Source organism: Carcharodon carcharias, chromosome 7 (assembly GCF_017639515.1).
Source record: "Carcharodon carcharias isolate sCarCar2 chromosome 7, sCarCar2.pri, whole genome shotgun sequence".
Lineage (NCBI taxonomy): Eukaryota > Metazoa > Chordata > Chondrichthyes > Lamniformes > Lamnidae > Carcharodon > Carcharodon carcharias.
This window is the reverse complement of record NC_054473.1, coordinates 149,790,405-150,943,837: the sequence shown is the minus strand read 5'-3', so window position 1 is coordinate 150,943,837 and position 1,153,433 is coordinate 149,790,405. Positions and strand designations below refer to the sequence as shown.

Genomic DNA, 1,153,433 nt, shown 5'->3' with positions numbered 1-1,153,433 from the left:
TCGTATCCTCTGCAAACTTTGAAATTGTCCCCTGCACACCAAAATCTAGATCACTAACATATATCAGGAAAGGCAAGGGCCCCAATACCGACCCCTGGGGAACTCCACTACAAACCTTCCTCCAGCCCAAAAAATGTCCATTGACCATTAATCTTGTTTCCTATCCCTCAGCCAATTTTGTATCCATATTGTTGCTGTCCCTTTTATCCCATGAGCAATAACTTTTCTCACAAGTCTGTTGTGTGGCACTGCATCAAATGCCTTTTAAAAGTCCATGTACACCACATCAACGACATTGACCTTTCCTCTGACCTCTTGAAAAAACTCCAGCAAGTTAGTTAAACACGATTTCCGCTTTAGAAATCTATGCTGGCTCTTCCTTATCAACTCATAGTTTTCCATGTGACGACTAATTTTATCCCGAATAATTGTTTCTAGAGTTTTGCTCAGCACTGGTGAAACTGACTGGTCTGTAATTGCTGGGCTTATCCTTGCAACCTCTTTTGCAGAAGGGCGTAATGTTTGCAATTCTCCATCCTCTGGCACCTCTCCTGAGTTTAGGGGAGACTGAAAAATTGTGGCCAGTGTCCCTGCAATTTCTACTTTCACTTCCTGACCCTGCAATTTCCAATCTCACTTCCCACACTTAATAAGTAAACCACAGCCAGCAACGGAGGGCAAAGAAGTATGTCTGATTTGTGGATACAAACAAGAGAAGTTTCTTCCACAACCTTGGCTTGCCTAAACATGATTGCTCCATTTTGCAGTAATCTTATCTTTCCCTCTGGAGCGCACAAAGGCAAATTCTTAGATCAAGGGCTTGATGATTTAGTATGGACTGGTAACATTTATTGAAATGCTACTAGAACTCAAAGTCCTGTATATTAATAGTCAATAACTTACACAATAGCATCTTCATGGTAGCTTCACTATGTATAGACTCACATTGAGCATAAGCAAATGGCCTGTTTCTGTGCTGTAAATTCTATATAATATATGCACAGTGGATTGGTTGAGAAGGCATCAGTGGTAGGTATCAATAGATGACACAACACTTTGATTAAAAAGAACTCTCAAGCTATGATCTTGAAGAAGGTAAAGCAGCAACTAGAGGTTCATATTTTTCAGTTCTCCACTTCCTTTTGACTTTTCTCAAGTTTGCTAGTTTCCTGTTCTCCCATCATCATTTTTTTCTATATGTCACATGCATCACATGATGTGATCAAGACTAAAAATTTAAGGCCGGTTTTTGGGAGCAGGGACCATGATTTGCAATCTACCTGTGTCAGATCCAGATCCTGCTGAGGCAGGCAGCATGTAAATTTGGTACTGCCCCCTAATTAAGATGATTGTAGCATTGGCCCGTGCAGATCTTGTGCTGCTGGCTGCCAAAGAGCACAACAGGGGCCAGAGCAAGGTGTGCTGGTATCACATGGTGCAGCTTACTTGCTCCTCTTAAAGGAACTCTACACCTCTTAAAGGAAGCTGTACTCAGTGGAAGGGAGCTGCTGCTGACTATCTCTACCAAAATTGACTGCAAGTAGGAGGTGCACCAGTGGAGAGACAGGGCTCCTAAATTTATAGATGCAGTGCTGGAGGTCTTGGTGGTGGAGGTTGACAGTAGGAGAGAGGTTATGGTGCTGCAGAGGCCAGAATGCCCTCCTGAAATACCCTCTGAGAGAAATGGGAGCATCTGGCCAGGGAGGTTAATGCCTGGAGTCTGGCCCCAAGGAACTGGCAACATTAGCACAGTTAAGCTCGATGCCCTCACGTAGGTGTCAAGGTCAGTGAAGGCATCTTCAGATCACATTTCTTACCCACCATGCAACCAATCTCCTATGCTGCTGAATGCACCACACTTCATCACTCAACAGTCAGCAATCACTAGCACTCATAACTCAGGTCTAATACTCCACCTCATCCTCACACACATTCCAATGATATCAGCCTTACACCCACCTCTTGCTGCTTCCACATTCCTCCAGCTCCTTAGCTCTGGCAGGCACCCAGACACAGTACAAAATAATCACTAACATTCTGCTCTCTCTCTTGCAGGACAAGGTGGCTCATAACTGTAGGGAGCAGAGCAAAACCAGTGGGGGACAAAGAAGCCTGCATTTCCTGCATTCTATGGAGGAGATGGTTCTCCTCATTATGGAGCTGGCTGTGACAGGACCAGTAGCATCTAGCATCATTGAGAACATTGAGGATGACAGTATGTGCCTGTCCTTTTAAACTTCCACCTTACCCTCAAGCTGCCACATGGCATGGTGAGTAAGCTGCTGTGGCATGACTATGCACCACTTACTTCCCACCCACTTCCGTTTCCTCACACCAACCTTCCCCAACTTTTTCCTGCTTTTTGACAACCAAGAACTGGTGCCTGCCCAGGCACAGCAGCCTCAGGAGGAGGATCAAGAGTAACACACACAACCATCGTGGTTGCAAAGCTCAGAGGTCAAAGACACTTGCAGGCACATCTAGCAGTCTGTCATCCAACAGATTACTAGGTTTGCTGGATGCTTCCTCTTGGGTTGGGGTGGGGGGTGGAGGGGTTGGTGGCAGTGGCTCCATGGAGCATAAATCTGCTGCCCTCTCCCAAGCTGGCTGCTGCTGCCTTGTCAAAGTGGACTCTCAAGGTGCAGAGCTGCTTGAGGCGATCTGCAGACTCCCCCAGTGAAAGTCAGTAGCCTTCCACCCTGTTGTAACCCTTATGTGGACAAGTCGTCAAATCCTCTGACCTCCATGTTAGGTGGGTGAGATGTGATGCAGCAATACTCCTGGCCAAATCTAACAACTCACCACAACTCCCAAGATACTCCATGGTACTTCCATAAACTTCCTAATAGCAGAAGTTATTCATGAGCACTTCACCTGAAGGTTGAATGACTGGCACTTTAAACAGCATCAGTGAAGCTTCACTCTGGCAGCTAAACACATGTTCAGCTCTGTGGTAATCTGAGATGTAATAAACCTTTAAGAAACTGTAAGCAGATTGACCATGTGACTGTAAGACCCAATAGCTGTGTAGCATGGGCTAAACATCAGTCTGGAGTAGGGTTTGGCTGGAGAAGCACACATCATGTTAATGCTCTGTTGTTTTATAAATAAATAGTATATGCTTCATTTCATACTGGTCTCTGCATCAGCGGTATATTGTAATCACTCGCCTGCTGACAGAAAAGCATGCAACCTGTTCGTGAGCAGAGCGACCCATAGTTGAAAGATAACAAGCTCAGAGTGGCAAGCAAATGTGTTCCAAATCTGGAATATGTATATCAGATCAGCTGGAACAGCTGGTTAGTATCGCAATTTGGCCAGTTGGGAAGCCTCCAGTGCACACATGGCATGCCCATGCCAGTGCCCTTCCTGTCAGGGAGTGCCACATGGGCTGTGGTAGAAGCAGCCAGAAGAACTGTATGCCCCACATGTGGGGCCTTTAGCTTCTGTAGTGCTGGCTCCAGTGGTGCTACAGAGCCAAACTTCTCAGCCTTAATCTTTTAAGTCTTTATTTCTGTGTCTAAAAACCATTGCATTGTTCTAGGTTGCTAGCCTGGCCAAAGCAATATAGAGGTATTGACCAGGATTTGTCACAACCAATTAAATAGACAGAATTACCTCACACTCACCACTGCCTTTGGCATTTAACCATGGCTGCTGGATTAAAAGAGCACACTCACTGCTGACACTCTTTTCACACATCTAACTGCAGTTTGAACCTCGGCAAAGCTAGGCTGAATCCAGCATAGGCATGATAGTAAAGCATGAAAAGGAACTACCAATTAAAGAAGAAACCAAACTGGATGGTTTCATTGCCAATATAACTAAATCTACATCACCCTGCCTGGATCCAGTCATTATAACTTTTATGTTTTAGGTTATCAGGTTCGCTCTGTCCAGCAAATACGAGCTGCGCCCTTGATATTAACACATTAGTTGGTGTTTGAAACAATGTAGGCAGAGAGACTGATTAACTGAACAAACACTGATGGTTTATTGGAACTAAGAACAGAGAACTAACACAATGTGTGCTTCTTCAATCACCTCCAGCTCCAGGCTTCCATCTACCCAAGTAGCTCCTGCTATATAGCAAGTGGTTGATACAGTCACATGGTCAGTTAACTATATTCTCTTAAAGGTACATAGCACTCCACTTTACTACAATAACATGATATGCCAAAGTACACTACAAAGTCTTTGCTTTTGAAATTGCATGGCCTTGTGATTGAAAGTGAGTTATCTTATAAAGTGGGCAGTCTCCAGAACTACTATTCTTTAGTTTCATTACATCTAATATCTCACAATGTACATTCGCCTTGCTGCTTCTTAATTATAGAAATTGAACAATTTCTTATTTAAAAGATGGTTCCATCTAAAACCTTCTCCGGCTTCTCTATTATAATACAATCCCAAAACAGAATATTGACTCCTACTAAGAGGAACTGTCAAAATTGGTTCACCTCTCTAACATAATCTGATAAGAACACATGTAATGGAACAATATTTCAACACATTTTTTTAAAAATTCATTTACAGGTTGCAGGCATCACTGGCTAGGTCAGCATTTATTGCCCATCCCTAATTTCCTTTAAGAAGGTGTTGGTGAGCTACCTTCTTAAACTGTTGCAATCCCTGTGGTGTAGGTTTGCCCACAATGCTGTTAGGGGTGGGGGGGGGGGGGGGGGGGGGGGGGGGGGGGCGGGGGGGGGGGTGGTGGTGGTGGTGGTGGTTGGTGGGGGGGGGCAGAGTCCCAGGATTTTGATCCAATGACGAGTTAAGGAATATTTCCAAGTCAGGATGGTGAGCAGCTTGGAGGGAAATTTCTAGGTGGTGGTGTCCCCATGTATCTGCTGCCTTTGTCCTTCTAGATGGTAGTGGTTGTGGATTTGGAAGGTGCTTTCTAAGGAGCCTTGGTGATTTCCTGCAGTGCATCATGTAGACGATACACGCTGCTGCTACTATGCATCGGTGGTGGAGGAAGTGAATGTTTGTGCAAGGGGTGCCAATCAATCAGTCTGCTTTGTCCTGAATGGTGTCAGTTTCTTGAGTGTTGTGGGAGCTGCACTCATCCAGGCAAGTGGGGAGTATTCCATCACACTTGTGCCTTGTCGGTGGTGGACAGGCTTTGGGAAGTCAGGAGGTGAGTTACTCACCACAGATTCCTAGCCTCTGACCTGTTCTTGTAGCCATAGTATTTATATGGCTAGTCCAGTTCAGTTTCTGGCCACTGGTAACCCCCTGGATGTTGATAGTGGGGGATTCAGCGATGGTAATGCCATTGAATGTCAAGGGGCGATGGTTAGGTTTGTTCTTGTTGGAGATGGTCATTGCCTGGCACTTGTGTGGTGTAAATGTTACTTGCCACTTGTCAGCCCAAAGCCTGGATATTATCCAGGTCTTGCTGCATTTGGATATGGATTGCTTCAGTATTTGAGGAGTTGTGAATGATGCTGAACACTGTACAATCATCAGCGAACATCCCCACTTCTGACCTTATGCTGGAAGGATGGTCATCGATGAAGCAGCTGAAGATGGTTGGGCCTAGGGCACTATCCTGAGGAAATCCTGAAGTGATGTCCTGGAGCTAAAATGATTGACCTCCAACAAACACAACCATCTTCCTTTGTACTAGGTATGACTCCAAGCAGTGGTGAGTTTTCCCCCTGATACGCTTTGATTCCAGTTTTGCTAGGGGTCTTTGATGCCACACCTGTTCAAATGCTGCCTTGATGTCATAGGCAGTCACTTTCACATCACCTCTGGAGTTCAGCTCTTTTGTCCATGTTTGAACCAAGACTGTAACATGGTCAGAAGCTGAATGGCCCTGGTGGAACCCAAACTGAGCATCAGTGAGCAGGTTATTGCTAAGCAAAAGCACTGTTAATGACCCCATCCATCACTTTACTGATGATCAAGAGTAGACTGGAGGGCGGTAATTGGCTGGGTTGGATGTGTCCTGCTTTTTGTGCACTGGACATACCTGGCCAACTTTTCATATTGCCAGGTAGGTGCCAGTGTTGTAGCTGCATTGGAACAACTTGGCTCGGGGCGCAGCAATTTCTGAAGCACAAGTCTTCAGTACCATTGCCAGGATATTGTCAGGGCCCATAGCCTTTGCAGTATCCAGTGCCTTCAGCCATTTCTTGATATCATGTGGAATGAATCGAATTGGCTAAAGACTGGCATCTGTGCTGTTGGAGACCTCAGGAGGAGGCCGAGATGGATCATCCACTCGACATTTCTGGCCGAAGATTGTTGCGAATGCTTCAGCCTTATCTTTTGCATTGATGTTGTGGACTCCTCCATCGAGGATGGGGATATTTCTGTAGCCTCCTCCTCCAGTGAATTGTTTAATTGTTCACCACCATTCACGACTGGATGAGGCAGGACTATAGAACTTAGATCTGATCCGTTGGTTGTGGGATCACTTAGCTGTGTCTATTACTTGCTGCTAATGCTGTTTGACATGCAGGTAGCCCTGAGTTGTACCTTCACCAGATTGACACCTTATTTTTATGTATGCCTGGTGCTACTCCTGGCATGCTCTCCTGCACTCTTCATTAAGCCAGTGTTGATCCCCTGGTAATGTGGTGTTGGTAAAGCGGGGGATATGCCAGCCCATGAAGTTACAGGTTGTAGTTAAGTACAATTCTGCTACTGCTGATGGCCCACAGAACCTCATGGATGCCTAGAATTGAGCTGATCAATTTGTTCAAAACCTATCCCATTTAGCATGGTGATACTGCTACACAACATGATGGGGGGTATCCTCAGTGTGAAGGCAGGACTTCATCTCCACAAGGACTGTGCGATGGTCACTCCTGCTGATGCTGTCATGGACAGATGCATCTGCAGCAGGCAGGATGGTGAGGATGAGGTTAAATATGTTTTTCCCTCTTATTGGTACCCTCACCATCTGCCGCAGACTTTGTCTGGCAACTATCTCCTTTGGGACTCGACCCACTCGGTCTGTGGTGGTGCTACCAGCCACTCTTGGTGGTGGATATTGAAGCCACCCACACCCCCCCCACCCCCGCCACACCCCGCCTCCCCCCCACCCCACCCAGACTACATTCTGCACCCATGCCGCCCTCCGTGCTGCCTCCATGTGGTGTTCAACATGGAGCAGCACTGATTCACCAGCTGAGTGGGATTGGGGGCTGGGGTGTGGTATGTGTAATCCAAGACAAAGCAGACAATTTAATTGGCACCCCTTCCACAAACATTCACTTCCTCCACCACAGACGAACAGTAGCAGCAGTGTGTACCATCTATGAGATGCACTGCAGAAACTCACCAAGGCTCCTTAGGCAGCACCTTCCAAACCCACGACCTCTATCATCTAGAAAGACAAGGGCAGCAGATACATGGGAACACCAGCACTCGGAAGTTTCTCTCCAAGCCACTGACCATCCTATATATAAGAAATATATCACAGTTTCTTTATTGTTGGTGGGTCAAGATCCTAGAATTCCCTCCCTAACAGCACTGTGGGTATACCTATACCACAGGGACTGCAGCGGTTCGAGAAGGCAGCTCATCACCACCTTCTCAAGGGATTGTAGGGATGTGCAATAAATATTGGCCTAGCCAGTGACGCTCAGTGAAATGAATTTAAAAAAAAACAGCAGGAAATTTCCTTGCCCAAGTTGAGACTTCATGGGGGCCAGAGTCAATGCCAGGGACTCCCAGCAGCTCCTTCCTGACTGTATATCAGTGTGCCGCCACCTCTGTTGGGTCTGTCTTGCCGGTGGGACAGGACATGCCCAGGGATGTTGATAGTGGCATTTGGGACATGATCTGTAAGTTATGATTCCTTGAGCATGGCTATGTCAGGCTGTTGCTTGCCTAGTCTGTGAGACAGCTCTCCCAATTTTGGCACTATCCCCCAGATGCTACTAAGGAGGACTTTGCCGGGTCGACAGGGCTGGGTTTGATGTTGTTGCTTCTAGTGCCTCGGTTGATGCCGGTTGGTCCATTCGGTTTCATCCCATCTGTCTGACTCTTGATACCAGAATGGACTTCTGCTCCTAAGTTGTTTGGCTGCACCATTAAGTTTCAAACATTAAAAAGCTTTCACACCCTTTGCATTACAGGATAGTATATTTGCTTTTTAGTCCTCATGGTAATGAAGATTTTCTTAACAGTTGTCCTAATAAAAATGATGCTTTGCAGATTCAACTTTTGGCACTTTAAGAGGCTGATGTGCTACTTTACTACTTAGTTTCCTTCTTGTTAAGAAGCGCTAAAGGGTAGCCTTTATTTACATGGTACATGTAGTTTGAAAGTAAAGGCACCAACAGCTTGGTGGATAGACTGACAGTGAAATTTATTTATGTAGGGATGATAAATTCAGGCCTAATAAGAGTTGATTGCTAGACTGTAACCAACTGAGTATTGGGTGAAGTCAGCTTCAGGCAAACTGCTGGTCAATAATCCTTTGTTCTTCAAGTGGCTGAATCATGCTGCTTTTAAGGGTTTTTTGCTTACATCAAAAATCCAAGATTTAGCAAAACAAAGAATGTGCATGAGTCCGAGTATCTGCAAAATGTTCCAATGGTGACTTTTAGTCCCCATTCGCTAATGATGGTTCACTAGAACATGGATCACACCAAAGGACATTTCCCTCTGAATAAAAATGAAATAAAGGAAGTGACCTTATTACAAAATTTCTCTCTCCTTCATTATTTATGATAGTACAAATAATGGTTCCATCTCCTATGATCATTTTAACTCTATAATTCCAAGGCCTGTACTATACCAATTTTCTGGAGGAACCTAAGTGTCCAACTGACATGGTTGAGCTTATGTCATTTTCTAAAACTATAATTTGCTGAAAACTTATTCTGTTCAACTCTCTCTTGAAAACTAAGTGCAGGACCTGATAATGTTCCTGCCCTACAAATATATCTAATGGTAATACCAGTAATGAGTTTGGAACTGTTGTATTATGGTGCTGTTTGCTGCCACCGCATATTGCATTATGGGTTCTTTAGATGTTTCAATGAGGAGTTCTTGAGACTTGCATGTTTAACGTGAACTGTTTATTGGTAGTATTTAACTATTCACAGATCCCAATTGACAGACATGGCTGGTGCTGCTCCATGCAGGCCAGCTGCTTACTTCCAACTGTTGTTTCTAGACTGCTCTCCCAGTCAATTACCATGTGACTCTATACATCATACCATGGGCAGTGCTATTCTCCAGTCTCCTGTTAACCTTTGCTCTGCTGAGCACTTTTACATTACACTGGCGGACAGGCACATACTACGACAGGGACCAAATCAAACAGCCAGTAGTCAATGTATACTTTACCCTTGAACCATTGTGATAAGTTGTCAAATCTTGGTACTCTTAGTGAGCTATATGTCATGCAGTAAATGTTAATAACTTAGAGAGGTTACTCATTTTCCCTCTTCTTTTCAATGATGGCAAACCTCTGGATCCTGCTTAATAATTAGCTTTCAGTGTTTTTAAGCCTATAGATGCCTTTACCAATTAGCACAGCCTTGTTCCTCCCACTTTTGCACCCTAATCATGTTTCTATCCTATCATTTGGAATGTTATAACAGAACAAATCAGATGGCTAGATATCCTTCCTTCTTTGCTTCCCTTCTCCAGGATGAGGAGTTACCAGTGAACTCAGGAGTCTGGCCTCGCAAGCATTTATGTTGGAAAGTTTATTTCTTTGTTGCACATTTTATAATCAACCATAAAATGCAATAATGATGCAGATTAGATCTTAAACTGCATGGATAATCTGGTTATTACATTACAATACACTGTTCCTTTGTTCAATTGCTGTATACCATTGTTGCTTGTTATATTTTCTTCCATATCTTAAAATAAATTTATGTAAAAAAATTGAAGGCAGATTATTATCAATATGCTGTTGATTGCAAAACGCAAAAAGTGCAGCTAATTCATTGTGGTGTACAGCAGACGTTTACAGTTGTTATTGCAATCACCTTGTAAGTTACTAAAAGAAAGAGTTACATGTGCTTTATATTACTGTAGCATGTGGATTTTTTTCAAAACATTGTTAACCCATTTATATATAGGCAGTTAGGGATTTGTCTCAGCTAAAACAACTATACCCCTCTTTGATATTGATTATGAAGTGAAACAGGGATATATGCTGGTGAATCTCAGCATGGGGGAATCATATTATAGACTATAACTTCAAACTGTAAGGAATAAAGCTCATTCTTAATGTATAAAATCCTTTCTAATAAATTAAAAATGTGATAGGTTTGCCTTTTTTTTTCCATTGCTCTGTTGCTAAGTTAGTTGTACATAACAGCATACTCCCAATTTGTCATGGCAAACCCAGTGTCAATGCTACATTTGGGCCTAAAGTACCATCGACATGAAAAGCAGATGGATGGTTATTGGTGTGTTAAGGAAAACATGTAGTACATACAGTTTCATTATTGTTTGGTGCAGCTCGGATCTTGTGATCAGCAATTCAGAGCACATGATTCATCAACAAGACATTTTTAACCATGCAAGAGGAATGCTGTCTGATCCTTCAATCTTACTGACAGGTCAAACATGCTGATTAATAGTTAATCTTTATGATATGACTTTTTAATTTATTTTTATCCTTTACACTGCCTGGGAGAGCCACAAACATAAAGACCATGAGCTGCATCCTGCATGCGGCACCAATATGAGGCTACCAGTTAATATTTTTTTTAAATCTTAAATCTTTACTGGAATGTAATTGAGCCTAATCCAATTGTGTAATACTTTTTGTTTTTAAAGCAAGACAATTGGCCCTATTGTGCTTCCTTTTAAGGCATACAGCAGTTCCAACTAATTTCTGTATGCTGAATATTTGGTTAATTGGTAAATACAACTGAGAAACTGAATCAGATCACTGAAATTGATTAAATTGCCCCAATGAGTAAAAGAAAATATTTTTATTGTAGATGCAGGAATGCTGTTAGTTGAAAACATATTTTTTATTACTAATTTTGTTAAGCTGAGTACAACAGTTTATATTTTCATTCATATGTCAGTGGAGCTGAGCTCTGCTGACAATAGAGATAAAAACAAAAAAGACTGCGGATGCTGGAAAGCCAAAACAAAAACAGAATTACCTGGAAAAACTCAGCAAGTCTGGCAGCATCGGCGGAGAAGAAAAGAGTTGATGTTTCGAGTCCTCATGACCCTTCAACCGAACTCAAATTCAGTTCGGTTGAAGGGTCATGAGGACTCGAAACGTCAACTCTTTTCTTCTCCGCCGATGCTGCCAGACTTGCTGAGTTTTTCCAGGTAATTCTGTTTCTGCTGACAATATCCTTGTCTCAGAGTTAGCAGGAAGTGATTTAAAGTTCCATTCTAGGATTTGAATACATGAGCCATGGTATCTTTGGATGATAATGTGAAATGGCTGGTATGGAATTGACAATACATTATACATCTCTCCTAATATTTGATTCCATTTGGAAATTGGATGGATGTATAATATTACCCAATTTACACTATCAGTCAAAGTCAAAATGATCCCCATAATATAAGCTGATTTCTTGGCGCAGTACTAAGCAAATGCTGCTTTGCCAGAGCTGCTATCCGTCCGATACTTATTCTTAGTGGACCAATGAGGGTAACGTTGGGTTGTCATGGTGTTACTAGCAGGAAAACAGCTTTACAAGTGCCCCCTCATCTGAGAAGGTACCATTAATATATCAATTTAAATATAAGGTGTAATTAAACTAAAATAAATTAATAATACTCAATCATGATATTACCCATACCAGTTAGGCAATCTATGCACTGCCACCAGTTGTGGAAGTTCTCCTGTTTCCAGCAGCATGATTGTTCCCTTTCCAGGGGCAACCCAGTAAAGACAGGACATTATGAAGAGAGGCTGCTAAACAGCCATGTAGTAAAATAAGGGCTATAGCCTCTCACACTCCATTTACACACAGAACACGGTTCCTTTACAAGTGGCTTGGTGTCTGCAAAGTAGTATAAAATCATAATTGATGCCACTGCTCTATGCAACACTTTGCACCTCAGATCCCCAATGGTTCAGGGGAGAACACCAGTATAAATGAGCCCTCACTGAGATCCCCAGCAAGGGGACAGCAAGATATAATGCCAGATCGAGGACATGGAGAGCATGTAGAAGCAGCCAGTATAGGAAAACCCTGTGCCCAGAATAGAATGACATGGAGGGAATTCACAAAAGACAGCTCAGATTGTGAGCTGGAAGTTTCTGAGTGAGGCTTCATGAGCCTGAGGCCAATGAGAAATTCTGCCCGATCAGGGGTGAGTTTGGGTGGGGTCGCTTCGTGCACTTGAGCATTATCTTTCAGATCAAGACTGCACCAAGGTCCCATCTCCAAATTTAGTTGTATGTTAAAGAACCTATAGCACTAGATCAGAAGAGCAGTGGTGCATTGTGACTGATATTTCTTTCTTTGTCAACATTACTTTTAATGGAATAGTAGGTCATTGCTTCTTCTGGGATATTACTGTGTATAACATTTACATACTAAACAACATTACCAGCAGACTGTAATCCATAACTGCAAGTTCTTTCAATTTTGTAAACATCTGTTACAAATTTACTAAATAACATGCTTAATCCAATGTTAGTCTATCAAACCCAGTAATAATATGAAAATGTTCTTTATGTATCAGTTTTACTATACTCTTAACTGAGGTACTAACATCTAACATAAAAGTACAATTAAAATATGCTGCTTTAATGTGGCAAGGTTTCAGTAATCAATTAGAAACTACCTGACGACCGAGTACAATGATTCTATCAGAATTCTACATAAAACATAATATAAACACAATGGAGCCTAAACTGCGGCTAAAATATATGTTTTCTACAAATAGTAGCTAAATTTATAGGGATTATTTCATCTTAGCAAAAAGACCACCCTGCAAAACATAAGGTGCTATTTGTAAAGTTAAATGAGTATATAGTTACAGCTTCCTTTTGTGATATTTGGGTAAATTCCACATATGAAAAAACAATGAGAAGTCCTGTGTTGTCAGCCGACAACCACACAATCAATTTTTTGCCTCCCCAATAATTTTCAGCTCTCAAACCCAATTTTTTAAAAGCGTCCTGGATGGATTAATGTCTTTATTGCCTGGGTGTTAACCACTGGCTGGATATAGTGCAGAAAGGAAATGCTGGTGTGGTAGAATGACATGGCCCTTACAAACCTTCCATTCATTTCAGTCAGGTTGGTTCTAGCGCTGCTGTGCAGATTTTCCTTACTGCTCTCCCGCCTGACCATATTTAATGTCTAGGTGTAGGTAAAGACAAAATTCTACCCCCTTGCCTTCTCTATATTCTCACAAAAATGTAGCATTCATGTGTCTGATGGATTATTTCTTGTTAGTCACACTACACATGGGATAAGACTAAGTATTGTTAGTCTGTTCATTGTAAGCAGGAAAAATCCATTAACAAAAGCATTTCGCCTCGGATTTTCCTCTTGCTTTGTGCCCAAGTATCCATTGAGCCCTGCTTCCGATAAGAGTCCCCAGCCACAAAACTGACCACACACCCAGCATCACAATGCAAGTTATGGAATTATAGAATGGTTGCAGCACAGTAGGAGGCCATTTGGCCTGTCATGTCTGTGCTGGCCCTCTGTAGGAGTGATTGTCCTAGTGCTACTTCCTTTTCCCCCGTAGCTCTGGAAATTTTGCCTTTTCAGAAATTGATCAAATTTCTTTCTGAAAACCTTAATTGAACCTGTCTCCACCACACTGTCAGGAAGTGTATTCCAGATTCAGACCATTCACTGTGTGGGACAGCTTTTTCTCCAATTCTGCTTGTTTGTGGGGGTTCAGTATATTTCAAAACCTAAAGGAGGGCCAATCTCTACCTGTGTCACTGTTATTTTTAATGCTGGATGAATAAGATGAAGGAGAGGTGAACAAACTCTGGAAACTCGAGGCCCGAAGAGTCAAGTGTCACAGGTAAAGACCGCACATCACTTGCAGGTACCCTGCCTACAGTGTGTGCAGGCCTTGAATGAGTTACGAGGAGATGCCTGATGAACTGCCTGTCTGAGGAGTCTACTATTCATTAAAGGTGCTATCCGCCAACTGTATGAATTCTACAAAAAAATCTTACGCCTTGATCCACAAGCTGCAGGGCCATTATAGTGGGGATGAAGGTCACCAAGGCCTTAGGACAAAAACTTCTACAGGTGTGGATCATTCAAGGTATCCACTCCAGACCTGTACTGGACCAGCCAATGGACAGTAAGGGACAGCATTCCACAGTGACTGATGCCCTGTTCTGTAAGGCTGGAAATGTCCCCGATGGAGTAAAAATGAAAGGCACTGACCTTCTATTGTGTAGCTGGCTCCTCCAAGGTGCTTACAGCAATTAACAGGAGGCATGCAAAACTGAAGGCACCTCTTGAAAGAGCTACATGAAGAGAAAGGGTTTCCACTCCCTCTGTGTGCAAATTGTACACAACGCCTTCTTCACATCCTGCACAATAATACACAACACGCGAGTATCTGTCATGCTCGAGCATAATGGGACCCAGTCAATGTATGATGGGATGAATGGTTGAAGCACTTTGGGACTTTTACTATGTTATGAATGCTATATAAACGCAAGTGGTTATTGCCAACAGATGACTTATTGGGCACAAGGCCTACCCTCCGGCTGCTGTAGTTTAAGGTACTGTTTCAGGTAACACAAATCAAGGACAAGCAGGAGAGGTACAATGAGGCACTTATGTTCATCAGGCAGGTTGATAAGAGAACATTTTAGCTCTGGATGGCTGATTCATGTGCCTGGAGACGTCTGAGGGTCCATTACAGTATTTCCCAGAGAGAGAGAGTGGTTAGTATTGTGGTGCATGCAGCTGGCACAAGTTCATGTATATTGGTAGAAGGTCAGGGCCTGTGGTAATCTGATGTGTAATATATCTTTAAGAAGAATGTTATAATGGAATATCACATGATCTTAGTAACCAATAGCAGAGTAGCGCGGGCTACCTCTGCAGTTAGTAGTCTGTAGTCAGTAGTTAGTAGCAGCAGTAGTATAGAGATAGAGTTTGAAGTGATAGTACATGTTTAGTTGCTGCTAAGTACCTTTGTAAATAAACACAGAGTTTCTATCTATGAAGTGTCTGCTACTCAACTCTATCATTAGTATCAAATCGGCCACCCCTTACAACAAGCTTGTGAACAGGATCCAACAAACTGGTGACTAGGATCCAACAAACTGGCGACAAGGATTCAACAGACCTTGACATTCCAGCAGAGGAGCCGATTCAGATGGAAGGCACAGCCCTGCAGGATATGGAGCAGAGAGACGTGCTGTTTGCTCAGGAAGCAAGCATTTGGCAGGGTTGTCAGAGCCTGACTTGTGGTACAAGTTATCACACAATGAGCCCCATTCCTTATTTAGCCCCTTGCCCCCAGGTGGTGAGCAGAAGAAAAGTCAAACACTGTTCCAACACTGTTCAAGTTCAAAGAGATTTATTAGAAGGTGTTTAAGTCTCCAAATTTCAGTGATAAGTGGAAAACATTAAAAAATGCAGGTCTTAAAATATAACCATGTACTAGTGCTAAACATTTAATTTATCAATTTGTAAGACTAAACAATGCAAACCTTTTAAAAGTTGTTCAAAAATTGTATTATATTTGAGCATTTCAAGATGAATAAGAGTAAGAAGGAGTAGTACTCGTGACTGGGCAGCAGCATGTTTTATAGGTAATAGATCATTTTTTTAAAAATAAAAAGCTCAAGCGATTATACATGGCCCGTACGGAGGCTGGGGAACAGGTCCAGCACATCTGTGTAATCTCTATGCTGTAAACGGAAGCAGGCCAACCAATTCCACTGAGAAAAGATATGCTTGATGAGTGTAGAACTTTGGATCAGTGCAATACTTATATTAAAAGATCGCTTTAAGTTTAAAATTGCCATCTTGTTAATATATTTATAGAATTGTTGGGAAAAATGGCTATGGCACTTCCACCATTCTTACTGTGGCATTTTCTAAATAAAAATATAAAGGAACTTACTGGCAATGAGATTGGCAAACGGAGGGCTATATTTACACTCTAAATTAGCAGCCTTGCCATTGCAGGAAAATCCATGCCACTGTCTATTTAGCCCAGAATCTCCTGCCCAAAATAATAGCTGTGATATCTCACTGGACAATTAGTAATTTCCTGCAATTGAAAGTTGATTGAAGGGTTTGGAACCAACCTATTGGTTAATCAATTTCAATCAACTCAGACTGGCTAAGTGATTGACATCTTACGGATCATGCTAGAGTAGTAGATTTGATTGACAGCTATATCTAAGGTGAAGATGTATGTCAGTGCCATCTGATTCTTTGTGGTCCCGCTGACAGACAGTCCTGGAATCAGAACCTCTGATTGTAGACTTATATGTCGCTGTCTGTGCTCCACTCACCAGTCAGCCTGATGTTATCAGGGGCACAAGTATGCCCAAAGGACTCTTTGGTAGTCAGCAGCTACACAAGGAGCATTTATCTGTGTGCAACAATATGTAATAGTTTAGCATTATACTGAACAGTCATACAGTAAGATTCATCTTTGTGGTATTTGACATTACAAGAGTAGTAACAGTAGTGCAAATATGCTCTTCATACCGACACTATTCCTTTCCCCAATTTTTGTTCAATAGATTTATCTAGTAGTTAATAAACTAAACCATAGTATGCTAACATGTTATTCTTATGCTTGTCAGCAAGATTACATGGTGACGCATGGGGCTGAATTTTACGCGCCTGACCCGATCGGGTGTGAAATCTCACGAGATGACATCGGGCGAGGGTTCCAACATCATACCATGCTTGCGCAATATTTTGGTCAGCGGGCACATGCAAAAGTCGGAAGCGTGCCCGCCGACAATTAAGAGGGCAATTAAGCCCATGATAACACAATTGTCTGTCATTTTACATAGCCCATCCAACCTTAAGTTGGCAGATGGATGAATTGGCCAGGCAGCCTTTGCATTTTTCAACAAACCTCATCCACGGGTGGGATTTCTGTGATGAAATAAAATATAAATAAATTTCTGTGGACAGCGTTTTCATAAACTAGTTTTCCAGGTGACTGAGTATGATGCATGGTCACTTTTTTCAGCTTTTGAAACCTTTATTTTTGCTGTTTCAGGTATTTAGCTCCCTGAGGCAGCTCTCTGCCTTCAGGAGCTTTCTGTCAGTGCTGGTCTGCGCCCGTGTTGACGTCATCGCCTGCCCTCTTCCCGTCCCCACCCTGGCAGCGCTGAGCTTTTCAGCGCATGTTTCACGCTGGCTAGTCATTAATTGGCCAGCCAGCACGAAATTGCGGTCAGGGGCTGATCGCAGTCCGTAGTGCATTTCCCAGCTGATCCCAGGCCCGCCGATCGCACCCGCCTGCCCAGCTGAAAATTCAGGTCATGATGTGCCCAATAAGCCAAATTATCATAATATGGCTTCTTGTTTGATCCCCAGGTCTCAAAATGGTTACTCTAGGTATGCTGGACAGGTAAAAGTCTAGCATCTAGGGATTTAAGGTATGCTTATGGCAGTCAGCAACACTAAATCGTAGGAAAATATCCTGCATAAATTCCTAAAGATATATATCCAGCATATTAAAAAAACTGTGTCTGTCAGTTGATTCCCTTACTTCTAGCATCCAGCTTGTCTCCATCAGTGCCCATTCCTTATTTCCTGTGTTATTGATACCACTATGGTCGGTTGTCTCCAAGCTCTCTACCATCTCCTCGTCTCTCTCCCTGACTTACACCCCCACTGTGTTGAAATCAAGAGGTATCCCATCTGGATTGCATTTCAACTTATTGCCTGAGTGAAAAACTCAAACTGCTGATTGGTTGCAGTTTAGAGAAACTGCCTGATTTTCATTTCACTGCTATATTATTGGAAGTTCTATCTTTCAGATGAGAAAGAGGCTCCTTCTGCCAATCCACATGGTTGTAAAAGATCCCAAGCACTACGAGAAGAAGAGCAGAGAGTTCTATTAGCAACCTGGCTAATATTTCTCTGCTGTACATCAGAATTTTTGACATAAGTTAAATTGAATTCACATAGAGTTAACATTGTTTCTAGTTAGACCGAGGGCTGATGAAGAAATGCTTGTCCTTCAATTCACCTTTGTCATTCCTACAATTTGAGTCATCTCCAAATTGAAGAACTGCTTACTGTGTCATGTTCAAAGTGACCACAAACCTTCACGTGCCAAAATTTTCAAAAGGTTTGGTTAGAAACTTTCAGATCTTTGAAGGCCATCATCCTGGCATTCTGCTATTTATTTCACATACTGGCAATTGTCCCATTATGATGTCAACTGCAATTCCTAAAAATTTTAAGATATTAGTAAAATCAGTTTGATAGGAGCATTACCCCATTTTATATACTTTTTTCTAACAATGAATAAGCTTATTTGAAACTTTTCAATGGTTACAGAATAGCTTATTTTAAAAAATCTGCACAAATAATACCTAACAGATCATAGATGACCCAGCTCCCAACTATTCATTTCTTCAAAAAGACTACCTGTTGTATGAAACCCAACATGCAGTGGGCCTATAGTGTAAAGCTACCTTGAACATAGTTCTGGAGCCATTGTTAAATCTACTATATTAAATCAACTTTTTGTAAGTTTACTATTTGGCTCTGACTCACTCTCATTATTATACTCTGCTCTATATGTGGTTTGTAAGCTACTGATTTATTTATATTGTTTGTTTATTTTAATCCAGAAGAAAATTTTATCATGTTAGATAAATTCTATTCCCTAAAGCCAACAACTGGGCTGAATGCAGATGCATTCTCCAAGAATGGTCAGTTTTATGAGGAAAAGCTGGACAGGCTTGTGTCCGTTGGAGTTTAGAAGACTAAGAGGCAACTTGATTGAAACATAAGATCTTGAGGGGACTGTACAGGGTGGAGGAGGAGAGGATGTTTCCTCGTGCAGGAGAATCTAGAACTCAGGGGTCACTGTTTCAAAATAAGGGGTTATCCATTTAGGACATGAAGATTTTTTTTTCTCTCAGAAGGTTATGAATCTTTAGAATTCTCTTCCTCAAAAGGTGGTTGAGGCAGGGTTCTTGAATATCTTTAAGGCAGAGGTAGATAGATTTTTGATAAGCAAGGGAATGAAAGGTTATCGGTGGGTAGGCAGGGATGTGAAGTTGAGGTTAAAATCAGATCAACCATGATCTTACTGAACAGCGGAGCAGACACAAGTGGCTAAGTGGCCTATTCCTGCTCCTAACGAGTATGTTTGTACATTTAGTCAAAGCTGGGCCAAAAATATGATATTCAGTCAAATGTAGATTTACCTTGGATCAATTTTATTCATCATGATCTATCTTTTGACAAACAGGTGCAAGTACAGATGCAGTAGGGCAATTTTATCCTACAGCGCAGCTTTTGAATGTTCTGCATTGTTGCGATGATATTTTCTTTGTATCATAAGGAATAGGCATTTCTAGCTGTCTCAAGCCTTCCAGTGGAAGCTTGAAAAGAGCCCTTTGAATGTCTAGCATTTTAATCTTTGACTACAAATCTATGATACTGATATTTGTTTCCATGGTGGGAAAAGATGCCCAGTCTCTGCTTCCGAGAGGGATTTGCATCCAACTTTTTCCTGTATTTTCTCTTTGCATTCATCTGCAGAATTGACAGAAAATATCCCTCTGAATACCTGCTGGTTGGTGGTTTTGGGCTTACAAAGCAGCTTATATTTTTGGTGAAGCTCAGATGAAATGAGGACCAGGATTTTCTGGATGGTAGGGTTGCCTACCCTGCCACCTAAGAAGTCAGTAGGGAACGTGTCCCTGTTTATACAGGATGCCCCTCAGCCAGTTAATGCTTTAAGGAGAGTTAATTGTCTGGAAGCAGGACTTGTGGTCCTTACTTGGGAGAAACTCCCACCCCAGATAATTGAAAAGTCTGCCATCACACATTGGACGTATGCTTTGTAGATGGTGGACAAGCTTTGGGGAGTCAGGAATTGAGTTACCCTCTGCAGTATCCCCAGCCTCTGACCAGCTCTTGTAGCCACATTATTTGTATGGCTAGTCCACTTCAGTTTCTGATCATTGGTAACCCCCAGATGTTGATAGCGGGGGATTCAACGATGTAATGCCATTGAATATCAAGAAGAGATGTTAAGTTCTCTCTTGTTGGAGATGTGCACTTGTGTGGCATGAACATTACTTCCACTTATCAGCCCAAGCCTGAATATTGTCCAGGTCTTGCTGCATATGGACACGGAGCACTCAGTATCTGTGGAGTCACAAATGTACTGGACATTGTGTAATCATCCACGAACATCTCCACTTCGGACCTTATGATGGAGGGAAGGTCAATGATGAAACAGCTGGAGGTGGTTGCCTAATACAGCTACCTCAAGGAACTCCTGCAGCAATGTCCTGGGACTGAGATGATTGATCTCCAACCACACCCATCTTTCTTTCTGCTAGGTAAGACTCCAACCAGTGGAGTGTTTTCCCCCTAATTCCCATTGACTCCAGCTTTGCTAAGGCTCCTTGATGCCGCACTCTACCAATTCCTTCTTTGATATCACAGGCAGTCACTCTCACCTCACCTCTGGAGTACAGCTCTTTTGTCCATGCTTGGACTAAGGCTGTAATGAGGTCAGGGGGCTGAGTGGTCCTGGTGGAACCCAACATGAGTGTCAGTGAGCAGGCTGTTTCTGAGTAAGTGTCACTTGATAGCACTGTTGATGACACTTTCCATCACATTGCTGATGATCGAGAGTAGACCAATGGACAGTAATTGGCCAGGTTGGATTTGTCCTGCTTTTTGTGTATAGGACATACATGGGCAATTTTCCAAATTTACGGGCAAGTGCCCGTGTTGTAGCTGTACTGGAACAGCTTGGCTAGGGGCATGGAAAGTTCTGGAGCACAAGCCTTTGGTACTATTGCTGGAATGTTGTCAATGCCCATAGCTTTTGCAGAATCCAGTGCCTTCAGCCATTGCTTGATATCACGTAGAGTGAATTGAATTGGCTGAAGGCTGGCATCTGTGATGCTGGGGACCTCAGGTGGAGGCTAAGATGGATCATCCACTCGGCTGTATGTGTAATGCATAAGTACAGGAACTTCACACTGATCAATGTAATTGAATGGGGAGCCATACACCAAGATGTCATTTTAGCAAAGCTAGTAGCAGAATGGTGTATCTTAGACTTTTCAATTTTCATGTTTAATCACAAATCTACTCTTGCCTGATGTTGCTGTGCTATTTGCACATAAATAACAGCAAGTGCTATTAGTCTCCCCATTTTTTGGCAGCAAATTTTGAGTCATTATGTATGAATGGTTCAATTGTCAGAGAAGCGGAAACAAGTATAAAACATTAGAGGATCATTAAAGCCAATATCAGGAATGCAAAAATGGAATTAGGAAAAATGGATAGGGGGATAATTGGAGGAGAAAAGGCTTTCTTCAGTTAGAATTCAAAACACAAATGAGTGCTGCCTAGATCCTTTAAAGAGTTTGCCAGGACAGGTTATGTAGATAAAAATACGGCTGCTGAGTTAACTAGATACTTTCAGCAGAATGGACACACTGAATCTATCAGTATTAAAGGGAACCTGACATGGGTTACAATGGTTCAACTGGACATGGATTTTTTAGGCTGCAACAACCACTGAATGGAGAAGAGACCAAGGAAAGCTGAACTCTGGGGTCTCTCACTCTTACCCAGAGATCTTCCAGTGGCATCTGAGAGACTGTAATGATGTGAGCTCTCAGGAGGATGGGAAGAAGAGGACAGTCTCTACAACCAAGCAGGCATGGATGGAAATTCCTGAGGATGCAAACAGGAGAAGTGTGGTCCCTCCTACCTGGAAAGAGTGCACCTAGAGGATACAGGACCTCAGGTGAGTGGCATAACACTTTAAAGTGGCAAGAACCACACTCTGGCATTCCCAGCATTTCTGCACAGCAAGCCTCAGGTCAACACATCTTGCAGCTCCACTCATCCCTCTCCCTGCAAGCACCTTATTTGAACATTTGAACAGCAACCACTCACATTTATCCTCTACCTATTGCCCTCTATAACCCTTACCTCAGAACCACCCTGCACACCTGCACAAGGGTTGTCCTTCCCTGCCATCCACAAAAGCCATTCCTAACACTCATGACTCTCTGTTCTCTCTCCTTGCAGAAGGACCTCAGATCATAGAATTATAGAACAGTTAAAAAAACACGCAACCTCAGGGACAGGTAAAGAGTGGGGTGGCCCTTTAGTGATAGGCACCTTTACAGCCATAGGGAACGTGTGCTGACCTGGCTTACAGGGAAGGAGGTCTTGTTCCAGGAGGTTGAAATGTCAGCAATGAACTATCATGAAAACGTGTGCCTCCTGATGTATTGGAGCTCACACATGACAAGAGAGCTGATACTCCATCTGTAGATAATTTGTTGGCGGCATTGCCTCCTTGAAGCTAGGTCTGTGTGCCCATCCCCTTTGGCCAAGTGGCTGCAAGGAAGGTGGGTGGTGTTGTTCCTCTTGCTTTTCATCAGAGGTAGAGCTGAATAAGATGAACCAAAGCCATGGTATAGACTGGCAGCAGAGAAGTGCAGTTGAAAGTCAGTGAAGTGATTTCCAAAAAGTTGGTAATCACCTGTCAAGCAGTGAAAGCATTCTCTGAGAAGGAGTGCTGTGGGCAGCAGCTTCTCACCTAACCCAGGCTACAGCTCTTCAGTTTCACTGATAAAAGGCTTTCCAGCCTGCCCTGTTTCACTGAAGAAGCTCCTTCCACTGTGCATTTGCTTTGGTGACCCAGGTGAGTTGCTGAAAGCTCAGAAATCTGGTCCAGTAGCTGTTAAAGGCAGAATCCTTGATTAAAACAGAACTTCATGACTTCTTTGAATATTTAAATTCTTTAACTGACAGCTGTTCATGGGTTCCCTGCTCACCTTCAAGCCGACCCAGGTGAAGCCTGGATGAGGGAAGGATGATGCCAGGATCCTGACCCAATGTCACTTTTAGTGAATTTATCTCCTTCACACACGCAAACCTGCCTCCCCTTTGCCTCAGTTTTCACTTCTGATGATGACACTATGTACCCTGTCTTACAGGATGGAGTTAGAGCTAAAATTAATTATCTAGAAGTTAACAGGTAAATTCTTCAGAAAATGTTAATGCACTTGCATAGTGCTGCAGACCTCAAAGCCATTTACACCAGAGTGTTCAGGGATATAGGGCAGTGTGGCATTATATGTGGACCACTGGTTCATAAATTCAATAGCTCATTGACATCCAGGTAAGAAATCAAACCCAACGTAGACCTGTGTGTTTAACTTCTCTAGTTGAAAGGTCATTAGAAAATATTGATCAGGATGTGATAGATGGTCACTAAGAGAGATTAGCAATAGTTATTGATATCAAGCATGGTTTTAGGAAATATAGCTTCTATCTCAGTAACCTGACTGAGTTCTTTGGGGTAGTAACTGGAATGGTGGAACAAGATATTCCAGCTGATACTCACTCGCTCACTTTTCCAGAGCCACTTCATCCAATTCAGGGTTGTAGGGAGTCAAAGCCTATCCTGACAGGCAATAGTGCACCCAGGATGGGACGCCAGTCCATCACAAGGCACACACTCACATGCACACACACGGACACGCACACTGTGGGACAATTCCAGTTGATACTGAACATCTCAACTTCCGAAAAACACTTAAAGATGTACCACATGAAACATAGGAATTGCTAGACAATCTATTTTGTCTTTTCTAGAAAATTTTGAAATTTATGATCCTTTAGCACTGACTCCTCAATCAAAGGAAGTAGCCTTTTCTTATTTACTCAATCTAAATCCTTCAGAATTTTTAAACCCTCTATGAAATCTCCACAGTTATCTTCTGTTTCAGCAGAAAATTCCGAGTATCTAAAGTTGCACCTCATAACCATAATCTCTCACCCTTTGTGAGTCTATGTTGAATGCTCTCGTGTGATTTAAATGTCCATTCCATAATGGGGTTCCCAAAACAGGACATAGTACTCCATCTATAGCTGAACCATTGCCTTATTCAGATGTATCATTACCTTATCATTTGTTCTTAAATTCTATGTCCTTATATGAAAACAAAACTGTGTTTGACCTTTCTTCTGGTTTAATCTACAGTCACAGAATCAGAATTAGAAAAAAAATGATACCAAGCCAAGGAAGGAACAATTAGGAGGGGGTGCTTAGAACTGTGGCCAAAGACATTGAGATGTCAAGGAGGGTCTTCAAGAAGGAGAAGAAGGTACAGAGACAAAAAGGTATAGGGAAACAATTCCAGAGCTTAGAGCCAAGAGGGATGATATAAAATCCGTTAGGCAGCCAGTTCGATGTTTAATTTTCACTCTAATTAAGATAATTCCAGAATTGTGCTTTAGTGGCATTTACCCCTCTAATGACAGAATATAATCACCATTGGCTATTAGAGAAATTCAACTCATTTGCTTTTTGTATTTCTGTTCCATGTATTAGAAAGAAGTTGTATAAATTGAATTAAATATGAATGTTGACTTAAAACACAATAAATCAATTCAGAAAGTAAACAACTGCCCTCTTGATATCTCTCCATAACTTATTTCATTGGAAGTTTTTATCTCTTTTTATTTATTGTCTATATGCAGCGAGGGTTAATTATTTTATGAGGCAAAAGGGATATAACAAGAATATATGACAAGCATCTGTTAGGTACCAGATGAATCCAACAGGCATATTTGACAGAATAAGGTCATTATGATGCATAAAGGCTGGAAAAATCTAGGTCATAAGTATACAACGAATGAAACCGAATTAGCAGAAGAGACCTGGGAATGATATTAAACATGTCACTTAACTTTCAGGGTGGAATTTTCCTCGCTGGTTGAGCCCAAAACTGGGGGTGGAGGGAGTGGGGAGGTAGTGGGAGAAAAATCTGGAAAAGTAAAGCAATGAGACCAATGCTTGCTTCACTGCTTGACTGGGATCTCCCTTCCCTCCTTACCAGGCTGCTGTGGCATAAATCTTCCTTGGCTGCCATATGTAAATGACAGCAGTGTCCTGGGATTCCTCAGGTATTGGCAGGCTGCCCTTTGACAGCAAGATTGCCATTGGAGGCCCACCATGCATTTCTAATGAGCCCCAACTAAGAAAATTGTGTTGGGGCTCACATAGACAAAGAGGAGCAAAGAGGTGCCCTGTTAAAACAATGCCCCTTAAAACGAGAATCCAGGCCAGAATATGTGGCAAAACAATTAAGAGGGCTATTAGAATGTTAGAATATCCAGCTGGAATAGTAGAGTTCAAGGCCACAGAAGTTATAACGGCGGAATTTTGCGGCAGTGGGATTTTTATGTTCCTGCTGATGTCAGTATGGCTCGTCGCATTTTATGGCCCCGCCCTTGCCACGACGGGAACCATAAAATTCCGGCCAATGTTTTACATGCAACCAAAGTAAACATAAAGTAGTCTGCTCATTTTTAATCACCATGCGACAATATAAATATATGCGCATTGGAGGCAGTACAGAGAATAAGGCTGATTACATGCAAGTCAGTGAATAAGGAAATATTAGATAAAGTTGATAAAAACAGAAAATGCTGGAAAAACTCAGCAGCAGGTCTGGCAGCATCTATGGGGAGAGAAACAGAGTTAATGTTTTGAGTCCGTATGGCTCTTCTTCAGAGCTAAAGCTGAAGAGTCACATGGACTCAAAACATTAACTCTATTTCTCTTCACAGATGATGCCAGACCTGCTGAGTTTTTTCAGTATTTTCTGTTTTAATTTAGATTTCCAGCTTCCGCAGTATTTTGTTTTTATATTAGATAAAGTTAATCTTTATGGTCTATATTAGTATATTACAGGTTAAAAGAAGACCCCATCAAAATGTATTAAATATTGTAGATAAACGTAAACTCAGATCATTGCTCAGGAAGTTAGAATCAATGGTAATTATTATAAATGATGCCCATGATTTAATTATTACACACACTCTGTGTCTACATTTTTTCTCATTAGATCTTAAATATAAAGTTAATATTTAAAATATGATAGAAAATTGAATAGTAAGAGTTAAGTTGATTCACATTGTGAATGACACCATGATGTCATTGAGTACTGTGAGGTTATAAATACAACATTACAGCTGAAGTCAGTATTTTGATCTTCTATCATACCTCTTGCCACATGAGGAGATGAACAATGCAATGGTATAAATCAAAGCACTGCATTTAGAAGAATGCCAAGCATCGATGTATAATCACTGACATAACGGTAGTTAATTTGATAACATATCACCACACTCAATAATATTTCATGAGTACCTTAATATATATTCCAACAAAAGGCAAATGTTGGTTGGGTGATCATGTGGTTTTCTAAAGAGGCACTGTCTTTATTTCATCAGTCAGCAGTTGGAGTGAGATCTGAACCAGACCTCGCTGAACTGCCTTGAATTGGGGTGCATTAGTCCCCATAAAGCTGAGCATCAATCTGAGGGGTTGACATGCGTCTAATTTATGTGCAGCCTGGTAATAGTCTGGCAGTGAATTATATCTGGTTTCCTGTGATGTGCTTGCAGAGTTTTACCTGTCTAAAATTGTAGCAGTCGGGTTGCGATCTTGAGGTGCAAGGAGGGGAGGGAATTGCATGTGCTTAAAATGTCTGGTGGCGTGGTACTTTTGGAGGGAAGGAAAATTATACCCATCTTATTCCCTGGTAATGCTGGTTGCAATATATGCCTTATTTCTTTTTGATTTGGGGTTTTCTAAATAGTCAAAAGATTTAGTGAACAAAAGTTATTCGTAAAATTGCTTTATTGAATTTTTGTACAGAATGTGAATGTTGCTGAAAAGATTGCTGAAGCATCTTGTCTTGTACTCATGAGGACAAAAGCAAGAATGCTAACTTTCAAACTATCACAAGAGTTTATACAACAGGAGAAAAGGGTACTGATTGCTTGGCAAGTCGACTGATTGGCTGGGGTGTTGTCATGGAGAAAGCAATAGGGAACTATAGGCTCCCCAAGCTCCCAGGTACTTCAAAAAAGGCACAAGGCTCAGGTATATTCCTTTTGTTTGCACAGAATGGGTCCCTGCATATATCATTTCCAGTCTGCATATGAATGTGTATCGCTTCCAGCAAGCATAAATAAGCCACATTATGAACTAGACTGATTACGTTAAATTGGTCAGATGTGATCTCATGATTGGGTAGCTCTTGCTAAACAATCCTGAGTGTGCTAATAGCTACACTAACAACCAAATTTAAAATAATCAGTTCAGCTCATCACATGACACATTTACGCTTGCTAGAAGTGACATACATTCATTCGTAGGGACACGTTCTCTGAAGACAAAAGGAACATGTTCAAGCCTTGCAACTTTTTTGAATTACCCAGGAGCTTAGGAAGCCTATAGTTCCTTGCTACTTTCTTCATGGCAATACGTCTGCCAATCAGAGTCAACTTGCCAACCAATCACCACCCCCTCTCCTGTAGTGTAAATTGTTGTGATCATTTGAAATTTGGCATTTTTGCATTTGGCCTGATGAATGCAAGATGGAAAACTATGACAATATGTTTCTCTTTGTGGTAATATTATTAAATTACTTACAACACTTCTTAATATGAGGATATTCTGGTGAATCTCTTAAGTTGTAAGAACTAAATTGATTATATTTGCACAAACATTTGAAAAACATCCCACAGTATGAATTTCTACATAACTATGTAGAAAAATGTAGTGCAAGGAGATCACTTTCAAAATATAAGTCCATGCACCTTTAACATAGTAAAATATCCAAGTTGCTTACATCTACTATCTGTATATGTATCATTGAAATGTATAATGAACACTTTGTGGCACATATGCATGTTATAAAATGAGATTTCATAAGATTTATAATTAATATAAGGTAACTGAATCACAATTTTCAATGATGTAAACTTTAAAGTGTCTACCTCTGTTCTATAATTTTTGCAAACCAATCTACCTATGACAAGAAATAGGACCAAGACTTTGTTATAAACCGGACATTGCCAATGTAAATTAGGTGTTAATTGTTGTTCTGAAGCAGGTTGTCACTGTGTTAACCTTAACCTGCTGTTGGGAGAACTGAAGACCTGAAGCTGCCTCATTTAAATATGCCAGATTGAGTATGCAGATTTCCCATTTAAAGATCCTTCAGACACACGCTTTAGGAACAAGTATGCAGTATGGCTCTTGTTCCACTCTGTTTATTCTTAGTAAGGCCCCAGGTACTGAAAATCCCATCAAGAAAGAATTTAGTAGATAAGACTAATAAGATAGTCATTCAAAACACCTGGATGTTGTGCAGATGGAGCAATTGCTATCTCCAGTATTACCAATTAAATCCCGCCCTTCCATATGGTCAGCTTCGATGGCCTTGATTTTGAGTCCCTGTCTGCTCTAAAAAAAAACAGTGCAAGTCAACATGTTGCATATGCAGTTTTACACTGAGTACTTTGTGTTTCTGCTTATCTGTCAGTTTGCTCTCATTTTTGGAGAACATATGGTCAACTGCGGTAGTTTAGAAAGTCTTATAATGATAATAGAACTTGCCAAAGCTGATGTGCCCCTTTCCATGGAAATTCTACATTATACCCAGTACAGCAGTTAGTAAAACAACATATTGTTGAGGTCATGATTCTTCCATCACATAGCTAGCAAGCCTTTGCTGGATATTGCCAATAAAATCAGAGGTAATTAAAATAATTTCCACAATAGGAATGCTTTATTAGACACTTAAGGTGCACAATAATAAAAAAAAGTCGGCGATGCTTTGTGTTTTTTAATTATAATGTGGGGAACCATTTCTTATGTCCCTAAATGTAAGCAATCTAAATCCTATAAGGCTCTGTGTATTTCTCTGTTGTCATCCTGTGCTCCCTAAAGTTTCAGCTTTTAAGCCACCACTAGCTGTAGTGCTGTGTACCTTCTTGTTTCTGCTCAGGCTAATCAGTTCATACTGAGTCAGTGCGTCTTCAAGTATCATGTGTGCTTGAGAAAATGTGCCATGTCACTTACATATTCTTCAGGTTTTATTCTTGGCAAAGTGCACAGTATAGAAACGCTGGTGCATTGCTTCTGTCTGTTCTCATTATTGGGTCTTTGTGTTTCTTTCTGCTTGTCCTTGTCTATTCCAACCATTCGATGAAACTATGCAGTACTGTCTTAAGACCTGCCCACCTGTCCTTTGTCTTCTGTATTAGGCAGAGCTAGTTAGTTGAAAGGAACTGAAAGCTAGTGGGTGTTGGATCTGCCTAGTGCAAGATATTCACCGCTAATTGCTAGTCCTAACAGGCACAATTAGCCACTACAAGCCCTCAGAGATGGCCCTGGGATTCTCTCAGGTAACAGCCGTCACTAGATAAAGGTTGAAATATGCTCCATTTATAGAGAGATTTGCAGACAAAGATATCACATCCTGCCAATTATACACTACTACAATACACAGCATAACTTCCAAGATAAAACAGTTTAGCAGAATATTTTCCCCTTTCGATTCTAACTTTATAAAATCTTTTAATTAATGTAAACCAGTGGACCTATCCTTATCATTTCCTCCCAGTTGAAATGAACATTCTGATAACAAAATATTTAGTAACTTGATAATAAATCATTTCATGATGTACAGATCACCAATATTTAATTCAGTTCTCATAAAAAGTGCATTCCCACATGAATCTCAAGTGAAGCTGCACAGTTTAAAAATATGTATTTAGTGATGTATCTATAGTAGAAAAGATTAATTATTGCCCACTATGAAAGATGTTGGGAAATTTGATTAAAAGGTATGACAGTAGATGAGCAAAGGTGAACACGTAAAGAAATATTTCATAATTCTTAATGAATTTACATTTAATTGAGAAATAAAAACTCCATGGGAAAAGAGATCCATCCATAGTTAACTAAAAAGATTAAGGATAGTATTAGATTAAAAGAAGAGGTTTATCATGTTTCCAGGAGTAGTATTACATCATAGGATAGGGAGAGTTTTAGATAACAGCAAAAGATGACCAAAAAATTTATAAGGGAGAGAGGGAGTATTAGAGTAAACTAGCCTTAAATATATAAAAAAACAGCTTATAAGAACTTCTATAAGTATATAAAAAAGGAGGAACATAGTGAAAGTAAACTTGAGTCCCTTAGAGGCTGAGCCAGAAGAAATTATAATGGTGAATAATGAAATGGCAAAGATGTTAAACAAATATTTAGCGTCTGTCTTCACAATAGAAGACACACAAATTCTAGAAATAGTGGGTAACCAAAGGCCTAATGAGAGTGAGGAACTTAAAGAAATTAATGTTTGTAAAGAAAAAGTACTGGAAAAATTTATGAGACTGAAAGCCACCAAATCCCCTGAAACTGATGATCTACATCTGAGGGTACTAAAGGAGGTGGCTGCAGAGATAACAGATGCACTGGTTGTGATCTTCCAAAATTGCCTGGATTATAAAATAGACTCTGTGAATTGGAAAGTAGCAAATGTACCACTGCTAATGAGAATGGAGGGAGAGAGAAATATAAGATTCTGAGGAGGCTTGACAGGTTGCATGTTGAGAGAATGTTTCCCTTCATGGGAGAATCTAGAATGAGGGTGCACAGTTTAAAATAAAGGGTCTCCTATTTAAGACTGAGATGAGAAGGAATTTCTTCTCTCTGAGGGTTATAGTCTTTAGAATCTTTTTCCACAGACATCAGTGGAGGCTGGGTCTTTGAATATATTCAAGGCTGAGTTAGACAAATTATTGATCAACAAGAGAGTCAAGGGTTATGGGGCACAGGCAGAAAAGAGGAGTTAAGGCCAAAGTCAGATCCACCATGACCTTATTGAATGGCAGAGAAGGCTCAAGGTGCCAAATGATTTACTCCTGCTTCTATTTCTTATGATCTTATAAAAATATGAAACTATAGGCCAGTTAGCTTGACATCGGTGGTGGGGAAATGTCAGAATCCATTACTTAGGAAATAATACCAGGACACTTAGAAAATCTTAATATGATTAAGCAGAGTCAAAATAATTTTGCAAACGGGAAATTGTGTTTGATAAACCTATTAGACTTTTTTGAGGACGTAACCAGCAGGAGAGATAAAGGGGAACTAGTGGATGTAATGTACTTGGATTTTCAGAAGGTCTTTGATAAGCTGCCACATGAAAGGTTATTGCACAAGATAAGGGCTCATGGGATTGGAGATAATATAGTAGTATGGATAGAGGATTGGTTAAAGCACAGAAAATAGGGAGTAGGAATAACATTTTCAGATTGGCAAACTGTATTTGGTGGGCCGCTGCAAAGACCAGAGCTTGGGTCTTTTTGATTTACAATTTATAATAATGATTTAAATAAAAGAACAAAATGTAATCTATCAAAGTTTGCTTATGACGCGAAGCTAGGTGGGAAAGTAAGGTGTGAGGAGGGATACAAAGAGCCTGCAAAGGTACATCAATAATAAGTGAGTTGACAAGAAAGTGGCAGATGGAATAGAATATGGGAAAATGTGAAGTTGTTCACTTTAACAGGAAGAATAGAAAAGCAGAATATTTTATAAATGATGTGAAACTATTAAATGCTGATGTTCATAGGGATTTGGTTGTCCTTGTACTTAAAACACAGAAAGTAAAGCAAACAATTAGGAAGGCACATGGTATGTTAACCTTTATTGCAAAGTGGGTTGGAATACAAGAATAAGGAAGTCTTGTTGCAACTGTACAGGGCTTGGATGAGACCATGCCTGTACCTTGTACAGTTTTGACCTCTGTACCTAAGGAACACCATACTTGCCTTGGAGGGGGTGGTGATGGGGGAGAGGGGCGGTTGGGGGGAAGATGCAAGGAAGGTTCTTAGATTGAATGCTGAGATGAGAGGGTTGTCTTATGAGGAGAGTTTGAGCACAATGGACTTATACTCTCTGGAATTTAGAAGAATGAAAGAAAATCTTATTGAATCATTTAAAAAGCTGAGAGGGCATGGCAGGGGAAAGCTGACAGGCTGTTTCCCTTGGATGGAGAGTCTAGAGCTGGGGGACACCTTCTCAGGATAAGGGGATGGTTATTTTGCACTAAGATGAAGAGAAATTTCTTCTGCCTGTTGTGAAGCTTTTGAGTTTACTAACCCAAAAGGTTATGGATGCTCAGCTGTTGAATATATTGAAGACTGAAGTCAATAGATTTTTGCACTCTAAGAGAATCAGAGGCAGGAAAGTGGAGTTGAAGTCAGGGATCAGCCATGATCTTACTGAATGACAGGGAAACTATCTTTTGATCCTATTTCTTAAGTTTCATATGAAAGATAAACACCCTGAGTTGATTGCTCATCAACATGAGTACAATTTTCATTATGAGGTCACATATTTGAACCTTACTTTTGTGCTGGATTACATTTTATTTTTCTTTTAGTTGCTAATCACAGAACAATTAAAATATAGAAAATGCTGGAAAAACTCAGCAGGCCTAGCAGCATCTGTGGAGAGAGAAACAGAATTAATGTGGATAGAAGGCCAACTAGGTGGGGACAAAGGAGAGACTGACAAAGATGTCATAAACTAAAGGACAACACTTTCATACCTTTGCCACTATCAGCACCTTTTTTGCCCTTACCATTACCATTAACACTCCGTTTGTCCTTTAGTTCACGACATCTTTGTCAATCTCTCCTTTGAGCTCACCTATCAATGGCCTTCTATCCAGCTTCACTTGCTCCACCCCCCTTAAGTAGTATAAATTTCATCACATTTCCACTTCTCTCCAGCTCTGAAGAAGAGTCAAACAGACTCGAAACATTAACTTTGTTTCTCTCTCCACAAGTGCTGCTAGGCCTGCTGAGTTTTTCCAGCATTTTCTGTTTTTGTTGCAGATTTCCAGCATCCACAGTACTTTGCTTTTAAATTACAATTAAAATATAGCGGGTGCCCTATTCATTCTCCATATTAAAGATACTAGGGCAAATAATGCAGTTTGTACCTGCAGACGACTTTGATCTCCATGTTCCAGATTGACAAAGAATGCTCCCTCTTTGCTTCTTCCACCCTATGCTGCTCCCCATGGAGATTCTCAAGGAATCGGTCACACTTTGCTTATGTGCAGGTCCTCAAGCTCCACACTGGAAATTTCCAAATGTAGGGAGATGTATATAATTGGGATAAAGACTTGGAGGAATATGTAGAGTAAAGGGTTAACATCAGGAACACCAGATACTGATGTAACTGCTGATGTAACTATGATTATCACATAATTAAGTAACTGAGATCTGGTGGGAAGCAGGAGTGCAATCTTATGTACAGTACTGAGATATACATAGATCTGTAAATAAACAAGAATGGTTTTCATGAATAACAGTCTACGGTAGCATTCTTAGGATAGCAGACCCTAAACACAAGATAAAATGCCAAGGAATGGCCTCTTGCCATGAAATATCTGGAAACCATAATTGCGTAAAAGTATGAGTACAGCATAGATAGTAAAGAATTTGGGTTATACAGATTTATTTACTTATTCAGAGGTAGATATTCCAAGTGTTGGGAATAAGGATACTCTAGATAGCTATGCAATGCACACATATTTTGCATAATTACCAAAGGTCCATGATATGAGGACATGTTCAACGATTCCAGCTTCTATTTGCAGCATAACGACATGATCCAGAAGTCAACAATTTGCTGAAATCACCCAATAATGCCAGCAGCCCCATTTCCTCCTTGTAGTGGGAAATCCTTTGATTGGCCCTTGAGCCTGTAGACATAAGATTACTCTTTGGGATGGCACTGGGAAGATTGGGATTGTTATAGCCTAATTTTTTGTAACTGGTCCTTAACCTCTGATGTCAGGTTCAGTTGATCACTTGCAGTTTCATATTTGAACCACTGAAGTGTCGATTTCCTGTTAAGCTCCAATTCCTTTGCTTACTTGCATCACTTACATAGGCAATGCTGTAAAGTGTGAAATATTTGAACATTCTTGCCTGTATTCACTTAATGTTGTAAGTTCAAACCTAGCTGTCAGCAACACTGCTTTGACCAAGGATTGTCCTATGTTCACATTTTTGAAAGCAAGGCAAATTATTTCTGTAAATGATTTTGGCTCGAAGGATTGATTGGTAAAAATTCATATGCAACCTGTGCACAGCTGGAATTGGGGGCAGGTTGAAATACCTACTTGCCCTTTGGTCCCAACAAGACTCTGCCCTAAATTTCTGTTTTGTATGATTATTAAAAGATAAAAGTGTAACATAATGCAATAGTCCAGCTAAATTACAATACACTTCAAAGAAAATCAAAAATCAAAATTCCTAGGAGGCTTGCTCCAGATTCATCATAGTAAATAGATATTTTAAACCATCAGAGTTCAATCCTCCCTTCCAAAATTTCTAAATCCACCTCAGCTAAAAATTGCAATTCTGTACATTTTAGTTCCCCCCGATAGAATATGAGTATTGCTGCAGTCTAAGTCATGCTGAGTTCATATCCTAGTGCACTGTGTACTGAATACACACATGTAAAGCAATTGGGTTTCAGTATTCACAGAAAAGAAAAGGAAAAACTGAAATGCATAATAATCACACAATGTTAATGAGCAGCCTGAAACCGAATGCAATAAGAAGGAATGTAATTTATTCAGTTGCCTTGGTATTAGGCCTTATTCACTGCTGCTTTTCAGTTGTACATTGGTTTTTAAGTTGTCAGCTTTTTTTTGAAGCTGTTCATCAGCTTTTCCGAATCTTGTAAGTTGGTATGCATGTTGCTGTCAATTCTACTCCCACGTGTAATTTACGATAGTTAATAGAAAGTAAGCTGAAGTTATTCAAAGACACCACTGTAAAAGTGGAAATGAGACAATTGAACTTTGGGAGTGAAGGTAACTCTGTTAGCAAGTAGCAAAAAATAGTGACTATATAGAATGCAAGGAGAACTCCCTGTTTTAATGAAACCAGAGGTTTCCTGTGGTTAAATAATGTGAAATATGAAAACCTTTTTCTGTAAGCAGTGCAATAGCACTGCCTACATTAGAGGGTCTTAGAATTGCTTGGTCAGTAAAGAATGCAATGCATGGTATCATAATCTTCACTGTTCTTCTGGAATCATATAACAAAGGAGGCCATTCAGCCCATCATGTCTGTACCAGGTCTTTCAAAAAGCTACTTAATTAGTCCCATATCCCTGCTTGATTCCTATAACACTCCAAATACTTTTCCTTTTAAGCATTTTTTCAAATCCCTTTTGAAATTTCCTATTGAATCTTCTTCCACTATCCTTTCAGGCAATACACCCCAAACCATAACAACTCACTATGTTTTTTTGTTTCTGGTTCCTTTACCAATCATCTTAAATCTCTGCCCTCTGGTTACCAACCCTACTGCCATTGGAAACAGATTTTCCTTATTTACTCTGTTAAAGCAATTCATGATTTGAACACCTCTATTAAATCTACTCTTTACCTTTTCTATTCTAAGGAGAACAACATAATTTTCTCTAATCCATCTGCATAATTGAATTCTCTCAGCCCTGGTACCATTCTAGTGAATCTCTTCTGCACCTTCTCCAAAACCTTGACATCCCTCCTAAGGTGGAATGCCCAAGATTGAACACAAAACTCCAGCTGAGGCCTAACCAGGAATTTATCAAGGTTTAGTGCAACTTCCTTGCCTTTCTACTCTATTCTTCTATTACTAAAGCCAAGGATCCAAATGCTTTTTAACAGCCTTCTCAACTTCTCTTGCCACCTTCAAAGATTTGTGTACAAACCCACTCTAACCTCTGTACTCCTGCAGCTGCTTTAAGATTGTATTACTTAGTTTATATCACCTCTCTTTATTCTTCCTACCAAAATGCATCACTTCACTGTCATCTGTCTGCCCTTTTCACCAGCCTGTCTATTTCCTCCTGAAGTGACTAGAGATTGGAGAAGTTGGACTGTTTTCCTTGGAGAAGAGAAGATTAAGAGGAGATTTGATAGAGATGTTCAAATTCATGATGGGTCTGGACGGAGTAGATAGATGGTTCCCATTGGCAGCAGGATTGAAAACCAGAGGACACTGATTTAAGGCAATTGGCAAAAGAAGCAACAGCAACTTGAGAAACAACTTTTTTTTGCAGCAAGTGGCTAGGATCTGTAATGCACTGCCTGAGAGAATGGTGGATGCAGATTCGATCAAGGCCTTTAAAAGAGAATTAGATAATTATCTGAACAGGAAAAAAAAATAAGGGCTATGGGGAAAGGTGGGGGAATGGGGCTAGGTGAGCTGCTCTTTCAGAGAGCCATAACAGGACACAACAGCACAATTGACATCTTCTATATTGTAACCATTCTATGATTTGACATTCCTTATTATTTATTACATTTGTGAGTTTTGTGTCATCTGCAAACTTGGAAGTTATGCCCTTTATACCCAGGTCTGGTTCATTAATATATATCAAAAAGAGCTAATACCAAACCCTGGGGAAAACCACAGTATATTTCCACCCAGTCTATTCACCATTGTTCTCTACTTTCTCTTCCTTAGCCTATTTTGTATTCACACTGCCACTATCCCTTTAATCACATTGACTTCAATTTTGCTAACAAGTCTGTTACAGGATACTTTGTCAAATGCCTTTTGCAAGTCCATACACATAACACCAGCCATACTAAAATGAAAATAAGATACTGTGGGTGCTGGAAATCTGAAACAAAAACAGAAAGTGCTGGAAATACTCATCAGGTTTGGCAGCATCAGTGGAGAGAGAAACAGTCAATGTTTTGAGTTGAATATGACTCTTCTACGGAACCCAACCACACCACCCTTATCAACTGTTTTTGTTATAGCTATAGTATCTATGATTCAATGAAGTTGAATGTTTTATATCTGTCAACTTGAAGCTGAGTTTGCAGACAAAAATATATCTTAAAGTTTAACAGGAGATTGTGTTTTATTGTTGGCTATAAGAATTTGTATTTGTGTATTGCAATATAAATAAGCTCAGACTCAGGAACTGTTACAGCACAGAAACAGGGCACTAAGCTCATAAAATCTATAGTGATATGTTTTCACTACATTAGTACCTTACTTAATCCTATTCTCATGCTCATTTCCCATAATCTTTAATGGTCCACTTTTTCAAGCAACTGTCTAATTCCCTTTTCAAACAACTTGTGGATTTTGCACCAACAATAGTTTCTAGCAGTGACCACACTTTATAAAATAATTGCTGGCTGCAAAGAGTAATATAAAGCATTATATATATACAGGCTCTTTCTTTCCTCTTGGTTGGCATGTTTTCAAGTGGAGGTAAGTACAGCACAAGGACTGTATTAGGAAATTATTTACCTGCTTATATATGATATTGGAAGGTGGTCTGGGTAGTATGGAGATATTCACTTGTATATTCCACATGAGCGAGGTCATGGAGTACCAATCAACCCACTGCAGTCAATTCTGAACAAATAACAATATTAGAGACATTCACGTCGGAGACCTGAATTGTGCATTAGGAGTATGTCTTGAAAATGCTTCCGTTTGAGTAGGGGTAACAAATAGCAAAGGTAAGAAGTCACTTCTGAGAGTAGTTTAAAGGTTCCCTAACAGTAGAGTAGCTACACTATAGGACGGGGTATACAGGGATAAATAATGGAGGCTTGTGAGAAAGTTACAGTGATAATCATGGGTGATTTTGATCGACATATAAATTGGATGAATCAGCTTGGTAAAGGTAGCCGGGAATATGATTTCATAGAGTGTTTTTGGGACCGTTTTTTTAGAGCAGCACATTCTAAAGCCAGCCAAAGAGCAGGCTGTCCTAGACTTGGGGCAGGACTTTCCCATTGTTGTCCGGGCGCGGTGGGTGGGCCTGGGAGCGGTTGTGAAATTGCCCACCGCCCATGATCAGGCCTCGACCGCGATTTCACGCTGGTGGGCCAATTAAGGCCTACCCAGCATGAAATGCTGCTCCACACTGGCTGGGAAGTGCTGAACGGGGGCAGGGGCCTGTCGGCTACCGGGTGCAATGTTGATCCGGCAGCTAGTTTAAAAGCAGCCCAAGCAGCCCCAGAAAGGCTGCCAGGGAAGGGCTTCTGTCTGCCGTTCTAACAATGGACAAGAGTGAAGCTCCAAATGCCAGGCAAGAGGGCAGGTCAGGTGGACACTCGGCCCCCCACCACCACCGCACCCCCCCCCCCCCCCCCCCCCCCCCCCCCCCCCCCCACCCACCCCCAAACTTTTCTGAAGAGTGCCTTGCTGTCCTCCTGGAGGAGGTAGCTGTCAGGAGGGACACGCCTGTCCTCAGGGATGGGAGAAGGAGGCCACCGCACCTCACCAAGAGGGCATGGGAGGAGGTGGCAACCCAGGTAAGCAGTCATGAGGCGGTGCGACGCACTTGGGTCCAGTGCTGGAAGCGCTTCAATGACCTGCTGTGCTCAGGAAGAGTGAGTACCATGTTGGCATGGGTCATTGTGCAGAAGTGTTAAGGTGTGGCCATTCCTCCCAGACCTCAGGGGTGCTAGAGTCTGAGCGCCAACTGTCAATCATGCTGGAGCTGGCCAAATGGGTGAACCCTGGCTGCTTGGACTGAGTGCTTTGCAGCTCGAGGGCCACGGCTCAGATGTGCCCTGCCAGGTGCTTCTCAGCTGGGGTTGTCCAGGCTGCAATGACGCTGCAGGTAGAGAGTGGACTAATCAATGCTCCTCTGTTCCTTCAGAAGAAAATGAGCCATAACCAATCAGAGAGGCCACGTACAGGCAGAGGCCCACCCAACCTCCTGCTGCTTAGGACGCCCTCAATCTCGAGAGCTGGCATGCTCCCCATGCTACCAGACATGGAGATGCAAGGCTGCCAGATGAAGGTAAGAGCGCAGAGCAAAGAGGTGAGAGTTTCAGATTGTGTAACCTTTCTAGTACAGTCTCTTCATCAATGTGAGCCTCGAACCTGGAGTCCCCATTGGTCATTGAAAGATGATGGCACCATGATGTAAATCTCCATTGTCTCACTAGGATGCTTGGCATGCACTGTCTGAGTGTGATGACTGTAACTAATGACATGTCCTTATTCTCCTTTTAGGTTCGCCAGCAGGCGTCCGACCTACAGACCCCGAAGGGCCATGCCTGACACTGGAGGACGCCCGGGCGTCACTTTCACCTTTGTCACACCAGCTCTATGAAGCAGGCACCAGTGCAGATACCAGCACTTCGGTCTGCATTAGAGTAGTGGCTTGTATCTCAGAGCACATTGGTGAGGGCACTTCACAGTCGCTTGAGGTGCAGGCGGAGGCAGAGTGTGCCCAGGACCCGGCAGTCGGAGGACTGCTCGGGACCAAGACGATGCTCAGTGGAAGGGTGAAAATTGGCTTCTGAAGTCGTCCGTTAGGCAGCAGCTGCTGAATGTCCAGTGAGATGTGCGGGGGGATCCGATGGAGATCCATGAGCGTAAGCGTGCCATGGTCTCCATGATGGAGGAGTCCATGTTGACCTTCATGGGCAAGTGAACTGCCTCCTCCATTGAGAGTGTGGTGACTCTCATTGAGAGGCAGCTCCAGGGACTGAATGAGGGGTTCCTGGGGTTGTGCCCGGACCTGCAAGCCCTCACACAGGCACTGACCTCAGGTGGTCAGTGTCAATGTGGGGGATGGATGAAGCATCCAGTATCCTTGCTAGGTGCCCGTTCATTACTGATGTGCAGGGACGTCCAGCGTGACCTTACGTTGGCACGTGAGCAGCCTGTTGTCTCTGAGGGCTCCTCTCAGGGTGCTCTGAATGACGGCAGCAGCTCCTCTGACCCTCCGCCTTTGACCTTGGCATCTGATGAGGCTGTGCTGACTGTGGGGAGATGCCAGCCTTGACACTGGCCGGTCTCTCCCAGGCAGGGCCAGCAGAAGCTCCACTGGCCAGAGGATGACATATTGAGGTCACAGTTTCCCTTGAGAGGCGGAGCCTCCTTCGGCATTGCACCTCAGACATATTGAGGTAGCTGCATCGCTGCCTGTATACCCTGGCAACAGGATAGTGGCGTCTTCTGTGGCCCCTTCTGCCTTGGACTTGCTGCTGGCCCTGCACCCCTTGTACCTGCGCCTCTCCTCCCACAGGTCCCTCCACTGGAAGCTGCATTGGGACACCTGATCTCCTTCCCCTTCTGCCCCTCTCCTCGTCAGAGGAGGAGGTGCCACCAGCAGAGACCACAATCCCCATTACCAAGGTAAGGGAAAGTTGTCTGATACCTGGGAGTGTTGACACAGTCTGAATCCTTCGAGGGCCTTGCAGGCAGCAATGAGTCCTGAAATAAAGCCTAGAAATGCAAAGAATGAAGCCCCGAACAGAGATAAAGCTGCAAAGTGCTAATAAGCAACCAGCTGCAAACTATCTTCAAAACTCCTCATTACTCACACGGACAATGTTGCTGACCCTTTTTATCCCGCTCTTGGATGAGGTTTATGAAAAAGTCGGCTGGCTGCATACCTGTTTTCCCCATGCAATGAGCTGGAAATTGCACAGGCAAGGAAAAATTTCATTCAATTGGACCCTTAAAGGCCTTAAGTGGCCACTTAATTAATGGCAGGCACCTTTCCGGCACCTGCGCATGCCAGCCGAGCAAAGTATCACACAAATGTGTGATGATGCCGGGATGCTTGCCCCATGTCTTCATGCACTATTTTAGGCCCAATTGGGTCAAGCATGTGCCCACCTGCCGGACATAAAATTCTGCCCCAGCTACTGTGGAATGAGATAGGATGAATTAATAACCTTATAGTAAAGGCGCCCCTATGTAGCAGTGATCATTACATGATTAAATTTTGCATCAGTTTGAGGGAGAGAAGAATAGGCCTAAGACTAGAGTTTTAAGCTTAAATAAAGGCCATTGTAAGAGTATGAAGACAGAGCAGGGAAATTACTTTAAAGGACAGTAGAGTGGAAATGCAGTGGCAGACATTTAAGGAGGTATTTCATAATACTCAGTAAAGATTAATTCCAGTCAGAAAGAAACACTCCAGGGGAAGGACACAAATTCCTTGGTGAGTTCTGTCAAATTGGCAGAAAAGGGTAAAATTCCATGAAGATTAGTGGCAGGTCAGAAGATTGGACAAAATGTAAAAAACAGCAAAGAATGACAAAAAATATATAAGGAAGGAGAAACTAGAGTATGATAGAAAGCTAGCTAGGTGGCAAGAGTTTCTACATGTATTTAAAAGGAAAAGAGTAACCAAAACAAGTGTTTGTCCTCTAGAGAGTGAGGCTGGGGATTTAATAATGGAAAATAAGGAAATGGCGGATGCATTGAACAGATATTTTTCATCTCTCTTCACTATGGAAGACACAAATAATATCCCAGAAATAATTGTAGATTAAGAAGTGAAAAGGAAGGAGAAACTTGAAACAGTTACTATCGCCAGGGAAAGAGTACTGAGAGAATTATTAGAGCTAAAGACTGACGAGTTTCCAGGTTCTGATGGATATCATCCTATGGTTTTAAAAGAAGTGGCTGCTGTGGTAGTATGTACATTGGTTTTAATCCCCGAAATTCCCTGGATTCTGGAAAGGACCCAACCGATTGGAAAATAGTGAATATATCTCTTCTAGTCATGAAAGGAGGGAGAAAAAAAGCAGGAAAATACAGTCAACTTACCCTAACATCTGTCATAGGGAAAATGCTGGAATCTATTATTCAGGAGTTTATAGCATGGCACTAGAATATCTTAATGCAATCAGCTGAGTCAACAAGGCTTTGTTAAAGTTAAATCACATTTAACTAATTTACTGGAGTTCTTTGAGGAAGTTACAAGCAACTTGGATAAAGGGAACATTTGGATGTGGTGTAGTTGGGTTTCAGAAGACTTTTGACATCAAAGGTTACTACACAAAATAAGAGCCCATGGTGTAGAGAGTAACATTTTATCATGGATAGAGAAATAGGCATAAATGGGTCATTTTTTGGTTGCCAAAATGTAACAAGTGGGGTGCCACAGGAATCAGTTCTTTTTTTATTCTTTCATAGCTTGTGGGAGTCACTGGCAAGGCCAGCATTTGTTGCCCATCCCTAATTGCCTTTGAACTGAGTGGCTTGCTAGGCCAATTCAGAGGGCAGTCAAGAGCCAATCACGTTACTATGGTCTGGATTCACATGTAGGCCAGACCAGGTAAGGACAGAAATTTTCTTCCCTAAAGGAAATTTGTGAACCAGATGGGTTTTTATAAGAATTGGTGATAGGTTCCATGGTCACCATTACTGAGACTAGCTGTATATTACAGATTTATTCAACTGAATTTAAATTCCACCAGCTGCTGTGGTGAGATTTGAACCCATGACACTTGAGCATAAACCTGGGCCTCTGGATTACTAGTCCAGTGATATTATTGCCACATCAACATCTTCCCATTAAAGGTAGCTAGATCCTATAGATTTCCAATCCATATCAATGACTTTCATGAATGTATGGTTGCTAAATTTGGTGATAATGAAAAGCTAGGTAGGAAATTAAGCCAGCAAAGAGATACAGATACGTTAAGTGAATGGGAAAAATTCTGACAGATGGAATCTAATGTGGGAAAATGTGAACTTGTCCACTTTGGCAGAAAGAATAAAAAAGCAGCATATTATTTAAATGGAGAAATCACATGAACATATGAATCAGGAGCAGGAGTTGGCCACTCAGCACCTCGAGCCTGCTGTACCATTCAATAAGATCATAGCTGATTTGATCGTAACCTCAACTCCACATTCCCACTAACCCCTGATAATCTTTCATGCTTTGCCTCTCAAGAATTTATCTACCTCTGCCTTAAAATATTCAAAGACTCTGCATCCCCCACCATTTCAGGAAGAGAGTTCCAAACCTCTGATAGGAAATAATTCTCCTCATCTCTGTCCTAAATGGGGGATCCCTTAGTTTTAAACAGTGGCCTGTAATTCTAGATTCTCCCACAACAGAAAACATCTTTTCCACATCCACCCTGTCAAGACCTCTCAAGATCCTATATGTTTCAATCAAGTCACCTCTTACTCTTCTAAACTCCAGCGGATACAAGCCTAGCCTGTCCAGCCTTTCTTCATAAGACAGCCCACCCATTTGTTTTATTATTCATTCACAGGACATAGGCTTCGCTGGCTGGGCCAGCATTTATTACCCATCCCTCATTGCCCTTGAGAAGGTGGTGGTGAACTGCCTTCTTGAACCGCTGCTGTCCATGTGGTGTAGGTACACACACAGTGCTGTTAGGAAGGGAGTTCCAGGATTTTGACCCAGTGACAATGAAGGAACGGCGATATATTTCCAAATCAGGTTGGTGAGTGACTTGGAGGGGAACTTCCAGGTTGTGGTGTTCCCATCTATCTGCTGCCCTTGTTCTTTTAAATGGTAGTGGTCATAGGTTTGGAAACTGCTGTCGAAGGAGCCTTGGTGAATTCCTGCAGTGCACCTTGTAGATGATACACACTGCTGCTAGTGTGAGATGAAGGTGGAGGGAGTGAACATTTGTGGATGTGGTGCCAATCAAGCTTTGTCCTGGACAGTGCCAAGCTTCTTGAGTGTTGTGGGAGCTGCACTCATCCAGGTAAGTGGGGAGTATTCCATCACACTCCTGACTTCTGCCTTGTAGATGGTGGACAGGCTTTAGGGAGTCAGGAGATGAATTACTTGTTGCAGGATTCCTCACCTCCGACCTGCTTTTATAGTCACAGTATTTATATGGCTAGCCCAGTTTAGCTTCTGGTCAATGGTTATCCCCAGGATATTGATAGTGGGGGATTCAGTGATGCTAATGCCATTGAATATCCAGGGGCGATGATTAGATTCTTTTTTGTTGGAGATGGTCATTGCCTGACACTTGTGTAGCATGAATGTTGCTTGCCATTTGTCAGCCCAAACCTGGATAACGTCCAGGTCTCGCTGCATTTGGACATGGACTGCTTCAGTATCTGAGGAGTTGTGAGTGATGCTGAACATTGTGTAATCATCAGTGAACATCCCCACTTCTGACCTTATGATGGAAGGAAGGTCATTGATGAAGCTGAAGATGGTTGGGCCAAGGACACGACCCTGGGGAACTCCTGCAGTGATGTCCTGGAGCTGAGATGATCAACCTCCCACAACCACAACCCTCTTCCTTTGTGCTCAAACCAATTCCAGGTACTAGTCCAGTAAACCTTCTTCAAACTGCTTCCAATGCATTTAATCCTCCCTCAAAAAAGGAGATCAACACTGTATTCAATACTTCAGGTGTGTCCTCACCAATGTCCTGTACAACTGAAGCATAATCTCCTTACTTTTCTATTCAATTCCCCTTGCAATAAACAATAACATTCTATTAGCTTTCCTAATTGCTTGCTGAGATTGCAGAACTCTGTGGTACAGAGGGACATGGGTGCCCTGGATCATGAATCACAAAAGGTTGGAATGTAGGAACAGCAAGTAATTAGGAAGGCAAATTGAATGTTATCGTTTATTGCAAGGGGAATGGAATATAAAAATAGGGAAGTTTTGCTAAAGCTTGCTGGGTACTGGTGATACCACATAGAGTACTGTGTACAGTTTTGGTCTCCTTGTTTAAGAAAGAACTTAATTGCATTACAAGCAGTGCAGAGAATGTTCACTCAGCTAATTCCTGAGATGAAGGGGTTGCTTTATGAGGAAAGCTTGGACAGGTCGGGCTTTTATCCATTGGAGTTTAGAAAAATGAGAGGTGATCTTATTGAAACATATAAGGTCCTGAGGAGGCTTGACAGGGTGGATTTTGAAAGGATGTTTCTCCTGATGGGAGAGACTAGAGCTAGGGGACACAATTTAAAAATGAGGTCTCCGATTTAGGACGGAGATGAATGAATTTTTTTCTCTTAGTGGATCGTTAGTCTGTGGAATCCCTTTCCCCAGAGAGCAGTGGAGGCTGGTTCATTGAATATTTATAAGGCTGAGTTAGATTGATTATTGACTGATAAGAGAGTCAAAGGGTAGGGTAGGACAGGAAACTAGAGGCCACAATCAGATCAGCCAAGATCTTATTAAATGGTAGAGCAAACTCGAGGGGCTGAATAGCCTATTCCTGCTCCTAATTCTTATGTTCATGTAGATAAAAGCAAAATACTGCAGATGCTGGAAATCTGAAATAAAAACAGAAAATGCTGGAAAAACTCAGCAGGTCTGGCAGCATCTTTGGAGAGGGGAACAGAGTTGACATTTTGAGTCAGTGTGACTCTTATTCAGAGCTGTGAAGAGAAGAGGAGATTTGATAGAGATGTTCAAAACCATAACGAATCTGGACAGAGTAGATAGCGAAAAACTGTTCCTGGGTCAAGAACCAGAGGAGACCAATTTAAGGAGATTGGCCAATGAAACAACAGCAACAGAAAAGCTTTTTTATACAGCGAGTGATTATGATCTCAAATGTGCTACCTGAGAATATGGTGGAGGCAGATTCAACCGTGGCTTTCAGAAGGGAATTGGATTAAGCACCCAAAGAGAAAAAAATATCCCAGGGTTACAGGGGAGGGCGGGGGATTGGAACTAGGTGAGCTGCTCTTGCAGAGTGTTGGTATGGGTGCAACGGACTGAATTGTCTCCTTCTGTGCTGTAACCATTCTGCAAATTTCCAAAGTAAGTCATATTTTGTTTGAAAGCAGATACAGGCAAACATGACACTGGAATCCAAAACCTCACAGATCAGTAGCCATCAGCAAGTGATGCATTCCTCTAGTGCCAAGAGTCAGCTCATGTTATAAGTTCTATTCCACCAGGCACATATGCTGCATGCCTCTGAACGCCCCTACAGAACCACAATCCTCTGACACTGATACATGTCCATCAGGGTTTGTTTTGGAAACAATTAACAAGGTACTGTGTTCCCTGTAGCTTCACAGTTGGTTAATGAGTCATTGCCATTCCTCCCTTTAGACATAACATTAGGCCAGCATACATGCCAACTGCAAGTGTTTCTCACTAAAAAGCAGCTTTTTGGGGTCCAGTCAGTCTGTATGTATTTACTGGCAAACTTAGTGCAGACTGGGCCTCTCTCTTATCAGTGTCTGGTTGCTATCACATTGGATCAAGTCCATTTCTCCTCTCAGCTCTCATTACTAATTAGAGGGATTGTAACATTTATGTACTGTAGGCAGGAACTATAGTAAGGACAGCAAAGAAGATAACTGTTTTGAAAATCTGCCACTTGTGCAATATTAACTGTCTCGCTCATCTCTTCTTTTACACTCTGTGGACATGGGTTGTTATGCTCCCAGCATCATTTCATGATTTGTATGGGTATTTGTGCTTTTTCTCACTCTGGTCAACCTTTTGAAGCCCATAGAATGTTTCTGGCACTATATTGCTATTCATGGGGTGGGTAAGGTGGGCATTGCCTGCTAGAGCTGCCTTTCTCCATACCCTTTTCTGTGATTTGCTGTTGTTTGGTGCTAAAATGCCAAGGTGCACATTTCTCCTTGCCCTTTCCCAGCCAACGTTATTGCTGCATAAGCTTCTGAGAATCTTGGGTCTTTGGTCATGGCAACAAAACTCAACCCCCAGCCCTGCCTCCATCCCCACCCTCCAGTGTCACTCATCCTGCTATTAATCCAATCCTCGTGCCTCACACCATCTGTTTTCTATGCTTCTGAACCTGTAAGCTGCAACTGCTTTTTAACTGCTGTAACTAAACCAGATTTTCTTCCCTTCCTCAAAGCTTTCAGCTAATTCAGAGAAGAATTTATGATTTAAACTCACTCTGTCTATTAAAGTAGCTCCACTCCCCACTCTTCCCACCCTCAGCCAAAGGAAAACGCCATCAGTTGCCATAAGCAAGGTCATGTGAATGTGTGAAAATTTAGCTCCACCATGTTTCTGATGAGCCCTGAACATTCTGATTGTTCAAGGTTAAAAACACCATGGCATAGTGCTGGTTTATCAAGCACAAAATAACTGCTAAGCATCCAATATGGCAGGCAGGGGTGTGTGCACTCATGAGACAAAGGAAAGGTATTACAAACCACTTTGAATCAGGCTTTTCTCTTGGCGTCCATGGCATTAGCCAGAAGCATTTAAAATAATAAATGAAATATTCAAACTAGGGCCCTATGCTTGTTATAGGGTCTTTTTCTGATATTTGACACCCCAGATATGGGCTTGCTGTGTTATGTGGGAATGGTTGTATATGTGGTTATGTTACTGGACGAGTAATGGGGCAATTTGGACTAATGATCTGGAGGCATGAGTTCAAATCCCAGTGGTTTGTGAATAGGATAAATAAAATTTCTTTGAAAAAAATTACATTTGAAATTGAATTTATTAAATAAATCTTGAATAAAAAGGTAGTACGAAGGTCTGAAGTTGTTGGAAAAACCCAATTTGTTCACGAATGTCCTGTAGGGAAGAAGATCTGCCAGTGTTAGCCAGTTTGGACTTTACGTGACTCCAGACCCACATCAATGTGGTTTACTCTTTACTGGCTCTAATATCACTCAGGCAAATCACCTCCAGCTTCTGAAGGGCAATTAGGGATAGGCAATAAATGCTGGCCTAGCCAGTTACTCCCACATCCTGTAACTCAAAGTAACTCTTTCTGCTAAATGGCAAGAAGAGTGTTTCAGTGACACTAATTAAAGGATTCATCCTCTACTTTCAGCTTAATTACTGATTTGTCATTGAAACTGCTAGTTAACATCTTTGTAGTTTTAGGCTTTCCCTCACTGCAAACTTAGATGGGATTCTGAGCCCCCACTGGGGCCAGGAACAGAGGTGGCCAGGGGTAAAATAGCTCTGACAGTTGGCAGAGGTGGGATGGGAGGGGGGGGTGACAGCACAGCTGCCCACCCACACACGGCTAATAGTTGACACTGCTCATTTAAGAGCCTTTTAAGGGCAATTAAACGGCTTTTCCAGTCGGCCTCCAGGTTCTCATAGGTGGCGGACCAGGTTAGATGGCCTTCTGGAGGAGATTGGGGCCAGCACTCCAGGCAGGTTTAGAGGCCCTCCATTTCTGCCTGGGTGCAGGAGGAGCCGCAGGCTGCCCTTTAGAGGGGTTCCCATTCCATATCAGTGATCTCCATTTCAAACTGCCCTCCCTCTTACTTACTTTCTGTTGCAGACTGCTACTTCTTTCAAGGTGAAGGCATCTGACTGACCCTCCACCCTTGAGGGCCTGTCTACCGTCCATAATTGGATAGCACCCCCCGCCCCCCCCCCCCCCCCCCCCCCCCCCCCCCCCCCCCCCCCCCCCCCCCCCCACCACCCCCCAGGGTGTGTTTGGAAATAGTCCCAACTCCTGTTTCCTAACCGCAGAGGGAAAATCCTATCCTTTGAATCTGACTCCTGGGGCTGAGCCTTTGGCTCGGTGAGCTGGGGCGGGGCCCACTCACCAAGGTGTAAAATGACGCGTGGTGACATCGGGCATGTGTCCTGACGTCATGGTGCGTCATTCAGACTTACAGTATGGCAGGCGCGCAGCCAACTCGGTTGCCTGCCCACTGAACTATCAAAGGCCTATTAAGGCCATTTAGCTCTCAATTAAAATAATTAACGGAGCTGCCCATCCAACCTTAAGGTTGCTGGGCAGGCAAAGAGCCCAGGCAGCCTTCACATTTTTCATGGAACCTCATCCATGGGCGGAATGAGCTTTTCATGAATGATTTTAAATTTTGACAAAAATTTTTATTGAAATTAATGACAATTTCACATGAGGGGACATGTCATAAATATTTTCTCATCACTGTGTTAAACTTTTTGGACTTAAAACTAATCTCCCTGGGGAGATTTCTGTGACGGACTTCTGACTCAGGCAACACCCACCCAGCCTGCAAAGGGAGCGCACAGCGCTTGCAGGTGTGCATCACGCTGGGCGGGCTTTAATTGGCCCGCCCACGTAAAATGGCGGTGTGGACCCGATCGGGGGGTGCGGATCAGGCTGCGCCCACCTGTGCCCATTCCCGCTCCACCCGCCCGACAGACAGAGATTTCTGCCCCCGAGAAAATGCGACTGCCTTCAAACAGTTGGGTCAGCAGTTTCCTCCCTATCTGCGCCCCGTGATAGTCTTGCAAAGTAAAATTTTAACTCAGGTTTCCACCCAAATTCATTAATATATCACCAAACCCGAATTCTGCTGTGAACCAGCACAATCAGGCATTTTTTTACATATCGCGTTAAAGAAAATTCCTTGATACTGTTAACAATGGTAACTAGGTACAGCTTTATCAATCCAACTGAAAATGGATTTGTCACAAAACATAAGGGCCTGGATTTTCACCAAGCCAGGGTGACTCGAGGGCACTTTGAAAATGGTGGTCTGGGATTCTGGGATTCCCAACTCTGTTCCCAAGATACCTAATTTTCACGAGTGCCTTTTAAGGGTTCAGGCTGGTTCAGATCACGTGCCCGCACCATGCACTCCCAGCCTGGTCTTATCCATTGCAGGAACAGGCATGTCCAACAGGCATGTCCTAGCCCTCTGCAATTTTCATGGAGTCGTGCCAGGTTTTCAATGAGTCGCATATCATTGCATCTCAGAGGTGTCGTGAACATAATTTGCATGAGGGGACCTTTTGAAAGGTAAGTACTAAAGGTCCTCTTCATGCCCCCATGCCAAGGTATGTTCCCCGCCCATCCCCTGTGGGCCTTCATGTCCTCAATGTCAAGGTATGCCCCCATCCACCCAATATTGCCCCTCATGCCCTCATGCCAAGCTGTGGCACTTCAATCTCCATTCACCCGCTAAACACGGAATAGAATATTTTCTCTGGTGCTCAGGTTTTTAGTACTCTAATGGATATCTAGGCTCTCAGCCAAGAATACATAGTGAGGCTTAACTGAGAGCCCAAAAATCCATTAGCCTGTTGAAACACCTGAGCCCCAGAGAAAACATTACTTGATTCACAGTTCTGGCTCTTTGACCTGTGCTGTCAATTTTACAATGCTTACTTAGACAACAAAAGAGACTTCAAGTGCTTGCAGTTCCAGCTATTGATACTTTAAAGGGTCTGGATGACTGACTAAGAAAGTGGGAATTATCAGTGGATGTTGCTTTTTTAAAGCTTTTTTTTACACATCCGACTATCACTATAGGGTTCATTGCTCCTATATAGTTTATAGTGGGTGAAAGGATATGCAAGTGCCATAGTTTGGCATGGAGGTCATGAGGGTCATAGGGGTTTTTGGGGGTGCACAGTTTGACATCAGGGGTAGGAGGGGCCATATGGCTATTTGAAGGACATGAGGTGGCATGGATGGGGCATGGGGAGCGTGTGAAGAGTGAGGGGGTCTGATAGGTGAGGGCTGAAGGGCCTTTGTATTTTTATTTTAACTGGAGTGAAGTCCCATAGCACCGAGGTGGGTATTTTAAACAGTCTGCCTCTGCATCCAGCAAAACCTGTGGCTGCCTCCGAGCTCTTCCCCACGTTGACTGGTCAGAGTCCAGACCGCACCTGCCTCCCCACAAAGAATATCCAGTCCTTGTGGACACTTTCTTCTGAGGTGGGCAGGCCAAGCCAGGAACTTTTTCAATTCCTGCTACTTGTCTTGAGTATTGCTGAAAGAAAGAGACATGTTTACGCTTTTCATCTTGCACTCATCAGGACACTCGCAAAAATACCAATATAAGGGGGAAAACAACAATTTAAATTGTACGTGAAGAGAGTGTTAATTAGTTGGCAGGTGGCATTGCCATGGAGAATGCACCAATAATGATGACTGACAGTTAATTGCCAAGCGTTGTTTGAAATTTAAGCCAGGTAGCTTGACCCTGATAGGTCAAGGCATTGCCCTGAGGAATGAGTCAGCGAACGGCTGTCACTTATTTTGTTTAGCAGAAACAGATGCAATGTATGTACTTGTTCTTTCTGTCTACAAAGAACAGGGTCCTGTATATTAATATATGTAGCCTCCAGTACATGCAAATGCACCACATTATGAGCCCGACTGACAATCTTAAATTGGTTGTCAGTGTAATTCTTAGCACATAGAGGATTATTTAGCAAATATCCAATCGCAGAATCACATCTAATATGTTTTGAGTTTTGCATCAAAGACAGCTAATCCATTAATAACTTCTTTGAGCTCTCAATCAAATTGTCAAACTTAGCATCCGCTACTGAGGTAATGTAGGTTATGAAAATCAACCAAGCATTAATAATGACATCAGGTTAGCCCTTGTGGTAATGTTAATAAACAGCTATTGCAACTGCAGAAACAGATTTTTCTTCAACTCTCACTGACACAAGCAGCCTTTAAAGGGCTGGGTGTTTGCATAACTTAAAGGCTTGAGTTTCCTTAGCTCTCGCTGACACAGGCTGTTTTCTTATTTTTTAAAGTACTGAGGTTTTAACTAATTTCACATCATGACAGTTCTACAAAACGTATTTGCCCTTCAAAAGCAATATGTTGAGGGTCCAACTAGGGAACAGGCTATTTTAGATCTAGTATTATGCAATGAGAAAGGACTAATTAATAAATAACCTTTAGCAGAGAGTGACCATAATATGTGAGAATTTTTCCATTAAGTTTGAAAATGATGTAGTTCAATCCAAAACTAGGGACTTAAATCTAAAGAAAGAAAACTATGAAGGTATGAGGGACAAATTGGCTTTGGTGGATTGGGAAAATACATTAAAAGTTAGACAGGAAGTGGCTAGCATTAAAGAATCAAAGTGTGCTTTACAACAAATACACATTCCTTTAAGACACAAAAACCCATTGAGTCAATAATGGCTAACAAAGGAAGTTAAAGATTGTTATAACACAATTAGTATTCAGTACATACATTTATTGTGAGCTGTACAGCCCGAGGGTACTATACCTTTCCCAGCCCCTCAGTGCATTATGGCAAAAAGGTCTTAGACAGCGACCTTTTCCCATTGTGCCTTTGCACTGGCTGCCCCAAGTTTTACTGCGTCTCTCAGCACGTAGTCCTGGACCTTGGAATGTGCCAGTCTGCAACAATCGGTCGGGGACAACTCTGCACTGGAAGACCAACAAGACCAATAATTTCTCTTTAGTTCTGATGAAGAGTCATACAGACTCGAAATGTTAACTCTGTCTTCCTCTTCACAGATGCTGTCAGATCTGCTGAGTTTTTCCAGCAATTTTTGTTTTTGTTTCAGATTTCCAGCATCCGCAGTATTTTGCTTTTACGTTAAACATTGTATTCAATCCAAGTAATAGGATTATAAAGCTGCCGAAAAAATGGTAATTCTGAGGATTGGGAGCATAATAGGATTCAGCAAAGGAGGACCAAGGAACTGATAAAGGAAGGGAGGATAGAATATGAATGTAAATTAGCAAGATACATAAAATTGGACTGTAAAACTTTCCATGGGAATGTCAAAAGGAAAAGATTGGTAAAGCCAAATGTGGGTCCATTACAGGCAGAGACAGGAGAATTTATGATGGGGAATAGGGAAGTAGCAGAGAAGCTAAATAATTACTTTGTTCATGGAGAAAGATACAAGAAATGTCCCAGAAATAATCGAGTTCCAAGGGACTAGTGAGAATGAGAAATTGGAAGAAATTGGTATTAGTAAAAAAGTACTATTGGTGAAATTAAGGGGAATCAAAGTTGATAAATTCCCTGGACCCAATGATCTACATCCCAGAGTGTTGAAAGAGGCGGGGCTTTAGTGATAATGAATGCATTGGTGGCCATCTTTCAAAATTCTATAGATTCTGGAATGGGTCTGCAGATTGGAAGGTTGCAAATGTGACCCCACTATTTAAAAATGAGGGAGAGAGAAAACAGTGAACAAAAGACCTCTGAACTTGACGTCAGCAGTAGGGAAATCTATTATAAAGAATGTGATAACTAGTCACTTCGAAAATATTGATCTGATTGGGTTGTGTCAACATGGATTTATGAAATGGAAATCATGCTTGACAAACTTGTTGGAGCTTTTTGAGGATGTTAATAGAAGAATAGGTAAGAGGTAAGCAGTGGATGTGTTGTATTTGGATTTTCAGAAGGCTCTCAATAAAGTCCCACACAGGAGGTTAGTAAATAAAATTAGAGCACATGGGAGAGGGGGTAATGTACTGACATGGACTGAGGATTAGTTAATGGACAGAAAATAGAGAATAGGAATAAACCAATCATTCTCAGGTTGGCAGGCGGTGACTACTACCACAGCGATCAGTGCTTGGGCCCCAGCCATTCACAATACATTTAAATGATTTGGATGAGGGAACCAAATGTAATGGCCCATAACTTCCGTGCTCCCCGGTGTCGGATTTGTGGGGTACCCCAAAGATGTGCTGGGGAATTCCTCTGGCAAGTTCCCAGGCATGGGTTTACACACTAATTGCCCAAAAGTGCTAACTTCCTCTGGAGAATTGCGCTGCACTGGGAAACATCTGAAAACGCAGTTTAAATCGTAAACTTCAGATAGTTCCATCGGGGTTATAACAATAGTTATTCAGAAAAGGTTAGAAGAATTAAAACCTCTTCTAAATGCTGGGTAACTATTGTAAAGACCCAGACTGACACCACGGGACTCCCCCATCACCCCCCGACCTCCAACAACCCTACCTCAGCCCCTCACCAACTTGCCCACTCCCCTCCCCCGACCACGGGCTCCCACCACCCTCTCTCTGGATCCCCCAGCCCCCAAACACCATCCCCCCCAAACTCCAGACAACCCCAATCCCCCCCCAGAGCTCCAGACACCCCCAACAATCCCTGATCCCCAAGCACCCCCAACCCCCTGACCTCCAGATACCCCAAACCCCCTGGCCTCCTGACACCACTACCCTCCATCCTCCAGACACTCCCAATCCCTCCCGACCTCTAGACACCTTCAACCCCCCCCCCCGTCCTCCAGACACTTCCAACCTGCTCGAACTTCAAACACTCCCAACACCCCCTCGACCTATGGACACTCCTGACATCCGGGCACTCCCAACCCCACCCCGCCAGCCTCCAGGCCCCCCCATCGACCTCCAGACACCACTCCTGAACATCCAGACACTCCCAACCCCACTTGAACACCCCCAACCCTCCCCGAGCACCCCCAAACCATCTCAAACGCACCCCATCCCCCCCCACCAAATCCTACCTACCTACCTTAGACACTTACCTTTTCCTGGCCTGCCAATTTCCCCAGCCCTTTAAACATCCCCACTTTATGGTAGCTAATGCTGTAAAGAAAGTGGGTGTGGCCTCCTTGAGTATGCTGGATCTAGACTTCGCTGGGGCCTGCGAGGAATCTTTTGATACGGACCCCGAGGAGCTTTGGTGAATGGAAATGGCAATGCAATTTCCAAGACCAGGTAAGGTGTGAATTTATTTCTCCTAATTTCTACAGGCCAGCACTTTCTGACGCTAGACTGAAGTTATGGCCCAATGTTTCCAAGTTTGCTGATGATGCAAAACTAGGTGGAAATGTGTCTTGTGAGGGTGATGCAAAGAGGCAGCAGTCATGATTTATTCATCATGCGCCAGTCCTCTGTGCTGCCTTTATTCCAACCATGCTATCAGGCCACAGACTTGCTACTGGGGGTCTGGATTTGTCATCATCTGCTGCATGCTATGTATCTTCATTATTTTGTGGGACCAACCTGGGCAGCAAAAAATACAACAGGAGGAAGAGCAAGGGGAGATGATTGAGGAGGAGAAGGAAGAGGAGGAGCACAGTTAGCCACTTTAAAGCTAACCAAGAATAGTTCACATGAACCATTTGTCCCATCCACAATACACTGACAGTTCTGTATTTCCTAATAAAAACATTCTTACCATCATCATCCCAATGCCTTCTTTCAGTCTAATCTTGTGGGTCTCACCATCATTTCACTACAAATAGGAGCATCAGCACCAAATTCATACTCGACAATAATTTACCTAACATTTCAATTCCATCTGTACCAAACATTCTACAGTAATAATTAAAAATCACTCTTGTGTCTGCTCTGTGCACTTGCCTACCTGTCCTGCTGCTCCTATGAGGTGTATCCACCATGGTTACCATTTGTGAAATAGAAGTCTGCTGAGCTTCCATTGAGGACTCACCAGATAGCTGTGGCGGGTGACCCTGAGCAAATCTGGGCCTCGAGTCCCTGAATGCAGATGGGAGCCGATCATTGTGCCAGTTGTTGAGGGGGATGAAGCCAATGCTGGTGCTTCTAGAGGAATATTACCCTCTAATGAATGATGTTCTACGGGCTCCAGGAGCATTCCGGTGTGAGCCTGAGCAATCCGGCCCTCGTGGCTATGTGGCACTTATAAGAGTCCTGGAAGATTGGGTGGCGAAGGAGCAGACATGCTGTCATCCTGAGGGGGGCAGCAGGTAAGAAGGGAAAAACAGTATAAACTGGGGAATAAGAACACTGGTCCGAACTGGTCTTGTATACCTTAAAATGGAACACCAGCAAAAACTGGGATATAAGACTACTGGTCTGAACTGCTTTTTTCCTTCCGGGTTACCTCTCCCATGGCGCCTCTGGGGACTGCGCCTCCTTACTTCGACAGTTCTTTGCAAAAACAGAATGTAGGAATGATGCAATGCTCTAAAGTATCAGGTCAGCGCTGTCCCCCAGAAGCCAAGAGAACTTTCAGGGGAGAATGGAAACTGGTATGGAGGCTATCAAAGCTCTCTGCAGAGGCTCTGTCATGGTGGACCTAGACAAAGAGGGAAGGCTAAAGGTCAGCAAGGCAGTGAGAGGCTTGCTAGCTAGTCAAATAATTGACAGCACTATGCAGCTCCAGGCTGCCCCATTGTCTGAACATCTGATTGCTTGAGAAAACAGACGAAGTAACAGGCAGACACCCTGCTGCTAGTACCCACCAGCCTCCCCACCACCAACACTCCTTTACGTTGCCTGTCCCTGAAGATGCCCCATGGTTTCCCTCTCCACCTCGGGAAGAGCCAGCATAGAACTCGTTTCTTGTCCTCTCACTGTTTTTATAAGCCAGCTCCTACACAAAGAGAAGAAATGAGCTGGCAAATGATTATATAAAGGGCTGTGCAGATGTGTGAGACGACAACAACTTACATTTATATAGCACCTTTAACATAGTAAAATGTCCCAAGACACTTTGCAAGAATATTAGCAAACAAAATTTGACACTGAACACATAAACAGATATCCTTCTGTAATGTACATTTTTCAATGTTACTATGACCAAAAACTATGCCTAAGAGGTGGGTTTTTTGGGTTTTCTTAAAAGAGAAAAGAGGTGTATTAATATTTAGGGAGGGAATTCTAAAACTTAGGCCCTCAAAAGTTGAAAGCACGACCAGAAATGGTGAAGATATTAAAACAAGGATGTGCAAGAGGCCAGACTTGAAGGTGAACAGGGGAGGTTTGTAGGTCTGGAGGAGGCTACAGATATCTTCATATAAGTACATATGCTAAGAGGGAGGATTGGCAAGTTGTGAGTGAGACAGGGAAGTCGGGATGTACAAGAAGGTTGTTCCAGTACAAAGTGTAAAAGCAATCAGCAGAGCAATAAAGCACTAGCAGTTGCTAGCAGGTAAATGGTAGACATAGTTCATGCCTGTGTAAAGGCAGCAGCAAGGATGAGTGTTTGGTTGGAATGGGGATGCGATATAATACAGAGTAATCTTGGGATAGGTGGAGAAGCACATGGTACAAAGGAGAGAAGCATTTGGAGTTCTGGGGGTGGGGGAGTGCTGGGCCCAAATGTAATGCTGAGCAATAGAGATAGAAGGACGCTTGCTAATTCATACTGTCTGGGTCAGGGCGATGAGGCCCTCCTGGTAATGAACCCACATACTGAAGGTAATGATGTGAGCATTGATATTGTCGGTCCAGGCCTGCTGCAGCTTTCTGCTATCTGAAGGGAATATCACCCATCACCTGTTCTACTTGCCCCTCTATTTCTGGATCCAAGAAGTGAGATGCTCTTGCCTGATGTGCAGAAACTGCCTGACGTAAATTTGAACTGAGTTTTATGACACTATACAAGAGATGCTTTAGCACTTTAAATGGCAGTGAACCCACCAGAAATCCCAGCGGGGCCCACCAGAAATCCCTACCTCCCTTCTGAAAATGAGAATTTATCCCAGTGGATGTGAACACAGGCAAAAATACTATGGACTGAAGGAGCACTCCTTCAAAAATGAAGGCATGATAATTATCTTAAAATCTTAATTACTTTGGTTAAATTGTGAATTATAAATTTAAAATCTGAAATAATAAGACAGCAGAGAGTAAGGTCTAAGCCTATTCATTTTATGCAATTGGTAACCAGTTCTTAAATGTTTTATCACATCAAAACATTTATACTGTTAAAACCATTTAAATGTCAAATATTCCATTTCCCAGGAAGTATAAGGTATAAAATTTTCAGTACGAGTACAAAAATATTTCAAGTTAAGCAGCCACTTGTGAACACCTGTCAAGCCGCAGTACTCTTATGTGTGTCCTTCATATCCTACAATGGTACTTACAGACAAAATGAATGTAGTAGATGTAGACAAAATGATGCTGTAACACACTTAAAGAAAGCTTTTATACCAGTGGCAATTCCCTCAGTATAACAGTAACACTGCAGGCATAAAATGAGTGAGTTGTAGTCTCCAACATTTCCAAACCTCGGGTAGTGACATTCAGAGTTGGGAGATAAAGACAGCTTGATCGCTTCAGAGAAATGCCTTATGATATGTGCTGATATAATTACTTTGTCTTTATTGGCAATTTACTTTCTGCTTTTAGGGACATTTTAGAGCAAATGTAGTTTTCTTCCTTCAAAGAAACGTAGTGGTATTTCTTTTTTCCCTTGGGTTAAGGCAAAAATTGAGTTGCAGGATCATTAGATATGTGACATTGTTATAATATGCCTTATGTCATTGAAAACTTAGCATACCTTACTACTAAATGGAGACAGTCTTTCTACTGATTTTAGTATTTAGAAATGCTCACATTAATAGATCATGTTTATTGGATATTCATTGTAATAGTGTTACAGGATGCATTTCTCATTTTGGTTAAAATCTTTTAAGTGCTATGGCAGAATTCTCAAGATGACTGGCTGTCTTTAGAACAGGAATCATCAGCAGATCTGGAAATATTTTCATTTCACTGCAGCTTGTGTACGTTTGAGGCTCTGCACCAGAACAAGTGCCTTTGTCCTACTGAGGCAAGCTCATCCACCAGATAGTCGTCAGTGGCACTGTTGCATCACTGAAAACTGCAAAGAGCTGATTTGACAGAGATTATGCATCACGTTAGAAACCAGGTTTAGTCAAGCCTGTTCCAAGGCAAATTATGGGTTTGACTAGGTCTTATTTCCATCAACTGATCACACTTTTACATTCTTTGATACTGAAATACTGTTTGAGAACTTATTTGTTTTAACAATTGTATGATCTTCAACAGTAGTGGCCTTTGACAAAAAAAATGCCTGCTGAAACTTTGTTAAATAAGCATTTGGATATGGTAGTACAATTCCTGTTGTCCCTCTTGAGTGTGTTGAGGGTGAGAATATGCCTATATTGGAACAGCATTGGGTAGACAAGTAGGGAAATGTAAGGGGTAACCATCCAAAAATATAATTTTGCTGAAAAGGGGGACATGTTGCCAGAGCTTTGCACCTTTCACACAAAGACAAGAATGCCAAGTCTCAAACAATCACAATAATTTATACTAAGGAGAAAAGGGTGCTGGTTGGTTTGCAAGTTGACACTAATTGGCTGAGGCATTTCTATGAAGAAAGCAATGAGAAACTATAGGTGCCCAAAGCTCCTGGGTATTTCAAAAAAGAGGCAAGGCTTGAAAATATTCCTTTTGTTTGCAGAGAACGGGTCCCTGCATATGAATGTATGTCTCTTCTAGCAAGCATAAATGAGCCATGTTATGGGCTCAATTGATTTTCTTCAACTGGTTGTTAGTGTAGCTATTAGCGCACTCAGGATTGTTCAGCAAGTGCTGCCGCATCATGGAATCACATCTAACAGTAGACGTTTTGTTCTGGGTTTTGCAAGCGCGGTCTGGTTGAGTATGGTCTGTACTTACGAACAACTGCAGAAATATGCTGCTTGATTCAATTAGTCAATCATTGGGAAGTATGGCCTATGCATCAGCACTGAAATTCATACACAACGTTGCTCAGTTGTGTGGTAGGCAGAATGTCTTTTTGGACTGAAGGCCACATTCTGTTAGTGGAAAATACCACTCGACATGCTATAAGATTAGCCTGATCAGCAATCTTAAAATAGGGTCCTAGCCATTTTCTCACCTTGCAAGCTTGACTCAAATATAGAGTTCATCAAGGGTATCCTGCATAACAATATAGCTATCCTGATTAGATCATTTTTCACTGTGTATTATGCAAACTCACAAATGGGCCAAGGCCATCACTTTCAGGCCTGAAAGGTTCCTGGTCTACCTCAAGTCACCCTGAAAAGCAAAGTATCTCAAAAATTTGAATAGCAGATGAAGGAAGCCACTTCATGCTGCTACTATGCATTGGTTGGGTCATTTCCCAATAACAGGGTGCTGCAGTCAATCCAAAAAGACGTTCTACCTACCACACAATTGAGCAATATTATGTATGAACTTCAGTGCTGGGTCAATGCCTGATATGTAAGCTGTACATCTCAGTGGTTGGCTGATCAGAATGTTCCTTCGGTTGTTCATAATAGGCAGAGTACAGACCATACTCAACCAGAACACGCTTGCAAAACCCAAAACAAAATGTCTGATGTTACATGTGATTCCGCAATTGGGCAGCACTTGCTGAACAATCCTGAGTGTGCTAATAGCTACATGAACAACCAATTTAAGATAATCAGTTGAACTTGTAACATGGCTCATTTCAGCTTGTTAGAAGTGACATATGTACATATGCAAGGACCTTTTCTCTGCAAACCAAGTTCAATTCTTACACCTTTTTGAATTACTTGGGAACTTGGGGAGCCTATAGTCCCCATTTCGTTCTCAATGGCAATGTCTCGGCCAATCAGAATCGACCTGCCAACCAACCAGTACCCTTTTGTCCTGTAGTAGAAAGTGTTGTGATCATTTGAAATTTGGCATTCTTTCATTTGTCCTGATGAGTGCAAGACCAAAAGCTTCAGCAACATGTTTCTCTTTTCAGCAATATTCAAGCTCTGTACTACCAAATAAAGAATTGAAAGAAAGGTTTAGAGATGAATGTTGAAATTCAGAGAGTGCAAGAGTGAGAGCAGAGAGTTAAATATGCCCATGATAGTCAGGAGCAGACATAAGCAGACAGTGCAGCTGTATGAAGTTATTGAAATCATTGTTGAGGCACTCAGGCGCATAACTATCTTAATCCTCTCACACTTAGGAATTTTCCGGTGTGACCTTCTTGGTTCCTAGGATTTAGAGTTAACTCAGTGAGCCCACATATCTCTGCCAAGATTAAGACAATAAAAATTTTGAGAGTCTCTAATTGTAACAATCAGTATGAAAGCTGTACTTACAGTGAAGAAAAATTAAAAGCACAGTAATTGATTCTAACATGTAGAGAAGGATGTGATCACACACAGATTTCTGTTGCTTCTTTGAGCATACATGCCAATCTTAAACTAGCAAAAGCTGAGCAACAGCTTCAAGCAACCAACAGAGCCCCCAACAATCTAGGATTGCCCTTGAAGATAGGTTTATAAACCTGAGTGGATAATTACATAAAATTTACAGCACAGAAACAGTTATGTTTATGCTCCACATGAGCATCCTCCCACTCTAGTTACGTCATCTCGTCCCCTATCAATATAAATTCCATTCCTTTCTCCCTCAAGTAATTATCTGTATTCCCCTTAAATGCAACTATGCTCTTTGCATCAACTACTCCATGTGATAGTGAGTTGCACCTTTTCACCACTCTGAGTAAAGAGATCATAAGCTTCTTGTAAATTAAGTTTCAAGTATTCACAACATTCATCACTTATGTTGAAGGCAAAAAGAACAATGAACACTTTGCAGCAGTGGCACTTCTGAAAGAGGTGTATAGATGCCAAGTGTTCACATTTTGTGTGGATGATCAGTATTGCACCCAGGTCCAGGGTATCTCAGTTCAGGCTTCAAAATCACTGCTGCTCCTCCACTGAACATTTGGTCACCCTCCTCCTCGTTTTTTGCCACTCCTGTCTGGGAATAGCAAAGTCAATTGTAATTTCAGCTTTGCAGTAAAGAAGAAGAAGGAACCAATGCATTAAGATTGAGCAGCTTGGAAGAGTAGGGAATCGTGCAATCATATCAGATGGAGGCTATTTGGCCCATTATGCCTGTGCTGGCTTTTTGAAAAGCAAACAATACTAAATTACTTTTATTGTGGGATGACTCATCACCAGCGCTTTGCAATCATCAGTATTTCTCCCATACGATATTGTTCGTAACTCATCTGGTATCTGGATGCTGGTTGTGATATTTAGCTGCTATCTTGGCTTGTTCTTTTAAGGCCACTGCACGTTAAAGGCAAATTCAGGTGATTCTTGATACTTATAAAGAACTGAGGTTAATCAGAGGGCATTGTGCCTGCTCACAAATTTCAGGCTTCAGGTCGATGACTGGCTGTTTTTCTAATTTCTAACGAAGCGTGGTGCTTTATTTTGTGATGTGCATTGTGTGATGAACATGCATTGCATAATGGTGGATGGGGGAATTTCTGGTGGGATCCCTGGAATTATACTGTAAACAAAATTATAGCAGATGAGCAAAAGAACCTCAGTGGAAATCCACTACAAGATATATATTAACATTGTTGGGAGGGAGTTGGTTGCAGAATAGCGTGTCTCAAAGAAGTCTCCATAGTCTTTTGTAGCTTAAAGTATATATTACCTACTAGAATTATTCACACATGTACTATTAAGGGTAAAAGCTATGAGCTGTCTCCGTGCTTGAGTCTTTACACATCTCTGCTGAACACCACACTGACCCTGGGTCTAGGTCCTGTGCCCTCTTACATCTTTGTGTGGACGGTAGCATACTCAGTCCCACATTAACCCTATATGTGCCAGACCCTCAGACTACAAACATCACATGCACTCAAGCAGCTATTTTCCACATTGTAGTTTTACAATTGGCTGAGTACTGCAAACACATCCTAGAATATTGGTTTAAAATCACAGCAGTGTTGCAATTACTGCTTAGAGTTTGACCTAAATTAAAGGCTGGAGTTATTCTGTACCAAAACAGGATCAGAATTCTGGAGCATAATTGTTGACACTGCACAGGTTGATACGAGATTCTGCTGTCACTGAACTGCTAGCAAACAGCTTGCTTTCCAGTGCATGATATGTTCCTGTTTATTCAAATTTAATTCAATTTGCAAATTTTGGGTTGTTATCTCAATGGCTGGATAATTTGTTAATTATTCAAAAAAAGTCCTGAAGCGGGAATGTTGTTGAGATTGAGCAACAACTGACCATAGAAATAATGACTGAAGATCTGAAGATAAGGTGACCACTTAGTTACCGGTTCAATTATTTACTTAAAATAGTTTGCCAAAATTTACCGATGCATCTACTTGTCTGATTCAAGATTGTTAAACTGCCTTAATTCAACAAGAAATGTCCTTTTTTGAATTCTGTGCTGTGATATATGTACATGTCAGTTTAAACCTAATAACGCAATAAAAGGATTCATTCCATATGGAAGGGCAGATCAGGCCATTTAGCATGTGAAAGAGTTAATTTGCAATACTTTAATTTTGAGTAATTGTTTTAGTGTTAAGGAAGCTTGCAATACCTCTGTTAATAGTATGAGAATAATTTGAATTATTTGTAATTTATAGAAACTGCGATAATTTAATCTGAATTCATTCAATGTGCTTAATCAGTCATGGTTGTTTAATATATTTCCTCAACCTCTCACTGAACAAGAAGCTGTGACTGAATATCTCGCTATTTTTCCTTTCCTTTTAAAACAAAAACCTGTTGTTGTGGCATGCAAGACATTACATTCCACGAATGCTGGGAACATGCAACACTAAACGATGTGTTTAGAATTGGTGAATGAGGTTACCGTGATCATCAAATTCAGATTTTAAAGATTTTTCTTCCATTCGGTGTTTGATGAGAACTGAGCTTCTGACAGGTGAAGCAGAAAGTCATTTTTCAACTGAAATGCCAAGTAGCTGTACATCATTTATATTCTGTCAAAAATTAACCAATAAGCATGTGAACAGTTCCTTGCAAAAGCACAGTATGTACTGTGCTGATTGCGCCTTTTTTGCGGAGGGCTGGGGTGGGGGTTGGGGAAGGGCTTATGCTTCTGTTTTGCAAAATGTAACTCATTAAGTTCTACATTTAGGTACCAACATTGCACCATGAAAAGAAGCATGGCCAGGCCTGTCATTTACCTTTATTGTAATGTTTCTAATAATGGGGAGGGGTAGCAAGGGGCTGTGCAGTTGGATTTGGAGATACTTTGGCAGTAGAGCCCCTCTATATCAAATGTACCAGGTTATACAAAAAAACTTAAAACCCAAACTCGATTTAGTAGGATTGAATGCAGCAGTACAATATCCACACTGAAACTTTGTCAAAATTGTCCAGGCTTTAAAATTGACATGTAAATGAGTTCTAACATGATCTTGTGTTGCGTATGCTATGAGTCAGAGTTAAAGCTGAGAAACCGGCACTAGCCCCACAATTCAGTCGCAACACCAATGTCAGAGTAACATTGCCTTGAGATTATTTCCATTTCTATCATTAACCCTTTCAATTATACCCCTCAGTTTGGATAGTTATGCATTATGGATTCATACTGCTGGCGCCTTTATGGCTTCAAGAAGAAATCTTCATATTTCTCTGGAATGTATTGCAACCCAGGGTTATTAAATCTAACCAAATTGAAATGCAGTGACTTTTGGGTATTAGGAATTCAGGTAGGTCTCCACTGGCGTCCTGATTGTGGTCTTTCTTTTGGAACCAGTTTGGTGACTTTCAAACAAACATTCATTGAAAAAACCCATGGATGCTGAAAATCTGGGGAAAGAAAATGTTCAGTTTACACAATGGGTTCGGAGAAACACATATCAGGTATAAACTTCAATGGAGTTCATTCATGGAGTGTATTCTGTTGAAGAACTATACCAATCACATTAAATGATCTTTCTCTTTCAACTGCTGATTAGTCTGCTGCATATTTCATATACTTTCTCCCTTTATTTCAAAGGCGTTCTGATTTGGATTTACTTATGTGGTGGACCAAGACCAAACTATCGCTGGAAAATGTACAATCGGGAAATTATGTCACAGCGTCCTGGCACGCTCATGTAAACGTACTGCTTCATTGAGTTCTGCAGTGCTGGCAATCACTGCCATGGTGCAAAGGTTTTGCTGCCCCCTCAGTCTGCCCCATCTGAGTGTAGTTTGGCATTTTCAAGCAAGTCTATTGCTTCGCAGATCAATTGAAACGTAGGCTGAAGACAGCATGTAAACCCACTGAATTTCATTTTCAAAGAAACAATTTTATATGCTGAACTCCCCTCATTCAGGCAAAAATACAAGATGTTATTAATGGAGACCATTAGTTTTTTTAATCACGTGCAGAGCCACAAATTTAGTTCCTCAAAATGTATTTGAATGAATTGGCATTTTGAATCCCTCCAGTTATTTAAAAATAAACAGAAAAATAACTTTTTAGAAAAGGGTACTTGTGTTGTTTGGTTGTAGAAAACACCATTTCCCTTGCCGCATATATTGGTAATTAGAGAGGAACGGCATTGGTATTCTTTGGGATGATTCTATCCGACAACTCTATTAATGGGGTCAAGTCTTGAAAATAATTCAAGACAGACCTTTACTGAAATGTATAGGCTAGCCCTAAGCCACACCTTTCAATCATATAATTCTCATTTCAGACCTTGACATCCTAGTTCATGTTTGAAAAAAGTCTAAGTTCCATGTCAGTGGCTGACTGTGCAGCTGAATATCCGTCCTGCTTAAATCTGCTGGCAAATAGCTGGAGGTGACATAACCTTTCATGTAATACTGCTGTGTACATATACAAATAATTGAGGCTCTTGACCCTGTCGACGTACATACAACTGTAAGTACAAACCTGACATTTTGATACTAAGCGTAGCCTTTTCACTTGTTATTTTCTGTTTCAATAAACTATTGTGGATTATAAAATGAAAGAAGGAAACATGACTGATAAATGCGGTCAAAGAAAGGTGGTTATGAGAAATCTAAGTTTTTTAGTGAATATTTTCAAAATGAAGTATACTTTGAACAACTTAACAGATAAATCAAAAAATACACCCCAAAGTTGTAAGGCATCCATTTAACCTTAAAAACAAAACAGTTTTCTGTCCATACTGTGCTTCTGGACTTAATATATATTTTTCAAATCATATTTTGCACAAAAGTAATGTAAAAAAAAGGGAACATGAACATTTATCAATGCTAGTGGCTCATATTGAATAAACCCAAAGTAAAAATCTAAAAGTGCTTTGAAAGCCCTCAAAAAGTTGCATTTAGAATAAACAAACAGCCTCTACTCACTCCATCTCCAACACAGCAAATTCATGGAAAATAATTGCAATGATTTTTATGCAACAAGGTCATTTTGATCAGTCATTGAACCAACTGCTGTGAGCGTTACAGTCTCCTGAGTGGTTTTATCCACTCATGAAAACTGGTAAAAATCTTAAGCACGATTCATGGAAAAGGGGGTGAGTGGCCTTGTACATGTGCAAAATTGCTGCTGAAGGTCAGGAGCACACAATGCCCAGGTAAAATTGCAGCTGATGTGTGACTGTACAGGTCCTGAGTGATTGCCATACTGGCAGCTGCTCTAAGTGTGCTCGTCACGCAGGAAACTACATGTTGAAGAGCATTAGGTATGGAAATGTTTCAAAATGTTCAGAAAAGGCTGACGCAAAGCAAGGTCCCGTGAGGTTACATTGAGATTGCCAGGCAGGGCACCAATATAGGAAAGAATAAGAATAACTATCACAGACCAGCATTCAGTTTTAGAGCTTCCTTGAATTTTTAAAGCTAGATGACCTGTATCCTTCTACAGAGACCAAAAACCAGACTATACATTTTGCACATTTCCATAAATGTATCAGCCTATATTCTGTGTTGCAGCATTTGGACACCTATGTTGATGCTGGTTTAATTCAATTTAGATTAGCTCTTATCAAATAATTTAAGCATTTAAAAATGAGATGCTTTTTACATTATTATTCACTCTAATCTGTTCACTTTTGGCTTTTCGACCATGAAATAATTTAACATTTGTCATTAAGTATAATGTAAGTAATAAGACCACCAAAGATTTTCTGGAATAATAACAATCACTCCTCTTCAAAAGTACCACATTGTGTGTTAAGATGCTGTAGTGCAATAAGATACTAAATAAAATAGGTATGATATTATAAGATTATTGCCCAGTGATGACTCAGGATTCTGATTACTCATGACAAATGCGGTTGGATTCACAAGACCTACGTACACAGAAAATGAGAAAATGTGGAAAATTCTGCTGAGCTATAGGGATCAATGTCAACAAATATTGGATTAACAAATCATCATTGACTTGGCATGAGTTGGTTTGATTTGGTCTGAAATGTCTTTGCTCTAATCATAAGTGTTTTTAAGTGAGATTCTTCAAAAGCTACTTCTAGCCACACTGCCAAAACAGCTATTTTTAAATTTTACACACATTTGCCTAATCAAACCTTCTTTACTTAAATTAGATTAATTTTTCCCCTGCCTTAGCTGCTCCATATAATCACTCATATCAATCACTGTAAAGGTAACTTAAGTAATGCATTCTCTTAATGGTTTATTAAACAAATTAAATAATATTTAATTATTTATTGAGAGCAAACAAGTACATTCAATTAATTGCTATTTAAGCTACCTTTAATTTTAATAATTTGGTACCTTGGCCCACCAGCAACTAAAAGAAAACTGAAGTATCTAAATGCTGGTCTTATTGAATGAAAGACTGCAAGCATAGCCCAATTACAAGACCCTGTATCGAGAGACAAAGTCCAGAAATCTTCCAATTACTGTTAACTGGTCAGAAATATGTCAAAAAACAAGTAATCTTCCTCTGCATAGCGTCTTGGTCCCCTTTTCAACCCAATATTGACAACTCACTTGTTTACAGTCAGCAGAAAACATTCCTAAAATTGTCCCAAATGTTTGTTAATTCAGGGGTTACCATTTCAGAAATACATCTTTTCTCCAAACCTGAAAAAATGTTGTTTCTATGTCAACTCTTCTGGAATTATGTTGAATTCAATGCCTACAAACCAAGATATAGGACCCCTTTCCTATTTCTACTTAGTTCTGTTGAAGGGTCATGAGGACTCGAAATATCAACTTTGTTCTTCTCCGCCGATGCTGCCAGACCTGCTGAGTTTTTCCAGGTATTTCTGTTTTTGTTTTGGATTTCCAGCATCCGCAGTTTTTTTGTTTTTATATATAGGAGAAAAGCTTTTGTTTGGTTCAATATCAGCCAATACACACCAAGCCAAGACAAGGTTGTTGACCAAAACAGCATGGGTTGATGTGTTGTTTGCGTAATTCAATGCCATTCTGGAAATAAGCTTGACACTTTCTTCCCCAGTACAAACATTGGCTCCCTTTTGTTTCATGACTTAATGGAGCTCTACTACTTCTACATAACAATCTTCTGAATCTGATTTATTCAGTTGTTACAAAGTAAAATTTCACTTGCATTCTTAATTCACAAACAGAAGGACAACAGCTCTGTTTCAATTCAAATTTCTTTCAAACCAAAAGAAAATACCTACACCATATTAACAATTGTGATCGATTCCCTGTTAGAAAACAATGGGCACTGCACAAAGAGTATAATTAGGGTTCTGTGAAACACAAATGAATATTTTATATGTATATTTCTGTCAAGTGAATTGAAAATAAAATACAATTTTCTTTTACTTATTTCCAATCGCATTTCTTCTTTTCATACACCAATGTTTAGCTGAAAATTGCTGCAATATCTTAAAATGTATTTTACTAGATTACAAATTTACTGCATCTATTGTGTATATAGTCATTCTTCCTCACAGCCTATAGGACAGGAATGAAAACGATTTTCAACATGCTACCAAAATAAAGCTTGTTAAAACTATGATAATAATATTACCTTATTATGTATGTCTTTTAATTGCATTGGGTTGAAAATCAGTAAGGCCACTGTGATTTCAATCTGAATTCTTCTTTGGTAAATAATTTCAGCCACATAACTTCTGTTTGTCCCATTTGGATGAGGCTGCAGGTTCTTTGAATACAATTCTTGATGCAGAAAATAAATCTGGGAAAGGATTTGTTAATTTTTAAAATCAGATTTCAAGTTTCAATGATGTAAATGTTGAGTATAGCTGAAAAAACAAACATGTTGTTGAAGCTTTTTGTCTTGCACATATCAGGAAAATAGCTCAGGAAGAATACCAGATTGGCAAGGGAACAACAATTTATACTTCACTGACATAGATTTAGTAAATTATTCCTTAGAACTGCTGCTAACAAATATTCATCCTTGCTTTACATCATTGCAATACACACCTTTGTTGCATATCAGATATCTGCAATGGATAAACATATATTTAATTTTGAATTTGGGAAGTTGAAGGATGTTTAAATTGGAGTAAAATTAATCCACAAGATTAAATTGTCTCTGTTAAAAAGGATAGGCTTTACAATACACACCCAAACCAATGTCAGACTGCCAGGAATCAATCTCAACATACCCCCTAATAACCAAATTTTCAGTGATCAGGCACATCAGGAAAACTTGTGGTTTGGCCTCCAAGGAGCATGACATCAACAACATGATCTTGGCGCTCCCCCAGTGGGCCAGACAGGAGACTTGAATCACTCAGTTTCAGGCCTCATTAACATTTTGTGGGTGAGCCACTGGCACCAAATGGATGATCCACTGTTGGTTTCTTGAACTGGAAAATAGGCAGATTATTCCACACTTCTGACCTGCAAGGTAAAGGCTGTTGGGAGTGGGGGAAAGTAGATGTTGGGTGGGGCAGGAAGAGGCTGGCAGTGGGCTGAAAGATTGTTGTGGGGCCCAGAGGAACATTTTTACTCCTGTTAGTCCCACGAAAGTCTTTAAAAAGGCCTAAAAGCTTGTCTTTTTGGAGAGGGCTTTAAAGGCTTGCTAGTTAGGCCTCTCGAAAGCTTGAAGAAAATGATGCTGGCATGCACCATGCAAAGTCTGTCCATTTTTTAGGATCCTCCAACATAGGTAGGACCCCAATTTATGAAACAAAACAGCATCATGCATATTTTAGATGGGAGAAATGGAGGCCCATTTAAAAGCCTGCCTGAAAGTTGATTCAGGTGGGAAAATTGATGCACAATGTCCCGACCAGACTGTCAACTGCCAGTTGCTTGTTTTCAGGTGAGAAATGAGATGCCAGCAATTTAAATTTTCTCCCATGTCACACATGCATATATACTAGAGTGAGTTGGTTGAAACCACTACGAAAATATAAATGCAAGGAATAACCTTTTACAGGAGCCACTCTTGGGGCAGACACCCGTCAGATTTAAACTTGCAGCTGTGACAGAAAATGACAATGCATGTAATCCAGGGGTATTTTGTCATTCTGCACATCGGCAGTACAATTGATGTTAAATAGACAAGCAAAATGCTCTTGAATATTCATTACATCAATTCAAAAATGTCTGAAGTGATATGCATTAGACCAGTTTAGATCAGTTCAAAATTAGCACTTGGAAATAGCTACTGATCCCTATTATTTATTTGTATTATGAATATTGGTTATATTAAATACTTTCTTACTTTGCTTCCCTCATTGGAAGATATATTTTAAAACAATAGTTTTTTAAAAACATTTTACTTTACATTTAAAATGTTAAGCATGAGACCTAAAATTTGAAATGTTCATTGTTTACAATGCCATAATTTCTTATTTTGTGTTAATAGTGCAGTATAGAATAACACAGCAACAACACTTAAATCTGGATTCTACCACTTTTAAAGATCTGTTGAAATCACTGACTTAGAAAAATCTTAAAGGGATGGAAGGTAAAAGGGGTGTTCGGAACCTTGTCTGCCCAGCAGAAACCAGAAACATGCAGATGAGACCCAGAAGTTAAGATTGCTCAAGCCTCATGTTGCCGAGGTCAAGAGGTTAAGGTCATGGTCCCCATCCACCCAATTCCCACTCTGAGTTAAAATCAGGCCTAGAGTGTTTAAGGTACACTATCACTATACATCTAAACATCCTTGAAATCGAATTGTTTTCAACAACTCAGACTTTAAATCACAAGACTACATGTGAAACATTTGTGAATGAGACCCAAATAGCTTGAGATAGTGTAAATATTTTAAATAATTGTTCCCCTAGTTTTTAACCACTCAGTTAATATTAGCAGTCCAAAACTAATTTTTGATTCATTCTTAGAAATTTAGAGGTTCTTAGGGTGGAATTTTATGGCCCTGTTGCAGCGGGGGTGGGGCCATAAAATGCAGCGACCCATTCAAAACTCCATTGACTTTGACGAGACCGTAAAATCCCATTGGTGTAAAATTCTGCCATTAGAGTTCTAAGAAAATTTATTTTAGTTCACAAATGACATTTAACCACTTTGGCTTTGGTCAAGTCCTGCTAGATTATTGCATTAGCATTGCACATTCCAACATATCACAGACTTTAAGAGCAGAGAACCAAGGGTAGGGAATTAGAAACAAAACTAGAAACAAAAACTAAAAAGAATATTTAGCCAGAGAAATCTCCTTTCTTTAGGGCATTTTTGTGGGAGTCCTTGATGATACTACAGAAATACAATAAATGCAGGCATATTACATGTTAGGTAACGTGAATATTTAAAAGTACAGGATAAAAATAAATATCCATTTAGCTATGGCTTTTTCATTGAGATAAACAATTTTTGTTTTATTTATTGGTATTAGTCACATTTCTTATACAAGACATTGACTCATTTTATTTCTGTTGTGCCTCCCGTGATTCCACTAACATTCCCTGAATGTGTCCAATGAATAAGCTGATGTTAAGCCCACTTGTAAGGCAAAGGCACTTCAGTAGTCTAGGAATGTTATAAAGATGCAAAGCTTCAGAATACAATGCCAAGCACTGAAAAGAGAAGGGTAAAAGCCCAAGAGCACCTCAGCAAAACACTACAGAGAACTGTGCAGCAAATAACGCGAATCAAGGTGCACTGGAAGAGATTAGTGCTGATGTGTGTCTCGGGCACTAGAGGACAAGCAGGACCACAGCCAAACAAATTAAAGTATAGGTGTACTGAGTCTCAATACAATATTTTGCATATAAAACTCTGGTGTGCATTTTGGTGAAAATGTTCAAGGCAATTTCTGCTTCCGACATAGTAATGCCTTAATCATACAATAATTTCCGATAAAAATTGGTTTGCAATATTTGTTCTTTCCCATTATAAAACATCTCCCAAACATCTGAAAAGTGTTATTTACTAATGAACTATTTACAGTGCCAAGTCTGAAGCTTTTTTTAATTAATAGCCCCTGATAATTAAACCCAAATACTTTTCAGATTTCATAAAGATATTTATTTACATAATGGAGGAACCATTGCATTCCAGTTCATCAACCTGTCCTCTTAACGAGAGGATAAGAAGAGTCTCTGAATAAGAGTCATACAGACCTGAAACGTTAATTCTTTCTTTTTCTCCATAGATGCTGTTAGACTTGCTGAGTTTTTCCAGCATTTTCTGTTCTTGTTTCAGATTTCCAGCATCCGCAGTATTTTGCTTTTATCCTCTTAGCTACTTTACCAAGTATATTCCCCATCTTTCATTAAGTTGAGACATACATTCCTTAACATTTTAGCAAGATCTATTTTTTTAACTGTTTTAATGTGGATATTTTAATTGTGCAAGTGGCAGTTGTTTGAAATATTTTCCATTCCTACAATACATGCATCTTTGGGTTATCAATGAGAATGTGGAAAGTGTGCACAGAGGCCACTGTATTTTCCTCCGCTTCAGGTATGTTGTACTGTAGCACAGCTGATGTAAAACATGAGAACAAAATGCAGCAAGGAAGGGATGGAGGAAGTAGGAAATGGGACATATAGCATTGGATTTTGGGGAGATGCCGTGGAGGGGTGTAAATGGTGGTTGGGACCCAATTCTGGGCTTCCGCATCCCATTCCTGGAATATCTGAATTTTAGGAGTGCCTATTGAGGGTGCAGGCTGGTTCAGGTTGTAAGCCCACACCCTGCATTCCTGACCTGGCTGACTCCATTATCTGCAACTTTCATGGAGTCAGGCCAATTTTCAAGGAGTCATGGCTTACGCCAGCTCAGAGGTATGTTCAAATGATCCTCCTCATCCTCCCATGATGAGGTATGCCCCCCACTCACTTCCTATGGCCCCTCTTGCCTCTGAATGCCAAGGTATGCACCCCAAACAACCGTCTTACTGGCCTGTAGTAGAAAGAAGCTTTTTTTAAGGAAATGGAAAGTTATGAATGAATGACTTTTTTAAAGCTTTTTTTTTACACACCCTTTTGTCACTATAGGGTTCATTGGTTTTGTACTTTGGTGAGTGGGTGAATGGGCATAGACGGGGCTTGGCAAGGGAGGCATGAGGAACTGTAGGGTGTGGGTGGCATACCTTGGTTTGGGAAGCATGAGGGCCCATAGGGGGTGGGTGGAGGGCATGAGGTGGCATGGATGGGGCATTGCAAGTGTGTGGGGGTGCAGGGGTGTGAGAGGTGAGGGCTAGAGGGCCTTATTCTTTCATTAATACAGGGACGCAATCCCACAGCACCATGGAATGCCTTTTAAACAGCCCAGCTCAGCATTTGGCAGCCCCTGTGGCTACCTCCAAATTATTTCCCGAGGTGCCTGGCCCAACTGCAGGTCACTGCCACTTCCCCCACCGTGCAACCACCACCCCCCCCACCACCCACCCCAACCAATTCAACTGCCCCCAGTGAAAATCCTATCTTTCCTGGAACTTTCTCCCAAGCCAGGTGGGCCGAGGCGGGAATTTTCCCAACTCCTGCTACTCTACTCGAAGATGAAAATTCAGCCCATAATGAGAGAAGATTGGAATAGTGAAAGGAAGGAATAATATTTTGGAACAGGAATTGGTGTAGACAGTGGGTTAGTTGACACAAGTGTTATTGCTTCAGCTATTGAGGGCAGTTTGATGAGACTTACAGCAAATGGCTTTTCTCTGTGGTAAGAAATTTTTATGATTATAGTGAAGTGTCTCAGGCTGAGTGTGTTTCAAGCCTCCACTCTTAATTAAAAGAGACCTGGACTGCATTTGTAGAACAGCTAGGTGGTCTTCAGCCACAAAGATATAGCAAAATAATTGATCTCTCTGAAGGTTAAGAAAGATATGGCCACTTCTTAAAATCCATATACTCTTAAGTATAGGTTAAAAAAGAAGCGAGCAGGACTAGGATTAACGTTGAGAGAGTTCACCAACATTTTCCAAAAGCCTTAACCTTGAGCTGTGATAGTGAAATTATTATACCTCAATCAATGCCTTCTGGCAACTGAAGGAGAAAAGCACATTAACATTAATAAAATCATACTGTATCTAGATTTATCTGATGTACTACAGAATAAGCAAAAGGAATATAATAATATTAAATGAGTACTACTTAACATACTGAAGCAGGCAAGGTTGTTGTGGCATTGAAGTAGAACAAAAATATAACATTTAATACATCAATGACATCCTTAACTTTTACTTCACATGAGTTCTCATGAATTGTCAATGCATTCAAGGCATTATTGAAAGAATAAGGAGTTAGTAATCTTTTTAATGTTCTTTTATCTTTAGATAAGATGACTCAAGCTTAAGAAATATACTGAAAATTGTCTGCTATTTCAACAATAGCATTAACTTAGTTAAACAGATTAATACAAAACAAAGACTCAAAGTAATTCCATAGGACCATATAAAGCATTTGTACATTAATATCCCACAGCATAAATTCTAGGTTTCTGTGGACAGAATTTTACATTCGGCATGCGGGGGCGGGCCCGACACGCAGGAACGTAAAATGATGTGCGATGATGTCAGGCCTGCATCCCTATGTCATCGTGCACCCTCGTGATATTTCGGTAGGCGCACCCACCATTAATTAACAGGCCAGTTCAAGGCATTGAGGCACCAATTGAAATCGAATTTGCGCAGCTCACGTGATTTTCAGGGTGTTGCTCGGGTGCAATGGGCAGGCAGATAGGCCACATTTCCAAAAACCTCATCCACAGGTAGGATAAGAGGGGTAAGTGAGCTCACTAATGCGAGTTGTTAGTACTTTAGATTATAACTTACTGCTACTTGCTTGTGTGAACACTACAATTTTATTTCGCTTCCGGGCTGCTTTGACAGAAATAACAGGTTTCAGTTCAGGACTCTGGAGGAGTCATAACACTTGGGACCTTCCAGGTATCAGACAGCCTTCCCTTACCCTGGGAATGGGGAGTGTGGTCTCCACTAGAGGCACCTCCTCTGAGGAGAAAGAGAGGGCCAGAAGGGGTAGGAGAACAGGAGTCCCTATTCACCCTCCAGGGGAGCAACCTGTGGGAGGACAGGCACAGGCACAGGCACAAGGGGCGCAGGGCCAACAGGAAGTCCAAGGTGGAAGGGACTGCAGAAGACACCACTATCCTGCTGCCAGGGTTTACAGGCGGTGATGCAGCTACCTCAATATGTCCAAGGCGCAATGCCGAAGGATGCTCCACCTCTCAAGGGAAACAGTGACCTCCATTTGACGGATGATTGGCCCTGAGATCAGCTCCAACTGTATTGGTGGACATCCCATGCCAGTGGCGCTGAAGGTCACAGTGTCCCTCAATTTCTATGCCCTGGCTCTTTCCACCGGTCGGTGGGTGATCTTTTGGAGTCTCCCAGTCAGCTGTTCACAGTTGTGTCAAGCTGGTGACAGATGCTCTGTTCAGGCTGCATTGATTTTCATAAACTATTGCATGGATGAGGTTAGCCAGGCAAAGTGAGCCAGAGGCCTTGCAGTGATTGCGGGGTTTCCCCGCATCCAGGGTGCAATAGACTACACACATGTGGCCATCAAGGCGCCAGTGGGTGAGCTGAGTACCTTTGTCAACAGGAAGGGCTTCCACTCCATGAACGGGCAGAAAGTGTGTGACCACAGGATGCAGATTCTACAAGTCAGTGCAAGGTACCCAGGCAGCTCCCATGATGCTTACATCCTCAGACACTCCCAGGTGCTGGGGCTCTTCAGTGCTCCAGCCCAGCTTGATGGATGGCTGCTGGGTGACAAGGGCTATCTCCTCAAAAGGTGGCTCATGACGCCTCTCTGCCATCCAAGAACAGAGACCAAGCAGCGGTATAACAGGAGCCACGCCTCCACAAGGGCGGTGGTAGAGAGGACCATCGGTCTTCTCAAGATGCGCTTCCGATGCCTGAACCGTTCAGGGGACGCACTGTAATGCCCCCTAGATCGAGTGTCACTGATAGTGGTCGCATGCTGTGCTCTCAACAATCTGGCACTAGAAAGGAGGGACACAGTGGAAGAAGATGATGTTGATGCAGCTGCTCTGGCAGCAGACGATGAGTCCAGTAGCGAGTCCGAGAACGAGCACTGTCAGGAGAACGCTGGGGGGATAGACGCAGACCCGGGCAACCTCCAGGGAGGCAGGGACACCCAGGAAGCTTTGGTCCAATGCTTCTTCAGCTAGCCTACCAAAAATGAACCACCACCATATGCCAGGGCTGCAAGCTCCATACTCGATATCTGACCGCAACATTTGCTTGGTGAACAACATGCACTATGTGCCATTTCATAAAGCTCAATGACAAACAACTCACTCATAACATCATGGGGAACCCTTCACCTGCAGAACTAATGAAGCACCCAGAGGCTTGTTGAAAACGAACACACTTACTGGTGTGGTGCCTGGCATACATAAATCAAATTAAACGTAAAGGTGTTCTCCGTCACAACAACTTATAAAGAACTTAAAAGTGAGGCTAAAAAATAACACCAGCGATAAGCCCATGTTGTGCCTAAGGTGATTAATGTTTCCGTTTACGGGTACTATGTCTAGGTGCTCCCCCCTCGCTGGTACCGGTATTGGAGACAGTCTGCTCACTCTGCTGTCCTGTTGGTCTTGATAACCTTGGCGGGAGTCCTCTGGCCTGTGGAGCCTGTGCTGGTCCCACCTGGGATGGAGTGGCCAGTGGCACGGCTGGCATCTCACCAGTCGCCACAACCTCATTGGGTGCCACAGTCACTGGCAGAGGGGTGGAGGAGCTGCTGCACTCATCTGGAACACCTTGAGAGGAGCCCGCAGAGACGAGAGATGACAAGAAGCTCATGCACCAATGTCAGGTTGCTTTGGACCTCCCTGCTCACCATTGTTGGACAGGAACCTAGCTGGGACATTGGGTCCCCAATTCATCTTCCACACTGAGAGTGACCACCTGAGGTCATTGCCGGTGTGTGGGCTTGCAGGTCCGAGCGCATCCCCAGGAAGCCCTGATTGATGTCCTGGAGGAGCCTCTCCATGAGAGTTGCCACTTTCTTCATGGGGGTCATTGCATTGCTTATGCTACTTTAGGACTCCTCCACAATAGAGACCATGGCAAGCATTCCCTCATGTATCTCTGCCAGATCCTCCCACACAACCTGCTGGACTTCCAGCATCTGCTGTCACAGGGATAACTCCAGAGGCACATCACCAGCCACCGACTAAGCATGTTCCTGGTTCCCAGCAGTCCTCCGAATGTCAGTGCCCTGGGCACTCTCTGCCTCCACCTGCACCTCAAGCAAGTGCCCTTGCCGCTGTGCACCGAGATACTAGCCAATGACCTAATTCCCACTGAGGTGCTGGTATCTGCACCGGTGCCTGTCTGCAGGGTCCTGACTTCGAGGGTCTTCTGGTAAGCCTGAAAGGAAGGACAAGAGTGTGTCATTAGTTGAAGTCATTACACTGTTACTGTGCATGCCTGGCACCCGGATTAGGGTGCCCTCGCCTTTCCGTTATCAATGGTGATTCTATGTTCGAGGTTCACATCAATATACAGACAACAGTGGAACTGTTGCTATGACAGACATTCTGACCTCAGTGCACAGCACTCTTACCTCCCTGTGGCACCCCAACCTCACCGCGGCCAGTTGATCAAGGTGCAAGGCACCTCTCCAGATCCAAAGCCTCCTGCTCGTGTCTGGTCAAGGTTAGAAGGTGGGCTGGTCCTCCGCCAGTCTGCTGCCTCTCAGTGTATTGTGGGCTGCCTTCTCCTGAAAGCAGAGAGGAGCATCGATTAGTCCACCCTGTACCTGCATTGCCATTGCAGCCTAGCCAACCCCACCTGAGGAAAACCTTGCAGGTCTCAGCCGATTCATGACAATGGAGCCTCAATACACTCAGTCCAAGCAGCCAGGGCTCATCCTCTTACCCAGATGCTGCCTCATTGACATTTGCCGCTCACACTGTAGGAACTCTGAGGTCCAGCCTGTGGGATGGGATGGGGAGGGAGTGGGTAGGGGTTGGGGGGGTAGGGGGGTGGGTGCGTGGTGACACTCCTAACTGCTTTGCTAAGTGACCCAAACCAATATGGTATTCGCCCTTCCCGATCACAGGGGGTCATTAAAGCACTTGCGGCACTGCACCCATGTGCGCCCCACCACATCATGGGAGCTGACCCGTGATGCCACCTCCTCCTAGGCATGTTTGGTTAGGTCAGGGGGGTGGGGGGAGCCTCCTCCTCCCGTCCCTTGGGACAAGGATATGCCGACGTGCTGCCACCTCCTCCAGGAAGGCAGTGAGATACTCGTCTGAAAACCCCGGGGCTGCCTGTCCTCCCACCTGCCCTGTTCTGCAACGAAGTTCTGCATCGCGACGGTACTACAAAGTCAATGGCAGCCTTCGCATGGCTGCCTGCGCCCTTTTTGAATAGGCGACTGGGTCGCCATTGGACCCGGCCAACATTGAGTTCCCGCCCCCACCCGCCCCTTCACGTTTATCCCAGAGACGAGTATTACGCTGGTCGGGCCATAATTAGCCCACCCCCGTAAAATGGCGGTGCACACCCGATTGCGGGCGTTCCTGGCTGCTCCCCCCGCCTGGTCCCGCCTGATGCGGGAAATATTCTGCCCTATATCTTTCAGTTTGGAGAAGCAGATTCAGTTCCCACTTTCATGCTCATCGCCAGGGAATGGTAACTACCTCATCGGGCAGAACTTTGCCCTTGGCGGGCGGGCTGGGTGGGGGTGGGGGGTGGTGGGGGGAGGGGGGATGGGGGGGAGTCGGGGGTGGGCGCGGTTGGGAAGCCACCCGCAATTTGGGCCGGACAACAATTTTGCAATTAAGACCCGCCCAGCATCAAACTTGAGTGGCAGCGCAGCCTGCGTGTGGGAGGAGAGGAGGGCGAGCAGGGTGAGTGCAAACTTCGCGCATGCGCGTGAGTGAATGCTTGAAAATCTTCCTGAGGCACAGAGCTGTCTCAGCGAGATGAAGCGTTTTTACAAAAAAAAATAAAGATTTGAAAAATGTATTAAAAATGTCCCCTCATGTGACTCTGTCGTTTGAGCAGGGACATGTTATTAATTAAGTTTTCCAAAAAAAGTTTTCCAAAAAAATGTAAAGGCCGCTTGGCCTTTTCCCCTGCCCACCAACCGTAAGGTTGGACGGGCAACAAAAAATTAAAGTTAATTAAATGGCCTTAACAGGCCTTTTGATTGTCAGCCGACAGAACTATCCCACGCCTGTGCGTTGACATCAGCATGCTCGGCCAACGTCAACGCACATCATTTCACGCTCGAGTGGGTTGGGCGCACGCCCACCTGCTGAGTTAAAAGTTTTGCCCATTGTGTTGCCTGAGTTATCTGTATTCCATATGTCACTGTGAGGAGATGAAGGGGAGAATTTTTCCTGCGGCGGGTGGGCTTGGCGGGAACGGGTGGGAGGTCCCGCCCAGCATAACACGCGGCCAGTAGCGCTCAGCACTCCCTGTGCGGGCGAGAGGGGGGAGAGGGGAGAGTCGGGGCGCGCAAAAGAGCACAGCAATTTCCTTGGGGCACGGAGCTACCTTAAGGAGATTGAATGGGTTACAAAACTTTTTAATGATTAAAGTAAAAACTTATTTAAACATGTCCCCTCATGTGACAGCATCACATGAGCTGGGACATGTTTGTGAAGTTAAAAACATTTATTTATTTATTTTATCAAAGCTTCAGGAAACCTCTTCCCGCCTGTGGATGAAGTTTCCTGGAAAATGCGAAGGCCGCTTGGGCTCTTCGCCTGCCCGCCAACCTTAAGGTTGGATGGGCAGCGTTGTTAACAAGCTTAATTACTTTTCTAATGGCCTTAATAGGCCGTTGACAGTTTGGCAGGCGCACCGAATGAAATATTGAAATGATGCGCCATGTCACTGGGACGCACACCCGATGTCATCGCGCGTCAATTTACTCGTCAGTGTGTCGGGCCCGCCCCAGCATGCCAATGGCAATATTCTGCCCTATGAAAAAGGAGAAAAAGAAACATAAGAAATAAGTATCTTAAATTAGAATGTATAATTAAAATAAAAGACAGAAATGATCGATACCAAAGATACACAATGAACGGGAGGACCCTAGGAAGTACAGAGGATCAGAGGGACCTTGATGTACATGTCCATAGATTCCTGAAGGCAGCAGCACAGGTAGTTAAGGTGGTCAAGATGGCATATGGGATACTTGCCTTTATTAGTCGAGGCATAGAATATAAGAGCAGGAAGGTTATGCTGGAACTGTATAAAATGCTAGGTAGGTCACAGCTGGAGTACTCTGTGCAGTTCTGGTCAGCACACTATAGGAGGGATATGATTGCATTGGAGAAGGTACAGAGGAGATTCACCAGGATATAACCTGAGCTGGAACATTTCAGCTATGAAGAGAGACTGGATAGGCTGGGGTTGTTTTCCTTAGAGCAGAGAAGGCTGAGGGGGGAACTGATAGAGGTATACAAAATTATGAGGGGCATAAATAGAGTAGATAGGAAGAAACTTTTCCCCTTAGTGGAGGTGTCAATAACCAGGGGGCATAGATTTAAGGTAAGGGACAGGAGATTTAGAGGGGATTTGAGGAAAACTTTTTTCACCCAGAGGGTGGTTGGAATCTGGAACATACTGCCTGAGGGGGTGGTAGAGGCAGGAACCCTCACAACATTTAATAAGTATTTAGATGAGCTCTTGAAATGCCATAGCATACAGGACTACAGGTCAAGTGCTGGAAAATTGGATTAGGATAGATAGGTGCTTGATGGCCGGCACGGACACAATGGGCCGAATGGCTATATAACTCTCTGACTCTATATGGACATGGTTTAAACAGAGTTTTGTGAATGAGGAAAATCAAAAGCGGATGAATGAATGGCAAAAAAAGCAAAATAACATCTAAAAGTATGAAAAGTAAGTGCTGACAAGCAGGAAAAGAAGAAGACTTGAAAATATGTGGGAAACTTAAGTGCTGAGGAAGGCTGAAGATTGATAGGATTAGACATGGTACAGAGTGGATTGGAAAAAAGAAGATAGACAGTTACACACTAGATTGGGTCTTTTAAATGACTGAAGTAGAAAATATCTTTGAATCTGTCCTTCTACAACTTAAGAAAGTGATAAATTATCTGCATGACTGAGTGGAACAGGTCAATGTAACATCATATCTAAAGTGAAGGCATAAAATTTCTAATGTATAAGAAAATCAGACTTTAATAGAACAATCACATTCTGCACTTGCGCTATTTTCTTCGCCCCACTCCTCTGTGATACCAGGTCCTTGAATTCCAGGTCCTAATCCCACATCTCAGCCTTGTCGCTCTTGTGACGCAATTTTTAAATGTTAAATGGGTGAAAAGGCAGAGATGATTTTGGTACAAAATTTGAGGTGCCGAGCGCTTCCAGAGGGTGAGATGTGCCTACCCGGTGCCAGTGGCAAAGGCGCACAGCAACCATGCTGGGGGCTCTCTCTACCTTGCCAGATAGAACAGGCAGTACCTGGCAAGGCCATGGAAGTGAAACAAAGCAGACATTGGCACTGCACAACAAGGTAAGGACCAATGATCATGCCAGCAATAGTTGACCTCACAGTTTTGTTTCCAAGACAACTGCAGCGAAATTGATTTGGGCCCCCCCGGCAAACCCATCAGGCAGCTGTGCATTTACGTGCACGAGACTCTTTAGGCTCACTGAAAAAAGAGATTTGAAATTGGCATTCAGAAACAGACAGGCCCCTCAACACGCCCCTTATGGAGCTTAAAGGGCCATTACTTGGCTGCGTGCACGTTCCCTGCTCCCTCTCCTTCACTGGCCCTTTCAAAATTCGAAACTGTACTGAAGGCATCAGGATCCCGAGACAACCTCCGGGACCATGCTTTTCAAAGCCCACCTGCACCGGATCTTGACCCTGCAACTCTTGGAAAATCCCAGCAATGTTGTCAGGAGCTGCAGTCAGCAGCGAAGTGTTCATGTTAGAAGTGTTTATCCAGAAGTGTATTTGTTCTGGTTAAAACAGACTGAGATGGTTAGAATCCTCTTATCCACAAAGGAAAAACACTTGACTATATTAGTAAGGAAATAATGTATCTAGAAAATAAGATGTGCCAAACTCCAAATTTTAATTGTATTACTCAATGAAGAGAAAGATTCCAGTTCACTGTCAGAACCATTTTATCCAATGAACAGTAAGCTACCAGTAACAATGAATTATAGTCAATTCAATCTTTTAGCTCCCAGTAGCACTTACAATACAGTAAACATACATATGGTATTGAATACTGTAGCATCAGTTGATGCTGGGCCATAAACCAGTCTCATAAATATATGTTCCAGTAGTACATTAGCATAGTGAGCTCATTTAAATTTTTAGTGCATTTTGATGAAATTACTGTATGCTACAACATAGTTTAAGTGTAGTTCAACATAGTTGTACAGATGATAAGGCAATTATAACACAGAAACTACCTACATTCTTAAAGTGCAGACACTACAGTGATATTGGCAATTGAAAATGAGAATTGTCTGCATGTTCCCATAGAACCTGGTTTCCAAATGTCAGGTGCTCTCAAGGTGCTCAGTAATGAATTTGTCTAGATTCTGGAAAACTTCACTTGATAAGTGGTCTTTTCCTGAATTCGAGAGGACTCAGTTTACAACCCAAACTGCAGGTCAGTTTCTCTGACCTGGTGAGCATATTGATTTTGGCCCTGATTTTGCTATGGCATTGACAGTGAAACCACCAGTGCTCACTATCATTGCACTACTGAAGCTCACAACAACTTCAGAAGTTCGAACATACACAGGATAATGTGGAAATCCAGAAGTTGCTGCCAGTGAGCCTGTGCTCCTCTGGAGGGTGGGCTGGCAGAGCCTCCAGAAAGTGTAATATCCCTTGCAACAATGATTTGGTACTCCCGCTCTTACCCTATTAGTCTCACTGTAAATCCCTTAAAAGTGTTACACCTTGTTAAATAAAGGCATAAATGGTTTTTTTAACAGTCTACTAACTTCATATTTACTGCTAAACACCCTCCCTGGCTATGAAAAGCTCGTTTTATATTTGTGGAATGTCAAATTTCTCCACAATCATAAATAATTCCATGGGGAGAATTTCCCCCCTCTCCTGTTTGGAGGGATTGTGCGGGGGTAGGAGGGGACATGCGCGGACTCGATTGGCATCCCCGATTGGGTCCACGCCGCCATTTTACGTGGCTGGGCCAATTAAGGTCCGCCCAGCGTGACGTGCGCTCGGAAGTGCTGAGCGCTCCCTGCGAGGGCAGGGTGGTGGTGGTGGTGGGGGGGGGTGGGGGGTGTGGCGGGGGGGGTTCCCTGAGTCGGGGCACAGAGGTGCCTCAGGGAGACTAGTTTAAGTTTTAAAAATCTAAACAAAGAAAAAGAAAAAAATTTAAGACATGTCCCCTCATGTGACAGTGTCACATGAGCTGGGACATGTCAATTAATTTTTATAAAAAATTTTATTCAATTTATGAACACTTCATGAAACCTCATCCCGCCCGTAGATGAGGTTCAATGAAAAATACGAAGGCCGCCTGGGCTCGTCGCCTGCCCACCAACCTTAAGGCTGGAAGGGCAGCTCAGCTTATTTGTTTTTAAATGGTTTTAATAGGCCTTTGACAGCTTGGTGGGCTCGCAGCTGAGTTGGCTGCGTGCCTGCCAAACTGAAAATCTAAATGACGTGCAGTGACGTTGGGAGACACACCCGACATCACCCCGCGTCATTTTACACCTTGGCGAGTGGAGGCAGGGCCAGAATTTCCGGTCCACGTCTTTAAAAATATTTTTTTGAATGTTTATCTTTATCCTATTTTCTATTTTAATACATTCATACATTTATTTCACTATCTGAGAATTTAAATTCAAAGGGAAGGCTTTTAAGCACTTATAACTTTCTGGTTTGATGTGTGTGAATACTTCAATTTGATTGGTTGTCTACCTGCTTACTAACATCGCTGATGCTGCATGCCAAAACATCCCCTTGACTTGGTGACAAATTTAGACTGTTTGGGAGAAAAGAGAAATTCCTGTCATAGATGTTCTGATATTGTTTTATGAGATAATGTGGCAATGAGCAAGTAGTCAAGAGGTAAACTGTAACCAGCAGACATTGTTCAGAGTGACTTTCAGTTTAGTTCACAGCACGTAATGTGAAGGAGAATTGAAGCTGTATTTTCCTGTTGACAATAGTTGTTGAATCTTTACGGTAAATCTGTCTGCTGAACAATCCTGTACTATATCCTCGAGTAAACCGAAATGATGTTTAGTTTGCCAATCCTGTGTGAGATTGGTAGCTTGTATTAAGCAAAAATAGAAATACAACAATACAGAGTGCTATATCTTTGTGGGTAGTTTTCTTCAAGGTCAGTTGTAAGTGCCCTTGCTTCACTGCTGACTGCAAAATCTAGGTCATTATTATACAAGTGACACTATGAGCAGGATTTTGCCCTTAGCGGGGGTGTTCAGCGGGGGCAGGCAGGAGCGGTCAGGAAGCTGACTGCTGCCTGTGACTGCCTCACTATGATTTCACGATGGAGAGCCACTTAAGACCCACACAGCATGGAACTTGAATGGCAGTGTTGAGCATTGCCTGTGTGGGCGGGGGGGAGGAGGGAGAGCAGGTCTAGCATGATCTTCTCACATGTGCGCGAAAGAGCGCTTCAATCTCCCTGAGGCATGGAGCTGCCTCAGGGAGATGATGCGCTGTTCAAAAAGAAAGAAAGAAAATAAAAATGTTAAAAAACATGTCCCCTCATGTGACTCTGTCACGTAAGCTAGGACATGTCTTTAATTCAAAAATAAAATTTTTATTTGATGTTTAGTTGCTCTAAGAAACCTCCTCCTGCCTGTAGATGAGGTTTCCTAAAAAGTGCAAAAGTCGCTTGGCCTTTTTGCCTGCCTGCCAACCATTAGGGGGGCAGCATAAATTTCACTTTAATTATTTTCTTAATGGACTTAATAGGCCTTTTAAATGTTGGTGGGTGCGCAGCCAACTCTGGCGCATGCCCATCGAGCAAAATATCATGAGACTGCACGCGCCCGCATGCCGAACATAATATTCTGCCCTATGTCACTTCTAAAGAACAAACTGAGCTTGCATTTGTCACCAATTAATTTACTAAATATGTTGATTGAACCCAATATAGGACAGAATCAAAAAGGTGCCTGATCCTCTGATTTCATTCCCAATATAATTAATATTAAGTACTAGTTTCACTACAGCAGACTTCCCTGAAACATATGATTTTAAAATGAGGTTCTTCCCCAAACATAATGCATCTCCAATCTGTCATCAGATACTTATATCTATTGACTTTGACTAACCCATTATTCTGCACCAGAAGCACCTGTGATTGGTCTAACATCCCTTTTTAAATATCAACTGAGGTTATTCTATTGTAGTCAGAGGAGGAGAATCAGTAGTCTGAACTTCTTTCGGTTTTAAAGAAACTGAACAACATTAAATCTAAATTCAACAAAGAAGTAGATACCTCGCCTCACATAGAATAACCTCAGTTGATATTAAAAAAGGGATGTTGGACCAATCACAGGTGCTTCTGGTGCAGAATAATGGGTTAGTCAAATTCAATAAATATAGGAACCTGATGACAGATTGACTGATATTTGATGCTCTCCCAAACCTTCTTGGAGATGCATTGTGTTTGGGGAAGAACCTCATGATCTGCTCCTATCCTAACACCCCACACCCCCCGTCTACTTCTCCTCCCACCCCCCCACCACCCCCCCCCCCCCCACCCCCCCCCCCCCCCCCACACCCCACACCTTAAATCAGCTTATACTTCCATCTCCTTGTAAAGAAAGATCAGCTCTGTTGAAGGGTCATGACGACTCGAAACGTCAACTCTTTTCTTCTCTGCCGATGCTGCCAGACCTGCTGGGTTTTTCCAGGTAATTCTGTTTTTGATTGTGATTTTATAGTTGGGTTTTGGTAGAGAGACAGCCAGAAACATCGCACTTGAACACATTGTTGAGAGGAGAATAAAAGCCATTGTATTTAAAGGTGATAGTGCAAGATATAATGCAAATTATTAGGCATCTGTATAATAATGTATGGCTCACTTGTGTGCTTTTTTGAAAGTTGTACAGCAAATCAAATATTGAAAACACAAGCACTTGGGATATATTTTTGTGCTAGAGTGGAGAGTTTAAGATCTGCACTGAGTTTAACCTGAGATTGGTTAACTCAACTTGTAATAGTAGTAGCAACATGCAAACTGTACTGCACTTCCGAAGATGGCTCTTCAAAAGCTTATTAACATGTTCACTGATCACATGTATCAACAGGCTGGATAATGTACCCTGGCTTCAGCAAATCCCAATCCCTCTGTCTGGTCCTCTTTAATACTCTTATTGCATGATCAATTTTCTTGTCCATTGGTTAGAACTCCATTGGCATTTTTTTTCGTTTGATGTCCAACACGTTCTTGTGGTGGTTTTTGTCGTCTGTCATGAATGCCACACTACAGTTTTTAAAAACCAGTCTCTGAACCTGTCTGCTTATATTGAATTTCCCATCCATTTTCAACAGGATTGCTGAGAGATGAGGATTCATCTAAATTTCCAATCTGTTCTACAATGACAATTTTTGCCAATCTTATTTTAACATTTTAGATTAGTTTAAGATATGTACAAAAAGTAAAAATGGGAATACAATGCCAGACTGAAATCAATAAAAGATTAGAGCTGCACACAGGAAATGCATAATTGTTAGCACAAAAGAAGAAGAAATGAACTCAGGGGTTTATTAACTAGATCATTCTATAATTGAACGAAACCAACCAGCTTTTAGTTGGAAAACCATAATTATTTACCATAGTAAATAATATAGCATGCCTCCTGCCATTATTGTAAACCTGTGAAGTTAGACAAACATCCTTTTATGTTCTTTAGGTAGGCACTGAGCAATGGTGGTTCTTTGAAGTGACAATTTACAAACTTTGTGGTGCATGCTGTGGACTACATAAAAACTGTAGCCTATAAATCTTTAATACCTTGCCTCCTGCATGCATGAACTCCTTTGAGCTCAGTTTAAACATTTTGTTTGTTACCCTGAATCCCTTTTGTCTGTACTCCTGTATCCATTCATAGTTTACATTCAAAGCCTAGGTACGGCAAGTTTATGTACATAATGCAGCAAAAGGATTTGTTGTGTTAAGTCCACCATTTTTCCAAACTTTCTATACTTCTGTTTTCATTTCTTACATAACATGCTTTTGCAAGTGTTAAGTAGGCTCTTGGCTGATTTAAAAAATATATATTTTTGCTTAATTTTCTCACTAATTTTCTTCTCAATAATGCTGATTTCTGGCTGGACAAAAAGCATCACAAAATTTAGGAAGTCTTTAACTATTTTTTAAATTGTTCTGTCTTGTATATGGAACAGATGTGACTGTCTAATGAGGGATCAGTTTGCACTGGCTATATAAGTAGCCAAATAGACATAATGACTGCATCCCTTCTTTAAAATTAAAGACAGATAATAAATCTGTAGGATACATTTTTTAAGGCTTAAGCTAGAAGAAAATTTTATTCTTAAATTAAAACTAAAACAATATATGTCTGTAGCAATTCAATAACACCATACCTCTACCAATAAGAAGAACAAGAATATTTCCATCCATTGTTTTATCTCTTGCTTTTAGCCTATTTTGATCCCTTCCTCCCACCCCACCCCCACTAGGGCTATCTGTACCTTGCTTGTCCTGCTTTCTACCCTTAAAATCGCCTATTATCACATTCCTTAGATAATATCACCACCTTCAACACTTCTTTGTCCTTTTGTCTATGACATCTTTTGGTTATCTCCACCAATCTCCATCACTGGCCCTCTATCCAGGTCGACCTGTCCCACCACCCCCACCCCCCCCTTAAACCAGCTTATATTTCACCTCTTTTCTATTTTTCTTTAGTTCTGTTGAAGAGTCATATGGACTCAAAACGTTAACAGTGTCCCTTCTCTGTCCAACCTGCTGAGTTTTTCCAGGTATTTTTGTTTTTGTTTTGGATTTCCAGCATCCGCAGTTTTTTGCTTTTATCTAAGAATATTACCACCTCTAAGTTACCCACCAAGTTGCAGGCCTGAATAGCACAAAAGGTTCCTGTCATTGCTACATAGCACGGGAAAAAGAAATAGTCAATTATGAATTGTTTCAAGGTTCTTGCAGCCTGTACGGACAGAAGCGAGCACTTACCTGGGTGCTCTAGAAGCAGTGGATCTGCATGGAAACAGCCCAGAGTAGGAGCATATAAATTGGGGCTGAGGCTCGAGGCCTACACTGATCTGGGAGTCAGAGATGCACACCTGTCAGCTACTTGGATTGGCACATGCTGAGTTTGAAGGAAGAATGACATCACAGCAAAGTTGTGGTTGATTGGCTGATGAGTACCTACTGTAAAGGTCTGTGTACAACTAGCTAGATTAATTCACTCCTTTTTGGAGAGGTGTGTAAATAACTGGATTATAGAAAATGTAAATGTTTTACCTGACCCTTAGGTACCTACCTTACAGGCACAGGAAAAGGAGCTAATTGGTGAGGAAGGAAAGCAGAATAATTCTACTTTCTAATCTCCAGTTTATAGTAAATAATACAAAATTAAGCTTAATGTATGGGAAGGCAGCTCAGCCATGTAGAATGTGCATCCTGTGGCATGTGGGGAGTTGTACTCACTTCAGGTAGCCTGGACGGACACGTGCAGGATGTGTCACCGGCTGCAGAAACTTGCGCTCCAGGTTTTGGAACTCAAGCAATGGCCAGAGTCACTATGGTGTATCAGTGAAGCTGAGAGCTATGTGGATAGTATGTTTAAGGAGGTGGTTACATTGCAGGCTAGGCGCATGCAGGCAGAGAGGGAATAAGTGACTGCCAGAGGGTCTAGGACTACCAGGTAGGTAAGGCAGGAGTCCCCTGAGTCCATCTCGCTTGCTAACCATTTCCATTTTGGATACTGCTGAGGGCAATGTTTTCTCAGAGGATTGTAGCAAGAGCTAAGTTTGTGGCACCCTGGGTGACTCAGCTGCACAGGTAGGGAGGAAGAACAGTAGAAGAGCAATAGTGGTAGGAGATTTAATAGTTAGGGGAACAGACAGGCATTTCTGCAGGTGTAGATATCACTCCAGGATGGTGTGTTGCCTCCCTGGTGCCAGTGTCAAGGATGTCACTGAGCAGCTGCAGGACATTCTTTTGGGGGAGGGTGAACAGCCAGAGGTTGTGGTCTAAAGTGGAACCAATGTCATAGGTAAAGAGAGGGATGAGGTCCTGAAAGCAAATTTTAGGGAGCTAGGAATAAGCTGAAAAGCAGGACCTCTAAGGATTACTCCCATTGCCACATGATAGTGAGTGTATAAATTGGAGTATTGAATGAATGAACACATGGCTGGAGACATGATGTAGGAGGGAAGGTTTTAGATTTCAGGGGCATTGTGACCGGTTCTGGGGCAGTTGGGACCTGTACAGCAAGATGGGTTATGCCTTAGCAAGACCAGGACTAATGTTGCTGTGGTGAGATTTGCTAGTGCTGTTGGTGAGAGTGTAAACTAGCTTGCCAGGGTGGGGTGGGATCCTGAGAAGGAATTCAGAGGAAAAGCAAAGCTGGTAATGGGAAGTAGCAATGCAGTAAATGAAAGTGAAAGGCAACGGAAACAAATGCCAGCATCTAATAGAGTCAAATATGGAATAATGCTAAAACAGCAAAATTAGACACTGTATCTGAATGCATGCAGCATTCACAACAAATTAGGTGAATGGATGGCACAAATAGAAGTAAACTGATATGATCTAATTGCCACTATGGAGACATGGTGCAGGGTGACCAAGGCTAGAAACTGAATATTCAAGGATATTCAACATTTAGGAAGGGCAGGCGAAAAGGAAAAGGAGATGGGTAGCACTGATAATAAGGGATGAGATCTGTACATTAGTGAGAGAGGATCTTAGATTGGAAGAACAAGATGGGGAATCTGTCTGGGTGGAGCTAATAAATAGCAAGGGGCAGCAAACATTGGTAGGAGTTGTTTATAGGCCACCAAATGGTAGTGGTAATGTAGGGCATGGTATAATTCAGCAAGTTAGAGGGGCATATAACAAGGTAATCATGGGTGACTTCAATCTACATTTAGACTGGGTAAATCCAATGAGTACAAATGCTCTGAAGGACAATTTCCTGGAATGTGTATGAGATGGTTTTCTAGAGCAGTATGTTGAGGAACCAACTAGAGAAGTAAAAGATTGGATTAGATCAAAGCACGAGGCTTATAAAGTTGCCAAAAAAACAGTAAGCCTGAGGATTGGGAGCATTTTAGAATTCAGCAAAGGAGGACCAAGAAACTGATAAGGAAGAGAGAATAAAATATGAATGTAATCTAGCAAGAAATGTAAAAATGGACTGTAAAAGCTTCTATAGGTATGCAAAAAGGAAAAGATTAGCAAAGACAAATGTGAGTCCATTACAGACAGAGACAGGAGAATTTATAATAGGGAATAGGGAAATGGCAGAGAAGCTAAATAATTACTTTGTGTCTGTCTTCATGGAGGAAGATACAAAAACTTCCCAGAAATAATAGAGAATCAAGGGATTAGCCAGAATGAGGAACAGAAGGAAATTAGTCTTCATGAAAAAGTAATACTGGAGAAGTTAATGAAACTTAAAGTTGATAAATCCCCAGGACCTGATGATCTACACCCCAGAGTGTTGAAAGAGGTGGCAATAGATATAATGAATACACTGGTGGTCATCTTTCAAAATTCTATAGATGCCGGAATGGGGCCTTAAGATTGGAAGTTAGCACATGTATCCCCACTATTTAAGAAAGGATGGAGAGAGAAAACAAGGAACTAAAGACATGTTAGCCTAACATCAGTAGTAGGAAAAATACTAGAATATTATAAAGGATGTGATAACTGGACACTTAGAAAATAATGATCTGATTGGGATTTATGAAAGGGAAATCATGTTTGATAAATCATTTGGAGTTTTTTGAGGATGTTACTAGCAGAATAATGGAGCCAGTGGATGAGTTGTATTTGGATTTTCAGAAGGCTTTCAATAAAATCCCATACAGGAGATTAATAAACAAAATTGGAGCACATGGGATAGGGGGTAATATGCTTGAATGGATTGAGGATTGGTTAACGAAAAGAAAACAGGGAGTAGGAATAAACAGATCATTCACAGGTTGGCAGGCTGTGATGAGTGGGTTACCACAAGGTTCTGCCAGGGCCACTCAGCTCCTGACCTCATTACAGCCTTGGTTCAAACATGGACAAAAAAGGTGACGTGAGAGTGACTACCCTCGACATCAAGGCCACATTTGACCAAGTGTGGCATAAAGGAGCCCGAACAAAACTGGAGTCAATGGGAATCAGAGAGAAAGCTCTCCACTGGAGTCATACCTAGCACAAAGGAAGATGGTTGTGGTTGTTGAAGGGCAGTCATCTCAGTTCCAGAACATCTCTGCAGGAGTTCCTCGGGGTAGTGTCCTTGGCCCAACCATCCTCAGCTGCTTCATCAATGACCTTTCTTCCATCAGAAGGTCAGAAATGGGGATATTCTTCGATGATTGCACAATGTTCATCACCATTTGCGACTCTTCAATACTGAAGCAGTCCATGTCCAAATGCAGCAAGACCTGGGCAATATCCAGGCTCGTGCTGACAAGTGGCAAGTAACATTCACGTCACACAACTGCCAGGCATTGACCATCTCCAACAGGAGAGAACCTAACCATCGCCCCTTGATGTTCAATGGCATTACCATCACTGAATCCCCCACTATCAACATCCTGGGATTTACCATTAACCAGAAACTGAACTGAACTAGCCATACAAATACTATTAGTACAAGAGCAGATCAGAAGCTAGGAATCCTGCAATGAGTAACTCATCTCCTGACCCCCCAAGCCTGTCCACCATCTACAAGGCACAAGTCAGGAGCATGATGGAATACTCTCCAGTTGCCTAGATGTGTGCAGCTTCCACAATGCACAAGAAGCTTGACATCATCCAGGACAAAGCAGTCCGCTTGATTGGCACCACATTCACAAACATTCACTCCCTCCACCACTGATGCACAGCAGCAGCAGTGTGTACCATCTTAAGAAGCACTGCAGGAACTCACCAAGGCTCCTTAGATAGCACCTTCCAAACCCATGACTGCTACCATCTAGAAGGACAAGGGCAGCAGATAGATGGGAACACCACTATCTGGAAGTTCCCCTCCAAGTCAGTCACCACCCTGACTTGGAAATATATCACCATTCCTTCACTGTCGCTGGGTCAAAATCCTGGAACTCCGTCCCTAATAGCACTGTGGGTGTACCTACATCACATGGACTGTAGCGGTTCAAGAAGGCAACTCACCAACATCTTCTCAAGGGCAATTATGGATGGTCAATAGATGCTGGCCCAGCCAATGAAGCCCACATCCTGTGAATGAATAAAAAGGAAAAAGGATCAGTATTTGGGCCCCAGCTGTTCACAATCTAAATCAATAATTTTGATGTGGGGACCAAATGTAATATTTCCAAATTTGCTAGTGACACAAAAATAAGTTGGAATGTGTGTTGTGAAGATGATACAAAGAGGCTTCTTGGGGATTTTAATAGATGTGGTGAGTGGGCAAGAACATGGCAGCAGGAATATAATGTGGATAAGTATGAGGTTATCCCCTTTGATAGGAAAAATGGAGGTGTGGAGTATTTCTTAAATTGTGAGAGGTTGGGAAATGTTGATGTCCAAAGGGACTTGGGTGTCTTTGTTCATAAGTCAGTGAAAGCTAACATGCAGGTGCAGCAAGCAATTAGGAAGGTAAAGGGCATGTTGGCAGTTATCACAAGAGAATTTGAGTACAGAAGTAAAGATGTCTTGCTTCAGTTGTATAGAACATTGGTTAGCCTGCTCTTGGAGCATTCCATACAGTTTTGGTTCCCTTACCTAAGGAAGCATATCCTTTCCATATAGGGAGTGCAGTGGAGGTTCACCAGACTAATTCCTGGGATTGTGGGACTGTACTATGAGGAGGGATTGAGGAGACTGCGCCTGTATTCTCTAGAGTTTAGAAGAATAAGAAGTGATCTCATTAAAACTTACAAATTCTTAAGGGACTAGGCAGGGTAGAGACAGAAAGGATGCTTCCCCTAGCTGGTCTGGTATTGTTGGGTTGTCTTGGCAAATGCTGGGTGTCTTACTCTAGTAAGAGATCATGGCTAGAGGCAAAGATCTTTCTTTAAAAATACTATTATTTACATAACTAACCATATAAAAGATTATAGAACTTCAGGATAGAGCTACAGCTCCACTCTTAGGTTCTCCTCACTCATCTCTCTCTGAGTGACATCATGATGATGTAGCTCCTTACGCACATGCTCAGCAGCCAATATTAGACTAGTGTTAGAGTTAACCCTTTACAATGGTGTAGACTGATAACTGAACAGAGCTATCTCAAAGTTCTCATTTTGTCTCGGTAAGCCTTTTATGGTATTTACCCCTTTTTCAGCCTTTCCTTTAGCCTGAGGGCGCTTCAGTGAACTTGTGACAAATCCATATGATGCTGCAAAGGATTGGAAACACTTCTTTGCAAATTGTGGCCCATTGTCAGAGACAACAATGTTTGGAATGCCGTGTATAGAAAACACCCTTTTCAGAGAGGTTATAACGGCTTCAATGGTAAGGCCATGTAGTTTCTGCACTTCACAATAGTGAACCACAATAATAACCCACAATAATAACCCTTTGGATTCAGTTGGTCCATTCCAGGGTGTTCCCATGGCCTGGTTGGGAAAGAGGAGGGCAGAAGTGGCTCTTTCTGCTCCTATATGTGATTGATGCTGATGATGCAGTTGGAGACCATGCCTTCGATAGATCATGAAATACCTCCATATGGACTGTTATGCTCTGGCCCAACACTTGGTAATACCAAGATGTACTTGGTGAACCTTCTGGGGAATTTCCAGGTGGAGAGCTTGTAGTATCACCTATTGCTCATTATAGACCAAGAGGTCATCTATGATGCTAATGTGGCAACATTATTCAAAGTACAGCCTCATTCAAACATTCATGCAAACATTCTGTCATCCTTGAGCTGCTCAAAATTCTTGCAACTTCTGCTCTGTTGCTGGCAAGTATTAAGTGCTTAAGGTTGTGAAGGCCTCGACTACCTCAATGAAAGTTTTATCTTCTTGTGCTTTGACTTCACCTATTTTTAGGATTATGTTCAGACCTGTGCAAGTTTTTTCTGCTCAACAAAGAGATCCTTGATTCTGAATGACATGTAGCGTCTCAGAGATTTTTCTTTCTTCGTATTTTAATGCTGCATCAAGCTGACCTTTGATATTTAGTTTGATTGCTCCTGGACCTTGGAGTTGGACTGATGAAGGATGCAGAGTAATTTTTTGCAGCCATTGAACTCTATCAGATAAAACTGAGACTCCAGCTTCTGTACCAATTTAAATTTTGTATGAAGCCCATTGACTTCAGTGTTAGTGGTTGGCTTTTATATTCTTGAATTTCCATCTAGAAAGATGATTTTCTCTTTGTGTGGTTCCTGGATTTCTTGTATAGAGCTTCTTTGAAAAGACTTTTCTTGCTGCTTTGCAAGCACAAGCATTCTTGAACAAAATAGGGCAGAATTTTTAGCTCAGCATGCAGGCGCATGCCCAACGTGCTCAAGTATAAAATAGCACGTGATGATATTGGGCAAGCCTCCCAACGTTATCCTGTGCTCAGGCGATATTTCAATCGACAGGCACACACAAAAGTCAGATGCACGTTTACCAACAATTAAGAGGGCAATTAAGCCCATTAAAGTTCCAATTGTCCCCAATTTTTCGTCGTTCGTCCAATCTTACGGTTGGTGGACGGGCAAATTTGCCAGGTGGACTTCGCATTTTTGATGAAACCTAATCCAAGGGTGTGATGAGGTTTCCATTATTAAATTAAAAAACTAAAAATGCATAGACAGAATTTTCATTGTGTATATATCCAGGTGACCGATTCTGATGCGTGGACATTTTTTCCCGGATTTTAAAATCTTCACTTATTGGTTTTAAATTCTTCAGCTCCCTGAGGCAGCTCTCTGCCTTCGGGGAGCTTTCATTCCACGCTCCGCCACGCCTGCGCTTATGTCAGAACCCGCCCTCCTTCCGCCCCCACCCCAGCAGTGCTGAGCATTTCAGCACGCATTGCAAGCTGGCTGGCCGTAAATTAACCAGCCAGCATGGAATCGCGGTCAGGGGCAGATCGGGTGTGGTGGACCATTCCCCGGCTGCTCCCACCGATCAAGCCCACACACTGACCTAAAAGTCCTGCCCATAGTATTTTGAAATGATCAAATTTGCCACAGCCATGGCACTGTGTAGTTCTTTGCCTGTGGACCTTCTTCCCACTACAGCGGCAATATTTAAAGAGGTTGTTGCCATTTCTTTGTGTTTCCCTGGTCGCTGCTGCAATATGCTTTCAGTTTTGTCCCCAATAAACTGAATGGCTTCATCGGGCTGTTCCTGCGGAATCCCTTTCTCGCCCCTTACAAAGACTTGGTTTTCCTTCATTCTTCGGCCTGCCTAGCCAGTTGTATAAATTTACTTACTGCCAAATCTCCCTGAGATTGTAGGAAGGCCGGCATGGTTTCCTCAAAAACACTGACCACTATTCTATCTCTTATCAAGTCATCTTTTAATGGCTCATACTGACAATTGTCAGCCAAATAGTAGAGATCATTTATGAATGAATCAATTCCTTCACCTGACCTTTGGCTTCATCGATTAAGTTTTGCCTTCTCTATTATGATGTTCCGATGGAGACTAAAGTAGGAGCCAAAGGCTCCAATGACACCCTCTTAGGAGGCTGTCTCCTCATTCACTTCCTGGCTGGCCAGCACATTGCCTGCGATATGACTGACAGCATAGAGCAGGGTGCTAACCTGGTCTTTGTTATTCTCGCTCACATGAGCCGACCCAAGTGAAGCACCTTCTCCAGTTTTGCCATAGCTCAGCTTATCTGGAGACCTCTACGTTCTGGAACAATTCTGCAAGAGGTAGGGTAGAAGTCGTTGCTCATCCTGGATCGAGTTTCATGTTTCCTGTGCTGCTTTCTGTGCTATTTGCAGGGCTGTCCTCATGGTTTCCCCCTTGGGTCTGCCACCAAGTTGACCTGGGTCAGTGATTCTAGTGGACCTCCTGCAGCCAGAGCCAGGGTAGAGGACATCACAGCGGCCTTTCATTGCACCCAGCAGGCACCCCAGAGAGGCATCATTAAATTTTGGGCCTGCCATCTTCTTTGCTTTTGGGGCACCTGTCACCTGGAGCAGTCCTAGTCTAGAGGCATCAAGTAGGCTGTGCTCTGGTGTGCTTTAAATATGGTGTCCGGCGCAAGTAAGTGCTGAGATCATGGTGTGGCAGGCAAATCCAAGCCCGCCCACCCGCCAGTGATCCAGAGTGATTCCCTTGAATACATTATTAATGAGGAGGGATGCACTGGTAATGGGACGATATGGCACGAAAACCCGCCATTGCGGCTGGCGAGTAAAACAACTTTTTGCACTGCACTTTGTGCAAATCTGGGACGAATCCCCCCATAATCTTTCTTTTAAGAAATAGTCTTATTTCCAAACTGAGAGACCTGCAAAGTTGAACTTGTTAATGATGAAACCAAATTGCACCTGAGGGAGCTAGAACTCATTGAACAGCAAGTCAGCAACTGCAAGCAATCACATCTGGTTGAGAACATGGAAAGTTCTGCTTGCACTTTCAAATCAGGAACAGAATTCTAAGAATTGGAGTTTTACAATTTGCTTCAGGTCATCGGATGGGAGAGCACTGAGAGAAAGCTCCCTGAAGGCAGAAAGCTGCCTCCGGGAGCTGCAGACCCGAAAACCATCAAATGAAGTTTCAAAAAACCAGAAAAAAATTTTCAAGCATCAGAATCAGGCACCTGAAAATATAGATGATTTAAATGCTGCCCATAGATTTTTATTTTTTTTTTATTTCCCTGGTGATTGTAATTCTTTTGAGTTCCTCCCTCCCTTCCATTTCCTGATTTACAGCTATTTCTGGGATGATACTTGTACCCTCTATAGTAAAGACCAATGCAAAATATCTGTTCAATTCACTTGCCATCTCCTTATTTTCCATTATCAATTCCCCAGATTCACTTTCTATAGAACTAACGTTCACTTTGTTAACTTTCTTTTTTAAATATCTGTGTATGTGTAAAAAAATTTTAAAAAATTCATTCATTGATAATTTTCCACCTTCTCAAAATAAACTCCTTTTTAATACAACCCAATAAATGTCAATTATCCAGCCCCTTTAAAATATCAATAGCAGAAACTACAAGTATTTGAAACCCTTTAAACTTGTGTAAATAAGCATTGTGAAATTGGCACCATAGACCAGGCCAAGCTGCCAAGCAAGCACTGTTTACCCTGGGGCTCAGGTGTTTCAACAGGTTAATATATTTCTGGGCTCTCGGCCAAGCATCATTATGTATTCTTGTTTGAGAGCCCAGGCATTCATTAGAATACTAATGATTAACAATTTTATTGGGCCGTAGTATAAATGAGTTTTTTTTATGAAAGTGAAAAATTATTAATAAATGGCTGTTATTTTAAAGCTTTCTTTTTACACATCCTACTGTCACCATAAGGTTCATCAGTTCTATGTAGTACATAGTAGGTGAATTGCCATGGAAGTGCCATAGCTTGGCATGGGGGGCATGAGAGGCCATTGGGGATGTTTGGAGCATACCTTGGCATGGGGTATGAGGAGGATCTCTTGAACTTACTTTTCAAAATGTTTCCTCATACATGATCATACTGAATAGAGGAGTAGGTGTGAGGTGCCGTAACGCCTACTCCTGCTCTTATTTCTTATGCTGTTAACCTTAAGTCATGCCGCTATGAACTTGGCTTCTTTCAGCAGGCGGCTGCCCAAGATGTACACCTTGTTCTGGAGGTTTTTAACTTTTGCAATGTTTCCCACACTCCATAAGGCTGTTGCAACCTCTGGTGAACTTTTGCTGGCAATTTTGCTACCCAAGCATTTTTTTTGCACCAGTATTTTTAACCAGTCGAAAATCCTTTAGCCATAAGAGCATAAAAAATAAGAGCAGGAGTAGGACATTTGGCCCCTCAAGCCCGCTTCACCATTCAATAAGGTCATGGCTAATCCAATCATGGCTTTAACTCCTCTTTCCTGCCTACCCCCATAACGCTTGACTCCCTTGTAAATCAAAAACTGCCTAACACAACTTTGAATATATTCAATGACACTGACTCCTCTGCTCTCAAGGATAGTGAATCCAAAGAGTAACAACCCTCTGAGACCAAAAGTTCCTCCTCATCACTGTCTTAAATGGGACACCCCTTATTTTGAAACTGTCTCTCTTAGTTCTAGATTCATCCACAAGAGGAAACATCGTCTTAGCATCAAACCTGCCAAGCTCCCTCAGAGCATGTTTCAATATGATCATCTCTCTTTCTCCTAAATTTCAATAAGCTTATGTCCAACCTGCTCAACCTTTCCTCATAAGGCAACTACTTCATCCCAGGAATCAACCTATTGAACCTTCCCTGAACTGCCTTCAATGCAGTACCCTCCTTAAATAAGGAGACCAAAACTGCATGCAGTCCTCTAGGTCTGGTCTCACCAGTGCCCTGTACAGATGTAGCAAGATTTCCCTACTTTTATACTCCATCTCCCAAGCAATAAAGGCCAACATTCCATTTGTCTTCCTCGTTATTTGCTGTACCTGCTTGCTAACTTTTCATGATATTGTGCAAGGATTTTCAGATCCTTCCATACTGCAGCATTTTGCAGCCTCTCTCCACTTAAATAATATTCTGCTTTTCTACTCTTCTCACCAAAGTGAACAACCTCATATTTTCCCACATTATACTGTTACAACCACATGAGCAGGGGTAAAATTTGACTCCCCTAATCTTCCACTCCAAATCTGTAACAGGGTTTTTGTGGTGAATTTAGAGAAGATGAAGGTATCACTCACCACCTGTGCTTAACCATTTATGTGCTGATTGTAAAGAAACTAGTCTGGCAGGCTTTTTTGAGTTTAAAACAAAAAAGAGTTAGTTTTCATTGAGTTAAAAATCCACCCAGATAAAGATATAAGAACATTTAAAAAGGTAAATCTGCATCCAACCTTCACAACACACACACCTACACACACATGCAGAATTGCAAGTTATGCAGTAGGTAGTTACTTTCTTAGCCAAACTAAGGTTCAATACTGAAAGGTAAAAAGGTTCACTGTTTATAAAACATTAGCTGTGGCAAATTTTCCTCCACAGTGGTCTTAAGATTTCAGCAGTTGAAATCCATGTAAAACTCTATTTACTGGAAACAATTTATCTTTAAAATGTTACCCATCTTTTCTAGAAGCCGATAATTCTTGCACCTGAGGTTCCTGTCAATGGAAATTCACTATCTCTGTGCTGGATGTTTAACTGCAATAGAGTTAGAGCCTTAACTTGAAGGAGAAGGAAAGGAAGAGAATATTACTGCTCCACTGGCAGGTTTTTCCAGATCACTGTTTTAGCAGCCTGCATGCTGTATTAAGAAGGGATTTCAAAAAAAGGTGACTCCAGTCACAAGACCTCTCACCCCAAAGGTTATTTGCTTAGCTAATATCTGAACCAATTGCGACTTTTGTTTCATGGCTGAGGTGATTAGATTCTGTAATGTCCCAGCCATTAACTCCTGACTATCCATTATCCATCTTGATGAGATAGGAAGAACAGCTTTCCCTGCATCTATTGCCCTAGTAGATTTTCAGTCTCCACTTGAGAAGTAGCCCTAAAGAAATGCAAATCTGAGGTCCAGTGCTGTTTCCAATGCTTCTTTTGAAGTAGTTCTTGACATCAGCCAGTGTGAAATTCCACAAGGGTGCCTGGGCATGTCTGAATTGTAATTCACATTGGAACTTCCAGAAATTGGTCAACTTGCAATACCAGAGGTCAGGTGGCTTGTGGCAGCCATTTTAAGCCAGTGGCCAGGATTTTCTGTGTCTGCCGGTGTCGGGCATGTTCAATGGCATGAGTGGACAATATGGCGCGATTGGTTTCACAACAGCATGAAACCAGTTTGCAATCGTCTGCTCAGCCCATAGATGGCAGGCTGTGTTCTCCACCATTGGAAGTCGGGAACCTTGTTGTAATACATCAGCATTTCATTATTAGGCCTTCCTGCCAGAATTGTTCCCCCCCCACCACCATTGGATTATCAGCCCACATTGGTGGGAAAACACGCCAGTGTAGAACATGTCTTGACAAGTATGATGTGCAGAAGTCAGGACTTACCTGCCAGGGTCTTGCTCACACCATGGACATCTGAGAAGCAGGAGATGTTGGAGCCGGGCACACTGAGGAACATTCATCGCATGCTGGTTGGATTCTCATGGGCGTGGCTTAGCTGCGAAGTAGCACACGGAAGTTGGAAAGTCACAACGGATAATAGTCGAGGGCATGGGAGAGGAAGGTCTAGGATTGACTGGGAGAGGAAGAGGTGTCGGGAGGGAGTGAGGTGGGGTTGGGAGGGGGGAACGAAGGTGTCGGGGGAGGGAAAATGCGGGAGTGGGGTAACAGAAGAGAAGATGGCAACTGGGGAGTTAGATGTAAGGTGGTGGAAGTTGTAAGGGAAGGAGTAGGGAGAGGGGAAGGAGTCCGGAGAATGAGGGTTGGGGGGGAGGAAAGGGTGTGGAGAGGGGAGGGTATCCAGGGGAAAGAAGGGGTGTGGAGATGGGAGGGTGTAAGCATAGTGGAAGAAGTAAGTGGAGGAAGGAGTAAGTAAGGGGTTAGGAGTAAGGTTGGAGGAAGAAGTGAGGATGGAGGAAGAAGTAAGGCTGGAGGAAGGAGTCAGGAGGGGGGAAGGACTAAGGCTAGTGTAAGAGGTAAGGGTGGTGGAACAGTTAAGAGTGGAGAAAAGAGTCAGGAACGGCGGAGGAACTAAGTTGAGAGGGATTGCTAGGGGAAGAGGTGGGAGGACTGGTGGTGGAAGAGGTTCCGGATGAGAAGGGGTTCTGGGAAGGAAGGGGTGCAAAGGGGCGAAGGTTGCGAGGATGGGAAGGGGTGCGGAGAGGTGGATGTGCAGTGAACGTGCACGGGAGGGTTTGGTTAGGCCCATGTCTGCCTCCTGGGGAGTGAATTGAGGGTGGACGTGGTATGGAGGAAGGATGAGAATGACTGAGGGCAGAGTGAGGCAGTATGTTGGGCGGGTGAGGGTTCAACAGTAGCAATAGAAGGGACGGCGAGGGCAGTTTGTGGGGACCCGGAGGCAGACGTGGACTCTGGGGGGTGGGAAGGAGGATGTCGGGGATGTGAATGTAAATGGGGGTGGGATTTTCAGGAAGGAAGAGAACGTGCTCATTCACCTGGGCATCCATGAAAGAAAAGGGTTGTGGCTAGTAGGTAACAAAAGGGATGTGGAAGTTGATGCCGGGGGTGTCAACTGAGATGGGGGAAAGGAAATGGGTAACGGGGGAGGGTAAAAGATGGGGGAGCTGATGATAAAGCAAATCCAGACCATGCTGTCCAAATCGAAAGTGAAACGACAGTCGTGGTGGGCAAGATCAGGTGCTGCATGGGAGTGGGATCACTGGGTGGGCAGAAATGCAGGTCGGCTCAGATAGACCACTGAAGGCAGCATTCAAAATCAGGACAAAGAGATGAGTGCGAAAGCTGAAGGATCTGCGTGCGTGTGAGAGTGCTTGCACGAGGCTCGGAAAGACCCTGCCACACACCTTTACCTCAAGAATCACTCGTGGGCTGGCTGCTCCCTCTGCGGTGAAGAGGATGAGGTTGAGGGGGTCACAGGCAAAGGGAACTTGGAGGGAGAGGACAACCTCTGAGATTCCTCAGTGGATGATAGCGGAAGGGACATCAGGGTGCCCCGTTCCCCTCTCGCATTGCCACTGCAGGAACTCACCCATGGCTACCAGGATGGAGTGCAGGTCCATGCGCTGGGCCAGGATCTCCATAGCATCTGTTATCCTCCCCATGGAAACCTCCATGCACGCACATGTGGGCACCACCTTATCAGAGAGCAGACAGACCCACTCCTCCGACTCACATGCCACTCTGTTGAGGGCTTTCAACTCTGATTATTGCCTTCTGCTGACTCTCCACAATTAGTTGGACCTCCCAGATACCTCCTTCCTAGCAGTCCTTTGAGTGCCAGGGAGCTTGGCTGAACCTGCCTCCTCCTGCTGCGGACATGTGTCTGTGCAGAGACCCTCAGATTGTGAACCTGAGCCTACTCTAGCTCTAGGTCCCATCAAGGCATGTGTCTCTGTGCTGGTGGATGGTGTGGGTAAGCGCTGTGACCAGTCTTCCTGGCTCATTATTTCCACCTCTTCATTGGAGGAGGCATCCTTTTGACTGCAGATGAGGACATGGATGAAGCTGAGAGACTGGCTGGCTGAAAGTGTCAGTCACTTGGCAGAGCTCCCTGTGAATCAAAGTAGAGATCATTAGTGCATGGCAGATGAGTCAAAAACAGGAGAGAGAGCACTCACAGTTGTGTTGAGGGAGGGGTGATGTGGCACAGGATCCTCAGGTGGCTGTTCACCGCCAACCTCAGTGTCTCCATAGGCAGAGTCCACATCTTCACCAGTCAGCATGATGGCACGACCCTCAAAGTGAGTGAGAGGCCTAATGTGCGCCACTCCACTCCAGGTCTGGGACATCTCCCTGCTGATATGAGTCAGCTTCTCCTGCATGGGAACAGATGGAGAGAGTGTGAGCAGAACACATGGCACTACGCAGATTATTTGTATGGTGAGCGGAGCCATGGATGGGAGTGAGGATGTGAGCCTGATGGAGATGTGAGGGTGGATGTGAGAGTTAGTTTGTTGTCTCTTGAGGTGTGAGACCCCTGTGGATGTGTGATGGGTTTGTGAATATGTGAGTTGAGAGTGATGAGAAGAATGACTTATCCTGGTGGAACGGATGAGATCATTCATCCTGTAGTGGCACTGGGTGGCTGGCCGCTTTTGCAAGGTATTGGCTCTGACCACTGCAGCCACCGCCTGCCATGCTGGATTGGTGATGCTGCTGCCCGTCCTGTGGGCAGGCTGGGGATAGAGGACAATGCAGCAGGCCTCCATGGTGTCCAAGTTGCATTCCAGTGACACGTCATTAAACCTGGGGGTTGCAGTCTTTTTGCCTTTTGTGGACATCTTCCCTGCAGTAGCCATGGGCTGGAAATACTGAGATGTGTGCGCACAGCTGGACCTTAAATATGGCACCCGGCGTGAAGAAGCGGCAAGGTGCTGGCGTGGCAAGCGAATGAGAGTCCGCCCAGCATGGAAACGGCGTGCTTCCCGGGAATGCATTAGTAATGCGGGTTTGGGATGATATGGCGTGAAAACCCACCATCACGGCCAGCAGGTAAACCACGGTTTTACACACCCACTACCGCACTTAGTGCAAATCTGGGATGATCCACCCTGTGTCTTTTCTTGCTTTTAAAAATTCCTTTCTGAGCAGTTCAATATATGTTTGATCAGCCAATTAAATTACAGATTGCTATCACTCAAGCAGAAGTCACATCATCATGAAAATACTCCATCTGCCAAATTAAGGGGAGATAGTGGTCTTGTGATAATGTCACTGGATGAGTAATCCAGAGGCCCAGGATAATGCTCTGGAGGCATGGGTTTGAATCCCACCACGGCAGCTGGTGGAATTTGAATTCAATTAATGAAATCTGGAATGTAAAACTAGTCTTAGTAATGGTGACCATGAAATGATTGGTATAAAAACCCATCTAGTTCATTAATGTCCTTTCCTGGTCTGGCCTACATGTGACTGCAGACCCACAATGCATGATTGACTCTGAACATTCCCCTGACATGATCAAGCAAGCAATTTAGTTCAAGGGAAATTAGGGATAGTCAAAAAATGCTGGCCTTTCCAGTGATGCCCACGCCCTGTAAAAGGAAAAAAGATCTTGCTCACTCATTAACCTATCTATATCTCTTTGGGGAGGGCATCCTCCTCACAACTTGCTTTCCTACCTATATTTCTATCATCAGCAAATTTGGCTATAATACAGTCAATCCCTTCATCCAAGTTAATGATATGAATTGTAAATAGTTGAGGCCCCAGCTCTGATCCCTGCGACACTCTATTAGTTACAGCTTGCCAGTCTGAAAATTACCCATTTATCCCAACTCTCTGTTTCCTGTTAGTTAGCCAATCCTCTCTATTATATATGCTCAACACCATGAGCTATTATCTTCTGTAGTAACCTTTTATGTGGTGTCTTATCAAATGCCTTTTGGAACTCCAAATACATGACATCTACTGGTTCCTCTGTATCCACCCTGCTTGTTACGTCCCCAAAAAGCTCTAATAAATTGGTCAAACATGATTTGCGTTTCAGTAAACCATGTTGACTCTGTCTGATTGTATTATGATTTTCTAAGTGGCCTGCTATTATTTTTTGAATAATAAATTCCAGCATTATCCCAATGACAGATGTTAGGCTAACTGACCTAATGTTTTCTCCTAGATCCTTTCTTGAATAGAGGTGTTACATTTGTGGTTTTCCAATCCACTGGGATCTTTCAGGAGGTAGGAAGTTTTGGAAGGTTACAGCCAATGCATCCACTATCTCTGCAGCCACTTCTTTTAAGGCTGTAGGATGTAGGCTTTCAGCTTTTAGTTCCATTAGTTTACCTAGTACTTTTTCTTTAGTAACAATGAATGTTTTAAGCTCCTTCCCCCATTTTTCCCTTTGAATTTCTACTATTCTTAGGATACTTTTTGTGTCTTCTGCTGATACAAAATATTGGTTCAAAGTCTCTGCCATTTCTTGTTTCCCATTGTTAATTCCCCAGTCTCATCCTCTATGCGGCCAATGTTTACTTTATCTACTCTCTTCCTATTTATATACTTGTAAATGTTCTTACTGTCTGTTTTTATATTTCTTGCTACCACAACAGCAAGGTTTCTGTAACACCTTAGATAAATGCTAACTGAAACCCAATGGTGTTGCTGATGGTGAGTCAAATTAATGATAAAAACAGAGGTATTATGTATCAGAGGCACTGATATACCAGCGTTGTGGTTGGCCACGGGATCCAGGAACATCATAAGAGGATGTGATGCCTAAAAGTGCTAAGATAGAGTCTTGAGATCCAGCAGTACTTTTGCACGAGTCCCAGGGTCCTGAAGTATTACAGAGAGAAGTTCTGGGATCATGTCCATTTGCTTACACATTTTGCTTGCCATTCTGGACCCAAGCACTTTACTTCTCTCTTCTTTTTATTTTCTCTTAACCACTCTCCTGTCACCCATTGCTTCCCCTTTACATTTCTCTCCTTTTGGACACATTGCCCCATGACCCCTACCCTAATCCAGCACTACTTCTCTGTCTTTCTATTCTCCTACCACTATTTCAGGCTTGAATAAGCTCATGATGATCCTCTGTAGCTCTCTTGGCGTTCACCAAAGGGTCCATTGAGGAACCCAATATTGCACCCTTACAACTGTCCTATCAACCTCTCTTGTTAACCTTGCAGCCCAGCTTACCTCGATAACCTCCTACCATCTCACTCATTCCACCTACCACTGCCGCCTTGGAATTTGCCAGCAGATCAATCATTGTCTCTCTCCAATTTACCTTTGTCATCAATGATCTTATTATAGATAATTGTATAGACATCCCAGCTTTGACTGAAGATTGGCCTATGGGAGGTGACAAATTTCCTCTTAACAAAGCCTTCCTGCCTGGTTACACTTTAACCACCTGCTGCATTCACACCAGTGGTCGTAATTGGGTCCTTATCGCCAAGTCCCACGTTGGTCTCTTCGTCTAGAAGTTTCCTTCTTCCTGTCTTCCACCTCCCTTTCCTGTCTCTTTCCTACCAATAAGCTTTGTTTTGTTGCAAAATTCAATGTATTAGGTGCAATTTTAATGAGGCAGCAAGCAGGAAGTGGCTGAGTAGAACATTCGCACAGCTGTGCTGTGAGACCTAACCATATTGGCATCCAGGATTCAGTTGCATGCTACCAGTGAGTTGCAGATGCCAAGTGACACCCCACTATTGCTTGAGGACTGTTGGAGACTCGTGCCAGCCAATAGTCGAAGCGTGGTGGGGATTGGTGGTGGGTGTGAGGTGATCTGGGAAAGGAAACTTTGATTGGGCTGGCAGCAAGCCAGAGTTCAATGTGGGCCACTGCTGCATCTCCTGGCGCAACTAAAAGAAAAAATCAGCATTTCCTTGACCATTTTGTCTCTAGCATTCTCTTTAAGGACCGCTTTAAAAACCACTCTTTGCCGAGTGCAAATGGGTGGAGTGTGCACAGTGTGCATTCCTTCCCAATTGTATCTCAAAATTGCAATTGCACATTGCAGGACTCCAATTAACATCTTGCAAGTGGTATCCAGTTGGAACAGGCAGTTGCTATTGTTGCCTATCTCAGGACCTTGCCCAAGGTGGGACAGCTAGCACTATTTCGAGGTGGTCATTAGACCATTTTTGAGCTGCTACTGTCCTGTTTACTCCAGGTGGAATGAGTTGAAAGTGCAATTTTTTTTTTAAAAAGGAAATCAAAGTTAAACAAGAAAATATATTATCTGTTTCCCCATCTCTCTCTTGGTGGCTCTCTTATCTTCCGTCTTGTTGGTGTTAGAAATTAGACTCTCTGCCTCACAGTTAATTACCATTCATCTCTTCTGTCAGCAAAACATAGGGAAAGATAATTATTTGTCTTCAAAATTCAACTGTTGATTTTCTGAAAATTGAAGTAACATTAAATGAATACTCTCCATTGCCTTTCCATTCTTTCTCTATAACCCCTCTTCTAGCTTATGCTTCTAACTGTTTCCCTGTTTCTAAATTGGTTTAATAGATATTTTAAAATTGGAAAACAAAATTAGTCGATCAGAACACCTATGTTTTTCTCTCCCTTTGTTTCTCTGCAACACATACATGCACACAGAAAGTGGACCTATTTGCACACAATTTTGCAGGCACAAAAGAGGTAAAATGAGGCATCATGTTGAGTGGATCCTACTTTACTCAAGGGATGCCTGAAAAATGTCCAATCTGAAATTAGACTGAGACATTTTCCAGAGGTTCTCAAGTCTACTTAGAATAACTATCAGGTCCCTGAGATAGGTAAAATGAGGGGTTATCACCTGTTTTTTTTTGGGCCCCTAAGAAAAATGCGGTTAAGATTGCAACAAGCTCTGGCCCACATGTTCCAATGACTTTCTGTCCAGGCAGTAAAATTCCCCCTTGCATTTGGTGTGAGAAGATGTCCTGAACAGATTATTATTCTGGTACCTAGGCTAATATAGACTTGTAGTTCAATATTATTAAAGATGCATTACATTTTATCCATTCTACTGGCATCTCCGCAGCATGCAGTGATTCTCTCACTATAGTTGTCAGTGCCCCAGAGTTTTCCTCCCTTGTCTTCTTCAGTGCTCTGAGATAAGTACAATCTATGCAATTTATCAGTTTAAGAACGTTTTAGCCTATTTAGGATTTCCATATTATTTACATTGAGGCCATTGGGCAGAATCGTCCCAGATTTGCGCTAAGTGCGCTAGCTGGTGGGTAAAATGGCGTTTTACCCGCCTGCAGCGATGGTGGGTTTTCACGCCACATCATCCCAAACCCACCACATTATTTATGCACTCCAGGGAAACACGCTACTTACATGGCGGGTGGGCTCTCATTCGCCCGCCTGCCATCATCCCGCCGCTGCATCACGCCGGATGCCATTTTAAAGCCCAGCCACAAGCACACATCTCAGTGCTTCCAACTCACCACTGATGCACAGAAGACATGGCCCTGAAACTGAAGAAGACTACTACCCCCAGGTTCAGCGACACTTCCCTCCAGCACCTTTTGGATGACGCGGAGGCCCAACGTGTTGTCCTCTACCCCCACTCTGGCTGCAGGATGGGCAACACTAGCACTAACCCAGCTTGGAAGGCAGTGGCAATGGTGGTCAGCACCGATACTCTTCAAAAGAGGACAACCACCCAGTGCCACAAAAGGATGAATGATCTCCTCCATTCTGCCAGGGTAAGTCACTCTTCTCATCACTCTCAACTCACACACTCACAAACCCACCACACATCCTCAGGGCCCTCACTCAATGCCGGTTCAAGGGACATTGCCATTTACTCTCTCACTTGTCATTGTCCTCATCCCATCAATGGGGCCACTTACCACCCACACAGGCCAGGAATACTTTTCATCTGGCCTGGAAGGTGTCCTGCTTACACTTTCTCCATCTCTAATCATGCAGGACAAGCTGGCACACAAGAGGGTGAGGTCACAGACCAGTGGCGGAATGCCCAGAACCAAGATCCTCATGGACTTTGAAAACAGAGCCATCTAGCTGGTCGGCCATGATCTGGACTGGTCCTGTGCTGATGGTGAGGCTGTACCATGTGAGGATCCAGCAGTGCAACATCCAACAGACAAACATTCTGTGAGTGATGTGTCCTGTTTCACAGGCCACTTCCATGCACTAATCATCTCTCCTTGCTTTCACAGGCACAGCTGCCAAGCAGCCGTCGGAGTCCATGACCCAGGGCCTCCAATCAAGCCCCAAAGAAACCTCTGAAGAAGAATCTGGAGGCACCCTCCCTGAAGTCCCGTCACAGCATTCACCCACACCCTCCACCAGCGCAGAGAAACACACCTCGGTGGAACCTAGCTTCAGAATAGCCCTAGGATCACAGTCTTGTGAGCACATTGCACCGTCTGACCCACAGCAGGTGGAGGCATGGACTTCCCAGGTTTCTAGCACTCGGAGGACTGCTGGAGGCCAAAATTCGCTAAGTCCAAGTCAGATCATGAGCCTCTGAACTCAGTCATGTTACAGTTACTGGAGCTACAAAGGCAAGCTCAGGAACATCAAGAAGGGATGTCCACTGCACTCCTCAGATTACAAGGCACGATGGAGGAGTCCGTCCACCTTCAGACTGAGGTGATAGTGCCGGCATTGCAACGTACCAAAGTTAATACTGATAGGATGGCGTCTGCCATGGAGGCCTTGGTCCAGGACTTCGCTCCTGCACTGCTGTGCGTTCTCAACTCCATCGCTGATGCCATTGTTGGCCTCCAACAGTGTGTATGTGAGAGGGGTTTTGGGTAGCTCACTCTCATTCTAGTTACCTCTGCTCCTCAAGGAGTCAGCCTGGGGTCCCTGGGGGGCACGATTCAGGCGGGCTGACCCGATAATGATATGCTGATGTATTACAATGGGTTCCTGACATCTGGGAAACGCAGCCTGCCATCGGTGGGCTGAGCAGATGATCACAAATTAGTCTCCCGCCGTTGTAAAACCAATCGCGCCATATTGTTCACTCTCGCCACCGATCAAACCTGACGCCAATGGGCACGGAAAACTCCCCCCATTGACTTGGTTAGCTCTGTTTGGTGAATGCATGTTATTCATGCCTCCCTGTGAGTACTTGGGGGAAATAAACATCATAATGCCAGTGAATCCTCAGTTGCATGCATCCTCAGATTTGATTATGCTTGCAAATTTCATGATTTCCATCTTTTCTGACTACCCTCTTACTGATATAGTATCAACCTAATGTTGTTAGTTGTATTTAGTCGCTGTTGCTATGTAGAACAGGATGCTGCTACTGTACCAAAGAGTGCAGAGGGATATAAGTGGAGGAGTTTTCAGGAATAAGGTGTGATTAGGCCATGGAGGGGCTTGAAGATGAGGACAAGGATTTTAAACATTTCGTACTGGCGCACAGGGAGTCAATGTGGGAATGGTGATAACAAAAGTGAAACCCAGCACAAAACTTGATAGAGACAGCTGAATTTTGAAAAAGTAGGTGTTTATAGGCAGTGGGAAATGGGAGGCTGGACATTAGAAAAATCAAGTATATGACAAGGGCATGGATAAGTTAATGATATTTCAGTGGCAATGGAAGTGAAGATAGGGGCAGAGGTAAATTATTCTGGTAAGGTGGAAATAAATAGTCTTGGGATTGCTTAAGATATAGGGTTTGAAACTCAGTTTTGGATGATATAGAGACATGGATTTGCATGACTTTGTTCAGCATGAGCCAATGGTCATGGAAAGAAATGGAGTCAAACGCAAGGGGTCAGAGTTTGGTGGGAGTTGAAAGGGTAGGGCAAGTGCCAGTTTGCTGTACAGTGTAATGTCACATGAGTTCTGCTGTGGAGGACTCAGATGAACATATTGATGAGGCAGTGTACAGGAGAATTTTGATAGACATACGCAATGAAATTCTTGGTGCATTGGCAGGCAGTGTAGAAATGGTAACCAACTCCAAGAGAACACTTGTGGACCCAACCTTGATGTACAGTCTGATGGCCGATGCCTCAGCTGTCATTGCAGCACAAGCTGATGCCATGCAACATCAAAGCGCTGTAGTGAAAGCTCAGACTGAAATCTTGCAAACTCAGCTTGTTGCTGTGTATGCTCAGACTGCTGCCATCATGGCTGTAGATATCAGTGTTCAAAGAGACTTGCAGGGATTTCACAGCAGTCCAGCAATCTATCCTCCAATAAATGTTTAGGGTCGCTGAGGCACCATTCTGGGGAATGGCAGCAGCCCCATTGTGAATGAACCTGTTGTCCACTTTCAGAATGACAGCATTTGTCCTCTCGCCACTGCCTCTCCACTAATATTGCTGCAGTTGCCTGTTAGCCGCCAGCCCAGACTGTTGCCATGATGGTGCAGCCCAAAGCCAGGCCTTCTAGTGCCAGAGCTTCTTGAGGTTGTCCTGCAAGGCTATTTGCAATCTCCCCCATCGAAAGTTGGCAGCCTTCCACCAGCTTGCTGCAGCCACTGTGGTAGCACTGAGTAGGGGCACTAGGTCAGGCAAAGGCACACGGAGACAGACACTAAAGGAATGCACAAGGATGATTAGATATATGAGTGATTGGATGGTTTATTTTTTAAAGTTGTTTTGGAATGTTTATTTTACGATAAATTTTATTCAGCATTGTGACCAAGAGCCAGTAGAGAAAGTAAGTTGTATGGCTGTTGTGAATGGCGACTTGCGGCTTTATTCACTGCTATCACAGACTGTTGAGTTGATCATGGACAGCCAGGCCAGAAAGCAGGTGTATTGGTCGCCTTCTAACTTCTTTCCCCTCTTCTTCCTCCTCAGTTGCTTGGCATATACCTGGTGGTAAGGACCAAGTCCTCGTGATGGTGAGACTGTGCAGGATGAAGTAGACCATGACAAATCATGACACATGCTCTGGTGAGTTTTACAGGACTCCTACAGAATGGTCCAAACAGCAGAAGTGTTTCTTAAGCACTCCAATGAACTTGTTGATGATATTTTGTGTGGCAGCACGATTCTCGTTGATATGCATGCAGCCCAGGTGTGTGGGATTTGTGCATCAAAATCATGAGCCAGCCAATCAGTGGCTTAGCCCTTATACAGTAGCCACCTTCTCATAATGACTCAGATACTGATGATACAGTGGACTAACCCACACTAGCTAGACATTGAGGAACAACCCTTTTGTGTACTGGCATAGCTCTGAATTTACATGAAGGATTTGCAGAGTTACTTGTGTGCAGTGAATGGTGCCCTGCATTATGAAGATGCCTGCTATCCCTGGAGAATTTTTGTGCAAACTTTGCCTGCTTCTCTTTGCAAAGAGAGAATGTAATATATTTCTTTGCAGTGGGAGCGTCAGCCACATCCTTTACACAACAGCGGATGATAAACTTGCCCTGCTCTGAGAATGCAGGTCTTCTGCAACCTGTAACAGATTTCAGTGAGCACCTCTTTAGTGACATGTTGCAAACACTGTTCCTCACTTAGGTAGGAGAATTGCTCCATAAAGACCCTGGATAGATATGACCTCCTGCTGGGAGCCTTTATCCCCATCCTTCTTCTTTTGAGCAGTTTGTCCTTTGCCCTGTTGTCTCTGTTCATTGACCTTGTCATTTTACAGACCAAGTGGGATAGAAACTGCAGCACCCATGACTGGGAGCATATGGTATAAGCAGAAGCCTTGAAATAAGAAATGATGCCTTCACCACACTACTCCCTATAGATTTCACTAACTTCAAGTAGCAACGCAAACCACCAAAACTTCTACTAACTCAGCAAAATCCAGTAGAAATCAATCAGGAACTAACCTGGAAGTAGTTGATGATCCCTTTAAATAATGCACATGTGGGCTCTTCATATTGCTAATGCATGTTCAGCTGTGCAAGGTTAAGAGAAGGAGCTTGCTGGACCATTGAGGTCAAAAGTGGCAGCACTGATATTATATCAGCATTATACACTGGCTGACATCACAATCTGCCTACTCTACAAACTTCCAGTGCATTTGCCCATGCTAACAACCTAACTAAAATGGCATGTGCTTCTTCCCCCACTAGAAGTGTACAAGCATGACACGGACATAATTTTAGATCTGTAATGGCACAGCCATTGGACACCATGGACACTACACATCCAAATTTGCAGTCTCATTTTCTATTCCCGGGGACCCACTAAAATGCTTTTTCTATCTGTAATAGGTCACCAAATGATTGTTTCATGGAGGACTGGGTCTTTTTCCAAATACATTTGTTCATGAGAATGGCCATCTTATTCCTAAGTGGTGTATCTTTAGTAGCTCTGGCAACTTCTAGGCTGATAGGTAATAGAGATCATTATAGCCTTTGCATATGACTTTGCATTGAGGAGTATGTTCACCCATGGAACATTCTCAGCCTTTAAAAATGTCCTTTCAATTAATAAAATATGAAGGGTTTAAAAGGAAATTTATTTTGGTAAAATTACCATATGATTGGTAACTGCTTTGTGACATGGCAGTTGTGCTAAAATATTAACCAAGAACCATTCAGGTTTCAAGTCTTCTTTCCCAATTTCATCTCCAACCCATAAATTTGAACACCGCAATCAACAGACATATTTTTCTGGCTAAAGCCTGTTGCTACAATCAATTCATCTAGCCATCTAGTGTCTCTTATGACAATAATCTTAATTGTTACCATCTAGGTTTAAAATATTAAGGCCCTGAGCTTGTGCTTTGGGTAGTAACATTCAAATGCCTGATGCATTAATCTAAACTTTCTCCCTGTGCTATTTTTGCAGAGGCGTTACCTATTTATTTTAAGCAGGTTAATGTAATTAACTTATGAGTTGTCATCTGTCAGAAAATAACTTTTGCTAGTTAGCCTCCAGAATCATTAATATTCAGTAAATGCTGTCTTGGCAGCAAGGCAATTGTCTTCTGATGTCAGACAGCACACAATGCAGCCTCCACTATCATGGACAAGCATTTTACCTTTTTTCAAGAATGTTAAATCCATGAGTATAATAAAATAAGTATTGATTTCAGTTCATGGGTCATAATACAAACTACTGCCCTTTGGGTCACACAAGTGACTTTCTCAGTTACATATGTAACCCTTGGGCCAGTGGTTTACTGTTATAGCCTTCAGCTGCAGTCAATATTTGACTATTGTGATATCAAAAATTAATGGTCACTCTTGTGACATCATTTCAAGAGCAATAGTTTATTCAACGAGGGGAAGGAGCCAGGAAGGACTCCAGGAAATAAAATAAAATGTGACAGACAGGAACGTCCATCTAACTATCCTTGCGCCAAATAAGAATTATTTATATCAGTTTGGGACAGAAAGAATCCATAGTTCAACACCACAACATGCATAAAAAAGTACATGTTCCGACAGCACTTGGACTCCCTGAGTGACCTGTAACACCGTACCACTATGGGGCACCTGCGGAATAGGCTGGGATAGATAAAAATCTGAACAACATGAAACTGCCTGAAAATTTATTTACATACTTCTGGAAATGACAGCATTCCATGGTACCTGCATACCATTACACTGTAAACAATCATTTGAGGAAATAAAGCTCACAACACAATGGGGGCAATTTTCAGTTTAGGTACAGGCATAAAACCAGTGATATTGACCCATTTAAGCATCTGCTGCTTACTTCATTAGAAAATAAAGCCAAGCAGGGCAGCCGATTTACAACCACCAGTTTTCAACCTATGTCCAACACCAAAATTACCCCCATACTTCAACTTACAATGACAGAGATAGAACTGTAAATTGTAAATTCTATCAGTAAAGACCATGGGGGCAGAATTTAGCTCTGTAGTGCCACTGCTGCTGGTGCTATGGAAACCCACAACATCAAAAATATTAGCTGGCCGGCATTTGGCCACTTTTGGCCCAGCCCACACAAGGCATCCCAATCATAAGGATGCTGGAATAGGCATGCCATGAGGGCACTGCAAGCATGCAATGGGTTGATAGTGATATCAAACAGTCTCCAAGGTGACTTGCCATATGAACTGCTATTTTGTACCTTGCAATTCCTATTAACACCCTCTCTTAATCAATCCCATCTCAACATGCATAGGGCTGCAGAGAGACCCTTCCCCACTCCTCCCCGCTGACTCTATTTCAAGGGATCACCATGGGGCTTCCAGGTGAGGCGCTTTTCACTTTCATCAGTTGCAGAGTGAGTTCATCTGCTGCAGTGTTCAGTATTATCGGAGGGGTTTGGAAATATTTTTGGATGTGCCACTGGGCTTTGACAAGGAAGTCAAAGCAACTGGAAGGCCCGTCAGCAGAAAGCCTGCTTTCAGCAACAGGGGCAATAATTATAGTTCCTCTTGGACTGCAGCATCATAGTGAGATGAAGTAGAGGCCGCAGAGAGGGGAAGCTATATGCAGAGGGAGGAGGAGAGCTCTCAATAGAAGAGGTCTACTGTTACTCTTGTCCTTCATGGTGAGGTTGCACTGACTGGCCAGGCATCAATTTTTGGGTATCTGAAGGGAAAAATGCAGAAGGGGAGGGTCATTGTCAGGGAAGGGGAAAGGGGCGACAAGCACATGATCCAGGTAACACCTTCTGCAGGTAGCGCTTCATGCCAGATAGTTTGATGAGATTAAATTGGGATTTGAGAAGATGGATAAGGCAGGAACAGAACATTGTCCTGAAAATTCTCTGTGATGCCAAATGCAATGGCCTCTGACTGCCAGTTGTATAATGAAGTGAGCTATCTCTTCGAAAGGGCTCAGAAGATGCAAGTATGCTGGATCCCAACCAGTTCTCTGCTGCTCCCTGTGGTTATGTATGACCTTGTCCTGCAAGAGAGAGGGAAGAATGTTAGTGAGTGTGTTGCAATCCATTTGGGTGATGTGCCTGCTATTGCTGAATAGCTGGAGGTATGTGGAAGCTGCTAGAGTTGGGTGTAAGGCTGACAGAATAGGTCGATGTGTGAGTGTGAGGTGAAGCATCTGAATGTTAGACCTGAGTCTTGATTGCTAAAGGTTGCTAATCTGGTGCATTGAACAGTGTGAGAGGTTGGCGGTGTGTTGAATAGGCATTCAGTGACCTTGGCCACACATGTGAAGTTGTTGAACTTTTGTGGCACTGCAACCAGATCCTCAGGTCCAGACTTCCCTGTGGCCACTACTCTCATTCCCTTCTGAGGGCATGTCTTCAAGGCCTCATAGCCCTTCTGCAAACATCACGTCTCTCCTTTTTTCCACGTCCATCACTAAGGCCTCCAGTGCCACATTCAAGCACTAGAGAGACTCTTTACCAGTCTTATTCATTCTCTAAAAGCTTTCCTGAGAGTGTTCCTTCAGCAGCTGCTGCCACCTGAGTGCACCCCTCTTTAAGAGAGGCAGGTTCCCTTTAAGGAGTGCAGGCTAGCTTTGGATGCTAGATAATTATATTCAAAATTACTCTACCTTCATTGAATACTGGAAGAATAGGGAGCCTATTTGATGGGTTGTATAGCATTTACTTAATGAGAGATCACTAGGAGCAGATGATGTCGTTTCATAAACTTCTTAAGTTCTTTGATGGCATTACAGAACAAATAGCTAATAGAATGCCCCATGATGAGGTGTAATTAGAATTTCAGAAAATTTTGGACAAAGTCCCATATGAAAAAGTTCTAAATAGACTAAAATCCTGTGTGGATTATGGAACAGTATAAGAAATTGGATAAATGAATTAGAAACAGAGTAAAAACAGGCTGGGTGTAGTGTTGAGTGGAGAAAGATTGGTGCTTGGACTCTCATTGTTTCCAATATAAATAAATGACCTGGAAGCTGAAATGATGGAAGTTTGTCAAATTTACTGCTCAGATTAAAGTAGAGAGAGCAATGGAGACAAATGATGCATTAACAGATTTGCAAGAGACTATAGATTAGTTTTATAACTGGTCCGACAATGGCAAATTAGAATTTAGTGCTGGTAAATGTAAATTAATACATGTTGGTCAAATATATAGTGAGTGAAAGTAATAGACTTTGCATTATTTCAATATCCAGGCTATATATGGCAAAGCAATTGAATACTGGGAGAAACACCAGAAAAGTTGACTACATTCTCCAAAAATTATGCTTGAGTTCTACAATACATTAATCAGGCCATTTAGAGTACTGTGGCCAATGCTGACCACACAACAAAAACATGCACATACATCAAAAGGGTTACAAAAAGGAGTAGCTAGACTAATCCTGTATGTAAAGTGATGAGTTATAATAAAATATTATAACTACAAAAGTCTACAGTGAAAGTGGTTAAGGAGGTACCTCATCAAAGCACATAAAAACATTAAATGGAAAGATAACTGAAAGTCAGAATATTAGTTCAAAGTTATCCAAGAAAACAGGACCAGAGCACATAAACTAAAATTAGTGAAAACTAAATTTGAACAGATATTAGGAAGAATTCCTTTAATTAAAAGTGCTATTTCTTCTGAGCACTATATTTAGTGAACCTGTTAATATGTTTGCATAAATTCCTGTCTATTTAAATGCAGCCATTACCCCGTTAAAGTAAATAGATTAACAACTATGTTAAATTTGCACAGACTGGGATTTACACAAATGCCTTAATGGGTGAGCCAAAAATAGCATATAGCAGAAAGTAAACCCAAAAGAGTCTAAAATATATGGTTCAAACTGCTGATCCAGACTCTGAGAAAACAGGCTGCTATAGTCAATGGCAGTTAATTATGCCTGAGCCTTTAGGAATGGATGAAACAAATTGTCAGTGAGAGGGATGGACTATTGACTGTGGATCTGCTTTATGTTGGGGGCGAGTGAAGCAAATTGGTGTGTCAGATGGCTGCACTGCCTGGTATCAGCTGAAGCATGTCTGAATCAGCTAATCCTAGATATCCCTGGATCCCAAGTGAGTGGCTACAGGTGCTCTCACTACATCAAGCTCTTCCTCTTCCTCCTGTTGCTCCTTCCTTTCTCCAAAGATGCAGAGCAGTAATCACCAATCCTTTTTGCTATGGAATGTTGTGAAAGGTATAGAGCACCATTATCATTCTGTGTACCCTGGCTGCTGCATATTGAAGGATGCCCACTGATCTGTCCAAGCACCTAAACTGCATCTTCAGCATCCCGATAAATTTCTCAGTGACACTTCTTGTGCTCAAATGCCTTCAGTTGTAATTTTTTGTAACTTTCCTGGGCTTCCTTGCCTCCAAGGAGCCATGCTGACTCTGCCTGGAGGTGACAATATCTGTGACAATATAAATAAAAAAAGAAGAGCCTGGAAGAACACAGCAGACCTGGCAGCATCTGTGAAGAGAGAAACAGAGTTAACGCTTTGAGTCCATATGAGCCACACAGGCTCAAAACGTTAACTCTGGTTCTCTCCATACATGCTCAGCTCTGAAGAAGAGTCACACAGACTCAAAACTATTTCTCTCTTCATGGATGCTGCCAGATCTGCTGAGTTTTTCCAGCATTTTCTTTTATATTTCAGATTTCCGGCATCTGCAGTATTTTGTTTTCATTTCTGTGGGAGACTTGACAGATGCAGAATGAAGGCATCATGGCAGCTTACTGGGTATCTAGCACAGACATGCATGATGAACTTTTGGTGGTGCAGACCAGTTGAACATTGATGGAGGGGAATCATTTTCTGTATCTAGGTGATCTTGATTGCCACATGTGTACAACCTATGACTCCCTGTGTCTGTGGGAATCCATCCAATGCAGAAAATCTGCATCCTGACCTCACTTACCAGTGGCAAAGTGGACTTAGCTGCCAACTCTTGGAAACATGACATTGGTCACCTGGGCGATACACCTGTGAATCCGCGCAGAAAGTAGCAGATTGTGCAATTCTACAAATGCCTCCAGCAAATCCTTGGGAGGAACCAACTGTGAAGACGTTCAGGGTGAAGGTGACCTTGACCACCACTCGTTATGTGTGCCACCTGGTCCACTTGGCGGAAGGTCTTCTTCCCAGAGACTGTGAACATCAGCAACACCTGATGGGAAAAATCTGAGCCACCTTAGGCATTGGTGCTCAGTCATATCAAGAAAGCTAATATCTACCATATAGCATGTGTTGGGGATATCACTGCCTGTGAATGGTGCTCTGTGATCATCACCTCTGTTCCGTGGAACAGCGGGGAGTGAAGGAGAAGGAGAACGATGTTGATCCTGCTGCTGCTGCTGTTGTTGGTGCTAATCCTCTTGTTCCTCATCAGAGGTTTAAGGTAAAACTGCCTAAGTGGATCCCAAGCTGCTGCATAGGCTGACAGTGGGGAAGTGTAGATCAAAGGCTAAAACTCCAAAATAGCAGAAATGACCTCATAATCATAGAATCACTTCCAATGCATTGGACTCACACTCTCAGTACAAGTCCTGTGAGCAAAAGCCTTTCACTTCAGCAAAGAAACAGCTGTCCTAATTGTTACGATCCCAGCTGCTGTTAATATTGGACAAGTCAGATCCCACAGTGAAATCTGACTTGATAGGTCGTCACCATTTTTTTTAGAAAACTTGGAGGAAAAACGTGGAGGAGAGCTACTGAAGAAATTCACGGGAGTTGGCTGATGGACTTTTAATACAAAGATTTTATGAAAACAAGAAAAGTGAACTATATTACACCAGACAAAAAGGTTGGAAAGATCTAAAACACAACACAAGAAGACAATTCAAATACCCACTACTCCTTTAACCCAGCATTATGTTTACAGACTCATAAACCAGTAAAGAGCCACCACTAGATTGACACAAAGGGTTCTTGCTTGGGTCTGGCACAGTTGCAAACAGTTTTCTTCTGGTGATATTCCTGAACATTCACTTGATGTCTCTCACCCAACTCGTATCTCTCCCCAAGGCATCCAAAAAACGCACTCTAAACTCACTGTTTCTCCAACTGCAGAGCATCTTGAAAAGATGAGTTTTCAAAACTCAGTTCTCCAGTAGCACCTCTGCTAAACTGATCACTTTACTGACTTATATAACTGATTTTTCAATTAACTACTGTCCTGCAAGCCTTATAGTTTTTCTTCTCAGAGAATTTAAAACTCCTTCTCTGCTCTCTCTGACACACACACTCTCTCCCTCTCAACTCCTGTCTTTCTTTGTGTCTGTGTCCCTGGGCCACTGTCGCTAGGCAACAGTAAAGTTTTTTCTACTTTGTGTTTTTCTCCCCACAATCACTAAACTTTTAATCCCTTTTAAACCATCGCTTTAACTTCAGGGGTTGTAAAACCTCATTAAAAATGTATACATACAAACAAACCCAAAAGACCTGACTTTCAGTCAGGATTCTGAAGTGCTATAACCTGCAAAGCTACGGACCTGGTTCTGGAAAGTGGGATTAAAATGAACAGCCAGTTTCTTTTTTCTCTTTTTGGCCAGTGCAGACACGATGAGCTGAATGGCCTCTTTCTGCATCATAACTTTTCTATGGTTCTATAATTCACTGCCTAAGTTGGTGGTTGAGGCTGAAATGATCATTTCATTTAAAAGGTACCTGGATCTACATCTACTTCTGAAGAGCCTATTCAGACTCCCAGACACCACGGGCAGAACTCCCCACCCCACCCAGTTGGGGGGGGTTAGTTTAGGAGCAGGCACATGGAGGCGCGCCTCCAATTGGTGCCCCCAATCAGGGGAGTGCCGCCATTTTACATGGGTGGGGCAATTAAGGCCCACCCAGCGTGACATCTGCAAGGAAGTGCTTTGCTGCACTCCTTGTGTGGACAGGGGGGGATCCTTAAACCGAGAGGGCGCTCTTTCACGCATGCACGTGAAAGAGCACACTCATTTCCTGAGGCTAGGTGCTGCCTCAGGGAGATTGGCACCAGATTTTAAAATGTTAACAATAGAAAAAAAAAATTCCCCTGACATGTCCCCTCATGTGACACTGTCACATGAGTTGGGACATGTCCATCACTTTCATTAACACTTTTATTAAAAATTTAAAAACCTACATGAAACTTCATCCCGCCCGTGGATGAGGTTTCATGTTTTTTCCAAAGCCCACCAGGGCTCCTGGTCTGCCCACCAACCTTAAGGTTGGACGGGCAGGTCCATTAATTACTTTAATTACTTTGTCAATGGCCTCAATTGGCCATTGACAGGTTGGCAGGCGCACAGCTGATTCTGCTGAGCCCCCGCCCACCTGAAAATTGAAATGAGGTGGAGTGACGTCGGGATTTCCACCCAATGTCATCCCGCATCATTTTACACATCAGCAGGCGGGCCCTGCCACCCCCCACCCCCAACTCGCCAACCAGGAAATCTTGGCCCATGGCTCACAAACAACCTAAAGAAACTGAAATCAATTTACCTTTCTTAACGCAAATATATATAACATATATGTGTGTGTATATATATATATATATATATATATTCAACTTAAAATTATACATTGCTCATAACATTTTTCAATATTACAACGTTTTCTTACCTATCAATTATTCAGTGAGTTTCAGGAATCCAAGGAAATCCATGCACTGAGATTTGAAGGCTGAATCCGAGACAATAATAGTTAAAACTTCACTCAATTGCTTTATAACATATTGAAATGTCAGACTTGCCTGTCGGACAGGGGGTCCCTGAACACTGACAAAGGCGTTCAAGTTACATGCAGAAATCAATAAGTTCCTGCCAGCTTCCCGATAGGCTGGCACGTTTTGTTCTTTTGCCACCCGTGCAGACTCCTGCCCACCTTATGAGGCTAAAATACCCCTTTAAGTTTCAGCTGGAAGGAAAAAAAAGCTCCTTCTGGAAATTGTCAACTCAATATTTATATGAGGAAAAAATGCTTGGAAAAATAACCAGTCTGGAATTCTGTCAACAACCCTCTGACCTTGAAAACAACGGCCCTGTTTCAATCTTTGAACATATGTTACCATCTCCCAAATCCATATCCATCTCTCCTGAAACTTCCTTCTTGAATCTGTCCGATCAGATTCCACTCTGCCATAAGAACAACACAGTCCTGCTTTCTGTTCACCCCATGACCACTGGCCTTTTCTCTGGAAGATGGAACCTTCTCTTTCTGCCTCCGTTATGACCTACCTCTTCGATAAAGGCTTTGGTCACTCTGGCTAATATTTCCTTCTTAAACAGAGTGCCCATTTCTTTGATTATGCTTCTGTGGGGCACCTTGAGACATTTTTTTATATTACAAATGATCAGCTTCATTCATGTCTGGGACATAATAGATCATATCCTCTAACTATCAGGCCACAAGCTAACTGCTTTTGTCAACAGGAAGATATTCCACTCCATCAATGTTCGCCTGAGGTGTGATCACCACAGAAGAATAGAGTAAGAGTGTGCCAGTTCCACTGGCAGCCACCACAACATCTTCATTCAGTGAAAGTCATGAATCCTTTTTTTGGCAGAACCATCAGAAAATGGCTGCCAGGTTACAAAGAATATCCCTGTCCACCTGGCTGATGACAATACTTCACAGTCCCGTCACACCTGAGCAACACAGATACAATAAGAACAATGAGACCACCATGAGGAAAACTTTCGAATCTTGTGTTGGCATTTTGAAGCAATTATTCAAATACTGTGGTCACTCTTGGAGTGGGGGTGGAGGGTCCCTGTAATATGATCCAAAAAAGATGCGATTCATTATTGTAATCTGTATAACCTGCACCCCTGTCTGCCACATGAGAGCTTTTTTGCCCTCCTGGTGAGCTGTCAGCCATGCTCGTTGCCACCAGTGTGTGCTGTTGGACGAGCACTGGGTATTTCATTATATGCACAGCCCTGTAACCCACTCTCTAACCTAACTGAGCTGCCCAGCTGCCAAGCTCTACGCTGGAGTTTGGAGCAGTGTGTATCAGTGCCACCCGAGAAGGATTCTCTACCTCTGAGCTACATTCTTTTGTGGGCTGCAGCTGCTGAGAAGAATCCTGAAAAAGAAAGGGGACAATAATAAACATAAGGCACTGAGAGGTTGCATGGTGGCAGACAACAGGACCACAATTAACTATGGGCTGATTTTATGGCTTCTCCCGCCGGCGGGATTTTACAGTCCTCCTGAAGTCAATGGGCTTTTGAGCAGCTTGCCGCATTTTACGCTGCAACAGGACCATAAAATTCTGCCCTATATGTTTTTCAGTGATTCATGAAGGGTGCAATAATAGTCAGAGACTCTTGTCACAGAAGCCTCAAGCCTCACAAACTGCTATCCTGACAGTTCTGGAGAGGTTACTGAATTCCAGTGCTTGTGGTTCCAGTTCAGAGACATTCATGATATTGTTTGATCCTTCTCTGGTCTTACTGTTCTCCCTTGTATTGTAAGCTGATTTGCCCTGCAGAGAGAGAGAGAGAGAGGATGAGTTAATGTTTAGCAAAGGACAGTTTAGAGGTTTGGGGCTTCTGCTTGTTGTGCACATGCTGAGGTCAAAAATAATCATATAAAGTCAGTATGCAGGTACAGCAAGTGATTAGGAAGGCAAATGGCATGTTGGCATTTATTGCAAGAGGAATGGAATATGAAGGTGGGGATGCTTTACTACAGCTATGCAGGGCCTTGGTAAGACTGCATCTGGAGTACTGCATATAGATTTGGTTTCTTATTTGAAAAAAAAAATAATTCCTTTCTAAGCAGTTCAGGGAACATTAACTCAAATCATTCTTGGGATGAAGGGCTTATCTTATGAAGAAAGGTTGAATAGGTTAGGTCTATACCCATTGGAGTTTAGAAGAATGAGAGATGATCTTATTGAAACATTTACAATCTTGAGGGGACTGGATAGGGTGGATACCAGGAGGATGTTTCTCTTGTGGTGGAAACTAGAATTTGGGAACATAGTTTAAGAATAAGAGGTCTTCTCTCTTTTAAGACATAGATGAGGAGAGTTTTTTTTTTTCAGAGGGTCATTAGAGTGCGGAATTCTTTTCCCAGAGGTATTTGCAGGCTGTGTTTTTTAATTTATTCAAAGCTGAGTTAGATAGATTTTTGTTAGACAAGAGAGTCAAGGATTATGGGGGGCAGACAGGAACGTGGAGCTGAGACCACAACCAGGTCAGTCATGATATTATTGAATGGTGGAGCAGGCTCAAAGGGCCTAATGGCCTAAGGACCAAAAGATGCAGAGACGTGGAATGGAAAGCAGGAAAGGAGTATGATGAGGAAGCAGTTTTGAGAAAAGTTGGTGATATGTAATATACCTTTAAGACAAGTATTGTAATGTAAGGTCACATGACCTTAATACCCAATAGCAGAGTAAGCGGGGCACCTCTATGTGAGAGAGTCTTGAGTTAGTCACTGATGAGTGAAGACAGAGTTTTATCTTATGAGCACAGAAGTGTAGCTGCTGAGTTTACTTTGTAAATAAACAGCATGTGTTTATTCTAAGAACGATCTCCTGATGTTCTCGGCCTTTGTACTGACTCGGTCACCCTGAAACAAGCGTGTAACCCATGGAAAAAAACAAAGTAAAAAGTGAGGAAAAATGAAGGCATTCGGAAGAACCGAAGTGGGCTGTACCTTGCACGGTAGTTGTAAGTAGAAGAAAATTTCTTTCAGAGCATCGAAGTAGTTCCCTTGGAGATGCCGCAATTTGGAAGACTGCAGCCTTTCAATCCAGCCTCAGACAACTAGTCTCACTACGTTGAACACCTCACGTTCTTCTTCCAGGCGAACGACATTGCTGGGGAGAAGAAGTGGTGCGTGATCCTTCTGTCCACGTGTGGGAGTGAGACATATGGAATTTGGAATCTGTTGACACCTAGTGCCCCAGACTCAAAAAGTTTTGATGATTTAGTGAACCTTGTAAACAATCATTACCAGCTCAAGTCATTGGTGACAATGCAATGGTAGAAATTTAACTGAAGGGTAGAATGTTCCCCCCATTGAGGGTGTTGTGCGGGGGGTGGACGCGGGCGGGCATGGACCCGATCGGTGCCCTCAATTGGGTCCGCACCGCCATTTTACATTGGCGGGCCAATTAAGGCCTGTCCAGCATGATGCACACCTGGAAGCGTTGTGCGCTCCCTGTGCAGGTGGGGATGTTCACTGAGTCAGGAATGAGCTCTTTCACGCATGCATGTGAAAGAGCGCAGAAATCTCCCTGAGGCACAGAGGTGCCTCAGGGAGATTAGTTTTAAGTTTTAACAGTTCAATAAAGTGTTGAAAAAATTTTTATGACATGTACCCTCATGTGAAACTGTCACATGAGCTAGGTAATGTGCATTAATTTCAATTAAAAATATTGAGAAAATTTAAAATTATTCATGAAACCTCATTCCACCTGTGGATGAGGTTCCATGAAAAATGTAAAGGTCGCCTGGGCTTTTTGCCTGCTCTCCAACCTTAAAGTTGAATGGGCAGCTCTATTAATTATTTTAATTGTTAGTTAAATGGCCTTAATGGGCCTTTGACAGTTTGGCGGGTGCGCAGACAAGTTGGCTGCGCGCTCGCCAAACTGAAAATCTAAATGATGCGAGGTGACGTTGGGACACACGCCCAACCTCACCCCGCATCATTTTACGCCTCGGTGAGCGGGCTTCACCCATGCTCACCAAGCTGAAGATTCAGCCCCAAGAGTTAGATCTGTGGGGGAGACAGTCGCTTGTTTTGTGGCAAGTCTGAAGCAACTAACTGAATATTGTGAGTTTAGTACATCTATCGATGATATGCTTAGAGATAACTTGGTGTGCAGTATAAACGAAAATGTGATTCAGAAGAGATTATTGGCTGAAATAAATCTAGATTTTCAAAAGGCATTGGAAATTGCTCTTGCAATGGAAGGTGCAGTGAGAGACTCAGAAGCCAGTCGAGGAGTGCAAAATGGTGCCGTCCTCCACGTTGGGCAGGGAGCCTCAACCAAAAGGAGTATGTAAGTGCAAAGCTTTGTTCAGAATTGGGAAGCAGCCACTGCTAGCAGACAAATTAAAAGGGATAAGTTAGCAGCAAAAACAGGGCACAATAGTAACGGAGGTGGAAACAGACAGCCCTGTAATGAAACACAATTTAAAAAGATCAAATGTTTTTTCTACTAACGAAATGGACACCTCATGAGACATTATAAAGATCGAATCAGGTAGACTTTCAGGCAAAAGCAAAACTCAATGAGATAAAGTGTAGAAAAGCCTGAAGTAATAGATGCCGATATCTATTCACTATATAATTTAAAGGTAAGAAGAACGCAACCTATCTATTTAACCATGAGAGTGAATAAGAAGCCTCTCTGAATGGAGGTGGATACTGGTGCAGCCGCTACGGTGATTGGTGAGCATACTTTTAAATACCTAAATCATGGAGGACCAAAGTTGAATTTCGAAGAAACTAATGAAAAATTAAAAACTTACACAGGAGAAGACATACAAGCCAAGGGCATATGTAAAGTCTCAGTACACTACGGAGGTCAAACAGTGAGATTATCCTTGATGGTAGTAGCAGGCGAGGGACCTAGTCTCCTTGGATGAAACGGGCTGAAAGAAATTAAATTGAAATGGACTGAAATCTTCCAACTGAGAACTAATGGGTTATCAGAGATACTACAAAAATATGCCTCAGTTTTCAAAAATTGAGATGTTGCAAGCAAAATATTCATGTAGATCCAGAGGCAACACCAAGATTCATGAAGGCAAGATCAATACCTTATGCATTGTGGGATAAGGGAGACACCAGACTGGACAGATTAGAAAAACTGGGAGTGATACAACCAGTTCAATTTTCAGAGTGGCAGCTCCAGTTGTACCTATTCTCAAACCTGACCCAAGTGTTTGAATATGTGGGGATTACAAACTAACAGTCAATAAAGTTACAAAATTGAATAGACACACCATACCTAAAAATGAAGATTTGTATGCCAAACTGGCAGGTCGAAAGGCCTACACAAAGTTAGACATGTGTCATGCCTACCAGTGATCAGAATTAGAGAAGGCATCTGGAAGTCATCATAAATACACACAAGAAATTGAACCAATACACCCATTTACCATTTGGTGTATCTTCTGCTTATGCCATGTTCCAAAGAACCATGAAAATTTTATTACAGGGATTGCCCCATGTTGTAGCTTATTTGGATGACATTCTAGTGACTGGGCTCATTGTAAAGGAACATTTGATGAACTTGGAAGAAGTTCTGAAACATTTTTCGCAGGTTGGAGTGAGGTTGAAAAAGGAAAAGTGCACATTCCAATCAAAAGAGGTAACTTACCTAAGGTCACAAGGTAGATTCCCAAGGCCTACATCCAGTTGATGAAATTGTGAAAGCCATTAAAGAAGCCCCAGCACCAAAGAATACATCCAAACTGAAATCATTCTTGAGGATGATCAGTTACTATGGACGTTTCTTGCCTAATTTGCTGATGGAATGACACCCCTGTATTACTTGTTCAAGGAAAACCCACAAGAAGAAAGTCCCACAAAAGTGAAACAGCTGCTACAGTCTTCTGCATGTCCTGTACATTTTGACCCAAAGAAAGACTTGACATTAATATGTGACATATCACCTTATGGAATGGAAGCAGTGCTTTCCGATTGAATGGATGATAGATCAGAACGACCTATAGGAATGTGTCGAGAATACTTAGTATTGCAGAGAAAAAGTACTCACAAATTGAAAAAGAAGGCCTGACAATCATTTTTGGTAATAAAATGTTTAATCAATAAGTACAGGGTCGTCATTTTACTATTATAACGGACCACAAGCCATTATTAGAACTTTTCTGTGAAAACAAGGCTATACTTCCTATAGCCTCAGCAAGAGTACAAAGATGGGCATTGATCTTGGCAGCGTATGAGCATACTTTTATTTATAGACCCGGAAGTCAAATTGCAAATGCTGATGCACTCAATCATTTACCCTTGCAGGTAAAAGATGAGGATGTTCCAATTCCTCGGGAATTCATTTTGTTGTTAAACTTCCTGGACTCATCGCCAATAAGTGCTGAACAAATTAAATATCGGACGAATCTAGACCCAGTCTTATCCAAAGTGAGGAATCAAGTTCTTTTTTGTTGGTCACAAACACAGGAGTCTGATGAAATGAAACAATATTTCCAGAGAAGATACAAGATAACCAGCCAAGAAGGTATATTATTGTGGGGAGCTCGAGTTATTGTTCCTCCAAAAGGACAAAGGCCATTGTTATCTGAACTTCACAGTGCACATCCCGGAATTTTCAAAATAAAGGCAATAGCACGTAACCATATGCAGAGGATGGGGATGGATGGAGAAATAGAAAACTTAGTGAGAAGTTGTATGCAGTGTCAACAAGTACAAAAATTACTTGCAACAGCTCCATTAGACCCAGGCAATGGCCAGGGAGGCCACGGGTACAAGTACACATCGACTATGCAGGACTTTTAATGGGAACAATGTTTCTCCTTATCATAGATGTTCATTCAAAATGGATGAATATATACGCAGTGAGGTCACGTGAATCTTCAGCGGCAATAGACAAACTACAACAAGCTTCGCTATAAATGGATTACCTGAAGTGCTAGAATCAGATAATGGGACAGTATTCACAAGTGCTGAATCTAACTGATTTACAAGCCTCAATAGTATTGTCCATGTGAAAAACATCTCCAAACCATCCTTCTTCAAATGGACTCGCAGAGAGTGCAGTTCAGACATTCAAATCTGGTGTGAAGAAATTATCTAGAGATTCAATAATGACTAAATTAGCACAATTTCTTTTCCATTATAGAACCACCTCTAATTCAACAACAGGTGTCACACCTGCAGAATTGTTGATGGAGTGTCGTCTCCAGTCAAGGCTGAGCCGAATCATGCCAAACTTGGAGGGGAAGGTAGAAAGAAGGCAGGAAAATCAGAAAATGGGGCATGATTGTCACAGTTGGGACAGAACACTTAATGTAGGACAGAAGGTTTTTGTGAAAGATTTTAGAGAAGGACCAGCATGATTGTTCGGTGAAATAAGTGCTGTAACTGGACTTTGTTCCCACCACTTGAAAGTCGGAGATCAAATAGTAAGGATACATGTAGATCACATACGAAATGGAGAAGCCATTTATCCAGAAGTGATTCCACCAGTACTCGAGACTCATTTCCTGTTGAAAAAACTCAGGCAAGTACAAGTGTATTTGAAGGGCCGACTGTACCTGAAAGAGTCGAAGAAACAAATTTACAGAAACTTGCTGTAGAACCAGATGCTCAGCCGATTACAGTAAGGGAGACTCCTAATTAAACTTCAGGAGCTGTAGAGCTGAGACATTCAACATGCATAAGGAAACCCACAGAGAGACTGACTTTGTAAATAATCAATCTGTGTAAATAGCTTGATATATTAAAAAGTTGTAAAATGATTTTTTTTCAGTAAAGGGGGAAGGATGTAGTAATCTGAGATGTAATATACCTTTAAGACAAGTATTGTAATGTAAGGTCACATGATATTACTACCCAATAGCAGAGTAGCATGAGCTACCTCTCTGCGAGAGAGCCTTGAATTAGTCACTGATGAGTGAAGACAGAGCTTTATGTTGTAAGCGCACAAGTCTAGTTGCAGAGTTTAGTTTGTAAATAAATAGCAGAGGGAGAATTTTCTCCCTGTAGGAGGAGTTGGGCAGGAGTGGGCATGGGCGGGCACACAGCCGATCACTGCCCGCGATTGGCTGAGCACTACCATTTTATGTGGGCAGGCCAATTAAGGCCCGCCCAGCATGACACGCACCTGGAAGTGCTGAGCGCTCCCTGTGCGGGCAGGGGGAGGAGGCTGAGTCGGGGCCTGCGGTCTATCATGCATGCACACGAAAGAACGCAGAAATCTCCCTGAGGCACAGAGCTGCCTCAGGGAGATTAGCTTGATTTTTAAAAACTTTAATAAAGAAACAAAAAATTAAAATATGTCCCCTCATGTGATAGTGTCACATGAGCTGGGACATGTCAATGAATTATATAAAAAAAATTTATTAAACTTCAAAAACCTTCATGAAACCTCATCCCGCCCATGGATGAGGTTTTATGATAAATGCGAAGGCCTCCTGGGCTCTTCAGCTCAGTTAATTATTTTAATTGATATTAAATGGCCTTAATCGACCTTTGACAGTTCGATGGGCTCGCAGCTGACTCTGGTGCAAGCCTGTCGAACTGAAGATCTGAATGACGCGCAATGGCGTCGGGATGCACGCCCAACATCACCGCGCGTTATTTTATGCATTGGCGAGTGGGGCCCACCCCCGCACACTGACCAGAAGATTCTGGCCCATGTGTTTATGCTAACCATAATCTCCTGATGTTCTCTGTACCAACTCGGTCACCCCAAAACAAGCATGCAACCCGAATCCTTTAGCCCCTACAAACCAAGAGCACTGGATCCAGCAATTGGTGATTTGGCAAAAGCTAACATGCTTGAAGAGAACGATACTAAAAGGGAGTAATGCGAACAAGAGGCAGTATCGTGTGCCCTTGTACTGAAGAATGAGGGAGGGAATTACTGAGAGTATGGGGGGAGGAGGGAAAGGACTTGGCCAAGTATTGTAGAGAGAGATGGAGAATTGAAGGGCTGTTCTCAGCCTTGTTACCCTTGAGAGTTCATTGAAGTGCTTTTTGTACTGCATCCAAATCCTGGCCTGATATTCCTGGCACTCATAACCTCAGCAATTTCTCTCCCTGTTTGATAAATTTGTTGTTTGGGGATCCTCCTTCCAGTGGAAAGAGAACTTCCTCCTCCTCCTCACCCTGACCTCTCCCAGCAATGGAGCTATCAGAGGACCAGGGGCTTGCCCACACATTATTTCTCACAATAAAATCTTCTATAAAGGAATCCATGCTTCCTTTAAGAGGCGTATTTCTGCTTTATTGACCTATTGGAAATTGTGCTCCAGAATTGGGCAGATACTCCAATCTTGTTTTCTGGGGAAGTGGATGAACTTTGAACTCACCTTGCTACACACCCACCCAAATGCCACACGGACTTAAAATTGGGGCCAGTATAACTGTGCACCTTTCTTAATAACCATCTTCCAAAATGACCTGTTCAAAGCTCGCATTGCATTTGTTTGTAGTGCAAGTGGGCCTTTCTTAGTCTCATTGAGTACTGTCAGACTTACATTGTTTTTTTTAACGTGTCACCTTCTTATTTTTTGTGACGTTCTGCCTATTTACATTCATCACTAATACTATTTAATATATATATTGTCGGATGGTTGGTCACTCAAGAAGGGGTATGTGCATATTTAACATGCTGGGGATACTTTCCAAATTTACACACTGTGGCCTGGGATGTGTTTTAAGTGAGTGTCAGAATAAATTGCTGTTAAAGCTTGCAGTTTCCAACAACCTACCTGTCAATTTCAGGTCAGTTTCATATATTCAGAATCATCCAAGCAGTGATCCCTGTGTACTCAGGCTGATTTAGAAGCTAGACTGTCACTAAATAGATTACTGCAATAAAATGTAAGTAACTTTTAACAGAACAATGATCAGGGTGAAATGAGTATAGAAATTTAACCAGGGGACAATGTGCTGTCATTTTGTTATACATTTCAATATCGGGCTATAAAAGGCACAGTGTTTGAGCACTGCAACCAGCTGTGATGTCTGGATGTAGCATTCTCATCCATTTAGATTTATTAAAGCATAGAAACCGATAGCTCCTGAAGAGGGTAAAAATTGCAAGAGACCACCTTCCCCTCGATGTGCAGAAATATTGTTGTTAGCAATTAAGATAAATGAATAAATAATTAAAGATACAAACATGTGAAGTGGTGCAGAACTAATCATTTAAACATGTTAACAGTTGTTAAATGCTAGAACTCTTGAATTATTAAAATCCTTTGTGCTTTTTTGAAAGGCTAGAATTACCCAAAATATGACATTGTGAAAAGCATTGCAGAACAACGCCACAAAGGTTTAAAAATACAACAAAATTATATCTCATTTCCATAAAGTAATCTGAAAGATTGGAGCCTAGTAATCGGTTTATGTGCATTTGAAAATTCAAGATATTTGCTCCTAATAACCCCCTAAGCAGTCACCCCCCCAATCCCCGCCCCTCCTCCCCACCCCCCGCTCCACCCCACCGCCCACCTCCCTGGATTCTGCTTGATCTATAGTGTGATCTGTCCCTGTTGGGAATTGACAGTCGCTTTCATTTTCTTATATATTTTTTCCCCTGCCAAGGTCACACTGGAGAGAGCCCTCGAAGTTCTCAGCATTCGTCCTCCTTCACCCTTCCACCGGCTCTTGGTCATGAATCATTCCGTCTTCAGATTGAACTCCTGATGCTTCGGTTCCAGAAAACAGCCCGACTTCCGCAATTTTTCTTCATTCTCACTAACAATTTGGTAATGAAATATTGATTTTTAGTTAGATTCAAATAGATGTTATTAAGTTTGCATTGATAAATCGTTCCTTTTTGCAGGCTGGAGGTACTTCAGTCAAATTCTAACTACGCATTCATACCTTGTGATGTATTAATTTGACATATTTGTCACACAGCTGCCCGAACAGAATGAGAGGAGGTTATGTGCTGTAAGTGTGGCTATTTCAGAAATGAGACATCATTTTAGGTGATTTATTTTTAAGAATTTTAAGTTTGAACATGTTCGTCTTCCTGAAACCTATTCGCTCCCCTGTCTCTCCCTCAGAAAGAAAATCTACATGACATTAGCTACAATGGCAATGTTACAGGCTTTAGCTAAATCTCTTTACATATTCTGATTTGGGAGAATTGACCGCTACAGCTGATAACACTCACAAACTTTATTGGAATCCAGGAGATTGTTAAATAAGTTGATGGCCAGCCTGCCTCCCTGGGACTCATCATGGCTTGAAGACTTTTAAAAGGAAAGAAGCGACACCTTTATGGTTCATCCAGAAATAATTTGCAAACAGAAACTAGACAGTGAGCTGTGTGTACTAATATTCGCTTCAAGGTCATATCAGCATCGAAGCCTGTCGGCCACAGATAAAACAGTCAACACTCCCCCTGCCCAGCTGCCGACTCCCTAGGCCCAAACATTTCAAACTAGAAATTGCAGGTGTTTGTTATTTTTGTTGCGTTTAGCTGAAAACTGCAGTGCTCTGAATAATTGTTTTCCTTCAACTTTCTAACACAGCTATAATTTCTCAGATATACCCATGCTTTTATTGCAACAGGTTAGATGACACTGATTGAGGTAGTGAAATGGGCAATAGTCTAAGAAACGACCCATTATTGAAATTTCTTATCCTGCTCTCTGAATTGGCCTCCTACTATTTTGATGACAAGTGCCTTTTTGGAGGGAGGGGACAAAATGCTTGTTCTTCTGTAAGCCCTCCTCCAGACTGATAGGCCCAGATTCCATAAAGCTGCCTGCTGTCTTGTGTTGTGAAAAGAATCAGCTCTTCCTGGGAACGCCATTACTGTGTAATGAGGCATGCAGCAAAATATACCTTCAGCAGCACTTGATGAAGGCTCGCTGACACACCAGACCAGACTGAAATGTTTTTGTGTGTTCTTCCTTATTTTGTCCATCAATCATGTCATTAGTCAAAGCAGACAGCCTTGTCAGCTGGGCACAGATGCAGACTGGCAGCAGATCAGTGGACAGGTGTTAGAGCTTTCCCAAAACAACCTCTTGTCAAGGCCTTATATAAAGGGCTTAGTGCCAGTTAGAGACAAAGGGAGGGAAAAGTTGAGGTCATGAATGTAAGGGAGTACTTAAATCATGACATTTTTAAGGTTGTTACAGCAATTTTACTTCAGTTGTTTTTAAAACCTGTTCACTCAAATCACTCAGCAGAATATGTTTCAATGGAAATGAAAAGAAAAACACTTAGCTGCATTTAAAGATCCAAATGCTTAATTGGAGTATACCAAACTACGTCAGTATGGAATAGTCACCCACTATAAAATGCCATGTTATGCAGTAACAACCTTACCTTGGACTACCAGAAACTATTGTTCATTTATAGGTTTTTCCAAGGAATTTTATTCTGCTTTTCTTAAATGTCTTTGGAGTAGATCGTGGGCCAGGTTTTTGTGCAGGGATGGGAAAACATGAGTCAGGCCTTTTTGTAACTTCCAAAATGTGAGCTCACCTCTGAACCCCCATTCCTGCCATATTTTTGTTTCTGAGAGATGTCCGGGGGGTCGGGGGGTCGGGGGGGTCGGGGGGTCGGGGGGGTGGGGGGGGTGGTGGTGGGGTTGTGAGGAGGGGTCGGTATTTGCAAGATGTGATGCAATGCTGGCCGGAGGAGTGTTGGAGTGGAGGCGGGCTGGCTAGAAAGCCTGCTTTGGTCCTCAGGTCCAAAGTCCATTTCCCAACATTATTCTTATGCCCCCTAAACATCCCCCCATGCTCCCTCCATGAACCCTCCATGCTCCATCATACCCTTCATGCCCCTTTATTCTCCATATGCCTGCTCATACTGCTCATGCACCCTCCATGCCCCCTCATACTGTCCATGCCTTCTTTCTGCCCCTCCATGTATCTCTCATAGCCACTCATCCAGTATCCATTATGGACAGACCTCAGGATGTCTTTGAAATGGACACAGGAATACCTCTAACAATCTAATAGAGATGTCATTCAAATGCACTTCAAAATGAAAAAAATTCTCATTCATAAAAGCCATTCAAAAAAAAATTAAATCCGCTCCAGTAGTCAATCTGTTGTATAAACACTTATTTACTTACCACATCAAAAACAATATTGTAATAACCTCTTAAAACTCTCAGTCAAAATGTGAATATAACCCCCTGCTGAGATAAGTAGGTTTTGAAAAGTAGCTTTTGAAATTCAGCCAAGCATTGAGATTACCCCAGCTACCCAAACAAGATAAATGGAAACAATGGAATCCATTGAAAGTGAAAACCAGATGGCCATTTTCTTCTAAGCTACACCACCTGTCAATTAAAGCAGGCCAGGAGCAATTAGCCATTTTTTTTTTCTCTCCAAGCAAAGGTTTCTTTTCAATCTAAATGGGCTCTGTGCATTTAAATTATTTCATGTGGCTACACTAGAGATCCCGTGCAGTGTTTTATTCATTTTTGAATGCATAACATAACTTTTCCAAATAGGAAAAGTACTCAAATCACTGTAGTTAGAATACATCTACATTACAATACAGCATCTAATAGTGCCATTTAAAATTGTCAAAACAATGAACACTTACCTGTCAGAATGTTCCAGATTTCTCAGCAGCCTTCCCTCAGTGGTCACAAGCTCTGCAATGAGGCATGTTTTTTTTAGGGCTTCCAAAACCCACACAAGCAAAAATCAATGGTTGGGGGGGGGCGGGGGGGCGGCGGAGGCTGGGTGGGTGGGGGTGGGGGGGGTGTTGAAATTCAAATGTCCTATAGGGCTCAAAAGAGTGACACCAAGTCGTGTGTGGGGTCACAGCCCAAGGTCTTTCTAACCCATGAAAAAGCCAAGGGTCAGGAAAAGAGAGGAAATTAATTTATGCAATGGAAAAACTTCAAGATTTCATATTTCTTGATTCCATTCCTGCCTCCATTGGGAGATGAAAATCTGACTCCTTGACTTTGCATGACAATGCAGAATAGGTGATACCAAACTGGCAGCCTGTTTTATATCTTTCTCGATGTGTGGCTACATTGAATTTCCATTCAACACATTCCAATTTAATTATATCTGTTTGTTTTTTCCTATTTTTACCTTTATGCAGCTCAATAAAATTCTGATGCCACAAGGCTCATTAATATTATAATTACATGTAAATAATGCAAATAGTTAATGAACATCTCTTTTGTATTAGTTTCACCCTTACTAAATGTAGTATTGTTCCCATGGCAGCCTCTCAACAAGGTGTTCTCTACTCCTCTACTGAGGGTACAAAGTTAAGGAACAAAATTCAGTTAAGTTTCATTACTGAGTTGCATCCTGACCCACAAGATTATCCAATGTTTACTACAACCAGATGCATGAGGTTACACAGGCAAGGCAAATTTTCTCGTTATATAAATGACTGATGATGCAATACAACATGGCCCAGCCTTTTTTACCCATCCTGCCCAACTATTACTGAAAAACTGGCTATTTTAAAGACAAAGATTGCACCTCAAGTCTTAATGCAGTATTTGATCATGGAAATGGGGCTATCACAACTGACCTGTACTCTTCACCATCCCCATATGTACTGTTTCCAGCTGGAGACTGGGCAATGATTATAGCTGTTATATCTTTGGATTGCAGTTGGTTGTACAATAATTAAATGGCAGGCGCCTGCAGTGCTGGCATGAGCATCACTGAGCATAAAAGCTCCATATGAATGGTAATCTGAATTGTTTATTTCCTGCTCCTGAGCCTGAGGCCTATTTTAATCCCGCCACTATTGTTGTTGTATGCACCCCTGAGGCCTCCCACCTTGTTATAGTGACCTGAAAATAGCACAGAAGAACTCACTATCCAACTTCTGCAATTACTGTAGCTTTCTCCATCCTGCTGAGATCCTCCGAATTGCTGGTATGGGCAGCTGCCTGAAAAGGGTTCACAGCAGATTTAAGTATTGAAATCAGGACACTGGTAATTTTGGAGGACTGCACTGGGCAGTCTATGAATGTCAGCTCCTAACAGTTCCAATGGCAATCGAACCAAAGAGGCCAGCCAAAGATGGGTGTTGAATTATTTGGCGCCCTCCAGGGCCAATATTCAAAATGTGAGCTGCTGCCACCAGGAACCCCATGCTCCACGATCCCACCCCTGCAGCTTACCCCTAGCAGCCATCCCAGCCTGATTTCAAGGCCTTAATTCGTGAACCACACATCTTGCCTGCCAAATTTAAATGAGCCTAAAGCTTCAAAATTATGGAGCTTTCTTCACCACCAGAATGCTTGGTAACTCAAAGGTCAAAATAGACTTCCTTGAGAGGATCCAGTTAGAGCCCTGTTTGTCCATCATGTTTGCCCTATGGGAATAAGTACCTTTTGTGAGGAATAGCTTCTTTTAAAGAAAAGAATTGTAAAGAGACTTGAATATCAGCAAAAACTGTCAAGATGTAGAGTGAATTCAGGGGTTTGATACTTAATTCGAAATACATATTTACAAAATTGGAAAACAAGTGTCCTAACCATTCTGTCATCAGGACATGAACAGTGTTAACCCTCAAGGGATCAAATGTGTTTTCAGTTTGCAACAGTTACTCTCAAAAGATACAAAAGCAAAATACTGCAGATGCTGGAAATGCGAACTAAAAACAAAAAAAAGCTGCTGGGAAAATAATCAGCAGGTCAGGCAGCATTTGTAGAGACAAACAGAGTTACATTTCAGGTTGAATGACCCTTCATCAGAACTGAAAATTCTCAAAATGTCACTGCTGATTCCAAAGCACCCTGCAGATGTGGGGGTTTGATGGATTCAAACATATAGAATATGCATTGGAATCAGTCAAATTCTCTAAAAGAAACAATTAGGATAGCTAATGAAGGCTTGTTTGAACTTCGGCTCAGCTCATATTTAACAGCAATTACCTTCATAGGTGATCAGAGAGACTCATAGATGAAGCTGAGAGCAATCGCAGATTTCATAGCCTCCGACCTCTTAAGTGGCTGGAGTTGGATTACAGACATCAATGTTGTCAATGTGACCATAGTTTAAAATGAACTAGACTAAGGCTGCACTCTGAAAAACTAAATTTGTATTTGGGGCAGAAATGGTGGTGCAGACCCTAATTATCAATATTCTAGCAAATTTGATGACATCAGTGTGCTGTGCTTTCAAAAGTGATTATGGAGATAAAGAACAGAAACCAAAAAAGGAAGGAAAGAGAGATGGTTACAGAAATGAGATTGCACAACAGGTTAAAAACAGTAGAATGGGAAAAGAACTGATTGACAGGGGAGACTGAAGTGTGAATGGTGCTCAGGTGTCCACAGGTCAGAGAATAGATTATAAATTAACTGTTGGCCAAGGCTCTCACAATTAAACGAGGTGTGAACAGTATTCAGATGAAACTTCAGCTGCTGTAACCTTGTAAAATTAAGATACAAAATAAACTTTCTCACAACATAAAATGTGAATATTTTAGAAATGAATAAGAATTCTATCATTTTGGTATTTTAATTGTATTAAAAAAATATTCATTACATATTGATCCACTACTTTAGACTACTCAATTTCTCACGTGCTTTGGTGGTACAAATTACTGTTATTTTTTTTCTGCTCGCTTTATCACAGCCTTGTCCTTGAGCAACAGTACTGGTTATATTTAAAGACTACTCTTTAATAGCAACGGGACGGCCTTTAAACACCCTACTTTGTAATCTTGCAGCCATTTTTCTGTACATAAACACTGTGCATTTAAAACTCTGCTGCCCATCTGTCTTCATTTGAAGACTGGGTTAAAAAATAAAACTAATGATTGCTATCAGAGAGAAGATGAGCAGCGTCACCAGTGAAAAGTTGCGCTGCCACATTTTGCCAAGGCTAACATTTTTCACTAGGTGGAAAAAGGCTGTATATACTTGTAAACATTATTAAAAATAATAACTTAATGTTTCCTCTGTTTGACTTGCTGGCATTAGCTAGGTATTTCCAATTAGTGTTTCTTGAAAGCTTTTGTGGAGCTTGCACTTCATTTTGTTTAAAAAAATCCCCTAATGCTTTCTGCTTCTGTCGTCACTAATAGAGTGGAATGCTTCTGCTCAGGCGGTGAGGTGATATTTAAATACAATGTTCAGAATGCAACGAGGCTTTTAAAGCTTTGTTTAGCTTTGATTTAGTGTCATATTTACTCTTTTTAATATGATAGTGCCCTGTATTTTGCAATATACATATTCTGCATTAGTCCACATTTTGAATAATAATTATCGCTAAAAAGGTGCCTCCAGGAATAAAGTGGTGCGCTGCTATTCTGAAGCTTTGTTTCCAATCCAATGGTTGTAAATATCTGTTGAATTCAATTCCTATTGATTGCAAGCTCTGTTACTGGGACCAGGTTACCAGATGAAACTTCCCGCAGGTGAAACATTCTAATTTGGGAGAGGAAAAGCCTTGAAAAGAATCCATCCCACTTGAAGTAAATGCCCCCAAAGCTAGTAAATTATGGAGCGTTTTCATGATAAACAGGCATACTAAGCATCCTCCATTTTACATGTGTGTCGTGCGCTTCATCAGAGGAAAGGAATCACATATGTGTAAGGAACAAACTGGAAAATCCTGACATTTCTCAAGCTTGTTGGGACACTTCAGATACATGGCTTGCACCCTAAGCATCTCACGTCTTTAAAATCCATCCTCCCTTTCTCATTGAAAGTAGCATGCTAGTTACTCAATTAAAGAACTGAATAATGCTAGGTCAATGGACTAAGAGGAGATTTGTTAGAGGTAGGGTTGCCAACTTTGATTAAATATATTCCTGGATGTTTCAACACATGACTTGCCTCCACACTTCAGCTATTAGTTGGCCAACTCATCCATCCTTGTGACACATCTGCCTCTCTACACCAATTGGAAGGCAAAAATACTATCACCCAATTGGATGATGATTGACTCTCAGCCAAACAGCCTTCTTTCCCACATTTTCAATATTTTTATATCTGGTAAAGAGAAATATTCAAAGAAAATGACATAAAAACAAACTTTTTTTAATGTCCTGATGATTTTTATCCAAAGTAGCACACAGCAGTGTCCTGGAGATTGATCTTCAATTCCTGGGGACTCCAGGCCAATCCTGAAGGGTTGACAACCCAGGAGATGTGTTCAAAATCAAGAAGAGTTTTGATAGAGTAAATGAAGAAATTGTTTCAGTGGTAGAAGAGTGGGTAACCAGAGAATACAGCTTAAAGGTGAGACAGATTTAACAACCAGAGGTGACATGAGGAAAAATGTTTTTATGCAGTGAATTATTATCTGGATTGCACTGGCTGAAGCAGAGTCAACAGTAGCTTTCAAAAACAAATTAGATAAATACTTGAAGGGAAAATATAAACAGACCTATGAGGACAGAGCAGAGAGTGGGCTTAAATGATAGATCTAATACAAAGCCACCACCGGCATGATGAGCTGAATGGCCTCATTATGTGCTGTATGTGAAATATGAAATAAACTATGGGCTGAATTTTCCCACCATCGGGAGGGGGTTGTGCAGGGGCAGGCGGAAGTGATGCGAACCCAATCGGCGCCTCCCCCCGATCAGGTCCGTGGCACTATTTTACATGGGCAGACCAATTAAGGCCCACCCAGCGTGATGCTTGCCCAGAAGCGCTGAGCATTCCCTGTGCGGGCGGGGGGGGGGGGCGGGGGTGCGGAGCGGTGGGGGGTGGTTTCCCTGAGTCTGTGCCTGCTGCCTTTCACACTCACGCATGCGAAGGATCGCAGAAATCTCCCTGAAGCATCTCTGTGCCTCAGGGAGATTTGCTTAAATTTTAAACATCTGAATAAAGTAATTTAAAACTTTTAAAGCATGTCCCCTCATGTAACAGTGTCACATGAGCTGGGACATGTCAATGAATCTTTAAAATATTTTTTATTGAATTTTTAAATACTTCGTGAAACCTCATCCCGCCCGTGGAGGAGGTTCCATGAAAAATGTGAAGGCTGCCTGGGCTCTAAGCCTGCCCACCAACCTTAAGGTTGGACGGGCTGCTCATTTAATTATATCAATTAGTTTTTAACAGACAATAATAGTCCTTTGACAGTTCGGCGGGCGTGCAGCTGACTCAGCTGGGTGCCCGCTGAACTGAAAACCTAAATGACATGCGGTGATGTCGGGACATCCGCCCAACATCACCGTATGTCACTTTACGCATCGGCGAGCAGGGGCGGGGCCTGCTCGCCGACAGGAAAATTCTCTCCTATGTTATAGCAGCAACATTTTGATACTGTCTTTCTATTTATAATGAGATGCTAACTATGTAGATTTTCAAATTCAGGAATGTGCTTGACTGGAGGTTGGGTAGTTCAAGGCAAATAAATACGTGCCCAAACTTTAGTACATTGACTCTGTGCACATTTCCAAAATCAACATAATCATCAGAATGTGGCAGAGCTCCCAATGTCTTTGGGAACTGACACTTTGCTGGACAGAAAATGACACAGAATTGAAGGAGTTGCAGCAATCTCACGGAGCAGATATTACAGTTTACTGGTTTGCAAGCTACCTAAACTTATCCACATGCAGTTTAGAAAACCAGAAAATTTATGGTTTTCCATGTAGAGCCATTGAGTTACTTCTGCATGAATTGAGGCACTAGAGAAGGTTCTTATTGAAACAGAATTGCAGCTTCATTTACATGCAACTGTATACTTTGAGTGTATTTAAGACCAAGATTGATAGGTTCTTGATTGGTAAGGGGATCAAAGGTTATGGGGAGAAGGCGGGAGAATGGGTTTGAGAGACTTATCAGCCATGATTGGTTGGTGGAGCAGATTCGATGGGCCGAATGGCCTAATTTCTGCTCCTATGTCTTATGATCTTATTGTCTAACGGCTGCCAAAAGGACAGGCATGTTCTGGAACACTGAAGTCACAGTGCAAGAGTCCCCACCCTTTTTTTATATTCACATTTTATGTTCATAAACTGGGAGCAACTAATTGAAAATCTATCCTGTTGTGCTTCCAATTCACATGGTTTCCTTTCCTTTTGGGTCTTGCACTCATTAAGCATCCCTCAAAACATTTAACATGCACAATTCAGGTACCTAATTCAAATGCACTGGTTTCTTCTGAGGCAGTCCTTCAGGATCAGGGATGACTTGCTTCAACTCTAATTTGATGGGTTCTGAGATGGCTGATAAATCCAGTGCATGATGAGGTGTTTGGAGATTTGTACACTGTCTGCAACACCTCAACTTCACCTCTGCATGCTCATACAAACATACGAACAACAAGCAGGAGTAGGCCATTCAGCCCCTCAAGCCTGCTCTGCCATTTAATAAGGTCGTGGCTGATCTGATAGTAACCTCAAATCTGCATCCCGCCTACCCCCGATAACTCATCACCCCCTTGCTTATCAAGAATCTATCCACCTCTGCTCCCGCGAAGTCTCTCAGATTGATCAGTACCTTCCCAAGTAAACCTTCTTCATTTTGATTGGTCACAATCCAGGGAATTCCACCAGCCGGTGGTGGTGTTTAATTTCTTCAGGGGTGCTTCAAATGCAATAGGTTGTTACATAGCAGTAGGGTAATCATTTGCACATAGAAAAGACTCAAATAATAATCAGTTGAAAATTTTTTCACTGGTTTAGTTTGAAAGATACATTTTGGGCAATGAAATCATCCACATCTACCTGCAACACAAGAATAGACCTTATTTTAATGTGCTCACCAAAGGACAGCACTACTAACAATGTAGCACTTCCCTTGTACTACACTAATCAGATTAGATTGTGTATTCAAGACCTGGACTGGGGTTTCAACCCACCATTGTTAAACTGTAAGGTGAAACATGCACTTTTTTCATATATTTATCCACTAAAGGAAGCTTTCCAACTTACGGCCAGAACTTGCTGTCAAAATAACAGCTAGACCAATTGAGATCTCTGTTATTTATGAATAAATTGTATAGCAACCTCAAGCGAGTAGCAGATAAGCAAATCTGAATTTCCTTAAGTTCCTGTCTGGGGTGCAATGCTGTTGGCTTCATAAAAACAGCATTTTGCTCTTGTGTTTTTAAGACTTGCTAATCACCTATCAAACTCACCACAAAAACTTAAGTCTTGTCATTACAACAAAGAGGTGGCTAATGAGGTAGTTGATGCACTGGTATTAATTTTCCAAAACTCGCTAGATTCTGGAAAGGTTCCATCAGATTGGAAAGTAGCAAATATAACCCCTCAATTCAAGAAGGGAGGGGAGCAGAAAACAGGAAACTATAGGCCAGTTATCTTGACATCTGCTGTGGGAAAGTTATTAGAATCTATCATTAAGGAGGCTATAACTGGGCACTTAGAAGGGCTCAAAGCAATAGGGAAGAGTCAGCATGGCTTTGTGAAAGGAAAATCATATTCAACCAATTTACTGGAGTTTTTTGAAGGAGTAATATGCAGAGTGGATAAAGGGGAGCTTGTAGACGTGCTGAACTTGGGTTTCTAGAAGGCATTTGATAAGATGCCACATCAAAGATTATCACGGAAAATAAAAGCGCATGGTGTAGTGGGTAACATATTAACATGGATAGAAGATTGGCTGGCTGACAGAAAGCAGAGAGTATGCATAAATGGGTCTTTTTCTGCTGGCAGGATGTGATGAGTGGAGTCCCACAGGGGTCTGTAATAAGGCCTCACGATTTATATCAATGACTTGGATGAGGGGAGTGAAGATATGGTAGCTAAATTTGCAGATGACACAAAGATAGGTAGGAAAGAATGTTGTGAAAAGGGCATGAGGAGGTTGCAGATGGATATAAATAAGTTGAGTGAGTGGGCAAAGATCTGGAAAATGGAGTTTAATGTGGGCAAGTGTGAAGTTGTTCAATCTGGCAGGAGGAACAAAAAAGCAGAGTATTACTTAAATGGAGAACGACTGCATAATTCTGAGGTGCAGAGGGACCTAGGTATTCTAGTACATGAGACACAAAAAGTTAGTATGCAGGTACAGCAAGTAATTAAGAAGGCTAATGGGATGCTATCCTTTATTATGAGAGGGATTGAACATAAAATTAAGGATGTTATGCTTCAGTTATACAGGGCAATGGTGAGACTGCACCTCAAATCCTATGTGCAGTTTTGGTCTCCTTATTTAAGGAGGGATGTATATGCATTGGAGGTGGTTCAAAGGAGGTTTATTAGACTGATAACTGGAATGAGTGGGTTGTCTTATGTGGAAAGGTTGGACAGACTGGGCTTATTTCCACTGGAGTTTAGAAGAGTGAGGGGTGATTTGATTGAAGTATACAAGATCCTGAATGGCCTTGACAAGGTGGATGCTGAAAGGATGTTTCCTCTTGTGGGTGAGTCCAGAACTAGGGGGCACTCTTTTAAAATTAGGGGTCACCCTTTTAGGACAGAGATCAAGAGAAAGTTTTTCTCTCAGAGGGTTGTGGAATTTGGAATTCTCTGTCTTAGAAGGTGGTGGAGGCGGGGTCATTGAATATTTTTAAGGCAGAGGTAGATAGATTCTTGTTAGGCAAGGAAATCAAGTGTTATCAGGTTAAATGGGAATGTGGAAGTCGAAACAGAAGAAGATCAGCCATGATCTTATTGAATGGTGAAGCAGGCTCGAGGGGCCTGTTCCTTTTCCTACTTCTTATGTTCTTATGTTCTCATAATAAAGGATAGCATCCCATTAGCCTTCTAGTTATGCTACTTTCCTTTTAACCATAAGGCCATAAGACATAGGAGCAGAAATTAGGCCATTCGGCCCATCGAGTCTGCTCCGCCATTCAATCATGGCTGATAGGTTTCTCAACCCCATTCTCCCGCCTTCTCCCAGTAACTTTGATCCCCTTACCCATCAAGAACCTATTTATCTTGGTCTTAAATACACTCAATGACCTGGCCTCCACAGCCTTCTGTGGCAATGAATTCCATGGATTCACCACTCTCTGGCTAAAGAAGTTTCTCCTCATCTCTGTTCTAAAAGGTCTTCCCTTTACTCTGAGGCTGTGCCTTCGGGTCCTAGTCTCTCCTACTAATGGAAACATCTTCCCCATGTCCACTCTATCCAGGCCTTTCAGTATTCTGTAAGTTTCAATCAGATCCCCCCTCATCCTTCTAAACTCCATCGAGTATAGACCCAGAGTCCTCAAACGTTCCTCATTTCATTCCTGGGATCGTTCTCGTGATAATTATTATTATTATAATTATCATTAACAACATGATAAGTGCTAATGACTGCCCATTAACCTCCATGGCCTAAAAGGTGAGCAGTTTTAAACAGTGGAGTTTCATTTCTTCAGGTAGAGGATTGTTGTTGGAGATTTTTTAAATTCCAAATTTTAAAATTTTACATTTTTTCTTACTTTTCCCTTCTGTCTCTTTTCTCGCTCTCTCTCTTATGCCAACCTTCCTTTCTCTCTCCGTTTTTCTTTCTGTACCTGATTACACATTGAATTCACTCACTTATATCATCCTCCTTCCTCTGTTTATCTGCGAACCTCCGAACATCATTTGTTAAGGAGATACACGAGGTGGAATTTAATGGCAGCTCCCCCCCCCCCCCCCCCCCCCCCCCCCCCCCCCCCCCCCCCCCCACCCCATCCCCGTGGGAAGTTTAGAGGCAGAGGGGTATTGAATCGGATGCAGAAAACTCAAAAGTCAAATTCAACAGTGGACTTCTGAGGGTAGATGGGGGGTGGGGCACAGGAGATTTTCTTGTTCAATGGCACTCAGTGCCTGATTGAGGGACCCACACTCTCCCACTCTTTCTTCCAGCCCCCTTCCCCCCAGCCAGTCACATCTTCACAGTGGCTCCCATCTGCCCTCACTGACACGTGGCCTGGGTCCCTCAGCAATTCTGGGCCTCTGATGGATGCATTACCAGTAGCAGCTACTATTCCCGGTGGCGCTGATTGGTAATGGAGAGCAGCCAGCCTCTGTTTTCAAAAATTCTGCCTCTTGGGTTCTAAGTCCTAGGGAAAGCCCGATGTTAGCCAGTTAAGTGCCTGATGGGTACTGGATTCTAGTGGGCCTTCCCCAATGGAGGTGAAGCGGGGCACCCATAGGTTCTCCAAAAGGCAGGCAAGATCCCTGCCACCAAAATTAAATTCCCCCCAGAGTTGCTTGCCCTGTTCACTCAGGACTGCTATCAGCTTGCATTTCCAGGAACTTTGTAGGCAAAAGTTTTTTGAGCTAACGGGCATAGGGGTAAATGTAACTAACAACAAACACCATTAGATGCCCTACTACAGCAAATTCTGTTCCAATGTATTTGTCATGTGGACTTTCAGACTACTCTATCACATTGTGATCGAAGCACTGATTCCCAAGTTCTGCACAACCAGGCAGAATGATTGCACTTACACTCCTTTTTTAAAAAAAATCAAATCTGTGCTTTACCTTCATCTTGCTAATCTGAAAATGTAAAATAAGAATCCAAAATGAATTCCTAAGCTTATTTGTTTTATACTGCTAAATAAGAAGATTACAAACAGCTCTGTGCTTCCAAGAGCATGAACATTCACCTAACATGCTCTCCACCTGCTTACGCACTGATATAGGCTGGATTCCCCTCTTTGGGGCATAGTGACAGCAGAACTCAGCTTCTGCCCAACTGAGTTTGTCTCAAATCCTTATCCTATTTTGGGTGGAATTGCAGAGTAATGTCCAGCCCATAATGCTGACCTATAATTACCAGAGAGTTACAAAAGTACCTCTATTCTGCTTAAAACATTGATGATAGAAAATCATATCAGTGAAGATGTGATGCATTTTGTGCCCCAGCGAAGCCTTTTCACCCCTTCTTTCAAATGGATTGATGAGATTCCCAATGCTGCTGAAGATCATTGAGCATCTGGCCAAAATCTCCCCAACCATGAAAATACAGGACTTCAGTACTAGTGAACATAACCTTACTCATTGTTTTTTCCAGATGTTACACTCAAGTTTCCAATCAGTGCATCTGAATTGCAGGGAACTTTGTAGTGCTCCCACACGTTTCTATGATGTCCCTCTTTTTTTCTCTTGCTCTAAATCTAATCTCTCCCTTCTTAATCTTCCTTCTCTTTATTTCTCTTTTTGCACCTGATTTGGCATTGAATTCACCCGCTCTAATTTCTACTTCCTTTTCAGTCCTTATGCTGTTAATTTCATCATCATTCAATTTGATTGACTAAGGAGTCACATTATTTTTCACCCTGTTTTCCTCACCATGAGGCTACCAACTCACATTTTCAGCAACTTGCCACGTTAAAAAAAAAAATTTAAAACATAAACTTGCAAGGGCAAATCTAACTAACAGCAGACGTGGTTAGACACTCTGCCACAGCAAATTATGGCCCACTATTTAACCAATACTGACAGGTTATTAACCAAGCAGAAAATAAATAGTTTTGTGCGAGCATCTCTTCCTAGAGCACATCTTTAATAGCCGCACTATGCAAAGTATTGGATTTGCTAGGAAACAAGATAGTCTTTCTTCATTGCTCTGGGGATGCAACTTATAGATATGGGACTTATACACATCTGGTATGGAAACTAGGAAACAGCTGTTCCAGAGATTTTGTCATCACCTCCATGGTGTTAATTGGCAGGCATTTGCCTAATTCTGCGATTCACAATGAAGGTCTACCTCTATTATTTGGAATAAAAGGAAGCATTGTTACCTTGCAAAATCTTTGTGGCTAAACCCCGACACAAAAGATAAGCTTCTGCTGCATACCTATTAATGGCATCTGAATGCAATGCAATGTAGCTAAATACATCAAGAAAAACAGCCACTATCCTCTTAGTGGCATTCGCCTGTAAGCAGTAAAGAGATGATTGCTGTTTTGTATCCCAGGAATGTGGCTACATCAATGCAATTCTTAACATTTACATGAGAGAAATTCAACCCATCTATATTTATGGATATTGATATCAAGTGATAATAGTTTTCCACAAAATAGAGTTTCCTATGACATTCCATGTGTCATGTCAATCAGAAAATGATAGCTAAATTTTGACACTTGCACAGTAATGTATTTTATGTTCTGCCTGGCTTATGTTATCAAGTACTGAAAATAACTTCAATTATACTACACTGAAATCCTGCACTGAAATCTACTCAGGAATAACAAAAAGTCTAAAAACAGCAAAATGTACTATTTTGTAAACACTAGCATCAAAGATCGAGAATTAAAGCTGAAGTGATGTGATTTACACTATCATTCATAAGCAGGCAAATGAAATCTCAGTGGCATCGGTCTATAAACTCAGCTGCTCAGTACCCATAAAACATAATTGGTCCATTAAGTCTCCAAATCGGCGGGCAGGACGTTTGCCATATTTCAGCCAGAAATGTACTGCCTGCCATATTGGTGAAGGGAAGTAAAAGGCATCCAAGGCCACACCCATGAAATACATGTTCGGCCACCTATCTGGAAATGCAGCAAATTGTCTAACACCTGTTTCAGGTTCTCACCACTAGGTTAGTTTGCCCAGAGCCAACAGTATTTACACTCAGCAAAATGATGCTTCGGGCAGGTTTTTCCAGTTGGCGAGCATGGACAGGGCCTGTTCACCAATGCGTAAAATGATGCGGGGATGCAATGGGCCTATTAAGGCCATTAAAAAACTAATTAACATGAATGAAGGACCAGCCCGTCCAACCTTATGGTTGGCGGGCAAGCCGGGAGTCCAGGCAGGCTTCAGAAAAAATATGAAACCTCATCCACTGGCGGGGTGAGGTTTCATGAAGGTAGTTAAATTTTTATTGAATGTTTAAATTAAAATTATGGACATGCCGCAACTCATGTGACAGTGTCACATGAGGGGACATGGCAGGGAAATTTTTTAATTACCTTCATTGAAAGTTTTAAATCGGAGCCAATCTCCCTGAGGCAGCACTTTGCCTCAGGGAGATCTGTGCGCTCTTTCGTGCGCATGCGTGAAAGAGCACACTCCCAGCTGAGGGAATCCCCCCCCCCACCCGCACAGGGAGCGCATAGTGTTTCCTGGTGGGCGTCATGCTGGGCGAGCCTTAATTGGCCTGCCCACGTAAAATGGCGGTGCGCCCCCAAGTGGGGGCGCCGATCAGAAGCCCGCCCACCCGTGCCCACACCCGTGCCTGCTCCTGTACTTCCCCCACAACGGGCGGAAACTGTTGCCCCTTGTGTTCGCCTACTATCTGAAAGGCAAGGTAAGATTTTGAAATGTACTTTTTAAAATTCTTTCACATGAGGTGGGTTTCCCTGGCTAGGCCATCATTTGTTGCCCATCCCTAATTGCCCTAAAGTGATGGTGAGCCGCCTTGTTGAACTGCTATGGTCCATGTAGTGTAGGTACACCCATAGTGCAGTTAGGAAGGGAGTTTCAGGATTTTGACCCATGAAGGTGAAGGAACATCGATATAGTTCCAAGTCAGGATGGTGAGTGGCTTGGAGGGGAACTTTCAGGTTGTGGTGTTCCCATCTATCTGCTGCCCTTGTCCTTCTAGGTGGTAGAGGTCATGGGTTTGGAAGGTTCTGTCGAAGGAACCTTAGTGAGCTGCTGCAGTGCATCCTGTAGATGGTACAAACTGCTGCCACAGTGCATCAGTGGTGGAGGGAGTGGATGTTTCAGTGGTAGATGGCACGTTGATCAAGTGGTCTGCATTGTCCTGGATGGTGTCAAGCTTCTTGAATTAACCTGAATTTGAACTTGGGGTGAGCCGTAGTGCTTCATCAGACCTCACATTAAAAAGACATGGGATGCTGCCGGCTACTACCATCCTCTACTCCCTGCAACCTGGCATCCCATCTCCCCCTTCCTAATCACCGCTGCTTCCCTAGCCTTCAGACTCTGATCACATTTAGACTCAAGTCTGACAAATTACATTGCCCAACTTGTGTATCTGTGATCTTTCGGAAAATGCGAATTAAAAACTGGGTCAAATCTGACCCATTTCATCAGCTCCAAGTCTTGGCTTTGGCTTGCTATAAAAGGAAGAGATAGGTTTAGGGTTGGCAGAAGATGACATTGTCATGCGAATAGAACATGTTTTTCTGCTCCTCACTGTGCACTAGTCCTTATTAGGTTTACTTTAGTGCTTCTATTGCCAAACAGAATTTCCTGGCCCAGATTTTCTGCCCTTCCTCCACTGTTTATCCAGTCTAGCTTCGGTGGGTGGAAAATGCAATGGAAATAATCTGTTCTGCAACCCTCCATATTTTTGTCCATGCAATTTTCCACCAGGAATTGCGGGGAGTTCCACTGCATTTATCCATCTAATACTTTCAATATGTGGTAAATCATACATAAGAATTGACAGGACAGTGCTGGCGACACAATGGTATCCATTCAAGAGGGAGTTGCTCCGCAAGTTCAAAACATTGACTCTGGACCCCATGAAGTCTCAGGGCATCGGGTCAAACATGGGCAAGGAAACCTCCTGCCAGCATTTTTATTGCCCATCCCTAATTGCCCTTGAGACGGTGGGGGTGATCTGCCTTCTTGAACCACTGCAGTCCATGTGGTGTAAGTGCACCCATAGTTCTGCCAGGAAGGGTGTTCCAGGATTTTGGCCCAGCGACACTGAAGGAATGGTGACATAGTTCCAAGTCAGGATGGTTTGTGGTTTGGAGGTTGCCCCCTCCCTCCCTCCTGCTCCTCCTCTTCTTCCTCCTCCTCCTCTTGTAGCTGCTCTCTATATACCTGGTGGTTAAGGCTATGCCCTCATAATAACAAAACTGACCACAAGGAAGTGTGACATGCTCTGGCAAGTACTGCACAGTTCCTACAGAGTGCTCCACGCATCTGCAACATTGCTTGAACATCCCAGTGGTCAGCTTGATGACTTTACATGTGGCAGCATGGCTCTTTTATATGCATGCTGCCCATGCGCATGTGAATTGTGTGCACCAGGTAATGAGCCAGCTGGTCAATAGATAGCTCTCATTATCCAATAGCCACCTTTTGGTTTCTTGTGGTGACTCAAATGTTGATAGTTGGTAGGACAAAGATGGAAAGGGGCTCACCTTTTTCTCCATCTCCTCCTTAGTGTATTTTTTCTGAAAAGTAGCCATTGCTTCATTTAAATATAATAATGTATTTAAATGAATTTTGGCACTGTTTTCATCTGTAAAGACTGAGAAATTACTTCTTCTATTTAGAATGGGTCTAAAAAAAAAGCTTCATGAGTAATTGTGCTTTGAAATGGTCCAAGTCTTTTTAGCCATTATTTTTTTTTTTGTTTTGCAGTACATTTTTAGTGCAGGCTGCTGTTATTAATCTTTGCATTGCTGAGGATGATGGTGCAAAGAATATAATTTCTTCTGTTCAAAGAAAAAGGGAGAAATGCTAAATATTTCATCAGAATTTATCACCCATAACAAAATTGCAGGAATGCATGGTTTTGGAACACATGATTCCTTAGAATGTTAGCTGTAATAAAAGAACTAGCAGTCATTCCAATGCAGCTGTAACAATGATCCTTTAATGCTTTTAAAGCTGCTATCCAACCACTTAAATAATATAAACGCCCCAACATTTATTAATTTAGCTGTGGTGTGCACAAGTTCTGATGTAAATGGCCCAATACAGATCAAAAAGATCCTACGTGCGCTGACTCCCGACCTGAATTTCTAATTTTCCTCATTAAAAATTGTTCAAAATAGAGTAATTTATTATTATTATCATATTATAGTGCTCGTGGGCTATGTAAGTCCTTGATATAACAAGGAGGAATATAGCTGAGATTTTCTACCAGTTTTTTTTGTCTAGATCTGACTGACCCAACCCCTAGTGTCCCATTTGTTCAGACATTAGTCTACTCATTTCTTGCTCTTAACACTAACATTCCTGCCTATCTTTACACTATCATTTAAGAGAACACTCTTTGAGGTTTATGTGATTGGACCCATCATCAGCTCCAACTGCTTCTTAGAGCAGAGCTTTAATTAATTTGAAATATGAGGACAGATCAGACAGTTCAACACAATGATAATAAAACAATGGTATGAATTTTTCATCTAGATAAAGACAAAATAAAATAAACCACCATCAGAGGTGAGAGATCTCTTCAAATATTTGAATTAAACTTTTTGACTATTTTGCAATAAAACAAACTAACACAGCACACTAGTAATAGCTTAAGAAGAATAGTCACAATATAATTCCGCTTGTGAACTAGTATACGGCATATAAAAATTCTTCCCTGCTCAGGCTACGGGCTAATATTGTAGTTAAACTGGGTGATTTAATTGAATACCAATTTGTACATTTAAAGAATAATCCATTGGTTTCAGTTAAGGATTCTTGTCACCTGTAATTTAAATTGCAGTTGGCCAGATCATAGTAGGAAGCCAGCGGGTAAAACTTGCATGCCCCTCATTCTATTTGCCTTGTTTCTGCTGGGGATGGTTAAATTCTCCCTTTAAGTTTATAAAACTGATAGAAAGGAAACAAATCAATCTATAATTCCAACCCTTCCTTTCTGCCCCATACACATAGACAAGCCTCTGGCCTGACATATCACACTGGAGTTGGAAGTACAGATTTATGCTTGTTAAAATATTCCATAAACACACGTTCAGTAATTTTTATTTTGGGAACTGGGAGAAAACTGATGGTTGCAGATCAGCCACCCATTATACACCCAAACTGAAGTTCAGTGGGAAGGATAATCAGTTGGGATGTATAAAGAATGGCTAATTCACAACCATCAGTTTTCTGCTCTATTTGACTGCTTGCAGGATAGGCTTAAAATACATTTTTCTTGCTTTTTTGGCTTTTCTTATCCCTCCCTGTAATGGAGATGACTCCAACCCAATATCCCACTCAAAACATCTCTTCCTGAGGCTGGTTCTGTTATTTCAGAAGATTTTACTTTATAATTGAATTTACAAATTGCTATTGCTTTTGAATGGTGGTAAGTATTCAGTCAGAAAGTTTCCATTGTGGGCAAATAATCTCTGAGCTAAATGATAGTTTGAAGCACTTCAATTGGTCCAGGGATATTCTGCAAGCAGTATCATCTTGAATATGATTGGCAACCATGCTGCTGGATTCTTATACATCCCCCCAATTGTTTTGACAGTATTTCCTTTATTATGTATGGGTCTATTCCTGATACTGTATTTTTCTCTGCTCACCACTGGGTATTGGAGTGGAGACACATTTATCTGCACTGTATGGGTGACTGGCTATGTCTCTATGATGCAGGCTTGTCTCTGTTATAGCTTCCTAAAAACTCAATAAAATGTTATTTACAATCACAAAAAAAAAGAAATTGAACCTTGTAATTGCAGTTTTCAGAGACATTAGATTTAGAATTTTTATTGCATCTATTTTCTCTTTCACACTTACCTTACCTACAGCTGAAGTGCATGACAGCAATTCCACTAACTACATCAGTTGGTCTAGGCTGCTAATTAAAGTGACTTTACACCATTTGACTACTATTGATTTGGACTAGTTCAAACGTTTGTAAAAGGTCTCACCATGAAAACATATGAACTACATACAAGTTTACATAAAAGGAAATCATTTATAATGCAGAGATATAAGTTCATATTGATTTTCCAGCACACCATCTGAGTAAGTTGTTTTTGTTATGTAAATATTATCACAGCTATAGGTCTTTATTCCATTCCTGCTAAAACACTCGTTATAAAATCAAATCCGTTATGAAGTGGACTTTTTATGTGTCAGATATGACAAAACCGGATATTAGACAAGGTCAACTCTTGAATCTTGATTATGCATTTTCAATCCCTCGAGCTACGAGAAATTGATTCAAACACCTTGTTTAACTTGTTTTCTTACCCATTTGTGACAAGTAACAACATCTCACATCGAAGAACATGTCATTTTAATAAATTGCCAGTTAGGAAGTAGAAATTAAATAATTTAATAAATGAACTTAAAAAATGAGGAGTAAATAATGCCACCAGTGGTTTCTGTGGTTCTACTGATTATTCTGTCACACAAAGTGTAGTAGATCCCCAAGTGTGTTGTCATTAATCAACAGAACCAATCGGCTAACTAATTTAGGCAATATTCTTTACCACAGGACATGAATGTCAACAGAGACACATTAAAATAGCGTTAGATCAATACCAGACATCAGGTATCTGCCGTCTTCCGTATTGTGGGGTCTACCATTAGTGCATTACATAGTCCTATAGGGTTAGTTAGCTTTTTACTGATTGGATCATATTATGTACCGTATAATGGTAGAATTTTTTTTCTAAGATCTATATTTGTGTTAAAGGGTTAGTACCAAAAATATTTTAAAGTGGGCCATTAGTGCTTGTTTCAAAATAATAACTTAACAAAATATTTTATTGAAGGTATCTGTCACAGTCAAACTAATGTATTCATGATTTCTGTGGAATCTTTATCAAATGTTTTGGCTCATTACAAACACTGCAATACAATTTATTAACTACATGTGAAGCTGTTGTACGTGTATGAGAAGAATGGTTTTCAAATACAGTATTTTAATTGTTTTTCTTTTCTACCCTGCTGAAAGAAATTCACTGACAAAACAAGATAAGCACAAGTGCTGTTCCCTCTGGAGCCTCTTGTGGTGTTTGGCACTGCGGAAGAAAAGTTAGTGCAGCTGCAAACAGACTGGGAATACTCTCTAAGGTCATACTAGCTATTGTTCTTACTAACTCACAAAGACTGGTAAAGTACTTCTTCTTAGAGATATGCCTCAGTGAATCCCTTAACTAATATAATGCAGCTTTCTCCATGACCAGGGGAAACATTTAATGGGAGATGATTGTAATAGCAGAATTTGTAATAACAAAGCTCAACTGTGGCACTAAATAGACTGCTGCCCTCGGTTTCAGCTATCAAAATGATGGACCTTTCTGAATACGTCACTCCTAAATTTCAGATTCAATTTAGTAGTTTTATATTGTCTATAATGTTAGCTTCAGAAATGTAGCTCATATGGATTAGAAACACCTAATAAATATATTTCATTTTAACTCTAAAGCTACTTTTTTTGATGAAAACACATGAACCGGATATAGTGAATGTAAAATAAATAGGATGGATGGCTCCAATGTAAGTGGGGGGTTTGGAAATGCTTAAATAGAAGTGTAGACTGGAAACATCTATAGCTGGATTGAGGTTTCGAGAATGAATTAGAAGTGGGTGCTAATGTGATTCAGACCTGGAATGTGAGAGTACCTCCATTAGGAAAATAACTTTTGTATCACAATCATTAAGATGTAAACTAAAAGTGCAATTTGTAGTTGGAGTTGGATTTGAAATAAGAGTAAACATACTTGGAATGTGTATAATGAATACCTGTAATGTGACTAGAAAAATTAAACTTGAACTGAATAGCTGAAGTGTGGCTGTTTTATGCCTCCTGTAATAAAATAATGTTGCAGAAAGAATGAGATTTGGAAAAAAAACCTGCTCTAATTGAACAATTTTATGCCAACTTATCATTGTTCATCTTTTGCACAGTTTGGGTAACTGCATTCGAATTGGTCAATTCCTTTAAAAATTCATACTGTTCATAAACACTGGCGTAAAGTGGCCTCTGCATACGTACAATACTCGACCTTGGTGAATGGCTATCAGCTTTTCATGGAACCACACTAACAATGCTTTTTGTTTGCTTTTATATTTATCTGTGGGGCATGCAGGCTTTAACAGTCTTCTGAAGGGACGTATATTAACTGATATATTGGTATGCATTAGCTTGACTTTAGTAGTAGTGTTAACAAGGAGATCCATTTAATGGTTGTAGGGGGAACTTCTCCACCAGATCCCCAGAAATATAAAATCTTCATGAGCTTATTTTGCCTAAACAGCAGTGATAACACTCCAAAATTAATTCATTGACTGTGAAAGCTTTGAGACATCCTCAAGACATGAAAGGTGCTTTATAAATACATTTTTTCTTCCTTTTTTACAGTACAGCAGGGAAATCATGCATATTGGGATCACATCATTAAATGTTTGGATATTTTAAACCAAATGGGAAGCTGAAGCATGAAGACAATCAGTTTCACTATTGTGCATCCTGTGAAACATGAATCATCTGATGCGAAACGCAAATTTAAACTGCCCAATCAAAGAGGAGCATAATTGCTACTGACAGGCTGGATATTTGAATCTGTTTGAGAAGTTCTCCCCTGCCACGTTAAACTTGCTGTAAGGTGCAGCTGCTAACTAGCTGTATCATCGCTCAACAACAAAACTAATAAACCAAGGAGATTGAAGGCAGAGCTGGACGAGTTGCAGAGTGGAAGCTTAAAAATTGGTGATAGTAAGAAGTTTGTGGAGAGGAGTCGGGGTGGGTGGGGTGGGGGAGGTACAGTTTCTCATGCCTGACTCAAAAGGAGTTCAGTCGCAGAACCGGAGGATACTAAAGTAGCTATCTATGTTAAATGCCTAAGTAACTTAGATTCTTTGTATTTGGTATCGCACTGATTCATGTTAATCTTGAGTAAATAATTTAACCTTTGGTTAACTTGCAAATAGAAAAATAGCAGCAAAGTTTAGACCTAGTTAATAGCAATTATATTAATAATCACCTTATTCTAAGTTTCTAATTATAATGGGAGTTAGCTGAGGCCTCTAATCTTTAATTCCCATGCCATGTGGAACTTCAGGAACATCAGCTTCCCTGACGCCCATTTTTACAGTAAGATCTTCGAGCTCCTTGAATTCACACCAAAGGTTTCTGATCTTGAGGGGCTGCATTTACTGCAGGGTATATGGATGCTGAATGCTTTCTGAATCACAGGTTGTAAGTGGTCATCCAAGAACAAGGTAGTTCAGATTAACATGTAAGTCACCGCTTGGAAGGGTCGGAGAGGCAGAAAAATCCTTCAGGAATGTGGCACTTTCAAACCAATATTCAGCATTGTATCTCAGAGAAAGTGACAATGCCTCAAAGGAGTGCGGTCCTGCACCTGGCACTGAGACAACTGATGGCATAGGGGTACAACAAAGTGTAGAAATGCAGCAGTAATTTAGAATTCAATAGCCAAGGGGACATACAGACAGACAATTCTGCTATTGCCGATGTGAGAACTATATGGCATGTTGCTTCTTTAGTCCCAGGGTAAGGGACATCACAGAGAGGGTGCAGAACCTTTCAGAAAGAGAACAGCCAGAAAATGTACTTCATGATTTAATTCAGAAAGCTCGATGGTGAATGATATAACTGGAGACTAGTCTTTATACAGGGTCAAGCTTTTATTTACGGAGACACATATTACATATTGAGCACCTTCAATCCCACAGCGACAGTTTCAGTCAGCTGCTGTATAAATAATGCCCAACATCTAAATACAATTAAATACCCAAATATTATACAATTAATAGACCATGTCAGAGCGCCTTACAAACAGTGGAAGAAAGTTGAGGTCCTGAATCAGAGTTTAAAGATCTAGGGAGGAAAAAAGCAGGACCTCATAAGTAGTAATCTCTGGTTTACTCTAAATGCCATGGGCTAGTGCTCGTAGAAAAAGAAGATAAGGCACATTAATGTACTTTTTAAAATTAATTCATGGGATGTGGGCTTCACTGGCCGGGCCAGCATTTATTGCCCATCCCTAGTTGCCCTTGAGAAAGTGGCAAGCTGAACTTCCTGAACGGCTACAGTCCATATGGTGTAGGTACACCCACAGTGCTGTTAGAAAGGGAGTACCAGGATTTTTACTCAGTGACAGTGAAGGAATGGCGATATATTTCCAAGTCAGGATCGTGTGTGGCTTGGAAGGGGACTTCCAGGTGGTGGTGTTCCCATCCATCTGCTGCCCTTGTCCTTCTAGATGGTAGTGGTCATGGGTTTGGAAGGTGATGTCTAAGGAGTCTTGGTGAATTCCTGCAATGCATCTTGTAGATGGTACACATTGCTGCTACTGTCCATCGGTGGTGGAGGGAGTGAATGTTTGCAGATGTGGTGCCAATCAAGCAGGCTGCCTTCTCCTGGATGATGTCAAGTTTCTTGAGTGTTGTGGGAGCTGCACTCATCCAGGAAAGTGGGGAGTATTCCATCACACTCCTGACCTGTGTCATGTAGATGTTGGACTTGCTTTGGGGAGTCAGGAGGTGAGTTACTTGTCTCTGGATTCCTAGCCTCTGACCTGGTCTTGTAGTCACAGTATTTATACAGTTAGTCCAGTTCAGTTTTTGGTCAATGGTAACCCTCAGAATGTTGATAGTGGGGGATTCAGTGATGGTAATGCCATTGAACATCAAGGGGCGATGGTTAGATGCTCTCTTGTTGGAAATGGTCATTGCTTGGCACTTTTGTGGCATGAATGTTACTTGTCACTTGTCAGCCCAAGTCTGGATATTGTCCAAGTCTTGTTGCATTTGGACATGGACTCCTTCAGTATCTGAGGAGTTGTGAATGGTGTTGAACAGTGTGCAATCATCAGCAAACATCGCCACACCTGACCTTATGATGGAAGGAAGGTCTTTGATGAAGCAGCTAAAGATGGTTAGGTATAGGACATTACCCTGAGGAACTCATGCAGTGATGTCCTGGAGCTGAGATGACTGATCTCTGACAACCACGACCATCTTCATTTGTGCTAGCTATGACTCTAACCAGTGCAGGGATTTCCCCCTGATTTCCATTGATTCTAGTTTTGCTAAGGCTCCTTGATGCCAAACTCGGTCGAATGTGGCCTTGATGTCAAGGGCAGTCACTCTCATCTCACCTCCGGAGTTCAGCTCTTTTGTCCATGCTTGAACCAAGGGTGTACAGAGGTCAGGAGCTGAGTGGCCCTGGCGGAACCCAAACTGAGTATCATTGAGCAGGTTGTCGCTAAGCAAGTGTTGCCTGATAGCACTGTTAATGACCCCTTCCATTACTTTAATGATGATCCAGACTAGACTTGATGGGGCGGTAATTGGCCGGGTTGGATTTGCCCTGCTTTACAGGATATACCTGGGCAATTTTCCACATAGCTGGGTAGATGCCAGTGTTGTAGCTGTACTGGACAGCTGGGCTAGGGGTGCAACACGTTCTGGAGCACAAGTCTTCAGTACTATTGCTGGAATATTGTCAGGGCTCATAGCCCTTGCACTATCCAGTACCTTCAGCCATTTCTTGATATCCAGTGGAGTGAATTGAATTGGCTGAAGACAGGCATCTGTGATGATGGGGACCAGTCAAGATGGATCACTTGGCACTTCTGGCTTATCTTTTGCACTGATGTGCTAGGTTCCCCCATCATTGAGGATGGGGATATTTGTGGAGCCTCCTCTTCCAGTGAGTAGTTTAATTGTCCACCACTATTCATGACTGAATGTGGCAGGACTGCAGAGCTTAGATCTGATCTGTTGGTTGTGGGATCGTTTACCTCTATCACTTGCTGCTTATGCTGTTTGGAGTCCTGTGTTGCAGCTTGACCAGGTTGACACCTCATTTTTAGGTATGCCTGGTGCTGTTTCTGTCATGCCCCCTTGCACTTTTCATTAAGCCAGGGTTGATCCCCTGGCTTGATGGCAATGATAGAGTGGGGTATATGCCAAGCCATGAGGTTACACATTGTGCTCGAGTACAATTCTGCTGCTGCTGATGGCCCACAGCGCCTCATGGATGCCCAGCCTTGAGTTGCTAGATTTGTTCAAAATCTATCAGCATGGTGGTGGTGCCAGACAACACGATGGAGGGTAACCTCAATGTGAAGGTGAGACTTGTCTCCACAATGATATCTACCGATCCTGTCATGGACAGATGCATCTACAGCAGGCAGGTTGGTGAGGATAAGGTCAAGTATGTTTTTCCCTCACTACCTGTTGCAGACCCAGTCTAGCAGTTATGTCCTTTAAAGCTTGGCCAGTAGTGATGCTACTGAGCCACTCTTGGTGATGGACATTGAAGTCCCCCACCCAGAGTACATTCTGTACCCTTGTTACCATCAGTGCTTCCTCCATGAGGAGGGGCGGTATGTAGTAATCAGCAGGAGGTTTCCTTGCCCATATTTGACCTGATACCATGAGACTTCATGGGGTCCAGAGTCGATGTTGAGGACTCCCAGGGCAACTCCCTCCTGACTATATACCACCATGCTGCCACCTCTGCTGGGTCTACCCTGCTGGTGATGGTGGCATCTGTAAGATATAATTCCGTGAGATGGTTCCGTGAGGATGGTCTGAGGCAGTTCTCCCAATTTTGACGCTAACCTCCAGATATTAGTAAGGAAGACTTTGCAGGGTCGACAGGGCTGAGTTTGCCATTGTCATTTCCAGTGCCTAAGTCAATGCTGGGTGGTCCGTCTGTTTTCGTTCCATTTTGAGGCTTTGTAGGCAATTAAAAGTCAATCAGATGGGTTTTTAACAACAATCAAAAGTGGTTTCATGGTCATCATTAGACTCTTAATTCCAGATTTTTATTGGATTCAAATTCCACCAGAGCATTACTCTGGTCTCTGGATCACTAGTCCAGTGACAATACCACTACACCATCACATCCCCCTCATGAAACATGAGCAGGCGGTAGAGCTTCTTCAGATTCTTGGGACATTGGGATCAGTCCTGTGATATGGGACCTTTTCAAGATAGACAGGTTGCACCTGAACAGAGCTGGGACCAATTATCCTTGCAGGCAGGTTGTGCTGTGGGGGAGGGTTAAAATTAGTTTGAAAGTGGGTTGGGCATCAAGATACAGTATTAAAAATTAGGAACCAAGTGCTCAGAGGACTGGGAGGGACTCAGTTAGAAGTAATACAAAATTAACTGGGCTCCTAGAAAATGCAAAGTGGTCTAAGGGCAGAATCGTCCCAGATTTAAACTAAGTGTGGTAACGGGCAGGAAAAAGAACATTTTACCCATTGGCCGCAATGGCAGCTTTTCACGTCGTATCATCCCAATCCCCCCTCATTAATCATGCATTCCTGGGAAACACACTGTTTCGATGGCGAGCAGGCTCTCATTTGCCTGCCACCCCGCCACATCCGGTGCCATATTTAAAGTGCAGCGGCGCACACACCTCTCAGCACTACCAGCCCAGTTCTGCAAAGAAGACATAGCCCCAAGAGGCAAGAAGACTGCAGCACCCCCCGTTTAGTGTCACATCCCACAAGCGTTTTTGTACAACATGGAGGCCCACGGTGATGTCGCCTACCCCCACTCTGGCCACAGGAATGGCAGCGACTTCACCAATCTGGTTTGGGGGGCAGTGGCTGCGGAGGTCAGCACCAATGCCCTGCTAAAGAGGACAGCCACCCAGTACCAAAAGAGGATGAATTGATCTCCTCCGTTCTGCCAGGGTAAGTCACTCTTCTCATCACTCTCACCTCACACACTCACAGACCCATCACATACCCACAGCTCACTGCTAGTTCAAGAGGCATCACCATTCACTCTCTCACACACACCTTAATTGTCCTCATCCAGTCCATGGGACCACTCAAGCCCACATATGCCAGGCATGCTTATCATCTGGCCTGGCAGGCATCCTGCTTAAACTCTTTCCATCTTTATTCATGCAGAACAAGCTGGCATCCAAAAAGAGGGAGAGGTCACAGATTGGTGGAGAAATGGTTGAAATCAAGGCCCTCATTGACTTTGAAAACAGAGCCATCCAGCTGGCCGGCAAGGACCTGGCCCGTTCCTGCCCTGCCGGTGAAGTCGGCAGTGCTCAACTGGGTGAGGGTCCAGCAGTGCAATATTCATCAGACAACCATGCTGTGAGTGATGTGCCCTGTTTCACAGGCCACTGCCGTACACTAACTATCTTTCCTTGCTTCCGCAGGCACATCTGGGAAACAGCCGAGGGAGTCCATGACCCAGGGCCTCCAATCAAGCCCCAAAGAACATCAGAAGAAGAATCTGATGACACCCCAATTGAAGACCTGTCACAGTGCTCACCCACACCCTCCTACTACTGCAGAGACACATACCTCGGTGGGACCTAGTTCTAGAGTGGCCTTGGGAATACAATGTGGTGAGCACACCGCACTGTCTGATCAACAACAGGTGACAGCAGGGACTTCCCAGGTTTACGGCACTCGGAAGAGGCCAGAAACCTATGAATCTGAGTCAGATGATAAGCCTCTGTACTCGGCCATACCTCAGTTGCTGGAGCTGCAAAGACAAACTCGGGAACATCAGGAAGGGATATCCGCTGTACTCCTCAGATTACAAAGCACAATGGAGGAGTCCATCCACCTTAAGTCCGAGATGATGGTGCCAGCATGCCAACACACCGAGGTCAGCACTGGTAGAATGGTGGCGGCCATGGATACCTTGGCCCAGGACATCGGTCCTACAATGCTAGTCTCTAGTTATACCATGCACATACTAGGCCTCCAAAAGTGTCAACATGAGAGGGATGTAGAGCAGCTCGATCTCACTCCAGCTTCCCTTTGTCCTCAAGGAGCCAGCCAGCGGCCCTCGGGCATCCATAGGGAGGAAGATCTGCAAGTGCACACTCTGGGGCCTTCCACCCAAGTGATTCCAGGAGTGTCTGGTCCATCCAAATCCCTTCTTCCCGTGACCCCAGCAGCGCCAGCTCGTCAGGCCGAGGAGGATGCCACTGCCACACAGCAGGACCCTGAAAGCAGGCCAGTCAGCAGGTCCTAGTGCTGAACCTGGGGGAACACCAATTTATATCCCCACCCAACCCATTCACCACGACTCTAGCCCTTAGTTGATTTTGTATCCATACTGTTCCTGCCCCTTTTATCCCATGGTCTTCAATTTTGCCTATGATGTGGTATTTTATAAGATTCCCTTTGAAAGTCTATATACACAACAAGACGTGCACTGTCCTGACCCTCCCTCCCTGTTACCTCATCAATTCAATCAAGTAGTCAAAACATCCTTCTTCCCTTAATCAACTGTAACTCAGAAAAAGCACAGTGAATGCATGGAGATTCCAGTTTAGTGGCTCTTTATTCCACTGGTACCAAACATATAAGTACACAAATGAAAAAGCTTATCTTAAAGAAACAAATTCCCTACAGTGGTCAACTATTGCTTGACTACTCCAAAAAACATCCAGAAATGTTGGGAACTCGACTCCTGAGCAAAAGGGGTGGAGAGTCCTGACGTACTGAACCAAAAGTAAGGAAACTTCCATCCTTAAACAGCCTTCTGTTGTCTCTTTTTTGCCAGTCAAGGATTTGTGAATGTGAGGAATGACACCTCTACCAGCAATGGCTGCTTTGATTAAGGAATCCAATTTTTCAAGTTGCAAGCACAAAGGGTTAATGCGCTTTACCTTCAAATCTTTGGATGCATTTCCCTCAAGTTCCAGTCCCTCACAATCAGTTCCTCAAAAATGGTTGTGCTGTAAAGCTGCCGCCGGTGTAAAACTGCAATCTTTGTGCCCACCTGCCCATGGCTGGCGGTCCTAGATTACACGTGTTGGTGGATCAGACTGACCGGGGACTGCGGCATGGCTCATTTTGAGCGGGGAGCCACTTTTCGTCTTTGCCTTGCCGGAATATTTCCTCATTTTACCACAAGCCTGTCAGGAACAACATCGCTTCATGTCTTTTCGGCCGCTCCCTGAGGCTCCTTCACCTCCAGCCCATGCTTCAGCCTGCACGCCTGCCACTCTAGCCTGCCTTTTTGAGCCCACCCTAACCCTAGCCCTCACCCCCAAAGGAACCCGAGGGAGCCCAGCACTCTCTGCTGCCACCTCAACTTATTGGCTGGGACCCAGCCATCAGCCGTCACAGCAACCATGGGGCCTGGCACGAGTTGGGGAGACAGCACAACCTCCCTGCTAAACAATGAAGGGAATATATTTTGAACCGTTCAATTTTCTAATTTCATTGACTTCTGCCGAAACTATGTGAAGTCCTTGTGATAAAATGGCTCAAAATTGAAAGCTTTTGAAAAATAATTTAGTCATAATGAAGTGAATATTTAAATATTAAACCAAGACTTATAATTATTAAGAAATATGATTTCTTGACTTTCAGCCGAACATTTAGAAAATTGCATTTGTATCGTTCTCTTTCCCACTCAGGGTTCACACAAGTTGGCATCTGTCCTGTGGCCTTTAAATAGTGAAAAAATAATAAATACTATCTTGTTTATTCAACATATATTTATGAAAATTGTAGCAATTTCCCTTTTGGCACTTTAAATTTTTCAACATGTAAGGTAAATAAGCAGTTTTAATGGTGCAAATTACATTGCTGTTGAGCAACTCACATATCAGACATCAGTTTCCAGAAATTAAGTTTAAAGTTCAGCAATTCAGCTCAGAATCACTTGATGTTTCTCACTGTTGCACGTTGACCCATAATTTGCTGTAGCAGGGCTTCTAATGACACCTACTGTTATTTGGACTTGCCCTTTCCCAATTCTGCTTTTTAAAGTGCGAGCTAATAACCTGAGCGAACAGAGCAAGCAACCAATCAGATTGAAGGATTGGGAAATGACCAGTGCAAGGTCTGAATGGGAAGTGTAATTTAGAATGGTAAATTCAATGTCAGCTCAGGAACAGAAAGAAAAATTAAAAGAATCCATAGAATCTCAGAACTGTTACGGTGCAGAAGAAGACCATTCAGCCCATCGTATCTGCACTGGTTCTCCAAATGAGCATTGTGACTTATTGCCATTCTTCTGCCTATTCCCTGTAACCCTGCACATTCTTTCTATTTAAATAATTATCTAATACCCCCTGGAATGCCTCGATTGAACCTGCCTCCACCACACTTGCAGGCAGTGCATTCCAGTCCCGAACCACTCGCTGTGTCAAAAAGTCTTATCTCACATCACATTTGTTCTTTTGCAAATCACTTTAAATCTATTCCCTCCAATTCTCGATCCTTTTACAAGTGGGAACAGTTTGTCCCTATCTATTCCGTCCAGCCCCCTCATGATTTTGAACACCTATATAAAATCTCCTTTTAGCCTTCACATCTCAAGGAGATCAGCCCCAACCTTTCCATTCTATCTTCATAACTGAAGTTTCTCATCCCTGGAACCATTCTCACAAACTTCTTCTGCACTCTCTCCAATACGTAATCATCCTTCCTAAAGTGTGGCACCCAGGACTGTACACAATACTCCAGCTGAGGTCTAACTAGTGTCCTATACAAGTTCAGCGTAACCTCCTTGCTCTTGTACTCTATGCCCCTATTAACAAAGCCTAGGATACTGTATGCTTTATTAACTACTCTAGCCACCTGTCCTGCTACCTTTCATGATCGATGCACGTATACACCCAAGTCCCTCTGTTCCTGCACACTCTTTAGAGTTGTACCCCTTTTACTATTGTCTCTCCATGTTCTTCCTACTAAAATGAATCACTCACACTTCTCTGCATTGAATTTCATCTGCCACCTATCTGCCCACACCACTAACCTGTCTATGTCCCTTTGAAGTTTTACACTGTCGTCCTCACAATTCACAATGCTTCCAAGTTTTGTATCAATTTACAATTTTTTAAATTGTTCCCACACCAAGATCTAGATCATTAATATATATCAGGAAAAGTAAGGCTCCCAATACCAACCCCTGGGGAACTCCTTTACAAAACTTCCTCCAGCCCGAAAAATATCCATTAAGCATTACTCACTGTTTCCTATTTCTCAGCCAATTTTGTATCCACGTTGCTACTGTCTCTTTTATTCCATGAACAATAACTTTTCTCCCAACTCTGTTGTGCGTCACTCTTTGAATGCCTTTTGGAAGTCCATGTACACCATATCAACAGCATTACCCTCATCAACCCTCTCTGTTACCTCTTCAAAAAACTCCAGCAAGTTAGTTAAGCATAATTTTCCCTTAAGAATCCATACTGCCTCTTCCCAGTCAACCCACATTTTTCCATGTGACTATTAAATCTATCCAGAATAATTGTTTCTAGACATTTCCCCACCACCAATGTTAAACTGACTGGTCTGTAATTGCTGGGCTTATCCTTATAACCTTTTTTGAACAGGCATGTAACGTTAGCATTTCTCCAGTCCTCTGGCACCTCCCCTGAGTCTAGGGAAGAATGAAAGATTATGGCCAGTGTCCTTGCAATTTCCATTTTCACTTTCTTCAATATCCTTGGATGCATCTCATCTGGTTCCAGTGCCTTATCAATTTTAAGTACCAGCAGTTTATCATTTTTGAACCCTTCTAGTGACAGAGTTTCCTCCTCTGTCACCATAGCCTGGGTAGCATCACTCTAAACTTAAACACGCAAGCCCATCACACATTCGCTGGCATCTCACTCAGTGCCAGCTTAAGGGACATCGCCACCCATTTTCACACACATATCCTCACATGTCCATCTGGCCTCTTCTCCTCTGGAGACTGCCTCCTCAGTCCTCACCATCTTGAGGCCACTTGCGCAGATCAACATGTGCCTCCACACACACCCTGGGATACCCTCCTTCCCCAGTAAAGTTCTTGCCCTGCAGCCTCTTCCCTTGCCTGAGGGCACTTCTCCCCCTTCCCTAAGCAAGACCTAGCCCTGCAGCAATTGAAAAGCCACCCACATATGGCTGATCTGGTAGGTGACCAGATGACCTGCCCATGAGCCCCTCCCGAAAAGTTATGTGATGCTGTCTGTGAAGCCTGGCACTGGTGACTGTGAGTGCTGACCGAAGCAAGGTAGGCAAACAAAGCTTGAAGTCCCAAGTGAAGTGCAACCCACCAGGTGTATGTCGCTTATGTAAAACATGTAGGCGTATTTTCCCTCCGAAGTGGGCATACGATCCAGTGGGGGTGGGGGTGGTCGGGAATAAGTCTGATGGACTAGTCTTATAATGATATGCTGACGTATTATGATGAGGTTACCAACATCTGATGGTGAGAAACACGGCTTGCCATTGCCGGACTAAGCAAATGACCGCAAACTGGTTCCACGCTGTCATGAAACCGACCACACCATATTTTCCACTCACACCACTGAATACGCTCGATGCCAGCGGGCACGGAAAATCCTGGCCCTTGTTTTCTTCATACTGGCCATGCACAGCTGGCATTTAAACTAGGGGCAGAATTTTCTGGATGATGGGGGGAACAGAAGCGGGTGCGGCAGCGATCGGGTCCGTGCTGCCATTTTACACGGGCGGGCTAATTAAGGCCCACCCAGCATACTTCACGACTCCCATGCGTAGCAGGAGTGGGTGGGCAGCAGCGGGCGCGCCCAGCCCACTGGATCCAATGGCAACCAGGCAGCCTGTATAAAGGAAGGCCTGGCAGCCTTGTAAAGGCTGCTCACAATGGCTGGGTGAAGGGCTCTGCAGAGGGGCAATGGAGTTGACTCAAGTCCGGAGGGTAGGCCGTCGGACCAGGCCAGGCCGAGGGTAGGCCGTCAGAGCAGGCCAAGACGGAGGGTAGAGTGGGGAGCCACTGTGCCCCTTGTTTTTCCGATGACTGCCTTGCTGCCCTCCTCAAGGAGGTGGCAGCACGGCGGGAGGTGCTGGTTCCCCAGGATGGGAGGAGGAGGCCCCCCCCACATGACGAAACGTGCCTGGGAGGAGGTGGCGGAGGTGGTGAGCTCCCGTGACGTGGTGCAGCACACCTGGATCCAGTGTCGCAAGCACTTCAACGACTTGTGCTCTGGAAGGGTAAGGACAATGTTGACATTGGTCACTTAACCCACAGGTCGGCTTTCCCCCCTGCTGCCCCCCCAGTGCCACCAAATCTGAGTGTAATGACTGCATTGAATGCAAAAGCAAATTGGATATTGTGAAGTCTGTATGGCCTTGCAGTGCCTGTGAGAAGAATTGACAAGAACTGAAACGTGTTTTGGGAAAGGGCTGTACCAGGCCTCAGAGGCTGGAATGGAGCCAGAAATTTCGTTTAAAGGGACATTGCTGCGCTCACTCGCTGCTGCAGCCATAGTGGAATAGTCACCATTGAAGACTGGAGGAAGGGCCAGGAATGGAGGGATTGACTGTAGCGCCTACCTGTGCATTACTCAGTGACTTGGTGATGTATGTATCGAGGAGATGGTAACATATGTACCAATTTAGGGAGCTGTCATGGAACAGACTAAGTTGGGGTTATTCTTTGTGCTTTAGAAAATTCTGTCTTCTTTTCATCTGATATATGTATATATAAAGTGCTTTCTCCTTTCAATAAAGTTATCTTTCTTTTTACTTATTTTTCTTTTTTATATATTAACATATTATCAATTTCAATAGTCATTATTATTATTAGTATTCAATTAAATTACTGTATTAACACATTACTTGTCAAAGTCACTCATTCCTGTTACGTCCTGAGTACAGCTCTGAACCAAAGTGAGACTCCTAAAGGGACTCTCAGTCCCATCCCTACACTGTCCATAATTTCCCTGTAGATTTGTTCCTCTATATCCTTCCCACTAGTTGCTAGAATATAGACTACACCGAGCAATATAATTGCACTCTTTTTGTTCCTTAGCTCTAGCCAAATTGACTCTGTCCTTGAACTCTCTGGGACATCCTCTTTCTCCAGCATTGCAATGCTCTCCTTAATCAATACTGCCACCCCACCTCCTTTCCTTCCTGCCCTATCTTTCCTGAACACCTTGTACCCAAAAATATTTAACACCAAGTTCTGCCCTTCCTTGGGTCAGGTCTCTGTTATGGTCACAACATCATAATTCCACATGGCAATCTGCACCTGTAACTCCCCAATCTTATTTACTGGACTCTGTGCATTCACATACATGCACAGTAACCCTGATTTAGATTTCATTACTTTCTTCCTTACTCCAACTCCACTAATTAAGTTACTATTCTCTATTCCAGTGCTATCTCACCCAGTATTTTATGCACCTTGGTGTTACTCTCTAGTATTCTCTCCTGGTTCCCACACCCCAAGTTAGTTTAAAGCTCTCCTCAACAGCACTAGCAAAATGTCCTACAAGGAATCCAGTCCCAGCTCTGTTCAGGTGCAACCCGTCCAGCATGTACAGGTGCCATCTCCCCCAGAGTCAGTCCCAGTGTCCCAGGAATCTAAAGCCCTTCTTCTTCCTGCACCATTTTTCCAGCCATGCATGCATCTGCCTTACCCTCCTATTTCTGTACTCACTGGCATGTGGCACTGGGAGTAACCTGGAGATGACTACTTTTGAGGTGTTGCTTATTAATGTTCTATCCAGCTCCCTAAATTCTGTCTGCAGGACCACATCCCCCTTCCTACCTCAGTCACTTGTACCAATGTGGACCACGACCTCTGGCTGTTCTGCCTCCCCCAGAATAGTGTCCTGCTGCCGCTTGGTGACATTCTTGACCCTGCCACCAGGGAGGCAACAAACCATTCTGGAGTCACACCTAAGGCCGCAGAAACACCTGTCTGTTCCCCTAATTAATGAATCCCCTATCACTATTGCTCTTCCTTTCTTCTTCCTCCCCTCCTGTACAGCTGAGCCGCTCGTGATGCCACAAACTTAGTTCTGACTGCACTTCTCTGAGCAACTAATGCCCATACCAGTATCCAAAATGGAAAACCAATTAGCAAATGGGACTCCAGTGGACTCCTGCACCACCTGCCTGCTTCTCTTGGGCTGCCTGGCAGTCACACATTTCCTTTCTGCCCTAACCTGTGGTGTGACCACATCCCTGAATGCACTACCCACATAGCTCTCAACCTCATGGATGTGACGCATTGATTCCAGCTGCTGCTTGAGCCCAGAAACCCTAGGTTCAAGTTACTGCAGCTGGCAGCACTTGCTGTTATTGTGGATGTCTAATTTGCCAGTGCTTTCCTTGACTTCCCACATATTACAAGGCATGCATGCCACACAACTGAGCTGCCATGTCATGTCTTAACTTTACTTCCCTCATGTTAGCTTTATTTTGCTTTGGTTTACATATATTACTTTATGTTACTGGCCCTGACTTCCCCTTATTCCTAGTGTTTCTTACTCAAATCCAAGTAGTTACTTCTTTAAAAATAACACGCTTTTCTAATTTACAGCAGATCTTTACCAACCAGTGAACTTACAGTTTCCCTGTGTTGTCACAGTTCGATTTTTTTTTCAAATTCAGCTCCAAGGTTGAGGTTTGCACCCAGGTCTGATTCTTCCCAGTTGCTCCTGTTCCTGACTTAGAATAATTGCTATGAATACCACACCTCTTTCCCCCGAACTCCCACGTGAGCCTAATTTGCTACTCACTTGATCCCCATCTCACTCTGGCAAAGTCGCCTGTCTCCTCGCACGCCCCGCACTGACCATGCAGTTTGAAAAGCCTTATGGACCCTCTGATGAGTCACCAGCTTGTTTATCTTCCTGCTACAGTAATTTACACCACTTGAAACAACTGCTTTCATGCGATTGACAGATAACTGCCACTCCAGGCAGTCCTCTATACCAGGCAGTTCTCTATTTAACAAGCTAGCCTAAGATTGGATTAACAGAGGGAGAGAAAAGACAAAAATAAAATAAATTTTAAATTATAAACTTTACATTTTTAAAATCTCCAATAACAATTAAAGCCTGAAGGAATGGGACTTCATACTTTTAATAGTTAATTTTCAATGTCAGAGTGGTTGATTGCCAGCAATTGGCACTTATCATATTGTTAAAAAGGTCATTAGACCTGAAAGGGAGCCTTAACTTTCTGTGGGAAGTTTAGTTCATGTCTTCTGCGCAAATACCGCAGCTTCATGGCACTCAAAGCATTACAACAATGGGGCAGGCAGCGAGATGCCACTTTCACAAAGATAAGCCTCTTGGACAGCAACTTTTTGATATCTGCATTTAACCAGAGGTCTGCCCTCACCTACAGTTGCTGCAGCAGTTGAGCATGAATAATGGAGAGCACCATTAGCCTCGCCGTTATTTTAACAGCAAATTGTGGGCCATTGATTTTTATTTCATTTTAAGTTACTATGAGCAGAATCATCCCAGAATTGCACCATGTGCGGTAATGGGCGTGAAAAACTATGTTTCACTCAAAGTTGCAATGGTGGGTTTTCGCACTGTATCAGCTGCTTCCCGCCTCATTAATTATGCAGCCACAGGAAACACTCCATCTGGCTGGCGGGCACCCTCTGAATCACCCGCCATGCCGTTATCTCACTGTTTCCTCACTCAGGGTGCCATATCTAAACTGCAGCCGCACACACAGTTCTCAATGCTTGCAGCCCAGAACTGCTCCCGTGAGGACATGGCCCTGAAAGCCAAGAAGTGTTCATTCACCCGTCACTGGAATGCCTTATGGAGGCCCACCATGATGTTCTCTACCCCCATTCTGGCTGCATGAGGTCCAGCAATCTTACCACTCTGGCTTGGGAGGCGGTGACAGTGGTGGTCAGTGGCAACATTGCACAGAAGAGTTTGCCATCCAGTGCAGAAAGAGGATGAATGATCTCATTCATGTTGCCAGGGTAAGCCAACCATCTCATCACTCTAAACTCACACACTCACAAGGCCATCACACATTCACTGGCATCTCACCCACAGCCAGCTCAACAGACATCACCACTCATTCTCTCATACACACCTTCACATCTACATCTGGACTCATCTCCTCTGGAGACTACTTCCTCAGTCCTCACTATCTTGAGGCTACTTGCACAGATCAACTTGTGCCCCCCTACACACCCTTGGATAGCCTCCTTCCCCAGTCCAGCCCTCACCCCACAGCCTTTTCCCTTGCCTAAAGCCACTTCTCCCCCTTCCCCAAGCAAGCCCTAGCCCTGCAGCCTTTGAAAAGCCACCCCCGGCTTATGGATAGTCCGGCAGATAAAGACCTGCCTGTGAACCCCCTTAAAAGTGATGTGGTGCTGCCTGCAAAGCCTGGCACTAATGCCTATGAGCGCTGTCTGAAGCAGGGTAAGTAAACAAACCTCAAAGTCCTGAATGAAGTGCAGCTCGTAAGGTGTACGTCACCATGTACAGTTGTGAAACTCGTCAGCATGACCCAATGATCCAGGGTAGAGGGATGATTCCAGCGAGCAGGGCTTATAATAAGATGCTAAAGTATTGAAATTAGGTTCCTGACATGCGGCGGTGGGAATCCGGCTCTCCTTTGACGAGTGGAAGGGACAGTCGCAAACTGGTTTTACGGCGGTGTAAAACCGGTTTTAGCGATCTTCCGATATTTTCTGCTCCCGCCTGCTATGATGCCCATCGCAAACCGGATTGGATGTTTCTGTCCTATGGGTTTGCTCTATATCACAAATAGCTTCTATTTTGACATTCAAACAGTTATACTGAAACATAAAGCTGTATTTTGACCATCTGTGAGATGTTTTCTATTTTCAGAAATCAGAATGATAATCCGTCTTCTTTTTACTTTAATAACAACAAGCAGAAGTGACAGTTACTTTGGTTTTCAGCTAAGGAAAGTGGATCAAACCACTTTTCCTAACATGCACTATCAATCTGTACCAAAATATCTTATACACTTGCAATTTCTAATAATTCAGCAATAAATCATGAAGTAACAATCTTTCAGGTGAGCAGATCTCTTAATAGTCCTTCCAAATGTGTCATAACTGCCCATGATCTTGATCCATGAGCAGCTCCGGGTGAGGTATCTGATACTTTTTTCCTGGTTTATCACTCTCATCCCACTGCTTCTGTCCCCTCAGTGATACCAGAGTAAAATTTAACTTCAGCAGGGGTGAAAGATGGTGGTGGGTGTTGATAATGTGGGCAGGGCATCAATCTCTTGTCATACACCTTGTCCGCTTCTGTTTTCTTTGAAGTCAATTGGGCAAATCATTACCGCCAGTTCTTATGTGCATGCCTGGTGCACTCTCTATTCAGTGATGTCCTAAAATGGCGGACAGTATCCGATGTCCATTAAAGGTTCCTACTGCCAAACTCAGGTAGGCACTCTGTCTAAAAGAAGTTCCCAGTGAAAAATTTGATGGCAATAGTGACAGTGGGAATGGGGGCATTACAGTCTCACTTCAGCAGGTGTGAGGCCTGAAAATCCTCCTCATCTGTGAAGTTAGTAAGTTTCTTCTACTTTCTTCAGGTATCAATGTGATAACTGTCTGCTCTCTCTAAGAACTTTAGAGGTAACTTTGCACCATGTTGCACCTATGTTTCTCAGTATAAATCTATGCAAGCACAATATTCATATTAATCAAGGGAACTCATGTGAGCTAGTTCTTTGCATGGAGCTATGCAAATGCCCAGCAGAAGGTTTCAGTAGTTCGCAGAAGTGACGCAAATGATCAAGGAAGTTTACGTATTGATTTACCGATTTACCAAGCCCCTTTCAGGCAGTTGGCACACACCAATTTCACCCCCAGAATTTTCTTGGAAAGTAAAGGCACACATTGTTCTTCTGCCTAAGTTACACCAAAATATTTCAGGAAATTCTCAGCTATAGAATCAGATGGAAAGGTACATAAATAAGCAGGCAGAACAATGGCAAAATAAAATTTAATGTGAATAAACATAAAGAGCCAAATTTAGAAACAGGGAATAAGAATGGGTAACACAAGCACTTTTCCACTTGTGTTGGAATAGCTATGAGGGGAGCTAAAAGAAAACCATGGCTACAAAATTTGACTCTGTAGTTTTGCCGCTACGGGAACTCAGATTTGAAAAATTAATGGCACAAGGTCTGCCCCTGTCAGCTTGCAGTGTGGCTCATGCCAATTGCCTACTTAGGAAGGGCAATAGGCCATACATCCCGTGTGTGCGCTGGAAGCATGCAGCATGGGTAGGTGGGGATATCAGTCAGCATCTAATTTCATTTGGTACCCAATCTGCCCTTTTGGACGTTATAGGTCCAGTTAACATGCATTCAGACTGCCCCCTTAGCTATATGTAAAAAAGTCTCCATGCAACTTTCATGTGAAGTGCTTTTGCCTTTACTTTGCTGCTGCTGAGCTAGTGGAAGTATTGTGTACTGTGTTGTTGGATTATTGGAGTCATGGGCTGAAGTGGACCTTTGAAAGGAGTTGAGTGGATTTTCAAGGCCTCTGAGCAGAAAATTTGCTCTAAGTCATGGTGGCTGTTCGTTGCTAACCCTCCTGGAGCATGACAGGCAAATGGAGCACAGGCAGCAGAGAAAAGGAGCTGCTTACTGAGGGAGGAGGAGGAATGCTTGGAATAGAAGTTCACACACATCTGCAGTCTTCAGCGAGCATTTCTTTATACCTCCACTTCAGCTAGGACCAGTGTTTATGATGGCCACGTTTCACCACGGAGGTGGCCAAACTTTCTCACCTCCTCCAACCAGACCCTTAGCCACAAAATAGGGTGAAGAAAGCACTGCCATTGGTCTTCCAGGTCACTGTGGCCCTCAATTTCTACACCTCAGGATTGTTCCATGGGCAAGTTTGTGACATTGTGAACATTTCTCAGTATTGCTGCATATGGGAGGTCATTGAGGCCCTGTACATGAAGAAAGGGGAATTCATATTCTTCTCTCTAAGCAGAGAGAAATAGGAAGAGAGGGCATGTGGCTTTGCCAGGAGAGCAGGATTCCCAATGCTGCAAGGAGCCATTGACTACACCCTCCTGGTCCTGTGGGTATCACATCTCACCGGCGAGAAGCATAGGAACCACAAAGGGTATCGCTCCTAAAATGTGCAGTTATGTGTGTGCATCATGTATCATGTTGGTGAAAGCCCACTACCCTGTCCGCGATCACAAAGCTTTTATACTGAGCCAGTCAACCATGCCCGCCGTCTTTCACCCACGACATTGAACCATTAGGTAGTTAGTTACTTGGCAACGAGGGCTATCCTTGTGATTACTCTCCTCTGCTACCTACCCACACACGGGCAGTGGTCTTACAGTGAGAGACAGGCTGCAACTAGGAACATCTTGCAGCTGACCATTGATGTCCTCAAACAATGGTCCCACCACCTTAACCACTTGGGGAAACCCCACAGTATTCACTAGGCTGTTCTTGTGATGTGTGGTGTCTGCTGCATTCTTGACAACCTGCCAACCAAGAGGGCACATCACTTTCCAGCAGGGCTTCGGTGACCATCTCAGGAAGAGAAAGAGGAGAAAGCATCCAAACATCATCGCTAGATGGGCTGCCCGTGAGTATCTCATCAAACTCCGGTTCTCATGTAAAAATCCCCAGATCACCATTGTTCCACACTTCCCCACATAACCATCCCTTTGATACAGACCACCAGTGTCCCCTTGGCCAAAATTCTGAATTAAAAGACACCATAAACCAACAACCTTATCCAACAATGCCTCCAATAATACATACAAAATGGAAACTATTCACCTAATTGCCTGACTTGTAGGTACCTTTGCCTGGCTTGTACTCCAGCAGCTGCAACATGGTTGGAGATGGACTGTTGCTGACTTTGGCTGGAGGAGACTGCAGATGGCCTTGCAGGCTGCCCTCAAGTAGCACTGGGCCTTGATTGCTTACCTTTGGACTGTGTCAACTCGACATGGACAGCAGCAGTCTGGGCTGACTGGCTGACAGGCAACAGCAAGGGCACTGGCAGAGTGGTGATGGCAGAAACACAAATACTGTTATCCTGAGAAGGGGGGCAGCAGGTTTGTGCCCCAAGGATCCACTGTCACTCTTCTTGGATGGTGCCTCAGTGATCTTAGTAATCTGCTAGATCACAGATTACTGGGCAGCAATGAGAACTGTATGCTCCTTTGTGCACTGCTAAGCACAGCCATGATGGCAAAAGTCTGAACCTCCATGACCCAGGTTGGGCCTGTATGGCAACATGCAGAGATCTGTGACCTCAGTCTGAGCTTCCATTGCAACACTCAGACATTAGGTGACTTCTGCTTGTGCCACAGTGGAAACTGAGACTCTCCATCGGACACTGGGTACTCAAGTGCTGTCATGGAGTTAGCCACCACCTTCATGCTGGAAAAGCTGGGCTCCAAGTTCTGCTAAATGCCCTGTTCCAAAGAACTGGACTCCTCACAGGTTCTGTGGTTCGCCTGTCAATGCAAAAAGCATCTCTGTGCATACCCATCAGCCTTTCCACATATGCCATCCATCAAAGTCTTTATGTGAGTCCTCTGTGGCCGAATTTGTCTGCAACCTTGTTCTCTGGAGAGCTGGCGCACGCACTATCCTTCCTCTTTGCTTTGCCACAGCCCACTCATGCCCAATAGCTCACCCTTTGCTGATCCCGCCTATATGATACCTTTTAAAGTACGCACTGTGCTAGATGGGGAGATGGTGGCATAGTGGTAATGTCACTGGACTAGTAATCCAGAGGCCCAGATTAGCGCTCCATGAGTTCAAATCCCACCATGGCAGCTGGCAGAATTTAAATTCAATTAATAAACCTGGAGTTGAAAGCCAGCCTCAGTAATGGTGACCATGAAACTATCACTGATTATTGCAATAACCCATATGATCCACTGATGCTCTTTAGGGAAGGAACTCTGCTATCCTTTCCTGGTCTGGCCTACATGTAACTGCAGACCACAGCAATATGGTTGACTCTTAATCGTCCTGTGAAATAATCAGCAAGCCACTCAGTTCAAGGGCAATTAGAGATGGGCAAAAAATGCTGGAGTGAGGAAAGTAGGATTAGGTGGAAAACAAGAGGTGCATGGTTATGTTATCTGCATCTTGTACTTCATATCAGACTGTGGGATGAGGGTGAAGTAGGATTTGAGAAGGAACATAACTGTCACCCTGACACTTTCTGCAATGGCTTCAGTGACTTCAATGCTAATAATTCACACTAATGTTTCCTCCAAGGGACTGAGGACATGCAACTCTGCCTGCTTCTTGCTGCTCCTTCCTGTTATGTGCCGCCTTCTCCTGCAAGAGAGGGTAAGTGAGGGTAGCTGGATGACGTGCCTGTCAGAGCTGAATAGCTGGAAGTGTCTGGAAGATGTGAGGCTCGAGCTGATAAGTGTGTGAAGGTGAGGTGAAGTGTATGAATGTTAATCACAAGCACTTAAGCTCAATCACAAGCTCAAGGTTGTTGATAGAGGTTTGGTACATTGAGCAGTGTGAGTTTGGTGGTGCAATGGATAGAAGTTGTCATTTGAAGATGCATACGCTGACCTCGACCACTCTTTGATGCCATTGAACTTTTTTTCTGGCACAGTAGCCAGGTTCTTCGGGTCAAATTCATTGCAGTGAGCTTCATGGCTACCTGCTCCCATTCCTATCAAATTGTATGTCTGGTCGGCCTCCTAGCCCCTGTGGATGGATAAGCTCTCTCCTCTTTTCCACCTCCATCTCTAAGACCTCCAGTACTGTATCAGACACTCTTTCTTGTTGCTCCATTTCAAACCTTTCTTCCTGCTCATAAAGTCACTTGCAACCCTTGCTGAAGCCAGAATGCACCCCCCCTTTAAGAGGTAGAGGCTGGCATTAATCTGTGCTGACCTTGCATGAACCCGGGTCCCCTGCTGAGTGTGCAGCCTGTCAGCAGCGGTTTAGCACCGGGTTGTGCACTCCAGCATGGAGGCAAGCAGGCAGCACGAAATTTGTGTGCTGCCTGCAACACCTCCAGTGGTTATGGGTAATTGTACAGCAAGATACCTGTGCCCTCAAAAAGACATTATCCAATTTTTACCCTCAGGATTCTTTGTAGACTTGATGTCAGACATATCCAACCAAGACAGAGCAGCAATCAGTAGCGACAATAGAATATTGAGTTACGTAGTCAAAACAATAGAAGATAAATCAGAGGGGGGAGTGATTCAACTTTATAACACTTATGTCAGATTGCACCATGAATGCTATCAGTTTTGAATGACAAGAAACAGGAGAGCTTTACAGACAAGATCCATGAGACTGATGCAACTTCAAGGGTCTGAGGCATTCATAAAGAATGGAGATATTTGAGTTTTTTAGACCTGAAAGGAGATGAGAAAGAAATTAAAGAGAGGGATGAACTCTCAGGGTGGCACCTTAAGGAGATGCTTGGTTTGGTTGGTGAGTTAGACAAGAAAAGGAGCAGAGACAGCTGAGCAGCAGGCCTTTGTCTTGGTGACAGAAATCAATGAGCTTCCTATGCGTGCTGATAGAGATGAGGGTATGGGAGAAGAGGGAAAGAGTCCAAGGAGATCATTGGTAGTAGAGAAAAGGTTGTATTTGTCCTCCAGTTTGATGCTTGAGTAGCAGGCAGATTTGGCAGTGGATAATGAAGCCTGGGTAGAGCTTAATGTGATTGAATCAAACCTGATGATGGTGTAAGCCAATTATGCACCAAATATCCTCATGTCTGTGCTTTTTGGACCTGATAGAGCAAAGGGGAGGCCATACCGGGGGAAATAACCAAGCTGGGAGATGATGAAGCATTAGCTGAAGAAAAGACCATGAAAATGATTAGATGAGCAAATAGACAACTGCAAACTAGCCAAATTCTAAACAGTTAGGAGTTTAGAAATTGGGATTAGAGGGTATTTTTAACCCACGGAGTTGAGAATATATGCAATGCATTGATTAAAGCAGCTAACACCATGTAATATTTTTGAAAGAACTGGGAAAATATCTGGTTGGGAACAAGACTGAGGACTGTAAGGAATAAGTACAGATAAGCAGATCGAATTCTGTGTGGAACATTATTGTTTCTGAACTACTGGGACCTTAGAAATGTTATGCCAAGGACGACAACTGGTCATGGATAAATAACGCAAGTTCAAATAGATATTCTGAAGCTTTTTTTTGATTTACTTTTGGGAGGACAGAGATAAACATTATAGAACCTTTCCTCAGGAGATGAAATAGCTTGGGGAGAGTCTATGACAGTTAATTGTTCAAAATGTCATTCTTTGAGTTTTAACACACAGAGATCCAATGTACCCATGTGAAATAAATGTTGAACACTTATTGTCTTCTACTGGACAAAAACAGAAATGCTTTCTATCTTAAAATCCAATTTGGTTGCTGCTACTGAATAACAATGCTTTTGTGGCCAGGATGGCATTACTGAAGCAAGAGTCACAACGCGTTAAAAGGAACTTAAACAGCATAATTAACTGAGAGATGGGGAGAAACTGTTAACTTGTGTCCTTATCATGGACTGGCTATACCATGAACTGGTGTTAGATTTTTGTAAGCATTTTCATTCATGGCTTCAGACAAACAGCAATCACCATGGCTTCAAGCAATGCTCCCTTTGTATAGAGATTTTTTTAATATATCTTTAATGCAAAATGAAGACACAGGTTGAGTCATAATGTTGTAAACCCATTATTGCTTAGGGAAATTCAATGTATGGAAGGAAATAGATACTAATTGATGTTCTAGACTAAACTGTTGAATTTAGACAGACAATCAGAATAGATTTTGGATTTTATTTGCTTTTGTTATAGATTGCTGAAGTGCATATAACATTTCAGGGCAATTAGTTTTTCTCTACTTTTTAAAAGAAATTGACAGCGCTTCAAAGTGCGATGAAGATCAGTTTTTAATAGATTACTTCATTGAACATTTCTACATGGCTTTTTAGGAAATACCTTCTGATCCCATTGTAATTAAAACATGAGTTTATTGAGGTAAGATATTATTCTGCCAGCAGCTTCATAAAACTGAAAAAAAATAAGCTTGGATAAATAGCCTTTGTTCTAGCTAAATAAAAGCTCCATTACACTTCAGGTACCTCTGGTGTACCTTGTACAAAGGTGGGGCATGTTAAACGGCTAATAGATTATGCCCTTACCCACTTTTCTTCTCCCTCAAACTTGTAGAAAAGTAGATTAATATGCTTTATATTCTGATATACACTAACTTTTACTTTAAAAAGATATGTTTCATCACATTGGAATCTCAGGGTCCAGTGCACAATTTCTCATGTTGCTCGTAATCAAACTGCAACCATTAGAATGGTTCCATTACCAGTCGGAAACAATGACAGGACTATTATTCAAACTTGCAGTAAACAAGGGGCAATCCATCTCAGCCTATGAGTGAATGTGTTTGGATGTTTATACAGCCAGGATTTGCATGCTGCACAAAGCAAGAATAAATGTGAGTGGCAGAGGTGCAAGGTTTTGGTCCACAACAAGTTCACACATACACAACAGGCAAATCTGTAGTGTTTACATGGTTGCAGGAACAGACAGAGAAACCTGAATCAAATCAAACTGCCTGTCAACAGGCATAGGTCATTCAGTCCTCAATACTGAAGGTTATTTGCAGCTTTTGAAACAATTCCAGCCTTTCTTCTTGGAGAATGTAAAGTGATTTGCCCAACATTTTTAACAGAGAATTTATGAAGAAGAACAGCTAGCAAGTATAAAATTGTGGAGTCTTGGGTGCTGGAGCAGGAGCAGAGGGTTTTAACTTGGAACAAAAACAAAAAATGCTGGGAAAACTCAGCCGGTCTGACCGCATCTGTGGAGAGAAAGACAGAGGCAGCGTTTTGAATCTGTATGACTCTTCTTTAGATATAAAGGGAGGTAGAGATGTGGTGAAATATATACTGATTAAGGGGGGTGGAACCAGTGAAGCTGGATAGAAGTCCAGCAATAGGTGGAGGCAAGGGAGAGATGGCAAAAGATGTCATAAACAAAAAGTCAAAGAGTTGTTAATGGTGGTTGTACTGGCTAAAGGAGGTGCTAATGGTAACATTAAGGAAGCAAAATATGATAATGGCTGGACCAAGGTAAGCACTCTGGAAAGTGACAGATGGCCCTAGTGGGGGTGGGGTAGGGGAAGAAAGATTGAAAATAAGCTAAAAGCTGGGGAGAAAACAATGAATGGAAATGGAAATAAATGTAAAAAATAATAATAATGAAAATAAGTGGGAAAAAATTAATGAAATTTGAAAAACAAAAAGATAAATAAAACAAAATAAAAATGAATATGGAAAAAGGGGGATGAAAAAGGGGGGTGGGGATGGAGGAGAGAGTTCATAGTCTGAAGTTGTTGAACTCAATGTTAAGTCTGGAAGGCTGTGGAGTGCCTAATCGGAAGATAAGGTGCTGTTCCTCCAGTTTGCGTTGAGCATTGCTAGAACAATACAACAGGCCAAGGGCGGACATGTGGGCATGAGAGCAGGGTGGAATGTTGAAATGGCAAGCCGCAGGGAGGTCTGGGTCATGCCTGTGGACAGACTGAAGGTGCTCCTCAAAGTGCTCACCCAGTCTGCGTTTGGTCTCTCCAATGTAGAGGAGACTGCATTGGGAGCAGCGAATGAGGGAAGTGCTAGTGAAACGCTGCTTCACTTGAAAGGAGTGCTTGGGCCCTTGGACGGTGAGGAGAGGGGAGATAAAGGGGCAGGTGTAGCACCTTCTGCGATTACAAAACAATTGCCTTATTATGTTCTATATCTAATTTCATTTAAGGCTTACTCAACAGCATTGGATATATATCAGAGCTGATAAAATGGTTTACCCTGGCTATTTTACATGGAATCACCACTCTACTGATTTTAATGCATTATCATCCCCGAACCTGAAGTAAGTAGAACATTCAACCTTACTTCAGTCTTTACTGTTTAGAGAACACAGGCAACACTTCAACCAATCCACTCCACGTACTGCAGATGTACACCCACTGTCTAACACAGAAAAACTGAATGAGTCCACAACTAGAACACCCATTACCAGACTAAAGTTTCTGGTGACCAGTACAATTCCTTCTGACTGATCAATATCATCACTTTCCCCTTCTGAATCTTCCTTGTCATATGTCATTTCAAAAACTCTGTTATCCCGTTTCAGACAATTCATCATAATGATATTTCGAGTCGTATCTGAAACACCTGCTGACCATCCCTCGTTTATTCCTGGGGTTCATTCTCCTGCCACTGTTACCCAATTCATGTCATCTGTTAGAGCTACTAAAAGGGTCTCTATCCTCATTTATTTTGCTCGTGTTTCTTCTTTCGTATTGATGCTTGCGCCCCATAACTAAAATGTCTCAAAATGCTGGCAGCATTGAATCCTCTATCTTTTGTGTTACCGCTGAATGTTCCATTGGTGCTGTGAAAGTGGCTGAATTTTTTTTAAAGCTTCAGGCATCTGTTCCAAAAGCATATCTCTTTCTGAGAATCTAACTCCAGTCAAGACCAGGAGACTCTGGCTCTGAAAATACTTCGCACCTGCTCCTGCTCCAGGTGGGAAGCATAAGTGCCAAGGCAATATCTTGCTTTTCCTTTGGTAAGGACATAACCTGTGTCCATATATCCATTTCATTCTTCCATTGGCCATAAGGTTCAGCTTCACAGAACAACGGTGGGAAATCATACCCTAATACTCTACACTTGGTTTCAGCCATTCTTCTCCAAAATAACTCCAATCACAATCTTTTGTCTGAAAATAAGTCTTTAGGCGGAATTTTCTGCTCCCGTTGTGGCGGTTGTGTTTGGTGGCATGAGCAGAAGATAATGTGAGATGGCCCTTGTCACATTTTCCGACAACGTAATTCTAAGGCACGATTGTCCCCTCCACCCATCAGTCGGCAAGCCGCATTTCCCACCTTGCAATGCTGGGAATTTAATTTTCATGCATTTCCATCTCCTTACTATGCCTGCATGCCAGAATCATCCTCTGACGTCAAATTTAATTCCCACGTCAGCGTGACTTCAGAAGGGTGTGATTTATGACTGCCTTTAAAAGGCGTGTACCTGGTAAGCTGAACTTCAAGGGGAGCTCGGTGGTGAGTGTGCACAACCTTGCACAGTGCTCGCGAGGATTGCCCATAGGACCTGAAGGAGGAGATGCCACGCATTTTGGGGGGGAGGTGGGTTGAGCACAGACAAGTCGCTTTTTCCCAGCTGGCTTTCAGTGCAAAGCCCAAGCAAGATCTCCAATGCGGGTGGGGCCAAGGGGTGCAGGGCAAGCACAGATTGATGGAAGTACACAAGCACATGCCGGGGTGGATTGGGGGGCGGGGTGGTGGTGATGGGGATGGGGTGGATGGGGGGTTGTAGGATGAGCAAAGCAACTGGCCACACGCTTGGAAAAACTTGTCAACAGTGAGCATTTTTCTGCAGCTGAGACTGTTCAGCAGCAGCTACTTTGACATGCTTGGAGTCAGGCCCCTGAAGCATTTCTGCCCACTCAAGCAATGCAAAAGCATGAAGGTGCCAGTAAATGTACCCATTGGGCACAGACTGCAAATTAATGTGAGTTTTAGGTGTCTGCAGAACAATTGGCTAGCTAGGCAAGTTGCAGAATCCCCTTGCGAAAGTTGGCCATGGAGCAATCACTGGAAGAGGTACTCAGATCCCCTTCCAATGTCTTTATTCAGTTTTGGACCAGTATCCCTCATGGTTCAAGCTAACAGCGCAGCCTTGCAGTGTGGGTTAGAATAATATCTGAGCTGAGAGCACAGCATGCAGTCAAGTGGCCGAAGCTGCCGCCAATTGGCCAAATGGAATGGGGCGGACATGGGTGGGGCTTTGGGCAGCCATGAAGTGCACTACTCACTGACCATCCAAGCGGTGGCCAGCACTCTCCAGCATGCGTGAAGGGGCCTTGAGACGCAGCCGGAGCCAGAGATTTAACCAAGAGAGGTCCTTAGGACACATATGCTAACCCTTGTGCCTCTTTCTTTGATACTGAAGGAGGAGAACATCAGGATCATGGAGCTTGGTGATCTAGCTATGTGCCTCATGGCTTACAGGGAGCAGGGAAGAAGGAGAAGATTGTGACAGAGGCACCTGGCTCGGCAAAGGGAAGAGCACCACCCTCAAGATGGAGGAGCAGCAGGACCTCCTCTGGATGCAGCTGAAGATCCACAGTGTGCCATCACTCATAGGCACCTCCCTAGACCCAGGCTCTGTAGACAGTGCTTGTCATTCTTGCAGATGAGTGAGAACCAGTGTGGCTGAAGACTTTGCTTGTCTAGAGAAATGGTCACTCACATATGCCATCTGCTGCAGGAATTGATGCCACAAGGACTTGGAAGCATCCACTGTCAGTGACAGTGAAAGTGACAACAGCACTCAATTTTTACACCAATGGCTCCTTTCAGGGATCCACAGGTGACCTATGCAGGATCTCACAAGCATGCACCCACAAGTGCAAGGAGGTCACGGACGCAATCTTTGCAAAGGCACAGAACTTTGTGCATTTTGACTGGGATTAGGCAAGCTAGGAAGCAAGAGCACTGGGATTTGCAGTGATCAGTAGGTTTCCACAGGTGCAGGGTGCCATTGACTGCACTCACTGTCACAGAGGGGAGACTTCAGCCTGAGTGACGCAGAGACCGAGTGAGTATATTTGGGAATTTGGTTCAAAGTGGGAATTCGGTGCACAGGAGAAAGAAATGCTTTAGGTAAGGTTTACTGCAAGAAGTAAAGTGTGCTGAGTGGGGAGTTCGGTGAAGGGTGGGGAGGAGGTGCTTTTCTTCTGCCTTTTATTAGCCTCCAGTATTTGATTTCCACTTTGGTGCAGCAGAAGGAGCAGGTAAACCAGTGACTGGTATTATTAATTTTATCAATATTATAGGAACTGTATTGTTTTATCAGTATTGTAAAGTTTACTGGCAGCGCCAAAACCTATTGAGAAGTATAAGCTTTATTAATTATAATTAATTAACACATATTGGAGATGGCAGGGCAGGTGATGTGCAGCAATTGCAGGATGTGGGAGCTTCTGGACACTGGTGTGATCCAGGGCAAACACATTTGCAGTAAGTGTTTGCGGCTGCAGGAACTTCAGCTCTGAGCTATTGAGTTGGCAGCCAAAGTGCAGACACTGCAGCTCATCAGGGAGGGGAAGAGTTACCTGGACACTTTATTCCAGGAGGTGGTCACACCCCTTAGGATAGAGTCTTCTGATTTGGTCAGTGGTCAGGGACAGGAGGATGTGATTGCAAGCGAGGCAGTTAAGGGGATGCAGAGGGCAGGAGTGCGGGAGCCTCGGCCCTCAACAGGTTTGAGGTTTCTTCAGCTTGTTTGGATAGGAGTGGGGGCTTTAGAGTGGATGAGCTAACTGGCCATGGCACCGTGGTACAGGAAGCCAATGAAGCGTGGGGAGTAACAAAGAATGTAGTGGTAGTATGGGACAGTATAATCAGAGGAGAAGCGGCAGCTGGAATGAGTTTAGATGTCCCGCCCCCTTCTCTTGTTGACACTGATGGGTGCCAGCACATGCCTCAGCGATGGAGTGCAACTCCTGCAGCCATGCAGGACCAATGACCTGGACCAGGGTCTCCATGGTGACCGCCATCCTACCAGCATTGACCCCAGTGCATTGCAATGCCAGTGCTATCACTGCAGACTGAAGGCAGATGGACTTCTCCATCGTACTTCGCAATTTGAGGAGTGAAGCAGGAAGCCGTTCCTGATGTTCCCGAGCTTGTCTTTGCAGCTCCAGAAACTGAGGTAGAATCGAGTCCAGAGGCTCGTCATCTGACTCAGACTCAGCAGATTTCTGGCCTCCAGCTGTCCTCTGAGCACTGGCACCCTTGGATTTCCCTGCCTCCGCCTGCTGTGGATCAGACTGTGCAGTGTGCACGCCAGATTGTGAACCTGAGGCTAATCTAGAATTAGGTCCCACCGATGTGTGTATCTCTGCGATGGCGGAGGGTGTGGGTGAGCACTGTGATGGGTCTTCAATATCGGTGTCTGCAGATTCTTATTCAAATCTGTCCTCAGGGCTGGAATCGATGACCTGGCTCATGGCCATTCTCAGGTGCTTTCTGGATGTGCCTGAGAGGGAAAAGAGAGATAAAAAGTGCATGGGCTGTGAAATAGCCTGTGAAACAGGAGACATCACTCACAGTATGGTTGTCTGATGGATGTTGCAGTGCAAGATCCTCACTTGGTTGATGTCACCAACCTCACTGCGCAGGAATGGTTTGTATCCTCGCCAGTCAGCTGGATGGCTCTATTTTCAAAGGCCCTGAAGGCCATGACATTGGGCATTCCTTCACCAATCTGGGATGTCTCCCTCTTGTGGGCTAGCTTATCCTGCATGGAGAGAGATGGAGAGAGTGTAAACAAGAGGCCTGCCAAGCCAGAAGAGAAGGATGCCTAGCATGTGTGGAGTCAGTGGTGCCATGGACTGCATGAGGACACAATGGGCCCAAGAGAGTTGGGCATTTGTGGGAGAATGAGTGGTGATGTGCCTTGAGCTGGCAGTGAGTGCAAACCCTGTGAATATGTGATGGGCTTGTGAGTGTGTGAGTTGAGAGTGATGAGAGTGACTTACCCTGGCAGAATGGAGGAGATTATTCATCCTCTTGCAGTACTCTGTGGCTGACCTCCTTTCGAGGGTGTTGGTGCTCACCACTGCTGTCACCAACTCCCATGCTGAATTGGTGAGCTTGGTGGCTGGTTTTTACCCAGAGCCAGAATAGAGGGGTTTGTGGCAGGCTTCTACTGTGTCCAGCAGCTACGCCAGTGACATTTGGGCCTGCTGTCTTCTTTGCTATCCATGCCATCTGTCACCCTGGAACAGTCCTGGTCTGCAGACATGAAGTAGGTTGTGTTCTGGTGCTCTTTAAATATGGTGACCAGAGCAAGGAAGTGCTGAGGTCATGGCGTGGTGGGCAAATCCGAGCCAGCACACCAGCAATCCGGAGTGTTTCTTGTGCATGCATTATTAATGATTAATATCAGGAAGCAGATGATATGGTGCAAAAGCCACCATTGCGGACAGCAGGAGAAATATCTTTTTTCACATCAGCCATTGCACTTAGAGCAATTCAGGGAAAATTCCAGTCTTAGTTTCCAATCTTCACCTTTAGGCCAACCATTCTCTGCTATCAATGTTAGCAAAATACAAGATGGTTGGTGAAGTAATAGAGCCATAGAGTCATAGAGGTCTACAGCACAGGAAAAGGCCCTTCAGCCCATCGAGTCTGTACCGGTGAAACAAGTAACTAACTATTCTAGTCCCATTTTCCAGCACTAGGCCCATAGCCTTGCATGCTATGGCATTGCAAATGCACATCCAAATACTTCTTAAAGGTTATGAAGTCAAAAACAAGTCATAGAAATTTTTGTCACCAAGAGAGTTTATTGACTTTGTTCAGTCTTCATACCTCTCCTCCAACCTCCAGTGTCCCAACTGTCCCCTGTTTATATATGATCAAAGCACTTAATTAAACAATGCCCTTCACCAGTGATTCCTAGCAATATAAAGAATATAATTAATATACTATGAATTTCACAAGCTGCAGATGGTGTAAACATACACTTCTTGCTTTTTTCCTCCTTACATCCCCCACCTCCACCTCACTAAAATCTTACCCTTGTGACTTTTTCCTTGCAGATACCAAAGAATTGCAACCTGACCAGGCAGTGATGCAAGAGCAAGATGTGGAAAAGGAAGAAGAAACTGATGATGAAGAAATGTCATAACTTTTTCTCACACTTGCAACCACCAGCTCAGATACTGAAACAGTGCATTCTTTAGAGGGCAGCTTAGGGGCGGGATCTGCATATGTTGGGTTATAGGGCATGAGTGACCTGCAACTAGGACAGGGAGAAGGGCCAATGCAAGCTCACTGAGGGCAAGTTTGCACACGGGTTCTGTTCCAGAAGACTCAGATGAGGACTTTGATGGTTTAATGTACAGGAAAAGGCTGATGGGCATGCACACAAAAATGCTTTGTATATTGGCAGGCCTGCGAGAGAGTCTGCAGTTACTGAAAAGGAACAAGGAGGAGCCTGGCATTAACCTTACACAAGGCTTTGCACAGAGCCTGCAGCCTACCCTTCCCAGTGAAGAACTGGTGAGCAACTCCACTCGCACTTCTGTGGAAACAGCCATAATGCAGCATTTGATGGCCAATATCTCAGTTTCCATTACAGCACAAGTAGAAACAAGCAGCATCTGAACACTGCAGCGGAAGCCCAGGCTGAGGTCATCCACACTTAGCTTGTTGTCATGAAAAGTGCAACTTGCTGCCACGCATGCTCAGAATGCTGCCATGGTATTCCCAGGGCCTCCCAGAGTCTCACAACAGCCCAGCTGTCCTCCAACAATTGCTAAGATGTCACTCTGGGTGAGTGACAATAGTTCTGTGCAGCATGAATCTGCTATCTTCTCTCGGGCTGAGAGCATTCCCCCTCTCCACCACCACCCCCGCCCCTCCCCCCCACCCCCCACCCCCTGTCCCCCCACTCCCACTCTTCTGGTGCCCTTGCTGTTGTCTGTCAGCTAGCGAGCACAGATTCACTGCTACCCATGCCAAGTTGGTGCAGCCTGAAGTCAAGCCTCCGAGGCCCAGAGCTGCCTGAGGTCATCCTGCAAGACAATCTGCAGTTTGCCCCTCCATATGAAGTTGGCAACCCTCCACCAGCCATGCTACAGCCCCTGGGGAAGCACTGCATAGCAGCACTAGGTCAACTAAGGCACATGGAGGGCATGAACAGAGTTGATTAGTTGATATTTGTAGGGAATATTGGATGGTTTGATTGATTAAATTAATTTAGAATATTTGTTTGGAGATATTTTTCATTCCAGCATTGTAGCCAAGGGGTTCTGTGATAGTCAGTATCAGAAGGAGGGTAAGGTGTGGGGCTGTTAGTGAATGGTGAACTGGGGCAGCATTCACCAGTGCTGCAGTTAAATGAGCTGAATATAGACAGCCCAGCCAAAAAGGGATGTGTTGGTCTTCCTCTCCCGCCTCCTCCTCAGCTGCACACTATATATCTGGCTGCATGGACTATGTCTTCAGGATGGTAGCTTTAGCAGGGCACAGCAGACTACAACAAATCGTTACACATTCTATTGAGAACTGCAGGGCTCCTCCAGAGCAGTCCAGGCAGTATAAGTGTTGCATAAACATGCTAATGGTCTGTTCAATGGCATTTCATGAGGCAGCCTGGCTCTCTTCCGCATTATATGCATGCTGCCCACATGTGGATGGGTTGCATACCAGAGCCATGAGCCAGGTGGTCACAGATACTCCTTGTCACCCAGTAGCTACCCTCCAGTTTCGTGTGATGGCTTAAATACTGATGGTACAGCAGACTGCTAGAGAATAAAGTCATCATGGCTGCTGCCAGGATACTGGGCAGTGACATACAGGATGTACTGAGTAAGGTTGCATGTCAGCTGGATATTGAGGGAAGGGAATCCTTTGTGGTTATGATACATTTTAGAAGTTCTATGAAGTGCCCACGAAGCAATCTGTGTGCAGTCAGTTGCACCCTGTGCCATGGGGAAGTCACATGCTTGTTCCACCTGCTTTTCCCTGGAAAGAGAGAATGTAATATATTCCCATCTCTTTGCATACAGAGCATCAGTCAGCTTCCTTATACAACAGTGGACAGTGTACTGCAAGATGTTGAAGATGTGCCCTGCTCATGCCTGATAAGAGATGAACATAAAGAAGTTCAAGGCCCCAGTCATCTTTACAGCCACTGGCAATGCCATCCTTGTCCTGCTTCAAGGCTGAAGACGTCCCTGCAATTTGTATCAAATTTCAATAAACTCTTCCTTAATAAATTAGGCACATTGTACACACCATTCCTCACTGAGGTTGGGATAGGGGAAAGGTGCCCTTAAAACCCTTGGTAGATATGGCCGCCTACTAAGAGTACATCTTCCCCTCCTCCTCCTCCCTCTTTGAGCAGCTTGTCCTCCTCTGTGTTGCTATGCTCAATCCCTTTGTCATGCTTGCTGCAGGTTAAGGGGGGTTGAAACTACAGCATGCATGACTGGGAACAAGTAGTCAGTAAAACCTCTGAAGTGAGAACCAAGATGTATACCATGTGCCATGCCACTCCCTATAGATTTCACCAACTTTGAACAGCAATAATAAACCTCCAATCACTTCTACAAACTCAGCAAACTCCAGTAGAAATCAATCAAGATAACCTGAAAGTGGCTGATGATTCCATTAAATAGCGCTGATGAAGGGTCATTCCTGTTGCTGAACACATGCTCATGTATATATATAAAAACAAAAAAACTGCGGATGCTGGAAATCCAAAACAAAAACAGAATTACCTGGAAAAACTCAGCAGGTCCGGCAGCATCTGCGGAGAAGAAAAGAGTTGACATTTCGAGTCCTCATGACCCTTCAACAGAACTTGAGTGAATCCAAGAAAGGGGTGAAATATAAGCTGGTTTAAGGTGTGTGGGGTTTGGGGGGGTGGTGGTGGGGGTTTGGGTGAAGGGAGAGAAATGGAGGGGGTTGGTGTGGTTGTAGGGACAAACAAGCAGTGATAGAAGCAGATCATCAAAAAATGTCACAGACAACAGAACAAAAGAACACATAGGTGTTAAAGGTGGTGATATTATCTAAACTAATGTGCTAATTAAGAATGGATGGTAGGGCACTCAAGGTACAGCTCTAGTGGGGATGGGGGAGCATAAAAGATTTAAAAATATTTAAAAATAATGGAAATAGGTGGGAAAAGAAAAATCCAAATAATTTATTGGAAAAAACAAAAGGAAGGGGGAAACAGAAAGGGGGTGGGGATGGAGGAGGGAGCTTAAGACCTAAAGTTGTTGAATTCAATATTCAGTCCGGAAGGCTGTAAAGTGCCTAGTCAGAAGATGAGGTGCTGTTCCTCCAGTTTGCGTTGGGCTTTACTGGAACAATGCAGCAAGCCAAGGACAGACATGTGGGCAAGAGAGCAGGGTGGAGTGTTAAAATGGCAAGCGACAGGGAGGTTTGGGTCATTCTTGCGGACAGACCGCAGGTGTTCTGCAAAGCGGTCGCCCAGTTTACGTTTGGTCTCTCCAATGTAGAGGAGACCACATTGGGATCAACGAATGCAGTAGACTAAGTTGGGGGAAATGCAAGCGAAATGCTGCTTCACTTGAAAGGAGTGTTTGGGCCCTTGGACGGTGAGGAGAGGGGAAGTGAAGGGGCAGGTGTTGCATCTTTTGCGTGGGCATGGGGTGGTGTCATAAGAGGGGGTTGAGGAGTAGAGGGTGATGGAGGAGTGGACCAGGGTGTCCCGCAGGGAACAATCCCTACGGAATGCTGATAGGGGGGTGAAGGGAAGATGTGTTTGGTGGTGGCATCATGCTGGAGTTGGCGGAAATGGCGGAGGATGATCCTTTGAATGCGGAGGCTGGTGGGGTGATAAGTGAGGACAAGGGGGACCCTATCATGTTTCTGGGAGGGAGGAGAAGGCATGAGGGTGGATGCGCGGGAGATGGGCCGGACACGGTTGAGGGCCCTGTCAACGACCGTGGGTGGAAAACTTCGGTTAAGGAAGAAGGAAGACATGTCAGAGGAACTGTTTTTGAAGGTAGCATCATCGGAACAGATGCGACGGAGGCGAAGGAACTAAGAGAATGGGATGGAGTCCTTATAGGAAGCGGGGTGTGAGGAGCTGTAGTCGAGGTAGCTGTGGGAGTTGGTAGGTTTGTAATGGATATTGGTGGACAGTCTATCACCAGAGATTGAGACAGAGAAGTCAAGGAAGGGAAGGGAAGTGTCAGAGATGGACCACGTGAAAATGATGGAGGGGTGGAGATTGGAAGCAAAATTAATAAATTTTTCCAAGTCCTGATGAGAGCATGAAGCAGCACCAAAGTAATCTTCGATGTACCGGAGAAAGAGTTGTGGAAGGGGGCCGGAGTAGGACTGGAACAAGGAATGTTCCACATACCCCATAAAGAGACAGGCATAGCTGGGGCCCATGCAGGTACCCATAGTCACACCTTTTATTTGGAGGAAGTGAGAGAAGTTGAAGGAGAAATTGTTCAGTGTGAGAACAAGTTCAGCCAGACGGAGGAGAGTAGTGGTGGATGGGGATTGTTCAGGCCTCTGTTCGAGGAAGAAGCTAAGGGCCCTCAGACCATCCTGGTGGGGGATGGAGGTGTAGAGGGATTGGACATCCATGGTGAAGAGGAAGCGGTTGGGACCAGGGAATTGGAAATTGTTGATGTGACGTAAGGTGTCAGAGGAATTACAGATGTAGGTGGGAAGGGACTGGACAAGGGGAGAGAGAAGGGAGTCAAGATAACGAGAAATGAGTTCTGTAGGGCAGGAGCAAGCTGAGATGATCGGTCTACCGGGACAGTTCTGTTTGTGGATTTTGGGTAGGAGGTAGAAGCGGGCCGTCCGAGGTTGGGCGACTATCAGGTTGGAAGCTGTGGGAGGAAGATCCCCAGAGGAGATGAGGTCAGTGATAGTCCTGGAAACAATGGCTTGATGTTCAGTGGTAGGGTCATGGTCCAGGGAGAGGTAGGAGGAAGTGTCTGCGAGTTGATGCTCAGCCTCCGCGAGGTAGAGGTCAGTGCGCCAGACAACATGCTCATGTATACAAGGTTAAGAGAGCCCAGAACAAAATGACCAGTAAAAACTGGGAAATAAGGACACTGATCCGAACTGGTCTTGTATACCTTAAAAATGGAACTGGCAAATAAAAGTAATGGTCCAAACTGTTTGTTTTGCCTTCTGAGGGGGGCCATTAACTGAAACATTGAGGTTGAAAATGGCACCACTAGAGTCCAAGCCGTGCTGCATGCTGACTGTCACCATGGCCTGCCAGACTGCATATTTTCAGTGCACACTCCCAGGACCTGGGGTAAGAATCTATCCAAAATGACATCTGGTGTGGCCCACATCAGAAGTGTGCACAGAGCATGGGCGACATTTTGGACCTGAAATGGCCACTGTAGGCTGAATATATGGGCGCTTCACAACCGAGTTTTGTGGCCAGTGAATTCATTCTCAAGTTTGGTTCCATTCACAAAGGTACAGCAATCAATTGGAGGTTAGAAAACTGTAATGTTTTCATTCTTAGTATTATGCACTGAAACAAAAAAAAGTGGTGACACAAAAGGAGACAAGGTTTATTTTATCATTTGCAGCCTTTATCTCCAGTTCTGGCAGCAGCACTTTAAAACGATCAATTGAAGAAGCGCAGTGACAGGTAGAAGTTCTGAAATCTCTGAACTGCTGTTGATCACTGTTTCGAAGCAATGTCACAGAACGTCGCACAGATACATTTTCTCTGGACCACAACATATCGACTAATTACAGTTGGTGACTGGATAGACACCTAGTTAAATTTATATTTTTCTTTATTGCTTAGTTAACCCTGAATAACTAGCAAACAATGAATTCTTCTGCAGATAACTCATGTTAAACACCATCTAAAGCAAGCAAAGCAACGTTTCTCGATGAGGTGATTAGAGATTTGATAAAAGGAATTATGCTGTCAAATTATAAATCAGAGAGCCTGATATTGAAAACGATTCAACATCACTTCCAGTTTTGGTCAACTCACTTTTCAATACGAGCTTCATTAGGCCTCTGTCCAAATGCTGAAGAGCTGCTGCCTGATTCAGATCACCAATTGGCAATTCACTCACTGCTATTGTAACCATAGAGAATAAGAATTAGAATGATTTGGTGAAAAACTTGAAATCTGTAAATTATAATTTTGTCTATACTCCTCAAATATGCTTCACTTTTGGTCCCAGTAAGATTTACACAAATCCAAAATGACAAAGTTCACTTAAAAGGCGATGTGAAGGACCCCAATCCCATGGTACCTTATTTTTAGCTGTCTATGCAATTGCTCCTTGCCCTCCAACCAACCCATTGGACATCAATCAAGTTATAAATTTAGCACGTGAGGGACTTTTGATTTGAATTATCTGAATTTTGATGGAAGATATTTCTGAATTAATCTAAAAATGTAACCTCACTAGTACATCCTCCTTCCTTGGGTGTGATGATATCATTCAGAAAGCTTCTACCACCCCACAGAAATCAAAATGGTACAGCTAATATATGAAGAACAATTCAATTTTGATTTCAACTGTGATCTGATTTAGAGACTGTCACATAATAGGAGGTTTCAGGCTTGTTCAGCCAGAAATGTCTTTTCTGAAAACTCAGTTCATTGCCAATATTGACCACTAGAGTGAGCTTATGTTGGAACGTGACCTTATGCAATGATTTTGTTGGCAAGATGATAGGAAGGAATGGCTTTTGTCGCTGTATGTAGTGAAATTGTAATTATGTTCTTATTGAATACATTTACAATGTTGCTGCATTCAGTAACCAGAGCAATTCTTCCTCCCACATCACAATTTAAAATTAGTTTAGAAATACAATGATACAGAAACTGGTAAAATGTATCCTGCAAGACACTTTAGTAAGACAAACTGCTTCTTCAAAAATGTCTGTAATATTTCAAAAGATTGTAAATGTTATGCTATAAAATGTTAAATTAACCCCATTTTGTGATGCATACATACCCATTACATTCAATATGGTAGCTTAGGTGTCCAAAATATTAGCCTGAAAAATATTTTCCTGTGTTTTTTATATGCCCCATATCGGTACATTGTTATTTTTATATGGTAGCAGCCTTCTTGATTAATTTCTACGGAAGCTTGTTCTGTTAATGATGCATTGAAGATCAGTATTTTGGTTTAAGTACACCAAACATAAAGGGACCCATTCTCATCCTTACCTTTACAGCTGCTGAGTTGTAAATTGTTCAAGTTAATAACTCTAAACAGATGCCTAAAACAAGGGAGGTGGTGGGCTAGGCGATTGACATTGTTCCTAAAAGCAATACTTGTAACAGAGTGAGATCTTTCCCTTAAAACACGTTGATATCCCAGGGTAACCATTCAAGTGCTGAGCCAGGGAAACAGACTGATCTCAAACCCAGTAATAGCAGAGCGAACTAGACTTCCACTTGTTATATTTTTTTGAAATTCCAAGAAGCTTTCTGTCTTTTGTCACAAGTTGGAACCTTTATTAGGTTGTCCACACTGGTCTAGAATAGGGGACTATTTCTACTTTATAAATGGTGAGAAAATAACAACACACAACAGCAACATTAAAAATGTTGCCATTCTGCTTTCATAGTGTCCTGTAAGCAAATCTGTACGGGGAAAGAAACCTGGATTTTCCTATTCAATATGCAGATATTAAAAAAATCCATCTTAAAGTTTCTATTTCTGAACAGGAGACAGTGATGACCTTTGACCATCTATTGGTCTCTGATCATTTCACCACACATTGCTTGCGTTTTCAGCATGCAATTATATTTTGACACTTTCAATTGTTTTGGAAAAATGCCAGCATGTTTCTGATCACTGTGTATAACAATGTGATAGGGCACTGTTCAGTGAATTCTAGTGAAATATTCAGCAAATTTGAATCATGGAATAAATAAGACGATGTAAAAAGAGAAACGCACCCACACTATAAAATTATATCAAAACCTTTCATATTTCCCAGAATTTGTTAGATTTTCTGTGATGGTAGATGGTTGGCAGCAGAGCAGGCTGCTGTAATTGAGCTAGGAGACAGCTGGGAAAGAGCATTGCAATAGGGGTGTGTTTTGCAATGCTAATGGCCTGGGATTTGTCTGCAACCATATAGTACAGAAATGCTTTTACAGGTTGTACTTTCTCCAAGCCAACTTTTACTTTCTTTACATTAGCAGCTGAAGTAACTCTGAATTAATGTGACTGAGGTGACAATGAGTGCAGGACATCTTTGACCACTGACAGGGGCATACATGGGCATGAATGTGACGTAACATGAGATGGAGCCATTCGAACCTTACATCTCCCCTTGATATCATTACTAATGGCAGAGAATCCTGAGAATACCTTTTAAATGCTTGCACTGACCACAGTCTGGTGTAAAGCCAGTTATGGAGACATGAATCCTAGTGGTGCATTTTTATATTGGTTTTATGTTACTTTGGCAAGAATGACACCAGATTGAACCCAGATTCAATTCTATAATATAAATAAGGTAGACTCAGGGCCTTCCTGCCATTTGCCCTGCAATCTGTGTAACCTCTATCTTTAACATTAATTGAACTCACATAGGTCTGAGAGTAACTCATTTGAGGTGTTTGTTGACACACCATCTGCAATAGTGAAATAAAATGTCAGAGATGTAGCATTAAACATTATGAATAAAGGATCTTAAGAGATTATTTGAATAAAAACAAGTCACAACTGCATCATCTTATACTCTGCAGTGGAAAGAGTTTAAAATGAGATGTTTTCAAATAATTCAGATCCATTTACCACTAATGGATTATAAGATTTATGCAGCAGGATTAAACCTATGGTATATTTTAGGAAAATAGTTGTGTATTTTTCTGGTTCTGATGTCAGAATGTGCACTAGAATAAACCTGTAATTTTTGTCTACTGATGTCATTCATCCATCTTTTTAATTATAAGTACTGTCATTGTCTGCTCACCTGTGTAGTCTGCTCAGCCTGTATATTCTGCTTATTATGACAAACTATTCATACACTGCATCTCAGTAAAACCATCACATTTCATCAAAATAAGCCAGCCAAAGGCTGCAAATGCACTGTGCTACACCCACAACCACCCAGGATTATTCAATATGTAATTATGTTCATGTCATTAATTGCTATTACCCTCACAGACCGAACAGTCTGTTTTTTTCCAAGGAATTTTTGTTTCATTTGTTAATTTTTCAGCAATATTGATGAATTTTTGGATTTTTCCAAAAATGAGCAATGACCTTTTGAACATACAGTAAAGATCATTTACATATGTAGTTTACAACACTTTAACACATCAGATGCTTGGGAATGTTGGCTGGTACGATAAAAGAACTGGAAATGTACCAGGCTACTCACATTTTAAATGATTAAAAACAAACACAACAATCCTTGAGGAGTAAACACAAGAAAAGATTTTGTTAGCTTTTCTTTCTACTAAATTTATTTTTAAATTTTTATCAAAAATCCTGGATGAAAAGATTGTTTAATGGGACTAGAAGTGACCCATGGAGTATTAAAGGTAAGGCTACATATAATCCAGGAAATCAAGGCTTATAAACTATATCAGGGTCATGATTTAGAAGTGGATAGATTCTTAACTAAGCAGAGAAGCCTGTGTGTTCTGGGTCCCAGTGGAGTACAATCGATTAATCCCTCCTTATGACAAACATTAAGTGCAGCCAGTTGCGTTTACTCATGTTTTTTGCATCGTATTTTTCCGTGGGAGCTGTGAAGAGTGTGGCTGCTTCAGATACTTCTCCCCACCATGTCCTATCCTATCTGCAGGATATTGACAGGTCTGACAAGGCTTTGATTATCCAGTCAGCAGGAGTCTGAGGCTTGTCACTTACCGGGTGTGAGAAACCGGCTTTTGGCTGATGAAACAATTGAAAGGAGATGGGGCTGAACATGGGGACTGGGGGGGTCATCAGGGACCTGACAATAAAGCATCTTCCCAAAGGACAGGCTGGGACACCACCAGTCTGGCCCAGTGTCCATTACCTACCTGATTAGAGACAGGCAGCAGGGAAATAGATTTGGCAGCGCAAAGCACAGACACTTACCTCAGTTTGATTGGTTAATGCAGTCTGAACATGTTTGTGCCATTTGTGATCTCTGGATCTGGGACGCTTACTACTCTTAATGAACATGCTTGTCAGGTAGGGTGAGGAGGAGCTTCTGTGGCGCTTGGGAAAGTACTGCTTGAAGATGAATGATTGGTTAAGCTGCATGTGCATGTTTTTCAAGAGAGTCTGGTGAGAAATGATGATAAAATTGATGTTAGCCCACAGAATAATGTTTTCCCAACCCCTCCCCAACCATATTTGTCCCTCCTTTACACATTTCTCCCTCTTCAGGGCCTCGAAGATAATGATGACATTGTGCAGAAAAATAGCTGCCTTCTCACATATTATCCATGACTTCCCACTGTTCCATCTGTCAGGCAACCACTCAAGTTAACAGCAGAATAAACACTTGGTTAAGTGTTAATCTAGTTCGCTTTAAAATTCTAAGATTATTTGAACTGATTTAACCCACATATAATAATTGAAAATATTTAGGTGAAGTCATTCAAAGACCAATTTTACATAAACATATCAGTAGAAATTAAAACCAAACAGGTTCATGAGATTGTTTTCAGTGTGATGCTGGAGTGAATACTGAAATTCCCGTTTGATCAAGGGAAATCAATATCAAACCGCAATTGGACAACAGTGTTGTAAAACCCCACGATATTCATCGAGAATGTCAAATTGGAACTTTCATTCTGTTTGAATTTTTCTAACAAAATCTAATTACAGAAATGAATTTTAAAGCATGTTTTTATTCAAGGTTTTTTAACACACTAGGGACTGCTTTACTATTAGTCTTTATATTGTGCTGAAACAACTATTGTCAAACTAGAGCTTCAATATATGTATGTCTTTCACATATAGTTGCTATGTTTTAAGCACCACAGCTTGGGAGCGCTTCGAAAACTGATTTTGTCCTAATTTAGAGGGAAGGGGAAAATTTCTTACATTTTTTGTGCTGATCAGCTGAGACCCTTATGAAAGAGGACATGCTAGAGGTGGTGGGAAGCTGTGCAATTCCTCTCCCCTCCCCTTTCCCTCAATAATGGATAGGTGCTGGGGTTGTGTCCACATGCAATAGGTGAGAACAAGGTTTGTCCCTAGTGATGCTTACCATTACTGCCCCAAGTTAATTAGGTATCTTCCCATTTGCCCCGCAAACCACTGTGGATCAGCATAACTGCTGGGATTGTGCCCCAAGGAACTTCAGGGATCTAGCAATAAAAATGTATATGTGGAAATCTTAATCATGAGCCATCAAAATTACTGGAAGACTTGACTCCTTTAGGTGAACATCAAGTGAATATGAAGTAACCAAGTTCTGGATTGAGATTAAGTTCAACACAAAAATGTAACTTGGCCTTGAGACTTCAGATCACAGCCAACAAAATGCACTGGAACAGATGTAAAACTAGAGGTACTTGTCCAATGTGACTTCATAGATTGTGTGACAGTTCCTCATGGATATACTGAATTGGCTTTATATCATTGTAGAAATGTAATGACGGATTGTTATCATGGTTCTGATTTGACAAATCACTTAGGAAAAATATCAATCTGTTTTTTGTTTATAGAACAACAGATAAGCAGACATGCACTATGGTTTTAGGGACCAAAGCCTGTATAACAAAAGGATCAGCTTATATACAAATACTTTTGGCCTTCTGACTTCTTTTTTCAAATTATCCTGTTGGTTTTCAAAAGATATAGTCGAGCAGCATCCTCAGACAGTGTCAGTGCACACTCGTACAGCTATTGAAAACCCTAGTGGAATAAGGTTAGACAATTATACACATGCTCGACATTTTGCACTTCAGGAAAGGGGCTGTCAGGGAAGGCCATGCAACATCCATGGAACTTCACCTTTGTTTGCAGTAGTTTCAGCAGAGAAAATAAAAAAAATCTCTAATTGACTGTTAATTAATTCCCTTGGTATTCATATCAGTGCATCTTGGCAACAGGTGTTCTATTTTGGAGTTTTGCATTATTTAAGAAGTGAAACAATGCCATAATGAATGCTTTATTTCACAATGTCATACCTATTAATAAAGATAGTTAAATATAAGGAGCAACTCCTTCACACCTGCCCTCAAAATACTCAGTGGATTTTCAACTGTTTCTGACCAGCTTTGTGTCATGGTGCTCCCGAGTGATTCCTTCAGACAGAAATCCCATAAATCACTGCATTCAAAAATACACAGCTCTTTCAGGACAAGGTCAGACAGAAGAGATATGTTCCAGTTTCAATGGAAAACAAAATTCAAGAACTTCCACCCAAGAAGGCTGCTTGACAAGTGCATTTCAAGCCGGCTTGAAGTCTTGTCAGTGACCTCAGGATTGTGCTCTGATTGACAGCTAGCAGGTGGCAGATGAATGAAGTTGTCACAATGGCTGCTGATCAGCTCCGAGTGCATGTACAACGGCAGAGACAGGGCAGCTGCCCAAGGTGATCTCTTGTTTTACAAGCAAAGCATTCAGGGCACCCACTGATACTTATGTAACTGGTTTATTAATGGAGTAACAGCTTTGTCAGATGTGTTTAGAATCCATTTCAAACAAAAACAGCATCATTCTTTTGCAGTAATTTGCTGCTAATTACAAGTAGACTGCAAAATGTAAAGTATTCCTCAACATCTTTTAGTTTCATCCCTCCTTCAACTACACTTTTTAGTTAAATTAGTAAATGCCCTAATTTTTCAGTGTACTGAAACATTCTGCTATCCAGAAAAATATAGCACACGTAAAAGTGTTTCAGTGATCACAACCAGCAGATTCTCACTTCAGTTGTAAATGACTAAAATAAAATAATTGATCATGAGAAATGGGTCTCTGAGTTTTTCCCTAAAGGGATGGAATGTAAAGAGTGAAGGAACTGTAAAGAATTATAGTACATTAACAGTCAAGTGTCCAGTAAATTATCAACAGCGCTTCATTTAAATAATTGTTTAACTGTCATTCTGAACAAAATAGCAAAATAATTTACAAGAAGTGATCAATAAGGTTATATCAGATAGTGTTCCTGAATTCAGCAATACAACATGCTGTACATTATAGTTAAGGAAATGCTATGTAAGAATAAGAGGCGATCCCTGATCATTTAATTTCCCAATAACTAAATATTGATCATATTCAATTATTTCATAAATCTAATTATTGTACTGGTCTTTCTTTGAATAGCTTTTTCGTTTAATAACAAACCATTTTTATTAGCTGTTTAAACCTGATGCAAAATGTATTATTTTTGTTGGTTTCTTTTTCATTGGCTAAAATGTTTATCTTTAATTATTGGCTCACCATTTAAATTTTAAGATGCATTTTTATTTTGGAGCAACAGAATCCTATTGCAGTCGCATAAGTTGCAAAATGTACAAAACATTTACATTGCTTTTCAGAAAAGAATGTCAAACACCACCCTAATACCAGTGATGAGATGCAAGCAGCACTAGCAGATGCTGTTCTAGTAATCGTAACATGTTGGTGTCATTGATTGTAGTTAATTTTTTGCAATGTAAGATTATTGGGCAATGCTGAGTGCACAGTGCCTGATTTTTTCTGCTTCCACAATGAAATTTATGGTGTTATTAAAATTAATAGGTAGGTGGAAGATAGAGCTATTAACACAAACTTGGAGTACAGATTTTTGTGCAGATAATGCTAATATCATCTGAACCTCTTGAGTGTCTCAGTTTTTTCTGACTACCCCTTAGTGAGCTCTGATTGTACGTGTAATGGAACCAGCTTCCGATTTCCTAATGCAATCAATGGAAGTGAAAGTTACCAATGAGAGATCACATGCCTGAACAAACGATGCAGTCTGTTGTGTCTTTCTATGAAATGCCCAAAAGGATATTATTTTTACGTTTATAATGGCATCACATCCAAAAAAGTGCACCTGGGTTAAGCAGTGCAACAAATAGATTTCTGTCTGAACTTAGTTATTCATACTTAAATGTTACTATTTGGATAACTCCTATTTTTTTTCCAAATGATTATCAAGATAATTGTACTCACAGAAGTCCAGAAAAACCTTGGGTAGAAGTTATTGGCCAGTGTGTATTGTTCAAGTCTCTGATACAGTAACTGTATCAAAGGGTGGTAAGTACAGTTAACGATATTACTGTACATTCAAAATGCTTCAAATTCCTCTTTGTCCTTTTTCAATTGCGCCATTAAACTGTTTGAAATAACCTTCTAATAAAATAACAAATGAACTTGATATTGTTTGTTAAATGTTCATATGGTAACATGAACAACAGTAACTTCCAGACTACAAAGATAAACGCTGCAAGGCCCAACACAATTGCCAGAACTTTGCATATGGCCAGCCCACATCAGAAATTGTAGATTTTCTGATATATGTTTATGGTATAAAAGGCCCAAGGCTTGGGAGAATTCACCCCATAATTTCAGTTACATTTCAGCACACTTTAAACAATAATTCTCACAATCCTCACGAACTGCTAGCATTGGGATCCAAGATTAACTAAGTGTAAAATAATAAGTATTTAGTTAGCAGTCAGTACTCAATATTTTTGCAGCCATATATATCATAGTAAATTTGCACAGATTTATTTTCTTCAGGTATATCTACCTTTTGGATTCATTTAAAAAAAATGCATTTATAATTCTTGTCTGTTTACCAGCCTCATTAGGAAGGAGATCTCGATTTTTTTGACTTTCCAAATGAATAGCCAGGTTCAAAGAGAGAAAGTGGAACATAAATTTCACACTAATGAAAACATCAATTAGAAGTGCAGTCCATCACTGTACAGCTGGGCTGGTCAAATCTGTTTTAATCCCCAGCACCTTTATCATGTTACCTAACCAGTAATATTTGGATGTTACCACTCAAACGTCAATGCTGTATTGACCCTGAGTGGTGTGATGTTGATTGACCCATTAGCTCCTCCACTCAGCTTGCTCTCCTATTGTAGACAAAACTTCCTTGTCTGTTTAAGATATTAGAGTATAATTGTGAGGATGGGACTATTAAAAGCACATATTAATTTGATAAATAGCATTGTAGAATGAAAACAGTGTAAGCCATATAGGAAATTCTCAGGGAAATATTAAGCATAGATATTCTGGCAAAGGAGATCAGTTTTCATCTAAAGTATGGGGAAAAGAGTATGTCTTTTGTGCCTAACATTGACTCTATAGCAGACATATTAAACTGCTAAAGATGGTGTGATATGTTGCCTTTCAATGTCTTACATATTATGAACAATGGCTAAAATGTGCTGGCTTTGTGTAAGGAACACAGAGTGTTATTGGTATTCACTTTGTGAAGGGCGCTTACTGTGATCTTCGGTCACAACATGATAAATATCAACCAATATATTGCTTTGTGGCTACCAGATGCTGGCTGCTATCTTGATGCTTTAAAATGCATTACAATGGGGAAAAGGTCACACTTTCTGGTGTCAGCTGTTCAAAGTATGTATACAAAATAATACAGGGACTGATTTTATATCATTCGCACTGGGACTAAACTACATTCTCAGACATACAGCAGTGCATTTTGCAGAAGAGCAAATATTTTTGCAGTGTTGCAAACATTTCTTGTAATGGTGGTAGAAAAAATATGCTTGGGCAATTTAAAGAGGTGACACACCAACAAAATCTGGGCATTTCGCCATAATCAGTGCGAACAGATACATTTTATGCATGTTGAGCTTACGTAGCTGTCAATAATTGTGCTAATCCCCCCACAAAGAAAAAGACAGAAACTTCTGCCTAAAAAGGAGCATGAGTCCTTGAAGGCACCCCCACACAAACTTTCTACTGAACCATTCATTATTTCAGAGTGATATAATGAGGTTGGGCCCTTAGATTAGCAATGCAGTAGGCAGCCTCTCCTCTCCATGGAAATGGAAACTTCCTGTTGCTATTTCATCTAAACATTCATAAGGACATAAGAACTTAAGAAATAGGAACAGGAGTCATTTGGACCCTCAAGCTTGTCCCACCATTCAATAAGATCATGGCTGATCTGACCCAGGCCTCAACTCCTTTTTCATGCCAGCTCCTCATAGCTATTTCAAAAATCTATCTACCTCCTCTTTAAATACTTCCAATGATCTAGCCTCCATGACTCTCTGAGGTAGAGAATTTCAGACGTTCACTGCCCTCTGAGAGAAGAAATTCCTTTGCATGTCAGTTTTAAATAAGTGTTCCCTTATTCTGTAACTATGTACCTTAGTTCGAGATTCCCCTACTAGTGGAAACATCTTCTCAACATCTACCCTGTCAAGCCCCCTCAGAATCTTGTATGTTTCAATAAGATCACCCCTCATTCTTCTAAACTCTATCCATTCTTGATAAGTCAACCCCTTCATCCCAGCATCAGCCTAGTGGGTCACTTTTGAATTGCCTCCAGTGCCAATACAAATTGGTACACAGTACTCCAGGTGCAGCCTCACCAACACCATGTACAGTTGTAACATGTCTTCCCTATTTTTAAGCTCCAACCCCCTAGTAATACAGGCCAAAATTCCATTTGTCTTCTTAATTACTTGCTGCACCTACATGCTAAATATTTGTGTTTCATGCACAAGAACACCCGGACCCCACTGTATTGCATTTTTTTGGAATCTCTCTCCATTTAAATAATGGTCTTCCTTTAGTTTCTTCCTACCAAAGTTCTTGACCTCACACTTTCCTATACTAAACTCCATCTGCCCAATTTTCGCCCACTCACTCAACCTATCTATATCTCTTTGCAGATTCCTTATGTTCTCATCACAACATGCCCTCCCACCTATTTTTGTATCATCAGCAGATTTGGATCCATTACACTCTGCCCCCTCCTCCAAGTCATTGATATTGATAGGAAAAAGTTGAGGCCCTAGGACTGATCCTTGTGGCACCCCACTAGTTATGTCTTTCCAATCTGAAAAAGACCCATTAATCCCGACTTTTTGCTTGGTTTGTTAACCAATCCTCAATCCATGCTAATACATTACTCTCAATACCGTGAGCTCCCATCTTGTGCAATAACCTTTTATGTGGCACCTTACCGAATGCCTTCTGGAAATCCAAATACACTACATCTACCAGTTCCCCTTTATCAACTCTGCTTGTTATGTACTCAAAGAAGTCTAACAAATTTGTCAAACATGATTTCCCTTTCACAAAACCAGGTTGACTCTGTTTGATTGCATTAAGCTTTTGCAAATGTCCTGCTATTTCTTCCTTAATAATGGACTCTAGCATTTTCCCAACGGCAGATGTTAGGCTAACTGGCCTATAGTTTGCTGCTTTTTGTCTCCCTCCCTCCTTGAACAGGGGCATCACATTAGTGGTTTTCCAATCTGCTAGAACCCTCCCAGAATCCTGTGAGTTCTGGGCTATTTCGATCAATGCCTTCATTATCTCTGCAGCCACTTCCTTGAATGAATTCATACAAAGTATGATGTTAAATTATATAAATATAACTAAAAAATGAAATTCAAACATGTCATTGCCAGAATCAGTCCCAAAACATGAAAACCTTGATTTTAGCACCTAACATTTTAAAACATATTGGAGCTCACTCAAATTAATCTCTGTAACTTGGCAACTGTGCACGTGAAGCTGCCTGTCTCGAGTGGCACCCATTACTCAGCCTCAGCCAGGCTGTCACATATGGAATCTTCTGATGGTTTGCTCTTAAAGATCCTGGATTTTGGAATCCTGTTCAAGGTCATTGCCAATCGGGTCATGTCTGCTCTGGAGTTGGTTATCCACCCTGATTAAGTGTGCGCTGTACCCAGCAGCAGGATCTTTGATAGCCTTGTGCTACTCAGGGAGATGATTGCCTATGTGCAGCTGGGCGTGGCGGTGGGTGTACCCCTGCCTCATCAGCTTGGACCAGGAGAAGGCATTTGACAGAATATCGCATACCTTCAGAATGGACGTGCACTCCAAAATGCGATTTAGTGAGGGATTCTGCAATTGGATCCAACTACAAAAACATCAGCAGTGCAGTTTCAATCGAAGAGTGAGAATTGGAAAGCTTTCGGATCAAATCTGGAATCAGGCAGGGTTGTCCCCTCACCCCCATCTTGGTCGTGTGTTGCATTGAACTTTCTGTCAAGTCTATTAGCAAGGATGCAGGCATAAGAATGGGTGATGATCACAGGCAGTAGAGGTACTCAGGCCAAAGCCTCACTGCACATGTACAATGTTCACCGTCTTGTGCTCAGATCCGCTGTCAGTGTGCAGATTGTTGAGCAACTGCAGCCAGTCTGAACTGGCCTAAGGAGCCAAAGTAAATTGCGGCAAGAGTGAGGTCATGGTCTTTGGGAATTGGGCCAACTGATCCTTTGTTTCCCTCACCGTCAGGTCTGACTACTTGAATGTGCTTGGGATATGGTTCAGAGCTGTCAAGGCATGCACCAAAAACTGGAAGGAGCATATAGCTATGATAAAACAAAAACATTGGGCATGTGGAGCGATGCTCCCCCACCATTGCGAGGTGTGAGGTGCTCTTGGTGTTGCTGTACGTGGTACAGGTCTGGACCATACCCCAACCTGCACCATGAAGATCATCTAAGCCAACTTCTGCTTTGCCTGAAGATTAAAAATGGACTGTGTCTGCAGGGGTATGATGTACAAATCTCTAGACAAAGTGGCAAAAAACATACCCACTGTCATCCAGATGCCCACATTTATATGTGGCTGGATCAAGCTGTGCATAAACCCTCAGCACACAAACACCAGGTGTCACTTCGTGCTGAGGTTCTACCTATCCACAGTGTTGTGAAGGATGGGTCTGGCCATGTTGCCATGGAACCCTCTATTCAGTTGGACCATGTTGTCCTTGAGGACCTGTGGAAAAGGAGTTGGGAATCCTGTCAGATGGTTCCCTGAACAGACTGTTGAAGTCATTTGGCGGAATGCCTCAATACCAGAATATTCAAACAAGCACCAAGACGTAGTTTGGTTGATGGTGAGAAGGGCCTTCCAGTCAGATCTTTCCTGCACATCCAGAATCTCACCCTCTCCATGTGTTACCCTTGAGGTGGCTGTGGTGGGGAAGAGACCATTGTCCACCTGCTTTTGGAATATGAACTAGCAAAGAAGTTCTGGAAAAACATGCAATGATTTCTGTCGAGGTTCATCCCACATAGTTCCATGACTCAGGATTCTGTGCTATATGGGCTGTTTCTAGAGATGTACGCCAAGGTAAACATCAATTTTGGCTGGAGAATCACCAACTCAGGGGAAGACTCTTTGGTCTGCCTGAAACTTGTTAGCCTTCCAGTGCAAAGAGTTGTCCAGTGCTGAGTGTTGCAGACTGGCACATTCCAATGTCCAGGACTACATGCTGAGGGATGCATGAAAGGTTGGGGCAGCTGCTGCAAAGTCACAATGGAGAAAGGTCCCCGTCAAACACTCTTCAACCATAGTACAGCGACGGGTTAGAAACTGTGAAAAACCCCTCAGGCTATATGTGTGACATGTGATGAACATTGTAAATATTGACTGTAATTGTAGTTGTGAGTAACATGCGGCATTCAAAGAAATTGATTTTTTTGCACTTTATGTAACATCAACTTTGAACAGTCATGTAATGTACTTTAATAAATCTTATAAATAAAGTATATGTTTGTGAGAAAAAATTCCAGGATATTGGACTTGTTACTGGTTCTTACATGATCATTGTCTGTTTTTAACAACACAGAATTCTCTGAATTGATCACTTTATCCTGGTTAAATTATGGGTCAAGTCTAGACTTCTTGCAATGATTTAGTGAAATCAGCTAATTTGGTTGTGGTTAGCTAAAGGTGAATCCTTGATCTTCGCCTGATTTACAGTTTTGGGTTTTCTATGTTGCTTTCTGTGTAATTCTACCATGGAATATTTTGAAAATAACTACTTGTGGTATACAATTCATGTCTTTGGTATTAGCTGTTTTGAACCAGAGCCAGCTATCATCAGCTCTTGCCTCTCAAGGGATTAGACCGAGTTGCCCTTTGGAGTTCAAGCAACTCATTGACTATCCTAACACAGCCTCAACTGGGTAAAGAATGTAATTTTCTGTAAATCTCTGCACTAATATTCTATAAATAAAACAACATATGGAATATATCTTAAAATATGACTAACTACTTGCTGATTTTTTTTTGCTCCCCTGGTCCACATGTAGTGGTGTGCATGTGTACTGGGACTTCAGTTGGTTAGTACATTCAGAAGATTATTGGGGTCAGTTAGCTCAGTTGATTAGAATGTGAAGCAGAAGAATGGAGACAGAGAGGGTTCAATTCCTTGTCCGGCTGTGGTGGTTGATGGAGGGCTGCCTCCTCACTTTGCACTGTGCTTGATGTGGAGTGGTGCCCACAAGTTATATAACCACTTGCCTTTCTCTAACAGACAGAATGCCCATGGTTCCTCATAGACTATGGCTAATTATCCTTTTTCAGAAGATCACAGACTGAGTGTAATTAAATAAGTTTTAGGGTGAAATGTGCAAAAAAACCATTTCACTTGCAATAAGCATTAAAGCTATTCCATTGAGGAAAACTATGAGTGGAACTAAAGCTAACAATGCATGAAGGGGTTATTAGGGCAGTTCTGTCAAGAGTATCAGCCCATAATGGCAATCAGCCAGATAAATTGATGGATAGCAATGAGGACTTAAAAAACTTGCTAATAATCAGCCATATAAATATTGAATTACTGCTAAATATTATGATTTCCTTTTTGAACACAATTGAACAGCAGATGCATCCCTATATTTCTGTGAATTTCAGATAGGTGAAGGTGTCTGCAGTGCTGTTACCTTCTTAATGAGAAGACAAGCAGAAAGATGAACATGATTTTACAGACATGGGCCCACAGGTGTGTATGAAACAAAGGGACAAAAAATTAAATTCCTTTTTCAAATAACACTGTCTATTGTTCTTGTGTGCATTTTTAAGAACTACTAGTACAGCATTTTGTGCTGAAGGTTTCAAGTGTCGACAAGCTACATGGCCCTACATTTTGTGTTCGTAGTATAAATAGGGCTGATATCCATAGAAATGGGGCACATTTCTTTAGACTTGCTTTTTGATGACAATATTAAAATCAGTTAAGGGGCACTGCGTAGGTCACCAGTCATTTTGGCATTGCACTAACATTGTAGCCATAACTTCGATCTTAGATAAAGCATCCATAGCTGCATTGAGCTACATTTCCTTTAAACACACATTCACCTTGAATTTCTCATTAGATCTGTGGTTGCTGCACTGAATAATTTTGTACCACTATCCTCCTTTTGTCTCTTAACTCATTCCTTCAGTGTAAAAAGAAACGCTGGCCATCTATTTATGACCTTGATTAAAATTCAAGTTTGAAAAGGTGTGGGTTTGCTGTATCATCTATATCTTTCCTAAATTGAAATTATGCTATAACGCAAATGCCCGTAATATAAAAACCACTTGAAAAACAATGGTAATCCATGCACAGTAATTAGACCTTATATGTAGAAGTATTGTACTGATGAGTCTAACAGTTAAGTAATTAATTGTTGAATTTGCTCCTAAAAGGACGCAAATGCAGCGCAAAGCCAGTTTTCAGCTCTCAGAGGATACAAATTGCTCCACAGTTAGGTTGTGCTGTCCAATTAGTGTCCTCATGTAAATTATAGATCTATACATACTAATTGGCTCTAAATCATGCACATTTTTATGCTACATAATTTCCTCTGTGAAAAGTGGTGAAAATAGTGGAGCCAGGAGAAACAATTGTGAGGTAATGCTTTTTGAGCCAAACATAGTCCTGATTTAGACAAGGCCCTCAAAAGCTTATTCTTAAAAATTGGTATCATCTGTTTCAGTTTTTCCAACTCCACAAATGTATCGGAACTTTGGAACAAGGCCGGGATTTTTTGGTCCCACCAGCGGCGGGCATTGTCACAGGACGGGAAAATTTGGAGAGTGGCCAAAAATCTTTGGCCGCTCTCCAAATTTTCCCGTCCCACCTGCAACAATGCCCACTGCTGGTGGGACTGTAAAAGCCGGCCCAAGTGTCTCAGGGAAATAATTCGACGGGGGGGATTTTCATGTGGCTGCTTCCATTAGGCAGATAAAAGTGGCCTAAGGCTCAACCAATTTTAATTTGAGCCTCATTGACATACCATTGGCAAAGATCGATACATTTGGAGTGGCTTGGCAATTGAAGAGGGCTAATAATATAGCATCTCTACCATACAGCCCAGCCAATTTAGGTAGATTGGGGTATGGAGGGGAATCTTCAGGTAGATGTTCAATGGACTATTCCAATGTTCTTCTAGCTGACCTCCATCTTCCATAAACCTTAGCTCATCCAAACCTCTGATGCCCATACCAAGACCTGCTCACTCATTATCCTTGCTGACCTTGCTATTCATTGGTCCCTAACTCCTTCAATTTAAAATCCTTATGCTTACATCCTTCCATGGCCTTGCCCTTCCTATCACTGTACATACAACCTTCAAAACTTCCCAAATGCTCCTCTGTTTGTCCAATTACAGCCGTCTGTGAATTCCCTCCATTTGACCAAACATTGGTGATTGAAATTTCTGCCCTAACCTCGTTGATTCCATTGCCCCCTCCACTTTCAAAACTCTGCTTCAAATCTATCTTTCTGATGAAGCATTTGGTCACTACTCCTAATATCTTCTTCTTTGGCTTGGTATCCATTTATTTCTGTTTACCACACATTACCTTGGGACATTTTTACACATTTAAGGCACTTTATAAATTCAAGTTATTGTTCTTTTGGTTGTCCAACCTGAGAATGTATCTGCAATCAGCACTTGTACCACATGCTAATCATTGCTTATAAAGTCAACCACCAATTCCAGCAATGGAGTCTTACAGTGCCATGCACAGGAATGAGGAAGTCATACAGTGATCATGCAGCACAAAATTTTGGAAAACTAATAAGCTAGAATGATAGCAAAGCAAACAAATATTATTTTTGCCTGGTGCCTGGGATGGATATTAGTTCGAGATGGGAAGGAAATGACAGGAGCAGGAGGATGATGGTCAGGAAACCTGGATTGGTAGGTAGGCTGCTTGCTGGGAGAGAAGGGCAGCAATGTAAGGCTGCAGTTAGGTGAGCTGGTCTGAGTGCAGGTAGGTCTAGTGGGGGTTGGGAGAGATTGTAGGGTCAGATGCTTTTTGGGGGGGTGGGGGTGCAGTTGGTGCTGGGGAAAGCAGATGGTTGTCAGGATGTTCTAATTGTGAGGTGAGGTGGACAGATTGTGGGGGAAATTTCTAGGTAGCTTATTGGGCCTGGAGAAAGCACTACCAGTCCTTCTGGATGAAATATTCTAAAAACATTTACCTTAGCAATTCAGATCTTCTCACTTCCTTTCACCTGTTGGTTTTCCTATGGCCATGGAAACTTGGCCAATGGGTTAAAAATAGAAATACTGTAAAAACAAATCCATATTAACACGTTTAAAATTTGAACCCACCTTTTGTGGGCAGATTGAACCTTTCCCCTTTAAACCAGAACTGGATGGTTCAAGGCTAGTTACATTTGTCTTTAAGTTTGTAGTTTTTTAATCTCCCACCCAAACCAAATCCATCCATTTCTGGGGTTAAAATTTCTTCCAATGACCTTCTTAGCATGAAGTTGGTAGAATGTAATTGGAAGGATACTCAATCCTTTTTTTCAGGATTTGATTTGGTTTAAAGGCAGATATGTCATTCTAGGCAAAATACTAGCAAAACTACATGGAGAAGTTATGTCACAGAAACAGCAAGTGCCGAGGGGGATGCCCCACATTTCAGTATTAGGATTTTTTATCTCAATGACAAAAATTCAGAACAAATCACTTATATTTATAGAATATACCAAATCAGAAAATTCACAGTGTGGAATCAGCCTAGATTTGCACTAAGTGCAGTAGAGGGCTGAAAAGAGAACATTTTTCCCACTGTATCGTCCCAATCCCACCTCATTAATCAGACATTCCTGGGATACACGCCATTTCACTGGCGGGCAGCCTCCAATTCGCCCACCACACTGTCACCTTGCCACTTCCCCACACTGGGCACCAGATTTAAACTGCAGTCAAGTGCACACCTCTCAGTGCTCCCAGCCTAGGACTGCTGCACAGAAGGGAAGGCCCCAAAAGGCAAGAAGACTGCAGCCCCCCAAATCAATGACACATCCTTGGGACAACTTCTGGACACTGTTGGAGCCCACTGCAATGTTCTCTGCCCCAGCTCTGGCCACAGGAGGCTCATCAGTGTCACCACTCTGGCTTGGGAGGCGATGGCAGAACTGGTCAGTGCCAACGCTGCACAGAAGAGGTTCTCCATCCAGTGCAGAAAGAGGATGAATGATCTTATCCATGCCACCAGGGTGAGGCAACCATCTCTTCACCCTAAACTCACACACACACAAGGCCAACACACATTAATTTCACTCACTGCCAACTCATGGGATATCACCACTCATTCTCTAACACACAACCTCACATCTCCATCTGGACTCACCTTCTCTGGAGACTGCCTCTTCAGCCCTTGGCATCTTGAGGCCACTTGCACAGATCAGCATGTGTCTCCACACACACCCTGGGCTGCCCCGACCCTTCTCCAGTACAGCCCATGCCTTGCCTGAGGCTACTTTTCCCCCTGCCCCAAGCAAGCCACAGGCCTGCAGCCATTTAAAGACACCCCCGCCTTATGGCTGGTCTGGTAGTTAAAGACCTGTCCATGAGCCCCCGTAAAAGTGATGTTGTGCTGCTGCTTCCGAAGCCTGGCGCTGATGACTGCGAGTGCTCCTCAAAGCAAGGTAGTCAAACAAACCTCAAAGCCCCGAGTGAAGTGCAGCTCACCAACTGCACGCTGCTTATGATCAGTTGTGAAACATGTCAGCGTGCAATCACGATGATGTGCTTGGATGATCCAGCATGGGGGGCTGATTCCAGTGAGTTGGGCTTATATTGATATGCAGATTTATTACAATGGAATTCCCGACGTGCAGCGGCAGAAAAGGTGGCCCTCCATTGATGGGCAGAACAGACAATTGCAAGCAGGTTTCACGATGCCTTGAAACTGATTTTTGGCTTCCCGCCATATTGTCTGCTTGTGTCCGCCATGATGCCCGACGGCAGCAGGTGCAGAAAATTCCACCCTTAGAATCACTACAGTTCAGGAGGAGATGCTTTGGTCCATCTTGTCTGTTCCAGCACTTTGTAAGAGCTAATCAGCTAGTCTGACTCCCCTGCTTTTTCTCCATAGCCCTGCAATTTTCTCCTCTGCTGATACTTATCCAATTCCTTTTTGAAAGCCATGATTGAACTTGCCTCTAGTACACTCTCAGGCAGTGCATTCCAGATCCTAACTATTCACTGCATTAAAAATTAGCTCTAAGGAAACAGCTCAAGAACACAATATGAGTATTGCTGAAAAAAGAGACATTCTGTCAAAGTGTTTCATCTTGCACTCATCAGAACAGATTCACAATAATACCAAATTCGAAGTGAACAAAAATTTATACTACATGAGAAAAGAGTGGTTGGCAAATGGGCTCTGATTGATCGAGGTGTTGCCATGGAGAATGCATCATGGAATAGTTAACAGCCAAGTTTTTGTTTAAATTCAAACCAGGCAATTAACTGTGTTTGGTCAAGGCATTGCCAAGGGGAATGAACCAGGGTATAGCTGCCCCCAAGCTTTTGTTAGTTGAAAAAGGTGCAACGCATGGATATGTTCTTTTTGCCTACAGAGAATAGAGCCGTGTGTGAATCAATGTACCTTTTATCATGCGTAAGTGAACCACACTGTGAGTCCCACTGATAATCTTAAATTGGTTGTCAGTGTAATTCTGAGCACAATTAGGATTGTTTAGCAAGTGTTTTCCAATCACAGAATCAATTTGATTTTGGACACTAAGTTCTGAATTTTGCAAGCAAGGTCTGATTGGGTACAGTCAGTTCTTTACCTGTTGCAAACAACTGAAGGGACATGCTGTTTGATACGATGCCCCAGTCATTGGGACGTATGGTCTATATGCCTGGCATCACACTGGCACTGAAATTCATGTACCACATTACTCATTTGTGTGATCGGCAGAATGTCTTTTGGCTTAGTTGGGCAATCAGTTGATGGGGGTCAGATGAAGTATATGAATGTGTATAAATCACTGCACATTGGAATGGGCAAGTAAGCTACTCCATGAATAGTACTGTATTAGCTAAGTATGGAGTTGAAAGACACCTAGGACCCATAACGGACTCAACAAATCCAACCAATACAGAGCAGCAATTAACAAACCTGATGACATATTTAACCACATAGCCAAATCAGTAGACTGCCAGGCAGAGTGTCGTGTCTGGTTCTGGTCAGCAAGACATAAGGAACACATTCAAACATTGGAGGCAATTCAGCAAAGAGCAATGAAGCTGATCCTTGGTGCCAGACTTATAAAAAGACTGGAAATAACTTAGGCTTTTCAGCATGGAAAGGCAGTCACTGTCACGATCTTACTGAGATATAAAAGAAAGTCAATGCAGGAAATTTCAAACTAAACTGTGAGATTAGAACAAGTGATACATGGGTTAAATTAGTAACAGGCAAATTTAGGAACTAGCTCTTCTTCACACATTGAGTAATCAATACCAATAGATTGAATTGACTTCTGAATACAGTAGTGAAAGGGGAAAATGTGGAAACATTTAAGAAATTATTGGATGCTGCATTGGGCGGAGGGAGGGGGCACTGTAGGACCTTTCTGGATTCATGAGCTAAGATATGCCGAATGATCTTCCTCATGCGTTATAACCTTGTTATAAAAGAATGTTCGGGGCAGCATAAACTCCAGCAAAAAGTCCATTTACTGTTTTACAGCAGTTCAAACTTTAATTGTGCAAAAGCAAACAGCTATCTCAATAGTTCTTCAACACTTATTAAAACATATTGAATAACATGACCAATGTAATAGTGAGGAAGTGAACTGAAGCTGTGGCCATTAATATATGGCGAAAACCTGCATTCTTAGAATAAGCTGAACTACTGCAACCCAATAGCTACATCAATATCGAGCTACTAACAGTCGTGCTAAATACACAAATATGTCATGCCTTAATCAGCTCACTGTACATTATTTCAGCATAAAGCATACTGAAGTATTCATTATGATCAGGACATCAGATCTTTCAGGTAGGAATATCAAGTATTCCAATAAATCACTAAAAGATAAAAAAGATGTGTCGGCCTTTTGTTATGTGCATAAAAAATCTTACATTCCCTTTCTTTCATTCTACGTAAATGACTACTAGCAAAAGTCATTTTTTGTTAAGTGTATAGGTTTATGGTCCACACTCACCCTTCATGTAAAAGCAACTTCTTTGTTAGAGTTTGGCCACTGGAAATGATTTGCTTTAAGCTCTTTAAGCAACACAAAACTGGCATATCACTAAAAATATAAAACAGCATGTTATCAAATTAATTATTTTTGTCCTACAGTGTTTTGTACCAGCTCTTATGTGAAAATTCCTGAAACATGTATAAAACTATTGTGGAGAATTATTTATACACTTAACAGGAGTGCACTACACCATGTAATTTTCAGACAACCTCCAGTAGAGATTGGTAATCACAACACTGCAAAATACTAAAGAGGGAAAATATAAGAAATTACTCGTAAAAATGTTGACAGTGATTTATTCCTGCAATTTAAAAAAATCTGGAAGTGAAAAAAAGTGAGATAAAACTTCTGCCAACAATAAAAAGATGCTATCTGGAATGCAGGAAACAACATGAATTGGGGTTTTGGTGTTGGAGATGTAGAATAGAGTTTACTGCCAGATTTCTGAGTAGTTCGTGTGCGATGGTACCAGCACCAACATGTTTCAATATTCTCCACTCCCATTGAACTGTTTGTGGGAGGCTAGCACAGAAGTGGACATGGTATATAATGGACAGTAGAGTAGCAAGATACATCTGAATTTTCCTTTTTAGAGCTGAAATCTCTCCTTATTTCTGCCTCATTTTATTAAAGCCCTTGCCATTAACAAATGTGATTAGATCACATTGTTGTTGAGATGATATAGTGTGTTGCCGTACCTCAATGTGAAAATTGCATTGTTAACCAAATGATCAAATGTGTCAAGTAGTTCAACAGCATATCTGATACTTTTTGATAGAAATAATGAATATATTTATATTCACTGCAATAATGACCTAAATATTATTTTGCTAGTGAAGCTAAGGTGGAGCTTGTAACCCACCTGGCCTAGTGGATGAAGGAGACCTTAAAATGGAGACTTCACCCTTACCACTCTGTTCCCACTGGAATCTAAATGGCCACTGTTATTACTGTTCACTGCAGCTAGGTGACTCAGGCCCTTGCTGGAATAAATGTATAAATGTCTGCAAATAAATCATGGGTTATTGCCTTTGGTCCCTAGCTCAAATTATGTTCCTTTGCCACTGGCTCCATCTCTCTTCCTGGTAACTCTCTGAGGCTGAACTAGACTGTTTGCAACCTCAGTACAATATTAGACTCTGACTAGAGCTTACAACCACATATCTACACCTTCACTAAGACCATCCATTTCCTCTGTAACATCACCTGACTTCGCCCCTGCCTCAGTTCAACTGTTATTGAACCCTCATCCATGTCTTGGTTATCTCCAGGCCTGACTATCCTAACACACTGCTGGCCAGCCTCCCACATCCTGTCCTCAGTAAAATTGAGGTCATCCAAAATTTTGCTGCCTTTTCTGAACTCACACCAAATGCTTGCTGATTTACATTGGCTCCTGATTAAATAACACATCGATTTTAAAATTCTCATCCTTATTGTCAAATTCCTCCATGGCCTCACCCCTCCCTATCTCTGTAATCTCTTCCATCTCCACAACCCTCCAACATATCTATGCTCCTTTAATTCTGGATTTTTAAGCAACCCCAATTTTAATCACTCCACAATGGGTGGCTGTGCCTTCAGTTGCTTGGACCCAAGGTTCTGGAATTCCCTCCATAAACATCTCTGCCTCTATACCTCGCTTTCCCCCTTTAAAGATATTCCTTAAAACCTGCTTCTTACCAAGCTTTTGTTCACCTGTCCTAATATCTCCTTATGTGACTCGGTGTCAAATTTTGTTTTAAAAAGGCTCTGTGAAGCACCTAGGATGTTTTGTTACATTAAGGGTGTTATATAAAAACTAATTGTTGCTGTTAAAATGACGATGGGTGGAATCAAAGTGGGGTAATGGGTGGGAAAAAGGACATTTTACTCGCCAGCCACAATGGTGGCTTTATTTCGTCCCATTCCCAGCAGGTCCCGCCTCATTAATAATGAATTCCCAGGAAACACGCCAGATCTCTGGCCTCTGATGTGCCCAGCCCACCATCACCTCAAGGCTTCAGTAATCTGGGCGCCACATTTAAAGGCTGCCCCTGCACAGAGCTAACTCTCTCTAGGGCATTGGGAACTGCTAGAAATTCACGGTTGCCAAAGGGATGAAACATGCTGCTCCCAAATTTAGTGACGCCTCCTTCAGGTGCCTACTGAATACTGTGGAGGCCAGCCGCAATATCCTCTACCCCCGTTCTGGGTGAAGATCAGCAAGCAAGATCGCCAATCCAGCATGGGAGAGGGTGGCAGCGGTGGTCAGTGCTAATGTTGAGCAAAAGAGGACAGCCACCCAGTGCCAAAAGAGGATGAAATATCTCCTCTGTTCCACCAAGGTATGTCACATTTCTCACCCCTGTCAACTCACAAGCCCATCCACAGGGATCTCACTCACTGCCAGTTCAAGGGACACCACCATTCACTCTCTCACACGCACATTCAGCTGCCCTATGGATTGTGTCCTCATCCTATCCATGGCACCGCTCACCACCCACACATGCCAGCCATGCTTATCACCTGGCCTGGCAGGCATCCTGCTTACACACTCTCCATCTGTATTCATACAGGACAAGGTGGCATACAACAAAAGGGAGAGGTCGCAGACTGGTGGAGGAATGTCTGATATCAAGGTCCTCACAGGCTTTGAAAATAGAGCCACCCAGCTGGCCAGCGACAACCTGGACTGTTCCTTTGCTGCTGGTAAGGCTGGTGCTGCTCTATCCAATGAGGATCTAGCAGTGCAACATCGATCAGGCAACCATGCTGTGAGTGAGTTTCCTGGTTCCGCAGTCTCCTGCCATGTACTAATTATCTCTCCTCGTTTTCACAGGCACATCTGGGAAGCAGCCGAGGGGCTCCACAAGTCAGTTCTTCAACTCAAGCCCCGAAGACACCTTGGGAGAAGAACCTGATGACACCCTAATTGAAGACCTATCACAGTGCTCACCCACACCCTCTACCAGTGCAGAGACTCAAACCTCAGTGAGACCTAGCTTTAGAGTAGCCTCGGAGTCACAGTCTGGTGAGCACATCGCACAGTGTGATCCATAGCAGGCGGCAGCAGGGACTTCCCAGGTTTCTGGCACTCGGAAGACTGCCAGAGATCAGAAATTTGCTGCATCAGAGTCAGATCAGGAGCCTCTGGACTCAGTCATACCTCAGTTGCTCGAGCTGCAAAGGCAAGCTTGGGGGCATCAGGAAGGTATGTCCGCTGCACTCCTCAGATTGAAAGACATGATGCAGGAGTCTGCCCACCTTCAGGCTGAGGTGATAACACTGGCATGCCAATGCACCGAGGTCAACACTGGTAGGAAGGCAGATGCCATGGAAGCCTTGGTCCAGGACAACAGTCTGACGCCATAGTTAGCCTCCAATAGTATCAACTTGTGAGGGGTATGGGACAGTTCAATCACACCCCAGCTTCCCCTTCTCCTCAAGGAGTCAGCCAGGGGCCCTTGGGCACCCATGGGGTGGAGTATCAGCAGATGCAGACCCTGGGACCATCCACCTAGGTGACTCTAGGAGTGTCTGGTCCTTCCAAATCCCCTCTTCCTGTGACCCCCGCAGCTCCAGCTCCACAGGAGGGTACCACTGTCACACAGCAGAACACCAAAAGAAGGCCAGGGCTCTCCAGGCTCGGCCCTCCAGAGGACGCCCGCCAAGGTCATCACAGACAGGGCGTAGCAGTCATCAGGTTGCCTCTACCTCCGCTATGGACATCGGGGGAGCACCAAAACATAGCGGCAGGGTTAGGAAGGTTGAGAAGTTGTAGCTGCACAGCCTAGGCATGGGTATTAATCACTTGTATATAATGTTCCCGATTATAAGTAAACTCCCAGGAATGTCTCCTTGCCTATGGTTCTTTGTTATGATGAGCAGTGTTTGTGTCATTCAGATGTGAAACCCTGATTCCAGCACAAGATAAAGGCAGGAGTCTCAGTCCAGGGCATCTTCCCTGTGTAATCTTCATACCAAAGTGGTTGTCCGGCCTCATACTCATTTGGATATTGCTGATGTATGCTCCTCAATGGTGCTTGTTATTGCTGCCAAAATGCCTTGGGCTGGCCTCACAGAACTCCATCATTCTCTCTGTAAGCTCTCAGCGCTTTTGAAGGGGGGCTGACAAAGGATCAGGTGCAGTGAAAGTTTACAGCTGCGTCTCCATGATATGACCCTGATCACAGAGCGCAAAAAGCTGCCTTCAGCCAGACAGGAGTCAGACAGTCACAGAGGCAATATGAAGATCAATGGAGTGTCCTCACTCCAAGTCGTCATCATCCCCCTGGAATCTAGTGACTATTAGGGCCTCCACTGTGTCTCCATGAAATGAGCCTGAGGACTGAGGGAATGTGTGCTGCCATCAGCCACAAAGGAGTCAAACACTCATTGATGCAAGGTGAGGATGTCAGGACTGTCCTTGCTGCATCTCATCATCATCCTCCATGAATCTTGTGGCTATGAGGGCTTCCCAAGTGCGCCTGCCAAATCTGGCCAGTGCGATGGCTTCATTGCTGGCATCCTTGCCTTTGAGGACCTCATCACCATCATCCTCTTCAACATCCTCCTCATCAGAGGAGACGTGCAGCTTCTCCATCTCTCCCTCAGCCAGGTCCTCCCCTTTTGCATTGCCAGGTTGTGAAGCATGCAGCAAGCAACAATGATGAGCAACATCCTCTGGAGACTGTATTGCAGAGCTCCATCAGACCTGTTTTCAAAATGTTCGCTGTGGATTTTCAGCTGCATGCGCAGCAGGCCCTGCCACCCTTTCATCTTGAGGGAGATATTCCTCTCTTTACTGAGCCAGGTGACTCTCCTGCTCTATTCTTCTTCTTCTCTGATCTCTGTAAGACATGGGCCATACAGCTAGGTCACCAGGCGCCATGATCCTGATGTCTCCTCCTGCATGATCAAAGAGAGAGAGACACGTGAATTAGCATATGTGTCCTAAGAACCTCTCTTGCCTTAAGTCTGAACGCTCCTTTACACATGCAGGAGAATGCTGACCACCACTTGGATGGCCAGTGTGAGGTGCGCTCATTGGCTGTCCAAAACCCCACCCACATCCATCCCACTCCAATTGACTGATTGGCGGCAGCTTTGGCCATTGGACTGCATGCTGTGCCCTCAGCTCAGGCGCAGGTATTCCCCAACCTGCACTGCAAGGCTGCGCTGTTAGCTTGAACCATGAGAGGTACTGGTCCAAACCTTAATAAAGACATTGCAAAGGGCTCTGAGCGCCTCCACCAGTAACTGCACCATGGCCACCTTTTGCAAGGGGATTCTACAACTTGCCCAGTTGGCCAATTGCTCTACAAATTAATGCAGATTAATTTGCAGTCTGCGCCCGAGGGGTGAAAAATTCTGGAGTATTTGGTGGCACTTTCTTGCTCTTGAGTTGCTTGAGTGGACAGAAAAGCTTTAGAGGCCCGACTCCAAGCATGTCAATGGAGCTGCTGCTGAACAGTCTGCTGCAGAAGAATGCTCACTTTTGACAAGCTTTTCCAAGCGCATGGCCACTTCTCTCACCACCCCCACCCCACCCCCACATGTGCTTGAGTCTTTCCTTCAGGTTCTCTGTTCTGCCTTGTTCATCACTGCCACCCACCCCTGTGTGACCTGCATTGGAGCCCTTGTCCCAGTGCCGCACTGAAAGCCAGCTGAGAAAATGTGACTTGCCTGTACCTCCACATACGCACAGCGCCTCATCCTTGATGCCCTACGGGCAATGCTCCTGAACAGTGTGCAAGGTTGTGTGCACTCACCTCCGAGTGCCTCTCGAAGTTCAGGTCTCCAGGTGCATGCCTTTTAAAAGTAGTTGTGAAGATCACCGTTCTGCAGTCACGCTGATGTGGGGCAATAATTTTGGTGAGCAGGGCTTAGAATTAGATGCAAATATATTAAAATGACATTCCTGACGTCCGGCAATGGGAAACGCGGCCCGCCATTAACGGGTGGGGTGAATGATCGCAAACTGGTTTCACGACGACGTAAAACCGATTTTTGGCCTTCTCACCATATTGTCCCGCCACTTCGCCCGCCATGAAGCTCAATGCCAACAGGGCTGGAAAATAATGGCCAATGTTTTAACCCATGCCTGAGAATGTAGGAGCTGGGTTGACACTATTTAAACTCATTGGGTGTGAACGTGGGTTCAATAGCACCTGTTGTTTGGCGCTGTTTGGAGGCAAATGGCATCTGATGCATGTGCATACTCTTCTGACATGAATCATTCCATTTGTCATATTGGTGAAGGCGTTAGTGCATGCAGCTGACATCTTCCAGAAGTATGCAGAGTTGGCAGATCATGACATCAAACATCATGTAATGTTGATTTGACACCAGCGCTGCCATTTTGGAGCTCAACACTTAAGATGACTTTCTCTTTTAATCTCGCTTGACTGAATATCTGTTCAGCGCAGCAGGAAGTGTAGTATAAAGGGTCCACAGATGGGATATGCTGATGTATAATGTAGATGCTGATGTACTGCTGACATAAGTTAGTCATGTGTTAGACTCAAGAGAGAGACAGAAAGATAGAGAGGTTAGAATCATGCCTAGATGCAATGTGCCTGCTCTGTAACCTGTTTAGATGTAGTACTAATAAGTATATGTTAAATAGATACCATAGTGTGCCTTCAGTCTGTCTAAGAAACAAGCCCATGCGCAACTCCAAAGTTCAGGGACCAACCTCAGAACATGGTGGCAGTGATGGATACATCAATGTAAGAAACATTTCGGTATTATTGAAGGAACCTCAGGGTGAAGTAACCTTTGAAAGCAGCTCATAAAAAGTCACCTGAAGAAGGAGGAACACTGGAGACAGTTGCATAGCCATGGATGCCTAGGATGAAATTCTCTCTGACTTTCTGCAGACCAAAGAGGGTCTTACTTGGGATCAAGAGGTCCTGTATGCGGGACAGGCCGAGCTTAGAGAATTTAGTCAGGCTATAATTCAGAGCGATCCAAGGTTTCACATGACTCTGTAGATGGGGTAGGCCCACAGACAGCCGCACACCCTTAAGAAAGCCTGCCTAACTAGGCAAAAGGGTGGAAAGCCCCACGCCAGCAGACATTCTGAGATGCTTGTGTTGTGGCACGAAAACCCAGTATAAACGCCAAGACTGCCCAACAAGGGCTGTGGAATATTACCCATGTGGCCAAACAGGGCATTTCAGGTGTTTCTGCAAATCCAGTAATTTTTATCAGTCGAAGACCAGAAAGTACTTCTGAAATACATTCCTTCCAAGAAATGGAAAGTCACGAGAAAGACAAAATCACAGAGTTCCTTGGCGGAGTAGATAGTCTTAATCTAGACTGCTGGTCAGTTACAGTCTGAGTTCAAGCCTTTGATGCTATTTTTTAAATTGATACTGGTGCTGCTGTCATCGTATTAGCAGATGACTTTGACTGGCTTCAGCCAATGAGGGAGCAACAAGTTCTTCAGAGTGACCTGAGTTCTTCTCTCCCAGTCCCTGAGGGTCCAAAGGTCAATTCTCTTCAGTCTTCTCTCTTGGATCAGTCATTCATTGAAAAGTCTTCATTGTCCTTGCATTTCAGTCATGCAGCAACCTACACTCTGCTTCCCAGCAATGCTGACAGCAATGATGCTAAATTGATATCTTATTCTGCAGATGATGATGTCTTACCAGATGCAGAAGAAATCCCTCATGTCTCCAAGATTTCTTCCCCAAGGGCCAAGAATACTGAGGGAGATTGAATCCCCCAGCAATGTGACTTGGGGAGGGGAAGAGTAGGAGTTGGGGTTGAGAAGAATCGGCAGTTGTAAAAATGGAATTACAATAATGCAATGTAAATAGTTAAAGACATAGTTTCATGTAGTTGATAAAAAGTAGGATAGTATACTTGGGGGAGCTCTGGTATAAAGGCTTAAAAGATGGGATATGTTACTAGATGATGATGTCACACTGACAAGTCAATCTTGTATTAGACTCTCTCTCTCTCTTTCTCTCTTGGCTAATAAACAAGTATTTAGCAGATACCAGAGTATGTCCACAATCTGTCTAAGAACCAAGCCCCACACCGAGAGTCCAAGGTAGAAGGAAGGGCCCATCGCAGTACAGGAAGCACTAGCACTTTTTAGTGGAATGACCAAGTATTTATGAGTCAGTTGCTGGTTAATTTCTTCTGGCTGTTGGTATGGTTCTATGTGTGTTTGGCACTTTCCATAGTTGTTTCAAGTTGCAAGGGTCTACAGGGTGTGGTGTGGCAACTGCAGAAGAACTTTTTCCTGCCTTCAAACCAGTTACTCCAAGACACGAACACACTGATAGTCTTTGCCTTGGAATAACGCGAAGTGGGAGAATGAGCAGAGGCCACACAGGTAGAGGGAAGGGCAGGAGAAGAAGGAGGAGTAAGAGAAAAAGGGGGAGGAAGAGAAGGAACAGGAAGGGAGGCAGCAATCTAGGCAACCCATTTGCCCAGGTTGTATGTGAAGAACTGCTTTGAGTGACACACAAGCAGCCAGAACACACAATTACCCATTCACCAACAGGCCCACACTCCCTACTTTCCCTCAGTCACTGGCCATCATATCATTGTCGGCAGAAAAATAAAAGCCACCTCAAATAAACATTTCAGGCCAATTTTATAAACAAGATCATGCCCTATTGAATTCAAACATACAGGCCTTTGTCTGTCTTAATGTTCCTGTGCCCTGGTCCACCAGTGGCTGCAGCATGCCTGATGGAAGGCTGCTGAATTCCAGTGGAAACTGCAGACTGCCTTAGAAATTACAACCTTGAGCAGCTCTGGGGCTAGAAGGCCCAGCTTTGAACAGCTCAGACTGAGTGATATCAGTCTGGGCTCACAGGCTCACAGACAACTTCAAGGACACGAGCAGAGTGGCAATGATGGGAGAACGAATGCAGTCATCTGAACATGGATAGCAAGTTCACAATCCATGAACCAATTGCCTCTCCCCTGAGGCAGATCCTCAGCAATCCTAGTAATGTGTTGAAGGCCAGTTTGCTACACTGCTGCGTCATCCTGTAAGCTTAGATGCACTGGTATTTGCAGTCACGATGGCAGCAGTCTGAGCTTGCATTGTGGTAAGCTGTCCCTGCATGACTTTCCTCTTAGCCCCTACTGCATTTCAGATTTCTGGAAGTTGCCTGTGTTGCAATGGAAGCTAAGACATTGGGTGAAATTTTCCGTGCCCTCTGGTGTTGGGCGTCATTGTGGGTGCGAGTGGGCAAATGGCAGGAAGGTCAAAAATCAATTTCACAATGTCGTGAAACCAGTTTTCAATCGCCTGCTCCACCCACCAATGGCAGCCTTGTTTCCTGCCACTGCACATCAAGATCTTCAGTGCAATACATCTGCATATCATTATAAGCCCTGAAGTCATCCCCCATGTTGGATTATCCGAGCACATCAGCGTGTTTGCAAGCTGACGTGTTTCACAACTGAACATACATGACGTGCACTTGGCAAGATGCACTTTGCTTAGGACTTTGTAATTTGTTTGCCTACCTTGCTTTGGGCAAAACTCACGGTCATCAGTGCCAGGCTTTGGAGGCAGCACCACATCACTTTTGGGGGGCCACGGGCAGGTCTCTACTTGCGAGACCAACCGGGGGTGGCTTTTTAATAGCTGCAGGGATCGGGCTTGCTTGGTGAAGGGGGAGAAGTGGCCTCAGGCAAGGGAAGAGGCTGCAGGATGAGGGCTGTACTGGAGAAGGCGGGTATCACAGAATGTGTGTGGGGACACATGTTGATCTGTGCAAGTTGCCTCAAGAAGGTGAGGGCTGAGGCAGTCTCCAGAGAAGATGAGTCCAGATGGTGATGTGAGCATGCAAATGAGAGAGTGAGTGGTGATGCCTTTTGAGCTGGCAGTGAGTGAGATGTCAGTGAATGTATGATGGCCTTGTGAGTGTGTGTTTAGAGTGATCAGATGGTTGCCTTACCCGATGGCAGCATGGATGAGACCATTTATCCTCTTTCTGCACTGGATGCGAGCCTCTTCTGTGCAGCGTTGGCACTGACCGCCTCTGCCACTGCCTCCCAAGCCAGAGAAGTGACACTGTTGGGCCTCCTGTGGCCAGAGTGGGGATAAAGGACATTGCAGCTGGCTCCAATGGTGTCCAGACAGCGTCCAAGGGATGCATCATTGAATCAGGGATCTTTAGTCTTCTTGTCTTTCAGGGCCATTTCTTCTGTGCAGCAGTCCTGGGCTGGAAGCACTGAGACATGTGCACACAGCTGCACTTTAAATATGGTGCCTGGTGTGAGGAAGTAGCGGGGTGACAGCATGACTAGTGAATTGGAGGCAAAACAGCATTTATCCCGGGAATGCATGATTAAGTGGCGGGATTGGGACGTATCACACAGTGCAAATCTGGGATGATTCCACCCATTGGCTATCGGGTGTTGCCTCATGGTCAGGTCCACAAATTTTCTCATGGAGTTGGCATCACTTCCATGCCAGAAAGGATGGGCTCCAAGCTCTGTGCAAAGCCCTGTGCCAAGTTCGTGCCAAACTCTTCCATGCTTCATGTCCCTTGCCAGTGACCACAGGCTTTCTGGCAGGCTTCCCAATGCCCCAAGTATTTAATTTGCATACCCATTAGCCAATCCCATCAAAGTCCTCATTTGAAGCCTCCATGTCAAAACCTGTATGCAATCTAGACCCCTGGTGAGCTGGCAAATATACTTTCTTTGCCCCCGCTCCCCCTACCCTGGCTACATGCCCGGTGTCCCTTCATGTGCAGATCCCGCCTCTATGATGTCCTCTAAATTATGTGCAGTGTCAGTATATGTTGGATCCTGGTCACCAGTTTGTTGGGGTTTATGGATCCGGGTTGCAAGCTTGTTTTGGGATGGCCGAGTTGGTACAATAGACAGAGTATGTCAGCAGACACTTCTTAGGTGAAACACATTCCGTTTATTTACAAAGGTATTCAGCAGTTACACTTGTGTGCTTTCAATTAAACCTTGTCTCCATGCTACAGACTCTAACTACTGAGGTAGCCCATGCTACTCCTCTATTCGATACTAAGATCATATGAACTTTCATTGTAACATTCTTGTTAAATTATATTACACATCAAATTACCACACCCCTCCCACTTTACTCAGAAATACATTTTACGGTTACAATTACAATTTTCTCAAAATATCAAATTATTTGCACAGCTAAGTAATTTACAAATTCAGTCTTTCCGGGGGGTTTCCTTGTGCATATAGAATGTCTCAGCTCTACAGCTTCAGATGCTTTGTCAGGAATTTGCTTTTCTGGTTCTTCCCTCAGGTTCTTCGGTGGGCACCTGCAAATCTGTTTCCTCAACTCTTGCAGGTACAGCCGATCCTTCAGACACACCTGTAATCATCTGAGTTCTCTCAACAGGAAACATTGACTCGGTCATGAACACTGTTGGAATCACTTTTTGGTGATTTTGTTTCTCTCCTCCTTATATGATCCACATGTCTCCGTATGACTCTGTCTTCCTTCTTCATGTGGTAAGAAAGAGGTCCAGTCACTGCACTTATTTCACCCGATAACCTTTTCCAAAATTCTTCACATAGACCGTCTCTCCTAAGGTAAACCTCTTGTTATGACTATGCCAGGTATTCTAGTTTTCTGGCTTCCCTGACTCCTTTCCACCTCCCCCCACCAAAAAAAATTTGACATTATTAAACTCAATTCTATCCCAAGACGACATTTCAATAATAATTCCGCAGGTGTGACACCTGTTGTTGTGTGAGGGGTGGTCCAATAATAGTAAAGAAAGCGTGCTAGCTTGGTCGCTATGGAATCTCCAGTTAATTTCGTCATGCCTGCCTTGAATGTTTGAACTGCCCTCTCAGCCAGCCCATTTGAGAAAGGCTGGTATGGTGAAGTTTTTACATGAGTGATACCATTGGGGCTGATAAACCGTTGAAACTCAGTACTCATAAATACCGTGCCGTTATCAGCTACGTCCGCTCCTGGTAGTCCATAAGGGGGAAAAGGAATCCAATGTTCCAATGAGGGGAGGGGAAGGAGTTCCAAGGGAGGAAGAAGTCTGGAGGGGGGAGAAAATTCAGGTGAACATGCCAGGGAGGGGTCTGTGGTGTTGATGACTGCCTCCCGGGGAGCAAACTGAGGGTGGGTGTGGTAGGACGGAATGGTGAGAATGACCGAGGGCAGAGTGAGGCAGTAGGGTGGGAGGGTGAGAATGTGACAGTATTGGTAGAAGGGACGGTGAGGTTGGTTGGTGGAGACTGGGAAGCAGACACAAAGTTTGGGGGTGCGAGGGAGGAGGTCGGGGAGTTTAATGTGTTGGGATTTTCAGGATGGTAGGGAACATGCATGTTCACCTGGACATTCCCAAAAGAAAAGGGTTTTGGTTGTGGGGGAAAGCTCTGCAGGGATGGGAGAGCACACACACACACAGAGACACAGACAAACAAACACACACAGAGACACACACACACACACACACACACACACACACAGACACAGACACACACATACAGACACACACACACACACACACACACACACACACTTCTCCCTCCAGGAACACTCATGGGCTGGCTACGTGCAGCTGAACGGCTGGCTGGCAGGTGGGGGGGTGCAGTGGGCTGATTCGTGAAGCCTGTAAATGAAGCAGAAACACACCATTACACATCATTCAGTGATGGTGAAAATATTTCCAAGTTGTGAAGTGACAAAATGTGTTCACTGTGCATCCAACTGTGATCAGAATTTTTTAACTTTTCTACACTTTAGGCTCCTAAGTGCTGCCCTGACATCCACAGCAGGAGCGGAGTCAGTTTAAGCAATGGTTGGCCCTTGTTGCTCTGATGACGTCATTGTGGGTCCTCTGGAAAGCCAAGGCCTTGAGGGCCCTGGCTTGCTTTGACAGTCCTCCTGTGGGCCAGCAGCTCTCTCTGCAGTGACAAAGAACAAAGAACAAAGAAAAGTACAGCACAGGAACAGGCCCTTTGGCCCTCCAAGCCTGTGCTGATCATATTGCCCATCAACTAAAACATTTTGCACTTCCGGGGTCCGTATCCCTCTATTCCCATCCTATTCATATATTGTCAAGCTGCCTCTTAAACACCACTATCGTACCTGGTTCCACCACCTCCTCTGGCAGCGAATTCCAGACGCTCACTACCCTCTGCATAAAAAACTTGCCCCGCACATCTCCTCTATAGTTTTCTCCTCTCACCTTAAATCTATGTCCCCTAGTAATTGACTCTTCCACCCTGGGAAAAAGCTTCTGACTATCTACTCTGTCCATGCCACTCATAATTTTGTAAACTTCTATCAAGTCGCCCCTCAATCTCTGCCGCTCTAGTGAGAACAATCCAAGTTTCTCCAACCTCTCCTCATAGCTAATAACCTCCAGACCAGGCAGCATCCTGGTAAACCTCCTCTGCACCCTCTCCAATGCCTCCATATCCTTCTGGTAATGTGGTGACCAGAATTGCACATAATATTCCAAGTGTGGCCTAACCAAGGTTCTATACAGATGCAGCATGATTTCCCAGCTTTTATAGTCAATACCCCTGCCAATGAAGGCAAGCATGCCATATGCCTTCCTGACTACCTTATCCACCTGTGTTGCCGCTTTCAGTGACCTGTGGACCTGTACACCCAGATCCCTCTGCCCCTCAATGCTCTTAAGGGTTCTGCCATTTACTGTATAATTCCTGCCTATATTAGACCTCCCAAAATACATTACCTCGCATTTGTCTGGATTAAACTCCATCTGCCATTTCTCCACCCAGGTCTCCAAATGATCTCTATCCCACTGTATCCTTTGACAATCCTCTTCACTATCTGCAACTCCTCCAACTTTAGTGTCATCTGCAAACTTACTAATTAGCTCAGTTACATTTTCCTCCAAATCATTTATGTATACTACAAACAGCAAAGGTCCCAGCACTGATCCCTGCGGAACACCACTAGTCACAGCTTTCCATTCAGAAAAGCACCCTTCCACTGCTACCCTCTGTCTTCTATGACCAAGCCAATTCTGTATCCATCTTGCCAGCTCACCTCTGATCCCGTGCGACTTTACCTTCTCTACCAGTCTGACATGAGGGATCTTGTCAAAGGCCTTACTGAAATCCATGTCGATAACACCCACTGCCCTTCTATCTCAATCATCTTTGTCACTTCCTCGAAAAACTCGATCAAGTTAGTGAGACATGACCTCCCCTTCATAAAACCATGCTGCCTCTCACTAATACGTCCATTTGCTTCCAAATGGTAATAAATTCTGTCACGAAGAATCTTCTCCAATAATTTCCCTACCACTGACGTAAGGCTCACCGGCCTGTAATTTCCTGGATTATCTCTGCTACCCTTCTTAAACAATGGAACAACATTGGCCATTCTCCAGTCCTCTGGGACCTCACCCGTGGCCAGTGAGGATACAAAGATTTCTGTCACAGCCCCAGCAATCTCCTCCCTTGCCTCCCTCAGTACTCTGGCATAGATCCCATCTGGCCCTGGGGACTTATCCACCTTAATATTCTTCAATAAGCCTAACACCTCTTTTTTGATCTCAACATGATCCAGGCTATCTACACACTCTTCCCCAGACAAATCAACCACTAAGTCCTTCTCTTTAGTGAATACTGATGAGAAGTATTCATTTAGTATCTCTCCCATTTCTTCTGGCTCCACACACAGGTTCCCACCTCTGTCCCTGAGTGGGCCTACCCTTTCCCTGGCTACCCTCTTACTTTTTACATATGTATAAAAGGGCGAGGTTGAGGGGGTAACAAGCTAAGGGGATTCGGAGAGAGAGGGCAGTCTGAGATTCCTGAGTGAAGAACCAGGGGTGTCCATCTGCCGCTCCTCCTCCCTTCAGGTGCCCAAGGACACCAGTCTGACTCCTTAAGGGGAAGGAGTACCTGGAGGAACATCGAGGTGCCCCGTTTCCCTAGCGCATTGCCACTGCAGGAACTCACCCATGGCTACCACGATGGAGTGCAGGTCTGCATGCATCTCCACGTTCTACTGGACCAGGGTCTCCATGGTGTCCACATTCCTTCCCATGCAGACCTTAATATGTGCACACGTGGGCACCACTTCATCAGAGAGCAGGCAGACTCACTTCTCTGACTTGCGTGCCACTCTGTTGAGGGCTTCCAACAGCTCTGCATGATGTTTCCCTGCCTTCAGCTGACTCTCCAGGATGAGCTGGAAGGTCAAATCCAGAGGCTCGTCACCTGACTCAGACCTCACAGATGCCTATTCCCCAGCAGTCCTCCGAGTGCCGGGGTGCTCAGTCTTTGCCCAGAGCAGGGTAGAGGACAATATGGCAGGCCTCCATGGCATCCAAAAGGCACTTGAGGGATGCAACACTAAACCATGGGAGCTGCAGTCTTCTTGCCTTTCGGGACCATGTCTTCTGTGCAGCAGCCCTGGTCTGGAAGCAGTTGTGTGCTCGGCTGAACTTTACATATGGCGCCCAGCTTGAAGAAGTGGCGAGGTGATGGTGTGGCGGGCTATCAAGAGCCCACCCACCATTGAAACAGCGTGTTTCCCAGGAATGCATGATTAATGAGGTGGAATTGGGATTATACAGAGTAGAAAGTCGCGGCCGGCAGGTAAAACACCCTTTTTCCCACCCACGACTACACTTAGCACAAATCTGGGATGATTCCGCCCAGTGAGGAGCAAAGATACATATCAAGGTAAACTTACAACAGTAGCAATGATAAAATAGATAGGAAACACTACAATGGAGAGAAAGAGATCAATCTCTCAACTACCAAACTTTTTACACAAATCCAAGCATGACCTAAATTTCCCAGCCACATTAAGATGATTTTTCACTCTTGGCTCAGTATTGTGGTCAGTTCCACCTCTATTTGGATTTAACTTTTCTTGTATTTTAACAGATTATGAGAGTCTTAAAATTATTGAAGGGAAAATAAATGCTTGGAGCTCACATTTAATGAAAGTTTTACTTCAACATCTTGTTATTCCTTAGGGTGATAACTTCTAACTAATTAATTATTGACTGTGGATAGGGCTGGTATCTAAACATTGCTGTCCCTCTTTGTTGCAGTCAGAACATGTGCCATTCACTTCCAATGCTCCTGTATTAGGTTTTTTTGAAAGGCATAGGCAACACCTGAATGTGGGCTGTTCTGCTGTTCTGTTAGCATCACAACAAAGACAGACTGTAAGCAGGGAACATCTGAAACAGATACATAAACATTGACATTCACGTGCAATTAGTGATTAGGTATTGTCGCCAGTGAATGCTTAGAAAGTCAACAAGACACTGCAAGGTCATGAATCCCCCAGTTATTCCTTTTAGTTGGTTGAGTCAGAAATTGTAGAATTCTCTAGTTAAATGTGATTTTATACAGGCTATTGGCCTGCAACCAGTAGTCTGTAGCCAGAGATAGTTAAAATCTCCCCATTAGAGAAGGCAATGGTGCAGGGAACATTTAAAATGGAAAAATTGTTCAATTTATGATTAATTTATTCGGATTTTTAATCAGCTTTTTGACTATAGAAAAAGAAAAACAGCTGTAGGGATGGACCTACTAAAATAAAAGTGTCTCTTTCTTGAGTTATAGAGTTGGTATTAAAATTTAAAAATAGAGTGACACAGTCTACAAAGTAAAATAAATAATTATAATGACAAAAAATATTCATTTCACTAAAAATTAAATCATAGGTTTTACTTCTGCTCGTTTTTATATTCTCCATGGTTGAAGTACATAAGGCATGCCAAACTGTGAAAATTTTTAACAAGTATAAGTGAAAAAGCCTGGGTTCAGAGTTGCAGTTCGCTTTGGCTTGACCCAAACTGCTCTTAGCCCGCTGAGCCTGAACTCAGATCCAAATTATTAAAATTGCTGTCAGAGTCAAGCATACAAGCAAATAGTGGCTGAATTCCAAGTTTTTTGTTACTTCTGATCTTGTTGAACTGTGAAAATTGGCACTTTATTTGAAATTCAAATCCAAGCATGGCCGAACTGAACCAGCCATGTTAAGATAATTTTTCACTCTTGGCTCAGCATTAAGATCAGTTTCACTTGTATTATGTTGGGGCTAACTGTTCCATAGGTGACTTCTAACATAGGAGAATTTGGATAAATGTAAAAACTACCAGAACAGCTATTTAATAAAATAATCCAGTAGTAAGGCATAGCCAATATATCCTACGTAAACTTCTAATCACATGGAACCATTAAGGTGTAGTTTTGTGGAATCGTGAAATGTGGTTTTACATAGATCTTAACAATTGTATAAGGGACATACCTTTTTATTTTTGTTGGACTGTTGAAAAGAACATATATTTTTATTTTCATATGGACTCAAAACGTTAACTTTGTTTTTGTCTCTCCCCAGATGCTGTCAGACCTGCTGAGTTTTTCCAGCATTTTCTGATTTTGTTTCATATTTCCAGCATCCACAGTGTTTTGCTTTTTTATCTTTTTATTTTCTGTTGGACTATGAATTAAAATTACAATGGCTGCAGTTTGAAAGACATGTCCACTGGAACAAGATGAGAGATATATACAATGTTGTAGTACTGGAACAGAGTGTATCATGAAAGGCAGGATGGTGCCAGAAAGGAGTCCTGGAGCAAGGGAGCTGCCTGACAACTGCATTTTAATTGGCTCCTGACCACATGACTAGGATTTTATATGAGAGCAATGCAGCTGAATAGCTCCTAGTCTGAAAGGAACAAGACCTAAAACCTCTTTCTCCTGTGTGTGGAAGATTCCAGTAATTCCACAATAAAAGCTAGCTGGCTTTTTTCATCCTCATATCTCTATATCCTGCTTTGTCCCTGAAAACCCCTGTCAAGAGGCAAAAGGGGAAAATCACTGTTAGAGACATTGAAAGGCAGGTGCTCAACCAGTGAGCTAAATACTGAAAGTGCTGAAAGACCAACTCATGTCATCAACAAGAACTGAAAGGAATTTGGAAGATATCGATCAAAATCAACCCATTAATTCCTGTACTCTGGAATTGGTGCTATTGAACTGTTATATCCCTGTTAAAATCAATGTTTGTTTGTGTCTTATGCGTCTTGTGGGCATGTGTATAAAGACTTAAGATGGGGTAGGGTTTAGGTTATGGAGTTAGAAATTAGCAGTTCATATTTATTTCTTTTGCCACTAGTTAACAAGAGTTTGTTCAATAAATAGTTATTTACTAATTAAGTTTACAAACCTGATGCTCACATTCTGCTAATGCAAATTAAACGGTTAAGTAGAATTAGGACAATCCAGTGGTTTGATCAATTTTTTTTCACATTTGTTGTGGCTCAGGAACAGTGTGGCTTGATATTACTATGCACTATCCCCAGTGAGCTGTGACAACTGTCATTCAAGGTATGCTTGCAAATATTGGATATTAACAAAATGTACAGTTATGGAAACAGTGGGTTGGGGAGTTTGCTGAAAAAAGGAGTATAAATGTTGCATGCCATTTAATGTGCAAATCAATCAGCATTTTCAGGTGCAGAAGAGATACATCACAAATTGTGAATCACCAAAAATTGCTGTCTAATATGCCAGCTCTCACATTAGCTCCCTTAAAATAGCATTTCATGCTCAATCTCCCAATTAGTTTCAAGAAGTTGCATATTAATTGTCCATTAAATTTGCCACATAAGTACTTGTTTAACAAAACAATAATTATCAATGACTTCCAATTAACCTCTTTAGCCCAGAAAGTGATGAAATACAAGTGTGGAGTCTCATTCCTTCAAGTAAAAAATAATTACTGGAGGTTTTTAAAATGTCAAATTTTAATTTTTCCTGTCTTGTTTTCTCTCTCCTAATGTAATCTTTTTTTTCTTTCCCTCTCTTTATTTCACATTCAATTTGAGATTGAATTAATTCATTCTAATTTATCCTCCTTCTCAGTTCTTCTATCGTTTAATTCTCAATCATTAAATTTAATTGGTTAAGGAGATACATTCCTGGTCCTGTTGTTTAGCAATGTTCCAGATGCCCTGTTTCTCTTGCTGTGCCACTATCAGTTCACACTTCCAGCAAATTACAGGGCAAAACATTTTTCAGTTGAAGATGCAGGAAAAAGTCTATCTAACTAAGTGCTCGGCTCCAACCAATTCCTGCCAATTATGTAGCTGTGATGAGGGGTTGCTGAAAACCAATACTGGAAGGTCAACTTCTTTACGTAAAAGTAATCTGTATTTTTAAAATGAATAAATATAACTCATGTTAAAATGTATCTGCATAACACTTGAAATGCAATGTCACCTTGCTGAATTTGGGTACATACCCTTAAATATTTTGACAATACGTTTTTTTAAAGTATTGAAATGAAGGGATGACCACAAAAGAATGAATTAATATTTGGTGTTATTTAAAAAAATTATGATTGGATAATTGTTGTTTTGAAGGGAATTGAATCGCAGAAGCTACGATCTTGCACTTTGATTTCATTTTTATTCTATCAATAAATATTGCACTGTGTTTTCATTCATTTCTTTTGTTGTCTGGTGACTCTATTATTTAATGCTCATATGACAATAAATGGAACAGACTGACAGCCCCTACTTCTTTCCTTTCCATCAGGGTGTCTTCTGATTGACAATAACTTTCAAAGAACAGATGGACATGAAGAAGTATAGCCTGAATAAATGCTGGAATGCTAACATGAACTGAAGGATACGTTAGCCTTGATTTTCTGCTCGGATGAAATCCAGTGTAGAAATATGGCAGGGTGCAATTCTACACACTTGACCAGAGGCAGGTTAACCCCACCACAGTTTCCAGAATCAGTCTGATTTAAATAATGATGCCAAGACCCCACATTTATGAATGTTAGTCATTGGATGTTTGTCTTTTGGGGACAGCTTTGAAGAACTGGCAACTTAAAGCTTAAAAAGGAAACAGAGAAAAAAATGTTTTTGGAATCAAAAGTGCCATTTATTTAGCCAAGGAGAATTGTGTCCAATTCTGAGCATCACGCTTTAGGAATGACTTGAAAACTTTGGAGTAAGTACAGAAGAGATTTATTAGAATAGTTTCAAGGATGAGAAATGACAGTTACGTCGAAAGCCTGGAGAAAGTGGGGTTATTCTCCATAGAGCAAAGAGGGTTAAGATGTGTTTAAAATCATGAAACATTTAGATATAGTAAGTAAAAAGAAATTGTTTTCAATGCTGATGGGTCAAAACCAGAGGGTGCAGATTTAGGATGATGGGAGAGGTGACATGTGGAAAAACATTTTTATGCATGGGGGGTTAGCATTTGGAATGGTGGTGGATACAGATTCAATAGTAGCCTTCAATTGGGAATTGTATATATACTCAAAAGAGAAAAAAGGATTTCAGGGATTTTGGGAAACAGCAGTGGAGTGGGATTAACTGGATTGCTCTACAAAAGAGCTGGCACAGAATACGTAGTCCACCTGGCCTCCTTTGGAAATGTACTATGATCCAATGAATGTCTTTTGCCGATTCAAGTTCATTGATGAACAACAACAGCAACAATTTGCATTTATAAAGCACATTGGATCTAGTAAAGCATCCCAAGTTGCTTGGAGTGTCTTAAAAGAGAAGAGAGATGTGAGAGCCAGAGTGTTTTAGGGACATAATTTCAGAGTCTAGGGCCTAGGTAGCTGAAAGCAAAGCTGCCGATGGTGGAGCAAATAGGAGGTACACAAAAGCCAGAACTGGAGCAAGTTGTAGAGCTGGAGGTAACAGGAATAGGAAGTGATGAGGCCATGGAGGAATTTGAAAACAAGGATCAGAATTTTAACATTGAAGTGTTGCTAAATCAGAAGTCAATGTATGTCAGCGAGCACAGAGCTGATAGGTGAACATGACATTGTGTGAGGTAGAATACAAACAGCAGAGTTTTGGATGAGCTCAAGTGTATGGGGGATAGAAAAGCTCATTCAGGAAAGCATTGGAATAGTCAAGGCTAAACATAACAAAAGCATCGACGAGGGTTTCAGTAGCAGATGAGCTGAGGCAGGGGTAGAGTTGGACAATGTTATGGAGATGAAATTAGAGGACCTTGGGGATTGCATGGATATGTGGCCAGAAGGTCACCTCTGAGTCAAATATAACATCAAGTTTGTCGATGGTCTGGTTCAGCCTCAGTTGTCAGGAAAAGATTGGAAATCAGTGGCCAGGGAAAAGAATTTGTTTTGGGGCCAGAGACAATGTCATGGTCTTTCCAATATTTAGTTGAAGAAAATTTCTGCTCTTCCAGTACTGAATCTCAGACAAGCACTCTGATAATTTAGCAAGAGTGGAAGATTTGAGCGAGGTGATGGTGAGGTAGACCTTGGTGTCACTAGTGTACATGTGGAGATTGTGTTTCTCAATGGTGATGCCAAGGGGCAGCACATAGGTGATAAATAGAAAAGGAACCACAGATAGATCCTTGGAGGACTTTAGAGGTAATGGCGAGGGACCGAGAAAAGAAGCCATTGTATGTGATTCTCTGGCTATGACTGGACAGGTAAGAATGGAAGGATGTGAGTGCAGTTCCACTAGATGACAGAGAGGCGCTGGAGGAGAATGATGTTGTCTACTGCATCAAAGGCTGCAGATGAGTCGAGAAGGATAAGGAGGGTTAGTTTACCATGGTCGCATACTCACATGAGATGTTCTTTATTCTTTCATGGGGTGTCGGCATCATTGGCAAAGTCAGCATTGGTTACACATCCTTAACTGTCCTTGAACTGAGTCACTAGCTAGGCCATTTCATTGGGCAGTTAAGAGTCAACATTGTTATGTGTCAGGAGACACATGTAGGCCAGACCAAGTAAGGATGGCAAATTTTCTTCAGTGAAGGGCATTAATGAACTAAATAGGTTTTCTAAACAACAAAAAAATATGATAGCTGTCATGGTCACCATACTGAAACTGGATTTATATTCCAGCAGCTGCCCTGGTGGGATTTGAGCCCATGCCCCCAGAGCCCATCACCCCTAATGACTTTTGTGCTTTTCATAAGGGTCGCTTCAATACAGTGAGGGACAAAACCTGTTGGAGCGATTCAAATATGGAGTTCTGGGAATGATGGGTACAGATTTGGGAGGTGACAACATGTTCAAGGCCTTTAGAGAGGAAAGGGAATTTGGAGATGGGACAGTTCAGAAAACAGGTGGGGAGGCATTGTTTGGCACAGAGTAATGTAAGTCTATAAGGAGAACTGCACAGTAACACTGGCAACGTTGACTAGAATATAGAGTGTAACCTTGATGGCCAAATATAAGGCAATTCAGTGACAAAATAGTTTAATGACCATATCAGGACAGTCAAAGTAAGAGATGCTGATCACACCTCTCAAAGATTCTAGGCAGACCCTTAGCATAACCTCTCCCTCACATTGCTTCAATTGTTTACCACCAATGCCCAGGAAGCAGTGTGCTGACCTTATAGCACATGACTTCACATGCAAGTGTTCTTTCATTCACAACCTTACCTATATTCACACAAATATGAAAACAGAAAATGCTGGAAATATTCAGCAGCCCTGGCAGCATCTGCGGAGAGAGAATCAGCATTAATATTTTAGGTCAATGACATTGCAACAGAAGTCAGCTGAAACATTAATTCTGTTTGTCTCTCTCCACAGATGCTACCTGTCCTGCTGAGCATTTCTAGTATCTTCTGTTTTTATTTCACATTTCCACACTATTTTGCATTTGTGATATTTTGAACCTAAATTGGTTGCTGCATCCACTGTTAACACCCCCAGTTATGGTCTTCCCAATGGAGAAAGATTTTACTGGAGTTCACTGCATGGCACCATTAGGTCTGGCTTCTGACAGATTAGGGGCCCTGTGGAGATAGTGCCCAGTACTAGTGTCATAGCAGCAATTGCTCACTACATGTAATATCATTCCCTCTCAGGATGGCACAACATGGGTCCAGCTGCTAGCCTCTTCCAGTGCCTGCATGTGCAGCCAAAAGCCCAGGACTGGCAACTCATGCCACTGTACAGAAGTTGCAGCCTGCAGTAGGCCCATCTTAGATTTAGGCGCCATGAAACAAGGGCCACCTTTGTTCTCAAATAACCCAGCTAGCATGAGTGTAACAGTCAGCTACCTGCTTCTGATACTTCTAGGTACTTATCTAGTACCTAGATAAACCACTAGAAATTTTGGATATTACACAATAATGCCAAGAGGAAGCACAGTGATAAGGAGTTTTTTCAATTCTTTGATGGGATATGGGCATCATTCACAAGGCCACCATTTGTTGCCCATCCCTAATTGCCCTTCGGAGCAGTTAAGAGTCAACCACATTGCTGTGGGCCTAGAGTCACATGTAGGCCAGATCAGATAAGGATGGCAGATTTCCTTCCCTAATGGACCTTCATGAGCCAGATGGGTTTTTAAAAACAATCAATGATAGTTGTCATGGTCTCCATTTGGTTTACATTCCAGATCTTATTAATTGAATTTCAATTTTACCAGCTGCTATGGTGGGATTTGAACCCACATTCCCACAGCATCAGCTTGGGTTTCCGGATTACTATTCAATGATGTTACCAGTACGTCACCCTCCACCTCTAAAGTACATATAAAGACATATGGCATGGCCTGTGAATTAAATTATGGTGACAGCAAAGCTTTTGGCTGTGAAAATGGGCTCGGACTGCACTGGTGCCATTGCTACTGAAGGCCTGAAGTGAGAAAATGGTGAGTGCATCACTTCTGGTGCAGCCCACATGGCACCTCTTGCTGCGAAGGGCACTGCACAGATGTGTCATGCCTGTGCCTGAAACTTACGCAGTGGACAGATTATAATGCCGTACAGCTGTTCCAGCTGATTTGATGCACATTCTGGAAACTTGGATCGAGCAGGTCCAGTGAACCACTGTGCTAATCACTCACAGCTGTGCAAGGGACCATTCCCCCCCAACCGCACCCCCCCCCCCCCCACCCCCTCACCACAATGAGCACTATTTAAAGGGCCAGCAGTCCAACTTGCTGCTGAGGTGCTTTAAGAAAAGCAGAGGAGGAGAAAGAGTAGGAGGAAACGGGCTCTCTAAAGAGGAGGTTTTCAGGGAAGACTTCTATCTCTACCTCGGCCAGGTGCAATGTCTGAGGCATCTGAGATTCACGAAGGAGGTGCTCATTGAACTATGTCACCTCCTTTTAACAGGAGCTGCAGCTGCAAAACAGCACAAGGAAAGCGCTGCCCGCGGCCACCAAGGTCATGGTTGCCCCATACATGCACGCAAACTGATCTTTCCAAATGAGAGCACGTGACATTGTGAAGATATCCACTTTGCCATCCATCACTGCATCCAAAAGGTGACAGAGGCTCTGCATGTGAGGAGATGCAAGTTCATTGTTGAAGTGCATTGGAATTATGACATTTCTTAAAAGAAAGGTATTTTGGCAGATACCAAGGAGTTAAGCAATTGCCTGCATGATTGTGTGCTGCTGGTCACATTGGCACCATAGATCATTTCCTATTAATATTCATCTGGGTACTTATGGGGAAAGCACAACAGACCACATGGGTGCCTTCAGTGACTTATTTTTCCTTCAGGAATCCTGCCATGATAAAATTGCAGTGCTTTGTCAGGTTGGTATCAATTGACCATGCAGAACCTGATGCAGCTACTAGCTGTAGAGGACAATGCATCCATGGTTTGCTTCACCTATCTGTAAACAACCATTTGGCTAATAGATTTCCCAGTACCCGCCTTGGAATATCCCCTTGCATGGAAGTTAAGGATGATGGTGATCTCCATACTATCATCATGGTGGATAGGGTGGAAGCGAGCTGCAGGTCTGCTGGAGTATATGTGTTAACATTGTAACAACTTGCTCTGCAAAACAAATGTCAGTAATAGTAAAATTCGTTCAGCATCTGTATCTAAATAAACTTATTCCTTTAAACTTGTAACTGCTTTCAAGATGCCTTGATCCCAGGTTTATACTGCATTGATTAATCTGCACTGTAAATAATGAGAAACCAGGTGCTATGATGTAATCACATCTTAACTGGCTTAATTACATACCTTCACCCATAACATGGCCAGTCTCACCACCATCCATGGAAGAAAATCAAATGGGTAAAACATGGGTAAGTCATGGATTTGATGTAACAGACCCCCACCCCATTTCCTTTTTGAAATATTATAAAGTGCTTTCTTCACTATAACTTCTAAAAGCCTGTAGTCTGTCTATGCAGCCCTTGGTCTTTTAGAAATATTTTAATGGAATCTCTCGTGTGCAAATAGTTCCTTTTCAATCTGTTCATGCTGAACCTCAGTATCTATAATTTCTCTGCTTGACTGTCCAATCTAATCCATGCAAGTGCTGTGCAAAGGCCTATTTCTGAAACATTTATTTGCATGATGAATTTTTCTTGCAATTGCAGTATTTCAGCATCAGGTGAGTTATAACTAGCTGTTTGACTTTGTCAAGGACTTGGTCATGAATATGCAAAATATACCATTCTGCATCCTTAAATGACAGTTTCCTCATTAGCTCAGATAGATCAACTTGCATGACACTCAATGGTTTTGGCCCCGCCTAAACTGCCCTGATCTATTTGGTTTTCAGACTATATAAACATGAGCTTAGAAGTTTAGTTTAGTTTTACTGAGATTTTAAGTTTCATCTTATGATCATAGCTCTGAACTTCCTCTAATGGTCAATAGTGGATTTGTCAATTGTGTCAATTTAACCAAGCACCAATATGTTATTGGAGATGATCTTTGCTCCTGGCAGTTGTTTCTCTATTTCTTGATGTTGGCTGTGCGATAATTTGTCTGTATGGGGTACATCGGAGCTCGCCCATAACCAGACTACTCTATCTGAAATGACCATAGATTCTGTGAGTTATTTTATATTTATATTATTTTATATCACCTTTGCAGCATTTTAGCTGATTCAAGGTTGTCTTATACATTGCTGAAATGTGATGCATTTCATCCATGGATACTTGTGCAGATCTTCTAAATAAGGTGATGTCATTATTTGAGTGTCAGTTGGTAGCACTCTTGAATCTGAGTTGCAAGGACCTATCCCATATCAGGACTTGAGCACAAAAATCAAGGCGACACCCCAGTGCAGCATTGAAGGAATGTGGTGCTGTCTTTCAGGTGAAATGTTAGCCTGATGCCCACCTGTCCTTTTGGATAGCTATAAAAGATCCCATGGTGCTATTTTGAAGAAGAGCAAGGGAGTTATCCCTGGTCGATATTTATCCCTCAATCAACATTACTCAAAAGAAAAGGTCATCTGGTCATTATCATATTGCTGTTAGTGGGAGTTTGCTGTGTGCAAATCAGCTGCTGCATTACAACACTTCAAAAGGACCTCATTGACTATAAAACACTTTAATTCATTTACAGGACGTGGGCATCACTGGCTAGGGCAGCATTTATTGCCCATCCCTAATTGTCCTTCAGAAGGTGGTGGTGTGCTGCTTTTTTGAACCGCTGCAGTCTACGTGGTGTAGGTACATTCACAGTGCTGTTAGGGAGGGAGTTCCAGGATTTTGACCCAACGACAGTGAAGGAACACTGATATATTTCCAAGTCAGGATGGTGAGTGGCTTGGAGGGGAACTTCCAGGTGGTGGTGTTCCCATGTGTCTGCTGCCCCTGTCCTTCTAGATGGGTTTGGAAGGTGCTGCTTAAGCAGTCTTGGTGAGTTTCTGCAGTGCATCTTATAGATGTTTTACACTGTTGCCATTGTGCGTCGGTGGTGGAAGGAGTGAATGTTTGCGGAAGGAGTGCCAAGCCAGCAAGCTGCTTTGTCCTGGGTGGTGTCAAGCTTCTTAAGTGTTGTTGGAGCTGCACTCATCCAGGCAAGCAGAGAGTATTCCATCAAATGGTGGACAGGCTTTGGAGAGTCAAGAGGTGAGTTACTTGCTGAGGATTTCTAGCCTCTGACCTGTTCTTGTAGCCACAGTCTTTATGTGGTTAGTCCAGTTCACTTTCTAGTCAATGGTAATCCCCATGATGTTCATAGTGGGGGACTCAGCAATGGTAATGCCATTGAAATTCAAGGGGTGATGGTTAGATTCTCTCTTGTTGGAGATGGTCTGTGTCTGGCACTTGTGTGGCGCGAATGTTACTTGCCACTTGACAGTCCAAGCCTGGATATTGTCCAGGTCATGCTGCATTTGGACATGGACTGCTTCAGTATCTGAGGGGTCACAAATGGTGCAATCATTTAACATTGTGCAATCATCAGCAAACATCCTCACTTCTGATCTTATGATGGAAGGAAGGTCACTGATGAAGCAGCTGAAGATGGTTGGGCCTAGAACATTACCCTGAGGAACTCCTGCAATGATGTCTTGGAACTGAGATGATTGACCTCCAGCAACCACAACCATCTTCCTTTGTGCTAGGTATGTGAATGCAAATTACTCTTTCTCTTTTTATATTAGAGGCTGCGCTGCAAACTAACATGAACTGGTCTGTTGTCGATGTCTTTAGTGGTATCAATCTGATTGAAGTAGTAGTTAACGTCAATAACATCCATCTGCTCCACTCTACAACAGAATTATTGGCTGAATAGTTACTAGTTCTTTCTCACTATTAATATTTGCTATGGCATGAACCTTGACCTTCCTATGTTGCTTGGCCAATTGTGTGAGGCAGAATGATTGCAGATGGGATGATTTTGCTGCTGCCAGACAGGTGGAGTTGGGGCAGGCAGTTAAAGTCATTGCAGAGTACCTAACTGCTCTGTTCCTGTTGCTTTCCCACCAGCCACCATTTTAAACACATGGTTTATTTAGTCAACTGTGCTGCCCGCCTGTGGCAAACAAAGGGCCTGTGAATTCATGCAAATTGAGATTATCCGGTGCAATTGGAACACCAATGTCATCGAGCTGTTTGAATTGCCTGGACAATTCCCAGCTTCTAGGCTGCTGCTATCTCAAGTTTTTTTGGTTTTACTTAACCTCAGTACATGCTATCTACTTATCATGGTTGTTGTTATTGACAGCTTCATTTGGATGAAAGAACAGTTGAAGGAAGAGGAACATCAGCCTTAGCAGCCAATACAAACAGTAACTTGGCCCATTAGAAAAGAGCACATGATGAAATTTTTGCTAGCAAACCTCTCCAACCTATTGCTACAGAACATGCTCCTCCTGACCTACAGGGAAACCTAGGGTAGAATTTTACCTATGGCAAGTTTGGTGGCAGGGAGAATTTAATTTGACAAGAGAGTGGTGGGTGGGGCCACCTTTCCACTTCAATCCTGATGAAGTGTGGGGCTGCTGGTACGAACCCAGTGGCAGGTGGGGGGTCGCCACACAGGGAGCACAACAACCAAACCCTGACGTGTTTGTGAGTTCCCAGGCAGATCCCTCATTCAAAGGCACTCACTAAAAGCCACCCTTCTGCCCTTGCTGTCAACAACATCCCCCATGACCCCACTCCATGACACCCCTCCCATATCACTCACCTGTGCTTGGGTGCCTCAATCTGAGGCCTCAGGTGTCTGTAGTACTGGCAGCAGCCACCGTCTACCCAGTTGCATTGTTAAGTACAGAAGGCCTCTGATTGGCCAACAGCTCTCAGCAGGCGAGACTTCTGTCTCCCCACAATCCCCAGGATCTATTTGGGTTTTGAAGTGCACTTACTGGCACATGTCCTACCTGGCTTGCCATAGTCATGAGACCTCTACCATGAGGGACTCCCTGCAGGCAGCCATAATGCATTTAGTTCAATAAAGACATTATATTACAAAATACAGTAGTCTTTGAGCTTGTAACATGGTGTCAGGAGTGGAGCTGAGATTGAGTTTTGAAAAGCTGGAAAAGCTGGAGATATGTCACAGCTAAAAAAACACACAAAGTTGTTCAAACCTGCAAAAATCTGCTGAAAAAAGCCACTGACAAGGAAAAGCAAACACAAACTGAAGGCTGCAAGTAAAACACTGAGTGAGTCAAAATGGCTGTATATTTTCCACTCCCAGCTCTTGTAGAAATAAAAGACAATATGTGGCAGAAATGGCAGTTTTTCCACTTGCAATGACAAAAGTATGAGATTGCATTAGATTTAATTAACAAGCTGGAGCCAATTCAAGTAGCAACACTTTTAACACTTTTGGGGAGAGGCTGCTATAAATTGAATTCCACCCTAAATTTATCTGATGAACAGGAAAAAAACAGACAACAGAGACTTTGAAAGCCTTGAAAGCACACTTTGAACCCCAAGTGAATATAATTTATGAACATTGATTACTATGTGACTGCAGTAACACAGCTCACAGAATCCTTTGAATCCGGGCAACTAAAAGATGATCTCATTAAAGTTAGAATTGTCTTAGGCATAAGAGACCCTGCAAGGAGAACAAGTCTATTGAGAGAGCAGGAACATACTCTCAAGAAAGCGATAGATCTGTACAGAAACACGGAGGTTATAAAATGTCAGCTAGAGCACATGTGTGGCAAAACAGAACTGGAGTTACATCATTCTAAGTAAATTCCAGGTTGAAAGAGAACGACAATCACAGATAAAAGGCAGAATGCAAATATAGCAGACAACATCACAAAAAGGAAAATAAAGATTGTCCAGCGTGGGAAAAGCAGTGTTTTAAATGCAAGGAGCTGAATCATTTTGCACGCTAGTGTGTGGCTAGAAAGAAGCAAAACAAGCCTGTACAGATGGCTACTATAGAGATATCAGCCAGAGATTCAGGTGAATCACTATATGTCATGCAACAGGTTGGTTAAATCAAGTCTACAGGTGATAAATGGTTTGTGACTATTAGAATGATGACTGCAAAAGGAGAGCACCAAGTAAACAAGAAGCATCAGATAGACACTGGTGCTTCATACAATATCATGCCCTTCACAGACTTGTGCGAAGTGGCTCAACATGGCAATCCAAAATGAAACCCTCAAAAGTAAGGCTGAGGCTATAAGATGACACGATACTCATACTGAGAGGACAAATTAGTCTGGTAGCCCAGTGCAATGACAAGAATGAAGATCTGAAGTTCCAAATCATAGATGGGAGCAACAGCCACTCATTTCAGCTGGACCAAGCCTAAAACTTGTATTGGTAACCCTAAATGTGCCAACAGAGATCTACAATGTGTTGCAGCATGCAACACCATTGACTGTCAAACAGATTCTAGAGGAGTACAAAGATATGTTTCTAGGGTTGGGATGTCTACCTGGAGAATATCATCTCAAAGTAGATGAGAGTATAAGACCAATTCAGCATCTGCCGAGAAGAGTTCCCAGTGCCCTCAAGCCTAAAAAACAAGATAGAGCTGGAAAAAAAGGGAGTAATCAAGAAAGTGACAACTCCTACAGACTGGATTAGCAGCATGACAGCAGTGAAACAACCTGAAAAGCTGAGAGTATGCTTAGACCCAACGGATCTAAATAAAGCACTGAAGAGACCTCACTGCCCCATGCTAACCTTCGAAGGAATTTTGCCACAACTGGCCAAAGCCAAACCCTAGATATGAAGGATGGAGGGGAGGTGGTGGCATAGTGGTATTGCCACTGTCACTGCCTAGTAATCCAGAGACCCAGGGTAATGATCTGGGGACCTGGGTTCAAATCCCAACATGGAAGATGGTGAAATGTGAATTAAATAAAAATCTGGAATTAAAAGTCTGATGATAACCATGAAACCATCACTGATTGTTGGAAAAACCCATCTGGTTCCCTAATACCCTTTAGTAGAAGGAAATCTACTGTCCTTACCTGGTCTGGCCTACATGTGACACCCCAGACCCATAGCAATGTGGTTCACATTTAAATGCCAGTGATGACCACATCCCATGAATGAATAAAAAGGATGGCTGAAAGCAGCAGCTTCCTAATTAAATTCTGGATGTCATTTGATTCTGGAGATACAGATGTCACTTGGCATTTCAGAGTGTCAACACAGAAAGCATGAGATAGTCAGTGATCTCCTCATAGTGGATGATCTACTAGTCTGTGGATGTGGAGATGCAATGGAAGAAGCCATAGTCGACCATGATCAGAATTTAATACAACTGCTAAAGAGAGCTCAATAGATGAACCTGAAACTGAACAAGAAAAAATTGCAACTGAAGATGCCTGAAGTCAAGTAGAAGTATTGACAGGAAAAATCTTCGCCCACATTCTGACAAGGTGAGAGCTGTAGCAGTGATGCAGTGACTATGAAAGCAGTGCAATGATTTGTGAACTATTTAGCAAAATTTTTGCCTAATTTGTCATTGGAGTGTGAATCATTATGCAAGCTCACTGCCAAGTGTGTACAGTGGTATTGAGGAACAGAATAATATGCAGTATTCACTAAAATTAAACAACTAGTGATGACAACACCAGTGCTGAAGTACTATGACATCAATGATAAAGTCACATTGCAGTGTGACGCCAGTGAGATAGGTCTTGGAGCAATCCCAATGCAGCAAGAACAACCAGTCGCATTTGTATCCGGGGTATTAATGCAAACTGAACAACCCTACACTCAGATCAAGAAAGAGTGCCTGGGTATTGTTTTTGCTTGTGAGCATTTTCATCAATACCTGCTTGGGAGAGACAAAGCAACAGTGGAGTCCAACCACAAGCCACATCAAAGCATTTTTCTCAAACTGCTACTATCTGCTCCAAAGTGTCTGCAAAGAATGTTACTTTGTTGACAAAGATATCATCTGGGCACAACATACAAGCAGGGGACACAGATGTACATTGCAGACATGCTGTCGAGAGCCGCACTCCCTATGAAGAAATTTGAAGATGCTACAACAGAATGTGAAATTTTCCAGATTCAACGTGAAGCAGCAGCTCAACATATTCTGGAAGTCATCAACCCAGCAGAAACATTAAATCTGACAGAAAAGCACCTTGTTCAAGTCAAGTCCAACAGAACTACCCAACAAGATGCAATGCTCCAAGTGCTGTAAGAAGCAGTGGTGAAAGGATGGCCTGAGAACATCAAGGACACACCTGTGATCACAAGAGCTTATTGGGCATACTGAGATGAATTGACAGCCCAAGATGGCATCTTGTACAAGGGAAATAGAGTCAACATCCCTAGGAGATGAGAGGAGAGATGCTGAAGCACATCCATGCAAGCCGTCAAAGAATTAAATCGAACCCGAGGAAGGCAAGAGAAGTTCTCCACTGGCCAAATATGAACAATGAAATTAAAGACCACATAGGCCAATGCAGTGCTTGTAATGAGTACCAAGCTAAACAAGCAAGAAAGCCGTTGATGACGCATAACATCCCAGACAGACCATGGATGAAGCTGGGAGTAGACCCTTTCACTATAGCAGGAACTGATTATCTTGTCACTGTAGACTGCTAGTCTGATAACTGGGATTTAAACCAAATGACTTCAACAATGACAGGAGAAATAGTAGAATGCCTGAAAGTATACTTCAGTGGGTATGACATTCCAGACATTGCGATGAGTGACAATGGCCCTCAGTTCATGAGTGAAAAACTCAGTCACTTCACAAAGGAGTGGGAAATTCAGCACTATATATCACCTCTGCCCTATCCCCAGTCGAATGGAAAGGCTGAGGCAGCAGTGAAAATTGCCAAAGGAATTATCAAAAAATCAAGCAAATCTGGCACAGATGTACACAAGGCGAACCCCAAGTGGAGAAACACACCGACTGAAGACATGGAAAGCAGTCCAGTCCAAAGACTGATGTCATGCCACACCCAAACTACTCTTCCAATAACAAAAAAGCAGCTGAACCCAGAAGTAGTAACATGAATGAGTAGAAAAAAAATCAAGGTAAAATAGCAGAAATCCAAATTTCATTTTGACAAGACTACCAAGCTATTGCCAGATTTGAGCATTGGACAGTCAGTCAGAGTACAAACCTTCAATGCTGTCCACAGGAGTCAGCCCAACTGGAAACTTGGGACATATGTAGAACAGTGTCACCTCGATCGTACACAGTGGGTGTGAATGACCAATAATAATAATAATAATAATAAATACCAGCTGAACTGCAGGCATATGCAAAGAAATAGAGAAGCTGGTCCTTCACTGCATTTGATCGATCAGGAAAATGCGATCTCACCAGCTGTACAGAGTACAGAACGACCATCGCTCCCAGAAGCCCACTAGTCCCCAACAACAGAAATGGAACAACAACAGTTACTATGGCAACACCAAGTGCCACGGGAACGACAATCTCTGGAGAAGAAACATTACTCAAACAGCCAATGACAATGCATACACATACCATGAAGAGACCTCCACAATTTAACAACTGTGTGCAATTCATGTGCAGCAACTGACTAGAATAACAAATGGTTTGTTCATGCATGAGAACAATGGGTAATGTTTTTTCATTCAAGGGATGTGGGCATCGCTGGCTAGGCCGGTATTTATTGCCCATCCCCAGTTGCCCCTGAGAAGGTGGTGGTGACTTCTTGAACTGCTGCAGTCCATGTGGTGTAGGTACACCCACAGTGCTATTAGGAAGAGAGTTTCAGGAATTTGACTCAGTGACAGTGAAGGAATGGTGATATATTTCCAAGTCAGGATGGTGAGCGACTTGGATGGGAACTTCCAGTTGGTGGTATTCCCATCTATCTGCTGCCCTTGTCCTTGTAGATGGTAGAATTCATGGGTTTGGAAGGCGCTGTCTTAGGAGGCTTGATGAATTCCTGCAGTGCAGATTGTAGATGGTACACACTGCTGCTACTATGCGTTGGTGGTGGAGGGAGTGAATGTTTGTGGATGTGGTATCAATCAAGCAATGTCAAGCTTCTTAAGTGTTGTGGGAGCTGCACTCATCCAGGCAAGTGGGGAGTATTCCATCACACTCCTGACTTGCACCTTGTAGATGGTGCACAAGCTTTGGGGAGTCAGGAAGTGAGTTACTTGTCGCAGGATTCCAAGTCTCTGGCCTGCTCTTGAAGCCATAGCATTTATATGGCTAGTCCAATTCAGTTTCTGCCGCCCTTGTCCTTCTAGATGACAGTGGTCATGGATTTTGAAAGTGCTGCCTAAGGAGGCTTGGCAAGTTCCTGAAGTGCATCTTATACATGGTACACACTGCTGCCACTCTGCGTCATTGGTGGGGGGAATGAATGTTTGTGAATGTGGTGCCAATCATTGATTGGCACTCCATTCACCATGATAAACATTCACTGTGGCTGCAGTGTGTGCCATCTGCAAGATGCACTGCAAGAAGTCAACTAGGCTCCTTCAACAATACCTTCCAAACTTGCAACCTGTCCTATTTAAAAGGCCAAAGGGAGCTGGCACATGGGAACACCACAGCCTACATGTACACAGCACCTCCAAGTCACACACAATCCTGACTTGGAAATATATCGCCATTCTTTCACGGTGGCACGGTCAAAATCCTAGAACTCCTTCCCTATCAGCACTGTGGGTGTACCTACACTAGATGATCTTCAAATAAGGAAGCGGCTCACTCAAGGGTGATTAGGGATTGGAAATAAATGCTGGCCTTGTCTGTAGTGTCCAAATCTTGAGGATAAATGAAGAAAGAAAATGTTAAAGGTTGGCATTAAAGAAAATTTAAAAGCTACATTTTCTAACAAGAACTTTTATTTACAACAGTCTTTGCTGACTCAAGGACCATACATACCTCTCATCACAAAAGTAGAAGTATTTTTTTGACCTATACACTAAATGATGCTGTTCTAGTAATTTATATTGAACCCAGTTGGTAGACACTTCAGTATACCAATTCACCTACAGTAGTCATCGTCTAGGCATATGTATCATATTGTATGGTTCAGATAACAGACATTCTTATGAGCAGATTCTAACATCTGTTTTTCTGGATCTGTGCAACTTTGACAGGTTAAGTATAGCTTCTATCATACAGTGAGCACTGCAAAGGATTTGGGTCCAATCAATTGTACTTGAGTTCAGACCAATGCTGCTTAATATCAATCTGTTAGGTACATAGGCCATGTCATTAATATATATATAGTTTCTATTGGGTTCCTACAACATGAAAACAAACCCATTACCATATGCTCAAAACATTATCCTTATTTGCTATTTTTTTGATCAACTTCTCTGTGGAATAAAGAAAAGGTAGCTGCTACAAGTCACCTGACCACAGGGCTGGCCCTTTAGTCTAGGAACTATCCCCAGGAGTTTCAAGAACAAAATAATTATTTTCTCAGCTTCAGGAATTTAACACTTAATTGTGCCAACCCCTTGTAATCAACAAAAGCAGAGGAAGTGCAGATGAACTGGCTCTCCCATCCTGAACAATCACAAAAGAAGGAGACCAAAAATTTTTATACTGGAAGAGATGCTAGCAACCACCTTGTCTCTCTCCTTAGGAGGAACAATGGAATTCTGGCCAGAAACACAGGAACTGATTGTTCAGCTGTAATTAATTCTTAATAGGCCATGTCACATGACCCAAGCCTCTGGCCTTTTGAACAGTTTTAACATTACATTTTGGGTTTTAAAGCCAGTCTGCTGTTTTGATATCCAACTGTCAACCACAAAGAAGCAGGATCCTCCAGACAGAACAACTTGTCCATCTAGTGTGACTCTGCTGGAAGATTTCGTAACACCACCTACAAAACCAACTCAGTCTCTGTGTACCTATTTCATCTTGTGGTATCTGCTCCAACTGAAAAAGCAAATCCTACAACTCCTTCAGCCAGCTGACCTTGGAAATGCCTACATGAAAGAATCCCTCATTGGACTCTGACTTTGAACTCTGGATCTCACGTGAACCAATATTCATTTTCTATGATCCTTGTACTGTAAAACTGCTTTTCTCTCACTCACCGCTCTTTACTGTGTGCGTGGGTGTGTGGGTGTGTGTGTGTGTGTGCGCACGCGGAGTGGGACATGGCAAACACTCCTTTTGTGAGTTTTGAATGTGGAAAAATAAACTAATTTTCTGAGCTAATCCTAATTTGAGTTTGCTGTGTTAGTAAAATTGGATCACAAAAACTGAGGGATTGGGAAAACATCCCTGCCGCCTGTTCTTTTAAAAGCTAATTCAACCTTCTGCTTACAGAGAGGGTGTAAGATGAAATCAGTGCAGTTTGATTGTCTCTCTCTCCTGTCTGTAACAGAAATTGGGAGCTCAGGTCCGGGAAACATGAAAACAAACCCATTACCATATGCTCAAAACATTATCCTTATTTGCTATTTTTTTGATCAACTTCTCTGTGGAATAAAGAAAAGGTAGCTGCTACAAGTCACCTGACCACAGGGCTGGCCCTTTAGTCTAGGAACTATCCCCAGGAGTTTCAAGAACAAAATAATTATTTTCTCAGCTTCAGGAATTTAACACTTAATTGTGCCAACCCCTTGTAATCAACAAAAGCAGAGGAAGTGCAGATGAACTGGCTCTCCCATCCTGAACAATCACAAAAGAAGGAGACCAAAATTTTTTATACTGGAAGAGATGCTAGCAACCACCTTGTCTCTCTCCTTAGGAGGAACATTTGAACCAAAAGTTGACCAAACAAGAGAATGTGACAAAAAATTGACCAGAGTCCAAATCATAAGACACGAGCCAAATCTAATATAAAAGAACCAATTGGAACCCAAGAGGGAAATTCAGTGGCTGGAATTTTTTTTAAAACACATGAAATTACCACAGCAAATTCCTTTCCCCTAATACTAAGAAAATGGTAATTTTCAATGCATAGATGTAGGTAAAACAAGGAGACATACACAATGAAACATTAGCATCCCTAAGCACAAAACAACTGAAAGCTGTAGCTAGGGAGGTACAGTTAAAACTACCCAGTCAGGTAAAAAGGAGTGAACTGATCCAATTGCTGGCCCAGTATTTAGAACATAAGAAATAGGAGCAGGAGAAGACCATTCGGCCCCTTGAGCCTGCTCCACCAATCAAGAAGATTATGGCTGATCTGTTTGTATTTCGAATGCCACATTCCCATCTACCCCTGATAACCTTTGATTCTTGCCTAACAAGAATCTATCTACCTCTGCCTTAAAAATATTCAATGCCCCCTCCTCCACCACCTTCTGAGGCAGAGAGTTCCAAAGTTGCATAACCCTCTCAGAGAAAAAAATTCTCCTCATCTCCGCCCTATAAGGGCAACCCCTAATTTTAAAACAGTGCCCCCTAGTTCTGGACTCATCCATAAGAAGGAACATCTTTTCGATGTCCACCTTGTCAAGGCCATTCAGGATCTTGGATTTCTATTTCTCTTTGCTCAATGCATTCCCAAATTTAAGGAGAATGATGTGGGATCCTTTTTCACCACTTTTGACAAAGTAGCAGGACAGCTAAAATGGCCATCAGATATCTGGACATTTTTAATTCAAGGGCAACTGTCAGGGAGATACCCAAAGGCCTACTCCATGCTGACTCCTGATGTGTCCACGAATTATGAACAAGGCTGCCAAACTCAGTGCCTATGGGTTAGCCCCGGAGACATATCGTCAGCAATTCCAGAATGCTCATAAGAAACCCACACAGACCTACATCGAGTTTAAATGACTGAAACAAATTGTGTTCGACCGGCAGGTCTATTCTTTAAAATAGCACATACAAGGGATTGCACAACTTGATGTTGTAGGACCAATTCAAAAGCTGCTTATCCTCCAACCTTTGGATGCACTTAGAGGAGCAGAGAATCCTCACAGCCAAGATGCAGCCATCACAGCAGACAGCTATGACTTCACCCTTAGGCTTGGAAACTCAGGCATACCCTTTTCAAAGCATCCCCGTAGCCATTGGAAAGATAAGCAGGGCAACATAGATGGGAAAGGCCCTCCACCCAGAAAGGAAAATACAAATCACTCAGTCCTTAAAGTTGAAGGGATACATAAGCCTAGTCCCCAAGTCCTCCCTGAAGTCTAAGGCACTGATCAGTGGAGTGGAGGAGGATCTATGTTTGCCCCCTTCCACAGGGTCCACCTACAGTGTGACCTAGTGTCAGACCCAGTAACGGTAAGAATCATCCCCAAATTACCAAACTCAGGAATCGATATCCTCCTCTGAAATGATTTGGCTGGCAGCAAAGTATTAGCTCACAAAAGAAAAGAGACCAACAACAACCAGCAGGAATCTGCAGGTGTCCAAGGAGCTGAAAATGTTCAGAGACCCTAAAGGGTAAAATGGAACCCATAACAATTGGAAGAGAGCTTGTTCAATTTAACAAGGCCAAAGTTAGGCCAGTAGATTTAATGGAGCTCCAGGAAGGAACAGTAGAATTTAAAACAGACCCAAAGAATATCCCAGAAATTGGGTTGGCAGATACATCCATCCCAGAATTTAACAGGGACCAGAGAAGACCCACAGCAGGAAAACAAATAGTGAGGGAGGTGCCCTACTTAGTTGAAGAACCTGAGGGAAGACAAATTATTAAAACAGGAAAGATAAAAGTAAAGAGTTGCCTGAAGTATGGCTGGTAGAAACCTTCTTTTCAGGTTTAGATAGGGACAAAGGGAGTTCCCAAATAGACAAGCAGATAGTGAGTGAGTACAGCAGGAGCTGAACGACTACTTGAGGGCAGAATTGTTCCAGGGAACATAGAACAAGTTAGGGGAGCACCCATTGCCAAGCCAAAGGAACAAGCTAATAAGCCAATGATTGGTTTAGCCGATAATTTTATGGCAAATTTAAATGGGGACCAGGGATTTTCCAAAATAGGTCCAGAAAGAGTGAGTGTGATGCCTCACTTAGATGAAAAGCAACAGGAAAAAGAAGAGAGGAACTGTAAAAGTGACTTTCAGGGAGACATAGGTGAAGCCCACATTGAAACCCCTACAATTCGACTGACCAACAGAGAAATCCCAATGAGATTGGACCCCAAATTCACTCATCTTAATGCAGAATCATAAGGCAGCCTGATAGGGCTGCCCACTGCATTTAAAACAACCCATAAAGACAAACCAGGCAACACCATTGTGGCTCTACCTGGTACAGAGGTAAGAGAGACCCCTTCCAATAGGCCACATCCCTTTCATCCGAGCCCAGAAAAGCAGGCCCAGGATCAGGCGAGGATTACCCACACGTCACAGTAGTGACCAACCAATAGCGCCTAGCAGCAGGAACTGGAGCACCCAAGTTGTGCTCACGCCCAAGCTGGGTGCTAAGCTGGAATCCCTGAAGGAGGATTTAAGGTGGAAAACATTAAAAACCCTCACTCTTCTGGCAGTCAGCTTGACAACAGTGCCTGGGTTTAACCAACTGAATTCACAAGGTACCAAGGTGGCAGGGAGGAGTTAAACTGGACAAGAGCAACTCAGCCCTACAATCAAAAGACTGATTGTTAAGCTGCAATTAACCATTAACGGGCTTTGCCACATGGCCTGAGCCTCTGGTCTTTTGGACAGTTTTAACATTACATCTTTGGGCCTCATATCCAGTCTGCTGTTTTGGCATCCAGCTGATGAACCCAAAGAAGCAGGTTCCTCCAGGCAGAACACCATGCCCGTCTATCCTGACTGCTGGAAGATTTCGTACCATCACCTACAGAACCGATTCAATCTCTGCGTACCTATTTCATCTTGCAGTATCAGCCCCAACTGAAAGGCCCGCCCAGCGTGACGTCCCCCCGGAAGCGCTTTGCGGGCAGGGGGTGATTTCCTGAGCCGGGAGTGCGTTCTGACGCACATGTGTGCGAAAGAACGCACAGATCTCCCTGAGGCAAAGTGCTGCCTCAGGGAGATCGGCTCAAGTTTGAAAACTTTATTAAAGGGAGAAAAAAATATTCCTGACATGTCCCCTCATGTGACACTGTCACATGAGCAGGGACATGTTAATTACTTTTATTTAAAAAATTTATACACATTTTAAATCCCTCATGAAGCCTTATGCCGCCCATGGATGAGGTTTCATGTTTTTTCTGAAGGCTGCCTGGGCTCTTCGCCTGCCTGCCAACCTTGGACGGGCAGGTCCGTTAATTGGGGTAATTACTTTTTTAAAGGCCTTAAGTGGCCATTGACAGTTCGGCGGGCCTGCAACCAAGTCGACTGTGAGCCCACCAAACTGAAAATCTAAATGACGCGTGGTGACTTCGGGGCACACACCCAACATCACTGCGCGTCATTTTACTCGTTGTCGAGTAGGCCTTGCCCCCTCACTCGCCTACAGGAAAATGCTGCCCCAGGCTTCTGCCAGCTGACCTCAAGCACCTACATCAAAGAATCCCTCAGTGGTCTCAGACTTGGACTCTGGAACTCACGTGAACTAAATTTCATTTTCTGTGATCCTTTTACTGTAAAGGTCCTCTTCTCTTGGCCCTCCCCCTCCCTCCCACATTATTTGGTGTCTGTGCAGAATGCGATGTGACAAACACTTCTTTCACAGGTTTTGAAAGTGGAAAAATGAACTAACCTGCTGAGTTAATCCTAATTTGAATTTGCTGTGGATTATTAGTAAAATTGGATCGCAAAAACTAAGTGATTGGGAAAACACATCACTGCCTATTCTTTTAAAAATGAATTCAAAGAACAAAGAACAAAGAAAAGTACAACACAGGAACAGGCCCTCCGGCCCTCCAAGCCTGCGCCGATCATATTGCCCATCAACTAAAACATTTTGCACTTCCGGGGTCCATATCCCTCTATTCCCATCCTATTCATGTATTTGTCAAGCTGCCTCTTAAATACCACTATCGTACCTGCTTCCACTACCTCCTCTGGCAGCGAATTCCAGACACTCACTACCGTCTGCGTAAAAAACTTGCCCCGCACATCTCCTCTATATTTTTCTCCTCCCACCTTAAATCTATGTCCCCTAGTAATTGACTCTTCCACCCTGGGAAAAAGCTTCTGACTATCTACTCTGTCCATGCCACTCATGATTTTGTAAACTTCTATCAAGTCATCCCTCAATCTCCGTCGCTCTAGTGAGAACAATTCGAGTTTTTCCAACCTCTCCTCTTGGCTAATAACCTCCAGACCAGGCAGCATCCTGGTAAACCACCTCTGCACCCTCTCCAACACCTCCATATCCTTCTGCTAATGTGGCGACCAGAATTGCACGCAATATTCCAAGTGTGGCCCAACCAATGTTCTATACAACTGCAGCATGACTACCCAGCTTTTATTCTCAATACCCCTGCCAATGAAGGCAAGCATGCAATATGCCTTCCTGACTACCTTATCCACCTGCGTTGCCGCTTTCAGTGACCTGTGGACCTGTACACCCAGATCCCTCTGCCTGTCGTTGCACTTAAGGGTTCTGCCATTTACTGTATAATTCCTGCCTGTATTAGACCTTCCAAAATGCATTACTTCGCATTTGTCCGGATTAAACTCTATCTGCCATTTCTCCACCCAAGTCTCCAACCAAGCTATATCCCGTTGTATCCTTTGACAATCCTCTTCACTATCTGCAACTCTTCCAACCTTAGTGTCGTCTGCAAACTTACTAATTAGCCCAGTTACATTTTCCTCCAAATCATTTACGTACATTACAAACAGCAAAGGTCCCAGCACTGATCCCTGTGGAACTCCACCAGTCACAGCTCTCCATTAAGAAAGCACCCTTCAAAACACCTTCCGCTTATGGACAGGTGGAAAGAGAAAATCAGAGTAGTTTGACCGTCTCTCTCCTGTCCATAACATTTCCAAAACCACATCTAAATGTCTTCTTCTAACTTGAGATGAGCATGCTTAAAGTATGAGTCGTATGGAGCAGAATTTTCCATGACCATTGGCAGTGGGTACAATTAGGGGTGTGAGCAGACAATATGGCGAGAAAGCCAAAATCAGTTTCATGACTTTGTGAAACCAGTTTGCAATCGTCCGCTCTGCCTGTCAATGACGAGCTACGTTTCCCACCATTGGATGTCGGGAACTTCATTGTATTACATCTGCGTATCATTATAAGTCCAGCTTGCCGGAATCACCACCCCCCACCCCCCCCACCCCCCCACTGGATCATCCGAGCTCATGCCAATGCGTTTCACAACAGCATATATAAGGCATGCACCTGGTGAGCTGCACTTTGACGGGAGCTCAGTGGTGAGTGCACAGTAACATTTCGCAGCGCTCACAAGGGTCACCTATTGGACTTCAATGTTGAGGCATCGTGCATTCAGGTGAGGGCACAGGCAAGTCACTTTTTCCCAGCTGGCTGATAGTGCAATGCCGGGTCAAGGGCTGCCCTGCAGTTGAGGCAAGTTGGTGGGGGAGGAAGTGAGTATTATGCACAAGTGATTAACACCCGTGCCCAGGCTGTGCATTTACACATTCTTAACCTTCCTAACATTGCCACAATGTCTTGGTACTCCACCAACATCCACAGCAGAGGTAGAGGAAGACTGCTCACTGCTATGCCCTAACTATGATGACCTTGGAGGGCATCCTCTGGAGGGGCGAGACCTAGTGGGCCCCGACCTGCTTTCAGGGTCCTGCTATGTGGCAGTGGCACCTTCCTCGGTCTGTGGAGCTGGAGCTGCTGGGGTTACAGGGAATGGGGATTTGAATGGGCCGGACACTCCCAGAGTTACCTGGATGGATGGCCCTTGGGTTGGGACACCTGCTGATCCTCTTCCCTATGGGTGCCTGAGGGCCTGACTCCTTGAGGAGAAGCAGTAGCTGGAATGAGATCGAGCTGTCCTGCACCCCTCTCACGTTGACCCTGCTGGAGGCTAACTATATAGTCAGTGATGGAGTTCAGCCCACACAGCAGTGCAGGACCAATGTCCATGGCAGGTGCTATCCTATCAGTGTTGACATCAGTGCGTTGGCATGCTGGCGCTATCACTTTATACTGAAGGCAGATGGACTCCTCCATCATGCTTTGCAATCTGGGACGTGCAGCAAAACATTCCTTCCAGATGTTCCCGAGCTTGCAGCTCCAGCAATTGTGACATGACCAGGTCCAGAGACTTGACACCTGACTTGGTCTCAGCAACGTTCTGGCCTCCAGCAGTCCTCTGTATGCCGGAAACCTGGGAAGCTGCCACCTGCTGTGGATCAGGCATTGCAATGTGCTCACGAGATTTTCACCCGAGTCTACTATAGACCCAGGTTCCGCCAACAGGTCTTCAATGTGACGGGTCTTCAATGAAGGTGCCTTCAGATTCTTCTTCCAACGTGTCTTTGGGGTTTGATTGGTGACCCTGGGTCATGGATTCCATTGGCTGTTTCCCAGATGTGCCTGCAACAGCAAAGAGAGATCATTAGTGCATGGCAGTGGCCTGTGAAACAGGACACATCACTCACAGCATGGTTGTCTGATGGATGTTGGAATTTTGAATGATATATTTATACATAAGTGATAGTTCTGTGAATATTTAAAGCAGTCTGGCACAATTTCTTTTCTGAAGTTCATAAGACTTTTTGTTATTATTGATGATTATAGAAAATGTAGGCCCAGATTTTGTGGGCAGTGATAAAGTGATGGTGCTTGCACTGATAGTGAAGAAAGCTGCAAACAAAGATCTAGCGAACACTGTGGCATGGGTTTCACCTTTCCCAATGTTAATTTTATTCCAGTCAACCACTGGGGATCTCTGGTATCCAGTAAGAGTGATATCATTACAAAGATTAAGCAGCCAATCACATTGAAGAATACTCACAGACAGCAAACTTGGCAATAAAAAGCACTGATTTTTCTTTGATTTTTAATCATTTCACAGACAGCAAAATAAAATTGGAACATACACATAGGATTGATGTAGAAACTGAAATATCTTAAACTTAAAAGAATTGAAAAATCAATGGAATATTTTACCAGAGTGGAGAAATTTTCTAATATACAAATATAACGTTATATGGATCCTCATTTGCTAGAGCAGTGCTGACTCACAGTCAGCACAGGACCGGTCCAGATCTTTGCCGGCCAGCTGGATGACTCTATTATAAAAGTCCATGTGGACCTTGATTTCAGGCATTCCTCCACCAGTCTGCGACCTCTCCCTCTTGCTGTGTGCCAGCTTGTCCTACATAAATACAGATGGAGAGAGTATAAACAGGATGTCTGCCAGGCCAGATGATAAGTATGCCTGGCATGTGTGGGTGGTGGGTGGTCCAATGGGTGAGATGAGGATAATGAAGGTTTGTATGAGAGAGTGAATGGTGATGTTCCTTGAACTGGCAGTGAGTGAGGGCCCTGTGGATGTGTGACGAGTTTGTGAGTGTGTGAGGTGAGAGTGATGAGGAGAGTGACTTACCCTGGCAGAACGGAGCAGATCATTCATCCTCTTTCGGCAGTGGGTGGCTGTCCTCTTTAGCAGGGCATTGGCACTAATGACTGCAGCCAATGCCTTCCCAGTTGGATTAGTGATGTTGCTGCTCATCCTGTGCCAGAGAGGGGTGGAGGACATCATCGTGAGCCTCCGCTGCGTCCAAAAGGCGCTCAAGGGACGTGACACTAAACCGGGGGGGCTGCAGTCTTCTTGCCTTTTGGGGCCATGTCTTTTTTACAGTAGTCCTGGGCTGGAAGCACTGAAAGGTGTGCACATAACTGCAATTTAAATATGGCGCCCAGCATGATGAAGTGGCAAGGTGACGTTGTGGCAGGTGAATCGGAGGCTGCCCACTATCGGAACGGTGTGTTTCCCAGGAATGTATTATTAATGAGGCGGGATAGGGATGTTACAGCGTGAAAATCCGCCATTGCAACGAATGGGTAAAACATTCTTTTTCCCACCCACTACCGCACCTACTGCAAATCTGGTCTCTAAAATATGAGGAAAAATACAATTAGCTCTGATAGGAAGATTTGAAATTTTGGCCTGGATTTTGTGGTTGTCATGATAACGAAACTGCCAGCGTTCGACCTCATTACTACATGAAACTGACAGCGATTTCTGGCGTCCATACATGTGCAATGAAATGGGAAATCCAGAAGTGATTCTCTGCTCCTCCATAGGGTGCACAGTTGAAATCATCACAGATGGAAATCTTCTCAATCACTTGCATGATTTGAACTTCCACTTTTATGCTGTTGGTCTTGCTATGAAAAGTCGTGAAAAAGTTGCAACTTGTTTCAGCAAGTATAACTGGGATTTTAACAGTGTATATAAGTCATAAGTACAACCTCGTTAGTCCTGAAAAACTAATGTTATATTTATAGAATATCAAATTTCTCCACTCTGATAAAATATTCCATTGATTTTTCAATTCTTTTTAAGTTTATGATATTTCAGTTTCTACATCAATCCTAACTGTATGTTCCAATTTTATTTTGCTGTCTGTGAAATGATTAAAATTCAAAGAAAACTTTTACTGCCATGTTTGCTGTCTGTGAGTATTCTTCAATGTGATTGGCTGCTTAGTCTTTCTAATGATATCACTCTTGCTGGATACCAGAGATCCCCAGTGGTTGACTCTGGAATAAAATAAACATTGGGAAAGGTGAAACCCATGCCGCAATGTTTGCTGGATCTTTGCAGCTTTCTTCGTTATCAGTGCAAGCACCATCACTTTATCACTGCCCACAAAGTCTGGGCCTACATTTTCTACAATCATCAAGTATAACAATAGTCCTATGGACTTCAGTAAAGAAATTGTGCCAGCCTGCTTTAAATATTCACAGAACTATCACTTATGTATAAATATATCATTCAAAATTCCATTTCAGCACGTTTATGGACCTACAGGTTTTTCAGGAAAAATTATGGTGATAATGAAGTTAATATTGTTTGGTAAAAATTCCATAGCGCAAAATGCTTTTGCAGGGTATATAACTACATTAAAACACTAGGTGATAGTAAATAAAATATTTTTTACTTGCCTGATAAAAGTTTATTTTCAGGAGTTCTCTTCCACAATCAGCAGGTGTTCTTTGTCACCCGGAGAATTGGACCATCAAGTTAAAGGCATAGAAGGCAGATTAGATCATCAAAATGAGAGTACCTCTTCAGGCATCATCTATAGTCAGTTAATGCTTTCACTTTCTGCTTTCCAACAGAGAAACTTCAAAAGTTAATGAAAAGGCCATATGTGATAACTGGAACTAAAAGAGAACTAGGGCAGGAACAAAGCATGAAGCAATAACCTAGAAAAATCTAAATATCTAATAAAGACAATATAGTCTCAAAATAACACCTCCTAAGATACAGATTTGGAGTGAGTAGCAGCTTCAAAGGAAAAGATGAAAGCTAAACCTGGGAATACCTCTAAACATTAAATGCAATACAATTGTGGGTCTAAAATAATACAACTCATTCCCCTCCAGACCCCATACAGCTGACCTGTTCCCAACTGGAGGTATGTCAAAATGGAGCTTAATGGATCAGAGGAATAAGCAATTCCTGTTATTTGTGAAGTCAAAATCAACTTTTTATTGGCCTATTTGTCCATCAGCTACTCTAATTTTAATTAGATCGTACAAAGCTGTATGCAGGACTGAAGCGACTGAAGTCAAAGTTTAAGACCTTAATAGTAATTTGGATAAGATGTATTGTAATGGCCAAATTAGATATAGAATTACATATGGATAACACCATGGAAATAGTGCATATGGCCTAACCAGTCTGATATTGGTGATTTTCCTTCAGATAAGAAACAGTCCTAAACTCAGGTGCTGCTTTATTCCCATATCCCATGGACCAAAGGCCAAGAAATTAAGTGGCTGAGCTGAATCAGGATGCCTTATTTTACATGTCTGTATCTAATGGATAGTGGGTTTTAACCCAGCAAGGGCCAGGACCATTTTAAGAACTAAAGGCTACTGCTATGCAGAAGAACAACTCATTCAAAGTCATTTCATTAAAACAACTATTTTCTTGTAAGAAAAGCAAATAATTATCTAGATGACCTGGAAATACTATCATATGAAGATATAATGAAAAAATTATGAGCAGGAATAGATCAGCTGGTCCATCAAGCCTGCCCCCACTCATGATGGCCAGAACGTCCTTACTAAGTAATACCTTCCTTCTCCATAACTGCTTCTCACCACTCAACCCTTCCGCAGCCATGTAGCCTTCTGCTAATATCAAGTTTATATGGTTTATTCTGCAGGCCCTGTGTTTGACTGGAACACAGAATCTACAACACCAGGGGTTCCCTGAAAATAACTCAAGAAGCAGTGATCATTCAGGCTGAAAGAAACTAGAAGCACCAAAGATACTGGAGATGTTTGTTGCTTTCCAAGACACCTAACTGACCTTGTAGCTAATTTGAAAGTCATCAGATGTAGAAAAATACAACCCAAGTACTCAGAAACAGGTTCCAGAACTGCAGATAGCAGGAAACCAAAGTTTCAGTTGCAGAACCAACTGCAGTTCAATGACCTGAGCAGAGGAGCGACCCACAAAATGTGCAGTATTGATATGCAACACCCACAAAGTATTTCAGAATATTCCCGATAGCAGCAAGGTCACTATTTTGAATACTTACAGACAATGCAAAGAAAACCCATGCATAAAAAATGAGAACTGACAGCAGCCAAAATGTAAGAATGCACTGAATAAGAAAAGAACCATCTCTTCTTCAACAGACAATGCTCAATTCACCCAATCATGCAACCTTAATTAATCTCCTGAGGATAAATGATATTTCATCTGTCCTCAATGACCGCTACAAAATAATTGAACACAATTCTATAAGGTGGAATTGTAGCCATGTACCTGAAGCTGGTGTTGTGGTACAAACTTTACTCCAGGCTGAGTTACACCTGGGCAGCCTACAAATCCTCCCAGATCCATCCTAATTAATTATTTAGTGAGAGCTCTCACTGTGGAATACACCTTCAATTGGGAACTCACACAGTAAGGAACAGAACATTCTTTGGTGCCACTGGGTCAGGGGTTCCCAAAATATGATACGTACATCACTTGGGCTACGCAAGACATTATAGTGGACCCTCCAGTGTGCCCCCACCACTCACACTCTTTCTCACACACTTCCTTGTTTATTTTCTCCCATTTCATTGCAACTTGCGGTAAATTGCATTAAATTAGGAGCTGCAGATTCCCAGTTACCCACAATAATGGCACTGTGGATAGTTAAATAGAAAGGTTTTCAGGGTTTGCTGGCAGCATGTGATCAGGTTTAAACTTTTTCCTAAGTTGGTCTGCCGCTTATTTTGTTAAGGTAGTTAAAATTAAAAGAAAGGATTGTAATTAAGAATGCCACCAAGGTCAATAGTGATCAAACATTACAGCTGGTGATGGAGGCAGGTTACAAACATACTAAACATGCTTGGGTTAATATGCTCAGCTTTTGCAACAAAACTTTTGCTTCTTGTTGTCCAAGATTTTTATTCATTTGTCGTGTCCTTCCCCCCATCTCTCAAGATGCTGTTTATGACTTTTACACTAACTTTTTTGGGGGGAGGAATTCAAATTATTTGAAAACAATCATTTACTTGAGAAAATCTTGATTTATTTTCACCAAATTTGCAGGCTGATTGATCCAGTGTTTTTGTAAAATTGTGATTTTTATTAAGTATGCAGTGATTCCAATTTAACTCTGAAACATGTAACTTGAATAAGAAACACAGCCTCAATTAAATGTGAAATATCTTAATTTAAAATGCTAATACTTAGAGAAAACAAAGTTTTCAAAGCAACTGTGTGAACAATACTACTTTTAGATGTGGTTGATGTTAAGTACAATAAATTGCATTAAAAATAATGCATCTGGAGGAAGAGTAAAGTTCATTTAAAAAGTGGATGTTTTGTAGCTTGTAGGAGTGACAAGACAAAATGACACCCAATGCTGAGTATTGTGTGTATTAAAATCAGTTGGCCTTTGGTTAAAATAAAATTCACATTCTTGTACTTTGCAGTATATAAAAATATTTCTTGGAAATGCCAAATAGGAACGAATGATCAAAAAAGAGTGGTGCCTTAATTAACATGGCTAGATTTAAATGAAACTAGCAGGAGAGGTCTGTTCTGTACTCAGTAAAATATAAACAGTTGGGTCTACTACTCCTCCATACATTTTTCTGCAGTATCCATGCCACAGACTTGTCCTGAACATCCCAACTGACAACAGACAACAGACCCAAGATTGCGTAACAACTAATGTTTTCTTTAAGTTTTGTGTATGTGGCCAGTTTTTCACTATGTGATCCCTTTAAACTTTTGCACCGTCACAAAGGTGCAGTGTTTACCTGGAAAAAGGCCTGCACGATACTTTCTAGGCTGCTTCACAGTTGCTCATACAGCTTAGCAGAAACATTGGCCAGAGTTTTCTAGCCTCTCACACTGCGGCAGGTCCGGCGAGTCATTGGGCAGAATTTCACCCATGTCAGGCGGGCTCTGCGGGGGCGGTCGGGAAGCTGGCCGTCACCCGTCATCGGCACTGGACCGTGATTTCACGTTGGTGGGCCAATTGAGGCCCACCCAGCATGAAACGCGAGCGGCAGCACCTAGCGCTGCCTGTGCAGGCTGTGGGGTATGGGGGAGGAGTGCGAGCCGGGTAAGAGCGACCTTCGAATGAATGCGAGTGCGTGCTTCATAATCTCCCTGAGGCACAGAGCTGCCTCGGGGAGATGAAGAAGTATGACAAAAATAATTAAAAAATAAAAATGTAATGAAACATGCACCCTGGTGTGACCCTGTCACATGAGCAGGGACATGTTTTTAAATCAATTTTAACACCTTTATTTTATCTTTATTTGCTTTTGGAAACCTCATCCCGCCAAGGCTTGAGCTCTGAACAGGGGTCATATAGACTCAAAACGTTAACTCTGTTTCTCTCTTCACAGATGCTGTTAGACCTGCTGAGAGTTTCCAGCATTTTCTGTTTTTGGTTCAGATTTCCAGCATCCGCAGTATTTTACTTTTATCTTAAGGTTTTGATACTATTTGCTACAATTTATCTGTGCGAAAGTAGAATTTTATCACACACTGGAATAAAATCAGTGTTTTTTTGCAGAAAACAACTTACGACTCAATCACCTATCATTCCAAGCAATATGTGCATATATTCGAACTAACTCACATTAATGGCGAATTGGACTATGGAGGCATTATTTAAGTTGTATCTGCGTACTATAATTTGCACATTTTGTACAAGGCTTGAGCATTAAACGAGTTAAATTATTAACTCTGTATGCTAGTGGCATATGTAAGCAGCTGGGAGTTCTGGAGGAGTGACACAATAAGTAAGGTTTGGGAACCTCTGCACTTGATAAAGGGCTACAGCTGCTGATTGAGTGGTTACAGCCAATTTAGTGTTTGATTTTGGAAACAGAACATTTGTACACTACCAAAAGTGTCTGGCATGGAAAAAGAATAATGTGCAAGATGTATGACGAGAGACAACAAAAACGTAGAGGCAAGAAATAAGGGAGTAGATTTGTCTTCTGCAATGCTTAGTAGTAATCTGAGAGAACAGGTCACCTGCTCATCTTCTAACTTCTCAATTTCATTCTGCTAAGGTCAACAGCATGAAAATCAGACAAGTTCTATAAAGGGTAGACGATCTGTTTCTCAAAGGCTCTGACTAAGTGATGAAGCATCAGATCTGACCCATTCCCTCTCTCGCACTCCCAATTCATGGATGGTGACGTGGATGTGCTTTTGCATAAGGCGGGTAATAATATGTTGCACTCTTTGTCACCCCATTCTCTGGACGTCCTCCCAGAGAAGAGTAGGACAACATGCCTGTGTAGAAGATGACACACAATAAGAAAACAGAAGATCTGTCTATTCAACAGTACTAAATACCAGACAAGCAACCAAGGTATACATGTCACAGAGTGGTTGTAAACCCGCTGTACATTTCCTGGTTCTTCACTTTCATACACACTAACATTTACATTGCCTTTTTTTCTTTATGGTTGCTAATAGACTTGCTGTGTGTGCCCAGCACTTTGTGTTTGATTTCAGATTTGCAGACATTTTTTTCTCTTTTTATCCTAACTCATTATTTGCCTCTCTCATTTTTGAAGGAATCAGTCAACATAGCATTAACTGCATTCCCTGGAAATCTTTTCCACGTATAGTGTGGAATGAAATCCTTCTAATCTCCAGTCTCACTTGAAGCTCATTAATTTCGGATTTATGTGTTTCGATCTTGGGCATAGGGGGCCATCAAAGGGAGTTATGATCATCTTGGAAAACCTGCAAACAAATTTAGTTATGAAGGGATAGCAAAGAGGGTTATGGCAGACTCTGTGATTAAAGATCAATAGTAGCTTAAGCCCATGCATATCATATACTTATGAAAATTTTGGGACCTTTGGGTTGCTTACTGAAATGAACCAAACCCACAACCAACTCATTATTGTTTGTCAGATCTCACTGATCACAAATTAGCTACCGTCTTTCCCTTCATTAGTACATTGAGTACACTTCAAAAGTATTTGTGAATTGTTTTGAGAATTTTGAAAGCTGTTCTAGCAAATGAACCATTGTTAGCACCTCCGGGCTTCAACGAAGCATTTAAAGTAGCCATTGATGCTTGTGACCTTGGGTTAAGATCCCACCACCCTAATCCAGGAGGATGAATCAGGCATAGAAAGACAGAAGGGTTCTTTCTGCAATAAAGTGAACAAACAGCGGAAATGCTATTCCACTGTGGGAGAAGAAGTCTTTGGATTATTATTAGCTCTCAAACACTTTGAAATGAATGCCCAAGTCCATACAGATCATAATCCATTGACCTTTGTGGAAAAATTCAAAACCAAAAATGTGAGACTATTTTGTTGGAGTTTGTTCCTCCAACCATATCACTTAAAAATTTGTGCATTTGAGGTTGTGAAAGATACCCTATAAATCTTTCTGTCAACCCAGAGGAACATCTGAACTGGAGCTCACATGAACTAAACCTTATTCAGAAATATTCTTAGGTTCCATTCCTACTTATTTGAACACAGCCAGTTTATCTCCAGCATTGATGTCTTTCTTTCCCAACATTGACACCTCCAAGTTTCCCCAAAGATCTATTAATGGAACCCTCCTCTTCCTGTCTGAAAGCTGCCCTTTGGTGACTACATTGAAACCACAGAGTCAGCTTTCAGACATATGCTGGTGACACCCAGTTCTAGCTCTCCACCATTCTTCTGAACTCAGCTGACTTTTCGCTTAATTTCAGACTACTTGTACAATAACCAGTCTAGGGTGAACCACAACTTCTTCCAGCTCATTTGATTGTACAAAAACAGCAAAAGTCATTGTGCTTCATTCGCATTGTGAACTTAATTTCCTGATCACTGACTCCACTTCCCTCCCCATCTGGTCTGTAAGGTTACCATGCATTAATTGCTGTTTTATTTCACCCTGAACTGACTCATAAATCTTTGCATCTATTCCATTACTAAAATCTCCAAGTCCAAAAAATTACTTTTTTCTGTTTCTACCTCTGTCCTGCCACCACCAATTGTACATGCCTTCATCACCTTCAGATGCAATTATTCCAATGCTCTCGTTTTTGGCTTACCATCTTCCACCTTCCATATACTTCAGCTTATCCAAAGCTGTGCCACTTGTATCATGTCCCATGCTCAGAATCACAGAATTGTTACAGTGCAGGAGGAGGCCATTTGGCCACTGTGTCTGCACCAGCTCTCTGAATGTGCAACTCACCTCGTGCCATTCCCCTGCCTTCTCTCCCTGCACATTCTTCCCTTTCAGATAACAGTCTAATTCCCTTTTCAATGCTTCAAGTGAACCTGCCTCCACTACACTCTGAGGAAGTGCATTTGAATTCCTAACCACTCACTGTTTAAAAAAGTTTCACCTCATGTAGGTTTTGTTTCTTTTACTAACTATTTTAAATCTGTGCCCTACAGATGTTAATTTCTGCTGGCTCATCAGTCTCATCCTCACTAACCTACAGAAGCTCCATCTCTCCCAGTCAATCATTTAAAACCCTTGTCCTTATCTATAAATTCCTTTTAACCTCGAGCCATCCAATTTCTGGATTCTTTGCCAGCTATGTATCCACTTCTGAATGCTCTAACCCTCTGATTCTGGTGTTCTGTGTAACACAATTTCCTTTAGCCTTACCTTTGGTGATAGAGTCCTCAGCTACCCTGATCTTAAAAACCAGATTCCCTAACTCTCTCTATCTTTAGAGGCCTTCTCAAAACCCACCTCTTAAAAGATTTTGACCAAGCTTCCTAATCTCATTTTTATCCATTTTTTATACTTATTTGTGAAACGCCTTGATATTACATTATGTCAAAGATGCTATATAAATGAAAGTTGTTGGTGTTGTTAGATGACAAGGGAGAATTGTTTTATTTGTTTATTATTTGTCTTTCATGTGAAGAGTTAAATCAAAGGCCTGTCAGCTTTCTCAGGCTGTCCACTATCTACAAGGGCACAAGTCGGGAGTGTGATGGGATACTCTTCACTTGCCTCTTTGAGTGCAGCTCCAACAACACTCAAGAGGCTTGACACCATCCAGGACAAAGCAGCCCACTTGAGTGGCACCCCATCCACAAACATTCACTCCCTCCACCACTGATGCACAATGGCAACAGTGTGCATCATCTACAAGATGCACTGCAGAAACTCACCAAGGCTCCTTAGGTAGCATCTTCCAAATCCACGACCGCTGCCATTTAGAAGGACAAGGGCAGCAGATAGATGGGAACACCACCAGCCTCAAGATCCCCTCCAAGCCACTCACCATCCTGACTTGGAAATATATCGCTGTTCCTTCACTGTCGCTGGGTCAAGATCCAGAACTCCCTCCCTAACAGCACTGTGAGTGTACCTACACTACATGGACTGCAGAAGTTCAAGAAAGCAGCTCACCAGCAACTTGTCAAGGGCAATCAGTGATGGGCAATAAATGGTAACCTAGCCAGCGAAGGTCACATACCCATAAATGAATTTTTAAAAATGATCCCGTGGCACTATTCAAAGAACAGCAGAAGAATTCTCTTCATGGCCTGGCCAATATTTATTCTGTAAACCAGGACCACTAAAATGGGTTAGAAGGTTATTTATCTCATTGCTGTTTGTGAGACCTATCCATGTGTAAATTGGCAGCCATGTTTCCTGACTTAACAACAGCGACTTTATTTGAAAAGGAGCTCATTGGGCTGAATTTGTATTGGGCTGAGGAAGCAGGAACAGAGGCAGGTGAAAGAGCAATTGTGCCCTACTAGCCACTTGCTGGTTTCTGCATCTGCTATGTTATATGGAAGCTTCTTTTTGAGGGAGTAGTGGCTACCTGTCTGCCAGAGGTGGATAGCCATTAGGCCAATTAAGGGCAATCTTCTCAAGCAGTCTGGAATTTATTTTGATGGCAGTTGTCAACCACCCCCCACTCCCCCCACCGCCCCCACCACCCACCCTGTTTGCTGAGGCCAAAGGCCAGCCAATGAATGGAGGTGGCCTCTGGTAGGATACCGAGGCGCTAGAGTTACTTCATTTAATTATTTAATTTCCCCACCACCATCACCCCCCTCCCCACAGCTGCAATTGCTGGCGTACCATAACTGAAGCATTAGGCCATCCTGAGAAGGGGCTCTCCCTCCACAATGCCAGACTGCCAGCTGTGGCCATGTTGCATTTTTAAACTTTCTAAAGTCTTCAAAGAGTGAGTCCATCTTGAAGTAACCTCTTGTTTGCCCATTAACATCAGCAGTGCCCACCTCTCCCAGTGGGGATGCTGACTGCACAAAGTTTCAGGCACTCTGATTGGCTGTCCAGGCTGTTAAACCTACTCGCTGGCCTTATTTAGAGTCTCACCACCTGCGTTTCTGGGCTCCTGACCCACATTTCATCTCGATGGGGGGTTCAGGACTTGGAAATCCAGCCCATTGTTTCTGACATGCTTCGGGATGTGCTCAGGTCATTAAAGGCATTTCATGAATGCAAGTTGTATTTATCTGTCCATACTAAGTGGCACAATAGTTGTAGAAAACTGTTACACAAGGTTGTCACACAGAACTAATTATGGCTGTTATTTAGTGTCTAACCATGCCTTAATGCAAGATTTAACACTCTCTCTCCAACATCTGCTAATTATTTCTAGAGTTTGACACAGTTACAATGTCTGAGAGGAAGAAGACCAGTATGGAAAATCTCATTGTTGGAATTATGCAGACACTTCTGGCGCAGGATGTGGGAGCATCGATGGCAGCACCCACCTTGTTGCTGCCACAGACATGGAGGCCCAAACAGCTAACACCTCTTGTGAGGCTGATCTTTTAGAAGACTAAGTTGAGAGAACTGCCTGCTTCATTCATAATTCCTGTACACCTTGCCTACATCCCTGTACCCCCCTTACACCCTGACCCCGAGACAACCTGCTGAATCTTCAAAAGCTTGAAAAGATCCTTTGAAAAGAAAAAGGGAGAAGATGAGACTTAGAACAGTAATCCTACTGTAAACTAATAGAGCTTTTCACACATGCACTGATGCCACAATACTTAACTCATTATCCAGAGATTATAAATGCCGCACAACTGAGGAAGAGCACTACAGAATGAGCTTCATGAGGATATTTCAAAGCTTCACAAGAACGAAATGTTTAGGACTTTAGATTCCTGAAACTAGGAGTTCATAAGTCCATTGCAATGCCAATATTGTAGTCATTCCGAGAAACATAAATGCAGCATCACAGACTATGTGTATGAAGCCTTTACCTTTCTATCATATTATGAGTATGTCAGGAGGGATTGTAACCTTGTGAGAAAGAATTGTGAAGGCTAGCTCTACCAATTTATTTATCATGCGACTCCTATGGGAGTTTATAAATCTTTGCAAAGCCTGAGGGACACCAGGCTTTTTTGTCCAGCTGCTCCCACCTTTGTTTGATAACATTAGGTATTTGATATATGTAGTAGGAAGGAAGACAACTTTGGTCTTTGATTTCCTAACTCGATATACGTCCCCTCTAGAACATCCCTTGGGTTTAGATAGCTGAATACACAATAGGTGCCCAACCTCACAATAACAGACTGAAATACTTAATTATTTACAAAAAATCCAAATACATTCTGGGAATCATTTTCATAAAAAATCCCTTCCCTGTCACAGTCATCAAAACTAGAGGCTGACACAATTAGTCTGTGCTTCTTGTGCTCACCAGTTTCCTGAGAATCAAACCTGTAGATACATGTAATGCTTTGAACCCTAAATGGTATTATGATCAAATCAAAACTCTTTGCTGCCACCACCTTGTTGTGAATGAAGAGGAGAATGAGAGATCTTACAGTCACAATGGCTGGGAATATCCATTATGGTTAAACTCTATTATAATTACTGTCCCTAAGACTAAAGCAAAAAGCAGCTTGAATCAGCACAAGCAAAAAGTAAGGAGACCTTAGACCACTAATAGGAATATCTCTAGCCCTCTGACCTGATAACTAACAGGTTTACAGAGTAAATCCTGACTCTCACTACCAAAGCTAACTGGTAATGAATCTGCATTGCCTATGTTAGCTTTGTTCCACCCTAGCAATATCACCAGAGTTTCCTGAATACTGTTGAGTTCCTAGCCTTATGATCACAGTGATATTGGGCTTTTGTGACTCGCTCATATTTTAAATCTATTTTCTGACTCTTCAGTAACTCTACAGTTCCTGAAGGATCAGTGGTCATCTCCACTTCTCTTTGGTGACCTCTTTGAGGTCGTGAGTTTTAAGGTGCATTCTCCTTGAGTGGTACAATGAGTGGTACAATGCTTATCCAGTGTTCAAATGCTTTATGTTACAGAACCTTAAGCTATTTCCTTTAGCAGTATTTTTGCTGTAATAGAGGGAGTACATGTTGAACTGAGAATATAAGTCACATGCACCAAGCATTAGCTAGGCTCATCCATCACCAAGAACAAATTGACTCTATGGCATACGTAAGGTTAGAATATTAAAAGAGCTGTTTCCAAATGTCCCTATGAATTCAAATGGCAAATTTCCTGGTCTATTTTACTAATGGGAACAACTAGTTTCCTGTCGAAAGTTTATGAATTCAAAACTTGTACAAATGTTCGATACATTTCCAGCTGATTTGTTAGAGAAACAAAAACACTGACAGCACAGAGCAACATCATTGACTGTAGCTGTTGTCTGAGGGGATCTTAATTTTTGATGATGCAATTTAGCAGTGATTTTGATGCGTTGGTCTGAATAGCCAAAAGTGATGGGCACCTGTGAACTGAGGAAAATAAACAATACCCGAATGTTAGATTCTGAATGTTCTGATTTGTTTGTTTTCCATGTTTTTTAAACATGGCCCTAATTATTTTTGCTGCAAGCAGTGTAGTGTTTAATTGTTCTGTGTTTGGTTATGTGAGTCTGGTGACTGTTCTATGGTCACTGTGCTTGATCGGTTAAGCCTGGCTGTGGACTCAGAGAAAAGTAAACAAACTATAGAAAGAGCTGGAAGCCTGAGGTGAAGTATGGAGTGGACATTTTAAAACATTGTATAAAACTCTTGTAAATAAAGTTCCTGCACACATTTAACTTGGCAACCTGGTGTGTGTCATCTCCTCTTAGATCTGAGATATAAAATATATAACAAGCAGTTTGCATTATTAATGTTGCCCTGTATTTTGCTTGAACAATTGAAACAGATATCCATTTCATAAAACAAGTGCTATTGATTAGAACGCTGAATTTCCATTAGCTTACTTTATTCACAATGCAAAATAATATTTATGTTTTATACTGTAAACAGATGTGTTGAGCACAATTCCCAATAAGGGAAAGATGTGATATCTGCTCAGATTTAATCAGCAAACACAAAATAAAATGAAGAAATTCCAAATAAACAACTGCAATGTTACTTCCAACATAAATGATGCAAGACTATAACAATATATAGGTAATACGGTCAAGAATAAGAGGCAAAGATTTGTGAATCTTTAGTTCTGTGGCATTTCTTCATCCTGAAGCATGCCATCCCTTTCTATTGCATTTCCTCTTTGGGTATAACACATTAACGCACAGTATTATATTCACACCATAGTGTACACAAGGTACAGTACACGTGGTACAATATGGTAATCAGTGAGCTTCACTTAATGTCTTCAACCAAGGCTGACTATTTTCAGTTAATGGTGGTGCCATGGTGCTTGTCCACCCTCCATAGTAGGTTTGGCAGCTAATCATTTGGACAGGATGTGGGAAACCTAACCATAGTATGGATGACTTGCATGGAGCTGGAATCATTCAGCTTTTCTTGAATGAACAGGATAGCATGCATTGAAAGAGGGCAATTCATGGTGGGAAATGCAAGGAAAAAGTTGTACATTTTCCCTCCCTCTTTTATGCTCCTTCTACAAAAGCCCTGATGGTATCCAGGAAGAAGGGAAGGAGACCTGCAACCTAGGCATTATCAGTGCTGGCTTAATGTCAGTTGCAGCCAAGAAAAATCCAGTCTCATCCTCTGACTTAATCTTTCCTTGCAGTGAAGAACCTCTCCATGTTGCCTTTCTTTGATCTCTGACTGAGTTTGGGAACTCTCAATATGAGGAATCTTGAAAGTGAAATTTTACATTAACCCACTACTGATTGTTAATTAATACCCTTACAGACTGAATTTCCTATTATTTACGTGAGCTTCCTGGATTTACACCCAAGACATTGGCACAGCACAGTCTGAAGTTGGCTGATATCAACAGAATTAAGATTTCTGGAGTTCGGTAATTCTCCTTATTGAAACCTTTACTTTATGGATCCAAAGTGCTGTCAGTCTTAGTGCAGACAAGATATTTTGGACTCTCATCCTGCTTGACCTGTTCAGAAGGACCAAGCAGCTTGAATGACCTTCCAAACGGCCATACCCCTTTTCTGCAGAATAACAGAAAAGGAAAGAGAGAGGAAAGAGTGAATGAGAGTGAGAAGCCATGAAGGTAGACAGCTGGACAACAATCCTTTTGCTGTTACCCCTATCAGTGGCACAACATTTGCACTTGTTTTCATGTTCCAGTGTAAGCAGATGAGGCTCCGCAGGCAATTTGGTCAAACTATTCCCATTGGCACAATTGTGGCAGAAACTGGCATAAATTTCAACACAATATTTGTGCAAATGCAAACCATGAAATTAGGAGCCATTGTTCAATGAGTGTCGAGAACTGGGAAACTTGCAGCAGAAATTGAAAAAAAATGTGTAGCTTGCAGAATTTTGACTGCTTCTGAATGGAAAAACATACAACTTTGGCTTTCAAAGATACAAGGCTTTAGATATTCTGTAAATGCTTCCTAAGTCAAGACCCTAAGCAGAGTGAATCCTGCAGAATTACTAAGGCAAGTATACAAGATGTGAAGTGTTTAGAAGCACCGTTATGAAATAAGAAGGCGAAATCTGCTCTTTCAGAGGTAGAGGTTTTATTGCGTAAAACACTGGATAAAACTGTACTGCTTCAAAGACATCTTGCTTCTAACAGCGGAAAGAAAACAGTCATCGCTGAAAAACAACTTTTATACTTCTATACCAGAATAAAGTTCTGTCAACTGATGTATAATAAATAATGACCAAGAATAAACTTTAAATACAAAGTCATCTACTTGTTACAAGCAAGGCAACAAAATCCTCTACTCTATTGATCTCAGATCTCCTCCAAGATAGGAACTCCTTCATTTAGGAATGTAGACAATATCATGACCAGTTTCACACACTACAGAAGTACAGAGAAATGTTGACATGTTTAGATTTGTGAAGCATGATGTTATTCAGAATCTGACAATGTATCACTGCTGCTGTCACTTATTTGTATTAGAAGTTACAAATGTTCTGGAAAGGTCTACGTCAGAGGGAAAAAAAAAGAGGGACAGTAGCACCTGACTAAATGGAATCAACGCACACGTCACAGAAAGGGAAATGTTTCCAGTGTCACAAACAGAATTATTGCCTGTCATCTGAAATGCTGAAAGACACAGAAGAATACTGAAAGATTTCAAAAGTGCAAGAATGGAATGTGTTTGCTAAGATACTGTAGGCGGCACACACTCACACATACACACGCACACGCACACACACGAAAGCAAGCGACTGACACAGTCACCAAACACAGTAGTGCAGTTAATATCCTAAAGCTTACTACAGTCGTTCAGAAATGTTTAATAACATCTCGATCCCTTACTGGGATCTTTAGAAACAGTTGCATTAAGTTTATCATCTGGGTTTAAGTAAGGCAGTGAGAACTATACTAGAAAACAATAAAACCAGCTTGCTATACGCCAGATAGGTCCAAGTTAGCGACCTCAATTAAACTGTGGCTTCAGTTGGTTGACTTCCTAGTAGCCAGCATATGCAAACCTTACTTCTCTCTTAGCCTGAGATTTTATCCTTATCTCAGGTTAGTACTAAGCTTTTTTTCTTATTTACACAAATCATAGATTGCAGTTTCTGATTACTGTAAACTGCTTTAGGCAGAACAGAAGCTTTAAGGCCCTAGGATTTACTTTCTGCTCCCAGCCTACATGGAAAGATAGTGACTTTTTAAGTCTGACTTTTGTTTCAGAAGACACTAATACTCATCTACCATTGGAAGAAGAAGCACCAGTTTTGCTTTTGATGAAGGAAGTAAGATTCCAAAGGCTATAAGCTTACTTGATTTTAATTTCGGGCTGATTTTGTGTTGCTAAAAACCTTCATATATCATCTTTCTAGAATGTTATAATCACGTCATTCATCACAAGCTTCTACTTCCTCAACGCTTCCTATATAATGATGAAATTAAACTCTGGAGATTCCGAATTGTACAAAAGCTAAAATTCATAAAAATACACCACAAGTTCCATTGTTTCTGTTTTACAAAAAAAAACAAAGGAAAAAGACTGAACATTTTAACAGTATTTTTTTTAATACATATGCAGGAAATTATGGATCATTGGGCTTCTTCATCATCTCTACTATTTAATAACGTTTCAGGAGAAACTCATGTTTTCTGTCCTTCACATTTACAAAAATTAGCAAATTGTTGCTCCTGGGGATTCTGTTCAAGTAAAAATCATGATGATCCTTTGCTACAAACATCCCACTTCCCACTAGTGCCCTCTACTGTCAGGCTTAACAGCTTTCAGTGCTCAGTAACACTCACCCCCACCCCTCGAAACCCCCCACTTGTCTATAATTTGATTATTGATAACCTACTTCTCCACAGAAGAAAACTCCTTTAAGTAAAGAAAAAAATGCTTTCTTCCCTCCACACTGCAAACTGATAACAAAAAAAGTAAATGGCTAACACATTTGCATTGTGTCTCATTCTCTTCCATTGATGCATTTGGCTATGATTTGAAAAAAATGTGAAAATGTTACATCACAACCCACTTTACTGTAGGTCACTACTGACCCTAGTTCGTGGGCCGTCTAAGATTTCTTCTATAGTGCAGTTGCGACACCGCTTGAATTGATTTTTTCTGCAATGACAGCTCCAGTCAGACTGGCACCATGGCAGTCTACCAACACATCTCATTACTATGCTAAGCGAATGACAGCAGCTGGTGTCATGTTATAAAGGTGTTTTCAACACTGAAAACACAGCCCCAGATCTTCAAGGCAATGCTAAATCATTCAGATGGTATCATTTTTCTGTTAAGAGCATTATTTTTGGACAAAGACCACTTTAAACTTTTAAATGTCCTGCTTTTAAGTAACTGATGACCTCCTCCCACCTTTTAGACCCACTTTATCCTCCCACCTGTGATGTTTTGAAGTACTTGTTGCTAGGTAACAGTTTGGCAGCCATTTGGGAGGACTGGAAACTCCTGTTTTTATGTTCTATACTGTTGATCACAATACTGGGATGTTATTTTTATATAGTCCATAAGTTCTTTCCCTGGAATGCCATAAACATTTGCTCATTCTGAATGCATATCAAAAAAGCTCTGTAAAAATGTATATTGCAAGTATTTATATTGTTCCACTGCGTTACTCTTGGTCCTGACTGGTTTCCACTGGCAGTTCACATGAGCTCCCAGGTTTCACAACACTTGCTTCCTCTGAAATCCCAGGAGCTTCCGTTTCAACTCGTGAGCGCTTGAACCTGCGATCTGGGTACTGGCTGTTGTCAAAAGGCATGCGATGCACGCACATAACATGAGTCTTCAGGTTCCCCTTCTGAGAGGCACTGTATGGGCAGTATCTGCACTGGAAAGGCCTGTGACCTGTAATGCAGGGAAAAACAAGAGTCTAGTTATAGTTCTGTATTCCTTCTTTGGAAAGAAACCTTTCAAGTACAGTATAGTGTGGGGAAGCATTCAAATCCTATGAAGGTTTATAATACAAATGTTTTCAAATAAAAGTGAGCATCTTTTAAACCAACCATTTTTAATTTTGCATCCAGAAGAAAATAAATATATGGGAGCAAACTGCATTGCTGCTAGGCTTAGGGGAAACTGAAAAAGGCCTTTCACTCCCACATAAAACTCTGGCAATGCACCTCTTTTTAATTTTTCTCATCCTGATATTTTAGTATACAAATTTAAGAATTGTGGTCATAAAAAGGACTATGTAATTGTGAGGTTGTACAGGGGAAGAAATAAAATGCTTTTACCTTTGTAAATAAACTCTGGCTTGATACAAGTGCAGTCTGTCTGCTTTCACATTTCTATACTACACTTGTAAATATTACACAAGTATTGCTTTTAACTAACATTTATCATTCAGCCTATTTCTCTAAGACTATAGTGCCAACAATTAGTCAGATCTGCGTTAATACCTGATAGGCTATCGAAATATATAGACGTCTTACATATATTGAGAACTAAACCGTTGTTCTGTAATATAACATTCAAAGTGAGAGTTATATGTGTTGGCAATATCCTATTTTTGTGGTCTGCACAGCCTGAATTTAACCTTTTGTCTTCTACATAAACAACATTCAGTAAAATCAATGGATTTGTAGTTAAAATGATGAACGTGAGGCCAAAGGGTGTGATGGCAACAAAGAGTTACATTTGCACAGCATTCATTTTTGATACTCTCTGATCACTGTCAAGTAAAGGATATTCTTTACAGCAATTCACACTTAGATGGAGGCATTGACAGTAGTACGGCCCCTTTCCTTTTTCCTTTCCTTTCCTTGCGAAAATATTGCACAGGTAATTTTGCATATATACTTCAAAGAAAACAGAATCATATTTATTGAACAATGCCCATATTAATAATATAAGATAGACTGCCCAATATTTGGAGAATGCTATATTTCTATCTGAACACTTCAGACTCGTGATGGGAACAAGCAACACCATTCCATCTATAGATTCATCATTGTTGGCAGTCTCAGTCTGCAGCCTATTTTATGTCGATCACACTTTTTAATTGCATAAAAATTCAAAAAACTCCTTTTTAACTAAATAAAGAAAAAAGAAATACAAGTTAGGATTTTGAAGATGCTTTCCTTTAAGTCACAGTGATGTAGATCTGAGTGAAAGGCCCACTTTGAAATACAAAGTTGTCTTTCCGTTGCATTATTCTATAAGAGGCTGCGCAAAATGAAAGGTGTCAGACTTTGCTGTTTTTTTTGTGGCCTGATACTGAAGCCGTGGCTGAGAAATGACAGATGTCTGCAACCAGCTGCAATGAAGCATGGTAAAGTTTCAGTCTAATCCACTTACTCCACTGCAGTCATGTGAACCAAAACAAATGGGCAGCTCCTAACATTATACAAAACACTGCAGTCTACTGATAGTCTCTAATGTAACGTAGCTGATTCTCCATCTTCTCAAAATTCACAAGAAAACATTTGGCAAATCTTTTTGACTTACAGGTCATGTACTGGCAAAACAGTTTTTCTCCCCCGCCTAATCTTTTGTGTATGATTCCAAGAAAAAAAATTCTCCTCACATCTATGTGGAAAACTGGAACAAAACAACAAAAGGAATGCTCGTGTCATCTCTATTTTATACTCTGCAGAATAGGATCCTCCGAGCTCAGGATTGCTTTGAAATTCTGCGATCTAAGGAAATTCTCAATCATAAATGTCATTGAGAACTGAGCGGCCTTTTGTAATATGACCCCATAAAGCAGCCATCACAGTGCTTTGTTTTTACAACGCCTTCATTTTTTTTTTGTCTGTGTGCGTGTGTCCTGCACAGTTTAAAAAATGGCAGTGGGTAAGTGAATTGTTTGGCTTATTTTTGAATGTGTTTGCTGTCCCTGCAGTACTCAAGTTTTTTTTTCAATGTGCCATGTTCTGCCAGAGTTCAAGTTTCCCTCTTTTTACCCAAAATGCACTAGGTGGAGACAAACAGAACAGTGAAAGTGAATGAGCAAAGTATCACTTCCTGAGCAGCAAGCCCCCTCCACCCTGCGGCGTGTAGAGCAACAACCTTTTGAACCTTCCCTCCTCCAATCCTTGTAAGGGAAGAGTGAGGACATGAAGTCATATGGTTCTTTGTGCCAAGAGTTCAAACAGCTGTGAAACAGTGTTTCGGTACACATTCACAAAAAAAACTACACAGTGGATTTGGCCTGTGGCACAACTGAGTAAGATTTTGTTCCTTCAGGCTAAAACAACAAGAGTAGACAGAAAGAAATCTTAAGCTTTTCCCTAAAACTTACCGCAACAACCTTTGTGAAACCACATGACTGCCCTCACACAATTTCCCCTGTGTCTCTCAGGCTACTTTTGGCAGGAAGTCAGAATTACTGTTATATAAATTCCATCTGATGCCAGCACTACCATCTGTGAGTAAAGACTGTTCTACCTATGGCGGGCTGCAAAGCCGCTCTCTCCCAGAGATGAGTAAAAAAAAAATTTGATTAATTTGCAGAATGCTTGTGATTTGCTCATATATTATTATAACTGCTCATCAGCACATGACAAATTCCCAGCACTCTGCAAAGGAACCCATTCAGCTTCAGCAGATTTTCACCAGCACCTGACAGACTGCAGACCCACTAATGACTTTCAGCTGCTTACAAACAGTAATTCTATCTTCAGGATACATGGAAAAAACTATCGAGCAAAAATAAAGCAGCAGGGTTTAGTCTATTTTATATACTCAGCTATACATCAAACTGATTTAACCAGTTAAGCACTGGGGCATTTGACACACCTACACAAACGTTTCTTCCTTCAAAACAATGGGGGGGGGGGTGGAATGAGGGCGGGGGGTGGGGAAGGAACAGAACTGGCAACCTTTCCTTGTTCCTCAGCCTTTGAAAGATATATTAACAATGCAGCTAATACTGTCAGCAGACATCTTGGTCAGTGAACAATGCATTTTTTTGCATGACATTTTCATAAAAAATTAATTTCAGGACACCACCCTCCTGTGTCGGAGGCACCTCTGAAGATGAAAGCGTTAACGTGTGATGCTTCGTTTCCTTAAAAGCAATGGCGTGTATTTAAAGGCACAACACAAGTCATTGTGTGAATTCTTGAAATTGAAATGAAAAATAATTCCTCTCCCTGAATATCAAACTGCCCTTTCAATAAAACAACAATGCTCAAAATGTGAAACTGCCTCGTTTGAGCCACACACAGCCTATTACCAATCTCCTTTAAAAAGTGTTATCGCGCAAATTAAACATTAAGTGGCAGATCTAATTTAAGCCTTTTCAAACTGATGAAAAGAATTTTTGCTTGATTGTTTGTAGCTGTTTAACTTTATCTTCTTCTGTGCAACATATAAACCTTGACACATGGCAGTGAATAGACCTTTTGTAATTGAACTGATTGATTGTGAGAACTTAGCACACTGTGTTTTCATTCAATATTATATGCCGTTCTGAAGAAGAAAAAACTGTAATCATTTTTTAAACTGGATCTTCATTATATTCCATATTTTATTTATACCTGCAACCACTAAATCATGCACGTCCATCCAGTCACTGAAGATTCTGCTATAAGAAATCAACAGCAGCCTTGTGGGCCCTGTGGATTCAATACATATAGCTTAGCTATCTCGAAGCTGAAGGGCTTATTTGTCTGCTTTAATTGAAATCACTCCATTCTCGAAAGTCAGTGGAGGACTTTGGGGGTGGGGGGGGGGGCGGGGAAGGCTGGGAGAGGCCACTCCAAATAAGTTCCATTAATCAAAAAGCAGAGTCTAATGTAACTAATATTTTACAATTAGAGAAGACAAGATGGAGCTAAAAGCCATCTATCTCTCTTACACCACATGATCATCGATTCATAATCAGAAGATTGAGAGTCACAAAAAGATGCATTTACAAAAGGGGGGCTGGTCTGTGCACAAGATAATGAACAGGATGAGAAACAGCGGCTCTGAAGGCTGAGTAAAGATGACACAGTGCTTCAATGGTGACAGATGACACGGAGATGAGTACTGATACCTGACAGACAGCGAGTGATGACTGCAGTCCTTTCCCACCATTATGATCCTCAATTATCTCAGTAGGGCAAAAAACAGAGGCTCAGCCGTCATCTCACTCACAGGCTGGAAGAATATGCAATTGTGCCAGGCTGCTTGTAAGGAACACTTTTTCACAATTTTATCAGAGCTATATTGGGTCTGTAGTTTTAATGTCAGTATTCATGATCGGTGTGAAGTAAAGTGGGTGCAGTGCTATGTATTCCTGCCCTAGCACACAGCTCGATTGCAGATGGGACTGTGTTTTTTTCTTACAGCACCATCTGCAGGTATAAAGGCTGCTATGCTCTGCTCCTTCAGATTACACTTGCCATTCAATATTGCACAGGAAACCATAGGCAGCCTCCTCTCACAGAATTTAATCTGCTGACTACATTTTAATGCAGAAAAGTAAAGAATCTGCTCAGCACTTTTAGCAGTGCATGAATAAAGCTGACTTTCTTGCTCATTCCTCTTTCTCACTTACTCCTCCCACCCACATGAAAGACCGTTTACTTGAAAATATGAGGTGACAGCACTTGACCTACCATCATTCCCCTTGAAGAGAGAATTGCGCTCTGAAGCTCTTGCCCCCAACAAGACACAAATGCTTGTGAAAATGTGAACAATTGTAAGCAGCAAAAATGGATCAATAACATTTTTTGGCATCTAAGAATGGAATTTCTGAGCTACTGCACATGGTAAATGAGTTAACAGGCTCCAGAATGGTGCATGGGAAGATTAAGTTTTGAACATTTTAGCTCCTGGCTGTAACTTGTCTTATTCCTGACTGTCATAATTTTTATGGCAGCAAATCACACTGTCAACAACAATAACTTGCATTTATATAGCACCTTCATAGTAAAATGTCCTAAGATGCTACAAGGGTGTCTTATCAAACAAAATCTGACATTGTGCCACATAAGAAGATGTTAGAACAGGCAACAAAAAGCTTGGTCAAGGGGTAGGTTCTTAAGGAGCATCTCAAAGGAGGAAAGCAAGGTAGAGAGGTGGAGAGGTTTATGGATGGAATTCAGAACTTAGGGCCTTGGCAGCTGAAGGCATGGCTGCCAATGGAGGAGCAACGAAAATCAGCATGCACAAAAGGCCAGGATTGGAATAGCACAGAGATCTCATAGAGTTGAAGTGCTGGAGGTTATAAAGATAGAGAGGGGCTAGGCCATGGAGGGATTTCTGAGCATTTTAAAATTGAGGCATTGCTGAACTGGAAATCAATGTGGATCAGCGGGCACAGGATGGGTAAATAGGATTCTGTGCCAGTTAAGAAAAGGGCAGCAGAGTTTCAAATGAGCTCAAGCTTATGTCAGGTGGAAAATGGGAGGCCAAACAGGAAAACATTTGAATAGTCAAGACTAGAGGTAGCAAAAGCATGGATGAGACTCCCACTAAAGCTAGGTGGGATTGTACTTAACATTCAGAGATCATGGCCTGATGATATCTTTGGCACTGTGATGAAATATTAACTTCATGTCAGTTGGATTCGTGTACTGTCTGCAGCCACAGAATGAGGGTCTGACTGGCTAATAAAGACCACTTTATGGTAACTTTTCAAAAAAAGTGCTTACTTTAGTACTGCTTGTGGGGCAGGAGCAGTCAGAGGGCTTCGCTCCAATACTTGCAAAGGATGATAATGCCTCCCTAGCCCCGACCTCCCACCAATCACACTGGAACCCTCCACGTGATCCCTGATCACCTTTGAAGCCTGCTGGCTGCTGGGTGTCGAATGAGACTCTGGGAACTTCTTTTTAATTGAGGCCCTGTTGTTAAAATTGGCAGGATATCCACGTACTCAATTGTCTGGATTTGCTGCTGCTACTGGACTCTTGCACCCTTACCGGACTCCCCACCCTCCCCCACTGTGAAATCCAAGGCCACTGCCATATAAGATCGGAAATGACATGCTCTGAAATGTACAATATATTCTACAGGCTAGATCAAACTCTGTGTCCCTTTAAGGCCACAATGTCATTCTCAAGTGAACAGAATCTCAGGTCATCCGGAGTTAATTGTTGTTTGTTCTGGGAATTTTGCAAATTGAAATGAGCTTGTCAGTTTTGGGCTCCAAATGAGAAACGTGCAGCATTTTCAGATAGTTTTTCATCTGCTACAAAGTGTGAGGTCTGGGTATGCAGACAACACTTTTTAATATATTGTGTGTGCTTGGTTTTTTTTTATTAAAGCATAATGCAAGTGCATTGTCTTCTAATTCATTTTGAGCATTTGTCATTAGATGCAAAGCAATATATAAAACCGCTAGGAATTCACCCACAATAGATCCTGTTACAATCTGCACAACATGAATCTGAAAGTAAAGCACAGGTCAATAATTTCTTAATACCAATGTCTTTCTCTAGATATTGAGATCCACATTTACCCATAATTTTGTAAGGGATTTTCTGTGAGTCTTTTTTTAACACTATTAGTATCAGGCACAATGCTTTCTGATAGGAGTTGACACTAATGGAGTTAAAAAGACATTATTTTATGTCAGGGTACAAATGTAATGCGATGGAGCATGCCCTCAGATTCATCCATGGATGTTGAATGCACTATACAGTGCACTAATATACAAAAATACATAATAAAACATTTGCAACACATTTGCAGATAATTTTTGCTCTGACTTAAGATCGCAGTCGTCGTGTTTCACTGTGTAAGAGCTGACTTCCTTTATAAATGGTCTATAGGGCCACCTTGTGGGAGTGAAAGAATACAGCGCTATGAAAACTACTGCTGAATAATTGAGTACAGAGACAAGTTCACACAGGGGTCACCATCTGTAGGGTTAATACTGTTTACACAGTTGGAATAAGGTTCATCACATGCCTGGTACCGAATGTATATAATTTTCAGCTTAAACATTTAAAGTTCGTCAAATATGCCCCATTCTGCAGCTTCATGACATATAAAGGACTCTGCAGTTTAGCGAGGTTTTTATTAATCTACTTAAAATGGTCTATCCAATTAATTAGGATTAAGGGGACAAAAAGCAAAGCAGGTGTTAAGACATGAAGGCTGTCAGTCCATAGCGAGGGAACAATACAAGTAACAGAAGACAAGGCTTGAACAAAGGGCACGCATAACAAAAAACACAGTAGAATCAAAGACGGCTTACAATCAGAAAAGAAGCACAAAGGTAAGTAAAGAAAGTTAAAATAAATCAAAGCAAAAATTCTCAGAACCAGACAGTGGGAAAATGCTTAAGAATGAAGAGTTATGTAAATAATAAGGTGAGTATCACTGGCTTTCAAATATCTGATTATATCTGATTATAAAGGACTCAAATTATTTTCCAACTTCTAATAATTCCACGATCAGAGCTTAATAGGATATCATCCACCTTGTTGCTCAATCTTTTGCATAGAAAAGATTTGCTATTGGGGTAATAGTAGTTGGGATAAGACAAGAAGATTCCTGCAAAAGTAACAAGTTTTACATCATTCTATCTGATTCTTCCTCAATGACCTCAGCACCTATATTGTCCTCTGTCATTCACTCCAGTTCACTGTTACTTAATTTAGTATCAAACTGGCAGTGCCCCACCCCAATCCACCTCCCCAGCAAACACTGGCTCAATAAGAACAAAAACAGAATTACCTGGAAAAACTCAGCAGGTCTGGCAGCATCGGCGGACAAGAAAAGAGTTGACGTTTCGAGTCCTCATGACCCTTCCACAGAACTGAGCGAATATTCTGTGAAAGGGTCATGAGGACTCGAAACGTCAACTCTTTTCTTCTCCGCCGATGCTGCCAGAACTGCTGAGTTTTTCCAGGTAATTCTGTTTTTGTTTTGGATTTCCAGCATCCGCAGTTTTTTGTTTTTATCACTGGCTCAGTAAGGTTTTTTCCAATGAGTTTCTGAGTCCTGTAGAACAGGATAGTCCCAGGATCCATCACTGTACTGTTATCTATCATAGAATAGAATCATAGATTGGTGACAGCTCAGCAAGAGGGCATTTGGCCCATTGAGCCCACGGTCAACTCTCTGCAAGACCCATTTAGTTAATGCCACTCTCTCACCCTTTCCTCATAACCCTACAATTTTCTTCCGTTCAGGCGCTTATCCAATTCCCTTTTGAAAGCCTTGATTGATCATAACCAGGGTACAATATTTGACACTAATTCAAAAGTAAAATACTGCGGATGCTGGAAGTCTGAAATAAAAACAGGATATGCTGGAAATACTCAACAGATCAGGCAGCATCTGTGGAGAGTGAAACCAAGTTCTCTCCACAGATGCTGCCCAACTAACTCAGTATTTCCAGTGTTTTCTGTTTTCACTTGAGGACAATATTTGGCTTTGATGCCACTGGGCTTATAGAACCATCCAGAGGTTCCAGTTTATGATTACAGCCCAGTGACTTCTGCTACAGCTGCAAATGACAAGACAGATGAGGGCAGGAAGTAACTTGTCTATAATACCACCTTCAAACCTCAAGGGTGAACAGGGGCCATTTAAACTGAGACTTGACAGGGCAACTTACAGCTATGGAACTATACCCCACAGAAGAGGAGAGGACAAAATTGCCAAGGAACAAAATGACACCTGGATGGGAGCCAATCACACATGCATCCAGAGAACAAGGGGCACAACCATTAAAATTTTATTGTTAAATTTACTCTTAACCTTATATTCAGTTTTTTGTGATGCATGTTTTACACCCACTTATACACCAAAAATTAATATTCTTTACTCCACAGATCAAAGTTTCTGTAAATCATTCACAGAATAACAGATTGCTGAAAGTGAGTTGCGATTAATAGATTTTATAAAGTGTGTATCCTTTGTTTCAGAGTTTCCTGGTCAGCAGTACTGCAGAAGGCAATGGCAAACCACTGCATGCTTTGCCAAGCATAATCATGGACCAATCCAAAGAAAGTCCATGGGCACCAATGCCCCTTTAGGGCATGGAACCTGAAGGAGGAAGAAGATCCTTTGCTTCAATATGTGTTGTTGCTGTTAAAAGGGAAGAACAGTTTAAAGGGAGTACTTTTTGTACAAAGTACTCTTCCTTTTTAAAGAGGAACATTGCAATGTTATGGTAAATTTCATCGAATTTTAGAAAAATGATCATTGCCATTGAGTAGAAGAGGCCCTCCCCACAAGGGTCTGTTCCATAACTGGTGGAGACATGCCTTCATACTATCCTAAAGTCACTTTGCACTTGCCCAATCCCAGGATACTATGGGCAGGATATTGAGGTCAGCGAGCAGGGATGGCGGGGCCCGTTTGCCGACGCATAAAATGATGCGGGATTACGTCAGGCGGAACTGCGTTATTTCAATTTTCAGGTCGGTGGGGGCTCAGCCGAATCAGCTGTGTGCCCACCGACCTGTCAATGGCCAATTGAGGCCATTTAAATAGAAATTAATGGACCTGCCCGTCCAACCTTAAGGTTGGTGGGCAGGCTGGGAGCCCTGGCGGGCTTCAGAAAAAGCATGAAACCTCACCCACGGGCAGGCTAAGGTTTCATGTAGGTTTTCAAAAATTTAATAAAAGTTTACTTAAAAGTGATGGATATGTCCCAACTCATGTGACAGTGTCCGCACAGGGAGCACATAGCGCTTCCTGGCGGACATCACGCTGGGCGGGCCAATTGGCCCACTCACATAAAATGGCAGTGCACCCCCAATTGGGGGCGCCGATCAGAGGTGCACCGGCACATGCCCACTCCTGAATGTTCCCCCCAATGGGGGGAAAATTTTTCCCTATATTGCAGGCTGGGGACGGAATTACAGCACCACAGAATGGTTACAGCACAGAAGGAAGCTGTTCCATCTGTTGTGTCTTTGCTGGCTCTCTGAAGGAGAAATTCACCTATTGCTGCTCCCCCACCTTCTCCTCGTAGCCCTACATATTCTTAATTTTCAGATAATGATCTAATTTCCTCTTGATTGTCTCAATTGAACTTGTCTCCACCACACTCTCAGGCAGAGCATTCCAGATCCTAAGCACTCGCTGCATGAAAAAGTATTTCCTCATATCTCCAATACTTCTTTTGCCAACCACCTTCAGCTGCTTCATCAATGACCTTCCTTCCATCATAACGTCAGAAGCAGAATGTTTGCTGACGATTGCACAATGTTCAGCACAATTCACGACTCCTGAGATTCTGAGGCAGTCTGTGTCCAAATGCAGCAAGAGCGGGACAATATCCAGGCTTGGGCTGACAAGTGGTAAGTAACATTCGCACCACACAAGTGCCAGGCAATAACCATCTCCAACAAGAGAGAATCCAGCCATTGCCATTACTGAATCCCACACTATCAACATCCTGGGGGTTACCATTGACCAGAAACTGAACTAGACTAGCCATATGAATACTATGGCTACAAGAGCAGGTCAAAGGCTAGAAATCCTGCGATGAATATCTCACCTCTTCACTCCCCAAGGCTGATCACCATCTACAAGGCACAAGTCAGGAGTGTGATGCAATACTCCCCACTTGCCTGGATGAGTGCAGTTCCCACAACACTCAAGAGACTTGACACCATCCAGGACAAGGCAGTCTGCTTGATTGGCACCACATCCACAAACATTCACTCCCTCCATCAACGACACACAGTGTGTCCCATCTACAAGACGCACTGCAGGAATTCACCGAGGCTCCTTAGTCAGCACCTTCCAAACCCACTACCACTACCATCTAGAAGGACAAGGGCAGCAGATAGATGGGAACACTACCACCTGGAAGTACCCCTCCAAGTCGCTCTCCATCCTGACTTGGAAATATATCACTGTTTCTTCACTGCCGCTGGGTCAAAATCTTGGAACTCCCTCCCGAACAGCACTGTGGATGTACCTACACCACATGGGCTGCAGCAGTTCAAGATGGTAGCTCACCACCACCTTCTCAAGGGCAACTAGGGATGGGCATTAAATGCTGGCCCAGCCAGTGACACCCACATCCCATGAATGATTTTAAAAATTACCTTAAATCTGTGCCCTCTTGATCCCAATCATTCCACCAATGGAAACAGTTCTTCCCTATCTACCCTGTCCAGGCTCCTCATAATTCCTCTGACAAATATCCTGTCAACCTACATAACTGAAGTTCCTCATTCCTGGAACCATTATTGTGAATCTTGTAGGGCAGATGGGGGTTTCAGCCACTGGCCTGAGAGCCCATGAGACCCCCACGTCACCTCTTTTTGAGAAGGCCGGCCCCATGTTGTGCCAATCAGGCAATTAACAGGCCAGCAGCAGGGCATCCCCGGGGTCAAGCAGAAGTCCCGCCTGCCAAGAGCTGTTGACCAATCAGAGGCCAGCAGCTCTTCTATACTCAGCTGTACCACCTAAGAGGCAGTGGCTGTTGCTAGTACTACACCACATGAGGCCGCGGATCGAGGATGGACCTGGCAGGAGGGTGGGGGTTGTAAGAAGGGGGGTGTGGGGGAGAGTGGGGAGGGGGTTTGGCAGCAAGGACAAGGAGGTGGCTTTCAGAGGGCCACCCATTCCCAATCCTGGGTCCCTTGATCAGGCTCCGAGTGTCTTTGAATGTGGGACCCCTCCTCTGGGATCCCGCAAGCAAACATGCCAAGGTTTGCTCGTCAGTCTTCCCGCATGGCGAGCTCTTTGCCCGCCATTGGGTTATTACTAATTACTTGCCCACTTAATGGCCTAAATTGGTGGAGGGGCATGTAAGCCGTCATGGGCCTTCCCACCATGGATTTAACCAGTGTGGAGGCGAGAAGGTGCTGGGGCCCCACCCTCCATCGTCCCCTCTGATTAAATGCCCTCCGCCAACAAACTCACCATGGGGGAGGGTACAATATTTCACCCTGGGAATGTGGAATTTCCAGCTTGTAGTTCATTTCATGCCAGGTGCTCCTGAGGCAGCCTTCATGCTCTCCGTAATTAATCCCACCAAGAAGGGGGAACTGGAATAGAATTCTACAGTCACAACAAAATTGACTTTTTAAATAAACAAAGGACCGAATTTTTAGCTCGGCGGCAGGAGCGATCGACAGGCCCGGGATTGGACGGGAAACAGACTGCTGACCACGATCGGCCCCAAGAGCAATTTCACGCTGGCTGGCCAATTAACAGCCACCAGCATGAACTGGGTGCTGAAAAGCTCAGCGCTACAGGAGTGGGGGTGAGAGGAGTGTGGGCGATTACATCAGCGCGAACATGGGCGAGTGCTGAAAGAAAGCTACCTGAAGGCAGAGAGCTGCTTCAGGGAGCTGTAGGACCGAAAATGTTCCAATAAAGTTTTAAACAGCAGAAAAAAATTGTCTGAACATCACAATCAGGCACCAGAAAATACAGATGATAAAAATGCTGCCCACAGATTTTTATTTTTATTTTTATTTTATTTCATTACGGAAACCTCATCCCGCCTTTCAATGAGGTTTCATGAGAAATGTAAAGGCCGCCTGGCCGATTCGCTCATCTGCCAACCATAAGGTTGGACGGGCGATGAAAAATAGCAGACAACTGTGCCATTAATGGGCTTAATTGCCCTCTTAACTGTTGCGAAATGTAATGCAAGTGCACAATAACATCGGGACGCTTGCCCAACGTCATCTCGAGTGATTTCACACCCAATCAGGTCGGGTGCGCGCCCACCTAATCAACGTAAAATTCAGGCCAAAATTCTCTCCTGTGTAAAGACGGAGCACTACCCCTTTAATTTCACTCCCCTTTGGTGCTTTCCTCCTTCAAGCTGTAAACTGGTGCTTAGCAATTGTTCAGATAACAGTGAGTCCATCAGTTTGATAATGGCGCCATGATATAAACAAGTGCAAAACAAAGAATCATGTGCCAGGTACCAGGGCATTACCACATTATGAAATGTAGGGCTAGGCGCCACTAAACAGTAACAATTTTAATGGCAATAGGAATATGTTTCTAACTGGTACACATGCAGACTATTTTATAGCTGGCTATTTTCTAACGATAATAGAACTGTGGGAATACATGATGCCAGTTCTATTTTATTTTACCATTTTTGTTGTTCTAGTTGTGAGTTTTTATTTCTGTTTTCGGGTTTATCTCTCAAATTTGATTCTTTCTTTGCAGCTTCAATATGGACCTGGTATTTTTCATCAGATCACAAATAGGAAAGGTTTTACAGGGAAAAAATAAGGGGGACCTAGGCAAATGCATGAAGAAAAAAATTTGCTCATTAGTTATCTGATATGTTATCTGTATATTTATTAGGTACTTTAAGCAGAACAGGTGTGGAGAATGGAGTATGTTATAGGGGAGCAACGTATTAAAGGAGTACCTTCACATTAAAACATCCCATTCACCGAGGAACTATTTGTAGATTTTGATTTATTTTGTTTATATCTCTTGTTAGGTGCTCATTTGGCTACCTGACGACTGAGTTGGATATAGAACCTGATTTTAGGCCACTGTTAAGCTGACAGGAAGAAAAGATGTGCTGGAACATTCAACTACTTTTTCTTTTATCCTCCATCTGAGGAGGTTCCTCTCAAAATTGACCTGTAGCTTGTGCCTAGAACCAGGGCTGTGTGTACCAAAAATTCTGGAGAAAACTCATGGAGTGCCATTACACAGGACACTGAAGTGCTGCATCAGTGCAGTCACATTTGACAGCTCAATCTTATTTTAAGAAATGTAACAGAGGCAAATGCGCAAACATGCAACCTTTATGGTCACAATAAATTGTAGGGATTAGGATACTCCATCAGATACCAGTATTCTTAAAGATAATTTATGATTTAATAATGTAAATTTCAGTCACAGCTGTCAGGGAACTGCTTTGGCAAATTAAGCCCATTTTATGTTTTTATTTTTTTAAAACTCACATACAGGTCAATGTAACCTACATCTTTGGCTTGCTAATAAAGGAAGAAAGAAGGGTGGAGTGTGAGGGGCAATCTAACTGCGCAAAACTCCAATAATGTTAAAATGATCACTGAAAGGCCTGAGTGGTAAAGTTTTATTAACAGGCAAATTTGATGGCGTGAGTTCAGACTGTGTACTCGCACCGACTGGAAGGAGAAAGGGTCTTCCTGCGAAGCAGTTACAAACATGTCCTTGCACTCAGATAAGAATTCAACCAAGGACTTTATACAGTAATACCTAGAGCTGACTGACCTAGTGGGTCCATAGGTTTATATGAATAATTAAAATTTGCTGCAGGGAATTATAGATTTTATGGTGAACTAATTACGAACAATAACCATTGGCTGTATTAATAGACTGTGATGTTCCATGTTTGTAATGCAAATTACATACTTTTTGTAATGCACATTATGTTTTAACTTTGCAGGGGATGAGTTCAGATAATTCAATCTCAGATGATTCTACCAAAAAGGTAGGATTTGTATTAGATTAAACAACACATTCCAACCACTGTCACCATGTGTCTTTGTATGCCATTTAAATAATTAAACAGGATTACATGCAAATAAAAAAGACTGAGAGTACACTGTTGTTACTAAATATTAAATCAAAATACAGCGAATGCTGGAAATCTGAAATTAAACGCAAAAAATAATGGAAATGCTCAGCAGGTCTGGCAGCATTTGGGGAGGGAGAAATAGCGATAACGTTTCAGATCGATGCCATTGAGCTTTGATGAAAAGTCACTGACCTGAAAAATTGGGCTGGATTTTACAGGGTGCTGACCCTGGCTAAAAAGTAGGGGGAGGCCTTCCCTTTGTCCTACAACATGCCAGGCTTCCTTCATGGTGTGGGCCTCCCCCTGGGCTGAGACCCTTAAATGACTATTAAGTGCCCATTTAAGGGCCTCAGTAGGCCAAAGGATGGCGGGCCACCTGACACCTCCTCACCCTCACCCCCATAAAATTTCAGACAGGTCAGGGGTGGTGGGGAGCATAAAATCCAGCTACTAACTTTGTTTCTCTTTCCACAGATGCAGCTTGACCTGTTGATTATTTCCAACGTTTTCAGTTTTCATTACGTCACACTAACTAATAAGGTATCCAGGTAAGCGACTTGAGATGCACACAATTTTTTAGTGTCAGAAGAAGTACCAACATACAATGTTATCGCATTAAAAGCTGAGTGTTAAACATATAGCAACAAATATAAAATTAGGGACAGTACTGTCTTCCAAATACCTCTGTTAGGTTTGTATACAATGAGCAATCAATATGGTATTTCCACCACGGTCTCCAAGTATAATCACAGGATATTTTGTTGCAAGAACTCACTGAATACCATGGCTGCATTTTAACGCAGCCATCTGTGAAATACTTGCCATCCCGTTCATTTACAACTTCTAGAGTTTAAATGGAATCCTTCTCAATTAGACATGGTTACTAGTCTTATGCCAGGGCCTCTTATTTTCACCAAGTGCTTCTTTTACATGCAGGAGCTTCTTATGTAATAAGAGCAAAGTAGAACTAAAATCTCATTATTAAAATGAGTAGATTCTCTGGTCCTTTTAATCAGCTCTGAAATCAACTTTTACTAGGTTCAATTGTCCTGAAAACACCATCAAAACTAACTGTGCAAATACAAGATTACTTAAATCTGAACATAACACTGCCAATAATCAACAGGAATGGTAAAACGCCTTCAGTGCCCCAGGCAACAGGCATCTGGATAAGTTTACCATTACAATTAATGATATCCTATTGCAAATGTTATATACAAAAATGACCTTACGTTGCATATTTTTAAAAATGGCATCAGTCAAGAAACCTTGTGCATTGATTCGTAGATGCCAATCAAAACATTTGTTCCAAGGAAAGCTCATTTTCATAGTAGCAATGATATAAGGGATAGAGTGGAGGTGAATGTCTTAGCAATAGTTTTAGATAAGCATAAATAGCACATCAATTTAGCAAACCTCTGAATAGTTCATCATGTTGTGACTATTCACCACAAAAACAGTGTTATTCTAAACACTGCAGTTGGAGGATCAGGGGAGTTGGCAACTAATTTTTTTAAAAAAAACATACTTATATATTTCCACCTCAGTAAATTTCTGCTTGCTGTCAACAGGCATTTGTAAAAGAAGACAGTGTAATAACACTGCTTCACCAGTGAATTGGACACTTTCCTGCAGAATTCATCATATGTAACTCACTTAGCTCACATTTCTAGTAAGGAACAAGCTGGTGCCATAAAAATTATGATAGCTACTAGCTACATCTAATTTCACCACTGTCACTGACTCAGTGCCCTTCATATGTAGCAAGAGAAAGGTGCCTTTTTATCTTATGACTGCCCTCTGGTCACTGAAGGATTTACCATCATTTTAACAGCTATGATCTGCTAGCTACTCCTTCTTACACCAATTTATATTGTAACACAATTCCACCATAAATTTAAGCGAGTTTCTTTTAACTCATTCCCTGTTGACCACTAGCCACGGTTTCTTCTTGAAAAGGTTCAGATTGTCATTGATATGATCCAGATATGAAAACAAGCTCAAAGTTGATGGCTTACAACACAGTCAGAGACAACTGGTGAAGACATTTTGAGTGCCCGATAGTAATTCCTTAAAACCTTGGGTACGTGTTAAAGTTGAATTTAAATGAGTCCAGTTGGTTTGCATTAACAGAACAGGAAAAAAATTCTCCTTTGCAATCGTACATTAAATTATCACAAATGATTTTTAATATAAACATCGTATGGAAAACAAGTGGATAGGTTTCTGGACTGAAATCTCTTGTTCAGCACCACAGTATCATACGTTGGGACAGACTGGACGTAAGAAATGGCCAAGGGTGAAGTTCGCAGTTGCTCTCTGATATCTTTATTTGGACTCCTGCCTTAAGCCCAACGCCCTGCACCTCACATAAAAATGAACTTATTCTGTAAATCAGCCACCATCAAAGTTGGTCGCTCAACCAGCGATTTCATTGTGAAAGTGTATTGCTCACTTCTCAGTCGGTTGTCAGGATTTGTTGGAACAGGGCTTCTCACGGCATGCCCCACAAGTTAGGTTCTTTCTGCATCTGTCAGGTTGAAGTTTCTTTGTGTTGTAAATTGCTGGAAATGCAAGGTCAACGGGGCATTGATGAATGATAGCGCAACAGTCTATCTCCTTAACCAACGAGATTTATGGAAAGAGAAAGAAACAGGAGTGACGAAAAAGGAAATAGGACAAATTAGAGTCAAACTAGGTACAGAAAGAGAAATAAAGAGAGGGAAAGAAAGGCTGGATTAAGAGTGAGAGAAAAAGAGGAAATGCAAGAAAAATATTTAAATGCTAAAGACCTTGAAGAACAATTTATTACCTGCAGGATTGAGACTTCACAGCTTCAATAGTTCTTTCTCCTAGGCTGGAAAATTTGAGTGGCATTGCACGAACATAAATATCATCACTGGAATGTTGCTATGTTATTGTTAACAAGCCCCTGTTTTTGCAAGGCTAGCGACAGAGCAGCGCAAATCGTTCAGCAATATGTGGCGATTCATCACAACTCAGGGTGTGAATCGTGCTTGCCATAAAGTGCTGGGTTATTTATACACTAATAACAATGAGTGCATTAAACTTGCTGATATTTTGCAAGCAAATTCTGGGCCAAAAATGCAACAATGAAGCAATTCCTATAACTGGAAACTATTTTGTAAATCATGTTAATTGTTATTTGTTTCCACTGGGCTATGCTCTTGAGACCTGTCAATCCGATTATTCGTGTGACCTCATCAGTATATTTTAGTGGTTTTAAGGTCTGAAAAATATGATAGGAAGAGACAGTATTTTTGTCTGTCTATCAACTGGCTGACTCAATATTGATCATCTTGTGAATCTTGATGGCTCTAGATCTAAATCACAAGTCCATTAAGTTACTAAGACATTCAATTATGATACCCAGGTCACATTCACATTAAAGTCAGCAACTAACTGATGTACATCTTCTGATAATGCATTTGATACTATAAAATTTACATTAAAGTTATTTTTGTAATGTATGTGGAGGTGTAGAATAAAATCCACAGAATATAGCTATTTATTTATATGCTATTAAGAGTAATTTGTTCAATGAATGGCCTGTGTGTATAAAATGCTTCTTATACACTGATTTGAACTGTCTCCAAAATTGGCTGAATTGTATTACTGGTAGACTACAACAACAACAACTTGCATCTATATACAACCTTTACTGTAGTAAAGCATCCCAAGGCACTTAATATGAGAATTATCAAACAAAGTTTGACACAAAGTCACATAGGAGAATCTTGGGGGCTGTTGACCAAGAGCTTTGCCAGAGGTAGTTTTAAGAAGTGACTTAAAGGAGGAAAGAGAGAAAGAGAGGGGGGGAGGTTTAGGGAGAGAATTCCACAGTTTAGGCCTCAACAGCCAACAGCACATCAGCCAATGGTGGTGCAATTAAAATGGGGATTGCTTAAGAGGCTAAAATTGGATGAGCACAGCTATCTCGGAAGCTTGTAAGGCTGGAGGAGATTACAGAGGTAGAGGGGGTCAAGGCCAAAGAGGGATTTGAAATGAATGATGAGACTTTTAAAATCTAGGTTTGCTAACCAGAAACCAATGTAGATCAGTGAGCACCTGGATGATGGGTGAATGAGACTTGGTGCAAGTGGACAGCAGAGTTTTCGATGACCAATGTTTACGGAAGGTAGAACATGGAAGGCTGGCCAGAGGGAGCCTTTGAGGAAGTTTAGCCTGGTGAGCTAGGGAAGACAGCAAAGTGGCAGAAGCAGCTGTTCAGAGGATCTCAATCTTAGTGACAAATGAGTTCATGAGCTCATCTCACTTATTGTTGAAAGTGAGGGTGGGGAGAGGGATTAAAGAAGATGGCGAGCACCAAAGAAAAGAAGACAGGGTTATTTTTACATTCCAGGAAAACTTTGGGACACAGCAGTTTCAGCAGATGAGAGCAGGACCCAATTGTGTTTTATATGGTCCAGTCAGATCTGGCAATGAATAGCTAAACTGGTTGTCCACTATTATCCATTGAAGTCTCCAACACTTGGACTTAAGAGATCAGAGCTGAGGACCAGAGTGACGGCCAGGATGAGAGAGTGTAATTATTTGAATGGAAACTAGGGCATCAAAGGTGGAGGGGAGGGTGTGATTGAGCAGATCAGCAGCTGCAGAAATATCGCAGTGCTGTAGGAAGTGAATTGGGGGAGAAATTTTCTACTGGTGGACACAGAAGCGTAGGGATGGGGTAGAGCAAAGTAGTTGGAGAGTGATACAAGAAAGAGATCAGAGAATGCTTTATTAGTGATCGACATGATGGGAGAAGGGAGATCACGTGAGATGGCAAGGTCAAGGAGATGGGCCTGAAAATGGGTTGTGGTTTTTATATGGAGAGAGAAATTAAGGGAGGTTAGGAGAGCAATGAACACAGAGCTTGATGAATTGACATGGAATCTGAGATCACCAAGGATGAGAAGTCACTCTGTGTAGTGGCTTCTGGAAGAAGCAGTGAAGGTATTTCAATGAGGAATTATTTATGGTGATTGGGTGAGCAATAGAGAAAGAGACTTTTATATGAGAAGTGAGGAGAGAAGAGCAAGATGAGATGCTCAAAGAAGGAGAAAGTGCCAGGAATTGGGGGCAGACAAAGGTGTGACCTGGTAGTAAAAGCACACTGCCACAGCAATGGTGTTGCTGAGGCAAGTGGTGGAAGGTATAATCAGGGAGGAGCGGAGGCTTCATCTATGGAGAAGGTGTCATCACCCTTCTGCCAGATTTCCATCAAGGGCGAGACATTGATGAAATCATCCAAAGTAAGCTTATGGACAACAAACATATTCACAAGGGAATGGATATTTTGGAGGGAGATGTAGGGGTAGTTGATTCTGCTGGCAAAGTTCACAGGATCAGTACTTGGATAGATGTTGGCCGGGAAAGAGATTGGTAAAATTAGCCCCAGCACGCACCCTGGACAGGAAGGTCAGCGACAGAGTAGGATCAGGCAGTTGAAGGTTGTCGCTCATGGGGAAACTGTGAGGAATGATTCGATGGGCCCTTCAGAGGATGGCAAGAGAGGCACAATTGAATGCTCTAGGCTTATCTATGGGGGTGCCAAGCCTGGGATGGCAGCAAGAGATTAGGAAAGTGAAGGAGTGCAGAAAGTTTGGGATAGAACTTTGGGAGGGCGGAGTGCCCAAGAGGGGAGAAATGAATGCGGGCATGAAAACAGGACAGGGAGGTTTATTTTATTGTGGTAGCATAAACAGAAATACTGTACTTTATGTTAATCTGGCATAGTAATATCTCAACAGAAATATCAATGCGGAGCAGCAAAGAAATCCATATGTTATAATTCCATTAGCCTACCTACAGCAGTGGTGAGCATTGCACACGCATCTTTGCATGCTTCCACAACAACTATCATTTCTAATCTGTTTCTCAAAAACAAATATTTGGACTTATATAGTGTCTTGGCAGATTGAAACATCACCAAGTGTTTCACAAGAACAACAACAACTTGTATTTATATAACATCTTTAAAATAACCCAAGACACTGCACAAAAGAATTTGACGCCAAGGAGAAATTAGGACAGATGTGGGCTTTAAGGAGGGTCCTAAAGGAGGAAAGCAAGATTGAGAGGTGGAGGGGTTTAGGGAGGCAATTCCAGAGCTTAGCACCAGGCAGTTGAAGGTCTGGCTGCCAGCAATTAAAATCAGAGATGCTCCAGAAGCCGGAGCTAGAGAGTGCATATGTCTTGGAGGGTTGTGTGGTTGGAGGAGATACAGAGATACAGAGGGGAGAGGCCATGGAGGAATTTGAAAACAAGGATGAGAATTTCAAAATTGAAATGTTGCTTAATCAGGAGCCAATGTAGGTCAGTAAGCATGGGTGTGACAAGTGAACAGGACCTTGTATAAGTTAGGGCACAGCAATAGAATATTGGATGACCTCATGTTTACAGAGGGTAAATGTTGAAGGTTGGTCAGGCATTGGAATAGTCAAGTCAAGTCAAGGGCATGGGTAAGGGTTTCGGCAGCAGATGAGCCATGGCAGGGGCAGAGGCAGGTGATGCTATACAGGTGGAAACTGTCAGTCTTAGTGATAGCGCAGATATATTGTGTGAAGCTCATCTCAGGGTCAAACATGAAATCAATGTTGTGCACAGTCTGATTCAGCCTGAGAAAGTTGGCAGGGAGAGGGATAGAATCAGTAGCTAGGGAATGGAGATTGTGGTGGGCTCCAATGGCAATGGATTCATTTTTCCCAATATTTAGTTCAAGGAAATTTCCACTCATCCAATAAAAGATGTCAGACAAGCAGATTTGGAAAGAGTGTAAGCTTTGAGAGAGGTGGTGGTGAAGTAGAGCTGGCTGTCACCTGTGTATATGTGGAATCTAACATTTATTTTTCAGGTGATGTCACTGAGGGGCAGCATGTAGATGAGAAATAGGAAGGAGCAACAATAGATCCTTGGGGGACACCAGAGGTAACGATGCGGGAGCAGAAAGAAAAAGCATTGCAGGTGATTCTCTGACTATGATTAGATAGATAGGAATGGAACTAGCTGAGTGCAGTCCCATCAGCTGAATGAGGGTGGAGAGGCATTGCAGTCAAGTTGAACAGGCCAAGAAGAGACAATATTGATTTGACACAGTCATATGGAATATAGCTTGTGACTTTGATGAGGGTAGTTTTGATGCTGTAGTGGGGTGGAAATCTGATTCGGGGATTCAAATGCGATGAATGATGTCATCGGACTCTGATCTGCATATTGCTAAAGGCTGGATGTCCTTGCTATCTGCAATTCCAAACCCCAGTTAGCCAGATCAAGGTGTGAAGGAGTAGGTAACTCCTGCCACAGTGCCTAATTTAGAGGGAGTTGGAATTGAGCCCTAAGTGTTAATAGGCTAATTCACCATAGAGGATTTCTTTCTAAATTCATTCTATCAAAGAATAGAGGACAAGTTCTTATTTTAATGTTAGAGGTTTAAGAGATAAAAGATAACATTTTAACACACAATTTTGGCCATCTGCACCAATGTGTTGATTGCTATGGGCAATTTAGAGCACCATGCTGTATGCTGGGACGTTGGCATATACTGGAATACAGCTCCCCAATCTCTGGCAGCATTCTTTTATCTTACTCCAACTGGCCATTCATTGCATGCGAGGCTAGCCAGTGAATCTTAACAGATTATTCAGCCAAGGGAACATCGTGGCCAAGTCTGAACTTATCCTCGCTTATCGTCCACATGCTCAGATTTCCAGACTCAACAATGATTTCAATAACTTCAGGTCATAACCACTAATCCCATTTTTTTTTTGGACAGCAAGTATTTTTAATGATTCTGTTGCTGCTACTTACACCTCCTCTAGACCCATCTTTTGTTTCTTTACATGTTCTAGTAAAATGCCCTTTTGTCTTGCACCAACATCCTTTTTGACGTTTAATGTCTCCTGCCTCCCACCCCCATCACAGACCTTTACTTTTGTTCCTTCCTCTCCCCCACCCTTTCCCTACCTTTCTTACAAGTTGTTTAATCTCTCATTTATCCCAGTTTTGCTTAAAGGTTACTCTCTCTCTCCGCAGTGGTGCTTGACCTGCTGAATATTTCCAGCATTTTCTCTTTTTATTCCAGTAGAGGTCACTGGTTACTGATCATCAGCAGAAGGTTTGCTGATTCGCCCCCCCGCCGTCTCAAATTCTAGCCCAGGGATGCTGAAGCCAATTGTCACTTTTGCTGCCAATATAAGACAGCTCAGACTTATTTTTAAGGACAAGTTTGGACCTTCACTGTCCTCACATGACACTTGGGTAAAACTTGGGCAAATTTGCAGTAATAGCCTATTGCCCATGTAGTGCCTATTCTTTGGGTTGCACATTTGCATATCATTGTCCTTGTGCTGTACAATGGTGACTCACCAGAATAAAATGCAATCCATGATGTTTTGTCGTCCAAATATCAGACCTCACAGGTGTTATAAATGGCTAGAATTTGGATGGAAACTGGAACTTTGTGCACTCTCCCACGAGAGACGTCCCTGAGAAATGTCATTAATCTTATCAGGATACAGCATTGAGAGATTTATTTTGCTTTAACTAACACAAATACTTTCCACTTACCATGCATTAACTGAAGTTTTCATACTTGCATTTGATTTGGGCAAAACTGTTTTTCAGAAAGTTTTGAAAACACAAATGTAGAGTTTATCCATTTCCCACATAGTTATTGTAGCTGACAGTTAAACAAATGTGCACTTGTGTTTTCACATATTGAGGACTAGATATCTCAATAAAATGGAGGATCATTTATCTCTGAGTACTCCATGTTCTTCTTGAAATATTCATAACATTGAACTATTTCAGGTAAGCTCTCTGTCAATTTTATGATGTATTACTATAAAAGACTGATGGACTAATCTCAAGTTTATTTGGTGACAGCCTGAAAATCGCTGTGAATGTTCCAATTGATAATTAAAAGTCCATCCTGGAGTATTTTCAGGAGTATAGGCTTGTTTACCTGATTGATATTCTAAATTTGATTGGCAGTGGGCTTGTGCTGACAAATTGGCAGAAAAGAGAGGTTTCTAGCCCCCACATATTCTGACTTGAGGTTGAAATGGTAACGTTGCAGATCCAGGAATTGTAGGAAGAAAGAGCAATTCACACGGGACATTGGAGCTTCCTCCTCTAAAATGACTGGGCTAATGAGACTGGCAGGAGGTCAAATATAGGATGAATCCTCTCTGCACCAACCATAGGACCTGGATCCAAAAGATGATGGCAGATCTAAAAAAAGGTGCTAAGATGAAGCTACAGAACCATTTTCTATGGCAAGTAGCTGCCTTAATTATATATATCACAACGCATTGCATGATAACCTATAATGTAGTTGCTGTTGCTGTAGTATAAGGGTCTGGCACATATAGGGTTAATGTGGGATAAGTAAAGTACCACCCACACAGTGATGTAAGAGAACACATGACCCAGACCTAGGGGTCAGTTTACTGTTGAACAGAGCCATGTGCACAAGCAAGCATGGAGACAACTCCTCGCTTGATCCCTTTACTGTATTTTTGTACATAGTTCTTGTAGTTCATAAATACATACAGTTAACCTACTTAAGACTATGAAGATTTCATTAAGACCTACTGAACAGTATCCAATGCTCTACAACAACTGCCAAATCCAAATAATTCAATATAACATTATCCTATGTAGTAATGGCAGGAGATAAACATCAATCCTTATTGAAGCATTACCATTCACAGTCATACTACAACATGGCAGAAATACAAGCTGCAAATTACAATTGAATCTGTTGTCACATGGAAAGTTTAAAGGGCTTTACACAGGAAATCCTCTGCCATATCTAGCACTATGATATATGTTCACTTACTGCCATGCAGGTTGAGCTGCAGCTTAAACATTTTTCTGTCATTGTATGTTCGCTACACTATATATGCTTCCAAAACTTTCTGTGTACAAGGCTACACCTCAACCTGCAGGACAAGAAGCACAGAATCAAAGCAAATGCGACTGAATTAGAGGTTGACCCAGAAACAACAAATTCTTGACTTCCATTAAAAGACTATCCTGGGCATAATTTGTCACAAGAGTGAAAGATGAAGAGAGGGCCTTCACCAACCTTAGTGTCAGTGCCGTCCTTATCTTATTAATCTTGTCCCCTTACACATTCACTGAACAACTTACTCACTAAAATAAGGCATATATTCAACCACAAAAACATCATACACAGTTATATCAAAGCTAAGGGCCATAAATAAGAAACTCAATGCCATAACTACAAGATAGTCACCAATAAATCCAGCAGAGAGTTCAGGAGAAACGTATTTACTCAGAGATTGTTAAGAATGTGGAGCTTGCCACCACAGCCAGGACTTCCAGGTTGGCGACGAGTAAAATGACCCGGGATGATGTCAACCGGATCTCCCGACGTCACCCTGCCTCATTTCAATTTTCAGGTCGGTGGGGGCTCAGCCAAATCAGCTTTGCATCTGTGACCGGTCAATGGCCAATTGAGGCCAGTGACAAAGTGATTAAATTAATTAATGGACCTGCCATTCCAACCTTAAAGTTGGCGAGCAGGCCAGGAGCCCTGGCGGGCTTAAGAAAAAGCATGAAACCTCATACACAGGCGGGATGAGGTTTCATGTAGGCTTTAACATTTTTAATAAAAGTGTAAATGAAAGTGATGGACATGTCCCAACTCATGTGACAGTGTCACATGAGGGGACATGTCAGGGAACTTTATCCCTTCTGTTCTTAAAATGTTTTTAGACAGGAGCCGATCTCCCTGAGGCGCATGCATGAAAGAGTGCACTCTCGGCTCAGGGAATTCCTCCCGCCACACAGGTGGTGCATAGTGCTTGTGGACGTCACGCTGGGCAGGCCTTAATTGGCCCGCCCACGTAAAATGGCGGCGTGTCCCTGATCGAGGGCGCTGATGGGAGGTGCGCCTCTGCGCGCCTGCTCCTAAACATACCCCCCAACCGGGGGAAAATTCTGCCCCACAAGTAGTTAAGGCAAATAGCAGAGATGCAGTTAAAGAGAAGCTAGATAAGTGCATGAAGGAGAATGGAATTGAAGGATATGTTGATAGAGTTAGATGAAGAGGGAAGGGAGGAGGTTTCTGTGGAATATTACCTCAGAACGGACTAGTTGGGTCAAATAGCCTGTTTCTGTGTTGTAAATTCTATGTAATTTATGTAATATGCGCAGTGCCTGAAGCCATTTTTTGATCCAGCTTCATGATATATGTTCCCTTTTCTTTTATTATATCATAGAAAAAAAAACTTGTCAGCACCACTGATGTTCCAAAGAAAGCCAGCTCCTTGCAGCACTATGTGTCATTCTCACCAACATTTGCAAGCATTAGCAGCACAGTTGTACATGCACTGGAGAATACGGATAATGAACTTTAGGAGGTAGCACCAAGTGAGACAAAATGTACTGGTGAGGAGGAGCAAGATGGAAAGAAGAAAAAAGTTAAACATGTTCTCACACAGTGGTTTCTAAGAACATGCAATAATTTACAAGTTGCTGGTCAGACACAGAAAAGTGAATCAGAAAAGTGTTTGAAAAGAAAAAGCAAAGAGGCAGAAAATGGGCCTAGAGCTTCCGTTGAAACAAAGTACAGATTTGAGTGGTTGATGATAATAGGTATGATTTTATGTTAAGTGGTGCCATTGGAAGATGAGCAGGAACCTGCTTCAGAGAACAACTCAGATACTTTCTCAGCCGCAGGATGTATAGGTTCAGAACTGGTTCTACAAAAGAAGATTGGCTGTCGAAGGAACTTGGTCTATAGTCTGAGTCTCTAAAATATCCTGCAAGGGTTTGGCCAAGGTTTTGAAGCAGTCCACATCTATCTAGTTATAGAGAAATAATTTTCTACACTGTAATTGCAGGAACATCTGCATTGAAGTCCTCAATGGCAAAGGTCTTGAGCTGAGCTGCATAGCTGCTATATAGTTCTTAATCTACAAAAATTCTCTTGTTTGACTACAATGTGCTGAGGCCTTCTAAGGAATAGCCTCAAAGCAAACCTTCAGAGACATTGTTGCTGCATGTTGATGCATTTAGAACAGTGAACATGCCGAAGAAAGTTTAGCAGTAACTGCAGCAGGCATAGACAATGCTACAATCTCTCAGGGCCATCCAACCGTGTAAGAAGTTTCGGGTTAGGGCTCAGACATTACACACAAGGCATCAGCACCAAAGGAAAACACTGCAGGAAAACACAGTAACATCAGTGGAACAAAACACAAAGTAGATTCATAAGTTGGGTGCCCTGAATTTGAACTTCATTCAATTTATTGCTGATTATGGAGAATATGCTAGGAGCATAACAAACAGCAGCTGTTGATAGTGTTGGATTCCATTTGGTGGGTTATAGGTGGATGGCAGGGTTCCTTAAAGAGATAACCCATGTATTTAGCTGAACTCCTGGATTAATATGTGGCACACAGAATTTGGTGCCTTTATGGACAGCAACTGGATCTTAATTGCAGTTGTCACTAGTGCTAACCTGAAGGAGCTAAAACTCTAAAAGTTTTAAGGCCGTGAAGACCCTTAACAGTCACTGCAAATACTGTTTCTATATTAAAAGTTTGGCTGTAGGTCTCCTTACATTGCCACCGAAACTGAGCTTTTGGAGGCAGCAAACCACATGGACCATGTGGACTGCAGTGGTTCAAGAAGGCAGCTCACGTCCACCTTCAACAGGGCAATGAGGATCGGCAATAAATGCTGGCCCAGCCAGTGATGCCCACACCCTGTGAAAGAATAAATACCAGGTAGCCTGTAGATATCTTGGGTTGCAGGTGCACCCAGTCAACCTCTTGCACACCCTGACATTACTAACCAGTTCATTAAAGCAAGTGACAGAAGAGAATAGAAAGCAATCTTCACAGCTATGAATCCCGAATTTGGCACTGTTATTGTTAGATTTCAAATGGGTATGATTAGTGTATTGCATGTAAGATTATTGAAGATTGAAATATTACTTTAGTGAGCAATAATGAGAAGATTTGAGTGGTCGATGTGCACAGATGTGAAACAGGTTGCTTGCTGAGAAACCCAGCAACAATTTTAAAGTTGGTGGGAAATGAAAGCATGCATTATCTTGCTAAGTTGTTCCTCCCAAGCATACAACTGCTTTTGGCATAAACCATTTCGGAATAGGCAATTTCCACTTATTGACTAAGTTACTCTTTGAATTTTTTATTCTGGGAAACTGACTCACTGATATGAATAACTATGTTTCAGATGCTCAAACAATACTCTCTTTACATTAAACATATCAATTAATTAAGAAAGGTTTTATGCTTTCAACAATCTTGGCCTGTGTGTAAAACAGATACCAGATCCCACTGCCGTTCACTCGTTCCTGCTCTGAATGATCAGATCCTCTGTGCAGTTTTACACATGGGACCTTACATTTTTCCAGTTCAGAACATTCTGCATTACTGATAGACAATTGCTGTTAGCAATAGGATTTTAATGCTCTGTAATAAAGCGCAGAGTCCTAAATACGTTCATTTGCTCGAGTTGGATTTATGTCGTTGGCTACAACTGTGGGATTGAAATCTGTGACATTGTGATAAGCTGTACATGGCCAAGTGCTGGACTAAAATCTGTGATGATACACTGCAAGAAGGAAAAAAACAGTAAAACTTGGAAATGACTGGTACGATTCTGAACTGATGTTGTAAACCTTAAAATGGAAATCCAGTTCAGACCAGTATCAGTCATTTCCAAGTTTTGTTGGTTTTTCCCTTCTGGGGAGGGAAAGAATTGTTCTGGTAACGACATTATAAACATGCTTTTTTTAAATGTATTTAAGATATTATACATAACGGTTAGTGAAATCTATGGCATCACTGCATATTTGTGAGTAATTACTGAGTGATTATTTTACAGAGGTTTATTGGACTAAAATTAATTCTGACCTACACAAGGTCCATTGCTTTCCACAGTAAAAATATTTGAATCAATTCAGAAGCATTTGGATATCCTGATGGGGAACCTCTAGGGTCCATCCAAATGGATGAGCTAGGAGGGTAAATCTCTCAACTGTATAAATTGTGTGTTCTTGTGAATTGCAAAATTTAGATAAAAATGTGCTGGCTGAACTATATACCTTTGTAATCACATAGATTCCATTTAATTTAGACACCAACATGGCAACAAACCAACTAAAACTTAACAACTTCACCGCCTCATTATCAATAACAGCTATTCAGCAGTCACACTTTCACTAAATGGGCAAAACATATTGCAGCCTAAATTTTAGGCCCAAGATTGTTTAACTCCCAGTCCGCAAGTCATGCTGCCTGGCAGCTGCCCAACCAATGTGGGTAAATTGTGAATGTTGCCTAGCGGCTGGAGTGGAAGTTCAGGCAACCAGAGATCACCAGCCAGTACTAACACGGTTCACTGGCAAACAGTAAACATGGGGCAGAGGCAATGGGAAAGTCTTTTGTGAGGGAATGTGTGGCAGGGGGAGCTGAAAGTCTGTCACTCCCAATTGAAAATGGGGCTGAATTTTCTCAGATGTTGAGAAGTCCTCTCATCAGGACTGAAAGCAAGAACCAACCCTGAGCTGGTGGATGGCGGGACCCAGAGGCTGCAGTTTACTGGTAGTAAGAGATCACTGCCAGGATCACTGTTCAATTGAGGATGGAAACCCACCTCCCAGATCTGCTGGTCAAATCAAAGGGACCAGCTGCTTAGCCTAGCAGTGTTGAGATTGCAATATGAAGAGGATGGTGTTTCAATAGTGCAGTACCCTTTAAGACAAGGTAAGATTTGTTGAGCATGACTTGGGGGTTGCGGGGGGGAAGGTGTGAGCTTTGCCTTAGCCATGGGGTAGCCATTGAAGGCTGGTGGGGGTGGGTGGAGCCCACCATGGGCCCTGGAGTAATCATAAAGGAGGGTTCATGGATGCATTTGTGATATCCTACAGTGGAGCCCTGAAAGGAGCCACTGGCATAGTAATTGAGAGCCGCAGTCACTTTCATTGCCAGTGGGAGTGGATGCCCTCCATGTCCCCTTGGTGCCAAATCCTGCAATAGCTGGCATATGTGACTGACCAATTCTCTAGACATTAACAGTCTTTGGCGATACTGGTTCTTGGTCATCTGGGACTGGTTAAGTCTCATGGTATTAGGTCAAACATGGGCAAGGAAACCTCCAGCTGATTACCACAACCAACAGATCAGATCTAAGCTCAGCAATCCTGCCACATCCAGTCAGGAATGGTGGTGGACAATTAAACAATTAACTTGAGAAGGAGGGTCCACAAATATCCTCATCCTCAATGATGGGGCAGCTCAGCACATCCGTGCAAAAAATAAGGCCGAAGCATTTGCAACAGTCTGCATCCAGAAGTGCCAAGTGGATGATCCAACGTGACCTCCTCCAGAGGTCCCCAGCATCACAGATGCCAGTCTTCAGCTAATTCGAAGGCACTGGATACTGCAAAGTCTATGGGCCCTGACAATATTCCATTAATAGTACGGAAGACTTGTGCTCCCGAACTTGCTGCACCCTGAGCCCAGCTGTTTTAGTACAGCTATAATGCTGGGATCTACCTGGCTATGTGGAAAATTGTCCAGTTATGTCCTGTAGCAGGACAAATCCAAGCTGGCCAATCATCAGAAGAGTAATGGAAGGGGCCATCAACAGTGCTATCAAGTGGCACTTGCTTAGCAATAACCTGCTCACTGATGCCCGGTTTGGGTTCCGCCAGGGTCACTCAGCTCCAGACCTCATTATAGCCGTGGAGGAATGTGATTTTCCCAGCACTGCCTGTCGAACGCACCATTAAAATTAGGTTTTTTACCCTTCCTAAGGGTTGCTCACCAGTTCCATAATCTTTGCTTGGTTCTCCAACTCGAAGCTTATGATCGCTAGAACGGAGTTTTCTTCACGGGCCATTATGTGCTGTGGTGCAGCCCTGAATGACTTGAACAGTTGCTTTCTGACTTTCTCTGCCTCCACTATGGAAAAACTTTGGAGTTCTTCAACTGTGCCTAAGCAAGTTCTGCTATTTTGTGCCACTTTTCCAAGTCAGACTTGCAATCTTCTTTAAAACTGACTTTTCAAGATTTTGGGATCCTTCACAACTGCCACCGTGTTATATGGTGGTTGGACTCACTGAAGAATGATTGCTGAGACCTTAGTATGTCTGAACGATAACTGGCTTATTAGATATAACTGAACTATATACAAATATACATGACTAGGTATTACCCTGCTGAAGCTAGGAACATTCTCCCTCACAACTCATGGTCTTCTGCCTCTTACATTATCATCATGGGAGGTGCTATTTACACAATCCGCCACATTGACCCTTACAACCCTAATACTACACTTCACACCTTCAATGTATTTTAGTGATGAGGCAGACAACGCAATGCTGTTTTTATGAAGCTAATGATGGAGTGCTGCAGTTAAGACAGCAACTTTTGGATTTCTGCATTTAACCACATATTTTCCCTTCACCTGAAGTTCTCATTTAGAATGATAGCAAAATCTGGCCTGTTGTGTTTAATGTGTAATAATTATGGTTTGATGGTTTCCAACTTTAATTTTCAGAACACCAATGAGATAAAGGACTTAAAGAAGGACAATAACATATGTTCCATGCTTCCCAGGCTCCAATTATTCATGCTGATTACCACTTGTTTACACTGGTTTTGTTGTTCTGGTGTACGTTAATAAGATTCTCGGGAGATTCCATTGTAAATTGCCGTTGACGTAGTCAGCATAAAAACCGGTGTTAATTTCAGAGTAATCCTGGAGTGAATTGGATTGAAGACATTACTGTTGAACTGATCAAAGACCAGTTGTAATGAAATGGCCTATGATTTGTAGTTGATTGACGTAGTTTGAGGGATGTTGATTCAGTTACCAAAACAACAATGAGCAGCTTGCCTTACAAAACTGCTATTACCCACTCCAAGAGACAGGTCAGACTGTGCTTTGTTATTACAACCTTTGTCCATAATGGATTCAAACCAATTAGTTTCATTTAGAAAATGCTTATTTTAAATTAGTCCAACAGACAGGATCAGAATGCAAGGGTCTCAATAATGCTTCATTGGGTCAACCATATTAATATTATTGAGTAACCAAGAAAATCACATAATTTCTACTGAAGGAAGGTAGTATGGCTGGATTCATAATACTTACAAAAATAAATGGATGTAAGCTCTACAGATGGAGAAATGTAACCTGGTAAATTAGTGTGACATTGAGCTGTGTTTCTCAGCTCCAAAAATCTCCATTTATTCCATATTTGTCAAAGTGAAGCGTCACTTGAAAAGTGTTTTCGTTAATATTAGAGGTTGATTAGGTCTTTTCATAATGAGGTATTTTTATTTTTCTGTAACAGCAATGTATTTTGCAACTGGCAATTAATCACACTTTTAAATGCAATTTATCATATGATAACTACGAAACATGTAAAGTGGTGATAAAATTTAACAGGAAATTGCAACTTGGTTGCTCTTTGATTGTTAATGCTTTTAATTACATTAACTGGACAAGTGATATAAATACCGTGGCTACAAAAGCAGGTCAGAGGCTGGGAATTTTGTGACAAGTAACTCACTTCCTGACTCCCCAATACCTGTCCACCATCTACAAGACATGAATCAGGAGTGTGATGGAACACTTTCTACTTGCCTGGATGAGTGTAGCTCCAACAATACTCAAGAAGCTCGACACCATCTAGGATAAAGCAGCCCGCTTGATTAACACCCCATCCAACACCTTCAGCATTCACTCCCTCCACCACCAACACAAAGTGGCATCAGTGTGTACCATCTACAAGAAGCACTGCACCAAGACTCCTTTGACAGCACTTTCCAAACTGGCAACTTCTACCACTAAGAAGAACAAGGATAGCAAATGCACGAAAACACCGCCAACTGCAAGTTCACATCGAAATCACTCACCATCCTGAGTTGGAATATATCTCCATTCCTTTACTGTTACTGGGTCAAAATCCTGGACACTCCTGCCTAACAGCACTGTGGGTGTACCGAAAGGAGAGGGACTGCAGTTCACCACCACCTTCTCAAGGGCAGTTAGGGATCAGCAATAAATGTTAGCTTTTTCAGTGATGCTCACACCCCAAGAACAAATAAAAGTTATTAATATTTTATGATCCATTCTGGTGAGAAATTGCATCATGCTGTTTTTATAGTATTTTTAAACTGTTAATGACTTGGAATATGCTTGGTTAAAAAAGCTGCTGATTTGTGTTTTTTTAGTTCAATCTGTACAAGTTTAAAGTATTAATTCTGAAATTTGTAAGTGTTATTAAATATATGCCCATTTTTTCAGTTACTAAATTGTGAACACGTTTTGTATAATGGTGTGGAATATTACTAACAGAAACAGAATATTCAGATTATTGCTTAGCGAATGAAACTTTGCAATATTCAATATTAAAATATAAGCCTTTCTCTGTCACTTGCCATTTCCTGAACAACTTTTTGGAATTGTACAACTCAATATTCAAATTATGCTGCACTATTTGACCACTAGGTGTCTTACTAATACATAGTGAATTTTTTTTCAAACAAATATGCTGCCAATAGAACATTTTTCCAGTGTCTTTTGTTTTAAAGTTTAACTAATATCCTTCCCCAACGCAAACCTAATGGAAATTATAGCCAATATTTATCACTATTAACATGAAAGATATATGGTGGTTTGTGCAATGTCTATTGTTTGTAGTCTGAATCCTGGCAGGCGATACTGCTCCCAAAACAGTTTCCCAGATAATGGGTTAAATTTTACTAGCTTAGTCTGAACATCATTAGAGGCAAACACTCTTTGAAAGTGCTCCACAATTGTGACACTACTTTGCTAATTCATCACTTGTTTGAATGGTTTAAGGATTATTTAAAAATTGTAAAATCCAAGTGGATAAAAATAACTGGATTATAGTCTAGTCATGAAGGCAAACATTAACATCAAACTGACTCATGTAGGTGAGGCAATGCCAGTGCTCAAGATAACCTTGTTATTTCAGGGACGTGTTCATGGCGGAATGGTGTCCTAAGCTTCCTAAAGCAGAGCCATTATTCGCTGTGAATATGAGAAACAAAAAATACACTCAAACTATTTTTGAGCATCCTGTGAAGAATTTGAAAAGCTGCTGCAGTTTAAAGGTGTTTGGGCAGACCAAGGGTTATTGTGGGACTGGAGAACAATACTACCCATGGTATGATGTAGAGAGTCAAATGATGGTAGAGTCTGGAACCAGCACCCTGTACCTTGGATATGTATATAGTTATGGGTTACCAATGAATGGTTTATGTTCAACCATACAAGCCTCTAGATCTCTTAGTGAGATACCAAACAACCTTAAAACATGGTGGCAGTCAAGAATGAATCCCAAAGTCCTGAGAGTGTGATAAACTAAAGACACTGAAGCCTGACCTGAGTGAAGTGCACTTAAATTGAAGACACAGTTGGAAATTGCCTAAAGAGAAGCTACATTGCAGAGATGGAGGGCATGTGGAAGTCCATTACCAGACCTGATTGAAGGCAGAGTCAGGAAGAACACAAAAGGCTGAGCAAAATTTTCAAAGGAAAAAAGGTCTGAAAGGCAGCAGAAGAAGCCACTGCGCAGATGAAAGGCCAGACCTGATCAGATGCAGAGGCTGAATCATAGAGCCTGGCCAGATCACAAAAGGCTGAGCAAAATTCAAAAGAGGGTAAAAGGCTGAATGGCTGCAGTGGAAAAGAAGAACCTGGGTAAATGCAGAGTCGAGACCTGGCCAAATCACAAGAAGGATGAGCAAAATGCAGTAAAACAGTTGAGGTTACCTTTTAAAAAGACAGCTATCCGGAGCAGCAGCAGTAGCATTCCAGAGTGCAGCTGCAATAAAGCTACATCGATGGGTCCACAGCCGGGTCCACAACATGTGGGGGCCGTGCTCGACTGAATGAGAAAAAAGGCTTAATATTGAAGGCAGAGCTCAAAAAAACACCTTTCAGTATATTTCCTTTGAGTTAAAAATCCACTAGATGTCCCAGGCATCTTGTTTTAAAGATTTCCTGAAGAGAGAATAAGTATAAAAAACCAGCCCTGTCAGCGTTGTCGGGAGCCTGCCGAAACCACAAGTGCAGGAAGAACAAAGAGAAAAAAAAACTTCAAGATGGCTCCACAGCTGCCGAATTAAAAAAAATAAAGAGGTGCTCACCTGCTATGAAAAATGGTCATGGATAGTAAATTAAAACTACCAGGCCAATTTAGGCTAAAGCAATGGCCAAATCAGACCTAAACTTCGACATCTTGGAGAGGAACATTTTTAGATAACAGGATCACATTAGGATTATGCAAGAAATCAGGAGAAGTACAAGTTCATATATTCTTATATTTGTTTGGTGTATTTGAGGATGAAGTAATCCAAAGACAAGGTATAGATGAATTCTCAAATCACTTTTGGTGAGATATTAAAAGCCTTTGGCAAATATTTTAAACTCCAAATTGTGGAGAGCTCAGACTTTAAAAAATGTCTAGGACACCCTCAAATGAAGCACCAAAGGGACAAGGAAACCCCAGGTTGAGGGAGACAGAAGATCCCAGAATGAGGGAGACAGGAGACCCCAGGCCAAGGAAGACAATATCTAAATAAACTACAAGATGGTTGCAGACCATCTCAGTGCAATGAGCTGCACGAGCCAAAGTGTTTAGTGCAGAAGAAAGAAGAGGCTGACAAGTAGCCGGAAGGCTTAAAAATAAGTTTTTGAACATGCTGACACGTTACCTAAACTGCAACAGCCAGTGGCAGTGTGAAGCAAGCAGATGGCTGTGAATGAAGGAAAGCTATCTGAGGTAACACAAAAGAAACAACACCTGCAAAAAGAAAATAAGGCTATTCCACTCGAAAATGTTCGTAGCAAAGCTGAGTTAGGATAACTCACCCAGAAGCACAGCTAGGCATAACAGTGGGCAGAAAAGGTGCTCAAAGAAGTCACTGCCCTGACCCTTTCAATAACTAACTTGTAGCCTGGAATAAATATGAGGAGTTAAAAGAATATTACTTCAGAAAAAACTGCATTGGAACTATCAATAGTGACAAAGCAATGCACTGAAGTGCAGCATGAGCTGGCAAGAGATCAACAAGAAAATAAACAGTTGAAAGAACAGCTGACTGTCCTTCCTGATCAAATGCAAATGGAGTACATTACCCTTCATCAGCATGAAGAAATGAAGACTGTCTTGAATAGCAGAATGGACAAACAGCAGAAGAAACTCAAGGAGACTCTGTTGAATCACAAGAAAATTCAAGATGAAGCAACTGAGCTTTGCAACAAAAAGGAAAGCCTGTTGAATAACCTTCACGCACTACAAGGATGCCTCAGGTCAAAGTTTGTTCCTCTGGAAACTACGAAGAGAAACAAAATGAATTTAACTTCACTGAACAAGCTGAAGAACTAGTTGAATCAGAAGACTCAGCAATGTTCAATATTCCAGGAGGAAGCCAAGAGGTACAAGAATGAGACTGAAGAGCTGAAGAACCAGCTGAATGGAAAACTGGAGGCATTGAAAGGAAAAACCATAGAACTTTCCAAGCTGCGAGCAGACGATGAAGTGATGGATAGCACGGTTACAGAACTGGAACAAGTTGAGACATGGCCGGAGGCAGATCTGGCCAACAGTGAAACCAAAATGAATGACAAGGACAAAGTTTTGTTACAGACAGAGAAAGAAAAAACAGAAATAAGACTGGAAAATAGAAATCCGATGCTAAAGCTCAGGGAACTAGAAGGAAAAGCACTGATGCCTCAAACTTACTGAGAACCATTGAGTTGTTGAAAAATGACATGGCTGAAACAAAAAGCAAGAGTCTAGCATGTCAAGAAGATGTTGAACAGTTGCAAGAAAAAGTAAAAGTTCTCACAAAGGAATGTGAGGTGTCTCAGTAACATCTAGCAGATGCAAATTTAAAAATGTGAGCTTGAAGGATAGCACACAGGAATTAGGCACTGCTAAAGAAAAACTGTTCAATGTAGAGACCCAACTTTCACTTATGAAAGATGAGTTTGCTAATGACAAATTAGAACTGGATGAACTTCAAGGACAGAATTTTTCAGTCAGTATGCGGGGGTGGGCCTGACACGCCAACACGTAAAGTAATGCATGAGGACGTTGGGCATGTGTCCTGACATCATTGCGTTGAGTTGCGATGTTTCGGTCGGCAGGCACATGCTGGAGTTGGCTGCATGCCCGTCGATATGTAAATGGCTTATTTAGGCCATTAAGGATTTAATTAAGGTTACTATAAACTCTGCCTATCCAACCTTAAAGTCGGCGGGCAGGCAAAAAGTCCAAGTGGCCTTCGCATTTTTTAGGAAACCTCATCCACGAGCGGGATGAGGCTTCCTAAAGCTTTTATTAAATAATTTTTTAAAATTTCATTAATATTAAAACTTGTCCCAACTCTTGTGACATGGTCAAATGGGGAAGAATTTTCCCCCCATTGGGGGGGGGGGGGGAACGTTCAGGAGTGGGCGCATGCGGACATGCCTCCGATCGGCGCCCCTGATTGGGGCCATGCTGCCATTTTACGTGGGTGGGCCAATTAAGGCCCACCCAGCGTGACGTCCACCAGGAAGTGCTATGCGCTCTCTATGCGGTTGGGGAGGAGTCCCTCAGCTGAGAGTGTGCTCTTTTGTGCTTGTGCGTGAAAGAGTGCACTCATCTCCCTGAGGCTAAGTGCTGTCTCAGGGAGATCGGCACCAAATTTAAAAATGTTGCAGGTGGAAAAATAAAATTTCCCTGACACGACCCCTCAAGTGACACTGTCACATACGTTGGGACATGTCCATCACTTTTAATCAAACCTTTATTAAATTTTTTAAATCCCTCATGAAACCTCATCCCGCCAATGGATGAGGTTTCATGCCTTTTCTGAAGCCCGCCAAGGCTCCCTTAAGATTGGAGGGGTAGGTCCATTAATTATTTCAATTAGTTTTTAAATGGCCTCAATTAGCTGTTGACAGGTCAGCAGGCACACAGCTGATTCAGCTGAGCCCCCGCTGACTTGAATATTGAAATGAGGCGGAGTGACGTCAGGAGTTCTGCCCTATGTCATCCCGCGTCATTTTACACGTCGGCGAGTGGGCCCCGCCATCCTGCTCGCCGACCTAAAGATCCTGGCCATGAGGGGACGTGTTTAAATCAATTTATAAACCTTTTATTTAATTTTTTGAACATCAATTCAATCTCCTAGAGGTAGCCCTGTGCCTCAGGGAGATTGAAGCGCTCTTTCACGCATGTGCGTGAAAGAGCACTGGCCCCTACTCTCCCTCCTCCCCCCACCCACACAGGTAGCGCTGAGCACTAACAGCTGTGTATTACGCTGGGCGGGCCTTAATTGGCCCACCTGCGTAAGATGGCGGCGCAGAGCCGATTGCAGGCGGCGATTGACTCCACACTGGCCCCTGCCCGCTCCCACCGAGCCCATCCACCATATGAAAAATCCTACCCCAAGTATCAGAGGTATCTATTAGGGATCATGAAAAATGCCTGTAACAGGAAAAGGAATTGATAATGAGCCAGAACAGTTAGTTGAATGCAGAATTAACAACCAAAACTGATGAAATTCTTGAACTCTGATCCAATCTGAAGAACATGTTCCATTTTTCAACCATCAATGTCCAGCAAGGTCATGGCAGACCCCACGGAGAAAGAAAATCCTAGTCCACTCAAGGGATGAACAGAGATGACATTCCCTTCGGAAAGAATGGAACAAATCCACGGTGTCCAAACAAAGCAGATGGGTTGTCGATAAAGAGAAACGTAACTCAAAGGAGTGCAAAAAGCGAATCAAATGGAGATAACCAAGTACCAGAAAAACAGAGTACTATAATTTCCACACCAAATCAACAAAGTCCACCCAAAGAAACAGACTACCATTCCTGCAAATGTGACAAGAATGAGATCTAGCAGAATTGTCAAGTCTCCTGACCGCCTGAATTTTTAAAGTCAGAGACATTTGCTGGGGGGCAAAGGTGGGGAAGGAGTAGCAAGTAACAATTGTATTGTAAATATATTTGGGTAAGGACTTGGGGGAGGTGTAGTATAAGCGTGTTTGAGTAGACTAAGGGTTAATATGAGATTGGAGAACAGTACTACCCAAGGTATGCTGCAGAAAGTCGCATGATGGTAGATTGTGTGCAGCTGAGTCTTGAAGGAGCCAGCATAGAGACAGCAACCATGCAGGGCTGTACCTTGGATATGTATATAGTTATGAGTTATCAATAAATGGTTTATGTTCAACCATGCAAACCTCTAGACCTCCAAGTGAGGCATCAAACAACTTTATAACAGCTGCCACTATGAAAAGAAAGTGACTTGCTTCAGTCTAATATTCTTGGCCTTTTACTTGTGTGATATTTACAGAATGGAATTTCAAGTATTTTTATTGAAAAAGATTTGAAATGCTAATTCATCTCTTATTTTGTCGAGAAAAACTGAAGGCTTTCAGAAAAGAAGCAACAACTTTGTAATATTTCGCTGTGGGAAGTAACTTTATGCCCTTAGCATGATATTTCTTCATTCTGGCTATCTGTGTAATTCCGAAGCTGAAATATGATAGTTTTTAAGAATATTTTTATAACAGCAACAGTAGAACAGCTAGTTATAAATATTTTAAGGGGAAATCCAATAATTAATGGCAATATAATTATTAGTGATTTTTATCATAGTTATAAATAGTTTCTTCCTTGTTAATCTAAAGAAGTATTCAGTATATTAGTATTCCTTAGCTTTCTTTTAAAACACACCAGATACTGCATAAATTCCCAAGGCTCCAAATAGATCGAAAAGAGACCTTGTTTGAAAATTGGTGGCATGAGTCTCAAAAGCCAGTGTGGATTCCTTTTACCTGTACACTCTAATAGATATCAAACTATTATGTAAGAATTATTCATTAAGATGATAGCAAAAGAGCAGAGAATCACCAAGCTTGATTAAACCAAAAGGAAACTTTCTAAAATGCAAAGTTTATTAAAGAAATTGGAATTTTGTAAATGAATTCAACCAAAGTTGGGTTTCTTATTCAATCTGTGTTCACCCAGAACAAACTCCAGTTTAAAGAAATCTCATTGAAGTGAACATACATTATTAAATCCTTGATTTATCCCATCACTGTGCAGTGCATACATACTTACAAGTGGTGTATCCATAATTTATGCTACATGCATGAATAGAACTGTTGAGATGTCTTAAACAATTTCTCACTTAGGTTTTAAATAGAATTTAAACAGGTTTACATATGGTTATGTATATTTACCCCCACTCTTTCCACTTCTGCCTCTCCCATCAGCACAGCCCAGAAGAGACAATGAACTGTAGACATCCCCATGTTTGCCTGACAGGAGCTACATTTCCCAAGAGAGGACACTGCATTGTTTGCTCCTCCATTCGAAGAGCTGGAAGGGACAATTTGAACTTAACCCATCGGGAAAAAGACATGATAGGATGAGTTGGTGGTTTTACACTGTGTCTACTGTTAATCCTCACTAAATACTGGACAAAGTGTAGAACCAATGTTCCACCTGATCCTCCAACTTAGATTAAAATTACTCCCAAAATTCTTTTCCCCTACACCATGTTCCATTGAGCTATCCAAGTCCCAGCAAGAGGGCACCCAGTAACAACTAACAGAACTGAACAAGGAGTGGAAGGATTTTTCCTCCGGGTACAGTAAACTGTGGTGAGGACTGTTTCCGGGTGTTGAACGCCTCTTTGGGGAAAAATAGTCACTCACTGTGATTTTCATGGGGGCGTCCACTTAATTGCCCTGGAGACAGGTTAGCGATTAAAGATAGTGGGCAGCACCTGAATTTGGAGGGCCAATCAGACACCTCCCAGCTTGAAAGGAGCAGCAGGTTGCGATGGAAGGTAACTAAGAGAGAGGGCGCTTCAAGATGGAGGAACCCTCTTTTCAAATTCTAAATTTTTAAAAATGGCCAAAACTGGGGGAGGACGGAGGAGAAACTTCCACAGGGTGGTCTGTGGCTCCTACTGCACCCAGGCAGGCAGGGAGGGGCACCAAGCCTGCTTGGAGTGCTGGGCTCCTGGTCTGCTACCGGGAGGCCGTCTCATTGCCCCCCATCTGGCCCCTGAGGCCTGTGGGAACCTGGAGTCCTGCTGGAAAATCCTAATCAGCCTCCTTTAATTGGTCATAAGTGGCTCTTAATGAGCCTGATCAGCCATCCTGTCTCCGCAAAAATGGCCTGGAGGCAGGATGGAGCTGGGGAACTGGGGCCAAAAATCCAGCCCTAGGTGTTAAACTTACAGTCCCATTCTGCTGCTGCTAAAACTGCTATTCTTTCCACTGTTTGAATGGCCAAGTTATCCAAGCTGTTCTTTTAGTTTATAATGAATAAATCCTATTCAATTTCTGTATCACACTTGAGATAATCACCTGGTCCTAGCCCTTTGTACTGAGGGGATTCTCCCATCATTCTTATTGGGTTGTTAATGAGTAGTAAACCTCTGCCAGACACTGTTCAATGTCTCCTTTAAAAGCCTTCACTCATTATTTTTCCAGTCCTTTCCCACAGCCTGTATACCCCTGTCATGACAGCTTAAATATAACACAGTATTAACATTAGGAAATGGCATTCGATTTCTATTTGATCTCATAATACGTGCTGCTGAAATGATAATTACTGCAAGCTGTAAAAAAAAACAAAAATACATTTCAATCACCATAAGGTATTATCTCAGCTGATGAATTCTGAACCAAAAGATACATTTAAAATAGCCCCATCTGCTCGCAACAACAGTTCGCAATTCTTTTCAGCTGACATAATCCAGATTGATTCGTTCAGCAGATAAAATTCAGGCCACTTCTGCCCTTTATAGAAGGAACATAATACCAGCCTTTATTCAGTAACAATGTAACATAATGGGATCGGAATGTGCAAAATGACTGGTTCTTAAATTACTGTGACACACAAGGGCCCAAGACAAGCTGTGGTTTAATGTAAAAAATCATTAGACATAAATTACTAAAGCGCTGTAGCATTAACAAGGTCAAGCCAAGGCTGTTTATGATGTTTTTCAGATGAAAACTATTTGCCCATATCTCCAGCTCTATGTTTTTTTTTTACAGAAAATGCAGAGCTTCAAATAACAAGATACTGTTACTCACAATGGCTGACATTATAGTATAAGCTCTGTCTAAGAGCTAAACGACTGGGTCATGTTATGTATGGAGATCAGTCAGCAGAACATGTTTTTTGGTAATGTTTTTATCTAGATGGAGTATCCTGATTTAATAGCCCCCTGATATAGGCTCTGACATGACATTTCACTTATAAGATGCTTTAGTGATGCACATTTCATGTTGGGCTTCACAGAAAAAATGACAACCACTGTTGTCCAGTGACAAAACCACATGACAGTAAAGTGTCACAGACAGGGAGTGCAGATGTATTATCGTTCTCCTATTTAGACAGAAATGACATCCTCCCATATCTCAAGGGACAGTGTCACATACTAGCTAACCTTATTGTGCCAGCTGTACAGTCAACAATATTGACATCATCAACCATTTTCTTGTAAATCTGTAGCCTACACATTTGAGTGTATAGAAATTCAATTCAAATGCCCCAAATTTGTTTAGAACACACATGACTTTTGAACATATCGGTGAAGGAAAAAAAATCAAAAACACATTTCTCAGCTTTCCGGAACAAAATATCATTATGATTTTTTTAAGCCATATAACTATTGAAAAGTGATCAATACTGATGAAAAGCACAAACCTTCAATTGTTTGATTCCTGCATTAACATACTTTTAAATGTGAAATCTACAATAACGATACAATATCCAAAAGGAGTTGTCCTATTTCACTTTATATTTTAAATACATTTAGATAAAACATGGAAGAAGCTTTTGTAGAAAACCATTAATTACTGGCAAAGTTACTGGCAAAAACCTTCTTGCAGGGCTTAAATTCAATTTTATGCAACTGTTTTAAAAATATAAATTTTTCAATGGCAATGTTGTGCAATTTTTTTCAACAGTAATGCTATTTGTCCCTCTGGAGTTTCCGTGCGATACTTTTACGTTAGTCATGATAAACATCCCCTAGCAATTAACAACCTTGAATTTAGTCATTGTTTGACACAGTTATTATTTCCCATTGAGGCAGATCTGGTTGGTCATCTTACTGCACCAATGTAACAGTCTTCATGGAAATGTCATGTTAGTTTTATCAGAGAACTCACATTTGTCAAGTCACAGCCTGTGTCTCTGTGAAATGGCAGCTTTCTTTCACTGGGCTTTTCTAGTCTCATGTATGATTTTGGTAAGATCAGTGTTTTGGGACATTAGGAACAGAAATCACCTCTTAATCACTGCTCTGCAACATCAAAATCTATTGATTTTCTTTGTGACTGAAGACTAATTACAATATCTTGCTGCAATTATATCAGAGATAAAGCAGCCCAGAATCCTCCTATTATCTGCATGCATGTACAATATAATAGCGATAAACTACATTTTTCAGCACTTAATTACTACTCTTCCTATTAGATACATTGTTGGTTCTCAGGGATCATTGCTTCCCATGCTCAGATAAAGTTATTGCTTATGAATTCCAATAGAGCAACTGTAAATTCATTCAGTTTCCAGGTTTGGCCTTGAAGGACATAATAAAAAAAAGCTTGTTAAATGGCTGAGAACTCTAAACACATTAATGGATGAAATGGCGCCTGCTCTGCAAAAACGAATTGAATAAAAAACATGTCATCTTGCCTTCTTAAGGGACGCTGAATAGAACCCTTGTATCTAATTACCCATACTGCTGTGTGTATCATTTCCAGAGTATGAAAAGGAATCATTTTGGGTGACACACACCGAATACCTTGACTTACATGAATACATTTTACTTTTGGATGATCAAGATTCTGCACCTTATTGGCTCCAGACCTCTCAAAGTTACTTTTATTTTGTCCTACTGGTAAACAGAATATCATACTCTTTTAGCATCTGTAAAGTGGGGACAATCCTATACATTTCTTTCATGTGCACAATTCTCATTTCCAACCAAAGCCATTTTAAAATGTGTATTCCTGTTTGCCTAACAAATATTAAATAATAACTAATAGTTTTTCTTTGTGAACAAAATCACATCAGCTCCAGTTTTAAATGTCATAAAACCTCACCCTCCAATGGGAAAAAAAAGCACCGGCTACTTGTATATCATGGAATGTGCTTATGATATTCCTGCACATAGTTACCCTATATGCTTTAATTGGCACATCACTTGGTATGACAGAGATGTTCCCATATAATGCAGAACTCAACTCACCATTAAAAACCCAAATAACTGAGGATGGTTTTTTCTAACAATTTCAAACATAGCACATTTCACTGGTTGAGTTGAAGTTGAGTTCCATAGCCTTGCACCACCAGTGGGACCTGACATGCAGTCCTGTAACATTTCTTTTTTTATTTACTCATTCATGGGATGCAAGTGCCAGTGGCAAAACCAACATTTATTGCCCCTGAAAAGGGGATGGTAGCCGCCTTCTTGAATTGCTGCAGTCCATGTGGTGTAGGTACACCCGCAGTGCTGTTAGGGAGGGAGTTCCAAGATTTTGACACAGTGACAGTGAAGGAACAGTGATATAGTTCCAAGTCAGGATGGTGTGAAAGATAGGAAACATAGGGCAAGGGGTGGATGGCTGTATTGGTTAAGAACATTGCAGTGCTGGAGAAAGAGGGTGTCCCAGAGGTTCAAGGATAGAATCAATTTGGCTGGAACTAAGGAACAAAACAGATGCAATTGCATTGCTCAATGTGGTCTATAGGCCTCCAGCTAGAGGGAAGGACGTAGAGGAACAAATCTGCAGGGAAATTACGGAGAGATGCAAACAGCTAGAATTCTTACCTTGGTGGGCGGGCGGGCCCCACCGGCTCAGCAGCGGGCAGGCAGCTGAACTCCGCCGCTGAAACGGGACCGGCCGCCATTTTGAATGGGCGGGCCAATTAAGGCCCACCCAGCGGCCTGCCCGACAGAAAGCGCTATGCGCTTCCTGTGCGGGGAGTGGAGAGATTCCCCATCTGTCAAAGTGTGCTCTTTCACGCATGCGTGTGAAAGAGTGCACTGCTCCCTGAGACAAAGTGCTGTCTCAGGGAGATTACTGAAAGTGCAAAAAACATTAAAAATAGAAAAATATAAAAATTATTAACACATCCCCCTCATGTGCCAATGTCACACGAGATGGGACATTTTAATAAAAAGGACATAACCTTTATTAAGCTTTTTAAAAACGGACATGAAACTGCATCCCGCCAGTGGATGAGGTTTCATGTATTATCAGTAGCCTGCTGGGGCTCCTGGCCTGCCCGCCAGCCTTAAGGTCGGATGGGCATGGTCTTTAATGATCTTAATTAGCTTGTCAATGGCCTCAATTGGCCATTGACAGGTCGGCAGGTGGACAGCTGCTTTCGCTGTCCGACCGCCTTCCTCAATATTTAAATGGACCGGGATGACGTCGGGGGTTCCTCCTGACGTCATCCCGTGTCATTTTCCTGTTGGCAAGCGGGCCCCGCCCCCAAATCGCTGACGGGAAAATTCTAGCCTATGGAGCAGTTATAATGGGGGACTTTAATTATCCAAAACAGACTAGGATAGTGATAGTGCAAAGGGCAGAGAGAGGAAAGAGTTCTTAGAGTATGCTCAGGAGAATATTCTACAGCCGTATATGTCATAACTTCCTACACCCCTTACTGAACTAGGGTTAATCCACTGGCTAGATGGTAATGGCAGAGTGAGGGATATGCCAGGCCATTAATTTACAGATTGTCATTGAATACAATTCTGCTGCTTTTGATGGCCCACAGCACCTTACTGATGCCCAGTTGATGTCCCTTGATTTTCCATCCATCAGTTATTCCTCATCTGAATTTACCATCATAACCATATATTCCCTTCTCCCTCAAATGCTTGTCTAGCTCCCCCTTAACGGCATCTAAACTATTCACTTCAATCACGCCCTGTGGAAGTGAATTCCACTCTGAGTAAAAAAGTTTCTTCTGAATTCCAATAGCAGACTGAATAGCCTGCTTCTGTCCTGTTTATCCAATCTACTCCTATGTCTATTAATGGGTGTAAAAATCACAGACCATAGAGTTATGAATTTCCATTAAACTGCCCACTGCTTATGAATCCTCCACTAGTGGTGGGAGGCCTCAGAAAATCTTACCCTCTGTCCTGACATAGAATAAGAAATATCACTAGTAACAACTGCAGGATTGTAATTTATTTTTCTGTTTTTATCTGCTGTTTGTGATTTACTTCATATTATGTTTCCACTGACAGCTACTTACAGTATTCTACTAGTAACTGCAGTTTAAATAGCTCGACATTATTTCAGCATAAATAGCAGAGCTCAGAGAGAAGGCAAACATATTTTTTTTAAAAATAGGAAGAAACCGCAGACACAAATAGAATCACACATCTTCCAGTGGACATTCCCACATCAAGTCATGGCCCCATGCTGCAGTTTATCTTCCCAGTGTTAGTACGGTGAAGAATGTGGTGCTGTTTACTTTTGAGATCATCACACATACAATAACTATGATTCACTGCATTATGCTGTTTCCGGCCAAACCTTTTTAACTTGAGAGTCCATTATGAAAAATTCATTTTGTACCTAATCTCTAACCTTCCTCACTTGCACATGCACCAGATGGTGTTGTGTTGCACTTTGGGAGGTAATAAATATAGAATAACACACTCAGAACAAATGATAACTGTGATCCTTTCAAGCATATGAAAGACCCATAATTCATGGACTTGCAAGGGCAAGCAAATTATGAAGATCCCTGACAATGTATGAAGGAACCTTTAAAGTTACCACACTTTCAGTCGGTTTCTGTTTAGAATACAAGTATTTTTATGGGATGAAATGACAACAGAAAGGGAAGTCTAAGTGGGTGTACAACAGAGAGTTGACCTGATCCTGCCAGTTTCCTGCCCAATGCTGAAGGCCAAAATCTACCCCAGGTCTCTAAGCATAACTGAAAGTAGGAGGTTTGGGCATGTTCTCCAGAGTTGATGCACCTGAGTTCTAACAACAAAATTCAAATAACAACCACACTTAAGGCAAAGCCATTTCACCAGAAAATACCCCATGGCCTATCAATCTTGCTCAGTCTAGTGAACAGATATAATAGGTAGCTTCCATCTTTTATTATCCATTGATTTACCCACAACCCTGGCCATCGTCATTTTGCCCAGATTTAAGTGTAAAATGTTCTATTCCTTTCTCGCAGAAAACATAGGAGTCAAATTTTTTTCAATGCTATAACAGTGGTGTGTTAGAGAAGAGGTGAAAATTATAACAGATGCTAACAGATTTGAAACCAATAATAAGCAAGGTAGTTCATATTTTGAATGATTATTTTTCCAAATATTCACAAGAGAAGACATGCCTTCCACAGACAGATCAACAAAATAACATCCATGACTTTGATATAACTGAGATGGAAGTCTGAGACAGGTTAAAATGAGCTTAAAGCAAATAGGTCCCTGGGGATAGATGGTATTTATCTTAAAGAGCTAAAAGAAACTAGGGAGAAGATTTATGAAGCAGTGACAGCCATCATTGACAGTTTCATTTGGAAAAAAAGGCCAATGTGGTGTCTGTGTTCAATAAGAGGATTTATCAGCCTTGGGCAACTGCAGGTCCACTGGTCTGACTTGCATTATAATAAGAAGTTTGATCATCAGGAATATCTGTATAATAATATCATGATAAACAGTAGCCAACATGGATTCAGAAAGGGAAGATCATGTTTGAGTAGCCTCCTTGACTACTTTGAGGGAATAATATGTTACAAATACAAATGTTATAAGATTGTTATGTTTTGAGATTGTCTCTTTAATTTAAAGTGAAATGGAGGATGAAAGGTGTCATGTGTCCTGATCTGAATTCTGCCTGACAATAAGGCCTGGTTGTTTGGCTTGTTGTTAAAGATTAAAATGGTGGTGGTGGTGGTGGTGGGGGTGGGGGGGAGGGGTGCGGTGGTGGTGTGGGCTGGAACCCCATATCATCTTGCTGAGAAGAAGGTGTCAGATATCCATTCACAGCTGCAGAAAGTGGCAAGAACATCTGTACTGACTGTGGGTAGACTGTTAGTCTTCCGGTCTTATAGGAGGGTGTTATGAATGTTAGGTCTTATAAATGGTTATACTTTAAACTGTCTATTTAATGCCAACCTAGAATGGAGCTGGGGGTCTAGAAGATAGCTAATCAGCACTTCTACCTGGATACAAGGCCCACGTGATTCACATTTTAATGGAGATAAGTTTTGGGAAGGGAAGAATCCATAGCAAGCCATTGTAGTATTGAATTACAGGGTTTCTTAAGATATTTCTGAAACTCACAGATACAGGTCAGTTTGCAAGATGCTGAGAGAGAGCAGGAAAATAGAGGCAGCCAGTCCTGCACCTGAAGCAGAGAAAATGCTCACTCTATTGTTCACCACACAGAATGGGGGTGGGAGCTAGCACTCACATCGAAAGGACCAAGTTTGTGAGAATTTAAATGAGGGTGCAAGATTCACCTAGGAATCTCCAGGGATCTCCAGGGAAAGTCAGTCCTGGGGTTAGAAGTTGCCCAGTTGGGAAAATAAAATGGAGGTAGGCCATGGGGAGAAAAGAGTAGCTTGGAATTGTTCAGGGAGAATAAGGGGTCCACTTAATGGACAGAGTGAAGTATAACTGTGACGTAGGGTTATTGGTTGTTTAAAAGTCACATGGGGATCTTTCTATAGTTCAAAGTATAAATTGCCTACAAAATAGTGTTTATTAATGTTGGTTTTAGTTTGTTTGTTCAGTAAAAGTCTTAAAACTTGGAATCTTGGTGCGCGATACAGTCAGTCACTGGAAATTGAAATATATATTTTTAAGTTATCGGTCTCCATGGGGATCATGACATGTGCTAAGTGGACTGTGAAATGCTCTCTGGCAGGGAGTACATAAAATTCCAAAAATCATTTGACAAAGTTCCACATGAAAGGCTCTTGTCAAGCACAAAATGAGAATTCATGATGAATTCTGGGAATGGATATGGAATTCTGTATGGATAGAAAATAATTTTGTGCTCATTAGATGACTTATGTTGGGGATAGTATTGAATTATGTGAACACTGGGTGTGGTGTTGGGAACAATTACAGTTTATAATTTAAACAAATGACTTAGGGTTGGATTTTCACTACCAAGGTGAGTAGCTCAAGTCAGGCAATTTCTGGACTTGACAGACCTGCCTTGGATTAAAGGGCCCCATTACTCTGGGGAGGTGGGGACAGGCTAGGGTCAGTCATGTTGATCCCAGTAGAAAATCCTGGGTAGCCATGAAGGATGGGTGAGTGCTTTGGAGGACTGGTTAGAAGGCCTGGTGAACAGTCATGTGGACTCGAAACATTAACGGTGTTCTTCTCCGCAGATGCTGTCAGACATGCTGAGTTTTTCCAGGTATTTTTGTTTTTGTTTTGGATTTCCAGCATCCACAGTTTTTTGCTTTTATTTTGGTTAGAAGGCCTGCCTCAGTTCTCTGAGACTTTGTTCTAGTTGTTTTGGAGGCTGTTAGGCCCTCTGGACATCAACACTTACATCCCCTCACACAGCTCACACACCCCCAAGCCACTTCCATGTCAACTCGTGCCCCTATGCACCTCCCATTCCTCCTCATACCACCCTATTGCACCTCATTAGCCACTCACCCAGTGTCCACCAAATAGGCAGACCTCAGGACCCATATGGAGATGAGAAAAAAAAACTTCTAACAATTGAATACAGTTCTCACACATGTACATTTCACGGTGAAAAAAATGCTCATTCATGAAACAAATTAAAAGCATTTAAATCTCCTCAAGTGGTTAATCTGTTAAAAAAATCTATTTGGACCCCACATCAAAGACAGCTAATCCTTTAATAGCATCTTTAAGCTGTCAATCAAACTGTGAACTCAGAACCAAATGCTGAGATAACTGTAGCTTTTGAAACTCAGCCAAGCATTCAAAGTGACATAATAATAATAGAACTTGGGGAATGTCAACAATGAAGTCCACAGAAACTGCATGAACTGATGGCAATGTTTTTGTCCAACCTACACCAGATGACCTGTCAATTAAAACAATCCAACAGAGGGGTGTTTTTTTGTGCTCACTGACAGCTTCAGACTGTTTTCTTCATATTTAAAGCACAAGAGATTTTAAAAAAAGCTTCAGATCATCACAGTTAAACAGGTCATATCCACCCTTCAAGAATGTTTATGTCTGCTCCATCAATTCATGACACCCACACTGAGGGTTAAGGCCCTCGGACCAGCCAAAATGGGATTGTTTGAACTCAGAACTAAGTCCAAATGGTCCTGCTGATTTGTGGTACCCTTCTGTGTGAAACATGCCCCACACCCTTTCCCATCAGCAAAAACTGGATCTGTTGGAAATGGGGGCACGAATTCCATACCTGGGTTCCGTCTGCAATTTTTAAAGGGCATGGAGTCATGCCAACTCTGCAAACATCTGGCCCTTAGAAACAAACTCAATGGTCAGATGGGCTAATAATACAAACCTGGGAGCTCAGTGGGATTGAAGGAAATAACTCAGAATTATGGATTAAAATGGACAAACTAAGATCAGCAGATCAATGGCCAATGAAATTTAATTCAGAAAATTGCAAAATACTGCATATAGGATAGATAAATAAGCAACATATTCAGATGTGACAAATAAACAGCGCAATTTTCTGTTGCCTTATGGTTGGCAGATGGGCGAATCTGCCTGGTGGCCTTTACATTTTTCGTGAAACCTCATCGAAGGGCAGGATGAGGTTTCCATAATGAAATAAAATAAAAATAAAAATCTGTGGGAAGAATTTTTATCATCTATATTTTCAGATGCCTGATTGTGATGCTCGGACTATTTCCCTTGGTTTTTAAAACTTTATCGGAAGAGTTTCGGGTCTGCAGCTCCCTGAGCAGCTTTCTGCCTTCAGGGAGATTTCTTTCCATCATGCCCGTGCTCAGGTTGGCATCATCGCCCACCCTCCTCCCACCCCTACACCAGCAGCACGGAGCTTTTCAGCATGTGCTTCATGCTGGCTGGCCGTTAATTGGCCAGCCAGCATGAAATCGCGGTTGGGGACCGATCGCAGTCAGCGGTCCATTTCCCGGCCAATCCCAGGCCTGCCGATTGTTCCCACTAGCAGAGCTAAAAATTCAGGCCATATATTTTGCGTATGATTTAGGGGAAATAGGTGCATGCAGAATTAAATGGGGCTGAAAGAGAGTAGGGAGGTGTAGATGGATTGGGACCATAAGAACAGAGAAGCCACTGTTGAAAGAATGTCTAATTTCATGATTCATGTTTTAGGAGTGTAACTTTTAACTTGGGGATTGAATTGCTAAACATAAGATGAATGAAAACCCCTGGTGAGAATCTGGTAAAAGACCTGACTAATTGCCATTCAAAGAGTGGTTTGCACTTATTTAAGAAGGTCTGAGTTGGAAATGGGAAAACATTAAATAATAGGTGGCTGCTTTCTGAGTCTTTTTGGACACGGGATGTATACAGTTATCATCAGGAGCTTAAATTATTCATATGGTTTCCCAGAACAAAGGGAAGATTTGGGGAATTGTAAATAACTAATTTGAATCTCTATCTGGGACATTTCAGGTGTGCTACCTTGGTGCCATGGGAATAGATTGCAGGGAGAAATATTTTTGTAGTTTTGTGTTTATCTGTGTGCTTTCTCACAGAAGTTGGAGTTGAAGCCTGGGAGCAACTTTGGGAAGCAGAGAAAGAAATCTTCCAGGAGAGAACGAGAAGCAAAGGGCTATCAAAAACCAAGGGTGTTTACTTATTTTGGAGTCACTGAGCAAGAAAGTAGTGAGAACCATACTTAGGCTAGGGTTTTCACAATTATAAGGTGCTCCAGGAGAGCTGGAGGGTTGCCTAGCTGGATGCTAATGGAAGGACCCAAGAAATCTCATACTTCAGAGAATAGCAGGAACACTGAGGAGAATCAAAGTGAATTCCTGAGAGCTTTGGCACACCTTAGTTTGGTCCCAGGAGAAGTAAAGGAACCCTCAAGATCCTGTAAAGTATAGGGGAACTTTTGTGTGAAAATAAAGTAGAATGGGGAGTGTCCCATTGAAATTTTAAAGCTTTTTAAAAACTATTCTACAATAAATCTTTTTGTTTAAAATGTGAAACCTTGTGGTGTAATTCTTTCAATTAGTAACTGGGAATTTGAATTTCTCTTTAAAATTTACTGGTCTCTCTTGAGATCATAACACCAAGGAAATGGTGAGGTTGATGGGATGGTCATGAATTTGGTTAGGAGAGTTTGTAGGAAGGGAGAGATTTAAATAGAAGGGTGACAAATTCAGACAAAATGACAAAGATAGCTAAGATGGAGTTTGAAATGACTGAAGATAATGTCAGTCAGCTGGTGCAGAAGATGAGGGACAAAAGGGCAGAGGTACTTTGAGAAGGATGAAAGCCTTATCGCCACATCATTGGGCAGTGCCAAGGAAGGACTATCTGAATAGACAGATTTTAATCCATGAAAAATATCATACTTGGCAAGTAGACACACCACTCAAGTGTCAGCATAGATTACATACTCACCTTCTGAAGTTTGAACTTTGAACACACAAATTCCTGTCCTGGGGCAAAATTAACACTAGCTGAGTCAAACTGATGCAGTATTAAAGTATCATATAAAAGTGCTTGATAAATTTCTACGATCAAATAGCATGACTATAAACCTTTATCTCCATGCCCTCTAAGGACTCATTTAGGGAAAATGTGTTGAACTTTTTTATAGTTAATGCGACCATTGACTGGCATTCAATGTGCACCTCCTATGAAAGTGCCCCAGTGGAAGACTATGGAGGGAAGCTTTACCAAATACCAAGTAAGTACCAAGTGTGAGTGGTAGATTTTCTGACAGTAGTCCAAAGTGAAGTACAGATTTTGAACCTTTTAAGCCCCAATTTTAACGTAACCTGGAGCGGATCAGGTTAGATGCCTATCTTACTCCTCCCCCATTCTTATAATCTATTGGTTGAGTTAAAATTGTAGTTTTAAAATATTAACTATATATAGTAGATTAAAGGCTTATATTTGCAGATATAGGCCAGAATTTTCCCGTCGGCGATTTGGGGGCGGGGCCTGCTCGCAGACGGTAAAATGACGTGGGATGACGTTGAGAGGATCCCCCGATGTCATTCCAGTCCATTTAAATATTGAGGAAGGCGGGCGGACAGCGAAATCAGCTGTCCGCACGCCAACCTGTCAATGGCCAACTAAGGCCATTGACAGGCTAATTAAGATAATTAAAGACCTGCCTGTCCAACCTTAAGGCTGGCGGGCAGGCCAGGAGCCTCAGTGGGATGAGGTTTCACGTCCGTTTTTAAAAAGTTTAATAAAGTTTATGTCCTTTTTATTAACATGTTCTATCTCGTGTGACATTATCACATGAGGGGGACATGTTAATAATTTTCATATTTTTCTATTTTTAATGTTTTTTACACTGTCAGTAATCTCCGAGACAGCACTTAGTCTCAGGGAGCAGTACGCTCTTCCGCCAAGCCAGTGGGGCCCACCCACCCATCAAGGATATATCACAAAGACCCAATTTAGGCCAGGGGTTCAATTATTCATGATTAATAAGTGATTTTTCCAAATCCTGTTTAAGGCTCTACCTCACAAGTGTATTAAATAAAGGACTTTTAGTTATATGCACTTTATTGCACCAGTGAAGAGAACCTAGCAATTAACAAATGATAAAATTCTTGTCATAGGACAAAAAAAAATCAATCAAACATTTTTAAAATCCTGGATATGATACCATTGGCAGGCAGTTGTCCATATTTCTGCACTGAAAATATTTTTTAAAATTCCCACACTTCCTTCAAAGATGGTTAAGCACTACTGTCAGCAAGGCATGATGCAGCCAAATCTGAAAATAATATTTAAAGATGTGGGGAAGGGGATGGAAATTTGAATTATTAAAACTTTCTCCTCTTCCTAACTCGTTGATAGGACATATAATCTCATTGTCAGGTTTGTTCGTGATTCTGGACAAAACAACTCCAGGCAGGCATTTAAATAATCTAATCTATCAGTTATAATCAAGGGAGGAAAATGGACCCAACGGCAGATAGATTGACTAAGCTGCTACTGCATGCTGATAAAAAGCCCAGACTAGAGCTGAGAGTATTATATTGGCCATCTTCACTGGTATAGTTAAAAAAAAAACCTCAAACTAAAATTTCATCAAGTTTGTTTGAATCATGTGGTGACTTTGGAATTTGGTGACTAACGTTTTTCCATGTGCATGTTGAGTAGAATCATTGGGTGAAGTTATTGCTTTTTTGGATGGCTGTGTTGGGCAGGAAGCCGTAGTTTAAGCTAATTGTGTAAGATGAAATAGAAATGCTGAGATTTAACTACCTCTATATTCCATTCACCTTTTTGAAACTTTGTCGTAATGTTTAGTAATTTGTGTACTTTCCACATATACTATAAAATGGAATGTTCATGTCAATTTTAAAATCTTCACTTTGGCGCAGGTAAAGCCTACAAAATAACTTTTAAGAAATATGGACACGCGCTGAATTCATGTAGGCGTTTCCCTGATGTAAGAACATATATGAAAGAACCATCATGTCCCTATCAGGATTGTTTAACTCTTGAAAGGCTAGGAACAGTTTGTCTTGTGTAAAGAGGTCTGGAACTAAAATATTGGCCAATCTGAAACCTTCTACTGTAGTAAATGTAGGTTGCAAATTCCATCTCTGTAGCACTGTGAAGAGACCTGGTGCTATTTTGCTGGGACACGCTGTGCCATCAGCTGCTTTTGGAATGGACCATATGGCACGCCCTTTTGAGAAGTGCCTGAGGTCTGTGAAGGAACATCATCCTGATGTCACACAGCTCAAGTGGTTAATGCGACGTCTGAATATCTAATTTGGATCGCACAGGACCAGGCCATAAATTTGTGTATCAGCTTGCAAATAACAGCTGCTAGGCTACAAAATGGGCCCTGCACCAGTGTTCCTTAAAGTGTCACGCATCCAAATTGCAGGTATGGTAACTTTTGAGAATTTTTACTATTCCAAAGCGCCAGAAAGTATTGTGAATTGTTTTGGTGGTGCTGTGGTGGGTTCCTTGTTTTGATGGAGAATGCTGCTGCATCCTCACTGAGAGAACAGAGGATTTGGTGCCCTGTCCACACAAAGGTTGCAATGCTTCTGGATTTGCAGCACAAGAAGGAGATAGTGCAGAGATTATGGAGAGGGCAAGTTCTTCACGATGCCCTCTGCCAACTTGGAGCCGGACTCCTCCATGTTCCTTGACAGTGACAGGAGGCTGTCTGGCAGGCCAGCCAATGCACCCGGTACCTCAGTTTGCATGCCCATTAGCACTCCCTTGTCAGCTGCTCCATCGAGGTCTTCATCTGAGGCTTCTGCTGCAGTAATCATCTGCACCCTCTCCCTCCGGTGAGTTGGCAAACAAACCATCCTCTCCGCCTAGCCTAGCTGCAGACCACTTGTGCCCTGGATGACTCACCATGTGCTGATTCCAACTCTATTCTTGCCTCCAAGGTAGTTGCAGTGCCAGCATGTGGCCTGTTGGCTGCAAATTTCAGATCGCATGACAGGGCTCCTCACTAGTGTTGTGCTGTTGCTCTCTCCCTGCTGTGGCTGAAAGCAGAAAATCAGAAAAGGGAAGGTTGGTGTGAGGGAAGGGGTGGGTGGGTAGGAAGCAAGAGGTCCATGGACAAACCATCAGCAGCTTGCTCACCATGTCATGTGAGGGTGAACTGGGAGTTGAGAAGGGACACAGGGTAAGAACATGCCATCATCCTCAAAATTCTCAGTGATGTCAGATGCCATTGGTTCTTTTGCAGCCAGCATCATGATGCTGAGTGCCATCTCCTCCATAGTGCTCAGGAGACACAGATATCCTTGATCCTGCCATCTATTGAGTAACACCTTGTCCTGCAAGAGAGGGAGAGCAAGCAGAATGTTAGTGATGGTGTAATAGTGCATTTAAGTGATGTGTCTACCATAACTGGAAGTATGTGGAGGCAATAACGTGAGGGTATGAGGCGGCCAGAATGCATGCTGTGCGAAGTTAAGTGGGGTATCTGGATGCCAAAGTACCAGGAACTGTTGCTGGGTGGGTGATGGTGCATTGAACAGTGTGAGAGGCTGGTGGTATGGTGGGTAGGAGATGTCACATGAAAATTAATTCACTGACCTTGGTCACTCGCTTGAGGTCATTAGACTGCTTGTGGACTGCTTAGACTGCTGCCAGATCCTTGGGCCCAGAATCCAGGAGTTGACTTCCTTGGGCATTTGCTCCCACTCCCTGCAAAGGATGGTCCTTGAAGGCCTTCTGCCCTCAAGCCTCATCCTGCCACAGAAATACAACATCTCTTCTTCTGCCCACCTCAACCACTATCACCTCCAGTGCCTCATCCATCATCCTGGAACCCTCTCTCTGCTTTGGTGTTCCATTTTCCATGTTTAAATTCCAGCAACATTATTCAGTGCAGATTCCCTTTAAAAGGGCCAGATGCCTTTAAGAACAGGCTGCTTGACTACACCATGTGTTCTCAGTTCAACTATGTTCGGCACCCTGCTGAGCACAAAGACAGCTAGCAACATAAAGAGAAGTAGTTAGCAGCAAGGAAGATGCTCGGTCTCACACTACAATCATGCTAATGAGGTGGTTGCACCAAATTTGAGTGCTGCCCACCTCCAACTGAGTGTGTGTGTGTGTGTGCGCGTGCGTGTGTGTACTGTTGTGTGATGGGAACACTTCCAGAATGGAGACAGTATTATGGTGACGTAGCTTGTGGCACTCAGCAAGTCAGTCTGAAGTATGAACGTTTAACATGTTGTGATCATCTTTTGCCATAGCTCAACAAGGTCTATTTTCCAAATGACATTTGGTCACAATGGAAAAATGGAGATTTTGATGGAATGGATGAAATTAAAGGCTTTTGAAGAACTCTTATTCAGCTTTATAGGAATTCTTTTAGTTTAATGTGTTTTCTTCTGGGCAGAATGGAAGTAAGATTAGTTTTATTGAGATATTCTGACTTTGTGGAAGGTATTGATTGCGCTATAACATTGATTACACTTTTGAAATATTTCACTGACTGTAAAACACTTTGGATTGTCCTGAGGTCATGAAAGGCACAATATAAATGCAAGTCTTTCTTTTATATAGATACATTTTTTTTCTTTTTTATGTATTGAAATTATGTGCAGTGCATCAAGGAAGATGTTAAGGACTCTTCAAGACTGTGGCAACCTGAATACAAAATTGGCTGAGTGACAGGAAACAGAGAGAGTTGTTTCTGGATGTTTTGCAGGTTGAAAGAAGGTGTGGGAAGGAGGTCCTCAGGGGTCAGTGTTGCAATCCTTGCTTTTCCCGATATATATTAATGACCTAGACCTTAGTTTACAGGGCACAATTTCAAAGTTTGCAGATGATATGAAACTTGGAAGTATTGTGAAATGTGACAATGATAGTGTAGGACTTCAAAAGGACATAGACAAGTTGGTGGAATGGGTGGACAGGTGACAGATGAAGTTTAATGTGGAGAAATGTGAAGTACATCATTTTGGTGGGAAGAACATGGAAAGACCATATAAATATATAAAACAATATAAAACAAAGGGTACAATTCTAAAGTGGGTGCAGGAGCAGAGGGAGCTGGGTGTGTATTTGCATAAGTCATTGAAGGTGGCAGAACAGGTTGAGAGCGCGATTAATAAAGCATACATTATCCTAGGCTTTATCAATAGAGGCATAGAGTATGAGAACAAGGAGGTTACGCTGAGCTTATATAAGATACTAGTTCAAGCTCAGCTGGAGTATTGTGTCCAGATCTGAGCACCACACTTTAGGAAGGATGAGCAGGCATTGGAGAGAGTGCTGGAAAGATTCGAGAGAATGGTCTCAGGCATGAGGAACCTCAGTTATGAAGATAGATTGGAGAAATTGGGACTGTTTTCCTTGGAGAAGAGAAGGCTGAAAGGAGATTTGTTAGAGGTATTCAAAATCTTGAGGGGTCTGGACAGAGTAGATAGGGAGAAACTGTGCCCACTTGTGAAAGGATCGAGAATGAGAGAGCACAGGTTTAAAATAATTGGCAAAAGTGATATGACAAAATACATCTTCATGCAGCAAGTGGTTAAGGCTATACACTGCCTGAGAGTCTGGTGGAGGCAGGTTCAAATGAAGCATTCAAAAGGGAATTAGACTGTTTCCTGAAAAGGAAGAATGTGCAGGATTACAGGGAAAAGGCAGGAGAATGGCACTAAGTGAATTGCCCATTCGGAGAGCTGGTGCAGACACAATGGGCTGAATGCCTTCTTTCTGCACTGTAACAATTCTGTGATTCTATAAGGAAAAAGACAACTGAACCATATATGGAACCCAGCCTATTTTTTTAAGGGAAAGTCTAAATTAACTTTTTAATCAAGTGCCATTTTTAGGATTTATTTAGTTATTAGCAGACCTGTTAAGTGGGAATCATTACTATAATGATTACCTTCTGACCTTTTAAGATTAATATGGTAGCTGAGGTAACAATGATTATTGGAGCTCAGAAGAACGAGATGAAAAATGGAATGAGACCATGGTCCATATAACTCTACCCCTCATCACATTTATTGAAAAACTGGTGTTCAGGTTGGTGATTGAACTGGGGACCTAATTTCCTGTCGAACCAGCAGATTAGCTGTTCTGTGGTTTGAGAGATTCTTGCAAAACATTGCTACAACACCACTGTTTAATGTTGAGTCAGGGCAGTTAAATCAGGACATTTGAGAAATAAAAACAGGCCATGATTGTAGTGGTAAAGATTGCAGGGAAGAATGTTACAGGAGGCAGTGTTCAGTGAGAGAATTAAGGGATACAGAGAAACATCCATCTTTTCTTTGCTGAACATGCATAACAAGGAAGATACAGATTTATTTGGCGTTCCTATGTTGACAGCAATTACTATTAATTTTTCAGGTTTTGCCTTTCTTTGCTCATGCATGAGTTACAAAGGGTGACTAATCCTTTGGCCTGGTATGGTCTCCTTCTGTAAAGATCAATGATTCGTTTCTTTCTCGTTAATTGTGATCAAAGCAGGAGTGCTTGAGCAAATTGTACATACAACAGGAGAATGGTCTGTGAAAGAAAGAAATGATAGAGAAAATAAATTGCATTTATCAAGATCTTAAGATGTCTCAAAGTGCTTCACATTCAATGAATTACTTTTTGAAGTGCACTCCAGTTGATGACAAATTTTAATTGGGGAGCTAAAACAGTTGATAGGATGTTGATTTGCATATTAAAGGCATATACTGCCTGGTTCAGGTAAGTACCCTGGACACTCAATAGACACCAACTTCCAACCTGGCAACTGAAGCACAGGGTAAATCGGGCTAGCGATATCATGGCCCCAAACCCATCTTTCTCAGTGATCATTGTTTGCTTCAAAAATCGATGTAACAAGGTCCAGTTTCTCCCTTCACATTCTGTGCATTGTTAAGGTTCTCAAATCATGTTTGTAACTTTTACCCCAAATCAAATATATTAGCCAAAATATTATTCAAAGTAGGCGTCTCTCTGGAGTAGAAACCAGGCCACACCATAAATCAGTGTCGAATGAAGCTAAGGCACGCTCTGATACCTTAATCTGATGAATTAATGAAGAACAAAGTTACCATCAATACATAAATATTAACATTCTCAGAGTGGTGGGAGCACCTTTGCAAATATCTACAGCAAGACACAGAGAATGTGTATTGCCTTCTTTAATATTCAACATCATAAATACATAATAACATTTACTATGATTTTAAGCAATAAAAAAGACATCTATTTTCTATTAATACCAAGAAATGCAGCAATTTAAGGATAAAGGTATTCCTGTTTATGGATTAAAGCTGCTGTGGTACTTCTTGAGATGATCAAGTACTCGATGGGGAATACATATTCGATAGTGCACAGACAGCAGCATCTTTAATCATCATCAAGCAAAAAAAAGTATGCAGGTAACAGTTTGTGACATGCTTTTGTGATTATTGTGTTACTCGCTCACATGCTTGAGGATATTCAGCTGCTAACCAACTGCATTGCAAAATGGCATATCTCTTTGTCCTTGTAACCAACTTAAAAAAAAACTGTAGTCATGGTCCAGCCCAAACCTGGTCACGCAGTCACAGCCCCTGTGATTATGATCATGAGTGTACCATTTAAGGTTATGGATCTATTCTGCTGCCTCAGTGGTGTTCCTTTGCACAATGCCACAATCGACAACAATATCACTCACTAATCTGGCAAAGTTAGATCTGCCAATTGATAATTTCACCTACACTGTTTATGACATATCATTGGCATCAAGTGACAGGACAGGATGGTTAATATATGGTGGGTTATAATCTAGTCCATTTTTTGGGGAGTCCCAGATCAGGCGTACATCGCAGATGATTCCTCTCAACTTTAGATTGAGAAAGAGAGATTCCAAAGATGCTAAATGAGTCTAAAAGATTGATAGATCTCTCCCCAAAGGAATGAAGCCTGCTGAGTGTATTATTGTCCTTCAGATACCCTCTTTAATAAGTTTCAGCCAAATTATAATATCCTAAGTATTATTAGGATCCAGGTATAACTTTGCAGTATTGTATCCCACCCCTGCCAACCCCCCAACCCCCAAACCCCACCAAATGGGGTATGGAGTCTGTTTCATGAGTTATTGATACAGAGGATTATGTGAGACAATATGATTTCTCAACTATATAGATGTTTATTAAAGAACCAAATTTGCAATTGGGGTGAAAATAGTCGATCAGAGCATTAATTAGGTTAGAGGAAAAAGGAGAAAATACAACTTTATTTCCAATGGAGAATCTAGTTTTTAAATTCAATTATTGTTACAGTAAAATATTTTTAAATGGGGTACCCATCAATTATTAAAGTCACATTTATCTTAACCCCTGAGTGAAGATTACAGTGTTAGCGAGATGATTCTGTCCCAGTGAAGGAGAGAATCATCATTGCCTTACCATAGTGGCCTTAATTTTACTTGGAGAAATGCTCAAACAAGTTAAGCAAATCTCAAAATCAGATGTATGTTCTCAATACTTATAGGGCAGAATTTTCTGCCTGTCCAGCGGGCAGGGAGCCGATTCCTGCCAGAGAAGTGGGCCCTGCCGCCATTTTACTTGGGTGGGCCAATTGAAGCCCACCCACCGTGACGTCCGGCTGGAAGCGCCATGCGCTTCCTATGCGGGTGGGGATTCCCCAAAAGCGAGAGTGCGCTCTTGTGCACATGTGGATGAAAGAGCACACATCTCCCTGAGGCAAAGTGCAGCCTTAGGGAGATCGCTTACACTTTTAAAAATATGAAAAATAGAAAAAAAGTCCATGAGATGGGACATGTTCATAATTTACATAATAAGTTTATTAAACTTTTTAAAACCCTATATGCAACCTCATCCTGCCAGTGGATGTTTTATCTATTTGCCACCGGGGCTCCTGGCCTGCTCACCAACCTTAAGGTTGGACAGGCAGGTCCTTTATTGTTTAAATGATCCTGTCAATGGCCTCAATTGGCTATTGACAGGTCGGCGGGCACACAGCTGATTTGGATGTGCTCCCGCCTTCCTGAAAATTTACATAGGGCGGGGTGAGGTCAGAGATCCCCCCCAATGTCATCCCATGTCATTTTCGCGTCGGTGAGTGGGCCCCGCCCCCTGCTCGCTGACAGAAAAATTCTGCCCATAGTGTCTTGTGCTGCATAACTAATTTCTTATGTATAGGGGTGGTATTTTGATAGTAATTAGGTTCAGACATTTTATGTTCCAAATATGGTTTTGGTCACTGTTAATTTCCAAGAAAAGATGTCCCTCAGTGATTCTAAGAAAGATTATATAACTCTTATTTTCCACAAAATGGTCTGGGCCTCAACAATTCTAGGAAAGCCAAGTTGTGAGGACTGTGGAACTCAATTTTTTCATTAGTCATGTGTCTGTGTATTAAGATTGTAATGCAGTTCAAGGATTTGGGAAGCTTGTAAAAATTCCAGTTGACTGTGGTCTAAGATTGTCCGTGTGAACTCATCAAATACTACCGTATGGTGCCCTTCCTGACAGGAAAAGCAAAATAAAAGTTACTCTGCAAATTTTCACTTTTTAAAAAAATGAACACATATCAATTTTTTAAGCTTTTAAACTCTTTTAACCTTATAACCCCTAATTATAGCTGAATGTCCTTACATGGATTCCTTCACAAATACCAACTTCCTTAAAGTGCTGCATTTTAACTAGAATCGAGGCTATGGTCAAGAAGAGCTGTTACTTTGGTCTGGATTTTACTGCAGGTTTTGGAACCCTAATGTTGGGGCGAAAAGTGGGTGCTGAGGCCAAACTTTTTGGGAGCAGGACTGGCTCAGACACAGGTTGCCCACAGGTCCACTGTCCTCTTAAGGTTAATAGGCAGTTCCTGATGCTGTTGGCCCAATCACAGAGCTAACAGCTCTGAAGCCTCAGAAATGCCACTGGGAGAGGTGGTCACTGCTGAAACAGGCAAGACATCTCAAGATAAAAACAAAATACTGCGGATGCTAGAAATATGAAACAAAAACAGAAAATGCTGGAAAAACTCAGCAGGTCTAACAGCATCTGTGGAGAGAAAGACAGAGTTAAAGTTTCGAGTCCGTGTGAATCTTCTTCAGAGCCCTCAGGAACTGGGCCAGGTAAGCTTAAAAAAAAAGGAAAAACTCAGGAGGCTGATGGTTGAAAGGGAGCCCCCACCGGAAAAATCATTAGAGGCCTGGAGGTGGTTTTCCCTGCCCGCAGCCCCCACTTTGGGCCATGGATCCTCCAGCTGCATTCACACCCTCTGGGTTGCCACAGGGAGCTTGATAGACCTCCCACACCCCCCACCAATGCAGCAGGGGGTCACCATGCCATTGGCAAAATACTAGTGGCATCATAAAATGGCCCTTAATTGGGCCTTTTATTATGCAAATCAGCTGCCCACTTCCTTGCTGTGGGCAGCCGTTCTGCATCCAGTCCTGACAACAGGACCGTGACAGGGAGCTGTCCCGAAGTGGCTGGCTGCAGTTTTACTGCTCCCACCACTTGCTTCCCAGTCCGCCACTAGCAAGCTAGTAAAATTCTGCCTGTAAATTTGGACATGTCCATCACAGGAATGATTCTAAAATTTCCAAAGCTGTCACCTGCAACAAGTTGTAGTCCAGACATCACAACAAGGGTGGACAGCTGAAACACTTTAATGACACACTGAAGACCATATTGAAACCTGCCAGTCTTAATGTCAATGCTTAGTAAGACATAGCCACCAACAGAGGATGGTGAAGACAGCACGTCTGCAAGGCCACTTCAAACTGAGGTTGTGCTTGCAACTCCAGGATCAAATTGACTCAGTGTCGGAGCGGACCAGAATCCACCAGGCTCTGACCACCTCAGGATACGTGATTGACAACCACAGCTCTCCTGTTGCATTGAAATGAGGCTCAATGTGGAATCTGGCTTGGGCCCTAGGCCGGCAGGAACCAACACATCATGCAATCCTTTTGCTTTCACGCTGTCCATTTTGGGTATAAGAGTAATTTCTACACTGATTCCTTCTCTGTTACAGACTCCCTCAGGCCTCAGCCATAGGCGGTATTGACTGTACCCAGGATGGATGTCCTAGGCCTTGCCACAAAAACCACTACAAAAAATATTTTGGATTGAATTTCAAATTTGGCACTACATTGGACTTGCTTATAATTACTCCCCTCACAGATTATTTAATTCTCTAATGGAATTGTTTGCAGCCAGAGCCAAATCAAAGTGTTTTGCTTTGTCCTTAAAACTCACTTTTATGGCTACCTAATTTGGTAATGGATTATGCCACAGGATAAGCTCATTGAGCAGTGCGTTGAAATATTTTTCTCAAGCTCAGTAAGGCCAGCTGTGATGGTACAGAGTTGAATTGTTATCCTATGAGGAAAAAGGAAGAACAATATCACCCCAGGTTGCAGCCATTCACAAAGCAGCGCTAGGAGATGCTTGAAAACAGGTCACTTCTTGATTTGGAAATATTTAGTGACACAGGAAGACCTCAAAAGTAGAAACAAAGTTATAGAAAATATATACCAACAATCATCTACTTCAGGAATGACAACAAATAAAGGCATCCAAAACTTAAAATCCTCCAAAAATTTGGCAAATGCCTTTCGATGACAATGTTCTTTGAAGTCCCTCCTGTCTCTCCTTCTCTCTATTTGTAAACACACGATTGGAAGGGGGAGATTTAATTTAAGGATCAAAAGAAATCGTTTAAGAAAAGGAGTGAATTTGTCCTTTTTTGGTGCAGCTCAGTACGATTGACTCAGAACTCTGGCTAACGACACCTAGGATTAGGATTTACTTCTATATCATTGTTTTTCTTTATAAAATACGTAAGTTATATTGTTTTGGGGGGTTGCAATTGCGAGAAACCCCCTTCCACAACCATAATGTCCTCTGGGCTACATTTTCAGCCATTATCCACCTCCTGGAGAAGTTGCCCCTCCAGGGTCAAGCCCACGCAGCTAGCAGCAATTTTAAAAATCATAAAAACTTACCTGGACTTCTCTCTCTCTCTCTCCACCTTCAGATTGGCAGCTCCCACCTCTGCTGGTGTGATCTGTGAATGTTGGAGGGCCTCACATTGGCCCCCCCGGCACATGAGCCTGCCTGCCATCCCTGACTGAATGGCAAGCCTGTTCCCTGGCCTTTAATTGGCTTCCCATTTCAAAATAGTGGTAGGTCCATCTATAACTAGCCAGAACTAGCCAGTTTTCCAACCCCTGGATAAAAATTCAGCTCAACATTTCAGATTGATAACCTTTCATCAGATTTATGTTGACTTGATCTGAAATTCCTTTCAATTCTAAAACATGGAACTGTTCGGTAAGGAAGTAGAAGTCTGCATACTTCTTTAAGTAGTGTCTTGGAGATTATGTTGAAATTACGGAAAATAAGGGCTCTTTATATGACTGGCAATCTGTAAATATTCAAGGTTGCACGGCAACCTTTTATCTGGTCATTGAATACTGCAGTTAACTCTTCAAAAATGTATTAATATTAATCATCACATTTAAATAAAAAAGGAACTCTTGCAAATTAGAATTTTTAAAACTATGAACGCAATTGAGTCCTTCTAGCAAGCATAAAATCCATCTCATCGAACCATTCAGATCACCATTTTTGTCAACAGTTGAAACAATTGAGAGAAATGCCAGGGCATGATAGAGGGGAGAAGCAGCTGAGACTGAACAGGGAAAATGTCAAGAGATGTCACAAAATCAGCGAGGAGAAAGTAGAGTGAAGCACATGGGACTGAGTGCAAAGAATGAGGAGAGGAAAGGTTGCGATACCTCATTAGCCCTGTACAGGTGTATGCACCGTGCTGCTTTTACTCTGACATCCCTTGCTGATCCCATCACAGTGCTATGTGTCAGATTCCAGACTCATCTCCTTTACAAAGTTATAGCAATGAAAGAACAACAAAATAACACAATTTAAGCTGCAGTATTTCCTTACCATGGCAATTATTTGAAACTATCACACAGCCAAACCAGGAAAAACTGAGAATGGAATCATATGGAACCTTAATTAAAATATAAACCTAGAACTTCCTGTCGCGATATCAGCAGACAAATGCTTAACATGAGATACCTCTGTTCACTTTGTTCACAAAAGCATTAACCCATAAATCAGTTAATGTCTGCAATAAAATATTGTACAAAGAAATACTATATGAATGCATTAAGCATCTCCAACAGTAATTCCAGATTACAGTGCTCTTTCACATTTCACTTGAGCAAGGAATTAAATATTTCAGGAGCAATTTGCTCAGCAGTCCATTAGGTGGTGCTGTTACTGTTTGGGACCAGTTCCACAGAACAATAAAAAAATCTTAATTTGCTGAAAGGTTATTGTGATATGTATGTAAAATGGTGCCTGTTCAGATTTGGTAATGAAGCAAGGTGCTTTTTTACATTTAAGTCATGCTTTTAAATGAATCCTATTTCAATTTAACAGCAAGATCTAAAAACAATTTCTGGTCAGTTCAAGATCTCTTGATTCAAAACATTTCACTGTTAAGAAAATTACCACATTTTTTTTTAAATCTGTGCTCTCAATATGGATTTCAGACCTAAGAGATAGGATCCATTTCCAGCATGTGATCCATTTCTTAGCTTGCTGTTTACGATGACTGTTCTTAAAGCATATCATTTTACATATTATACACAGCTAATTCTGTAAAAATATTACTGAGGCACAGCTGTTGGTATCCTGCTCTTAACAGCCATATGATTTAATTAGAGCATGGCATATCAGATGGTCTAAATGCTTTATGCATTAGACTAGTTTTACTAACCTGCATGGTTGTTCTGTTCTCTTGTATTAAAGCTTTGTGTTTGCAGCAAAACAAGTTCCAAAAAGTAACGCATCAAGGGGGAAAATAACTTGCATCTCAAACAAAAAAAAACAAACTGTAACTTCAGAAAGGTTCCAGGTTCCACACATGATCTTGTTTCTGAGTTCACTGATCTCAACTGCAACAGCAGAAAGGTTGTGACAATGGGCTTCAGCATCCCAGGGTGGGGTGATGATCATAGCAGTGAGGGGCTTCTGCTCTTGCCTGCTTTCCTATGACCTCTGCTGGCAAGTGATTGGGTAAGGACAGAGAGACTTGGCCATGCTAGGTCGTCTGGGTTAGAGCAGCTTGCTGACACTCTGTCTGGGCTCATATGTGAAGAATCGACAATTGCACAAGGTAGCTGATCTGCCTACCCTATCAAATATAAAGGTGTGTCATCACCTTCAGGAGAGCAGAGATAGAGGAAAAAAAATCATTGGGAAATTGGAACAGAGGGATGTTAAATAAACAATGCAGCCACATGGAGCTGGTGTTTTAACGTTATAAATATTTTGCCTTGTAATTAGTTTCATTTTTTAAAATTTCTCATACCAGTGGAGCAATAATATCTTAAAGGCCATGGGAAATTGTTTTAATAACACAATTTTCATTGTGATGCAGCAATGTGACAGCAGGAGCAAACAGTTCCAGTGCAAAGGTGGGGTACAGGCTCAATCCCCAGAACACCACATATTTAACATTTTCAATTGTGATGGTTCATGAAAACAATGAGCACCTGTGAGGTAGTTAAGCACATAGGGCGAGTCAACAGAGGTCTTCAACCCCACCCCTACCCTACCTCTCAACATTAACCCCCTAGCCTGTTCTCATACACACACAAACACACACCTCCTTGAGGTTGCCATGATCAGTGCTGGTGGGGCACTGGATGCAGATTGTCTACCTGTGCTTTGCTGTTGCTGGCCCAAAAAGACTTGGGCGAAGGCTCAGGGAGAAAAATAAAAGAGAATTTAACTTTAATAACAATAATCGTAAATGCTCACAGTTACCATGCAGTTTGCAAATTGTGGAAACTGTCACCACATGTCGGTTTGCTTTGATAATACTGCGAGGTGGCTGGGTCCCTTTGCTTTTTCAGTTAATAATTCAGGGCAATCACTAAAGTAGAAATCAATGACTGATTCTGCAACACAGTTCAATATTAATGCTAATTTGTGAATTTTTTAAAAATGGGAAAGAGATACACAATATATATTTATCAAGGGTACATTCTGTTGCCCTGGTTACACCCTTAAATAGTCACAAACAACACAGAGCAGCTGTTTCCAAATCTTATAATTAAACAAAAAGTTATAAGACAGAAATTCAGCTTTTTTTCGGTCACCAGTGATTTTCACTAACAAATTATTTCCATGTAGAAAATTTGTTGGTTTACTCTAACAAATGATTTCTGGTATGTTTCTTCTGATCACTATGTCACTGTGGCTATTTCGTCACTAGCTCTGGTGAAGTAAGGTACAATTTCCAGTATGACTGCCATTTACTCAGTTTCATTATCGTGTGCTCAGGAACTGACACTAAACACTCCAGCACTATGACAAAAGAACCAGATCTTGCTTTGAACTCGTGGCATCCCAGCATTTAAGCACAGAATCCTAATGCTCTTGCTATCACCTTGAGTGTTCAAAGCAGCATGCAATCTCAGAAAACTATTACCAAAGATTTAACTGCATTTTTGGACAAAAGCAAAATCAATTGTACACCTCAAACACTTAGAGGTATGGTGGCATAGTGATTATGCTTCCAGATTACTAATCCAGAGGCCTGGACTAATGATCCAGATACACAAATTCAAATCCCACCATGGCAGTTGGGGAATTTAAATTCAATTAATTAAATAAAATCTGGACTAAAAAGCTGTTATCAGTAGTGGTGACTATCAGACTACCAGATTGTTGTAAAAAAGCATCTTCACTAATGTCCTTCCTTTCCATTCTTTTAGCAAAGGAAATCTGCCATTCTTATTCAGTCTGGTCTATATGTGATTCCAGATCGACAGCAATGTGACTGTATTTGAGAATGTGGCTTGGCAATGCCTTCTCAAGGGCAATTAGAAATGAACAGTAAACGCTGGCCTTGCCAGTGACATCCACATGCTGTGAATTAAAAAAAGGCACAAATGCTGCCCTATATATCACAGAGCACACAATATCGAGTTATGATTAAAGCCCTCTGCTGAAAAATAAGATTTAACTCTCATACTGGACTCTTACTAGTTAGAAATGAAATGAGACACTGGAGTAATTGTGCTGGGTGCTGTTTTTTTCACTAAACATTTTTGTAATTCAAGTATGAAAACAAGTGAACTGGTAGGCTGCAAAGAGTGCAGATCACATATAGTCAAAGTTCAAGTAGGTACAGTGGGCTCCTGTGCCTAAAGCACTGATACAGCTCCTTCCATAGGCTCATTGTTAGCTTAAGCCCAATCTTGTATTACCTTAAATCCTATATAAATACTGCCATTATAATTTTAATCAACAGGATATTGCATGGTCAGGCTTTGCTGACAGGGTGTATTTGAGGTGACAACCTTTGGAAAATGATATTACATGTAGCAAGCATGTGTTTCTTTCATAATATGCTTTTGTTATTATTTTTAGAAATAAAATGGTTAACAAATTAATGTCAGGAAATAATGAGAAAGAAGGCGTCTGCAGTGTTTGAATTTTGTACAGCATGATTTGTTTTTCATGATACCACGCCTAGTGTGAAAGCAAATTCATCAATGCTAAAACTTCACTACACCTTTGGATCATTGTTATGATTCGATTACACTTACTTCGATATAATGATGGGATTTGCATGTGGCAAAATTCAGAAGAAGGTCTTCATATGCCAGAATTTACTGGTGACAAAAGAATAAGCACAAAATGCACAAAGTGCTGTGCTGTTATTGTAATTTTTAGCACGGCTGTCAACAAACACAATACGAAGCTTTGACAACGCGTTACCTAATTGTGATTTGTTTCAAGTAACGACAAACATCTTCTGAAAATCTGTCAAGTTTCAAAAAGTTGCTGACTTTTTTCATATTGAGTCTAATTAATATTAGCATAATAAAAATAATTGTGGTGAGAGTATTTGTCTTCAGTTTTGCTCAATATGTAAAGAAGATGCAAAAATAAAAATTGCAATGCATTGTATAAGATTTTCTTCTAAATGGAAGAGATAGGAATCAAGTTATCTTCTCAGCTGAAATGCTTACACTGGCAATGTCTCCTGTAGTTAAGATTCAGAATCAGACCCTAAGAAAGAGAAATCAATTGCCTGGTAACAACTGTGGTACCTATTTCCTTAGACCAAACTGATTTTTTGCACAAATATAATTTGCAAACAATCAAAAGTGGTCCAATCACATCCATTAATCCTGCACTGATCAATAACAATAATTGATATTTACATACGTTTACATTAAAGCAGTACAGCTAATTGTAAGATGTCTTTCAGCTGGACTCATAGCGCAAACAAATCCAGGTTCCAAGAAGCAATGACACGACAGGCCCATGACAATGTGGGTCTATGATCTGTTGTTAGGATAAGAAAGTGTGTATTAGTTATGTAAATGCAGGGAACCAGACCTGCATGTTTGCTCTCTGTGGGTCACTGTGTAAAAGCAGGTCTGAGCAAGTCTAAGACACCAGCTGTTCAGCTGAGTATAAAAGCAGAAGACAGGTACTTGGAGGTTGCTCTCCTAAAACAAAATATAAAGAATGTGCTTTAATGATATGATCTTCAGCACAGAAACCTGTTAATAAAACTTCTTGTCCTTTTAAATTAAGTAAAAGTTTACTTAGAGGCTGTGCTTGAAAGTTAAAGCCCAATACCAGGAATAGCATTAACGTGTGTGCTTTGGAAGAACAGTATTCTGATATTTTACGAGCAACCTATTAACAAATTTGGAATCTTCTGTAACATGACTGGGGCTAGTTAGTGGCTGATTAATAGAACAGACTACCAGACCAAAGGTTGGAAGTTCACTGGTGCACTGCACTTATACAATGCGGGATCATAAACATTGTTTTTGTACTGGAGAACTGTTTCCTGAAAATTGATCCTGCATTGATTCTTGGTTCTCTGATGCACAGCCCATCCTGTTTAAATTGCAGGACAGTTTCTACAACAGTTAGATCGGCTTTTGAATTATTTTGTCCGGGGCCAATGCTATCCCAATAATTCTTAAAATAAAGCATGCACGAAGAACCTGAAAAATCAAGGCCCCAATTTTAACATGACCTGCCTGGTGGAAACAGTGCGGGTAAATTGCTAAAATCAATATTTGCAGTTTTCCAAATCAAAGGCACAATTCCTCAATCAAGAGAGCTTTGGAAAATTATGACTAATGCATCTGCAATTAGCTCACCTATTTCTTTCATGTCCTGGGCTACCAGGTTATGGAGGTTTATCTATTTTAAATTTCATTATGTTCTCAATACCATATTTTAAACGCTTATATTAAATCAAAAAGGAATACCAAAGTGCATAGAATATTGGGAAAGATAAATAGCATCAGAGTAGGAAATAAAGTTATTAGGTGGGTGCATAGTACAGGACAAATTAATAAAGCCTAAATCAGGGTTACGGGGCATGTATATGAATGCATCATGCGTGGTCAATAAGATTTTTGAGTTACTGGTACAGATTGCCATGTGGAAATATGATGTTGTGGCTCAAAGAAGGGCAGGCTTGGGGATTAAATATTAACAGATACAAGGTGCACAGAATAAATAGGAAAGGAAGAAAATGGGGAGGGGCGGTGGTATTGATTAAGGAGAGCATTGCAGTGCTGGAAAGAGACAATGTCCTCGACGGGTCAAAGACAATCTATTTGGATAGAGCTAGGGAACAAAAAACCTGCAATTATATCGCTCAGCATAGCCAAGAGGCCACCAACTAGTAGGGAAGATATCGAAGAACAAGCTTGCAAGGAAATTGCAGAGAAATGCAAGAATTATAGAGTAGTTATAATGAAGACTTTAATTATCCAAATATGGACTGGGATAGTAGTGGTGTAAATGGCAGAAAGGGCAAAGAATTCCTAGCATGTTCAGGAAAATTTTCTACAGCAGTATGTTTCCAGTCCAACAAGAAAGGAAGCACTGCTAGACATTGTCCTTGGGATTAAAGTGAGCCAAGCGGATCAACTGTCAGTCGGAGAACATTCAGGGGACAGTGATCATTGTACCATAAGGTTTAGGTTGGCCATGGAAAAGGATAAAGAACAATCCAGAGTAAGAATAACTAGTTAGTGGAAAGCCAACTTCAGTGGGGTAAGAATGGGCCTGGGCCAGATAAATTGGAGTCAAATATTGGCAGAAAAAAATGGTAACTGAAGAAAGTGCTACCTTTAAATAAGAGATAGTTCGGGCACAATCAAGGTATATTCCCAAAAATGCAGAACTTCCTGGATGATGAGAGAGATAGAGATAAGGTAAAGAAGAAAAAGTGTGCTAATGACAGGTGTCAGGTGGATAATACAACTGACAACTAGGCTGAATATAGTAGGTTCAGAGATAAAGCAAAAAAAAAAATAAGCAAAGCAAAGAACGAGTATGAAAAGAGACTGGCAGCTAACATAAAAGGGAATCCCAAAGTCTTCTATAGCCACATAAATAGCAAAATGGTAGTACAAGGAGAAGTGGGACAGATTAGGGACCGAGAATAGAAATTGCAAAGGCACAGGCCACAATTTTCCAGTCTTTCTTAGATTCAGGGGCAGTGCCAGAATACTGGAGAATTGCAAATGTTAAACCCTTGTTCAATAAAGGATGTAAAGATAAGCCCAGCTACTACAGACTAGTCAGCTTAACTTTGGCGGTGGGGAAACAGGTCACCAAGCAGGTCATCTATGTCTTTCTTGCCAGCGCAAAACTTTGTGATGGTTGTCAACAGCCAGAATGAGAGAGCTGTGGATTTGAATCAGCCTTTGGGTTTCCTTGTGCCTTGGGCACAACAGACTGCACTCATATAACTGTCAGGATACCAGAGAACAAGCAAGCAGCACATCTGAACGGGAAGTCCACTCAATTAAAGTTTAACAGGTGCATGACCATAACTGAGCGTTAACACAAGTCTGCAATAGTTTTGCTGGGAACTGCCAAACTGCCTTAATTCTGCAACATTCACTTTTCCATCCATCCAGAAACATCAAAGAATGGCTGCTAGAGGACAAGGTTATTGTGACCCCCCTGCATCGCTATCACATTTTAACATCACCGGTATAAGAAGAACCAAGGGACTACCAGTAACATCATAAAGCCTACCATTGGCATTTTGAAGCAAACATCAGGCACCTTGAATGCTCCAAAGGATCCCCACAGTATGGACCATGCAAAGTGGGACACATTATTGAAGTTTTCTGCCTTCAATGCCTTCTGCATTGCAAACATTGGGAGCTTGTCAGAAATGTACAGCAATAATCATTGGGGATTTTAATCTACATACAGTCTGGAAAAAATCAGACGGACAAAGCTAGCGTAGATGAGAAATTCTTAGAATGTTTTTGGGATAGTTTTTTGGAACAGCACGTACTGGAGCCAACCAGAGAGCAGGTTATACTAGACCTGGTATTGAGCAACGAGGTAGGATTAATTGATAACCTTTTCGTGAAGGCACCCCTAGGTAGCAGCGATCATAACATGATTGAATTTTACATTCATTTTGAGGAAGAAGTGAGTGTGTCCAAGGCTAGTATTTTAAACCTAAATAAGGGCAATTATGAGGGCATGAAAGCAGAGCTAGCTAAAGTGAATGGCAAATGAGGTTGAAGGATAGGTTAATGGAGGTTCAGTGGCGGACATTTAAAGGGATATTTCAGATTACACAATATATATACATTCCAGTGAGAAAGAAAAATTCCAAGGTGAGGGCCCACCATCCGTGGTTAACTAAAAAAGTTAAAAACAGCATCAAACTTAAAGAAAAAGCATATAATCGTGCAAAGACTGTGGTAGGTCAGAAGACTGGAAAGAATATAAAAAACACGAAAGAATGGCAAAAAAATTAATAAGGAAGGAAAAATTAGAGTAAGAGAGAAAGCCAGCTAATAATATAAACATGGATAGTAAGAGTTTCTATTGCTATTTAAATAAGAAAAGAGTTAACAAAGTGAGCGTCGGTCCTGTAGAGAGCACGTCTGGGGAATAGATAATGGAAAGTAGAGAAACGGCAGATGAATTAAACAGGTATTTTGCTTCAGTCTTCACTATAGAGAACACAAGAAACATCCCAGAAAAAACTATAAATCAGGCAATGGAAGGGAGGGAGGAACTGGGGAAAATTACAATCACCAAGGAAGTGGTATTGAGCAAATTGTTTAGGCTGTGGACTGACAAATCCCCAGGTCTGGATGGATTTCACCCTAAGGTCTTCAAAGAAGTGACTAGTGAGATATTTGATGCACTGGTTTTAATTTTCCAAAATTCCCCAGATATGGGGAAGGTTCCATTAAATTGGAAAATAGCAAATGTAACTCCTTTATTCAAAAAGGGAGGGAGGCAGGAAGCAGGAAACTACAGGCCAATTAGCATAACATCTGTCATAGGGAAAATGTTAGAAGCTATTAGTAAAGATGTTACGGCAGAGCACTTAGAAAAATTCAAGACAATCAAGCAGAGTCAATATGGTTTTGTGAAAGGGAAATCATGGGCAGGATTTTACGCGTTGGCAAGTGGGGGCGGGGCCTGCTCACCGACACGTAAAATGACGTGCGATGACATCGGGGGATTTCCCAACATCACTGCACCACATTTAAGTTTTCAGGAAGGCGGGAATGTAGCGAAATCAGCTGCATGTCCACCGACCTATCAATGGCCAATTGAGACCATTGACAGAGGCAATTAAGTAATTAAAGGATGTGCCCGTCCAACCTTAAGGTTGGCGGGCAGGCCAGGAGTCCCGGTGCAAATTAGCAAAAGCATGAAACCTCATCTACGGGCGGGATGAGGTTTCATGTAGCTTTTAAAAAATTTTAATACAGTTTTTGTAAAAATTATGGACATGTCCCAACTCATATAACATTCTCACATGAGGGGACATGTTAGGGAAATTTTATTTTTCTATTTTTAGGTTTTTGACATTTACAGCTGATCTCCCTGAGGCTGCACTTAGCCTCAGGGAGATGAGTGTGCTCTTTCGTGCGCATGCGCGAAAGAGCGCAGTCTCGATTTTGGGATTCCCCCCTGTCCGCATAGGGAGCGCATAGCTGGGCAGGCCTTAATTGGCCTGCCCACATAAAATGGTGCCGCGCCCCCAAATGGGGGCGCCGATTGGAAACGTGCCTGTGTGTGCCTGCCATTCAACTTCCCCCTCAATGGGGGGAAAATACAGCCCCACGTTTAACGAATTTATTGGAGTTCTTTAAAGGAGTCACATGTGCTGCGGATAAAGGGGAACTGGTGGGTGTACTGTATTTAGATTTCCAGAAGGTATTTGATAAAGTAGCACATCAAAAGGGGTAACATACTGTCATGGATAGAAGATTGGCTAGCTGACAGGAAGCAGAGACTTGGCATAAATGGGTAATTATCTGGTTGTCAGGATGTGATGAGTGGTGTGCCACAGGGATCAGTGCTGGTGCCTCAACCTTTTACAAATGATATAAATGAGTTGGATGAAGGGAGCAAAGGGGTGGTTGCTAAATTTGCTGACGACACAATGATAGGTAAGAAAATAAATTGTGAAGAGGATGTAAGGAGGCTTCAAAGTGACATGGATAGTTTAAGTGAGTGGACAAAGATTTGGCAAATGGAGTATGATGTTGGAAAATATGAAATTTTTCATTTTGACGTGAAGAATAAAAAAGAAGCATTATCTAAGTGGTTAGAGATTGCAGAGCTCTGAGATTCAGAGGGATCTGGTTGTCCTAGTGCATGAATCACAAAAGGCTAGTATGCAGGTACAGCAGGTAATTAGGAAAGCTAATGGAATGTTATCATTTATTGCAAGGGGAATTGATTACAAAAGTAGGGAGCTTCTGTCATGCTTCTGTTGTGCAGAGCACTATTGACACCACATTTGGAGTATTGTGTACAGTAATGGTCTCCTTATTTAAGGAAAGATGTAAACGTGTTAGAATTTAGAAGAGTAAGAGGCGGCTTGATTGAAACTTTTAAGACCCTGAGGGGTCTTAACAGGGTGGATATTTCCTCTTGTGGGAGAATCTAGAACTAGGGGTCACTGTTTAAAAATAAGAGGACGCTTATTTAAGACAGATGAGGGTAATTTTTTTCTCTCAGAGGACAGAGTCTTTGAAACTCTCTTCCTCAAAAGGTGGTGGAAGCAGAGTCTGAATATTTTTAAGGCAGAGCTAGATAGATTCTTGATTAATAAGGAGGTGAAAGGTTATTGGATTAGGCAGGAATGTGGAGTTGAGGTTACAATCAGATCAGCCATGATCTTATTGAATAGCGGAGCAGGCTTGAGGGGCTGAGTGCCCTACTCCTGCTCCTAAAGAGGATCGGATTTGGAGGAGGCACAGAAATGTGAAGAATATCTTCAGAAGAGGAAGAATTGGATAAGGGCAACAGATAACCAAACAAAAAATTGGATGCACAGTTTATTGCAGTGAGAGAACCAACATTGCAGTGGATAGAACAACATTTTTAGTATCTTCCTTAATTTCCTTACCTAAAAGTCAGAAAAAGACCCTCAGCATGAACAGTCCTTGTTACTCTTTCACTGCTTGCTTGATACTGTATTAAAGAAGATTGAATCCATTCAGCTAACCTCCATATTAATGCTGTCCTGACAACACAGACTGAGAAGCTGTAATCTAAACTAACTATAGACCAAAGGTCTAAATATGATAAAGATGTTGATTTTAATTCCAAACACAACATTGCAGTGAATTAATCTGTCATCCAAATGATCAACCCATTGGGATTTTTAAAAAATGTTTACCAACTCTACTGCTCTTACTGGGATTTTCCCCTAATGGAAGGCCTGCTGCTACTCATGTACGGATCCCTGAGATGTTCATGGATCGATTTCCCCAACCCAGAAGGAACTCAGCTGCAGACCTCAGCACTTTAGCTGCTGCTGAGATGGTCAGGTCCAGTTGGCTCTGCAGTACTGATTGGTATCAGATGAGGGGATTCTGAAGGAGTAGGCATACTAATATCTTCAGAAAGAGCAACATGTGCTGCACCACTGACACTCTCGTGGGGTTCATTGCTTCCACGTATCTGTGGGAGATCAGATTGTAGAAGACAAGAGCTCTGCTGTTGTCCATTTTCTCCATCAATCTATCCAAATTGGATATTATTGTCAATCCAGGGTGGTTCACAAGTTTAAGCCCAGGGTCGACATGGCAGCCATTCACCCTACCAGCAAAGTTGCAAAGGCCACATTTTCTTAGGTTGATTGCAGAGTGCTGATATTGGGAAATTGCGCCACACAAGTGGAAAACTCCTTAGTAGGCCTTCCAATACCACATACTGATATTGTATGCAGCAAGCAGCTTTCTTCTTATTTTTGGGTCCCATTATGTGCATGTCCTTGGTCTTCTCAGCAGAGATGGAAGAGAGCTTTGCTGGTGATCTATTTCCTAGACTGTTCCTGCTGCTGTTCATGAGCGTTGGGTATTTAACAATGTGCAGAACCATTCTCCTCACTCTCTAATACAGTTGGGGCCTCAATCTCTGGGATTGCTTGGGATTGAAGGAGTATTTGACAGTGCCTCCTATGCTGAGGTGTCTTCTTCAGTGGGGTACTGGCTGTTCAAAAGGATCTGGTGGAAACAGAAATTGAATATGAGATAGGAAGTCACTGAGGTGCTTGATAGTAATAGACAACAGGCATCATAATGCAACTTGAAGCTGTGTGCTTGTGTGTTTCTTAGGGGTCACCATGGGTATGAATAATAGTCAGAGACCCTGATCACAGGAGCTCCCAACCTTGAAATATCCTATCCTATCAGCTTGTGCTAAACTATGGATCTCGAGCTCCTGCTGCTCCAGCTCCAACAGCATCGTGATGTTTGGTGTTCCTCCCCTGGTCTTACTCCTCTCCCTGTTGTTATGTGCTGCCTCATTCTATAGAGAGAGAACAGGATAGTGAGTGTTTCCTACAAAAAAAGAGTGCGGATGTCTGGCTTTCCGCTCAATGTACAGAAATTGAGGGTGTAAGGAAACAAAAGGCAATTAGGAAGAGGGGGTGTTGAATTGAAAGCAGGTGCATGGAGTGAGTAGTTTGGAAGGAACTGTAAGAGAAGTTGATGATTATTCAGTGGCTGGTGCCTTGAAGGTCTGGTGGAGCATTGCAATACACTCCCCACTGTTGCTTGCTGCCCACTACACAACCTGGCGCTGCACTGAGGGAGCACTTGGTTGAGGAAATGGAAGAGTTGCACGTCTCCTCCATTGAGGAGGATGTCCGAAGGGGATGATGGTGATGAGATCCTCGAAGGCAAGGATGTCGGTGATGAGGCCATCGCACTGGCCAGACGGGACAGACACGCTCAGGAGGCCCTGGTAGCCGCAAGATTCGTGGACGATGATGACAAAATGCAAGAGGACAGTCCTGACATCCTCACCTTGCATCAGTGAGCCTTTGACTCCTGTGTGGCTGAGGGCAGCGCACATACCCTTAGTGCTTAGGCTCATATCATGGACAAATAGCGGAGGCCCTAACAGTCGCTGGATTCCAGGAGGATGATGATGACATGCAGTGAGGACACTCCATAGATCTTCACATAGTCTCTGTGAATGTCTGACTCCTGTCTGACTGAGGGCAGCTTATTTGTGCTCTGTGATCAGGGTCATATCATGGAGAAGCAGCCGTGAAACTTTAAATGCATCTGATCCTTTGGCATTCTTGGGAGTTTATTCACAATAGTGAGCAATATGTACAAATGATTAACACCAATGCCCAGGCAGTGCAACTACATCTTCTTAACAGCTTGGCCTAAATAGCCAAGTGGTTATGGTACTGGGTTTGTAACCCCAAGATCAAGAGTTCAAATCTCACAATGGCAAACTATGAAACAATGTAACTTCATCTGCATAGGAATAGATGGAAACGGGTTTGTAAAGAAGCTTGGCCTAAATAGACAAGTGGTTATGGTACTGGGTTTGTAACCCCAAGATCAAGAATTCAAATCTCACAATGGCAAACTATGAAACAATGTAACTTCATTTGAATAGAAACAGGTTTGTACTCGAAAGAGTTACATCTTCTGGCGCATCTGTGAGTGTCCAGATCACAGCCAATGCCATCCAAGACCTGAGAATGGTCATGCTTGGACCCAATGTAATTTTAGGTCTTGAGGTGGCCCAGGTGCGCGGTGGTCTTCCGTCTGAGCGTTCCCCTGTTCGGACAGAATTCCACATTGGCCCCAAGCCCCGAACCCTCCCTCGGGTGCTGGTGCCCCGCAATATGAGCCGTCTCGGGGACATGCCCTCTGTGCCATTTGGCACGGCAAAGAGGTGCTTTTTGTACGGACTGCTGCTGCACACCTTCCATTTTCTCGCCCTTGTCCGCTGCCCGAACACGCCCTGGCGTGCCTTGTTGCCGTCTGGCGGCGGAGGCCCCCGATGGGAGGCCCTCTACGGCGGTATCCTCCCCCTTTCTTTCGGGGACCTGGGTTGGACGGTGTTGCATGCAGCAGTCTCCTATAATAGGAGAATGCATAGGTTCACGGACTCTCAGGACACATGCTCTTTTTGAGGTCTTGTGGAGTCTGTGGACCATGCATATATAGGGTGTGTAGGCTGCACTCCCTTTTTAGTTATTTGAAAAACCTTTTATTGATGTTTTGTTTGCACTTCAGCCCCACGCTCCTGATCTATGGGCACCCGGTGCGGAAGGGGGTCGGGAAGGAGGAGGACCTCCTCGTGAACCTGCTCCTGGGCCTGGCCAAGTTGGCCATTAACAGGTCCAGGCAGCGGGCGATCAACGGGGGAGTCCCGCCCGATTGTTTATCCCCCTTCCGCGGCTACGTTCACGGCCGGATGTCCCTGGAGAGGGAGCACGCAGTGTCTGCTGGCACTCTCGAGGCTTTCCGTGCCCGGTGGGCATCGCGGGGACTGAGATGTTTGTTGACCCCTTTAATCACATTTTGATTTAAAGTTTGTAAGGTTCCTTTAAACTTTGTTCTTGGTTTTACAGTTGACCTGAATTAGTGGCTGTGCCTGATTTATCCCAATTTTGTTAATTTGGTTTTATTGGTTTTAACTCAAAAGAGTTACATCTTTTTAACGGCTTGGCCTAAATAGCCAAGTGGTTATGGTACTGGGCTTGTAACCCCAAGATCAAGAATTCAAATCAAGAGTTCAAATCTCACAATGGCAAACTATGAAACAATGTAACTTCATCTGAAACAGATGGAAAAGTGTTTGTACTCGAAAGAGTTACATCTTCTTAACCGGGGTCGAGTTCTGGTCATAAACCAGCTGATCGCCGCCATGTTGTGGTATCGACTGATCACTTTGACCCCTCCCCTGGACTTTGTCACAAGAATCCAGAAATTGTTAGTTGACTTCTTCTGGGACAAAAGATTGCACTGGGTCGCTGCTGAAGTTCTGAGTCTCCCGCTTAGGGAGGGTGGTCAGGCACTAGTGTGCCTACGCACACAGGTGGCGACTTTCCGCCTTCAGACCCTGCAGTGATACCTCTACGTCGAGCCTCCTCCTAGATGGTGTGCCCTGATGACGTATTTCTTCCGTCAGGTGCACGGCCTGAATTATGACGTGCAGTTCCTGTTTATAGAACAGCTGGGCCTCGGTGGCTCCTTGCAGGCATTGCCCGTCTTTTACCAGGACCTGATCAAAGTCTGGAAAGTGGTCGCCTCGCGACGCAGCTCTCCCCTGTCAGGAGTAGCGGCTATCGTCAGAGAGCCGCTGCTCAGGAATCCGCCTCTCCGTCCTTTTCAGTGGTTGGCGGAGAGGAGGGCTGTGGCCGCAGGGGTGACCAGGATCGGGGACGTGCTGGGTGGCGGAGGACTGGGCTGGATGCTCCCGCAGGAGTTGGCGCGACGCGCGTCTGTGAGTGTCCAGGTCGCAGCCAATGCCATCCAAGACCTGAGAACGGCGTGCTCGGACCCGACGTTATTTTGGGTCTTGAGGTGGCCCAGGTGCGCGGTGGTCTTCCGTCTGAACGTTCCCCTGTTCGGACAGAATTCCACATTGGCCCCAAGCCCAGAACCCTCCCTCGGGTGCTGGTGCCCCGCAATATGAGCTGCCTCGGGGACATGCCCTCCGTGCCTTTTGGCACAGCAAAGAGGGGCTTTTTGTACGGACTGCTGCTACACACCTTCCATTTTCTTGCCCTTGTCCGTCGCCCGGACACGCCCTGGCGTGCCTTGTTGCCGTCCGGCAGCGGAGGCCCCCGATGGGAGGCCCTCTACGGAGGTGTCCTCCCCCTTTCTATCGGGGACCTGGGTTGGAGGGTGTTGCATGCAGCAGTCCCCTATAATAAGAGGATGCATAGGTTCACGGACTCTCAGGACACGTGCCCTTTTTGCGGTCTTGTGGAGTCCGTGGACCATGTATACATAGGGTGTTGTAGGCTGCACTCCCTTTTTAGTTATTTGAAAAACCTTTTATTGATGTTTTGTTTGCACTTCAGCCCCACGCTCCTGATCTATGGGCACCCGGTGCGGAAGGGGGTTGGGAAGGAGGAGGACCTCCTCGTGAACCTGCTCCTGGGCCTGGCCAAGTTGGCCATTAACAGGTCCAGGCAGCAGGTGATCGACGGGGGAGTCCCGCCCGATTGTTTGTCCCTCTTCCGCGGCTACATTCGCTGCCGGATGTCCCTGGAGAGGGAGCACGCGGTGTCTGCTGACACTCTCGAGGCCTTCCGTGCTCAGTGGGCACCGCGGGGACTGGAGTGTTTTGTTGACACCTTTAATCACATTTTGATTTAAAGTTTGTAAGGTTCCTTTAAACTTTGTTCTTGGTTTTACAGCTGACCTGAATTAGGGGCTGTGCCTGATTTATCCCAATTTTGTTGATTTGGTTTTCATTTAAAAGATTATCAAGAGTTCAAATCTCACAATGGCAAACTATGAAACAATGTAACTTCATCTGAATAGGAACAGATGGAAACGTGTTTGTGCTCGAAAGAATTACATCTTCTTAACCTCCTGAACCCTGCCACCACGTCTTGGTGCTCCCACAACATCCACAGTGGAGGTGGAGGCAGCCTGCTGACTGTGACACCCTGTCTGTGATGACTTTAGCGTGCATTCTCTGGAGGGCCAAGACCTAGAGGACTCGACCTATTTAGGGTACCCTGCTGTGGGCCGGCTGCCCCCTCCTAGGCCTGTGAAGCTGGAGCTGTGGGGGGTCACAGGAAAACGGGAGTTGGATCATCTGAACATTGCCGGAGTCACCTGGGTGGATGGCCCCAGGGTGTCGAGCTGCTGGTCCTCCTCCCCATGGGTGCCTGAGGGCCTCTGGCTGACTCTGTGAGGTGAAGGGGAAGCTGGAGTGAGATCGAGCTGCCCTACACCCCACTCATGTTGATACTGTTGGAACACAAGTATGGCATCAACAAGGTCTCCATAGTGGCCAGTGTTGACCCCAGTGCTTTGGCATGCCAGAGCTATCTCCTTGGACTACATGTGGACAGACTCCTCTATCATCCCTTGCAATCTGAGGAGTGAACCAGACATCCCTTCCTGATGTTCCCGTGATTGTCTTTGCAGCTCCACCAACTGATTGAGGACCGAGTCCAGCGGCTCATCATTTGATTCGGACTCAGCAAATTCCTTGCCTCCTGCAGTCCTCAGAGTGCCGGTGACCAAGGATGTCCCTGCCTTCGCCTGCTCTGGAACAGATTGTGTGCTGTACTCACCAGATTGTGATCCCAATGTTGCTCTACGTCTACATCCCACCAAGGTGTGTCTTGCTGCGCTGATGGAGGGTGTAGGTGGAGCGTCGTGATGGGTCTTCAACCGTGCTGCCCTCGATGTCCTCATCCATGGTGCTCTCAGTGCTGGGGTCAAGGTCAAGGTTGCCTGAGAGCTACGTGTCAGATGTGCCTAGGACAGAAAGTGGACATTACTAGTGCTTGGCAGTGCATAGAATGCAGAACAGTGGACTCGGAGTAGCACTGAGAGAGGGATGACGTGGTTCACTGCCGACCTCACCGTTGCCACAGGAATGATCCACGTCCTCTCCAGCTAGCTCCAATGTGCAATTCTCAAACGGAGTGAGGACTTTGATGTTCAGCACTCCACCCCCGATCTGGGTCCTCTCCAATTGATTGTGTGTGATCTTGTCCTGCATAAAGACAGATGGAGAGAGTGTGAACAAAGCGCATGCCAGACCTAATGAGAGGGATGGCAGGTGTGCGTGTGTGCTGAGTGGAGCCATGAACAGGGTGAGAAAGTTATCTCCAGAGGAGATAAGGCCAGATGGAAATGTGAGGGTGTGTGAGAGAGAGTGAGTGGTGATGCCCCTTGAGCCGGCAGTGAATGAGATGCCAGTGAATGTGTGATGGGCGTGTGAGTGGGTGAGTTGAACTTGATGAGATGGTTGACTTACCCTGGCGGCACAGATGAGGTCACTCATCTGCTTTCTACACCGGATGGCCGACCTCTTGTATGCAGCATTGGCACTGACCACCTCTGCCACCGCCTCCCAAATTGGAGTGGTGAGACTGATGGGCCTTCTGCAGTCAGAGCGGGGGTAGAGGATATCGTTGCAGGCCTCCCTGGTGTTCAGAAGGTGTCCCAGTGATGTGTTACTGAATTCGGGTGCTGCAATCTTCCTGGCTTTTGGGGCCATGTCTTCACCAGAGCAATCCTGAACTGCAAGCATTGAGAACTGTTCATGTGGCTGCAGTTTAAGTATGGTGCCTGGTGTGAGGAAGCAGCAAGGTAATGGAGTGGCGGGCAAATCGGAGGCCGGCTGCCAGCGATCTAACATGTTTCCCATGACAGCATAATTTATGGGGTGGGAAGGGTACGATACAGTGCGAAAACCTGCCATTGTGGCTGGCAGATCAAATGTCTTCTTTCACATCCATTACCACGGTTAGTGCAAATTAGGGACGATTCTGCCCAGTATCTATTCCCTCACAAGCACGAAAGGGCCACATTGGACCAAATAGCCTCCCACCATGCTGAAATGTCTATGACAAGTTGAAATTTATAATCAGTTAAATTATATCCAGTAAAAGCAATTGTACTTTTCTTCTTGATTCACCCTGAACTGGTACAGTAACATTATATGACCTCGTTACAGACCACAGGTCTTGCTAGAAATAATTAATGGTCTTTGTCCCCAACTGATAGATAAGATGAGCATGTGCCCTAAGTTCTTCATAGGGATGTTATAAAGTAAAATTTAGCACCAAAGCATTTCAGGAGATATTAGGGCTGATGGCCAAAAGATAGGTCCAAGAGGTGGGTTTAAGCAGCATCTTAAAGGAGGAAAGAGAAGTAGAGAAGCAAAGAGGTGTAGGGAGAAAATTCCAGAACTTAGGAACTCGGCAGCTGAAGGTAAGGCAGCCAGTAGTGGAGTGATTAAAATTGAGGAGACAAAAGAGGCCAGTATTAGAGGAGCATAAATACCTTAGAATATTGCGAGGTGAGAGATGATTACAGAGATAAGGTGGGCAGAGATGATAGAGGGATTTGAAAATAAGAGTGCAAAGTCTAAAATCAAGATGTTGCTTAACTGGCAGCCAATATAGATCAGTGACCATGGGGTATTGGTGGATACAGGACTTAATACAAGTTAGGATATGGGCAGCAGATTTTGGATGAACTCAAATGTATGGAGGTTTGGGAATAAGAGGTTGGCCAGGAGTGCATTGGGGTAGTCGAGTCTAGATGAAACAAAGGAATGGAGCAGATGAGCTGAGACAGGGGCAGAGTCAGGCAATGTTATGGAGACGGTAATAGAAGAGCTGAGTGATGGTGCAGAAATGTAGTTGAAAGCTGATTTCAGGGTTAGGTAAAACACCAAGAAAGAAAGCAGAGAAAGAAAGGAACCAAGGTTGCGGACGGTCAACCTCATAGAGTTTCAAGGGCGAGAGCCGGAGTTGATGGCTAGGAAACAGGAAATTGTAGAGGAAATTCCTCCTCATCCTTTACTGCATGTCAGACAAGCAACCTGCAACAGTGGAGAGGGTTGAAAGAGGTACATCTGGGTGTCATCAACGTACATGTGGAAACTGATACTGTGCTTTCGGATAATGCCATAAAGGAGCAGCATGTAGATAAGAAATAGAAGGGGACCAAGTATAGATCTATAGATCCATGGTGGACACCAGAGGTAATGGCCAGGAGTGGGAAGAGAAGCTATCACAGGTGATTCTTCAGCTGCCATTGGATAAGTAATACATATAAGGAAGAATTTAATGCCCTCTCCCCCAAAGCATGTTTGCAGGTGGGGGGAGCATTTAATGAGGCGGGATAGTGGCAGGTGGGGATCCCATTGCCTTTCCGCCTCTGCCCCAAATAAGTCCTGGCAAGGAAGGCTTGTGAATGGCCCTCTTGCCCCACCATCCATTGAGGCCCTTAAGTGGGCAGTGTGGGCAGTTAATGCCTATTTAAGGGCCTCATCCCACCACCACTGATTTTCAACCAGCTGCAGGCGGGCAACTCGCCAGGCGGGAAGCTCAAGAAGTAAACCTGGTTGAGTTTGCTTGCGGATTACCAGGGAGGGGGTCCCTCATTATCAGACACTCAGTGCCTGATCGAGGGACCTGAAGTGGGAAGGGGGGCCTGCTCAGGGCCACTCCCCACCCTTACTGCTGATCCTATCCTCTCTCCTTCCCCACGACCCCGATCCTGTGCTCACTCACATGTGGCCTGGGGACCCTTGGCCATCCAGAGCCTCTGTTGGTGCATTACCGGCAGCAGCCACCACTTCCACTGGCACTGCCTGCAATGCCCAGCTGCTGGCCCCTGATTGCCCAGCAGTTCTCGGGGGTGGGGTTTCTTCCCCCAGGGTTCCTTGATTTCAGGGAAGGCCCGCCACTGTCCACTTAAGTGTTTGATTGGCATTTAATTTGGAGGGGCCTTTCTGAAAGGAGGTGATGTGGGGCTCTCACCAACTCTCCAGCTGGTGGGTAAAACCCCTGTCAACTGCATTAAGTTACCCCCCATAGTGTGATGCAATGTAAGTGAATAAGTAAAGCAAGATCTTTTTGACAAAGCTTCAAAAGTAATGCCAGGCAACAGTAACAAGCTATTGATTTTCTTTTCATTGTTGGTGTATTGTGGCTAAGGGATCAAGCAGGCCTAACACGGTCATGCTGTATCTTTATCCAGACCAAAATAAAAACGTGTGTTTTAGGGAATAACCTTGTTATAACATGACATTTAAAATGTTTATATTCATGTCAGTGGTATGCAATTTTAAATTGGCATGAATTTCCCAGTGACTGGGATGAACTTCCTTCAGGAAACGTTGCGAAATATTTCTGTAAATGGATGTTGTCAGTATGCAAACATAACATCTGTTTATTTTGTACATCACCAAGAATTTTAGAGTCAGGGAGGTTTTCTTATGGTGATTATTAAGGTGATGTTTAACTATGATTTAATTATTGAATATAGTAGATTAACCATGTCTGAGGTTATAAATGTTCACTCCTTAGCCCTCCTACTCCGCTTGACTCAGTTTACTATGTTTAAAATATAATGTGTCCAAAAAAGTGCCCAAAAAATAAATTGTCAACATATGATCTTTAAAATGGTGTTGGCTTAAAACCTATCCAAATCATTGTGAAATGATGCTGAAAGTATCACTAGAGGAGAAATTAAACCATCTATTTATGCCTGAACATGGGTGTTAAAGCTCTGAATTTTGTGCAATTGCCTCAGACCCATATTGGCTTGCTAACTTTTGACTGTCTGGGAACGTAGGTGTTAGGCTCTTTATATATGTAAATTAGGATCATTCTGAGTGTAGGAGCTCAACTGTGAAATTCAGCTACAGATGGGTGAAGCTGACGGAATGCAGATATTCAGAGGCCTAATGAGCAGTTCTTCAAGGGATCAATGGACACCACCCAAAAAGACCTGAAGACTGTCAGCAATTGGTGCTCTTCATGGGCCCAGAATAAAATTCTGGCACAATGCCAACATGCTCAACATGATCCCTTTCTGGATCACCTCCCCCACCCCCACAATGGGACAGCTGTCTGATTTTACCACTCTTGATGGCAAACAGGGTGCATGTTTGGCATTAGGCACTGGCAGCTCATTTATGGCATTTAAATAAGGCCCAATCCCAAATTTGGCTCAGGCCACAGGTCAGCATGAACCGGTGCACTGGGCAGTTGCTGCACTGCCCTCTCATCATTTTTTTGGGCGAGTTGAATTTCTCCAGCCACCGATTGTTAGTTAAGTAGTAAGCAAAACTACGGCTCTTATTTGCTGAGAAGAAATGAGGAAACCAATCAAATTGAGATCCAGCTGTTCTTCTGATGCACGTCCCACATCCGGGTTAGCACTGTTTGCATGGCCAAGTGGTTCTAATTTTATATCTTTATTCAGTGCAGAAACAGTGCAGGTCAATCAAGCCGCAATCACAGATGAAGACGTTTATTCCATGATCACCCATACTCCATAGCACAACTGACGATAACCAAGCATTTTCAATGCTTCATGTGCAAACAATGTTAAAATCTAAATACTGTCAGCAAATACTAAGTTGTCAGAATTGTGCTGAAGCAAACTATTAGGCTGATGGGCAATGTTCTTTTATGACTGTTAGAAAATTATTGTATTGCACTCAAGCAACTCTTGTATGCAGTATATAAATGTCTGCTTTAAATAAAAGTAGAATAAATCATCCTTCATTGTGTAACATTATTTTGACACAATGTGCTGCTAGAGATGAGACCGACTTCACAATAGAAAACAGGGCTGTGATTAAAGTGTTTTTTTTAGTACAAAATGATATTTCCCAGCTTGTGCACACATTATACACTAATTTATATAGTATCTAATGTCACAGTACAGGAACTAACCTCCAAACAGCTAGGTTTGGAACGACCTCGTAGAGGTTTAATAAGCTGTTTTGATTCTCCAATTTAATCAACTACTCTATTTACAATGAGCTTTAGAGTGCATGTGTGTTTTAATAGCAATAAATTTAAACTATCAGAATTATCTGTGGAAACAATTGGTTAAACACTACATGAGTTGTCAGTCTTTTTGTTATGAATGGTATATTTCACTTTGAATTAAATAAGGTTAAAAACAGCAAAATATTTTTAAATTTGCCAGGACTAAACCACCAGGTGAGTTAATTGAATGCTTAGGTAGAAAAGAACATGTAATACCATTTTCTGTAATGAAATTTGCCAGGACTAAACCACCAGGTGAGTTAATTGAATGCTTAGGTGGAAAAGAACATGTAATAACATTTTCTATAATGGAATAAATACACTCTATTACATTACAGTTAAACTCTACAAGTAATTGAGAAAACAGTCACTTAAAAGTCTGATTGTAACTTTTTTCAATCATAGCTTTATTCGGCTGAATTAGAAGCAAAGAACCACAGAGACATTACATTGATTGAATAGCAGTGTCTGTTGGCTATAGTTTATAGAAATTTTGCATTATGGCTCATGTTAAAAATCATCTTACAAACTCTTACAAAGATCCATTGCCTAATGATTAATATAGTTAATAGGGGAAAACAAAAATCATGCAATGAGATTGATTCACTGGGATACAATTGATTCACGAATAGCTCCAGGAATAACCAAATGCCACTTTATATTGTACCCCTAATTTTAGTGTTGTCTTTGTAGCAACCTAACAAGGTGCAGGGGAGAGTTGAGTATCCACTTGGAGAAGGCAGAACTGATAAACACATACTGGAGCACATGAATGGAACTATACAAAATGGCCTTGGATAGACTGAGGATGTGATTGATCACTGGTCATTTAAAGAGCTACTATAGGACATCTTTCGGTTATTTATACATGAATGGCATTGCAATTACCCTTTACCTTATGAACTTATTTTTTATGTGGTTTGCATTCAATGTGCTTTTAGTACAATCATATGTTTACAGACTGCAACAATGTTGGCTTACTCACTTATACCGTACATTTAATGTTGAATTAAGACCTAAGTAGAGACCACATCACCACCCAAGTGTGATTACTGAAATGCAGAAACCTGAATACTGTTCCTGAAAAGTGTTTTTCATTTATTAAATAAGGAAATAAGAGACATTTTAGTAATTTTCACGTTATTAATTAAGGAAGAAATGCTGGCCAGGACAATGTTCTGCTCTTCTTTGAATAATACTATGGGATTTTTTTTGCATCCACACAAGCCACTGGAACCGGTAGACGGCACTTTAGTTTAAAGTCTAACAGCACTATCAGTAGTATTGTGTTCTTTCACTGTTACATGATATGCCAGCCTAGATTACATGCTCATGTCCCAGAGTGAAGTTTCAACACAATCTTCTGATTAGAGCTATGTGTTTTACCAATTGAGCCAAGCTGATGTTTGATATAAAAGGCACAAACTGGGATGAAGGCTGAGTTATTACATTTGACATGTATGAGGTCAGTATTGCTGATGCTTTGGCTATTTTTTAATATCATATATTTTTTAAATACAATAATTTGAACTGGCACAAAGTGGCAGCAGTATGTACCATCTACAAGATGCACTGCAGCAACTCGCCAACCCTTCTTCAACAGCACCCTCCATTCCTGCGACCTCAGCCACCAAGAAGGACAAGGGCAGCAGACGCATTGGAACACCACTACCTGCAAGGTCCCCTCCAAGCCAATCATCATACTGACTTGTAAGTATATCATCGTTCCTTCACTGTCACTGTGTCAAAATTCTGGAACTCCACTATTTAGGGCCTCAACAATTTACCATCCATATTAATGACATGGATAAAGGGACAGAGTGTATTGTAGCCAAATTTTCTGATGATGCAAAGATATGTAGGAAAGCAAATTGTAAGGAGGATACAAAGAGTCTGCAAAGGAATATAGATAGGTTAAGTGAGTGTACAAAAATTTGGTAGATGGAGTATAATGTGGGAAAACATGAGGTTGTCTAAACTTTGGTAGGAAGAATAGAAAATCAGAATATTATTTAAATAGAGACAGACTGCAGAGGGATTCAAGTGTCCTGATACGTGAATCACAAAAAATTAGTATGCAGATAAAGCAACTAATTAGGAAGGCAAATTGAATGTTGGCCTTCATTGCAAGGGGTATGGAGTATAAAAGTAGCAAAGTCTTGCTACAACTGTATAGGGGGTTGGTAGACTACACAGAGGGTACTACATGCCATTTTGTCTCCTTATTTAAGGAGGGATATACTTGCATTGGAGGCAGTTCAGAAAAGGTTCACTGTGTTGATTCTTGAGGTGAATGAGCTGCATTATGAGAAAAGATTGAGCAGGTTGGGCCTATATTCATTGGAGTTTAGAAGAATGAGAGGTAATATTATTGAACCAGTTAAGATTTTGAGGGGGCTTGACAGGGTAGGTGTTGAAAAAGTGTTAGCCTTCATGGGGCAATCTAGAATGAGGGGGCACAGTTTCACAATAAGGGGTCTCTCATTTAACTTGGAGATGAGGGGTAATTTCTTCTCTCAGAGAATCATTGATCTTTAGAATTCTCTACTTCGGCGAGCAGTAGATGCTGGGACATTGAATATATTCAAAGCTGAGTTAGACAAATTGTTAATAAGGGAGTCAAGGTTATGGGGGACAAGCATGAAAGTGGAGTTAAGGCCACATATCACATCAGCCATGATTATATTGAATGAGTAGGGTTGAGGGGCCAACTGCTCCCATTTCTATTTCTTATGTTCCATGTCCTCCCTTCTTTGCAGAACCATGGGTGTGCCTACACCAGGGGAATTGCAGCAATTCAAGAAGGCGGCTTAGCACCACCTTCTCAAAAGCATTTGGGCATAGGCAACAAATACTAGCCTTGCCAGCGATGCATTTATCAGCTCATAGCCAATAAATGATAAACACTGAAGCAGCAACAGTAGATCAATTCTTCAAAATGTATTAATTGTATTAAGCAAGGGACAGTGAAGCTGAACAGTACATTTTTGGAAAAATCTTGTCCAATGTGATATTTCATTTACTATACACTACAAATGAATGTCTAACTTAAGTAAGAAACACAAAGACATTCTTTCATCCATCTTGCTCACTCATCTCCTTTACATTTGTTTACCTTCTTGTTGCTTGTTTGCTCTATATCTCTTTCTTCTTTGGTCGTTATATTAGCATGCTGCTTTCCAAACTGATAGATAAAACAGTTCCACACTTGTAATCTAATTTTCATTCACTGTTGCCCTTGTCTGAGAAGTCATAGAAAAAAGTGACCTTTGAATCACCACTGGACCCATAAAGCACAATAAGTGCCATTGTCCTGTCAAAAATTGAAGATGTTTTACATCATTACAAAATTTAATGTTCCAACTTTTCAAATGTAGTACTTTTCAAAGGCCACATTCCAATTGAAGCTCATTAAATTCAGGCTCAAGTTTCCTGTGGTGGGGACGAGAAAGAGTTTCTCATGCTTTGGAAGTAATATGAATCACTCTTTTAAAACAGATATGGTTACATACTAGATTTGAAAGGTACAGTAACTGCTGAGCTCTTACAAGCTGCAACACTGAGGCTTTTGTGCTTATAAATCTAATAATTGCTTCTTGAACCATTGCACTTTAGTCACACTGCATTCTATTTACTTACGAATAAATCAACTTTTTAAATAAAATTGTTGTTTGAAAGTTCAAAGGTTAGCTTATATGGTAATTGCCAGCATAAAGCTTCTCAGAATGAATATCAGAATTTAGAACATTATGGAGTTTGGCTACTGTCAGCAGCAAATTATTAATAATCTTAAGTTTTTAAAAACAGCACTCTTCTCCAAGTATGTAGGTTGAAAGGTGATGAAATTTAAAATTTGATCATTGAAATAAAGGCCCAACTAGGCCAATTGATGCAAATATACCTTAACTGTGCTTAGTAGATGACTTGTTAAAAACAAAGTTGATTTTATTGCTGACACAGAGCTAACATGGGTTAAGGTTATATTTTCCACATCACCTATTAGTGGATAAAAAGTATTGCTATATTTTTAATAATTGATTTTGTGGACAAACATAAATGGCCAGCCTGAGTCTCTGTAATGGGCTGTTTTGCATATTTATTTTGTGATGAAAGTAAGTCAAGCGAAACTCTCTGACTCTTGTATAAGCTTATATGTATCTCTGTAGCTGTGAAAAGAGGTCAGAAAATATATCTGATAAGATGTGCAGTGTCAGGCTATTAACACAAAACCACTAATTACCCATCATTCATTGTCAAATATTTTTAATACATTATTCAATTTTAACCTACATATCATGCTAATTTTCGACAATTTTATAAAAGCAACTTGTTCGGGTTTTATTACCCTATAAACACATGTGAGACATGTTGGGGGAGAAATTCAACTTACCTTCACCTGTTTTTTAGGCATAAAATGGTTTCTGGATCTGCACATTTTAGGTGGCCATGTTGCACACCCGAGCTAGCCTGGAAGCAAGTGAGTTGCAACAATGAAAGCCGATACCTTATCGATATCCAGGATGCCCACCTGAAACTGATGCTAGGTGCCTTACATTCGCAAACTGGAGTCCTAACTTTGGTTGTAGGGCTCCAAAGCACAATTGAAATACAAATAAGTGGAACTTGCACTGTGCTAAAGGCAACAGGTCCTAAACAGTCAAACCAATGGACCTTAAAGGGACCGCTGGAAGCGGCTCAAGAAATGGACAGAAAACTTTTTAAAAGCTACGTTTCTGGGCAACCAGTAGTAGCAGCAGTGCTTACAGGATTCTTCCTGCTAGCTGGAACTTATCAGAATTCATCAGCCCCTGAGCAGCAGGCGAACTGGATTGGGACATCCAATTGGTGCCCACAGCTCACTTGTATCATTCAATGAGGCCTGATGTGGAATTTGGTTCTGGGTTTTGTGCAGCTCATTTCATACTGGAAAACACGCAAGTTGAACTTCTCCCCTGTTGTTCTTTAAAGCCATATTCTCTCTGTAAGTGAAGACAGGGAAAAAATAAACAGCTGCTAATGCTTGTTATGCTGTACAAATGAACAAATACGAATTCTATTGTAAAATACTCCTTTACAAACTTAAAGTAATGAAAAATAAAGTTACCAGGCACTGTCTACAGCTTGAGAAAGATCTAGGCAAGATGCTTTCCAGTTTAATCAGCTGTCCCAGACTGGTACTGATATACACTCAGTCAAGGAATTGGGTGGCAACATATCTTAGATCCTTCCAAATAGATTTATAGGCTGCTAATCACACAGTTTAACAAGCACATAATGGAGGAAGTACAGTGATTAAAAATGGGAATAAATTACAAAAATGTACTGCATCGACAAATACCAAGAATTTAACAGAAATCTGGAGAAAAATATGGCTTTGATTTCCATACACTTTAAAGATTAAGTTTATAAGGTAGGAAGCTCTGATTTTATATTATGAAGGCTTTCCACTTACTCATTGTAGGTTATTGTGAATAGAAGTTAGCTCAATCAAACACATATACAGTAACTGGTTTCAAGATTTAAAATTCCAAGAAACAGATGCTGGTTCAGTTTTAATAGCAGTTACCAAAATTATTAAGAAAGAAATGTATCACTTGAACAGGCTATCAATCAACGTGTACCATACAGACCAAAGGAAAAGTTATTGTCCATGGCTATGCAAGGTACACAACAGGAAGCAGGTGTTTGGCTTGTAAAACTGCAGGCTGATATATTCCACGATGCTAACAAGGGATTCAGAGATCCTGATTGTGTTTTTTGAAGAGAATTACTTTTGCCCAATATTCTTGAACTTTAGCACAAGAATAGAGACTTAACTTGCAATAAAAAATTACAACTTTTCAACTTTATAGTGGCAGGTATTCTGCTATAATTATAAGGCATTACCAGCAACTGTGTTCTGTCCTTTTAAATTCACAAAACGTCTATTCTTGTACATAGAGATCACACCAGTGCTGCACCAGTTGCGCACCTGTTCGTAGAGCACAGCCAATATTGTAAGCACCATGTTACCACTGCATTCAATTAGAACATTGATGTATGCACTACACTACACACAGCAGTAAGCAGCCTTGAATATCACAGGGCTTAATGGATGATGTGATGGATAAACTTATAATACTCCACTTTGTTTCATTGATATGAGTTATTCAGGTGCAGGGACAACCCCAGGATTTTACAGCTTCATGGTTTGATAAGAAATATATTTTTATTTTACATTGGAAGGTTTAAGGTTCTAACTTGGAATGCAAGTGTTATAAGTATAATTTAACAAAGGCCTGGAATTTGTGAGATTTTTGGTGAACTGTCAGAGTTCACTGTCTTTACACCTCAGAATATGACCATAACATCAGAATTTAGCACACTTTCACAACGTGAAAATCCTGAAGTTGCAGTCTGTCATTCACTGATCCAATACAGGCTGCACTGTGGATCCCTCAGCTGCCACAGGCAGCAATCAGTGAAATCAAGTGATCTGGTGAGAACTTCCCATATTCCGCTCTAATACTGCTGTTAGAAACCCTATAAAAAGTTAAGCATTATCCAATGAGGTGCAACTGTTTTTTAACTTTGATTTGAGTAATAACTACTGCTGAACAACGATCTGACCCTGGAAAAATGGTGGAATGTTGTTAAATGTCTCCATTATGATTATTTACGAGAGTTTTTAAACTAATTTTTAAAAAGTCTGTTCATGATATTTCAGCTACCATTTTAACCCCAATTTTTATTTCATGCTCTGTAAAATGTTTGAAAAGTGGATTCATTATTAGTGCTTTTCATTTCCTAATTGGCTGTCTGTGAAAATTCTTTAATGAGATTGGCTGCTTGGACAACTTGATGACATCACTGCAGCTCCATGTTCAGAACCCCCATTAAACAACACTACAATCAACTGCACATCAAGGCAGAGGTATTGTTCTTGTCACACAGTTTGCTAGGTCTCTCAGCATAGCTTTCTTCGAGGTCAGCAGCCTTCGTTGCTTTGCTATTGACTGCAAGTTACATGCCATTGTTTTCTTACTGATAACAGGCACTGTTAAAACTTCACTTTTGCACTTGCCATTTAATAAACAGACTGTATTGTTGATATTTACTTTTATTACTCAATTTTCATTTTCCTACTGAGTGACAAAGCTCTTTGCAGTGATTTTCTTGCTCCCTAATTTCTTAATTTAAAAACTGTCATTACAGAAGCTGCATCCTGTCCAGGCGCCCAGGAAATTATTCAGCAGAGGGACAAACAAGGAGAAAATTTGTATGAGTAGATAAGAGTACTACTGCAGTGTTTTTCCAGCATCCCAGTGGGACAGTAGGTTCCTGTGACACTGCAATTTTTTAAATTGCCAGTCAAATATCTCGGATCAGAGGTCAAAATACCCTCAAATAGAGAAGAGTGATAAAGCATCCACAACACTTACCATCATATAATTGCAGACTAAATTACAATTGTAACTCCTACATTTACAACAAAATTATATTGCATCCCATAATTGTATAATTGCAATACTCACCATTTAGATGTCAAATGTGGAATTTAGATGGAGGTAAAAGTATAGTTCAAGTGGGCTGCAAATTCAGTTCCATGTTTGACACCTAAACAATAAGCACCCTCGGTAGCAACTGTGGCTGAAAACAAAATGATCTTGATGAGAATTTCCTAGCCACTTTCTGAGCTAGTCCAGCAGTAACTAAAGTCTGGTGGATTTTGTCTGCAGTTGAATCTAAGTAAATTCCTCAATAACTTAAAGAAACTCTCCAGGCGCTGCCTGTTCCATAATTTTATGTTGAGACTTCAGAATCAGTAAATTGCAAATTTTGGGTGTTCTGAGCCCAGACCCCAAATTAACTTGAATGTTCAGCATCTACTAATATCCAGCACATGATGCATATCCTTCAATACTTTGTTTCAATGAACCAGGTTAAAAATGCCTGCTTGTGTCATCAGCTTCTTTCAAATTAAAAATAACATTAGAAGTACAGTGGTGTTTCATTTTTATTTTTGAGGCTTATTTTAAGCTTGTGAAGACAAGTTTGGATAAGGGAAGTTATACAGCTATCTTATTTATAGAAACATGTGGTTTTCCCATCAGAGCATCCATTCTCTCTTGAATAATTCCAGATTGTTTGATTCCATCAGATTACTTGGAAAGCTAAACTTGTATTCACCATTAAGTGAAAGAGTGCTTCCTGTCATTGTTCTTAAACTTGGCTTTACTGGTGAATACTAAAGTTTTCTTCTAAACATTGCCTTATTATAACGCTCTCCATTAATTGGTGCCCAAACCCTTAAATGTGATTTAGGCAAAACTTTCCTCCCCCACATTAGGCTCATCTGAATCTGCCATTAGGTCTGTATATAGTTATGCAAATGAGGTGAAATTTAAAAATCAGCCTTATTTGTATATTATTTTTAATGTGGGATTTGCCTCAGAATTTAACTGTTTAGTATTGACTTAGACACAAAGTAGAGGTTGGTCCTAGTAAGAATTGAGTCTACTATCATTCTCATATTTCTTTCAGCTTCTGTCCTAGCTGGTTTTACACCACAATTGTCCCCTTTTCCACACATGTCCCCTTAAAAGCGTAACATCTGGGGCAGAATTTTATGGACACCCTGCTGGCGGGTCCATGCCAGGGGCCCTTAAAATTACCTGGTGGCCTTCCTGCCACCCATCATCCCCGTCCTAGTTGAGGCCCTTAAGGCGGGGTGGAAGTCCAGCAGGTTACCCTGTTCAGGCCTTGAGTGGGATAGATCGGGGACAGCACCTCCCTCACTGGCCCCCTTTCCAGATCAGGCACTCACCCCCCCCACCCCCTCCCGGATGCTCCCTCGTCTCCTGGCCCCTGCCATCAGGATCTACACACCCCAATCCCTGGGCTCAATTTAATTCTTAAAGATTAAATCTATTATTTTGCTAGTTTCTACTACAAAACTAATGTTATTGTTACTGAATTCTAAGTAGACCATACTCGAAAGTTGGCTCTGTAACGTCACAGTATCATCAGTAAGCAATTTCACTGACACAAATGCTCCCAGAGTGAAATGCATGTGAAGTTGTAATAATGTGTTCACAAAATCTCTTTGCGGATGTCAAGGCGGAAAAATGTTCTTCAGAAAGTTTCCTGTCTTCTCTATAGTATTGTGGGGTTTTGCTTTTAAATCTGTTATAATTTCGGATAACTGCACTATAACTATAGCTTCAATAGAATAGATTGTGAGTAGATTGAATAACGTTTCCATGCACATTGCCGTAACGTACGTACAGTTTGTGTAAAATGGGTGGCTGATCTGATCCCAGCAGTTTGCCATCTGAAAGTTTAAGCTAAAATCAAGTCCAATGAGTTTGCCTTTAAGTGCTAAAATAAGAGAACTTCTGCATTGCTTGAAATACAGGACAAGCCACTTTCCTGAAACCGGTTAGCCTTATCTTAGCCCTCATTCATGAAAATGCTACAAAATCATAGGATGCTCTAAAGGAATCCAAAACCCTGTTTTGGGGGAAAGGGAACCACAACAATGGTTTCAAATAAAGCTCACGTAACAAACTTAACAAAATATTGATTGCAATCACATGGGATGCCTTTATTAGAGAGAACCAAAATCATATTACATTAGGAGTTGAGATATAAATGATTAAATTCTGGTGTGAGATGCTGAATGCTGATTTACTAGATTTAATAGAAATGTAAGTTTAGTCATGTGCTTATGTTTTATTATCCATATGTTTAATCTTTCTGAACATCCCTTTGTTCAAAATAAACTAGAACCATGTTGTGTTGTTCAAAGAACTAGCGCTCAAAATGTTAAATTTTGCTGAATGATTTACATCTGGATTTAGTTTTCAAATTAGCTATTGACAACACAATGCTTTTGAATTTCAAAGTGAATTCAGATATTAATCCATATGCCTAACCAGATACACTACTGATGACTTTATCACCAACTTTCGCACAATGCTGCTCTTGAGTCAGTAACAGCGTTAGAAAATCCAGATTGTATATGTATTAAAAAAAACTGCAACTGTTCAAAATCTGAAGTAAAAACAAAACCTGCTAGGAATGTACAGCAAGTCTCTCAATTCAAGTTCTAAAGAAGGATCCAAACCCCAAATGTTAACCTGTCTTTTCTCTTTACAGGTGCTGGTGGACTTGCTGTGGTAATGTTTTTGCTTGTTTCATGACATAGAACCTAAACCGAAATTCTTTTGGTTACCATAATCTTTTACTGTTGAAAATTATAACATCTAAAAGAGGTGCACCAGCCAGGAAAATGTATTTGTCCTTATTATTAGAACTTGCTTACTCTTCAGTGAGATAATGTGTGGCTCTGCTGATGAAGAACACTTCATATGATAGAAACAAACATTACCACACCCCACCTGTTTACTCACATAGATACATTATATAGCATTTTAGTTAGCAACAAATGGATATATATCTATAATCTATCTTACAGTAACAATTGGGTCAGTATTACAGTTCTACAAAAGAAATGCTCCTCGTGTTGGCTACAAGAGAAAATGGTGCAGTATTTCGGAAGTTACAAATAAATCTTAGTTACTGGTGATGGTAAACCAAATTGCTTTGTCTCCTGTGGACCTTTTGGTAATTTAAACCACTGACGGCTGAAATTTCATTACACCAAAGTTACAGGGCTTGTATATCTATGACTTCTCTCTGACTAATGCAGCCACCATGTGCTTTAAATTATACTAATTACCCTAAAGAACCTGTTAAACAGCGAATCTGAGTGTTCCATTTATTAAGATGAGGAAGAAGTTTCCTTTCCTGTTGCATCCTTGCCAATGCTTATGCCCTCACAGAATAAAAATACAGGGCATTTAAGCACTCTGAGAGATTTCAATATAAAACAATCGATCTTAAAAGGGGCAGCACCATCTAAATTACCTGTTCAACTCCAAACAAACAATGACAAAAGTGATACAGAAATAACTTCAAGCAATTTGAATAGTAGTAAGGATTGCAGTGATGCAGCACAAATTAGGTTAATGAAGAAGGGTCTTTAATTCATGACCATCTAGTCAATTGCCTACTTGTTCAATGCTGCATTTTATTGAACTGGATCACTGTGTATCCTTAAAGCAAGTTATGGTTTACTCAATAGCCAACATACAGCTCTATAATTATCCAGGGGTTTCCTCAGTAAATTAGACCCAGTTGCCTGCCAGACATTCTCCATTCTTGTGAGGCAGTTCCACTTTCCAGGATGTCCGTACCTTTATTTTTCCATTCAGTTTTCTGTGTGCACGTAAATGGGACAGATGTAAACCACTGGAAACCCAGTCTTTGTCATTTTGTAAGGAGATGCAAGTAATTTCCATTTGAAATCCTTGCAAAAAAACACTCAAATATTCACAGCATTCCTTATTGTCTATACTTGCCATGGTTGTGATTGGATTCTCAAAACTTCCTAAAAGTGTATCATGGTATTACAATGAATTTTAATCTATATTTAGAAAATAGAAATTAGGTACTACAGTTTATGGTTTTAATGTGATTATATTCACACCCACTGCAGCATTCTGAATCATACTATCATGAGTGAATCTCCTAGCTAAAGCCCATGCATGCTTTTTAATCAACACTGGGAATCTTTAAAGTTTCAGTTTCCCTTCAGCACAATAACAATTCCATGTACTAGCGTTAGAACGTGAAATAAATTTGTTCAAAAGTATGCATGAGTCAGATCCTAAATCTGGTATTTCTGACAAAGCAGGAAGTTTGGAAAGGGATCGTACTGGAACACTGTTCAGCACCAATATCAACTATCATTCTCACACTGTTTGATCACAAATGCAATCACTAATGTGCAAGAGGTGGACAGGAAGAGAGGGATTTGACTGAAGTGGTCCATAGCCTGAATCAGACACTAATCAAGATATCAATCTGTTGAAGTAATTATCTCAAAAGTAGTACAGCTCTGTGCTCCAGGTAGGTTTGACCCATTCTGTTCTGAAGCCCTGGACTGAACCTGTAAGTACATACTTTCTGACAACATACTTCTCTTAACAATTGTCACTAGCAGAAGTCTAGTTAAAACATCTATTGTGAAGAGAGAATGAATAGCAGCAAAACCTAAATTACAGAAAGATATTCAAAGACACTGTGACCAATATGGACAAGGGACTCAAAAAAACTTAAGGCAAGCTGCAGAAGCCACCTTTTTCAAACATAAGCCTGAATTTTTGCACAGATGGAGAAACTCTCCGTCTGTGTGAAAATGTCGGCAGAGGCCCAAGTCCAGAAGCCCACCTGAATCCAGCCTCTGCCATTTACACCGGTGGCGGGGGAGGGCTGGAATAGAGGAGGGTTGTAAATCACCCATCCATGGTTCCCAGAGGCAGCTACCCATTTAAATCAGCAGCTGCTTCCATTCATGTGTGATTTTGGTGACATAGGCGTCTAAAACCTGAAGTGTGCAGATTAGACCTGGTAGGAGCAGGTGTGAACCTTGTGAATTTGTTTGGAAATCCAAGGTACCCCTTTGGAGAGTGGTCTCAGGACACCTTTGGGAGAGGTAAGGTACCCTTTGAGGTAGGTCAGGTGCCCTTTGGGATTGTTAAAATTAGAAATGATTGTGTGTAAAAAGTGCATACATTTGTTGGAACTGTCAAACTGTCAAAGAAATTTCAAAGCTGTCAAAGAACTGTCAAGCAGTCAAAGAGCTACCAATACTGTCAAAAACCTGTTAAAACTCATTGGAATTGTTAAAGCTCATTGGAACTGTAAAAGCTGTCAAGGGATTTAACTCTATTGGCCTTTGAATTAAAAAAAAAGGGCATGTGTGGATTTTTTTTTTAAAATCAGTGCCTGCTATTTAACTCTGTCTGTTGACATAAGTCTGAGAGTTATCATTATTGAATTTGTACTGCATTACTGATTTACAACCTAACATTATCACAGTGGGGTGATAGTTAAGTGAACAGTTTGACTGACAGCTCCATGACAGAAATGTTTGTTTACATAAGAGATTAGTTAAAGGAATTTCAATGCAATGATTTGTTTTTATCAGCGCTAAGTTGGTATGGGGGGGTATGAGGGGCTGTGGCAGGTGGGTAGTGGGGCATGGGTTGGAATAGGGAGGATGAGGGGCCAGGGGGCTTGGGTAGAGGGACATCGGTTTGCATATGGGATATGAGCGGCCATGGGTGGGTAGAGGGGCACAGGGTGTCGTAGGGGGCATGAGGCATAGTTCGGCATGGGTGGGACATGTGTGGGGGGTTGGGGGTGAGGAGTGAGGGCTGGAGAACTGTTTTTTGTTTTAGTAATTTTTTTAATACCTTCAACAAAGTGCCCGAGCACCAAGAGCAGGCCTTCCAGCCAACCCGGCCCTGCATCCAGCAATCTCTGCACTCATTCCAGGGGTGGTGGGCCTGAATTCGATTCCAGCCCTCATCCCCGGAATGAAAATCCAACCTTCCAGGCCTCCTTTTCCTGGGTTGGGTTGGCAGAACCAGGAAATATCCCATCTCTCCTCTCCCGATCCGAAGCAAAAATCCGGGCCATAGTGTTTATTGGATTAATTAAAACAGGTAAATTAATGGATTGTTCTCCATTTAATTCCTCATTAAACATATTCAGTTGAGCTAAAAGCAAAATACTGTGGGTGCTGGAAATCTGCAACAAAAACAGAAAATGCTGGAAAAACTCAGCAGGTCTAACAGCATCTGTGGAGAGAAAAACATAGTAAAACAGCTCTGAAGAAGAGTCATACAGACTATATTTTTCTCTTCACAGATGCTGTTAGATCTGCTGAGTTTTTCCAGCATTTTTGTTTATATTCAGTTGAGCATTTGAAATAAACCTAATTTTTCTTGGAAGTATGCAATGCAGGCATTTAGTAACAAAACACCTAATTCATTATATTTATCATTTGAAGATATTCTCTGCTTGCATATGTTAAATGCATCTTTTTCAAGTATTAATGTGGTGAAGTCTGAAGTGGATCTTGGGCACAACATATTAGTCATTAAATTGTGTTCAGATTCTGATAAGGTCAATTCTCACTCAAAATCTAGTCAAATTTAAAATGATCAAATCAAGATTAATTTAATCGATCACATCAAGATTAATTGGGTGATTAAATACTAAATATTAGAACTGCCTTCTTTACAGAGGAAAATATATAAACAGCAATTTAATAGATCAATATGATAGTTATTTCTTCTGTAACATTAATAAAATAAATTCAAGGTTTACTTATTTGTACACTGTACAAAATTCAAACATTTTCACAAAAATGGAACGAACTGTGAAGTTTAGAATCAGTTCTCAATTAATCCTATAGAAGGGAAATTCAAGTTTGGGAGTTTAAGGGGCACTATATTATGAAATGTGTATCTTCTTGGCTTCTGTGTAGTTTAAAACAGAGTTTTTCAGTGCGCCCTATTGCCTTATCATTTTTGGTAAATGATTTTAATGCTACAGCTCTTACCTGTATGTGACCTCAAATGGGTCCTAAGGTGGCTGGGCTGGTTAAAGACTTTACCACATTCCTTGCATGGAAACTCAGTTTGTTTGCCTTGTGTCTTCCCCAAACCTAGGCATTCATATATTGTGAAAAAATTTACAGTTAGCAGCCTTGCAGAAGAAAGAGTCATCAGTGAAAGTAAACAAGACCAGACAGAAAACCCAATGCAGTTATTGGTGTCTACATTCTCAACATCAAAGCCTCAAACTGTTATCTCATTTATGAAGTAGCTTGTTTGGCCCTTGGACATCAGAGGTGCATTCCAAAACACTACTACTACATCAGTCACTTCCCGGTGCAACACCCAAATATTATATTTTAGTCTCCATGACAAATCTGGAATTTGCTTCAAGCAATGTTTTTTTCCTGAATTTTAAACACTACCTCATCAGCAGCAGCAAATGCACACTAAATAAAAACATAATCCATAGCTTTGTGTCTCTACTCCTGTTCTTTAGATTTGCACACATTTGACCTATTATACCCACTGCAACAAACCAATGTAGTTAAGGCGCACCTTAATATACTTGAGCATATTAATGAATTTCATGTACAACGCCCTTCATATCATCACTTAGTCGACCAACCAATAATAGATTTAGGTGCCATTGGCACTATCCATAATAAAATAATTTATGGAAAGCCAAAAGTAAAAATGGAAACTTGCCTACTGGATTCCTTCAACCTCATTACAGGGTTAGAACTAAAAATCTGAACATAACATATTTACAACTACCTTCACAATAACAAAGATTATACAATTGTTTACATTTTGTAGATGTAATGTAAATTCTGAATTGAAAGGAATTATATTAAATTGATTGTGTTGCACTATCGTAGCCTTGCTACTCAAAATGTACACACATTTTTGGATAACAAAATGACTGAACCAAATATAAGTATTGCATGTTCTAAACATTTGCTGTCATTATAATCTCGATTAAAATAAACAAGTGGCCATGTGATAATGGTGATAATGAAAATTAGCAGTCAATGAGAGTTCACTGCCACTTTTCACCTGCAATTTGTATATGTACTGTGAATATAATATACTCCAAAAAAACTTTACGTTTACTGGGTCACCATTTCATCATTCAAGGTTAAATGTAACACATTGGCTGCTGTCATATCCCAAATGCTAGTCTTAGAACAGTATTAGGCTGGCATGTGTGTAGTGTGATGCAGATACAATATATCCAAATTACACCAACAGATACGATTCAAACTATAATTATAAGAAGATTGCCATGAAGATCTGCTGCATATCCATGCTTAGATTTTTGCTTGCAGTTTCACTCCTTGATGACTAACTGATTGCATTCTGAGTACTAGTGGAAGCAGTGCTCCCTCATAACATCAAGAAGAGTCCAAAATAAGTTTGTAAGTGCACCAGAACATGCATCAAACTTCCTGCAGATAATTAAAACATAGCTTTCCATCACATTAGAGCTCTACCTTCTGGTGTGAATCCATACTGTGTGAGACTCATTATCTCACACAGTAAAATATATTCCAAAGTGGAAGAAAGATGGTAAGGGGGGAACAAACTAAGCAAGGAAATTTAAAGATAACATAAAGCCAAAACGTATGGCATACCAATTTGCAAAGATCAGTGGCAGGCTGGAAGATTGGGAAACTTTTAAAGATCAACAAAAGGTTACAAAAAAAAGTAATAAAAAGAGCTAAGGTAAATTATGAAAAAAAACTAGCGCAAAATGTAAAAACTGATAGCAAAAGCTTCTACAAGTATATAAAAGGAAAGAGAGTAGCTAAAGTGAATGTTGGTCCCTTGGAGGATGAGACTGGGGAGTTAAAAGTGGGGAATGCGGAAATGACAGAGACGCTTACTCAATATTTTGCCTTAGTTTTCATGGTGGAGGACACGAGTACCACCCCAATAGTAGTAGGTGATGCAGAGGGTATAGAGAAGGAGGTACTTAGAACAATCACCATCACTAGAGAAAAAGTATTGAGCAAACTATTGGGATTAAAGGGTAACAAGTCCCCAGGACCGGATGGCCTATACCCCAGGGTCTTAAAGGAAGTGGCAGCAGAGATAGCGGATGCTATAATATTCCAAAATTCCATGGGTTCTGGAAAGGTTCCAGAGGATTGGAAAAATGCTAATATAATGCCCTTATTCAAAAAGGGGGGAAGGCAGAAAGTAGGGAACTATAGACCGGTTAGTTTAATGTCTGTTGTTGGGAAATTGTTGGAATCCATTATTAAGGAAGTAGTAATGGGGCATTAGGAAAGTCAAAATGCAATCCATCAGAGTCAGCATGATTTTATAAAGAGTAAGTCATGTTTGACTAATTTGCTAGAGTTCTTTGAAGATGTGATAAGCAAAGTGGATAATGGGGGTCCTGTAGATGTAGTATATCTGGACTTCCAGAAGGCCTTTGATAAGGTGACACACAAAAGATTAATGTACAAGATAAGGTCACACAGAGTTAAGGGTAATATATTAGCCTGAATAGAGGATTGGCTCACCGACAGAAAGCAGAGAGTCGGGATAAATGGGTCTTTTTTTGGATGGCAAGCTTCAACTGGTGGGGTGCCACAGGGTTCAGTCCTTGGGCCCCAACTATTTACAATCTATATTAATGACTTGGATTCAGGGATAGAAGGTACTATAGTTAAATTTGCAGATGACACCAAAATAGGTGGGAAAGTAAGTTGCAATGAAGAAATAAGAAATTTACAAATGGACATGGACAGGCTAGATGAATGGGCCAAAATTTGGCAGATGGAGTTTAATGTGGATAAGTGTAAAGTTATCCATTTTGGTCAGAAGGATAAAAAGGCGACTTATTATTTAAATGGAGAGAAACTTCAGAATGCTTCAGTGCACAGGGATCTGGGTGTCCTCGTGCATGAATCGCTGAAAGCTAGTATGCAGGTGCAGCAGGTAATAAGAAAGGCAAATGGAATTTTAGCATTTATTGTTAAAGGAATAGAGTATAAAAATAGGAAAGTATTGTTGCAACTGTACAAGGCATTGCTGAGACCACACCTGGAGTACTGTGCACAGTTTTGGACCCCTTACTTGAGGAAGGATGTAGTTGCATTGGAGGCGGTTCAGAGGAGGTTCACTAAATTGATTCCAGAGATGCGGGGCTTGTCTTATGAGGAGAGATTGAGCAGTTTAGACCCATATTCACTAGAGTTTAGAAGGATGCGAGGAGATCTAATTGAGGTATATAAGATGCTAAAGGGGATAGAAAAAGTAGGTGTGGAGCAGATGTTTCCCCTTGTGAGGCATTCTAGAACAAGAGACCATAGTTTTAGGCTAAGGGGTGGTAGATTTAAATCAGAGATGAGGAGGAATTACTTTTCTCAAAGAGTCGTGAATCTGTGGAATTCACTACCTCAGAGTGCAGTGGATGTCAGGACGATGAATAAATTTAAGGAGGAGATAGACAGATTTTTAATTAATGATGGCTTGAAAGGTTATGGGGAGAGGGCTGGAAATTGGAGTTGAGGCCAAAATGAGATCAGCCATGATCGTATTGAATGGCAGGGCAGGCTCAAGGGGCTGAATTGCCTACTCCTGCTCTTAGTTCTTATGTTCTTATGTGCAAATAATGGAGTGGAGAAGGTGGGAAAAGATGCATCTCCTCTAATTTTATTGACATGCATTACATTTCCCTCTCTCCTCACTTCAAATCCCAGATTTGCCTGTGAAGCTCTCCCCTTCCCACTCTTAAGACATGATTACATTCCAGGAAGTTCTGCAGTGTCTGTTAGCCAACATAATAAGAACATTGGAATAGGAGTAGGCCATTCCACCTCTCAAGTTCTGCCTTTTAATTAGATTATGGCTGCTCTGTACCTCAACTCTATTTACTTGCCTTTGTTCCATATCTACTGATACGCACAAATCATTATCGATTAGCAGCAGAAGTAGCCTCACAACTCTTGCTTTGTTGTGCTTGCAAGTCTAAGAGATGGCTTGACTTCTGAGTTATTGTCAATATTTGTCTAACTGTACATGAATTTTTGTCTATATGTGCAATGAGGCTAATATAAAAGCAATATAAATTCTTGAAGATGTCACAAAAATTTGGGAATTTCAATTACAGCACATTTTTCTAACTGACATATTCAACTGCACTAATTCAATTTCTTCAGTATAAGGACCAAAAACAAACTTACTTTTTATTACTGTACACTGGCTATCATTAGTTCTTTCAAAGGTATGTAAAGTACATATTACTGTAAGATAGACAATAGATTATTTACCTTATTTACCTTAGTAAAGGAGTCATAAGAAAGGTTCACAATATGAGAAATTAGGATATAACAGATTGAATGCATAAAAGACTGAAAGTAAAATGCAACTTATAGAGTAAAAGGCTTTGCTTCCCATGTGTTATTTCACTTTTGGGAGCAGCAGCCAGACAGTCATGTGCAGAGGTGAATGCATCCAACTCAATTCTTCCCAATTTTCTCATCATTAAAATGAATGACCAGAAAATTGTGAGCCTTTCAAACCAGGCACACTAACTTGTCCCCATTCCTGTAATCTGAGTTCTCGACTCTGCACCAGAAGCAGAGTCTATTAAAATTTAGCCCAATTTTATAAATAGTAGAAGACTTTTTAGGAGCAGGAAAAAATAATTGGTTCAAGAAGCCTGTCATTTTTGATTGACCACAGCCTGCCTACTCAACATATCCTACAATTTCTTCTCTCTCCAGAAACACATGTAAGTTGTCTTCAAACCTAATCACCTCTTGTGGTAGTTTATCCACGAGAAACTCTGTTTGATTTCCCTTGTTACTCTTAAATTTTATCTTGTAATCGCTGATATTATTCTGTACTTATGGATCAATGGAATTTTGTAAACAGCAAAGCCCCTTTATAAATACTGTAAAACTGAAGAAAGATTTATCTGTTGAAAGATTTATTAACCTGAAACATTAACGCTATTTCTCTCTACACAGATGCTGCCTGACATGCTGAGTATTTCCAGCATTTTAACTTTTATTCCAGGTTTCCAGCCTCTGCAGTATTTTGATTTCACATTCCGGTGAAAGTGTTTTATGTCTCCATGTCATCATGAAGTCAAATTACATCGGAGATCATGGTATAACAGGAAATCTACAAAGGTTCAGTCAATATCATAACGTGAGTAAAAATACTCCACCACTTAACTTTATTTAATATGGCACTATGTACTTTCATCTCAATTCTTTGATCATTCTTGTTATTTGCTTTATCACAAATTCTTGTGTATTTACCCCGAATCCATGTACAACAATCTTACATAGTTCATGGGCATGTCTTTAAAAGATAAATCAAATAAAATCACACATGTATGTATAAATTATGTCAAACTGCATAGAAGGTTGTAACACAATCATAGAATCATAGATGATTAAAATGAGTTAAGTGTCACACTGTACATTATGTCTATAATTCTTTCTTGGGCATGTTTCTTACATGCAATTAATGCATATGTACAAATTACATGGTGAAATGCACCTTCTCTATTCATCTGTCTTTTTCCCACATGCTTTTATTTTCATGCATCCTCTTTCAGGGCATGATTATCTTTAAAGTTTCCACTTCTCTGCTTTCAAATTAACCAGTCTAGTATTTGATCAAGCTGAATTTGAATTTCTCAAATGTAAAACAGAGTCCAAAGACTATTTTAAAAAATGTAATAGGCCTTCTTCTCTAGTTATGTCAGTGTCTCATGATGCAGATACATTAATTTAATCTTTCCAATCAGCAACAAAATGAATATCAGAACTCAAGACATGGGGCAGGATTTTTCAGTCGGCGTGCGGGGGCGGGACTGACACGCCGACATGTAAAATAACGTGCGATGATGTCGGGCATGCGTGCTGATGTCATTGCGCTGTCTAGCGGTGTTTCGTTCGGCGGGTGCGCACCGGAGTCGGCTGCACACCCGCCGATATATAAATGGTCTATTAAGGAAGTCATTAATGTAACTGTTGCTCATCCAACCTTAAGGTTGGCGGCCAGGCAAAAAGGCCAAGTGGCCATTACGTTTTTTAGGAAACCTCATCCACAAGCAGGATGAGGTTCCCTAAAGCTTTTATTAAATAAATTAAAAAATGTTCATAAATATGAAAACATGTCCCGTCTCAGGAGAGGACTTGTTTGATTAAATTTTTTCTCCACTTATTTAATTATTTCAATATTGATTCAATTTCCCCGAGGCAGCTCCGTGCCTCAGGGAGATGAAGCGCTCTTTCGCGTGCATGCACGAAACAGCACTGGCCCCAACTGTCCCTCCTCCCCCCACCTGCACAGGTAGCGCTGAGTGCTACGGTTCACGTATTATGCTGGGTGGGCCTTAATTGTCCCGCCCACATAAAATGGCAGCACGGAGCCGATCGCGGGCGGTGATCAGCTCCACCACCGCCCCTGCCCACTCCCACCAATTGTGCCCGCCGCCTGAAAAACTCAGGCCATGATCCCACCCTATCAGGTTTTGAACTTGACAAAAGTTGGCAACACTAAGTGCCTTGACCATTGGTAAGCAAGAAATACCCTTCCTCTAGAATGAGACATTTTTTTTCCCATCCCAAAATGCTATATTGTCATGCGTTATATACTCATACTATAAACTAATAAAAAAATGTTCATATGATTGATGGATTAATGTGACAGCAAAGCAGGTATTGGTACAAATTTAAATAGCACTAAAATAAAGATACTGGACACTTGTACTGATGTTATCTTGGTTTTATCAGGGTAAATCTTTTGAGCAACAATGATTGTGTATATGTGCCTGACTTTACAAACTTAGAACTGGCTGGGCAGCTGAAACACAAGAACAAGAATTAAGTTCATTTGTTCTGCCTATTTTGAGTTTAGCAGGGCAATGCATGTCAAGCTCATTACTACAATTCAATGAAGCTTTCCAGGAGAAATAAAGAAACCATTTTTGCTGTTTTACGGAACAATTGACTGTTTAGAAAGTGTCACCTCCTTTCCTTGTGGTCAGTTGCATAAGACCATTACCACTTCATTAATCAGTTATGATAATTGCAATTGAACTCTACGGTCCAAAATTTAGGATGCACTTTAGTCATTGGCTAATTATTCAGATATAATTAAATGTACGCCAAAAACTGCAGTCAAAGTACACGTGTGTACAACAAAAGTATAATAATGAATGAAATAAATAAGAAAGGCCTGCATTCATGTTGTGCTTATCACACCTTTCAAAGTATATCACATGCAATGAATTACATTGAAATGCAGTGACTTGTTATGTAAGCAAGATCCAAGCAATTCAAATTTCTTCAACAGTACCTCCCAAACCCGTGACCTCTATCATTTGGAAGCAACGGACAACAAGTGTATGGGAACACCGCCACCTTCATGTTCTCCTCCAAGTCACACACCATCCTGACTTCAAAACGTATCATTGTTTCTTCATTGTCAGTGGGCCAAAATTGCTGGAACTCCCTCTGTAACAGCACTCAGTAGTCCCTTCACCACATAGACTGCAACTGTTCAAATAGGCAGCTCATCAGCACCTTATCCAGGGCAATCAGGAATGGGCAATAAATGCTGACATTGTCAGTGACTCCCACATTCCATGAATGAATTAAAAAAAAAATACCTTTATCACAGCAAAGTGAACACTTTCTTCCTGAAAATTATGAGCTGTGCAGTATGTAAGAAACACCCAAAAAATGGATACCAGTCTGAAAAACATTTTGATCTCCAGTGTATACGTAAATCATTAGAAAAAAATTTCTATAACATTTATTGTACAAGCATTTTTCCATTTGTTGCAAGTTCTCTTCTAGGTCTGTAGACTTTGTACATTATACAAATAGAATTGCATTCAGGAGTTGACAGATATTTAATTGGATTGTGCAGTTAGGTTGGTAGTAATGTTGAACTGGTGCTGTTATAGGTACAGCATTTACTAGCAGTGAGTTTGTTCTGGTGAAACAGGCATCACAACTAAAGACCAATTGAAAGGCTACAGAATCCATAGTTAAACTGCTGGATAGCTATTTAGTTGCTCAGTAGAAAGTAATACAGATGCTTAAACTGTATCGATATCTATCTATCAAATGAAGTATGTCTAGTGTCTTTTGCACTTCCATGGGCAACTCTCACAATAACCAAGCCCTCACCCCGTTCTTCTGAAACTAATAAAACATCTTAAGCAATTAAATTTCTGCTGTGAATATCTATAATCATTGAGCTAAAAGTGAGTGGCTTCAATTTGACCTGAACGCTTGAGAAAAGGGAAGATTTGAGATCAGCAAAATACACAGTGCAACAATATTGTGACTTTATGCTGAAGTTTGTAAAGCCATGCCTCTGAAAGGGATTTCACTGGCCAGTGTGTTCATTGCATTTTAAAAGTTGGATTTATTTGACACCCACCTGATAAGTCTGATCTCTTAGTGCTGCTGCTGCTGATTGAACTACCATTGAAAGCTGCCATGTTGTCTGTGCTGTAAGCTCTCAGAACAGAGAGCATGTTCATCTGCTGGTCCAGAAGCTGATGGTCATGGACATGCTCCTGGTTGGCCAGTCCTGATGGAATATCGTGAGTTGGCAGAAGATTCAAATTGTGCCAAGGTCCACCTTGAGGTTTACCCATGGAACTCAGAAGGTTCTCTGATCCTTGTGAAAGAGCTGCACTTTGAATTGGATCTTCCTCATCAGAACTTTCTTCATCAGAGGTTAACGGTTGGTTTATGTCCGCTAATGCATCTTGATCGTCTACATCTTGATCATTTACAGACCCTGTTTCATCACTGCCTGGTTGATGACCTACTTCACCAGAAGGACTCATGCTTGTAGCTCCTGATGAAACAAGGTTCAACGTATTTTCAGGTGGACATTTCAATTCAGATTCATGAGTTGTACTCAAAATAGGTGTTCCTGGCCCACCGACATTTGAATATTTGTTGAATTGTTTGTAAAAGTCTGTCACTAGAGAGCTCAGGCTAGAGTCCATGGGGTTAACAAAAGGCTTCTTGTGATCTCCCAAAGAATCACTAGACTGGCCTGGTTGTAATATTTTATCTGTGGAGGAATCAGCCTTATCAAGTGGTTTTGCAGCTATCATATCTTTCTTAGTAACAACAGGAGACACCGGCAAACAGGTTTTTTTTGCAATAGATGAAGGCTCCCCTTGAAGATCATTTCCATTTCCAGCAAATCCTAAAAGGTTTTCTTTTCGTTTTGATTTTCCCAAGTGATTTGCTTGAAGGTGAAGAACCATTAATTCCATGGATGAAGTTGTGAAGGAACAGAATAGACACCCGTGCCAAGTAATGTTATCCTGAATGGTAATGGTTGCACCAGGGATTGAGGCAGAATCATGTGACAGAGGTCTCACAGACAAATCCAGTGGTTCATATTGGGATTTTTCTGCAGTTGATCTAGATTTGACAATTGCCTTTTCTTCAGATGGCTGACCTTCAGCCCTTCCTTCACAATCTTCAGAGGCTGCATTCTTTGTGTGTTTCTCAAGTGCTGATTTTGAGTTAGACTGCTTTATACTTGTGGTTTCACTATAGACTCTTTCCATCATTTCTTTTTCTTTCTCCAAAGATCTCAGTCCAAAAGTGTCAATAAAGGCTTGCAAAGATCCTTGAAAATTGACTCCATTTCCAGCCAGGCTCTGGAAAGCTCTGCTCAGATCAGAAAGACTTGGGGTTTCCTCACTACATACCTCAGAAGTAGTTTTCAGACTTTCAGATTGATGCTCCGGTGTGACACCAGCTCCAAGTACATGGCGTTCTGCAGGCGAAATCACTCCTACAGGCCATTGCTGAGGAACCAAGCCACTCCTGAGGTCAGTTCCTGGCATGCTTTTTGTTACTCCCCTCAGTACTTCTGGCCTCATAAACACCTGGTTTTTATTTGCTGCCTCTTCAGAATGCTCTTGGTGTGTGTGAGACTGCCCTGGCAGAGGGCTTGTTCCATTCTGCCGCTCCCGGTGGTGGCGTTCTAAATGATATTTCAGGGATGCTGATTGGGTTCCGGCATAGTCGCAGTGAGGACACTTGTACGGCTTTTCCCCTAAAGAATTGAAAGAAAGTAGTAAGCTTTTGTTTTTACACACAAATATTCCACTGCAGTTTGGGTTAAGAACAAGAAACTGATTTCTTTAGTGTGATGAAGGAAGAAAACACATGGTTAAAAAGGCATAAATGAGTTTGAACATATCAAATCATTTCAAAGCCTTAAACTTTATAGCGTTCTATAAAATATTGAAATGAATGATTTAAGGCTTACAATGTAGTAAATCATGGATATAATTAGCAAATGACATGCTGCACAAGCAATTTATCATTATTTGTGAAACACCATTCAAGAATTAATTTAACAATTTTCAGAAAATAGCACTGGTTCAAAAAATACTTCTGTGGTTCAAAGTGCATTCAATGCATAGTGTAAATAAAACATTTTTTAAACATGCAGAATGGTTTCTGCACATTTGTATCCATTTGCATTTAAATATGAAGATTTGCATCTGCACTGGTTCGAAAACTGTTTAAAAGGGAACAATAAAAGGAGTATTATGCTATGTTAATTTAACAGGGATTTTTAAGATAATATTCACCTCATAAGTCATCTGGCTTATACATATATTTCCATAATTTCACTGATTTGAAGGAATATAGATTTCACTCATGTATTATGATAATAGTCATTTTGTACCTGCGCTTGTTATCAGATTTTTCAGTAAAACTTTTTTCCTCCATTTCCTTAACACATTACAGCATTCCTTAAAACAGAATATTATGGATGAAGAGGATGTGGAATATAACCATTGCATTCCATCTATTACACCCTAATCAACTTTGTCAATGAGTTTCTGTTATAGTTCCAATTTCTTTTTGTTGAGAAACAGAGCAAAATGGGTTGAATAGTCTGTAATTAAACATATCCTTTCATGTTCTCTTCTGAAGCAATGGCAGTATAAAAGGTGCTGCCCTAGATTGAATGAGCTCAATAAGAAACAATCTGAATTTCAAACTCTTCCTCCACTAATTAGTCTACAGTATAGCTCATTTGTTTAAGCATAAGCAATGTATATTTTTACACATGGCTTAATTTGAGAAAGTGCTCCAGATGTAAAACATATAGGGCAGGATTTTCGGGTCTAAAAAATAGAGATAAAAACAAAAAACTGCGAATGCTGGAAATCCAAAACAAAAACAGAATTACCTGGAAAAACTCAGTAGGTCTGGCAGCATCGGCGGAGAAGAAAAGAGTTGATGTTTCGAATCCTCATGACCCTTCAACAGAACTAGGTGAATCCAGGGAGAGGGGTGAAATATCATTGGGTGGGCCTGGGAATGGCTGAGAAACTGTCCGCCGCCTGCAATCGGCCCCCGGGCGTGATTTCACACTGGCTAGCCAATTAACAGGCAAAAGATGTGCTGAGAAGCTCAGCGCTGCTGGAGTGGGAGCTGGAGGAGTGCAAGCGCAAAAGTCTGTCCAGGCGCAGAGGAGCGTGTGCTGAAAGCTCCCTGAAGGCAGGGAGTTGCCTCTGGGAGCTGAACAATTTTGAAATCAAAAATAAATATTTTTAAACTCTGAAAAACATGTCCCCACATGGGACAAGAAATCACAATAACACGGGCATAATAAAAATTCTGCCCCGAAATTTATATTTATGTTTTATCTAATTATGAAAACCTCATCCTAACCGCGGACGAGGTTTGCCAGAAAATCAAAAGGCTGCCTGGCCGATATGCCCAACCGTAAGGTTGGACGGGCAGCGAAAAATATGTGTAAATTAATTGATTAAGGGCCTTATTAGGCTTCTTAATTGTTGTCGGGTGCACTGCTGACTCTCGCACACGCCCGCTGACCGAAATATCATGTGGGTGCGTGATGACATCGGGACGCTTGCCCAACATCGTTGCGCACTATTTTACGCCCGATCGGGTTGGTCGTGCGCCCGCCTGTGGGATGTAAAATCCTGCCCATAAAGTTGGTCAGAATTTTTCCAATGACTGACAAAGTCGCTTCCCGATTTTTAAAATAGTTTTATCTTGTTAATCAAGGCTGCCAGATAAAGCCATTCAAAGTTTTGTCCAGATGCGCCACTGTTATATGGTAGGTGGGTCATGCACGTGCATTATGCACCAGAAGTGAGTTTTGCACAATATTGGTAAAGGTAGATAAAGAGGCGTCCAGGGTCTGCAGCTGAAAGAGATGTTAGGACCTTTGCATATGCGTATAGTGGGAGTAAAATTGGGCTGCCCTGAACACAGTTGGCATGGGAAATGTGGTGGACATTTGGCTGATCTTAAAGGGGCCACTGGAAGCTCCCACAAAAAAGGTAAAAATACTTACCTGAATGTGGAGCCAATGCTCTATTACCAGTTCAACAACAAAAACCTATATTTATATGGTATCTTTAACGTAGTAAAGCACCCCTAGGTATTTACAGGAGAATTATAGGGCTGAATCTTCCGGTCGGCATGCAGGGGGCGGGCCCGACATGCCGACGTGTAAAATGACGCGTGATGACGTCGGGTGTGCTTCCCGATGTCATCGTGCGCCATCGTGGTATTTTGTTCGGTGGGTGTGCACGCATGCCGAAATTTCAATGGCTTATTAAGGCCATTAAGAAAGTAATTAAACTAGTTAAAAACGCTGACCATCCAACCTTAAGGTTGGCAGGCAGCCAAAAAGCCCAAGCAGTCATTGCCTTTTTCAGGAAACATTATCCACAGGTGGGATGAGGTTTCCTGAAACTATTATAAAATCAATAAGTTAATTTTTCCACCTTAATTGGCCTGCCACATAAATTGGTGGTGTGCAGCTGATCGCGGGCGATGATTGGCTCTGCGCCCACACCTGCCCCCTCTCGCCCAGCCCACCTGCCATAGGAAAAAAGCAGAACCACATAAGGAGTATTAAAGGCAGATGGCTAAAAGCTTGGTCAAAGAGGTAGTTTTTAAAGTGGGTGTTAAAGGAAGAAAGAGCGGTAGAGAGACAAAGAAGTTTAGGGAGAGAATTTCAGAGCTTAAGGCCTAGGCAGTAGAAGGCATGGCCATCTATGGTGGCATAATTAAAATCGGGGGTGCTCATTCAGCCAGAATTAGATAAATACAAATAATCTGGAGGATAAAAGCAAAATAATGCGGATGCTGGGAATCAGAAATAAAAACAAAAATTGCTGGAAAAACTCAGCAGGTCTGACAGCATCTATAAAGAGAAAGACAGAGTTACCATTTTGAGTCTGTATGACTTCTTCAGAACTAAAGAGAAGTAGAAATGTGGTGAAATATACACTGTTAAAGGGGGTGGGACAGGTGAAGCTGGATAGAAGACCAGTGATAGGTGGAGGCAAAGGAGAGATTGTAAAATATGTCAGAAACAAAAGGTTGAAGGGGTGTTGATGGTGGTGATACTGACTAAAGGAGGTGCTAATAGTGACATTAAGAGTAGAAAGCAGGATGAGCAAGTGACAGGTGAAGGTCTTGGAGGGTCGTAGGGCTGGAGGAGGTTACAGACATAAGGAGGAGAGAGGCCATGGAGGGATTTGAAAATAAGAATGCGACCTTTAAAATCGAGGTGTTGCTCGATCAGGAGGTCAGTGAGTACAGAGGTGATTGGTGAATGGGACATGATATGAGGAAGGACACAGTGTTACATGCCAGTCATGACAAACTTGCTGCTGATATGAGAAAGGTAAAACTGATCAGTCTAGAGAATCAACTTTCATGCACAAAAGATGAGTTTGCTAATGAGAAATGAGAACTGGTAAGAACACTGGAGTGTCAGTCACATATGATCATAACATAAGAACAGAAGAAATAGGAGCAGAACTCCTCTTTTGTGCAAGCTCCTCGTAGTCCTCAACTCCCCAATATTTCAACAATCTATCTATATCCTCTTTACATACTTCCAGTGATCTAGCCTCCACAACTCTCTGAGGTAGAGAATTCCAGACATTCACGACCCTCTGAGAGAAGAAATTCCTTCACATCTCAGTTTTAAATGAGTGCCTTCTTATTCTGTAACTATGTCCTTTAGTTCGAGATTCCCCCACTAGTGGAAACAGCTTCTCAACATCTACCCTGTCAAACCCCCTCAGAATCTTGTACATTTCAGTAAGATCACCCCTCATTCTTCTAAACTCTAATGAATAAAGGCCTAACCTGTTTGGCCGTTCTTGATAAGTCAACTCCTTCATCCCAAGAATCACCGAGTGAATCTCTTTTGAACTGTCTCCAATGCCAGTATATCCTTTCTTAAAGACAGGGACCAAAATTGTACACAGTGTTCCAGGTGCAGCCTCACCAACACTCTGTCCAGTTGTACCAAGACTTCCCGATTTTTAAACTCCAATCCCCTAACAATACAGGCCAAAATTCTATATGTCTTCTTAATTACTTGCTGCACCTGCATGCTAACTTTTTGTGTTTCATGCACAAAAACACCTAGATCCCTCTGTACTGCATTTTTTTGGAGTCTCTCGCCATTTAAATAATAGTCTGCCTTTTGATTCTTCCTATGAAAGTGCATGGCCTCACACTTTCCTACATTAAACTCCATCTGCCCAGTTTTTGCCCACTCACTCAACCTATCTATTTCCACTTGCAGATTCCTTATGTCCTCATTACAACATGCCTTCCTGCCTATTTTTGTATTGTCAGCAAATTTGGAAACATTACACTCTGCCCCCTCCTCCAAGTCATTGATATAGTTAGTAAATAATTGAGGCCCTAGGACTGAACCTTGTGGCACTCCACTAGTTACGTCTTTCCAACCTGAAAAAGACCTATTAATCCTGACTCTCTGTCTTCTGTGTGTTAACCAATCCTCAAACCATGCTAATATATTACCCTAATATCATGAGCTCCTATCTTGTGCAATAACTTTTTATGTGGCACTTTATTGAATGTCTTCTAGAAATCCAAGTACACTACATCTACCAGTTCCCCATTATTCAACTCTGCTCGTTATGTCCTCAAAGGACTCTAGCACATTTGTCAAACATGATTTCCCTTTCACAAAGCCATGTTGACTCTGTTTGATTGCATTTTCCCAATGACAGATATTAGGATGACTGGCCTATAGTTTCCTGCTTTTTGTCTCCCTTCCTTCTTGAACAGGGCATCACAGCATCGGTTTTCCAATCCGCTGGAACCCTCCCGGAATCCAGTGAGTTCTGGAATATTTTGACCGATGCCTCCACTATCTCTGTAGCCACTTCCTTTAAAACCCTTGGATGCAGGACATCAGGTCCTGGTGACTTGTTTGCCTTTAGTCCCATTAGTTTGTCAAATACTTTGCCCCTCGTGATAAAGGCTGTTAGAAGATCTGTCCTCCCATAAGCTCCTTGCTTATCTGATATATTTGGGATGTTTAGTGTGTCCTCCACCACGAAGACCGATGCAAAATATTGGTTTTAAATTATCCGCCATTTCCCTGCTCCCCGTTATCAGTTCTCCAGTCACTACCTCCAAGGGTCTCATGCTCACTTTAGCCACTCTCTTTCTTTCTATATACCCTTGGAAGCTCTTGCTATTTGTTTTTATACTTCTTTCCAATTTACTTTCTTAATCAATTTTCTCCCTCTTTATTAGCCTTTTAGTCATCCGCTGCTGGTTCCTAAAAAATGTCCAATTCTCTAGCTTTCTTATCAAGTCCTTCTTTTTGACCGGGATAAATTTAAGCTGAGCATTATGAAACATCTGCTTAAATGTCTGTCACTGCTCATCCACTGACATTTCCTTTAGTCTATTTTCCCAGCCTGCATTAGACAACTCTTTCTTCATACCTTTGTAATTACCCTTATTTAAGTTGAGGACATTGGTTTGAGGCCTGAGTTGCTCACCCTCGAACTGAATTTGAAATTCTACCATGTTGTGATCGCTACCCCCTAGAAGATCCTTAACTATGATATCACTTATTAATTCCGCCTCATTACACATTACCAGATTTAAAATAGCCTTTCCCAGGTAGGTTCTGCAACACAGAAACAACCTCTAAGAAACAACCCCTGATGCACTCTACAAATTTGTTTTACATGTTACCCCTGCCAATCTGATTTGTCCAGTCAATGTACAGGTTAAAATCACCCATGACAATTATAGCACCCTTCTTACATGCCTCCATTATTTCCCGATTTATACTTTGTCCTACAGTGAGACAACTCTTTGGGGGCCTATAGATGACTCCCAGCCGTGACTTCTTCCCCTTGCTATTCCTTATTTCCACCCAAACTGATTGCACATCATGATCTTTTGCACCTATATCACTACTTCCCACCGTACTGATACCTTCCTTTATTAACAACGCAACCCCACCTCCTTTTCCTTTGTGCCCTTTTTTCCCAGAATGTTGAATACCCTTGAATATTGAGTTCCCAGTCTTGGTCACTCTGCAGCCATGTCTCTGTAATAGCTATCAAGTCATATTAATTTATTTCTATTTGTGCTGTCAACTCATCTATCTTGTTACAAATGCTGCGAGCATTCAGATAAAGAACCTTACGCTTTGACGTTTTACCATTATTGCTCATTCTGGTTCTAATTTCTGCTGCACTCTTCTGCTTATATTTTCTGCCCCTTCCTGTCACACTTTGATTATCATTTGCCTCTTCACTACTCTGCACCTCTGCTCTCTCATTTCTGTTTGATTTTTTAAACTTCCCTTCAATTGAATCCTCCCCCAACTAATTAGTTTAAAGTTCTATCTACAACCCTAGTTATATGATTAGTCAGGACACGGGTCCCAGCATGGTTCAAATGAAGCCCGTCCCAATGGAATAGCTCTCTCCTTTCCCAGTACTGGTGCCAGTGCCCCATGAATCAGAATTCATTTCTCCCACACCAATCTTTAAGCCACGCATTTACCTCTCTAATCTTATTTACCCTATGCCAATTTGCTCGTAGCTCACATAGTAATCCAGAGATTATTACCTTTGTGGCTCTGCTTTTTTATTTAGTCCCGAGCTGCTCGTTGTCCCTCAGCAAAACCTCTTTCCTAGTCATATCTATGTCGTTGGTACCTACATGGACCAGGACAATGGGATCCTTCATCTCCCACTCCAAGTTCCTCTCCAGCCCAGAAGAGATGTCCTTAACCTTAGCACTAGGTAGGCAACACAGCCATCTGGACTCTGCCTTTGTTACAGAGAACAGTATCTATTCCCCTAACTATGCTATCCCCTATTACTACTACGTTTCTCTTTTCTCCCCCCGACTTGAATGGTGCTCTGTACCGTGGTGTACTACCTGCAATCTGTGTCCTTGTCCACACTGGGACCAAGAACCTTGTACCTATTGGACAAGGCTGAAACTCCTCCAAAGGTAAATTTTGGATCCCCATACCTGCCTCACTCACAGTCACACCCTCCTGCCCCTGACCACAGTCCAAATTTGATGTAATTAATCTAAGGGGTGTGACTGTCTCCTGAAATACAGTGTCCTGGTAACTTTCCCCCTCCCTGATGTGTCGCAGTGTCTGCAGCTCAGACTCCAAATCATCAACTCTGAGCAGCCAACACTTGCTGCAGATATGGTCACTGTGGATCGCACTGGCGTCCACCAGCGCCCACATGCTGCAACACATTACCTGCCCAGCCATCTCTTTTCTATTTAATTAATTAATTTGGATGTTAAATATTTTGACAATGAATTTCTTAGCTGTACTCTTCAGCTGCAATAACGTGTCCTGATTTAAACCACTTGGCCAATCAAAAGGGACATGGAAGAGATACCCACCAATCACCTACCTGTTTTCCTTTGAAAACAGGAAGTAGAACACTGGGATGAGGACTTGAAACATCTAAATGATAAACTTGTAGCAGGAAATTCAGCAGAGATAGATCTTCAATTAAAACCTGGTGAACTTCAAGTATCGGAAGTCTCTATTAAATAATGGCCCATAACTTACGCACTCCCCAGCGTCGGATTTGGGGGATACCCGAAAATATCACTGGGGAATTCCTCTGGGGACCTTGGGCCCCCAAACCACCAACCCCGCAACCTCGGACCTCCCCAACCTCAGAACCTCGGAATCCCCACCTCGATCTCCGAGCCACTGCCTTCTGACCCCGCCCCCCCCAGACCTAGTGCCATAAAAAAGGGGGCGTGGGCTCCTTGAATACGCTGGATCTACACTTTGCTGGGGCCTGTGAGGACTCTTTCGGTGCAGGCCCCAAGCACCGCCGGCGAACAGAAGTGTCAATGTTATTTTCAAGATCAGGTAAGTAGGTATCAATTTCTTCTCATTTCTGCGGGTCAGCACTTTCCAACACTAGTCAGAGCTTCTGGCCCATTGTGAAAAATGCCTTGAATAGGAAAAGGAATTGCTGATGACTCAGAACAGTTAGTTGGAAGTCAAATTAAAACCAAGACTGATAAACTGTTGGAACTGCATCGTGAAAAAAGCAGTCAAATTCTTGAACTCCGATGCGATCTGGAGAACAATAAGAATGAAATGTGCAGTATGGAAGAGGATATCCCGATTTTAAAAGCAAGTGAGAAAAATTTTAAGGAATAGGTTGAGGGTCGAATGAGTGAATTGAAAAAGTCTAAGGAGCAGTCAGCAACCATGGAAGAAAATTCCAAAATGAACTGAATGCCCATGTGAAATTGTTAAGCTTGTATGAAGGTTCTACAGATGACTCTGAAACAAAAGGCGGAATCATCCCAGTTTTGCACTGAGCACGATAATGGGCAGGAAAAAGGGCGTTTTTACCTGCCGGCCACAATGGCAGGTTTTCACACCGTATCATCCCAATCCCACCTCATTAATGAGAAACCATGGTGGGCAGGCTTTCATTTGCCAGCTATGCCATCACCTTGCCACATCATCATGCCTGGCACCATGTTTAAAGTGCAGCCACACGAATACCTCTCAGTGCTTCCAGCCCAGGACCGCTGCAAAGAAGACCAGGCTCCAAAAGGTATGAAGACAGCAGTCCCCCACACACCCAGTCTAATGATGCATCCTTCGAGCACTTTTTGGACACAGTAGAGGCCCGCCGTGATGTCCCCTACCCCTGTTCTGGCCACAGGAGGGGCAGCAGCATCACTAATCCAGCATGGGAGGCAGTGGCAGTGGTGGTCAATGCCAATGCCCAACAAAGGACGTCAGCCACCCAGTGCTGAAAAAGGACAAGTTATCTCCTCCATTCCACCATGGTAAGTCACTCTTCTCCTCACTCACAACTCACAAACTCATCAGACATCCACAGGGATCTCACTCACTGCCAGTTCAAGGTACATCACCATTCACTCTCTCGCAAACACGTTCATTGTCTTCACCCCATCCATGGGACCACTCACCACCTGCACATGCCAAGCATACTTATCATCTGACCTGGCAAGTACCCAGCTTACACTCTCTCCATCTCTATTCATGCAGGACAAGCTGGCACATAACAAAAGGGAGACTGGTGGAAGAATGCCTGAAATCTAGGTCCTCACAAACTTGGAAAACAAGAGCCATCCAGCTGGCCGGCGACGGTCTGGACCAGTCCTGTGCTTACAGTGAGGTCAGCAGTGCTCTATCAAGTGAGGGTCCAGCAGTGCAACATCCATCAGACAACCATGCTGTGAATGATGTGTCCTGTTCCGCAGTCGCCTGCCATGCACTAGTTACCTCTCCTTGCTTTTGCAGGCACATTTGCCAAATAGCCGATGGAGTCCACGACCCAGGGCCTCCAAACAAGCACCGAAGAAACCTCTGAAGAGGATTCCGAAGGCACCTTCATTGAAATCCCATTACAGCCTCACCCACACCCTCCACCAGCGCAGAGACACACACCTCAGTGGGTCCTAGCTTTGGAGTAGTCTCAGGATCACAATCTGGTGAGCAAACCACACTGGCTGATCCACAGCAGGCAGTGGTGGGGACTTCCCAGGTCTCCGGCACTTGGAGGATTGCTGGAGGCCAAAAATCTGCTGAGTCTAAGTCAGATGACGAGCCCTGGACTCGGTCATACCTCAGTTGCTGGAGCTGCAAAGGCAATCTTGGGAACATCAGGAAGGGATGTCCGCTGCACTCCTCAGATTGCAAGGCATGATGGAGGATTCCGTCCGCCTTTAGGCTAAAGTGATAGCACCAGCATGCCAACACTGGCAGGATGGCGGGCGCCATGGAGACCTTGGTCCAGGACAGCGGTCATGCACTGGTGTGCGGGCTGAACTTCATCACGAACGCCATGGTTGGCCTCCAACAATGTGTACACGAGAGGGTGTGGAGCAGCTCAATATCACTCCAACTACCCGTTCTCCTGAAGGAGTAAGCCTGGGGCCTTCAGGCACCCATAGGGAGGGGGATCTGCAGGTGCATCCACCCAGGTGACTTCGGGAGTATCCGGACCATCCGAATTCCTTTACCTGTGACCCCAGCAGCTACAGCTCTACAGGCAAAGGAGGATGCACTTCCACACAGCAGGACCCTGAAATCAAGCCAGTGCCCTCCAGATCTCAGCCCTCCAGAGGATGCCCACCAAGGTCATCACAGACAGGGCGTAGCAGTCAGCGAGCTGCCCCCACCTCGACTGTGGATGTTGGGGGAGTACCAAAATGTAGCAACAGGGTTAGGAAGGTTAAGAAGATGTAGTTGTACAGCCTGAGCACTGGTGTTAATCACTTGTACATAATGTTCACTATTGTAAATGGACTCCCAAAAATGTCTCCCTGCCTATGGCTTCTTGCTCTGATGAGCAGTGTTCGTGTCACTCAGACGTGAAACCTTGGTTCCTGCACAAGATAAAAGGAGGTGTCCCAGTCCAGGGCCTCTTCCCTGTGCAGTGTGCAACCTTCAGACCAAAGTGATGGTCCGGCCTCACACCATTACTGATGCCTGTACCTTGGCGGTGCTTGTCATTGTTGCCAGAGTGTCGTGAGCAGGCGTCACAGAGTTCCATCATTCTCTCTGTGTGCTCTCAGCACCTTTAAGGTGGGGCTGGCCTCCCATCTCTTCAGCATCTGTGTCCAGTGTTGCTGTGCTCCTGAAGAGCTCAGGTGCTGAAGGCTCACAAAGGATCAGATGCATTTAAAGTTTCACAGCTGCATCTCCATGATATGTCCCTGATCACAGAGCACAAGCGAGCTGGCCGCAGCCTGACAGGAGTCAGACATTCTCAGAGACTATGTGGCAATCTATGGAGTGTCCTCACTGCATGTCATCATCATCCTCCTGGAGTCAAGCGACCTCTGTTGCATCTCCATGACAAGAGCCTTATCACAGAGGCCATGTGTGCTGCCATCAGTCAGACCTGAGTGAAATGTTTACAGATGCAATGTGAGGATCTAAGGTGTCTCCTCACAGCATGTTGTCATAACCCTCCACGAATCTAGCATCAATGAGGCCCTCCTGACCGCGTCTGCCTCATTTGGCTAGTGCGATGTTCTCTTTGCTGGCATTGTCGCCTTCAAGGACCTCCTCATCTTCATCCCCATCGACTTCCTCCTCATCGGAGGAGACCTCCAACTCCTCCATCTCCTCCTCAGCCAGCTCCTCTCCCCATTGCAGTGCCAAGTTGTAAAGGCCGCAGCAAGCGACGACGATGTGGGACACCCTCTGTGGACTATATTGCAGGTCTCCATGAGATGGGTCCAGGCGCTGGAACCTCATTTTCAACATCCCGATGGTTTGCTCCACCAAGGTGCAAGTTGCAGCATGAGCCTCGCTACATCTTGGTTCTGCTGCAGTCTAACGCTGCCGTACAAGTGTCATCAGCCACATCTTCCGTGGGTAGCTCTTGTCCCTGAGGCACCATCCCTGCAGCCTCTGTGGCCCTGGAAGACGTCAGGGATCTGAGACTAAGTGAGAATGTAGGAGTTGTGGACACTCCCTAGAAACCGTGTGCAGACCTGCAGGATGGGTTTGAGGTGGTCATACACCAGCTGCACACCCAGCAAGTGGAAGCCCTTGTCGTTGACACAGTTGATCACGTGTTGTGACTGAGATCTGAGCGCCATGTGAGTGCAGTCAATGACACCCTGCACCTGTGGGGAAACTGAGATCTGGGCAAATCCCAGCGCTCTTGCATCTTGGCTTTCCCGGTTATGGGCAAAATGCACAAAGCTGTGTGCCTTCACGAAGATGGCGTCCGTGACCTCATGGGTGCATTTGTGCATGTGATATCCCACAGAGGTCAACTGTGGAGTCCTGAAAGGAGCCACTGGCCTAAAAATTGAGCATGCGGTCACTTTCATGGCCATGGGCAGTGGATGCCCCCCCATCTCCCCATGGCACCAAATCCTGTAGTAGCTGGCAGATGTGGCCGACCAGGTCCCTAGACATGCGCCGTTTTTGGCAACACTGGTTCTTGGTCATCTACAGGAATAAAAGGTGGCGTCTATGGGCCCTGGGTCTAGCTAGGCACTGAACAGCGATGGCTCACTATGGCTCATCAGCAGCATGTGCGGGAGCTCCAGCCACCCCTTCTTCCTGAGGGTGCTGTTCTCCCCCTGCCCAGCTAGGTGCCTCCATCGCTCTCTTCTCCTTTGTCTCTGCTCTCTGTAAGGCATATAGCTAGGTCACTAGGCTCCATTCTCCTGATGTACCCCCCCTGCAGAATGAAATAGAGAGATGCGAGTTAGCTTGAGTGTTCTAAGAACCTCTCTTATTCAAGCCCGAAGGCCCCATAACACATCCCGCATCGTGGAAAGTATAGGCCACCACTTGGATGGCCAGAGTTTAGTGCGCTGCATGGCTGCTGAAAGCCCCACCCACCTCTGCCACACTCCACCTGATCAATTGGTGGCAGCTTTGCCCACCAGACTACATGCTGTGCTCTCTGCTCAGACACAGGCATTCTCCTAACCCGTACTGCAAGGCTGCACTGTTAGCGTGAACCATGGGGAAGGCTGGTCCAAACCGGGATGATGACATTGCAAGGGGCTGTGAGCACCTCCACCAGAGACCGCTCCATGGTCAGCTTTAGCAAGGAGGTTGTATAACCTGCCTAGTCATCCAATTGTTCTGCAGTCCACTTAAACGTTCATTACTTTGCAGTCTGTGCCTGAGGGGTGAAAAGCTTTGGAGCACTTGGTGGCAGTTTCATGTCTCCGTGTGGTTTGAGTGGGCAGAGAAGCTAGAGGTCCGACTCCATGCATGTCAATATGCACACCTTATATATGCTGTTGTGAAACACATCAGCATGCAATCAGGCCGACGTGCTCAGATGACCCAATGGGGAGCATTAGTCTAGTGAGCTGGGCTTATGATATGCACATGTATTACAATGAGGTTCCCAGCGTCCGAAGGTGGGAAACGCAGCCCGTCATTGACGGGCAGAGCGGACAATTGCAAACTGGTTTCATGGCATCGTGAAACTGATTTTTGGCCTTCTCGTCATATTGTCTGCCAAACACATCCGATGCCTATGGGCACATAAAATTCCACCCAAAGACTACTGAACTCACCAGAGCAGTTGCTAAGTCGAATGAAAAGATTAATAAGTTTAGAAAAGAATCGGGAAACGAGAGTAAACAAATATTTGGATGAAATTGTGAAAGAATTGCAAATGAAAGTTCCATTTTTCAAGCAGCAATGAGAAGGATATGAACATGTGCAGAAGGCTGTAGCATATCTCTTGGATAAGCTAGAAAATGACTTGAGTACAGAGAGGAAACTCCCTTGGTGCACATTTATTCATCTGGCGTTGATCAAAATAATGAAACAACAAAATCTGCTCTGAAGGAAGTGAGTGAAGAAGATCATTTTGAAGCTGGTTGTCAATCAGATATACACAGATTCTGTAACAAACTGAAGGCATGTTTCCATTAACACAGGTGTAACAAAAAACCCAAGTTCTTCTGTGCTGAAGTTGGGAAACCTATGCAAAATATATTGTGACAAATAGACATCCATATGAGAAGAGGGGAAGAGCACCAGAGTATTGGTTTGCAGTCACACCAGCAAGGTTGAAAACCCTTGTACAAAATAGAGATACAAGCTGGTCAAGATGTTTCTGAAAAAAACTTAAATGTATGTTCACTACCTTTGCTTGACAATGAAAAGATTTGGAGAAAACAGATGTAATTGTTGATGTTCTGTTCAGTTTAAAGAAAGCGCATAGGAGAAATGCAGCTTCTGAGTTATGATTTTTCTTATTCATTCATGAGAAGTTGAGATGAGATGATGAGCTTCGCTGGCTAGGTCAGCATTTATTGCCCATCCCTGATTGCCCTTGAGAAGGTGGTGATGAGCTGCTTTCTTGAACTGAAGGAAATTCCAGGATTTTGACCCAGTGACAGCGAAGGAATGGCAATACATTTCCAAGTTAGGATGGTGAGTGGCTTGGAGGGGAACTTCCAGGTGGTGGTATTCCCATGTGTTGGCTGCCCTTGTCCTTCTAGATGGCAATGGTTGTTGGTTTGGAAGGTGCTGTCTAAGGAGCTTTGGTGCATCTTGTAGATGGTACACAATGCTGTCACTATGTGTCAGTGGTGAAGGGAGTAAATGTTTGTGGATCTGGTGCCAATCAAGCGGGGTATTTTGTCCTGGATGGTGTCGACTTCTTGAGTGTTGTTGGAACTGCACACATCCAGGCAAGTGGAGAATATTCCATCACACTCCTGACTTGCTCTTTGTAGATGGTGGACAGGCTTTGGGGAGTCAGGAGTTGTTTTGCTCACTGCAGGATTCCCAGCCTCTGACTTGCTCTTGTATCCACAGTATTTATGTGGCTACTCCAGATCAGCTTCTGGCCAATGTTAACCCCCAGGATGTTGATAGCGGGGGATTCAGTGATGGTAATGCCATTGACTATCAAGAGGAGATGGTTAGATTCTTTCTTGTTGGAGTTGGTCATTGCCTCGGACTTGTTTGGCGCAAATGTTACCTGCCATTTGTCAGCCCAAGCCTGGATATCATCCAAGTCTTGCTGCATTTGAACACAATATGATAATTCATTGTTAACTGAATCCTGCTAATCCTATTTGTTACCTGCAGTAGTGTTGGTTTTAGTTAAGCCTTGGTACCTTTATAATATGGTATGCATAATTGTGGAACAAAATGAAACATTTATTTGTACATATGCAATAAGCTATTTTTTTTTAGAAGTTTATGATGTTAAGTACTTCTTGTAAAATAATTGTAAACAATTGTAAAGAAACCTTCACTATGATAAAGCTTTCTTTCTTCCAAAGTAAGAAAACGTGTTACGAAAGCGAACTCACCTTTTTGTTGAGAGCAGAATTCGGGAACTCTAAGTCCTGACAAACCTTGAAGTTTCTGCATGTGCGTAGGCTGGGAGCAGGCTGCACATGCACAATTCAGTTCTTTGGCCCGAGGACGGGTCTAGTGTGCCTGCGCAAAAAAGAGAAAAAGGTGCAAAAATCCAGATCATGGGACCCAGAGAGTTGCATCGTTGCAAAGAAGAGTCCCATGCAAGGGACAGGGAGAAGTCTCACAGGGACAGGGCACAGGGAGAGGTACCAAAAGAAGAGTCCCAAAGAGGGGACAGGGACAGGAAAATGTCCCAGTTAAGCTAAAAAGAGGAGCAGAGTAGGAAGCTACAATAGGAAAAGGGGCTTCAGTTAGCAGACATTAAGTGAAGAGGGTTTGGGAGAAGTACTGGTTATTGGAGGGGGCACAGGGGAAGCCTTGGCAAATGAAGTGGGCAGCAGAAGATTGGCAACTCCAAGCTGCAGGGCATTGAGACAAAGGCACCTCCCTTGGAGCAATAGTGTTCTGCGCGGCATGGCCAAAGAGCTGAAGTTGTGCTTGTGAATCGGTGTTTGAGTATAGATTCAGGAATCAGGGGAACAGAATTTCGGAAGCCAAGATTCAAACCCTGTGAGGTGGGTCGAAGTGATGGTGTCCGAGTTGGAACCACCTTTGGAGAGAATTCCAAGGCAAGATCTTCAAAGATGAAGACTGGAATCACTCATGAGAGAGACAGAGTTTCAACAAAATTGGTTGACTCACAGTATTACTGGTGGGTTGTGGAGAAATTTGTGGAATTTGTCTTAATCATCTCTGCCATTCATTATATGGAGTGGTGTGTTTGACCACTGCTTGTCTGTTAATTCATATATACCTCATATTAACCCTCAATTTTAGAGTATAAGATAGATATTATAAATAGTTTTATCTTTCTGACCTTGTATAGTAAAGTTTAAATTTTGTTCAAGAGCTGTGGAATCTTGTAGCTTTATTCTCTTAACAAGTGTCTTAAATCTCAAACTTTGTCTACTTTGAACAAAAGTTATTGGTCCTAAACCAGATCTTACCAAAATAATTTGGGAGTCTGGTCTAGGTCATAACAGCAGCCAGTAGAGTTTTGGATGACCTTACGTTTATAGCAGATAGAATATGGTGGCCAACCATTAATGCACTGGAATAGTCAAGTCTAAAGGTAACAAATACATGGATGAAGGTTTCAGCAGAAGATGAATTAAGGCAGTACTCTTCATGCCCCATCCACCAATCCTCCTCATCAATGCTTTCTCCTCTCCCATTCGCCAATTCCCTCCTGATTGCTTTCTCACATATCTCATGACTTGCTAGGAAATTGAAATCCTCTTCACTGAGGAGTTGTCTGGGAATGCCCAGAAAGTGTCTGGAACTTTCTGGTCTCATTTAAATTAGACCTGGGACCCCATATTGGGTCTGGTCAGGCCAACCTATTCCAGCACCTGAATTGGTTGCAATGTATTTGCATATGGAATTACTGCCCAGTCTTGATTTTGCTAGTTGTCTAAATGGTATGGAGGGAACTGAGTTATACACAGTAGAAAGATCACAGGTTTGATGCCAAGTCTGTGCTCAGTTCACCAATTCCAACTGGAGGATCAGTAGGGAAGCTACAAATGGTTTCAGGATCGCTGTGCTTGAACTGAAAGAAAAGCTAGGATTGCTTTCTGATGAGTCCTACTGTAAAGTGCATGCATGCAGGCTTTGAATGACGTCAGGATCATGGCCCTATAGTTGAATGTCCATCAACTCTCACTAATATGCTCACACATGACGACATGTTACTTGGGTTGAGGTAGTGGAGGGCAGCTGGCACTTATTGAATATTATTTCAGCAAAAAAATTAAATAAAACCAACTCTGGTAACATAGGGATAAGGGTATTTGTTGGTGTTGGAAATAGCTGAAGTCATGCTCTCATCAGAACAGGATTCCAGCCATTCACTGACTGGCAACTGGGAACAGGTTTAAAATGCATACTTCTACAAATGGGTTTCATGATGAAATGAAGGCTAAGTTCGAAAAGATGAAGTCACTGCTGGAATGGCAAACATGATTCTGGAGGAATTTGGTCAGTACCTAATTTTGATTGAGTGTAAATTGAAGCTTGCACGCAATCAAAACTGTGGCCTAAATTTTGTCCAGTTTATGGAATCAAACTACTGTGCTGTCTGCAATGTCTACAAGCCAAGCTGGTCCTTATAATAAAAAGCATTATAATTATTTCAGCATCAATTTGAGACCCATGCCACATTTCTACCAATGAAACTTTCGATTAACATGGCTACATTCTGATGTTTGTGTGGAGTACCTGATCATCCTTCATTGACATAATCGAAAATACAAGTTAATCAAATTCAAGTTAAACAAAATAGTCTGCATCTGTGCAGGGTAACTGCGCTAAGTACAATAACTGACATTCACAGCATGCCAGATACAGCCTCATATCATCCATAAGTCCAGGGTCATACAACATAGCTATATGACCTTGTGCTGGATTTCGTTTTTTTCTTAAATGCCTGTTTTATTAGTAATGAATGAAGCATACACAAGAATGCTTTATTCATGATGAACAAAGAGGGCATTGAATAACTTATTCAATGGGTGGCTCTCCATTTTCCATTATGCAACCTTGGATTAATATCTGCATACATGTGTGAGGTGTCTGCTGGTTATTAATCTTCCAGCAGGTAATAGTAAAAAAATGAGTTCTGCTTTTTGAATAATTCTATATCTTTAAGTACCTGAATAATTTATGCTGCAAAATTAAGATAAGAATTATTAAAGGTTGAATAATAAATATAAAATTCAAACTTTTAAAAAGTAACAATTTGGAAACTTTTTATTGTTTGCTTTCAAAATCTTTACACTGTCTTTCGGAATGAAGGTGAATACATGAACCACTGAAATAGTTAATGCCTGGTTAACTATTTTATTTTATTTGTACCAGGTATTCTGCTGAACTCTCATAATTAAACCTTCATTATTCAAAATGGCACATGGTACAGTGAGAAATATTCTGAAGAGGTCAAAGGTCATCCAATAGGACTAACTGACCTCATTTCAATATTGCAATGAAGCGTGGACTTGCATTACAGGAAAAATTGAAAAGTGTTATGGTTTATCCTGGTTATTTAAAATGTTATTCTTGATATACGTCATGCTGTTTCAAGGCATCAGGTAAATGATTTCTATCTGATCAAAATTTTTAAATTAGTCTCAGTGCTTTAGAAAATGTTTTTCAACACAGATTGCCCATTACCAGAGTTACTCGCTTGTGATAAATGGATTGATTTTATAGGCAACAGAGTAACCTTTATCTTCAAGCTATGATGTGTGATTTTTGATTTAAAATAATTTTAATAAACTACAAGCTCCTTTGTTATAATTTTATATTAATGTGTACGTATTACATATCATCTGATAATAAAGCACTAATACTTTAAAATGTTGAGCTTTATTCACTTAGAAAGGCTGAAATAAATATTCTTCATGGGAAAGCTACAGTGCATTAATATAAATTGTCCACATGATTCCCCTAAGCCTATATGCTGTAAATATGAAGACTATTGCACAGCTGCTTATTGCTAAACAGTGCCTTGTCTAGAAGGGGACAATCTGTGTTTCTAATTGCTGTCATTGAAGCCTAGATTCATTTTGTGACTTTCCCATTAAAATGTGAGCATTAATTTGTATAATGAAATATCACCCACTGCGGTATTCATTAGCCATGCCCTACTGTATACTTCACATTGTTAGCTAGCCAGAAACTGTAGCTAATTTTGCTAATGGACATCTCCCTACTAAGTCTTTGCTGGAAAATTAATATGGTAACATTACCTCTTTAACTTTTTGGGAATTTAAATTCAGTTAATTCCTTTTTGCCAGATTTGCTAAAAGCTATTAATCTGGAGATAAATTCTGTCGTGACACTATTTAGGAAGCTATGGTTGTAGATTGGATGGGCTGGTAGCATGGGCATAAGAACACCTGCCTCCTGACCAGATGGTCACAAGTTTAGGTCCCAGGTGCCACCTATTATTTGAGCTCAAGTTTTGCCAGTCCTTGGCCAGGCTGCTGAATTGAATCCATCAACGTAGTGGGATTCCATATCTCATGGGCAGGCGTAACTGGTATAATTGGCCCTCCCTGATGCAAATATACTGCCTCTCTGCCAGTCCCAGAGGAGTATTACTGAAAACTGTCAACCAAAAGTGTCCATACAGCAGTGAGCAGTACACATAGAAGATCTATGGATGTACGGGGTTTAAAAATGGGGCTATAGAAAATTATAAATCAATGTATATAGGTCTTACTGAGGGAAAACATGATTAATTGTGTATTAATTGCCAAGGGAGAAATTCAATTGAGCTGCACATGGTTAATAACCTAACTCTAATTTTGCTGGCTTCCTTTTTTCCCTTTCATAGCTTGTACTAATTTTCTCTCATTTGTGTGTTCCTCTATCCCACGAAAATATTGATTTGTGACACTAACCTTAGTCCTGGGGCCATGCTAGTTGTTATATTCTAACATACTGACAGGTCCCAAAAAGGCAGCTCCATTTATTGTGCTAATTTAGAACAATTCTTCAAGGCAAGCTATTCTCTTCGTGTTTAGTTACAAAATTCTGAGCTCCTCAAACTTACAAAAGTCCAAAAGGTGAATGAATTTCTTAGTTGATCACGTACATAGATTAGTCTAACCAGGCACAATTAATTTAGATAAACATGGTAACACATTATTTCTCAATATCACTTTAGGTAATTTCCTGATATATTATCAGAGGATGTAATGCCAGTTCAAAATTAGTTATCTGACAATCGTCTACCAGTAAATGTCAAAAGAACTAATGATATGTTATAACCATGGTAGTAAGTTCTCAGATTGTGGTAATTGTGAGATGAGAGTGACTGCCCCTGACATCAAGGCCGCGTTTGACTGAGTGTGGCATCAAGGAGCCCTAACAAAACTAGAGTCAATGGGAATCAGGGGAAAACTTTCCTCTGGTTGAAGTCATACCTAGCACAAAGGAAGATGGTTGTGGTTGTTGGAGGTCAGTCATCTCAGCTGCAGGACATCACAGCAGGAGTTCCTCAGTGTAGTGTCCTCGGCTCAACCATCTTCAGCTGCTTCATCAATGATCTTCTTTCCATCATAATATCAGGAGTGAGGATGTTCGCTGATGATTGCACAATGTTTAGCACCATTTGAGCATCCTCAGATACTGAAGCAGTCCATTTCCAAATGCAGCAAGACCTGGACAATATCCAGGCTTGGGCTAACAAGTGGCAAATAACATTCGCATCACGCAAGTGCCAGGCAATGACCATCTCCAACAAGAGAGAATCTAACCATTGTCCTTTGACAGTATTACCTTCGCTGATTCCCCCACTATCGACATCCTGGGGGTTGCCACTGACCAGAAACTGAACTGGAATAGCCATATAAATACTGTAGCTACAAGAGCTGGTCAGGGGCTAGGAACCCTGTGACAAATATCTCCTGACTCCCCAAAGCCTGTCCACTATCTATAAGTCAGGAGTGTGATGGAATACTCCCCACGTGCCTAGATGAGTGCAGCTCCTACAACATTGATGAAGCTTGACACCGTCCAGGACAAAGCAGCCCGCTTGATTGGCACCACATCCACAAACATTCACTCCTACTACCGATACACAGTAGCAGCAGTGTGTACCATCTACAAAGTGCACTGCAGGAATTCACCAAGGCTCCTTAGACAGCACCTTCCAAACCCACAACCACTACCATGTAGAAGGCCAAGGGCAGCATTTAGATGAGAACACCACCACCTGGAAGTTCCCCTCCAAGTCACGCATCATCTTGGCTTGGAAACATATCACCATTCCTTCACTGGTGCTGGGTCAAAGTCCTGGAACTCCTTCACTAACAGCATTGTGGGTGTATCTACACCACATGGACTGCAGCGGTTCAAGAAGGCAGCTCGCCACCACCTTCTCAAGGGCAATTGGGGATGGGCAATAATTGCTGGCCCAGCCAGTGAAGCTTACATTCCATGGATGAATAATTTAAAAAAAATACGCATTAAAGGATACTGGTGGAATGCCTTCCTAATACTAAACCTTTGAAAATTCACCTGGATGGAACTTTTATGTTCAGATCTCCTATGACTGTAGCAAAGTAGATCAGCACTGTGGGAGAAGTACAGTCCATGTGAAGTATCTACATCTTTGTGTATTCCATAGATTTCATGTTTAAGAAGTTTATAATGTTACAAGATAATCTTTAAAGAAAGGATACTCCACAAAGCCCAGGAGACAGACATTTTATCCTATTGGAAAATAATCTGATGTGCTGTGCTGACATTTGATAGGAAACGATCTGTTCATAGCAAAACTCCGCTCGCACAGCACTAAAAAGATAAAAACAGCTCCTGATTGGTTTAGAAACACAGAAACATAGGGTGGAATCATCATAGATTTGCAGTTAAGTGCAGTAGTGAGCGGGAAAAAGGATGTTTTACCCACCGATCACAATGATGGTTTTTTTCACGCTGTTTTATCCTATTCATGGCGCAAGGCCTCATTAATAATTAATTTCCAGGAAACGTGCTGGGTTGCAGGTGGGGAGGCCTCTGATGAAGTGGTGGCCACATGTGCACGTATGGAGATCTCCATTGGAACGGATGGCAGACACCATGGAGATCCTGCTCCCACAGAACGTGGAGATGCACGCAGAGCTGCACTCCATTGCGGTAGGCATGGGTGAGTTCCTGCAGTGGCAATGCAAGAAGAAAATGAGGCATCTTGACATTTCTCCAGGTGTTCCTTACCCTCAAGGAGTCAGGCCAGGGCCCTCGGGTACCAGAAGGACCAAGAAGCGGCGGCTAGACACCCCTGGGTCATCACTCAGGAATCTCAGAGACTGTCCTCTCCCTCCAAGTCCCCTTTGCCTGTGACCCCCCTCAACCTTGTTCTCCATCACTGCAGAGGGAGCAGCTGGCCCACAGGAGGGCAGCCAAAGCAAGCCAGGGCCCTCAAGGCCTCGACTCTCCAGAGGACCCACACCAATGTTATCAGAGGCAATAGGGCCAACCATTGCACAAGCTATCTCCAACCCTGCTGTGGATGTCAGGGAGCACCTAGAAAATGTGGTAGGCCTAGAAAAGTTAAGAATTTCTGATCACAAGTGGCTACATGGGTGAACACATTTTGTCACTTCATAAGCTGAAAATATGTTCACTTTCACTGAGTGTAATGGTGTCTTTCAGCTTCATTTACAGGCTTCACCAGTCCTCTCCCTGCATCCCCTCCACCACCAGCAGTTTAGCTGCATGCAGCAGCACCACCAGTGATTCTGGAGGGAGAAGTATGTGTGTGGCAGGCCTTTTGGAGCACTCTCCAATGCATGTAGAGACTTCTTCCATCACACTCATATCATTGTCCTGAGCATTTTCACTGTTGCGTGCTAGGGTTCTCTTTCAGTTGTCCATCTGAGCTGACCTGTATCTGTGCCCACCCACTGATTGCACTCCGTGCAGCACATGTGCCTGTCCAACACGAGGCTCCGCTCACTTTTAATTTCAGAAGCATGGTCGTTGTCAGGTTTGCTTGCAGCTCCCCGTCCTTTCCCCTCCCCCAGTCACCCATGTCCTTTCCCCCATCACAGTTGATCCCCCTGGGTTTGCCTTCCACCTCCCCACCGTCACCTACCAACCCAAACCCTTTTCTTTTTAGGGTGTCCGGGTGAATGTTGTTTTGAATGGGATGGGAGGAGTGCGCGAATTATCAACCCTTCTCCGTAGGCTGTACCATTAATTTAAATGTTTAATTTTCACACCAAAAAGGCCAATCGTGTGCCTTTAGCTCTAATGCCCAGAAGAACAGACGGTGACCAGGCTTCTTGAAAAAACTCAGAATGATTAATTTATTTTAAAGCAAAACTTATTTTAACAAATTGCAAGTCCTGGTCAACACACAATTGTAATTGGGAAGTATAACTATCTATCTCTTCCTGAAGGATTCTCCCAGCACACACACACACACATAAGCACATACACAGACTAACAAAGGACAAACAGAGTCTCTTTGCAGAGATGGGCTTTGGGGGATGGGCATTATAAAATAAAGGATAAAGTCTGCAGGGTCTCGACGATGTCGACCTGTAGTTGTCTCATGTAAAGACAGGCCGCTGGTCCCAATGGATGCCTCGATATTCTCACCACTGGTTTCGACTTTGCCGGTCCAAATGCAGAATAGCCACAGGTTGATTGCCACACACAATTTTAGGCAAGTCAGAGGGAGAGCGAGGAAGCTAGTCAAGAATGCCTTCTTTCCTCAGCTTATTTTCCAACAAGACTGCCTTCAAAGCAAGCAGGTTCACAACTCAAGTTTTTTTTTTCCCTCTCTCCCATGTGACTGCCTTTTTTGTCTTCCAGTTTTCCTTTAAGTAAAGTGCTTTGCAGTTCCAATAAACAACTCCTTCTCAGATACCGTACAGATCAGGTGATTTCTTGGGAGACGCTTGCTTGTTTACAGTTCCAAGGTGAATTAATGACCTTCTTTTAAAAAAACTTCCAGGTTAGCATCCAGGTGGCCAGATCATGCCAGGTCCTTCAATTTTGTAAAAGAAAACTTGAGCCTTGAGAGGTATGATTCTAACAATGTGTATGTTCCTGAGAGTCCTACCCCCATCCATACTGACCTCCCCGACATCCTTCCCCCACCCCCAACGCCCCCCCACTCCAAAATCTGTGTCTGCCTTCAATTCCCCACCAGCAATCCTCACCTTCCTTCTACCGCTACCGTTGCACCCTCACCATCCCACCCTACTGGCTCACTCTTCCCTCTCTCATACTCACCATTCCTTCCTACCATGTCCACCCTCAGTTTGCTCCCCAGGAGGCAGTGATCAACTCTGCAGACCCCTCCCTTACACATTCACCTGGACATCCTCCATTACTCCTTCCTCCACTCTTACTCCCCCCTCCACTCTTTCTCCCTCCTCCACCTTACTCGCCCCTCCCCCCAGACTCCTTACTCCCCTTGGACTCCTTCCCCCCTCCCAACTCCTTCCTCCCCACCCCGGACACCTTCCCCCCTCCGGACTCCTTCCTCCCCATGGACTCCTTCTCCTTTCTGAACTCCTCCTCCCCTGGAATCCTACCTCCCCCTGGAACGCTTGCCCCCCTCCAAATTCCTTCCTCTCCTCGGACTCCTTCCCCCCTCTGGACTCCTCCCTCCCACTGAACTCCCTCCCTTACACCTTCCTGCCCCCTTACATCTACCTCCCCAGTTGCCACATTCTCCCCGTTACACCCTTCTCCCACTGTACTCCCTCCCCACCAACCTCATTCCCCCTCAACACTTTCATTCCCCCCTCCCAGCTTCACGCCCCCACCCCCCTTGTTTCCCACCTCCAAAAGTCATTCTTCCCCCTGCCCCTCCCCCACCCCCTCTGGTACACCTTCCTCTCCCACTCACAGTTCCCATCTATCTGCTGCCCTTGGCCTTCTAGATGGTAGTGGTCGTGGGTTTGGAAGGTGCTATCTAAGGAGCCATTTGCTCTTTATGTGTTTATAAGCCAACTTTGAGTTTTCTTCAATTTCACTTTCTAATATTTTTCATGCCTTCTCTTTGCTTTGACTTTCCTTTTTAATTTCACCCGTGCACTTTGTATACTCCTTTTGGTTTTCTGCAGTATTGAATTTTCATAAAGACAGAAAGCCTCTCCATCAATACAAAAATGGCGGTGGAGGCAAGGATCTGGAAGTCCCACGCCCGAACGCAATACCTGCCATTTTCACAGGGGAGGTGGGAATGGGGGCACTTTCTAGGTTGCACATCCATGGTTCACGGAGGCAGCTGCACATGTTAAAGTGACCTGATTTTCGCTGAAAAGTGCAAAGTGAAAAATATGACTTGTGCACTGAAGACCTGGTTGGAGAAGGTCTAAATCAAGAGTTCTTTAGAGAGGTAAGATACCCTTTTGGATAAGGTCCCCGGACCTCTTTGGGGAGGTCAGGTGCCCTTTGGAAGAGATAAGGTTCCCTTTGAGATTGTTAAAAGTAGACATACATGTGAAAGTTCATCAACTCATTGGAACAGTCAAACTCATTGGAACTGTCAAGAGAACTGTCAAAAGGAATGGCCAAGCGAGCCGTCAAAAGGAACTGTCAACAGACCTTTCTTAGAGAGCTGTGAAGCTGTCAAGGCATTTAAACTCCTGACCCTTAAATATTTTTTAAAAATCTGTTGTGTTAAAAAATCAGTACTTGCTATGTCACTCTGTCTGTTAATATAAACCTGAGTGTTATAATTATAGGATTAATGCTGCATGACTGATTTCACAACCTTTCATTATCACAGCGGGGTGGCATGACAGTTCTCAGCTTTATGGACAGTTCCAAATGGTTATAAACTCTTTGAAGTGGGGCTATTAATTTCAATGCTTATTTTAATAAGGGATTGAAGTAAATTAAACGTAGTGAATGGGCTATCAATGAAAGTGATTTTTTAAAAAATATTGAATTCATCAACAGACACTTAGGAAATTTATTTGATCACAGCATGAGTCTTAAGGTCTGCCCATGGTGGATACTGGGTGAATTGGGTGAATGAAAAGGAAAAAGGTGGGGGGTGGGGGGCATGGGTTGGCATGAGTTGGCACTAAGCTTGCATAGGGGCTATAATGGGCCCTGTGTGGGCAGAAGGGCATAGGTTGGCATGGAGGGTATAAGGAGCCATGGGGGATAGATGGGGAGCATGAGGTGGCATGAAGAGGTATGGGAAGGGCATGGAAATAGTGAATGGGGGTGAGGGAATGCGAGGGCTGAACGATTGTTTATGCTTTTTTTTTCATTTGCTCTGGCCTTCAACCCAGCCCACCTCCACACCCAGCAGCCTCCACACTGTTGCTGAGGTCGTCCTGCACGGCTCCCATAAACCCAGCCCCCCAGAATGAAAATCCAGCTCTGCACTCCGAATCCAGGAGCCAAAATTCAGGCCTTACTATCTGACATAAGGTGTTATTTTTGGCCTTATTCTACCCTGTATTCTCCTTGACATCCAGTAGATCTAGCTTTAGAGATCCCACCCTCTATCTCTGTGGGAACATATTTGAGTCAATACTCTCTATCTCCGCCTTGAACATCTCTCACTGCTCTGATTCTGATTTACATTCAAGTAGTTGTTTCTAGTCCATTTTTGCCAAATCATATCCCAGCTTAGTAAAAATTGATCTTTCCCCAATTTAAAATATTTACTTTCAGTCCATTTTTGTCCCTTTCTTCAGTAATATTAAATTTAACTGAATTATGATCGCCATCACAAAAACACTTTCCCACTCTTGCCCCTTCATCTGCCTAGATTCATTCCTTAAATTTAAAGCCCAGAACTACCCATTCTCCTGTTAGTTTGTAAAATGACCATCAACTTGTAACTAAATGTGATCATGGAAATGCCAAATGGGGGCAATGGCGAAAGATGCATATCAACGCCTAGAATTTCAAAGAATTTTCGTAGACTTGATCAGTGAATGGAGAAATTTAATACAGGGAAACATAAGGTTAATAAAACGGAAGTTGACGTGGCTTGTGCAGAAGGGGGTGCACTTGAAGTATGTATTGATGCTATATTGTAATGCGGATATTTTTTTATCACAGTGATGCACCATAGGGAGCTGTCCTGCAAAGGTATTGACCCTTACATTGACCAGCATTGTATAATGTTGCCATGTATTACTGTACTTTTCTAACTGTCAAAAGTGCCATAATGCATTAAAAATGTAAAAAAAAGTCCTGTCAGCCTCTGCCATCATGTTTTGTGCAGTGACTTCAAACAACTGACAGTTCTGGCTGTTAAAAAAACACCCTACCCCGAATTTCATGCTCCCCTGCTACTGGGTTTTTTAGGCTGGGGAGGAGCGTGAAATAGAAGGAACAGGATTCTCACTGGGTGCCCACCTGCCTCGACCTCGCAGCCATTTTACGCTTGGGCAGGCAAGGCCTTGGACAGGCCACCCAACCTTGCCCCAAATATCAGCCATTTAAGGGCCATTTTCTGCCCAGCCTCAATTTTTAGGCTAGCAGGAGGATTTCCTGGGTGTGGAGGGAGCCAGGAAATGATTGGGCTTAGACCTTAGACAGAAGGTCTATTGGCTGTTGGACTTTCCTATCCACCTTCCCCCCACCCCGGGCCTTTCCCTGAACACCCTCTTTCCCCCTCCTTCCCACCCTCCACCCTCCCAGGCCATCCCTAACCTGCCCACCCTGGGACCCTGAAAACTTACCTTTCTATCCAGTCCCAGGACTTAGGCTCTGTCATCTTCATGCGCTTCCTCTTTTCTTCACTGCAGCTCCAGTTGCTGCAGGGATTAGAGAGCTGCCAGCCAATCAGATTGGACAGTAGCTCTCTAAGGTGGACTTCCTCCTAAGTGAGGGGTGGAATTTCTGCCTGCAACTAATTTCAAGTGTGAAATGGCTGCAGGGCAGGCAGAGTCAGAAGGGTGTATTCCCCACCAACTCATCAGATAGCAGGATGGGAAGCCCCCCCCATCCAAAATATTCTGGTCTCTGTTTTTGAAAGTTGAAAAAAAATGCCTGCACCTGTTCCCCTCTGTTGGCCAACAGGCACTCTGGTTTGAAATGAAAATGTGGCACTATGGGCTGGATTTTCATGGAGCCAGGGAGTCTCCGTGGAAGCGTGAAAATGGCAGCCAGGACCTAATTCTTGGATTCTTGACCCCATCCCCAAGGTTTCTGATTTTCACCAGTGCTGTTTAAGGGTGCAGGTTGGTTCAGGTTGTGGACCCGCACCCTGCATTCCCCACCTGGCTGGTTCCATTGCGGAGATTGGAATGACCTAGTCCTCTGCAATTTTCATGGAGTCGGGCCAGCTTTTAAAGGACCCATTGTTTATAGCACCTCAGAGATGTTGTGAACCATAGTCTGAATGAGAGAACCTTTTGAAATATAAGCTCAAACATCTTACCCATGCCTCCCATACCAAGCTATGCACCTCCACCCACCCCCAATGGCTTCGCGTACCCCCCCCCCACCCACCGCCGTCACCACCCCCATGCCAAGCAATGGCACTTCCATGACCATTCACCCAATATACACTCTGCATAAAATCAATAAACTCTATAGTGACAAACGGATGTGTTAAAAAAGCTTTAAAAAGCAGTCATTCATTCATAATAAACCTTTTTACTGTAGTCCAATAAAATTGTCAATCATCCAAACTTTTAAAGTATCAATTGCAGAAACTGCAAGCACTTGAAACCTTTTTATCTTGTGTAAATTAACATGGTGAAATTGACAGAATAGATCAGACAGCAAGAGCTGTCAATCAAGCAATGTCTTCTATAGTGCACAGCTGTTTTAGCAGTCTAATGGATGTCTAGGCTCTCATACCTTTGTCTGCACAGGTCTCCTTCTCCTCTGACATCCCTGTAAGAAAGCGGCAACACTCGCTAGCAAATATACCAAAATACCTCCAAAGCACCCGAGTATTTTCAGACACTATCCAGTAGAAGAGGTTCCATAAATATTATCTACCTGCAATCAAGGTGTCTGGCCCTTTGATTAATGTTACTACAGGCTCATCTTGTTGCTGCATGTTTTGCATTTTAAACAGTAGACAATTCAGGCTGTGGTACCCTGGCATCACATCAGCAGGTTATATTGTCTGACATCAAGATAGTGCCATTTTCACATCTTTGAGTACATGCAGGATTGTTCTGCTTATGCCTATTTAATGATTAACACCACAAACATGGGCCATGCAGGTAGCAGCCTGTAACGCTGCCTGCCCCAAAGAATGGTGACAACTCTGCATTGTACTACATCCCATTGAAATTCGCACCCTGCATATGTCTCAGTGAGGATTCTTCAGTATATTTGAAGAGCCTCTCTGTTTCTTGCCCTGCTCACAGACACCCCAAATACCCTGTAGAGGGCACGGTGCTGGATTAGAGCAAGTCTCCACTCTAAAGCCTACAAAAACTTTGTGGCCAGCTGTTAGCAAGGTGAACGGCAATCATCATCTTTCCACCACTGACTGCAAAATATGTCAATGTTTTTGGTAGAATTCTCCATTAATTATTATGGCAAAAATCATTGTCTTACAATCAGAGGGAAAGCTGTAGTGAGGGCTTGATACTTCCCAGTGAAAGTGAGGGAACATTAAAGAGTCAGTTGAGCTGTGCTTTTACACATGTCTCATTAGTAACCACCTATAAAGTACCATTAACACAGACCTAGGAGCAAATCACCTTTGCATTCTCATAAATCAAAATGGTGCTTATGTGTGAGAAGATAAAAGGTGACAAGATGCACGCTTAAAACAAAGGGGAACAGAAAACATGAATGTCTTCTTATTAAAATGTACAACAAACTAAAATGCATCATTGCTGTTTGAAATAATTCATTAATTTGTTCCTAATTTTTAATCTTGCAACCTACTTATGACAATCTTGTAAATCAATCCAAGTTCAGCATCCTTTGGGGATTGTTTAAAATGAACAGAACATTGACCCAAAATGTACAGATTGATCATGACAAACAGGTGGTTGTAGTGGCAAGGTCACCGCTAATAAATTGTCCTTCTTCTTAATATCAATTGTTACTCAATTTTGTAATATTTTCTATATTGACTAATATAGAATAATGTGAAATTGTTACAAATATTTTACATTTCCTTAGAGAACTAGTATAGCAAATTGGTCCATAACAAATAGAACCGGCTTAGAAAAAGGTCAAGGGAAGATTTCTCCCATTAGCAAGCAGGGGTGGGGCCTGCTCGCCGACACATAAAATGACACACGGTGACGTTGGGCAGGCGTCCCAGTGTCACCATGCGTCATTTAGATTGTCAGTTCGGCGGCCACACATTTTAATAAGAAGACATTCATGTTTTCTGTTCCCCTTTGTTTTAAGCGTGCATCTTGTCATCTTTTATCTTCTCACACATAAGCACCATTTTGATTTATGAGAATGCAAAGGTGATTTGCTCCTAGGTCTGTGTTAATGGTACTTTATAGGTCAGCTGCGCACCTGCCGAACTGTCAAAGGCCTATTAAGGCCATTAGCAAAGTAACTAAAGCTGTTAAGAATGCTGCCCGTCCAACTTTATGGGTGGGATGAGGTTTCATGAAGGGTTTGTAAATTTAAAAAAAAAATTTGAAAAAATTAATGGAAATGTCCCAGCTAATGTGACAGCTTCATATGAGGGGACATGCCCTTAAATTTTTTTTTACCTTTATTACATCTTTCACAACTTTAAACTAATGATTTCTGCACTCTTTCATACACTTGTGCGAAAGAGCGCAGGCCCCGACTCAGGGAATCTCCCCCGCCCGCACAGGGAACACACAGCACTTCCGGGTGCACGTCACGCTGGGCGGGCCTTAATTAGCCTGCCCACGGAAAATGGCGGCGCACACCCAATCGGGGGCACACTTGCTCCCGCCTGCCCCCACACAAGCCCCCCTGACAGGTGGGGGGGGGGGATTCAGCCCCAAGTTATTATTGTTTATACATTATTGAGATACTCCCAAACTGTTTAATGCTTGACACTATTGTATAATTGAGAGCACTGAACATAAGAATATAAGAAATAAGAGCAGAAGTAGTCTATATGGTCCCTTGATCTTATCCACCATTCAATAAGATCACAGCTGATCTTGTACCTCAACTCCACTTTTTCGCTGTATCCCCATATCCTTTGATTCCCTAAGTGCCCAAATATCTATCATCTCAGTCATGAATATATTCAAAAACTGAGCATCCTCCACTTTCTGAGGAAGAGAATTCAAAAGATTCATAATCCTTTAAGCGAAGACATTTCTCCTCATCTCAGTCCTAAATGGTTGACCCCTTATCCTGAGATTACGCATCCCAATTCTAGACTCTGAAGCTAGGAGAAACAGCCTCTTAGCATTTACCCTATCAAACCCTCTAAGAATTTTAGACATTTCAAAAAGATCACCTCTCATTCTTCTAAACTCAAGAATTCTACTCAATCTGTTCTCATAGGATAGCCCTCTCATCCCAGGAATCAATCTATTGAACCTTCACTATAGCCTGTCTAAGGCAAATATATCTTTTCTTAGGTAAGGAGACCAAAAGTGGGCACAGTGCTGTGGATTCACCAAAGTCCTATGCAACTGAGCAAGACTTCGTTACTCTTCTACTGTAACCCTTTGTAATTGGCACTGTAGTGGACCAATTCCTGGATTTGAGCTTTAATTGAGACCAGACTAATAGACTAGAATGTTTTTTTATTGGTTGTGAAACTAATTTCACACGATTTTGTACAATCCCAATCCCATTTGTTGTGAGGGTGAATCCATAATAGAAAATGGGCCACCATTTTTCCATTGCACTGACCATTTCACTTTGACATGTCACAGGGATGGCTAGAATTGGGAAAACAGAAATACCACATTCATATAGAGAGAAAGCTCTTGATACATTGGTATTAAGCAGTGCTTAAATCGCTCTGAATTTTAATAATTTATTTGCATGCACAATTGTTTTAATCTACAAGATTCACAGGAACAGAAAAGTAAAAAAATCACTTCCTATCTCCCCTCTACCTCCAAGAATTACAGCCATTGAAACAAATTCAATAAATCAATAATAAGGTGATTAGATTAGGGTGCATGTTTCAAAAGTACACTGTGTGACATTATACCCTGCTTGTATTAATATCAAAATGGGCAATTTCATTGGAAATACTAACCATGAAAATAAAGCCTTGCAGTTATATAGCACATTGCAAGACCTCAGGATATCACAAAGTGCTTTTCATCCAATAAAGTAGTTTTTAAGTGAAGTCACAGCTGAAATGTAGAAAATGTGACAGCCAGTTTGTGCACATAAAGCTCCCACAAGCATCAATGTGATAATGACCAGATAATCTGTTTTAGTGATGTTGGTTGAGAAATAAATATTGGGTAGGATCCGAGAAACAACTTCTCTGCTGTTCCCGTAATCGTGCCATGAGATCTTTCATGTTCACCTTGGAGAGTAAGCAAGGCCTTGCTTTAATGTCCCATCTGAAAAATAGCACCTCAGAAAGTGCATCACTCCCTCAACACTGAACTGGAGTGTCCAAACCTTGATTTTTGTGCTCAAGGCTCTCAAGTGGGACTTGAGCCCACAACCTTCTGACTCAAAGGTGAAGAACCAGAAAAAAAGTGAGAAATTTGCTTTGTCTTGATTCTTCACACCTAACCTGAGAGGTCAGCACAGTACGTGCAAGCAAATTTGATATCACTAATAGTGTAGCTCTGGAAAATGGAGCTTACCCTAGATTCTTTTTCTCTCCTAGTTCATGCTGGAAAACACTCTCATGTCAGAAAGATATAATAATGTTATTATATTGTAAAATAGTGGTATCTGTGTCTGTATGCGTGTGTGTGTGTGTGTGTGTGTGTATGTGTATGTGTGTGTGTGCGTGACTTAATTAGATTAAAGGCAGCTGGTCTGAAGGCTTTGATGTTTTAGAAGATAAGCTAGGTTTGAAATGTTAAGTAGGTAAACGTGGGGCAAGTTTAGAATGTAAGGTGTAAAAGAACATTTGCATTTTTAAATAAACCAGACTAGATTGTTTGCAAAGGAGGGGTGAAATGTGTCACTTAGCCAGGTGAAGTTCAGAAACAGTCTGTTTATTTTTCCCAAAGATTACTGGTAAAATTGGTACTATGATAAATTTTTATGATCAGGGTGGTAAAGTCCATAGTGGAACAATGGAAATTTGCATTCAAAGGGGAAAATATGTATAAAGGAGTGGAGGCTATGTGTTGAGGTAGGCATTTTAAGATCTAACAAGTGTGAAAAGCCTTCAGCATCGACACCTCAAACTGCTGTCTACAACAAACTGAAGTTAAGAAAACTCATTTTGAATTGGATTGTTCAGGGTATCATGTTTCTTTGCCTAGGTATTTTAAAATCTATGGGCTGAATCTTTGGCTCAGCAGGTGGGGGCGGGGCCCGCTTGCCAAGGCGTAATATGACGCAGGATGATGTTGGGCATGCATCCCGATGTCACACCGCATCATTCGGACTTTCAGTTCGGCAGGCATGCACCCGAGTTGGCTGTGCGCCCGCTGAACAGTTAAAGGCCTTTAAGGCCATTTAACTCTCAATTAAAATAATTAATGGAACTGCCCATCCAACCTTAAGGTTGGCAAGCAGGCAAAGAGCCCAGGCGGCCTTGACATTTTTCATGAAACCTCATCCACGGGCGGGACGAGGTTTCATGAATGATTTTAAATTTTGACAAAAATTTTTATTGAAATTAATGCACATGTTCCAGCTCATGTGACAGCTTCACATGAGGGGACATGTCATAAAATGTTTTTCGCCACTTTATTAAACATTTTGAACTTACAATTAATCTCCCTGAAGCACCCCTGTGCCTTAGGGAGATTTTAGCGCTCTTTTGCACGCTTGCACAAAATAGCGCACTGCCAACTCAGGCAACCCCCATCCCGCCCGTACAGGGAGGGCACAGCGCTTCCAGGTATGCATCATTCTGGGCGGGCCTTAGTTGACCAGCCCACATAAAATCGTGGCACAGACCCGATTGGGGGCGCCGATTGGGTCCGCGCCTGTCCACGCCCGCTCCCACACCGCCTGCCTGATAGGCAGAAAATTCTGCCCTATGTGTCTTACTGTTGCCTTAATGGAGGTGTGACTGGGAGTCAGATTAATTCAGGGATTTAGAAGTTATTATGGTAGTCATTTGTAGACATGTGCTTAAAATCATTTCTCATATTAATAAATGTTGAATCTAGTTTTGGTAAAAACCTATAAGGCTCGGTGGTCTGATACTACTGAATTCAAAGCCAGCATCTCGAAACATACAAATTGCAAAAAATAGTTGTGGCAGTTGTCTCAAGTTTCCTTCTGGGATTTGAACAACTCAGCATGTACCATCAGCTGTGCCATTACATAGCTGGGGGCTCTTTGCAGGATATATTTGAAATTCCTTGATTGGGTTGCAGTTGGTGATTCTTAAGGTTATGAGTACAAGAAGCACTTTGAATTCAGGAGTTGGCGTGAGGATTTTTTGAAGTGGTAAGACTGCAATATGGCGTTGGCATTTGCTCAGACATGTCTGGGAGTTGAAATTATAACTTTGGCTGGTTTACAAAAGGTAACTAAAGTTAAGTTAATGGAATTGGCGGATAAACTACAAATGGGGTTACTTGCAGGGGCTAAGAAAGCAGACATAATTGAAGGTATGGCACAGCATTTAAAGTTGGAAGTGATACCTGACACTAGTAAGCTACAGCTGGAAGCAGTGAGACTTCAGTTAGAAATGAAGAGGCTTGAATTTGAACAAGCAAATGAACTGAGAAAACTTGAATTGGAGGCAAATGGAAAGGAAAAAGAATTGGAAATTTTAAAAAAACTGGAACTAGAGACAGCAGAAAAAGAAATGGAAAAGGAGAGATTATTTCAAAAAGAAATGGAAATGCAAAAACTTGACCTCCAGAGGGAAAAGCTGGCAATGGAAGAGAGAATGAAGGAAAGAGACAGACAGTATTGGCTTAAAAAGCTGGAATTTAAAAAGGAGACATCAGGTGCTGAGGAAAGTTCTGATGATGAAAAAACCATTAAACTAAAACCCAGTGGGGAGATGTTTAAATTTGTACACGCTCTTCTAAAGTTTGAGGAAAGAGATGTGAAAGCATTCCTTATTTCATTTGAGAAGATGGCTAAACAAATGAAATGGCCACAGGAAAACTGGACATTGTTGTTACAATCCAGGTTGGTGGATGGAGCACATGAGGTTTATGCTTCACTGTCAGAAGAAATGTTGGTGAACTATGATGTGGTTTAAAAAAAAGTCTATTTCGAGTGCATATGAGTTGGTTCCTGAGGCATACAGGCAGAAATGTAGAAATATGAGAAAACAGCCTGGGCAAACTTATATTGAGTTTGAAAGAGTAAAACAAAGTAATTTTGATGGGCACTAAATATAGAAGCAACAAATGCAGCTCTTGAGAGAAGTAATTCTTTTGGAAGAATTTAAAGATTCAATTCCTTTGGTAGTGAGAATTCATGCAGAGGAACAGTGGGTTCAAATGGTAAGACAAGCAGCAGAGATGGCTGATGATTATGAGTCAGTTCATAGAACTAATTTTTTTTTCATCACCCTTTCACATCAGAATAGGTGAATAAGTGAGGTTCATGGAGATGCTAAATCTATTCCATTGTGGAAGGTAAATTTAAAGAGTAAGTGGAAAATAGGTGAGGTGACTGTTGGAGTAGTGGAAAAATTGTCCATTGCAGGGGTTCAATTTATTCTGGGTAATGATATAGCTGGATCACTGATGTTGGTGATGCCTATGGTAGTTGAGCAGCCTGTAGAAGTGCTTTCAACAGAAGGGTTGCAGAGAGAGCATCCTGGATTGTTTCCAGATTGTGTGAAAACGAGATCACAGTTCATAGGTTGAAACAAGAAGAACAGGAAGTTCAAAGGCAGGGAGAAGGTGTGGAAATCCAATTAGCTGACATTGTGTTTGATAGGATTTCTCAGGAAGAAAGACTGGAAGACAGTCCAGCTGAAGTGTTTAACTCAAGAAGGATATTGGAGTTACAGAAAAAGGATTTGCAAATAAAACCATTATATCAGACAGCTTACTCAGAAACAGAGGCAAAATGTAGTCCAGAATGTTATCACCTTAAGGGCAATGTTTTAATGAGAAAATGGAGGCCTTGTCATGCTTTAGCAAATAAAAGCTGGAGGGAGGTGCATCAGATTGTACTGCCACTTGGATATAGAAATGAGATTCTGAGGATAGCTCTTGAAATTCCAATGGAGGGACATTTAGGTATTAGAAAGGCACAGGTGAAAATACAAAAACATGTTTTTTGGCCTGAATTGCATAGGGATGTAGCCAAATTCTGTAGAACATGTCACACATGTCAGGTGATAGGGAAACCACAAGCAGTGATTAAGCCATAACCTTTAATTCCAATTCCAGCATTTTAAGAACCTTTTAATAGGGTCATGGTTGATTCATCCCTAAGATGAAAAGTGGAAATCAGTACTTACTGACAATAATGGATGTGTCTACCAGGTTTCCTGAAGCAATACCTTTGAGAAATATTACAACAAAGAAAATTGTGGAAGAGTTAACTAAAATTTTTACATGATATGGTTTACATAAAGAAGTACAATCAGACCAGAGTTCAAATTTCATGTCACAGCTGTTTGAGGAAGCAATGAACAGTTTGGGAATAAAACATTTGAAGTCAACAGCTTATCATCCTGAGTCACAAGGGGCTTTGGAAAGATGGCATCAAACTATAAAAACCATGATGGAGGCCTACAGTCAGGATTATCCACAGGATTGGGATGGGGAACTCATTCTTGTTATTTGCTCTTAATGCACCGACTGGTTTTGTTTCCCTTGAAATAGTTTGTGGTCATGTGGTAAGGGGACACTGAAATTGACTCATGAGAAATTGGTGGGTCAAAATTCAGAAACTGCTCTCCTGGATTATGTATCAAATTTCAGAGAGAGATTGGACAGAGCATGTGAGTTGGCTAGGGAACATTTAAAGAACTCATAGCAAGACAGGAAAACTACAGCTCATAGTTTTGTTGCCAGGGAGAACATTTCAGTTCTGTTACCAGTACTTGGTGACTCACTAAAGGCAAGGTTTCATGGGCCTTGTAGGATTGAAAAGAAGCTGAGTGAAGTGAATTATTTAATAAATACTCCAGATAGAAGAAAGAAGCAGAAGGTGTGTCATGTAAATATTCTTAAAACGTACTTTGACAGGGAAGAGGACCAAAATGAGGTGTTAGTGACGATAGATAATGAGAAGGAGGTAGAAATACAGGATTCTGAAATTGATTTTCCTCTAATCAAATTGGATAATGAGGGGGTACTTCAAAATTTAAATGCAATATTGAGTTACCTTCAGACAAGTGTCAAAGTGATTTGGAAGCGCTATTGTGGTCACACAAAGATATTTGTGGAAATAAGTTGGGAACTTAGCTATACATGATGTGTCTGTAGAAGTTTCATCTTTGCTAAGGCAACATCCTTATAGATTAAATCTGGCAAAGTATCACAAGCACAGAAAGAAATCAAACTCATGCTTCAAAATAAAAACAAAAATAAAAACAAAAAACTGCGGATGCTGGAAATCCAAAACAAAAACAGAATTACCTGGAAAAACTCAGCAGGTCTGGCAGCATCGGGCTGCCAGACCTGCTGAGTTTTTCCAGGTAATTCTGTTTTTGTCATGCTTCAAAATGATGTCATTGAGTCTAGTTGCAGTAACTGGAGTTTGCCTATTGTGCTGGTACCAAAACCAGATGGAACATAAAGACTGTGTGTGGACTATTGAAAGGCGAATGCAGTGACAAAAGGGGCTTCATATCCAATATCATGGTTAGAAGATTGTATTGAGAAAGTGGGACAGTTAAAGTTTATCACAAAGATTGACTTGCTAAAAGGATATTGGCAAGTACTGTTATTGGAGAGAGCAAAGGAGATATTGGAAACAAAAACAAAAATTGTTGACAAAACTCAGTAGGTCTGACAGCATCTGTGGAATGGAAGACAGGGTTAACGTTTCGAATCCATATGACTCTTCATCAGAACTAAAGAGGAATAAGGAATGTGGTGAAATATAAGCCGTTTAAGGGGTGTCGGACAGGTGGTGCTGGATAGAGGGCCAGTGATAGGTGGAGACAAAGGACAGATTGCCAAACATGTCATAAACAAAAGGACAAAGGGGTGTTTGTGGTGGTGATATTAGCTAAAGGTGATATTAAGGGTAGAAAGCAGGATGAGCAAGTGACAGATGGCCCTAGTGGGGTGGGGTGGGGGGAAGGGATCAAAATAGGCTAAGTAGGAGAGGATATTAGAAAGTAATATCAGGATGCATGGAATGATGGGAGAGGCAGATAGCACTAAAATAGAGAACAGTATGGAGTCAAAGTAAGGGAGCAAGTAATGAAGTTTAAATCAGGGTTACACTGCACGTATGTGAATGCACGGAGTATAGTTAATAAAATTGGGGAGTTACAGGCACAGATTGTCTTGTGAGATTATGATGTTGTGGCGATAATGGAGACCTGGCTTAAGGAAGGGCAGATCTGGGTGTTAAATATTCCTGGTTACAAGGTGTTCAGAAAAGATAGGAAAGGGGAAAAAGAAGGAGGGGTGGCATTTTTGCTTAAGAAGAGTATTGCAGTACTGGAGAAAGAGGATGTGTCAGAGGATTCAAGGACAGAATCAATTTGGCTAGAGCCAAGGAATAAGAAGGATACAATTACATTGCTTAGTGTAATGTATAGACCACCAGCTAGTGGGAAGGATTATAGAGGAACAAATCTGTAAGGAAACTACAGAGAGATGTAAAGATTATAGAGTAATTATAGTGGGGGTGTTTCATTACCTGTATATAGACTGGGATAGCGGTAGTGCAAGGGGCAATGAGGGGCAAGCATTCTTAGATTGTGTTCAGGAGAATTCCAACAGCAGTATGTGCCCAATCCAACAAGAAAGGAAGCACTGCTAGACCTGGTTCTTGGGAATGAGGTGGGCCAAGTAGATCAAGTGACAGTAGGGGAACATTTAGGGGACAGTGATTATTGTATCATAAGGTTTAGGATGATGGTGAAAAGTTATATTGGTCAATCCAGAGTAAGAATAATCAACTGCCAGAGAGTGGACTTCAATGGGGCAAAAACGGAGCTGGGCTGGATAGACTGGAACCAAAGATTGGCGGGAAAAACGGTAGCTGAACAATGGGCTACCTTCAAAGAGGAGATGGTTTGGCCACAGTCAAGGTATGTTCCCTCAACAGGGAAGGGTAGGCCAAACAAATCCAGAGCCTCCTGGATGACAAAGGGGATAGAAATTAAGTTAAAGAAGAAAAAGTGTGCTTACTACAGGTGGAAGATAGCAAATACAATTGAGAACCAAGCTGAATACAGAATGTTCAGAAGAGTCATGAAAAAGCAAATATGAGAAGCAAAGAGGGATTATGAAAAAAGACTGGCAGTTAACACAAAAGAAAATCTCAAAGTATTCTATAAACACATCAATAATAAAAGGGCGGTAAAAGGAGGAGTCGGGCCAATTCGGGGCCAAAAAGGGGATTTACACAGAGGCCAGAATCTTCTGGTCAGTGTGCGGGGGTGGGCCCTGCTCGCCGATGCGTAAAATGACACGCAGTGACATCGGGTGTGCATCCGGACGTCACCGCGAGGCATTCAGATCTTCAGTTCGGCGGGCACGCACCAGAATCGGCTGCATGCCCGCCGAACTGTCAAAGGTCTATTAAGGCCATTTAAATTCCAATTAAAATACTTAACTGAGCTGCCCAACCAACTTTAAGGTGAAGAGCCCAGGCAGCCTTCACATTTATTATGAAACCTCATCCACGGCTGGGGTGAGGTTTCATGAAAGCTTTTAAAACTTAATAAAAAATTTTAATAAAATTCATAGACATGACAGACGAAAATTCTCAGTCACTTAAAGGGTTTAAAATTGATAAGGAGGAGGTATTGGATAAGCTGTCGGTACTTAAAGTTAATAAGGCACCGGGACTGAATGAGGTACATTCAAGAATATTGAAGAAAGTGAGAGTAGAAATTGCAGAGGCACTGACAATAATCTTTCAATGTTCCCTGGATTTGGGGGAGATGCCAGAGGACTGGAGAATTACAAACATTACGCCCTTGTTCAAAAAATTTGTAAAGATCTTCCCTGCAATTACAGACTAGTCAGTTTAACTTCAGTGGTGGGGAAACTTCTAGAAATAATTATTCGGGATGGAATTAATAGTCACATGGAAAAATATGGATTGATTTGGAAGAGGCAGCATGGATTTGTTAAAGGAAAATCATGTCTAACTAACTTGCTGGTGTTTTTTGAAGAGGTGACAGAGATTGTTGATGAGGGCAAGGCCATTGATGTCATGTATATGGATTTCCAAAAGGCATTCAATACAGTGCCACACAGACTTGTTAGGAAAGTTATTGGTCATGGAATAAAAGGGACAGTAGCAATGTGGATACAAAATTGGCTGAAGGATAGGAAACAGAGAGCAATGCTTAATGGGTATTTTTTGGGCTAGAAGAAGGTTTGTAGTGGAGTTCCCCAGGGGTCGGTATTGGGATCCTTGCTTTACCTGATATTTATTAATGATCTAGATCTTGGTGTGCAGAGGACAATTTCAAAGTTTGCAGATGACTCAAAACTTGGGTGAATTGTAAACTGTGGAGAGGATAGTGTAGAACTTCAATAGGACATTGACACATTGGTGGAGTGGGCAGATAGGTGGCAGATGAAGTTTAATGCAGAGAAGTGTGATGTGATACACTTGGGTACAAAGAACATGGAGAGACAGTATAAAATAAAGGATACCCTTCTAAAGGGTGTGCAGGAGCAGAGCGACCTGGATGTGTATGTACATAAGTCATTAAAGGTGGCGGGACAAGTGGAGAGAGCTGTTTCTAAAGCATACAGTATTCTAGGCTTCATTAATAGGAGCATAGGGGACAAGAGCAGGGAGGTTACGGTGAACTTATACAGGACACTGATTATCCCTCAGCTGGAGTACCGTGTACAGTTCTGGGTGCACACTATAGGAAGGATGTAAACGCATTGGAAAGAGTGCAGAATAGGTATATGTGAATGGTTCCAGGGATGAGACACTTCAAATATGAGGAAAGATTGGAGAAGTTGGGACTGTTTTCCTTGGAGAGGAGAAAGCAAATAGGAGACTTGATAGCAGTTTTCAAAATCATGAGGACTGGTCAGAGTAGATAGGGAGAAACTGTTCCCACTTGTAAACGGATCGAGAACCAGAGGGCACAGTTTTAAAGTGTTTTGCAAAAGAAGCAAATGCGAGATGAGAAGAAACTTTTTCACACAGCGAGTAGTTAGGGTTTGGAATGCATTGCCTGGAACTGTGTTGGAGGCAGGTTCAATTGAGGCATTCAAAAGGGCATTGGATGACTATTTAAATTGAAACAATATGCAGGGTTACAGGCAAAAGGCAGGAGATTGGCACTAAATTAAAATACTCAGAGAACCAGGGCAGACATGATGGGCCAAATAGCCTCCTTCTACACTGTAACAATTCTGTGATTCTATGAACTGTACTACCCCTGGGCTATTCTTATTCAAATTTACCTTTATAGCCAGAAACAGCACTACAGAACAATGAAGTGCTCAATCCCGAGGAAGGAAAATGCTTTTGGTTTTTTCATAGAAATGCCAGCTAATTACATTTGCGGGAACCAGGATTAGTGAGGAAGCCTATGAGGAGCAATGGGGGAGCTAACTAGCAAAGCTGCAATGAAAATGATTCCAGCACTAGCAGCAGTTAGGTTTTCATGAGCAGACTAGTGCTTGCCTACTACACCACTGACCAATAGAACTTTGTTTACACTTTAACGTCAGCTGATATTTATGTCCTCCCAGAAAACAGGCTCTTCAGTTTGGCTAGGAGTCAGGTGCATCAAAGGAAGTGCTTTGGCAGGGGGAGAGAAAATCAGAAAGTGAACAGCGCTCACCCCCAGCTCTGCGCTGGTTTACCCTGGTTGAATTGGTGAAGATGGCTTACTGTTATCATCAGAGACTGGCAAACACAGCTTGGCAAATTACAAAAGGAAGCCAATATAGATAAACCTTAAATTTACTTCAAATATTTTAGAGAGAGATCTCTGTAAATCTTTTGATTTCAAATCTTTCTTTTGATTCATGGGGACAGGGCAGGTGGGCCAACTGAACATCTTTTATTTTTAATCTTATATTATAATATCATTAGCTTTGTTTATGCTACAGTACCATAATCCAGACTCAGTATTCAAATCCACTGGGTAGATTGAGCAGAGCTGTCCTGTTTGTAATTCCAGGCTGTTACACAATTACATTTATAAAGATATATTTAAATGTGTTTAGTCCTGTGCAAAATACTTTCAGCATATCCACACATCGTTTTTAATTTAACATTGTTCTGTCTTTGGTGAGGTTTTTTTTTATGAAGGCAGTGAAAAGTGGTGGAGATCACAAGAAGCAGGATATACCAGATGGTGCAGTGCAGGGAGCCAGTTGCCAATAGTAGGATAGAACATGTTAGCTTGTGTGGGGAGATTTGTTTCTGAATATAAGTTTATACTAACAAGTGACTGCACACATCTCAGTTGGCATTAATTTGAAACTTAAGCTAAGATGGGTCTCAGTTTATTCTGCCATTAGATCAACAGAAAAAAAATAATTGCAAATTAATAGCAGATGAATTATATTTAACTGCGGGATGAACCCAATCGCTATCAGATAAATGTCAGTAAAAAGCTGCAGTTCTAATGTAAAAGTTGGAACCTGGATCAATGCTGTACGGACATAGGTCAGCAACAAAAGTGGGAAAATACCTGCTGTTCAGACAGATTAATATGGATTTCAGTCCCACAAGGTGCTTGTCCCTCCATCTAGTTTATCCCTGCTGAGAATGAGTTTTAACTGCTCACACAAGCTGGACTGATCTGCTTATCATGGAATGGTATCATCAGTGGTCTTGGGAAGACCCACACTCACAGACCTCTTCAAGTGATTCCATTTGTACAGAACCTCTTCTTTCAATGGGTTCATAAAGAAGTCCTGATAGCAGTGCTGATTTTATGAAGTTTCTAGTCCAAGATTACACTGACTATTATTGTGGAATTGCTATCTTTGCTGTTCCTTTCTTGCCAAAAATTCTAGATGAACTCCACTACAATATTCTCTGTCCCTCAGCTAACAGATGGAGTAGGACTGAGGCTGGTGCCTGCTCACAAGGACAGACAAAGCACCAATATAAGAAAAACAGACCAGATACCAAATGTCAAAAATGTCAATAAGGACAGATGGGAGAAAAGGTTTTAAAGCTGAAATGAAGATTCTGCGAACATTTAAGAAAGTTGGAGCAATATCAAGGGCAGATTTGAGATTGAAATGTGAAATGCTCCAATAGTTGGATGAATTAATCCAGTGAATCAATGTGCCACATATATCAGAAAAGCCCAGGTGGGATCCTTGGTCTATGTTGGATTATGTGATCTCAGCCAGATTGTAGCAGGAGTAACTTCAGCACCCAATGTAAGGGAGGGTAACTTTGATCAGGATTCCTGCTTCTGACTGCTGTTCAGTGAGCCCTGATGGGAGATGTGCAGATTAGATGAGGTTAATATCAGGATTAGCTATCATGCTCCGTGGGCAAATAGCGTGCTGACAACACCTGTCAAGGCTCATGCATTAATAATAGCATTTCTATTGATATGCAGAGGTGCTTTATTGTATCAAAACAACTGAAGATGTTTCACATAATAAGTTATTTTTTGAGAACAGTGGCTGCTGTTTTGTAGGCAAAACATTCTATGCCAGCACTATGCCACAAACAACAAGACATGAATGAACAGTTAATATTATTTTGGTGGTTTTGGCTGATGGAGTGTTGGTCAGGTGATTCCCTGAACTTGTTCAAACAGTGCCATGTGACCATTGGCATCCAACTAAACAACCAGATAGGACCTCAGTTCAACAACTTACTTCAAGGGCAGCCTCTCCAGTAATGTTGCATTCCTTCACCACTGGATTGGAATGTTTAGCTTAGGTGTGCTGATCCAGCTGTGGGACTTGAACCCACAAACTTCTGAACCAGGGATAACACTGTTACTATCAGGGCCAATTTGTCAAAGTAGCCAAGAGGCCAAGATTCAGAAGGTGATCAGCAACCATGGAATCCTATCTAAACAATGAGTCAGTCCCTTCAGATGAAGAGAATAGGAGAGAAAATGGATGGAAAATAAAATAATCCAGCATGAAACAAAGTGAGCATGAATAAAGGAGTGAAAGTGGCTAGAACAACAAGCAAAGAAATCAAATACATGAAAGAAAGTTACATCAAAATAATAAAATAGGAGAGAATAAAAATAAACACTAAAATGCTAAAGTTAAAAGGATGAAAATGAAATATTGAAGGTTGAAGGTTGCAGTGCAGCTCATGAACCTCACAAACATAACACTATGTTACTCTGGAGCATGACAACACTGGAGATTTAATGATAGGTCTTACCCAGGGTCCCCTATAGCTGGAATTAGCACTACCATTTCCTTTATTAACCGTGCTGGTTGTATTTCATTTTGGGAATTTTTCCCCATATATTTCTTGGTATTTCCAGTTTGTTGGTTCATGAATTGAATATTGGGAAGAGGATTCTGTGCGATGGTGAGAGAATATGATCTGGGGTGTGGTGGGGGTTGGAATGTTTAGGAAATAAAAAAATTACTGAGTGAACTACATAGATCAGTCTTTCACATCCCCAAGCACTTTGCAGGTTGGAAGTATAGTCAGTATAAACAAATGTGGCTGCCAATGTGTGCACAATAAGATCCCATGTCCAGCAAATTACCAGTTACTCTCTTATGATCGTTTGATGAAAGATAAAAGAAAAAGAAAATAAATTCTTAATGAAACACAAAGCATGCCACCCTAAAGAATCAGGGAGGCTATAAAATTAATATGTTAATTATTCTGCTAATAGAGCCAATGTATGAGAGCCCACTTAAGATCAAGTTTGATAAAACTACATTTTTAAAAATTTAACAGCCCACCACATAAAAATGGCTATGCATAACACTAATTACATCTTCTATTCTCTCTCCTCGTAGATGCTTAATAATTACACATGAGATTTTTAACCCTCTTCATAAAGTGCTCCTTCACTACCACTACCTACCTTGCAGACCTGTGTTATAAATGTACCAAAATGCTGCTTTTCTAAAGCCCCAAGTCACATCCAGCAGCAGAGAATCAGCACCACATGAACTATTTTCTTCCTGCAATTAATATTAACATATCTTTTCAGTTCATTTCTTTTCCTTTCGGCAAATTGAAATTGATCTCAGGACTGCTCCACTCCACTAAACACTTTCTGATATTGAACTAAAACCAGGGAAATTAAATATAGAGATAGAGAGGGTGGGGGGAAGAGAGACAGAGAGAGAGAAAGAGAGAGTGAGAGTCCCTACCTCATGTAAGAGCACACACATACTTCATACTTCCTATCTGCATCTCTTCTGCCAGTTGGTTAGTACTGGGAATCTTTGGGAGTCTAAGAGGACTTGGGAAATTTCAATCCCTTCATCAGCTTCTTACATTCATTCATGTCACCGCTCAATAATTTAGTTGTTAATTGTGTCTAAACATTATTTTTTCCCTCTCGTAAGCATTGTTAAGTAAATTGTATAGGTCCGTAATTAGCCTTTGGTGACATTAATGGATTCCTTTGTCCACTATTTTAACAGATGCATTAGCCATTTTTTTAAAGAGAGTTAATATCTGATTTTAACTAGTGAAGGGAGATTGTCATACTTTAAACATTGTCAGCAGGTATTGTCAATAATATTTTCTAGGATATAATTTTGATAAGGTTCCTGTCACCTTTTTGACATAATATACACATCATTCATAAAACATTACACAAGATTTTATTTATTTGGTAACACTGTTAATGGCACAAACAAAATGTTAGTGGCAAAAAGAAAATTCAAAGTTAATTGCAAGTTAAATGCCTCCAGATTATGCATTATACAACCAATGGACAACACTTCTGCAGACTGGCTGGAGTTTAATTGAAACTACAGTTTGCTTCTGCATGTCATATGCAAAGCATCATGTTTCAAAACCTAGCAGTTCCTAGATTTATTAGTAAAGCATTAGGGTCCTATATAGAGAGACAGGGTTCAAATCCCAGCTTTCACTGCCATTTGAACTAAGCTTATTCTCTTTGGGCAAGTGTCACTTTTCTTGGCTTGCACACTAGTGTAAACACCTCATAAAAGCTGATTTTGCTGTTTTATCTGGCAGTAATTGAGCCAACATTGAGTAGAGTTGCTGGCAAATGTTAAGAAGTCCACAGCTCTGGTTCCTCTGCCAATGGAGATAGGAGGCAGGAATTGCTGAGGTAAAATTAATTTTACAACATCAAGCCCTATATTCCTCTGGGTGGATATAGAGCTTCAGCACTTGTTGAGGTAATATAGGATGTCCCAACATTTTTTACAATTAGAGCACTAAGGCCTTTATTTAAATATTTAAATTTGCCATCTGCAATGTTCAAAGTGTTTAATGCCTGAAAAAATTAATACCAGCAGCAGCAGAGCACTAATAGAAGGACATCTGGCCCTGTAATAAAAATCAGTCTCTCTGTTATCAGCCGCTCAGTTATCATTATTTGACACGGCTGGGATCCTGAAGACTCCAGCCATTTGCAGGAAAGGCTATTCAAAATTAAATCAAAATGAAGTTGGCTGAGGACAGCTTCGAGTAGTCCTGAATGCTATGCTTGTCCTGTAAAAATCTGCAATAGGTAGTGATTACTGCTGACTGACTCCTAATAATAAAAACATAGGGTGGAATTTTAAGGTCCTGTTACGGCGGAGATGAGGGTGTAAAATGCGGCAAAAGTCCATTGACTTCAGAGGGACTGGGAAAGCAGTAAAAGTCTGCCCATAGGGCTGGATTTAATGCAGCACGTCACAGTGGGAAACATGGTGGATGAAGCAGCTTAATAAGACATAAGACCATAAGACATAGGAGCAGGAATTAGGCATTATTTAATTAATTAATCGTGGGAGAGGCCCCATGTCATTCTCCTGGTAGTGGCAAAACCTCCCCAATTAAGTCAGAGGGCAGAAGGGGCTGATGTGGGATTCCTGGCCACCAGCAGTGGGGTGTCAATTCGACTCAGTAATGAACCAATTGACATCCTGAGCACATCACAATTTAGTGATTAAATGGGAGATGCACAGTTTTTCTGCACTTCCCAAAGGCTGCCCAGCAAACTCTGTTGGGTTTGCCAGCGACTTCCCGGGAGGTCCCTCATAGTCAGACGCTCTGTATCCAATTGAGGGACCTTTCACCAGGAAGAGGGTGTGGAGGCGATCGCTAAAAGCCACGCACCTGCCATTGTACCTGACAATCTGACATCCCAGACACCCCAACAACTCCCGCCCATGACTCCTATCCCGCCCTCACTCACCTTTGGTCTGGGGTCCCACAATGATCCTGGACCTCTGGTGGGTGCATTGCCACCGGTGGTCATGCTTTCCCAGTGGGGATGAAAGTCACCAACACCCTCAACACCTTTGTCTCTGAATCCTTCCAGGTCAAGTCTTTCTTTCTTCCTTCCTTTCTCAGGACAGAGCTGTGCTCAAATTGGCTGTTACATGGCCTACATCATACCAGTGACTACACTTCAAAAAAGTACTCTATTGATTGTAAAGCACTTTGGGATGTCTTGAAGCTGTGAAAGATGCTATAGAAATGCAAGGCCTTTTTTCTTTCATTCACACCCTGAGATGGAATCACATTTAGACAGCACTGACACCACTCTTTCGGCTCCTTATTTTCTTACCTTAACTGTTCCCACCACACCCACAATGCCAGGCCCTTCCCTCTTCCAATCCTCCATGCTCCTGACTCCACCCTCTGTCCTCCATGGATTCCTCTTCCACTCCTTCATGCACCTGCTCCATATCTCCCCTGTCACCACTCATGCTTGCTAGTCCTGAGCCTCCATGCAAGCTGCCATTCTCCTTCTCCCCTCCCTAATGCTGCAGAGTTCAAAAGGAAAACCACTGATCTCAGACACAATTGCACAAAGCCGGTTGTGGCACTGCCACCTTTAAACAAATGTGAACTGGGTGCCATGAGATTCTTATGCACTGCTGACTTTAACTTGAGGGTGGGATGTGATTTAAAAAGTTTTATCCTAATGAGTATTCATGGCATGCAAATATATCACAACTGGGAACCTGCCACAGGATGGCGTGATGCCTGATATGCCACACCATACAGCTGACTTAATCTTTGCATCTTAACCCGCCATCAGGAAGTTGAAATTTTGGCTCCCACCTAAGTTAGTCACACTGCATGCCAGGTTTTCCGTGCTTGCAGGCTCCATAAAATCCCCTCCCCCATAAATTCTCTCTTTACTTTTTATATAATACGTCAATTTGACATTATTTGCAGCTAAGTAGCAAATCCTGACAATTCAAGAAACAAAGATTGCAGTTTTTTCACAATACAGGTGAAGGAGCTGCGATCTTCTAAAATAGCCCCCAGTCCAGTTATCCAAAGAGTCGGTGGAGAACACATCCCCACTGACCCTGGCTGCCCCACAGCCATTTTATGCTCAAATTAGCTTGGTTGGCAGTAGGCAACACTTCCACCCCTCACTCGGGAGAAAGTCCCGCCTTGAAGAATTGTCGGCTAATCTGAATAGCTGACAATTCTCCAGTCCCTTGAGCAACAGCACTGCAGTGGCTATAAGAGGAACTGCATGGAGCTGACCAAGACTAAGTCCCAGGAACCAGCGGCCCAGTTAAGTGTCAGGGGTCCCAGGGTGGGGAAGGTAGGAAAGGCCTTGGGGGCGAGGGGGACAATTGGGATTGGAGGAGGATAGGCCAGGGAGGCGGGTGGTGGTGTGGTGGGGGGGGGTCCGGAATGCAACCCCAGTCAGATGGGGCCTCTGATGAAGGTGGCAGCCCCCCATGCCTTCCCACCCCTGAGAGAATCTGTTCCTGCAATTTCATGCTCCCCCCAGCATAAAAGCTCAGGGGAGGTTGGTGAGTCCAAAATTCTGACCATAGTGATAAACTGCCATCACTAGAAGGGAAATGTAATTACACTGGAACAAGTTTACATGGACAGTTTCTGTTATAATGACAAACTGAGGAGTTTATCATGGATTGAAGTTGGCAGAAAGTGTAATACATAGATTTTAATATATTATGGATGTATATCTATGGATAGATTTTTTTTGGAAGCCTTGTTGTATTTCAAATCAAATTTAAGTCTGACACAATTTGTAATTATATGTGGAAAATAGAAAGATGTTTTTTGGTGACAGGTGCCACAGCCAACTTTGATCGCAAGGTTTGGACCTTTCTCTCTCCACAATTGCTGCCAGACCTGCTAAGTATTTCACACATTTTATTTTTTTACTTAAAGACCAAGTATTCCATTTGCCTAATCAATGGTGATAAAGACGCAAAACAATTGCATTTATACATGACTTACTGAAACTTACTCTCCGATGGAATGCTGGGAGTCCATATTGCTCTGCACATCATAATTATTGAATTTGAGCCCCCAAACTCAGAGTGATATAACGCCACTAGCTTGATGGTCACCTTTCGGAGGTTGGTCACTACCATTGGCTAACCTAATGGTTGTTAACAATAGCGATCTATATGTTAGATTTGATGGATACATTAGCTACCTGGCAAAGATTTAAATGTTGACCCTGCCAATATCAATAATTATCAATACTTATATCAGTACAAGAAACAGGTATCATAAATGTAATTTAAAAGTTATCTATATGGAGTTTCAAAAGTGTACACACACCTGTATGTATTCGCAGGTGAACTTTCAGATGATGGGATGTTCTGAACGATTTCCCGCAGTAAGGGCAATCCCTCGTGGCTGATCCGGGGACTCGATCTCTCAGTAAAGAAGGCTGTTGTATTCCTGCAGGCCTCCCCACTTCCTCTCCTATATCTACAATGCACACAAATTAGCACCATCATTACAACAGACGTTAGAAGTTTCTCCACTGATTTTGCTAACGCAACACAAAGTGAATCTTGTCAATAGTGCATCTTTCTGTTGCACATTGGAAGCTGACAGAATGCTGACAACTCGCATGTTTGCTTATTTTTTCACCAATTTTTTTAGTTTCTCCCATCATCATCTTTTAGCAGCAGATGGCATATTTCATTTAAATGAATAATAGAAAAAATGGAAACAGCTGCATCAGCAGCATGCCTGATTCAGTGTATTATTCAGGCTTCATACAGAGCTGCACTGGGAAGCTGTGCAGGGTACTGCTGAGAGCAAAAGTGGAAAGTAAAACAACAGTTGCTAAATGATCATCTTATTGGAAACTATATTAAATGATCTCCCCTCACCCAAACATTTCTCTGTTTTCACGTGTTGTGCCGACATAAATTTTTAATGTTTAGCTTGTGCATTTTGGTTCCCATTTGATCTACTCCAACCAAAAGCAAGCACAGTTCAAAGGTAGAAGAAACTGCCCAATGCCTACATTTTTGAGTCAGTGTAAACACTGTATTGATCAGTACTTTTCAAAACTAGAAATGATCTAACATGGAAGTAAGATCATTGAGAAAAATGCCCACAGTAGGTTGGTGCAATAAAACACCTTGAGGGGTTCTCTAAATTACACATGAAAAAAATAAGAAAAGCTCAATCATCGGAAAAGAGCATGCAGAGTACTACAGTTTGCTCCTCCAGTACTATGACTTACCTTATCGAGCTAGACTGTGAATGCCCCTAATGACTTTGATATTTATACATTACATGGAAGATCATTCTAAATGTTTTAGCACTGCTTGAATTCAGAGTTTTTTGTTCTCAATATGACTTAAATTTCTCATTTATTCATTTCAATTTACATCCTCTAGTGCGACCAGCCTGACTTACCTTGAAGTAATATTCTGGGTTCACCTTAACGAGACCTGTTAATAATTTATATACTTCTTGGGATCTAAGTTTAGGATATTTTAATGAGCCTTTCGCCCTGGGTTCCCAGTAAGCAGACATTGTGTTCTCTACAATCTAGAAGTTACAGCTTCTCAGATTCTGCCCCTAAATAGATCTTGTACCCTTAGGGCTTACACCAACCTTAAATTGCTGATGACCTCAAGATCACTGCTTCACTTGATGTTGTTTTGAAAAATGAAAGTATCAGCGCACCATCATCAAGGTGATATCAGGTTCCGAATTGAGCTACTAGTCTTATTTCCAATGACAAAAGCAATCACTAGATAACATAAATCGTACACAATTACTGCACTAAGCTTCCAAGCTTTTTGAACCTCTAGGGCAGGGTCTTTAGGCTGGCATGCAGGTGCGATCGGCAGGCCCAGGTGCGGCTGGGGAACAGACCGCCAACCGCGATCGGCCACCCAACCGCAATTTCACGCTGGCTGGCCAATTAACGACCAGCCAGTGTGAAGTGCCGCTGAAATGCTCAGCATTGCCAGGGTGGGGGGGGCGGGAGGAGGGCGGTTGCTGACATAAGCATGGGCATGGCCGTGGGCGAGGGCTGATCGAAAGCTCCCTGAAGGCAGAGAGCTGCCTCAGGAAGCTAAGGACTTCAAAACCAATAAATAAAGTTTTTGAAATCCGGGAAAAAATGTCCATACATCAACTGAACATGTACATGATGAAAATTCTGTCCATACATTTTTATTGTTTTTAAATTTAATAGCAGAAACCTCATTCCGCCCTTAGATGAGGTTTCATCAAAAATGCAAATCTGCCTGGCAAATTCATCGTCCACCAACTGTAAGGTTGGACAGGCCACAATAAATCAGGGACAGTTGGAATGTTAACAACTTTAATTGCCTTCTTAATGGTCGGTGGGCACACTTCCAACACGTGTACGCCCAACAACAGAAATATCGCGCTCGCCCGACATCATCTCACACGATTTCAAGTCCAATTGGGTCAGGTGTGCGCCCGCATGCCAACCGAAAAATTCTGCCCCTAGTCTTTCCCACTGGTGTCTTTTTGTCTCTTTTTGCCTCCAGTCCAATGGTGGTCAGTGTGGGGGGGAGCTGGGGTGTGCGGCATTGGGTGGTCAGTGGGGATGGTCAGTGGAGGGCTGCTTTGTTGGGGAGGATGGTTAGGGGGAGGGGAGGGCAGTCGGGGTGGGGTGGTCCCATTGAGTTCATGAGGATAGTTAGGGGGATCCCATGGGAGGTCGGGGGAGTGGGGGGAGTCCCATGAGTGGGTCAGGGTGAGTAGTTGAGAGGTGTGGGTGGTTAGTGGCGGGGGTGGGGCATAGTCCCGGGGGGTCCTATGGCGAGTTGGAGGAGTGGGAGGAGTCCCGTGGGGGTTTGGGGAATAGTCTGGGGAGTTTTTTGAAAAGGTAACAGCGATGGCTGATGAGGGCAAGGCCATTGATGTGTCTATATGGACTTCCAAAAGGCGTTCGATATGATGCCACACAATAGACTTGTGAGGAAAGTTATAGGTCATGAAATAAAAGGGACAGTGGTAAAGTGGATACAAAATTAGCTGAGGGATAGGAAACAGAGAGTAATGCTTAATGGGAATTTTTTGGGCTGGAAGAAGGTTTGTAGTGGAGTTCCCCAGGGGTAACATTGGGACCCTTACTTTTTCTGATACATAAGATCTAGATCTTGGAGTGCAGGGGGCGATTTCAAAGTTTGCGGACGACACAAAACTTGGGAGAATTGTAAACAGTGAGGAGGACAGGGTAGAACTTCAAAAGGACATTGACACATTGGTGGAGTGGATAAATAGGTGGCAGATGAAGTTCATTGAGGATGAACTTTGGACAGACAGTATAAAATAAAGGATACTATTCTAAACGGTGTGCAGGAGCAGAGAGACATGGGTGTATATGTACATAAGTCATTAAAGGTGGCAGGACAGGTAGAGAGAGCTTTCTAAAGCACTCAGTATTCTAGGCTTCATTAATAGGGGCATAGAGTACAAGAGCAGGGAGGTTAATGATGAACTTATATAAGACACTGGTTAGATGGCTGGAGTTTTGTTTACAGTTCTGGCCACCACACTATAGGAAGGATGTGAACACATTGGAGACAGAATAGAAGACGTTTACGAGAATGGTTCCAGGGATGAACACTTCAAATATGAGGAAAGATTGGGAAGATTGGAGAAGATGGAACTGTTTTCCTTGGAGAGGATAAGGCTAAGAGGTGACTTGATAGAAGTTTTCAAAATCAAGAGGGGCCTGGACAGAATAGATAAGGAGAAACTGTTCCCACTCATAAATGGATTGAGAACCAGAGGGCACAGTTTTAAAGTGTTTTGCAAAAGAAGCAAATGTAAGGTGAGAAGAAACTTTTTCACACAGCGAGTAGTTAGGGTTTTGAAAGCACTGTCTGGATGTGTGGTGGAGGCAGGTTCAATTGAGGCATTCAAGAGGGCATTGGATGATTATTTAAATAGAAACAATGTGCAGGGTTACAGGGAAAAGACAGGAGATGGGCACTAAGTTAAAAAGCTCAGAGAACCAGTGCAGACATGATGGGCCAAATGGCCTCCTTCTACACTGTAACAATTCTGTGACTCTGTTATATTCGGGAGGGTGTTGGAATTTAGCAGGGGGTCCATGGGGAGTGGGGGGAGTCCCCTGGGGGATCGGGGGGATGTCAGGACTATAGTTCCCAAAGTTAAAAATGGCTTTACCTATTCCAACATTTCCTGTGTAACTATTACTGTAACACAATAAGAACCGTCCAAAGTTTGCAATTTATATCGTACTTTTGGATGGTTCCATTGCAGAGCAATGGCCCAACAGAAGCTGAAACTTTCTGGGCAATTGCTGTGCAATTGTTACCTGGGGACTTCCAGCAGGGTGGTTCCCCAGCAGATCTTTGGGGTACCTCGATTTATAGCGCCCCGGAGCTCGGAAGTTAGAGGCCATTCGGTAATATTATCACTGTGAATTGTTAAAATTGTCCCCTGCCTATATTACTCTCCACCTGCAAAGTTAGCAAGCTTATATTTGGTTCTGTATATTCAAAATAGCAGAGGTTCAAACACCAGTCACTGCAGGATTCCCACAGTCTTATACAACACATCTCATTTGTTTTCTATTTTTTACCAATTTACTGATTACCAATGGTTTTTACTTTATTAAAACTCTTTAATCTGGGATCCCTTGTCAGAGACTTTCTAAAAGCCTTAGGACAAAATTTTCCGCTCATCAGGTGAGCGTACGCCTGACTCGAATGAGCGTAAAATGACACGCGATATTTCTGTCGGGGGCATGCGCTTGAGTCAGCAGTGCACCTGCTGACAATTAAAAGGCCTATTAAGGCCATTAACAATCCAATTGAATTAAATTTTTGGCGGCCAAGTGTGCTTTGCATTTTTTGCAGAACCTCATCCACAGGCGGGGTGAGTTTTTGATCCATCATTGAAAAAAAAATTAAATTTTCATATTAATTTCTTACGTGTCCCTGCTCACGTGACATAGTCACATGAGGGGACACATTTGTAACATCTTGAAATGCTTTATTTTTAATTTTTTGTATCTTCATCTCCTTGAGGCAGCTCTGTGCCTCAGGGGCCTTTTGCTGTATGCGAGGATGCGTGAACTTTCACACTCGCCCTCCTCCCACCGCCCACCCCCACACAGGCAGTGCTGAAGCACATGTTTCACGCTGGGGGGCCTTAATTGGTAGTCCGGCCCCGATTGCGGGCGGCGGGCGGCTTCCCCACCGCTCCCACCCTCCCCCGTTGAGGCCGTCTGACAAGGGCAAAATTCTGCCCTTAATAAACTATATTGTAGGGAGTTCCACAACCTGCCTTATTTGTAGCATCATTGAATAAGTGAAGGTTAGTCAAAGAAGCTTTTCTAAATCCATGCCTGCTGTTTCTTATTAACCCATCTAGATTCTCCTCCTTAGATTGGTTTCCATTATTTTATCAGTTAGAGATGTTACACTAGTAATTCTATAGTTGTCTGAACCAAATGTGTCCTCCTTTGTGTCAAAACACAATCAGTGATTGATAGCACCACTATAGGCATTCTGATTTTCATCCAGGAATTCCAGTACATATGTTCTGCTATATGAGTAGAACTTACTTGAAGAGACCCAGGGTAAAATCTAGTTTATTGTTAATTAAGCAGCATCACTTATTTTATAATTGCTCCTAGAGAATAGGGGGAAATTGATTCAGACTGTTCCCTTAGATATGATAATCACACAAAATTTCCCCAATTAAAGTGTCTCGGCTTTGGGAGAACTGGGTTTGATTCTGGATTCATCTGTTTGTTGTGGCATAATTATTCATCCCACTCATTAACTATTAGCATTTTGCCTGCAACCCTACTCCGAAAATTGTACTTTTGTTTCTGCTGTTTTTATAACAATGGACTCTTTGTATGGGTTTGTGTCTGTCAATTTATTGAATAATTCTTCTAAAAATGCTTCAATTTGATTAGATTAAAATTTTCATTTACAAAAAAAGGAATTGCAAAATCACTATAGGAACATGTCACAATCATTTCTCAAAGACAGTTCGGCATCTCTGTCCAGAACTTCAAATGTAAGAAGCAAAAGTATCAACTTATGCAGCAGAGGGAGCTCTTTTGAAGCCAGGAACAAGCAGCAGCAACATGGTCCCCTTTCATCTTTGCTTATCAATAGCTAACCATCAGACCGATTTGGGCACACATGATTGCTGCAACCCTTTTCAAACATTCTTTCTTTTAGAAGCATCCTTTACTTGGGTCTTGACCATGCAATTTGTTCCAACATTTGTACAACTGCATTTTATTCTATATAAATAGAAAAAGCATGGAAACCACCATGAATGTCCCTGATAGAAATACTCTCTTTGTGGGAGGGAGAAATGACTATGCTGAAAAATCCCTGTGGGAAACATAGACGATTTGGAGAAAAGCAGAATGTTTGACAGTTCCAAGTAATGTGCTCTTTTAGAGAATCACAAGTGGCCTCAATCATGGAATGAAGGGCCCAGGTTTCTGAGTTTCTCCAAACAATCAGTTTTAGTCAGCTCAGTAAATAAAATAGGAGAAGTGAGAGATTCCCTCCAAAAGAGAAATGGTCTGAGGTAAAGTTTTCAAAACAGAAAAAGAATTGAACAGAGGTAAAATGCTCCCTCTAGAACAGTTCAATGGAGATGAAGTGCTCCCTATAGAGAAGAATTTAAATAGAAGTTAAGTGCTCAGTCTAGAGATTTCATTGAGTAGAGATGAGACACTGTTCATAGAAAAGGAGTTTGTGGAAGTAAAGTGCTCCTTCTGGACAAGGAGTTGAGTGGAGATAAAAGGTTCCCTCTGGAGAAGAATGGAAAGCCGATTTGAGTTGCTCATGTGAATCTTGTGGTAGTCAATTACAAAGTTACATTGTGGCCTGCCCAATTGGGTAGAGATGGGCGCAAGTTACAGAGAACAATGAAGGCTGACCCAGCAAATAATTAACAGCACTCATCACTTCACCATCTCCAGTACACAATGCAACCTCTAAACAAATGCACTGTGCAATAATACTAATACTTATAGTATCGATATGGTAAATTCTTGATACTTGAATTTTGATAATGCATTAAATTGCATTACATTAATAAAATTTACAAAAAAATTCATTCTTACCCAATGGGGACTTTACAACCCTTGGGAAAGCACAAGTTCTGCATGCCTAATTTACAGGTAGCTAACTGCTGGATCCTAAAGCACTGCTTGTATTTATAATCAAGGTATGAAGGGGAATGGAGCTCCATGTGTTTTTCTAGCAACAGAACATAGGATCTGAAGTAAACCATTTAACCCTTCAAGCCTGCTCCGCCATTCAGTATGATCATGGTTGATCTTCTAATATCCCCTTGATTCCCTTAGTACCTAAAGATCTATTGATTTCTGACTTGAATATACTCAATGACTAAACATGCACAGCCCTCTGCACTAGAAAATTCCAAAGATTCACAACCTTTTTCAGTAAAGAATTTCTCCTCATCTTGGCCTGAAATGGCATGCCTCTTATTCTGAGATGGTGATCCCAAATTTCAGTTTCTCGAGCCAGTGGGAACATCCTTCCAGCATCTGGCCTGTCAAGCCCCTGAAGAATTTTATATGTTTTAAAGAGGTCACCTCTCATTCTTATAAACTCTAGGCAATCTAGGCCTTGTCAACTCAATGGGCAGAATTTTGCCCTTGGTGGGCATGCGGGCCGCACCGGCTCAGGAGCCAATTAAGGCCCGCTTAGTGGCCTTCCCAACAAGAAGCACATAGCGCTTCCTGTGCCGGGGAGGGAGGGAACCCCCCGCTGTCAAAGTGCGCTCTTTCGTGAAAGAGCGCACTGCTCCCTGAAAGTAAGTGCTGTCTCAGGGAGATTAGTGACAGTGCACAAAAGTTAAAAAATAGAAAAATAAAAATATTATTAACATGTCCCCCTCATGTGACAATGTCACACGAGATGGGATATGTTAATGAAAACAACGTAAACTTTATAAAAATGGACATGAAACCTCATCCCACCAGTGGATGAGGTTTCATGCATTATCAGAAGCTCGCTGGGGCTCCTGGCCTGCCCACCAATCTTAAGGTTGGACGGGCAGGTCTTTAATGATCTTAATTCGCCTGTCAATGCCCTCAATTGGCCATTGACAGGTCGGCGGGCGGACAGCTGATTTCTCTGTCTGCCCGCCTTCCTAAAAATTTAAAGGGACCGGGATGAGGTCAGGGGTTCCTCCCAATGTCATTCCAAGTCATTTTCCCGTCGGCGAGCAGGTCCCGCCCCCAAATCGCCGACAGGAAAGTTCTGGAGAATAACTCTTCGGAGGAAAATCATCTCAGGAATCAATCCTTTTTTTAAATTCATTCATGGCATGTGGGTGTCGCTGGCTAGGCCAGCATTTATTGCCCATCCTTAATTGCCCCTTGAGAAGGTGGTGGTTAGCTTCCTTCTTGAACTGGTGCAGTTCATGTGATGTAGGCACACCCATAGTGCTGTTAGGGAGGGAGTTCTATGATTTTGACCCAGCGATAGTGAAGGAACGGCGACATATTTCAAAGTCATGTGTGTGGCTTGGAGGGGAACTTCCAGGTGGTGGTGTTCCTATGGGTATGCTTCCTTTGTCCTTCCAGTCATGGGTTTGGAAAGTGATGTCTGAAAAGTCTTGGTGAGTTCCTGCAGTGCATCATGTAAATGGTACACCTTGTTGCTACGGTGCATCAGTGGAGGGAGTGAATGTTTGTGGATGGGTTGCCAATCAAGTGGCTGCTTTGTCCTGGATGGTGTAGATCTTCTTGAATGTTGTTGGAGCTGCACTCATCCAGGAAAGTGGAGAGCATTCCATCACATTCCTGACTTGTGTCTTGTAGATGGTGGACAGGCTTTGGGGAGTGAAGGGGTGAGTTACTCATCACAGGATTCCTAGCCTCTGATCTGCTCTTGTAGTAACAGTATTTATATGGCTAGTCCAGTTCAGTTTCTGGTCAGAGGTAGCCCCCAGGATGCTGACATTGGGGGATCCAGCGATGGCAATGCCATTGAATGTCAAGGGGTGATAGTTAGATTCTCTCTTGTTGGAGATGGTCATTGCCGGGCACTTGTGTGGCGCGAATGTTACTTGCCACTTGTCAGCCTAAGCCTGGATACTGTCCAGGTCTTGCTGCATTTGGACATGGGCTGCTTCAGTATCTGAAGAGTCGTGAATGGTGCTGAACATTGTGCAATCATCAGCAAACATCCCCACTTCTGACCTTATGATGGAAGGAAGGTCATTGATGAAATCGCTGAAGATGCTTGGGCCTAGGATACTACCCTGAGGAACTCCTGCAGTGACGTCCTGGGACTGAGATGATTGACTTCCAACAACAACCATCTTCCTTTGTGCTAGGTATGACTGCAACCAGTGGACAGTTTTCCCCCGATTCCCATTGACTCCAGCTTTGTTAGGGTGCCTTGATGCCACACTCGGTCAAATGTTGCCTTGATGTCAAGGGCAGTCACTCTCGCCTCTCCTCTGGAGTTTAGCTGTTTTGTCCATGTTTGAACCAAGGCTGTAATGAGATCAGAAGCTGAATGACCCTGGTGGAACCCAAACTGAGCATCAGTGAGCAGGTCATTGCTAAGCAAGTGCCGCTTGATAGCACTGTTGAAGACATCACTTTACTGATGATTGAGAGGAGCCTGATGGGGTGGTAACTGGCTGGGTTAGATTTATCCTGTTTTTTGTATGCTGGGCAATTTTCCACATAGCTGGGTAGTTGTCAGTGTTGTAGCTGCACTGGAACAGCTTGGCTAAGGGTGCGGCACATTCTGGAGCACAAGTCTTCAGTACTATTGCTGGAATATTGTCAGGGTCAATAGGCTTTGCAGTATTCATTGCCTTCAGTCATTTTTTGATATCATGTGGATTGAATCGAACTGGCTGAAGACCGGCATCTGTGATGCTTGGGACCTCTGGAGGAGAGCGAGATGGATCATCCACTCAGGACTTCTGGCTGAAGATTGTTGCAAATGCTTCAGACTTACCTTTGCACTGATGTGCTGGGCTCCTCCATTGAGGATGGGGATATTTGTGGAGCGTCCTCCTCCAGTGAGTTGTTTAATTGTCCATCACCATTCACGGCTGGATGTGGCAGGACTGCAGAGCTTAGATCTGATCCTTTGGTTGTGGAATCACTTAGCTCTGTCTATCACTTGCTGCTTATGCTGTTTGGCACACAAGTAGTCCTGTGTTTTAACTTCACCAGGTTGACACCTCATTTTTAGGTATGCCTGGTGCTCCTGAGCTCTTCATTGAACCAGGGTTGATCCCCTGGCTTAATGGTAATGGTAGAGTGGGGGACATGCCGGGCCATGAAGTTACAAATTATGGTTGAGTCCAATTCTGCTGCTGCTGATGGCCCACAGAGCCTTATGGGTGGCCAGCCTTGAGTTGCTAGATCTGTTCGAAATCTATCCCATTTAGCACAGTGGTAGTGCCACACAACACGATGGAGGGTATCTTCAATGTGAAGATGGGACTTTGTCTTCACAATGACTGTGCGGTGGTCACTCCCACTGAAACTGTCATGGACAGATGCATCTGCGGCAGGCAGGTTGGTTAGGATGAGGTCAAGTACGTTTTTCCCTCTTGTTGGTTCCCTCAACACCTGCTGCAGACCTGGTCTAGCAGTTATTTCATTTTGGACTCAGCCAGCCTCTGTCAGTTGTGGAATTACTGAGCCACTTTTGGTGGTGAACATTGAAGTCCCCCAGCCAGAGTACATTCTGTACCCTGGTCACCCTCAGTGCTTCTTTCAACATGGTGGAGCATTGATTCATCAGCGGGGAGGGGGCATGGTAATCAGCAGGAGGTCTCCTTGCCCATGTTTGACCTGATATCATGAGACTTCATGGGGTCTGGACTCAACGTTGAAGACTCCCAGGGCAACTCCCTCCTGACAGTATACCACTGTGCCGCCATCTTTTCTAGGTCTGTCCTGCTGGTGGGACAGGACATACCCAGGGATGGTGATAGTGGTGACTGGGACATTATCTGTGAGGTATGATTCTGTGAGTTTTACTATGTCAGGCTGTTGCTTGACTAGTCTTTGGGACAGTTTTCCCAATTTTGGTACTAGCCCCCAGATGTTAGTAAGGAGGACTATGCAGGGTCAACATGGCTGAGTTTGCCGTTTCTTTTCCAGTGCCTAGTTCAATGTTGGATGATCCGTCTAGCTTCATTCCTTACAGAATTTCTCGCAATGTTGTTTGGCCAGGAATATGGTCTGAGGATTACATTTTCTGAGGACCTCTGGTTCAGAGATACAAGTGAAGGTTAGATTGGTGTGGGGAAGCCAAGGGTGCTCATCCCATTGGTCGAGTTGCAAAAATTGAGTTGTAAGTCATGAGTTGAGTTGATTCAGGTGCACATAATTTGGGCTAAATGTTGCAAAGCTACCTGCAAAAGCAGTATTAAAATAGAGGTGCATCACCGAGCACTTTTCACTTGCCAAGGGTTAGCATTTGTCACAGGACACTTGCTGGAAGGCATTTGTCAGGACATAAAATTAGTAGGGTACTTGCCAAGAAGTAAACATTTGTGTCAGACATTGCCAATTGATTGGTAATTGTCACAGGTTTAGAGGTTGCAATAAGAAGCCAGTATTTGACTTAGTTAGTGGCTAAAATAGCTGTCATAAGGCGGGGGATTTCTGTAAAAATCCAGTAGTTGAGATCAGTGGACCCAGTATAGACAGGATTGCCAAGGCTCTTAAAAGAGAGAGAGAGAGAGAGAGAGGAGAAAAGAGAAGAGAGCAAAGAGGAGAGAAATAGGAGCAAGAGTAGGCCATTTGGCCCCTCAAGCCTGCCCCGCCAATGAGATCATGGCTGATCTGCCCAGGCCTGAACAACTCTTTTGTGCCAGCTTCTCATAACGCTCATAGGCAATAGAGAAGAGGAGAGGAGAGGAGAGGAGGGGAGAGGAGAGGAGGGGAGAGGAGAGGAGGGGAGAGGGGAGGAGAGGGGAGAAGAGGAGAGGAGAGGAGAGGAGAGGAGAGGTGAGGTGAGACAGTGCATTTAGCGGGCAGCTGTGAAGAGTGTAGCTTCAGCAGTTAGGGTAGACTGGAAAATTGTGGGCTGGAAAAGGATCTGCTCAAGGTGAATTCTTTAACATACATAAAAATCCCTTTAAAGCTTTGAGTTAAGTTGGCTAAGCTAAAATCTTGAAGGATGTCATTGGTCAAGGGACCAGGTTCAAGGAACCAAGAAGAGAAGATCCGAGAAGAGCCAGGATCCATGGGAAAGATAGACCAACACACATTGAACTTGTGCATCATGCCATGCCTCGACTAGTGAAATGGTCAGCATCAGTCTTTATTGTTCAATAAACCTTGTTAGTTTACATTGTAAATTATTGATTGTCCTTTTTACCAGTGTAGCTATTCCTTGACAATAATTTTCTTACTCTGGGGTTTAATATAGATTCCAAATCCCTACAATACCTTTTCAGCCTTTTTGTTTTCTCCTTACAGTTTACATTCCCATCCATTTATTCCTACACTCTGCTTCCTGTCTGGTAGTAAATCCTCAATCTATGCGAATGCATTACCCCAATTCCATGAGCCCTAATTTTGTGCAATAACCTCTTGTCTAGCATCTCATTGAATGCTTTATGAAAATCTAAATACACTTTTTCCATTGCTTACTCCTTATCCTGCTAGTTACATTCTCACAAAACTAACAGATTTGACAACGCAATTTTCCTTTCATAAATTCATGTTGACTCTGCCAATTCACATCAGAATTAGTGCCCTGCTGCCACATCCCTAATGATAATTCTAGCATTTTGTCTACTACTGTTGTCAGGCTAACCGGCCTGTAGTTTCCTGTTTTCCCTCTTCCTCCTTTCTTGCGTAGTGGGGTTATATTTGCTACCTTTGAATTCACAGGGGCTGTTCTAAAATATATGGAATTCTGGAAAATTAAAACTAACGCATCCACTATCTGTGTAGCCAGCTCTTTTAAAACATTGGCATCTGGGCCATCTGGTCTATGGAACTTGTCAACTATTGGTCCCATTATTTTTCTCCAGTTTTTTACTGACGTTAATTTCCTTAAGTTCCTCATTCTCATTAGACCCTGGTTTCCTTACTATTTTGTGGAATTAGAGAATAGTTACAGCAGAAAAGAAAGCCATTTGCCTGTTGTGTCAGTGCTGGCGCTCTATAAGAGCAACTTAGCTAGTCCCACTCCCTGCCTTTTCTCTATAGCTCTGCAAATCCTCTCTCTTCAGGTAATTATCCAATAGGCATGATTCAATCTGCCTCCACCACACTCTCAGGCAGTACATTCCAGATCCTAACCGCTCGCTGTGCAGAAAAAAATTTTCTCATGTCTTCTCTGGTTCTTTTGTAATTCATCTTAAATTGTTGTATTCTCAATCTTTCTGCTGACAGGAAGTTTCCCCCTATCTACTCTGTTCAGACCCCTCATGATTTTGAATACCTCTATTAAATCTCCTCTCAGCCTTCTCTTTTCTAAAGAGAACAGTCCTAGTTTCCACTATCTATCCACATAACTGAAGACTCTCATCTCGGAACCATTCTCGCAAAATCTTTTCTGCACCCTTTCCAATACCTCCACATCCTTCCTAGAGTCTGGTGCCCAGAATTGGACACAATACCAGTTAAGGCTGAGCCAGTGTTTTATAAAGGTTCACCAAAACTTCCTGGCATTTGTACTATATGCCCCTATTTATAAAGCCCAGCATCCCTATGCCTTATTAAGTTCTTTCTCAACCTGTCCTGCCAGCTTCAACAATTTGTGCACAGAAGCCCAGGTTCCTCTACTCCTTTAAAACCATCTTTGTGTCTTTCACCATGAAAACAGATACGAAACATTTGTTTAATGCCTCTGCCATTGCCCTATACCCCATTATAAATTTTCTGTCTCAGTCTCTGAGGGACCCACTTTTGCTTTCACTTATATATTCCTTTTTACATACCTGTAGAAGTTTTATAATGTTTTAACATCTCTTGCTAGTTTGTACTTGTATTCTCTTTTCTCTTTCTTATCATTCCTTGCTGAATTCTAATATCTTCCCACTCTCAGGCTTACTACTCTTTTGCCAATGTTGCAAGCCTCTTCCTTTAATCTAATACTCTCTCTAACTTTTCCTCTTAGCCACAGTTGGATCACTTTTCCTGTGGTGAACAAAGAAAGGGAAAATAAGTAGCAAATAAGGAAAAGTAGTCAGTAATGGGAAGAGTAAAGAAATATCACTCACCATTGATTGATAGAATGCTTCTGCTTTTTGAAGAAAAATAACAATTTTTGGCCCAAAATTAACTAAAAGCTTATGCCAAGCCAATGGCGCAAGTGTGTCAAACTGCTGACTTTTGGCACAAAATGTTGAGCACATCTGCTTATGCTGTTTTTCACTACAATCAAACTTCCTTGATCTTTTATGCTGATGTTGTAAAACCTCACACAACCCTCTGCTACTCATTAACATAGCTCCACCTCCATGCAGAAGTAGAGCTCATGCAAATTTCCTGCATTTATCTCAGTTCTGATTGGGCTGCAAAATTTACACCTAGAGGTTTTGAGCATAGAACCCAAGGCCAGATTTCTAATGTTTTACGGTGATTTTTCTTCAGCATTTTATTTGATTTCTCCTCAATGAGACCTAAAATATATTTTTGCATCATTAAAAAAACTTCCACAATTGTGTTTTCTTAAACCTAATTTGCCAAATGTGCATAAATTATACTTTCATTGCTTCAAACTCTAATTTTTGTGCTAAAAGGTGGAATAGGGCATCAATGCAGCACTTTCCTTGAGTCGCCATTGTTTACGTTGATTCCTATTTGTTTTACATGGGTTTTTATCTTCTTTCAGATGCCAATGAGATTCTGAGGAAATGTTGACATAACTGGAAGGTTGGCATACATCTTGATGTAACTTGCTGTTATGTCATTTTAGAAAATTGCAGGCTGAACTTTCCAGTTTGAGTATCACTGCTCATTTTGAGTGTTTATTCTTAAAACATTACATTGTTCAAAAGTAATATTATAACATGATCCAGTGAGGTAAGAGTTTTAATATCCCAACAATGAACAGAATAAATATTTTTACTTGCTAACTCTGCTTTCCTGCCCTCTTGCCCATGCCATGTTGCAAATGTATGAGGTGTATACTGTACCAACGGCCTGTAGGCTACTGCCTCAGCTGAAGAATTGCAAATTTGATTCCTCAGTTGTTGAAATGGTCAATATGTCATAGACAATGTATAAAACAAAGAAAAACAAATCTAAGGTAGACCTGTGTTTATGTAATCTTTTCTCACATTCCTATTTTTGAACATGACTTGCACCATTTTGGTGCCTTGTAATATTTTTCAGTGCACATTACACATAATCAATCGACAGTCACAGCAATAACACTACTCCTTTGTTTTATTTCTGGAAGAATAAAAGGTGCCATCTAAAACAGCCAGCGGTTTCTTCTCATCTATTAGCTGGCAAAAATAAATTTCCCTGATGAACAGTGAGATGGGTCACGTCTTTATCTCCTGCCAGCTGGCAGATCCAGGCTTTTAATATGGCTGTTCCAATTATTGTAAATGTCATTTTGTACCTTATAACTACAAATATTGACAGTTTATTGCACAATGCATGTTTGTCAGATGAAGGTCACATCATACACAATGCACTATCTTTTCTTAAAGTACATCTGACTGAAAGTAAAAAGACACAATGTTTAAATGCATTGTGTGGCATTTTATCATCAATTTTAATCCTTTTAAAAAAATAAGTAACAGAATGCATCTTTCACATTTAAGCTATTGGATGGATCAATTTTTAACTCGTGATTCTTGCTTTTACAATCACACTATTATTGTCAGCAGAATCTGTAGCACAGAGCAGAAGAAAATTAAAATGCACCCAGGTGGAAGTCACAACTGGTATTTTTATGTAAAGGCTCAAATGGATAATATTAATAGAAATTATGTGATGAAAAAGAAATCTCCAACTATCACCTGTTATTTTAAAATATATTGAGAGTCCTTTTTGTGGCACAACAGTAAAATCACTAGGGTGATATGAAAAGAAAAAGGAAACACAGTGTCACTGAGTTCTTTCCAAATAAGTACTCTTGTTTTTTTTAAAAAATAATCTTCTTAACCAAAGCTGATCATATCGGAACTTCACCTTTCTTCGGCATAAATTGGTACAGAGAGTAAATTGATCTTGAGTAGCATTTTTGTTGAGTCTCATAATGTTTAAAAAAAAGTATGGTAAATTTTCAAAGCTATGTTGCTTTACTTGATTGATAATGATCGGTCAGCACTCCGGCAGCCCATGTGTTTAATAATTCCAGTTACTGTAAATTTTCCACACATTGTTGCACTGTCCTCTTTCAATTGTGTCTTCATTTCTTCAGCTCTGGTTTTGAATCTTTGAAATTTTTACATTTTTGCCAATTGTCAAAAGATTAACATTGAAAGGCAGATCATTTTCATGACTGACCTTTTCTCTAGCAAGACTTTTTTCAATGTTGATATAAATTCCAAATTTTTTCTATAATGAGGAAAGAAATCTCAGATATACAACATTTTGCTCAGCCATATATCATGTTTTGAAGCTTCCAATACACTAATTTGGAGGTGCAGATCAAACAGACAGACAGTTATGCTATATGTCTGACAGGGTCAGAATTATATCATCATGTAATTCAACTCAGTGCAAGGTGTATCAGTGTTATATTCCCCATATCTTCTACCTTCAACATAATCCATAGAGTCACAATGCTATACTCTCCTCATCCTAACAATTCATAATGTAAAAATGCTAAACTCTCTTCATCCTGCACCACAATCTACTGTGTAACAAAGTTATATGCTCCACATCCTACACAATCCATAGTGTGACAATGTTATACTCTCCTCATTCTATATAATCCATTGTGTGACAATACCTGCCTCATCCTACATAATCCATAGTGTAGCAATGCTATGCTCCCCCATCATACACAATCCATAGTGTACTCTCTGAGTACTCACTGTACTCTCGTTAGCAACACAATCTACTGAGTAACAAAGCTATTCTCTCCACAAGCGCAAAATCCCTACACTCTCCTAACCCTACACAATCCATTGCAAAATGATGCTATACTCCCCAGGTCCTAAATAATCTGTAGTGTAACAATAATATATTCTCCTTGTCCATACCATAACCACAGTGTAGCAATGTCATGCTCTCCATATTCTACACAAATCTAAACTAACCAATACCATACTTGTCTTTTACACCACGTGTAACAATGATATACTGGTCCTTATCTTACATAATCCATACTGTAAAAGTGTTACACTCTTCTTATTCTACACAATCCATACTGTAAGAAGGCTATACTCTCATTTACACCACAATCCATTTTGTAAATATGCTGTAGCCTCCTTATCCTATACCACAATGCATAGAGTAACAATGCTATACTCATTGAATTCTAACCAATCCATAATGTAGCAATGCTATACTCTACACATCCTCCAAAATCATTGTGTAACAATGCTACACCGTCCTTATCTTACACAATCCATAGTGTAACAATGCCATACTTGCCTTAGCCCACATCACAAGCCATATGCTATCCTGTCTGCATCTTGCACCTTAATCCATAGTGTAACAATGCTATGTATTCCACATCCTACACAATCCATAGTGTAGTATTTTTAGAATAAAAAGGGAATTCTTTGTATAATCAAAACTAACACATAGAAGAATAGAAGATCGTGCTGTCCTGCACTCCCTCTCTCCAAGTAATATGTTTGCACCCCAGCTAAAAGTTCAGTAAACGCATTGGAATTTCACAAAGTGCACCACAGTAGATTCAACTACACAAGGATTCATCTCCAAGGGTCAGAATATTCTACATTATTTGGGCTTCAACAGTGCTACATCAGCATTGTCCATCCATCATCCATAAAAAATGTTAGTTACATGTTATTATTGAAGAAAGGACTCAGTTTATTTGCTTTCTGCCTTTCTAACCCACATCAGCAAATTACATTCTTGGCACTCATGTACACTAATTTGCAAATAGTGATACTTTGTTGAAATAATTAGGTGTCTATTTGTGCATCTTCACAAATGACTATCACCATTAAACTGTTTTAGATTTGTACTCCATCATCTCCCAGACAATAAGTAGCTCATAATAAGAACACTCAGTAGCTCAGACAGCATCTGTGGAGACAGAAACAAAGTTAGCATTTCCGGTTGATAATGACCATTCATTAACCTGAACCATTTCTCACTTCACAGAGGCTGCCTGAACTACTAAATGTTTATCATAATTTTCTGATTTTATTTGAGATTTCCAGGATCCATAGTATTTTCCTTTTGTGTTAGCAAGCTGCTTTTATTGTGTGAGGCAGTCAGCAAGCGGCACATATCAAGTGCACTGTATAGGGCGGAATATGCAGTACAGATGAGTTGGCTGGGCAATGGAACAGGTTGCGAAAAAAACACCATCAAAGATTCCACAGCTTATTTTACTTTACACTTCTTACTGAATGGCTACAGGAACATCAACCCCTAATTCCATGATCCATGACTAAGATAAAGTGAAGAATAAAAGGGATAACTTCCAAAAGTGCAACATTTATGTTTTAATCAATAACCTGATAAGTAATGTCTTTTGGAAAATCAACCTCTAAGAACATCAATCACTTTATAACAGAAAAGAACAAAAGCTTATTGCAACATTACCAATTTAAGTGCAAGTTCAGAGCAGTGACAACAATGTAGACAGAGGTGCACTAGAATCTACAGAGAAATGCACTCTTCTTTCAAAACTAGTGGCGTCATAAAATGAAATCAGTCGGAAGCTTAGCAAGCCCAAGAATCATAGGATAGGAGTGCTTAGAATAACTACTGAATGTACATACGATATACTGAACAGTTTAGCTCACTGGATTCTCCAACCAATTCAGAAACACAATTTAAATGAGCAAACTTGAGGCTTTCACAGGGAGCATGATTCATTGAAGGCTGCCCTGCTCTGTGTGACCAGTTCTGCAGCTTATGCTCCCAGAATGTGTCCTTGCACTCTCAAAGTGCACCACTTACTAATTGACTGTGTAATGTGTGGAGATCAACATCTCATGTATAAGGGATGGGGTTGTGAGATATTAAATGCCACTGCAACAATTCTAAATAACTTTGAAAGTGCTTTACTATGGATATAACATAATGCACTTTATGGTAAAATAGGAACAGCCAGCTAAAGAGAATTTTAATCAACTTAAGCCTCCGTTTACGGTTTTAAAACATAACGAATCGTAGGATCATAGAATGGTTACAGCACAGAAGACCATTCAGCCCATCGTGTCTCTGCCGACTCTCTGCAAGAACAACCCAACTAGTCCATTTCCCTGTCTTTTCCCTGTAGCCCTGCAAATTTTAAGTATTCAGATAATTATCCAATTCCCTTTTGAAAGCCATGATTGAATGTGCATCCAACACACTCTCAGGCAATACATTCCAGATCCTAACCACTCACTGCATAAGATAGTTTTTCCTCATATTGCCTCTGGTTCTTTTTGCCATTCACCTTAAATTGCTGTCCTCTGATTCACGATCTTTCTGCCAATGGGAACAGTTTCTCTTTATCTAATCTGTCCAGACCCATCATGATTTTGAACATCTCTATAAAATCTCTTCTCACCTACCCTTCTCTAAAGAAAACAAACCCAACTTCCCCAAACTATCAACATAGTTGAAGTTCTTCAACCGGAAACAATTCTCATAAAGCTTTTCTGCATCCTCTTTAAAGCCTTCACATCCTTCCTAAATAATGCTGCCCAGAATTGGACACAACACTCCAATTGAGGTCATTGTTTAATAAAAATTCACCATAACTTCATTGCTCTTGTGCTTATGCCTCTCTTTACAAAGCCCAAGATCCCATTTTAACTGCTTTTTAAGCCTGATTTATGCACATACACTTCCAGGGGGAGAATTGGGGGAATTGGACGGGAGTGGGGGCGGGCGGGTGCACAGCCAATCGCCGCCCGTGATCGGCTGCGTGCCGCTATTATACGCGGGCAGGCCAATTAAGGCCCACCCAGCATGACGCGCACCCGGAAGCGTTGCCGGCGGGGGGAGTAGGCTGAGTTGGGGCCTGTGCTCTTTCACACATGCGCATGAAAGAGCACAGAAATCTCTGACACACAGAGGAGCCTCAGGGAGATTAGTTTGCTTTTTAAAAATTTTAAATAAAACAAAAATTTAAGATGTGTCCCTTCAAGTGACAGTGTCACATGAGCTGGGACATGTCAATGAATTTTATTAAAAATTTTAATTAAACTTTAAAAACCTTCATGAAACCTCATCCTGCCTGTGGATGAGGTTTCATGATAAATGCGAAGGCCGCCTGGGCTCTTTGCCTGCCCACCAACCTTAAGGTTGGACAGGCAGCTCAGTTAATTATTTTAACTGATATTTAAATGGCCTTAATTGGCCTTTGACTGTTCGGCAGGTGTGCAGCCAACTCCGGTGTGCGCTCGCCGAACTGAGGATCTGAATGCCGTGTATCCCGACGGCACCACGTGTCATTTTACGTGTCGGCAAATGGGGCTGGCCCCCACTCACTGACCCAAAGGTTCTGGCCCAGGTCTCTCTGTCCCTGCATCCACTTTAGAATTGTATCCATTATTTTATATTGCTTCTCTTCGTTCTTCCTACCAAATGAATCACTTCAAACTTATCTGCATTAAATTTCATCTGCCGGGAGTCACCCCTTTCCATCAGACTGTCTCTGTCCTCTTGAAGTCAATCACTATCCTCCTCATAGTTCACAATACTCCATGTTTCATGTCATCTGCAAATTTTGGTGTGCAGGGCACAATTTCAAAGTCAAAGTCATTAATATAGATCAAGAAAAGCAGTGGTCCTAATACCATTGCCTGGAGAACCCCATGGTATACCTTCTCCAGCCTTCAAAACAACAGTTCACCACTACTCTGCATTTCCTGTCACTCAGCCAACTTCATATCCATGCTGCCACTGTCATTTTTATTCCATGAGCTTTAACTTTGCTGACAACCCTATTATGTGGCATTTTATCGGACGCTTTTCGGAAGCCCATGGACAGCATGTCAATACTCTCTGTTACCTCATCAAAAACTTCAATCAAATTAGTTAGTGACAATTTGCCTTCAGCAAATTCATGTTGGCTTTCCTTACCTAATCCACATCCATTCAAGTAACTATTAATTTTGTTTCTAAAAGTATTCCTACCACCAAAGTTAAACGGGTTGGTCTGTAATTGCAGGGCTTATCCTTACACCCTTTTCTGAACAAAGGCATGACATTTGCAATTCTCCGGTGCTGTAGCAACAGCCTTGTGTCTAAGGAGGATTGGAAGTTTGTGGTCAGTGCCTCTGCAATTTCCACCTTTACTTCCCCCAGTATCCTTGGATACATCCTTGTTCACTATGACTTTGGTAGATCTTCTTCCTTGATGAAGAAGATGCAAAGTACTCACACAGTACCTCTGCCATACCCTCATGCACATCACCTATTGGGTCCCTAATTAGCCAACTCCTCTTACCACTCTTTTACTATTTATATGTCCAGAGAAGATTTTTGCATTCTCACTTATATTTGTTGCCAGTCTCTTCTCATGCTCTCGCTTTGCTTCTCTTACTTCTTTTTTCACTTTCCCTCTGAACTTTCGATATTCTGATTGGTTCTTACTTGTGTTATCCAACTGACATCTGTCACATTTGTCAACATCTTATTAATTACGCTAAGGTTTAATGTCAATTAAAAAAAAACAAAAAAACTGCGGATGCTGGAAATCCAAAACAAAAACAGAATTACCTGGAAAAACTCAGCAGGTCTGGCAGCATCGGCGGAGAAGAAAAGAGTTGACGTTTCGAGTCCTCATGACCCTTCGACAGAACTTGAGTTCGAGTCCAGGAAAGAGCTGAAATATAAGCTGGTTTAAGGTGTGTGTGTGGGGGGCGGAGATCTCTCTATCTCTCCGCCCCCCACACACACACCTTAAACCAGCTTATATTTCAGCTCTTTCCTGGACTCGAACTCAAGTTCTGTCGAAGGGTCATGAGGACTCGAAACGTCAACTCTTTTCTTCTCCGCCGATGCTGCCAGACCTGCTGAGTTTTTCCAGGTAATTCTGTTTAATGTCAATTACATTGTTAAACAGGTGATGGGTTTGGAACACCTATAAATGGGGATAGCTGGGACATTAGTGTGTGAGTAGTGTTGACTGTGAACCAAGTCAATAAACTCTCTCCAGCAAAGAAAGCCACTGTATCTTAGTTTCAACTTCACCAACCAGCATGGATCCAGTTAACAATATGCACCCTTTTTTGACTTCACCTTATTCTCTATTTCCTTCTTCAGATAGGAGCCCTGTCTTTGCTTGTTCCATCTTTCACCTCATGGGAATATAGCTTGGCTATACCCTACCTATCTCCACTTTAAAGGCTGCCCATTGTTCCATTACAGCTTTGCCTTCCAATCTTTGATTCCAATTTACATGGGCCAGCCCTGTTCTCACCCCACTGAAATTGGTCCTTCCCAAATTAGCTACTTTTACTGTGGATTGCTCCTTGTACCTCTCTATAGCTAACTGTCCCCTGTATGTTTCCCTATTGATACTTGATCTACTTGACCCACCTCATCCCCAGAACCAGATCCAACAATGACTCTTTCCTCACTGGGCCAGCAGCATATTGATGTGGAAGATTCTCCTGAATACACTTCAGACACTCTTTCCCCTCTCTGCTCTTTACAGTATTACTATCTCAGTCTATATTTGGATAATTAAAGTCCTCCATTATTACTATAGTTATATACAAACATACAAATTAGGAATTGTCTTTTGAGGAAGAGAGTTCCAAAGACTCACGGCCCCCTGAGAGAAAAAAATTCTCCTAATCCCTGTCATAAATGGGCGACCCCTTATTTTTAAACAGTGATCCCTAGTTCTAGATTCTCCCACAAGAGGAAACATCCTTTCCATATCCACCCTATCAAGACCCCTCAGGATCTTATATCTTTCAATAAAGCCACCTCTTATTCTTCTAAACTCCAGTGGATACAAGCCTAGCCTATCCAACCATTTTTCAGAAGACAACCCGCCCATTCCAGGTATTAGTCTAGTAAACCTTCTCTGAACTGTTTCCAATACAATGCTTCCTTAAATAAGGAAGCCAGTACTGTACACAGCACTCCAGGTGTGGTCTCACCAATGCCCTGTATAACTGAAGCATAACCTCCCTACTTTTTTATTCAATTTCCCACACAATAAATAACATTTTCTTTGCTTTCCTAATTACTTGCTATACCTGTATACTAATCTTTTACAATTCATGCACTAGGACACCCAGATCCCTCTTCATCTTGGAGCTCTGCAATCTTTCACTATTTAGATAATATGCTTCTTTTTTATTTTTCCCACATTATACTCCATTTGCCAGATCCTTGCCCACTCACTTAAACTATTTATATCCCTTTGTAGCCTCCTTATGTCCTCTTCACAACTTACTTTTATGTAGTTTCCTTGCAAATATGTTCCTCTATATGTTTTCCTTTAGTTCATGGTCTGTAGAATATGCCTGGTATTGTAATGGTAGCTCTAACTAAATAGATTCTGTGCTTGATCCCTCCAGGACACCCTCTCTCTCCAGCACTGTAATATTTTCCTTAATTAATACTGCCACCCCTCCTCCTTTCTCTCCTTTGCTATCTTTCTTGAACACATTGTATCCAGTCCTGCCTTTTTTTGAGCCAGCTCTCTGTTTTAGTGATGATATCATATTCCTATTTGACTACCAGTGTCTGCAGTTTGCCAACATTATGTACCACATTCTATGCATTCACAAACAAGCACTGTAAACCTAATTTAGAGCTGATTACATTCCCTCTTACCCTGACCATACCTTACTAATTCTCACTCTAGTATTATCTGCCTTTCCTAATTCTTTGTGCAACTTGTTTTTGCTCCCTAATGTTACACCATGGGGCTTAAGTTCGATATTGCTCAAATACAGGTTTGGGGATTGCAGTACTTGGTTAACCTGTGCCCATTCACTGTGATACAGGCAACATGTTAAATTGGTGCTGCTTGCCATTTCAGACAATTGTCTCATGCGGCCAGCACGATCCATACTGTTCATTGGCTATATACACATCAGCAGAAGAGTCTGCTTTCATCTGTGGTAACACTACTTAAAGGTTGCAAGAAGTGGTGGGAGTTTTCAAAAAGTGAACCTGGGTTGTGATGCTTTACAGAATGGTTTAACATGTGAGAGAGCATGCAGCAAGGTTTTCTGAGGATGCACTGGAGGCCGTGGTACAAGATAGAGAGAGAAGGAAAGACGTCCTGTATCTGCAACTGGAAAACAGGCCCTGCAGACAGATATTTCGGAAGCAATAGGAAGAAATAGTGACAGAGTCTTGCTCCAAGAACATGGATATAGTTCAGGAGGAAGTTTAACAATCGGACATGAGTTCTCAAGATTAGTGAGTTTGTCTTTAAGTAGCATATGCTGCCAATATCATCACTGCTCAACTCACTATGCCCCATCACCCTTGTACCAAGACTTTCTATCATTTAGTGCCAAACCCTTCAATTCATACACTTTATCTCACACATGGCACCATTACCAGCTTCACACCCAAAACATACTGGCAGCTATTCAACCATGGCAGCCACGTCACCCAAACATATTGCAGTGCACTTACTGACTTGCTTTCCTCTTTTCTACAGAAAAAGGACGTGCATAACTGGCAACGGAAGCAAAGAACTGGAGGAAGATGAGCCTATCTGCATGTCTTAAACCCCATGTTGGAGACTGTGTAGGTCATGATGGAAAGAGGCACTGCTGAAGCCGTGGTCACTGGCATGGCTGAAGCACTGATGAAGGAATCTACCTATCTAATCCTTCTTCTCTCCACACTTCTTCCTCATCCCATAACCTCTTCAGACCTACAAGCTGCAGATGGTATAAACACACACTTCTCTACTTCTTTCTCTCCCCTAGTCACAGCACAATCCTTGACCATTTTTCATTTCAAGAAACGGAACTCACACAATCTTACGATCTCAGCCACCAGCTTAGTGATTTACACTGTGCATATTTTACAGGCTAGGATAGAAGAAGGATCTGCATGTGGTGAGAAACCAGGCACAAATCCACAGGAGGCAGGGCAGAGGGAAAGGATAGTGCAGGTGCCACAGGACAATGTTGTTTTCTAATTCCACGGCCGGAAAGTCAAATGAGGACCTCTATGGCTCAGGCTGCAGAAGATTTCCTTATACTTTCAATTTAGTATACTGTATTCCTGCTCATGATATAATCTCTTCTACACTAGGGAGACCAAATGCTTTGCAGGACACCTTTGTTTAGTCCACATGCATGACTCCAAGCATCTGGTCACCTGCCACTTTAATTCTCCACCCAGCTCTGACTGAGCTTTCTGTCCTCAGCCGCCTACTGTAATTCAGTGAAATTCGTGACAGCTCGAGGACAGCACCACATCTTTCAATTGGTCACGTTACAACCTTCTGGACTCAACATTGAGTTCAATACTTTCAGATCGTAACTTCTGCCTCTACTGTTTTATTTGCTTTATTTTATGCAGCAGCTCTTGGTAATGATTCTGCTTGTCTTAATCAAACCTTCTCTAGTCACATTATTTGTTTCTTTACTTGTCCTGTTATCATCTTCTGCTTTGTACCATTATTCCTTTTGTCATTTATTCTCTCCTGCCTCTACAGTTAAAAGCGGTGGGAGACAGCAAGAGTCAGAGTGAGCATCTTGGAAAAGAGACCAAAAGTTGCATAATATCAGGGGAAAGCACGTGAGTAATTGATTGGAGAGTATTTATTTTTTTCTCTCTCCAAATTTAAGCACTAAGTTGAACTAGAGCTTGGAAATTAAAAATTTCAATCAGAGTTTTAAAAAGAGTGGGAGCTGAATGCCAGAGCTTTGCAGGAATGGGCTGGCTAAGAAGCGAAGTGATGTCACAGGACAATGAGTCATGTGGAGTGAGTTTTCTAGTAAGCTTTTAATTTAATCTAAATTAAGCAAATATAAGGTAAGGCTAAACTGATTAATTAATTAGTACAGATACTAAAAACTGAAGCCAATTTTATACTTCATCACATAATTAGAATGAGTGCTCAATCAATCAGATTAGAGAATAAAGTTATAATTAAATAACAAGGAATAGTAAAACCAAAAGAGTTCTGAATTTTTCAATATATTAAATTCTAAGGTTTTTAGATATTAAGAGTTAGGTAAAACATTTACAGTTTAGGGAGCTAGGAAGGAGACCAGTAAGACCTCAAAATAGTAATCTCTGGATTACTCCCGATACCATGTGCAAGTGATATAAAAATAAGAGGAGAGAGCAGGTGAATCCATGGCTGGAGAGATGGTGCAGAAGGGAGGGCTTTAGATTCCTAGAACATTGGAAAGAGTTCTGGGGGAGATGGGACCTCTATAAGCCAGGTAGGTGTACCTGGGACCAATTTCCTTGCAGGGCTGTTTGCTAATGCTATTGGGGAAGGTTTAAATTAACTTGTCAGGGGTGTGAGAATCAGGAGGAACATCAAGATGTTAAACTTCAAAAGGATATAGACAGTTTAATGTAATGGGAGAACATGTAGCAGATAAAATTTAATGCAGAGAAATGTGAAGTAATTCATTTTGGTATGAAGATTGGAAAGAGGCAATATAAAATAAAGGGTACAATTCTAAATAGGGTGCAAGCACAGAGGGACTTGGAGGTATATGTGCACAAACCATTGAGATTGGCAGGGCAGTTTGAGAAAGCAGTTAAAAAAAACACACAGGATCCTGTGCTTTGTAAATAGGGGCATAGAATACAAAAGCAAGGAACTTATATAGATAAATCTGTATAAAACGCTGGTTCAGCCTCAGTTGGAGTATTGTGTTTAGTTCTGAGCACTACACTTCAGGAAGGATGCAAAGGTTTTAGAGAGAGTGCAGAAAAGATTTCACAAGAACCTTTCCAGGTATGGGAAACTTCAGTTACATTGATTGATTGGAGAAGCTGGAGCCATTTTCCTTGGAGAAGTAAAGGTTGAGAGGAGATTTGATAGGTGTATTCACCATCATGAGGGGCCTGGGCAGAGTAGATAGGGGAAAAAAATTACCATTGGTGGAGAATTGAAAACATGAGGGCACAGATTGAAGGTGATTGGCAAAAGAACCAAAGGCAACATTAAGAAAAACTATTTTCTGCAATGTGTAGTTAGGATCTGGAATGCATTGCCTGAGAATGTGGTGGAGCCAGATACAATCATGGCTTTCAAAAGAGAATTGGATCATTACCCAAAGTCAAAAAGCTTGCAGGGCTATGGGGAAAAGGCGGAGGAGGGGCACTAGGTGAATTGCTTTCACAGAGAGCCGGTACAGACACAATGGGCCAAATGGCCTCCATCTGTGCTGCAGCCATTCTATAATTCTTTTTCTGGGACAGACCTTCTTCCCTTTTGTTCTTTTCGCCCCTCTCTCCTTTCACTATCTTGCTTAAAAACTGTTACATCTCCAAGTACTCCCGGTTCTGATGAAGCGTCATCGGACTGAAACATTAACTCTGTTTCTCTTCTCACAGATGTTGTCGAACTGCTGAGTACTTTAGGCAGTTTTGTTTTTAATACAGAAAAAAGACTGATGGGTGTATGCAACCAAATGTTTGGTGCACTGGAAAGACTGCAAGAAAGCCCATGTTTGCTGTTTAAGGAACATGGGGGAAGTCCAACTCCAATTTGGTGCATGGTTTTGCGCAGCGATTCAAGCCCACCCTTTCCAGCATAGAACAGGTTGTCCACTTCCATTAGAGCACTGATGAAACCCATCATGCTACAGGATCAGTTAACCAATGTCATAACTTACAGTGCAGCAAAAGAAAGCTCCCATGAAATGTTTTGAGCATTACAGTGGAAACTCTGATTACTGCCTTGCAAGCTCAGCCTGCAATTACCATGGCTCTGGATACCTCTGTTCAAAGGGGTTTCCAGAGACTCATAGCAGTCCATCAATCTAATCTCCAACAAATCAGTAGGATTGCTTTGGTGCAGCCTAAGGGAATGGCAGTGGCTCCATGGAACACAAAGTTGCCCACCTCTCAGGGTGACAGAATACCTGCCCCCACCCCTGCCACTCCCCCAGTCACGTTGCTATTGCCTGTCAGCCAACCAGCCCAGACTGCTGCTGCCTATGCCAAGATGGTGCAGTCTGATGTCACACCATCTAATCCCAGAGCTGCTCGAGATCACCTTTCAAGGCCATCTGCAGTCTCCTCAACTGAAGGTCAGCAGCCTTCCTACACCTATGCTGCAGCTACTATGGGAAGCACCTTGTTGGAGCACTAGGACAGGTAAAGCCACATAGAAGACAGGTATTAAGGGAATGTACAAATGGCATTATGTAATGATTGAATTAAGATTCAATTGGAATGTGCATTTTCTGCTAGCTTTTATTTTTGTCTGATAAAGTATGAGATGGTGATAAGAGATTGAAGAAAGGTAAGGAGTGCGAGACTATTATTGAATGGGGAAGTGTATTGAGGTTACAGGTATTGCTCAGGGACATTTTGATCACATAGAGCCTGGGTAGAAAGGGGCTGTGTATATTTAGTCTCCATTCCTATTCCTCCACTTCTTGTTGTACTTTCCCCTCTTCCACTTCCTCCCCCTCTTCTTCCCCTCATGCTCATGCTCCTCAGCTTCTCACCTGTTACATAGTGGCCAGGGCTGTTTCCTCATAATGGTTGGGTTCTGCAGCATACAACATGCAGTATAACACCACAAGTCTTGATAACTGCTCAGCAGTGGAAGGATTGCTTCAGGATGCTGTTGGCGTGCTCTATGTTTCTTGTGACAGCATGGCTCCCACTGTAGATGAACTGTGCACATGTGTGTGTGTGTTCCAGACTGAAATCCTCAGCCATGTCATGAGTATAGAGTTCTTGTTGTCCAGTAGCTAGCTGATAACTTAATACACTTGGCATAGAGGACTGTTGCAGGATAATGCACTGCCCAAAGTCACACAGCTTCATGAAACCAGCCAAGCTCATGAAGTGCATGAAAAACAATGGCCGGGATTTTCTGGTCTTGCCGTGATGGGACCCGCCGTGCAGGTGCAGCAGGCCAGACAAAAGTCCATTGACTTTCAGCCGGACCGGAAGATCTCGGCACCAGGCAGGGCTGGAAAATCCCGGCCAACATGTGTGCACTTTGCACCATGAAAAAGTCTGCAGTCTCACAAGAACCTTGTGTTTTCTCTGTGTATCTATGGCAAGAGGGAAAGAAAATAAACGTTTGCTCTCTGCATAGAGAGACTCTGTGGCATACTTTATGCATCAGTGCACGGCAAATGGTAAGATGTTCCCATATCTCTAGCAGTCATCTTGAAGGAGACAAGACACAGATACATTAAAAGCCATGGTCACCTTGACAGCCACAGGCAATAATGTCTGTGCCTAGCTTTGAGGTTGCAGTTGTGACTGTAACAGTTGGCAGACTTCAGTCACATTTTTTTTCCTGAAGAAAAGACACTTCATGCCTTGGACCTCATTGAAGTTGTGGTGAGAGAATTGCTCCTTGAAGATCCTCGGCTGATATGGTCTCCTACTGAGAGCCCTTCCCCCCTCCTTCTTTTGCCTCTTCTATAAGCTTGAACTGCCCTAGTCTCCCTTCATTCTGCCAGTAACATTCAATTCCATGAGAAAACCCTACCAGGCCACCAAAGTCTAGAAGCATCTGGTTTCAGCACAATCTTTTAAAAAAGCAACAAAAGCCAGACCACTCCTATTCAAATTTTAGGCAAGCACAGGGAAGCTCCACAAACAATTGCGCTAGCAGCCATAAGAAGTAATCTAGCAACTAAACTGTAAGTAGTTCATGACTCCTTTAAGTAGCACTTTCAAGCAGGGGATTCCTTCATTCTTTTCAGCTTTATGGGTTTAAGACAGGGTGTTGGCTGGACTGTGCAGTTGGAAAATGGGACACTGTATTTTTTTGGATAAATATACTTTATTCATAAAATATCTGAAACAATATTACAAAGCATTTCAAAATGGCAATTACAAAAGTGCAATCATATTCAAGTTTTCCACATAGATCAGGAGGTGCTTCAATACAATCAATGAATGTCAAATCAGCATTGCACATTTATTCATATCATGATCTGTGGGCTTTAGGTGTCATTAGGTGTGTGTGCGTAAACCCCTTTACCAAGATGGTGTCCTGTGCACTTCCCATTGGAAGAGTGGGCATGCATCTCGGACCTCATTTTTGAGCATCAGAAGTTCGCATAACGTCTATAAAATGGGGTATGAGACAACTAAATTTAGCCTGCTATGAATTTTAACAGTAATATTCAAATAGCTTTGCCAAAAGTTTTGAAAATGCAGCCCTCTTAATAGCATGTGGTGCTATGGTAATGGTGGGTCCATAAGTAGATTCACTGAATAGAAATTCAAGAAACAAAGTTAAATGTGAATTGCTGCTTAAAGTTATGGACACTGTACACATGAAAAGTCAGAGGAAGGATTTACAGAAATGATAAATTTATTTGTTGATTCATAACTGAGTATCTCCAGGAGGATCAACGCACAATCAAGGGAAGTATATCACATATTTACTGTTATTTGGTGACAAGCAGCTTACAACAGGATTATTTATTTTCCTTCCTGATTTTACACAAATGATCAACAACCTACAAAGCCTTGCTGATTTTCCAGACCTTATATGCTGGTCTTTTTCAACAGCCATATGTCATCACATCGCTATCAGCTGTTCGGGGCTATCTTTGAGGTCCAGCCCATGATCCTGGCCCAAGCTGCTGCTGTTAGTAACTTGTCTCTGGTGACATGTTCTACAGCAAACTAACTTCAATGTGAACAAACTATTTGGCAGCACAGAGGACACTGAATTGAAGTGTCTATGATAACTACTACTTGCTAATAAGTAACAGTAAACCAACATTTTCATTTCTTTCAACGTGCATATTTCAAATTAGACAAAGCCACCTACTGTGTAAGATTTGTAATCTACTGTCTAAAGTGCTGTGTGACTTTGGTTATTTAAACAAATTGCCAAATAACAATAAATTGTAACCATATTAGATATATTACATTTTATATGTTGATTATCAACTGTGGATTGTTGCTCAATAAATTTGGAATGATTACGTCACAAGTATTAATCCTTTACTGTGGACATTATCACTTATTGGTGTAAGAAGTGCATTTCCAATTAACATATGTAAGAATAGTTGGACAAACAAAGGTTAAAACTGCACCCACAAATTCCACACAAAGGCCTAGGAATTAGCCTTCACTGCGTAAAATCCAATATGACAGACAATTTGCAGGTGCTCATTCTACAATGGAAGTGCTGTGCCGACATATTAATTAAGGCTGCTTAGTAGATTTTCAGAACACAAGCCTGAAATTGGACTTAGGTTTATTGCCTAAGCAAACCACAGGCCTACAGCTTATCTTGTGGCCCCCTTTCCCAAATTGGACCTCAAACGATCACAGCTTGATTTGGTTAGTTTCTCCTCACACTCATCAGCCAAACCAGACAATCCTAAAAGGGACCATTGAAGGCTGCCACTTGAAAGGAAAGTTTAAAGTCTTTTACTTATCATATTGAGTTGGGAGGAGCAGGAGTGGTCACTTTCTGTTCTTGTAAAGATCATTTGGATGTTTTTGATGTCTTTATATCTCGTCATGGAGCAATACCACCCATTCTACCATCCTACCACTCTTGCCACACAGTCAACTTAGTTTTGAGAATTTTGTTCCTCATTAATAAAATGGTATTTTCAAAACCTGGCAATAAAATTCCCCAGGTTTCTGTGCTATCATTCATGTTTGAGATCATTCACACCTCCCAGGTTATGCGACCAACATGCTACTACCATTCATGTAATTATGTGGGAGAGAGCAGTTTATAAGTGGGAGGCGATAACTAAGAATCTACAGCACAAAATGATTGGAGAGAAAAGCCCTCTCTGGGAACTGTAAATCCTGTAACCAGTTAGTTCTGCAAATGTGCAGGTGTGATTATTGAGGTTGTGAGAGTATGTTACACTGGACATGTGAGTTGGACGCATGTCACTATCCGTGTGCCTGGTCAGATTGCACAATCGCTGAGTTTCTTGTGTAAAATGAAAAGATTTCATGGTCAACAAATCACCCTCCTCCTCTGCTCAGCCCTGAGGTAAACAAAGTTTTGATTTGATTGAAGATTTCGAGAGTAAGAGAAAGAGATGCAGTAGATTTCAGGATTTATTTGCATCGATCACCTTTCTACAGGTTTAATAAATATTGTGGCCTTCATACTTTAGTGTCCCAAACTAGGCTTTAGTCTAGCATTTAGCATGCCAGGAGGTAGAGACCCAAGGACCAAAGTATCTCCATCAGGCAACTGAGAGTGGGTAAAGCAGTTGCCTTGATCATAGGCATTTGTTAAAGCTTTATTTTTACTTGCTATTCCCTAAGTTGTTTGCCAGCTTTTCCAAAGGCAAAATTTTTAGGTTGACGGCTGGCGCACGCCCACCTGGATCATTCGCAAAATCACGTGTGATGATGTCGGATGAGCGTCCCAACATCATCCTGCAGTCGCGGGCGCACGCGAGTGTCGGAAGCACGCCTACTGACAATTAAGACAACAATTAAAGTTGTTAAGGTTCCAATTGTTCCTGATTTTTCGTGATCTGTCCAACCTTACAGTTGGTGGATGGGCAAGTCTGCCAGGTGTACTTTGCATTTTTGATGTAACCTCACCCAAGGGCAGGATGAGGTTTCTGTTATTAAACTAAAAAAATTAAAATATGTGGGCAGAATTTTCATCATGTATATGTTCAGGTGACTGACTCTGACGCATGGATGTTTTCCTCTGGATTTTAAAATCTTCATTTAATTGTTTTGAATACTTCAGCTCCCTGAAGCGGCTCTCTGCCTTCAGGGCGCTTTCATTCAATGCTCACCCGCGCTCGTGCTTACGTCACCCGCCCTCCTCCCATTCCCACCCCGGCAGCTCTGAGCATTTCTGCGCTCGCTTCACACTGGCTGGCCGTTAATTGGCCAGTCAGCGTGAAATCGCAGTGGGGTCCGATCGCGGGCGGCAGTCCGTTCACTGGCCGTTCCCAGGCCCGCTGATCGCGCCTGCACGCCAACCTAAAAATCCTGCCCCAAGTTTTACAGGTTGACATGTATGATAAATAAGAAAAAAATGAAATTCTTCAAGCACATTTTACCCTTTGCAAAACCACGCTGACTGTCCCTAATTAGCTCATGCCTCTCTAAGTACCCCCTTTCATCCTACATTATGAAAATCTACCTGTAATTAAAGTAAGGCTAAGTGGTCTGTAATTTCCTGCTTATCCCTTTTCCTTTTTTTTGAACAGTAATAACATTTGCCTTTGGCACAATTCTTGGATTTTTGGAAAATTATGGTTAGTGCCTGTACTCTGAACCTCCCTCAAAAATCTGGTAATATATCTTATCTGGGTTTGGTGATTCTTCGATTTATAGGCCTGAATATTTCGGATGGTGGGGCCTCACTTCCCACCACCCGAAGAGTCAACGGGCTCCGCAGCCATTTCACGCTTGAATGGGAAGGCGGTGGCGTAGTGGTATTGTCATTGGACTGGTAATCCAGAGACCCAGGTTAATACTCTGGGGATCTGGGTTTGAATCCCACCACAGCAGATGGTGGAATTTGAATCCAATAAAAATCTGGAATTAAAAGTCTAATGATAACCATGAAACCATTATCGACTGTCATAAAAACCCATCTGGTTCACTAATGTCCTTTAGGGAAGAAAACCTGCCTTCCTCACCTGGTCTGACCCATATGTGACTCCAGATCTGCAGCAATGTGGTTGACACTTAATGCCCTCTGAAATGGCCTAGCAAGCTGCTCAGTTGTATCAAAATGCTAAATAGTCAATAAAAAGGAATGAAACACGACGGACCACCCGGCATCAACCGAGGCACCAGAAATGACAATGGCAAACCATCGACCCTGCAAAGTCCTCCTTACTAACATCTGGGGGCTTGTGCCAAAATTGTCTCACAGACAAGTCAAGAAACAGCCTGACATAGTCATACTCACGGAATCTTACCTTACAGATCATAGGCTGCATCCTCCAGCCTGACGCCACCCTGCGTCATTTAGGTTTTCAGTTTGGTGGGTATGCAGCTGAATTGTCATAGGCCTATTAAGGCCATTAAAAACATAATTAAAATGATTAATGGACCTGCCCGTCCAACCTTAAGGTTGGCAGGCAGGCGAAGAGCCCAGGCGGCCTTCAGAAAAAATATGAAACTTCATTCACGGGCGGGATGAGGTTTCATGAGGATATTAAAATTTGTATAAAATGTTTACATTAAAGAAATTGACACGTCACAGCTCATGTGACTGTGCCATATGAGGGGACATGTCAGGAATATTTCTTTCTGCCTTTGATGAAATTTTGAATCTTGAGCCAATCTCCCTGAGGCAGCACTTTGCTGCGTACTCTTTCGCACATGAATTGGCCCGCCCACGTAAAATGGTGCCATGCCCCTGACTGGGGGTGCCAATCGGGAACCCACCTGCTCATGCCCACTCCCGCACAACCTTCCTGACGGAAGGAAAATGCTGCCCCATGTCCCAGACAGCACCGTCACCAGCCTTGGGTTATGTCTTGCCCCACCAGCAGGACGGGTTCAGCATGAGGTGAGAGTGACTGCCCTCGACATCAAATCAGCATTTGACCAAGTATGGCATCAAGGAGCCCCAGCAAGACTGGAATCAATGGGAATCAGGGGGAAACTCTCCACTGGTTGGGGTCATGCTGCGCACAAAGGAAGATGGCTGTGGTTGTTGGAGGTTAATCATCTCAGTCCCTGGATATCACTGCAGGAGTTCCTCAGGATAGTGTCCTAGGCCCAAACATCTTCAGCTGCTTCATCATTGACCTTCCTTCCATGTAAAGTCAGAAGTGGAGATGTTCACTGATGATTACACAATGTTCAGCACCATTCGTGACTCCTCAGATACAGAAGCAATTCCAGGTCCAAATACAGCAAGACCAGGACAATATCCAGGCTTAGGCTGACAAGTAGCAAGTAATATTCATGCCACACAAGTGCCAGGCAATGACCATCTCCAACAAGAAAGAATCTAACCATCACCCCTTGATATTCAATGGTATTACCATCGCTGAATCCCCCACTATCAACATCCTGGGGGCTATCAATGACCTGAAACTGAACTGGACTAACCATATAAATACTGTGGCTACAAGAGCAGGTCAGAGGCTGAGAATCCTGCGGCGAGTAACTCACTTCCTGACTCCCCAAAACCTGTCCACTATCTACAAGGCACAAGTCAGGAGTGTGATGGAATACTCTCCACTGTCCAGATGAGTACAGCTTAAGAAACTTGGCACCATCCGGGACAAAGCAGCCTGCTTCATTGGCATCGCATCCACAAACATTCACTCCCTCCACCACTGACGCATAGTAGCAGCAGTGTGTACCATCTACAATATGCACTGCAGAAATTCACCAAGGCTTTTTAGGCAGCACCTTCCAAACCCATGACCACTACCATGTAAAGGACAAGGGCAGCAGATAGATGTGAACACCACCACCTGAAGGTTCCCCTCCAAGCCACCCACCATCCTGACTTTGAAATATATCACCGTTCCTTCACTGTCGCTGGGTCAAATCCTGGAATCCACTCCCTAACAGCCCTGTGGGTGTACCTACACCACAGGGGCTGCAATGGTTCAAAGAGGCCACACACCACCACCTTCTTAAGTGCAATTAGGGATGAGCAATAAATACTGGCTTGGTCAGCAATGCCCACATCCTGTAAATAAATTAAACAAACCAATGAACATCAATTGGCTGCAGCTGGGATTACCACCCCTCACTCAGGAGGAAGTCCCGCCTCAAAGAACTGCCGGCCAATCAGATTGGCCGGCAGCTCTCCAGTTCCTGCAGTGACAAGAGCTGCATTGGACTGGAGAGGAAATGCAGGAGGACCACTGGAAACTAAGTCCAAGTTCAAAAGGGTCCAGGGTGAGGAGGGTAGAGAAGGCCTTGGGGGGGGTGGAAAGTGGGAGATCAGGGTCTTGGGAGTGAGTGGGGGTGGGGGAAGGAGGTTAGGATGGCACTGGACCTTAAAGGGGGGGGGAACATCCAACTTCAGAAGGGCACTTCTGATGGTAACAACCCCCTCTTCCAATCCGGGATCTAACTCCGTTGATTTTCGGGCTTCCCCCAAGTAACTTCAATCCTCCTGCCAACCTAAAAATTGAGGATAGGTGGGAATGGCCCTGAAGTGGTCCACTTAAGGGCCTCAATTGCAGCAAGTGCAGGCCTCCTGTCAAGGCCTTGCCTGCCCCAGGGTAAAATCACTGTGTGGTCAGGGTGGGCGGGAACCCAGAGGGAATCCCATCCCTTCAACTTCACGCTCCCCCCAGCTGCCTAAAAATATGCCAGTGGGGGCACGTAAAATTTTGGCTATAGTCTCATTAACGTTTTTAATACAATTTACTTGTGAACTATTGTCTGTAGTGCTGGTTCTTTCATATCCTCCTCAGGTTTTCCTATTGCTCTACTTTCATCTTTCCCTGTAAAAATGTGAGGCAAATGCACATTCAATATCTCTACCATTGCCTCACATTCAAATACAAGATGGTCTTTCCCATCTCTAAATGGTTATACTGCTTTTCCTATCCTTCTGCTTCTTATATGCTTATATAACCCTTGCCATTTCTCTTTGTGTTCATTGTCAGCCTTTGCTCATACTCTTTCTTAATTTTCCTATCCACCCTTCTTTGCTTCCCTTTTTAGAACCATAGAACATTACAGCACAGAAAACAGGCCATTCGGCCCTTCTAGTCTGTGCCAAAATATTATTCCGCTAGTCCCATTGACCTGCACCTAGTCCATAACCCTCCAGACCTCTCCCATCCATGTATCTATCTAATTTATTCTTAAAACTTAAGCGTGAGCCCGCATTTACCATGTCAGATGGTAGCTTGTTCCACACTCTCACCACTCTGAGTGAAGACGTTCCCCCTAATGTTCCCCCTAAACTTTTCCCCTTTCACCCTAAAGCCATGGCTTTTTCTTTTTGTCTCCTTTTGACTCCTTTTCTTCACATCCTTCACGGCTTTTTTTTCTGCATTATCCCAGTGCGGTTTTCCTGAGAAACTTAGGAAATTGAAGGCTGTCACAATTAAATGAGAATATTAACAATCAAAGATATATAGTAGCATTCTTGCACAATCAGGTACTAAAAATCCATGTTCCCAGCAGTGCACTCCCGGTGTAACACTCCCAAAGTCAGCTGCTCACTGTTACATATCCTCCAATTACACAGTGACGGGCACCAGCCAGTTCTATATATGGGACACCAATCTCAGGATTTCAGTATTCCCTAATTCTCGCTACTGTCTTATTTTAAGTTAACATTGCTGCCAGCTCTAGTACACAATTTATAAACAAGGTGGGGGAAGGTGGTGCGGAAACCTATATTTATGGCAGAACATTGAGAAGTGGTGAAGAAACTTTGGACTTCAAACTCTTTTCAAAACAACAATGGCTTTTTCAGATCTTATGGTCAATTTTGTGGTCCCAGGTTGATGGCAGCATCACTAAACGTTGTGCGCTCAGTGCTTAAGTCGTGTGTAGAGGTGGCTGTCTGTCATTTGACAAAGTCAAGCTTATTTAAATCATTTTCAGATTCCATCTATGCAGTTTGGATGATGTGCAGGGAATGAGGTGTTCTTACAGGACAGCTTATCATTAAAGCTGATCTGCATCATTTCAAATTTAAGTATTTCCTGATCGTGCTTCAACATGGCAGCAAAGGTGGAGAGAAGCAGGGCTGTCATCTTGAAGAGGCAACTCTGGAGGTGTTTATTTCCGGAGGTTTGGTAAACGAGGCAACCTTCTTTGAAACTGAGGAACACCCTCCAAACAGCAGCACAGTTCATACAGCCTGCATATGATGGAGAGGGTCAACACATTCTCTCATATCTAAAGTAATAGGTGCCAGTTCAAGATTTTTTGCCCTGCTCTCAAAAAATAGATCTCCCACTTTAATTAGTTACTGTGTTATAGACACTGCTGCAGTACTCAGGTTTCCCATCCTCCACGTGGAGTGATATGACAACTACATGGCCTTACAATTAACACCAATAAAGAGTTAACTTCCTAATTGATGCTATTCCCTGATTCCCCCCATAAAGCACCTTTTCAGCTGGTTGGCACATGTATGCTCATGTTACTGCAGGGCATTCTTTGTTGCCACTTCAAGAATATGATTCCAATGTCTCACATAAATCTTGCAAACTAAAACCATAAAGCATGCTGCCAAAGAGAAAAAACCTTCCATGCTGAAGTTCATGGACTCACACATATGTAAATTTTTTATCTTCTTATGAAAAGACACAACACAACAGACAAGATTGTATGACTGCAGAAGAGAGAACTGCAAACTCTCACCATTTCATTCATTGGGAGTAGACAGCAGTTTAAATTCTGGATCCAGAAGCCATAGAGGAAATGGGAAAGTGGAGGATTAGGGCCTTCCTAAAGCTCAGGGCTAATACCATTGTTTCTTCATTGCTATTTCTGCTTTTTGCCTATCCATTCATTCCCTGACAGACCAACACGGCCTGGTCCTTGACAGCAATATTCACAATGGGCTAGATTTTCCTTCAGTTGTCAGGTTACAGGACCTCAGCCCGCTCATGAGAGTCTGCTGCTAGCCCACTAGTTTTTTTTCTGCCGGGAGGCCTCATTATATGTGTGGGGTGAGTTAGGAGTTGTCATATCACTCTATATGGAGGATGGGAAACCTGAGTACTGCAGCAGTGTCTATAACACAGTAACTAATTAAAGTGGGAGATCTATTTTTTGAGAGCAGGGCATATATCTGAAGGAACGGCAAACTCAGGGATGTCAGCCGGAAGGACTTCCAGATACCCCAATGGATTACTGCCTGAAGAAAGGGCCAGAAAAGCCAACTTTTGCAGGAAGTCCAATAAGAGTGCCTTTCAAACCATGTAGAAGGAAATTATTGAAGCCATCAGTGCCACCTCCAGCAACCCAAGAATTGTCACATGGTACATGATGAGATTAAATGACGTCACAAGAGTTCACAAGTTAAGTCAAGGCACTGTTCTCCCTGAATATTCAGTACCGATGATAGACAATTCATTCATTTCTTTAATTCTTGTGCTCTTTCTCTATCAACAGTTGGTTGTCGGAGAAACTCAAATGGAAACCTCTGAAAACAGTCAAGATGGCTGAAAACTGCTCTGCCTGCTCCTATTAATAGCATGTAGGCTTTTTTCAGTCTTAAGGAAGAATTGGCTTCAAGGGTGAAAGCACCCGCATGTTACATAGAATGCACTTGCTCATCAATGGAGGAAAATAAATGTCCATGCCACTCAAATTAAAATTGTGTTTCCTCTCTAGATAGAAAAATGATGCATATGACCAGCGCAGAAGAAAATTAATTGGTGTGTTGGGAGTGCAGGGGAGGGAGGGTAGAGGCGGGATGGGGTGGGAGTGTGGAAACACCATGACTTAAAAACCCTGAACTTAAGAGAATGCTCTGCAGAAAATAGACAAACACATTGGACAGACTTTTGGAGACAGTGATGTTGGAAACAAGGTGGCAAAAGAAGGTTGGTAAAAGCTGAGAAAGAGTCATCATGAGAAGTGTCACCTCAATCTATTTTCTGAAAGTATTACAATGTCATTACAGTGGAGATTGGATTTTCAAGGGGAAGCAATACTGTGTGCAAGGAACAAGTTAAACAAGCATTTCTGTTTTTGACAATATAGTGTGTGTTTTGGAAGAGAACTCAACATTTCTTCTCCAAATTCCCTCGAGATCTTGAAATATACCCTATCAGTTCCCCCTCTGTTGTCCTTTAGTTTAACTAACTTCTCTAATGCTCTTTCACTCATTATCAAATCACTCATTTCACTTTTAGCTAGTTCAAGGTTTTCATCCTCTCCCCAATATATTTCTCCTTTTCATACATTGAAGCCAAGTATTTTGATCTCTGCCATATGGTGGTGTTTCCTTAACTAAGATCAGCTAACTCAGCACGGTCCAGCAATTGTCCCTGGGTTCTTCTGGTCTGTATGGTTTATATAACACAAAGTGATCAGAGTTAGCCACTGTCCTAGCTGAGCTGTTCCAGTGCAACACTGACAATGGCATCTGCTTGACAATATGATAGATTGCCAGACATGCCCTAGCCATGAGAAAAGAGCACAAGTCTAAACAAGTCAATTTCTGCCAATTTCCGCACTGTCAGCCTCCTCCTAATTATCATGAAAGTTATGGAAGAGATCATCAGCAGCTACAACAACACTCAACATCAAGATGAGAGCCATTTGTGCCTGCCACCGCACCCGATAGCCAACAGTTTAATCACCGATGCACTGTGGCTGCAACATGACCTAACAAATACAATGCAAAAACTCACCACAATTGCTTCAACAGTGCTATCTTCCCTGCAAGCTCTACCAAGGAGAAAACGGCAATACTGTTGTATCACCATCAATACGTTTCCATCCTGACTTCGCCATATATTGCTTTGCACTTCCTGTCATTTGGTAAATATCCTCAAAGTTCCTACCTTACACCATTGTGGGGTACCATCATCACAAAGACTGCACTGTTCCAAGGAGAAGGCCCATCACCACCAACCAGTGATCAACCTTGCCAACATTGAGCACATCTCGAGACCAAATAAAAAGGAACCATGTCAGATACATTTTTGCATTTTGCAGGTGAGACACCTAGACTTCAGGCAAAACATGAAGACAGCCAATGGATGGGTCCATATGGAGTGCATCAGAGATGGGAGGCTGAAAGGGAAGACTACAAATCAGGAACAAATGTTGTGGCCAAAATGGGGGACACCAGTAAAACTTATGGGAAAGTGACATTCAAGAATATTGGGGAGCACAAGTGAGAGGTCATCTGGCTCAGTGGGAGAACACACATGGAGGGACCGTGGACCATGGACACTATCAATGAGGGGATTCAATTATGAAAAATATATTCAGAAAGGACAGTTACATATGTTAAAAATTCTTACCTTTCGTTGAGTCAGTTGGATGCTGTAAAAAAATAGAAAGAAATCTACAAATTGTAAAAAAAAAATCAGAAAATGAAAGCTAAGATTTGGCTCTTCAGCTGTATGCGTAAAAAGAAAAGATTGGCTTTAGAGAGGGAGAGCAAACCATACTGAGAAGTTTGAAATGTAAAAATTCTGAGGTATTGGCTTAATGTCACAAGAGTATGTGTGATTAATAAAAAATGATTACATTCAAGCTTCTGCTGATAAAATTATCAGAATTGCAGAGCTGAATAATAACGCAAGACTGGAGCTTGTTTGGTTATCTCATTATGGTTGGATTTGGAGTACCAGATTCATATCTATTTGCTCTGACTCCTCTGGAATGTAGAAATTGTGCAGTTTACTTCCTCACCCACAGTTGTAGACAGCTTCTTCTTCACAAAGGGTTTTAGGTCATTCCACCTGGTGCCATTACCCTTCTCCTCCTTTTGCATTTTAATTGTTTGTTCAGATGGTGTTCTATGTCTACCCTTCTAACAAGAGGTTAGACTTGTTTTTGTGCAGTACCAAACAATTTGTCTTTATGTGGCACTTCTGTCACAATAAACTCCAGCTCTTCCTCATTAAAATGAATCTTCCTTCACTTTGACCCTTCACGGGCAGTATTGCAGTTGCCCTCCTACATTATGACTGATATTTTAAGAGCTTCAGTGCCAACTCCACCCCTCTCAGTGCCATTTGTTTTATTGGAACCATGCACCACCCCAGGTACTGGAATGTAAAAATGTGTCATAGAGTGTGTCAAAAGTGCATTGATACATAAATGTGCACTTTGCAAACCCATATGTAGCAAAATAAAAATATATTTTTTGTAAAAAGCAGAATACAGCCATGATGATGAATGGATCCAGCACAGTCTCATATATCTGGTGCTATGGCCGCAAGCAGTTCTGAGCAGTGAGCATCAGTAACCCAGTGCAACAAATACACATCTTTCCAAATTTCAGATCTCAGAACTTGAGGACTAATAAACAAATATTACAGTGGGCCTGGTTAGTCACAGTCAATACAGCAGACTCCTAGAATTACATTGCATCATTGCACTACTGATTTATGGTATTCAAAAGTTGATTTTCCTTTTATGGTTTCTTGAAATATTAGGCTGAGCAGGCTTGGCCCTCAGTGGGGGGAGTGGGTCCATGCGTCGCTGGGAAGATGCTGGTGGTATGCCCGACCAGCACACAAATGGACAATTAATGATGCAGATTGGCTATCCGCTGCATAGGCTCTGCAGGTGCTGACCAGCCTCATATGCAGTGAATCATATGCCTGATAACTGAATATGTTGTTTAATAATATGGTAACTCAAAAACAGGTCCAAACTGTATCTCGGTACATATGGAACCAATATTCAACAATGAAATAGTAACAATTAAAACTCTATACATATTAAAATAAGAGCTGCATTTGTTGACATTGCAAAGCATCATGGAGGCTGAGAGTTTCCTGGATCGTACATCCCAGGGAGTGACCACCGCATGGGCAGAGAGAGTTCAAGATGTAGACAGGTAGACATCCAGAAGAGGAGGAAGAGACGGGGTGCAGGAGTCTTCGGATGTGCGCCACTCACAAACCGGTATTTAGCACTGGAGACTGCAGGGAATGACAACACCTTGAAGGAGTGTAGTCCAGACCATGGCAATAATAGGCAAGGAACAGCACATGGGGTAACAGTAAAGAGCAGAAATGTAGTCGTTATAGGAAATGATGTAGATAGGGGGTCAGACAGAGTCTTCTGTCATTGTGAGTCCAACATAGTGTGCTGCCACTCTGGTGCCAGGGAAAAGGACAGTGCAGAGAGGGCAGGCAGGAAGGGAATGAGCCAGAAATTTTGATACATGTCAGAACCAATGACATAGAGAGGACAGGTACTGAGGGTCCTATGGTCAAATTTTCAGGAACTAGGGAGGAAGTTAAAGAGTAGGAGCTTACAGGTTGAATTACTCCCAGCGCCACATGCCAGCAGGAATAGAAATAGGAAGATAGAAACAATCAATATATAGATTAAGGCCTGGTGCAGGAGGGAGAACTTCAGATTCTTGGGACATTTAGACCAGTTCTGGGTCAGGAGGAAGCCCACGGTGTTTAAGGACTACAGGTGGGTTCTTCAGGCTGCAGTCCTTAGGAATCAAAGGGCCTGCAGCCTTTGAAGGATGGTAGCCCCAACGCCAGAGGTAGGTGTTGTCACTGTTGGAAGGGAACAACAGGGCAGCTCCAGTTAGAGGCAACCTTTGAAGAGGTATTCAATATTATAATATAAACAGTGGTCACAGTTGTCAGGCCACGTCTGTATAGGGAAAACCCTGTCAAATTTACTAGTGGCAGCAGCTGTAGCCCACTGATGCCATTGAAGGATTAAAACAATTTCCAAGCACCTACCAGGCTTGGCCCTCAGTGGGGAGAGTGGGTCCATGCGTTGCTACGAAGATGCTGGTGGAATGCCCGACCAGCACACAAATGGACAATTAATGATGCAGATTGGCTATCCGCTGCATAGCCTCTGCAGGTGCTGACCAGACTCATATGCCGTGAATCATATGCCTGATAACTGAATATGCTGTTTAATAATATGGCAACTCAAAAACAGGTCCAAACTGTATCTCAGTACTTATGGAACCAATATCATAAAATCACTATCCAGCACCATGTTCTCACAGAGAAATAATTGCACAGCTCACTATATGTAATGATATTGAAAATGCGTTCAAAAAGAATTGGGTAAATTTTCAACTTGCTACCCATTGTAGAAACTGCCCAATTTACACTTCCATTGAAATCAAATAACGGGCATCAGAATTACAAGATCCATTTTACACCCAAAAAGCAATTTGAAATTATACCCCGATAGGTTTACAATTTCACTACAGGTAGCAACCATAAAAATGCTTCTCTCCAGTCAACGGATGACTCCCGGCATAGACCTGTTATCTCATATGCACCTAATGGGCACATTTGCAGTCTGTAGACTGACAATGTGGCTGATGAACAACATTATTTTCCCCTCAGTTACAGAGGGAAATACTCGCTACCTTTAAAGCACAGAAATTGCATGTAGCTCCTCTATGTCAAAACAATGATTATAAAAATATGGCTTTTTGAAATTGAGTTATATTCATTCACCAATTCAGCATTTTACATTGCTTCAAGTAATCAAACAGGCTGTGCAACAGTATTAATGTCACAATAAAATGTTATCAATGGTTTTAATACATATATAGCTTTTCTTCTATTCAAGAAAGCAAAGAAAACATCTGAATTGACATAGCACCTTACCCTTGGGGCATCTCAAGGCACTTTGCATTCAATGAATTACTATTTTAAACACAGACACTGTTGTTGCAGAGTTATGCAGAAGCTAATTTGTGCTTAACTGATTCGACACCTCATCTAAAAGGCAGCATCTCCAACGATGCTGCACTCTTGTCAGTATTATGGTCAAGGGTCAAACTCCATTATGTGCTCAACACACAAGAATACAAGAAATAGGAGTAGGAGTAGACATTATGGCCCATTGAGGCTGCTGTGCCAGTCAATACAATGATGGCTGATCATGGGCTTCAATTCCATTTATCCATCAATCCCAGCCTTAAATGTATTCAACAAAAGAGCATCCATAACGCTCTGAGGTAGAGACTTCCAAAGACTCAGAACCCTTTGGGCGGGATCATCCTAGATTTACACTAAGTGCGGTAGCGGGTAGGAAAAAGAATGTTTTACCTATCAGCCGCAATGGTGGCTTTTCACGCTGTATCGTCCCAATCCTACCTCGTTAATCATGCATTCCTGGGAAACACGCCATTTCGCTGGTGCACGGCCTCTGATTCGACCACCACACTGTCACCTCACTGCCTCCTCACGCCGGCACCAGATGTAAAGTGCAGCTGTGTGCACACCTCTCAGTGCTTCCAGCCCAGGACTGCTGCACAAAAGACATGGCTCTGAAAGCCAAGAAGACTGCAGCCCCCCGATTCAGTGACACAACATTGGGACGCTGTCTGAACACCACTGGAGCCTGTGGCAATGTCCTCTACCCCTGCTCTGGCCACAGGAGGCCCAACAGTGTCACCACTCCAGCCTGGGAGGCAGTGGCAGAGGTGGTCAATGCCAATGCTGCACAGAAGACGTTGGCCATCCAGTGCAGAAGGAGGATGAATTATCTCAGAGTCCTCAAGACCCTTCCACAGAACTGAGCGAATATAAGGAGAGGGGTGAAATATAAGCTGGTTTAAGGTGGGCGTGGGGTGGGAGGGGGGGGAGAGAGAGAGAGAGTAGTTGGGGGGGGGTGGTGTGATTGTAGGGACAAGCAAGCAGTGATAGGAGCAGATAATCAAAAGATGTCACAGACAAAAGAACACAGAGGTGTTGAAGGTAGTGATATTATCTAAACAAATGTGCTAATTAAGAATGGATGGTAGGGCACTCAAGGTACAGCTCTAGTGGGGGTGGGGTGGAAAGACTAGCAGGGCATAAAAGATTTCAAAATAATGGGAACAGGTGGGAAAAGAGAAATCTATATAAATTATTGGAAAAAAACAAAAGGAAGGGGGAAGAAACAGAAAGGGGGTGGGGATGGAAGAGGGATTTCAAGATCTAAAGTTGTTGAATTCAATATTCAGTCCGGAAGGCTGTAAAGTGCCTAGTCGGAAGATGAGGTACTGTTCCTCCAGTTTGCGTTGGGCTTCACTGGAACAATGCAGCAAGCCAAGGACAGACATATGGGCAAGAGAGCAGGGTGGAGTGTTAAAATGGCAAGCGACAGGGAGGTTTGGGTCATTCTTGTGGAGAGACCGCAGGTGTTCTGCAAAGCGGTCGCCCAATTTACGTTTGGTCTCTCCAGTGTAGAGGAGACTGCATTGGGAGCAATGAATACAGTAGACTAAGTTGGAGGAAATGCAAGTGAAATGCTGCTTCACTTGAAAGGAGTGTTTGGGCCCTTGGACGGTGAGGAGAGAGGAAGTGAAGGTGTTACATCTTTTGCGTAGGCATGGGGAGTAGATGGGGGTTGAGGAGTAGGGGGTGATGGAGGAGTGGACCAGGGTGTCCTGAAGGGAACAATCCCTACGGAATGCCACTGGGGGTGCTGGGGGGGGGGTAAAGGGAAGATGTGTTTGGTGGTGGCATCATGCTGGAGTTGGCGGAAATGGCGGAGGATGATCCTTTGAATGCGGAGGCTGGTGGGGTGATAAGTGAGAACAAGGGGGACCCTCTCATGTTTCTGGGAGGGAGGAGAAGGCGTGAGGGTGGATACGCGGGAGATGGGCCGGACACAGTTGAGAGCCCTGTCAACGACCGTGGGTGGAAAATCTCGGTTAAGGAAGAAGGAGGACATGTCAGAGGAACTGTTTTTGAAGGTAGCATCATCAGAACAGATGCGACGGAGGCGAAGGAACTAAGAGAATGGGATGGAGTCCTTACAGGAAGCTGGGTGTGAGGAGCTGCAGTCGAGGTAGCTGTGGGAGTCGGTTGGCTTGTAATGGATATTGGTGGACAGTCTATCACCAGAGATTGAGACAGAGAGGTCAAGGAAGGGAAGGGAAGTGTCAGAGACGGACCATGTGAAAATGATGGAGGGGTGGAGATTGGAAGCAAAATTAATAAATTTTTCCAAGTCCTGACGAGAACATGAAGCAGCACCAAAGTAATCATCGATGTACCGGAGAAAGAGTTGTGGAAGGGGGTGGGAGTAGGACTGGAACAAGGAATGTTCCACATACCCCATAAAGAGACAGGCATAGCTGGGGCCCATGCGTGTACCCATAGCCACACCTTTTATTTGGAGGAAGTGAGAGGAGTTAAAGGAGAAATTGTTCAGTGTGAGAACAAGTTCAGCCAGAAGGAGGAGGGTAGTGGTGGATGGGGATTGTTCAGGCCTCTGTTCGAGGAAGAAGCTAAGGGCCCTCAGACCATCCTGGTGGGGGATGGAGGTGTAGAGGGATCGGACGTCCATGGTGAAGAGGAAGCGGTTGGGGCCAGGCAACTGGAAATTGTTGATGTGACGTAAGGTGTCAGAGGAATCACACATGTAGGTGGGAAGGAAATGGACAAGGGGAGAGAAGGGAGTCAAGATAACGAGAAATGAGTTCCCTGGGGCAGGAGCAGGCTGACACAATCAGTCTACCTGGACAGTTCTGTTTGTGGATTTTGGGTAGGAAGTAGAAGGGGGCCGTCCGAGGTTGGGCAACTATCAGGTTGGAAGCTGTGGGAGGAAGATCTCCAGAGGAGATGAGGTCAGTGACAGTCCTGGAGACAATGGCTTGATGTTCAGTGGTGGGGTCATGGTCCAGGGAGAGGTAGGAGGAAGTGTCTGCGAGTTGATGCTCAGCCTCCGTGAGGTAGAGGTCAGTGCGCCAGACAACAACAGCACCACCCTTGTCGGCGGGTTTGATAACAATGTCAGGGTTGGACCTGAGAGAACGGAGTGCAGTAAGTTCAGAGAGAGACAGATTAGAATGGGTGAGAGGAGCAGAGAAATTGAGACGACTAATGTCACGCTGACAGTTCTCAATGAAAAGATCAAGAGAGGATAAGAATCCAGAGGGAGGGGTCCAGGTGGAGGGAGAATATTGGAGGTGGGTGAAAGGATCCATTGAACGGGGAGAGGACTCCTGCCCAAAGAAGTGAGTACGGAGACGAAGGCAGCGGAAGAAGAGTTCAGCATCGTGCCGAGCCGAAATTCATTGAGATCAGGGCGTAAGGGTATGAATTATCTCATCTGTGCCGCAAGGGTAAGACAACCATCTCATCACTCTCAACTCACAGGCTTAGAAGCCTATCATATATTCACTGGCATCTCACTCATTGCCAGCTCAAGAGGCATCACACTCACTCTCTCACACACACCTTCACATCTCCATCTGGACTCCTCCCCTCTAGAGACTGCCTCCTTAGCCCTCACCCTCTTGAGGCTACTTGCACAGATCAACATGTGGCCCCACACATACTCTGCGATACCACCCCCCCCACGGCCTTCCCCAGTACAATATAGCCCTAGGCCTGTAGCCTATTCCCTTGCCTGAGGCCACTTATTCCCCTTCCCCAAGCAAGCCATTGCCCTGCAGCCATTGAAAAGCAACCTGTTTCATGGCAGGTCTCTTAAGTAGACACCTGCCCATGAGCCCCCCCTAAAATTGATGCTGAGCTGCCTGTGAAGCCTGGCACTGATGACTGTGAGTGCTGCCCAAAGTACGGTAGGCAAACAAGCCTCAAAGTCCCAAGGGGAGTGCAGCTCGCCAAATCCATGTCACTTATGTTCAGTTGTGAAGCCAACATGCTAGGATGATCTAGCGTAGGGGGATGATTCCAGTGAACAGGGCTTATAATGATATGCAGATGTATTAAAATGAAGTTCCCGACATCCAGCGGTGGGAAATGCAGCCCACCATTGACGGACACAGCGGATGATTGCAAACTGGTTTCACGATGTTGCGAAACAGATTTTTAGCCTTCCTACCATATTGTCCGCTCACACCTGCAATGATGCCCGATGCCAATGGGCATGGAAAATTCCACCCTTTGAGTGAAATAATTTCTCCTCATCTCAGTCCTAAATGATCTGCTCCTTATCCTGAGATTGTGCCTCCGGCTTTTTAGAATAATTGACCAACAGACACAAATGTCTCAGCATTTACCCTGTCAAGCCCCTTCAGAATTTTGTAGGTTTCAATGAGATCGCTTCTCATTCTCCTAAACTCCAGAGAATATAGGCCCAATTTACTCAGCCTCTCATCAATGGACAACCCCCTTATCCAGGGACCAATTTAGTGAACCTTCACTGTACCGCCTCCAACGCAAATATATCTTTTCTTAAATGTGGAGACGAAAGCTGCACACAGTATTCCAGGTGTGGTCTCACTAAAGCCCTGTACAATTGTAGCATGACTTCTTTATTCTTGTATTCCAATCCCCTTGTAATAAAGGCCAACTTGCCATTCGCCCTCCTAAATGCTTTCTGTACCAGCATGCTAACTTTCTATGAGCACACCCAAGTCTCTTTGAAAGTCAACACTTACGAATTTCACACTATTAAAAAATATTCTACTTTTCTATTTTAGCGACCAATGTTAGTAACTTCACACTTCCCCATTTTATACTCCATCTGTCATTTTGTTGCTCACTCACTTAACCTGCCTATATCTCTTTGCAGCCCATGTGTGTCCTCCCCACAGTTTACCTTTCCACCTAGTTTTGTATCATCAGCAAACTTAGATACATTACACTCTGTCTCTTCATCTAAGCCATTAATATAGATTGTAAACAGCCAAGGCCCCAGCACTGATCCTTGTGGCACTCCATTATACACTGCCTGCCAGCTTGAAAAGGTCCCATTCATGCCCACTGTCTGTTTTCTATTCATGAACCAATCTTCTATCAGTGCTAATCTATTACCTACAACCCCACGTCCCCTTATCTTGCCATTTGTGTGGCACCTTATCGAATGCCTTTTGGAAATCCAGGTATACTACATCTACTGGTTCCCATGTATCTACCCTACTAGTTACATCCTTAAAAAACTCCAATAAATTTGTCAAACAGGATTTCCCTTTGGTAAAGCCATATTGACTTGTCCTAATCATACTAAGCTTTTCTAAGAGCATTGCTCAAACGCTGAACTGTGGCTTGAACCTAAAAACCTCCCATTCAAGAGGAAAGAACAAGACAAAGTGAACAAAGCTGACACATGATCTAAATCTCTCTCTTTACTTCTGCCCACTTCAAGTGGTTTCAGGGCAGAGACCAATGGAAGTTATAGCAAAAGCCCATTCTGCTGGCTCCCTGATGTCTGCAGCATTTCTGAGATTTTACATCAGAAATTATATTAGATGTTCACAAGACCCTTATGGGTGAAGGAGATCATTTATTAGGCCCATGTTAATACATTCATTCAGAACAACCCAAATGCTCCCCCAATTTCTGCATTGAATTGTTTCTTAAATTATTCTGGGGTTTTCACTTCCACCACTCTGCTTCGAAGGTTCATTCCAAGTGTTGAGTAATTTCTGAGCAAAGAAGAACTTCCTAATCTCGGTCCTAAAGTTCTCTTTTATAGATCTATTCATACTAGCAATCTGAATTAAGCTTTTACTTACCATTCACTATCTTATATTATTTCTATAAGATCATCTCTTGGACACCTTCTTTCCAGGCTGAAAAACCCATGTTTCTCCAATCTTTCCACCTAGTTGAAACACTCACACTAGGGTTGACACTTCTGGCTCTTCTTTGCAATGTCACCAGTACTTCAATGTTCCCCTAGCTTCTTGGTGACCAGAGTATTGTGTGGTTTGTTTACTACCTCCCCTGACCTGTGTTGTACTGTTTTGACTATATAACTTTTTGAGTCAACCAAAAACAGCATTCTATTGGCATTGCTAATTGCCACTATTCATTGGCTGGATATACTGATCATTAAGTCCACCAAGACTCCTGGGTGCTTCAATTTCATCTTTAGCTATTTCAACATCATTCATAAAGTATGTATTGTATGACACATTCACAGATTTTGTTTAGCCAATGCTGTAGCTTCTAAGCAATCGGCTTTGTATTTTGGTATAACTGCAAATTTGAATATGGCTGCTGATAGTTATGCAAGCGATTACAAATTACAGCATGACAGCCTTCTGTATCATATCCCTGCTGACACATCAATGCAGGCATGTCATGTTGCTAGAAATTCTAGTTTCCAAATGAGGCATTATTGGCTTGAGGATCAGAAAGATACTTTTTAATTTTAAATTCTTCCTATCTTTGAAACTTTAACTCCTGGCATCTAGCATTGATCAGGAGTGGGAAAATGGATACAAAATTAAAAGGGTCATGTTGCAATTGATCAGAGTGTGCAATATAGGTTATATATGAACTATATTTTGAGAGAAGTTCTCTTTATTCAGCTTCACTAGTGCTGTATCCCTAACAAAAACAGAATTACCTGGAAAAACTCAGCAGGGCTGGCAGCATTGGCGGAGAAGAAAAGAGTTGACGTTTCGAGTCCTCATGACCCTTCGACAGAACTTGAGTTCGAGTCCAAGAAAGAGTTGAAATATAAGCTGGTTTAAGGTGTGTGTGTGGGGGGCGGAGAGATAGAGAGACAGAGAGGTGGAGGGGGGGCGGTGTGGTTGTAGCGACAAACAAGCAGTGATAGAAGCAGATCATCAAAAGATGTCAACGACAATAGTACAATAGAACACATAGGTGTTAAAGTTAAAGTTGGTGATATTATCTAAACGAATGTGCTAATTAAGAATGGATGGTAGGGCACTCAAGGTATAGCTCTAGTGGGGTTTTTTTTATATATAATGGAAATAGGTGGGAAAAGGAAAATCTTTATAATTTATTGGAAAAAAAAAGGGAAGGGGGAAACAGAAAGGGGGTGGGGGTGGGGGAGGGAGCTCACGACCTAAAGTTGTTGAATTCAATATTCAGTCCGGAAGGCTGTAAAGTCCCTAGTTGGAAGATGAGGTGTTGTTCCTCCAGTTTGCGTTGGCACTGCTTGTTTGTCCCTACAACCACACCACCCCCCTCCACCTCTCTGTCTCTCTATCTTTCCGCCCCCCACACACACACCTTAAACCAGCTTATATTTCAACTCTTTCTTGGACTCGAACTCAAGTTCTGTCGAAGGGTCATGAGGACTCGAAACGTCAACTCTTTTCTTCTCCGCCGATGCTGCCAGACCTGCTGAGTTTTTCCAGGTGATTCTGTTTTTGTTTTATATTAGTGCTGTACCCCTGCCTGCCAAGGAGCAAGCTCTCAACGGAGAGCGATAGGAGCATTAACAGTGTGCTCTGAATATTATAATGACAGAAATTAAAGAAGAAGATGCAGGTGTCCTGGCTCTGGTACTTGTGTTCATGGAACTCCCTTTGTTTCTTTAAAGTGACACAATTTGAGTTACTCTGGATGGTGTGCCAGTCAAGAAAGTGGGGCTGAACTTCAGACGCCAAGGTTTCTCCACTGAAGAGCAATTCATGCAGCGGACATTCCAGCCTTTTGCAAAAAAAAAGCAGAAGATTTGTTTTGGGCCATTTCCTCAGGTCAACCCACTAATCCCAGGGTAGGCCCTGACTCTAATTTCATCAGGCAGACATGCCAGATGCACCAATACCTCTCTCCACTTTATGTAAATGCCCTGGTCCCAGGAATTCTGACAGGGGTAGGGATATCTGGGCCAACGGGTGGAAGTCACTAACAATATAATATTGGAGAGAGGCAGCTGATGTAGTTTTAGTATTACTGGTAGGATGGTTCAGGGCCATTGGATCAGCAGGGGTGGTTGTTGGGAGTATCAGCATATAAGGAGGGGGCCTTCGATATATGCGAGTGGGAAGGGATGATGGTGTACAGCAGAATCTTCATACGGATCTTGGAATATAGGAATCACAGAACGGTGGTAAACGGGTGATTAGGAGGAGAATGCCAGGTAATAGTAAAAGTAAGGAGGTTGCAGGTTATTTCTGGGAAGAATAGAATGGCTGTGTTTATGGTTGTGACCTGGGAACTGGCTGTAAATTCTTTAAAGTGCTTACTGTACTGTTATAATCTCAGTAAAAGCATAATAGGCATTTTAAAGAACTTAAAACTGGTTCCAAGGATGCAGTAATAGCAAAGACCCCTGAGACAGGTCATTACTGGGGAACAAAGGGTTAGGTGTCTCAGGGCAGAGTTGGTGGGAATGATAAGTGACAGGTTAAAGAGCGGCAGAAATCCACATAGTAATCCACATAAATAGAGGGAGCAGCAAGCAGGCAGAATGGAGTGACAGTGTTGTTCATGAAGTGCTTATGGGAGGAAGTGAAGGAGAAGAAATGTCATAAGCCCATATTAACTTTCCTCCCACCCGAGCAGTTTCAGAACAGGATTTCCCTAACATAGTGCTGGGAAATCTCAGTTCAAAGTGCGTACTGTGTTTATATAGTAATTGCTGGCTTCACTTGGTAATTATAGTATAAGCAATGCTTTAAATAACAGACACCCCCAGCTCAGTGCTGGTAAAAACCACAAGGGAATCCTACCCTGCAGGTAGAAAAACCACAATCTCAGCTATGAGCACAACCAGACTTTGCATTGTTTAAGCACTTTCACTGTAATAGCAAATTCACACAGAAAGTTGAAACAACATCTGAAAGCTCATTTCCAGTGGTTTTTGCACTGCCGGGCCAGTGGAGAGGATCAGGCAGTCAACTGGTGTTGGCCGGGGCATTACACAGGGGCCAGAAAGGGGGAAAGTGTGGTTCAGGCCCCAGAGATGACTGGAAGTACAGGATCATTAATGGCACCCCATATCCCATTCTTTGACAGTAGCTTATCAGGATTCAGTTTCTGTTCCTTCTGGTGAACTCCTGCTGTAGTTACCACAAGCATATGCTGGGTTAGCCATGGATTATCAGGGGAATACTTATGGGTTTAAAATTCTGCAATTATTTAAAATTTATGAATTCCTAAGTTCATGTTAATAATAACAACTCCCTGTGTTGACCTGTCAGGCTGTAATTACACATTCCAGCATTAGTGCTGGAGAGGGATAATGTATTTACAGTGGGACACATTTACAGAGGTAGTTTCCGTTTTAAGTGTGGACACAGGAATTTATGATGGAGAAGTTGAAAGGAAGTGCACACAGTCATAAAAGATTTAGTCTATCACTAATTCATCTCTCTTAATGTTACACACACTAAGTTGGAGAATATGGTTTTATGGTTTGTCAGCTTTAGCTCAGTAGCAGCAATCTCACTTTTGAGGAGGTTCTAGTCCCACTTGAGACACGAGTGCATAATCTAGGCTGGCACCTCACAGCAATACTGGGGGTGTATTGGACTGCTGGAGGTGCTGTGCTTTGGCTGAGGCATTGATTGAACTGATACTTCATCTCCTTAAAATATCTCATGGCACTATTCAAAAAAAAAGCAGTGGTCTCCTCCCCAGCGTCCTAGCCAATATTTATCCCTCAACAAACATCGCAAACAGATTATCTATCATTATCTTGTTGCTGTTTGTGGGAGTTTGCTGTGGGTAAATTAGTTTTCACGTTTCTTACATGTACAACAGAGACTACACATCGAAAATGCTTAATTGATTGCAAAGTGCTTTGGGATGTCCTGATGTCATGAAAGGCAATGATCAATTCAAGTTCCTTCCATCTTTTACCTCCATCTGTTACTGTGTTTCAATTCTCTTTTTCAGTCTCCCTCTTTCTTTCTTGATGTGCTTTTCTTTCTCTCTCCTTCTGCTTCTCTAGGGGCGTCAATCTTGGCTCAGTGGTAAATTTCTTGCCTCCATGTCAAAATATTATGGGTCAAGGCTCACTCCAGAGACTTAAATGCATTTCAGTGCACTACTTAGGGAATGTTGCAATGCTGGAGATGTTGGTCACAAAACTAGGCTTGGTGCCCATTGTTTGGGGACCAACATGATGGCCAATGTATGTGTGCACATTCTGCCATGAATTGCACTGGATGCCATATTGGTGAAGGCATTAGGGCTCACACAGCTAATATCCACTAGAAGTATGTAGAGTAGGCAGATCATGAAGCGAATCAATGTGCAACACTGACTTGATGCCACGCTCCCATTTTGGAGCTTGACACTCCAACAGATACCCTCACTTAATTAATCCCAAATGGCTGAACACACATTAAGCAGCGGAAGTTACCACTCTCACCACCCCAACCACCCCCATCCAATACACACACACACACCACCATTTAGATGGATTATTATCTATTTTCAAGCATATTGCTGATTGATTTCTTACGGCTGTTGGTACAATTTTACAAGTGGTTGGTGCTTTCAGGTAACAAAAGTCCACAGGGAGTTAAGTAGCAGGTGCTGAAAGACTTTGTCCTGACTTCAAGGCTCCTACAGACAGAGTTGCTATCAGACATTGGTGCACTTGAAGGCCTTCCCTTTGGAATACAGCATGACTCAGAGAATGAGCAGAGACCACAAACAGCAGAACAAGCTGCTTGAAGAGGGATGAGCATGAGGAACAGGAAGGGAGGTGGCAACATAGACAGTCCCTTTCTGCATGGGCTGTAGAGTTGCCAACTGTGATTAAATGTATTCCTGGAGGTTTCATCACATGACTTGCCCCATGGTCCAGCCATTATTCAGTTGACACATCTATCCTTGTGACACACTGCCTTTCTACGCCAATTAGAAAGCAAAAAGATTCATTACCCAATTGGATGACGCTTGACTTTCAGCCAGGCAGCCTTTCTTTTCCCATTTTCAATATTTTTATATCTGGTAAAGAGAAATGTTCAAAGAAAAAGACAAAAATTTTTTTTTAATGTCTTGATGATTGTTCTCTTGGGTTGCACATAACAGTGTCCTGGAGGTTGATCTTCAATTCCAGGAGACACCGGGCAAATCCTAGAGGCTTGGTATCCCTGCCAGGCTGTATGTGAAGAACTAGTTCTTCCCGAAACTGTAGCCCAGATTTTCCATTCATCAGTGTAATACCCCTTAGCTTCTTCCCTCTGTCACTGACCATTAGTTTATTGTTGTGATCACAATGCAAAAAACAAAACCTTCCACAAATATTCCAGACCAAATCTATAAATGATACCATGCCATATTACATACAAACTAATCACTTCATGCATTCCCTTAGTGCCTGTCTTCCGTGTACTTTGCCTGTCCTGCACAATGCTTCCCTAATATCTGCAGTATGGCTGGTGGAAGGTTGTTGACTTTCAGTAGAGCAGACTGCAGATGGCCTCATAGGATGACCTTGAAAAACTCTAGGTCTAGAAGACCCAACTTCATACAACATCATCTTGGTGTGTCCGACAGCAGTCTGAGCTGGCAGGCAGGCTGACTGATGAGCAACAGCAAGGGTGGAGTGACTGGATTAGGAGCATGGATGCTGTCCTCAGAGAGAGGACAACAGCTCAATACTCCATGGGGCCACTGTCACTTCCCCAGGGTGGTGCCTCAGTAATCCACATAATCTGCAGGGTACAAATTTCAGGACAGCTGTGACACCCTGGAAGCTTCCAAAGAATCCAAAGAATCACCTATGATGGCTTATTTTCCCATTCTTGCACTGTTGCCTCTGGTGGCTCCCAAAGATCTATCCTTGGCCCTTTCCTATTTCTTATCTACATAATCTGAAAACACAGTATCAGTTTCCATACTGTCCATAGCCAGATTCACAGCTTTTGACCCCTCCACTGCTTTAAAATTGTCATATGCTTGTCTAAGATCCTGTCCTGGATATGAATGAAGAAGTTTTTTTTATTCATGGGATGTGGGTATCACTGGCCATGCCAGCATTTATTACCCATCCCTAATTGCCCTAGTTCAGAAGGTGCTTAAAAGTCAACAATATTGCTGTGGGTCTAGAGTCACATGTAGGCCAGACCAGGTAAGGATGGCAGATTTCCTTCCCTAAAGGACATTAGTGAACCAAATGGGCTTTTACAACAATCGAAAATGGTTTCATGATCATCATTAGACTTTTAATTCCAGATTTTAATTGAATTCAAATTCCACCACCTGCCTTGGTGGGATTCAAACCCAGATCCCCAGCCCATTACCCTGGGTCTCTAGATTACTCGTCCAGTGACAATACCACTGCACCATCACCTCCATTAACTAACATTGAGAAGACTGAAACCATTGGTGCCTGTCAGAAATTCCTTTCCCTAACCACTAACTCCATCACTCTCCCTGGCAACTATGCAAGGCTGAACCAGTCTTTTCACAATCTTTGGGAAGAATCATCCCATATATACACAAAGTTTGGTAGCGGGCACAATAAAGGACGTTTTACCTGCCGGCCACATTGGCAGCTTTTCTTGCCGTATCATCCCATTCCTGGCATGTCCCACCTCACCAATAATGCATTCACAGGAAACACACCAAATCGCTGGCAGGCAGGCTCAGATTTGCCCACCATGCCAGAACTCAGCACTTCCTCGCTCCGGGCACCATATTTAAAGCACAGCCTACTTCATGTTTACAGATCAGGACTGCTCCAGGTGATAGATGGCCCTGAAAGCAAAGAAGACGGCAGCCCTCAAATTTATTGATGCCTCTCTAGGGAAACTGCTGGATGCAGTGGAAGGCCACTGCGATGTCCTTTACCCTCACTCTGGCCACAGAAGGTCTGTCAAAGTCACCAATCCGGCCTGGAAGGTGGTGGCAGTGGTGATCAGCGCCACTGGCGCACAGAGGAGGTTAGCCATCCAGTGCAGGAAGAGAATGAATGCTCTCATCCATTCCACCAGGGTAAGTCAACCACATCATCACTCCCAACACACACCCTCACATCCCCACCAGGCTCATATCCACTGGAACTCACATCCTCATCCTGTCCATGGCTCTGCTCCCCACGCACTGCCATGTGTCCTCCTCACACTCTCTCTATCTGTTTTCATGCAGGAGAAGCTGGCTCACAACAGCAGGGAGAGGTTTCAGACCAGGGGTGGAGTGGCCCACATTAGGTCCCTCACTCACTTTGAGGAGTGTGCCATCGCGCTGGCTGGTGAGGATGTGGACTGTGCCTGTGGTGATGGTGGGGTCGGCAACCACATGAGGATCCTGCACCACTTCATCCCTCTCTCAACCACAACTGTGAGTGCTCTGCCTCCTGCTTTTGATTCTGCTGACATGCACTACTTATCTCTACTTTGGTTCACAGGGAGCTCTGCTAAGCGACTAATGCCCTCAACCAGCCAGTCCCTCAGCTCCATCCACATTCTCACCCCCAACCAAGAGGACACCTCCTTCATTGAAAATCTGGAAATATATAGCCTGGAAGACCCATCACAGCGCTTACACACATCCTCTACCAGCGCAGAGACATACACCTCGATGGGACCTAGATCAAGAGCAGGCTTGGGAGCACAATCTGGTGGTCACCGCATGGACGCGTGTCCGCAGCAGGAGGAGGCAGCTTCAGCCAAGCTCCCCAGCACTCAGAGGACTGCTGGGGAGAGACATCTGTGAGGTCCGAGTCAGATGACAAGCCTCTGGATTCGGCCTTCCAACGCATCCTGGAGACTCAGCAGAAGGCAGGGGAACCTCACACGGAGCTGTTGGAAACCCTCAACAGGGTGGCATGCGAGTCAACATCCCTCCAGGTAGTCAAGAAGTCAGGCCAGGGCTCTGGGGACCCAAATGGAGGAGGAGCGGCAGCTGGACACCTCTGGGTCATGCACTCAGGAATCTCAGAGGCTATGCTCTCCCTCCAAGTCCCCTTTGACTGTGACACCCTCAATCTCATCCTCTATCACTGCAGAGGAAGCAGCTGGCCCATAGGGAGGCAGCCAAAGCAAGCCGGGGCCCTCAAGGCCTTGGTTCGCCAGAGGATAAATGCTGAAGTCATCAGGGACAGCAGGGCCAACCATTGCACAGGTTGTCTCCACCCCTGCTGTGGACGTCAGGGCAGTACAGAGGAGAGGTGGTAGGCCTCGAAAAGTTAAGAAATTCTGATCACAAGTAATTGCACAGGTAAACACATTTTGTCACATTATAATCTGCAAACATTTTCACTTTCACTGAATAATGTGTAACATTGTCTTTCAGATTCATTTACAGGCTTCGTGAGTCCTCCCACTGCATCTCTCCATCACCACCACCCCCACCCCCCCTTCACAACTAGCAGTTCAGCTGCAAGCAACCAGACCACGAGTGATTCTGGAGGGAGAAGTGGCAGGGCCTTCCACAGCTTCATGGCAGAGCCTTCCCCCATCACACTCACCTCAATGTCCCAAGCATTTTCAATGCTGCCAGCTGGGGTTCTCTTTCAGTTGTCCATCTGAGCTGACTCCGCCCACCAACTGATCACACACCCATGCAGCACCTGTGCTTGTCCAACACGAGGCTCTGCCCACTTTCGATTGGGACAACCATGGTAGTCATTAAGTTTCTGATCAGCTCCCCCCATCCTTTCCCCTTCCCCAGTCATCCATGTCCTCTCCCCCATCACTGCTGATCCCCCCCAGCATCAACTTCGACCTCCCCACAGTCAGTGACCAACCAGAACCCTTTTATTTCCAGGATGTCCAGGTGAATGTGCACGTTCCCTATCTTCCCGAGAATCCCAGCCCCATCCAGATTGACCTCTCCGACCTCCTCCTTCCCACCCCCAGGATCCATGTCTGCCTCAGATTCCCTACCAACCACCCCCGTCGTCCCTTCTACCACTACTGTTGCACCCTCAACCTCCCACCCTTCCGGCTCACTCTGCCCTCTCTCATACTCACCTTTCACTCCTACCAAGCCCACCCTCAGTTTCCTCCCCAGGAGGCAGTTATTGACTCCACAGACCCTTCCTTTGCACATTCCCCGCCCCTTTTTCCAGGCTTCTTCCTCCCCCCGACTCCTTCCCCCCTCCAAACTCCTTCCCTCACACCTTCCTCCCACTTATACCTACTTCCCCACTTGCCGCATTCTCCTCCCATTACAGCCACCTCCCCTCGTACTCTCTCCTCCCCTCCCCAAATCTCAGAGCCCCCAGTACACCTTCCTCTCCCAGTCAAACCTACACCTTCCTCTCCCAACTATCCCGGCACACCTTTCCCTCCCACTCACAGCTGGACCTTCCTCTCCCCCCACTGATCATCCGAAATACCCCATGGCCAAGATGGTGGTGTTCCGAAGCAGACCAGAGACATCAACGGAGACCTCCCACCTTGTGTGAGCTGCTTTGCGGCAGAACCATGTCCATAAGAATCCACCCAGCATGCGATACATGTGTTCCTCCAGGGTCCGGTAGCTGTAAGGCTCCAGCATCTTCTGTTCCTCAGATGTCCACGATCTGATCAAGGCCCTAACGGTAAGTCCTGACTTCGGCATGTCACACTTGTTCAGATGTGTTCTGGGCCAGCGTGTTTTCCTGCCGGGGTAATGGTAAATCTGGCATGGGGGTGTGGGGGGGTTGATGCCAGTCTGGTCTTACTTTGATTCCCATTAGCGGAATGCAAATCGGGTTCACCTCAGCCTCCAGCGGGATTGGTGTTCTGACATGGCAGACACCATCGGATGATACAGTTGTGCTTTCATGCCAGCGGGAAACAGGTTTTTGGCCTTTTTGCCATATTGTTTCCCCCCCCATCCACCATGATGCCCGATGTCAACGGGGCCAGAAAAATCTGGCCTTGGTGTCATATTTGATCCAAAGGTAAGCTTCTAACTACATATCTGTGCCATCACTAAAACCGCCTATTTCCACCTCCATAACATCACCTGACTCTTACCCTGTTTCAACTCCTCCGATGTTGAGACTCTCCTCGATGCATTGGCTGTCTCCAGGCTTGATTTTTCCAATGTACACCTGGCTGATCTCCCGCGGTCTACCCCACACAAACTTGACATCATCCAAAACTCTGCTCCCATGTCCTAACTTGCACTAAGTTCTGCTTACCCATCACCACTGCGTTCGCTGACCTATACTGGCACCAGATTACGCATGGCCACAATTTTAAAATTCTCATCCTGATTTTCAAATCCCTCAGTGGCTTTGGCCCTCCCCGTATCTGTAATTTCTTCCATCTCCACAACTCTCAAGGTGCCTGTGCTCCTCCAATTCAGGCATCTTGTTCCTCCCTGATTTTAATAGCTTCACCATTGGCATCTGTGCCTTCAACTGCCAAGGTCCTCAGTCCTGGAGTTCCTTCCCTATATCTCTCGGCCTCTCATCCTCTCTCACCTCTTTCAAGATACTTCTTAAAACTTACTTCCCTGAACAAGCTTTTGGTCATCTGCCTCATTATCTCCATGTGAAGCTTGGTGTCAAATTTGGTTTGATACCACTCCTGTGAAATGCCTTGGAACTTTATAGTAAGTTAAAAGTGCTATACAAATACCAGTTGTTGTTATGTGAAACCTGGCATCTGTAACTAATAAGGCAGGAGTCCGAGCGTGCAGAGCAGCATGCTGATCACGCACGGCCTCATCTGAACTTCCTTGACAGCACGCAACATTTTGGTGGAAGCTGCTTTTGCTGCGACAGAGGATGAGGCATTGGTTATCAGATGCTGCAACATAGTTGGGTCCACAATTGTGATAATGGTTACCACTTCCATGCTGAAAAGGATGGGCTCTTAGCCCAGCACATAGCCCTGTGCTTGCAAGCTGTGGTAAGTGTGTGAGGGTGAGATGAAGCATATGAATATTAGGTTGAGTCCTGACTTATAGAGACTATTGGTTGGTGAGTGATGGGAATGTGGTGAACTGAGCAGTGTCTAAGGTTAGTGCATTTGAAGTTGCATTCACTGACCTTGATCATCCCTGTGAGGTGACTAAGCATCTTGTGAATTGTATTTAGATTTGTGAGGCTTGACTTTTGGCATTGACCTCCAAAGCTATCTGTTCCCACTGCCTTTTGGGCATATGTAGAAGGGCCTTCTGGCTCCCTGCACATGCAGGACATCTCTGCTACTTTCCACCTCAACCACTAAGAGTGCCAATGCAACGTACAGAAACCTTGGCACCCCTCTCTCCCGTGTTGTCCAATTCTTCACTGTTTTCTGAGTCAAATTCACTGCATGACAACCAACAACTGCTCCAGCTACAATTGCAGCTTCCCTTTTACAAGTGCAGGCTAGCTTCAGCAGTACAGCTGGCTTTCAATCATGCTAGGGAGTTACGATTTTGGGTCATCTGCTGATACAGCCAATGAACAGCACTGTTAGCACTGGCTGCATACAGCAATCACTTGATTGAGATGTTGGCATACTACCTGCATTTTAATCATTGGGCATAGGTTAATCGTGCATAGCGGTCCCCATTTTTGGGGCTATGCAATTTAACCCCATTGTCTATTGGATGAGACAAGACCTATTCTGCTTTCTGAGATGGACATTTGTTTAGCTTCTCACTTCCAAATGGCATCTATAAAACATATACCTCCTGTAACACCTCTTCTGCACAAAGGATGCAGTACATTGCTTTCATTAAACATGCCCAGTTGGAATTTCAGATTTAACCCAGTCATTCGTAAAGTATGCTACACTTCAAATGTAGTATTTTCCCATTCAAAAAGTTACAACAATATACCCCAATGTATTTTCAACTATCAGATATCTCCACTATTGCAACCACCAACATACTCCAAAAAAAAATCAGAGCATATGTTGTTGTGTGAGAAAGACAGCTACAGCTGTTTTACTACCTGACAGGTCCCACATTGTCACAGGTGCTTGGCCTCATGGCCTGGACAAAGATTGTCGAATCTCTTCCAGCCAGATTAGATACAATGTTAACTAACTCATTTCAACTAACCCAACATTCTTGTTGGAAACCAGTGGTCAAAGTGCTGGCTAAGACCCTCCTTCAAACACCATTGGCTGCGATTCCATCAGATGAAAATGTTATTATTTAAAACCAAAGAAAAGGTATTGATTTTTATTGAGTTCAGAGGCTGTATTTTTAACAAATGACATCTATGCAGTATTTATTGAATTTACTTCAGACATTTTATATTGTTCAATTTATTTGTATCAATTTAATTAAAGAAATGAATGGGCTACTATTAAAATACCTTTGAAAATTAGTTATTCAAGGACTACATGAAGGTTTCCTTTTTTAAAACAGACGGAATCAAGCTGACCTAGATTTCCATTGTTAGTTATAAATCTAAGTGAAGCAGTAACTTTCTGCTGGACAAACTAAGCAGATTTGCACTTCAGAAAAACAGAAACTTGAATTTCAAAGAAAAAAGAAAAAGAACATAACTCAAATTTCACTGAAGTCAAACAAGCCATCTGGGAAACAAGATAAACATCAATCGACTTGCCTGTCTGAGATATCACTGCAGTGCCACTTATGGCTCAATAGCCTCACAAAAAGCCCCCTTTCACTCGGAGGGGAAAAAAAACATTATAAGTTGTTTATGTTTAAAGTCTGAAACAGATGATTTTAGTCAATGCTAAAATTGGTGACAATGGTAATGGTTTTTTACTCTGGCTAAAGCATGTGCTCCTCACAACGCTTCTTGAAATTGTATCTATACACTATATGCAGGAAGGAAACAATGAAACCTTCAATCAGCCCCACCCTTTTTGAATTAATTGCAAAAGAGCAGCAGCTCTTTTCCAGTGGCGCCCCTGCAATAATGTGTTGCTGCTAAATCGTTTTGTGGTTTTAATGCTGTGATTTAAAAAGCATTCCATTATTCTGATGTTTGCACATGATCTGCCAACCACTGGTAACATGTTCAAGCTTTTGTACACATAGAATATGGGAAAAAACAAAAAAAATGCTAAAAATGATGACATCATTCTAAATGAGTAAGCTCTCAGAAATGCACCCTGAGGGGTTTTATTTCCTTACTCCAGAGCAACATAACACCATCCGGCTGATGTGCTGTTCTCCTGCTTTTGGAATGAAGCCATCTTTGTGAACACTTGGTTCATGCAAGTTAATCAATTTGAGGTTTAGTTACACTGCTGAGGCTGGCATTCTGTAAATTGGTAGAAAGTACTTCGAACTTGTAAAACATATTAACCAAATAGCTATTACCTTTAAACATTAGTGTGTTATATCACCTTGCTATCTGATAAAAAAATACTTAACAAAATCTCAGAAACATGTTCTTCAGCAGTTGATTTATTATGTGGAACTCTAATGTAGCCCATGTACAGATGCTGGTAGCTGCACTTTTCAAATGGTTTACACAAGGGATCTTTAGCCCTCAGTGGTATCACAGCAACCAATGCATCCCAAAGAAAACATTTGATTTTTTTTAAACACAGCATTACACACTACACTGTGGCAGGATTTTTTCTGACCCGTTATGGCAAAACAGTTTAATGTCCAATATTTGGAAGATGAAATGCATGTAAAGTATATTACATATAAGGCTTCAGAGTAAACAGGAGCACCAGATGTTCTTTGATGTTAATAATGGCATTTATTATTAATATTAATTAGACTGCATTCAGAAATACATTTGGGCCATTTCCAAGTCAATTAACCAAAACGGCATTCGGGAGATAGTCTGAGCGACATTTTAAGGCAGGTGTTCTGCAGTCCCTAAAAAGACAATTTTGTAGATTTAGAAATCGCAGTCATTGCTAACGGTATAGTTTGGTTAGTTAAGTGTTATGTTTGAACCCAGAAATGTAAACATTTATTCATATTTTATGCTTAAGATGATTAAATCTTCTTTGTTTTATATTTTCAGCAGAGGCAGTACCATTCTCTGGCACATTAACAAGCTGTACAATTATTTATCAACAACATGCTTTGGATGGTATATTTATGCTACAGTGCACTTTTCACTGCTGAAAATTAATGAACATGCCTCTCACACAACACACAAGCACCTGAGCTGCCAGAGAGATAATCCGAATTCATTTTTAATACTATACGCTTGGGTGACATCATTTTAGTTCTGATTTTAAACAACCTGGTTTTAAGCCATTGATCACAGAAACTGGTATTGACAAATTACAAAAAGAAATCTTTTTCACAGGTGTTTTCAATATGTTCTTTCTGCAAAAATGTATATTTTGAAACTAAATTTATATCTGCAAAGATACAGCTTTCCTAAAAAAATTCAGTCTTTGTTTGAGAAGCTTAACATTTTCAGAATGTGTTCTAATTATCCCAGAGTCAAATGATACATAAAAGGCCTCTTCTGATAGGCAATTCATCGATTTCTCCTGCCAGTTTATCCAATATTTGCAGAGCTGCAGGGAAGAAACTAAGTAACGGATGATAAATATGACAAGCATACTGAAATAATAGTCAGATTTCGAGTAAATGTACAGCCAATATGTTTCTAAACAAGGACAAAAATGTTGTTGCATTAAAATCATTACAGACAATATAAGTAACTAGTACATAAAACAAATAGTGATCTATTGTGACTTCTGTTGCAGCTGGTTAGCAGAGTATCTTTGGTCACTGCCCTTCGTTCTTTCCTCCCTGATTTAAATCTTCCCTTTGAGTGAACATAAAAATTGATGATCTCAAATGATGCTTGGTATTGGTAACCAGAATGATTTCTGCCAGTTTTAACAGATAAACACAAACAGAGGCACAAAATGTCTCCAGTTTAATGGTCTTAACCCTAAGAAGAACACAGGAGTGACCTAGAGTGAGGAGGTATCTCTCGGTGCAAAGTATCCCTGATGAAAAAAAATCCATTATGAATGCTCACGAGGTTGACTTTTTAATTTGACAGCAAAAACTTGCCAGTAATACAGTAAACTTTTCCTTGCGCCCAATCACCAGTTTTAATTGAACATTTAGACAATTTTTTTTAAATACCTCAATTAGACCAATTTTAATCAGTGCTGATCTAGTTTATCCTTATTATAAATTCTTTACTTCTGCTTCAACAGCTTTTTTAACTCTCTAAGTAACACAAGCACATTTATTAACAGTATGGCTTTCCAAAAATGGAAACCTGTTTGTACTCTAGCAGCAGTGTTTTGAAGTGTGCATTCAGTATTTCTACAGATGTGCAAGAGTACTGTGCCAGGAAGAAGTAGGACAGAAGCTTGTTCACGTGATTCATTAGACAAGTGCCCAATCACAGCCACGTTGATTCAGGAACCACCAAATAGAGACAGGAACTCTTTGCAAGGTGTGTATAAAAAAAAGTGAGTTATGATACATCGCTCAAACACTTTCCTACACCAGGATGCAAAGGATCACTGCCACAAGTTTAAGAGCACATGGGCCTGCTAACCATTTCCATCCTGTTATGACTGTAGCAGAAAGGAGAATATTTTCTATATTAAAAATTATTTTTTTGGCTCCTGTAAACAGTATACTTAGAACAAATCTGAGCTTTGGGATTCTTTATCCACAAATGTATATGAACAGGATGAACACAAAAGTGGTGTGTTTCCAAGAAAAAGCACACAAATGCATATAATTTCCCTCCTTTGCATATCTATTTTTCACTCCTCCCTACTGTATTACTTAGCAAATAGAATGAATTACTCTGAGTTATAAATTTCTCACGCCAGTGTAACTATTCCTCAATACCAACTAATGGAAGGTATGTTTTGCAATTCAAATTTAATAGGAATCATGTAAATTATGCTAGAGTTGCTGGGGCTTGGATGGTCAAGGCCTTAATACAGCTACGGAAGGGAGAAAATGTTTGAGATGATACAATCTTCAGAACACCAGTGTCCTCAAAAGATCAGGGGTTGGTTTTGATCTCCCAATGGCAGATGAGAACAAAACCGTGCCCAGAGAAGTCAGCTGGGAATCCACTCCAATATCTGGGTCCCCTGGTTTTTGGGTCACCCCTAATAAGTGTGGAAGGTGCTTGCCAAAGTGGAAACAGCTGCAAATCCGTAAAGGCCTGCAGCAGTTTAAAAGGGGAGATAATTTTTTTTTTGAGGTTAAAGCAGGGAAGTAACTGCAGAGCTTCTGGAAGAAGTCTGGAGGCGGGAAGAGTTGCAACAGGGTTCCAGGGTTTTCAAATTCAGCTGTGAAGATGCTGATGGAGCATTAGAAAAGAGGAGTGCTTCTTCAGTCAGTGGATTCCAAGTCAAATTGTTGAATAGGCCCAGTAAGTGGTGGCGCAACATCTGAATGCAATAAGCACGTATCCAGCACTTGACTACAGTGTAGAAAGAAATTTGATGATCTTACCAGAAGTGTCTAGATAACAACAACAACGTATATTTATACGGTGCTTTGAATGTAATAAAACATCCCAAGATGCTCTACAGCAGCGAAATAAAACAAAATTTGACCCCCAGCCACATAAGAGGAAATTAGGTCAGATAACCAAAAGCTTTGTCAAGGGAGCAGTTTTTCAGGACAGCCTTAAAGGAGGAAAACAAGGTAGAGAGGTGGAGACTGTGGGGAGGGAATTCCAGAACTTGGGGTGAAGGCAACTGAAGGCATGACCATCAATGGTGGAGCAATTAAAATCAAGGATGCATAAAATCAAAGAGCACAGATACCTTGGAAGGTTGTGGGGCTGGAGGAGATTACAGGGATTGGGAGGAGCAAGGCCATGGAGGGATTTGAAAACAATTATGAGAACTTTGAAACCAAGACATTGCTTGACTGAGCCAATGTATGCTGGTCAGTAGAGGGGTGATCAGGGAACAGGCCATGGGCTGAGATTTTCCATTCCTGTTCGCAGTGGACATCATGGAAGATGAGAGTGGAAAATATCATGAGAAGACCAAAGAAAACTGGTTTTACATCGTCGTAAAACCAGTTCATGATTGTGCACTGCAGCTTTCAATGGTGGGCTGCATTTCCCACCACAGCACATTGGGAATATCATTTCAATATATTTGCATCTTATTATAAGAACTCCTCACCGGAATCACCCCCCTCACTGGATCAACAGGGCACTTTGGCGTGCAATCAGACCAATGTGTTTCACAACGGTATACAAGTGACATGCAGCTGGCGACCTGCATTTTGCTCGTGACTCCAATGTTCGTCTGCCTAGCTTACACCATGCAGTGCTCGTGGTAATCAGCATAAGGCTTCGCAGGCAGCACCATATCGCTCTCAGTGGTGTATTAGAGGCAAGTCTCTACTCGCCAGATCAGCAGTAAGGCTTTTAGCGGACTGCAAGGTTAAGGCTGCAGTGGTGAAAGGGGGGGAAGCTGGCCTGAGGCATGGGAAGGGGCTGTAGGGCAAGGGCTGTGCGGCAGGGATATGATTGGGGAAGGTTGCATTCAGACATGTGACTGTGGGGAGAGTGCAGGGGGGTTAGTGTCCTCAGTGCCAGGATGGGGAGAGAGTATGTTACAGAATGACATAAGCTACTTGGGGCCAGAATGGAGGGAGCACTGAGGGAAGGAGCACTTCAGTTGACATTGTTGAGCTTGCAAAGACTGCCTAGGGAGGGGGAGGGCATGTCATTCCAGTCTCTGTCGTGCCCAGCATGTTGTGTGCAGGGCATTGCCTTGGTCCATGCAGTTTCAGGCATCATACTGGACCACAGATGGCACATTCAGTGGGGGGGAGGCATCTGCAGCCTACAGCTGGGGAACGGCCAGACCTGGCTCTTGCGAACTCTAAAATTCTCAAACACCATGAAGCCCTCAAGGTCACGAGTCACTGCTAATAAAGAGCAGACTTCAGCTTCAATACATTCTCGCTCCTATCCTATTGCTCCCCTCAACGTTGGTTAAAGCTACGATGTGCACTTCCAGAGCATGCTCAAAGGCTCTATTGACCCCGCCAAATATCAACATTTGCAATTAGCATCACTTGTTTCAGCGAGTGTTGAGGTGGTGAAGTGCTGCATCCCAACATTGTGATGAAAGCCTTGTGGCCACAATCCAATTACAGGTTGAGAAATGCTCAAGGCTGTAGGTTTGAGCATCAGGGCAATAATGTGGCTGAGAGGGGCAGAGCTTCAGCACCTTGAGGTGGAAAAGTCCTCCCAACAACAACACAGCTCATCACAAAAAGAAGCCTACACAAAGGAGAGGTGAAATGGGTGCGACTCTATTTACATTAAATACATGCTGTGAACACCTGTGCAACCGTTTTGCTTCTAAATCTTTGTAACTTTCCTAACCCTACTACTATATCTTGGTACTCCACTTCCCCGACAGTGGAGGTGGAGGCAGCCTGCTGACCGTTACACCCTGTTGCCTGCGATGGCCTTGGCGGGCATCCTCTGGCGGGCCGAGACCTGAAGGCCCCTGGCCTGCTGTGGGTGACCTGCTGTGGGGCAGGTGCACCTTCCTCAGCCTGTGGAGCTGGAGATTGGAATCAGCCAGGCAGTCCTGGAACCATCTGACAAGCTGGCCCTGGGGTATCCAGCTGCTGGTCCTCCTCCCTATGGGTGCCCAAGGGCCACAGCTGACTCCTTGAGCAGAAGGGGCAGCTGGAGTGGGATCGATGTGCCCCACCCTGGTCTCATGTAGTCACTGATGGATGCCACCAATGGCTACAATGATGGAGGGCTGCTCCTGCAGCAGTGCAGGACCGATGTCCTGGGCCATGGTCCCAATGTTGGCCGCCATCCTACCAGCACTGGCCTCGGTGCATTGGCATGCTTGGGTTATCACCTCAGACTGAAGGCAGACGAGCTCCTCCATTGTCTGTTGCAATCTGAGGAATTCAGCTGACATCCTTTCCTGATGCTCTCATGATTTTCACTGCAGCTCCAGCAACTGGTATGGGATCGAGTCCGGAGCTCATCATCTGACTCGGACTCAGCAGGATCGTGGCCTCCAGCTGTCCTCCAAGTGCTGGTGAACGTGGATGTCCTTCCACCGCCTGCTGTGGACCTGATTTTGTGCTGTGCTCATCAGATTGTGACCCCGAGGCTGCTTTAGAACTAGGTCCCACCAAGGTGTGCTTCTCTGTGATGTTGCAGGTTGTGGGTGTGCGCTGCGATGGGTCTTATATGGTGCTCTCCTGTGGTTCATCATCTGAGGCATCTTCGGGGCTGGAACTGAGGGCTAGGCTTGTGGGTGCCCTTGGACGCTTTCCAGAGGTGCTTATGAAAAAAAGGAGGTAATTAGTGCATGGCAGGTGACTCGAAAACAGGACAAAGCACTCACAGTATGGTTGTCTGAGGGATGGGCTGGTGCAGGATCTTTACTTGGGTGTGCGCTGCTCACCTCACCATCGGCACAGGCATGGATCACATCCTCTCCGGCTAGCTCAATGGCTCCATTCTTGTAAGGAGTGAGGACCTTGCTTCCGGCCACTCCACACCCCGGTCTGACCTCTCCCTTCAATTGTGTGTGAGCTTGTCCTGCATAAAGACAGATGGTGAGTGTGAACAGGATGCACCACAGGGCAGATGATAAGGATGCCTGGCATGTGTGGGTGGTGAATGGATGCATGGATGGAATGAGGACACAAACTGCAGGGGATGTGAGGCCAGATGGATATGTGAAGATGTGTGTGAGCGTGAGTGGTGATGTCCCTTGAGCTGGCAGTGGATATGTGATGGGCTGAGAGTGTTGAGGTGGTTGACTTACCCTGGCAGCATGGGTGAGATCTTTCATCCTCTTTCTGCACTGGGTGGCTGACCTCTTCTGTGTCATGTTGGCACTGACCATCTCTGCCGCCACCTTCCAAGCCATAGTGGTGAGGTTGATAGACCTACCTCAGCCATCTTGTGGGTAGAGGGCATCACAGTGTGCCTGAACTGTGTCCAGCAGGCGTTCCAGTGAGGCATCACTGAATTTCAGAGCAGAATGCTTCTTCCCTTTGGGAATAAAAATTATGTAAACACGTGACATTTAAATATGTCATCTGAAATGAGGAAGCGGTGAGTTCATGGCGGGGTGAGTGAATCAGAGGCTGCCCACCCATGATCCAGCGTGTTTCCCAAGTGTGCATAACCAATGCGGAGGGAAGCGGAAGATACAGCGTACAAACCCACAATTGCAGCCGGCGGATAGAACACCGTATTTCATGCCTGCTGCCACGCTCAGTGCAATTAGGGAAAAATCCTACCTTTGGTGTGAGTTAAGATGTGGCAGCAAAGTTTTGGATGACTTCAAGTTTATAGAGGTCCAAATGTGGGAGATCAGCCACAAGTGCACTGGAATAGTCAAGTCTAGAACTAACAAAGACATGAATGAGAGTTTCAGCAACAGATGAACTGAGACAGGGGTGAAGTCAGGCTATGTTATGGAGTTGGAAATAGGCAGTCTTAGAGAAGACTCCCCTTTATATCTCACATTCTTTCTGTACAACCCTGTTGAACCCTACCTCTTCCTCATCACTATTAATTTTTTTTAATTCATTCAGGGGATGTGGGCTTTACTGACTGGCCCAGCATTTATTGCCCATCTCTAGTTGCCCTTGAGAAGGTGGTGGTGAGCTGCCTTCTTGAACTGCTGCAGTCCATGTGGTGAACATACACCCACAGTGCTGTTAGGGAGAGAGTTCCAGGATTTTGACCCAGTAACAGTGAAGGAATGGCGATATTTTTCCAAGTCAGGATGGTGAGTGACTTGGAGGAAAACTTCCAGGTGGTGGTGTTCCCATCTTTTGCTGCCCTTGTCTTTCTAGATGGTATTGGTTGTGGGTTTGGAAGGTGCTGTCTAAGGAGCCTTGATGAATTCCTGCAGTGCATTGGTGGTGGAGAGAGTGGATGTTTGTGGATGTGGTGCCAATCAAGCAGGCTGCTTTGTCCTGGATGGTGTCAAGCTTGAGTGTTGTTGGAGCTGCACTCATCCAGGCAAGTGGGGAGTATTCCATCACACTCCTGACTTGTGTCTTATGGATGGTGGACAGGCTTTGGGGAGTCAGGAGATGAGTTACTCGTTGCACAATTCCTAGCCTCTGACCTGCTGTTGTGGCCACAGTATTTATATAGCTAGTCCAGTTAAGTTTCTGGTCAACGGTAAGGAGCTGTTCTCTTTTGGAAATGGTCATTGCCAGTGTGGCACAAATATTCCTTGCCACTTGTCAGCCCAAGCCTGGATATTGTCCAGCTGCATACAGACATGGACTGCTTCAGTATCTGAGGAGTCATGAATGATGTGCATTGTGCAATCATCAGCAAACATCCCCGCTTCTGATCTTATGATGGGAGGAAGGTCACCGATGAAGTAACTACCCTGAGGAACTCCTGCAGTGATGTCCTCAAACTGAGATGAGAAACACAACAGCAGTTTTGCTAGGGCTCCTTGATGCCACAGTCAGTCAAATGCAGCCTTGATGTTAAGGGCAATCACTCTCACCTCACCAGTTCAGCTCTTTTGTGCATATTTGAACCAGGGCTGTAATGAGGTCAAGAGCTGAGTAGCCCTGAGTAGTCAGAACCCAAACTGAGCGTCAGTGTCCTTTTTTCAGGCTTTGTAGCGATACAACTGAATGGCTTGCTAGGCCATTTCAGAGGGCATTTACACATGATGGCAGATTTTCCCTTCCCTAAAGGGCATTAATGATGGGTTTTTAACAACAATTGGTCATTCAGATTTTTATTGAGTTCAAATTCCATCATCTGCCATGGCAGGATTTGAACCATGGTCCCCAGACATTACTTTGGGTCTTTCAATTACCAGTCTAGTGACAATACCACTAAACCATCATATCCTCCTAATATTGCCCTAGCTACCCATTAGTAAGCATCAAAGACCTTTCCGTTTGCACTCACACTTGCAAAAGCTGCTCCTGCCCACTTTTCTCGCAGCAGCTAGAACTCAACAGGACAGAGACAACTAGCATAGGATGAGGTTCTGGCACTGCAAATAGAGATAGTGGGCTGGAGGACTGGCACAGAATTTGATAACCTGCTCCCTTCCACTTCTCTTGCTACTTAACTCTTTCAGTCATGCACACATACTTAACTCTTGAACATGACAAACATGTTGTTGCAGTCAGCAACTGCACCCTCTCAGGATGAACTAAGTTGCTAATGGTCACCGATCATCATTAACATTTTGCAAACCATATTGCAACCCTCCTCCTCCACTGTGTGGCAACCACTGAGAGAAAACCTCAAAGAAGCACTAATGTAGGTAAAAGAACACTTTAGATTGTCAGTAGGATTCACTCCAGAGTGAAAAATTATCAGAAATAAAAATAGAAAATGATGGAAATACTCATCAGGTCAGGCAGCATCTGTGAAGAGAAAAACAGGGTTAACTTTTCAAGTTGATGACCTTTATCCAGAACTGAGGAATATTAGAAATGTAATAGGCTTTGAGCAAGTGAAAAGGGGGAGGGAAGAAGAGAAAAGGCATGTTCTGTGGAGGGAGGGGGGGTGGGGGATGTGGGGGGTGGGCAGGAGAGATTTAATGACAAAAAAGGTTTCATGGTGCAAAAGCCATGTCTAGAGGAAGCGTGAATATAAGGATAGCAGCTGTACAAATGCAAAGTAAAAGGAATAAGAAAGAAACAAGAGATCACTGTCCAAGGCCTCAAATACTCCTTTCAAGTGAAACAGCAATTTTTACTAGTATTTCTTTCAATTTTGTATGTTGTATTCGCTGCTCATGATGTGGTCTCCTCTACATTAGGGAGGTAAAACTCAGACTGGGTGACCAATTTGCGGGAAGCCTCAGTTCAGTCCACAAGCAGGACCATGAACTTCCTGTAATTCTTATTTCAATTCTCCACCTTGCTCCCACTCTAACCTCTTTGTCCTTGGCCTGCTACAGGGTTCAAATGAAGTTCAACGCAAACTCGAGGAACAGCACCTCATCTATGAACTTAGCAAGTTACAGCCTTCTAGACTCAACACTGAATTTGACAATTTTAGACCATAACCTCTGCCCCCATTTTGTTCTGTGTTTTTTTGTTGGTTCAGTTTTTTCTCTTCTTCTTTCTTAATCCCTTTACATTGCATTTGGAAGATTGCTACTCTGCCATTCACATCTCATCTAGGCACATATTTTGCTTCTTTACTTGTCCCATTAGCACTCCCTTTGGATTTTCACTGTGAAACCTTTTGTTGTTTAATCTCGCCTGCCCTTCATTTTTGTTCTTCTTTCCTCCCTCCTGCATTTCATTGGCATATAACCGATTGCATTTATAACTTTCTTCAGTTCTGATTAAAGATTACTGACCTGAAACATTAACACTGCTTCTCTCTCCACAGATGCTGTTTCACCTGCTGAGTATTTCAGAATTTTCTGCTTTTATTTCAAATTTACAGCATTTGCAGTATTTCACTTTTATATTTGTTGAGGAATTAACAGGCCTTTGGGGTGGATGAGGTCAGTGTGTGAGTAGACAATATAAAAGCAACTGCCAGAAGAGCAAGCTAAGACCTGCACAATATGCCCTTGGCCATTATACACTCGATGTACATTAATATGTTAGAAACCTTTGCCATATTTGAAGATGGTTATGTTATTTGCAGAAGCCCATAGATTGATGTCATGGCAGGGGATGATGCTCTGGACTTGGGGAAATCCTGAAATTTGTAGGAATTCCAAAGCATTAACCTGCTGCTTTTTGATGGGGAAAATGATGAACGTGGTTGCTCCAGCAAACAAGGCCCAATTTTGCAGATACCCCCTTTGGCAGCTTAAAGGAACAGCAGACCAAGAAGTTTGGGGCGACAGTGGCCTTGACTGCCCCGGGCAATGTTTTGCTAGTTACAATAGGAAATGCACAACTTTGTCACTGCCTCTCTGATAATCAAAGCCATTTTTTTACACTTCACCTTGGAGAACGACAGGTGTATTGTTCTAGGCCTATAAAATATATTGGGAGGATAATGATTTCTCCAAGCATGGCTCTTTATATTGGTTCTCTCTCCAGCTACAAGTTTGTTTACTCCTTCCTCCTGCTCCTCTTCCGAGGGATTCCTAGAAATTTCTCATCAAGAAGCAATTACAATGCCAAAGATCCAATGGCAGTTCAGGACCTACAATAGTGACTACAAATAAGTTATTTAAGTCAGAAGTCCACAAGCTACTTTAAGAACAATGTTTCGGAAATGCCACATAGCTTTTCAGGAGAACAGCTGAGGATCTCTTTAAATAGTGTTTGAAATGACCTCTTCAGGTCTTGTACCACCAATGGTTGGTGAATAGGAGTAGAATGTGGCATTAAGCAGACAGAAAAAGGTTGTAAGACAGCATCAGCAGTGTTATGATGTCACTTGACCCTGGTTTGAATATTTACACGAAGCTCCTGTCTGCTTCAGATGGGACCCACAGCCAACAGGAATTCTGTTCTCCCCCCCCCCCTCCCCCAACCAGAAATTCAGGCAAGTTTAAAAACCAGCAATAACTGGGTGGGAAAAAAACAACACTTTTATTTTCTACCTGCTATTGCTCCATTTTTGAATACAAACAGGCTGATAAGGAGACCAAAAATCATGTCCCATCCATCTGATTCCCAGTGCCACCTCTACTGTTAAGATTAAGCTTTATCAATTTGTGGACTGATTGACAGATGGAAATTCTCAGCAAGACATGCCATTTTGTACGGATGGAAACCATTAACATCATCATCAGCCTCCAGTGAACGAATTGTTGAGTGACACAGATAAAGGTTGTTGTGAAAATTACAAGGAAGGCTATCCTAATCCTCCCATCTCAGGGGGCTGCTACCTTTTCATGTCTCTTGTGGAAGAACAAAAAGGAGAAAGTCAGGTGCAAGAAACACCTGCAAAGTTGAAGTTAATATTTTTTTTCTTATCTGCTCAACATTAGAACTCATTTGGTGAACTTTGTAGATAACTCACAATACAAAAACATATATTGATAAAATTGTTCTCACAGCAAATTATGTGATCTGAATTTGTATAGAAGCAGCACAATACCAAAAATTACAGATGAGACAAGAAAAAGCTGTGGGATTAACTGTAAAGTTAACCTCAAGAGGCACAGACAAATTAAGTAAATTGGGTAGGTAGGTGTCAAATGACATTTAATGCAGATAAATATGTGGCAAAAATTTTCTGAAGGAAGAAAAGTTTAAACCAATAGTTATGCTCTAAAAGGAATAGAGAGAACTGAGAGTTCAGAACACAATTTGTTTAAGTAAGTGGGAGAACAAGTTTGATATTGGATCCTTGTTTTTATAATTCAAAAGCAGAGACATAATGCTAAACTTATACTAATTATTTTTTAGGCTACCGTTAAAATATTGCATCCAGTTTTGGACAATCTCTTTTAGACGAGATGTCGAGGTCGCAGGGTGCAAAAAAAGCTCACTAAAGGGATACCAGATATGAAATACTTTATTTGTGAGGACAGACTAGAAAATGTGGGGTTTAATTTTAGCAGAGCAGAGAAGTTAAAGAGCACATCTGTTAGAGGTTTTTAAACTCAAGAGAGAATTTATTAAGTTAAATAGTGGGGAAATATTATTTCCACTGGTTGTTGAAATGATAATTAAAGGCATACACTTAAGATCATCACCAAAAGGAGAAATTTTTTCTTTTTTTTTAAACAGAGGATTACTAGAATCTGAAATACACTAACAGAAATTGGTGGAGCATAATTCTTAAGGGATCTTAAAATGAAGAAAGAGTTGAAATACAACAACTTTAAATGGAAAAGTTTACAGAAATGGAACTAAATGAATTGTTGCTTTAGTGTGATGAGCCAAATGGAGTTTCTCTGCTGTAAAATCCTATGATGTGATCTTTTAAACTTGTGGAAAGACAAAAGCACAGGGATTGAACTGCCACTATGTACTGATCCATTATTTAATTGACATACAACTGTAAAGTAAATGAAATTATGCAAATTAAGCCATGACCACACAACTTTCCATTATAAATTATAAAATCCCATTGTAGATGAACAGATCGGTGCTAAATTAAAGCTTTAGTAGGTAATATTTATTGGTCGCAATAAAAGCATCTATCTAGCATAGACATGAACTACAAGTTGAACGCAAGCCAGCTGTCTCTGATTCTGTTAATTAATCTGCCGTTTAGAGTGAAGAAACAGCTGTACAGGTCTCAAGGATGACACGCCAAAGGGACAGAGATGTTGGGCATGTGATACCAAGCGCACTTCAATGTAAAACAAACTGTACTGACACACTATACAAAAAACACTCCCTTTCTTCTCCAAAGTCATTGAACATGTTGTTGCCTCCCAAATCTTTGCCAATCTCTCCCACAATCCTATGTGACCGATTGTAGTAAACTAACCCTTTTTTATCCTTCTTGGCCTGCTCACAGCCTTTGAACATGTGACCAGAATCTGTAGTAATATGGTTGACTGTCCTCTGAAATTGTCCAGCAAACGACTCAGTTCAAAAGCACTTAGGGATAAAGTCCATGAAAGAATAAATAATAAAAAAAGCTACTTGTCTGACAATCAATTGGATAAGCAGAAATTCTTTCCAATTAAATATTGGGAAGACCAAGGCCACTATCTTTGGTCCCCACCACAGGTGCAGTGTCCATGCAATTGATTCCATCTCTCTCCTTGGTTGTCTAAGGCTAAAGCAAGCTGCTCACAACTTTGACATATTATCTCATGCTGAACTGAGCATCTGACCCAATATTATCTCCATCACCAAAGTCCATACCATAATATCACCTATCTCCATCCCTGCCTCAGCCCATCTGCTGCAAAAACTCTCATCAATGTTTTTGGTACCTCCAGACTCAACTATTCCAATTCTAGCTGACAGTCAACCTCCTGTCATCCATAAAAATGAACTGATATGGGAGTCACAACTAGCAACAAATCCTGTTCACCAATCACCCCATACCCTTTGACCTAAATTGCCACCTGATTCAGCAATGTCTCAATGTTTAAATTCTCATCCTTATATTCAAATCCTGACATGACCTTGTCCCTTCCCAATCTCCATAAGCCCTTTCCGCTCTAAACCCTGAGAATTCCAAGTCCATCCAATTCTCATTTGCTGCACATTTCTGATTTTATTCATCTCTCCATTTGTGGCCACACCTTCAGCTGTCTAAGCCCTCCTTATCTCTCTCTGTCTTCCTTTAACATGAGCCTTTAAACTTACATCTTTGATCAAGCTTCTGGTCACATTATGTAAATGGTGTCAAATTTTGTCTGATATTGATTCTGTGAAGCATCAAAGGATGTTTTATTACATTAAAGGCAGTTTATAAATATGAGTTGTTGTTGTTAAAGGACACTGTCTTTATCAGCAGGACTGGCAAGGAGTCATGAATTATTTTCATGATGATGTCAGGTCCAAGTGGTGTAATCAAATTTATGTAATGCAACAATATAAATAGTCATAATTTTCATCATTTCACCAAGTGTTCATAGCATCAAAATAGTTTTGCCACTGACTTCAAAATAAAAGCAATCCTGATTGAGATTGATGACTTGGTTACAATAATAGTATTTTTTTTCCAGTGTACGTTTAGTCTATATTTAATGCTAAAGATTTTGGTCAAAAATTACTCGCAAAGTGACATATGTTTGAAACGATTAAACAGACCAATTCAAAACAACTTCTTCAAGCCAGTTAGTCAAAATCATGCACTAAAGTCTGCTGGTTTTATAACATCATAAGCAATCTATGGGACCTCCACAAATAACTATTAATTTAAACTATCGTTCCAATATCCTTCAGGTTTAAATGCCTGGTTTACAAGAAAGTGAAGCTATGACTGCACATAATCACTCTAATTACTTCTAGCAGAACTTTTCCCATGATTATAAAAGAGTAACATTTTAAATTGCTAGCTATATATTGTAATCACAAGTCTAGAATAAAATCTAACATTTAAAAGCAGGAAATAATTTTTAAAAAGCATTTCCTTAAATGATAAAACACAAAATTATGGAAACAAAATTCAGAGAAAAGCTAGTTTTCTTCTTATTAAGATCGACAGATTTTTGAACTTTAAGGGAGTCAATGATGACAAAGAATAGAACAAGCAGGGAGGTGGAGTAGAGGCCAAGATCAAATTAGCTGTCAGCTTTTTAAATGACAGAACAGTTTTGAGACCGACTCCTATTTCTCATGTTCACATACTCTAATTCTGGACACCAAGACAGCCATTAACCAGTGATGGCAAAATTACAGGAACTTCCATCCAACTATAACATCTTCAAGCATTCAGAAAAAATATTTTAAATTATGATTGCTAATGATTTAAATTATACTTTAATGCACACAATAGTCAAAACCTTGTTGTAGTTTCAAGTGTTTCAACAACAAAACCAGAAGTGTGCAGGTCTTCTGCTTGGAGCAGAAGCAAGCTGTTATAAGGTTGCTTGGTGTCTCACTAAGAGGTTTGGTGGCTTGTGTGGTTGAACATAAACTATTTATTGGTTTATTGTTAATACACAACCAAGTACATACCTCCAAGGTATAGTCCTAGTTAGGTAATGTCTTCGTGGATGGTACTGTTTCCCCAGCCCCACATTAATACCTACTAACTCAAACATCCTTATACTACACCTCCATCAAGTGTTACCCAAATAGATTTACAATATAATATCTCCGCGCTACCCCTTTTCCCCTAAGTCTCTGATTTTACAAATTCAGATGGCCTGGAGGCTTCAGGACTCTTCCAGATCTCATTCTCTCACCATTTGGAGGAGTGTAGTCTCAATTAATTTGGGCTGACTTTGTTGGTTCCGAGTTGAAATTGCAGTACTTGGTATTTTAAATACTAGGATTTCAACACCTGGTTTGCTTCTTGCACTCTTTAGTGTTATGTTTTTCTTTGGCAACAATCTGTTTTTTTGATCGAGTACCATGGGCTTATCCTGTTCCTTCCAGAGGGAATGCTCACTCTGTTCATTCATTGAGTGCGCTCAGACTTTATTTTTCTGTGGGGTCCTCAATGTTCCTCCTGGAAGTTAACATTTAATTTCCAGTTGTTTCACAATTTTAACCAAACATTTGTTTACTCTCTTATTTTCCAAATGTTTTTGAAGCTGATTACTATTTTCATTCAGCTCAGCAACTACTCTGGTGAGCTCAGTTGTCTTTAGAACATAAGAACATACGAACTTGGAGCAGGAGTAGGCAATTCAGCCCCTCCGGCCTGCATCGCCATTCAATACAACTATGGCTGATCTCATTTCGGCTTCAACTCCAATTTCCTGCCCTCTCCTCATAACCTTTCAACCTATTACTAATTAAAAATCTGTCTATCTCCTCCTTAAATTATTCAGCATCCCGGCATCCATTGCACTCTGCGTTAGTGAATTCCACACATTCATGACCCTTTGAGAAAAGTAATTCCTCCTCATCCCTGATTTAAATCTACCAACCCTTAGCCTAAAACTATGGCCTCTCATTCTAGAATGCCCCACAAGGGGAAACATCTGCTCCACATCTACTTTGTCTATCCCCTTTAGCATCTTATATACCTCAATTAGATCTCCTCTCATCCTCCTAAACTTTAGCGAGTATAAGCCTAAACTACTCAATCTCTCCTCATAAGACAGAGTTTCAGAGTGATCTGCAGAACCCTTATACAAGCTTAACAACTTCACCTGGGCATTCAGGTCATTTCAGAGTCTTTCTTTCATGGTTACTGACTGCTCCTTAGACTCTTTCAATTCACTCGTTAGATCCTCGATCTGTTTCTTAGAATTTTCCTTACCCGTTTTGAAAGGCTGGATTTGCTCTTCCATACTACACAACACATCTTTTATGTTCTTCAGATTGGATCAAAGTTCAAGAATTTCATCGCTCTTTTCCAATGACATTCCAACATTTCATTAGCTTTGGTTGTTAATTCTGCATTCAACCAATTGTTCTGATTCATCAGCAATTCCTTTTCCTGTTCCAGGCATTTTTCATGATACTTAACAGAGATTTCTAATACTTGAATTTCATCATGCTCTAATTTTTCATGAGCAAATTCATCTTCTTTACATAAAATTTGGATCCCTACTCCGAACAATTTCTCTTTAGCAGAGCCTAATCCCGCCGTGCTATCCTACAAGCTCACATTTTTAATTCTACTTCTGCTAGATGTTTCTGAGACTCTTCGCAGTCCTTTGTGAGAATTTTTACTTTCTCTTGCAATTGTTCAAAATTTTTTGACATTCTAGGTTCTTGATTTTCATTTCAGCCATTTGGTTTTCAACAACTCAATGGTTCTCAGTACAATCCAATGCTTTTTCTCCTGGTTCCCTGAGCTTCAGCATCAGATTTACATTTTCCAATGTTATTTCTGACTTTTCTTTCTCCACCTGTAGCAGGGCTTTGCCCTTGTCCTTCATTTTGGTTTCACTATTGGTCAGATCTGCCTCCGGTGGAGTCTTAACTTGTTTCAGTTCTGTAATTGTGCTACTTATGGCTTCAGTATCCACTCGCAGCTTGGAAAACTCTATGTCTTTTCCTTTCAATGCCTCCTCTTTTTCATTGAGCTGGTTCTTCAACCTAACAATATCCATGTTCATCTCTTTCAATTGGGTATGCTGCAAAAGTGGTAGAGAACTCTTTCTCTGACTGTCGAATTAGAGCTGCAAGTTTTCTACTTTTTGTTGCTCCTGTGCACAAGAATCCTTCATTTTTCCTTTTCCCCCTGCAGTCTTTCACCTTGCAGTTCAACCACTGCATTATTTCCTCATCACTTTTTCCACACACTCATCCTTTTCATATGTAGCATTACAAGCTTGCTTTCCATTTCTCCATATATACCTTTGGAAATGTGACATCTTTCCAAGCTTTCTTCCAAATATCTAATAATTTTTTTCATCTCTCCTATTTCTTTCATGTAACTCTTGGCCTCTTCCTGGAATATTGAACATTGCTGAGTCTTCTCTGATTCTTCAGTTCTTTAGGAGTGACACTAAATTCATTTTGCTCCTCTTCGTAATCTTCCAGAGAAACAAATTTTGACCTGAGGGATCCAGTAGTGTGTGAAGGTCCTTCAACAGGTTTTCCTTTGCTTTGCAAGATTCAATTGCTGCATCTTGAGTTTTCTTGCAACTCAACAGAGTCTCTTCAAGTTTCTTCTGCTATTAGTCCATTCTGCTGTTTAAGACAGTCTTCATTTCTTCAAGCTGCTAAAGGGTTATGTACTCCTGTTACATTTGATCTCGAAGGACAATTAACTGTTCCTTCAACTGTTCATTTTCTTGTTGACCTCTTGCCAACAAACACTGTGCTTCAGTGAATTGCTTTGTCTCTACTGATAGCTCCAATGCAGCTCTGTCTGAAGTAGTATTCAACATCTTTTTAACTCCTCATGTTTATACAGGGCCACATATTGATTCTTCAAAAAGTCTTTCAGGGCAGCAACTTCTGAGTACCTTTTCTGCCTGCTGTTATGCTTGGCTGTATTTCCGGTTGAGATCTTCCAACTCAGCTTTGATACCAGCATTTTGCTGTGGAATAGCTTCATTTTCTTTTTGTAGGTTTTGTTGCTTTTCCATTACATCAGATAGCTTTCCTTAATTCACAGCCATCTGCTTGCTCCATACTGCCACCTGGTCTTGCTGTTTGAGTGCTGTGTCGGCATTTTCAAAAAGCTCTATTTTAAAGCCTTTCAGTTGCTTCACAGCCTCTTCTTTCCTATGCAATAAACTCTTTCACTGGTGCACTTCATTGCACTGACATGGGTCTTAAATTTCACACTCCCCCTGGTGGGTTTTTAGGAGCGGAGGGTGGGGGGGGTGGGGGGTGGGAGAGAATGAATTTGCATGGATGGGATTTCCTCTGGGTTCCCATCCACCCTGAAATTGCAGTGATTTTAAGCTGGCGCAGGTGAGGCCTTGAATGGGAAACCTGCCCTTGCCCCAGTTGAGGCTATTAATTTCTTTTATTTATTCATGGGATGTGGGCATTGCTGGTGGTGAGCTGCCTTCTTGCCTTTTTGAACCACTGCAGTCCATGTGGTACAGGTACACCCACAGTGCTGTTAGGGAGGGAGTTCTAGGATTTTGACCAGTGATAGTGAAGGAATGGCGATATATTTCCAAGTCAGGAAGCTGAGTGGCTTGGAAGGGTACTTCCAAGTGGTGGTGTTCCCATCTATCTGCTGCCCTTGTCCTTCAAGGTGGTAGCGGTCATGGGTTTGGAAGGTCCAAGGAGGCTTGGTGAATTCCTGGTGCACCTTGTAGATGATACACACTGCTGCCACCGTGCATCAGTGTTGGAGGGAGTGGGTGTTTGTGGATGTGGTGCCAATCAAGTGAGCTGCTTTGTCCTTAATGGTGTCAAGCCTCTTGAGTGTTGTTGGACCTGTACTCATCCAGGCAAGTGGAGAGTATTCCATCAAACTCATGACTTATGCCTTGTAAATCCTGGGCAGGCTTTGGGGAGTCAGGAGGTGAATTAGTCACCACAGAGTTCCTAGCTTCTGAACTCCTCTTGTGGCTACAGTATTTTTATGGCTGGTCCAGTTCAGTTTCTGGTCAATGGTAACCTGCAGGATGTTGATAGTGGGGGTTTCAGCAATGGTAATGCCATTGAATGTCAAGGGGCTATGGTCAGATTCTCTCTTGTTGGAGATGGTCATTGCCTTGTACTTGTGTGGTGTGAATGTTACTTGCCACTTGTCAGCCCAAGCCTGGATATTGTCCAGGTCCTGCTGCACTTGGACATGGACTGCTTCAGTACCTGAGGAGTCACGAATGGTGCTGAACATTGTACAATCATCAGCGAACATCCCCACTTCTGACCTTATGATGGAAGGAAGGTCATTGATGAAGCACTGAAGATGTTTGGGCCTAGGACACTACCCTGACGAACTCCTGCAGTGATGTCTTGGAGCTGAGAAGGCTGACCTCCAACCACATCCATCTTCCTTTGTGTTAGGTATGACTCCAACCAGTGGAGAATTTGCCTCAGATTCCCATTGGCTCCAGTTTTGCTAGGGCTTCTTGATGCCACACTTAGTCAAATGCTGCCTTGGTGTCAAAGGCAATCACTCTCACCTCACCTCTGGAGTTCAGTTCTTTTGCTCATGTTTGAATCAAGGCTTTAATGAGGTCAGGAGCTGAGTGGCCCTGACAAAACCAAAACTTTGCGTTAGTGAGCAGGTTATTGATAAGCAAGTGCCACTTGATAGCACTGTTGATGACCTCTTCCATCACTTTACTGATGATCGAGAGTATACTGATGAGGCGGTAATTGTCCAGGTTGGATTTGTCCTGCTTTTTGTGTGCAGGACATACCTGGACGATATTCCATGGCCTGAACCTTCTGGTCGGCATACGGGGTTGGGCCCTGCTCGCATGCATCCCGACATCACCATGCGTCATTCAGATCTTCAGTTCGGCAGGCGCACACCGGAGTCAGCTGCGCGCCAGCTGAGCTATCAAAGGCCTATTAAGACCATTTAAGCAGCAGTTAAAAGGATTAACAGAGCTGCCCGTCCAACCTTAAGGTTGGTGGGCAAGGCGAAGAGCCCATGCCGCCTTTGTATTTATCATGAAACCTCATCCATGAGCGGGAGGAGGTTTCATGAAGGATTTATAAATCAAATACATTTTTCGATTAAAATTCATTGACATGTCTAAAATGAAGTGACATGAGGAGACTTGTTTGAAATTTTTTTATTTATTTAAATTTTTCATGATGAAATTAAACTCCCCCGAGGTAGCTCCATGCCTCAGGGGAGATTCCCACAAAAGAGCACAGCCTCCTCCACTTGCCCGCACAGGGAGTGCTCGGTGCTTATGGTTGTGTGTCATGCTGGGCGGGCCTTAATTGGCCCGCCCATGTAAAATGGCAACGCGCAGCCGATCATGGGCAGTGATTGGCTGCACGCCCACTCATGCCCACTCCCACTCAGAGCCGCACCCCCCACCCCCCAAATCCCCCCACTATCCCCCATCGGGAGAAAATTCTCCCCCATATTGCTGGGTTGATGCCACTATTGTAACTATATTGGAACAGCTTGGTTGGGGCATGGCAAGCTTTGGAGCACAAACTTCAGTACTATTGCTGGAATATTTTCAGGGCCCATAGCCTTTGCACTATTCAGTACCTTCAGCCATTTCTTGATATCAGGTGGAGTGAATCGAATTGGCTGAATACTGGTATCTGTGATGCTGGGGACCTCCAGAGGAGGCCGAGATGAATCATCCACTCATCACTGCTGGCTGAAATTTGTTGCAAATGCTTCAGCTTTATCTTTTGCACTGATGTGCTGGGATATTTGTGGATTTTCCTCCTCCAGTGAGTTGTTTAATCGTCCACCACCATTCATGACTGGATGTGACAGGACTGCAGAGCTTAGATCTGATCCATTAGCTGTGAGCTTAGCTCTGTCTATCACTTGCTGCTTATGCTGTTTGGAATGCAAGTAGTCCTGTGTGGTAGGTTCACCAGGTTGACACCTCATGTTTAGGTATTCCTGATGCTGCTCCTTGTATGCCCTCCTGCTCTTTTTGTTGAACCAGGATTGATCCCTTGGCTTGGTTGTAATGGTAGAGTGGGGGATATGCCAGATCATGAGGTTATAGATTCTGGTTGAGTACAATTCTGCTGCTGCTGATGGCCCACAGTGCCTCATGGTTGCCCAGTCTTGAGTTGCTATATCTGTCCAAAATCTATCCCATTTAGCAGAACATGAGGGATGGTAACCTAAATGTGGAGACGGGGCTTCGTTTCCACAAGGCCTGTGTGGTGGTCACTCCTACTGTTACTATCATAGACAGATACGTCTGCGTCAGGTAGATTGGTGGGGATGAGGTCAAGTATGTTTTTTTCTCTTATTGGTTCCCTCAACCTTGTCGCAGACCCAGTCAAGCAGCTATGTCCTTCAGGACTCGGCCAGCTCAGTCTGTATCGGTATTACCGAGCCACTTTTGGTGATGGACATTTAAGCCCCCCAACCAGACTACATTCTCTGCCCTTTCCACCCTCAGGGCTTCCTCCAAGTGGAGGAAGTGCTGATTCATCATCTGATGGAGGGGCAGTATGTAGTAATCAGCAGGCCGTTTCCTTGCCCATGTTTGACCTGATGCCATGAGACTTCATGAGGCACGGAGTCAATGTTGAGGACTCCCAGGGCAACTCCCACCTGACTGTATACCACTGTGCCACCACCTCTGCTGAACTTGCCCTGCAGGTAGGACAGGACCGACCCAAGGATGGTGATGGTGGTGTCAGGGACATTGTCTGTAAGGTGTGATTCTGTGAGTGTGACTATGTTAGGCTTTGCTTGACTAGTCTATGAGACTGCTCTCCCAATTTTGGCACAAGCCCCCAGATGTTAGTCAGGAGGACCTTGCCGGGTTGACAGGGCTGAGTTTGCCGTTGCCGTTTCCGGTGCCTAAGTCGATGCCGAGTGGTCCGTCCGGTTTCATTCCTTTTAGACTTTGTAGTGGATTGCTACAACTGAGTGTCTTGCTTAGCCACTCAGAGGGCACTTAAGAATCAACCAAATTGGATTTGGAGCCACATGTAGGCTAGGCCAGGTAAGGACGACAGATTTCCTTCCCTAAAGGACATTGGTGAACCAGATGGGTTTTTATGACCATCGACAATGGTTTCAAGCTCATCATTAAACTCATAATTCCAGATTTTTATTGAATTCAAATTTCACCATTTGCCATGGTGGGATTCAAACCCGGGTCCCCAGAACATTAGCCTAGGTTTCTGGGTTACCAGCCCAGCAACAATATCACAATGCCAGCACCGACCCCAAATAATGGCCTCTTGAGGGTTGGTTCCTGCCCAGCCTCAATTTTTAGGCTGGTGGGATCATTGTACATCTGTGGGGGAAACTGAAAATAAAGCAAGTTCAACTCGGGTGGAAGGGGTGGAGTGCCTCCATCAGAAGCCCCCTTCTGACTCCCTTTAAGGCCCAGTGACCTCTGGACCTCACTCCCTCCCCCCAACCTGGCCTTTCCCCGAGACGCTAATCACTCCCTTCCCCACCCTCCAGGTCTTCCCTACCCACCCAGGAACCCTTCACACTTACCTAGTCCTCTGGTTCCCAGGACTTAATCTGAGACTAGTTGGGGCAGTTCCTCTTGTGTCCACTTCAGTATTGTCGTTGCAGGGACTTCAGAGCTGCCAGCAGCTCTCTAAGGTGGGACTTCCAAGTGAAAGGCAGAAGTCACGCCAGCTGCCAATCAAAGCTCATTGGAATGTAAATTGGCTGCAATGCTGTCAAAGTTGGCAGGGATGTGTTCCTCACTGACTCTTTGGAAGGAGGGAGGCGAGCTCCAGCCAACCGAAAAATTCAGGCCATGGTCTGTGACCATCTTGCGTCTCACTTGGGTATTGTTTCCCTCACCCCGGGGTCTCCTTGCCCTTGTGGAACTGTGTTGGGGTATTCTCGACCTTTTTATTTAAGGTCTATGCTCTCCACAACCTCGAGTTCAAAAAATACTTGTCAAAGGCTTTTAATATTTCTCCAAATGTGGCTGAGGACTCATGTATGGCCTTGTCTTATGATTATATTTTGAGCAATTTCACCAAATAAGTACAAGAATGGATTAACTTGCACTTCCTCTGACCTCCTCTGCACTTCTCTAAAGATTGGAGAAGATGGGACTGTTTTCCTTGGAGAGCAGTAGGCTAAGAGGAGACTTGATAGAAGTTTTCAAAATCATGAGGTATCTGGACAGAGTAGATAGGGAGAAACTGTTCCTGCTTGTAAACGGATCGAGAACCAGAGGGCACAGTTCTAAAGTGTTTTGCAAAAAAAGCAAATGCGAGGTGAGAAAAAACTTTTTCACACAGCGAGTAGCTAGGGTTTGGAATGCACTGCCTGGAAATGTGTTGGAGGCAGATTCAATTGAGGCATTCAAGAGGGCATTAGCTGATTATGTAAATAGAAACAACGTGCAGGGTTACGGGGGAAAGGCAGGAGATTGGCACTAAATTAAAATGCTCAGAGAGCCGGTGCAGACACAATGGGCCAAATGGCCTCCTTCTACATTGTAACAATTCTGTGATTCTATGATTCTTACTTAATTCCGATGTACTCCAGTGTTCTAAAATCTTCTTCTCCATGTTGCCCAATTTTGTGTCTCATTTGGCTCTTGCATGAGCTCAAATTGGTCTGGTAGTTTTGATTTACTGTTCATGGCTGTTTTTATTGACAGGGGAGTACGGTTTTAAATTTCTTTTTTCAAGGTGGCACTGCAGTAACTACTTTCTCTCTTCCTGCACTTGTCGGGTCTTGGCAGGCTACCATTGATGTCTCAGAACCATCTTTAGAACTTTGGGATTGTGTAGGAAACCTTTTAAACTAATAGTTTTGGCCAGCAATTTGCTTCTCCAAGCTTGGGAAATCAATTTGAAGGCAATTTTTTTTTTACTCTGCCTTGTGTTTTAAATTTCTCTTTCATTCATTCAAGCTCGGCTGCCACGTGGTATGATGCTGACTCCAGACCCAGCTGTTGTGTTCTTCCCATTGTGCACATTGAACAGCCAGCATGCTCTAATCTGAAATAAAAACAGCAAATGCTGGAAAAACTCAGCAGGTCTGGCAACATCTGTGGAGAGAGAACCGGGGTGAACGTTTCAAGTTACGCTCTGAAGAAGAGTCATACAGTCTTGAAATGTTAACTCTGTTTCACTCTCCAGAGATGCTGTCAGACCTGTTAAGTTTTTCAAGCATTTCCTGTTTATATTTCAGATTTCCAGCATCCGCAAGTGCTTTACTTTAATGGGTATGCTCTGCCTGATTAGTGCCCTGATTATTTTAAAAAGATTAGTTCAGCCTTAAAGTGAATTTTTCTCACTCTTTTTGTGATTTAGCTAGGTCCTTTGACTCTGCGTTTGATCAGGTCTAGCAATGGCCTTTACTCTGGTGGAGTCCTTCTAAGCTGCACAGTGGATCTATCTTCTGCCCTTCAGCCTCCACTTGTAATGGAGCTTTTTTAAGCAATCTCCAGCTGTGTCTTCAAAATATGTGCACTTTGCTCAGACCAGGCTGCAGTTTCTTTCTTTTTCATGCCTTGGAATTTCAGAGTCTTTCACCAGCTTGGGGATTTTGGGGACCTTCACTTGCTGCCACCATGTTGTAAGGTTGTTTGCTGCCTCACTTAGAAGCCTGGAGGCTTGTGTGGTTGAACATAAACTGTTTATTGTTAACAGACAATTATATAGAAATCTCCAAGGTATAGCCCTAACTAGGTACAATCTTTATGCCAACTTCTCTCAGACTTACTCTACAGAGTCTGTCCTCATGTGACTCTCTACATTATAGTGTGAGCAGTACTGTTTCACCAGTCCCACATTAACTGTTACTAACCCAAACACCCTTATACTACACTGGCCATGTGCAATCATGCAGCGGCCAGCCAATTAGACATTCAGGGACAAAATGCCCGGCCAAATTTGCAGCCAGGGTGGACAGAATAACCACACCATTATATCACAGGGTAGAAAAGGCATACACGTCCTGCAATACAGAAGCAATCACTCTGGCTGTGTGAGCGGACCTTTAGAAAGTAAAACTGCTGTTGTAAACTGCTAATCTGAGACCCTCCCCAATCTCCCCCCCCCATCCCACCCCTTACTGCTGCAATGACCTGCTGATCTAACTCCTCCCTTGAAATCTGCAACTACTGCTGCAACCACCTACATTTTTTGAGTACCGCCTCAGCACAGAGACCAAATGGCCACATGATTTTGTGATGCCCCGTGCAGGTGACACCCATAAGGGCATCAAACAATGTAAATGTGCGAGTGGAGAGGTATACCAGGCAGGAGTTTGGATGCTAGGTCTCCACACCAGAAGAAAGATGTAGACTAATGTGAGACAGCCAGTTCATGCTGTGAAAATTGTACCAGTTGCTGGAGAGTGCATGTTTGGAACATATGCGAGGGAGGTGGCGTTAGCTGGCATAGGAATGCATGTTCTTAAAGGGGTTTGCTGTCCATTGAGATGATACTCAATCCTTCTGTCTGCCAGAAACAACAAACGAACAGAAATACGAACACAAACTAGGAGCAGGAGTGGGCCATTCAGCCCTTCGAGCCTCTCCACCATTTTATAAGATCATGGCTGATCTGATTGTCGACTCACAGAATCACACGGTGCAGAAGAGGCCCTTCGGCCCATCGAGTCTGCACCGATACATAATCCCATTTACCAGCACTTGGCCCATAGCCTTGAATGTTATGACGTGCCAAGTGCTCATCCAGATACTTTTTAAAGGATGTGAGGCAACCCGCCTCCACCACCCTCCCAGGCAGTGCATTCCAGACCGTCATCACTCTCTGGGTAAAAAGGTTTTTCCTCACATCCCCCCTACCCCTCACCTTGAACTTATGTCCCCTTGTGACTGACCCTTCAACTAAGGGGAACAGCTGCTCCCTATCCACCCTGTCCATGCCCCTCATAATCTTGTACACCTCGATCAGGTCGCCCCCTCAGTCTTCTCTGCTCCAATGAAAACAACCCAAGTCTACCCAACCTCTCTTCATAACTTAAATGTTTCATCCCAGGCAACATCCTGGTGAATCTCCTCTGCACCCCCTACAGTGCAATCACATCCTTCCTATAATGTGTGACCAGAACTGCACACTGTACTCCAGCTGTGGCCTCACCAAGGTTCTATACAACTCCAACATGATCTCCCTACTTTTGTAATCTATGCCTTGATTGATAAAGGCAAGTGTCCCATATGCCTTGTCAATCAAGAATCTACCTAACTTAGCCTTAAAAATATTCAATGACTCTGCCTCCACTATTCTCCAAGGAAGACAATTCCACAGGCTCTCAGAGAAAAAACTTCTCCTCATCTCTGTCTTAAATGGGAGACCCCTTATTTTTAAACAATATGCAAAATAGCACATGATGTCAGGGAGTGCTCGACGACTGGTGGCCATGTCCACGCCCTCTGCAGATCGTCTCCTGCAGAGGAAAAGGCGGTTGACCTGGCTGGGGAACAGGGTGGACATTCAGTTGCAGACAGCGAGGTTGGAGTGTCAAGACAATAGAATGAGGTAGTCTCCAACCTGGTGTTGAGAACTGGGCATACAGGAGACATGTGAGACACTGCACTGGGAAAAGGGATTGTGCATTACCTCGAGCTAATCTTTCATATTCTCCACTACAGATCCTTGCAGTCAGGAGACACATCACCCACAGTCTGCTGTAAGCCAGAACTCCACCCAAGCAGAATGGCATGGAACACTCAGAAGATGCACCATTACATCCTTCCCCTGCACCGTCTGCCAGTGCAGAGACAATCACCTCGGTGGGAATAGATTTACGATTAGGCTCGGGGTCACAATCTGGTGAAGACATCATAAACACATCAAAGCAGTGATGGAGGGTGTGACAGCCGAGGTCCCTCACAGTTGGAGACCAGGCACATGCTGAGCCTCATGCTGACGACGTGCCTCTGACAACAACCACAAGAAATTGGCTGGAGATTCAGAGACAGGCAGGGAACATACAGCAGGGATGCCAGAGGCTATATACAGTCCTAAGCGAATGGTGGGGAAGTCCATCCAAGCCGTGAGTTCTGTCATGGCTCCGGCATGTGAGCACATGGCTTTCTCCCTGAAAACGGTAGTGACCAACATGGAGAGCCAGGTCCAGCAGAACATTCAGTGCCTGCTGGATATGCACTCTTATCTTCATTCCATCATTCTGACCGTAGGCTCTATACAGCTATGGTTAGACGAGAGGGGGAACAGGCATCTGGACCATCCTCCAGGAATCAAGGAGATGCCATTGTTCACACACAGGGGGCAGGAGTGCCAGCAAGCCTCCCTGGTGGAGTCATCTCAGGGCACTCAAAGGGTGAGTCGAGAGGCATTCCCTAATTCATGGAATTTAAATCTTTTCAATTAATTGGTCACAAATTAGTAATTGGCTAGTGTGCCAAATTTACATATTAAAGCTAATTGATACACTGCTGCCATGTATTGTTTAATGGGCTCACCAATTCTCTGTGATTTTTGATGGAATGTATAGCATTCAATCATCACATTTTTCTTTAGCCCAAAGCATTTTTCAAGAGCATTTACCACCGTATCAAATGTAAATACATCTTCTGTGAGCTGCTCGAATATTCACCAGCCTTCTGCTGTGAGACAATGTACAAGCATCACTTTCGTATAGATTGCTGCTATATCTGGACTGTCCACCCCTGTAGTGAGTAAATAGTTCTTGAACCCTGACATACATTAGCCCACAACATGGGAGGATGTCCCAGTGATGAAAGAAGTGGTGCTAGAACTGATTAAGTTAAACTTTTCTCAACCACCCTTGTTGCCAATTTTATTAGTTATTTAGACTTACTGTATATCATATATGTAAGATTTATCTCAGAGCAATGCAGAGATGATACTAATTGTAAACCCAAACAGGTTTATTTACAGTACTTTAAAATATCTCAGAACTCTCAGGAGTTTGTGCACATACTTGGTTTCAAATCAGGTCTTCTCTAGACACCATAGGCTCCCTACAGGGTTAGGCAATCAAGTAATCACATAGATCACACAATCAAACACAGATCAATCAAACCATTGAGCACCACACCCTGCACCCCCTCTCTGTCACTCTTGACATTCCCTCTATCACCCTCATCACTCCATAGCGCTGCCTTCTGTGATCCTCAAGCCACCCAGCATCACCCTTGATCAACTATCAGCCTTGAGCTAACCATACCCCTCCCAGCTCCCTCGACCTGCCATTTGCCCGCGATCTGCCCAGCACCCTCAACCGTCAACATCATTCTCAACCTTCCCTCTCTTGACCTACCCTCGGTTACCCTCAACTCTCCCAACCTTATTGTTGATCTGTATTCAATCACCCTTGATTTCCCCTCTATCATGCTTGAGCTACCTTTTTAGTGATTAATCTTCCCTTTGCCATCCAGCTTCCTCCCTCTGTTCTTCCTGACCTTCTTTGAACTGCCACAACCCACCCTCCCTCCCACCAATAGCCATGCCCCAACCTGCCTGTACAGCCACCAACCAAATTCAATGCATCAATGCCTCCTCTCCTCTGGTCCGACAAAGTGGCCCATACAAAAAAAACAGGTCCTAATCACTCCAAAACCACCAAGAAGACGACCTCGCTTGCTGCACACCATCTTTAACCAATTGTGAATCTGTTTCCCGTTTGCTGCTGACTTAATTGCAAAGGTACAACTGGTGACCATGTGTTATAATGAGTATTCATGACTTGCTAATGAATTAAGAATAGGCTCCCACTGCTTGCCATCGGGATACCCAAACCGCCTTTAATCCACCGCCAACTTAATTCCCAACTTCCATCACACCGTCGGGAAGCTGACATTTTGCCCCCGCACAATTGAGTGGCCCTGCCCACCTTGTTTTCTGCTCCCAGGAGCTTCACTAGATTCCACCCAATGTATATTTTAATAGAACAAGCACTCTTCTATGGTATCAGTATGCACTCAGTCCTTTTATGTACATATATGCTTTTCCAATCATAATATTAGAGTGTGCTGGAGACAGTCAGTCACAGTTATGGAATGAAAACTCAAGGCTCAAAAAGATTTCTGCAATGTTTACTGTGGTAAATAAATAAGCATTGCATGCAAATCTGATCTAAACTGATTTTGTTTTAATTATAGAAGCCATAAACATAAGATACTTATTAGCTGTACAACTTTAATGGACCATTTCTTCATAACTAGGCTCTCAGACAGTAATATTACTCGCATGCATAGTGATTTTTGAAAAGAATCTCAAGTATAATTCAGGAGTCTATACTTAGTGAAATAATTCCTAAATTTAAAACAAAACATAAACACAAATCATGGAGCATGCCTTACATATGCAGGAATGCAACTACTTTAGGTACAGTGGCATAGTAGTTATGTTACTAGTAATCTAGAGGCTAGACTATTGAATGGGAGACAAGATTTCAAATCCGATCATGGCAACTGGGGAATTTAAATTCAGTTAATTAAATCAATCTGGAATAAAAAAAATATCAGTAATAGTGACCATGAATCTACCAGATTGTTGCAAAAACCCTTCAGGTTAACTATGTCTTTTAGTAAAGGAAACCTTCCTGACCTGGCCTAAATGTGACCCCATATCCATAGAAATGTGGTTAACTCTTAACTGCCTTCTGTTGTAAGGCACAATCACCATGTTAAATGGGATAGATTCAGAAAAGGCCTGGCAGCTCAAAACATGGAATCTAGGAGGCAATGTGGCCCTCTAACAGCAACAGAGTTGTCTTCAAACTTGATTTGTAATCTCCTGGGCCAGTATATCCCTCAATCTCCCATCTACATCAAGCCAGGGTCCAACCCTGGTTCAATGAGGTGTTATGAGTACAAAGGCTGTCTCCATTATTTAAGGTAAAATAGAGTGGTGAAGGGGTCATATGACCTGCTCCAAATTCAGCCCAACAAGCTTGGGTGACTTTGTTGCTATGGGGATGAGTGCGGCCCAGGTTGACTTAACTAGGAAGAAGATGCAACACCTGTTGACATTGTAAGAGCAGCTGTGCTGACTGTGGGCAGACTGTTAGTATCCAAGAGCAGAATTTTCTGGATGTCGGACAGGTGGTTCAGGGGTGGGTGTGGGTGGGTGCAGACTCGATTGCCGCCCGCGATTGGGTCTGCGCCGCCATTTTACGTGGGTGGGTCAATTAAGGCCCGCTCGGCGTGAATTGCAGCTCCCAAGGACAGCGGGAGTGGGTGGGCGGCAATGGGACTGCAATGACTGCCGGGTCCAATGGTGACTCGGAGGACTGTTTAAAAAGTTTCTGCAGCCTTTCAAAGGCTGTAAATCATGGCCAGTAGAAGGGCTCCTCAGAGCGCTGCTGGTGAGCAGGTCAGGCAGGAGGGCACTGTGCCCGTCATTTTTCTGATGATTGCCTTGCTGCCCTCCTCAAGGAGGTGGCAGCACAGCGGGAGGTCCTGGTACCCCAAGACGGGAGGACGAGGCCCTCCAACATGACAAACGTGCCTGGGAGGAGGTGGTGGAGATTGGGAGCTCTAACGAAGTGGTGCAAAGCATTTGGGTCTAGTGTCGCAAGCGCATCAATGAGCTGTTGTGCTCAGGGAGGGTAAGTACCATGTTGGCATTGGTCACTTAACCCAGCAGCTAGGCTTTCCCCCCCTGGCGTCTGAGTGTAGTGACTGCATTGAATCATTGACAGCATGTGTCCTACGCAGGGTGGGCCAGCAGATATTACCCATGCTGAGGGTTCCTGGAGAATCAAGGGACAGAGTGTACAAACCTAAGAGTGCACCAGCAGATAAGGCTAGGGGTTACAAAAAAGTAAATAAAAAGACAGAACTAAAATCATTGTATCTGAATGCACACAGCATTCATAACAAAACTGATGAATTGGCAGCACAAATAGAAATAATTATGAATGATCTGATAGCAATTACAGCATCTTGGCTGCAGGATGACAAAGACTGGGGCCTGGATATATATGACATTTACAAAGGACAGGAAGCTAAGAAAAGGTGGAGGGGTAGCTCTGTTAAATAAGGATGGTATTGGTATAATAGGGAGAGATAATCTTAGTTCTGGAGATGAAGATGTAGAATCAGTTTGAGTAGAGATGAGAAATAGTAAAGGTAAGAAGTCACTTGTGGGAGTAGTTTATAGGCCCCCTAATAGCATTCACACTAGGATGTGGTATACAGGGAGAAATAATGAGGGTTTGCGAGAAAGGTACAGTCATATCTTGGGTGGTGATTTTAATCTACTTATAGACTGGTCAAATCAGATTGGCAAACATAGCCTGAATATTTTGGGGAGAGTTTCTTAGAGCAGCAAGTTTTAGCATCAACCAAAGAGCAGGATAGACTAGATCTGGTAATGTGCAATAAGACAGGATGAATTAATGACCTAATAGTGAAGATGCTCCTAAGGGATCAAAATATGATTGAATTTCACTTTCAGTTTGAGAGATAGAGGAGTGGATCTAAGACTAATGTATTAAACTTAAATAAGGTAATTATGAGGGCATGAGGACAGTGCTGACTAAAGTGAACTGGGAATTCAGGTTCAGGGATAGGTGAGTAGAGATGCAGTAGTAGACATTTAAGAAGATATTTCAGAATGTTCAGAAAAGATACATTCCAGTGAGAAAGAAAGATGCTAAGGGAAGGATACACAATCCATGGCTAACTAAAGAAGTTAAAGATAGAATCAAAGAAAAAGTGTATAATTCCACAAAGATGAGTGGAAGGTCAGAAGATTGGGCAGAATAGAAAGAACAGCAAAGAATGACAATAAGATTAATAAGGGGAGAGAAATTAAAGTACAAGAGAAAGCTGGCTAGAAATAGAAATTCAGATGGTAAGAGTTTCTACAGATATTTTAAAAGGAAAAAAAGTAAAGTGAGTGTGGGTCCTCTAAAGAGTCAGAATGGGGGATTAGTAATAGAAAATAAGGAAATGGCAGATTAATTAAACAGATATGTTGCATCTGTCTTCACTGTACAGGATACAAATAACATCCCAAAAATAATTGTGGAACAGGAGGTGAAAGGGAAGGAAGAACTTAAAACAATTACAATCACCAGGGAAAGGGTACTGAGAAAATTATTAGTGCTAAAAGCTGACAAGTCTCCAGGTCCTGACGGACTTCACTCTAGGATCTTAATATAAGTGGCTGCTGAGATAGTAGATGCACTGGTTTTAGTTTTCCAAAATTTCCTAGGTTCTGGAAAGGTCCATCAGATTGGAAAATAGTGAATGTGGCTCCTCTGTTTAAGAAAGGGAGAAGGAGACAGAAAGCAAAAAAAATAGAGGCCAGTCAAACTAACATCTGTTATAAGGAAATTGCTGGAACCTATTATTAAGGAGGTTATAGCAGGGCACTTAGAAAATCTCAATGCAATCAAACAGAATCAACATGGTTTTGTGAAAGGGAAATCATGTTTGACTAATTTATTGAAGTTCTTTGAAGAAGTAACAAGCAATATGAATAAAGGAGAACCTGTATATAGATATGCTTAGATTTCCAGAAGGCATTTAACAAGGTGCCAATTCAAAGGTTCTTGTGCAAAATAAAAGCTCATGGTGTAGGGGCTAACATACTAACATGGATAGAGAATTGGTTAACTAACGGGAAGCGGAGACTAGGGATAAATGGGTCTTTTTTGGCAAGATGTGATGAGTGGAGTGCCACAAGGATCAGTGCTGGGGCCTCAATTACTTACAATTTATATCAATGACTTGTGTGAAGGGATTGAATGTATGGTTGCTAAATTTAGTGATGACATGAAGATAGGTAGGCAAGTTTGTGAAGAGGACATGAAGAGACTGCAAAGGGACATTGACGGATTAAGTGAGTGGACAAAAATTTGGCAGAAGGCAAACTTAATTGGATGAATTGCATAAATACTGTGGCTACAAGGGCAGGTCAGATGCTGGGAACTCTGCGGCAACTAATTCACCTCTCGACTCTCCAAAACCTTTCCACCATCGACAAGACACAAATCAGGAATACTCTCCACTTCCCCGGATGGATACAACTCCAACAACACTCAGGAAGCTCAACACCATCCAGGATAAAACTACGTGCTTGATCAGCACCCCATCCAGCACCTTAAACATTCAATGTGAGCCATCTACAAGATACCCTGCAGCAACTCGCCAAGGCTCCACCACAGCAGCTTGTAAAGCTGCAATCTCTACCATCTAAAAGAGCAAGGATAGCAGTAAATGAGAAAAACACCACCTCCAAGTTCCCCTCCAAGTCGCGCACCATTCTGACTGGAAATGAATCGTCATTTCTTCATCATCGCTGAGTCAAAATCCTATAGCTTTCTACCCGACAGCACTGTGGCACTGCAGTGGTTCAAGAAAGAGACACCAACAGCATCTGAAGGGCAATTCAGACAACAAACACTGGCCTTGCTTGATGTCATAGGGAATTGTTGACGTGCAAGAAAAACAGCATTGCAGCAAGAGCAATTAGTATTGATAGCTTTGCTGCTCCTTTTCAATTTGCAGATTTAAATAAAAGATTTAAGTGAAAGAGATACTCTAAATGGATAACTAATGCTAATGGTTCGCAACTCACCAATGGCTGCACCATATCCATTTGTTTATCTAGCCATTTGCTAAATACTAAATATTATAGTAATGGTTATTTAGGAAATTGGGGTCTAACAGCTCTGGACGCTGTTAATTCAACAATGATCATTTTAACTGTACAATAATGATACCCAATTGCATGGCATATGGACAATTTTTGCTCCCCTCCCTCGCTCCACATTATCAGAACAGCTGGATGTCTAATAACTAGGGAGGAAGCATGAAGAGGTTAGTAGATAAAATCAACCAGTCGTGCTTTGCTTCTGCTTTTAAGTGATGCAAATTTCCTGGAAAAGAGCCTGAACTACCATACACTTTCAGTATCTTTTAAGATATTTGTCCAGATCAAAGAACCCCAACTTTGAACAGTCATGGAATATACCAGTTTTGGACTAAAAGAAAATTGTATTTGTAAATTTAAAAAAAACTCAGGCATGATTCATTAGTACTTCTCCAAGCTTCAGTTAAATTAGTCATGTATGGTTAAAGAAAACTGATTTAACAGTGAAGTGAAATTTGATCCGAAAGTTATTTTGAAGGACTTATTTGCTATCCCACTGGTAAACAGTCATAAACAGCAGTTTTGTCCTCATCAGGACAGACAGGGGACTGATGAAACAGATATGAAAATTAAATGATACAATGATAGACTAAAACTCAGAATCCAGCAATACTTGTAAATAACGTAACACACAGGAAACTAAAACTTTCCTTAAAGTATTGTAGACAATGCCTTTTATTGGGTCAGTCAGATCCCTTCAATTATATTGGCTGGAAGGGTTTTTCAGTTTCTTGCCAAATGATGGGGCTAGGGCACTTTGAGGGTTGCTGTGATTCAATACCATCTAGTTTCTCCAATAAAGTGCATCATACAGCAGTTTGAAGTATTTTCCTGGAAACATTAATATTGTATCTGTGTAAGTGACACACCATTAACATCAGAATATGCATGATGTGACCAAGATTGATGTAACTCTGACGTGTGGCGACAGCTTTACTTTGTTGTAAGGCTTGGTAACATCTCACAGTTTGAGATCCGATTTCCTGCAAAACTGGTACAGCACTCTACAGACACAATCTATGTTGGTAAAATCCAGCATGAATGCATCATTTTTTGCCTAAAATTGGTTTGTTTACTGCTGGTTGGTCTAAATAAGGTGCCAAATAAGGTCAACCCTTTGGGATATTCTTGCTAGCATTGTTGGGAAAAGATCTATTTAAATGTTACCTCATACTCAAATAAAAACGTAAAGGAAACATCATACCTCACTTCACAAGAAAAACAAAAATTGCTGGAAAAACTCAGCAGGTCTGACAGCATCTGTGGAGAGAAAGACAGAGTTAACGTTTTGAGTCCGTATGACTCTTCTTCAGAACTTTTGCTTTTATCATACCTCACTTGCCCTTCAAGAAATAGTGTTTCAGATAATGATTGGACATTTAAGTTTTATAATCTCCTCTGCTATACTCTATCATGAGGGAAAATTACAAAACTGCAACAGCAAGTTTGCCACTGCTGAGCCTTTGAGACTAAGATGAACCTAGTACTGACTGTTCTTATAATTTACCCAAGTGTGTACACACCAGTAATAAAAGAATCCCATTTCAGGGACTGCCACTGATGACACTGATTGGCATTTAATTGGCACCATGCCTTCAGTAACCCTCTCAACGACGATTTTGCTTTATTAATATACAAATCATTTTTTAAAGTTTCTTAAGGAGACCATGGTTGTTCTGAGTTTACATGCACCATATGAGGCAAAACTGTTATATTCATATATCTGCTTATTTCACTCTTTTGAATTGCGTTATTTAAAATACAACTATCAAAAAGCAACTGTAAATTGAAACATTAACAACCTTGGATTTGAATTCCAGTCTCAACTGACATTCAAAGAAAATAAGTGGGATTAACCAGAACTCAACCAATAATCGAAATTGAGTATTTTACTAAAGGACAAGAGTAGGGTAGGGAGAGGGGGAAAACATTACTTTTCCCTCAAACCTTTTCTAGGTAAAATTCGCAAAGGCTGTGAAGAGCTCTAACCTGATAACCAACCTGTTGGCTTAAGGGAGAAACGGGATAAGTAGGTGCAACAATGGGCAAATAAATAGGAAACAGATGAACAAGTAAAACAAATCAAAACTTTTCATCAGCATAGTGTTAGTTCCTTCATTTACTTACCGGTATATCATTAAATGCTGGCACTGCACATCCAATGCCAATTTATTCACATATACAAGGTAGATGTCCTGTTGCAAAAGGGTAATGGCAGAGTTAAATGTTTAACTAGTTCAATAACATAGGCCCAAATATCACTCCATGTAATGAAGACTGATACCCTGGAGAGATCAAAAATTGGTCATTGAGCTTCATGCCCAGCCAGGATCACCAAAGTGTTATATGACAAAGGCTGTGATCTTTAACTTATACATGTGATCAGTCTCTGCTGAAGTATAACCCTTCCCAACTTCACAGTTTAAAAACAGGTAAAAGTCAACTACCCTAGAAGTCATCTAGCACATCCCTAACTAAAGCTTATAAAGGCTGACACAACTAGTGAAATCTACAGCATTTAATGATGTCCAAATATTTTATCTGTCAGCCTCAAGAATCTTTGGAAATTTGAAGCACTTACACAATCTGCAGAGAGATCATTGACAGTCAATGTCAGGGGTACTCTTTTCCTACCTTGATGGTATTCTTGATTTAAAGGGATTACTTGGCTTTACAAGTAACTTCATCATATTTAATTATTAAGTACAAGGTAAGTTGGGGCTGGGGTGGGGGGAGGAATAAATTGGACATCCCCGGAAAACTGGCATGGGACTTGGGATGCTTGTTACCTTCTTCCCATCCAATGTAATATAAGCAGCACATCACCTTCGTGCTACATGCTCTTTACCACTTTAGTGTACAGCCAACATGAACCACACCAATGAGTGGCTGCACAGCTCAGCAGGGGCCTCAAAATCAAGAAAGCCTAACAACAGTTAAAGCTAGTCTACACTACTTAAAAAGGGAGGTGCAGTGTGGCTCGAGCAGATGGTTGATGTCCTTGAACAAGTCACTTTGATGTGGACAAAACTGAATAATGGCACAACATGGGAAAGAGTTTAGTCCAATGTTCTTACCAACTACATTTGAGGCTTTGGTGAAGGAGGTGCAGAGGAGTAGAGAAGTACTGAATTCACAGGGGCCAAGAGGCAGTGGGACCAGATAGCTGTTGCAGTCAATGCCAGGAGTCAAACCCCGAGGACCTGGATGCAGCACATGCATAAACTTCATGCATCAAATGTCCTCATATGAGTCGTCAAGGTCAATGAATTCATCTTCAAATGCCATATCCCACCAGCTAAATCACTAGCTTCAGGCTCTCCTCAATTCACACCCCTGCTCCCCATCATACACTTACAACAATTTGATCTCCTACCTAACATTCATAGCTACGCCTCATTCTGACATGCTTGTCAATGCTACAAGCCCCCCACCCATATATCACTGTTTGCACATGCTGCTAACTATCCATTAATGATAAACACATCATATTGGCACATTTCCCTCCCTTGCAGGGCAAGATGGCACATAACAGGAGGCAGCAGGTGCTAACTGGTGAGGGGCAAGCATAACTACATGTCTTTACCTCTGTAGAAGAGACAGTGCTTGCCATCACTGGAATGCCCACTGCTGAGGCCATAGTCAGCAGCAGGACAGAAACCATATAAAATGACAGTGTCCTCGTACCTAATCCATCTTCTCACATCCAACTTCCTCTCATCCCACAAGCTGCAGATGATATAAGCGTGCACCTTTTGCTTCCCTCCCACCCATCACAACCTTATTTCTGTGCCTTCTTCCTTTTATGCATTCAAGAACTACAACGTGAGCAGGCAGTATAGAACACTGATGTCAAGTTTTGTTCACTTATTAGCTTTTATTCACAGAAATACATAGTACATATCATACACCTCCCTCAACACAGTCTGCTGTCAGCCTTTATTTATGTATATATGAGCACAGGTTAGCCCCAATTAATACCCTCCACCTGAATACAATTGACACCCAAATGAAATACAATTAACAGGCCAAGATAGAAGAGCAACAGATGTAAGAGCAACAGGACATTGATGAAGAAAAAGCACTGTCACTGAATTTAACACTTGCAATTCCAGTTCAGATACTGGCACTGCATGTTATTTAGATGATAACATAGAGGCAGGTTCTGCATGTGGTGAGAGACCAGGTATGAGTGGCCATAGCCACGGCAGGGAGCAAGACTTGTGCAGGTGTTAGCTCACATGTGTTCTGCTGCAGAGGATTCAGCAAGCACTACAATGAGGCAGATAACAGAAAGAAACTGATCTATATGCACAATAAAATACTTGGTGCATGCCTGCCAGAAAGTCCATGTTCAATGTCAAGGAGCAAAGAGGAGGCTGGTGCTAACCTTAAACAGGGCTTTGTGCCAAACCTGGAGCCCATTTCCATCATGGAAGTAGTGGCCAACTCCATCAACACATGTATACTCAACCATGATGCAACGGTTAATGCCTCACATTCCATTGCAGCAGAAGTAGAAACCAATGTCTGGGTACTGCAATGGAAGCTCAGGCTTCATTCAAGCATTGCTGCCACACATGCATAGGCTGCTGCCATTGTGGTTGTAGATACCGGTGCTCAAAGGGGCTTGCAAGGTTTCATAGCTGTCCACCAATCTGTTCACTAACACATTACTAGAATTAGCTATGGAGAAAGGATAGACTGGGGTGATTTCTTAGGGATAGAAGAGGCTGAGGGGAGACTTAATTTAAGTGTATAACATTATGATGGACTGAGATAGAGTGAATAGGAAGCACCTATTTCCCTTAGCAGAAAGATCAATAACCAGGAGAAATTGCATTAAAGTAATTGGTACAAGGATTAGGGAGAAGTTGAGGAGATTCTTTTTCATCCAGAGGGTGGTGAGTGTCTGGAACTCACTGCCTGGAAAGGCGGAAAAGACTGAAAACCTTACTGCATCTAAAGAGCATTTGAATATGCACTTGGAATGTTGTAATCTGCAAGGCTACAGACCAAGAGCTTGAAAGTGGGATTAGGCTGTACAGCTCTTAACAGCCCCAGTTGACATAAACAGGTGGTCCAAATGGTCTTCTTTTGTGCCATAACTTTCTCTGATTGTATGATTGCTGAGACATCACCCTGAATGAGTGTCAATGGCTCTGTGGAGCATGAAGCTACTCTCCTCTCCTAGGGTGACAGGATTCATCCTCACACCACTCCCACTCAGGCAACAGCAAGGATATTGCCAGCCAGCCAGCCAACCCAGACTGCTACCACCAATGGCAGGCAGTAGCAAGTGTTCTAGCCCAGAGCTGTTTGAATTGTCCTACAAGGCCACCTGCAATCTTCTCCAGTGAAATCTTTCCACTAGCCACTGGCATTACATTGGAGCATTAAGGCAGGCATAGACAAATGGAAGACAGGCATTACATGAATGCACTGGGTGATTATGTCTGTATGCAATATGCAAGTTCTGATTCATAAATATGATTTGGAATGTTTATTTTGTGTTGGCTTTTATTTTTGGTTTGTGGCCAAGCAGATGGTCAGTGACAAATGGAAGGTGAGGTGTTAGACTGTTGGCGAATGGGGAATTGGGATTGTGTTTACTGGTATCACACTTAAACGAGTTCTTCATGGAAAGCCCAGCTGTGGATCTGGAGTCATAATGTAGGCCAACCTGGGTTAGAAGCCAGAAGCGTAAAAGTTCATTGCTGAAGTCACCTTCACAGCCAATGGTAATGTCGTCCTTGCCCTGTTCTGTGGCTGCAACTCAGACATCTGAAGCTCAGACATCTCACACATTGTTCCTCACTGGAGGTTCAGCTAAGAAAATTGCTCCATTTGCACCATGGGTAGATCTGGCCTCCTGCTGAGAAAACTTTCCCCCTTTTCCTCCTCCTTCTTCCAGGAGTTTGCCCTGTTCTGTGTGACCTCTGCTCATTCTCCAAGGCATGCTGTATTGGAAGGGGAAGGTCTGCCATGACAAGCAACTGGTTTAATATAGAAGCCTTGAAACCAGGATAAAGTCCTTCAGTATCTGCCATACTGCTCTCGGTAGGCTTTAGCAACTTTAAAGAACTTTGGAAAGTACGTAACACTTGCAAAATCATAGCTGCAGCCAGTAGAAATCAAAAAACAATTAACCCGTAAGTAGTTGATAATCCTTTTAAATAGCAGTTGATATGTGTGTGTGTGTGTCTGCGTGTGTGTCTGCGTGTGTGTATGCGTGTGTGTATGCGTGTGTGTATGCGTGTGTTTATGTGTGTGTTTATATGGGGGAGGGGGTGCTCAACATGAATTCAGCTGTGCTTATTTAATAGAGAGTGTTAACTGGATCATTGAACTCCAAAACTGCAGCACTGGCATTAAATCAGTGTGACACGTTGATGACATCATGATCTGTCCATTCTGCATACTTCCAACCAAAACAATTTCCGTAGAGACTAATAACTTTTAAGGAGAAATTCAAAATTCCAGTTAATAGCTGAAAGAATGACACAACAAGATTTCACCTTTTAAAATTTTTAGTAATAAATCACTAAAAACACTACTGACTAAACACTATTTTCTTCTTGTAGGCAACTTATACTTTAACTACAGAGAGGCACATTCCCCTTTTTATACTTATCACGCATCGCATTCTCCATGGAATTACAATCCTTATAGCATGCAGCCAACAGTTGCCCCCAGGTTCCAATGGGCTCCCTTATCCCCCTTTGGCTGAGTCGTAACTTCGAGGGACCATCTCCAGGCATTTTCCTCAGTTTTCGGAGAGTTCCTTAAATCCAGCAGTAAAGCTTGTTCCAATGATTCTTCACCCCCTGGCCATGCCAAGACAAATCTCATGAAAGCTTGAGATGCCTGCAGGATGCATCTCTTAGACTAGAGGCCATCTCCCTCCCTTCTGTGGTAGCTCACAAAGCCAAACAGCCTTTCCTGCAGCTGACCCACACAGAAACTCTGTGGTCTGCCTGTGATATCCATTGTTTGGTCAGGAAGCTTGTAACCTGATCTTAAAAATGGCTTCCTCTGCCCTCTTCCCCATGGCATGAAACACATTCATCTTGCATCCAGGAAGAAATGGTCATTAGCTATCCTTGATCCCAACTCTGCTTCCCCTTAGAATTAAATGGATAGTTTACAGCACAATTGTTTAAGACCTGATAACAACAACACCTTTCTGGGACTTTGGGAGACTCAAGAGTCTACCCATTGTAAACTCAGAGACTGCTAACCTTGTCTCCAAGTGTAAATATTTTGCACCTTCTTCTCAGTGAAACAACCTTAGCCTTCCTTTAATCTCTATCAATCAAATGAAACCGCCCAGGCTCACTGTCAGGCAGACTTCAGAATAGGTCACATGGCCCTCCTTCCTTTACTTGAAATTTAAAGATACAGTTAAGGTTTCAGGACAATGACCTATCATCATAACCAGTTCTGATGAAATGTTGACGCTGTCTCTCTCCATAGATGTTGCCTGACCTGCTGAGTTTTTCTAGCATTTTTCTTTGTACTTCAGATTTCTAGCGTCGACAGTATTTTGTTTTTGTGTTGTTGTAAAGTAGCATAGTGGTTATGTTCCCTAGTAATTTAGAAGAATGGACTAATGATCTAGTATCTATGAGCAAAATCCTGCCATAGCAGCTGGGGAATCCAAATTGAATTAATTAAATAAAACCTACAATTTAAAAAAGCAACTATCGTTAATGTTGACCATAAAATTGACAGATTGTTGTAAAAACCCCGTTTGGCTCACTAATGCCCTTTGGGGAAGGAAATCTGCTGTCCTCATCCAGTCTGGATGCATTGTGGCTCCAGACCCACAACAATGTTCTTCATTCTTAACTATCCTCTGAAATGGGCTAGCAAGCAACTCAATTGTATCTAAGAAGGTAACTCCACATCACCTTCTCAAGGGATTGGGCCATAAAAGCTGCTGTTACCAGCAACAGCCGCATCCAATGAATAAAAAAATTTCTTAAGTTGTTGAAACTGAAAATACCAGCAGGGGGAGAACTCGAGTTAATACATAGTTTATTATATATAGACCCACTTAAATCCTGAATTTGGTCCAGCATTTTCTCGTTTAAGAGCTTTACAAAATCTCACAAATAAATATTAATGCTGAATTGAAAAAATGTTTCAGACTCGCACAACATTCCATGTGCATTAACTGTTTACTGTATTGGTAATTTGCACAAATATATTCTTGATCCTTATGCTAAGCAGAATCACATTTCTTGAGGTTGACGACAGGATATTTATTACAAATCACAAGGTGGTAACTATTTCCATTAAAGCCATTTTGCAAAGCTTTTGGCACAAGAATGTTGACCACTTTCAGTAGCTGCAATGACCTTTTAACAAAGCTAGTGATTTGCTACGTTATGGAATAGTGTTCTGAGTCCCTGCCAGGTTATTAGATAGGCTTGCACCCACATCAACTTCAGTGTAAGCACTTTCCCCAAATGCTTAGTTGTGTACAACTCTTAACACTGCAAAATAGCATCAGCTTCTGTAAATCTTTTGAAAACATGAGCAGCCTCAGTGTACAGAGCAGCAGTGTTGAGAAGCCACATATGGCGTTCAGCTAAAACTGCTGAACCCTGTAGAGCTGTAATATAAAGTGCATCAATGCTGTTTAGTTGCCAGCTCTCTATTATTATATACATTTGGCTATTTATACTTTACATCTGTTCCCTTCATTTTATCCAAATTACAAATATTTCTCACAGTTGTCTCAATACAGAAGAAAGGAAACACATAAATTAGAAAAATTAGATTAGTAAAATTGAATTTACTTGCAGATCTCATGAGAGAATAAGGTTTTGAACTAAAACTAAAATATGAGGGGAAGAGTTGTTTCAGATTGATCGTTGTGGTTCCAATCTGCATCCTATTTTTGCATTTTTTCATGCAGACAATTCACACTTCTGCTTTTTCAGAGATTTATTCACAACGCTTCCCAATAACCTAAAGAAGTTCTTCAGGGAAATGGGTCAGACACAGGAACTTAACCCAGAAAACATGTTTCTTTAAAATCTTTCAATTACATCTCATTTGTTGTCTCCCATAACATGGTAGTAACTTTCATCTTTAGTTTAGCTAGCAACCACCTCCTTCTTCCCAACCCCCTGTTGCTACATGCAGTCCTAGAGTTTAGCATGAAGTTTAGATGCAGCAGCTCTGAGCAGCTGGGCTCAGCTACAAGGGAATGATAATGACCTCAGAAATCTGCTGTTAGTTTGACAACAATAGGGCACTCAGTAGAGTGGAAAATTGTGTTTGCTGGCTAGCTCTGCTCAGTTACTAATTGACATTGCCAAATATTTTAAGAACAATTGGAATGTAGAAGCAAAAAAAAAAGAGATCTTAATCCTCATAGTTTGCAATTTTATTTTTGTCAAATTTTTCTCTGTTCAGTATTAGATGATTATCACAAGCTTGAAACAATTTTTTTTCCAGATCATATCTGCCCTCTGTCAATGCAATGATGCCCAGTACAAATTTTTTTTGTGTGTCCTGTCAATGGGGGTCCACATAAGTAAGGGCGGAAGCACAGAGCTAGGGTGTGACTGTAACCCAACAGACTGATTCGATGTCTATAAAGATTGTGAAGCAGCTGACCAAATACTCTGTGCAAATATCAATACTGTAGAAACCAAACAAAAGGCAAGCTGAAATTAAACTAATGATTACATTTAATCTCAGCTCAATTTGCAAGGGCTTTCACCAATGCACAGGCATTCCATGTGTTGAGCACGGTTGTGGTGTGGTATAACTGGGCCTGCTGATGGAAATGGCCTCACTTATGCTACACAGCAAAGTTAGGAGGAAAATTTAATTCTTTAAAACATATTTTAGTTAATCATTACAATATTTATTGCGATTGTAATGACTGCAATTTTTAAATTATTCTGGCTCGTACAAAACAGGTTAGATTAGGAAACTCTTTCCACAAGTGTATGATTTTTACACATTTTGACCAGCATATGTTCCAATTTTTTGAATACAATAATACCAGTTTAAATGTAGTGCATTACTGATAGGGTATTGATCTATTGGTAATATTTCCCCTCTCTTCTATGTCTGTGAATTTTGAACCTTCACATTGCTCTCGAAAGAGTACAGTTCTAAACTAAAGGCTTATAAATGAATGTTAATAAGAAATTATTTTCTGTGATATATTCATGAATTTATGCTTGGCTTACAATGATCAAAACATGTATTTCAGAGAAATTATATATTTTTTGAGGACAAAACTTTGGGAGCGTACATCTTGAACCGGAATCGAAGATCCATTAAAGCTGCAGTTATTCCCGACACCTGTGCAATCAATGCCAGAACTATGCTTTTCATGGCCTGTGTAGTTTCATTAAGTTTGCATTTAGATAGAAGCAGAAATCCAGGATAACTGCTGTCATAAAGTAATTAGGGACCAATTTTAAATGGCTCAAAATCTATTCACTTACAAAGTTAAACCCGGCGCTTAGTACATAGAAATGTACAAATTAGGAACAGGAGTAGGTCATTCGGCCCCTCAAGCCTGTTCCACTATTCATTAAGATCATGGCCGATCTGATTGTGCCCTCTACTCCACATTCCATCTGCCCCAATAACCATTGAATTACCATAACCTATGATTACAATATTAGTCATTTTGTCAAAACTATTGGAGTTTATTCTCCACCTTGAAAATCTGATCAATTGTATGGTTATAAGTCAGAAGCAATCCCATTCTCACAACACTTAAACGCTAGTGAATGTTTATAAATACCTAACTAGGTAAAAGGAGAGTATAAAAACAAAAGATAAAAGCAAAATACTGCAGATGCTGGAAATCTGAAACAAAAACAGAAAATGCTAGAAAAACTCAGCAAGTCTAACAGCATCTGTGGAGAGAAAAACAGTTAACGTTTCGAGTTCGTATGACTCTGAAGAAGTTTCATATGGACTCGAAATGTTAACTCTGTTTTACTCTCCACAGATGTTGTTAGACCTGCTGAGTTCTTCCAGCATTTTCTGTTTTTGTTTGAAAAGGAGAGTATATGTGCAGTATATATGGTAATTTGGCAAACAATGATGTAAACTGTATCAATGAATCTGATCCATTTGTTTTGGAAGTGTAATTGCTTCCCTTCTTTTCAAACCCCTTTATCTCTCTGCTCAGCACGTCACCCCATTTCCCATTTATACAATCTTCTCACTCCATTTTTTCTCCTCTGTTTCACTCACTCCATTTACCCTCTCTCAGTATTTCTCAACCTGTTCATTTCCCTTCTTTTCAACAATTCCCACTCCATTTACTACCATTCTACTTGTGTTCTCAGTATGACCTTTGACCAGTCTAACTGCCTCCATTCTCCATAAATTCCTCTATTCACCCCCTTATTGTCTCTTGCACTTAATTATTACCTCATTCGCAGTATTTTCAATTTCCTTCATTACCTTTGTTCTTAGTATCGCTCTATTATTTCTTTGCCCATACTCTCTAACACTTCACTCATCCTCACTTACTTCACTCTCTCCATGCTTTAACTTTCAATCTCTTCCATTCCATTTACCCTTTCTCTGGCCCTGGTCTCAGTAAATTCTACTCCTATTCACTCTGTTATTGCCCTGCTGCTCTCAGAGCTCTTACTCGATTCCCTTGCTCACCAACCTACTCTATATTCTGTCTTATCCATGCTGTCACAGCCTTTTCTCTCAGTATATGGCACTATTAATCCCTTTCAGTGTCTGTGCTCCTTGTATCTTTAACTGCCTTTCCCTCTCCAGCTGCCATTCCAGTTTTCTAGCATTAGAATAAGCTGACTGCTATTTAGTGTTTGTTCATGTATGATATGAACAATAGATGCTGTCTTGAACAAGGGGCCAACCAGTGGGTATGATGGTCACTTACCCCTGGTGTGATATTATGGTTCTGTATGATTTGAGAGAGGACTTTGAAGATATTTATTGAAAGGTACAAAGGATGCTTGTCCCAATTATTGATTTATATCAGGACCTAGAGAGTTCTGTTGAAGCCCAACTTTAACTTTTGATCAAATGTATGGAAATGCACTCAGAAGGCCAAAGGCTAGTGTTTGTCATCTCTGTTTAGTGGCATGAAAGTTGACTCAGGGTAAACTTGTTGGATACGAAACAAGTGCCGAAATATTCTTTCATAGTTCAGAGTAACTAGGCATTGAATGATCTCCTTGAACAGGGTCAAGTGCCAAATTTTGAAATGGATTTGTAATGGTATTTGTTTAGAGATAAACTATACAGGTGGAAGACTTGGCCTTGCATGGGTTGTCTCTCAACACTTCAACCTGCAGGGCAGACACATGCCTTTGTCAAAACTTCTTACCTAAGGTACAAGATTAAGCAGTTGGCAAGGAGTAAACCTGGTATGTAGAAATGTTCTTAGAGATTCTGGTGGTTAACATGTTGAAAGCTCCTTTGATGGGTTTTCTCACCATGCAGAAGATATAACTCTGTCAAATAGCTATTCAGGAAGTTCTAAATCTTAGGAGTACAGTTAGTGTAAGAAGGTTCCTAAAGACTGAGAATGTGAATATGCACTTATATATTATGAGATCAGTGCACACTGCTGCCAACATCAGCTGTCCCCTGATTTGAGGATGATGCCTACTCAGGGTCACAAGTTTCTGCCATGGATTTTCATATGACTAAACAGGCCAATTCTCAGCTCACAGTTCTTTGAGCACATGAGGCATGATGTTCCATGAGGTAGTGGGATTGGGAGTGCAGGATTTGCCTCCTTTTCTTTCCTTCTCTGTCACCGCATTGCCTCATCATTCGAACGTTGCAACTCAAAGCATGATGCAGCTTGATGGACAAGTTGCCGTCATTCTGAGTGACTGGAAGCAACTTCTTCCAGTCATTAAGGTAAGTGGTGCCATGTTTCAAGAAGAGCTTCAGGGTGTCTTTGAAGTGTTTTCTTTGTCCTCCCCTGGAACATTGGCCATTTGAAAGTTGAGAGAACAGGACCTGGTGAGGAAAGTGGTTTTTGGCCATCTGGACATAGTGTCCAGTCCATTGAAGGCAATTTTGTAAGAATTTTGTCTGAATGCTTGTGGAGCTGGCTTCATGTAGAACACTAGTGTTTGTTCGACAGTCCTCGCATTGAATCCAGAGGATGTGAATGAGGCGTTGTTGATGGAATTTCTCTAGTGCTCTTATGTATCGTTGATACATAATCCAAGTCTCGCTGCAGCGCAGAAGTGTGCTGACGACAAATGCTCTGTGCATTGGAACTTTTGTTGACTTGTAGAGGATTTTGTTGTCAAGTACTGCCGTAGTTTGTAGAAAACCAAACTGGCACAGATCTGGTGTTGGATCTGCTGTGGTGAAACTGCCAGGGTATATGTGTGTCCATGTTGTGGATCTGAAGACGGTGATGCTGCACTCACGCATTTCATGGTATATTTTGTTGCTCATCAAGTTACTCAGGAGGAGTTCCTAATACCTGCTATCCCACACCTCTGCAACTGAGTTGTCAAATGACCAACTGATAGCTATCCTCTTTGGTGGGGAGGGGAAGAGATAAGCAAAGTCTTTTTTTAAAGAATCATTAGCAGGATTTCCCAACCTCCCTCTGCTGATTTTTCTGTGGAATTGGCACAGCTGCAAGTGGGAACAGGGTTAGAGATGCATTCCAGCCATTGGCACACCTGTCCAAATATGGGCAGCCATATATTATAAGCAGCTGAGGAAAATGCTTAATCTGTTGTATTTTCATCATTGCATCATGACACTACCGAGCAGTGAGATGGGGCACAGTGGGGAGGGGAGATGTGATGGAGGAGACAGGAGGGAAAGTACTTAAGCACTTTTAAGAAATATTTTAAATATTTTCTGCCAACTCAGAATGCTGACACCACTACACTGTGGCAGGATTCCAGGGCCCGTTGCTGTTACACTCAGTTTCTGCTCTGGCTGCTTTCCTTGATGAAAATTGGGAAACCTACCAACAATATGTTAATGAACTTGAGGCTGAAAGATCAATGACATCAGAGCCACAACTCTGTGGTAGGTGCGAGTACCATCACATTGGAAATGTGTCCAAAATTTGCAAAAGGGGAAGAGCTAAGCTAAATTGTCTCCAACATGACACAACTATGACAGAGCAACAACGGCTTATGATGCAAGTGGTTCCAAGGTGTTCCACCGGTCTGTTAATATCTGACCAGACAAACTGATTCGTTGATGGAATCCTGGGTCCTCAACTGGGACTATCATGTTATAGCCTAATTTCTAATTTGTGCTTTCATCTATCTAGACTCCAATCCAGGGGTACAGCTTCACAGAATTCTTCTTTTTAACCTAGAACATTATTTTAACCCCATATAACTCATCAGAGAGGCCATATTTAGAATTCTCCAGTTTTGAATATTCTCCCTTCAGAAAGACAATCAATCAGTAGAGAGGGTACAGTTAAAAGGTCAACAAGCATGACTCTGGGTCTCAAAAGAGATTTTTAAATGTAGCTAACACAATTGTTTGCATTGTAAAAAAATAAAGTATGGTTCAGATCTTTATAATGCTGAAAAGAATAAATAATACACATATAAAAAGGGGTGCAACTTAAACTGTGACTGTATAAAAGGATACAAGTATAAAATTGGTTAGCCCTAAGTGAAGCTAGAGATTAGAAGGTTTGTTTTCCCCCTTGAAAGAAATAGATGATGTGAAGTAAACTCCTATCAAAGCCAGTTAAAGTTGTATCCATCAGTTCCTTTAAAAAGATGTTGAATGGACACCTGGTTGAAGGCAGGACTGAAGGTTAAAAGCAATAGGACAGACATGAATAGTTAAATGCCATATGGCTCTGCGAGGACCATGGAAACTGGTTCTGTGGAATGCAATTAGTCCATCTGAATAGAGTTGATTGTATTCTTAGATTGATATCCTAGAGTTTTTATTCGTTTAGATTCATGACTCAAAGGAAAATTCCCGAGTTTTATCTTCACCGAGATTTTACCAGACACTAATTGACAGAATTCATAGTTGATAATTATTTAATAAGTTTGCTCTGATAAAGTTCTATAAGTGTTTATTTCCTGATTCTTCATCAGAAGTGAGGTATCTTATATGGCATAAATGTACGTTAGAAAATGATGACCTCTTACTTATAAAATCTACCTTATTTTTTTGTGACTAGCCTACACAACCCTTAATTTTAAAATTTTGAGAGGTTTATTTCTGGGTGAAGGGGATGCAATGGAAGAATTTGAAAGTTTACATTGTTTTCTAAATGCACTAGAGATTAGGCAATGCTGCATCAAACCACTACAGCATCAATTTTAGTGCTGTGATTGACCATCACAGTGTTGTAAACCCTATTTATAATTTAGTCACTCACTTGTTCAGAATGTTGTTTTCAATGATATTCTCCATCTCTCTATAATCATTATAGTTTGTGCTGGTGTGGCTGGCTTTCATTACAATTTCAAAATCTGTTTGAAGTCTATTTAAAGCTTAATTTAATATGAATGAATTTTAAACTGCTTGTGAAGATCAACAAACAATGGAGTACTGGATTAAATGGCACTAATCTGAAAGAAGGTGCATGTATATTCAGAATTTGCTACAGCGACACATCCTCACCTTGTTCATCACTGCTTTAAGCACTTTGCCCCTTCTATTTCTTATTCTTTATATGATAGTTTATAGTCCTTTTAAAAAATATTTATTTCAACTATTATTTTAAATAGAGATGGTAACATGGCCCAACTCTGTGACATCTCCCTATCTGCCATGTTTAAACCCCTCATGATTTTGAACATCCCTATTAAATCTCCTCCCAAACTTCTCAGACAGCCCCAGCTTTTCCAATGTATCCACTTAACTGAAGTCTCTCATCCCTGGAACCATAATTATAAATCTTTTCTGCACCTTCTCCAATGCTTTCACATTCTTCATAAAGTGTAATGCCCAGAACTGGATGCAATACTCCAGTTGATGTCAGAGCAGTGTTTTATAAAGGTGTACCATAACTTCCTTGCTTTTGTGCTCTATGCCACTATTTATAAAGCCCAGAAACCCATTTGTCTTATTAACTGCTTTCTCAACCTGTCCTACCACCTTCAATGATTTATGCACATATAACCCCAGGCCCTCGTCTACTCCTGCACCCCTGCATTCTGACGAATGGGCTCTAATATGAGGTGAATAAATAAGAAATTAGTATTTTCTGGAAATATATTTTTATATGGGAAGTAGAGGAGGTACATGATGAAAGCAATTATTTATTTTCAGGATGTTAGTGATACTGGAAAGCAACACTTTTTTGCCCATTTTCAGTTTCTTTGAGGACGTTACAGGTCAGGCATGTGATGAGAGCCGGGGTAGGAAGTTCCTTCCCTAAAGGGCTTCAGTAAACTGGTGGGTTTTTATGATAAACAGGCAGCTTTCTGATCATTTTCTGGCTCTAACCAACAAACGATCAGACTTATTGATTTCAATCCACAACTTGCCATGACAATACCACTAGGTTACCCCACTGTAGGCCAAAGGGCAATAGGGTTTTGAAAGCAGGAAAGAAAGTGACAAGGGAAAGATGCTGCAAAAAATAATTTCAGAGTGTGGTGGCATAGATGCTGAATGGACTACCACTTAGGGTGGTGTCAGAGGAAAACAGACATACAGCTAGCTTGAGTGGATTACTGATGTAAGGTGAGGGCATGGTGTTGCGAATATCTAGTTCATGAGTCATATGCTTTAGAATATAACTTTTAGCTTTAGGAATTAAAATTTTAACTGTAGAGAAATTTGTGGCATTGTTCTGTTGGTTGATTGCTGGGTGTTTGGATTTCTCCTTAAATATTAACAGTCCCTAACAGGATTGTAACAAAATTGGGGCCTTGTCCAGGATTTCAAATCCACCGACTGATATAGGTGCGCTGGGATATTGGCTAAAGTTTCAGGTAACAAGATTTCATGGTGAAGTTTACTGTATTTATTGAGAAGCAGAAAGGCTTTGTCAATTGCTAAGACTTTTCTGGAGAGGAAAGATTTATCCCTGAGTGTTTTGCAATAGTTAACAAAGGTGAGGTTAAAAGCAATAGCAGAAATAATTGAGGGGTTGATTCAACATTAAAAGCTTTAGGAGGCAATTTTAAATTTGCCTCTCCTAGAGAAGAACCTTGTACATTTAAGTCTGGGAAATGAGCTTTAAAATGAAGAAACTACAAACATGTGGCAGACAGTGAAGTTCAGAGGTAAAACCAGGACACACTGCTTTGAAAATTGAATTTGGAAATTCACATGCAAACACAATGGGAAATCTCCTTTTGCAGGCAAAATTTGAATTATAACTGTTGTTTGAAAACTTTCTGAAAACACCATATGAAGTAATACGTCTCAAATGAACTAGAATTCTTGGACATGGATTCAGCAGTGTGCTGTTATAAAAATGGATTTGTGAATTTAATTCGACAATGGGGATGATAATTGTGTGTGTTACATGTGGCATGATTGTTGTTAAGATATATAACATATTGTAAGTTGTAATATTTTAAATGGTATAAGTGAAAACACATCATATTGGTGAGACATTTTCATTTTCTTCCTGAGGGAGGTGTTGCAAATATTTAGTTCATAATTTATATGTTTTAGAATATTTTTTTTAATTTTAGGAATCATAGTTTTAACTTTTGATAAATGGGGGTATCTGGTTGAGAAACTTGTAAACACAACTCTGATATAAATGCAATTCAAGCAAATTTGGGTTTATTACACTTGAAAAGTGGCCTGAGTTTATCTTAGAAGGTCAGAGTTGATAGTGAAAAAAAAATAACTTAACGGGTGACCCATGTCTGGACATCTTGGTGGAGCAAGGGAAACTGGAGAGAGGGCAATTACATCCGTTAGAGATATAAATTATATATATATATATGGGCTGCAGAATCAAAGAGTTGTGTTGAAGGTAAAACAACCTCAAAGCATGGCATATTATCATAGAGATGGGCTGTGGGGGGGGGGGGGGGGGGTAGAAGTGTTTTGTTTAAGTTATCTGGGTGTTTGCTCAGAAAGCAGGCACTGAGTTGGCAGAGCCAAAATAAATAAATGTTAGCAGGTCTGCATCTTAAGCAGAGAAACTATTAACTTTATTGTTTGTGGAATGAGGGTGAGGCTTGAGCTCAGCTTGGAATTTGTGATGGGAAAAGAAGCTGGAAGATTTGCCTAGCTCAAAGCTAGAGGGATAAATCTACAGTGGTTCTCATATAGCCTGATGGTACAAGGCAGTTTGCAGTTAGCTGCAATCAGCTTGGTCATGCAGCTTGGAACAGATAACGTGAAACCACTGCCACAAATTGGGAATCAGCTGTGGGATCAGCAACTGTACAGAAGCTGTGGGAGCATAGAGGGTCATTAGGAACCAGGGATGGTCCTGATGTTTAAATCCCTGAGCAAGGATGTAGTGAAGCCTAAGTTTGAGCTGAGAAGTCCACAGCTGTGATGTTTTGGAGAGAATTTGGTGGATCATTTAGCCAAACGCTAAAGGAAGGATCCCTATGAAATTTCATTTCTCGGAGAATAGCTGGAACACTGAGGAGAAATCAAAGTAACTTCTGGAGGGCTGTGGCATACCTTTGGGTTGGCCCGAGGAAAAGTGAGTGAACCTTCAAAATTTCTTGTAATGCGTAAGGGAACTCTTGGGGGTGAAGTTAAAAAGTAGAACTCAGTTCATGGAATAAGTAATTATAAGTGATAGTGTTAGTTAATAGTGCTTGCATTGTTAAATTCTTATATATAATGAAGTTAGTTTTTGTTTAAAAATGTGGAATCTAGTGAAATATTTCTGTCAGTTGATTGCTGGGTGTTCAGATTTCTCCTTAAATGTTAACAGTCCCTAACAGGGTCATAACAATGGCAGAATTTGAAATATAAGGTGAGGTTCTTCAAGTCAATTTCCTATGGCATTGTGGAGACTGATGAGGTCAGGATGGAGACTGTGGTGGAGTGAAGTCACATGCTTTTCAGGCATTTCAGGTGAGTTGTAAGACAGACTTTTATGCAGAAGTAGTGGCCCCACACTCCCGGGTGAAAATTCAGGAGTGAGCCTGTCTCCACTTTGCCAGGTCATCCCACAGCGATTTAACAGCTGTTGAGCTGTTACTTAGCTCAGGTTGAGTCTCCTGCCCCCATTGCGGAGTAAGTCCTAATGCGAAAGCTGCTGGCCAATCAAGTGGCCAGTTCAAGCACAGTCAGAGAGCAGTGGCCACTGCTGAGACTACAGGCAGTCCCACCATGCCTCCAACCCCAGATAAGTCAAAGGTTGGGGGTCTCAGTGAGGGGAGGTAATGGAGGTTGGGGGCCAGCTCAAGAGGTCAGGGAAGAGTGGGGGGATTACCTGTTCTGGGAGTGGCTCCAATGGGTGTATGGAGGCCCCAAAGGTGGTTCCCCCACCTCTTGTCTGACAGCAGCCTGCGCAGCTAAATCTGCCAAGCTTTACACATGCCAAGGGCTTCCACATGCTGTCAGTAAAATACCTGCGGTGGCAAGGATGAGGCCCTTATGTGGCCATTGTTTGGTATTTAGATTTTCATTTGATAAAGTTCCACATATAGGTCATTACACAAAATTAAGGTTCATGGGATTGGGTATACAAGAAGGATTGTGGTTGGTTAATGGACAGAAAACAGAGTAGGAATAAATGGGTCATTTTTGGATTGACAGGCTGTAAATAGTCAGGTTCTGAGGATCAGTGCTTGGGCCTCAGTATTTACAATCTATGTCGATGACTTAGATAAGGGGATCGAGTGTAATGTATCCAAGTTTTTTGATGATGCAAAGTTGTGTTCAGACAAAAGCTGAGTATAGAAGGCAAAGAGGCTGCAAAGGAATATAGACAGGTTGAGTGAGTGGGCTAGAACATGACAGATGGAATATAATGTGGAAATGTGTGGTTATCTGCATTGATAGGAAAAATAAAAAAAGCAGAATATTTTTTGGACGGTGAGAGACTGACAAATGTTAGTATTCATAGGGGCCTGTGTATCCTTGTGCACAAAGCACAGCGAGTTAACAAGCAAGTACAGCAAGCAATTAGGAAGTCTATATGTGCTGTAGCCTTTAGTATAAAGAGATTGGAGTATATGAGTGAAGATGTTTTAATGCAATTATACAGGGCCTTGATAAGACCACACTTGTTGTATTGTGTACAGTTTTAGTCTCCTTATTTAAGGGAGGATAGACATTATCTAAATGGAGTGCAACGACAATTCACTAAATTGATTCCCGGGATGATGGTATTGTCCTATGAGGAAAGGCTGAGTAGGCTAGGCCCATATTCCATGGAGTTTAGAAGAATGAAAGGTGATCACATTGAAACATAAAAGTGTAGAAAATCACCTTGGATAGTGGCACAAAACAGGTGGTATTGATCAGCCAACCATTATAGCAGGGTCTGACATTTAATTCCATTTGCCTCAATTGAACTGAAAGATCAGGCACTATATATAACAGGTGGCCGATCTACCCATTTTGTGTCACTGCCCAAGATGAATAAAATTCTTAAGGGGCTTGACAGGGTTGATGCCAGAATGATGCTGCTCCTGGCTGAAGCCTCTAGAACTAGGGATCACTGTCTCAGAATAAGGCATTGGCCATTTAGGGCTGAGATGAGGAGGAATTTCTTCACTCAGAAAGCTATGAAACTTTGGAAGTCTCTTCCCCATAGAGTTGTAGATGTTCATAGAGTATATTCAAGACTTAGGGCAGGATTTTCCAGCCCCACCCACCACCGGGACTTTCCAGTCCCGCCAAAAGTCAGTGGTGGTTCTCGCCACGGCAGGGCTGGAAAATCCCAGCCTAAGATTGATGTTTTTATACTAAGGTAGGGGACATGGAGGTAGTGCAGGAAGGTAGGTGATTAGCCATGGTCATATTGAATGGCAGAAAATATTTCAAGGGTTGAATCTGTACTCCTTTTGCTATTTCTTGTGCACTTATGTAGAAGGAAAGAAGAGGTGTAAGAATACATTTTTGATAATAGGTCAGATATGTCAGCTGAAATGGAGTTTGGTTCTGCAGTCTGGCCTCTGAAGTGACAGCTGAGGTTGTTGTAGTCACAGCTATTGTAGCCCAACTTCATGTGTGGTTGACTGTAGCACAGTTATCATGGTGAAATTTTAAAATATCATAAGTTAATTAAAAGCAAATCAGGTGTCACTTTTTGTACACAGTGTTCCCACAATATTAAATAGTATTGGCTTTTAAAAGCAAGAGAATTATTTTTCATCAAGGTTGGTGAAGAACAAAGTTGTCCTTAAATAAATTTATTTTTAGTTAGTGTGGCACAACAGAACATGATATCTATAGTCAATATAAACAAAATAGTCAGTTTTCTGTATTTTTATTAATAATAGTTCAGAACTGTATGCCCCACCTTTACAGTGCTTGAAGAGTATAATTGATATGTACTAAGGATAACATATTAATGAATCATGATAATTGTGACTACTTTACATAGGCAAAGCAGGTTAATTAAAAACTGTTCTTTTGCCTATAACTCTGAAAGCACAATCCTATCTTTATCAAATTTGGAACATACGAATATTATTGGAATCTGGATAAAATGCTGATGATGCATACTAATTAGATACAATTTCCATATTAAATTCATTAATTAGAAAATAGACTTTCTCTTGCAACTTGAAAACTGCAAGTACTATCGTTACGCTATAAAAGATAATGTTTTAATTAGTTATACTAATTAAATTGAATTTACATATGTAAATTGTGTTAATTAAGAAACTATTTTCCTGATGTCTGAAAAACTGCAGTTTGTGTCTCCATAAAATTTTAGACATTATAAGGATACTGAAATATTTAACATCATGAAATTATGCATATCTTAATGTCAGGCCTTACAATTCGTTATCATGTCTGAATATTTGCTCGTGCTACCTGTTGTATGCTTTGAGTTTCCTGCTTTTGAAAGGTTATTTTTTGTAAAAGGTTTGCCCTATTTCATAACAAAGTCAGTGTGGAAAGTTTTCTAAGTATACAAAGTTGATATGACGTGCAACAAACATGAAATACCCTTCTCACTATCAGCTCTAGATTTCTTGATGACAGCTGTGATAAGCAGTCAAGCAGTAGAGACTTGGGGGCAAATTTGAATAGTCCCCAAAAATGACATGGGAATCATAATAAGTGACCATCCCATGCCTGTTATTTCCAACGCAGGCAGCACATAAAATTCATGCTGCCTGCTCATTTAAATAGTTGTATTACCGCTTCAATTGATATGATGAGTGGCTACAGGCTTCAGCAGGGGATACAAGTTCCTGCAAGGGCTTGGCCTGAATAGCCAAGTGGTTATGGTACTGGGTTTGTAACCCCAAGATCAAGAGTTCAAATCTCACAATGGCAAACTATGAAACAATGTAACTTCATCTGAAAACAGATGGAAACAGGTTTGTACTCAAAAGAGTTACAAGTTTCTGCAAGGCTAGCAGCACTTAAAGCCAGCCTGAACTCCTGAAAAAAAGAGTTGTAGTCTGGCTGCAGCAGGTGCTGCAAGTGGTTGGGGAAGAATGTCTGATCTGCAAGAAGAGCAGCTATTGGACTTATGAAAAACAGCATGCTCCCATGCTCTCAGACACTGCACTGGAAGCCTTTGTGCAGGAGCTGCAAAAGAAGAGGGATGCCCTCTATCTAAAGGGGGCCAGATGCCAGATTTCAGTTAGCATCTCTTTAGGGAAGCAGAGCTATGTGAAATACTGCTCCTTGCAGAGGTTGAGATAGGAGAATTGCTCCCTGAAGACCCTAGACAGATATGGTTTCCTGCTGAGAATCACCTCCCCTGCTTTCCCCTCCTCCCTCTTCCAGCAGTTTGTCCTCCTCTGTGTCACCTCTGTTCATTCTCCCAGTCATGCTGCAGGCCAAGGGGGAGATGCACTCATGTCTATGCAGAATCCCTGAAATCAAGAACAAGTCCTTCAGCAGCTGTCACATCACTTCCTGTAGACTTCAGTAACTTTAAACAACAGTACAAACTGCCAAATACTTCTACAAACTCAACAATTGTCAATAGAAATAAATCCACAACTAACCTGAAAATAGTTGATGAACCCTTTAATTTCACTGACTGGGGTGCTTCATGCTAAATGCATGTTCAACTGTGCAAGACTAAGAGATGGTGTAAACTGGCACACTGAGGTCCAAAATGGCACAGTTGGTATCTAATCAATGTTACATAATGACTGATGTCATGATCTATCTGCATACATTTGGTGCATGCTCCTTGCACCCATGCTGATGCCCTACCCAAGTGCATTATCTGGTGTGAGATGCATCAGAAATGTATATGCACACTGCAACTGCTATTTTGGAACCAAATATGGGCTTAACACAACCAAGCTTTGTGGCATAAGACCACAAGCATGAGGTAAAAGTAATGAGATGGAGACACGCTTTGCCAATTTCAACCCTATCCTCCACCCTCCAACCCAGTGGATGGTGATCTTTTAAAGCAACCAAAGTTAGTTACCCATTCTTAAGGCACTAGGAACCAACTGATCACAATTTTAAGTTGTTCAACTGAACAGGTGACAAGTAGACCCTTCAAAAGCCAGTGGTGCCAGTGCATGTGCCTGGATATTAAAGAAGAAAACACTCCACTGTTTGGAGTCATATTTATCACAAAGAAGGATGGTTGTGGTTGTTGGATCATCTCAGCCTCAAAACACTACTGTACGAGTTCCTCAGGGTAGTGCCCGAGACCCAAGCATCTTCAGCTGCTTCCCTTCTTCATAAGGTCAGAAGTGGGGACGTTCACTGAAGATTGCATACTGTTCAGTGCTGTTCATGACTCTTCAGATACTGAAGTAGTCCATGCCCACATACACAAAGACCTGGACAACGTTCAGGTTGGGACTGATAAGTGGCAAGTAACACTTATGCCACATCAGTGCCAGACAATAACCATCTCCCAACAAGATAGAATCTAATCATTGCTTCTGGATATTCTCCGACATTACCATTGCTGAATCCCACACCATCAACATCTTGGGGGTTACTATTGAGCAGAAACTGAACTGGACCAGCCATATAAATACCATGGCTACAAGGATAGGTCAGATGCTGGGAATTCTACGATGAGTAACTCACATCATAACTCCCCAAATTGTGTTCACAATTTACAAGGCACAAGTTAGCAGTGTGGTGAACTTCTCTCAGCATGTCTGGATGACTGCAGCACCAACAACACTCAATAAGTTTGACACCATCCAGGATAAAGCAGCCTCCTTGAATGGCACCCCATTCACCAGCTTAAGCATTCACTTCCTTTACTGCCAGTGCACAGTGGCAGCAGTGTATTCCACCTACAAGGTGTGCTGCAGTGACTGGTCAAGCCTCCTTTGATTGCAGCTTTCAAACCTCTACCACCTGGACAGACAAGGGGAGCAGGTGCGTGGGGCCACCACCTCTAAGTGTCCCTCTAAGCCACACATCACCCTGACATGGGAGTATATCGTCATTCCTTCACTGTCATTATGTCAAAATCCTACAACTCCCTGCAGTCTGGGCGTATCTACAATAAATGTACTGCAGCAGTTCAAGAAGATGGCGCACCACCACCTTCTCAAGGGCAATTAGGGCTGGGCAACAATTGTGGCCTAGCCAGTGATGTGCTCGTCCCAATAACAAATAAAAGATGAAACATGCACCTTGGATCTCAATGCCATCATGAGAACCAGACTGTAATTTTAACTTGACATTTGAATGGGAAGCAGTAGGAATAGGTAGACCATCAGTCCAAGCCAATGGTGGAGGACTAATAAGCTAAAATATTGATTTTTCTTCTCCTTTTCTTCTGGGATTGAGGGGAGCAGGAGCCTCACTTCCCCAGACATCCCCCAGCCCCTCATCTGCCCCATTGTGGAAGCCTCACAGATCAGCTCCTGCAACTGATCCCTCTCCTTGCCTGGTGACCCCCTCCCCCCCAAAATTTGCACCACTTCTTGTTGAATGGGTGGGAAATCAGTTCGTGTGATTTAAATGAGGTGTAATGATTAAAATACAGTGGGGCCTAGATTTTTGCCAAGATGGAGAGCCTCTCTATAGTGGTGAAAATGGCGGACAAGCCCAGAAATCCTAAGTCCCTGGACACACGCATTTCATATTTCCGTAGGGATGAGGTTGGAATCGGGCCAAGGTTCACCCATGCGCAGCTTATGGATGTAGTTGGCCAGTTAAATCACCCGCTGACTCCACTGAAGTGGGATTTTGGTAGGCCAGGAGAGTGCAGATTAGACGAGGTAAAAGGAGGTCTGAACTCAGATTCATTTGGATAGCCAGGGTACCCTTTTGGAGAGGTAATGTACCTGGTCCTGGGATATGGTTGGGAGAGGTAAGACACCCTTTGGGACAGGTAAGGCACCTTTTGGATTGTTAAAAGTAAACATGATTATGCATAAAAAGTGTATAAACTCATTGGAACGGTCAAACTGTCAAAGAACTTTCAAAAGATATGTGGTGAGTTGGTATGGAAAAGGTAAGAGCAAAGGGTAGTAGATGGGGGCATGTGTTGGCACCATTTGGCATGAAGTTGGCATTGGGGCTACAAAGGGCAGTTGGAGGGCATGAAGGTATGAGGGGCCACGGGGGTAGGTAGCAGGGCATGGGTTGGCATAGGGGGTATGAGACACCATGGGGTGTGTGGGGGCAGGGGGTGGCATAGGTTAGCATGAATGGGAATGGGGAGTGTGAGAGTGAGGGGTGAGAGCTGGAGGGCTGTCTTTTGTTTCAATCTTTTTTTTAATTCAACCAAGTGCCAAAGCACAGAGGCAGGCCTTCCTCCTAGTCTGCCTCCTCACTTGGCAGCGTGACTTTGAATCCAACCCACTCCCCGGAATGAAAGTCAGAACTGCAGGGGCCATTTTTAAAGTTTGGGTTTGCAGAGCCAGGAACTCTCCCACCTCTGTGCACCTGACCCAGGAGCGACAATCTGAGCCCAGAATACATTTCTAGAGCAGCAGGCGAGCTTCTACATCACACTTCTGCTTATCCATTGAAAACTGTCCCAGAGTCAAACTCAGGATCTGAGAGATCCCAGGAGGAAGGCAGATAAAATGGAAGAATCAGGTCAGTGCTCTGGAGGAACGAGAGTTAGCCTGCCAAGAGATAGAAACAGGCCTCATTCCTTCACTGGAAACCTCAAACTAGCTGAGAAATAACCCACAGCTCTTAGATTACCTGCACAGTTTTAAGTGACAACTTTTTCTTCTTCTCCAGGTAGCACCCTCGATTATTCAAGGGTCACTAAACCACAGCTTATATAGTGATTTGACTACCAAGCAGGGAGAGGAGGCAGAACCCAAGTCTACCTCAGCCAAACTGGGGATTGAACCCTGCACCGTTAGCATTATTCTGAACCACACAGTAGCCATCTAGCTGACTGAGCTAACTGACCCCCAAATTGACAACTACCTCCCTTAAAAAAAACATTATTGCTGTGAAGCACTTTAACAAGATTTTACTAAATGTTCAGTTTATCATAAAGCAGAATAAGAGTCTTTGGTCCAAATATTAGAGTAGCCAGTAGTATGGTGCAACTCAGGTTTCTATGTTTGTTAAAGGCCTGATTTCTTTCAAAGCTTGACATGGGCCTCAGGGCAAGCTTCTTCAAAAGCAATTTATGTTTCTCGTATTGTAATGTAAAATTAAATTTTGAACTGAATATTTCTATTATTTTAAAAATAATTTAAACTGCTTAACAATAGCTCAAGTCATAGAAGCTAAATGAACTGTAAAGCGGCAATGACGTTTTGACTCCATACAGACTTCACTTGAACATTAAGAAAATCAAAGTCCTGACTTGTAAAGTTAAGAGAAAGCATAGAAGTGGCCTGAATGGATTATCAGGCCTTGATGCAATAAATTATATCTATGTCTTAGAATCACCAAACTGATCAGCATTATGACATGGATGTTATTCCAAATATCAGAAGATTTAACAGCCCTTCACCTTTTAAATATAATTATATTATCCATCACTATAACCTTCTTACAAAAAAATACATGCTTGCTGTGACAGATGAACTATCATTGGAAGCATACCCAGGCTTTTGCTACCTAAGAGTGTGTATTTTAATTAGCATTCATTCAGTGTTAGCAAGCTATTCAGCCATGAAGGGTAACATTACGTAAAATTATATTGCATAGAAATTATAACAAGGAAACAGGCTTTCAACCCTACCAGTTCATGTTTCAAGCAGTAGTTCTAATCCCATGTGCCAACTGCTTTGCCAAAGAAGTTCTTGTGCTGCAGTAGGTGGAGCCCCTGCCTCTGAGACAGAAGCTCCAAGTTCAAGTCCCACTTTAGGACTTGTTGGCCATGGAAGGAGTGTTCATGAAAACGTTGAATGGGTTGACAATCAGCCTACTAATCTTTCAAACACTTCCCCACTATTCCTTAAAGGGGGAAAAGATCTGTGCAAAGATATGAAACAAGTAAACAAACTCTTTTCCTATACATATCCTTTTATTCCTCTTTCCATCAAGTGCCTGATCATGAGCCTCATTATATTCTTGCTCAATATTCACACATGCACCTTGCAGGAATAATTAGCAAGCAGGAGTGGAAATTTTGACTGCTCCTCCTTCTAAGCATCACATTAGACCACTAACCCCATTAACCCTTAGCTCAAAGGCTCCAACCGTTACCCATTTGAGATCAACAAATCCTGTATCAATCCTGGGACCTTTAACATCAATATCATGCAGTCCAGATTGAGCAATAAGCATTTTTGAATTAAGAAGTAACTAAAATACTTAATTAATACAATGATTATTTAAATTTATAGGTCACCTACAATTTCGATGCCTGTGGATTCCAGATTTTTATTTTACTTCGACCTATATGAAATACCTTATGTGAATATTGCTGAGAAAAGAGACATGTTGTCGAAGCTTTTCATCTTGCATTCATCAGAACAGTTTGGAAGAATACCAATTGTAAAGGGAATTTATACTGCATGAGAAGAGAGTGCTAATTGGTTGACAAGTGGACTCTGATTGGTGGAGGCTTTACCATGAGGAATGCACCAGGGAACAATTAACTGCCAAGCCTTTGTACAAATTCAAACCAGGCAGGTCAACTCTGGTTGATCAAGGCATTGCCATGGGGAATGAACCAGGGAATGGCTGAGCCCCAAGCTTTTATTTAGTTGAAAAAGGCACAATGTGTGGACATGCTCCTTCTGTCTGCAAAGGGCCCTGTATGTGAATATATGTAGCTTCTAGCACGTGTAAGTGAGCCACACTGCGAGCTCGACTGATAATCTTAAATTGGTTGTCGGTGTAATTCTTAGCACAGTCAGGATTGTTTAGCAAGTGTTGTCCAATCGCGGAATTGCATCTAACATTTGACACTATGGCTGGAATTTTCCAGCCCCATTGGTGTTGGGCATCATGGCGGGTGCGGGGAGGGACCATATGGCGATTAGGTCAAAGATCAATTTCACACCATCATGAAACCAGTTTGCGATCGTTCGCTCCACCCACAATAGTGGGCTGCGTTTCCCTCAGACACACGTCAGGAGCCTAATTTCAATACTTTTGCATCTCATTATAAGCCGACTCGCCGGAATAATCCCCCCACACTGGATCATCTGGTCATGCCAATGTGTTTCACAATTGTACATAAGTGACATGCACTTGATGAGCTGCATTTCACTCAGGACCTTGAGGTTTGTTTGTCCATCTTGGTTCATCAAGCACTCGCAGTCATCAGTGCCAGGCTTCACAGGCAGCATTGCGTCACTTTTAGTGGGGCTCACAGGCAGGTCCCTGCCTACCAGGCCAGCCATAAGTTGGGGGTGGCTTTTCAATGGTTTAAGTGTTAGGGTTTGGTTGGGGAAGGGGAGAAGGGGCCTCAGGCAAGGGAAGGGGCTGCAGGGTGAGAGCTGAACTGGGGAACAGGGGTATCCCAGGGTGTGTGTGGGGGCACATGTTGATCTGTGAAAATGGTCTCTGGATGGTGAGGGCTGAGGAGGCAGTCTCCAGAGGAGATGAGGCCAGATGGAGATGTGAGGTTGTGTGTGAGAGAACGAATGATGTCCCTTGAGCTGGCAGTGAGTGAGATGCCAGTGAATGTGCGATGGCCTTGTGAGTTTAGAGTGATAAAATGGTCGCCTTACTCAGGCAGCGCAGATGAGATCATTCATCTGTTTTGTGCACTGGATGGCCAACATCTTGTGTGCAGAATTGACACTGCCCACCTCTGCCACTGCTTTCCAAGGTGGAGTGGTGAGGCTGATGGGCCTCCTGCTGCCAGAGAAGGGGTAAAGGACATTACAGTGGCCTCCATGGGTGTCCAGAAGGCACCCCAGGGATGCATCACTGAATCGAGGGGCTGCACTCTTCTTGGCTTTTGGGGTCATACCTTCACCAGAACAGTCCTGGGCTGCAAGCATTGAGAAGTTTGCATGCAGCTGCATTTTAAATATGGCAGCAATGAGCTAAAGGCATGGCAGGCAAATTGGAGGGCGCCCGCCAGCAAGACGGCATGTTTCCTACGGCTGCAAAATGAATGAGGCAGGAATGGAATGATATGACGTGAAAACCCACCATTGCGGCCAGCGGTTAAACTGACTTTTTCCCACCCGCTACCACACTCTGTGCAAATCTGGGACAATTCCACCCAATGTTTTGAGTTTTGCAAGCACGGGCTGCTGGATGAGGCCAGCACTTTGCCTATTGCAAACAGCCAAAGGGACATGCTATTTGATATGATCTGCTGCCAGTCATTGGAATGTACGGCCTACTTACCTGGCATCACACTGGCACTGAAATTTATATACCATATTACTTATTTGAGTGATAGGCAGAACGTCTTTTTGGCTTGAGGACAGCATCTTGTTAGTAGAGAATGCCACTCTTGTTGCTACTGCATAGCAGCAACATGAAACAGCTAGCTTCACCTGATGCTCAAATTTTGAGACACCTTACCCTTCCAGAGTAATTTGAGCACTTTTCAGGACCAAAAGTGGTGGCCTTAGGCCCATTCAATAGTTTACACAATATACCAGCAAGTACTGATCTGATCAGGCTAGTCATTACCTGCAGGATGGCTTTGATGCGGCCTATTTCAGTATCAAGCTTGTACGGTGAGCAAATGGCTCAGGCTCTATTTACGAAGTTGCCAATTAGACCAATGTTATAGTGCGTAGAGCTGTATGAATCCTAACACTTATTTTGACCAGTGAAAGTAGCCTTGTGATAGATGTTTGTAGAGAACCCACTGGCAGATTTCTCAACTAGCACATCAAGGAAAGGGAGCTCATTTGACTGCTCCATTTCAAAGGTGAATTTGAAGCCCATTAAGGTGTGTAAGGAAATTCTTACATGCAGCTGCAGATTCAAATATAGCAAACATATCATCTACTCATCAGAAATATGTAAGGAGTAGGAGGTTAGGTGACTTTCCATCGAAGATGCTTTTCTCCTGGAAACTGACAAAATTGTTAGTGAGAGCTGGGCCTGCTGAAGATTCCATGGCAACGCCATTTATTTGGACATACATGGTGTCGTTGAAACTGTACTCAACTGCACGAGTTGCTGAGTTCATAAAATCAATGAATACAAATTCAGACAATGGCAGCATATCTAGATCACCATGATATCGTAATGTAGTGCAAATAACAATGGCTTCTATAAGCAGTACATTGGTGAATAAGCTAACAATGTTGAGCGAGCACATCGACACAGCATTGCTATTGATAAACAACTCCTGTATGTGAAGGAATCCTTCACCGTGTATGTGGAAAACGTGCGCAAAACTGGTTATAGCAACTCAACCAATATTTGGCGAATTCATGTTGTGCAGGAGCAATCATAGGTAAGATGTGGGGGAAAGGGATATAATTTTGAGTCTTGGGCAGCGCATACATATGCCGGCGCAATGAGCTGTGAGGATGAATCCTATCATATATACCACCTGGCAGCTCGTTACTCTTGCACAAGTCCAACAAGTGTCTTTGTAACTTGCTTTCGAGCAGGGCTGTCCAGTCATGCTTAGTGGCAGGTCCAATCATATGAATTTGGACCCCTCATTGAGAATGGCACACATTTTGTTGATATAGTCATAGTTGTTAAGGACTGCTATTCCAGGCCCTTTGTCAGGTTTAAAGGTTTGTATGTCTGGGTTGGCCTTGAAGCCTCACAATGCTACCAATCGTTCGTGTTGCATGTGAAGATCAGCCAAGTTGTTTAGAATCCCACAATATGCGTGTATTAGATCAGCTAGGCATGCTTTCAAGGATTCAGCATCTTCAGTGGACACTAGTTTGTGGCAGGATAGCTGAGAGTAGAGGAGTTTGAATTCATCAAATACCTCTTCTCATTTGATGTGAGATAAAGGCACACTAAAATTGAAGCCATGCATAAGAACAAATGCCTTGCTTTCAGAAAGTACATGGTCAGAGAGATTTACTATGTTTGGTGGTGTCTATTAAGGCAGTATAGTGGCATATATAGATCAAATCGAAAAATGAAAGAAACTTGCGCACCGCAGACCAAGCACTGTGTAGAGCAGAGTGTAAATTAGTAATCCTACTCCAAACACCAGCAAAAACAAAAACAGAAAATGCTGGAAAAACTCAGCAGGTCTAACAGCATCTGTGGAGAGAAAAACAGAGTTAATGTTTAATCCTACTATCAATCTGTTCAATCTCCTCTTGCATAAATGCTCATTCAATCGTGGGACCGTGTCTCACTGTAACATTATTAATATGCTTGTAAATGAACTGACACAACCTTAGGTCTAATACACCCTCTGAGAAATTCATTTGTTAGCTTACCTGTTCTTAATTCACCTGTGAGTTGAACTATTTTGTTGATATCCTGAATTTGGTCTTTGTTTTACCTCTGTCTCAGGTATACAAATAGAACCAATGGATTGTCTACTATGATCTGCCACAAGCTTACTTTCACTGGCCAATTTATGCATTGGGATTCCTACAGTTCCACGCACTATAAGATTGCCCTTATCGGCAACCTTGTAAATAGGGCCCAAGCCATTTGCTCGCCATGCATGGTTGATGCTGAAGCAGGGCACATCAAAGCCATCCTGCAGGATAATGATCACATCATTAGTCGCTGTATATCATGTAAACTCATGAATGGGCCTAAGGCCGCCACTTGCAGTCCTGAAAAGTATTCATTCTACCTCAGATTATCCTAGAAGGGTAAGGTGTCTCAAAATTTGAGTAACAGGTGAAGCTTGCCGTTTTGCGCTGCTGCTATGCAGTAGCAACACAAGTGGCATTCTCCACTAACAAGGTGCTGCCTTCAAGTCAAAAAGACTTTCTGCTTATCACACAAATAATTAATATGGTATACGGATTTCAGTACCGGTGTGATGCCAGGTGTGTAGGCCATACATCCGAATGACTGGTGGATCATATCAAATAGCATGTCCCTTTGGCTGTTTGTAACAGTAAAAGTACTGACTGTACCCAGCCAGCCCATCCTTGCAAAACTCAAAACATAGTGTCCAACAATAGATGCGATTCTATGATTGGACAACACTTGCTAAACAACACAATGCACCTTTTTGAACTAAACAAAAACTTGGGGCACAGCCATTCCCTTGTTCATTCCCCATGGCAATGTCTTGACCAGTTAGAGTCGACCTGCCTGGCTTGAGTTTGAACAAAAGCTTAGCAGTTAACTGTTCCCTGGTGCATTCTCCATGGCAATGCCTCTAGCCAATCAGAGTCAATTTACCAACTAATCAGCGCTCCCTTTTCATGCTATATAAATTTTGTTCCCTTTACAATTGGTATTCTTGTGAACTATCCTGATGAGTGCAAAGCAAAAAGCTTCAACAGCATGTCTCTTTTTTTTTCCAGCAATACTCCAGTTCTGTACTACCAAACGACTAAATGCCTTATTTTTCCATTTCTCACAGGTCATTGTTACAAGAACTACTGAAAAGTTGCAGCACAAATGTTTTCTTGTTTATAGGTGTCATTTCAAATGCTCATTGATCCATGCATCTTTTCCACCTACATAACAAATGGTTGGCTCCTGCACTGTTCCTGTATGTCACATTCACAAATCTTAGTCATGACTATTTTATTACAACATTAACCCTATTTCTGTTCAATCAAGGCTATGTATTTAAAGGATACTTGGCTCTGAATCCACAACACAAAGCATCACATTAGATAACAATTGCTTTTCTTTGTGTTGATTGCATTCTTCCATCCTTTTAGCCCTGATCTTTAATGTCAATGTCATAAAAAATGTTTTAAAGTCACTTCAATTTTGCTGAACTGTAAAAGCTAACCATCAGAACACAACAGAGCTATCAAACACATAAGGGCACAGTCTATGTTGAAAGGTAAAACAATAAAAGTAACATGCGAACAGAGTTGAAGAACTGATGTATTTACTCAGTGGATTCATTGGAAAATTCACTTAATAACAACAAAAACCACTGGCCATAAATTTGGTCATGCATCTAACATTTTTGAGGTATGCACACAATGTAGATGAAGTCACCTGCTGTGGCATCCGAGCTTGGGGTGAGCACTCCCTTCCCCGTTCTCTTAGGTACAGACTTCTCTTTGGATTTAAAATATTTACTACATTTATTCTCATCACATTTTGCTAATATTGCTTCTAAAATGCATTCATAAAGCATTTAAGTTATTTCTTAATTTAGTGTGCGGCTGAAGTACCACATATTCAGACAGTTGTAACAGTAATCATTTTTGTTCATAATGACTCAAGCACATTCACCTTGCTATCTTTAATCCTTTGAAGCTGCAGTGTTGCTTACTGTCCATTTAAACATTTTATTGGAAGGATCTAGAACCATGAAGTCAGCTTCCAATAACAATGGAACCTTTTTGGATTTCTCTCTTACAGTTTTGCAAGGAAATGTAATGACTTTGTGATGATCTCATGATCTCAGCTCATCACAATACATCATATTAAAATTGTTTATGAGCGAAAACAGGTAATAGAAAATTCAGGCTTTTTCTTCTTAATTCGAAAGATTTTGTTAAATACTTAACCTATAAGAAACTCAAATTAAACTTTACTTCTGTTAGAAGCCACAGCATAAATGAATGACTATTTAAACGAAATGTGAAATTAGGCAAATGTTTAGTAGACTGCACTTTGATCAGTGACATTTTACACCATGAGCATTTTGTTAATGGAAGACTCAGAAAGGCAACGATTCACATAAAAGATTTTCATTCTGAACCACAAACCAACATTAATCCTACCAACTACATTTGATAGAAGATACTCCATGTTATTTAGTATTGTTTATTCATTTGCTGTGCTACACTTTTCTTTTAGTTAGCACTTCAAAACTGAGTTACAAGTAATAAGTTGCAAATTGGACCACTACCCAGGAACTAGCCAGCATTTTTCATGGGTATTTAAACAACAGCATTAAGTACTGTAGGCATCTTTGGAATGTGCAGTCTGGATTTTACTGTTCTAGCAATTTCTTTGTCAAGATTTTTCTTTAAACTGGTAATATATTAATCCAACTAGAAAACCACTGTATAGGGATTGTGTACCAGTTTAACAAAGAACTGAACAAAAGTGATGAATTCAGCTCATGTATCTTGTTACCCTACCATTACCTCCTCTTTGTTCATGCAGTGTTTTCTTTATTTTGTGATCAAAGCAATCTTTAAATCCTAATTAGGTCTCCTGGGTTGGAATGACATTTTTTTTTGGCTAGAAATTTTCAATAAAATATTCTCAATGAGACCTGCTGCTTCTACGTACCACCACCAATGCTACCATTAATGGAATTATTCCTATCAATGGCACTATAGTTATCACTTGGAATAGAATGCTGACATGGGGGTGACAGAAAACTTATCTGTAGTTACATATTTTACCCCAAAATCCAAATAGGCAAAGTGATTTGTGTCACTACTCAGGAGACATAAACAGAAGAGCAACAGGCAGGACTACCATAAGAGGCAGCGAGCAAGGGGAATTGGCAGGACTTGTTACATCACAGAGAGCAATACCACCTACTAGTCAACTGCAGAATGACATGGATTGTGAATGTAGAGAATTCCACAAAGCAGACCATCCCCAACCATCCCCTGCACTATGCTATCCCGCAATGGTGAAAATAAAAGCATGGTAGAGAAATGGAGTAATTGGAGAAAATGTGGAAAAGCAAATACTTCAGTTGAAATACAGGGGGTAAAATTGGCCCTTGACCAGAGCACAGAATGAGGGAAAGCGAATCAGTAGCTTGCTTTACATCTTACCTGGCTTTCTTGTCCATGAAGTTAACGAAAAAGACATCATGCATGGTGACAGGTGGCCATTTGCTATTATCCCTTTTGTGCTTTTGCTGAAGACCAATTTTACCTCCAGTAACATTGATTTCATAATGCAAAGAATAGTTTGTCCAGATGTTCAACTTTGCCAGAACATTGTGGCACAAGGCATGACAAATACTGAAATGTTTCCATATTTTCTTTTCCACCACAATTACAAGCCTCTTCATTCATGATTATACATGACTTATTTGGTAAAGAAAACACAACATAAAAATACCATGCAGTTAACTGAAAAGCTGCAATATATTCACCAAAATGTTCACCCCGATAGATCCCTGTCAGACTCTATGTATTTCTCTGTTTCTCGCAGCATATAGACATACTTCTGATTTGGTTTAGTTCCTGATTTAGATCATTATTTTGAGTTAAGGAAAATATATCTGCCAATTAAATTGTCATATTTTTTACACTGTAATCTGAATATATATTGAATTAAAGAAAATATACCTAAAATCTATATTATGAATTATAAATGTTGCCTGTCGTAAATATACAAGAATCCAATATCTCTGAAACCAAATAGAAATCTGAACATTTATTGTACTCAAGAGAAACGCATACACATCTGATAATGTTCTTCAAGAAATTCAGCTCCCAACCTTGCGAGATAATTGGCGATCAGTGTATTTATTTTAAATTGCAAGAGAAAGGACATGGAAGAAGAAAGCGGAATAATCAAGGGAGACAATTCACTTGCATGATGGGCCCAGGCAAGTGAAGAAGTGTTCAAATCAATTTTAAAATGTCTGTGTCCACTGACAGTGTGCCAGTGGTTGGAAAATTTTTATAATCATAATAGCATTGTCAGTGGGAAAATGTTAAGTTTTCGGCTTTCTGGACAAACTTTTAGTCACAACTGTCCAGTGACAACAATAGGTAAAAAAAATTCCCAGCTTGATAATTCTGAGGAATATAAAATGTCCTATGAAAACCGTAAGGGGGAAAAGCATACTCATGTTACCTGAAGATGAAGGAGAAGATGGGTTTGGACTATCTTCTTGTGTACTTCCTGTCACGGAGAAGCCACCTGCAGTTGTGTTATCCTCAGTTATATTAGATGATCCAGGTGTAGTTGACCTGCTAACTGACTGGGAATCTTGGTCACTTCCAGATCCACGTCGTTCATCCAAAACAGCTTGGACACCTTCATCTCCAGGCTTCCTACCCTTCTTATGAACTCTGGAATGGACAACAACTTGATGATAGGTTCGAAATACTCTGCCACAGTCTGGGCATTCAGTTGGCTTTTCTTTCATTGTTCCATGATTCTGTCCTAATCCAGAAATTTTATATTCCAGACCTTGATTCATTCCTTGTGCCATAAATTCCCTGCTTCCCATTAAATCATCTTTACCAGAAACGTCACTCAGGTTACTTCTTTTAGTGCCATCTAGTTTCTGCTTTGATTTATCTCCAGCCACAGAAACAAATTCTCCTTTCTTCTTGTCAAAGTTGACACCTGCATTGGTCAGATTTTCTTCCTGACCAGGGTGCAGGTGCTTTTTTGGCAGCACAGCCTGCTCCATTGCCATTCCTCTTGTCACCAGCTGCCAGGCCTGGTAGCTGTTTACGGGATCAAACTCTGCCACACGGGCTACTGCCTGCAAACGCTCCATGCAGCTGGCCTTTAAAGGAGGTGCCAAGGTCAGACATCCCAGTAAGGAACGTTTCTCTCCTTCCACTACACCACGGGTTGTGCTACTCACGGGCACTAATAGCTTCCCAAGCATTTCTTTTTCCTTCCGCGCAATTTCTGCTTTATTATAATGGAGCTGGCTTTGTTCATTTAAGCTCAATTTATCAGGCGATAAAAAACCACTCTGTAAACAAGATACATACGCTGAATAGACATTGGAGTGGGAATCTTGCACCATATTATTTAAAGTCACAGGCACCTCTGGGTCACTTTGAGATGTGTTCTTTACAGCTAATTTGTTAAGATGCACCTTCATGTGGTTTTTGAGAAACCAGGGCTCCTTGAATCGTCGTCCGCAAATCTGACAGCTATGTTCAAAAGAATCCTTGTGCTTTCGCATGTGACCTTTCAGGAACCAGGCCTGGCTGAAGATCTGACCACAAACTTCACAGCGGAATTCATTGCTGGGTTGCTCTCCATTTCCACTCGACCCTTGACCTGGCACTGATTCAGCAGTTATATGTGCTTTCTCCACATGACTGATCAAATCTTCCTCCTGAGAGGCAGCAAATTCACAAAGGGTGCACTTGTAAGGTTTGTGCAGTATTCGAATATGACGGTCCAGCTCCTCACGTTTCTTAAACTTCCCCTTGCAAAAGGTGCACCTGAATCCCACAATAGCAGCTGTTGGTTCTTCCTGTGCACCTGTAGGCTTGGGAGTACAGATTGTATTAGAAATGTCAGAACTACTCTGACTGGCTGGTAAAGGCAAGCTCGTAGAGCTAACAACAGCCTGATGCTGCTTCCCATCAGCTCTTGGCTGGCCTAAGCCACTTTTCATCTGTTTATCCCTCAAGATGGCCCTTTCTTCCAGCTCATGTAGAAGCCTATTTTCTTCTCTGACCCTTCCACGACCTTTCCCAAGATTGCCAAGTTTGTGAGTGCGGAGATGGATCTTCAAGTTACCTTTCTGAGCTGCCCTGTGATCACAGTAAGGACATTTGAATGGTTTTTCTCCAGTGTGAGTACGCATATGGAGTGACAAAATGCTGTTAAACCGAAAGCGCTTACCACAAATGGGACACGGGTACTTTCTGGATTTTTTTGCATCATCTTCTGTGCCATTCATCTGTGAAATTATGCCAAGGTTCTGTCCATTTAAGAAGTGCTGTAAGTCAACTCTCCCATTCAGACTCAAGTTAGTGTCAATGTCTGTATTTAGCTGATTTGCCAGCATGGTCATTTGGTTGTTGATTGGCTGGTTAGCCACAGGCATGTGATGCTTTTCCTCCAGTGAAATTGCTGCTTTCTCCTCAGGGGTTTGTCTGGTCTGGAGTTCTGGAAAGGCATGTCCCAGTTGTGTTGTCAACTGATGCAGCTTCTGCGTTATTGGATACTGGCCATTTAGTACTGGTTTGTTGAGCTGGACATCAGCTTCAGGCACTGCTGAAGATACACCAAGGCACAAACTTGCTTCCTCCATTCCTAATATCGAAAACAAAAGGTTTTTGTTAAATAATTACAGCAACTTAACACAGAAACAATGTTACTGCACAAAATTGCATTTTTATTTCAAAATACAATAATAATAAAACTTCGATCTAACATTTTCCTGACTTCACAGCTCCATTTCTGGATTCTAACAATATAGTACAATGAACAACTTTTCTACTAATTTTGCAAAACATAGACAAATCAGCCTGACCTTAATTTCAAACCATCAAACAAAAAATATTCAATTACGCTTTTGTAAATGCGAGTTTAACATCTGATTTACTCCTCATTGTTCTCTTGATTATTAACATTTGCAATTTTGAATAATCGATGAGCCACACTGAATTTTTCCCTATGCCTGCATCTAGTTTATCCAATTTTGCACCTTCATCATGCTTAGCTAAAACGGTCTGAGACTTTTCTACTTTAATATGTCTGCACCTTAATGTTATGTTCTTTTCAAAAACATGCAATACCATCTTATATGCACAATATTGAAATGAGAAATGGCTAAATTGTTTCTGTTTCATTTAGAACAATTACATTTCTACAATGAAGTTAAGTTTCTGACTAAAAATTAAAGGTGCTTTTGTTTTGGTTAACTAATGTCTTTCAAAGCTGACTATTTTGCTGTTTTATTATTGGCTGCTGTAACACATGATTGTACTGTAATTATAAAAAGCCATGAGTATTTGCAACCAAGCTTCAAAAATAGATCTTAAATTTAAGAAGTTCAAATACCTAGACTAAGATCATGAATGTTTAATAATGCACAAGCATTTTACTTTATATGTTACACAGTTTTCCAGATTTCAAGGCATTGGCAAAATCATTTAGAACACCCACACTTCTTTTGAAATGGAGTACCTCATCATTTGGATGATATAATACATCTCAGTTACATATGCAGGAACACAACTGGCTGCCACACAGAAAGTGAAAAGACCACTGTGCATCTTACACTTCTACCATTTTCTGCTGTTTCAATATTGTCAGCCAAATCACTTTCGGCTGAAATATTTGTTCTTGCCCCACTTTGGCAGTAATATCAAAATTCCACAGGACTGTTGAACATGACCAAGTCCTTACACATCCCTGCTCTGAACAGTTTGATCCACTTTAAAAAAAGATTCAGAACATATTAAAGGCTGCAAGTATTATTATTGCGCTAGACAACTGATATTATGATAAACCTCCGTTCGGGGTCATTAAGCAGCTGAAAACATTTCAGCAAAAATAGACCAAGGATTTAAGCTTGCATATTAGCCCAGAGGGTTGGGATACTGAACAAGGGCATTTTATTTTCTGTCTGCTAAAATCAACATTGTGGATGTTTTGATGTTTAAAATAACAGTGAACCACAAATATGCAGCATCTCTATGAAGTTTATTCTGTTGCTCAATATGTAGTTTTAAATAAGGTTCAAAGTGTTATGATTTAATTGGTTATGGTCTATGCATTAAAGAATGCTGAAGCTATAGTAGGCAATCCTAGCTTGAAACAAAAAAAAATCAAGTGACTGAAATGTTAAGTTTAATACAGTTATGTGTTGTGCATTAATTCGGCTACAGCTCCTGCTTCAGATCAAATCCCACATAGTTAGCATACTATTCTGTGGATACAATATTGTTCCAACAAAAAAATCTACATGAATTTAATATTAAAAATCGGCTCCCTCCCACACCTCATAGCCCCATTCCTCCATGCAGTTGGGGAGATGGACATATGGGTTGCAAGCATTAGCACAGTTCTGTCATATTGCCAGCGTAATGCAAGGGTACTAAGATATGATGAACAATGTCAGTTTTCTCACTTAGTGGCCTGGCTAGGAACTGATAAAACTTACCACATATGCTGGTTACTGGGTTTCAGTGTCAGCAACAATTGGAGCATGAACTTATGAAAGCAGCAATGAGCATCTAGCTTTTTTAGTTGACCATCCAATATATATTTCCCTCATCATACAGTAAAATGCAGTGGCTTGAAATAAATTTCTGAAATGCTATTTTTAATAGTATTATTTGGAATTTTCCAAACCATATGGAAAAATTTAGTAACGTAAATAGATGACCAGCATTCACCATTTCAGATGTAACCTAATCCTTTTAAAAAGTGCTGAGTAAAAAGTTCAGAAACACAAACTTGTATGCACATCTTATGTTTAAAATACTGTTACATTAAATGAGAACCATTTTTCAGAAAACATTTGCAAGCAGACCCTGAAAGACTGCAATTTAAACTGTGCAGCATAAGATTTGTACAGACTCTAGCAATAAAGATTGATTATCTATTTTTTCATTATAACGTTATCTGTTATGAATTTGTGATAAGAGATTACAGTAATACATTACAGCAAATCATACATGACAGTTTACCCCTTGAGAACTGAAGCACTTTTTAAGTTTCTTTTTTTTCCTATGGTTTTATAAAGTTTGTCTTTTCTCCCAACTTTTCCCTTTTACTGAAAGTATCAACTTTTTGCTGATTCTACAGAGGCTGATAACCTTCAGTGTCTCATCCTAGTGAGCTTTATTAATTTGGCAGCAAGTTATTCAACCATGGCCAAGGGCAAGAGAGAGGGGTAGCAGGACTTGGGTGATGTCGGATTTTCCCTTAGAACAAATTTTTAAAATTCATTCTCGGGATGTGGACTTTGCTGACTGGGCCAGCATTTATTGCCCATCCCTATATGCCCTTGAGAAGGTGGTGGTGAGCTGCCTTCTTGAACCGCTGCAGTCCATGTGGTGTAAGTACACTCAAAGTGCTGTTAGGGAGGGAGTTCCAGGATTTTGACCCTGCTATAGTCAAGGAATGGCAATATATTTCCAATTCAGGATGGTGAGTGATTTGGGGGGGATTGTATAGGTGGTCTATCTGCTGCCCTTGTCCTTCTAGATGGTAATGGTCATGGGTTTAGAAGGTGCTGTCGAAGGAGCCTTGGTGAATTCTTGCAGTGCATCTTGTAGATGGGACACACTGCTGCTGCTGTGGAGGGAGTGAATGTTTGTGGATGTGGTGCCAATCAAGCAGACTGCTTTCTTCTGGATGGTGTCAAGCTTCTTGAGTGTTGTGGGAACTGGACTAATCCAGGCAAGTGGGGACTATTCCATCACACTCCTGACTTGTGCCTTGTAGATGGTGGGCAGGTTATCGGGAGTCAGGAGGTGAGTTACTCGTCGCACGATTCCTAGCTTCTGACCTTCTCTTGTAGCCACAGTATTCATATGGCTAGTCCAGTTCAGTTTCTGGTTAATGGTGACCCCCGAGGCTGTTGATAGTGGGGGATTCAGTGGTGGTAATGTCATTGAACATCAAGGGGCGATGGTTGGATTTTCTCTTGTTGGAGATGGTCATTGCCTGGCACTTGTTTGGCGTGAATGTTACTTACCACTTGTCAACCCAAGCCTGGATATTGTCCAGGTCTTGTTGCATTTGGACATGGACTACTTCAGAATCTGAGGAGTCGCAAATGGTGCTGAACATTGTGCAATCATCAGCAAACATCCCCACTTCTGACCTTATGGAGGGAGGAAGGTCATTGATGAAGCAGCTGAAGGTGGTTGGGCCGAGGACACTACCCTGAGGGACTTCTGCAGTGATGTCCTGGAGCTGACATGACTGACCTCCAACAACCACAACCATCTTCCTTTGTGCTTGGTATGACTCCAACCAGCAGAGAATTTTCCCATTGATTCCCTTTGACTCCAGTTTTGCTCGGGCTCCTTGATGCCACACTTGGTCAAATGTTGCCTCGGTGTCAAAGGCAGTCACTCTCACCTCACCTCGGGAGTTCAGTTCTTTTGTCCACGTTTGAACCAAGGCTGTGATGAGGTCAGAAACTGAGTGGCCCTGGCGGAATCCAAACTGACCGTCAGTGACCAGGTTATTGCTAAGCAAGGGCTGCTTGATAGCAATGTTGATGACCCCTTCCAATACTTTACTAATGATGAAGAATAGACCAGTGGGGCGGTAATTGGCCGGGTTGGATTTGTCCTTCTTTTTGTGTACAGGACATATTTGGGCAATTTTCCACACAGCCAGGTAGATGCCAGTGCTATAGCTGTACTGGAACAGCTTGGCTAGGGACGTGGCAAGTTCTGGAGCACATGTCTTCAGTACTATTGCCGGAATATTGTCAGGGCCCTTAGCCTTTGCAGTATCCAGTGCCTTCAGCTGTTTCTTGATATCACATGGAGCGAATCGAATTGACTGAAGACTGGCATCTGTGATGCTGGGGACATCTGGAGGAGGCCAAGATGAATCATCCACTCAGCACTTCTGGCTTCAGCCTTATTTTTTGCACTGATGTGCTGGGCTGCTCCATCATTGAGGACAGAGATATTTGTGGAGCCTCTTCCCCAGTGAGTTGTTTAATTGTCCATCACTATTCATGACTGGGTGTGGCAGCATCTAATCCGTTGGTTGTGGGATCACTTAGCTCTGTCTATCATTTGCTGCTTATACTGTTTGGCATGCAAGTGGCCCTGTGTTATAGCTTCACCAGATTGACACCTCATTTTTAGGTATGCCTGGTGCCGCTCCTGGCATGCCCTCCTGCACTCTTCATTGAACCAGGGTGAGAAGCTTGGCAGAGCTTTAAAAATCATGGGTGGGATTGGGATTTGGAAGTCCCAACCCCATTTCTGGCAGTCATAAATTTTGCCGGCAGGAAAAGGAGTTGAACACATGCGAAACCCAAATCTGCTGGGCCATTTGAAAAAGGTGCAGAGTTTATCTAGGCCCAATTTGCACTCCTCCAATGGCCTAAACCTGCAAAATGTAACCCATGACCATAAATGGAGGCATAAACTGATCTGAAACCTCATCTAAGGTGTGTGTTTTGTATAGAACTTTGCGAACTAACAGCTTAAACACTAAAGCCTTACTTCTGACATTGGGCTTGGTGGCTGACCTCAAAGAAGATGACTGTGAAGAAGGAAGGGCAGATCCATGTGGCTCCTCTGGATTTCTCTCTGCTTTGTGCAGCCAAGGGGACGACAGGACAGACTACCAGGCTCGCTGGAAAAAGAGTGTGTAGTTCAGGAAGGAAGCTTAAAGAAGTGGGCTCAGCACCTTCCCACATAAGGGCAATAGAGGCAAGGCAGCAGCAGCAGCAGCCAAGGTACACAGGCTTGATGTGAAAGAGCCACTAGGGAGTGCAGCAAGAAGGAAGGGGAGGAGATATTAATCTGAGCAAAGGATGTACTGTAGCAGAATAAGTTTCCTTGACATGACCGAGAGGCAGTGCAGGCAAAGGCTGCGAATAACAGGAGAAATGGTTAGAGACGTCTCTGCCATGGTGGAGGAACATCTCATGCCTCGATAACCTGGTCCCCATGTCCTGCCTGTTGCTGTCAAGGTCATCGTGGCCTTCAACTTCTATGCAGCCAGCTCCTTCCATGGTTCTGCCACAAGCATCTGTGATATCTCTCAATCAGCCACCCACCAGTGCATCATGTCCATCACCAGTGCACTCTTTGCTTGGGTAGGGGAACACATCAACTTCCCCACAGATTTGACATTGCAGACACAGGGGGAAATGGGGTTCGCCTCCATAGCTGGTTGCCCACATCTTTATCAGAGCATCATCACAGGAGCTGGAGTGAATCATAAAGAGAAAATCGTTCCATTCTATTAACATGCTTGCTGTCTGCGACCACACTAAGCCTTCCTGCGCCTATATGCAACTTTCCCTGGCAGCTGCCATAACTCTTTCATTCTGAGGCAGTCACACCTGTCACAGCTTTTCCAGCCTATCCCCAGGCCTGTTCTTGTTTTCCGGAGTGCAAAGGATACTCCTTAAGGAAGCGCTGCTTACTCCCTTGCGCCGACCAGAGAGTGAGCCCAATGTCGCTACAACACCAGCCACCTACAGATGAAGATTGTCATGAAGCAGGCTATTGGATTGTTAGAGATGCAGTTCAGAAGCATTGACCACTCAACAGGAGCACTCCAGTAACTGCTTGCAAGGGTGTCAAGATAGTGGTGGCCTGCTGCACGCTGCATGGCATGACATAGCGAAAGGGCATTCATATGGAGGGGCCAGAGGCTGGTGAAGGAGCCTTCTCGTTAGATAAGGTAGAGGAGGAGGAGGGCGAGGAGGACCCCGTCACCTCAAATAGAGATGCCACTGAGGAAGAGGGTGGAAAAGGGAGACATCCTGAGAGGCAAGCCCAGGTACCCACGGCTGGAACCACACAGGAGGGCATTGTCGCTGGGACCTCTCAATTCAGAGGCGGTTCTCCTAGGCAGCCCTGAGCACATTCAGCACCAAGTGCCTGGCAAGCTGTTGCCAGATGTATCCAACAACATTAGCACTGCACATCTTCCAGGAGATGCCCATTTCCAACAAGGGAGAATGTTAACAGCTGCCCTTGACATTCGCTGGCATCACAATGGTTGAAATCTGTACCATCAGCGCCCTGAGTTCACCAGTGTTCAGGGATTGACATCAAGATACCCCGTGACAGAGGAGCCTGCAAGTGTTTGTTAGAGGCCGGCAATTACCGAAGCAACTTCACCTCGTGCCTAGAGAAAGCTTATCCACCATGTCAAGAGTGCACATGAGCAGTGTAAGGTGGGTCTCGGTACATGCAGATATGAGTGCTGAGCCAACGGAAATGGAGCAACTCTACACTGTGCAGGACATAGCCACACATATGATCGCCACACCATCCAGCTCTTCTGAGTTTCACCCCAACCACTTGCACACAGTGTCATCAGTGCGTGCCATACAAAACATGCAGTGTGGCAACTCACCGAGCTTCCTTGTCAGCCCATAGCCTTTACCCAAAGGACAAAGGCATTGTTCACATGGGAGCTCCCACACGTGCAATCTTCACTCAAAGACACATATAATCCTGACCAGTGACAGAACCACTGTGTGTTCACTGAGGCAGAGTTGCAGTTGTGTCACTGCCTTCATCACATCATTATGGATAGACCTACAGCAGGTGGACTGCCATTTCTCATGAGGTTTGATCAGCACAATGTCTACTTTTTACAGCACATGCAGCTCAAGGCCAGACTGCCTTCGGAGCCCTTAGCCCGCAACATACCCTTCATGCTCCACCACATACCAATATGCTCCATTCACCTGCTTCATGTACTAAGACCATCACCCTTACCACTAAGGCCATGCTCGAATGTACTTCTAACACTACCTTTGGCACCTGCCACAGGCAATTTGCTTTTGGCGATACTGGACTTTCTCCTCGATTGCATGAATCGCCCTCAGACACCTGGGCCATCTCTTGGCAATATGAGCCTTCTTCTCCTGCAAGTACAAATACAGAGGGATATGAGGCCATTCTATCCTGCATCCAGAAACAAGCTTCATCAGTATGGTGGTGGTCACATTGGGCATTCACATGTCACCGTGTGAATATTTGGACATAAATGAGTGTCATGTTAGAGGGCAAGTACATGCCAAGTGTGTCCTAGCTGATGTGTTAGACAGCTGACATCCATCACAGCGGCAACGGTGTGTTTCTGCCAAACAACCCACCTTGCCTGAATGCAGCTGGTTGTGGAACCACTTATGGCACTGGATCCTAGATCGATGAAATTCCCTTGTTGCACTTGCTATGGCAGCAATTTCTTGCCATGCCCTCTTCATGACCGTGGGAAGGTTCTTTCCTCCTGCTGTATACAGTGTAACCCTCCAGCTTTGAATCTCCTGTACCAGGAGCTGCAGGTGCTGGTCACAGAACTGGGTGCCGTGCCTTGTTGGGTTTCTAATGTGCTACCCCCTCTGCAACATTCTGCTCCCATGACAATGAAGAAAGCACATCAGTAAGTAAGGTTTCACGTTTCATGTGGTGCTACACATAACCAGTGTCCGTACACATGCTGGGACCTGAATATTGAGTTGAGCACAGACTAATGTTGCTAGGAGTGCAGCATGAATGTTGGGTGGGCTTGCCTTAGGTGTGAGCACACCAACAACTCATGGTGTGTCCCCGAGCAGACATGCCCTTGCTGGCCTGCTCTGAGTCACAATTGTCTACGATGACAGTGTGTGGCTTTAAGAGATATAGGCAGGGCACATTTGGGTGCACCTGGATATATGAGAAGTGAAAGAGTACGTGGTAAGGCTAAGGATCTGCATGCGGAGTACACAGGACAGCCCCTGAGACACGATATATGCAGAGCGTCAGGACTTGCTGGGGCTGCCAAGATGCAGCCATCTGCATGGCTGGGTGTTGTAAAGCTTTTCTAACAGCGAATGACTGATGTGTGGTCATTCCTTACACAAATTCAACAGGCAGCATTAAAACCTATAGATCCCAATGGAAGGTCCATGATGGACTTGCAGCATTAATAACCATTTGATCAACATATACAGTTTCTACTCACAAGACTGCTTTCTGAAATCTCCTCCCACAAACCTTGATCAGCTCTGCAGCTTCCTCCCACTTGGCATGGCGGCCAGAGTGACCCTTTACATTGCGTAAGAGACATGAACAGCCCTCCTCCTGATTGGGACCTGGCTCTGCCTTCTGAGGCCCTCCTGGGTCAGTGGGTCTGACTCTATTCCATCCCCGCCTCCCCAGACTGAAAATTGTAGCTGAAAAACAAACCACCCTTTCACTTTCCAGCATTTGATCCGTAGCCATGCAGGTTACAGCACTTGAGATGCATTTCCAGACACCTTTTAAATGAGTTGATGGTTTCTGCCTCTGCCAACCTTTCAGGCAGTGAGTTCCAGACTCCCACAACCCTCTGGGTGAAAACAAAATCCTTATCTCCCCCTAATCTTTCCACCAATCACTTTAAACCTATGCTCCCGAGTCACTGACACACTCATGCCTCCAACACAGGTCACTGGATATTTATCAAAAAAGGGAATTCTGGCATATATTTCCCTCCCTTGCCTGGAGTAAGGGCGCATGCCAATTTTAGCACCTTTACTGTCCCCTTCCGAGACTCACCATAGAACAGGGGCTTGAAGCTGGGACTTTCACAGTTTGGAACGCTCAGCTCCTCATTGAATAAAGACTGCTACATTTCTGAGAAAACTACTTTCCATCAAAATTAACGTTTAAAAATAATACTCTTCTGAATTGTAGTACTGAATTTCATAAAATGTAGCAATGGAAAATTCACAGAAATTTGAATACTGAACATATACACTATATTTCTACACCTTAAGTTCTATTTTGAGAGTGATTAATTATTGATGGAGAACACCACAGACCACCTGAGTTTGAATCCTGGGTCTGTTTCTCTTTCTAACCAAGTAACCTCCATAGACCTCTATATAAAATCTCCACAGATTTTAAACCAAACCACTGCACAGAAATCCTAGCAATGGCAGAGCATTGCATCTCAGGTGCAGTAATCAAACTTTGCCTTGTAATAAGAACCTCCTGTTGGTTTAGACAAAGTTGCATTGTCTGTAACCATAGAGTGCTCCAGACTGCAGACTGTCTCACCTTCTTGGCTGAAGGAAGACATTGTGGGGATTAGAAAATAAAAGAGAGTTGCATTTATATAGTGCTTAAATGACCATTTAACATCTCAAAACATGTTACAGCCACTTAAGTACTTTTGAAGTATAGTCACTTCTATGATGTAGGAAACAACCAAAGTGAACAAAAGTAATGGTAGAAATGATATTTTTAGTTTTATGAAAAGCTGAAACATCTTGTTCTTCTGTTTTGACAAATGTAGTTCTTGTTTAACAGTACCTCACCACTATATTTTACAGCACAAAATCTGTTTTTCAGGGCCTATGTTGTAATTCTAATGACTATTTTTTGTATAATTTCCAAATTACATGTAAAAACATGTACATCAAACAAAATTTCTTAGCTAGTTTTCTTCCTTTGTGCCAAATTTTCTTCCATTCTTCCTCCTCATTTTCTAAAGTTAGTGACATGTTGGACATGGCAGCCCTCAGGTACCATCTTTGCTAATTTCCATACATCATGGCAATGAGTGCTAGGAAGCTACTCACCCCTCACAGCAACGACACAAGCCTGCCTTTTCCAATACCACACTTTGGCATTTTTCAGTAGGCATTGCTGAGCAGCACCCAGGCAAGGGCATCATGACTAATTTTCCCTTTTCCAACTCTCAAGATCCTGAAACCATTGTTAGTGGGCCCACCATTGTCCTGATTGATCAGTACTGATCACAGGTTGAACCTTGCACTTTCACTCTCTGTTTAGCTAGTGTCACACCATTCGCCACAGGGAACATTTTAAATTCCAATTTTTTTAAAAACTTCTGTAAATATTTAAATATTATTCATCAATTATTGGTTAAGTAATACTACTAAACACAGCAGGTTATAAATATGTCATAAAATAAAAGCAGCTAATTAGAAAACTCACACTATGAAAACTGTTGTGAAATCCATTAACATTCATATTTGAAATGAGATGGCCTATTTAGTTCAATTAAAATACCAAAATTTGTAAAAATTCTATGAAAAAAAGTGTAATTTTGGCATTAGAGAAGCATGTCTAGAAATGAAAGAACATCTACAAATCCCAAATACCTCTCTGGATATAGGTTTAATTAAATTGCTGTCTTCTTTTTCACTGCCCATTGAGGTATCGTATTTTGTAGCAATTGGCTGATACTGTCAAATCCACTTATATCCAATTCAGAACTGACCAATGTCCTTTTAAATGCAGTTTTAAATGTCTTGAATTGCTCTTGTTCATTTCAATCGCATTCAAGTTACTTTAATATAAGTCTATGCAAATTACGGGAAAATAAAATTAATCTATAATCACAGAGTAGCCTCCATTTAAATGCAAGTCAGATAATATCAATGAAATGTAGAAGTTCTGGGTTAAGAATACAGCAGAAGAATGCATTATTCTTGTCTTGACTGCTGATCCTGGACGTGAAGAGTCAACTCTTATTTTACAACAAGTCTCTACTTCAAAGATGACTTTATAGAACAGGTGCAGGCCTCAAACCAATTGTTTATCCTCACACATTTAAGCTTTCCTCATGGTGGAACATTTTTCTCACACATTATCATCACACAGCAACATAAGATGTGTTTAAAAAAAAGCGTCAATCACTTCATGAAAGTTGATGCATGAGAGACACGCTTGAGGAAGCCAGAAAAACAGACATAGCCCATCCAATCAGAAATTAATTCTAAATGATGAAAGAGCTCATGTGCCCGTGACACAAAGAGTAAAATCTCCAATATTAAAATATACCACAATTAAAGCTGAAAAATAGATTACACGCCAGGCTTTCAAACTAGCATGTCTGACTGATCTGAAGATATGCAATATACCATTAAAATAGAAAAATGGGATTCAGTAGTTCAACAAATGCAAGAAATAGATCAAATTTTGTTAACATGGAGCAAATAATAACTACTTCTAAGCAGTAACGTAATTCAGCTTCTGACATGGAAGTGTACTATGGAAAACAGTAAAGTACTCCACCAGACACCATTCCAGAGTCCTCGCAACTATCACAGCACATAACAGACACCCGCAATTCCCCAAACAAAAGATTTAAGTTAGTGACAGATGGCAATGTAGACAACTTTAATCTTGCCAACCAATGCAAAAACACCCAAAAGAAAACCAAAATTTCTGATCATCTTCATCAGGACAAAAAAAAACACTACCAGTTTATTCAGCAGACCAGGTGAGCATAATTCTTAAATAACATTTTCCTCTCAGTAAAATGAACATGGTGTGACAAAATGTGAGACCACAACACTACATTCCATTTCACAAAGCACTGACAGACATCTCTGATCCCACATTATTAATACACAGTGGGCACAGACCTTCACTTTTCAAAAAAAAAAGTTTCATTGAATCAAAACAGAAGATTAAAACAAATGAGGAAGGAAGGCGTAAACCCTGTTGAAAATGCCATAGTCAGAAGGACAGACAAACTATGTGATAGATGACAGTTCAGACATTATAATTCAAAAATAAACTTACTAGCACAAATACCATATTATACTCTGGTATGTGAAGTGTTAGAACTTCACAGTCTCAAGTGGAGATTGGGACATAGCTTTAAATAGTAAAGAAAATAGACACAAATTCCTGGCGTACACAGTAGAATTATGGATGAAATATGGAACAGCACAAATTCAAAGGATATACATATAATAAATTACAAGCATCTGCAGCTGAAATTAAACTAGAGTCTCAGTAACTGCATACAGATATTACATGCTCATGGGAACAAAAACACAACAGGACACAATATTCCTTCCTGCTTCAGTATAAACGTAGAGGTCTAAACCAGGGTAGCATGGTTTAAACACAATCATTGGGCTCTGTAAGATCAGCAATGCGACAAATAATCATGGTAACAACAATGAGAACAAACTCTGAAGTACAGCCCAAGAAAAAAGATACCAAAGAACTTGGGTTGCAAGCACTTTATAAAAAACTAAATGAGATTGAAATCCTTACAACCAGCATTACACAGATTAATGGGCCCAAATTCCTAGCGAACAATAAATTCAGGCCACAAATGAAACAATCCACTCATACTGAAAATATAAAGAATGGGTTAGTATTCTAGGAGGAAAAGATCCAATGGGCCTTCTTCAACGAAACCTGCCTGTAACCTTTTGAATAAAGCATCCTTATCTTCTGGTTTTTTACTCATCAAAACACAGCACATCAGCCAAAAGCAACTATTAAAATTTAACAGCTGCTTTTAAGTTTCCAGTGGGAGTTGTGTGGGTTAAGGCCGAGGAAGACGTGAAACCATCCAACCCTTCACAGCTTGACATCCAAAAGATTTTAACACCTGGGCCTCACCCACATAGACCCCACCAGTCTCCCGCTAGCTGACTGGCAGAAGAGAAAAACAAAAGGCAGGCACGTGGGACCCAAAGGAATGGTCCCTGGCAATCAGGTAAGTGATTGGGCGGTGGTGTTGAGTGGCATTGCAGTCAGAGAGGGCAGGGAAGACCAAAGTTTCCATGTGCACTCTGGTTCCTCCTGAACAACAAGGAAACAAAAGAGTTAAATTAATTTCTTGTCCGGGGCCTCCTCGGGATCCACCACCTCTTGTGCCAGGCTGGCCTGGTGAGGAAACTGCTTTAGCGTCACCACACAAACCTCCAGTTATCATTGTAGTCTGACCTTAGCAACAGCATCAGAGCCCAATGTGCATATTTAAAGGGGGACTTCACTGATATCGGAGAGGTGATCCTCTTGCATGTTCAAAAGGGTAGTTAAGATTACAAACTGGTGGATTAGGGCGGGTACATTATACTCGCTCTTTTAACTATGCTCTCAGCTGGTTTCTGCAAGACAGAGAGGGTGAAAATCGGCCCTTAAATTTTTATAGAATAAAATAGCAGAACAAAAAATAACTGTCCGTACAAATAGTTTTTATTTCTTACTTCTGGAACTGAACGTTTGTCAGGGTTCAGCGACATGTTTCAGTGCATGAATGGCCACACATAGGCCCAAATTTTTGCCATTCTAAACAGCCTCTCCGTCATGGCAAAAATCCTGGAAATGGCCAAAATTTTTAGTCCTGCCCCCAAACTCGGCATTTCCCATTATGCAAGGACTGGTGTTCGCAGCTGGCCATTTAAATTATCAGCTGCCTCCACTGAAATGGGATTTTGGAAGCAATGGAGTGTGGAATCTGGAGTGTGCAGATTAGAACAGTAACAGGAGGTCTGAACTTGGTGGATGTTTTTGGATAATCAGGATACCCCTTTCAAGAGGTATGGTACCCTTTTGGATAGGGTCCCAGGACATTTTTGGGAAAGGTAAAGCACCATTTGGGAGAGGTAAGGCATCCTTTGGGACTGTTAAAGTGAACATGATTGTGCACTTTTTACACACAAAATCACTGGAACTATCCAGCTGTCGAAGAGCTGTCCAGCTATCAGGGAACCATCAAGGAATAGTCCAGTTGGCAAAGAACTGTTAAAGAACTGTCCAGCTGTCAAGGAACTGTTAAGGAGCTATCCTGCTATCAAGGAACTGTCCACCTGTCAATGAACTGTCCAGCTGTCAAGGAACCATTAAGGAGCTGTCCAGCTGTCAAAGAACTGTCCAGCTGACAAGGAACTGTTAAAGAGCTGTCCAGCTGTCAAGGAGCTGTTAAGGAGCTATCCTGCTGTCAATGAACTGTCCAGCTGTCAAGGAACTGTCCAGCTGTCAAGGAACTGTCCAACTCTCAAGGAACTGCTAAAGGACTGCCCAGCTGTCAAGGAACAGCCCAGATTTTAGAAACTGTCCATCTGTCAAGGAACTATCAAGGAACTGTTCAGTTGTTAAGGAACTTTTGAGGAGCTGTCCAACTGTCAAGGCTGTTAAACATATTCAGGAAGTATTAAACCTGTCAAAGCTATTTCAGCAGTGTCAAATCTGTAATGGATTGACCACTGATATTAGGAGACTTGGCATGGAGGAGGTAAGGGAAAAGGGTGGTGGGTGGGGTGGCATAGGTGGCATGTATTGGCATAGGGTGTATGAGGGCAATGGGTGTGGGTAGGGGCATGGGTTGGCATAGGGAGTGAATGGGGGTTGAGGGTGGTGAGGGATGAGAACTGGAGGGATTTAAAAAAAAAATATTTGAACACATTGTTGGGGCACAGAGGCAGGCCTTGTGCCCAGCCCACCTCCACACCTAGAAGGCTGTGCATTCATTCATTCTGAGATCACCTGCCCTGAATCCTGTTTCCTCTGGCCATTTTGCAGGCGGGAAATGCCTAGACCAGGATTTTCGCTTCCAGATCGGGAGCACAATGACAGGACATTTATTGGCTCCGACAACCTGACCTGGGGTAAAGATGCCCAACAGGCCAGATATTCATTCTGGGGAGGGGGGTGGTGGAGGGGTGCAGGCTGGGTTAGAAATCCAGCCCGCCACCCCCGAAATGAGTGTGTAGGCTGCTGGGTGTGGAGGCAGGCTATCCCATGCCCTATCCATGCCCCCACCCACACCCCATGGCCCCTCATAACTCCTGTGTCACCTTCTGCCCCTCTACCCAACACCCTTGGCCCTTCAGACCCCTAGGTCATTGAATGTCTCTCTACCCAACCCCCATGGCCCACATACATCCTATGTCACCCTATGCCCCTCTACCACCCCCCTATGGCCCCTCATACCCCATATGCTGACCCATGCCCCCATGTAGCCATGGCCTTTTATTGCCCCTATGCCAACTTAGTGCCAACTCACACCAGCCTATGCCCTCCATCCACCACCCTTTGCCCTTATCTCTTTCATGGCAACTCAATCAGTGTTTGTCATGGACAAACCTCAGGAGCTATGTTGACATGTCCATTGATGATATCACTATTAAAAAAAAACACATTTATAAAAAAGGAACATTCAAAACAGTAAAAGTCCTTCAAATAATCTCTTATGACAACAAAGATTTGTATTCTAAAGCCACTTGGAGCTGTCAATCAAACTTGCTTATTTAACAGCCACCCCACTGTGATAATGTTAGGTTATAAAATCAGTCATGCAGCTTAAATCCTATAATGATAACCCTTAGGCTGATGTCAACAAACAGGGTGAAATAGCAAGCATTGAGTTCTTTAAATGCCACACATTTTTTAAAAATTTAAAACCCAACAGAGTTAAATCCCTTGACAGCTTTGGCAGTTGCATTGAGTATTGACAGTTCCAATGAGTTTCAACAGTTCTTTGACAGCTTGGACAGTTCTAATGAATTTATGCACTTTTTACGCACAATCATGTCTAATTTAAGAATCCCAAAGGGCACCTGACCTCTCGCAAAGGGTGACTTACCTTTCCCAAGGTTGTCCCAGGACCATAACTAAAAGGGTACCTTACCTTGCCAAAAGGGTACTCTAATTTTCCAAACAAATCCACAAGGTTCAGACCTGAGCCTGGATTTTCACCATGGCAGAGGGCCTCTCTGTCATTGCAAAAATCTAAGAAATGGCTGAAATTTCTAAACCATGCCCCTGAACCCAGAATTTCATAAGTTCACAGGGGCAGGACTGGAATCGGGCTGAGGTTCACGCATGTGCGAATTGTGGAGGCAGCTGATTTAAAGCACCAACTGCCTCCGCTGAAGTGGGATTTTGGCAGAACAGGAGTGTGGAATCCAGAGTGTGCAGATTAGAACATGTAAAAGGAGGTCTGAAGTTGGTGGATGTGTTTAGATAGCTGGGGTACCCCTCTGGAGAGGTAAGGTACCTTTTTGTATAGGATCCCAGGATACATTTAGGAGAGGTAAGACATCCTTTTGGGTTATTAAAAGTGAACATGATTATGCACTTTTTATGTACAAAGTCATTGGAACTGTCAAGCTGTCAAAAAGCTGACCAGCTGTGAAGGAACTGTCCAGCTGTCAAGGAACTGTTAAGCAGCTGTCCAGCTGTCAAGGAACTGTCTAGCTGTCAAGGAACTGTTATAGAGTTGTCCAGTTGTCAAAAAACTGTTAAGGGGCTGCCCAGCTAACAAACCTGTCAAAGATATCCAGGAAGTATTATCACTGTGAAGGAAATGTCCAAGGATGCTCGGTGAGTTGGCATGGAGGGGTAAGGGAAAAGTATGTTGGGTGTGGGGCATGGGTTGGCATGAGTTCGTATTATGTTGGCATATAGGCATGGGGAAATGGGATGGATATAAGGGCATTGAGTTGATATAGGGAGTAAGGGGGTCTGGAGGTGGGTAGAGGGGCGCTAAGTTGGCATAGCATTATGAGGCCATGGAGTTGGGTAAGGATACATGGGTTGTTATAGTGGGTATGGGGGCCATGGGGGACGGTGGGAGGCATAGGTTGACATGGATGGAGCACAGGGAATGTATGGGGGTTGAGGGGTGAGGACTGGAGGAATATTTTTTGATCTATTAGTATTTTTTATTTAAACACAGCGCTTGAGCACAGAGACAGGCCTTGTGCCCAGCCCTCCTCCGCATCTGGTAATCTATGCATTCGCTCCAGGGTCACTTGCTCTGATTTCAGTCTGCTTCCCCTGACTGAAAATCCGTCTTGTGGATGGACATTTTTAAGGGTCAGGTTCGCCAAGCCGAGTAATCTACCAACTCAGCACACCTGACCCATGGACTAAAATCTGGGCCCTGCTCTTACCTAGTAAAATCAGCACACTATGGGTTTCAGACACCTACTGCACCAAAATCACACATGAGTGGAGGCGGCTGCTGCCTCCGTGAACCAGGAATGTGCTGTTTAGAACCTGTCCCCATTCCCTTCCACCCAGTGAAAATGGTGGAGGTCAGGTTGAGGGGCAGGGCTTCAGGATTTGGGCCTCTGCTGGCATTTTCATGCAGACGGAGAGCCTATCCATAAGACATAGGAGCAGACATAGGCCATTTGGCCCATCAAGTCTGCTCTGCCATTCAATGAGATCATGGCTGATCTGATAATCATCAACTCCACTTTCCTGCCTTTTCCCCATAACCCTTGATTCCCTTACTGATTAAAAATCTGTCTATCTCAACCTTGAATATACTTAACGACCCAGCCTATACAGGCCTCTGCGGTAAAGAGTTCCACAGATTCACTACATTTTGAGAGAAGAAATTCCTCCTCATCTCTGTCTTAAATGGCCTACCCTTTACTCTGAGATTATGCCCTCTGGTCTTGGATTCTCCCACAAGAGGAAACGACATCTCAGCATCCACACAATCAAGCCCCTAAGAGCCTTATATGCTTCAAGAAGGTTGCCTCTCATTCTTCTAAACAGGCACAACCCACTCAACCTCCCGTCATAAGAAAATCCTTCCATACCCAGGATTAACCGAGTGAACCTTTTCTGGACTGCCTCCAATGTCTTTCCTTAGGTAAGGGGACCAAAAGTGTTCACTAACTAGTTAGTACCTTGTATAGTTTTAGCAAGACTTTCCTATTTTTATACTCCATTCCCTTTGAAATAAAGGTCAATGTTCCATTTGCTTTCCTTCTTATCTGCTGATCTTATATGCTAGCTTTTTGTGATTCATGCACAAGGAACCTCAAATCCCTCTGGGGCTGCATCTTTCTGCAGTCTTTCTCCATTAAATAACATTCAGCTCCTCTATTCTTCCTGCCAATGTGCATAGCCTCACATCTTCCCACATTATATTCCATCTGCTAAGTTTTTGCCCACTCACTTAACCTGTCTATATCCCATTGTAGACTTCTTCTGTTATCCTTACCACTTGCCTTCCCACCTATTTTTGTGTCATCTGCAAACTTGGCGATAGTACATTCACTTCCCTCATCTAAGTCATTAATATATATTGTAAATAATTGTGGCCCCAGCACTGACCCATGTGGCACTCCACTAGTCACAGGTTGCCATCCTGAAAATGCCATCCATATTCCAACTGTCTATTATTAGTTAGCCAATCCTCAATCCATGCTAATATGCTACCCCCAACACCATGGGTTTTTTTATCTTATTAAGTAGGCTTATGTGCAGTACCTTATCACGGTACCATGATACTTGATTGGATCCACAACATATTATTCTAGGAAACTGTCCCAAATACACGCTATGACTTCTTGCTCATGGCTACCTCTGCCAACTTGATTTTCCACTCTACATGAAGATTAAAGTCACCAATGAATAATGTACTACCTTTTTTACATGCCCTCATTATCTCCTGATTTGCTCTCTGTCCTACAATATAGCTGTCAGGGGGCCTATAGACTACTCTCACTGGTGTCTTCTTCCCCATGTTATTTCTTACCCCCACTTATATGGATTCTACATCTTCCAATCCAAGATCATTCCTTGCTACCATACTTATTCCATCTTGTACTAATAAAGCTACCCCACCATCCTTTCCTTCCTGCCTGTCCTTTCAAAGTCACATACCCCTGAATATTTAGATCCCAGCTTTGATTTCCTTGTAACCATGTCTCCATAATGGCTCTAAGATCATACCCATTAACCTCTATTTGTGCTGTGAATTCATTTTTTAATTTTGTTCTGAATACTACGTGCTTTTAGGTAAAGAGCCATTAATTTTATCATTCTTTCCCCCTTTGACCCTATTTGCTGATGGGTTTTTTTATGTTTGTACGCCCTGTTCTTTCTTGTCACATCTGGTTATCATTACCTAAATAGCTGCCCTGCAATGCTGCCATATCCTTTTGCGTTGTAAGCCTACGTAACCCCTCTCCAGAACCCTCCCCCCCACCCCCTCTATTTAGTTTAAAGCCCTCTCTATCGCCCTAGTTATTCAATTCGCCAGGACACTGGTCCCAGCAGAGACAGGTGTGTACTTCGCACACTAAGGCCTTAATTTTCACACAGATGGTCTCAGTCTGTGTGAAATCCAGGCCCTGGGACACTCAGCTTCCATTGAGGCTGGGTTGCTTAATTTAAATGGAGGATGAAAATTGGATTTCCTCCCATACACCATTTTCATCTGGTGGTGTGGGGTTTGGGAAACCCATTAAAACCATGTCAGTTTTGATAGTTCATGCAAAAAATGAAAATCCCGCTGAGTCTGGACCAGCCTTGTGTATTTGTTCACATGCATTACAGTGTTTTTCCAATGGAAAGTCCCGTATCACCTCCTTTGTAGAAGGCGCATCATATTATGTAGCCAGCAGTGGGTCTTCCCCAGGATCAAGGACACCCGGAGCAGAAATCCCACTCCTGAGAGCTACTGGCTAATCGGAGGCTGGCAGCTCTTCACTGCAAGCAACACCACTGGGGAAGTGATGGTAGCTGCCAGCAATGTGCCCACCGGAGGTCCAGGATAAGCAAAGGACTACAGGCCACAGATGTCTGAGGGTGGAATGGGGTCACAGGGTGGGGGCTGTGGGAGAGAGGGAGTCAGAAAAAAGGACCTGGGGTGGCTCTCAGCAGCGCCCTCCTCCCCTTCCAATGCCGGGTCTCTTGATCAGGTACTGAGCGCCTGACAATGAGGGGCACTACCTGCCATGTGAGCCTATAAGCAAACACGCCAGTGTTTGCTTTTCAGGCTTCTGTGTGGCGACTGCTGCACTCACCCACCATACCTGCTGCAGCAGGATGGGGTTCTTAACTGGGTTGTCCCCAAGCCTTGCTGCCCCGGACTTAATCGGCATCCCCCCCTTGTACCCTCCTGCATGATTAAATAACCCCCATCCCCAAACTCGCCTTGGAGGAGGGCATTAATTTCTGCCTGTTAACTCATTTCCCTCCACAGATGCTACCTGACCTGCCAAAGTATTTCCAGCATTTTCTGTTTGAATTAATTTCAAGATTGAACTTGGGAAACATTTCTTTACAAAAAAGCTGGTAAAAGTTTGGAAGTCGCTTCTGCAAATGGCAATTGACGCTAATTCTAAAACTGAGATAGCTAGTTTTTTGTTAACCAAAGGTATCAAGGGAATTGGGGCAAAGGCAGGTATACGGAATTGGGTTGCAGGTTAGCCATGATCTTATTGCATGGCAAATCAGCTGTGAGGGACTGAATGGCTTACTCTAGTCTCTATGTTCCAATGCACTTGAAAGTGGGAGTAAGCTATCGGGTTTAATTTTAAAACAAGTAAAAATAACATCTTTTTGTATTTTTGTGTTACATGCATATGGGTTTTTGAAAGGTCATGTTTAACAAATCTCATTGAATGTTTTTAAGAATTAACAGAAAAAAACAAGGGCAACACTGTGACTATGATACCATGATCTTCCCAAAATCCTTTGTTAAAATGCCTCATAAGACACTGATAAAATTGGCCCATGCGTGTGAATTCAGGGGCCAGGTGATGGAATAGATTGAAAGGTGAAAAAAAAAATGAAAACAGAGGGTAATAGTTAAGGGGCATTTTTCAAACTGGCAAGGAGTGAGAAGTGGTGCTAGGAATCTATGCTAGGATCAATGTTGTTTACTATATACATAAATGATTTGGCCTCAGAAATTACAGGTAAGGAGCTGGGTTTTCAATTGCCAGTGGGGGCAGGCATGGGTGTGTGCGTGATTTGAAAGTTGACACTGGATCCCATTGCTTCTGGGAGTGTTTGCAAATTCCAAAGGCTCTGCTGGGGAGGGGAGGGAAAGGGAAACCCAATTAATGGTCTCTTAAGCAGCTTGTTAAGGACTTGTCCGGAATGGAATGTGATTTACAATCCTCTTGCTGGATGAAGCTGAACAATCTGGTTCATAATTGTTGAGGTCACTGCAGGGCAAAAGATGACATGTTTCCATCAGTGCTCTTTTTGTGAAATATGAGGGGTCAACTAGTGTCCAGTCAAGCATTGTACCTCGACTTGGCGTCCATTGCCACTTTGCACACCACCTTTATCCACCTGGGCCTTTCATGAGCTGCCTCTTTTCCTCAGCAAGGCAGCCCCCAACATGGCTGCTGCCTGCCTTTGCTGCTGGTGCAGGACAGGATGCTCCCGCCTCCTGGAGGGGCTCAGTGCCTCCAATTGGGTGCCGAGTTCATCTCCTGCCCAATCAGCCCATTTACTTTCAGGAACAGGGTCGGAAACCTGACACTCAGATGAATTCTGTCCCGAATTCATCTGGGTGACAGGTTCCCGATCCAACTTTGAAAATCCAACCCATAGCGTCAGAATCTGTAAGTGATACCAAATTTGGGAGTATAGCTGATAATGTGGAAGACAGCATCAAAATGGAGAAGACACTAATAGATTTGTAGAGCGGGTGGATAAAAATTTAAATTCAATATGGCAAAGTGTCAGGTTGTTCATTTTGGTACAAGGAATAAAAAGGTTGCTTATTCCTTAGAAAGCAAGGAACTAAATATGTTGGAGGAACAAAGGGATCTGGGAAATATAAATTCCTAAAAGTGGCAACAAGTTGATAGGGTTTTATTTCTGGACAAATAGAATACAAAAGCAAGGAAGTAATGTTAAATTTATATAGAACCTTGTTCAGACCATAGGACATAAACATTTGTGGTTGTATCCAGGAGGCATAAATATAAGAGATCCATAAACAGATCAAATCAGGAATTTTGAATGAATTTCTTTACACGGAGAGTGTTGAGAAGGTGGAACTTGGTACCACATGGAGTGATTGAAGCAGATTGCACTGACGCATTTAAGGGAAGGCTTGATGCACACATGAAGGACAAGGGAATAGAGCCAAACAGGGAAAGGGTGGGAACAGGTAATTAGAGTTGGAGGAGGCTCATGTGGAATATAAACACCAGCATAGACCAGTTGACCCAAATGGTGTTATAGATTCTGTGTTATAGCTTCTATGCAATAAACATGTAAGGGAGCAGTGACATACAGAAAATGTATCACTCATTTTACAATCAACATAACTTGTTCACACCTACAATGCCTGTGAATGGTGCAGTCGGCACCACCTGGTGATTTATTTTTCATAAACCATTTGGCCCTGACATGTATCTCCTATATCAGATGTTGATAGAATACTGTAGCATTTAGATGGGGTTACATTACATCAAACTGGTGTCAGCCTGGTTCATATCCTAGGGATACGAAAGAAAGAACTTGCATTTATATAACACCCTATCACAATCTCAGGAAGCCCCAAAGCACGTTACAGTCAATTAGCTACTTTCGATATGTAGTCATTGTTGTAATGTTGGAAACACTACAGCCAACTTGTGCATAGCATGCTTCCACAAACAGTAATGTGATAATACTAAATAATCTGTTTTAGAGATTTTATAAAGAAGTATGTATTAGCCAGGGCAGCTAGGAAAACTCACCTGCTATTCTTTAAATATGCTACGAGATCTAGCTGGGGCCCAGTGCAAAGAAACATCGAAAATTCAGCAACTCTGACACTGTAGCATTCCCTCAGTACCACCCTGAAGTGTCAATCCTGATTATGTGCAATCTACAACCTTTGGACTACAAGGTGAGGGCACTACCACTGAGCCATAGCTGATACAATTTATATTTGTATGCAAAGTTTTTTCCCTGCATACACAGGGATTACAATTTTTAAATATTTGTTCCAATGGACATTTGAAGTAAAGTTTTAAATTATTATGTTCACTAATTAAACAGGTTGATTTTACATTTTGCTTCAAACATAGCGCAGGATTTTCCCCTCATTGCATTAAATGCGGCAGCGTGAGTGAAAAACGGTGTCTACCCACTGGCTGCAATGCCGGATTTTTATGGTATGTCATCCACTTCCAGTTGTTTTAATTATGCGCGCATGGGAAACATGCCAGGTTGCAGGCAGGTGGCCTCTGATTCACCCGCCCAACTGAGAGCTCACCACTTCCTCATTCTGGGCACCATATTTAAACGGCACCCATGCACAACTTTTGTATTGTCTGCAGCCCAGGACTGCTCCGTGAAAGACATGGCTCCCAAAGGGAAGCAGCATGTTGCTCCGACATTCAGTAACGCCTTACTGGAACGTCTGCTGGATGCAGTCAAGTCCTGCCACAATGCCATCTACCACTGTGATGGCTGAAGGAGGTCCACCACACTCACCACCCTGGCTTGGCAGGCAGTGGCAGTGGAGGTCAGTGCCAAGCAGCACAGAAGAGGTCAGCCACCCATGCAGAAAGAGAATGAATGATCTCATCTGTGTCACCAGGGTAAGTCAACCAGCTCATCATCTCAGCTCACACTCACTAGCCCATCACACATTCACTGGCATCTCACTCACTGCCAGCTCAAGGGACATCACCACTGACTCTCTCACACGCACCTTCACATCTCCATTTGGCTTCATGTCTTCTGCAGTTCGTTCCTCATTCCATCCATGGCTCCACTCACCACCCACACCCGGCAGTCATCCATATCATCTGCCCTAGCACGTGTCCTGCTCACACTCTCCATCTGTCTTTATCCAGGACAAGCTCGCACACAATTGAAGGGAGAGGTCTCAGACTGGGATGTGGAGTGGCCAAAAGCAAGATCCTCACTCCCTATATGAATCAAACCACTAAGCTGGCCAGAAAGATCATGGACCATGCCTGCGCCAATAATTAGGTGGGCAGCGCACACCCAAATGAGGATCCTGCACTAGCTCATCCCTCAGGCAAACATACAGTGAGTGCTTTGTCCTGTTTTCGAGTTACATGCCAGGCACTGATTACCTCTCCTTTCTTTCAGGCATCCACAAGCCAGGCCCTTGGTTCCAGCCCCGATGACGCCTCGGATGAGGAACCAGAGAAGAGCACCATATAAGGCCCATCACAGCATGCACCCACACCCTCCAGCATCACAGAGAAACACACCTTGGTGGGGCATAGATCTAGGGCAGCCTCAGGGTCACAATCTTGTGAGCACAGCACACAATCTGATCCACAACAGGTGGAGGCAGGGACATCCAAGGTCGCCGGCACCTGGAAGACTCCTGGGGGCCAGGATCCTGCAGAGTCTGAGTCAGATGACGAGCCTCCGGACTCAGTCCCAAATAAGTTGGTGGAGCTGTAGCGACAATCAGGAAGGGATGTCAGCTGCATTCCTCAGATTGCTACGGACGATGGAGGAGTCATCCATGTTCAGTCTAAAGTGATAGTGCCAGCATGCCAACACACCAGGGCCAACACTGGTAGCACGGCAGCCACCATGGAGACATTGGTGCAGGGCATCAGTCCGGCACTACTGCAAGAGCAGCAATCCATTCTTCTAGCCATTGGTGGCATCCATCAGCTATGCAAGAGGGGGCGGGGTACCTAGATCTTACTCCAGCTGCCCCTTCTCCTCAAGGAATCAGCCAGGGGCTGTCAGGCACCCATAGGGAGGAGGACCAGCAGCTGAACACCCTGGGCTTGCCCATCCAGGCAACTCCGCGACTGTCGGCCAATCCCAATGGCCCCATCACCTCCAGCTTCACAGGCCGAGGACAGTGCATCTGCCTTGCAGCAGGACACCCACAGCAGGCTGAGGCCCTCCAGGTCTCAGCCCTCCAGAGACTGCCTGCCAAGGCCATCAGAGGCAACAGGGCGTAGCAGTCAGCAGGCTGCCTCCACCTTCACTGTGGATGTTGGGAAAACACCAAGCTGTAGCGGTAGGATTAGGAAAATCAAAAAGATTTAGGAGCACAATGGTGGCATGGGCATTCACAATATGTATATAATGTTCACAGATGTAAATAGAATCTCACTCATTTCACACCAGCTCTTGTGTATGCCTGCTTTTTATGATGAGCTGTGTTGCTGTCAATACACTGTGATACCATGGGCCCTCCCCCCCACTTATCGCAGGTGTCGCTATCATGGGCCTCTCATCTCTGTAGTGTGCTTCCATATTACCACAGCGTGTGGCCCTTTTCCAGATCATTCTTGACATCAGTGATGTCTCAATCTTAATGTTAAGTGTGCTTGTGGAATGAATCTCATTCACATGCTTTGCAAGGTCATGTCATCTTTATTCATGGCTGTCTAAGATTGAGGCAGAGGTGTTCTCCTAACTCGTCTGCATCCTTGAAAGGCAAAGGTGTAACGTACAAGGAGAGATGTGTTAACGCTTGGAGAATGGTCATATATCGTGTAACTCCATGTGCTCTCTGTCTCCCGGCAGGGTTTTCATGCTTTAAGTCCAGATCAGAGCTTATGTGCGGTGCTGCCTTTCAACCATTTCCAACTTTCTGAGTGTACATCTGCTAAGCTCACCAATAAGTGGGAACACCTGCCACCTCAAGGTGCAGAAGATTTACCCCTCACAGCCACATTATTTCCCTGGCGCTTGACCCTACAACCTTCAGCATTTCACAACCTGTAATTGTCTGGATTGTGGCCACAAGGCTTTCATCACAATATTGGGATGCAGCGCTGTGCATCCCATTACTTCAACACTGGCTGAAACAAGTGATGCTAATTGCAAATGGTGATTTCTGGCGGTCAGTTGAGCCTTAGAGCATGATCTGGAAATGCACATTGTAGCTTTAGACAATGTTGAGGGGAGAAATGGGATAGGAACGAGAATGTATTGAAGCTGAGAATGTATTGCTCTTAATTAACAACGGCTCATCACCTAGAGGGTTTCATGGTGTCTGAGCATTTTGGAGTTTGCAAGGGCTAGGGCTGGCCCTGAGGGCACAATGTGTGTCTTAAAGAGGAGGCATTTTAATATCTGGTACACAATTGATTGAACATCACCATCCTCAGGTGGTCCACATGCATAGTAAGGCAAGGATAAAAGCAGGCCAGCATCCCTAACTGAGAGTGCCAGATGTTAATGTGATAGAGAAGAAGATGGCACAGAGGATTCAATCATCTCCGATTAGACGTACACCTGTGGAATGTCCTTGGCTGCCTTTGTCCCAGCATCACCTATCAGTTTCACCATCGACGTTATACAGAATGTGTTGTCCCGTTGCTGGAGATGGATCTTCTTGAGGAGCTTTGGCAGATTGAAGGCAAACTGCAATGAGTCCACTGAGGATAATGGAACAGCTCCTGGATCTTGTAAACTGCCGCTGTGACTGGGGTGCTGGAGAGATGCTTGAAGATGCAGCATCTTCTGACGTCTGAGCCGCAGCTCCCTCCTCCCTTTAACACCTCATCTCAGCAAGGGCCCATGTCCCAAGGCTTCATCATCCTTCAAAGGATCAGAACAATGTGAACTTCATGTGTAACTATTCACCCTCACATTGAAATGCATGATTGAAATGAGAGGAATAGCAATGCTGGTGTTCATGTAGGCCCACAGTGAAGGGGGTTGTCCAAGAGGGTACTGACTGTAACTTGTCATCCTCCTCATGGAAGCTGGTGGCAATGAGGGCCTTACATGCATTCTTGCCTTGTCTGGCCCATGCTATGGCCTCTTTCCCTGCAGCCTCAGCTTCCTTGAACTCAACACCATCATCCCACTCAATGTCCTGTGCATCGGAGGAGACATGCAACTCCTTCATGTTGGCGTCTGACACGTCTTCCTCCCCTTTTCAGCACCAGATTGTGTAGCATGCAGCAAGCCACAGTGATCCATGAGACCCTCTGGGGAGTGTACTGGAGTGCTCCCCCAGATATCCCCAAGCATCGGAGTCACATCTTTAGGGTTCCTACTATGTTGTGCTTCATCAATGCTTGGCTAGCGGCATGAGCCTCGTTGTACCTTCTCTCTGCAGGCGTCTGAGGCTGCCGCATGGACACATCAACCATGTCCTTTGCGGGTACCCTTTATCACCAAGGAGCCAGCCCTGGATCCTGTTTGGTCCTTGAGAGGTGTCTGGGATCTGCAATCTACTTAAGATGAATGAGTCATGGACGCTTCCTGGGTATCTGGAGCAAACCTGCATGCTAAGTTTCTTATGGTCACAAATCAGCGGTACACTGAGCGAGTGGTGGCCTTTCCAGTTTATGTATTGCAGTGCCTGTTGCCAGGGAGTCTTTATAGCCACATGAATGTAGTCAATGACACCCTGCACCTGTGGGAATCCTGCAATCTCAGCAAAGCTCAATGCCCTGGTGTCCTAGCTAGCTTGATCTCTTTAGAAGTTGATGTGATTTTGGGCCTTGGCAAAAAGGATGTCTGTGAATTCATGAATGCATTTGTACATGGACACTTCAGAGGTTCCACAGAGGTCCCCAGTGGATCCCTGGAAGGAGCCACTGGCATAGAAGTTCAGAGCAGCCTTTACTTTCAGAGCCATTGGCAATGGATGCCCTGCCAGTCCCTGTGGCATCAACTCCGGATAATGTGGCAAATGGGCATGATGTTATGTCAACACCCTGCACACAACATGCTGGGCACGACTGAGACTGGAATGACATGCCCTCCCCCTCCCTGGACAGTATTTGCAAGCTCAACAATTTAAACTGAAGCGCTTCTTCACTCAGCACTCCTCCTATTCTGACCCCAAGTAGTTTATGTCATCCTGTAACATAGTCTCTCCCATCCTGGCACTGAGGATGATAATCCCCCACACCCTCCCCACAGTCATCTGTCTGAGTGCAACCTTCCCCAATCATACCCCCAAGTACAGCCTTTTCCCTGCAGTCCCTTCCTATGTCTGAGGTCAGTTCCCCCTTTCCCCACGTTCCCCTTTTCCCTAACCATCTCGCCCATTAAAAGCCACCCCTGCCTTACCGCTGGTCTGGTAGGTAGATACTTGCCTCTGACACCCCCCTGAAAGTGATGTGGTACTGCCTGCTAAGCCTGGCGCTGATTACTGTGAATGCTGCACGAGGTAAGGTAGGTGAATGAACCTCAAAGTCATGAAAGAAGTGCAGGTCGCCAGGTGCACGTCACTTATATACCGTTGTGAAATACGTCATTCTATTTGCACGCTGATGTGCCTGAATGATCCTGTGTGGTGGGATGATTCCGGCAAGGAGTCCTTATAATAAGATGCAAGTATATTGAAATGACGTTCCCAATGTGCTGCAGTGGGAAACATGACCCGCCATTGAAGGCTGCAGCACAAAATTGCGAACTGGTTTCACAATGCCATAAAACCAACTTCTGGCCTTCTCGTGACTTTTTCTGCTGTTGCCCACCAAGACGCCTGCCGTGAATGGGAACAGAAAATCTCTGCCAATGTCCAGCATCTAGGCCTGTGGTTCACTCTGGGCCTGCTTTTCATCTTGGAGGTGGGAGCTGAGAGTTGGGGGATTTGCCGATGCACAATCCTGCCTTCTAACTGGCAGTGGCTGCTCACGTGATCTTCATCGTGTTGAGTTGGGGATGGGCTGGAGTCAGGGCCGCTCCTCCCATGCACAACCAGCAGCAGGAACAGTGTCAGGTACAGAAGCATGTCCATCCTGTCTTAGTACTGATAAAAGGCCCACCTCCAGCACCATGTTGGTGCCACAAGAATTGGAGGAAGTCTTTGGAGGAACTGATCAGGAACACCGGGACAGCTGGCTGAACTTTGGCCTATGAGTACTTACTGTCGTGAATAATGTCATTGCTGGTTAATAACTTGTTGCCCCTGTGAAAGTTGGCTCACTATGAAGTTACCACTGGACAAGCCTGATCCCAGGGTGGAACCAAGCCTAATAGATCCTAACTTTTATTTGTTTGTTTAGATAAGTGGAGGGGCTACTGAGCAGAGCCACTGGAATTAGCTAATGAACTTTTAACAATAGCATAAAACATTTATTAAACAAGGAAACATGAATTATATTACATCACATACAATCGTACCTTTACAGATATATACAGATTTGTAAGAGTAACACAAGTTACAAAAACTATCTTATACTCTAATGTTCACAGTAAGTACAGTCCATGTAAACCAATTGGCAATCTGTGGTCAGACACATCACACTCTGAAACCAAGTGACAGATGCCACCCCAAACAGATGCTATGGATCTCTCCTCAACTCCCCCCAGATGCTTGTCACATTGTGAGCCAACCATTCTCACTGAACTCCGTCTTTCACATGAGGGATTCCAATCTCCACTTTCCAAGAACTCGCCTTGGAGCCTTCTTCCAAACCTATGCTTTCTCTCAGACACCTTCCCCAATGGTTTACCTCCAGGGTTTCAAACTCTCTTTCTGATGTTCCTCTCCCCTGGGTCACCACATGCTTTCAAGCTTTCTTCCACACACTCTCTCTCACCTACTCAGCTATCAACAGTACACCACTGCTTTACATGCCCAGACATTCAATTGCCTCTTTAGACCTTTTGACTTCTCACAAGCCTCTATATCACTTTGACTCTGCTTCCTGCAGGTTGGAGCTTTAAGCTTGAAGCTTGGAGCCTTTCTCTGCCCCTCACTTTTAACTTCACTTAACAAGACCTTTACCAGGTTGCTGTCCTTCCTTTGACTAGAAGGCCTGCTTGGGACTTTCTTCTGTTCCATTCCCCTGGATTCTTGCAGATTTTCTTCTTTAGCTTGGGGCTGGTTATCTGTCCCCTTTGCTCCAGTCTCTCCCTGGCAGCTGCTTTCAACCAACTTTAGCTTGGAACTGGCTATCTGAGCCTACTACGCTGCTCCTGCCCAGCAACTGTCTTCAAAACTGAACTCAAAAACTGCTGTTTCCAGTTTATTCTGTGTGCGTCTGTAGCAGGGACCTGCCTCTCTAGACCCCTGTTGCTAGGCAACAGCCCAGTTTTTCTACTCTAGTGTTTGCTTAACTTATCTTACAGTCGTAAACACTCATTTGAAATGCAGGCACCATTTAAAGTGAAACTAAAACGCAACTTGACCTTTTCGTAAGACTCAGATACAGAAATACAAATCAAACTTAAACATTAAAGCTAAAACTCATTCCTAACACCCACAAATATCAATATAACTTATTTAAGCTATGTCTATTTCCTAACAGAAGGAACCCTCAGTGAACTCCCAATCCATTGCATGATCTTCTGCCTGTGAAGACCCAGCTCTGAGGAATCTGCTAGCCCAGCCTTTTTCTGCATTGCTCTGCAAGTGACTGCATTCTGCCAAGTGACATGCAGCAGGTTAGAGCACATCTAAAGAAGTGCGCACAGCAGCCCAGGTTAGAGGCAGCTCCTCACATGCAGACCTCCACTTTTCAGCCCCTACTATTCCTACAACCTCAACAGAAGCCAAACACTGAGCAATCCCCTGGCTAGGAATAGTCAAACCCAAACGACAGGGGGAGCCCAAAATGATGAGTGAGTGCTGAAGCGCAGAGTTGCTGCAACTCTGCAATGAAGTCTGGTCCTGGGTCCACTGAGATTCTCCGGAGAATATCAGCACCATATGTACAGGCGCTGGATATGGGATGTTCAAAGCTCCAAGTGTCACACAGCTCCCAGTGTGTAAAACAGACCTCAGTGTGTCATGTCGCCTTGTATTAGAATGATCAGCTCTTGCAATACTCTCACACTGACTCTATTTCATGGAGAAACAGTGACCCTTGCAAAAGCTCCTTTCAATGCCCAGAACGAGAACCTGCAGTGGGATTTTATCCCTGTGAACAAAACTGCGAAAATAAAACAGCTCAACTCCCCAACCCTAATTTCAATAAATAATGCACAGCAATTTCTTTGAAAGAAATTAACATCTCTGAGTAAGTCTGCAAATAATGATACTCTCAAAATTCTCAGCAAACCAATTCTTTGTTTTAAACAAATGTCTGAATCTCAGAATAGAGCCAGTACTATACTGAGCACAGGATCTCTCTGTATGTCTCTCTCTAGACCCTCATCACGCATCTCTGAGAGGTCCTGAGCACTCAAATGCAATCACTCCATGTTAAGAGACCCAGTTCCATTCCCTCCCTCCCTCCCTCTGTCCCTTTAAGGCCCATCACTATCCAGTCCCTGGAACCTGTTGTTGAACGATAGTCCGAATCGGAAGGCGGAATAATCCTGGGATTATTATTTGGGAAAGAGAGCACCTTGAAGGAGGAAGAGGAGATTAATTGGGATTTAATTGAGAGCGGGGGAATTCTAATTTCAACCCATTGACCAAATGGTACCGAACCAAAATAGTGCACATTTAGGGAAGAATATCATAGTTGACCAATAGAAAAATAAAAGCAATATTTTTTGCAAGATGTGAATGTGATGATGAATGAAAGTGTTGAAGGTGTGGACAGTGTTTGTAAGCCCTCATGATTTTCATGGGCCCAAAACACATCCCAGCAATCCCAAGCACAGGATGGTGAGGACGGATTGTTGCAATTTCCCTTTTGCATCGGCAAGCTGGGCTGAATCATTTTCCCCACCGACTCTGCACTTACTCCTTAATGCTGCTTTGGATAGAGGAGGATTAGCTTCGCTGCCAGCATGTCCCAGCGCAGAGAGAACAACAAATTCCTTTTTCCGGAAGGTAGAGTAATAGGCAGCTTGTTCAGCTAGCGCAGCATCAGCAGTAACAATCTCAGGTAGAGCTGAGTGATCCCTCTGGCCCCAGCTCAGAGTAGCTCCAGCTCAGAGTGGTCCCAGCTTGGAGTGGGCCTGCACATTGTTGCAGCTTTTAACCAGCATATCGTGATCAGGTGCTCCCAACTGTGAGACATGTGCAACATGACTTGATTATAAACTTACTCAGAGAAGTATCATTCCCCCAGTGACTGGAAAAGAAGGGCCCCAGGGATTGAAGGCAGTTACTTTACTATATATTTGCCATGAGAGAGTCAGTGCCGAGTTCAGGATTGTAGAATCAGCGAAGACTGGAATACTGTGATTATGAAACTGAGATTATACAGTAGTGTGCAGAAGTAGTTATGTGACTGTGAAAAAGCCAGTGAAATAACCAATGCCCCATGTCCAGGGGAGGGTGGAGTCCAAAAATGAAGCTGAGCACAGTGCCTCGCTAACTGTAAATCTGCCACTACTCCTCGCATTACTTCATGCCAAGGCATGCGTGCACCTCAAGGAGCTTTGGCCCCTTTGACCATTTCGGCATGCCACCTGGCAATCATACAGCAATGACGAGGCCATGAAGTCTATTTGCAGCAAACCCATCACTGGTAATCAGACCACTAAACACTCTCACTATCACTCTCATGTCATCATGCCAAGTTAATAATGTACCAAATACATGGACAACATATAAACTGACCCCATGTCACTCATTTACTCCAATGCCAGGATGGCTGAAACAAAAAGCAGCCAGGTGAGCCGAGCCTCACCAGCTCCACACTTCATTGACCATGACCTTGACATCCTGGTGCAGGAGATTAGCAACAGGATATGGCCCGTCATCACCAAGTGGGTTTGGATACAGATCACACTGGTGGTCAGCACCTCAGGGGAGCACTGGTGATCCTGGGCTCAATGCTACAAGCGGTACTATGGCCTGCTGAAGTCTGGCATGGTGAGTGAGACTTCCAGCTACTTGCCGTTCCCACCTTGGATTGCAACGTGCAATGTTTTCATGCCCGGTAAAAACTTGTCATATACATAGCTTTTAAATAACGAACTTCATTTAGCGTGGATTGAACTTTTGAACTGACTTTTTCTTTTAAAAAGTGGACAATATGCTTCAAAGATGGCCACCAAAGGTCAGATGACCTTTTCTGTCTAATCCAGAACTGACTCGTCTCGCCAGGACAAAAAAGTGCATTCCAGGCTAAAAGGTGTTAATTATACATATCCTGAAGACCATCAGTAAGCCTTCCTAAATTGAGTATGTACTTTTGAAAGAAAGAAAGTAACTGCTCATCAAGGTGAATATCTGAAATCAATGGAAGAGTAATCCAGAAACAATAAAGCAGGATATAGTAGTTTGGTAGACCAGAACCTGAGTACTGCTGAAAAAAGATACATGTTGTCAAGGCTTTCATTTTGCACTCATCAGGACAATTCTCAAGAATGCCAAATTTGGTATTTACATTTAGCATTCTTGTGAATTGTCCTGATGAATGAAAGACAAAAAGCTTTGACAACATGTCTTTTTTTAGCAAAGCAGTTTATGGCTCATCAGTCTAAGGACACCACCATATTTAGTAAAGAAACCACATTTGTGAGAAGTCACATGGTGGAGCAGCCATGTTTGTCCCTTTTAATTTTTAAATGCTATCTACAGAAAGGAAGACAAGGGGAAAAGGCAATAATATCTATACCTGAGAAGGATGTGAAAGCTACAACATCATATGCTTTCTATGCCTGTTCCATTTCAGATCCACCTAAACAGTAAACTGACCTCCTGCTCACTACCAGAAACTGACTGTCTGATCTGCATAAAGTCCAGCACTCTGGGAAAGTCCTGCAAATAACTTTGGCATATGACTTTGGCTGATGAATTCATCTAAACTGCACTTCAAGAGTGAAGACAACCTTTCATCAGGCCTTCTCCAAAACAAGATAGGGAGTCTAAAGCACAGGGGCACAGTCTCAGGATTAGGGGCCAATCATTTAGGACTGAGATGAGGAGAAATTACTTCACTGAGGATTTTGAATCTTTGTAATTCTCTATCCCAGAGTGTATGCTCCTTTGTTGGATACATTTAAGGCTGGGATAGACAGATTTTTGGTCTTTCACTGAATTAAGGTGCATGGGGAGTGGCAGAAAGTGAGTTGAAGTGCAAGACCAGCCATGATCGCAATGAATGACAAAGGAGGCTCAACAGGCCATGTGGTCTACTCCTGCTCCTATTTCTTGTTTTCTTGTGTAAGACAACCATGTGAATTATGAACTATAATTTTTTACATGATTTGTAAAAGTGCACAATTCTCTTCAACTGTACCATCCTTGAGTGTGTTTGTGTGTGAGGCTCTGTGAGTGAGTACCATAGCATTAGACTCTGGGATGAGCGCATGAACAAACAATCATCTTCCTTTGTTTAAACCCACAAAAAGCTTGCTGCTGGTTATTCAAATCATCCATGCACTCAGGGGTTAAAAAAAATGCACACACACATCTTCCTCTCAAAAAATCATGGATTACAGACAGTTGGGAAGGGGGTTTCAGCAGTTTCCTATCACCCTGTAAGAAACATGCAAAACATCTGGGGGGAACAGGGCATATGCTGCTCCTTAATCTTGGAGAAGAGTATGTACAGGTCATTGACACAATGAATGCCCAGAGCAAGTGAATGAGGCTACAAGTAGGAGATGCTGTTTCAAGTCATGTGTAGGGAATTCACTTCTCCATGCAACACAGAAGCACCTCACCTCCCTATCCCTATCCAATGCTGAGGTCAATAAACGCCATGGAGGAAAGAGCAATGGGTATCTCTAGGCCCCATTGAAAGAACGTCTGGGTGACAGTGAATCCCCCATTCCAGGTGCACAGGGTCATGGAAGAAGCATTCTCTGGAACAGTGTGGTGGTGGCTGTTATGTTGGTGAAAGATTGTGTTTTCTGGTAGAGGCAGCAAGGTGGGTTGGATGGTGGAAGGTGGCACTGAGTCTGCAAGGAAAGCCTAGTCTGATTACATACCGAGCATTTGGAGTAATGTACAGAAAAATCAGTGAGGAATGGTGAGGGTCTCCATACCTTCCTCTCATAAGCTTTTCTTGTGTCTCACAGGTCCCAGCATTGCAGTCCCAACCCTGGGAGCAGAGCAGTGCCTCGGATAGCAAGAGAAGTGGAACTTGACCGAGGAGGCAGTGTAACACCAATAAAACTCACCAGGCGTCAGTGCAGATACCTGCACCTCAGTGGGTCCATATGTGCGGTTTTAGAGTCGGGGCACAGGGTGAGGAACACAGCATTATTGTGCAGGAATGGGTGGCTGAGGTAGGGGCATCTGTGGACAGTCCTCCTCAGAGGAGAGAAGACAGTCACAGTGATGCTTGGCAGGGTAGTGAGGTTGGACCGTAGGAGTCACAGTTTGGGGTTCAGTTTTTGGATCTGCAGAGGCAGATATGTAACCATCTGGCAGAGTTCCTTGAGGCATTGAGAGCGCAAACTCAGTGATTGGAGAAGTCCCTGGTGCAGATGAGTTCAACCATGTCTTGGTGATTCCAACATATGAGCTCTACCCATGAGAGAGTGGCAAGCCACATGAGACAACATATGTTGGAGAGCATGCAAAGGAAGGGTGATGTCCTGCAAAGGGTACATGGCTCTCTCCATAGCCAACCAGTCAGTACAGGGCCTGAGCACTGACATCCGTGGGGTACGTGAGGAGCTGCGGACCATGAACAAAACATTCTCGCAGGTAGTCCAATGATAGCTGGCTGGGATCCCTCCAGCTGGCCCCTTCACACCAGCTTGAAGGAAACACCAAGGGCTGAGAAGATGTTCCAGAGGAGAATGAGGTTTCCATAGAAATTGAGGGAACCTCATGATCCTTCGCTTCCTCGGCTCCTCTGTAAGAGAGAGCAACTGTGATGCAGGTTCCACAGACGACAGCTGCCTCAGCAGAAATGTAGGTAGCAATTGCAGAAAGGGCCCCAACAGGTTACTGTACAATGAGGCAAACCGTCACAGTTTTCACAGTTGCATAGCCAAATACGTGAGCAAGCTGACTCCACCTCCACTGAGGCAACAAGGAAGACACAGCTCAGGAGTGTGCAAGTTCACAGCACACTACATCACTTTGAACACTCCAGTGTATTATATATGAATGTAGATAAGAAAACTGTCTCACACAATGCTCTGGTAAAAAAACTGGTTTATGCTATGGTTCGCTTGCCGTCTACACATCTACATCAGTGATTATTTACAACATACAGAGAAGTCATCCGGTTTTCATTGCGGCCAGTGAAGATTGCAGTCAATAGACCTTCTCTATGTGGTGGTTGTATTGAGAAGGACCTTGGTGTGGATACTGTCTAAGTGAAAGGCTCAAGCTTTATCCAGTGCCATATTGTGCAGCATGCAGCACACAACAAGCATCCAGGAGACCCTGGTAGGCAAGTATTGGAGACCTCCACCAGAGCGATCAAGACATTGAAATTTCATCTTGAGCAGGCCTACCAGAGAATAGCCCCTGTCACCCAGAATCCATCCACGTGCCTGGGGATGGGGTAGAAGAACTGTGGTAACCTTGATCATGGAGTATAAGTGCATCGTAGCAGCTTCCTGGAAAACATGCACACTCATGCAGGAAGTTCTTCATATGGTTGCACACCAGCTGGACATTTATGGACTAATATCCTTTCCTGTTGATAAATCTGCCTGGCCTTTCCAAAGGTGCCTTCATGGCTATATAAGTGCAGTTCATGATGCCCTGTACCTGGGGAACCTAGCTACATATGCAAAACCCTTAGTCCTCTGTGGTTTGTGAAGCCCCATTCATTGGGATGCCGATGAAGTCAGCCACCCTTGTGAAGAGGGGATCCATGACAGCATAGATACAGCAGCGAGCAGCCGACTGGAATATCCCCACAGGCCAACTGAAGAGCCTTGAAAAGGTGAAGAAGTTGAGGTCCTTGGTGACCTTCTGCACTACCAGCAGGGTCTGTCAATGGGTGATTCAAAGAGTCAAGTCATCGTTCAGGAGGGCACAGAGGTCAGTCACTATCTCCCTGGATAGACATCTCCTCCTGCCTGAATGGCCTGCAGCTGTGAGGGAGCTACACCACATCCAGTGGCAGATTTACTTTTTTGAAGGATAGATTACTCAAGGTTAGCTGAATGGACTGATGCCATGTTGGTGGCGGAATTATTCCCCAAGCTTTGTATGTTCAGGGACCACACCCCTACCTCTTCCCTCCACCCTGGTGCAAATTCAATACCTTCCCTGGGGCTTTTCAGGCCAAGGTGCAAAAGTTTCCTTACTTGCACCATTTTCAAAGCTTTCCTGCATTACCAAGGGGCCTCCCGCTATGTTCCTGACTATACTGCACTGGCATAGTTTACACAGGCTTCCAAACCCCACGTGAATCCTTCAGCAGTCTTCCCTGTGACTTGCCCGATATCCCTCGCTGTGCATGTCAGGTCATGACCTTCCCCTTTCTCAGCCTGGGAAATGGGGCAGGAATTCCAGATGTGGTTCCTCCCACCCCTTTTTTTTTGCCTGCCTATACAAGTTGGTCTCACATCAGGACGAGAAAATCTGGCTTTCTGTCTTAGAGTATGCCACTTATCAAATGGTATTCCAGTTGATTCCTCTTTCAATAAGTTCAGCACATTATTGAGAATTTAAGGCCGATCAAACTCATTTTACCATTGCAGAATGGAAATGTCATCTTGTAATTGAAAAGGAAAAACATGGTAAAGTGAACAGAACTTGCAGTTAGATCCAAAAAAAATATTTTCATTTATACATCTTCTCATGTAGTGACTTAGCTTTTAGGGTGCAGTTATTGTTGTTATGTGGGCAAACATTGCAGTCTTCTGCACCACTAATGTATTCCAAATTATAAAGAAATGAAAGATTGTCTAATCCACTTTTTGTTGGTATTTGTTGAGGGGTAATGTTGTACTGAAAACCAGGTGTTCTGCCAGCAGAGTCCAAGGATCTGTCCACCCAACAGGCAAAGGGTGCCAATGTATAACAGTTAATCTGATGGATGGCACCTCTGAAATTGCAGCTCTCCCTCAACACTGCGTTGCAGTTCCCGTCTAATATATGTGTTCAAGGTCTGGTATGGGGCTTTAACCCTCAAACCTGTGATCCATTGATGAGAGGGCCATGAACTAAGCCAGTTATAAAACTAGTGTATGCATAATTAGAAGCTATTGCTTTTTGCCTACAGCACATACAGCTTATGCATTGCTAATAAGAAGCTGTAACCTATATAATCCTTATAAAAGTAGCAGAGGGTGTTATAGAAGTGTTTAAAAAGAAGTGTTTACAAGCTTAACCATTAAAACCACTTTTCTGTCCAGAAACTATTTCATACATGAATCTTTTGCATTAAAACTTGTGAAGGGCTTGAATCAACACTAATGCTCTAGAACTGTGATCACAAACTGAGTTGTCGATAGGTGATTTACATTTTTCATGGCAGTCAGACAATATTTTAGGGAGCTAGATATGTGCCTGCTGTTATTAACATTCAACAAGGAAGTGCTTGTTCATTGCCAAAACACTACAACAGAGAACACAAATGTGGAAAAAAAAACGAGCTTCACCTCCTTTCAAATTTCACTAGTTACACTTGTGGTATTGTCTACTGCAACTTTACTGAGTCTGCAGCTTTTAAGACACATGCATAGTGCCAGTTTTATATCTTAAAAAAGCAGTATTAAAAAAATCCACAAATTAAATCTCCCTATTTACTGCATGTTCATCGATAAATATGGTAATCAAAGAGAGGGGAAAACAATACAAACCAAACTATAATTTTTCACAAATGGCAAAAATAGTGATTGACAGCACAGGCCACGCATGCATAATGCATCTTATCCACTTTTGCAGATTGCCTTGTTACCAGTAATGGGAATAGTATGTCATAAACCATTTTTGAAGCTGAAGTAAGAATTCTGTGAGACAATAAAATAGTCGAGTAACCTTGACACCAAATATTTCAATGCAATTTTTAACATATTTGGATTTTTTTTTGGCAGAAAAGGTAAATATTCTCCAGTATTCAGTTAAAATGCAATTAATCTATTACATAATACAATTTTAAAAATTGGCATTTGCATACAGTGTCACAACCTACAAATCACAACCATACACTTCATATGAGACAACATCTTATTTCATCAAGGGTCCTTTTTGCCATCAGGCATGCATGCCAGCAATATCATTTCACAGTCTCAATAATCAGCTTATTTATTATATTGCTGCATTTCAGTCCACACCATGATTATCTCAAAATGTATCCTTTACTGGGCAATATTTTGATGTAATCATCTCATGCACAGGTGAATCTATTGTTTTGCAATGGTTATTTAAAAGGTAGGTGCCCATCCCATTTGGGTTATTACTGCCCAGCGCTAACATCACAGTAACAGCCATATTTTGATGTAACAAGGTTCTCTAATTCACCTTAAAAAGAAAATTCCTCCACCAGTCCAATCTTAGCCTTAACAAGAATTGTGGTTATTTGTCAACGTTTCTGTTTTATTTCTTGCCTATTTACATGCATTTTTGAATATTTCTGTATCAATAGTGGATGTTAATAGAATCACCAAGAGAATTGAAATGGAAGTATTACTGAGCCCTGCTATGTGAAGAATTTGAACCAACTTTCAATGTTGTGATAGTTCTGATACTATAAAATATGTTGATTTTCATTCTAAATTCTTAAAATTACACACAAGAAATTAAGTATGGAAGAAATATTACTTTGACAGACTTTTGGATCTTTCCATTTTCAAAACAGTAACAATATTTTACTTGTTTTAATCAACTTGTAGCTTGGTCCTTGTGGTATATGTGTATGTGTATGTGCACGGGGTAGAAGAAATGGGTCATTGACAAACGCACACATTGGCTGGCTTGAGACTCCTGTAAACAATGGATACATCTCTGGTGATTTTAATTATACGGAGAGAATGCAAACGCATCAATCTAGAGTCAAATTCCAATGAAGTCAAATTGTGTTTGATTAACCATTGTTTGTTGAAGTTGTTTACATTTATGGATTCTTTTGTCTCTGGTCTGTCACTGTAGGAAATATTTTCAAGTGGGGTGGCTTCTGATTAATTATGAAGTATACCTTTTATCTTCTATTGTAATAGCTGGGAGATCAGAGAATAAAGAATCATATAACTAGGCTGGTACCTGATGTTCATTAGTTTTTCCAGTTTACTGTGCTGCCACATAGGATGGTTACTAAAAGGAGCTCCATATGGCTCATTTTGCAAGTAAATTAAGCACTTTGTTGTGAATTTAAGCTCAATATTTACTTAAGAAAAATTATAAAGCAACAGAGATTTTGTTATTTTGCAGCATAGTTATAAAATTGACCTGGTTAGGAGATTGGTTAGGAGGTAAAGACAAAAAGTAGGAACAATGGGCATGTACTCACATTGTAAGCAATTGGCTCATGGTGCCCCACAAGGATCAGTGCTGAGGCTGCAACTATTCATTATATTTATTAATGACATAGATAACACAATAGAGAGCCATATATCCAAGTTTGCCGATAACACAAAGGTAGGTAGCAATAGTAAGTAATGTGGATGGGAGTATGAAATTACAAAGGGACATTGGTAGATTAAGGGAGTGGGCAGAACTGTGGCAGATGGGTTCCAGTGCAAGTACATGTGGAGCCAAGTATTTTGGACCAGAAAGAATGGGTACAAGAAAAAGATGAAGAGCCAGGAACTATTGAGACCCAAAGAGATGTAGGTGTTCATGTACACAGATCATTAAAATGTAGTACTAAGGGATAAAAAAGTAATCAAAGTAGGATGTTTACCGTCATGTCTGCAGGGCTAGAATTTAAAGAGGAGGAAGTTTTGTTACAGATATACAAAATCCTGGCCAGACCATATCTGGAGTACTGTGTAGAGTTCTTAGTGCCCACCTTGGAAAGGATATATTGTCCTTGGAAGGGGTAGAGTGCAGATTCAGCAGAATGTTACCAGGGCTACAAGGGTTAAATTACGAGTAGAAATTTTAAAAACTAGGCTTATATTCCCTGGAAGTTTGATGGTTAAGGGGTAATTTGTTAAGATTATAAGTGTTTTGAAAGGAATTGATAAGATAGAGAAAAAGAAACATTTCCCATTGGTGTGAGAATGAGAGCCAGACCATTCAGGAGAGAAGTGAGGAAACACTTCTTCAGACAGAGGACAGTAGAAGTGTGAAACTTTCACCTACAGAAATCAATAGATGCCAGCATTATTCATATTTTTAATTCTGAGATCTATAGTCTTTTGCTATCATGGATGGTAAAGGATTTATAGAGCCAAAGCGGGTAAATGGAGTTAGAATAGAGATCAACCATGATCTCATTGAATGGGGAGCAGATTTGAGGGGCTGAATGGCCTACTCCTATGAATGCAGGGATCAGTTAAAATCCAATGTGTGCTGTGCCCAATGCCTACCCTCTGACATTGCCCCTTCTGCAGTTATATGTTGGACAGGGAGCTATCAGGCACCCTGCCCGCCCTTGGGCCAATTGAAGGCTATAAGTGTCTAATTGATGACCACTTAAGGGTCTCATCCCACCACTAATATTTTACCCACAGAGGAGTGAAGTGGGGCCATATGGGAAACCCAGCAGCTTTAACTGCGCAGGCTGGTGTCAGGCAAGGTGGGGGAGGATGTTCCTTTATGGGTCTCTGGGCCCATCGGTAGCTCCTCCCCAATCCCCCCGAGGGCATGCCTTCCCTTTACCCTCCACCCTGGCCTCTCAAACCAGGTCACCCATCCCTCATCTTCCTTGCTGGGACCTGCCAGCCCAGCCCCCGCAAGACCCCAGGCTTACCTCTGAGAGTGGGCTCCTCTTCATCAGGACTAGCTGTAGTCTTAGCAGTGGCCACTGTTCCTGCTGGCACTGCTGAGATTAGAGAGCTGCCAGTTGTCTAATTGGCCCGCAGCTCTCTGAGGTGGGAGTTCCTCCCCAGATATGGGTGGAAGTCCCACCTCCAGCTACTTAATGCTGCTCCCAGCATTAAATGGCTGTAGGGTAGCCGTTGGGAGTGGGAGCAGGCTCCCCTGACTTTTTAGCTGGAGAGAGGGGCCAGGATGGCCCTCTTTTTTTATTTGTGTGGCTGGGGAAGCAGTTATTGTCTAATGCCAAGCTTAATAAACCATTCAAACTTCTGCTGATACAGTGTGAATGATTGTGATGCCACCAGGAATGGATCTTTCAAGGCAGAAGTTCAGTATATGGATGAAGGTCTGACTTAGATGGCCATGGTCACAAGTTGAGCTTTTCCTCATGTTCCAGGTGGAGCAAGCAGCCACATCTTCCCTGGCCGGTCCTTATGCAGTGGTGGACTGTCCAGGTTTTCCATGAGAGATTGAAACCTGGAGCTTCACCACTCGGATCAGTTAGCTGGTTGCAGTTGATGATGTTTTCAGCCAACCAGGAGGTGCGCCATTGAAAGGTGAGGCTGACGTTAGTTTGTAGGTGTGGGATGTGCTCCAGTAGGGCCTTGCAGGGTATCAGATGAATGTATGGGTTTTGTTTTGAGGTCCTGTGTCAATGGGAGTGCTTTATTAGCTGTCAGCTGGTGGTGTTCTTTGAGGAGGATGATTTCCCTGCAAACATCAGGAAGTTCAGTTTGTGCTAGTACAGGAGGCCACTGGAGTTGTTTTGGTATCAAAACACTGAGCACTGAGCCAGAACCTGCTTTGGCAGAATAACAACAAGGCTAATGGCACTCATCATTATTTATGCGTAAATGGTACAGGAACTTCAGCAAGAGAGCAAATGTGTAGTTAAATGCGAATATTCAAAAATTGCTCTCTGAGTTGTATTGTTCCATGATTAGCTCCGTGAAAATGGCATTTTGCTGTCTGCCTCACCAATGGCCTAGTTGGAATGTCATAAAGTTGTTACATTTGCATAGTAGATGTGAACTAAAGACACTGCAATTATCTAGGACTAGCAATTAGTAGTGTAACAACATAATAATAGTTAATTACTACCAATCAATCTCTCTGGCATGGAGAATTAATTATTTCAAGTGTGGAGTCTCATTCCTTCAGTTTTTGAATTTTTCAGGGAAATTTTTAAAAATGTCAAATGTTAAATTTAAAATAAAAATCTTACTTTTTGTTTCTGTCTCATTTTACTCTGATGCTTAATCCAACCTTTCTTTCCCTTTCTATTTCTCTTTCTGTGCCTAAATTGATATTGAATTCACCCACTCTAATTCACCCTCCTTCTCAATCCTTCTGATGTTTATTTCCTGATCACTAAATCTCATTGGTTAAGGATATGCTTGCCCTACTCACTTCGTTTACTCCACTGTTACCAACTCACACTTTCAGCAACTTAGTGGGAAAAACAGTTTTGAGCTGAAGGGTGCAGGGGCAAGTCAAACAACATGGGCAGAATTTACATCCCGTAGGAGGGCACATGACTGACCCGATTGGGTGTAAAATAGCGTGTGACGATGTCAGGTGAGCGTCCCGACATCATCACGCACTTGCGTGATATTTTGGTCGGTGGGCGTGCGTGAGAGTTGGCAGTGTGCCCACCAACAATTAAAAGGCCTATTAAGGCCATTACAGTTTCAATTAGCAGTGATTTTTTGCTGCCCATCCAATGTTATGGTTGGTGGGTGGCGAATTAGGCAGGCGGCCTTTGGATTTTTGAGGAAACCTCATCCAAGGGCGGGATGAGGTTTCCAATATCGGTTTAAAAAATAAAAACGTTTGGGCAGAATTTTAATAATCTATGTGTTTAGGTGAGTGAGTCCAAGCGTGGATATTTTTTCTGCATTTTTACATCCTTATTTATTGTTTTAAAATCCTTCAGCTCCCTAAGGCAGCTCTCTGCCTTCAGGGAGCTTTCATTGTGCACTCTCCATGCCTGCACTGACAACAGCGCTCGCCCACCTCCCGCCCCACCTTTGCAGCGCTGAGCCTTTCAGTGCACTTTTCACGCTGGCTGGCTGGCCGTTAATTGGCCAGCTGGTGTGAAGTCGTGGTCAGGGGCTGAAGGCAGGCGGCGGGCCATTTTCTAGCTGCTCCCAGGCCCACCCACTGCGCCTGCCTGATGACCTGAAAATCCTGCCCCAGAATTGGTTAACTGCACAGTTACAGCAAAATCTAGCCCAATTATATTTGTTATGCTTATCTGCTGATTTATTGATTCTCTTGTAATTTTGCTTCTCAATAAAGATAAATGAGTAGCTTTTAACCGGATCTATATGGTCTGACAATGTGATATTTTCCATATGTTCAGAGAGAACCATATACTGAGTGGGACAACCGTTTTCAGTGTAACCGTAACTATATAAGGATACATCATTCAATCTGCAGTAACACTACCCTAAATATTTCATGTATAAGATTAATTCAATTCATAGGAAGTGTGGGCTTGCCAATGGAAACTGAGAGTACAAATAAAGAGCATTGGCAAGTAATTATAATGCTTACTTCAAATCAATATTTAACCACTGAAATTGGTATTAGTGCAAAAAATTGGAATTTATGTTGCTAAATATTGTAGCAACTCTAAACTTCACTCATTAAGAGGCATACCAATGCCGTGTCAAAACATCCATACTTGAAGTGCTATATTGAGAAGAAATGTGCCTGTTTAGGTGTCTATAATTCTATTCATTCTTGAAATGAATTCCAATTTTGCAAGCAAAGAGAACCATGACTTGACAATTTTTTCTTTAATTATTCTGATAATGTTACATTATGGTTAATCTTATTTTCACAAAAAGTCTTCACTGGCAACAGAATTAACACTGTATACAATAATTTAAAGTTTCCCTTGAATGTTCTTATAGCAAATCCATTTCTATCATTAGAAGATTCCCAATGAAGCACTGCCTCTCATTCATTCGTAACAAGTGACCAAGCTGCCAGTTTTGACAGAGAAGTTTCTGTGAATGCCAGTACATATAGGATGAAAAGATAATCGAAAAATTACAAAAGACAAATGTCAATCAACATATATTCACACTTGGTTTTGTCCTGGAATTGCAGAAATAGACAGGTAATAAGCATACAACTAAATTGCAGAAATTACAAACCATCTGTGAGACCTAGGATAAGTCATCCACTAAAGCAAAAAAAAGCAAACCATTTAGCCTTATTAGCCCAAATGAGCTTTAGATCTATAAATGTGCAGTGAATTTTAATAACAATCATGATATCCATATTATACATATTTCACAGAAGACAGCACCTTCTTTTAGGTCCACTGACAGTGTTTAACAATATGTTATTGATAGAATTTGAGGAGACTGTCATCAAGCAGCTCAGCTTTCAGCTCATCCCTGAAGATCAGGATAAGGAGAAAGGTGGGTTTTCATCCCGTAATTCTTACACAGTTGAGTACCTCTGCAGAACAAACTCATACAGATGCCAGGATGATTTGGATAAGAGGCATACAGGTTCAGAGAGTGTAACAGGCTCACAAGGCTAAGAGGAGATCTCACACATTCAGAAAAAAAATCTATAATGAGGTACTAATGTGTATAAATAGTCTGTTGTCAACCAGCCTCATAATCTGTGCCTGTGCCTAGGAGTGAATTAACAAGATGATGCATTTACTACAGCATTTGCAATAGCAAACGAATTTAAAGATTGCTTAGTGGGTGCACCTTACTTGGTCAAAAATCTCAGAGAGATTTGATCTTCCTATCTTGGGTATCATGATTGTATTACATTGTTTCAGATCTTCAAAGGTTAAAATCCATGAACCTGACTTCCATGTGACCTAAAACAAGTCATTCAAGAGGAAAGTAAAAAATAATTGCTGTTTTCTCTTTCTCTGCTGTATTGGTATAACGATTGTGCATAACAGATTGAACAAAGTGCTGTTGTGACAGGTGGTAGAACTCAGCTAGTAAGCACAGAGACAGGGTTCAATTTAGTTTGGTGAATCCTTTAATTGTAGTGTGGCTAATTAGAGAAGATTCTTTACACTCAAAAGTGTTTACACTCACTAGTATGAATACATGAATGATTAAATGGTGCCTTTAAAGGCTTGGAACTACAGCAACAACAAAAAGTTATTTTGCTGATATAACAATATATATTCCAGTTTTATACAGTACAAGTCACATTTATAAGAATCCACAAGTCCTTTGGGGAAATAAAGGTAGAGCTAATTAGAAGAGAAAACCACACCTTTTCTAGCGTTTATATTGGGAATTTTTCAGCTATCATAAAAGGCCAACAGTAAAATAAAATAATTTACCAACTTCATCTCTTGCTACATGTCCATTTTGTAATTTAACTGAACTCATGTATTACAGCCATTCGCTTGTATGACCTACTGTATTATACTTAATCTGACCAATTAAGAAGAGAATATAACCGTATGGCTAAAGTTTTATATATCTGAAAACAATTTATTTGATTTACAGTTATCACTAGCTATTCAGAGCATCTACAGTCATTTATTGCACATTAAACTTTCTTACTTTGGGCAAGAAATATATTCACATGACAAGCCTCAAATATTAAAAACAACATTGTTGTAATGTTTTAGTTTCACTGTTTACATATAACGATAAATGGCTTTGAAAGAATGTTGTTATAGTGACTTGATAAGTACAGCAAGAGACACTAGGGCATGGAATAGGAGAGTCAAAGTTGAAGTTTCAGTCTCCATTGACATTCCAACTAAACCTTTCCCAGGAGGGAGCAGTTTGTTAATTTCAGTCAAATTATCAGTGCAAAGCAGAGAAAAAAAATCTACTTGGGAATATCCTCATCACACTGTTGAAGTACAACTCCAAAGATTAGCATTGATAGTGCCCGTGAACAGCATCATAAGGCTGTTATATGCTACTTTCACAACAAAGAATATAGGCTAACATAAAGGAGGCAAACAATAGGAGGAAATTAAGAAAGGAAAATGATAAAGATATTTTTCAAACGATTTGAAAATTATTATGGAAAATAGAAGATTGGTTTTCTTATATTTTCTTCTCACCCTTTAAAATTTATTCATTCTTCATTTTTGTTCATTTTCTTTACCCTGATACCAAGTTTTTTGATGACAATATCAGTGTTTTTCCATATCAGCCAACAATCAGGGCTGGGCACATTTTAAAAACTCAAGTCCATCAACAGACGTGGAGTGATTGGTTATTATCAGATGTTCATTCAGTTCCCCACCCAAGTATCGGTACAATTTGGCCTCCTAATGGATTGTCTTTTGTATAATGTTCCTAAACGGTTCGCTCTTTGATACATATTGCCAATAGGGCAGTGGTGGGCTTTTTGATGCACCATTCCTTTTGGTTGCCAATTCTTCAACTGGTTGCATCTAATTTAATGTCCTTTCCCTACTCTTTCCCCGATCCCATTGTAATTTTTTAAGAACCAGTTTAGATAATGGTAGCGTTCACTTTGGAGTCAGAAATGTTGATAGCTTTAGTGCAACTTTGAGAATTGCTGCATTGTCAAAGGAGCTGTCTTTTGGATGAGATATTAGCCCAAGCCCCTGTCTCGCAATTTAGGTGGACATAGAAGATTTGAGATTTTAAAAGAAATGCAATGAGTTTTCCTGGTGTGAATTATTGACTGAAAATTATGCATGATGTGCAGTTGGATTTCAATGTATTCATTCCAGCAGATCTTCGATGGTAGCATAGGCCAGGATTTTTCCGTCGGCAAGTGGGGGGGGGGGGGTGCGAGGCCAGCTCGCCGACGTGTAAAATGGCGCGCGGTGGCGTCAGCCGGAACTCCCAACATCACCATGCCCCATTTAAAATTTTCAGATAGGCAGGGGCTCAGCAAAATCAGCTGTGTGCCCGCCAACCTGTCAATGGCCAATTGAGGCCATTGACAGAGTCATTTAAGTAATTAATGGACTTGCCCACCCAACCTTAAGGTTGGCGGGCAGGCCAGGAGCTCTGGCGGGCTTCAGAAAAAGCGTTGGAACCTTATCCATGGGCGGGATGAGACTTCATGTAGGTTTTAAAAAATTTTAATTAAAGTGTTTTTAGAAATTATGGACATGTCCCAACACATGTGACAGTGTCACATGAGGGGACATGTCAGGGGATTTTTTTTTTCTGTTTTTAATATTTTTGACAGTAGAGCCGATCTCCCTGAGGCAGCACTTACCCTCAGGGAGATGAGTGCGCTCTCTCGTCCGCATGTGTGAAAGATCGCGTTCTCGGGTTTAGGGATTCCCCCCACCGCCCGCACAGGGAATGCATAGCACTTCCATGTGGCTGTCACGCTGGGTGGGCCTTAATTAGCCAGCTCACGTAAAATGGGGGCACGCCCCCAATCGGGGATGCTGATCAGAGGCGTGCCTATGCGTGCCCGCTCTTCAACATCATCCCCTGACCGTTGGGGGGATGGGGGGAATCCTGGCCATGAAATCAAAAAATACCACTAAAAAATGCATTTATTTAATTTGCCACTGCCATGTCAACTTTCTACTGAGCTGCTAGGCCATTCAACTTTTACAAAGAATTATGTAAAAATGGTTCAGACCTTAAACTAAATATTACAGATGTAGCATGAGAGGCAAGAATAAATGCAACAACTTTCTTCTCCCAGTGGGGAAGTTGTACATAAAGGCATTAGGAGTTGAGAATCGATGCTGCAGTGTTATAACAATAATTCCTGCGCACTTTCTGAGAGCAACACCACATTGGGAGGGCTACATTTAATCTTTCATACTCTTCCATATTATAGGTGATATAGTGATGCATTGTAGTATTTTTACAGATAAGAGAAGATCCAAGACATGACTTGAAGAAATAGTGTTATGTTAAAGGTATTTGTGCATTTGCCTTTTTGATTTTAATTAAGTATGGAAAGTCAACAAAAATAGGTTTGGACTGCCTACGAGATTGGATAGCCATTCTTTCTTGAGGTTGCAGTTCAATATCACCGCTACTTACATGCATAAAGTGCCTGACAGTGTTGATTTGCATCTTTTACTGGTGCTGCTCATGGGACAGCAGGGTGGCATATTTTTGCAGGGACCAGTTCTTTTCCAATTTCAGTCCTGTCATCACAGGAAGCAACAAGCAGAAATCAGATTCTACCTCATAGGAACAGTGAGAATGGCCGGAAGCCCCAAGCCACTCTCATGCACAATACACCTCTTTAGTAACTGTGGTTATAATGCAGCATTGGCAGAGCCAGTCATCTGCTCATCTAGGCAAAGTAAGTTTGTAAGGCAAAGAGACAAAAAAGAAAAATGTTGGTGCTTATCAACACAATGTACTACCATATAAAATGCAAACTATTCCCTGTTGTCATTGTGCAAGCACTGACAATATTGATGAAATTATTTTTTTCCTTGTAGCGGTTATGAAGCCTCAACTCGAAGCTGGGACATAAGCCCAAGCCCTGTGAATGGGAATCCAGTGCTCCATCATTAGTGTTATATTCCTTCCCTTTCAGAAGAGATCCTTGATAAATATTCAAAATCACTAATAATTTTATGTATAAGTAGTTGGCAGAAATGAAATGATGCTAAAAATGATTTGTGCCATTCGTACTATTCGTTAGAAAGTAACACAGATTCGATGAACCATTGAAACCACAACTATTAATACTGTATATATATCAAAATTATTTTATTATATAATTAAACATCAACCATTTGGCTTTGAACAGTTTAAAAAATGCGTAAAGCAACAGGTTTAATACAGAATAAATTTATGAATCTATACATCAAAAATACTAACAATGTAATTTAACGTGTTAAATAGTCTCTTCAAAACTCATAAAATTTACCTAGCTAATACAGGTAATTAATTATTCATCAACAAGGCTGGGCTACTAGTAAAAGTCATCACAGCACTGTAGAAAATTGTCACAGAGAATAGGGGACTGTATAATGCTGAGAACTGTTTATGCCGTATGGCTTTTATTCTATAGCAGAAAAACAACAAAGGTAGATCTGGACTAATGAATAACATTCTGATGACAAATGGAATTCTTCACCTCAAAGCTGTATTTAAAGATTTTGGCAAGTTTACCAGTTTGTACCAAAGCATATAGCAATCTAACAAGGCAGATTTATGACCCCCGGACAATACCAAAAGATATGAGATTTTCTACCGTCTCTACAAGCTACTGCCAACCCCGAACTTTTACATAGATCATCATTAAAGTCTGGCATATCTTTTCCTCAACATCTGATTTAGTTAACAATGTACTGCTATTTGCATGCCGATTTTTCAGGCCTTTTTCTACAGCTGCTCCTCAGGCTCTGTCACTGTAATATGATAGCAAGAGTCAGTAAATGTAATCTTTGTCAAGACCAGGTGTGCTCTTGACTTTTTCTGTTTCATTCCAAGCAATTTTTCTCTCACTAGCTTCATAAGGTTCCATTATAGTCACATCTGGAGTGAACATTCCTTTTAATTATTGGCTAAATTTGCTGTGAATCAACCAAAAATTGTCATCAAAGAAGGGTGCACTGCAATTTTCTGTCTTTATCAAGCTTAAATGTCAACAGGGTATACAGTTGCATAATTCAAGCCCCAGTCACACCATTTTTGCTGATTTCAATAAATCATCTATAGTTCTAAACTAGGGGCTCTGTATATAACAGACAGCTGTTGGGATTGCAATTACTCCATGGTGTTATGCCAATTTAAATTGTGACGCATGTTGATTTTGAAACATGACAGACAAGAGAAAAGGGAAAGTGAAGTAAGGAAGGGGGAACTAGAGGCAGCTACGAATTTAAAAAAATCTCAAAAAAAATCTAGAAGAGACGGCAACAGATGAACAGAAAGGTCAGAATAAGTAATGATAGATAATTTTCAAATGGACAAAGCAAGGAATTGTATATTTTCAGTGATGTGAGCATTACAAAATTTTGATTAACATACCATTGTGATGAGAGCTGTTTTAAGGACCTCATTGTTCTACTGAATCAGAAGCTCAGCTGCCTTTGTTTAAGTCACTTGTGCTAAAGGCAGCACAGGTTTTCACTCCACAAACATCATCTCTGTACATGTTGATATTTAAGAACAAAGAGATGGCAGATTGTCATCTGTATGTCAGTTTCAAATTGCAGAATTTTTGAGCAGTTCAGGTTGATATTTAGGGATAAATTCATAGCCACATTCAGGCATTGCTTGCTTTCTGACATAATGGATAGATACAGATAGTAGGCAAATGCAGAACTATAATGACATTATCCTGACAACAACGTTATGAAATTTAGATTGGTCAGTTAATGGAAGCCTTTACTGAGATCAATAAATATTCTAACAGCTTCTTGTAGGAAAATGGTATTTTTTTAAACTCAATAGACCATGACTTTTGAATAATAAGAGTACACAAACCTGCATAAATGGCCACAATTACTGCAAAAAAACTATGTAGGAATAATGCAATAAATATTATGAATAGGATATTTTGTTTCGGTTCAAATCTTTTATATCTATCTTTGAAAAAATACTGTCCATTTTGATATACCAAACAGAATGCAACCAAGATGTTCTTTTAGTGCTTTGGGACTAAAACATTAGAAATTCCTTTGGCAACAACTTTCCAAACCCATTCGTGCTCATTGAGATACAAATCCCTTTTCACCTCTCCCCCACTCAGCAACCCTTATTACTTAAATCAGCAGTGGTGTTGCCACAGTGTGTTAGCATTCCAGCACAGTTCAAATCCATTGTCTTTAAGGCGACAGCGTTGAAGATATTTGTCAGCCTGTGAGACATCACAACACATATAAGTAATACCATGTGAGAATCACAAGACAAACATGCCAATTTGCATGCATTTAGTTCTTAAGGGAAGTGAGAGAGTTCTCATACTCAAGGTAAAACTTGACAAAGGAATGAATACTGAACAAAGCCAGCCTGCTGAGTACCCATCAAGCTTTCATATGGCTTTGAATACACATGACAATCCCCAACTAACATGCTTACGTCAACACAGAATTTTTAATAAATTTTGTGACTGGGTAGTTGTTTTGAAATAATAAAGCAACTTCTTTAATTTAAGACATTGATGGAAAAGTCAGAACCTAAAGCAAACTGGAGGACAGGCTTTACAGAAACCATAAGGAATGATTTTTTTAAGCTAACATAAAACGTCAAAAACAAAAATAAAGCACTAAAGCAAAAGCAGGGCTGTACCCAGTCATGCAATGAGTTCTTAAATAATTAGCATTTAACTCTTTCCTGGTATTTATCCTGTTCAGTATGCCACATTTATATCTGTTTAACATTGCGGTATTTTGTTCCATCAACCCAAAAAAGAAATAACATAAAATGAAATCAAATATTAGAAATGACAGCCTATGTAAGTGCTGTGAGTAACTTCTGGTCGCGGAGGGAGGGAATTGCAGGCAAGTTGTCAGGCACTATCTGTCAGAGTGAATTAGAAACAATCAACAGAGACTGAAAGGGAAGGTGATTGTTATTAAGGAGCAGGGCTGTGAGCAAGCTACCCAGATGTGGTCATGCATATAAAGGACAGGAAACAGCAGTTTAATTCAGGAAGCACTGGTGAACAGGGCAGCACAAAGGATAAAAGTCTTTTGTCACTAATAAGCTGGAAGTTACTTTGATAACAGCAGGGTTAGTCATGAATAAAGCAGATCTTTCACTAATATGCAGCATTCAAATCATAGGAATATAGTCAAGAAAAGGAATTCTCTATGGAAAAAAGAGCTTGTATCTTGACATACAATACTGATTCTATGTGTGCTCATAATATAAAGTAAAAAAACCGATGCATTCATAACCTATACAAAATCTTACATTATTCAAACATTTTTAAAGGTTTTGCAAACTCTGTTTAAATGAAATGCTGAGTGGCATAACACTTCCATTTGCCAAGCCCCACACTCTGAATTTCCCAGCATTCTCCAGCACAACACACCTCAGGTCAATACACCTTAGAGCTGCACTCATTCTTCTATCTCACATTCCCAATTGAATCAAAACTCATACCCACACTCATCTTATTGCCTTCTCACACCCATACCGCACAGTCAACCCCCCCAAACCTTCCCACCACCACGGTATCCTTTACTCCTCTGCACAATGCCATCACAAACACGTTCACCCTCTCGGCTTTCTCTCCTTGCAGGAGAAGAGAGTGGACAACTCGGTGAGGGACAGAGACCCGAAGGGGGGTGGCAGGGCTAGCCTTGGGGGCTGGCCCTCCAGTGACAGGCACCTTGTCAGCCACTGACAATGCATGCCTGCTTGCTTCACTAGAAAGCAGGTTTTGTTCTAGGAAGATTTTATTGCCCATTTAAGGCTTCATTACACCACCGCTGGTTTTAATCCAGTAGCAGGCAGGGCATGCCATGCAGGAAACATGACAAGCAAACCCTTGAGAGGTTGCTTGCAAGCTTCCGGGTGGCAATGTTGCCAGCTGTGATTAAATGTATTCCTGAATGTTTGATCACATGACTCCAGCCATTAGATGACCAACACATCCATTCTTGTAATGTACAGCATTCCTACACCAATTGGAAAGCAAAAAGTCCCAAAATTACCCATTTGGATGATGCTTGACTGTTGGTCAAATAGTCTTTTTTCCCTCTATTTTCAATATTTTTATATCTGGTAAAGAGAAATGTTAAAAAATCCCTATGATTTGTCTCCAGGGTTGCACACAGCAGTGTCCCAGAGATAGATCTTCAATTCCTGGAAACCCCAAACCATTGCTGGAGAGTTGGCAACTCTACCAGTTTGGGGGGGTCCCTCATTCAAAAGCATTCAGTGTCTGATTGATGGACCTGACATTAGGAAGTGGGAACCCACTAAAAGTCACCTGCTGTCCTGGCTGCTGATCCCTCTGCCCACCTCTCCTCCTCCATGACCCCCAAATTGCGACTCACCTCAGGCTTGGGATCCAGTGATGATACTGAGCCTCGGGTGGGTATGGTACTGGCAGCAACACCACCTCCATGGTGGCACTGCTGTTCAATACAGCTGCTCAACTTTGATTGGCTGGCAGCTCTCAGCGGGTGGGACCTCCGTCCCAGGGGTTCTTGACCTCAGTGGAAGGCCTACCACTGGCCTGTCAATGTCTGAATGGCTGAAGATGCGCCGGGCCTTCGCAAAAAGTGGTGATGTGGAGCTCTCATTGGCTCTCCAGTTGACAGCCGAGACCCCCATCGCCACCACAGGATTCCACCCTAGGTTTATACAGTAGGATTGGAAGCTTAAATGTTAAATGCAGACTTTGTCAATATTTCAAAGAAATTTTAAAATATTGTCCTGCTAGAATAGTTTAAACAAACAAATGAGCTGTCCTAAAGGACAGTGAGGATACTGTGTTCAATTATTCAGACTGTCTTGTTATTTGCTACAAATATTGGAGCCTTTTCAACATGTTCACAATAAACCACAATAAATCCATACTTTAATCATAGTTCACTCTGATAAACATAGTACCACAGCAACCAGACCGTTGCGAAAGAAGACTTATTTTTAACCAGACTGCTTTCATCTGAAAGTCACCTTTGCAATGTTACTAATTGATTCCAAAATTGGAACTTGCTTTTGAGTGGTTCTTAAATAACATGGTTTTACCTAAAGTAACCTGTAGCACACAGGACACTACAATATTACCAAAGAAACACATTTGCTTTGGTTATATTTAAAGGGCCCAAGTGACATAAAACTGATAAAAGCAGATTTACATATACAGGGCCCTGCTGACAGAATAGTAAAAAGACCATCATAGAATGACAGCAATCTTATGTTAATGCTGCTACTTTGACCAGAGTTATTTAAACCTTGAAATTATGCTATATAAAGACTATTGTAAGAATGCTTAAAACATTTGTATTAACTTTTTTTGCCCACAATTCAGCAGAGATTAAATATTTTAACTAATTTAAAATAAACAAACTGGAATTCCATTAAGTAGCAGCCTGGGAACTTAATACAAACATGTTAAACATTCATAAATAAATCTTTGTGCAGTGTAATTTCAGGCCTACATTTTAGGCTGCACAAGAGGACCGCCCATCATAGATCATATGATAATGCAGTGATGCTATTCACATCAAAATATCACTGTGTGATGCATTATCAAGTGAACAATCTATAAATAGGATCAGCTTGCACTTTACTGCAGCTGGGTCCACAATACACCAGCGTGAAGCATTGGGATTGTGGTGGTTTTGCTTGTACCAGTGCCACACAGTTATGCACCTTTGAGACCAGATTTCGGCAGATGTCAGCACAGCACTGGTCCCAAAGCATAGTCTATGTGAGGTGTTATTAGTTAATTGTCATTCATCTCACGAAGCAAATCCTAGGCATTAAAAGTCTGCACTACCAAACTAAAGACATTTAATATTCAGTGTGTGTTGTTGATTGCAGGCATGAAGCACTGTAGTTAGCGGTGCACTGAAAATAAGTGGGGAGGAAGCTTTGAAGATCAGATGGTATTAGTGATGCATCTTTTTGTGGGTCTCGTTAACAGCTAGCCATTCAGGGAACAGATTCTCTCCCTTTTACCAATGAAATTGGAGCTCTTTTGCTTCCAGTGAAGCTTGACTGTAGTGCTGGCAACAGCTAAAGCAAACTAGAGAATGGAACATGGACATTACGTGTCTCCATTTGTGCATCGCACTCCTGGGATCCATCCAGGCAATGTATAAGTGTCCTAAGATGACAGGTCAGCTTCTTCTCCTCACCTTTAAAGGACTGGCCATTAACACATTCTGTGGCTTTTGTTGTGTGACATTGGGTCAGTAACGGGTGAGTAATGAGTCATGCTTATAGACAGGAGGTTGCAAGGTCACCTTTAGATCACTGGAGTGCACTGTAGTGACATAAAAATATTTATGAAGGAAACTTTTTTATCAAGTTTAGTGCTGCAGAAATGACTAGAATCTACTTTGCTCTTAAATAAAAGTAATTCCTATTAGACTTATTCTTAAGTGGAATAACCTGTAACTTTATTCCCTTATGGTTGCAGTTTACAAATATGTGAACCTTTCAAGTCACTGATGGTAATTTGATCAGGTTAATAATGGCATTTTTATTTGGAATACTCCTGGCCCTTAGAGAGCCAGACTCCCTGTGGATTCCAAATATAATCTAATAATAAATACTACTTCAATTGGACAGTTATATTCTTTTCAGAAAAAGGAAAAATAATGACCCCTGACAGTTTCTTGAAAGAATATTGTGACAAAGGGACAAACTTTGTTATTTATTCCCATTTTATTTATAATGGTTTGCAATATATCAGGGAATCTTCTTAATTGCAATAGAATACATTGAAAAAATGTTGCTTGGATCCAGTGGCACATATTACAAAAATGACTTACGTGACTGTGTATTGACCGGTGCTGTGTTTGTACTGGAACCTAGACCTGGTGGTGTAAACTGAGTTCAGAGCTCATATTCGTAATGTTTGATGTATCACATTCATTCTGTTTAAACTGTTTCCTTACAGTGGGGTGGCTTTATAGACACTTTAAAATGTAGAGATTAAGCATGTGTAAAAGTATACTGCCATAAACATCAGTATTCTTCATGTGATTGCATCAGCAAAATGTTTATAGAGCTTAGAACGTTGTGGCCACTGGGAGGATTGATTCAACAGTGACCCTACCTACAGTTTGTACTGATTTGAAACAAAATCAGCAGGAGACTCAACCCTGAGGTGGTTCAATTTGGAACTGGCATTGATTGGCACGTAGCTGCCTGATTTACATTGTCAAGCAGATGTTAGATTTCATTCTGTACCATGTTGGACCAACCTTTAACCAGTATGAGCAACATAGAAGCCTGGCCCAAGTTGCTCCATGCATGTGGGTATGTGCAAAATGCTTGACAATCTATAATAGTAATAGTCAGTTTCGTCTGTTCCAACTGCGTTGGTTGGCTAGTTTAAGGAACACACTAGCTTCTGAGTTTATTTGGTGGGCAGTGCCTGGAGCATGCAGAGGCACATGGATCACTGGAGTGCGTAATAGCATGGCAGTGGTGGCAGCAGGATGGGTGGGGTTGGTGGAGAACAAAAACAGCAGAAGGAAAGGGGAGCCCAACAACAAAGTTACCCTGGCTGGAGAGAGAATGTTTCCATATGGGACGGGATAGAATTGATGGGAGAAATGAGTGGCAAGAGCAGGATTGGAATGGCATTGGGAGGATGGAAGGAATGGGATGGGGACGGCATGGAGGGCTGGATGAGATGATGGAATTGGTTAAGTGTGGCAAAATGGCAGAGATTATTATTTTTTATTACTTATTCTTCAAAAGCTAAAAATGAAGATTTGCTAGATTTGAATTACAAAGTTTTAGAAAAGCTGTCAGGTAAATTGAAAGAATAAATCAGCATTGATTCTATAGCCAAAGAAGATAATAACAGCCCATACCCACCAGAGTTTCCACACAGTCTAACTCCAAAGGACATGACACTGCACAAGGAAGTTTTAATGTTGCTATGAACTTTGAATCTTAAACAAGGACTGTTATGGAATAAGATTGGTAGTTAGGAAGCTGTTTTCTTTAATGATAGATGCTGAAATTATAACAAACAGATTTCATGGAAATAGTGCTTATTCCTCGAATAATATTGAATCCAGCAGACGTATGCCTACTTTTCAACTCAGAAGAAAATAGTTCCCAATTAGACTCTCATATTCTACAACTATAAACAAGTCACAAGGCCAGATACTTGACAAAATCTGTATTTATATTCCTAGGCCTGTTTTTTACACATGGATAGCTTTATGTTGCTTTTTCCAGTGTGAGATGTTTTGATTCTGTTAAAGTCCTTGGTGACAGAATAACTAGAAATCCTGTATTTAAAGAAGTACTGCTGCAATAAAGATAGTAATTTGACCGCAAATGCTGGTGGGTCTCTGCTAGTTGCTTTACTAAAAGTAATTAAACTGCATATTAGTGGTGAAAAATATGGGCCTGATTTTAATTCTGTGTAATGGCATGCATTTTGAATTAGTTAAAATCTCAGTATGTTTTTGTTAGACCAACTGCTCAAATGAAAGTGCAGATTCAGTCTGGAGAGGGTTAAAAATGCAACCGTATAAGGCAGACTACAATATACATTTGCAATGCAAAGACAAATTCTATTCAATGTAAAACAGAACACCAGTGCAACAGATGTCCATCAACAAATGCTGGTCACTTAGTTCAAATTGCCAAAAAACATTTGGGTTGCTTAAATTGCCAGCTATTGAGGACATCGGTTAGCAGACTTCTGCAAAAGAAGCAAAAGCAGTAGCACATGCACCATGGCTTTGAGTTTCAGCATTGGTTCATGGCTGTCAGAAAACTCGCCAGCAGCAATTGTTTGCCAGCCAAAATCGGGAAAGAAGTTCAATCCTGATGAAAATGTCACCAAGGTTGACATAATGGCAAAAGAAAGCAGCTTCCCAGAAATGGTAGCTAAAATTCAGCTAATTGACTTGCATTTTCACAATGCTTTATGCTACACAATCCCAAAATATTTTGACAATAATTGCTGAAAGTATTTTTTTCAAGTTTCAGATATTCATTTGCAGTGATCAATCTCCTAACTAGAGGCGGGTAAATGTCACATTAGAAGCCAGAAAGTTTTTTTTATATAAAAGGAATTTTCAGAATAAGATCACGGCCAAAATGATTGTTGTTAATTACTGGGATGAGTAATTGCGATTTTAAAAAAAATGATCGCAGCTGTGTTCCAGAATTCAGCCTCAGGACTTTTTCTTTTATCGAAGATGTATGTGTAAGTTGGCAATGGCAAATATGAATACTTGCCCAGGATGTTTTTGTTATCCAAGGTTCTGCATTAAATTTTGTAATCTAGTTATCCATACGAAGTACTTACCCACAGATATCTTTAACTTCTACCAAAAAACATTACAAAAGCTTAATACTGTAAATGTAATATCGCATAACTCTCTTTAGGCACATTAAATCTGAAGGGAAACAAACTCATTTTCTACATGTTCAGCCACATGCATCACCCACCCAACCGTTAACATTACAACTGCAGGAAGGAAAATGTATTTACCTCGTGTTTGGGACATGTAATGAAGACTTGACATTTGATTAGTGAGACGTGGGGATTTTAATCACCATTGTCATATGCAAGGAATTTGAAATTTTACATTACTTTTTTCCAATGATGCTCCTAGACAAATATCTATCACAGTGCACTGGACATATAACCTTTTTATTTATAAACAATCTTGCTGACAATAATAATTCCAAAACAAAATGTACAGAACCATGTTTTAAATTGTTACACAAGTGCAATAGCATGTTTTGCCAAAAGTATGTGTAACTTAATTTACACACCCGATTTGTCCATTTGGATTATTTGTGCACCCATTGGAGTCCCCTTCTCCAGGCAAATACTGAACAGTATACCTGAATGAAACTCAACTGAAGCTTGAGGAACAGGCACCTCATCTTCCAGTCAGGCACTATTTTACAGGCTTCCAGGCTCAACATTGAGTTCAACACATTGTTTTTCCTCAATGTAATATTAGATAAAAAATAAACTGAAGTACAAAATCAAAGAACGTATGCAGCTAATGGGTAGGTTGCAGTATTTTTGAAATGGTTAAAATGCTGCTAGTTTTGGAGACTGAAAGTGTTGCTGCTCTACTCCAAAAGGTTAAAGTAGCATTTATTACTGTAGTATATAATGTCCTCAGATGTCTAAGTCTCCACTTGATGTGAAAGTTTGTCTGCAGTGACTAGATGAAGAACCTTCTTATCGATGCTGAGATGAATGTGGACAGATCTTTTCTTTTGTGTGCACTACAATGAAAAACAGATGCTTGCTGATTTAGGGTGTGCAGGTGGTGACAGAAACTCCATCGGTGCAGTGTGCATGCTGTTAGACAACGAACAGCTGTTTCCCTGCTCTAGTATCAGGTCCAAGTATAAGTCATGTTCTAGTACAAGCTCCCTGCCACAGAATGGTAAAATATCAAATAGAGGAGTTAACTAGAATTGCTCTCATATCAGGCAGCATCTCTTCTTCATTTTTAAAATCGATTTCCCAAAACTTAAACAGCTTGCCCTAGAGAAATGGGCTGTCCATTAACAGATGTACCACTATCAAATTCCAAATAACTTTTACAAGAAAAAGGAAATTGTAAATCAGGATGCAATGTATTTATTCTGTAACACATTTTAATATACTTGTGTAAAAGGCCAAAAGAAATGGCATTCAAGTTTAAGTACTAACGTGGACACCACAATCCAAGAGCAACAGTGTACTGGACCCTGGTGACTCAGACTTGAATTCTAGTAATGATTTAGTGAACAAATGGGTTCTCCTGGGAGCAAACTGTTCTTTTTGGTCAGGTTTCTTGGGAAAAGGAGAAAAATGCAGAAGGAAGGAATCCTTTCTTACTCCGCTCTAGAGTTTCTCTTGTGTGCATTAACAGGATTTATGGAACAATCTTCAGGCCGAACCATCCAAATTGAAGATGAGAGGGGGATGGAAGCAATTGGGAAGGAGGGAATTGAAAACAAAGAAAAAAATTCTCCAGGGTATGAAATCCTGTCAGAATCTTGTTGTCTGGTATGAACATCTATATGACATATACCTGCCGTTACATAATTTTATTTGTAATCTGAAGACTGGGCAAACAGATCACATCTCCAATACCAGGGGGTTCAGTTTTAATCAGTGCTCAGCTGCATTAACTTGGCACAACTCATTCAGTTTTAATGGAATACATCAACTTCTTTCTTCAATGTGAAGCTCTTGCTGCCCCTCAACCCACTTCTGTTGAACACGGGCAAGCAGCCAAGTCTGATCCAATCTGGACCCACTTGGTTATGAGATGACAGTTTGAATGTACCACATAATTTATTAAGCTGAGAAAAGAAGTCTGAAAATATTGGTTACCTAACATTTGCTATAGTACATAATTGGCTATTTCTCTATTTAAAATATAAGCCTGATTTACATTGTGAAGCATTTCACTTAATTGTCAATTCTTTTTCAGTTTTTACAAAACTGGAATTATCATTGTAATTCAAACATTTGCAACTAAAGATGTAAAAGGGAAAGTTGGGATTTCTTTTACCAACAGTTTCAGAGCTTTCAACAAAAGTTCAATTGCAAAATTTAGCTTCACTTCAAAATTGTTTTGCAATTTGTGGATGAAGGGTGTGATCTTTGCAGAATTCTATAACATTCTTTTTAAGGAACTACCTAAAGTTTCTGAAATTCTGTGATACTGTGGTAAATCAAACAGATTCCATATATCCCAATATCCCAATAACTTTATGGGCAGGATTTTCTGGCCCTGCCTGCCGCTGGGATCATCCAGTCCTACCGAAAGTCAATGGGCTCTTGGTCGGGCTGTGGAGTCTCCTGTATCAGGTACCACCAAGACAGGGCTGGAAAGTCCCGGCCTATGACTTTGTATTGGTTACAATGGGTGCTCCGCTCATGTCACGATCATTCAGAAATCTTGCCACCAAAGGGAGGATTTAGCATCGAGGACAAACTGCAAGTAAATATATTGAGAAGCAATAGCTAGGCACAAGGTGCTGCACCTGTATCCCCAATGCTGACACCAGTACCCCCACCCCACCTTCCGTCAGCTAAAGAAAAACAGTCAATTGAAAATGTCACCCTTTTGCTTAGAATATAATTTCTTCTTTTGTTCATTTTCCAGGACACTGAACTAGATTGCTGCAACCTCAGCATTCTATCTGATTCTGAGCTGAACTTCCAATTCTCCATCACAAAGAATACCCATTTGTATCACTGTAACATTGCCCAGCTCTACCCTAGCCACAGCCCATTAGCTTTCAGAATTCTTATCTATGCATTTATCACCTTCAGCATTAACTAATCCAATGACAACCTGGCCGATCTCTTAATCCTTCGCCCTCCAAAACCCTACTCCCCTTACCTTATCCTGCTCCAGGTTGCCCTTATTCATCACTTGTATATGCTGGCCTTACACTAGTTCAAGGCCTCCCAAATACATCATGTTTAACATTCTCATTCTTGTGTTCAAACTCTTCATGGTCTTTCTCCCTATCTTTGTTACCTGTTCCAATCCTACAACCATTCAAGAATCCTGCACACCTCCAACCCTGGGCTCTTGCGAACTCCCCAAACACTGTTCCTTTCGCCCACTATTGCCAGCATTACCTTCAGTGGCCCACCACTTAAGATCTTAAAGATCTCTCCATTAACTTCATTGCCTATACACCTCTTCTTCACTCCTTAAAATCTAGTCCTTTGACCAAGCTTTTAGTCATCTCTCCTAATATCTCCTTCTTTGGCCAATTCTTGTCTGACTGTACCTCTGTGAAGCACCTTAGGACATTTTCTTTATTAAAGGAACTATCTAAATGAAAGTTGTTAGTGTTGTTGTTATTGTTTATTAATTTGGATGGAATTGGAGTAGATAAATATAACGTTTTTAAAAAATAATTTTCTTATGGTGTTGATGGCAGATGAAAACTGTGTTGAGTAGTTTGTAAGTTGCATAGAATTGTATTTAACACTTTCAGGATTCATAGAAAATGTTTCTGATAAGTCCTGCAAGAGAAAGAAAAGAACTACAACTTGAAGTCAAAAGATATTATACATCCCAAAACTGCAGTACATTGTAAAATTACACAAAAAGCGAATATAAGGCAATTAGGCTTTTGAATAATGGGGACATTTGAATAGAAAATACCTCACTTACCTTTACTCTAAAGTGACAGCTATATTCATATGGGCTCACTCAACATTGGTTAACAGTTAGCATCTGCGTGAAATAAATCCTCTCTCTTATCCTGTGGCTCACTAAATAAAATGGGTCAGGTTTCATTGCCACACTATCCTCATTATGGCACCAGGCTTTGTACGGTTGGAACACACACGCACACAAACGCACACACACACGTGTGTGTAGAGATAAGTATAAAAGTCTTACCTTAGCAAATGAACTGCATACTTGTTTTAGGACTGTCTGGCTGGTTGGAAAACACCAGTGAGTTCAATAGCTGAGCTTTGCACTGAAAGATTGTTGAGAGGGTGTTCCACTTCCCTATCATAAAAAGAAAAATACATAAAGATATGATGTAAAGTGAACTGCAACAAATTCTCCAAAACACAGCTATATTCAGAGGTCAAGGAAATTCAGCTGAAAAGGTTAAAGATGAAATAAAATCTAGCAAGTGAGAATGAAAATCTATCCTAAAGCAAGGCCACTGGTGACGTGTTCTAGACAAGAAGCTAAATACTGCATAGCACTGGGATCTTTCATTTTCATCAAATCAATAAAAGCTTATATTTATCAGGATTCCAGGCAGCTGCCATTTCTGACAACCTCCACTTTATTTCCCACTTCTCGTGTTAAATCAGGCCAAAGACTATTAAAGAAGCAACCTTCTATGCTACTTACACCTGAAGAGACAATTCCATTAAAAGCTTTTGTTTTTTATGTTGTAGAAACAGAGTCTGTTATCATTATATTAGCAGGAGCTGCTAAACCTCTTTGTTCTTCTACCCATGTTGCAGCCCAATGCCACCCAAAAACTAGCAAGAGGATTTGCGGACAAAAGTGAAAGTACTTTGCTTTTGCTTTTCCAGTCATACTCTAGCAAAAAGGAAAAGCTTGCTGCTAAAACAGTGGCCATTCTAATCATCTGTACAACAATATTTGCTATCAGGCATTCTAAATAGATTATCAGCAGTCCATCTGTGTCATTATTGATTTATAAGGCTTTAAGCTGCTTTCAAATGGAAGCTTTCCCACTAAGGGGCTTCTTGTACAAATCAGAGCCACACTCGGATATAGCAGTCTTTACTCAAGCTGAAAAAAGATTGTACTTGAAACACGAGCATGCAGACCACAAATTCAGATGCCATTTATTCCTATTCTTTTCCCAATGATAATCAAAGTGGATGCACAAGTCATCTACATCCAAGTTATTTACATAAATATGTTACTAGTGTATAAAACAGGCATCATTAACATATGAATACCATATGCAAATGATAAAGGCAGAGCAGATGTTAGTGCATGTAATTGACCTATATGTGAATTGCTTCTGAACCCCATACTGTATTAATACTCCACACAGTAACTAGATATAGCCTAAAAAGTGCATCTCTGAAACACTACACTAGAAATGAACCTGACAGGGTCCCAGAGATGTTAAAACAAGGTCACTGTCACCACTGTATTTCGCTGTCATCTGCATTCTGTTTCTTATAGATGACATCATCATGTGGCTGTGTAAATCGATAACTTAATAGCATTTGGAAAATGCTGCAGTCTGGAGCAGGTTATAAAGAATGCCCCAGTTTTATTTCTTTTGTAGCTAAAATGTCATATGTCTTAAACTCAGGTTCCTGCATGAATGCACAGTGAAAAACAGATGCCATTTTTTACTCTCAGGCTTTATTTTTCACTTCTTCTCTGAATAACATTAAATTGTAGTAAATAGCCTTTTGTCAAGAGGCCTGGGACCACCCTGTATATGATAATGCATTAGTGACCAGCTTTCCAGCTCCTGAACAGAAACATTCACAGACTTAAGGGATAGATACGAAGCAGTATTGTGTACAACCGGTGAACAACTGCAGCACATACTAATAGAAGTGCACATAATAAATGATTGTGTTGGGGTCTAACAAGGGTCTAATAGGCAGTCCATTCTGTGAAAGGGTCAGCGTTACATCTGTGATACAAAACAAAATTACAATATGTGCTACCATTGTATTTTTCACATTAATAAAAAAATCCATGCATTTCAACTTATTCTCTCATGTCAGAATGTTCAAATTCTCTGATAAATCATGCTAAGTTTTATGACACCCACTATTCAGAGCATGGTTTGCCACTGTATTCAGGGGCTTTAAGACGTTTTACCATAAATTAATTGAGGACTGACCAATCTCTAAGCATAATTTTAAATCACCACCACCACACCGCACCCGCCCCCTCGCACCCCCCACCCCCCCACCCCATTTTCCCTTTCTTCTTAGTAATTCCAGCATCTTCCTCACCTGCATTCTAAAATTAACAAGATCGATTGCAGTCATGGATTAGAATTCAAGGTAGAAATCTATTAAAGTATTAATGCTCCTGGTTGGGTAAGCTTCATATATTTCAAATGCAATCCATTCTGTTTTACCCATGAACAATAAATCAACGAACACACTCAGAAAATTAAAATATGAAGTATATCTGGCTTTAGCAAATTTTCCGTGTTTCTATAGTGATGTTTGTTTCTATGGTTCTGTTAGTCATTCAATCTGTATTGATTAATCCAGTATTGTGCTGTAATATCCTTCAAGAATGCAACTAACATCTTCAGTAACTTCATGTGGTGTCTGTTTTCAACAGTGAAAGCCACAGTGCTGTCTAGTAGCTAGAACACTAGCTCTTGGGGCTCTCAACTAAGAGACCCCAGCTTGAATCTTAGTCTCAATTGATAATTCTGAGGGTCAGCACTGTTTAAGTTCACTCTCTCACAATTCCTAAATGCACCCATTCCTTAGATGCACCCATCACAGAATTTTTAAAGGAAGAGAGAGCAAATTGGCCTGTGGCCTTTTTCTGTATGGTTCAAACATGGCTCCTGGATTATGTCCATATAGAACTGGCACTTATCTGGGGAAATGGTCCATAGGCTACAGCATTTCACCAAGCTTCCCTTGCCAATGTTAGAGATAACAGAGGGGGTGGACAAAAGCAGGGGAAAAGTATAAACTAAAGTGTACAAAATAAAGGCACAACAGTTTGTCAAGCAGTTAGATTAGAATAGAGTAACTACATTTCAAACATGAATAAATATTTATCATATGCCAATCTGTTTCTTATGGCATGTCTATAAAAACTGCAGAATGGATGGCGCATTCAGTTTACATTCCTATTCTTGTGGATCCATAGACATAAATCATTAAAATGCTAAGAACAGGCACAGGAAACAATCAAAAAAGCAAATGGAATGCTGATCTTTATATCTAGAGGACTAGAATACAAGGATGAAGAAGTTATGCTTCAGCTATATAAAGCCCCAGTTAAGCCACACCTATTAGCAGTTCTGGGCATCACACCTTAGGAAGGATATATTGACCTTGGAGGGAGTGCAGGGTAGATAAACAAGAATGATACCTGGGTTCCAAGGGTTAAGTCATGAGGAGAAATTACACAAATTAGGGTTATATTCCCTGGAATTTAGAAGGTTTAGAAGTTTTCAATATATTATGAACAGATGGGGACACTAAGACTAGGGGCTTACTTACTTAGCCCTAAATTTTTGTAATGTCAGAGAAGCTCTCTGTCATTACGAAAATGATGGTGGAAGCACTGATCTGGAAATCCCACCCTTGAACATGGCACCTTCTATTTTCACAGGGGTTGGAATGGGGGGCTGTGGGCTCTAAGTTGCACATCCGTGATTCATGAAGGCAACTTCATATGTTAAAGTGCAGCTGCCTCAGGCTGATCTGTTTTTTGCTAGTGGGATGACCAAAACACAACTTATGTACTTTAGACATAGTAGGAAAAGGTGCCAAAGTTATTTGGAGAGGTAAGGTACCCTTTTGGTTATGGTCCCAGGATCCCTTTGGGAAAGGTAAACTGCCCTTTGGGAAAGTAAGGTGCCATTTGAGATTGTTAAAATTAGACATGAATGTGCATAAAATGTGCATAAACTCGTTGGAACTGTCAAGAGAGCTATCAAAATGAACTGTCAACAGAACTGTCAAAGTAAGCTGTCAAGGCATTTAAAACTCCTGCCTTTCAGTTATTTGAAAAAAAACTGTCAGCGGTGTTAAAGAAAATCAATGCTTGCTATTTCACTCTGTTGGTTGACATAAACCTGAGGGTTGTAATTACAAGATTAGTGATACATGACTGATTGTGCAACTTTTCATCATTACAGTGGGGTGCCTGTCAGTCCACAATTTGACTGACAGCTCCAAGTTGTTATAAACTCTTTGAAGTGGGACTATGAATTCTAATGCATGTTTGAATACGGAATTAAAGGAAGCTAAATGTATTAAATGTGTTTTATCAATGAGTGTTTTTTAATAGTAAATTCATCAATAGACAATTAAGAACTTTGTTAATCTCAGCAAGGGTTCTGAGGTCTGCCCATGAGTTGGCATGGTAGCTGTAAGGACAAAGGGTGGTGTGTGGGGATATGGGTTGGCATGAAATGGTGATACATTAGCATGGAGGCTATAAAGGGTTATAGGGTAGTCAGAGGGGCATAGGTTGGCATGGAGAGTATGGGGACCATAGGGTTGGGTGGGGGCATGAGGTGCAATGGAGGGGCATTGAGAGTGTCTGGGGTGAGAGGGATGAGGGCGCTGTATTGTTTTCTTTCCTGGCTTTGACAAAGTGGTAGGCACCAAGGCATGCCTTCTGCCCATGCCTGGCAGCCTCCACACTGTTTCCTGGGTCGCCTGCCATGACTCCCATAAAACCCGCCCCTCTCCCTGGAACGAAAATCCAAAGTTCTGGGGAACGTTTTCCCGGTTCGGGTTTGCAGTGCCAGGAATTATCCCGACTCTGCGCTCCTGACCCAGGAACAAAAATTTAGGCCTTAGACATAGCTCCTCTGGTCTCATGTGGGAAAAATGGGCAGCAAGACTTTGCCACCAGCCCTTTCTATTATAATCCTTTTTGCTCCATCCCAGCTGGTCTCCCACTCTTGGAGGTCCTCCTTAAATGTACTTCATCAGATCTTTTAGAAGTGAAATTAGGAAACACTTTTACACAGAAAGGGTAATAAATCTCTCTTCGATAACATGACAATTCATGCAAGGTCAATTGTAAATTTTTGATCTGTGATTGATAGATTTTTGTTGTGCAAAGTTGTTAAGGGATATATCTGGAGTTAGATCACAGATCAACCATGATCTCATTGAATAGTGAAACAGGCTCAAGGTGCTAAATGGTCTATTCCTATTCCAATGTTGTGTGAAGACTGATTAAGTCTTTTGGTGTTTTTAACTTTTTTTGCCAGTTCAATTTTGCCCTCTTACTGTTCCGCTGTGGGGTAGAATTCTTGCCTATATTTGTGAACTACAAGCTTGTTTCTATCCATTCCGTGCACATCTAGTGCTGTCTAGAGTAACTAATGTATTTGCTCTATAGACATTAAACAAAGTTAATGTAATGAGATGACATGTTTGATTTACACAAGGTCCATTGCTCCAGTATAGTGGTTCGGAAAGTTTTTCAGCAGAGAATACTTAAAATTTAATTCCTGCTGTTTGTGATTAGTGCCATGGGATCTTGAGCAGGCCTGGAAAAGGGTTACCATCCTCAGTGAAGGGCACTGCAGTTCTGAAATCACATGACATAACTGTTGCTCTTAGATGTCACTTCCTCCCTTAAGCCTCCTCCGATGTATCACAAGATTAGTAGATACTTGAGATGGAATCTGATAGTAAAATGCACTTACATGAAATTAAATATTTCTATTGTTGAGCAAAATAGTTCCAAGTATGAAAGAAAACCTTCAGTTGTTGCCTTCACATTATCTGTAATCCTTTGCATAATACTTTAGCACTGTGAAGCTCAACTGCAATAATCACATAAACAGCATTAAATAATTAGAAAATAACCATTTTGTTTTGTTCATGATTAAGGAAAATAATTTAACTCAGAAGCATTGAAGGAACAACTTTATTGTTAGTGAAGTAAAAGCTGCATTTCACTATTTGCGTAATATTCTTCTTTTGTTAAGAGAAGGTTTACTAGACTAATGCGAGGAATGGGCAGGTTGTCTTATGAGGAAAGGCTGGACAGGTTTGGCTTGTATCCACTGGAATTTAGGAGTAAGAGGCAACTTAATTGAAATGTTTAAGGTCCTGAGGGGTCTTGGCAGGGTGGATGTGGAAAGGATGTTTCCTCTTGTGGAAAAATCTAGACTAGGGGCCACTGTTTACAAATAAGGGGTCACTCATTTAAGACAAGAGATGAGGGGAATTTTTTTTCTCTCAGAGGGTTGTTGGTATTTGGAACTCTCTTCCTCAAAAGGCAATGGAAGCAGAGTCTTTGAATATTTTAAGGCAGAGCTAGGTAGATTTTTGATTAACCTGGGGGTGAAAGGTTATCGGGGGTAGGCAGGAATGTGGGGTTAAGGTTACATTCAGATCAGCCATGATCTTATTGGATGGCAGAGCAGGCTCGAGAGGCCGAGTGGCCTACTCCTGCTCCGAAGTTGTATGTTTGTATGTTAAGTGTGGGGATTCTATGTAACTATATAATTAGTTAATTTATTTTGCTATATTTTAAAGCATGCTTCCCGATATTTACAGATTAACTTTTTCAGCTAATAGTGTGGTACAGTATGTGGCCCAGAATGTCACTCCCAGGGTGGTGGCCCAGCTTTAAAAGTGGTTTTGATTTTCGTTCTGGGGAGGTGGGTTGTATTAGAAGTCGGGCCCGCCAACCTGGACTGAATGTAGAGGCTGCCGGGCGCAGAGGCAGGCTGGGTGAAAAGCCTGTCTCTGCGCTTTGCTACTTTGTTGAATTAAATTTAAAAAAAAGATTGAAACCAAAACAGCCCTCCAGCTCTCACCCCTCACAACTCCCCCCCCAACGTGCTCCCCATGCTCCATCCATGCCAGCCTATGCCACCTCATGCCCCTAACCCACCATGGCCCTACATATTCCCATGGCAACCCATGCCCCTCCACCCACCCCCATGGACAATTATGCCCCCTATACATCCCAAATCCCCAAGGACCTTTATAGCTCCTTGCCAGCATTGTGCAAGCTCATGCCAAACCATGCTGCCCACCCACCACCCTTTGCCCTTACCTCTCCATTCCAACACACCTAGTATACACTGACAGTTCTTTGACAGCTTTGACAGTTCTTTGCCAGTTTGACAGCATTGACAGTTCTTTGACAGCTTGACAGTTCCTTGACAGCTTAACAGTCTTTGACAGGTTTGATAGATCTTTGATAGCTTGACAGTTCTCTGACAGTTTTGACAGTTCCAATGAGCTCTAAAAGAGTTTGTGCACATTTTATGCACAATCATGTTTACTTCTAACAATCCCAAGAGATGCCTTACCTCTCCAAAAGGTGTGCCAGATTCAAAGGAGTACCAAAGAGGTAGGTTACCAAACAAATCCGTCGGGCTGAATTTTCTGTTTGACGGGCAGCTGGTCTCGGTTCAATCTCTGGCGGGCGGGGAGCCGATCCCCGCCGGCGAAACGGGCCGCACCGCCATTTTGCATGGGCGGACCAATTAAGGCCCGCCCAGTGCGTCTCAGACTCCCGTGTTCAGCGGGAAATTCAAACCTGTGGCAATGGGGAACCGGCAGTCTGTATAAAGAAAGGCCAGGCAGCCTCCTTTAGGCTGTTCACCATGGCCAGCGACCGGGCTCCAGAGGAAGTGAGGGCAGAGGAGAAGAAGGGGGGCAAACAGCAGCGAAGGCCAGCGGAGGGCCAATATACATGCCTTCCTGCCCTCCTGGAAAAAGTGTCAAATCATCGGGAGGTGTTTCCAGAGGATGGGAGGAGGAGGGCCCCCCACGTGATCAGGCAGGCATGACAGGAGGTGGCAGAGGCTGTAAGCTCTCAAGATGCTGTGCGGCGCACAGGAACACAGTGCCGCAAGCGCTTCAATGATTTGCTGCACTTCGGAAGGGTGAATACCATGTTGGCCTTGGCCATTTCACCCAGCAGGTAGCCTTAGCCTTTGAGCCCCCCCCCCCACAACCCCCCACCCACATCTTAGTGTTGTTACTGCATTGGGCATTTGGCGCACGCTGGGTGGGCAAACAGGTAGTGACCATGCTTACATCAGCCTAAGCAGTTGATGAAAAGATGGGTTCTCCCTGCAGCATATGTTAGTGTTTGTCACATTTGAGTAGTCTGGGGGCAACCTGCAGGGGAGGCAGCTAGACACATACTCAGAACTCCAACACATGTCTTATTGATGGTAATGAGATGGTGGAAGGGGAGCCTCAAGGTGTCGTGGCCAGGAGCCATCTGCTGGCCTCAGCGCCGCACCTAGTTGCGCTTCCTTGCCATGGGCACTAAGACCCGTGTGTTATTCAAAGTGATGGACACCGAATGTGTCCAAGGTGACCGACAGTGGAGGGGGTTGGGAGCAGCCGTACTATCTTCTGGGGACTGATCACCAGTAGTGCGGACAGGAGCTGCTGGAGGCCTCAGATGGGCCACTGTGGTTGCGGTGCGGCATGCGCGTGCAGAGTACATGAGCGATCAGCCCCAATAAATGCTCTTCTCTGTTCTGCAGGCAAAAACAAGGAACAATAGCCGGGAGCATCTGCAGACTGGTGGTGGGCACGCTGTGCTGCTGCACCTCACCACTTATGAGGAGCAGGCTATGGAGCTGGGAAGGAGGCAAGAGGCCAGGGCGGCAGGTCTCGGTGAGGCTGGGGTGCAGCGGCCAGGTATTTGAGGGCCACAGTCCCATCCACTCTGTCTCCCCACCATCCAGAGCACTGATGGTTGCTGCAATCATTAATGCTGCAACACTGCTCATTCACAGACTGATACAGTCAGACGTGTGGATCATACACAAAGGTCCCTTGGCCCCTTGAGGATGCGCGTCTCGAGCACCTTCCAAAGTCGCCAAATCCTATTTGTGACCACGATCCCCATGGTCTAACATGCCATGGTATCACTGCTGCACATCCAAAGACTTACTGCATCTTAGGAGGGCTTGTGCCTCCAGCACCCTTTCAGCCAGTGTGTCCCACATTACTCTGTCCAAAAGGTCCTCAGCACCTCACCTGTCAACCTCATGGCACTCAACTTAATTAGATGCCACCATGTTAGTCATCCCTGCCCCAAGGGGAAATGTTGCCTTCTGTCCACCTGTTCTATGCCCCTCATAACGGTATGAAGGTCAATAATGTGACCTGTCAATCTCCTGTGCTGCACGGCAAATGTCACAAGTGTTTGCAATGTTTCCTCATCACTCCAACTCTCCAGGCCAGCATGCTTCCAGGTCAGGAACCCCTGCACTCTCCCCACTCCAATGCCATCCCTCCCATGAAGCACAGGTCACAGTGAATGCAGAATTGTAGCTGTGGCCTCGACAACATTTTCTGCATTTGCAACATGAACTCCCTTTTCCTACATTCTATTCCTCGGCTAATAAAGGCAAGTTTAGCTTTGACCATGTTAAACACCTTATGTTCCTGTTCTGTTACCTTAACGGGCCTGCCCAGCAAGGTCCCTGTAATCGTCGTGACTTCCCACGGTCCTACCATTATTCATGTATTCCTGTACCTTGTTTGTCTTGCCCAAGTGCTTAACCGAACACTTATCCACATAACATTCCATGTGGCGTTCCTTAGGCCATCTGACCAGCCTGTCTGTATGTGCGTATAATGTTTGGGCCTCCTCTTGTCGATGTACCACCCCACCAATGTTCGTCTCCTTAGGCTTTTGAAGGTTGAGTGCATTATGAGCCTGGGGGGGGAGAAGGGATGAATGGTGTTACTGACTGAACGCTAACTGATGCACTGTCCTTGTTGTTAATTTCAGCATCAGCACCGCATGACTGCCAGGAACAAGTCCAGAACCCCCATCCACACCTGAGGGCCAACACTTGCAACTTTCAGCAAGCCAGGCACCAGCGCAGTGACTACCACATTGGTGGGGATTATGACGTTTACTAGTGTCCCGGGGCACAGTGGAGAGGGCACTTCACAATCACTGGAGGAGATGGCACGGACAGAGAGTGCCGATGGCGCCAGCAGCCGGAGAACTGCAGGAGACCAGACACATGCTGAGTCGGGCAGTGATGATGTGCCTCTGGAGATTTCCCCCAAGCAGCAGCTGCAGGACAAGCAATAGGGTGCGCCGGAGTATCTGGCAGGGTTGCATGAGGGTGTGCTTCAGTTGGTCTCTATGGTGGAGGAATCCAGGCAGAGTGTCAGTGATGGCATGAACCTCAGGGCAGAGCTTCAGGCTTCCTCCATTGAGAGATTGGCAACTTTCATGGAGAGGGGCTTCCAGCAGATTGAGAAGCATCTGATTGGGTTACGCTCGGACCTACAAGCCTTCACAGCGCTAATGGCCACAGGTAGTCATTCGCAATGTGGGAGAATTTCTGGGCACCAAGTGTCCCAGCTCGGTGTCCATCCATCTGCGGTGAGCAGGAAGGTCCAATGTGACCTCGCTCGGCGCAGCAGCTGCCTGTCGTCTCTGTGAGCTCCTCTCAGGGCGCTCCAAATGAGGGCAGCACCCCTATGCTAGTGACCGTTGCATCCGTTGAGGCTGCAACAACTGGGGAGGTGCCAGTTCTGGAACTGGTCACTCCCTCCCAGGCGGGGCCAGCACAGGCTCCATGGGCCAGAGGACGTCTGCCAAGGTCATCAACACCAACAGGACAGCAGAGTCATCAGGCTGTCTCACAAGCCACTCCGAGCGATGGGGCAGCACCTAGACGTAGCACCCGCAAACATAATCATAAGGCATGTTTGGCACTCCATGGGTTTGTCACTGGTGATTTTGTGTTGGCCCTAGATTAGGGAAATTTTCATCATGTGCGTCAGTGCGACATTTGTTGTTTATTTTGGTGGCAATAAAGTCCACTTTTCTGACCATGGCGGAGGGTGTTTCCTTTGGGCTGCATTTGTATGTTTCACAGACATCTCATGAGTGTTTGAGTGGACATTGATGTTTCTGTACAAAGCCCTTAGTTGCAGCTGATAAAGTGGAAGATGTAGCAATTTAAGTGCCACGTGTGGAAGCGCCAGGCAATGCTGGTCCTGCTGATCCATGTGTGTGGAGCTAGCTGAAGGTTTGTTGGATTAAAGTGTCCCGGGTGTCCCTGCCTCCTTGGTGTAGTAGTGGGTCGGTGTGCTGCCCCTCATCATTGCCCTGTGCTTCCTCATCCTCTGAGCCATTGCTTGATTCATCATGTGCAGCCTCATCCACTGCATCAAGGTCTTCATCGTCAACTGCATCCCCCCTTTCCAGCGCAAGATTGTGCAGAACGCAGCATGCTACCACTATCACAGAGACCCGATCTGAGGGGTTCTGGAGTGCGCCCCCTGAGCAGTCCAGGCAACAGAAGCGCATCTTGAGAAGACCGATGGCTCTCTCCACCACAGCCCTTGTGGAGATGTGGCTCCTATTGTCGTGCTCCTCAGCTTCTGTTCTTGGATAGTGGAGAGGCGTCATGAGCCACCTTCTGAGGGGATAGCCCTTGTCACCAACCAGCCATCCATCAAGCCGGGCTGGAGCACTGAAGAGCATCAGCATCTGGGAGTATCTGAGGATGTAGGCGTTATGGGAGCTGCCTGGGTACCTTGCACAAACTTGTAGAATCAGCATCCTGTGATCACACACTATCTGCACGTTCATGGAGTGGAAGCCCTTCCTGTTGACGAAGGCACCGGGCTCACTTACTGGCACCTTGATGGCCACATGTGTGCAGTCTATAGCACCCTAGAAGCAGGGGAAGCCAGCAATGGCTGCGAAGCCTCTGGTTCGCTGGCTTGCCTGGTCTCAACGGTAGTGGATGAAGGTTAATGCATGTCTGAACAGAGCGTCTGTAACCCGCTTGACAAAAGTGTGGACAGCTGATTGGGAGACACCGCAAAGATCACCTACTGAGCCCTGAAAGGAGCCAGATGCATAGAAATGGAGGGCAAATGTGACCTTCAGAGCCGCTGGCATGGGGTGTCCATCAACACAGTTAGGAGAGATCTCAGGGTCAATCATCTGACAGATATAGTTGACTGACCCCCTTGACAGTCAGAGTCTCCTTCGGCACTGCACCTCAGTCATATTGAGGTAGCTGCTTCGCTGCCTGTATACCCTGGCAGCAGGATAGTGGCGTCTTCTGTGGCCTCTTCCACCTTCGACAACCTCTTGGCCCTGCTCCCCTTGTGACTGCGCCTGGCCTCCCAATGGTGGCTCCCCTGGAGGCTGATTGTCCACTCCTGGCCTCCTCCTTATTCTATCCCTCCCTTCCTCCTCAAAGGAGCTGCCTCCATTGGAGATGTCAAAACCCATACCCAGGCTAAATGGAGGCCTGTGGAAAGCAGCAGGCCCGATTACTGTCTGCAGACTGTTGAGCTGAGGTTTCAAAGTACAGAGAAAGCTATTGGAAATCGATCTGAACTGCTAACAATCACACAGGTAAGTTTAAAATACTTTCTGCAATAAATACTTCAGGTAAAACATTAACAACCCCTCTGAGCCCACATATCCCACAGGGTGGATGAGGTTTGTTAAAAAATCAGTTATCCGCCTGACCGTTGGGCCCATGCGCCGAGGCAAAGATCGCACGGGCTCCTCAAAATCGGGACACTCGCCCAACGTCAACACGCGACATTTTAAACGCTGATGTGCAGGCTCCACCACCTGCACATCAGCCATAAAATTCTGCCCATCAAGTTCGGACCAGCTCTCACCTGGTCAAATCTGCATAGTCTGGATTTCACACGCCTGGCCTACCAAAATCTCACTTCAGTGGAGGGAGTTGGTATTTTAAATGGCCAGCTGCCTGCATAAACCATGCATGCATGAACTCCAGCCCAACTTTAGTCCCACCCTTGTGAAAATAAGAAGTGCAGGAAATAGGATTTCCAAGGTCGCCCACCATTTTTATCATGACAGAGAGACTCTCCGTCATGATAAAATTCTGGGCTCATATCTACATGGTCAATCCACCAGGTGTCATGTCTGAATCATAGCCAATGACCCTGGTCAACTTGCCCTCCCTCTCCTTGAGAAATCTGTGGTAAGTTGACTCTAACAGTTGAGATATGCTTCCTAGGAAACATTGCCACATTATGTAGTGGACTTTCTGGGTTTGGGGAAGATTCTTCAATTTGTTTGACAATGGCAGATATCTTAGCCACTAGAAACATACCTAAGGCCATAAAATCATATGGAAAAATCCACCAGAAGTGTTAGTATGGCAAGAGTGACATTGTCACACCCTTTCATTCCCCACCAAGAAAGGTATTAAAAGTGTCTCATACAGTTTTCTTTGAAAGGGGGTCACTGTGATAATTGCTTTAAAAAAAATTATTTAAGTATCTCAGCCTCAATCTTAACCTGGACGCTTAGGTGAGATCCAGTCTGATCCCAGTGAGTCAGTACCCTTCGTATGACTAGGCATACCTCCACCCTCCATGTGTCGGATTCAACTGAGATCCCAGGATGTGGGAAGTCTGAGCACTGAACCACTACAATAGTAATTATGTTTAGGATGGATGATCATGAAAAGTTCTGTGAAAGGCTGGGATATCCATGTCCCAGCCTAGTCTTGCACTCTGGTATAATCTTGTCAAATTTAAGGGGGGAGTGTACCAGGAAAGGTCTGTTGAATTGTAAAATTAGTTATTTTCAAAATTGTTGGATAGCCAAAGTATGTCACAACAAAAAATACTGGAAATACAGTTCCAAAGAAGATTCATATTGGACTCAAAACATTAACTCTGTTTCTCTCTCCACAGATGCTGCCAGACCTGCTGAGTTTTCCCAGCACTTTCTGTTTTTATTATTGGAAATGCTTAGCTGGTCCATGATAAAATATTTAACATGATGAAATATTAAATTGTCCTTTTTTATTCAACATTTAATTACAGCATCAGAAGGGTCTTTTTCATTTTATCTCCACTGCACAAGAGTTCACCATATCAATAGTTACATCACAAGAAAATAACAGTAATGGACATGAACACTGAGCTTAGGTTTGTATGATAATTCTTTACCGGAAGTACAAAAATAGAATATAGATTAATATATTTGTTGTAAATGCAACCTAAGTTGTTCTGAACTTCATGCTGGAACAGGTACCCAAATAATGGTGGAAATATGGAACCTGCTATCACAGTGAGTTGTTGAAGCAAACATTTTAGACATATTTAAGGGGGGCGTAGAAAAGCATTTGAGGGAAGAGGGAATAGAGGGTTATGGTGCTAAATTTAGATGAGGAAAGCTGGAAGGAGGCTTGACTTGTATATAAACCGGCATGGATTGGTTGGGCCAATTGGCCTGTTTCTGTGCCATACATCTAATATAATCCTATGTAAACATTTTGTCCCTCGGGCTCCATCACATAACTTGTGTAACCTGCTTCAGATTTTCATCATTTTAGTTTGGCGTGTGGGTACATACCCAACCCCATTGGATGCAAAATCGTGTGGGATATATCGGTTGGCGGGCGCACACAAAAGTCGGAAGTGTGCCTGCTGAAAATTAAGAGACCAATTAGTGTAAAGCTGCAATTGTCTCCAAATTTTCGTGGTAAATCCAACCTTACGGTTGGTGGACGGACGAATTGGCCAGATGGATTTTTCATTTTTCATGAACCCTCATCCAAGGGCGGGATGAGCTTTCCTTTATTAAATAAAAAATAAAATGTATGGACAGAATTTTCATCATTTATATGTTCCAGTGACTGACTGTGATGGGTGGACATATTTTTCTGGATTTAAAAACTTTGTTTATTGGTTTTAAAGTCTTCAACTCCCTGAGGCACCTCTCTGCCATCAGGAAACTTTTATTCAGCGCTTACCCGCACCCGCACTTATGTCAGCAACTGCCCTCCTCCTGCCACCACCCTGGCAGCGCTGAGTGCTCACGCTTCACACTGGCTGGCCGATAATTGGCCAGCCAGTGTGAAATCGCATTCGGGGTCCGATCGCAGGCGGCAATCTGTTCCTCATGATCGTGCCCACAGGCCAACCTAAAAATCCTGCCCCTTGTGTCTGTTCACTCAAGCTGGTTCTTTTCAGCACGATAACTCAATAGTATTTTATGATAAATGCTGTATGGTCTACCCTAATAATTCAAAGTCACTTCTTGTGCTAAATAAATGGGAATTTGCAAGAAGTTGAATTTGGTAATTTAAATAAAACTGCAAGGTGGAAATTTAATGCAAACATTTGAATTATCAGATAATTTTATTTAAGCAACTCCGAATTAAGAATATTCTAAATAACCTTTCACCAGGCTGATTCATGTTATCCTCCTTCCTGAGTAGAGAAAGCCAATTCAGTTTGACCTGAATCCAAATAGATTCTTAAGTTGCTGTGTCTTTCTTCAAAATTCCTGGATCAAAGTTTATACTTTCTATATGGAGAGCCAAAACCTCAGTGTGCATTATTGTCACAAAAGGTTTTCTTCGATAGGGTAAACAAAATGAATATGCTTTCAGCACTGCTGAAAACAAAGTTTTCTTGTAAATTGTGGAGCCGACCGACAAATAAGACTTGACATGGCTGAAGTTTATAATGACAGAAACCATGGACATAACATGCTCGAGAAACAGCATCTCATCTTTCAACTGAACACCTTACAGCCTTCCAGGCTTAGCACTGAGTTCAACAATTTCAGACTCCTATTTTCCTCTCATTTTGTTTCCTTTCTTTCCAGGTTTCAGTTTATACCCCTTTTCCTCCTGCTTTTGTTTTCAGACAACAGCTATTCATCATTCTGCCATTCACACCTCATCTAGACACAACTTTTGTTTCTTTGCTTGTTCCATTACCACTTCCTTTGGCCTTGCACCATGAACACTTCTGTCATTTAATTTCTCCTGTCTTTCACCCTATCACAGGCTTTCCATTTTGCTCTCCCCCACCACCCCCCCTTTCACTTGCTTCAAACCTATTGCATTCCTAACTTCTCCCCAGCTCTGATGAAAGGTAATTGACCTGAAATGGTAACTCTGTTTCTCTCTCCACAGATGCTGCTTGCCTTCTTGAGTATTTCCATCATTTTCTGTTGCTATTTTGGAATGTGGTTACTGTGGAAGATTTGTAACCATCTGGAAAATATTTCCTCTTTTATTGAGGTCCATGTGAGCATTGCAGGACACTGCTTAAATATATTTATGGGAAGAAGATCCAAGCACAGTTTCCTTGAGTGCCATTTTAAAGTTGACAGCCTTCAATGTCAGACAACTGAGCAACAGGTCTCCAAAGCAATCTTCAGATAAAATGGTGATCATGCCAGTTATGGCAGACCAATTCTGTACAAAATTGGCTCCCGTCTGAGTCTGCAGTATTTGTGGAAGTGTACCTCATTTGCAAGAGAGTACGCACAATTTTAGGGATATGTTTGATGCCCGCTGCTTCATGCACCTGGAAGCTTGGACACCCACCCACCTGCGGAGATCGGGGGGGCGGTGGGGTGGTGGTGGGGGTTGTGAGGTGGGAAGTTGCCCGATTACAGTAGTGGAGGTGGAACAATTCAGTGCTGTAATGGGGGTTAGGCTATGATATTTTTTCTGGATGACTGAACTAAAACGGACCAGGTAGCCATTGTCTGCCATGATTATTTTGTGTGTATTAATGGATTTGGCTGTAGAAGATGAAAAACTAGCCGTATTAAGAACTGCATCTTTTGTAGAATATATAGCAGTTAAGCAGGTAGGATTTTAAGTAACCGAACTTCAGAGGACTTTGGGCTGAAGGAGGTAATGCTGAAAAATCTTCATTAGCCTCCTTATCAAAGGAACTGAAAAAGGTATCCATGTTTTAATCAGGCACAGTTTCATACAAAGTCTTATCAAATATGAGTTGAATCCAAAGTGGAGAACTGAATTACTGCATCAGCAGAAAATCAAGAAGACTGCAGTTCCCAATTTCATGGGAACATGTCTTTGACACTTTGGTTCAAATAAAAGTAAGAATCCAGAATAGACAGAATGCTAATGTTTCCAACATGAAAGGCAGCAAGACCTGGGCAACATCCAGACTCAAGCTGATAAGTGACAAGTAACATGTGTGCCACATATGTGCCAAACAATGGCCATTCCCAACAAGTGAAGGTCTAACCGCCTGCCCTTGACAGTCAATGTAACACCCTTGACCAGACACTTAACTGGGGTCCAGCCAGATGAATACAGTAGATTCTAAACAACATCAGGCAGACTATTTTGCAGGGAGTGGCTCGCCTCCAGATTCCCCAAAGCCTCCTCAGCACCTATAAAGCACAGGTTAGGAATATGATAGAATATCTACATGCCGAGATGTGTGAAGGTGCAAGAATACTTAAAAAGCACTACCCTGGTCAAATCAGAGAACTTGATCAGTATTTTAATCACTAGCCTAAGCATTCAATCTCTCCATCATCAGTGTAGCATAGTTGCAGCGTGTACAGGATGCACTGCAGCAACTCAAGGCTTCTTCAGCAGCACCTCTCGAACCCACAACCTCCACCAATTGAAGGACAAGGGCAATAGATGCATAGAAACAATATCACCTCCAAGCTCTCTTCCAAGTCATACACCATATGTCTTGGGTATATTGCCTTTCACTCAACATCACTTGGTCAAAATCCTGAAACCTTTTGCCTAGAAGCAAGTAAATAAGCACCTTCAGAACCTGGTCCACAGCAGTTAAGAACACATACCAGCACCATCAAAGAACAACTGGGATCATCAATAAATATTGGCTTTGCAGTGATGTCCATATCCTGAGGCTGAATTTTACAGAAGATCGTGACCAAGCATAGTCAGAGTCTTAGTGAAGTGCTTTGGCGTCTCAGGCAACGTTACTGACTTTCATCTGATTGTGAAAATAAAGCAAGGTTTTCTTTCCACTGCCTCGCAGTATAAAGATAAATAAAAAAATAAACCAGTTGATAAATGCTACAGAAGGAATAGTTGATGTTCTCTCCTGGTTCTGCTAAAAAAGATCTTAAACTAAGGCAGATTACATGCAAGTTCTCATGCTTATGTATGCTTTGATAACATGGGATGTCAAAAATAGTCACTAGCCTTTTTCTGAAGAGGTTCCAAATACATACCCACTAATGTTTTGGGTCCCAGTCAGTATAAACTAACGCAAATCAGTGTGTGCTGGGCCCTTCCCTCTCAGTGCCATTTCTACTTAAGCTCAGTTGCTAAGGTATTGATCCAGGTAAATTCATCAGATGATGAAATTCTGATTTCAGCTCCGTAGAGGTTAAACGAGAAAGTTTTCTATGGTTCTGTGATAAATGCCAAATATATAGCTATTTGTAAAGGCATTCAGATCAAATAGCTGGATTTCCTAATGTAGTCTCTATCCAGAGCATTGAGAAAAAGGGAGCATCCAAAGAAACAGCCCTGTATGAAAGCAAAGTCACTGTTGCATTGTGAAAACAACTTTCTTTTGTCTCTCCTTCTGAGGAATGCCATCTTTCTTATTAGATAGGTTAAATCCCACCTAATGACACTGAGCTAAAGATAGGTGCAAAGAAGGGAATTTCCATCTATGTTCCTGCTCAAAAAGTATTCCCTCAACTGCTCTCCTTTTAGTTAAATAGCACGACTTCCAAATAACTCACTATTCTTTATTCTCTGCCTTTAGCCAAGAGCATTGGGAGCAGTATACCAGGTAATAGACACTCAGTTGTTGAGTCTATTGACGACTGAGATTGATAGATTTTGGGGCACTACAGCAATCAAGGGATGGGGTAGGTAGAGATAGTGGAGTTGGTGTGGAAGTCCAGCCATGATTTCACTGAGTGGTGGACCGGGCGCAAGGGGTTGCATGGTCTCCTCCTGTTCCTAGTTCTTATGTTTTAAGATGATGCACAGGCTGCTGTTTGCAGACATCAATGTAACTGCTGGAGCCTCACAAGGAACAGGAAAATAGTGGGGTCAAAAATCCTATCTGCAGTATTTACTTCTGCCCTACCAATCTGAAGAAAGCCAGTTAACATGCATTTTGAAAGATCATAATAGGACCATAAGTAGTGAACCATTCGGCCCATCTAGTCTGCTGCACCATTCAATGAGATCATGGCTGATCTGATAATCCTCAATTCCACTTTCCGGCCTTTTCCCCATAACCCTTGATTCCCTTACTGATTAAAAACCTGTCTCTCTTAGCTTTGAATATACTTAAAGATCCAACCTCTACAGCCCTCTGCAGTAAAGAATTCCACAGATTCACTACCCTCTGAAAGAGGAAATTACTCCTCATCTCTGTCTTAAATGGGTGCCCCCTTACTCTGCGATTATGCCGTCTGGTCCTAGACTTTCCCACAAGGAGAAACATCATCTTGGCATCTAGCCTGTCAAGCCCTGAGTTTTCCTCCAATAATAGAAGGCAGAACATAAGCGTTAGTAAGTAGCAATGTAAAGTATTTACTCCAGTACTTACTTCTTGTTCACTGGTGACAGCCCTAGGAGGATTGCCTGACTGTCCAACACTTAATTTGGCCAATTATGCCAGTTATACTGGTCCCATAGTATTTTGAATATTACTATCAATCTTCTCTAAAAGTATAAGAATGTTTAATGCTGCAAAAGCTCCAAGGTGCTAGTCGTGATTTGTGATCTCACATTTAAAAAATGCAGTAAGCATAAACATGTGGGTAAACTGGATTATCTGTTTGTTAGTTTGTTGTTACCATCTGTTATACCTGTGTTAGCATCTACGTTGCCAGATCCATTTTCATAGTTGAAGTGGAATGGGTGCCTCACAACCAACTTCTGCTTTGAAGCAATGCCAGATTTTTTACTTTCTTTCCCCTTGATCAGAGTAACCTGAGGAGTGTGGCTATAGGGAATCTGAGTTAGTAAGTGGAAAATTAGAATTTTGGATGTTTAGCAACTTGTGGTGAAGAAAGTTAATGTCTGTGCTAATTCCACATTTCCAGTAAATTGGTTTCGTGCCAGTAAGAATTACTATATTGACAAACATATAAACAGCTCCATATGTAGACAATATCCAAAAGCCAGATCGTAACCTAAAAAGTGACCCCGAAAAGCCACATTTTTTCTTTTAAAGTGCGACATGAATGTGAAATAAAATAATATTATGCACACATTTTTTTATTTATTCATGGGATGCGGGCTTCGCTGGCTGGGCCAACATTTGTTGCCCATCCCTAATTGCCCTTGAGAAGATGGTGGTGAGCTGCTTTCTTGAACCGCTGCTGTCCACGTGCTGTAGGTACACCCACAGTGCTGTTAGGGAGGGACTGCCAGCGACAGTGAAGGAATGGCGATATATTTCCGAGTCAGAATGATGAGTGACTTGGAGGGGAACTTCCAGGTGGTGGTGTTCCCATCCAACTGATGCCATTGTCCTTCTAGTTGGTAGTGGTCATGGGTTTGGAAGGTGCAGTCTAAGGAACCTTGGTTAGTTCCTGCAGTGCATCTTGTAGGTAGTAGGTGGACAGGCTTTGGGGAGTGATGGGGTGCGTTACTCGCTGCAGGATTCCTAGCCTCTTACCTGCTCTTGTAACCACAGTATTTATATGGCTAGTCCAGTTCAGTTTCTGGTCAATGGTAACCCCCAGATTGTTGATAGTGGGGGATTCAGCGATGGTAATGCCATTAAATATCATGGGGTGATGGTTAGATATTCTCCTATTGGAGATGGTTATTACTTGATACTTTTGTGGCGCAAATATTACTTGCCACATGTCAGCCCAAGCCTGGAAGTTGTCCAGGTCTTGATGCATTTGGACAAGGACTGTTCAGTATCTGAGGAGTCGCGAATGGTGCTGAACACTGCGCAATTTTCAGCGAACGTCCCCACTTCTGGCCTTATGATAGAAGGAAGGTCATTGATGAAGCAGATGAAGATTGTTGGGCCAAGGATACTACCCTGAGGAACTGCTGCAGTGATGCCCTAGGATTGAGATGATTGACCTCCAACAACCAAATTCCTTTGTGTATGACTCCAACCAGCAGAGCGTTTTCCCCCTAATTCCCATTGACTTCAGCTTTGCTAGGGCTCCTTGATGCCACACCTGGTCAAATCCTGCTTTGATGTCAAGGGCAGTCACTCTCACCTCACCTTGGAAGTTCAGTTCTTTTGTCCATGTTTGAACCAAGGCTGTAATGAGGTCAGGAGTTGAGTGATCCTGGTGGAGCCCAAACTGAGCATCAGTGAGCAGGTTATTGCTAAGCAAGTCCCGCTAGATAGCACTGTTGATGACTCTTTCTATCCACGTCTTCCATTGAGAGTAGACTGATAGAACAATAATTGGCCATGTGGGATATGTACTGCATTTTGTGTGCAGAACATGGCCGGGCAATTTTCCACATTGCCGGGTAGATGCCAGTGTTATAGCTGTGCTGGAACAGCTTGGCTAGCGGTGTGGCAAGTTCTGGAGCACAAGTCTTCAGTACTATTGCCAGAATATTGTCAAGGCCCAACGCCTTTGCAGTATCCAGTGCCTTCAACCGATATCACGTGCAGTTAATCGAATTGACTGAAATCTGGCATCTGTGATGCTGGAGACCTCTGGAGGAGGTGGAGATGGATCATCCACTCAGCACTTTTGGCTGAAGATTCTTGCAAATGCTTCAGCCTTATCTTTTGCACTGATGTGCTGGGCTCCTCCATCATTGAGGATGGGGATATTTGTGCAGCTCCCTCCTTCAGTGAGTTGTTTAATTGTCCACCACCATTCACAACTGGATATGACAGGTCTGCAGAGTTTAGAGCTGATCTATTGGTTGTGGGATCACTTAGCTTTTCATCACTTGCTGCTTATGCTGTTTGGCACACAAGTAGTCCTGTGTTGTAGCTTCACCAAGTTCACACCTCATTTTTAGGTATGCCTAGTGCTGCTCCTGGTATGCCCTCCTGCACTCTTCATTGAACCAAGGTTGATCCCCTGGTTTGGTGGTAATGGTAGACTAGGGATTATGCCAGGCTATGAGGTTACAGATTGTGGTTGAGTACAATTCTGCTGCTGCTAATGGCCCACAGAGTCTCTTGGATGCCCAGTCTTGAGTTGCTAGATGTGTTCGAAAACTATTCTGTTTAACACAGTGGTAGTGCATCACAACACAATGGATGGTATCCTCAATGTGAAGGGTGGGACTTCGTCTCCACAGCGGCTGTGTGGTGGTCACTCCTACCGATACTGTCATGGACAGATACAACTGCGACAGGCAGATTGGTGAAGGTGAGGTCAAGTATGTTTTTCCCTCTTGTTGGTTCCCTTACCACCTGCCGTAGACACAGATAGCAGCTATGTCCTTTAGGGCTCAGGCAATATAGCTGCTAGTGAGCCACTCTTGGTGATAGACATTGAAGTCCCCCACCCAGAGTACTATCAGTACCCTTGCCACCCTCAGTTCTTTTTCGAAGTGGTGTTCAACATGAGTATTGATTCATCAATTGATGGGGTGCAGTACATGGTAATCAGCAGGAGGTTTCCTTGTCCATGTTTGACCTAATTCCTTTAGACTTCAATAGGTCCCAACTCCCTCCCAACTGTGTATCACTGTGCCACCACCTCTGCTGTGTCTTGTGGGACAGGACAGCCCCAGGGATGGTGGTGGTGATGGTGATGTCTGGGACATTATCTGTAATGTATGATTCTGCGAGTATGACTATGTCAGGTTGTTGCTCGACTAATTTGTGAGACAGCTCTCCCAGTTTTGGTTCAAGCCCCCACATTTTAGTAAGGAGGGCTTTGCAGGGTCGACAAGGCTGAGTCGCCATTATCATTTCTGGTGCCTAAGTCAATACCAAGTGTTCCTTCCAGTTCCATTGCTTATAGGCTTTGTACTGGTTTGCTTGGCCATTTAAGAATCAACCAAATTGCTATTGGTCTAGTGTCACATGTAGGCCAGATCAGAAAAGGTGAGCAGACAACAGCACTGCACCTCTGCCTGCCCCTAAAGGAGACTCAAATGGACATAAAGAAAAATAACACCAGTAACAAACTAAAGTCCAGGAATAAAGCAGCATGTGGCAGAAATAATGCAGTCCTGAGAAAAGGAGGCAGGTCTTTTTCAGGAAAAGCAACTTTGAGGTTTCAGAACATGCACTGGTGAAGTCGCACCCGTGGACATTCCCTCAGAAGAAAAGGCAGAAAAAGTGAAAGCAGAATTTGACATCAGGAATTGCAGCTGCTGTCTTGGGGTCTTAACATGATTATGTAACCTGCCTTCTGTATGTTCTGGATGCTGGATTTAGCCCCAAGAGATGTAAAATGCTTGCAGATTTAGGAAACAGAGAAACTGAATTTGAAGCATTTTTACAATGTTTGAAAGAACAGTTTATGTGACATCAACAAAGCACAGTTCCATCCAATCCAAAGTAATCAAGATAAGTTCACTTTTTTATATATATATGTCCTTAATGTCAAGAAAAAGTTTATTTTAAGCAACATCTTTAAATAGGAAGGAAATGGCACCCGGTTTACTGGTACTGTGTACGGCTTTCCCTCCTCTATGATACTGCTGAAAGTGACAGTTTGCATTAAATGACGTTTTGCTAAATTAAGGTTTGATCACTCAAAAAACTTTCTAATTTCCATTGCTATTTCATTATAACTATTGTTTTATTAGCAAATATATCTGTTTCATCAATGAGCTCATACAGTATTGAATAAAAAGTCAGTTTTGCACCTCACAAAACATAATGCTGTAAAGTTCAAAGGTTGAGGCTGTCATCTTTTGATTAAGAAAAGGAAATGATTTCACTAAACAGCAATTCACTCTTGTGTTGTTTTGTTTTAACTGACTTTGTAGTTTCCAGTGAACTGGACATATTTATTGAAGCACATAAGTTACTTCATAGTTACTAACATCATGCTAATCTTAACAAAATATCTTCTTTCCTGCCAATAGTCTAAATGTCATAAACTATAAAATACCCTTAACATCATCTATTTTGTAAACATCTCCACTGCAAGTCTTTAAATGCAAACATTGAGATGCATTAGGCTGTTTTTAAACCATTTGTAAAATGACTTATAAAGGACTGAACAAAATATGTAGAAGCTTCCATCTGTTACATAATTTTCCATTGTAGTCCTGTGCATGCCAGTTTACTGAACCATGGCTTGCTAAAGAGACTACTGGGTCACAGATTGAAAAACAAAGACCAAGCTTTTAATGACTGCATTTTTCTCAAGCACCCCTGACATAAAAATAACTGCGCAAATACAAAACTGATGTGAATAGTTAGAACCAGAAAGAAAAAATGCAAATCTTCTCAAAGACAGAAAAGGGCAAGTCCTCTTATATTAAAGGAAGAGAAGATTGGCATTACTTGCTTAGGCTGCACAATTACCCATAGTACAGTAAATATTCTGTATAGTTTTATGTAACTTCTAAAAATTGTTCAATACAACTTCACTTTCTTACTGAGGATGCTTGTTACTTCATATTCACCAAGGCCCAGAGTGTTCTCCATATTTGCAACTGAATAGACCTGTATTTTGGCCACAAACAAATAATGCGGTTTAAAAATTGTGAAATTTTGGATGTGAGTTACGTACATAACTCCAGGACGCCCAAGTGTCCTCAATCTTTTATGTCTGACCGTACCTCCAGTCCACAAAACAGTCCATGCCCATAACTCTTCAATGTGAGCACTTTCGATTGTACTTGTTCAGGGGTCTCTCAACTTTGTGAACAGATTTTCAGGCGCAGCATTTTTCTGATCTTTTATTTGCAGATTTTTAAAAGTTTTTTAAAAATTCATCTTCACTGAGACCTGCTCTGCATTTTCTCTTGTTCAATACATTTTTAAGATAAATACGTCACATTAAAAATATAAAAAGCTTACTTGATTTCAGTCTCTTAAACATGCTGCGCTGACCTGCATGAATTATGATTAAGCGTGTTGAAATTAAACTTACAAGTCTCAAAGAAGAAATATTGTGTGGATCTGTTGTTTAATTGAACTCTGATTATTTCTGCTGATTTCTGCTGAAAAACTCCCTTTTATGCATACATTAAATCTGGGCTATTTCTAATGACTAGCAATATGCTTAGGCAGAATTTGATCTCAGAAATATGGGTGCCACATTTTAGGATCTAACTTCTGGGCTGTATCCAAGGGAAAGCTCCAGGTCTACATGCAAGAAGTCTAGTGAATAATGCAGATGAGCTGAGGGCGCATATATACAGTTGGAAGTATGATATCATAACTATTACTGAAACGTGGCTTAAAGAAGTGCAGCAGTGGCAGCTCAGCATTCCTGGTTACAGGGTTTTCAGATTGGATAAAGAGGGGGACATAAAAGGAGGAATGGGTGCAATATTGGTTAAGGAAACAGTTGTGAGGAGGAAGGAGCATCAAATGAAGCCAAATGGGTTGAACGTAGGAGCAAAAAAGGGTCAAACACCCTGTTAGGAGTATAGTATAGACGCCCAAACAATCACAAGGTGATAGAAGGGCAAACGTGTAGGTAAATGGCTAAGAAGTGCAGAAACAAAAGGGCAGTGATTGTAGAGGATTTCAAATACCCTAAAATTAACTGGGATAAATTCAATATGAAAGGTATAGAAGGCACAGAATTCTTAAAATGCATTCCAGGGAACTTTTTGGGCCAGTATGTAGCAAGCCCAACAAGAGAAGGGGCAATTCTAGATTTAGGGCAGAATTTAATAACCCCCCCGGAGGCAAGTTTAGAGGCAGGGTGGCATCGAGTCAAACAAGAGGGTGCAATGTGGAGACCCCACTGCCTTCTCGCCTCTGCCTTATTAAGTCCAGGGCAGGAAGGCTCAAGGACAGCCTTTCCACCCAGGCACCAATTGAGACCCTCAAGTGGGCCTTAACCCATCGTCACTGGTATTCAACCAGCAGCAGGCGGGGGAGTTGCCATGAAAAGCAAACCCTGTCATGTTTGTTTTCAGGCTTTGGTAAGGCTGATGTGCAATGGAGAGCTGCCGGTATCTGAGTGGGTGGGAATTCTGCCCCTTATGTTTCTGTTCCTTAGTCTCAGGGAAGACCCACCACTAGCCAGTTAAGTGTCTGATGGGAACTTAATGCAGCAGTCCTTTCCAGTGGGGGGCGACACTGGACTCTTGCCGATTCTCCAGCCAGCAGGCAATACCCCCAATGCCAACATTAGCACTGCCCTTAGTTTAAGGGAATGAATCTGGGCAGGTAAAGGAGTATCAGTGGGAGAGTATTTTAGTGGTAGAGATCATGGGTGGAATTTTCCAACAATTATTGTGACGGGTGGGACCAGAAAATCCAGTCCCATAGTACATTCAGATTTAGAATGATAATTGAAAGGAAAAAAGATAGATCAAGAGTATAAGTTTTAAATTGAGGAAAGGTCCATTTTACTAAGCTGAGATGTGATTTGGCAAAAGTGGGCTAGAATCAGCTACTTGAAGGTTAATCAATGTCAGAGCCTTGGGAGGCATTTTACAGCCCCTCCCGCCAATGAGATCTTCCGGTCCCGCTGGAGGCATTCAGGAGGAGCTAAAGAAACTCAGGACAAATATGTTCTCACAAAGAAAAAGCGTGTCAAAGGGTGTACAGAATAGGATAAGGGAAAAAAGCTCATGCCCAAAAGCTCAGTACTGCAGAAAGCCTGGGAGAGTATAGAAAGTGCAAAGGTGAAATTAAAAAAGAAATTAGGAAAGCAAAGAGAAGGTCTAAAAAAAATTGGCCAGTAAAATCAAGGAAAACCACAAAGATATTTTCTATTTACATAAAGAGCATGAGGAAAGAGAAGGGCCAATCAGAGCTCACAAACGTAATGGGTGGAATTTTACGGCTCTGTAGCGACAGAAGCAGGGCTGAAAAATGCGGCAAGCGGTTCAAAAAGTCCACCAGCGGGACTGGAAGATCCCATTGGCGGGAGGGGCTGTAAAATGCCGCCCAATGTCCGTGAAAGCAGAAGAGGTGGACACGGCTCTTAATGAATATTTTGCACCTGTTATCACAAAAGAGGGTGACGAAGCAGGCATTGCGATTAAGGTGGAGAGTGCGAAATATTAGATGGAATAAACATAGTGAGGGAGGAAGTATTCAGGTGTTTAGCATCCTTGAAATAGATAAATCATTAGGCTCAGATGAAATGTATCTCAGGCTGGTAAGGAAACAAGGGAAGAAATAACAGATTCTCTGACCATCATTTTTAGAGTAACTGGTGGACATTCTGCTTTGTTTAAAAAGGGGGGAGGGATAGCTCACGTAATTACAGGTAAGTCAACATTACCCTGGTGGTTTGAAAATTATTGGAAAAAAATCTGAGAGGCAGGATAAATCATCTTTTAGGGAGGCGCGGATTAATCAAGCACAGCCAGCATGGATTTGTTTATAGGTTCTGAGTGAACAACTTGATTAAATTTTGTGAGGAGATAACAAGGAGGGTCAATGAAGGTAGTGTGTTTGATGTGGTCCATATGGATTTTAGCAAGGCCTGACAAGGTTCCATATGGCAGACTGGTCAGTAAAATTAAACACTCATGGAATCTAAGCTGAGATGGATCCAAAATCGGCCCAGTGGCAGGAACCAAAGGGTTATCGTCAACGGGTGCTTTTGTGATGGGAAGGTTGTTTCCAGTGGGGTTCCGCAGGGGTCATTGTGGAGTCCCCTGCTGTTTGCGGTATATTTCAATGACTTAGATTTAAGTTTAGGGGCATGATAAAGAAAGTTGCAGGTGATATGAAAATTAGCTGTATGGTTGATAGTGGGGAAGAAAGCAATAGGCTGCAGGAGGATATCAGTGAACTGGTCAGGTGGCCTGAAAAGCAGCAAATGGAATTCAATCTGGAGAAGTGTGAGGTAATGTATTTTGGAAGGTCAAACAAGGCAATGGGATATACAATAAATGGTAGGATTCAGAGAAGTGTAGAGGAGCAGATGGACCTTGGAGTGCATATCCTCAGACCCAGTAGAACCCCACGTCATTTTTATCCTGGAGGCTCGATGAAATTTCTAGGTAAGCAGGCACTTATCTGGACAATCTTGGGCTACCTGGTAGAGCAGGAATCCTGGCCCCAAGAGCTGCCAGCCACTCAGCAGCCAACATCTCTTCAGTACCAGCAGCGCCACCAGGAGCTGTGACCGCTGCCAGTAATACACTGGGATCTTCACCAATGATCATCACTGGGTCCCTGGAGAGAGGTAAGTAGGATGGGGGCCGCAGAGAGGGTTTGCTGGTGAGTGGGGGAAGGGGGTCTGGATGGAAGGGCAGGCATTAGCTCTCAGTGGGTTCCCTCCCCGCTTCCCAATGCTGGGTCTCTCAATCGGGCTTTGTGTCTATGAATATGGGACACTCCCTACACCCCCCCACCCTTTCTGGTTGGGCACTAACAAACCTGACAATGTTTACTGGGCAGCTTCCTGGAGGGATAGGAGACCCATGCGAGCCTCATAATCCCTAAACCACCATTAAATCCTGGTGCACTCAGGGATAATTGCTTTTAAATAGCTCATTTAACAAGCCTACTTGCTTTCTCACCGATAGCATGTGGCTTTCCTGTGTCGGCCCCTTTCCAACAGGATAGTTTCCCTTTGCCGGGAGTTGGACACATGGGGCAGAATTTTATCATCGTTGGGCGGGCAGACCTGACCCAGTCGCAGGTGGGCGTGGAGCTGATCGTCACACAGCCATTTTACGTGGGCGGGCCAATTAAGGCCAGCCCAGCGTGACATCCGCCAGGAAGTGCTATGCGCTCCGTGCGGGTGGGGGGGAATCCCTAAAATCGAGAGTACGCTCTTTCACACATGCGCATGAAAGAGCGCATTCATCTCCCTGAGGCTAAGTGCAGCCTCAGAGAGATTGGCTCTACATGTAAAAAAGATAAAAGTAGAAAAATAAAATTTCCCTTACATGTCCCTTCATGTGACAATGTCACATGAGTTTGGACATGTCAATAATTTTTACACAATCTTTATTAAAAAATTTTAAAGCTTACATGAAAACTCATCCCACTCATGGATGAGGTTTCATGTTTTCTCTATTTGTCGTGGGGCGTCCTGGCCGATCCATCAACCTTAAGGTTGGATAGGCAGGTCCTTTAATTGCTTTATTGATCCTGTCAATGGCCTTCCTGAAAATTTAAATGGGGCATGGTGACATCAGGGGTTCTGCCCGATGTCACCCCACATCACTTTACACGTCAGCGAGTGGACCCCGCCCCCCGCTCGCCAACGGTAAAATTCTGTCCATGGTCTCCAGTGGGATTCTCCCAGCCCCCCGCTACCCTGTTTGCTCCAGAGGCTCCACCCTGTTTCCAGAGCAAACATCCTTTTAACATTGCAATTTAGACATGTGTCTGAATAATATCACTTCTGTCTCTCTAATTAAATTGCCAGTCTCAAAGTTGATCTTAAGATATATCCAACACACAGCTGCAAAATAAAAATTTGTCTAATATCAGAAGATAATAATGAGGAGGAGCAGGGTCTTTAGGCCCATCTTAGCTCACCTGCCAAGAAAATATGCAGTTTCCTAATCACCAACTATTTTTCAAGACTTTGTCTTTGCTGCCCCTACCAAATTCCAAATGTCCATTTCAAATGTTAATCACACTCTGGAAGAAGATGCACGTCTTGTCGCCAGTTCTAAATTTGTCTTTCAACAATTTGACCTGTGGTCCCTGGTTCTAAATCCTCACAGCTTAACTTGTAGTAAGTAGTAGTATAATGAATGATTTGCAGACTGCTAGAGTACTGGTGTTGGGCAGGTTATTACAGAACAGTTATACTCTGTGGAGTTTAAATATATATAATATATATATATATATATACTCTAATGGGATTCCCACTGCCCACTGTGTTTTTTTTTAAGATGGAAGAACACAAGTTCCTTCAGCTTTTTCTCACAATTCAGACTTCTGACGGTAAGAATCTCACAGCTCTTTTCTGCAATATCTCCAGTGCTTTCATGCCACCTTTGTATCTCAGTAACCACAACTGGGCACAATACTTTAGATGTAAACTGATCCAAGGTGATATAATAGCGGAAGGATGGATACCAGCAAAAAATCCACTTCCTGGTTTATTTTCTTAACTATGAATAATAAGCTTGGTAATAATCTTTAACAGTATTCATTAAAATATAATTACACAGTGAAGTTAAAATAATTAACTTTCTTTGAATCACATCGCAAGGACACTAAACAGCAATAATACATAATTCAAAAAAAATGAGGAACCACTTTATCCAACAGCAAGATCTAAATAGGAAGGAGCTCATTCCTATCTGGAGGATAACATTTAAATGAATGGGAAACATTACACCTAACTTTGAGTAAGCTACCTTGCTTCTTTGAAACATAGAAACACAGAAACTAGGAGCAGTAGGCCATTCGACCCTTCGAGCCTGCTCCGCCATTCAATATGATCATGGCTGACCCTTTATCTCAATGTTTTCTTTCCATACCCCTTGATGCCCCTAATATCCAAAAATGTATCAATTTCATTCTTGAATATACTCAGTGACCCAGCCTCCACAGCCTTCAGTGGGAGAGAATTACACAGGTTGACCACCTTCTGACTGAAGAAATTTTTCCTTATCTCTGTCCTAAGTGGCCTGCCCTGTATCCTGAGACTGTGGCCCCTGGTTCTAGACTCTCCAACCAGGGGGAACACCCTCCCTGCATCTGGTCTGTCTAGCACTGTTAGAATTTTATATGTTTCAATCAGATCCCCACTCATTCTTTTAAACTCTAGTGAATACAGGCCCAGTTGAACCAATCTTTCCTCATACAACAGTCCTGCTATCCACGGTATTAGCCTAGTGAACCTTCGCTGCACTCCCTCTATGACAAATATATCCTTTCTTAGGTAGCGAGACCAAAACTGCATGCAATACTCCAAGTGTGGTCTCACCAAGGCCTGGTATAACTTCAGTAAGATATCCCTATTTCTGAACTCAAATCCTCTTGCAATGAAGGCCAACATAACGTTTGCCTTCCTACTTGTTTGCTGCACCTGCTTATTCACTTTCATTGACTGGTGTACAAGGGCACTCAGATCCCTTTGTACATCCACATTTACAAATGTACTCTGCCTTTCTGTTTCTCACACCAAAACGTATAACTTCACATTTATCCAGACACACTTGTCTAAATCGCCCTGAAGCCTCCTTGTGTCCTCCTCACAACTCACAACCCAGCCCAGTTTTGTGTTGCCAACCAACTTGGAAATATTGCATTTAGTTCCCTTATCCAAGTCATTTATATATATCATGAATAACTGGGGTCCAAGCACTGATCCCTGCAGTGCACCACTAGTCACCACCTGCCACCCAGAAAAAGACCCAATTATTCCCACTCTCTGTTTCTGGTCTGTTAACCAATTCTCAACCCATGCCAGCATATTACTCCCAATCCCATGTGCTTTAATTTTTCCCACTAGCTTCTTATGTGGAGCCTTATCAAAAGCCTTCTTGAAATCCAAATACACCACATCCACTGGTTCTCCCTTATCTATTCTACCAGTTACATCCTCAAAAAACTCCAGTAGATTAGTTAAGCATGATTTCCCTTTCATAAACCCATGTTGGCTTTGTCTAATCCCATTAATGCTTTCCAATTGTTCTGTTACCATGTATTTTATAACAGACACTAGCATTTTGCCCATTACTGATGTTAGACTAACTGGCCTGTAATTCTCTGTTTTATCTCTCCTTCCTTTTTTATGTAGTGGGGTTACATTTGCCACCCTCCAATCTGTAGGAACTACTCCAAAGTCTATAGAATTTTGGAAGATGACCACCAATGCATCCAATATTTCCATGGCCACTTCCTTTAATACTCTGGGATGTAGATTATCAGGGGATTTTTCAGCCTTTAAACTTTAATTTCTCTAGCACCATTTTTTTACTAATACTGATATTTTTCAATTCCTCTTTCTCACTAGACCCTTGGCTCCCTAACATTTTTGGGTAATTATTTGTGTCCTCTTTTGTGAAGACAGAATAAAATATATGTTCAATTCTTCTGCCATTTCTTTGTTCCCCATTATAATTTCCCCTGTTTCTGGCTGTAAGGGACCTACATTTGTCTTCGCTAATCTTCTTCTCTTCACATAATTATAGAAGCTTTTACAGTCAATTTTTATGTTCCTTGCAAGTTTATTCTCATACTCCACATTCTCCTTCTTGATCAAGCGTTTTGTCCACTTTTGATGAATTCTAAACTACTCCCAATCCTCACGCTTGCTGCTTTTTCTGGCAATTTTATATGTCTCCTCTTTAGATCTAATACTACCCCTAGTTTCTTTTGTAAGCCATGCTTGAACCACTTTCCTGTTCTATTTTTGTGCCAGACAGAAATGAATAATTGTTGTAATTCGTGCATACGTTCCTTAAATATTAGCCATTGCCTATCCACCATCAACCCTTTTAGTAAGGTTCCCAATCCATCATTGCCAACACGGGCCTCATACCCTTGTAGATTCCTTCATTTAGATTCAGGACCCTAGTTTCAGATTCAACTTCTTCACTCTCCATCCTAATGAATAATTCTATCATTTTATGGTCGCTCTTCCCCAAGGGCAACAAGATTGTTAATTAATCCTTTCTCATTGCACAATACCCAGTCTATGATAGCCTGCTCTCTAGTTGGTTCCTCAACATATTGGTCTAAAAAAACAGCATGTGCACACTCCAGGAAACCCTCCTCCACAGTATTATTGCTAGTTTGGTTTGTCCAATCTATATGTAGATTAAAGTCACCCATGATTACAGTTGTACCCTTATTGCATGCATCTCTAATTTCCTGCTTAATGCCTTCCCTTACATCTCCATTACTGTTTGGGGGCCTCTAGACAACCCCTACCAACGTTTTCTGCTCCTTGGTGTTTCTTATCTCCACCCAAGCCAATTCCACATCATGATTTTCCGACCAATATCCTTCCTCACTATTGCATTGATTTCCTCCTTTACTAATAATGCTACTCCATCTCCTTTCCCTATTTGTCTGTCCTTCCCAAACATTGAATATCCCTGGATATTCAGTTCCCATCCTTGGTCACCTTGCAGCCATGTCTCCGTAATTGCAACAATATCATAATGATTTATATCTATTTACGCTGTTAATTCATCTACCTTATTGCAAATGCTTCACGCATTAAGATACAATGCCTTTAGACCTGTCTTTTTAACCTTGTTAGTCATCTTAGCTTTATTTTGCACTATGACCCCATTTATTTTTCGCCCTTGTTTTTTCTGCCTTCCACTTTTGCATCTTACTTTCCTGTCTTTTGTTTCTATCCCTGTTTCCCCCTCCTCTGTCTCCCTGCTGAGGTTCCCATCCGCATTCTAGTTTAAATCCCCCCCCTTCTTAATTCTATATCCTCATTTCTCATAAAATGGTACCTCCTAAGGAGAAAGAAGTACATTTGTTTTCAGATTCGAGGCAGAGGCTGACACAGCTCTGCTAAACTACATGTCTCTCTCTGGAAAAACTCAGCAGGTCTGGCAGCATCGGCGGAGAAGAAAAGAGTTGACGTTTTGAGTCCTCATGACCCTTCGAGTTCTGTTCTGTCGAAGGGTCATGAGGACTCGAAACGTCAACTCTTTTCTTCTCCGCTGATGCTGCCAGACCTGCTGAGTTTTTCCAGGTAATTCTGTTTTTGTTTTGGATTTCCAGCATCCGCAGTTTTTTTGTTTTTGTCTCTCTCTGTAGCCAATTCAAAATATTACAGTAATCACTTAAGCCTTGTGGAATCCTGAAGCCATCTCAGGCAGGAATTTTTGGAGTAGGCTGAATATTCCTCTATTTTCATGTCAGATAGATTTGTGGCCCCAGTGACTAATGTATCCAACTTCCTCACCATCCTTGCCAGTACCGGGGCCAGGAAACAGCACCTTGCTCACACCTTGGATCTGAAAAAACAATCCAGCAATTTGAGTAGTAGCAAATTAGTAAGTCATTATAGAATACTAAAGCTAGGAGAAGGGTCAAACTTGAAGAACAAACTTAAAGATCTGTCCATGAGTGATGCTTCCGTATTTCTAGTAAGGATTAAAAAACGGATAAAATTCGGAGATATCCAAAGATCACAGATGCAAACCTCCCCTATGTGTAACCATAAAATTCCTGTCTAGCGTCCCTCCAAATGTTATAAAATTATAGTAACTTAATTCTCCTGTTGACCCTGCTTGGTAAAGTTAGGGGAAGGCATCTCTGGATGAAAGAGGAAACACATTCCAGGCAACCTAAACAGGCTGAGGGCAAGACTTCTGCCCCTTAGTGGAAGGAGGTTGTCACCAATCTCATTGGCCAGCAGCTCTTGCAGTCCCAGCAGCACTGGAAGAGTAGTGGGTGCTGCTGGGACTGCAAGGAGGCCCACCCAGAAAAAAAACATAACAGTAAAAACTGAGAAATACAAATACTAGTCTGAATTGTTCTTGTATACCTTAAAATGGAACATCAGTAAAAACTGGGAAATAAGAGTATTGGTCCAAACTGTGTTTTTCCTTCTGGGCAGGGAGACCAAAGCTGGACATGAGAGACAGGTAAATCCCATGCTTTTAGGGCGGAGAGGGATTGGGCCCAGGCGGAGAAGCACAAAAGGGAGGATAACATTTTTGGGGCGGGAGTGGGTGTCCAAATGTACACAGAGCACCCCCCCGAATGAAGTGCCCCACTTTCCTTCCTGCCTTTTCACTAAAGTTGTAAACAAAAACGGCTCTCCCACTCTCACCCGCCTGCCACTGCCCAGCACTTTACAGTAGTGGAAGTGGATTGAGGAGCATAAGTTGGCAATTTAGCCACTTAAAGCCCTCTATAGGCCTAAGGGTGGGCAAGCTATGGATGCCTTACCCAGCACCACCCCTGCCCCATATTAAGGGGACCAGGTCAGGGTTGTGCAGGAAGGCAGTGAGTTAGCCACCTGACATATTTTAGCTGCCTTCCTGCCAAAGAAATGCCCGCAGGGGTTGGGGGGTAGTGCCTTAAAAGTCCTGCCCATGGTTTTGATAGTCACTGAGGAACACAAAAAATACTGTGTTCCCCCTTACCTTGCCTCTGGTTTCCCTGAGAACTAGGAAGATGACAAAGACAAATTTCCACTTCCGGTGCACAAAGAGTCTATTAAGTCACAAAAATCTGATTTTAACACATGAACCAGTTTTTCTATGCATTTACGAAATAGGACCCATTTCTGGGCAAGTCCTTCCTGAAATATGATGCTGATCAGCTTCTAAGACACCTTGCATCTGGTAGCTGAATGACACTGCTAGGATCTAGGTCTGCTAAAGTGTTCTTACATATGTCCCATTGTGATACTGTCTGCCATAAAGCAATTTGACTAGTCGCAAGCCTGAGGTTGGAACTGCTGAATAGTTGGTTAGATTATTCTTAAATCCATTGCAGTAATGTCCCATTTTGTCAACAGATTTTACTGTACCTAGCAAAGATGGTCCTGATTATTAGCGCTACAATTTCAAGGTGATACCTGGATCTAATCATGATGCAATGGAATGAGCAGAGGTTACACCTAGACCGGAGGTGCGTTACACAAACCCACTGTTAGCCAAGTATGCAAGTCACTGACCTCATAAAAATTACTTGGATATGTCAAGGGAGAAGCAACTTTGCCATGTGTGGTTCATCAGGGAAACATTTCTGTAGGTCAGTACAGGACAGACTGCTCAATATGCCAGAAGTTGAAGGAGCACCTGCAGAGTAATGCATGTGCACTACTTGCATGTGAACCTGTCAGTAAATGATTATACATCATGCAGCTAGATTTGTTTTATAAGGACTTTGATGTATTTTGCTTTTGGATGTTGTGAATGTGGTAGGGCTTTTAATTGAAAAGAGTTCCCTCCTAAGGTACAAATAGGCACAAGATGAATTAGAATGGCTTTAGATTGTGTGAGGGCTTGACAAGGGTAGGCACTAAACCTTTAATAGGTTAACAGGCAACATTTTACGGGATGCAACCTTGGGCCATCTATTGCAACATATTTATACACCACCTTTAATATAGAAAACATCCCACAGGCACTCAAAACATGAGACTGCTGGACAGCCTCATCTGAAAATTCTTTAAGGCATGTCATTTACTTGTTTGTCTACTTGGAGGTGCTGCAGGTAGTCTACATGGCCTGGTCACCAACCAATACCTGAAGTGGTGCACTTCTGTCCTCTGGGAAGTGATAAACAGTGCAACTCTCCTCACACCCACCTCTTGTTGCTGCATGCCCATTTTTCCAGCATTCAGACTGTCCACTGAGTGCCTTACTATTCTATCACTTGCTCATAGAACCGGGCTTCATATTGAGTCTGATTAAATTTAAATTTGGCTTGTCACTTCTCCCCTCTAAATATCATTTCAGTCTTTAGAAAAGTTCAAAATGAATTAAAAATGAATTTTAAATATTGGACTTTCTAAATGCTGCAGCAACAGCTGCCCTCATATGCGGACATTTACCTTAAGTCCACACATCACGTTAAGCTTGACACCCTTGGCTGATTCTCCATATGTTGTTCCATTATGCTGACTCTGCACAACATGAAAACAGCATATACAGCTAAGAATAAACATTACAGTGTTTTGATAAATTTGGGGCAGTCAGCTCACTGCCTTGCCAGCTATCCTTGCACGAACAACAATGAGGAAAAGCCTAAACTTAATCTAAAGAAAATCAGACACTTAATTGGCATCCTCATTTAGAGAGGTCATAAGGATGCTTGTTGCCAAGAGTGAAAACATATTGCGCTGTTCTACTAGTGGATGCCCTCCTGAGGATGTAGGTAAGACATATGTTTGGGTAGAGTGAAAGCAGCCTTATTTTGCATCTATCCAAAGTCATACCTGATCAGGAAATACTTACCCGTAATACTGAATGACAACAACGGATTTAACAATTGCCAAATACTGAATTTTTTCACCCTAATCACCATATAAATGCTCCCAAAAATTCTACAGATTTAAAGAGAAATGCAATATATTCACTGTTTGCATACTAATCCAAATCATCAGATTCAGCATGGCCAATAGTTACAAGTGTACTGGTAGAAGTATAACATGGCTATACATTTATATCAAGGGTAGAAATCAGTTCTGTGGCTGCTCAACCTGGTCTCTTCCATGATACCATGACAACTAATCATCTAAAGAATGTCAGAGTGGATTGAAGATGAATTCCTCAAGACCATGGATTAAAAACAAATGTAATCCTCTTCAGAGAAAACAATCTTTCTTTTTCCAGGAAATAATTTAAGTATTGCTGAACCTGATGTGACAAGAAAAAAAAATGTTTTGAATTTTTCCAAAACATCCTTTCTGACAAATACTGAAATGCAGTCCCACCAAAGTCCTGGACCCTGAAGAAGTGAATTTTGGCTAAAGCATTAAAATTAAGCTGTAAGCTTCAGAATTGTCCTTGGCAGTTGTTCCCCTATCAAAAGATCCCCTAACGGTAGCTACACTATAGGACAGAGTATACATCAAGAAATAATCAGGGCTTGTAAGAAAGCAGCTGTAATAATTGTGACAGGTTTTAATCTTTGTATAGATTAGACAAATCAAATTGTCAAAGGTAGCTTTGAGGATGAGTTCATAGAGTATATTGGGGAAGGTTTCTTCTAACAATACGTTTTGGAACCAACCAAGGAACACACTATTTTATGCCTGGTAATGTGTTATGTGATATGATTGATTAATTATCTCAATATAAAGAATTCTGTGGGCAAGAGTGATCATACCAAGGTGGAGTTTCACATTCAGTTTGAGGGTGAGCAACTTGGGTCTGAAAATAGTGCCTTAAACTTAAATAAAGTCAATTGCAACGGAATGAAGACAAAGTAGGCTACAGTGGTTTGGGAAACAAGATTACAAGGTAAGACAGCAGATAAGCAATGGCAGATATTTGAAGAGATATTTCATAACTCTAAATAAAGATATATTCTATTGAGAAAGAAAGAGGATGCACTATCCATGGTTAAATAAGAATAGTATCAAATAAAAAGAAAAGGCGTACAATGCTGTGAAGATTAATGGGAGGCCAAAAGATTGAGAACATTTTAGAAACTAGCAACGGATGACTAAAAGAATAATGAAGAGGAAGAAATTAGAAGATGAGTGTAAGCTAGCAAGAAATATAAAAACAGACAGTAAGAGCTTATACAAGTAAATAAAAAGGAAGAGAATAGCTAAAGTAAACACTGGTTCATAGAGACTGGGGAAGTAATAATGGGAATCAAGGAAATTACAAAAAACCTGAACCAGTATTTTGTAAATGTCTTCATAGTAGAAGGCAGAAAAAGTGTCCCAAGAGTAGTAGAAAATCAAGGGGTTGAAAGGAACAGGCAATGTAAAACAATCACTATCCTGAGACAAAAAGTACTCAGATCAGAATTTACAGTGGGCTTTTAGGTGTGGACGGTGGCGGGCAATGTGACATTGTAGTGACAGAATTCCTTCCAGGTTCCTGCCCTCCCCAACCTCGCAGCAATTTTAAGCTGGGGTGGGCAAGGCCGCAGATAAGAAGCTTGCATCTTGCCCCAGTTGAGACCCTTACGTGGTCAATTAATGATCACTTAAGAGCCGCTTCCCACCCAGCCTTAATTTTTAGGCTGTCGAGTGGGTTGAAGCTCCATGGGGGAGACCCAAAAATAAAGAAAGTTAGATCTCGGTTGGGAAGGGGAGATGGAGGCTTCCATTAGAAGTTTCCTCCAGACTAGGGGGCACCCTCTCCTTAAAGCCAGGTTAGGTCAGGACCTCCCCCCAACTCCCACGCCCCGGCCTATCCCCGAGACCCCAATTGCACCCCTTCATGATCCCCCAGGCCTTCCCGACACTCTACAACCTTGGGCCCCTGACACTTACCTGAGTCTCCAGTTCCCGAGACTTAGGGCAGGAGCCTCTACCTGTCGGGCGGGCCAGTCGGGAGCGAAGCTGATCGCTGCCTATGATTGGCTGCGCACTGCCATTTTACGTGGTGGGCCAATTAAGGCGTGACACGGAGCTGCCTCAGGCAGATTAAGTTCAATTTGAAACTTCAAAATAAAGTAAGTTATAAATCATTTGCACATGTCCCCTCATGTGACAACACATGAACTGGGGGATGTTTATGAAATGTTTATAAAAATATTTATTAACTTAATAAACTCTTCATGAAACTTCATCCCGCCTGTGGATGAGGTTTCATGAAAAATGCAAAGGCCGCCTGGGCTCCTCGCCTGCCCACCAACCTTGAGGTTGGAGAGGAAGCCCTGTCAATTTGGTTAATTGGTTTATTAATGGCCTTAACAGGCCTTTGACAGTTCGGCAGGCACACAACTGACTCCAGTGCTCGCCCCTCAAACGAAAGATCGGAATGACGCGCAATAATGTTGGAAGTCCTGCCTACTCCCAATCAACACCCATTAGAGCATAAAATGGCTGTGTGGCAGCCGGAATCAGTCGATATCCCACCATCCTAAAAATTCAGGCCTAGGTAAACCAATGGGATTGTGGGCTGGCAAGTCCTCTGGACTTGATGGCCTACATCCTATGTCTTAAAAGAGTGGATGCAGAGATTTTAGATTGATTAGTCCCAGCAGATTGGTAAACTGCAAATATAATGCCTCTATTCAAGAAAAGAGGGAGACAGAAAGCAGAAAACTATAGATCAGTAAGTCTAATGTTTGTCATTGGGAAAATACTAGAATCCAACATTAAGGAGGTAATAGCAGGACATTTAGGAAATCAATACAATCAAGCAGACTCAACATGGTTTTATAAAAGGGGAATCGTGTTTACAAATTTATTAGAGCTCATTGAGCATATAGCAAGCAGGGTGGATATGGGGAAACTAGTAGATGTAGTGTATTTGGATTTCCAAAAGGCATTCAGTAAGGTGTCACATAAAAAGTTACGGCAGAAGATAACAGCTCGTGGTGTTGGCAATGAAATAGCAGCATGGATTGAGGACCGGCTCACTAACAAGATACAGGAAGATAGATTAAGTGGGTTATTTTCAGGTTAGCAAACAGTAAATACTGAGCTGCCGGAGGGATCAGTGCTGGGCTTCAAATATTTACAGTCTATATTAATGACTTGGATGAAGGGACTGACTGTACAGTAGCCAAATTAGTGGATGATACAAAAATAGGTAGGAAAGGGAGTTGTGAGAAGGATACAAAAAGTCTGCAAAGGGAGAGAGTTAGGTTAAGTTAATGGGGAAAAAAAGGCAGATATGAGGTTGTCCACTTTGGCGGGAAGAACAGAAAATCAGATTATTTAAATGGAGAGTGAGTGCACAATGAAAATGGCTGTAAAAGAATGGAGGGATATGTGGACCTGCCATGTGTCTTGCACTTAACTATGAAAGCAGTCACTGCTTCAGCCAGTCTTAACTTGATCAGCTCTTCGAGTAATTGGAGCTTCTTTTTCTTCAACCTTCTGGCAGAATTCACCAACTGCAGAGTCATGATCTAATGATATCTGTTGCTTTTTAATTTTTTTATTCAGTCATAGAAAGTGAGTAACACTAACAAGTCCAACATGCATTGTCCATTCCTAATGTCCCTTAATGAGTGGCTTGTTAGGGTATTTCAGAGGGCAATTAAGTGTCAACCACATTTCTGTGGGTCTGGAGTCACAAACAGGTTAAACCAGGCAAGGAGGCAGATTTCCTTCTTTAAGGAGTTTAAGAACCAAATTAATTTTTACAACATTCTGGTCATCATTATTGGTACTGACTTTCTATTCCAGATTTATTTTGTTAACTGAATTTAAATTTCCTAGCTGCCACATTGCGATTTGAACCCATCTCTCCAGATCATTAATCAAGGCCTCGACAAGTCCAGTAACATAGCCATTATGCCACCATTAGGAAAGATCTTCCTGCAATTGAATCGAAACTTAACTGAATAAATAATTCTCAAATGTGCAGGCTGAAAATAAATACAGAATTACTAACAGAAAACTTTCTCCCGTACCCATGGGAATGTAAATTTGACTGGAGTAATGGCAGAAGAAAGATGTGAGGGTGCTCTATGGAAGATGCAGGATGAGGGAATTACATCCCTTGTGATTTCACCCATTAACTTGCTGAACTTATTCATAATACCTTGATGATGATGAATGAAATAGATTTTTTTTAACAAAAGTGGAAGATTCACTTAGTTTATCATCTTAGTAATTAACATGTTTTCTTCTGCCAACAAGCAACTAAACATTTCAAAATATACCACAAAATATTGAAATTGCATTTAAAAGGTCATTAAGGATCCCAAATTCTCTTGAATGAAATTATATTAAATGCATGCCTTAATGTTATAAATGTAACAGAGCTCATTGCTAAAGGTTAATGTTTGGAAAGGGTATTTTAGCAAAACTTTTTACTATAAATAGTATTATGCAATCTCTTCAAATAAGCCTCTCAAAGTACAATAAATAGATAAAAGATCGATCATTCAAGCATTCATCCTGAAGCAGACCTATTCACATTACTTTCATGCCATGAGATGTGCCAATCAGAGATGGAACAGTAAGATGTAAAGTTGATGTAATTTCTGTATGCCAGTGCTGTGCAGTGTTAGTCTTGATTAGAATTTCAGCAACACAGTTGGTCTTTACTTTTTACATCAAATCATAGAATTATACAGCATAGAAGGAGGCCACTCGGCCATCGTGTCTGTGCTGACTCTTTCAAAAAGAGTCCCATTCCCCTGCCCTTTCTTCATAGCACCTGCTATTTTATTTTTTGCTTCAAATATTTATCCAAGGCCCTTTTCAAAGTGTTATCAAATTTGCTTCCATCAACCGTTCAGACAGTGCTTTCCAGACAATAATAACTCACTGTGTAAAAATGTTCCTCTGTATCGTGCCTCTGGTTCTTTGAGCAATTACTTTAAAACTGTGTCCCCTTGCTACTAACTTTTTTACCTCTGGAAAATTTCTCCTTATTTAGTCTTATTACATACAGTTGTCAATTCCATATAAATATGACATTGCAAGTCAAAATCATAATATTTTTACCAAAGTGTTCTTTTGTTTCATTTCCTTCTTTCACCCTTTAAAAAATATTTTCCCTTCTTTTGAGTGCCCAATTGCGACCATGGGCAAGCAGATTGTACCCAAGCTTCTGCAAACATCAGTCTTGTGCCAGCTGCTCAGGGGTTCTGGTGTGTGGCATGGACACAGGTAACACAAACACCAATCTTCTTCTTCTGTCCCAATGGAGGATTGCTTAGTCTGCCTTCAACTATTCCCAACTGGCATAGCTGAGACCAAAAACTCACCATCAGCAAAAATTCAAGTAAAATCACATCAAAGAACCATGCCACAATGCTGTTTCATGAACAGTATACAAGCATATCAGACAATGCAAGCTAGAAAGGCATAACCGGTGGAGACCCAAGAACAAGTCCCAGCAGCAAGCATGAGATCTGTTTCCACACATGTACTGAAATCATCCAACTCAATTCCATGGGGCAGAATTTTACATCGGTGGGATTTTATGGTCCCACCAAAGTCAATGGTCTTTGAGTGGCTCACCATATTTTATAGCTCTCCCCCTGCTGCGACAGAGCTGTAAATTTCTGCCCCATGATTACCTCTGTATTGTCTGACATTAGGCTGTGAATTAGCTGAACTTTCTTCAACTGAAAACAGGAAAACAGAGTTGTCTTATTCAGTTCCTGTCAAAAGCTCCATATCCATTGCTCTTGACTCTATTCTGCAATCCAGTTCTGCACTCAGGCTGAACTAGATGATGTTCAAACTTCATGTCTGGTTTGACCATAAGCAGAGTTTCTCCATATCCTATTCTTTACTAAAACCACTTACTTCCACCTCAGCAACATTGCCCAACACTTTTGTTCATAATGACACTATGCCAATTGCCATCTTTCCTAGCTTCATCCCGCATAAACTTCCCTTTGTTCAAAATTCCCCATCCATGAAATGTTCAGGTTGTTTATTACTCCCGTATTGTCAATATTTACTGACTTCCCAATTAAACCCATCAAACTACCTATGGCCTTTCCCTTGCCACCTGCACAAATGTCTCTAGTCCTACATCCTAGTCTATTTTCTATAACCCTGTGATGTTGGCCTCTTCTGCACTTTACCCCTTTCAGCAGCATACAGCTATGCTTAGACACTCCTTCTCTCTCTGCTATCCATGATAACATCTCATACAAAGAGTCTGTGTATAGCGCTTGGAACTGAGACCTAGGCCACTGAGTAACAAGAGAGGACAGGCAAAGGCATGTGAAAGGTAACTGCTGTAACCTTTACCTGCAGCAGAGTAAGTGAGGGCCAGTTCAAAGCATGATTTTCATCCAAGCACAGAATTACAATGTGTCAGTATAATTCACTCTCATTGTATAAAAGTTCTAGTTCAAGCATGACATTTTAGTACAATTATTATGTATTTATCAGGATTCAATTATGACTGAAATGCTCTGCCAGAATCCATTTTACAATTATAGTAGATTGGAGCCATATTTCCCTCTGTGTATTACTGGGAAAGGAGCCGTGAGTTAGCAGGTGAACAAAACTGGCAGGTCAGAAAAACTGACATTTCCTCTGTTTTTACTGATTCTTGGAGTCTAGCTTCCATGTTAAAATATGTCAATAAACAAATGAGAAAAATGTGTACAATTACTTGCAAAGGGGAATGGGAAGAGGTTTGGTACAAATAATAAACTGACCTGAGCTCAAAGCTAGACCCATGCCATCAAAGAAAAGCAATTTTTAAAAATATCCATGGAGCACTTACTGAAATAAATAGTCCAGTTGAACTTTCAGCCCAACAGCGTAGGCACTGCAACTACCGGGAAATATCTCATAGTACAGGCAGAACTAAATGATAGCCCAACAGCAGAGAGTATAGGAAGTACACAACTCACAGAATAACATACTATGGAGAACAGACCTACTGCAATTCAGTAATTGGGCCTACTGAAGTAACTGAGCAAGGAATGGAGATGAGAAAGAGAGAGATCTGAGAGCTATGGATAAACAATTCATTAAAAATAGTGATCCAGGTTAATAAGGCCATAAATAAATCCCGCAAAACACTGGGGTTAATTTCTAGAGGGATGGAAAGCAGAGAAGTTATGTTAAACTCATATCGAACCTTGTTTAGATCACATTTAGAGTACTGTACACAATTCTGGTTCCCCATATTGTAAACAGTATATAGAGGCAGTGGAGAAGGTGCAAAAAATATTTACTAGATTAATACCAAAATTGAGAGGTTATACCTGCCAGGAAAGATTGAATAGGTACGAGCGCTTTTCTCCATAAAGAGAAGATTGAGGGGTCACTTGATAGAGGTCTTATGATTATGATTATTATTAAGATTGTGAAAGAGTTTGCTGGGATGGACATGGAGAAGACATTTCCACTTGTAGTTGAGACTAGAACTAGAGACAATGAATCTAATAGGTAATTTGAGGGAAATTTTTTTATTCAGAGAGTGATTGGAATGTGGAACTCAGTGTCACAAAGAGTAGCTGAGGTGAATGGCATAGATGCATTTAAGAAGAAGCTAGAAAAGCGAATGAGGAAGAAAGGAATAGCAGGATATGCTGATAGAGTTAACTGGAAAAGGATGGAAGGAGGCTCATTTGGAGTATGACCACCAGCATGGACCTGCTGGGCTGAATAGCCTGCTTCAGTACGGTAAATATGATATAACATCTCAGAAAGAAAAGTGTAAAATAGTTGTCAACTTCTATCTCTCATTGCCATCCAAGCTGCACAGGATATGGTGAAAAGTTAGATCTTACTATAATTAGGGAAAAACTACTCCTACTCAACTAGCCAATGTCCTTTAACATTTGAACAGTGCTTAAAAACTTATGGGTCTGAATTTCACGCTTCCCTGCCTGCTGGTTTTTAGGCGGGGTGGCGGGAGGAGTGTGAAATTGAAGGAATGGTGTTCCCTCTTGGTTCCTGCCTGCACCCAACCTCGCAGCAATTTTATGCTGGGGCTGGCAAGGCCTCAGAAGGGATGCCCACCCTTGCCCCAAATGAGGCCCTTAAGTGGCCAATTAATGGCTCTTTAAAGGCTGTTTCCCGCCCAGCCTCAATTTTTTGGCTGGCGGCAGGATTTACCTGAAATGGCGAAGCCTAAAAATGAACAGGCTTAGGCCTCGGACACTTGAAGCCCCCCACCCTCACTTAAGGTCTGGTCGCTTCTGGACTTCCCTCACCATTTCCCCCCAACACCCCAATAGTCCACTTCCTACTCTCCCTGCCCTGGGACCCTCAAAACCTAACTTGTCTTCCAGTCCCAGGACATAGGCTCTGGCATGTTGAAGCACTTCCTCTTCTGCCCACTGCGGCTCCTGTTGCTGCAGTGACAGAGCTGCCGGCCAATGGGATTGGCTGGCAGCTCTCTAAGGCAGGACTTCGCCTGAGTGAGGGGCGGAAGTCCTGCCTACAACCAACTGATGCTTATTCAAGCATGAAAATGCTGCGGGGCAGTCAGAGTTGACAGGGATGTGTTTCCTGCCAATTTTTCAGATGGTGGGAAGGGAAACCCCACTATCCAAAATATTCAGGAGTGACTGATTCTGCATAGTATAAATTTTAATAGCATGCGCCGCAATATTATCATGAATGAGGACCAGAAGTAATCCATGGAAAATCAGGAGGAGGATAGTATGCAAGAGCTACTGGCTACAAACAGGAAACCTGGTACAGAAGGGGCACTCAATAATATAGGTTTCACAGGAACACTGCAACTGGGCACAATTACTTTCCATTGACCATATCAAGAATCACGGAACAACAAGTTGCATCACATTTTTAGTTTTTCCTAGGAAATGCATATATTCCTTTTGTTTTACTTCTGAAAAAAAATGCCATTTGTTGTACAATAAAACAATAACAAGATATATTGTGAACACAGGGACATAAGAAATAAGAGTTGGAACAGGCCATTTGGCCCTTTGAGTCTGCGCTGCCATTCAGCAAGATCATGGTTGATCTCCTACATCAACTCCACCTTGTTGCACAGTGAACCAAGTTTGTTTAGTATGTTTCACAGCAGGTGGTGAATATCTATAATGTGGTTTTCTCTTGTATTTTGTGGCTTTTGGACTTTGGCATGGTAGAAACATTGGGCAGAAACTCAATTTTGTGGAGGTGCAAAGCAAAGGTTAACTGACTGGCCATCCATTATGTAACCCACCCAATTTTCCTCTTCAGTGACTTCACCAGGAAGGAAGATCAGGCAGGGTTTAGAACGGATGGCTGATCAGCTACCGCCTGTTTTATGTCTCTGCTGAAATTGAATTACACCCCCATTAAATCAAGGTCACATCTGTTTGACCAAGTGAATGATAGAGAAAAAAGGAACTTGCACTGAAAAGGTCATTTTCACATCCTCAAGACTGCCTATCTCCACCTCTGTAACTTCGCCTGACTCCACCCAACCTCAGCTCATCAACTGCCGAAACCCTCATCCATGGCTTTGTTACCTCTAGACTCGGCTATTCCAAAGCCGGCCTCCCATGTTCTACCCTCTGTAAACTTGAGCTCACCCAAAATGCTGCTGCCTATGTCCTAACTCGCACCAAGTCCCCCCTCACTGACCTACATTTTTTCTCAGTCCAGCAAAATCTCAATTTTAAAATTCTCATCCTTGTTTTCAAATCCATACATGGTTTTGCCCCTCCCCATCTCTGAAACCTCCTCTAGGCCCACAGTCCTCTGCTCATCCAATGCTGGCCAATTGCGTATACTCCATTTTAATCACTCCATCATTAGTTACCAAGGCCCTAAGTTCTGGAATTTCTTTCCCAGCTATCTCCCACTCTCCAGCTCTCTTTCCTCCTTTAAGATGCTCCTTAAAGCTTACCTCTTAGCCAAGCAAATTTCTCCTAATTTATTTTATAACAAATTTTGTTTTATAACACTTCTGTGAAGCACCTTGAGAAGTTTTATTACAGTAAAGGTGAGACATAATTAGGAGTCATTGTTGCTCTAATGTTCCAATGCCTGGTCAAATTTTGTGTTTTTGTTGTATGTAAAACCTGGGATAGGGTTTGAAATCAATGGAAGCAAATTCAGGCAGTTTCTGCAAACACTGGCTGATCTATAACGCCGGTTCACATTCAGGGGTAAGTTGAAAATCTCAACATAGTGATTTGAGCCATGAAGCTGCTTTCCTGCAGTTCATTATCTTTTCCACCATGATGTATACACCATGTTTTGATTTATTTGATATGTTAAACTGCATGACATCCCTTTTTAAAACATGAACATTTCTCTACATGGAAACCCTGTGTCAGTCCATACATGTATAATAACTAAAATTCACTGCCTGTATCTACGCCCCTCATCGCCAGATTAAAACTGTGGACTTTACTCTTGACTATTCCTTCATTTCTTAGTGTAAGTACTGCATTTCTTGGTCCCAATATTTAATTGAAGGCTGTAAGTGAACTGAGGGGGAGTGGGGAGGTGGGGCAGGATTTTCAGACACAAATCCTGGAAGTAAGGATTTCTTGCATATCCTGCAGAAATTAACCACAGGAGATCTTATCAATTTTTCCAACAGGTTTGCCACAAATAAGCAGCCAGACTGACTGGCTGGCTGCCTGATGGGGGAAACAGCTGGGGACCAGTAGTCAGTTAAGTCTGGCATGACAGGCTGGGTGAGTGGTCAGACATCACTTGGGTCAGACGTTGTGAGGAGGTTGGAACTTGTGGAGGGAACATCGCAGGATATCGTGGGAGCCAGTTGGAGGTGGTGGGGGGAGACCGACATTGTGGGCAGGGGCAGGCATCATGATGGGAGAATCGGACATAGGCTAGCATTTTGCAGGGGTTTGGAAAATTAAGGAATCAGGCATTGTTGTGCTGTGGGCGAGTCAGACATTGTGGGGGTGCAGACAGGTTAGACATTGTGGGCCTAGAGGTGAGTCAGACATTCGGAGTGGGAGGTGAGTCCGACATCACAAGGACAGGGCGCAGGTGAGTTAGAGATCGCTGGGGAATGAGATGTCCTGGGGTTGAGAGGAGTCAGGGATTATGGGGAACGGCGGAGTCAGACATCGTGGGGTAATGGGTGCGTCAGATATTGTGGGGTAATGGGCAAGTCAGATATCATGGGTAATGGGTACGTCAGATATCGTGGGGTAATGGGCAAGTCAGATATCATGGGAAATGGGTGCGTCAGATATAGTGGAGTAATGGGCAAGTCAGATATCGCAGGGTAATGGGCAAGTCAGACATTGCAGGGTAATGGGCGAGTCAGACATCATGGGGTAATGGGTGCGTCAGATATCGTGGAGTAATGGGTGAGTCAGATATCATGGGGTAATGGGCAAGTCAGACATCACAGGGTAATGGGTGAGTTAGATATCGTGGGGTAATGGGCAAGTCAGACATCACAGGGTAATGGGTGAGCCAGACATCGTGGGGTAATGGGTGTGTCAGATATCGTGGGGTAATCGGCGAGTCAAATATCGCAGGGTAACGGGTGTGTCAGATATCGTGGGGTGATGGACATCGGCTGATCGCGTGGGTCATATTGGGTGGAGATTGGCTTGTTGGACCGGGGGAAGCAACCCTGTTGCAATATCAAGCAGTGCAATATCAAGCAGTGCTTAGCTCAGGGAGCCAGCCAACGTCACCTCCTTTCACCTGGCAGCATTCCTGAGACCCGAGGAAACCTAGGTCAGCAGAGGTTAAAACTAAAATGCAATTGAAATAGAGGCTTCATCAAACCCCCCTCCCTCCCCACACACACACCCCCAACCCAAAGAAGGAAAAACATAGCAAAAACCTAGAAATAAGAGTACTGGTCCAAACTGGTCTTGTATACCTTAAAATGGAACACCAGTAAAAACTGGGAAATAAGAGTATTGGTCCAAACTGCTTTTTTCCTTTTGGGTCACCAGCCTCCCTCTGCACCCCCACACCCAACACCCCCCACCACCGCCCCCCCCCCCCCCACCCCACCCCAAAACCCTCCACCCTCCCCACCACCACCCCTGAAAAGGTTTTAGTGATTGACCCGCCAACTCAGAGTGGTTTGGTCTCCTGCCCCTCAACTTACATTAAAACTGGAATTGGGCGTGTTGGGCTCAGGGTTAAGGAATTAAAAATTTTTGTTTCCCCACCCTCCCCAACCCACCCATTCTTGGGTGGTTAAAAATCCCCCATTTGTGTGAATGGACAGCAGCTATCATTCTTTACTTCCTCCACAAATGCATCCTTCATCTCCATAACAAGAGAGGTTGATTTGTAACCAGATAATTCGTTAATTTCCTTGTGTAAGAACTACATTTTAAATTTCACAATTACCGTCAGCCTGTAATGGGACCATGCATTCTTCCGCCTCAGCTTAATGTTCTCCTTCAAGCCATGGTACATCTTCCAGACCTTTTCACAAGTCGTCATAGTCATGGAGTTTGAGTTGACCTGGACTATGGCAGATTTACCAGGCTCTTTCCCGCCACAGTAAACTTTTGCCCCTGCACAAATGGCTCATTGTTTTTTTTTCCAAAAATGTCAGTAAGATTTCCAACAGCTGGCCAGGGAAACAAACTTCCAGAACATTTTGTGGCATTACTATGATAGAATATTGTACACACCAAGCCTGCATTAATAACTTGTTCATCCTCTATGCCACTGATTGTGGATTTGCTATTTGGCAAGTGTGAAAACAGCATTATCACAAGTGCATCATAATTGGCCAGTTTTCAGTCATTTCTGCTAATGAATATGTGTTACATGAAATCACACGCAGCAAGGTTACTCTCACCCTCTTTTGTTGAGTGGCTAGCAAAATCGATGCAAAAAGGGCATTTAACACTTTTCTCAAACAAAGAGGAAAATATTGGCTTTCTTAAAGATGTCTAGTATAAAATTATGTATCATTATTATCCACTAAAATCAATATGTCGAGAACTTCTTGTACTTTAAGACCACATTTCTCAAAAAATGTGCTCAAAGGCCCTGAGTTGCCTAAGGATCAGAGCCCCCTCTTGGTATTGTTAGTATTGTCCAAAGGAAAGGATGAAACCAATACTGTTTGGTACCAGCTCCGCTGCAGGAGTTGATGGAAAGCTGTACGATAGATGACAGATTGTGGCCTACGGGACCTCACTCGGGATTTTCTGTCAGGGTTTACTCCTTTAGCCGTCTTCTCTCCCAAGACACCCACAGGCCAGTGAGGCTATTTACCCATAGCTTGGGGTCTAGTTCAAGGGCACCAGGGAGTAACCACACACCGGCTGGCCTGTATGCCATGCATCTTGGGGCCAAACCTCCCCCAAGTCCCCTATAGTTTAGCCTGGCTATATTGGCAAAATATGTTATTCACTTTTCTACAAATGTCTAAAATACAAATGAATCCCCTGACATCCTACAGTGTAACTCTTTCGAGTACAAACCCATTTCCATCTGTTTTAGATGAAGTTACATTGTTTCATAGTTTGCCATTGTGAGATTTGAACTCTTGATCTTGGGGTTACAAACCCAGTACCATAACCACTTGGTTATTTAGGCCAAGCCCCTGCAGTGTAGGAGCTTTCGCGAAGATGGGCTGAGGACATCACAATAATAAGATCTGTCAGGCAAATAAATGTGATGGATAACTGTAACAGACATAAAGTAATACAGGATTTTCAAAGTCAGTAACTTACATGCGCAATGTACCAGCACAACGTTTACTTCTTCCTCAAACAGTGGAAAATGGCACTGGAGAAAATTCTATGGATTGAATATGTATTTTACAACTTAAGCCTTCAAAGGTTGTACTTTCTCTCACAAATATGTTTAACATTCTTTACAATTTAGTAACAAAAAATTTTCCACAAAGTTAATGGTGAACATTATGAACAAAGATGCTACGAAATTTGAGTATTATTCCTTGAGAAATTCCCACCTAACAGTACGACTTAGCTTTGTGGGAAAAAAAACTCACCCCATAATAGAAGTTCTGTGGTAACTTTCAATCCCCTGCAATTGACACATGAAATTCTTTTGATTTCTTAAAAGAAGCATAGCTCAGTGGCTCGGTGGTTAATGTTCACCTCATGCTATGTGGTTACAGATTTAAGTCCCTTTAGGGGCTTAGTGCTGCCTAGGATCTTATGTGTGATTAGTGCACATTATTATTAAATCTGCTAGTTTGATCATTACGAATTACATAATAATGTTTTTGTGTCTTGTCACAGAAATATCACAATACAACCCTTTTAATGCGAAATGAAATTCAAAGTGTTTCAACCATTAAAAAATAAATACATCAAACTCTTATGAATCAATAGTTTAACATTATTTTTAATGTAATACAACTAGACCTGCCTCCCAAGTCCCTTTCTCACTCGTCCCATTTAATCTCATCCTATGGGACATCCCCTTTATAATGAATCTCATTAAAACCTCCCAAACTCGACTCCCGAGGAATGTGTTATAGTGACAGCATGGTGGTTCATTTTGACATTTGGCCTTACAATAATTTTTGAAATTAATAGGTTTTCTTTCTTTCCGACTTATTCCTCATGCTAGAACAGATTGTCCATTACAACTTATTGAAAATGAAAGGAACCAGTTGATGGCCAACCCATTTTCCCTGTAAACTGTTACAATTTTGTGCAATTATCCAAAGTTAAACATGGCACCATTTTCAGAAAGAATTTGACATCTGCCCGCAAAAGAGTGAACCATAATTCTCCCCAAAGTGTGCATTAAATAAAATGGAGTTGATTTCTATAAACCAGCTTACTGTGGCTAAAGGCTGATGATATGTCTGTTTTCTTCTATGCCATTATCTGAATACTTGAACTCTGGATAACAATGACTTCATACAGAATGAGAAGTGCGAGGCTTTAATTGTATGTATTTAGTCACGCAAACAGAAGCAATGGCCTGAGAATGGCTAGTTAGCCAATGACATCATTGAGCTTCCTGGGCTTTAGAAATGGCTCAGTGGAGCTATTGCAAATTTGCACTGATATTAGTTTGAGTTAGGTTGTAAATCCCAGATTTAGGTCAAACGGCAGAGCTAGGACTTGTCTCCAAACATTCCTTCCGTCTTCTAGCTGCTACTCGCAGCCAAGTACATACAGAGAAAAGGAGAAAAGAAAAGGAAAACATCAGGAGACAGGGTGGTTTATGCAGAAATCCTCTCTGTCAATCAATTCACTATGTCTGCATGAAACTGATGATCGCATCATCATGTTAGTTTGCCTGACTTGCTTAGCACAAAGAAGGTGGGAAAATTTTCTCAAGCAGGGATGTTAGCACTTGAAAAATCAATCACCATCTGTGCTCATTTTCTGAAGAGAAGAAAAACAACCTCTGTTTAAAAATACACCAGAATAAATATCTCTTAATGTTTGGAAATAAACTACAAGGTCATGGAGTACATGGCAATTACAAAAGAACAAACAGTGGCTGCTTTTAGTGACTTCATTATTTAATATCACATCTAAATGTATGTCTCTGCACTACAGTCATACTCCCATAAATAGATCTTGAAGCCACCTACAGAGTACCAGCATGTGCAAGGGTTACAAAAAAAAGTTGTGGGAAGAGCTACACCACATTACTCCGTAAAACATGTGACGGTAAGGCCCTCTGTACTGTACAGCACTAAAACATTTCTGCTGCAGTGCTGCTTCTTTTCAGTAGCACAGCTGTGTGAAAAGTGCCAGCAAAAAGTGTGCTGAGGCAGCAGAACCATTAAATACTCCACAAACTGTTATCGGAGCCCCTTCCCAATAACTGGCCACTTGCACAGCATGACTACTTAACCAAACGGGTTTCGAGGTCTCAAAAGGACAGCAAAAAAAAATTGATAGCGATTAAAGTTAACTTGGTTACAATTATGTTTCCGTTTTCATCGAGTTTTACCCACACAGGGCAACAGTGTATTCAAATACTTCAAAAATGTAAGTCAGCACACTTCAGCTAAAGAAAACGTGGCAAAACAGCCCTAAAAAAAAAAACACTTTGTTGGTTGCTCATTAAAATCTATCACATTTTTGACTGGTTATCACAATAAAGTTATTAGGTTTATTTGTCAGAGTATGAAAATAAAATTTAAGCCATGCTACAATAGCTTTATCTTTGAATATGCTTCAGAGGCTGAGAACTTTATGGTTTCGTGATACAGCAACCTCAATTTGACAGTAGAAACCTTTCATCAAACTTGAAGGACAGCTTTTATTTGGAAAACAAAACTTTGTACATCAATCACTTAAAATCACCCGCCATGCTGTAGTTAAAAGGTATAACAAACAGAATCAATCAACCTGCAACATTTTTAAACAGATAAATTGTACTGCTAGCCAATAACTGGGCTATTGTGCAAAAAGATGACTATAGTATGTTATACAGTCAGCAAGTACAAGTACGTTACTTCTCTATAAGCATATTAAAAATACACACTTCTCTGTTACATTGCATTTTAACCCTCTTATACCTTCTACAATATTTCCCACCATTAGCTATGGATGTATTAACTAAAGCACTGAAAACTATGAAACCACATTTAAAGTGACAAAACTTAATAGGTGAACCCAAAAGGTGAGCCATATTTCATAGGCAAGATGGAGCTCTATTGGGATGAGGCATCCCCTCGCTCTCTCTCAGTTCAGCCTAACTTTCACCAATTTCCCTGGTTCCCAGTCGATTTGCACCACCACCAAGACAGAGCCCACTAGTGCATGGAGGACAATCTGGCAGGGACCCTGCTGCAGCAGCAAAAAGGGCCAGCTCCGGCATTCAAAGGACAAGACGGCTCTAAAGGTCAGAGTACGTGTCCACCTAAGTCCTTGGTTAGGACTGGAAACTTCAGCTAGCACGTGTTGGGTCCAAAATGGAGTGCAAGGAGGCTAGTACAAAGCACCCTCCTGCTACAGGAGGATGTTAGGGCCAGTATTACTGCTTTCCAGAACCTGCTGTCATCTTCTCCATTGTGGCCTCAGGAAGTAGCAGTTTGGCAGACAAGCAGGAAACTTCCAGAATGAAGCGAACATTTCTATCAGCATTTGCTTTTTTATTCAAATGTTGGAAATCTGAAAACAAAATATGCTGGAAATACTCAGCAGGTCGGGCAGCATCTGCGGAGGAGGAAACAGGGTTAATGGGTAGAATTTAATACCATCCCCCAAAGCAAATTTGGATCGGGGCTAGAGACCCCGCTGCCTTCCTGCCTCTACCTGATTAAGTCTGGCGCGGGAAGGCCAGTGGAGAGCCTTCCTGCCTTGATGCCAATTAAGGCCTTTAAGTGGGCAAGTAATGTCCACTAAAGGGCCTCATCCCACTGCGGCTGGTAACCAACCAAGGTAGAGGCCACGTGGGAAGCTCAAAAAGCAGGCTTCTGGTTTGGGTTGGTTGTTCAGGGTGGGTTGTTCATTGTCAGGCACTTAGTGCCTGATCAGGGAACCAGGCATTGGGAAAGGGGTGTGGAGTAGGGGGGGGGGGGGGGGAGTGGTGGGGTTTGATGGTATTGATAGGTACATCTCTGCACTTTCTTCTGACCCCTCCTCCCTCCAACCTGCAAGCTCCTTCTCCCTGCAACCCTCACTCACCTATCACCTGGGGTCCCTTGCTGATCCTGGGCCTCTGATGGGTGCATTGCTAGCAGCTATCACCACTCCTCTAGTAGTGCTGCCTGCAATGGAGAGCCGCCGACCTCTGATTGACTGGCAGCTCCCTGTGGGCAGGATGTCTGCCTCTAAGGGTCATTCATCCTGGGAAAGGCCTGCTGCTGGCCAGTTAAGTAAGGCACTTAATATGTTGGGCCTTCCCCAAAGAAATTGCCAAAGAGCTATTGCCAGCTCTCCAGTCAGCAGGCAAGACCCTCATCACCTGAATTAAATTACACTCAATGTTTCAGGTTGATGGCTTTAAAGGTTTTCTTCAAGTGCACAATCTTCATATGTGAGCCCCTGTCAATAACAGTTTGAGGTTTAGGCATTTAAAATGGTGAACATCACACCAAAAGAGGTCCTCCTAGTCTCCTTGCTGCACTTCCCCCAGGGTTACAAGTCATAAATAACTTCAGTTGAGGTGTGAGTGGTTCAAAAATAATTGCACCACAAATTTCAACAATATTCCCCAAAGCCTCAATATTTGTCCACAAATGTGTGAAATCCATCCCAAGGTGGCCTCAGCACAGAGAGCTACTGTTCCTCATCGATTTTAGCTTTGTGTTCTCACCTTCCAGCTCTCCTTGATCCTCCTGGTTTACTGTCATGTGATCTATTTTGCGAGCACTTGTATTATGCCATTGTCAAGTGGCACGCATGTTGATCACTTTTTCCTGGAAACATCCACACCATATTGAGACAATCACAACTGAGTTGGGCTGATCATACACCCAGAATGCATGACACTCGCTTCTATGACATTCGATGAATCTTCCATGACAATTTGAGTCTGGGGTGTGCTCTCGTGGTAGTCAAAGGAAGCGCTACAAGGATACTCTGAAGGCTTCACTTAGGAGTTTTGATATCAAATTTGAATCCTAAGAGGAGGTTGCACTGGATCGCTGCACTTGGTGCCACCAAATAAAAAAACGTTGTGGCTTCCTTCGAAAACAAGCACATATCAGAGACAGAGAAAAAATGCAGAGGAAATCCTGAGCCAGCAACTTGAGCAAAACTCAAAACAATTGTAGTATCCTTTCCAATTTTCAGCAGAACCTTCTGTACATAGCAGTCATCCATGTATCCACCAGAACCCTACCAAACCCCCTAGATGATGAACATAGCCACCTTCACCAAGAAGGATGAACAAGAGGAAGAACACAGACTGACAATCTTGAGAGATAGAGATAGATAAGTTCAACTCAAGGTTGTCCACGTTGCGTTTGAAAAACAGGTGGTCAGAAGATGAAATTGGGAGGGTCCTCGGCCACCCCATTGATCACCAAGGCCTGCATGATGCCAAATATATGGAAACACGAATGCGCTGTTATAAAACAGATGAATTTCTCCTTTTTTCAGGCCTGTTACTCTCAAATTATTTGTCACTTTTATATTTTTAAGACAATTATATTTTCAATGTTACACTATCATGTTGACTGGCACTCTGCTACAAACGGTTATCAGTTTTCAAAGTGCTGTGGTTGTCTAATCACAGATAAACACGTGATCAAGCAACCAAACACAACACAGAGCCTCAAGCACAGCTTTTAAGCATCTAATGACCTGCAGTAAATAGGATGTGCAGTTAAGGGCAAATCTATTTACCAAACAAAGTAATAACCCATGAGATTGTGCATTAAGGAGTTCTACACATCATAACAGTGACTACACTTCAAATGGCTCTGAAGCACTTTGGGACATCCTGAAGCTGTAAATGGAAATTTTATTCTATTCTTCTGTTTAAGACAAGATGACCAAACAATTATCTCTGAAATACAGTTATTCCAGAATATTTCAAGGCCAATTCTGAAGGTAATGATCATTGGAATAATTGTTTTAATGGTGGTTTCACTCTTTGAATCAGTGAAGTAAAGTGGTGCAGATAAAAAAAACTTACTGTAGCACCAGTTTCACAGTGTTAGGGATAAACAACCAACACTACTGAGAACATTCTAACATTCGCTTCCCCCCTCCCCCTCCCACCCCAGCAATCCACATGTTGGCTACAAAAGGGAGATCTCATTGGCACAAATAGCTGCCATCAAAAATAAATTCCAAACACAACACAAGAACTGTAAATAGACTATTTATATTCTTGCAACTGATCTCACTGTAACTTCTTTATGATGGATAATATCTAGTAAATCATACTAGATGTTTCTTATCTTAAAGCATGTACAATAATTTTTCCATGGCTGGATTTGTAAAGTGTTTCCCATGTTTGCCTACATAATAAGAGCGACTGCATATCAAGCCAAGTCCTTGTACATGACATCCTCCAAGTCTGAGTCCATTTCTCCCACAACTCAGTATTTAAATTTCTCCAATCAGATTTTTACATCAGCAAAATGATCTAAACCAAAGTCACAAATCTGTTATACTGACTAAGGTGCATTATCCCACCTCTTCCTCTTCAATCTTCTTTAACTTGGTGAACCACGCCATCCTTAACGTTATCCAGCATGATGGGACTTCCCTCATTTGGCTCCTCTTCCTGTTCCCTTGTCATGCTTCCAGGATCCCCTGTGGAGCCAGCTTTGGCCCCTCCCTTCCTCCTCTATATGCTGCCCCTTGGAAACATCATCAAAAGAACTGGGGTTTGATTTTCCAACCTCCACTGGTGCCAGGTATAGAGGCAGACAGGTGTTAAAGATAGGTCCTGGATCCATCCCACTTCCGCTCCATTTTCCTGGAGACAAGATGGGACCAACAGGGCTACCAAGCAGCATATGGCGAGTGAACAATTAAACCAACTGAAGCCTATTCAGGCCAGTTAATGGAGGCAACTGGGATTTTCCAGTCAGCGTTCAGGTGCCAGAAGCTTCAGGGGACAGTTTTAGTTGTCACAAGGCAGCCTCAGGCAGCAGGCCATGGGTCCGGCACTCCAAGCAAGCCTGCCTACCTGCGTTCTGCAGTAGCTGCAGGCCACTCTGTGAAGGGGGTTCGCAGATGGCTGACAACTTTGCCTCTGTTTCAAACTCAAACTGAACTTACAAGCTCGTATCACAAAGGCTACTTACTTGCATCTATAACGCTTTCACTCCTACCTCAGTCTATCTGTTGCACAAACTTTCATCCATGACTTTGTAACCTCAAAATTTGACTTTTTCAATGGCCTCCATGTCAGCCACCCATTTTTCACCCTTCGTGAACTTCAGCTTCAGCTTCTTATCATAAATCTGCTGCCCATATCCTATCCCACAGTAAGTCACACTACCATAACCACTGTACTCACTGATCTACATTGGCTCACGATCCCCTCAGGTTTAAAATAGTCATCCTTATGTTTAACTCCCCAAATACCCTGAACCTCTAATTCTGGTCTATGCTTCCCTCTTCACCAAACCCTTGGCAGCTGGTGACCTTAGCAGCAAAGGCCCAACTCTCTGGACTTCCTGACCTGAAATCCTCTAAATCTCCAACTCCCATTCCTCCTTTAAAATCTGCTTGAAACACACCTCTTTGCCCAAACTTTTGTTCACCTCTCTGAACATTTCCTTATTTGGCTCAGTATCCATTTCTTTGATTACTTCTCTATGAAATGCTTTGGGAATTCATTTTATATTAAAGACACTTTATAGGCACAAATTTTTGTTTATATGTGAAGTATTTGGATATTTCTGAGAGATGCGAGAAGATACTATATAAATAAAAGTTCTAATTTGCTAATGATGGAAGATATCCAAACAATTATGACAGAATCTAAATTTATCCTGAAGCATATTTGATTTGATCTGCACAATAAGTTGTTCACAGTAAAAATTGTGTGAGTCTGATAACCAGGTAAACTTATAAACAATTGCTAACTTGCTATATATCAAACATTTTGTAATATTCTTTACGTTATGGAGTGTGTTCATTTACAAACATTTACCATGGTTACTAACCACCATAGGGTTCATTTTATTAGTAACAGTTCATAACAATCAACATTGTTTTTCTCAATGACCTTGAAAACACTTTCTCACATTTTTAATTAGGATTCTATTCCAAGGTTTTCAGTTCCACTTTGATTCAGTTTTCTAAATTGCAGAGCTCTTTTTCAGTTAGTTAACTAAAATGTGTAATCAGTTTTCACAATTATTACTAGGAGGTGGTGGTGTAGTAGTGTTGTCACTGGTCTAGTATTCTAGAGAGCTAGTGTAATACTCTGGGGACCTGGGTTTCAATCCCACCATGGCAGATGGTGAAATTTGAATTCATTAAAAGTCTGATGATGACTATGAAACCATTACTGATTGTCAGAAAAACACATCTGGTTCACTAATGTCCTTTAGGGAAGGAAATCTGCTGTCCTTACCTCGTCTGGCCTACATGGGACTTCAGACCCACATTCTGAACAAGGGCATTTAGGAATGGATAATAAATGCTGTCTTAGCCAGCAGTGCCCATATTCCATGAGCGAATAAAAAACAACTTTGTTAAATGCTTTGAATTCCTAACCAAGATATGTTGCAGGTCATGACTAGTGGATACCATTGTCCTGACAATCTAGCCTTAATCCTAAGTTCAGCTAAGTGTTTTTCAGTATTCAGCTGTCATTTCTGTTTTCTATTTAACACAGGCCTTTAATTGGAAACATAAATCAATTCCCCCAACAAAAAGCCTCTCAATATAACACAAAATCTCCCAAAATATAACTCACCGCCACAGCAAAATTCGCCCCAAAATAAAGTAATGGCCCCTCACTATGATACTAGATACCCCTAAATAGCTCCTCATTCATTGTTAAAACCATGATGGAAAACATTCGGCCTCTGGTGAATCAGTGAAGCCTCCACAAGGCCTCAGGAAAGCCCTAGCTGGACCCACAGTTCTAGAAGAACAGCTTCCTGCATTGTTGGTGTTCTGGAAGAAAAATCCTCCCTCCTCCACTCCAAAGAATGTCTGCCAGGGCCAATCCAACGCCACACTCCTCGGGACTCCCACAATCAGGCCTCACACCATGCCAGGCCCCAGCTCTCACCCATGAAAATCCCCACTTAAGAGTGGCCCTCTCTCCTGCTCACCAACCCTCCCGCTGGCCACCTCCCCTGCCAACTCTCTCTCGCTCACCGCCTCTCTCCCACTCCCACTTCACTCCCCAACCCTCCCACTCAGCCCCTCTCCCACTCGCTGACACTTCCACTCGCTGACTCATTCCCACTCATAGTCTCTCTTCCACTTGCTGCTTCCCTCCCCTAAATTCCCAACATTCCTACTTGCCAATTCTCTCCTGCTCACTGCTTCTCTCAGAAAGATGCACCCTCAAAGGTTTCACTGTTCCAAACACAATGGCCCATCACACATAAACATCTCTTACACAAGTATTGATGCCAAATCCCAGCACTTTGCACTGTCACTAGAACAATTGTTTGCAATAAGCAAAGTACTGACTATTCTCCGCCAGCTCAAAATGTGGTTTTCTATTGCTTGCTAGAAGCTATATATATTCATATGCAGGGACCCGTACTTGACAGGTAAAAGGAACATGTTCACACGTTGCACAATTTTTGAATTAAACTAAAGCATGGGGTTCAATAGTTTTTGAGTACATTCTCCTTGGCAACTCCTCAACCAATCAGAGTTGACTTGCCAACCAACAGCACCCTTTTCTCAAGCAATATAAATTGTTGCTGCCTCTGAAATTTGGCATTCTTGCATCTGTCCTGATGAGTGAAAAACGAAAGGCTTTGACAGTGTGTCCCTTTTTTCAGAAATACTCAAGTTCTGTAATACCAGGGACCAAGTGATTATCCTATCAATTGCCACACCTTTGTGGCTTTCTCCTTTGCTGCTGGGAAGTAGGCTCTGTTCCACAGGAGATGTGTGAGGCAAAAATGATCAAGGTGACAGAAGAGACTGCAACAACTGCATCTCTCTCCTTTGCATCACGGGGAACTCTTTGCTCGGGTCATACTTGGAAGACTCCATCTACTTCAGGTCGAGTGCACCCAGAGGTAGAGTGCCGTTTCCGTGCTGGCAGGTCTACTGTGGGCATGATCTTCTATATAAGCCAGCTACAAGAAAAGTGTAAGGAACAGGATAAATACATCTTTACCTTACTTTTGCAGATCTGACTAAGAAATTTGATACTGTGAGCAGAGGATGACTCTACAAGATTTTGGAAAAATTTGCTGTCTAGGAAGCTCCACAGTCTCATCCACTCCTTCCATGAGAACATGAACTGCATTGTACAGTATGATAGTTCCCCTTCTGACAGTTTTGGAGTGAAGAATGGAGTGAAACAGGGCTGTGCTAACACCCACTCTGTTTAGCGTCTTCTTCTCCATGATCCTAACTTTCACCTTCCCTGTAGATTTTGAAGGGATTTATCGGTATATTAGGTCAGATGGCAAGTTCCACAATCTGTCTGGTTTGAAAGCAAAGTCAAAAGTACATCGGTCTGAATTTTACCTTTTGCGGGTGAGCACTCGATTGGGTCGGTTGGCCAATTCTCGGCCAGCCAGCGTGAAACACGCGCTGAAAAGCTCAGCGCTGCAGGGGTGGGGGGGGTGGCGGGAAGAGGGCAGACAATGACATTTCCGCAGGCACGGGTGAGCCCTGAAAATGCTCAAATAGGGATTTTAAAAGCTGCAATTTTACTTTATTTAATAACAGAAATTTCATCCTGTCCTTGGATGAGGTTTGATGAAGAATGCAAAGGCTGCCTGGCCGGTTCACCTGTCTACCAACCATAAGGTTGGAAGGGCCATGAAAAGTCAGAGACACTTGCGCTACTAATGGGCTTAATTGCCCTCTTAATTGTCGGCGGGCACGCTTCCCAACTTTTGTGCGCCTCCTGAGCGAAATATCGTACGAGTGCATGATGACATCGGGACACTCACCCAACATCTTCTCGCAGGATTTTACACACAATCAGGTTGGGTGCGTGTCTGCCCGTGGGGCATAAAATTCTGCCCTGATCAGAGAACTCCCCTTTGCTGATGCTGCACTACTCGTCCAGACAGAAACTCAACTACAAAAACTCATGGACTGTCGCTCCCATGCCAGTAACTTGTTCCCTGATTGTAAGCATCAAGAAAACAGTGGTCATTGGGCAAAGAGTTGCATCTCCACCCCTGATCACAATAAATAACATCCCGCTGGAAGTGGTTAGCAAATTCCAGTGGCATAGTAGTAATATCCCTTGACTAGTAATCTAGAGACTCAGGCTAATGCTCTAGGGGCCTGGGTTCGAATCCCACCTGGTGGAATTTTAATTCAGTTAATAAATCTAGAATATAAAGCTAGTGTAAGTAATGGTGACCATGAAGCTATCACTGATTGTTCTAACAACCCATCTGGTTCATTAATGCCCTATAGGGACGGAAACCTGGTCTACACGTGACTGCAAATCTATAACAATGTGGCTGACTCTTAACTGCCCTCTGAAATGGCCCAGTTCAAGGGCAATATAGGATGGGCAACAAATGCTGGCCTTGCCAGTGATACCCACATCCCATGTAAGAGGGAAAAAAACTATCTCAGATCCACAGTGACAAACAATCTGTTCTTTGATACATGCACAGGGAAAGCAGGATGAAATAACACCAAGATGCTCAGGACCAAGCTGATGGTTTGTAATGCACCTTGCTGTATGGCTGTTAAACATGGACGATTTAGAACTATCAAGAAAAGAAGCTCAACAATTTCCATCTTTGCAGTCTGTGGTGCAATATGGGTATGTCCTGGCAGGACAAAACCACGAACACGGCAGCCCTCTCAAAGGCAGAGCTCCCAAGTTTGTTAGCACTCTTCAAATAGAGACAGCTTCATTGGCTCAGGCACGTCCACAGAGTGGAAAACAGTCACATACTTAAGGACTTTCTGTATGGTGAGGTAGCCAGAGGCAACCAGTAAGACGCCCATAGCGCCACTTCAAGGATGGTTGCAAGCACAACATGAAGGCCCGAAATGTCAATTATTGCACCTGGGAATCACAAGCTGATGACAGAGGAAAATGGCGACGCCTCCTGTGGGCTGGCATAGCCCGCCACGATGACCAGTGTCTACTGGGGCTTGGCAACAGATGCAAATGCCAAAAACAACAACCCACAACAACACTCGGTAGCTGCATGCACAACCTTTGTGGCTGAACCTGTTCCTCAAGGACTGGCCTCCTCGGCTATCAGCAAAAGTACGTCATATGAAGACACCCCACCTGAAACGGATTGTTTGCTGTGTGTCCATCATCTTTTGTCGATGGAAGGATGCTGACGATGACAATTTAACTGGAATCATTAAATAAAGGACAAGGGTAATTCAAGGGTCAAAATGGCAATTTTCTGATTCAGCAGTCACTACTAGTTGGGTTTCATGGCAAAATATATCCTTGATTGGCTAATGAGATGGCAAAAAATAAAAGGGATGGTGTCGCAATTGTTGGCAATTTTTACAGTGCTTTGCGACCATGCAGAAAATGACAGTTCAGGTACTAAAGGTACTTCTGGCAGCACAAACACCAACTCGGAAATTCTAACGTGAGCAAATAAAAATATTTCTCTGATTAAACTGGCAAAGACAATGAGTGGAGTTTTCCATGCTCGTTGGTGGTGGGTGTGTTTAGTGGCGTGAGCGGACAATATGGCAAGGAGACCTCAGACTTCGAGAACTTCATTGTGATACATCTGCATATCATTATAAGCCCAGCTCACCGGAATCATCCCCCCACCCTGGATCATTCGGGCATGTTGGCATGATAGCACATCAACATGTTTCACAACTGTACATAAACAACGTGCGCCTGGTGAGCTGCAGTTTGCTTGGGATTTCGCGGTTTGTTTGCCTACCTTACTTCGGGCAGCACTCACAGTCATCAGCGCCAGGCTTCATAGACAGCACCACATCACTTTTAGGGGGCCTCACGGGCAGGTCTCCACCTACCAGATCAGCCATAAGGCAGGGGTGGCTTTTCAACAGCTGCAGGGCAAGGGCTTGCTTGGGGAAGCGGGAGAAATGGCCTCAGGCAAGGGAAGAGGCTGCAGGGCGAGGGCTGTACTGGGGAAGGAGGCTATCCCAGAGTGTGTGTGGGGGCACATGTTGATCTGTGCAAGTGACCTCAAGATGGTGAGGGCTGAGGGGGCAGTCTCCAGTGGAGATGAAGCCAGATGGAGATGTGAGGGTGTGTGTGAAAGAGTGAGTGGTGATGTCCCTTGAGCTGGCAGTGAGTGAGATGCCAGTGAATGTGTGAGGGGCTTGAGTGTGTGAGTTTGGAGTGATGAGATGGTAGCCACACGCTGGCAGCACGGATGAGATAATTCATCCTCTTTCTGCATTGGTTGGTCGACCAATTCTGTGCAGCATTGGCACTGAGCACCGCTGCCATCGCCTACCAAGCCAGAGTGGTGAGATTGCTGGACCTCCTGCGGCCAGGGCGAGGTTAGAGGACATCACTGCAGGCCTCCATGGCAGCCAAAAGGCATTCCAGGGATACGTGTAACTAAATTGGGGGGCTGCAGTCTTCTTGCCATTCGGGGCTATATCTTCTGGGCAGCAGTCCTGGGCTGGGAGCACTGAGAGGTATGCGGGCGGCTGCAATTTAAATATGGTGCCCAGGGAAGCGGCGAAGTAACGGAGTGGCAGGCAAATGAGAGTCTGCTCGCCATTGAAAAGGCATGTTTCCTGGAAATGCATGATTGATGAGGCAGGATTGGGACAGTACAGTATGAAAAGCTGCCATTGCGGTTGGCAGGTAAAATGTTCTTTCCCCCCCCCCCCCCACCGTTACCACACACAGTGCAAATCTGGGATGATTCCTACGTTTTCCATATGAACTGATTAAGAATGGCAAACTTGCACAATGTGACTGAACATTCTAGATACTGTAACAGTTACACCAAGGAAAATGAACACTCAAGCATTTGGAATCTTTCTTTATATTTTGAAATAGAATTGAAAACAAAACACTGGAGAAATGGGTTTATTAGTAGTATTAATAATAACAGTTGCATTTTTATAGTGCATTTCCACATGGGAACATTTCGAAATACTCCACACGAAACTGTATTACTTTGAAAATTCAGTGACAAACCTGCAACATCCTATAATCAGTAAAGGGATATTTGACCAATCCATCCAGTTACTTTTGCTTAAAGAGACAGAAAAACATTACAGGTAAATATCCATTTGTACTTTCCAAGTAAAATGCATAATAGTGCATTTACCTTCATTACATCCTGTTGATAAATAGAAAATACAAAGTGCAAACATGCAATTATTGGGCCTGAAAATCTATGACCGTTCTGATTCAATCCACTGTAAACTTGGCAGGAATATCTGCAACCTGGACCTGGATAAACCGAGCCTTAAATCAGGGATTCAATGATGGATTAATAAGGGTGGAGCATCTGCCTGCTCCTACTAATGCCGGCTGAGCAGCACCTAGAAACAGAGATTCAAGAAGTCCAGAGTTCCTGCACCTGGTCTTCTGGTGGGAGCCTAGCGTAGCATCCATGGCTCTGCAACTTGTGTCACCACAGATACCCTGGCAGGAGTGGACCTCACCCTATGTTCCAGGCTGGAGTAAAGCCCTTGAACCCTCAAAGGTGAGAAGACAATTTTTCTAATATTTAAAAACAGCCATTTTGCAAAGGGGGCCATGGGGACATCTCATATTTGTTTCTACATCTGTGTCCGCAATTGCCACCATAATTTTGTTCATGACTGGAATATATTGAGATAAATATTATGTTCATGCTGCTAGCCCTGAAGCTTTATTGTACTGGGATTTTGAGAATGTGTGCATGCAGGGATTGATTTACTCAATTCTCAGCTATATGATTTTCTTCCCATTAAAATGAATAAAATTGGCTGACAGGTTGGTAACTGTAATGATCCATCCCAATCCCTAGATTTTAACTTTCTTCCCAATTCCTGTATGAACCCTGCAGCTAATTGTTTTTCGTTCATCACAGCCTATGCCAATCCTTTCTAGACCTGGCGCACTTCCAGCATGGATCACTGGATTGTGATTCGAACAGGAATCCTGGATGATTTAATTCCTCAAGCGTGGCTTGGTGAAGCCATTTGGAGAGGTCCAGCACAGAAATATAGGCAATCCTGAGATGTTCCTGTTCTGTCTGGCTCGGGGACCACACTATGTGCTGTACCTGCCCACCACGACCTTGGATTTTTTACTTCTTAAAATATTAGTGATAAGAAAATGTTGGCATTAATTTATGAATATTAATTAATTAAATCCAGCGTTATCATGGAAAGCAGTTAGACAGCTCCTAAGGTCGTCTAAATTGCTGAGTGACACCATCAATAAGACAATGGGTAGAATCATCCCAGCTTTGCACTAAATGCAGTAGCAGGCAGGGAGAAAGATGTTTTACCTGCCGGCTGCAATGCCGGGTGTCTGCGCCGTATCATCCTGCTCCCAGCGCATCCCACCTCATTAATAATGCATTCACGGGAAACATGCCGGATTGTTGGCGGGCGGGCATGGATTTGCCCAACGCACCGTGACCTCAGCGCTTCCTTGCTCTGCATGCCATATTTAAAGTGCACCGAAATGCACGCCTACTTCATGTCTCCAGACCAGGACTGCTCCAGGTGACAGTAAGCAAAGAACAGCAGATTTAGTGGCGCCTGCCTGAGGCGCCTGCTGGACGCAGTTGAAGGCCACTGCAATGTCCTCAACCCCTTTCTGGCCACAGAAGGTCCACCAGAGTCACCAATCCAGCCCGTGAGGCGGTGACAGCGGCGGTCAGTGCCACCAGAGCACAGAGGAGGTCAGCCATCCAATGCAGGAAGAGGATACCCTCAATCATGTTGCGTGCCACTACCACTGTGCTAAATGGGATAGATTTCAAACAGACCTAGCAACCCAGGACTGGGCATCTGTTGTAGGCCATCAGCAGCAGCAGAACTGTACTCAGCCACAATCTGTAACCCAATAGTCCAGCATATCCCCCATTCTAACATTACCACCAAACCAAGGGATCAATCCTGGTTCAATGAAGAGTGCAGGAGGGCATGCCAGGAGCAGCACTAGGCATACTTAAGAATAAGGCATCAACTTGGTGAAGCTATAACACAGGGCTACTTGCATACCAAGTAGCATAAGCAGCAAGTGATAGACAGAGCTAAGCTCTTCCACAGCCAACGGATCAGATCTAAGCACTGTGGTTCTGCCACATCCAGTCGGGAATGGTGGTGGACAATTAAACAACTTACTTATCTCAAATATCCCCATTCTCAATGATAGAGGAGCCCAGAACATCAGCACAAAGGTTAAGGCTGAAGCATTCACAACAATCTTCAGCCAGAAGGGCCGACTAGATGATCCACCTCGGCCTCCTCCAGTGGTCCCAAGCAACACAGATATCGGTCTTCAGCCGATTTGATTCACTCCACGTGATATCAAGAAACAGATGAAGGCACTGGATACTGAAAAGGTTATGAGACCTGACAATATTCCAGCAATAGTACTGAAGACTTGTGCTCCAGAACTTGCTGCACCACTGCCAAGCTGTTCCAGTACAGCTACAACACTGGCACCTACCCAGCTGTGTGGAAAATTGTCCAGGTATGTCCTGTATACAAAAAGCAACAAATCCAACCTGGCCAATTACCGCCCTATTAAGCTACTCTTGGTCATCAGTAAAATGTCATCAACAGTGCTATTAGATGGCACTTGCTTAGCAATAACCTGTTCATTGATACTCAGTTTGGGTTCCGCCAGGGCCACTCAGCTCCTGATCTCATTACAGCCTTGGTTCAAACATAGACAAAAGAGCTGAACTCCAGAAGTGAGGTGAGAGTGATTGCCCTTGACATCAAAGCAACATTTGACTGAGTGTGGCATCAAGGAGCCCTAGCAAAACTGGAGTCAATGGAGTCCAGGGGAAAACTCTCCGCTGGTTGGAGTCATACCTAGCACAAAAGAAGATGGTTGTGGCTGCTGGGTGTCAATCATCTCAGTTCCAGAATATCACTGCAGGAGTTCTTCAAGGCAGTGTCCTTGGCCTAACCATCTTCACCTGCTTCATCAATGATCTTCCTTCCATTGTAAGGTCAAAAGTGGGGATGTTCCCTGATGATTGCACAATGTTCAGCACCATTTGTGACTCTTCAGGTAGTGAAGCAGTCCATGTCCAAATGCAGCAAGCCCGGACAATATCTAGGCTTGGGCTGACAAGTGGCAAGTAACATTTGCACCACACAAGTGCCAGGCAATGACCATCTCCAACAAGGGAGAATCTAACCATCACCCCTTGACAATCAATGGTATTACTATTGCTGAGTCCCTTACTATCAACACCCTGGGGGTTACCATTGACCTGAAACTGAACTGGACAAGCCATATAAACACTGTGGCTACAAGAGCAGGTCTGAGGCTAGGAATCCTGTGGCGAGTAACTCACTTTCTGACTCCCCAAAGCCTGTCCACCACCTACAAGGCACAGGTCAGGACTGTGATGGAATACTCTCTTCTTGCCTGGATGATTGCATCTCCAACACCACTCAGAAAGCTTGACATCATTCAGGACAAAGCAGCCCGCTTGATTGGCACCCCTTCCACAAACATTCACTTCCTCCACCACCGACGTACAGTGGTAGCAGTGTGTACCATCTACAAAATGCATTGCAGAAACTCACCAAGGCTCCTTAGGCAGCACTTTCCAAACCCATGACCACTACCATCTAGAAGGACAAGGGCAGCAGATACATGGGAACACCACCACCTGGGAGTTCCCCAACAAGCTACTCACCATCCTGATTTGGAAATATATCATCGTTTCTTCACTGTCGCTGGGTCAAAATCCTGGAACTCCCTCCCTAACAGCACTGTGGGTGTACCTCTCCCACAGGGACTGCAGTGGTTCAAGAAGGCAACTCACCACCACCCACTCAAGGGCAATTAGGGATGGGCAATAAATGCCAGCCTTGCCAGCAAAGGCCACATCCTGCAAATGAATAAAAAGAAATGTGCCATTCACAGAGGCAGATGGCCATTTAAATCATCAGCTGCCTCCACTGAAATCATATTTTTGTATTCCAGGTTTTTGAAACCCAAACTGTGCATTTTAGATACGGTAAGAGCAGGTCTGAACTTTGTGGATTTGTTTGGATAGCCCCTTTGGATATGGTCCCAGGACACCATTCAGGGAGGCCAGGTGCCTTTTAGGGGAGATAAGCTACCTTTAGAATTGTTAAAAGTAGGCATAAATGTTTGTAAAAAGTGCATAAACTCATTAACTGTCAAGCTCATTGGTACTGTCAACAGACTTGTCAAAATCAACTGTCTAAGCTGTCAGAAGCAACTGTCAAGAACACCTGTCAAAAGTGTAAAGAGAACCTGTTAAAAGGACCCATCAAGAACTGTCAAAAGCACTTGTCAGAGGGAGCTGTCAAGCTATTAAGGCACTTAAACGTCCTGTCCTTTAAATCTTTGAAAAAATGCCTGGAGTGCTAAAAAAAATCATTGCATTCTATTTCACTCTCTTCAAATTGGGAGTTGAATGTACTGTTGGTACAACTAGACAGTATGCATGTATAGTTTACCAAGGGTCTGATCATACTAAAGAAGACACTGCCACAAAATGGGGACCAAGATATCTGAGCATTTGATCTTGAAAGGATTTTAGTTTCAATAGTTGATCCAAGCCAGACAGCGATAGAGAACATTAAAGCACTGTTAGGTTGCACATCTATAATTCTCCATTTGAAGAGGTTTTAGTCTTGGTAGCAGTGACATAAAGAGGAGCTGAGCAGAGGACAGGCAACTCATTTCAGGAAGTATTGGATAATTGGACAACAGGTTATTTTGAAAGTTTGTAGTGCACACTTTAGCAGCTGCCTCAACAACAACATTGAAGGAATCCTGGGAGCATTTGGTCTTCATGCCCTCTTCACTAAGAGAACAAAATGAGTATTTAAAACAGGGAACATATTGATCTTAAATAAATTCCTCTGTGATAGTAAAATGTTTATGGCTTGAACCCTACCTAACTTCAGACACATCATCTGGATAAAGCTTCTTTATGTACAAATGAATAAATCACTCAAGCAGGACTAATTTCCTTAAGTCCAGAATACTGGACAACAAATCAGAAAGAAAAAAATACATTCCACGCTCAGAAGAGTATTTTTCTGGAAACTATCCTCCCATCACAGATACTTTAGCATGATGTCATGTCATATCTGTAACAAAACCACAGACTGAAAATTTTCCCACTGGATCCAAATATTTCACACACTTTTATTTATTTAACACCACGCAGATAGTCTTAAAGTATTTGCCAGCCCAGATTCCAATTTTAATTAATCAGGTCTAATATAACAGATATCAATCAAAATGCAGAGTTTGTTTTAAAACTTTAATTAACAACTGGTGGGCACACCATTTGTTCACACATCTTAAAGAAAGATTATTCAGGGCAGTGTTTGCATGTTTGCCACACATTCTAACAGCTCAGTAACAAATTTTTATCAGCTTACCCCATTCTTCAGAGTGCAGACCACATAATAGTTCAAAGTGTCAATTTATTATAGAAGTGCTGCATACTGTACAATCTATCGGATAATGCAAAATGAATCCTATGACAAACAGATTTCTGACACTAGTTCCATGACTTTCTGCTTTATGCCACTTGAGACACAACACAGTGGAAGGCACAATCAACATCAGAAGATCATTGTATGGCCTTCTTTGCTTATGATTTGAACTCAAACAATGACGGAAGAATTTTTGTTGTAAACATACCATGATTTATTGAAGATCAACATTCAAAGATATTATTCATAACCTCCCTGTCCCCACTCCCCTCTCTTAAAATCTCACCGTTCCCTATTAAAGTCCTAACAACTTCTTATTAAAAGCCCACTTCTCCCACTTATTGACACCCCCTTCTTCCTCCTTTTAAAGTCCTTAACCCCCAGCTCTTAGTAAAGATCCACTCCCCACCTCTGTTTAAAGATCCACTCCTCCCCTCTTATTAAAGCACCATTATTCCTCCTCTGATTAAAGTTCCATTTCCCTTACTCTTATTAAAGGCCTACTCGCTGTGCTCTTATTAAACACTGCTCCACCTGTTTTTTTTGAAGTTCTATTCCTCAGCCCAGCTGGCTCCAACTATCATTTGTTACTTCTTATATAGAAACTCCATTGCTGTGGAATGAGAAAAATAGAAAGACACATGAACAGGCAGAATGGTTAAAGAAGTATGAACATTACCTGGAGAAGATTGGGGCTTCAATCTCAAATGAAAAAAGTAAAAAGAGGAACAAATGGAAAGCAAAATGTAAAAGGAGAAAGAAACAGACTAGAACAAAGGCAAAGGAGGAGAAAAATACTGGAGTGAAAGAAGATAGAAATGGAAAAAAGAAATAGAAAAGTAAAAATTAGAAGAAGTGAAGAAAGAAAGAGAGATAAATTATTGTAGACTTATTACCAGCAGGATCCTTATCTAGAGTGGCATGAAACACTACGAGTTCTTAATTGTGTTCAGTCCAAAAATGTTTGAGAATTATTGAATCAGATTGTTTTCATTAAATGTACATTCTAGAATAACAATTGGCTTGACCAATGTTTGAATAAAGGTAGGTGGGTGGGGCATGCATGTGGGCCTCAAATGTTTCCACTATAATTGTATCTATGGTTGTGCTTTCAGCTTAAGCAGGATGGCAAGGGGAGCAAAAAATTTCCTCTTGTTAAAGGCTGGGATTGGAGCTGCAGTCATGGGCACCCTGACCATGATGGAGATTGGCAGAGTGACGGCAGTACAGGCTGTTAGCTAATGGAGAGTTTGAGGTGGACCAGAGGCCTGTTGACAGCAATAGATATATATACAATGCCACCTTTGTTTAAAATTCATTAATGGGGTGTGGGCATCGCTGGTTAGGCTGGAATTTATTGCCCATCCCTAATTGGCCTTGAGAAAGTGGTGGTGAGCTGCCTTCTTGAACCACTGCAGACCATGTGCTGTAGGTACACCCACAGTGCTGTTAGGGAGTGAGTTCCAGGATTTTGATCCAGCGACAGTGAAGGATATATTTCCAAGTCAGGATGGCATGTGACTTGGAGGGAAACTTGCAGGTGGTGGTGTTCCCATGTATCGGCTGCCCTTGTCCTTCTAGGTGGTAGTAGATGTGGGTTTGAAAGGTGCAATCTAAGGAGCCTTGGTGAGTTCCTGCAGTGTAAGTTCTGGATGGTACACATTGCTGCCACTGTGTATTGGTGGTGGAGGGACTAAATGTTTACAGACGGGGTGCCAATCAAGCGGTCTGCTCCGTCCTGGATGGTGTCAAGCTTCTTGAGTGCTGTGGGAGCTGCACTCTTCCAGGCAAGTGGGGAGTATTCCATCACACTCCTGACTTGTGCCTTGTAGATGCTGGACAGGCAATGGGGAGTCAGGAGGTGAGTTACGCACTGCAGGGTTTCTAGCTTCTGACCTGCCCTTGTAGCCACAGTATTTATATGGATAGTCCACTTCAGCTTCTGGTCAATTGTAACCCTCAGGATATTTTAATAAGCAATTCAGTGATCGTAATGCCATTGAATGTCAAAGGGTAATGGTTGGATCCTCTTTTGTTGGAGATGGTTATTGCCTGGCACTTGGGCCCTTGTGTGGCATGAATGTTACTTACCACTTAGCCCAAGCCTGGGAATTGTCCAGGTCTTGCTGCATTTGGGCATGGATTGCTTCAGTATCTGAGGAATCTTGAATGGTGTTGAACATTGTGCGATTATCAGGAAACATCCACAATTTGACCTTATGATGGAAGGAAGATCATTGATGAAGTAGCTGAAGATCGTTGGGTCTGGGACACTACCCTGAGGAACTCCTGCAGTGATGTCCTGGAACTGAGATGATTGACCTCCAACAACCACAACCATCTTCCTTTGTGCTAGATATGACCCCAACTGGCAGGGAATTTTCCCCCTGATTCCCACTGACTCCAGTTTTGCTAGTGCTCCTTGGTGCCATACTCTGTCAAATGCTGCCTTGAGTCAAGGGCGGTTACTTTTACCTCACCTCTGGAGTTCAGCTCTTTTGTCCATGTTTGAACCAAGGCTGTAATGAGGTCAGGAGCTGACTGACCCTGACAGAACCCAAACTGAGTGTCAATGAGCAGGTTGTCGCTGTGTAAGTGCCACTTGATAGCACTGTTGATGACCCTTTCCCTTACTTTACTGATGATCGAGAGTAGACTGATGGATGGTAACTGGCTGGGTTGGATTTGTCCTCCTTTTTGATTATAGGGAAAACCTGGGCAATTTTCCACATTGATGGGTAAATGCCAGTATTGTAGCTTTACTGGAATTTGGCTCGGGGCAAATTACCAGAGACACTGAAAGGGTCATTTACACTCCTTTTATGGTGAGTCTTGACCACTTGGAGAATGCATCAGAAATTCTGCACAAGTTTTTTGACTATTCCATTGCTCCAAAGTTATTCTGCATGGAACTGGAAATGAAAAAAGAAATGACAGCAGAAGCAGGACAGCACAGGGACAGAGCTCCTAGACATTGTGCTATAATGTGGTGAAAGAATGTGGTGGGAACATGCACTCATATTTTAGACTCCCCCAAAAGTGAGATACCAATCTCTGCTATGTTGATTGGGACAGCAAGCAGTTTCTCATGAGGTGAGCTAGCAGCATTGGCATTGGTGAAACCTGGAAGCTGGCCCCATGACAACAATGCATATCATATAACTAATAATTATGAGTAAAAAAAATTAATATTTGAAAAAAGATAAGGAGGGGTGACTTTTATGTTAACCAGCTTGAGTTCTAGATATTAGCTACAAAAACTAACTTTGCAGTGTGAATTCTGTCAATGAATGATGAGAAATTGAAAAAAAAGCAAGCATTGGCTTAGCTCCCTTGAATGCTCAGTTGGTAAAGGTATTCTGTGACTGTGCCATACAGACCAGAAGCTTCCAAGTTTGCTTGCCAATCTGTGCTGAATTAGTTGATCTCAGCAAGGGTGGCAGAAGGAGCACTGCAATTGGGCTCATTACTCCCTCTTACTGGATTCTGTTACCTTTCTGAGGCACTTAAGCTAATGCTTTCTCTTAGACAACTTGCTTTGCCTTTTTTCCTCTTTTGAAAGCATTGATGGCCAATCAGGTAATGTTCTAGGAGTTCTGGACACTAGGCAGTATCTAGCCTAGGTGGCTAATCTCCATGTGTGAGCTCAATGTGTATTGGCAAGCTATTTGACTAGAGAGAGCATCACAGTTAAGCTCAATCTTGAATTTACCTGATATTTGCCCACACAGTCTCCAGCAGAGATCAGTTAATACCTGTCATGGGATCTATAAATGATTTTGGCATCTCCAATACATGGGCATTGTGTTCTAATGCAGGCCTCCTACTGACTCCCTACTTGAGGCCAGGTAACACAGACTGGAATTCAAATCTGAAACTTTCGGGTCTTTACTGATCGAGTAATTGAGGGAATTAAGTAAATGCTGTTCATCAAAATCTGTGGCCTGAATTTTTCAGATGGCAGGGTTTCCCATGAGCGTCAATTGGCTGCAGGTGAGATTTGCACCTCACTCAGGAGGAAGGCCCGCCTCAGAGAGCTGCCAGCCAATCTGATTGACTGGCAGCCCTCTCATCCCTGCAGCGACAAAAGCTGCAGTGGGCAGAAGATAAAGTGCTTCAACATGCCAGAGCCTAAGTCCCAGGACTGGACAGCAAGGTAAGTCTTGGGAGGGGTGGATAAGGAAGGCTGGGGGGGGGGGATAAGTGGGCGATTGGGTTGTTGGGGGAGAGACCAAGGGGGTGAGGGAGATCCAGTAGCCACCGGACTTTAAGTCAGAAGGGGCTTCTGATGGAGGCGCCCCCTGCCCACCAACCTTCCTGCCTGAGGCCTAAGCATGTTCATCTTTGGGCTTCCCCCCTCGCCCGGTAAACCCTGCCGCAAGCCTAAAAATTGAGGTTGGGTGGGAATTAAGTGACCAATAATTTGCCACTTAGGGGCCTCAGTTGGGGCAAGGGTGAGCTTCCCATCTTCCCATCTGAGGCTTTGCCTGCCCCAGCGTAAAATTGCTGCGAGGTCAGGGTGGGCAGGACCCCAGAGGGAATCCCATCCCTTCAATTTCAAGCTTCCTTCCCCCCACCAGGCCCCTGCCTAAAAACCTGCTGGCAGGGGAGAATGAAATTCAGGCCTATGTCAGAATTTACACTGCAAAGTTGGGCTGTGCAGCAGACACTAGAATACCTGGCATGACTACTAATGACAAGAACAGCAGTCTTACTATTAAAGTCTTTTCAATATGGAAAACAAAGACTGAGGAAGGCCATTCAACTCATCCAGCCAGCCTGCTTTGCACCCCCTACTCCAGGTATAAAAATCTACTGTTAATGCATGTTTTTTTTCCCCTCAGGAAACTTGTATCTTGTACGGAAAACTCATCTCTTGCTCATGGGAGTTGCCAAGTATAACCAAAAACTGAAGAAAAAGTGGTAAAAGACAGTATCAGTGTGCTTTACAAAGCATGATGGGTGACATGACATGCTCTTAAAGGAATAGGCAATGTGAAATCATCCCCCCCCCCCCACCCCACCACCAACCACTATGATCTAAACTGGCTTTAGAATATTCCATGTAATGAAGAGAATTAATGAAGAAAAAATGCACTTCCTTTTGTTCAAACAGACATTTTGAAGAATCTGTGGGAATGTTTCACAGCCTTTAATTGTGAAAATCCAGATGACAGGGTTGGTATGCTAACAATAAGGAATGGTACATTTTTGGTTTTATCCATAATCAGAGGGAAAATGGAACAAAAAGTTGGCCCAAAAGTTGTTTCTTGCAGTGCACAATGAAATGGTAGCATCAATAAATTATTTTAAATTTAGAAAACTGTTAATACAACCTGGTGTCCCTTTTTTTGGAACTAATAAAATCATCCAGTCCACCATTTCCAAATGTCATAAGAAACTATTAGAACATATTTGTGAAATTTGAATAGGTTGTTGGAGCACATTTAGCTAAAGCTGTTACAGAGATACAGTACTGTAGTATTATTAGATCCCATTAATCATCACTCTGCTAAAGGCACTGACAACAACTATGAAAAGGAATTTTACAGTATATAAATGATGTGTTCTCTTTCATACCTATTGTGTGATACAAAGGAATTCTAGGCATGATGGCAAGAATAATGCCAAAGACTTCAGTTTTAATTAATATTTACAAAACCAAGGACTACAATCTAAAATATTACACAATACTGACTGCAATAGCAGTGAACTATTATACCATTCCAAAGGTGTTATAATATTTGAAGCCAAAAGCAGAAGGTTCAGCTGGCATCCAAAAAGACAAGGAAATCCTTGTGCTGGCTTCTTATAACCAGCAGTAAGGCCAGTGCATTTTTTTTTTTATTATTTATTCAGTAAAGTTCAACTTTGTCCTCAGTTTGTTATGCCCCTTTTATATAGATACCATCCTCCATCAGCAGGTGAATCAGGCCTGATTACTGGCCTCTCTGAGAACGCAGCTCAACCTGCCAAGATGTGCATGTCGGAGTACAGAAAGGGACCTCAGTCACTCATGATGTCAGGCCTAGACAGGCAAAACTTGTTCCCAGCAGGAAATCTTTAGTATAAATGTCAGTGTTTGTTGATGTAGCAAATGCATATTGTAATGGTATTATCAGTTATACAATTCACCCAGCTAAAGGGGTCCTGTAATACACCCTATTTCTATTATTCTTCTAGTTGGGTGCCAGTAGCTGTTAAACACAACATTACATTATATGTTTATCCTAGATTTACATCAAATTTGTCTTATTTGAATAATATTAACTTAGTTGAAGAACATGTTGTTGCAACTTCCTTTCGGATTTTACCAGTTGACTGCATTACTACGACGGCTGATCGACAGAGTTGTGTCAGTGTAGTAAATGAATATTGTGATGACATCATGAACCATACAGCACATGACATTAAAAACGTCTTGTAATATAGTTCAATTGAAAGCAGGATAGACTCCATAGCACTACAAAAATGGAACGCAATTTTAAATCTCCAATATTTGTAAGGAGGATTGGGCCAGATCACAACAGTGAGAGTGCCTCACACCTGACGGCCAGGTTCTTACCTGCAATAGAGAGGAAGCATTGCTCCTACATGCCTAGTTTCCTTTCCACCATTGCCACTCACTCCTTCCAGTTTCTAACGCATGTCCCGGTCCCTCCTAACCATATCCCCAGCACCTTCACCTGACGGGGTAGGGGACAAAGGATTGGTCAGCCCAGTTCCCAAAGAACATGGCCTCGCTCTTGCCATGATTTACCTTGGCTCCCGAGGCCAGTTCGAACTGGTCACAGATGTTGATCAGTCAGCGCACCGACAGCAGATCCGAGCAGAAGACGGCGGCATCGTCCATGTACAGGGAGGCTTTGAGCTGAGTACCTCCATTGCCTGGGATCATCACTCCTCTAATGCCCGGATCCTTCCTGATGGACTCAGCAAAGGGTTCTATGCAACACACAAACAGGACAGGGGAGAGAGGGCAGCCCTGCCTGACTCCAGATTTAGTTGGAAAGCTTTCTGATCCCCATCCATTGATTGAGACTACGCTACTGATGTTAGTGTAGAGCAGTTGGATCCAGTTGCGGATTCCCTCCCCGAATACCATTTTGGAGAGCACATCCACCGTGTAGGTGTGCAATATTCTGTCCAAGGCCTTCTCCTGATCTAGGCTGATGAGGCAGGTGTCCACACCCTGTCCTGCACATAAACAACCGTATCCCTGAGTAGCATGAGGCTGTCAGAGATCTTCCTGCTGCGGGGCAGGAAGCATAGCACAGGTTTGATCAGGGTAGATCACCAACTCCAGAGTAGACTTGACCGATTGGTGATGACTTTGGACAGAATCTTTTCGTCCACATTCAACAGTGAAATGGGTCGTAAATTTCTAATTTCCTCCCGTTCCCCCTTCTCCTTGTAGATGAGGGTGATAATACCTTTCCTCATGGATTCTAACATGCTGCTAGACAGAGCATACTCTCATACCCTTCTAGCAGGTCTGGGCCAATCCAGTCCCACAGAGCCAATTACAACTCAGCCGGTAAGCCGTCGCTTCCGGGAGCTTTACTCTTCTCAAAGGACACAAGGGCCTTAGTCAGCTCGTCAGGAGTTAGCAGTTTGTCCAGACTCTCCTGTGTTCCTATCGTCTAAGACCTTTGTGATAGAGGACAGGAAGTATTAGGAGGCTGTGCTGTCTGTGGGTTTCATGTCATACAATCCGGCATAAAAGGATTTGCTGATCCTCAAAATGTCAGACTGCGATGAGTTTACTGAGTCATCTTCTTCTTTCAGGCTGCTGATCACAGAGCTCTCTCTGTGTATCTTTTGGAATGAAGAAGAAATGTGAGCACGTCTCATTCTGCTCCACGGAGTGAACTCTGGACTGGAAAATGATCTTGGAGGCCTCCGAGGCAAAGAGTGAGGCTTGCTAGCTCTTCACTTCTTTGAGTTCCTCCTTGACACTGACTCCCATCGACTGCAGCCGGAGCAGGTTCTGCATGTTTTTCTGGAGTCGGGACATTTCCCTCTGTTCCTTTCTAGCTTTCTGGACACCTTTGAGGATGAAAAACCTCTTGATGTTCTCCTTGATCGCTTCCCACCAGTGTGTCAGGGACTCAAAGAGGAGTTTCACAGTTCTCCAACCGTTGTAATCCCTCTTGAGTTCCTCAATGTTCTCTGGGGTCAGCAGTTGCACGTTCAGCTTCCATATCCCCTTGCCAACCCTCTGGTCTTCCTGTGACAGTCAGCCAGTAGGAGGCAGTGGTCAGAGAAAAACACTGGCTTGACATTGGTGGATCTGTCTGTGAACGCACCCGCAATCACCCGAGCCATCTTTCGCTTAATCTGAAGGTCGAAAATGAATCGTGTTCACAGGGATGCGATGTACAAGCCCCTAGGTAAAGGGGGAAAAAATGACCCGACCATCACCCTCATCTTGATGGCCACCTTTGTGTGTGTCTGCACCAAGCTGTGCATAGACCCTCGGTACGCAAACACCAAGTGTTACTACGTGCCGAGGTTCTACCTGTCCCCGGTGTTGTGAAGGATGGGTCTGGCCACACTGCTGCGGAATGCTCCAAGTCATTGGACCGTGCCGTACCACCTGTCCCTCATGGAAAAATTTATGCAGAGAAACACCTTTGACCACAAGTCCATCAGGCAGTGGTTGGCAGGTAATGTCCTAGAGGCCCTGCGGGAAAAGGAGAGGGTGGATCCTGTCGGATGGTTCCCTGAGCAGCCTTCAAAATCATTTGGCAAAATGCCTCATCTTCAGAACTTTCCAACAAGCACCAAGATGTAACTTGGCTGGTGGTAAGAAAGACCCTCCCCGTCAGATCCTTCCAATACCCCAGGAGTCTCAGCCCCTCTGCATGCTGCCTTCGAGGTGGCTGTGGTAGGGAAGAGACCGTTGTTCACCTCCTTCTGGACTGTGCTTTTGCAAAGAAGGTCTGGAGAGAGATGCAGTGGTTTTTGTCAAGGTTCATCCTGAGCAGTTCTGTGACACAGGACTCTGTGCTCTACAGGTTGTTCCCAGGGACGCACACCTAGACAAACATCAAATACTGCTGGAGGATCATCAACCCGGTGCAAAACTCTCTTTGGTCTGCCCAAAACTTGTTGGTCTTCCAGTGCAAGGAGTTGTTCCCAACCAAGTGTTGCAGCCTAGCACATTCCAAGGTCCAAGACTACGTGTTGAGGGACACACTAAAGCTAGGGGCAGCCACTGCAAAGGCGCAATGGGGAAAGGTCTAAGACCTTTCTGCCACAGTGCACCAAGGGGCTGGGAATTGTATAGACCCCTCGGGCTGTATAACTCACAATGAATGTATGTAGTGAATACTAAATGTATTATAATTGTATTGAAGCACCTCAGAGTGCATCCAATCCCATTGCACTATATGGCTGTCTGTAATGACCATATTGAAATGACTGTAATATTCATTGATTGTATTGAAGCACCTCGCGATCTATATGTAAAAGTTGAATATGATTGCACATTTTCTGATGGCCATTTAGAAATGTTTTGCAATGTTCTTTCAGATATTTTATGAATAAAGTATATTTTTCCAAAAAAAACATGTAAGGAGGATTCAATGATTGGGAAGATCCAAACAGGTCATCAATTGAACTCAACTCAGTGGAGGCCAGGAAAGATGACAGCTCCTGCTTCTCACAACAGCATTTATATTATTCTTAGGAGTGGCTCTATTTCCAGAAACATTAAGAAAGCAGACATATTTAGATGGATCTCAATACTTCAGTAGGCAGCAGTGAACTTTATGTACTTTACAGCACTACAGGCTAACATCAGTAGCAGTAAAGTAAATGGCACGTTAAAATTGAGTGATAATCCCCAGGATTGGCCATTTAGATGTCCGCTGCTTCGCTTTTCTTTTTTTGATATTCACAAGAAAGTAGTTTATATGTAGTCCAATGTTCACATGTGCGTTGCCTCCCAAATCCATGCCCAGCTTTTCTGCAATTCCACGTCTGACTTCTCCAATCACGTTTCCACACCTACCATGGCGCTGACACAGCCTGAATCAAAGTCACAGATGGCATCCTCTGTGACTGTAACTGTGGTGTGCTATCCTTTTTCTTCACTTGTTTGAAATCTTTCACAGGGTTGGTCACACCAACCTCTTCCAATGCCTCTCCTCAGTTGTCCAGCTGGGCGGGGCTGTCTCATTCCACTCTGACCACATCCAACCGCTGTGACAGATCTCCTCCAATGGTTTCTCTTCATGCTCTCCACATTGTTATGCCTGACATTCCCCAAGGATCTACCCTTAGCCCTTTCCTTTGTGTGCTTTTTCAGCAATATCATCTGAACACAAAATTCCAGATTCCACATTTATGCTGACAACATCCAACTTCATCTCTTTGCCACCTCGTTTTACCCCTCCACTGCCTGTGTTGTCTGTCTGCTTGTCCAACATCCACTTATTGATGAGCTGACTTTCCTCCAATTAACCCCTAAGAAGACCAAAGTCATTGCCTTCAATTCTCGCTGCAAATTCCTTTCTGTTGAAACCATTTCCATCTTCTGTCCTGGCCGCCATCTCAGGTTGATCCAGATTGTTTGCAAGCTTGGTGTTCTATTTGACCTGAACCAAACTTCTGGACCCCATGTCTCTTCATCTCAAAGACTGTATACTTCTGCCTCCATAATATTGCTCATCTCTGCCACTATCTCAGCCCATCTGTTGCTGAAAACCACATCCACACATTTGTTACTTTGAGACTCAACTATTCCAATGTTGTCCTAGTCAGACTCCTATCAACTACACTCCATAAACTTGGAAGCATCTAAAACTCTGCTGCCTGTGTCCTAACTTGAACCACCCATCAGCCCTGTGTTGTAGACTTACACTGGCCCCTGGGTTACGAATGCCTTGATTTTAAAATTCTCATTTCTGTGTTCCAAATGCTCCATTGCCTCACCACTACCTATTTCTGTCACCATCTCACACCCTATAACTCTTTGGGAACTCTGTGTTGCCTGAAATCTGGCATATTGTGCACTTTCATTTTGTTTGCTCGACAATTAGTCACCCATTCCCAATATCATCTTCTCTGGCTTGGTGACAACTTTTATCTGATTATGCTCCATGAAGCACCTTGGGACGTTTTTCTACTTGCTACATAAATGCAAGTTGTTGTTAGAAACTAATTTTGTTTGATCCTCCACACTCACAAAGTTTGAAAACTTCTTAGCTTTCTAAAAAATTGAAGGCGCAAATAACACAAGTTGTGATCACTTAATAAGTAACAACTAATACTGTTTTGGTTTCAACTCGATATGAATTTTCAACTGATCAGGTTTTGAATTTACCACTCTCAATAGGAGAGAAACACAAATATGGGGATGCAGTGGCACAGTGGTGCAGTGATATTGTCACTGGACTAGTGTTGCAGGGACCCAGGATAATGCTCTGGGGTTTGAATCCCATCATGGCAGATGGTGAAATTTGAATTCAATAAAAATCTGGAATTAAACCATTGCTGATTACTGGTTCCTTACCTGGCCTGGCCTGGCCTACATGTGTCTCCAGACCCACAGCAATGTGGTTGACTCTTAAACACCCTCTGAACAAGGGCAATTAGAGATGGGCAATGCTGGCCTAGCCAGTGATGCCCACTTCCCATGAATGAATAAAAAAACTCCCCTTTATAGAGAATACAATGTTTAATTGTGTTCAATAGTCCTGTGTTTGATTATGTGAGTCTGATTGCCATTGATGCTCACTGTGCTTGATTAGTTAAGCCTGAGTGTGGACTCAGAGAAAAGTAAACACAAAAGTAAACTGTCGAAGTTGCTGCAAGCATGGAGCAAACATTTTAAAGCACTGTGAATAAAACCTGTTACACACGTAGAAACTAATGTCATCTCTGCATAGTTCCAAGATATAAAATATGCAACAGCAATGATGGCAATAGGGTTCACACACCTGCCAGCTCATAACATTTTAAGTACAATACCAACAACATATCAGATTTGTTAATTAAGCATAATTTCTAATTCCCTGTATTTGAAAAGAATTTGAAAGCTCTATTGTTTTTGATTAATATCCAATCTTTAAATGGCATAATTCTTTAGCACAACTCCAGGTAAAAGCTTTGTTGTTGTGTGAAATGTACATGCAAAAGGTCTCAACTTGAACATTGCAATTTAAAAAATGAAAGCAGTAGGTTCTCATAATTCATCCAAAAATTTTAAATACATTTATCGAGATGCGAAGAAAGCATTGGAAAAACTTAAGCCATGGTGGAACTGGCTTCAAAACACTGTAATACCAGCATCAATGGTGCACTGTGCCCCTCCCAATTCCATGTGTCGTGTCTCATAGAGTATGTTATTTCACTACTTCTGATCTCACAACACTAATTCAAATAAAAAATAAATAAAATGCAGAGAATTAATCATGAAAAAGATAGCATTCACTGCATGAGGCATATTGATGTATCTCTTAAAGTTATTCAAAATAAGTTCATCTGCATGTCCTTAGTGCTTTGCATTACATTTAAGCACTTTTTCTGCTCTTGCTTACCCAAACAATGGACTTTGCAAATAACAGAACACCAAGGAGTCGTTAGGGCTCTCTCTTCATTACCTTGAAAAAAACAATCATTAGACACCAGAGTACATACGTAATTAGAAAATCACTTCCTTTGCAATCCAGGCTAAGTACTTTACATACTGTAATTACAGGGACAAAATCAATTTTTAATCATTTCACTGATTGGGCTCATCAGCTCTGTGGGAAAATTGTATCCTGCTTGTTGTGCAAAAGCAACATCTGGGAAAAAACAATTACCCTTTGTTTTCTACTACACCACTTTAAAGCTTCTTATTTATAAAAATCTGAGGGCAAAAGACTGAAACTGATTCTTCTAGAGGACATTATGTCCTTGATTATTTGTGGAACCGCTCAATGCATTTTTGTGAAGCTATTTCTTTTTTGTACTGTTTTATCATTACTTTTTGGAATTAATTATAGTGCATTATGCCTACCAGTGATGTTTTGTCATAAGACAAAAATAAGTTTGATTGCTTGCATTCAGTTGTCTGCTCATTCCAAAGCTGAAGTACTTAATTCATTGCAACCCACACACACTGTAAGAGCTCATCTTGCTAATAATGGATAATCTATTGTGTTGTTTGGGACCTTTGAGAAAAATTAATGATTTATGCAATGTAAAGAAATACCAATAAACTAGTCTGTCTACTGAATGCAATCAGGAGTAGATGGAGTTGGCAAGGCTTAACTAAACATTCTGTCCCTTTATTTGAAATCTTACCTCATTTACATTGCAGTAATAATTAGTGTTGCAAAAGCTGACTTCACTGTGAATTGATTATGAAGCGAAGTATCACTGCATAAGGTAGTATCTACAGATGAATGCACACTTATCATTCTCTTTAAATAGTCTGGCATACTTTTACTAACATTAGTAAAGCACAAATAAATAAATAAGAACTATTTGCCATTCTAACCCTTTTTGTCTTCACCAGGCGTTATTCTGTCCAAAATAAATCCAAATTGAACAGAAATTAGTTGTTTTGGAAAGTGCAAAGGGCTAATATTCTTTATTATGCCTCTTTTGACATTTAAAAAACATACCATTGACAACAAACTATCCGGTCAAACAGCACCGCACAAGGCAGGAAGGAGAAAAAGTCAGAGGGCTCCACCATTCATTTCAATACTCATTCACCAACTGGTTGCCGAATCCTAAGCATACAGCACAGGAGGTAGATTCAGGGTAAACAGTACAACAACAATACAAAATGTATTCATACACCAACTTGAACCTAACAAAATGTTCCAAGGCACCTCACAGAAATGTAATCAGATAAAAATTGACACCAAGCTAAAGACTGAGATATTAAGGTGGGTCACTAAAAGTGTGATCAAAGAGCTAATTGGCTCTTAGAGGAAAAGAGAGAGGTATACATGTGGAGAGGTTTAAGGAAGGAATTCCAGAACCAAGGGGCTTCAATTTTTGAAGGTACAGCCATCAATGGGAAAAGCTCACGATGCCAAGAGTTGGATAAATGCAGAGTTCTCAGGGGTTGTAGGGCTGGAGGAAATTACGGAGAGGGGCAGAGCCATTGATGGAGCATAATGTGAGAATGAGAATTTAAAATTTGAGACACTGGTATATTGGGAGTCAATGTAGGTCAGTAAGCCCAGGGGTTGGAAGAGCAGCACTTAGTGCAAGTTAAGAATGGAGAAGGTTACAAAGGTAGGAATGGACAAGGCCATAATGAGGTTTGAATAAAAACAAAAAAACTGCGGATGCTGGAAATCCAAAACAAAAACAGAATTACCTGGAAAAACTCAGCAGGTCTGGCAGCATCGGCGGAGAAGAAAAGAGTTGACGTTTCGAGTCCTCATGACCCTTCGACAGAACTTGAACTTTAAGTTCTTAGCTATAAATTCTATATTGATTGTTCATTTGTATTCCGGAAATGCCAATTGCTCAGAATTTGACCGAAACGAAGGCTAGAATAAAAACAGCTCAAAAAGACAAGGGGCCAGATTGAGTGCAACCCACTGCTGTGTGCTAGGTGGTGGCTAAGCCCACATAATTGTTCAGGAGGTCAGATACCCCATCCCCACTGGTGGGAAAACTGAGCCCCATTAAGTCAGCAGCAGGGATGGGATGATGGGGGGAACCTGCCTGCTGGTTATTTTGGCTCAAAATTGAGCCACTTAAAGGTTATTATACCTGAGCCCACCGGAAGTTAGTTGGGACTCAGGGATTCCCCTGAACTCGCATGGGTTTCCCATGCCCCTGAAGACCACCCAACAAACCCTGTTGGGTGTGACAGCACCCTGCCAGAGGATCCCTCTTTCATAAGCACGATGAAAGGAAGAGAGATGCCCACTGAGAGTCAAACCCTTCCTTTGCATGTGACCCTCTCTCCCCCTCAACAGTGTCCACCTCCCCGCAACCCCCAATCTGCCCCACTCACCTCTCTCCGGGGATCCCAAAATGCTCTCTGATGAAGGCAATGGAGAGCAATTGGCATGATACGCCAACAACTCTTGGCTGGCGGGATTTCCGCCACTGGGATCCTAAGTCCCAGGGAAGGTCTGACCCTGGCCAGTTAAGTGCTTAAATGGTGTTTAATTTGTTCAGGCATCCTCTCCCCCCATCCAACAAAGCGACATGGGTTTCCCACTGGCTTTCCAACCAGTGGGCAGGGCCTGCACTGGGAACATTAAATTTAGCTCAAGGTAAACCTGAAAGTAGTGATTATATGATTGGGTTTAAATCTGTCCTGGAGATTAAAGGAGGTCAGAAAGACTGAGAAAGGAAAGGAGTTCCAAATTTTTCAGGTAATCAATGTGTAACAAGAGACTGTGCAACAAGCATTGATTCCAACACCACAGATTCCAGAAGAGGGGAAAGTGTACAATACCTAGAGTTTACAACGAACAAGAGAAGAAAGTTCACAGCTATAGTAATAATAATAATAATAATAATAATAATGATAAAAATAGGAAAACATTAGGGGTTAGAGGTGGCAGAGGGATCACCGATCACTTGGCCAAGTTTTTCCTTGAATATTGTTTGGATATGCATGAAAAATGTTGGAAGAAAAATTTATGACCATAATGTAATTTTGCTTTTCGATGTATAGTGATTGTCTTGAAATAGTCCATGTTCATATTTATTTATTTACATTAATATGATAACGTATTTGCCCTAGGCACCTTTAATTATACTAAACAATGACTTTAATTGCTACTTCTAATGTTACTGTTTAAAACTGACAAAATCATTGCATGTGAAAGTGGCACCACTGCTTTATAATTTGCATTCAACTATTTGTAAACAGCACACAATAACTCAAGGGAAAAACAGAATTGAAAGCCCATAACCCTTCTGGCCCACTCCCACCATAATTCTTGTAGGAGTGTTACAGAGATTAGACACCACCCAGAAATTATGTTAGGCCCTGATCTTATGGGTTTCTGTGGACCATATGAGGGGTGGAGTCTCTTCCCAACCCTTACAAAGGCAGCAACATAGAGGGGGTAGGGCTGGGGGAGCTGACTTTCACCATGAGGAAGAGTCATATGGACCCAAAACGTTAACTCGGTTTCTCTCTCCACAGATACTGCCAGATCTGCTGAGTTTTTCTGGCATTTTCTGTTCTTATTTCACCAGGAGGAGTTTCTGTATCCCAGCCTCACAGGAACTCAGCAAATCTTTGCTGAAATTACAGTTGCCAGATGGTACATGTGGGCTCCACCTGGGGGTCCAGGTAAGCATTGTGGCTGAGATTCTGCAAGAAAAATAGGTAGGTTTTTTATAAATATTTAATTGTAGCTCCTTAATAAAGGGGCCATTGGGATGAGAACACGAGAATGGTAAAAGTTCATCAGTGACATTGCACACAATTGTAAAGGGCAGGTCATATTTGACTAATTTTTGATGTAATTACCAAATGTATGGACAAAAGAAATGCAGTAGTTGTTTCATATTTGGATTTCCTGAAAGCCTTAGTAATGTGAAACTGATTAGTTGTAAAGATTAAGACCTATTAGGAAAACTTAAATGTCATCATGGAGAGATGGACAGATGAAGGTTAAAAAGCACTTTGTAGAAATAAGTGATTTTTTTCCTGGATTGACAAGCAGTATTAGGACCACTCTTCCATAAATAACTATAATTGAATTCAGCATCAGAATAGAAGAAATAAAATCACAAAGTGTTGACATTGGACTTAGAGGCAGTGCTCTAAGAAGCTCAATGACATCACTTGAATGGTGAAGGTCAGGAAACACCTCTCCAAATGCCATATCCTACCAACTTGGATACTCCTCAATTCATTGCTCACCTACCAATAATCTCAATCAATCAAGGCTTATACTTGACATTCATATGCTCCACTGCATCCTTAAACACTTAGCACTGTTGCAGGCCTCACACCCACCGGATGGACCTGGCATCGACCTAAGCACCAGAAATGACAACGGCAATCACAGCCCTGTTGACCCTGCAAAGTCCTCCTTACCAATACCTGGAGGCTAGAACCAAAATTCGGAGAGCTGTCTCACAGAATTGTCAAGCAACAGCCTGACATAGTCACCCTCATGGAATCATATCTTACAGATAATGTCCCAGACAATGCCATCACCATCTCTGGGTATGTCCTGTCCCAGCAGCAGGACAGACCCAGCAGAGGTGGCAGCACAGTGGTATACAATCGGTGGGGAGTTGCCCTGGGAGTCCTCAACATCGACTCCAGACCCCATGAAGTCTCATGGCATCCGATCAAAAATGGACAAGGAAACCTCCTGCTGATTACCACGTCCCGCCCTCCCTCAGCTGATGAATCAGTGCTTCTCCATGTTGAACATCACTTGGAGGATGCACTGAGGATGGCAAAGATACAGAATGTACTCTGGGTGGGGAACTTCAATGTCCATCATCAAGAGTGGCTTGGTAGCACCGCGACTGACCAAGCTGACTGAATCCTAAATGACAAAACTGCCAGACTGGGTCTGTGGCAGGTGGTGAGGGAACCAACAAGAGGGAAAAACATACTTGACCTCATCCTCACCAACCTGCTTGCCAGAGATTCATCTGTACATGACAATATTGGTCGGTGTGACCAGCGCACAGCCCTTGTGGAGACGAAGTCCCTGCCTTCACATTGAGGATACTCTCCATCATGTTGTGTGGCATGACCATCATGTAAATGGTATAGATTTCGAACAGATCAAGCAACTCAAGACTAGGCATCCATGAGGCCCTGTGGGCCATCAGCAACAGCAGAATTGTACTCAAACACAATCTGTAACTTCATGGCCCGGCATATCCCCCACTCTACCATTACCATCAAGCCAGGCAATCAACCCTGGTTCAATGAAGAGTGTAGGAGAGCATGCCAGGAGTAGCACCAGACATAACTAAAAATGAGGTGTCAACCTTGTGAAGCTATGACACAGGACTCCTTGGGTGCCAAACAGCATAAGCAGCAAGTGATAGATAGAGCTAAGCGATCTCACAACCAACAGATCAGATCTAAGCTCTGCATTCCTGCCACATCCAGTTGTGAATGGTGGTGGATAATTGAGCAACTCACTGGAGGAGGAGGCTCCACAAATATCCCCATCCTTAACAATGGAGGAGCTCAGCACATCAGTGCAACAGATAAGGCTGTAGCATTCGCAACAATCTTTAGCCAGAAGTGCCGAGTGGATGATCCATCTTGACCTCCTCCAGAGGACCCAGAAACACAGATGCCAGCCTTCAGCCAATTCAATTCACTCCACGTGATATCAAGAAATGGCTGAAGGCACTGGATACTGCAAAGGCTATGGGCCTTGACAACATTCCGGCAATAATACTGAAGACTTTTGCTCCAGAACTTGCCATGCTCCTAGCCAAGCTGTTCCAGTACAGCTACAACTTTGGCATCTATCCAGCTATGTGGAAAATTGTCCAGGTATGTCCTGTACACAAAAAGCAGGACAAATCCAACTTGGCCAATTACCAGCCCTATCAGTCTACTCTCGATCATCAGTAATGGAGGGAGTCATCAACAGTGCTGTCAAGTGGCACTTGCTTAACAATAACCTGCTCACTGACACCCGATTTGGGTTCCATCAGGGCCACTCAGCTCCTGACCTCATTACAGCCTTGGTTCAAACATGGACAAAAGAGCTGAACTCCCGAGGTGAAGTGAGAGTGACTACCCTTGACATCAAAGCAGCATTTGACGGAGTGTGGCATCAAGGAGCCCGAGCAAAACTGGAGTCAATGGGAATCAGGGGAAAACTCTCCACTGGTTAGAGTAGTACCTAGCACAAAGGAAGATGGTTGTGGTTGTTGGAGGTCAGTCATCTCAGCTCCAGGACATCACTGCAGGAGTTCCCACAGGTAGTGTCCTAGGTCCAACCATCTTCAGCTGCTTCATCAATGACCTTCCTTCCATCATAAAGTCAGAAGTGGGGATGATGATTGCACAATGCCCAGCACCATTTATGACTCCTCAGAGACTGAAGCAGTCCATGTACGAATGCAGCAAGATCTGGAAAATATCCATGCTTGGGCTGACAAGTGGCAAGTAACATTCGCGCCACACATGCATCAGGTAATGATCATCTCTAACAAGAGTTGGCATTACCATCACTGAAACCCCCAGTATCAACATCCTGGGGGTTACCATTGACCAGAAACTGAACTGGACTAGCCATATAAATACTGTGGCTACAAGAGCAGGTCAGAGGCTAGCAATCATGCGTGAGTAACTCACCTCCTGACCCTCCAAATCCTGTCCACCATCTACAAGGCACAAGTCAGGAGTGTGATGGAATACTCCCCACTCACCTGGATGAGTGCAGCTCCCACAGGACTCAAGAAGCTTGACACCATTTCGGACAAAGCAGCCCGCTTGATTGGCACCACATCCACAAACATTCACTCCCTCCACCATCGATGCACAGTGTCAGCAGTGTGTACCATCTACAAGATGCACTGCAGGAATTCACCAAGGCCCCTTCGACATCACCTTCCAAACCCACAGCCACTACCATCTAGAAGGACAAGGGCAGCAAATAAATGGGAACACCACCACTTGGAAGCTCTCCTCCAAGTCACTCACCATCCTGACTTGGAAATATGTTGCCATTCCTTAAATTTCGCTGGTCAAAATCCTGGAACTCCCTTTCTAACAGCACTGTGGATATTCCTAAACCACAGGGTCTGCACGGGTTCAAAAAGACAGCTCACCACCACCTTCTCAAGGGCAACCAGGGATGGGAAATAAATGCTGGCCCAGCCAGCGAAGCCCACATCCTGAAAATGAATTTTTAAAAATCATCTCACAGTTTGCAATATTGCCAGCTTTTCAACAACAATAGCTCCGGCTGGGTGGAACCTAACAACACCCCACTTCCCAGGAGCCAGAAAGTTGTGATGCAAAGTGCAGCCTGTGGGAGCAAATGTGTGTCCTGTCGGTTCAGGTACCCACCAATGGGTTCCTGCAATAGGATAACATACTGAGAGCTCATCTGCAGAGGTCAGCATGCCTGATATCAGCTATTCTAATTGTTAATTCATAAAGTTTACACCCATATTCAAATAACCCTGCATATGAGCTCAGACTCTAGTTATCATTCTAAATTTGTGCGCCTTGTTATTAATGCAACAGCTACTCAAAACAAACTTTCATTATTTGCCCCTCTAATCATTCAGAATTTTGGATGCTTCTCACAGGTTCTCACTTAGCATTCTCAGCTGGAGTGAATGAAGCCTACTTTTTCAAGTCTCTCATCACTTTCTGCAATGAAAACCAAAACTCCATATTTTTTGTGGCTGCAATACTGTATTGTACAGATTCAACATTTTTTCTTTGCTTTGGTACTTGCTACTCGATATTTAAAGACCATCTATTTGTTAGAGCCACTTCCATTTTCAATCCTACTTTGGAAAATCAGTGTAGTTGCATCCCGCGATGAATTCGTTCCAATGTATTGAGAATTTTATCATTTAAGGCATATTTCAATTTTCTTTACTCTGAAATCTACAACTTTGCATTCATCAACATTGGTTATCTGGTTTTGTCCTACAATAACCTTTTGCATGCTCCTTCAGTTTGCCATGGCTCCTAATTTGTCATTATCAACATTTTGTGATTTTATTTCTTCTATGCTGATGTTGAGTTCAATTATAGTTATTTAAGGAAGAGTGGTCCTAATACTGGGGCTCATCACTTGTCAATCCAGGAAAAAGTCATTTATTTCTACATAGTGCTTTTTAACATTCATCTGTCCATCTATCCATGCTGACATTTCAGCTTTACTACAAGAGGTCTTAATCTTTACAACTAATCTGTTTCACATTACTAAGGCTTTCAGAAAATCCAAATATATCATATCTACTGCATTTCTTTTGTCCATATATTTGGTAATTACTTCAAAGAACTCCTCAATTAAATTACTCAAACATGTCATGCCCTTTATAAATCAGTGCATTGTCACTGATGAGCTTGTAGTTTTGTAGTGTTCTCAAATGCGATCAAATTATAAAGGTCTCCAACAGTCCTATTATTACCAATGAAAGACTAACTTGTCCATAGTCATCTGGCTTATTCTTTACAACCCTTCTCAAAAGGGTGTAACTCTTGTTATCGTCCAGTCCATTGGTGCAATTCTTTTTACTATACTTAATGTATCTGTTATTCATCATTATTCTCCTTCAGTATTCTGGAATGTTGGCCATCTGAACCTGGTGACTTATCAATTTTAACTTCCTTAATCCTGTTACTGTTGCTTGCAGTTAAAATTATGTTTATTAGTTTTTCCACCATAATTACCTCTGGTACTCCCAATGCCCTTCCTTCAACAATTAGAGAGCCAAATTATTTGTTAAGCATCTTTGTAGTATAAGCTTTTTAATGCTAATATTTTCGTCATGGCTTTGTGTCATTTCCTTCCTGCCTCAGATCATCATCGGGGCTAAATTTGAGAGCCCCCAAAAGCAGGCGCAGTGATTGTAACATTCAGTGAACCTATTCCCATTGATTACCATGCAGCAGCTCACCAATGTCATGCTGCCTGGTCACTTAGTGATTTCAGCATCCAGCCAATATTAAACATGCTGTTGATTGGTTCAATGCATCAACAAGTAGCCAATATTGTGAATGGTAAGCATCACTTTAGACTAGCATACACTACATAAAGCTAACCTGACCCTTTGAAAGGTGAAGTGCATTGCAGCTGGAGCAAGGGCAGAGAGGAAGTAAATCTGACCTGGGAAACAGTGAAGGATGGCACAGCATAGCAGACAGCAGGCTCCATGGTGTTCCAATAGTGCACTGGAGGCCTTGGTGGAGGAGGTGGAAAGCTGGAGAAATGTTCAGTATCCACAGGGGACCAGGAGGCCCTCCTGGTACATGATCAAAGGGCAGGGGGATCAGATAGCCATTGAGGTCAATGCCAAATATCAAGGCCCAAGGACCTGGTGCTGCATTTTAGATGCCCCCGCTTGATGTGTTTCTGGAGGGGGGCACATAATATAGGATGGGTGCCCACCCCACCACTTTCCCACTCACCCCCAAGCTCACTCCCATACAGGGGGTGGGTGGGCGCCAAAATCGACAGCTCACCTGCCATATTCAAATAGGTAATCAGGGGTCAATTAGGCTTCTTACCAAGCCAATTAACTCCGATAATATGCTGCCCACGCCATAAAACATTTGGCATAGGCAGCTGGTGGGAGTGGGCAGCCTGGTTTTTTTAAATGCAATCTTCAAAGGGCAGGAAGGAAGGGCTGATCTTCAGGGGCTGCCCTCTGCGGATCAGTGGGCAGCTCCCCTAAGATCGCATCCTCCTTTCTTCCCAACCCCACCACAGCCTTAAACACAACACCCCAATCCCCTCCCTGACCTGCCAAAAACCTCCCTGCCCAAGACCCCGTACTCACTGGTTCCATGCACCCCTGTGGCTTCTTACACCTTTCTTGCAGTCCTGGCAGTGGCCATTAACACACTCTTGATGCTGCCAGGACTGATGGAGCTGCTGGCCAATCAGATTGACTGGCAGCTCCAGCAGGCGAACCTTCCTCCCCAGTGAGAGGTGGAAGTCCCACTTGGCCCTTGTTAAAATTGCCTGCAGTGCATTGTGGCTGCAGGGCGGGCTGACATGTAAAGAGTCAGCTTCACGCTGACTTTTCTTCTGTGGAGAGGGCGGTGAGCCATCCATCCCCCCACCCCCATTTTATTCTGCCCCTCATTGCAGTACTCCAACAAGTTCAATGAAATCACTTGAATGTTCAAGATCAGGGATTGCTTCCTCAAATGCCATGTGCTAACAACTGTACCACCAGCCATGGACACTCCTCAATTCATCACTCACCTATCAATAATCTCAATCATCAAGGCTCATTCCTGACATTCATATGCTCCACTACACCCTCAAACACTGAACGCTGCTGTAGCTTCACACCCACATCTCAGTTTGCAACACTGCCAACTATTCGACAATGATAGCCACGGTACCCAAAGATTAGAGCTCACTCACTGACAGTTTTCTTCCTTTGATGAAACAGGAACTAAATAGAAGAGTTCAGGTACATCTACCCTAACCCCCATACAGGACCTAGTGCTGGCCATTATTGGGATGACCATGGCCAGTGACAGGTTTAGCCATTGAAGATGAGGGAATCCTCATACCTAATCCTCCTTTTTTATTCCCACATTCCTCTCATTCCACATTCTCTTCTGATTTACATGCTGCAGATGGTGTAAATGTACATCTCTCACATTCCCCCAGTCCCTGCACAACAACCCTATCCTTGTGCCTTTCTCTCTTCAGATACCCAAGAAGTGGTAGCTGGTAGTGAAGGACCAACAAGAAGATAGAAATGATGAAGACATACTGGCGCTCAAAGTCATACTCACAATCACCACCTCAGATACTGACACTGTGCGTAACTTAAAGGATGGGAGAGAGGTGGTACCACTCTGCGCTGAGATGCTGGGCATGAGATGCCAGCAGGCAGGGCAGGAAGCAAGGACTGTACAGATGCCAGTTCACTGGAGAGCACGATCTCACATTTATTCCACTGTAGATGACTCAGATGAGCACTTCAATGGGCAGCGTACAGAAGAGTGCTGATGGGTATATACAACAAAATATTGGGCGCATTGAAAAGTTTGCCAGAGAGCCTGTGATTGTGGAACATGCAGAATTCCAGCACCGACTTGGCACATAGTGTTTCACTGAGTTTGGAGCCCATCCTTTCCCACATTAAGTTGCAGTCAACTCTTTTAGCATGCTTCTGGGGCCAACCATGATTCAGCTTCTAATGGTCATATTGCAATTTCCATTGAAATACAGCAGCAGGCTCCTAATGTCTGATTGTTGCAGTAGAAGCTCAGGCTGCTGCCATCTGGCTGTGGATTACAGTGTGCTAAGGGACTTGCAGAGTCTTACAGAAGAAGTTTAGCTAGCAATCTGTTCTCCAACATCCAGGATTGCTGAGCCACTGCCCAGGGGAGTTTTTTTTTATTCTTTCATGGAATGTGGGCATCACTGGCAAGGCCAGTATTTGTTCCCCATTCCTAATTGCCCTTGAACTGAGTGGCTTGCTAGGCCATTTCAGAGGGCAGTTAAGAGTCAACCACATTGCTGTGGGTCTGGAGCCACATGTAGACCAGACAGATAAGGGTGGCAGATGCCCTCCCTAAAGGGCATTAGAGAACCAGATGGGTTTTTACAACAATCAATGATGGTTTCATGGTCACTATTACTGTGACTAGCTTTCAATTCCAGATTTAATTAATTGAATTCAAATTCCAACAGGTGCCATGGGGGGATTTGAACCAATGTCCCCAGAGCATGATGTTGCAAATAATTCAAAGTCCAGCCTGAAAGGAACCAGGCATATAAAAATTCATCACCACAGTCACTTTCACAGCTACTGACAATGGGGTATTTGCCCTGCTCTAAGATTGCAGGTGTGGCTGCAGCAGGTAGACTTGAGCGAAGGTGTTTTTCCTGAAGCACAGACATCCCACACATTGGTCCTCGCTGAGGTTAAAGTATGAGATTTGCTCCCAGAGGTGGATATGACATCCTGCTGAGGGTCCTTACCCCTCCTCCTTCTAGCCTCTTGTCCTGTTCTGTGTGGCCTCTGTTCATTCTTTCAGTCATGCTGTTTTCCAAGGACTTTATTTCATTGAATTTCTTCTTTGAACTCTGAAATATTATGCTGCATCTTTACTATTAATAAACTATCTGAGCTGCTGATTGAGCAAGGTTATGAGGATACAACTGGGGTGAAATTGGTCTTAGGCAATTCTGCAACTTGGGCAGTGTAGGGAAATGCTGCTGATGTGCCAAGGAAACCCACTTAATTTTCTGTCCATTTAAAATAATGCACAGAATATCAGGAAGATTCCCTTACCAACAGGCACTCCACCATTCCAGATTTTCTATATTCGCTGGATGCCTGGGTGATCCAATACAGTCACCTACAGGAACAAGAAAATCTGCTTCAATCTTGGGGTAGGGTTTTTATGATAGGTTCACCAACAAAGGAGGATCAGAGTGAAACTTAGGTTTGCTGCCCGAGTCTGCCATGGTACCCACCCATTTCCTTGGTCAAGCTCATGGAGGGATGCCCATCACCAGAAGTGAGGAATATGTTTTGGGTGCAGCAGCAAAACACCTAGTGGAACATTAAAGAAGAGAAGCATTAATTAAGGTACGGGTTGGGGTGGGTGGAGGAGTTGGAAAAGCCTGCAGATTTGTAAACATGTTTAATGTTGGGCTCAGGGTGAGGTAAAGCCTAACAATGGAAATATTTTGGGGCAGAGGAGAGGGAGAGGTGCCCATTATTGGACCCTTTCCCTCCAAATGGAACAACAGTGGGCGTTCTGCTCTGTTTCAAAGATAACAGTTATCGCTCTCCTGGTAGTCCCTGGAGTTGGTGGTGCCAATGATAGATGGGTGTGAAATCAGAGTATTCCAAGGCCTACATTTCCTGATGTCCTTATGAGTGATATTGTAGAGGAAAATCCACCATGTAATTTGAGTGAAATGTTAAGGAATGTATTTAATGTATTTCCTACTGAATGTATTTCCTACTGAAATGTTATAGCTTAAAGTCTAAATTATTTGTAATTAAGATATAAGCTATTCATATAAGAACTCATAAACTATGTATTAACATAATTCAGCACTGTGGTCATGTTACTTCACTGCAAAGACCCACTACAATTGTCATTTTCATTTTCTACATCTGTGTAATTGAGACTGATAACATCCTTAATATCTCAGCAATAGCAATGAAATTTGGTAAGCTACTAGTTTAATTCAAGTGCAAGTCCATTGTGAGGCTTTACTCTGCGGCTCCTTTGTGCAATTAAAAATAAATTTACTTCATCTTCCATCTTTTTCTGTATTCTAGCTGAGTTTCTTTTAGGATGTTCTGTTTACTATGTTTGCCAATTCTTCACATTTTCCTCTTTAATTATGTCAGGTTCACTCTACAACTTGATTTTGTTTTTCAATCTAGTTCTGTGCTTTTCTGTTTTTTTTAACAGTCTTCCCTTGTTCCTCATTTTTGTCAATCGCTTAATTTATTGTAAGTCTTTAACATATTTGTCATTGTTTCTCTTATGAGTTTTCTCTTTCCTTCCCTCTGTTTTTTTCTTTTCTGTCTCCCAAGTCTGGTAATTCTGTCCTCTGAAATTTTACAGTATCTCCATGATCAGAAGACCTTGGGTCAGCTCACCATCACAACTGTTATTGGAACATATGGCAATAGCTCTTTGGTACAACTATACTGCTACAATATACTGTATGCTACATTTCCCTTTAATACACAGTGAAATAAGACACAATGGGGTGATATTCTGACTTGTGACCATTACATCAATTTAGACAGTTATGCAACAGTAAGTGCAGGTAGGAATGTGCAAATTCTGATCCATAGCAACTTAAATCACCACTGGCAGTAAGTTAAAAGGTCCAATCAGGTTTTAGTTAGAATGATCCAAATTTACTGCCTCAGTGAGCAGGAATGGGATGTCTGAAATGTACTAATAAACGTGACATCATGTAGCAGTGGGAGATGAAACAAAGTGAAGACTAAAGTACAAAGTGAAGACTAAATTGCAAACTGACCATATTTTATACAGGCTGAACTGCTTATTTTGGTGACTCCACCAGCATCAAAAGGGGAAAAACAGGCATGATCGATGTTATCATATGCACAGCATGCTATTCCTCTGTGACCTGTTTTGGAACAATTTCCATAGTATGCAAACACAAGTTGTTGTTGAATATAGTGAACAAAATATTGAAAATTCCACAGAACTGCCATAAGACTAATAACCTAAAATGGATGGTGAGGGGGAGGTGAAATAAAATGAATTCCAAACCATCAAGAAACCACCAAAGGCCAAAAAGCCATTTAGACCCCAAAGTTGGGCATTTCCTCCAAGTGAGAGTATTATGTCATCAAACCTAAGTCAGGTTGGTAAGTGTGATAAATCAGGGGTGATCTCTGCATGCTCAGGCAGAAACCAGGTGGGTGTGCAATTAAAATCCTCCATGGGACTCACTTATAGAGGTGCCACACTGATCCTGCAGGTGGTGATTTTAATCTGCCTCTAGGTAAGAGAGACTCCTTTAAGTAGGCAGGTCTAACTACTATTTTAACTGAGGTCCTAAAAGCAGTTGTGGCTTTCCTATTTTGTGTACCTACTGGGAAAAGGGGTCAGGGCAAGAAGAGAGCAGTGGATTTTCTCATGTTTCACTGGTGCAGTCTGAGGGAGCTGGACTGCTCCTCTGGGCCTCACACAAAAAAAATGTTTAGGTCGCCCCTGCCCTGCGTTTCCCTGGGGTCATGTCACTAGATGACGAACTTGCATCTAATCACATCCCTTCAGAATAATGTATTACTATGATTTGATGCAAAAAAGGATTCATTGCAAACATTATACAAGGCATTATGTAGGACAGACCCATAGGTATTAGTGCATGATCCCTCCATAATGCATACTCATTTCATTTAACACATTCTGATGCATATTAATAAAAATAAGTTCAATTTAACACCTTTAATCTGCTGTCTTTATATTAAGTCCTGGCCCAGGTTAAACTTATAACACAGTGAGAACACACTGCATAATGATTTGGAAATTGCCATCCACTTCAATTGGTCTTCTTAGTTCACCAAGATAAAATGATTTACTGCCATGTTAAAACTCGGCTGGAATTTGGAGAACCGTGTTAATACTGCTGAAAGAAGCCTTACAGTCTACATTGTAATTTTCCAGATGGCAGTAAGCTGCTTCAAAAATTATGAACAGTTGAAGTTCCATTCCTTTTATTACAGTTTAAATAATAGTACAATTACGCTACAGTTCAAATCATGCAATTTGACAGGAGAAATCTGTAATCTAGGGCCATCTACCATGACTTCCAATAACAGCAAGAAAAAATCTCAGAGTTTAGATGATGCTAATAAACCACACAACTTTGCTTCTTAGTTTACCTCTTCTTGAACTCATAATGCATGGCTGCCTTGTAGCACATTACAACCTGTGTGCTACATATTTAACATAGATACAGAATGTTACTCTATTTTAATTATGGTACAAATTGACAGCTACCAGAATTAACATAGAACAATGCTGCTAATCTACAGAGATCAGAAATCTGAACAGAGGTGATTGTCTTAGAAAAGAGTAGATCCTGTTGGCATATGGTAATATCAGCTACAATAGCTTATTTTGTTGAACACGTTACATGTATATATAAAATGCATTATCATTTTAGTGAATTTCAAGTCCAATCTGGCCAATAACCACCCCCAACCCCACCCCCACACCATCAGTTTTATCACAATCATCAGCAAAGTGATGGAAGGTGGTGCTGACAGTATCACCAAGCAACAAATCCTCACCAATAGCCTGCTCTCTGATGCTCAGTTTGGGTTCTGCCAGGACCACTCAGGTCAGGCCTCATTGGAAATTTAGTCCAAAAAATGGACAAAAGATCTGAATTCCAGAGGTGAGGTGAAAGTAACTGCCTCTGACATCAAGGCAACATTTAAATTGGTGTGATGTCAAGAAGTCCTAGTAAAACTGAAGCCAATGGGAATCAGGCGAAAACTCCCCAAGAGCTGGAATCATACTAAGCACAAAGGAAGATGTTTGTAGTTTTTGGAGGTCAGTCATCTCGACCTCATGATTTTGCTTAGGGAAGGATCTTTGGCCCAACCACCATCAGCTGCTTCTTCAATGAACCTCCTTCCACCATTGGGCCAAAGGTGGGGATGTTCTTTGATGATTGCACAGTGTTCAGTAAAATTCAGAACTCCTCAGATACTGAAACAGTCCATGCCCACATGTGGCACGACCTGGACAACATTCAGGCTTGGATCAATGCGCACCACACAAATTCTAAGAAATGACCATCTCTAAAAAGAAGGAATTGAACCATCCAACAGCATTACCTTTGCTGAATCTCCCACCATTCGTGTCTCATCTCCAGAGTCCCCAAAGACTGTCCATCATACACAAGCCAGGATAATGAAAGCAAAATACTGTGGATGCTGGAAATCTGAAATAAAAACAGAAAATGCTGGAAAAGCTCAACAGATCTGGCAGCATCTGTGGAGAGAGAAAGAGAATCAATGTTTTGAGGCGGTATGATTCTTCGTCAGAGCTAACGAGAGGTAGAAATGTGATGGATTTAATACTGTTTAAGAGTAGGTGGAGCAAAATAGGAGGTCAGGGATAGGTGGGAGTTCAGGAGAGATTTGACAAAGATGTCATGGACACAAGACAAAAGGAGTGTTAATGATAGACCTTTATGCTACTATCAGCACCTCTTTAGTCTTTAACACTACCATTAAAAATCCCTTTGTCTTGTGTCCATGACATCTTTGTCATATCTCTCCTGAGCTCCCACCTATTCCTGACCTTCTATTTTGCTCACCTGCTCCACCCCCTCTTAAACAGTATAAAATCCATCACATTTCTACCTCTCTTCAGCTTTGAAGAAGCCACACAGACTTCAAACATTAACTCTGCTTCTCTCTCCACAGATGCTGCTGAGTTTTTCCAGCATTTTCTGTTTTTATCCATGTAATGACTTGATGTACTGGACAGGTTTCTACTTGAAACAGATAACTTTATTATAGAGAGCTTTTCAGAAGCTACATGCTTGAACCAGGTCTTCGACTAGAAAGCCAGGTCCACCAGATTATCCGCGCTTAGGGCCCATTCATTATTCTTGTAGAATCCAATCACATGACTCCTGATAGGCAGTAGGAAAAGGCTATACCTTCAATCGCTACATTTCCTCCACCTTTAGTTTTTTTTACATTTCCTATTTACAAACAGCAGGTCAGGTGATTAAGGATGAAGTCTCTGAGGGGTTTCCTTATTTGATTAGAGTGACATAGCTCACCCACTTCTCCCACTGGATCGATATGATCAGGAACTGCTCCATCAGGTTCATCATCAGAAAGTGACAGTTCAAGGTTTGGCAACTCTACAGAGACATCGGGTATGTCTATTCTAGGTTGATTTGTCACCTCATGGATTAATGGTCCGATGTTAATCAAAGGCAGAAAAGCTGGTTGTTGGAATGCCTCTCTACTCCTAAAATAATCCGCATGCTTTCAAACAATTCAGTTTTCCCCTTGCACCTGGAAGGACAAGGGACCAGTTTCTGAGACAATTGTACCAGGAACACAACAAGGTCCACTTCCAAAATTCCACAGGATAACTGTATCTCCTACAGTAAATCTTCAGGTTTGCTATGAATATTGTGATTTTGGATTACTCTGATTCTTCTCTACTTTTCCTTCTAGGTTTGGAAACACCAGACTTAACCTTGTATGTAGGCGGCGTTTCATGAATAACTCAGATGGTGTTGAACCCATATTTGAATAAGGTGTCGTATGATAATTGAGAAGAAAGCAGGAAAGTCAAGTTTCTAGAGTACCTTCCGATCACTACTTCATTCCTGAATTGAAAGTTTTCACAGCTCTTTCAGCTAACCCATTTGATGATGGATAATATGGTGCTGTTTTAATATGTCTCATTCCATTTAAATTCATGAATATCTGAAATTCTGTACCAGTAAAGTAACATTATCTGAAATGATGATGTCCGGTGGGCCATGTATACTAAAACATTGAAGCAGCTTTTCAATAGTTGAACTCAATGTTGGTGATCTGATTTCATACGCATGCATCCACTTCGAATGCACATCTATGATCAATAAAAACATGGTACCTAAAAATGGTCCTACGTAATCAATATGTAGTCTAACCCAGGGTCGACCAGGCAACTCCCATGGATGCAGTGGAACTGAAACAGGCAACTTCTGTTGTTGCTAAAAGTGGAGACAGTGCTTGACCGTGCTTTCAATGTCACTGTCTATGTCTAGCCACCAAACATAGCTTCCTGCAAGCAATTTCATCTTTGATATGCCTGGATGCACACTGTGAAGCTCTATCAAGAGTGGTTATTTTTCTTGCAAAGGGACAACAATTCTTGATCCCCACAACAAGATTCCATCTTGACAATTTAACTCTGTTCTACGAGCATGGAATTTTCTCATCTCTTCAGAAACTGGTGAATTTGAGCACCCTTGCAATACAAGGTCTCGGACTTTCAACAAAATTGGATCTCTGTTCAGCCAATTCCTTATTTGCTTCACATACACAGGCAAAGAGTTCAAGAAATTCAGCACAAGCACAACTTGTTGTGGCACTGGAGCATGTGCAATGCTATCTGATAACGGGATATGACTGAATGCATCCGCATTTGCAATATATATGCCAGGATGGTGCATAAACGTATATTCATACACAGATAATATCCAAGCCCAATGTTAAATTCTTGCTGAGGTTATTGGTGGAATGGCTTTATCCTCACTGAATAAACCCATTAATGGTTTATGGTCCGACACCATGGTGAAATGTCATCCAAATAAGTACTGGAGGAATTTCTTCACTCTGAATATCACCGATAAACCTTCCTTTTCTAATTGGGAATAATCCTTCACGGCTGCAGAACGAATCCTGGAGACATAGTCGATTAGTCTTTCAGAACCATTTTCCATTGTGTGTGATAACATAGCTCCCACACCATAAGGAGGCGCATGAAAGGTTAATATTAATTCTTTTGATGGGTCATAATATACCAATAAATATGATGTATGTAAGGGCTTCTTAACTCTCACAAAGGCTTCTTTTTGTTGTGAATTCCATGACCAACATTGATTATTTTTTAACAATAAGTGTAATGGTGCTAACACTGACAAGTTTGGTAAGAAGTGGTTATAATAGTTCATAATGCCCAAAAAGATTTGAGTTCAATTACATTGGATGGAGAGGGTGCATCTTTGATTGCCCTAACTTTCTCTTCTCCAGATACAAACCCAAGGCATCGACCCAATGACCCAGCTAAGTAACTTCAGGTGCTTGGAATGTACATTTTGCTTTCTTTAATCATACACCAGCCTCCAAGAATCTTCATAACACCACTTTCAGGCTAGCCAAATGTTCAGTTTCAGTTGCCCCTGTGATCAGAACATCATCCAAGTATACTACAACTCGGGGAAGTCCTTGCAAAAGATTCTCCATTGTCCTTTGGAAGATTGCACGTGCAGCCGATACTCCAAAGGATAGGTGAGTATATTAATAGAGACCCTTGTGCGTGTTGATGGTTACATACCCTCTAGACATGCTATCCAGCTCTAGCTGTTAGTATGCATGGCTCATGTCCAGTTTGGTATAAGACTTGCCTCCAGCTAGCTTTGTATATAAGTTGTCTATCCTCGGGAAAGGATATGTATCTAGTTTAGCTGCCTAGCTCATGGTCAATTTATAGTCCCCACAAATGTGTATAGTTTGATCAGTTTTCACCACAGGAACATGGACGTTGCCCATTCCGAACACTGGGCAGGTTGGATGATGCCCAGCTTTTCTAACTGGCACAGTTCTACATCCACCATCTCCTTTAAGGCATAAGGCACAGGTCTGGCCTTAAAGAAATGGGGTATCACCTGAGAATCCACACATATTTTTGCTTGCAAGCCTTTTAACTTCCCTAATTCATCACAACATACACTATCGTATTTCCTTTGCCGTTCAGAGCTCCTCCTGTTCTCAAGCGTAATATTTCAGACCAGTTGAGCTTAATTTTTTGTACCCAGTCTCGGCCCAGGAGACTAGGTCCTTTACCTGTCATTATGACACTGGAAGCTGGGCTGTCTATAGGACATAGGTATTGTGGAGATGCCCTTTGCCTCCATGCATTCTCCAGTGTATGTCTTCAATTGAGCCATGGTTCACTCCAGATTCAGTGGCTGGGTACCTTCATTTAGGTATTTAAATGTGTGCTCTCCCACCACTGTGGTTGAGGCTCCCATTTCTACCTTCCCATTCCCTTGAATTGTGACAGTTATAAGTTCAGTTATTACTGCTTTGACATGGACAGGGAATAGATATCAGTAACGGTAGCTTCAAGTTCTGTTATATTACCCACTTCAATCATTTTGGTCCGCTGCTTTTGGGCTGTTTCAATTTTGCCCTGCATTGCTTTATTATGTGACCTTTTTTATAGCAGTAATGGCCTTCTGCCCTCTTGAATCTGCAGGTGTCTGGTACGTCGTTACCCCCACATCTGGAACAGATTAACTTTGGAGTTGCTGCTAAAATGCTCCTCTAGGCCTTTTGGTTTTTCTAGCAGCAGAGACAGTCTCTCACTTTGCTGGGTCTCTGGCTTTCAAGCCACACCTGATGGTAGGATCCCAACCCACATGAAGAACAGCATCATGTTGCACATTCTGTAAAGCCTGTGAGCCTTTTGCAGCGCTTTCCATGGCTAGCACCATTTCCATGGTGCGCTTCAAATGAATGTTGACTACTACGAGTAAACGGTGCAGAATGGCATCATCGTGAACTCCACAAACTAAACAGTCCCGCCACATGTCATTGAGTGTGATTCTGAAGTTACAGTGTTCAATCAACTGCTTCAACTTTGCTTTTTGGTTGCGATGGACTCCCCAGGGGCCCTTACTCTGGAGTTAACCCTCTGCATTTTATGGATGGCTTCGGCTGAAAATGCATCTTCACAAGGTCTACCAATTCATTAAAAGATTTATAATTGGGCATGTTCAGGGCCATCAGGCTGTAGATGAAATGATATGTCTTGCTACCACATGCACTCAAAAGGACTGCTTTCTGCTTCATCTTCACAGTAATTTCGTTCACCACAAAATAAAAACCAAGGCATTCTAACATGCTGGCTCTAGTCTTTGATTCTGCTGAAAAGTGGCATGACTGGTGAGTACACCTTTCTTTTTCTTGAGAACTGATGTACTCACATTCACAAGGCGAGGTGCAGCATTGGAGATATTTTACCCTCGTCACCAAATGTAATGACTTGGTGTACCAGACAGGTTTCTACTTGAAACAGATAACTTTATTACAGAGAGCTTTTCTGAAGCTACATGCTCAAACTAGGTCTTCAACTAGAAAGCCATGCGCCCCCCCCCACCCCCAGATTACTTGCACTTAAGAAGAAGAACAATAATGTGACCCCCTGATAGGCAGTAGGAAAAGGCTATACCTTCAATCATTACAATCTACAAGCCAGGAGTGTGATGGAATACTCCCCACTTACCTGGATAAGTGCAGCTTCAACAACAGTTAAGCAGTTTGACACCATCCAAAACAACGCAGTACGCTTGATTGGTACCTCACCCACCATCTTAAACATTCACTTCCTTCACCACCAGCACACAGTGGCACCAGTGCATACAATATATAAGATACAGTGCAGCAACCTGCCAATGCTCATTCAACAGCACCTTTCAAACCCCCACCCTCTGCCACCTAGAAAAATAATGGCAGAAAATACATGGGAACACCACCGTGTGCAAATTCCCCTCCAGGTCACACACCATCCTGACCTGGAAATATATTGTCATTCCTTCACTGTCACAGGGTCCAAATACTGGAACTCCCTTCCTAACAACACTATGGGTGTACCATAATCACAGGGACCACAGTGGCTCAAGAAGAGCTTACCACCAACTTCTCAAGGGCAATTAGGGATGGGCAGTAAATGCTGGCCTTAGCAGTACCACCCACATTTCATGAACAAATAATAAAAATTGAAAGGACTGTCAAATTTGGCCAGGAGCAACTGACATTTAAAGTATGAATGATCTGATGAGAAATGGCACATAAAAAAAATCCTCAAGTTGAAAGTTCATACCTAAAACTTAAAATCAGTATCACGAGAAGACATGTGGTTAGAAGACAGTAGTGAGCATTACAATTTAAGTATCACATTGTTAAAGGAACAGACTGAATTATCAGCTGTTGCATTCTGCCATTTCTCCAGAACTGTGATATGTGAAGCAGAGCTCTATCTCCCTCCAGCTTCTGTTGCTTATTTAAACATACCGATATTGTTTTCAAATGGCAATTTTCCTGGCTGGTTTGAAATTTAAATTGTTGTGCAAAGTATCCTTTTATTTGCAGCTATCAGCATCTCACAAAGCAAACTGGAGCGATGCAGCACTAGTCTGGGTGAATGGACTAAACTGAATTCGACCTTGACTAGTTCTGCATACTCCACCTAAATTTACTTTCGTAAAATCTATAATGAAGAAATCTTTCAATCCTTTAATCATATAAACAAGCTAACTGAAATCGTAGCCAATACAGTAAAACAGAAAACAGGCGGAAAGAATTCCAAATCTGAGAATAGGCAAAATAAAACACGGTTTAAAAAATGACTATACTTACTCTGACAATCTGTTACACCCTGGACAAACAATTTGCAGAAATATTACTGCAATTGTGACAGAATGGCAGGGGGAGGCAGTGACACTGGTATTGGCACTGGGCTAGTATTCCAGAGACCCAGGGTAATTCTCTGGGGATTATGGGTTCAAATCCCACCATGGCAGATAGTAAAATTTGAGTCCAATAAAAATCTGGAACTAAAAGCTGATGATGATCATGCATCCATTGTTGATTGTCATAAAAACCCATCTCCTTCACCAATATCTATTAAGGAAGGAAATCTGCCATCCTTATCTGGTCTGGCCTACATGTGACTCCATACCTACAACAATGTGGCTGACTCTTAAGTGCCCCCTGAACAAAGGCAATTAGGGATGGGCAATAAATGCTAGCCAGTGACACCCACATCCAATGAATGAAAGATGATGTTATACAGTAAATAGTCTGATACAAATATTACAAGAACTTGAGGCTGTGTGGATGTAATGGTTTAGAACATTATTCCAAGCATATGAGGGGAAAAAAGAAATTGGTTTGGGGAAAGTTTCGACCCAGTTTCTATAAGACTGCTCATAATTTAGCCACAAATTTAGCAGCCTTAGCTTAAGGTGTCACAATAATCTTTGATGGAAAGATTCTGCCTGGTGATTGGGTTACAGTCTTTCATCAGGACAGAAGTGAGAGAATGTGTCTTGCTTTGCAACCATGCCATACCTCTCTGGGAAGATTTGCTTACTGTAGATCCTAAAACTGTGAAAGGTCTTCCATTCCCTTCACCTACTAAGAAAAAACATGGAAAGAAGTAAGAGCTTCAAGAGTTGCCTGTTCCAAACATCTCTCCAGAAACAGAAAAGATAGTGGCTATAATGATATGAATATTTATCCAATGTCTTGCTTTGGCCTGGAAAACATCTGTCTGTTGTAGTTTAAAATCACATACAATCCTTCAGCTTGCCCATTTCTCACTAAAGGACTGGGCCTGTTGCCTTATTTCAACCACAGATGAGCCACCACATTTGGACAAGATTGCAACTGGGTCAATAGATTGGGTTGAGTTAAATTTTAAGGATATAAATAGGAGAGAGAATGGAGAAGACAGAAGAGAAAAATAAAATTTGGAAAAAAAGAAATGCAACAAGCAGAGATTTTATTTCATTTAAATTTCAATGTTTATTTTTGTGTCTTTAACATCACAGTTATGGGATTCAAGCTGAAGAAATAGTTTGCTTTTGGGAACAAAGCCATCCTATTTAGTGTCTCAAACAAGGAACACATTACCCTTTGTGACATTATTCGTTTTGCAACAATAAATGTATGATATCAACAAGATATTGATTGCAATTAGCTTAACTTGTTTGGCACACCAAACATGGTGCCTTTGTTCCCGAAAGCAAACTTATTTTTCCAGCTAGGTTCCCTTAAATCTGTATGCAGAATCACTAATGCAAGCGGCGTTTTTAAATAATGATCTGCAAAAGCAGCAGGCTTCAGCAGTCAGATGATGTAAATAGATAACTTACCTACCTGTCACATGACCTCCCATCACTCTAACAGATCTAAATATATTGCCACAATCTTTATGAATAATGAGTGCACCTGTTTACAGTGTCACCTCTGTTTTCGCACTGTCTCCTTCAGCTACATTTTACTTCTGATGCAAATTTTTTGACAGCCAGCATCAATTTGGAATCACAATACATGGAGCATGATTGTTCTTTTGAGCGTTTTTATTTTTCTCTATCAGGACAATTAAATAGTGCTAAAATAATTGGAAAATTGGGCCAGGAGAATTGTTATTTTTGACAAAATGCAGATTATATGCTCTCCAAATCAATGTTTAGAAATCATTTCATTCATTCACCAAATGTACCTTCACATCACGTGTATCCATCCTTGGCTATGAAATACAAGAATTCCCTGCAGCATTTTTTTTGTTTTGCCTGGTTTTTTCCACCAAATTTCTCCACTCTTGTTTGAAGGTGCGGGCTCATGCTGGAATAGACTTCTAAAGGTGGAGGGAGTCCAGAAGTACCCCAACCAGGGGATATTGTTCATGTTTAGCCTGTACAGTCAATATTGGCAAGCTATTCTACCACGCAGCAACAATACTAATTTGGATCTTATCTGTCATGTACACACAGTGTGTGTCACTAAATACCATGGCTGAGTTTTTTTTTCCCTCTCTATTCCAGGGGCACTGAGACCAATTTTAACACTCTAACTGCTACTCCAGTTGAATTAGCTAACTCAACACAGACCAGTGATCGGATCAGGGGCTTTCCTGTTCTGAATGGTTCAATTCAATGCTGCATAGTACACTAACCAATTCAGGGAGCGTATTGCACTTTGTCTGATTCCAAACAAGATTGTATATCTTCTATAAATTCAACATGTGAGAGCAACACTAATGTTTTGCCTCTTTGCCTTGGGGGAATATATGTCATGTCTCAAATAATCATAATATGCCTATTTCTCAATTCCCCTTTTGAAGGTACACATGCTGGGTTTTCACGAGGGCAGGCACCCTTCACTACCTCACCCAAGTGGGAATTCTTCCTAGGGTAAATTCACCAATTCCACTGTTTGAACAGTGACCGCACTTGAAGCGAATACAGGTCAGAGACAAGGCTGCAACATTGGAGGGGCGATTCTCCAATTAACACTCCCTTTGAGTGTGACTTCTTACATGGAGTGAAGGACTGATGAATGTACCCTTGTAAATCCAAATAGTGAATGCTGGGAGGTTATTTTGTCATGGCAGCACATAATTTCTTGATTTGAAACTTTGCTTCTGAAGATTTGTTATAAACATCTTATAGAATCGCACAGCTTTCTATTTAAGATGGGGAACATTTAAGTAAAACCATCAACACAGCAACTGCTCATCATGGCTGATAAAACTGACAAGCTTCATTTTTATCAGTTCCAGCTTCACTAGAATAAACCACATTCCCAGAAAGTGTTTTGTCTCCTATTTTGGCCACTCACTGGTGTAAAACAAAATCCCTACATTCCACTCCTCGCATAACGAGCAGCGTTGTTTAAAAAAAATTGGGGCCATGTTTATTGCATTTTTCTTCAATACTTGGAAGATAACAACTGGTACTACAATGACATGCGTTATAAAATGTGTTATTGAAAGTGTGTGTGGGAAAGGCTTGTGATTTTACAGCTAAAAACCTATTCCGTTACACTGAGGGGGTTGTATTTAAAAAGAAAACAAATCTGCAACCGTACCGCACATTCTCATGTAGCCCAATCATTAAGTAACTCTGCACAATTTATTTCTTTAAAATAGCACTATAAAACAATAATTTTAACAAGGAAACATGATATGGCACTTTTGTGGTAGATACAAATCAATGCATTAGACCTCTTGCTGTGCAATAGTACAATTTCTATAGGTTGGCTGACCAGGTTGTGGAAGGTTAATGATGCTGACATGCCTAAAACATTCAGAACAACTTGTTTTTTTCCTTAAAAGTGTTGGAGTGGTATTTTACACAAAGCCTGAGACAAGCAGAAAAGAGATGTTCTGCGGCTGTGGATTATATCTGAAATACAGCTTTCATAACCTGTAATCTCTTACCACTATAAAGGAAACAGAACAAAGCACAAGGCAATAGAAAGCAATCAGCAAATGTGAGAAAAGTGTTCAGGGAACAGAAGAACAATAATGGAACAAGCAGATCAGTGGGATTGTGAGAGGTGCTTCCCTCTGCTTGGTGTCAGTATGTAACTTCCTTACATTTACTCAGCTGGTTACAAGTGAGAGCAGCTCACTGCACAAATCCAGACAGATGCAGGTCTCAGTGCAGGCCACCCTTTGTGCTTGCTAGGGAATTCCAATCACCACTGCTATTTCTACAGTATGCCAAAAGAAATAGACACAAAAAGCTTTCCTTGCCTTAAGTCACTTTCTAAATTGGCTCCCAGGAGCTTTCCCCTACCTTGTTCTGTAAAGCAGTCGATTATGTATGTTTTTTTCTCATTGTTTAACATACACACTATAACCTGAGCAATATCCGTGCCCCAGTAGTTTTTCTCCCAGATTGGAGTGCCAATGTGTTGTGTGTCAATGTGTTATCTGTTTGCAGTGCCAAAGATATGAATGGCAGCAGTGCCAATGATAAGGGTGGCAGCAACGGCTCTGATTTGAATTCACCAAGCATGCGTGCTATAAGTTATATCATCTCTCCATGCTGAGTTGGATATCTCAGACACAGATATCTCACTTGGGACAAAAAATTATGAAAACTGGAAAATGGACCTTTGACTCTTTAGTCATTCTGGGAATTAGCAGAGGGAATTTAAAAAACTAGTACTTTAAAATACTAGAGGATTAATGTTATCCCCATTTACCCCTTATATTTCCCATAAAAGCTACTAATTCTCACCTTGAGGTGACCTATTTCACAGCTGCTATCAAATACACCACGGTGATCAGCCTACTGAAGGTAGGTTTGTGGCAAGTTGAACCTGTTAAGTTTAGTCTTACCTTCCTACCCCTAAAGTGTGCCAACTACCGTATGGCACTCCATTTAGCAGAGTGATGACAAATCAATATAATTCATTACTGTGGAAGTACAGGCAAGAAAATTATAGATGTCAATACAGAGAATGGCATGATCTTATCACAAGATAATAAGCCAAACAAGAAAGTTGCCATGTTGGCATTAGTCAAAGCAATTCCTTTGAGAACAATTAGGTCCTTCTCCGACTGTAAGTGTGATCAGTACATCTCAAACTAATGGAATGTTGTCTATCCACCTTGTTTTCACTTAAAACTAGCAGCAGAAAAACTATACCTATGATATATCTTGTTACTTGACACTGTTGAACACACCCTCCTTCACCAATGTCTCGTCATGGTCATCTAGCTAAGTGGGACTTGCCTGATTTCACTTTTATCTATTTCATCGTAACCAGAGAATCACCTGCAATGGCTTCATTTCCCTCTCCCACAATGTTATCTCTGGTGTTCTACATGATCTATCTTTGTCCTGCTTCTATTTCTACTTTAGCTGTTGCCCCTCAGTGACATCGTCAAGAACATAGCTCCAGTTTTCAAATGTACATTGACGACACCCAGCTCCACCTCACCATCACTGCTCTCAACTCCTCCACTAGCTTTAAATTATCAAACTGTTTGTCCCACATCCAGTAGTGGAGGAACAGAAATTTCCCCCAATTAAATATGGGGAGACCAAAGCCATTGTTTTCGGTCCTCCTTAAAACTCAGTCCCCTAGCTACCAGTTCCATTCCCCACCCTGGCAACTGTCTGAGGCTGAACTTGATGTCATATTTGACCCTGAGATGAGCTCCAATCACATATCCATGCCATCATTAAGGCCACTTATTTCTATATCCGTAACATTGCCAACTCTGCCCCCACCTGCCTCCACCTTACCTTATCTGTACTGAAATCCTCATCTATGCCTTTGTTGCCTCCAGGCTTTAATCTTTCAATGCGCTCCTAGCCAGCATCTCACGTTCTATTCTCCATAAGCTTGAGGTCATCAAAAACTCTGTTGCCCATGGTCTTACTCCCATGAAGCCCTGTCTCTCTATGACCCCTCTACTCACTGATTTATAATGGCTCCCAGTTAAGCAATTCCTCAATTTAAAAATTCTCATCCTTGTTTTCAAATTCCTCCATGGCCTCACTTCTCTCTATCTCTCTAGTTGTACAACACTCCAAAGTATCTGCACTACTCTAATTCTGGTCTCTTGAGCAACCCAGATTGTAATTACTCCACCAATGGTGGCCATGCCTTCAGTTGACAAGGCCCTGAGCTCTGGAATTCCCTCACTAAACTTCTTTGTTTCTCTATTCATGATCCTCCTTTAAGACACTTCTTAAAATCTACCTCTTTGACCAAGCTTTTGATCATCTTCCCTTATACCTCATGTGCCTCACTATCAAATTTTGCATTATAATGTTTCATGGAAGCACCTGTGGAATTTTATTACGTTAAAGGTGCTATGTAAGTACATGTCACTTTTGTTACTGTTTGTACTGTAAGTGCTGACCATTAGAATTATCTTCTTTAAACAGTATTTGGACATAAACTTGGGATCATTGTTTGGGTGGCCTGTGTTCCACTGTGACATTGAGCGGCTGATCTAATGTTATAGTGACATTGTAACACTGTATTAAAGTCAGGTGGAGAGAGGGATTATTTTTATGAAAGGATGAAACCATGTGCTAAATGAAAGCAACAAGCCAATTTGCAAGTCTGGTTTTAGCACACAGTTTTGGTCATAATTGTTGAGCAACATAATTTGAATTTGCCTGCAAGCATTAAAACAGACACATAATCGCTGATTGAGAAGATATTTTTGGGGAGCTGTATATGTGGGCTCCTTGAACCCATTTCCACTGAAGATGTGTGCTGCAAGTTCTGCATGTGTAATGCCCATGCTATTTTGGTTGCAACAGATAGCATCTGCAGCAGCGCACAAGCTTCTGGCATGAATTGTGCAAGACGACATTTTGTTGAGAGCATTAGCAAACATTAGAGAGCATTCCAGATGTATCAGGGTATTCAGATGATGACCATCAATCAGTGTGCAACTGCCATGTAACAGTACTGCCACTTTGGAGCTCAATGCTCTAGTTAGTGCCCTCTCTTAATCATGCATGGCCGAATGTGTGTCAATACTTAATTGCCCTTAGGGATGGGCAATAAATGCTAGCCTACCCAGTGATGCCCACATCGCATGAATGAATAATTTTTAAAAATTGCTCCCTGAACATCCTGGGTGGATATGGCCTCCTGATGAAAGCCTTCCTCCCTCTCTTCCTCCCTCTTCCAGCAGCTCACTTTGCTCTGTACTGCCTTTGATTATTTTCCCAGCCATGCTATTTTTGAAGGTGATTGCCTACTTGTGTACTCATGTCTTGGAGCAACCAATTTGTGCAGAAGTTTTGAAATCAGCAAGAAGTCCTCCAGCAAGAAGTCAAATCGCTCTTTGTAGACTTTAGCAACTTTAAAGAGCTCTAGAAAGTACAAAATACTTCTACAATCATAGTAACAGCCAGAAGAAATCAATAAGTAACTAACCTGAAAGTAATTAATGATCCCTTTAAATAGCATAGTTTGGGGTGTCCATCCTGCAGCTGATGTGCATTCGGCCATGCATGATTAAGAGAGGGCATTAGCTAGGGCATTGAGCTCCAAAGTGGCAGTACTGTTGCACAGCAGTTGCACACTGATTGATGGTCATCATCTGAATGTCCTGATACATTCAGAAAATGCTCACTACATGTGTGCTAATGCCCTCAACAAAATGGCGTCTTGCAAGACTCACAACAGAAGAAATTCACCTACCTGAACCTCAGTGAGAAATAATGTGTCAGACATTTGCACTTCAATAAGACCTGATGCAGTCACAACTGAAACCTCAGGGCAGAGCATTGCCTGTGGCTGTGAAGTTGATCGTGGCCATGAGCTTTTATGCGCCAGGCTCCTTCCAGGCTGAGATATTGGCAATATCTTGCCATCAACTATTGCATTAGGGAGATCATTGGCGTTCTATCTTCAAAGGGAATATATTTCATTCCCTCTTACCAGGGAGAAGCAGGCAGAGCAAGCATGCAGTTTTGAGAAGATTGTGGGCTTCCCCAACGTATAGGGTGCCATTGAACGCATGTACTTCACTTTGCAGGTGCCACACGTCAATTTTGTGATGTACCACAACTGAAAGGGATTCCACTCCATCAACAGCCAGCTGGTGTGCAACCATATTGTTCATTGTACAGGCTTGGGCTGACAACTGGCAAGTAACATTCATGCCACACAATTGCCAGGCAATGACCATCTCCAACAAAAGAGAATCTAACCATCACCCCTTGACATTCAATAGCATTACCATTGCTGAATCCCCCACTATCAACATCTTGCAGGTTACCATTGACCAGAAAGTGAACTGGACCAGTGATATAAATATTATGGCTATAAAAACTGAGGATCCTGCCGAGTAGCTCACCTCCTGACTCCCCAAACCCTGTCCACCATCTACAAGGCACAACTCAGGAGTGTGATGGAATACTCTCTGCTTGCCTGGATGAATGCAGATCCAGCAACACTCAAGAAGCTCGACACTATCTAGGACAAAGCAGCCCACTTGATTGGTACCCCATCCACCTTAAAACATTCACTCTCTTTACACTGATGCACAGTAGCAGCAGTGTGTATCATATACAAGATGGACTGCAGTAACTCACCAACGCTCCTTTAACAGCATCTTTCAAACCCACAACCTCTACCACCTAGAAAGATAAGGGCAGCAAATGCATGGGAACACCACCACCTGCAAGTTCCCCTCCAAGGCACACACCATCCTGATTTGCAACTATATCACCGTTCTTCATTGTCTCTGAGTCAAAATTCTGGAACTCCCTCCCTAAAAGCACTGTGATTGTACCTACACAGTGTACTGCAGCAGTTTAAGATGAAGGTTCACCACCAACTTCTCAAGAGTAATTAGGGATGGGCAACAAATACTGACCTAGACAACAATGCCCACATCCTGTAAAAGAATAAATTTAAAGATATATGCAGTGAATCAAATAGGTCAATGCACAATATCCTGACAGCTGTAATCATGCCTTCATTCTGTGGTTGTTCACAGTGCCAACTGCATTTGATCCGCCGTGATAGACCAACGGGTATACTGCGAGATGAGGGCTATCTATTGAACACATGACTGATGACTCCAGTGCACAAGCCACACACACATGCACAGCATGCGTACAATGAAAGTTGTGCTACCACACAAAATGTGATAGTGCAGACCAAAGATGTGTTGAAATAATGCTTCAGTTGCTTGGACTGAGCTCTGGGGAAGCTCTGCAGTAGTCAGTAAAGTGGGTGTCTGACTGCATGCTGCACAACCTCACTATCATGAGGGCACAGCCACTGCCACCAGTTATATGGCGAACAGCTAAGGAGCAGGAGAAGAAAATAGAAGAAGCAAGACGCAGAAGAGGAAAAGGAAGGGAGGAGGCAATCTGGGCAACCCTTATCTGACTGAGTTGTCCATGAACAACTCCTCATACTATCATATCAGTAAACAGCACCCCAATTCCCCATTCACCAACAATCCCACATCTCACCTTCCCTCTGTCATTGACTATCACAGTGCTTGCTTGGCCACGATGGAAAAATAAAACCCAAGACAAAATAAACATTTCAAACAAAATTTATAAATCAAAGCATGCCATATTGCATACAAACATAAACCATCTACCCTCGTCAGTATCTGAGCTGGTGGCTGTAGTTATTAGGTCAAGTGATGTGTTTCTTCATCATCAATATCTACTGGATATTCCACCTCTTGCTCTCCCATCCTTGTCTGATCAGACTCAGTTCTTCGGTCTCCAAACGGAGAAAGGCACAAGGGTAAAGTTATGGTGAGGGGGTATGGGGGCTGGGAGGAAGAAAATGTTGCACGCTTACACAATCTACAGCCTGTAAGCAAGAAGAGATTGTGGGATGAGAGTGAATTGAGATGTGAGAAGAAAGATTAGATATAAGGATAATATCATCTTCTATGTTTTCAGGCCCACCACTGACCATGGCCTCAATATGCTCCAGTGATGGAAAGCATAATCCTTTCCCATCCCTGTCCCCTGATGGTTAGGGCCTAATGCCTCCAGTTCTGCATCACCTTGTCCTGCAAGATAGAGGGAAGTGCATCAGTGCGTGCCGTGCAATCTGTTTGGTGATGTGGGCATCATGGTTGAATAGCTTGCAGTTTATGCAAACTGCGAGGTTTGGATGTGAGACTTTCAGCAGCACTAAGCATTGAGGATGAGGTGAAGCTATGAATGCTAGGTATTTGATCGTGATTGATAGAGATTGTTGGTTGCTGAGTGATGTGGATGTCTCAGAGGCTAATGGTGCATTTGGTGGTATATGGCATTTGAAGATTCATTCACTGACCTTGACCACTCCTGTCATTGAACTTCTTGCAGCACTGCATCCAGGTCCTCAGGACTTGACTTCTGGCATTGAAGACCATAGCTAGCTGGTCCAACTGCCTTCTAAGAATTTGCCTGAAGGACCTCCAGGCCCCTGTAGATACAGCCTCTCCTCTGCACCTCCTTGATCAAAGACTCCAGTGCAGCATTGGAAAAACTCAGAGCCCACTCTCTCTCATATTGCATCATTATTGAATGTTTCCCAGGTCATAAATATTTAGAGAATGAATTCCAGCATCACCTCTAGCCACAATGACCCCCACCCACACACACCCCCCCTCTCCCCCGCCCCCTTAAGAGATGCAGGCTGGCTTTATTTGTGAGAGGTTAGCTTTAACGGATGCTAACCTCTCACTATTTTGGCTCCCCTGCTGAGGTATGCAGCCACTCAAAGGTATGCTTAGCACTGGCTGCATGCTATGATCGTGTTAATTAGGTGATGTTACAAAGTGGGTGTGCTGCCTGCATCAGAAGCTGCAGGCGTGGACCAATCCTGCATCGCAATCGCCATGCCTGTTTTCAGGGCTATCGAAATTTGCTTCTGTAGAAAGCACTGGCTGACACACAGTGGCAGATTTCAGCATGGCTCAGGGGCTGTGGAAAAGGATGCACAGGTTTCCTGAGCACTTGTAGTGCTTTGATAAGCTTGAGGCTCTAAGTATTTAATATTTTGTCAATGCTTGGTGTAAGTTAGTGTGTAATAAGAAAACCTTAAAACAGGCTAAAGATCATTACTTATAAATAAATATAAATAGTTCCTAGAAACTAGGAACTTATAACTAATAAATCAACAATTTAAACTAATTCATTTTAAAAAAACTAAAAATAAAGCAGCTGAATTCATTACACAAAGCTTACATGTATAAAACAAGATTAGTTAGAGATGGCAGTACCGGAGGTGTGTCGTGCCTCCAGCATGTGGGAATTTGTGAACAGCAGCAAGATTCCAGGCAACCATATACGCAGTAATTGTTTGCAACTTAAGGAACTTTGGCTCAGAGTTGTTGAGCTGCCGTCCAAGGTGCAGACATTGCAATGGATCGAGGAGGGAGGGAATTACCTGGATATTTTGATCCAGGAGGCAGTCACACCCCAGAAGTTGGGTCGCAGTTCAGATTTGGTTAGTGGTCCTGGACAGAAGGATATAACTGTGACTCAAATTGTGATTCAAGGTTGTACTCAATAGATTATTGGATACGAAGGTAATAAAAAGGCACGGGGACAGGGTGGGAAGATGGAGTTTATGTAAAAGTTCAGTCATGATCTTATGGAATGGTAGAGCTGGCTCCAGAGACAATGTGGCCCATTCCCGCATCTGTTTCTTGTGTTTTTATGTTCTCAGCTATGACATTCGATGTCCTGGTGGAGGAGGTCTAGCGGAGGAAGGATATCCTGTATCCACAGGTGGAAGGAAGCCACCTCGTCCCTCCCCTCCACCTCCATCCCTCTCTTTTGCAGCAATTGGTGCTGCTCTGCGTAGTCTTCTGCCCCCTTTTATTTCTGCCTGCAGCCCAAGGGCCCACTAGCAAGATGCCCATGTCCAAGCACTCCCTTTCTCCTGGTGAATTCTATAAGGTGTCCAATAAAATGGTCCTCAGAGAACTTCTGGAATAAATATTGATATCCCCAAAAGTCTCTTGATGTGTTTCAAAAGTCCTCCAAAGCTCCACAACTCCAGTATTAGTCAACAATAAAAGGAGTGCTTCGAGGAGTGCTCAAAATTCTTAGCAATATCTTGTTTACTCCCAATCAGCGGGTCAGTGTGAGGGCAGAGTGTTAGGCTAAGAGTTATCCACCAAAATGTCATACAGGTTCCTTACTGAGCATTAGCAGGCAATTTATGTAGCATTCAGCCCATTAGCCATCCCCCCTGTAACCATTCCTAGCACCAGTTTCAGCTCCTTTACCAAGATGGTATCTTGTGCTATTATCATGCTAAACCGTCGTTTCAACTCAAGATTCCCAGTTTAGCAATCTTGAATGCTCGTTATCATTTGAAGGAGCTGTCAGAAATCACACTCCGCTTTTTCAACAACCTCAAGTAGTTTCATTTTGTAATATTTCATAATCATCTCTTGTTGAACAATGGATTATTTGCTTTTATATACTAATCCCGGAGGATGAATCGACATTTGCACCTTTTGTCAATTTTAGCCACAGAATTATTTTAATTCTTTCACAAGATGTGGGCATCGTTGCCTATGCCAGAATTTGTTGCCCATCCTAATTTCCTTTGAGAAGGAATTTAAAAAAATATTTAATATTTTAGTACAGGTTAACACTGATGGTACAGTGGAGAGCACCTTGAGGTAACTTTTCTGTTTGGTTTGTTTTTGTGTTTGTGGATTTTGTCCATGTTCAGTGTCATGCTGAGGCTAATGAACCGGTGATTGAGTTGGCAAATTGTGGGTGAACATCTCTATTTATGTGGACTGTCTGATACTTTAATATAGACTATTAGTGCAACATTGCTGTTTGACCTACACACATTTATTGTGTGACCCATACAGCAACAAGAAATTCCCAGTACTAAATATCACAACTCGTAGACTAGCAATGAGTGACCAAGGGGACAGTTAGGATTTGAAACTTATTGCCATCCAGCAAAGATTTTGCCTTACCCAGCCCAGTTCACACCCAGAAAGTGGTGTTGGTGTTGTGAAATATAACCTAAACATTACTTTAACCTCTACATGTCAAAAACAATATTTTTTGTTGCAAAACATGGGAGCGGAGACACAGATTTTTGCATAAAGACACTTGCTCTTGCAATCATCCTTTCTAATTCATATTCCATCTTTGTTCATTAATCATTTTTAAAATTAGTGATCCATTTCTTCCACTCTGCCATCTGTACTCAGTGTTGTAACAAACATGACACCTTCCTGCATAATAAAATCTGACAACTATGAAGTTGCATTTCTAAATAGCTTCCCATACACAGTGTATATGCATTTCCAGAACAGATGCTGTTACCAGAATTTAAAAAAGGACATTATTTCAGCCAAGTTCCTTCTTTACTTACATATCTGTATGAGGGAGATATTCATCAAAGTGGCTCCTTATTTCACACTGTGGTAATTACAAAATTTGCTGTAAATCCATCCCAGCTATCACTGGTAGCTTTGCCCACAACTTCCTCACAGCAAGAATGGAGGCACTAAGTTAACCTTATTTCTCAATGCTACTCCTTTTTCATTTCTGCTTATATAACTATATTCTGACAGATTTAATTTAAGGTTATCAGCAGAACTGAATTACAGAATGCTGATGGGGATATAGGCCAGGCCTCTCTGGACTGATTAGCATCATTTAAGAAAGCATTCAGTTGCTGGGTTGATCATCTCAAGAGACTCCAAGATGGGTGGCCTTTTAGCTTTAGGAGTCACCATTAAACAGACTGATTTGAGTTCAATGTGCATGAAAAAGAGCTTAATAAGGACTCGCGATTGTAGGTAGTTAAGTCTCAGTTCTTTCTTCCTGTCTTAAAATAATCTTCTAGCATTACTGTTCAAATAAACTATTCAAATTTAGCAAAAGTTGAAAAGTGCACCTTTTTAACTGTGCAATTTCTGAAAGCTGGATTAACATAAAGCATTTAAAGATCATAAACTAAGTTTATTTAGTGTCACATTTAATTGATTTAAAAAGCAATCACCTATGGAATTATAGAATTGCAAGAATAGCTGTTCTTTAAATCCATGTAGGACAAGTCAGTGAGGTATTAAAAGTTTAAAAGAAAAACGGTTTAAGTTGGTCAGCTGCTAGCCACATGGTAGCAATAAGTATAACAGAGCAGATTGAAGCCACAATTATTTCAGCTTTACTCACCTCCTGATCTTGGTTTTATCAGCAAAACATTCCCTGATTGGTAGACAATATGAGATGGAAGAAATAACGAAGAAACGCAAAGACTGACAGCCACCAAACACAATATTGTGAAAGGGAAATGCGCAGATCTCAACCTTGACCCTGAACTTTTACTATCTTTTAACATTAAACATTCATCCTGCCTTCCAAAAGATAAATGTGCCTTTTTGATGACAGCCAATGTTATTTGAGGATTAAAATAGTACTCTCACAGCCCTTAACATTAAAGTCTTCCGCATTTACAAAATTACAAACAGATGCAACTCAAGTACCTGCAAATAATCTGCCAAGAACAATTTCAAAAGGGAGATTTCAAAATATGTGGAAGTCATTAGGACGTGTATTATTTTTGCAGTGAATAGGCGCCATGAGTGTCTGAAGAAGCAGATGGATACAACTTTTTTCTTTAAACCATGAATGACAAATTAGTTTAACGGGAATATTGCTTTTTTTCTCAGTGGGCCAAAAATGATTGAGGCCCTGCTCTGGTGTTGGTATTGTGGGAGAACAAGACTCCCTGCTGCCTGTGGAAGAGAATGTGCCCCTCATATCTAGACAGGCCAGGGGGCCTTTAACTTTGTAGGCCACCTTGACAACCTGAAGGGAAAATGTGGTGGCACACTGCCACTCTGAGGGAGCCAAAGAGTAAATTGCTCCTCAAAGAGAAACCGAACCCTGACTTCTACGATAATAATCTTCTGGGCTTGAGTTGGTAGTACATTTACCATTAAGTCAAAAGTCTGTGGGTTCAAAAACCATTCCAGAGGCTTGAAAACATAACTCAAGACTGGCATTTTTGTTTAGTACTGAAGCATTACTGTACAATTAGAGGTGCTGTCTTTCAGGTGAGATGTTAAACTGAGGCCCTGCTTGTCCTCTCGAGTAGGCATTAAAGTTCCCATAGCAAAGAGCTTTCCTGTGTCCTAGCCAATATTCATTCAACATCTAAAACAGATGATCTTGTCAATCATTTCATTGCTGATTGTGGGAGTTTCTCGTGTACAAATTAGCTGTTATGTTTCTTATATTACAACCTTGGGCGGAACTGTCTGGTCCCATTGGTGGCCAGGGGGGTAACAATATGGCGAGAAGACCAAAAATCAGTTTCACACCATTGTGAAAACAATTTGTAATCATCCTCCACCCACCAATGGCAGGCTGCGTTTCCTGCCACTGCACGTCAGGAGCCTAACTACAATACTTACCTCATTACAAGCACTGCTCACCGGAATTAGTCCCCCACGTCAAATTTACTGCCCACATCGGCATGATTTCAGAGCAGCATGCTTCACGACTGCCTTTAAAAGTTGTGCACCTGGCGACCAGAACTTCAATGGGAACTCGGAGACGAGTGTGAGCATCGCCCGTAGGACATCAAGAAAGAGGCATTCGGGGTGGGCACAGGCAAGTCGCTTCTTCCCAAATGGCTTTCAGTACTGTGTTGGGGCAAGGGCTCCAGCGCAGGTCAGGCTGGGGGTGGTGCAAGGCAAGTACACAAGCACATGCTGGGGGTGGGAGGATGCGGGTGGTGGGGGAAGGGGGGGTGAGGGAAGTGGTCACACACTTGGAAAAGCTTGTCAAAAGTGAGCATTCTCCCACAGCTGAGACCATTCAGCAGCAGCTCCATTGACGTGCTTGGAGTCGGGCCTCTGAAGCTTTTCTGCCCACTCAAGCAATGCAAACGCATGAAAGTGCCACCAAATACTACAGACCTTTTCACCCCTCAGGCACAGACTGCAAATTAATGTGCATTTTAGGGGGCAGCAGAGCAATTGGCCAACTGGACAAGTTGTACAATCCCCTAGCGAAAGGTGGCCATGGCGCAGTCACTGATGCAGGTGCTCAGAGTCCCTTGCAATGTCTTTAAAGTTTGGACCAGTATCCCTCATGGTTCAAGCTAACAGCGCAGCCTTACAGTGTGGGTTAGGAGAATGTCTGTGTCTGAGCTGAGAGCACAGCATGCAGTCCAGTGGCCGAAACTGCCGCCAATCAGTCAAGTGGAGTGGGCAGAGGTGGGTGGGGTTTTGGACAGCCAATGAGTGCACTACATACTGGCCATCCAAGTGGTGGCCAGCACTCTCCTGCATGTGTAAAGGAGCCTTCAGACTTAACCCTAGAGAGGTTCTTAGGACACATTTTCTAACCCAAGCATCTCTCTTTGATCCTGCAGGAGGAGAACATCAGGATCATGGAGCCTGGTGATTTAGCAGTATGCCTCATGGTTTACAGAGAGCAGAGAAGAAGAAGAAGAGAGTGGCAGGGGTGCCTGGCTTGGCAAAGGGAGGAGCACCTCCCTCAAGGTGAAGGGGCGGCAGGGCCTGCTGTACATGCAGCTGGAGATCCACCGTGAACCATTGCTCATAGGCGCCTCGCTAGCCTCAGGGTCTATAGGTGGCGCCTGTCATTCCTGCAGGTGACGGAGAATGTGTGGCCGAAGTCTGCACATGGCAGGTAACTGGTCAGTCACATATGCCACTTGCTGCAGTATTTGATGCTACGGGGACGTGGAGGGCATCCACTGCCAGTGGCCATGAAAGTGACCGTGGCACTCAATTTTTAAACCAGTGGCCCTTCCATGGCTCCACAGGTGACCTGTGCAGGATCTCACAAGCCTCCATGCACAAGTGTACCCAGGAGGTCACAGACACCATCTTCACAGAGGCACAGAACTTAGTGCATTTCGATCAGGATCAGGAAAGCCAGAAAGCGAGAGTGCTGGAGTTTGCGCAGATCTCAGGTTTTCCATGGGTGCAGGGTGCAATCAAGTGCACTCACGTGGTGCTTAGATCTCCGTGGCAACAAGTGGTCAACCATGTCAACCGCAAGGGCTTCCACTCGCTGAATGTTCAGCTGCTGTGTGACCACCACAAACACATCCTACAGGTCTGTGCACAATTCCCAGGAAGCATCCATGACTCCTATCTCCTTAGCAGGTCTTGGACCCCCGAAATCTTCCAGGGTCCAGAGGGACTGCAGGGTTGGCTCGTGGGGGACAAGGGCTACCCAGAGAGGATGTGTGGTGGCCTCACACTGCAGCAGAGCAACGGTATAGCAAGGCTCATGCCGCGACCCAGATTTTGATGGAGCAAATGTTAGACATTTTGAAAAAGAGGTTCTGGTGCCTTGAAAGGTCTGGTGGAGCACTGCAATACAGTTCCCAGAGGGTGTTGTGCATCATCATTGCTTGTGGTGCACTACACAGCCTAGTGCTGCAACAGGGGGAGGAGCTGGCTGAGGAGGAGATGGAAAAGCTGTACGTCTCCTCCGGTGAGAAGGATGTCAAAGAGGATGACAGCGATGAGGTCCGCAAAGGCAAGGATGCTGGCGATGAGGCCATTGCATGGGCCAGATGAGGCAGGCGCTCTCATAGCTGCAAAATTCATGGAAGATGATGGCGAGATGCAGTTAGAACAAAAACAAAAGAACTGCGGATGCTGGAAATCCAAAACAAAAACAGAATTACCTGGAAAAACTCAGCAGGCCAGGCAGCATCGGTGGAGAAGAAAAGAGTTGACGTTTCGAGTCCTCATGACCCTTCGACAGAACTTGAGTGAATCCAAGAAAGGGGTGAAATTTAAGCTGGTTTAAGGTGTGGGGGGGGTGGTTTGGGTGAGGGGAGAAAAGTGGAGGGGTGCAGCTTAAATTTCACCCCTTTCTTGGATTCACTCAAGTTCTGTCGAAGGGTCATGAGGACTCGAAACGTCAACTCTTTTCTTCTCCGCCGATGCTGCCAGACCTGCTGAGTTTTTCCAGGTAATTCTGTTTTTGTTTTGCAGTTAGAACAATCCTGACATCCTCATCTTGCAACTGTGAATGTTTAACTCCTGTGTGGCTGATAGCAGCGCACATACACTCAGTGCTCAGGCTCATATCATGGAGACGCAGTGGAGGCCTTAATAGTCACTAGGTTCCAGGAGGATGATGACGATATGCAGTGAGGATACTCCATAGATCCTCACATTGCCTCTGTGACTGTCTGACTCCTGTCTGGCTGAGGGCAGCTCACTTGTGCTCTGCAATCAGGGTCATATCATGGAGACACAGCTGTGGAAATTTAAATGCATCTGATCCTTTGTCAGCCTTCAGCACCTGACCCCTTCAGGAGCACAGCATCACCGGACACAGATGCTGAAGAGAAGGGGGGCCAGCCTCACCTCAAAGGTGTTGAGAGCACACAGAGAGAATGATGGAACTCTGTGACACCTGCCCAATCTGGCAACAATGACAAGCACCCTTGAGGTGCAGGCATCATGATGTGTCCAGGGAGTGTGAGGCCAGACCATCACTTTGGTCTGAAGGCTGCACAAAACACAAGAAGAGATCCTGGACTGAGACACCTGCCTTTATCTTGCACAGGAACCAAGGTTTCACATCTGAGTGACATAAATGCTGCACATCATAACAAGGAGTCATAGGCAGGGAGACATTCTTGGGAGTTTATTTGCAATAGTGAACATTATGTGCAAATGATTAGCACCCATGCCCAGGCTGTGCAACTACATCTTTTTAACCTTCCTAATCCTGCCGCTATGTCTAGGTGCTCCCCCAACCTCCACAGCAGAGGTGGAGGCAGTCTGCTGACTACTAAACCATGTCTTTGATGACCTTGGCGGGTGTCCTCTGGAGGGCTGAGACCTGGAGGATCCCAGCCTGCTTTGGGTGTCCTGCTGTGGGCCAGCTGCACCCTCCTCAGCCTGTGGAGCTGAAGCTGCCGGGTTCACAGGAAGAGGGGATTTGGATCGGCCAGACATTCCCAGAGTTAGCTGGGCGGATGGCCCCAGGCTATCGAATGGCTGGATCACCTCCCCCTCCTGCCCTTGGCTGACTCCTTGAGGAGAAGGAGAAGCTGAAACGAGATCAAGCTGCAACCCTCTCACCTTGACACTGTTGGAGGCCAACCATGGCATCAGCAATGGGTTCAGCCTGCGCAGCAGTGCAGGATCGATGTCCTGGACCAAGGTCACCATGGCAGCTGCCATCCTACCAGTGTTTCCTCCCTTTGGCAGCCATGACTTTCCAGCAGCTAGAGAGTGCTATCTCTGTGCAGGGGCACCCTTTAAATATGGAACCTGGGTTACTGAAGGCCTAAAGTGATGGTGGGGCGGGTGAATCAGAGGCTGCCCTGCCAGCGATCCAGGATGTTTTCCATGAATGCATTAATAATGAGGTAGGACACGCTAGGAAGGGAAAGATACATTGCGACCAGTGGGTAAAATGATTTTTTCATGACCGCTACAGCACTTAGTACAAATCTGGTATGATTCTGCCCATTGGCTCAACTTGTCAAGTCCTTCATCATTCTCTGGAACATTCTGAGGTTGTGGAAGGTGCTATATAAATGCAAACTCTTTATTTTCTTCTTTAGGAAGGCCCAAAACAGAGAGCATCTCTATACTCACTCCAGCGAGGCCTCTGTTGGGTCTAAGCAGAAAGTATTAGCCAGAATTCCAAGAGTAGTTCCAAGAAGCCTCCAAACATACACTTAAAGTTTGTTTAGGCACAAAGGAGGGGTGAAAATTGTGCCCAAATCACCCCAACTGAAGTTAGATTGGAGCATTCTAATCAATCGGAGTTCTGCCCCAAACTCATGCCCACTCCTGGGCCAACCATCCAAGTTGTGTCCCCTTCTATCCTATGAGCTTCCAGTGTTTTCAAATTCATATTGCTGCTGAAGGCATCTCTTTAACAAATCATGTCATTCTTGTAATAACTTTCTTTCTAAAATAGATAAGGGCAAAGGAAAACCATCCATTCACAGTCACTTAGAGCTTTTGCTTAAGTGTTGGTGCACATATCATTTAGAACTCAAATACTGATCATAAAGCTTTCAGAAGTTACAGATAATTAACATGATCTTGGCCATTATGTATGAAAGAAATAGGAGCTGCATTACCGGTAGCTGGGGATACAGAGAACTCCCCATTACTAATCAACTACTTATACCTTATTAACCCGTTCACTGACTTGTTCAGGTTGTTATAATTATGAAGTTTCTCAGATTGTAATGCTTTGTGATTGTCTTTAACTTAAGGTAAAAATGAAGGGAGTCATGTGACATGTTCTGAAGTCTGTCTGACAGTACGCCTGGGTGCTTTGATAGTTAAGGATTAAAGGGGGCCCAGATCGTTTTACCGGGAAGAAGGTGCAAGATATTTACACTTGGAAACATTGGCAAAAGCCTGCATGCTAACAGTGGATAGACAGTGAGTCTCCACCATCTCAGAAAAGTGTTAAGAATGTCGGGTTGTAAACAGTTGTGTTTTAAAATATTCATTTACTGCCAAGATAAAACAGATTTGGGGTCTCATGGATAGCGAATCAGCACCTCTATCTGGATACAATGCCCATGTGATTTCCATTGCCACGGAGATGGGCATGTGAGGGGAGGGTTTCTAAGATATTCCTGAAAACTCACAGACACAGCTAATCTGCTAGGCTCTGGGAAAGGGGGAACACCAAAGGCAGCAGGATGCTATGGTTCACCAGGCAGGAATGCAGGTGGGAGCTCATGCGCAGATTGAAAAGACCAAATTCTGAGGCCAGAAAATAATTCGAGCTTGTGTTAGAGGAAGAATCTCTGGGGGGAAGCTCTCACAGTGAAAGACAGTTCTGAGATTAAAAGTTCCTAGGATGAGAAAGGAAAAGAACAGAAGGAAAGCCTTGGGAGCTAAAAATCACTTCGGAATGGTTCCGCGAGAATTGAATGTCTACTTAAAGAACAGAGTAAAATATATCTGTGAAGAATGCTTTTGTTTGTGCGAAAAGAAAAAGGGGAATATTCTGGTTGTGGTTTGAATTATAAATTGCCTACAAAGATGGTGTTTAGTTACTTGTGCTTTTAGTCTTTTGCTACAGTAAATGCCTTAAAACATGAAATCTTGTGGTGTCATCCTTTCAGCTATTAACTGGATGTTTGAATTTCTTTTTAAAAGTTATCAGTCTCTATGAAGATGGTAACAAAGTATATATCTATCTCATTTAAACAAACTTCTTTCAAATTATAAAAATACCCATTTTTAAAACCAACACGTCTTACGGAAATGCAAAAGTCTACTAAAGAGCAGGCAAGACACATTATATTTAATATAGGGCAATCGTCATCAAGACTCCATGCATAATAAGTACAACAACTGATAGGTAAAGATTCTATTGCTTACCAATAATAATTTTTAAGGGAGTATTTTTGCAAACGTTTCCTGCTCATCTCACCCGGGGAGAATCTTCAGCTTAGCGAGCAGGGGTGGGGCCCACTCGCCAAGGCGTAAAATGACGTGGAGTGACGTCAGGCATGCATCCCAACATCACCGTGCATCACTTAGGTTTTCAGTTCAGCGAGCGTGCAGCCGACTCGGCTGTCAAAAGCCTATTGAGGCCATTTAACTAACATTTAAAATAATTAACAAAGCTGTCCGTCCAACTTTAAGGTTGGCGGGCAGGTGAAGAGCCCCCCAAGGCAGCCTTCACATTTTTCATGGGACCTCATCCATGGGTGAGATGATGTTTCATGAACGATTTTAAATTTTCTCAAAACTTTTTATTGAAATTAATGCACATGTCCCAGCTCATGTGACAGTTTCACATGAGGGGACATATAAAAAAATTTCCAACACCTTATTGAACTGTTAAAATTTAAAACTAATCTCCCTGAGGCATCTTTGTGCCTCAGGGAGATTTCTGCACTCTTTCGCACACATGCGTGAAAGATCACACTTCTGACTCAGGGAACCTGACCACCCGCCCCCAGGCCCCACTCGCACTGAGAATGCACAGCGTTCCTGGGTGTGCATCACGCGGAGTGGGCCTTAATTGGCCCGCCCACGTAAAATGGGGGAGTGGACCCGATTGCAGGCGCCGATCAGGTCCGCGACCGCCTGCACAAAGCCCCCCCCCCCACCCCCGACGGGGGGAAAATTCTGCCCCTAATTGCCTGAACTACACAAAGTTCAATGTCAAACACCATCAGCAGCATTTTTAGGTTGGTGTGCGGGTGTGTGTCTGAACCGATCAGGCACAAAATCGCGTGAGATGACATTGGGCGAGCGTCCCGAAGTTATCCCGTGCTCATGCGATATTTCTGTCAGCTGGCACGTGCAAAGGTTGGAACTGCGCCGCCAACAAAGAAGAGGCCGATTAGTGTAATTAAAGTTGCTATTGTCTCTAATTTTTTTGTAGTCCATCCAACCTTACAGTTGGCGGACGGGCGAATCAGCCAGGCAGACTTTGCATTTTTCATGAAACCTCATCCAAGAGTGGGATGAGGTTCTCATTATTAAATTTTTAAAAAAATCTATGAACAGCATTTTTAATCATGTACATGTTCAGGTGACTGATTGTGATGCATGGACCTTTTTAAAAACTGTATTTAATTGTTTTGAATTCTTCACCTCCCTGAGGCAGCCCTCTGCCTTCAGAAAGCAGAGAGTTTTCATTCAGCGCTCACCTGCGCACACATCAGTGCCCCCCCACTTCTTCCTGGCCCCACCATGGCTGTGCTGAGCATTTTAATAGCCATTAATTGGCCATTAAACTGACACCCCCCTCTTGTCAATCCTCATGCACTACCTGGCTTATATTTATTTTTAAAACCTGGCAAGGAAAATGATTTATGTATTGAAGGTACACTCTCATTAAATTGGTACTTAAAAATTCAACTCTATTGGCCTCAACCTGATGGAAGACCAGCGTAGAAATTAGAGGCTGAGGTCAGGGGAAGATTGAAGCCCTTAGCAGATGCTGGCTGATAATCAGGATCTTTACCGGAGGAGTGATCGGAGGCTGGGGTCATGTGGAGATTGGGGGTCTGCTATAGAGAGGAGATCGGAGGCCAGTGAAAAATCAGAAAATTGGTCAGGATTATGGGTAAAGAGATCAAATTGGCCTGGTGGGGGATGTCAAAAAGGATCAGTTGGAGGTATCCAATCGCAGGGGATGGGCAAAGCAGGTAAACTGGATCCAGCAAGTAAGTGGAAAGACATCTACCCCTCAGCAGTCTTCGTCTTGCATTAACTGCTGAATTTCGAGGGGCCCAGGAAACCCAGCTGGCCAAGGTTAAATTTAAACTGGTAGTAATTCTGATCCATACAGCCCAATTATAATATTTAAATGACCAACATATTTCCTGAGAGCTGGTTGCTTTCCCACCCCGGATTGGGTACGGATTCAGATTTTCACATCCCAACCAACCCAAAGGCATCTGCTTTGGCAACTAAAATTTCCCCCATTTTTCCTGTCCAATGGAACCAACTTGTTGAAAGAGAATCACAGAATCACAGAATTGTTACGGTGTAGAGGGAGGCCATTTGGCCCATCATGCCTGCATTGGCTCTCTGAGCATTTTTACTGAGTGTCAATCTCCTGCCTTTTCCCCATAACCCTGCACATTGTTTCTATTTAAATGATCATCCAATGCCCTCTTGAATGCTTCAATTGAACCTGCCTCCACCAGACATCCAGGCAGTGCATTCCAAACCCTAACTACACGCTGTGTGAAAAAGTCTTTTCTCACCTCACATTTGCTTCTTTTGCAAAACACTTTAAAACTGTGCCCTCTGGTTCTCGATCCATTTTTGAGTGGAAACAGTTTCTCTCTATCTACTCTGTCCGGATCCCTCATGATTTTGAAAACTTCTATCAATTCTCCTCTTAGCCTTCTCCCCTCCAAGGAAAACTGTCCCATCTTCTCCAATCTTTCGTCATAACTCAAGTGTCTCATCCCTGGAAACATTTTCATAAATCTCCTCTGCACTCTCTTCAATTCGTTCACATAGTGTGGCACCCAGAACTGCACACAATATTCCAGCTGTGTTTTAACGAGTGTATTATATAAGTTCATCATAATCTCCCTGCTCTTGTACTCTATGCCCCTATTAATGAAACCTAGAATACTGTATGCTTTAGAAACAGCTCTCTCCACCTGTCCTACCACCTTTAATGACTTATGTACATGTACACCCATGTCTCTCTGCTCCTGCACACTTTTAGAATAGTATCTTTTATTTTATATTGTCTCTCCAAAGTTTATCACCTCACACTTCTCCACATTGAACTTCATCTGCCGCCTATCTGCCCACTCCACCAATGTGTCAATGTCCTATTGAAGCTCTACACTGTCCTCCAACAGTTTATAATTTTCCCAAGTCTTGTGTTGTCCGCAAACTTTGAAATTGTCCCCTGCACACCAAGATCTAGATCATTTATATCAGAAAAAGCAAGGGTCCCAATACCAACCCCTGAGGAACTCCACTACATACCTTCTTCCAGCCCAAAAAATACCCATTAACCATTACTCTCTGTTTCTTATCCCTCAGGCAATTTTGTATCCATGTTGCTGCTATCCCTTTTATTCCATGACCTATAACTTTCCTCACAAGTCTGTTGTGTGGCACTGTATTGACCACCTTTTGGAAGTCCATAATAAACATCAATGGCCTTGCCCTCGTCAACCATCTCTATCACCTCTTCAAAATCCTCCAGCAAGTTAGTTAGACACGGTTTTCCTTTATCAAACCCATACTGACTCTTCTGAATCAATCCATGTGACTAGTCATTCTATTAATTCTACCCTGAATAATTGTTTCTCGAAGTTTCCCCACCACCAAAGTTAAACTGACTGGTCTGTAATTGCAGGGCGGATCTTTACAACCTTTTTTAAACAAAGAGGTAATATTTGCAATTCTCCAGTCCTCCGGCACCTCCCCGAATCCAGGGAACATTAAAAGACTATTGCCAGTGCCTCTGCAATTTCCATTCTCATTTCCTTCAATACTCTTGGATGCATTTCATCTGGTTCCGGTGCCTTATCAACTTAAAGTACTGACAGCCTATGCAAAACCTCCTCCTTATCAATTTTAAACCCTTCTAGTGACTGAATTTCCTCCTCTGTCACCATGGCCTGGGCAGCATCTGCCTCATAAGTAAAGTCAGATGCAAAGTATTCATTTACTTTGCCTCTTGCCTCTATGTGTGAATCCCCTTTTTGGCCCCTAATCAGCCTTATTCCTCCTTTTACCACCCTTTTATTATTGATGTGCTCATGGAACACTTTGGGATTTCCTTTTACGTTAGCTGCCAGTCTTTTTTCATAATCGTTCTTTGCTTCTTGTTTTTGTATTTTCACATCCCTTCCGAACCCTTTGTATTCAGCTTGGTTCTCAATAGTATTTGCTACTTGACACCTGTCATAAGCACACTTTTTCTTCTTTAACTTAATTTCTATCTCTTTCGTCATGCAGGGAGCTCTGGATTTGTTTGGCCTACCCTTCCCTGTTGAGGGAACATATCTTGATTGTGGCCAAACCATCTCTTCTTTGAAGGTAGCCCATTGTTCAGCTACTGTTTTCCCACCAGCCTTTGGTTCCAATCTATTTGGCCCAGCTCCATTCTTGCCCCATTGAAGTCCGCTTTCTGCCAGTAGGTTATTCTTACCTTGGATTGACCAATATCATTTTCCACCGTCATCCTAAACCTTATGATACAATGATCACTGTCCCCTAAATGTTCCCCCATTGTCACTTGATCTACTCATTCACCTCATTCCCAAGAACCAGGTCTAGCAGAAATATTTAAATTTTAAAACTACTACAATTAAATCCCTCTTGCATTTACCTGAGCATTGAGGAAGAGGCTGGGCTGTGTGCCTGGCAAGGCTGTGAGAGATCTCTTTGTATTTTGAAGTTTGTACATTCCAGGCTGAAAGGTGAAGAAGAGCCCACAGCCTTCAGACTGAGCAGCTGAAGCCATGTTTTGAGGCTGGAGCAAGGAGGGAACAGAGTTTAACAGAACTCAGGGATGGCCTTCAAGGGATTAAGGGGAAGTGGAGGTGGAACAGTTACAGCGTGTGTGAGGGAAGGAACAGATGTCAGACTACAGTTTAGGTATTTCAGGGAGAGAAATGCAGCTAAAAGCCTTGCAAAGGCTCAGGTATCTCTAGTTCAGCATGTTATTAGAAACTCTTCTGCCACTTTATTTATAGGAGCATAATCCATTCATCTCAGATTTCCCAAATTTGAAGCAACTGTTATCAAAGGTTTTGCTCTTATCCTGAGTCAGGATGAGGAGTGTTCTACAAGCTGCATCTGCAAACTTTTTTATGGTAATGTGACTGGACAGAAATTTCAGGGCGAGGGGGAGAATGCCTTTGTCCAGGGGCCCCAGCCTATTTGAAAGCCTTGAAAATACTCACAATGTTGGAACAGAACTGCATAAAACTGCTTGTTTAAATTCACTGAAGAATAATGTATTTTGATACGATTTGCTTTATTATTAATCTGTTGCATAAGCATTCAATGAGCCTATTCAAGCATTTGACTATATGTTTGCTTTTCAGTGGATCAGTGAACATTCTGCTGGGGGTACAGAGTGCCCCTGAATGTTCCAGGTTCCCAAAATCTCTTAACCGGTTTTGTGCACTATAATAGGTAAATAATGAAAGTCAAAAGTAACCAATTATAAAAGAATAAAACATAGATACTTAACCAATGAGGAAGGCAAAAAGACATTTAACCATTGAGGAACAAATCCTAAAGATGTTCAGGTGCAAGATTTGTTAGCATTCAGTCAAATAATAAAATAACGCAGATTCTACTTCACATAAAGCAATGGAGATCATTAAATTACAATCTCTGGCCACTTGCATTTTTAAGCACCTTTACTATAATAAAGCATCCCAAAGCATGTCTCAGGAGCAGTACCAAACAACATTGACACTGAAAAATGTTAAAATTAAATGTTAATTTTTTGTTACGAGTGGAATAATTCTATGTTCCACTGTTGCTTATTCTTCATTTGTTTTCAACCACACATTAAATAAAGCTGTACAATTAGTAAACAAGGGCAGTAAATGGTTTCCTCACATCAATGGCTACATGGGATCAGGCTCTCGATTACGAATGTGGTGAATAAAAATGTTATGTTGCTTGAAGGGTCAAGATTTCTGCTCAGATTTTTTTAAAAAGCGAGTTCCAGGGCTGAAGATGTAAGGTGCAGAACAAGAAAAGGCTATCCAGTACTTAGAGCTATACTTTACATCAGATTTTGACCAATTTGTACTGTGTACCCTTCAACAACAACATGAACAACTTGTATTTATATAGCAACTTTAACATAGTAAAACTACCCAAGGTGCTTCACAGGAGTGTTGTAAAACAAAATTGGAGACCATGCTCTTGCTGATTTACTTAATCTCCTGAGGTTGGTGAATATCAATGGATAAAACTTCCAGAGATAATAAAACTCTGAAGTTTTAATAAAGCATACAGGAACCTGGGCTTTAAAAATCGGGGTATAGGATACAAAAGCAAGAAAGTTATGATAAATCTGTATAAAACACTAGTTTGGCCACAACTGGTGCATTGCATCCAGTTCTGGGCACCACACTTTAGGAAGGATGTCACAGCATTAGAGAGGGTGCAGAAAAAATTTATGAGAACGGTTCCAGAGACAAGGGACCTCCACTACATAGAGAGATTGGAGAAGCTATGGTTGTTTTCCTTAGAGAAGAGAAGATAGAGCCAAGATTTGGTAGAGGTATACAAAATCATGAGGGGTCTAGACAGAGTAGATAGGGAGTTCCCATTGATGGAAAAAATCAAGAACTGGAAGACACCAACTTAAGATGGTTAGAAAAGAGACAATGGCAACATGAGTAAAAACCTTTTTACGCAACGAGTGGTTAGGATCAGGAATGCACTACCTGAGAGTGTGATGGAGGCAGGGTTAATCGAGGCATTCAAAAGAGAACTAGACCATTACCCAATAAGGAAAGCTTTGCAGAGTTACTGGGAAAAGACAGGAGCGTGCCACTCAGTGAATTGCTCTTACAGAGAGGCAGTACAGACATGATGGGCTGAATGGCTTCCTTCTGTGCTATAATTATTTTATGGTTCTATGATTATAATTATTTAACTAACATCATGTCAATTACTTTTGACGGGATTCTACATTACTTACCACTCTGTTGAAAAAATAAAGTTCTGATCCCTAATCACACTTGAATTTCTGATTTTGCACTTTTATCCTGTGATCAGTTTTATAGGAGGAGGAAAGGTTAGGGGAGTAAGTTCCTAACATATTATTTTAACCATATATATTATTCATTTCAAAAAATCTGAACAAATTGGGCAAGAATCGACAATCATTTTGAGAATTACAAGTGCCCTGAGTGCTCCTAAAGGGTACTTGCAGGGTGAGCACTTATGAGGCAAACAGTGGTGATGGTGTTAGTGCACACACAGTGAATGTCCACTGGAATTAGGTAGAGCAGGCAGATCATAATGTCAATCAGTATGCAATGCTGTTTTGATGACAGCGCTGCATTTTGGAGCTTACTGCTGAACTAATGCCCACTCTTAATATTGCACAGCTGAACATGTAATCAGCAGCAGGAAAAGATCCCACCCCCCAACCCCGACTAACCCCACAGTGCTAGTCACCAGGATCATTAGCTACTTACAGATTGGTTGCTAGTTGATTTAGTCTGGTTGTTGCTTGGATTCTACAAGTGTTTGGTGCTTTCAACAGTAGTTTCAAGTTGCAAAAGTTTACAGAGAGCATTGGTGCACAAGCAGCCATTCCCCTTGGAATGCAGCATGTCTTGGAGAATGAGCATAGCATCATAGTTTCAAAGGAGGAGGACCAGCTGCTGGAAGAGGGAGGAGGAGGACTGGGTAAAAGGCTGTCAACAGGAGGCTATACCACCAGGGTGTGGGGGGGAGCAATTCTCCTACCTGAATCACGGCAAGCAAAGTGTGAGGAATCTGTGCTTCAGTAAGGATGTCTTCCCTGCAGCTATGTGCTGCAGCAGCAACTGCAAACTCATAGCTGGACTGCGACCACATTGCCAGTGGTTGAGAACATGACAATGGTGATGAACTTTTATGCATCAGGCTCCTTCTAGGCTAGGTTTAGAGATATTTGCAACATCTTACAGTTTGCCATCAACTCCTGCACAAGGGAGGTCACTGAGGCTTTCTATTGAAAGAAAGCTAATTACATTTCATTCTCTCTTGCCAGCAAAAGCGGACAGAGTGAGCACACGGCTTCAAGAAGACTGTAAGCTTCTACATGGTGCAGGGTGCCATTAACTAAATGCGCATCATTTTACAGGTGCCACATGTCAACTCTGACTTGTTCCACAACCAAAAGGGATTCTATTCCCTCAATGTCCAGCTGCTATATGGCTACACACATTGTATCATGAAGATCAATGTCTGGATCCTGGCAGCAGTCATTTTGCCTTCATTCTGCGGCAACCCAGGAAACCAAAGAGTGGCTGCTAGCATCTAAGGGCTATCCACTGGACACATGGGTTTTGACTCTAGTGCATAAGCCATGCCATTGTGCACAGCCTGCAAACAATAAATACCACGCTGCCACACAAAATGTGATGGAGCAGACCACTGACCTGCTTCCATTACCTACACTATTCTGGTGGAGACCTGCAGTACTCAGAATGGATGTCAAGCTTTGTGCTACTCTGCTGCATGTTGCACAATATCACTATCATAAGGGACAAGCTCTTGCATAGTGAACAGCTGAGGAGCACAAGGAGGAGGAAGAGGAGAAATGGAGGAGGCAACATAGCCAACCCCTGCCTACCCATGCTGTTCTTGAAGAAATCTCAACACAAATTCCCCACTAACAGTCTCGATCCTTAATTTTCCTTTGTCACTGACCATCACAGTGAACACTTCGCCAGAATACAAACATAAAGGCCACCACAAAGTAAATATTCCAAACCAAAGTTAGAAATGAAATAACGTCATAATGTACATAAAAGTCACCTTTGTGCATTCCTTACTCACTGGTTCACATGTGCCTTTGCCTATCCAGAGTGCTAACCTTAGTGGCTACAGCATGGCTGGTGGAAGGTTGTTGACCTTCACTGGGGGAGACTGCAGATTGCCTTTTAGGATGACCTTGAGAAGCTCTGGCCTTGAAGCCCTGACTTCAGGCTGCAATATCTCAGCATGAGTGGCAGCAGTCTGGGCTGGCTGGTTGATTGACAGGCAACAACAAGGGCACTGTCAAAGTGGCAGGGGTGGTGTCATCCTGAGACAGGACAGCAGGCCCATGCTCCACTGAGCCACTGTCATTTGCCTGGGGCAGTGCATTAGCAATCCTAGTAATCTACTGGAGGCCAGATTGCTGGACAGCTGTGAAACCCTGCAAACCCCTCTGAGCACTGTAATCCACAGCCATGATGCCAGCAGCCTTAGCTTTCACGGCAGCATTCAAACATTGGGTGGGCTGCTGTGTGTACTGTAATGGAAGTTGAGATATCAACCATCAGGCGCTGCATTATAGCTGGGTCCACAAGTGTGTGAATGGAGTTAGCCACCAATTCCACAGTCCAAACTTTGTGAAAAGCTATGTGCCAATTTGGGGTGGAATTTGCTATGCTCTTTGACAATGAACACTGACTTTCTGCACCAAGTATTTCATTGTGCATACCATCAGTCCTGGTCAGTAGCCTGTCCCATAAAAGCCCTCAGATGAGCCTTCTGCAGTAGAAGTCAGGTGCAACCCTCCAGCAAGCTGGCACTTGCATTACCCTTGCCGTGGCTGAGGGCCACTCATGCCCAGTGTCTCACTACATGCAGATATCACCTCAATTCTACACTCTAAATTACGCATAGTGTCAGTTTCAAAACTGGTGGTGTGAATGTGAAATCAACTGACAGTGCATCTTCATTGTCACTGCCTTCTTGCTGTCCTCCACTGCCTGGCCAGGTTGCACTTCTTGGATTTCTGAAAGGAGAAAGGCACAAGGATAAAGTTTGGTAGGAGGAGGGCTTTAAAGTCAGAGGTGCATGCATACACCACCCGCAACTTGTAAATCAGAAGACAGTGCGCAATGAGGATGAGGTAAGATGTTACAAGAATGATTAGACATGAGGATATCATAATCTTTAATTATTTTAACCCCATTGCTTACAGCTGCGGCAGTGGCCATCCCAATAACGGCCTGCACAATTTCTTCCATGAGATTTAGGACATGCAGACATGCCTCATGGCCCACCTGGTTTGCTCCTGTTGCCTCCAAGTATGTGCTGCCTGAATTACAATCAACAGGCATGAGTTTATTACCAACACTGACCCCCAAGGGTGTCAAATGTAGTCCCCATCATCTCCTACTTACACTTAAATCTCTTTGTTTTAAGGTCTTAACTGTCCTCCTGATGAACAACTTGCCATGTTAAGTCCCTGCCCAAACTTGAAGTTGCATTATGACATATATCACAGAGACTGCTTGTATTTATTCCAGAATAATCTTGTTCAATTATATTGAGTCCTTCTGTCCAACCTGTGGCACAATCAGATGCCAAGCCGGGAGAAAAATTTTGGCTGGATTATTAACCTTTCCCTGCTCTGGAATCCCTGGATGAGCTGCTGCCAATCAAATGTAAGCCATGTCCCCATTCCCACAACTCTCCCTCGCCATAGTCCCAAAGAATATAATAAATTACAATGCCCATGAGCCTGAGGGAAGAACTGAAAGGAGAGACCTCTTGCAGAGGGAAGGTACACAGCTAAAACAAAGTTATCTCCTATCAGATAAAAGTATCTTTTTTTAACCTGTCAAATTAAATTACCTGCTTATTTTAAAAGAATTTAAAGTCCCTTTTCCCAAATCTAAATTGAATCAGACAAAATAATCAATATCTGTTTAGAGAATAGAGAAGGAAGATTGAGTGAGAACAGGATCAATTCGGGATGCAATGCCCTCATATCATTCACCAGCACTCACTGTCCAACTCACTCATGAGAAACATGCACTTGTTAAAGGTGCTGGGGAGCTGTTGACACCTCTGTACGATCACAGCCTTTAGGAGATGAAAGAAGAATTAGGAAATGGATGGGAATGAGGGAGGGAATGGATTGTAAGGAAGAGAGGAAAAGAGGGAAGGGAAAGGCAGATAAATGACAATGTGCGCCACACCAGCAACAGTTATACTACAGCTCATCCAAAGTAAAACCAAAGGCCATCTGTTGGAGGTAATCATCTCTTGCCTTTTTGACACTGGCACTGCCACATTAAAAATCTCAGCATGACATTGATGACAAAGGTACATTGCGCTTGATTTGGTCACAATTTGCAAGGAAATCACTTCGAACCCAACAACAGAGATATCTGTGGGTAAGATTTCACGTTGTAAGCTAGTGGTACAGTGCATATAAATAAATAAGGAAAAAGTACATTTTGGGAGATGAAAGCTGACATAAGAGGAAGATAGTTTTAAAAACAGCAAACACTTTGGAATGGTAGAAAATAAATACTGAATGCTGTGATTGGAATTTAAAAGTTAGGAGCAGTTTTCACATTCTGACCTGAGTTTAGATCAATAGTCGGACAATCTAAGACAAATGTAGTTGTAAAAGGAAATTTTCAGCTTTTAATCGATTTTTCCTAATTTTTATTGCTCCCCAAACTCGATACAAAATGTTTGGGTTCAGGTCAAAACCACTCTTACCACAGTTAGAATGAATGTGCCACATCTACTTCACTTCTGTTACACGGCTGTTGTGGCTGTCAGATTGCACAATATAACTCGTGCTTAATTTATATCACTTTACATCAGCTGTTTGTTGGTTGGGTAAGCTGATTTTCATCTTTCCTTCTTGTTTATTTTTTTTATTTATTCACGGGATGTGGGCTTTGCTGGCTGGGCCAGCATTTGTTGCCCACCCCTAGTTGCCCTTGAGAAGGTGGTGGTGAGCCACCTTCTTGATCTGCTGCAGTCTATGTGGTGTAGGTACACCCACAGTGCTGTTAGGAAAGGAGTTCCAGGATTTTGACCAAGCTACAGTGTAGGAATATTTCCAAGTCAGCATGGTGAGAGACTTGGAGGGGAACTTCCAGGTGGTGGTGTTCCTATCTATCTGCTGCCCTTGTCCTTGATGGTAGTGGTCATAGGTTTGAAAGGTGCTGTCTAAGGAGCCTTGGTGAATTCCTGCAGTGCATATTGTAGATGGTACACACTGCTGCTACTGTGTGTAGTGGTGGAGGAAATAAATGTTTATAGATGTGGTGCCAATCAAGCTGGATAGTCTCAAGCTTCTTGAGTGCTGTGGCAGCTGCAGTCATCCAGGCAAGTGAGGAGTATTCCATCTTTGTATGTTGCACCTTGTAGATGGTGGACAGGTTTTGGGGAGTCAGGAGGTAAGTTACTCGTCGCACAATTCCTAGCCTCTGACCTGCTCTTGTACCCACTGTATTTATATGGCTAGTCCAGTTCAGTTTCTGGTCAATGGTAACTCCCAGGATATTGATAGTAGGGGATTCAGTGATGGTAAAGCCATTGAACATCAAGGGGTGATGGTTAGGCTCTCTCTCTTGTTGAAAATGGTCATTGCCTGGCACTTGTGTGACACGAATGTTACTTGCCACTTGTCAGCCCAAACCTGGATATTTTCCAGGTCTTGCTGCATTTGAACATGGACTGCTTCAGTATCTGAGGAGTTGCGAATGGTGCTGAACATTGTGCAATCATCAGCGAACATCCCTACCCTGACCTTATGATGGAAGGAAGGTCATTGATGAAGAAGCTGAAGATAGTTGGGCCAAGGACACTACCCTGAGGAACTCCTGCAGTGATGTCTTGGAGCTGAGATGACTGACCTCCAACAACCACAACCACCTTCCTTTGTGCTAGGTATGATTCTAACCAGCGGAGAGTTTTCCCTGATTTTCATTGACCCCAGTTTTGCCAGGGTTCTTTGATACTACACTCGGTCAAATGCAGCCTTGATGTTAAGAGCAGACACTCTTACCTCACCCCAGGAGTTCAGCTCTTTTGTTCATGTATAAGCCATGGCTGTAATGAGATCAGGAGCTGAGTGGCCCTGGTGGAACCCAAACTGGGTGTCAATGAACAGGTTATTGCTAAGCAAATGCCGCTTGACAGCATTGTTGGTGACTCCTTCCATTACCTTACTGATGACCGAGAGTAGACTGATGGGCTGGTAATTGTCCGGGTTGGATTTTTCCTGCATTCTGTGTGCAGGACATTCCTGGGCAATTTTCTACATAGCCGGGTAGATGCCAATGGAACAGCTTGGCTAAGGGCATGGCAAGTTCTGGAGCAAAAGTCTTCAACATTATTGCCATAATATTGTCAAGGCCCATAGCCTTTACACTATCAAGTGCCTTCAGTCATTTCTTGATATCACATGGAGTGAATCGAATTGGCTGAAGACTGGCATCTGTGATGTTGGGGATTTCTGAAGGAGGCCGAAATAGATCATCCACTCGACACTTCTGGCTGCAGTTTGTAGCAAATGCTACAGCCTTATTTTTTGCACTGATGTGCTGAGCTCCCCCATCATTGAGGATGGGGAAATTCGTGAAGCCTCCTTTTCCAGTGAGTTGTTTAATTGTCCACCAGTATTCATGACTGGATGTGGCAGGACTGCAGAGCTTAGATCTGATCCGTTGGTTGTGGGATTGCTTAGCCCCGTTTATCACTTGCTGCTTATGTTGCTTGGCACCCAAGTAGTCCTGTGTTATAGCTTCACCAGGTTCACACTCATTATTAAATATGCCTGGTGCTGCTCCTGGCATGCCCTCCTGCCCTCTTCATTGAACCAGGGTTGATTGCCTAGCTTGATGGTAATGGCAGAGTGGGGGATATGCCGGGCCATGAGGTTAAAAATTGGATGCCCTGTCTTGAGTTGCTTGATCTGCTAGAAACCTATCCCATTTAGCACAGTGGTAGTGCCACACAACACGATGGAGTGTGAGGTCGGGATTTCGTCTCCACAAGGACTGTGCGGTGGTCATTCCCACTGATACAGTCATGGACAGATGTATTTGCGGCAGGCAGGTTGGTGAGGATGAGATCAAATATGTTTTCCCCTCTTGTTGGTTCCCTCACCATCCGCTGCGGACCCAGTCTAGCAGCTTTTTCCTTTAGGACACAGCCAGCGCGGTCTGTGGTGGTGCTACCGAGCCAATCCAGGTGATGTACGTTGAAGTCCCGCACCCAGAGTACATTCTGCGTCTTTGCCACCCTCAGTGCTTCCTCCAAGTGGTCTTCAACATTGTGCAGCATTGATTCAGCAGCTGGGGGAGGGTGGTACGTGGTAATCCGCAGGACGTTTCCTTGTCCATGTTTGACGTGATGTCATGAGACATCATGGAGTCCGTTGTCAATGCTGAGGACTTCCTCCCGACTATATATTACTGTGCCACCACCTCTCCTGGGTCTGTACTTCTGGTGGGAAAGGACATACCCGGGGAGGTGAGGGTGGTTTCTGGGACATTATCTGTCAGGTATGATTCCGTGAGGATGACTATGTTAGGCTGTTGTTTGACTAGTCTGTGAGACAGCTCTCCCACTTTTGGCACTAACCCCCAGAGGTTAGTAAGGAGGACTTTGCAGGGTCAACAGGGCTGAGTTTGTTGTTGTTATTTCCAGTGCCTAAGTCAATGCCAGGTAGTCCGTCCAGTTTCATTTCTTTTTTGAGAATTTCTAACAGTAGTCCATTTCAGAGGACATTTAAGAGTGATATGTGGACCAGACCAGGTATACACAATGGGTTGGTCCACATGGGATCTGTAGAAGTTGGATGGGTTACATCTGAACAGGAAGGGAGCCAACATCCTCACAGGGAGGTTTGCTGATTCTGTTGGGGTGGATTTAAACTAAATTGACAACGGGATGGGATCCTGAGAAGTAGTTCAGAGGGGAAAGAAGCTGAGATGGAATTAGAAGTTAAAACACTAGTAAGTGAGTCTGGAAGGCAGAGGAGACATAGACTAGATATGAAAGAAGTGAGTTTAACAAGGCTAAAAGAAATATATTTTAATACAAGGAGACTGAGGAATAAGACGGATGAGCTGAGGGCACAGATAGGCACGTGGGAGTATGATATGATTGCTATGGCCGAGACTTGGCTAAAAGGACAGGATTGGCAGCTCAACATTCCTGGTTATAAGGTATTCAGACAAGATAGAGAGGGAGGGTAGAAGAGGAGGGGGGAATCAAGAAATCAAATATAATAGTGAGGAGGGATGGTATCTTGGAAGGATCATCAAATAGGGCCATATGGGTAGAAGTAAAAAACACAAAAGGGGCAAATACGTTGTTGGGTGTGTACTACAGACCCCCAGACAGTCATGGAGAGAGAGGGGATCAAATACATAATCAAATTTCAGAGAAGTGTAGGAATAATAGGGCAGCAATAGTAGGGGATTTTAACTACCCAAATATTAACTGGGATAGTTTAGTGTGCAAGGTAGGGAGGGAGCAAACTTCTTAAGTTTCCTCCAGGGAAACCTTTTTAGCTAGTACGTTGAAAGCCAAACAAGGGAGGGGGCAGTTCTGGACCTATTATTCGGAAATGAGACCGGGCAGGTGGAAGGCATATCAGTTGGAGACCATTTAGGAGATATTGATCACAATTCAGTTAGGTTTAGGATAGTAATGGAAAAGGATAAGGTTGGACTGGGAATAAAAGTTCTAAACTGGGAAAAGGCTAACTATACTAAGATGAAATATGATTTGGCCCAAGTGGACTGGGAGCAGCTACTTGCAGACAAAACTGTGCCAGAGCTATGGGAGACATTCAAAGAGGAAATTGCAAGAGTACAGGGCAAATATATTCCTGAAAAGACAAAGGGAGAAGTCCGGAGAACTCTGGATGTCAAGGGACATAAAGGTTAGGATTAAGAAAAAAAGAGAAACCAATGGCAGATACCAAGGGCTCAATATGGCGGAGTCCCTGGAGGAGTATAAAAAGTACAGGAGGGAGCTTGAAAATGAAATTAGGAAAGCTAAAAGAGTGCATGAGAAAACATTGGTGGGCAGAATAAAGGAAACCCCAAAGGGTTTTTTTTAAATATATAAAGAGCAAGAGAATAACTAGGGAAAGAGTAGGGCCTTAGCGGTAAATTGTATGTGGGCCCAGAAGATGTTGGTACAGTCCTCAACGAATACTTTGCGTCAGTCTTCCCGATGGAAAAGGATGACACAGGCATGGACATCAAGGTGGAGGACTGTGAAATATTAGAGGAAATTAACATAGAGAGAGAGGAGGTACCAGCAGGTTTAGTGGCCTTAAAATTGAATAGATCTGCAGGCCTGGATGAGATGTATCCCAGACAGGGGAAGAGATATTAGGGGCCCTGACAGTAATTTTCAAATCCTTTCTGGCCACAAGTGAGGTGCCAGAGGACTGGAGAACTGCGGACATTATCCCATTATTAAAAAAGGGGAGGATGGGATAGACCAGGAAATTACAGACCAGTCAATCTAACCTCGGTGGTGGGGAAGTTCCCAGAAATAATTCTGAGAAACAGATTATATCTGCATTTGGAGAGACACAGATTAAGCAAGGATAGTCAGCATGGATTTGTTAAGGGAAGGCCGTGTTTGACAAATTTGACTGAATTTTTTGAGGAAGTATCCAGGAATGTTGATGAGGGTGCTGCATTTGATGTGGTCTACATGGACTTTGGCAAGGCTTTTGATAAGGTCCCTCATCACAGACTGGTCAAGAAAGTAAGAGCCCATGGGCTGGAAAATGGGATTAGTGTAGTTAGAAAACAAAAACAGAATTACCTGGAAAAACTCAGCAGGTCTGGCAGCATCGGCGGAGAAGAAAAGAGTTGACGTTTCGAGTCCTCATGACCCTTCGACAGAACTACAGAACAGGGTCATGAGGACTCGAAACGTCAACTCTTTTCTTCTCCGCCGATGCTGCCAGACCTGCTGAGTTTTTCCAGGTAATTCTGTTTTTGTTTTGGATTTCCAGCATCCGCAGTTTTTTTGTTTTTTTCTTGGTGTAGTTAGATCTTTGTTGACCAGCACAGACACAATGGGCCAAATGGATCCTTCTGTGCTGTACATGTCTATGAGTCTATTTCCTTCCCATTAAATGGGTTTTTACAACAACATCATTCCACTTTTAATTCCAGATTTTTATTGAATTACAGTTCCACCATCAGCCATGGTGGGATTTGAACCCAGGTCCCTACAACATTAGCCTGGATTGCTGATCCAGCAGCAATACCACTACACCATCACCTCCCCCTTACATTATTGGAAATGAGTTATGAATTCAATTTGCCGCTGATTTGGCCAAATAATTAGAAAAAACACTTCAATCAAAATATCTGGATGGAATACAGATGTCCAAAAGAAACAAACCCTTATAGGGAACAAGGGGAATTGATAGGGAAATAAATAGAAACTATTTCTGCTGTTTGGGAAAACCTAGGAGCGGAGACTTAGCCCCGTTGGCATTGAGCATCATGGCAGGCGGCGGGGCTCAATATGGTGAGAAGGCCAAAAATTGGTTTCATGCCATCGTGAAATCAGTTTGCGATCGCCCTCTCCACCCATCAATGGTGGGCCAAGTTTCCCAGCACCACATGTCAGGCACCTAATTTCAATACTTTACCGACTCATTTAAGCCCTGCTCGCCAGAATCCTATCCCTATGCTGGATCATCCAGGCACATTGGTGTGTAATCACACTGACGTGTTTCCCAACTGTACATAAGTGGCATGCACCCAGTGAGCTGCACTTCACTTGGGACTTCTGATTTGTTTGCCAACCTTGCTTCGGACTGCACTCACGGTCATCAGCACCAGGCTTCGCAGGCAGCATCACATCACTTGAAGGGGGCTCATGGGCAGGTCGCTACCTACCAGGCCAGCAGTAAAGCAGGGGTGGCTTTTCAATGGTTGCGGGGCTAGGGCTTGCTTGGGGAAAGGGTAAAAATGGCCACAGGCAAGGGAAGAGGCTGCAGGCTGAGGGCTGTACTGGGGAAGGAGGGTAACCCAGAGTTTGCATGATGGCACATGTTGATCTGTGCAATTGACCTCAAGATGGTGAGGGCTGATGAGATGAGGCCAGATGGAGATGTGAGGGTGTGTGTGAGAGAGTGAGTGGTGCTATGCCTTGAGCTGGCAGTGAGTGAGATGCCAGTGAATGTGTGAAGACCTTGTGAGTGTGTGAGTTTAGAGTGATGAGATAGATGCCTTATCCTGGGGGCACGGATGAGATCATTCATTCATTTTCTACACTAGATGGTCAACCTCTTGTGTGAACTATTGGCACAGGCCACCTCTGACACCACCCCCAAGCTGGAGTGCTGAGACTGATGGGCCTCCTGCGGCCAGAGTGGGGTTAGAGGACATCGCGGGCTGAACTCCACGGTGTCCAGAAGGCACCCCAAGGATGCATCACTGAATCGGGGGGATGCACTTTGCTTGGCTTTGGGGGCTACGTTTTCACTGAGGCAGTCCTGGGCTGTAGCATTGAGAAATGTGTGTTCGGCTGCAGTTTAAATATGGCATCCTGCATGAGGAAACGTTGAGGTAATGGCATGGCAGGTAAATCAGAGGCTGCCTGCCAGCGAGACTGCATGGTTCCTGTGGCTGCATAATTAATGAGCTGGGAATGGGACGATACGGCACGAAAACCTGCCATTGCAGCCAATGGGTAGAACAACTTTTTTCCCGCCCACTACCTCACTCTGTACAAATCTGGGACGATTTCACCCATAGGGTGGAATTTTACATAAAGGTGGCACCACCCCCTCCACACCCCAGGGCTTAAAAGTCAGGGGCAAGCCCTCCTCCGCATGGCTGGGAAGCCCCTTAATGACTTTATGGCCCTCAGCCTATTAATTGGCTCAGGCTGAGACTTCAACCCGCATCCAGGAGGAAAGTCCACCTCCCAGGGCTAGCAGCCAATCAAATGGCTGACAGTTCTCTGGTCCCAGTTGCCATCACTGAGAGTGGCGGCGACTCCTGAGACTGCAAACCATTCCCAACGACAATTGTCGCTGGATCCGGATGAGAAGGTGCAAGGGGTGGGGAGGAGTTATGATGGGGCAGGCTTGTGGGGGCCAGGTTCTGGAGGCGAGGAGGGGAACACACCGGGTTTGGTACTACCCAGGAGGTGGGCCTTTGTTGGGCACAGGGTATCTGAACAGGAGGGATACCCAGCCAGGAACAAAGCTGCCAGGATTCAGCTGGCTGCCTCACCAGATAGATACTCCAGCGGCTGATAACATATCATCAGCAGCAGAAAGAGCCATTGATTGGCCACTAAAGGAGCTCAATTGGGCCAAGGGCAGGCAGGCCACCCAACGCCTCACACGATGCTGATATTTAGCAGACAGACGCAACATCCTGTCATACCACCCCATTTTACGTCCACCTCCCAGCCCACAGCTGGGGGTGTTGGGAGAGGTGTGGTAGGGGGAGGCTAAAATTCCACCCATAGTCTAAATATTAGAGTTATATCTTCCAGGAATGAAGTAGGGGAACACCTCCACATGCAAAGAGCCGGAGAAGTTTGTAATTCTCTTCTGCAAATGGGAGTTAATGCGTCAAATGTTAATTTTAAAGCTGAGTTTGATATATTATTGTTAACCAAAGTCATTAAGGGATATCGGGCAAAGCCGGGTATAGAGAGTTAGGTCACAGATCAATAATGTTCTCATTGAAGGGAACTGGTTCATGGGGGTGAATAGCCTACTCCTGACACTCTGTTTCTGGTTTATCCATATTTTCATCCTAGTCAATGACAATGTTTGAAATTATTTCAAATATCTCAAATGCTTTGGTGGGTAATGACACTACCTGGTATAGCAAAGAGCTACATAGGCAAGGAGGTCCAGATATGATGCTCAGTTGTACGACAATGTTAAGGTGCTACAATTGACCTCAGTGCCTCGGGATTTGGGATTAATGAGGGGGAAAACAGTCATTCAAAATTTCCATTGCTCATAGCTATCCATAGGCTTCTGCTGAAAAGTCCATCGAAGGGAGTTTTAACCTGCTAGGGTGGCAAGTTTCTGTGCAGGCACAGGTTTAAACACACTGAACAGCCAGCCTGTTGGGAAGCCAGCACTCACCCACCAACTCGTGCATTTAACACGAGCACATTCATTAGTATATGGGAAAACCCTGTGGAACAGGCAGGTCTGAGATTTAAAAATCTTAAATTGCAATTAAGTGCAGTTTAACCCTGGACTCTGTGTGCATGGGTTTCCCAGGCTTTCTGGAACTCACCAGGTAAAACAAGGTGAGAGGACAAAGGAGATTGACAGGGCTGAGCAATTGACAGGCAAGAAAGATTTTAAATCAAAAACAGAATTACCTGGAAAAACTCAGCAGGTCTGGCAGCATTGGCAGAGAAGAAAAGAGTTGATGTTTCGAGTCCTCATGACGCTTCCACAGAACTGATTTTAAATGCTGAGATATGACAGCTGTTTCCATGTCTAAGTGAAAGATGTTTGATCAGAGGCCTTACTCTGAGACTGCGTGTTACAGGGGGAGTGGTGGCATAGTTTATTGTCACTGAACTTGTATTCCAGATAGACCCAGGGTAATTCTCTGGAGTACCTGGGTTTGGATCCCACCATGGCATTGTTGAGATTTGAATTCAAGAAAGAAATAAATCTGAAATTAAGAATCTGATGATGACCATGAAACCATTGCTAACTGTCATAAAAAACCCATCCAGTTCACTAATGTTCCATAGGAGAGGAAATCTGCTGATCTGGCCTACATGTGACTCCAGATGCACAGCAATGTGTTTGACTTTTAAATACCCTCTGAACAAGGGTAATTAGGGATAGGCAATAAATGCTGGCCCTGCCAGTGATGCCCACATCCAATGAATTAATAAAAAAATACTACTTTGCAGATCAGTTCTGCTACCATGTGGATTTTTGCCTTTGATCCACACTTACAGCAGCATGGAAGCAGTGTATGCAGCTCGATCTTGGCTCTCTGATAAGGAACAAGAGGAGCAACAATAAAAACACCAGCAGCAACAGCAGGAGCACCAGTCGCCCTCTCTCCAACTACCTGCTGCTATACAGTTCAGAGAGGATCACAGAACTCCAGCTTGCATGAGGCAGTAGCCCCAAAACAGTATAGGCAGAGAATTAGCTTTCTGGACATGTACCAGCACCTTGGGAGATTCAGACTTTTTCCTCAGGCGATTGCTGACAGTTGCAGCCTTCTGTAAGAAGACCTCCTGCCAAGTGGACAAGGTGAGCATGCATGACCGTTGGCCATCAAGGTCACCAACACCCTGAATTTCCTCATCTCCTGCTGCTTTCAGGGATCTGCTGGAAATATTTGTCAAATGTTATAATCTATTGCCCATAATTGCATCTCCCAGGTGACCAATGTCATGTTTTCAGGACTGGCACTTTTACACACTGCTATGGATGAGATCAGTCAGAATGAGAGGGCCCTGGGATTTGCTGCTGTGGCTATATTCCCACAGGCCTAGGCAGACATAGCTGGAACACATGTGGGAATCAAGGTTCCCTCAGATCACCTAGCAGCATTCATCAACTGAAAGAGATTTCACCCCAATGTTCAGCTGGTCTGCAATCACCAAAAGTTCATCATGCTTGTCTGTGCAAGATATGCTGCAAGTTACCATGATGTCTTCATCCTGCACCAGCCGAGCCTCCTATAGATAATTTCACCTCCAAGCAGGATCAGCCAATGGTGTCTTAGAGGCAAAGGCAATCCTCTAAGGACATAGTTGATGACACTTGTGAGGAGCTCAACCACTGATGCCCAGGAAAGGTATAACCAAAGACACAGAGCACAAGAGTGGCCACTGAGCATGCCAATGTGATGCTGAAGATGCAATTCAGGTGCCTAGACAGATTTGGAGTCACCCTTCAGTATTGCCGCAGCAAGGGTTTCCAAAATGTTAATGGAGTGCTGCTCTTTGTATGACACAGTGCAGCAGAAAGGACTGGAGTTGCAGCAGAAAGAAAGTGATGACCACTCCGCATCTTCAGAGGAGGAGGAGAAGGAGAAAGAGGAGAATCAACAGGAGGAGGAGCCTGTAGTGGCACCTGCAGCCGCTCACTTAGTTGCAAGGGATACCTGTGGAGGATTGATTCAGACACTCGTCCGTTTTCCCTCTCGTGGCCCACTGCACCTCCCTTCTAGCTAAGAGCTGGAACGCACTTTGCTACACTTCAGTGAGGCACTAAGACAAGATTTTCCTCCATCTTGCTTAAGGTGGCAGTCTGAGTGTGCAGGTTATAGGTCAGGCCAGCATGCACTTGATTGACTGCCCTGTCTGATGTTCCATGTGGGTGGCAATTCTTTCCGTGGATGTGGACATCAGCACAAAGGCCTACAATATCATGGCACTCATTCTAGAGACAGGACTCCTGTAATCTCATACCAATCATGGGCAGTGCCCCTGGAAAGGCTGACAAAATCTCACACATTTTCTGCTTCTACTCGAAAATTGTCCTCTTCATATGCAGCACCCCCACCCCCAACACCCCCACACCTTCATAGTTCATCACTTACGTCCAGCTGAGCAGGGAGTGTCAGCCACCCTTCAATGAACTCTCCACAGCTGTCCCCATCTCCAGTGCCTTCTCCTGCTCACTTGTGGTGTGTGAGATAGCATGTGACAGCCTAGCTGTCTCCCTCAGTGTGCCACCAAAGTGTCTAGGGTCTGTGCTGGCGGAGGGTGTGCATGAGTCAGGTAACAGAGCACCTTCAGGCTGAGCGACCAACCTCCTCTGAGGGGTTTTCATCTTCCTCCAGCACTGCCTCCTGTGGAACCTTTTATGCCCTGCGGGAGATGCAGAACATGTTTTAGAACTGACAAGATGAAAGGTTCCAGCTTATCATTGCACAGATCATCATACTTCAGTGGCTGCTGACATCACATCTACATGAGTGTTGTACGCCATGTAGCTGTATTTAATTTTGTAATTGATGGCTGGGAGACCCCTATTTCTCTATCACCAATGGTCAGGCCTGTGGAGACCTGAGTTAATACCATGGCTTTCTCCTCCGCAGCTGTCAAGGCGGAGATGATTGAATTCTCTGCCTGGTCGCTGCTGTTCCATATTCTCTTCTGCAAAAACAGAAAGAAGAGACCTACAAGTGTGAGAAGTTAAATATTTTGAGAGGATGCATAGACAACATTTGTGGAGGGTAACTGTGAGGGATGGGTGTGACACTGTAATAAGATGAAGTTGAGTGACAGTGGCTAGTCAGGTGGGGATGTGAGGAGGTGCTGAGAGAGAGGCGGGTGGGTACAACAGCAAGGTTTGTTGGTCTGACGAGCTATGTGCAGGAGAAGGCTGGCAGAGTGGGGGGGGTTTGTATTTGAATGTGCCAAGCCACTCACTTTTCTAGCCCTGATCAGGTCATTAAACCTCTAGTGACACTGTATCCAGGCGAGAGGAATACACACCTGCAGTTGACCTCCTCAGCCACTCCCAGCCACGCCTTCTTGTTTTCTGAAGCTCTCTTCTTCCTCCAATTTGCCAGGAATAGAAACTCCCTTTGACCCCTTAAAGGCCAGAGCATGATATCCAGGGGCACATCAAGTGTGGTGCTTGCCTTCATATGTTGAGACTCCATCTGTGAAGTTCCTGACCCTGTGATGATACTTTGACAATATGTTCATTCAGACGCTCACAGGGTCCCTTTAAATATTGAAGCTAAAACAGTCTATTGCAGATCATCACCATGCTGGCCCATTCCAATCGAGGGCGAGTTTAAAAGTCCAAGTGCAGCAAAGCCTGGATAATATCCAGCCTTGAGCTGACAAGTGGCAAGTAAGATCCATGCCACACAAGTGCCAGGCAATGACCATTTGCAACAAGAGACAATCTAACCATCGCCCCTTGACATTCAGTGGCATTACCAACGCTGAATCCCTCATTATCAACATCCTGGGGGTTACCATTGACCAGAAACTGAACTGGAGTAGCTATGTAAATACTGTGGCTACAAGAGCAGGTCTGAGGCTAGGAATTCTGTGGCAAATAATTCACCTCCTGACTCCCCAAAGCATGTCCATCATCTACAAGGCACAAGTCAGGACTGTGATGGAATACTCTCCACTTGCCTGGATGAGTGCAGCTCCCACAACACTCAAGAAGCTTGACACGTCCAGGACAAAGCAGCCCGCTTGATTGGCACCCCAAATACCACCTTAAATATTCACTCCCTCCACTACCGACGAGCAGAAGCAGCAGTGCGTACCATCTACAAGCTGCACTGCAGAAACTCACCAAGGCTCCTTAGGCATCACCTTCCAAACCCACGACCACTACCAACTAGAAGAACAAGGGCAGCAGATACATGGGAACACCACAACCTGGAAGTTCCCCTCCAAGCCACTCACCTTGGAAATATATCGTTGTTTGTTTACCATCGCTGGGTTAAAATCCTGGAACACCCTCCCTACCAGCCATGTGGGTGTATCTGCAGCATTTGGACTGCAGCAGTTCAAGGAGGCAGCTCACCACCACCTTCTTAAGGGCAATTGGGGATGGGCAATAAATGCTGGCTTAGCCAGTGAAGCCCATATCTTGTGAATGAATAAAAATAAATAAAGCACATGTAGCTGAAACTTCCGGGTTTCTGATGAGCTTCCAGCCTCCCCACTGCGCATGGGTCTGACAATTAAAATTCAGCCCCATGTATTTGGATGTTGGCTGAGAACAAGATTGGATAAAGCTCTGATGCTCATTTGGGACACATGAAGAATACCACACGTGAGATAATGTATGAAAATTGAGGAGCAAATATTTTAAAAAATGGATACAAAACATTTTCAAGATGGTAATGACTGCAACCGGTGATTTGTAACAGATTTTACAACCCCGCCACAGGCTGTCTCCACCCCTCCACCTCCCCCACCCCCTCCCCCAGCGGATGCTGCGAGTTATTTAAATCTCCATTCAGTTTGGCAGGACCATTATATCTCGCCGGGTGGGCGGAGCCGTAAAATCCGGGCCATGGAATTGAATCTAGAAGATGTTTATTTTGAATGTGATAAAAAGTTTTAAACTGCAGAATGGTCTCCCTTGCTACCTCTCAAGAGTAAATGCATCGCATGGCTAGTACAAACCCATAATGGGCCAAGAAGTTGCTGCATTTGATTGCTAGCCTGTGCTGAGTTAGCTAACCCCTGCTGCAATGGCAATAAGGGTGTTACGATTGCTCTTGATGTGTTTGAGTTATGAAGGTGGCGGATCAAGATTACTATTCCTTGCTTCCATTCAAGGACCTCTCCTGGACGTGCATGTCGGTAAGCGTGTACTGGAGACAGTGACAAGCCTAGTTGTCATGGGCCCCACTGTCAAATGGCATTTACATTTTAGACTCATGCACGTGGATTGGCTGCTTAAGGCGAGGTGCCAGAAATGATCGGTCGGAATAGATGACATGACACGGCACTATTTTGCGAAGAGGATGACAAAAGGGAAAACTAGTAGACAAAATATAAACAGCAAAAAAGATTTAAATTGCAGATCCGCCAGAACTTTTAAGTAGCACAGTCAGATCCACTTCAGTGAACAGAAATCAAAAATGCAAAATCTGTCACTGTTTGCACACACTGTATTCATTGCTACTAATGGAATAATTTTAGTTGCAAATTCTTTATTTTCCAGATTATGCATTTTGCCATGTTTACAGCCCAAATCACACACAGTCACCTTCTGTGTAACATGCTGCATGACTTCTGTTATTTGTACAATTTGCCAAATTACAGCAACTTAAAAGAAATTAACTGCATGAAACAGTGTTTTGGAAAATTTTCCATTCCAATTAAAAGTAGGCAAGTAAATGTGCAACAGAAAATTATTAACATATCACTGTGAATTCCTGATAAGCTAATAAAATGTAGTGACAAACAGGTTCTTCACTCAACAGGAATTGACTGTATATCATTTGGAATGTAAGATTTTGCATAATGTTACTTTGCAAATAGATATTCTTATCAGACCATCTGCTTAAGATAGGCTGTGTTTCTGCCGTGGCATAATATTTCTCAATATGAATTCATGGAATGCAGGCTTTTGACAATTTCTTTCAACCACTCATAAGCATTCTTTCCTGTCTCATTCTAGTTGGCAGAAGAACGTATTATCAGTTGAGTGGTACACTACATGTACCCTCCTGTTAAAAGTCGACAGATGGGTAATGATAACTTCAAAACAGAGCATTTGAAGCACTGGGGAGGAGACAGTGAGCACTTGACCTTTCAATGTTTACTCGAGGGGGAATGACATTGGTGCATATACTTTATAAAGACAGCGATTAAAGAAATGTATATTTCTCGACAACCAAAATGCTATTCCACTTAAATGTACACCATTTTAGATCGTCAACTTTTCTGCTACAGTGGTGTATTTTATATTTAACAAAAACCTTTTCATATCTGTAAAGCTGAGATTATGTTAGAGCTGGATTCCTGTCATCTATTGCAAAGAAGTGGATAGTGTGGGATTTCAAAGATGATTGAAATCTCAAAAGTGAACGCAATCAGGCAGAATCAGTATGGTGACTGGATTTAATCCTGAATACAATAAAGCTAACAAGATGGCCCTGGCTTTGGTACTTCGGGAACAGGAGGGCTGCCAGTATGCTTCGCTGGTCAGCTACCCAAAAGTTAAGATCAAATCCTCCAAAAGTACCTCAAATTAACCAGAATGCATTGGTTTTAGGTAAACTTTGATAAATGTCTGAGGCTCAATCCCTCAGATACTTCAATTGTCTGTCATTAATATTTGTATTTTCTCCTTCAGTTATTCAAGTATTGTTTATCTTCCTCCAATACAAATGAAGGAATATTGTGCATACCTGAATCTTCAATCACTAAGTCCATGTTACCATTGACTTTCATAACTTACTAGGCCATTGTCAAGTTGTTAGCTTTCCGAGTGGTTTATCAATTTTCTTGAAACTGCTGGTCAGTTTTGATTAATTTTCTAGGTTAGCGTGTATATTATAGCATTTATTGTGCAAGTGACTTAATAATCTTTCAATTGCAAAAGCAGCAAGATGGTCCTCGTGTCTACCTCCTGAGTTAATTAAGATCCAACAATCTTAAATTAAATTCTGATTCCTTCCATTAAAGGATAGATTATGCATGTATAATATTGTTGCATGATTTGACATTTTTAAAATAATCAACACAGACCATGCTGACATGTCCCTTGACTCTGGAACATACAGTCAGAATTGACATCAAACTATCACTTCTTATACCAGTTTCTGCTTCATCCCTAAGCCACGTGTGGTAGTTCGGATAATGAGTCCCAGTTCACAAGTAATAGTTGTTCCTTTAGGGCATAAGGAGGTAAACCATCATTTCCTTAGATATTGTTTAATGGCAACTGATACAAACATATTTAATTTTCTATCAGTTGCCTGTGGCTAGCTACAATTCTGCTCAGTAGCCTGAGGGGACGACGTTCCACAATTATAATTGGAAAATCTGATTACAATAAGCCAGACTCCGATTTCGGTTTAGTGTGATTGTTATCTTTGTGACTTCCTTTGCAAAACCCTTTTAACTAACTATTACAGTGTAACAAATCATTACATTATGTAAAAACAAAATTACTTATGTTTTTAGTTTTGTTCTTTTGAAAACAAATGTTTTCCTTTCAAATGTATTGCTTCCTGTTTGAACTGATATGGGACGACCAATATGCTCGTTATATATACCCAAGTCGTTTAGCTGTTGCTAGAGATAAAATTTAGAACACATTGTACAAAAATGTGCAACACTCGGAAAAAATAAAAAAAAGCCACTGCAGCTTGCATCCCACTGGGTTTTCCTGGTTGGTCTGAGGCAGACAGGACAGGAAATGTACTTGGGGAAATGCTTGGCCCATACAAGGGCTGGTGCATACAAATTAAATGTGAGAAGAACTGTTTGCGACATGTTTTCCGCCATTTGCCCTGCTTGTACACTGGACAACCAGAGCCTCCCAATGGGTCTGGCGTCCAGCAGTTCAAATGTCAAAAGAGGGGTCCTCAACAGTTTTCCAGAAACAGGTCTGCACAATTGCTCTGAAGTCATTACTGCACAGGCCCAGAGGCAGAGTCAAAAATTTTGCCCAAACTCAGAATTTTAAAGTTTGCTTTTACCTCCCTCTCCTCAGCCCTCCAAAGCCTGCCACTGTAAGTTTCATGGGTTTTTCGTAGGTTTCCCTGGATGCGTGTCTCTGGACCACCCATCATTCATCCCTTGGTGGGATTGCCAACTGTGATTACGGGCAGAATTTTACGCTCAGCCTATGGGCGCGCGCCCAACATGCCTGAGCGTAAAATGATGTGCGATGATATCGGGCATGCGTCCTGACGTCATCGCGCACTTGTGCAATATTTCAATCGGCGGGCATGCGCTGGAGTCAATTACATGCCCACCGATAATTAAAAGGCCTATTAAGGGTATTAACAAGCTAATTAAGTTCAAATTTACGCTGCCTGTCCAGCCTTACAGTGGGCGGGCGGGTGAAAAGGCCGAGCAGCCTTTACACTTTTTAGGAAACCTCATCCACGAGCAGGATGAGGTTTCTTAAAGCAAATAAACATTAAATTAAAACTTTATTTTGGAATTAAAAACATGTCCCATCTCATGTGACAGCATCAGAGTTGCATGTGACAGAGACAGAGTCACAAGAGGGGACATGATTTTTAAAAAATTTTCACTGTCTTAATTAATTTTTTTAAAAAGCACTTCAATCTCCCTGAAGCAGCTCTGTGCCTCAAGGAGATTGAAGCACTCTTCAGTGCGCATGCGTGAACTGCGCACCAGGCCTACTCATCCTCCTTCCCCCCGCCTGCACAGGCAGCGCTGAGCACTGCCACTCGCGATCCACACAGGGCGGGCCAATTGAAATCGCGGTGTGGAGCCGATCGCGGGTGGCAATCGGCTTCCTGACCGCAGCCGCCCACTCCCACTGAGCCCATCTGACAAGGGAAAAATTCTGGCCAACGTGCATTCTTGGAGGTTTCATCACATGACTTGCCCCCACGTTCCCCAATTAGATGATGGTTGACTGTCAGCCAGACAGCCTTTTCTCCACCCCCCCCACCCCCGTTTTCAATATTTTTATATCTGGTAAAGAAAAATTTTCAAAGAGAATGACTAAAAAAAGCCTTTTTAATGGCCCGATCATTTTTCTCTAGGATTGCACACTGCAGTGTCCTGGATATTGATCTTCAGTTCATGGAGGCTCCAGGCCAATCTTGCAGGGTTGCAATCCTATCCCTAGACCAAAAGGTTAACCGAGGACAGCAGGTCACTGCCAAGCCCCACCAAAACCCCACCCATACCCATCATCAGATAACCTAGGCCATATCAGGAGGTCCACAGTAGTGAATTCTGTTTAATTCAGCAATTTGACGAATTGGAAGGTAGCATTTTAGAGAAAATATTAAAAGTACTTAAGGGATAGTAATATAAGAGTATACTTTGTACATGTTTACAGGTAAGGTTGGTTATGGAGATATGAATGCTAACATTGTTGCATGCATACCCCAGCAGAAGTGCTAAAATTCTCCTCTATTCAATAGTGTATTGTGATAGCAATTGAATATTTCAAAGCTGGTTACTTTAAACAAACTGCTGACATGATCTGTTGCAAATGTCGGGGAAGTCCTTGTGTGTTTTCATTGATACTGTCACCCTTCCTCACTTTACATTTTTATGCAAAACCATGAGATACTGCACGGTGATATCATGCCTTCTGAGAACCAAATTCCTACTCCTAAATGCAGCTTATTTAGGTTTAACAGACCACAAACATGTATGTCATTGATGAGGAATATTCATCTACAGTGGGTATTGGATCAAGCTTCTGTTATACACCCAGCTTGATTTTTCAATGAGAAGAAAATCAGGCAGGATGTACAATGGGTGGCTGATCCATCAGCACTCACTTGCACGACTCTAAAGTTGGACTTCATTCCCATTGCTCCTACCTCTCCCCAAAAGGTAGAAGCTTAAACCCTAGTGTCACTGGAAAAGAGAAGATAGAACAGATAACTTTTTTAATACAGATTCCAAACTAAACTCTGGCCTGACTTACTGCCAGATGTACTTTTTTAAAGCACTTAACCTGAGGAAAATGACAACTGCACCTACAGGATTTTACAATGTCCCACACAATAGGCATAAGAAAAAAATATCTGTTGGAAAAGAAACTTGGCTGTAAAGGATAAAAAAATAGTTGACCTCTGCCCTCAAGAAATAATTGTACAATTATAACCTGCAGGATACCGGCTTAAAACAGAAGCAAATTGAAAGAACAAAACATTCTTGTTATTTAGTAGTAAGAAAGTTTCTTGACTATAATTCCTGGCTAACGGGGTTGAACAAACAAAATGTTATAAAAAGGATAACGTTCAAATCTTCCGAAGAAACTAAGGGTGACCTAAAGGGTATCAAGCACATGTATATTATAAAAATGGAGTGCATTACAAGGCTATAATTGCATTGAGGGCTTCAGCTGACACCATGGACAATTACATGATTGTGACTTGAACCCCTAAGATTAGATTCAGCTTTGAAATCAATCCCACCTCTCTGGTATTTATTTATATATTTTCCACACCCCACTAACACTGCCTCCCCACCCTGCCCCAGCCCCAGCTGAAGGCAATGAGTCTTGCCGGGACATGGTTCATTGGTGTTTGGCACTATCTAGCTCCTCACCCAAGAGGTCATTCTTCCTAGGCAGCATGTGTGGGATTTTACAGTCCCATTAGTGCGGGGCAGTAAAATGTGGCAAGCCATTCAAAAGTTCAATGACTTCAGAGGGACCGGACAATGCTGCCGGCGGGAGGAGCCATAAAATTTCACACTATGTTTTGGAAAATTATATATTATCAGGTCACAACTCAATCCACCCTTGTTCTCAGCTGATACCCACATATACAGATTTTTCAACAGGGGTGTCGCTGGACGGTCATCTGGAGCAGAAGGCTTTGCCATTTTGCCCTTCCCCAACTGAACAGTGAAGTAAAGAAGCTGTAAACTTACTCCTTGTTGACAGTTTAAGAGTGTTGAATTTCTCCCATTGGTACAAAAATACACCTCCTTCATTGGTAAGTAGAATGAAAAGGGTTAACACACACTGAGGTCATCTGTATTTTTTGTTCTACACACCATTTAAGTTAGGACATTTTAATCATTTGGCTTTATGAGGTAAAGTGGCAGTCATGCAACATAATATTTGTTCATTTAAGAGGTAATGGATGTTTCAATTTTGCAAAAGTTAAAAGCATGATCCAAGAAAATGACCCAGTGTATACTGTATAAAAAGCATTAAATACATATGATGGAGATGAACAGTGAGCACTATTACTTCAATTAGCTGAGTTGAAGTGCATTAGACAGTCGTCCACAATTGAGGAGTTCAGATGACTTTGAAACTAGAAGACTTCAGTTCAAACAATTTAAGTATCTGAAGCTCAAATTTGTGTTATTGTGTCCATTGCCTGTAACACATCTGTTTATTACTTTAGGTTATTTCATCACAACCTAAATTGCTAAATCTTCTTCAACTAGTTTTCTGTGCTCTTTACCATGTTTTCAGCTTCAAATTGGCATCAGCCAATATAGCAAGAAGATAGAACAGTTCTTCTTTTGCCACAAGTTACTGAAATAATTATTATTTTGTGCATTTTTAGCCAGGTAGAAGATGATGTAGGTAAATGTTTTCATCTAGCTTACTGGAAGTGGAACAGCCAGTAACTCTGACAAAGTGCCTGTACTGTCAGGAGGATGAATGCTTTTCCTGGATAGTATATTAATCCTCCTGTCACTTTCATCATGCTATGACAAGTGATCTTATTTTCTTCTCTGTAGCCTTGCAGAAAAGCGTTAAAATGTAAAAACTGCCGAACCAGCATGGTGAATATGGTGTGGATATTAATTTGTCAAATGCATGCTGATGCCTGTGTTTTACTGTAAAGTTGAAAATATAATCTTTCATTAAAAAACCAATTTCAGTATTGGATATTTGCATAACACATTTATTAATAACGGTGTCGCTCTCATACTTTGAAAGGCCAAAGTGTGAGGGCTAAAAGCTCCCTTGGTGCCTGTGATTTAACCTTGTTTCTTTATCTTCCCCACCAATGGTTAACATATATAATTTGTACCTATGTTTCAATGCAAGTAAAGATTTATAAACGCATGGTTATGCATTGAACTCCTTTGACAGAATTCTGGTCAAGTACAGTGGGTAAAAACACAGCATGGTGTGCTACTGAGACACACAAAGAAGATCTCAGGTTCATGTTGTGGTCTGTGCTGAGTTAGCTGATAATAGCCTTTGGAGAATCGCCTTTGGAGAGCTGCAAACAACTTCTGTGTCTGAGGGCTACAGTGGAATAATATTGGTTGTTTCTTCTCATGCCAAATAGTATTTTTGTGGGCATATGCAAGGACAGGATTGGGATAGATAGTACAAACCTAGGTCTCCATTGTCAAATAGTCCAGCCAAAACGATCACCATTTCACATGTCACCAACTATGGAACTGAGCTTCAAATGGGTCACCACCACCTTCCAGACAGAAGGAAACATGCTGAAGGAAACTAAATTAAACTTGTAAGTTAGCATATCACTGAGAGCGGACATACTCAAAGGCATCATTAATGCAAATAGAACAATTCATTAAAATCAAGCAGTCATTGTGGAACTAAAAGATATGAATGGAAAATTGGCATCAAGGCCGTAAAACATTATGGGATGACCAGTGGTCATGAAAGACACCGTATAAGTGCAAGTATTTCTTTTTTTTAATAGGAAATGTTTATTCTTTCACAGAGTAGATAGTGAATTTTAAGTTTGCTTTGGAGCTGGGGACTTTCAATGGCTTAAAACAGCTTTAAATCAAAAGTTCAGAATATAATCATGGATTAAAATTTTATGTGTCAAACTCAGAAGGGATTCTACCCATGGGTAAAGTTGTAGGCAGTCTCTCATTGGAAACAAATAGCCCTTCACGCAACAGTAAATGTTTCAGGTGCCCTCTATGCCAGGCTGGTGCAGTAACAGTTATATTATTGATTTTAAAAAATCATAAATGACCTAACTAATCCAGAAACCATTGCAGTACCAGTCATGCTAGGATGTTTAAAATGCTGCATGTGATGTTTTACCTGCAGTTATTCACCTCCCTTGCATGATTGAATAGGTTAGGACAGATCCAATAATGTAAATTCTACATAGCATATTGGAATGAGCAATTCATAAGCTAAATAGTATTTTCTTTGTTTTCACTTTATGGCTTTAATCTAAAAAGCGTTTTTCAACATATTAACTGGTGTAAAAAATTATTGACTACAATGTCCATTCAATATTAGTGGATATAGGTTGTGTAAACATTTGACTAGATGGCTCATAAGGCATCATTTTCCGATTCAATTTAACCAAAATTTATATTAGCATTTATGAACCAGAATGATAACAATATCACAAAAAATATACAAAAAACTACAGATATCATTCTTACGGTTTTGTATATTTCTGTAGCTTTGCTGTATGTAAGTCATTAGCATACCCCAAAAAGGCAGTGCTCAAAGTGTTAAGGACAAGCTGGCATATTTGTCTTGGATTTTTAAATTATGTTTAAACAATTCCACGCATCCATGCATGCGAATAACATCTTTAACATTTTATTGTGTTTATTCATTTTAGAAAGCCTTCGAAGTTCCAAAGCAGAGTCAGAAAACAATTTTAGGCAGTAAATGAGTGATTAAAAACAGATTCGGAGCTGCATGACAAGTGGGTGGCAAACAGAACTGTTATCATAGTTACAAAACCAGTTGAATATATTTAACTCCTCCAAGTATCTCTTCAGGCCTCTTGACATTATAGGCAAAAAGAATCTTCAGATTGATTTTCTTTATTTCTCAACTCCTATTAATATTTTTAAGATGGTTAACTGCAAACAATTTTAAAGGCATTGTGATGTTCTGCAACCAGAAATTCCATATTATAAATTTTCGTCCTCAACATAAAACTATCAAGGCCAACCATGACTTTGTAATTTATAAGTAAACATCACATACAAGTATTTATGTTGCATAAAACACTTTTTTAAATTATATTTTTCAATCTAAAACAGATTTTAAGGTAACAGTCTTCAATGATCTTGTCTTCGTAAAAACGCATAGTTGCAACTTGATTAAATAAGCGATAACACAAGCTAAAATGTTTCCCAATGTTTCCTTTGTAATTAGAACTGAGTAAAATATTACAACTGGCTTCAATTTACTCAAAGAACTTAACTTCCACCTCAAACATTGCAAAATGATTCCAATGGAGTACACTTAAAGTTTGTAAACTGGACATCGTTGCTTAAATTTCTGTGAATTTGAGGAACCAACTGAGGAAGATTTGCATTTTATCCTCTTGATTAAGCTGTGGCACAGTCCAACAAAGTGGTTTTGTCACAACACAACTAATGCTTATTGAAATGTCATCTTCCCCACCTTCGCCCATTTCCATTCAAAGGTGGAACACTGTTGCTGTGTAATGCTCCATTTTGTGGCTGAACCACAGGAAACAACCAGAATTATTGGAGATGGATCTTCGTGAGAGAAGGAAAACTTAGGTGAAAAGTAACAATTTAGTCAAAGTGAACCTAAAAGAGCATTTACTGATTGACTCCAGTTTCTCACCCATATATAAAGTATATTGCACTGTGTACAATTACTATTACTTACTTTAATTATTTTCTATGTCTGATTTTGAATTTATACAAGTTATAATGTATTTCAGAAGAATGTTATTGTGTCTGTATACTCAATTGTTTTGCCATTTTCTCTTACTCAATGATGACTACTACTTTATTCATTACAAACATAAATGTTATGAAGAATAGGGCTGGTTAGCACAATTGGTTATAGTGTGAGCATGCCAATGGCATGGGTTCAATCCCTATACTGGCTGTGGTAGTTCTTGGTGCCTGCTTCTTCTACTTGACCTATTGTGATATCATGGCATCATAGAACCATTATTAGCAATCCTCAGACATGTTACATGATGAGAGCAAGGAAAATTATATAGCTCAATTACACAGCATGTTGATGTATTACTGCTTAGCATTGAGCAAAGACTAGACATTTAATTCCGCACCACATCCCTGTCTCCACTCACTCCCCCCACCACCCTCCCAGCACCATGGTTTCTCCACTCAGTGAGTTTTCTACCTTGTTCTACCTTGAGCAATCTATCTGGAAGCAGCAGCCAAGAGGTCAAACACTCCATCGCAGAGTGGAAGCAAACACTAATCATAAAATCCATGATGCCCACATGTGCCTCAGGCAGATCACAGATGAAAGAGTATGGCCAGAGAACAGGGAACAGGTCACCTCCCTGAGGTATTGTTAGTTGCATGGAGCATGAATATTACAGCAGAAGAAAATAAAAGTGTGTGCAATGAGACTTTGGTATGTATTGAACTCAATAAGGCTGAAGGGGTGAGCTTTTAGCAAAGAAGATGATTTGTGTTTGAAGCAATATCCCAATCACGCATGAGATATGATTACATTTGAAACAAGAATGGAAGCTGGGTGGCACAATTCTTTGTATACTGGGACTTGGATTTGAGAATTGAGTCCAGACTAATAGAATGAAAGTCTCCTCTCTCCAATGTAGGAAATCTGTGCAAAATGAGTTGAGCAGACTTAACTGGCTCCTGGTGGGCAAATGATGACAGCACAATTGTGCCACAATTTGGTACCGTTTGATACTAAACTACCAAATCCATTCAGAAAGACCGTATGGCTGATGCCAGAATTGGATATGTCAATGGGGAGCAATATGTGTTGCGCTCCTCAGCTTCATATAATTTTAAAATTTGTATAGCCAGTGTGAGTGTAGCACATCAAATTATGCAGCCTCAGTCACAGCATCAGGATATTCTGGGCACACATAATTGAACATTCCAATTTCCTCTGAATCTTGGGCTGCTGCTGTGCATATACAGGCACACACGTGCATTGAGTCACACATCATATAGGTGTCTGTACATGCACCATTATGTTCAGAGTTACAGAGGAAGCCAAGGTATGAAATGTAAGCAGTAAGTATAATCCAGCCACACATACATTGGGCAGAATTTTCTGGCTGGCGGGTGGGCGGAGCAAGAGTGGGCACGGGCGGCGATTGGGTCCGCACCGCCATTTTACGCGGGCAGGCCAATTAAGGCCTGCCAGCGCGAATTGCGGCTCCTGAGGACAGCGGGAGTGGGCGGGTGGCAGCGGGCCTGTTTTAAAAAGTTGCTGGAGGCTTTCAAAGGCTGACAAACATGGCTACTGGAAGGGCTCCCCAGTGCGCTGCTGGTGAGCAGGCCAGGCAGGAGGGTAGGGCGGGGGGGGGGGGCACTGTGCCCCCCATTTTTCGAACAATTGCCTTGCTGCCCCCCTCAAGGAGGTGGCAGCACGGCAGGAGGTCCTGATACCCCAGGACAGGAGGAGGAGGCCCCCCCCAATGACCAAACGTGCCTGGGAGGAGGTGGCGGAGGAGGTGAGCTCCCGTGACGTGGTGCAGTGCACCTGGATCCAGTGCCACAAGCGCTTCAATGATCTTTTGCGCTAGGTAAGGGTGAGTACCATGTCGGCATTGGTCACTTAATCCAGCAGGTAGGCTTTCCCCCCTGGCATCTGAGTGTAGTGACTAAATTGAATCATTGACAGCATGTGTCCTTCGCTGGGTGGGCCAGCAGATATCGCCCGTGCCCAGGTCACCCTGAGAGAATGGTGAAGAGATGGGCTCTGCACCCGCAGCATGTGGTACACTGAGACCCACATGACTGTTTTGGGGGCAACCTGGAGGAGCTGCACCTCCAGGCACAAGTGCTGGAACTCCAGGATATGACAAAGTCAGGGTGATGACAGGCTGGGAGCTTCAAGGTGGTGTGGCATCGATCGATCTGCTGTCCTCTGCGCTCATGTGCTTGCGCCTTCATGCTATGGAAGGATACACCGTGTGGTGCCAAATGTGATGCAGGCAGCTTGTGGCCAAGGGGATGAGTGGTGGGGAGCAGGTCTAGCATCTTTGTATGAGTATTCGGCAGCGGCGGGGTGAGGAGGCACTGCAGCCCTGCAATGTCCCACTCTGGTTGGGGTGGGCTGGCCACAAAGAGAGTTCAGGTACAAGTAGCACTAATCAATGCCACTCTCTCCTTTTCAGGAGGAGAATGCACATAATGCCGCTGAGCGGGTGAGCACTGGCAACAGGCCAGCCCAGGTGGCGATGCTTAGCTGGTTCAAGCAGGAGGTCCTAGATCTGGAGAGGTGCCATGTGCCCAGGTCCACCAGTGTCGGTGAGGCTGGGGTGCCACGGGCAGGTATTTATGCCCAGCAGTGAGGTCACCAATGTTCTCCCAGCAGCCATGGCAGTGCTGAATGTTCAGCGATTGAAGTTTGCAACATGGCTTGGCCATTGCTCATAGAAGGATGAGCGCCTAATAATCCAGGGGACAGGGATGCACTTTATCATTGTCTCCACGTTAACTGATCCAATGTCCTTGTTCTTCCTTTCAGCATCAGCGGAGCAGGGCTGGGAGGAGGAGCAGAAGAGGCCCCCTCTCACACCTGAGGGCCCTGAAGTCTTGGACTCACCACTATCACACCATCTCTGCCAGGCAGACACCAGCGCAGATATTAGTACCTCAGTGGGAATTATATTATCGGCTAATGTCCCGGAGCACAGTGGTGAGGGCATTTCACAGTTGCTGGAGGAGCTGGCAGAGACAGAGTGCCGATGGCGCCAGCAGTCGGAGGACTGCAGGGAACCAGGCATTGCTCATTCGGTGGCTGATGATGTGCCTCTGGAGTCGTCCGTAAGGCAGCAAACACTGGAAATGCGGTCAGGTGTGCGGGAGCATCTGGTGGAGATACATGAGGCTATGCTTGGTTTGGTGTCTGTGGACCATTGCCAATGCAATGAGCCTCATGGCTGAGCGCCATGGGTCCTCAATAGACAGAGTGGCGACTCTCATGGAGAGGCTCCTCCAGGAGACGAATCAGGGCTTCCTGGGGATGCGATCAGACCAGCAAGCCCTCACATCGGCATTGACCTCAGCTGGTCAGTGCCAGTGTGGGAGATGGTCTGGGCACCAAGTTTCCCAGCTCGGTGCCCATCCATCCACAGTGAGCAGGGAGGTCCGAACCGACCTCAGGTCAGTGCAGCAGCTGCCTGTCATCTCTGCGGGCTCCTCTCAGGGCGCTCCAGCTGAGGGCAGCAGCTCCTCCACCCCTCTGCCAGTGACCATTGCATCCGATGAGGCTGCGACGACTGGGGAGATGCCAGCTGTGGAACTGGTAGCTCCCTCCCAGGCGGGGCCAGCACAGGCTCCGCGGGCCAGAGGACGACTGCCAAGGTCATCAAGGTCAACAGGACAACAGAGTGGGCAGGCTGACTCAGACGCTAGTTCCAGCAAGGGGGCAGCACCAAGGCATAGCACCCAAAAGCATAAACATAAGGCACCTTATGCACACCATGGGTTTATTACTGGTGCTTTTGTGTTGGCCCGCAATGAGGTCTTTATGAGTTGGTGTGATGTTGAACACCTTTATCATTTTGTTCTCTTCAATTCCTTTTGTTACACCATTAAATTCAGACATTTCACCATGGTTGAGGGTGCCTCTTTTCCTCTGCAGGTGGATGGTTACCAATAATGTTAGGAGTGCTTTGTGCGACATTCAGCTTTAATGACTAGGCTCTTAGTTAATGTTCCTATCCAGGCAGATTTTGCACTCAGGTCTCAAGTATGGAGCCTGTAGTCCAGGCTTGTCTGGAGGTCCATATATGGTGTGCTAGCTGAAGGTTCATTGGATTAAAGCATCCCGGGTGTCCCTGCCTCCCTGCTGTATGCCGAGGTCAGCATCTACTCCCTCAGCATTTCCCTGTACTTGCTCATCCTCGGACTCACTGCTGTACTCATCGTGTGCAGCCACAGCCACTGAGTCTACATCTTCTTCATCCACTGCGTCTCCCCTTTCCAGTGCAAGATTGTGGAGAGTGCAGCATGCAACCACTATCAGCGACACACAATCTGGGGGGTACTGGAGTGCACCCCCTGAGCGGTCCAGGCATCGAAGTCTTTGAGAAGACCAATGGTTCTCTCTACCACAGCCCTTGTAGAGGTGTGGCTCCTATAGTACCACTGCTCAGCTTCTGTTCTTGGACGGCGGAGAGGCGTCATGAGACACCTTCTGAGGGGATAGCCCTTGTCACCCAGCAGCCATCCATCCAGCCGAGCTGGAGCACTGAAGAGTCCCGGCACCTGGGAGTGTCTGAGGATGTAGGCATTGTGGGAGCTGCCTGGGTACCTCGCACAGACTCGTAGAATCAGCATCCTGTGATCACACACTATCTGCACGTTCATGGAGTGGAAGCCCTTTCCTGTTGATGAAGGCACCGGCCTCACCCGCTGGCACCTTGATGGCCACATGTGTGCAGTCTATAGCACCCTGGACACGGGGGAAGCCAGCAATGGCCACGAAGCCTCTGGCTCGCTGTGCCTGACTTGCCTGGTCCTAACAGTAGCGGATGAAGGTCAATGCACGGCTGAACAGAGTGTCTGTGACCTGCTTGACACAAGTGTGGACAGCTGATTGGGAGACACTGCAAAGATCACCCATTGAGCCCTGGAGGGAGCCAGAGGTATAGAAGTTGAGGGCAGCTGTGACCTTTAGAGACACTGGCATGGGAAGTCCACCCACACAGTTAGGGGAGATCTCAGGCCAAATCATCTGACAGATATAGTTGACTGTCTCCCTTGAGAGACGGAGCCTCCTTCGGCACTGCACCTCACATATATTGAGGTAGCTGCTTCGCTGCCTGTATACCCTGGCAGCAGAATAGTGGTGTGTTCTGCGGCCCCTTCCGCCTTTGACTTCCAGTTGGCCCTGCGCCCTTTGTGCCTGCGTCTGTACTCCCAAAGGTGGCTCCCCTGGAGGCTGAATGTGCACTCCTGGCCCCCTCCCCCTTCTAGCTCTCCCCTCCTCCAGTGGAGAGTTCAACTCCCATTCCCAGGCTAAGGGATGGATTCTCGAAACCTGCAGGCCCAAAAACGATTCTTCACTGCAGAGTGCTGACCTGAGTCCAACAGCTGGTATGCGTTTTGAAGTGTTGCGGATCACACAGGCAAGTATCAGTAACTTTACAAATTAAATATTTGATAGAGCACACTCACAACCCCACTAACCCCTCTTATCCCACCCGTGGATGAGATGTATAGAAATGTCTCTTACCCACCTGCCCATTGCACCCATGCAATGACCCAAAGTTCGCACAGGCGCCAACAAGTCGCTACCATTTGGCATCTTAAGGGCCTTAAGTAGTCCGTTAATTAATGGCGGGTGCTCATCGGATAGTATCACGTACCTGCTCAACGAAATATGGATGCTTGCCCATCATCACCACGCGCCATTTTACGCATCAGTGTGTAGGTCCCGCCCCCGCATGACAATGGGAAAATTCTGCCCATTAAGTTCACTTCACAACGCAAGGAGTTGCTTTTGAAATTTTCATTTTTGTTTTCAAAATCCTCACAGCCTCGCCCCCAAGCCGGGTTGGTGACATTGCTACCCATCCTGCGAGTCTCCATTGCATCCATCAGTCGCTCGAGTGACCCATCATTGAAGTGGGGGGGGGGGCTGCAGTTTTTTTGCCTTTGCTGGCCACGTCTCCCGGACAGTGGTGGTGAGCTGGTGGTGATGAGCACTTTGCTGGTGGCTGCCTTTTAAAGATGGCGGCCAGCATCATGCAACAGCGTGGTGATGGCGAACAGGCGAACGAGAGCCCAGCTGCCAGGGAAGTAGTCTGTTTCCCGGGAATGCATGAATAATGAGGCAGGCTCGGGAAGCTGCAGCATGAAAACCCGCCATTTTCGTCGGCGGGTAGGACTCCATTTTATCTGCCCGCCACCGCACTTAGTGCATTTCTGGGGAAAATCTGCCTATAGTGGAACAATGGGAATTTGCATTCAAATGGGAAAATATGTATAAAGGAGCGAAGGCTGTGTGTAAGGGTAGGCATTTTTAAGATCTAACAAATCTGAAAAGGCTTCAGCACCTATGCCTCAACTGCTGTTTTCAAAGAACTGAAGTTAAGAAAACTCACTTTGAATTCGACTGGTTCGAGGTATCGTGTGTCACCTTGCCTGTGTCTTTTAAAATCTATGGACAGAATTTTATCCTTGGTGGGGGTGCTCGGCAGGAGTGGTCAGGGGCGGTTGGGAAGCCGACCACCGCCCGCGATCGGCAGCGCACCGCGATTTTACGCAGGCGGGCCAATTAAGGCCCACCCAGCATGAGACGCTGCCTTAGAATGAGCGCGAAGGGGCAAGCGTGGGCAAGGGTAGGGGCTTAATGGTGCAATGGCGACCCGGCAGCCAATTCAAATGCAGTCTCGGTAGCCCCTGGAAGGACATGGAAGTCCTGTGCATGGATACCGTTGCGGGTGGATGCGGCAGGCAGGAGGGGCAGGTCGGCAGGGCAGTCGGCCCCACGTTCCTCAGATGGGTGCCTCACTGCCTTCCTGGAGGAGGTGGCAGCGAGGAGAGAAACACTTGTCCCCAGGGACAGGAGGAGCCACCCCCCACAACTCATCCAAAAGGCCTGGGAGGAGGTGACATCCAGAATCAGCAGCCACAACGTGGTCCGGGCCTCATGGGTGCAGTGCCGGAAGCACTTTAACAATTTCCTGCGATCGGGAAGGATAAGTACCGTGTTGGCATGGGTCACTTTGCCGAACAGGTAAGAGCTGCCAATCCCCCGTGGGCCTCAGGAGTGTTAGAGTGTGAGCTGCAAATGTCCATGAGGCAGGATTTGGCCAAAGGGGTCAGCCCTGGCTGCTTGGACTGAGTACCTTTTGGCTCCAGGGTCACAGATGGGCCAAGCCCTGTGAGATGTTCCTCAGTGGGATTGGTCAGGCTGCAATGGCACTGCAGGTAACGAGTGGACTCATCAATGCTCCTATATTCTTCCAGAAGAAAACATCCCATAACAATGCTGAGAGGTCACAGAATGGTGAGGGACCCCCACACCTCCTAATCCTCAGTCAATATGAGCAGGAGGCCATGGAGCTGGAGAGGCGCCATGCACCTCCGTTAAGCGGTCATGGTGAGGTTGGGGCCAGAAAGAAGTAAGAGTGCAGTGCACTGAGGTGAGAATGTGGCTTGTTGCAACCATTCCAGCGTAGTCTCTATATTGATGTGAGCCTCGAACCTGGAATCCCCACTGAAAATGGAAAGACGAGTGCACCATGATGCAGATCTTTCTCTCATCAGGGTGCCAGGCATACACACTGACAGTCTAATGACTTAAACTAATGACATGTCCTTCTTCTCCCCTTTAAGCTCACTAGCAGCCCCTCATTGTAAGGAGCCTGAAGACACCCCCTGACCCCTGAGGACCACCATGCTGAGCATGCAGCTGCGTCACATCCTCTCTCAAGCAGGCACCAGGTGCAGATAGCAGCACCTCGGTGGGCATAAGATCACTGTTTAGTATCTCGTTGCACATTGGTGAGGGCACTTTACACTCGCTTGAGGTGCAGGCTTAAGCAGAGAGTGCCCAGGGTGCTGGTAGACGGAAGACTGCTGGGGATCAGGACGATGCTCAGTTGATCACTGATGATGGGCCTCTGGAATGGTCCCTGAGGCAGCAGATGCTGGATGTGTAGCAGGGTGTGCGGGAGGATCTGGCGGAGATACATGAGGGAATGCGTGCCATGGTCTCCATTGTGGAGGAGTCCATGTGGAGCATAAGCACTGCATTGACCCTCATGCCGAGCACACTGCCTCCTCCATTGAGAGAATGGCAACTCTCAAGGGGAGGCTCCTCCAGGAACTCAGTCAGGGTTCCTGGGGATGTGCTCGGACTGCAAGCGCTCGCTCCGGCAGCTGGTCACTGTCAGTGTGGAAGATGGATAGGGCGCCCAGTATCCCAGCTAGGTGCCTGTCCATACATGGTGAACAGGGAAGTCCAGAGCGACTTGACATTGGCGCACAAACTGCCTGTCTTTTCCGCGGGCTCCTCTCAGGGCACTCCTCCGCCCCTCTGTCAGTGACTGTGGCATCTGATGAGGCTGCGGTGATTGGGGAGATGCCAGCCATGGCACTGGCCACTCCCTCCTAGGCAGGGCCAGCACAGACTCCACGGACCAGACGACACCCGCCAAGGTCTTCAAGGCCAACAGGACAGCAGAGTGAGCAAGCTGTCTCCAATGCTGGTGCCAGCGAGGGGGGAGCAACTAGATGTAGCACCCGCAAGCAAAAACTTAAAGCACCTTAAACACAACACGGGCTTATCACTGGTGATATTTTTCCCCCATTTTTCTGTTATTTTTTTAATGGTGTGATGTAAACTGATCATGTTAATTTCTGCAATGTTTGTCAGTCAGCAGTAAATGAGATTTTTCTTTTGCAACTAGCCCCTGGATGCTTCATTTGCTCTGTAGGTGCAGGGTAATCCATGATGATATGATAGACGTGTGACTTCTTAAACTTTATTGCACTGGTGCATAGTATATGTTGTTGATCAAGGAACTGGTTCTGTTAGGGATTGAATATGAAGCCTGCAGCCCTGGCATTTGGTGGTAGCTCTTATTTGGTTGGTTAGCTGAAGGAGCGCTGGATCAAAGCTTCCTGGGTGTCCCTGCCTCCCTGGAGGTTACCCAGGTCTGTGCCTACACACTCAGCATTCTACTGACCATACTCGTCCTTGGACTCACTACTGGACTCATCGTCTGTTGCCTGTGCAGCTGCGTCAAGATCTTCTTCCTCCACTGGGTCCTCCCTTACCATTGCCAGATTGTGTAGAGTGCAGCATGCAACCACAATCAGTGACACACGATCTGGGGGCTATTGCATTGCACCCCTGAACAGTCCAGGCATCAGAAGTGCATCATGAGACCAATGGTCCTCTCTATCACCGCCCTTGTGGAGGCATAGTTCTTGTTGTACTGTTGCTCAACCTCTGTTCTTGGGTGACGGAGAGGCTTCATGAGTCATCTTTTGAGTGGATAGCCCTTGTCACCCAGCAGTCATCCATCCAGTCAGGCTGGAGCACTGAAGAGCCCCGGCACCTGGGAGTGTATCAGGATGTAAGCATCATGGGAGTTGCCAAGGTACCTTGCACAGACTTGTAGAATCAGCATCCTGTGATCACACACTATCTGCACGTTCATGGAGTGGAAGCCCTTCCTGTTGATGAAGACACCGGGCTCACCTGCTGGCGCCTTGATGGCCACATGTGTGGAGTCTATTGCATCCTGGACACAGGGGAAGCCAGCAATGGCCGCGAAGCCTCTGGCTCACTCTGTCTGGCTGGCCTCGTCTGTACAATAATGAATGAAAGTCAATGCACACCTGAAAGGAGCTTCTGTCACCAGTTTAACACAACTATAGACAGCTGATTAGGACACTCCAAAAGATCCCCCACTGAGTCCTGGAAAGAACCGGAGGCATAGATATTTAGGACCACCGTGACCTTTAGAGCCACTGGCATGTGGTGTCCACCCACACAGTCAGAGCTGATCTTAGGGCTGATCGTCTGACATATTGAGGTCACTGTCTCCCTGAGAGACAGGGCCTCCTTTGGCATTGCACCTCGGAAATGTTGAGGTAACTGCATAGCCGCCTGTAAACCATGGCAGCAGGATACTGGCATCTTCCTTGGCCCCTTCCACCTTGGCCTTCCTGTTGGCCCTGTGCCCCTTGTGCCTGCGCCTTCCTCCCACAGGTCACTTCCCTGGAAGCTGAATAAGGACACCTGGCCTCCTCCCCCTTCTGGCCCTCTCTTCCTCCTCAGAGGAGGTGCCGCCAGCAGAGACCATAATCGCAATTACCAGGGTAAGGGAAGGCTGTCTGATACCTGGAAGGGCCCATATGCTGTGAATCCTCCAGGAGCCTGGAAGACAACACTAAGTCCTGAACTGAAGCTCTAAATGCTCTGGATGCAGCACTGAAGTGAAGTGAAGCTGTCCTGTTCACAGAGGCAAGCAAAACTACTCACTAATCACTTTGACAAGGCTACTGACCCCTCTTATCCCGCCCATGGATGAGGTTTTACAAATTGTGGCCTACCAGCCTGCCCATTTTGCCCATGTGACAGCCTGAAAATTACACAGGATATGTAAACTTGGAGGCAATTGGTCTCTCAAGGTCCTTAACTGGCCACTTAATGAATGGCAGGCGCATCTCCATCTTCATCCTGCGCCTGCCTAGCGAAATATCGTGAGAGTGCGCATTAACATTGGGACGCTCATCCAATGCCAACATGCTTTATTTCATGTAGGGGCATGCTGGGCATATGCCCACATATCAAGGTAAAATTCTGCCCTATGTGTGTTACTGTTGCCTTAACAAAAGTGTAACTGGGAGTCAGGTTAAGGAGGGGATTTAGGAGTTATCATAGTAGTAATTTGTAGATCTATGTATGTGTTTAAAATCATTTCTCTTATTAATAAATGTTTAATCTAGTTTTGTAAAAACCTATTGGACTTGGTGGTCTAATTACTACTGAATTCAAAGCACGTATCTCGAAATTTATACGAATTGCAAAACAAGTTGTGGTAGTTGTTTCATGTTTCCCTTTGGGATTTGAACAACTCAGCATTTACCATCATCTGTGCCATAACATAGTTGGGGCTCATCTGGGAATATATTTGAAATTCCTTGCTTGCTTTGGAGTTGGTGAATCTTAAGGTTATGAGTACGAGAAGCACTTTGAATTTACGAGTTGGTGCGAGTTTTTTTTTTAACTGGTGAGACTGCAATAAGGCTTTGGCAGTTGCTCAGACTTGTCTAGGAGTTGAAGTTATAACTATGGCTGGTTTACAAAAGGTAACTAAAGGTAAGTTAATGCAATTGGCGGATAAATTACAATTGGGGTTACCTGCAGGGGCGAAGAAAGCAGATATAATTGAAGGCATAGCACAGCATTTAAAGTTGGAATTGATACCTGACACTAGTGAGTCCCAGCTGGAGGTAGTGAGACTTTAATTAGAAATGACACGGCTTGAAGTTGAACAAGCAAAGGAACTGAGCAAACTTGAGTTGGAGGCAAACGAAAAAGAAAAAGAATTGGAAATGAAAAAAACTGTAACTAGAGGCAGCAGAAAAAGGAAGAACATTTTAAAGGGAACAGGCAGAAAAGCAGGAGAGAGAAAGAAAACAAGAAAGGGGATTAGAAATGGCAAAGTTAGAAAAGGAAAGAGAAAAAGAGAGAGAATTCCAGCTTAAAATGTAGGTGAGGAAGGACTTATTTCCAGATCAGAACCGAGTGGGGACATGTTTAAATTTGTACAAGCTCTTCCAAATTTTGAGGAAAGAAATGTTGAAGAATTTTTTATTTCATTTGAGAAAATAGGTAAACAGATTAAGTGGCCACAGAAAAACTGGAAAACGTTGTGACAATCCAGGTGGCTGGGTAGAACGCATGAGGTTTATGCTTCACTGTCAGAAGAAATGTCGGTGAACTACGAGGTGGTAAAATAGGCCATCTTGAGTGCATTTGAGTTGGTTCCTGAAGCATACTGGCAGAAATTTAGGAATATGAAAAAAACAACCTGAAAAAACTTATGTTGAGTTTGAAAGAGTAAAACAAAGTAATTTTGACCAGTGGATACGGGCATTAAAGATAGAGAAAACATATGCGGTTCTTAGAGAGGTAATTCTTTTGGAAGAATTTAAAGATTCAATTCCTTCGGTAGCGAAAATGCATGTGGAGGAACAGAGGAGTGAAATGGTAAGACAAACAGCAGAGATGATTATGAGTTAGTTCATAGAGCCAAATCATTTTTCAACACCCTTTTAGATCAGAAAAGGACAGAAAATGAGAAGGTGAAAGGAAAGTGGGTAGTCAGGGAAGAGGATGAGTACGTGGAAATTCACAGGAAGTTTTTTCTCAGAATAAAAAGGAAGGTGCTGAGGGTAGAATTGACATTCCAAAATTAAAGTTGGACATGCAAAATCTGTGTGTTGGAAATTGCAAGGAAATCTGTTGGAATTATAGGGGTGCAGAAAAGTTCTGCAAGTAAAAGTAGTGGGGATTCTGAGGTTCAGGCACAGGAAAAAAAACAGTGCTTTGTGTATAGGTAAAACATGGAGAAACACTGTTAGGTAAAGAAGTGGGAATGTGTTCACAACTTACCCAAGAGAATTCTAAGGAATAGGTTACATAAATGTTTAGAGATTTTGTGTGTGAATGGAAAGTCTTTCCACGTGTATAGGGTGAAGTAAGTAAAGATGTTAAAATTTTAAGAGACACTTGGGCTAATCAATCCTTAATGTTGTGGGATAGTGACATTTGTTGTTCAGAGCGAGTATTGCAGGAATAGGTGATAAGTGGGGTTCGTGGAGATGCTAAATATATTCCATTGTGGAAGGTAAATTTAAAGAGTACGTGGAAAACAGATGAGGTGATTATTGGAGTAGTGAAAAAATTGCCCATTGTAGGAGTTCAATTTATTCTGGATAATGATATAGCTGGATCACAAATGTGGGTGATGCCTATGGTAGTTGAGCAGCCTGTAGAAGTGTTTTCACAGTAGTGTTGCAGATAGAACATCCTGGATTGTTCCCACATTGTGTGATAACAAGATCATGAGGTTGAAACAAGAAGAACAGGAAGTTCAAAGACAGGGAGAAGGTGTGGAAATCCATTTGGCTGACACTGTGTTTGATAGGATTGTTCAGGAAGTAAAACTAGAGGACAATTCAGTTGAAGTGTTTAATTCAAGGAGGTTAGTGGAGTTACAGAAAAATAATTTACAAATAAAATGTTTATATCAGACACCTTACTCAGTAACAGAGGCAAAATGTATTCCAGAATGTTATTACCTCATGGGTAATATTTTAACGGGAAAATGGAGGCTTTATCATGCTTCAGCAAATGAAAGCTGGTGAGAGGTGCATCAGATTGTACTACCATTGGATTCTGAGAATAGCTCATGAAATTCCAATGGAGGGACATTTAGGAATTAGAACGGCAAAAGGCAAAGATATAAAAGCATTTTATTGGCCTGAACTGCATAGGGATGTAGTCAAATTCTGTAGAACATGTCATATATATCAGGTGATAGGGAAACCACAAGCAGTGATTAAGCCTGCACCTTTAATTCTAATTCCAGCATTTGAAAAAGCTAGGGTCATGGTTGATTGTGTAGGACCCCTCCCTAAGACTAAAAGTAGAAATCAGTACTTACTGACAATAATGATGTGTCTACCAGGTTTCCTGAAGCAATTCCTTTGAGAAATATTACAACAAAGAAACTTGTGGAAGAGTTAACTAAATATTTTATAAGATATGGTTTATTTAAAGAAATCCAATCAGATCAGGTTTCAAATTTCATGTCACAGCTACTTAAGGAGGTAATGAACAGTTTGGGAATAAAACAGTTGAAGTCAACAGCTTATCATCCTGAGTCACAAGGGGCTTTGGAAAGATAGCATCAAACTCTTAAAAACTATGATGAAAGCATATAGTCAGGATTATCCACAAGACTGGGCTTTGGGAATTCCATTTTTGCTGTTTGCTATTACGGACGCTCCTAATGCATCAACTGGTTTTAGTCCTTTCGAAATAGTTTATGGTCATGATGTAAGGGGACCACTAAAGTTAATTCATGAGAAATTGATGGGTCAAAATTCAGAAACTACTCTCCTGGGTTATGTATCAAATGTCAGAGAAAGATTGAACAAAGCATGTGAGTTGGATAGGGAACATTTAAAGATATCATAGCAAGTGATGAAAATGAAAGCAGACAGGAAAGCTACAGTTTGTAGTTTTGTTGCTGGGAAGAAAGTGCTAGTTCTGTTACCAGTACTGGGCAATTCATTAAAGGCAAGATTTAGTGGGACTTACAGGATTGAAAAGATGCTGAGTGAAGTAAATTATTTAATAAACAATCCAGATAGAAGAAATAAGCAAAGGGTGTGTCATGTAAATATGCTTAAAAAGTACTTTGACAGGGAAGAAAACCAAAAAGAAGTGTCAGTGGTAGTAGAAAATGAGAAATAAGTAGAAATGCAGGATTCTGAAATTGATTTTCCACTAATCAAATTGGATAATGAGGGGCTACTTGAAAATATAAATGCAATATTGAGTACCTTCCAGACAAGTGTCAAAATGATTTGGAAACGCTATTTCATTCACGCAAAGGTATTTGTGGCAATAAGCTGGGGAGGACGAATTTAGCTACATATGATGTGTCTGTAGAAGTTTCTTCTTCACTAAGGCAACATCCTTATAGATTAAATCCGGCAAAGTTATCACAAGTGCAGAAAGAAATAGAACTCAAGCTTCACAGTGATATCATTGAGCTTAATTGCAGTAACTGGAGTTCGCCTATTGTGCTGGTACTGAAACCAGATGGAACACAAAGACTGTGTGTGGACTATCAAAAGGTGAATGGGGTGATAAAAACAAATTCATATCCTATGCCACAGTTGGAATATTGTATTGAGAAAGTGGGACAATCAAAATTTATCACAAAGATTGACTTACTAAAAGGATATTGGCAAGTACTGTTATCAGAGAGAACAAACGGCATATTGTCTTTTGTGATGCCAGATGGACTATATCAGTTTAAAGTTATGCCATTTGGTATGAAAAATGCACCGACAACATTTCAAAAACTGACAAACCAAGCAATTGCAAGGCTGAGCAATTGTGCTGTTTATACTGACGACTTGATAGTCCTACGTGGAAGGCGCATTTACAACATCCAGAAGAATTAGTTACTCAATTACAAGAAGCTAATTTGGTAATGAACTTGGCTAAAAGTGAATTTGCAAAAGCGCAAGTTACATATCTAGGCCATACCATTGGAGATGGTAAGGTAGCTTCAAGAGATGTGAAAGTCAAGGCTATTGTGGATTTCCCCATGTCTACAACAAAACAAGAAGTTTTGAGATTTCTGGGCATGAGTGGGTTTTATTCAAAATTTGTACCAAATTTTAGCAGTGTGGTTGATCCACTGGCTGAACTATTAAAAAAGGTTTCAACGCACACTGGAGTCCTTTGGAGTGTACATTTGACATTTTGAAAACTTTATTAACTATGACACCAGTTTTGGCAGGACTCAATTATGCCTAGCAATTTAAGCTGGCCATTGACACAAGTCATATAGGCATTGGGGCCATACTGCTACAAGAAGATGATACTGGAATTGAAAAACCGACAGGGTATTTTTCACAGAAGTTGAATGTACAACAGAAAAGATAGTCAACAATCAAAAAGGAGACTTTGAGTTTGGTATTAGCATTGCAGCATTTTGAGATTTATGTTGCAAACAATTTGTCAGAAACAATCGTTTATACCGACCACAATCGTTTAAAGTTTCTGGACAAATCTTGAGACAGAAGTGCAAGGCTATTCAGATGGAGTTTATTACTGCAATCATTTAATCTACAGATTATACATGTAGCAGGACGAGAAAATCTGATTGCAGATGTATTATCAAGAGTTTGAAGCTTAAAGGGAAAATTGGACATTTAAAACCTGGACACTGAACTGAAAATGATTTCTGTTGATACAAAGGATTTGTATATATATATATTGTTATGTTAATGCATGCATCTGGTAATGTAATAGTGTAAGTATATAGTTAAGTACATGATATAGTATAAGATAGGTTAATAAAAATGAAGCCATCTATTTAAATTATGACGTTCATTTTTTAATAAGGAGGAGGATGTCAGGAAGAGATAATAATTCTCATAATGTTATTGGAATTTATTGTAAAATAGTGATATCTGTGTCTGAATATGTCTCTGTGTGTTTGTGTGTGTGTGTGTGTGTGCAAGATTTAATTGGATTAAAAGCAGCTGGTCTGAAAGCTTTGAGGTAAACACGGGGAAAGTTTAGAATGTAAGGTGTAAAACGATATTTGCATTTTTAAATAAACCAGATTAGGTTATTTTCAAAGGAGGGGTGAAATGTGTCACCTAGTCAGGTGAAGTTTAGAAACACTGTATTTATTTTTTCCAAAGATTACTGGCAAAACTTAATGCTATGAGATACTTTTACTATCAGAAAGGTAAAGTCCAAAGGCATAGTGAAACAATGGGAATTTGCATTCAAAGGGGAAAATATATAAAAAGGAGCAAAGGCTGTGTGTAAGGGTAGGCATTTTTAAGATCTAACAATTGTGAAAATCCTTCAGCATCAATGCCTCAAACTGGTGTTTTCAAAGAACTGAAATTAAGAAAACTCAGTTTGAATTCGACTGGTTCAGGGTATTGTGTATCATCTTGCCAGTGTCTTTTAAAATCTAAATGTCTTACTGTTGCCTTAACAAAAGTGTAACTGGGAGTCAGATTAAGTAGGGGATTTAGGAGTTATCATTGTAGTAATTTGTAGATCTATGTATGTCTTTAAAATCATTTCTCTTATTAATAAATGTTTAATCTAGTAAAAACCTATAGGACTTGGTGGTCTTATTACCACTGAATTCAAGGCACGCAAGTTGAAATTTATACAAATTGCAAAACAAGTTTTGGCAGTTGTTTCAAGTTTCCCTTTGGGATTTGAATAACTCAACATTTACCATCAGCTGTGCCATAATACTACTCCAGTTCAGTTTCTGGTCATGGTAACTCATAGGATGTTGATAGTGGGGGAATTAGTGATGGTAATGCCATTGAATGTCAAGGGTGATGGTTACATTGTCTCTTGTTGGAGATGGTCATTGCCTGGCACTTGTGTGGCATGAATGTTACTTGTCACTTGTCAGCCCAAGCCTGGATGTTGTCCAGGTCTTGCTGCATTTGGACATGGGCTGCTTCAGTATCTGAGGAGTTGCAAATGGTGCAGAACATTGTGCAATCATCAGCGAACACCCCCACTTCTGACCTTATGATGGAAGGAAGGTCATTGATGAAGCAGCTGAAGATGGTTGGGCCTAGGACACTATCCTGAGGAACTCCTGCAGAGATGTCCTTTAGCTGAGATAACTGACCTCCAACAACCACAACCATCTTCCTTTGTGCTAGATATGACTCCAACCAGAGGAGAGCTTTCCCCCGATTTCCATTGACTCCAGTTTTTCTAGGGTTCCTTGAGGCCACACTCGATCAAGTGCTGCCTTGATGTCAAGGGCAGTCACTCCCACCTCACCTCACCTCTGGAGTTCAGCTCTTCTTTCCATGATTGAGCCAAGGCTGTAATGAGGTCAGGAACTGAGTGGCCCTGCAAGCTAAGCTCTGGAACTCCTTCCTCAAATTCCTCACTTCTCTGCCTCTTTGTCCTCCTATAAGACGCTCCTTAAAACCTACTTCTTTGCCCAAGCTCCTGTCTTAATATTCTCTCATGTGACTCTGTGTCCATTTTTTCTTGATAATCTATCTTGAGAAGTACCTTGGAATACTTCAATAAATTAAAGTCTAGATACAAATACAAGTCATTGTTTTCAGGCTTATAATCATGTTAATGTCCATCATGACATTATAATTTACACTGGATCCTACAGCTTTTTGTCAGCTCTCTTTGACAAGTGCTGTTATTCTAACCTGTAACCATTTATTTGGGGGGTCTTGATGGTGGCTGGGTCAGCAAATAATGTTCCCTCCAACTTCTGTTTGCTGTGCATGACCAGCTTGTTTCACTGTGTGGTCCCTTTAAGATTGCCGAGTGGCCACTCATACATGCACCTTAAAGGGTTGTACGTGGCCTGTTTGTTCCTGTACAGTATATTCCCAACTGCTGTGTAGAGGAAACATTACGGGCAAAGTCGAGCAACATTCAGCTGCTCCAAACTACAATTTTTGTTTGCTGCTGCCGCTGGGTGCCCAAAACAGGAAAGTGTTCCAATTCTCAAAATAGCATTGCTTAGTTGGAGAAGCACACAAATTGACTGAAAAACCTGATTAAAAGCACCCCTTACTCACTGATGGTGACTAAAACAGGTATTGCCTCAGAATGGAAAGTCATTAAGGTGGACAATTAGATCTGCAGTATGTAGAAAAGTTTACATGAATTTTGATTGAGTTTTGTCCTGATAAAATTTGGTACATTTGTAGCAATCATGTCAGTCATAATCTTTTGCTGTGACTATGGTTACCTACTGGTTACTTTGAGTAGCTGTTCACTGCTGTCCGCCAAGATACTACTAATTGAAAAAAATAAACAGAATCTAACTCACTCACAAACTACACATTTTGCACAATATAAATACAAGGGGGAAATGAATAGCAAGTAACACTAATAGAGTTAAAGAAGTAGAATGGGAGGTAGCTCAAGTGGAGTAGAAACACCGACACATACCAATTGGGCTGTATGGTCTGTTTCTGTACTGGACATTCTATGTAATCTACATAATGTGCAACATGGGTGAAAGTTCAAGGCTCTAATTTCATCCCAAGCTTTAGACAACTGTTATAAATGAGAAAATGCATTTAGAATGTTGTCACAATGATCAGGAGAATTCTTAACCCCATCATGTAAATGGATGAGGAATAACCACTGACACATCCAACAATAAATTCATCAATACCCACCCTTGGGAAATGCACACCTATGATTATTATTGGAAGTTACAAGGATACAATTGCTAATGAAATCCTATCAGTGAAGCAAGTTAAAAATGATACACATTTAAATATTTAGCATCTTCCAACACTTCAACGTTGTACTAAGATGCCATCTTTTGAGTAAGATTTAAGACAAAGATCCCTTCTGCCTGGTTAGGTGGGCATTAAGGATCACAATACACAATTAGAAGAAGAGTAGAGAAGTCTCAGGGTCTTGGATAACACCCTCAAACATCACTGCCACAAGTAAACTACCAGGTCACTCATTCGTTTGCTGTTTTTTAAGATCTTACTATGTACAAATTGGCTATTGTGTTTTCCTTCATAACTATAATACGGGAAGGAGCTGAACACCCAAGTCTCATTGCCAAGGGCTAGCTGAAGCCAAGCGCCAGTGAAACAGTGAAAGGAGCACATGGCAACGCAGGCACCCCACTCATCTATTCCTCTTTACCACCATCTGTCCACCTGTGACAGAGACCGTAAGTTGTGCATTGGACTCTTCAGTCACTTGAGAACTCATTTTTAGTCTGGAAGCAAGTCATCCTCGACCCAAGGGACTGCCTAAGAGACAGTCGTAAGATCATAAGAAATAGGAGCAGGATTAGGCCATTCAGCCCATCGAGCTTAATCTGCCATTCAATATGTTCAAAGCTGATCTGATTGTGGCCTTAACTCCATTTTTCTGCTTGTCCCCCCATAACCCTCTACTCCTTTGTCAGACAAGAATCTCACTTAGCCTTGAATACATTTAATGACCCAGCCTTCACTGCTCTCTAGGGAAGAGAATTCCATAGACTAACAAACTTCTGAGAGAAGAAATTCTACTTCACCTCTGTCTTAAATAGGAGACCCCTTATTTTTAAACTGTGCACTTCAAAAGCAATCCTTTGATTGCCATGTGCTTTTGCCATGTCTTGAGTTCATGTAAGACACAATATAAATGCAAAATTCTTTCTTCCTTGAAAAAGCAAAAAGACCACATAATCTAAGGCCTCTAATTTTGAAATATCTCTTGTGATAACAGATCTTAAAATTAGTGAATGCTACGGAATATGTATACCCTCTAATAACTCCACCTATGGATTATAAATCTTATTTCTAAAAGCTACCAAGAATTCAGCAAGATAACCTACCTAAGATTTACCAAAATTAGAGTTTCTTCATCAATAACTGCAAGTGGCAAGTTGTCTTTGTGAAAGTTGAGATTTCTTCACGAGCATAATTTCCATGACAAGTACATCAGTATCACATCTTCTGACAATTGCAAAGTATCATAACTCTTGATGTGTATATCAGCAACCCAACTCCTGACAGGTATGGCATTATCACATCATCAGTCAAGTATACTAATATCATACTTCTGACAGGTATACTGGACTCCTGATAGTACGCTGCTAATACATTTCCTGACAAGTACACCAGAACCACATCATCTGACAGATAAATGCTTATCATATCACATGATAGGCAATAGTAATGTTACAGCTCCTGACAAATATACCAGTATCACATCTCTTGACAAGCATGCTACTATGTAACCTTCCAAAAAATACAGCAGTATCAGATTTCCTGACATGTATACCAGTATCAGATCTCCCAACCAGTACACCGGTATCATATCCCTATGGAAATACGTTGTCTGAAGAATCTAAATGATTGCCAGGGAATGTTGTTACAGCTTAGTTTGGAATAGGTTTCTGTTATTATACAAAAATGATAAATGGAGAAAGTACAACAAAGAGTGGGTTTTGCTGTGCAAAGCGCTTATGACAAACATTTGCTAATGAAAGTGGTTTGAGAAAACAGGTGATAAATTATCGTTTTTGCTCCTTAATATGTTAGGCTACACTCACACATTTTAATGCTCTATTATTATGAAGATGGGTGAATTGACATTTCCAACAACAAGTTTCCGGAACATATGGACACAACATTCAGGGGTGTGACTAATAGCCCAGTAAAGTTACATGAACACAACATGGGTCAGGGCTGTGCAAATTCTTTATCATCAACACAGCATGAGTTAACCATGAATTCAAAACCCATTCACTGTTCACATAAATCTTCTCTTTCAGGGACAATAATTGATTTTTTGATGAAACAAAAGATTTAAAAAGTGATTTCAATGAATTGTGGTAACAATACTAACTGCACAAAAGAGAAAGCATTCATTTACAATTAGCTCAGCAGACTTATTGAACAGCCCCAAAGTCAAATAGAAGCAATTTTACCTATTTTATGTATTGCTGCTTAGTGTTTTTAAGTTATTCATAACCATATTTCATACAAAAATTATTGCATTTTAGCAGTAAATAAAAATAAAAGTAACATCAACAATATGTAACAATTATGTATCTCAGAATACTTTACTTAATGGAGAATTATTGACCTTTGATTAATTTCAATGTTTATTCTCCCAATAGTGAGAAGCCTAAAATCCAACTATTGTTATTGTGGAGGTATTTTTTTTATTATTACTTTGATTTATTAACATATTTATACAGGTTAATCCAATTACCCAAGAAGGCCAGTCTAACATTGTTTTGTGGTCTCAAGATAATTAAAAACAACAAATGCATATGAGGCCATCTAAAAAGAGAATGCACAGCCAATATAAATTCTGTAATGGATTATAATGAACCTGTAATGAACCTACTAATTCTCTCCCGTATTCAAATTATGTCCACTAAAACTGTTACACACTTTAAAAAACTGTAATTGTTCACTCATGGTTGCTATGATTATCATTCCTAACCATTTGCTTCAAATATTCTATCTTTTGTAGGCCACTTACCAAATTGTAGCTACTCTCAGGCAGGAATGAAGATGATCTGGGTGCTGGTTTTTCCTTCAATAGAATTGATGCCACTTTTTGGATGACCCAGAAACTGATAAAAATGCATGTGTACAAACTGAATTATGCCAGATTTTTTCTCTACCCAATATGGAGAGGTTTGTTAACATGTAGGTCTTCAGCTAATATCCCAGCTACGAACTGTTCACACTCACTCTGCTAAGGTAAGTGGGATTCATAACACATGGTCCAGATACCTAAACCTGCAACATTCCAGATTGGAATCCTCAAACATTTGAACTGCTGACCTTCTAAAATCCGTATTCATATTCATAGATACATACATTAATGCATTTCTCATATCAACATCACTTCATTGTATGTAAACACATACAAACACTCCATATTCGCTTTACTGACTTAGATCATACACTGCTTAGCTGAAATAAAGCAAACATTTATGGTAACATCTGTAAGGAGATGTAAACATTTTACTCCACCATATATACTTACTTTGTATACATCTTAGGAGCTGGGAGGTGTATTTCTCTTTTAAGCAAATGCCTTGAACCGGAGCTTGTGCACAATTCTGAAGTTCAAGACCACAAAGTTCAACAGGACCCAAAAACAGACATGAGGAACACGATGCATGATTAATTTGCCTGTTGCTTTTGATGAAGGCAGCAGATAAACTTTGCACTGCCTACTCATTTAAATTATTGTAGCAGGCAGCCAGTGCTAAGTGTGCTATTGAGTAGCCAGACACCTATGCAGGGGAAGCAAAATCACAAGAGGCTAGAACCAGTACAAGCTAGCTCAAAAAGGGAAGGCAAATTCTGGCCGGAATGGGTTCTAAACATCATTGTAAATTCACACCTGGGGATGATACAAGAATCAGATAACATGGCAGAGAGCAAGCACCATGATTTTCCAATGCTCATTGGAGGCCTTGGTCGAGGAGATGCAAGAGGAGAGACGTCATACAGGCCATGGGCCGGGAGGCTCTCCAGACAAACTCGCTTCCTCCTCTTGCCACAATCTCTTCTGATTTATAAGCTGCAGGTACAATCTCCCCTTACTACAACCCTGATTTTGTGCCTTTCTCCCTTCAGATACCTGGCTAAGCAGCGGTGAAAGAAGAAGGAGGTGGAAGAGCAAGAAGACAGTGATGATGAAGAAACATCATCATTCACTCTCGTAACCACAACCAGCAGATAACGACACTGCACATATTTGAGAACATCGCCTAGGGGCAGGATCGGCATATGGTGAGACACTAGGTATGAGTGGGCAGCTGCCAGAGCAGGGACAAGAGTATAAGGGTGAGATTGCACAAGAGTTCTGCTGCAGAGAACTCAGAAGAGGACTTTGATGGGGTAGTGTATAAAAGGAGGCTGAAGGGTATGCACAATTAAATGTTTGGCACATTGGCAGGCCTGGCAAAAAGCTTTCACTCAATGTCAAGAAGCATGGAGGAGTCCAGCTTCAACATGCCACAGGGCTTGGAGCCTACCCACTCCAGCATGGAAATGGTGGCCAATTTCATGAGAACACTTGCAGACCCCTCCATAAAGCATGCCTAATGGCCAATGTCTCAGCTTCCATTGAAGCACAAGCCGAAGTCACTCGACATCTGGGTGCTGCAGTGGAAGCTCAGGCTGAAGTCGTGCAACTTCAGCTTGCTGCCACACAAACTCGGGACGCAGCCATCAAAGCTGCAGATACCAGTATTCAAAGAGACTTGCAGGGTATCACAACAGTCCAGCAATCTGTCATCCAACGTATTAGTAAAATTGTTGAGGCTCCGCCCCCATTGAAGTGGCACCGTAGACCATGACCTTGCTGTCTTCTTTCAGAATGAGAGCATCGATCCTATGACAGCACTCATCCTCCCACCACCTTCATTTTGTGAGTATGCTTGCCATTGCCTGTCAGTCAGCCAGTCCAGGCTGCAGCACTTATGCCAAGGTGGTGCAGCCTGAAGCTGGGCCGTCTGAGGTCAGGGCTGCTCAAGATCATCTTACGAGGCCATCTGCAGTCTTCCTTTCTGAAAGTCAGCAGACTTCCAGCAGCCATGCTGCAGCCACTGGGTGACGCTGAGTTGTTGCTCTATAACAGGCAAAGATGGAAGACAGGTGCTATGGGTTTGCACAAGCGTGATCAGTTGACTCCTGTATGCAGTAAGGCAGTGTTTGATTTATAAATTGGCTTGACACGTATGTCATGGTGCCTTTTATTTCAGCATTAGTCAAGAGGCCACTGTGAGAGTCAGCAACAGAGGGAAGATAAGGTGAGGGGCTGTTGGTGTATGGGTAATTGAGGCTGTGTTCACTGGTCAAAGGAGTTGATCACAAACAGCTCAGCCAGAAAGATTACCTCCTCCCTCCCTTCCTCCTCTCAGCTGGTTGCTATGCAGCTGGTGGCAAGGGCTGCTTCCTCATGATGGCAAGGTTATGCAGCATGCAGCAGACGGCGCCAAACCTTGACATGCGCTCTGCTGAGTACTGCAGTGCTCTTCCAGAGTGGCTCAGATATTAGAAGTGTTTTTTAAATCCCCCATTGATCTGTTTGATCACATTTTGCATGGCAGCATGGCTTTTGTTATATGCAAGCTGCCCATGTGTGAATGGCTTGTGCACCAGAGCCATGAATCATGTCATCAGCAATATCTCCTTACTAGTAGTCACCCACTAGTTTGATGTAGTGGCTTAAGTACAACTGCTACAACAGACTCCTGCAGAATGAAGGCATCATGAATGTTTTCAGGACACTAAGCATAGACCTGCATAATCTGCAGCATTTGGTGGTACATCAGCTGGGCATCAAGGGAGCAAAATCCCTTCTGGATCATTATGGGAGCATAATGGCACCCATAGTTCTAAAGAAACAGGTGCTAAGCATCTGAGTTTTGCAGCTCTTGACTTTAAAGTAAAGCTTCATGTTCCACACACGCAATTTGGTTGTGAGGTTTTAAAAGCAGATGCTGTCAATAGCTTTAGATGGGGCAATTTTTACAATCCATTGAAATATTTGCTAAATCCAAATCTGCATCATTTGAAGTGATACTCTTTTCCAGTGCATGTGTCAAAAGTGGCAAGCAGCACAAACAAGACTCAATATTCAGCAAGGCATCAGTTCTCTCACACTAGTGTAGTTTGATGAAACTTGGCAAACTAACCCTGGAATAATAAAGTGGCCTGGCAATATTTAAGTCTAGACATTCATTTCACCAACGTGCTCACGGATTTAAGGCCTGCTGGAAGCTGATACTACGCTCTGCCAGCTGTGCTTACATTGTATGTTTTATGGTAAAAACTCTTGAACTGCTCAAGACTGAAAATTCAGCATATTTGGCAGTGGTGTCACTTGTGTTTAAATCCAGGGTCATTGACCTCTGAATAATGACCAGAGATGCAGCCTCTTCAACAATGTAATTGCTTTTCTTCAATTTGCAGATGACAATCAGACTTCAAATGAGGGTCGCACATCAGGATTAGCATACGTGAGAGAAAGAGGACCTTGTCTCCCTCTTCTTAACCCAATTTTGAGACCTCATAAAGCATTCTGCCCAAAATGCATATTTGACGTGCATTTAATCATTTTTTTCCTCCCTCAAGACCTTGGGTAGATGGAGCATTGGGACGGGAAGGAGGAATAGCAGTGAAAGTAAGGATTACAAAAGTGAGGACAAAGCTCAATCCCACATCAGCCAATAAGTCTAAGGGGCATGCCACTGAATATTAAACATCACACCCAACTCTTTGTTGCCAGCTATTCCAGGACAAGAAATTCTGTTAGCAAGCACAAGTATTACTTATGACCACACCTATTGCATTGAAAATTTTACAATAAATGCATAAATGCTAAAAATGGCATCAGCCATCTCACCGTGGTTGAATTGTGCGTCTTGCCAGCCAATCATAGAACAATTCTGACAGCGATCATGCCAAGATTCAAATCCCAGAACTTCCCACAACTCGATGGCGGTACGTCATAGCAAGTAATCTGCAATGGAAGAAAAATGGTAGAAAGTAGAAAGAAAAATGTATCAAAATAAATGCTATTGTTAATTCAATAGTTCAGTTCACTGACCAGGAACAATATTGTGCAAAATTGAACCAGTAGTAATTTCACCAGTGAAAATGCACAGATTTTATTGAATTAATTATTTCATTATAAATATATTGGTTATCACAGTATCACATATAATTGCAGCGTAATTTGCAGGTAATAAAAAATAGCTCATGTCCTCAGTACACATCGAAAATCACGGTATGCTGCTTGCACCATTCGCTCTCAATAGAAGTTTGTAGGTTCAAATCCAGTCCAAGACTTGAGCACCTAATCTAACTGACACTTCAATAAGTACTAAGCAAGTGCAGAACAAAAACAGAATTACCTGGAAAAACTCAGCAGGTCTGGCAGCATCGGCGGAGAAGAAAAGAGTTGACGTTTCGAGTCCTCATGACCCTTCAACAGAACTAGGTGAATCCAAGGAAGGGGTGAAATATAAGCTGGTTTAGGGTGTGTGGAGGGGGGGGGTGGGTGTTGGGTGGAGGGAGAGAAGTGGAGGGGGGTGGTGTGGTTGTAGCGACAAGACTGCTTGCTTGTCCCTACAACCACACCACCCCCTCCACTTCTCTCCACACCCCCCGCCGCCCCCAACACCCACCACCCCCCCCCCCCCCCCACCCCCTCCACACACCTTAAACCAGCTTATATTTCACCCCTTCCTTGGATTCACCTAGTTCTGTTGAAGGGTCATGAGGACTCGAAACGTCAACTCTTTTCTTCTCCGCCGATGCTGCCAGACCTGCTGAGTTTTTCCAGGTAATTCTGTTTTTGTTTTGGATTTCCAGCATCCGCAGTTTTTTGTTTTTATCTAAGCAAGTGCAGTATTGTTGATAGTGCTGCCTTCTGTCTGTATAGCTAGATGTAGAAGATGCTCTTCAACTATATGAAGAAGAACACGAAAATTTCCTGGTTTCATGGCAAACATCCATCCCTCAAAACAAAGTAACTGATCTGTCACCTCATTTGCAGTTTGTGGGATCTTTCTATGCACAAATTGATTACCGCAATCATCCACAAAACAGGGAATGCACTTCAGAAGTAATTCACTGGGTGTGAAGTATGTTTGGATGTTTCGAGGATGTAATAAGGTACTAATGTAAAAACAAGCTCTTTCTTTACATCTTAAAATGTTTTGTTTTGTAGGCCACCGTTTATTTTAATTGCATTTCATGTATTCCAAAAACACACTTATTCATACTTTGCAAGAATTCAAAGCTGAAATTTTATAAAATGGATAATACATGAGTGGCCAAGATAATCAACAAGTGCCTAAATTTGCATGGAATTTTTGCAGCATAAGGATTGCAATTCTAGTTGTACTTGCTGCTAAATTGACATACTTTTATGTCCCTATGTGTAGAATTTAGTACAACCCGCCAAAATGTGTTTCATGGCAGGAAGGGCTATAGAAGCGGATGGGAGCGGGCAAGGAGGAATCCTGGCAGCAGAAACTGATGGGCAAATTAAACAGCTAGTAGGAAGTCTGCGAGGCGGCAAAACTGCATTAGTGAGGCAGGAAGCCAATTTAAATAAGTAAGAAGGCTGTTAACATTAATTTGCATGCTATTGAATGGTATTGCACAAGCTTTTGGGTTAAGCAAGTGGCAAATGGGCCATCAGGTCCCTAACAAGTAAAAGCTGTTAGTGTTGAAGGGGGAGGTGAAAGGCCAGTCATTTCACTGCTGCCTTCCATTGGAGGGTGGAAGGAGTTCATAATGTTGTGTGAGCACAGATCAGAGGGGGAAGGCCTGATGCAACAGTCTGAGGGTCACAGATCAGAGAGAGAGGGGCTGACAGAACAGTCTGAGGTGCATAGATCAGAGGGGGAAGGGCTGATGGAAAAGTCTGAGGAACATAGATCAGAGGGGGAAGGCCTAATGGAACAGCCTGAGGGACACAGATCAGGGGGAGAAGGGCTGACTGAACAGCCTGAGGTGCATAGATCAGAGGGTGAAGGGCTAATGGCAAAGCCTGAGGAACATAGATCAGAGGGGGAAGGCCTGATGGAACAGCCTGAGGGACATAGATCAGAGGGAGAGGGGCTGATGGAACAGTCTGCGGGACAGAGATCAGAGGGGGAGGGCCTGATGAAACAGCCTGAGGAACACGATCAAGGGGAGAGGGGCTCATGGAACAGTCCAAGGAGCATAGATCACAAGGCTAGGGGCTTATGGAACAGCCTGAGGGGCACAGATGAGGGGAGGGCCTGATGGAACAGTCTGAGGGACAAAGATCAAAGGGAGGGCCTGATGCAACAGTCTGAGGGACACAGGTCAGGGGAGGGCCTGATTGAACAGTCTGAGGGGCAAAGGTCAAGGGGAGGGCCTGATGCAACAGTCTGAGGGGCATAGAATAAAACATCAAATCCAGGAGTATCAGCCAGGGACATCTTTTGTCAACTTAACCTCAGCACAGCACAACTTCTTTGACATTGGAGCCTGGGTTGTGAGAAAAGTATGACACCATAAAACTGATCCAAGAGCAGTGCAACTTTGCACTATAGAATATAATCACCCATCACTTTTTTTTATTAAGCATAATCTTACAACACCCTGATATGCAGAAAGATTAATTCCTATTAAGTGTATGGCCAAGCCTTCATCAGTTTATAATGGCGATCATAATGTTAGATGAGTGAGCGGAACAGAGCTGAAGGAGGCATCTGCAGGTACCTGAGGCGCCATTATCATTGAGAAGGGCCTGCTCCACCCCCCACCTACCCACATAATTGGATGAGCCCAGTGCATCACTTTCCCTAATTGGCCAGTCACTGTGTGATTGCAGTCAGCCCTCCCTGTTCTGCCTATTCAGGAATCCCGCTGACTTCTGTGTCTGCCAGTGGGATCTTCGCCTGGACTATATTTTGCCCTGTGGTCCCTTGGATATTTTGTCCTTTCCATTACAAGCCATTGTCTTTCATCCGTTAATGGTATTTCATCTCCATTTCATCCCAGGCTGTCCCACTATCCCAGGCTGAAACAGATCCCTCACAACCACAACATCCTATATGATCCTGATCTGTGCTTCCGACCTCTTTTGCCCACCACCACAAAGATCACTATCATCTGTACCATTGCCATCTCCAGCCCTGTCTCATCTGCAACACCTGCACTTTTGTTACCCTGAAACTCAACTATCCCAATGTTCTCCTGGCTGGCCTCCCATTTCCATCCTCCAAAGCTGGAGTTTATCCAAAACTCTGCTGCACATATCCTAACACACAAGTTTCGGTTGTCAATTACTCCTGTGCTTGCTGACCTATATTAGCATCCGATCTGCAAATGCTTTGATTTTACGTTGCTCATCCGCATATGCAAATCCCTCCAGGGCTGTACCCCTCTCTATGTAACTTCCTCTGCACTGCAACCCACTATGAGCTCTGCAATCCTCCAAGCCTGATCCCTTGTGTTTCAGTCACTGCTTTCACCCTATCACAGGTGGCATACCTTCAGCTGTATGAGTCCTAAGCTCTGAAATTCCCTCCCTAAACCTCTCTGGCTCATCATCTCTCTCTCTCTCTTCTTTCAAGACCCTCTTTAAACCTACCTCTTTAGGTGAACTTTAAGCCACCCATCTTAATACCTCCATCTTTGATTTGATGTCAATTTCTGTCTGATTACACTCCCTTGAAGTATCTTGGGACCTTATGTTAATGGTGCTATACAAATGCAAGTTGTTGTTGAAGTTGTCCATACTTATTCTCTGAAGCAGAGATGAAAATTCACTATAGAAAAGTTTAGCATATTCTGATCAGCTTGGGAATAATTACGACATTTTAACTGATCGTATCTTGGCTTTGCACTATGTTTGTGTCACCAACTTCTGAACCAAATCATCAGTCAACAGCAACAAAGTAAATTTGTTATAGCTAACCTCTGAGAACATCTGGGGACTTTACCAAATGCAGCAAAAGTCGCTATGACTTACATATGTTTTTGATCAAATTATTTGATAATAGTACGGTTTCACCTGTGCCAAGCAGCATGGGTAAGAATCTTTTGGAAGAGACTGATTCTACAATGGAGCCATTATTTTCCTTTATTTCTATATTTGAGAGAAACAAAGTTCAAGTTTTACTCCATTTTCACTGTACCAAAGTGGAATAGATAGATCCGGTAGAAATGAATAGAATAGATCTCACACAAAAGTCATATCTGGCTCTCTATCAAATTTCATTGGTCTTATAAAGGATCAGAAAAGAATCCAAACTTCTCCTACACAATAGACTATATATAAGCACCCTGCTTCTGCTTAAAGCAAGGAGGAAATATTTTACTGATCTACATCAAGTAGAAAACAGTGAACCAGCTGAGGGGAAAATTTTCGCAAATAATGGAAGACTGAACCTAACAAGAAGGCTAACAAAGGATGGAATCAAGTGTGTTCAACTTGAATGAATAATATGAGTATAAAAAGGGACAGCAATCAAACGAAATTATTTGAGAAGATGAATTAGCATGGATGAAGGCACGGGTTTTGTCCCTGGAAAAAATTTAAATCAGCACTAACGTTATCTCATGTTTACTGTTATCCAGTATTTTATCTCCTTCCATCCCTTTCCAACACCACCCCCTTCCCACCGACCTCATGCTATGCTGTTTCAGGTGAAAGGGTTGGCATGCAAGAACTTTTGCATGTTTTCTCCTAATATTGACCACTATCAGCTATCATAAAAGGCTAGCCTGTAGAGTTGGAAAATTCTCTGCATTAATGCTTTCTACCTCCCAACCTCCACAATCTACCTAAGAACCTATAAAATGCATTTCATATAGGAAAACAATACAATTGACAACCAAGTCCAGAATTCCAGGCAAAGGACTGAATGATAATATATCAGTATTAGTATTAATGCCAACTGCATTTATTATGCATAAAGCAATAGTAAGTTCTACATGTAGGTGGAACAGTAGAAGGTTAAACTCACATACAGAAAGTGAATGCATGACTTATCTGTACAGGAAGTTGCTGAACATTGTATTTGTTGCTGAAATGGGGGTGATCTCATTTATCACAATTGGTAAAATCCTATATTTTATAGGTCTCTACCTTTAGTGGAATAAATACAACATTTGCAACTTCCTATCGAGTCTCTTTTTTCAGCAAAGTTTGGGTTTTAATTTCATATATCTTCTCAAAAATGTGAAACTTATCTTTAACAATGGAATTTTACTCTGTCACAATCATAATTTTATACACTCTTTCTTTGTAATTGTATTGGAATAACTTCCATTTCTAGTACCAAACACCTTCAGGTCTGAAAGTTCTAATTTATTTTGCCTAACAATGTACATCAATGTTATTGTCAGAAGAGTATCTCATATTTGACCAGCCATGGTCAATCAGTGCCACATTCTGGACAGTTTGGTGCTGGGGCCCTATGTCCACTAGAAAATGGATGGTGATTTCTCAAACTCATTTTAAATAGCTATTTTACAAGACAGGATAGGCTTTCATGCTATCAGCTTAAGTTGGATTGCAACCCAAGCCCAGCAGGCCAGTGGTCATTATATAGTCCACTGCATCATCCAATTCACCCCCCACCCTCCGGTCAGAGTACTATCAAGAAGTGGCATGATAATCATGGTAACAGTCAGCATGACGATACTGAATTGATACAGAATGTCAGCCATGTATCAAGCTTTTGCCCATTTTCCCCAATATCTTCTTATGTGTCTTTGTGTCTAATTTCGCTTTATCAAGTTCCTGTGAAGTGCCTTGGGATATTTTATTACTTTAATGGCACTATATATAAATTGTTGTTCATTTTATTGTAGAGAATGCATGCTTTGTATAACTATCACCACAGAATGCTCAGCGGCAATTATTAGTTTGAGTTGCTACAATTACTGCTGGTCCTCATTGTTGCCAACCACAGACTTGATGGAATTTGTGCAATTGCCTTGACCTCATACATTATTTCTAGTTATGCTATACATGTTGTAATGCTCATAGCAAAAATTAATCACATGGTGGTAATGTTGAAAATATAGACTGTAGAATGTAAAGCATGAAATATTCTAGGAGACACATCCCAAAGATTACTTTTCTGGTGAAATGTTAAGATAAGGCAGCATGCTTAATTTATTGTGAAGTTCATTCCCACATTGAAGGAATAAATTTGGAGTATTATTATGAAAGCCCATATAAGGTAGCAGATTGGGTTGTTAGGCAATTTTCCAAAGGGCATAATAGCTAGAAATTACACTTGTTACAAATTGATGAGCTGCATGTGAAAGAATGAACAGATGACCATAGGAATCTTCACAACTTCTGCAATTGGAATTGTTGTCAATAAAGTGGTGTGCACTCCGAGTTGAAATCACTACTACTATGTTTTCTCTCTCCTGTCGATACTGTACTTGATAGCCAAACCAACAGTCAATTCACCATCTGGGAAAAGCCTGAGTGTGAATGTAAGTGAGAAGGCCAAGTGGTCACAATAGACCAGTAAGTTATGTGCAGATGCAATAAGTGCTGTGCTGTTATTGCAGAGCAAATCAATCAATATCTCTAATAATAATTGTTCGACTAACTCAAATTTTGAAATGTATGCTTTCTTTTTAGATCTAAAGTTCTTTAGGACATTGCGTCTGAGAGATTGTTAACCGGAAGACTTTAATCCATCATTTCAACACATTTAGATGGCAAATGGCTGTCTTCAAAGAGGTCCATGTGTACTTTATGCGTTGATGGATATTCCCAAGCAAATTGTTTAACCATTAATTCACTTTGTTGGATATACTGCTAACATGCAACATGGCATTGTTAACATCACACAAATGTCATTTTGTTGGTGCTACATGTTTAAAAAATGACTGGCTGGAATACATGCAAGGCACTAGTAAAATCCTCCAAATCATTCGATATCATGACCTTATAGGTTTGAGTGAGTGCAAATTTTTTCCCTCCTCATGCACCTCCAAGGAAATCAGTGGGCAAACCAGAATCTTGCTGCACTCCAATGCTGAAATTCTAACAGTTGGACTGATCAGACTCAGTGATTTGAGTATTTCGTGTAAAACTGCCTACCAAAAGGATACAGCTCAAAGTACTAACCTGATTCTGAAAGTGACATGAACTATTTACTCATGCCATTTCAGCGCTTATGGCTCATGTCTGTTTAATTCCTGCAGCCTGTTGTATCAACTGAAAAAGGATGATGAGAACACTTCATCTCCTGACGATGTGCATCAAGTATTTTTTTTCCTCTTTAATGTGAGCGTTTTTTTTTAAATTCACCTTACCAGCTGTTCAGAGCCTGTAGATGTTCTGGTTTGCAGTTAGTATTTTGCCACTCCAAAATGAGGTAACATGGCATATGAAGCTGTTTACTCCTGTAGTTGAGTATTGTAAGTGTGATAGCGTCATGCCCTGGGTCAATGTAAATCTGCAAGAACAGATTACACAAACAGCCCTGGCTTCTGGAGCTACAGTGGCCAAACCTGCTCCCGGGACTGTAAGAACAGGACATGGTACAAAAGTGCTTGAAACTGCAACAGGGTGAATGGAATATTTTGCAATGACCTGTTCTGAGGAGGGTGTAACAAAATGCAAATGTCCTAATCAACGATTTGGGGAAGAAAACACCAAGACTGAAACAAGAATTTTATATTATCTGTATCCGTAATTATTTCAGATACTATTTAACAGTAGCAGCCGCAATGATGAAATACTCTCAAAATGTTCTAGTGATCAATAACTTTGAAGTTATTGAATTCTATCCAATGCGACTGGTCCATAACCACCATCAATAGCACTTGGTAATCAGCGGATTATCTCTTCTCTCGCTTCCAGTCCCACACATACGCGCACAAAGTACAACCCCATCCAGCATTTCACCCCTGAAATGTCTAAGAATTGAGGAAACTCGGTTAATTCCTTCCATTGGCCCAGGCAGCCTGCTTACAGTGTGCTATATGGCACAAATTAACAAAGACGAACCTCTCACAAAGTTTGTCATACTTATTAGCCGCCCGATTTTACTATAATGTGTTAGAGATATAAAACTGAGCACGCAATGCCACAAATTTAACATTGCAATGATCCTTGCACGAAGTAGTGAATTGTTTGAAAGATCCGTTAAAATATTTGTTACATTCAAAATATCAATTAACCCCTAAAAGGACTGTTTGCTTACAATGAATTTCAAGCCAGCCACTCAATATAACAATTGGTATAACCTTTTGCACGGATTTTAATAGTGACATGTTGAATATAACATTACCGCGCCAAACAATGTTTGATGTTAAAATTGCAATATACTGCGCAATAAGCACCCAGTATTGTGATCATGTACGAAAAAGGTTTTTTAATCGACGCTACTAGCAAACTCTGTCCACGGAAATGATTTTTTTATTATTATGCGATATGGCTCAAGAACACATGGGATGCCCGAAATGGGAAGAAAACACAAGGCTAAACACTACGCAGCAAACCGTCAAGAATACCGTAACTTTGCACCACGGCGCACGTCTTTCCTTCTTTCTAGTTTCTTATCGGGTTTATTGAGCTAGACTAGACTAAAGTGTGATCCCGAAGGTCATAACGGAAATAAATCTACATTTCTTTCAGCCGGAGATGTGCCACCTTTCCAAAGGTAACCTTCTTGACCGGTGAATCATGCCTTCAGTAGTTCTTTATTCCCCCATCCAGGCGAAAAATCGAGCAAGAGAGAGAGAGAAAGCGAGCGATTGTTCCAGCGATCAAGCTCCCCTCTCTGGTCAAGAGATGCTAATTCACAGGGTTTGAGTCTGTCTGGCGGTGCAATGCTATCATTATCAGGCAAATCAGCCAGGCGTTTAATGGTGGAATCAGGAGACATTTGCACTCCCAGGATCACCATGACATCATATGTGAAACAGCCAAGCATTAGCGCTTGTCAACTGAAGAGGTCTTAACCACTCGACTGATGTCTTGGAAATGGATGTGCACTTCTCTCCCACAGTCCGGAGCAACCACCAGACGCTGGCTAACTTTTCAAGAGAGCGAAAAAAAAAGATGCAGAGACACCATCAATCCACCTCGCCCACCCCCTCCTAGAAAGAAACTGAAACTCCTCGGCGATTTCGTCTCTTTGGTTACACAAAGTAACATTCAGCTCGGGATCAAAGCGCGATAGAAACTCTATGCTTGTTTTATTATGGGCGCGTTACAAACAGAGGAAATTGAGAAAGTGGTGCGTGAACCAAAGCGAGATTTGGGGGGGAAAAATGATCTTTGCATAATTAAAGGCGTGGGGCGTTAAACTGCTGCGCGGTCAAAAAAAGCTGCAGTCTGTAGTCTATTGTGACACGGTGGCTGTAAACACTGAAGGCTGAACTGGCAAAGTGTTAGCAAATGAGGTCCCCCCCACCCCCCACCTCCCCTCCCCACCCCCCGCCAACTGACAGCGCTTCTGTTCAAGGCTTCTCTCTGTCTCCCTACCTCTCTCTGAAATTCCAACACACTGCCTCACCTGTAAGCAGGCGGGAAGTTATGAAAGTCGACAGAAAACCTAAAATCCCTCAGGCTAAAAAAAAATCCCGCTATTGTACTTTAATAACCCATGACACCGGCCTCGCAAACGTAAAAGGCTTGGCTCAAACACTTCTCGGCTCTTGGAACACATGCCGCTGAGGTTCCACTGCAGGTCCTCGGTTATATTGTAAATGGTGGGGAGGTGGGGTGAAAGTTTTGTACATAAGATGCGTTACCTTCACAATCATGCACGGCCCCCTCCGTATGACTTCGCCTTTGGGCACGACAAGTTTCGTAAGATGTAATGTAAGAGGCTAAAGAGATGAATGTTAATACGATGATGTACATTATGCTTCAACACAATACTGCACGGGGTTGGGGGGGGGGGGAGGTTGGGGGGAGATTTACAATACGACGTCAGCGTTACGTTTCAAGCCATGTCTCTTGAAATTAATTAAAACCGTTTGCAGGCGACCCCACGGCGGCGATCAGCCCGGAGAAATCGAAGCCCTTTTCCCTTATGCCTGGGAGCAGTTTGCATGTGTGTGTGTGTGCATATATGTTGTGCTTTGAAAGGGTGGCGACTGAGACTTTGCGAAGGGCCCCCGGGGGGTCACAGGGCGCGATCGCTGTTGAAATTCCGTGCACTCTATCATGCGCATTTGTACAGAAGTAGCAACCACCGAGCTGACAAATCACGTATACACCCGCCACTATCCCACACACAACAGTCAAAGCCTCACCAAGAACACTTAAACAATACGGCGAGTGCCGCTACATCCTCCCACCGACTTACAGCTCCCAGCCTCGGCAACTACTTAGAGGGGAAGAAAACGATCCGTTTTGTTTGCACTTGTTTAAAGACAGAAATATCAAAGAGAGAGAGGGAACGGTTGTCAGTGTTAGTGTGGAGTGCAGCTTGGCACTCCTTAATGGACACAGTGATGTGTGGAATAGATGCATTTATTCCGATTATTGTTCCAGTATTTGTGTTGGTCATGTTGGGTGCACGGCTGCAACAGATGGGGGTGTTGAACACTGACCGTTAACCTTTTTTATCAACGTGCCCATGCTCAAAGCAGAGTCTTTCCGAAAACTACTTTCCATTAAATGACTTTTGTGCCAGGACACTTCGGTCATTGCAAACCCTACTCACTTGACTTTTAAAATGAAATGTAACACTACCGGTCGGAATTGTGTTGGCCTAGGGATTAACATATATAAGAAAAATGATATATCCCCCACCCCCCACACACACATTCACACGTTAGAAAGAATTGTTGTAAGTATGAACAGGTGTTTTTTTTTTGTGGGACGACCTGTCTTCTCCCCCACGATAATGCATTTGGTGGTTCTCTTGTAAAATGCTTCCGATCTCATTAGGACATTTCAAACATCTCTAAGTGCCAGAACGTCGCTCGGAGGCTGGTGCGTGGCTCCGAGTCAAAAGTGAGGGTCGATCGGAGTACAAAATGGCAGGTCGCGCAGGCAGTTGCCTGTCTCAAGTTTTGACACATGCCCCGCACTTGGGGCAACCTTGATCTGATTTGGGCAGAGTCGAAAGTCAGGTGCGCGGAGGCTCAGATCCCTGGGCACCGGCAGCAGGAAGCGGTGGGCAAGTGGGGACGAAGGGATTTCATGCGAGCGGTTCAACAAAGTTAAGTGGATAAAAAAAATTGGCCAAAAGTTTGGCCAAGTGCCATTTTGCATTGTGAATAACTCTGGAATGTTCACTATTTAAATCGGCTGTTCGTTTCCGAACTGGATTAATTCATTCCCACTGTGTTATTAAGACAGCATTTTTTTTTTGTTGTTTAAAATTAAAACGGATAATTTCCATACGCAAGTTCTACAGCGCCATTCAATGGCTTCTCGGCTGCTTTTATTATTTTCTGCTTTTTCCCCTGACAGCCCTGCATATGCAAACGTCACTGCCATGGATATTTAATTATACTGTATTTTTTAATCACGGTGGAAAAGTAGGCCCCGTTGCGCTGCATACAAAGAAACAAAAAAAATAGTACAAACTGACTTTAAATCTCCGCAAATCGCGCACAGGGTCCCCCCCAAATCTCGACAGGATCCGGCGCATCCTTCCTCCTTACCTTAATGTTAAAAGCAAAGCGTTGGAGAAACTCCTGCACGTAAATGAAGCGTTGTAAAAGATTGTGTTCAATGAATAATGAAGCATGTCCACATGATTGACTTGATCATTTTCTTGCACTGAGGGGGAAATAGTGGCACAGCGTGTCACGTTTGTCCTTTAAAGATTGCTCTGCTAACTCTATCGCGCACATCCCAAGAAAGAGTCTTTTATTTAATCTGCCCCTTTCGGGATAAACGCGCTCATTGATACTGATCACAGAACATCACAAGACATTCCCATCTTTTAGCTTTGACTCCCCCTATCTGGTAGGTGAAATGCATTGTACCATTAAAAAGCACTCCATTGTCGTCTTGGCATAATTCACAGCAACTAGATAGGTCTTGCGGCATTTAGCTTTGATGAGCCAAAGCTCAGCCCTTGATATAATAACATACAAAGAATGTTCTATAGTCTACCATGTTTTCCCGACGTAGCGGCTGCAAATATTAACACGGAACAAGGCTGCTGTTGACCTTGAGCTCCTGTAAACACACTTATTTAAATCTAGGTCCTATCATTCTGCCTATACCCACTCTGATTGTCAGACTTGTTATTCAGACATAACACATCTTCCTTTTGACTACCTCTCTGCCAACGGCAGCTGTACCATTTTCGCTGGATAGAAATTGATCTCTTTTTTTACAAACTAGTGTCTTACCTTAAAAAAAACACTATGAAAGTATTTTCTCGTCAAGATTCTGAGGTTAAATCCTCATGGACAGTGGGTCACAAGCATCAGTCACAGCTCCGGCGCTTAGGAGAAGTAATCAGCGATAAAATGACGTTGATCTCCACTGTAACCTTGTCGCGTATTTAATGTAAATAAGCCAGTTCTTTTCCCTATCGGTTGCGTATAAACATAAGTGTCTTCAGCCAGAGCTATGGAACACTGGAAACTAACATTATATACGGACCGCATACTGGAGCAACATTTCAAAAATGAAAAATATTTCAAGTGAACATCAAAATATAATTTTCTTAATTAATCACGTAGCTACCAAGGAAATTAGCATACGGTAATTAAACTTCGAGGGGGAAAAACGTCATGGTGGGCTGTGTGCGGTAACAATCCTGGTTCATTTGGAAAGGTCCATCTCGATTTTTCTACCAGTAAACTTCTGGGATAAACTTAAGACTCAGTTAATTGCTGGTTTACTTTCTTTCAGTGCCTTTTAGAGGTGAACGATATGGAAGAAGTGATACAAACGGCAGATTTCCCGCAGTCTGGACGGGTTTTGTTTCTATAGCACTGAATGTAATAGCAAAAGGCTGAATAATGCAATTATGGATTCAGTGTCCCTTAGTTGACAAAAAAAAAGCTGGTGCCTCAATAGAGGCTTTGTTGTGGGATTATATAATGATTGTGCTGTAATTATGGGAAAACGTTTAGTAATAAAAAAAAGTATCAAAATACTCGAATGGGCATCTTGTTGTAAAGCGTGTGCTTGAATGTAACATTGGTAACATGCTAAGAACAAACACGCATGATTTTGAAGGCTTGACAATGAATAAAGGCTCGTCTGATGCGCATGATTAAAGTCAACAGACAGATCATTCAAGATGTCGAATTGCACCGTGTCTTTCAGCCTTCTTGCAGGTAAACCTGTTCCCATCTTTGAATGGCTCATACAAATTAAAATCTGGAAGCAATTGCATTGTGTGTGCGTGTTACATCCCATAAGCATACACTTTCATAAACCCCGCTGACATAAACAAAATTAAGGGGAAACTTAAAAAAAGAACTATGCCAACAGAAATTATATTTGTCAAACTTCTTCATATTCTTTGAGGCATAAAAGCGCTGAAATGGGAGTTCTTAACTCCGAACATAAATATCTACCCCAGTAACTACTTCATCTTTTTTGGAAGTTGCCAGTGTTGAAGTGAGCATTGTTTATGGATTTGCTGATTTACAGTGTGAACCAAAACCCTGATCGCTATTGAATCAAATGCAGACTTCCAATGTCAGGGACAACCTGTAAAAGCTCATGTACGGCCATCACATAAAAAGTTGATTCCCAACTTATGCGAGGGGATAAAAACAATCCAAGGCGCGCGGGTTGGCGGGGGTGGGGGGGGTGGTAGAGAGAGGAGGAGGAGGAGGAAACAAAGTCTATATTCACACATAGCACGTGGACTGTTACAACCCATATCTTCCCACGTACTCCAAGTTCACATTTTGCAGAGGTGTCCGCTTCAAGAATATAACTTCCCTTTAAAAATGCTCGGGCACTAGGACAATCAGCACAGACATCACATCAATAATAACACCACTTCAATTAGAATGATAAAACGTGCGGGAGGACCAATGCGGTATTCTTTATTCCAATTCTTCATGGCTCCACCGATTATTTTCTGTTTTCTTTTGAACCTGTTATTGTAAGTCAAGTTGCACCATGACGATTCTTTATCAGTGACAGCATCGACAAAGAAAGTGGGATGGGAAAGCAGGTCCAAAGGAAGTTGCCATATGGACAAGGGTAAAGGCATTTTGAACAATACAAGGAATATATACCACTCATTATATGGAATAATAAATGGCAATCTAACTTTTTTTTAGAAGTTACTTTTCAAAATTAACTGGCACACGTGTGGTTAACTGTGACCAAAACTGAGTTTGCATCTCTTAAACCAGTAAAATGAAAAACAAACCTCAATTTTTAATTCAACAGTGATAATGGATAGCGCAGAGTGAGAAGAATTTAAATTGGTAATTTAAAATAATGCAGGTCTGGGAAACGCGGGAACCATAAATCACACTTGCCATATTTTACAAATAAAATATTTTAAAAGTGCCAAGTGTGAGGGAAAGAGTTAGTGAGGAAAGAGTTCCAAGCGTCTCCAGATCAGGAGATGCGGATCGACCTCAAACATAATATTAATGTTAAATCCGAAGTTTTTAAAAAAAACAAACTTTAGCCCATGCTAAGTGGTATGTAAAAAGGCAAACTCTGATTCTTTAAAATAGTTGCAGCCAAATGAAACTTTGGTTAAAAGGGTTACTCTGTGACATTGCAACTCAATAAATTTCCAATTCTACCCATCTCAAGTTTCGCCCTAATTTCTCATGGAGATACAATTGCACAAACGTTAAACTGGACTCTTACCATGATATGCGCTCACTAAAGAACTTCGGATTTGTTAATAGTTGAGTTTCAGCCTCCAAGATTATAAAAAATTTAACCTTTTTATAGATATTGCATTTAATGCCAGGTGTTTTTCCAGTCCACCAACGTGCTGCATTGTCAACAGATGTTCGTTTAATAACCACTGCAACCATGCAGAAATGCTGGTCAGCTGCGCACCAGTAATAGTTGCGATCACTACCTCTTCACTTCACAGAGCGAACTCTCTCAGCCCCTACCTGAATGTGAAGCACTCTCTACGTCGCCACTAACTGAACCTTAAGTCATTTACGGAATTATTAAATTGCAAACATACATGTGTGATGTCATGAATAGCGTTACAGGCTTTAGCATGCCAAATCTTCACACTCACAGCTTGTTCTATTATCTTTTAGCAATGTCTTTATATGTTTTGATGCAATGCACCCAATCAGGTTGACGCAACTGTACACCAGGAATATGGAAACAATGGTTTTGCGTCCGGTGCAAGACTATTCGTTAGAGGTGATTTAATACTTCCAGTGCAGCATTACCCCACAACTGGTTGAAGATGCACTGCTTAATGTAACTGTATATGTTTGTGAAGGGAAAAGCACCAATTCAAATGATAACTTTTGTAACACTTGTGGTCAGGGCGCACGGGAGCTATAAATGAGCAGGACACTTTCCATTGTGTGCACCTATCAAATTCCCCAGGTCAGGTAAAGAACGATTGTGTATAGCAAGGCTGCAGTTCTACGGCACATTCCAATTGAGACAAATGCATTTGAGTGCATGGTGGCCCATCAGATATAAGATATACTGCACTGAATTCTGTTGCATTTCTTTAAAAACGCACAGGCGCACATTTGTTGATGAACTGCATGTATCTTTCATGCAAAGCAGGTTTGAGTTTACAGAGAAACCAGTAGATTCTTTGGATCAAATAGACCGAATGTTCTAAGAATACAGCACTTTAATTAACTGCCATGAACTCTTCGCATCACCTGAGATAGCGTTCTCAGTTATCTCTCACAGTTATACCACTTTCTGTGCACTTAAAAACAGTTGTTAAACAGGAAACAAAGAACGTTAAATCCTAACACAAGAGCAATAAAAACAGAGCATGTTGGAAATACAGCTAACTGTTTCTCTTCCCCACAGATGCTGCCAGACCTGCTGAGTATTTTCATCCTTGTCCGTTTTTATTTGAAACTTTAATCCTCCTGCTTTAATGCTCTGGAGAGCTGATTGCCAGTCTGATTCCTGAATTGTACACTGTGACTTTTGTGTCTTCATGAAGCAGAAATGCATCATTGCAAAAGGAGCAGTCTTTGTTCTAAAATTGCACTCCAGCCAATTTGACATTAAATTAGAGGCAACGTTGAGCTTTTGTGGTTTTTTACCTCTACGAAATGGATTTAGACAGACCAAACAGATTTGTACACAGACGGTAGAGGTTTTCATCCTATTAGTCTCAACGGTGAAAAGTCAATGGTTGCAACCAGTCTCCCCATCAACTAATCTGAATGAAACATTTCTGACAAAGGGCATGGTTGTAGCAGCAAAGCGGGTGATTATCCCTTTATCTCATCAGTATTCTAAGGAGACAGCAAACAATAAAAGTTACAGCAATCGGGAATTTGCTTAATTAAGACTGAGTTTGAGTGAGCATTTCATAGTGCAACATGTGTGTGCATCGGCATGCAAGTTGTGTGCTTAAGTGCATGTGCAGGGGATTTTGGAAAATGTGATTGACAACCTTTATTAGAATGGTACAAACAGTATAATTAGTTGCTGTCTGTTCACACTACACAATAAATGGTGCTAAGCGATAGTGTAACTGCAATATTAGATAGGTAATGTTCAGGATCACTTGTAATGGCATGCTTTATGTTGATTAGGCATGGTTTTCATTTCACACTATAGGCACTCCTATAATTCCTGTTTAAAGCAACTGATCTGAAATAAACCATTTGACAGAAATAGTGTGAGGCCACTTTGAGGAAGTAATGCCAAATCTAGCACTGAAGCCAAGCATTCCATTTCTGAAGTGTAAATAGAAAGTCCCATCGAGACCTGGATCCCAATCATACTGCCAACGAGAAAAACATTGCCCTAGAGGTTTCAAACCCAAACTGCAGATCCCTAACCATAGCGTAAACATGGCCTTTAGGAATTTGGGTTCCAAGTCTTTTTTTTCCCTATTGTGGCCATGGCATCCTAACATCCTGCTGTCATGACACCAGAATATCATTGGCAAAAAGAAGCAAGTTTCAGAATATTATAAGCTATAAAAGTTAGCTTCATAGGAAATAAGTGAATTTGATTCCTCAAATCTGTAGCAAACTTAAGCGGTTTGTAGTTTTCTGTTTATTGTACACACTGTAAAACAATTTTGCATTTATACCAATATGTACCCAATCTACAGCTGCAATATTGTCTTTGACTGGTCTGTTGTCTACTGACACTGGTACCACTTTCAATAATTGTTATATATTGCATATCTCAAGGCCCAAAATATGCTCACTTGAGTGCACAGCTGGCAATGTAAGTATATATATTCAGATATACACATTTGTGCAATAGGCAAAAGGTACATGTTTTTAAACTTTAAAATGAATGTGTAGGGAGCTTCCAAGAGATACCTAGGATTAATGTTGGTCAAGCATCATCACGGAAGTCAACTATTTACTAATTTTATTCTGACTGTCGCGCATGAGCTGTGTTCAAGTATGTATGTAGAGCTCTGCTTTGCCTGAGCAGATAATGATGCTAGCAGAGCAATATAACATTGCACTGCCCACTCACACTGTTCTCAGAGCAGGTCAAACTGATACCTACAGTAAAAGTCTTCAATTATGGTAGACTTTTCACAGATAGTATCTCTGCTGCAGATAGTAACATCGTACAGCATTTTCCTATTACATTACATCAGAATACAAGACATTTATACAAATCAATGAATTAAATAAATTAGTGATCTTCATTAAAATAAATGGGCTGACAGACTAACATTGCAATCCTACAGGGAAATAAACATTTGCATTTCTGTATAGTTTCTTATTTCCAAAGACATGTAAGGCAATCAGCAGAAAATAATAAAAATATTTTAATTTTGTATTTACATATGGTTGGCATTTCTTCCTTTAAAGTTTTTGTGTTCATCCTCAACCATGACTTTCACAATTACTGGTCTGCTGAAGACAACATGCTGAATATTATAACCCAATAATGTTTATGTCACCTTTCCACTGCTCGGTCAGATAAGGAGGGATTAATTTGGTACTGATTAGATCAGGATAGTAGCTTGAAATAAAGTATTGGACCGCATTTGTACTCCCACTTTTAATGTTGAATGCACATTTATACAAAAGTGGCAGAAGAACTTCAGGGACAGGTATTGATCTAAAACCAAATGGATTGGGTGCCTCACAGATTGGTTTATTGGGTTTAACACCGAGTGGTGAATTTGAACCAAATTTAAAACAAAGTAGTCAGACAATCCAGAAGATCTCCCTCTGGCACTTAACAAACTTACTCCAGCGTCTTTTTAACGAAGAACATCCCAAATGTTAAAAGCATGGTAATTGGGCAAAAGTACCACTACAAATGCAAGAACAGTATAATTCACAGCAAGTGGCTACTGCTGTATGACACAGGTTTGTCCAGCTGTGCACCTCATTCTTCAGAATAGTAGTTTAGTGTAACTATCATCAAAATTAACAGATGAGAATAAACATAAGGGCCAAAATCATATAAAAAGTAAACTGTTGATGTACATAAATGTGCACAATTAGATAGATTATGCTTTCTTAGAAATTAATGAGTAAATCTAATCTTTGATTTCTTATGCAGTTAAGCAAGTTATGTGAGTAAGTATCAGATAATAAAGTGGGAGGTAAAATGCAATATAAACTGTTCAAAAGTAATAACATAAGAACATAAAAGAGGGAAGACCATTTGGCCCTTTGAACCTACTCTTCTATTCAATATGTTCATGGCTGATATTCCAACTCATGTCCACTATCCTGCACTATTCCCATATTTCTTGATTCACTTAGTGTCCAAAAATGTATACCACTGTGCCTTGAAGATACTCAAGGACTAAATATTCACAGCCCTCTCCAGGGTTTAGAATGTCAAAAATTCACAAGTGCTTGATTGAATAAATTTTTCCTCATCACAGTCATAAATGGCCGATCTCTTATTCTTAGTTTTATGCCTCTAGCCAAGGGAAATATCCTCCCGTCCATAACGTGTCTAACCTGCTAAGGGAACAACAACTTTTAAACTCAAATTTAAAGAAAGTTACCATTCTGCTTCTTGGACGTGATAACTGCTATTAAATCCTGTAACAAACGTTACCAAAGCATGGTTTCCAACTGTCAGTTTCGGTCTCTTAACAGCACATGGTCTTTACAGTACAGTTCTGAGGATGTTACAAATTCTACTTCTATTTCAGAGTTTAAGTTGGCATATCACATGAGTCATAAAGCACATTACAAGGTTTTAATCAATCATGGGGTTTGTTTCACTGATGTTCACAAACATATGCATTGTAATTTTTGTCATTTATAACAACAGAAAAGCCTTTGAATGAATTACAAACTCATAACTCCTTAGATTGTCTACTGCAGTATCTATATATTTATTACCTGATTGCATTTTTAACAGTCAGTAAAGATTATATCCAACTGGTATAGCAAGCATGATTACCATAGTAGGGATCTTTTATTGAACAATCTTACATTCATTTCCTACTGTTTCTCATTATAGAAAGTAAGATCTTGCTGCAACAGTCTGCAGATTTGCAGCCACTCCAAGCAGTACTATGCACTTACTGAAGTTGATAATGTCATGCTGTTGAGCAGGATGATATTGTAATGTAAAACAATGAACATTAAACAATGCATGTGTTTTGTCCTCTTACTGCACCCAAATGATTGAGATTAAATTTGTACTCAGCAATTTGTGAGAGTAAACACAGATCTTGGGTTCAGCTATGGGTTTAATTTCCTGTAAGACATATATGCACTGCGCATTTACATTAATGGGCTGACTTTAAGTAGGTTAGTATTCTATAATTGATACCAATATAAAATACAAAATGTCATCCTCTGCCTCCTGAGTCCATGGTTCCTCCCTGATGTGTTGACAGCCACCATTTTGATTAAGAACAGTTTAAAACTGTCTATTGAAGTTTTCTTCAGGATGTATTACAAAAACTGCCAGTTATTACATATGGTGCATATATACAAGAAAGAGTCCATAAGCATACAATATTAAACTATATATTTATAAAAGTAACTCCAAATGTGCAACTTATTAAAACTGTTTAGTATATACAGCTTACCCCCTATACAATTTACCCAACAATGGTCTACATGAACATTCAATTAAATACATTTGCATTGGTAAACAATCCCATTCTTTGTAACTAGAAAAAGGAAAGCTCTTTTTTCAGTCCATGTTTTTAATCACATAATTAATGACTGGGACTGGATGTCCCAATCTTGTGTCACTGTCTTGGTATTTTGCCTGAGGACATAAGGATGCAGATATTCAGGTACCAAATTATAAAAGCAATATGAATCAAAACTAATCTTTAAAATTTCTATCTATTTGCAAATTTAGAATTTGGTTAGAACAATATACAGTAATGGAAATAACAACCATAAATTAAAATGTTACAGTTGTGGTTGTAAAGTTTTACAATTTGTTTTGCTACTGATTCATTGCCTGATCCCTGGCAACAGCACCATACATAAAATAAGGCAAAAAGGAAAATCACTTCAAGGATAATGCATTATTCAGTGATTAACATTGTCTAATGCATACCAGTGTGAACAACTTTAGTCAAATTATTTTAACAAATCTTAATGAATTTTTAAAAATACTTTATCGAGCTGAATTCCCATGTATTTATCAGGGTTCTCCTTTCCACTTGACTGTTAACTGTCCTCATTCCAAATTTGGTTTAATTGACATTTTCATTTTTGTAGTGGCTCAACCAGCACTGCCTGCAAATTTTACACATCTAGTTAAATGATTTGTATTCAGTCACAAGATAAAGAAGACAAATACACTAAGTTTATCTGAAACCAGTTGACAGAAGCTGGAAATGATCATTATCTACATGTTATTATGTTATCTGTAGCATAATATTACTGATGGTAAATCAACATAATAAAAATAATAACTAATTTAGTGTAGACCTGACTATATTTCAACATTCAGTTCTTCTAGGTAGCCAAAATACCCACAAGTTTTATCATTTCCCTCCATTTGATAGTTATCACTGAAACTAATTTATAAACTAGTAAGACTGAATGAATATTAACTGTTACACAGAAAGATAAGACTGACAATGGCATTTTATTTTTTTGTACAGGCTAAGAGAACAGTACTCCCAAAAATATCCTCAATCTTAACGTTGAGACATACTGTTGCCACGTGGCGTACGTTCATTGTAAAGAACTATTTCAGTATTTGCGGTAAACGCCTACCTGTTGCATGTTTTGCTTACTTTAAATTCGCTCTTCACAGTCCGGTGGAGTTTCACGTTTTAAGTAAAGTTACTAAATAACAACGAGTTGACACCAACGTTGGGCTTTGTCACTAAGCGCCTCCACTGACTCAGTTGGCAATGGTGTCTGATTCGGTCTTAAATGCTTATCAGCAATCATCAGTCATTTTGAAAATCAGTCCTGGCCAAGTGCTGTCCTGGGATAGTGGTAATACAGTAATTCACTCAAGGGGTTTCTGATGTTATAATAAATCGCAAGAGCGAAAGAAAAGCCGTTTATGCAGCCACCAGAACGCCTAAGATCTAATTACAATTGTTCAACTTTATTTTCTGTAGAAGTTTACTGCTTTATATCCGACTGGTGCCTTTGTAAGACCCCAAACCTCTTCTGGCGGCATCCATTCCTACAAATAGCTATAATACTGAGTTAAAATTATAATTAGTCATATCAAAGTATCTCCATTTCCTGGGAAAGTGAGGACAGAGTGGATTGATTTAAAATATTTTGAAATTATACTATTCACCCTGATTAGATGAACAATTATGTCAATGGAGTGACCATTCTCGCGCGATAACAGCTCTTTCAAGAATTCAGAACGATTACCACCACATGACAGAAAGAGTGTGTAAAGTTAACCATATAAAGTTGCATTAAATATTCCTTCAGTAACTACTTTTTGGCACCATAATAATTTGATTCCAGCATAAAAGGATTACATTATTTATACAATGAATACTGCCGATAGTTTTAAACTGATCCATCTATGACTTTCACCGTTTCCTCAAGTTACACGCGCGAGAGTCAAATTAAATTAAATGGATTGGTTAAAGCTAACGTACGTTTGACGTATTAGTCCAACCCAACTCTGGACAACTAAGACCGATCACTTCAGGTACTATGAAATGCAGCATTCTGATAAAACATTATTATAAACGAAAAGACTATTGTGCCAATGCTGCCAACGACCGCAACTGAATGGCAATGAAATAATCCGAAGACAAGTAAGTGATGTGTTGTCAACTTGTTATATTCTATCAAACCATTTAGATTTAGCTGCACAGAGCTAAGTCCAGTTAGAAAGAGCAAGATGTAAACGAGTTGTCCTACTAATGAGTGAGTGGCTGTATGAATCCTAGAGAAATGAAAGGACCTCGAATCTTGCTGCCGGTATGTGGTCAGGTGCATTTCCTAACAATGAAGCCAACGTTGAAGAAACTTGTTTGCTGCTAGAGTGTACGGAACTGGACATCCCAACGAGCAAAACTGAAGGAAATGTTTGGAATCGAAGTACTACAATGGGGAAAGGAATCATGTAGGCTTTATCCAATCAAGATGAAGTTCAAATGATTCAGCTTGATACACATCAATACATTCGTACGAAAGACATTGTTTTTTCATAAATTATTGTGTTTATAATTTGAATATATGCGCTATACTTTCTTGTTTTCAGTTTTCTCTCCTGAAGGCATCGATTTTTTTTTAAGAGTGAAGTTCTAGTCACCTGCCCTCCATTATTACCGCATCAAGTGTGAGTCTTAACTATAAAGGGGTTATTCCATCACAGGAGGGCAGTACCGGGACACCTCCTGGTGCACCCACACCCTATAATTTCTAGCACAGGTCATTGGATAACAAGCAGAAAGGAGAGCCACCAACTGATGTGCTTTCTCTGCCGAGCCCAGAGGTGCTGAGACCAACTGTCCCCGCCCGCTCTCTGCTTTTCAGTTGCGAAATGCATCATAGCTTCCATGAGCAAAACACTTTTACCTAGGTGTAATTACAGGCTTCTTCCACCTAAAGCTTCTACAAAATACCAGGGTTCCAAAGAATCTCTCCAGCTCCACATATTTATGAGCATTTTTAAAACGTTGCTACATTGTACAGATAATTGGGGAACATGTAATTAGGAATCTGTAATATTGCTGAAACAGGAGACAGGTTGAAGCTTTTCATCTTGCAATCATCAGGACAAAGACAAGAATGCCAAGTTTCAAACCATCACTACAATTTATACTACATGAGAAAAAGTGCTGACTGGCAAGGTGACTCTGAGGTTTTGCCATGGAGAAAGCAAGGATGAACTATTGGCTCCCCAAGCTCCCAAAGTAATTCAGAAAAGGCACAAGGCTTGAACATATTCCTTTTGTTTGTGGATGAATATATGTCACTTCAACAAGCGTAAATGAGCCACATTACAAGCTTGACTGATTATCTTAAATTGGTTGTTTTGTAGCTATGAGCACACTCAGGATTATTCAGCAAGTGCTGCCCAATTGCAGAATCATATCAGTAGACATTTTGTTTTCAGTTTTTAAAGCACAGGCTGGTTGAGTACAGTCTGTACTCTGCCTACCATAAACAACCGAGGGGACACGATTCATATTGCTTTCTCCATGGCAACACCTTGGCCAAACATAGTCGACTTTCAGCAACATTCAAGTTCTGTACTATCAAGCGATTGAATCTGTATATATCCTGGATATATTTTATTCTGCCATAATGAACTATGTATAGCCTTTGAAAGTTTGCAGTATCTTTGAGGTCATAATCACTCAGAAGAAAACATTATAATTTGTCTTTCTACAACCTACTCCCTTCCCATTGAAATCCATCTGCCATAGTTTTGTTGAATTAGTCTGTCTGTGTTCCTTTGTAACTTCCTGCTCCCAATCTACACAAATAACTGAGTCTCCTAATTTCTTGTCATCAGTAAACTTGGATGTACAACTCTCTGTTTGTTCATTCAAGTCATTAACATATAAGATGAAAAGCTGAGAGCTCAGTACAGATCCTGAGAGAACACCATTCTTCTTGAATGCTGTTAGTCAGAACATATTCCTTTTATCCCTAAATTCTGTCTCTCACCTCTCAGCCTATTATCAACCTATTCCACTAGGGTACTGCCAATTCTGTATGCTCTAATTCTTACTAATAATCTGTTGTGTGTTCTTCTTGAAATTCATACAAATGAATGTATTGATAGCTATCATGCTGAATCATTTGAACTCCATGCTGATTGAGTAAAATAGTACATGATTTCACTTCCCATTGTCCGACTTTGATTCCAAATATTTCTTTGACATTTGCTCATTGGGTTGGCCAGTTCCATACACTTCTATGGAAAACCAGTTGCTTAGATGTTGATTTCATTATTTGGAAATGCTACTTTCCTATTGATCATTCAAGTGATATCAAAAACAAATTAACTAGATTAGTCTTGTTGGCTTATCCTTCACAAATCCATACTGATTCTTTTTGATCTGCTCATATTCATTCAATTGCTCAGTTATTTTTTTCTCTGATGATAGATTCCAGTAACTTCTCCACAATTGATGTTAAACTGACAATACTGTGGTTACTTGGTTTCTCCCTTCTTTCCTTTTTAAATAATGGAGTCACATTTTACAATTTACAAGTCCAAAGAACAATTCATAAATGTAGAGAGTTTGGGAAAATTATGGCTAATTCATCCGCAATTTCCTCTACTATTTTGTTCAAGTCCATCAGATCTTGGAGATTTTTCTACCTTAGGCCCCTTTATTTTCTCCATTACTATTTTATTCCTCATATTAAATCCACTAACTTCCTCCCTTTGGCTTTTTATGTTTATTGTACTGCTGCTCATCCTCCACTATGAAAATGGATTTCAACCATTTATTTAATAAACCTGCCTTTACATTACTGGCCATGAATAATCTCATCTTAATGTATCTTTAATGCAACCACATTCTCTTTTACCATTTTCTTAATAGATTTATCAAATCTAATACTGCTAGCTTTAACATTGCTTACAATCTTTTCATAATCCTTTTTAGCACCTCTTGATACTATCTCTTATATCATTCACTGATCATTGTTTCTTACCTGCACAAGTGATGCTTTTGACCTTTGGAGATTTTTTTAATTTATTTTTTCATGGGACGTGGGTGTCACTGGTAAGGCTAGCATTTGTTGCTCCTCCCTAATTGCCCTTGAACTGAGTGGCTTGCTAGACCATTTCAGAGGGAAGTTAAGAGCCAACCACATTGCCGTGGGTCTAGAGTCATATGTAGTTCAGACCAGGTAAGGATGGCAGATTTCTCTTCCTAAAGGACATTAGTGAACCAACTGGCTTTTCACGACAAAATCAATGATAGCTGACATGGCCATCATTACTGAAGCCAGCTTTCAATTCCAGACTTCTTTTAATTAATTGAATTTAAATTCCATCAGCTGCTATGGTGGTATTTGAATCAATTTCCCCAGGGCATTAGCCTGGGCCTTCAAGATTACAAGGCCAGTAACACTACCATTACATCACTGTTGCCCCAGTAAGGGCTTTGCATCAAAATATCAAAATGTTCAGCAGCCTTTGTGACTGGACTTCCAAGAATGGCTGGTGTGGGAAATGGAACAACCATTTTAATGTAGCAGGAGAAAAGCAAACTAATATGGATGCTGGAAAACTAGAACAAAAACAAAAATACCTGGAAAAACTCAGCAGGTCTGACAGCATCTGCGGAGAGGGATACAGTTAACATTTTGAGTCCGAAGGACCCTGCATCAGAACTAAGGAAAAATAGAAATGAGGTGAAATATAAGCTGGTTTAAAGAGGGGTGGGACAAGTAGAGCTGGATAAGGGCCAGTGATAGGTGGAGATTGCCAAAAGATGTCATAGACAAAGGACAAAGAGGTGTTGATGGTGGTGATATTAGCTAAGAAATGTGCTAATGGGGACATTAAGGGTAGAAAGCAGGATGAGCAAGGGACAGATAGCCCTAGTGGGGGTGGGGGTGGGGTGAAGGGGGTGGGGGGGAGGATCAAAATAGCCTAAAAGGTAGAGATAAAACAATGGATGGAAATACATTTAAAAATAATGGAAATAGGTGGGAAAAGAAAAATATATATAAATTATTGGAAAAAGGGGGATCGAAAAGGGGGTGGGGATAGAGGAGAGAGTTCATGATCTAAAATTGTTGAACTCAATATTCAGTCCGGAAGACTGTAAAGTGCCTAGTAGGAAGTTGAGGTGCTGTTCCTCCAGCTTGCGTTGAGCTTCACTGGAACAATGTAGCAAGCCAGGGACGGACATGTGGGCATGAGATCAGGGTGGAGTGTTGAAATGGCAAGCGACAGGGAAGTCTGGGTCATACTTGTAGACAGACCAAAGCTGTTCCGCAAAGTGGTCACCCACTCTGCGTTTGGTATTTCCATTGTAGAGGAAACCACATTGGGAGCAGCGAATGCAGTAGACTAAATTGAGGGCAGTGCAAGTGAAATGCTGCTTCACTTGAAAGGAGTGTTTGGGCATCTTGGATGGTGATGAGGGGGGGGAAGTAAAGGGGCAGGTGTTGCAGGGGAATGAAGGAAAGGAAGATGTGTTTGTTGGTGGCATCATGCTGGAATTGGCGGAAATGGTGGAGGATGATCCTTTGAATGCAGAGGCTGGTGGGGTGATAAGTGAGGACAAACGGGACCCTGTCATGGTTCTGGGAGAGAGAGGAAGGTGTGAGGGCAGATGCGCAGGAGATGGGCCGGACATGGTTGAGGGCCCTGTCAACTACCGTGGGTGGAAAACCTCGGTTAAGGAAGAAGGAAGACAGGTCAGAGGAACTGTTCTTGAAAGTGGCATCATCAGAACAGATGCAATGGAGGCGAAGGAACTGAGAGAATGGGATGGAGTCCTTACCAGAAGTGGGGTGTGAGGAGCTGTAGTCAAGGTAGCTGTGGGAGTCGGTAGGCTTGTAATGAATATTGGCGGACAGTCTATCACCAGAAATTGAGACTGAGAGGTCAAGGAAGGGAAGGGAAGTGTCATTAATGGACAATGTGAAAATGATGGAGGGGTGGAAATGGGAAGCAAAATTAATAAATTTTTACAGATTCAGACGAGAGCATGAAGCGGCACCGAAGCAGTCATCTATGTACCGGAGAAAGAGTTGTGGGAAGGGACCTGAGTAGGACTGGACTCCTCACCGTCCAAGGTGCCCAAACACTTCTTTCACTTGCACTTCCCTCAATTTAGTCTTCTGCATTTGCGGTTTCCTCTACAATGGAGAGACCAAACGCAGACTGGGTGACCGCTTTGCGGAACACTTTCGGTCTGTCCATAAGCATGACCCAGACCTCCCTGTCGCTTGCTATTTCAACACACCACCCTGCTCTCATGCCCACATGTCCATCCTTGGCCTGCTGCAATGTTCCAGTGAAGCTCAACACAAACTGGAGGAACGGCACCTCACCGTCTGACTAGGTACTTTACAGACTTCCGGACTGAATATTGAGTTCAACAACTTTAGATCATGAACTCTCTCCTCCATCCCCACCCCCTTTTCAATCCCCCTTTTTCCAATAATTTATATATATTTTTCTTTTCCCACCTATTTCCATTATTTTTAAATGTATTTCCATCCATTGTTTTATCTCTACCTTTTTAGCTTATTATGATCCCCCCCACCCCAACCCCACTAGGGATATCTGTCCCTTGCTCGTCCTGTTTTCTACCCTTAATGTCCCCATTAGCACATTTCTTAGCTAATGCCACCAACATCAACACTTCTTTGTTCTTTTGTCTATGACATCTTTTTGGCAATCTCCACCTATCACTGGCCCTCTATCCAGCTCTACTTTTCCCACCACAACCACCACCACCACCCCCCCCCCCCCAAACCAGCTTATATTTCACCTCTTTTCTATTTTTCCTCAGTTCTGATGAGGATCATTTGGACTCGAAATGTTAACTGTATGCCTCTCCGCAGATGCTGTCAGACTTGCTGAGTTTTTCCAGGTATTTTTGTTTTTGTTGTTAATGTGGCAGGAAGTGCTCTTCTGATGTTGGAGTTAAGACAGATTGCTAGAGACAGTGCTCATAAAAGTTCTAGCTTGCATAAGTTAATGTTATAGCAGCTTAGAGTGTTTCATTCCAACAAAAGCAAAAAACAGGGGTATTTTCATTTTTCAGTGTATAGTTCCTTTAATAAAGACAAAGTCATGCAATATATAAACTGACTTTTGAATGCATTTCTTTACAGTACTGTTACAACAGTATATTCATTTTCATAATATTATTGTGATTTATTGTAAAAGTAGGTTAATACTGTGGTTCGGATAGTCTCTATGGGCTGGATTTTACCATCGATGAGCGGGGGTGGGGCTGGCTCGCCGTGTAAAATGACAGGCAGCGACGTTGGGCAGAACTCCTGACGTCACCGCGCCCCACTTAAATTTTCAGGAAGGCAGGGGTGCAGCAAAATCAGCTGAGTTGAGGCCAGTTGAGGCCATTGACAGAGCAATTAAAGTAATTAATGGACCTGCCTATCCAACCTTTTGGTTGGCGAGCAGGCCAGGAGACCCAGCGGGAACTAGAAAACACATGAAACCTCATCTACGGGCAGGAGGAGGTTTCATGTAGGGTTTTTAATTTCCAAAAAAACTTTACTAAAACTTTATGAACATGTCCCAACTCATGTGATATTGTCACATGAGGGGACATGTAAGGGAAATGTTATTTTTCTATTTTGAACTTTTTCACATTTGGAGCCGATCTCCCTGAAGCTGTACTTAGCCTCAGGCAGATGAGTGCACTCTTTTGTGTGCATGCGTGAAAGAGCGCGCTCTCGATTTTAAGAATCCACCCCCCCCCCCCCCCCCCACCCCCACCCCCCCGCACAGGGAGCACGTAGGTCTGAATTGGCCTGCCCATGTAAAATGGCGCCACACCCATCAACCCCCCCCCCCCCCCCCCCCCCCCCCCCCCCGGCAAATGGGGAAAATTCAGCCCTATGTGTATGTGTGTGTGTTATGTGATTTAATTGAACTGGAGACATCTGATCTGGAGATATGGAAGTATCAAAAGAAGTTAGGTAGAGAGCGGTCTGAAATGCTAAATAAATAAACATGGCTGAGGTCTTAGAATGTAAGGTGTGAGGAGAATTTGCATTTTTAGATAAATCGGGGCAGTTTGAATTTCAAAGAGATAGTCAGATGTCAGTAAACTAGGCCAAGTAGTGTGTTTATTTTTCCCAAAGGTTACTGACAATATTAGCACCATGAAAAGTTTTATATTATGGGAAAGTACATTTTCAAAGATATATGGGACAATTGAATTTACAGAGTAAAATGAGGGAGAACATTATATAAGGGAGAATGAGTGGCTATGTTGGAAGAGGCTCTGTGACATCTAGCAGAAGCTTGTGAAACAGCCTCGGAAATGCCTCCAGCCATGTCTGCATGAGTCTACAGCATCCAGCCCTGAAAGGTGATAACTGTGCTGGCCTGTCTTTCTAATTTTAAAATCTATTTTGGAATGTTTCTTGCGAGGGGTTGTATTTAGGAGTCAGGTTAGGCACAAATTTTAATATTTACTATAGTATTAAGTAACTGGAATCTTGTGTACATGTTTGACTTTTTTGTTAATGAATATTTTATTTTAAAACTTTAAAGCTCTAAAGGTCTTAGTGGACCCATTACTTCTAATTCAGTGCTCAGTCTTCTTGTAATAAGCACAAATTGCAAAATAGTTGTGTCCATGGAACCAAGTTTCCCTCGTGTACTTGGGTCGGCCTGGCACACATCACCTGCCATGTCAGAACAAACTGGGGCTCTTTGCAGAATATTTGAATCATAAGGGGCAGGGTTTTGCCCTTAGTGGGGATACTGAGCGGGGACGGACGGGGGCAGTCAGGAAGCTGACCGCCACCCGCAATCGGCTCCGCTCCGTGATTTCACGCGGGCGAGCTAATTAAGGCCCACCCTGCGTGGATCACGAGTGGCAGCGCTGACCGCTACCGGTGCGGGAAGGAGGACGAGCGGGCCTCCCGTACAGTTCACGCATGCACAAGAAAGAGCACTTCAATCTCCCTGAGGCGTGGTGCTGCCTCAGGGAGATTGAAGTGCTGTTTAAAAAAATTAATGAAGGCAGGAAAAATTTAATAAAACGTGTCCCCTCATGTGACTCTGTCACATGAGATGGGACAAAGATTTTAATTCTAAAGTAAAGATTTTATTTAATGTTTAGTTGTGTTAGGAAATCTCATCCCACTAATGGATGAGGTTTCCTAAAACATGTAAAGGCCACTTGGCCTTTTCGCCTGCCTGCCAACCGTAAGGTTGAATGGGCAGCATAGATTTGAATTTAATTAGATTGTTAATGGCCTTAATAGGCCATTTGGTTATTGGCAGGCGTGCAGCCGACTCCGGCGTATGCCCACCGAACGAAATATCGTGCGAGTGCACGATGATGTCAGGATGCACAGTCAACGTCATCGTGCGTAATTTTACCCTCAGGCATGCGCCCGCACGTCGAGCGTAATATTCCGCCCAAGTACAAGAAGCACTTTGAATTCAGGTGCTGGTGTGAGGAATTTTAAAAGTGGTGAGACTGGAAATATGGATGATCCATGGCTAAACCTTTTTTGGAAGTAGAAGATATAACTCTGATTGGGTTATAACAAGTGTCTAAGGGCAAGTTAACAGAGTTGGCAGATAAGTTGCAGTTGAGGCTACCTGCAGAGGCAAAGGAAGCAGACATAACTGAAGTGATAGCATAGCATTTGAATTTGGAAGTGACACCTGACACTAGTTAGTCACAGCTTGAGGATGTAAAACTTCAGTTACAAATGAAGAAACTTGAATTTAACCAAGGAATGGAAATGGAAGTCTTGAACTAGAAGTAACAGAGAAAGAAATGGAAAAAAGAGTGAGTATTTTGAAGAGAAAATAGAAACGAGAAAACTTGACCTCCAGAGTGAGAAGTTAGCAAATAAGGAGAGGGTGAAGGAAAGAGAAAGAGTACCAACTTAAAAGGCTGGACTTTAAAAAAGGCACCTCAGATGCTGAGAAAGGTTCTGATGATGAAAAAACCTTCAACCTAAAACCCAGTGGGGAGATGTTTAGATTTGCTTAAGCTCTTCCAAAGTTTGAAGAAAGGGGTGTTGGGGTGTTCTTCGTTCCATTTGAGAAGATAGCTAAACAGATGAAATGGCCACAAGAAAACTAGACATTGCTTTTACAGTCTAGGTTAATGGGCAGAGCTCAAGAAGCTTATGCCTCACTGTCAAAGGAAGTGCCAGTGGAATATGATGCACGAAAAAAGCTATTTTAAGTGCATATGAGTTGGTTACTGAGGAGTACAGGCAGAAATTTAGGCGTAGAAGGAAACAACCTGATCAAATTTATATTGAGTTTGAGAGAGTAAAACAACATAATTTTGACCAGTGGAAATGGGCATTAAAGGTAGCAACAACAAATGCACCTCTTAGAGAAATAATTCTTTTGGAAGAATTTAAAGATTCAATTCATTCATTAGGGAGAAGTCATGTGGAGGAACAGAGGGTTAAAACGGTAAGACAAGTAGCAGAGATAGCTGATGATTATAACTTATTTCGTAGATCTAAACCATTTTTTTGTCACCCTTTTCAATCAGAGATGGTTAGAAGGTGGGACGATGAAAGGAAGGTAGGTAGTTAGGGAAGTGAAGGAGTAGGTGGAAATTCCCAGGAAGGTTTTTCTCAGACTGAAAAGGAAGGTGCTGAGGGTAGAAGTGATGCTCAAAAATTGAGGTGTTTTCTTTTGTAAGAAAATTGGGCACACAAAGTTAATGTGCTGGAAATGAAAGGAACATCTGTTACAATTATTGGAATGCAGAAAAGGTTTGGAAGTAAAAGTACTGTGGGTACTGTAAAATACTGTGGAAAAACAATGGTTTGTGTACAGGTAAAACAGGAAGAATCAGTGATAGGTAAAGAAGTGGGAATATGTTCACAATTTACCCAAGAGAGGTCTGAGGAGCAGGCTGCAGAAATGTTTAAATCTTTTGTTTGTGGAGGGGAAGTCTTTCTATGTATACAGGGTGAAGCTGGTAAAGACATTAAAATTTTAAGAGACATAGGGGCTAGTCAATCCTTAATGTTATGGGATAGTGATATTAGTTGTTCAGAGGGGGTATTGCAGGAACAGGTGATAATAAGTGGGGTTCATAGAGATGCTAAACCTTTTCCATTGTGGAAGCTAAATTTAAAGACTATGTGGAAAACAGGGGAGGTGATTGTTGGAGTATTGGAAGAATTACCCATTGCAGGGGTTCAGTTTATTTTAGGTAATGATATAGCTTGGTCACAAATGTGTGTGATCTCTATGGTAGCTGAGCAGCCTGTAGAGATGCTTTCAACATAAGTGTTGCAGAAAGAACATCCTGGAATGTCTCCGGATTGTGTAGTAACAAGATCACAGGCTCATAGGTTTAAACAAGAAGACGAGGAAGGTAAAAGGCAGGGAAAAGTTGTTGAAGTTCAATTAGATGAGACTGTCTTTGATAAGATTATTAAGGAAGAAAGAATGAAAGAGAATGCAGCTGAAGTGTTTAGCTCAAGGGGCATGGTAGAGGTACAGCAAAAAGATCCACAAATAAAACAGTTAAATCAGACATCTTACTCAGAGGCAGAGTGTATTCCAAAATGTTATTACCTTAAGGGTAATGTTTTAATGAGAAAGTAGTGACCATATCAGGTTTCAGCAGCTGAAAAATGGAAAAAAGTGCATCAGATTGTTATACCATCTGGATATAGAAATGAGAGACTGAGAATGGCTCATGAAATTCCAATAGGGGGACATTTAAGAATTAGAAAGACACAGACGAAAATACAAAAACATTTTCATTGGTCTGGATTGCATTGAGATGTAGTCAAACTTTGTAGGACATGTCACACATGTCAGGTGATAGGGAAACCACAAGCAGAGATTAAGGCGGCACACTTAATTACAATTTAAGCATCTGAGGAACCTTTTACTAGAGTCATGATTGATTGTATAGGACTCATTCCTAAGAATAAATGTGGAAATCAGCACTTGCTGACAATAATGGATGTGTCTACCAGGTTTCCTGAAGCAATACCTTTGAGAAATATTACAGCAAAGAGAATTGTAGAAGAGTTAACTAAATTTTACCAAAAGAAATACAGTCAGATCAGGGTTCGAATTCCATGTCACAGCTTTTTAAGGAAGTAATGAAGAATATGGAGATAAAGCAGTTTAAGTCAACAGTTTACCACCCTGAATCACAAAGGGTTTGAAAAGATGGCATCAAACTTTAAAAAACATGGTAAGGGTGTATAATCAATACTATCCACAGGATTGGGATGGGGAATTCCATTCTTGTTACTTGCTATTAGGGATGATCCTGATTGACTGGATTTAGTCCTTTTGAATTAGTCTATGGTCATGAAGCAAGGGGATCATTAAAGTTAATTCATGAGAAATTGGCAGGTCAAAATTCAGAAACTACTCTCCTGGTTTATATATCAAACATCAGAGAAAGATTGAACAGAGCATGTGAGTTAGCTGGGGTAACATTTAAGGATATCACAGCAAGTGAGGAAAGCGAAGGCAGATAGTAGAGCCACAGCTCGTAGTTTTGTTACTGGGGAAAAACTGTTAGGTTTGTTACCAGTACTGGGTGACTCATTAAAGGCAATGTTTAGTGGGCCTTACAGGATTGAAAAGAAACAGAATGAAGTAAATTATTTAAAGTGAATTTGGAGAAGTGATTTGGAGAAGTTATTGCAGTCACACAAAAAGCTATTTGTGGGAACAAGCTGGGGAGGACAAATTTAGCTACACATAATGAGAGTGTAGAAGATTCATCTTCAATAAGGCAACATTCTTATAGATTAAATCCAGCAAAGTTAGCACAAGTACAGAAACAAATTGAATTTATGCTTCAAAATGACATAATTGAGTCTAGTTGCAGTAATTGGAGTTTGCCTATTTTGATGCTAGTAAAACCGGATGGAAAACAAAGACTGTGTGTGGACTATTGAAAGGTGAATGCAATGACAAAAGTGGATTCATACCATATACCATGGTTGGAAGATTACATTGAGAAAGTGGGACAATCAAAGTTTATCACAAAGATTGACTTGCTGAGAAGGTATTGGCAAGTACCGTTATTTGATAGAGGAAAGGAGATATCGGCTTTTGTGACACCAGATGGACTATATCAGTTTTAAGTCATGCCATTTGGTTTGAAAAAATGCACCAGCAACATTTCAATGACTGACAAACAAAGTAATTGCAGGACTCAGCTGCTGTTTATACTGAAGATTTGAGAATTTTCAGTCAAATGTGGGAGGAGCGTTTATAACATCTGGAAGAATTATTTGATCAACTACAAGAAGCTAATTTGGTGATGAACTTGGCTATAATTGAATTTGCAAAAGCATAAGTTACATTTCTAGGCCACACCATTGGACATGGTAAGGTGGCTCTGAGAGATGTGAAAGACAAAGCTATCGTGGGTTTCCCTGTGCCAGAGCAAAATGAGAAATTTTGAGATTTCTGGGCATGAGTGGATTTTACCGGAAATTTGTACCAAATTTTAATGGTGTGGTTGCTAAACTATTAAAAAAGAACAAGAAGTTTCAATGGACACAGGAGTGTCAGAAATCATTTGACAGTTTAAAAACTGTATTAACTACAACACCAGTTTTGGCAGTGCCCATTTAAGTTGGCCATTGATGCAAGTGATGTAGGCATTGGGGCTGTACTGTTGCAAGAGGATGAAACTGGAATTGAGAAACTAATAGGGAAGTTGAATGTACAACAGAGAAAATATTCAATGATTGAAAAGGAGACTCTGGGTCTGGTGTTGGCGTTGCAGAATTTCAAGACTTATGTTGCAACAATTCACTAGAAACAATTGTTTATACAAACCATAATCCTTTAAAATTTCTGGATGGATTTTGAGATCGAAGTGCAAAGTTTTTCAGATGGAGTTTATTACTGCAACCATTTAATCTACAGATTATACATGTGGCTGGATGAGAAAATCTAATTGCAGATGTAGTGGCGAAAGTTTAAAGCTCAAAGGAAAACTGGACATTTAGAACCTGGACATTGGACTGAAATGGCTTCTGATGATATAGATGATTTGTATATATTGTTATGTTAATGCATGCACTTGGTAATGTAATGGTTTGAGTAAATAGATATGTATAGTAACTAGTGTAAGATTGGTTGAGAAAATGAAGCCATCTTTTAAAATTATGATGGTTCATTTTTCCATAGGGAAAGGGGTGTTATGAAAGTGTAATAATTTTCATAATATTATTGTGATTTATTGTAAAAGTAGGTTAATAGTGAGGTTTGGATAGTTTCCATGTGTGTGGGTGTTGGAGGGGTGGTTTAATTGAATTGGAGACTACTGGTCTGGAGGTTTGGGAGTATCAAAAGAAGTTAGGTAGAGAGAGGTTTGAAATGCTAAATATATAAACATAGCTGAAGCCTTAGAGTGTAAGGTGTGAGGAGAGTTTGCATTTTTAGTTTGAATTTCAAAGAGATCGTAAGATGTTTACATCTAGCCGGATAAGCTAGGCCAACTAGTGTGTTTATTTTTCCCAAAGGTTACTGACAATATTAGCATCATGAAAAGTTTTATATTATGGGAAAGTACATTTTCAAAGACATATGGGACAATTGAATTTACCGATTAAAAAGAAAGAAACGTAGGTAAGGGAGAATGAGCGGCTATGTTGGGAGAAGCTCTGTGCCATCTCACAGAAGCTGGTGAAATAGCCTCAGAAATGCCTTCAGCCATGTCTGCATGAGTCTGCTGCATCCAGCCCTTAAAGGTGATAACTGTGCTGGCCTGATTTTCTAACTTTAAAATCTATTTTGGACTGTTGCCTTACAAGGTGGTGTATTTGGGAATCAGGTTAGGCACAAATTATAGTATTTACTATAGCATTCAGTAACTGAAATCTTATGTATGTGTTTGACATCTTTTCTTTTGTCAATAAATATTTTATTTTAAAACCTTAAAATTCTAAAGGTCTTGTTAGACTCATTATGACTCATTTCAGTACTCAGTCTTCTTGTAACAGAATACAAAGTACAAAACAGTTGTGACTATAGAACCAAGTTTCCCTTGTGGAGTTGGGTCCACCTGGCACCTATCACCTGCTGCATCTGTTATAGTATACCCGATGGTAAATGCTGAGTTGTTCAAACCACAGAGGGAAACTTGAGACAACTGCCACAACTATTTTTACAATTTGTATGTTTTAAGATGCGGGCTTTGAATTCAGTAGTAATAAGACCACTGAGTCTTATAGAGCTTTATAAAACGAGATTAAACTTTTATTAATAAGAGAAATGATTTTAAGCACATACATATGTCTACAAATTACTACCATAATAACTTCTAAATCCCCTAATTAAACTGACTCCCAGTTACACCTCCATTAAGGCATTAGTAAGACATGCAGATTTTAAAAGACTCAGGCAAAGAAACATGATACCCTGAACAATGCAATTTAAAATTAGTTTCCTTAACTTCAGCTCTTTGTTGGCAGCAGCTTGTGGCATAAATTTTCACATTTGTTAGATCTTAAAATGCCTGCCTTTACACACAACCTCCTCTCCTTTTATACATATTTTCCCCTTTGAATGCAAACTCCCATTGCTTCACTATGTCTTTGGACTTTATCTCCCTGATCATAAAAATATATCATAGTGCCAATTTTACCAGTAATCTTTGGGAAAAATAAACACACTATTTCTGAACTTTACCTGGCTAGATGGCACATTTCACCCCTCCTTTGAAAACAAACTAACCTGGTTTATTTAAAAATGCAAATGTTCTCTTACACCTTATTACACCTTACATTCTAAACTTCCCCCTGTTTACCTACTTAACATTTCAAACTAGCTTATCTTCTAATACATCAAAATGTTAAGACCAGCTGCCTTTAATCCAATTAAGTCTCTCTCTCTCTTTCTCTCTCTCTCTCTCTCACGCACACACATACACACACATATAGACACAGGTACCACTATTTTACAATAAATTTCAATAACATTATTATATCTTCCTTACAGCGTCATAATAGTTATATCAAAACAAGGTCCGTGGGTACCACAACATGCTCATTCAGTACTTTGAAGATTACATGATTAGGGTATCTGAAAATGGTAATGCTTTCTTTCTTTGAATTTTCATAAAATATTTATTCTGATGAAGAGGAAATATAACATTAATATTATTTACTTATATAACATGGTTTCCTGTAATACAAAGATGACACTTCCTTTGAGTTTTTCTCTTGCCTCAGAGGCATGATTTCTGCTTAGCGATTTCCCACAGCAGTGCAGCTGAAGTTGAGAGCATGGAGGAACTGTTACATCCAGGCAGTTTGAGCATCCGGCACCAACACACTACTAGGAAAGAGGTTCATATAGAATTTTTTAATGTACTGTCATGCCCAGTAATGGCATGTTATATTCCTAACTTTTAAGATACAAACTTTATTTAATATGGATTCTGAAATGAACCTTTTTTTTTAAATGAACGATGTACTGCCGTCAAGATGGTCACCAAAGGTCAACTGACCTGGCTTGTGTATTTAGAAACTGATTCAATGTCTAACAGAGGCAAACCCAGAAGGAAAAAAACAGTAAAAACTGGGAAATTAGAATACTGCATACCTTAGAATGGAACAACAGTAAAACTGGGATATAAGACTACTGGTCTGAACTGTTTTTCCTTCTGGGAAAGGATACATTCCAGATGAAAAGATGTTGCCCACACATATCCGGAGACCATCAAAAGACATTGCTAAATCTAATGGGTATTTTTTGAAACAAAGAAGATGATTATCTTAACCCCCTCAGGATGAATCTCTTCAAAGGGGGTGATGGTGGCATAGTGGTAATGACACCGGGCTAGTAATCCAGAGGCCAAGGCTAATGCTCTGGGGACATGGGTTCAAATGGCAGCTGGTGGAATTTAAATTCAGTCACTCAATATGGAATTGAAAGCTAGTCTCAGTAATGATGACCAGGAAGCTCTCATCAATTGTTGTACAAACCCCTCTGGTTCACTAATATCCTATATTCAATTTAATTCCCTTTAGGGAAGGAAATCTGCCCTCCTCACCCAGTCTGTGGCCTCAGACCCACAGCAATATGGTTGACTCTTAAATGCTCTCAGAAATGGCCTAGCAAGCCATTCAGCTAATGGTGATTAGGGATGGGCAACAAATGCTGGCCTTGCCAGCGATGTCCACATCCCATGAAAGAATAAAAAAAATTCAGCAACAGGATGTGGCTAATCAACCCAAAACCACTACCATAATTGAAAAAAGAACTGCAATTTTTTTTCATTCATTCGTGGGATATGGGCTTCGCTGGCTAAGCCAGCATTTATTGCCTATCCTTAATTGCCCTTGAGAAGGTCGTGGTGAGTTGCCTCTTAAACCGCTGCAGTCCCTGTGGTGTAGGTACACCCACAGTGCTGTTAGGGAGGGAGTTCCAGGATTTTGATCCAGCAAAAGTGAAGGAACGGCGATATATTTCCAAGTCAGGATGTTGAGTGGCTTAGAGGGGAAGTTCCAGGTGGTGGTGTTCCCATGTATCTCCTGCCCTTGTCCTCCTAGATGGTAGCAGTCATGGGTTTGGAAGGTGCTGTCTAAGGAGGCTTGGTGAATTCCTGCAGTGTATCTTGTAGATGGTACACAATGCTGCTACAATGCATCAGTGGTGGAGGGAATGAATGTTTGTGATTGGGGTGCCATTCAAGTTAACTGCTTTATCCTGCACTCATCCAGGCAAGTGGAGAGTATCCCATCACACTCCTGACTTGTGCTTTGTAAATGGTGGACAGGCTTTGTGGACTCACGAGGTCAGTTGCTAACTGTAGGATTCCCAACCTCTGACCTGCTCTTGTAGCCACAGTACTTACATGGCTAGTCCAATTCAGTCTCTGGTTAATGGTAACCCACAGGATGTTGATAATGGGGGATTCAGCAATGATAATGCCACTGAATGTCAAGCGACAGTGGTTAGATTCTCTGTTGTTGGAGATAGTCATTGCTTGGCACCTGTGTGGCACAAATGTTTCTTGCCGTTTATCAGCCCAAGCCTTGATATTGTCTAGGTCTTCGTGCATTTGGACATGAATTGCTTCTAGACAGTTACACGTCAAAGCAGCCATATGTGTCCGTTTGTAATCTTTAAACACTGACTGCAAAAAGTAAGACAATAGCAGCAGCAGAAAGGACTGCTATGCCTTAGGAACTGGAAGCTGTAACAATGTAAAATCGCCAAGCTTGTTCTTTTCAGGTCTGCGAATACAGCAAGTTGACCTCCTGGTAACGAGACTACAAGAAACTAATTTTGTAACCTGCTGAGAGTCTGTCCCTTTGAGAGAATGCTGAAATAACTTTGGCTGTTGAATTCATGTAAATTATCCTTAAGGAATGAAGTTTTTTTAATCAGGCCCACAATGCATATTTTCCAGAATGGGACAATCACGTGAATTATGAACTGTTCCTTTTGTTTATAAATTGTAAAATGTATTATTCTCTTCAGAGGTACTTTCCTTGAGTGTGTTTGTGTGTGTGTGACTGTGTGAGTGAGTGCAGTAGTGTTAGATTTTGGAGTGAGTGCTGAAATAAACAATCAACTTTCTTTATTTAAATCCATGAAAAACTGACTGCTGGTTATTCAAATACTTCACACACTCAGGGGTTAAAACACACACAAATACACGCTTTCCTGTCAAAACTTACTGATTACGGACCATTGGGGAGGGAACAGAGATTCAAGCAGTTCTCTCTCATCCTGCCTCTAAGAGTTCAATGCCATAAAATCATGGTGACAGTTATTTCATCATTAATGATATCTACTGCTATGCTGCACAACTAGTTTCTTTCAGCATTATTTAACAAGTAGCATGCAAAAGCACAGAGACGCCTAACTTATAAACTTTCAGATGTTTCTGCACCATGTTAGCTAGTCTGCATGTGAATATAACAAGCACCTTTAGGGCTGCCAAGAAATCTACAAGTCCTTGAAGCAAAGAAAACAAACTGTCCTGTGTTCTTAGGAAATCTTTTTCTTAGGTATAAATGCACAAAACTTTCCATACCATAAGAATTGACACTATTTGTGAAATAACCAATGATGTACATAAACATGAATCATCCCAGCATTGCACTAAGTATGGTAGTGGGCGTAAAAAACAACGTTTTACCCATCAGCTGAAATAGCGGATCTTCTCACCGTATCGGCCTCCTCCCGTTGCATCCTGCCTCATTAATAATGCATTCACGGGAAGCACGCCAGGTCGCTGGCGGGTGGGCTTGGATTTCCCTGCCAAACCATGACCTCAGCACTTCCTCGCCACTGGCGCCATATTTAGAGTGCACCAGAGCACGGCCTACTTCATATCTTCAGACCAGGACTACTCCAGGTGATAGATGGCCCTGAAAGCAAAGGTGAAGCCAGCCCTCAAATTTAGTGATCCCTCTCTGGGGCACCTGCTGGGTGTAGTGGAAGGTTGCCAGGAGCAGATCTATCCCCACTCTGGTCACTGGAGGTCCACCAGAGTCACCAGTCCAACCTAGGAGGTGACGGTAGCAGTGGTCAACACCAAGAAAACACAAAGAAGGTCAGCCGTCCTGTGCAGGAAGAGGATGAATTGTCTCATCCATTCCACCAAATTAAGTCAGTCACCTCATCACTCTCAACACACACTCCCAAATCCATCACACATCCACAGGGATATCACACCTCAAGGGACAACAGCACTAACTCTCACACACACCCTCACATCGTCATCAGGCTCATATCCTCTGGAGCTCGTGTCCTCGTCTCAACCGTGGTTCCGCTCACCACACAAACATTCCACACATCCTTATCATCTGCCGTGGCATGCGTCCTGCACACTCTCTCAATCTGTTTTCATGCAGGAGAAGCTGTTTCCAATGCATTTATATCCTTTCTTAAATAAAGTGACCAATACTGTACACAGTACTCCAGATGTGCTCTCACTAGTACTCTGTATAGCTGAAGCATCACCTCCCTACTTTTGTACTTAATTCCCCTTGATATAAATGATAACATTCTATTAGCTTTCCTAATTACTTGCTGTACCTGCATTCTAGCCTTTTGTGATTCATGCACTAGGCTACCCAGATCCCTCTGCATCTCAGAGCTCTGCAATCTCTAACCATTTAGATAATATGCTTCTCTTTTATTCTTCCTGACAAAATGGGCAATTTCACATTTTCCCACATTAAACTCTATCTGCCAGATCCTTGTCCACTCATTTAGCCTATCCATATCAGCTTATAGCTTCTTACGTCCTCTTCACGACTTACTTTCTTACTTATCTCTGTGTCATCAGCAAATTTGGCAAACATCCCTTCAATCCCTTCATACATGTCATTTATATAAATTGTAAACAGTTGAGGTCCCAGCACTGATCCTTGTGGCATGCCACTCATTACATCTTGTCAACCTGGGAAAGACCCATTTATGCCGACTCTCTGCTTCCTGTTAGCCAGCCAATCCTCTATCCAGTGCGTTACCCCCTTTACCATAAGCTTTTATTTTCCGTAATAACCTTTGATGTGGCACTTTATCAAATGCTTTCTGGAAATCTAAGCACTGAACATCTACCAGTTCCCCTTTATCCACAGGATACATTATCTCCAATAAGTTGGTTAAATACTTCCATGCAGCACACATGACCGTCCAACACAAGGCTCTTGTCACTTTTGATTTCAACAGCCACGGTAGCCATTAAGTTTTTGATTAGCTCCCCCATCCTTTCCCCTCCCCCCATTACCCACGCCCTTCTCTTTTTCACAGTCCACCCCCTGGCATCACCTTCGATATCCCCACTGTTACATTATAGCCTGAATCCTTCTCCTTCACAAATGTCCAGGTGAACATGCACGTCCCTACCTTCCTGAAAATCCCACCTCCATCCACATTGACCTCCCCAACCTCCTCCTTCCCAACCAAGAGTTCATGTTTTCCTCTGTTTCCCTACCAGCCACCCTCGCTGCTCCTTCTACCGGTACCAGCGCATCCTCACCCTCCCAACCTACCGCTCCCTCTGACCCCCTCATACTCACCATTCTATCTTACCATGCCCAACCTGAGTTTGCTCCCCAGGAGGCAGTCATTGACTCCACAGAATCCGCCCTTGCTCATTCACCTGGACATTTCACACCCCCGCAACAACTTCCTCCACCCTTACTCCCTCTTCCCCAGGACACCTTCACCCCCCACATTCCAAATTCCCTCCTCCTGCCGGACCCTTCCCCCCACTCTGAGCTTCCTCCTCCCCCCTGGATACCTCTCTTACACTGAACCTCCTTGACCCCTGGATGCCATCTCCCCCCCACCCTCTGAATTCCATTCTCCCCTCGGGCACATTCCCCCATCCAAACTCCCTCCCTTACACCTTCCTGCCCTCTCCACCTACTCCCCACTTGCACCATTCTCCCCCATTATACCCTCCTCCCCATTGTCCTTCCTCCCCCTCCCTGTATTTCTTCCCCCACCATCTACTCTCCCAACCTCCCCTCCCAACCTCACTCCCCACTGACACCTTTAACTCCCCACTCCCAACCACACCCCGCCTTTTCTAAAACCTTCGCCCACCCCCGCCCCCTCCAACCTCAACCACCCCCCCAGTACACCTTCCTCTCCCACTCACAACTAGACCTTCCGCCCCCAACCCCACTTCGCCAATCATCCGTATCAGCCTAAGACGAAGTCAGTGAATTTCCGAAGCAGGTCCAAAGCGTCAGCAGAGACCATGGAAGATGGTGTGGCCCCATGGCGAAGTCTGTGAAGCTCCAATACCTCAGCGAAGTCAAAGTTGCTGTGTGGAAACCTTCCAACTTCTGACAGCTGCTTTGCGGCGGAGCCATATTGCATGACGATCCACCCAGCACATGATGCACGTGCTCCTGAAGGATCCAGTAGCTGTAAACCTCCAGCATCATCTTCTCCTCGGATGTCCGTGACCTGAGCAAGGCTCTAAAGAGAAGTCCCGTGTTTGGCATGTTGTGCTTGTCCAGTCGTGTTCTGGGCTGGCATGTTTTCCTGCCAGTGTAATGGTAAATCGGGCATGGGGGGGTCGATTCCGGTTGGGCCTTACTTTGCATCCCACCAGCAGGATTCACAATCTGCCATGGTGGACACCATTGGATGATTCCGCCATGATTTCGCACTGGCATGAAACTGATTTTTGCCCTCCCCTGCTGAATTCTCCCCCACCAGCCGTGATGCCCATAGACTATTCCAGTCGAAGTGTTAGATATAGAGAAGATTTGCTTCATTGCCAGACAAATGTTCCTTTACCCTTTTGTGGAGATGGAAGTGCGTTTGCAAAACAATAAATAACCCTATGTGTCACTTTTTGCCTTGCCAAAGGTTAAAAGAAACAACATTTTCGGCTGCTCATATATATGCCATCCATGGAATTCAAATGGTGATCAAAAGCACTACTTCACTGTACTATAGTAAGTATTGTCACTAAGTGAAATGATGTCACAGATCCCAGTCCAACTGGAAAACTATTTTTTTCCCTTATCTATTAGAACGCCTAGAATGGTCATGTTGTATGGCATGCCTATGCGATCCTTCTGTCTAAAGTCATAACTCAACTATGTGACTTCAACACATGTAATGAAGTCTTTTTAAGTAACATCTAATTTTCCACAGATATTATTTTGCAGGTACGATATAAAGGATTAGCAGAATTTTGGGATTATACCAAGTTATTTAAGGAATATGAGGTAACTAATTAGATGGCAAACAATAATCACTAAGTTCATATTGTGTTCAAGGATTACAATAATTTTAGCATAGTTGTAGGAAAAAAAATCTCTTGCAATAGCATGAATGCTATTTCCAATGCAAACAATACCAAAGCTATGTTTGCACTAGGGAGCAAAAGTTTTATTTTCACTCCCAGCGCCAGCTGCAATTATTAATTATGTGTAAAGGAACTGACCTCACAATCTCAGAGTATTTGCAATGTGATACCAGTTATTTTGAAACTTTGCAGTGGGGGAAAATTGGAATGTAGGTCAAACAACCTTCCCCCTTTTTTTCTGTGCATACATTTATTAAAGAGAAGCTTAAGCAATCAGTCACTATTCTATTCAGAGCCTACCTGTACCCCTCCTTCCACCTGCTGCATAGTGAGTTTTCTTATGAATGAATTTGCAAAGCTGTACAATAAGATATTGTGGAAGAAGAAGATTTACTTCAGCATGCCTGTCATATCCTCCACTGTATCCTTCTGGAGGTATATGCCTCATATTTTCTTTCAGCTATTGCTCATGGATTTTAGAGTGGGTCATGAACCATGGCTCAAGTGACTTTCCTTGATCATCTAAGTTTCATCATTCCAAGTGCTCCACAAAATAATGGTAGCATTGTGAATTCTGTAGGATGCATGCATCTTGGCAATTTCTGGGGCATACTGAAACTACTTAAATGATGTGGCACAGATGGTCACATATAACTAGTAAGTTTATTGATTGGAATCCTTCCCTTTCACAAAACGTATGTACATGCTATTGCATTGGCGAATGAAGCTCATATGGCTACTTGGGAATCATCAATGAGGCTTGTGCTTTTGGGGATCAAGCCACCCCAGAAAAGGTCAACAGCCCTTTCCTGCTGCTGGATCCTTTCAAATCAAAAAATGATCGGCATTCAGCTAACCTGGTGCATGCAGCAGTGACTGAAGATTGGCTGATCTGGGAAACATTCCCTGAGGCTGCGTGATTAGACTCAGTTGCATCAAAGTTCAAAGTGGTGGTGACTTTTGTGGCAGTAGGAACAGCTTTCCTTGCCCAAGCAAGTTTTGCAGATGAGACTGCAGGATTAAACAAAGCCCTGAGACTGATGCTAGGGAAGTGCTTTCCCTAGGAGATTTCCCACTTACCCATTATAATTTCAATAGAAGAGCAGCAGAAACCATGGAGAAATGGCAAAAACAGAGTTTATACGGAGTTTCTGGGGATCTTCCATTGAAGCAATGACAGGCAAGTGGGAGAAGCCTCAAGGGAATTGTGGTAAAGTGGAGTACCATGTACCTTTAAGAGAATGCAAGTGGACTAACTATGTGACAGTGCTGAGCAAACAATGTACAGTGCCGGCTACTGGCTAACTGTAAGTCTAGAGCTGGAGGTGGTTGTGGGAGCACACAAGGATTTAATGCTCTGCCCTCTGTTGCAATAAATAATTACAGTTTGTTCTTATGTCGGTCTCTCTCCATTATTGATAGCAAGCGTCAGCTAACAAGTATACATGGAGACGTGCACTTCGAGTTTATTTAACTAGTGAACTCATAGACTCAAGATATAAAACTCGTGATGAGGAGGGAAATTGCAAAATTGTAAGACACCTAAATGAGAATCCACAAGACGGGTGAGCAAAAGGTTAGAAAGAGAATCTGCACTTAGTTATAGAATAGGTGGCAATCAAAGCAGAAGGCAGTGCTACAGCTTTAAATTTTAAAAAAAGAGAAAAGAAAAAAACCTGCAGAATTGCGATTGTGGGGCTCCTGCTAAAACTCGAAAAGAGCATGAAACGCAGCACAGAAAAGCCGACAGCTGCAATGGTGGAGCTAAAAAACAGTGACTGCTCTTAAAGCGGCAATTCATTTAAAGGGGTACATACAAGAAAATTGACTATGGACAGAAAATTATAAGAGACCTCCAGACAGAGGGCAATCCTGCGGAAGGCAAAACACAAATCGATCGATGGCAGTCAAGAAAGCGACTGTAAGCCAAACACCTGAATTTGTCATTAACTGGGAAGCCTATCGGAAGCACAGTCCGCTTGCAGTCATTCACGATGCCACAGTTTAGGGGTGTTGATCCATGCAACCCCATTTCAAAAGACTGGTCTCAGTATGTCAAATGCCTAGCATTCCTTTTTACTGCTAACAACAATGCGGGGGAGGAGAAAAGGGCAATTCTTTTGTCCACATGCGGGAGCAAAATGTACAGGCTGATCCGCATGGGTTGCCAGGGGTCCTCGTTCCAACAATGGGACCACTTTCACCAGTGGGGTGTTCCACAGGTTCACGAACCTTAATGACATTATCCATATCAAAACCTCATCCTACCACTCAGCTGAGCAGGCAGTCCATACCTTTTAAATCCGGGATGAAAAAAATGGATGGGGATTCCATCAGTACAAGGTTGCCTTGGTTCTTGTTCGCATTCCAGACCACACCACACACAAAGATCGGCATTGCCCCTGCGGAATTACTAATGAAGAGATGTCTCCGCACCCGCCTGACATTTATCCGGCTGAATTTAGAAGGGAGGATGGAGAAAAGACAAGAGGTGCAAAAGACCAGGCACGATGGTCATGGTCACGAAAGAACTTTCATAGTGGGAGATGTGGTCCTCGTGAGGAACTTTGGAGATGGGCCCAATTGGCTGTTGGGCAAGGTGAGTGCAGTAACTGGATCTCTCTCCTATAATGTATCGGTAAACTGCCGAATAATTAGATGACACATGGATCATCTCCACAAAAGAACGCCAGCCCCAGAAGAAGAAATGCAGTCTTCATCTACGCTTGAGTCTGTTGCGCATGCAGAGAACAGGTCACACGATTTGGAAGTACAGGTGGGGCCTGTGGGATCCGAGGAGGTTGGGGAGACAAACCTGCCAATTTCCACTGAGGAATCTAGTGGACAACTGCCTCCTGAAAAGGAGGTCTCGGAAAAACCAGCCAAGGTTGTTGAACTGTGGCACTCAACACGTCTAAGAAAGCCTCCTGAGAGACTTGATTTGTAAATATTTATTACTGTAAATAGTTCACGTTATTAAGTTTGTCAACTGTATTTTTTAAGTAAAGGAGGAGGGATTTGGTAAAGTGAAGTATCATGCACCCTTAAAAGAATGCAAGTGGACTAACCATGTGACAGTACTGACTAATCTATGTACAGTGCGGGCTACTGCTTAACTGTAAGTCTAGAGCTGGAGATGGTTGTGGGACCACACAAGGATTTAGTGCTCTGCCCTCTGTTGCAATAAACAATCACAATTTGTCCTTATGTCGGTCTCTCTCCATTATTGATATCGAGCATCAACTAACAAGTGTACATGGAGGCGTGCAATTCAAGTTTACTTGACTAGTGAACTCATAGACTCAAGACATAAAAGCAATTCACCACCCAATCAAGAGATAGGTTTTGGAAGCAGTTCTCCTCACACATGCTCAACTGGCTGTGGCAGAGTAATGGTTGTTGATCCAGACTGGGACAGATGCATATTCTTTTCTTCCTCTTCTCCTGAAGGCAAAAGGAATTCCCAGGAGACTGCCAAACTAGCAATGGGCACATTTAACTAAAAAGTTTATGACCTCATAATTGTGGGGGGACAAAAAGCCATTAAATCATGGTGGTGAGTTAAAATGTTGAGAAAATGGGTTGTAGTAAACCTGAGGCAGCAGAGGACTCTGCCACCAAGGGTGACGTGATGAGAGAAACACTTCACTGAAGAATTGAGACTGTAGTCTGAATTTGCAGAAGCGGATTATAAGGATGAAAGAGGTTGCAATAATAGAAAGCACTGGGCAATACTGCAACCAATGGATCAGATCAAACCTCACCCAGTCGTGAATGCTGGTGGACAATTAAATGACTAACCAGAGGAGGAGACTCCACAAGTATCCCCATCCTCATTGATAGGAGAGTCCAGCATTTCAGCACAAAAGACAAGGCTGAAGCAATTGCAATCATCTTCAGCCAGAAATGTAGAGTGGATGATCCAACCCAGCCTCATCTTGAGGTCCCTAGCAGTAAAGATGCCAGTCCTCAGTCCATCCATTCACACCATATGATGGGTGGAATCGCCTGCGCCTGCTGGTGTCGGCCGTGCGAGTGGACAATAGGGCGAGAAAGCCAGAAGTCGGTTTCACAACATCATGAAACCAGTTTGCAATCGTCCGCTCAGCCCAGCGATGGCAGGCAATGTTTCCCACCATCAGACATCGGGAACCTCATTGTAATACATCTGCATATCATTATAAGCCCAGCCCACCAGAATAATCCGCCCATCACGTTGACATGTTTCACAACAGCATATGTAAGGCATGGACTTGGCAGGCTGCACTTTGAAGGTAACTCAGAGGTAAGAACACCGTAACGCTACACAGCACTCGCCCGGGGTCACCTGTTGGACTTCAAGATTGAGGTGTGTTAGAGGCATGGAGGGCAAGGGCTGCCCTACGGTTGAGGCAACTTGTGGTTGGGGCAAGGGCTGCCCTGTGGTTGAAGGTAGCGCACAAACACATGCAGGGTGGAGGGGGCCAGAAGTAGCCATGCATTAGGGAAACCTTGTATAAAGTGACCATTCCTCTGCAGGTGAAACAATTCGGACACAACCACATTGGCATGTACAGAGTTGGGTCTCAATCTTATCTGCCCAATCAGGCAATGCAGAGGAATGCAAGTGCCAGCAAGAGCACTAGAGTTTTTCGCCCTTTGGGCACAGACTGCCAACTAATCAGTATTTTAGTGGCCTGCAGAACAATTGGATGACTGGGCACATTGTACAGTCTCCTTGCTAAAGCTGGCCATGGAGCAGTCACAGTTGGAGACGCTCACAGCCCCTTGAAATGTCATCATCCCAGTTTACACCAGCTTCCTCCATGGTTCAAGCCGACAGTGCAGCCTTGCAGTGCAGGTTAGGAGAATGCCTGCATCTAAGCTGAGAGCACAGCATGCAGTCCGTTGGGTAAGTCCAATCGGTCAGGTGGAGTGAGGCAGAGGTGGGTAAGGTCTCGAGCAGCCCTGCAGCGCACTAAACTCTGGAAATCCAAGTGGTGGCCAGCATTCTCTGGGATGCATGAAGGGGCCTTCAGACTTAATTAAGAAAGGTTCTTAGAATACCCAAACTAACTCACATGTCTCTCTTTTTTCATCCTGCAGGAGGAGTACATCAGGATCATGGAAACTGGTGAACTAGCTGTATGCCACATGACGTGCAGAGAGTGGAGGTGATGGAGAAGAGAGCGACAGAAGCGCTGGCTGCGCAGAGGGAGCCGCAGCACCCGCAGGAAGAAAGGCAGCTGCGCTTCCCACACAAACCACTGAAGAGCCACAGAAGGCCATCACTGGTCGTCGCTTAGGTAGACCCAGGATCTGTAGATGCCGCCTTTCATTCCTGCAGATCACTGGGAACCAGTTTCGCCGAAGACTGCGCATGTCTAGGGAACTGGTCAGTCACATCTACCAGCTACTGCAGAATTTGGCGCCACGGGAACATGGAGGGCATCCACTGCCAGTGGCTGTGAAAGTGACAGCGGCGCACAATTTCTACTTCAGTGGCTCCTTTCAGGACTCCACAGGTGGCCTCTGTGGGATATCACAAGCCTCCACCCACAACTGCATCCATGAGGTATTGGATGCCATCTTCGCGAGGGCACACAGCATTGTGCATCTTGCCCAAGACCAAGAGAGCCAGGATGCAAGAGCGATTGGATTTGCCCAGCTCTCGGCCTTCCCATAGGTTCAGGGTGCGATCAACTGCACCCACATGGTTCTTAGATCTCTGTCGAAACAAGGGGTCAACTACGTCAACCGCAAGGGCTTCCATTCTCTGAAGTGCAGCTGGTGTGCGACCACCATAAACGCATCCTGCAGGTCTGCACACAGTTTTCAGGTTTGTCCATGGCTCCTACATTCTCAGTCGGTCACAGATCACTGATGTATTCCAGGGTCCACAAAGGCTGCAGGGATGGCTCCTAGGGGCAGCGACCGTGGCTGATGACACGTGTGCGGAGGCCTCAGGCTGCAGCAAAGTGAAGGTATAACGTGGCTCATGCTGCAACTCACAACTTGGTGGAGCAAACCATCCAGATGCTGAAAATGAGGTTTCAGTGCCTGCGCCAGTCTGGTGGAGCCCTGCAATATAGTCCACAGAAGGTGTCATGCATCATCATTGCCTGTTGTGCCTTTTACAAACTGGCCCTGCAACAGGGAGAGGAGCTGGCTGAGGAGGAGATGTAGGAGCTGGAGGTCCCCTCCTGATAAGGAGGACATTGATGGTGATGAGGGTGAGGAGGTCCTCGAAGGCAACGATGATGGTGTTAAAGCTCTCGCAATGACCAGATGAGGCAGGTGCGCTTGGGAGACCCTCATAACTGCTAGATTTATGGAGGATGATGATGACATGCAGTGAGAAGACACCATAAGATCCTCACATTGCACCTATGAATGTTTGACTCCAGTCTGGTTATGGAAGTGCACATACCCTCTGTGATAATGTTCCTGTCATGGAGATGCAGTGGAGGCCCTAATTGTCGCACAATTGCAAGAGGGTGATGACGACATGCAGTGAGGACACTCCCTTGCATAGCCTCTGAGAATGTTTGACTCCTGTCTGGTTGAGGGCAGCTCACTTGTGCTCTGTGATCAGGGTCATAACATAGAGACGCAGCCATGAAACTTTAAATGCATCTGATCCATTGTCCGCATTCAGCACCTGAGCCCTTCAGGAGCACAACATCACTGGTCACAGATGCTGGTGTGGTGAAGGCTAGACCCACCTTAGAAGGGGCTGAGAGCACACAGAGAGAATGACGGAACTCTGTGGCGCCTGCCCATGATGCTCTAGCATCAATGACAAGAACTGTCAAGGTGCAGCCATCACTAATGTGTCCAGGGAGTGTGAGGCTGGACCATCACTTTGGTCTGAAGGCTGCACAGAGCACAAGGAAGAGGCCCTGGACTGAGACCACCTGCCTTTATCTTGTGCAGAAAGGCTTCACATCTGAGTGACAAGAACACTGCTTATCAGAACAAGGAACCATAGGTAGGGAGGCATTGTTGGGCGTTTATTTACAATAGTGAATATTATGTACAAGTGATTAACACTTGTGCCCAGGCTGCGCAACTACATCTTCTTAGCTGCGGAAGGGGGTCGGGAAGGAGGAGGACCTCCTCGTGAACCTGCTCCTGGGCCTGGCCAAGTTGGCCATTAACAGGTCCAGGCAGCAGGCGATCGAGGGGGGAATCCTGCCCGATTGTTTGTCCCTCTTCCGCGGCTACGTTCGCAGCCGGGTGTCCTTGGATAGGGAGCACGCGGTGTCTGCCAGCACTCTCGAGGCCTTCCGTGCTCGGTGGGCACCGCGGGGACTGGGGTGTTTTATTGACCCCCTTAATCACATTTTGGTTTAAAGTTTGTAAGCTTCCTTTAAACTTTGTCCTTAGTTTTACAGCTGACCTGAATTAGGGGCTGTGCTTGATTTGTCCTTCATTTTGTTAATTGAGTTTAATTGTTTTAACTCTAAAAGAGTTACATCTTCTTAGCGTCGGCCTCAGTGCAACCTGGCACCATTCGTGGCCCAGCCGCCTTCGTTACCAGCATGGCTGTCATCAGCTCAAAAGAGTTACATCTTCATAACCTTCCTAACCCTGCCGCTCCCCAGACATCCACAGCGGAGGTAGAGGCAGCCTTCTGACTCCTGCACCCTGTCTGTGATGGCCTTGACAGGTATCCTCTGGAGGACCGAGACCCGGAGGGCTCCGGCCTACATTTGGGGTCTTACTGTGTAACAATGGCACCCTCCTCAGCCTGTAGAGCTGCTGAGGTCACAGGAAGAAGGGATTCGGATGGGCTGGACACTCCCGCAGTCACCTGGATGGATGGACCTTGGGTTGGGACACTTGCTGATCCTCCTCTCTCTGGGTGCTTAAGGCCCCCTGGCTGACTACTTGAGGAGAAGGGGTAGCTGGAGTGCGATCGAGCTGCCTTGCACACCTCTTGCATACACACTGGTGGAGCACAACTAAGGCGCTGGCAATGGAGTTCAGTCCACACAGCAGTTCAGGAGCAAAGTCCTGGGCTAAGGTCTCCATGGCAGCCGCCATCCTACTGGTGTTGACCTCAGTGCATTGGCATTCCGGCGCTATCACCTCAGCCTGAAGACGGATGGACTCCTCCATCATTTCTTGCAGTCTGAGGAGCGCAGCAGACATCCCTTCCTGATGTTCCCGTGCTTGCCTTTGCAGCTCCAGTAACCCTGACATGTCTGAGTCCAAAGGCTTATCATCTGACTCAGACTCAGCAAATGTCTGGCCTCCAGCAGCCCTTCGAGTGCCAGACACTGGGAATGTGCCTGCCACTGCCTGCTGTGGATCAGAAAGGGCGATGTGCTCACCAGATTGTGATCTCGAGGCTACTCTAAATCTAGGTCCCACTGGGATATATGTCTGCGCTGGTGGAGGGTGTGGGTGAGGCTGTGATGGGTCTTCAGGGAGGGTTTCTTTTGTAGGCCATTGGCACTGACCACCACTTTCTCAGGGGGCTGCAGTCTTCTTGCCCTTCAGGGCCATGTCTACCGTGCAGTAGTTGTGGGCTGAAAGCACTGAGAGGTGTGTCACGGCTGCACTTTAAATATGGCGCCCGGCGTGAAGAAGCGACAGGGTGATGGTGTGGCGAGCTAATGACAGCCCGCTCGCCATGGAAATGGCGTGTTTCCCTGAAATGCATAACTAATGCGGCGGGTTTGGGACGATACGGCATGAAAAGCTGTATCTTAACGTACTTAGTGCAAATCTGGAACGATTCCACCAGATATCAAGAAACAGCTGAATGTATTGGATATAACTAAGGCTATGGGCCCTGACAACATCCCAGTAGTAGTACTGAAGATTTGTACTCCAGAACAAGCTGCATCCCTAGCCAAGCTGTTCCAGTACAACCACAACAGTAGCATCTTCCTGACAATGTGAAAAATTGGCCAGGAATGTCCTGTCCACAAAAAACAAAACAAATCCAATCCAGCCAATTACTGCCTATCAGTGCACTCTCAATAATCTGTAAACTGATGGAAAATATCATCGATAGTGCTATCAAGTGGCACTTGTTCAGCAATAAACTGCTCACCAATGCTCAGTTTGGGTTCTGCCAGGGATGTTTAATGTCTGACCTCATTATAGCCTGGTCCAAACATGGGCAAAAGAGTTAAATTCCAGTGTTGAGGTGAGAGTGAATGCCTTTGATATCAATGCAGCATCTGGCCAAATTTGCATCAAGAAACTGTAACAAGACTGAAGTCAACGGGAATCAGGAGTAATACGCTCCACTGTTTGAACTCATACCCAGCACAAAGGTTGTGGTTGTTAGAGGACAATCAACTCAATAACAGTTTGAGCTGCAGAAGTTCCTCGGGGGGAATGTCCTCAGCCCAACCAGTTTCAGCTACTTCAATGATTGTTACATACCTACACCACATGGCCTGCAGTGGTTCAAGAAGGTAGCTCACTACCACCTTCTTAAGGGCAATATCTCCAATGTGAGTGATTGATGAAAGCAAATGTTTCAATAGTAATCGAAGTGAGGTAGAGAAAAGGTTAAAAATGCTGCAGAGATAGAAGTAAACAGTTTTAGTGATGGTTAGAATTTGGGTCTTGTAATCCAATCCTGGGATAAATGAAACCCAAAATTTCACTGGGCCTGAGTGAGGGTGAAGGCTGTAATCAGTGACAGGAGAGTGGAGTTTATGGTTCAGGCAAAAACAATGGCTTTGCTCTTGCCAGTGTTTAGTTGGAGGAAATCCACAGCTTTATTGTCAGTCAGACAATCTGACAGCACAGAGGGGGCAAAATTCTAAATTTTAACTTTTAAATCGGTAGGCAAAAATGGTTGATGGTAAGTCAGCACCCATTTTACAGCTTGCTGATTTTCTTTTCCATTGCAGTTGAAGTTGAAATATTGTAAAATGGCTGTCAGTTCACTATCACTCTACAAAGAAAGTTAAAATCATCCCAGAATGATTTAAGGAATGGGAAAATAAGGAAGGGAAAAGGGAAGAATGCAAGTTTTTTTTGCAGCACAGCCATGAGAAAAATTGCCTAGTATTATGGTTGCTGGTGGTGTTGGGTGGGGGTGGGGTGGTATTGAGGTAATCATTATTACCACAGGCAGAAAATTAAGTGTTCCTAATAACCCACTGAGACCATCATTTTTAATGTTGACTGACTGCAAGGACAATCGCTGTATTTTCCCAACTACCTGAAGCTAGCCAAGTCCTATTTGCTGGACATCATGTGGCTGTCAATATTTGGCCAAGAAACAGAATGATGAGGAATAGAAGTAAGTGAGTTCAGTACTATTAAAGAAATTAAAAGCTTTTGAAATAAAGAAATACTCAGCACTAGCCGCATGCTGGTTTATGAATGTACTCCAAATAGAACATTCACTATTCACTGTGCACTGAATAAAATAGAAACTGTGAGTGTCTACCAGCAATATGTAAATGCTCCAGACCTCAGAATATGGAGTAGGATCAGAAACACTTACGTGAGGTGTTCTGCCGAAAATCCAGCTCCAGATACCTGCCCTGGAATTTCTGGACCCTGCAAATGTCAGAGGAATGAAATTATTCCATGGCATTTTAAAAAAAGGTGCTCAACTCTGTTAAGATGGGACAATGAAAACATTTAATGTGTAGATGCTTATGTTTACACTCTATTTATGTTTGTGACATTTTCTGCATTCCTTGGTTAGATTACTTCCATAAGTGCACTATAATTTACATATACCAGCAAATCTCCAGTTGCTCTGCTTGAGTCAGGAAATGCAGTTTTATAAGGTGTGATGGGTAAAACAAGAGGATGTAATCGTGACATATATGGGAAGTTCACACTGTACTCAAAACTTTTAATATATGGACCCATGACATTACACGCAGAAAATTGGAGAAAATGGTTACCTTTCTCTGATGTCTTCCTGTTGTGGTTTCTTTCTGTCTAGCCTCACCTACTTGTGTCTTTTTCTTTGTCCCCCTCTGCTCCTTTACTCTCCTTCCCTGTCATCTTCTGCTTCTTTCTTTTCAGGTGCCTCTTAGTTTGATTTGGCATGATGTGATAGGGAAAGAAGTCATCAATAACTGTAGGCTGCATTTGGGGGGAAATGTGACCCTCAACAGCTTCCTTCCCATTCTTTTCCCCCAGTTACTTATGCCTCCCTCTATCTGACAGGCACTGGAAATGGTACTCTTTTCCCCACGGGTATACATAATTAGTATTGACCATTTTTGTCAACCAAACACAAGGACATGATTAGTCATCTTCAAAATTCAGCTGGTGTGTTTTATTTTAAATTAAAATAACAGTCAATGAAGTAAATTACATAGGAATAAAAATTGGTCATGGCCCATTTTCAGGTCTGACCCAGGAACCAAGGCTCACCCTCAATTGTCAAGCAACCAGAGGCAGGTTAATCCATGTAGGTTAGTTTGTGGTCTTCTGATAATCAGCTGCTCCATAAATATCACAATCATAATCATTTCATGGAAATGGCATTTCTTACAGAGCAAAATTAAGTTACAGAGTGCAATGTAAAAAATAATAGCTACCTTGGAAATGTTTCAAAGTTATAATAATTCTTCTGGGACTTATGTGGCAGTCTTAAACCACTTAGGCTTTAGTTTCATGATTTCTGATGTTATCTGAATTCCTCAATCAGATTGCTGCTTTCTTGTTAGTCAAAGGAATCTATTCGTCTCTAACCATGGCCCTACTGACATTTCTTTTTGCCCCAAGTCCTGATGTAAGAAAATGAGCACTCAGAACAATGTTCAAACAGTTTGAAGTGTACACTTGTGTGGTTAAGACTTTCCATACCCATAACACAGATAACTTTTCAGGATTATCCTTGTATTCCACACTTACCCATATTCACAATGAGAATGCTATAGATGGTTATGTTCTATAATATATTCAGAATGCTAAACTCTGGTAAACTTATCGGGTTTACATTCACTATTGCACTTTACACAAAAGGACTATTAAGGCAGCTATTTCAAACTTATCCTATTATACCTGTTCACAATAATGTTTACTACGAAATCATAATAACACATTAAAGCAACATATCAGCATCATTGCAAATCCTTCACCACCTGTTCTATAAATAGCAAGGGTGGTTTCATAGGGTTTTATTTATTTGTAAGTATGGGATAATTGAGACAAAAGGCCTTTAAAAGTTCTGAGCTTTAATTTAAATTGTAGTCCCTGGTGTTGTCAAAACATGGTCTTGTTTATTCTTTTTCGACAACATAATTGTCAAGGTACAAGTACCGTTATAACTTAGAAGCTGCTGATCTGCATTTCTGATGGGTAAAATGACCTTTTGTAATGTCACATTTTACAGGGTTTTCTTTCACATTTTGACAATTTGTCATAAAATGAACTTTGTTTTTGCTTTAATGTTTTCCGGTACAAATATGTTAAACACATTTTTGCTCAATAAGACGTGGGATGTCAATGTTAAAGAATGCAAAGTTTTCCAAATTTTCATTTCATTACACTGAAAAGAACCTCCAGGTCAACTATGATATGCATCCTGAATACCAGAGTCCTATTTTACTGCTCTAAAAACTATCTCAACAGTGCACTCTGTTGCATCATGGTGGGATTTCTTTCCTCAAGTCTGGACTCTGAGAGCTATGGCTAGTGAATTGGTGAGGAATATGGAATTCAATTCTTCATCTGAACCCTTCATCAGAAATTTGGCAAGGTGTCATTTGTGGGAAGTCTTCCACAGATTTGAACTCAATTTGAATATTCAGAAGTGAAAAGGTAATGATCATGGTTAATAGCATAATTCAGCAGTCCCATCTAGCATCAACTGTACGCATATTTATGATAAATTTGGTACAAGGGACAGGCAATCATTTGGAACCAACTGTTGTGGAAAAGTCCATATTTTTCATAGTTACCTTTGCCTGTAGGTGGTGCTGTGCTGTCACACCTTCCATGTCACAAAACAACACCCTTAAGATAAAAACAAAAAACTGCGGATGCTGGAAATCCAAAACAAAAACAGAATTACCTGGAAAAACTCAGCAGGTCTGGCAGCATCAGCGGAGAAGAAAAGAGTTGACATTTTGAGTCCTCATGACCCTTCAACAGAACTGAGTGAATATTAGGAAAGGGATGAAATATAAGCTGGTTTAAGGTTGGTGGGGGGGTGGGTGCGGTGGGGGGGAGAGAAGTTGGGGGGGGTGGTGTGGTTGTAGGGACAAGCAAGCAGTGATAGGAGCAGATAATCAAAAGATGTCACAGACAAAAGAACAAAGAAGTGTTGAAGGTGGTGATATTATCTAAACGAATGTGCTAATTAAGAATGGATGGCAGGGCACTCAAGGTACAGCTCTAGTGGGGGTGGGGTGGAAAGACTAGCAGGGCATGCAAGATTTAAAAATAATGGAAATAGGTGGGAAAAGAAAAATCTATATAAATTATTGGAAAAAACAAAAAGAAGGGGGAAGAAACGGAAAGGGGGTGGGGATGGAGAAGGGAATTCAAGATCTAAAGTTGTTGAATTCAATATTCAGTCCGGAAGGCTGTAAAGTGCCTAGTCGGAAGATGAGGTGCTGTTCCTCCAGTTTGCGTTGGGCTTCACTGGAACAATGCAGCAAGCCAAGGACAGACATGTGGGCAAGAGAGCAGGGTGGAGTGTTAAATGGCAAGCGACAGGGAGGTTTGGGTCTTTCTTGCGGACAGACCGCAAGACACCCTTACTTAAGTTCAGTACAAATGAGTGTCCTGAAAGTTCAATAGTAAGCATGAGGAATGCAGACCAGGAAGTTTCCAGGTTCATTCGTTGGTTTCCTAAGAATTTGTTAGCAGTAAGGGAGTTGAAACATGCCAAGGACAGGAAAAATCAACCACACTTCCTGTCTTGTTTGTAATTTAGTGACCTTGTGGTAACAAAGTGAGTATGTGGCTGCCTGCTGGGGACTGGATTGGACTTGTCTATGAGATCATTCAGTCAAATAACACGCCAACACTTAATTAAGTTGGAACTTTCAATGTCAGAGAGGGCATAAAATGGGCTGTAGCGAAGTGGTTGTTCATAATACACCCTGCCTGATTTCTGCACCCATTGCAGTAAAAATGGACGGTCAGGTGGCGTGTATAACATGTGGCCAATCCATTATAACCTGTCTTATACACCACTGAAGCTGAAAGTTCCACCCATAATGTCTTTACCCAAGTGGCATTTCATCATGTATGAACAAAGTGATGGAGAGTTGACAGTGCCTGTTGTACTGTACATCAATGTTAATCAAAAACATCAAGGTAAGAGAGGAGAAACTGGGAACAAAAGGGATGTAGGTCAGTTATTGAAATTGTACAACTTTATATAAACAATAATAGTGCTGAAGGTCTATTTTACCTGTGAAATACATTTAATTGTCTTTTAAAAATTAGCCCTATTTTAAAAATGGAAATCTCTTCCAATTCATTTCAATAAATCATGGCTAGCAATATCTTTGTTCTGCTTCCTGCTATGGCAATCATCAAAGACTTTCACCATCTGACATCAGTCAAGCAATAATACAGAAAACTATTTTCTCCCACATACCAGGTCTTCCAGTCTCTGGATTGTCAGAGGCTAGGGGTGGAATTTTCTGTGCCTGCTGGTGTCAGGTGTGTTTGGTGGCATAAGCATACAATATGGGAGAAGGCAAGAAATCGGTTTCACGAAGTCGTGAAACTAGTTTGCGATCATCCACTCAGCCTGTCAATGACCAGCCTCATTCCCCACCATCGGACGTCGGGAACCTCATTGTAATACATCTGCATATCATTATCAGGCCAGCCCGCCATAATCATCCCCCTCTGCTGGATCGCCTGCCCACGTTGGTGTGATTACACACTGGTGCAGAACACGTCTTGACAAGTGTGACATACAAAAGTCAGGACTTACTGCCAGGGCCTTGCTCACATCACAGACATCCGAGGAGCAGGACAGCAACGGCACTGGATGAAAGTCCATGGCAAGCTGAGTGGATTCTCATGGACATGGCTGTGCTGTGAAGCAGCTCCCAGAAGGTGGAAAGTTACCATTGAGGGTCTGCTCACGATGAATGATGGCTGAGCGGGTGGAGAGGAAGGTCCAGCTGTGTTTGGGAGAGGAAGATGTGCTGGGGGTGTGGGGGGGTGGGTTTCGGAGAGGAAGGTCTAGGATCAACTGGGAGAATGGGTTGAGGTTGGGAGGGGGGAATGAAGGTGCCAGGATGGGTTGTGGTTGGGAGGGGCAGAATGAAGGTATCAGGGGAGGAGAAGGTTGGGAGTGGGGAGGGATTACGGTGGTGGAGGAGGGGGTAACAGGGGAGTAGACAACAGCATGGGGAAGTAGGTGTAAGGGGAGTGGAAGGTGTAAGGGAAAGAGTTTGGAGGGGGGAAGGAGTGTGGAGAGGGGGTGGAGGGGGGAGTGCGAGGAGGGGAGGAAATAAGGTTAGAGGAAGAAGTAAGTGTGTCCGCAGGAGTCAGGGATGGGGAAGAAGTAATGCTGGAGGAAGAAGTAAGGCTGGAGGAAAGAGTCAGATGGGGGAGGGGGTGGAAGGTGTTCCAAGGGGGGAATGGGCCCAGAAGGGAGGATGTCGAGGTGACGTGTAAGGTAGGGCTCTGATGAGTCCATGACTGCTTCCTGGGGAGCAAATTGAGGGTGGGCGTGGAACAAGGAAATGGTGAGAATGACCAAGGGCAAAATGAGGAAGTAGAGTGGGAGGGTAAGGGTTCAATGGTAGTGGTAGAAGGGATGGTGAGGGAGGGTTGGAGGGGTATCGGAGGCGGACACAGACCCTTGGGGTGGGAAAGAGGAGATTAGGGTGGTGAATGCGGATGGGGGTGGGATTTTTGGGAGAGAAGGGAACTTACATATTGCCTTAGACGTCCTCGAATGAAAAGGGTTGTGGCTGAGTAGGTCATGTCAGAAAGGTGGGAGGAGATGCCAGGGGAGTCAGCAGTGATGGGGGAAAGGAATTGGGTGACTGGGAGAAGGGGAAGGATGGGGGAGCACATGGCAAACTGAATCAAGACCGTGCTGTCCAAATCAAAAATGAAACAACAGTTGTTGTGGGTGAGATCAGGTGCTGCATGGAATATAGTCAGTGGGTGGGCAGAGATGCAGGTCAGCTCAGATGGATAATTGAAAGCGAATCCCAACAGGCAGCACTGAAAATGCTCAGGACATGATGCGTGAAGGATCTGTGTGTGTGGGAGAGTGCTTGCACAAGGCCTCGAAAGGCCCTACCGCACATACACTTCCCCTCTAGAATCAGTCGTGGACCAGCTGCTCCCTCTGTGGTAACATAGGATGAGGTTGAGAGGCTTAAGGCAAAGGGGACTCAGAGGGAGAGGACAGGCTCTGAAATTCCTGAGTGGATGACTCAGGGGTGTCCAGCTGCTGCTCCTCCTCCCTTCGAGTGTCCGGGTGCTCCGGCCTGACCCCTTGAGGGGAAATAGCACCAGGAGAGACATCGAGGTGTCCCACTTCCCTCTCACGTTGTCACTGCAGGAACTAACCCATGGGTCCCACGATGGAGTACAAGTCTGCATACATCTCCGCATTCTGCTGGGCGAGGATCTCCATGGCATCCACTATCCTCCCTATGGAGACTTCCATATGTGCATATGTGGACACCACTTCATCAGGGAACATGCGGACACATTCCCCTTATTCCTTATGCCACTCTTTTGCAGGCTTCCAACAGCTCTGCATGATGTTCCCACCCCTTCTGCTGACTCTCCACGATGAGTTGGAAGGCCAAACCCAGAAGCTTGTCATCTGACTCAGACCTCACAGATGCCTCTTCCTCAGCAGTCAACTGAGTGCTGGAGAGCTTGGCTGAACCCGCCTCCTCATTCTTCAGGCACATGTCCATGCAGTGACCAACAGATTGTGAACCCAATCCTGCTCTAGATCTAGGTCCCATCAAGGTTTATGTCTCTGAGTTGGTGGAGGATGTGGATAAGCACTGTGATGAGTCTTCCAGGCTGTTTATTTCCAGCTCTTGGATAGAGGAGGTGTCCTCTTGGCTGGAGTTGAGGACATGGATGGAGTTGAGAGACTGGCTGGCTGAGGGCGTTCGTTGTTTGGCAGAGCTCCCTGTGATTCAAAGTAGTGATAAGTAGTGCATGACAGCACAGTCAAAAGCAGGAGAGAGAACACTCACAGTTATGTAGAGAGAGGGATGATGTGATGCAGGATCCTCACGAAGGTGTCCGCCATTGACCTCACCATCACAGGCACAGTCCATGGTCTCACTAGTCAACATGATGGCACGCTCCTCAAAGTGAGAGAGGGGCCTAAGGTCGGCCACTCCACCCATGGTCTGGGACCTCTCCCTGCTGTTGTGAGTGGGCTTCTCCTGCAGGAAAACAGATGGAGAGAGTGTGAGCAGGACACATGGCACTGCATGGAATGTTTGTGCGGTGAGCAGAGCCATGGCCATGGACAGGATGAGGATGCGAGCTCGAGAGGATATGAGCCTGATGGAGATGTGAGGGTGTGTGTTAGAGTCAGTGGTGTTGTCTCTTGAGGTGTGAGATCCCTGTGGATGTGGGATGGATATATGAGTGCATGAGTTGAGAGTGAGTTACCTTGGTGGAACGGATGAGACCATTAATCCTGTTGTGGCAGTGGGTGGCTGTCTTCTTTTGCAGGGCATGATACTGACCACCACTGCCACTGCCTCCCATGTTAGATTTGTGATGTTGCTGCCCATCCTACAGCTGGAGTTGGAATAGAGGACATCACGGCGGGCCTCCACTGTATCCAAAAGGCACTTGAGGGATGCGTCACCAAAGCGGGGGGCCTGCAGTCTTTTTGCCTTTCAAGGCCATCCTGTCTTCCATGCAGCAGTCTTGGGCTGGAAGCACTGAGAGGTGTGCATGACTGCACTTTAAATGTGGCGCCTGGCGTGATGAAACAGCGAGGTGATAGTGTGGTAGGCGCATGAGAGCCTGTCCGCCATGAGACAGTCTGTTTCCCGGGAATGCATAATTAATGCAGCGGCTTTGGCATGATACGGCGTGAGAAGCCACAAATTGTGACTGCAGGTAAAATGAAGTTTTATCTGTCTGTTACCACACTTGGTGCAAACCTGAGACGATTCCGCCCTAAATGAATGACCCAAGATGCACTTTGGGACCCCATGGAAGACCCAATGCATTGAGATCTGTGGGAATTGCCAGGGAAGTTTGAACTTCTAATGCGCAATCCCCCTGTTCCCTGACACCCTCCACAAGAGTCTCCAACTCTGAGTTACAGTCTGAGAGATTGAACAGTTCCACAGTACTTACCTGAATAGTTAGCCAGGAAATGTTAGACAGAAAAATCTTAGTCTAAATCCTGGATGATTGACTACAGAACAGAGACCTCAATCACTCCTACTGACCACCCCCCACCCCGACTACCACCTGACCCACTCACCAACCACATCACCCACCTGCCACCCTACCCACTTGCCACCCTACCCAGCTGCCAATCTACCCAACTGCCACTTTACACACCTACTACCTCACCCACCTGCCACCCTACTCACCTATCTTCTACCCTACCCATCTACCTCCTTACCCACCTGCCACCCTATCCACCTGCCACCTCAACCATCTACCACCTTACCCCATCACCTCACCCACCTGCCACCTCACCTACCTGCCACCCTATCCGCCTGCCTCCTCACCAACCTGTCATCCTACCATCTGCCACCCCACCCAGCGACCACCCTATCCACCTATCACCCATCCACCTGCCAGTCTATCCACCCACCTGCCACACTCCCACCTACCATCTGCCACCCTACCCACCAGCCAGCCTACCTACCTGCTAACCTGCCCACCTACCAACTCATCCACATGCCACTCTATTCCTCTACCACCCTACCCACCTACCACCCTACCCACTTACCACCTCACTCTCCTGCCACCCTACCCGCTTACCTCACCTACCCTAACACATTACTCCTACACACATTCATTTGCTCACAGACCCATTAATCCATTCACTTAATCTAACATTCACACGGGACCTTTAAGCTTACGTTACGGCAGCTAGTGCCGTAATAAGTGGGTGTGCCCTCTCTTCCCCCTGATGCAACAGCACTGTGATGGAGCTCTCCAAGGCTTGCTGCACTCCACATCTCTGGAAAAGCCGAACTTGGAAGATCCGGCAAGAAATGTGGAGCAGCATCAGAGCAGGGAAAATTTTGAGCGGAGCAGCAATCCCACGATGATTGTCACTTGACGCAAGATCCAGGCCAATAGTTGTTGCACAATCAGGATTCACATTTCAGTTGAAGTACATCAAGAATCACAGTAAACGAATCAGCTTTATGCTGGTTGGAGTAAGTTTGCACATAACATAAGATCTCCCAACAGAACCCTGGTCAATAAAAGAAATACTAGTACTGTGTCAGAACCATAAACCAGTATTAACAAAATCTTATAAACAGAATTAATTAACTGTGAGAGTTAGTTACAAATTAAAGAATATAAAGGGATATGAAGAAAATTTAATTTGATAATTTTTTGCTCTCACATACAGATTTTTTTTTATTCTTTCATGGAATGTTGGCATTGCTGACAGACCAACATTTATTGCTCATCCCTAATTGCCCATGAGAAGGTGGTGGTGAGCTGTCTTCTTGAATCGCTGCAGTCCATGTGGTATAGGCACACTCACAGTGCTGCTATGGAGAGAGTTCCAGGATCTTGACCCAGCGCCAGTGAAGGAACGGCAATATATTTCCAATCCAGGATGGTGAGTGGCTTGGAGGGTAACTTCCAGGTGGTGGTGTTCTGTTGCCCTTGTCCTTCTAGATGGTGGATCGTAGGTTTGGAAAGTGCTGTTGGAGGAGCCTTGGTGAGTTGCTGCAGGGCAACTTGAATATGGTACACACTGATGCCACTGTGTGTCAATGGTGGAGGGAGTGAATGTTTTAAGGTGGTGGATGGAGTGACAGTCTAGCGGGTTGCTTTGTCCTGGATTGTGATAAAATCTATTAACTTATTGATTGCCATTTGCAGGATCACTGAAAGAAACATCACCAGGCAACTTGTCCTTGTTGGAAATTGCTCACTACTTTGCCATAATATGAATTGCAAAATATCTATGCAAAAATAACATCAAACAGACCATAGAGTGCTAAATTGCAGTGAAATAATTGATGTGAATTTGTTTCACTTGTGAGGCTGATTAGTTTTGTAACTCTGAAATGATTTTGTCCCTTCTTATTTGACTTGAAGGAGATAATTTCTTCATGTGGCGCTGCCGACAACGATTGGCACTCACAGAGAGTATTAATCGGATAATTGTGGTCCACCGTCCCACATTTTCAATGCAGTCAAATTAACTGACAGAACTTCTGCACCCTTTAAAGCACATCCTTCCCCACCCCTCCCCAACCTCTGAGCTCCACTGTTCATAAACTTCAACTTTTTCAAAACTCTGCTGACCTCGTTTTGTCCCATTCTACAGCCTCTCATTCATCTGCCTATCCTTACTGATCTCTAATGGCTCTCTTTACCCTCAGCACATTGAATTCAAAATCATCGACCTTTCATGGTCCTTCACCCTATTTCTGCAGCATCTTCCACTGTTACATCCAGACCCACAATCTTTCATCCCCTGATTCTAGACTCCTCTGCATCCCTCCTTCCTGTGCCTCCAGCAACAGTGTACATTTATATTGAAAATCCTGTACAAAAGATCTTTATTGCTTAGGGTTTTGACCCAATCTTTTCAAGTATTTTGGTTATAAAGATTTTTTAGTGGTCTTGTTTAGCTAATGCTGGGGCCATTGGAGATATTCAGCCTGTCCAATTGATAGTCCAATGAAATTAGTAGTTCAGCTGTGGACTAAATACAGTGCAATGAGAATGCAATGGAAATATTTTCAAGTTCGTCCACCAACTGCCTATTTTAGCAACATAAGGCCACAGCTGGCTAACACAATATGATTGCTTTTGAACCTTATCTGATTGGGATTTCAATATTCTGCTTCTGAGTTAAGAAGTAAGGATCCTACCTGTGTTTCACCAATTCTAGAAGTGTATTCTCTTGGATTAATCAGTGCTTTAACCTCATTGCTATGCATTTAGAACTGTATCGGGGCCACTTTTTTGTCTTTCCAAATTCAATTGAATTAAGACAGCCACAGCTAATTGACCCATGATGAATTTTTTCTGCTTCAAAAGCTTTTTGATCAGCACCTACCACAACTTCAAAAGTTGTTCTGTCTGATTTCCAAAGGGTAACTTGGTGACAAGTCATAATCACTAATGTCTCACTTGTGTGAGATGAACCAAAATTCCAAAGTCTATACAGGAAGGGGAGACAATGTTACCTACCAATGTATCCTATCTAGATAAAGATGTCTTTTTATACATTTCCGAATAACAGCAGGTGTTTACCCTCACTTCTAAAACACCAATGCATGGTGAGTAGATCCAGGGGCCAAGGAAATAGGTGATTGAACAAAAAGGACCTGCATTTCTGTAGCACCTTATATGAAGTTCCAAAAGGGATTACATCCAATGAAGTATTTTTAAAGTGTAGCCACTGTTGTAATGTAGGAAATGTGATAGCCAATTTGAGCACAGAAACTCCCACAAACAGCAATGTGAAAATGACCAAATAATCCATTTTTGTGGTATTGATTGAAGAACAAATATTGGCCAGGTCATTGGTTATAACTCTCCAGTTCTTCTTCAAAATAGTGCCATGGGATCTTTAAGAGACAGCAGGTGGGGCCTTGGTTTAATATCTCATCTGAAAGACAGCACCTTCCTCAGTACTACACTGGGGTGTAGCCTTGATTAAATAAAAACAGAAAATGCTGGAAAAACTTAGCAGGTCAGACAGCATCAGCGGAGAGAGAAACAGAGTGAATGTTTCAAGTCTGTACGATTTTTCTTTAGAGCTTGATTATTGTGTTCAAGCCCTAGAGTGTGATTTGAACACACAACTTTTTGCCTCAGAGGTGAGAGGGCTACCAACTGAACCACGGCTGACACACAGCCAAGAGTAAGAAAACAGAACATGGCTAAATGCAAAAAGGAAAAAATGAAAGTACGTTTCTAGTTCAAGTCAGAGAAACAGCATCACAGCACTCTTGGAATATAGGATATGACACACAGGGAACACATGTAGAGTTGGGGCGAACTGGGCACAATGGTCATTTTATATGTAAATAAAACCATTTTTCTGTGTCCATTTATGTGCATTTTGGCTGCTGCTTCAGAACAAAGTTTCCCCTCATCTTCTTATCATCTGCCTCACCTATTACCTGTCACTCTCTCTTTTTTTCTCCAATCACCTATTTTCTTGGAACGTCTTTGTCAATCAGTCCATGGGCTCCTAGTATTAATCCACTATGCATTTTTCTTCAAAATACCCATTGTTTTATAAGTAAGACTCTTATGATACATTTTAATGAGTCAGTTGATATTTTGGATCTTATCAAATCTTAACTCATAGATGATGACTCTCCCTCTTCTCTATGCCACCCTATTTGATTATTAATTTTACCATTTCACTTACCATAACTATGGTAGTGGTGACATGAGTCCCATTTTGACCTGCCCCCTTATTCGATGGTCACCTTCTCCTCCTTAGAGAACCTCGTTCTGCAAAACTTCTCTCTCATTTCTCCTTCAAGATCTTTCTTGTCTGTTGCTCTTCAAGTATTGGGAATCTCCTTGTCTTCTGTCTATCTCTTCACTAAATGGGGTTGATTTTCACTGTCTACATGACATTAAAAAGGTGGCAAGGGCCATAAAACAGCAGTGTAGCCAGCTCCATGTTGAAAGGGGCAACAATCGTGTGACAAATTAATGGTACAAATAGACATGTGACATTTGGCAAATGAATTTGAACTGGTAGTCATTACTGAGACGTGATTGCTGAGTGACCAAGGTTAGGAAATGAAGGGTACTTTAATTTTATAAAAGATGCGCAAAATGCATCTGATAATGAAGTATGAGATAAAGATGAGAAAGGATCTTAGCCAAGGAAGTTATTACATAGAATAAGTATGGATGGAGCCAGGAAATAACAGAAGATAGAAAACACTGGTGGGAATAATTAATAGCACCCCCCCCACCCCCAAACAGCAGTTATAGTGTTGGGCAGGGTATAAATCAGGAGAAGCATGCAACAAGGCTACTGCAATAATTCTGACAGACTTTAATCTATATTTAGATTGGGTAAATCAAGTTGGCATATGTGATCTGGAAGACAAGTTGATGGGTTTGCATTTGAGAGCAATATGTTGAGGAGCCAACAAGAAGGCTGAGAGGAGATTTGATAGAGATATTCAAAATCATGAGGGGGCTGGACAGTGTAGATATGGAGAAGCTGCTCCCACTCATAAGAGAATCAAGAACGAGAGGGCACAGATTTAAAGTGAATTGCAAAAGAAGCAAGTGTGATGTGAGAAAAAACTTTTTCACACAACGATGACTGGGTCATAGAAGACAGAGAGTAGCAGTGGAACGGTGCTTTCTGAATGAAGAGCTGTGACTAGTGGTGTTCCGCAGGGATCAGTGCTGGGACCTTTGCTGTTTGTAGTATACATAAATGATTTGGAGGAAAATGTAACTGGGCTAATTAGTAAGTTTGCAGACGACACTAAGGTTGCAGGAGTTGCAGATAGTGAAGAGGAATGTCAAAGGATACAACGGGATATAGATCGGTTGGAGACTTGGGCGGAGAAATGGCAGGTGGAGTTTAATCTGGACAAATGCGAGGTAATGCATTTTGGAAGGTCTAATACAGGCAGGAATTATACAGTAAATGGCAGAACACTTAAGTGCATCGACGGGCAGAAGGATCTGGGTGTACAGGTTCACAGGTCACTGAAAGTGGCAACGCAGGTGGTTAAGGTAGTCAGGAAGGCATATTGCATGCTTGCCTTCATTGGCAGGGGTATTGAGTATAAAAGCTGGGAAGTCATGCTGCAGCTGTATAGAACCTTGCTTAGGCCACACTTGGAATATTGCATGCAATTCTGGTCGCCACATTAGTAGAAGGATATGGAGGCGTTGGAAAGGGTGCAGAGGAGCTTTACCAGGATTCTGCCTGGTCTGAAGATTATTAGCTATGAGGAGAGGTTGGAGAAACTCGGATTGTTCTCACTAGAGCGACGGAGATTGAGGGGCGACTTGATAGAAGTTTACAAAATTATGAGTGGCATGGACAGAGTATATAGTCAGAAGCTTTTTCCCAGGGTGGAAGAGTCAATTACTAGAGGACATAGATTTAAGGTGAGAGGAGAAAACTTTAGAGGAGATGTGCGGGGCAAGTTTTACGCAGAGGGTAGTGAGTGTCTGGAATTCGCTGCCAGAGGAGGTGGTGGATGCAGGTACGATAGTGGTGTTTAAGAGGCAGCTTGACAAATACATAAATAGGATGGGAATAGAGGGATACGATCCCCAGAGTGCAAAATATTTTAGTTTGACAGGCAATATGATCGGCGCAGGCCTGTTCCTGTGCTGTACTTTTCTTTGTTTGAGTGGTTCGGGTCTAGAATGCACTGCCTGGCAGTGTGGTAGAGGCAGGCTCAATCGAAGCATTCAAGAGGGCATTAGATGATTATTTGAATAGAAACAACGTGCAAGGCTATGGGGAAAAGGCAGGGCAGTGGCATTAGGTCATAATGCTCATTTGGAGAGCCGGTGCAGGCATGATGGACTGATTGGCCTCCTTCTGCACCATTAAGATTCTGTGATTCCGTGGGACAGGCTAATTTAAATCTAATATTTGTTAAATCTGAAATTAGGGTCTTAAATTTAAACAAAGCCAATTGCAGAGGCATTATGGGCAAATTAGCTAAGGTAACTTCGGAAATTAGATTAAAAGATATGACCATAGTTAAGTATTGGTGAACATTGAGAAATATTTCATAATTCTCATTTAATAAATGTTCCCTTAAGGAATAAAAACTCTACACGAAAAGTGGTCCAACCATGGCTAACTACAGAAGTTAAGGATAGTATTAGATTAAAAGAAGAGGCTTACAACAGGGTGAAAAAGAGGAGTATTCCTCAGGATTTGGAGGGTTTTAGAAAGCAAAGGGTAACCAATATATTGATCAAGAGGGAGAAAATAAAATGAGAATATATGATCAAGAAATATAAAACTAGATCATAAGAACTTCTACATATGAAAAGGAAGAGATTAGTAAAAGTCAATGTGTTTCTTTTATAGGCAGAAACAGGAGAAATTATAATGGGGAATAAGGAAAAAGCAGAGACATCAAACATTTTTTAGACCTGTTGCCACTGTAGAAGACACTGAAAACATCCTGGAAGTAGCAGAAAATGAACTGTCTAATTAGAGGGAGAAACTTAAATGAAATTAAGATTACTATAGGGGAAGTACTGGAGAAATCAATGGGACTAAAAGCCAACAAATCCCTTGGTCTACATCCTAGGGTTTTAAAAGAAGTAGCTGAGGAGATGGTGGTTGCTATTTTGATCTTCCAGAATTCCTTAGATTCTAGAACCATCTCTATGGATTGGTGTGTAGCAAACAGAACCCCACTATTCAAGAAAGGAGGTAGAGATAAAATGGGAACCTGCATGTCAGTTAGCATCAGTAGCAGGAAAAATATCAGAATCTATCATTAGTTATGTGGTAACAGGACACTGAGAAAATCACACCCACAGCACTGTGGGTATACCTAAACCACATGGACTGTAGCAGTTCAAGAAGGCAGCTCACCATCATCTTGTCAAGGGCAATTAGGGAAGGGCAATAAATGCTGGCCTAGCCAGTGATGCCCACATCCCATAAATGAATAAAAAATATTAATAATATTATTAGGGAGAGTCAACACAGTTTTATGAGGGAAATCCCATTTGAAAAATCTATTAGAGTTTTTTGAGGGTGTAACTAGCAGGATAGGTAAAAAGGGAAAACTAACAGAAGTAGCAAATTTGAATTTTTAAAAAGCATTCAGTAAGGTGTTAAACAAGATTAGGGCTCATGGGATTGGGGCCATATATTAGCAAAAATAAGGAACAGAAACAGAGATTAGGAATAAAAAGACTAAGATTGATAGATTTTTGGACACTAAAAAAAATAGGGATATAGGGATGGATTTTAAAATTGGGGTCGAGGAAGAAAAATCAGTCATGATCATATTGAATGGTGTAGCAGGCTCAAGGGACCATCTGGCCTGCACCTATTTCTTATGCTCTTACTCTGAAACAAAATACCGTGGATGCTGGAAATCTGAAATACACACTGAAACTGATAGAAACATTCAGTCAGCCAGAACCTGTGAAGAGAGAAACAAAGTAAACAGGGGTAAAATTGGATATATCATGAAAATTGGTGTGATGATCACAATGTGCAATTAGCCTAAGCCCGTTCCTTCTATTGCTGGCATCATGCAAAATTTGTGCTGCTTGCTCATTTACGATTGCTGCATGCAGCCAGTGCTAAGGGTGCTGTTGAATGGCTGCACTCCTGAACAGAGGGTGCAAAATCATAAGGGGCTAACATGAATTCAAGCCAGCCTGCAGTACTTCAAATTAATCTCTTAAAGGGCTGGGCTGTTGCTGTGATGGTCAGTAACAGGGGAAAGGCAGGGTGTGAGACTGTTGTTGATGGGAAGTTGGGATTGTATTTACTGGAGCCACGGTTGGATAGGCCAATCCCAGATAGGTCTATGAGTGGCCACCTTTCCTCCGCCTCCACTTTGTCCTCCTCTTACTCAGCTGCTTCATGTACACCATGTGGCAAGGGCTGTGCCCTTAGGATGGCGAGGTTGTGCAGTTTGAAGCACTGAATCATGACCTATGCTCTGGAGAGTACTGCAGGGTTCCTCCAGAGTAGTCAAGGCAAGAGAATTATCTAATGACCAAAATGGTCTACTCAATGATCTTTTGTGTGGCAGCATGACTCTTATTACATACATTCTGCATATATGTGCATAAGTTGTGCACTGGTTTCATGAGCTTGGAGGTCAGTGGATAGACCTCTGGTTTCTCATGGAGCTTAAATGCTGATGGTACAGTGGACTGATGCAGAATTAAGACGTTATGACTGCTGCCCGGATGCTAAGCACTGGAGGCAGGTGGCAAACGAAGCCAGTTCCCCAGGTCTGGACATAAAGGCCTGGCAGCAGTGCCACAAGTTATGAAGGAGGAAGAAAGAAAGATTTAGGTAGTACCTAGTGCCTTGCACAACTTCACAGCCAAGTAAGTACTTTTGAAGTATTGTCACTGATGTTACGTAGGAAATGTGGCAGCCATTTTGCTGACTGATAATCTAGTTATGTGATGTTGATTGATGGATAATTATTGGCCAGGGCACCAGAGAGAACTCACCAGCTCTTCTTCAAAATAATGACATGGGTCCTTTTATGTCCATCTGAGGGGCCTGATGGGACCTAGGTTTAATGTCACATCCAAAGGTTTACATCTCTGACAGTGCGGCACTCCCCCAGTACTGCACTGAGTTGTCATCTGAAACTTTGTGCTTGGAACTCTGGACTGTGATTTAAACCCACATTCTTCTGGTTTCCATTGATCCTAGTAATGAAAATCATTCTAGGGAATAAGCTACACAAATCAGTAATGTACCGTTCAGTATCTGTGAAAAAAATCTTCTGCTCATTTTAATAGCCACAAAAGGAGGAAGATGCCAGAGCACATGCCATGGTTCAAAGAGGTTTAAGTATAGTATCTTGTTAATTATGTCTTGGAAGAAAGTAAGGCTATTTTTGGTTGACACAGACATGTGATAACCCTGGCACAGAATTGTGAAGGTCGCAGAGAAATGCCCTTAAAATAATTGCAGTCTCCCACATGAAAAGGAATGGAGGAAGACTGTCAGAAGTATCTGAGCAATGTGAAAAGACAGCCAGGGAGCTGAACTCCAGTCACAAGACAGTGGTACATACTGCACCTCCACTTTGCTCTTAGTGGAAAATAAGATTACTGAGAATGAGAGAAAGAGAAAGGGGCCGGTTCAAGCAATCTTAAAGATTCAGCTTATATGAGAAAGGTATCTCTGCATTTTCTAACTTTTGCAAAGTATTGCATTATAAGGCTGGATTTACCTGGCTTGAAGAAGATTGGTGGGGAGGGTTGGGGCTGGGTGGATAGGAATGGGGAGGGTAGAATTGGGATAGTTTCCTGATGCAATCCTGCCGCAAGGCAACTTCCCTCAAGGTGGTTGGGAACAGGGTCAGCTGCCCTCCCCACAGAGGCTGGCAGCCAATTAGTCCAGTAAGGCCCCACTTAGGGGCCATTTTACAATGGTGCCAGTATTTTACTGACATCAGAGTGGCTCCTCGGCATGTGCAGAGGCCATTAGCTCACTTGAGACAGTGTCCCTATGGCAGGCCGGGGGGCCATTGGAGCCAGTGGCTTTATTCCCCACTGGCTGGGCATGCTGCTCACTGATAGATGGGGCAATACTGGCATGGACTGGTGCCCATGGGTGGCACAAAGGTTCACTGATGCCTCCCTTGAGATTTTAACCAAGGCATTGGGCAGACAGGAGAGAGGTATTGAACAGGACGCTACGGATGGCCTGATTTCCCGCTCCACCACTGAAAAAAGTCAGCAAGGAATGCATCCCCTCTGATGTTGGCAGCCCCGGAGCCATTTAACGGTATAGGACTGCAACTGATCCCTGGAGCGACAGATGCATAAAAATTCATGGTGTTGGTCACCTTGATGGCTCCAGCGAGAGGACTTCCATGGGGGCCATGAGACATCAGATCATTGTGGACCAGAGTGCAGATGTCCAAAACCAGGTAGGCACAGTCTCCTACGGCACTGTCGCTCTGTCATTTGCAGTTAGCTGACTCTTGGCAATACTCCTGATTCTTGGTAGCACCATCTTCCCCTTGCAGTCCCTCACTGTACTCTTCTGATCTCCTCCTGACCAGAAGGACTCGTCTGCTGAAGCTCCTCCTTGCTGTTCTGTCCAACATAAGAGTAGCCTGCTCCCATCTCAACTCTCTCAGCTGGCACTTGTTGGTTCACAAAGGCTTCATCTGCCAACCTCCCCTGCTCAAGTGATGCCTCTCAGTGTTGCCCCTCACTGCTCACAAGTGCAAGCATTGCAGCTCGGATAGTGGCAACTCTGTGCCACTGGTTTTGAGCAGCTGAGCATTATTCTTTGCCTCTTAAATACGTTGACCAGTGCATTCATTAGCACGTATTGCTCCTTGCTGTGTTGACGACAGACTGCACCCTGACGTGCCCTGGGTGTTGCACTTTCTTCAGGCCTGCTGATTGAAAATTTAAAACAGCCCCTCTGAAGCCTCTTAATGAGCTCATCACAGAGCTCAATGGCCACTTAATTGGACATGTGCAGGTTTCCAGCTGCCACATCCCACCCTCCCTTTGAAAATCACACCATGGAGAGGCAGTGGTGTAGTGGTATCATCACTCTAAATACCCAGGGTAATGCTCTGGGGAACCGGTGTCGAATTTGAATTCAATAAAAAATCTGGAATTAAAAATCTATTGATGACCTTGAAATCATTGTTGATTGTCGTAAAAAAAACCCATCTGGTTCACTAATATCCTTTAGGGAAGGAAATCTGCTGTCCTTACCTGGTCAGGCCTACATTTGACTCCAGGCCGACAGCAATGTGGTTGACTCCTAAATGCCCTCTGAAATGGCCTAGCAAGCCATGCAGTTCTCACGGAAAATTAGGGATGGGCAATAAATGCTAGTCTAGCCAGCAATGCCCATATCCCATTAACGAATAAAAAAAAAGTTCCAGAGGCTTCATGATCCAGTGACACCTTCCAGGAACGTGATTTTCAACGTAAGCTCATGCCCATGCACATCCCTCAGGCAGTTGTAAATTCAGCCTCATGTTTCCTTCATTTATATGTGATTAAGTAACATAGGCAGATGCAGTTTTCCCTGACAGGACTGACCTTGGAAAATTATGCTGATGCGATGACACTTCGAGTCCCTTGGTAGAGTTTGTCCCTGACTACCCCAGGTTCACGAAAACAAAATTGGCAGAGCAGAGACGAAAAGGAAAGGCCAAGTTGTCAAAGGTTAAAAGGCTAAAAGTAGGAGACTTTATTTAAGTAATTTTGGTCTTAAAACTTTGCTTTCAGTATTACCATTTACAGTTAGTGGTATCTTTCAGTAAATCTAAACCCATGTGAACTTTACAATTGTTGCTTGTGTTTACATACCACACCATACAGCCTGGTGCCAGAGTGGATCGTTTTCATATGTTCTAACTTTCAAATCATACATAGCACTTCCTGTACACATCATGTACTTTCATCTTAGAACCTAAGCCAAATACAGATTTTTTTCAATTCTAAGATAAACACTACTTACACACAGTCTAAAATGCTGTTATTCTGAAATAAAACCTAAATGAATGCAACCAGAGAGCAATTGAACTGCATTTACAAAAACATGTGCTCAAAGTCCATTTTCTCATCCATCTTCAGAATAGTCAATTAACCCTTTAAGAACTGCAGTTACAGATATCAGTGTCAAACTTTATTAAAGAGGAGCATCATATATTGACTGAATTAGAGAGACTTAAACAGCCCAATGCTCAATCAAGATGTTTAAGTGACATCATAAATATCAAGGATGAGGCTAAGGTGGTTTTGAAAACATCTAATGCCATCGGTTCCATTAAATATTTCTGAAATCCTGTCCCGACAAGACAGTTCTACGTGAATCAGAATGCTAAAAATGAGTTCTCAAGTAAAAGGCCGTTCTGCAAGCACACAGGGTCAATAGCATGGGCATAGGCTGAAACAAATTTTGGAATCGAAGCTCCACACTTACATGGGCTCCATGCACATAGGACACATGTGTCTTGAGCCAGGCCTACAATCGACCAATTGCAAAATCTGATCTGTTGACAGCTTTTAAATGGGTTAGCTCGTGTTTCTACTCTGTCAAAGGCAACAGTCATTCTCAGAAAGTACAGCTGGGAGTAGGAAGCAACATAAGCAAAACTGACTCATTTAAAAAAAGCAGGTTGGCCCATCTCCCAGGAAAAGCAGTAGTTCAAGCTAGTTTCCCAGGATCAAGATTTTTAAATTCACCCTTCACTATTACACAGATTTACTGAAGCAACATATCACCTGGCCAGCATGGATAACAATATTGTTTCGCTGTCATTGAAAGAAGCAGCACTCCGATATATAATGGCTGGCTATTCAGCCCCCTTCACCAAAGCACATACGAAGGTTTGTGTGTGACCTACTCAAAATGGAAGTGCATAAATCCACCCAAATTTCTGGGTTCAGGTAATTAGCATGAGATCAGAAAGCAGAAGGAGGGACATCTACCTACTAGACTTCATCTTGCTGGCACATTTGTGTAATTAAAAGGTTTAAATTATCAAATTGTACTTTACATAAGGCTAGTGATGAAAAGCCTTAATTTCTATGGATTTTTGGGATGGTTTATGAATATTGGGATACGTTATTAAGAAAGTCTTAAAGCTTGCATCTCTTTAAGTGCCAAATAGTATGATGTAGCTTTAAAAAAGAACATAGGTGTCCTTTGGGTGTGAACTGAAGTTATAACTAGAACACAGTCGCACAGTTGGGCTCCAGTGAGTCTATCTTAGCAATAAAGAGAAGCTAAAGGTACAATTCAGATTGGCCAGGAAGGTGGCCTGTGAACTAGATGTTCCAAGACTTCTGGTCAAAGATACAAATTAAGATTAGATTGTTGTGGTGTTGCTAGGAGTGCTCTTCCCATTGGTCACGAGTTGTATATATTACTTCAGACATTGTTAGTTGTGCTGACCCCAGGTGCACATACTTGGGTCAAATGTTGCAAAGCTATCTGCAAAAGGGTTATAAAAATAGGGGTACATCACTGAGGTCTTTGCCAAGGGTTAGCATTTTTCACAGGACACTTGCTGGGAGGATGGTGGGGGAGGGTATTTGTCATGAGAGAGAGTTAGGAGTAGGACACTTGCTGGGAGAGCACTTGCCAGGTGTAGAGAACTTGCTAGGAAATTTGCATTTTCATAGGATGTTGCCGGTTGACAGGTATTTGTCACAGGCTAAGGGGGTTGCCATAAGAACCTACTTTTAGGCTTAGTTTGTAACTAAAGTAACTGTCACAGGGCTGAGGATTGCGGTAAGAATTCAGTATTAGAGATCACTAGATCCAGTATAGACAAAGTTGCCAGGGCTAAAGCAATTTCCTTAAGAAAGAGTGAATGGAAAACATATACTCACATAGCTACCGAGGAATTGTTCAGTCAATTCAGGGAGAATTAGTAGTACCACACAGTCTTAGTCATTCTGGGAAAGCCACAGGACGGAATTTTCTGTGCCTGATGGCATCAGGCATGTTCAGCGGCGTGAGTGGACAAATATGGCAAGAAGGCCAAAAATCAGTTTCATGACATCATGAAATCAGTTTGCAATCGTCCACTCCGCCAGTCAATGGCAGGCCGCATTTCCCACCTTCAGACGTTGGGAACCTCATTGTAATATATCTGCATATCATTATAAGCCCAGCCCGCTGGAATCATCCCCACATGCTGGATAATCTGAGCATGTTGGTGTGAAAACACACCAACGTGTTTCACAGCAGCATATATAAGGCATGCACTTGGCGGGCTGCACATCGACGGGAACTCGGAGGTGAGTGTACAGTAACATTGCGCAGTACTTGCAAGGTTGCCTGCTGGACTTCAGTGTTGAGATGTGTTGTGGAGGGGTTGGCGGAGGTGGGGGGGGATCAAGGGCTGTCCTATGGTTGAGGTGAGTTAGTTGGGGGGCAAGGGCTGCCCTGTGATTGAAACTAGAGTTGGGTGGCGGGGGGGCCAAGGGCTACCCTGCAGTTGAAGACAACTTTGTGGGGGTGGGGTATGGTGCAAGGGCTGCCCTGTGGTTGAGGCGACTTGGCAAGGGGAGCAAGGGCTGCACTATGGTTGATGGCATTGCACAAGCATGTGCGGGTTGGTGGGGGAGGGAATGGGCTATGCATTAGGGAAATCTTGTATAAAGTGTCCATTCCTCTGCAGCTGAGACAGTTCAGACACAGCCACATTGATATGATTGGAGTCGGGCACTAGCTTATCTTCCCACTCAAGCAACGCAGAGGCATGAAATTGCCACCAAGTGCTCCAGAGCTTTTCACCCCTCGGGCACAGACTGCAAACTAATGAGCATTTTAGTGGACTGCAGAACAATGGGACAACTGAGCACGTTGTACGATCTCCTTGCGAAAGCTGGCCATGGGCAGTCACTGGTGGAGGTGCTCACAGCCCCTTGCAATGTCAGCATTCAGGTTTGGACCAGTCTCCCCCATGGTTCAAGCTAAAAGTGCAGCCTTGCAGTGTGGGTTAGGAGAATGCCTGTGTCTGAGCTGAGAGCACAGCATGCAGTCCAGTGGGCAAAACTGCGACCAATCGGTCAGGAGGAGTGGGGCGGAGGAGAGAGAGTTTTCAGGCAGCTATGCAGCGCACTAAGCTCTGGCTGTCCAAGTGGTGGCCAGTACTCTTTGGCATGCATTAAGGGGCCTTCAGACTTAACCAAGAGAGGTTCTTAGAACACCCAAACTCACCCATGTGTTTCTTTCCTTCATCCTGCAGGAGGAGTACATTGGGAGCACGGAGCTTGGTGAACTATCTGTATGCTGCAAGGCATACGGAGAGTGGAGACAAAGGAGGAGAGAGCGACGGAGGCAGCTGACTGTGCAGAGGGAGGAGCAGCACCCTCAGGAAGAGGGGGTGGCTGGGGCTCTCGCACATGTCACTGAAAAGCCACAGTGAGCCATCACTGTTCGGAGCCTAGCTGGACCCAGGGTCTATAGGCGCCGCCTTTCATTCCTGCAGATGACTCAGAACCAGTGTCACCGAAGACTGGGCATGTTGGTCACATCTGCCAGCTGCGGCAGGTTTTGGCATCAAGGGGACAGGGAGGGCATCCACTGCCTGTGACCATGAAAGTGACTGCGGTGCTCAATTTTTACACCAGTGGCTCCTTCCAGGGCTCCATAGGTGACCTCTGTGGGATATCACAAGCCTCTACCCACAATTGCATCCATGAGGTCACAGATGCCATCTTCACAAGGGCACACAACTTTGTGCATTTCACCTGGACCAGGAAACCAGGATGCAAAGCCGATTGGATTTTCCCAGGTCTCAGATTTCCCACAGGTGCAGGGTGCCATCGACTGCGCTTGCATGGCGCTCAGACAACAAGCGGTCAACTGCATCTACCACAGGGACTTCCATTTGCTGAATGTGAAGCTGGTGTGCAAACACCACAAATGCATCCTGCAGGTCTGCACGTGGTTCCCAGGGAGTTCCCCACGACTTCTACATTCTCAGTCGGTCACAGATCCCTGACGTCTTCCAGGGTCCACAAAGGCTGCAGGGATGGCTCCTCAAGGATAAAGGCTAAGGTGAGGCTGATGACACCCGTGCGGCAGCCTCAGACTGCAGCAGAGCAACAGTATAATGAGGCTCATGCAGCAACTTGCAACTTGGTGAAGCAAACCATCGGGATGCTGAAAATGAGGTTCCGGTGCCTGGACTGGTCTGGTGGAGCCCTGCAGTATAGTCCACAGAGGATGTCATGCACTGTTGTCATCTTCTGCATCCTCTACAACCTGGTGCTGCAATAGTGAGGGGAGCTGGCTAAGGAGGAGATAGAGGAGCTGCATGTCCTCCGATGAGGACGACATCGACGGGAATGAAGGTGAGGAGCTGACGATGGCGGCGATGAGGCCATCGCACTGGCCAGATGAGGCAGGTGTGCTCAGGAGGCCCTCATAGCTGCTAGATTTATGGAGGATGATGACAACAAGCAGTGAGGACACTTCGTAGATCTTCACACAGCCTCTGTGAATGTCTGACTCCTGTCTTGCCGAGAGCAGCTCACTTGCGCTCTGTGATCGGGGGGGTCACATCATAGAGATGCAGCCGTGAAACTTTAAATGCACCTGACCCTTTGTCAGCCTTCAGCATCTGTCCCCTTCAGGAGCACAGCATCACCAGTCACAGATGCTGTTACGGTGGGGTCCAGCCCCACCTTAAATGTGCTGAGAGCACACAGAGAGAGTGACAGAACTCTGTGCCACCTTCCCATGACATTCTGGCAGCAATGATAAGCACCATCAAGGTGCAGGCATCAGTAATGTGTCCAGTGAATGTGAAGCTGGACCCATCACTTTGGTCTGAAGGTTGCACAAAGCACAGGAAAGAGGCCCTGGACTGAGACACCTGCTTTTATCTTGTGCAGGAACCAAGGTTTCACATCTGAGTGAAACAAACACTGCTGATCAGAACAAGGAGCCATAGGCCGAGAGACATTCTTGGGAGTTTATTTACAATAGTGAACATTATGTATAAGTGATTCACACCGGTGCCCAGTCTGTGCATCTACATCTTAGCCTTCATAACCCTGCCACTTCATCTTCGTGCTCCTCGGTCATCCACAGTGAAGGTGGAGGCAGCCTACTGACTGCTATGCTCTGTCTGTAATGACCTTGGCGGGCATCCTCTGGAAGGCCGAGGGCTGGATGGCCCCGGCCTGCTTCCAGTGTCCTGCTGTGTGGCAGAGGCACCCTCCTCGGCCTGTGGAGCTGATGCTGCTGGGGTCATAGGAAAAGGGAATTCTGATGGCCTGGACACTCCCGGAGTCACCTGGATGGGACCCTGAGAGGTGCACATGCTGATCCTTCTCAATGGGTGCCCAAGGGTCCCTGGCTGACATTTTGAGGACAACGGTTAGGCTGAGTGGGATTGAGCTGCCCTGCACCCCTCTCACATACATACTGTTGGAAGCCAACTATGGTGTCAGCAATGGAGTTCAGCCCACACAGCAGTGCATGAACGATGTCCTGGACCAAGGTATCCACGGCAGCCACCATCCTACCAGTGTTCACCTCGGTGCATTGGCAAGCCAGCGCTATTGTCTTACCCCAAAGGTGGACAGACTGATCATGCCTCGCAATCTGAGAAGTGCAGCAGACATCCCTTCCTGATGTTCCCGAGCTTGGCTTTGCAGCTCCGGCAACTGAGGTATGACCAAGTCCAGAGGCTCAAGATCTGACTTGGACTCAACATATTTCTGGCCTCCAGCAGTTCTCTGAGTGCCGGAAACCTGGGAAGCCCCAGCCACTGCCTACTGTGGATCAGACAGTGTGATGTGCTCACCAGATTGTGATCTCAAGGCTATTCTAAAACTAGGTCCCACCAAGATGTGTGTGTCCGAGCTGGTGGAGAGTGTAGGCAAGCGCTGTGGCAAGCCTTCAATGAGGGTGCCTTCAGATTCCTATCCAAACGTTTCTTCAGGGCTTGGTTGGAGGCCCTAGATCACAGACTCCGTCGGCTGTTTCCCAGGTCTGCCTGCTAAAGTAAGAAGAGATAGCATGGCAGTGGCCTGTGAAAGAGGGCACATTACTCACTGCTTGGTTGTCTGGTGAATGTTACACTGCTAGATCCTCACTTGGTGGAGCACAGCCAACCTCACTGTCAGCACAGGAATGGTCCAGATCCTCGCCGGCCAGCTGGATGGCTCCACTTTCAAAGTCCATGAGGACCTTGATTTCAGACATTGCTCCACCAGTCTGCAATCTCTCCCTTTTGTTGTGTGTCAGCTTGTCCTGCATGAATAGAGATGGATACAGTGTAAGCAGGATGCCTGCCAGGCCAGATGATAAGTATGCCTGGCCTGTGGGGGTGGTGAGTGGTCCCATGGATAGGATGAGGACAATGAAAGTGTGTGTGAGAGAGTGAATGGTAATGTCCCTTGAACCGGCAGTGAGTGAGGGCCCTGTGGGAGTGCGATGGGTTTGTGAGTGTGTGAGTTGAGAGTGGTGAGAATAGTGACTTACCCTGGTGGAACAGAGGAGATCAATTCATCCTCTTTAAGCACTGGGTGGCTGTCCTCTTTTGTAGGGCATTGGCGCTGACCACCGCTGCCACTGCCTCCCATGCTAGATTAGTGATGTTGCTGACCTTCCTGTGTGGCCAGGGCAGGGGTAGAGGACATCAGGATGGGCCTCCACTCCGTTCAAAAGGCGCTCGAGGGATGCTTCACTAAACCAGGGTGCTGCAGTTTTCTTGCCACTCAGGACAATGTCTCCTTTGTAGCAGTCCTGGGCTGGAAGCATTGAGACGTGTGTGCATGGCTGCACTTTAAATATGCACCCGGCATGAAGGGGCGAAGTGATGGCGTGGTGAGCAAATGAAAGCCTGCCCATCATCGAAACAGCATTTCCTGGGAATGCATTATTAATGATGTGGGATTGGGACAATACGGCATGAAAAGCCAGCATTGTGGCCAATGGGTAAAACATCATTTTCTCCAACTGCTACCGCAGTTATTGCAAATCTGGGACGATTCCACCCATTCTTTTTAAAAAAAATTATTTCCACCAGAGAGAAAGAGACAGGGAGAGAGAGAGAGAAAGAGAAGACACTCAGAAGGCAGCGGTGAAGAGCAGTTTAATTGGACTGGAAGCTGTGGGTTGGAAAAGGATCCACTAAAGTTGAAGCATTAAATCTGCAAAGAATATTTATGTGCAGGATAATGTAAATATTGTACTAAATAGAGTCAGTTACTTGGCAGGAGATGTAGTATTAATGATAAGTAAGTAAATAGACAATCTACATCTTCGGTGACCTAAGAGTACATGACAACAGAGTCTATGGGTCTGTGTGAAACCTTGTGCTAAGCTTCAAATTATGTTTAATAAAAGGTAATGTTTACTAACAGCATTGCCTCCAGCAGTCTCTATCTATCTTAAACAAGGATAATCTAAGCTAAGGCCCACAACAATGATAACAGAGTATGCATATTACAGTTAAGTTGGCTAAGCTAAAATCTCAAAGGATCTTGTGAGGCAAGAGACCAGGTTCAAGGAACCAAGAAAAGAAGACCCCAGAAGTCCTGGGATGCATAGGAAAGACAAATCAACACACATTGAACTTGTGTATCATGCCGTGCCTCGACTAATGAAATGTTAAATATCAACCTTTATTGTCCAACAAATCTTGTCAGTTTGCATTCTAGATTAGCAATTATTCTTTTTGCCAATGATTCCTCAACAAGAATTTCCTTACTCTGGGATTTAGAATAGAGTCCAATTCCCTGCACATCCATGCATTCATGCTCTCATTCACCTGATGGGGAGGGAAATCCTGGAACTCTGTCCCTAACAGCACTGTGTGTACCTTCACCACAGAGACTGTAGAGGTTCAAGAAAGCGGTTCACCACCACCTTCTCAAGGTCAGTTAGGGATGAACAATAAATGCTGGCCTTGCCAGTGCTGCCCACATACTGTCAACAAGTAAAATAATAGTTGTAGTGCTGTAAGCCTTAAAGGCCTAAAGCTTAAAGGGAAAAGATCTTCTTCCATCTTCACCTAGGGCCGGATTTTCCGGTCGGAGAGCGGGGGGTGGGGCCCACTCACCGACATGTAAAAGGATGCAGGATGACGTTGGGCAGAAATCCTGTTTTCCATTTTCAGGTCGGCGGGGTCACAGTCGAATCAGCTGTGCGCCCACCGACCTGTCAACGGCCATTTAAAAAGTACTTAATGTAATTAATGGGCCTGCCCGTCCAACCTTTCGGGTTGGTGGGCAAGCTGGAAGCCTTGGTGGGCTTCAGAAAAATAATGAAACCTCATCAATGCGCGGGATGAGATTTCATGAGGGTTTTTAAATATTTAATAAGTGTTTCACTAAATTGATGGACATGTCCCAACTCATGTGACAGTGTCACATGAGGGGACATGTCAGGGAAATTTTGTTTTTTTCTCTTTAACATTTTTAAATTTGGAGCCGATCTCCCTGAGGCAGTACTTAGCGCACTCCCGGCTCAGGGAAATCCCCCCCCTCACCGGCCTGCACAGGGAGCACGTAGCACTTCCTGGCAGACATCACACTGGGCCGGCCGTAAAATGGCGGTGCACCCCTGATCGGGGGCGCTGATAGGAGGCGCGCCTGCCCACATTGGCTCCTGCACTTCTCCCTCCAACAGGGGGATAATTTTTCCCCTAGAAAACTTCAATTTGCAACACTTAAAGTCAGCAAGTGGAATCAGTGGACGCAGCACCGTTCCCTATCTTGATGATGAGTTTACAGACAATGCCACAGAGGATGCAAATAAGGAAGGAAATTGTTTATCAAATGCTCCTCCTGGATCTATAAGAATTGTCCCCTCCACTCATTCTTCTCCCATTCTCCACTTTGGCTAAGTAGCTGGTCTTTTCCACTAACTTTGCATCTGTTTCAGACCAAAATCAAATTTCAATATCGCGGGCTTCTCCACTACCCCAAGAGATCAGTTAACTCTGCAAAGACAAATAAATGAAACAGGGATCTTCCAGTTTGTCTGGCTCAGTTATACACTACCTTTACCACATTAGCTAACAGGGCAGCTACAAGTGCCTTGCTGAGGAAAAAGCACTGCAATTTCTTTTTTAATTCGTAATTGGTGAATTATTATTCATCACATGAACAAACATTTCACCCTAATGGTGCTAGATTCTATTCAATTTAACAGGAATTGGTTCTACTTGGGTCAAGACTGGTGATTTTTTAAAATATTGGTGCTCTTACTATTTGGATGATGATTAGTAGTGTTTAACTATTTGTTCCTCATGGTAATTGTTCAGAGATTTGCATAGCGTTAAAATATATTTGTTAATAGTTGTACCTTTTGCTGTAACCGTGTGTTAGCTCACAGCAAAGAGGATAAGGGGAGGTGACTAGCTTGTCAGATAATGTAGATGGCTTTCAAGAGGATTGACATTGATATGCCAACTGACCTTATTCAAGATGGGTTCAAAAACTTGACAAAAGCTGTTAAGGCTTAGTGCATATTAAAGCCTGAAGACACATGTCACCCCGACGAGTAATGTCACACAGGAGGGAAATATTTAATTTCCAAAACAACTGGGTTTCGTGTTTCATTGTTTTGTTACTAGATAGATAAGGCATGTTCACTCAAACAATTTTCATTGTAGTATTACAACAAAGCAAAATAAAGAACTCCATGTTGCATGGTAAGTGAAATTTTCTTACTACAGTTGTAGATTCTAAACCAATGGCTTTTACTTGTGATGGTTATTTTCTGGCTAGGACCTTCTTTTTGTCTGCTAAGACCTCATTACACATCAACTGTCATTTACACACATGCAAACATTACAGTACGGCAATGATTGCAGCTTTTCAACTCCCTTATTTAATGTAAAAAGTCAAATCAACTACACTACTCTGGTGCTCCCCATCACCATAGCAACATACAACTGACAGCACTGTAATGATCATCATAGTAGTCTAAATATCTTACAATTTTTCTATATTTTTCTATGCATTTGTTTTACCTATCTACAAAACATGGTATAAACTGATGGGATGCCATGATTTATCAAAAATCTAGGAGTTCGGCTCACTTAACTCAAAAGGCCGACAACTCGGACCTTGCATTAAAGGTGCTTGTTGTCATAGGCCATCAAGTCATAAGTTGTCATTCAAATTTCCAGAGAAAGTAATTGATTTTTAAAAAGGAACCAGATTGGTATTTGTTAAGATGAAGGATTGAGGGTTATATAGCAATTTGGTGCAGAATACCCACATTTCCCAAGGCATCAATATAATGGCCTTGTGGGACTTACATCCACTGGGGCATTCTGACTACATAACCAATCAGTTCAAAAGATGAGTCTGAAAGGATGAGATCAAATTTGGTGAAGGCCCTTCCTAATGCAATCCTATCTTGGTAGTTTGGTAGGATTGTAAGGAATATGACAACATGCTGTCTTATTCAACTTTTTTCCGTAGTTTTGTGGAATTAATTTTTGATGTTTATTTTTTAATATAAGCATCACTATAACTGTAAATATGAGCTGTGACTTAAAATCTATGAAGAACCTGGGTAAGGAATATGGGATCTTAAGTGGAAAGAGAAACTAGAGATTGATCTGAAAAATTCAAGGAATATTATGCTGACTATCAAAAGAATCAAATATAGCATGTGTGAGATCAATTGCTGGGGGGGGACTGCAGGAGAGGCCATATAGCTTCTACATTGAATTATTATCAGGTTCTATAAGCTGATAAAGCAGCTTGTGTAGCTATAGTAAGTATGACAGAAGACAGACAGCTCTACTGTGAATTTTCAATAAATATAATTTTGCAGGAATCAAGATGTGCCACTATTCAGTCTATTCAAAATTATATTGTAGAACTGTAACAGTTTGTCACTAATTTCATCATAATTAAACCTGCTGCAGTGTATCAGTAACATTAGACATATATGATACCTGTATTTGTTAATATATTTTCATATGTTCAAGAAAGAAAAGAGGTGATAATGGGACTTTAAACTATAATGACAACCTCATTCAATCCATTATGCTTTTCTGTACATTGTCCATTAATCTTCCTCCATTATTCCATTTTCCAATTTTATAATGGCCTCCAATTGGTACGATTCTTTGATTTCTACTTGATACCTACAGCAAAAATGTGTTTAAAAATGAATTAAATTACAAAACTTGCTTTTACTATTCATTTTTAATATATATCGATATTTAAACCTCCCCCACCAAGTTTAGCCATATATTATTTGAATAACTTAATGATAACAAGAGTGGATATGGGAAGCAAGATTAATTTACAATGAAATACTTTTAAAATTTCATCAATGCAAGTCCACAGAAATCTAGTATTTTTCTAAATATAATAGTGAGAATAAATAATGATTTTTACAGGTAATAAAATTGTATGTAATTAAATTTTGACAGCAGCTATCCTATACAGAAATGTAATTTTCCGACTATGACACATTTATTTTACATTTGACTGAATTACTTTGAATTAACATTTGAAGTGATCAAATATTCAAGAGAAATCAGCTGATTTTTTTATTTAAGTTGTAATAAAACATAGTAATATGTGCGTGAATAAGCATAGGGCTTAAAAGAATTTTATTTCAGAAAGGATTCTAGACTGCTTTCTGTGTAACAGCAAAACTAAATGTTTTGATTTGTTGGGCAGCATACAATTAATTGTCATGTAGCAACTTTGTAGAATCTTACAAATGGAGTAAAGACATGTAAATTTGATGCCAGGATTTACTAACAAATCTTTTCATAGTTTAACTTACACATTATCCTTTTTACATTGAAGCTGATTAACTATGGCTTCTAATGAAGGTGCTCCAAATGGTTCAATATTCCTGTTAATAAATCCATTCCACAATGCAATATTCAGCAGTACAGACTAGGGTTTCATGTTTGACCTTGCTTTGTGCTGAATTACCTACTTCAGCTCAGCACAACTGAGATTCAACAATTGGATTCAGTGGCCCTGACTTACAGGGGGGAAAAATAATTCAGGATTCCGGTACCTGATCGTTACCCCGTGATCCCTAATAGAATGTGTACTTGTGTGACCATCAGGTAAGGTCAGGTTTTGGCTTAACTTCCATGCCACTGATGGAGTAAGCTCTTCTAATGAGGGTTTTGGAAGCTGATTGGAGGATGGAGGGATGATGGAAAGAACAGTAGTTCAGGTATCTGTCAGTATGAATGAGTTTATCGTAGACTTGATGTAATGGTGTGTCACTATGGGATGTGCTGATGAGAACATCGAGAAAAGGTACGGAAAGTTGTTGTTCTGTCTACATGGTAAAAATAATATTCAAATGCTGATTGCTAATGTGTTGTAGGAAATATGAAGTTTTCTCCTATTGTGTTGCAAAATGACAAAAGTGTCATTGACATATTGAAGCAAGGTTTAGGACTAGCTGATATTATTTCATTTGTTCATGGGACATGGGTGTCACTGACTGGGCCAACATTTATTGCCCACCCCTAATTGCCCTTAGGCCATTTTAGTCAACCACATTGCTGTGGGTCTAGAGTCACATATAGGCCAACAGGCTTCCTTCCCTAAAGGACATCTGTTAATGAGATGGGTTTTTCCTAGCAACAATTCCAGATTTTTTATTGAATCATATTTCACCATTTGCCATGGTGGGATTTGAAATCAGGTCCCCAGAGCATTACCCTGGGTACCTGTAGTACAACTCCAGTGACAATACCATTACACCACCACCTCCCCTGTTGCTGATTGCAACATGATTGAACTGCTGCTCATTACCATCAGTGACAAAAACCATCCATGAGAAGAACTTTGCCATATTAAGTCTACACTTCAGCTTAATGGATTCTTTTCAAACAAGATGAATACATGCCCACCAGTTACTCACTCTATAACAACTACTTCCACTAAGGCAAGAGTCAACCTCCCATATATCACTTCTACCTCACACTACAGATTATAACATATGCTCAAAGTCAGTGGACTTAGAAGTGAGACACAAGTCATCTAAGAAGCTCCACTCCATTCTTCATACCTACAAAGACAATAAACCAGAAATTTACAGCATACCATGCAATTGTGGATTTGTCTACATTGGGGAAACAGGCAGCAGCCACTAAACTCAAGGAATATCAAACCTACTTCAAACATAGTGTCACAAGGCTCCACCCCTTTATTTTTGAAAATATGATTTTTCAACTTTCAACTGACTGGAAATTTTGCAATCTGAACTGAGACAGAGCAAACTGCTTAAAATGCAGGGCCACATTCCAAAGTTAAGATGAGAAACAAACAGATTACCCTCAGGGGAGTGTGAAGAGAGAGACTTTTCCTATAATCTAGACACCCATCAAAACATGTAACTGTCGAAGGAAGAGACATTAAAAATGGAAACTACTGGATATTGAAACAATGGCTGCCACAGACAGACACACCCAAAACCTCTTGGAAATATACAATGAGTGAAGTATTTGAAGACAAGGCTGCACAGGCACTTAAACCAAATTGCAAGTGACACAGGCAGTGTCAAGAAAGTCTTCAACAGTGGAAAGTGGCTGAAGGCAGCTTTCTCTCTTTGGAATAAGCATGTCACCCATTTCAAGAAGCCAACTCCACCACAAACCTACCAGTGAACTGAGATCTTGTACTAATTGCAACATCTTCTATATCTGACCAGCTAACCCAAATCAACCGCAGCATTTAAAATCTACGAATCAAGGACAATCAAAGGACACTTAACTGCATTTTTTAAACTTTTTTATTGGACTCTAATTCTGCTTATTTCTGATACCTGTGTGTTTGTGTGTGTGTGTTGTGTGTTTGGACCCGAATGATTGCCATGAGGGCTGAATGCTTGACATCACATTTTTATTATTTTTCTTGTGTTTAGTTGCCACTAAATTTGCTCTTTCTTTGATTCCAGAATACTCTCTTTGATTGGTTCCTTATTGCTCACAGCTTAAATAGTTAAATACATTCTGATTTGAAAAAGGCATATCCTCGTGAAAAAGAAACATAAATCCTTGTTGTGACCAACCGAGGAGGGGCCAGTTCATCCCTTCTCACCTGGTTGTAACAATAGTGAATGGGACATGTCAGCTATTGTCAAACAAGCTCTACTTAATAACCACCACATCCAATGGTCCAACTCTAAACTCATCTCATCCATCACACGCAGTCGACCAATCAGCAGCAAGAATGTTAACATGTACTGACCAATTGGCAGTAAGAATGTTAACATGAACAAATCTATTACAAACACAATAGCCTGACCAATCAGCATTAACATCCCATCTATAGTCCTATCCTCCACTATATATAGCTACCTCTTTCACCTGTTCCTGTCATTTCTCAGGATGACTGTCAGAAACGTTGAGGTCTATCAGTTCTTCCAAGGGACTCTTTTAAGATACCAATTGCTCTTTTCAGAGCAAAGCTTTACAGTAAATTTGTGCTCTCACAATGAAAACCTTCAAACAACTTTTAACATATATTAATTGACAACCTGCCTGTCTTGTATGGAGCCTAATGCACTGAAGTGAAGTGAAGGTCCAGTGGGTAGAAGCCGGATTTTTGACACACTTGCATTTTTGACAGTTTTTGCCCTAACCCATGCACAACACCATGCACTCCTCCATGTAAAACTACCCTGCTTCTCCACAGTTTTATTTTTCTGTTGATTCTTTGTGCTATTAATGGCTTTTGTTGGCCTGTGCTTGTGGCACAATGCTAAATGTGAATTTTGCACTGCAGTGCTGCTTGCTCCACTTTACAGCACCTTTCATCTTTATATGCAAAAATCATACCCGGAGGGGACACAATAATAGTATGCAGAATGAAAGTTTTTGGTCTTAACAAGTGTGATTATTTAACATGCAGACAGTCCTAAACAGATTTACAATCTCATGCATAGTACCCAGGGATGATTGAGAGATTATGGAAAAATTGTCATGGCGCCCAGCGAGTATCAATATAGAAAATAGCACCGAAGCTTTAGTTGGTTCAAATCACTTTCTGCTCCTCAAAATGGGAGAAGCTTTCAAACTTGGCTCCAAAATGGGCAAGAAGTGTGCGAGATAACTATTGATCACCTGATGACAACCGGCGTAGTTATCCTTTTTCAGGTTGGTGCCTCATTAACATCTATTAAGCTCTTTCCCATGTCGTAGAAAATATCTATACGTCAATCTTATACAGTTTTGCAAAACTACATCATAGATTCATTTAAAAGAATTAAACTACATCTTAACTAAAAGCTGTTAACACAGGTCACTGATAATTGGATATCTTGCTCTTTGTGGGGGCAGAGAAATTTTTGACAGGCCTGGCATCAGTTAGTAGTGACTTGTAACCCTTAAAAGGTGGCCGTTGTGACATTTGACTGAAGATTTCCTATGTACCACAGGCATAAAAATGTCAGCTGGAGCGCACTCGGATTTTAGAATAAAATCCCTAAACTTTAGAGAGAGAAAGGGTTTGTGGGCGTGAGAAAGAGAGAGGGTTTGAGGGTGTGATGGAGACAGAGAGAGTTTGAGTGCGTGAGAGAGAGGGAGAGGGTTGGAAGACCTAAGAGAGAGAGAGAGAGTGAGGGTTTGAGGGTATCAGAGAGAGTCAAAGGGTTGGAGGGTGTGAGAGAGAGAGGGTTTGAGGGCATTTGAGAGAGAGTGGGTTTGTGGGTGTGGGAAAGAGCGATAGAGGGTTTGAATGCTTGAGAGAGAGAGATTTTCAGGTTGTGAGAGAGAGGGAGAAGGTTGGAGAGTGTGAGAGAGTGAGTGAGCATTTAAGGGTGTCAGAGAAAGGATTTGAGGGCATCAGAGAGAGAGGGTTTAATGGCGAGAGGGAGGGAGGGAGGATTTGAGGGCTGGAGAGAGATGCACAGGGTTGGAGGGCGTGATAGACAGAGAGAGGATTTGAGGGCGTGATAGAGAGAATTTGAGGATGAGAGAGAGAGGGTTTGAGAGCGAGAGAGAGGGTTTGAGGGACTGAGAGAGAGACATGAGAGAGAGAGAGTGTTCGAGGGCATGAGACAGAGCGAGAGAGAGAGGCACGGTTTTAAGTTGTGAGAGAGAGAGAAAGAGAGAGGGAGGGTTTGAGGGTGTGAGAAAGAGAGACAGGGGGTTGGAGGGCGTGAAAGAGAGGGGATTTGAGGGCATGAGAGAGAGAGGGCGTGAGAGAAAGAGAGAGCTTTGAGGGTGTTAGATATAGAAAGAGGTTTTGAGGGTGTGAGAGAGAGAGAGGAAGAAGTTTTGAGGGTTTGTTAGAGAGACGGATTGAGGGTTGGAGGGCGTGAGAGAGAGGGGTTTTGTGGGCATGAGAGAGAGAGAGAGTGAGAGAGAGAGGGTTCGGGGGTGTCAGAGAAAGAGAAGATTTGAGGGCATCAGAGAGAGGGTTTAATGGCAAGAGAGAGACAGAGACGGAGCGTCTTTGGGCTTGAGAGAGAGGGAGAGAGGGTTTGAGGGCTTGAGAGAGAAAGAGGCACAGAGTTGGAGGGCATGATACAGTGAGGGTTTAAGGGTGTGATAGAGAGGGTTTGAGGACTTGAGAGATAGAGACAGGGTTTGAGAGCATGAAAGAGAGAGAGAGGGTATGTGGGCGTGAGAGAGAGTGACGTTTTGAGGGTGTGTGAGAGAGAGGGACTGAGGGTTGGAAGGTGTGAGAGAGAGAGAGTGGTTTTAATGGGCATGAGAGAGAGAGTGAGGGTTTCAGGACGTCAGAGAGAGAGTGTTTGAGGGTGTGAGAAGGTAATATTCCATTTTACTTCAAATGAGAGAAATATGCCTCATCAATTTAGTCAGTTCACATGGTCTGAGGTGGCCAATAGTGCAAATGCCAGAAATATGCCCCTTGGATCTGGAAGCAGTGTAAAAAGGAGCTTGATGACCGGACCTGAGCTGTCAAAGTGTCACTCCCATTCAGTCTTGTTATTGTCAGCACAGCCCTGCACCACTTTAGTGTAATAGCATCAGTGAAATTGTTGACCTCCCTGTTTCACAATGCTCTCATCCAATCATTACAGCACCATTCAATAGCTTCCTTCTACTGACACTCAGCAACTCTGCCACTACTCTCACTATTAATATCTTTTCTTCTATGCACTTGATGTTTTGTCATGATACCAGATAATCTATTCTATTCTATCACACAGATATACAGAATTCTTCGGCACGCCATGCACTAACACACTCCAGTTCCTCTTGCAGAGCAAAATAGCATGCAATGCCAGGGAGAGAACTTGTACTTTGATCTGATGTCATATGCCTAAGAGACAGATGTGGTAGATAGTCTGCATCGAGGATGAGCCAGAGTTGTTTCTGAGGGCAGGGCAGGGGGCCACAGCATACTTGGCCCTATAGCCATCCATTTCCCCTTCATTCAATTTGCATCACAATCTAGCACTTCACTGAGCAACCACTCTTTTTTTCAACAATATAAGGTTGCCTTTGGTACTAACCGTTTTCTCTATTCACTGTTTCCAGGACCTGATAAAGTCCCAAACTCATTGGCAGTAGGGGAGGAACAATCTGCAAGTGAAGATGCACCATCTTACCTTTCAAGAGTCATCTCAGAAATGTGCACCCTGTTACCTTTAAATAGTGACTTAGGAGGGCAGAAGTGGATTGTCAAGATGCAACTCACTGATGGGTGAGCTCAGATTCTATCCTTGTTGCAGACAATAGACATGATGACTTTACAGGTCCCAATTTTGAAAAGATTTTGATGAGCTCAAGGTAAAACATCAAGAAACCAGATTGAAAAGATGTTGTATTGTTTGTTAATGTAAGAGCAATGGAGGAAAACATTCCACATTATTCAAAAATCTGTTCTTGGTAGTTTGCATATGAATGGTGAATTACACTGAATATATAAAGCACCACATAATAGTGAGAAAAATTCCTTATGTAATTCTACAATAAAAAGGTTACTGTTTACTGAAAAGTAAATGAATAGAACAAAAATTAGGAGAGAGGCTAAAAAAACTACAAGTGAGAAATACTATGAACTTATAACAATAACCAGTTAGGAGAAGCTTTGGATCAAAGGAAGGAGAAAGTGAACAAATTGAATCACTAAAGATGCTTTAGAAATATATTTCCACTTACCAATGTTCTTATCAATAATTGAAATTTCTGATGTATACATTAAGATTTAAACAAAATTAAAATATCAGATATATATTTCATAATAACATTACCACATTTTTGATGTATTTAATACCTGTGATAAACATTTTACTTCAAGGCTTCAGCCAACTGTTCATTTTTCCCTAGGATAGTTGAAGAGAACAGTTACCAATCATGCGTGTGCATCCTGAGCTTCTGCTATTTGCACAGTATCTCTGCATCATCAGCAGACTGAGTTAAGTAAAAGGGATCGCAAACTGTGGACATGATCTAAGTGAAAGAAAGCAGCTTCTGGGCACAACACATGTTTGTTTTTTCCCTTCCAGGAATACACAAGAAAAGGGGTTAAAAAGCCAACTGCAAGTGCTAGTCTGTTGTTCTAGTGTGTGCTGTGTCAGTGTGTGCTGTGCAAATCACAGCCGAAGAACATCAAACAGGCATCCCTGTGCTTGCAGGTAAAGGTCTCTCTCTGTTTGCTGAATGCAAGTCACAAATCAGCAAAGCCACAGTCAAAAAGGAAACAGGACAACTCCTTTCAGCTAACCTGCAGAATCAAGGATCTCCTATCCAACTGCTCAACTGTCAAAGTCAGCTCTACTAGAATCATTCAACTTAGCAGCCGCAATGTTTCACCATCTACTCTTCACGGACAAGCCAAAGACTGATTACTATAGCTTTTTTACCTTTTATTCCTGGACTCACTTCTCATTTCTAATCTGTGGATATATATGTTGCATTTTTATTATTTTTTCTCACATTTTAGTATCTAATAAACTCACTTTCTTTAACACAAGAAAGCCTGGTTAAATTGACTACTTCTAAAACATAAGGCAGGATTTTCGGTGCCTGCTGGCGTCAGGCATGATTCGTGGCGTGAGCGGACAATACGGGCAGAATCATCCCAGATTTGCACTAAGTGCAGTAATGGGCGCGTAAATCGACATTTTGCCCACCAGCTGCAATGGCGAGTTTGCACGCCATATCTGCCCAAACCCATCATATTATTTATGCACTCCAGGGAAACACATTGTTTCCATAGTGGATGGGCTCTCATTTGCCTGCTTGCCACCACCCCGCTGCTGCATCACGCTGGACACCATATTTAATGACCAGCCTCACACACACATCTCAGTGCTTCCAGACCACCACTGCTGCACAGAAGATATGGCCCTGAAACTGAAGAAGACTGCAGCCCCCAGATTCAGTGATGCATCCCACAAGCTACTTTTGGATGCCATGGAGGCCCACCGTGAGGTCCTCTACCCCCCCCGCCCTGGCTGCAGGTTGGGTAGCAACAGCACTAATCTGGCTTGGGAGGCGGTGGCAGCAGTGGTCAGTGCCAGTGCCGTTCAAAAGAGGACAGCCACCCAGTGCCGCAAGAGGATGAATGATCTCCTCCGCTCCACCAGAGTGAGTCACTCTTCTCATCACTCTGAACTCATACACTCACAAACCCATTGCACATCCGCAAAGCCCTCACTCACTGCCGGTTCAAGGGACATCATTATTCACTCTCTCACACTCACCGTCATTGCCCTCATCTCATCCTTGGGACCAATCTCTACCCACACAGGCCAAGAATACTTATCATCTGGTCTGACAGGGGTCCTGCTTACATTTTCTCCATCTATATCCATGCAGGACAAGCTGGCACACAACAAGAGAGAGAGGTCGCAGACCGGTAGCAGAATTTCCGAAAATCAACGTCCTCATGGACTTTGAAAACAGAGCCATCCAGCTGGCAAGTGAAGATCTGGACTGTTATTGTGCTGAGAGTGAGGTTGGCACTCCTCTACCAATTGAGGATCCAGCAGTGCAACATCCATCAGACAGCCATGCTGTGAGTGATGTGTCCTCTTTCACAGGCCACTGCCATGCACTAATAATCTCCCCTTGCTTTCGCAGGCACATCTGCCAAACAGCCGACAGAGTCCACGACCCAAGGCCCCAATCAAGCTCCGAAGAAACCTCTACAAAGGAATCTGGAGGCACCCTCCCTGATATCCCATCTCAGCGCTCAGCCATACTCTACACCAGCGCAGAGACACACACCTCGGTGGAACCTAGCTTTAAAATAACCCCCGGATCACAATCTGGTGAGCACATTGCACCATCTGATCCACAGCCAGTGGAGGCAGGAACTTCCCAGGTTGCTGCCACTTGGAGGACTGCTGGTGGCCAGAACTTTGCTGAGTCCAGGTAAGATGACGAACCCCTGGAATCGGTCATGTCACAGTTGCAGGAGCTGCAAAGACAGGCTCAGGGACATCAGAAAGGGATGTCCACTGCACTCCTCAGATTGCAAGTCACGATGGAGGAGTCAGTCCGCCTTCACTCTGAGGTGATAGCGCCGGCATTCCAATGCTCCGAGGTCAACACTGGCAGGATGATGGCCGTTATGGAGACCTTGGTCCAGGACTTCGCTCCTGCACTGCTGCGCGGGCTCCATTGCTGATGCCATAGTTGGCTTCCAACAGTGTATATGCAAGAGGGGTGCTGGGCAGCTCGATCTCACTCCAGCTGCCCCTGTTCCTCAAGGAGTCAGCCAGGGGCCCTCAGGCACCCATAGGGAGGAGGATCAGCGGGTGCACACTCTGGGTCCATCAATCCAAGTGATCTCAGCCCTCTAGAGAATACCCACCAACTTTGCAGTCAGCAGCTTCCACCTCCTCTCTGGATGTCCAGTAAACACAACCTGGGCATGGGTGTTAAGCACTTATACATATTGTTCACTTTGGTCAATAAACTCCCAAGAATGTCTCCCTGCCTATGGCTCCTTGTTCTGATGAGCAGTGTTCTTGTCACTTAGATGTGAAACTTTTCTGCACAAGATAAAGGCAGGTATCTAAGTCCAGGGCCTCTTCCCTGTGCTCTGTGCAGACTTCAGACCATGGTGATAGTTCAGCCTCACACTCCCTGGACACATTACTGATGCCTGCACCTCAGCAGTGCTGGTCATTGCTGCCAGAATGTAGTGGGCAGGTGCCACAGAGTTCTTTCATACTCTCTGTGTGCTCTCAGCACCTTTAAGGAGGGGTTGGCCCCCATCACACGAGCATCTGCGACCAGTGTTGCTGTGCACCAACTCCTGAAGGGCTGAGGTGCTGAAGACAGACAAAGGATCAGATGCTTCTAAAGTTTCGTGGCTCTGTCTCCATGATGTGACCCTGATCACAGAGTACAAGCGATCTGCCCTCAGCCAGACAGGAGTCAGACATTCTCAGAGGCTGTGTGAAGATTTATGCAGTTTCCTCACTGCATGTTGTCATCATCCTCCTGCGATCGAGTGACTATTAGGGCCTCCACTTCATCTCCATGACAGGAGCATTCTTACAGAGGATATTCGCGCTGCCATAAGCCAGACTGGAGTCAAATGTTCACAAATGTGATGTGAGGATCTATGGGGTCACTTCACTGCGTGCTTTCATCATCCTCCACAAATCTGGCAGCTATGAGGGACTCCTGAGTGCCCCTGCCTCATCTAGCCAGTGCGAAAGCCTCATCCCCATCACCATTGCTTCCAAGGACTTCCTCACCCTCATCCCTGTCAGCATCCTCCTCATCGGAGGAGACGTGCAGCTCCTCCATCTCCTCGTCTGACAGCACGTCTCCCCATTGCAGTGCCAGGTTGTAAAGGGCACAGCAGACGATGATGCGTGATGTCCTCTGCGGTCTATCTTGCAGGGCTCCTCCAGACCAGTCCAGGCACCAGAAACTCATCTTCAGCATCCCGATAGTCTGCTCCACCAAGTTGTGAGCTGCTGCATGAGTCTCAATATACCTTCTCTCTGCTGCAGTCTGAGGCCACCGCACGGGTGTCATCAGCCGCGGCCTCTGTGGGTAGCCCTTGACCCCAAGGAGCCAACCCTGCAGCTTCTGTGGACCCTGGAAGACTGCAGGGGTCTGTGACCGATGGAGGATGTGGACATCGGGTACACCCCTGGGAACCATGCACACGCCTGCAGGATGCGTATCTGGTGGTCACACACCAGCTGCACATTCAGCGAATGGAACACCTTGTGGCTGCTGTAGTTCACCGTGTGTTGTGACAGAGATCTGAGCGCCACATGAGTGCAGTCAATTGCACCCTGCACCTGTGGGAAATCCGAGATCTGGGCAAATCCAATGGCCTTTGCATACTGGCTTTCCTGATCCTGAGTGAAATGCACAAAGTTGTGTGCCCTTGCAAAGCTGGCATCTGTGACCTCATGGATGCATTTGTGGGTGGAGGCTTGTGATATCCCAGAGAGATCATCTGTGGAGCGCTGAAAGGAGCCATTGGCATAGAAATTGAGTGCCCTGGTCACTTTAACGGCCACTGGCAGTGGGTGCCCTCCATGCCCCCATGGCACCAAATCCTGCAGTGATCAACCAGTTCCCAAGACATGAGCAGTCTTCGGCGTCACTGGTTTTCGGTCATATGCAGGAATGAAAGATGGTATCCATAGACCCTGGATGTTGCTAGGCGCCAGCCTGGTGATGGCTCACTGTGGCTCTTGGGTGGTGTGTGGGGAAACCCCAGCTGCTCCTTCTTCCTGAGGCTGCAGCTCCTGCCTCTGCGCAGCCAGAAGCCTCAGTTGCTCTCCCTTCTGTCGTCTTTGTGCTCTGTAGGCCATCAGGCATACAGTTAATTCACCAGGCTCTATGATCCTGATGTACTCCTCCTGCAGCATTCGGAGTGGGGGTAGGGTGGGCAAGAGAAGCGGCCACACATTAGAGAAACCTGTATAAAGAGACCATTCCTCTACAACTGAGACAGTTCAGGCACAGCCGCATTGATATGATTGGAGTCGGGCTCCTAGCTTATCTGCCTACTCAAGCAACATAGAGGCATCAAAGTGAAACCAAGTGCTCCATAAGTTCGCCACCCTCCCCCCTGCCAATCCCATCACACAGACTGCAAATTCATGAGCACTTTAGTGGTCTGCGGAACAGTTGGACTGCACATGTTGTACAATCTCCACGCTAAAGCTGGCCATGGAGCAGTCATTGCTGGAGGTGCTCACAGCCCCTTGCAATGTCAGCATCCCGGTTTGGACCAGCCTCCCCCATGGTTCTAGCTAACAGTGCAGCCATGCAGTGAATTAATCTTAGGCCCTCCAAGTGGGGGCCAGCACTCTCCAGGAAATGTTGGGGCCGTCATACTTATCCAGGACAGGTTCTTAGTGCACCCATGCTAATCACATGTCTCTCACTTTCATCCTGCAGGAGGAGTACATCAGGATCATGGTGCCTGGTGATCTAGCTGTATGCCTGATGGCCTACAGAGTGTGAAGACAATAGAGGAGCAAGTAACTGAGGCTCCTGGCTGTGCAGGGGCAGGTGCTGCAGCCTCTGGAAGAAAGGGCACCTGGGGCTCCCCAACACGGCGTCCAAGGGCCATAGCGAGAAGTTGCAGGCTGGTGCCTAGTGACACCCAGGGTCTATAGACACTGTCTTTCACTCCTACAGATGACCAAGAACCAGTGTCACCAAAGACTGCACATGTCTAGGGACCTGGTTGGTCACAACTGCCAGCTACTGCAGGATTTGGTGCCACGGGGACATGGAGGGCATCCACTGCCAGTGGCTGTGAAAGTGACCATGGCGCTCAATTTCTACACCAGTGGCTCCTTTCAGGGCTCCACAGGTGAACTCTGCAAGATCTCATAAGCCTCCACCCACAAACGCATCCATGAGTTCAGGGATGCCATCTTTGCGAGGGCACACAACTTTGTGCACTCCGCCCGGGACCAGGACAGCTAGGATGCAAGGGCGATTGGATTCACCCAGACCTCGCGTTTACTACAGGTGTAGTCGACTGCACTCATGTGGTTCTCAGATCTCTGTCACAACACACAGTGGACTACATCAACTGCAAGGACTCCATTCTCTGTATGTGCAGCTGGTATGTGACCACCAGAAACGCATACTGCAGGTGTGCACAATTTCCAGGAGTGTACACGATGCCTACATCCTTAGTCAGTCACAGATCCCTGGAGTCTCCCAATGTCCACAGAAGCTGCAGGGATGGCTCCTCATGGACAAAGGTTACCCACAGAGGCCAAGGCTGATGACCCCCATGCAGCGGCCTCAGACTGCAGCAGAGCGACGGTATATTGAGAATCATGCTGCAATTTGCAACTTGGTGGAGCAAACCATCGGGATGCTGAAGATGTGTTTCCGGTGCCTGGACTGGTCTGGTGGAGCCCTGCAATACAGTCCACAGAGGGTGTCATGCATCATCATCATCTGCTGTGCCCTTTACAACCTGGCACTGCAATGGGGAGAGGAGCTGGCTGCGGAGGAGATGGAGGAGCTGCACGTTTCCTTCGATGAGGAGGACGCTGACGGTGATGAAAGTGGTGGGGGGGGTTCCTTGAAGGTGACGATGATGCGATGAGATCCTCACACTGGCAAGTGCACTCAGGAGGCCCTCAGAGCTGCTAGATTTGTGGAGGATGATGATGACATGCAGTGAGGTGACCACATATTTCCTCACACCGCGTTTGTGAACATTTGAGTCCAGTCTGGCTTATTGCAGCACCAATACCCTCATTGAGAATGCTCCTGTCATGGAGATGCAGTGGAGGCCCTAACAGTCACTCAATCGCAGGAGGGTTTGATGACGACATGCAGTGAGGATGCTTTGTAAATCTTCACATTGCCACTGTCAATGTCTGACTCCTGTCTGCTTACTGTGACACACTGTCTGTGATGACCTTGGCAGACGTCCTCTGGGGGGCCTGGCCTGCTTCAGGACCTTGCTATGTGGCAGTAGCACCTTCCTTGGCCTGTGCAGCTGGAGCCACTGAGGTCACAGGAAGAGAGGGGTCAAATGGGTCAGACACTCTCGGAGTCACCTGAATGGATGGGCCTGGAGTGTGTACCTGCTAATCCTCCTCCTTATGAGTGCCCGGGGGCCTCAGGCTGACTCCTTGAGGAGCAATGGTACCCCTCTCCCGTACACTGTTGGAGGCCAATTATGGCATCAGCAATGGAGTTGAGCCTGTGCAGCAGTGCAGGAGCAAAGTCCTGGACCAAGGTCTCCATGGTGGCTGCCATCCTACCAGTGTTGACCCCGGTGAATCGGCATGCCGGGGCTATCACCTCAGACTGAAGACGGGAAGACTCCTCCATCGTGCTTTGCAATCTGAGGAGTGCAGTGGACATCCCTTCCTGATGTTCCCTAGCTTTCCTTTGCAGCTCCAGCAACTGCGACATAATCGAGTCCAGAGGCTCATCATCATACTCGTATACAGCAAGGTTCTGGCCTTCAGAAGTCCTCTGGGTGCTAGAAACCTGGGAAGTTCCTGCCTCCGCCTGCTGTGATCAGACAGGGCAATGTGCTCAGCAGATTGTGATCCTGGGGTTATTCTAAAGCTAGGTCCCACCAAGGTGTATGTGTCTGCGCTGGTGGAGGGTGTGGGTGAGCGCTGTGACAGGACTTCAGGGAGAGCGCCTTCAGATTCCTCTTCTGAGGTTTCCTTGGAGCTTGATTGGAGGCCCTTGGTCATGGACTCTGTCGGCTGTTTGGCAGATGGCCTGCAAAAGCAAGGAAAGATAATTAGTACATGGCAGTGGCCTGTGAAACAGGACACAACTCTCATAGCATTGTTGTCTGATGGTGTTGCAGTGCTGGACCCTCACCTGGTAGAGCATCGCCAACCTCACTGTCAGCACAGGAACAGTCCCAGTCATTGCCAGCCAGCTGGATGGCTCTGTTTTCAAAGTCCATGAGGACCTTGATTTTGGACATTCTGCCACTGGTCTGCAATCTCTCTCTCTTGTTGTGTGCCAGTTTGTCCTGTATAGATAGAGTGGAGAGAGTGTAAGCAAGATGCCTGCCAGGCTAGATGATAAGTATTCCTGGCCTGTGTGGGTGGTGAGTGGTCCCATGGACCGGGTGAGGACAATGACAGTGAGTGTGAGAGAGTGAATAGTGATGTCCCTTGAACCGGCAGTGAGTGAGGGCCCTGTGGATGTGTGATGGGTTTGTGAGTGTGTGAGTTGAGAGTGATGAGAAGAGTGACTTAACCTGGTGGAACGAAGGAGATCACTCATCCACTTGCAGCACTGGTTGGCTGTCCTCTTTTAAAGGGCATTGGCACTGACCACCATTACCACTGCCTCCCATGCTGGGTTAGTGTTGGTGCTGCCAATCCTGGTGGGCCTCCATGGCATCCAAAAGGCACTTGAGGGACACCGCTGAATCTGGGGGCTGCGGCCTTCTTCAGTTTCAGGGCCATGTCTTCCAAGCAGCAGTGATTGTCTGGAAGCACTGAGATGTGTGTTTGTGGCTGGACTTTAAATATGGTGCACGGCGTGAGACAGCGGCGGGGTGATGGCAGACAGGCAGGCAAATGAGAGCCCACCCGCCATGGAAATGGCGTGTTTCCCAGGAATGCGTAAATAATGTGGCGAGTTTGGGATGATATGTTGTGCAAACCCCCCATCGCAGCCAAGTCTGGGACGATTCCATCAATGAATACGGTTGGACTGGGAAAAGGTATCCATGAGAGAAGGGATCTTTTTTAAATTAACCTTGTTGCGACCAACCGAGAGGGTTGAATAAAGAAAGGGAGTCAGTTCATTTGGGGTCTCGTCCAGGATCATAACAAATTGGGGGACTTTGCCCAGGGACCAGTTGTAACAACTGCTGACCCTGACTTTTTAACTAAATCTTATATTCTCACAATACATTGTGTAATTCATAAATGAAACCTTTCTCTATATAACATTCTCAGATAATATTAATAAATAAATTATCCATGAACAGTGGAGTTATTCTTGAAAGACCATGTTCACTAGTTGTCATTGATACCCTTGCTAAGTTACTTACCATTTAACCAGTTTTATTATGCCATTTTAAATGTATTCACCATTTCTCTGAGCCTTCCTTTCAGACATGAACATGTCATGATATTCACTGCATTACTTTCATTTGCTAAACCTGTTACATCTTTATTGAATTGCAATATATTAGTTAGCTTTAGTCTGCCTTTGATAAATCTGCAGTTGTTTAGAATGATGGGAACAGATTTTACTGGAGCAGGACATCTCTCAGCATATCCCTATTTTTTGTTGATGTTTTAAAAATTTCAGCCCAAAAAGTTGCTGAAAGTGCAACCTGTTAATAACACAGAGCAGGGCTTCTGGGACTCTGATGAACAATGAGGTAAATTGTATCTCCTTAACCAATGAGATTAAAAGATTAAGAAATAAACAGTGGCAGGACTGCAAAAGAGGTTGAGTGGGATGGGTGTCAAATCAGGTACAGAAGGAGGAAAAGAGGGAAAGAAAGATTTGATTAAGAGAGAGAAGAATAAAAGAAAAATAAAGAAAACTTAAGACAAAGTTTAATCTAAAATTTGACATTTTTAAAATTTCCTTAAAAAAATCACAAGGTGAAGGGATGTGAATCCACACTTTTAATTGTTCAATTCCTGTGCAAGAAAGGTTGATTGGCAGTGATCAACAATTATTATGTTGTTAAAATGTTACTTACACTGGTAGTTACAAGACTTACATTTCTGTGGCAAATTCAATGGGCAATTAATGTGCAAATGCAGCAATTTCATGAAATTCAGGGGGAGGTTAAATGTAAATTGCTTTTTTCACAAAGCAAATGGTGAAGTGGCACAATGTGTGGTGATCTACAATTCAGAGGTATCTCTTTCTCACTACAATTTGTGTATTAATGACAGTGTGCATCGTATACACACCATCATTTTCTCAGCAAATTCTGACCCCTTAGTTTTACTCTCACTGGATGCTTTTAAATATTTTGCCTTGGAATAGATTCCAATGATTTTAATATTATAGATGTCACGCTTAAAGACCTATACTTCCCCAGATAATATTTGACTTTTTTAGAAATTGTAACCATATTAATTATTTTCTAAGCTTCTGGTTTCCCTCTTGCATTCAATGAATTCCACAAAATTTCTATTGCAGGACCCTATATTTCTGCCCTGGATTCTTCTGAGTATTTTCAAAATGCTCAATTCTGTTTTTGTTAATCATTGCAAATACATTGTTCGTATTGGTGCATACTATAATGTCTCTAGCTAACTGTTTATCTATGGCATAATTATATCATTCCAACAATGCGCTGGCTCAGATCAGCACCCTCTTAATTTTTATGTATGATACACATCTCCTTTAACTGTCCAGAATATCTCTAGCAGTGTTGCTTAATATCTTTTATATATATATATATATGTATGTATAAAATATTGTATTATATTGCAATGTATCTGTCCAAGATCTTTCCCATAGCCTTAACATCAGCTCTCCTGAAATATAGTCGATTTGTTTTGACCCTATCAGAATGTCACATCAAATCAAACGATTAATAATAATCAAATGCTCCCCAACTATCATAATTTTAGGCTCCTTGCTAGCTATTAGACCAAGTCTAATCTCTTCATTGTTCCTCGAGTTTGAACTTTCCTTTTTCTTTTCATTATTATATAGGGTAGTTAAAGACCCCCACCTTTGTACTAATTCCATTTCAATAAAGTTATCCATAATTAGTATCCCTCCATTTCTCAATTCATTTCATATTTCTTAAAACTATGTTTCATCTATCCCACCCAAGATACTTAATGCTCACAATCCTTAAACCGACCACCACAACATGATTATCTGGCCATTTATCGTGTTGCTGTATGTGGGATCATGGAGTATGCAAATTGGCTATCACAATTTGTACATGACAACAGTGGCTATACTTCATTGGCTGTGGTTTTGGATATCCTGAGCTCATGAAACGCCCTACACAAATGCAAGTCTACTTTCTTTTTACTCTTTTGTCCTCCTTTTCTCCTGTTTGAAACTCCTTTGAATAGGTCCATGGCTTCCTTCTGTGATAAATCAAACTCAACTTCAGTGATCTCTTCCTGAAATCTTCTTGGTCTGTGTGGTTTATTTGCTTGCTGGGAGAATCAATGGGCTGGACTTTGCTCAAAGCAGTAAATAAGCGTTTCCAAATGTTCTTTTCACTTGCATATGCCCACAGACTTTCTATGGGATTTTACACTGTAATGTACTGAAATTAATTGTAGTCAGTGTATCACTTGAAATGACTTCACTTCCTGCTCCCACACTGTTACTCTGGTGTTCCCCAAAGGTTTATCTGTTGCACCCTCCTATTTCTTATCTCTAAGCAATGCCTTCTTGACATTATTTGAAACAAAGCATTCGTTTTTATATAGACACAGACGACACTCAGCTCTACCTCACTACCATCACTCTAACTCCTCCACTGCAAACATTATCAGATTGCTTATCCGATATACAATACTGAATGAGCAGAAATTTTCTTCAATTAAATATTTCAGAAAAAACATCAAAGTCCAGAGTAATTGGGTGGGATTTTTACAGAGCCGGGAAGACTCAGTGAGTCTTTAAAAGTGGCAAGCGGGAACCAGATCCAGAAATCCCACCCCCACTTATGACAGATCCCATTTTTTCTGGTAGGGGAAAGGGAGCAGAATGTGACTCAAACATTAGGAAAAATCAAACTCAGCAGAGCCATTTGCACTTGGTGATGATTTCAAACAAATCCCATTTTTGCTGTAGCAAGGGCCTTAACCCATATGTGGTAGTCACAAATTTATGGAGGTGACCCAAAGGCTAACAAAGTGTAGATAAAGTCTGTAGAACTGTCAATCCATTAGGTTGTTTAAACAGCCCTTTAAAAGTTAAGAGCCTGCCTGTGAAAGTTGAAAAATCTGTTCTAGCAATTTACAATAATGTTTTTTTTTACATTACCCCAAGGGCTATCATTATTAATGCTTGACTGCTTTCACAATATACAATTATCCCTGCAGGGGTTGTAAGTTCACAGTTTTACTGACAGTTCAAAGAGGTTTTTAAAGGATTAGCTGTCTTTGTTGGGTTATGAATACAAGTTTTTTTATTTTTGCAAGGGATTAATTATTTGAGCGGTTTTTAAAGTTTTGAATGGACTTTCATGAATAGGAGCTTTTTTTACCATAGTAAAGGCTATAGTAGATATTTAGATCTTTATTGTATTTCATCTCAACATGGCTGCTGAGGTCTGCCCATGGTGTATACTGGGGTAATTGCATCGAGGGTGTAAGGACAAAGGATGGTGGGTGGGATGGCTTGGGTTGGAATGAGTTGGCATTAAATTGGCATGGGAGTGAGATGGGGCCATGGGGGTGGGTGGATGGCATAGATTGGCATTAAGTTGCCATGGTAATGTAAAAGATCATGGGGTGAGGTCATGAATTGCATGAGCTGACATGGATGAGGTATGAGGAGAGGGTGGACAGTGATGGGCTGTGAAGGATGAGGAAATGAAGGCCTAATATTTAATCAAACAACTGACAAAATCTGAGAGAAATGATACAGGCTATTTAAATGGCCTGCCTCAGAATCCGGCAGAACCTGAAACCGCCTGCAATCTGCATCCTGGGATGACGACCTTACTCCATCCAGTGCCCGCAACCCCTGGAACAAAAATTTTGCACGATGGGGTACTTTTTACGAGAGCGGTGCGATGAGCCGAGAAATTTCTTGATTCATGCTGCCCATCTCAGAACCGAAAACCCAGCCCATTATATTCAATCCCCGCTAGAAAATCTGTTCTATAGCCACTGACTCCATCCCTCCACTTGGCAACTGTCTGAAGCTGAGCAGGCCTTGGTGGTCGTATTTAGCCCTGAAACAAGCTTCCGACCACATACTGCACCATCACTAAGACTACTTTATTTCCATCCCTGTAACATTGCCTGACTCTGTCTCTGCCTCAGCTCATCTGTTGCTGAAACCATCATCCATGCCTTTGTTACCTCTGGACTTGATTATTGCAGTGCAATCCTGGCCAGCTTCCCACATTCTACCCTCCATAAACTTGAGGTCATCTAAAATTCTGCTACCTTTGTCCTTACTTAGAACAAGTCGCTGTCACTTATCCTCCCAGTGCTTGCTGACCTATATTGGTTCCTGGTCAAGCAACACCTTGCTTTTAAAATTCTTGTCCTTGTTTCAAATCTGCCCAAACACCCCCGGTCTGTCAGATCTTGTACCCATTTTAAAATTGTACTGTTCGGCTTGTATTTTCTCTCCTCATTCTTCCTATAAAATGTATCCCCTCACTTTTCTGCATGAAACTCCATCCGCCATGTGTCTGGGCATTCCACCAGCCTATCTATACTCTGTTGAAGTCTCTTACCATTATCCTCACTATTTACTACATTTCCAAGCTTCATGTCCTGAGCAAATGTCAAAATTGTGCCTGGTACCTTCAAGTTGAAGTCATTAAACTATATCAAAAGCAGCTGTGGCCCGGGTACTGACCTTTGCGAATTCTAATACAAAAGAAGAGGCATTTATCACATCTCCATTTTTTACCACTCAGCAAATTGTGTATCCATGCTGCTATGGCCCCTTTTAGCCCATAGGATTCTATTTTGCTAACAGGCTTAATATGTGATGCTTTATCAAACACCTTTTGAAAGTCCATATGCACAACTTCAATTGCACTGCCCTCATCCACTCTTTCTGTTACCTCATCAAAAAACTCAATCAAGTTAGTCAAACACAATTATCCCATAAAAAAATTGTGCTGGCTCTCCTTTTTTAGTCTAAGCTTTCCCCAGTGGCAGTTAACTTTCTCCTAGGTTATTGTTAGCAAAACTTTCCACACCATGATGTTAAACTGACTGGCTTGTAATTCCCCCATTTATTCTTTTTCTTCAAATTATTGAACAAGTGTTCATTCCTTCAGTCCTCTGGAACCTCCCCTGTATCAAAGGAGGATTCGAAGAATTTGGAGAACACCTCAGGTCTTACTTCCTTCAGCAACTTAGGATACACCCCATCTAGACCAGGTGACATATCCACTTTAAGCACTGTCAGCCTTTCCAGTATCTCTTCTTTTAACTATTATTTTCTCCTCAAGTATCCTGGATTACCTCCTCAATTACTGGGTCCTGCTTCTTAGCAATCACCGATGCAAAGTATTCAGTCAGTATCTCAACATGACTTCTCCCCCACCAATAGATTTTGATTTTGATCCCTAATCAGCCTCACCACATCCTTTTATTGCTAATGCATCAATAGAAGACCATTAAATTCCTTTTTATGATAGCTGCCAATCTATTCTTGTCCTGTCTCTTTACCCCTCTTATTTCCTTTTTAAATTATTTTCTATATTTTTTGATATTCTGCCTGATTCTCTCTTGTATCATCAAGCTGAAACCTGTCATACGTTTTTTTCTGCTTCATCCTAACGTAGTAATCTGATATGTAATATACCTTTAAGACAAATGTTGTAATGTAAGATCACATGATCTTGATATCCAATAGCAGAGTAGCACGGGCTACCTGTGTAGTCAGTAGTCTTGAGTTAGAGTCTGAAGAGTAAAGACAGGGTTTTGCATTTTAAGCACACAAGTGTAGCTGCTGAGTTCCATTTGTCAATAAACAGAATGTGTTTCTTCTAAGAATGGTCTACTGATCTTCTCTGTCTTGGTACCAACTCAGTCACCCTGGAACAAGCCTGAAACCCGGATCCTTTCACCCCAACAAACCAGAGCAGTGGATCCAACAAACCGGTGATGAGAGTAAAAAGCAATAAAAGACACAAAAGGATGAGGTAAAAAGCAAGGAAGAACGAAGGAAATCAGAAGGACTGAAATTGGGCTGAACCTTGCACGGTAGTTATAAGTAAAGAAAAATTTCCTTCCTGATCGTCAAAGCAATCTCCTCAGAGCATGGTGCAATTTGGAAGAGTTCAGCCTTTCAATCCAACCTTGGATGACTGGTCTCATTATGTTGCGCGCCTCACATTCTTCTTTCAGGTGAACGACATCGTGGAGGAGAAGAAGAAGCATGCAATCCTCTTATCCATGTGTAGGGGTAAGACATATGAATTAATCCGAAATTTGTTGGCACCCAGTGCTCCAGATTCTAAAAGCTTTGATGACTTAGTGAATCTCAATAAGAATCATTCCTAGCCCAAGCTGTTGGTGATGATGCAAAGGTTCAAAGTTAACTCAAGGAATAGAGATGAGGGGGAGACAGTTGCTTGTTATGTGACAAGTCTGAAACAATTAACTGAACATTGCGAGTTTGGTACGGCAATCAATGATATGCTTAGAGATCATTTGGTGTGCGGTATAAATTAAATTGCAATTCAGAAGAGACTACTGCTTGAAACAAATTTAGATTTTCAGAATGCATTTGAAATTGCTCTGGCAATGGAAGGTGCAGTACATTGTAAAAATAGAATCAGGCAGACTTTCAGTCAAAAACAAAAATCCAATGAGATTAACAGGGTTGAAAAGCCTGAAAAAATAGATTCAGATATTTATTCATAATATAATTTAAAGGTAGGAAGAACAGAACCTATCTATGTAACCATGAGTGTGAATGAGAGGCCTACCAGAATGGAGGTGGATACTGGAGCAGCCATTATGGTGATAGGGGAGCATACTTTTAAATACCTGAATCATGGGGAATGTAAATTAAATTTGGAAGAAACTGATGCCAAGTTGAAAACTTACACGGGAGAAGATATACAAGCCAAAGGTATATGTAAAGTCATTGTACACTACGGAGGTTAAAGAGTGAAATTACTCTTGTTGGTGATACCAGGTGAGGGACCTAGTCTCCTCGGATGAAACTGGCTGAAAGAAATTTAATTGGAATGGACTGAAATCTTCCAACTGAGAACTAATGGGCTATCAGAACTACAACAAAAATATGCCTCAGTTTTCAGGGACCAACTTGGAAAGATTGAGGGGCTGCCAGCAAAAATTCATGTAGATCCGGAGGCAAAACCAAGATTCATGAATGCAAGACCAGTACCTTATGCAATGCGGGAAAAGGTAGACGCCGAACTGGACAGATTAGTAAAACTGGGAGTGATGCATCTAGAGCAGTTTTCAGAGTGGGCAGCACCAATTGTACCTGTTCTCAAACTTGACCAAAGCATTCGAATTTGTGGGGACTACAAATTAACAGTCAATAAAGTAGCTCAGATAAAAGCAAAAAACTGCAGATGCTGGAAATCCAAAACAAAAACAAAAATACCTGGAAAAACTCAGCAGGTCTGGCTGCATCTGTGGAGAGGAGCACAGTTAACGTTTCGAGTCTGAATGACCCTTCAACAGAACTAAGTAAAAATAGAAGAGAGGTGAAATATAAGCTGGTTTAAGGGGGAGGTTTAATAAAGTAGCTCAGCTGGACAGACACTCCATACCAAAAATTGAAGACTTGTACACTAAACTGGCAGGTGGAACTGCCTGTACTCAGCTTAATATGAGTCGTGTTTATCAACAATTGGAATTAGGGAAGGCCTCCCAGAAGTTTGTCACCATTAATACACACAAACAGTTGTATCAATACACCCATTTACCTTTTGGTGTATCTTCAGCTTGCACCATATTCCAAGGAACCATGGAAAGTTTACTTCAGGGACTGCTCCATGTTGTAGTTTATTTGGATGATGTTCTCTTGACTGGACTCACCAAAAGGAACATTTGAAGAACTTGGAAAAAGTTTTGGAACATTTTTCGTGGTTGGAGTGCAATTGAAAAAAGAAAAGTGCCCATTCCAAGTGAAAGAGGTAACTTGCCTAGGTCACAAGGTAGATTCACAAGGCCTACAATCAGTTAAGGAAAAAGTGAAAGCCATTAGAGAAGCACAAGCACTAAAGAATACATCCAAAATGAAATCATTCTTGGGGATGATCAATTACTTTGGATGCTCCCTGCCTAATTTGTCAACAGAACTGACACCCTGTATTACTTGCTCAAGAAAAAACAGTGATGGTCTTGGCAAACACCACAGGAAGAAGCTTTCACACAAGTGAAACAGTTGTTACAATCATCTACACTTCTAGTACATTTTGACCCAAAAAAGGAGTTGAAATTAACATGTGACGCATCTCCCTATGGAATGGGAGCAGTGCTTTCCCATCACAGAATCACAGAATTGTTCTGGTGTAGAAGAAGGCCATTCAGCCCATCTGCACTGGCTCTCTGAGCATTTTACCTTAGTGCCAATCTCCTGCCTTTTCCCCATAACCCTGCACATTGTTTCTATTTAGGTAATCATCCAATGCCCTCAAATGGATGATGGATCAGAACAACCTATAGGATATGTATTGAGAACACTCAATACAGCAAAAAGAAGGGTGCTCTCAAATATAAAAAGAAAGCCTGCCAATCATCTTTAGTGTTAAGAAGTTTCACCAATATCTACACAGTCGTCATTTTACCATCATATTGGACCACAAGCTATTATTGGGATTGTTCAGCGAAGACAAGGCTATACCCCTTATAGCATCAGCAAGAATACACAGATGGGCATTGATCTTGGCAGTGTATGAGTATACATTCATCCATAGACCCAGAAGTCAAATTGCAAACGCAAATGCACTCAGTCATTTGTCCGTGCAAGTAAAAGATGAGGATGCTCCAATTCCTCAAGAATTTGTTTTATTGTTCAACTTCCAGGATTCATCACCAATATGTGCTAGACAGATTCAAGATTGGACGGATCAAAACCCAGTCTTATCCAAGTGCGAGATCAAGTTCTTCATGGTTGGTCACAAGAACAAGAATCTGATGAAATGAAACCATATTTCCAGAGAAGGTACGAAATAACCAGCCTGGAAGGTATCTTATTGTGGGGATCACAATTGATTGTTCCTCCAAAAAGGACAAAGCCATTATGGTCTGAACTTCACAGTGCTCATCCCAGAATTTCCAGAATGAAGGCAATAGTGTACAGCTATCTATGGTGGCCTGGGATGGATGGAGAAATAGAAAGATTAGTAAGAAGTTGTATGCGGTGTCAACAAGTACAATAATTACCTTCAACAGCTCCGTTACACCCCTGGGAGTGGCCAAGAAGGCCATGATTGCGAGTACACATCAACTATGTGGGACCTTTCATGGAAATAATGTTTCTACTTATCATCAATGCACACTCAAAATGGATGGACATATATGAAGTGAGGTTGCCGACACCTTATGCTACAATAGACAAGCTACAACAAAGTTTCACAATCAACGGACTACCTGAAGTGGTCGTATCAAACAATGGAACAGTATTCACAAGTGCTGATTTATCAGCCTCAACAGTATTAATCATGTGAAAACTTCACCATATCACCCTTCCTCAAATGGACTGGCCGAGAGAGCAGTTCAGACGTTCAAATCTGGAATGAAAATATTGTCTGGAAATTCTATAGCGACTAAATTAGCACGCTTTCTTTTCCATTATAGAAGCACTGCTCATATGACAACAGGTGTCAAACCTGCAGAATTGTTGGTGAAGCGCCATCTCCGATCGAGACTGAACCTAATTATGCCAAACTTGGTGGTGGGGGTGGGTGGGGGGGAGGTGTAAAGGAGTCAGGGAAGTCAGAAAATTGGACAATACTGTCACAGTCGTGACAGGACATTTAAGTAGGAGAGAATGTATTTATGAAGGATTTTAGAGAAGGACCAGCAGGGTTGTTTGATGAAATAAGTGCAGTAACGGGACCTCGTTCCTACCACGTGAAAGTGGAAGATCAAGTCATATGGATACTTATGGATCACATAAGAGGAGAAATAAAATACCCAGAAATGATTCCACCAGTGTTCATGACTGAATCAATGTCTCCTGTTGAAGGAACTCAACTGGGTACAGATGTGTCTGAAGGGCAGACTGTACCTGAAAGAGTCGAAGAAACAGATTTGCAGGTACCTACTGAAGAACCAGATGCTCGGACAACTACAGTGAGGGAGGTTCTGGATCACACATCAGAAGCTGTAGAGCTGAGACATTTTACATGCATAAGGAAAGCCCCCAGAAAGACTGACTTTGTAAATTATTTATTTGTGAATAATTTGATATTTTTAGAAAAATTGTAAAATGTATTTCTGAGTAAAGGGGGAGGGATGTAGTAATCTGATGTGTAATATTTCTTTAAGACAAATATTGTAATGTAAGATCACATGATTTTGGTTACCAATAGCAGAGTAACACGGGTTACCTCTGTAGTCAATAGTCTTGAGTTAGAGTCTAGAGAGTAACGATGGAGTTCTGAGTTTTAAGCTCACAAGTGTAGCTGCTGAGTTCCTTTTGTAAATAAACAGAATGTGTTTCTTCTAAGAACGGTCTACTGATCTTCCCCGTCTTGGTATTAACTCGGTCGCTCTGGAACAAGCGTGAAACCTGGATCATTTAGCTCCAAAAAACCAGGGCACTAAATCCAATACCTACTCAGTAATTCTTTTTATACAGGGAGCTCTGGCTTGGTTGCCATCACTGTTGCCCTTCTGGATAAGGACCAACACAGTACACAAACCATCTTAATTTTTACCTACACCAGATCCTTCTTCAATTTGCTGAAACTAACTTTCTTATGTGAGCCATCAGGTCCCTAGACATGCGCAGTCGTCAGCGACATTGGTTCTCAGTCATCTGCTGGAATGGCAGGTGGTGTCTATAGACCATGGGTGTTGCTAGGTGCCAACCAACCAAGGCTCACTCTCACTCCTGGACAGAGTGTGCAGGAGCCTCTGTTGCCACCTCTTCATGAGGTTGTTGCTCCTGCCTTTGTGCAGCCAGGTGCCTCAGTCACTCTTTCCTCCATCTTCTATGGTCTCTATAGGCCATCAGGCACACAGCTAGGTCACCAGGATCCATGATCCTGACGTGGTCCTCCTGCAGCATGAAAGAGGGAGAGAGACATGGTTATCATGGCTGTACTTAGCACCTTCCCTGACCCTGTGTAACTGCCCGGTAACATTTCTCGGAGAATGCTTATCACCTCTCGGATGGCCAGAGATGAGTGCGCTGCATGGCTGCCTTGTCAACCTGCGAAATGGGCGACACTGGTCCAAACCAGGATGCTGAGAGTGCAAGGGTCTGTGAGCACCTCCAGCAGTGACTGCTATATGGCCAGTGTTGGTGAGGAGATTGTACAACGTGTACAGTCCAACTGCTCCACCAATAAAGTGGTGGCGGACTGTGCCAGGGGTGTGGGGTAAGATATGGAGCGCCTGGTGCCCTCGTGTTGCTTTCATGGGTGGGCAGGCTAGGAGACTGACCCCAGTCATATCACCGTGGCTGCGCCTGATCTGTCTCAGTTGCAGAGACATGGTCAGTTTATACAGGTGTCCCTAATCTGTGGCCACTTCCCTCACTTACCTTGCCCCCCACTTCGATTGCCTGTGAGCGAGATGCAGCACCAGGGCAGCACTTGTCCTCCCCAACACCGCCCACTGACAACAGTTGCCTCCAAGGCTGGCCAGCATTTACCCCCGCCCGGCGCCCTTGAAGCCTGTAAACAACAGGCGAGCTGTGGAGAATGCTATTGCTCACTCACCTCAGTTCCCCCAAAGTGAAGGCCGCCAAGTGGACATCGTCCTCATGCTGTTGTGAAACATGTTGGCGTGCTTTCCCAGCGACATGAACGGACAATAGAGCGGGGTTCCAAGAACCTGGCGGGATGGCCTTTTAATTATATGCTAACGTATTACAATTAGACCCCCGCCGACTGATGATGGGAAATGCAGTCCACTGTCAGCAGGCTGAGCTGATGATCGCAACCTGCCTTCACGCCGTTACGGAGCAGATCCAGCCATATTTTCCATGCACGCCACCTATCACACCCACCGCCAAAGGGCTCAGAAAATTCTGCCCATAGCTAAAGTACAAAAATTCCGCTGGTAGTTAATATGATGTATTAAGGCATTCGGTCAGGGAAACAGACTACAAGAGTGCTTATGGGGGAAGAATTATGCTGGCCATTTTGTGTAGAAATATCCTAAATATTAATTTAAAATTAATTATTAAATATTTATATTTATGCATCTAGCTGAGGGAGTGCATTTCTTTTCATAGGTAACAAGTCTGCTTGTAGATTGATGGAGACTGCCCGTGTGCTGATGATACTTGGAAAGGACTTAGCTACTTTGAAAGGAGAGAAACATTGGTGAAAAATTTTAACCTGAAGAGTGAATGAGCTGGGAGCAGGCAGCCTGGTTCAAAGGACTGAAAATGATGGTGCCTTGGAAAGTTAGCGGCAACCTGCTGACTTATGCCTTTGAGTTGAGTAGGTTTGGCTGTGAGAAACCCCATGAGTGAGGCAGGTTGCCAATTATAATACATAAAGTACTCATTAACAGCTGTTTTAACTGTGCCTTTGAAATTTAACTGTGGATGCACGGGTTCCCCAGGCTTCATAGAACTCACCAGTGAAACCAAGGCAAGAGGACCGCGGGATTTGAGAGAGCTGAACAAAAGACAGACAAATAATCCTTTAAGTACTGAGACCTCATACCTGCTCCCTTGCCTAAGCGAAAGGATTTTGTTTAAAGGACCTTGTTCTGAAAATGTGTTTTTACTGCTTTAGAAATTATCTCCAATTATTTTAAGGTCATACCATGTTGGAGTGTTGTGCATCTTATTTGCACTTCTAATCTGTCAAACATCAGTTCAGCATGGGTGCCTCTAATACAGCTTTACCTTGGTTCTCAGATGAGGAACAAGATGAGCAACAGCAGCATTTGCAGTCTTAGAAACAAAAGCAGCACTCTCCTCAATCACCTGCTGCTCCATAGTAGAGAGGATCTGTGTGCAGAGGTGCAGTTCACAGGAGGCGATACCCCCAATACAACGTTTACAGGCAGAGGTTCAGCTTCCTGAACATGTCAGGAGGCTCAGGATATCGTCAGGTGGTCACAGCCTCCTGGAAGAAGACCTGCTGCCAATGGACCATGTGGACACGCAATATGCCCAGGGAGCTGCCATAATGCTTTATTCCTGTGCCAGTCAAGCCTTCCTGAGCTCTTCAAACCTCAAAGCAGAGTTAGTGGCTGACTCATTGGAGACAAGGGCTACCACTGAAGGCCACTGATGGCCGGTGAAACCTCTTAGAAGCCCAAACAATGAGACCCAGGAGAAGCACAATCAAAGCCAGATAAAAGTTATTGACCATCATACTTTACTGCCAATGTTTCAGGCACCTCCATCACTATCCCTGGGTATGTCCTGTCCCACCAGCAGGACAGGCCAACTGGAGGTGATGGCACAGTTGTATACAGTTGGGAGGGAGTTGCCCTGGGAGTCCTCAACATCAACTCCAGAGACCTGAAGCCTTAAGGCATCAGGCCAAGTATGGGAAGGAAACATCATGCTGATTACCACCTATTGCCCTCTCTGAGCTGATGAATCAGTTCTCCTCCATGTTGAGCACCATTTGGAAGAAGCACTAAGGTTGGCAGGAGTACAGAATGTACTCAAAGTCAGGGGCTTCAATGTCCATCACCAAGAGGGGCTCAGTACCTTCACTACTGACCAAGTTAGCCAAGTGTTTGTCTTCACTTAGGAAACTTCCCAAAGGTACTTGAAAATCAAGAAGTGAAAGGAAGGGAGGAACTCAAAACAATCGATGTTACCAGGGAATATGTATTGGGAAAAATGATGGACCTAAAGATTGACAAGTCAAGGACCTGAATGCCTACATCCTAGGATCTTAAAAGTAATATCTTCAAAGATAGCAGAGGCATTGGTAATAATCTTCCAAAATTCCTTAGATTCTGCAAGGGTCCCAGTGGATTGAAAAATAGTAAACGTAACACCTTTATTCAAAAAAGGAGGGAGACAGAAAGCAGGAAACTATAGATAGGCTAGTTGGCCTAACATCTGTCATAGGGAAAATTTTAGAATCCATTATTAAGGAGATTATGGCAGGATACTTAGAAAATCATAATGTGATCAGCCAGAATCAACATGGTTTTGTGAAAGGGAAATCAAGATGGAGTTAGAAATAGAGTTCTTCTAGGAAGTAACAAGTCAGGTGGATAAAGGGGAACCTGTAGATGTGTTATACTTGGATTTCCAAAAGGCATTTGATAAAGGTTACTACTCAAAATAAGAGCATGGTTTAGGGGGTAATAAATTAGCATGGATAGAGGATTGGTGAACTAACACGAAGCAAAGAATAGGGATAAACAAGTCTTTTTTCAGATTGGCAAGCTGTAACTAATGGTATGCCACAGGAATCAGTGATGGACCTCAACTATTTACAATCTATATCAATGACTGTATCAATGGATAAAGGGACCAAATGTGTGGGAGCCAAATTTTCTGATGACACCATGATAGGTAGGAAAGTAAGTTGTGAAGAAGAGGTAAAGAGTCTACAAAGGGATTGTTACGGACAGCAGATAGGCAAACTATACCTATTTCCTCTTACCACCTGACTGTATGCAGACAGTGTTTTGAATTATTTTTGAAGTATGCAGTGGCATGGTTTCCCAATCCCTCGGTTTGTGTGATCCAATTTACTAATAATCCGCAGCAACTCGCATTATGATTAACTCAGAAGATTTTAGGTTATTTCACGTTCTAAAAAACCAGGGCGGGGAGAGGAGTATCTACATATTTCCATTCCGCTACACACACAGAGACACACACACACAGAGATACACACACACGCACACACACAGTAAAGGGGGGGGTGGTGATAAGATAGAGAAAAAAGGAGTTTTACAGTACAAGAACCACAGAAATGGATATTAGTTCACCTGTTTGCTAAAGTCCAGAGTCCAGAGAGTGTTTCGTTCATTACAGGGTTCAGTTTCGATGAGACTCTGGCTGGCGATATCAATACAAAAATCCTCGAAATGAATGATACTATAGCATGATGGGCTTTCTGTGCTTAGACCGCTTGGCATGCATTGAACAGAGACTTTTAAAATCAAACAGGCTTCATGGAGTACATTGCTTATTCAGCCAGGCTGCTGGAGTCCTTTCCAGTTGATGTTAAAACAGCAGTGTGAAGATTTCTCAGTTCTCAAGGCATATAGAGATTTGAAAATGGTCACTCGAGTCATGTGACCTTCTTTCTCCACAATTACATCAAAAGGGATGTTTATCCAGTGTCTGGAACTGGCTTTGTCTTCAGGACTGATAATGTCCCAGTCATTAGTTGTTGAAAGAGTTACCATTCATATTGAATGTCTGGTGTTGGGAAGCTATTGTCTAGGCAGACCCATTGACTTCTGCTAGCAAGGTGAGCTTATCAGATGCAAGTTTCCTTCTGAAATGGGCCTGGACATTCCCAGATGTGAAATGAGTCATAACGAGTTTCATTGTGTGAGCTTCCGGGTTTTGTGATTTCAATGAGGTATGAGATTCCATAGCTAAGGGAAGAATTATTTTGTTCTTGTAACTCCAGGCCAACCCTGTGGTCACGTGACTCATAGCAGCCATTTATTTGGTTCAGCAGAAAGTCCATTTTTAAAAATAGTAATAAGGATAAAGTTCTGGATATCCTTTCATGCCCCAGGGACCCAACAGGAGGTTAAGTGAGTGGGCAAAAAGTTGGCAGGGGTATATTTGGGAAAATCATACAAGTGAGCAATGTGGTATATGAATTTCAGTGCCAGTGTGATGTTAGATATGTAGGCCATACATCCCAAAGACTGGCGGATCATATAAAACAGCATATTCCAAACAGTCGCTGTTCACAATGGGCAGGGTACAGATCATACCCAACCAGCTCGTGCTTGCAAAACTCAAAACGCAGTGTCCAACATTAGATGTGATTCCATGGTTGGACAGCACTTGCTAAATAATCGTCAATGTGCTAAAAATTATGCTGGCAACCAATTTAAGATTGTCAGTTAGGCTCAGTGTGATGCATTTGCATGTGCTTGAAGCGACATATTTTAATACACAAGGCCCTGTTCTTTGCAGACAGGAAAAACATGTACAAACATTGCATCTCTTTCAGCTAAACAAAATAAGTGACAGCCATTCACTGACTCATTCCTCAGGGTGATGCATTGACTAATCAGTGTCAAGTTGCCTGGTTTAAATTCCAGACAATCCTTGGCAGTTAACCGTCAGTCACCTTCAGTGGTGCATTCTCCATGGCCATGCCACTTGACAACCAATCAACACTCTCTTCACATACAATATAAATTGTTGTTTCACACCCCCCCCCCCACCTCCGCCCTGCCTTATATTGGTATTCTTGCACGTGGAGTTTAGAAGGATGAGGGGGGATCTAATTGAAAGTTACAGAATACTGAAAGGCCTGGATAGAATGGATGTGGGGAAGATGTTTCCATTAGTAGGAGAGACTAGGACCTGAGGGCACAGTCTCAGAGTAAAGGGAAGACCTTTTAGAACAGAGGTGAGGAGAAACTTCTTTAGCCAGAGAGTGGTGAATCTATGGAATTCATTGCCACAGAAGGCTGTGGAGGCCAGCTCATTGAGTATATTTAAGACCGAGATAGATAGATCAAGAATAGAGTTCTTGATTGGTAAGGGGATCAAAGGTTACAGGGAGAAGGCGGGAGAATGAGGTTGAGAAACTTATCAGCCATGATTGAATGGCAGAGCAGACTCGATGGGCCGAATGGCCTAATTTCTGCTCCTATGTCTTATGGTCTTATGGTAAGTGTTCTGATGAGTGCAAGATGAAAAATTTGGGCATGTCTCTTTTTTCAGCAATTGGGAAAATGTGAAATTGTTCACTTTGGCAGGAAGAATAGAAAAATAGTTTACTGCTTAAATGGAGAGAGATTGCAGATGTCAGTCGTACTGGGGGATCTGGTGTCCTAGTACATGAATCACAAAAAGTTGGTATGCTGGGGAAGCAAGTGATTAAGAAGGCTAATGCAACGTTGGCATTTATTGCATGGGGAATGAAATATAAAAGAAGGGAAGTTTTACTGCAGCTTTACAGGCCTTGATGAGACCACATCTGGAATACTGTGTACAGCTTTGGTCTCCATATATGATAAAGGATATAATTACATTAGAAGCAGTTCAGAGAAGGTTTGCTCAACTCATTCCTGGGATGAAGGGCTTATGAAGAAAGATTGAACAGTTTGAGCCTATACCAATTGGAGTTTAGAAAAATGAGAGGTGATCTTATTGAAACATTTAAGCTCCTGAGGGGACTTGATAAGGTGGATACTGGGATGATGTTTCCTCTTGTGGGAGTGACTAGAACTAGGGGACACTGTTTAAAAATAAGAGATCTCCCTTTTAAGGTGTAGATGATATTTTTTCTCTCAGAGCGTTGTTAGTCTGTGGCATTCTCTTCCCCTAAAAGCAGTGAAGTCTGGGTCTTTGAATTTATTCAAGGCTGAGTTAGATAGATTTTTGATAGACAAGTGAGTCAAGGGTTATGGAGGGGCAGGCAGGAAAATGGAGTGAAACCACAATCAGATCAGCCATGATCTTATTAAATGGTGCAGCAGTCTTGAAGGGCTGATTGGACAACTCCTGCTGCTAAGTCCTGTGTTCCTAGTTCTGAATGACATATCTGCCAGACAAGGCCTGTGACAGGTAGTGAGGGAACCAACAAGAGGGAAAAATCTACTTGACCTTGACCTCACCAATCTACCTATTACAGATGCATCTGTCCATGACAGTATTGGTAGGAGTGACAACTGTACAGTCCTTGTGGAGACAAAGTCCTGGCTTCACGCTGAGCATACCCTCCATCATGTTGTGTGGCACTACCACCGTGCTAAATGGATTAAATTCAAAATAGATCTAGCAGCTCAAAACTGGACATCCAGCAACAGCAGAATTCTATTCAACCACAACCTGTAGCCTCATGTCTGTTAAATCTCATACAGACAATTCATGAAGGAGGAGACCAAATGTCAGATTTCTGAGGAAGCTTCATAACGGACTTGAAACGTCAACATTGTTTTTCTCTCTCCACAGATGCTGCCAGACCTGATGAATTTTTAGAGCACTTTCTGTGTATAACCCAGAAGTCAATCTTTATTCAGTTTTCGATTTATACGCAAAGTGAGATATTACAAATGTATAACTCCTAATGGTACAACTCACCACCAGTGTAAGTAAGTGTCTCTTCACATTTATTTGATTAATCAATTAAATAAAGGAACAAATAAACAAATCAACCCCTAAAGAAGCGCTATCAGGTTATTGTAACAAAAATAGATTCCATGAAAGGAAATTTATCAGTTTAAATTAAAATGATGTTTTGGGGTGATGATACATTCCAGCCCCTGCAGTGCCTACTGGCCGCAGAAGGCTTCTAGCATACTAGTGGGCACTGCATGCTAGACACACGGGCATAGATGCAACCACAGAAGAGAGACAGGTAATTGAGTTGAACAACCCCCTCAACCACCCGAAAATGTCTCTTTATGTTCTTTTGAGGTACAATAATCAAGTTAACAAGTTAACTAATTAACAACCCCTTAAAGCGATACTGTAGCTAAAATGAAAACTACAAAGGAAAAATTATCAAATTAAAATGTTGTTACTGGGGCTGATGATGTACTCCAACCCCTGTGACACACACTGATTGGCCTCCAGTGTGCTGGTGGACACCACGTGCTCCCTCTCCAGGGACACCCGGGTGCGGGCGTAACCTCAGAATAGGGGCAGGCAGGGTCAAACAATCCCCTCAATCGCCTGAAAGTATCTCTTTATACTCTTTTGAGTAACAACTAAACAAATAAACTAATTAACTAATTGACAGTCCCTTAAAGGGGAACTGAAACAAAACTAAATCTTTAAAGGAAACTTATCAAAATAAAATTGAAATAATATCCGAGGGGAGATATTGCACTCCATCCCCGGTAGTGCCCATCGGTCACAGACAGCCTCAAGTGTACCAATGGACACCACATGCTCGCTCTCCAGGGACACACGGGCTTTGATAAAAGAGAGGCAGGCAATCAGGCCAAAAAGCTCTCTCTAATTTACTCTAAGAGTCTCGACAAGTAATTATCCAGTGAGTGCCCTCCACCTGTATGCACTTAACTTTAACTTATACAGTTAACAATGGCCCTCACTCTATCAATGCCATCAAGCTAGGGATTTGCCCTGGTTCAACGAGGAGTGCAAGAGGGCATGCCAGGACCAGTACGGGGCATACCTAAAAATGAGGTGCAGCTACAACACAGGACTACATCCATGCCAAACAGCAAGCGATAGACACCTCAAAAGGAGCGCGAGAGGAGCCGGGAGTTGAAAAGGGGTGCGAGAGGAGCCAGGAGTTGAAAGGAGCATAAAAGGAGCCGGGAGTTGAAAGGAGCTGGGAGAGCAGGGGTGACTGAGGGAGTTTGTGAGGAGGGAGGAGGTACTCCTTTCCTTTTCTATTTTTCTTGAGAAAGAAGAGCAGCAGCTTTGGTAATTAGGACCTGGTGAGTAAATTAGAAAAGTGTAATATTTTTAAACAAGTAGCTATACTTGGATTTAACCGAGAAGTGCCAGGAATAAGGGAGTTTTAGCACGAATATAATAAAGCAATATAAATAATCCAAAGTAGTTTAAGTTAGTGTAAAGGAAGTAGAGTTAAGACATTTAGCAATTATGGTTTTATTTAGTGTGTAATGTACCTTTAAGAATAATACTTGTTAAGGAAGATCACACGATCTGTAGTAACCAAAGGCGAGTAGTGCGTGCTACCTCAGCAGTCAGTGTAGAGAGAGAGTTGGAGTTGGAACCATACGTGTAGGTGCTCCTGAGTATATTGTAAATAAACTTAAAGTTTCCATCCAAGAAGTGTCTGCTGAACAACTCTATTAGTAATAGTACAACTTGGCCACCCTATAAAAAACTGGCAAAGAGGAGAAAAAAGGATTGAACAGAAGAAATCAGCTTAAAAAGAAATCGCAGTGACCTTGTCCAGTGACTGTAAGTAGCAAGCTCCGTTAGAATTGAAGAAGTTATCTTCTCTTAAAATGCCACAATTTGTGAGAATTGATCCTTTTGAACCAGCCACAGATGATTGGTCTCATTTCATAGAATGCCTCACATTCTTTTCTCAAGCGAATGTGATTGCAGGAGAAGAGAAGAGGCAAATGATCCTCTTGAGTACTTGTGGGAGCAAAACCTACAGTCTGATTCAAAGTTTGATGGCACCCAGTCCCCAGATTTGAAGAATTTCGATGAATTGGTGGACCTCGTGAAGGGTCATTTTAGACCCAAGCCCTCAGTCATGATGCAGAGGCTCTAGTTCAATTCGCAAAATAGAGCCCCGGGCGAGACAATTGAATGCTAAATGGCAAATTTGAAGCAGCTAGCGGAACATTGTAAGTTCAGTATGATTCTGAACGACATGCTCAGAGATCATTTAGTGTGTGGTGTGAAAGAGGACACTATTCAGAAAAGATTATTGTCCAAAGTGAATCTGGATTTCAAGAAAGTGCTAGAGATAACGTTGACCATGGGAAGTGCAGTAAGAGATTCAAAAGGAATACAGGGTATGCAAAATGGCGCTGTCCTCCACATTGGGCAGGAAACTTTAGCCCGAAAGCAGTGAGAAAAAGTGGGAATCAACCAAGAAGCGGGAAACATTCTCTGCTAGCTGAAGAATAAAGAAAACTAACTTAGCAGCGAAATCAAAGAATAATTTTAACAGTGGTGGAAATGATTAATCGTTTAGTGATTGGCAGTTTTAAAAAAAATCAAATGCCACTATTGTCACAGAAATAGAAATCCAATGAGTCAGTGCAAGAAAAGATTCAAGCGGGCTTGTAAACAAAAGAAGAAGCCCAATGAAATCTACAATGTAGGAGAGTCTGAAACAACAAACTCAGATACTTACTCATTGTTTAATCTGAAAGTTGGAAAGACAGAACCAATATTCGTCACAGTGAAAGTAAATGGCAAACCTGATAGAATGGAAGTAGATACGGGAGCTTCCACCACAGTAATTGGGGAACATACCTTCAGATATTTGAATAATGGTGAATATATCAATTAAGTTTAGAAGACACAGCCGCTAAGCTGAAAACATATACAGGTGAAGACATTCAATTAAGAGGCTTAAGCAGAATAACTGTCCATTATGGAAGCCAATCGGCAAAGCTACCAGTGTTAGTATTGAGAAGCAGAGGACCAAGCTTTCTAGGGCAAAATTAGCTAAGGGAAAGCAACCTTGATTGGCCACTGAGATTCCAAAAGGAAGCTGGAAGCGTCCCTGTTTTGAAAAAGGAGTGTGTAAGGACTCAACAACCCAGAGAAATGCAGGCTATCTTAAACCTAAACCTGGAAGAACAGCAGAAGGAACTCGAGGAGACTCTGCTTGATGACAGAGTTTGAGACAAGATGAGCAACCTCCGAAGGGAAAAAGAAAACCTGTTGAAAGACCTTCACACACTACAAGATTCCCTCAGGTCAAAGTTTGTACCTCTGGAAAAGTATGATGGGAAACAAAAAGAATTCAGCACCTCTCTGAACAAACTGAAGAATGAGTTGGCAGAGAAGACACAATAATGCTCAATTTTCCAGGAGGCAGCAAACAAATACAAAAAAGAGACAGAAGAGCTGAAGAATCAGCTAAATGAAGCCAAAGAGGCTTTGGAAGCAAAAGTCGCAGAATTTCCCAAGAAGCAGACAGATAATGACGTTTTGGGAGACTCAGTCACTGATCTCAGACAAGTTCAGCTTGCATCTGAGAGAAATCTGGCCAACAGTGAAGTCAAAAAGAAAGCCGAGATTAAAGTCTGTGCTAGAAAGAAAAGTGCACGTTTCAAGTGAGGGAGGCAATCTATTAGGGTCTCTGGGTAGATTCACAGGGCCTCCACCCATTTGAGGAGAAAGTGAGAGCCATAAAAGAGGCACCTGCGCCAAAGAATGCCTCAGAGCTCAAATCATTCCCAGAAATGCTCAAATATTCTTACCCAATTTATCTACAGTACTGAGCCCCTGCATTCTCTATTCAAAAAGAACCAACATTGGTCTTGGGAGGCACCTCAAAAAGAAGCTTTCATAAAGATGAAACAATTGATGCACTCTTCCAACCTACTAGTGCATTATGACCAGATGAAAAGCATTGGTGCTGACATGTGACGCATCTCCCTACAGAGTGGGAGCAGTGGTCTCTTATCAGATGGACGGCATGGAACAGCCAATAGGTCACATATCAAGAACACTCACCACAGCGGAAAAGGGATACTTGCAGGTAGAAAAAGAAGGCCTGTCCATCATCTTTGCTGTCAAGAAATTTCACCAGCATGTACACAGGCACCATTTTACAATCGTTTCAGACCACAAACCATTGCTAGGATTGTTTAGTGAGGACAAGGCTATACCACCCATAGTCTCAGCAAGAATACAATGATGGGCCTTAATTCTGGCAGCATACCAGTACAGTTTCGTACATAGGCCTGGCAATCAAATTGCAAATGCCAATGCCCTTAGTCGTTTGCCTTTACAAGAAAATGATGAGGAAGTCCCAGTTCCACAGGAACTTGTTTTATTGTTAAATTTCTTAGATTCCTCACTGGCCTGTGCTCGACAGATGAGAGACTAAACAAGTCAGGACCCAGTTCTATCTCAAGTATTAGATCAAGTGCTACATGGTTGGCCAGAGGAGCCCGTATCTGATGAAATGAAACCATACTTCAACAGAAGACATGAAATAACCAGCCAAGCTGGCACCTTATTGTGGGGAGCACGAGTGCAGTCAGAGCCAAGTTTGTAGAACCACGAGCGGCTTGGCTGTACAGGAGGTGAGGAAGAAGAAAGTGAGAGCAATAATGATAGGGGATTCATTAGTTAGGGGAGCAGACAGGCATTTTTGTGGCCGTAGACATGATTCCAGGACATTATGTTGCCTCGCTGGTGCCAGGGTTAAGGATGTAACAGAGTGGCTGCAGTTCATTCTTTTGGGGGACAGTGAACAGCCAGAGGTCATGGTCCACATTGGTACCAATGACTTAAGTAGGAAGGGGAATGTGGTCCTGCCGACAGAATTTAGGGAGCTAAGGTAGAAATTTAGCAAGCAGGACCTCAAATGTGGTAATCTCCGAATTACTCCTGGTGCAAGGTGCCAGCGAGTATAAGAATAGGAGAGTAAGGCAGATGAATGCATGGCTGGAACGATGGTGCAGGAGAGAGAGCTTTAGATTCCTGGGACACTGGGACTGGCTCTGGGGGAGACAGATTGCACCTGAACAGAGCTGGGACAGAGTTCCTTGTGTGGCGTTTTGCTGTTGGGAGAGCTTTAAACTAACTCATCAGCAGTGTGGGAACCAAGAGAAAATATTAGAGAGTAATACCAGGGTGTACAAAATACTGGGAGGGACACTAGTATAGAGAATAGTAAGTTAATAGGTAAAGTCGCGGTAAGAGAAAAAGTAACAAAATCTAAATCAGGCTTACTGTGCATGTATGTGAATGCAAGGAGCATATTATATAAGATTGGGGAGTTAAAGGTACAGATTGGCATGTGGAAATATGATGTTGTGGCGACAACAGAGAGCAGGCTCAAGGAAGGGCAGAACTGGGTGTTAAATATTCCCAGGTACAAGGTGTTCAGTAAAGATAGGAAATGAAGGAAAGGAGGAGGGGTGGTGGTATTGGTTAAGGAGAGCATTGCAGTGCTGGAGGAAGAGGATGTCCCAGAGGGTTCAAGGACAGTATCAATTTGGCTAGAGCTATTGAACAAAAAGGGTGCAATTATATTGCTCGGTGTAGCCTATAAACCGTCAATTAGAAAGAAGGACAAATCTGCAGGGAAATTACAGAGAGAAGCAAGCATTATAGAGTAGCTATAATGAGTGACTTTAATTACCCGAATGTAGACTGAGACAGTAGCAGTGTAAAGGGCCGAGAGGGACAAAAGTCCCTAGATTGTGATCAGGAGAATTTTCTACAGCAGTATGTGTCTAATCCAACAAGAAAAGACACACTGTTGGATCTGGTTCTTGGAAATGAGGTGGGCCAAATAGATCAAGTGTCAGTGGGGGAATATTTAGGAGACAGTGATCATTGTATTGTATGTTTTAGGATGATGTTAGAAAAGGATGATAGGCAATCCAGAGTAAGGATAATTAACTGGACGAAAGCCAACTTTGATGGGGCAAGAATGGAATTGGACCAGATAGACTGGAACAATGCCTTCAAAAAAAAGAATTGGTCTGGGCACAGTTAAGGTATATTCCATCAAAAGGGAAAGGTGGGGCAAACAAATCCAGAGCTCCCTGGATGAAAAAGGAGATAGAAATTAAGATAAAGAAGAAAAAGTGTGTTTATGACAGGGGTCAGGGAGAAAATACAATTGAGAACCAAGAGGAATACAGAAGGTTCAGAGGGAAGGTGAAAAAGCATATTAGAGAAGCGAAGGGGGATTATAAGAAAAGACTGGCAACCAAATAAAGCGAATCCCAAAGTCTTCTATAGGCATATAAATACTAAAAGGGTGGTAAAAGGAAGAGTAGAGCCAATTAGGGACATAAAATGGAATTTACACATGAATGAAGGGGCCATAGCTGAGGTATTAAATGAATACTTTGCATCTATCTTTATCAAGGATGTAGATGCTACCCAGGCCATGGTGACAGACAAGTAAACCTTGTCACTAGAAGGGTTCAAAATTGATAAGAAGGAAGTGTTGAATAGATTGTCAGCACTTAAAGTTGACAAGGCACTGGGACTGGATGAGATGCAGCCAAGGATATTGAAGGAAGTGAGAGTAGAAATTGCAGGGGCACTGCCCATAATCTTTCAGTCTTTCCTGTCTCAGGGATGCTGTCAGAGGACTGGAGAATTACAAACATTACGCCCTTGTTCAAAAAAGGTTGTAAGGATAAGCCCAGCAATTACAGACCAGTCAGTTTAACTTCAGTGGCGGGCAAGATTCTAGAAACAATTATTTGGGATAGATTTAGTAGTCACATGGAAAAATACGGGTTGATAAAGAAGAGACAGCATAGCTTTCTAAAGGGGAAATCGTGATTAACTAGCTTGCTGCAGTTTTTTGAAGAGGTAACAGAAAAGGTCGATGAGGGTAATGCTGTTGATGTGGTGTACATGGACTTTCAAAAGGCATTTGATACAGAGCCACACAACAAACCTGTGAGAAAAGTTATTGATCATGGAGTAAAAGGGACAGTAGCAACGTGGATACAAAATTGGCTGAAAAATAGGAAGCAGAGAGTAATGGTCAATGGATATTTTTCAGGCTGGAGGAAGGATTGTGGTGGAGTTCCCCAGGGGTCAGTATTGGGACCCTTGCTTTTCCTGATAAAAGATAAATGATCTAGTTTTTGGTGTATTTGGGACAATTTCAAAGTTTGCAGATGATACGAAGCTTGGGAATGTTATGAACTGCGAAGAGGATGGTGTGGAACTTCAAGGGGGCATAGACAAGTTGGTGCAGTGGGCAGACAGTTGGCAGATGAAGTTCAATGCGGAGAAGTATGAGGTGATGCATTTTGGTAGGAAAAACATGGACAGACAATATAAAATAAGGGGTGAAATTTTGAAGGGGGTGCAGGAGCAGAAGGACCTGGGTGTATATGTGCATAGATCACTGAAGGTGGCAGGACAGTTGGAGAGAGCAGTTAATGAAGCATATAGTATCCTGGGCTTTATTAATAGGGGCATAGGGAACAAGAGCAGGGAGGTTATGCTGAATTTATGTAAGACGCTCGTTAGACCTTAGCTGGAGTGTTGTGTACAGCTCTGGGCACCACATTATAGGAAAGATGTGAACACATTGAAGAGAGTACAGAAGAGGTTTACAAGAATGGTTCCAGGGATGAAAATCTCCAGCTTTGAGGATAGATTGGAGAGGTTGGGACTGTAATCCTTGGAGGGAATAAGGTTAAGAGAAGATTTGATACAGATATTCAAAAGGGAGCTGGACAGAGTAGATAGGGAGAAGCTGTTCCTGCTCGTTAGAAGATCAAGAATGAAAGGGCACAGACTTAAAGTGATTTGCAAAAGAAGCAAGTGTGATGTGAGAAAGAACTTTTCAAACAACGAGTGTTTTGAGTCCGGAATGCACTGCCTGGAAATGCAGTGGAGGCAAATCAATTGAGGCATTCAAGAGAGCATTAGATGATTATTTGAATAGAAACAATATGCAGGGACACAGGGAAAAGGCAGGGCAATGGCATTAGGCCATAATGCTCATTTGGAGAGCTGGTGCGGACACGATGGGCTGAATGGCCTCTTTCTGTGCCATTAAAATTCTGTGACAGAGCTAAGCATTCCCGCAGCCAACAGATCAGATCAAAGTTCTGCAATCCTGCCAACACCGTTGTGAATGGTGAAGGGCAATTAAACAACTAACAGGAGGAGGAGGCTCCACAAATATCACCTCCCTCAATGATAGGGGAACCCAGCACATCAATGTAAAAGACATGGCCTAAGCATTTGAAACCACCTTCAGCCAGAAGTGCTGAGTGGATGATCCATCTCTGTCTCCTCCTGAAATCCCAGATTCATGGATGCAAGTCTTCAGCCAGCCCAAATCATTCCATGTGATACCAAGAAACAGCCGAAAGCACCAGGTATGGTGAAGATAACATTCCAGTAGTAGCCTTGAAGGCTAATGCTCCAGTACTAGTCATACCCCACTTGCCTGGATGAGTGCAGCTCCAACAACACTCAAAAAGGTTGATGTCATCCATCACATTAAACATTCACTCCCTCCACTACCCATGCACAGTGGCAGCTGTGTGTTCCATATCCAAGATGCACTGCAGCAACTCATCAAGTGCCCTTCCTCACATAGCACCTTCCAAACTCATTACCTCTACCACCAAACAGCCTCTTCTCTCTGCTGACCACATAAAACTGCCATCTCTCAGTGATTTGTAGGGAGGCCGGTAATCTAATCTTAAAAATGTCTCCCTCTGCTCTCTTCCCCATTGTAACACATTAACATTGTAACACATTAAACTGATGCTCGCCTGATGTCATCATGTGTCAATTCACGCACAAGCTGGTCAGGTGCGCACCCGCCCGCCGAGGTAAAAACAAGGGCAGCAGATGCATGAAAACACCACCAACTGCAAGTTCCCCTCCAAGCTACACACCATCCGAACTTTGAACTATGTCTCTGTTCTTTCACTATCACTGGGTCAAAATTGTGGAATTCTCTCCCCAACAGCACAGTAGGTGTACCTGCATCAGATGAGCTGCAGTTGTTCAGGAAGGCATTTCACCACCACCTATTCTCAATGGCAATTAGGGATCGGCAACGAATGCTGGCCTAACCAGCAATGCTCACCTCCCATGAAAGAATTTTTAAAAAGCAGTTGGGGTGCTGAAGATGTGTTTTAAGTGTCTGGACTTCAGCTTGTATCAGCCCAGGTATCCAGTGTGATATTGGCTGTGGTGCCTTACACAATATATTGCAGCAGTGAAGTTTAGAGCTGCAGAAAAAAGAAGGTGCTGAGTGCAAAGTTTCTTCCGAGGGGGTGAAACAGGAGCAGGAGGAGGAGGAATGTGGTGCGTCGAGGGCACCAGCAGTGGCACACATTGCAGCACAAGACGGCCTGAATCTGGCATGCCCCAGTTAGGCTGAACATGTGCACTTATCTGGGAGCCAAATTCTGAATCCTCATGGCCTCCCAGTCCACAAGCACAAAGCAATCCCACAATCAGCAAAGTAGCACTGACACCGACACATTTTCATGCTTATCTCTTTTCCTACCGTCCATCACAATGAGAAGGTCACCTACTAGGCAGCAGACAAAAATGGGTCAAGTAGGAAAAAGGAACAAACATTGGTACAGTTGTGAGGTTATTATATTTCGGCACTGTGGCTTTAAATTTAAGGTAAATGGAGGGGATCATGTGATATGTTCTGCAGCCTGCCTGACAGTAAGCCTGGGTTGTTTGATTGTTAGAGATTAAAGGAAGGCTTAGACTGTTCTACTGGGAAGAAGGTGCAAGGAATTTACACTTGGAGATAATGACAACAGCCTCTGGGCAGAATTTTCACCTTGGCGGGCGGGTGCGCACCTGACCCGCTTGCGCATGAAATGACACATGATGACATCAGGTGAGTGTCAGGTTAATGTGTTACAATGTTAAAGTATTACAATGGGGAAGAGAGCAGAGGGAGCCATTTTTAAGAATAGATTACAGGCCTCCCTACAAATCACTGAGAGATGGCAGTTTTATGTGGTCAGCAGAGAGAAGAGGCTGTTTGGTTTTGCGAGCTACCACAGTCAGATGTGCAAGGATTTCTAATTGAAGAGGTGCGTACTGCAGTCACCTAACAATTCAGGGAGATTCATCCTGGCATGGCCAGGTGGAAGAACAATCATTGGAATATGCTTTACTGCTACTGGTGGATCTAAGGAACTCTTTGAAAACTGAGGAAAGTGCGTGGGACGGTCAGTCAAAGTTACTACTCGGTGAAACAGATAAATGAGAACCTATTGAAAACTAGGAGCAACTGTGAACTGTTTGCTAAAAGGACTGTAATTCAGTGGAGACTGTGATGGGTGATAAGTATAAAAGGGAAATGTTCTTCCCTGTAGTTTAAAGTATAAGTTGCCGAGAAAAAGAAAATAGTGTCTAGTCAATAGTATGTTTAGTGATTTGTTACAGTAAAAGTTTTAAATGTGTAATCTTGTTGTGCCGTTCTTTCAGCTGTCAGTCAACTAGAAGCTTGAATCCCTTTTTAAAAGTTATAGGCTTCTAAAGAGGTTGTAAAACAAATAATTTTAATCATGCAGAAAAAATAAACAGAAGCTAAACAATCTCTCATTGTATTGAACACCAATGTGCTGCATACCCTTGAGCAACTACACATCTTTATTCTTCCTTTTTTTTACTACTCCAATGTGGTGTAAACCCCTGTAGCTTTAGTAGAAGTAGAGACAGGCTGTTCATAACCCTGCTTTGGCTTTTCATTTGCCCTTAGTACGTGTCCTCTGGATTTTGGAGGCAGTGAGGGCCATGCTACGCAGGGACACACTTGGCCACTGAGACACAAGTCTGCATGTGAGGCACTGACTGGGGTGAGGGGGAGGCAATGGCTGAGCAGGGGAAATGTTTTGAGCAGAGTGACCATTTCCATGGCCCCTTGCTTCGTCTCCTTTCTCCGTACTTCTCTGCTATCAATAAGCTGCAGTGCACTTTGCTGCACATTAGTGATGTTCTGCATAGTGAAGGCCAGCTTTTCATAAATCCTGTTTAAGGTGGCATTTTAAATGTGCATGCAAATGGGGAGGCCAGCATGCACTCATTTGATTGCTGTGTCTGATGCTCTACCGGGGTGGTCACATTTTCCATGGGAGTAGACATAATCACAAAGGCCTGCGTCATCATAGTGCTCATTTTGAGATGGATTCCTCTAATCCGTCTCCAAATGTGCACGATACGTCCAACTGAGCAGAGCTTGGAATGTGCTGCACCCTAGCACAGAGACTCTGCAATGCTGTTCCTGTCTCCAACACATGCTCCTGCTCATTTGTGATGTATGAGACACCACGTGAAAATCCAACTACCTGTCTGGGTAGCTTCACAGGCGTATCTGTACCTCAGTTGGTGGTAGTGTGCATGAGTGCTGTGACAGTGCATCTCAGAGTGAGTGACCTTCTCTGAGGAGTATTCATCCTCCTCCTGAACCACCTCCTGCGGGACCCCTGATGGGCCTCTAGGAAATGAAAGACATGATTTAAAACCATCAAGATAAGAAGGTGTTACATTCTCATCGTGCACAGGATCATATTTGACTGGCTGCTAACATTGAGTCAATATGACTGAGTGTTGTGTGTCGTGTGGCTGCGTGATATTTCATTCTGTCACCAGGTAGTTGGGAGACCTCCAAGTCTGCACCTCCGATGGCTAGAGATGCTGAGACTTTGCTTATATCCAGCACTTCCTCCTCTGCAGCTGCCCATACTGAGATGGCTGGAGGGCCATTTTCAGTGTCTGCCATTCCTGGGTGTTCTGTGCTCTCTTCTCCTGCAAGGACAGATGTAGAAAACCCATGTGTAAGAGTAATGGAATATGTTGAGTGGATGAATGGACAACATTTGTGGAGGCTCACTGTGAGGGATAAGTGTGGTATTGCATTAAGATGAGGGTGAGTGTCAGTGGTGGTTAGTCAGATGAAGGTGTGAGGTGGTAAATGGACATAGACGAATGGGTGTGCCGGCAAGGTAAGCTGATATGAGGAATGGTGTGGAGCAATGAACTTAGTAAGACAAAAGCGAGGGTGGTTGATGTTAGATGCACTTGAATGTGCCATGCCACTCACCCTTCCAGCTCTGAGCAGGTCATTAAACCTCTTCTGGCATTGTATCCAGGAGCATGTCACCAAACTCCTGCTGCTCCTTAACAATTTCCAACTACGCCTTCTTGTTCTCTGAGACAGGGTTCTTTCTCCTGATGGCAGGGAACAGAAACTCCCTGTGTGCCCTTGCAGCTTGTATTAACAGCTCTAGGGCAGCATCAGTGAAGTGAGGTACTAAATTGTAACATTGTGAGTCCATTGTTGCAGTTGTGTTGTCTTTGGAAACACCCGGACAATCCCTCAAGTTTCACCTTAGCAGGGTTCCTATAAATGTTTCAGCTGAAATTGACTCATGCAGATCAACGTCATGCCTACTCATGCTAAATGGCCAGGAAACACAAAAGTCAGATGCAAATGCAATGGTTGCATTAAAAGGCCGCTGACAAGTGTGCTGCGAGGTTCCCAGCTCACACTGCCAGTGGGTCGAAACGTTAAAATCTGGCTCGTTAGTTCTAGTTATTGTTCTGAGCTTAAGGATTTTGGCTTGAATATGAGATACAGCAATGCTGAAATAGCACACTCTCAAAGTTCATGACTTATGGTGATCCCATCATTTAAACCGCAGACTGCTAAATATGGCATCCAAAGCAAAAGATTTGCATACTGTGTTAACCCCTTCAAGAATTTAAATGTCTGTGAGAATTGACTGCAAAATTAGGAATGGGCAGGTATTGTGTCATACTTCAAGATTCAATGATTTAATTTGATATTATTCTCGTGTCTAAATGTAAGCATTCACCTTCTCAATAGGCATCCAAAATTGCCAGACTGTCATATTTCATTGTGATAATACTGCAGGACGTACAAGATTAGTTTTTTGTCTTTTAAAAAAAACGAACACAAAGTAATAATTTTCTACAAATCCAATATTCTCTAAAATTATATTATAAAGTATCTATTATATCTTTAAGCATTCCCATTTCCCATTTCTGCCCTTTTCAGAAGCTAAATTATGTGCATTAGTACATAAATGAGCTAATGCCTGCCTGTATTTAGAAGACTACATGCCATGAATATATTCCCTGCGTCAAGTAGTAATTGGTAATTACAATGGTCATTTAGGCAATCACTGTCTCTGGTAGATTCATGTCATTCTTAAAAATAACTAGCTCTTAACCTTTGACAGAATTCTTCAGAAACTGTTCATCATCGCCCACACTTTGATTAATTCACATGCACACAAACCTGTATCAATATTACAGGCAGTTTCAAATTTGTTAACCACAGCAATTTACCACACTCATCAAAACAATTTAATATCAGGTATGGTTGTTGTACAAATCTCATTAATTTTATTTTATAAAATGATTGAGTACATTGTATAAATTATTTCAAAACACACAACAAAGGGCATTTTTAGACAAAGTTTGCAAGTTTGGTCCTGTTAATTTGATACATGCAGGCTATAATGAATAGTATGGTTTGAGGCAACTATCTGTGAGAGGCGACAGACAAACATGACATCTTTTCAAATTATCTGCCTGAGTTAATGAAATTTTGATGACATACCTCAAGCCATAGCTCTGTAAAATAACCATAAAGGTAAAAAGTAGAAGGTAGGAGAGATCGAAAAGATTCCTTCAGACATTAACCTCAGATAAATCTCATCTCATTTATAAACCTAATAACAGTGAAAGTATATAACTATTCATCTTAGAAGTAAAAGGCTTTGATTAATCCACGTTGATTCGTGCATTTTAATACACAAATGGACCTTAAAATATGAAAGTAGTTTTCATAATTTTTTATTTTTGTATAATTAGTTGTCTACTGGCACTATATCTCTATGTGTGACAGTATCTCAGCAGCAAATTAATATGCAACCTCAGAAGGTCTTAAACTAGAAATAAATTGTAACATCAGTGGGTAAAACAACTTCTAATCCTTCTCTGAATGCCATCTATTTATGACTAAACTTACAGATAAGGTAAATAAATTTCTGAATGAATTATGTGCAGTTTTTGTTCAAAATGGAAATGACTGATATTTATTTCAATGTTTGGTGTTTACATTGCGGAACAAAGGTAAATTTTCATACTAACTCCTTAACTTACTGATGAATTGAGCAGACTCTTGGAGATAACCATTTGTATTTATTTCATAGTTTTCATATGGAAGGTGTTACGAATGTGTAGTTGTGATATTATAGATTTTGAGGAAAAAGCTAATCTTTCTTTTAAATGGACACAAGAAGCCTTAAAGATGGCTGCCAAAGATCACCTGAGCTTTTACAACTGCAATGTAGTCAAGTTTCCAGAAGGCACCAAGTGGATTGCAATTAGACAAATCCAAACATGTGAAGATATTTGAAATTCAATGCACATTTCCACAAGGGAAAATGGAAGACTCATTGACAATGGCTTCCTGGAGGTGTGAATAACTCTTTCCTATCTCACCAAACCTGGGAGAATGGGAACCATTCAAGTTAATGGCTGAGATATTTAAAAGGTTAATTACCTTGGCTAAAAAAGACAATGAATGGGACTATGCCCCCCAGACCAGGGCTAACGCAACACCTAATATGAAAGCATAATTCGACAATTTGGGATAGCAGCAATTTTATGTTTTTAGATTGTAAAAGGAGGCGCTAAGAAGCCATTTCATGTGGCTGAACGAGAGACAAAAGCCGCACACATTTCTCAGCTGAAAGAGCCATGAACCACATGTGAGACATGGGGCTCCTTGCCATTGAAAGTGACAGAGTAAGGCATCCAGAAAATCAGCCCTGGGCTGCTGAGAAGAAACAGGGCAATCTTCAAATGTCAGTATTTATAGTCTCCAGGAAGGAAAGGAACCTTTACTTTCTCCCAGCATCTGCGCTACCTATTGGTCTCACCTACAAAAGAAATTTCTGACTCTTCAACTTCACAAGCCATCGCAGCTGCTAAAATTAACTTCAAGTTTCAATCTTCACTTTGGAAAGAATGAATTCAAGCAACAAGCCCACAACAGTATCTCACAGAGGCTGATTTGAAATCTCAACTTCAAGTATCTTTTCTCCTTTATCTGCATTTTAATCTTTTTATCCGTACCTTAGTTCATAACTTTATCACTTTTGCTTAGTGGGCAGAATTTTCTGCCTGTCGGGTGGATGGGCCTGACCCAATCTCTGGCGGACGGGGAGCTGATCCCTGCCAGAGAAGCGGGCCCCGCCACCATTTTACATGGGTGGGCCAATTAAGGCCCGCCCAGCATGACGTCCGGCGGGAAGCGCTATGCACTTCCTGTGCAGGCGGGGGGATTCCCCAAAAACGAGAGTGCGCTCTTTCGCACATGCGCACGAAAGAGTGCACATCTCCCTGAGGCTAGGTGCTGCCTCAGGGAGATCGCTGACACTTTTAAAAAGGTTAAAAATAGAAATTTTTAAAAATCCTTAACATGTCTCCCTCATGTGACAATGTCACATAAAATGGGACATGTTCATAAACTACAGTAAAACTTTATTAAACTGTTTAAATCCTTCAGGAAACCTCATCCCGCCGATGGATGAGGTTTCATGTTTTCTCTATTTGCCGCTGGGGCTCCTGGCCTGCTCGCCAATCTTAAGGTTGGATGGGCAGGTCCTTTAATTGTTTAAATGATCCTGTCAATGGCCTCAATTGACCATTGACAGGTCGGTGGGCCAGCAGCTGATTTAGCTGTGTCCCCACCTTCCTGAAAATTTAAATGGGGCAGCGTGATATTGGGTGTTCCCCCCACCTCATCCCGCATCATTTTATGCGTCGGCGATCGGGCCCCACCCCCTGCTCTCCGACAGCAAAATTCTGTCCAGTAACTTTCAGCAGTAATTTCATAACAAACTAACATTGATCTTGCTTAAGAATAAAGCTTGACTGCTGGGTTATTTTTTAATTGAATCACTCGCAAGTTAAAAGAGGTCTACATGCAAACATAGACACATTCTGAACTCATGGACCACTTTGAGGAAACTTTTAAATGGTTGTGACAATGATTTTTTAAAATTTTGATTGCCAGTCACATCTAACCCAGAGCAAAAGGCTATTTATGTGACCTAGTAATGAGTACCAAAGCAACCAATACATAACCTCAATAGTTAATTTCAGAAGCAATTAAAATGTAACCTGATTACTCATAAATTTTGATGAGTTCAGTTGAGAATTATCAACAGAATAATCTATAGAGAATAATGGCGTGTGAATTTTTTTTCACTTAATGCCATGAGTGCTATATTTAGTTCTGCATTCACAGTCTGTAGGTGTTTAGAATCTCTACAGAGACCGATAACTTTTAAAGAAATTTTAACTTTCTGTTAATAGCTGAAAAAATGACTCAAGATTTCACATTTTAAGACTTTTATTGTAACAAAAGACTAAAACACCTATGACGAAACACTACCTTTGTAGGCAATATATACTTTAGCTCACAAAACAAAACATTCCTCTTTTTCTTTTAACACAACTGCAAACACACTTCACAGATATGTTTTACACTGCCCTTTAAAAAAATATTCAATTCTCCCAGAACCAGTCCAAGGTAATTCTTATTTCCCAGGTGTTTACTTCTGTTCTTTTCCTTTCTCAACGTGGGAGCTTTTAATCTCAGAACTGTATTTCACAGTAAGGTTTTTTTCCCCTGGAGATTTTTCATCTAGCACAGTCTAGACGAATCTTCCAGCCTCATTTTAACTCCTCGTGAATTTGATCTTTTCGATCAAAGCATGAGCTCCCACCCACATTCCTGCGTGGTGAACCACAGCATCTTGCAACCTACAGCTGCTCTCCCTCTCTCAATCCTGGCAGAACAGATTAATGTTGTCTGTGGGTTTTCAGGGATACCTTAGACCCTTTCCCTCTCAAAGCCCATCTCAATGACAATGTGAATCACATAGATTTTGTTTCCAGGTAGAAATACTGATTAGCTATCCTTGAGACCCCAACTCTCTTTTAACTTGGAAATAAATGGACAGCTTAAAGCACAACTGTTTACAACCTGACATTCTCAGCACTTTTCTGGAACCTTGAAGACTCTCAGTGTATTCACTATTAGCACATGGGCTGCTGCCATTGTCTGCAAGTGTTAAAGACCTTGCACCTTCTTCCTCATAAAACAATCTGGGCTGCCTTTAATCTCTAGCAACCAAATAACCAAGGCTTGCTGTCAGGCAGACTTCAGAACATTGACCCAAACTACAACAATTTTATAGAGCTCATAATTGTAACAGGACATCACATAATGGGGGCATGGCATCTGACAAAGTATTTCCTTAAGTTGCGGTTTAATCCTTACAGCTGACTAGTAAGTCAACAGCTCTGACTGGTCAATCAGTGTCTGTGGTTGGCAGGCTGGCTAGCTAGCTAGCTGTATTTCATAGTTGCTATGTAGGGTCAGTTAAGTGAGTACACTTTAGCAATTTTATTTTGTTTTGTTCAGTCAAGATTTCACTGGACTATATTTTTAAAGGCAAAAGCTTTTCCCTATTGTTCTTGCAGATCCACCACCCTTAAAAGTTTGATTTGCTTCTATCGTACCTTTTCCACCTTTCCTCATGCATGGTGATGGGCAATGTTTTTCACTTTATATCAGTTTACCCCTGCAAGAACTCTACACCCAGCCCTGTATTGTATGATTTCTTCATTTTTCCTTAACTTAGAGTATAAAAAGTGATTTACAAATGAACATTCCTGGTCAACGTGATGCCTACACAGACATGGATCATATTACCTCCAGCTTGCAGTCACATATCCACTGCTTCCTAGAATAACACAATGGCCAGAATATTCCCATTGGCGTGCGGGGGCCATTGCGATACTTCGGTGGACGGATGCACAATGTTCCCGGATGTGCACCCACTATTAATTATTCAGGACATCGCATGGGCACAACGAGCAGATGGGTAGGAAACATTTGTGTAAACCTCATCCATGGGCAGGATAAGAGTCGTGAGTGGGATCACGAGTGTTATCTGTCAGGTATTTAATTGTGAAAGTTACTGATACTTGCCTGTGTGAGCAGGAATACTTCAAAACTCATACCAGCTGCTTGGACAGGAGTAACAGCCTTCAGGTCAGGACTCTATGATAAAGATTATTTTTGGGGCCTGCAGCTTTCAGGCAGCCTTCCCTTAGCCTGGGAACAGGAGTTGTGCTCTCCACTGGAGGAGGAAGGAAGGGCCAGAAGGGAGAGGAGGCCAGGAGTCCATATTCAGCCTCCAGTGGAGCCACCTTTGGGAGTCTAGGCGCAGGCACAAGGGGCACAGGGCCAACAGGAATTCCAAGGCAGAAGGGGCCATAGAAAATGCCACTATCCAGCTGCCAGGGTTTGCAGGCGGCGAAGCAGCTTCCTCAATATGTCTGAGGTGCAGTGCTGAAGGAGGCTTTGTCTCTCAAGGGAGAAAGTCACCTCCATCTGTCAGACGATTGGCCCTGAGATCTCCACTAACTGTGTGGGTGGACACCTCATGCCAGTGGCTCTAAAGGTCACAGCTGCCCTCAACTTCTATGCCTCTGGCTCTTTTCAGGGGTCGGTGGGTGATCTTTGCGGTGTCTCCCAGTCAGCTGTCCACACTTGTATCAAGCAGGTGACAGATGCTCTGTTCAGGCGTGCATTGCCTTTCATCCACTATTGCTGGGATGAGGCCAGCCAGTCAGAGCGAGCCAGAGGCTTTGCAGCGATTATTTGCTTCCCCCGCATCCAGGGTGCAATAGACTGTACACATGTGGCCATCAAGGCACCAGTGGGTGGTTCCGGTGCCTTCGTCAACAGGAAGGGCTTCCACTCCATGAACATGCAGATAGTGTGTGATCACAGGATGCTGATTCTACAAGTCTGTGCAAGATACCCAGGCAGATCCCAAACGCTTACATCCTCAGACACTCCCAGGTGCTGGTGCTCTTCAGTGCTCCAGCCCAGTTGGATGGACGGCTGCTGGATGACAAGGGCTATCCCCTAAAAATGTGGCTCATGATACCTCTCCAGCATCCAAGAACAGAAGCTGAGCAGTGGTACAACAGGAGCCACGCAAGGGCTGTGGCGGAGAGAACCATCGGTCTTCTCAAGATGCAGAGATGACAGGCAGCTGCTGCACTGATGTGAGGTTGCTTCGGACCTCCCTGCTCACCATAGATGGATGGGCACCAAGCTACGATACTTGGTGCCCAAACCATCACCTACAGTCAATAACCAGCTGAGGGCAAAACCGCTGTGAGGACTTGAAGGTCCGAGTGCATCCCCAGGAGGCCCTGATTGTTCCCCTGGAGGACCCTCTCCACAAGTGTCGCCACTCTCTCCATGGAGGCAGCATATCGCTCGGCTATGAGGCTCAATGCATCGGTGATGCTCCATGTGGACTCCTCCAGGACGGAGACTAAGCCAAGCATTGCCTCATGTACCTCCGCCAGATCCTCCCGCATACCCTGCTATACTCTCTGTCTCTGCCCGCACTTCAAGCGAGTGTGAAGTGCCCTCACCGCTGTGCCCCATGACACTAGCCAATGATCTAATTCCCACCGAGGTGCTAGTATCTGCACTGGTGCCTGCCTGGCAGAAATGGTGTGATGCTGGTGAGTGGATTTCCTCTGGGCCCTCAGGTGTGAGAGGTGACCCCTCTGCCTCCTCCTCCCAGCCCTGCTCCGATGATGCTGAAAGGAAGAACAAGGACATTTGATTAGTTACAGTGCAGACAATGTCAACTTGCATGCTGCTCCCCCGGATCGTTATGTGCTCATCCTTCCATAATCAATGGTCAACCCATGTTGCTAACTTCAATCACGGAGCATTCAGCAGTGCCATGGCTTTTGGGACACACATGGTGACCTCAGTGCTTGGCAAACATACCTCCCCGTGGCACCCCAGCCTCACCGCCACCGGTGGACCTGGGGGTATGGTGCCTCTCCAGATCCATGGCCTGCTGCTCAAAAGGCGTCAGGGTCGCCAACTGGGCCTGGCCTCCACTAGTCTGCATCCATTCTGTGGAATTGTGTGCAGTCTTTTCCTGAAAAGGTGAGAAGAGCATTTATTAGTCCAGCCTGTACCTGGATTCCCATCGCATCCCTGCCAACCCAGCCAGAGTGGGACATTGCAGGACTCCAGTGCTTCATCACCCCGCAGCTGCCACACACTCACACAAAGAGGCCAGGGTTGACCCCCAGCTTGCCCAAATGCTGCCTGCTTCACATGTGGCACCACAAGGTGTCACTTTGCTAAGCAAGGAGGCACAAGCACATGGGGCGTAAAGACCAGCAGATGGATTGGTGCCCCATCAACTGGAAGCTCCCTTCCCAGCATGTTAGCACCCTGACTTTGACTTTCTTCGGAGTTCCAGCACTCTGCCTAGGTGCAGACCCTTGACTTTCACCCCCATTCTATATTCTGGGTGTCAGTGTCACACATGCTGTGGTTGCAGAACCCATCTTAGCTCAGCCCTCTAAGGGTGAACTAGGCATGGGCAATATCTGCTCGCACACCCAGCAAGGGAAACATGCCGTAAGGGATTCAAGGCCATTGCTGTACTCAGAGTTGCGGGGGGGGCGGCAGGGTGGGGGGGGCGGGAAAGGCTGACGGCTGCATTAAGTAACCTCAGCCAACATGGTACTCACCCTGCCCAAGCACAGGAGGTCATTGAATTTTTTACGCCTTGGGATCCATTTGCGTTGCACCATATCATGGGAGCTCACACTCTCAGCACATTTGGTCAGATGGGGAGGCCTCTTCCTCCCGTCCCTCGGAATCAGGACCTCCCACCGTGCTGCCACCTCCTCCAGGAGGACAGCTGGGCACTCATCTGAGAAACGAGGGGCACACTGCCTGGTTGGCCTACTCTCTAGCCTGGCTCTGCCCCGCTGTCCTACCCTCCAGACTTGCATGATGCACAGTAGTCCTCTGCTGTGCTGATCTCCCGGCCATTGTAAGCAGCCTTGCAAAGACTGCCAGGCCTTCATTTAAACAGGCTGCAGTGTTTCCATTGGACCCGACAGTCTGTGTACGGCTGCCGCCGCCCACTCCCACTATCCTCAGAAATCGAGAAATACGCTGGGCACGCCTTAATTGGCCTGTCCACATAAAATGGCGGCCCAGACCCGTGGGGAAAATTCTTCCCTATAATTGATCTTAACTCAGAAGAATGAGATCAGATGGTTCAATACAATGAATATAAAACATTGGGATGCATTTCCAGTTGAAGAAAGAAAATAAAATAAACTAGCATCAATGGGAGATCTTGATAAATCTTGGATTTAAAATGTTCCATATTTTTTAACAATTATTTTGCAATGTAACAGCACATGCAAGCTTTTTTCTTGAAGAAAGAACTTGTAAAAATAATAGCTTCAGGTTCAGTTCCAGTTTATTAATATTTAACAGAAATGTGCAATCACTTATAAAATGTAAAATGATTTTTGCTGTTGAGAATTCAAAATCATAGAATGCAGTTTATTTTCCTAAAATTTGTTCTGAAGTTATTGGACAAGGAATTGAGTAAGGTAGCACTGCTTCTATACACTTTGGAGGCCTATTGCAGATACATGTATGCATGTTTCACCACTGGCTGAGCCCTCCATGATCCGCGTGACATCTACTGAATTAGAACGCACGCAGGTACACCCCTTGCATCTCCCGATGACTTCGAACAGTTGCTATCATGACATAAGTAAAGCAAATATGCTGGTGACATTAGGCTCCCAAATTTGGTTAACCCATGTGTGGACAGCGTCTTCATTATTCATCTTTGGAGAGAGAAACAGAGTTAACGTTTTGATCCAATATGAAGCTTTTTCAGCCTGTTCCAAAGAAGACTCGAAATGGTAACTCTGTTTCCCTCTCCACAGATGCTGCCACACTGGCTGAGTTTTTATTTCAGATCTTCAGTGTCCGCAGTGTTTTGCTTTTATCTTCATTATTCATGCCTGAAACAAGCATTATGAAACAATTGGGTCCTGTTCTGGCGTTATATGAAGGGTCACTCAACAATTTATAGGTGAGATGTTTTTGACTTACTTTTTCAAAGGCAAATTTTGTGGAAGTACTCTGTTGAACTGCTGGAGCTACTTCGAGATATTTTGCTGCAGACAGTAAGGGATGAAAGATCAGTGCCTGCCGTATGTGAAAGGTCAGTTGTTGCAGGATCATTTGGTCTCAAACAGGACACTGACTTGGAGGGGAGGATGCAGCAAGAGGAATACTGTATTCACTGCTCACAATGTGGTCTCTTCTATATTGGGGAGACAAAACACAGATTGGGTGACAACTTTGAAGAACACCTCTGCTCAGTCCGCATGCATAACCCTGAGCTTCCAATGGCCTGTCATTTTAATTCTCCACCTTGCTCTGACGCTGATATCCCTTTCCTTGGCCTGCTGCTCCGTTCCAGTGGAGCTCAAGGTAAGTTTGAAGTACAGCACTTCATCTTTCGATTAGGCACTTTACAGCCTTCTGGACTCAACATTGTGTTCAACAACTTCAGATCATAAACTCTGACCTCCAATTTGTTTCCCTTACTTTGCATGCTTCAGTTTTTCACTTATCTTCGCTTTCAGACAGCATCTCACCTGCTCTATAGACACATCTTTTGTTTCTTTGTTTCTCTTCTTGCCCCATTTACCATTCCCTTTTGCCATGTAACCAATTCTTCTGTCATTCAATCTCTTCTGTCTTCCACCCTATCACAGGCCTTCTTTTGCCCTTATCCCAGCCACCCCTTGCTCAAAACCTATTACATCTTTAACTTTTCCCAGTTCTGATGAAAGGTCATTGATCTGAAACATTGGCCAGGGATTTTTGAATAGCAGGGTTTCCTGCCATCTAAAGAGTCAGCGGCGAACGCATTCCGACCAATAATGGCTGCCCCGCAGCCATTTAACGCTCCAGCAAGCATTTCTTCTACCCCTCAGTCGGGACGAAGTCCCATCTCAGAGAGCTGCTGGCCAAACTGAAGGTCAACAGCCCTCAAGTCTCAGCAGTGCCAGGAGCTGCATGGACCAGACTAGAACTGCAGGCAGTCTCCAGAATCTAAGTCCTGGGAGTCCAGGACCAGAGAAGTATGGGGGTCTCAGGGTGGGGAGGGGAGGTGAGGCCTGGGGGTTGGGCAGAGGGGTGGCGGGAGTGTTGGTGGAAAGTCGAAGTGGGGAGAGAGCACCTGGAGGAGCCAGACCTTTAGGGAAGGGGGGGCATGATGTTGAAAGGCTATTGATAGAGATGCCCCGCCCCCTTCCTGCCTGCTCAATGCCTGAGCAGGGTCACATTTCAGGCTTCCCCCTGCCCCTGAACTCCTCCTGCCAGCCTGAAAATTGAGGCTGGGCAGGGAAGACCCTTAAGTGGTCATTAATTGGCCACTTATGGGACACAATTGGGCCAAGGATAGGCAGGATGGCTTATGCCTCGCCCATCCCACTGTAAAATTGTGGAGAGGTCGAGGCAGGCAGAAGTCCAATGCGAAGGCCATCCGAGGAATTTTATGGACCCTCCCTGCCTGCAAATCCACCCATGGGGGAATGTAAAATACTGCCCTTTAACTCTGTTTCTCTCCAGAGATGCTGCCTGACCTGCTGAGTATTTCCAACATTTGCTGTTTTTATCCAAACCTATTCAACCCTTCCTCACAGCTAAAATTTTTCATTCCTGGTAACAGCCTAGTGAATCTCCTCTCTACCGTCTCTAGTGCTATCACATCCTTCCTGTAATGCAGGAACCAGAATTGTACACAGTACTTTAACTGCTGCCTAATTAGCATCTTATACAGTTCTGGAATAGCTTCTGTGCTCTGACATATAATGTGCCTTGGCTAATAAAGAAAAGTATCCCCTATACCTTACAAATCACTTTATCTACCTGTCCTACTATCTAGGGACATGCATTCCAAGGTCCCTCTGTTCCTGTACACACCTCAGTATCCTAACATTTATTGTGGGTTCCCTTGTCTTGATTGCCTTCCTCAAATGCAATACCTCATACTTCTCAAGATTGAAATCCACTTGCCAAGTGTCTGCCTACCTAACCATACCTTCCTGCCTCAGTTTCAACCATGTGACCAACCTTTGTATCATCTGTAAAGTTCTTAATCACGCCTTACATTTAATTCTAAATCATTAATATATATTATGAAAAGGAAGGGAATTGGTACTGAGCCCTGCAGAATCCTTCTAGAAACAGCCTTCCAGTCAAAAAAACACCCCTTATCCTTTGCTTCCTGACACTGAGCTAATTTTTGATCCAAGTTGCTGCTTTCTAGTAGATCCCATGAGCTTTTAATTTTCTAACTAGTCTGGCATGTCATACCTTGTCAAATGCTTACTAAAATCCACATGGACAACATACTATCATGGACCCTCTTTGTTACCTTCTCAAATAATTCAATCAAGTTAGTCAGAGATGATCTTCCCTTAACAAATCCATGCTGTCTGTCCTCGAATAACCAGTGCCTCTCTAAATGGCACAAGTGGATAGTTTTGAAGCAAGTTTGGGTCATGCTTCAGAGATTTTGTACTTTAACTTCTGGAGCGATCCCCAACCTACTTGTTTTTGGGGAAATAAGATTCAGCTCAATATTTTTCATCCTTTTTTAAAAAAAATTTTTAATTGCCTGTAACAGAAGCTGATAATTGTTATCTCTTCAGCTTACAGATTCTGGATGAGGTGGGTGAGAAAGGAAAAAGTCAAAATAAATTAGCTCAACGCTATTCACTTCTGTCACTGGTGCTATGATTCTTCAATGCTTTCACATTTATTCAGCTCTACTAGCAGGTTTGACTTGGAGTAAAACACTGAAATACTGATTTTAATTCGAAGTGTAAAGTGGGAATATGGGTTGGGTGAGGAGTGAGCATGGTTGGCTTAAGACCTAAGCAATTTAACTAATGTACCTCATTTGTATTTTACTAATAGGCTGCCCACTGATTACAATGCAAATCTGGCAAGGCACTCACATGATATATATAATTTCCAATATAACTTGCAAAGTCTATTTAAAGGAAGGGTTCCTCTCTTTTATTGAGATTGCATCCTTCCCTTTGGCTTCTGTTTGCAGAAGTTTGGGCACAAGAGATAAGTTGAAGGGCCGCTTCCTTTTTTTCTGATATCACCCTGGAAGTACCAATGGGGGCAGCGAGCCAGGGCAAGAAGGGATGTTCCCCATGAACCTGAGGAGCATTCTGAAGGTGACCACAAAGCCATCCTGATTGGAGGTATCGGACAAGGTCAATGCCAACATCATCACCCCTTGGATAAAAGCAAGAGGGCCAGTGATGTACCTCTTTTGTCTATGGCATCTTTTGGTTATCTCCACCTATCACTGACCCTCTATCCAGCTCTACCTGCCCCACCCCCCTTAAACCATCTTATATTTCACTTCTTTTCTATTTTTCCTTAGTTCTGTTGAAGAGTCAGACAGACTCGAAACGTTAATTGTGTTCCTCTCTACAGATGCTGTCAGACCTGCTGAGTTTTTCCAGGTATTTTTGTTTTTGTTTTATCATCACCCCTTGGATCTGGCTTCAATGTATGAAAAGGTTCAATGACCTCACAAGAGTAGCTTGTCAGCTTTTATCTCTCAACATTCCCTGACAAATGTATCTGCCTCACCAGTGTAAACCAGGCAGATGGGCACTTAAATCACCCAGATGACCTGCATGCCAGAAAGCCACTAGGAGCTCACCATTTCAAATTTTAGCCTGCTTTACTGAGGAGCCAATAAAGACATCCACCCAAAACCAGGAGGGTCCTCTTTATATAAGCATGTCATATCCACATGATGTCATTGGGACTTGATTGCAATTTTAACCAATGATTGTTTGAGTGGGGAAGATGCTATAGCTTTCTGACCAGTGAAGACAATGGGAAAAGGAACCAGGCTCAGATGCAGCCCAAACAGATGTTTGATTTTAAACTTTTCTTGTTGAGCCAGAAGGAAAGCTTAGGTCTCCCTGGCCACCAACTGTCCCCACCTGACAACCCCCTGTGTTGCCAGCAGACGGCCTCAATGCTCAATGGGTGAGATGTCACATGGCAGGATTTCAATGAGGCCTGGTGTTAAAATAGCTCAGGCCTCACCTCCAGTGTGGCAGGTGAATTTACAACTCACCTTGTTACCCATCTATCCTAGACCTACCCAGAGATATTATCAAGATCACAGACTTCAAGCAGAGGTCACAGTGATCAGAAACTTCAACCAGCTTTCCTCTCTGTAATCCAGCATAGACAGCTTTCTGCCATCATGGCTCTCAACTCTAAAGGTCTTTTCCTAAGTTGCTTTCTCTCTCTCTCTCTCTCTCTCTTGGCTTTCAAAAGCCTCCTAAAATTTATATCCTCTGACTGAGTCTTTGGTCAACACCACTAATTCTTGCCTTAATTCATGCTCCACCATGTATATTTGTTAAGGTCCTCAGGACATTTCATTCTGCTAAAAACACTATATAAGTGCAAGATGTTGTAAACCAAAAGGATATGGATTTAAAATGTCAGATCATCATAAATATATTTTATTATTATTTACAGAAGTGCTTCCTTTTTCTGTTGTTTTCAGACACAACACCATATTGTCCTTTTTATGCAACGTACACTATAAGGTCACACAGCAGAGATTTATGGGCCTGGCCTGCAAAGAACCTTTAGTATCTTTCCCCCATTATTCATGAAAAGACACATTACTTGGAAAAAGACAATATGGCACTGTCTTAGTGAACTGACAAGGAAAACATGGTTACAATGAGCAATCAATTTAAAGAATGCTTTTGATGAATAACAGATTCATATGACCTTTAATTGACCATTGCAAATATTTTCACTGAATCCATAACATCATTTTTTTGATTACCACCTGCTTGTAAGAACCACTTTTGTTTGGTCTGAATTAGTGTTTTCTGCATCTTAGCACTGCTTGGCTCACAGCTGCAGCACCACAGTTCCCATCAATAATAATGGCCTCTGAAACAGTCAACAGCTTTAGAGACTCTCTTTCTTCATTGCTACAGATTTAACATTTATTTGTTTGTCATATTATATGACCCTATAGCCTTTTATATTAAAAAGAAACAGTAAAATTCACTTAAATTTATTTCCCAGATCTTTGGAGGACTATACCATAATGAATGAACCAATGCAGCAACTGATATTTGAATAGTGGCAGAATGATGCATTGTTTTCCAGTATCAATATGCAATGCCACTATTCAATACAATGATTTACTTTTATATATGACAGAATCACCCTGAGGATTACATTACATAATAATGAAAGCAGATTGACAAATGCATAGAGATATATATAATTCATATACAGATTTTTAAAAATATAAAATGTGAAGATTGGCCAAAATCAATTTAAAGCATTTGTACAGCATTTTGTGAAAGTCAGATACACCTACATTGTATCTGTGGTTTTGTGACCTCCATTACAAGGACCTTCTTCCTGCATGATGTGATCTATGCCATAAATCTACACATAGATCAATTATCCATAGTATATTAAAACTTCTTATACAGACAACTCCTATTTTATATATATATATATATATTTCAAATGATTGAAATAAAATACTACAATAGCATAAGAGATTACTTTTCTTATGTACATTTTCAATGCAAATGAACAGTAATATGTGATTAAGTAAATATTTTAATGCTGAGTTTGTCTTACTGTACATTAAATGGAACCATGCCATTAACTTTAACAGCATCATTCAATTACTTTTCTTATTTATGTTACAGATTAAGAAATTTGGTTTAAAAAGACAGATAATGCAGTTTCAATGACATATTGCCCAATTGCACATTCATATTAGTGTTTCATTTTATTGTTCATACTAAATTGATTTCTTTGCATTAGTTTTGCTTCTTCCCCTGTAACCAAGACACAAATGGACATTGTTAAGTATAATACATTTCTCAAAATGCTGTTTGTGTTTGTTGGTGTTACCAAAGTATAAGGGAAACACTGGAAAACTTTGTCATGTTGAATCTTAATTCCCTTTTTCAAACCCATATAATCTGTATTTAACAATTATCAAATATTCAAAAAATTAGCTAACATTATATATTAGCATGGAGACAAGGTGCCTGCTATTCCACAATACAATGAAAATCTCTTATATGCGAATGATTGGGATTTGGAATTTTTTCATGTAATTTGAATTTGCATATGGCATATATGAAATTCATTTAGAGGCTAACCATGTAAAAGCATAATTTGGTGTAATGTTTTATTTAAAGCTGTATATCTTACCTAATTCTTATAGACAGTTATGTTGCAAGCATTTCATAAGAGTTGTGGTGTGTTTCATATCATCACAGCACAGAATATGCTGTATAGCACTGCCAATTTAAAATCACAGCAACATTTGGATTAACAGTTAGTATAGTCTTGCACCATTGGTGATGTACTCTGGCTGCAGCATAATTGCAGTTAAAGCAGAACTTTTTGTTTTACTCTCATCTTTTACAGCTTTAAGAGGAGTTGTTAGTGTTCAACTGAACTGCCTTTCCATTACTGTTTTAATCCTATCCACCATATTAAACATTCACTCTCTCCACCAGTTGTGCAACATGGTTGCCACGTGCACCATTTATAAGATGCATTGTAGTAACTCATTTCTTCAACTGCACCATCCAAGCCTGCAACTTCTATCACCTGGAAGGACAAGGGCAGCAGATACATGGGAACACCGCCCGCCTACAAATCTTTCCCCCAAGCCATTCACCATCCTGACTTGGAAATATATTGCTGTTCCTTCACTGTCACTGGGTCAAAATCCTGGAACTCCCCTTCCTAGCACCACTGTGGGTGTGCGTACACCACATGGACTGCAGTGATTCAAGAAGGCAGCTCACCACCACCATCTCCAGGTGATTAGGAACAGGCAATAAATGCTGGCCTTGTCATTGGTGCTCAAATCCCGTAAATTAATTTTAAAAATCATCTCTTTCCATTATCAGTACTACTACCAGTTTTGGAAGGCCAGTAGGGAGAGTTTTCCATAGAGCCTCATCTTTCTCCCCATTAAAAAAATGTACAGGAAGGTGGTAAAGCCATATTTTCCATTTCCATTTCTGTTGGAGAGGTATTCAATACTATGCTAAGTGATACAATATAACCATTACGTTAAAATTGCATGCTTTAACAATTGGATATCCAACAATGACAAAGGATTATGATCTGGAAAGTCTTGAAAACTCACTTCACCAGCTTAAGTGTGGGAGCCCAGAAAGTTTGGAGGAAAAGCTATAAAATGGTTGCATGTAGTTAAAGGGCTGAGCAGGCACATGGAAGAGGAACTGAACTGGTTGGAGCTAAAGAAGGATTAAGGCTTCTAAGTTTTCAGCAGCTGATGTGGAAGTACTGCTGGCACAAATTAGAGAAAAGAGGAATGCTATTATTGGGAGTACTAAGGAAGCAATCATCACGTGAGCCATGTGAACAGAGGAGCAGAATCTTGTTGGCTTTGTACCTGCTGGAACAGTGGAATCAAGCTATGAAGGATCCTATTTGAAGGGGCCTTAGTATTCAATGATGGTAGCAGTGATTGCAACATTCAGGTGGGAAGGAGCAAAGACATAGATGGATGACGTGTGCACCCTGGTTCACAGGTTCATCCCTGGAAGTGATGATTGACCTAGTTAGGGCATAGGAAGAAGTCTGCTTTCCTGAGGACAACCAGGCTCACCAAGCAGGTATGACTGCAAACCTCAAAGGCTACCAGTAGTCAAAGTGTGATGCCAAGGATCTGGATCCAGTGCCAGAAAAGGTTCAATTAGGTTTATGAAGTCTGGAAAGGTGAGCGTCCTGTAACACTCAGCTGGCAGCCATCATGCTTTTATCTCCCTAGCATTCTCCTGCACTGCACTCCTCTGACCATCACACCTTACTGTCACATACATTCCTTTCTCTCAAGCCCCCTCCTCAAATCTCCATCTCAACAGACAGCACTCATTCTCAGGCCGGAATTTTCTGCTCTTGTTGGCAACTGGCGTGTTTGGGTGATGGGAGCAGACAATATGGCAAGAAGACCAAAAATCGGTTTTACGCTGTCATGAAACCAGTTTGCGATCGTTCGCTCTGCCCATCAACGGCGGGCCGCGTTTCCCTCTGTCCAATGTCAGGAACTTCATTTTAATGCATTTGCAACTCATCATTGTGCCCGCACGCTGGAATCGTCCCCCCGCCCTCACCCCACCCCCTGTCAAATTTAGCTCCCCTTCGGCATGACTTCAGAATGGCATGATTCACGACTGCCTTTAAAAGGCATGCACACGGCAAATTGAAATTCGAGGGGAACTAGGAGGTGAGTGCACACAACCTTGCGCAGCACTTGTGAACATCACCCGTAGAACATAAAGGAAGAGGAGCATTTGGTGGGGGCACAGGCAAGCCACTTTTTCCCGGCTGGCTTTCAGTGCAGTGCCGGGGCAAGGGATCCAGTATGGCTGGGGCCGGGTGACAGGGGGTGGAGCAAGGCAGCTCAGACTGATGGAAGTAGACAAGCACATGCCAGGGGTGGGAGAGGAGCGGGCTAGAGGGTGATGGAAGCGGCCACTCACTTGGAAAAGCTTGTCAAAAGTGAGCATTCTTCCGCAGCTGAGACCGTTCAGCTGCAGCTTCATTGACATGTTTGGAGTTGGGCCTCTGAAGCATTTCTGCCCACTCAAACAACGCAAATGCATGAATTTGCCACCAAATGCTCCAGAACTTTTCACCCCTCAGGTTTAAAGTGCAAATTAATCTGAAGTTTAAGGGGCTGCAGAACAATTGACAGACTGGCAAATTGTACAATCCCCTTGCGAAAGGTGGCCATGGAGGAGGCGTTCACAGCCCCTTGCAATGTCTTTATTCAGGTTTGGACCAGTATCCCTTATGGTTCAAACTAACAGCACAGCCTTGCAGCGTGGGTTAGGAGAATGCCTGTGCCTGAGCTGAGACCACAGCATGGAGTCCAATGGATGAAGCTGCTGCTAATTGGCCAAGTGAAGTGGGGCAAAAATGGGTAGGATTTCGGACAGCCATCAAGCGCACTACACACTGGCCATCCAAGTGGTGGCCAGCTCTCTCCTGCATGTGTGAAGGGGTCTTGAGACGCAGCTGGAGTCAGAGACTTGACCAAGAGAGGTCTTTAGGAAACATATGCTAACCCAGGTGTCTCTCTTTTTGAATCTGCAGGAGGAGAATATCAGGATAATGGAGCCTGATTATCTAGCGGTTTGCCTCATGGCTTACAGGGAGCAGATAAGAGTGCGATGGAGTGCCTGGCTCTGCAAAGGGAGGAGGAAAACCCTCAAGATGAAGATGTGACAGGATCTGCTGTGCATGCAGCTGAAGATCCACAGAGAGTCATAGGTATCTCACTAGACTCAGGATCTATAGACAGCGCTTGTCATTCCTGCAGATGACTGAGAACCAATGTCGCTGAAGACTTCACTTGTCTAGGGAACTGGTCGGTCTCATATGCCACATGCTGCAGGATTTAGTGCCACAGGGACTTGGAGGGCATTTACTGCCTGTGGCTGCAAAATTGACCACGGCGCTCAATTTTTATGCCAGCGGCTCCTTCCAGGGCTCCAGGAGGTCACGAACGCCATCTTCACAAGGCACAGAACTTTGTGCATTTCGACTGGGATCAGGAAAGCCAGGAAGAAAGAGCGCCGGGATTTGCACAGATCTCTGGTTTTCCATAGGTGCAGGGTGCCATCAACTGCACTCATGTGGCGCTTAGATCCCTGTAGCAACAAGCAGTATGTGAACCGCAAGGGCTTTCATTCGCTGAATGTTAAGTTTGTCTTTGACCACCACAAATGCATCCTGCAGGCCTGAGCACAGTTCCAAGAAATCGTCCACAACTCCTACATCCTTAGCAGGCCTCAAGTCCCTGACATCCTTCCAGGTCCACAGATGCTGCAGGGTTGGCTCCTTGGGGACAAGGGCTGCCCACAAAGGATGTGGCTGATGACGCCCATGCGGCAGCCTCAGACTACTGCAGAGTGACGGTATAACCCAGACTTTGGTGGAGCAAATGATTGGCATTTTGAAAATGAGGTACAGCTACCTCAACAGGTCAAGTGTGGCACATCATCATTGCATGCTGCACACTGCACAACCTGGCGCTGCAATGGGGGGAGATCCTGGCTAAGGAGGAGATGGAAGAGCTGCAAGTCTCCTCTGATGAGGAGGACATCAAAGGGGATGAGGGTGATGAGGGTCTTCGAAGGCGAGGATGCTGGCAATGAGGCCATCACACTGGCCAGACGTGGCCCTCATAGCAGCAAGATTCGTGGAGGATGGTGACAAGCTGCAGTAAGGACAGTCCTGACATCCTCACCTTGCATCTGTGACTCCCGTTTGGCTGATGGCAGGACACTTACCCTCAGTGCTCAGGCTCATGTCATGTCATGGAGAAACAGTGGAGGCCCTAATAGTCGCTAGATTCCAGGAAGATGATGATGGCATGCAGTGAGGACACTCCATAAATCTTCACATTGCCTCTGTGAATGTCTGAATCCTGACTGGCTGAAGACAGCTCGCTTGCATTCTGCGATCAGGGTCATATCATGAAACGTTAAGTGTACCTGATCCTTTGGTAGCCTTCAGCACCTGTCCCCTCCAGGACTACACCATCACTGGTCACAGATAGTGAAGAGATGGGGACCCCACTTTAAAGGTGCTGAGAGCACACAGAGAGAATGACGGAACTCTGTGATGCCTGCCTACAACATTCTGGCAGCAATGACAAGCACCATCGAGGTGCAGGCATCACTGATGTGTCCAGTGAGTGTGAAGCTGGACCATCACTTTGCTCTGCAGTTTACACACTGCACAGGGAAGAGGCCCTGCACTGAGACACCTACCTTTATCTTGTGCAGGAACGAAGGTTTCACATCTGAGTGACATGAAAGTGCTCATCATAACAAGGAGCCATAGACAAGGAGACATTCTTGGGAGTTTATTTACAATAGTGAACATTATGTACAAGTGATTAATACTTGTGCAATTATACCTTCTTAACCTTCCTAACCCTGCCACTACATCTTCGTGGTCCCTGGACACCCACAGTGGAGGTGGAGGCAGACTGATGACGACTACACCCTGTCTGTGATGACCTTGGGGAGACGTCCTCTGCAGGCCGAGACCTGGAGGGCCCTGGGCCACTTTGGGTATCCTGCTGAAGGGCAGCTGAACTTTCCTTGGCATGTGGACCTGGAGATGATGGGGTCACAGGAAGAGGGGATTTGGATCAGCTGGACTTTCCCAGAGTCACCTGGGTAGATGGCCCGGGATGTTGAGCTGCTGGTCCTCCATCCTATGGGTGTCCAACAGCCCCTGGCTGATTCCTTGAGGAAAAGGTGTAGCTGGAGTGAGATTGAGCTGCCCCACACCTCTCTCATGTTGACACTGTTGGAGGCCAACTATGGCATCAATGATGGAGTTCTGCTTGCACAGCTGTGCAGAACCGATGCCCTGGACCAAGGTCTCCATGGTGGCCTCCATCATGTCAGTGTTGACCTCAGTACATCGCTATGCCAAGACTATTATCTCAGACTGAAGGTGGACAGACTCCTCCTGCTCCAACAACTAGTTGAGGACCAAGTCCAGAGGCTCATCTGACTCAGACTCAGCAAATTCCTTGCCTCCAGCAGTCCGCCAAGTGCCTGCAACCTTGGATGTCCCTGCCTCCACCTGCTGTGGAACAGATTGTGTGCTGTGCTCAGTGATCCTGAGGCTTCTCTACATCTAGGTTCCACTGAGGTGTGTGTTGCTGCGCTGGTGGAGGGTGTTGGTGAGCACCATGATGGGTCTTCATTGATACTGCCCTCAGGGTCCTCATCCAAGGTGCTTTTGGCACTGGAGTCGGGATCAAAGTTGCCTGAGGGCAACATGGCAGAGGGATAATCCGTTGCAGGATCCTCACATGGATGCTTGCTGCCGACCTCAACGTAACCCAGGAACAGTCCTTCCAGCCGGCTCCAACACATGACTCTCAAATGGAATGAGGACCTTGTTGTCTGGCACTCAACTCCCGGTCTGGGACCTCTCCCATTGATTGTGCATGAGCTTGTCCTGCATAAAGGAAGTTGGAGACGGTGTGAGCAAGGCACATACCAGGCTAAATGAGAAGGATGCTAAGAAGAGCCATGGACAGGATGAGGAGGCTATCTCCAGAGGAGAAAAGGCTGGATGGAGATGTGAGGGTGTGTGTGAGAGAGTGAATGGTGATATCCCTTGAGCTGGCAGTGAGTGAGATGCCAATGAATGTTTGATGGGCTAGTGAGTGTGTGAGTTAAGAGTTATGAACTAGTTGACTTATCCTGGCGGCACAGATGAGAGAGACTGATGCGCCTCCTACATCCTGAGCGGGGGTAGAGGACATCACAAAGGGCCTCCTCAGTGTCCAAAAGTCATCCCAGGGATGCGTCACTGAATCTTCTTGGCTTTTGGGGCCATGTCTTCACTGGAGTAGTCCTGGGCTGCAATCATTGAAAACGCAGCTGCAGTTTAAATATAGAGCCCGGAATGAGGAAGCGGCAGGGTAACAGCATGGCCGGCAAATCGGAGGCTGTCCGCCAATGAGATGGTGTGTTTCCCGGACTGCATAATTTATGAGGCAGGAAGGGGATGATATGGTGTGAAAACCCATCATTGTGTCCAACAAGTAAAACGTCATTCTTCACACCTCCTACTACACTTAGTACAATTCTGGGACGATTCCGCCCAATGTCTGCATTGGAGAGACTGGGAACCTCTCTCTAGCCTGATGCTCCATTGTTCTGATTTCATCCTGCTGAGAAAATCCATCCCATCCACTTCCAGTCCCTGCCGCAGCCAGAATGCACCAGCCCTTACGAATTGCAAGCTTGCTTTAGTTGATGTTACGCTCATAAGAATGTAAGAAATAGGAAACAGGTCTAAGCCACATGGGCCTTCTGAGCCTGCTCCACCATCTAGTAAGATCATGGTTGAACCTTGCCCTCAATTCCACTTTCCCATCCTATCCCCATATCCCTTGATTCACTAAAAATCCTAAAACCTATTGATCAAATGAGCATCAATACCCTTTGGGTAGAAAATTGCAAAGTTTCACAAACCCCTGAGTGAAGAAATTACTCCTCAACCCACATTGAAATTGTCACCCACCCCCACACCCTGAGAATATACCCCCGAGTTAGAGACTCTCCAGCCAAAAGAAATGGTCTCTCTATCACCATCTACCCTGTGAAACCCTGGCAGAATCTTTTATATTCCAATGAGATCACCCTTATTCTTCTGAACTCCAGAAAGTATAGGCCCCTTCTACTCAATCTCTCCTCATAGGACAACCTTCCCATCCCAGGAATCAATCCAGTTAATTTTCATTGCACCACCTCCAATGCAATTAAAACCTTCCTTAAGTATGGAGACCAAATCTGTACAAAGGTGTCATCTCACCAAATCCCTGTAACAATTGCAATAAGGTGTCTTTACTCTTGTACTCCAACCCATTTGCCATAAAGGCCAACATACCATTTGTTTTCCCAGTTGCTTGCTCTGCCTGCATGTTATCTTTTTATGATCCTTGTACAAGAAGACCCAGCCTTTCATAGCATTTCATCACTTTAAAAAAAATCAGTTTTTCTATCCCTGGTGCCTGCAATAGCTGAACTGAAGTTGCCACTTGCCACGGATGTGATATCTGGGATCATAATGTTCTCCACATACACCATCTGCACTGCTATCCCTATATAGTCCTTTTTTAATTATCTGATTCTTCTGTCTATGTATTTAACCAACCTAGTTTATAGTTTTAGTCTTTTAACTAATTCTTTGATTGACTTTAAGTTCTAAGCAGATAAAATATTTATCTGGAACACAACCGCTACAAGTATTAGAGGCAAAAAGCAACACCTCCTTCCGCCTCTGCACTGTATTTCCACTTGCACTAAATTCCCTACTTGTACACTGTATATATTGAATTCTGTCTGATACCACCCTCTGTGAGTCAGCAAATATTGTTTTCTTTTATTCACCTCTTTGAAGCACAGCCAAGTTACTGGCTCAGTCTCCTTCAGCTTGCAGCCAATAGAATTAAATATCCAGCGCTGAGTATAACAGGCAACCAATCCAATACCACCCACTTTGTACCATGACCTGAGATAAATTTCTACCAAAGCTTTCTGGCCCCCTCTCGCTCTGGTAACACTGCTGACCACTCACCCATTCTGCCATTCAACCTCTCCCATGCACTCAACAAACCTGGTACTCCATAATTAATGTGTCTTCCTACACAACTGCCTGCTGCTCCGCATCTTGGAAGCATATAGATCATCCTATTGTGCAATGCATAGATCCTAGCTAAGTAATTCTACTGAAATAGAATATTTCTTGTGCAATATAGAATGTAGGGAAAGTCTTTTTGATTGTAAGCATGAAAACATGTTGGCAATATTTGCAGCGAGTCCTAAGGTATGGTCAAAGGTCTCATAACATCCCTTTCCTCTCCAAGTTCTTGAACATGTTGTCACCTCCCAAATCTATGCCCAGCTTTCCTGGAACTCCATGTTTGAATCCCTCCAATGTGGTTTCCGCCCCTGTCACAGTACCAAAACAGCTCTTATCAAAGTCACAAATGACATCCTATGTGACTGTGACAAAGATAAACTTTCTCTTCTCATCCATCTTGATTTGTCTGCAGCCTTTGACATCTGGCTGACTACAACATCCTCCTCTAACACCTCTCCATCAGCATCCTGCTCACTTGGTTCCATTTTTAACTATACAATTATAACCAGGATGTCACTTGCAATGGCTTCTCTTTCTGCTCCTGCCTTGTTACCTCTGGTATCACCCAAGGATCAATCCTTGACCCTGTCCTATTTCTCATTTACATGCTGCCCCTTGGCAACATCATCCAAAAGCAGAAAAATAGGTTTCACCTGTACACAGATGACACCCAGCTCTATCTCACCATCACCTCCCTCGATCCTTCCACTATTGCTTAAGTTATCAGACTGCTGATCCAAAATCCAGTACTGGATGAGCAGAAATTTCCACCAATCAAATATTGGAAAAACTGAAACAATTGTTTTCAGTATCCACTCCAAATTCCATTCCCTAGCTGTAGAATCCACCCCTCTCCCTGGCAACAGTCTGCTTACAACCACGGAGTCACATTTGACCCTGAGATGAGTTTATGAACACATATTCACATCATCACTAACCAACTTTTTCCATCTCTGTAACATCACCTGACTTTGCCCCTGTCACAGCTCATTTGCTGATGAAACCCTCTCTAATGCCTTTGTTACCTCTAAACTTGACTATTCCAATACACTCCTGACTGGCATCCCTCCATAAACTTGAGGTCACCCAAAGGTCTGCTGCCCATATCATAACTCACACCAAGTCCAGTTCCACTATCACCCCTGTGCTCACTGACCTAGATTGGTTCCCAGTCAAGCAATGTCTTGTTTTTAAAATTCTCACCCCTGTTTTCAAGTTCCTTCATGGTCTCCCACCTCTTGATCTCTGTAACCTCCTCCAGCTCCACAACCCTCTGACGCATCTGTCCTTATCTAATCCTGGGCTTTTGGGCTTCCCTGATTTTAATCGCTCCACATTGGTGGTTGTGTCTTCAGTTGCCTAGGCTCTAAGCTCTGGAACAAAACAGAAACAGAAATACCTGGAAAAACTGAGCAGGTCTGGCAGCATCAGCAGAGAAGGGTACCCCCCCACCCCCGCCACCCCCCACCACCCTTAACCAGCTTATACTTCTCCCCTTTCCTATCTTTACTTAGTTCTGTTGAAGGGTCATGAGGACGTGAAATATCAACTGTGCTCTTCTCTGCCGATGCTGCCAGACCTGCTGAGTTTTTCCAGGTATTTCTGTATCTGTTTTTGTTTTGGATTTCCAGCATCCGTAGTTTTTTGCTTTTATCTCTACGCTCTGGACTTCCCTACCCACACATCTCTGCCTCTCTACCTCACTTCCCTTTTTTAAAGAAACATACCTTTTAGGCCAAGCTTTGGTCATCTGACCTAATATCTCCTAATTGGCATATCTTATTTTATAAAGTTCTTGGAAAGTGCCTTGGGAATTTTTTTAAATTTTAGAGATGTTATATAAATATAAGTTGTTGTAAGAAATTTCAATGAGCAGTGTCCCTTTAACTAAATACTTCCAACTTTATAAATGGATTCTGGAAAACAATAGCACACTCTCAAGGGTGGCTGGAAAAGTCAGAGTCACAGATTTAGGACTTTTGGTGCCATCAAGCCCTAACTCTGTCATTTACATGTGGCTAACACTGGCAGGGTGGACACTTCTTCGGTCCACAATGAAGCTTCTACTGGGCACTTTTCCAGTGAAGCCTATGATTGACCCTAAAGAAATTCCTGTCCCCCTAAAAGTGCAAGTCCAAATTTATGCCAAAGCCTGGAATTTAAGGATCTAATTTCTCTGTCAGAATTATATCTGTGTCATCTATTGTTACAGTATTGGAAATATTTTGCAGGAAAATAATGCAAAAACAAGCATGTTACAAAACAGTAACACATGGGAGGGTGGAGATCATATTCACATGAGACAAATTATTTATTGAAATCATCTAGGCCAGAAGTTTTGTACATCAGCTAGCTAGCATGTGATATTCAGACTTTATCTTGCTGCTGATAGAGAAGAATATCATGACTCCAATATCTTGCAAAGAGTCATCATCCTATTCTTGTGAATAATAAGAATTATTGATGTGAAGCATTAATATTAATTCTCATTCATTATCAACAGAAATAGATTAATTAGTGTGAAATACTTATTTATATTTCACTAGTGAGGACAAACATTTAAGTGATTAAGTTACAAATAAATTGCATATGTGTGTAATCGCAATATGAACAGATGTTCCACACATTGTCACAATAGATTTAATTTGTTCTATGTGAAATAAACTGGGCAATCCAGCCCAGTTGCCCGCCTGAAATCTTATCACAAGAAATATATGACAGGCTCATTCTACATTAGATAATGACAATCTGTCCCAGTCCTTAACTGAATAGAAATACAAGTCCCAAAAATCCAAGTGGGTACATTCCAGCATAAGTGGCAGAATGCGGCCTCGGGACCTGGATGACTGACCTCACTAAAGCTCACATGGCCGGGTGAAGTCTGCTAATTAATATGAAACTGTGGTTACTGCTTATGTCAGTAATAATGCATCAAGGGACTCACACAGCAAAGAAGCTGGAAACTCCATCTGAAGAGTAGACATGGGTGCTGGGGGCCACACCTGCTTCCCTCATCCCAGTGAGGTGTTGCCACGGTGATTGCATGTAAAACAATTTAAAATAAAAACATTGAGGTCCACTTGAGTGTCCTAAGCAAGATCCTGATCTGAACGAGTGGGGACGAGGGACTCAAGTTCATCAGTTGATTGTCCAGCACACATCTGAGAGGCCCGAGTTACATTTACTCTCGCATTCAGTGTCCATAACCTTTTCTACATCACTGGCCTTGTAAGAACCTTCATGCCTTACAAGGCTGAACATAACTTCTAAAGAAAGTCTGGGGTAGACATATTCATGTGGACTCCAAAGGGAGGTACAGTGGAAATTTGGCAGAGGACCATGGGTCTTTTGGGCTTAACATTATGCAAGTTGGTGGCTGCGTATTAAGGGCATGAGATGAAGTTTTATTTGGCAGTGGCTTTTGGGTGGGTGGTAGCTGAGGTGAACTGCAAACCTGCTTGATGTCATCACTGTAAAGCCAGGTTGACTTTAAATGACTGACCACATTTACATCTGATTGGTGGACTGCTACCTGATCACAAGTTCTGTGGTCTATTGTAAAGGAACATAATGTTGGCTTCAAGGATTGACAATAATTTCCAATTATACAGCACCTTTAATGTGGAAAAACGTCACTAAACTTTCACAGCAGCACAAAGAAAACAGAAGCTAAAAAAGGAGATATCAGGAAACATGACTAAAAGCTTGGCCAAAGGAGTGGGTTTAAAGAAGGGTCTTAAATTGGAAAAGGGAGGCAGAAAGGGAAAAGTGTTTTGAGAGCACAGAATGTGAATTTGGCACTAAAACTTATGGGCAGAAGATGGGAGATCAGCAGCAGAGTATAGGGATAGTTAAATCTGGAAATGGCAATGATGTGGATAACGTATTCTGTAATCGATGCGTTGAGGTAGGGGAGGAGATGGGTAATGCTATGTAGTTGGAGTATGTAGTCATTCTGATGGAGAGGATATGAGATCAGGAGCTTAGCTTGGGGTCACACAGGATACTGAAATTGCCAACCTTCTTGTCAAGTCTGAGACAGTGTTTAGGTAGATGGTTGGGTGTAGAGGTTGCAGCAAGGGCCAAATATGATGGTTTCTGTCTTCCTAATGCTTAGGTGATATAAGATATAATACATCAAAGATTGAATGTCAAATTTACAGTCTGACGGCACTGAAGCACAGTAATGAAAGGTTGAGAGAAATGTAGAGAAGTGTCATCAGCATTTATCAAGCTTTGTGTACTGACTGGGAGACTGGTATTTTTGAACGCTGGAGCTCAGAATGGCTGCAGCACACAGCCACTAAGTTTATCTTAACAGTCCCTGGAATTACCTTGAGTGACATTGTAGGCTTACAGAATGAATACCTAAATGATGTGATAATCTGTCTAAACTCGAGGACTTTCAGCCCTCTGCATCCTCTTGTCATACTCTGAAGAAAGCATGACAAACACATTGAGGGCTAAGTATTAATTTGCAAGCAAAGGGTATGGCTTTGGGAGTGAGTGGGAGGTAAAAACCAGTGAAATGACAGTGTATCTGGAAGCTAGCTCCAACCTGCGGACTTCCACATTTAACTGCAACATATTAGACTGCGTGTGTCTTGTCTCCCTTCAGAGAGACAAGTTGTCAATTTCAATATGTTAATCAGTCAATTACAGTGATATGGTAATATCAGTTACAGTAACACTTGTGGGGAAACTTCTAGAAACAGTTATTCGGCATAGAATTAATAATCATATGGAAAAATGTGGATTGATTCAGAAAAGTCAACATGGATTTGTTAAAGAAAAATCGTGTCTAACTAACTTGCTGGAGTTTTTTGAAGAGGTAACAGAGATGGTTGATGAGGGCAAGGCCGTTGACGTGGTGTATGTGGACTCCCAAAAGGCGATACAATGCCACAGAACAGACTTGTGAGGAAAGTTATAAGTCATGGAATAAAAGGGACAGTAGCAATGTGGATACAAAATTGGCTGAGGGAAAGGAAACAGAGAGTAATGGTTATTTTTTGGGCTGGAAGAAGGTTTGTTGTGGAGTTCCCCAGGGGTCGGTATTGGGACTCTTGCTTTTCCTGATATATAAATGATCTAGATCTTGCTGTTCAGGGGGCAATTTCAAAGTTTGCAGATGACACAAAACTTGGGAGAATTGTAAACTGTGAGGAAGACAGGGTAGAACTTCAAAAGGACATTGACACATTGGTGGAGTGGGCAGATAGGTGGCAGATGAAGTTCAATGCGGAGAAGTGTGAGATGGTACACTTTGGAACAAAGATCATGGAAGCAAAGTATAAAATAAAAGATACTATTCTAAAGGGTGTGCAGGAGCAGAGAGACATGGGTGTATATGTACATAAGTCATTAAAGGTGGCAGGACAGGTGGAGAGAGCTATTTCTAAAGCATACAGTATTCTAGGCTTCATTAATAGGGGCATAGAGTACAAGAGCAGGAAGGTTATGCTGAATTTATATAAGACACTAGTTAGATCTCACCTGGAGTATTATGTACAGTTCTGGGCACCACACTACAGGAAGGATGTGAACGCATTGGAAAGAGTGCAGAAGAAGTTTACGAGAATGGTTCCAAGAATGAGATATTTCAGTTAGGAAGAAAGATTAGAGTAGTTGGGACTGTTTTCCTCGGAGAGAAGAAGGCTAAGAAGAGACTTGATAGAAGTTTTCAAAATCATGAGGGGCCTGGACAGAGTAGATAGGGAGAAACTGTTCCCACTCATAAACAGATCAAGAACCAGAGGGCACAGTTTTAAAGTGTTTTGCAAAAGAAGCAAATGTGAGGTGAGAATTTTTTTTTCACACAGCGAGTAGTTAGGGTTTGGAATGCACTACCTGGATGTGTGGTCAAGAGGGCATTGGATGATTATTTAAGCAGAAAAGGCAGGAGGTTGGTACTAAGTTAAAATGCTCAGAGAGCCAGTGCAGACATGATGGGCCAAATGGCCTCCTTCTACATTGTAACAATTCTGGCAATGTATTCTAACCACTAACTATTCGCGGTGTGAAAAAGTTTTTTCTCATCTCGCATTTGCTTCTTTTGCAGGGGGGCGGTCAGAGGTGAGGGAAGGGCAGTAGCTGTGAGGCCTCTTCCACCGAGGGACGGAAGTCCAACTCTCAGCCTGTTTCGCTCGCCCGCAGAGCATTATGGTTGTGAGGCAGGCTCCATTCAGATGTTTAAGAGTCAGATGCTGTCTGACTCTTGCAATGGGGGTGCGAGCAACATGCCCTCCAACACTCACCATGAAATCCAGCCCAGAGTGTATAGGCAAAAGATAAGCTTGCTTGATATGTTCGAACACCAATATCTCAGGAGAGTCAGGCTGCTGGAACAAAACCTATAGGACCTTTGTGGTCGTGCTTTATCAGTGGCTTTCAAAGTTACCACCGTCCACAACTCCTTTGCCTCTGCATCCTTCCAGGGCTCTGCTGGACATTTCTGGATCTTGCAGTCAGCAGCCCACAAGCACACTGTTGGTTCAGTCACATGCAGGAAACCTGGAAATAGTACGATAGTACAATGGCTGGTTTAAAAAGTCACTGACAGATAAGGTGCACTGACCTCCAGGTTTCCTGCATGCGACTGAACCAGCAGTCACACTCCCCAGCACCTAACTTGTCACAAACTTAATATCCAGAACCCAGTGTCTCTCAAATATTGAAATGGCTCTTTGAAAATCCATGCAAGGTTTTAAAGGAAGGGACTTCTACATTCATAGAAAATAAGATATTTTTAGAGGATTTTTAATGTTAAAGGAAGAGAAAACAAGATTATCGAGGAAATTAATGGCAAGAGCTTCACAGGCAAATGATTGTTTAAGGAAGCCACTGTTGGGAGCACATTTGGTACTGCATGTATATGATGTAGGAGAATGGTTCATAGTCACAGCATCACACGCAGGAGTTTTTAACCCCTAAAAACAGGTGGGTTTGGATCGGGTGAAGCATAAAAATGACTAACCCAGGGGGTAGGTTAGTCATTTAAATATTATAATGAGGCTGCATATCTCAGAATTAATCGTCATTTTAAATTTAACTGTTCTTCAGCCAGGTTTCCCGATCCTTGAGAAATCCAACAGCTGAAGAGAAGATAGGACTGCTGAATTCAGGGATTATGCACCTTTCCACTTAACAGTTGGATTCAGTTTACCTGTTTTACTCACTGCCCATGATCAAACAGATCCCAGCCATTATTATCTTGATTCCCCTCCTCCCTGGTTTTTCTGATCTCTCCACTAAACTCTTCAATCTCCCCCCTCCCAAGGCCTCCGTTCTCCCTCACCACTATTGATCTTCCTGAGGTCCTTTTAATCAGCCCCAGTATCAACCTTTCCATCTCCCCCATCCAAAGACCTCTAATCTTCCCCACCATTGACTATATCATTCTCCCTGAGTTCAGGATCTCTCCCTCTCTCCTCTTCACTCCCCAGCTGCTGCCTGGTAATGAAGGCCTGTTCATGCAGCAGTCAGCCAGCCTCTCAACCTGGCTGGCCATGTCTGGGAAATCGAGGCAAAAAGTTTTAATCAGGTCTTGCTGTTAAATTCAGCAGAATAGAGTGGAAACCCATTTTTCCACATTTCCCGTCCTCAAAACAGCATTCCCTGACCCAACCCCTCCCCCCTCCCCACCCCTACCACCACTACTTCCCTGGCACAGAGCTAATATTAGGGCCATAAATGTCAGTGATGTCCCAAAGAGCTTAGTGTTACCATTCTCACATTTTTCCTCACTGGTAACCTAGACTTATCCAAGAGGTACATTGACATAGTGAATGAAGAGGAATGCAAGTCAGAGTTCCTGATACATATTTTTATCCAAATGTTGGCATGACATTTCATCAAATAATAACCAATGGGCAACCTTTATGATAAGATACATAACCTAAAAGATACCTATGTTATCAAAAATCTCACTACTATATCCCCATTGCTACAAATCAATCTTTCTTAAACCTGACACAATGGATGTGTTGCTTGAGATTCCTGCATCTGTTTTTTATGAGTAAGGAGCAATAGCTAGGCTGGATCTAATCTATTTTTTGCAGCACATATATATTTGTCACATTTTGTTGACTATGGATGGGATTTTCCAGTTCCACCCGCCACTGGGATTGTCCAGCCCCTCCGAAAGCCAATGGGCTTTTGGTTGGGTTGCCGAATCTCCCACGGCCAGAAAATCCCGGCCTATGTGCATCCATAAATGTTTAACTCTAGCTGTATTCATATTACCATTGAAAGTTCCCTCATTGAGCACTTTTGTCCTTCAGTATATTGCCTATTATTCCCATGAAACATTTATCTTAATATGCTATACAAAATAAGTTAATTTTAATTAATTTTAATTAATGTGAAATTTAATTAAATTAGTAAGAAGTCTGAATCATTGAATAGCATGTCATCAACAACTTAAAGATATCCTGTGGAGCCTTGAAAACCTTTGCTCCTTTCAAAATATACATGGGATTTGTACTTAATCATTTACTGTGACCTTTTCATTCAAAGTTTGTACTGAATGCACCTACACAAGCAGCAATATCATTTGAATTCTCACTGAATTGATGTGCAGCCTATATTACCAAAGGATGTAAAGTAGGTATAGGATTGAAAGATTTATGTATGGATATTCAGTATGTGATTCGACAGCAGGCTTGCGGGCCACTCAAGGCAGTACAAGATACAGGAGACAAATCTAGCTGATTTGTTGAGTAAGTGCTTATCTCTAAGTATTCAGTGGACACTGGTTAAACACATTCAATCCTAGCTAAATTGTAACCTACTGTTGAAAATTCCAATATCCATTCCCAATTTAGTCCTATTCAATAGGAATTTTGACTCAACAAAGCATATTTCTCGGCAGATTCCTGATGTATTTATCAGAAATCAATTGCATGCTAGTATTACAAATATTGACTGCAGTTGAGCGATGTAGCAAACTATTGACCTGAGGATTATTAAAGTTACTGAAAGTGAATTAGTAGAGCGGAGATGGTAGTTTAATGTACATCTTGTAAACTGGAGTCAGTATTTGTTTGCTTATATCTTATGTGAGGGAATTGAAATTTTTGGGTTCATGGGTTTTCCAGGCAGAGGCCAAGGCCTACAACTCCCGGCATGCCCAGGAGTTCTGGCACAAGGGCAGGCAGCGCCAAAGGACAGGCCGTGCATGAGCAAGGACAGCCTACTTGGACATGGCATGTAAACCCAACCACGGGACCAGGGTTCTATGGCCCAAAATGACCCCATGTGACAGTTATGTCAGGAGCAGAAGAAGAGGAGGGTCAGCTCCCTGCAGCTGGAGTGCTGCCATTAGCTCCATGCTGCTTGGCTGGAGCCCAGGGAAGCCTAGGTGCAGTATTTGTTCAGTGCAGCTGAAAGTTGGGTCTTAAGGAAGCCCAGGGGTGGTATTTTCTCAGTGTAGCTGGAAAGTTTGGGGATTGGAGGAAGCACAGAAGCAGTTGTTGGCAGCAGTGTGGCTGAGAGGCTGGGACCATGCCTGTGTTTAGACACTGGAGTTTAGCCTTACCAACACAAGGGTATGCCGTCTTGGTAGTAGGTCAGCTCATCTGGAAAAGAAGACTAAGAAGGCTGGACCTCGGACCAGATTTGAGAGAGATCTGGGATAGTATGCATTTTAGGTGAAGATTATATCCCTGAAACTAGCTTAGACTAGAACTGTTATTGGCTGGGGACTGTTATTGGCTGACTAACTCTATGAAACAAAGGAATTGAAATTCCTTGTGTGAAAGACAGTTTTAAAGAATCTTTGTGGCCCACAGTGATGACTGACATCTGGGTGGATTACTGAGAAATTCAGGGGGACTATCTTGGTTGGGTCTGCCATGTGCAGTTTATGGTGTGTTCGACCAGTTTTCCTGCTAATTCATGTTTACCTCATTTTAGGTCTGGATGTTAGACTATGGACAGAATTTTCTGCCTGTCACCATTTTATGTGGGCGGGCCAATTAAGGCCCAGCCAGCATGATGCACACCCAAAAGCGCTGTGCACTCCCTGTGCAGGGGTGGGTGGGGGTTGCCTGAGTCAGGAGTGCACTCTTTCGTGCATGTGCGCAAAAGAGCGCAGAAATCTCCTCAGGGAGATTAGTTTTAAGTCCAAAAAGTGTAATAAAGTGTTGATAAAATTTTAATGACACATCCCCTCATGTGAAACTGTTACATGAGCTGGGACATGAGCATTACCTTTAATAAATTTTTTTCTGAAAATTTTAAATCATTCATGAAACCTCATCCCGCCTGTGGATGAGGTTCCATGAAAAATGCAAAGGCCGCCTGGGCTCTTCGCATGCCCAGCAACCTTAAGGTTGGACGGGCAGCTCAGCTGATTGCCTTAATTGGTTTTTAACAGGCTTTAATAGGCCTTTGACAGTTCAGTGGGTGCGCAGCTGAGTCGGCTGCATGCCTGCCGAACTGAAAATCTAAATGACGCACGTGACTTCTGTGTGTTTGAAACTGTGGCATCTTGTGGCTTTATTCTCTAAGTAAATGACTGTGGTTTCAAATTTTGTCTACTTGAAACAAAAAAGTTACTGGTTCCTAGCCGGATTGTAACACTTGGAACAAAATTGCCTGGAATTTCTGGTGGCAAGATGGGGATGGGATTTCTCTAGTGGAATAATGGCAGAGCTCCCAAAGAAATGGCATAAGTGGCTAAAAGCTGTTATTTACAACATTTGTTCTATGGTTCTACCAGTCTCCTGCCTGGCACATAGAAAATTTCCCCATTCCCCTTCTATATGTTTGAACTAACTTTCCTGCTGAATGAATAAATGGAGCTCGCAAACATATCTAGTCTCCTTCCGTATTAAATTGACATCAAAGTATGCACAGATTCCAGATTGTATATAAGGAATGGATTGACAAATTTGTGAGTGGTAATGCAATGTTCCAATGTGGCCATGCAATTGTTTTGAGTATGTCAAAAATGGATTTCACAGAAGTGATCTGTTTAAATATTAATGATGTAGTTAGATTTTCAATTGTCATGATATTGCACCTTCTCTTGACTCCTGATAAATATTTGAAGGGTAGACATTTTTCCAGCTGGCTAATATATTTATGTGTGTTTTCTCACACCAAGTTTTGTATAGATGGTCCCAAAATGCAGTTAATCAGGTCATAGCATCAAGAGTGTAATCCTGGTCCGCTTTGCAATTGCATTCCAATAATCAGTTGGAATACAAAAATGAAGGTGCTGATGATGTTTCCACGGAATAGTCATGTAAATATTGTCTCTCCAAACTATTTGTTCTATGATATAGTGAAATATTCAATTCATCCTACACCTCACCAATTGTTTAAATGGAAATAATTTTAAAAGGAGTTGTTACTATTGTGTGAAAGGCAGAAAAGTGCAGCCATTGGTTGGAATTATAGAACTTGGAATTAAACAATAGGAAGATTGTCAAGGCCATGGATGCAGAGGAGATGCATTCAGATGTTGCTATGAATTAGAGGCTTTAGTTTTGAGGAGGAAGCAGTAAAACTGGACTCTTCATTAGAATAAAGAAGATTATGACAAGATCTGATGGAGTTGATTAAAATTCTGCGAGGTTTAGATAAGATAGGATAAATTGTCTCCATAGTCAATGAGTCAGTAACTAGAGGAAAAAAAAACTAAGATAATCATCTAAAGAACAAAAAAGAAGTTAGGAGAATTTTTTTTTATGTGGAATGCATTGTCAAATTCAGTAGTAGAAGCAGAATTTATAAAATGGCTGAATTTTTTTACATTAAAAATTTAAAAAGTACTGGGGATAGGACCTCAGGGATAGTCCTTTAAACATTTGGTGGCGATTTGATGGACTTGAACGGCCTTCTCCAAGCTCCAAATTTCAAAAAATTTATATTCTTGGGATGTGGACATCAATAGCAAGGCCACCATTTATTATCCATTCCTTGATGTCCTTGAGATGGTACGTGGTAAAGTATGATTCTAACAGAACATCAGCATTGAGATTTAACTGGTCAGAGTTCTACATGAAATGTAATTCCAGCAAATAGCATGTCCATTAGCAGCTTAATTTGTACGATGATATGTACTGTAAATTAAACTAAATTTCACACTATAATGTATTTTAAAATTGGTTGATCTGATTTAATATACATAAAATGGCAACACATCAACCATTAGGACAATGGCTTTTAAAGTGATGAGGTTACTTATAGATCCATGTGTGGAAAGACTCATAAAGTAAACTCGCAAAATTTCAAATGAAATCAATTCATAGGCTCTTCTATAGATATTTAACATAGAGACAGCTTACCATTTTGTGTTTGGTATGGGAAGGGTACCTATATATATTTTCCATTGTTTTCCACCCATTAAAGTGTGCAAGAGCAGCTCAGGCTGGCTCACCCAAAAAATATCCCACCCAATAGGTAAATAAATACCTAGCCTCTGCTCCATAGTCAATACCTCACCTGCTATTACTTTGGTGCTTGAACCTATAAGGGCACCATGCTAGTACAGAGCTGCACAATACCTCCAAATGGTATGTGCGAGAATGATTCCTTTACAGCTCTAATGCCAAAAATACTAATGCAGACTTGGAAAACTCTACCAAACCACGTAATATTTCCTCAGAATAACATTTTGATCAATTAAAGATTGTAATCTTGACTCAAAAAAATGTTCCCAAAAAATATTGCCATGAGCCTCAGCAAACTAATGCTGAGAAAACAAAACCTATAGCTGGATACTTTGATGGTAAGTGTATCATATCCACAAGTTAACATTATGAGTTATACAATTTTCTGCCCCCTTTTCACATGGAACATAATTTACTCATTAAAATTTGTTTTGCTCAATATCTTATAAAGTTTATAAACATTCTATGTATAGAATTGTGCAAAAGGTCAGAATATATTTGAAGGGCACCTACTGAAACTGAACAGTGATGATGTTTAATTGCTATATTGGCCAGATTGAAGCTTCCATGCAGAGACTAAATACTATAAAACAAGCATTTCAGTTCATTATCAAAGGTGCTGAGACTAGGGAAAATAAAAGCCAACTGTAGCTATGCAAATAGTTGAACCCTTGCTTTTTTACAGAATGATTCGCAATAAAAATGCTAATGCATCCATAGGGGAATTTCATAACATGGACACACATAAAAATAATTTATTTAATGAAACACATCATTTAATCTAGCTTTTGTTCTGCTGGATTATTCTAAAAATACATAAATAATTTTGAGGAAGATTTTTTTAAAGTACCAAATGTATTTTGATCATAAATCAAATTTTCATTATCGCATTAGCTGAATTTCATAAATTGTGAAATTTACACATTTCTTACAAATGTTAGAAATTACACAATGCAAATGTATGTGGTCTGCAGAAGAAATATCCTGCAGCTGTTTTAATTAGTGATTAAAAGGATGTTAATCAGCTGTTTAGCTTTTCCCAGCCTGAAATATTTATGCAGTGATTAGAATTTATGCTATTCAGCTTTATGCAACAAGAAGCTCCTCCCAAACAGAATGTCCTTGAAGGTGTAAGTTGAATTTGTGTGTCCTTAGGATTCATTCATTACAAGACTCAAGGGTCGCTGCCAACAGGAAGTACATTTTGTGTTTTTAATGTGGTTTTCGACCAGCATCAATCATTCTGTGCAATTAAGCAATTCTCTCACATATCTGCTGCGACAAACTCCAGGATACAAAATACACTGACAGCTGTCTTAAATAGGCTGACACAAATTAGGTAGCGAGGGCACAGGCCTAAATATCGTCATTGTAAGGATATCTGCCATTTATTCTAGACACATCTGCCTGATTTATTGAATCCTTTGAAGCCTAGAGTAATCATCATGATGCCAACAAGCATAACCTAGGTGAGTGTGTGTTTTTTTTAAAACTATATATTTCCTTTACAATACTAATGCAGATAAATATACTTTTATCATGGGGATATATTATTTTACAGCGCTCTTTGTTATATCAAGGTTCATTATCAGTCAAATAATTTTAAATGATTCAATAAATAAGAGAAAAAAAACTAAACGACGATGGCCAAAGTTTACAGGCAGAGATCATATCCATTTATTTAAAAATGATTGAAACATAATAGTATCGGAAACAGAATGATTCAACACACAGATCACTAGTTCAAATCTTAACCTCAACCACTGGCATAGTAACCCATTTAGCCTCACTGGGTGCTTCTCATTTACTGTCAATGGAGTTATTAGACAGAACATTCTTTAACAGGAGAAGATTCCACCTGGTTGGGGGAGGAAAAGCCAAGATTTGCTACAAGCAGCCCTGACTCACTGAGGTGCATCTCCTATTGACTTATCCTTGAGAGCATGAGTGGCACTGATCATATTCATGTCTCTGGCTCAGATTGTTCTGCCCTTTCGACTGAACCAAGAAATATGGTAGCAGCAGGCAGCATGGATAGCCTCAAAAAATATATATAGCTTCTTTTAATTTGATACAAAAGGTTGCCACATAAATGTAAAGTCATGACTTTAAAGACATTTAGTGAAAGTTAGACAAGACAATTTAGCAACCTTGTTTATCCAATAAGATGTGCTAACAAAAGATATGCTGGCATTATTGATTTATGACTATATTTGTTTAATAATTAATCAGCAAATGAACAGGTTACTATTATAATATTTTGAAATCATATGTACACATCAAATGTAAAGGATAAAATAGAGGTTGTACATTGCTAAACTTTAATGTTATTTTAATCTTAAATGTAATTCAATATTTTTTAGATTCTTCACCTGCAGATATAAATGTATATTCTTAAAAAAATAAATCGAGGAAACTGAAATGAATGTACTCTTCTATCATAAATTTGCGATGGAAATCAAGCTTGTTCTGCATGGAAAGGCCATTTGCTATCAGTAATATTGACAATAGTTTTTAAATTTCATCTAGTTTTGTTTGCATTCTGTGTTAGATGTTTAAACACATAAGGAATGGCAATGAACCAATATAGATCTCCAGTACTTCCTAAGACTGCTGAACATATGAATTTATCACAAAAATGATTGAAATTCATTGGCAGTGCTGTGTCTTTTCCATTAAGACTTGTTATCAGACAATGACAATAAACTAAATTCTGTCCAAGGCTGTCTATATACTGCCTTTTGACAAAGAATGTAGATTATGTCAAGGAGGTTTAGGGAATGATGTTTGTATTTGCCAAAAAGCTACATCTGCATTGGAAATAGACCCATAGGAGTAATGTCAAAACTTGTCCTTGGCTTTATTTTAACTGTTATTAGTTGTTTCTTCTTACCGTGTTATTAGGGAATCCTTTAAGATAAAAGCTTTGATCCTTGGAAAGTGAAAGATTGTCTGAGCTATGGAATAGCCATTTCTTACAAGCATGGCTCTATTACTTGTCAACTACAGTGACAGGATATAACGGAAATGTGCCATGTCCTGATAACGACCTGATTACATTGCACACAGATAATGTCATTTTACGCCTCATGGACTGAACTTTACTTCCCATTTAAAATTTATTTGTTTTAGTTGTTTACTAAAAGTTATAACCTAGTATCCCAGGAATAAACTGTTCAACCCCTTTGACAGTGCAATCTATTTCCTCTGATTGTATACGACAAACAAACAAAATCACATCAAATCAAAAAAATGTAACATTTTGAGCTAACTAATTAACTTCTTTTAACAATGGATATTCCAGGCCAAATGTAGACCAATTCAGATGACATAACATGTATGAGATAAAGGTCATATTGAAACTTTGTACTTCTATTATATTTTGTGCTATGAACTCACATTTGTTTCAAATTTCCAACTTTCAAATTTCAAAAGCAATGGGTCAGCTACAAATAATATTGACTGATTTATTTTAATGGTAGGTCTATGTGGAAACTCCCACTGTTTGGCTTTGGTAAAGCCTAGAACTGTAAAGGTGTAAATTTACATCAGCTTAGTAGAAACGACTAATGGAAATCTCTTGTTGATTTTAATGAGAAATCAAAGCACAGCACATGTATTGGGCAGGTAATGTAATACATGCCAGCTCATGAACTGAGACTAGGCAGCCCTCAGTGGGAGGTTGGAGGGGAAATAACATTCATTTCAGGTCATGCTGACCCAAGCAGACTGCAGTCTGTTTGCATTTGAAAGTCTAATTAGAGCCTGAGAATATTTTGTATTTTTTTGTCATCTGTGTGTTTGTGAAACCATGGAATGAGCTGCCCAGTAGCTGTAGCTGCAGGAGGGCTCGGCATTTTTTGTTACAACCTCCATATAGACTAATAACGTTCAAAATGAAATTCAAACTTCCAGTTACCAGCTGAAAGAATAACACAACAAGACTTCACATTTCAAGACTTTACTGTAACAAAAGACTAAGAGCACCATGACTAAACACTATCTTGGTAGTCAACTTATACTGTAAACTACAGAACAGAACATTCCCCTTTTTCTTTTAGCACAATCAATAACACACTTCACAGGTATACTTTACACTTTCCTTTAAGTAAACATTTAGTTCTCCCAGAACCAGTCCAAGGTGATTTTTAGCTCCCAAGAATTTAATTATGCTATTTTTCTTTTTCAGCCTGGGAACTTTTAATCATAGAACTGTCTTTCACAGTGAAGTTTTTTTTCCCCGGAGATTCTTCTTCTAATGCAGGCTAGTCAAATCTTCCAGCCTTGTTTTAACTCATAAATTTGGTCTTTTCAATCCAAGCACAAACTCCCACCTGCATTCCTGCGTGATGAACCACTGTGTCTTACTACCCATAGCTGCTCTCCCTCTCCCAGATCCTTGCAGACAGCCTGTGTCTGTGACTTCTCAGGTAAATCTTAGAAACCCTTCCCCTCTCATATCCCACATCCACAGTAACATGAATCACATGGGCCTTTCATTCAGGTAGAAATGCTGATTCTTGAGAGCCCAACTCTCTTTTATCTTGTAAGGAAATGAACGGTTTAAAGTACAACTTTTCTGTGGTTTTAGAGACTCTCAGTCTATCACTGTTAGCACACAGGCTGCTGCAATTGTCTCCAAGTTTAAACACCTTGCACCTTCTTCCCAGTAAAACAATATGGGCCCCCTTTAATCTCTCACACTAAAACCAGCCAGGCTTTCTGTCAGACAGACTTCAGAACAGGTCACATTGCCTTCATTTTCCAGCCCCATCATGGGCGGGCCCCATCGTAGGTGAGACGGCACCCCAACCAGAAGTCCATTGACTTCCAGCGGAACTGGAAGATCCTGGTAGCAGGCGGGTGCAGAAAATCCCTCCTACAATCCCAAAACATAACAATCTTATAAACCGCATAATTGTAACATCTTAAACAGAACTTGTTAACTCAAATATGATCCCTTGGTCATCATTTGAACATGCCAATTTCTCTTGTCCAGGTTTTCTTAGTGTTCAGTCAACTTTCAATTGAAACAGTACAAAAGCATGGAAGAGAGAATTATCCTTCTGCTCACTGGTCATGGAGGAATATTGATGATGACTAGTGGTCACGTCCCAGCCATGTCCTGTTATTTCAGCTGAAGGAGGAAGAATGACACTGTAGGGCAGAAAGGGGAAATTCAATGATGGGGATTCATGTGTTACTCAGAAGAGCATAATCACAACTTCACTTCCATAATCAAATGGTGATCAGACTATATTTGTTGTTAGGAACTGGCTTCACTGTTGATTATACATGTAATCTATAATCTTTTGTCTTTTACTTTATATAATGTAACAAAAATTGCCAGACAATGTTTCTTTTTTGTGAATACATCAGCAGACATCAGTCATGGCTGTGTGATGGCAGAATGGAAGCAGTATATCCTTTTATTGCTCTCTAAGGTCACTCACTTAAAACTATTGCCCTCTGGACACGGGTTATCAGGCAATGGAGAAAACTATTTTTAAGCATGTTTCTACTTTTCAGGTAGTCAAATCGAGATTCTAGCCTTAGGGTGTAATAATACCAAATGATGCTAATTAGAAAGGGGATTTTGTAATGTACTAGTGGTTATGGATTGATATGTGTGGGGATTTGTGACCACAGGAGGTATGAGTGCAAGCAAAGTCCTCCAGCAAAGTGATTGATGTCTAAATTTTTCCCTTCTTTAAAGGGAATAATGAATGTTTCTTTTTAGCATTTATATTGTAGGACCCAAAGCCATTTGCAGAGCAACCAAGATAAAATGATAATGTACTAAATTAGGGCCATAGAATAATTTGTAATACAGTGGAAACAAAATTTGAGATTACGCATCTGATTGTGTGATCAAAGTAACAATATCTAAGTTGGAAACATATTAATAAATACACAAGTTAACCTTCATGGGTTTTCTGTTCCATCTCCCTCTCTCTCTCTCTCTGTCTCATTCATTCCCCCTCCCTCACTAGCTTCTCATCTTTGTGTCTCCTCATTTTTTTTTTGAGTGAGTCAGTCCAAACAGCAAATTTGTCACAGACTCAGTCAATACTAATTCATGATCAATGCATCAGGAAGACTGCTTCAACCATGTAGGAAAGGACATCCATCAAGTTTCCTTTCTCAAATAAAACCAAATGGCAAAACCTGCCCTTCAGTGGAGTTGGTCAGACATGTGGATTCAAGCATGCGTATCCCAGTTAGGAAAACAACACTCTAACAATGTAGTTAACATTTCTGGGGACTGTCAGTGATATTCCACCCATTTTTTAAATTCACTCACGGGATGTGGGCTTCACTGACTAGGCCAACATTTATTGCCCATCCCTAGTTGCCCTTGAGAAGGTGGTGGTGAGCTGCCTTCTTGAGCAGCTGCAGTCCATGTGCTGTAGGTACATCACAGTGCTGTTAGGAAGGGAGTTCCAGGATTTTGACCCAGCAACAGTGAAGGAACGGCGATATATTATCAAGTCAGGATGGTGAGTGGCTTGGAGGGGAACTTCCAGGTGGTGGTGTTCCCATGTGTCTGTTGCCCTTTTCCTTCTAGATAGTAGTGGTCATGGGTTTGGAAGGTGCTGTCTAAGGAGCCTTGGTGAATTCCTGCAGTGCACCTTGTAGATGGTACACACTGCTGTACTGTGCATCAGTGTTGGAGGGAGTGAATGTTTGTAGATGTGGTGCCAATCAAGCAGGCTGTTTGTCCTGGACGGTGTCAAGCTTCTTGAGCATTATGGGAGCTGCAATCATCCAGGCAAGTGGGGAGTATTCCATCACACTCCTGACTTGTGCCTTGTAGATGGTGGACAGGCTTTGAAGAGTCAGGAGGTGAGTCACTCATCGCAAGATTCCAAGCCTCTGGCCTGCTCTTGTAGCCACAGTTTATAAGTGGCTAGCCCAGTTCAGTTTTTGGTCAATGGTAACCCCCAGGATGTTGATAGTGGGGGATTCAGTGATCGTAACGCCCCGATCAAGGGGCGATGGTTAGATTCTCTCTTGTTGGAAATGGTCATTGTCCGGCATTTGTGTGGCGCAAATGTTACTTGCCACTTGTCAGCCTAAACTTGGATATTGTCCAGGTCTTGCTGCATTTGGACATGGACTTCTTCAGTACCTGAGGAGTCGCAAATGGTGCTGAAAATTGTGCAATCATCAGCCAACATCCCCATTCCTGACCTTATGATGGAAGGAAGGTCGTTGCCATGAGACTTCAAGGGGCCCAGAGTCGATGTTGAGGACACAACTCCCTCCCAACTGTATATTACTGTGCTGTCACCTCTGCTGGGCCTGTTCTGCCGGTGGTACAGGACATATCCAGGGATGGTGATGTTGGTGTCTGGGACATTATTTGTAAGATATATGGCAGAATTTTTTGCTTGGCGGGCGGACGCGTGCCCGACCTGCTCGAGTATGAAATAACGTGCAATGATGTTGGCCAAGCGAGCCAACATCAACACGCATTCTCACGATATTTCGCAAGGTGGGCCCACGATGGAGACGGAGACGCACCTGCCATTAAATAAGAGGCCAGTTAAGGCCCTTGACATAACAATTGTCTCCGAGATTAGGTAGCCTGTGCGATTTTTCAGCCGTCGCATGGGCAAAACGAGCAGGCGGGCAGGCCACATTTCACAAAAGCTTATCCACAGGGGAGATAAGAAGGGTCAGTGGCATTGTCAATGTGAGTAGTGAGGAGTTTTGGATATAACTTGCTGCTGGTTGCTTCTGTGAACTGGATAGCTTCATCTTGTTTCAGAGCTTCATTCTGAGCATTTTAAGACTCCATTTCAGCACTCATTGTTGCCTTCCAGGCCCCCGGAGGATTCAGAATGTGTGGACCCTTCCAGGTATCAGACAGCCTTCTATAACCCTGGTAATGGGGATTGTGGTCTCCGCTGGAGACACCTCCTCTGAGGAGGAAGAGAGGGGCAGAAAGGAGAGGGGGCCACGGGTCCCAAAGCAGCTTCCGGCGGACCGACCTGTGGGAGGAGAGGTGCAGGCACAAGGCGGGCAGGGCCAACAGGAAGGGGCCGTAGAAGATGCCACTATCCTGCTGCCAGGGTTTACAGGCGGCAGTGCAGATACCTCAATATGTCTGAGGTGCAATGCCGAAGGAGGCTCCATCTCTCAAGGGAGATCATGATCTCCATTCGACAGATGATCGGGCCTGAGATCAGCTCTGACTGTGTGGGTGGACACCCCATGTCAGTGACTCACAATGCCCTCAACTTCTATGCCTCTGGCTTTCTCCAGGGCTCAGTGGGGGATCTTTGCGGAGTATCCCAATCAGCTGTGCACAGTTGTGTCAAACTGGTGACAGACGCTCTGTTCAGGTGTGCATTGACTTTCATTCATTACCGTACAATAAGGCCAGCCAGACACAGCAAGCCAGAGGCTTTGCAGCCATTGCTGGCTTCCCCCGCATCCAGGGTGCCATCGACTGTACACATATGGCCATCAAGGTGCCAGCAAGTGAGCTCGGTGCCTTTGTCAACAGGAAGGGTTTCCACTCCATGAACGTGCAGTTAGTGTGTGACCACAGGATGCTGATTCTGCAAGTCTGGGCAAAGTAGCCAGGCAGCTCCCATGACAGGTACATCCTGAGATACTCCCAGGTGCCGAGGTTCTTCAGTGCTCCAGCCCAGCTGGATGGATGGCTGCTGGATGACAAGGGCTATCCCCTCTGAAGGTGGCTCATGATGCCTCCCTGCCACCCAAGAACAGAGGCCGGGCAGCAGTACAACAGGAGCCATGTCTCCACAAGGGTGGTGGTAGAGAGAACCAGAGGTCTTCTCAAGATGCGCTTCCGATGCCTGGACCGTTCAGGGAACGCACTGTAATACCCCCCAGAGCGGGTGTCACTTACAGTGGTTGCATGCTGCACTCTCCACAATCTGGCACTAGCAAGGGGGCCCCCAGTGGAGGAAGAAGATCTTGATGCAGCTGCACAGACAACAGATAATGAGTCCAACAGTGAGTCCGAGGACGAGCATGGTGAGGAGAACGCCGAGTGCGTAGACGCTAACCTGGCGAACCTCCAGGGTGGCAGGGACACCCGGGACACTTTTCTCCAAAGCTCCTTCAGCTAATCAACCAAATAAGAGCCACCACCACATGTCAGGGCTGCTTGCTCCATACTCGATCCCTGACAGGACCAGTTCCTTGGCCAGCAACATAAACTCTGTGCATGTGTAATATAGTTTCGGGAGACACACATCCATCATTACACAATGGCCTACCCTGCACCTACACAACAAATGAAGCCTACAGAGGCCAACATCACAAAATATGAATGTGAAGCATAGCTGAAATAAACATTAACCAGTGTTTTTAATCACACCATGAAAAAATGTAAAGCAAAATGGGGGGACAAAATATCACCCATGATAAGGCCATCTTGTGCTTAAGGTGCTTTATATTTACATTTGCGGGTGCTACATCTAGGTGGTCCTGCCTCACTGACGTCAGCATTGGAGACAGCCTGCTGACTCTGTTGTCTTGTTGGCCTTGATGACCTTGGGCGGCGGTTGTCCTCTGGTCTGTGGAGCCTGTGCTGGCCCTGTCTGGGAGGGAGCAGTCAGTGCCACAGCTGGCATCTCAGTCATCACAGCCTCATCAGATGCCACGGTCACTAGCAGAGAGACGGAGGAGCTGCTGCTGTCATCCGGAGCGCACTGAGAGGAACCCGCAGAGGTAACAGGCAGCTCGTGCGCCAAAATGAGGTCGCATGGGACCTCCCTGCTCATCACTGATGGACAGGCACCTGGCTGGGATACTGGGTACCCAATCCATCTCACACATGGACACTGACCAGCTGAGGTCATTGCCGATGTGTGGGCTTGCAGGTCCAAGTGCAACCCCAGGGACCCCTGATTCTGTGCCATGAAAGTCGCCACTCTCTCCATTGATGAAGCATTATGCTCAGCCTTGAGGGTCAATGCAGTGGTCATACGCCTCAGGGACTCCTCCATAACGGAGACCATGGCACGCATTCCCTCATGTATCTCCGCCAGATCCTCCCACACACCCCACTGGACTTCCAGCATCTGCCACCTAATGGCCGTGCCAGAGGCCCATCATCAGCCATCGACTGAGCATTATCTTGGTCCCCAGCAGTCCTCCGATTGCCGGTGCCCTGGGCGCTCTGTGCCTCCACCTGCACCTCAAGCAAGTGTGAAGTACCCTCACCAATGTGCACTGAGATACTAGACGGCAATCATGCTCACCGAGGTGCTGCTATCTATGCTGGTGCCTGCTTGACAGAGATGGTGACATGGTGCATGCTCAGCATGCTGGTCCTCTGGGGTCAGGGGTGGGGCTTCAGAGTCCTCATTGTGACCGCCTGCTCGTGAGCCTAAAAGGGAGAAGAAAGACATGTCATTAGTTTAAGTCATGACACTGTCACTGCACATGCCAGGCACCCTGGTGAGACAGAGATATGCATCATGGTGCCATCGTCTTTCAATTGTCAATGGGATTCCAGTTTTGAGACTCACATCGATGTAGAAAGTACACTTGAATTGTTGCAATAACTGACATTCTTACCTCTGTGCACTGCACTCTTACCTTTGTCTGGCACCCTAACTTCACCATGGCTGGTTGACTGAGGGACATGATGCCTCTCAAGCTCCAGGGCCTCCTGCTGATACCAAAAAGGCCTGGGAGGAGGTGGCACTCAGGGTCAGCAGCCACAACGTGGTGAGGTGCACATGGGGGCAGTGCCGGAAGCACTTCAACGATCTGCTGTGATCGGGAAGGGTGAGTACCGTGTTGCCATGGGTCACTTTACAGGACTAGGAGATGCGGGGATCCCCCGCCAGTCCATGACCTCTCAATACTGTTATGGGATATCGTCTCCTGAAAGGCTAGAGGAGCATTGATTAGTCCACTCTCTACCTGCAGTGCCATTGCACCATGGCCAACCCCACCTGAGAAACACCTTGCAGGGCTCAGCTGATTCGTGGCCCTGGTGCCATAGAAGCCATGGCTCACCCCCTTGGCCAGCTCCTGCCTCATTGACATTTGCCACTCACACTCTAACACCTCTGAGGTCCACCTGGGAGATGGCCAGCTCTTAACTGTTCTGCAAAGTGACCCATGCCAACACGGTACTCACCCTTCCTGATCACAGCAGATCATTGAAGCACTTCCGGCACTGCACCCATGTGCGCCTCACCACGTTGTGGCTGCTGACCCTGGGTGCCACCTCCTACCAGGGTTTTTTGATGAGGTGTGGGGGCCTCCTCCTTCCATCTCTGGGGGCAATGGTTTCCCTCTTGGCTGCCACCTCCTCCACGAGGGCTGCGAGGCACATCCAAGAAACGCAGGGCCGACTACCCCAACGTGTCCAACTGCAGCGGGATCCATGCATCCATGCATCCATGCCTGGGCCAGTTTTGAATCGGTCACCAGGCCGCCATTGGACCCGGCGGACATTATGCCCCGCCCGCCCCTTCTCACGGATTCCGCAGCCGCCTTTCACCCTGGGTGGGCCTTAATTGGCCCGCCAGGGTGAAATCGCGGTGTGCTGCTGATCATGGATGATGCTTGGCTTCCCAACCACCCCAGCCGAGCCCACAAGCCAAAGGCAAATTTCTGCCCATGATTCCGTGAGGGTGACTGTGTCAGGCTGTTGCTTGACTGGCCTGTGAGACAACTCTCCCAATTTTGGCACTAGCCCCCAGCACTTTTGGAGGACTTTGCAGTGTCAACAGGGTTGAGTTTGCCATTGTCGTTTTCAGTGCCTAGGTCGATGCCGGGAGGTCCGTCCAGTTTTATTCCTCTTTTGAGAATTTGTGGTGGTTTGATACAACTGAGTGGCTAAGCCATTTCAGAGGTCATGTGGGAGTCAACCGCATTGCTATGGGTCTGGAGTTACATGTAGGCCAGGCAAAGATGGCAGATTTCCTTCCCTAAAGGAGCATTAGTTAACCAGATGGGCTTTTACAACAATCGACATTGGTTTCATGGTCATCATTAGACTTTTAGTTCCAGATTTTTATTGAATTCAAACTCCACTGTCTGCCATGGTTGGATTCAAACCCAGGTCCCCAGAGCATTACCCTGGGTCTCTGGATTATTAGTCCAACAACAATACCATTACTCCATCGCCTCCCCTTGGGCTGGATGTTTCATGTTGATTAGCTGCCATACTTGTGATTTGTTAACGGCAATGCCAAGGTACATATAGCCCTGTGACAGGGAAAAATGCGAAATAAAGGTATGACAACAATTTGCAGTACCTTTTACTTTACTGCAAAATAAAGCCTCATACCCATAACACTGGACACAAATATCAAAAATAAAGTAGAAAAGGAGGAAACGTATGACAGATGACCAATAATATATTGTATAAATTCTTCACAGTTTTGTTATGGCATTTGAGATTGTGAATGAGAGCCAGGTTTTCACCATGGAGGCAGGACGCTCCATTCGAGAAATCTGCCAACTTGACAAACCCATCTCCAGGGAAATGACCCCCTCATGCATGATTTTTGTTTGGGGATGGGGGGGCATGATTCAGTCAGGCCTGCTGCCTCCAGAGGCAGTTTGGAGGCTGCCACAGAGCCTGGTGTGTGCCATGGCGGGCTGGTTAGAAGGTCTGTATCAGTTCTCAGAGACTTTGGTCCAGTTTTATGCAAGGTTCTTCAGCCTTCCTGCCCTCACAACTCAACACCCCCCCCCCCCCCGCCCCCCCCACCACCCACCCACCCTCATACTCACCATGCCATTTCTCGCCCTCTATACTCCCATGCCTGTCCCCAAGCAACCTCATACCCCCATCCCACCTCCATGCCATTTCATGCACCCAAGTCATTTCCATGTCCCCTAATGCCCCCATGCCACCTCATACCAACTCTTTAGCCACTCATCCAGTATCCACCATGGGCAGATCTCAGGAACCAAATGGAGATGAAAATATTGAACATCTGACTATCTATGAGAGCTATCACTCACACACAGTGGATACTGAAGAATCTTATTCATGAAACCCATTCAAAGCTTTTAAGTACCCTCAAGTGGTCAATCTGTTATAAAAAACAATCAAACTTTGATTCATTAAAGACAGCTAATCCTTTAATAGTCACTTAAAACTGTCAGTGAAAATATGAACTTAACCTCACCCCACTCCTTCCCCCTCCCCCCCCCCCCCCCCCACCCACTGAGGTAAGCGGTTTTGGAGCTTTTGAAACTTAGCCAAGCATTCATAATGGGCTCAGGTGAAATGACTTCCCTTGGGAAATGTCAACAATGAAGTCTACTAAAACTGCAGGATCAGGTGGGGTTTTTTCCTAAGGTTCACAGATGGCCTGTCAATAGAGGTTGATTTTTTTACTCTGACAGCTGCAGCCTGTTTTTTTTTCATTTTCAAGGGGCTGGGATTTAAAAAACTTCAAATCATGACAATTAAACAGATTTCATCCATTCTTCAAGAGCGTTGACACCTCCTTCATACATTTGTGACCCCCACACTGTGGGTTGAGGCCCTTAAGACAAAAATGTGTTCTACCTGAACTCAGCACTAATTTCAGATGGCCCTGCTGAGTTTAGGTTTCCCAGCTGTGTGATTCTTGCCCTGCCCCCTTTCCTCTGCTGGCAAAAATGGGATTTGTCAGAAATGGGAAAGGGATTTCCACTTCCGGGTACCACCCACCATTTTGAAAGGCCTACAGAATCAGCCTGACTTTTTGAAAATCTGGTCCTGAGTCTTTGAGTGAAAACGACACAATCAAACACAAGTAGACTGTTCCATAGTAATAATGCATTCAAAATTTATGTTAGCCAAATAAACTTAAGATTTAAGGAAATATCAAGGTCCACAAGCCTGACATAATTTAAAAGCTAAAATACAATATATTTCAAGTTCATTTCTGGTAAAATATTCCTAATGAGATGTACAGTATAATATAAAAGTATTATTTACATTGTTTTGCAGTAATTAGAAAAGCCAGCACTTAAAAAAACATACAATCCTATTCATTTTCATTTCACTAACAAATTTATGTATTTTAGTAATAACATGTCACTTTTTTTTACATTTAAGAGTAATCGCAATTTCCCCATTGGTTCTATGCTTAAATTATGAGGGAAGATAAAGTTTATAATTTAAAAATAAGAAAATAGTTTTAGGAGAATCTGTTATCTTTTAGCCTTTCAGCACATTTATGTAAAAACATAGTTACCATGTTAAATCATCAAACTAAAGAGAGAAATTTTAAAAGCACTTACAATATCTGTAAAAAAAAATCAATTCTTTTTACCAAATAAAATCCAAAACTTCACAGAACACTAGCAGTATTTCCACTGTGTGATCATAAAAATGATATTGTCACTTTAAAACACATTTAAAGATATACTTTGTTATGCGTGAAACTCCAAAAAGGATATTTTATAACTGTGTCACTGACTAACTTTAGTGGCATGTTTTGCAAAGGTGAACTTGTGGGTCCACTAAATATGAGAGATGGGCAGTCAAACAGCTGTTGTTTTGCTGAACCTTTATTTCACAATACAATAACATTTTGCCTATTAACTCATGCCATGATGAGAAAGACAACAAATGTATCCATTTTTTATCAATAATTCCTTAATGTTGATGAGTTTTGGGTTTAATAGACATATAGGCAGGACGTGTCAATGCAGAGAGTAATTACCATTAACAGATTTTATTGGATTTTGGAGAAAATAACTCCTACTGCATTTGTTCAATTTTTGTCTTTTGCAAACAGCCACCATTTTCTATCATAAAATATAATGATCCATTTTAGTTTTGACATGTATTTTATATATGTGTAAAAATGTGTGTGACATCTTACATAAATACACACATTTTAATTCTGCTGAAGAAATGCATTTTGTATTCTTTCATGTAAAATGTCATTCTGTTCTGCATTCCGTCCACACATAATTCATTTTCTAATGGAAATATTTATTTTGTAAATCAAATATGTACTATGCACAGAATGCAAAGCACAAACTACATTATGTTAATGAAATGGAAGAGATATGAAATGCATATTTCATGGACAAAACAAAAACCTTAGCACACATGCTTTTCTTGATAGCATCTTTAAACAAAATCTCATTTGGTGGGTAACATATTGCAGCGGCAGGCAGCACCTTATTAAAATAGTTTCCTTTAAGATTGCTGCATAGTATATAGAGGACTGTAAATAACCTCTGAGGAGGAGGAAACAGTAATGAAACACTGTATTATCTGAAGCTTGGCACTTATGTCAGCAGAAATTAGTAGTATTTGGTTATTGGGAAAGTGTATACAAAAACAGGCAAAAGACTGTCAATGACTGCATACTTTTATAGACAAAGCAGGCAGCTGACTAAGGCAAAGATGATATGGATAATAGTTATAGTCAGGAAATTGTGCTGACCTTACAATAACTACAAAAGACAATGCTTTTATATTGCACCTTGGTTACATTTAATGAATAATATATTCTGGAGGCGTTGTTTGCCTGATCGCCATGCTAATGAAACTGTATGTAGGTGTCTTTTACCCTACCATCTGACAAATAAGACAGCTTATGGGTAGGTCTAAGATGACTTCTGTATGCATATAGGCCAATTGATCAGCTTCACTTTACTTCTCATACCAAGCTTACAGTGTATCATGAACCAATTGAGATTATGTGGGAAAAATATTTTCAGAAAACCTATTACTTCATCTAAAATACATTTGAGTTAACTGTCTTAATTTCCTTAGAATTACTATTAAAATACTGAAAGGCTAGGTCCATTTCCAACATTTGTGTGTAATAAAACCCCAATAAACACATTCTGTTTACAAGGTATTGCTCAGCAAATATTTTATTAAAAGAAGCAAAGTAGCCTAGTACCCTCAAGCAACTGAGTTCTTTTAGTGACAAGCAGGTCAAGTGTTTGAAGCCCTGGGCTGCCTGTCACTCAGAGCTGCCTATTTTAGACTGGTAAATATTGTCAGTTTTCAGGCAGGCTGAGGTGACTCTTGTACTAAGGTAAACCAAAGCTTACATTGCTTGACCTAACTGCATGTCTCCTGTCAGTTGGTCTCAAAGTCACACAAATGTTGACCATGGGACCATTTGTGGCTAAGTCTTTTAGTTCCCCAACTGAAGGAGGATTGTGTAGTGTTAAAGATCCCCAATCAAAGAAAACTTTTTTTTAAAAAACACAACACACCACACACCTACCAGTTGATTCCAACTGCTGTAACTAAATTACTTTCATTGTGTTAATCTCATTCCATGCTATCCTACCCACTGTGTTAAATCTTCTTAGAACTTCAAGTAAAGCAAGCCACAATACCAAATAAAGCTTATATCACACCTAAAATATACATTTAAAAATCTCCTAAACTGAGGCTATTCAGTTTTATTTTCACATTTGCTTTCAGCAGAGCACACACACACACACACACACACAGAGCTCTGCAGGTCTGATGTCTTCAAGCTTTATATTCATGTATATCTGTTCTCGTGTGCCTTGTCTCAATAAATGAACCTACAATGTGTTCACCCAATCCCTTGTGAGTGATTGGTATCTTTATATCATTATAAAAACATGACACTGATCACCTTTAACCATGGTTACAACCTTCCAACGGTCTACACTTTCTTCCCTAGACCTCAGCCATCACTAGTTGCATCTTAATAAGACCCACCTTAAGCTCCCATGGCCTTCTCTGAGTCAGGTCCTCATCACCCAATAACTTTGTTTTGGTCAACGCCAAATTGCTCTCTTTACTCAGTTTCCCCCCTTTACTCCTTCAAATCTGCTGTAATCACTGTGTTCTTAAAATTGACCTCCTTAATATTTTGTGCTTCTGCAACTTTTCCAGGTAAAGTTCTGGAAAATGTCATTGTCATCCAATTTGTCCACATCAATCTATCTACTGCAGACACGTCTGTCCACAATTCCAGAGGCAGGAGTCTCATCAGAGTGAGGAATTTCTCCATCTTGCAATGTGACTCTAATACCATGCAACAGCACAGACTAAGAATTGTCAAAGGGCTGCTTTGTTCTGGATGGTGTCAAGCTTCTTGAGTGCCATTGGAGCTGCACTCATCCAGGCAAGTGGAGAGTATTCCATCATGCTCCTGATTTGTTTCTTATTGGTAACAGAGAGGCTTTTGGGGAGTTGGAAGGTGAGTTACTCGCCACAGAATACCCAGTCTTTTAACTGCCCGTAGTCTTTGCTGTATCTACTGCATTCCAGTGTTTCCTGATATCACATGGTGTGAATCAAATTGGCTGAAGACTAACATCTGTGATACTGGGGGCCTCAGAAGGAGGTGAAGATGAACCACCCACTTGGCACATTTGGCTGAAGATGCTTGCAAATCTTTCAGACTTTCCTTTTGCACTTAGGCACTGGACTCAGCATCATTGAGGATGGAGGTGTTCATGGAACTTCCTTCTGTCATTAGTTGTTTAATTGCCCTCCAACATTCATTACTAGACATGGCAGAACAGCAGAATTTTGTTCTGATCTGTTGGCTGTGGGATCACTTGGCTCTATCTTTGGCATATTGCATCCACTGTTTAGCATGTATATATAGTCCTGTGTTCTAGCTTCACCAGGTTGGTGCCTTATTTTCAGGTATGCCTGATGCTACTCCTGTCATGTTTTCCATGCTCATCATTGTACCAGTGTTGATCTCCTAGCCTGATGGGCATGGTGCAGTGTGCAATAAGCCAGGCTATGAGATTACACATTGTAGTGAAAGACAATACTGCTGCTGCTGATGGCTCACAGCATCTAATGGATGTCCGGTTTTGAACTGCTAAATGTTTTCTGAACTTATTGCACCAAAGTATGCCAGTAGTGCCGCACAAGGTGATTGGAGGATATCCACAGCGCAGGATGGGATTTCATCACCACAAGAGCTGTATGGTGGTCACTCATACTAATACTGTAATGGTTAGATGCATTCAACAGATAGATTGGTGATGATGAGGTCAAGTATGTTTCCCTCAGCTTAGTTCCCTCACTACTTGCCGCAGGTCCAAGCTGGTAGCTGTGTCCTTCAGGACTTGACCAGCTTGGTCAGTGGCAGTACTGCCAAATCACCCTTCATGATGGATATTGAAGTCCCTCTTCCAGAGTACATTCCATGCACTTCCTACCTTTAGTCCTTCCTCCAAGTGGTGCTCAACATGGCAGGTTACTGATTCATCAGCTGAGGGAAAGTAGCTGGTGTTAATCAACAAGGTGGTTCCTTGTCGATGTTTAACCTGGTGCCATGAAAGTCCCTACAGTCTGTAGTCGAGGACTCACAGGGTCACTCCCTCCCAACTGTATATCACTGTGCCACGGTCTCTGGCGGGTCTGTGCAATTTGTGGAACAGAAGATATTCAAGGATGGTAATAGAGGCTTCTCACACATTGACTTATAGATATGTTATATATTATCCATCCTCAACATCTTTGCAGCATTTGACAAGATTAACCAAGCCATCTTCTTGCATAGTGTAAATAAGTAGCATTACCCTCATGTTCCATGACTCATTGTGGCCAGTACATCTCCTACAAAGGCTTTCTCTCCAGTGCATATAGGATCAATCTTTGCCCCATCCCTTTCTACAACTATATTTTGCACCTTGGCAACATCATTTATATGCCTGGGGTTAGTTTTCATACATATGTCAATGATACCTATTATTTCCTTTCCACCACTACCCTTGATTTCACAGCTGTCTAAATGTTTACTGACTATCTGTTTGACATCAACATTCTGCAACACAACATTAGGGGGAGAATTTTCTCCCCATTGGGTGGGCTGGGCGGGAGCCAGTTAAGGCCTGCCCAATGTGACGCACACTCAGAAGCACTGAGCACTCCCCCTGTGGGCGGGTGGAGGAAGGAAAATCGGGGCCTGCGCTCTTTTACGCATGCGCGCAAGAGAGCGCAGAAATCTCCCAGAGGCACAGGGCTGCCTCAGGGAGATTACTTTGATTTAGAAAAATTGAAATAAAGAACAAAAAAAATTATTCCGACATGTCCCCTCGTGTGAGAATGTCATATGAGCTGGGACATGTCAATGAATTTTAATAACATTTTTTATTAAACTTATACACCTTTCTTGAAACCTCATCCCGCCAGTGGATGAGGTTCCATGAAAAATGCAAAGGCCGCCTGGGCTCTCTGCCTGCACACCAGCCTTAAGGTTGGACGGGCAGCCCTGTTAATTGTTACAATTGGTTTTTAAATGGCCTTAATAGGCCTTTGACAGTTCGAAGGACGCGCAGCCGACTCTGGTGTGCGTGCGGTGACGTTGGGATGCATGCCTGATGTCACCGTGCATTATTTTACGCTCCCGCATGCCAACCAGAAGATTCAGGCCTAGGAAAACCAAAATCATCTTTTATGCACCACCTGTGCCTTAGCCTCTGATCCCATCACCTCCCTGATACCCACTCAAGTCCAGCCTGAGAGTGTATAACCTCAAAATCTTGCTTGACATTGAGCCGAACCTCAGACTCCACTCCATCTTCAAGGCCAGGTACAGTAGTGTAGTGTTTATGTTAGAACTAGGAATCCAGAGACCTGGAGTAATAATCCAGAGAATGTAAATTTAAATCTCACCAAAACAGTTTGCGAATTTGAATTCAGTTATAAAAACCTCGAAAAAAAAGCTGGTATCAGCAATAAAGGTGACCATGAATCTGTCAGATTGGTATAAAAACCAAATTAGTTCATTAATGTCCTTGAGGAAAGGAAACCTATTGTCCTTACCAATTCTTGCCTATGTGTGATTCTAGTCCCACACAAACATGACTCTTAATTGCCTTCTGGAATGGCCTAGCAAACTACTAAAAGTTTATCAAAACCCAGTATGAAGAATAATATCTTCACAATATGGACTCCAATGACTCAAATAAAAGATCCACCACCATCTCATCAGCAACTAGCAGTGGACAATAACTGTCAATCTTACCAGTAATGCCCACCCTCCTCATTGACCTCCTTACTGCCACCCAGTATAAACTACAATTAAGCAAGGACTCCAAAATCCACATCCTGTGCCCAATCAAACCCTATTAATTTATCACTCATCCTTCCTAACCTCTACTGGTTCCCCATCTCTCAGTACATGTATTTGAAAATGCTCACCTTTATCTCCAAATCCTCAGTGGTCCTGTTCTACGCTGTCTCTCCAACTCTGCTTCTAACTTGCATCCTCCACTTTTTGAATTATCAACTACTGAGATTTCTCTGCTCCCTCTGCCCTGCTATTCCTAATAGAACATTTATATGTCACACAACCGCTCTCTGAACTCTCTCCCTAAATCCTATCACCTTGTTACATCTCTCAGCACCTCTAAAAACCTATTTTTTGATCTACCTTCAGCCACCTTACTGATTCTGCCAAGGCCCAACATCAAACTGGAATATGCTTTTGGACATTAGGCTACAATGAAGGCACTAAATAAATACAGGTTGGTATGAATGTGCCATGGAGGTGTTATGCTGTAACTAATAAAGAACTTGTGTGGCAAAAGACTTCAATATACAAAAACTGTCTAAAAAGGAAGATAATCAAGAAAAGAATATCAGACCTTAAAATTATTCAATAGTTGATTAACTAGCTTTGCTCATTCACCATTTTTTTAAAGGTAGCACTGATTCGCTGATCCAGTAGATTGGGTGATAAGGAGGGAAGTAAATGCTACACTTGTATGCACTATTGTTTAATCAGGACAGGCTCAACGGATCTGATGGTCTTAGTTTGCCCATTTCTGTATGTATATTAAATTTCGAAAAGGCTAACAGCTTTTCCAATTTGTACTATTTATCTTGGTAAATTTTTCTCTTTTCTCACATTGAAGGATGTCAGTGCTGGAGAATGGGAAATCTTGGCACAAAGGTCAAGTATCTACAAATGTGGTATAGTATGGACAGATACAGAATAAAATTCCTTTTACTGGTCAATCTTAGCCATAGATGACCCATGTAAGTATTTTCATTTCTGGTTATCCTGAGAAGCTTCATGGCATTGTCAATTTATGCTAAATCAGGGGCAGTTTTGTGTACAGTATAATATCCGAAATCAAGACAATGCAAATTCATTTCACCTATGATCCTAACAATTGGCAGAGACAGGAAGCTTTGTTATTACCCTAGTTGTATTTGAACCCAGGTCCCAGATGTTAAAAAAAGGCAGGATGTGAAGTACTGTGCTACCCAATGTCATTATAGTTTAATTTTATAAAAATGTATTTACATGATTTCTGCAATGGCTCAGCTAAATGGTACAGACCAGGAGATTGAAGATTTATTCCTTGATTTGTACAAAATTTGGCACTGCATTTGGCCTCAATACCCCATGGTTAGGGAGGGAAAAATCTATCAAGATTACAGCTTCTAATTGTTAAACCCCATTGGAAGAACGCATGTACAGATCTCAGCTCATGATTCCCTTCACAATCAAGGAGCTGCTCATATTTCAAAGTACATGAATGATGGTCACTTGGCGTCTCTGGGACAAGGTCAGGAGAGAAGGGAAGAAAATCTGTAGGAAAAAATATATGTAATTCCCTGTAAACAGAAGGTTTTTGCATACTAAGTCACTATATAAAACTCAACTTATCCTTCTAAAAACATATATGAAATGAATAATCTCTTTATTTTATGCTGCCAAACAATTTGAATATGCAAATAGTTAAAAAAACATAGAAAATTTGCATGAAATATTTGGAACAGATATGATACAATGCAGTTTATTTGAATTATTGTGTGGTACCCCTATTTGACAAGTACAAATTTGGTAGATAAAAAAAGAATGAAGAGAAGCTGATTCCTGGATAGGAATTATATAGGACAAACATAGAATATTAAAAAAAAGTAATTTTAGTTTTGGCTGAACCATAAAAACAAAACAATTCTTACATTTAAGATAAAAATACACACGGTGGAGCTGAATAGTTTGCAGGTGCTGTAATGCTTACTGCTGAAGGTTTGTTGAAGGACTTGCATTCCATTAAAGTTTGTTACTTCTTAGCAAGATTCCCATATTTCTCGTCAAATGATCTCTTCATTTGCTATTCTTCAAATTTATTTCATATTTTCACTGAATGACCTACATGGTTCCAGGTTCAGGGGCACCTTGAACATTCTTTAAAGCATATTGGAGGGGGAGGGGTAGTATCCTGCCAGCATGATCCATCTTGGGAGCAACCTCATAGGGAAGAGTAGGCAAGAGGTTCCATTTGGAGAGTAGCAGGGACTAGGAGCTAAATTACAGAACAGGACCTCAACAGTTGTAATCACTAAATTATTACCTGAGCAATGTGAAAATTGGTGTACGGACAAGCAGGTTACAGAGATGAAGACGTGGCTGGAGGTGTGGCGTAGGAAAGGGAGATTCCATTTCATGGGGCATGGCTTCAGTACTGGGACAGGAAGGAACTGTAACATTAGGATGGTTTCCACCTAAATTGGTCTAGGACCAGGATCCTAGCAGAAAGGATAAATAGGTCAGTCAAACTAATTTCAAACAAGTAAATGGGGCGTGGGGGTGTGAGGGGTGGGTGGTGCAAGGGGGGAGGATGCGTCCTCAGGCAGAAATGGGTAGCATAAATAATAGTTGGAAAACAAGCAAAAGGGAGAAGAGTAGAGTAACAGTCAGAAACTGTGCTCTAGGCATTATGGGAAGAGGAAAAACTAAAAGATGTGAAGTAATTAAACCAAGACAGAGAAATAAAAAATGTATGAAAAAAACATTAATGCAGAAGGACTGGTGAGGGTGTGTGATCCAGATAAGCAGTTTTTATATAAATTCACAAAATATAAGGACAAAAGTAAATGAATTGCTGGTCAAAATTCATGGTCAAAATGACATGGTAGCCATTACTGAGACAGTTGCAAGATTATAGGGTTATAAGGTCTGCAGGCAAGATAGGAAAAATGGGCGAGGGAGTGGTATGGCATTAGTGACTAAGGATAGAATCATTTCAATGATGAGAGGTAAGCTGAAAGTAAAGACTTTGTGGGTAGAATTAAGAAATAGAAAAGGAATTAAGACTGTAGTCAGAGTTGTACATAGTTCCCTAGGAGCAGCTGTGAAGGGGTAGAATGTATAAATGTAGAAAGTAGATAAACATGTTATAGTTTTAAAGAGTGATTTTAATTGGCATAAAGATTGCGATAAGCAGCCTAGCTTATGCCAGAAAAGTAGTGAATTTCTTGAGTATGTTCAGAATAGTTTTCTGCAATAATATGTTATTGAGCCAACAAGGGGGCATATTAGATTTAGTAATGAATTTGAGACAGATGTAGTTAACAGCATAAAGGTGCTCGAACATTTATCCAATAGCAATCACAATATGATCAAGTTCAACATAATGTTTGAAAGAGAGAAATGTGAAGGAACTAATAAGGTTCTAGATCTATATGAGGCTGACTTCAATGTGATGAGGCTATCCACAGTAAACTGGGCAAATCTGTTATTGGGGTAAAATGACAGAGAATCAGTGAGAAATGTTCTAAAATAGGTAAATGTAATACAGAATCAGTTTTTACTCCAAAGTAGCAAGAGCCCTACTTGCTAAAGACAGCCATGGTTGAGTAAAGAGGTCAGAAACAGCATAAAACTAGAATAAAATGTATACGGAAATAGAAAAAATAGCAGTGTCTGGTGAACAGGAGGAATTTTAAAAAAAGCAAAAGAAAAAATTACACAACAGATAGTACAAGCTACAAAAAGGGGGAATTGCAAGGGATATCAAAATAACACAAAAAATGTTTACAACTATATTAGGAAAGAGAGGATAGTCAGGAGCAATGCAGGCCCAATGGAAGCTAGTAACATGTCATGAATATGATATTGTCATTGAAAATAAGGAGATGCTGGACATGGTGAATAATTACTTTGTGTCAATATTTACAATAGAGGAAGATGAATTCAAGCTAGACATCCCAAGGAAATAATCCATAATTATTAATGTAAGAAAAACAACAGGCAGAATCTTACGCCAGCGGGATTTCACGGTCCCGCTGCAGTCAATGGAGTTTCAAATGGCTCGCCGCATTTTATAGCCCCGTTCCCGCTGCAACTCACAGAATTACAGCCAACGTAAGAAAAATAACAGTAATGAAGAAAATAATGGGACTAAAGAATGACCAACTCCATGACATGATGGTCTGGGGAATGTTCCTCTAGATTGGAAAATTTTGTCTGTCACTTTGCTATTGAAGAAATGTGAGGGGGGAAACCAGGGGATTAGGGGCCAATTGGCCTAACATCTGTTCTCAGGAAACTCCTAGGGCAGGATTTTCCCATCGGTGAGCAGGGGGCAGGGCCCGCTCGCCGACTCGTAAAATGACGCGCGGTGATGTTGGGTGGAACTCCTGACGTCACCACGCCCCATTTAAATTTTCAGGTAGGCGGGGGCTCAACAAAATCAGCTGTGTGCCCGTCGACCTGTCAATGGCCAATTGAGGCCATTGACAGAGTCATTTAAGTAATTAATAGACCTGCTCGTCCAACCTTAATGTTGGCTTGCAGGCCGGGAGCCCTGGCGGGCATTAGAAAAAGCATGAAACCTCACCCACGGGCAGGATGAGATTTCATGTCGGTTTTTAAAAATTTAATTAAAGTTTTTTAAAAAGTTATGGACATGTCCCAACTCATGTGATAGTGTCACATGAGGGGACATGTCAGGAATTTTTAAATTCTATTTTTAATAATTTGTACAGTAGAGGTGATCGCCCTGAGGCAGCACTTAGCCTCAGGGAGATGAGTGCATTTTTTTGTGCACATGCACAAAAGAGCGCACTTTCAGGTTTAGAGATCCCCCCCACCCCGCCGGCACAGGGAGCGCATAGCGCTTCCATGTGGACATCACACTGGGCGGGCCTTAATTGGCCCACCCACATAAAATGCCGGCGTGCCGCAATCGGAGGCATGCCTCCACGCACCCACAGTTCAACCTCACCTCCCCCCCCCCACCGACAGGGGGAAAATCCTGCCCCTAAAGTCTATAATCAAGGATAGAGTGACGGAACACCTTGACATTTTCAGCTGACCAGATGGAGCCAACATGGGCTTGTAAGGAGTAGGTCAGGTCTGACAAACCTGATTGAACGTTGCAAAGAGTTGACTAAAGTTGTGGGCAGGACAATGTCAATGGATGTTATTATATGAACTTACAGAAGGTAAAGTTATTACAGGTAAAGGTATTTTGGAGTAAGTTTTCATAATGATTTAGATAATGGAATAGTAATCCAGAGATGCAGGGTAATGCTCTGGGGACCAGGATTCAAATCCCACCACGGCAGAAGGTGAAATTTGAATTTATAAAAAAATCTCGAAATAAAAGTCTAATGATGACTATGAAACCATTGCCAATAGTTGTAAAACCTGTTTGGTTCACTAATGTTCTTTAGGAAAGGAAATCTGCTGTCCTTACCTGGTCTGGCCTACATATGATTCCAGATCCACTGCCACGTGGTTGACTCTTAAATGCCCCCTGAAATGGCCTAGCAAGCCATTCAGTTCTCGAGGGCAATTAGGGATGGGCAATAAATGCTGGTCTAGTCAGCGATGCCCCCACCATCTTGTGAACAAATAAAAAAAAAAATAGGAAACTGTTAGCTCAATTTGAAGCTCATGGAATTGAAGACATGGTTAAGAAATTGGTTGAGTGACATAGTTGTGATGCTGGCCGGGTACTCCAATTGGCAATTTGTGACTAGTGGTGGCTCGATCTCAAGGATCTGTATCGGGTCCTCAACTATTCACCATTTTGCGTAATGACTTAGATAATGAGATAGAAAACCACATATCCCAGTTTTAATGACACAAAGATTGGTGTGTAGATGGAAGTATAAAATTTAAAAGCGATATTAATAGATTAAACTGAGATAAATGGGTTTCTATGTAGATAAATGTGACATTATCCACTTTGAACCTGAAAAAAATAGAACAGAGGACATTCAAAATGGTGAAAAGCTTGAAAGAGTGGATGTCCAATAGGTAATGTTTGCAGAAGTTGGTATAAAAATAACAAAGCACATTTATTCTGTATTAAAGAAGATCAATTTGTTTTTGTAAAGACAATTCACATTAGGGATACCATCCATTGTGTTGTGTGGTACTACCACCGTGCTAAATGTGATAGATTCTGAACAGATATAGCAACTCAAAAGTGAGGATCCATGAGGTGCTGTGGGCCATCAGAAGCAGCAGAATTGCACTCAACACAATCTGTGACTCCGTGACCTAGCATATCCCCCATTCTACCATTACCACCGAGCCAGGGAAGCAACTCTGGTTCAATGAAGAGTGCAGGAGGGCATGCCAGGAGCAACACCAAGCATACCTAAAAATGAGGTGTCAACTTGGTGAAGCTACAACACAGAACTGCTTGTGCGCCAAACAGCATAAGCAGCATGCAATAGACAGAGCTAAGCTACCCCACAACCAGCGGATCAGATCTAAGCTCTGCAGTCCTGCCACATCCAGTCGTGAATGGTGGTTGATAATTAAACAACTCACTGGAGAAGGAGGCTCCACAAATATCCAATGATGGGGGAGCCCAGCACACCAGTGCAAAAGATAAGTCTGAAGCATTTGCAACACCTTCAACCAGAAGTGCCAAATGGATGGTCCATCTTGGCCTCCTCTGGAGTCCCCAGCTTCACAGATGCCAGACTTCAGCCAATATGGTTGACTCCACATGATATCAAGAAAGAAGGTACTAGATACTGAAAAGGGTATGGGCTGTAACAATATTCTGGCAATAGTACTGAAGCCTTGTGCTTCAGAACTTGCTGCATCCCCTGGCCAAACTGTCCCAGTTCAGCTACAACATGGGCATCTACTTGGCTTTGTGGGAAATTGCCCAGCAATGTCCTGTACACAAAAAGGAGGACAAATACAACCCAGCCAATTACTGCCCCATCAGTCTACTCTTGATCATCAGTAAAGAGATGGAAGGAGTCATCAACAGTGCTATCTTGTGACACTTGCTTAGTAATGCTCACTGATGCTCAGTTTGGTTTCCGCCAGGGTCAGTCAGCACCTGACCTCATTACAGCCTTGGTCCAAACATGGACACAAGAGCTGAACTCCAGAGGTGAAGTGAAAGCGACTGCCCTTGACATCAAGGCAGTATTTGACAGAGAGTGGCATCAACAAATCCTTGCAAAACTGCAGTCAATAGGAGTCGGGGAAAAACTCTCCAATGGTTGGAGTCATACCTAGTACAAAGGAATATGGATATGATTATTGGAGGTCAACTATCTCAGTTCCAAGACATCACTGAAAGACTTCCTCAGGGTAGTGTCCTAGGCCCAACCACCTTCAGCTGCTTCATCAATGTCCTTCCTTCCATCATAAGGTCAGAAGTGGGGATATTCGCTGATGGTTGCATAATGTTCAGTACCATTCATGACTCCTCAGATGCTGAAGCAGTCCATGTCCAAATGCAGCATGACCTGGACAATATCCATGCTTGGGCTGACAAGTGGCAAGTAACGTTCAGGACACACAAGTGCCAGGCAACGACCTTCTCCAAAAAGACAGAATCTAACCATTGCCCCTTGACATTCAATAGCATTGCCATCACTGAATCCCTCACTTTCAACATATTGGGTGTTACCAGAAACTAAGCTGGACCAGCCACATAAATACTATGACTACAAGAGCAGGTCAGAAGCTAGGAATCCTGTGGCGAGTAATTCACCTCCAGATTCCCCAAAGCTTGTCCACTATCTAGAAGGCACAAGTCGGGAATGTGATGGAATATTCTCCACTTGCCTGGATGAGTGCAGCTCCAACAACACTCAAGAAGCTCAACACCAAACAGGACAAAGCAGTCCGCCTGATTGGCACCACATCCACAAACATTCACTCTCTCCACCACCAACTCACAGTGGCAGGAGTATGTACCATTGACAAAATGCACTCACCAAGGCTCCTTAGGCAGCACTTTCCAAACCCATGACCACTACCATTGAAAAGAACACTGCCAGGAAGTTCCCCTCTAAGCCACTCACCATCCAGACTTGGAAATATATTACCGTTCCTTCACTGTCGCGGGGTCAAAATCCTGGAACTCCCTCAGAGGACAACGAATCGTGCGCCTCCTCAGTCCACTGTCTGCATCTACAGTAAATGCAGCAGAGACTGCCAAGCTAGAGTGAGGCTCCTGAGGCACACCAGGCGATGTTTAATACAGAGTTGACCACCAACACACAACAAGCCATCATCTCTTGGGTAGAAGGCTGTCAAACCAATACATCCAAGACAGCAGACCCTATACCACATGGGCTTCATCAGTTCAAGAAGGCAGCTCACCACCACCTTCTCAAGGGCAATTAGGGATGGACAATAAATGTTGGCCTAGCCAGTGACCCCCTCATCCCATGAATGAATAAAAAAAATAATCTGACAATAGGATGATCTTTTATTTATCTCCTACATTAACTCTGTGAGGTCCTTCACTGTATGTAAATACAAATTTCATGAAGTATCCCAAAACACACCAAACCCCAAGAAATTATGTCAATTTTACTTTTTACTATAACTCTTTTTAAAAAGAGAATGTTTTGGGCATAGGGACCTTACATTACTACATGTGTGGTTTTGTGTGTTTTAGTATATTTACCTCAACACTGGGCATAAAATATATGCATTTAATTTTTTTCCTTTATATAATGTGGGCAGGTTCAATGGACAAGTTAGTCTTTTCCGGTCCTTTCTTCTATGTATATTTGTATGTCATTTAGGCTTTCCTATGTCCCAAACTTCCCCGTCTTAATTTTTTAAAAGTATTCATTCATGGAATGTGGGCTTCGCTGGCTGAGCCAGCATTTATTGCCCATCCCAAGTTGCCCTTGAGAAGGTGGTAGTAAGCTACCTTCTTGAACCACTGCAGTCCATGTGGTGTAGGTACACCCACAGTGCTGTTAGGAAGGGAGCTCCATGATTTTAACCCAGTGACAGTGAAGGAACAGTGATACATTTCCAAGTCAGGATGATGAGTGGCTTGGAAGAGAACTTCCGGGGGGTGGTGCCTTTCTGCTGCCCTTGTCCTTCTAGATGGCAGTGGTCATGGGTTTGGAAGCTGCTGTCTAAGAAGCCTTGGTGTATCCCTGCAGTGCACCTTGTAGATGGTACACACTGCTGCTACTGTGTGTCAATGGTAGGAGAGAGTGAATATTTGTGGATGTGGTGCCAATCAAGCGGGCTGTTTGTCCTGGACGGTGTCAAGCTTATTAAGTGTTGTTGGAGCTGCACTCATCCAAGCAAATGGGGAGTATTCCAACACACTCCTGACTTGAACCATGTAGATGATGGACAGGCTTTGAGGAGTCAGAAGGTGAGTTACTCATCACAAAATTCCTAGCCACTGACCTGCCCTTGAAGCCATAGTATTTATATGGCTAGCCCTATTCAGTTTAGAGTAAAAAGTGAAATTGACATAATTTCTTGGGTTATGGCATGTTGTGCGCTACTTTTCATGGAGTTTGCATTTACGTCCTTCAAAATACTTTGAAGGGCCTTATGGAAGTAGCTTGAGGAACTTGGGGACTTACAGGTTCAAGGTGCTTTTTGTGGTACAAAATTTTGGGATGGGCAAAAATGGTGAGTCAGTAGGCTGGATGATCAATGAATGAATGCAGAATTTGTATTTGGACACCTTTTTGGGAAGCTGATATGTGCACTGGGAAGTTGAAACCTAATGTTCCCTTCAGATGGTGAGTGGAAGAAGAGAGTCAGTGGTTATGTGCGGCAGAGGAATGTGGTGGATCAGCAGAAGGACAGCTGCATTTCAAGGCTTTTGCCTGGTTTCATGTGCTGCATGCATATCATTAGCAACTGTTGCAGGTTTACTCTGTTTATGTTAATTGTGGGGTTGTTGTGCTCCATTACATCAGTGGGATCTACCTCTTGCCACTAAAAGCAAGAACTGGGAGAATCTGCATGTAACAAGCAAGTCTTCTTCTGTTGGGAGCAACCCAAATAGGCACCCTGCAATGTACAAAAGCACGGTATATCACATTATGATAATTTTCTAGTATATTCCTACCAGAAAGCGTACATATACCCTGTGCAATTCCTCGAGTAGATACAAATGAGATGGACAACTCACCATGTTAGAAAATGTATGCATCTGATCATTCCAGCATACAATGCATTAGAACACCAATGTGTGACATTTACTCCAATGCCTATGCACAATGTACTTCATACATTCCAAAAGAGTGTTTGTGCCTTGTGATGTTCATAAAAGAGCCTTAATACCACATGCTGTTATCACTGAAGTGTTAGCAGGTTTATTATGTACTATTTAGTGTGATTTGCAGTCTTGGATGTATTGCTTTGACAGTCCTCCACATCATGAGATGATGGTTTTTTGTGTGTTGGTGGTCAACTCTATGTTAAACATCGGATGGTGTGGCTCAGAAGCCCCAATCTGGGATGGCAATCTCTGTTGCATTTGCTGTAGATGCAGACAGTGGGCTGAGTAGGTGCATGATTTGCTAACCTCTGGTTTTCTCTGGGCCCTCTTCTCTGCCAGCTGAGCTTTCCATTTCTGCCTGTCCCTTCTAATGTCCCTCAAAAGAGTCAGGCTCCAAAGGAGACAACTGTCAGCAGCTGTCTCCCAGATATCTGTGTTATATCCCACTCATATCGCACTTGCAGATGTCCTTGTAGTGGAGGTATGGATGTCTAGCAAGTCATGACTCAGTGGCCGTACACCGTACAGAAGGTGTATGGGTATAAGGCTGTCATCGATCTGATGAATGTGGTTGAGCCAGTGCAGATGTCATTGGCTTAGCCATGAGTATATGCTAATGAAATTAGGGTGCTCCAGCTCCTCTGAGTTAGTAACCTTGTCATGCCGGAAGATGCTGAGGATACATCTGAGACAGCAAAGTTGGAAATTATTTCTCCTGCCTAGCATATGTTGTCCAGGTCTCATGTCAGTAGAGGGGTGCAGGCTTAGTAGACTCGCAGTTTGGTGTTCTCAGTTAGATTTCAGTTGTTTCACACACTCACTTGCTCAGCTTAGACAGAACAGCTGCAATTTTTGCAATGTTTGTGTTGATTTCAGCATCAAGTGACATATTTCTGCTGCCCTTGTCCTTCTAGATGGTAGTGGTCATGGGTTTGGAAGGTGCTGTCTAAGGAGCCTTGTTGGATTCCTGCAGTGCATCTTGTAGATGGTACACACTGCTGCTACTGTGCGTTGGTGGTGGAGGGAGTGAATCTTTGTGGATGTGGTGCTAATCAAATGGGCTGCTTTTTCCTGGATGGTATTGGGCTTCTTGAGTGTTGTGGGAGCTGCACTCATCCAGGCAAGTGGGGAGTATTCAATCACACTCCTGACTTGTGCCTTGTAGATAGACGACAGGCTTTGGGGAGTAAAGAGGTGAGTTACTCGTCACATGATTTCTAGCCTCTGACCTGCTCTTGTAGCCACAGTATTTATATGGCTAGTCCAGTTCAGTTTCTGGTCAATGGTAACCCCCAGGATGTTGATAGTGGGGGTTTCAGTGATGGTAATGCCAACTCTTGTTGGAGATGGTTATTGCCTGATGCATGTGTGGCGCGAATATTACTTGCCACTTGTCAGCCCAAGCCTGGATATTATCCAGGTCTTGCTTCTCCCTTCTCACCTGATTGTCACAATCATGACATTTGTCTTCCTGATGCTGTTGATCAAACCAAACTCTTTACAAGTGTGCAAAAGTCTGTCCATTTGCACTGAGGGTGTTCCTTGGTATGGAATGCTGATTTTTTTAATATGCATTCATGGGATGTGGGTGGCGCTGGCTAGGCCAGCATTTATTGCCCATCCCTAATTGCCCTTGTTTAGACGGCATTTAAGAGTCAACCACATTGCTGTGGGTCTGGAGTCACATGTAGGCCAGACCAGGTGAGGACAGCAGATTTCCTTCCCTAAAGGACATTAATGAACCAGATGGGCTTTTACGACAATCGACTATGGTTTCATAGCCAGATTTTTATTGAATTCAAATTTCACTATCTGTCGTGGTGGGATTGGCGTAGAGCAACTCTGATGGGGACTTGGCGCATTTTAGTCTTGGATCTCAGGTGAGTAATGATGAACAGCTTTCCGTCAATTCTGTTTTGTAAGTAGACAACCTCTGTAGATGACCTGAAAGCAAATAACAGCAACAAAGAGAAGAATATGCCAAAGAATGTCAGTGCCAGAACACAACCATTATTGACCCCACTACAGATCTCAAAGGGTTCTGATGTTGCCCTGTCATAGCTGACCTTACCCATCATGTTACATGGAAAGAGGAGATCACACTAAGCGGCCTTAGGGGTCAGCCAATTTTCTTCAGCAGTTTAAATAGAACACCCCTTCTCACATGGTTGAATGTCTTGGATCAATGAAGGCAATATATAGTGGCCTACTTTGTTTACAACATTTCTCTTGCAGCTGACAGACTAAGAAGGTCATGTCAATTGTAGAGCTTCCAGTGCTGAAACCACAGAGGGATTCAGGATAGATGAGTGCAGCCAAAATCTGTAGTCTGCCAAGGGCAACATGGACAAATCTTTTTCCCATGATGCTGAGCAGGGAGATGCCTCAATTGTTGCAATTGCAATGGCCATGCTTGTTCTTGCACAGGGTCACAATCCTAGCAACACGCATATCCTGAGGCACTGCCCGCCACCCGCTCCCCAGCGCCACCCCACCACCCCCCCCACCCCCCCACCACCACCTCCAGCAGAGAAGTTTGTGCAGATACTGCAGGGGTTCCAGCTTCCTGTGCTTAATGAGTTTAAGTGGTATAACATCCCATGACAATCAAGTCAATAGCTTTACTAAGCTCCTCCACTGTGGATTCGATATCCAGCTCTACCATGATACGCAGGCTCTCTATGGTGCCTAAAACTTCTTCAGTGACCATGTTCTCCCTAGACTACAGTTCAAGGTAATATTCCACCCATCTCTCCAACTGTTTTTTTCAGTCGGTGATGACGTCCCCTGCCTTTGTTTACAATGGAACTGTTTTCTTTACTGGGAAAAAGAATAAAGTTGTGAAGCTGGTGTGAGCTTTGCTGTCATGAACTATCTCGGCAGTGAATTGATTTGCCTTCCTGAGGGTACTAGTAATCATCTGATCATGCTTAAATTCTCCCTGCACAGCAAGAGAAAAGCAGTTCTGATCAGTGAGTACGTCCCTGCCATAATCAACCCTGATGAAGTCAAAGATCAATTCTATGCTGACTTGAATGCTACTATGTCAAAGTCAGACAATCTAATCATTCTTGGTGACTTCAACGCAGTTAGTGCAGATCACCAGGCATGGGAAGGCACCATCGGGTAAAACAGAGTTGGCAGCTGTAACATCAATGGTCTCGTGTTGCTGAGGATGTGTGGTGAGCATGAACTCCTCATCACCAACACAGTTTTCCACCTAGCCCTTCATCACAATAGGACATCTTGGATGCAACCCTGTTCTATGCATTGTCATCTCACCGATTCTGTCATCACCAGGCAGAGGCACAGGCAGGATGTACATGTAACAAAAGCCATTTGCGACGCTGACTGCTGGACTGACCACTGCCTTATCATTTCAGATCTATCCCCCCTAGATGCCTGCAGAGGATGAAGGTCCAGAAAGGTGGAATTTCAGTGAGACCAGTTGGCTCATGGTGTGACAAGCTTCTGGGTAAATTGTTGAGAAATCCATTGAATCTGCTTTGGTTGCGTCTGTCATTTACTTTGGAGTGTAGCATGTCTGTCCACAGTTCGCCAGTTGGTTCACCTGTACTGCATACTTACCTATAGGGGGAGGCGGTGTGTATCAGTTTCACCTCTGACCTCTGAGTGGTTCAAATCGCTCCCACTCCCTGGGTTCTAGACCTTGGACTTACTTGGGAGTTGTGACAAAGTGCAGCAGACAACAGGTTTTTCTGCAAGAAAAACTGATTTTATTGAAGTCACAAATGAACTTATAACATTAGGATTACACTGAGATTATACAGATTTACAAAGTACACTTAGTTAAGAATAGGGAACACAAGGCATAACGATGGAAAAATCACGCTACTAATCCCCTTACCCTTGTCCCACCCCCAAAACCTAACTAAATTGAACTAGGAGAGGTCAGGGATCATGCTCACCAACCAGGGTTCCTTGACAGTTTGAAATCCAGCCAGGTAAGCCGGTTGCAGTTTTGGGGTATGCTCTTTGTGTCCTCTGGGGCCTGCCGTCCCCACGTGGTCCTGGCCTGTGGAATCTGCGAAAGTTCTTCAGTTGAGTGGAGGACGCGGTTGTGGGTGGTCGATCTTCATGGAGGAATGCGGTTGCAGCCTTGTTGTCTTCGGTTGAGCCTGCCACCCCGTGCCCCTCGCCATGATGTTGCCTGCGGGCTGGCAAAGTTCCACATCTTCTTGCTTAAACTCTGCTTCAACCGCTCCCAACTGCTCACTGCCCTGTGTCAGCTTTCAAAACTGCTTACCCTTCTGCTAGCTGGTTTCTCTCTCTGTGTCAGCTTTCAAAACTGCAACCCTTCTGTTAGCTGGTTTCTCCCTCTCTCTCCTTCGTAACTGACTGCCCAGTTAAACTGTCTTTCAAATTTCTTATAAGAATCCAAATCAAGGTTAGTTCTTTGTTTGACTTTGGTGAGCTTCCCCCGGTGATTGATGTCTCGTTGTTTTTAATGGGCTTGCACGATGTTTATCATTGTCTTCCTGCCTAGTAACTAGTTTTGAACTGAAAGCCATTGTATGTGTGGAGTATTGATGGGTTCGCATAATTGAATTGATGGTGCCTTCTTGCCTTAATAGTTATTAGCGATTATTTATGCAAGAGTTTGATGGGCTTCAGTTTCGTATGAGGTGAAGTCTTTCTTTGGGTTGATTGTATTAAAGAGAAGAATGTGTATTCTGTCTCCTCTTGTTGTCTGGTTTCAGGCAAAACAATCCACACTGTACTCAATAAGCCCAGGCATGGGCAGCCCCAGGCCTTCATGGGCCCCACCTCCTGTCTGCGGGGTTTCACGCTTAACTCAGCAGTTTAAAAGTCCAAAAATCATATTCTTGTTGATGATATGAAAAATGTGGGAATTTTGAGAACCCTTCAACCCTGAATATTAGAGAATAATATAGATACAGTCAATTGTTTTATCTTTCTGTATTTGTATGTGTTTATAAAGAGATAGCTGGGATGAAAGAATAGTGACTACTTGAATCATTTTCTTGTGTTTGTATTGAGAATCTTTCCAACCATTTTGTCTGGAATAATATATTTCATTTTTCTTGTTTAATAAATATTTTATTCTTTATGTTAGAAGTTCATCAGCAAACTCCTGTGAATTTGTTCTGTAACTTATCTCTGCTATTTAAAAAAAAATAAAAGTTAAGATCTATCAAGCCAGGTTCCATTCTGGGATCTGACTTGTCCAGTATTAACATCAACTGGGATCGTAACAAAGTGTAGGTTCATCCAGGATTGAACAAAGTGAGGGCACCTGCGAGATCAAAAAGCCTTGAATTTTAGTGGGATCTGTGAATCCTTAAAGAAACGAGTACATGGAGGTACTGGGCATAGGAATGGGGTATGTTGTGATGTATATTACACCAGTTGGAACTCAAAAATGGCTTTCACTGTTGCTAAGGCTTTTCTAGGAGTCGAGGATGTAACACTAGATTATTTGAAATCCTTGAGCGAGTTGGCAGATAAATTGAAGGTAGAAATAGAAGTAGGATCTCATAAGGATGATATGATTAATTACCCAGCATTTAGAATTAACAGGAGAGTAACCTGAAATTGGTGCCTCACAGCTAGAGTTAGTTAAAATTCAGTTAAGAATGAAATAAATAGAGATAGAAAGAGATGGAGAAAGTAGAAAATTGAGCTTGAAAAAGAAATTAAAATGAATAAGACTTGAGCTGTCAAATGAGTAAAATGAAAAAGAAATAGAAATGTGAAAGCTTGAACTTGAGTTTCAAAGAGAGAAAGAAATCAGACAAAATGACTTGGCTAGAGAAAAGCTTCGAATAAAGGAAAGAGGAGATAGTAGTTAAGATGATGATTCTGATTCCACTGAAGAGTTTGATTTAACTAAAAGTCTTCGTTCAGTGCCTGAATTTACAGAGGATGGCGTTGAAAGATATTTCACCTCACTTGCAAAGATAGCTGTGAAGTAGAAGTGGCCAAAAGATGCTCAGATTTTAATGTTACAAAGTGACCTGACAGGTACAGCTATGGATGTGTCCAGTAGTCTGTCAGAAGAGCAATCTGCAGACTATGAAGAGGTCAAAAGGGCAATAATCAATACTTATGAGCTTGTCCATGAAGCTTACCAATTAAAGGTTAGGACCATAGGAAAGAAACCTAATCAGCCACGTGTAGAATTTACTAGGGAAAAAGAAATGCTGTGGGCTCAGTGGCTTTGATCACAGAAGCTAGAGGAAAATTTTGAAAATGTGAGGGAAATCATGATTATGGAAGAATTCAGCAATAGCATTCCAATAACTATTAAGACTTATTTAGATGAATGTCAAGTAGCAAAGATCTGAGAAACAGCATTGATACCTATGATGTCTCACACAGACAGTTATATGTGGGGAAATGGTCACATGGCAATCGACAGGGAAACTAGAGGAACAAGAAAGAGTCTAGCTTTATGGAGAAGGCAGAAGATGTTCCAGTAAAGAAAAATGATAGTGTAGAGAATAAAAGGGGTTGAAAATAAACCATGCTTTTATTGCCATAAGACAGGACATCTCAAAAGCCATTGCTAGAAGCTGAACGGTAGACCGATGATAGTAATAGGAACACTTAAGGAATCCTCAGACAAGATTGCACCAGAAAACAAGGTGGGTATTAAAACTGTAACAGTGGTACAGGTGAAATGTGTTCCCTCAGGATCTACTAGAAAGGGGCATATGACTCAGGATAATCAAGAGAATTCTTCCTCAACTACTGCCAAAGGAGTCAGACCATTGGAGGTTCTGGATGTTTTACCTTAAAAGAAGTGTCCCCTTACTCCTCCAAAAAAACAAGTAAACAAATTAATATTTTGAGGGATTAGCCATTGATGGTGGTTCATGATGCAAGTTGTGTTCCAGATAGTTTGATGAAGGAAAAGGTATTAATAGGAGATACTCGAGAAGTTTATAAACCCGTTGCTTTGTGTAAAGTCAACTTATGAAATGACTTTGTAAACAGAATTGTTGCAGTGGCAGCTGTTCCTTGTTCATCTATTGAAATGGTAGATTTTATTCTGGGCAATGATTTGGCTAGATGAGACTGTAACATGGTGATGACTGTATTGCAGCAGGTGTTTGATCATGCTGATCCTACCAAACTCCAAAAAATTACCGTGGCCAAACATGAGAAGCTTATTGCCAATAAGTGATTGAAGGAAAAACTGATCAGTGTGGAGAACCAACTTTCACACATAAAAGATGAGTTTGCTAATGAAAACAATTGAGCATCAGCCAAAGGAAGTAGAACACTTGACTGAGGATTTGACATGTCTAAATGATAACCTTGTAGAAGTAAAATAAACAAAGGTAAATCTTCAGCTAAAACTTAATGAACTTAAAGCTTCGGAAGTCTCTATGAAGTATCATGAAAACAGGAAACAGAAAAAGGAATTGCTTGTGAATCAGAACAGTTGTTTGAATACAGAATTAAAAACCAAGACTGATGATCTGTTAGAACTTCGTCATGAAAACAGCAATGGGATTCTTGAACTCCAATATGATTTGGAAAACCAGAAGAATGAGATGGTATGGAAGAGCAGAATTTAAAAGCAGATAGGGAAAATTTTAAGAAATGGATTGAGGGTCTACTGAGTGAATTGAAGAGGTCTAAAGAGCAGTCAGTAACCATGGAAGAAAGATTCTGAAACGAACTGAATGTCCATACAAAGTTGTTAACCTTGTTTAAGGGTTTCACAAATGATTCTGGATCAAAGACAACTAAAATCGCCATAGCTGCTGAACTAAATGAAAAGATAAACAAGCTTGGGGAAGAATTGGAAAAGAAGAGAATAAGCAAATACTTGAATAAAATTTGAAAGAAGCTGAAATAAAAGTTCAATTTTTGAAATGTCAACAGGAAGAAAATGAATGTGTGCAGAAGACTGTGGAACATCTTGTGGATAAACGAGAAAATGACTTGAGTAAAGAGAGGAAAAGACCTTCAATGCAAGTTTATTCATCTGGTGCTGATCAAAATGATGAAGAGAGAAAATCTATTATGGAAGAAATGAATGAGGAAGATAATTTTGAAGTTGGTTGCCAATCAGACTTACACAGTGTCCGTTGCAAATGTAAAGGACCCATTAAAGGCAAGTTTCCGTTAGCAGAGGAGAAAAGTTAGAAAAATCCAATGTTCTTCTGTATTAAAGTTGAGAAACCTAGGCACAAGACATTTGTATCACATAATATGACTGACGTACATCCTTATTTGAAGAGGGGAAGACCACCAGACTATTGGTTTGCAGTCACACCAGCAAGGTTGAAACGGTATTACAAAATACAAATACAAGCTGGTCAATATGTTGCTAAAGAAAACTTTAATATATCTTCACTACCTTTGGTAAACCTTGAAAAGATTATGGCCAGCAGCCATATAATTGTTGGTGTTCTATTCAAAGTTTAAAGAAAGGGTGCGGAAGAAACGTAAAAGTTGAGTTGTGATAATTTTATGTTGTTTAAATTCTGCTAATTATATTTATTACATGTTTTGACTTTAGTTTTGGTCAAACCTTTATCAGTGTACAATATAACATGTAGTTGTGAAACAAAATTGAAAGGTGAGCTGTATAGTATGTAAGAAGCTATTTGCTAGAAGTTAGTGATGTTACATTCTTGTAATGAAAGTTGTAAAGCCATTGTAAAGAAACCTTCACTGTAGTGAAGCTTTATTTCTTCTGAGGGAAATTGTGTTAGGAAACCTAAAAATGCTTACCTGAATTGGCAGTTTGGAATTTGGGAACTACAGTTCAGGAGTTCCTCGGGATAGTGTCATCGGCCCAACCATCTTCAGCTGCTTCATCAGTGACCTTCCTTCCATCATAAGGTCAGACTTAGGGATGTTTGCTGATGATTGCACAATATTCAGCACCATTCATGACTCCTCAGAGAGTGAGGCAGGCTATGTCCAAATGCAGCCAGACCTGGACATCATCTAGGCTTGGGCTGACAAGAGGCAAGTAACATTCATGGCACACAAGTGCCAGGCAATAACCACCTCCAAAAAGACCGAATCTAACCATTGCCCTTTGACATTCAATGGCATTACCATCGCTGAATCCCCACTATCAATATCCTGGGGGTTACCATTGTCCAGAAACTGAACTGGAATAGCCACATAAATACTGTGACTATAAGAGCAGGTCAGAGTCTGGGAATCCTGTGGCAAATAACTCACCTCCTGACTCCCCAAAGCCTGTACACCATCTACAAGGCACAAGCTGGGAGTGTGATGGAACACTCTCCACTTGCCTGGATGACTGCAGCTCCAACAACACTCAAGAAGCTCAGCACTATCCAGCACAAAGCAGCCCGCTTGATTGGCACCCCTTCCACAAACATTCACTCCCTCCACCACCGATGCACAGTGGCAGCAGTGTGCTCCATCTACAAGATGCACTGCAGCAATTCACCAAGGCTTCTTAGACAGCACCTTCCAAACCCACAACCGCTGCCATCTAGAAGGACAAGGGCAGTAGATACATGGGAACACCACCACCTGGAAGTTCCCCAACAAGACACTCACCATCCTAACTTGGAAATATATCACCATTCCTTCACTGTCACTGGGTCAACATCCTGGAACTTCCTCTCTAACAGCACTATGGGTGTTCCTACACCACATGGACTGCAACGGTTCAAGAAGGCAACTCACCACCACCTGCTCAAGGGAAATTAGGGATGGGAATTAATGTTGGCCTAGCCAGCGACGCTCACATCCCATTAATTTTTTTTTTTAATTACCTTGAATATTAGTGTATAAGATAGATATGATAAATTGTTTTATCTTTCCAAATTTGTGTGTGTCTGTAAAGAGATAGCTGGGATGAAGGGATAGTGAATATTTCAATCTTGTTTTTGTTTTTGTACTGTGACCTTTCCAACCTTCTGTCCAGTGTAGTATAGTTCATTTTACTTGTTTAATAAACATTTTATTCTTTGTGTGAAAAGCTCATCAACAGACACCTGTGAATTAGTTCAGGAACCTACTTCCACCGTTTCTAAAAAAAAGTTAGGATCTATCAAGCCAGGTTCCACTCTGGGATCTGACTTGTCCTATATTAACATCAGCTGCGATTGTAACACTCTACAGGATTTACCTCAAAGACAATTCATCATTATCCAAGCACGATGCCTACTGAAACATCCATAGGCCCGATCCAACAGAAGCTCAAGAGGGAAGCAAGACACTTGGGTGAATCAGAAAACAGATGAACTTCAGTCGTGGCCCATAAAGACTGAAAGAGATTCTATGATGTTGTAAAATCTATCCACGGGCCCCAGCCTGCTGGTTCATCACCAAGACTTGGTGCCAACAGGTCAACACTGCTCACAGAAAATACCCAAGTTCTAAAAAGATCAGCAGGGCAATTTAACCACATTTTCCACCAGCCTTCATTCATCAGTAACAAAGCAATCAAAAGGCTGCCAGAGGTTGCCATCAATTGCTCTCTTAGAGACTCTCCCACACTGTTAGAAATGACAAATGCAATCAAACTCCTGTCTAGCAGCAAAGCTCCAGGATCTGATGCTACCCCAGCTGAGGCCTACAAGACTGGAGGTCAATGACTGGTTAAGAAGCTCACTGAACTCTTTCAGTCTACATGGAACAAAGGAACATCTCACAAGAATACAAAATACCTCCACTGTCCATCTGTACAAGCAGAAAAGAACTCGCTAATCTTGCGACAGTGATAGAGGAATCCCACTCCTCTCCATCGCTGGCAAAACCTTTTCCAGAATCCTTCTGAACCACTTAGTGCAACATCTCCAGCAGAGTCTGCTGCCAGTGAGTCTGTGTGGTTTCAGGAAAGATTGAGGAACCACTGATATGGTGGTGGTTGCAGTTAGACAGTTCCAGGAGAATTGCCAAGAACAGAATATGTGCCTCTACACCACTTTTGTTGACCTGGTCAAGGCCTTTGTCAGTCAGCTATGAGGGCCTTTGGAAGGTAATGGAGAAATTCAGCTGCTCTGAGAAATTCATCACAATGGTTTAACAGTTCCATAATGGCAAGCCTCCATGTGTCCTGAATAATGGTGAATCTTCTGGCATGCGCCCAGTCACTAACAAATTTAAATAGGGCTGCTTGCTCGCACCAACTCTCTTCAGCATGTTTTTTTCCACCATGCTCTCCAAAGCCCTCCGTGATGAGGACCCTGGCATAGCAATCAGATATCCCATGACAGGGAGCTACTCAATCTGAGATGACTCCAGGCAAAGAACAAGATCTCCAAGGACATCCTTCATGATTTCCTGTTTGCTGATGACTGTGCTCCAGCTGCCAGTTCAGAGCTGGATGTGTTATGTAGCATGGACTTGTCTCCAATGCATGTGACTACTTCAGCCTTATGATCAGCATAAGAAACTGAAGTAATGTGCCAGTCTGCCCCAGGGAAGCCCTACCTCGAAGGCAAGGTTTCAGTCCATGACAAAAGCCTCTCAACAGTGATAAGTTCACTTATCTCAGCAGCACACTCTCTCAAGCTGTCTATTTCGTTGTGTTATGAGGTTTAAAAGATTATTATATTTTGGGACTGCAGCTTTAAATTTAGGATAAATGAAGGGGATCACATAATCTGTTCTGCAGTCTGCCTGAGAGTAAGCCTAGGTGGTTTGATTGTTAGAGATCAAACTTGGACCCAATGGCAGCAGTTTCTGAGTTTACAGTGAGTAGTTTCTGAGTCTCCCAAAGTCCCAAAAAGGTGTTGAAGGTACAAGATTATAAACAGTTATGCTACAAATGGTCCATTTACTCCTAAGAAGAAAGGGAGTTCAGGTCAAGAATTGCTAATTAGCATTTCTGTCTGGATGCAACATTAGTTTTTCACATTGCCATAGCGAGAGGGCAGAGGAAGCTGTATTTGAGATCAGGGGGTGAATTTTTGCCCCGTCGGAGGGGGTTGTGTGGGAGCGGGCGTGAGCGTGTGGGTTCCCAATCGGCTCCCCGACTTGGGGGCGCGCCGCCATTTTATGTGGGCGGGCTAATTAAGGCCTGCCCAGCATGACGTGCGCTTCCTGTGTGGGCAGGGGTGGATTCCCTGAGCCAGGAGTGCACTCTTTCACGCATGCGCCTGAAAAAGCTCACAGATCTCCCTGAGGCAAAGTGCTGCCTCAGGGAGATTAGCTCAGGTGTCAAACATTGAATAAAGATGATAAAAAAATGATTGACATGTCCCCCCATGTGACACTGTCACAAGGTGGGACATGTCAATTTCTTTTACTTAGACATTTCATACAAATTTTAATACCCCCATGAAACCTCATCCCGCCTGTGGTTGGATGGGCAGGTCCATTAATCAGTTTAATTACTTTTTTAATGGTCTTAATAGGCCTTTGACAGTTTGGCAGGCCCGCCGAATTGAAAATCTAAATGACGTGGGGTGACATTGGGACGCATGCCTGACGTCACTACGCATCAGCGAGTGGGCCCTGGCCCCCACTTGCTGACTGGAAGATGCAGCCCCAGGTTACAAGCTTCCCTACAAATCAATGAATATCACAGGCAGAAAGACAGAACAGATTCTTCGTGATCAGCAGAGACAAAAAGACTGCTTGACTTTGCGAGGCACCACACCCAGGTGCAGTAGATAGACGATCTCTACTTGAAGAGGCACATCGTGCAGTCTTCTAAGGATTCAAGGAGGTTTGTACTGGGATGGCCGGTGGCGCAGGGGGGAGGGTGGGGTGTGGGTGGGTGGGTGGGGTGGGGGGGGGCGGGGTGGGGTGTGGTTGTAGGGGTGCAGGGGAGAAGAATCATTAGTACAGGCTTTACTGCTGGTGGCGGATTTAAAAACTCTCCAAAAGCTGAGGAAAGTGCCTGGAGACAGCCACTGGAATTTACTACTCAGCAAAAGGGGGATAGAGGAGGTAATTGGAAGCTGGGAGCAACTGTGGACTGTTTGCTAAAAGTTCAAACAATGTTGATGATGAGAAACATGCAAGAATTGTCAGAGTGAGTATAGCCTTCAGCAGACTTGGAATATCAGTCTGAGAATGAGGAGGAGTAAGTCAGCCTACCACACTGAAAGTCCATAGATCTATAACCCTGTTCACTCTGCTCCATGCATGGGAGGCTTAGGGTGGAATTTTCCATGCCCGCTGGTGTCAAGTGTCATGGTGAGCATGAGTGGATAATATGGCAAGAGGTGCAAAAATTGGTTTCACAATGATGGGCCACGTTTCCCGCTGCTGCACATCAGGAACTTCACTGTAATACATCTGCATATCGTTATAAGGCCAGCTCGCCGGAATGATTCCCCCTGCCCTGGATCATCTGAGCACGTACATGTTTCACAACTGAACATAAGTGATGTGAACCTGATGAGCTGCATTTCGGTCAAGACTTCAAGGCTTTTTTGCTTGAGTCTGTGGTGTGCTTTCATGACGGTCAAAGGAAGCACTACAGGGACACTCTGAAGGCTTCACTTAGAAGTTTTGATATCGACTTGAGTCCTGGGAGAAGATCGCCCAGGATTCCTGAGCTTGGTGCAACCAAATAAAAAAAGGGTGCAGCCTCCTTTGTCTGTGGTTTCCTGTCCTATTTGCAGGGGAACCTTCCAAGAGCAGATCGGCCTTAGCAGTCACCTGCGTACCGAATCACAACCGCACTAAACACCCAGATGATGAACATGGTCACCTTTGCCTCAAACGATGAACTGGATTTCTTTGCTGATGCACCTGTTGCATTTTTGATCCCATTATATATGCCCCTAGAATTCCCTGTGTTAGAGGATATTTGGATATTCTGGAAAATTTGTAACCAATAGTCATTAGTGCAGCATCTTCACTTCAAGCAGACCTTAGTGCGTTCAGAATCTTCTTGCTTGGATCTTATAATTAATGAGAGTGGATTGCTTGACTTCAATGTCAAGTTCCATCACAGTGTTACTATCCTAGAACCAGTCAGCATTTTTCACACTAGCTTCCCATATGTTGTTCTGAATATATCTAAGAACGAAATAGAAAGAATTCTAAACTCTAAAGGCATAAAAGGGTATGGGGAGAGCGCAGGAATATGGCATTGACATAGAGGATCAGCCATGATCATAATGAATGGCAGAGCAGGCTCGAATGACCTACTCCCACTTCTATTTTCTATGTTTCTATGAATGCGTTCCTGCAAATGGTGTCTCACAGTGCGTTACATTTCATTTCTACATTCTGTGGGAATGCAGGCAAGTGCCTGTTCAATCGAGTCAAGGAATTGCCGGCTCTTATCTGGGCAGGCAGTGTGGCTGACGTGGATACAAGGACGGCATTTCTGCTTTGAACTAAAAAACATCCTAACCCTGGTGCACACCAGTGAGTGTTCTGTTTTTCAGTCAGCGCTGTGGTAGCTGCATGTGTTGAGAATGTTGTTGAGAGGGTCACACCTGGTGATGATCAGGTCTCCAGGACACTTTGTAGCATAGTTTGTTCTGAAAGAAAGGGTTACTTACAGAGAGCTCATAGTAGCAGCAAAGCTCAAGGAGTCTCTGTCCATTCTCATTTATCTTTCCCAAGCCATGGTCCTGAATTTTTCCCTCATTGAGCGCGGATTTCGGTGGGCCCGGGAGCAGTCAAGAAATGGGCCCCTGACCCCAATTTCACACTGGCTGGCCAATTAATGCTTAAAAAGCTCAGCGCTGCCGGGGTGGGGGCAGGAAGAAGGCGGGCAACGACATCACCGTGGGCATGGGTGAGCACTTCCACTGAGCTCCCTGAAGGCAGACAGCTGCCTCAGGGAACTGCAGACCTCCAAATCATAAAACAGAGCACAAAAAAAAGCTGCAAAAAAACTCCATGCAGTACAATCAAGCACCTGAAAGCTTTTCTCATAAAAATGCCGTTCCTACGTATTTCTTTTTATTTTATTTCCTAACGGAGATTTCATTGCGCCCTTGGATGAGGTTTCATCAATAATGTGAAGGCCGCCTGGCCAGCTGGCCTGGGCGCCAACTGTAAGGTTAGACAGGCCACGAAAAATCACTGACAATTGTGCCTTTAATGGGCTTAATTGTCGGCGGGCGTGCTTCTGATCTCACCTCCTGCTGAGTGAAATAATGCGTGAGTGCACAATGACTTCGCAACGCTCACCTGGCATCACCTCGCACGATTTTGTTCAAGTCGGGCGTGCGTCCATCCGTAAAATTCTGCCCATGATGTCCAAGGCTATGCCTTATTTTTGTTTTATTCTTTCATGGGATGTGGGCATCACTCACAAGACCATCATTTACTGCTCATCCCTAAATATCCTTGAGAAGATGCTGGTGGACCGTTTTCTTGAACAGCTGCAGTCCACCTGGTCTAGGTACACACACAGTAATGTTGGAACAGGAGTTCCAGGATTTTGACCCAGCGACCGTGAAGGAGCAGTGACATAGTTCCAGATCGGGATGGTGTGTGGTTTAGAGGGGAATTTATGGTGGTGGTGTTCCCATGCATCTGCCACCCTTGTCCTTCAAGGTGGTAAAGGTCATGGTTTGGAATGCGCTATTGAAGGAGCCTTGGCAAGTTGCTGTGGTGCATTTTGTAGATGGTACAAACTGCTGTCACTGTCTGTCGGTGGTGGAGGAAGTGAATGTTTACTTTGGTGGCTGGGGTGCCAATCAAATGGGCTGCTTTGTTCTCAATTGTGTTGAGCTTTGAATGTTCACTGGAGCTGCATTCATCCAAGAAATTGGAGAATATTCAACCACACTCCTGACTTTTGCCTTCCAGATGGTGGACAGGTTTGGGGAGGTGAGATACTCACTGCAGAAGTCTCAGGTTCTGACTTGTTATTGTAGCCACCATATTTATATGGCCAGTCCAATTCAGTTTTTGGTCAATAGCAACCCCCAGGATGTTGATAGTGGGGGATTTAGTGATGGTAATGTTATTGGATGTCAAGGGGCAATGGTTAGATTCTCTCTTGTCAGAGATGGTCATTGCCTGGCACTTGTGTGACACAATTGTTACATGCCACTTAACAGCCCAAGCCTGAATATTGTCCAGGCCTTGATGCATATGGACACAGACTGTTTCAGTACCTGAGGAGTCACGAATGGTGCTGAACATTGCGCAATCATCCTCAAACATCCCCACTTCTGACCTTATAAAGGAAGGAAGGGCATTGATGAAGCAACTGCACGTGGTTTGGCCTTGGACACCACCCTGAGGAACTCCTGCAGCAGGGTCCAGGGCTGAGATGTTTTGCCTCCAACAACCACAACCATCTTCCTTTGTACTAGATATAACTCCAACCAGTGGTGAGTTTTCCCACTGATTTCCATTGACTTCAATTTTGCTTGGGCTCCTTGATGCCACAATTGGTCAAATGCTGCCTTGATGTCAAGGGCAATCACTCTGACCACAAATTTGGAGTTCATCTCTTTTTTCCATGTTTGTAACAAGGTTGTAATGAGGTCAGAAGCCGAGTGGTCCTGGTAGAACCCAAGCACTGGTGAGTAGGTCAATGTTGTGTAAGTGGCACTTAATAACACTGTTAATGACATCTTCCATCACTTTGCTGATGATCAAGGGTACATTGATGGGGTGGTAATTGGTTGTACTGGATTGCCCTGCTTTTTGTGGATAGGAGATACCTGGGCAATTTTTCACATTGTCAAGTAGATGTCAGTTTTGTAACTGTGCTGAAATAACTTGGCTAGGGGCTCGGCTAGTTCTGGAGCACAAGTCTTCAGTGCTACTGCTGGGATGTTGTCAGGGCCCATAGCCTTTGCAGTATCTGCTGCCTTCAGCCATTTCTTGATGTCACATGGAGTGAATTGAATTGACTGAAGAATAGCTGGCAGGATGAGGCCAAGATGGATCATCCAACCATGGTCTGTGCCCATTACTGTGTGGAAATCCCTCAGTCGGTAAAAAATTTCTGACTTTGGGATTCTGCTGATAGCAATGTTAAGCTCCTGATAGAACTGGTTTGTCACCTGTTAGTGCAGCACAGCAGTGAGGTATACATACTCATGAGGTTAACTGGCCCTGTTTGAGTTGAGAGATGGATGAAGAGAATATGTTTTGAACCATTTGCAGGCTGTTCTATCATCAAGAGCAGCATGTTCCTTACAGCGAAGCCCACACCATGCTCACACATTCCCTCTGAATTCCTCCCCTGCCAGATGAACGTGTTAGGTTTTTCCTTCAGTGATTTCCTTTGGTGAGCCTGGTCCCTTGTAACTCTTTTGAGTATGATTGTAACTCTTTCGAGTACAAACATGTTTCCATCTGTTCCTATTCAGATGAAGTTACATTGTTTCATAGTTTGCTATTGTGAGATTTGAACTCTTGATCTTGGGGTTACAAACCCAGTACCATAACCACTTGGTTATTTAGGCCAAGCCCCCTGGTCCCTTGTAGGGAAACTATGTCAATGTTCAGCCTATCAAGTGTCATATTGATCACAGCTGTTTAGTATGCATTTGTTCCTTTTGTTTAGCTGATATGATGGATTCTGTCCACTTGTTGAGTAGAGATTCTAAGCTTCAAGCACCGACTGAAGCAGATGGACTGTGGCGGATCAACACCTTACTGGTCAGGGGTTGCCCAACATGAGGCTGCCATTGGCTGACCTGTGGGACATGATGGTCCCTCCCACCATTGGAGGCAACCTGTAGTGCCCGTTCTCTACACCACTCGGGTTGGACTTATCACTCATAACTGCTGTGTTGATGTGAAACTGGAATGTCCTCTCCAAGGTGCAAGCCTGGGCAATAATTATGGAGATCCTGGTTTTCCCAAACATCAGGGTCCCTCTCCCAACCTCCCCAGTTGGATCCAACAGAATACAAAGCATTTGGCACTGACTTGGTTGTCGGAGTTGCTGGCAAGATTAATATTTAGACATCAGTCTGTCTTTGGGTTCCACTCCAGAGTTTTTGCCACGGTTAATTCCCTTAGCCTTCAACTCGCCCAAGGTATCCAGAAGACTGTGGAGCTGTTCTCCCATAGCTGGGAGTTTGGATGGTGAATGCCAGGGCATGACCACATGCCGGTGGGCCTGCATACTGCACTCCTGGGAGCCAAGTATCCTCTGAGTACCTCAGACATGTTAGCCTGGGGCTTCAAGGGACTCGCAGTGTTGCTACGAGAAGTCACAGGTGAGGACTTGCTGATGGAGAGGCTGTGTACTGATGGTGCGAGACTTACACATTTGGCTTTCCTTTTCGCATTGCTGCTACCAGCAGTATAAGCTGCAAATGAGAAGCATGCTAACACACAAACAGAAGGAAACATGCCAATTCTCTTCACCCACACAACTAGACACCTCACATTGAGTTGCTGGACATACTTGGTTGCATATTGCAAATAAATAATAGGTGTAAGTATGGAGAAAACTAAGCAACAGTAGGAAGAAGGGTATAAAACTTTGATTCTATTCTTCTACTATCTTCCAAAAACTTTATTCAAACTATGAGATTCTGAATTGTTTGAATTACCAAATAAAGTAATTAACCAGAGATATTCCAGACACACTAGTGACACCACATGGCCGTCCTTTGTAAAGCAAATGCAAAAATTGGAAACAAAATTAATTGTCGATGTTTGTGATAGACTTACATAGTTCCAAGGTAGATATGCACGTCAAGACTTCTAAAAACTGCATCATTGATCAATCACAGAAGAATACTGGTTGCTGTAGAAAAATAACTTATTGTTCATATTTTCACGCCAGATCTCTTGGCAGTAAGGGTATTAGACTGGGAGAATTTTGAAGTTCTCTGGTACTTTGAAAGAAAGAAATAATTTAATTTACAGGATTTACTGAACAACAGTGAGAAATAATTTCAATCGAATGTTCTAATGACTGTTTTGCAATGTGCTCCCTAGTACTGAAATGAAGCTGTTTATAATAATAGCCAATGTTCCTCATGCTTAAAATCATTGATAGTTTAGTATTCCAACAAAAACTGTACTTTGGCTGAATTCAATGTACTTAGCATAATTAGTTACTTGTCCTTGCTTGTGTGTCTTGTTTGTAGTCTAGATATAATCTAGAACATCTTAATACAACATCCTAACAATACCAACACAATTTTACATTAAGGTGAGCATGAAAGATCAGAAAACAGCCTCATGCAACTGTAGAATATTTGCCTCAAACCTTTAAAAGTGCTAGATGACCTTTGAATTAAAAACATGCATATATGTCACGTTAATGTATTAAATGTCCAAAAATTTTAAACACATTTGCTTTTCATGCTTGGATGAGGGAAACAGTCAAATTGTTGAGATGACCCAAAAATGCTATTTTGTTTCCAACACCCCTTCAGATTTCCATCAAGCCAATATAAAATTATGGCAGTATGAATTTTAATAAGTTCAGTAATATTTGCTCCTGCTTTGTATCAATTAACCAAATAGACAAAATAGCATCTCGTTTGTGGTACTGAAGACTTGTGCTACAGAACTAGTCATATCCTCAGCCAAGCTGTTCCAGTACAGCTATACACAAGCAGCTACCCAACAATGTGGGAAATTTGCACAGGTGGGTCTGTCCACAAAATGCAGGACATATCCACTCTGGTCAATTTCTGCCCCGTCAGTCTATTCTCAGTCATTATCAAAGTACCGGAAGGTGTCATCAACAGTACTGTCAAATGACACTTACTCAGTACAACCTGCTCACCAGAGCTCAGTTTGGTTCCACCAAGGCCACTCAGGTCCAGACCTCATTTGGCCTTAGTCCAAACATAATCAAAAACGCTGAATTCAAGGTGAGATGAGACTGACTGCCCTTGACATCAAGGCAGCATTTGACCAAGTGTAACATCAAGGTGCTAGAGTAAAATTGAGGTCAATGGAGATCAGAGGGAAAACTCTCCACTGGTTGGAGCCACATCTAGCGCAAAAGAAAAGGGTTATGTTTATTAGAGGTCCATCACCTCAGCCCATGGACACCATTGCACAGGTTCCTCAATGAAGTGGCCTCGGCCCTATCATCTTCAGCTGCTTGATCAACCACCTTCCCGCCATAATAAAGTCAGAAGTGGGGATGCTCATTGGTGATTGCACAGTGTTCAGTACCATTTACAATCCCTCAGATATGGAAGCAGTCTGTGCCTCTAGGCAGCAAGACCTGGACAATATTTGCAGGCTTGGACTGATAAGTGGTAAGTGGCATTCGTTCATGTCACATAAGTGCCAGACAATGACTATCCACAGCAAGACAGAATCTAACCATCTGCCCCTGAAATTGAATGCCATTACCATACTGAATTCTCCACCATCAACATCCGAACGAGGGAAATTAAGGATGGGCAATAAGTGTTGGCCTAGCCAGTGATGCCCATATTCCATTAATGAATAAAAAAAAGAAACATAACTTGACCTGCCGTATAAATACTGTGGCAACAAGAAAAGGTTAGGGGACAGGGAACTCTGTGGTGAGCAACTCACCTCCAGACTCCCTAGAAGCCTGTCCCAGCAACTACAAGGCATAAGTTAATAGCGTGATGGAATGCTCTTTAGTTGTCTGGATGAGTGCAGCTCCATCAATCCTCAAGAAGCTTAGCAACATCCAATATGAAATAGCCCAACTGATCGACACCCCATCCACCACCTTAAACATTCACTCCACCACAAATGGCAACCATGTGTATCATCTACAAGATGCACTGCAGCAACTTGCCAAGGCTTCTTCAACAGCATCTTCCAAGTCCATGACCTCTATCACCTAGAAGGACAAAGGCAGCAGACATATGGGAACACCGCCAACTGAAAGTTCCCCCACAGTTACTCACTTTCTTGACTTGCAAATATACCGCTGTGCCTTCGCTGCCATTGGGTCAAAAGCCTGGAATTCTGACCCTAAAGCACTCTGGGTGTACCTGCATTATGTGGACTGCAGCAGTTTAACAAGACAGCTCAGCACCACCTTCTCAAGGGCAATTAGGGATGGGCAATAAATGCTCATCTTGCCTGCAACGTTTACATTCCAGCAATAAATAAAATGGGACCAAGATGTTTGCACTCATGTCAGCACACAAAAAAATAAAATACACCCTTATTTCTTTGCAATAATCTAATTAAGATTTCCCAGAATCACTGAACTGTTACAGCATAGAAGGAAGCCATTCAGTCCATCATCTATGCATCAACTCTCTGAATGAGAAATTCACCTAGAGCGATTCCCCTGCCTTCTCCCCGTAGCCCTGTACATTCTTCATTTTCAGACAACTGTCTAATTTTCTTTTGAATTCCTCATTAGAACCTGCTTCACCACATACTCAGACAGGACATTCCAGATCCTAACCACTCACTGCATGGAAAGGTTTTTCCTCATGTAATCACGCTTTTGTTAATTACCTGGGTCTGTGCCCGCTCACTCCCAATCCTTTCACTAGGGGAAACAGGGTTTCTCTGTCTACTCTGTTCAGATTTCTCATGATTTTGAATACCTCTATCAAATCTCCTCTCAGCCTTCTTTCCTCCAAGGAAAACAATTCCAACTTCCCCAATCCATCTTCATCCCTGGAACCATTCTCTTGAATCTTTTTTGCACTCTCTCTAATGCCTTCATATCTTCCCTAAAATGTGGCGCCCAAAACTGGATGTAATACTCCAGTTGAGGCCAAACCAGTGTTTTATACAAGTGTAACATAATCTCCTTGCTCTTGTACTCGGGTATAAAAAGCCTGCTGCTTTTTTCAAGCTAGTTTGATATTTGAAAGCTTCAGTCAAAAATAGTATTTACTCTAACATATTATCCCAGGCATTCAATTCAAGCTACAAAAGCTGAATTTTTCCTTACTCAAAACGAGATAGATTAAGTTCACTTTTGCCAGCTATGATTCACAGACACAGTTTGATCATCACAAATTCAGACTATATTATAATACATGACCTATTATAAAGATGAGTAATCTCCTTCTGCCTCATGCAACTGATAGTGAATGAAAGATGTAAAATACTTTGCTTGAATGAAACCAAAGCTCTGTTAAAGAAAAGCCTTTTTAATGCAACACAGTGGATATTAAATATACATTAAAATCAGAAATTATCTTATCTCTCTGTAACTGTACAGTATGTGCTATTTTTTTTAAAGCACCAAACAGACTGACCTCTAATATAGTAAGAAATGTTTACAGGTTCTAAGATTAACATCTTACTATTTGTCTTTAGGTATTAAATGAAGGTCAATTTGGGATGTGATTGTTTGGCATAGCAGCAGTGAGTTATGCCATCAAGAAAGGTATTTAACCCCATGCTTTTACTCTTATGGGAGCCTGCAGGAATCTGCACACTTTTAACAGTTCTGCATTGAAGAGGATTCAATCATTCTAGTGAATTGAGGACCAGCCAGCAATTTAGTGGTAAAAGAATCTCAAAGAGGTTATAGAATTGTATATAAAATGTTTAACTCGTGGGTGTAAAGGCTTGTGTGGGTGAATCAATTATTCTAGGACTCTGTAGTCATAACATTTACTATATGTCATTTTCAGGTATAAAAAGCCTGCCGCTTTTTTCAAGCTAGTTTGGTCTCTGAAAGCTGAGGTCAAAAATAGTATTTATTCTAACGTATAATCCCAGGCATTCAATTCAAGCTGCAAAAGTTGAATTTTTCCTTACTCAAAACCAGATATTAAGTTCAGTTTTGCCAGCTATGATTCCCAGATATGGTTTGATCATCACAAATTCAGAATATATTATAATACATGACCTATTATAAAGATGAGTAATCTCATTCTGCCTCATGCAACTGATAGTGAATGAAAGATGTAAAATACTTTGCTTGAATGAAATCAAAACTCTGTTAAAGAAAAATCTTTTTAATGTAACACAGGGGATATTAAATATACATTAGAATCAGGAATTATCTTATCCTTCTGAAACTGCAATGCAAAAAATAGAGTAAAACCCATATTAAACTTAGTCACTCAGAAGATATAGCAGCCATATAATAGCAGCATTGTGTGCCCTGATAGGCTGAAGTACGTTATGCATGACTAACCCATCTCTCTGTATTTTATTCATTCTATTCACTTTACACCTTTGATATTTTAAGTAGTTTTCCCTACTCAGTAAAGATAAGTAAATGTGATATCAAGTAATTTCAAAAGTTTTAAAGGCCTACTGAGGAACTGCAATCAAAAGGTTTTTTTTATAATTCTTGGAAAGAAATATCATAGTAAAAGAAAATCAAAAGGATATTTGTCTTTCTTTTATTTAAGGCATAGAAAATCTCTAAATTCTAGTCACAGGAAGTGAAATTTGTTGTATCTTTACATTACTTATTTGGCAACACTAAAAAAACAAAGATCCCATCAGGGTCCTGGTGATGTTAATAGAAATGTTTAGTAAATTGGAGTTTAAAATAAATAATAATTAACACAGCCTTGATATTTTTAGTGACATTTATAGGATTATATCGGTGAACTTCCTAATCATACTCCTGGGATTCTTGATCTCACACCAGACATTTACTCTGGTGACAGTCATTTGATATAGCAAGTAACCACATCCCTTTACAAGTCTAGTTTTACAAATATAGGAAACACCCATTTCTTCCTTTTCTGAAGGAGTTTGCTATATTGGTGATTCAATCTAGAAAAAATTCTAATTTTGACAGTTTTTGTATCTATGTATAGTGTGAATGGATACTTTTAATAGATTGATTTAATTTAAAATATGAATGTTTAAAGGAAAGCATGTGAAAATGAGAAATATAAAGACATGACTTTGCTCAAATCAATGTATGTATATTGCAGTTTTAATTTTGGTATTTTTAGCTCCTAGCATTGATTTTCTTATTTCTGCTTTCAAGCTGAAGAATCCAACTTGATACATGAAAGACATTTTAACAGCTTCATTGCATTTTCAATGTTTCCCATTTACACAACAATGTTCTCATGTTATTAAGTCAGTATTAACCATCAGGACAAAGTTTAACTAGAAAAAAAGAACAAATAATATATGTTGTAACAATATTTTATAAATTTGCAATATAATTAAAATTGTCAGCATAAAGAACTGAAATGAAATGAACAGACTTGGCATCTGCCATTAAAAGCAATGAAATGTGAAACTCATAAATTTATTTACAAGATAATGAATAACTAAGTTACTAATTGTCCAAACTATTCTGCACTGATCTGCCTATCCTTTGATGTTTTTGCCTGGAAATTGTGTTTGTGTTGGTGACACATGTCAAGTGCTGGAGAATGAAATATGTCCCACTGTTGTCATCCATTATTGTGCCCACCCAGCACAATCATAAGAAGAATCAAATCAAGGTACAAATTAAAGGTCACTTCCCTCTAGTCCACCAGCAGGGGAAGAACTGCTTTGCTTGCTCTACATAGTAAAAGTGCAAAAACATTGGGGTAGATCTTAAACTTTCCATCCAGGCATAAAACTGGCATTGTGGGTCAGCACCAATCGTAGGAATAATCCAATCTTAATTTCCATTTAGGTTAATTGGGCAGTTTCTATAATAGGCAGCTGATCAGCAGTCAGTTTTATGTGGAAAATCTACCTCATCTTTTTGGATCGATTGATAACATTGCTACGCATAATGATCAGACCAATGCTTTCTCTGGTGTACCTTAATCCCAACCTCTATAAGGAATCATGATGGTTTTGTTTCTCATTTCTTACATTAGCCATCATTAAGCTTCTTTCGATGTGGTGGCTGACTTCGGTAGCCTAGTGTTTTGGTATTTCAGAGGCTGTGAGTTCAAATCTTACCATGGCAAGTTGGGAAACTGAATTCATTAAAACCTGGTGATTTGTAGGCTGGCATTAGATAAAATATTAGTGAAATCTGCCAAAATGTTGTAAAAATCTAAATGCTTCATTACGGTCCTTTTATTGACTATAGCCACCTCTATACAGTCTGGCATATATATTACTCCAGTGTCAAACTGTATAGCATACTGTCAATTATCTTGGGGTAACTCAGGATGGATAGTAAACATGTCCTCAACCACATCCTGAGAACAGCTATAAAAAGTATCAATTTACATCAGATTACAGTCAGTGTTGTGCTGTAACATCAAACCCACCAATAACTGGCAGAGGCTAGCCAAGTACATTTCATATCACACCCTTACAACTGCCAGAGACATCCCATCAACTGGGCTGGCTTTGGCACAAGGTCCCACAGATAAAAGGTGAAGTAAACATCAGTGTGCTGTTTCTCCATGTGTTTCTTTGTGATTAGATCTGGACAGCAGAATGGATAGAGGCCTGGGAGGACCATTAAGTGTGGACGAAAGTTGAGGAATAATTGGAGGACGATGTACCTTTAATAAAAGCAGATTGTTTGGAATAACATTTTATATATTTTCTCCAGAGCTAAAAATTGTTCCCTGTACCCTGATCAAGCCACAGCAATACCCATTATGTGACTTGTTTTTGATTTAAAATAAAAACAAAAAAAGATAATGGTTCTGATGACATGACCTAGAGTGAAACAATATCAGGTTGGAATGTGAGCAATACAAAAACTAATATATGATTGCTTTCAAATTTAATTTAGCAAGCTTCCACTTTCATATTTCAAAAGCTAAATTTGATTACTTTTTTGTTTGCTTCAGCTACCTTTTTGAAACAAATCTTAACTTCTGAAGAAAATACTGTGCAATTTCAAACTTGAGGTCTATGCTTAATAGTTGTGGTAATCTGAGGGAAAGGACTGGGTAAATTAGTTTGTCATACTATATAATATTTACAAGTTTAGGTGATGGGATTTTAGCCTCTAGCTTCAATTTCATTGTTTTTCTTTGGTACCAGGTTAAATAATCCTACTCAATGCCTCAAAGACATTTCATTAGCTTCATTGCTTCCCTGTGGACAGCCAACCTTTACTCAATATTACCTACAGATTGTGAACTTAGCTAACTGGGAAATTAGCATGTGTTCCACTATTCTGTGGTGCCATCCATTTACATTCAAGCAGCTGCATAACGTAGTATTAGGCCCTAATAAAATAGAGTACAATTGCTGCATTAGCAGTCTGTGTAGTTTGCAATAAAATAACTGGTCCAGTGCCATGACCTTGCGAAAAGAAAGAATAACTTTCCTTGTCTTAAGAAATTACACAGGAAAATCCGAAACCGATGGGCGGTATTATCAGAATATACAATTTGAAACACTAAAACTCACTGACAGGAAAGCTTGGAAAAGGGGAACCCCCACTCCATTCCTCAGAAATGACTGTGAAAGTAGTTTGGGGTGAGCTCCAAAGCACACTGAGTGCATTTGCATAGTGTTCCCAATCAGCTTGTGTTTCGCTGAAATTTGTAACATCAAAGTGTCACAGTTCTCCAATGCTGATCTGTTATTCTCCATAGACATATTAGATTTGAAGATTTTTGCTGTTTACCATCTTAATGGATGGTAAACCTTCAGGTTGAATTGAGTAGTTGCAACTTTAAGAATGAGATAAACTAAAAACCTATTTGAGGTGTAAAACAAATGCAAAAACGATGACCCCAGGATGTTCCAATATCAGACAGAAACACAAATGAATGTCATCTCTCTTAGGTTTTAGAATGTTATCACACTAATATCTGACCAAATAACCTACATTCAACGGCATAGATTACAAGTCTGAAATTTAAAAAAACAAACACCCTAATTTCGTTGATAAGAGAGTATCAGAGTGGTGGAATCCAAATCAAAGAATCCCAACTTCTACTAAAATTTGCTTTTGACCTCTCAATGTGAGTTTGTCAGTCTCATCTGGTCACCTGCAGGAGGGAAGGAAAATTGGAAAGAGGGACCTTCACACATTTCAAAGGTTATTCATAAGTTAAATCAATAAGATATGTGTATGTTTGGAGAAATCTATAGGTTGGGCCATCCCACACTCTGTTTGTGGAGAGTCATAAAAATGTGTTCACTTTGAAGGAAAAGGTTAATGCATTCATTTTGCATAAGCTCTGGCACATAATTTTCTGTAGCAGAAAAGAAAACAACACTCTTGATTTGTAAAAATGTGATACCATTAGTGCTGTACATTGTAATTGTGAAAAAAAACAAGTAAAGAATACCTAATCCAAAAACTGAATTCTGATTGTCAAAGTCATTAAGAGTTCTTTATCCAAATACACAATATTTCCTAATTGTTCATATGTTGATGATCAGCACAACAAATAATTGTCATTCATGCATCTTACCATTTTTTGCACATAATATCTATTTTGAGAAGAGATTATTTTGTACAATGGTGTTTTATTTGAGATTCAGTTAAAGCATGATTGATTAAACGAGGCACATATTACAAATCTGATTCATGGCATATGCAATGGCACAGTTCAATGCATTGTGCCACACAGTGGAAATGTATGGGTTTGCAGTCATAATCTCTAAACAGTGAGTTTTCAATCTCGGAGGTACAGTGTGGAGGAGAAGCATTTGCACACAGAGAAAATCAGTTTATGGGAAATCATGGGTAATTCTTGTGTATTTCCTAGCAACCAGTTACGGAGGAAGAGAAGCCTAGGAGTACATTGACTGCCTGCTTCTCAAACTGAGAAATGCTGAATTTTAAATGGCACAGCATTTTCCGTTAAGTAGACTGTTTCTAGAATTTGTCTATAGAATCCTTTTATTAGAATTCAGCAATATAAAGAAAAAGGAAAGACTTACATTTATATAGCATCTTTCACAACAATCAGATGTCCCAAAGCACTTTTTTGTCAATCAAGTACTGAGGGATAAATATTGACCAGGACACTGGGGATAACACCCCCTGCTCTTCTTCAAAATAGTGCCATGGGATCTTTTAAACCTGCATGGAAATTTAACGTCTCAGCTGAAAGATGGCACCTCTGACAGTGCAGCACTCCCTCAGCTTGAAAAGTTGTACAACAGGTGATTCTACATGTTAATTTATACACTACAATATAATTAGAATGTGCCGGTATAGCATACTAAGCAAAGGTCAAGTCACTTTTTAAAATCATATTCTAAAAATCCACTTACTAGATCTGCAAGTCTCTCTCTGAAAAGGTCAGTTGGAAGATTGTATTTGGATAACTGCTGCTGGATCAACTCTCTGCTGCCTTGAGGTTCAGGTTGGCTTACCTGCAAACAGCAAATTAAAGATAGGTGCATACGGCCTACATAGCTAAGTGAATTTTACAGTGAAGTGGAGGTGGTTTGTGCAGTCAAACAGTTATCATTGTCCATCACGGTGCACAATTACATGCATCTAATCTAGGGTCATGAGAGCAAATAAATCTGGATCAGTGTATCATTAATATTTAGCACCTTTAACAAGAGACAGCATCAACCTGGTTGCACTTAGAATAAGTCCACTTTAAGGGGCCAATGTTAATGCAGCTTAACAAACCTGCAAAAATGTGTTTACTGACTTCATAAGCATTTAAACACAAAGTCAAGTGTACACAAATATTTAGACTGCAGCAATAATTTCAACCATTAACAGTCATGGCAATATTCTCGCAAAAGGTTTAATTTAGTTGTTGATTTTGAAAAATTTCTAGAACATTGGTATGCAATTTTTCAGACCAGAACCACATCAAGGAGTCATACAATGCTTTGAAAACACTAAATTAAAAATTAGGAAATTGAGTAGATAATGAGCAAGCAAAATCATGGCTGCTTTCTTCAAGATTCTATTGCCTTCAATTGACTATTAGAATGCACTCTGTCATGCTGTGCACCTAATTTCACCCTCTGTCAATAACGTGAAAAAATTGCAAAAATGCACATTCTTTGGCCTTTCGTTTCAGATTGGAGGTGTGAAGTAAAACACTGATTGGTGGTGCCAAAATACACTTTTATGCCAGCCTTAGCCTTTCATGCTAGAGTGCATGTTATGATATTGTCACTAACCTCAAGCCTGCTGTAGCAGCAGGGCAACAAACCTCAGAATACAATTGTTACATTTTACATTGGTACAATCAAGAAGAGCATGAATGAGGCAAGAAAGGTTGCCTAGGAAACAACTCAGACTAGATAATTATTACAGTACTACATTCACATATCATGCCTAGACGAGAAATGGACATTGAATTGTGTCACTGACTGGTATCTGTCGGTGTTGCAGTTACCCACTGCTGCCACCTAGCAGCAAAAGGCATAGCCTGCAGCATTTTTTTAAAAAATCATCGCAAATTAATAATTTTAAACAGAAATCTGCATAAAAGGTTGCTGAATTGATTTTAACATATTGGTAGATTATAATATGGGGGAAAAAAGGATCACCCACAGTTTTCGCAATGTGTTCCATTTACAGAATGCAAAAATACCACAAACTACATAAGTGAAATATGAACCTTGTTACACCTCTGAGATGTGATGTTGCCATGGGACACATTGCATAGTGTGACATTTCTTATTATACATAACTGAGGATTTATTTGACTAGTTTCCATCCTATTTTTACTGGGGTAAATATCATGGCTGACAGATATGGATAAGCCCCCATAATTGAATTATATGACTTGATATAAAGTAATACTGTGCTACATGGTGGCAGACCTTGGAAGGCTAGTACCAGTTACTTGGATGACTTTCTTGAGGCAATTATAAATATGGAAAAATTGTCATCCAACTTGAAAATATGTAATGTCAAAGGATGACCGTTTTATAGAAGAATTGTAAATATTGAAAAAGAACCATTCTTAGTTTCTATTTTTAGGCTGAAATTCACAGGATGAGGGAGTCACTAGCATTTATCATCCATCCCTAGTTTCTCCTGATGGGCCATCTTCTGAATCCACTGCAATATGTGGGGTGAAGACACTCCCATACTGCTGCTAGGTAGTGAGTACCAGGATTTTGATCCAGTGACAATGAAGGAATGGTGAGAATTGCCTAAGTCAGAATGCTGTGGAACTTGGAAGTGATGCTGCTCACAAGTGCCCTTCTAGTTGGTGGAGGTCACAGGTGTAGGAGCTGCTGCAGTGCTGCAGATAGTAAATACTACAGCTACAGTTCAGCGCTGTTGGATGGAATGAATGTTTAAACCAGCGGATGAGGTGCTAATCAAGTGGATTGCTTTATCCTAGATAATATTGAGCTTCCTGATTGTTGCTGGAGCTGCAACCATCTAGGCAGTTGGAGAGTATTCCATTCAACTCTTGACATGTGTTTTGTAGGTGATAGAGATGCCTTGAGAGTCCCTCACCACATAATACCCAGCCTCTGAACTTCTGCAGAAGCCACCGTATTTTTGTGAATGTCCACTTCAGTATTTGATCAATGGTCACCCTCATTTGTAGATAAATGTTGAAAGCGTGAGAGGGAGAAGGTGATATCACTTAATTGCCCATGCTAAAAAGACTTGTTTAAGGCGTGTTTGACATAAGTTTCAGTGTATGATGTGACATTTGTATTTAGGAAATACCCCTGATCATAATCTCCCACCCCTAAGTCAAACAGCTTCCAACATTGTCAGCAAAGAGGGCTATCATGACTGAGATCCTTCAACCCACAATTTAGATATTCCCATCATCAAAAACGGTGGTCTGTGGCCGACTACTGGTTCATTCTTTGTTTAGAATCGGTTTACTCTTGGCAGCTGTGGTTCAGTTGGTAGCACTCTTGCCTCTGAACCAGAAGTCAGGTTTAAGTCCTACTGCAGGATTTGAGCACAAAAATCAAGATTGACATTCCAGTGCAGTATTGAAGGAACTCTGGACTCTCAGTGGTGCTGTCTTTCAGATGAGAGGTTAAACTGAAACCCAGGTTGCCCTTTTAGATGGACATAAAATATCCCATTGCACTATTTTGAAAAGCAGGGGAGTTTATCTCTGGTGTCCTGGCCAATATTTACCTCTCAATCAATGTCACAAAACAGATTATCTGGTCTTTAACACATTGTTGTTTGTGGGACCATGCTGTGTGTATAATTGGTCGTTGCATTTCCTATATTACAACAGTGACTACACTTCAAAAGTAACTAATTGGCAATGAAATGTTTTGAGATGATAAGTGATTTATCTTGTTTTGATTACCCCCACTCCCACTGCTTGTTTGAAGTAATCATAATAAGCAAACTCTAACTTAATCTGAAGAATAAGGGCAAACTCAGTAAAGTTTGAAATTTCAAACAAAAACAAAAAATGCTGGAAAAACTCAGCAAGTCTGACAGCATCTGTGGAGAGAAAGACAGAGTTAATGTTTTGAGTCTGTATGACTTCTTCAGAGATAAAGAGAAGCAGAGCTCTTTAGCTCTGAAGAAGAGCCATGCGGACTTGAAATGTTAACTCTGTCTTTCTCTCCACAGATGCTGTCAGACTTGCTGAGATTTTCCAGCATTTTTTGTTTTTGCTTCAGGTTTCCAGCATCTGCAGTATTTTGCCTTTATCTTAAAGTTTGAAATTTCCCCTGGATATATCTGAATGCAAGTCTTTGTCATTTTGCTACCTATTAAACTGCAAGTGGATAACTCAATCAGCAGTGAGATATTCATTACCCTTCTGAATTAAGTCCAGATTCTTTTCCATAGAGCTAATGGCTCTGATTGGGTTCCTATATAAGAGAATACCTCTCTGTATTCAAGTAGGAGATATTTGGTTAATTTTGATAGCTTACTATCATGGGTACCTAACTGAATGGTTTGTTAAGCCATATCACAGGACAGTTAAGAGTCAGCCACATTGTATTGGTCATATACTGGGTAAGGACGGCAGATCTTCTTTCCTAAATAACACAAGAACATAAAAAATAAGAGCAGCAGTAGGTCTTATGGCCGCTCAAGGCTGCTCCAACATAAACCATGGCTGATCTTTTACCTCAGCTCCACTTTCCTGCCCTATCTGTATGTTCCTTGATATTCAAGATCCCCACCCTGAATATTCTCACTGACTAAGCATCCACAGCTCTCTGGGGAAGAAAATTCCAAATATTCACAGAAGAAATTCCCCTTCATCTCACTCCTAAATGGCCAACCCTTTATCTTGAGACAATGAGCCCTAGTTTTAGATGCTCCAGTGTAAGCAGCATGCAATAGACAGAGTTAATCGATCACACAACCAACGAACCAGATCTAAACTCTGCAGTCCTGCCACATCCAGTTGTGAATAGTGGACAATTAAATGCCTCACTGGAGGAGGAGGAGGCTCCACAAATATTCCCATTCTCAATGATGGGGGATGTCCAGCACATCAATGCAAAGGATAAGGCTGAAGCATTTGCCACAATCTTCAGCCAGAAGTGCTGAGTGGGTGATCCATCTTGGCCATTTCCAGAGGTCTCCAGCATCATAGATGCCAGTCTTCAGCCAATTCAATTCACTCCACATGGTATCAAGAAACAGCTGAAGGCACTGGATTTTGTAAAGGCTATGGGCAACAACAATATTCCGGCAGAATGTGCTCCAGAACTTGCCACACCCCTAGCCAAGCTGTTCCAATACAGCTACAACACTGGCATCTACTTGGCAATGTGGAAAATTGCCCAGGTGTGTCCTGTCCACAAAAAACAGGACAAATCCGCTTCAGCCAATTACTGCCCTATCAGTCTACTCTCAATCATCAGTAAAGTGATGGAAGGAGTCATCAACAATGCAGTCAAGCAGCACTTGCTTAGAAATAACCTGCTCACGGACGCTCAGTTTGGGTTCCACCAGGCCACTCAGGTCCTGACCTCATTACAGCTTTGGTCCAAATATGGACACAAGAGCTGAACTCCTGAGGTGAGGTGAGAGTGACTGCCCTTGACATTAAGGCAGCATTTGACCGAATGTGGCATCAAGGAGCCATAACAAAATGGGAATAAATGGGAATCAGGGGGAAAACTCTGTTGGTTGGAGTCATACCTAGCACAAAGGAATTTGGTTGTGGTTGTTGGAGGTCAGTCATCTCAGTTCCAGGACATCATTGCAGGAGTTCCTCAGGGTAGTGTCCTCAACCCAACCATCTTCAGCTGCTTCATCAATGACCTTCCTTCCATCATAAGGTCAGAAGTGGGGATGTTCACTGATGATTACACAATGTTCAGCAACATTCATGACTCCTCAGATGCTGAAGCAGTCCATGTCCAAATGCAGCAAGACTGGACAATATCCAGGCTTGGACTGACAATTGGCAAGTAACATTTGCCCCACACAAGTGTCAGGCAATGACCATCTCTAACAAGAGGGAATATAACCATCACCCCTTGACATTCAATAGCATTACCATCACTGAATCCCCCACTACCAACATCCTTTGACCAGAAACTGAACTGGACTAGCCATGTAAATACTGTAGCTGCAAAAGCAGGTCAGAGGCTAGGAGTCCTGTGGCAAGTAACTCACCTCCTGACTCCCCAAAGCCTGTCCACCATCTACAAGGCACAAATCAGGAATGTGATGGAATACTTTCTACTTGCCTGGATGAGTGCAGCTCCAACAACACTCAAGAAACTCAACACCAACCAGGACAAAGCAACCCGCTTGATTGGCACTCCATCCACAAACATTCACTTCCTCCACACCAATGCAAAGTGGCAGCAGTGTGTACCATCTACAAGATGCACTGCAAGAATTCACCAAGGCTCACCATTCCTTCACTGTCACTGGGCCAAAATCCTAGAACTCCCTCCTTAACAGCACTGTGGGTATATGTACACCACAGGGACTGTTGCGGTTCAAGAAGGTAGCTCGCCATCACCTGCTCAAGGGCAGTCTGGGATGGGCAATAAATGCTGGCCTAGCCAGCGATGGCCAAATCCCATGAATGAATTAAAAATAAGGCCCATCCTTACATAGAATCACATTGCATATATAGCATAGAGAAAGGCCATTCAGCTCACCCAGTCCATGCTGGTATTTATGTTCCACTTGAACCTCCTCTCATCCTTCTCATTCAACTCTATCAGCATAACTCTCAATTCCTTTCTTCCTCTTATGCTTAAAGAGTCACTGAGAACAGTGAAACAGAGCTATCCCATTCTGATCATCCTTAAACGCTCCCTGTGGTAGCCAATTTCACATTCCCAGCACTCTCTGGCTAACAAAGTTTCTTCTGAGTTCTCTATTTGATTTCTTGGTGGCAATGTTATATTGATGGCTTCTAATTTTGCACTTCTGTATAGGTGGAATATTCTCCCTGAATCTACTCCATCAAAATCTTTTATCATTTTAAAGACTTCCATCAGGTCACCAATCATCCTTCTCTTCAAGACAAAAGTGATCCATAATTCATCGTTTCTACTCAACCTCTTCTCATAGGACATCCCAATCATCCCAGGACTCAACCAAATGAACATTTTTGCTCCCTGTCTAAGGCAAGTTTATCCTTCCTTAGGCCTGGAGAGAAAAATTGTGCACAATACCCTCAGTGTGGTCTCACCAAAGACCTATATAATTGCAGCAAGGCTCCCTTGCACTCACATTGCAGCCCTCTTCCAATAAAGGCAAACACACCACTTGCCTCCCTAATTGCTTGCTCTCCCTGCATGCTAAGTGTGGAAGAGAATGTGACAAAGCCTGAGTGTGATGAGGTAATGGTGCATATGGGAATCTTTCTGGTAAGTTTTTCTAAAGCAGTTTTGATTAGTCGTCAGACTCTGACTTAGAATTTAAAAACTGTGAGCTATTTAAGATGCCTAGTTAACAGAAACTGCATGGCGGTGGCAGTTATCTGTCAATCAACTGAAAGTGGATAGATGCTAATCACGGTAGCAGGAAGCTGATTTTGGGCGAAGCATCAGCTCACTATAAAAGTAGACAGGTTTTGCTGTCACACAGAATGCAATGAGGTACGAGTGCTAACTTGGGAATTTGTTGCAGGTGGGAATTTGAAGTAGAGGGGGAAGTAGGTGCTGATTTTTATACATTTATTTCAGCCTCCAGAAGGTGTTCAAGGTTTTAATAAGGTGAGCAGCTAGGTGATTGGTGAGTTTTTTAAGATTTTGGGTGGAATTTTCCATGCCCGCTGGCATCAGACGTGCTCGACGGTGTGAGTGGACAATATGGTGAGAAGGCCAGAAGTCAGTTTCACATTGTGAAACCAGTTTTCAATCATCCACCCAGCCCATCGATGGTGGGCCATGTATCCCACCATTGGACATCAGGAACCTCACTGTAATACATCTGCATATCATTATAAGGCCAGCCCGCTGGAATCATCCCCCATCACTGGGTCGTCTGCCCACGTCAGCGTGACTGCACACCAACATGTTTCACAACAGCATATATGTATAAGGCGCGTACTTGGTGGGCTGCACTTTGATGAGAACTCATAGGTGAGTGCACAATAATATTGCGCAGCGCTCGCCCGGGTTGCCTGTTGGACTTTAAGATTGAGGTGTGTTTTTTGGCGGGGGTGGGGGGGGGGGCGGTGCGAAGCGAAGGGTTGCCCTGTGGTTGGGGCATGTTGGAGGCATGGGGGCAAGGGCTGCCTTGTGGTTGAATGTAGCGCACAAGCATGTGTGGGTCTGAGGGGAGGGAAGTGGCCACACATTAGGGAAACCTTGTTTAAAGTGACCATTCCTCTGCAGCTGAGACAGTTTAGGTGCAGCCACATTGAAATGACTGGAGTCGGGCCTCTAGCTTATCTATCCAGTCAAGCAACACAGAGGCATCAAAGTGCCACCAAGTGCTCCAGAGCTTTGCACCCCTTGGGCACAGCCTGCAAACTAATGAGTGTTTTAGTGGACTGCAGAACAGTTGGGTAACTGGGCACGTTGTACAATTTCCTTCTTAAAGCTGGCCATGGAGCAGTCACTGGTGGAGGTGCTCACAGCCCTTTGCAATGTCAGTATTCTGGTTTACACCAACCTCCCCCATGGTTCAAGCTAACAGCGCAGCCTTGCAGTGTGGGTTAGGAGAATGCCTGCACCTGAGCTGAGAGCACAGCATGCAGTCCAATGGGCAAGGCTGCTGCCAATCGGTCAGGTAGAGTGGGGCGGAGGTGGGTGGGGTTTCGGGCAGCCATGCAATGCAGTAAACTCTGGCCATCCAAGTGGTGGCCAGCACTATCTGGGATGCATTGAGGGGCCTTCAAACTTAACCAAGAGAGGTTCTTAAAACACCCAAGCTAACCCATGCAGATCCCTCTCTCATCCTGCAGGAGGAGTACATCAAGAGCACGAACTAGCTGTCTGCCTCATGGTGTACAGAGACCGAAGACGACAGAGAGCAGCGGGGATGCCTGGCTGTGCAGAGGGAGGAGCAGCACCCTAAGGAAGAAGGGCTATTAGGGCTCCTGTACACACCGCTGGAGAGTCACAGAGAGCTATCGCTGGTCAGCACCTAGCTAGACCCAGGGTCTATGGATGCCGCCTTTCATTCCTGCAGATGACCAAGAACCAATGTCACTGAAGACTGCACATGTCTAGGGAACTGGTCGGTCACATCTGCCAGTTACTACAGGATTTGGCAGCATGGGTCATGGAGGGCATCCACTGCCAGTGGCCATGAAAGTGACCATAGTGCTCAATTTTTACACCAGTGGTTCCTTTCAGGGCCCCACAGGTGACCTCATAAGAAATAGGAACAGGAATAGACCATTCGGCCCCTCAAGCCTGATTCGCCATTCAATAAGATCATGGCTGATCTTCTTGTGTTTCAATTTCCACATTTCCATCTAATCCTGATAAACTCTGATTCCCTTGCCTAACAAGGATCCATCTACCACTGCCTTAAAAATATTCAATGACCCCACCTCCACCGCAAAGTCACACAACTATCTGACAGAAGAAAATTCTCCTCATCTTGTCCTAAAAGGGCAACCCCTAATTTTAAAACCGTGCCCCCCAGTTCTGGACTCACCCACAAGAGGAAACATCCTTTTGAGGTCCACCTTGGCAAGGCCGTTCAGGATCTTGTATATTTCAATCAAATCATCCCTCACTCTTCTAAGCTCCAATGGAAACAAGCCCAGCCTGCCCAACCTTTCATTGAGGAGGTCCTTGAAGGCAACAATGGCAGCAATGAGGCCCTTGCACTGGCCAGACAAGGCAGCCACGCTTGGAAGGCCCTCATAGCTGCTTAATTCGTGGATGATGATGACAACACACAGTGAGGAGGCACCATAGATCCTGACATTGAATCTGTGAACATTTGACTCCAGTCTGGCTCATGGCAGCACACATACCCTCTGTGAGAATGCTCCTGTCAAGGAGAAGCAGTGGAGGCCCTAATAGTCACTCAGTTGCTGGAGAATGATGAAGACATGAAGTGAGGACACTCCATAGATCTTCACATAGCCTCCGAGAATGTCTGGCCCCTGCTTGGCCCCTCACTTGCACTCCGTGGTCAGGGTCATATCATAGAGACACCGCTATGAAACTTCAAAAGCATCTGATCCTTTGTTCGCCTTCAGCACCTGACCCCTTCAGAAGCACAGCATCACTGGTCACAGATGCTGAAGAGATGGGGACCAGCCCCATCTAAAGGTGCTGAGAGCACAGAGAGAATGACGGAACTCTGTGACATCTGCCCATGACATTCTGGCAATAATGACAAGCACCATCGAAGTGCAGGCAACACTAATGTGTCCAGGGAGTGTGAAGCCAGACCATCACTGTGGTCTGAAGGCTGCACAAAGCACAGGGAAGAGGCCCTGGACTGAAACGCCTGCCTTTATCTTGTGCAGAAAGGTTTCACATTTGACTGACATGACTACTGCTCATCAGAACGAGGAGCCACAGGCAGGAAGACATTGTTGAGAGTTTATTTAAAATAGTGAACATTATGTACAAGTGATTAATACCCATGCCCAGGCTGTGTAACTAAACCTTCTTAACCTTCCTAACCCTGCTACTACTCCTTGGTGCTCCCTCAGACATCCACAGCATACACACTGTTGGAGGCCAACTGTGTCATCAGCAATGGAGTTCAGCCCATGTAATAGTGCAAGAGCGAACACTGGACCATGGTCTCCATGGCGACTACCATCCTACCAGTGTTGGCCTCGGTGCATTGCAATGCTGGCACTATCACCTCAGCCAGAAGATGAATGGACTCCTCTATCGTATCTTGCTATCTGAGGAGTGCAGCAGACATCCCTTCCTGATGTTCCTGAGCTTGCCTTTGCAGCTCCAGCAACTGAGACATGACTGAGTCCAGAGGCTCGTCATCTGACTTGGACTCAGCAGATGTCCAGCCTCCAGCAATCCTCCGAGTGCTCAGGCCCTGGCAAGGTCCTGCCAACGCCTGCTGTGGATCAGACAGTGCGATGTGCTCACCCGATTGTGATCCCAAGGCTACTCTAAAGCTAGGTCCCACCAAGGTGTGTGTCCCTGTGCAGGTGGAGGGTGTGGATGAGCGCTGTGATGGGTTGTCAATGAGGGTGCCTTCAGATTCCTCTTCAGAGGTTTCTTCGGGACTTGAGTTGAGGACCTGTGCTGTTTTCCAGAAGTGCCTGCGAAAGCAAGGAGAGATAATTAGTTCATGGCAGTGGCCTGCGAAACAGGACACATCACTCACAGCATGGTTGCCTGATGGATGTTGCACTGCTGGATCCTCACTTGGTAGAGCACCGCTGACCTCACCATCAGTGCAGGAATGGTCCAGATCCTTGCCGGCCAGCTGCATTACTCTGTTGAGAACAGTGACTTACCCTGGCGGCACAGATGAAATCATTCATCCTCTTTCTGCACTGGGTGGCTGTCCTCTTTTGCAGAGCATTGGTGCTGACCACCGCGGCCACCTCGTCCCAAGCCTGACTGGTGATGCCGCACCTCTCCTGCAGCCAGAACAGGGGTAGAGGACATCATGGTGGGCCTCTATGGTGTCCAAAAGTCATTCAAGGGATGAGTCATTAATTCAGAGCCTGCAGTCTTTTTGTCTTTCAGAGCCATCCTGTCTTCTGTGCAGAAGTCCTGGGCTGGAAGCACTGAGAGGTGTGTGCGTGGGTGCACTTTAAATATGGTGCTTGGCATAACAAAGCAGCGAGGTGATGGCGTGGTGCACGAATGAGTGTCTGTGCGCTATCAAAACAGTGTGTTTCCCAGAAGTGCATAATAATAGGGCGGCAGGTTTGAGATGACACAGCATGAGAAGCTGCCATTTCAGCTGGCAGGTAAAATTTGTCTTATCCAACCACTGCTGCACTTAGTCAAATCTGGGACAATTCCACCCTTAATCCCTCTAACCCCTAGGCAGTAGTTTAAACTGGTACTAGGGAGATATAAATAAGTATTCAATAAATTTATAGTTTAACTAGTTAAAATACTTGGTATAACTACAGACAATAGTTGAGTGATATTCCTAAACTTGAAATTTAGTTAGTTAAATTAAACACAATAACGATGGTAAGGTAGGTGATGTGTTGCAGTCATAGCCTGTGGAAATTGGTGGATACTAGTGTGATCCACAGCAGCCACATGTATCTGCAGCTTGAGGAACTTCGTCTCCAGGTTGATGAACAGGAGGTCGAGCTTCAGATAATGCGATGCATCTGGGAGGGTGAAAGTTACCTGGACACTTTGTTCCAGGAGGCATTCACACACCCCTTAGGCTAGGTACTTCAGATTTGGTTTGTGGTCAGGCACAGGAGGTTGTCACTACAAGTGAGGCAGGTGTGGGAATCCAGATGGTAGCAGTGGAGGAGGTGCAGCCCTTGAAATTATCCAACAGGTTCTTGCAACTAGTGTAGATGAGAGCAGGCACGGCAGGGAAGATGATCAAACTGACTATGGCACTGTGGTGCAGGGAGCCATTCAAGTTAGGGGAGTAAAAAGGCATATGATTGTAGTAGAGGACAGTACAGTTCAGGGGATAGCTACGGTTCTCTGCAAATGAAAGTGTGAGTCCTAAAAGCTGTGTTTCCTGTCTTGTGCTCAGCTTAAGGACATTTCCTCAAGGCTAGAGATGAACTTGGAGTGAGAGGGAAAGTATCTAGTTGTTGTTTCCATGTGGGTACCAACATCATAGGTAGGACTAAGAAGGAGGTTCTGTTGAGGGAGTATGAGCAGCTAGAGGCTAAATTAAAATGCAGAACCACAAAAGTAATAAGCTCTGGATTACTACCTGCTCCACAGGCAAATTGACATAGGGCAAATAAAATTAGAGATTTGAATATGTGGCTCAAAGATTGGTGTGAAAGAAATGGGTTTAAATTCATGGGCTAATGGCACTAGTACTGGCGAAAGAGGAAGCTGTACTTTTAAGACAGCATTCACCTGAATTGTGCTGAGACCAGTGTACTGAAGAATCATATAACTAAGCCTTCAGAGACAGCTTAAAATAAATAGCACGTGGGGGGTGGAGGGAATTGTGAGGAGGGTTCATGTGAGCAGAAATTTGGGAAGATAAAGAGAATGGACAAGTCAATAGTGCAGTGCAGTGATGCAGGTCATGATAATCAGAATGTGACAGGAAGGGACAGAGCATACAAACATAAGAGTGTACCTGCAAATAAGGTATGGAAAAAAAGGAAAATGACAGAATTAAAGACTCTTTATTCAAATGCACTCAGCATTCATAACAAGATGGATAAATTGATAGCAGAAATACAATAAATGAGTGTGATATGATAGCTATTACAGAGACACGGTTGCGCAGTTTCCTCTGCTGGGACCTGAATATTCCAGAATACTATTCCAGAAGGACTAGGAGGCGGGATGGCTCAGTTAATCGAGGATGAGATCAGCGCAGTAGTGAGAAATGATCTTGGTTTGGAGGTTTAAAGTACATAATCAGTTTGGGTGGAGATAAGAAATAGCAAAGTAAAGAATTCAGTGGTGGGAATGGTTTATAGACTGCCTGACAATGGGGCAGAGTATAAATCATGGGGGCTTGTAAGAATATTATTTGTGGGAGACTTTAAATTTCATATAGATTGGATGAATCACTTTGGTAATAGTAGCCTGGAGGATGAGTTCATAGTGTGTATTCAAGACAGTTTCTTAGAACAATACATTCTGGAACCAATCAGCAAACAGGCTGTTTTAGATCTGGTTATGTGTAATGAGACAGGATTAATTAGTGACCTCATAGTAATGGATCCTATAGGTAAGAGTGATCACAAATGATGGAATTTCATGTTCAGATTGAGGGTGAAAAATTTGGGTCTGAAACTAGTGCCTTAAACTTAAATAAAGGCAATTACAAGGGTATAAAGACAGAGTTGGCTAAAGTGGACTGGGGAAATAGGTAAAAAGGAAAGATGGTAGAGAAGCAGTGGCAGACATTTAAGGAGATAGTTCATAACTCTCATTGAAGATATATTCCATTGAGAAAGAATGACACAAGAGAAGGATGCACCATCCATAGCTAACTAAAGAAATTAAGGATCATATCAAATTAAAAGTAAAGATATACAATGTGACAAAGATTAGTTATAGGCCAGAAGATTGGGAAAATTTTAGAAACCAGTAAAAGATGACTACAAAATAAAAGAGGGAGAAATTAGAGGATGAGACAAAACTGGCAAGAAATATAAAAACATAGAATGAAAGCTTCTTCAAGTATATATAAAAAAAGAAAGTAGCTAAAGTAAGCACTGATCCCTTAGAGGGTGAGACTTGAGAATTAATAATGGGAAACAAGGAAATGGCAGAGACTTGAACAAGTATTTTGTATCTGTCTTCACAGTAGAAGACACAGAAAGCATCCCAAGAATAGTAGAAAAACATAAGGCAAAAAGGAGGGTGGAATGTAAAACAATCACGATCACTAGAGAAAAAGTACCAGCAAAACTAATATGCCTAAAGGCTGACAAGTCCCTTGGACCTGATGGCCCGCATCCTAAGGTCTTAAAAGAAGTGGCTGCAGAGATAGTGGTTACATGGGTTGTAATCTTCCAAAATTCCCTAGATCCTGTAAAAGTCCCAAGAGATTGGAAATCAGTAAATGTAACACCACTATTCAAGAAAGGAAGGAGACAAAAAGCGGGAAACCATAAGCCAGTTAGTCTAACAACTGTCATTGGGAAGATGCTAGAATCCATTGTGAAGAAGCTAGAGGCAGGGCATAATACAATCATAATACAATCAGGCGGAGTCCACATGGCTTTGTGAAAGGGAAATCATGTTTAGGCAAGTTTATTAGAATTCTTTGAGGTTGTAACAAGCAGGGTGGATAAAGGGAACCAGTAGTGTGTTTGGATTTCCAAAAGGCATTCAATAATGTGCCATATTACTGCACAAGAGCTCATGGTGTTGGGGCTTAATATCAGCATGGATATAAGATTGGCTAAATAACAGGAAACAGAGTTTCGAAGATGGGGGAAGAATGATTGAAGCGTGTAAGATTCTGAGGGGGCCTTGGCAGGGTAGGTGCTAGGAGAATGCTTGCTTTAATGGGGGAATCCTGAACTACAGGTTGCAATTTAAAAGTAGGGGGTCACCTCCCATTTAAGATGGAGATGAGGAGGAATTTCTTCACTTAGAAAGTCATTAGTCGTTGAAATTCTCTTCCACAGAGGACAGTGGAGGTTGGGTCATTGTGTAACTCAACTTTGAATATATTCAGATTTTTGACTGAAGGAAGTCAAGGATTACAGGAGACAGGCAAGAAATTGCAGTTAAAACCACAATCATATCAACCATAATCTTATTGTATGGCAGAGCAGGCTAAGTGGGATGAATGGTCTACTCTTTCTCCCATTTCTTATGATCCTATTGTTATGGACGGGCAGGTTGTTACTTTAAACAGCCCTGATTTCTCCTCTCACCACCCATCCATAAACAGAAAGGTGTTTTGGATTTTGATTTCCCCCTTTGTAAGTGGTGGTGTATTTCCCCAACCCCTCCGTTTTGGTGTGATCCAATTTCTCTTAACAACTCCAGAGCAAACTTGAGATGGGGTAAACTCAGAGGGGTAGTTTATTCGCACACACTCAAACATGAGAGGAGGGGTGACAATGTAACATCCTTTTTCACAAATACAATAAAAGAATGGGGTAATAGAGAAAGGTAAGGGGTTTACAGGGCAAAAACCACAGAATAAAGAATTATTGTTTCACGTGAGTCGAGAATCAAAGTCCAATAGTGTACTCTTTTACAGAGTCAGCAGGTTGAAGACCAATGCTGGATATTTTTTCCAGCACAGATGACTTTCACGATGGGATACACACATAGAGATGAATTAGTCTTATGGGTGCTAGTACAGAAGTTCTGCTGGAAACTAGTGTAGATGGGGGCCAGGCATTTAAACCTAGACAGAGCTCTGGCTCTGAGCAGCTGCTTGCTAGATGGGAGATAGCAGATGGCTTTACAGCTCCACAAGGCAACATTACATGTTCCACCAGCTCGTAGAGGTGGGGTGGGGGGAAGCATGTGACTCCCACCTCTCCACTTTTGCTTGGAGAAATGTATATTCCTTAGTCTGGATTCTTGAGATTGGTAACCTTTCAACCATTAAAGATTTAAAAAGAGGTTTCAGGATCCTTTGTCCTACCAGACTAGTAGTTTCTGTTGGCCAGGACTGGCCTCAGAAATGTAGATGGCCTTTGTACAATTCCCTTGGAATTTGGTCTCTACAGTCACTGGGTTGTTAGTGTCTCTTCAGAGATAATAAGGTGGCAGCTGATCTGAATGCAAGAAAGTTCCTTTTGTTTGAGTCATAGTCAGCCATGGCTTCAGTCATTTTAAAGCCTCTGTCTAGTTTTGTAAAAATGTTATAAATTAGTCATGATATATATATATATATATAATAAAAATATAGAGCGAGGTCTTAGCCCCCTGACACTATGATCTAACATTCTGAGATTCATGTATGAGAACTCCCAAATCCATTTGTATACCAAAATGTACCAGTCTCACCTTTCAAAATTATATCCTGCTTTTCTTTTTATTCCTAACACAGTGGATAATATTACATTTTCCCTCATTATATGCTACCTGCCTCATGCTTGACCACTCACATAATCTGTCTACATCCCTTTGCAGATTCTTTGCATCTTCTTCACAGCTTATTTTCCCACCTAAATTTGTATTATCAAACTTGGATATATTGACCTCTTCATCTAAGTGATTGATATAGATTGTAAATAGCTAAGGCCCAAACACTGATCCTTGCAGTACCCACCTACTTACACAGTGCCAATCAGAAAATTGCCTATTTATTCCTACTCTTTGTTTTCAGTCTGTTCATCAATCCTCAATCCATGTCAATCTATGACCCCTCTGCCCCCAATCCTATGTGCCCTAATCTTGAGTAACAACCTTTTATGTGGCACCTTATCAAATAACTTTTGAAAATCCAAATACACTGCAAAGACTGTTTCCCCCTTATCTATCCTCTAGTTAGGCCTCAAAAAAACTTTGTCAAGCACTATTTTCCTTTCATAAAATAGTGTTCAATCTGCCTAATAATATTATGACTTTCAAAGTGACATGTTCCTAGGCCTCCAATAATAGATTCTGGCATTTTTCCCACTATTTTTGGCAGGCCAACAGGTCTGTAGTTCCATCTTCTGTCTTCCTACTTTCTTGAAAAGCTGAGTTATATTTGCTACCTTCCAAACCACTGGAACTATTCCAGAATTCCCTCAGTTCTAGATCAAAACCAATGCATCCACTATCTCTGCAACTACCCCTTTTAAAACCCTAAGATGTAGGCTACAATGTCCAAGAAATTGTTGGTTTTTAATTCCTTTAATTATTCCAGTACTTTTTCAACACTAATATTATTTTAATTCCTCATTCTGATTAGACCCTTGATTCTCCACTACCTCTGATGAAGTATGTTATTTATGTCTCCCGCTATGAAGGCATAAAAATAGTTGATTGCCCACTCTGCCATTTTTTATTCTTCATTATAACTTATCCTGCCTATGCTCTAAGGGAACCACATTTACTTTCATTAATCTTTTCACATACTTATTGAAGCTCTTACAATCAGTTTGCATATTTATTTCTGGTTCTATTTTCTCCCTCTATAAATTTCTTGGTCACCTTTTGCTGAATTTTGAAACCCTCTCCGTTCTCAGGCTTACTACTGTGTTTGGAAATGATCAAGAGAGACTTACAACATCCTGAACTTCTCTAGTTAGCCATGAATGGACCACATTTCCTATGGAGTTTTTAGTCCTCAAGGGAAAATATTCCAAGTTAATTGAAAAAGTATATATCATTAGTATATAATTAATTGAATTAGCAGAAGGGAACTTAAAAAGGAACCTGAGAGTAACAAAATACTCATTACCAACTATTCTTAGACAATGTGCAGATGAGAACCAGAACCAACCAGAGTGCAGAACACAAAGTGGGAATTTAACTTCCTCTTCCAGTGGGAACTGGTGAAGCGAAGCAGATCAATTTCTGGCTCCATTCTCATCCTGCTGCGATTTCAAATGTCGCTGCCTTTTTGAACAATCAATTCAGGCTATTGCTTTGTGTCCTTTAAGTACATTGGCCTCCTATACCATACATGGGACACTGACAACATTTTAACATCTGCTCAGTGAAAGATGGTTGGTGGAGTAATGTTAAACTTTCCTGTGTATCCAGGAGGAACACAAATGTCCCTTAATGCCTGAGAAGGAAAGATTAGGCCCCTGCTGGCCTGGGCTCTCCCCTTGTGATCCATGAAGTTCTGCCAAAACCATTCTCCACCACCACCCCCCCTACCCCAACTTCCCATGAGTTAAAAGTGGCAGGCTACACAATCATCATTGCACTCATTTTGGGTAGGCATCTGGCCAGTGGAATGTAAATGAGTCTGGCTACTAGCACTGCCAACTGGAAGTGAAAATTTCCCCTCAAGGCTCCAGAGATAATGATAAGCTTGCTTAATGCTTTGTGAGGCCACACTTGGGAGAACTATGTGCAAATTTGGTAACCATGGTGCAATAAAGGGTAGCAAATTAGGTTTTAAAAATGGTTATAAGGGAGGACTTATGCATAGTTTCTCAGTGTTGTTGGCCCACAAGATTGCGCTCTGGAACCATTTCCGTTCACTCTGTATATCAATTATATTAAGTGACATCCAAATTTGCTGGATTAAATGAACAATAAAAAGGGCAGTGGTCGAGGGGCCTAGAATGAGGGGACATGTAAATAAGATTAATTGTAAAGGATTTAGGACAGAGTAGGAGGAACATCATTATTGAGAGGCTGTGTAACACACTACCAGAATTAGTGAGCAAAACAAAGACCATTTCAACATTTCAACATTTAACAATAGATTAGAGAAGTGGTTGAAAGGCACCGACATAAGAGACATTTGAACAAGAGAAGCATATGGACTTAGGACTACTCCTCATACTTAACCATGAACTGTTGACTTATGTGAGGAGGAGGAACCACCAGCAGTTATCATGGGACATTGTTCCAAAAGAATATCATGATGGATGAAGCATACTGCCAAAAAAACAACTAGCCAAGCAGTTTTGCTTACATCATTGATAGAAAGTGGAAAGGTTTCACCAAATCTTCATATCTTTCATTCTAAACCCACTAAATTGGTTTCTAAGTTTAAACACGGAGCCATCCAGCTAAGTAGCAGCACACAAAAAAAACATTGCCTTTTGCTTTCAGTTTATCAGATCTCTGCAAATTGTAACTTTTCCTGCAACTTCTTCACAGAACTTTCTTTCAATGATGCAAACAAGTTAGGAATATAGACTAAGTCATGTTATATACAATCTAACTTGTCTTAATGCAAGAGATTAATCTTATATCTTTGTATAATTTCTTTCTGGGTGATGATTTTCTCCAAAGTTTGATGACACCACAACAGATTTATATACCTTTAATAGCAGTTATCCTGAAACATCATTCAACAAGGAAACATGTTGGCTACTGTTGAAGCACTCGAAATTTATCTATGGTAACTTCAACGTTGATATGATTTTCCAATTAAAACTGATTGCTAACTTGCATGTTAAATAATCTTTTGGTTTGCTGCTTTCATGCACAAAGAAATATTGTTATTTTAAATGCGTGCCCAAAGCTATGATACAATCTTATTGCACTGTTTGTCTATTGCTAATTCTCTGTAGATTGCGATCCTCTACAAGGTATTTTAAAATATATCAGTGCTGATTTAAATTACAGCTTATTTTCACAGTACAATACAGGTTCAATTTTTTTAAATCATTCATATGATATGGGCACCATTGGCAAGGCCAGGTTTTATTGTTTATCTCTAATTGCCTTCAAGAAGGTGGTGGTGAGCTGCCTTCTTTTACCACTGCGGTCCATGCGGTGAAGGTACTGCAGTGCTTTAAGGTAGGTATTTCTAGGATTTTCACCCAGTGATGATAAAGGATTGGCGATTATATTTCCAAGTCAGAATGGTGTGAGACTTGGGAGGTGAATTTGTGATGCAAGCCATGTGCCCGCTACCCTTGCTTTTCTTGGAAAATGGTGGTCGCAGGTTTGGGAGGTGTTGGCAAAGAAGCCTTGGCAAGTTACTGCAGTGCAAGTTGTAGATGACACATACTGCGACCACATTGTGTTGGTGCTGAAGGGAGTGAATGTTTCAGGTGGTAAATGGGGTGCAGGCTGTTTTGATTTGGATGATGTTGAACATCTTGAGTGTTGTGGGACCTGCACTCATCCAGACAAGTAGACAATATTCCATCACATTCCAGACTTATATTTTGTAGAGGATGGAAAGGCTTCAAGTCAGAAAGTGATATACGTGCAGAATACCCAGTCTCTGATCTGCTCTTTTAGTCACTGTACTTATCTGGTAGTTCACTGTATATAAATTGTTAATCTACATAATGGACATTATTGTGTGGGTCACATCAGCTGTGATGAAAGTTCCCATTCAAAATTATAATAGTCTTTTTGAGAAACTTGACTGACCTGTTACGTGTTTCCAGCACTTTCTGTTTTCCATCAGATTTTCAACACCACTTTCCTTCTCATTTTGAGGTAACTTTTGTCTTCTCTGTTTGGACAATAATCTGGAAGAACATGTCACCTACACTTTATAAAATTCACCCAATTTTCATTCCAACGCAGGGATTCTGATGAATGAGGGGCCCAATCTCAAGAAAGGAGGTAAGCTTGGGATGAAAGAATTCCTGACCCACAGTGCTGCAAGGGTACTTGCCCAGAAGTGTAGTGCAGCCGGAGGGCCATCGGGCACCTCCTAACCAGGGCCCGGGAGAGGGGGGTGCAGACGGTTCCAAACACCAGCGCCTGGGGAGCTAGGGGGGGGCTCGAGCTCCGTGTTTTAAATAGAGTTCTCGTCATCCACGCTGAGCAGCCAGAGCTTAGGATCTGACAGACTGGCTTTAAAAAATAATTGGAATTTTCAAGTTGTGTTCTGATTTTTTGAAGCCAGTCTGTTAGTCCAATTTCACTTAGAGCTGCGCTGCTGCTGGGGAGGTTGGGGAGTGGAGGTGGCGATGTTCAGGGAGGGGGTAGAGGTTGGGGTTGGAGGCTGGGGCAGCTTGTTGGAGGGAGCGGTGAGAAAGAGATTGCTGGCAATGGGGGCACTAATATTTTTCACTTAAAAAGCATAGTTTTACTGACTTTTGGGGATTCAAATGATTAATACATAAGGAAACAACGTAATAGTAGAAATAAAAACAAAAAATGCTGGAAAATTTCAGCAAGCCTGGCAGCATCTGTGGAGTGAGAAACAGAGTTAACATTTGAAGGCTGTATGACTCTTTTTGAGAGCTAAAGAGAAGTGGAAATATGATGGATTTTATACTGTTTAAGAGGGGATGGAGCAGGTGAAACAAGATCGGAGGTCAGGGACAGATGGGAGCTATGGAGAGATTGAAACAAATGTCATGGACATAAGACAAAGGGAATGTTAATGGTAGTGTTAAAGATTAAAGAAGTTACTGATAGTGGCAGATTAAAGGCAAAATACTGCGGATGCTGGAAATCTGAAACAAAAACAAAAACTGCTGGAAAAACTCAGCAAGTCTGATAGCATCTGTGGAGAGAAAGACAGGGTTAACATTTCGAGTCCGTATGACTTCTTCAGAGCTAAAGAGAAGTAAAAATGTAGTGAAATTTATACTGTTTAAGGGGGGGTGGAGCAGGTGAAGTTGGATAGAAGGCCAGCGATGGGTGGAGGCAAAGGAGAGATTGCCAAAGGTGTCATAAATAAAAGTTCAAATGGGTGTTGATGGTGGTGGTACTGGCTAAAGGAGGTGCTGATGGTGACATTAAGTTCAGAAAGCAGAATGTGATAATAGCTGGACAAGGATAAGCACTCAGGAAAGAACAACATGAACAAATGACAGATACCCACTGTGGGGGTGGGGTCAGGGAGGAAAGATCAAAAATAGGCTAAAAGGTGGGAATAAAACAATGAATAAAAATGAAAATAAATTTTAAAAATAATAATAAAAATAAGTGGGAAAAAAATGAAAAATAAAAATGAATATTGTAAAAAGGGGATAAAAGAGGGGTGAGGATGGAGGAGGGAGTCTATGGTCTGAAGTTGTTGAACTCAATGTTAAGTCTGAAAGGCTGTGAAGTGCCTAACTGTAAGATGAGGTGCTGTTCCTCCAGCTGGCGCTGAGCTTCATTAGAACATTGCAGCAGGCCAAGGACGGACATGTGGGCGTGAGAGCAGGCTGGTGTGTTGAAATGGCAAGTGACAGGAAGGTCTCGGTCATGCTTGTGGACAGACCAAAGGTGTTCCACAAAGGGGTCACCAAGTCTGCATATGGCCTCTCCAATGTAGAGGAGACTGTATTGGGAGCAGCGAATGCAGTAGACCAAATTGAGCGAAGTGCTAGTGAAATGCTGCTTCACTTGAAAGAAATGTTTGGGTCCTTGCATGCAGGAGAGGGGAGGTAAAGGGGGTGATGGAGGAGTGGACCAGAGTGTTCAGGAGGGACCCATTTCCAGCGCCTCTGCACTCACGTCATCCTCTCCCTCCTAGAATCATGATAGTGTCCCCCTTGTCCTCACTTTTCACCCCACCAGCCTCCACATTCAAAGGATTATCCTCTGCCATTTCTGCCAACTCCAGCATGATGCCACCACCAAACACATCCTCCGTGCACCCTATAGGGACCATTCCCTCTGGGACACTCTGGGACTTCCCTCAATTTGGTCTTCTGCATTCACTGCTCCCAATGCGACCTCCTCAAATTTGAGAGACCAATCGCAGATTAGGTGACCACTTTGCAGAATGCCTTCGGTCTGTCTGCACGCATGACCCAGACCTTCCTATCGCTTGCCATTTCAACATACCATCCTGCTCCCATGCCCACATGTAAGTCCTTGGCCTGCTGCAATGTTCCAGTGAAGCTCAATGCAAACTGGAGGAACAGCACCTCATCTTCCAATTAGGCACTTTACAGCATTCCAGACTTAACATTGAGCTCAACAACTTCAGACCACAAACTCCCCACTCCATCCTCACCCCTTTTTTATCCCCTTTTTTCAATATTAACACTCTCTTTGTCTTGTGTCTATGACATCTTTGTCAATCTCTCCTTAGCTCCCACCTATCCCTGACCTCCTCCTATCTTGCTTCGCCTGCTCCACCCCCTCTTAAACAGTATAAAGTCCATCACATTTCTACTTCCCTTTAGCTCTGAAGAAGAGTCATACAGACTTGAAATGTTAACTCTGTTCTCTCTCCACAGATGCTGCCAGGCCTGCTGAGCTTTTCCAGCACTTTTTGTTTTTATTACAGATTTCCAGCATCTGCAGTATTTTGCTTTTATCAACTGAGTAGTAGATTTAGAAATGATATGGCCAACACATTTTCTTAGAGCTTCAGCACCAAAATTTGGCACCACACCCCTGCACTTGCCTATACCCCAAAGCTGTCCACATCTCCTTACAGTTGCCAGCATAAACCTGTAAATCAGGTTAAATGTGTCTCCCAACCTCATTTTAGTATTTAAATGGTCAACCTGCCTCCAGCGAGCGGGTTGACTGCATGCCTCTGCTAAATATGGTGTTTGCAGATTGGGGTCAGGTTTGAGATTTAAAATTTTTTAACATCTCAGACCCAAACCCACATTTTTTTGAGGGTTAGAATTACCCCCATAATATTTCATGTTACATTAACTTCCATTTTGTAATTTTTGTAATATGTTCATAGTGACATTTGGATCTAGAAACTTTTGGTATAGATCCCATAGAAGGTTAATCGGCATGTTATACCAATATCATTAGCTGCTTCTTTTGGCCTGAGATTTGTCTGGCTTGCTAGACAGCTCTGAACTCTTTTAGTCCTGTGGGAGGCTAAGCTAAGCTAATAAAAAAAATCTTCAGTTTTTTTTGGAGGTCATCTCAGTGTTAAAGTAACTGAACTGGTGTTTTGGTATGGAAAATTGACATTTAATATAGATTTAACAGTCAAACTTTCACAGTTATGCAGCATTAGAAAAATAATTACTTTGTTCCTAATCCAGTATCTTACAATACACAGCGGGGGAAGGAAAAATATTAACACAATCCCTGCCTGGCAAGAACACTGTGGCGAAGAGGGCTGGGGGGTGGGGGGCTGTGTTTGAGGACGGTGGGGTAATGGGGGGCAGTGGAAGAGGTGCTTTTAAAAATGCAGCATTTAGCCATATTTTCAATGGAATTCCAATGGCCATCATTTTCTCACTGCTATCAGATAACTGAGATGCCTGATATAAGCTGTTGGGGTGGCTCCGTGCGGTGGCTCTGGATGGATGGCTCCATAAAACCATGCAAATTGTGGTCCCATTACATCAATGGGGATCTAAATATATTCTAACCCAGGTGAGGAAGCTGCTACAGCTCTCCAGCCAGCTGAAAATAGGTTGGAAACTGTCATGATGAGAATTGGCACTTCAAGCTAAGTGGGAATCTTTCCTTTATGTGATCAGGAGAAGCATTAGTGCACATCGGAAGTCACAAGCTCCTGTCCTTCCCAAAGTGCCCTTCCCTAATTTTCAGGTTGCCCAATGGTTAGCTGTTGCTTGTGCATGTTTTGGGGATGCAGAAGAGTCCCAGGTCTCAAACTTAGGCCTGAAGATGCATTTTGCAATCATGTGCCTGACTGATATCAACTGGAATTAAAATTGACCAGAAACCAAAGACATTTGGATCCGGAAGCCTGCCATCATGTACATCTTAGTCAACACCACAATCTTGTCCTGTTAAATGATCTGAAAAGATGAGGATTACACTTTCAATAAATGACCAATAATTACACCCAAATTACACTCCTTTTCTCTCAAATAAATTCCTATTGTACATTCCACAATTCACTTACTAAAGCATTAATCCAGCAGGCCAGACTAATAATCTGTAGATGAGTTCAAATCCCATCATGGCAGCTGGAGACATTTAAATTCATTAATTAGTCTGGAAAAAAAAAATGTTAGTGTCATTAATGACCATGAAACAACCAGGCTGTCATAAACCCATTTATAATTTTATTCATTTACAGGATGTGGGTGTCACTGGCTAGGCCAGCATTTATCGTCCATCCCTAATTGCCATTGAGAAGGCGATGGTGAGCTGCTTTCTTCCGAACCGCAGGAGTCCATGTGGTGTAGGTACACCCACAATGCTGTTAGGGAGGGAGTTCCAGGATTTTAACCCAGCAACAGTGAAGGAACAGCAATATATTTCCAAGTCAGGATGGTGAGTGTCTTGGAGGGGAGCTTCCAGGTGATGGTGTTCCCATGTATCTTCTGCTGTTGTCCTTTTAGAGAATAGCAGTCGTGGGTTTGGAAGGTGTTGCCTAAGGAATTTCTGCAGTGTATCTTTTACATAGTGTACACTGCTACCACTGTGGTGGAGCAAGTGAATGTTTGTGGATGTGGTGCCAATCAAGCAGGCGGCTTAGTTTTGGGAGGTGTCAAGCTTCCTGAATGTTGTTGGAGCAGCACTCATACACGCAAGTGGAGAGTATTCTATCACATTCCTGACTTGTGCCTTGTATATGGTGGACAGGCTTTGGGGAGTCTGGAGGTGAGTTACTCGCTGCAGGATTCCTAGCCTTTGACCTACTCTTGTACCCACAGTATTTATATGGTTGCTCCAGTCCAGTTTCTGGTCAATGGTAACCCTCAGGATATTGATAGTGGGGGATTCAGCAATGGTAATATCTTTGAATGTCAAAGGGAGATGGTTAGATTCTCCCTTGTTGGAGATAGTCATTGCCTGGCACATGTGTGGCACGAATGTTACCTGCCACTTATCAGCCCAAGCCTGGATATTGTCCAGGTCTTGATGCATTTGGACATGGACTGGTCCAGTATCTGAGGTTTGCAAATGGTGCTGAACATTGTGCAGTTATCAGTGAACATCCCCACTTCTGACCTTATGATGGAAGGAAGGTCATTGATGAATGATTGGGCCTGGGGCACTACCCTGAGGAAATCCTGCAGTAATGTCCTGGAACTGAGATGAAACATCCACAACCATCATTCTACGTGCCAGGTATGACTCCAACCAATGGAGAGTTTTCCCCCCGATTCCCATTGACTCGTTTTGCTAGGGCTCCTTAATGCCACACTTGGTCAAATGCTGCCTTGATGACAAAGGCAGTCACTCTCACCTCAACTCTGGATTTCACTAAAGCTCTTCAGCGTAGGAGTCTGTTGTCCTGACCCAAATCAGTGTGGCTGGCACTCATCTTCCCTCTGAAATGTCCAAGCAAGCCACTTAGATGTATAACCTCGTTACAGAAAACTTGATGGACCACTCTGTATCAAGCTAGGCACTGGAAACAACAAAGGAATACCCTGTCCAGTCGGTCCTGCAAAGTCCTCCTTACTAACAGCTGGAGACTTGTGCCAAAATTGGGAGAGCTGTACCAAAGACAAGACAGGCAATGGCCTGACAGTCATAATCACCAAGTAATACCTTACAGCCAATGTCCCAGACTCCTCCATTACCATCTCTGTATATCTTCTCTCCTACTGGCACAAGCATACTTGTTTATGTATGGGATAGAGTGACCCTGGGAGTTCTCAACATTGATTCTGGACTTCATGAGGTCTAATGGCATCAGGTCAAAGGTCAAGGAAATCTCCTGTTGATTACCACTTACTGCTCACCCTCAGTTGATGAATCAGTGGTCCTCCATGTTGAACACCACTTAGAAGAATCACCGATGACAGGCAGGGTACAGAAAACCAAGAGTGACTCAGTAGCACCACTGCTGATGGAGTTGGCCATGTCATGAGGGACTTCTCTGCCAGATAGGGTTTACAGCAGGTGGAGAGAACACCAACATGAGGGAAAAACCTACTTGACCTCGCCCCCACCAATCTGTCACAAATGCATGTGTCAATGACAGTATTGTTAAGAGTGACCACCACCATGTCCCTAAGGAGACAAAATCCTCTTCACATTGAGGATGCCCATCATCATGGTGTGTGGCAGGTCTAACAGCTTAAAACAGCTCTGCAGACCTGCCAAATCCAGTCATGAATGTTCGTGGACAAACAACAACCAACTGGAGAAGGCTCCACAAAAATCCCCATCCTCAATGATGAAGGAGCCCAATATGTGAGCACAAAAGACAAAGCTGATGCATTTACAATCATCTTCAGAAGTGTCTAGTGGATGATCCAACTCAGCTTCTTGCTGAGGTCCCCATCATAGACGTCAGTCGTCAGGCAATTCGATTCACTCCATGTAGCAAGAAATGGCTGAAGGCACTGGATGCAGAAATGTCTATGGGGCATGCCAACATCCCAGCTGTAGAACTGTGATCTAGATCAGTACTTGTGATCTAGAGCTAGCTGTGCCCTTAACCATACTGTTCCAGTACAGCTACATCACCAAAAATATGGAAAATTGCCCAGCTATGCCCTGTCCACAAAAAGCAGGGCAAATCCAACCCAGCCAATTACCTCCCATCAATCTGCTTTCAAAGTGCTGAAAGGTATAACTGACATTGCTATCAAGTGGCACTTACACAGAAATAACCCATTCACCAATACTCAGTTTGTTTTGCAGGGACACTCAGCTGCTGACTCCATTTCATCCTTGTTCCAAACATGGACAAAAGAACAGGAGTCTAGAGGGGAGGTGAAAGTAACTGTTCTTGACATCAAGGCAGCATTTGACCAATTGTGGCATAAAAGAGCCCGAGCAACATTGAAGTTTATGGGAATCGGGGGAAAACGCCTAGACTCAGCCATTTTCAACTGTTTCATCAATGACCTTCCCTCCAAGATAAGATCAGAAATGGGGAACTTCACTGATGATTACACTGAATTCAGTACCATTTGCAACTCCTCAGAGATAGAATAAGGCTATGCCCTCATACAGCAAGACCTGGCCAACATTCAGGCTTGGGCTGATAACTGGCATGCAACATTCATGCCACACAAGTACCAGGCAATGACCATTTCCAAAAACAGAAAACCTAAATCATCTTCTCATGACATTTAGTCACATTCCCATTGCTGAATTCCCCCACCATCAACATCCTGGGGATCACCATTTACCAGAAACTCGGTTGCAACAGCCATATAAATACTGTGACTACAAAAGCACACCAGTGGCTGGAAATTCTTTGGTATGTAACTCACTCCCTAACTCTCCAAAGTGTGTTCACCATTTGCTGAAAGAATGTCAATGACCATATCAGAGCTGTCAAGATAGGAATATTGCTCTTACTCTCTGCACCCTCCAACCTCTCTACTCTCAATAATCCCCTCCCCCATTTTCCTTCACTCTCCTACAATCACTGCATGACATCTCACTCTACCTCTATTTCCTTAAACTTGCCATTATTCCAACTGTCACCACTCTGCAATTCATCTCAAACACTGCATACCAACTACTTTACCATGACGGCAATTCTCTAAACACCTCACTAGGTTATAACTAACACATTCTCTTCTTTCTTGCAGCTGATAGTCATTGGATAGGAGGCACTTAATAGAAAAAAATGTGCTGGCCCTCATGCGTAGGTGAGTGTCATGGCTGTGCTGGAAGAGACTTAATAAATTAACCATCAAGTAAATGCTTAAAACCTAGAAGTAGATTTAAAAACCCAAAAGAATCCAGGATTTCTACTCCGGGTTTCTTCACATCCTCCTTTATTTGCTTATTTTCTACCAGCCATTCATTTCTTTGCTCTCTCCACTTTAAAGAGAACCCTGCTCTCTCCCTTTCAATTCAGGTGCTGAATATGTGGAGGCATCTCTGCCACTTCAGGAAGAGTCGTCTTCAATCTGATCGTAGTAAGCACCAGCTCAGAGACTGGCACCAGAGGTACTTAAAAAGGTTAGGCAACAAGCAGGGCCTTCTCATTGTGAATCGCTGGTCACAAATGTGCAGGAGCTAGGGCACTAAAGGTAGAAAAAAAATCAGATGTCGGCTGCAAGGACTCGGATGCTGCCCAAGACCCCAGGCTACAAAGGCTGCTGAGCACATAACAGGAAATGTTAAGTGCATTGGGCAGCTTGCTAGTGAATTTGCACACAATAATTCAGAACATGACAGTACTCAGCTTCATGGGTCCAATCTCATCAATATGAAGTGAGTGGTCAGCTCTATGAACACGGCAGTGACACCCACCATACTGAAGCCTCTGCTGGAAGCTTTCACGGTAGCTCACACTTGTTGCTCAAACAGCTGCCATTTTGGTGGTGAACACTAGTGTTAAGAGGGTCGTCTAAAGTGCTATATCACTTTTGCACTGAGCTCTCACACAGACCTATCAGAGTATGAGACACAGTCGCAGAAAAGTGACCTTGGCTCCCTTCATAGGCATGTTTCTTCTCTCAAGACACTTGCTGGTATTGTTCGCACTATGGTAGGTTAACTTTTGGTAGCTTTAAAGATTTCATGACTAGATAATCTAGATGAAGAGAAAGTAATTAGAAGCAGCCAATGCAGATTTTATGATCAACAAACCTTATGGTGTTCTAAAGAAGGTACACAGATATAGTAAATAGGGAAAATACAGCAGATGTGGTATACATGAACTTTCAAAGCATTTATATATCTTAATGTAGAAAAGTGAGTTTTAAGTCTTAAAAGGGCGAGCGTGTTGGAGGGGCAGAGATGTTTAATGATGGAATTCCAAAGTGCGAGGCCTAGATGACTGAGGACATAAGGGGCAAATCGAGGTGGAAGGGGGGCAAAGAGACAGATACACAAGAGACCACGGTCAGAGAAACAGGGATCTTGGTAGGGATTAAGGAAAGGCAGCAGCTGAGTATGGTCAATGATCTAACTGGAGGAAATTGCATCCAGGATTAGATGTCAGAAAAGAAGTCTCAACGCAGATGCAGAGGAGTGCTGGAGAAAGGCGGTGTAGAAATCAAGCTGGGTATCAAGTGCACATGTGAAATCTGGCCTGTAGCTGCCCATGATAGCAGCAAGGTGTAGCATGTAGATGATGATGACAGGATGACAGTGGGCCCCCAAAATAGATTCACCTAACTCAAAAGGTATGAAGATGGGAAGAAAAGCCATTGCTGGAAATACTCTGGCTTTAATTGAATGGGCACAAGTCAAATTTAGTGAATGCAGTCCCAGAGCTGGATAACCAAGGAGAGGCATTTGATGAAGATAATGTGGTCGTTTGCAAAGGCTGCAAAGTGGTCGAAGACAATTAATGAGCCATGTTTTGGCTTTGTGAGAGATGGAATTCCGATTGGAGTGATTCAAATAAGGAACTGAGGGAAATTAGGCACAGATTTGTAAGGTGGTGTGTTCAAGGAATTGAGAAGGAAGGTTGTGGATAGTGTGGTTGTTTATACCGAGGGTGGGGTTGAGTTTTGAATGGGAAGGAGACAGTACACAAAAAGAAGAAACCATTTACAATGGCAGCTAGCATAGGGGACAGGAAGAAAAGCTGGGTGGCCTGCAGTTTGATGCAAATTTGATAAGGGGAGCAGGAAATGAGTCTCATGAAAAACTTGAGCTCTGAAAAGGGCAACAAAGACATGGAAGGAAAAAAAAATAGGTTTATAGCTAGCTCAGGGGGGGGGATCCTGACAGCAAATTAGATTTAGCGGGCATGGAAATTAAGAAGCTACAAAGGAAGCAGAGTAGATAATCTTGACTTTAAGTGACTATATAATATTAACTGCACAATTTAAAACAGAGTTCAAGAAAAGCCTTTTGCACAAGTGGTTGTGAGGAAGTAGGTAGCAGAATGCACCACTGGAATTGGTGATTGCAGCTGAAACTATGTTAATATTTAAGAATAGGTTAGTTAGGTGGTTGAAAGGAAATAAAAGGTATAGAACAGACACATGGGATTATGACTACTACTCATCTGGAGGATAAACACCAACATGGACTTGACTGGGCCAAATACACTTACTGTATTGCAATTTCCAAGTAATTCTCCGCTACTTTACCAAGACAGGCCACACTTCAGTACACAGGAGGTGGACTTGCTTACTATGTTGGTCTTTGGCTGTGAACTCAATATCTGGCGCAATCCAAAAATTATAAAATAGACACCTTAAGCAATTGTGTGAACATCAGCAATTGTGAAAGCTCAAGTTGCCAGAGAACGATGGCGTCAATACTGGTTGAAATCAATCAGGTCATGGAATGAAGTCTTCCACAAATGTGAATTTCAACTTTGGTCAATGCAAAACAGCACCATGAGAAATAAAATTCATTCTGTACACAGAAAAAGGCTTTCATCAATTCTGAGCAGAATGCATACTAGGTTGTAATATTTTCTATACTATAGAGGAAAAAAACCTAACTCAGCTTTGGTGGCTACTTTTTTTTGTCCTGAGGGGGAATGTTCTAGCCATAGTAACATCACATCAAAGGAGAATTGAGATATTTTTCCATGCCAACCTGTGGAACCAATAGTAGTACAGCATCCCTAGAATGAAATTTTATTTCTGAACATACCATGTAGAACTTCCACTGGCTACCAGAGCCCCAGAGAACCTGTTGTTTTCACCATGTCTCTGTTACCCACCAAAATTGAAATGGGTGAATGGAGAATTCATGCAAAAATGCTTCCACTACAAGCTGATTCAAAACCTTCATAGTTATAACTTTATAGTTCTTATCAAATTCTTACAACTAAAGGAAAAAATGGCCTTTGATCAAAGCATTGTTTCCAAATGCCTTCTGATTGGTAAACACAATTGAATTCTCAATTGATGGAATGAACCTGACGCACCATTCCAGTGAACATTAAGCAATATAATTTCAAAAGAAGATGCACCTAATCTAAAACATGTATTGTTGAGTACCTATAAATAGTAAAACACGTCAGCATTGTAATTCCAAAACGACAAGAGAAGCTACACAAAAATATGAATATCAAAGCAAAGTTGCTATAGTATGCACAATACATGGCAGACATAGAATTTCCTTGGGGTTACTACAGGTTTACCAAGACAATTTGCAGACAGTGATATCACAATCATTTAGTGCTGTATTATTCATTAACTTTTTGTTGAAGGCCATAATTCCAATCAGTGCATTGCTTTAGGGCATTTTGAGGAATTCAATCCATTACACCACAAAGAGACACATAGGTAAGTACCTAATTTGAAATGTGACATCCAACTACTCTTTGGATGGTAGGCGCTTTGCCACATGGCAAAATAAAACTGGACTAAAAATTTGATTAAGAAAGTGCAGTTGTCTTTAACATTCCACTGCCAGGTGTTGTGAAAGGAAGTATATGAAGCAGCAGCATAAATTGGGTCTTGGGGAAGTGGACGTGGGCAACATTTTAGCTGCATTTAGAGCCTACTACCATCATAATGTGAAGATCCAGATGCACTCATGTCCAGAAGGTTGGCAACTCACTGATACTACTGAGACAAAAAACTCCCACATAAAATGGGTAAGAGGTACAATTATATTTTGTATAGTGTAATAAATCATGTCCAAGTATTCAATATGGCCTATAGCTTTACAACGTCAACAAATTAACACCCATTTTTTTAATATACAAAGGTATACTTCGCCATGCAAAAATTTATTAAAATGAGACTAATACACAACACAATTTTACAAATGCTTTTGAAGATGAAAGCTTGTCATTTCCAGTGAACACTTTTACAAAGACCTTTTAAGAATTGTACACAAAATAGGACATTTGCTTGAGAACACAGATGCAGGTTTTTTAAAATCTATTCAGTACATCAAAATAAACAGCTAAGTGTAGCAGATTAAATTTATAAAGAAAAATGGGTGGAACTTGCTTTATGGGCCAACAGAACCTAAAAAATGGCTGGAAAATATTGCATTGTGAAAGTTTTGCAAAATCAATTCCACATTCAGATTTTTTTGAGAACAATCAACTTATTAATGGTATGAAAAAAATTTAAGTTATGAGATGCTTTAACAGGAAATTAAACAGGGCTGTGTGTAAACCTGGACTGTGCAAAGATCCCGTTTATCAAGTTCCAGTTCAGCCACAAAACATGAAACAGACAGTATTGGAAAAAGTTCATTTTCTCTGCTGCATTCTGGCAGCTTTAAATTTTGAAACTCTCTTTGGAAGTTCTTGTGAAGTTTCAAGAAAACTTTCCTCTTCAGACACTTTCTTCTCAGGAATTGTGGGTAGGACAGGATGAGCAATAGTAGAATGTGGAATTGACGTAGGAGAGATAGGTTCCTTTTCCACTACAGTGCCTGAAAATGCCTGTCAAAAAAGTAATAAATACTAAATTGAATATCCTTACAATAAGATGTTCTAATTAATATTTGAAATACAATAATTACAGCTCACAACAACATTTAATTCAAGGGCCAGCTGTTCAAGTTATCACAGCTTTCATTTTCTAGTTGCAAATCTTTGCTTATGTGGGAAAAATTTGTTTGGACCAGCAATGCAAAACTAGGCAGGTGAATTCTGTACCTAATCTATCTGCAGCTAGGGCAGTTACATTTGAGCTGTTGGAGGCAATTATTTAAAATTAGTCTGAGGTAAAAATAAACACGAAATTTTGGCCTATGCTTATGTTGGCAGTGCCATCTCTAATGTCCACCTAAGCATACACTAGTTTGCCGGAAGAACCAAATAAATATGGTCATTAGGGGCTTAAGACCTCCTGACCAGTCTCTATATATAAAATCGCTTCACTTCTTTCCTATATAGACCTTTCCCCAACCATTGGATAAGGTACTAGCATTAGCAGGGCAGTTGTTATTTACAAATTTATAATGCACAGCTGCTTTGAAGTAGAAACTATCCTGCAATATAAACTTGGATGGGCTTCACCACTGGCACAGGGGAGAGTACTGCTTCAGGTATTTCAGTGCATAAATTTCCTCCTCAGCATGGTAATAAACCTTAACAGATTAGATAGGTCCCAGGCTTGATCACTGGTAGCTAACTCAAATCACCCAGTGAGCAAAGTATTGGTAACTCTTTCGAGTCAAAACCAAATAAACTAAGTTAACAAATCAAGGGACAAATTTAAAGGCAGCCCTTAAAGGGAAACTGCGAAACCAAGAGACAAAATTTAAAGGAAACTTACAGACATTAAACCAAAATGTGACCACAATTGGTTTCAAATCTTTGAGCTAAGCAGTTCGCACTCAAGATTGCTATCCAGTTAGGAAGGAAAGAAATGATAAACAGATTAACACATTGACTGGATAAAGCTGTTCTCCGCAGTTCAACATCTATCTGATAGTCACTATCAAAGTTTACACATTAAGAATGGGCCACTTGCATGACATACCAGAGGGTTGCCAACACTCATGAACTGTCAGCCTCTTCTCAGCTGGTGGTTCAAAGAGACAGTCATATTTTAATCTTGCATGCAAACAGCAATTTCTAAACTCATAAATCATGATCACATAGACTCACAATAATATAGTACAGAAGTAGGCCATTGAGCCCAATGTACCAGTATTAGCTCTCTGAACAGCTATCCAAATTATTTCCCACTCCTTTGCGCTTTGCCCATAGCCCTGCAAATTTTCCACTGCAAGTAATCAGCAAATTCCCTTTCAAAAGATATTGAACCTTCCTTCAATACCATTTCAGGCAGTGCATTCCAGATTATAACAGTTCATTGCTTTTAAGTTTTTTGTCGCGTCAACATTGGCACTTTTGCCAATATCCTTAAATTTGTGTCCCCTGGTTACTGACCTTAAGTTGTAACAGCTTCTCCTTATTTACTCTAACAAAACCTTTCATGATTTTGAACACCTCTATTAAATTTCAGGAAACTGTAGCTTCTCTTTTCTTTCAACTATCATCCCTGGTACAATTCAAGTAAACCTCGAGTGCACACACCCTAAGATCTTGACATCCTTGATAAGTGTAGTGCCCGGAATTGGATAATGTGCTAGCTGGGATCTAATCAGTGTTTTATAAAGGTTTAGCAAAACTGTCTTGCTTTGGTACTCCATGTCTATTTTTAAAACCAAGGATCCCATTTGCTTTTATAAGCACCCATTTCGACTGGTCTTGACATCTGCAAAGACTTGTGTATTTACACCTCCGACCTCAGTTCCTGAACTCCCTTTAAAATTGAACCATTTAGTTTGCATTGTATATCCTCATTCTTCCTACCAAATAAATTGCTTCACAGAGCAGTCGATTTCCATCTCCAACAAGAGATAACCTAACCATTGCCCCTTGGCATTCAATGGCATCACCATCACTGAATCCCCCACTATCAACATCCTGGGGGGTTACCATTGACCAGAGATTGAATTATGGATTTAAAAACAGGTCAGGGGTTGGGGATTTTACAAGTAATTCACCTCCAGGTTGCCCAAAGCCTATCCATTATCTACAAGGCACAAATTAAGAACGTGGTGAAATACTCTCCACTTGCCGATGAGCGCAACTCCAACAAGAAGCTTAATATCATCCAGGACAAAGCAGTCTGATCGATTGGCACCTCATCCACAAACATTCACTCCCCTCCACCACCGATGTACAGTGGCAGTAGTGTGTACCATCTGCAAGATGCACAGCAGGAACTCACCAAGGCTCCTTCGACAGCACCTTGCAAACCCATGACAGCTATCATCTAGAAGGACAAGGATAGCAGACACATGGGAACCATCTGGAAGTTCCCCTCCAAGTCACAACATCCTGACTTGGAAATATGTTGCCATTCCTTCATTATCGCTGGTCAAAATCCTAAAACTCCAATCCTAACTGCACTGTGGGTGTACCTATACCACATGGACTGCAGCGGCTCAAGAAGGCAACTCACCACCACATTCTCAAGAGCAATTAGAGATGGGCAACAAATGTTGGCCTAGCCAGTGAAGCCCACATCCCGTAAATGAAAAAGAAAACGTGTTAAATTTCATTGCATGCGTCTACCCATTTCCGTATCCTGATGTCTGCTACTACCCTCCTCATTACACTTCCAATATGGTACTACTGGCCACAAATATTAGATAAGTAACGTTGCTTGTGAGGAAGACTGTAACATTACCAGATCTTTATTTATCCAGGACACTTGCTGCAATGAATCAGCACCTAGGGTAGACCTTTTGCAGATGCGTGTATTTATTATACTATTCGAGTTGCAAGCAAGGGTCAAAGCAGAGTAAGTGGGTCCTTCAAGAAAACTGAAATCATGAAAACAAAATACAAAACAAGTATCATCTCTTACCTCAAAACAGCTAGGCAAAGGAAGAGGTTTACTAGAAATGCTTTCCTCTTCTTCCAAAATGCTGCATTCACTAGCATCACTGTATATAACTTCTTCATGACTCAGTGATCGTAAGGTACACCGCCTGTCTTCAAATTCTGTTGTGCTACTCTCACTTGTGTCACTGCATACACTGTTCTCTCGACTACGTGACTTCAGAATGGATTTACGAGGAATGTACTCTCCATTTACAACATCAACAAAAAGTCTACAATGAAAATATAGCAACTGAGCTTACGATATAAAAATAGCATTACAAATGAGCAAAAATAGGCAGAGAACTTGGCATTTAGGAATTTGGCAAATTAGAAATACCTGTAAATATCTGCAGGAGTTTTGATATTTGGCAGCTCTGGAGTGGTGTTTCCATTGCCAGTGCTGTTTCTCCTTTTGCGCTTGGCCTCTTCCTTCTTTTCGCTGAATTTTAAGGTTGTGTTCTTGCCTGTGTTGATTCTTACCTAAAAATATACAAATTCAAAGACACAAGACTTAGAAACCATAGTAAAAGACCTCATGACAAAATATAAAACAATGTCTCCACATGAAAGTACAAATGAATAACTAATGCTTTTATATTTCCATTTAACCTCCTAAATACTGATTGTATTTGCAAATATTGTAGTGATAATTGTAAAGGAAACCTGTCTAACAACAGTTTTTTTATAGGATTTTTAATGCCGAGAAAAAGTTACAACAATCTTCCAAGTACTAAATTATTTAAGTAACTGCTATTTAGTAAATGGTCTCAGATCAAAACTACAAAGAGTTTTAACTGGCTTTCCTTTAAGATAAAGAGTAAAGAATACATCTATGGTAAAGACAGCAAACACGTGTGGACTACATCATACTATTTTCAAGGCTCTTTCTTCCCTGGTCTTTGGAGTCACACAGCAATAAATCACGGCACAGAGACAGGGAGAAATAGCCTACAAATTTAGTCAATTCGTACTGAACTTGGATTAACAGCACACCTAGCACTGGCTGAATTGATACAATATTTGAACTTGTGTTTCAGATTGTGCTTATGCATCTTTTTGAAAAAAAACATATTGGATCAGGGTCTGAAGTTTTCAACAAATAACCAAAAAGTCAGCTTTTGCTTCTTTGGAGAAGAAATTGTCATAAAATCAGAACTAAAATATAAACACATTCAAGGAGGAATTAAACACAAGAAAAAAATCCTCAAGGACTTGGGTGAGGGGGGTGCATGGAGAAGCAGGGAAGTGGCATTAGAATAGATATTTCTATTGCAAATTTAGCTCAGGCATACACCCAATGGGCCTAAAGGTATCCTCTTGTGTTGAAAATGCTAGGATTACGTTACTTTGCATTCACCTGAGTAAATACTGGATTTATTTTACATCAACATACAATTCAAAGGTATTCCCACAATTCTCTTTTTGAATTTTTGGACCACACAAGATGTTCTTGAACACTCCTTTAAAACTGCTCTTTCATGGTGGCAGCAGCAGGCTTCAAGTGATGTTGGAAAGGGTTAGATAGGTCCTACCCCCAGGCCATTAACATGGCTTCACAGGTGTGGGGATTGGGCACCGTCAAGGCAGGATACTTAACAGTGGCAGAAAGGCAAAATTTAAGCTTTTCAGGCATCTAAAACTGAAACCTTCTGGCTTTAGTTGGTTCGCCCAAGAACTATGTCATCTTTGGAGCAGGTTATAGCTGCAGTGCCATAGTTTAGAAATTCCCTAGATATCCTGGCGAAATATAAAAAGTAGTAGAAACCTGTCAAATCAGGGCTCTGATCCTAGTCCTTTTGATTAAAAATTTAAAAAGCTAAAAATTTAAAAATACTGACTCTTTTTGGCTCCACTGTGTGTATGAAGTGTATAGTTGGGACATTGTCCTCATCTCCGGTAACTTCCTCATCATCTTCGTGACTGTCCTCATGTTCCAAGCCATTAATATGGATATTAGGTGCACTTATTTCTGATGTTTCTTCAACATCATCGTTTTCACGCTCAGCAAGAAGATTCTTCCAATCAGGCCTTTCACCTATGTTGGGCTTTATGTTTTTGTCTTTTTCTTCTTCAGAGGAGCTACTTTCTTCACTATTTCCATCAGCTGTGTCAGACAGTCTGATAAATAATCATAGATTACAAAAATAACAACTGGCTTCCTCTATAGAATTAAGTTATTCAAAACTTTTGCCACAGTATTGTATCAGAGCATAATTGACAGTACTCCGTTATCTGCCCTTTGTAAAAACAATCTGAGTCAGCTACAGGAACGTGTGCCTGGAGTGACAACACAAATTACAGTGAAGAAACAGGTACCTGCAAACATTTGCTAATGCACTAATACTGCTAAAAAGAATATAATTTCAATTTTGATTTGTTACTCTTCACTCCCAAAAGAAATTGGACAGTATTATGTTAAATGTAAGTTATTTATATCTCATAACTATAATTGAATCAATGAGTCATCTTAAAGCAGGGAGTGGCAAGAAAATAATTATCTCCTACTTAAATCACTCTTATCTTTGCACAAGCTGAAGCTCCCTGGACTCTAGCAATGCTTTCTTCCAAATTATACATCAACTTTGGAATGTTGCTGATCCATATATTTTCAGAATAATCGTGTTAACATTAGAACTACATGATCTAAGTTACAATGGTTTTCACATGCTTAATTTCATTACAATAAGACTTCATTCTCTGTGTTCAACTAAAAGCATTTTTTGAACAAAGGGAACCAAAGGATATGAGGATAAGGCAGAAAAGTAGAATCAAATTATCACATGAACGATGATCTTACTGAATGGCGTGGCAGGTTTGAGGAGCAGCATAACCTATTCCTATTTAAGTTTTTGTATTTCAGACCATTCGCAGTTGTCATTAAATAATTCTCTTTAATGTGATTTTGATTTATTTTATTCTATACCTACAGTATGTATATTGCTAACATCATTCCAGAATGTGATAAGAGAATTGCATTATGGTAACCTTAGTTAAATGTACTATATGACGATGATAACAATTACATTCAACTTTTACAAAATGGACTTTGCTTCAAAAAGTAAAATAAAAAGAACAAAGTTACTTTTTTTCAATGACTGACCCTATAACATTGTGGTATTTTTGACTATTGCTTAAAAGGAACTTGCGTTTGACCAATTAAGCAACAGAGCAACTGAACAAAAATCATTCAAACGTAATTAAGATACATCCATCATATTAAAAGAAAATGAATGACCACAAATGGCAAGAGAAAAAAAAAGTTAGTTGTATCCACTGTGCAATCTGGAAGCCAATAATTCACATTTAGTACTTTCAATAGTTCTGAAGGTTTGATAATAAATCAGATGTGAAAGAAACTCCTGTTCGTGCCTTGCAAGTCTCTTGATCAGCGATAATTTAACATGTGATCGAAAGTTATTTGGGGGAATGGAAGTTGAGTACTTTAATTTTATTGAAAATAATTAATACTTAAATTGCTTCCAGAGCAATAGCAAAATGTTTGTAAATGTGTACAAAAGGAAAATAAAGGGTAACAGATAAACGAGAGTAAAAAGGCTGTCATTTCATCTAGACATTTGGACAACTTCATAAATCACAACAACAAAAATTCTAGGGACCTGTAATGTGAAATTTGACCAACTTTATTAAAGCCATGAATTTTTCTGTTTTCTTTTATGTAATATGTAGCCAAGTACTGCTCTCTACCTTAACCAAGCAGGGAAGTTGATGCAGGATTACAATTCTTTCTAGCCATTTATATGCTATTATATATTGTATCACATTATAATGCAATGGTTTTCAAAACCAATTTTATTTCTAATCTAACAAGGATTTTCACCTGCAGTGTTCACGTGGGTAACGGGATGTGGATTAGTGACCAAGATCCTCCATTCACAAAGTTATCATTCAGCGATTTCAGGGATATCAGCGATATCAACTAGAAGATAGGCAAGTTCCCCACAAATGGAGGGAAAGGGAACTTAATTCTAGGCTTTTCTCACATACCTTCTTGTGGCTGGTTTCCAAGTGCTAGGGGCCTGGCTGCAGATGGTACGTTGCAGGCAAAGACATATTTTGGGTGGGGAAAGTAGTAATAGGTGCAATTTTCCTGACAGTAATTTCAATTAGTAATATGGCATATTTTATCTGATTTAAAGGGTTTAACTAAATATTAGTCTATAAACATAGTAGGTTTTAGTTGCTATAGAAAGTCAAAGTAAATTATAGTGAATTTTTGTATATATTATTAGTTTAACTGCTGTAATGTTTGTCAACTGTTCCTATCTCAGAGCATTTGGCTCTTAAGATTTCCATGCTACAAAATATGTGGATAAATAATGCAACTATATACAGGAGCAAGATTTCAAGCTAGTTTTTGTGCATCTTTAAAGTCCACCTCACTTTTATTGCAATAGTTGTAGCAAACGACAGAATTTTATAAGCAGACATGCAAACGTATCACAACTGGACCTGTTGGAACGTAGCCTCAATTACAGTTAAATTGCAGTACTTGAAATCCATGTGAGGTGTCCTGCCCTGCCACCAATCCATTAGAATGGCGAGAACAAATTGGCATACAGGAACTGCTGTTGGCAGACTAACAACCCCTTATTCATTCCAGAATCCCTGCAATCCCATCACCACAACAACTTGTATTATATAGCATCTTTAATGTAATAAAATATCCCAAAGCAGCTCACAAGAGCCTTGTAACTGAGCCTCGTAAGGACTCTAATAAAGAGATGGGCCTTAAAGAGCATCTTAAAAGGAAGAAAGAGAAGCAGAGGGGTGGAGAAGTTTAGCTTAAGCTTAGAACCTAGTCAGTTAAAGGCACAGCCACTGGTGGAGCAATTAAAATCAGGAATGCTCAAGATGATAGAATTGAGTGCCAATATTTCAGAAGTTTATGGGGCTGAAGGAAATTACAAAGAAAGGGAGGGGTGAGACCATGGAGGGGTTTGAAAACAAGGGTGAGAATTTTAAAATCAAGGCATTGCTTGACCGGGAGCCAATGTAGGTCAGCAAGTAGAGGGATGATAGGTGAATGGGGCTTGGTGCGATTAAGAACACAGGCAGCCGAGTTTTGGATGACTTTAAGCTAACGAAGGGTAGAATGAAGGAGGCCAGCCACAAGTGCATCGGAAGAGCCAAATCTTGAGGCATGGGATGATTTCAGCAGATGAATGGGGCGATGTTACCATGATGGAAATAGTCAGTCTTTGTAATAATTCAGAGGTGGAAATAGTCTTAGTGATAGTATAGATATGTAGTCAGAAGCTTATCTCGGGTTCAACTGTGACACCAAGGTTGCTAATAGTCTAGCTCAGCTTTAGTGTTGCCAGGGAGAGGTACAAAGTTGGCAGCTAGAGAACAGAGTTTGGAGTGGGGACCGAAAACAATGACTTTACCTTCCCCTTATTTAATTGGATTTAATTTCTGCCCATCCAGTACTGAATGTCAAGCAAAGAATCTGACAATTTAGAGATGGCAGAGTTGTCGAGAGAGGTAGCGGTGAGGTAGAGCTGGATGATGTACATTTCACAGTTTTTATGCGAAAACAATACTATGGTTTCAGATGAGGCCACAGGGTGGTGGGGTTGCATGCAGATAAATAGGGAGGGGGCCACAGATAGATCTTTGGGGCACACCAGAGGTAACTGCGCAGGAGCAGTAAGTGAAGCCATTGCAGCGATACACTGGCTACAATGAGGTAAGAATGGAACCATGTGAGCTCAACAACAGTGGCGAGGCATTTAAGAACAACGTTTGATCAACCATGTTCAGAAAGATGAAGGGCAGTTTATTTGATTGAGCCTTTTAAGATCCTGCGAGGTCTTGACAGAGTGGACATGGAGAGGACGTTTCCTCTTGTAGGAGAATCTAGAATTAGGGGTCACGGTTTAAAAATAAGGGATCACTCATTTAAAGTAGAGATTAGCAGAAATTCTCTCTCAGAGGGTTGAGTGTCTTGGAACTCCTCTACCCCAAAAAGGCAGTGGAAGCAGAGTCTTTGAATACTTTTAAGGCAGAGCTAGATAGATTCCTGATTAACAAGGGGGTGAAAGGTTATCGGGAGTAGGCAGGAATGTGGAGTGGAGGTTACAATCAGATCAGCCATGATCTTATTGAATGGTGGAGCAGGCTCAAGGGGCCTAGTCCTGCTCTTAATTCATATGTTTGTATGTAATAGTCACACAGGGTGTAATTTGTGACTTTGACAAAGCCATTTCGGTACTGTGGCAAGGGCAGAAACTTGACGGGAAAGATTCAAACATGAAGTTCTAGGACATGTGGACAGGGATTTGGGAGGCGACAGCACCTTCAGGGAGGCAGGCTGATGGTGTAGTTTACAAGGATGGTGGAGTCAATGCTTGTTTTTTTATGAAGGGGGTGATGATGACAGATTTAATGGAGAGAGGCACAGTACCCGAAGAGAGAACACCCATAATTGTATCAGCTAAAATAGGGACTAGGAAAAGAATTTGAGTGGTCAGCACTTCAGTAGAAATTGGGTCAAAGGAGGAGATGGGTCTCATAGACAAGATGAGCTGAGAGGGCTTAGGGAGAGAGAAGAGGAGATAGATGCAAATTGAGGGCTGGGCAGAGTGGAACCTCAGAGGATGACCCAATGAGCTTGTGGAAGGTAGGGAAGCAGAGACAGGTGATTAGGTGGCCACCAAATAGTGCAAAAGATGAAGAGGAGCAAATTTGCAGGAAGATTCAGGAGGGGCAAGGCTGTAGAGTTGTTATAAAGGGGAACTTCAATTATCCTAATATAGACTGGGATAATAGTATCAAAGGTAGACAGGGTGAAGAATTTCTGAAGTGTGTTCAGAATCTCCTTGATCAGTAAGTTTCCAGCCCGCGGAAGGAGGCATGCTGGATCTAGTTCTGGGGAATGAGGTGGGTCAACTAGATCAAATGTCAGCAGGGGAACATTTAGGGAACAGTGATCATTGTACCAAAAGGTTCACAATAGCTATGGAAAAGAACAATCTAGCGTAAAAATGCTTAATTGGAGGAGGGCCAATTTCAAAGATTGAGTGGATCTGTCCTGGGTAAGCTGCCATTGAAGATTGGCAAGCAAAACTGTTACAGAACAACGAGCTCCTTTAAAGAGGGATGGCGGCTCTGGTACAGCTGAGGTACACTCCCAGAGGGAAAGGGCAGATCAACCAAAGCCAGAGCTCCCCGAGATACAGAAAGTAAGATGAAGTAGAAAGAGTGCCTAAACAGATTTCAGGTTGATACTACAAATGAGGACCAAGAGCAAAAGAGACAGGCAACCAACACAGAAGGGAATCCAAAAATCATCTATAGACATATAAATAGTCATTTTAAGAGTGGGACGAATAAGGGACCAAAAAAGGGATATATACATGCAGACACAAAAAATGGTTGAGGTACGAAATTAGTATTTTGCATCTCTCTCCACCAAGGAAGGTGATGCCAAACAAAGTCAGTTAAAGGGGTACCTGAAATGGGCTAAAAATTGATAAAGAGGTATTAAAAGAGTTGCCTTTATTAAAGTTGGTAAGTCACCTGCACTAAATGGGATGACCCTGAGGGTGTGGAGGAAAAGGTGGAAAATACAGAGTATTGGCCATAATCTAAGGAGGATTGGAAGATACAGGGTGGTACCATGGATTACTGCAAATGTCACACCCATGTTCAAAAAAGCAAATCCAGGCCAGCCAGTCCAACCTGAGTGGTGGGAAAGCTTTTAGAAGTGATAATTCAGGGCAAAATTATCACTTTGACAAGTGTGGATTAATTAAGGAAAGCCAGCATGAATTTTTAAATCATGTTTAACCAAATAGATTGTGTTTTTCTGATGAGGTAACAAACAGGCCTGATGAGGGTAAGGTGTTTGAGGTGCTGTACATGGAAATTTGATCAAGTGCTATATAAATAGGCTCGTCAGCAATGTTGAAGGTCAAAATAAAAGGGTCATTGGCATTATGGATACAAAATTGGCTGAGCGTCCAGAAACCAGAGAGTAATGGTGAACGAGTATTTTTTCAGGCTGGAGCAGGTTATAGAGTAGGGGTCCCTCGAGGCCGACACTAGGACCACTGCATTTCTTGACTATGCAGGGCACAACTTCAAAATTTGCAGACAACACAGCTTGGATGCATTGTGAATTGTTAGAGGATAGTGACAGACTTCAAACAGGCTGATAGAATAGGTAGACACATGACAGATGAAATTTAATATAGGCAAGTGTGAAGTGATACATTTTTGGAGGAAGAACAAGGAGAGGCAATATGAACTGACTGTTCCTGCACCTCCTTTCCAATTGTACCAAAGACATGGGAAGTCAGTGCAAAAATCATTGAAAGTGCAGGGCAAGTCAAGAAAGCAGTCAAAAAGCAAACGGGATCCTGAGTTTCATAAACGGAAACAAGAGTATAAAAGCAAGGAAGTTATGGTAAACCTTCATAAAATAGTTAAGCCTCAACTAGAGTATTGTGTCCCATTCTGAACACCACACATCAGGATGTGAAGGCTTTAGAAAGGGTGCAGAAAAAATTTGAGAATGGTCCCAGGGATGAGCGAATTCAGTTATGAGGATAGATTGGAGAAGCTGGGACTGTTCTCCTTCAATGAGAAGGTTGAGAAAAGATACAAAAAGGTATTCAAAAACATGGGGCAGGGTTCAAAATAACACCAGTAACCGTGAAAAAGTAAAGATTGGGATGACAAATTCAAGAAAGGTCACCTCCATTCCATTCATCATGACTCCTTCAGTCAGAGTACGAAGAATTGAAGGCACAGGTGCAGGGAGCGGGGAAAACACACAGTTTGATTGGAGGAGCAGCAATCGAGTGAGAGAGAACATGGAGGAGCTAGTCCTCCAATCTCAGATTTTGCCTCTCCCAGCTGTTGCTGTTCCTTCAGAGATAGAAGCTATGACTGGAGGAGCAGCAAGGATGGGAGATATGGAACCTGCCACTGGAGGGGTTGGAGCAATTATCTTAGACGGCAACCCGTTCAACTCAAACATTCCACATTCTCAAGAACTACAATGAGGTCTAGAGGAATAAAAACAGTAAAAGGAAAAGGATGGAGATGACCAGAAACCCAGAAAGGAAGCCAGAAGTAGGCCAAGTGACCCAGCTGTACCGAGAACAGGGCAGCAGTCAGCAGAAAGGTCTGTCACATTTTAATTTTCTGTGGTGGGTGTGGGTGAGGATTGGGGAAGCAATGAGAAATGACAAGGGAACCATGCAGACTAATTTTAGTAATTCACCTAAACTGCTTATGCCTGACTAATCTCTGTTTCACTGCATCAAATAGTTGGAATATGTGATGAATCTGCTCTTAGTTTATAATTGCAAATTGCACAAGCCTTATGCTGCCAAATAAAGGTGTTATTCTGCAAAATAAGTTATTAATCTAGCATTGACACATGGCTATCTTACTATTTAGAACATAAGAACTAGGAGCAGGCAATTCAGCCCCTCGAGCCTGCCCCGCCATTTGTTACGATCATGGCTGATCTCATTTTGGCCTCAACTCCAATTTCCCGCCCTCTTCCCATAATCTTTCAATCCATTACTAATTAAAAATCTGTCTATCTCCTCAAATTTATTCAGCATCCTGGCATCCACTGCACTCTGAGGTAGTGAATTCCATAAATTCACGGCCCTTTGAGAAAAGTAATTCCTCTCTGGTTAATCCTTGTGATTGGATGAGCTGCTACATACAGTTTTTATGTTCGGTATGTGTGCTATTTTCCCTATCTAAAGAAGGAAACCCAGAAAAAAATTCAACAGAAATACAGAAGATAATTTACTATATGAATGCATCACCCAATAGAGGACTTAGTGAGAATGAAAAATAAGCCTCTGAAAATCAAAAGATAGTCTTCAAGAAAATCCCAGAAGGAGCCTTTGAAATGAGGGCTCTGGACAGAGTAGAAAGGACAAACTGCTCCCACTGGCAGAAAGAGTTGAGAACTGGAGGACACTGATTATGGTGAAAGCACCAAATGCGACGTGAGGAAAAACTTTTTAAATGCAGCAAGTGGTTACAATCTGGAATGCACTATTTAAGAGTGTGGTTGAGGCAGATTCAATCGTAGTTTTCTAAAGAGAATTGGGTTAGTACTTTAAAGGAATAAAACTGCAGGGCTAAAGGGAATGGGCGGGGGAATGAAACTAGCTACACTGCTTTTGCAGAGAGCTGGCATGGACTCAAAAGTCTGAATGGCCTCCTTCAGTGCTGTAACCCATGATTTTAAAGCCTCATTTGCTACTTTCATCAATGCATCCCAGTTCGGCATTGAAAACTTCGGCAGCTTTTTTAAATTTTAAACAACCTTTGGTGAAGTGTCAAACAGTAGGGAAGGTGGGAGCAGAGGGGGGATTCGCATTCAGTTCTCTTATCAGTGAGAGTGCCTTTCAAGTTCCCTTCTACTGCCAATCCCCAGTTTCAGTGTTTTTCTGCCAACCAATGCCTTCCTGCCCTGAACAAAGAATTATCATTTATGCGTTTCTCAGCAAGAACTCAATCCTTTTCCCACAGATCAGCCTCCTTTAGGACTCTCCTTCCAAGCCGAGAGAAAGTAAACAAACAAACTTGCATTACTATAGCACTCTGTCACCACTTTCATACCCTGATATGCTACTCCCATATTTCAGAACTCCCTTTCCAGTACTCCCAGAGCCAATGTCTATCTGCTCTTGTCACTACCCCAAAATGTAGGACTGTTCCCCCCAACAATGCCTAACCATGATTCCCACCACTGCTACATGTAGCACTTGCAACCTACCTGTATTTTCAAGCATTTTTCCTACCACTTTCTTTTGTGTCCTGAGCTTTAAAAATGAATTAAAACTATATTAAAGCATAATGATTGATAACATCTACATAAATAAATGCAAAACGGTGTTTGACCTGAAAATACCAGTAACACTCCCATAATACTGTGCAATAAAATTATATTGCGTAGCAGTAACCCTGAGAATATATTGGACATTACATACAATAAACATTTGCTGACAATGAGAACAATGGCGCAGCTGATCCACTAATAAAAGGGTAAAGTTTGGAAGTTAGCGCATATTGGTTCACTATTCCATGAAATAAAAGGATGGCAACAACATTTCTTGCCCCAATATAGCAGACACAATGACGTTGAGCTACAGATCACAATTGGATGATGCAACTTGCCATTCCAGGAGCTCAAGTAGCATTGTTGAAACAATAGTAAATACTCAGCTATAATGAAAACTGTGCCAATTATATAAATAACAAAGAAATGACCACGGCATTACTGCACTTGTTTTAAGAAATTTCAAAATACTTAGAGAAGCTTTACAAACTGGGTCTCAGTAAAATTTTAATCATCATTAATTAAGCTCTGAACAAATTACCTATCAATTTCATCCTGCATCTCTTCTTGCTGTTCCAGCTCATCCAACCTGGCCCACAATTCCTCCTCAGTTAAGATACTTGACTTGCAGTCACCACCACCGTCACCATCCTCCAATTCTGCCACAAAAACCTCTTTGGGTTTGGGATTTTCTTTTGGTTTATGAGCTTTTCTGTGTTTCCCTGTAATTTTAAGATTTTAGAATATATTTATCAAAATTAAAGCTTTCAAGTGTCAAGTATCTACTTAAAAACGCAATGCTCCTTCACTGCAACTACGCACCATTGTATTTTAAGCACCATAAAAGTTTCAATGATTTATGGCTTGCACACAGACTTCAAAACCACCTTTTAAAAACTAAATAGTAATAATAAACATACAAGGAAAAGCCATTTCTGTATTCAGTTCCATTAATAAAATAGTTTAAATAGATGATTATAATCAATGAATCAACAATGAAAATATATTGAACTATCCAAATAAACAGGAAATTATTCCAAAGGTAATTCAAATAGGGTGCAAAACTTTTACGCAGCACCATGCACACATTAAAAAAAGTTAAAGGATGCAAACTGTAATCAGAAATTTTAATCAGGTATTGCTGATTGGAAGATTTGTGGTCCCTTAACTCAGAAGTCTCTGATAATTTCATAATTTTCAAATGAGGAATTTATAAAGTGGAAGGGGGTTAATGCAATTATTTAAAGTTTTTGTGACTTAAGGACTTCAGTATTCAAATTGATGAAATGCAACACTTTGAAAAAATGGATTGGAAAGCTACAAATCTTGAGGAAGAGATTATGTTGCAGAAACAAAGTTAAGAAAAAAACTTAACATTGTGAATCTGTAGTGTAAAGTAAGTGCTACAGATGCATTTCCTCTGATTGGTAGTTGCCCAAATACATTTTACTATAATATATTGGGGGTGGGGGGGGGGGGGGTAGTGGGCAGCAGGTGAGGAGTAGGAAAATCAAATTTGGAGTTGCACCAGTAAAATTAAAACTCACCATTATCAGTTTATGTTGCCCAAGCATGTGATTGTGACCATTATCAAGTACAAAGTTCAAAACTGAGAATAAAATGCTTCTCCTTCATCTCAACAGCATTTGCAGTCCTAGTTATTTATGAGCTTCAATTTGTCATGAAAAATAAATGGCAGAAACAGTTAAGTACCTTCAGACTTTAAGTCTTTAATTTCTAGGTCTTCATTCTGAATTTCTTCATGTATTTCTACAATACCTTCCTTTCCCTAATTAGAAAAAAATGCAGCATATAATAAAAGTTCAGTTTGATTTGTGTGCTCATTTTAACTGAAATATTTTAGGAAAATAAATTAGAATTATACAAAAGATTAATCGTGGCCTATTTATTCATTCCTCTTTAGTTCTAGCCACTACATGCAAGCCGCAATAGCTCGAAAGCAAGACAACCTTAACTATGTGCCTCTCTACAGATAGTATCAATTTTGTGTGACAACCTTCCATCTCATGAGACGATGGCATCTTGTCTCTTGATGATTAACCTTGTTAAATGTCACCTGGTGTAGCTCAGGAGCCCCACTCTGGCATGGCATACTCAGCAGTATTTGCTGCAAAGGAAGACAATGGGCGGAGAAGGTGCATGATTCGTGGCCTCTATTTTCTCTGGGCCCTCTTCTTGACCGGTTAAGCTTTTCGTTTCTGCTCACCTCTTCCAATGTCCATACAGTCAGCTTCCTGAGGTTACAGCCATCAGTGGCTGTCTCCCAGTTGTCAGTGTCAATATCCGCCATCTTCATGTCTCACTTCCAGGCATCCTTGTTGTGAAGGTATGGACGGCCAGCTTTTCGTTACTAATTCACCATACAGGCCATTCTTGGGTACAAAGCCATTCATCCAATGAACATGGCCAAGCCAGCACAGACATTGTTGACTTAACAATAACTGTATGCAGATGGAATTAACATGCTCCAGGACCTGTGAGCTGGTAACCTTGTCCTGCCAAGAGATGCTGAGGATACGGCTGAGACAGCGAAACTCTCAACTATTCGGCCTTTGCTCATCTCTAGCAATGCTGTCCAGGTTTCACTAGTGTAGAGGAGTCAGGTTGTTGTTCCACACACTCTTCCTCAGCTTGGACAAAACAGCTGCAGCTTTCACGATGTGTGTGTTGATTTCAACATCAAGTGAGAGATTGCTAATAATTGTGGAGCTTAGATATGTGAAGCTGACAACCACCTTCAGGGTCACAGTGTCAATGCTGATAGATGGAGGGATGGCAACATCCTGGACATTTGTCTTGCCGATGCTAATAGACAAACCAAACTCTTTACAGGCATGAGAGAGTCTGTCCATTTGTGAAGAGCAAATGTCTGATGGGGACTTGGTGCACTTTAATCTTGGATCTCAAGTGGGCAAAGCTGAACAGTTTTTTTTGTCAGTTCTGAAGTATAAGCAGACACCCTCAGATGACCTGAAGGCAAATGACTGCAGCAAAGAGAAGAACAGGCCAACGAGTGTTGGTGCCAGAATGCAAGCCTGTTAGACCCCAATGCAGATCTCAAAGGGTTCCAATGTTACCCTGCCATAGCTGACCTTATCCATCATGTTGTCATTGAAAGATAAGATCACACTGAGCACCTTTGGAGGACAGTCAATTTTCCTGAGCGGCTTAAATAAACCGCCTCTGCTCACATCATTGACTGCCTTGGCGAGATCAATGAAGGCAATAACTAATAGCCTCCTTTGTTCATGACATTCTTCTCGCATTAGCCAGACTGAGATCACATAAATTGTAGGTCATCCGGTTCTGAAACTGATGGGATTCGGGATAGATGCGTTCAGTCAAGATCTGCAGTCTGACAAGGGCAATACGGGCAAATACTTATCCCACAATCTCAGCAGGGAGATGCCTTGATAGTTGTTGCAATCACTATAGTCACCCTTGCTGTTGCACAAGGTCAGAATCTTTGCATTACGCATTTCCTGGGGCACTGTCCCCTCCCACCAGTAGAGACAGGGAGGTTTGTGCACATGCTGGAATGCAAGTTGATGAGTTTAAGTGGTAAAGCATCAGCACCTGGAACTTGATCCATAGCAAGCAAGTTAATAGCTTTGCTAAGTTTGTCCATTGAGAGTTTGATATCCAGCTCTGCCATGACAGGCAGGCTCTCTATGGTGTATAGAGTTTCCTTGGTGACTGTGTTCTCCCCACAGTGGAACTTAAGGTGGCGTTCCACCCATCTCTCCAACTGTTTACTGCAACAGGTGATGACCTCCACTATCTTGGTTTTCAATTGAGCCATTTTCTTTGCTAATGGACCTGTTGTCTTTTTGATCCCTTCATAAATGTTCCCAACATTCCTTGTATCAAAGGACATCTGGATATTCTGGCAGAGTTGTAACCAGTAGCCACTGATGCACCATCTAGAAGTCTGTTGAGCATTACTTTTTGAGTAGCTCTTAGTACATTTAGCTTTCTCATTTGGATTTCTGTTATCCATGAGAGCGGAATGCTTGGCTGTTGAATCAGTGATGTTATCCTCAAACCAGTCAGCATTTTTCCCACTCTTGCTTCCCATATGTTGAGTGTGCGATATTGTAGATGGTGACTCAAAGCATTTCACTTCTGCATGTTGGGATAGGAAATAGTAATCATCAACAAGTGATCAAGTTAGTAATTAGAGTTTAATTAGTTAAGCACATCATTGGCTGCATATAAAGCAGAAAACAGGTGATGATCTGGGGATGGAGTTTTATGAGAATTGGAATAAAACTCTGTCTGTTAGTAGTAAAGACTTGGTTTTTTTTAACAACTAGCCACTGGAGTTTTACAGTGGTAGCAGAGGACAGTTGCTGCTTGTAAGTAAAAGATTGTAAACTAAGCTTTCTTCAGAAAAAAGACTATTTGGAGTTAAGAGAAGGATGATTTGGAATCACTTTGAAAAATGGCTGAATCAAAATCAGTGTGTCGGGGTGTGATTACCCACCAATGCTTTCTGAGCATCAACCATATGAGCAATGGAAGAATGAAGTGACCATGTGGACATGGGTTAAATCCTTACTGAAGTAAAAAACAAGGATGGTCTTGGCACTTTCGTTATCATACGAAAGCAAAATAAGATGCAAAGTATTTTCAAAATTGGAGCCTGAGCATTTGGATATGGATCAAGATTTGAAGACTTTAAATTTTATGGATAACATTTATCAAAAGGAAGACTTAAGTGCTTACAAGGCATGGTCAGATTTTGACAAATTTAGGACGTTAAAGGATGGTTCCATAGAAGATAACAGTATGGAACTCAGTAGGCTACATGCAAGATTTCAAAAATTCCATCTAGAAATTCCCCAATCTGTGCTGGCATTTACGTTGTTAAACTGTGCTAATATATTGAATATGGACAGGCTTCCATATTTCTGCTAAATTTGCGGAAAAACACACATTGCTAGAACAGATGTCATGAGGCTCTAAAATTTCCTCTGAAAACCTTCTTTTCCAGTAGCATTCATGGCACAAAAGGGCTATTCAGTAGTAAGACAGAAAATGGAGAATACAATGTTAATGGGGTGGTGGGACTGTCTAGATATAGGATGCAAGCGTGAGTACGAAAGAAGAATTGTAATTAGAAAAATGTAAGAGGACAGTAACACCTTTTACAATTATAGACGAAAAGAATGCACCAAAAAAATGAACCCCAGATATGCCCAGGGTGTAGTCAATCGGTGTTACAGGTGTGATGCGAAATACCATTATGCAATGAACTGCCCTAAATGGTATGTGTTGGAAATTAAACACCTGACAGAAGACTCAGAAGATGGAGATATCAACCAAAGAGATGGCATTGTATTAGTTACCAAGAAGTTTCAGTCCAGAGATAAATGTCTTAGTTGCAGAGTCCTTCAAATTGTGCAGCGTTAAGACAGCAGATGCACATCTAGTGTGCAGTGTGTGGCATAGACGGGCTAGAATGCTACCTAGACCCCTTAAGTAATCAGGATCGGAACAAGGTTAAGGAATTTGAGAATTCCACTAATTTCAGATTTGGGGATGATAATACACTGAAACCTTTAAAAAGCGTAGCAATTCCCTGCAAGATAGCCGGAATCAATCATTTTATCAGCACGGATAAAGTGTCTGGTGAAATACCATTACAATTGAGCAGGATATCAATTGAAGAAAGCGCAAATGAAACTGGACATGGAAAACGACAAGGCCATTGTATTTGGAAAACCTGTGGATTGACAATTCACACAATCTGGACACTACTGTATTTCTTTAATGAAACCTAACATTTCTACTAAGGAAATTAAAGAAGTGCCATTAGCATCAGGGGATAGGACTTGAGGACAAAAAGCTAATTGTGTTAAAGTTGCACTGGCAGTTTGCCCATCCCTCTTCCCAAAGGTTAAAAATGTTGCTAAAGGATGCAGGAATAAGGAATGAAGTGTACACTAAACGCAGAGGAGATAAATGATAGATGTCATATAAATAAGGAGTACAGAAGGACACAATCACGGGCCAGTGAGTCTACCCCTAGCAAGGGATTTTAATGAAGATGTGGCTATGGATTTAAAGATGTGAGATAAAGAAAAAGCATTTTCACTTTAAATTTCGTAGATTTGGCAACTAGGTTCAGCCAGTCGACAATCATACATAGTAAACAAAAGAAAATAAGGTAATGAAAAAGTGGATAGAGAATGGGTTGGGGCCAACGGCAAAAATCCTCATTGATAATGGGGAGGTGGAATTTGCTAATGAAGAATTTCAGGATGTGTGCAAAAACATGAATATAATTAGTTATGAATACGGCAACAGGGTGCGTGAAAAGAATTACAGAGTGATAGGAGAGATGCTCCTAAAATTCTGGCAGATCAAATTGTAAATTAACGTCTGCCCTAGCATGGGCTGCCATGCCAAGAATTCGCTGCAGATGGTTGAAGGCTAAAGTACATTTCAGTTGGTTTTTGTTATGAATTTAAAAATTCCTTCAGTTACAAGTGATCAGCCTCCAGCTTGGGAGGGAACTATGATTAGCTCCACTTTTTCTGAGCATTTAAATGTACTGCATGCGGACAGAAGAGCATTCCTTAAATCCGAAGTTTCAGAAAGAATTTGGCAAGCCTTAAGACAATGCACAGCCATCTGAAATGGTTTTCAATTTGAATGATGCAAATGAACTTCATGCTCCTCTGGATGGTTTATCCAGGATGAGAGGTACTGACCACATGTGGGCTAATTAGGAATCCAGATGTGGTCAGTTACATTTCTGATCAGTGAATAATGATTGAGTAACAGAGACCATGTGTAGCCTGTAATCTCAAGCTTCATTCACACAACACAGAGATGTGAACTTTAACCTGTGTGTTTGCTGATAAAGTTGTAAGATGAAAATCCCCAGTTAATCAGGGAGACATGGTGTACTATAAAAGAGAAGGGCTTAAAGACTGGAAAGTAAACCTTGTGGTAGCCACAAATCTCAGGCAGTCTCTGTCTGTTGTCAGTTATCTTTCCCAGGCCATGTTGTGAGAGGCAGGAAGGCCATGTTCATGGTCCATGCCCACCCTTGCATTGAAATCTCCCAGCAGGTAAAGGTGGTCTAACTGAGGGAATCGCTGATGGTGTCAAGCTCCTTACTGAACTGGTCCTTCACCTCTTTAGTGGAGTACAGTGGTGGAGCATTGATGCTCATGAGTTTAAGTGCCCCTGTTTAAGTTGAGGGATGGATGGAGAGAACACACTCTGAACTGTTTGCTGGTTGGGGATGGAGGGGGAGGGGAGGGGGTGTTCTATCAAGAGTAGCAAGTTCCTTACAGTGAAGCCTACACCTTGCTTACAGATTTCCTCTGAATTCTTCCCCTTCCAGATGAAGGCATACCATCTTTCTTTCAGTGATTTGCTCTCGATGAGCCTGGTCGCTTGTAGGGAAGTTATGTTGATGTTCAGCTAATCAAGTTTCATGCTGATCATAGCTGCCTTGCCCATGTTATCGATCAGCTGCAAGTTGTCTGTCATTCTCACACCCATGACCCTGACATTCCACTTTGCCAATCGAAGAGTTGGCACCTTCTTTCATTTGTTTTTGTTTATCTAGTGCGATGGATTCCATCCACTTGTTGAGGAGATTCTAAACTCCAAGCACCAACTGAACCAGATGACTGTGACAGGTCAGCACCTTACTAGTCAGAAGCCGACCGACTGGAGGTGACCCCTCCCACCATCAGAGACAGCCTGTAGCAACAGTTCACTATGCGAATTGAGTTGGACTTATTCATAACTGCTGTCTCCCATTTTGTGTTAACACTCTGCAGTGTAAGTGAAACTGGTGTCCTCTCCAGGGCATAAGTCTGGGCAACATTTATGGACACCTGGCCTGCCCAAACGTCAGGACTCCCCTCGATCTCCCCATCAAGTCCAAAGAAATGTAAAGTACTACACTTGGCACCTGTTTGGTCATAGCAGTTGCTGGAAGATTACATATTTAGACATTAGTCCATCTTTAGGATCCACTCCAGAATTTTTGTCAAGGTTTACCCCCTTAGCTTTCAACTCTCCTGAGGTATCCACAAGGCAGTGGAGCTATTTGCCCACAGCTGGGAGTTTAGTTCAAGAGTGCCAGGGCATGTCCACATGCTAGTGGGCCTGCACACAATGTCTGGGGGGGCCAAATCCCCTTAGAATTCCTCTGAAGCTTTAGCCTGGAGCTACAAGGGACCCAGTTTTCTTGTGTCACCACAAGGAGGCATAGCTGAGGACTTGAAGGTGGAGAGGCTGTGTCTTGACAGGGAGAGACTTACACATTTCGCTCTCTTTTTCACACTGCTGCTAGCCAACAATGTAGGCTGAAAATGAGAATTGGCATCAATATCAGGGCAAGTGGTTCAAATTCCATTTTACAAAAAATGTGTTACTCGTAGAAATCTCAAGTTCCCATTGCAACAAAAATTAGATACAGTAGCTATCGAGTGTGTGGAAACATTGGCAATACATTGGCAAGTTGTATGCTTTTATACAAGAACTTAACATATTTTGTGAGCATAAGCGCAAAGTTATATTGAGAACAACATTTTTAACCATGAACCATCAGAGATTGCCAAAAGAAACTTGTACTTTTCTCCTGCCTTTATCTGACGAAAGGTTAATTACATTTTAGCATTCAGCAACACTTACTCTGGAATAGGCATGTTTCAGTGTGACAGTAAGTTATAAGTGGCTACATAATCACATTGGTGGTTGAACTATTTCTGGAAAATGTCATACTTTTCAAAGACTGAGCTAAGTGAAAATCTTTGATGACATATTTGTTAAAAAAACAAACATTTAGACGCTGAGCCCTGAATTAAAGCAATCTGGCCACACTAGGAAACAAAATTAAAGCCTTCTGAAACCTTTCATATACTGGTGTTTCAGAACACACTTTGTACAGTTCCACCCGTAAAATGCATAAGGGGAAAATTCCATTTAAATGTATGGTGCTTTTTGCAACTTTTAAAGTATACTCTCTTGACTACATAATGTGTCAGAAATTTTATATTTCTAATAACATTAGAATGGACAATATGCATCTACAGTCCTTCAAGAGACAATAATTCCTTGCTTATTTCTGTATGTTTTCCCAAACAGAACTTAGCAGAATATAAACAAATTGGGAGCCATAACAAGGTTAATCTCGTCATTTAGACTTGAGCCATTTAGAAGACCATAAAAAAGTTACTGTGCAGAAAGAGGCCTTCAGCCCATCGTGTCTGCACTGGCCAAAAAGAGAAATGAAACTAACTGCTCATTTTATTCTAATTTCCAGCACCTGGTCCATTGTCTCACAGGCTACAGCACTTCAGATGCAGATCCAGGTACTTTTTACAATGAGTTGAGCCTCAACCGCCAACTTAGGCAGTGAATTCCAGACGCCCAACACCTTCAGGGTGAACAGTTTTTCCTCAAGTCCCCTCTTATCCTCCTACCAATTACCTTAAATCTATGCCCCCTGGTAACTGACCCCACAGTTAGGGGAAACAAGTCTTTCCTGTCTATCCTATCTAGGCTCTGCATAATTTTGTACATTTCAATTAGTTCACCCCTTGGTCTCCTCTGTTTTAAGGGAAACAACCCCAGCCTATCCAATCTCTCCTCATAGCTGCAATTTTCAAGGCCTGGCCATATTCTTGTAAATCTCTTCTGCACACACTCTAGAAGCAATTATGTCCTTGCTAAAATGTGGTGACCAGAACTGTACACAAAATTCCAGCTGTGGCCTAACCAGCATTTTATACAGTTGCATCATTACATCCCTGCTTTTGTTTTTAATACCTCACCCAATAGTGGAAAGCATTTCATATACTTCGTGACCACCTTGTCTACCCATCCTGCCACCTTCAAGGACCTGTGCACATGCACTCCAAGGTCTCACTTCCTCAACTCCTCAATAACTTCCCATTTATCGCTTTGTTTGTCCTCCCCAAATACATTACCTCACAATTTTCCAGACTGAATTCCATTTGCCACTTCTCTGCCCACTCAACCAAACCATTGATAGCATTCTGGAGTCGACAGCTATCCTCTTCACTATCAACTACTCGGTCATTTTTTGTGTATTCTGCAAATTTCCCAATCTTGTCTCCCACATTTAAACCTAAAATCATTAAGATATACAACAAACAGCAAGGGCCCCAACACTGAGTCCTGTGGAACACCACTGGAAACAGTTTTCAAAAACATCTATCGACCATTACTCTTTGTTTCCTGTCACTGAGCCAATTTTGGATCCAACCTGCCATCTTCCCGTATCCCACAAGATTCTACTTTGCTGACCAGTTTGCCATGTCGGACCTTGTCAAATGCCTGACTGAAATCCAAGTAGACAACATCCACTTCACTACCCTCATCAATCCTCCTTGTTACTTCCTCAAAAATTTCTATTAAGTTAGTAAGACATGATCTTCCCCTAACAAAACCATACTGACTATCCCTGATCAATCCATGCCTTCTAAGTGAAAGTTTATCCTGCATCTCAGAAATGTTTCCAATAATTTGCCCACCACCGAGGTCAGACTGGCCAGCCTATAATTTTCTGGTCTATCCCTCGCACCCTTTTTAAATAATGGTACAACGCTCACAGACTTCCAATCCTCTGGGACCTCGCTTCTATCCTAGTGAGGATTGGAAAATGATCCTCAGGGCATCCGCTATTTCCTCCCTGGCTTCCTTCAACAGCCTCTGACACAATCCATCTGGTCCTGGTGATTTATCCACCTTCATGGTTGCCAGTCCCTCAAGTACTTTCTCTCTCATTACACTTATTGTATCTAATGTCTCACACTCCTCCTCTAACTAGAATGTCTGCATCATCCTTCTACTTAGTGAAAACAGAAACAGCACACTGATTTGAGAACCCTGCCCACATCTTCTGCATCAACCCACCAGTTAGCATGTAGATCTCTCATAGGCCCTACCTTTTCCTTAGTTATTCTCTTGCTCAAAAAGTACTGGTAAAATTCCGGGTATTTTCTTAGATTTTACCTGCCAATATTTTTTGTATTCTCTCTTTGCTTTCCTAATTGTGATTTTTACTTCACCCCTGCACTTTCTATGCTCCTCCAGGATTGCTACAGTGTCAAGTCTTTTGTGACTACCATAAGCTTTCTTTCTCTGCTTCATCTTGGTCTGCATGCTTCTGGATAATGGGGGGGGGGGGGGGGGCTCTAGATTTGGCAGTACTACACCTTTTGTGGGGGCACGTCAACACTGTGCCCATAGAATCTCACCATTGAATGCCTCCCACTGATTTAACAGTTTTCCCTTCTAATAGCTGTATCCAGTCCACTCTTGCCAGCTCACCTCCCAGGCTTGTAAAATTTGTCTTTCCCCAATTTTGAACTTTTACTCCTGCTCTTTTTCCTTTTCCATAATGATGCTAAATGTAACTATACCATGGTCACTATTTCCAAAATGGTCCCCCACTGCGACTTCATCCACTTGCCCAGTTTCATTTCCCAAGACTAAATCTAGATATTGCGCCCCCTGCCGTTGGGCTTGTTAAGTGCTTGCTAAAAAAGTTCTCTTGAATGAAGTTCAAGAATTTTGCACCCTCTGTACCTTTCGCACTTTTCACATCCCAAATGATATTAGGGTAGCTGAAGACCCCAACGATTACTGTCCTATTGTTTTTGTACTCAGAAATCTGTCTACATATTTGCTCTTCTAACTCCCTTCCACTATTTGGGGGTCTATGGTACACTCCTAGCAGTGTGGCTGCTTTTTAATTGAGCTCAACCCATATGGCCTCATTTGATGCTTCATTCAGGATATCATCCCTCCTCACAGTTGTAATTGATTCTTTAACCAATAATCCCTGCCATTTTTATCCCCCTCCCTATCCTGCCTGAAAATTCTATATAAAGGAATGTTGCCATTTTTGCCCCTCTTTAAGCCAAATTTCCACAAAGCGATGATATGCTGCCATGTGTCTGTGCCCTCAGCTCATTGCCTTTATTTACTATGCTCCTTGCATTTACATATATAACTTTTAAAATTCCTGTGCTGTACACTTTTTAACCTGTGCTGCTTCCATCTTTCAGAGTCACTCACTAATTCTTCATCTCCCGTTCCCTGCTCTGAATTTAACCACAGATTCCCATGCCCCCTGCCAATTCAGTTTAAACACCGCCACCCCGCAACAGCACTAGCAAATCTCCATGCGAGCATATTTTTCCCAGTCCTGCTCAAGTGTAGACCATCCGACTTGTATTAGGTCCCACACAATCGGTCCCAATGCCTCAGAAATCTGATTCCCTCCCTCCTACATCAGCTTTCCAGCCGTCTTTATTCGCTCAATTCTCCAATTTCTATACTCCCTCGGGACTGGGAGTAATCCTGAGGTTACTGCTTTAGAGGTCCTGTTTTTCAATCTCCTTCCTAGCTCCCTAAAGTATCCTTTCGGGACCTCATTCCCTTTCCTGTCTAAGTCATTGGTACCAACATGGAGACATCTGGCTGATCACCCTCCCCTAGAAGAATGTCCTGCAGCCACTCCATGACATCCTTGACCCTGGCACCAGGGAGGCAACATACCAACCTAGAGTCACGTCTACGGCCACAGAAACACTCGTCTGTTCCCCTAACTAATGAATCCCCTATTACTATTGCTCTTCCCCTCTTCTTTCTCCCTTCCTGTAGTGCACAGCTGCCTGTGGTGCCACAAATTTGGCTCTGACTGCACTCCTCCAAGGAACCAATGCCCTGACCGGTAACAGAAGTGAAAAACCAATTGGCAAGCAGAACCCCAGGGGACTCCTGCACCACCTGCCTAATTTTCTTGGGCTGCCTGGCAGTCACCCATTCCATTTCTGCCTCCAGACTCCTAAGCTGCAGTGTGACCTCTCTGGACATGCTATCCTCGTAGCGCTCAGCCTCACAGATGCGCCACAGTGACTCCGGCTGCTGTTCAAGCTCCGAAACCCAGAGCTCAAGACTCTGCAGCTGGTGACACTTCCTGCATGTGGTTATCTAGGCGAGTAGCGCCCACAACTTCCCACATATTACAAGATGTGCATTCCACATGACCAAGCTGTCCTGCTATGGCTTCAATTTACTTCCTTTGCATTAACTTTATTTTACTTTGGCTTACTTATGTGACTTTATTTTACCTGGCCTCAACTTAACGTTATTTCCCTATTACTTGTGTTTCTTACTTAAATCTAAGTAACCCCTTCTTTTAAAAAGAATGTGCTTTTCTAATTATCAGCTACTCGATGACACTCCCTAACAGCAGTTTCTCACCAACCAATGAACTTATGTTTCCCCTGTGATGTTAGGTGCTAGGTCCTGCTGCTTGCCTGGCTCAGGGTCCTCCTCTCGCATTCTCCTCTAGGTGCTGCTGACTGCCTGGCTCGGGGTTGCCCTCTCGCCTCAGCCTCAAATTGGTACCCCTATACCCCTTTTTTGATTCAGGACCCATTTATTTTTAAAGATTATCATTCATTATCTACTATTCCATAAACTCCATTACTCCTTAAGTGTTCAAAATTACTCAAGATAATCTAAGTCACGTGTTGAGCAAAAAGGTATTTCCAATACATCTCAATTCTTTTCATGATTTTAAACTTTTACACCCTCCAAAGAGGTCAGAATAAGTATCTCTGCTGCTGAGTCCAAGCCATTGTACCAGAATTTCAGCCACTAAAGCAAAGCAGCCAATTACTTCACAGTGCCCCATCATTCAGCATGGAGATTAATACATAAATACCTTCTTTCACATTGCTCTAGCTGTAACTTACTTACATGTTTCAGGGCTGGCCACAACACTGCTTATTTATAACATCTTACAATGCAGTATATATCTTTGTGGACAGGATCAACAATGTATTTGTGGTTAACTGGGCCAACTGAAAATAGCAAAAACATTGCTTACCAATTTTGCCATTTCAGTGAACTCAACCCTGGATTCAAAGTTGTTCATAACTTTGTGAAGATCATCCAGTGCTTTTTGTACATCTGAAATAAAAATATGATGGATTTAATGTTTATTATTCAGTGAAGAAAACTAAGGTTGGTTAAAAAGTATTTTAGAAGATGCCGTATACAGAGTAGTTTATGAAAAAGATCATTCAAGGAATAGTGCTAAGGCTTCAAGGTCAGCATGTTACAAAGTTAGTAGCTCCAAGATTTGTATGTACTCCACTTGCCAATTACATAAAATTACACAACAGTTGAAGGGTCATGAGGACTCCAAACATCAACTGTGTTCTTCTCCGCCGATGCTGCCAGACCTGCTGAGTTTTTCCAGGTATTTTTGTTTCTGTTCTACACAAGCTCACGGCGTTTCTATTCTATTCTTTAAAAATGGACTTTTTAAAAAGTGGACTTATTACCTTCCTCACCATGGAGAACAGCAACCCACTAATTCATAAATAACAGCAGGTTAAGCTTCATTTACGACCACATTAACTTTTGGATAATTTACTGTTGGAAATTAATAAATAGATTCATTATGTACTGAGGCTACTTTCAGCTATGACCAACATTTTCAAAAACAGGAATACAGTATCTTTAGTTGACAAAATTATGAGGAATAAACCTGCTTTATGGGCATTATTTTAACAGGACATTGGTGCGTAATAGGAACAGGAGTCTGCCATTCAGACCCTCAAGCCTCTTCTAACTGGCAGTTATGTCATGGCTGATCTATTTTTCAATCAATTTACCCACCTTTCTTCCATGCCCTTGAAACACATGACTAACAAAAATCTATCGATCTCAGGCTTGAAAGTTTCAAATGACCTGACATCTGGCGCCTTTTCTGAGAGCAAGTTCTAGTTTTCCACTACCCTTTGTGAAAAAGTACTTCCTGATTTCATTCCGACATGGCCTACTCTAACACTTAAATTAGTGAGCCTCTTGTTCAGGATTCCCCCCCAGAGAAAACAGTTTATCTGTATCTATCCAATCAAATCCCTTCATTTTAAAAACCTCAATTAGATTACACAACCTTCTAAACTCAAAAGAACAAGCCAAGTTTATGCAATCTGTCCTCAATTTAACCATTTAAGCCCCGGTTATCACTCTAGTGAATCTGTTCTATACTCCTGCCAATTCAATAGATCTTCCCTGATTTTTGTATCTAAACAAACTCAGTACTGCTCAACTTTAAATTCCAACCTCCTGAGATAAAGGCCAACATCCAACTAGTCACTTGATTACTTTTTGTAGATGTGCACTTGCTTTCAGTAAATAAAAATAATTCCCAGGTCACTAGCAAGGACAGCACTGTCTGCCACATTCTTAACTGTCATTGAGAGGTGGTGGTGATCCTGCTTATTGAACCATTGTGGTTTATGTGGTGAAGGATCACCCATGCTGTTGGATAGGGAACTCGAGAATTTTGACTCAGCATCAAAGGAAGAACAGCAATATATGTCCAAGTCAGGGATGGGGTATGAAATGCTGTCGAAGAAGCTATGGTGAGTTACTTCAGTGCATTTTGTAGATATAAATACTGTGCTTCTAATGCATAGATGGTGGATATTTAAGGTGGTGGACGGGTGCCAGTCAAGTCGATGGTATCAAAGTTCTTCAGTGTTGTTGCAGTTGTACCGATCCAGGTAAGTGGAGAATGTTCCACTGCACTCCTGACTTGTGCCTTGTATGTGGTATGGCAGCTTTGTGGAGTCAGGCTCTGAGCTATGTGCTACAGAATACCCATCCTCTGAACTGCTCTTGTCGTCACGGCGTTTATCAGGCTGGTCCAGTTGAGTTTTTGGAGATTCAGCAATAATAGTACCATTGAATGTCTTGGGGAAATGCTTGGATTCTCTCAGTATGAAATGTCATTGCCTGGCATTTGTGTGGCATGATTATTACTTGCTGGGCCAATTTGATGGGCCAATCCTAGACTTAGTGAATTGAGCACATGGACACCTAATAATATCAACTGCTCAGTGAATTAGTTCACCACAATCTTTAGCCAGTCAATAAATCTGAAGTATTTAAGCTTAGTTTACATCCAATAATCTTTAGTAAGAGTCTGGTTGAGAAGTGTAGTATCTACATTATGTATCAAACAATGCCTCATGGGACAGTGAATTTGACTCTACTAGATATAACACCAATATAGACAATCCAATGTCAGATAGCAACAAACTACTTAAGTAAACTTAATTTTCTATAGGCTGATATCAGAAATAATGTATCTGGCTAAACCGATTGTTAGAGTTGCATGTACTTTAAAGCACGCATTTTTACCAATCTATTATAAGATTATTTCTTCTAACTGGTATAGTACATCATCTCCATCAAGAGCATTTCCCTTCCAAGATTTTAGGGAGCCCATGTCATGTTTGAGTTCTTTTCAACTAGCAGAACTTCAAAGTAATCTTGTTCCTTTGTAGAAGATGGTATGTTTAGATAAAGCATCTACTACGGAAAAAAATTTCCAAGCCAAAGTGTTTTGTTTTCTGCTCCATTTGATTAGAAATGGCTAAACAAGCAACATCTGAAGTAGATGAAATCTGAGGCAGTACCCAAATGAAACTTATTTTTCTAAATTCTTGAATGTTCAGAAATGACTGAAAATACTTTCATGCAAAATTTAAGGACAAGACTTGGGATGCATAGATAGGTTCAAAAGTTCACTAATGAAAAGCAGGAAAAGTCAAAACTAAAATTTAGTACTCATGATGGAAACCTGACGAAATTCAATACCACACAGCCAGTTTATTTTTCTTAAAATTCTTACCACAGCAGTCTAAATGTAACCATACAAGATGGTGAGGAAATAAGCTGGTGAAAAGTATATTTGAAGTCCAATATATGGTATAGAGGAGTTTTGCTGTATAATAAAATTAAGTATTTTCTCTTCAAATATGCTGAAATCTCTCCCATGGGTTTCAAAATATCTAGAATGGTTACAGCACAGGAGACCATTTGGTCCATCATGTCCATGCTCACCCTGCAACAGCAATTCAACTAATCCCAATCTCCAAACTGCTCTCCATTGCCCTGCAATTTTTCTCTGTTCAGGTAATAATCCAGTACTCTTTTGAAAGCCACGATTAAGTCTGCCTCCACCAACTCCCAGACAGTGCATTTCACATCCTAACGACTCACTGTGTAGACAAGTTTTTCCTCATGTCGTCTTTGGTTTTTTTTTGCCATTCACCTTAAACCAGTGCTCTCTAGTTCTCAACCCTTCCACTAACTGGAGCAGTTTCTCTTCATTGATTATACAGTCCCAGGTTCTCCAATCTATCCTTATACCTGCAGTCTCTCATGTCTGCAACCATTTTTGTAACTCTTTTCTGCTCCCTCTCTAATGCCTTTACATCCTTTTTAAAGGTGTGGTGTCCTGAATTGGATATAATACTTTGTTGAGACCTACCCAGTGTTTTATGAAGGTTCACCATTACTTCCTTATTTTTGTATTGTATGCCACTATTTATAAAGCCCAGGAACCCCTATCTATGCCTTGTTAACTGCTTTCTCAACCTGCCCTGCCACCCTTCACAGCTGCGCACCTATGTCCCCAGACCCTCTGCTCCTGTAATCCCTTTAGAATTGTTTCCTTTCTCTTATATTGCCTTTCCTTGCTCTTCCTTCCAAAATGTACTTCACACTTCTTGACATTACATTTCATCTGCCAGTGTCCATCCATCCCACCAGCTTGTCTATGTTCCCTTGAAATCCACATCTATCCTCCTCAATTCACAACACGTCCAAATTTTCTCTCATCTGGAAATTCTGAAATTGTGCCCTGAACACCCAAGCCTAAATCATTAATATAGATCAAGAAAGGCAGTGGTCCTAATACTGACCGCTGGGGAATCCCTATACCTTCAAGTCTGACAAAAATTGACAATCAATCACCAGTACTGTTTCTTGTCACACAACCAGCTTTGCATCAATGCTGCTAGTGTCCCTTTTAATCCACAGATTTTAACTTTGCTGAGAAGCCTGTTAGGTGGCAACAAAAGCCTCTTGGTAATCCATGTACACATCAACCACATTACTCTCATCAACCTTCTCCATTACCCAAGCAAAAAACTTAAGCAAGTTAATCACAATTTACTCTTAAATTCATGCTGGCTTTGCTTAATTAATCCACATCGATCCAAGTGACTGTTAATTTTGTCCTGGATTAACTATTTTGTAAAAGTTTCTCCACCACCATGGTGACCACTGACTGGCCTGTAGTTGCTGGGCTTCTCCTTGCATCCTTTTCTGAACAAGGTCTAACATTTGCAATTCTCCAGTCTTCCAGCACCATCTCAGTATCCAAGGAGGATTGAGAGATTATTGCCAGTACATCTACAATTTCCACCCGTACTTCCCACAGTATTGTCAAGATGCATACCACATCGTCCTGGTAACTTTATCAACTTTACAGAGTTACATATTTACACTACACCACAGAAACAGGTCAAACCAGTCCATGCGGGTGTTTATGCTCCACCTAGGCCTCCTCCCAATTTTCCTCATCTGAATCTATCATAACCCTCCATTCCCTTCTCCCCCATATGTTTGTCTAGATTCTCCTTTAATGGATCTACACTATTTGCTGCAACTATCCTCTGGGGTTGCAGGCTCCACATTCTCACCATTCTTTGCCGAAAGTTTCTTCTGAATTCCCTATTGTGTTGCTAATTGTCCTCTTCCACAAGAGGAACTACTCTCTCTGCATACATGTTTTAAAATCTGCTCCAGGACAGCTAAAGAATTAGCATCTATCTGGCAATGTGGAAAATTGCCCAGTTATGTCCTGTACACAAAAACAAAAAGGACAAATCCAACACAGCCAATTAGCACCCAATCAGTCTACTCTCGATCATCAGTAAAGTGATGGAAGGCAGCATCAACAGTGCTATCAAGCAGCACATACACAACAATAACCTGCTCACTGACACTCAGTTTGGGTTCCACCAGGGCCACTCAGCTTCTGACCTCATTACAGCCTTGGTCCAAACATGGGAAAAAGAGTTGAACTCAAGAGGTGAAGTGAGAGTGATTGCCCTCAACATCAAGGCCAGCATTTGGCTGAGTGTAGCATCAAGGAGCACGAGCCAAATTGGAGTAAATGAGAATCAAAGGGAAAACTGTCCACTGACTGGAGTCATACCTAGCAAAAGAAAGATGGCTGTAATTGTTGGAGATCAATCATCTCAGTTCCAGGACATCACTGCAGGAATTCCTCACGTTAGTGTCCTGGGCCCAATCACCTTCAGCTGCATCACCAATAACCATCCCTCCATCATAAGATCAGGTTTACTGATGATTGCACAATGTTCAATACCATTCAGGACTCCTCAGGTACTGAAGTTGTCCATGTCCATATGCAGCAAGACCAGGACAATATTCAGGCTTGGGCTGATGTGTGATGTAAATGTTACTTGCCACAAGTGCCAAGCAATGACCATCTCCAATAAGAGAGAATCTAACCATCTCTCCTTGGCATTCAATTGCATTACCATATCTGAATTCCACTGCCAACACAAACACGCCGCCGCCGCCACCACCACCACCAACTATCAACAGCCTGGAGGTTACCACTGACCAGAAACTGAACTGGACTAACCACATAAATACAGTGACCACAAGAGCAGGTCTAAGGCTGGAAATTCTGCAGCAAGTAACTCAACTCCTGACTCTCCAAAAGCCTGTCTACCATCTACAAGGCACAAGTCAGGAGTGATGGAATGCTCTCCATTTGCCTGGATGTGTGAAGAACAATGGCACAAGATTTAACATCTTTAAACAAAATCAAGCTTTCTTGTATTAAATTAAAAAGGCTAGCACTATTAACTTAATACCATAGGTTATAATTACTTACACTATAACTCGGTTCTACTTTTTACTTCCCTCCCAAGAATTCCCTCATACTTTACAATAACCTTGAAGGTTCATTCACTTCTTTCAGTGCCAGCCCAAAAAATATGCCACAGACCTCCCAAATTCACTTTAATTCTCCTCAGTTTCAACTATCCTCTGAAATAATTTCTTACGGGGACCCTTCCATTAGCTTTTTGGGTAAGCGCACCTCCAGCTTTTAATACCTCATGACTGTGGATACCTTGGCTCCTTGTTCTGGTCGCCAGCAGATACTCAACTGCCTTCTCACAGCTTCCAAGCTAACTCTGCTGACTGCTTTCTGCCACAAGGCTCTGAGGACTACTATAGATGTCGTCCTCTAGCTTCAAATTTGACAAATTTTCCAGCTTCTTTCCCCCTCATTAATTCCAAACCAAGCTCAAGCCCCCAACTTCATTCCATGCAGTGAACGAGAAAGTTAATCTTTTCTCTGCTTAAATGCAGTTAATTTCCTTTGGCTTTCTCCACTTTGAGTTGCAGCCTGCACAAGACCAACTTTGCAATTGCCTCTGTCTGTTGCCAAATTGAACTGACTGTTTCTGTCAGTGCACATAGGCGGATAACAAATAAAATAACCTTCTACCCCCACAGGCCATCTCGATGACAACGTGGCATGCTTTGGGATGGTCTCAAACTATTGTAATTAATTATTTTACCTTCAACACAACTCTGTTTCTGCAACCCATATAAATAATTTCTATCTCTAATGCAGTTTTATAACCCTTACCCCATATTTGCTAGCTTTAGCTTCTATGGAGTAACAATAGACACCATGGCTCGACCAAGAGGTCTAAAAATGGGTCATCCATTGTTCAGTGTAATACTTCTAACTCTGACTTTGAAGATAGGTTAGCCTTTAACTAATTAACTCCAGGATTGTTTGAGCTGCATTCACTTGAGATGCATACCAATTTCTTAACCAAGTGTTTCCAATTATCTTACAGTTAACTAATTTGTAAAACTAGAAGTTATATTCTAAATCATATGAATTATGAACTAGATTTTCCAGAGGATATTCTATTCTTTATTAAAAGGTGAATATCCTTGCTTTTGTCATCATGTCAGGGTGTTTTTCATTTCTTTTGCTAATGTACTCAAATCTATCCCTTGCCTTTTTTTTTAAGACATTGTGCGTACAAAAAAAAATAGGAGGCAATATATATCAGGTCGATGTTTGATGGGAAAGGAACTTGAGAGAGATGCTACAAGAAGTGTGATCGAGAGAAATGAGGTTAAGGAGCAGCAACAGTACAACCGCCAGAAGGGCAGAATTTGGGCTTTGAGCAAGGGAAGGCCATAATCATGAGGTTTGTTGGGCAAAATTGCTGGTTTGAGACTATATGGTTAGATTTACAGTCCAGGGCTGGAAGGACTTTAGGGTGATTGAGGTCTAGCAGCAGTCACTGGTCAAGGCTGAGACACACAAATGGTTGACAACTAATGGGAGGGCTCAGGTGATTTGGAGCCTGGGAATCCGGTTAGCAATGAGGGGTGGGGAGATTAGAAAGATGGTGGATGGGGTATAAAAATAGCTGAGTGGGGAATGAGGCAGAGATGTCAACTAGCAGTGCAATGGAGCTATCATGCTGGCCGAGATGTTACTAATGGCATGAAGGAGCAACAGCTACGTGAAAGAGGACCCACAGCTAAAGAAATAGCAATGATGTTTTTAAATCAGACGAAGTGAGATTAAAAACGTCTGGGCAACATACCAATTGAGAGGGGCTAAGGGTGGATACACATTTTTCTGATATTTGGAAGCTAACTCTGCAAATGGCTCACTCAATTAACACATCCAAATTTGGCAATGTGTCACAAAATTCTCTAAACCAGTATGTTAAGCCCTCTGAATAAATTTTCTTGGCTGTTTATCCTCCAACCAAGGATCCAATAATCCAATCCTAAGTCACTTCTGTGCTTCTCTCTGTAGCTCTCTCACTGCACTTGTGTCACTTGGTTCTTCTATCTCTCACTGCATCGTTTCCATCTCAACAAGCCAGAAAGTATCTATTCAGACAAGTAACAGGAACAACTTGAGGGATCTGTACAGGCAAGCCAGCACACCAAAGGGTTGGGATGCACTTGGGATAGAAAGGCAATCACTGTTCTGGATTGAGTTGGCGGACAAGTTGAGAAGCACTCAAACTAAGCCAGCAAGAACTCTGGAAAGCAGTGGAGACAGGTGAATATGGGGGAATGGGCTTGAAAATGTTTGGGTCTAGGTTAACAAGCAGGTGGGCCAGAAAACCCTCTGTACGGACTTCCAAGGCGATAAGAACCTGGAGCAGGATGAAATGGCGAGGTAGAAAACAGGCTGTCCAAAAAGCATTTATTCAGACTAAGTATGTTATTCTGAGTTGTTAGCGATAATAAAATAAGCTAGTGAAACAAAACAAAAATTCTACAGGTTAATTTTCTGATAGTGAAATTCACGACCGCAACTCAAACCAATTTTATAAAATGTTGGTGTAATTTCATTGCTTGTTCCTGGCACTTAGTGATATTTTCTGCTACTTGCCGCATTGCATTGATATGTCTCAAATAAAAGGATTGATTTGATAGCTCAATTTTTTCCCAACTACTAATTCTTCATTGGTACTTAAACATTTGATCTACAATTTAACAGGCAAGTTCTAATATAAGCCACTCATTATTGCCCCTGGAACTTGAACATATGTTACATAATACACACACACTTAAGACATAAAATGGAATTGTTAAATGGCTAGCATTTCTGTCCAAAATATAATTGATATAATAAACAACATGTTCAAAAACAAAGAAGGGACTTCAAAATCCTATTTTTTAACAATTGGTAAAGAAACTCCTAATGCAGTAAAGAAAACAAAAGTTCACTTCAAATAAGGAAATTGAAAAATGCAGCATTATGACTGCATAAACAAAGGTAAGACAGGGCAAACATTTCATAAAGTCATACAGCCTTAAAGTTTGCTCTAGATCATTAAATTTCTGCAACAATTAGGCCTTTTTACATAGCGGCAAATTGGTACGGTTACCATAGCAAGCCTGAACCTTGAAGCCACATATCTTAGGTTTTGGAAAGGTCAGACAGTCTAATAACTCAAGAGCAGTTTGACAGATTTCAACCAAGCATGGTCAAATAATAATGTAAAACCATGTCTGCGGTTGTTAAATGCTGGAGGTCAGGGAAAAGGTTAAGGTTCTGGAATATTTTTGCTTAACTCAAAAAGGTAATATGAATTACTATGTCTGGATCTAAAGAACAGCTTTAGGTGGGAGGTTGAAGTTATTGGAAAATGCTGTACCTTTAATAAATATTAAACTGTCAGTCAGCCAAATCACTGACAACATAAAATGCCATTTTAAGATAAATCTGAACATGAAGAAAAATAAAATGATTAGATATGTGATTAAAAATATAAGCTACAAAAATGCTGAAATTGTGGATGCACTAACAACTGTCTTTCTCTAATGAAGAAAGATGCCCATGGTCCTTTGTGGACTATGGCTAATTCCTTATTATGGCACAAGTTATTTCTAAAAAAGCTTCATTTTCAGCACAAAATCACTTTCTAGAAATTGATATGCTGAGTTGTTTAAGAAAGCTGTATATTTCTGAATGTTGAAAAATTAAATGGTATACATGTGAAAGATCATAAATAAATGGTATGCCCTGTACACAATTGAACATTCCTGTACATGGAACAGCTTAAGTTATTCAGGCCCAAAGTTTGTCCGACATTCAATTAGATCATAGCTAATCTATGCCCCAACTCCCTTTACCCACATTTTCTCCTTATTCCCTGATGCGCTTACCAAATCTACTGACCTGACACAGGAATTTCAATTGGCGAAGCATCCACAGGTTTTTTTGGGCATTAAGTTCCTGATTCCATTACTATATATGTGAAAAAATGCCTCCTGATTTCACTCCTAACTAGTTCAGGTTTCACTTTGAGTTATGGCTCTTATTCTGGATTTTTCCCACCGGTTAAAAGTTCCTCTTTGCCTACCCTATCAAATCCCTTTATCATTTCAAGCACCTTGATTAGATCATGCCTCAACCTTTTAAACTCAAATGAATACAAACCAAGTTTATACCACCTGCTCTCGTAATTTAACCTTTCAGCTCTAATATGATTCTTGGAGGAGGTTCAGCTCAGATTCACAAGGGAAGGAGACAGCAAACAATAATTAGGGAATAAGTGACAGCGAAAGGTGGTCATTCTGATTTTCTTTATTCGATTTTTTGTTTTAATTTTCAATGGTTTGGTACCCAAAACTAAATACAGTAACCCAGATATGGTCTGATCAAGACTGTACAATTGAAGAGTCACTTCCGTGCTCGAGTTCCAATTACTCAAGATAAAAGCTAACATTTTTGAATATATTTTCCACCTGTGCACTAGTTTTTAGTGATTTGTGTTGTGAACATATAAGTTCCTTACCACTATGAATAGTTGAGACACAAATCGGAATATTGTGTATAACCTCAAACCTCCCCCAACCTTGAACTTTGTAACAAATTTACCCACTCATTTAGTCTAAGTTCTTTTCTAACTTTTTGCTCCCATCTACACAACTTACTATGCCTAACTTAAGTATCTTCTGCAAACCCTGACAATGTATACAACTCTCTACTCCTTTATTCAAGTAATTATATGTACACACACACACACATCCTGCCAGAGAACATACCTTTTATTCATATTGTTTCCTACCTCCCAACCAATTACTGACCCATGCCACAATTCTGCGCAGTTCCACTTTTGCTAACAATCTTATGTGCAACCCTATCAAATGTTTTCAGAAGTCCAAACACATCCATAACTATTCAATAAGTATCATACTAGTGACCCCCCTCAAAAAAAATCAACTAAATTAGTCAGACATGACCAATCTTTCACAACATTATGTTCTGACCTGCTCATGTTTACCCAAGGGTTCAGTCTCTGTCCCTAATGAAAGATAGTAATTTTGCAACTGATATCTGACAACCTTACAGTTACCTAGGTTCTTCCTCCTTCCTTGAATAATGGGTTGTATTTTTAATTCTATATATACAATTTAATTAGAACTAAAACAATGTAATTACAAAGTAATTTCTGATCAATTAAATTCCATTTCCCACTGAATTAGCTCAACTTATCCTTTGAACTGGAGTTTAAACAAATATGTTGTTTGCAAAATCTTCCACTGACATGACCACTTCGTTCTCCTATAAATAAACAACAATTCTCCTTAGTCAAAACCCCTGCAAATGATGAGTGAATTGTGGCCTGTACAATTGAGTGAACCAGGACCAATATGGGTGCATGTGGCATGTGAAATGTAAAGATACAGGTGCAGTCCTTCAATGTTTTGCACTAAATGTTTTTTGCTTCACAGCTGTGTCCTTGTTACTTCAAAATAATATACTCTGACTAAACATCTGAGCATATTCTTCAGATCATTCCTCTCAATGGAAGAACAAGGAATTGAGCAAAACTTCAGCAATGCCCCTGGGGATAGGTGAAGCTCAGACTATGTGTATGTAGAAAAAATGCTCTCTGAGCCTACCCTCAGGAGTACATAGATTGTCTATCTGGGATTAAGTATTTGTTATAGTTGAGATTCTGTCATGAAAAAAAAAATCTCATCTATCAGAGCATGAAAAACATGGTCTGAATTACGGCAAGTTAATTCTCTTTTGTTACAACTTGTATTTACAGGAGTGTTATCAAACAAAACTACATCAGATTTAGGCCAGAACTTGGCAAGAGGTGAGTTTTAAGGGGTGCCTTAAATGGGGAAAGAGAAGGAGAGAGAGCAAGAGAAATTTCAGAGCTTAAGACCTTGACAATTGTGGGCACCTGCACCAGTGCTGCAGCAATTAAAATCAGGAACATCCAAGAAGCCAGAATTGGCGAAGCATAGAGAACCAGGGAAATGGAGGGAAGGGGTTGTTGGGCTGGAGGGGATTACAGAAATAGGGAATAGCAGACCTTGGAGGGAGTTGATATAGTTCAATTAGCTTAGGAAAGATGGGTGAGTGAGACGGTGCGAGTTAGATCATGGACAGTAAAGTTTTGAATAGTCTCAAGTTTGCAGTGGGTAAAACTGTAGTGGCTGTGCAGGAAGTGTTGGAATAGTTAATTCAGGAGGCAACAAAGGCATGGTTGAAGGTTTCAGCAGCAGGTAAATTGAGGTAAGGGCAGAGTCTGGTGATAATACGGAGGTAGCACTAAGCAGTCTTTGTGATGGCACCAATATGTAGTAGGAAGCTCATTTCAGCATCAACAGTAACACTAAGGTTGTGAACTGCAGGGTTCAGCCTTAAGACAGCTTCCAGTGAGAGGGATTAAGTCACTGGCAAGGAAACAGAGTTTGTGATGGGCTGCAAAGACAATAGCTTCTGTCTTCCCAATATTTAGTTGGGAGAAAATTTCAGCTTATCCAGAACAAGCTATCTGACAATTTAGAGGTGGTGGAGAGGTCAATAGAGTTGGACTCGAGGTAAAGCCTAGTATCATCAAGTTTCAATTTATCATCTACAGGATATACTCAAGCTTTAAATTTTAAAGTAACTCACGTTTTTTCCTGTGCTCCACCAGGCCAATAGCTTGCTTTGCAGAGCACTTTGCAAACCAATTGTCACCCAGTAAAACAGTGACTTCATTTGTGTGGATTAACTGTCCTGGCATAAATGCAAGTGGGCCAAATGGAACCTGTTAATTATGAAATTAAAAAATTACATCAACAAATCCATATTATGAGTTGAATGTTCTGTATTTCAACTTTTTAAAAAATAAAACAAAGCTGCAATGTAAATTCTTTATAATAAGCACTTATAAAACCCTTTATCTACCAGAGTCTGAGAAAATAATCTAATTTTAGAAAAATAATCTATACATTAAATAGAGGTCTTGAGGGCATCCACACTTCCAATTCTCAAAAGTATTACAAAGAATAGAATGCTGTTTTTCTAACTTAGGCTGAAAATTTATAAACATCAGCAATACCCTAACTACCTTCTCTCCTTTCAGATTTGTTACTGAAACTAAGCAACCAAAATAGTACTTCTATGTCCAAATTAATTAAATTAACACTAATAATCCGGAGAACATGATTCAAATCCCACCATGGCAGCTTGAAAATTAAAATTCAATTCAAAATGTCAGAAATTAAAAAATTAGCGATCATGATTATCGTAAAATCGAACTTGTTCGGTATTTACAATTTGGCCTATATGTAATTCTAATCCCACAGCTCAGCTCTTAACTGATCTCTGGCCTAACAAGCCACTCAATAGTATTGGGTCTCTAGGGACGAGTAATAAATGCCCGCATTGTGAATGTTTTTTTAAAAAATATATATGATATAATCAGGGCTCTAAATATATATACATATATTTGATATAATCAGGGCTCTAGAAAGAAACATCTTAATTGAAATATTTTAATGACAAATCTGTCTCAAACAATTAAAATACTGGTGCATAAATTTAAGAATTCTGCAGAAAACAAGTCAAAACTTGACAACTAAATAATTTATTTTAAGTGAAAGTAAGAACAAATATTTACTGATCCACAAATTAGGTAGGAAAATAGAATGAGCCTCTTGGCTAAAAAGTTAACATGCTTAACTGTTTCAATCATGTTAAAACCAAGTAGCTGGGCTTCCCTGACCCTCTGTTAAAGCAGTGACTGATTCAGCCAAACAGACCAGGAAAGTTCCACATTCAGTACTTGGTTTGTACCAAGTTCTTTCACATCCTTGATTACTATCTAGAAGCCTTATGGGAGCATAGACAAGATTGTGCTCGACTGTGACACATTTTATACTTAAATAGCCTAAGGTACATCACCATCTATGGACATGCATGAATAATCTCCACCTAGGTGAAGCACTGGAGGGCAGCATAAAAACCTTAACCCAGCATCTTCAGGAGGCAAAGAAAGTTAGCCACAAAAAGTGGAAAGAACAAAGCCACCAGCCAGTGCCCATAACTTCACTCCATCAAAACACCTCGAATGATGTCAATATAAAGCTATAGCTTAGGTCAACTCAAAAGAGGGAGGAAGAAAAATTGAGGGGATAGAAAGTGTGACATTAAATATTTCATAGGAACCAAAGAATGTTTTTTATTCATTTATAGGCCAGCGTTTATTGCCTATCCCTAACTGCCCGTGTAAAGGTGGTGGTGAGCTGCTTTCTAGAACTGCTGCATTCCATTGTGTTGGTGTACCCACAGTGCTGTTAGGGAGGGAGTTCCAGGATTTTGACCCAGCAACAGTGCAGAAATGGCGATATATTTCCAAGTCAGGATGGTGAGTGGCTTGGAGGGGAACTTCCAGGTGGTGATGTTCCCATCTATCTGCTGGCCTTATCCTTTTCAATGGTTGTGGGTTTGAAAGGTGAGCTTTGTTGAGTTTCTGCAGTTCATCTTATACACACTGCCACTGTGCGTCAGTGTTGGAGGGAGTGAATGTTTGCGGAAGGGGTGCCAATCAAGCGGGCTGTTTTGTTCTGCATGGTGTCCAGCTTCTTGAGTGTTGTTGGAGTTACATTCATCCAGGCAAGTAAAGAATATTCCATCAAACTCATGACTTGTGCCTTGTAGATGGTGGACAGGCTTTGAGGAGTTAGGAGGCAAGTTACTCGCCGCAGGATTCCTAGCCTCTGACCTGCTCTTGTAGCTCAGTATTTATATGGCTAATCCAGTTCAGTTTCTGGTCAATGGTAACCCACAGGATGTTTATAGTGGGGGATTCAGCAATGATAATGCCATTGAATGTCAAGGGGTCAAACAGACCAGGAAGGCTCCACACTCAGTACTTTGTAGCAAGTTCTTTCTCATCCTTGATTACTATCGAGAAGCTGCATGGGGGCATAGACAATCAACTAGGTGAAGCACTGGAGGGCAGCATAAAAACCATAACACAGAGTTTGCTTTATTATCTTTGGGTGTCTTTTCCCACTGGTGATGTTTACCCTCCATACCTCAAGAAATCCTCCACCCTGCTGCTGTCCACACCACCCCCACAACAATAGCACAACTTGTTTTACTGGGGAATTCGACAATCGTTTGCTATTAGCTCTAACTTACAAGGAGATTACCAAGAGTAAAATAGGAGCTCTCAAAGAAACATACAGATTGGTCAATTGTTATGAAAAGGAAATAAAAAGCACATCTAAGTAACTTTGCAAGGGAAAGAATAAAACTTTTCAGGAAGATTTCATACTCACCATAACATCATAAGACACTTTATCAGGCAAAGTTTTAAGCCTGTTTTGAAGTGCTTCATAGTCATTCTGCACTTTAACCCTAAAAGTTAACATTTAAATTTTTTAATTACTCACAAATGACTTATGCATGCACAAATATAAATGTGTCCAATATAATACTTATTGCTTTCAATAATTGTGTCATTCTTGACTTGTAATATTACACCAGTTTAGAGATTGCTAACCGAACTTATATGCAATGTGCCTTCATGTGGTACACTTGAGTAAACTAATTGGGATTCAATGGTGATAATGTTCTACGTAATACTATTTAGAAGAGCTGAAGATAGCATTTATACAATTCTCAAGTCCTACAGAAAGTTTGCTAGCTATGCACAAAAAACACTATTCCAATTTTATAAAATAGGCTGACAACGAATGTCCAATTGCTTGTCAAAAATTTGTACATGCACACCTCCTAATACTTACTGCATCATTTAGCAACTTGGGATGTCACAAAATATAACCAGGTGGCAACCTATTATATAATCGGCAAAAGGAGAGAGAATGTAACCCCTAGTTTTCAATGGATCAGTGGGTAAGCAAATTGCAGATCAGGTGAGAAATCAGGTTTAATTGCTGTTCTGTACCAAGATGGCCAATCTCAATTGGGTTGAAGGAGGCACAGATGAGCTCAATGCTCTTGGACTACAGAAGCATTGGAGAATAATCAAATAATAAGCCAGGGCAAGTGCACAGAAATTAACAGCAGAAATCCTGACCGATTTCTTCCCATTCCTAACCTAAGAGAGTGAAGGCCAATATAGCTTTGGCTGGGAGCAGTTGATTAAGTGCTTGGGATATTTCTGGCCAATGATGCATCACTCTGCATTTAAAGAATGAACAAACCTGCATTTAAACAGTGCTGTTAATATCCTCAGGATGCTCCAAAGTGCAACCAGGCAACAGATTACTTTTATAGCACTGTAACTGTTGTAATGCAGACAAATGCATCAGTCAATTTGCAAACTGCAAGTTCCAACAACCAGTAGTGGAATAAATAATAAGACAAACCGTTTTAATTATGTTGGTTGGAGAATATTTGGCCAGGAAACCAGGAAATGACTCTGCACTTCAAATGTGACAACGGAGGTGAATTTGGTGAAAGCAATACAAAATGGGCCAATAGTGCACTGCAGCCGGCTGGGCACAGTGTAAAACAAACTGATTTGCTATCAACTCATTTTGCATTGCTGCCGCTGACTAATTTCTTTCAGTTTCCATTAGATAGATGCACCGTGATTTAATGTCTCATCTGAAAAATGACATCTAAAGTGCTGCGCTCCTTCAGTAGCAGTCAAGTTTCAGCCTAAATAATTTGTTGAAGTCTGGATTGGATCTTGAATCCATGACTTGCTAATGCAGAGGTGAGAATTCTACCACCGAGCCTTCTGGCAGGTGAGGTGTGTTGTGAGAGAAATTCTACAATATTTTAAATTTAACAGGTTTTCCCTCCATTAACCTCATGAGAAAACTAGCTGTTTCGTAGCACAAATTTTGGGTGACAGGATTAAAATTTGACAAGACCAAGAATATTTATAACATTAATATCAATACAGTATTTCACCTTCCTCCATCTATAACTGCTCAATAAATGTATTGTACAGAGCAGTAGTACTAACCTTACTGGTATGCTGAGCACATGACACTGTTAAACCGGCCAGTATTTTGCAGTATGGCTATGCATCCTTCCTAAAACACATGGATCATTTTTCCCAGTGAACCGGTGATGGTTGTCAGGGTGAAGTTATGGTTTTGTTATAGCTGACTCATGCCGTGCAAGTATCTGCTAGTAACCTAATGTTCTGACTCTACTCTTAAGGTCTGTAGAAAGGGGTTGTATAAATAGATAGTCCTTGTATAAAGTGAGACAGGGAAAGGACACCTGTGTGATAGCCAGATGGGGCTTTGTGGTGATGGTTAGGCAAGGTTACCAACGTAATATAAAGCTAGGCAGAACAGCTGGCAAAACAAGCCTAAAAATAAACTCCAAACCACAACATTTGCTCCCCAAGTCAATGTTAACATTCCTTAATCTGCAAGCAAATATTTTTGAATTTAACCTGGGAACGTATTTATTTCTGGTGTCTGAAGTGCAAAACCACTTGTTATGAACATTCTTGAAACTTCATTTATGCAATGTGCAAAGCACAGGGCATTCATTAACTGTCAAACTGGAAATACCAAATTGTGGGTTACTAATAAAAAATAAGTTATATTTTCAACTATATTGATATCACTAGTTTACTGCGTGGTACGGCAAGAAAGGAAATTACTTTTACCAGTGCAAAACTAGCACAAAATGTATAATTGTTAAGATGTAAGAATATGCGAAGCTTTTCCACATTTTTCAGTATTGCTGAAAGAGACATGTCTAAGCTTTTTGTTTTGCACTCATCAGGACACTCGCAAGAATACCAATATACAACAATTTATACTGTATATGAAGAGTACGGATTGGTTAGCAAGTGGCATTGCCATGGAGAGTGCACCAGTGGTGGTGACTGACAGTTAACTGCCAAGCACTGTTTGAAATTTAACCAGGCAGCTTAATCCTGATTAGTCAAGGCATTGCCCTGAGAGTCAACAAATGGCTGTCACTTATTTTGTTTAGTTGAAACAGGTACAATGTACGCACATGTTCCTGCTGCAAAGAGCAGGGTCCTGTATATTAATATATGTAGCTTCCAGTACACGCAAAAGCAACACACTGCGAGTCTGACTGAATCTTAAATTGATTGTCAGCGTAATCCGTAAACACTGAGGATTATTTATCAAATGTTGTCCAATCGCCAAGTCACACCTCATGTTTTGAGTTTTGCAAGCATGAGCTGGTTGGGTACAGACCGTTAACTGTCAAGTCACCATCACTAGTACATTCTCCATAGCAACACCACTTGCCAACCAATCAGCACTCTCTTCACATACAGTATAAATTATTGTTTTCCCATTATATTGGTATTCTTGCGATGAGTGCAAGACAAAAAGTTTACATGTCTCTTTTTATAGCAATACTCAAGTTTTGTATTACCAAATGACAATTTTTCATTTTCAATTGACAATATATCGTTTATAATAACTGACGAGCAAAATCAGAAAAATGATAAAACAAGCATATTCACAGAAATGTTTGGACTTACCAGTGCTGGATTTTTTCCTTGCAGCTTGAGACCACCTGTTATTAAAATAGACAACTGCTCATGAAAAGCAATGTCAAGAATTCCAAGACTGTTCATACTGTAAACAAAAATACAGCAAACAACTGCAACTTAATTGACCAAAAAATAAAAGGTACCTGAAATAAATCCACTTTTCTATGAGATTTCTCTGTTCGATGACAAGCATTACAATGTCTCAAGGTAATACAAATGGATTGTTTTTCTTGTTGCTTTTTCAGATGCTCACCATGAACTTCAGTTCATCTCCCTTAATTGTTTAAAATTATTTTGCTTGCCTCAGTTTGAATACACAAATCTACTCTTAACGGCATATATTAAGCATGCATGACCAAAAGCAAAATACTGTGGATGCTAGAAATATGAAATAAAAACAAAAAATGCTGGAGATACTCAGTAGGTCAGCCAGCATCTGTGGAGGTAAACAAAGTTAATGTTTCAGGTCAAGATGACTTTCATCAGAACTGAAGAAAGATAGAAATCTAAGAGTTTTTTTTAAACCAAAGTACAGTTCTTTACTATACCCAATACCACTCTTTGGCTGTTGCTTGAAATCCTGCATTATTTAATCTCCCTTACCCTCCACCCTATCACAGACCTTCTCTTTTGTTCTTCTGCGCCACCCCCCCACCCCGCTTCCGCTGACTTAAAACTTCTTACATTTCTAGTTTAAATTAAATATCTGCCCACTTTCTTGAGGCACTGAAAATTATTTGAATCCAGAACTGATTTTCCCCATTCCCTTCATTTCACAATGGTTTAACCGCTACATGTGAAAGCTATTACCATTTCATTTGACTACAATTTAAAGCAAAATAATTAGGTCATTAGCTACAGTAAACAATCTTTAGGTATAATCACAATCACAAAAAAAACACACAATAACTTGTAATGCGATTTCCCACTCTCCAATAAAAATTTAATTGCATATCTTATTTGTATTGTACTTTATAGACAGGCCCCAAGAAGAAAAATCACACTGATATAATCCAGGAGCTTTTTCAGACAATAGATTAGTAACATTTTGACATTCAAATACACTTCTTTTCAGTTTGTATGAAAAGTTTATTAACAAATAAATTCTTTATAAGTTGCAGCAAATCTAAAAAAGTAGAACACAGAACTATGCTGTTTAGTATACAATGTGACAACATACACCGTGTGTGAGACTTTTTAAAATTTTTTTATGAAGTACTATCTTGTTCAGTAGTTGGTCTGTTGAGAGTTACCTGACTCAGCTAAAGCAATAGGAGAGCTATAATTGGCCTTGACATCCTTAGAGAGGGAAAAGAAAAATTAAGCCCAGTTCTAATCACTATCCAATAAATCCTAATATCATTACGCATATGTAGATATCAAGTTATGAAGGTTCAGGTTCAACACTTTATGGCTAAATAGCCTTCTTCACTGTCAATACTTATGTATGAAGATTGGCTACTTGGTGGTCATCCCCAACAAGCAATAAATACCTTCTGGATAGTAAGAAAAAGATAACAGGATCAAAAGAAAACACCAGTAGGTTGCAGTACTGATTTTACTTGGGGTTTCACAAAAAGATAAAAATATAGGGAAAAATTATCCTTCAAGTACAAGTTTTCCCATTCCCCTGCTTTAAAGAAAGAAATGTACTTGCATCCCTCCCCCACCACCACCCCAAGCCTCAATCCACTTTGCTAATATTCTCCCTTCTCTCCTGAAGAGTTGATTGAATACATACACCAGTGGCCAGAAAGGAGAGTCTTAATCTGTATGTTCCTAAAAGGAACATATTGGCCACCACAGAACTCCTCTCTTTCCCAATTAGCCATGCTTTGATCATCATCTCCAGTTCAAAGCAAATCAAATATATGAAGTAGAGACAACAATTCAGTGAAGCAATGTATCAAAATTCAGTCTTGGCATTTCACTCAAAAAGTACTTCATTGATTGTGATTGTGAAGCGCTTTGAGATAGTTATGTGGCTCTGAAAGGTACTACATGAATGCATTTTTTCTATTATAATTGAATCTGAAAAGCAGCATTATTCACATAAGTTGCCACAGGAATGGAGGGGGGTGGGGGTTGGCAACAGGGAAGGGGTAAAAGTTATTTGGCACTTATAATAAACAGGAATGAATAGTTCATTATAACTTTAGCAAACCTGATTCATCATACCTCCAGCATGTATAAAAATATTATGCTGTATTATCAGTAGCTTGAATTTACTGTTTTCTATGTATGATTTTTTAAAATTCCACCACTTGCCTCCAAGGTGCACCAATGCACAACCTTTGAGGTATTAATTAACAATACATTTTCTTGTTACTTGTAAACTCCACTTACGGAAACAACTTTATATAAAGGTTCTTTGATGTCCACAATATCACACTGATAACCAAAAACTCATTTTTTCTGCTTAAGCACAAGTGAATGAAGTTACATTTACATTACAAACCATACCACTTTTGACAATAAGTTCCTGAGGGTTCTGGTGGTTATATAAATTTATTTTTATATTTACTTTTGAAAGAACAGTTTCTTGTTCAGGCCAATTTGACACATTTTTGAAACTTACACCGTGGAGATCCATTAACGTCTACCACCCCACCATTGGTACTATTTCAAGGAGCAACCATCTAACTTGTAGTTAAGGATCTTCAGACATGCTTTTGCAAAGTCTGTGGGGGGAGTGTTTTTTTGGAGGTGTTGTGATGAGTTAGTGGATTTGACCAGGGGTGCTGCTGCATGTTCACAGTTAGGGCTGAGGACATGGTGACCTGTTTACACAAAAACTGCAATGGGTATGGAAGCTGTAGCATCTCTGGATTCTGCCACAGGGCAGACAATTGGAGCAGAGACTGTAGAAACAGGAGGCTCCGAACAGGGGTTTGAGGGGGAAGAGGAAGGCTTCCACAGAAGGTCCTACCTACCACAGGTTTTCAGAGAGCACCTCTCTCACTTACCTCGGCCAGGATCAATGCCTGCAGTGCCTGTGATTCACTAAGGAAGCTGTCACAGAACCGTTAAAGATTGATCTTATATTAAGGAAGAGGCTTGTAATGTTGCCAAATAGAGTAGTATGAGGATTTTAGAATTCAGCAATGGACCAAGGAATTTATAAGGAAAGAGAAAAGAGAATGAGAGTAGACTGGCAAGAGACATAAAAACAGATGTAAATATTTCAATATACAGTCAACTTGTGTTATCCAGCATTCTACTAGCCAGAATTTTTAACAGCTCAATTTAAAAAAAGGGCAGTCACTTTCAGTGTTCAAATAATGCATTATTTAAAAGAAAAACTAATTATGATAACCTGTTCCCCCTAAGTCCTACTCTCATAATTGCTAAACATTGTCAAACTCATGGGTCGTTGTTATCCACAGCCTACCCTCACTGGTTCCAGCCTCCCAATGTTCAGCAGCACTACATTTCTTCTATCACTGACTAGATTTGCACGCTCCCACATTGCTTGCAAGGCCTCAACACTCATCACATCACCCAGGATTGGTTAAACATGCAGACTCTTAAATGACCAGCAGTTTTGATTAACTGGCATTAACCTATTCCCCATGCACGCTGGATAATAATGATTTTACTACATATGTAAACAGGAAGAGATCAGCCAAAGTAAACATGAGCTCAGAGGAGAAAAACAAGTGAAATTATAATGGGAAATAAGGAAATGGCAAAGACATTAAAAAATACATACCTGTTTTCATGTTGTAGATACAAAAATATTCCACGAATAATGGGGAACCAAAGGTCTCATAAGAATGAGGAATTTAAAGAAATCAAATAAGTAATGAAATACCATATGAGAAATTAACAAGACTAAATGGTGACAAATGCACTGAAGTGGACTACCTACATTCTAGGGTTTGAAAAGAAGTAGCTGCAGAGTTAGTGAAGGAACTGCTTTTGATCTTCCAGAATTCCTTAGGTTCTAGAACAGTAGCCAAGGACTGGAAGGTAACAAATAGAACCTCATTATTTAAGAAAAGAAATAGAGAGGAAACAGGGAACCATAGGCCAGTTAGCCTAACAGTAGTAGACAAAACATGTAATCTTTTATTAGGGACAACGCAACAGTATACTTAGAAAATACATGATTAAGAGTCAATACAGGTGTAGGAAAGGGAAATCATGTTTGTCAGGTCGGTTAAGAGTTTCTGAGGATGTAACAAGTGGGATGGCTAAGGGGTAACCGGTGGATAGAGTGCACTAGGATTTTCAAAAAACATTGATAAGATGCTAAACAAGAGTTTATTACACAAAAGTAGCGCTCACGGGATTGGGGCAATACATTAGTATGGATTGAGGGTTGGTTATTGGAGTGAAGGAAGTAGGAATAGACTGGAAATTTTTCAGTTGGCAGGCTGTAACTAGTGGGGTCATGTAAATCAGTACTTGATCCTCAGCTTTTTAGAATCTATCTTAATGACTTAGACTAGTGAATATCTGTAATGTACCCAAGTTTGCTGAGGATGCAAAGTTAGATGGAAGGCAAGCTGTGATAAAGATACAAAGAAACTGCAGTGGGATATAGATAGATTGGAGGAGTGGGTAAGAACGTTGCAGATGGAATAAAACGTTGAACTAATTTTTTTTGAAAGGCGAGAGCCTGGGAAATGTTTGCATTAAAGCATGATCTTACAAATTATCAATTAGTCATCTATTTCTACATTTTGAATTGACTACCTTACAGCCATTTCCTAGTGTGTAATTTTGACAGCAAATCAACAAACTAATAACTATTTTTAATTACCAGACCAATTCATCAAATAATTAGACAGAAAAAGTTTCCTCAGTGGTTATTAGTTTAGTCATTCAGATCAGGATGTACACAGATTCGGGTATGCAGAGTTAACTAAGCTCAATGGGACAGTGGTAGGCATATTAGTATTGGTTCGTTGGGCTATGAAGTGCAAAATCTACAGTCGCAGTTCCTGGTTGCAAGCTAGCGTTCCCTGCTGGAAGTGAGCAGATCGGGAGAGAAACAATGCTGACTCCTCCAACTGCACAGCGTGCTAACAGTCACGCTTACAAGTAAATTACCACTGGAAGAATTATGAGGATAACTGCAACCTATAGCTCCATGTTCTAAGGGTCAGATTTTGCTGTGAAACCGACACTGAGGCTACCAACCTTCTCAGTTAATTGTGGAAATGTGGAAGCTGCTGTCCAAGATGCGACATTCCTCAGTAAGCTTCCCAAAAACAGGATTTCACCATCTGGCTCAACATTCGAATGTACTGAATGGTGTGACAATCCAATACTTACCTCATAGCGAGGGACAAAACTCACCAAAAAAGTTAGGGATTGTACAGTCCACCCCAAGCACAACTTTAATATGGTCAGGCTTAATTACTGCAAACAATCTCTGGCATTGAAAATTAACTTTACAAGTATAAAGTCTCATTGTTTCAGCTCTTATAAGTTACAGATTTAAAATATTTAAGAAAGTAAAATACTTTTTCTACCTTTTGTAATCCTTTCTTTCTCTCTATTTCACTTTCTGTACCTGATTTAACATTGAGCTAAATAATCTAATGTTTTCTGCTTCAGACTCTGCACTTGTTCAATCTGACAGGTTGAGCAGACACTGTTATTTGTCCTGTTTACACAGGTTCCAGATTCCCCCTACACAGAGCATTGCAATGTTTGGCTGACATTTTGCTGCGTAAAATGCCATAGAACATCTATTAGCAAGTACAAGTTGAACAAATGACAATCACAGCAAAATCCAGTGCAAGAAACTTCGAAAGATAAAAGCGAGCAAAGGGAACCAGAGGGAACAATATAAACCTTGCAGGAAAATTTTGGATAAGAACATGGCACAGTCAGCATTGCGTTACATTTAACATAACAGAAGAACATAAGGCCCCTTGAGGCTGCCCCACCATTCATTAAGATTGAGGCTGGTCTTCGACCTCAACTCCACCTTCCCACCATCATCCGATTCCCATAAAGCCCAAAAATCTATATCTATTTCAGCCTTGGACACACTCGTTGATTGAGCATGTGTAGTTCTTAGGATACAGAATTCCAAACATTTGCAATCCATTGAGGGGGGGGAAAATTCCCTTCATCTCAGTTTTCAATGATTGATTCCTTGACTTGAGATTGTACTCCCTAGTTCTAGACACTTCAGTTTGGGGAAACAACTTCTCAACATCTACCCTGTCAAGTTAGCCCCAGAAACTTAAGTTTCGATGAGACGTAAATTTAGGTCTAATATTTAAACTTTTCGAAGTAAATTGGGCAATACAATTTTCGGATAGAAGGCTACTAGAATACTACACTATACAACTGTTTTGATTAGGTAGGAAACAAGTTAGTTTATTTTTGGAAAATTAAGCAACACGTTGCTCATCTCACTTGACGGGGCGGGTAAAGAAAGCTCTAGAAGGATTTCAGCAGCGTGACATCAGATGTAAAGGCACAACCCACTAGGTGTTTACTTTATCAGTTTCGATTACATTTAATTCGAAACTCTCATTTGCACCTTCTCTGCAACGCACGCCGCGGGCCCGGTTGCTTTTCTCTTTTGCAAATTGTACCGGCCACTCTGAGGGGAGATTTCTAACCCAGCGGGTCCCGAGCCCCTTCATCTGGTACAAATACCAGAGGCGGAATTGAGAGTCAAAGTCCGACAGCAAAATCCCCGCTGTACCCGGGGGGAAGGGGTTACTGAGCTGCTGCTAACTGAGCCGCCAGGAAACAGGCTTACAGAGGGGTGGGGTGGGGGTTACCGGTCACATTTTAATCATTGCAGCGCCGTCCCTTGAAAACAAAACCTGGGCTCAAGGGGCAGGAGCCCGAGAAAACCCCATTCCAGCCGAGGCCGCGGTTCCGTCTCCTCATTCTTCCAACTCGCCGCCTGATTTTAACGCAGCGGCCGCCACCGCCGCCTTCTTATTTACGGCCTTTACCTTTCCGTGCTCTTCCCGGAGCCGCGTGAACGTCGGTGGCTGGGAGCGGGGCAGTTTGCCGGTGGAGCAGGGCCGATGCTGCGAGTCTGCCATTTCCTTCCGAGCGGAGCCCGAGCGTCAGTTTGACGAACACTCAGGAACTGGGAGTCCTAAAGAAATGTTTATGTATGTGATAACTGCAGCCGCACAGCTCCTCACTCCTCGTCCGCATAGAGGGAGCAGGCCTTGTCATCCACAATGTCGGAGCGGGAAACATTTCACACTCGCATTATTAGCCCAACAAGCCTCAAGCCCAGCTCTTCTTTTCCCGACGAAGACGCTCGATCTCAGCAACGCCCGCCGCCCCGCGCCATCTTCCTCAGCGCCGGCCTGGAGCGCAGCACGTGACACAGGGGGCGGGGCCACGTACAGCACGTGTCACAGGAGAAAGGCGGGCAGGCATCAGAGTTACGCAGATTCATAGAATTCTTAGCGCGCTGAAGCAAGGTTGATTGCCCCTTTTTGTCTGCATCAGCTGAGGCTAAATTAGTGTTTTATATGAGTTCAACATAACCTGCTTGCCTTTGCACTCTATGTCCCTATTAATAAAGCATTTGATTATATATGCTTTATTAAACATGCTCTCAACCTGTCCTGCCACCTACACTGACTTATGCACCTGCCTGCCTGCAAGTCCATCTACTCCTGCACCCCCTTCAGAGTTGTACCCTTCATTTTACATTGTCTCTCCATGTTCTTCCTACCAAAATGAATCACTTCGTACTTCTCCACATTGAACTTCATTTGCCCATTCCACCACTAGTCTATGTAGCACCTGCATCTAACCCGCCCTTAGAACTAGGGTGTCTCACTGCTGAAAGCAGCACCACTAATATGTGCATAGTGATGGTACCAAACAAACATTCCCCTTCCCCTCACATTAAATTAAATCTTTTTTAAAGTGCCATTGTTTCACATTGCACATTATTATCCTTGTGACAACAGTTTATATTCTCCTGTTAACATCTGCTACATAAGTTTGGTGTAGTATCAGAGAAGCATTGCACAAATGCAAGTTGAATGATTTTATGTCTTGCTGGAGAACTGGCTTTAAGCTGTCAGCTACAGAGGATAGTAAGGATCAGGACATAGTTACACTCAGAAAAAGATACTAACTTTTTTCTGAGATTAATCTTTAATATCCACACTTTTGCAAAGGAGGCATATAAAATTCAAATTTCCTAAGAATATTAAAAATGCAGGTTACTTTTTAATAGGGGAGAAATATTTCTTCTCCCCCTTCATATTATAAGTATACTTTTTCAAGTATCAGAGCTCTGACTTCACAGTTTGTAATTCACAAAGCTGTGACTGCATTCTTCCTCCGTATAAATTGGATGCTAGCTGGATTTAGCGGCAATAGGCCGACTGCAGTGCTTGAGAGCGTATGAGCAATCCTTGTAGGAAACAGGGTTTTAAAACAGCCAACATGTACGGCATGTCATTTGCAATCTGTAATAAAAACAGAAATTGCTGGAAATACTCAACAGGTCAGGCAGCAGCTGTGGAGAGAAACAGTGCTATAAATGTTAGGAAGGGTGAAGGATCATCATCAACTTGGAACTTAACTGTTTCTGTTCACAGATTCTGCATGATTTACTGAGAATTTCCAGCATTTCTGTTTTTATTTCAGATTTCCAGCATCTGCAGTATTTTGCTTTTGCAATAGCAATCTGGCTCATTTTGTCCAATGCCTACCAAAGTAACAATGCTTCTGGTATTTAATACTAATCATGACCTTGAATAACAGGTTGGGCATGTAAAATTAGTTTGGTAGGGGCTACTTGAAAGTATTATTTTAAAGCCTTTATGAAAAATAAGCGTTTGTCAAATCTATTTCAATTCAAAGAGCTGTCTCAAATAATAACAATGATATACCCTATACCACTGTATTTGATTACAAGATATCTCATCATACTGCCTGTCCGACCACAAAACAAGAGGATACACATTTTTAAACAAAATGCATCAACATGTTACATTTTTATAGTGCCTTTAACATAGCAAAACGTCCTAGGACCCTTAACCAGCATAATATCAATGAAAACATTTATAACACTCAGTCACAGAAAGAGATATCAGGACATCACAAAATATTGGTCAAAGAGTTAGGTTTTAAGGAGCAACTTCAAGGAGGAGAAAGAGGTAGAAAGACAGAGAGGTCTACAGACAGAATTCCAGAGCTTAGGGCAGCTGAAAGAACATCCATCAGTCATGGAGCAATTAAAATTGGGTATGGTTATGAGGCTAGAATTGGAGAAGCACAGATATTTTGAAGATTTGTACATATAGTGGGATATTGAAAATAAAAATGGGGATTTTAAAACTGAGGTGTTATCACACCTGGAGCCTGTGTATGTCAGCAAGTATGGGGTGATGGATGAACAAGAATTAGCGTGAGTCAAAATATGGGTAGCAGAGTTTTGGATGAGGAAAAGTTTATGGAGAATACAAATGGGATATTGGCTGAAGAGTATTGAAGTACTCGAGTTTAGAGGCAACAAATGCATGGATGAGGGTTTCAGCATCAGATGAACTGAGACAGAGGAGGAGCCAGGTGATGTTACAGATGTACAAGTAGGTAGTCATGGTAATGGATTTGTAGTCAAAAACTCACCTCGGGGTCAGAAACAACACAATTTTGTGAACATTCTTGCACAACTTCTGATAGTTGCCAGGATGGAAACAGTGGCCAGGGGACAGAAAATGCTATACATTTGTTTCCAACCTTGTCCCCTAACAGGTATCATCTAGGTAGCATGTTTCTGCAGTTAAGTTGCAGCCTGGTCCTAGGCCACCATTGGTGCTACTTTTCGGCAGCTGATGGAAGGAAGATTAGAACAATATGCTGAGACACTCCATACAAATTTTTACTGACCTCTGTTCAGCATCTCTTTTGATGGAGCTTACATCCTTTCATTCTGTGGCACTGTGCTGTAGTTACCTCTAATTAAAATAAAGATTTAACATCCATTGGCAGTGCTAGTGATCTTCTGATTCTCCATTTCTAAAAGAGCTTTAGTCAGGGATCCTAAGCAACATTTGTGCACAGCGCTACCTTCTGATGAATAATACACCTGGCATCCATGTTTGTGAGCCTTGCCACAATTCTATGCCTCTCAGCACTTAAAGAGTACATTTTGCCATCAATTCCAGTTTAGTAAAAATTAAATTCTATTGGCTCTACAATGGAAGAATAAATTGCACAAATAACCCAAGTTATAAAGACATCGTTTTCTCTGCTAATCTGAGCACTGGACAAGTCCTCTCCACTCCTCGTCACCATTGTAGTCCAAATGTGAATCTGATCCAACTTTTGTTATACCAGGCTGCTAATCATGCTGCTTTTCAAAAAAGGAACACTTACTCTTGAAGTAAGTAATGGAAATACATTAAGCAGTTACTACGTTAAGCATTTACCCCCTGGATATGCATTCTATGTAGTTGTTTAATTCCTAGGAAGTGTATTGTTTTCTCATGTGAAAAAAAGAGTTCTCCATAGGGCTTTACTTGTATCGGATTATTGTGATTAAAAAATTAAGTGGATACACTGTGAAGATATCAGCCTACGCAATCCAAAGTATTATCAATCTCCTTTCATAAATTTACTGGGCCATTTTCTGAAGGTTGAATTGAGGTTGTTTGCCCATGCTATACTGCATGATACAATTGGGAGGATGAAGAATCATCTATTAAATTAAAACGTACTTACCAGAGAATATTACCAAAATTATGTTATCGCAGTACATCCATTTATAGAAATAAAAATTAAAATATTTAAAAGGAAAGGCATTACTGATGATGAGCTGAACTAATTTTTAATTTCCACATTTTCATCTGTACTTCTGGAGGGCTAGTTTTCATAACCTGGAAAATTAGGATAGTATGTTTGTTGATTTGAATTGTGAATAGAGATAGTGTTTGTGGGAAGTTAAAAGAGGCACAGAAACAAACACCATAGTAATAGCAAACATGATTCTGAAGAACACAACATAATTTTCAAACTAAAACAGAAATTCAGAAAGGATTTTAAACTTGAATCTGTTTTAAAAATACCATGTTACAGTAGAATATTCCAATGTAAAGCTGATGACCTGATACTCCACAATATAGAGTAAGTTTAATTAATTTATTGCATTTTGCATATTGCATGGATCCTTTATTTTAAGTATGGAATGGAAAATCCTTAAATCTAAGCTATTACCATTTCATTAATCTTCCTTGCACTGGAAAAAAATAAAACTTAACACATGGTCAGTCTTGCTCAATCACTTGTCTTCTGTTATATTATCTGTACAGGAATTGTAACCAAGTAATACCTTTTCCTTTGTAGATAAGACATATGAAATGCAAAAGAAGCAAAAACATTTTGATCAAAGCTTAGATACACTATCTATTACTTACTGCAGGTATGTATTTAATCTTCTGTATTTTTTATGATTCTTTTTCTTTATCTCTGCATCTTTTTGTTGCCAACAATCACTATCATTTCTGCATGCCAGTCTGATGCCACAGAAGTGTATGCACCTGCAACTGATATAATTATATCCTTGCATTATCAGTGATTATTAAACATGTAACAAGTAACACACATTGCTGTCATTTTATAATCCATTAAAGCAAACCATATCCCCATTTTCATTATATATGGAACCCAACAAATCTGGGAATAAAATAAAAAATATGTAACATTGACATTTATAGTCTTCAGAGGGAATATGAATTTATTCATTGCTTGGAAAGAGGAAAGAATTTTTTTTAAAAAAGGCTGTATATGCCATGGCCCAATTTTATAGTTGTGCTTTGGTGGAAATACAGACAATCTCAAAATCCACATGGTTCTCATACCTATTGTTGCATCCTTTAATTGTTCAGAATGTTACTACATCCTTTAATGTGTCTTGGAGTGTTCACTTTGCTTTACTTCTATGATTTTTTTTTTTAATTATTGAAACCAAAAACCTCATTTGGCATTTTTGACTATATACACATCTTCAATCATCTTGACACCATCATGTTTTAATGTCCTGTACTCCTATATTCCACTTACTCTATTCCTCCTTTTGTCATTTAATTTCCTTCGCAATTCTAATTTTGTGTGCTTGCATTGCAATTGTATGGATATTAAGGATTAGTGAAGGAAAAACTCGGCAACATTTTACATATTCCCGACTGCATCTATATATTGGTCCTTAACATTCTCTGTAGCAGGTAGCTTAAAAAGATTCCACTTGAGGGACTTAAAATCCTCTTATTACACACCAAACCTATGCAACAGGTAGAGACAGGAGAATATATACAATCATCACAAGGACAATAATACCACTTAAAAAGATTTAAATTAATACAAGCGAGAAGAAAATATTTATATAGTGCCAAGTGTTGGTGGTATTGATTTCAGTGGTGAGACACTATTTCCCCTAGGAGCAGTGTGAGATGCTGGTGTTTGCACACTGTGCCTCTCACACTCTCTCTAGGTAAGTGCACATACCCCCTCGTTCAATCTTTCTGGTAGGTGTTCATTCTCTCATTATGAAGATAGATTGGAGAAGTTGGGACTGTTTTCCTTGGAAAAAAGGCTGAGAACAGAGTTCTCATACCTATGCAGAGTTAACAGAGGTATTCAGAATCATGGGGGTGGGGGTCCGGACAGAGCAAACGGCGAAAAGCTGTTCCCACCTATGAAAAGATAGAGAATGAGAGGCCACAGATTTAAAGTAATTGGCTAAAGAAGCAAAGGTAACATGAGGAAAAATTTTCCCCATGCAGCCAGTGGTTAAGAAATGCACTGCCTGAGAGTGTAGTGAAGGCAGGCTACATTTGAGACATTTGAAAGGGAATTAGATTGTTATCTGAAAAGGAAGAATGTGCAGGTTTACAAGGAGAAGTTGGAGAAATGGCACTGTGAAATGCTCATTCAGAGAGCAGGGCAGACACCATGAGTCAAATGGCCTTATTCTACGCTGTAATAAATCGGTAATTCTAGTGTCTACAAGCTGCACTCCTTACTCCTACATGTCATGCTTGGCCTAAATAGCCAAGTGGTTATGGTACTGGTTTTGTAACCGCAAGATCAAGAGTTCAAATCTCACAATGGCAAACTATGAAACAATGTAACTTCATCTGAAACAGATGGAAACGGGTTTGTACTGGAAAGAGTTACTCCTACATGTCATGTGCTCCATCCACTGGCCAAATCCCCATGAAACAAAAACAAAAAGTGCTGCAAAAGCTCAGCAACTCCCACAACATCCATGGAGAGAAAAACAAGAGTCCAATATAACTCTTATGCGGAAGGGTCCCTGTGTCATGTGCATACTCTGACCACGCCCTATCACATGTCCAACTTATGGCCGTGCCTGCTGTCACATGCACCATCAGGGCCACACCCACCACACGTGCTCCCTTCATGCCCTACTCCCTAGTGTCACGTGGTCCATCCCCTAATCCTGCCCATGTCACGTGCTCACGCCCCCCCCCCCCCCCCCCCCGTGTCACGTGCTGCGCTCCAGGCCGGCGCTGAGGAAGATGGCGCGGGGCGGCGGGCGTTGCTGAGATCGAGCGTCTTCGTCGGGAAAAGAAGAGCTGGGCTTGAGGCTTGTTGGGCTAATAATGCGAGTGTGAAATGTTTCCCGCTCCGACATTGTGGATGACAAGGCCTGCTCCCTCTATGCGGACGAGGAGTGAGGAGCTGTGCGGCTGCAGTTATCACATACATAAACATTTCTTTAGGACTCCCAGTTCCTGAGTGTTTGTCAAACTGACGCTCGGGCTCCGCTCGGAAGGAAATGGCAGACTCGCAGCACCGGCAAACCGCCCCGCTCCCAGCCACCGACGTTCACGCGGCTCCGGGAAGAGCACAGAAAGGTAAAGGCCGTAAATAAGAGGGCGGCCGCTGTGTTAAAATCAGGCGGCGAGTTGGAAGAATGAGGAGACGGAACCGTGGCCTCGGCTGGAATGGGGTTTTCTCGGGCTCCTGCCCCTTGAGCCCAGGTTTTGTTTTCAAGGGACGGCGCTGCAATGATTAAAATGTAACCGGTAACCCCCACCCCACCCCTCTGTAAGCCTGTTTCCTGGCGGCTCAGTCAGCAGCAGCTCAGTAACCCCTTCCCCCCGGGTACAGCGGGGATTTTGCTGTCGGACTTTGACTCTCAATTCCGCCTCTGGTATTTGTACCAGATGAAGGGGCTCGGGACCCGCTGGGTTAGAAATCTCCCCTCAGAGTGGCCGGTACAATTTGCAAAAGAGAAAAGCAACCGGGCCCGCGGCGTGCGTTACACAGAAGGTGCAAAAGAATCTAAACGGGAAACGAACAAGGAAACCACATTTTGTTGTCTCTTTAAACCTTTGTACGTCATTCCCTGCCAATCAGGGTCAGTTTACAGACTGTGTTCAAACAAGTCTCGGAAGTACATCAGTGTGCTTAAGGATCCAAAGTTAGTAAAGAGTTTTTACAACATTAATCATACGATGTGGGTGTATATAAGAACGCGTTTCTGTATTTGTATCTATGCACGTGGTGTAGGGGACAACATTTGGTTGTGACATAGGATCAGGGGCAGGATTTTGTCGTCAGCGGCAAAGGACTACTCACTGCTGACCTCAGAGTGTTTGTACGAGGATCTAGAGTTCTTCTTCCTAATGCCAGCATGGGGATCTCCAGGTATGCCCCAAGCAGAGTAAGCAGCCAATCACATGGCAGCATTCTCCCAGACAACAAAGCAGGAAGTATAAACGACTGAACTTTTTTATTGTTTCATTTTTAAATTTTGTGGATAGCAGAATAACGTTGGGATTTTGGTGGCAACTGAAATATCATAAACTTAAAAGTACTATTTTAAGGATGTAGGGTTTCGTTTTTGGATTGGAGAAATTTGACATTCAGCAAAAAAAATCATGCAAGGTGTAGACAGTCTGTCAAGCAGTCATTACGAACGTTTTAAAAACGCAGTTTCACCTTACTCAACAAGTCACTTTTTCAAGGGTTTTTATATAACAAGAGTAAGTGTGAGATTAAGTGTTTTCATCAGTTAAATGATTCTAATTGCATTCTGAGGGACACCTCCAGCAATATAGATTCACCAAAAGCAAAGTCTGGACTTCAGAAGTTGCTGACAGTTTCAGAGGAGGACTGTGAATATTAGCAATTTCAGCATCATTGTTACTATAGAATCCAGGCTGATAGAACACTAGCCTGAATGAAGCTATTAAATTGTCACTTTTGGTACCCAGAGCCTCTTTGGTTGTAGTTCTGTTTGCATGAAACATTGATATTGAATAAATGTACCTCAGCTTAAAGTGCCAATGTCTTAACTCAGAATATCAATGTTATGGAAAATGTTGTCAAGTTTTCCTCTTTGCATGTGTCCTATAGGAGCTAGAAGGAGGGATCGGTATAGTGCTGACTAGCCATTCCTACATCATCAGTAGTACTCCATTTGCACTTGGCTGAGTTTCAGGGAAAAGCAGTCCACATCAAAATTACTTGGTCCTAATTTGTCTTGGAAAGTATTTCCTACTTAGACTTACAGAAATGTTTTCATTGTATACTTGTTTTTAAAATGTTAAGGTATGGAGTTGTATGCTGGCTGAACCTGAATAGCCATAAGTAAAACCTCCTTGCATGAATTATGTGAAAATAGTTATTTTGAATAAGCCGTAACAGAGATGGGTTGCATTATTAACTGGTTGATTTGGTGGTTTTTCCTAAAAAAAATGCTGTTTAGTGTATTAGTTTTCACATTTTTATTGACATTATTTTGATGTGGTATTACTGCTATTCGTGTTTTTGAGTCTACAGCTATATAAAACATTACTTTTGGCATTTAATACAATTTTTTTTTGCAGCTCTGCGCATTCATCAACATGGTTTGTATTACATAGTGGACAACTGGAAAGCATTAACTACTGGTGAGTTACTAGGAACATTGTATAGCTACTGATCTTGTCTGAGAAAAGTCTAAAAGTTTTGCAAGTCCTTTGTCTTTTACAATGGAGCACAGTTTTATGAATAATTTCATGGTACTGGGGTAATGCAGATAAAGGAATCCTAATACAATGTATTAGCAAATATAGAGGGTTGGTTTAGGAACACAAAATAAGCAAGGATTAATGGGGCATTTTCAAGTTGACAGGCTGTAAGTGGTGGGGCACTGCAAGGATCAGTGCAGAGGTCTCTGCTATTAGGTTTAGATGGAGGTGCTGTGAGTAATATATACTAGTTTGCTGATGACCCAAAACTAGGAGGGGACAGTAAGCTGCGAGGAGGACACAGTCTGCAAAAGGATATGGACAGGATCAGTAAGTGGGTAGTAAAGTGCCAGATAGGGTATAATGTTGGGGAAATATGAGGTTATTACTTTGGCAGGAAGAATAGAAAAGCAGAATATTTTTTTAAATGGTGAGAAACTTTTAAATGATGATATTCAGAGATTTGGTTGTTATTGTGCGAACAACATAGAAATTTAGCATGCAGGTACAGCAAGCCATAAGGAAGGCAAAAGGCATATTGGCCTTTATTGCAAAGGAGCTGGAGTACAAGAGTAAGAGAATCTTGCTGCAATGATACAAGGCTCTGGTGAGGCACATCTGGAGTACAGTGCACATTTTTGGTCTCCTTATTTAAGGAAAGATATACTTACTTTGGAGGCAGTGCTACGAAGGTTCACTGGATTGATTCCTGAGATGAACAAGTAGTCCTCTGGTGTGCAAGTGAGTAGATTCAGCCTATACTCCTGAAGTTTAGAAGAATGAGAGGTGATCTCATTCAAACTTATACGATTTTGAGTGGGCTTGACAGGGTAGATGCTGAGGAGTTGTTTGCCTAGGACAGTCGAGAATTGGGAGGCATCTTCTCATGCTAAGGCTCAATCATTTAAGATTGAGATGATTTCTTCTACCCCAAAGGGCTGTGGATGCTCAGTCATTGAGTATATTCAAAGCTGAGATAGATTTTTAGATTCAGCAAAATCAAGGAATTTGGGGATCAGGTGGAAAAGTGAAGTTGAGGCCCAGGATCAGTGATGACCATGTTCAAGGGCAGAACATCTTGAGTGGCTGTATAGCCTAATCTATTTTTATGTCCTTAATAGCACTGTTTATGTTATTACTTTCACATCAGGAATGTCCATCTTCACGATTTGATTTTGAAATCCCTGAATCATTATCCAGGATTGCAAACCTAGCTTGTTATAACTCCAGCCCAGTGCAAAATATATTTCAAAACTCATTAGGTCTACTGGGCACTTTATAATTTTATTTTTGAGTAATTTTGCTATTATTCAGCCTCACATTCTTAACAATAAGAAATAGTGGCCGAAAAACTGACTATTGCTGATTTTTGCAAATCTGTATATACAGATGTGTGTCTGTTCTATCCACTGTAATTGGGTTTGTTGACTGGGCATTGGACCTTAGATTCCAATCTTAATGTAAAGTAATACCCTGAAGTTTTGGATTATTTAGTTGATATTTCAATTCGTACGCTATTATTTATCAAAGCTCCATTTTGTGCTCGATTCTCCGTTTCTGACTCTCAGGACCAGTATTTTAGACCGTGATTGATTCTTAATGCCATCTGTTGTGGCCGAATGAGCCATGCAGTTGTAAGTAAATGTTACAAAGTCTGACAATAATAAAATTGGAAGAACCCAATGCAAAGTAATTAGCCATAGGCATCTGTCGCCATTAGAAAGAGACAGTTGGTTGTATATAATTTGAGGCGCACCACTCTGCCAGCATGGGGCAAGGTGAAAAGGTATGCCTCCATGAACTATCACAGCCAGTATGGGGATTGAACCCACATTGTTGGTGGCATTCTGCATTACACTGTAGCCATCTAGTTACTGGAGCTAACCAACACCCAGGACTGGAACCACAACCTTTATGACTTAGAAACGTAAGTAATAAAACAGATACCACTCTGTGTACAGTAATACCAAAACTGTAAGAACTAGCCAGTCCTAAAGGCAATAGATGTTAGAACGTGCCTGTGGCAGTTGTTGAGACAATCAATACGAGGACATAAGCTGCTTAACTCCATTCTTCCCAACCCACCTGCCATAGCTATTTCTGTCTAGAATAGCATTGATATAAGAAACCACTGTACAGGTTTTGTGAAGATTCACTGAGGACATTCTCTATTTTGTAGTGTGGCACTATCATTCTAAGTGGAACAAATTAAGGAAAAAGCTAGCAGCCCAAAACTGGCTGTTCACTATGTGCTCTGGGCCATCACCAATGGGATAGCGAAACAATTTGTAACCTCATGGTGTACACACCTCTCACATTTGACTGCCATTAAGCCAAGAGACGAGCCCTTATTCAATGTAGCATGCAGAAGGGTGTTCCAAATGCAGTAGTAGGTAAATAAGATATAAAGTTAGTGAAGCTATTCTAGTGTTAGCATGTTAAATACCACAACCAGCAGATTATGGATTGAGCTAAACAGACCAACAACCAATGAATGAGAACAGAGGTCTAGCGGTACCACACTGAGTTGAGCGGTGTTGGACAATCAGGAAACTACTAGGCGGGGAAGGCTCCTTCAACATCCTCAAACATGATGGAGACTAAGCTAAAGTGTTTTTAAGTCAAAAATGGAAATTAATTGATCCTCCATGGCTGCCTCCACCATCATCAATACCAGTGTTCATTAAATTTGGTTCCGTATGGCACTAAGAAATGGCAGAGTGCGTTGAACACAGCAAAGGTTATGGTCCTTGATTACATCCTGGATATAATGCTGATGTTCTGTGGGCCAGAGCTAATGCCATACTTGATACTCAGCCATTTCAGTACATATGTGGCATTGACATAAACCCAGCATTATGGAAGATTAGCCAGATATGGCCTTTCCACACAAAAAACAGGATAAATCAAATTTACAGTCCTATTACCTTCTCGGTGATCAAAACTGATGAAGCAAGTAGACAATATGTCATCAAGTAGGTAACATTTGTGCCATAAGCGCCAGTTGATGACCATCTCAAATATGAGAAAGCCCTGTTATCTCCGCTTGATCTTCATTAAAAAGGATTGCATTTACGTAGTGCTTTTCATGATTACTGGATGTCCCAAAGTGCTTTACACCCAATGAAATACTTTGAGTGCTGCCATTGTAATATGGGAAACGTGACAACTAATTAGCAAATCCCACAATGAATGTGGTAATTTTTTTTGTGATGTTGATTGAGGGGTAAAGTAGTTACAGCATCAGGAATAACTCCCCTGGTTGTTCTTCAAAATAGTGCCATGGGATCTTTTGTGTCTACCTTAAGAGGGCAGATGGGGCCTGGGTTTAACTCCTTTTCCGAAAAATGTCACCTCTGACAATGCAGCACTCTCTGTACGGCACTGCAGTGTCAGCCTAGATCATAGTTGTTCAGGTCCTGCTGTGGGACTCAAACCCACAATTTTCTGACTCAGTGTTATGACCATTGTCAAGTCCTCAACCATCAACATTGTGTGAGGAGCACTGAAGCAGCTGTATCAATGCCATGGTAAATTACACAGTGGTACACCACCTCCATCATAAGCTGCAGTAAGTACAATCTACAGGATGCACTGGAGCAACTTATCAAGGTTTCTTCATCCTTTGTGACCTCTAGCACCAAGAAGAACAAGAGCAGAAATTTTGTGGAAACATTGTTGTGCCCAAGTTACACCCCATCCTAATCTGTACATATAGTTTTGCTGTTTTGTAAAACAATAACTTCATTTTTTTAATCTGTACAGAAGTAAGTTGGTCGAAAGGTACAGTGAATGGGCTTGTCAGGAAAATGCACAAGATTTTTCGTAATTTCACTTAACTCCTAGGTTTTTAATAAATGCTTGTGTGGCCAGAGGTAAAATTGGGAATGAGTTTGTGGCTGTTTTGTGCGCACTAGATTTGCGTATTAGATGGTTTGTAAAAGGAACTTGGAGTGTTGAGCTTCATTTTAATGTCCCTTTATATGGGAAAGTCCCAAGGGTTTCAATTTTGCAGCCAAATTTGGGAATTTCCTGTGAGATTTTATTTAAATTCCAAAGCTTTGAAATTATCTATTGTTAATGCAGCAGTTTTCATTTCATACTGAATAGCTGTTCTATGCCAAATACTCCACAATGCACTATTTCTATCAAATTCTCTCTCGAAGCTGAGGTGGGTGTTCCTGTGACTTGTGCTTAACTCCCAACTCCTTGTACTAACCTTTGCTGGTCCAGAAATGTAGTTATCATTTAGGTACAATTCACAGTTAATTTCTACAGTGGCTTGTTAGGATATTATAGATAAAATTTAAATGTTTTTGTCCAACTTGCAATCCTTTTGACCATGGGAACTTGCTAGATTTTTGGTGAAATCCTGACAGAAAATTACATGCCTCACCAGGGGATGTGTCTGATAATTTGTGAATTACTTTCTCATGTTGAGATGCGAGAGTTTCTGATGTGGTATCTAACTCTGAAGAAGAGTATTCAGCTTTGAAGAAGAATCACACGGACTCGATGTTAACTCTGTTTCTCTCTTCACAGATGCTGCCAGATCTGAGTTTTTTTTTTCCAGCATTTCCTGTTTTTATTTCAGATTTCCAGCATCTGCAGTATTTTTATTATCATGAGTATCTAACTTAGCTGCATTCTAAGAAGTTTCATGTTACCATTAGGTACAGTACATTAATGGTCTCTAAATCATTTCCTTGCAAACTGGTCAGAGATGAATAATCTAGAGTGCAAGGTCAATTATTAAAATTTTTGCTAACTAGGCCTCCAGAAAAACTAATTGTGTAATTATGTTACTAGTAATCCTAGGTAATTGTGGAACCCCCCCAATATTGTACAGTGTAAATTAGTAACTAGAAAACAATGGCTGATTTTGCACCAGATCATTATACTTTGTGGAGCACTATCTACATTTGTATGAGTCAATTACATATAGTTTGTAATGATCCCCATAGAGATCGATTACTTTTAAAAAGAAACCTGAGTTCCCAGTGACCCACTTAAAGAAATTGCACAACAAGATTTCAAGTTTTAAGGCTTTTACTGTAACTAACTAAAAGCAACAACGACTAAGCATTACTTAGTTGAGAATATTAGTTGCCAACTATGGAAAAGATAATCCTTATTAATGTCTTAATGTAACCAATAATGCCATGTTGCATTTATATGCTAAACAGAATTACAGTGTTTATATGAAACAATCGACAGTCACTCCCAGCTACCAAGGGCCCGTCAAGTTGTATCGCCAAATCGTAACACCGGATGACTGTCGAAAGGCACTTCCCTCAGTTTTCAGAGAATTTCCAAAACCGACTACCAACTGTAAGATCCAGTCTGGTGATTTCTTCTCCCGGCCTCACCAGGGCAAATCTTCTGGAGTCTTTAGGTTGCCATGAGATGCGTCCTCCCTCTCCCATTCTGCTTGGTAGGTCACAGAGAACTCACAGCTACCTTCTCCCTGCTGACCATACCAGTTGCAGCCTTTGTCTCTGTGAGGACCCCCCCACCCCTTCTTTTTCAGCCCAAAAGCTTAGAGACTGAAAGTCTGTTCACAGTTAGCCCAGCTGCTCCTTCCTTTTCAGGTATGGACATTTTGCACCTTGCTCCATATGAGTCTCAACCTGTGCCTCTCTGTACCCATGGTAACCAAGCTATCCAGGTTGCTGTCGGGTAGAATTCAAAGCAGATCACATGATTCTCTTCATTCCTCTATTTTATCTTGAATTAAGGAGACAATCCCAAAATATAAGTATCTAATAAAACCCCATATTCATACCAATTGTTCCAAAATTGTACAATATATTTCTGTCTAATTCAGGATTAACTGATGGGTAGTTGAAAAAGAGATTGATATATCAAGTGTTTTTGGGCTTCTAGTCATAGACCTATATGTCTAATACTTATTGTGGGAAAGGAAATATGTATTTCAATATATCAATGGTAAAATTGTTTTTGAGAATGCTAAAATTCAAATATATTAATTTTTATTTTGCACTGTATTGTTGGCTGGAATATACATTTTCTTAATCACTTATTTTTCAGGCTAATTCAGCAACTACACTTTACAATTTCCTTACCTGCACAGAAAAACTACTGTAATTTTGGAAACATTTCAGAAAACTACGGTGAAAGGGAAATGCTGTGCAAATGAATTAACTGCAGCAGAAGTATGCTGTTCATTTATACATCTTTGAAAACTAATGGTGCGCCTGTTTGAACCTGTGGAAAAGCTAATGCTTGATTTGTATATATATAATTTGAATTCCTTGTGGGTAACTTGTTTTTTAATACAAGAATTATGTGTGTGTTTGGAGCTATGTATGCAACTTATGCTGTTGATACCTGTACTTTATAGTTAGGCCAAATTGAAGCTCCATTCAAAGTTTAGTATCTTGAAATTCTTCTGCGAATGGAATATGCACTGAGCTTCTGAGCAATCTTGATAGTTATTCAGTGCATTGTAGGGAATTATTAGATAACACAAAGTACTTCAGTGGATACGAATAGAAATCTGGATGCTGAATTTGATTTTCAGTGAGCACAGCTACCCACTTAATCACTGTAAACATCAAGAATTTTCAGCACAACAATAAAGACGCCTGTCTGCTTTACTTAGTAATGTTGTACACTTTGGATATCATTTAATTAATGAGCCTGTTTTAATAAGTTGCAAGAAAATGGGGCTAAAATTTCGGTTTAATTCTGGCAAACTGCAAAAAAAGATTTCTCATGAAATATATTCAGTCAATATCCTACAGTTTAGTTGAATATAAATGTATTTTTTGAATTTGGTAATCTATCCTGTCTGGAAAACATAAATATTTAAGTCTCTCGTTGAGTCATATCATTCCATTAATATTGTACCTGTAGCTGATGCTGTACAGTAATGTTATGGGATAGCCAACTGCTATATACTCCCAAGTCCTCTTAGAACACCATTGAGAAAATTTCGCCATCATTCCATTAATCTGCCTTCTGTTCCCTCCCACCCCCAACTAGTGGGACACCACCCCTCAGCATCAAAGCATATTACCAAACACCCCCTTTGGACCATTTTTGCAATCCCCTTCCATTGTGGGAGAAACTTTTGTTATGTTCTTCCCTCCAAGCAGAGGTTATTTTCTTTTTCTATGCTAGCACTCAGGTAATTTACTATCTCCCCATAACCCTTCCTTCTCCTCCCTAATTAAATCATCTCTAGGCTAACTCCAGCTGACCTGAAGACAGCACATGGTCTTGACTCACTGAAACATGAGAGATTGGTCATTAACTTAAAAAGATAATGTAGGATTTTTAAAAATTCTTTGGCTGTGAGAAGCACTGCAAGGCAGGCATTTATTGCTCATCCTTAGTTGCCCTTGAGAAGATGATGGTATGCTTTCCTCTTGAATACCTTGTGGTGAAGGTGCGCTCTTGATATTGGGCAGGGAGATTCAGGATTTTGATCCAGAAGTGCATTTCCATGTCAGGATGGTGTGACTTGGGAGTGTGGAGATGATGATGTTCTCATTCATGCTACCTTTGCCCTTCTAGGTGGGTTTCGGAGGTGCGACCAAAATTCAACTTCTCTGCTTCATCTGTGATTGCTGATGATGAGCTGAATGCAACTGGGGCCACAGTAAGATTGCTACAATTTGTCTTAGCTGTTTCTGTGCCAAGGAAGGGAGAAGAAAAATATCCTGTCGACACTGACTGTCTAGCCTTCCGCCTTCATAATTCTAGGATGAGCAACTGAACAGCTGCTGTACTCTGGCTTAAATCAATCAGTTTTGCGGCAGGTTAGAGGAAGAGAAGAAAATATAGTTTCTAAATGGCTGCTCAAGTTAATTCCAAGGTGGCTGCTCTGCATGTTTTCTCCCCTATAAATTTCATTTTAATAACTTTATATTTAATTTACCTGCAGAATCTATTTCCCTAAATTTGTAAGGGCAACTAGGGATGGGCAAAAAATGCTGGGCTAGCCAACGAAGCCCACATCCCATGAATGAATATTAAAAAAAAATCAACAAAGAGCCAGTTGACACCATATTGTATTAAAGATCTGACCTAAAGTTGAAATTACCTCTATTGTTTCTCCTATATTTCAGTGAAATTGGATCTTCCATTCGGGGTAAGAAAGAAAGAGTAATATGAAGACATAATCTTTATATAATCTTATTCCTGATCTCAATATCCTAAAATGCTTTACAACCAGTTAAGTGCTTTTGAAACCTAATTACTGCAGTAATGTAGGAAACACTGCATCCAAATTATGCATAGCAGAGTCCTGCAAACAGCAAGAAATACATGACCAGATCATCAATTCCACGTTTTGGTTGAGGGATAATTGCTGGCCAAGATTTTGGGAAAACTACTCTGCTCTTCAAATCTTTCTTCCCTACTCCCAGCAGCACCTACATTGTTTTTTTATATATATTTTCAGTTAGAACATCCTTATACAAGTTAGATACCCACTGTTTAAAGATATTAATGTACACAAGTACAAATAAGTAAATTATATACATTAGTATAATTATATGTTTCACTTTTGTTTTCTTCAGCTCATTCTTTTAATTCCTAAAGCTCTACAATTATATTTTTAAAAATCCAATGTAAATTTCACATTATTCAACCAACAAGTAAGTTAGTACAGAATTCAAACCTAAAAAGGCCATTTGACATATTTAGCCCTTTTTATCATCTTTCTCCCTCACCCCTTACAAAATGGGAAGAGGTACTCATATACCAACTTCACCATATTTAAACTGTGGATTAGATTAATTGCACTAGCAGCAACCCTGTATAAACTATGCGTAAGATTTTCATTTGGACTGTTGCTCAAAAATGAATATTTGTCAATTTACTCTGTTTTTGCCTGCAGACCCTTTCATATCAAGGGAAATCAATGTGAAAATGAAATAGCTGGCTTTGAGAGGGCTTGGACACCAAAAGAGCGGTCCGGCCATTTAGAGTCAATTTATGTTTGTTGCCATCGGTGCTTTGTTCCCATAGTCAGGGAGCAAAACTCGCAAGGTTACAAAGCAAAATACCGCAGATGCTAGAAATCTGAAATAAAAACAAAACGTGCTGGAAAAATTCAGGTCAGTCAGCATTTGTGGAGAGAAACTGTTAACACTTCAGGTCAATATGTTTCTTCAGTACTGAAGAAAGATAGAAATGTAAGTTTTTAAACCAGTGGAAGGTGGGAGGGGCAAGAAGAACTAAGGAGAAAGTCTGTGATAAGATGAAGGCCTGGGGAAGAATAAATAAGATTTCATTATGCAACAGCCAAAGAGAATGATGATATTTTATGTAACCATTCACGCCTCACTTGGACACTGAGCAGTGTCCAAATGAGGCGTGAATGGTTACATAAAATGCGACATGAAGGGATTAAAAGAACAAGACAAGACCAACCCAGCAAACAAAAAAAAAACACGTTGAACAAGATAGATGCAGAGGTTATGATCTAAAATTGTTGAACTTGATGTTGAGTCCAGAAGGCTGTAGAGTGCTGAGTGGAATGATGAGGTGAAGAGCGCACATGTATATATTAACAGAACAAAAACCCATTGAAAGCGCAACAGTTGCCATACTAGCTCTAAACTTCATGTTTCTGTTTATGGGTGCAAAGGTTTCTCCAAGAATTAGAATGATTTAAGTGACATATACCTTCTAAAAACAAATAGAGAAGCTGCATTGCCACTGTTTGTATTACCAAAGGAGTTTGGATGGAGTTTCATTCAGAATTTTCCAAGTACAAAATCAAAGTATAGAGATAGTTTCATCACTTTTAATACAACTGTTATAATTACACTCTGAATTGTTCCCATACCATGTGCAGAGACATCTGATGGCAAAGTACAGCAAGTAATTGTGAAAGCTGATAAAATGTTATTGTTTATTGCCAGGGGAATTGATAATATAAAAGTAGGGAGGTTATGTTTCAGTTGTACAGGACACTGCTGAGACCACACCTGGAATACTATGTACAGTATTGGTCTCCTTATTAAAGGAAGGATGTAAATGCATTAGCAGTTCAGAGAAGGTTTACTAAACTAATACCAGGAATGAATTAACAGCACAAATAGAAGTTAATTGTTATGATCTTATAGCTATTACAACTACATGGTTAAAAGGAGAACAAAGCTGGGAACTAAATAGACGGGTATGTGACTTTTCCAAAGGACAGGAAGGAAAGGGTGGTGGGGTTAGCTTTATTAGTATGCTATGGAATAAGTACAATAGCAAGAAATAATCTTGGATCGGAAGATTTAGAATCCATATGGGTGGAGGTGAGAAATAACAAGGGAAAGAAGACATTGGTGGGAGTAGTCTATATGCCCCCTAACAGTAGCTATACTGTAGGACAGAGAATAAATCAGGAGATAATGAGGGCTATACATTAATCATGGGTGACTTTAATTTTCAGGTTGATTGGGAAAATCAAATTAGCAGACGTAGCCATGAGCAAGGATTCATAGTGTATTTGGGACAGTTTCCTGGAACAATATATTGTGGCTTCAACCGGGGATCAGGCTGTTTTGGATCTGATAACGTGTAATGAGGCAGGTTTAATAAATGATCTCAGTAAAAGATCCCCTAGGAAACAGTGACCATAACATGGTAGAATTTAGCATTCAGTTTGAGAGTCAGAAGCTTGGGTTGGAAACAACTGTTATACTTAAATAAGGGTAATTACAAAGGAATGAGGGCAGAGTTGGCTGGAGTGGACTGGGGAAGCAGTTTAGCAGAAAAGACGGTTGATGAACAATGGCAGATGTTTAAGAAAATAGTTCATGACTCAACATATATCCCTGTGAGGAAGAAAGATTCTAGAAGGGGGATAAACCAACAATGGTTAACGAAGGAAGTTAAAGATAGTATCAAATTGAAAGGAAAAACATACAATTTGGCAAAGATTAGTGGTAAGCCGGAGGATTGAGAAAGTTTTAAAAACCAACAAAAGGTGGCTTAAAAAAAAGAGGGAGAAAATAAACTTTGAGAGTAAACTAGCAAGTAACATAAAAATGGACAGTAAGAGCTTCTTTAAATATATATAAAGAAAGAGAGAGGCCGAAGTGAACATAGGTCCCTTAGAGAATGAGGCTGGGGCAATAAGAATGGGAATAATAAGGAAACCAGGAAATGGCAGAGGAGTTGATTAAATACTTTGCATCAGTCTTCATGATAGAAGACACTGATAGCATTTCAAAAATGCTAAGTAATCAAGGGGCAAAAGTGGGGGAGAAAATAAATACAATAACTATCATTAGAGAAAAAGTACTAGGGAAACTAATGGGACAGGCTCAAAGGACCGAGTGGCTTACTCCTGCTCCTAGTTCGTATGTATGTATTTTGTATTAATAATAGGATGGAGCTTTCAATGTGAATTGACTGTGAACTTCTCTTTTTTTGTAGAAATAGCTTATTTAGCTTTGAATAGTTCAACGCATGTTACATTTTACATTTGTAGATTTTTAACTTTATGTATTCTGAGCTGCTTTGACCTTTCGAAATAATTGCAGAGAACATTTTACTTTTCCCGCTACTTAGAATACAAGTTTTCTTGGCTTGTAAAGAAGAAAGAATTTGTTATTGGATACTGCATTTTTGTAAGCATTTCAAATTCCAGTAATAAGTTGTATTTCTAATTTCATGTTTAGCATTTAATCGTGTTTCAAAGGCTGACTTCTGTTTTGTGGTGGCGGGATTGGGAGGTCATAAAGTTGTTTTCAGATCTGTGAAATTATTGAATATAGATTGTTGGTAGGTATGTTCAATTTGTTTGACTGCCTGCTAGCATTGGATATCCTACTTTTCTCAGTGCACAAATTGAATTAGATTATATATGTTCCAGTTCATGAAAGGCTTCAATTTTAGTACTCCCAGGCAACAGAAGACTAACTTAAGAGCACATTTAACAGGTAAAGTTGAGGGTGAAAGAAACAAGAATGTGTAATGAAAATACAGTGGAGTACAAAAGCAAATTATAATTGAGTAGACTTTTAACTCCTCTTTGCCTTCTATACCCACCTCATCACTATGTTCACATCTTTACAGGATTACAGAATTGTTTTCAGGTATCCATATGTAATGTGTCCAATGTTTGTCTTTCAATCTCCAAGTATCACGACTCAACCTGATTGCCTGAAATAATTTCATATATCACAACTGCTGGGTAAACAAATGCAGCAATTAACAAGTGGAAATGAAACCTACCAATCAAAAATAAGCAGCAACCAGTTTAAAGCAGGGCAATTAATGTAATCACACTCATATTTTCTGAGCACCGTAATCGTTGGGATCTTGGTTGGTCATATTGGGCTAAACTCATCAAAATTAATTTCCAGTGTAAGATTTTTTAAATTTGCGGTAAACTTATTGTACTGTTGACTTATGTGTGTTTGAATGTCTTCAGAAAATAATTATGTTGGAGAATGACCCAATGTTAGTGACTGCAGGATTTGGATTCAGGTGCTTTCCCCAGAGCTTTTAGGTAAAGACTCGATATGAATAGTAGAAATCAAGGATGTACTACCTGCTATAGGTCGACTGCAACTCACTGAATGCAAATTAAGAATGCATCTTACTGGATAGGGCACATTTGGATGAGGGACTTAGGATAAGGCTTTTTGATAGTCAGACTTGGCTGTTACTATGTCATCTGATTTGTCCTGACATCCATATCATCTCTTTCAGTACTGTTGCAGCTATCTCATTCATCCACATGTATTTGCATTTTAAACTTCTATTAGCTTTATAAGTTATAGAAAACCAGATTGAGCAAATGCAGCTTTCATTAGTTACCCCAAATTATATTTGATCAGCTTGTTGATTTTTTTTTCCATCGCTGATATTTTTCTTTGCTTAAGGTACCTTTCCAATGGGTTTAAAATTGGTTTCACTCAAGTGGCAATTATTCATCTATGGCCTTTGAAAACTTGTTATCTTCACAGAATCACACCAACTGGTTAATTTGATCAGTGCAACTGCCTTGGTCAAACAGTCTATTTTAGATTTTGAGAAACTTTCCATTGAACTAAGACAGAAAGTGCCATTAGTAGACGTTAGTGGTGTCAGTCTCAATTTATAAAAGCCCTGCTTGGACATTGTAGCACCCTGCAAAATTTATTTATACTGCAGGAGAAATGAGTATGTTTTGCCTTTTTTTTAAAATTTAAAAAGCGT

The 1,153,433-nt window shown here is 42.3% G+C and overlaps 2 protein-coding genes across 5 annotated transcripts; both read right to left on the bottom strand.

Moving 5' to 3' along the window:
- Positions 1-271,473: 271,473 nt before the first annotated feature.
- Positions 271,474-832,185, bottom strand: znf536 (zinc finger protein 536). Its single transcript, XM_041192428.1, has 8 exons — positions 832,061-832,185; positions 831,362-831,479; positions 819,615-819,731; positions 633,695-633,808; positions 569,011-571,170; positions 435,514-435,666; positions 384,322-385,971; positions 271,474-274,271 (listed from the first exon to the last, which is right to left on the bottom strand). Exons 5-8 carry the CDS (start codon positions 571,166-571,168, stop codon positions 274,036-274,038), a joined length of 4,197 nt encoding a protein of 1,398 aa, XP_041048362.1. The 5' UTR covers positions 571,169-571,170; positions 633,695-633,808; positions 819,615-819,731; positions 831,362-831,479; positions 832,061-832,185; the 3' UTR covers positions 271,474-274,035.
- Positions 832,186-1,077,548: 245,363 nt separating this feature from the next.
- Positions 1,077,549-1,131,631, bottom strand: uri1 (URI1 prefoldin like chaperone). Of its 4 annotated transcripts, none has more exons than XM_041191407.1 (12): positions 1,131,246-1,131,631; positions 1,124,299-1,124,333; positions 1,121,120-1,121,198; positions 1,118,463-1,118,598; positions 1,105,962-1,106,044; positions 1,093,754-1,093,829; positions 1,092,582-1,092,762; positions 1,083,039-1,083,318; positions 1,081,538-1,081,680; positions 1,081,184-1,081,430; positions 1,079,282-1,079,323; positions 1,078,099-1,078,236 (listed from the first exon to the last, which is right to left on the bottom strand). In XM_041191407.1, the coding sequence occupies exons 1-11, from the start codon at positions 1,131,336-1,131,338 to the stop codon at positions 1,079,309-1,079,311; spliced, it is 1,368 nt and encodes a 455-aa protein (XP_041047341.1). In that variant the 5' UTR covers positions 1,131,339-1,131,631; the 3' UTR covers positions 1,078,099-1,078,236; positions 1,079,282-1,079,308. The 4 variants fall into 4 exon arrangements, 3 of the variants coding, with proteins under 3 accessions (XP_041047342.1, XP_041047340.1, XP_041047341.1); XR_005943520.1 differs by lacking the exon at positions 1,079,282-1,079,323 and adding an exon at positions 1,079,075-1,079,144 and having other exon boundaries at positions 1,078,101-1,078,236; XM_041191408.1 differs by lacking the exon at positions 1,079,282-1,079,323 and having other exon boundaries at positions 1,077,549-1,078,236; positions 1,124,299-1,124,395.
- Between the last annotated feature and the right edge of the window lie 21,802 nt (positions 1,131,632-1,153,433).

What these genes read in the sequence shown, in the direction of transcription:
- znf536 (XM_041192428.1), bottom strand. Translation starts at nt 571,168, where the DNA reads ATGGAGGAAGCAAGTTTGTGCCTTGGTGTATCTTCAGCAGTGCCTGAA. An exon ending in ATCTTCTCCTTCATCTTCAG is followed by an intron (nt 435,667 to 569,010) that starts GTAACATGAGTA and finishes TGTGCATTGTAG; the next exon opens with ATATAGGAGAGGAAGTGGGG. An exon ending in TAAGAGATCAGACTTATCAG is followed by an intron (nt 274,272 to 384,321) that starts GTGGGTGTCAAA and finishes CCTGCATTACAG; the next exon opens with GTCACAGGCCTTTCCAGTGC.
- uri1 (XM_041191406.1), bottom strand. Translation starts at nt 1,131,338, where the DNA reads ATGGCAGACTCGCAGCATCGGCCCTGCTCCACCGGCAAACTGCCCCGC. An exon ending in TCCGGGAAGAGCACGGAAAG is followed by an intron (nt 1,124,334 to 1,131,245) that starts GTAAAGGCCGTA and finishes TTTTAATAACAG; the next exon opens with GTGGTCTCAAGCTGCAAGGA. An exon ending in AAGTGTCTTATGATGTTATG is followed by an intron (nt 1,118,599 to 1,121,119) that starts GTGAGTATGAAA and finishes CATAATTAACAG; the next exon opens with GTTCCATTTGGCCCACTTGC.